This window comes from Amblyraja radiata, chromosome 9, assembly GCF_010909765.2.
Source record: "Amblyraja radiata isolate CabotCenter1 chromosome 9, sAmbRad1.1.pri, whole genome shotgun sequence".
In the NCBI taxonomy this organism is placed as follows: domain Eukaryota; kingdom Metazoa; phylum Chordata; class Chondrichthyes; order Rajiformes; family Rajidae; genus Amblyraja; species Amblyraja radiata.
In genome coordinates, this window is record NC_045964.1 from 50,868,346 (window position 1) to 52,021,778 (window position 1,153,433).

The 1,153,433-nt window shown below is 41.7% G+C and overlaps 13 protein-coding genes across 49 annotated transcripts; 8 read left to right on the forward strand and 5 right to left on the reverse strand.

Moving 5' to 3' along the window:
• The first annotated feature begins 7,508 nt into the window (after positions 1–7,508).
• spata7 (spermatogenesis associated 7) lies at positions 7,509–93,515 on the forward strand. 5 transcript variants are annotated; one of them, XM_033027368.1, is made up of 11 exons: positions 7,511–7,743; positions 32,339–32,431; positions 36,496–36,543; positions 44,221–44,345; positions 53,013–53,479; positions 60,333–60,393; positions 70,353–70,474; positions 74,874–74,927; positions 87,140–87,217; positions 88,556–88,613; positions 91,347–93,515. In XM_033027368.1, the coding sequence occupies exons 1-11, from the start codon at positions 7,707–7,709 to the stop codon at positions 91,836–91,838; spliced, it is 1,635 nt and encodes a 544-aa protein (XP_032883259.1). In that variant the 5' UTR covers positions 7,511–7,706; the 3' UTR covers positions 91,839–93,515. The 5 variants fall into 5 exon arrangements, with proteins under 5 accessions (XP_032883262.1, XP_032883263.1, XP_032883260.1 ...); XM_033027369.1 differs by lacking the exon at positions 87,140–87,217 and having other exon boundaries at positions 7,510–7,743; XM_033027371.1 differs by lacking the exons at positions 60,333–60,393; positions 70,353–70,474 and having other exon boundaries at positions 7,509–7,743.
• A 25,723-nt stretch (positions 93,516–119,238) lies between these two features.
• Positions 119,239–191,203, forward strand: ptpn21 (protein tyrosine phosphatase non-receptor type 21). 7 transcript variants are annotated; one of them, XM_033027376.1, is made up of 22 exons: positions 119,239–119,352; positions 122,001–122,075; positions 127,554–127,656; positions 127,724–127,781; positions 128,599–128,915; positions 149,036–149,205; positions 149,911–150,008; positions 157,408–157,475; positions 157,843–157,913; positions 161,098–161,185; positions 162,485–162,573; positions 163,914–164,001; positions 168,631–168,713; positions 169,715–169,775; positions 172,911–172,992; positions 176,323–177,722; positions 180,637–180,780; positions 184,441–184,659; positions 184,851–184,979; positions 185,880–186,114; positions 186,223–186,383; positions 189,152–191,203. In XM_033027376.1, exons 5-22 carry the CDS (start codon positions 128,736–128,738, stop codon positions 189,278–189,280), a joined length of 3,495 nt encoding a protein of 1,164 aa, XP_032883267.1. In that variant the 5' UTR covers positions 119,239–119,352; positions 122,001–122,075; positions 127,554–127,656; positions 127,724–127,781; positions 128,599–128,735; the 3' UTR covers positions 189,281–191,203. The 7 variants fall into 7 exon arrangements, with proteins under 7 accessions (XP_032883267.1, XP_032883266.1, XP_032883269.1 ...); XM_033027378.1 differs by having other exon boundaries at positions 119,262–119,332; XM_033027374.1 differs by having other exon boundaries at positions 119,263–119,455.
• A 16,028-nt stretch (positions 191,204–207,231) lies between these two features.
• zc3h14 (zinc finger CCCH-type containing 14) lies at positions 207,232–249,098 on the forward strand. Of its 3 annotated transcripts, none has more exons than XM_033027383.1 (16): positions 207,232–207,393; positions 214,432–214,474; positions 217,273–217,387; positions 218,727–218,767; positions 220,248–220,455; positions 222,399–222,864; positions 223,666–223,817; positions 226,413–226,513; positions 233,112–233,267; positions 236,024–236,174; positions 239,204–239,397; positions 242,926–243,049; positions 244,620–244,756; positions 247,958–247,995; positions 248,081–248,190; positions 248,737–249,098. In XM_033027383.1, the coding sequence occupies exons 1-16, from the start codon at positions 207,358–207,360 to the stop codon at positions 248,741–248,743; spliced, it is 2,079 nt and encodes a 692-aa protein (XP_032883274.1). In that variant the 5' UTR covers positions 207,232–207,357; the 3' UTR covers positions 248,744–249,098. The 3 variants fall into 3 exon arrangements, with proteins under 3 accessions (XP_032883274.1, XP_032883273.1, XP_032883272.1); XM_033027382.1 differs by having other exon boundaries at positions 207,233–207,393; positions 220,254–220,455; positions 247,913–247,995; XM_033027381.1 differs by having other exon boundaries at positions 207,234–207,393; positions 247,913–247,995.
• Positions 249,099–250,591: 1,493 nt separating this feature from the next.
• On the reverse strand, positions 250,592–389,034 carry eml5 (EMAP like 5). Of its 5 annotated transcripts, XM_033027384.1 has the most exons (44): positions 388,528–389,034; positions 368,551–368,710; positions 361,621–361,719; positions 355,760–355,828; positions 345,925–346,110; positions 343,427–343,562; positions 340,484–340,685; positions 336,869–337,006; positions 326,133–326,389; positions 325,584–325,796; positions 323,343–323,510; positions 319,846–319,952; positions 315,297–315,415; positions 314,868–315,054; positions 309,952–310,057; positions 304,431–304,524; positions 301,094–301,194; positions 299,876–300,078; positions 297,908–298,019; positions 295,977–296,104; positions 293,515–293,656; positions 290,953–291,105; positions 287,924–288,055; positions 286,698–286,786; positions 286,370–286,546; positions 285,471–285,672; positions 282,254–282,380; positions 278,452–278,466; positions 277,002–277,010; positions 275,098–275,176; positions 274,301–274,430; positions 271,959–272,057; positions 265,924–265,944; positions 263,617–263,790; positions 263,063–263,271; positions 261,031–261,188; positions 260,540–260,654; positions 257,136–257,324; positions 256,423–256,595; positions 255,517–255,679; positions 255,053–255,156; positions 253,715–253,868; positions 252,102–252,202; positions 250,592–251,936 (listed from the first exon to the last, which is right to left on the reverse strand). In XM_033027384.1, the coding sequence occupies exons 1-44, from the start codon at positions 388,722–388,724 to the stop codon at positions 251,912–251,914; spliced, it is 5,922 nt and encodes a 1,973-aa protein (XP_032883275.1). In that variant the 5' UTR covers positions 388,725–389,034; the 3' UTR covers positions 250,592–251,911. The 5 variants fall into 5 exon arrangements, with proteins under 5 accessions (XP_032883275.1, XP_032883276.1, XP_032883277.1 ...); XM_033027385.1 differs by lacking the exon at positions 278,452–278,466; XM_033027386.1 differs by lacking the exon at positions 265,924–265,944.
• An 891-nt stretch (positions 389,035–389,925) lies between these two features.
• On the forward strand, positions 389,926–431,080 carry ttc8 (tetratricopeptide repeat domain 8). The gene is made up of 14 exons (XM_033027390.1): positions 389,926–390,299; positions 405,356–405,476; positions 407,456–407,519; positions 413,790–413,949; positions 414,051–414,140; positions 414,924–414,968; positions 415,724–415,809; positions 418,098–418,185; positions 419,006–419,116; positions 419,238–419,377; positions 421,084–421,258; positions 423,966–424,088; positions 424,197–424,280; positions 429,723–431,080. The coding sequence occupies exons 1-14, from the start codon at positions 390,186–390,188 to the stop codon at positions 429,837–429,839; spliced, it is 1,518 nt and encodes a 505-aa protein (XP_032883281.1). The 5' UTR covers positions 389,926–390,185; the 3' UTR covers positions 429,840–431,080.
• Positions 431,081–442,253: 11,173 nt separating this feature from the next.
• On the reverse strand, positions 442,254–576,368 carry rtn1 (reticulon 1). 5 transcript variants are annotated; one of them, XM_033027391.1, is made up of 10 exons: positions 575,999–576,354; positions 531,478–531,516; positions 513,779–514,456; positions 507,087–507,893; positions 454,452–454,659; positions 451,349–451,487; positions 448,482–448,551; positions 446,416–446,462; positions 446,251–446,309; positions 442,254–442,901 (listed from the first exon to the last, which is right to left on the reverse strand). In XM_033027391.1, the coding sequence occupies exons 1-10, from the start codon at positions 576,219–576,221 to the stop codon at positions 442,859–442,861; spliced, it is 2,313 nt and encodes a 770-aa protein (XP_032883282.1). In that variant the 5' UTR covers positions 576,222–576,354; the 3' UTR covers positions 442,254–442,858. The 5 variants fall into 5 exon arrangements, with proteins under 5 accessions (XP_032883282.1, XP_032883283.1, XP_032883284.1 ...); XM_033027392.1 differs by lacking the exon at positions 507,087–507,893 and having other exon boundaries at positions 575,999–576,368; XM_033027393.1 differs by lacking the exons at positions 507,087–507,893; positions 513,779–514,456 and having other exon boundaries at positions 575,999–576,367.
• Positions 576,369–583,432: 7,064 nt separating this feature from the next.
• Positions 583,433–731,091, forward strand: lrrc9 (leucine rich repeat containing 9). 6 transcript variants are annotated; one of them, XM_033027397.1, is made up of 34 exons: positions 583,433–583,730; positions 591,036–591,143; positions 596,092–596,310; positions 596,994–597,134; positions 598,189–598,252; positions 601,182–601,252; positions 604,540–604,722; positions 607,071–607,226; positions 609,192–609,409; positions 610,722–610,853; positions 617,526–617,705; positions 619,686–619,803; positions 621,859–621,991; positions 635,412–635,552; positions 640,140–640,264; positions 645,278–645,493; positions 650,934–651,053; positions 657,762–657,953; positions 659,774–659,899; positions 664,434–664,574; positions 665,635–665,812; positions 674,354–674,574; positions 675,913–676,035; positions 685,455–685,585; positions 688,408–688,516; positions 690,385–690,524; positions 692,958–693,094; positions 705,948–706,165; positions 707,536–707,604; positions 712,480–712,605; positions 718,418–718,595; positions 724,208–724,382; positions 727,988–728,035; positions 728,584–731,091. In XM_033027397.1, the coding sequence occupies exons 2-34, from the start codon at positions 591,090–591,092 to the stop codon at positions 728,621–728,623; spliced, it is 4,623 nt and encodes a 1,540-aa protein (XP_032883288.1). In that variant the 5' UTR covers positions 583,433–583,730; positions 591,036–591,089; the 3' UTR covers positions 728,624–731,091. The 6 variants fall into 6 exon arrangements, with proteins under 6 accessions (XP_032883288.1, XP_032883291.1, XP_032883289.1 ...); XM_033027400.1 differs by having other exon boundaries at positions 609,267–609,409; XM_033027398.1 differs by having other exon boundaries at positions 591,044–591,143.
• A 23,613-nt stretch (positions 731,092–754,704) lies between these two features.
• On the forward strand, positions 754,705–781,195 carry pcnx4 (pecanex 4). Of its 5 annotated transcripts, XM_033027403.1 has the most exons (12): positions 754,717–754,827; positions 756,737–756,834; positions 758,616–759,358; positions 760,029–760,205; positions 763,778–764,298; positions 766,532–766,632; positions 768,109–768,231; positions 769,847–770,210; positions 771,126–771,229; positions 773,131–774,197; positions 775,976–776,162; positions 779,407–781,195. In XM_033027403.1, the coding sequence occupies exons 3-12, from the start codon at positions 758,670–758,672 to the stop codon at positions 779,656–779,658; spliced, it is 3,585 nt and encodes a 1,194-aa protein (XP_032883294.1). In that variant the 5' UTR covers positions 754,717–754,827; positions 756,737–756,834; positions 758,616–758,669; the 3' UTR covers positions 779,659–781,195. The 5 variants fall into 5 exon arrangements, with proteins under 5 accessions (XP_032883295.1, XP_032883294.1, XP_032883296.1 ...); XM_033027404.1 differs by lacking the exon at positions 756,737–756,834 and having other exon boundaries at positions 754,705–754,827; positions 758,618–759,358; XM_033027405.1 differs by lacking the exon at positions 756,737–756,834 and having other exon boundaries at positions 754,717–754,884; positions 758,618–759,358.
• A 12,263-nt stretch (positions 781,196–793,458) lies between these two features.
• Positions 793,459–828,473, reverse strand: dhrs7 (dehydrogenase/reductase 7). 3 transcript variants are annotated; one of them, XM_033027409.1, is made up of 8 exons: positions 828,358–828,473; positions 824,620–824,754; positions 823,236–823,371; positions 816,840–816,946; positions 805,113–805,352; positions 803,094–803,216; positions 798,299–798,514; positions 793,459–793,764 (listed from the first exon to the last, which is right to left on the reverse strand). In XM_033027409.1, exons 2-8 carry the CDS (start codon positions 824,665–824,667, stop codon positions 793,717–793,719), a joined length of 918 nt encoding a protein of 305 aa, XP_032883300.1. In that variant the 5' UTR covers positions 824,668–824,754; positions 828,358–828,473; the 3' UTR covers positions 793,459–793,716. The 3 variants fall into 3 exon arrangements, with proteins under 3 accessions (XP_032883300.1, XP_032883299.1, XP_032883301.1); XM_033027408.1 differs by having other exon boundaries at positions 823,236–823,388; XM_033027410.1 differs by lacking the exons at positions 824,620–824,754; positions 828,358–828,473 and having other exon boundaries at positions 816,845–816,946; positions 823,236–823,365.
• Positions 828,474–832,839: 4,366 nt separating this feature from the next.
• ppm1a (protein phosphatase, Mg2+/Mn2+ dependent 1A) lies at positions 832,840–865,585 on the forward strand. 3 transcript variants are annotated; one of them, XM_033027413.1, is made up of 6 exons: positions 832,840–833,165; positions 841,267–842,125; positions 845,987–846,104; positions 850,602–850,713; positions 859,236–859,290; positions 864,167–865,585. In XM_033027413.1, exons 2-6 carry the CDS (start codon positions 841,289–841,291, stop codon positions 864,212–864,214), a joined length of 1,170 nt encoding a protein of 389 aa, XP_032883304.1. In that variant the 5' UTR covers positions 832,840–833,165; positions 841,267–841,288; the 3' UTR covers positions 864,215–865,585. The 3 variants fall into 3 exon arrangements, with proteins under 3 accessions (XP_032883304.1, XP_032883303.1, XP_032883305.1); XM_033027412.1 differs by having other exon boundaries at positions 832,844–833,170; positions 841,268–842,125; XM_033027414.1 differs by having other exon boundaries at positions 832,852–833,170; positions 841,268–842,125; positions 864,242–865,585.
• Positions 865,586–964,495: 98,910 nt separating this feature from the next.
• Positions 964,496–1,022,833, reverse strand: c9h14orf39 (chromosome 9 C14orf39 homolog). 4 transcript variants are annotated; one of them, XM_033027415.1, is made up of 21 exons: positions 1,022,793–1,022,833; positions 1,017,618–1,017,674; positions 1,017,069–1,017,125; positions 1,016,159–1,016,285; positions 1,011,780–1,011,869; positions 1,010,714–1,010,791; positions 1,007,096–1,007,283; positions 1,006,943–1,006,985; positions 1,002,651–1,002,756; positions 1,002,204–1,002,301; positions 1,000,099–1,000,250; positions 997,761–997,837; positions 992,625–992,741; positions 988,732–988,817; positions 988,053–988,117; positions 984,021–984,097; positions 979,752–979,843; positions 974,635–974,770; positions 971,822–971,884; positions 967,674–967,734; positions 964,496–965,382 (listed from the first exon to the last, which is right to left on the reverse strand). In XM_033027415.1, the coding sequence occupies exons 2-21, from the start codon at positions 1,017,667–1,017,669 to the stop codon at positions 965,225–965,227; spliced, it is 1,923 nt and encodes a 640-aa protein (XP_032883306.1). In that variant the 5' UTR covers positions 1,017,670–1,017,674; positions 1,022,793–1,022,833; the 3' UTR covers positions 964,496–965,224. The 4 variants fall into 4 exon arrangements, with proteins under 4 accessions (XP_032883306.1, XP_032883307.1, XP_032883308.1 ...); XM_033027416.1 differs by lacking the exon at positions 1,010,714–1,010,791; XM_033027417.1 differs by lacking the exon at positions 988,732–988,817 and having other exon boundaries at positions 988,053–988,101.
• Positions 1,022,834–1,045,557: 22,724 nt separating this feature from the next.
• On the forward strand, positions 1,045,558–1,048,820 carry six6 (SIX homeobox 6). The gene is made up of 2 exons (XM_033027419.1): positions 1,045,558–1,046,313; positions 1,046,963–1,048,820. Exons 1-2 carry the CDS (start codon positions 1,045,742–1,045,744, stop codon positions 1,047,165–1,047,167), a joined length of 777 nt encoding a protein of 258 aa, XP_032883310.1. The 5' UTR covers positions 1,045,558–1,045,741; the 3' UTR covers positions 1,047,168–1,048,820.
• An 80,367-nt stretch (positions 1,048,821–1,129,187) lies between these two features.
• On the reverse strand, positions 1,129,188–1,132,622 carry six1 (SIX homeobox 1). Its single transcript, XM_033027420.1, has 2 exons — positions 1,131,126–1,132,622; positions 1,129,188–1,130,067 (listed from the first exon to the last, which is right to left on the reverse strand). The coding sequence occupies exons 1-2, from the start codon at positions 1,131,683–1,131,685 to the stop codon at positions 1,129,764–1,129,766; spliced, it is 864 nt and encodes a 287-aa protein (XP_032883311.1). The 5' UTR covers positions 1,131,686–1,132,622; the 3' UTR covers positions 1,129,188–1,129,763.
• Between the last annotated feature and the right edge of the window lie 20,811 nt (positions 1,132,623–1,153,433).

Genomic DNA, 1,153,433 nt, shown 5'->3' on the forward strand with positions numbered 1-1,153,433 from the left:
CCCCCCTCCCTCCTAATTAATATTATTAACCTTCATAATCTCTTGCTGCACCTGCATATTGCCTTGTGGTGACAGTCAGAGAGCTATACACACAGAAACATGTCCTTTGGCCCAATTTCTCCATGCCAATCAAGTTGCCTAGCTGAATTAGTCCCACTTGCTTGTGCCTTTACCCTTTCCTCTAATAGCTGGTTCCATGCATGCACCACCTCTGTGTGAAAAAGTCGTTCCTCAGGTCTCTTTTAAACCTTTCCCCCTCTCACCATAAGCCTACGCTTAGTTTAAGACAATTCTACCTCAGGGAAAAACTGTGGCTATCCACCTTATCAATGCCTCTCAATTTTATATATCACTATAAGGTCACTTCTTAGCCTTCCAAACCACTTAGAGAAAAGCGCAGCCTCTCCTTATAACTCAAATCCATTTAATCCAATAACATCCTTGTAAAAGTTTGTTGCACCCTGTTAAGTTTAATTGCTTCTTTTTGATAGATCAGGGGGTTATGCACAGCTCTTCATTTGTCTTTTACAGCTATAACATGATGTCCCAACTCCTGTACTCAATAACCTGACTAATTTGGACAAGCATACCAAATGCCTTCTTCACCATTATATCTACCTTCATGGAACTTAGTACCTCTCTACCTTCAAAGGAATCTAGAGGAAACTCTCTCAAGAAGGCAGCTAATATCACCAAAGATCCACACTATCCTGCCAGACTCGCAGATCCTATCCACACTATCCTGCCTGTTATCATCAGGAAGCAAGAACAGGAGCATGAGAACTGTTACTTCCTGAATCAAGAACATCTTCCCATCAACCATCAGGCTCTTGAACTAAACTGTACAACTCTTCAGCAATAAACCACTATGGACTTTATCTAGGTTGTGCTATGTACTTCAGTTTGTATTATTATGGTCTGGTTATCTAGTATCACTGATGATTTATTGTATGACTTATTATTGTATATTTATTTGTTGTTAATGTGTTTGTAAAGTTGTAGCAAGTAAGAATTTCATTATTCTGTTCCCGGTGCATATGATAATTAAACATTCATGACTCTTGATTCTTAACTTTAGTCTTGACACCCCCGGATCTCTCTGTTTTATAACCCTAGAACCTACTGCTTCCAAAGGACCCCTAACAGGACTAATGTTTCCCTTATATTTAATGAATATTGGTATTAATACACTTATTATTAGTAATAAACATGGGGTCAAGGAAAGAGCATTCACGTCATGGCCCTATATCCACCAATCTTTCCACCCACTACGCACAAGAATCACAAGAAGCCAAGACACCATTGTGTGTGTGCAGGTGCCGAGAAGTGTGTGCAGCTCTGGCTGAACAATTTCTAATCTTGTGATGTGGATTCGAAAACATATGAATAAACTTGGGTATAGAGTCATAGAATTAGACAACACAGAAACAGGCCTGTCAGCCCAACTCACCCACGCTGACCAAAATTTACAAATGACATAAAACCTATAGATATATTAAAGCGTGATGAAAATGTTCAGCACAGACATTGTGGGACAAAGACCCTGTTGCAATGCTGTACGTTCTCTGTGAAATGTTAATTTGGCTGTGAGTATTTTGTCTAGTCTAGTTCACAGTCTCACAGTCTAACAAGAACTTTGTGAAAGCCCTGGAGAGGCATGTATTGACTCACAAAAGAAAAAAGGGCAAAGTCTGTGTACCTTTGAAATTTCCAGCTCCTTTCAAGTCAGTTTGTTATTTCTCCTATTTAGGTTTCATCTGTAAACTTGAATATACAGCTCTCTACGCAATATCTATTTCTAGGCCATAAATGCATATGAATTCAGGGCTGCCAAATCTCACGCTTTGAGCGTGAGAGTCACGCATTTCAGCCAATTCTCACGCCCTCACGCTGATGACAGAATTCTCACGCTGTCTTCAGTCCCTGCACAGCAAGGATCCTATAGAGGAGCTATACGATCTTTGCTGCACAGTTTGTCTCTTTGCACCACATGATAGCGATCTGTGCGGTCTGGGGAAGCGAGTCGGTTGACGGCTGTGAGTGACGTCGCGTCTCTTCTCTCTTGGTCGGATGTGCCTCGCTCCCTCCATTCCCTCCCTCCTGCCCTTCAACTCGCATGGCAGCGCCAGCGCCAGCGCTGCCAATCCACGCTACACCATGCCCGCCTGACTCCCCATTCAGGGCCGGGGAAAGAGAGGGAGGGGAGAAAGAGAGAGAGGGAAAGAAAAAAAGGGAGGGATGGAGGTAAAGAGAGACGGGGAGGGAATGTAGAAAGGGGTTGAAGGAAGGGAAGGAGAAAGGGGAGAAAGAGGGAGGGTGAGGAAAGAGAGGGAGGTGGAGGAAAGAGGGAAGGGGAGGAAAGAGGGGGGAGAAGAGAGGGAGGGATGGTAGAGGAAAGAGGAAGGGATGGGGGGAGGAGGGAGGAAGGGGAGCAAAGGGAAGGAGTGGGGAGGAAAGAGGGGGGAATATGGAGGGAGGGAGTGGGAAGGAAAGGTGTGTGTGTGTGTCTGTCTCCCTGTGTGTGTCTCCTTTGTGTGTGTGTGTGTTTGCCTCCCTGTGTGTGTCTCCTTGTGTGTCTCCCTGTGTGTGTGTCTCCCTGTGTGTGTGTGACCCCACGTTTTTTTTTCAATTCGTTTTCACGGGGTCGGGTAGGCACGCCGACCTGAGAACTGCAGCCAACCCTGGGATGCAAGCTGATCTGGGAACGGCAGCCAGTCCCTGGGACACGAGCTGATCTGGGAATGGCAGCCAGTCCCTGAGCAGGCAGAATGCCAACTTGATCATTATGGACAAATTGGGCCAGCCATGTACATGGTGTATAACTCTGACTCTATGCAGATCTGAATGGGCTTAGAATTACCATTTAAGCAAAATTGCCCCACTTTCCCCATTTTGATTCTTGAGATTAATATCCCTTTGCTCTGTTAACAGCGTTAAGGTAGTCAGGAAAGGGAACAAGTTATTTTTTTTAGTTTGCTTTAATTTGTTAGTTGATTGTTTGTTGAGTGCCATAATTTCTGAAATGGTCTTAAAGTAACTTAACTGTTATAAAACAGTAATAAGTGATTTTTGTCCAAACAATTGGAACTTGCATAAAATGTTTGCATTATTAGCAGGGTTGCCAACTCTCACGCATTGAGCGTGAGACTCACGCATTTCACAAAATTCTCACGCTCACACGCTGATCACAAAATTTCTCACGCTCAAAAATCTGCCGGTGCTGGAAGTTCAAAATAAAGCAAAAATTGTTTTAGAGGTGAGTAAAAACCAGTAGGGGAATATAAGGTGAATGCATAGTCTTTTTCCCGGGATATGTGATTCAAGCACTAGAGGGCATTGGTTTAAAACAGGGCTGTCAAACTACCGGCCCACCGGATGAGTTGGGGAAAGAAAAAGTAGTTTAGTTTCTCCCATGCAGATGATGTGATAGGTGAGACATGGTGGTGGTCCCAGCACCAACCCCCCTCCCTTTCCCCCCTGAGGCATGGCACACCCTCACCTCCGGCGGATCTATGTCTGTCGGCCGCTCTGTCCACACCCCATAGAGTTTTAACCCCGGCCCGGAGCGGACCGGGTGAGTGGAGGCGTCAGTGCTGCCTCCGGAGCCGCGGGGATGAATCTTGGGCTAAGGCTCCGCTCCGATGCCCGACCCCCAGGTCACTGACCCTTACCGCCCCCGGACCCAAGCTGGACAAGGAGCACCTGGGCCGGCCCACATTCCCGGGGGGTGGGGGGGGGGGGGGGGGAAGGGGAATGTTCCCCGGTCATCGCCAAGTCTCCGCTCACTCCGGATGTTGTCGCCGCTTCACTGACACTGACACACTCTCATAAACACACTGGCACACACAAGGTTTAAAGGGATATGGGGCAAATGCGGATAAATGGGACTAGTTTTGATGGGGCATCTTGATCTGCATGATCAAATTGAGATGAAGGGCCTATTTCCATGCTGTAAGACTATCACAAATTGTAGAAAGGGTGCAATTGCTCTGGAGAGGATCCAGGGGCGATTCATGAAGATGTTGGCAGGGCTGATATGACAGAACACTACAGTTGCAGTACAGATCCTTGGGGACCTTTTGTCTAGCCCATCCAGCAAAATAACCAATCCCCGCAATTTCTGTAGCAATCCACTGAACCTAAATTGCACGAATAATGCTGATAGCTTTGTGGAGATTACTTATAATTAACATATAAAAAAGTCTTATTAGTTTATTTGGATATGGTCACAAATTTTATAAGAGGCAAATACGTTATTATTATACATTTAAAATTGTGTAGTCTCGACACTGTGATTGATGGCATAATAAATGTAACAATCTGTGACAAGTTGTCACCTAATGTAATGTGACAATTACACCCCAAGGAAACATTACAATTCCATTCTTGGAAACAAATAGTTTAAAACAGAAATCCAAAAAGGTTAAAGGAGACATGATAAATAGATGACACAATCTTGAATTGGGAAATGTTGGTTCCACTTCTCCTTCATGTTCACAACACCTCTTCCTTCTTCATCTTTCCATCTCCGGGGGCGCTGTTCTGGCATCAGCCATGTCAGCAGTGCGTCAGTTTTTTCAACTTTTTTTTATTTTTTAGTATGTTTTAAAGTATGTATTTAATGTGTTTTTGTGTGTCTTGTGTGGGGGGTGGTGTGGGGGGGGGGGGGGTAAGGGGGAAACCGCTTCGGTCGCCTCCTCCATGGAGAGGCGACTTTTTCCAGGTCGCCTCCCCCGTGGCCTAACATCAAGGATCGGCGCGGCCTTTCCCGGAGACGCGCCCGGGACTTCAGCGGCGGGCGCAGCGTGGACTCTCGTTGTGGAGTGGGTGAACCCTCGCTGGGGCTCGCTGGAGGGGAGCGCTCCGTTTCGATGGCCCGGGGCAGCCGGCAGCCTGAAGTCGCGGTCTGCAGAGCTCCAGCTGGTGCGGCGTCTACAGCCCGGGATCCCTCGTGGGGGACCCGGGGAAAGAAGAAGCCACCACTGCCGGCCCACGGCCAACTTCTACCGCGGGGCCGGCATGGACTTACCATCACCCCGGGAGGGGAGCTTCGACCGCCGGCCCTGCAGTCTACGGTGCTTCTGGCTGCGGCGGGGACTTTAAATCTTGACCGCCGGCCTGCGGCCTACAACAATCTAAAGCCGCGGTCTCCGGTGAGGAAGAGCCGATCCTGGACTGACTTTGGACTCTGGTCCTGTCCACGGGGGGGAAATGGAGGAGGACTGGCCGAATTTTTGTGCCTTCCACCACAGTGATGAATGCTGTGGTGGATGTTTGTGTTACATTTTGTGTGTTCTTTATTATTGTATCGCTGCTGACAACCCAACCCAATCCTTGCCGGGTCACTGCTCGTGCGGTCGACCGGTCGGTGCAGAGAGTAGCTTTGAATGTTTGTCTCTTCATTGATTGTGTCCCTTTCTTTTAAAAAAAAAAAAAAAGCTACTGTAATGCGCCCTTTTAAATTGCCCCTCGGGGATGAATAAAGTGCTTGATTGATTACCCCTCCCTATGACATTTTCCTGACATCCATCTCATTCCTCACTTTTCCATTTTTCATCACCTCGATTTATAATTATTTCTCACCAATTTTCCCTTTAAACCTTTTGTCACCTAAATTTGTCTTCCTCCTATTTTACTTCCTCTTCTCATTCTTCTCACTTCCAGACTTTTTCCCACTTGTGCTTCTTTCCATGTTCCCTCTTACAAATAAACACCATTGTTAGTTTCCTCACAACCTCTTCCTTCTGTATTTTTCTCAGTTTCCATTCTCTCCACTCCATTCATCTTTGCCTTTTTCTCTTCCTTTTTCCCACTATACGCCCCTCCTGCACCCTCTCCTTGCCCCACTCTTGTACCCTCTTTGCCCCTCTACGCACTTCCTCCCCACTCACACCCATCACTACTACACACTCCACTCCTACACCCTCTCCGCTCTCCACTCCTACCTCTCCCTAGGACCCCTCCTCCCCCACTCTGCACCCTCTCTCCTGCCCCTACACCACCCTACTACTTGACCCCTCCTCTCACTACTCATATACCCTCTCCTTTCCTCTCCCTGCTCCTATATCAGAATCAGAATGCTTTATTGTCATTGCATGTGTCACATACAACGAGATTACTGTGTCTCTCCATTTAAAAGAACTTCAAACATTCACATACTCATACTTTTTACACTCCCTCCCTCCCCAACCCCCCCCCTTTCCACTGGCCCTACGCCCTCTCCCCTTCTCATTCCTAAACCTCCCTTCTCAACTCTCACTCCTACTCACACCACTTCCTATCCTATACACTTCACCCCATTCCAATACACTCCTCTCTCCATCTCCCCATTCCCTATACACTCTTCTCCATTTTCCATCTTCTCTCTGCAATTCCTCTAACCTTGTCAGTTCCCTTTCTCCTCTGCAGCAATCCCCATCCCCTTCTCTTTTACCCAGTCCATCTCCAATTGTCCTTCATGCCACTCTCTTTTTACCCACATGTCTTCAATAGCATGTTCTTCGGTTTCCAAGTCTGTACAGGTTTGTAGGTTAATTGGCTTGGTGGATGTAGAAATTGTCCCTAGTGTGTGTAGGATGGTGTTAATGTGCGGGGATCGCTGGTGGGTGCAGACCCGGAGGGCCGAAGGGCCTGTTTCCGCGCTATACCTCTAAACTAAGCATCACCTCCTCCTCTCCTGTCCTTTTGCCCACTCCTCAACCATTCATTACCCCCTTGCCCCTTCTCCTTTTACCCCTTTTCCACACACTCCTATCCCACTCCTTTCTTCAGACTCTTGCCCTCTTAGCTCAGCTCTTTTCTTTATCTCTTCTTCCTCTTCTCACCTCTGCTTTCTCTATTCCATTGCTTTCTCTGTCTCTCTCCTCCCCTGTTTCTCTGTCTCTCTCCTCCCCTCTGTCTGTCTCTCCTGTCGCTCTCTTCTTTCCCCCTCTGTCTCTGTTCTCCCCGTCTCTCTTTTCTTCCTACCTTTCTCCCATCACCCCCTTTTGTCGCTCTTTCTCTTTTCCAAATCTCGATCTCTCATTCTCCCCCCATCTTCTACTTCTCCCTCTGTTCTTCCCTACCTTCCGTCTTTCTCTTCTTACCCACCTCTCTTCCATCATCCCTCCTGTCTCTCTCTCTTCTCTTCTCCAATTCTATCTCCCTCTGACCTCCCCATCTCTCTCTTCTGCCACCCCCTTCTACTTCTCACTCTAACCGCCTGTCTCTCTCTTCTATCAACCCTTTCCATCTCTCTCTAATTTATCTCTCTCCCCCCTCTCTTCTCGTCTGTCTCTTCTTCCACCCCCCTTCTACTTCTCCATCAATCCCCCTCTCTCTTCTATCAACCCTTTCCATCTCTCTCTAATTCTCTATCTCGCTCTTACCCCTCTCCTCGTCTCTATCTCTTTCACCACACCTTTCTCCTCCAATTCTCTCTCTCTCTCGCTCTCTCTTCTTCCCCTACCCCCTCTCCGTCTCTTTTCTTCTCTTCTCCCCCTCTCCCTCTCTCCCCCTCCTGATCTCACAGATGAAGGAAAGGTCGCACATCCCGGAAGCAGCGCCCTGTCACCAAGGCAACAGTGACGGGAAAGTTATGCGCGGCGGGTTGGCGGCGCGGGCACCACTAGCAACGGCCATGGCGACTGCGGCGTCTCAGCCTGACCCCGGGCCCAGCTAACGCCGCCGCCGCCGCCGCCCCTCCAGTCACCGCGCCGGTGGAGAGTATGGGAAGGATCAGCATCAACATGGCAAACAAGAAAGGTACGTCCTGTGTCGCCTGAGTGCCGGCTCTCGTTGCCGAGTCTGAGTTTAACCGAAGTGGGCGCGAGTGCCTGCCGGTCGGTCGGGAGCGCGCACAGAGCTCGTGGACGCGCGTTGCTCGTGCTCGTGCCCGCGCCGTGGCTTCACCAACAGGAGAGTCTGCGCGCCCCCGGCACCCGGTTTTCCTGTGTTTAAGAAGGAACTGCAGATGCTGGAAAATCGAAGATACACAAAAACTGGAGAAACTCAGCGGGTGCAGCAGCATCTATGGAGCGAAGGAAAAAGGCAACGTTTCGGGCCTTTTTCCTTAGCTCCATAGATGCTGCTGCGCCCCCTGAGTTTCTCCAGCTTTTGTGTACCCCCGGTTTTCCTGTACCTTGGATGGCATTTATAAACGTGCCACATAATAGGCTGGGCACCAAGACTGGCGCCCGCAGAGTAAAAGGGGGCTGTGGCAGCATGGATGAAAGCAAAAAGAAAATGCTGATGCTGCAAACGTGAAATAAAAGCGGAATGTCCAGAGGGTATTAATACCAAGATACCCAGGCCAAGAAGCAGCCGTGGAAAGAGAGAGGAAAAAATAAAGATAATGTTTCAGATGAATGGTCTCATCAGAACTGGAAGAGTGAGAAAACAAGTCATTATTTAAATTGCAGACATAAATTCAGGCGAAGACAACAAAGGCAATGTAGGTGACAGATTATCCAAGGTTATCCCTCTGACACAATCGCCTTTAGTATTGTCTAAGAGGGAGTATTGTTAATGTTACGGATAGATGAGCTTACAATAAACTAGCCAGTTCCAACAAAGACACAGAAGGCAAGTTATCTAACTTTGTGAATTCGTTATTGAATCCTGAGGACTAAACATATCTAGAGGCTAGATGAGTTGAGTTTACATTGTTTTTTTGTTTGGAACAGTTATATTTAGACACATTTCTTATATTATAGGTGCCCATTCTATGCAGATAGAAAGAAATGTACTGTTAATTTGGCAAATATTTTCAGAGAGAACATTCAGGAAGTATATGTGCGAACCAGAAGGGATTTAATGAAATTATTTTACAGATAACAAACTTCAATTATATGTGTAGACTGGAAAAATCATGGTTTCTCCATGAAACAGAAGTTATGAGTGAATATGTTGGAGATATTTACAATCGAAGGATACAGCGTATATAGAGGAAAAGTGTACCTGTAGAGAGGCCAAAGAACCAGGGAGATAATATTAAACTGTTTCTTGAGATGAGGTTGACTTGCTTCAACCCCATTTTTGAAATAACTGATAAGGACAATGTGAGAACTGCAGATCTTTCCACATGAAATGCCTGTCAGGGTGGCGGGTGGGTGCGTAGTTTGTGAAGTGGTGCATCCACTCTGCCATTTACACTGGTCTTCTTTATTCTGCCGACACATGACTCAAGATTCTCAGTGTGATCCCGCGCCCCTTCTCCACTTTGAACAATCTTGGGCCAGGGATTCCCTGGAGTCAGCAAAGATGTTGCTTTGCAGTAAGAAATATTAAAAACAGTATTAGGGCAACAGCATAGCCTTGCTTGACAATGACAGGGACTCAGATTGATAAGGATCATGATCTGCATGCCATCACAAATCATAGAAACATAGAAAATAGGTGCAGGAGGAGACCATTCGGCCATTCGAGCCAGCACCCCATTCATTGTGATCATGGCTGATCGACCCAAATCAATAACCCGTGCCTGCCTTCTCCCCATATCCCTTGATTCCACTAGCCCCGAGAGCTCTATCTAATTCTCTCTTAATCAAAGGAGAAGGAGGTGAATTTCTATGTCATCCAAATTGAAGAGACTGTCCATCCCAGTTAACACACTCATGATAATGTTTTTTTTTAAAAACGATCTACAGCATATATAGAATTTATGTATTCACTGTTCTTGGCATTTCTCTTGAAGATAATTTTCATCATTTACACTACCATTCTCGGAGCTAGTAGCTTTTTGGCCACAGAGAAAATGGTTGAGGAGAACTGCAGTGATGACTTAAGTTAGACACAAAATACTGGAGTAACTCAGGCTAAGTTACTTTAGCATTTTATGTTTATCTTTGGTGTAAACCAGCATCCGCAGTTCTTACCTACACATGTAGTGATGACTTTCCCTGTGTCAAATGGCAGGGAAACCGTACAGTCAGATATGTCTTGTTTCTCGCGGATGGTCATGCTGTTTATGTTTTTGAGGTTGCCCTTACACCTCTTTCAGAGGTTGCCACATCTTCTCTTCCTGGATGTGGCAATGGGATTGTAGATTTGTGACCGAGGTTCCTCACATCCAAGTGGGGAGCAGATGGCATCCCTGCTTCAGCAGGGATGCCATCTGCTCCTGAGGTCTTGTTGCTTTTTATTTAGCCTCTGGCCTTTTTGACTTCTTATCTTTCAGGAAAAGATAAGACTGAGGATATCAAGGGTGATCACACAAAAGTTGAGGGTTTTTCAAAATGTTCCTTACACTGTTAAGGGCCTGTCCCACCAGCATGCGATTGCATGTGTCTAGCACGAGCAACCGTGGACCTCCATATCTCTTCCTCTTTTTTCATTTTTTTCCTGTCTCATGCCTGAGTACTTGGAAGGGCCCCTTTCACCATTCTCCTAGTTGTATAGATTCGCATTAATGTCAGCTGGTAATGGTTTCTGTGTCTTCAATACCTGTGAATACAAAACTGACAGGGTTCACGGGTTAATTGCTGTGCATACATCAGATTAATCGCTGAGGATGTAGGTCAGAGCTAACTTCCACACTCTTTAACTACTTACAAGGCAGACCCTTTAAAAATAGTTAATTGTTAAGAAAAAAACAATTAAAATTTTTATTCCCAATTGTTCCAATCTATCTTCCCAAATTTACAATTTTGACTTAACAGATTTTCTTCTGAGATAAAGGCATTTCCAATCTCATCCAACACCTCTACTCTGATTTCACATGGCCAGCGTGGAATTCAGGTCTTTATTTGAACTCAATTCAAAGGGTATGAAATAAGAAAAAAAAATTTAAAACACCGATAAGACAAAACAACCTGCATATTTGCATCTCTCCACTATAGCCTGGGACTGGATGTCAAGTACCCATACAGGCTTTGGGAGGATGCCACTAGCGAGAGACAGACAGATGATAGAAATGCTGGAAGGTACACAAAAATGCTGGAGAAACTCAGCGGGTGCAGCAGCATCTATGGAGCGAAGGAAATAGGCGACGTTTCGGGCCGAAACCCTTCTTCAGCCGCTGCACCCGCTGAGTTTCTCCAGCATTTTTGTGTACCTTCGATCTTCCAGCATCTGCAGTTCCTTCATGAACACAGAAATGCTGGAGTCAGGAGAACAAAAATAAACAGTTCATTTTCATAGAATGCTAATGCATTTGCAAAGAACAAAGGAAAAGAACTGCAACTTCTTAAAGAGACACACATTACCTCTTAAAAACCGTGAGATTCTACAAAGATTTATCACGTAAAAGAGCAAGCTCATTCAATTTCATCTGAATGATAGGATTAATTCAACATTCACTCAGAACCGGTTCCACAAACAAGTATCAGTCTTCTCACTCTCAATTCAAGGAAATCATGCAAACTCTTAAAAAATTGATACACCCAAATATGTTCATACTTTGTTCACAAATACAACACATACCGAAGAACAGTCTCGACCCAAAGCACACATTTCCACATCACATGTATCCCACTCAACCCTCTCTGCTGTTGCTACTGCCCCCTGTTAGGCACGGTCCATTTCATTAAAGCTTCAAAGTGTAAGCTACATTCCACATTCCCTTTCCTCCTTACCAGCATGCGTAAGGGATGGATATAGTTTAAAAAAACGGGCAGAGAAGCATCAGGTACACAAACTTGTCCGGGAGGGGTGAACCAGAGGCCCGTCAAAGGGTCAAAGAGCAGCCCCCTCGTTTTCAAAAATCGTGTTGAGCAGCAGAGGCGTCCCCCTGTATTAACTTTACATTCCCTTTGTCTGGCAGAGCCGTTCTGTCTACTAGAATCTTTGGTTCTGTGAGGACCAATGTGCAGAATTTGCAAGCTGCCATGTGGGCAGTAATGTCAGCTAGGGCATTCCCCTGGGAAGCTTTGTAGTTGCGGCCACTCGTATGGGCATTGCAGTTAATAATGGCCAGGTGGACTAGGAGAGCTGAGGCTTTCAGTGTGGCTGGTGCAGTAGCCAGTGCTGTTTTTAAGTTGTGAAAGTCTTCTTCTTGTTGGAATGAGAGAGTTAAAATGAATAAAGGGATGCTGCGGTGCTTTGGCAGAAGCACGGGTGACAGTAGTTTATTGTATAATGCTACGTCGGGAATTCACTGTCAGCAGAAATCAACCAAGCCCAGAAAAGCCCTCATCTGCTTAGGGGTGGGCGGGCTGGTGTGGTTCACAATGGAATGCTCGTTCTGTAGTACTGAACAATATACTTGCGTGAAAAGAGGTGATTGGTCCGATTCCTTGTCAGTCAGGATCCTGGGCCACCTGCCAAAGTGCAACACATCTCACTTGCCCGGTTACGAGCTCTGTGCCAAAAGTTATTCAAAGTTCAATGGTAATTTGTACAGCGGGCAGACTCTTATCACCGGCAAACCTGGCCGCAAAGCCTTCATAATTTTCTATCTCTCCTCGTGAAGAGCTAGCTTTCTCCTTATCTTTGTACTTGCAAACAGAAGGTCAGCTTTCATCTTATCAGCACACCGTGTTCCTGCTGGAATGCTCGTTCTGTACTCAATGCCCTGTCTGATGAAGGCTGAAGTAATTCTCTTAAGTGAAACTGAAGGGGAACGCATGTCAAAGGAATGACAATTCCCACAATAGACCTCCCATTTCCTCCAAACACAAGGCGTAGCTATGGGCACACGCATGGGCCCCAGCTACGCCTGCCTCTTTGTCGGGTACGTTGAACAATCCTTGTTCAATGCGTACCAGGGCCCCATCCCCGACCTCTACCTCCGCTACATTGACGACTGCTTTGGTGCCACCTCCTGCACCCACACACAACTGACTGACTTCATCCACTTCACCACCAACTTCCATCCGGCACTCCAATACACCTGGACGATTTCCGACACTTCCCTACCATTCCTTGACCTCACCATCTCCATCGCAGGGGACAGACTCCTGACCGACATACATTATAAACCCACTGACTCACATGGCTATCTGGACTACACGTCTTCCCACCCTGCCCCCTGTAAAGACTCCATCCCTTACTCCCAATTCCTCCGCCTACGCCGCATCTGTTCCCAGGATGAGACATTTCATACCAGGGCATCGGAAATGTCCTCGTTCTTCAGGGAACGGGGATTCCCCTCCGCCACCATAGATGAGGCTCACACCAGGGTCTCATCCATACCCCGCAACACTGCTCTCTCTCCCCATCCCCGCACACGCAACAAGGGCAGAGTCCCTCTGGTCCTCACCTTTCACCCCACCAGCCGGCAAATACAACACATAATCCTCCGCCATTTCCGCCACCTCCAACGTGACCCCACCACTCGCCACATCTTCCCATCTCCCCCCATGTCTGCCTTCCGCAAAGACCGCTCCCTCCGCAACTCCCTCGTCAATTCTTCCCTTCCCTCCCGCACCACCCCCTCCCCGGGCACTTTCCGTTGCAACCGCAAGAAATGCAACACCTGTCCCTTCACCTCCCCCCTCGACTCCAGCCACGGTCCCAAGCAGTCGTTCCAGGTGCGACAAAGGTTCACCTGTATCTCCTCCAACCTCATCTACTGCATCCGCTGCTCTAGATGTCAGCTAATTTACATCGGTGAGACCAAGCGTAGGTTGGGCGACCGTTTCGCCGAACACCTCCGCTCGGTCCGCCTTAACCTACATGACCTCCCGGTGGCTCAGCACTTCAACTCCCCCTCCCATTCCCAATCCGACCTCTCTGTCCTGGGTCTCCTCCATTGCCAGAGTGAGCAACAGCGGAAATTGGAGGAACAGCACCTCATATTCCGTCTGGGGTCCTTGCGCCCCTATGGCATCAACATTGAATTCCCCCAATTTGGCTAGCCTGTGCTGTCCCCTCCCCTTCCTTCACCCTCTAGCTGTCTCCTCCCACCCTCCCATCCGCCCGCCCTCGGGCTCCTCCTCTTCCCCTTTTTCCTTCTTTCTTTCCCCACCCCCCATCAGTCTGAAGAAGGGTTTCGGCCCGAAACGTCGCCTATTTCCTTCGCTCCATAGATGCTGCTGCACCCGCTGAGTTCCTCCAGCAATTTTGTGTACCTGTGCAGACTTAGTTGAGTTCTCGTCTCCTGCATCGTAAAGGGTCTGCATTCAATTACTTTGCCCATATCAATAGGTCCTTTCAGGCATTGTCAGGGCAGGGGGTCGTCAAGGTACAGTGCCTCAGCATCACGCTTTATTTATTTATTTGTTTTTTTACAGTCTTTGATGTATTCCTGTCTCTCTCTGGTGCTCTGCGTTGTTTAACTCTCTCACTGCTGGATTCATTACTGCTCCTCCTACCTCTTCTGCCTCAGCCTTTTTCCTTCTTTCCCATCTTCCTTTTCAGTCTCCGAGTCGCTATCAGTATCATTTTCTTCTGGTGGTGCTCTTCCCTGTAGGGGGGCCGGAGCCCCCCTCCCTACAGGATCTTAGTGGGGTAGATCCTGCTGCTAGGGACTGGTGGCCAGGGCATATGGGGGAGGTGATCTACACTATTCCTGATTTTGTTCCTCATCTCCCCCAAATTTGTTTTGCATCCCCCTCTTCTATAAACAGGGTTGCCATGCCAGACAAGGGGTCACCGGAGGACTCACCGGTATTGGGTTTGTTCTTAACTACTAATTGCTTGTTCTCCGAACTCTTCTAATCTGCACTTCCTTTCTTTGCCTTGGCCCTTATGTCCTCTTCCTCTGCCCACTGGCATTCCCTCTGAAGTACTTTCCATTCTTTTAAGCGGCCTTTTCACGGGGCGACTTGACGCAAGAGTTAACCGGAGTTTAACATCGTGGGAACCTCGTGCGATAACAGTACGGCATTCGTGGACCACCGTGGACCACCGTAGCGCTAACGGCAGGTCATCGTGTAACTTGGTCACTCGGGAGAAACTTCAAGAAAGTTTGAATTTCTCCAAGATTGACTTGTACACTTGTGGTTGAGTATTGCAACATTATATGAACGTAGTGGCCAGTGCGATATCCGTAATAACTCTTGCGGGTACCGTGGGAACTCCTGCGAACGGTGAACCCGGAAGCTGGACAGAGGGGACAGAAGGTGAGTAAAAATTATCTTCTGTGGGATTGAATTTAAAAATAAATAAAAATAAAGATTTGCATCCGCATATGGACATCAACTTATTCATGAGTTATGTTAATGAGATTCAAGAAAATAACTATAATCTTTAAAAGGGACTTTAAAAGGGACTTTACTGAAAGGTTACGCATTTTTATGGTCCGTGAGAAATTTTTCACGTACTTCTTTGAGAGATACAGGTCGGAGTCCTCGGGTCCAGGGGTCCGGAACGCTACCAATCAATGTTGTACAGAGACCCGTGTAAGGAGTGAACTGCACATGCTGGTTTAAACCGAAGACAGACACAAAAAGCTGGAGTAACTCAGCGAGTCAAGCAGCATCTCTGGAGAAAAAAAGCTGATGTTTCGGGACGAGACACATCTTCAGACTCAATTCCGATTAGGCTGTCTGAAGAAGGGCTCCGATTCGAATCGTCACCTATTCTTTTTCTCCAGAGATGCTGCCTGACCCGCTGACTTACTCCAGCTTTTTATGTTTTTCTTCCCAGATCTGACTTACCTGCTGAGTTACACCAACATTTTGTGTCCTTCTGTTCGTATTAACCAGCATTAACCAGCATCTGCAGTTCCTTTAGACATTACCTAACTTCAGATTTTAGAGATATAGCGCGTGGGAACTCCTGCGAACGGTAAACCCGGAAGCTGGACAGAGGGGACAGAAGGTGGTCTCAATATCGACAAGGGAACATGTGTCCTTCGAGGACGTCCCACCTTATTGTCATTGTTGGATAATCTTTTTAACAGGAACACTTGCAGAGATGGCTCCCAGAAAATCTCAAAGAAAGGGGGCAAAGCGTGTCAGAGATGTTTTTGCCATGTTGCGCTATTCAGTTTCTATATTGTTTCAGTTTCTATATCTATATTGTTGCTCTATTCAGTTTCCCAGGGGGTCGGGACGGGACTGGAGTTGGGAGGGAAAGGTGGGGGAGTCGAGGGAGAGGAGGGGGAGACAGATGGGGGTGTCTTCATTTACTGGCGGCGGGTGTCTGTCACTGAAACAGGCAGGTGAGATTTCACATCCACCTTGTGTGTGCCTCTCTCTCTCTCTCCCTCCCTCTTACACAGGCTGAGAGACTCTGCCTCTGTGAGTGTACGTCTCTTTCTCCCCCTCTCCCACACACAGTAAGACCGAGGTACTGTGCTCAGTCCATCTGTGTCTCCCACATACACAGTAAAATATGTCTCCAAATGAGCCAATTCAACCAAGGGAGGATATATATAGTGTGTGAAAAAAAAGTTACATCATTTGTGTCACGTGTAGTTCACGATGTTCATTCAAGATTTAACGCGAAAGCTCGGGAAACGGACAAGTCACTCGCACAAATAACAGAAATGCCGAGTACCGTGGGAACTCTTTATCTACCCCCGTTATATCGTGCGAGACTCGTGCTGGACCACGACCTCTTCACTCTGGTGACATCTTGCGTCAACTCGCCCCGTGAAAAGGCCCCATTATAGTTCCTTCTTTTTAATTGTCTCTAGATTCCATGTTCCCCCTACTGGCCAAGACTCATCACCCAACGTTTGGTCAATAATCTTTGTTGTTTTTAGGATTCAAATAACACATGTGTTGTATGACCATCCCTCATCGCTATTATGCAAATTATTCACCATGCCTAGCTAATCATCGACTGGTTACTAATTAGCAAAAACATACACAACTAGCAACAAACCTTTTTGTTTGCCATGCCCAATCGCCGACTACTCTTTTTAGTAGTAAATTCACAATACAATCTATCCAATACACATTTGTGACAAAACCATTTTAGCACAAGGCTGGACTGAGTTGATCATGTGTGATATCAAGGGTGATCACACAAAAGTTGAGGGATTTTCAAAATGTCCCTTACACCATCACATGTCCTATATAATTTTGCTTCCACGTTTCAATCCGAACATAGTCTACTCAGATCTGGTCCCAGTTATCTTACTCCTCCCATCATGACTGGATCAAGTCTATGTTGTAGGTGGTAGCAATGTTAAAATAAATCTATCACAGACAATTTCCACCCCAATGCTGCAAAACATCCATTATCATAACCTAGGAACTTCGGATGCTTTGACATTGACATAAAACACGATGGGCAGTTTGAATAATCAGATGGTAGGTACATTTATTCTGGATGAGCAAACTATGAGATAAATAGTTGTTGAGAAATGAATTAGTCTGGCATTTCAGTAACTCTCCCTGTGGAATAAAGCATTGACTGGCAACCTCTCACCTAGTTAACATTAAACCAGCATGCTATGGTTATAAGTGCAGACATTCCAAGCCTAAAACGCACAGATGAGGCCAGATAGAACGTTTCTTGCAATCTTAAAAGGATACCCTGCATGCATTCCAGGGAGAGAAACATAGATCCTTCTTGGCAACGTCAAACTGAAAAGACACAACTTTGGGTAGTGCAATCAGGAAGGAAGGTGTAAGGAAGGTTGATGTCATCAGAGTGGTGCTCATAATAAAATATTGGGAGCATGGCTCAATTTTGCTGTTGAGACTAGCACAATTTTAATGTAACGGTGACTGGCCCAGCAACGTTATCATGTTAGATTTTACCATAACAACAGGGATGCCAGTTTCACTTGTGCCAAGAAGGATTTCTATGACTGTTTGATTGATCACCATCTCATCTATTCTGCTGTCTTCATCAACCAACCCCAAAAGCAACTTACAATGACAATAGAAACATTGACGCAGGAAAATCCATGTTACAGCTCTCATGAACCTAACAGACAATCTGACAACTCACAGACAAAGTATATACATAGGAAATAATTAACAGTTCCCTCTCTGACATGCATGATAGAGAACTCGAGCAGTTCACCACTTAATGAAGAACATTCTCTTTCAGCGCTAAGTGTAGGTTTCTGCCGAATTCTCAGGTGTTGAGCAATTAAACAATTGAAGACGGTAGAAAGCTTTTTGAATGCTGCAATCATCAATGATGAAGGAACTGAGTAGATTGTTTCCCCATGTAATGCTGATTTGTTAGAAGGCTCTTGAACCTAGAGTAAATAGGGTAAATAAGTAACTAATTGAGGCAGTTGCCTGTGCTAAATTTGCATCAATGATTTGGATGAGAACATACAGGTCAAGATTAGCAAGGTTGCTGATGATATAAAAGTGGGTGGTTTTACAGATAGTGAAGATGGTTGTGAAAGATTACAGCAGGATATGAATTGATTGGCCAGGTGGGCTGGGAAATGGTTGATGGAATTTAATACAGAGAAGTGGGAGGTGTTGCATTTTGGAATGCCTAACTATGGCAGGACCTACACAGTGAATGGTAGGTCGATGGGGAGTGTTGTGGAGCAGAGGGATCGAGGAGTGCAGGTTCACGGTTCCTTGAAGGTCGAGTCGCAGGTAGATAAAGTGGTCAAAAATGCTTTTGGCACATTGGCCTTCATCAGTCAATATCAGAGTATAGAAGTTGGGAGGTCATGTTACAGTTGTATAAGACTTTGACAAGACCGCATTTAGAATATTGTGTTCAGTTCTGGACACCATGTTATATGAAAGATATTGTCAAGCTTGAAAGGGTTCAGAGAAGATTCATGAGGATGTTGCCAGGACTAGAGGGTGTGAGCTATAGAGAGAGGTTGGGTTGGCTGGGTCTCTATTCCTTGGAGCGTGATGAGGGGTGATCTTTAGAGGTGTACACAATCATGAGAGGAATAGATCAGGTAGATGCACAGTCTCTTGCCCAGAGTAAGGGAATCGAGGACCAGAAGACATAGGTTCAAGGTGAGGATAAAATATTTATTAGGAATTTGAGCTGCCAGATGAGGTAGTTGAGGCTAGGACTATCCCAACGTTTAAGAAACAGTTAGACAGGTACAGGGTTGGAGGGATATGGACCAAGCGCAGGCAGGTCAGACCAGTACAGCTGGGACATGTTAGCCGGTATGGGCAAGTTGGGCCGAAGTTCCTGTTTCCACACTGTATGACTATGACTCTGTGATTAAATTCTGTGTATCAATGGCGATATCATAAATTCTGGTTTTGTGAGAAGCATGGGGATACATTGAAGGTATTGTTGATGGTTAGAAGTAGCCATGAAGAAAGGAAGGTAGGCATTTGGAGGGAAGAAATAAGAGCCTGCCACGCCAGAGTAGGACTGGGTAACTCATTTGTTGCAATCTATATTTCTCCTTGATTATATCATTTTCTTGAGGACAAGTGTCAAATGGGCCAGTGCCCATTTGTCTGTATCCACTTGAATGGAACAGCTTTATACGCATGTTGTTAAATGAAATTATCATTTCATTTCTCTAAGTACAATCAATGGTTGAGGATAGTTCTTGATAAAGGAATTGCCATTTAGAATTAAAACAGACAGAATGTATATCTACTGACATGTTTTCTGACTGCTTTCTAAAATAACATGAACATTGAGTAGACAATGGGGAAAAAACCCCTTTTATATCAATCTACTAAAACCAAGAAATGTGTCAATCATAACCTTATCAGTCTCTATCAGTAAGGATGAGTATAAGGGTGTTAGGGAAATCCAGAGGGATGTTCTAATTCCCATGTCAATGTTTGTCTCTTAAAAGCAGACAGCAACAAAAGGTAAACCAAGGCAATCTTTAATCGATTCGTCAGACGGGAGTGGTGAGATCTACAAAGAGCACACACATTGCTCATTGCTTCTCGGGCTCCACCCACAGAACAAAGGAAAGTTAGCACAATTATACATTTTTCTTATCAGTAAAACACTCCTACCAAGTCTGAATATGGCATGACTGAAAGATTCTATAGCCTTTCAGAATACAGGAAAGGCTGGGTCCAAATCAAGCTCATCCAATAACAAGTTATTACTTATCTCTGGAGCGTCAGCAATTTTTTCAATCTTGGCTTCTATGGCCTTGAAAGAAACACATGTTATTACGCAGGTTTCCATCTTAACGTCTTTATTAAAAAGACAACCTGTCCTCCGTATTGTGTTCCATATAATCTGCAATGTCATTCAGACTTGGCACCAAGCCATTCTTTTGTTCTACTAGACCATGCTTTTTGTCGAAGAACTACTCCATTTTGCAAACTATATTAGATCCGACTATTAGCTCTTTCACCCAGATGGAGAATTTAAATACAATTAAGTAAATGCTTTCAGAATAATAAGCTGGTTTCACCATGGTGACTATGAAACATGATTATCTTTAAAAACCCACTTAAAAAGAAACATCTATATAACTAAAAGTCTCATCTTGACCACTTCCTACTGCGCTGTATATTGATTTTAGAAAAAAACACAACCATATATCGCTTTGATTTTTGGCCATCTTACTCACAGTCCTCCTCTGCTGAGGAGGATTTTCCGATCGATGAAAAATAAAAAAGGTATGAATGTTTTAAAAATCTTGAGATCGGTTGATTTGTCCACTCGCCAATAAATCACCATGATGAAGGTAACGCCCCTTCCGGGGGGCCAGGAGTATAAAGCCCAAATTATATGAAATTGCATTTGAATTTGGTGGCCTGCACTCTGCTTGAAATGGTATGAAATTGCATATGAATTTGGTGGCCTGCACTCTGCTTGAAATGGTATGAAATTGCATATGAATATGGTGGCCTGCATTCTGCTTGAAATGGTATGAAATTGTATTTGAATTTGGTGGCCTGCACTCTGCTTGAAATGGTATGAAATTGCATTTGAATTTGGTGGCCTGCACTCTGCTTGAAATGGTATGAAATTGCATTTGAATATGGTGGCCTGCACTCTGCTTGAAATGGTATGAAATTGTATTTGAATTTGGTGGCCTGCACTCTGCTTGAAATGGTATGAAATTGCATTTGAATTTGGTGGCCTGCACTCTGCTTGAAATAGTATGAAATTGTATTTGAATTTGGTGGCCTGCACTCTGCTTGAAATGGTATTTCAAGGAATAGTCATGAGTGAACTGCCAGCCCACCAGCCGTGAGTCAACTGCCAGCCCAACAGCCGTGAGTGAGTGAACTGCCAGCCCACCAGCCGTGAGTGAGTGAACTGCCAGCTCAACAGCCCTGAGTGAGTGAACTGCCAGCCCACCAGCCCTGAGTGACTGAACTGCCAACCCACCAGAACTGAGTGAGTGAGCTGCCAGCCACCAGCCCTGAGTGACTGAGCTGCCAGCCTAAAAGTCTCATCTTGACCACTTCCTACTGCGCTGTATATTGATTTTAGAAAAAAACACAACCATATATCGCTTTGATTTCCTGAGTGACTGAGCTGCCAGCCCACCAGGCCTGACTTAGCTGCCAACCCAAGAATCCATTTGGCCCACAATGTCCATACTAGCCCTCTGGAAACCAGTCCCTTCGGCCCACAACACCCATACTAGCGCTCCAGAAAGCCCCCACTGGCCACCAATATTGGAATTGGTGGAGAGGTGGAATATTGCATTGGGGGACCAGCCCTCCCGTGTGAACATGAAACCCAACGGGTCCCACTTCGTCTAGTATTACCTTAATTGTAAGAGATTGCAGCTCTGAGATGCAGATGGACCTGGCTTAGTGCATGATTCGTGAAAGGCTAGTATGCTGGAACTGTAAGTGATTAGGAAAGTTAACAGAATGTTATTGTTTCTTACTATAGACATTAGGTGCAGGAGTAGGCCATTCGGCCCTTCGAGCCAGCACCGCCATTCACTGTGACCATGGCTGAAATTCATGCACACTCAGTACCCCGTTCCTGCCTTCTCCCCATGTCCCCTGACTCCGCTATCTTTAAGAGCTTTATCGAACTCTTTCTTGAAAGCATCCAGAGAATTGGCCTCCACTGCCTTCTGGGGCAGAGAATTCCACAGATTCACAACCCTCTGTGTGAAAATGTTTTTCATTATCTCCGTTCTAAATGGCTTACCCTTATTCTTAAACTGTGGCCCCTGGTTCTTCACTCCCCCAACATCGGGAACATGTTTCCTGCGTCTAGCATGTCCAAACCCTTAATAATCTTATATGTTTCAATAAGATCCCCTCTGATCTTCTAAATTCCAGACCAGCCCAGCCGCTCCATTCTATCAACATATGACAGTCCCGCCATCCCGGGAATTAAGCTTGTGAACCTACGCTGCACGCCCTCAATAGCAAGAATGTCCTTCCTCAAATTTGGTGACCAAAACTGCACACAGTACTCCAGGTATGGTCTCACTAGGGCCCCGTACAACTGCAGAAGAACCTCTTTGCTGCTATACTCAACTCCTCTTGTTATGAAGGCCAACATGCCATTCGCTTTCTTCACTGCCTGCTGTACCTGCATGCTTACTTTCAGTGACTAATGAACAAGGACCCCCAGATCCAGTTGTACTACCAACAAAATTGAATTTTGTTTCCTTCGAAGGAATTGAATACAAAAGCAGCGAGACTATACATAGCTATATAGCATATAGATGAGACCAGGTCTGGAGTACTGTGTATTTCTTTATTTAAGAAAGAGATTGGGATGTCCAAAAGTAAGCCATTGCCAAGCCTCTCTCGTTACAGCCACATTACTTATGTGACCTGTTCACTTGAGTTTCTCATCAATGGTGATACCATAATGTTGGTGGTGGAGGACTCAGTGATAGTAACGTGATTGAATATCGAAGATGGTTGTTACACTCTTTTTTGTCATAAATGATTATTGCCTGGCACTTGTGTGTTGGAAATGTTATTTGCCAGGTGTAAACCCTTCCTGAATGTTGTACAACTCTTGCTGCCTACAGACATGGAATGCTTCATTTGCTGAGGAGTTGTGAATAGAAGTGAACATTGTTGTAATCATTAGCAGACATCCCCAATTCTGACTTTGATAGCCACCTTCCTTTAAGTCAGAAAGTTGTATAGCTTAGAAACAGGCTCTGAAGAAATGTCCCGACCCAAAACGTCACCCATCCTTTTTTTTTTATGTGATGCTGCCTGGCCAGCTGAGTTACTCCAGCACTTTGCGTCTACCTTTAGCCCACAGTGTCCACGTTGACCATCATGCCTATCAATACTCTTTCCTGCAATAATTCCATATCCCTCTTGCCTTGCTCTATAATGTACTAGAAGCCTCAGGCATTGCTCGTTTAGTTTAGTTTAGGGATACAGTGCGGAAACAGGCCCTTCGGCCCACTGAGTACGCGCCAACCAGCGACCCCCGCACATTAACACTATCCTACACCCACTAGGTCATCATTTTTATATTTACCAAGCCAATTAACCTACAAACCTGTACGTCTTTGGAGTGTGGGAGGAAACCGAAGTTCTCGGAGAAAACCCATGAAGATCACGGGGAGAATGTACAAACTCCGTACAGACAGTACCCGTAATCGGGATCGAACCCGGTTCTCCGGCGCTGCAATTGCTGTAAGGCAGCAACTCTCCCGCTGCGCCACTGTGACCACCCCTACTGTTCCTGCCTCCACCTACTCCTCTGGCAGCTCATTCCAGATGACAACTGTTCTTTGTGTGAATAATTTACCCCTCAGATCCTTTTTACATCTCCTTCCTCGCACCTTAGACCTATGTCCATATGTTTTAAACAACCCTACCATAGGAAACAGATTCTATGTTACCCTAACGATAGACGCACCAACTATCGCTTGTAACTCAGAGCAAACTGGGGCATGAAGAAAATTGCATCCTCTTCATGTGCTTGTGCTTTCGGATAGAAGAATTGCAACTTGGTCAGGCAGTAGACAACAAGAAGATAACCAGAGATGAGATGGAAATTCCATGTGGTGAACCACCAGGAAAAGAGTGCTTTGGAATAAGGGCAAGGGGAGATTATAGCACAGGTTACAGCTCTCTGGAGGGTAATGTCCCTGCATGAGAACTTCGGGGATAAACTATGAAAGAAAATTGATGTGGTGTATGCAATGTGTTGAGTGGAGGACTTGTAGGCCTGTCTATAGAGTTCTGAGGCTATCCTTTCCACTGCGGATATAGTGGTCAATTCGGAGGCCCAAAAATAGTATAATATCAGAAGGCCAATATCGCATGTTCACTGCAGAACAAGGAGCACAGTGGAAACGCAGAATTTTGTTATTATGGTTCTGGCTACCTATATTCATGACCTCAGAAACCTGTTCTCCAAAAGATTATTTGGATTTCTGAAGCTCTGTTTCAATGGTTCGATGTTGTGCATGTCAGCTATTCTCACACTGGATTATAGCATTCGTGATCCCACCATAGGTATTTCATTAGGGCTTGATAATGCATGTTGGGGTTGCCAAGAAGGTGCAGTCTAAAAGCAGATGATCTGGACTGTTTGCTACTTGAATTATCGTATCCAAGATCGTATGCAGTCTTTCACCACTAGAGGTCAACAGCACTGCAAGGAACCAAAATGCAGATGTATCACACAGAAGTGCATGTTCTTGCCTCTGGATTGGCATTGAGCAAATGCACGAGCTATCAGTTGCGATTTCTATGGAATTTTGAATGCTTTTGAATGAAATGTAGTCAGCTGATATTCAGTGCACTAATGCATCAATTGCAAATGATCATCCTTATTTTCTAGTTTCTGCCTCTTTCCTCTTTATCTTGGTAATCTTCTCTGCCCAACAGTGCTTTGAAATTTGTCTACACTTCCAATCTTCTGCTTTGCTAGGTTTAAATTTCTCCACTTTTTGTTGATCATACCCAGGGGCGGATCTACTATGAAACTAATTAAGCTTAAGCTTCAGGGCCCCTAATTCCGGAGGGGCCCCAGAAGCGACTTTAGTCCAGATATTCTTCCAACTTAAATCGGAATTCTGATTTTGTTGTTTTCCTAGAAATTAATCTGATTTTTCACCTCGACTAAAGCCCTCGCCTCGACTAAACTTCACCTCACACTTAAACCTCAACTCACTAATCCCCGACTAATCGCCTCCTCTCTCCTGCTTCCACGGGGAGGGGCTGCGGACGGGCGGGGCTCAACGTCAGCGCACGTGCGCCCATCCACTCCCCTCTTGGGCAATGCACCTGCGCTGCACTCGGCCCCGCCCCCCTGGTTGGAGCCGTTTCACTCACGTGAGGCGCCGCCAACAGGTGGTGGGGACAATAAATAGCGGGAGCGGGAGAGAGGCGGCGTTTAGTTGAGGCGCAGATTACGTGTGAGGTGGGAAGTTTAGTCGTGTGGTGGGAGGTTTAGTCGTGAGGTGGGAGATTTAGTTAAGTTGAGGTAGGTTTAAAGTGTGAGATGAGGTGTGAGGTTTATTTGAGGGGTGAGGTTTATTGAGGTATGCTTTAGTCGAGGCGAGGTTTAGGTGTGAGGAGAAGTTTTTGTGGTGAGATATTGTCGAGGCGAGAGGATTAATCATTAGTCAAGGTGTAGGTGGGTAGGTGAGGAGAAGTGGGTGTCTGAGCTCAGGAAGGGAGACTGAGGTGCTACTGAAGGAGACAAGACCACTGCCTTCTGTGGCAGAGAATTCCACAAATTCACAACTCTGGGTGAAAACGTTTTTTCTCATCTCAGTGCTAGGCAAAGAGACATTTCAGGTAATATTTTGTAATTTTTTTTTAGCTGTATGAGGCCATTTATTGAAACATATAAGCTTATTAAGGGTTTGGACACGCTAGAGGCAGAAAACATGTTTCCAATGCTGGGAGTGTCCAAAACCAGGGTGCCACAGTTTAAGAATAAGGGGTAGGCCATTTAGAACGGAGATGAGGAAATATTTTTTCACACAGAGAGTTGTGAATCTGTGGAATTCTTTGCCTCAGAGGGTGGTGGAGGCCAATTCTCTGTATGCTTTCAAGAGAGAGATAGAGCTCTTAAAGATAGCAGATCAAGGGATATGGGGAGAAGGCAGGAATGGGGTACTGATTGTGGATGACCAGCCATGATCACAGTGAATGGCGGTGCTGGCTCAAAGGGCCAAATGGCATATTCCTGCACCTATTGTCTATTTTTTATTTCATGAAATATATATCTTTTGTGGGTTATTTTACTGCTTGTGTGTTATAAAAAATCTAAGCTTCTGTTATGTAAACTATCAGCAGAAAGCTTGAGGCTGCGGCCCCTGAACCCCCCCCGCCGGGGGCTTAGCCAGCTTTCTAGACACCCGGCCAATACATCCTACTTTTTTTCTGGAGGTGAATATCATCCTTAGTCCACATTGCTTAAAAATTTTGGGTCTACTATATGAGAAGGGGTTTTAAAAAAAGAATAATATTAATAATATAGTGTAATTCAATACAAAATAATAGTTAAAATAAAAATTTTAAGGTTATTAAAGTATCATATAGGCTAGCCGTAAATGAAAAAAACGTTCAAATTAAGGATGTTTCATTCTAAATATGTTTAATATAAAATAATTATGAATAATTTAAAACACAATTAACATTTATGACAGAAATTAAAATTTGTGGTGATCTGTCGTGGAACAACCCCATTGAAGACGATAACAGTGGTTACCCAGACCTCGTTGCTGGTTGCGAAGGGGCCCTCATAACAGTTCAGCCTTCAGGGCCCCAAAAATGTAGGTCCGCCACTGACCATGCCTTCAATTGCTTGGAGTCTAAGATGTGAAAATCCTCCCTTCTCATTCTTTTTTTTAAAATAATATTTTTATTATAAGCATTTACATATAATCAAAACACATTTTGTTTATCAATTACATATTGTTAATAGTTGAGATCCCAGCTATCAAAGTAATTGGGGGTCCTCATTTATCAATTAAATATCAACACAGCTTCTATTTGTTTATTTTTTTATAGGTAGAAAGAAAGGAGAAAAAAAACGATTAAAAAATATAGAATAAATTACCAATAATACAACTTTGGAGATAGGTCTGTAGATTATAAAACATAACTATTCATCTAATCCTGGGTTCAAGTTTCAGTCAGGCTTCTGCGCCGGACCAATTTACCCTTTCAGAAAATCAATAAATGGAGACCATATTCTAGCAAATAATTCTTGTTTGTCAATTAAGACAAGTCTAGTTCTTTCCAAATGTAAGGTCTCCGACATCTCCATAATCCACATATTAATTGTGGGGGTTGTTGGATTTTTCCAAAATTTTAATATTAATTTTTTCCCAGTTATTATACTATAATCAAGGAAGTTTCTTTGGCTTGTTGTAAGTTTTAGGTTTTGTTCTGATATTCTTAATATTATTAGTTTTGAGTCGGGATCCAATTGGATATTAACAACTTCAGAAATTATTCTAAAAATATTCGTCCAGAAATAATTAATTTTTATACAATTTGCAAAAGTATGAGTTAAATTAGCCTCTGAGTATTGACATTTGTCACAGATAGGGGAGATATGTGGAAAATTCTATTTAATTTTGTTTTAGAGTAATGTAGTCTATATAGTATTTTAAATTGTATTAAAGAATGTCTGGCATTTAACGAACATTGATGTATATGTTGTAGACTTTCGTCTCAAATATCTTTCATTATAGGTTGATCTAATTCATTTTCCCATGCTTGTCTATATAATTCCGTTGACGGGACCTCACTATCTACTAGAGTATTATAAATGTAAGATATTAATTTGTCTATATTAGGATGTTTATTCAAACATTCATCAGAAGTCTCTGGCTCTCTAGTTCTATATTCTTGTGTGCGTGATTTAACATAATCTCTAAATTGTAAATATCTAAAAAAAATATTTGAATGTAGTCCATAATTCTGTAGTAACTCCTGAAATGAAAGAAAAATACCTTTTCTATAAAGATGTCCCACCTTTTTAATTCCATAATTTTTCCATTGTATAAAACCTTTATCCAACACAGAGGGTTTAAATGAAGGGTTATTTACAATGGGGAGAGAGAGTGATAAATTATCCAATTTTAAAGTCTTTTTTAATTGTTTCCAAATTCGTATACCACTATACATTATAGGATTTTCACTATAGGTTTTTTAATTCAGTTTTGTGGGAGCTAACAGACTCGAGCCAATTTCAAAAGGCAAACAATCTTCCTTTTCCATCTTTAACCAGTCTGGTTGCTGATCCATATCTTCCAACCAAAAGATCATATTTTTAATATTAACTGCCCAGAAGTAATACAAAAAAATTGGTAAAGCTAATCCTCCATTCATCTTGGATTTACATAAATGTTTTTTACTTATTCTATGGTTCCTATAATCCTAAATAAAACTTGTGACAATAGAATCAACTTTAAAAAAAACAATTTTTGGAAGATATATTGGGATTGATTGAAAGAGGTACAGTAATTGCGGAAGAAAATCCTTTTTATAGCATTAATTCTACATTGAGATGGGAAGTGTTTTCCAATACTGAATATTCTTATGCAGTTTATTAAGTAAGGGCGGAAAATTTAATTTAAATAAAGAAGTATGTTTCTTAGTCACATAAATTCCTAGATATTTAAATTTTTCGTTGACTATTTTAAAAGGAGATTGTTGCAATGTATGTAGGTTAAGTTCAGTTGTTGGCATAATTTCACTTTTGTTCCAATTAATTCTATATCCCGAAAATGAGCCAAATTGAGTTTTAAGATTTAACAAGTTTGGAATGCTAGTTTCCGGGTTTGTGATGTATATTAATACATCATCTGCATATAAAGAAATGGTATTAACTGTATCTTTAGTATTATACCCATATATTTCTGGGTGGGCTCTAACATTTTCTGCCAGAGGTTCAATAGCAAGGGCGAATAATAACGGGGATAGTGGGCATCCTTGTCTACATCCTCTAGATAAATTAAATTTAGGTGACTACATTTGGTTTGTCAATATTCTAGCTGTTGGGTTAGAATATAAAAGCTTAACCCATGTGCAGTACTTCTCGCCGAGTTGAAAAATTTCCATCACCGAAAATAAATAAATAAATAAAATTCCACCTGATCAATTGCTTTTTCAGGGTCTAGCAAAATGACTGCTAGATCTACATTAGCTATTCTATTTGAATATATAATATGAAATAATCGTCTCAGATTATAAAATGAATAACGTTTTGGAATAAAGCCTGTTTGATTGGGGTGCATTAATTTATGAATCACTAAACTTAATCTCTATGGGCTAGAATTTTGGTAAATATTTTCTGATCAGTGTTTAAGAGAGCAATTGCTCTAAATGAACCTGGGTCCTCAAGGTCCTTATCCGTTTTTGGTATGTGTTATTGTGGATTCGTTTAAAGTTTCTGGTAGTTTCTGTTGAGTAAAGGCGTAATTATATAATGTCTGTAGGCATGGAGAAATCAGGTCATAAATCTTTTAATAAAATTCAGTTCTTAAGCCATCAGGGCCTGCGGCTTTTCCATTTTTTAAAGATCTAATAGATTCTTCGATATCTTTTACTGATATTTCAGCACCAAATAATTCCCTCTCTTTCAGATCTAAACCTGTAAGATTGCATTTCTGTAAAAATGATTCCATTCTTGCAGAATGCTACCGTTTTGGTTGAGTAAAGTGTTTGATAATATTGTAAAAATCTGTCCTTGGGTAGTGTTAGTATTTCTCCCATATCTGATCTAATTTTATAAATTGTTTTTTCCCCATCCAGTTTTCGGGGTTGACGAGCTAATAGTTTTTGTGGTTTATCACCGAATTCAAAATGTGATTGTTTAGTATGTTGATAAAGTTTTATGATTTGATCTGAATATATTTGGTTTAATATATTTAAGTGCAGCAATTTTATTGTATTTTATCATAGAGGGCGCAGCCACATTCTCTATATCTAATTGCCTTATTTCCATTTCCAATATCTGTTGTTTAGCCCGATTCTCTTTATTATGAAAGGCTTGTGAGGAGATTAACGCTCCTCGTACAAATGCTTTGAGAAGGGAGGCAGATGTTTCAGGGCGGTCATTGGATTCGAAAAACATATTGATCTGTGTAATAAGATATTAGTGACAAACTTTTTCATTTAAAATTTGAGGGTTAAGTCTCCATTGTGTCTGCTTCTCGGTCATTCCATTTAGTTTATTCATGAATGTTAAAGGTGCTTGATCTGAGATTATAATATTATGATATTTCGAATTGTAAGTAAATGGGATTAGTTTAGAGTCTACTAAAAAGTAGTCTATTCTTGATTTAAATCTTTTTATTTGAATTTCACAGCAATTTGCATACATACAATGATAACAGACAGTGACAGTCAAGGCATAATTGTGCAACAGTATGTAAGCGACCCTCAAAGCCCTTACCCTTACCCACCTTCAACCCACCCAAATCAGGTCGGAACCAAACGGGGACAAACAACACTCACATACATACACATCCACACAAATATGGTAAGATAAACTAAACAAAAAGTACTAAAACATTTTTTTTTTAAAAGAAAACAAAAGTCACTAATAACAGTAAATAAGTAAGTAATTAAATAAATAAGTGTGGGGAGGGGGGGGGGGTTAAGGGGAAAGCAGCTGCAGTAGAGCAGAACAATGGTGGAGAGCACTCAGTCCTCTTCCGAGTCCGGGGACAAGTTGAGAGAGTTAACAAGTTCCAAGAAAGGGTTCCATGTATCTAGGAATGTCTTGGTAGAGCCTTTGAGAGAGAACCTAAGTTTTTCAAGCTTTAAATTGTAAAGCACCTCCTTAATCCAGCGGGTGTGTGTCGGGGGACAGGTGAGCCTCCAGTTAAGCAAGATCAGTCTCCGGGCTAACAAGGTTGTAAAAGCTAGAACCCGTTTCACCGCAACAGAGAGGTTGGTGTTGGGAGGGGTACCGAAAATGGCTGACAGTGGGTTTGGAGGAATAGTCTGGCCGTAGGCTCTGCTTATCAAGTCGAAAGCACTCCTCCAAAAGGCTGCTAGCTTAGGGCAAGACCAAAACATATGGCTATGGTTGGCAGGAGATTGATTACATCTGTTGCAGGTGTCCCTAACAGCGGGGTAAATTCTAGATAATCTTGCATTTGTGTAGTGGACTTTGTGAAGGACTTTGCATTGGATTAGGCCATGACGGGCACATATGGAGGAAGAATGGGTCAAGTCCAAGGTAGAGTCCCATTGCTGGTCTGTTAGTTTCGTATTCAGCTCACCCTCCCACGCAGCTTTTAATGAGGTATGACGTTTCAATATAACCGACCCTAACAAGTTATACAAAACAGAGATGCATTTCTTCTGGTTGGGATCTAGAGCTAAGATGGTATCGGTCAGGGTTTCAGGGGGGGCGATTTGGGAAATGGGGGAATGTCTTCTTCACAAAATCCCTAATCTGGAAAAAACGAAAAAGGTGGGCGTTTGGGAGGTTATAGTTGGACGAGAGCTCCGCAAAAGATGAAAAGATGCCATCCTTGTATAGGTTTTTGATACTACTGATACCGTTGCTATGCCAGGTTTTGAATGCGTGGTCTGTACTTGAAGGTTTAAAGATGTGGTTTTTAAGCAGTAGGGTCAAGATGGAAGGGCCTTGTAAACCGAAGTTTTTCCTGAGTTGACTCCATATCTTGAGCGAGAGGGACGCAATTGGGCCTGCACCCACAGATGTTATAGGAAGGGGGAGTTGGGATCATAGGACAGACCGCAACGGGAGATGTGAACTCGCCTTTTCCATGTGTACCCAGGTCGGTAGGTGGTCGCAATCATCATTCATCCAATACAGGAGTTTTTGCAAGTTAGCTGCCCAATAGTATCGCCTAAAGTCAGGAAGTGCCAAACCGCCGTCACTCTTAGGAGACTGCAGTATCGCCTTTCGGATTCTAGCCGGTTTGCTACCCGATAAAAATTTAGATATTGTCCTTTCTAATTTATTAAAAAAAGATTTAGTGATAAATATAGGGACGTGCTGGAAAAGATACAGGAATTTGGGTAGGACGACCATCTGGACCAGATTTATCCGGCCCACGAGGGATAGCGGTAAAACTGACTAGCGGTCAAAATCTCTTTCAGCTTTCTCAACCAGAGGCAGAAAGTTTGTGCGAAACATATCAGATAAGGGTGTTGTGATAAAGACGCCGAGATAAACCCGTTCTCTGCCCATTTGAATGAGCTTAAAGAGCGAGGGAGCTGCTTAGCCAATGAGTTAATCGGTAATAGCTCACTCTTTTGGTAGTTAAGTTTATAACCAGAATACGCGCCAAACCGTTCTAAAATATTCGTAATCACAGGGAGAGAGCTGACTGGAAAAGTAGTCTATTCTTGAATAGGTTTTGTGTACCGGTGAGTAAAATGAATATTCTCGTCCGGATGGGTTTTCGATTCTCCAGACATCTTTGATGTTAGTAGTATTGATGTATGAATTTAGTAATTCACTTGTCTTGGATTTTAATTTCCTTTGTCTTGATGATCTGTCTAAATAAGAATCCAATGTACAATTTAAATCTCCACCAATTATTAAATTATGTTGTGTAAGTTCCGGGATAATATTGAGTGTTTTCTTGAAAAACAAAGGGCTGTCAAAATTCTCATTCTATAAACATATTAATATAATATTATATATATAAATATATAAAATACATGCCATTTTTTCCTTGCAGCTTACTATGTAAGTTCTCCCAAGAAAATGGTTGACCAGCACCTAACTCAGGCTCATATGACTTCCCATTACAACAGAATACTCTCTGCTAAAGGTAAATACACAAGGTTTAATATAGGAAGTCTATTCAGTGTGACCACAATATTATGCTTTATTGTATGTCTTGGCCTGGGTTTTGTGTAGTTATTGATATCCAAATATTTATCGGTAAATATAGAACCAACATAAATTTGTGATTTTTGGCCAATATAAACGTTGTGATTTTTGTCCATGCATAACCTAACCATGCATAATCTAATGCAGAAATTCCAAAATTTCTGACATTGGTTCAGCACATCTAAGCAGAGTGTATTGATGAGGTGTCCATGTCCGTTGTCGTTGGGGCTGCAACGAGGAGCGGCCTCCAACAGGAAGACCGGGGGCTGTGGTGCCGACTACTCACCTCACCGTCGCGGAGCTGGCCGAGTCCAGAGCGGGTGGAGCTGTGGTGGACGCTGCTGCGGCCCGACCTCCGGAGATTCGGTGGCTGCAACTGCGGGTTTGGCGGACGGCGGCACCGGGAGCCCGCGGGTCCCTAGAGCGAGACCGCTTTTCGGGGCTCCCGCAACGGCGACTTCTCCCGCCCGAGTTGCAGGGTTGAAGAGCTCCTGGAGCGGGGCCTTACACCATCGCCCCACGCGGCTTGGAATGGCCGCGGGACTCTGCGAGCGCACGCCGGGGGCTCTAACATCAAGAACCCGGTGTGCGACCTTGCATCACCCGGCGTGGCTTTAATGGCCGCGGGACAATCGCCATCGCCCGCCGGGGGCTTTGACTTTGACTCTGACATCGGGGGGGAGAGTGCAGTGGAGAGATAAGTTTTTTTGGCCTTCCATCACAGCAATGTGATGGATGTTTATGTAAATTATGTTGTGTCTTGGGTCTATTTGTTTGTAACGTATGGCTGCAGAAACGACATTTCGTTTGGACCTCAAGGGGTCCAAATTGTATTGTATTGTATTGTATATTTTATGTCATGTGGTGATCAGCAAGACAGTGTGAAATTTGCTCAAACATTTTGTACTATGTTTAAATAGGGTCAAGTTGTTTTTCCCTAGGTTGATGAAGATTTTAGTGAAGGAGCAAGTTGTTAGAGAGATCAAAGTAGTACATTTTAGCTGGCTTATCTTTTGTTAATGTTAAAACCAAATTTTAAGATCTTTCAAATAGCTTGTAAATTTAACAAACATTAAATCCCCTCAATCACTTGTTGATTTAAAAACACTTTTGAAAAAAATTATGTGAATTTAGATATATTTTAAAGGTTCAATATATCGGAATTTCTAAAAACGTGTTACTTAAAGTTTATAAACTTTTAAGGATAGCATACTTGTCTCAGCAACACGGGGCTGAGTCTGGGTCTTGCATATTTTTCTGAATTTTATGGCTTGTTCCAAGTTTGGTTGGTCCATTGAGTTATTTTTACAGCTACACGAAACAAGACAGAAGAGAGCACCAGAGAAAATGTAACCATATGACAATATAACAATTACAGCACGGAAACAGGCCATCTCGGCCCTTCTAGTCCGTGCCGAACACTTACTCTCACCTAGTCCCATCTACCTGCACTCAGACCATAACCCTCAATTCCTTTCCCGTCCATATACCTATCCAATTTATATTTAAATGATAAAATCGAACCTGCCTCCACCACTTCCACTGGAAGCTCATTCCACACAGCTACCACTCTCTGAGTAAAGAAGTTCCCCCTCATGTTACCCCTAAACTTTTGTCCCTTAATTCTCAAATCATGTCCTCTTGTTTGAATCTTCCCTACTCTCAATGGAAAAAGCTTATCCACGTCAACTCTGTCTATCCCTCTCATAATTTTAAAGACCTCTATCAAGTCAGGAAACTATGCACAGTTATTCCTAGATCCCTCTGTTCAACTGCATTCCTCAATTCGCTACCCTTTACCATGTACGTCCTATTTTGATTTGTCCTGCCAAAATGTAGCACCTCACACTTATCAGCATTAAACTCCATCTGCCATCTTTCAGCCCACTCATCCAAATGGCCTAAATCTCTCTGTAGACTTTGAAAATCTACTTCATTATCCACAACACCACCTATCTTAGTATTATCTGCATACTTGCTAATCCAATTTAACACACCATCATCCAGATCATTGATGTATATGACAAACAACAGTGGACCCAACACAGATCCCTGAGGCACCCCACTAGTCACCGGCCTCCAACCTGACAAACAGTTATCCACCATTTCTCTGGTATCTCCCATTCATCCACTGTTGAATCCATCTTGCTACTCCACTATTAATACCCAACAATTGAACCTTCTTAACCAACCTTCCATGTGAAACCTTGTCAAAGGCCTTACTGAAGTCCATATAGACAGCATCCACCGCTTTACCCTCATCAATTTCCCTAGTAACCTCTTCAAAAAATTCAAGAAGATTAGTCAAACATGACCTTCCAGACACAAATCCATGTTGACTGTTCTCCAAGCAATTTGTCTAATTCTGTGTTAAGCACTGTCAGCTTACCACTGAGTCAGAGATTGGGGCCAATATGACTGATAGGAATCTTAAGCTCCCTTTGAAGCTAATAGTATTGAATTATACAACATCAGCACAATGAATTTAATAACTTTGTTTCTCTTATAATACAAACATTCCTAACCGATTGTTTTTTTTTTTCAGATTGCAGGCTTACTACGTTTTAATTCTTTCACAATCATCCATGGGAGAATAATAGATTCATTAATATATAGATAGACTGCAATACAAATGATTTGATTGTGGCTATATCCATTTTTGAATTGGTTTATTTTGATAGAATAAGATCATAGGAGCAGAATTTGACCATTTGGTCCATCGAGTCTACTTTGCTATTTGATCATGGCTGACCTATTCCTCTCTCTCAATTCCATTCTACTACCTTCTACCCATAACCTTTGATGCCCTTACTAATCAAGAACCTATCAATTTCCACTTTTAAAATATCCAATGTCTAGGCCTCCACAGCTATCTGCGGCAATGAATTCCACAGATACACCACCCTCTGGCTAAAGAAATTCCTCCTCATCTCCATTCTAAAGGCACGTCCTTTTATCTGAGGTTGTACCATCTGGTTCTAGACTCTCCAAATGATAGGTTTACACCATGGAAAGTCTTAAACTCAGCAAATCAGAATATTTATTTCTTGTCAACCTAGAATTGAAAACTGAAGATTCAATCTTCATTTGAATCTGGAGTAAGGTTGAAAATTGAATTTTCTGATACTGGACAAAGAATACTATAATAACCAAAGTTTCTGGTATCAGATTGCATTAATATGACATTATCATCATGTCTTCTGTCAAATGCAGGGTTAAAAAAATGTTTCAATCAAAAAAAGAGTAAGGTCGAGCTGGATGATATGAAATTATTGATTACAATGTTGTGTCCAGAATATACTTAAATGCCTAACTGAAATATGGACACAATATATAATCATCTGCCATCTGTCTGGCATCCTTGGGGGAATGGGTCGGGGTGTGGTGGGGAGAGGGCAGTGGAGCAGGGTGTTGCTGATTGCATGAGAATTGCATCAAAAATACTGTATATTACATTGTGTATTCTGTGTTTTACACTACAATTCTATATTTAAAGTATTAATGTAAAGTGCAGTAGAAATAAATCAAATGAATGACTGTGCTCAACATTAGATGAAGTGCCAAATATTGAAAGAGAATGTTGCTGCTAATCAAACTAGGACTGCACTGCCCTTTTATATAAATGTAAATAAACTAAACATGACTTTTCACGCTTATTTTGCTGGTGCTGGAAATGAGAAATAAAAAATGGTTGAAGTACTCAACAGGTCATGCAGCATCAGAGGCATTGGAGTTTGGGGTGGGCGGAAGCTGATGGTAGTTTTAGTTTGTGTGCTGTTGAAAGGAGATGTCAGAAAAGTATTTACGAAATCAAGGACAATGTGGATGCACTGATAAGGTTAGACAAAGAGGGGAGGGAGGAAGCTTGGCTGAATCACAAAGGACTGGTATAGATCACTTGAGCCGAATGGCCTGTTTATTTGTTCGACACTGAATTTTCTATTGATTCAAAACTTACAAATTGCTTTTTTTTTCAATTCCTTTTGTACTTTTGTTTTTCAGCTTCTGTGGATTGTTCTGTTCCGAAAAGCATGCTATTAAGTGTAAAATGTAAGTAATTCATTTATTGCAGATTAAGTTTTAATTGACATTAATGTGCAGTAGAATTTTTAAAAATTACACTGCAGACTGTTGAATTGTGGTAGAGCCTATAACCTGAAAATGATCATTTGAGTCAAATGTTCTCTGTCAAATCTCAGAAAGAGCAGTCCATTCAATTCCATTTTCCCTGCATTTTATCAAATATTTATTCATGTTGAATAAATATTCAAGTTGGGCCGAAGGGCCTGTCTCCACTACATCACTCTATGACTTTATGACGATGTTTTGTTTGGAAACTATGAAGCTGGTTACATTTTGATTTCTGGTGGTGCATTGCATTAGTTAATGCCTGTTTGCATTAAATAAATAAATAAACAATCAGTCGAAGTAGGGTCTTGATCTGAAACGTCACGTATCCATGTTCTCCAAGGATGCTGTCTGACCTACTGAGTTACTCCAGCTCTTGGTGTCTTTTTAAAAATATATTTTTCTTATACCCTTTTGATGTAGATCTTGATTCTGTGACCACTGATTTCTGATTTCTTAACGTTTGCAGTATAATTTCAACCTCTGGTGTATTGAACAGTGATAGTTTGTTTATCAGATCTGACTATATAAACATATTCTTTCATCCCTGCTATCCTAATGAATCTCTACACCACCCTCTGTAGCACCATTAACTCCACAAAACCCTCAAAGTACACTAACAAGATAAACAATAAACAAGATAAGCAAAACAAGATAAGCCAAACAAGATAAGATCACCTCCTCCAACCTCATCTACTGTATCCGTTGTTCAAGATGTGGACTCTTATACATCGGCGAGAACCAACGCAGACTGGGCGATCGTTTCGTGGAACACCTTCACTCAGCCCGCGTGAACCAACCTGATCTCCTGGTTGCTGGACACTTTAATTCTCCTTCCCATTCCTACACAGACCTTTCATTCCTCGGTCTCCTCCATTGTCAGAGTGAGGCTAAATGCAAATTGGAGGAACAGCATCTCATATTTCGCTTGGGCAGTTGACAGCCCAGTGGTATGAATATTGTATTCTCTCAATTCAGGTAGAAACATAGAAAATAGGTGCAGGAGTAGGCCATTCGGCCCTTCGAGCCTGCACCGCCATTCAATATGATCATGGCTGATCATCCAACTCAGTATCCTGTACCTGCTTTCTCTCCATACCACCTGATCCCATTAGCCACAAGGGCCACATCTAACTCCCTCTTAAATATAGCCAATGAATTGGCCTCAACTACATTCTGTGGCAGAGAATTCCAGAGATTCACCACTCTCTGTGTAAAAAATGTTTTTCTCATCTCAGTCCTAAAAGATTTCCCCTTTATCATTAAACTGTGACCCCTTGTTCTGGACTTCCCCAACATCGGGAACAATCTTCCTGCATCTAACCCCTTAAGAATTTTGTAAGTTTCTATAAGATCCCCCCTCAATCTTCTAAATTCTAGCGAGTACAAGCCGAGTCTATCCAGTCTTTCTTCATATGAAAGTCCTGACATCCCAGGAATTAGTCTGGTGAACCTTCTCTGTACTCCCTCTATGGCAAGAATGTCCTTCCTCAGATTAGGAGACCAAAACTGTACGCAATACTCCAGGTGTGGTCTCACCAAGACCCTGTACAGCTGCAGTAGAACCTCCCTGCTCCTATACTCAAATCCTTTTGCTATGAATGCTAACATACCATTCGCTTTCTTCACTGCCTGCTGCACCTGCATGCCTACTTTCAATGACTGGTGTACCATGACACCCAGGTCTCGTTGCATCTCCCCTTTTCCTAATCGGCCACCATTCAGGTAATAGTCTACTTTCCTGTTTTTGCCACCAAAGTGGATAACCTCGCATTTATCCACATTATACTGCATCTGCCATGCATTTGCCCACTCACCCAGCCTATCCAAGTCATCTTACAGCCTCCTAGCATCCTCCTCACAGCTAACACTGCCCCCCAGTTTCGTGTCATCCGCAAACTTAGAGATGTTGCATTCGATTCCCTCGTCCAAATCATTAATATATATTGTAAATAGCTGGGATCTCATCACTGAGCCTTGTGGTACCCCACTAGTCATTGCCTGCCATTCTGAAAAGGACCCGTTAACTCCTACTCTTTGCTTCCTGTCTGCCAGCCAGTTCTCTATCCACATCAATACTGAACCCCCAATACCATATGCTTTAAGTTTGTATACTAATCTCTTATGTGGGACCTTGTCGAAAGCCTCCTTAAAGTCCAGATATTACACATCCACTGGTTCTCCCTTATCCACTCTACTAGTTACATCCTCGAAAAATTCTATAAGATTCGTCAGACATGATTTACCTTTCATAAATCCATGCTGACTTTGTCCAATGATTTCACTACTTTCGAAATGTGCTGCTATCCCATCTTTAATAACTGACTCTAGCAGTTTCCCCACTGCCGATGTTAGACTAACTGGTCTGTAATTCCCCGTTTTCTCTTTCCCTCCCTTTTTAAAAATTAGCTACCCTCCAATCCTCAGGAACTACTCCAGAATTTAAAGAGTTTTGAAAAATGATCACTAATGCATCCACTATTTCTGGGGCTACTTCCTTAAGTACTCTGGGATGCAGCCTATCTGGCCCTGGGGATTTATCGGCCTTTATACATACAATACAATACAATTCAATTTATTGTCATTTGGACCCCTTGAGGTCCAAACGAAATGTCGTTTCTGCAGCCATACATTACAAACAAATAGACCCAAGACACAACATAATTTACATAAACATCCATCACATTGCTGTGATAGAAGGCCAAAAAAACTTACCTCTCCACTGCACTCTCCCCCCCGATGTCAGAGTCAAAGTCAAAGTCAAAGCCCCCGGCGGGCGATGGCGAATTGTCCCGCAGCCATTAAAGCCACGCCGGGTGATGCAAGGCCGCACACCGGGTCTTGATGTTAGAGCCCCCGGCGCGCGCTCGCAGTCCCGCAGCCATTCCAAGCCGCGTGGGGCGGTGTTGTAAAGCCCCGCTCAGGTGCTCTTCAACCCCGCAACTCGGGCGGGAGAAGTCGCCGTTGCGGAAGCCCTGAAAAGCGGTCTCCCCCCAGGGACCCGCGGGCTCCCGGTGCCGCCCGCCAAACCCGCAGTTGCAGCCACCGAATCTCCGGGGGTCGGGTCGCAGCAGCGTCCACCACAGCTCCACCCGCTCTGGACTCAGCCAGCTCCGCGACGGTGAGGTGAGTAGTCGGCACCACAGCCCCCGGTCTTCCTGTTGGAGGCCGCTCCTCGTTGCAGCCCCAACGACAACGGAGACCCGACAAAGAAAAGGTCGGGTCTCCCGTGCAGGGAGAGATTTAAAAGTTACCCCCTCCCCCCCCCCCCACACCACCCCCACCCCCCCACACACATACCCCAACAAAAATAACAAAAACTACATAAAAACATAAGACATAAAATAATAAAAACGCAGACGGACTGCAGAGGCCGCTGCTGACGAGAGTCGCGCCGCCCAGACCATTCATTCAATTTACCTAACACCACATCTCGGCTAACCTGGATTTCACTCAGTTCCTCCATCTCATTTGACCACCGGTCCCCTGCTATTTCCGGCAGATTAATTAAGTCTTCCGTAGTGAAAACAGAACCAAAGTAGTTATTCAATTGGTCTGCCATGTCCTTGTTCCCCATGATCAATTCACCTGTTTCTGACTGTAAGGGACCTACATTTGTTTTAACTAATCTTTTTCTCTTCACATATCTATAAAAACTTTTGCAGTCAGTTTTTATGTTCCCTGCCAATTTTCTTTCATAATCTATTTTCCCTTTCCTAATTAAGCCCTTTGTCTTCCTCTGCTGGACTCTGAATTTATCCCAGTCCTCTGGTAGGCTGCTCTTTCTGGCTAATTTATATGCTTCATCTTTTATTTTGATACTATCCCTGATTTCTCTTGTTATCCACGGATGCACTACCTTCCCTGATTTATTCTTTTGCCAGACTGGGACGAACAATTGTTGTAGTTCATCCATGCAGCCTTTAAATGCCTTCCATTGCATATCCACCGTCAACCCTTTAAGAATCAATTGCCAGTCTATCTTGGCCAATTCACGTCTCATACCCTCAAAATTACCTTTTTTTTGTTCAGAACCCTTGTTTCTGAATTAATTATGTCACTCTCCATCCTAATGAAGAACTCGACCATATTATGGTCAATCTTGCCCAAGGGGCCACGCACAACAAGACTGCTAATTAACCCTTCCTCAATACTCAATACCCAGTCTAGAATAGCCTGCTCTCTTGTTGGGTCCTCTACATGTTGGTTTAGAAAACTATCCCGCCTACATTCCAAGAAATCCTCTTCCTCAGCACCCCTGCCAATTTGATTCACCCAATCTATATGTAGATTGAAGTCACCCATTATAACTGTTTTGCCTTTGTTGCACGCATTTCTAATTTCCTGTTTGATGCCATCCCCAACTCCACTACTACTGTTAGGTGGCCTGTACACAACTCCCACTAACGTTTTCTGCCCCTTAGTGTTTCGCAGCTCTACCCATATTGATTCCACATCCTCCAAGCTAATGTCCTTCCTTTCTATTGCGTTAATCTCCTCTCTAACCAGCAACGCTACCCCACCTCCTTTTCATTTCTGTCTATCCCTCCTGAATATTGAATATCCCTGGATGTTCAGCTCCCAGCCTTGTCACCCTGGAGCCATGGCTCCGTGATCCCAACTATACCATAGTCATTAAAAGCTCTGCACATTCAACTCATCCGCCTTATTATGAATGCTCCTTACATTGAGACACAAAGCCTTCAGGCTTGTTTTTACAACACTCTTACCCCATATACAAATATGTTGAAAAATGGCCCGTTTTGATTTTTGCCCTGGATTTGTCTGCCTACCACTTTTACTTTTCACCTTGCTACCTATTGCTTCCACCCTCATTTTACACCCCTCTGTCTCTCTGCTCACACATTTAAGAAACTCACCACCTGTTATTCTCTGTTTATTATCTTTTTCTTCTTTCCCCGCTACATGTTGGGTCTGAGTGCTTCCCTTCTCTACCTCCTGCCTCACACACTGTCTACTAGCTTTCTCTATTTGAGTTCCTCCCCCCAACCGTTCTAGTTTAAAGTCTCCCCAGTAGTCTTTGCAAATCTCCCCGCCAGGATATTGGTGCCCCTTGGGTTCAAGTGCAACCCATCCTTTTTGTACAGGCCACACCTTCCCCAAAAGAGGTTCCAATGATCCAGAAACTTGAATCCCTGCCCACTGCACCAGTCCATCAGCCACGCATTTATCCTCCACCTCGCTCCATTCCTACTCTCACTGTCGCGTGGCACAGGCAGTAATCCTGAGATTGTTACCTTTGCGGTCCTTTTCCTTAACTCTCTTCCTAACTCCCTAAATTCTCCTTTCAGGACCTCTTCCCTTTTTCTACCTATGTCATTGGTACCTACAGTATATGTACCACGACCTCGTGCTCCTCTCCCTCCCATTTCAGGATATCTTGGACACGTTCAGACACATCCCAGACCCTGGCTCCAGGGAGGCAAACTACCATCCGGGTCTCCAGACTGCATCCACTGAATCGCCTGTCTGACCCCCTAACTATCGAGACCCCTATTACTACTGCCCTCCTCTTCTTTTCCTTACCCCTCTGAGCAACAGGGCCGGTCTCTGTGCCGGAGGCCCGGCCACTGTTGCTACCCCCAGGTAGGCTGTCCCCCCCCCAACAGTACTCAAACAGGAGTAGCCCCGGCATTCCTTCTCTCTCTATCCCTCCCCATCCCTCCCCCACCCAACTTCTCATTTTCACCCTACAAACAGCCTGTTTCCTTTATCATTGTTACTTTTTTGCATTTCTTTCATTCATTCATTCTCCACATCACCGTCTATATCTCTCGTTTCCCTTATCCCTTTGGAAAACTATAATTTGCTCACCATTGTGTGATTGATCAGAAAGAAGGAGGAGTATTTGGGATGGCACCGGCAGCTTGAGTCTCTAAATTGCGAGTACACATCCCAGAGAAAATGGCTGAAAGAGGGCATCCCTTCCTGTACTATCCACTTGCCCACTGTGGCAAATTCTGAGGACCGCACATGGGCCTCAGCAGCCTCATCGGAATTTGCAAAGTACATTGGAAGGAAGACATCTTTGATCACAAAAGACTGCGTAAGACAGGAGGAAAACAACTTTCCTCAGAGTTAGACACCCAGAAGTGGACACTATCTTATAGTAACATTTTATCTTGTCTTAAATTATCTTATTACTTCCTTTGCAGCACCTTTAGATAATTTTGAAAATTATGAAGGAAATTAGCTTCAATACATTTATATTCTTAAGAATCTCTGTTATATAATCAAAAAAATCATATTAAATTTCCCAGGCACTACTTGCTTTACTAATTTATGTTACCTGTATTTGTCATCTATGTCTTTCAGGTTGATTGCTATTATTATTACAAATTAAAGCCTCCAAAAGGTCTGATGTTTTGCTGTCTGTTACTTATTTTTATATTATTTTTTTCATTTCTCAATATTTGGACAGATACCTCATACATACTAATACATAAGGTGTCTGGTTATTTTTTTGAATGGATATTTGAAAAACAATGCTCTCTGGTGTTTCTTTACTGAATTCTTTAAAGTTTGCGTTATTGTCTCTGTATTTATAAATTTACCCCCTCTTGTACTCTTTTTCATGCCTGTAATCACATCTCATCTACAAAAAACACTACATTTGAATCTGTTATTTCTTCTTCATGATCAATGTTGAATGTACTCAGTGCTTGATTGTTATTTTAGATTTTGTGTTTCTGGTTGCAGGGGAAAGTGCCATGGGACACGAAAGGGATGGGTAGGGAAGAACAAACCAGGGAATCACTGAGAGAATTATCTCTGTTGAAAGCAGAAAGGTATGGGGAGGGAAAGATGTGTTGGTGGGCCTTTCTGTCTGCACATTATAGCTGGCAAAAATGAAGGATAATTTGTGTCTGATGCAAATCCTGACAGGATGAAAGATGAGGATCTGTGCTGTCTGGGAAGGTACAGAGGGGATGGGGTGTGGGTGGAGGGAATGAGTAAGAGTAGAAGTTCAGGAAATGTTAATGAGGGCTCTTAGTAGAGCGGAAATTCAATTTCCTGAAAAAACAAGACATTTTGGATGTTCTCAGAACAGATGTGGTGATGCTTCATCCTGAGATGTGGTGAAGCCTCACCCTGAGAACAGATGTAGTATTCCTACCCCTCAACTATAGGAGGTGCAACACCTGACTACACCTCTGCTCTAACCACTATCCAGGGATCCAAGCAGCCTTTCCAGGTCAGACAAAGATTCACATGGACCTCCTCCAAACTCGTTGACTGCATTTGCTGCTCTGGATGTGGCCTCTTTTACATTGTTAAATATAGATTAGGTGACCATATTACAGAACATCTATAATCTGTCCATCCGGCTGCATTCCAATTATGGTATCATACAATTATTGGCATTATCTCTGTGACCACTGCAGCTGCTACAGTGGAGCATCAAAAGCATGTGGCTGTGGCTTCTGAGGAAGAGAAAAATCAAACCGGAGAGAAATTGGGTGGATTATTATTTCAGGTTTTACACTGACTTCACATTACTGTTAAGCCTATTTAGAATGCAAGTGCAAGTATCACAACACATCAGACTGATCTTAAATTGTCCCCTTTATTCTTAAGATCAAGATCAGCGGCAAAAGCAAAATCGTCTAAGGCAGAACCGAAAAGGATTCATTTCTGCTAGATCAGAATGTTGGTCTAGCTCAGACAGTTGTGGAAGATTAACCTCTATTGACCATGTTCAGGTATGTTTAATGATAATGAATGTGATTGAAGCGTGCAGAATAATTAAATATTTTTTAGGTTAATGGTCATCCACTCATGGTTTTTACAACTCTTACCTTCCTTGATTTAGCTAAAATCTGTTTGGATAGTAATTGGCCAAAATAAAAAGTAAGAAATACTGTATTTAGTAATATTTAAACAGTTTTGAAGTTCTTTTTGTGTCTTTCATCATCTAAAATGAGCTTCATGTGCATTCCAACCCTTCTATTCCACCACATTTTCATTCAAGTCTAATTTCTAGAATTGGCCTCCTAAATCTCCTTGCCCTGGTACATGTCTTCCATGATTTCAAACTCTCTCAACTTCACTATTGAAACGCAACCTTGACAATGTTTGTAATACAGGGAAACACCCTAAATCCTTACTCATTCTTAAGTTGTCTTCCCTCGCTCACTCACCTCAGTCCACCTTTCTCCTCTCTTTATTCTGCTTCCTCCTACTTCTGCCCAACTTCTTCTTTCATAATCCATAACTCTTTAAACCTATTATTTTCTGGCCTTTGTTCCAACCATCTGCCTATCAAAAACTGCATCACCTATGTCAACCTATTACCTGCCATGCTTTGTCCTGCCTCTCACCGTTTTTCAGCTTTCTTCTCTCCCCCTCCATCCATCCCCCCCCCCCCAACACACTCCAGTCTGTCTGAAGAAGGGTTTCTACCTGTATCTCCCTATCTCCCATCTAGTAACATATCTCTCAGATTCAATATCTCACATTTATCATGCATCTGACAATTCTCAAGTGTTGCATTTCATCACATTGATATTAATTACATCAGTAATTTCCGAATAGCTTTTTGTTGACAATTAGCCTGATTTCTTCCCAAGAATTGAAGCCAAGGATTTACAAGAATATTCCAATATCCCCAAAACTTTTTTTTGTCAATCAGCCTCATTGATCTCTGGGTGTACTTAGTTTGTTTTTCACAGTTGTGGTGCCATCTGGTGGTCAGGCCACTGGTTAATCGAACGCTCATTCATCATGTGGTAAGAGGCACGTGACTGAGGGGCGGGGGTTAGAAAGGAAGTCGAGGGTGTGCCCTGCTGCAGCGACACGAAGTTACTCTGGGCTCTGCAACACTGCTATTGTTTTGGAATTCATTTTTTGTTTAATAAAGCTTGTCGTTGAGTTCACAACGTCTGACTCACTTTATTGCGCTTTACAGAGATCATTGACCAGTGTATGAAAGGGAAGCCAACTGAAACTAATTTCCTATCTTGACATTGATGCACTGTATCTCTGTTTTGGACTCCAGGCTTTCTACAACCAATTCCACGGGTTAGTAGATATAAAATTATTAATTGATTATCAGATCAATTATAGCAGTGTTTAATTCACTGCTTTCAGCAAAAAGTAAATCAATGAGCAAACGTGTTGTAGGATGATTCTACTTTTAATCTAAGTTCAATTGCAAAGTGTGGTGTTGATGGCAAAGCCAGCAAGTAGCAAGCAATGGTGTATTGGTACAACAACAGTACATTTCATTGGGAAATTTTAGGATTCAGAACCAGAAACTATGAAGGAACAGTGATGCGCTTCCACTTTGGGGTGGTTTATGATTTTTAGAGGAACTTACAAATGCTGGTATTCTTAGCTCCTCCAACACCAATCTTTGGTTGTACAAGTTGTGGGCTTGGGAAGTTCTGGAAGATGAGCCTAGATGAGTGCTTTCATTGGTGGGAGTGGAAGGACTGATCTTTAAGGATGATTCATAGAGTGATGATCAAATTCGCTGTTTTGACCTAGGGTGAGTTGAGTTTCTTCACCGTTGTTGGAATTCCAGTCCTCCAGGCAAGTGGAGAATGCATTTGGAGTATCAAGAGCTGCATAATTTGGTACAGGATACAGCCTTTGACCTGTCCTTATGGTCATATTTTTTATTTGTATGGGCTACATCGCTTTCTCGTCACAAGTGACTACACAGAATTTGAAGATAGAGGGCATGGTGATGATAATACCACTGGGAATGTAATTAGGTTGTCTTGTTGCAGGTGGCTATTCACCCACACATCAAATTCTGTCAGGATATCAAGGGTAGCTGACCTGTTGATGTCTGGACCTGAGTAATCCTAACAAAATCCAAACTAAGCACTGGTGAGCAAGTTATTGGTCAGAAAGTGTAACTACATCATTTTCTTCAGTATATTTATTTTAAACAAATGGCAATGTCATTCAACTCATTCACTCTACACCCATTTTCCTCCACTATTTCTGGAAAGTCTTGTGTATATTCTGCTGTTACAAGCAGAAGATACAAAAAGTTTGTTTATTTTATTATTATTATTATTATTATTATTATTATTATTATTCCCCAATATAATTTCTCCTTTCTCATTCTTAAAGGATCCATATTGATCTCAACTAAACTTTATCTTTTTCCATATACATAAAAAAATGTATAGTATGTTATCATGCTTTTAGCTGGATTACACTGTTATTCTACTTTCCCTTTTCCTATCAGTGCCTTGATTCTTATTGTTGTATAGATTCCACTTGGAGTCTGGAGAAACAAATATACCAATTCTTTATTCAATTAGTACAAACATTGAAGGGATAATCTCTGACAAGAGTCTCCTGGATTGGTAAACAAGATTATTTCTATACAATTGATGCAAAGATAACATTTGACAATTTACAGATAGCGATATGACTACATGAGTATTGATCATTGAGAGGTATCACTTTAGCCTACCCCACTTGTCCTCCATGTCATTCTCAACATCCTGCATATAGACCAGAACAAGAGTCCTTATTCTTTGGTAGCACCACCAGATCTTCAGATATATGATATTTTGTGACATAGTTAGTATTCATCCTGTTTACATTTATTAAATCTATCTTTATCCTTATTTGACAATTTAATGATCTAATTTCATGAACATATATTGCCCTCTGCATTCCAAACAGCCAGTGCATGTAGAGTACATAGACACAGGGGTGCAGGTTCATGGTGCTAGGAGCTGGAACATCGCATTACAAGACATTGGTAAGACCACATTTGGAATATTGTAGGAAAGAACTGTAGATGCTGATTTAAATCAGAGGTAGATACAAAATGCTGGAGTAATTCAGCAGGACAGGCAGCATCTTTGGAGAGAAGGAATTGGTGACATTTTGGGTTGAGACCCTTCTTCACACATGTATTCAGTTCTGATCACCCTGCTGTCGGAAGGATGTTATTAAACAACAATCATACTCATGCCTGATACCTTCACAAGTTTGCTTCGATTTAAGAGTTTAGATTGAAATAAATCATTGTCATTCCTTATATATTTTTAGATCATGTTATTCTTCCATAAAGGCTGCATAACTGACAGATTGCCAATTAAATATAATAAAAGTAACCACAGATTACTGGCTAGAGACAGGTGTGAGGCCAAGAGGGATACATAGTTGCACCTATGTAACTGTTTAATGGACATTTAGTTGGGGGGGGGGGGGTTAAAGGGGGGGAGGAGGAGGAAGGTATTTGTAGACTTTAACTAAAATTGGAGAATTCAACATTGTAGGCTACCCAAGCGAAATATGAGGCGCTGTTCCTCCAATTTGCGTGTGGCCTTTCTTTGGCAATGGAGGAGGCCCAGGACAGAAAGGTCAGAATGGGAATGGAAAGTGGTGTTAAATTGGCTAGCAACCGGGAGATCCAGTAGGCCTTCGTGGACCAAGCATCATTGCACCATAGCATCCATGTACTCTCATTAGTTCCTCAGCATACTGATCTAGAAAACTTTTGCTAATACTCTCCATAATTTTATTCCCCTCAATATTACTGCTAATTTGGTTTGCCCAGTGTAAATGTTGATTAAAGTCCACCTGATTATTTACTTTTGTTGTAACTTTCCCATTTCCTAATGCATCCCGTGCCCAAAGTGTAGCTTAAGCCCACACCTATCAATGCATTCTGCCTCGTACTGCTTCTTACTTCCATTCAAACTAATTCTACTGGAGTTTCTGAGTAAAGGTCGTTTGTCTTGAATGCTGTTATCTCATCCTTCTTTCTAACAGCTACTACTACTTTTCACTTTTGCTTATTGACTAATAGATTGATTCTTTATTCTCACATGTAACATGTCATAGTCAAATTCTTTGTTTTGCATACCACACACAAGGTATGTAGAGTCGCCACGTTTAGGGCGCCTATATCTTCAAAAGATCTGGAATATTTAATTCCCAGCCTTGTTCACTTTGTAACCACATTTCTATGATAGGTACTTGATCATAACCATTTACTTCTATGTATGCCATTAATTCATCTCTTTTGCTGAATGCTTTTGGATAAAGTATGACTTTTTACTATTTTTCCCTGACCTATTCTAATGGAGACTCAAGACCTGCAGAAGTTTGAATTTGAAGCAAAAACGAACTGTTGGAACACAGTGAATCAAGCAGCGACTGTGGAGGCAGAGGAGTAGGTGTCTTGGATCAAAATCCTATATCAGGACTGAAATGCACACATGTCTTAAATACAATTGACACAAAGTGGGTAAATTACACCCAAACATCCAAAGTCTATGGATGGAAATGGTCAGTCTGAAAAATGATCATGACCCAAAGCGTCACTTGTTCATTTTCCCCCACATATGTTGGCTGGCCTGCTGAGTTTCTCTACGCTTTGTCTATTTGCACAAGATTCCAGCATCTGCAGTTTCTTGTGTTTATCAGGTATGGTTATTTCCTGATTTACTCGTGGTTAACATAACCCATTTTACTACTCACCATTGTCGTCTTTATCAATTTCTAATTTATCCAAATTTCATCTCTTCAAAACGGTCCCCGTACATTATATAGTTTCAAGACTTATCTATTTATTCGACACACTATAATATTGGATTCAACCTATTTCCAATTTTTGAACATTTCTTCATAACAAAGAAGGTTATTATGGAGTTGTTACCTAGTATAATTAATAATTTATTGTATTGTCTATCTATTTGTTATATTGCTGTGTTAATGTGTTGTGTTAAAAGCTGCATTAAGTAAGAATTTTATTGTTTTGTTCCTAGTGCATATGACAAACATTCTTGGCACTCATGAGGGCCATTTTGGACTATCTCTGCTGGCTCACAGAGCAATTCTGTTCCTCAATAATTTTCCATATAACCAATTCACCCCACATTCCCATCAAATCTCCCTAAAGTCTACCACTCGCCTACAAACTAGGGGCAATTTGCAGTGGCTAATTAAACTGCTCTGTTTGAAATGTATATCAACAATTTGGATGAGCATGTATAAGACATGTTTGCAGAATAAAACTAAAATAGGGGTATCATAGACAGTGATGATGGTTATCAAAAATTACAGTGGGATCTTGATCAGCTGGCAAGTGGGCTGAGGAATGGCTATGGGGTTTAATTCAGAAAGGTGTGAAGTATGTATTTTGGGAAGTTGATCCAGGGCAGGACCTTCACAGTGAATGGTAGGGCCTGAGGGAGTGTTGTAGAGCAGAGGGATCTAGGCGTACAAGTACATGGTTCCCTGAAAGTGGTGTCACAGGTAGATAGGGTGTTGAAGAAGGCTTTTAGCACACTGGCCATCAGTAGATAGGGAATTGAGTATACATGTTAGGATGTTATGTTACAGTTACACAAGACTTTCTTGAGGCCGCACTTGGAGTATAGGCAGTTTTGGTCACCCTGCTACAGGAAAGCTGCCATTAAGCTGAAAGAAGTGCAGAGAAGATTTACAAGGATGTTGCCAGGGTTCGAGGACCTGAGTTGTAGTGAAGGATTGGGCAGACTGGGACTTCATTCTTTGGAACACTGGAGGCTGAGCAGTGATCTAATAAAGGTGTATAAAATTGTGAAGGGAATAGATTGGGTGAATGCACAAAGTCAGAGAATCAAGATCTGGAGGGCATAAGTTAAAGTGAGAGGGGAAAGATTGCATATGAAACAAGCTGCCAGAGGAAGTGATGGAGACAGGTACAATTCCATTTAAAATACATTTGGATAGGTATATGGATATGAATGGTTTTGAGGGATATGGACGAGGCACTTGCAGGTTAACTCAATTAGGCAACTTGTTTGGCATGGACAAGTTGGGCTGAAGAGCCTGTTTCCATGCTGTATGTCTCCATGTCTCTACCCGCAAGCTTGTTTATGGGATGTTGGAGGAAAATTGAGCACTTGGGGAAATAAATGCTGCTCCAGGGAGAGCTTACTAGCTGCATCCCTGTACCATAAGTTTTCATATTAATTCTGAGATCTCTGATCGCATCTAAAGAGGATGCTAGACCCTTGTATCTTTTGGACAAATGCAAGGCCTGCAGCTCTCCATCATTGCTTTCTGTATCCCCATACCGGCTTCAGTTATAGTCAAACCCTGCTGACCCACTAGATTGATCAGTTCTACAGTACGGTCCTTCCCAGAACCAAACGTCCATGCAACTCTCTTTCTAATGCATTGATCAAATCCGAAACTCTAGCTCTAGCTTCACAGATATTTCCTATGATTTAACTTGCCTTTATATGGTTTGCTTGTTAACATAGGTTTGCCAGCTTTAGCTTGTTAACTTTTGGGTTAACTTTAGCCTGTTAATATGGGCTTACTAGCTCCTATATGGAAGTGGATTCTTGTATAACTTAAGATTTATGCATACTACTTAAGGAACTTTTTTTGTTTTCAAACCATATTTCTGCTCAACATCCTTTTATCTCCTATGATCATCATTTTTAGTCTAAAGACTAAATTTATGCTGGTTTATAGTTCTTTGTCTTTACAGTGAATATTCCTGATAAAAGTATCACTGTTGTTTAATAAGTACAGGAACATGGCCCAAATCCTGAGTCTATCCATGTTGCATTTGCCTATAACTTGATGTTATGCATATCTTTTTTGAATAAATGATCGTAGAATTTTCTGTGCATCCTCCCCTTTAACCACATGCTTAGTCATCTCTCTTTAACCATGTAATGTAAGTGCCTAATGGATGGCATTGCTTTCAACGACTATTGGCTAAAAATGGCAAATTGGTTGCTTTTCATTGCTAATGCTGGAGGTCTAATTCACAATTAGCAGTTGAGAATCCTCCAGGTGAAGACATCTTTCAATTTTATCCAACAGTATTATCCCTTTAATGAATTTGGTATCATTTATGCAGCCATTTTGTTCAGATTACCTTAAGATGCTCCACTGCATGCAAGGGACTTTCTCCATATTGTTCCCCATTGGACTAATTGTTGCCCAGAAAGGCCAATACCCTGTATCAGATTTGTTTTATTGTAAGGTTTCAAGGTTTCAAGGTCAGTTTATTGACACATGTACCAATTAACGTACAGTGAAATTCGATTTACCATACAACCATACCAAAAAAAAGCAACTACATGAAAATTAACATTAACATCCACCGCAATGGATTCCCCACATTCCTCACTGTGATGGAAGGCAATAAAGTCCAAGCTTCTTCCTCTTTATTCTCCCGCGGTCGGGGCAGTCGAACCATCTGCAGTCGGGGTGATTGAAGCTCCCGCATCGGGGCGATGGATGCCCCCGAGTCAGGGCGATCAAAGCTCACGGGTCGGGGTGGTTGAAGCCCCTGCGTCGGGGCGGTCGAAGCTCCTACGGCTTGGAGCTCCCGAAGTAGGTCTCTAACCACAGACTGCGAGCTCCACGATGTTAAAGTTCGCGGCACCCGCAGTTGGAGCTCCAAAGTCGATCCCCGACAAGGATCGCGAGCTCCGCGATGGTATGTCCTGCAAGCTCCCGAAGTCGGTCTCCAGCAAAGGCCGCCATCTACACGATGTTAGGCCGTATTGCAGACGGAGATACGATACGGAAAAAACTCCGTCGAGGTAAAAGATTTAAAAAACCCCCACGATAAACAAGCTAAAGAACACTGAACATTTAATGCATACTATCAAACAACAAAGAAGGAAGGAACAGGCAGACTGTTGGCAAGGCGTCATCTAAAAAATCATGAGAGGAATAGATCGGGTAGATGCACAGAATCTCTTGCCCAGAGTAGGGGAATCGAGGACCAGAGGTTCAAGGTGAAGGGTGTAAACAAGAGCCAATTCGGGTCTCCAATTGGAGGCGTGGGTTCGCATCCCACTTCTGACACCATGTAAACAAGAGCCAGAGACAGTGGGTGATTTAAACACATCTTTAATGAGCACTTGAAACTTAGCAGCATTGAGGACGACAGGTTGTCAGTGCATTCTAGCTGCTCGAACTGCAGTGCTAGGAACGAGTGTTAGTATAAGTGTTATAGTGGGGTGGAGTTAGTGATGCTGGCTTATGTGTGATTGGTTCACATGCATCATCAATCTACAAAGGGGAAAGGATTTAATACAAATCTAAAGGGTAAGCTTTTCACACAAAGGAACAAGCTGTAACAAGTTTATGGAACAAGCTGCCAGAGGAGGTAGTTGAGGCTGGGACTATCCCAATGTTTAAGAATCTGTTAGACAGGTACATGAATAGAACAAGTTTGGAGGGATATGGACCAAGCGCCGGCAGGTGCGACTAGTATAGCTTGGACATGTTGGCTGGTATGGGCAAGTTGGGCCGAAGGGCTGTTTCCACACTGTACCAATCAATGACTCTGACTCTATCAGAATGTTTCTTTGGGAACTACTTTGCAATTAACATTTTCACATTCTCAATATGTTTTCAATTTTTGTTCACAGAATCGTTCCATACTAGAGCATAATGATGGCACCAGATGCTTAACAAATGGTTGCATAACTCCCAACCAAACCATTGTCTCTTCTCAAGAGTTCTCAATATTACCATCCAGTCCCAGTTTTGATAAGGAAACTGCTCAGAAAATATTTACGACGTGCTACTCAGACTTGAGCTCCGGAACCCCAACATCTTATCAACAACATTATAAAACTTTCTGCAGCTCATCGGCAAGCTTGGCAAATCAGCATTACTACAGAACATTTCAGGATCCACGCCAGAAAACATACAGTGGTGATGTATTGGACAAACATGCTCACCACTTTACCAATGGACAACGATTCAGCCCACGCATTTTAAAGAAAGAAGCAGAGTCTTCTTTGGCCCATTATAGGTATTATACTCCTGTGAAAAAGAAAAAACTCTCCAAAAGGAATCTAGTAACACAAGAAACACAGACTGATTTTAACAGGTACAGTGAATTCGTGCCAACAAACAGTATTTGTTTCAGGAATTTTTGATGCATATAACAACGATGGCTTGATGTTTGATTGCAGTTTGCAAGTATTAGTTATATTTATAGTTAAAAGCTAGAAACAAAATGTCTTTCCATTAAAGAATTAAGGAAGGTACAGTGGAGCAACGGTAGAGTTCCTGCCTTATAGCACCAGAGATCCGGAATATGTAGTTTGCACGTTTTCCCTGTGACCGCATAGGTTTCCTCCAGGTGCTCTGGTTTCCTCCTGCATTCCAAAGATGTGCAGGTTTGTAAGTTAATTGGCTTCTGCATATTGTCCCTACGGTGTAGGATAAAACTAGTGTATGGGTGATAATTGTTGGAGCGGGCTCGGTGAACCAAAGGACCTGTTTCCATGCTGTATCTTCAAACTACACTAAGTACTTTAAAGCTAAGTTGCACTTTCAGTGAAAGTTAAAAGTCAAAAATTATTCTTCCATAGATACATAGCCAATAGGTGCAGGAGTAGGCCATTCGGCCCTTCGAGTCAACATCGCCATTCAACGTGATCATGGCTGATCGTCCACAATCAGTACCCCATTCCTGCCTTCTCCCCATACCCCTTGATTCCACTAGCCCTAAGAGCTCTATCTAACTCTCTTTTGAATGCATCCAGCGAATCGGTCTCCGCTGCCTTCTGAGGCAGAGAATTCCACAAATTCACAACTCTTTGTGTGAAAGGTTTTATCCTCATCTCAGTTCTAAATGGCCTACCCCTTATTCTTAAACTGTGGCCCCTGGTTTCTAATATTCTAGAATCTAGTATTCCAGGCTACTACAGGGGACAAGGCAAGAGATTGCCGTGGCTCTGAGAGTTTCAAATTCTTTCTGGCCTGAGAAGTGGTGCTTAGATGGCAGGACAATGGTGGCAACTATGGTAACAATATTCAAAAAGGGCAGCAGGCACAAGCCATATAATTACAGGCTGATGAGTATAACATCAATAGTATGAAAATTATCAGAAACATTTCTGAGGGACAGATTAATCTGTAATTGGAGTGGATTGGGGTTACTCCATCTGACTCATTTGATTGATTTTTTGAGAAGGTGACTGTGTGTCACAGAGGATAGTGCATTGAGGAAATGTACATGGATTTTGGTAAGGCCCTCAAGGGGATTGGTGAGAAAGATAGCAGCCCATGGGATCTAAGGCTGATGCTGAAATTCTAACATAAAAATAGAAAGTGCCGGAAATACTCAGCAAGTCAGACCACATCTGTGGGATGTGAAACAGAACTACGGTTAATGTTAAAGACCCTTCATCAGAACTAAAAAAGAAGCCTGTTAAGTTGCAGACAAAATAAGTTTGTTAAATTACAGAGAAGCTGGGGGAGGGCAAACATCTCTGCTAAGATAAAAAACGTGGTGACTACGTGTAATAGCGCCACCTTTGGTCGGAGGATTGTAAATGATTGCATAAACCACAGTACACTGTACAAGTCGAGTTCCAGTCACCAGTGAGTCAAATCGTATTCTGTGTATGAGCACAAGATATCACAAAATGGCGACGAGGATGGGATCGCGGATTCCCAAGCTTTAATTGTTCGTGTAGATAAGGAATCATACAGAGATACGGAGAAGTGTTGTATAACTGTCGGTGTCACAGAAAGCTGAAAATTCGGTCACAAAGTTTGAATTCTGTGGGACTGTTAAAAATCCAAAATGGCAGTGCACAGCGGGTACATTGGACGATTGGGTGAGTTCCAGCAAAGCCGGGAAATGTTCGAATGTTTAGAGATGTTGCTGCGAATAACATTACTGAAGTAGAAGCTTCTGATGCGGAATCGAGACGTTTGAATGAAGCAACTCAAGCTAGGAAAAGAGCAATTTTCCTCACTGAAATGGGTCCCGATGTTTATGATACGGTAAAGAATTTGTTAGCTCCAGCCAAACCAAAGGACATGCCTTTGGATATTTTTAAGAAGTTAACAGAACATTATGACCCTAAGCCCTTAGAAATAGTTGAAAGCTATCGATTTAGAACGAGATGCCAACTTCCAGAGGAGGACATCAGTCATTTTAATGTGGCACTCAAGAGGTTATCAATTCATTGTAATTTGGGAAATTTCCAAGATCGGGAGTTAAGAGACGGTTTCATGTGTGGACTGAGAAGTGAGCGGATCCGAAGTAAGCTGATGACGGTGTATGACCTGACCTTTGAAACGACTTGTAGAACTGCTTTGTCAATGAATATGGCAGAGAAGGGTTATAGAGAAGTTGGGGCAACTTCTAGACAACCAGCGGAAGAGTTGAACAAGCTGCAGTCCAGCAAACCAAAGACGAATAAGTCGACAAAGACGTCAGAGAATCGTTATCCATGGAAGGGTACCAAGACTACTGCAAAGTCATGCTATCGCTGTTAGCAGTCTTGTCCATTTTTCAAGGCGGAGTGTTACTCGTGTCACTAGATGGGATCTCTAGTGAAGGCTTGTCGCAAGGCTAAGCAGAAAAAAGGTTCAACAACAAGTAAGCTGCATTCTGTGTATGAACTGCAGGCAGAGGAAGAGCCTCTCGACATATACACCATCTGCAGCAATGAGCTAGCGAACCGGAAGACAAAGAATGTGTCCGTGCAAGTCCAGTTGAATGGAGCTCATGTTAGCATGGAAGTCGACACGGGAGCATCTGTGAGCGTGATTCCAGAATTTGTTTATCGGGAGAAGCTGAGTCAAATTCCTTTGGAAGCAAAGCAAATCGAGCTATGTGGTTACTCTGGAGAGAAGATTCCAGTGTTAGGATGCGTACAGGTACCAGTTAGGTATAAGGAACGGCAGGCGGAGTTGCCACTCGTAGTTGTAAAGGGAGATAAGCCTGCTTTGCTAGGTAGGAATTGGTTGCAGATCTTGAAGCTCAAGTGGAACGAGATATTCCTCATTCCCGAAGAATTCAAGTGTCCGGACGACGTAATTGAGCAACATCCGAAGGTGCTCAGCGACCAGGGAGAGCCAATCAAGGGGTACAAGGCGAAAGTACGCATGAAGCAGGAAGCGACACTAGTGCATTGCAAATCACGGGCTGTGCCGTATGCACTTAAGGACATGGTTGAGAAAGAACTGAAAAGACTTGCAGCTGAGAACATCATCAGTAAGGTAGAAAGTAGTGAATGGGCAACACCCATTGTAGTTGTACCTAAACCTGATGGTAGTGTTAGACTTTGTGGGATTATAAGGTAACCGTAAACCAGGTACTTGAAGGTAGCATACCAGATACCCTACCAACAGCAGAGGATTTGTTTAGCACCCTCACAAAGGTCTTCACAAAAATGGACTTGACAAATGCCTACTTGCAGTTAGGTGTAGATGATGAATCTAAATCCAAGCTGACTATCAACACGCATTTGGGATTGTTTCAGTTCAATCGACTCCCATATGGTATATCATCAGCCCAAGGGATTTTTCAAGGGGTGATGACACAAATTCTAGTGGGAATTGAAGGTGTGGTGTGTTACTTGGATGACATCCTCATCTCAGCCCCTGACAGGCAGACACATGATGAAAGGTTGGAAGTGGTACTCAAACGCCTTGAAACACACAGTGTAAGAGTGAAGGCACAGAAGTGTGAGTTCTTTCAGGTAGAGTACTTGGGTCATAAGATAGACAAGCAAGGGTAAAGTTGATGCGATCAAGAACGTGCCCACTCCCAGAAACATCTCTGAGATCCGATCCTTTTTAGGATTAGTTCATTAATATGGGAAGTTCGTGCCAAATCTGTCCACCTGTTTACATCCCTTGAACGAGCTCTTGAGAAAAGATGTACCATGGAAGTGGACATGTCAATGTGACCAAGTTTTCAAGTCATGTAAAGCTCAGTAGGCAGAGAGTACAATGCTTGTTTATTATGATGTAAATAAGCCAATGAAGTTAGCATGTGATGCTTCACCATACGGTGTTGGTGCTGTGATCTCTCATTGCTAGAAAATGGAGAGGAGAGGCCAATTGCATTTGCGTCTAGAACATTCAATACCAATGAGAGAAATTATGCGCAAATAAAGCGAGAGGCTCTTGCATTGATTTATGGCGTTAGGATTACTTGTATGGCAGAAGGTTTGTAATCGAGACGGATCACCAGCCGTTGACAGTGATCCTAAATCCGAAAGCACACATACCAACTCTAGCAGCAGCCAAAATGCAAAGATGGGCATTGATATTGTCTGCATACCAGTATGATGTTCAGTATCGTAAGTCAGCAGAGCACAGCAATGCTGACGCCATGTCTAGATTACCTTTGGAATCGGAGGTTACCCCAAACAGAGAGCTTTTATTTTTCTCATGTAGATGAGTTACCTATCACTTCAGGGGACATTTGGAAGGCCACTCACACTGACAGACTTTTGTCAAGAGTGCAGGAGTATGTTATAAATGGATCGCCAAACAAATTGCTGGTTTCAGAGGCAGAACTGAAACCATTCTTTGTACGTAGGAATGAACTCTCAGTAGACCAAGGTTGTGTCATGTCGGGAGCGAGAGTTGTAATCCCTGAAAGATATGGAGTAAAATTGCTAGGAGATCTTCATGAAGATCTGAAGAAGGATCTTGACCCGAGACATCACCTATTCCTTTGCTCCATAGATGTTGCCTCACCCGCTGAGATTCTCCAGCATTTTTGTCTACCTTCGATTTTTCCTGCAGTTCTTTCTTAAACAGGAGACCTTCATGATCAGCATTTGGGAATGCGTCTAACAAAGAATCTAGCTAGAAGCTATCTATGGTGGCCTGGTCTAGATAAGGACATAGAACAAATGGTGAAAGAGTGTAGCACATGTCAAGCAGTTGGAAAGAATCCACCAACAGTACTGCTACAGCCATGGAAATGGCCGGCTAGGGTGTGGCAAAGATTACACATTGACTTTGCAGAGTTGAATGAACAACAAATGTTCATTGTGATTGATAGTCACTCCAAGTGGGTTGAGGTGTTTCTGATGAACAAAACGATAGACATTTTGCGAGGATTGTTTGCGTCCTATGGATTTCCAGAGGAAATTGTGTCTGATTACGGACCTCAATTCTGTTCACAAGAGTTTGCACAATTCATGAAAGGGAATGGTGTAAAACACACTAGAGTTTCTCCATACCATCCCGCTTCAAATGGAGCAGCAGAACGCATAGTGCAAATTCTGAAGCATACATTAGTCAAACAACTGCTGGATCCAAATCCACAGAAAAGACAGTTGTCTCTGTCTCACAAACTGGCTAACTTTCTGATTACATATCGAAACACACCTCACACCACTACTGGTCAAACGCCAGCTGAACTGTTCTTGAAGAGAAAACCAAGAACAAGGTTTTCACTGTTGGCTTCTTCTGTTTGAGCCAAACTTGAAGTAGAGTAAAGGGAAGGAGTGTTGAGTTGAATCAGAAGGTAAAGGTGAAAAGCCATCATCACAAGTGGATAAAGTGGTTACCTGGAAGAGTAGTGAGAAAGTGCAGACCACGGACATACTTGGTCAAGATGTTTGGAAGTGGGAAGGTGAGAAAAGTACACATTGACCATGTCATGCCGATGAAAGAACAGACAGGTTTGCAACCATTTCAATTAGACGAGTCAGATAATTTGGTTACCACTCAAGTACAGGTACCAACGGATGAACCAGAAATGGTGCAAAAAGGTACACAAGATAGTGAGAGTTTGAGCCAGCCTGAAAATGGAGGTTCAAGTGTGGTTGACAGTCAAACAAAATTGACTGATGGACTGGAATGCATGAATGTAGGTCAAAAGGAAGACTTGACTCGATCAAAAATGAGACCATGTGGTTCTAAACAGTCAGAAACATTTGGTCAGGGAAGATATCCAGAAAGAAGGAGAAACCCAGTGGTTAAGTTTAATTTGTGAAGTTTATTAGAAGAATAAACTGAATAAACTTCCTGAAGAAAACGTCAACAATGTTATATGCAAAAATATCAACAAGGCGATAACTTTTTCATTAAGGTGGGAGGCGTTGTAATAGCGCCACCTTTGGTCGGAGGATTGTAAATGATTGAATAAACCACAGTACACTGTGCAGTCGAGTATCCGGTCACCAGTGAATCAACTCGTATTATGTGTCTGAGCACAAGATATCACATTGCGGAGCTAAAATGTAAAAAAAAATATCTGGTCAATGAGTGAATGGGAACAGTTCAAAAGTGAGAACCTGGACAAAGAATGTAGGAGTTGTGAAATGCAGAGCAGGAAGGTGTACTGGCAGTTCAGACTGGGCATGTCCTCCATTCGCAGAGGTTAAAAAAAGAGTAAAAAGAAAAGAAAGGGGGAAATAAAATCGATATAACAGATGGATGAATCTTCTGAATTTTGTAGTCGGCATGGCAGTACTGCATATCGCCAACTTGGACAATTTTACATTTTTATCAAGCCAATTAACCTACAAACCTGTACGTCTTTGGAGTGTGGGAGGAAACCGAAGATCTCGGAGAAAACCCACACAGATCAAGGGGAGAACGTACAAACTCCATACAGACAGCACCCGTAGTCGGGATCGAACCCGGGCCTCTGGCGCTGCATTTTGCTGTGGCAGCAACTCCACCGCGGTGCCACCAATTGACACAAACAGAGAAATCGAGTAACTTGAATTTTTAGAATTCAATATTGAGTCCAGAAGGTTGTAGCATGCCAAAACAAAAAATGAGGTTCTGTTTTTTAAGCTTTCATGTGTCTCATTGTAACAGTGCAGCAGGCCATAGACTGATTGGTCAGTGAGAGTGGTTTGGAGAATTAAAGCAAGCAAGATGACAAACTTAAAGATTTAAGATACATTTATTCACTTTTAGTTAATGCTGTCCAAAATGTTAAACTTACATTTTGTAATTCATAGCACTCAAGATGTATCGTCACTGGAAAACAAGAGATGTTGTCCACACTTGATCTCATCACAGGTTAGATGATAAGAAGTTTAGCATTCCAAGCAAACTTAAATGTTGCAGTGAAAGATAAAGCTTTACAGTACTCATGTGAAATGTAATAAGTCTAAATATTTGACACACTGTATAGATGAAGCATTCACCAATCAGTAATTAGTTATTCTTGATCTTCATATTTTAAATGATAATGATTTTTTTTGTAATTGGAAATTGGAAACTTAGAAATTAAATGTAAGATTTATCAATTGTATAATGTTCTGCAAGTATCCGTTGTTTGTGAAATCCAGTCTATGGGTGTGAAAGCCAATGCGTTGATCAGCACCTTCAGCGAAGTGCTGTGAATGATCCTTATCAGCCAACATCTGCAATTCCACCATAACCACAAATGACATTCTTCAGCCAGTTTGAATCACTCCATGTGATATCAAAACATGACTGCGTACATTGGCACAGCAAACGATCTGTATTTGTGTCCCTGTGCTGAAGACTAACTGCTCTAGAACTAATAGAACTGATCACTCCATTAACCAAACTGCATTGCTGTACCAGTATTGAAATTGCATCCTTCTCTTCAGTTCTGATGGCTCTGCGGTGTATGTTAAATTTTAGAAGGGATTTTAGTTTGTCGTAAGTGACAGGATTTACTTGATGCGGTATGTGGAGTGCTGTGCAGTCTTTGTGCTGTCGATAGATGGGTTCTGCATGCTCTGTTGTAGAGACTTAAGAGGTCCTCTGCCTTCCTAGATACTCCTCCATTTTAATTAGTCACAGGGCTTGGATTCCTGAGGATATTACCTATTTTTAAGGAGGATTTTGAATATATTTGAAGTATTTTGTGGTCTTCCTGGAATTTTTTTGATGTCTTGTAGCTCGGAGTACACATTCCAGGGTCTGATTAGATGTACGGATAATATGGTCCACCCACCAGAATTGATTGTGTTTGATTTGAGAGTCTAGATGCTGGGTATGTTGACCTGGGAGAGGACTCTGGCATTAGCTTACCATCATCTCCAAGGACCTTAGCATTAGGTAATACATTTGAAGGATTTTGTAGAGACAACATTGTAGTTCTTCAGCTCTTTTGTTGAGGTGCCAACAGTAAGTTGTTTAACTCTCCAAAGTACACTGGCGGATGCACATCCCTGCTTTGAGGATTTGTTGTTTGGTTTGATTGAGAACTTACTTGAAGTCTGTGCCGGAGCACTTGAGGTTGTGGTGAAATTGGTCTATCTTTGCTGAGAATTGGCTCTCAAAAAATTGAAACTTTTCTAGGATCTCATCCTGACTATTAGGGGTGGATCCCTGAAAGCATCAAAAAAGGAAGTTGAAGGACACATCTGAACCATCTACACTGATGAGTTAAAAGATGAACCGATTTTTGTCCCCGCTGACATCCCACCAATCCCACCCCCACAACATCAATTTGACATCAGCCCTCCCAAGCTGAGTGAGGTAAAAGAAGTAGTGAGGAAGGCAAGAACGGCCTCTGCACCAGGCCCTAATGGTGTTCCGTATTGTGTCTACAAGAATGCCCTGGATATTCTGAAATTTCTCTGGAGGAACATGAGGGTTGCGTGGGAAAAGCAAGTTGTCCCCAAAACCTGGTGAAGAGCGGGGGGAGTGATAATCCCAAAATAAAAAAATTTGTCCACCATCGAACAGTTCTGGCAAATAAACCTTCTTAACATAGAGGGAAAGATCTTTTTCAGTGTGGTGGCGAAAAGACTTACAAAGAATCTGAAACAAAACCATTGATATTGATACAAAGTATCTGAAACAAAACCATTGACATTGATACGTCAATCCAAAAGGCTGGCATAGCAGGCTTCTCGGGATGCCTTGAACATACCAGCGTCATATGGCGTGAAATCCAGACTGCTAAGAAAGAACAAAAGAATCTGCATGTCTTGTTCCTCGACCTGGCCAATGCCTATGGATCAGTTCCTCATTCGCTACTGTGGACTGCTTTTGAATTATTTCAGGTGCCTGCAATAATGTACTGGCCAAGCTGAAAAATATCACAAACTCCCTGCTGGACCCTCTGCAGTTTGCATATCGGGCCAATAGATCTGTGGATGATGCAGTCAACCTGGGCCTGTACTTCATCCTGCAGCACCTAGACCGCCAGGGGACCTATGTGAGGATCCTGTTTGTTGATTTTAGCTCTGCATCCAACACCATTGTGCCAGAGCTACTACACTCCAAACCTTCCGAGTTGACTGTGCCTGAACCCCTCTGTCAGTGGATCACCAACTTCCTGACAGACAGGAAGCAGCATGTGAGGCTGGGAAAGCACATTTCGGACCCGCAAACACTCAGCATAGGAGCACCGCAAGGCTGCGTACTCTCTCCTCTCCTCTCCTCTACTCTCTCTACACCAACGACTGCACCTCCACAGACACCTCTGTCAAGCTTCACAACCCTGATTGGACTGATCCAGGATGGGGAGGAATCTGCCTACAGACAGGAAGTGTCACAGCTGGCGTCCTGGTGCCGTAGCAACAGCCTAGAGCTCAATGCTCTTAAGACAGTGGAATTGATTGTAGACTTTAGGAGAGCTCCCCCTCCCCTCACCCCACTCACCATCAACAACACCAAAGGCACATCTGTGGAGTCTTTTAAGTTCCTGGGAACCATCATCTCCAAGGACCTTAAATGGGGGGCTACCATCGACTCCACAGTCAAAAAGGCACAACAGAGGATGTACTTCCTGCGGCAGCTGAGGAAGCACAATCTGCCACAGGCAATGATGGTCCAATTCTACACGGCCATCGTAGAGTCTGTTCTCACCTTCTCCATCATGGTCTGGTTTGGCTCAGCCACCAAGCACGATACCTGAAGGCTGCAGCGAATCGTCCGATCAGCAGAGAAGATTATTGGCTGCAACCTTCCCTCCATTGATGAACTGTACACTGCAAAGGCCAGGAAGTGAGCGGGCAAGATCATCTCTGACCCTTCTCACACTGGCCACAAATTCTTTGAATCACTTCCCTCTGGAAGGTGATTCAGGACTGTCAAAGCTGCCACAGCCAGACATAAAAACATTTTTTATCCACGAGTAGTTGCTCTACTCAACAGCCAAAAATCTGTAGACTCCCTTTGATCTAGTATTTTGTTGGTTCACATGCTTGATCAATGGTGTTTTATCATTAATGTTTTATTATTATTAATGTTTAGTGTTTTCTGAGTCCTTCATAACTGTCACTATGTCATGTTTCTTGTGGGCGGAGCACCAAGGCAAATTCCTTGTATGTGAATACTTGGCCAATAAACTTACTTACTTACTTAATAACAAATCTGGTAAAAAAAACTACTCCCAGGATATGCGATTTTTTTTCACAACATCAGACTTGATGGTAACCACTGGAAGTAGGTATCATGGCGGGGTCCACCATCTCCCCATTGGCCTTCACTATGGCAATGGAGCTCATTATGAGAGCTTCAAAATAGGTTGTGGGAGGAAAATGGCTACAGTGTGATTAGCGATTGCCACCTATACGAGCCTCTATGGACGATATAACAACACTAACAACAACTATCCCCTGCACCAAGAGACGTCTGGAAAAACTTCATCAAAACATGTAATGGACAAGGATGAAGATTAAACCCAGCAAGTGCAGAAGCATCTCCATTGTCAAAGGTCAAGTCAAGGATCAAAGATTTCATATTGACGGAATACCTGTTCCAACTGTTTCAGAAATGCCAGTGAAGAGCTTGGGCCGATGGTATGATGCAAAGCTCAAGGACACCGAGCAGTTTGAACAACTCAAAAAGGATACCATCACGCACATAGCTCGCATCAACAAGACCTTGCTACCAGGAAAACTCAAGCTGTGGTGCTTCCATTTTGGCATACTACCAAGAATCATGTGTCCTTTAACTATGTATGAAATCCCCATCAACAAAGTGGAAAAGCTGGAAAGAATGATCAGCACACATGTGAAACAGTGGCATGGACTTCCACGATGCTTATGTGCTGTCGGAGTGCAGGACAGTGGCAAATTGGAATTGCCCATTGCAGGACTTGTGGAAGAGTTCAAATGCATTAAAGCAAGGTTGGTCATGACCCTCATTGCATCTGAACATACTGTTATTCGAACAGCGGCCCCCAGTGTGGCAAAGGGGAGGAAGTGGACCCCATCTGAAGCCATTCAGAGTGCTAAGTCTGCTCTTCATTTCCGGGATGTGGTTGGCCAAGTCCAACACGGGAGAGCCGGGATCAGGCTCGTCCCAAAAGCTCCTCAAAGGCACAAGGCAACATCAGTACAGAAGAGGCGGCTTGTTGTGGAGGAGGTGAGAAGACGGGAGGAGGCAAAGCGACACGCCAAGGCCGTCTCCATAGCCAAGCAGGGCCAATGAACGAACTGGGAGAGCCTGGAAAAGAGGAAACTCAGCTGGCGTGACATCTGGCAAATGGAGGGATCTCGGCTTAAGTTTTGTCATCAGAGCCACTTATGATGTTCTACCATCATCCCAGAACCTGAAGCAGTGGTTCGGAGAAGACCCTGCTTGCTCCCTTTGCCAAGCACCTGCATCACTAAGGCACATTTTAACAGGATGCACTCTGTTAAACAGGATGCACTCTGTTTAACAGGATGCACCTCGCCCAAGGGTGTTACACTTGGCGGCATAACCAAGTTCTCAGACAGCCAGCATCAATCCTGGACAGAGGCGAACGATCACAAATGCTTCCCCACAAACATCGGCAGTAAATGTCCACTTCACAACATTAGTACCAGCAGGCCAACCTCCATAACATCAAAGAATGCAAGCATTCTGCAGCCTGCTCGGGATTGGAAAATGGAAGTGGACTTGGAAAAAAAGCTTTTGTTTCCCCCAGACATTGTGGCTACAACACTGGCCAGACATGGTCCTGTGGTCCACAATAACCAACTTGGCATATGTTGTGGAATTGACAGTTCCATGGGAAGATGATGTTGAAGAAGCTTTTGAGAGGAAAAAGACCACGTACTCTGAACGGCAACTGAAGCTTCCCAGAATGGCTGGCAGACCAAGATTGTCCCTGTAGAAGTGGGATGCAGGGGATTTGTTGCTGCATCTACGACCAGGCTAGTAAAGAAAATGGGGGTGAGGGGTCGCTTCCACCAATAAGCAATCAAGTCATTATCATATTCTGCAGGAAAAAAGCAGCAATTGGCTTTGGATGAAAAGGAAAGATAACAGTTGGGCTGCAAGATGAAGACAGGAGGGTATGGAAATGAGGGGGGTGTACCTGGGACACCAGGTATCACTGTTGAGCCCTCTGGAGACGTTGTGGGTTTATCAATGAAATGTCAAAGAAGGAGGGTGCACGCCTGATGACCCCGATGACGTACCCTACCCTACCTTTCACCACTCCAATCCCACTGCAAATAGCAAGAGTGCCGACTTATTACAGGGATTGAAATATCAAATCCTATTAGCTCTACTGATGTCCTCTTGTATGCTTCAAACAGGATTATGGATCATGACTTTTACATTGTTGTGAAGCAGATTTGAGGAGAATTTCTAATCTCTAATTACGGATTATTGAAGAAGTCAGCAATATGTGAGATCAATAAAGGCCTTCCGCACTGGTTGGTATTACTCTCTACGTTTATTTTGCCGCATAATGAAGATCTTGTCCATTCTACCTCGAGAAGGACGGAATCTGCACAATGACTCTGGGAGGTGTTCTTCAACCAATAGAAGGAGATGGTTGAGGAGGATTCTTATGACAGCTTTTCCGGTGGTGAAAAGTGGGGACACCCCCTCAGCAATTACAGTAATAGGATATTTCTCCTTTCTTGAAGATGGTAACAATTAGGATGTCTCCAAAGCCCTCTGGCATATTCTAGCTACAAATAAGAAAGATCAAATTATAAAGGTGCTATTACAAAGTTGAATGCTGTATGAAGAAGCCTTAATAAAAATAAAAGCAAAATGAAAAATCGAAATGAAGTCTTTTAAAAAGAATTCATTATCTGCATAAAGGAACATTAGTGTTGGAGGTTATTCATCTTTGCACCTTGATGTCTGATGTCTGCCTTTCAGACCAATAAAGTTCACTTCATCATACCATCAGAAATAAGTTTGTTCACTAATGATTGCATAAAGTTCATCTCTATTCACAACAAACATTATAGTTGTCCATATTCAAACCTGGCTTACGTTGATATGTGGCAAGTAAAATGTATACCAACAAACAGCCATCCACAAAGAAAGACCACAACCATCCCCACAAATCTGCAAGTCACATAATTGGGTTAACATTCACAGAATCTCTCGTCAAAGGTGTTTTCCAAGTATATTAAGGGCAAAATAATACACCAGAGAAAGCATTGAAAGCCTATTTCAAATGACAGGGGCAATCTGTGGAACATGGAGCCAGAACATGTAGGTGGGGTCTTAAATGAATGCTTTACATCAGCATTCTCAAAGAAAAATGACTTTGTAGTGAGAGGATTCAGCAAAGAGAAAGGTGAAATTCCACTGCAAGTTTCCATAAATAAAGAGGAGTTAGTCGGTGCCTTAGTAGACTTAAATGTGGATAAATTCCCTGGGCCTGATAAGATTTATCCCAGGCTGCCATGGGATGAAGGGAATAGTTTGTTGGTGCTCTGGTCACAAGTGAGCTACCAGATAATTCGAGGGACAGCAGGAAAAATCACAAGTCAAACAGGGAAGATAACAAAAAAATTATGGGACATGATTAATGATAACTTAAAAGGGCAGGGACTAATCAGAGATAGCTTGGTCGTGGCTTTGTCAAGGGCAGAACCTGATCAATCTAAAGGATTTTTTTGAAGAGGCAACAAAATATATTGATAAAGGCAATGCAGTGGACATGGTTTACATGGACTTTAGTAAGGCCTTTGACAGGGCCCCACATGTTTGTAGTTTGGGCCCCATGGGATTTAAGGCCATGGGAATCCAGAGGCAGAGGGTGATGGTTTAGGGTTGATTTGTGATTGGACAATTGTGGACAAGTCGCATTCCACAGGGATAGTTAATGAAATCCTTGCTGCTTCCAATTTCCAAATAATTTAGTGTGGATGCAGGAGGCACAGTCAGTAAGTTCGCAGATGACATGAAGATAGATGGAATAGTTGACAGTATATAGGGAAGTATTAGACTACAAGTTGATATTTGTGTGTTGGCAAAATGGATATAGAAATGATAGATGGTGATTAATCCAGATGTCTGTGAAGTGATGCATTTGGGGAACACTAATGAGACTTGGACATGCACCATGATTGGTTTTGAATGGAGCAGAGAAACAGGCCCCAGAACCCACAAATGGTAGACATAAAATGCTGGAGTAACTCAGCGGGACAGGCAGCATCTCTGGAGAGAAGAAATGGGTGCCATTTTGGGTCGAGACCCTTCTACCCACAATCTTGGTGTTGAACATGATGCTAAGTTAAACTAATCTCTTCTGTGTCTGCATGTTACCCATATCCTTCCTTTCCTTGTATATCCATGTGCCTATCTCAAAGCTTGCTAAACAGCAGTATCATATCGGCTTCCACCACCACATCTGGCAGCGCTTTCCAGGCATCCACCATTTTGTGTAAAAAAAACTTGCCCCACTCATCATCTTTCAACATTTTTCCAACTAACCTTAAAGCTTTGCCTCTAGTCTTTATTCCTACCCTGAGAAAAATGTTCTGACTGTCTATTCTATCTATACCTCTCATAATTTTATATGCCTCAATCAGATCTCACCTCAATGTCTGACGCTCCACAGAAAAAAAATTGATGTTTGTCCAACCTCTCCATTTAGCTAATACCCTCTAAACCAGGCAGCATTCTGGTAAACCACTTCTGCAATATTTCCAAAGCCCCCACATCCTTCTCGTGATGTGGCGACCAGAACTGCATGCAATACTCTAAATGCGACCAAACGCAAGTTTTATAAAGCTGTAACATGACTTCTTAACACTTATAATCAATGCCTAATCAATGAAGGCAGGCCTATCATATACCTTCTTTACCACTCTATTCAGCCATGATCACATTGAATGGCAGTGCTGGCTCGAAGGGCCGAATGGCCTACTCCTGCACCTATTGTCTATTTACTTGTAATGCCACTTTCAGGGAGCTATGGACTTGGACCCCAAGATCCCTCTGTGCATCAATGCTGTTAAGAATCTTACCATTAATTGTATACTTTCCTCTTACATTCAATCTCCCAAAGTGTTTAGTTTAGTTTAAAGGTGCAGCTTGAAACAGATCCTTCAGCCCACTGAGACCATGCCAACCAATTCACACGAGTTCTATATTATTCCCACTATCTGCTTCATTTATTAGGGACAATTTACAAAGGCAAATTAAACTACAAAACCGCACGTCTTTGGGATGTGGGCGGAAACTAAAGCACACGGATGAAACCCACGTAGTCACAGGGAGAATGTGAACATTCCACACAGACAGCACCCAAGGTCAGAATCAAACCCAGGTCTCTGGCATTGTGAGGCAGCAGCTCTACCACTGCACCCTGACACCTCACACTTGCTTCAACTTCAAAGATTCTTGCAGGTGGTAGTGCAGGTAAATAACATGGTTAAGTAGGCATATGGGATGTATGAGTTCATTAGAGGGGGCATTGAATACAAGAGCAGGAACTCTGACTTTATAAAATCCTTGTTCAGACCTTAACTGGTGCACTGGGTGCTGTTCTGGTCACCACACTTTAGGAAAGATGGGATAGTGCTGAAGAGGAGATTCAACTTTATATTGCCTGAGATGGGGCTTTTTAGTTATGAGAAGAGACGGGGAGACTGTGTATGTTTTCCCTGGAGTGGAGGAGATTAAGATGGGACATGATTGAGCCATATAAAATTATGAGTGATATAGATAGGATAGACTGCAGGAACTACCTCCTATCAGAGGTAGATAAAAATAGAGAACATAAATTTAGGTTAAGGGGCAAGATGTGATCTGAGGGGGACCTCTTTTGAGGGTGGTGAGTGCTCTGATAGAATAGTAGAAGCAGAACAGTGACAGCGTTTAAGAAGTGTCAAGACAAGCACTTGAATTGTCCAAGTATATACAGCTGTGGGTCAAGTGCTGGAAGGATTTCCATGGTTGATGTGGAGGTGATGGGATGAATAGCCCGCTTCCATGCTCCACATGATAGGACACATTTTACGACTTGAACATAAAAGGAGGCGGAATGTTCATACTCGCTACGATCTGCAAGGCAAATGATAGGGTGCCAATGAAATACCCTCTAGTTCATTCAACCGCTGAATAAACTCAAGAAAATTAGGTTTTTGGGTGTTATGGAAATCAAGGTATAGAATAAGTGCAGGAAAGTGCCACAAAAGTAAAAGTTATGCTAGAATCTTTTTAAATGATGAAACAGTATAACCTACCCCTGCTTCTATTTCTTGAATTTTTAAATTCCAATAATCTTAAGAAACTAAGCATGAGTCTGAATGAAGTAATCCCGTTTATCAATGACTGCACCACTACCATAAAACATTAATTCGCTTCACCACTATCATACTGTGCTACAGATCTGTTCAATCTGCAAAGTACACGCAGAAACTAGCAGGCTTACAACCTTCTAAAATCTGTAACCTTCATTGCTTGACAAGGACTTTTCAGATATATGAAAATACCATTAGCACCAATTCCTTCAAGTTATTCAAAATGCTATCTTTAACACTGTACCATCATTTTCACTGTCAGAATCCTAGAACTCCCCACCTTAGCAACAAATGTGGTATTATCTTTACCACGGAGGCTTCAAAGCCGTCCATCGCTTTTTCGAGGCCAATCTGTAATTGATAACAAACTGCTATCTTAACCCTATCCCTATATTCCTATATGTCTGCAGAATGAGTTTTTATTTTCATTCTGGATATGCTGAACATGTTATTAATTAACATCAATTTTACGAGTACTGACTGATAAAGTAGTATGATGATATTTTATAGTATATTATATTCATTAGGACTATAAGATGTGTTATTTTGTTCTAATAGCCTGAATATGATAAACAGACGTGCTCTGATTACGAAGAGGACATTAATGACTATCCACTTAATTTGGATTGTGAAAAGTTACAAGAATGTTTTGAATGTCCTGATCACAACAATTCTCCAAGGTAATAAAAAAGAACTGCAGATGCTGGTTGGAATAAAAAATAGATTCAAAATGCTAGAGGAACTCAGTGCAACATCTTTGCAGAAAATGGCCAGGTGACGTTTCGGTTGGTACCCTTCTTCAAACTATACACACAGATCCATATGCAAAGAAATGGCATTTAGTGCTTAATTCTTCTTTAACCTGTTTTCTTTCCTTTCCTTTCTCTTCCATCATTTCTCTGTTCTCTTTCTTTTCCCCTTGCCCTTCAAATTATTCCAGTGACCTCCAAGTTCCACCTATGGCCATGCTATTATCTAATCCTAACCCTAATGCATTCACCTGAGGTGTTTCTAAATCTGCTCAATGCTCACACAACGGCATTACAATTCCTTAACTTTGTGTTGGTTTTTCAAGAAAAAATTACATTTATTTCAAGTTTAATAACATTATTTTTTACTTCACCTTTCCCAAACTAAATGATATAGTAATCAACATAGTAAGCAGAATCACAACTGCGAATCACAACTGTGGCCTATTGAGGACCGGTGCAGTTGACTGAGTGAATTTGTATCTTGTACAATCACGGTTTGAAAAATGATACAATTTTCAAATACCTCAAAAAGCAGAAATTGATACCATCACATTCTCAAAACATGTTTGTTTGATAAATTGGTTTGGCCAATTCTTGACTGCTTAATTTAAGTTGCAACACTGTAAACCAAAACTTACAAAAAGAATACGTGAACCTACAAAGAGAGAGGAAATTGCAACCATATTTCAGTGAAACATATCCATATCAGAACAAAACAAAATACAACCATAACAGATAATAAATGTTCTGCACAAAGTTGGAAATGCTAAAAAATGTGTTTAATTATGAAGATATTTATTCTGAAATTAATCTTATTCGATATCGCTAATTTAAGATATGCTGAACAGCATTAGAAACTAATATTCTTTGAAGAAGCGCCAACGGTGTGTACGGAGATGGCATTTTTAATGGACTCCCTCAATTAGCTTAATATAAGTTGGGAAGAGTTAAAGTTCTTGGATGTTATGCATGTGTTAAAGAAGCCTCGGACTATTTTTTAAAAGATCTCAGAAATACTGCAGATTGGAGCAATCATAGAATCATTGGTAATGACACCACTGAGATGATAATATTTTCAAATAGATTAAATTTATTCAAACCTGGGAAGCAAATGCTTTAATTAAAAAAAATAATTCAGTGACAATTTTAAACAAACTGCAGCTGTCATGAGATATGTCTGAAACAGTCAAGCATGATCTTCAGTACGAGTGCTTTACACAGATCTTGGTACCAACGGCAAATTTAGAACTTGTGATGGTAGATCATTAATAAAAATAATCCAGGATACCAGGACCGACACCTTTTATTGTGTTAGACAAAAATGTTGGAGGAACTCAGCGAGTGAGGCAGCATCTATGGAGAGAAGGAATAAGCGATGTTTCTGGTCGAGACCCTTCTTTAGACTGATGTCGGGGGGGGGGCGGGAAAAGGAAAGGAAGAGGCGGAGCCAGTAGGCTTGTGGGAGACCTGGGAAGGGGGAGGGGAAGGAGGGAGAAAGCAAGGACTATCTGAAATTAGAGGTCAATGTTCATACCACTGGGGTGTAAACTACCTAAGCAAAATATGAGGTGCTGTTCCTTCAATTTGCGCTAGGCCATGGAGGAGGCCCAGGACAGAGAGGTCAGATTCGGAATGGGAGGGGGAGTTGAAGTGCTGAGCCACCAGGAGATCAGGTTGGTTAGTGCGAACTGAGCAGAGGTGTTGGGCGAAGCGATCACCGAGCCTACGCTTGGCCTCGCCGATGTAGAGAAGTTGACACCTGGAACAGCGGATGCAGTAGATGAGGTTGGAGAAGGTGCAGGTGAATCTCTGCCTCACCTGGAAAGACTGCTTGGGTCCTTGGATGGAGTCGAGGGGGGAGGTAAAGCGACAAGTGTACCATTTCCTGCGGTTGCAAGGGAAAGTACCCGGGGAGGGGGATGTTTGGGTTGGAAGGGACAAATTGACCAGGGAGTTACGGAGGGAATGGTCTCTATGGAAAGCAGAAAGGGGAGGAGATGGGAAGATATGGCCAGTGGTAGGATTTCGTTTGAGGTGGCGAAAATGTCGGAGGATTATATGTTGTATGCGACGGCTGGGTGGAAGGTGAGGACAAAGGGGACTCTGTCCTTGTTATAAGTAGTGGATGGGGAGTAAGAACGGAGATGCGGGATATAGAGGAGACCCTGGTGAGAGCTTCATCTATAATAGAAGAGGGGAACCCCCGTTACCTAAAGAATGAGGACATCTCCGATGCCCTGGTCTGGAACACCTCATCCTGGGTGCAGATGCGGTGTAGACAGAAGAATTGGGAGCAGGGTATAGAGTCCTTACAGGAAGCAGGGTGGGAAGAAGTGTAGTCCTTACAGGAAGGAGGGTTTTATTGTGTTCATTGCTCTGCACCTTGGCAAAAGTAATTATTTGCATCTTGCCAATCCGTTCTGAACATTAGAGGTTTCAATCTGAAGGGGAAGTTCCTGTGACTAGATATAGGCTGTGGGCCGAGCTTCATAAATGTGTCTAGAAATCCATTTTTGTGACCCACGTCTCGGAACTACATGAAATTTTGCACAGATTTAGATGAAATATAATTGAGAAGGAAGTCATAACGCGTCAGTGCCAAAAGTTGCACATTAATTAATTAAACTAATTAGAAAATGAGATTGGAAAAGTAAGCGCCATCTAGTGTCCGATGCCCATATTACACCATGGGGAGCCTATTTCCGTGTTGCAGTCTATTTAAACTATATATTATACCATCTATAATATATTATATATATATATATATGTATGTGTGTGTATATATATATATATATATATATTATATATATGTATATATGTATGTGTGTGTGTATATATATATATGTGTGTGTGTGTGTGTGTGTATATATATATATATATATGTGTGTATATGTGTGTGTATATGTATGTATATATGTACATACAGTCATATATATATATGATTGTAATCATATATAATTATGTATAATTGTATTCTATAAAAGTAATATAATAAATATAACTGAGGTTTTATTTTAATGAACTGCCGCAGAGGTCCTCTTGAACCAGCCTAATTAATAGGTCAGGGCAGTTCTTCTGGGTTCCCTCATTTACTGAACTGCACTGACTGCCAGTGTGCAGAGTAGAGGCCCGGCCCAAGGCTCACCTCCTGGTGGAGGGACGGCCAGACAGACAGACAGACAGAGCCTAATCCTAACCCTAGCTCTACATTTGTTATTTATCATTTCTATTTACCAGTACACATTATAACATTATAAAGATAAATCAAATGAAAAACAAAATTATCAGCAAGGTTAGCATTACCTTTATCCTTGAAAACCTTGCTATTGCTATTGATGTAACGAAGAGGCAGCCATGATCCCAGCATCCTCCCTGCCTAGCGACCATAAAACGAAGAGCGGGATTGGCCAATTTGCGTCTGACCTCAATGTCAAACGTGCATTGATTGGGCAATTACTACTCAGAAAATTTGAGGTTTTTCTCATATTTCTTAAAAATTGCAGGTTTTGTTCTTGGCGAGTTTCAGGTATGATTTATATAATATTTTTACACAATATGTTAAAAATTCAGGTAGTTCTGTGAGTTGGGTCACGAAACTAAACGAAAATGCTCCTCGGCCCACAGCCTAATAACGGAAATCAACCATTGTGTCTATGTTTTGAAGATCTATTTACCATCAATATACTTAGAACGTAAAAAGATCTTCCTAAAATTCTTGAGTAAAATATGAACTTGGTTTAGGTGGGAGATTTGTAGGAGACTTAGGGATGAACCAAAAGGTAACAAAATTATATATAAGGATTTTTTGTTCATTAAACGTAAGGACGTATCTACGAGTTGTGAGATTAAATAAAGTTTAGACAATAGACAATAGACAGTAGGTGCAGGAGTAGGCCATGTGGCCCTTCGAGTCAGCACCGCCATTCAATGTGATCATGGCTGATCATCCCCAGAAGTTTGAAAACTTCTTTGAGCTTTATGGATAAACAATAAATTTAATTGCACCTGGGTGTATATTAAAATACATTAATATAAATCTGTCACAGTCCAGGACAGGCTGAATCTGTGATTACTGTTAATAGGACCACATTTGGAATACTAGTTGTAGTCTTGGTGTCCATATTTAAGAAAGTGTCTAAATATGTTCAAAGCAGTTGAGATGGTTTATCATAATTATCATGTTATCTGAACAGTAAAGATTGGAATGGTTGCTTTTATCACCAGAATTTAGATTTGGGAAACAAAGATCCAAGGGACTATTTTAACTTTTCACGTTACTTTGTTCACCTGATCAGTTTTTTTTTCTCTTTAAATAAATTGTTTTCAGGTTATCCTCAACAATTAGAATCAAGTCACCAATTATGAGAAAAGTTCAGGCTGAGTAAGTACAGCATTTGATTTAATTATGTTGTAATTTCCAGCAAAACCTTTTTTAATCTGTTACCTCACAGAATTCTTGAAGCATTAATTTATTTATTGCTCTTCTGGGAACAGATGATGATTTTTAAATGTTAATTATTATATTCATGCCAATAATCTTGCAATGATGACAGTTCTTTTCTTTGACAGTTCTTTTCTTGGTATCTTACTAAAACTTGAAAAAGCGTAAGTTAGTTACTGTTAGTATATTATAGTATTTTGTCGAGATATTTCTAGTTGTATCATTTAGAACGCATGGGGGTGGGGTTTTGATAAGTAGATAGGCGTGGATTTTGTAGATGGGCGTGACTTACATTGAACTAAGCGATACGACGGGTAGTCAGGTCAGACGAGAGCTGGCACCGGAGAGAAGACACAGTTTTTACCAGTTTGGATAGTAAGAATGGACAGTTCGCTAGTAAGAATGGGCAGTTCTGTTAGTAAGAACGGACAAGGGACTTCCGGCGGCGTCATGGAGAATTAAGGCGCGGCACTGAGCTTCTCCCCCGAAAAAAATTGTAAAAGTCGTTTAAGTCAGCACCGATTTTTTTAAAAAACTCACCGAAGTCGCCTGGTGTTGTGTAAGGGTGTTATCATCAGAAGGTGACGTGAAAATCGGGGAGATTAATGGTGAAATCGGGTGTTTAAATGAGTTTAAATGAGCAGAGATAATCGTTCAGGAGCGCCAAAGAAAAATACTATCAGCCTTCAGCTCGAGGAAGTTTTGGATACTCTGCAAACGACAGAAGAAGAAGATTCTTACAGCCAAGGGTCTCTGCTTGAAATGGCAACAAAAGGAGACAAGAGGGAGAAAGAGGTAAAGCAAATGCTTTTAGATATGACTGCTACAATTAACATGACACTGGAGAAGATGCAAAGTATGGACTCTCACATGGAAAGTAATAAACAGAGTATGGAAACTAATATGGAGAATATTTCTCAAAAAATTGATAATACTTGCAGTGAGTTAAAAGAACTCAAAAAGCAGTATAAGGAATTTGATAAGAGATTAAACTCAGAGTGTGTCAGAATTGAAAATGATTACAACAAGAAATTTAAAGGTATAAGTGATGATATCGGAAAGCTGGATGAGATAATGGAAGAGATGGAGAATGAGATAAAAGAGATTGTCTCGGAAATAAAGAATTTGAAACAATCACAGAAAACTGAAGAGGAAAAACTTGGAAGAATGACTGATAAATGTCTGGACCTGGATTCAGGAAATCGGAGATATAACCTGAGGATTCTCGGAGTAAAGGAAGGACGAGAGGGACATGAATCTCAAACATGTACTTTCGTTACTGACTTACTCAAAGATGTGTTGGAATTGTCGGAAGAACCAAGAACAGACGTCGCTAAACGAGTTGGAAGAGGAACAAATGATTCAAGACAGATAATTGTGAAATTCCGTGACATCTCCTCAGTGGAATTTATATTGAAAAAGATCACTCATGGGAAAAAGCTGACATACCGTGGGGATGATGTGCGAATATTTCGCGATTACTCTCCTGAGGTAGTCCAGAAAATGAGATTGTTTACACCGGCAAGACACACTTTGAGGGAAGTCCCGGGAGTAAGATATGGAATTTTGTTTCCCGGAAAAATGAAGATAACTTATAACGGCGTTGAACGCTCATTTGCAGCTCCCGGAAAAGCTTTAAAGTATGCAGAGGATATTGTTAAGAAAACATCGGGTCAAGCTGCCGACAATGAAGAAATCTGAATTTTTTACAAAGCTCTGAACTGATTAAAATGGCCGAGCTACCCAGACAATTATAAAGCTTATCTCGTTGGAATGTGTTATTCAGAGAGCTTGGTTATATTCAACCTTGGATGCAAAGCTCAAAGTTTAACCCCTTGGCACCTGCTTGTACGGTAGTTAACCCTTTGGTACCAGCTTGTATGATGTATGGTAGTTATAGAATGGGATATTATGTAAGAATACAGGGTGGATATATATGGGAAAGTTTAGATTAGATTAAGATTGGATAAATTAGAGGGACATATATACTTATATAATCGTGTATATGTTTGTTCTATATTTGTTTTGTTTTTTTATTCCTTATGTCTCTTTTTTCTCTCGGCTGTCACTAGCATTGATTTGATAAACTCATATAAGAAAAAACACAATATGAAACGATATGTAACTTTTTATGAGGATTCGCCTAGGGGGAGGAGCTCAATGTATAACAACATCACGGAGGTCTATACATTTTTTGCCATCGTTGATGGCTATTCGTCTTTAAGGTATCCTCCTTTAGATACCTTAATAGCACCTTTTTTTTTAAAGCACAAACAAGATTTTTATCTGTTTAATTTTTTTGAAAGTAATTGTGTATCACATTCTTTTTTTCTTTTTCTAAGGCACTTTACAAGAAGGAGATGCAATATAAATCTAATAAACCGGGATGACCACCCAAGTCCTAAAGTTCTGAGGTATTTGTTTGCACCATATGATTCAGGAATATTACCCTGATTTACAATGCAAGACGATAGACAAATAAAGAATGGAGGAATTACATTTTGTAGTTGGAATATACGGGGTGCCAACGAACCAATTAAGAGGGGTAAAATTTTTGCCCAACTAAAATCGTTGAAAAGCGACATAATGTTTTTGCAGGAGACACACATGAAACAACAAACACAAATAAGATTAAAGGCGAATTGGATAGGCCAAACATACTACTCCTCATTTACTTCTAAATCTAGGGGTACAGCTATTCTTATTAGGAAAGGTATTCCTTTTAAATTAAAGAATACCATATCAGATAAAGAGGGAAGATATATTATAGTTTCGGGTGAAATTTATGCAACCCCACTAACTTTGATAAATATTTATGCTCCGAATTTTGATAACCCCCACTTTTTTGATAAAATTATTGACATAATATCAGAGTTTAATTACCAAAATGTGATAATAGGGGGGGACTTTAACTGTGTTTTAGATTCATATCTAGATAAATCAGCAAAACAAAAGAAGAGTAATTTAAAATCTAAAACTAGCGAACTTCTAAATACATATATAAAAAATACGAATATAATAGATGTATGGAGATCTGCTAATCCAGTTGGAAGGGAATACTCGTTTTACTCTTCGGTGCATAAAACTTATTCAAGAATTGATTATTTTTTAGTGGATATGAAATTAATGCCATATACAAACAACCCAACATACCACATTAGTAGTATCTCAGATCACTCCCCGTTGACATTCTCAGTAAAATTTGAGGGAATGCCGGGCAAAAATTTTTTTTGGAGGTTTAATACACATATTTTAAATGATGTGCAAGGCTATCAATATTTAAAACAACAAATGGAACTTTTTTTCGATACAAATGATATACCAGGTACTTTGCCTTCTTTACTATGGGAAACTTTTAAGGCATTTATGAGAGGAATTATAATTTCATATCAAAGTTTTCAAAATAAAAAGAATAAGACAGAACAATTGTTGTTAGAACAAGAAATCAGACAGTTAGAGATGGATAATGCCAAAGATTCCACGACAGATAAACACAATAAGATAATATTACTGAAATTTAAACTTAATCGAATTTTATCGGCAAGGGTAATAAGACTATTCCAAATGACAAAACAGGAACATTTTGAGTTTGGTGACAAACCACATAAGCTTTTAGCTCGCCAATTGAAAAAACAAGAAAAGGAAAATACTATAACCAAAATTAAATCAGAGAAAGGAGAATTACTAATACTACCTAAAGATATTAATAATAGATTTGCCCAATTTTATCAAAACTTATATACATCTAAAATTAAAAGAGAAGATAGTAAAATAAAAAAATTTCTAGATAATTGTAATCTTCCAATACTGGACCTTTTGGAACAAGAGGAATTAGGAGCTCAAATTACAATCAAAGAAATAGGTGAAACAATAAAATCGCTGAAAAATGGTAAGACCAGATGGTTTTAATAATGAATTTTATAAAAAATTTCAGGAGATAACAACCCCTTATTTATTTAATTTATACTCCCATGCTTTTAAAGAAAACAAACTACCTGAAACACTAACAGAATCAACTATTACACTTATTCCAAAAAAAGATAAAGATTTAGAAGATCCGGGCTCGTACAGAGCTATATCACTTTTAAATACAGATCAGAAAATTTTAGCAAAGATTTTATCAAGAAGATTAAGCAAATATATTAGTAAATTGATAAACCCTGATCAAACGGGGTTTATACCTAAAAGACACTCATTTAATAATCTGAGACGTCTGTTTAATATAATGTACTCGCATAAAGTAGAGGAAGAAGATATATCAATTATTTCTTTGGATGCAGAGAAAGCATTTGATCAGGTAGAGTGGCAATACTTATATAAAGTACTACAAAAATTTAATATGGGAGAGAATTTTATAAGATGGGTAAAATTATTATATGATAAACCGATGGCAAGAATTTTAACTAATAACATGTTATCTCAAAAATTTCAACTATCAAGGGGTAATAGGCAGGGATGTGCACTATCACCCCTGCTATTTGCCCTTATGATAGAACCCCTGGCTGAAAGTATAAGAATTCATCCGAATATTCAGGGCTATAATACCAGAGACTCAAAGAATAAAATCTCATTATATGCAGACGATATACTTTTATATATTACAAAGTCACAAACGAGCATACCAAATTTATTAAACTTAATAGAGGAATTTGGGTCTTTTTCTGGATATAGAATAAACTGGAATAAAAGTGAAATCATGACATTAAAACCTCAAGAACCTACACACTTACTGAAGTTCCCCTTTAAAATCGCAACAGAAAAATTTAAATATTTGGGTATTCAGATTACTAGAAAATATAAAGCATTATTCAATGCTAATTTCATGCCTTTATTAAATAAACTTAATACGTTGATTAAATTTTGGAAAACACTTCCCTTATCATTATTAGGTAGAATAAATGCAATAAAAATGATCTTCCTACCACAATTATTATACCTATTTCAATCTATACCGGTATATATACCAAAATACTTTTTTAAAAAATTAGACTCTAATATTACTAATTATATTTGGGACTATAGATCACATAGAATCACAAAAAAACATTTATGTAAACCAAAAGAGGTCGGGGGACTTTCACTTCCGAATTTTATGTATTATTACTGGGCAGTGCATATTAAGAATATGATTTATTGGTTGGATAGTGCTACCCAACAGACAGAATGGATAAAAATGGAGAAGGAGGATTGCCATCCTAGTAATATAGGAACGATCCTCTTCTCCCCAAAAAAACTGAATAACACAATATATAAGAAGAACCCAATTATATATGGTACAATAAGAATTTGGAAACAAATAAAATTATCTTTAAAATTAAGAAATCTATCACTGTTAATGCCAATAGCGAATAACCCTTTATTTAAACCATCTCTTATTGATAAGACATATAACCAATGGGAAAGTCTCGGAATTAGAAGGATCGGGGATATGTATGAAATGGGAAACTTACTATCATTCCAACAATTACAATTAAAATTTAAATTGAAAAACAACCAATATTTTAAATATCTTCAGATTTGCGATTTCGTGAAAAAATATATACAAGGATATCAAAAAGTAACTCCTGACTTATTGGAAGAGGCAATGAATATTGAAGCTGACTCACAAAAATTAATATCATATTTATATAATAGTATTCTAAATATAGACCTACCATCGACAGAGGTACTTAGAGAAGAGTGGGAACGGGAACTAATGATAAAAATTACGAAGGTTAAATGGGAAAAATACCTGATATATATTCACAAATGTTCAATTAATGTAAGACATAATTTAATTCAATTTAAAATTGTACATAGATTATATTACTCAAAAACAAGATTGAACAAATTTTATCCAAATATATCCGCCACTTGTGATAAATGTCTAGCCCAAAAGGCAACTATAACACACTCCTTAGTCTCCTGCATAAAACTTTATAGATTCTGGAATGATATTTTTGAAATATTTACAAAATTATTCAAGACAAGAATGGAACCTAATACTGAAATGATTATATTTGGCGTAATGGAAGATGGGAATAAATTGAACACATCTCAAAATCTATTCCTTAACTATGGTTTAATAATAGCAAAAAAATTAATTCTTAAATTTTGGAAAGGTACATCAATACCAACGCTTAAAATGTGGATTGCAAGTATGTTGGACACCGCTCATCTTGAGGAAATGCGATTCCTCCTAATGGATAAATCAGACCAATTCATAACGAGTTGGTCTCCATTCGTCGTTTTTTTGGAATCATATGGTGCAACACAATTGTAAAAAATAACTGTTTCAGGACTGGACGAGGGTTGGTCAAGACTATAAATAATGATCTCCTCTTTTTTTTTTTTTTTTTTTCTTTTTTTCTCTCTATTCTCTCTCTCAACTTTTTTCATTTACTCGTTTTCTTTTTTCACACACTATATATTTCACATCTTTCTATCCTTTACTATCTAACTTCTTTTTCTTATTCTAATCTTTTTTCAGTGTAACAAAAAAAAAAAAAAGAAGTTGTACATAAAATGTATTATGAAAATATATATTAGGCACTTTGGTGCCATATGACTGTACTTACTTCTAATAAAATAAAATATAAAAAAAAAAAAAAAAGAACGGACAATGTATACAATTCGCAATCTACTCTTCATCACCAAAATGTTCTTCAAGTAATCTTCTCGCCTTTCTGGTTACCTGGCTCCTTCTGACAACTTTCTACAAGTCAAAATTCATGGATGGAACTCTTATGTAAGAGAAGGAACTGCTCAAAGGAAAACATCATTTAAACACCCGAAATTCAGCGAAATTAATGGGCAAGCAAAAAAGCATGAGGTTCATAACCTTAAATGGAGCCTGGCAAATCAAAGTCTGATGTTCAAGAAACAAAATGTAGTATCCGAAAGGAACACGCGTGCTAGCTTCGTAGTTTCTAAGTTTATAGCATGAAGCCCTTCACTGACGGAGATTTTGTGAAAGAATGTTTGATGACAGTTGTGGACATTCTGTGTCCCGAGAAAAATATTTTATTTTCAAATGTCACTCTGCAAGAACAGTTGCACAACAAATAGAAGAAATGTCAGTGGATGTGAAAAACTGTTTAAAGGACTATTGCAAAGATTTCCAGTTCTTTCTAATAGCGCTCGATGAGAGTACAGATACCAAAGACACCTTGCAGTGTTTGCACAGGGAGTAAATTCAGCTTTCAACACTGTTGAGGAGTTTGTTCAACTGGTACCTATGTAGGGTACTACCACAGGAGCAAACATTCTTGAAGCATTGCTCAAGTGTATTACAGACATTGAGCTGGATCTATCTAAGTTAGTATGCATAGCAACTGATGGGGCACCAGCAATGGTTGGAGAAAAGAAAGGAGTCCTGGCTCTGCTTCAAAACCACATGGAAGGCCTTGGAATTAACCACAAATTTTTAAAAAACTGCCTAATCCACCAGGAAGCATTGTGTGCCAAGTCTTCAAATTTGAAGGATGTGATGAACGTAGTGATAAGAGCAGTAAACCTGATATTGTCTCGGGGACTGAACCATCGTCAGTTTCAACAACTTTTGTCAGAAGTAGAGGCCCAGTATGGAGACCTGCTCTACTTCTGCGACATTCGGTGGCTCAGTCGAGGTGCAATGTTAGAAAGAGTATACGCTCTGCGGGAAGAAATAGCAACATTCCTCCAAAATAAAAATGTGAATGCCTCAGAATTTCGTGATCCTAAATGACTTTCGAGTCTAGCATTTCTGGTAGATGTGACAGCTCATTTAAACAACCTCAACTTGCAACTTCAGGGAAGAAACCCACTCATACATGAGATGAGTGGACACATCGCTGTCTTCGAAAGAAAACTACAACTGTGGGAATGCCAGCTTGAGAAATCATATTACGCTCATTTCCCTAAGCTCCAGGAGACCCAACCGACAGACCAACACATTTGTGACTGATACGTGACTTGAAAACTGAGTTTTCTTCACGTTTCACTGACATTCGCTCACTCACAAGCGCATTCAGGCTGTTTGCCACTCCATTTGGACATCGAAATCGCACCTAAAATTGTTCAAATGGAACTTATTGAGATGCAGTGCAGTGATGTATTAAGATCTAAATTTAATGCAACGGACATACCTTTACTAGAATTCTACAAGTAATATCTTCTTGTAACTGGTATGTACACCAACTTGGTAGATAATGCAAAAAAAATGACATCAATGTTCGGCTGTACCTACATGTGTGAGCAACTTTTCTCAAAAACGAAATACAAGAAGAGTAAATTAAGAAACCGACTGACTGATGCCCATTTAGATGGCATCTTGCACCTTGCCTCTTCCAGCCTGTCACCTAATATTGAGAGAATGTAGAGCGAAAAACAACACCAAGTGTCACACTGACTGCTATGAGACAAACAAACAGACAGAGGGGTTTTGATTATCCCGACGAGAGGCCTGAACATCGGATCGTCGTCACAGTGAGGAATGTTGATTCAACTTTAGTGGATGTTCATCTTAAATTGTGTTAAATGATTGTGTTAAATCGTTGTTTTTGCAATGTTGATTCCACTGTAGTGTATGCTTATGTTAAATTGTGTTAATGGTTGTGGTAAATTAAATCGTTGTTTTTGCAATGTTGATTCCACTGTAGTGTATGCTTATGTTAAATTGTGTTAATGGTTGTGTTAAGTTAAATCGTTGTTTTTGCACTTAGTGTGGCTGTATGGTACGTATTTCACAACGGCTATTTTTTACCCTGTGGCCTGCGTCTTGGAGACCGACGGTTAGATTGTTAGCCAAGAAAGATAGACTTGGCTATCCCTCAGTATAGCAACATCAAGAACAATGTTGCTGTTCTGAGGGATAGCCAAGTCTATCCCTCATTGCTGGCAGCTGATTTACATTCTCTGGCTGGGTGGCTAGGTCCAGTGTCACCCTTGCAGACACTTTGCTGATGGCGACATTCTACCAGGACTCAGGTCTGGTCCCCAGGGCGGGAAGACGGAGCAGCTTTCTGCCGGGGCAGCAGGGACAATGGACGTCCATTGGAGTAGAGTTGGCCGAGCAATGCCACTCTCATAGCGACTGCTTTGTGGAACCTGCCACGCCTTCAACCCTGGAACTGTGTGAGGTGGGAAGCGTCTGTAAAAGGACAGCGCCGCTGGCAGGGGGGAGAGTTCCTTTCCACAGCGTGTGGGGAGTTTGACCCGGGTCAGCACGGCCTGGGCTGCACAAAGTAGCAAACTTGGCTGGGTCGCCAGGGGTAAAGTTGTGGGGAGGGCAGGAGCCTTGAGAAGGAGGGGGTCGAACGAGCCAGCCACGGTGTCCTTCGGCACAGGCGCAACCGGTGGAGGTGGTGGTTGGCAGGTAGCTACAGGGCGGAAGGCTGGCTGCTCCGTCCCGGGCTCTCTCTGTCTCTCTCTCTCTCTCTCTCTCTCTCTCTCTCTCCCTGTTATGTGATCTTCTTGAGACAGGACGGCCCAGTCCCTTAGACCGGAACTGCACAGCGCATTGTATAAATAAATATATAAATATGTCAACGTTTATTTGATGTGGCCCTCCAACCACTCACAGACATGGGACCCGGCCCCTGTGCACAACAAGGTTGCCGAACCCTGTTCTAGAGGACTTACAGCAAACTGTTTCTTAAGTACTAAGAGATGGATCAAGGGACCAGAGTGTCTCTGTAAACCAGACAGAGAATGGCCAAGGCTTAATCTGGAATCTAAAATCTCTGCTAATGATCCGGAAATCAAGCAAGACATCACCGTGAACGTCATTGTCAAGGATCTATTGAGCTCAACAATTACTTATTTCCCTTCTTGGAATAAGCTGAAGACTGGTAGCTTGATTACTTAAACTAAGGACAATGCTCATGCTGTTGACTCGAAAAAGAAAGGAGATTGCTGAAGGTATCTCTGAAAAAGATCCTGGCAAACTAGAGAAAAGGTTGATAAAAATATGCAAGTCTTTAAAGCATCATAGTGCGGACAGTGTTTATGTCCTGATGATCTTCTCAAGGCAGAAAACATCGTTATCTCTTTCTGTCAAGGAAGAGCTATCAACATTAGAAGCTGGTACAACTGGTGTCAAAAGAAGCAGTTATTTGTACAAGCTAGATCCGTTACTGGATGAAGGACTTCTGAGAGTAGGTGGTCGCCTGAATAGACTAGCGATGCCTGAAGAGGCTAAACATCCTTTTATTCTCTCGAAGGACTTTCACATATCAACACTACTGTTGCGACATATCCATGAACAGAATGGTCATGGAGGAAGAAATTATATGCTGTCGCAACTTCGTAAAAGACACTGGATTGTCAAAGGTAACTGCAGCAAGAAACGTAATAAAAGTCTGTTGTGTGTAGACGACAGCGTGGAAGAGTTGGAGAACAGAAAATGGCAGACTTGCCTCTGGAGAGGATTCTACCTGATAAGCCTCCATTTACGGATGTAGGAGTAGATTACTTTGGTCCTCTAGAGGTCAAGAGAGGACGAAGTCCAGTTAATAGGTATGGTGTAATTTTCACTTGCATGGCAAGCAGGGAGGTACATCTTGAAGTTGCATTTACACTTTACAGTCTCCTGCGTTGATGCCTTACGAAGATTCATCTGTCGATGAGATCAAGTTTCATCTTTAAGATCAGATAATGGCACAAATTTTATCGTAGTTGAAAGAGAATTGAGAGAAGCATTCAATGGCTTAAATCATAATAAGATCCAGAATGCTATGCTTCAGCAAGGGATAAGGTGGAATTTTAATCCCGCAGCGGGATCTCATCACGGTGGTGTTTGAAAACGATTGATCCGCATGGTTCGAAATGTGCTGCGTTCTGTTCTTAAACAACGTTGTGGATTGCAAACTTTATTTTGTGAAGTTGAAGCAATTTTAAATGATCGACCCATTACCAGGAGTTCTAATGATCCAAGGGACCTGGAAGCACTTACACCAAACCATCTTCTGTTGAAGAGCAAGCCAAAACTACCACCTGGGCTCTTTGTGAAGGAAGATTTGTACATTAAACGCAGATGGAGACAGGTCCAAAATATGGCAGACCTTTTTTGGAAACGATGGATATAGGAATATTTACCTGTAATCCAAGAACGACAACGACGGTCGAGGGTAAGAAGAAGTTTTCTTCCAGGCGATATCATTTTGATGGTTGATTAAACTGCACCACGAGGTTCCTGGCTCATGGGCAGAATATTGGAGATCGTACCAGACGCAAAAGCTTTTGGGTGTACAGTTTGACTTCAGACTAAGAACAACGTCTTGGTGAGACCGATAACCAAGATATGTCTACTTCAAGAAGTGGAAGAAGAGAGAAGAATCACTGAAGTAGTTTGAATGCTAACGTATAGTGCATATTTCTTCTGTTTTTTAATAATGTTAAGCTTTTATAGCTCCTCTCAATGTTTATTGGTAATTGCTTCTTTATATACGTAGAACAATTAAGGGCCAGTGTGTAGGGGCCATTTATGCTTGTTAGTTATGGGCCTGTCCCATTTAGGCGTTTTTTTGAGCGTACAGGCGACTGCTGCAAAATTTTCAACATGTCGTAACCTGTCGAAGATTGTCATAGATTGACGTAGGTGTTGTCGTAGGTGCTGTCGTAGGTTGTCGCCAGGTGTCGTAGGCGAATTACATTCAAACTAGCCCCTGGCAGTCGCCTAAAGAATCGCCTATGTGGGTGGTGGGTGTGTTCTCTCTCTCTCTCCACTCTGACAGTGGCCGTTCCAGTTGCCAATTTTTCAAGCGACTGCCGGCAACTTGACAGTCGCCGACAGTCGCCTGAAAAATCGCCTAAGTGGGATAGGCCCATGACATTTTGCTGCTCCCCCCCAACTCTGCTTTGAAAACTGTAAACCCTGCACTCTTCCCCCAGTTCTGAGGAAAGGACACTGACCCAAAATGTTGACTAGTTTTTCTTTCAACAGGTGATGCTTGACTTGAGTTGTTCCAGCAGGTCCCCTCTGTTTCAGATTCTAGAATCTGTAAGTTTTATTTCTTTTACAGTAAATAATCACACTCAGAATTCAGCCCATGCACTTCAAGAATTTCAAGAATGTAAATATTTGTCGGTTTGGTTAATAAAAGTTAGGTTGGCTCCTATATTCTTCCAACTCCCAAATGTTACAACAGAATGTATATGTGAAATATTTATTGTCAATGTCCATTTCTCTCCAGGGAAGAGGAATTAAAGTATCTTGAGTTCATCTCTGATATTACAAGTGAGATATTAACTCGAGGATTATTTTCCAACAGGTATCAATTTAATTTTCACATTGCATGATTAGAGTTAGCTTTTTTCAATTCATTTTATACAACTAGAACCATAGTTGTCATTTATGGTATTAATTAGGTTTGTTTCAAGTTGACGTAACCAGGCGGGAAGTTTCTTTCAAAAAACTTGTATTTTTGTAAATAGGTAATTTCAGATCAGAAACATTAGAAAGTACTTGATATACAATTAATTGTTTTCATGGGGAGCTATTACCGGAGTATATGCCATAATAAGTTTAGCAGAAACGATACAGCCTTCCACTTTATACTGTTACTTTCCTTTGTCATCTCACACTCCAAGGTTTTTCGTTTCATAGCTTTTGTGAAGATAGGCACATATTCTCCCTTCTTAACTGCCCCATTTACCACCAACCAGATGACCTCAATGCAGGCACACACACGCAGAATCCCTGGGCTCGCACAATGAAAGAAGTTCACTTTGTTCTATCCATACTTCCCCCCACCCTTTATATTAACATTCTGGTTTTATTTTTCAATTTAAGTAATGCTTTATGTTGATGATGCATACCACATTGATAAATAAAGATACCCAAAATAAAATTGACGGAGAAATTAGTGGCTTTAGTTACCTGTGCATACTTCTTTGTTTGCATGTATATAATGAGATACTGTATAAAAGCACAGCCACCGGTGTTAGATTAGGCAACATTTTGAATATATATACAGAACGAGTACCATAAATATCAGGCACACTATATGTTTGGTTAGGCACACTATATGTTTGGTTAGGCACACTATATGTTTGTCATTGAAAGGAATTGCTGACCTCTGTGCTGACTCACTTTGCAGTGGTGAAGAACACCTCCCCTCCCCAATTTTCATACTTGGTTGTAAGCTCAAATAAATAGACTTGAATTCTAAAGACTTTTAGCTCATTTTACAAACATCTCATAATGTTTTGATAGTTTGATTAGCACTTTGATAGCACTCTGCATTTATTTTGACCTGGTTTATTAACATAATATGCTATCAGTTCAATATTTCTGAGACCTCCATCTGTCTAGTGTTGCAGTATTAATACATCTATCTCATGGAAAGCATTACTTAAAACTTCCAATTTTTGCTATAATTTTTTTACGGAACCCTATATAACTAAATTCAGCACCAATGCAAATAATTGTATTGATAATTAACCTACATTGATAGTTTCTGGTTTATTTTTAACTTGCAAAACATCCATGAATTGTTCAAGCTGATTAATCTAAAATCTTGTGACGAAAAGTCAGATTGACTTATTAAATTGACATGTCGAAATGATCTTGTGCATTTCTAACACAAATTATTTAATCTTTTATTCAGGGTTATAGAGAGTATATTTGAGCGTCGAATAGAAGAAAGCAAGCATCGACTAGATGAAGTAAGGACACATTTTCAGGGTTTTGTATTTTCAAAATATTCATGGTTATTTTACAGATAAAGAAATTTGTAGCCTTTAAATGGGATTTCTTTTTTTCCCATATAACAAAAAATGGAGTCCTTCCTAGCATGTGGTTTCCTCTGATATTGATCAGTCTTAGCATTTCAAGTAAGTAGGCAATTTGTCCAAGTGTCCATGTGCCGATATTATATTCTACTTTTTTGTTTAGTTTAGAGAAACAGGCCCTTCGGCCCACTGAGTCCGCACCGACCAGCAATCCCCGCACATTAACACTATCCTACACACACTAGGGACAATTTACACATACACCAAGCCAATTAACCTACACACCTGTACGTCTTTGGAGTGTGGGAGGAAAGCAAAGATGTTGGAGAAAACCCACGCGGTCACTTGGAGGGTGTACAAACTCCGTACAGACAGCACCCATAGCCAGTATCGAACCTGGGTGTCCACCGTGGCCGCCCTTTGAAATAAGTAAAGGCACAAGGCACACAGCATAAACCTTGGTGGGCCATTAAGATTTTAAAATGTATGACTTTTATTTGCCTTTAATAAATACTAGACTAAGTGGGACCCGTTGGGTCCCAGCATCGCATGGGAGGGCTGGTCCCCCAATGCAATATTCCACCTCTCCACCAATTCCAATATTGGTGGTCAGGGGGGGGGGGGGGGGGGGGGGGGCTTTCTGGATGGGTGTTGTGGGCCGAATGATGGGTGAAGGGACTGGTTTTCAGAGGGCTAGTATTTCAACAGTGGATTGTCTGTAGCACTGGAAATGGAATTGTTAGGATTTTCTTTACCTATAATTTCCTAAGTATTTTTACCTGAAGATGGCTTATGAAGAAATCCGTATAGATGTTAGGCTTTGCTCGAATTTCCTTGTTTCATAGTGATTCCATGAAATCTTTACTTAAATGTGGCCTTACTTAAATACAAAATCAAAACCAAAACAACTTTTCTCTATTTACATGATAAATCACACTAGACTAATCCCTTTGCTTGATAACATTGTCTTTGATTCCCACATACCTAAAGGGCCTGTCCCACCAGCATGCGATTGCATGCGTCTAGCGCGACCAAACGGAAGCGGAGTTTGCGCTGAGTTTGCGCTAAGTTCGCGGTAAGTACACGCCAAGTACACGGTAAGTACGCGCAAAGTTCGCGTGTGACGTAATTTACGTCAAACTCACCAATCAGCTGGGCAGGAGGCGGGCCGACTGAATTTGGACGTCACACGGTGTCGGGCGGTGACGTCATCGCGCAACAGCACGCCAGGCGGTGACGTCATCGTGCAACGCCACTCGCTAGGCGTACGCCGTCAAGACGCTGCGTACGGCGTTGAGACGCTGCGTACGCCCGTTGAGACATTGCGTACGGCCTCAATGTGGCTGCGGGCCGACAGACCGTTGACACGCGGGATTTTCGAACAGTCCAAGATTTTTGGAGCCCCGCGCGATGTCGGGACCAGCCCCGCACAACTCCATACGTCTCCGCCGATCGAAGTGGGACCGGCCCCGCGAGGCCGTACGCCTCAAGCGAACACGTTTGGTCGCGTTAGACGCATGCAATCGCATGCTGGTGGGACAGGCCCTTAACCCTCCACTGGGCTGGACATAGAGGATCTATCTCACTGGCCCATGGCATTCCAGATCCCAGCGATAAGGTCTGATGACAATTGAGCTGCAGGTGCTGAATATGCAGGTCCTGACCCTGGAGTAGCTGAAATTCCCTGAAGGAGGGCAAAGTTGCATATGAGAACTTTAGTCTTCCGTCAAAGCTGTTGTCAGCTAACAATTTTAAAATATCTGAGATGCTGACATGTAATCACTTCCTAAAAGTGAATATTCTTTTTCATTAGGAAAAATAGTGAATTACAAACATGGTCAAGGTAATTGAAAACATTAAACTAAAGCAAAAATAATTTAAATAAAGTTACCTACCTCCCCCTTGCCTCAGATTTCTTTGTCCTTCATCTGTCATGGAGATCACTAGGCGACAGATTCTGTCCCTTGTATGAGCTTTTGCAGAATCTGGGAAATGAATATGTTGGGGAATCCCAGCAAGACTAAACACCCACCATGGAAGTCTAGCAGCAACACTTCAGTCTGCCAGCAAGTCCTACTCTCTCACATATTGCACACATGTATTTACGTCAGTGCCCCGCTTCAGTGTGAATAGCTGAATACTGGCTGTTTTGTTCAAGATTGCTGGCCATGGCTAAGACCACTTGGCCTTATTACTGAATGAACTGAAAAATAACATGTAAAATTTGACTTATTACAGACTCAAAATTGTATTCCTGGTGTTTTATTGCAACCTTGACGCCTACAGTGTATTTTTGCTTTTGTTAAATGAATCTTAGTGGCATCAGAATGACTTTTAATGAAAATTAAACTTATGTCCGATTTTTTTTAAATGCAAGCAAGATAATTATTTTGAGGATACTTTATTACTACCTACAAATGAAATGTGAAAATTAAATGTAAAATTAAATTATTGCGATGGCACTTTTATTCTAAGTAATAATAAGCAAAGTGCAGGATGAATTCAACAGGATCAGGTGACATCTGTTTAACACTTTTTGTTGTTATTGAATAATCATTAAATAAATTAATTTTTATTACTTTATCTTATTTATTTGACATTGCTGACAACTCAGCCAGAATAATGAACATTAAACTGACAGTGTGCTTCCTTGTGCCAATTTTATAGCAGAAATTACGATCTATGCTGGATGAGCTAAAAAAAGATTTGGACTGCAAACCAGAAAAAGAACAATGGACCAGTAGTTGTGAAACTCTGTTGGAAGAACCCAAACTGGTAGAATTAAATAACTGCCATTATTTGGGAAACTGTAAGTTTACTCAGAATTGGATGGAAGATACAGATAAGAAATCTGATAAAACTTTGGATCATAGGCTGAATGGAATTTTTAGCACTGATGTCTGTTACCTCCAGGATATTACCAGAAACAAACATTGTCATGATATTTGTGGAGAAAATATCAAGCAGGTTCAAGACGTGGAACAAGATCATTGTCTAGATTCAAATTGTACGGATCATTCAGGCCATTTCACAGACTATGCTGCTGATTTCGACAGTGTAGCAGACCTGACAGAGATTGATAATCTTGCAATGTCTCTTCATTCTGTTAACGTTAACGACACTTTGAATCCGGAGATACTTAAGTTCAATCTGAGTTAAGTCAGAAATCAGAAACCACTTTTGATGACAACGTAAATTTGTTGTGTTTGTAATTAATTTTAATTACACATCTGACAGTCATGGATCATAACAGAATTCTTCATCTTTGTTATGTAAATCTGTGTTCGTATTATTAACTTTAACAACACATCATAAGTTTAAGAAGGTGTTTATCTTGAACTGTGCAATATTTTCTGCAACATTTCCATGACCTAATATTTTCTTTTACAGTTACGAAGGCTTTATTACATAATTTTGTGTTTGCCTCGATGAGTGAGCAATCCAGTTTGTTTTATTTTAAGTATTGTAGACAACTGCCGCACTATAAAATCTACCTCCCACGTCTTCTTGACTCTTGTACAACTCTGTTATTATGGGCGAAAGAAGAAGAAGATTTCTTTTATTGAAGAAACTAATACTATTTTGTTACGATGAACAGCAAAGAGGAGTCTTGAAATCATTCTGTATCTTCAACCTACTTCCTGCAGCCAGGCTGAAATGAAGCACCTGTATTTACAATCCTGGTGCAAATTTGCATTGCTCTTCTATGTGATTCGGTACATTGGTCTGCCAATTACATTTAATTTCAGATACTTTATTATAAAGGACATTAAATAAATACTTAAATGTAGTAATAATTCTAAAATATACTATATGTTCAACTGAAGTGCCCTATGATCATGAATTCATTAAGTACAGATACAGAACAATTGGCATGATTTAATACTTCCGTATGCTCTGTTTTTATTTCACAATTGCTGATTTAAGACAGTTTGAGAGTGAAGATCATTGAGAACTCCTTGGGTGATAATGTAGCTACTTGTTTGACACCTGTTGAGGTATTCTGGCAGCCAGAGCCCTTTAGGTAACATTTGAGGACTGAAACCGATTCAAAAGAAAGAGGTGAATTTATTCACAATGGTAGAAAAGAGGAGTGGACGATTTTAACAGTGGGATTAAAAATCATGAAAGATCTGGAATTTTCAATATCTGATACATTGGTAACGATGTATCAGGTTTCTGGTTTATGAAAGAATCAGTGGCAACATGAGTCATTACTTTTTACAATCCAAAGAGTTAATATTTGGAATAATATTTGGAGAAAATAATTGGACTAAATGGACCAAATGCTCCCTTTCTCTGTTGCAAAATTATACCACTCTATGATTCTGTAAGGACCCTTGTGAAATAATAAAACGATTAATTTATATTTGTATTCATCATATCGGATATTAGAACTTCATGATATTGCAGTGAAGGACTTTCTGCAGAGACATTCACTATAATTGGGATCATCTGCATTTGTGAATTAAAATATGGGGCAACAAGAGATGATTAATAAATGCTAATAAAATATGCAGGTGTTCCATGTTTTTGGGTTAATATGGCAATTCAGTTGAATGTAGTTCCTCTTCGTTATAGTTATTGTTCAATGTAAATTATTTTTAAATTGTATATATGTGCTAATGTATTATTTTGTGTGAGTAAAAAGAATATATTTTACATAGTATTCTCAAACTATCGGTTAGTAATCTCTATTATTAACATATTGATGAAAGCTATAATTAGCAAAATGAAAACAATTATGTTGGAAATATGATGATGTAATATAGTTCTAAAGTTGAATAGGACATTTATGAACTTTAATATAAAATAAAGTCTATGAACATGTTTTTATATATTTCTCACTGGTTTGATATTTCCTCTTCCTCGTTCTTACAGAGAGGTGGTCACCATGAAGACAAGTGCTCGGTTCAAATTAAATAGACAATATCAATTGGGAATAGACACAAAATGCTGGAGTAACTCAGTGGGACAGTCAGCATCTCTGGAGAGAAGGAATGGATGATGTTTCAGGGTCGATACCCTTCTTCAGACTGATGTCAGGGGAGTGGGCGTTACAGAAATAAAATGTAGGCGTAGACAGTAAGACTGGTCGGAGAACTGGAAAGGGGAGGGGATGGAGAAATGGAAAACAAGGGCTATTTGCGGTTAGAGAAGTAATTGTTCATACTGCTGGGGTGTAAGCTACCCAAGCAAAATATGAGGTGGTGTTTCTCCTATTTGTGCTGGGCCTCACTCTGACAATGGAGGAGGCCCAGAACAGAAAGGTCAGTGGAGAAGGAGTTAAAGTATTGAGAAACCGGGAGATCAGGTAGGTTTAGGCGGACTGAGCGGAGGTGTTCAGTGAAACAATCGCTGAGCCTGCGCTTGGTCCATACCTGAAACTGCGGATACAGTAGATGAGGTTGGAGGAGATGCAAGCGAACCTCTGCCTCACCTGAAAAGACTGTCAGGATCCTTGGACGGTGTCAAGGGGGGAGGTATTGGGATAGGTGTTACATCCCCTGCTGTTGCAGGGGAAAGTACCTGGGGAAGGGGTGGTTTGGGTGGGAAGGGACAAGTTGACCAGGGAGTTGCAGAGGGAACGGTCTCTGCGGAAAGCGGGAACGGGTGGAGATGGGAAGATGTGGCCAGTAGTGGGATCCTGTTGGAGGTGGCGAAAATATCGGAGGATTATGTGCTGTACGCGACGGCTGATGGGGTGGAAGATGAGGACAAGGGAGATTCTGTCCTTGTTACGAATGGGGGAGAGGGCGCAAGAGCGGAGCTGCGAGATATCATGGAGACCCCGGTGAGAGCCACATCTATAATGGAAGAGGGGAACCCCTGTTCCAGAAAGGATGAGGACATCTCCGAGGACCTGGTATGGAACACTTCATCTTGGGCGCAGATGCGGCGTAGACGGAGGAATTGGGAGTGGGGGATAAAGTCTTTAAAGGAAGCAGGATGGGAAGAAGTGTAGGCTAGATAGCTATGGGAGTCGGTGGGTTTCTAATAGACTAGACCAAGCGCGGACCCGTTCCCCCAACGCAATATTCCACCAAACTGGCTGACGGGCCCACACTGCGGAGGCGCAAAGTTGTGCCGTTGACGGCAGAAATTAAGTTAAAGTTAATAAAGTGAATAGAGGACTCGTGGAGCCGTTTGTAAAATAGAACTAAACTAACGCATGGAGCTGTTGGGACCCCGTTATGAGGCCAGCAAGTACACGCAAACAAAAATGGTGACCTGAAAATCGGCAAAGGCCCCAACTGCGCATGCGTGGGGAGCCGGCGTCAATTTGCATCACTGCCGCTTCACCGGCGCCATTTTCAATTGTGACAGGGCCGACGGGCCTCACCCAAATGCGCAGGCGCGGCCGGCAAGTGGGGGCGCTGTTTCAAGTTAATTTAAGATTTAAATGTCAATAACATCTAAAATATAACATCAATCTGAAGGAAATTTCCCTCTCCCTCTATTCCCCACTCCCTACCTCCTCCACTCCCCCCTCCCTCTATTCCCCCTCCCCCCCTCTCCCTCCTCACCTCCCCCACTTTCCCCGTCTCCCTCCCTTCTGTCTCAATCCCCCATCCTTCCTCCTCACCTTCCCAGGACCTTTCCCCTCCCCAATCCCTCCCTCACCTCTCCCTCCCTCTCCTTTCCCCTACCCTCAGACACTCCCTAACTCTCTCCATAAAAAGCAGCATCTGCAGTTCCTTCCTCCACAGGTCATTCATTGTTCGCTGTGGTTTAGATCCCGTTTGCTTAACGATTGGACCAGTGTGCATCGTGTGTGTGCGTGTGAGTTACTCAAACTCCGCACAAACTGCTCGGCCACCCTGCAACCCGACTCTCCCTACCTTCCTCTGCCCACTCAAGCTCAGCCACCGCTCGGACCATCCCCGTCCTGTCCAACCGCCCGCTGCTGCCGCTCAGCCCATCCCCACCCTGCCCGCCCACTGCTGCCGCTCGGCCCGTACATTTTTTGGCGAGCTGGTGGAGAAGATCTCTGTAATGTATTCATACATATTCATGTGTATGTTAATGAGTTGGTGTTGAATATAAGCAGGGAATGCTGGGTAATAAATCTCTCTCTCATGATCCAGGCAACCAGCGTGTATGTTGTTATTCATTCTGCCGTCCGGAATATAACAAAATTGGCGATGAGGATGGGATAGAGTTTGTGAACTCATCCTTTAAATACAGTGCAGGACTCATCCTTTAAATATATGCAGTATTGTTGAACATTTTAAACAGCAAATATGGAGTTGTGTCGCAGTTGATTACGAACTGGACACGATGGGCAACGCCAATTGTGGCCGTATCCAGGGCCGACAAAACTGTTAGACTATGCGGTGACTGCAAAGTCACAATCAACCAAGCCGTTGACGACGACCAATATCCGTTACAAGATCTGTATGCAGAACTTAGAGTGCAAGAGAATGCAAGAGTCTTCACTAAATTTGTCTCACGCTTACGCCCAACTCAATGTCGACAAGGAAAGTCAGCGATACTTGACTATCAACACACATAAGGGCTTGTATTCATATACGAAGCTACCCTATGGTGTGAAATCCTCCCCAAAACTTTTCCTGTCTGTCATGGACAAAATGTTACAAGGCAATCCACACTGTGTGTGCAACCAGGATGACCTACTGATACTCACAGAGGGAATGGTAGAACACCTGGAAATCCTTGAGCAAGTTCTCACATGACTGAGCTGCCACAATGTCAAACTGCGACAAAGTAAATGTGCAGTCAGAAGTGGTCTACCTTGGACTCAAAGTAGACGCCAACAGACTTCGCCCTGTGTAGGCGAACGTGGAAGCAATAGTGAATGCTCCAAAACCCAACAATGTGTCAGAGCTACGATCATTCCTTGGGATGGTGCAGTTTTATGCACGATTCCTTCCAGATTTAGCAACTGTGCTAAAGCCACTACATCATCTGCTACAAAAAGATGTGAAATGGACGTGGGGAAAGGAACAGCAACGTGCATATGACATCTGCAAGGAAAACTTGACAAGTGACAAACTCCTTGTGCACTACGATACGACACGCGAGATGAAACTTGCTTGTGATGCTTCAAGTTATGGTGTAGGTGCAGTGATCTCCTACGTAATGAATGACGGACAGGAAAAACCTATTGCTTTTGAATCCTGTACCCTATCACCGAGTGAGGGTAATTATGCACAGATAGAAAAGGAAGCGTTCAGCATTGTGTACGGAATCAAGAAATTCCATCAGTTTCTTCTCGGCAGACCATTCACCCTAGTGACTGATCACAAGACACTACTAGAACCAAATCAGCTATACCTTCCATGGCAGCATCAAGGATGCAGCACTGGGGAATTTCGCTGTCCCAGTATGACTACAAGGTTGAGTACAGAAGCTCCAAGTGCAACGCAGTTGCAGACGCGTTGTCTCGGTTGCCCCATGTGAACTCTGACGTGGGAAGTGAGAACTCAATCTACACACTGCAAGTTGTAGATGAAGACTTCCCGGTGACTGCAACAGAAATTGCAGCAGAAACAGAGAAAGACACTGTGCTGAAGTGGGTCTATGAACAGACGTTGAATGGTTGGACTGAAATCCGTAGTGGATTGAACTCAGTTCTGAAGTCAGAGCTGAAGTCTTTCCATAATCGACGCCATGAATTATCATGTGAGCAGGGATGCATTAAGTGGGGTTACAGAGTGGTTGTACCAGAGTCTGGGAAACAAAATTATGAATGAACTTCATGCCGAACATCCTGGCATAGTAAGCATGGTCAATTGCCAGAAGTTTTGTGTATTGGCCTAGTATTGACAGTGACATCGAGTCACTGGTGAGCAAATGTAGCGTCTGCCAAAATTGCCGGACTAAACCACCAAAAACACCACTGCAACCCTGGTCATGGCCAAGTAGACCTTTTCAGAGATTTCATGTAGATTTTCGTGAAAAGGGTAATGATCACTTTCTGGTACTAGTAGATAGTCATTCCAAATGGATTGAGGTTAAGCATATGGGGTCAAGCACTACTACTGACCGTACCATAGATGAGTTGAGATACATTTTTGCATGCCATGGTTTACCGGAAGAACTTGTTTCTGATAACGGGCCTCAGTTTCGTTCAGAACGGTTCAAAGAGTTCATGCAGCGGAATGGTGTAAAACACACACTTGTTCCCCCATACCATCCAGCCTCCAACAGGGCGGCGGAAAGATCTATTAGAGATGCTCTCTCAAAGATGCTCTCAAGAAACAGGTTTTGCAGGGTAGTTCAAAGCTCAGCATGAAACATCGTTTGGCTAGTTTCTTGCAAAAGTAAAGAACTACATAACACACAACAACGGGTTACTCACCTGCAGAACTGTTGATGAAGATAAGGCTAAGAATACGCCTAAGTCTAGTTCAACCCAATTTGGCCTTGAGAGTTGAGCAAATACAGTTAAGTCAAAAATGCCATTTTGACTCCCACAAAAAGGAGAGGAACTTCAAGCCAGAGGAGCAGGTTCGTGTTCTCAGTCCTCCCAACGTCCAGTCGAGACAAATGGAATGTTGGGGAAATAGTGGAAATGTGTGGAACAAAAATATACTTAGTTGAAGTTGGAGATAGGATCAAAAGTGTTCATGTTGATCAAATGATTCCAGCCAAAAATGAACTAAAAACTGAGCATGAAGTCCTCAACCCTGAGTTTTTATCTGAGAGTGAGTTGGAAGAGACCACTGTGGTTGAAACACAAAGTTCAGTTAGTACAGACAAAGAAACAGATTCCTCTGGTCAAAGTCAGGGTACTAAAATAGAGCCAAACAAGCCTACAGCTGAGTCAACACCTAAACTTGTTACACCTGTTACTGTTAGACGATCAGGCAGGATTTGTAAACCAATGGTCAGGTTAGGTTTGTAAGTTAAATAACTCACTGCACAAATAAAACAAAAATGTGTAGATATGTAAAATAAATACTGGTTTAAATCAAGTATCACAACAACAAAATTGTAACCGTGTACTTAGATTTAATACTTTGAAAAAGGAGAGCAGTGTAACGTATCATACATATTCATGTGTACGTTATTGAGTTGGTGTTCAATATAAGCAGGGAATGCTGGGTAATAAATCTCTCATGATCCAGGCAACCAGCGTGTAAGTTATTCATTCTGCCATCCGGAATATAACAAATCCAGTTTAGTGAAGACTCTTGCTCCACTAAGTTCTGCGTACAGATTTTGAGAGGTTGGTAACAGATATTGGTTGTCGTCAACGGCTTGGTTGATTGTGATTTTGTAGTCACCGTAAGAGGGCTGTGAGTTACCGTAGCGGCGGCGGAGGAGATGGACGGTCGCAGCCATTCACCCGGGCGGATGGGTAGATGGGACAGGCAGAGGGAGGGCGGGCGGGGGAGAGGAGTGAGTGAGGGAGAGAGAGATCGGACCAGGGCCTCCACTGAAACCCCTCTCCCCCCCCCCCCCCCCCCCCCCACGGCCCCTGCCGGTAGTAGGGGAGATGGTAGACAAGTAACTGAGGAGTGGAAAGAGGAGTTTGTGAGTGAGGCGGGAGAAGCCGCGGTGCAGATAGTGGCGTCGCCGTCCCGGCCGTGGCGTTCACTGACAGGAGAAAAAAACAATCTGCGTGGCGCTGACTGACAGGAGAAGAGACCAATCTGCGCATGCGCATTTTAAAAGATTTTTACATCTTAATAACTCTTAAAATATACCATAGATCGGAACAAAACATGTTGCACTTGCAGCACAGGAGAATGGTGAGTAAGGTGGCGAAAAATCGTAGCGCTATCGTGTACCTTTTTTGTGCAAATAAAAAAGTCACGCAAACCAGAAGAGCACAAGATCATAGTTTTAGTTATGCACTGGACTGCCCCATTTCCCCAACGCAATATTCCAACACTCACCCGTTTCCCCAACGCAACCTGTTTCCACCACTCACCCATTCCCCCAAAGCAACCCATTCCCCCAACGCAATCAATCCTTCCTACGTGGAGGGGGGTGGGTGGGGGGGGGGGGGGGGTGGGGGAAGTCGGCGCTTCCTGGAGCCAGTAAATGGGCTCGACTTTTGGTCAGCGTCGTCGCTCCCTTGAGCCAATTAATCCTTCCCACGTGGAGGGGGCCAGTCAGCAATTCCCGGGGCCAATGAATGGACTCGACTTTTGGGTCAGTATCCGCGCTCCCTTGAGCCAATCAATCCTTCGCACGTGGGGGGCAAAAATCTCACTCTCTCCTTACTCACCTTGAAGCTGCTGAACCCAATGTCTCTCTGTCACCTCTCCCTCCCTCTCCTTATCTCTACCCTCTGTCACTGCCTCCCTCACCTCTCCCCTTTCGCACTCCCCCACTAAATACAATGTTTAAGTAACATTTCTTCTCCAATCCCACACTCCGTCAAATCTCATAGTTTGTGTATTGGCAGCAGAGATCACATTGTGATGTCATTTTTGGTTTTCGAATCTTCATGGCAGCTTGTATAAATGAGATGCCATTGTGATTGGATGACTGAGATGCCATTGTGACATCAACACTGGAAACAGCCTTGAAATATAATTGTTGTGAAATATAACATCAAATGTGAAGAAACTTGATAAGAACGGGAAAAAGCTGAGTAAGATTCTGCAAAAAATTTTGCGCTATTCTGGACCGTTTCGGCATAGCTCCTGAGATCACAGACAAACAAGACGAGACTTTTAATGGTATACTAGACCAAGTGGGACCCGTTGTGCCCCATCCCCAATGCAATAATCAACCACTCACCCGTTTGTCCAACGCAACAATCCACCACTCACACATAGCCTCCACGGGAGGCCTGGTCCCCCAACGCAACCTGTTCCCTAACGTAAGATTCCACCACTCACCCGTTCCCCCAATGCAATATTCTACCATTCACCCATAGTCCCCAACTGTGCAGGTAATTTTTAACTTAAAAAAAAATGCAATTGCGCTAAGATTTAATGGGATGTAGGTGCTACCAATGAGGCCATCTTTTCTTATCCACATCTAATCATTAAACTTTGCTGTGCTGGGTTAGGCTAGCAGATTCTTCCCCTTTGTTTTCCAAATCTAATCATTAAATTTGGCTGTGCTGGGTTAGGCTGGCAGATATTTGCTGTGAAGGACTTAGTGCTCTGGGATAGAAACATTGTAGCCTGTAGGGCATTGTGACGTCATAACTGCCTAACTGCCTAACTGCCAGTGCAGATTCGAAGAAATCCAACCTTTAAATGTCACTTTAAAACTTTCAAAGCTCCCCCATTACGTCCCGCTCCTTACAACAATGTAAAACACACTCATAGCCTGTGTTTTGGCAGCAGAGATCACATTATGATGTCATTTTCGGTTTTCGGTATCTTCACTGCAGCCTGAGTAAATGAGATAACATTGTGATTGGATGACTGTGAGATGGCATTGTGACATAATCACTGGAAGCTGCTGGAAGAGACTCCCTGTCAAAGGCAGTTTTTTTTTTTCAAAGTTGGCTTTTTTTAAACTTTAAATATCAATAACTTGTGAAATATAACATCAAATCTGAAGGAAACTTGATTAGGACGACGGCAAATATCCGCTACCGTGTATCCATCACACGGGAGGCCTAGGCTCCCCAATGCAACCCATTCCCCAATGCAATATTCCACCACTCACCTGTTCCCCCAACGCAACCCGTTCCCCCAAAGAAATGTTCCACCACTCTGGGGAGGGGATGTGGGGGAGAGGGGTGTGGGAGAAGGGGGGAAGGGGGGTTTGGGGAAATGGGGCGTGGGGGAAGGGGGATGTGGGGAAGGAGGGGGTGTGGGGAAGGGTGGGATAGGAGGGGTGGGGAAGAGGGGTGTGTGGGGAAGGGGGTGTGTGATGAAGGGGGGTGTGTGGGGAAGGGGCGTGTGTGGGGAAGGACGTGTGTGGGGAAGCGGGTGTGTGGGGAAGGGGGTGTGGGGAAGGGGGTGTGTGGGAAAGGGGGTGTGAGGGGAGGTGAGGGAGTGGGGGAGGGGGTGGGGGAGTGAGTAGGGGAGGGGGGATTGGGGGGAAAGAGGGGTGGGGAAGAGGGGTGGAGGAAGGGGGGTGTGGGAGGAGGGGGATGTGGGGGAAGGGGGGTGTGTGGACGGGAGGACGGACGGAGCCGCGGCTCGAGAAGCTAACAGAGGCAAAGAGGTTTGCCACGCACTGCAAGGGAGCAGTGGACCAGACAGGAAGAACGGACGGAATTACCACTAGACAGCCAAACCAGTAGGTAATTTACGGCTGGGGTGAGTACTTTCCCATTTATAGGAGGTAGGATTATATAAATAAGGGGTGTATCAATACAGTAATCCGGGTAGGGGATTCTTAAATAGGACCAGTTAATTACTTATATAAGATGGGCGGCCAGGAGATGTGCCAATACTGTGAGATGTGGGAATTTGTCGACACCATTGATGTAGAAGATCCCTACAGCTGCAGTAAGTGTTTGAGGCTAGAGGAACTCGAGCTCCGCATTGATGAGCTGGAGACCCAACTTCATACGCTGCGGTACATCAGGGAGGGGGAGTATTACCTGGATGTTTTGTGCCAGGGGATGGTCACACCGACCAGTTTAACTAATTCAGTAGGCAGTGAGCAAGGAAAGGAAGGTGTGGCCATAAGCGAGGCAGGTAGGGGGAACCAGGAGGAGATGCGGCAGGAGCCACAGCCCTTGTCCCTGACGAGCATGACCGAGGCTCTTACTCAATGTAAGGACGGGATCAGGGGCTGTGGGAGGGATGAGCAACCTGGCTGCAGCACCGTGGATCAGGGGGCCATTCAAGAGGGGGGAGTTAGAAGAAATGCCGTAGTGATAGGGGATAGTATTATTCGGGGGGTAGATAAGGTTCTCTGCGGCCAGCAGAACATGTCCCGAAGGCTGTGTTGCCTACCCGGTGCTAGGGTTAAGGATATCTCTGCGATGCTGGAGAGAAATTTGCAGTGGGAGGGGGAGGATCCAGTGGTCGTGGTCCATGTGGGGACCAATGACATAGGAAGGACGAGGAAGGAGGATCTGCTGAAGGAGTTTGAGCAGTTAGGGAATAAATTAAAAAGCAGAACCTCGAGGGTACTGATCTCCGGATTGCTACCTGAGCCACGGGCCAAATCGGCGAGGGTACGTAAAATTAAAAAGCTGAATGCGTGGCTCAAAGACTGGTGTGGGAAAAATGGGTTTGGTTTCTTGGGCCACTGGCACCAGTACTGGGACAGGGGGGATCTGTTCTGTACGGACGGACTTCACCTGAACGGTGCTGGGACTGGGGTCCTGGCAAATCATATAACTAGGGCAGTAGAGAGGTCTTTAAACTAAGTAGCGGGGGGGAGGTATCAAGGGGGGTAATAACGGCAGGGGTAAAGGAAATAGAGCAGGGTATCAGTGGGGAAGCGGAAAGTCAAAATGTGACAGGAGACAGAATGTGTGAAGATAAAGCTCTAGATGTAAAAGGGGCAAAAACGGAAAGGAAGGGTAGTAAAAATCATCTGAAAGTGCTTTATCTAAATGCACGGAGTATTCGAAATAAGATAAATGAATTAACGGTGCAATTAAGTATATATAGTTATGATATCGTGGCCATTACGGAGACATGGCTGCAAGGGGATCAGGACTGGGAGTTAAATATAGAGGGGTACTCGACAATTAGGAAAGATAGACAGGAAAGAAAGGGAGGAGGGGTGGCCCTTTTAATAAGGGAGGGAATAACGGCAATAGAGAGGAAGGATATTGCGTTGAAGGATCAGGATAGTGAAACAGCTTGGGTACAGATAGAGAATAACAAGGGGAAAAAAACACTAGTGGGTGTAATTTATAGACCTCCAAATAGCTGTGACGCTGTTAGTCAGAACATAAATCTGCAAATAGTTGACGCATGTAAAAAGGGAACTGCTGTAATCATGGGGGACTTCAATTTTCATATTAATTGGGCAAACCAAACTGGGCAGGGTAGACTAGAGGAAGAGTTTATAGAATGTATTAGAGACGGGTTCCTAGAACAGTATGTCACAGAACCGACAAGGGGGGAGGCAATCTTGGATCTGGTCCTGTGTAATGAAGCAGGATTAATTAAAAATGTCATAGTTAGGGACTCGTTGGGAACAAGTGACCACAATATGGTCGAATTCCATATTCAAATAGAAGGGGAGCAGGTTGAAACTCAGGCTAGGGTGCTTAATCTAAATAAGGGGGATTATGAAGGTATGAGGACTGAGCTGATCAAAGTTGACTGGGATAGCAGACTCAAGAATAAGACGGTACATGAGCAGTGGTGTACGTTTAAGGGTCTACTGTATAACCTTCAAGAAAAATTTATTCCTATGAAAAAAAAAAGGGGTAAGGGTAAGAACAGTCAGCCATGGCTCAGTAAAACTATAAAGGATAGTATTCGGCTGAAGGCAAGGGCATATAAGGTAGCCAGAGATAGTGGGAGGGTAGAGGATTGGGAAGCATTTAAAGGTCAGCAAAAAATAACTAAGAGATTAATTAAGACGGGGAAAATAGACTATGAAAGGAATTTAGCGAACAACATAAAAACTAATAGTAAGAGTTTTTATAGCTATATAAAAAGAAAAAGGGTGGCTAAGGTGAACGTTGGTCCATTGGAGGGTGAGACTGGAGAGTTGTTGGTGGGGAACATGGAAATGGCAAAGGCATTAAACGAGTATTTTGTATCAGTCTTCACCATAGAAGACACAAAAAATATTCCAACGCTGGATAAACGGGGCGGTAGGAATGGAGGAGCTAAATACTATTAAGATCACCAAGGAGGTGGTATTAGGGAAATTAATGAGACTGAAGGAGGATAAATCCCCTGGGCCTGATGGATTACATCCAAGGGTCTTGAGGGAGATAGCGGTGGGGATTGTGGATGCATTGGTGATAATTTTCCAAAACTCCCTGGAGGCAGGAACGGTCCCAGTGGATTGGAAAATGGCCAATGTAACACCTATATTTAAAAAAGGAAGTAAACAGAAGGCGGGTAACTATAGACCGGTTAGTCTAACATCGGTGGTGGGTAAAATGTTAGAGACAATTATTAAAGAAACACTAACGGGGCACTTGGATAAACATGACTTCATCGGACAGAACCAGCATGGTTTTGTGAAGGGGAAGTCCTGTTTAACGAATCTGCTCGAATTCTTTGAGGAAGTAACAACCCGGGTGGATAAAGGGGAACCGGTGGATGTGGTATACTTGGACTTCCAAAAGGCTTTTGACAAGGTGCCACATAAGAGACTATTGCTAAAAATAAAAAATTATGGGATTGGGGGTAATATATTAGCATGGGTAGAGGATTGGCTAACAAATAGGAAGCAGAGAGTGGGGATAAATGGTTCATACTCGGGATGGCAACCGGTAACTAGCGGGGTTCCGCAAGGGTCGGTGCTGGGACCCCAGTTGTTCACAATTTATATAAATGATTTGGAGGAGGGAACCAAGTGTAATATATCAAAATTTGCGGACGATACAAAAATGGGAGGAAAAGTAGGGGATGAGGAGGATAGGAAGAGTCTGCAAAAGGATATAGATAAGCTAGGTGAGTGGGCAACAACTTGGCAGATGAAATTTAATACTAATAAATGTGAAGTCATTCACTTTGGGAAAAAAAATGATAGGGCAAGTTATTTTCTAAATGAGGAGGAGCTGCGTTGTAATGCAACGCAAAGGGATCTAGGGGTATTAGTACATGAATCACTAAAAGTTAGTATGCAGGTGCAGCAGGCAATCAGGAAGGCCAATGGAGTTTTGGCCTTTATTGCTAGGGGGATTGAGTATAAAAACACGGAGGTCTTGCTGCAGCTGTACACAGTATTAGTGAGACCACATTTGGAATACTGTGTACAGTTCTGGGGTCCATACTTAAGAAAGGATGTACTAGCCCTGGAGGCAGTGCAGCGAAGGTTTACAAGATTAATTCCTGCAATGAGGGGATTGACATATGAGGAAAGGTTAAGTAGGCTGGAACTCTACTCTTTGGAGTTTAGAAGAATGAGAGGCGATCTCATTGAAACATATAAGATCGTGAGGGGCCTTGATCGGGTGGATGCATCGAGGATGTTCCCAATGATCGGGGAAACTAGAACTAGCGGACATAGTTGCAGAATAAGGGGGGGCTCTTTTAAAACTGAGATGAGGAAGAACTTCTTCACCCAGAGGGTGGTTAATTTATGGAATTCACTGCCCCAGGGAGCAGTGGAAGCAGAAACGTTAAATATATTTAAGACTAAAATAGATGGTTTTTTAGCTGCCAAGGGGATAAGGGGCTACGGGGAGAGGGCAGGGATATGGACCTAGGTATGGTTAGTATAGTAAGACCTGAGTGATCTCCTGGACAAGTGTCGATCGCCTGGATTGGGGTCGGAGAGGAATTTCCCGGATTTTTTTCCCGAATTGGACCTGGGTTTTTATCCGGTTTTTTGCCTCCCCCAGGAGATCACGAGGTTCTTGGGGTGGAGAGGGGTGATAGCGGTATAAAGGGGAGGGTAGTGTCTTGTGTTCTGTGTCTTGTGTCTACTGTTTGTGGGTAAGTGTGTCTGTTTAGTGTTCAGCCATGAGCGAATGGCGGTGCGGGCTCGACGGACCTGGTGGTCTACTCTCGCACCTACTTTCTATGTTTCTATGTGTGGGAATGGGGGTGTGGGGAAGAGGGGGCATGAGGAAGGGGGTCGTTGGGAAGGGGGTCGTGGGGAAGGGGGGGGCGTGGGGAAGGGGGGGGCATGAGGAAGGGGGGATGTGTGGGGGGGGGTGGGTGTGGGGGGGAGGGGGTGTGTGTGGGGTTGTGGGGGTAGGGTAGGGGAGCTGCACTCATCAGCACCTGGCTCCTCGTGGTGGTCGCCACCCTCGCCCGTGAACACAGCAGCCCCCACTCACGAACACAGTAGCCCCCGCTCGCGAACATAGCAACCCCCGCCCGCAAACATAGCAGCCCCCGCCTGCGAACATAGCAGACCCCGTCCGCGAACACAGCAGCACCCTCCGGGGAAAACAGCAGCCCGCAAACACAGGGGGGGTGTGGGAAAAGGGGGGTGGTCGCAATAGACGCAGCTCACCCCGCACCTTCAACTTTCGGCCTCACGCACAGCTCCCGGTCCCACTCCGACTTCACTAAGAGGCTTCCGGTTCAACTGCCCGCACACAGCTCACAGACTGAGCCCTGCCTCCAGGACTTTATTCTCCACGGTTACCTACATGGTGACTGACAGGCAAGAAGACCAATCTGCTGTTCTCACGATTTTTTAAACCTTCATAACTTTTTTATTATTTCATCGATCGGCTAAAACCTTGGGGCGGTTGGAGGAGAGGAGGACAGTGAGTAAGGTGGCGAAAAAATCATAATGATATAGGGTAGCGTTTTTTCTAAAATGTATTTACATCGTAGACAGGAAGTGGTCAAGATGAGACTTTTAGTGATTAGATAGATAGATAGATAGATAGATAGATAGATAGATAGATAGATAGATAGATAGATAGATAGATAGATAGATAGATAGATAGATAGATAGATAGATAGATAGATGCTAGACCAAGTGGGGACTGTTGGATCGCTGTCACATGGGAGACCTGGTCCCCTTATTGCAACCCGTTCTCCCAACACAATATTCGACCAGTCACTCACAGCCCCCATGAGAGGCCTGGTCCCCCAACGCAACCCGTTCCCGAACGTAAGATTCCACCACTCACCCAGACCCCCAACGCAACCCATTCCCCCAATGCAATATTCCACCACTCACCCATAGCCCCCAACTATGCAGGTCGGCCACTCACCCATAGCCCCCATGGGAGGCCTGGTCCCCCAACGCAAACCATTCCCCAATGTAAGATTCCACCACTCACCTGTTCCCCCAACGTAACCCATTTCCCCAATACAATATTCCATCACTCACCCATAGCCCACAACTATACAGGCCAGCACATTTTTACACCTAAAAAAAAATGCAATTGCACTAAGATTTAATGTGATGTAGGTGCCACCGACAAGACCATCTTTTCTTATCCAAATCAAATCATTAAACTTTGCTGTGCTGGGTTAGGCTGGCAGATTCTTTCCCTGAAGGACATTTGCTGTGAAGGACTCAGTGTTCTGGGATAGCAACATTGTAGCCAGTTGGACATTGTAACGTCATAGCTGGTAGCTGCCTAACTGCCAGTACAGATTTGAGGAAATCCTTCGCAAAGCAGGGTTTTATAAAGTTTTAAATGTCAATAACTTGTGAAATATAACATCAATTGGAATTAAACTTTATACAAACGATCACGGGACAAAGTGAGAAAGGTGTTCTAGCACTATCATGTACCGTTTTGGCGGAGGTACGTGAGCACATGGGATCAAAAACATAGATAGATAGAACCAAGATGAGAGTTTTAGTAATATACTAGACCAAGTGCAGACCCGTTGGGTCTGTTTCCCCAACGGCGTTTGCGGGGGGGTGGGGGGTTGAGAAGAGGGGAGGGAGGGGAGAGGAGGAGGAGGAAACGGGATAGATTTGGGAGGGAAAGGAGAGCGGGGTAGGGGGTGAGAGATGGGGAGAGAGATTTCGGGGAGGGAAGATGGGGAAGATGGGGAGGAGGGAGAGGGGTGGGGGAGAGAGGGGAAAGAGTGGGGAGGGAGAGTGGAGAGGAAGGGGGAGGGAAGTGGAAGAGTGGGGAGGGAGGGAGCGGTAGGGGGAGTGATGTACCTGCCTTCTCTCCATAACCCCTGATCCCTTTAGCCAACGCAGCCGTTCCCTACCCGTAGCCCCCACTGGGGGGGGGTGGGGGGCGGCATCACACACACTAACCACCCCCACACACAGAGTTGGAAAAGTGTATAAAGACCGTTCCCTACCTGTAGCCCCCAGCAGAGACGTGGTCGTCGAAGTCAGGTTCCGGCCGTCTTAAAATAGCGTATCTTGAAGTCGTCGAAGTCGGGTTCATCTCGGCAACGCGGGGGGGGGGGGGGGGGGAGGGGGAGGGTGGCGGGGCGGCATCACACACACGAAGCATCCCCACACACAGAGCCTTAAAAGTGTAATGCCCCAACGCAGCCGTTGCCTACCCGCAGCCCCCACGGGAGACGTGGTCCTCGAAGTAGAGCCGTTCCCGAAAGGCCGTTTTTAAATGGCGTTGCGTGAGGGTTTGCTGCGGGCGCCAGCAGCCGTTATGGTCGCTGGCCAGCAGGAGGCGACAAAATGAGTGAGGGGGGGGGGGGGGGGAGGAGAAGGTTTTAATGTAAAAAATGGACATAAACATAACGAAATGTAATGAGGAGTGGATAGCTGGAAGGGAAAGTGAAATGTCTACCGAAATGGCTGCTTGTATGGGTGAGAAGCCAGTTTTTATTTCAAAAACTGGGGGGGGTGGGGGGGGGGGGAGGAGGCATTACACTTTTGCGTTGGGGCATTACACTTTTAAGTGGTGAAAGTTCTGACATAACAGGAATCAGCCTGGTGAACCTTCTCTGTAATCCCTCTCTATGGCAACGATGTCTTTGAGCATTGGGCATTGTGACATCACACGATGGAACGTTCAGCAGGGGCTGGGGCTGGTGAAGCTTCTGTGGGTGTGAAGCCAGTTTAGTTTTGAAATATTGGGGGGGGGGGGGGGGGGGGGGTTAGGATTTGATTAAAAACGTACACTTAAACACGTCGAAATGTAATGAGGAACGGATACTTAGAAAGAAAAGTGAAATCTCTACCAAAATGGAAAAGATGTCGGCGATTCAGCGTTCCCCCTTATCCTTAAACTTTGACCCCTTGTTCTGGTCTTCCCCAACATCCGGAACAATCTTCCTGCATCTAGCCTGTCCAACCCCTTAAGAATTTTAAGCGTTTCTATAAGATACCCCCTCAATCTTCTAAAATCTAGTGAGTACAAGGCGAGTCTATCCAGTCTTTCTTCATTTGAAAGTTCTGACATTCCAGGAATCAGTCTGGTGAACCTTCTCTGTACTCCCTCTCTATGGCAACAATGTATTTGAGCATTGGGCATTGTGACATCACACGATGGAACGTTCACCATGGGCTTGGGCTCCTGCATAGGCATATGTAAATGAATCCATTCCGATTGGACATCTGTGAGCATTGGGCATTGTGACATCACACGATGGAACGTTCAGCAGGGGCTGGTGCTGAAGCTGAATCTATGAGTGAGAAGCCAGTTTAGTTTTGAAATATTTGGGGGGGGGGGGGGGAAGGATTTGATTAAAAACGTGTACTTAAACACGACGGAATGTAATGAGGAGCGGATACTTAGAAAGAAAAGTGAAATCTCTACCGAAATGGAAAAGATGTCGGCGATTCTGCGTCTGGTTTCGGAGTTGCAGGGAATCAATGGAAGAAATGTGGCCGGAAGCCAGGCCGGAAGCCGTACATGTAAATGGATCCATTCCGATTGGACGTCTGCGAGCCTCGGGCATCGCGATTGGACGTCTGCGAGCATCGGGCATTGTGACATCGCACGGCGGGAACGAATCGAAAGGCAGGCAGGCAGCCGGACGGAGTTCCGTTTCGGAATCTGGGGCGAGAGTTTTATATAATAACTAGACCAAGTGCAGACCCGTTGGGTCTGTTTCCCCAACGGCGTTTTGCAGGGGGGGGGGAGGGGGGGCTGCGGCATCAAACTCATATTAACCAACCCCCAAACACACAGGTGGGGGGAGGGGGGGGGATGTGAAGAGGGGAGGGAGGGGAGAGGAGGTGGAGGAAATGGGACAGATTTGGGAGGGAAAGGAGAGCGGGGTAGGGGGTGAGAGAGGGGGATGGGGAGAGAGATGTGGGGGAGGGGGAGGATGGGGAGGTAGGGGAGGAGGGAGGGAGGGGGAGAGGGGTGGGGGAGAGAGGGGAAAGAGTGGGGAGGGAGAGGGGAGGGGGAAGGGGGAGAGGTGGAAGAGTGGGGAGGGAGGTGGAGAGGGGTAGGGGGGGTGATGGAAGAGGGACAGAGGGGTAGGAGGAAGGGGGTGGCGTAGAGAGGGAAGGGGGGATAGAGGGATGGGTGGGAGGGGGTGCGGAGAGGGAAACATAGAACCATTGAAATTAAGTGCAGGAGTAGGCCATTCGGCCCTTCGAGCCTGCACCACCATTCAATATGATCGTGGCTGATCATCCAACTCAGTATCCTGTACCTGCCTTCTCTCCATACCCCCTGATCCCTTTAGCCACAAGGACCACATCTAACTCCCTCTTAAATACAGCCAATGAACAGGCCTCAACTACCTTCTGTGCCAGTGAATTCCAGAGATTCACCACTCTCTGTGTGAAAAATGTTTTTCTCATCTCAGTCCTAAAAGATTTACCTCTTATCCTTAAACTGTGACCCCTTGTTCTGGACTTCCCCAACATCTGGAACAATCTTCCTGCATCTAGCCTGTCCAACCCCTTAAGAATTTTGTAAGTTTCTATAAGATACCCCCTCAATCTTCTAAATTCTAGCATGTACAAGCCGAGTCTATCCAGTCTTTCGTCATATGAAAGTCCTGACAACCCAGGAATTAGTCTGGTGAACCTTCTCTGTACTCCCTCTATGGCAACAATGTATTTGAACATTGGGCATTGTGACATCACACAATGGAACGTTCACCAAGTGCTTGTGCTCCTGCAAAGGCATATGTAAATGGATCCATTCCGATTGGACATCTGTGAGCATAGGGCATTGTGACATCACACGATGGAACGTTCACCAGGGGCTGGGGCTGGTGATGCTTCTATGGGTGAGAAGCCAGTTTATTTTTGAAATATTGGGGGGGGGGGGTGAAGGATTTGATTAAAAACGTGCACTTAAACACGACGACCAATGGCAAACCCGTTGGGTCTGATCCCCCAACGCAGCCGTACCCTACCCGTAGCCCCCACTGGGGGGGGGGGGCGGCATCACCCCCACTAACCACCCCCACACACAGAGTTGGAAAAGTGTATAAAGACCGTCCCCTACCTGTAGCCCCCAGCGGAGACGTGGTCGTCGAAGTCGGGTTCTGGCCGTCTTAAAATAGCGTATATTGAAGTCGTTGAAGTCGGGTCCGTCTCGGCAACGGGGGGGGGGGAGGGGGTGGCGGGGCGGCATCACACACACGAAGCATCCCCACACACAGAGTCTTAAAAGTGTAATGCCCCAACGCAGCCGTTGCCTACCCGTAGCCCCCACGGGAGACGTGGTCCTCGAAGTAGAGCCGTTCCCGAAAGGCCGTTTTTAAATGGCGTCGCGTGAGGTTGTGCTGCGGGCACCAGCAGCCGTTATGGTCGCAGGCCAGCAGGAGGCGACAAAATGAGTGAGGGGGGGGGGGGGAGGAGAATGTTTTAAAGAAAAAAATGGACATAAACATAACGAAATGTAATGAGGAGTGGATAGCTGGAAGGGAAAGTGAAATGTCTACCGAAATGGCTGCTTGTATGGGTGAGTAGCCAGTTTTTATTTGAAAAACTGGGGGGGGGGGGGGGGGGGGGGGGGAGGCATTACACTTTTGCGTTGGGGCATTACACTTTTAAGTGGTGAAAGTTCTGACATAACAGGACTCAGCCTGGTGAACCTTCTCTGTAATCCCTCTCTATGGCAACGATGTCTTTGAGCATTGGGCATTGTGACATCACACGATGGAACCTTCACCATTGGCTGGGGCTCCTGCATAGGCATATGTAAATGGTTCCATTCCGATTGGACATATGTGAAGATTGGGCATTGTGACATCACACGATGGAACGTTCAGCAGGGGCTGGGGCTGGTGAAGGTTCTGTGGGTGTGAAGCCAGTTTAGGTTTGAAATATTGGGGGGGGGGGGGGTTAGGATTTGATTAAAAACGTACACTTAAACACGTCGAAATGTAATGAGGAACGGATACTTAGAAAGAAAAGTGAAATACCTACCAAAATGGAAAAGATGTCGGCGATTCAGCGTTCCCCCTTATCCTTAAACTTTGACCCCTTGTTCTGGTCTTCCCCAACATCCGGAACAATCTTCCTGCATCTAGCCTGTCCAACCCCTTAAGAATTTTAAACGTTTCTATAGGATCCCCCTCAATCTTCTAAAATCTAGCGAGTACAAGGCGAGTCTATCCAGTCTTTCTTCATATGAAAGTTCTGACATTCCAGGAATCAGTCTGGTGAACCTTCTCTGTACTCACTCTATAGCAAGAATGTATTTGAGCATTGGGCATTGTGACATCACACGATAGAACGTTCAACATGGGCTGGGGCTCCTGCATTGGCATATGTAAATGATTCCATTCCGATTGGACATCTGTGAGCATTGGGCATTGTGACATCACACGATGGAACGTTCAGCAGGGGCTGGTGCTGAAGCTGAATCTATGAGTGAGAAGCCAGTTTAGTTTTGAAATATTTGGGGGGGGGGGAAGGATTTGATTAAAAACGTGTACTTAAACACGACGGAATGTAATGAGGAGCGGATACTTAGAAAGAAAAGTGAAATCTCTACCGAAATGGAAAAGACGCGGGCGGTCCTGCGTCCGGTTTTGGAGTTGCGGAGAATCAAAGGGAGCGCGCCAGCAAAGGGAGTGGGCCAGGCTGCCGGACGGACGGCCGGACGGAGTTCCGTTTCGGAATCTGGGGCGAGAGTTTTATATAATAACTAGACCAAGTGCAGACCCGTTGGGTCTGTTTCCCCAACGGCGTTTTGCAGGGGGGGGGAGGGGGGGCTGCGGCATCAAACTCATATTAACCAACCCCCAAACACACAGGTGGGGGGAGGGGGGGGGGATGTGAAGAGGGGAGGGAGGGGAGAGGAGGTGGAGGAAATGGGACAGATTTGGGAGGGAAAGGAGAGCGGGGTAGGGGGTGAGAGAGAGGGATGGGAGAGAGATGTGGGGGAGGGGGAGGATGGGGAGGTAGGGGAGGAGGGAGGGAGGGGGAGAGGGGTGGGGGAGAGAGGGGAAAGAGTGGGGAGGGAGAGTGGAGGGGGAAGGGGGAGAGGTGGAAGAGTGGGGAGGGAGGTGGAGAGGGGTAGGGGGAGTGATGGAAGAGGGACAGAGGGGTAGGAGGAAGGGGGTGGCGTAGAGAGGGAAGGGGGGTGGGGGAGAGAGGGATGGGTGGGAGAGGGGTGCGTAGAGGGAAACATAGAACCATTGAAATTAAGTGCAGGAGTAGGCCATTCGGCCCTTCGAGCCTGCACCACCATTCAATATGATCGTGGCTGATCATCCAACTCAGTATCCTGTACCTGCCTTCTCTCCATACCCCCTGATCCCTTTAGCCACAAGGACCACATCTAACTCCCTCTTAAATACAGCCAATGAACAGGCCTCAACTACCTTCTGTGCCAGTGAATTCCAGAGATTCGCCACTCTCTGTGTGAAAATGTTTTTCTCATCTCGGACCTAAAAGATTTACCTCTTATCCTTAAACTGTGACCCCTTGTTGTGGACTTCCCCAACATCTGGAACAATCTTCCTGCATCTAGCCTGTCCAACCCCTTAAGAATTTTGTAAGTTTCTATAAGATACCCCCTCAATCTTCTAAATTCTAGCATGTACAAGCCGAGTCTATCCAGTCTTTCGTCATATGAAAGTCCTGACATCCCTGGAATCAGTCTGGTGAACCTTCTCTGTACTCCCTCTATGGCAACAATGTATTTGAACATTGGGCATTGTGACATCACACAATGGAACGTTCACCAAGTGCTTGTGCTCCTGCAAAGGCATATGTAAATGGATCCATTCCGATTGGACATCTGTGAGCATCGGGCATTGTGACATCACACGATGGAACGTTCACCAGGGGCTGGGGCTGGTGATGCTTCTATGGGTGAGAAGTCAGTTTATTTTTGAAATATTGGGGGGGGGGGGGTTGAAGGATTTGATTAAAAATGTGTACTTAAACACGACGACCAATGGCAAACCCGTTGGGTCTGATCCCCCAACGCAGCCGTACCCTACCCGTAGCCCCCACTGGGGGGGGGGGGCGGCATCACACACACTAACCACCCCCACACACAGAGCTGGAAAAGTGTATAAAGACCGTTCCCTACCTGTAGCCCCCAGGGGAGACGTGGTCGTCGAAGTCGGGTTCCGGCCGTCTTAAAATAGCGTATCTTGAAGTCGTCGAAGTCGGGTCCGTCTCGGCAACGCGGGGGGGGGGGGGGGGTGGCGGGGCGGTATCACACACAGAGCCTTAAAAGTGTAATGCCCCAATGCAGCCGTTGCCTACCCGCAGCCCCCACGGGAGACGTGGTCCTCGAAGTAGAGCCGTTCCCGAAAGGCCGTTTTTAAATGAGTGAGGGGGGGGGGGGGGGTGGAGGAGAAGGATTTAATGAAAAAAATGGACATAAACATAACGAAATGTAATGAGGAGTGGACAGCTGGAAGGGAAAGTGAAATGTCTACCGAAATGGCTGCTTGTATGGGTGAGAAGCCAGTTTTTATTTGAAAAACTGTGGGGGGGGGGGGGGGGGGGGGGAGGAGGCATTACACTTTTGCGTTGGGGCATTACACTTTTAAGTGGTGAAAGTTCTGACATAACAGGAATCAGCCTGGTGAACCTTCTCTGTACTCCCTCTCTATGGCAACGATGTCTTTGAGCATTGGGCATTGTGACATCACACGATGGAACCGTTCACCATTGGCTTGGGCTCCTGCATAGGCATATGTAAATGGATCCATTCCGATTGGACATATGTGAAGATTGGGCATTGTGACATCACACGATGGAACGTTCAGCAGGGGCTGGGGCTGGTGAAGGTTCTGTGGGTGTGAAGCCAGTTTAGTTTTGAAATATTGGGGGGGGGGGGGGAAGGATTTGATTAAAAACGTGTACTTAAACACGACGGAATGTAATGAGGAGCGGATACTTAGAAAGAAAAGTGAAATCTCTACCGAAATGGAAAAGATGTCGGCGATTCTGCGTCCAGTTTCGGAGTTGCAGGGAATCAATGGAAGAAATGTGGCAGCCGGACGGAGTTCCGTTTCGGAATTTTGGGCGAGAGTTTTATATATTAATAGATAGATAGATACTGGCCCAAGTAGGACCCGTTGGGCCCCGTTCCCCCAACGTAATAATCCACCACACACCCGTTCCCCCAAATCAATCCATTTCCACGCACCCAGTCCCCAAGAACACATGTCCAATGCAAATTAAACCACCACCAAACAAAGAGAGGAGGCCACACTCCCACGCAATTCCTCCCCTCACCCGGAATCTACTCGGCCTCCCACTACCCTTCCAGTAATGAAGCACTAACCATGCAGATCGCGCTCCCCAGGGCACAGCATACACAATCCGAGCGCATAAGTAGAGGTATATGAGTCGTAGGACGCGGGAGGGATGACAGATTGTAGCGAGAGAGAGAGAGAAGAAGCGAGAGAGAGAAGAGAGGAGAGCGAGAGAGAGAGGAGCGAGAGAATCATAGGATCGCTAAGCTAGCGCGCCTCAGAAGTCGAGATCTCTATCGTACTTCTTCTCTATCCCCCTCTCCCTCTCTCCCCCTCTCCCCCTCTCCCCCTCTCCCCCTCTCCCCCTCTCCCCCTTGTGGCTAAGAGGATCAGAGGGTATGGAGAGAAGGCAGGTACGGGATACTGAGTGGATGATCAGCCATGATCATATTGAATGGCGGTGCAGGCTCGAAGGGCCGAATGGCCTACTCCTGCACCTAATTTCTATGTTTCTATGTTTCTAACTGGTAGTGCAAATAACAGAAAGTGGTTGCTAATAATCAGAGTTTTGTCCGAGCCAGGTTTAATAGCCTGATGGCTGAGGGGAAGTAGGTATTCCTGAACCTGGTTGTTGCAGTCTGAAGGTAGCAGGGAGATGAGTGTGTGGCCAGGATGGTGTGGGTCTTTGATGTTACTGCCAGCCTTTTTGAGGCAGCGACTGCGATAAATCCCCTCGATGGAAGGAAGGTCAGAGCCGATGATGGACTGGGCAGTGTTTACTACTTTTTGTAGTCTACAATATCAGGGGCTACAGTGGCTGCAGTGGGCATATCTGCAGGTCTGCTTCCAAGTCTGTTTGGAAATCTTATTACCATTGTTGCTGTATTTATATCTTAGAACTCCCTCCACATTTGCAGAGAATGAATACCTTCACCCGAACAGCTGCTGCAGGTTCAAAGTGAATCATTGTTACCTTCGCCAGGGTAATTAAGAATGGGCAGGCGGCAGCCCCAGTGAAGTCATCGATGTAGCAAAGAAAGAAGTGGGGAGTGGGCCCAAGGTATGCTTGAAACAAAGAATGTTCAATGTAGCCAAAGAAACGTCAGGTAGAGCCTGGGGCTGCACCAAACTTCAGCAAGTCCCTCAGCATGTACTTCTGCAGTTGGCAACATTCCCTGATGGACATCTCACTCTGCTGTGAGATAAACTGGTTTTAGGCAGACCAAAGAACGTCTTTCACCGGGTTGATAATCATCTAGCAGCACTTGATTTCCGTCTCCAAATGTGACACTGGGGACAGTCTTTAAACCAGAGAGTCCTCTGTTACAGAGCAGTTCAGAATAAACTGTGACAAGGATCTTGCATAATTCTTCAGACTCGCTCCAGTACATTCTGCCAAGAGGTAGGTAATCATCTTCTCTGTGTAGCAGCCATCCCGTGGGCAGCTTGCACTGGTAGTAAGTTTCCGATTGTGCAGGAAGGACTGACTGGGAGGGCCCCTCTCATCGCCAGCCGCCAGGTCTTGGTGCTTGTTGGTGAGTTCTGGCGTTGAAGCATTTAGCCGGACTATCTTAGGAATAGGAATACTTTATTGTTACATGTGACTAGGCACAGTGAGATTCTTTGCTTGCATACACAATGTATACATATAGTGGCACAATGTTACAAAGCACGCCGGCTCTCCCTTTTGTCCCCCCCACCCAAGTCCCATTGTCCTTTGTCCCCCCCCCCCATGTCGAGTCCTCCATTGTTCTTCCCCTCCTGCCTGCAGGATGTTTGTTCTGTGCTGATCATTACCCGATGGACTTGTGGTCTTGGGTGGAAGATTGCAACCTTCACGTGGTCCGCCCTGTTTCGACTAAGGCAATCAACTCGACGTGCACAAATGGAAGATCAAATAGACCAAGTTGTCTTACAACTTTAGGCTGTGCACGCCACACAAAAGAAGAAGACATGTGGTCAAAGTTGTTGGGCTGGAAGAACCTTTCCACAAAGTACAGATGGTGCGGCAATGTTCAGCTAATTGGCAGATTGCAAGGCATCCAAGCCATGCTCATCCTTCGCAACACTGGGAACCGGTAGAACCTCAGCAGGTAGTGACCTGATAGGCAGCTTTTCACAAAGAGGACAATGTGTATATGTGATGAGCTGCCAGAGGTCATTCAAAATATGGGCCAGTTGCAGGCAAGAGGGACTAGCTTGGTTAGACAGCTTGGTCAGCTTGGATGAGTTGGCCTGAAAGGCCCTCTTCCATGCGGTAGAGCTCTATGACTTTATGTAACTATAGTGCAACAGTGTCAGAGGATATGAATTTTCATGGTGATGAATGATGTTTATAATGAAACATTGTCTTTGATGATATCAAGGTCTTTTCCCAGTTGGTGTTCAGTAAATATCACAAATAATCCCAAGAAGATTCTATAATTTAATGCAGCAAATCTGGACGGTCCAGTTTATATGCAAGTTAAAATCTCCCTTAATAACTATTTCCACTATATCCTCCTGCTCATGTTTGCTTACTTAGAGGTGTCTGGTTTCAGGAATGTACTTGGGTAATAATGCCATAAAACGGACTCAGAAACATAAGAGTAAACTGGCAGACAAAATAGTAAGATTTGACGAATACATTCTGGGTTCGTCAAAGTGAAAAGGGTTCGATTTTGATACAAATTTCCAATTGACATATTGGAACCTCCTTTCACCATCGCACTAACCTTTCCATTTCAACCACATCTATTTAATGCATTAGCTGTTTAAATCCTTTCCTGACAGTATGTCATTTGCCATTTTATTATAGCCTGTGAATATAATTCCAGCTGCGTAAGAAGGAACTGCAGATGCTGGTTTAAACCGAAGATAGACACATAAAGCTGGAGTAACTTAACCGGACAGGCAGCATCTGGAAAGAAGGGATGGGTGACGTTTTGGGTTGACACCCTTCTTCATAATTCCAGCTGTGCATTGTTTGGTGCACCCTTGGTTACAAATTGTAAGGGTTTATCAATAAAATGCTTTGCCACCACATACGTTAGAGTTATTAAATACAAAACAATAAAAGAGTGCATTCCGAAGTAATCTGCAGCGAAGTATCACCGGGGACAAAGGGCCGCTTAGTTTCCAATCTTAAATTAAACCGCTAATACGCAAGCAGTAAAGAAGTTGGTGGAACAACCATAAAATAAAACAAGCTAAATATGTTTGCGACAGCAGCTCAATTTCAACCGCAGCGCTGCAGCCAGCTGTCCCATGCCATACATTCTCCCTGTACATAACATTCCAGGTGCCTGATGTAATGGACCTTTCACACCAGAGGTACCTCAGTATCACTTCACACGTAAGGAGGCTGGGATTAACACCGTTAGCTAAAACAAATCAGAGATACATATTATTTTCAATTTTTAAAGGAAACGATGCATTTTGGAGTGCAACCGCGAGCAAACGAGTTCGTTTTCTCTCTCTCTCTACCCCTCTGGGTGACAGTCAAGCGCAAAGATCCTATAGCGGAGGGGGAGGGGAGGGGAGGTTAAAGTAGTGCGGCGGAAGGATCGTGGAGGCGGGAGGCGGAAGGGCGTGCACTGTCCCGGTGCGGTTGGTTGGTGGGTCGGTGCGGAGGGACAATACCCAGGGACGGTGAGGAGCCCGGTTGGCGGGTGAGTGGAGGAGGGGGCGCGAGGCGACGCCGCCTGGTCCAGTCCAGTCCGGTCTGGTCCAACCGCCAGGACAGCGGTTCTCCTGCAACACGTGAAGGAGGAGGTAAATGGCCGCAGGGGGCTGGCGAGATCCCACTGCTCCTCCCTGAATCGTGTTGACATTGGTCTCTCTGTCCGTGCATTCCCCGCTGCCGTGGCCGTGGCCTTTCAGCGGAGGCAGGAATTGTTCTGGGGCAGAGGACGGGGGCGTGGTGTTTAACTATGTTTTACCTTTAACACTTTAGCCTGAGAAGGTTGATGTGGAGCGGGGCGTTTGTACTCTTTGACACTTGGACTGAGTGGCCTGAAAGACTACACAGCACTTCCTTGCCAGCACTTGCAGTCCTCTTGTTTAGCCACCACATTGTTTGCGTGGTTGGCGGCGTTTCTCAAACATACACTCCCAGTAAACACTCTTTAAAGGTCGCACCTGTTACTGAGTTCCCCTCGCCTGAATTTAAACCCACCTCAACCCCCGCTTCCAATATGCACGGAAATAATTATTTTTCGATCCTGTTGCCACTTCTCTGAGCGGAATTAATTATATTCTGCTTTCGCTTTACTGTGTTTTTCTAAATAGTTCCCCTCACTGTTTTGTTTGTTAGAATCAGCATTGATTACTGCTGCCGTGTTCAAATATTTCCATGTAGATTTTTGTGCCAGGACGGGGTAGACTGGTATTCAATTTTTGCTCCTTTGCCACGACAATAAATTCCTGTACGTCTTAGGTTTGTTTTTATGCGATCATGAAGTTTTTTGTTTTATTGAATCTAAACAGATTCATAAAAACATTCATGTAGTTGTAATTTAACAAATATCCATTATTACTTATATCCTCGATAATGCCTTTCTCACGGGAACTTTTTTAACGCATTTCATTCATAAAAAAATAAACTTTTCTGAACGGTCTGTCAAAAAATTGAAGCCTTTGTTTGATATATTTTCTGTAAATTAACATTGGAAATTTATGGTGTGCCTGCAAGTTTTCATTGATGGAACTGTTTTGAGTTTCAAATTGTTGAAATTGCTTTTGATAGCTTTACAAATTCTATTGGAACTCTCTGTCAACCTGTTGGCAGTGAACATGTCAGAATTTCCGGCACAAGAATATTGTCCAGCATGAGAACAGTGTTGTGATTAATTTGATTTGGGATCATTATAATTTTATCAAAGATTTCAGAACTCAAATATTTAAATTTAAATAAGATAACAAGTGATGTTGATGTAAAAAAACGAGTTGATTCATCGAGGTCAATTAATCTTGAAATATCATAAAGCTAAATATTCCACGATTCTCTTGTTTCTTAAAAGACCCTAAGTTTTCACATGATGGACAAATATTTTCAATATGACAATCACATTTTGCTTGCAACATAAAATTATACTAGTCCTACATTAATCGTTAATTAATTTCAAACTACTCCCTGTTGTATTTACCTTAAAATTAATGTTTAAGGTAAATCTGGAATGTTACTTTTGGAAGATGACATATCCTGCAGCATGAGTTGCTGGTTTGCTGTTACATAGCCAGTTGTTAAGAAATTTGTATACGAACAAAAACTAGGATTGTTCTTCTTTGAGAAAAGGTTAAGCTAACCTAAGATGGTATTCAACATTGTAAGTGTGTTCATGTAGAATAAATAGGGAAACTTTGTTTCCTCTGGTAATTTGGTTGATTTAAATTACGTGATGAAAGAAGGACGTTTCGGGGAGCAGTGTTCAAGTGTGAAATGATGGGAAACATTATTTGTGTTTTAACGTTTCAAAAGCATTGCCTGAGGAGATAGTGAAAATAGATTCCATGGTAACCGAACATGTGTTCGAAAATTATTTTTCAAAGTTATGGAGGTAAATGATGGGTTATTGTACTATATTATTTCTTCACACTTGTGACACTGTTTTTGTAACGTTTGGCTTTATGGCTTTGACAGCTTTGCATTGGTCTGAAAGTTTTCATGCTATCTCTTGAGATTTATGACTTCAAAGTTTTGAACAGTATTCATGTCTAATTGGAATATATTTTTCTGAATTTAATGTTATTTGTCATGCTTTCTTTGCAAAGCCACCTTCCCTCATCCTGTAGAATCCTGACTCCACTGTTTATATTTGAAGACCTAAGTTGTTCTTAAATCCAAATTGAAGTTCTCAATTTCTTGCCTAGAGCTGTGACTAAATTGATTTTAAATTATGCATTCTAAAAATGAATGAGTCTATTTTCTGGTGATGTTTCTGGCACTTCATATGCAGAATAAGGATTTTTGCATAACTTTGAAAAAGGACAAATTCCTGCTTTGATATAAAATTTGATATGTTTATGGATTAATTGTCGATTTGTGTCCAATAATAATCTTCCGTTTTACTGATTTTCTCCTGTAAGCTTTAGGAACAACATTAACTTGAAACTATGAGTTGTAGCATTGGAATTAATGTTTAGCTTTAGGGGAAAAACTTATTAGATATTAAAATAAAACGTATTATATCTACAACATTTTAATGACTGCAGAAATTCAATTCAAATCTTTGAAAGTGTTCTTACATAGTGACTGGGGTAGAATGTTTCTTTTGAAAATGACTTGTTTGAATTCTGAATTTCAATTGTGTTTTGACAGGTAAGAATATGTGTTAACACCCAGAGGTTCTTGTCTCTAATCTCAAAGGATAACAGAGAAAATCCACAGGCAAAGGTAGGTCAGCAATTGCATTTGTTGTTTATTTTTCAAATTTGTTATCTTGAATACATATCATTTCTTTTGAGACAAGAATGCTTGGATTTTGAAAATGAGATAATTATTTTTTTGCTTCTTGCCACCTCTCTCTTGGAATGTGGAAGCATTTGGCGATTAAGGGTGTCTTATAACAGAACAAGGGAGATGAGAGGTTTGATGTAAAGAGTGGAAGTACAGACTTTGTACAGAAATAATAGAATCCTAACGAGTAGGGCGTGGGGTGATGGGGGGGGGGGTTTGTGGGGGTTGATTTGAAATAAAAATGCTACAGTTAAATGCAAAAGAGAAAACACTTTAATGCTCAACTCATCAGACAACATCAGGATTTTCTGTTTTATTTCATGTTTTATTTGAAAATAGAATGAGAGGGTAGCTCTCTTAATAACCTCTGTGCGCAGATACTGTTTCATGTAGTTGATCTAATCTGGACTATTTGCATTCTTGTCATATTGCATACAGTAATTTCTGTTTGGTGGTACTTCCTTGCGAACTCCTGAATGTGACTATATTTTCAGTTGTCTATGGTTTCATGTAGCTGAAAAAAGACAATTTTGCCTCTGCTGTAGAGAGTGATCATGAAAAACAATTTTTGATTACCTGGAGAAATTGCTTAATTATTTCTCATTCAAATTACTTGCCACTAGTGAAAGCATTTTGGTTAAGTTTTCTGATTTCTTTAATGGTCCAATTGTATTTGGCTTTGATATATAAACTTGACATTTTTGTAAAGTGATACATGACACCAGCCTGATCCAGGTTGTACAGCTCCATTCCATGAATACTGGTTCTATTGCGTGTTTCTAAATCTGATTAGCTATACTTATTAAGTGCTGCAGCTCTCGTTTGTTATTCAATTTCAGAAGCTCAAAGGAAATGCCACGTTGATAAAATGTGATTTTTACACAGCTAGCATGTGTGCTCTGCATAACATAATTTCCTTTGTATTGACGTAAATTTTTCATTGAACACACAAATTAATGGAGTACAGTATCTGTCTTAACGAGCTCCACTTGTAACATTTATAGACATTTACCAGAAAAGAGGAAAGTTATTGTTTAAAACTTGCAGCTATCTTTCCTTATGGGCTATCAAATCTCCTGATTTAAATTTATTTCAAAGAAGGAACTTACAATAACTCTGACTTTACTGCGTGTGGTAGAAAGGTCAATCGAGTAGGTCACCAATGTGGATAAAGTGAGGACCACATGCGTGGTGATTTGTACGTACCAGTAGCATTAAACCCTTCGTGTATTTTTGGAACCCTAATTAGTCTCGGTTCTCTTTTATGTTGCATTGCTTTTTCCATGTTGCCAGACAGTTTGATGAATGAATCATCTTGAATGTTGGTTTCTGAGGCAGAAAGAAGTTCATTATTTGAAATCATAAGGTCCCAAGTACCAGGGCACTAGGAACTGATTTAAATTTGAAGTCTTGTTTGAATTATTGGGAGTATAAATTGTGCTATTGTTTCTGGGGCATAGACAACAGTGAAAGGTTACTGCATTTATAAATTTAGAATGTTTGGAAAAAAAAGTTTTGCTGACTTCATATTGGAACTTTTAGTTAAATATTTAAATTTACGTTTATAGTCTTTGTATTATCTCTGCAATTTCTGAATAGAATAATGTTTGAGGAGGACTTTCTGTGCAGCCAGATTTACAGAAGCTAATTAACCTATAAACCAGCATGTCTTTGCGATGTGAGAAACCCACATCGTCACAGGTAAAACATGCAAACTCCACACAGACGGCATTGAAGGTTAGAATTGAACCTGGGACACTGACGGTGTGAGACAGCAGGTCTACCAGCTGCACCGCAGGTCTACCAGCTCAACATTAGACCAATATTTTTAAATATTGTATGAAGAAGTCTGAAGAAGGGTCTCGACCCGAGACGTCACCTATTCCTTCGCTCCATAGATGCAGCCTCACCCGCTGAGTTTCTCCAGCATTTTTGTCTAACTTCGATTTATCCAGCATCTGCAGTTCTTTCTTAAATAATTCAAATTACTCTCTTATCTTTCTTCATGTTTTCTCTGTTCATGAGACCTTTATCTTGGCTCTGTGGGATTACACAACTGAAACCTGACAGCCTAGCTTCCATCCTGGCTGATGGTGGTTTTGTGCTAAGATGCAATAGCCCTTACTCTAACCCCCCTCTATCCCAGAAATTTCCTATCATCACCATCTTCAAGTAAAACCTATCTCATATCCACCTCCCGTTTGCCTCAAGTACCTCAATCTGTTCCCGTCTCCCAAATTCATGTACATCTTTCTTGAATTGACTGTTTGTAACTCCGCACTCAGACTTCCACTCTTCCGACAATACCAAACTAACAGAATTATCTAAATAATCGTCGTCTTTGGCTACTTAATGTGGGCACATACACAATTTGGCTCCATCCTGATGCCAGGCAAATATTTGAAACTGAACCAGATTGTTTGCAACATGATATCATTTTATTCTGGGATGAGGTTCAAATCACGTGTTATCATGAAGAAAGCCTATTTCTATATCAGTAATATACTTTGACTCCACATCTGCCTGGTTCACCTGGTTCTGAAATACTCAGGTCTTTGTCTGGCAGAAGAGAGTGTGAAGGGAAGGAATATTTCACTGCCTCCCTGGCTAAACTCCTTTTTATAAATTTAAGCATTTATCAAGTCAGTTTTTCCTTAAAATCTTTTAAAGTAAAAGCACAGAACCTGAAGGCATTAGGCTTTGAAATGAAACAGATAAACTAATATAGAGGTCAATGAATTTGATCTAATAGCTAGATGTCACAGGGATATGGTTGCATGAAAACCAAGTTTGAAATTTAATTATTCCCCGGCATTTGATATTAAAGCAGCAACATATAATCTGTGTGTATCCCTCAAGACAGATGCATAATGGTACTAACAAGAAGTAATATTGGTTAAAAAGAACAAGGTACGTTCAGTGTGGTGGAGATCTGAGAAAGTTGAAAGCAAAAATTACTGTGGTTAATAGGTAGCCTATCATCAACGACAGTGTTAATGAAAATGAAAATAATAGTTTGAAATAAGAAATTATAACAATCATAGCACAATTAATGTGAAGAGTTGCAATCTTTATAGCCTGAACAAACTAAATTGAGTGGTTTAATACAAGAACTAATACGATGTGTTCTGGCACAGTAGCATACAGAGCCAATAAGTGGAGTGGCACAGCTATTAGTGCTGCTGTCACACAATTCCAGTATCCTAGCTTCAATCCTGATCATGGTTACTGCCTTGTGGAATGAGCATATTGTCTCCCTGCGACTGCAAGGATTTTTCCTTGGGCGCTCCACTTTCCTCCCACATCCCCCAGATGTGCTGGTTTGAAGGTTAATTGCCTGCTTTAAATTGTCCTTGACATTGGCGAGTGGCAGGAGAATTGGGGAGGTGGGGTCTTTATTAATAAGCACATGAGAGAGAATTAGTCACAGGAAAATAAGTTGGGAGATGGAAACAACGGGAACGTTTTAAATGCCAGCATAGACGTAAAACATGTACAATACAGTAAATGTTCTGAAATAAATGACGTACTAGACATACTATTGCACTTGCAAGATTCATTTTATATCAGCATGACAATTATTTTCCTTTGAGTATTTTTTCCCCTGCATTTTCCACCCCACCTCTGTACAGTGACAGTGTGGCCTGAGCATTACCCTGTCCCCATAGAGCCTTTGGCTCAGCTGCGCAAAGCTTCTGGTGTCTTTCAGCTTAGCAGTTATTATGTAGTTAAATGGCTTGCTGGCCATTTCGTCGTACAGTTAAAAGTCATAATTCTTGTTCTGGATCTGATATTCATATTTGTCAGCCGTTATGGATGACATATTCCCTAGTACAAGTCGGTGGTTTCATGAAAGTTTGTTTATTTAATTACGAGGGTAAAACTCTGCTCATCCGAGACATTTGGGACTTTGGTGCTAGATTGACATTTTATTTGAACTGTTAGATATTATTCCTATTATATCCCAGCATAATTATTTTTTATTTTTTTAAAAATTTTATTTATTAGAAGTGAGTACAATGCATTGGTACAAAAACAATGTTAACATATTACATTCTCTGTACAACTTCCCTTTTTTTTTAAAGAGAGAAGTGAGAAAGGAGAGAAGAAAAAGAGGTTGTGAGAAGTGAAGAATAGATTAGTGAGTGTGGGTGAAAAACCAATAAAGAGAAAGTGAAAGAGAAGGAATAAGTGACGAAGGAAAGCAGGAGGGAGATTATTCCATTGCCAGAGTGAGATGTTTTTTTGTTTTTTTTTTAAATATTCTAAATCATCTTTCACCCATACCTGAAACTGTTGGTTTTCATGATACTATGTCACCACATGAATCCAAGAAATCAATAAATGGGGACCAACCCCTTAAGAATAGGTCTTGTTTGTCTATTAGGAGGAGTCTCATTTCTTCCAAATGTGCTGTGTCCAGCATATTACTGATCCACATTTTAAATGTTGGTATATTAGCATTTTTCCAAAATTTAAGTATAAGTTTTTTTTGCTGTTATTAACCCATAATTGAAAAATGAGTTTTGGTGTGTATTTAATTTGTTCCCATCTCCACTTACTCCAAATATAATCATTTCAGTGTTAGGTTCCATTTTTGTCTTAAATAGCTTTGAGAATATATCAAATATATCACACCAAAATTTATAAAGTTTTGAACAAGAGTGCGTAATATTGGCATTTTGAGAAAGACATTTATCACAAATGGGAGAAATATTTGGATAAAATTTATTCAACCTAGTTTTGGAATAATATAATCTATGTAATATGTTAAATTGAATTAAGTTATGTCTAGCATTGATCGAACATTTAAGTATATGTATCAAATATTTTTCCCATGTTTCTTTTGAGATTTTTCCCAGTCTTCTCTAATTGCCTCTGTTGATGGTAATTCTATATTTAAAATACTGTTATACAAGTATGATATTAATTTTGTTGACTCCGCATTGATATTCATTACTTCTTCCAGTGGGTCTAAAATTATACTTTGGAATCTTGGTATATATTTCTTCATAAAGTCACATACCTGTAGGTATTTAAAATATTGATTGTTATTCAATTTAAATTTTGATTTTAGTTGTTGAAATGATAATAAATTTCCCAATTCATACAAATCACCTACCTTTTTAATTCCCACTTTTTCCCATTGTTTATATGTTTTATCCATACCAGATGGTTTAAATACTGGGTTATTCACTATTGGTGTTAACACTGATAAATTTCTTAATTTTAAAGTTAATTTTATTTGTTTCCAGATTCGTATTGTATTTTGTATAATTGGATTCTTCTTATATAACATATTATTCAGCTTTATTGGGGGAAAAATGATCGCTCCTAGATCCCAGCATAATTATGAATTAACTTTCTTCCGATGTTACACAGTATATAATAAATTTCTCCCCGGTGACTTTTTAGGGAGCATGAGATCCAGGTTCTCTGTTACTTGTAAGGGAACGTGACAGACCTGGTGACCCAGATGCCAAACGGTTGATATATTGGAAGAGTCGGAAAGTTGGTTATCAGCTTTGCTGTGGAATATGAACTTTCATTTAAATTTGTAATGAACTTTATTTTTGGTATTTGGGAAAAGCTTTCAAGAAGCACAGTCCACCCCTGCATCTGAACCCATCTGTTTGCCAATAGGTAAATACTGATGATCTTTGAGAATTATGAATTTTAAAAGATCATTTTATGATTTAAATGATCATTCTATTGAGATTTTGAAAACTCAAAAAGTGGTCAACAGCTAAGTACAGATAATGGTAGGCTTGCAAATGGGAGATTTCTAAGAACCATCAATAGATCACTGAAAATTAATAGAGACATTAAATCTCTATTAATGAATGTAAACTTTTTTAATGTGTGAGAATATCTATAACTATATTGAAAGATAGAGGAGCCGCAGAAATAAATATTTACCACTTAGATGCTGAAATTATGGGGAGTGAGGAAATGGTTATGACATTGAACAAATCCTTTGTCTCCCATGTGGAAGATGCTAATTGAGCCAGAAATAATGGAGATTCTTGGATCCAGCTAATGTGCAAAGATATGGACTCAAATTCACAAAAATTAGTGCTTGTTTTCAAAAATTCACAAATTGCTGGAATAACTCAGCAGGTCAGGCAGCATCTCTGGAAAACATGAATAAGTGATGTTTTGGTTTGAGACTTCAAGAAAAGCTTCTCAAGAAAGGTCCCAACCTGAAACATTGCTTATCCATGTTGTCTGAAAATGCAAAGCTTACCGCTTCACTGTGATGTTTCAAAGCCAAAGATTAGCTAAAGAAAGCAGAATATATATTTGTGTCTTATTTATTATCACCAGGTATGAATATTCTCATGGTTAACTTTTCTCCTGTAAAATTAGGGTTGGTATGTTGTATTTGATCTAGCATTTCTTTGAAGGAATGAGGACGATTGAACTTGTATTTATTTATTCATTACTTTTTATTTTCCAGAGCAATGCTTCCCAGAGGCAGGTGGATAAATCTTTTGCTAATTGCTGCTGGATGACTTCTCCATGCACAGTAGAAATAAATTTAAAAGCACAGTGAGTGGAAAAAGTGCAAGAAGTTTAAAGTAACCCTACTTTGCCATGCCATTACCTTTTGGAATAAAATTAAAAAGAACACGACGATATACTGTCTCCAGTAAGAGCTGTTTGGTTGTACGGATCCAACTGCTGGACAATGGATTTTTGGAATTCACCCTTTCTGTTGAAAGTACAGGTCAAGAATGCTTGGAAGCTGTTGCACAGAGATTAGAGCTCAGAGAGGTAAGATGCTATATTTTTGGGTGTATAAGTAAGCAGGGTAATATTTTCATTCAGTTCAGTAATACCAGATTTCCTTGATCTTTTGGAAAAATTATAATGGTCACTGGTGGCCACCAGGTGAGAATATTTATTTTTGATGAGTGCACAGTATTATTCTCGAGAATATTTTAAAAATCCGATTCTGTTTTTGTGCAGTGACCCTTATGAATCAGTGCCTAGATTTAATTTAATAGGGACACAATATATTACAGATCAATTAAACCTTTTCTAAAATCTTCATGTTTAGATTTATTATTGTCCTGTCTACTGGGGTATAGTGAAAGACTTTGTTTATACATGCTATTCAATTAAACCTGAAAATGCTATACTGTCAACAAATACAATCAAACCGGACTCGAGTGTTGAGGAGAGTTTTCTTAAACAATATGTGGAGGCTCGCACAAGTGAGAGGGCAATGCTGGATCTAGTATTGGGAAATTGGGAAGGGCAAGTTATTGAAGTGTGTGTGTAGGAGCCTTTTGGGACAAGTGACCACAATTTGATTAGGTTTAAGAAAGTTATGGATCGGGACGGAGAGGGTCCACGTGTTAAACTGCTCAACTGGGGTAAGGCCAATTCTGAGGGTATGAGAGAAGGTCTCGCTCAAGTTGACTGGAGCAGGTTATTTGAGGGGAAAGGAACATCGTCCAAGTGGGATGTTTATAAAAATGTGCTGAAGAGAGCTCAGGATGTGTACATCCCCGTTAGAGTGAAAGGCAAAGCAGGCAAACGTAAGGAGGATTGGATGACGAGGGAAATTGAGATGTTAGTCCAAAACTAGAAGGATGCATGGGACAGGTATAGGTAGCTGTGATCAAGTGCATCCTTGGAGGAGTTTCGGGAACTAAGGAGCAAGCTAAAAAAGGAGATCGGAAGGGCAAAAAGGGGCCAGGATATAACTCTTGCGGGTAGCATAAAAGGCAATCCCAAAAGATTTTATAAATACACTAGGGGGAAAAGGGTAACTAGAGAGAGAGTGGGGCCTCAGGAATAAAAGCGGTCACCTCTGTGGAGCCACAGGAGATGGGCAAGGTCCTCAATGAGTATTTCTCCTCTGTATTTACCGAGGAAAAAGACGGTAGGACGGAGGAAATTGGAGCAGTCACTGGAAGTGTCATGAGAGCAGTCAGGGTTACCGTCGAGGAAGTACTGAAGGTACTGTCATGTTTGAAGGTAGACAAATCTCCGAGGCCTGATCAGATATATCCAAGGACATTGCGGGAAAATAGAGTGGAAATTGCGGGAGCCCTGTTTGAAATTTATGAGTTGTCCTTAAATACAGGAGAGGTGCCAAGGGATTGGAGGGTGGCAAATGTTGTGCATCTTTTCAAGAAGGGCTGCAGGGAAAATGCTGAGAACTATAGGCTGGTGAGCTTAACATCTGTAGTTGGTAAGTTACTGGAGAGTATTCTGAGGGATAGGATATACAGGCATTGGATGGGCAAGGGCTGATTAGGGACAGTCAGCATGGTTTTGTACGTGGGAGGTCATGTCTCACAATGATTGATTTTTTTGAAGACATGAGCAAAAAGGTTGATGAAGGCAGAGCTGTAGATGTTGTGCACATAAGACGTTCGACAAGGTGCTGCATGGTAGGCTGCTCAGGAAGGTTAGATCTCCTTGGATCCAAGGAGAGATAACTATATGGATAGCAAATTGGCTCCATGTAATGGTGGAAGGTTGCTTCTCAGAATGGAGGCCTGTGACCAGTGGTGTGCCACAGGGTTCGGTGCTGGGCCCGTTACTGTTTGTCATCTACATCAATTATTTGGATTAGAGCATACAGGGCAAGATTAGCGAGTTTGCTGATGATACAAAAGTTAGTGGTTTTGCAGATAGTGAAGATGGTTGTGAACGATTGCAGCAGGATCTGGATCGATTGGCCAGGTGGGCGGAGGAATGGTTGATGGAATTTAATACAGAGAAGTATGAGGTGTTGCATTTTGGGACGTAGAACAAGGGCAGGACCTACACAGTAAATGGTAGGCCTCTGGGTAATGTTGTAGAGCAGAAGGATCTAGGAGTATGTGCATGGTTTCATGAAGATCGAGTCGCAGGTAGGTAAGGCGGTCAAAGAGGCTTTTGGCACTTTGGCCTTCATCAGTCAGAGTATTGAGTATAGATGTTGGGAGGTCATGTTGCAGTTGTATAAGACGTTGGTGAGACCGCGTTGAGAATATTGTGTTCAGTTCTGGGCACCATGTTATAGGAAAGATATTGGCAAGCTTGAAATGGTTCAGGAAAGATTTACGAGGATGTTGCCAGGACTAGAAGGTGTGAGCTATAGGGAGAGGTTGAGTGGGCTGGGTCTCTATTCCATGCAGCGTTGGAGGATGAGGGGAGATCTTAGAGAGGTATACAAAATCATGAGAGGAATAGATCGGGTAGATGCACAGTCTTTTACCCAGAGGAGGTGAATCGAGGACCAGAAGACACGGGTTCAGGGTGAAGGGGAAACGATTTAATAGGAATCCGAGGGGTAACTTTTTCACACAGATGGTGGTGGGTGTCTGGAATAAGTTGCCAGAGGAGGTAGTTGAGGCTGGGACTATCTCATTGTTTAAGAAACAGTTGGACAGGTACATGGATAGGACAGGTTTGGAGGGTTATGGACCAAATGCAGGCAAGTGGGACTAGGGTAGCTGGGACATTGTTGGCCAGTGTGGGCGAGTTGGGCCGAAGGGCCTGTTTCCACAGTATTACAGGGCTCTCACTTAACTTTTTTTCCCCTGTTGCCAGCCGGGCAACCTAGGCAGCTTTTTAGGTTGCCAAATGACAGATTAGGTGGTCATTTAAGATGGTTTGCATGACGCATGCGATAATGTGCTTGGACGAAGTGCGTAGTTACCAGTTGGAATTATGTTCAATGAAGCATTCACATATTATTTCTGCTTCAAATAAAGTCACAAACTAAACATATTCCCCAATCAAGACATAATATATACCACAATGACATGCAGCTAAATTATAATACAGTATCTCAACTCTTTTTACACATTGCAATTAATGCAATTTCTATTAGTTCTTTCCACTTCCAAACAAAAATGTGGTTCGATTATTCTGCAGATGATCAACCTGTGTCAATAAATCCTGGACCATGGTAACAGATATGCTTAACTATGCACACTACAGATTGATGCAAGCATGTTTTCTGTGAAGGACTGAAAAATACCATGATATTGCCATAGCATGGGTCATTATTGCTATTGGCACAGAAACACTCTCTCTTCCCACATAATTTATCCATAACAAAATATACACGTTGCCTGGAAATTTCTAAAGGCATTTTATGATAATAGCTATTAAAACCGACTATACCCATCTGACAGGTTAAACATTACACTAACTGACAAGAGATGGCCAAAGGACATAACTGCAGCAAATGTTCTTTTGGTAATATGATTAAAGGTGTCAAAACGCCACATTACCGGACATTCAGATTAGATGTACGTGTTGTGAACAGCAATGAAGAATCCCAGTTTGTAGGCACCAGATTTTTTTTTTGATTAACGCTGTTTCCATCATTCCCACTTCAGAATTAACGTTAAAATTTCAACTGAAATATCTCCTGGGGGATCAGTACAGGATGAATGGGGGCTCAGTACAGGATGAATGGGGGCTCAGTACAGGATGAATGAGGGGCCCAGTACAGGATGAATGAGGGAATCGGTACAGGATGAATGGGAGGCTCAGTACAGGATGAATGGGGGGCTCAGTAAAAGATGAATGGGGAGATCACTACAGGATGGATGGGGGGGGATCGGTGCAGGATAAATGGAGGGTGGGTCAGTACTGGATGAATCGGTACAGGATGGATGTGGGATCAGTACAGAATGGATGGGGAAGCAGTGCAGGATGAATGGGCAGAGCCGTGCAGGACAGATGGGAATGGGGGTCAGTACAGGATGAATTGGGGGACCAGTGTAGGATGGATGGGGGGTGGCAGGAGAATCAATGCGAGGTGGATAGGGTGATCAGCGCAGGATGAATAGATGGGGGGGGGGGGGGGGGGGGTAGAAGGGGAGGGGAGCACAGGGGATGTCAGTGAGGACTGAATAGAGGCGGGAATGGGGATCAGTGCGGGATATAGAGGAGCGGTCGCAGGATAAGGGGGTGGAGGGGGGTGTACAAGAGAGAGAGAGAGGGAGAGGGGCGAGGTGGGGAGGAAGGAAGGTCAGCACTCCTCGGACAACATCGCCCCGCTGCCTTGGCCGTCCCTGTCCACCGCCAAGTGCCGCCGCCAAAGGGGGAGGCGGTTGGGATCACCTCGCCACCGCCTCCCCTCCTCCGCCAGCCAACAGCAAGGTGCGGGGCCGAGTGGTGCAGCTCAAAGATCCTATAGGATCTTTGGTGCAGCTGCTTCAGACGGCGGAAGGAAGCCTCCCCCTCCCTCCCTCCTCCCGGCCTCGGCTTGCGGGAGGTTTTGTTTTGAAAGCGGTTATCGCCGTTAGCGGATTTGCAAACAGCGGCCGCTATCAGGGTGGGCGGGGTGCGGGAGGAGGAGGTAGTGGAGCCGCTGCTGCTCTGTAGGGCCCGTCATTCGCTCCGACCTTTCGTCACCCAACACCTGATATTTTTGCCCCGCAAGACAGCCGTCGCCGACACGAAACGTTCCGTTCCTTTTCTCCAGAGATGCTGCCTGACCCGCTGAGTTACTCCAGTTTTTTGTGTCTACGGTATAAACCAGTATCTGCAGTGCCAAGCTGGGCAAAATGACTCGCGTTTAGGTTGCCCGGCAGCACTTTAGGTGGTCATTGGCACCCGGGCAACTGCTAATTTTGAGCCATGTATTAATCTATGACACTTATCTATGTGTCTATGATTCAGATTCAGAATCAACTTTATTGTCATTGTGCAGTGTACAGTACAGAGACAACGAAATGCAGTTAGCATCACCCTAGAAGAGAGACATAGAATATGAGCAATAAATAAATCTATTTACGTGCATACAGTCATAGTATTTTTTTTCCTGGTGGGAGGACTGTCCGGGGGGGGGGGGTGATTGGCAATCACCGAGGTACAGTGTTGAGTAGTGTAACAGCTGCAGGGAAGAAGCTGTTCCTGGACCTGCTGGTCCGGCAACGGAGAGACCTGTAGCGCCTCCCGGATGGTAGGAGGGTAAACAGTCTGTGGTTGGGGTGAGAGCTGTCCTTGACGATACTGAGCGCCCTTCGCAGACAACGCTTGCTTTGGACAGACTCAATGGAGGGGAGTGAGGAACCGGTGATGCGTTGGGCAATTTTCACCACCCTCTGCAGTGCTTTCCGGTCGGAGACAGAGCAGTTGCCATACCATACTGTGATACAGTTGGTAAGGATGCTCTCGATGGTGCAGCGGTAGACGTTCACCAGAATCTGAGGAGACAGGTGGACCTTCTTTAGTCTCCTCAGGAAGAAGAGTTGCGGAGATGTTGACCCCAGGAACCTGAAGCTGGAAACACGTTCCACCTCCGTCCCGTTAATGTGGATGGGGGTGTGCGTGCCGCCCCTAGACTTCCTGAAGTTTACAATGAGCTCCTTGGTCTTCTTGGAGTTAAGGGCCAGGTTGTTGTAAGCGCAACATGCTGCTAGGAGCTGGACCTCCTCCCGATAGGCCGACTCATCGTTGTTGCTGATGCGGCCAATCACCGTTGTATCATCTGCATACTTGATGATGGTGTTAGTACCATGTACAGGTGTGCAGTCATAGGTGAAGAGGGAGTAGAGGAGGGGGCTCAGCACACAGCCCTGTGGAACGCCGGTGTTCAGGGTGAGGGTTGAAGAGGTGTGCTTGTCTAACCTAACAGACTGGGGTCTGTTGGTTAGAAAGTCCAGTATCCAGTTGCAGAGGGAGGGGTCGATGCCCAGGTCACCGCGTTTGGTGATCAGTTTAGAGGGTATAATGGTGTTGAATGCTGAGCTGTAATCGATGAACAGCATTCTTGCGTAAGTGTCTCCGTTGTCGAGGTGGGAGAGGGCGGAGTGAAGTGCCGTTGAGATGTCATCCTCCGTACTTCTGTTCTTGCGGTAGGCAAACTGATAGGGATCCAATGTGGGGGGTAGGCAGCCTTTGAGGTGTGCCAGGACCAGCCTCTCGAAGCACTTGGTGATGATGGGAGTAAGTGCAACTGGGCGGAAGTCGTTGAGGCTTGCCGCAGTGGAGTGTTTTGGCACCGGCACGATGGAGGTGGTTTTAAGGCACGTGGGCACAACTGCTTGGGCAAGTGACAGGTTGAAGATGTCAGTCCAGACGTCTGTCAGCTGCGCAGCACAGGCCCTGAGGACGCGCCCGGGGATGCCGTCGGGGCCAGCAGCCTTACGTGCATTAGTCCTACTCAATGCCACGTACACGTCGTAGGGGGTGAGTGTGAGGGGCTGGTGATCGGCAGGGAGCACAGCCTTGATGGCCATCTCTAGATTGTCCCTGTCAAAGCGGCCATAGAAGTGGTTAAGCTCCTCAAGGAAGGAGGCTTGCTGGATGTGGGGGTGGTGTTGGTGGGTCTATAGTCCGTGATGGCCTGGATGCCTTGCCACATGCGTCGGGGGTCGGAGTTGTTGTTGAAGTGCTCCTCAATCCTTAGCTTATGGCAGTGCTTGGCCTCCTTGATGCTCCTCTTCAGGTTAGCCCTGGATGAACTGTAGGCTCGGGCATCGCCTGACCTGAAAGCGGTGTCCCGTGCTTTCAGCAGTAGCCTGACCTCGCTGTTCATCCATGGCTTCTGATTCGGGAATATGGTCACCCGTTTGAGGGAGGTGACACTGTTGATGGTGGAGTTTATAAAGTCCAGAACAGAGGATGTATAGGAATCAATGTCCGTGTGGGAGTCAAGGGTGGCCTGGGCTGCAAACGCTTTCCAGTCAGTGTTTCCAAAACACTGCTGAAGTGTGGAGTCCGCCTCCTCTGACCAGATTTTAACAGTAGGTAGAGTGAAGGGATATAGACTGCAGAATACAGTTCTCGGCATTATGTGCAACAGTTCCATTGACAAAGTCCAATGTCCACAATCAGGTGGAGGGGAATCGGGCTGTGCCCTAGCTTATGCAAGAGCCATTTAGAATCCTGATAACAGAAGGGAAGAAGCTGTTTCTGAGTCTGATGGTGCATGCTTTCAAACTGCTTTATCTACTGCCTGATGGGAGTGGGGAGAAGGAATGACCAGGCTGGGAAATGTCTTTGATTATGTTGGCTGTTGTCCTGAGGCAGCGTGGTGTAGATGGAGTTAATGGTGAGGAGTCTGGTCTGTGTGATTGGACTTGGCCAAGTCCACACATCAGCAATTTCTTGCAGTGTTGGGCAGAGCTGTTCCCAAGGTAAACTATGATGCAACCTGATGGTTTGCTTTCTATCATCCATCTGTAGAATACTGAATTGGTGCAGAAACAAGGGGAAATTAGAAAGTTCCAGAGAGTCAGGCAGTATTATATTAATACAACAGATCAATTGGATCTAAGTGTTGTTAACAGATTTGGATCTATAGCTCACTATTTACTTATAAATCGTTCACGAACATAGTCAAAATCTATGAGCTGATTACAAATCCTTGGGGGACGCCACTAATCACATTCTGGCAATTTGTGTACATACAATATTGAGTTCTCAACCTTCTAACCAATTCCTTATTCAAGTCGATTAGTTATCTATTTCAATATGCTCTTTTGTCACAGGTTCCGATAAATCATATATGCCTTTTGGAAATCCATAGAAATAACATCTGTAGACATTCCCTGTTGTACTAAAAAACCCCACTAAGTGCTGGAGTAACTCAGCTGGTCAGGTAGCACTTCTGGAGGACATGGATGGTGATATTTTTGGTTGGGACCCTTCTTCAGGGTGGAGTCAGAGAAAGGTCCCGACCTGAAACATCCCCTATTCATGTTCTCCCAAGATGCTGCCTGATCCGCTGAGTTACTCCAGCACATTGTGATTTTTTTCTTCATAAATTGGCAGCATTTAATTGATAGTAATCTGATGCGACACGTGAGCAAACATAACATTCTTGCTGACAACCAACATGCATTTAGGAGGCATAGATCATGCGAGTCTCAGCTTATCCTGACGACAAATGACCTGGCCAAGCACTTTGATAGTAACGTCATCATGGATTTAGTTGTGCTGGACTTTTCTAAAGCATTTGATGTCATCCCACACCAGAGACTGCTTCGGAAGCTTGACTTATATGGTATTCGTTCCAACACAAAACGATGGATTTCCAGTTTCCTGACAAAACATCTACAGCGTGTGTGTGTGTGTGTGTGTGTACGGAAAGAGCTCCAATTGGCATCCGGTGTTGAGTGGTACACCTCAGGGCACAGTACTTGGTCCACACCTATTTTTGCTTTACATAAATGACATCCATGAAAAAGTCAAGTACGACCAGACTTTTCGCTGATGATTGTTTGCTGTACCGTCCAATTAAGTCAGCTGATGATGAAGATGCTCTCCAAAAGGATCTCGATACTACGGTTGAGTGGTCACAAAAATGGGGCATGCAGTTCAACCCTTCCAAATGTGATACTGAGCGTGTCACCAGAAAGAGGAATCCAGGCGAAACATCTTACAATATACTTGGTGCCACCCTTGAAGAATCCAAACAAACCAAGTATCTTGGCATCAAATTGCAGAACGATCTGCGTTGGAATGGTCAGACTCATCATGCAACGGTGAAAGCAACAGGTGTCCTAAACTTTCTGAGGCGCAACTTTCATCATTGTTCAACTTCTGTCAAGGAGAAGCTATACTTCACCCTCGTTAGACCTAATTTGGACTACGCAGTTGCAGCATGGGACCCATACACAAATAAAAACATTTCTTCCATCGAACGTGTCCAAAGACAGGCAGCTCGATTTGTTACTAACACCTATGAGAGAGAAGCGAGTGTCACCAAACTTCTGAATTCTCTGGGGTGGAACCCTCTCCAAGACAGACGTGAAGCTCACCGTTTGACCTGTTTTTACAAAATGTTAAATGGTCAGCTCGACATAGACTACAAGACCTACACCAAACCCAAACCAATTAGGAGCAGACGAGGGCATTCGATCCAATTTGTGATCCCAGCTACAAAGACAGATGTATACAACAATTCGTTCTTCCCCCGCACAATTAAAGCATGGAATAATCTCCACCCAACTATAGTTACCCAACCAGATGCAACTAAATTTAAAGTAGCTCTTTCTTCCCAATAACCCTTTCTGGCTTAAGCCCTCCCTTCACCACCTCCAGTTTAAATTCCATTTGGAATATTTTGGAGGACCAAGAAACCAAGAACCAAGAACCAAGCATCGTTGGAGAAAAGGAATAGGTGACATTTCGGGTCAGGACCCTTCAGAGATGTTGCCTGACCCGCTGAGATACTGCAGCATTTTGTGTGTATCCCCATTGATGACTGGTGCTCTGCTTTTGCCGTCACCAAGGGGTTAACCGACAGCCACTGGATAAGGCGAGAGGTGCAGCTGACGGTCCCCGGCCTGTTGGGGAACGGGTTCCTCAGGAGTTGGAGCAGAGTTGAGCTGGAGTTAGCACTTCTTCTCCGTGCTGGCTGTAAGCCTGGGGCCGCCACTGCTCCGGGCTGGTGTGCCGTCAGACCAGGGTCACCCCGGACATCTCCGGCTGCCCCCGGAGAGGGATGGGACACTCAGGAGGATACAGGGATAGTAGTGAGACTCCGGTCACAAATCTGCATCCTGGGGTTATGCAAGAGAGGGGTGCATGGTTTGCCCCTGTATAATAACCCTGTATAACCCGGGAGGGCAGCCCGAGTGAGAATGGAACCCATACACACAGGCTGAGGGTGACCGCACCGTGATTCATTAGATTGTCACTGCCGAGATTTCTGCATGGATCAGTGGAGAAGAGAGAAATAGTATCGCTAACTCCAGTAGCAATTCAACAGCGCTTGCAGCGCCGGAGACCCGGTTCGATCCTGACTGCGGATGAAACGCAGGTCACACGCAGCAGCTCAGCTGCCGAGAATATTTTCCTCAAGTGACCTATAACCTAGGCATGTGCAGTCAGAATACCGAACTCGCTTATTGAAGTGAAAATGCTGCTTGATTGTGCTTTCTTGGGCATATTCCATTTGTGAGCTAATGATGAAGGTAGACCAATGGGTTAATAATTAGCAAGCTTGTTTTCTGCTCTATATGGACAGGAGTGTCAAGGCAATATTCTACAATCCTGGATAGGTGGTGTGGATTTGTGACTGTGCTGGAACAAGTTGCTTCGAACCATGGCTAGTTCTGGAGTTGTCTTAAGTGGGGCGTTAAAGTTGCTGCTGTACAATGCCAAGGACCCCATGTTCGATCCTGACTACAGGTGCTTGTCTATCCGGAGCTTTTATATTCTCCCTGTGACCGCGTGGGTTTTGTCCAGGTGCTCTGGTTTCCTCCCAGACTACAAAGACGTACAGGTTTCCAGGTTAATTGGCTTGTTAAAAGTGTGTGTGTGGTGTGTGTGTGGTCAGCATGGATTTGGTAGGCCGAATGGCCTGTTTCCGTACTGTATCTCTTAACTAAACTAATAGAGTTGAGATATCATCCCATTGCCTTTTCTAAAATTCAATGTTTAAACCATTTTATGGTTGTTGAATGCAATTAGGTTAAGATTGGCTTTTGTGCTGGGAACCTTGGGAGGAAGCAGAAGTAGGCCAATCACGGTATTTCCAACTGAAGATGTTTGAAAAATGCCTAGTCTTTGGTATTAGCTGTTTGGAGCATGACTAACTGGAACATAAGATATTCTGGAAGTTTCTTCCCCCTCTTCAATGTTTGATAGCCTGAAATTGTTCATGACTGGATGTAGTATGGCAAGAATTTGATCTGGATGTGGGATATAATTTGCTGTAACACACATTGTGGTGTGTTGTAGCTTTGCCAGATTAATTTTTATATATGCCTGATTAAATATATGCTGATATGCCCATATTTGCACATCTGAACCAAGGTTTGTTCCCATGTTTGTTAGCTGTAAATGAAGGAGATGGAAGGCCCAGGCGATTGTTGATTGTGATAGAATACAGTTCTGCTGCTGCTATAATGTACAATGCCTAATGCATAACAGGCTTACTGCTGCCAGAATTATTTTGAATCTACCTCATTTGACACAATGGTAACACCACCCAACAACATAGGTCTGAAGAAGGGTCTTGTTCTGAAACGTCACCCATTCCTTCTCTCCAGAGATGCTGCCTGTCCTACAGAGTTACTCCAGCATTTTGTGTCTATCTTCGGTTTAAACCAGCATCTGCAGTTCCTTCTTACACAACATAGAATGTGCCCTTGGTATAAAGAGGTCTTTATCTCAACATGAACTTCACGATGGTCATTTTTACCAATATTGCTATGAACATATACATGGTCAGCAAGTATATTGGTGAGGCTAAGAACATGTAGTTTCATTCTTTGTGTTGATTCACGCTGTCTGATGCTGATCAAGTTTGATCAGCGAAGGAGTTACTAAGTTCTTTTGGTGATGGATTTTGAATTCATTGGACTGACAACGAGGTAAAATGCAATCAATGTTGTCATGTCCAAATCTGATATCTAGGGTGCAGTAAAATTATTAATCCAGTTTTATTTTAAAGAAAATGCTGGGAATACTTAACAGGTCAGGTTACATCTCTCGCAAGGGAACAAAAGTTAATATTTAGAGTATGTAGACCCTTCATAAGAACGTAAGTAGAAAATAAGTTGTTAAGTTGGGGGTGGTGTTGGACTGTCTGATAGGATAAAACCAAGGCAACTATGGGGACTTGTGTTGACAAGATAACTTGTTGACAGTTTAACGTCTTGTTTTATCCAATCAGAGACATTACTCCTTCCCCACCCAGCCTGCAGTTTAACAAGTTTTTTTTCTCTTTCCTGGTTTTGATGAAGGGTCTTCACCCTGAAGCATTAACTCTGTTTCCCTTCCTAGAACCAAAATGTATCTGAAGGAACTGCAGATACTGGTTTACGTCGAAGATAGACACAAAATGATGCAATACCTGTCCTTATACCTTCTCCCTCGACTCTATCCAGGGACCCCGACAATTCTTTCAGGTGAGGATGAGGTTCACTTGAACCTCCTCCAACTTCATCTCCTGTATCTGTTGTTCTAGGTGTGGACACCTATATATCAGCAAGACCAAGTGCAGACTGGGCGATCATTTCGCTGAAGAAGTCCGCCTTGGCCTATGCTATCTCCCAGTTGCCAAACACTTTAATCTCCTTCACATTCTCGTATTGATCTTTCTGTTCTGGGCCTCCTCCACTGTCAGAGTGAGGCCAAATGCAAATTGGAGGAACAGTACCTCATATTTCACTTGGGCAGCTTACAACCTTGTGGTATGAATATTGATTTCTCTAACCTCAAGTAATCCTTGCATTCCCTCTCTCTTTGTCCCTCACCTACCCTAATTGTCTTATTAGTTTCACTGTCGTCCTGCTTAGTTTCACTGTTTGTATCCACTCATCCACAACCAACAATGGACCATTGTGGGGTCTATCTTTCCTCGATCATCATTGCTGGTTTTGTTTTGTACTTTTGCAGATTGATAAAATACTTCTCTTAATGCTTCTGAACACATCATCAATGATGTAACCTGGGGTCATTGGTTGTTTCGGGTCTTTCAGCATCAGACACCCTCACCCAGGCGACCCAGCCGTGGTTGATCAGACCACGACTTGTGTTCAGGTGGCATTCGCTCCTTCCCATGGACCTCCTCTCCTGATCCAGAGCCATCTCGAGGCTTTCTCCACTGCTTCTGTTGTGTTCTTGATGGCTTTTCTCTCCATTCCATTGATGCCCAGTGCACTCAAGGCTTTGTAGAGCGATTGCCCTGCAAAACCTCTGCAGCCAACCTCGATGGGCATACATCTTGCCTTCCAGCCCTGCTTACGGCATGCTATGACCAGCTCTTCGTACTTTGTCTTCTTCCTCTCGTGGGCCTCCTCCAGATGGTTCTCCCACGGCACTGTCAGTTCCAACAAGTCAATGTTTTTGGTCGCCTCCGGGACCAGGAGGATGTCTGGCCTCAGGGTGGTCGTGGCAATGTGCTGTGGGAACTTCAGCTGTTTCACCAGGTCTACAGAAAGCTGCAAGTCCTGCGTAGTCGCCAGGATTCCTGACAGATTCCTGGCTGCTGTGGTTCTTGGCAGCTGCACTCTGGCCTTCACGAAGGTGATCATCTGGGTGGTGGGGCGTGCTCGTCTGCAGCTACTGATTCCCATGCTGATGGCTTCTGCAATGGGTTTAAAAACCTGGTCATGACGCCAGGTGTACCTGGCCTGCCCAAGAGCCTGTGGGCGGTAGGTCAGGATGTGTTCCAACATCCCCTTGCCTGAGCATTGCAGGCAATCCGGAGATTCCGCTTTGCCCCAGATGAAGAGGTTCGATGGGCTGAGCAGGACACCCCAGACCAGCTCTTCCCCAAGTCACTGCTCCCATCAGGACTGTGGCGTATCCTAGAATCCGCTTGTAGCACGGCTTCGCCAGCTCTCCACTTCCTCCCAGTTTTCACCTCCACCGTTGCCTGAGCCATCTTGTGGGTCGCTTCTTCTTCTTTCGTGTGGCATGCACAGCCTAAAATTGTAGGACAACTTGTTCTATTTGATCTTCTGTGTGTGCACGTCGAGTTGATTGCATTAGTCGACAGGGAAGGTTGCAATCTTCCACCCCTGGGGGGTCGCTGGAGTCCCTGTACAGCATCACCTCTCTGGCCCGAGTCACCTTAAACCTCTTCCAGGGACTTCAGGGGCAGCTGGAGCTTGATGTTATTTCCGTAAAGGGCGATGCTGCTAAGGCTCCTGGGCAGTCCCAGCCACCTCCTGAGGAAGCTGCTGACTTTCCTCTCCAATCTTTCTACGATGGAAATTGGGACTTCGTAGACAAGCAGTGGCCAGAGTATCCTTGGCGGGATACCATGCTGGTAAATCCACGCCTTGAACTTACCGGGAAGCCACGACTGGTCCACTGCGCTCAACCAGCTCTCCAGCTCCTAATTGGTTGCCTGGACTGATGTTGTATCCTTCAGGCTGCTGTTAAACACCTTGCCAAGACTCTTCACTGGCTTTTCAGACAGTTGGGATTGGTGTCCGTTCGATGCTGAATCGGAACCTGTCCATGACTTTGCCCTTCTTCAGCACCAATGACCTTGATTTTCCTGGCTTAAACCTCTGAAGGCTATGAAGGATGCTCGTTTCTTGGCTCTTTCCTTCCGATGTCTTCTGTGCCACGCAATCTACCGAGGGTCAGCAGCTTCTTCCTCGGGTGGTTCGCAGCTCAGCCAAGGGGGGACGGTGCTCTTCGCTGGCCTCTTTGTACTGCTTCTTGATGGACTTCAGCTCCTGCTAGATATTGTGGATCTTTGTTGCTCTTTGGTTCATGGTGAAAGCTGCTCTGGCAGGCTTCCTCCACTGCTCCAAACCTTTCCACAGCTAGGCTAGTGATGATTGTCATCATCGTCCGCAGCCTTCGATCCACGCCTCTCTTTGCTGTTGCTTCCAGCACCTTGTCGACGTCCTCGTTGAACTGTCGTCTTGCAGGCCTGTGGCCATTTGACTCGAACCTTCTCCGGAGCTGTTCTGAGGGACTAGTTGCACCACTTGGAGTCTTCAGCTCTATGGGGTGCTTCCGGGCCCGACTCCTCCTGCGTCTCACCAGGTAAACTACCTGTGCGTTGTGACACTCCCTCTCCCTCCAAACACTTCATCCGGGTCTGGCGAATCTTCAGGCCTCGGCTATTCTTGCAGACCTTTTCACATCTGCATTTCATACTCTTAGTCGTTTGTCCATTGCCATTAGTCGTTAGCCTTTGATCCGTCAAATGTCAAATTCGGCTGCTCATCCTTCCCCCTCCCCTCTCTCGGGCACCCCTGGGGGTATTTTTCCATTAGTTTGTAGCTTGATTTGGTCTCCTCTCAGAGGATGCAGTTTGAGCTGCCAACCCGCCCCGGTTGCCGTCTTTCCGAGCTGTCCACTGTCTCTCCAGTCGTCACCACCCTGTTCTTGGTTGTCAACCCGTCTATTAATTTATACCTTTAATTAATTTGTTCTTTGTGCCTTTTCATATCTCTAGTTTCCCTCTCCCCTGACTGAGTCTAAAGAAAGGCCTTGACACAAAATGTCACCTATTCCATTTCTCCAGAAATACTTCCTCACCTGATGAGTTACTCCAGAATTTTGTGTCTATCTCCAGATCCCTTCCTACAGATGTTGACTGACCCAAATATATTTCCAGCATTTTCTGTCTTTATTTTATTTCCAGTTAATTGCACTTCTGTGGGTTTTGGTCACAAGTTGGCCTGACTGGTGAGGGCATTGGGTTTCTTTCCCTGAGAGATTAGTGAACAGGATATGTTTGTACAATAATAGTGTTTTCACGGTCTCATGGTGCTGAGACTGTTTTAATTAAGGTGTGGATTATTTAACTAACCAAATTTAAATTCCTTAGGTACTATAGTAGGATATGACCTCGTGAGTTTGAATAGTTGTTCCATCCCTCACTTAACCACCACAAGACTGTTACCTCTATCTGTTTAGAGATACTTTGCTGCTTGCAAGTTTAACACATTTTAAACTTTCTCCTTTCTTCTTATCCCTTTTAGTTAATGAGACCTTTACTGACATTTGCCTTTTTTTCACTATTATGTCTTTTTCACCAAACCTGTGTGTTCGTCCAGAAATGGTCAGATTGACGTCAAATTTGTGTAAACCTAAACTATACAACTAAAAGGGTCTGTAAGGATATAAAAGAGTGGGGAGCACATTGCGGTGTGCAGATCTTCTCGGGTGTGTGTTCTATTTGCACGAGGCTGTTGAGCTCGAGTGAGTAGAGACAAGGATCGGACCCGCGGTATTGGACTAGGTATGGTATTGGTATTAATATTGTGCACAATAAAGAGAGTTGGATTTCCAGTGCTCGTATTCGGTGTTTACCTGAACCAGACTAGGGGGGGAGTAAGTTTAGGAATTACACCAATGTTTAAGAAACAGTTAGACAGATACATCCGCTGCTCTAGATGTCAGCTGATTTACATCGGGGAGACTAAGCGTAGGTTGGGCGATCGTTTCGCCGAACACCTCCGCTCAGTCCGCAATAACCTACCTGAACTCCCGGTGGCTCAGCACTTCAACTCCCCCTCCCATTCCCAATCCGACCTCTCTGTCCTGGGTCTCCTCCATTGCCAGAGTGAGCAACAGCGGAAATTGGAGGAACAGCACCTCGTATTCCGTCTGGGGACCTTGCGTCCGGATGGCATTAACATTGAATTCTCCCAATTTTGCTAGCCCTTGCTGTCTCCTCCCCTTCCTTAACCCTCTAGCTGTCTCCTCCCACCCTCCCATCCGCCCGCCCTCGGGCTCCTCCCCCTCCTCCCCTTTTCCTTCCTTCTCCACCCCCCCCACCCCCCATCAGTCTGAAGAAGGGTTTCGGCCCGAAACGTCGCCTATTTCCTTCGCTCCATAGATGCTGCTGCACCCGCTGAGTTTCCCCAGCAATTTTGTGTACCATGGATAGGACAGGTTTGGAGGGATATAAGGACCAAATGCCCGCAGGTGGGACTAGTGGAGCTGGGACATGTTGGCCGGTGTTGGCAAGTTGGGCAGAAGGGCCTGTTTCCGCGTTGTATCACTCTATGACTCTATTCTGTCATTGTATACTTTTGTTTATTAAGTGCTGCATACACAACACACAGTGCCTGTCATAATGTTCTGAATACGTGTAATTTGATCCTTGGTGCATGAAACAGGAAGAAATTATGGTGTTCCAAGTATAGATGTGAAAATGGTCTTCTGATCCTCCAGCCTGAAAAGGAATCTGTAAATACCAAAATTAACCTTGATAATCTGGTTAGTTAAAGAATCGTGTTAAAATGTGGGTGGGGAGCATAGTTTAAATAGGTTTTAACAGCGGTAATTTTTAAATGACATGTATTTGTGGAACTATTACAGTTTGTACCAGTTTAAACCAGCATCTGCAGTTCTTTCCTACATTTTACAATTTGTCTCCAGTTTATGAACGCCTAACTTGTGTACATACAGCCCGTTCATCCAAAAATACATTTTAGAAACTGGTTGGATGGTTTGCTGGTGGCACGAGACTGGAGATACTGGAATATTTTGCAAAAAAAAAGAAGAGCACCTGGTGGAGGAACTCTGGGTCAGACAGCATCTGAGGAGGGAAATAGCCAGTTGTTGTTTTGAGCCAGTATGAAGAGGTGGAAGGAGCAAGTTATAGGTGGATGCGCTTGAGGAAGGTTTAATTGGCAGAAGTTAATTGTTAGAAGGGGGGAGATAGTGACAGAAGCTCATAGGTTATAGGTGGAGAACACAAAGCTGCAGATTCTACAATCTGCTAAGGAAGGCAAAGAATGGAACTGAATGGGGAGTGGTGGCAGATGAGGACATTGGAGTGGAGGAGTAAGCAGAATGGGAGTGAAAGGGTAACTAGTGTGAGGTGCACGTGGGTGAGGGGGATAAAGATAGGGGGCTGGGAGATATGGTGGGAAGAAGCACGCGAGGATCAGTGTAATTGGGAAGAGAGAGAAAAGAGAAGGGCTGTGAATTACCTGAAATTGGAGAATCTAATGATCATGTTGTTGCTTAGTAGTTTAGCCTCAACCTGAAAGTGGCGGCAGCGAAGGACTGACAAGTGGGTAGAGGAGTTCCTACTTGCCTGAGGAAGGTGAATTACAGTGATCCATCCTGGACAAGAAATCTAGTTGTGACCTTCTCAGAGACATGAGGGATTCCAAGAAACAATTTCAGACCAATCTAGAGTCGCAGACTCTCCACACAAACATCAGTTGATCGTGGCAAGGATTGCATGCTATAATGAGATGCAAAGTGAAGTTGGGCAGAGTAGCTGGCAACATGTCCCATCCCAACATTGCATTCTGTGCTCATTTCGAACTAAATGTTGGTGGAATGACTTCAGCCGCCCTCTATTGGCCGTTGGGGGTGTTGCGAGCCGGCTGCCTTGCCAGCAGCGTGTTCGTTTTTTCAACTTTTTTTTCTTTTTTTAGTAAGTCGCAATGTGTGTTAATGTTTCTCGGTGTGTCTTGTGTGTGTGTGTATGGGGGAAACTGCTTCGGTCACTTCCACGGAGAGGCAACTTTTTCCATGTTGCCTCCCTCGTGGCCTAACATAAAGGATCTGTGCGGCATTTCCCGGAGACGTGCCAGGGGCTTCAGCGTAGACTTTTTCATCACGGAACGGGCGAGCCCTCGCCGGAAGGGAGCGCTCCGTTCGCTGGCCCACGGCAGCCTGAAGCCGCAGTCTGCGGAGCTCAAGCTGGCGCGGCGTCCGGAGCCTGGGATCCCTCGTTGGGGACCCCGGGGGAGAAGAGCTCCGACCGCTGGCCCACGGCCTACTTCTAACCGCGGGCGCAGCGGGGACTTACCATCCGGAGCGGGATCCCACGCCGGGGATCCCTGGAGAAGAGCTCTGACCGCCGGACCTGCGGTCTGCGGTGCTTCTGGCTGCGGCGCGGCGGGGACTTTAGATCTTCGACCGCCAGCCTGCAGCCTACACCATCTTGAAGCCACGGTCTCTGGTAGGGAAGCACCGATTCAGGACTTACCTTGTCTGCACGTCTGGCCAACCGCAGTGGTGACTGCGGAGGGTTGTGGTCCTGACCACGGGGGAAAATGGAGGAGGACTGACTAAACTTTGTTCCTTCCACCACAGTGATGAATGCTGTGGTGGATGTTTTTGTTAAATTTTTATTGTGTATTGTGTGTTCTTTTTTTTTAATTGTACCGCTGCTGGCAAGTTCATTACACTGCACTTTATTGTGCACGTGACGAATAAATCTGACTTGACTTGACAGCCTTGGGTGTTCTTGTACCCGTGATCACTGTCGCAGATGTCGGATCAGCCTTCCCGATAATGAACCCTTAAAGTGACAGGCCTATATAGAATCCCGGCTGTGTCGTCAGAACCTGCGCCGAGCAGCTAGCACAAGTATTTATGAACATCTTTAACCCCTCTCTCCTCCATTCTGAGGTTTCTACCTGCTTCAAGAAGACAACTATCTTTCTGGTGCCAGAGAAATAAAAGGGTGCGTGCCTGAATAGCTACTGTCCAGTGGCTCTGACGTCTGCCATCATGAAGTGCCTTGAGAGGCTGGTCAAGAGTGCACATCAACTCCAGTCTCCCAGACAGCTTTGATCCACTGCAATTCGTCTCCCATCTCAACGTCATCTCTTAGACTTTGCACTCATTCCTGGAACATCTGCATAGCAAGGACCATAATGTCAGACTTCTATTTTTAATTATTGCTCCATTTTCAACATAATACGTTCACATTAGTTCTATGCTTTTCCACTTTTTCATTAATTCCCTATGCATGAGGGGCAATTAACCTACAAACGCACACGTCTTTGGGAAAGTGGCAGGAAACCGAGCTCCCAGAGGAAACCCGCACAGTCACAGGGAGAATGTGCAAATTCCACACAAACAACATCCGAGATCAGGGTCGAACCTCGATCTCTGGTGCTGTGTGGCAGCAGCTCTACTTGCTGTGCTACTATGTTACCCCTAATTTATGGTAGGACTTGCTGCAGACTTTGGTTAAGTAAACCCAATATTATTTTTAAGGATCCCTCTAGTAGAAAATATTGGGACGGTTATCCCAGTGAGACATTGTTCATTGTAGAGGAGTGTGGGTGTAAAGTAGATGTAATGAGGTGGCTAATATTAGCTCTGCCCACAGAATAAGTGGGGGGAATTAAAAAATAAGTTGGCTGTGTTCTCAAAACCTGGATAGAACTGTCAAAGACTTGTTACCATTTGCATACTCATTAGGCCAGTGTAATCTTTAGTTCTTTACATCTCATCTTTTCATATCTGAATCTTTCTGAAAAATGATGGTATTTGTTTGTTTTTTAAACTTTTAAATCTCAAAAGCACTTTAAAAATTATGCCTTAATGAATCAGATTTTATTAGAGATTTGCAAAAGAAAATCAAAACTCTTTCCAAATCTTTTGGGGCAGTACTTTTCCATTAAAATCAACCAGTGAGCAATTCAGACTGCGCGAGTTGAAAATATTTTCAATTTTATTTCATTTTACATTACTTCCAATGTATTAGGTGTTGATTAAGTTTTATTATTTCTTTTCTACAGATTAATTACTTCAGCCTTTGGTATTACAACAAACAAAATCAATCACGATGGCTGGATCTGGAAAAGCCTATTAAAAAGCAGTTAGATAAATATGCCGTTGAACCTACAGTTTACTTTGGTGTGGTATTCTATGTGCCAACTATTATACAGCTCCAACAGGAGATTACAAGGTAGGCAACCTTTAGGGTTCTGCTCGAGAAGCTGCTTTGAATAAGTGCCTCAATTTGATTTCAAGTTGATGCTTCAATTAATATTGATTATCTCATGAGCATATTTGAATATTCAGTAGAAAATTCAGTATATTACATACAACAGTTGCAAGTTCAAAATTAAAAATGGAGTCATTTACTTGGTATAATTATATAGTAATGCACTTTTCTCCAGAACGGTTGCAGAAAAAAAAATATTAGAATGGTTAGAAGGAAGAGTGACTTCACTTCTATTGTATATTCTATATTGTGAAGGGAATTGCACGGGCAAATGAAAGAATATTTTGTTGAGCCATACTTGTAGGTGAATGGGACTGGGGAGCTGGCGGAGACTGAACTGAATAACTTATTATGCTGTAATATTTAAAGAATAGACTTCCTTTAATGTTGAATGTCCACTAATGATACTTGTCAATGTTAGCAATGCATTTGGAACCAAATGTACCTTAATATGCTCTTGGAAATTAAGCCTACATCTTGGTGTTATTAAAATCTTGCAAGCCCCAAGTTTAAGTTCTGTTCTTTTGAGTTACATGATCTCAGCTGGTGGCGTGGTTGTATTTATTGGCCATAGCATCATTGGAGTAGGGAAAAGATATGCAACTCCTGCTGTGATTAGGAAATGTGGAACGTTATTACATGAAGCACTGCAATTTGTTTGCGCAGATACCAGTATTATCTTCAATTGAAGAAAGATATTTTAGAAGGTCACATATCTTGCACGTTAGAACAAGGAATTCAACTTGCTAGTCTAGCTGCACAAGGTAAGAACAAGTTTGTAAGATAAAACTTTTGATTCTAAGTCATAACAAGTACTCTCAATGTAATTTTAATGGATAAATGCAGGACTATTTTGGATTTCCAATTAAACTTATATTTGATACTTTTGCTAAGTAAATCAGAAGATACTTATAGAGGTATACAAAATCATGAGAGGAATAGATTGGGTAGATGCACAGTCTTTTACCCAGAGTGGGGAAATCGAGGACCAGAGGACATAGGTTCAAGGTGATGGGGAAAAGATTTAATAGGAATCCGAGGGTTAACATTTTCACACAGATTGTGGTGGGTGTATGGAACAAGCTGCCAGAGGAGGTAGTTGAGGCTGGGACTATCCCATCGTTTAAGAAACAGTTGGACAGGTACATGGATAAGACAGGTTTGGAGGGTTATGGGCCAAGCCAAGCAAATGGGACTAGGGTAGCTGGGACATCGTTGGCCGGTGTGGGCGAGTTGGGCCGAAGGGCCTGTATCCACACTGTATCACTCTATTACTATGACTCTATGTAGCTGGACAAAGTGTTATGTAGTTAAAGCCCTTGCCAATCCTCTCTTGACAACATTATAAGTGGTTTCTTCTTGCTTACTGTCTCCCTCCCTTTCAAAATATCCGCCTCTATCAGCCAATACAAAACACTTAACTCCTCCCATCTAGCAACCCAGTGTCCACCTTCCAATCCATTTCCTCTCTTTTTGAACAATTTCATTGCATTCCAAAAACTTTCCATATTTTGACATAGCTTGGAAACAGACCCTTCGGCCCACCAAGTCTGCGCAGACCAGCGATCACCCTGTACGCTAACACTATCTTTCACACTAGGGACAATATCTACAATTTATAGAAGCCACTTTAAAACCTGTATGTCGTAGGAGTATGGGAGGAAACCGGAGCACTCAGAAAACCCATGTGAGCACAGGGATATTTACAATCTCCATACAGACTGCTTCCGTAGACAGGATCGAACCTGGGTCTCTGGCGCTGTAAGGGAGCAAGTCTACTGCTTTGCCACTGTGCTGCCTCTCCACCCCTGCATAATGCAAAATTAACCCTAAATAAAACTACAAACAAATCATTGCCATGATTCTTCTTGATCCTTCACAATTCTGTTGTCCCATGATTGTACCTTTGTTCTCAATTTTTCACAACTGCATTTGGCAATACCATTTCCTGAAATGAAGTTCACCATCTATTTTTAAAGTAATAGAACTCATATCAATCTGGACACCAAATTCAGACCTTACAAAGTTGCTCACAGGCCAATGAACTTCAGTCTTATTTATGAACATCTGGGACTGGTGTTTTAATTAGGAAAGCAGTCCCTCAGACATGACAAGCAACAGCTGAACATACAGTGCCCTCCATAATGTTGGAGACAAAGACCCATCATTTATTTATTTGCCTCTACTCCACAATTTGAGATTTGTAATAGAAAAAAATCACATGTAGTCAAAGAGCACATTGTCAGATTTTATTAAAGGCCGTTGTTATACATTTTGGTTTCGCCATGTAGAAATTACAGCTGTGTTTATACATAGTCCCACCATTTCATGGCACCATAATGTTTGGGACACATGGCTTCACAGGCGAATGTAATTGCTCAGGTGTGTTTAATTGCCTTAATGCAGGTATAAGAGAGCTCTCAGCACCTAGTCTTTCCTCCAGCCTTTCCATCACCTTTGGAAACTTTTATTGCTGTTTATTAACATGCGGACCAAAGTTGTGCCAATGAAAGACAAAGAAGCCATTATGAGACTGGGAAACAAGAATAAAACTGTTAGAGACATCAGCCAAACCTTAGGCTTACCAAATCAACTGTTTGGAACATCATTAAGAAGAAAGAGAGCACTGGTGAGCTTACTAATCACAAAGGGACTGGCAAGCCAAGGAAGACCTCCACAGCTGATGACAGAAGACTTCTCTCTATAATAAACAAAAATCCCCAAACACATGTCCGACAGATCAGAAACACTCTTCAGGAGTCTTGTGTGGATTTGTCAATGACCACTGTCCACAGAAGACTTCATGAACAGAAATACAGAGGTACACTGCAAGATGCAAACCACTGGTTAGTCGCAAAAATAGGATGGCCAGGTTGGAGTTTGCCAAGAAGAACTTAAAAGAGCAGTTCTGGAAAAATGTCTTATGAATAGGTGAGACGAAGATTAATTTATTTCAGAGTGATGGCAAAAACAAAGTATGGAGGAGAGAAGGAACTGCCCAAGATCCAAAGCATACCATCTCATCTGTGAAACACAGTGGTGGGGGTGTTATGGCCTGGGCATGTATGACTGCTGAAGGTACGGATTCACTTATCTTCATTGATGATACAACTGCTGATGATAATAGCATAATGAATTCTGAAGGGTATAGACACATTCTATCTGCTCAAGTTCAAACAAATGCCTCAAAACTAATTTTCCGGCAGTTGATTCTACAGCAAGACAATGATCCTAAACATACTGGTAAAGCAACAAAGGCATTTTTCAAAGCTAAAAATGGTCAATTCTTGAGTGGCCAAGTCAATCACCCGATCTGAACCCAAATGAGCATGCCTTTTATATGCTAGGGTCAAGAGCATCAAATTCCTGGGCGTGCGCATCTCTGAAGATCTTTCCTGGTCCGAGAACACTAATGCAATTATCAAGAAAGCTCATCAGCGCCTCTACTTCCTGAGAAGATTACAGAGAGTCGGTTTGTCAAGGAAGACTCTCTCTAACTTCTATAGGTGCACAGTAGAAAGCATGCTGACCGGTTGCATCGTGGCTTGGTTCGGCAACCTGAGCGCCCTGGAGAGGAAAAGACTACAAAAAGTAGTAAGCACTGCCCAGTCCATCATCGGCTCTGACCTTCCTTCCATCGAGGGGATTTATCGCAGTCGCTGCCTCAAAAAGGCTGGCAGTATCATCAAAGACCCACACCATCCTGGCCACACACTCATCTCCCTGCTACCTTCAGGTAGAAGGTACAGGAGCCTGAAGACTGCAACAACCAGGTTCAGGAATAGCTACTTCCCCACAGCCATCAGGCTATTAAACCTGCCTCTGACAAAACTCTGATTATTAATAACCAATTATCTGTTATTTGCACTTTATCAGTTTATTTATTCATGTGTGTATATATTTATATTACGGTATAGGGACACAATGATCTGTTTTGTAGTAAATGTTTTGTGTGCTGAAGCAAAGCAAGAATTTCATTGTCCTATCAGGGACACATGACAATAAACTCACTTGAACTTGAACTGAACAGAAAACTGAAGGGGACCAGTCCCCAAAACAAGCATAAGCTAAAGATGGCTGCAATACAGGCCTGGCAGAGCATCACCAAAGAAGACACCCAGCAACTGGTGATGTCCATGAATCGCAGACTTCAAGCAGTCATTGCATGCAAAGGATATGCAACAAAATACTAAACATGACCTTTCATTTGCATGATATTGCTGTGTCCCAAACATTATGGTGCCCTGAAATGGGGGGACTATGTATAAACACTTCTGCAATTTCTACATGGTGAAACCAAAATGTATAAAAATGGCCTTTATTAAAATCTGACAATGTGCACTTTAACCACATGTGATTTTTTTTTTTTCTATTACAAATCTCAAATTGTGGAGTACAGAGGCAAATAAATAAATGATGGGTATTTGTTCCAAACATTATGGTGGGCACTGTAGTTATACTCACAGAATCACAGCTTGTACGTCAACACTTCTCCATCACAGTCCTTGGATACAATCTCCAACTGAAGGACAGACTCGCCAGATGAGGCATTAGTGGTATTCATGAAGGAGAGTATCATCACACAGCCAACCTTGAATACAGGCCCGTGTAGCTTTGTGGCATTGAGTCAAACCAGGACAAAGAAACCAGTTTTTGATTACCTTTTACCATTTATCCTCAGCAAATGGATCAGTGGTGTTCCAAATTGAACAACATTTGGGACATGCATTTAAAGTGAAAATGGAAAAAAAACCTGTCTATCTGAAACCTAAATTAGAAATAGAAAACATTGGAAATACTGAGCAAGTCGAGTTGCATTTGTGGGAAGAAAAACACAGCTAACATTTTAGGTCCAGGACCCTTCTTCAAAAACTGAGAGGGAGACAAAAGAAGCTTGTTTCGCGCAAAGAGGGCAAGGGTGGAGGATGTCTGTGATAGGATAAAACCAGGGTGGCTTTAGGGATAAATGTAAACTATGTTATCTGGTTAATATGAACCATTTATCAACTCCGATATTGCTATCAGACTGCTGATAAGGTGCTGTTGTGATCTATTTACTGACCTACACTTGTGGAGGCCAGGTGTCACCTCTGACATTTCCTCGTATCTCCCTTTGATAATAACCCAGCCATCGAACATCAGGCTATGGTTACCCAGACAGTCCTGCACAAAATCTACAAAAAGAATTTGGGATTCAAAGAAGAAGTACTGACACTTTTGAAAAATATGAAAGTGGATATGTCTCCAGGTCCTGACAGGATATTCCCAAGGACATTGAGGGAAGTTATTGTAGAAATAGCAGGGGCTATGACAGAAATATTTCAAATGTCATTAGAAACGGGAATAGTGCCGGAGGATTGGCGTACTGCGCATGTTGTTCCATTGTTTAAAAAGGGTTCTAAGAGTAAACCTAGCAATTATAGACTTGTTAGTTTGACGTCAGTGATGGGCAAATTAATGGAAAGGATACTTAGAGATAATATATATAAGCATCTGGATAAACAGGGTCTGATTAGGAACAGTCAACATGGATTTGTGCCTGGAAGGTCACGTTTGACTAATCTTCTTGAATTTTTTGAAGAGGTTACTAGGGAAATTGATGAGGGTAAAGCAGTGGATGTTGTCCATATGGACTTTAGTAAGCCTTTGACAAGGTTCCTCATGGAAGGTTATAAGAAGGTTCAATTGTTGGGTATTAATGGTGGAGTAGCAAGATGGATTCAACAGTGGCTGAATGGGAGATACCAGAGAGTAATGGTGGATGGCTGTTTGTCAGGTTGGAGGCCGGTGACAAGTGGGGTGCCTCAGGGATCTGCGTTAGGTCCACTGTTGTTTGTCATGTACATCAATTATCTGGATGATGGTGTGGTAAATTGGATTAATAAGTATGCAGATGATACTAAGATAGGTGGTGTTGTGGATAATGAAGTAGATTTCCAAAGTCTACAGGGAGATTTAGGCCATTTGGAAGAATGGGCTGAAAGATGGCAGATGGAGTTTAATGCTAATAAGTGTGAGGTGCTACATCTTGGCAGGACAAATCAAAATAGGACGTACATGGTAAATGGTAGCGAATTGAGGAATGCAGTTGAACAGAGGGATCTAGGAATAACTGTGCATAGTTCCCTGAAGGTGGAATCTCATGTAGATAGGGTGGTAGAGAAAGCTTTTGGTGTGCTAGCCTTTATAAATCAGAGCATTGAATATAGAAGTTGGGATGTAATGTTAAATTGTACAAGGCATTGGTGAGACCAATTCTGGTGTATGGTGTACAATTTTGGTCGCCCAATTATAGGAAGGATGTCAACAAAATAGAGAGAGTACAGAGGAGATATACTAGAATGTTACCTGGATTTCAGCAACTAAGTTACTGAGAAGGGTTGAACAAGTTAGGTCTTTATTCTTTGGAGCGCAGAAGGTTAAGGGGGGACTTGATAGAGGTCTTTAAAATGATGAGAGGGATAGACGGAGTTGACATGGATAAGCTTTTCCCATTGAGAGTAAGGAAGATTCAAACAAGAGGACATGACTTCAGAATTAAGGGACAGAGGTTTAGGGGTAACATGAGGGGGAACTTCTTTACTCAGAGAGTGGCAGCTGTGTGGAATGAGCTTCCAGTGGAAGTAGTGGAGGCAGGTTCGATTTTATCATTTAAAAATAAATTGGATAGGTATATGGATGGGAAAGGAATGGAGGGTTATGGTCTGAGTGCAGGTAGATGGGACTAGGGGAAAATAAGTGTTTGGCACGGACTTGTAGGGCCGAGATGGCCTGTTTCCGTGCTGTAAGTGTTATATGGTTATATGGTTATTAATTGCCCTCTGTCACTTTGAGTGCTTCTAATTTCCTGGTCCCAATGAGCTCATCTTTAGCATGGATTTCCAATATCCTTTGTATCCAATCCACATCACGACAGTCTGAGGACCCATCTGCTTCCTGGAGCAGAGGCTGAACCAGTTCCCTTCCACCAGCACGATCTGTTGTCTCTGATCTTATTCTCACATTGAATAATTTCTTCCTAAACCCCACATTTTATCCAGATCAAAGGACATCAAAGGCCTTTACATAGCTCCAAACTATCCCTATCTTGTGGAGTTTTGGAACAGTATTTGTTTCAGTCTTAATGGGCCCATTCCCTCTTTTTCCAGTACAATGATGACTGTATTGGTGCTGTCACATGCAGAACTTTGACGATTTTGTTCGTTTTGCTGCCACATGCCACCTGGTTCTCATTCTGACATGAAAAATCTCTGGCTTTCTTTCCTTTAGTGGACACCTCACTGCCTACCTCAGGAGATATTCTAGCTACTACAATAGCCATCTATACTATAATAGCTACTGTAATATCCATCGCATACCTATCGACTCAAAGCTATCTCGACTACTCTTCATCCCACCCTTGCAACATTAAGGACGCTTCCATTGTCCCATTTTCTCTCTCTTATTATTATTGGTTCTGAGATGTAGGTGCCTCTGAAATGTCTTCCTCCTTCCTAAATCTGGAATCCAGTACACCATTGTTAACTAAGCCTTTGACTGCACCTCATCCTTTTTCAATTCCTTTGCTGTTACTATATTTCCACAGGTACTGACTTCCCCTGGTCTACACCTTCCATCTTTGCATTCCACAGGTGATTCTCCACAATTTTCACCGCATTGAAAGAGATTCCAACACGTCATCCGCTTTCAGCATTTTTGTGGGATCATTCGCTCTGTGACTTTCTAGTCCACTCCCCTGTTCCCACCAACCACCCCCCTTCCGGCACATTTCCTTGCAACAACAGGAGATGCAACACATAGTCATAGAGTGATACAGTATGGAAACAGGCCCTTCGGCGCAATTTGTCCACATCGGCCAACATGTTCCAGCTACATTAGCTCCACCTGCCAACATTTGGTCCATATCCCTCCAAATCTGTCCTATCCATGTACCTGTCTAACTGTTTCTTAAGGTGTTCTTAACTTGTCCTTTAACCTCATTCTCTGAGTAAAGTGTAAACGCAAGATGTTTTAGGGTTATACCAAGTCTTTGTTCCAGTCTTAATATTTTCACTCAATTTTTAAATGGATTTGATGTACTTGGCCAGGAATGCATATACCAAATATCATTTTTTTTGGTCGGTTTTGTTTTCTGTGAAATTTGATTCATCTGTTTTTCTGCAGCTGATTTTGGAGACTATGATCAGTATGAATCCCAAGAATTCCTGTACAAGTGTGATCTTTTCCCAGTTGTAAGTTCATTTATTATATAGTTGTGGAAACATTTAAATGAAAATAATGGTCTTATTTTAAAGGATCCAGTTTAGACGTTAGGGTAAAAATACTTTCTCCACGAAACCTTCACTATCCTTGTGTTTCAGTGTATGAAGTTCATGAATATAATATAAATGGAAAGAAGATTGAAGATATTCAAGACAATTTTATATAAATTATCCATTGTATGTGTGGTCAGCAATAGTTAAATAATGGACATATTTTGCAGTTTTGTTACAGTGAAATTAAAGTATAATAATGTTGCATCAAAAATAATAGTGGTTATCTAGTATTATTCCTTTAATAAGCTACTTTGTTTGTTTTTATCTTGCCTGTTACCCAAAGAATTGGATTCAAGATGACCGAATGCTACAAGATGCCACACAGAAAGTTGCTTCACTATATCAGAAATTCAGGTTAAGTTTTTAAGTATCTTGTTTGGATCTTTTCCTCTTGTACTGATGAAGGTTTCTGCAGATTGTTGCACTTGTGTATTCAATCATGAATGCAGCAATAATACTGAACTCTCAACTGAGACCAGAAGTCTCCTACTGAAAATTGGGAATTATTGAAATGGAACGAGGTCATTCGAGCAGTGTTTGTACATGTTAAATAGCTTCAGAGCAGCTTTGCTGATGCCTGATGTTACGTCACAACCACCTTAGCTAATATTGCAAAGAAATAGGAGCAAAAATATTGTTATAATATAGTTGTAGTCATACAGCACAAAAACAGGCCCCCTCAGCACAACTTGTCCATGCCAACCCTTCTGAGCTAGTCCTATTTCCCTGCACCTAGCCATATATCCCTCTAAACCTTTCCTTTCCATATACATTCTAATTGTTATCTTTCCTGACTCAACCATTTCCTCTGGAAACTTGTTCCATATACCTAACATCCTCCATGTGGAAAAAGTCACCTCACACCTTAAACCTATGTCCTTTGGGTCCAAAATTCTAGCCTGCTCAACATCTCCCTCTAGTTTGGGCCTTTCAAGTCCTGGCAACATCCTCACAGGCCCATTTCTGCACCTTTTTCAGCAAAAATTGCATATTTCCATTAGAGGTGACCAAAACTGAACACAATACTCCAAGTACAACTGTGACATAACATCCTGTTCAATTCCCTGACTGATGAAAACTTGTATGTCCAAAACCTTCTTCACCCCATTTCCCCGTGACACCACTGCGACTATTACTTGTACTCATAAATCCCACAGCACTTTCTGTTTTTGTATGTATCCAGTTAGCTAGCTCTCTTGGAAACCCATGATTATCATGTTGAAGCTTATTAAAGCTGGTCCATATAGACTACATCAATGGTCCTGCCCCCATCAACCTTATTGGTTGCTTCAAAATATTCAATCAAGTTAATGAAACGCAATCTCCCAGGTGCAAAACCATGTTGACTTTCCCTCATCAACCCTTGTCTTTCCAAATGCATGTATAGTGCATTCAAAAAATATTCAGACCCCTTCACTTTTTCCATATTTTGTTATGTTACAGCCATATTTTAAAATGGATGAAACTTTTTTTGATCATCAACCTACACACAATACCCCAGAATGAAGAAGCGAAAACGGGTGTTTAGAATTTTTTGCAAAGTAATTAAAAAGAAATTGCTGAAATATCACATAAATACCATAAGCATTCAGACCCTTTGCTATGAGACTCAAAATGAGCTTAGGTTCATCCTGGTTCCATTGATTATCCTTGAAATGTTTCTACAACTTGATTAGAGTTCACCAGTGGTAAATGATTTGGAAAGGCACACACGTGTCAATATAAGGTCCCACAGTTGACAGTGCATGTCAGAGCAAAAAACAAGTCATGAAGATGAAGGAATTGTCCATTGACCTCCGAGAAAGGATTGTGTCGAGACACAGATCTGGGGAAGGGTATAAAACATTTTCTGCAACATTGCAGGTCCCGAAGAGCACAGTGGCCTCCGTCATTCTTAAATGGAAGAACTTTGGAACCACCAGGACTTCATAGAGCTGGCCTCCCGGCCAAACTGAGCAATCGGGGGAGAAGGGCCTTGGTCAGGGAGATGACCAAGAACACGATGGTCACTCTGACAGAGCTCCAGAGTTCCTCTGTGGAGATGGGAGAACCTTCCAGAAGGACAACTATATCTGCATCACTCCACCAATCAGGCCTGTATGGTAGTGTGGCAAAACGGAAGCCACTCCTCAGTAAAAGGCACATGACAGCCCGCTTGGAGTTTGCCAAAAGGCGCCTAAAGGACTCTCAGACCATGAGAAACAAGATTCTCTGGTCTGATGAAATCAAGATTGAACTCTTTGGCCTGAAAGGAAACTAGGCACTGCTCATCACCTGACCAATACCATACCTACGGTGAAGTATGGTGGTGGTCGCATCATGCTGTGGGGATGTTTATCAGCGGTAGGAACTGGGAGACAAGTCAGGATCGAGGGAAAGATGAACAGAGCAAAGTACAGTGAGATCCTTGATGGAAACCTGCTCCAGAGCATTCAGGACCTCAAACTGGGGCAGAGGTTCACTTTCCAGCTCGAGAACGACCCTCAGCACACAGCCAAGACAACGCAGGAGTGGCTTCGTGACAAGTCTGTGAATGTCCTTGAGTGGCCCAGCCAGAGCCCGGACTTGAACCCGATCGAACATCTCTGGAGGGACCTGAAAATAGAGAAGAATGGGAGAAATTACCCAAATGCAGGTGTGCTTGTAGCGTCATATCCAAGAAGACTTGAGGCTGTAATCGTTGCCAAAGGTGCCTCAACAAAGTACTGAGTAAAGGGACTGAATACTTATGTAAATGTGATATTTCAGTTATTTATTTTTAATTACTTTGCAAATTTTTCTAAACACCTGTTTTCGCTTTTTTATTGTGGGGTATTGTGTGTAGATTGATGATTTAAAAAAAAAATTTTTTTTACCCATTTTAGAATAAGGCTGTAACGTAACAAAATGTGGAAAACGTGAAAGGGTCTTAATACTTTCTGAATGCACTGTATATCTTATTCTTCAGAATCCTCTCCAGTAGATGTTAGGCTTACTGGTCTATAGTTCCCAGGTTTCTCTTCACAGCCCTTCTTAAACAGACACACACCATTAGCTACCCTCCCGTCTTCCTGGCACCTTTCTCGTGTCTAATGATGAATCATTTATTTCAGCCACGACTCCTACAAGTTCTTCTTTTACTTCCCTGTGTCCTTGGATATATCTGATCAGGTCTGGGAGTTTTATCTACCCTCGTATGCCTTGGACGCCCAGCGCTTCCTCAACTATATTTGGATTGTCCTCAGACATCTCCATTATTTTGTAGTATTGTAAAGGCTCAACACTGAAGTGACATAAATGTATTACATTATACATTATTTAACAAAATGTATTATTGTTATACAAGTATTGTAAGTATTTACATTACATTATACAAGTATTTAACAAAATTGTGGAGTGAGATGAGCATGTGAATTGTTTCCGACCATCATTTCCATTGTTAATTGGCAAGGTAATCTGGAGTTTGCTTCTGAAATTCTAGCCACTCGAATGGTGTTCTAAACAAAAGTTAATTAATTTTTTTATACATTTATTTGTATGTACTCTGCTTTGTTTCTAGGGGTCTTACTCCCTCTGAGGCAGAATTACTTTATCTTCAGGAGGTAATGAAAATGGATGACTACGGCCATGAAAACTATACAGCCAAGGTATAAAAGAAGAAAACACAGAAGCATTATCTGCACATGGAGATGAGAAAGTGTTGCCTTAAAGTATTTTTAAAGAATCGTAGACTGCATTCTTTAATAGCATCATGTACACTTTAGGACTTCAAAAGTAGCTCCACATTACCTGCCCATGCTAATTGGGGAGGTGCATTAAATGATGGATTTCCCAGTAAACTATCCCTAATTCTCCATCACCTGAATTACTTGGAAACATTTTATTATGAATATCTGCATAAATGAAATAAGTTGAGAATTTGATTCCTACAAAAGCAGTTTTAATGACTGGAAAATGGTTTACTCCTAATATTGGTGTGGTGAGAAGATAGGATAATACGTTGTCTTCTCTCCCACAAATTTAATGTGCTCAAGAACATTAAACATGAAAATTAATTCATTTTCCATTAGTTTAATCCACAGACTAAAATTACAGTGTATGCTTGAATACATTTCAGTTGTCATAAACTGCCAATGTCTCTTGTTCTGCATCTTTATATGCAAGAACAAATACAAGACAATGTATTCCAATTGCTTGTTAAAAGATGTGGAATGATCACAACTTTCACTCATCTCGGGAACCAGAAAGATGAGCTGAAAAAAATGGTCTAAAAACTACTTGTCTAGATTTAATGGCAAAGGAAATATTACACTGATAAGGAACAGTTCAATATTAATGCTTACATAAATTCATAAATTTAAAAATGACAGATAGTGAAATTTATTGCAGTTAATAGCTTGTTTAAAAAAAACGAATGGGGATTTGTGTGAGCCATTTGCTTGTGCACTTCAAGATTTTTGAGATTTCAAGCATACCTCAATTTTTTAATGCCGATTGTTTTCCTTTGCTCTCATAAACAACTATTAGAAGTCCAATCACCACCTGTTTTTGTCTCTGTCTATTGTGTCTGACATTGAATATAAATTAAATGAACAAACTATTTTTGCAGAAATTTTAAATTGAAAATGGCGTTCAGCTTCGATAGACCTCTGTTTATTTCTGACAGCATTATGAATCAATTTATATTCCTATCAAATTACAACAGCTTTGGATTCTGAATGAAACTTGATAAATTAAATTGTTCGAACCAAGAAATGAGATTCCATGAAGACTTTACAGTGTGTGTATAAAAATGAGCAAAGAACTTGCTTCCAATCACAAAATACTACCAAGTGATGAGAGATTATTATACCTTTCCATTTCCCGCATTAATTTGGAATGATTTAATCGTGAACTAAAAATGCAATATTTCTGTATTCTGATTTCTCTATTTTTTGATTTTGTAGGACAGCCAAGGAAACGATCTATTTATAGGTACATGTTTGGAAGGCATCTTTATGAAGCACAAAAATGGAAGACTTCCATCTGTTTTCAAGTAAGGACCTAATGAAAATATATTGCAAAACATTACCTATTTAAATTAAAACTCCTTAATCCTTGGTTTGAATGGCATTTCTTAATCAGATAAATGCAGAAATTAGTGATTGCATATTTGCCAATGTATATGCTAATTTAAAGTGTGGTTGCTCTTGATTCTAACAGAACATTTGAATTGCCATCTGAGCTATTATTTTAAGATGTGCAGTTGCATTTCTTCCATGATCCAAAAGCTGCTAATGTGGCAGCTTTGGTCAATGGATAAAATTTGCATTGATAACTAATTTTCTTCTAACAAACTTTTGCAGTGCATTGTACTTCAGTGTATCTTGAAAATCTAATATGAGAAATAATCCTCAGTATTATTGAGAATAAAATGTAATAGGCTATTTTATATAATTTAGAACTTGTTATTGTTCAATGGAAGTCAATTTCCACAGGTAAGTACAATATCTTCAAGTGTGGGTTTAGGAAGGCCTTATCTAATCTGGAGGCTTATCTTTGAATCCTGCCATGGCAGTACAGAGACAAATTCAGTTAATTAAATAGGAATAAAAATATTACCCTCCATGGTATCTGTTACACTTCATCAGAACAATCAAGTAGTATATTTCACCTGAATAGTTAACTTTGTTTCTCTTTCCACAATTGCTGGCTGTCTTGCTGAGTGTGTCCTGCACTTTCAGTTTTTATTTCAGCGTCCTGAAAGAGTTTGCTGGCAGCCTCTATAATTTGGCAGGTAGGGAGGGGAAAAATCAACTTAATTTAGTCCTCTTCAACATTCTTGCATGTGTGTCTGTCCATGGTGGATAGACTATGACACAGACTTTGTGGAAATGAAGTTGCAACTAGAGATTGAGAACATGTTGCTTCATGCTGAGTGATACGGCCAATTGAAATTATGAAAACTGAACATCCATGAGATACTGTTGGTCCACAAGCAACATATTGCAGATGTTGCAAATGTGACCTGGAAATTAAAAAAAATATCAGATCCAAAAGGTCAGGCAGCTTCACTGCTGCTGGTCTTTAACAATAGCTGAATTGTCCTTTGGCAAAATCTTAGTCCTCATTGCCTATAGATCCCCTTAATTCTGGTGTAGTACAAGAGCTGCAGAGGACCAATGCTGGATTGATCTTAAAATGAGATGCTAGGTCCATTCATCACTGCACTAAGCATTCACATATTTTTGTTGTCAGCATACTGTGGTTGCAATGTGTACCATCCATAAAATAACAGTTGCAAAAGAGAATTAAAAATTCATCCAAAAGTGTATTATAAATTCTTTCCGTTGTTGTAGAAATTGCTGTATCAGGAAATTATTTAATTTTTTTCAGATGGAATGACATATCGAACATGTCTCACAATAAATCCTGCTTTGCATTAGAATTGGTAAACAAAGAAGAGACCATCCAGTTTCAGACCGTGAGTGTTCTAACACTATTTGATTGAGGTTAAGTTGACACTGTTTGGAGGACATGTTTAAGAAAGAACTGCAGATGCTGGAAAAATCGAAGGTAGACAAAAATACTGGAGAAACTCAGCGGGTGAGGCAGCATCTATGGAACAAAGGAATCGGCGACGTTTCGGGTCGAGACCCTTCAGTCTGAAGAAGGGTCTCTACCCAAAACGTCACCTATTCCTTCGCTCCATAGATGCTGCCTCACCCGCTGAGTTTCTCCAGCATTTTTGTCTACCTGTGTAGAGGCCAAGTATACTGACCCATCTTCTGTTTTTGTTTCTGAAGATACTTTGTGCTGAGTTGTGTTCCAAAGTTTGTGCTTCATTTCTATTAATCTGTGTAGTGGCCATTTGGCCTGTTTTGCATGTCATTGATGATGGCATGTGCCTTTAAATTTTAGACTGCCTGTTATATTGTGGGTGGGATTTATGACGTGTTTGGAGCTAAGATGCTTGTGCAGCAGTTTTGTTTTTAGTGTAGTTTGGAGCGAGCCAGGGAGAAGGTTAACCCTTCGACCATGCTAGCCAAGCGAGGGGGACCAATATCCTGGCGGGGAAATTTGCAAAGGTCACTGGGGAGACTTTAAACTAGAATGGTTGGGGCGAGGGACTCAAATAGAGAAAGCTAGTAGACAGAATGGGAGGCAGGAAGCAGAAACGGGAAGCACTCGGACACAAGAGGAGAAAGAAAAAAAGGAAATAAACAGAGAAGAAGAGACGGGGGGTTTCTTAAATGTGCATATTTTAATGTTAGGAGCATTGTAAGAAAGGTGGATGAGCTTAGAGTCTGGATAGACACCTGGAAGTATGATGTTGTGGCGATCAGTGAAACATGGTTGCAGGAGGGCTGTGATTGGAAACTAAATATTCCAGGATTTCGTTGCTTCAGGTGTGATAGAATTGGAGGGGCAAGAGGTGGAGGTGTTGCATTGCTAGTCAGGGAAGATATTACAGCAGTGCTTTGGCAGGATAGATTGGAGGGCTCATCTAGGGAGGCTATTTGGGTGGAACTGAGAAATGGGAAAGGTGTAGCAACACTTATAGGGGTGTATTATAGACCGCCAAATGGGGAACGAGAATTGGAAGATCAAATATGTAAGGAGATAGCAGATATTAGTAGTAAGCACAAGGTAGTGATTGTGGGAGATTTCAACTTTCCACACATAGACTGGGAAACACATTCTGTAAATGGGCTGGATGGGCTGGAGTTTGTAAAATGTGTGCAGGATAGTTTTTTGCAGCAATACATAGAAGTACCTACTAGAGAAGGGGCGGTGCTGGACCTCCTGTTAGGAAATGAGACGGGTCAGGTGGCAGAAGTATGCGTTGGGGAACAGTTCGGGTCCAGTGATCACAATACCATTAGTTTCAATATAATTATGGAGAAGGTCAGAACTGGACCTAGGGTTGAGATTTTTGATTGGAGAAAGGCTAACTTTGATGAGATGCGAGATGATTTAAAAGGAGTGGACTGGGACATTTTGTTTTATGGGAAAGATGTAGAAGAGAAATGGTGGACATTTAAAGGGGAAATTTTAAGAGTACAGAATCTTTATGTTCCTGTTCGGTTGAAAGGAAACAGTAAAAATTGGAAAGAGCCCTGGTTTTCAAGGGAAATTGGACATCTTGTTCGGAAAAAGAGGGAGATCTACAATAATTATAGGCAGCATGAAGTAAATGAGGTGCTTGTGGAGTATAAGGAATGTAAAAAGAATCTTAAGAAAGAAATTAGAAAAGCTAAAAGAAGATATGAGGTTGCTTTGGCAAGGAAGGTGAAAGTAAATCCAAAGGGTTTCTACAGCTATATTAATAGCAAAAGGATAACGAGGGATAAAATTGGTCCATTGGAGAAACAGAGTGGGCAGCTATCTGCAGAGCCAAAAGAGATGGGGGAGATATTGAACAATTTCTTTTCTTCGGTATTCACCAAGGAGAAGGATATTGAATTATGTGAGGTAAGGGAAACGAGTAGAGTAGTTATGGATACTATGAGTTTCAAAGTAAAAGAAGTACTGACACTTTTGAAAAATATAAAAGTGGATAAGTCTCCAGGTCCTGACAGGATATTCCCTAGGACATTGAGGGAAGTTAGTGTAGAAATAGCCAGGGCTATGACAGAAATATTTCAAATGTCATTAGAAACGGGAATAGTCCCCGAGGATTGGCGTACTGCGCATGTTGTTCCATTGTTTAAAAAGGGTTCTAAGAGTAAACCTAGCAATTATAGACCTGTTAGTTTGACTTCAGTGGTGGGCAAATTAATGGAAAAGATACTTAGAGATAATATATATAAGCATCTGGATAAACAGGGTCTGATTAGGAACAGTCAACATGGATTTGTGCCTGGAAGGTCATGTTTGACTAATCTTCTTGAATTATTTGAAGAGGTTACTAGGGAAATTGACGAGGGTAAAGCAGTGGATGTTGTCTATATGGACTTTAGTAAGGCCTTTGACAAGGTTCCTCATGGAAGGTTGGTTAAGAAGGTTAAACTGTTGGGTATAAATGCAGGAATAGCAAGATGGATTCAGCAGTGGCTGAATGGGAGAAGCCAGAGGGTAATGGTGGATGGCTGTTTGTCGGGTTGGAGGCAGGTGACTAGTGGGGTGCCTCAGGGATCTGTGTTGGGTCCTTTGTTGTTTGTCATGTACATCAATGATCTGGATGAAGGGGTGGTAAATTGGATTAGTAAGTATGCAGATGATACCAAGATAGGGGGTGTTGTGGATAATGAAGAGGATTTCCAAAGTCTACAGAGTGATTTAGGCCATTTGGAAAAATGGGCTGAAAGATGGCAGATGGAGTTTAATGCTGATAAATGTGAGGTGTTACACCTTGGCAGGACAAATCAAAATAGGACGTACATGATAAATGGTAGGGAATTGAAGAATACAGTTGAACAGAGGGACCTGGGAATAACCGTGCACAGTTCCTTGAAGGTGAAATCTCATATAGATAGGGTGGTAAAGAAAGCTTTTGGTATGCTAGCCTTTATAAATCAGAGCATTGAGTATAGAAGCTGGGATGTAATGTTAAAATTGTACAAGGCATTGGTGAGACCAAATCTGGAGTATGGTGTACAATTTTGGTCGCCCAATTATAGGAAGGATGTCAACAAAATAGAGAGAGTACAGAGGAGATTTACTAGAATGTTGCCTGGGTTTCAACAACTAAGTTACAGAGATAGGTTGAATAAGTTAGGTCTTTATTCTCTGGAGCGCAGAAGGTTAAGGGGGGACTTGATAGAGGTCTTTAAAATGATGAGAGGGATAGACAGAGTTGATGTGATCAAGCTTTTCCCTTTGAGAATAGGGAAGATTCAAACAAGAGGACATGACTTCAGAATGAAGGGACAGAAGTTTAGGGGTAACATGAGGGGGAACTTCTTTACTCAGAGAGTGGTAGCGGTGTGGAATGAGCTTCCAGTGGAAGTGGTGGCGGCAGGTTCGTTGGTATCATTTAAAAATAAATTGGATAGGCATATGGATGAGAAGGGAATGGAGGGTTATGGTATGAGTGCAGGCAGGTGGGACTAAGGGAAAAAAGTTGTTCGGCACGGACTTGTAGGGCCGAGATGGCCTGTTTCCGTGCTGTAATTGTTATATGGTTATATGGTTAAAGCCATGCAAGCCATGCGAGATCGTGAGTTTTAAAGAAGATCATGCCAGTGTTACGGAGACACGAGGAGTTTTCTAATGTTTAAAGTAATAAGCTGGAGTTCAATGAAGATTGCAGTAACGTCGGAAGAAGTTTGGATGTATTTTACCATTTTCTATCAACAATAAAGCATTTATTAATCAAAGGACTGTGTTTTTGAAGACATCTGTGAAGAAGCTCTGAAGGTCTCTGAGCCAGATCGCATGTGTATCGAAGATATTCCCCTTATCCCTGCTCATCCATTTAGCGACTAGGGAGTTAATTTCCCGAAAGCTATGAAAATCTGCCGCTACAATCTGTTTTAAGAAGGAAACGGTATATTTTCAGACACATCTTTCTTATGTGATTTAGGGCTATCAATTAATCTGTGACCATGCCTGATTAACCTTGAAGGTTACATTTTACATATTACATTTTTTGACATGCAAATCAAAATTGACTCTGGCTGTCTTTGCCCACCGCTGACCATTGTGCAGTCTGAATTAACATAGCGAGGATCCTCGGGTGACAACTTGCATGATGAAATTTTGATAGAATTAGATACAGCTTGGAAACAGGCCCTAATGCACAAGTTCTATCCTATACACTAGGAACAATTTACAGAATCCAATTAAGCTACAAACCTGCATGTCTTTGGAATGTAGGAGGAAACCGGTGCACCCGGAGAAAACCCATGCAGTCACAGGGAGAATGTAGAAACTCCGTATGGATAGCACCCATAGTCAGGATCGAACCGAGTCTATGGCACTGTAAGGCAACAACTCTACCACGGTGCTATTGTGCCTTTCCTTTTTTATTTTATTGTATACTACTTTAATTATATTCACAAAGATATGTTTAATTTTGTTTACTTAAATATGCAGTTTTCTATGGAAATTTCATACTTAAAATAGGGAATTGTAGAAGCTGTAATTGTTTTACATTTTATTTCTACAGGAAGATATGGAGACATCTAAATATGTTTGCCGAATGTGTGCTGCACGACGCAAGTTTTACAATCTGAATAAAAACTGTAACTTGTAAGTATGATGTCTCTTGTATTGCACTCTTTTTTCTGTATTTTGTACTGAGGCTGATGAAAAAGATGAAAGCAAAAGTCTTCCCTACTTTTGGAAACTTGTACACGAGTGAAGATTGCACAAAGCCTTTGCTTTTTCCATTTACTTTAACTTTCCGTCCTTCTCTTTCCAGCACAGGATTCCAGTTTATTTTTGCTTGACTGTGCACTATAGTCATTTGAATACCCTTTCACATCCCCCAGTTAAGTTTAATGAATGTGCCTTAACATGGGGGTTGAAATTAGTATCCTTGTTGCTTGTGTTGCTTTTTTAAATGAAGTTCAATGTTCCAATAAATAGTATGGCTGCGTATTGTACTAGTTTACCAGTAGAGTGTGATTTGTGCACATGGCTTGTCAAAAAAAAAGAACATTGGGCCTTTATTTGCTGATTTGATGTGACTGAAGTTCACTTAACATTTTTTATTATGAGCTCCACTTGCTTATTTTAAGTAATCTTTAGTAAGTTATTGCGTGAATGTCGGTGTCCTTTTTAAGCCTATTTCTTTATAAATTTGTAGATTCAGCTTTAAATTGCTTTTATGAACTCGCTTTTCTTTGTTGCCATAATTATTGCTATCATTAGCTCTTTTCACCTGAGCATTTCTCCATCTTTTTCAGAGGCTTGGCTTTCATTCTCATTTGCATCTGATTTTGCTCTGGTACACACCTTGTATCCAAACATTTAAGTTGTTAAAACATCTAAGGTTATTTGAAGAGCATAGTTTAATTTTTAATGTTTTTATTAGCAGCACAAGCATATTCAAATATTGAGTTCTATTGTTCTTAGCAGCCTTGTAATATGCATATGCTATATTATCTTCCACTTGCTCTCACCCTGAATATTTTACCTGCACTATTCTTGTGTTAAAATAACAATTTAATGTCATGAAAAGGACTAGTTTAAAAATCTTTCAATTTTGTGGGAAGAATAATCTGCCATCATTTGTATTTTAATTTCAGGCAAGCTCAGGCTGATTCAGTGAGTCCAGTCCGAAGGAGCACCTTGTCAAGAATGTCTTTGGTATGTGACATAAAGTCTTGAAAATTGCATTGTTTCCTGATTTATTTATTTTTTTAAACAGAAGGCCTCATCTTTTATCAGCCATCACCAAATAAATATCTGAAAAGTTATTTTAAGATTTAATTTTACTATTTAATTAATGTGTGCGACCATAACATGTGGATCTCCTTTAATAAAAACAGAAAATGCTAGAAATGCTCATCAGGCCAGGTTGTGCCTATAGTAAGATAAGCAGCAAACATTGTCGGTCAGAGGTCTTTTTCAAATCTGGGAGGACAGTTAGTTTTCAGTTCCAGAGAAGATTATTGGGGATGGGACTGGTAGAACAAAAAATATTTCTGTAGGATTAGACTAAATGGCTTCATGTGGCAGTTAGAAACATTATGCTTGTTTCCTTCTGCTATGTTTTCCTAATAGTGGATGGTGGAACATATTTATGAGGCTAGTCTATGCTAATGGAGAAAGAAACATTAAGCCAAAATCACGGATGGATGACTGGCAAATATAGTCAGTTGTGATGGAGTTGGAGTGTTCATTAATATGATGGAGGAATGAGGTGGAGCGAGAGGTGGGGATGCTGGGACTTTATTCTATGGAGTTCTGGAGACTGAGGGATGATCTTGTAGAGATTTATACATTCATGGGGGGGGGGGGGGGGGGGGGGGGGGGGGGGCATAGATAGCATGAATGCACACAATCTTTTTCCCAGGGTTGAGGAATCAAGAACTGCAGGGCATTGGTTTAAGGTAAAAGGAGAAAGATTTAATAGGAATCTGAGAGGCAACCTCACACCATTTCTTCCTTCCTCTTCCCACCTCATGGTCTGCTATAATGAGGGTTTTGTTTGTTTTTATGAGCCATCTTTTTATGCAGTCTTGTATTGAATTGCTTCAGAATATTTCTCCAGTATTTAAAACACCACTAAGATTGCACGCTGATACAGGCTATATAGCGCTTTTTCTTGCTTCCATCCATTTGATAGAACATAGCACAGCACCGGAACAAACATGTTAGCCTACAATGGCTGGTGCCAATTGCATTTTTAAACAAATCAGTAAAAGATTGAGGTTCTGTTTAAAAAATAAAAATTAAAAATTAAAATAAATTACAACCCTGTATCAACAGTTTCCCTTTAACTGCTGCAGTTTTATTTACATACGTGCATTACTCAGACTGAATATCTGGCACTTTTTAGCCCAATATGCAAACCAATAAATTTCCCTTTGCTTTCTTCCGAATAATTAACTATATCTATATTTGCACACCTATATATGCACATTTTAATGCCTCTCGTTGTATTAAATTCAGATCCCTGACATACACATTGAACAGGCTGTCCTCCTAACATTATACTCCATCTTCTCTGAAATGCCAATTTTATTCTCAATGGAAGACTGACAGTTTTTCTCTTTAAAACTAAACATTGGCAACTAGAATTTAATATACTTAATTATTACAATGATGCAATATTTTCAAGAGCTGCTAGCGTCTATTTTACCCCCAGGCTGTTTTTGATATTTGATTACAACTGGAACCATGCATCTATTTTTACAAGCTTGAGAGTCCTGTTCCTCCATTAAACCATTTTTATATTTTCCCAGCTAATTACTAATTAAAGGGATTTTCCTTTTCTCTGGTTGTCTCCTGGTTTTAATTTTGTATCTATTTAAACTTTAAGTTCTCATTGAGTAAATCAGTCAGTGGAAACTTTTTTTGGATGGGTAATGTTTTTTGAATCGTTTATCATTTTTGAATTAAAAAAATCTCTAGACGAGTTTGTTTTATGCACTGGGACTGGAACAATTACATTTTTACCTGTTGCAGTTTTACAAGCACAATAACACAACAGCACAACAAAAAACATAGTCAACAATAATGCATTACATTTTTAGTTTGATAATTAGACCATAATTGTCTAAGCCAAAGTCCATAGTAATTTGGTGTTGTAGATAGGGTTGTGCAGGGTGATTCAAGAGTGATGGTTGACGGGAACAAACTGTTCTTGAACCTGGATGTTTACAAGCTCCTGTACCACGTTTCCAATAGTAGCAACAAGATAAAAGCATGCCCAGTGTGTTGATGATCTTTTAAACTGGCTGTTTTCTTGAGACAGCGCCTCCTGTCTCCTTTCGCTGGTGGGGAGGTCAACAACATCAACCATTTTCTCCTTCATTATTGGGCATTTGAGTTACCGAACCAGGCTGTGGTTGCAACCTGTTAACATACCATCAACATGTAGACATTGCTGTCGGTTTCAAAATTGCAATGTATTTCTTCCTGAGCATTTTTCCATGAGTAGGATAAATAATGCATTCTTCTGCAGTTGTATAGGGCTCTGGTGAGACCACATCTGGAGTATTGTGTACAGTTTTGGTCTCCTAATTTGAGGAAGGACATCCTTGTGATTGAAGCAGTTCACGAGATTGATCCCTGGGATGGCGGGACTGTCATATGAGGAAAGATTGAAAAGACTAGGCTTGTATTCGCTGGAGTTTAGAAGGATGAGGGAATATCTTATAGAAACATATAAAATTATAAAAGGACTGGACAAGCTAGATGCAGGAAAAATGTTCCCAATGTTGGGCGAGTCCAGAACCAGGGGGCCACAGTCTTAGAATAAAGGGGAGGTCATTTAAGACTGAGGTGAGAAAAAACCTTTTCACCCAGAGATTTGTGAATTTATGGAAATCCCTGCCACAGAGGGCAGTGGAGGCCAAGTCACTGGATGGATTTAAGATGGAGTTAGATAGAGCTCTAGGGGCTAGTGGAGTCAAGGGATATGAGGAGAAGGCAGGCACGGGTTATTGATAGGGGATGATCAGCCATGATCACAATGAATGGCGGTGCTGGCTCAAAGGGCCGAATGGCCTCCTCCTGCACCTATTTTCTATGTTTCTATACTGATTTGTGTATCTTTTTGGTTTGCCTTCTATCCTGCCACAATTTTCTGAGCACAATTGTTTCTCAATAGATATAATTTTATATAAAACTAGGGCTTGCAGCCTGTTTCAGTGTTCACCCGCTCCATAATTATTCAATTCTTTTTTGCACCTGAAAATAAGTTTCTTTTGCTATCTGTTCCAAATTACTAATACTCTGCTATGGATTAATGTCTATCATTTTGTTTCCTTTTAGCCAAAACCTCATCAATTTATGATGCCTGTACCACAATTACATTACAATGGACATTACGCAGAGCCGTATAAATCTTCCCAAGGTAGAGTAAACAATGAGTGAAATTTTAGACAGTAATTTTTAAAGGCCAAATAAGTATATTTTAAAAATACAACAGTAATTTATTTTCTATTACCTTATATGATTCAAATTTGAATGTTCAAAGGGATGGCAACTGAAATGGAAAGTTTGCTTGATATTGGTTTAAAAATATTTAGTTGTAGAACTCCATTCCTAGAATGACATAAAAGAAAATCCCAAGAGGTAGCACAAGAGGTAACCTAACATATCATAAAAGTTGGTTAGTTTGAGTATGTTTGCATAAGTTTGTTTCTTGGTTTTAATATCAATAGTCAATAAACACAAGGAGTATATGCTCTAATGGTTACATCACACAAAGCAGGTGTTGGGGTTAAATTGTCCCAGGATATCACTGCAGGAGTCCCATTGGGCACTGTCCTAGGCCAGACTATCTTCAGCTTTTTCATCAGTAACTTTCCTTCCAACAGAAAGTCTGTGCAGAGCAGGTTCAATCTGGAGTTTAAGTGATGTCATTGCGGAGTTTACGTATTTTCTCTGCCTGCCTGATTTCTTCTGGGTGGTCTGGTTTCCTTAAATGGGCATTGGAAGTACAGCCCAAGAACGAGTCCTTCAGCCTACAACGTCTGTACTGCACATGGTATCATCGGGGAGCTGCGCGCGTGGCGGGAGTGTCCCCGGGAGCCAGACGCGCGGCGGGACTGTCCACGTGTGCCCGATCCACCTGCCGAACAACCGGCGCTGCCGCTGACTGGAATGCGCCCCGGAAAGCCCGACTCACCGGAGAAGCCGGACGGCGAGGCCTGTGTGGGCCGAGGAGCAACGACGGCGATGAGAGTCTCGGCGGCAGCATGAGCCTTGACAGCAGTAAGGCCTCAACGGCAACAAGAGCTTTGGCGACGGTGATGGGAGTCTTAGCCGCGGCAGCGAGTGCCTCAGCGGCAACGGGAGCCTTAGAGGCGGAGGGGGACTCGGGGTCAACCCGCAATCAATGGTCGATGAGCGGGGGGGTAGGGGAAGACAATGAGGACCTGGCATGGGGGGACCGCTGTGAAGAACATTGGTGACCCCGGCGTGGTGTGACTGCCGTGAGGGACGGTGGGAGAACAAAGGGGGACCTGGTGTGGGGGAGGGGGGGGGGGGGGGGGAACACTAGTTTTAGATTCCTCTGCCCAGGGGATATGTCTGTGTTTGTTTGTTTGTTCATTCGGGTGAAGGTGCTGTGCACACGGCAGCCAGCCAATAGTTGCTTGTCTTTTTCTTTTATGTTTTCAATTTTAATTTCAAGTTTTCATGTATCTTGTGTGTTGTGACTGTTGGCAATTTCCCTCCGGGGATGAATAAAGTTAAAAAAAAGGTGAACTAATCTCATCTGCCTTCAAATGACCCATATCCTTCCATCCCTACACTTCCATGTACATATCTAAAAGCCTCATTAAATGCCACTCTTATATCATTAGCGTTGGCTGCGTTTTCCAGGCACCCACCGTGCTCTATGTAAAAGAGGGGAAAAAATACTTGCATCACACATCCTCCTTAACATAACAAAAACTTGCAGGTAGGTTAATTGGCTACTGTAAATTATCCCAGTGTAGGTTAATGGCAAAAGGATGAGTGTGTATGAAAGAGAATAAGTTGCAGGGCTACTGAGAAATGAAAGGGAGAACAGGATTGATGGGATCCCATTAGGAGCCTAAACTGGTTTGAGATTGATAAAAACATTTATTTTGATTGTTCATATAGGAGCCAGATGGGGCGAATCTTCTGCGCTATTTAAATAAAGATGGTCAATTACATTTGCAACGTCTTCGAAAGTGAAACAATCCATGCCTGTATCGACTAAAATCTAGAATGTCTGGAATGTTAAATGGAAAGTGACATCAGCATTGGACTGTGTCAAACAGTGGCCATTCCCAAGAGTACCTTTATCGCCTACTCTTGCCATTCAATGACACACCATCACTGAGTATCTCCACACCATCAATATGCTCAAGGCTCCTCTCTGATTCATAACTCAACTCAACCAGATTCATAAATGTTGCAGCTACAAAAGCAGTTTAGAGACCATGTTTAATGCATTAACCTACCCCAAAGCTGAAACATCATCTAAAAACGCACAAACTAGAGTTTGGATTAAATATATTTTTTATTGCCTTGATAGGTGTAGCACCAGCAATACTCAAACTCAATATCATCTAGGTCAAAGATATACACTTGATGGGCACCACGACTAACCACAAGCCCCCTCCCCAATTTTCTTTTTCACAGCTGGCATGTATCTGCTTTATTGTGTATAGGCTACAAAATGCACTATTACTCGCCAAAGCTGTTTTTACAACATCTCTCAAATGTATTATCTAAACCTTAAAGAAGGTCAAGGACAGAGGATGCATGAGAACATGTCCATCTACAGATTCCCCTGATTTAGAAATATGTGATTGTCCTGCCATTGTCACTGGGTCTAAATCTTGAAGCTGCCAACCTAGTGGCATTTTGAGAGCTCTTTAACCAGAAGGATGGCAGCAGTTAAATCACCAAGTGTAATTAGGGATGGGCAATCAATGTTTGCCGTGATAAGAATATATACATTGAATATTTACTCAAAGAATCAAGTCTTTTAAATATTTGTATGAATATATGCCTCTTTAAATTAAAACCTTTAGTGGTGAGTTTGATCAGGCCTCTCAGTTGTCATAAGCATGATTTTGACTACTTTGTCTGAATCGTGGTACATGCATTCTAACAGGAGTCATGAAGCAGTAACAGCAAGATTCCCAGTTAATTTCCCCCTTTACAATCTGGAGCAGTGTTTCTACTTGTATTACCAATTGCTGCCCCAGGTGAGGTCAGCAAAATTTGAGTGGTAATGGGATTAATGTTTTTCGTCAGATTATCAAGTGCCTTCACCACTGTCTATTTTTAGTCCTAGGCATGATTTGTTAGTAGCTCCAAAGAAGTAGAGATTCTTCTTTTGGACACAAATTTGAATAACAACATCTTAATGATTAAACAAGAACAAATCACAAGTTGTTAACCTAATTAGATGGCTTTGGAATTTGTTGGTTTTATTCAAATTTCAGGAAGCAATGAAAATAAAGTTACTGAATTTTATTGGAATAGAATTTAACAAAGTAATCAATTCGACAATTTATATAATGAACTAACATTGGTATTGAAATGACCTCCAGCACTCAAGATTTTAATGCATGATTTTAATCACTAAAATTGAATCTGCCATTTTACTGTTGAGCTAATGAGCGTGTACTCTGGAGGTCAAACAATCTGTGGTTCAATTACTCATTCTGCTTAATTTTCATCTTTTGCTTTATTTCAGACAATCTCTATATGAACAATCAAAATAGCTGTTTTTATCGATCTCAAACCAGTTTGGACAGACCTCCATATGAATATAATGGTCGAATCCGAAATGGCAGTATCTATAGTGCACATAGCACAAGCTCATTAAATAACCCGCAGCACTTTATGCAAGCATCTCCTATGTCTTCAAATCCTAGTATCACAGGAAGTGATATAATGAGAGGAGATTACATCCCAACAAACAGACATAGTGCTATTATTCCACCTTCCTACAGGCCAACCCCTGATTATGAAACTGTTATGAGGCAACTTAATCGTGGCATGATTCAGAATGAAAGACAAAGTCATTCAATGCGAAATCTCAGCATTGGCAATTCCTATGCTTACAGCAGATCTGATCCACTTGGTTACAGCCAGCCAGAAATTCGAGAACACTCTCACTTCAATTCCCAAAATGTGAATCCATACCCCTTGCATTTGAACTACAGTTTTCATTGTCAGTCACCATATATAAATTCAGTTGAGCGACGTCCTGTTGTTGGGGCTGTTAGTGTGCCGGAATTAACTAATGCTCAATTACACACTCAGGATTACAGTGCAGCAAATATGCTAAGAACTAAAGTGTACAGGCCTCCACCTCCATACCCTTATCCAAGACCTGCGAACAGCACACCTGACCTTTCAAGACACCTGTATGTAAGCAGCAGCAATCCAGATCTGATCACTAGGCGTGTGCATCACTCTGTACAGACATTTCAGGAAGATAGCTTGCCTGTTGCACATTCGCTGCAAGAAGTCAGTGAACCACTGATTTCTGCAAGATTACATGGTAACATCCATAAACGTAACAGTATTGAGATTGCAGGACTAATGCACAATTTTGAGAGTTTTAAGATAAAAGAGAGGACCATATCTACACCAGGTATTGAGACGAGTTCAATGGAAACTACTGCAGGTTCACAACCTAGCGTTTACTTTGAACGATCAAATCTAGGAGATGCAAAAATTAATGAAGACAAAAGTTATAACCATGGGAGATTTCTCTCAGATGCAACTGTGCTGATTCACAGCAGTGAAGAGGATGTGCATGACTCGGGGTACATTGAGAAGAGATTACAGATGTTTCCTGTTGACTCTGCATCCCATTTACCAGTTATGTTGAACCAGTCCTCAAACGAACCATTGCTAAACTATCAAGATTCCTCTGCCCCTACGTTGGGCAGCCAGCAGAGCTTAGAAAAGCAAGTACGAGAAAGGGAGGCAATAGAATCAAAGCTGTATCTCCCATCGGTGTCTGAGTCTGATCTCTATACAGTCGGAAAAAGCCAAGTAAGAAGAGTATCCTCCAAGAGGAGACCTGTGTCTGAAGTGCTTTATGGAAGATTAAATGCAACGGAAGCTCTCCCACCACTTGCAGTGAGTAATTTAATGCTGATTCCATAGTTTCACTGTAAATAGTTTCTTAAAGAATAAAGAGCTACGTAGCATAATTCTGCCTTCTAGCACGTCCTAAAGATGACAGCTCTTCCAGATATGCATACAACTGCTTTGTAAATGCAATTAAGATGTTTTCCTTCACCTTTTTTGGTTGACAGTTCCTGAACCTTGCCCTCCTTGGTAGGGTAATCTTTTACTTTTCCCTCTTATCCCTCTCCCAAGTACTTTACATTTTTGCCTACAGGTTTTTGAGCTATTTTTGTTTCGAAGTGAGTTTTTTCTATTTACACCATGTATCTCTTCCTAGCACTATACTCTCCAATTAAGTGTCCACTCCGTTTCCTCTGTCAAAAGCAAATTATCCTAATATCCTATTTCAGTTTTGGCAAAGTCCTCTTCCGCATGTTATTCAGTGCAGTGTTATTCTGGTAGTGTGGTGACCTATTCATGCTGTAGATATAACTTTGTACACAGTTCTATTGTAACCGTCCCACTGCTGCCAAACCTGGCCCCACTCCTCAATCGCTAGTCAAACAAGTTTAAATCCTGTCATATAGCATTAACAATCATGCCCACCAGGATATTGGTTTTGTCTCTTGGGATGGAATTCTTGTGGCCTATAAAGATCCTACCATTCCGAGAACCAATGCTCAGGACTCTTCCCTCTTGTCTTGTGTTTTCTGTCGCACATTTATCTACACTTTCCTTCTAATTTTGCATCATTGACACATGGTGCTGGGGATAATGGGGAGATGCCTATTTTTGGGCTCCTGCTGTTTAAACCTTCTAAGGTTTACTTGGTAGCCTGTGTCAGTATTGATTTGAAACACTGGCTGTTAACTCTCCAATAGAATGCTCTGCAGCGTCTTGATGGCATCCTTGACAAGGTAGGGAGACAATACGCCCTGAACTCCGTGTCTGCTTTTTTTCACCCCGAGACAAATGAAACAATTTCATAGTTTGATGGAGAGAAATCTAAGAAAGGATTGAAAATTTATGTTCTGGAATTTGTTGATACAGGTTCAGAATATCTGTGCTATTTTCACAGTGGGCAGGAATGTGAAAATATTAATTTGCAAAATATATAATGTTGGTGGGAGTTCCAAATTTGAAACATCTCTGTACTGAATAGATGCATTTAAAATATCTTCTTGTTGCTTAATTCATTGAAACTTTTTTAATTAAAAGAGAAATAGAGACTTTCACAAGTCTATTAATCTGGAGTTTTTACTATTATTTAATGTATTTGTGCAACAAAGAAATGGGAGTATTTGGCAAGCAGCATTAAATATTTCATATTCATTCAATATTTCATATTTCATATTTCTGCCCGTTGAAAAATCAAGTACACATAGGTGCTTTATTGTTGCATTTTTTTCCATTGGATGCATGTTGATGAAAACTAACATTTTTGTATTGTAACAAATGATTACAGTTTCCATTAAGCAATGGTTTTATTTAGTATTTTTTAAATTAATATCAAATCTATTTCGGAAACTACTTATTTATCCATGATTTCCTTGATATGTTAATAGATTTTAAGTTTTTGTGGTAGTGAACTTGAAAGAAACTGCAGAATTGTGTCTTTCCTGATCTCATGGTCTCTGACATGAAAACTTATCTATGGAAAAACAATAGAATTAAGTAGGCTTGAAAGGCAAAATGGGCATAAAGGACTAGTCATGATTAGCCTTGTTTATACATTTTTGTTCATTTCTGCTTCAGTTTGTTGAATGCTTTTCAGCTACGGCTGTTCAATATCATCAAGTATTTGTAGTTGTTAAGAAAGTATTAATTGCATCAACACAGTCACCGCTAAATTAAAATTATTAATAAGAATTACAGACTAATTCAGTTGAACCTTAATTATTTCCTTAATCTTTTTTTTTTTTGTCCATAAAACTCTTTGTTTTGCCTGTGCCTACTCCTCCAGCCTTGACCAGTGCTTCATGTAGACAAATGGGATCAGTCAGTTTCAGTATTATCATTCAGAACACTGAGATATTCTTGCAGCAAAGCAAATGAAAATATAAATTCTGCATGCTTAACCGGCATTGAGCTATATCAGTCAAGGAAACAATTTTCCTGTTTCGTCTTTAGGTGGAGTTTTGTTTCTGTTTTTCAATGGTTATAACTGAAGAACAAAACCCCATTTTATTTTTTTTTAATCAAAAATGTTTAGAGAAAGGATATAAAAGATTACAAGGCTGAGAGAATGGCAGTGAATATTTGGTGGCACAACTGTTTAAGATTTTCTAATGAAAATAGATAATCCTTTCTTCATTATTTGCCATCTGCTTACTAAGCATAAACTAATTATAGCATTGTACTGTATGGTGCAGGGAAATGAGAAAGGAGAAACGAATTACGTTTCTGGTTATATAAATGGTTTATTTTATAAATTGTGATTTAAGCAGTTTAAAATATGTATTCTTCATTTGTCCTGCAACCCTAGTTATTTTAGTTATACATGTTATATTGAGTTATTTTTTAACCTGCATGGCAGAGTTTTGACGTGCAAATTCTATGCACTGATAAGGGCAGCACAGTGGTGTGGCAGTAGAGTTGCTGCCTTACAGAGCCAGAGATCTGGATTCAATCCTGACTACGGGTGCTGGCTGGAGATTGTACGTTCTCCCTGTGATCGTGTGCGATTCCTCTGGGTACTGTTCTTTTCACATCCTAATGACATGCAGGTTTGTAGGTTAATTGGCTTTGATAAATTGTCCCTAGCATATAGGATAGAACTGGTGTACAGGTAATTGTTGGTCGGGGCGGACTCGGTGGGCCAAAGGGCCTCTTTCCACGCTGTATCTCTAAAACTAAAAACTAAATAAGGATAAAAGATTTTTGATTGATATTACTGTTAACTGCTATCATACTTTTTTTTAAGGTTATGAGAAAAGAAGATTATTTATCTGATATGAGGACAATTGGACCGTTAAAGATGGCAGAATTAAATGGTTTGACACCATTTCAAAAACCTTTACCTGACACTGTTAAAAATGAGCCCATCCAAGCAGCATATGATGAAAGGGTATGGAATGATGTCTTTCAAATCAATTTTATTTCTTTTGAAATGTACGTTAAGCTAATTGAACACATCTGTACAAGGCAGAGCATTTTACGAAAATATGGCTACGAGCCTGGAGTCACCAAAACATTTGCAATGGTTAATGATTCTTTAATTCTGACTACAACGGAATGTAACTCTGCTGGATAATGCACATGTTCATGCCTGTTTTATTTGATCTGGGGAAATTGATAACAATTTAAACAATTGGGACGTGGTTTGGAATGAAAATTGCCCAGACCCCTTGTTTGCCATTTGTCATTCTGTAATTATGGATGGAACAGTAAATCTGTAGGTCAACAGTTGAATAAAACGTAATTAGGTTTACATGTTTATGCTTATATTTATGAGAACCTACAATCCTGCTTTGACTGCATGGATTGGAATGTGTTCAGGGAAGCAACCACAAGCCTCGATAAGTATACAGACACTGTATCATCATATGTCAGCTTTTGTGAGGACAGTTGCATTCCAACTAGGACCCGGACCTAGTTCAACAACAACAAGCTCTGGTTTACTGCAGAACTCGGACTGCACCCACTCTTCCCCATTCCCCACTTCACACCTTCTTAAAGCAAGACTGAAAAGACTGAACCCTTTCCCACCCCAACCAACACTTACATAGAAACATAGAAAATAGGTGCAGGAGTAGGCCATTCGGCCCTTCGAGCCTGCACCGCCATTCAATATGATCATGGCTGATCATCCAACTCAGTAACCTGCCTTCTCTCCATACCCCCTGATCCCTTTAGCCACAAGGGCTACATCTAACTCCCTCTTAAATATAGCAAGAGGGAGTTAGATGTGGCCCTTCACACCCACTCACAGCCTGACCTCAATCTGCAAAGACTGGGCCCTTCTACACCCACTCCTCCCCATTCACCACTTCAAACATACTTGAATCAAGACTCCAGTCTGAAAAGACTGGACCCTTTCCCACCCACCCATCGCCAATCACTACTTCACACCCAATTACCCACACCCTCTGTGCTGCACAACATCACTTCTCCACATCAACAATAAAAATAGAGGAGGTGGAGAGGCTTTTCTGAAGACAGAAAAGCCAGAAATCTCCAGGACCGGACAATGTTTCCCCTCTACTCTCAAGCTCTGTGCCGAACAACTGGCACCGGTCTCCACAGACATTTTCAACCAGTCCCTGCAAATCTGTACTGTCCCTGCCTGCTTCAAAGTCTCCACTATTGTTCCTATACCCAAAAAGACAAGGATTACTGGTCTTAATGACTACAGGCCTGTCTCACTCACTGTAGTCATGAAGACCCTTGAAAGGCTTGTGCTGGTCAAGCTGAAAAATATCACAAACCCCCTCCCCTGCTGGACCCTCTGCAGTTTGCATATCGGGCCAATAGATCTGTGGATGACGCAGTCAATCTGGGCCTGCACTTCATCCTCCAGCACCTAGACTGCCAGGGGACCTATGTGAGGATTTTGTTTGTTGATTTTAGCTCTGCATTCAACGCCATTGTGCCAGAGCTACTACACTCCAAACTTTCCGAGTTGACTGTGCCTGAACCCCTCTGTCGGTGGATCACCAGCTTCCTGACAGACAGGAAGCAGCATGTGAGGCTGGGAAAGCACATCTCGGACCCACAAATCCTCAGCATAGGAGCATCGCAAGGCTGCGTACTCTCCCCTCTCCTCTGCTCTCTCTACACCAATGATTGCACCTCCACAGACTCCTCTGTCAAGCTTCTCAAGTTTGCAGATGACACAACCCTGATCGGACTGATCCAGGATGGGGAGGACTCTGCCTACAGACAGGAAGTGTCACAGCTGGCGTCCTGGTGCCATCGCAACAACCTGGAGCTCAATGCTCTTAAGACAGTGGAATTTATTAGACTTTAGGAGAGCCCCCCCATCCCTCACCCCACTCACCATCAACAAAACCACAGTCACATCTGTAGAGTCTTTTAAGTTCCTGGGAACCATCATCTCCAAGGACCTTAAGTGGGGGGCTACCATTGACTCCACAGTCAAAAGGGCACAACAGAGGATGTACTTCCTGCGGCAGCTGAGGAAGCACAATCTGCCACAGGCAACGATGGTCCAATTCTATACGGCCATTGTAGAGTCTGTCCTCACCTTCTCCATCATGGTCTGGTTTGGCTCAGCCACTAAGCACGACACCCGGAGGCTGCAGCGAATCGTCTGATCAGCTGAGAAGGTTATTGGCTGCAACCTTCCCTCCATTGATGAACTGTACACTGCATAGGGCCAGGAAGCGAGCAGGTAAGATCATCTCTGACCCCTCTCACCCTGGCCACAAACTCTTTGAATCACTTCCCTCTGGAAGGCGACTCTGGACTGTCAAAGCTGCCACAGCCAGACATAAAATCAGCTTTTTTTCCATGAGTAGTAGCTACTCAATAACCAAAAATCTGTAGACTCCTTTTGCTCTGGTATTTTATTTAATTCACATGTTTAATCAATAATGTATTATTATTAATGTTTAATGTTTTATGTATCATTCTTAACTGTCACTGTATGTCATGTTGCGGATGGAGCATCAAGACAAATTTATTGTATGTGAATACTTGGCCAATAAACTTATTCAATTCAATATTTAAATTTGTCTTCTAATATAATTGTATTGTCAAATAAACAAAGCACTGGAAACTTTGCAATATTTGTAAACTTGTTTACCTTCAGGAGAGGAGAGCGAAATGAGAAGGAGGGTAAAAATACAGATGCTGAAATTAAATGTCAATATACAATGAAAGTATAAATATGCACAAAAAAATTGTTAGTTAAAACGTGTATTTATATATTCATCTTCTGGCACCCTTCTCCCATGTAAGTATAGCATTCAATGGTTGTCAGCAGTTTCCGTTAATGCAATCAATTTTGGTATCCTGTCTGGATATCTTCAATTAAATAAATGCATTGAGTGCCAACAGGGTGCAGTGATGTCCCATTTATCTGTCTTCAACAGGAATTGTTACTGATCTATTTTTCCTTCAACCCCATGAGGGAGAAGGGTGCCAAATGATGAATATAAAATATGTTTTGACTAATTATTTTGGTATATATTCATACAGTTTAATTGCATACTGACATTTAATTTCAGCATTCGTATTTTTATCCTCCTTCAGGCAGGCTGAATCCATACTGTTGTATTCCTACTGCAAAAGAGAAACTTTTCTGGCATTCAGTTAGAGACCTGACTTTGGCTCATATCAGGGTGTAAATAATTGGGTTTAGGTTTATTATTGTCACGTACTGAGGTGCAGCGGAAAGCTTTGTTTTGCATGCTTATCCAATCAGGTCAGATAATGCTATACATAAATACATGATCTCTTTTCAATCAAGGAAGAGTGTTTTTATAAGTTTGTATAAGAAAAGCTTATTTGTCATTTCAGTTTACTTTGGAGTCCTGCTATTTTAAATCTGTTGGGTTTACTGATTTTTGTAACTGTCAACAAAACTATGAAAATTGAAATATATTTATAATAACATTGGAGGAAAAACCAGGACTGAATTATTGAAAACAACTTTTAAAATACTATTTTGAGAAAGGAATCTTAATGCTGAATGCATTTTCAGAATACATTGATATTTGACTAGTTCTTTTTGAATTTTAATGACTTTTGTTTAAATTATTAGTGCAAAATTTTGGAGCAGCGACTGGAACAAAAAATGGTGTTTACAGAATATGAAAGAGTTCCAAAGAAATGTCAGAGTACGGAGTGTACCATAGCACTGCTTCCAGAAAATACAGAAAGAAATAGATTTCCAGATGTTATTCCCTATGATGATACTAGGGTGGAACTGGTGCCTACAAAAGAGAACAACACTGGTTACATCAATGCATCTCATGTAAAGGTATCTATAACAGTTTTTCTTCTTGTGTTATTATGTGTGGTGTTTCTTTTATCGGTAATTAGGTTCGCAGTGAACTCCTGCCATTATTTCTATAGATTCTGCTGAACTTAAATACTTGAGTCTGAGCTTTACCAACTTTCTTCATGAATTTTCAAGGACTGTCCTTTGAAAGTCATATTACTTTATTGCAGGTTATAGTTGGAAGTAAGGAATGGAATTACATTGCCACTCAAGGACCACTACAAACAACTTGTCTTGATTTTTGGCAAATGGTGTGGGAGCAAGGAGTTGCCATCATTGCCATGGTTACCATGGAAGAGGTATTTCTTGTGTTCTTCTGCCCTTGAATTCCATCTAACAGGCAAAACAGAAGGCTGGGTTTGATTCTGACTACGGGTGCTGTCGGTACAGAGTCTGTATGTTCTCCCAGTGACTGTGTGGGGTTTCTCTGGTACTCCGGTTTCCTCCTATATTCCAAAGGCCTGCTGAAGTTTAATTGGCTTCTGTAAATTGCCCTTAGTGTGCAGGATGTGAAACTGGAATAGCATAGAACTAGGATATGGGTGATTGTTCATTGGTGTGAACTTGGTGGGCCGAAGGGCCTATTTCTATGCTATATTTCTCAGCTAAACTAAGAAGATAACTATATAGTAAGGGAAAAGCAGATCATACTTCTAACCAGTGTTCAAATCTGCCAAAATTTAAGCAAACCTATGGAGGTTCTGGAGTGTGTTAATCACAATCTATATTTAAGAGGGAGTTAGATGTGGCCCTTGTGGCTAAAGGGATCAGGGGGTATGGAGAGAAGGCAGGTACGGGATACTGAGTTGGATGATTAGCCATGATCATATTGAATGGCGGTGCAGGCTCCAAGGGCCGAATGGCCTACTCCTGCACCTATTTTCTATGTTTCTACAAGCACACCAAAGCTGTGAGCTCCGGAAGCTGGAAAGCGTAGCTTTGACGTGCTTCCTGTAATTGACACACCCCTGTACTACCATACGTGTGCTTGAATTTTGGTATTGAATTGTCATGAAAAATGAGATTCTGCAGGTCGGAGGATCGTCTGAGTTATGAAATAATTCTCTTTCTTGTTATCCTCCCCACAAATGGTGTGTTCATTGTTTTACCTACCAAATTAGTACTTGAATGGAAGTTTTTTGTTTAAATGGATGAGTGGTGTCTCTCGAATTGGTCAAGACTTTCATATATTGTTACAGGAGGGAGGAAGAGAAAAGAGTTTTCGGTATTGGCCTCGATTAGGCTCCAGGAATAACTCTGTTACCTATGGAAGATTTAAAATAACCACCCGCTTTCGAACAGACTCTGGCTGTTATGCGACCACAGGATTAAAAATTAAACATCTATTGAATGGTCAAGAACGAACAGTATGGCATTTACAGTATACAGACTGGCCAGAAAATGGGTGCCCAGAGAATATCAAGGGATTTCGATGTAAGTTTTATTTAATTCTGATTGGATTTGTTTGTTTTAGGTTAAAAAAGATTAACCTTTATTGGTGAATGTTAACTTGTGAATTTTATATTTCATTTGCTTTTGCAGCTTATTTGGATGAAATTGAGTCGGTGCGCCGTCATACTAATAGTACAACAGACATTAAAAGTCCTGATGCACCTGTACTTATCCACTGCAGTGCTGGTGTGGGAAGGACAGGTGTTATAATTTTATCAGAAATTATGATCGGCTGCCTAGAACACAATGCGGTAAGATTATCGTTTTTATATAATGTGACAGTTATTCAGTCTCTTCGATTAATTCCAGTGACTTTCCCACAAATTATGTTAAACTGGCAAGCTCCATTTAGTTGTTTTCTTCATTCTTTTTCCAAATTCAGAAGCACAATTTCTGAAGCTAGTGAAGTTTGAAAAACTGTCCAATTTATTTGCAATTCCCTCGCATACATAATTTAGTACCCTGAAGTAATATTCTGTGGATTTGCCTATCTTAAATTCTATTATTTTCTCTTGTCAATTAATATTCACTTTAAATTCTCACAGTGATGATTTATATTTTACTCTTATGTTCCACTTTCGATAGGTTTGAAGTACTTATTCAATGTATGATATTTCAATTATGTCCATTATAACATTGGATTGTATTTATCTTCAATCAGACCACATCCTCAAGTATAACATGTGGTAAAATTGCAGTTCATTTTCATTTATTTCACATTCTCTTTTGCACATTACTTTTTAGTGTTCTTTTTTCTTTTTATTCATAGTCTCGTAGTCATGCAGGCTGGAAACAGGCCCTTTGGCCCAGCTTATCGATGGGGACTAAGTTGTCCCATCCAAGCAAGTCCCATTTGTCAGTCTGAAGAAGGGTCTTGATTCGAAATATCACCTATCCATGTTCTCCAGAGATGCTACCGGACTTGCTGAGTTCCTCCACTTTGTGCCCTTGTCAGTATTAGGCCCATATTCCTCTCAAACTTTCTGATCCATGTGCCTGTTCAAACAACATTTAAATGTTATTGTACCTGCCTCAACAACTTCCTCTGGCAGTTTGTCACATATACCCACCACTTTCTGTGGAGGGGAAAAGCTGCCACTGAGGTCACTGTTAAATCTTTAAAATCTGTAAAACCATGTCCTCTAGTTTTTGATTCTTCTACCCTGAACCATTGAACTGGGAAAAATACTCTACATTCACCTTATCTATTCCCCTCATGATTTTATATACCTCTTTAAAATCACACCTCAGCCTTCTACACTCCCTGGAATAAAGTTCAACCTACCTCCCCACCAGTTCAAGCTCTCTCAATAGTTCAGGCGCACAAATCCTGACAAACACCTTGCAAATCTTCTCTGCACTCTTTCCAGCTTAATAGCTTCTTTTCAGTAGCAGGGTGACCAAAACTGAAAATAATACTTCAAATGCAGCCTCATCAACATCTTGTATGACTGTAACGTATTATCCCAACTTCTACACTCAATGCTCTGACTACTAACGAAGCCGCCTTCACCACAAAAGATACAGTGCTGGAGTAACTCAGCAGGTCAGGCAGCATCTCTGGAAAACATGGATAGGTGACATTTCAGGTTGGGACCCTTCTTCAGACTAATCACCTTCTTCAACACCTTATCCAAGATGGCACTTTCAGTGAACTATATAATTGTACAAATACATCCCTCTGCTCTATAATATTCCCCAGCGCCCTACAATGTCTGTTTTGACCTCCCAAAATACAACACCTCACACTTGCCATGGGCCTCCAGTCCAAAAAGCAACCTTCCACCACCAGCCTTTTATTTCCGACCATAAAACCAATTCTGTATCCAGTTTATTAGCTCTCCCAGGATCCCATGCAATATTTTCTTCCAGAGCAGCCTACTTTATCAAAGGCCTTAGTGAAATCCATATAGACTTTCATGGTACAGCCTTCATCAAACTTTTTGGATACCTTTATAAAAAATTTAAAAAAAAAACTATATTAGACACACGATCTCCTATCCACAAAACTACGCTAAATATCTCTAATCACCCCGGCTTTCCAAATGTATATCTTAAGCATCGGGATCCTCTCATGTAACTTTCCTACCAGAGACATTGGGTTTACTGGTCTGCTGCTATTTGTTTGCAGCCCTACTTAAAAATAGACATGTGACCCTCCAGTCAATTAGCACTCACTCGTGACTAATGTTGATTCATATATCTCAGCCAGAGTTCCTGCAATTTCTTTAGCTCCCACGGTGTCCTTGAATACACCCAATCATGCCTTGGAGATTTATCGACGTTCGTATGTTTTAGGACATCCAGCGCCTCCACTAATACGGGGTGCCTTCATAACATCGCCATTAACTTTCCCAAGTTCCCTGGTCTTCATTTCTTTCTCCACACTAAGAACAGATATTCATTGAAGACCTCGCATAACTTCTGCAGCTACACACAAAGATGTTCACTTTGATTTCTAAGGGGCTCCATTTTCTCTCTCTCGAGTTAACCTTGTACCCCTTAATATAAAATCTCTTTGGATTCTCATTTAATCCCTTCTTCCAACGCTGTCTCGTGCCTTTTAGCTCTCCTCATTTCCTCAAGTATGTTGTTCATTCCCCTATACTCCTTCAGGGAAACATTTGATCCCAACTGCCTATACCTGTCCCATGCCTCTTTTTTTCCTCCACGTTCAGGATTTGTTACACTTGCGTGCCTTGCTCGTCAATCCAACAGGAACATGCATAACACGAACTTTATCACACTTTGAAAAGCCTCCCACTTTGATCACCCAATAGTCAATATATTTGACGCTAAATGGCCTCCTTGGTTCAGGGACAATTGGGTGTGGATAATAAAAGCTGGTATTTTTAGTTAATTATGAAATAAAAACTCCACTCGGTTTGATGTACTCATAGATGTAGTCATTCATATTTTGTGCCTTTTTCTTTCAGTTGAAGAATTTGTGTTGTAATAATTTGTTTTGATATTCATTTGGTGTGAAAAATGTAAGCATTTCTAACTTTCTACCCCACAGATTCTCGATATTACTACGGTGCTGAACCTGCTGAGACAGCAACGGATGTTAATGGTGCAAACAATCGCTCAGTATATTTTTGTCTACAAAGTGCTCATTCATTTCCTGAGAAGCTCTAGGCTGATTTAACCACTTCACTGCATGCTGTGATATTTGCAGGTGTAAGTTTTGATTTAAATGAAGGACAATTCTATCATTTCGGGGATGAGGACTAAGAATAAACTTGCATCAAAGTACCGTGCAGAGGAGGGCATGCAAAGCACACAAAACAAAATCACCAAATCTAATGAAAATGCACATGTATTCCTGTATCTGGATACCTCTTCAATAATATTGGACTAAGTACTGTGCTTATTTCTGTAGTATGCGATGAGTGAAATTTATTTTATTGAAGATTTTCTATTTCAATTTTATTGCAACTTTTCAGTGTACAGGTTGAAAAGTAAGTTATATACTTTAAATCATCACTTTTTGCTCCTGTGATGAACATTGTTAGCAACGAAGTCATTGTAGTTAACTGTTATAATTATGTGCCACATTTGGTGCATAATCAGTTTTAAAGATAAGTGAAAGATTTTTAGTTTTATGGAATTGGAAATGTGGTGAAAGTGACAGTGGTTGTTTTGTTTCATTAGCAGGAGAAAGTGAGTATGCAAACGGAATGATGTGAGCCTGAGATTTTTGGAATAAGATTGAACGGGTGCAAATGAAGATTTTTAGATTCCATATTTCTAGATGTGGACTTAAAGTAAAAGTTATTTTTATCACGTTTATATTGTATCATATTACAGAAATAAGGAAGGTGTAGGTTTAATTTTGTGCTGAATAATATGGATTAAACTAATCCAATTTGTATTCGGTTAAAAATAACTACCCATTCAGTAAAATGTCTGGTATGTTTTTGATGGTATGGAGAAATTGCTGAAACCCTAATAAGTTACATGACTGCTGATGAAAAGCAAAATAAGCTATTCTTGTTAAGATTTCTATTCTAATTGTGATTGAACTAATCTTGTTATTGAATTACTTTTAAATGCATAATGATAGGTTTAAATCTGAATAATTTAGCATTGATAAATATTTGATAAAAGTAGTAGTGTTAGTTTTCACACAACTGGCTTTTGTGTGACTCTTATTAGTGTAATATAATTCTGAAGCACTTCAAACAGAAACCACAAATTGGAAGACTGCTGCTAAATGACTTGAGTTTACAATGTATGTAAGAGTGAAGGATTTCTGCATAGTGACCATATTCTTCTTTAAACTTGTGTTTTAAAAAAACAAGCAATTTTATATATTTTCCATGAATCTGATTAACTTGTATTCACCTCATTTCAGTGATTCATTAATTATTGGAAGTTTATGATAACTTTACCTGCTCTACAAGACACATTCAATCATGGGTGTATGAAGGACAATCTAAAATGAGTAAAATTGTGTTTTTGTGTATATATAAATTAAATAGATAACATCCTGAAGTGAATTGAGCTGGGTTGTACTTCATAATGATATGTGCATGCATTTGTATTTCTCTATGTAAAAGTCAACATTTATGCTATCTTATCGTTTAACAATGTTCTTTTAGACCACGTGGTCCATGACATGTATATTGTTATGATTTTACAAATCTTGCGTGCAATGTTTTGTAAAACTGATTAATTTAATTTTCTGATGTAATAAGTCCTGCAGTGTTCCTTATGAAATGGTTGAACCTATTGTTGTTGCCCAACCTTTACATCTCCAGTGAGAAATAAGATGGTGAAAGGTTTTTGATGGAAAATAAGAACATTGTTTTATTGCCCACTGCCAATACATAAATAACATTGTGGCATAAATAAATCCTCATATAATCTGGCTGAAGTGTTACTTTAGAATGATACTTTTTATGGTAAATGCAAAAAATAACTTGGTTTTCACATCTTTATTTTCATTTTCCTTGACCAAATATCTCTGTGCCAGTATTTAGTTTATTTAAGAAGAACTGTTTTATTAAATATTTGTTTATTATATTTCAGAAACTTCCTGAAGCTTGAATAAATGGTATACCCCATAGTGAACTTGCAATCTTTATTTATTTTTAAATGTACATTACAAAATGAAGTTGCTGTCCAAGAAATTGGAATGCGGTAATGTTTTGAGTCAAATGATGTGAACACATTTCCTATTTTTCTTAAGAATGTACATTAACAAGAGTTAGAATTAACTCTAACTTGCATTAACAAGAGTTATCCTTTAGCTTCGTGGTCCTTATTCCAATTAAAGAATTAGTCACACCTCAAAAAAAGCTTTCTATATTTGAATTTATTATCCTAGTAGAGACCCGTCTTATAAATGCTTCTTCCATTGATCGTGAATTATGTTAGCATAGCTTTATGATAGAAATGCGTCTATTTTCTTGACTTCAGCTAATGGTGATAAAATTCAACCAGATTGGAGGTAATTTTGTGGTTCGCCTGTCAATCATGCTTGATAATCATATTACTGTTTATAATGCAACATATGTTTGCATATTTATAATGCAACAATTTATAGGTAAATACTGTACAATTTATAGGTAAATAGATAAGTGTGGAATTCTCTGCCTCAGAGGGTGGTGAAGGCAGGTTCTCTGGATGCTTTCAAGAGAGAACTAGATAGGGCTCTTAAAAATAGCAGAGTCAGGGGATATGGGGAGAAGGCAGGAACGGGGTACTGATTGGGGATGATCAGCCATGATCACATTGAATGGCAGTGCTGGCTTGAAGGGCCAAATGGCCTACTCCTGCGCCTATTGTCTATTGTCTAATACCCTCCACTTGCTGCATTCTTCTGCAGCAATTACTCTTGCAAGGTATTATAGGAAACAAGAACCTGAAATAATTTTGAAACAACGGTGATACGTTGGTTGCTGTTTCCAAATTTTCCTGCATTTTAGAATTCTCCCAAATGCATTTCAAGAAAGAAATGACAGGAAATCATAGTTCAAAAGGCCTAATATCTCAAAGGGAAAATTCTGGAATCCATTAATAAGAAGAAAATAGCGAGGCATTCATAAAAACATAGAAAAATAGACGCAGGAGTAGGCCATTCAGCCCTTCGAACCAGCTTCATGGCTGATCATCTAAAATCAGTACCACGTTCTTGCCTTTTCCCCCATATCCCTTGATTCCTTTAGACCTAAGAGCTAAATCTAACTCTTGAAAACATCCAGCGAATTGGCCTCCACTGCCTTCTATGGCAGAGATGTACAGATTCACAACTCTCTGGGTGAAGAAGTTTTTCCTCATCTCAGTCCTAAATGGCCTACCCCTTATTCTTAAACTGTGACCCCTGGTTCTGGACCTGCCAACATTGGGAACATTTTTCCTGCATCTTTCGGAATGTTTTATGTTTCTAAATTCCAGTGAATACAAGCCCAGTCTGTAAAGAGGAGTCATAAACACACTGTGTCTTTACTACTATTACGAGGAGGAGGAGCCATCTTGGTGAACGGCTGCTAGCCAGCAGCCGTCCGTTTTAAATCCGTTTTTTAAATAGTTTTTAGTGAGTCCTGTTTTTTGTTTGTAGGGGATATGGTCTTTTTAATGTGGGGGGTAGGTGTAAACTTTATTTCTAGGTCCGTGTGGCAGCCTTTACTCCGGGCTGCCCGTCGACCCGTCCTCGTGGCCTACCTGCGGGCTTGGAGCGCCGTTTCCTGGCGGGGACCGCCCAGCACCTCGGCCTCGGCGGCGGCACAGCATTGGAGCGCTGGAGCGGAGCGGAGTGGAGCGGGCGACGCCTTGCCTGGGTCGCCGCGCTGGAGCGACGCGCTGGAGCTCTGGCGAGCTGGACTGCCGAGAGCAACATCTCCGGGCTGCGGGTCTGCGGAGCGGTGCAGCGAGGCGGCAGTGCGGAGAGGCGGCGCCGACTTTTTCATCGGGAGCCTGGGAGCTCCAAACCGGCGCGGCCTTGTCGGCTTCGGCAGCCGCGGGCTCCAACCAGGAAGCGGCCGTTCCAGGTGGCCCAGCCGCCGAAAGGACTCTCCCGACGCCGGGGCAAGACCACCCGGTGAGAACGGCCAGGGACATCGGGCCTCCGTAGAGGCAATTGCGGTGGCCTCAATAGGCCTGACTTTGGGGTGAACATGGGGCGGGGACTGTACATTGTGCCTTCCCCCACAGTGCTATCCACTGTCGGGGGATGATTTTTTTTGTCTAATTGTAGTCCTGTAGGTCTGTGTCCAAAATGGCTGCCGTGAAGAGAGAGTGGACGCTGGCGCGCTTTGGCTGCCGCTGCTCCCTCTTCACACTGTTTTTGATTTTCTGTTTTTGGATTGAATTCTGTTTTTAATTTGTGTCTCTGTGATGTCTTTATTACTTGTTATATTCCAATTATATGTTATTCCGATTACTATGTAAGGTGTCCTTGAGATGTCTGAAAGGCGCCCATTAAATAAAATAAATTATTATTATTATTACTATTTATTGATAATACACAAACGTTGCTGCCCTAGCTGTACGTGGTCTGTCACAGGAGCTAGAGAGCGATCAATGGGTGGGGAGGTTGCAATTATACTTCTGATATGGGGAGTGGTTAGTAGTGGTGAGGTCACTATATTAAAGGTACATGCACATGTCATCTACATCCTTCCCCTTGGAAACAAAAAGCAATACAGTAGTGACGGGGTGACCACGTCTCATACGCCACGAGCAGGTAAGCAAACAGTTAAACAAACAGTTGAGCAAGCAGCTAAGCAAATTCACCATAGCGGACAGGCGGCTTAACCAGCCGCCCGGACCGGGTACGCAGCACGCCATCTCCCCCCTCTGCAGGAAGAGCAGGGGCCGGAGCGGGAGCGGGTGACCGAACCGGGGACCCTGGAGGAGAAAGAGGAGGCGGAGGCCGAGGAGGGGATCCAGGCGCAGCAGCGGGTGGACGGGCAGGCGAACGAGGGCTGGCTGGTGGAGAGCGGGGCTGGAAGAGCTGAGATGGCAGGGTCCGAGGCATGCGTGGGGCGGCAGGCAGTGTGGCGGACAACGGAGGGGAGAAAGGATCGGCAGGCGGTGGTGGGGGCTCGTTGACAAGCCGCAGATGTTGGCGGGACCGGCGGTAGATGGTACCGTCGTGGTCAACCAGGTAGGACCGCGGCGAACCAGCATTACCGACGACGGTGGCAAGCTTGGAGTGACCGGAGGGGGACTGCATCCGGATGACTTGACCGGGGAACAGACGCGGTAGGGGACGGCAGGACTTGTCGTGGGAGCGCTTTTGCACTTCGTGCTTGAGGGCAATGCACTCCTGGACAGCAGCGGGCTGGAGAACAGAGGGCACGAGGGACCGCTGGGTCACAGGGAGTGGAGGTCTCGTAGTGCGAGCCATCAGCCGCTGTGCTGGCGAGCCCAAGGCAGGGTCGCGGGAGATGTTTCGAAGATTGAGGAGGGCCAGGTAAAAGTCGGAGTTGGACAGTCTGCAATGCTCCAGCAAGTCCTTAGCACTGCGGACAGCGCGCTCCGCCAGGCCGTTGCTCTGTGGGTACTCTGGACTGCTGGTGTAGTGTCGGAAGTTCCAGCTGGCAGCAGAAACTCGGCACTGGTGAACTGGCAGCCGTTGACGAGAGTTTTTAATGTTTGAAGAAGGGTTTAGGCCCGAAATGTTGCCTATTTCCTTCGCTCCATAGATGCTGCTGCACCCGCTGAGTTTCTCCAGCATTTGTGTGTACCTTCGATTTTCCAGCATCTGCAGTTCCTTCTTGAACAGAATTTTTAAACGTTTGTTTTGGGCTTTCATTTCAGTAAGGTTGTAAATAAGTTAGTTTTTGTTAGCAAGTGTGTAGAGCAAAATAGAGAACAACAGCACTTAGCGTTCTGATTTTGTTGTTGCTGTTTACAAAGAAAACAATGTTTATAAAAATGTTTTTATGTCATTTGATTGTTCTTTTCTGTTAAATAGTTTTTGGAAAAATACTCCTTTTGAATGTTCTACGATTTATATAGCTATTAAATTAATTATATATATTTGAATGAATGGATAAGTTTATTGGCCAAGTATTCACATACAAGGAATTTGCTTTGATGCTCTGCCCGCAAGTGACAACATGACATAGAATGACAGTTAGAAATCTATATCATTATAAAACTCTCTGTGGCTGTGTGTGTGTCAATTTGGTTAGTTTTCCCATTTTCTTCCAAACGCTAAGCCACAGCCTTCCCATTTTCACACATTCTACTCACATTTTTCCCAACGAGGCGATAAACATCTTCCCGTCGCATTCCCACCTATATTTCTGAAGTTTTTAATTGTTTAAAGTTTTTAAAACAGCCCGAAAACTCACCCTTTTCGGAAAAAGAAACCCGAGTGACGTCACAATGCACTCGCAAGGCAGGGCGGGACAGGGGTAATCCAGCGTTCGCGTGGCGGCCGATACCCGGTACGAGGGTGGTGCCGCGGCCCCTGGCTGGAGCCGAGCCTGGTGCTCGAGCCGGAGTGAGGGCCGAGACGGGTTTGGGATGGGGCGGTGATCGGGGATGAAAAAGTAGCCGCCGCTGGAACTAAGGACGAGCCTGTGTCCATGGTCAGGGACGACTCCGGAGATGATGTCGTAGCCTGCACTACAGCCCAGGCGGCGGTCGAGCTGGCGGCTGGGGTCCACGGCCAGGGCCAGGCCGAGTACGAGAACCAGGCCGAGTTCCAGGCCCTGGTGCTGCTCTATGACCTGGGTAGGTCCTGGGGTAGGGAATGGGAGTGAGGGGAGGAGGATGAGGGAAATGAGAAGGAGGGAAATGGGGTGGGGAGTAGGGTGGTAGATGGGGGGGGGGTGTGTTGGGGAGGGGTGGAGGTGGGAGATGCCCCCTCCCTATCTACCCTCACCTCCACCCTCTCTACCCCCCTCCTTCTCTACCCTCACTCCCACCCTCTCCATCTCTACCCTTCCCCCCACTCTACCCCTCCCTCTCTACCCCCTCTCCCTCTGCCCCTCTACCCCCCCCCCCCCTACCTCCCCTCCCCCTCTACCTCCCCCCCCCTCCTTCTCTAATACTGTGCCGTTGTTCGTGGGCACACCCGAGTTCCACTCCAACTGCCAATCCTTCGAATTCCAACTGCCAATCCTTCGAACGGCCCACCCCCCGGACCGCGTGATTGGTCAGCCCAGATCATGCCCGGTCCACGTGAGAGTTCGAGCCCAACCATCGAAGGCTCGAGAGACCTGTGGCTTAACCACAAGATGACGCCACAATGGTACCTATAATCATTGTTAATAAAGTCAAGTTGCGTTTATTGTCACATGCATAACTTCGGTGAGGTGCAGGTACAATGAAAATCTGGTTTGCTGCATTAACATATTAAATAAAAGGCAACTGGATGCTTTGGGTCATCATTGTGGATTGCAAAGTGCCACGCAATCGGCATTTAGTTTCTCAAACACAAAGAAGGCACAGCAACGACTGTTGTTCCTGAGAACATTGAAAAAGACTGGTCTGCCCCCAACAGCTGCTGACAACCTTCTACCGCTGCACCACAGAGAGCATACTAACATATGGCATCTTAGGCTGTGGGCCGAGGAGCTTTATTCCAATGTTTCGTGACCCAAGTCACAGAACTACATGAAATTTTCACATATTGTGTAAAAATATTATATAAATCACCCCTGAAACTCGTCATGAACAAGACTTGCACATTTTTATTAACTTGGAGAAAAAACGGAAAAATTTGGGGTATTTTTCGTCCAATCAAAGCACGTTTAACATTGAGTTGTATGCCAGTTGGCCAATCACGCGCTTTGCTTCAGGCTAGCACACAACATGGCTGAGAGGACTTCACTGATGTATGTTTTACTGGAGATTCCGATGAAGGTTCTTTCTAGTTCTGTGGAATACGTGTCATGGAAACTTGCAGCAGGGTAATTGAATTTAGTGAGAAAAGCATTAAGAAGTCTGAAAAATGTGCAGCTAAGTGGATAGAAAGTCTTGAAAGCAAAGTCCTTGCTGAGATGCTGCAACACAAAGTTGTGAAACCAGTGAAACTTTGTGAATCAACTCAAACTGAAAGGTAAGATCTAAAGTATGAATTTATTAAAATTAATCTGTATGAACTTTAATTAATTTAATTGCACCCTTTTATAATGTGAAAAAATCAGATTTGTAGGCTGTACATTCACTCATTCATTCATTCACTCATTCATTCATTCACTCCATTCATTCACTCACTCATTCACTCACTCATTCCTTCATTCATTCACTCATTCATCACTCATTAATTCCTTCATTCATTCACTTAGTCCATTCATTCACTCATTCATTCCTTCATTCATTCACTCACTCATTCCCGTGGATCATCTCCGCGGGCGGGGGGGGGGGAAGGCTGTACATAGTGCCATCCGTAGCAGCCGTTTCCAGGCCCCGACCACGGGAGAAAAACGGAGGAATATTCATTGCACTTTGTAGGCTGCCATTGGAGTGAGAAATGGTCAGAAATGGCTGATGTTTATGTGGAAATGACTTGGTGTATGTGAACTTAAACTTGAACTAATTTATCTATGGTAGTAACTGTTATTCTCATTAACATTAAGAAGAGGTTGAAATGTTATGAATTGAAGTCCATGCAGACTTAATGACTATGAGATGGATTTTTTTGTAGCCTCTGCCTGACCCTTATACTTAATTATATATGATTACAGTCATATTTACAAGTCATATATATATATATAGGTATAATAATATAGAGTTTAAATGGACTGCAACACAGAAATAGGCTGCCCATGGTGTAATATGGGTATTGGCCACTAGATGGCGCTTACTTTCCTGATCTCATTTCTAATTAGTTTAATTAATTAATGTGCAACGTTTGGCAATGACGAGTTATGACATCCTTCTCAATTATATTTCATCTAAATATGTGGAAAATTTCATGTGGATTGGTGACTTGGGTCACGAAAACTGATTTCTAGACACATTTTTGATGCTCGGCCCACAGCCTATCTCTGTGTGGTATCTCAGCTGCACGGAGGCGGAGAGGAGAGCTCTTCAGCGAGTCGTCCACAGAGCGCAGAAGATTATTGGGACACAGCAACCAGCCTTGGAGGGCATCTACTACACACGGTGCCTCAGGAAGGCCGTCAGCATCCGCAAAGACTCCTCACACCCTTGTAATGGACTGTTCGAAATCCTACCTTCCGGCAGACGTTACAAGGCCTTCTACGCCCGCACCTCCAGACTCAGGAACAGCTTCATCCCCAGAGCTATAGCTGCTCTGAACCGGCCCTGCTGAGTGCCCCCCACCCCCATGAACTGTCTCCCTCGGATGGTCACGTCGCACATCGACCCGGCACAGACACATTTGCACTTTAGACTTTACTGTTTTACTGGTCTTTTTATAAATCATGTTTCTCGGGGTATCTAAATCTAAATTTTATTAGTTGTTTATGTTATGACATCGGATGGAAGCTGCATACCAAACCTCGTTGCACATATGTGCAATGACAATAAAATATTTTATTATTATTATGAGACTGTCTTATGAACACTGAATGTGGTATGTTTAATTTGATACGGTTCATCGATAATGTAAACGGAAGCGATAAGGAGGTCATGACAAGGGGAGTGAATTATGGATGGAGCACCTGCTTCAGAGTTGTGTGAAAAGGTAGAAGTTGTGCCCGATGATGGCATTGTTTTGGAGGTGGTGGAAATTACAGAGGTTGAGTTGTTGAATGTGAAAGCTAGTGGGATTAAAGTGGGAGTAGGAGCATGAGTGGAAAATGAAACAGACATTGACTGTGGTGAAGGGGATACCACAATTGAGGAAAAATGGAAAACAGCCCAGAAGCTTTGTTGCAGAAAGTAGCATCATCTGAATAAATATGGAGCCATTCAAACTGGAAGAGTAGAGTCGTTAGAGGTCAGATGGGAGGAAAAATTTGCCTATTACATTGTCCAATCAAGCTCACTGCAAGCTCCAGGAATGCCATTTCACGTCACTTCAAAAGCTACCAGGATAGTTTGACAAAAAGTAGAAATGCAGCATTAACAAAGTTGCAATAGACCAACACCATTCGCTAAATTAAAAAAAAACACATCACCGATGGTTCAACGGATGATCAGATCTCATCTAACAAATGTTTTTTTCTTTAATCTTTCCAGCTCGTTGGAACAATGAAATTCTTTCTTTTTTGCAGTTTTACAGGCATATTAAATATAACAACAGCAAGAAATATAAAATAAATGATCAGTTCTACTAAGTAACATTAAATAACTTTGCAATGTTATAGAAAAGCAGTCGAATTATGAATTGCAATAAATTAGTATTTTTCATTGAATCTTGCTTGCCACATGAATACGACTTGCCACATGAAACAATTTTTCATTTTGTGTTACTATCTTTCACACACCCAGTCACGATGCAATATTCTTATAACTGGCAAAATAGAGCTTCAATTTTCCTGAATGGCCTTGCTACTTACATTACATTCCTGTTCTCACACGACCTAACTTGCACGAAAATGAGCCAGGTCCTTCGTGGAAACAAAGCCTTTAATCTGGTGACATAACAAGCACTGGCGTAAAAGACCCAATCCTCGCTTATTCCAACTGTCAAAGACTTTCAATTCTCTTGAATGTCTCTGGCCATCAGAAACATGCAAACACTATTAAATAAAAAGTTATAATATTTTAATGTTAAAAGAATTAAACTAATACTTAGAAGCAATAAAATACAACACAATATGTAACTCACCCCAGACGAGTGCAATCTCCTTCCAAAAAATTAGTTTGTTGATCTTATGCCTGACATAGCACAAGTTATAAGAGCAGAATTTCTAGCACTTGTCTTGGGGTATTAAGTTATTCAAAGAGTTCAAAGATTGGTACCAATTTTGCTGGGAATGTTAACAGTTCTGCATGAAATTACCTGCACAAACTGGGCTATATATTGCACAGGTAAAGTTTAAATATCTGCTCTAAAAACGGATACAGTGGTTCTATTTGGCAGTTAATAATTTAACAGGACAAATACACAACAAATTTTCATATTTTAATATATGTTAGTATATATCGTTTGTATTACTTGCCCAATTTGTAATACAATATCTAGACTTACTGAGTTTGGTTTGTCACAACACGTGGCCTAAAGGCTTTTATGTTCTGATAAAAGAGCATTAGAATCGGGTCTCTGGGGCGCAGAAGGTTAAGGGGGGACTTGATAGAGGTCTTTAAAATGATGAGAGGGATAGACAGAGTTGATGTGGACAAGCTTTTCCCTTTGAGAATAGGGAAGATTCAAACAAGAGAACATGACTTCAGAATTAAGGGACAGAAGTTTAGGGGTAACATGAGGGGGAACTTCTTTACTCAGAGAGTGGTAGCGGTGTGGAATGAGCTTCCAGTGGAAGTGGTGGAGGCAGGTTTGTTGGTATCATTTAAAAATAAATTGGATAGGCATATGGATGAGAAGGGAATGGAGGGTTATGGTATGAGTGCAGGCAGGTGGGACTAAGGGAAAATAATTGTTCGGCACGGACTTGTAGGGCCGAGATGGCCTGTTTCCGTGCTGTAATTGTTATATGGTTATGTGGGTCCCTCAAATTTGCTTTACCATTCAATACGATCATGGTTGATCTAACTTTCAAGTCCATCTTCCAACCCCTGCGACAAATCTCTGAATTTCATAACCATATAACCATATAACAATTACAGCACGGAAACAGGCCATCTCGACCCTTCTAGTCCGTGCCGAACACGTATTCTCCCCTAGTCCCATATACCTGCGCTCAGACCATAACCCTCCATTCCTTTCCCGTCCATATAACTATCCAATTTATTTTTAAAAGATAAAAACGAACCTGCCTCCACCACCTTCACTGGAAGCTCATTCCACACAGCCACCACTCTCTGAGTAAAGAAGTTCCCCCCTCATGTTACCCCTAAACTTCTGTCCCTTAATTCTCAAGTCATGTCCCCTTGTTTGAATCTTCCCTACTCTCAGTGGAAAAAGCTTACCCACGTCAACTCTGTCTATCCCTCTCATCATTTTAAAGACCTCTATCAAGTCCCCCCTTAACCTTCTGCACTCCAAAGAATAAAGCCCTAACTTGTTCAACCTTTCTCTGTAACTTAGTTGCTGAAACCCAGGCAACATTCTAGTAAATCTCCTCTGTACTCTCTCTATTTTGTTGACATCCTTCCTATAATTAGGCGACCAAAATTGTATACCATACTCCAGAATTGGCCTCACCAATGCCTTGTACAATTTTAACATTACATCCCAACTTCTATACTCAATGGCCTACACGTCTTCCCACCCTGCCTCCTGTAAAGACTCCATCCCCTACTCCCGATTCCTCCGCTTACGCCGCATCTGTTCCCAGGATGAGACGTTCCACACCAGGGCATCGGAAATGTCCTCGTTCTTCAGGGAACGGGGATTCCCCTCCGCCACCATAGATGAGGCTCGCACCAGGGTCTCATCCATACCCCGCAACACTGCTCTCTCTCCCCATCCCCGCACTCGCAACAAGGGCAGAGTACCCCTAGTCCTCACCTTTCACCCCACCAGCCGGCAAATACAACAAATAATCCTCCGCCATTTCCGCCACCTCCAACGTGACCCCACCACTCGCCACATCTTCCCATCTCCCCCTATGTCTGCCTTCCGCAAAGACCGCTCCCTCCGCAACTCCCTTGTCAATTCTTCCCTTCCCTCCCGTACCACCCCCTCCCCGGGCACTTTCTGTTGCAACCGCAAGAAATGCAACACCTGTCCCTTCACCTCCCCCCTCGACTCCATTCAAGGACCCAAGCAGTCGTTCCAGGTGCGACAAAGGTTCACCTGTATCTCCTCCAACCTCAACTACTGCATCCGCTGCTCTAGATGTCAGCTGATTTACATCGGGGAGACTAAGCGGAGGTTGGGCGATCATTTCGCCGAACACCTCCGCTCAGTCCGCAATAACCTACCTGAACTCCCAGTGGCTCAGCACTTCAACTCCCCCTCCCATTCCCAATCCGACGTCTCTGTCCTGGGTCTCCTCCATTGCCAGAGTGAGCAACACCGGAAATTGGAGGAACAGTACCTCATATTCCGCCTGGGTTGCTTGCGTCCGGTTGGCATGAACATTGAATTCTCCCAATTTTGCTAGCCCTTGCTGTCTCCTCCCCTTCCTTAACCCTCGAGCTGTCTCCTCCCATCCCCCCTCCCTCGGGCTCCTCCTCCCTTTTTCCTTCCTTCTCCCCCCCACCCCCCATCAGTCTGAAGAAGGGTTTCGGCCCGAAACGTCACCTATTTCCTTCGCTCCATAGATGCTGCTGCACCCGCTGAGTTTCTCCAGCATTTTTGTGTACCTTCTATACTCAATGCTCTGATTTATAAAGGCCAGCACACCAAAAGCTTTCTTTACCACCCTATCTACATGAGATTCCACTTTCAGTGAACTGCACAGTTATTCCCAGATCCCTCTGTTCACCTGCATTCTTCAATTCCCTACCATTTACCATGTACGTCCTATTTTGATTTGTCCTGCTAAGATGTAGCACCTCACACTTATCAGCATTAAACGCCATCTGCCATCTTTCAGCCCACTCTTCCAACTGGCATAAATCTCCCTGTAGACTTTGAAAATCTACTTCATTATCCACAACCCCACCTATCTTAGTATCATCTGCATACTTACTAATCCAATTTACCACACCATCATCCAGATCATTGATGTACATGACAAATAACAGTGGACCCAACACAGATCCCTGTGGCACCCCACTAGTCACTGGCCTCCAACCTGACAAACAACCATCCACCATTACTCTCTGGCATCTCCCATTCAGCCACTGTTGAATCCATCTTGCTACTCCACCATTAATACCCAACAATTGAACCTTCTTAACCAACCTCCCGTGAGGAACCTTGTCTAAGGCCTTACTGAAGTCCATATATACAACATCCACTGCTTTACCCTCATCAATTTCCCGAGTAACCTCTTCAAAAAATTCAAGAAGAATAGTCAAACATGACCTTCCAGGCACAAATCCATGTTGGCTGTTCCTAATCAGACCCTGTTTATCCAGATGCTTATATATATTATCTCTAAGTATCCTTTCCATTAATTTGCCCACCACTGACGTCAAACTAACAGGTCTATAATTGCTAGGTTTACTCTTAGACCCCTTTTGAAACAATGGAACAACATGCGCAGTACGCCAATCCTCCGGTACTATTCCCGTTTCTAATGACATTTGAAATATTTCTGTCATAGCCCCTGCTATTTCTACACTAACTTCCCTCAATGTCCTAGGGAATATCCTGTCCGGACCTGGAGACTTATCCACTTTTATATTTCTCAAAAGTGTCAGTACTTCCACTTCTCTGAATCTCATAGTTTCCATAGCTTTCTCCTTGGTGAATACCGAAGAAAAGAAATTGTTCAATATCTCCCCCATCTCTTTTGGCTCTGCAGATAGCTGTCCACTCTGACTCTCTAATGGACCAATTTTATCCCTCGTTATCCTTTTGCTATTAATATAGCTGTAGAAACCCTTTGGATTTACTTTCACCTTACTTGCCAAAGCAACCTCATATCTTCTTTTAGCTTTTCGAATTTCTTTCTTAAGATTCTTTTTACATTCTTTATACTCCTCAAGCACCTCATTTACTCCATGCTGCCTATAATTATTGTAGATCTCTCTCTTTTTCCGAACCGTGTCCAATTTCCCTTGAAAACCATGGCTCTTTCCAAATTTTACTATTTCCTTTCAACTGAACAGGGACATAAAGATTCTGTACTCTTACAATTTCACCTTTAAATGTCCTCCATTTCTCTTCCACATCTTTCCCATAAAACAAACTGTCCCAATTTACTCCTTTTAAATCCTTTCGCATCTCCTCAAAGTTAGCCTTTCTCCAATCAAAAATCTCAAGCCTAGGTCCAGTTCTGACCCTCTCCATAATTATATTGAAACTAATGGTATTGTGATCACTGGTCCCGAACTGTTCCCCAACGCATACTTCTGCCACCTGACCCGTCTCATTTCCTAACAGGAGGTCCAGCACCGCCCCTTCTCTAGTAGGTACTTCTATGTATTGCTGCAAAAAACTATCCTGCACACATTTTACAAACTCCAACCCATCCAGCCCATTTACAGAATGTGTTTCCCAGTCTATGTGAGGAAAATTGAAATCTCCCACAATCACTACCTTGTGCTTACCACTAATATCTGTAATCTCCTTTGATATTTGCTCTTCCAATTCTCGCTCCCCATTAGGCGGTCTATAATACACCCCTATAAGTGTTGCTACCCCTTTCCCATTTCTCAGTTCCACCCAAATAGCCTCCCTCGACGAGCCCTCTAATCTATCCTGCCAAAGTACTGCTGTAATATCTTCCCTGATAAGCAATGCAACACCTCCACCTCTTGCCCCTCCAATTCTATCACACCTGAAGCAACGAAATCCTGGAATATTTAGTTTCCAATCACAGCCCTCCTGCAACCATGTTTCACTGATCGCCACAACATCATACTTCCAGGTGTCAATCCAGGCTCTGGATTGACACCTCCAGGTTCATCCACCTTTCTTACATAGAAACATAGAAACATAGAAATTAGGTGCAGGAGTAGGCCATTCGGCCCTTCGAGCCTGCACCGCCATTCAATATGATCATGGCTGATCATCCAACTCAGTATCCCGTTCCTGCCTTCTCTCCATACCCTCTGATCCCCTTAGCCACAAGGGCCACATCTAACTCCCTCTTAAATATAGCCAATGAACTGGCCTCGACTACCCTCTGTGGCAGGGAGTTCCAGAGATTCACCACTCTCTGTGTGAAAAAAGTTCTTCTCATCTCGGTTTTAAAGGATTTCCCCTTATCCTTAAGCTGTGACCCCTTGTCCTGGACTTCCCCAACATCGGGAGCAATCTTCCTGCATCTAGCCTGTCCAACCCCTTAAAATTTTGTAAGTTTCTATAAGATCCCCTCTCAATCTCCTAAATTCTAGAGAGTATAAACCAAGTCTATCCAGTCTTTCTTCATAAGACAGTCCTGACATCCCAGGAATCAGTCTGGTGAACCTTCTCTGCACTCCCTCTATGGCAATAATGTCCTTCCTCAGATTTGGAGACCAAAACTGTACGCAATACTCCAGGTGTGGTCTCACCAAGACCCTGTACAACTGCAGTAGAACCTCCCTGCTCCTATACTCAAATCCTTTTGCTATGAAAGCTAACATACCATTCGCTTTCTTCACTGCCTGCTGCACCTGCATGCCCACTTTCAATGACTGGTGTACCATGACACCCAGGTCTCGCTGCATCTCCCCTTTTCCTAGTCGGCCACCATTTAGATAATAGTCTGCTTTCCTGTTTTTGCCACCAAAATGGATAACCTCACATTTATCCACATTATACTGCATCTGCCAAACATTTGCCCACTCACCCAGCCTATCCAAGTCACCTTGCAGTCTCCTAGCATCCTCCTCACAGCTAACACTGCCCCCCAGCTTAGTGTCATCCGCAAACTTGGAGATATTGCCTTCAATTCCCTCATCCAGATCATTAATATATATCGTAAATAGCTGGGGTCCCAGCACTGAGCCTTGCGGTACCCCACTAGTCACTGCCTGCCATTGTGAAAAGGACCCGTTTACTCCTACTCTTTGCTTCCTGTTTGCCAGCCAGTTCTCTATCCACATCAATACTGAACCCCCAATGCCGTGTGCTTTAAGTTTGTATACTAATCTCTTATGTGGGACCTTGTCGAAAGCCTTCTGGAAGTCCAGATACACCACATCCACTGGTTCTCCCCTATCCACGCTACTAGTTACATCCTCGAAAAATTCTATAAGATTCGTCAGACATGATTTACCTTTTGTAAATCCATGCTGACTTTGTCCAATGATTTCACCACTTTCCAAATGTGCTGCTATCCCATCTTTAATAACTGACTCTAGCAGTTTCCCCACTACCGATGTTAGACTAACTGGTCTGTAATTCCCCGTTTTCTCTCTCCCTCCCTTCTTAAAAAGTGGGGTTACGTTTGCTACCCGCCAATCCTCAGGAACTACTCCAGAATCTAAAGAGTTTTGAAAGATTATTACTAATGCATCCACTATTTCTGGAGCTACTTCCTTAAGAACTCTGGGATGCAGCCTATCTGGCCCTGGGGATTTATCGGCCTTTAATCCATTCAATTTACCCAACACCACTTCCCGGCTAACCTGGATTTCACTCAATTCCTCCAACTCCTTTGACCCGCGGTCCCCTGCTATTTCCGGCAGATTATTTATGTCTTCCTTAGTGAAGACGGAACCAAAGTAGTTATTCAATTGGTCCGCCATATCCTTGTTCCCCATGATCAACTCACCTGTTTCTGACTGCAAGGGACCTACATTTGTTTTAACTAATCTCTTTCTTTTCACATATCTATAAAATCTTTTGCAGTCAGTTTTTATGTTCCCTGCCAGTTTTCTTTCATAATCTATTTTTCCTTTCCTAATTAAGCCCTTTGTCCTCCTCTGCTGGTCTCTGAATTTCTCCCAGTCCTCCGGTATGCTGCTTTTTCTGGCTAATTTGTACGCATCATCCTTCGCTTTGATACTATCCCTGATTTCCCTTGTTATCCACGGATGTACTACCTTCCCTGATTTATTCTTTTGCCAAACTGGGATGAACAATTTTTGTAGTTCATCCATGCAGTCTTTAAATGTCTTCCATTGCATATCCACCGTCAACCCTTTTAGAATTAATTGCCAGTCAATCTTGGCCAATTCACGTCTCATACCCTCAAAGTTATCTTTCTTTAAGTTCAGAACCATTGTTTCTGAATTAACAATGTCACTCTCCATCCTAATGAATGCTCCTAGCATTAAAATATACACATTTAAAATCCCAGACATGAGCCATTAGCACTGTTTTTCTCCAGATGCCATTTGACCTGCTAGTAGTAGTTCCACTATCCTTTTATTTTATTTCTAATTTGTGCAGTACATCTGGATCAACCCTACTCACGCAGACGTGTAACATTTTACATTAGCCGTATTTTCAGTTTAGTTCGTTTGATATTTTTGTGAATGTATCAGTAGTGAAATGTGTTCGCGAAACGTTGCTGCATTTCGAAATGTTAACTGAGCGCAATCCGGGTGCAGTGGCGGGGGTAAGTTTGACCTGAATGCAGTTCCGTCCTTCCCTCCCGGAGGAGCCGGTTGATGCACCCTGCTGTTGCTGCGGGAGCGAGCGAGTGAGCGGTGGCCGCCGCCGATTAGTGACCCGGAATGGAAATAGGGACAGAAATCAGCCGCAAGATCAGAGTAAGTGCTGCGTGGCCGGAGCCTCCATTAGGAGGCAGGTTACCGGTGCGGCCGAGGCCCGCTCTCGGGGCCGACACTGGGGCTTAAACTCCAGCAAATTTACTAACGAGGCCTCCACGCCGTCTGCGGGGAAGTTATTTTTCACTGACGGCGAGGCTTGGTCTCCATTTCGGGGTTCGGCGCTTCAGCTACAGAGAGGTCTGTGGTTGTCGAAATAATAAAAACACTGGGTACGTGGGGGGTGGGAAACACGGCGAATAGCCCTTTTCTAATTTAACCCGAAATTGTTTTGCTTAATATTATAATAAGTGGCTGGTCTTATTTCAAGTATGTTCTATTTTTACGTTTAAACCATTTAGTCTCGCACTGTGTTTCCATGATTTGGTGTGGGGTACAAATTCACAAACAGCAGCTGTGTGGCAAATGCTTGGATTTGTACACGTCGGTAAAAGAGCTTGGTCTGTATGCGTGCTGGACAAAAAAAAGTTAAAACTCATTTTACAGTCACACTTGGGTACTTTCCAGTTGAAGCACCTAACTTATTTTCGCTCAAACTACTTTTCTATTCTACCCCCACTTCAAATAAACATTTTATCTAGATCCAGCTATTCAACAATACGTTTATATAGGAATTGTCAAATGCCAAATTTTCTAAAGGCCTTTAACCATATAACCATATAACAATTACAGCACGGAAACAGGCCATCTCGGCCCTACAAGTCCGTGCCGAACAACTTTTTCCCCTTAGTCCCACCTGCCTGCACTCATACCATAACCCTCCATTCCCTTATCCATATGCCTATCCAATTTATTTTTAAATGATACCAACGAACCTGCCGCCACCACTTCCACTGGAAGCTCATTCCACACCGCTACCACTCTCTGAGTAAAGAAGTTCCCCCTCATGTTACCCCTAAACTTCTGTCCCTTAATTCTGAAGTCATGTCCTCTTGTTTGAATCTTCCCTATTCTCAAAGGGAAAAGCTTGATCACATCAACTCTGTCTATCCCTCTCATCATTTTAAAGACCTCTATCAAGTCCCCCCCCTTAACCTTCTGCGCTCCAGAGAATAAAGACCTAACTTATTCAACCTATCTCTGTAACTTAGTTGTTGAAACCCAGGCAACATTCTAGTAAATCTCCTCTGTACTCTCTCTATTTTGTTGACATCCTTCCTATAATTGGGCGACCAAAATTGTACACCATACTCTAGATTTGGTCTCACCAAAGCCTTGTACAATTTTAACATTACATCCCAGCTTCTATACTCCCAGCTTAAACTACCTTTAATGAGTGTTATCAAATTCGACTGGGAGCAAAGAAACATTGAGATTTATCAACTGGACAAGCAACTGTAGCTCAGGACTGTTGTTCCAGAGGCATGAGTTCAAATCGAACCATAGGAAGTTAATTAAATAAAATGAATGGATCAACATGCGTGGAATTCGCAAGGCTAAAGTTCTCTATCAACAGATTTTACTTTACAATTTGTCATTGTCTTTCCTATGTTATTTTCCCAATTTATTATTTTATCTTCATAATTCCATTTAATTATATTTATGGCTTAAACATTGTACAAACTATTTTATTGATCTTTCTTCATCATTATGCTTATTTGGTTTGCTTTCTGATTTGCTATACCTTTCTGTTGATTTATTTGCACTTTGTAAACTGCTGTTTGATGATTGGTATATGTAAAGAGATGTTGGTAAGTTGAGAGTATAATTAAGCAGGAATAGAATGTATTGGCTCTGACGTCAGATAAATGGAGTGAGCTGCTCCAATTTTTAACAAAAATTGTTGAATATAGGTGGTACTGTTTTGAAGTTTGTACATGAGACCACATTTGGCAAAATAGTAATTGGATTAACTGACATCGGGAAAACATGCACATATATTTACAGACACACAGCTGTTGCAAGTCAATGTAGATAAGTGTGGCAATATTAAACTCTGAAATAATTTTGAATCATTTAATTGGTACTATTTTGTGAAAGCACGATAAGGGGTGCATATTTTTTTACATGGCAGCTGAAAAAGACAATGAAAAAAATATCCCATTTACTGTAAAACTCCAATAATCTGCTCTCTGATTATTTTGCCATCCTGAGGATTTGCTAGAGGATGTTTGGCACAGTCCTGTCATAGAAACATAGAAATTAGGTGCAGGAGTAGGGCATTCAGCCCTTCATGGCTGATCATCCAACTCGGTATCCCGTACCTGCCTTCTCTCCATACCCCCTGATCCCCTTAGCCACAAGGGCCACATCTAACTCCCACTTAAATATAGCCAATGAACTAGCCTCAACTACCTTCTGTGGCAGAGAATTCCAGAGACTCACCACTCTCTGTGTGAAAAATGTTTTTATCATCTCGGTCCCAAAAGACTTCCCCCTTATCCTTAAACTGTGACCCCTTTTTCTAGATTTCCCCAACATCGGGAACAATCTTCCTGCATCTAGCCTGTCTAACCCCTTAAGAATGTTGTAAGTTTCTATAAGATCCCCCCTCAATCTTCTAAATTCTAGCGAGTACAAGCCGAGTCTATCCAGTCTTTCTTCATATGAAAGTCCTGCCATCCCAGGAATCAGCCTGGTGAACCTGCTCTGTACTCCCTCCATGGCAAGAATGTCTTTCCTCAGATTAGGAGACCAAAACTGTACGCAATACTCCAGGTGTGGTCTCACCAAGACCCTGTACAACTGCAGTAGAACCTCCCTGCTCTTATACTCAAATCCTTTTGCTATGAATGCTAACATACCATTAGTTTTCTTCACTGCCTGCTGCACCTGCATGCCTACTTTCAATGACTAGTGTACCATGACACCCAGGTCTCGTTGCATCTCCCCTTTTCCTAATCGGCCACCATTCAGATAATAGTCTACTTTCCTGTTTTTCCCACTAAAGTGGATAACCTCACATTTATCCACATTATACTGCATCTGCCATGCATTTGCCCATTCACCCAACCTATTCAAGTCACCTTGCAGCCTCCTAGCATCCTCCTCACAGCTAACACTGCCACCCAGCTTCGTGTCATCCGCAAACTTGGAGATGCTGCATTCAATTCCCTCGTCCAAATCATTAATATATATTGTAAATAGCTGGGGTCCCAGCACCAAGCTTTGCGGTACCCCACTATTCACTGCCTGCCATTCTGAAAAGGACCCGTTTACTCCTACTCTTTGCTTCCTGTCTGCCAGCCAGTTCTCTATCCACATCAATACTGAACCCCCAACGCTTTATGTTTGTATACTAATCTCTTATGTGGGACCTTGTCGAAAGCCTTCTGAAAGTCCAGATATAATACATCCACTGGTTCTCCCTTATCCACTCTACTAGTTACATCCTCAAAAAATTCTATAAGATTCGTCAGACATGATTTACCTTTCATAAATCCATGCTGACTTTGTCCAATTATTTATTTCCAAATGTGCTGCGATTCAATCTTTAATAACTGACTAGCATTTTCTCCACTACCGATGTTAGACTAACTGGTCTGTAATTCCCAGTTTTCTCTCTCCCTCCCTTTTTAAAAAGTGGGGTTACATTCGCTACCCTCCAATCCTCAGGAACTACTCCAGAATCTAAAGAGATTTGAAAAATGATCACTAATGCATCCACTGTCCAACTCAATGGAGCTCTGGTTACCAGAGCCCCCTCTGACTCGCACATCCAGTTAGCATGTTCAATGGAAAATTAATTATAATACCATGCAATTTCTTTTTTTTTAAAAAGAGAGTTAATTAAAAGTATGTTTGAATATTGATGTAAAATAAATATACAATAGTCTGGAAAATCTAGTCTGGAAGATCTACCTCATTGGAAACCCTCAGACTATCTTTGATCAGACTTTACTTAATTTTATCTTGCACTAAATGTCATTCCCTTTATAATGTATCTGTACACTGGACGGCTCAATTGTAATCATGTGCAGTCTCTGCTGACTGATTAGCAGGCAACAAAAAGCTTTTCACTCTACCTCGGTACATGTGACAATAAACTCATGTCTGACATGAGCATGCAGGATTACCAAGTTTTATGGAACTTGGCAATGTAAGTGTAAGCATTGAATATAAAAACACAAAAGTCATATCAAACCTTCACAAATCATTGCTTAGACTTCAATTACAATTGTTTTGAGTAAACTTACTGTATTTTCGGAAGGAAGTCGTGGTTTTAGAATGAACAATGGAAGTTTACCAGATGATACCTGGTGTGAGGAAGGTTAGTTATGTTGAAAGAATGGAAAAAATGATTATTCTCCTTGCAGCAGACGCAGTTAAGGCAAAACTTATTCACAGTTTAGAATACCTTATGATAAACCAAATAATGAGAAATTGCATTGAGATTGTAATAATCCCAAATTATGATTTAAAAAATTCTCGTAAATCAGCTGGACACCAGAGATTTAAAAATTCCTTCTGAGCTGTACAATTCTCTCACCTCAAGCATATGACCCATGTCTGTAAAGGAAGTAATTATTTCCTTTATCAATGTACAAAAACTTGGTACCCATTCACATGTTAGAATTGATGAAGGATGAGAAAGTTATTATGAAAATAAAGATGATTGTTTTAAAATAAGTAATTTCAAACATGATAAATGGTTAAAAAATTAAATTTTAATAAAAATAAATCCTCCTAATTTGTTTGAGGGTGCCTATTCATTTGGATGAAGAAATCTTGCACCAGCTCTGCCTGGAGTAGGATTCCTTCGTGCAGCTTCCTGTGATGAAACAGTATGACAGGTGTGCTGGTTTTTACCATTAAGTTAATTCTAGATTTATGATGGGTCCCTCTACAAGTCTGGATGCATTACATCAGACTGGCTGAATGTCAGTGGTTGTCCACCAAAGCACCAAGCTACAGCCAATTGGTCCAATCGTAAATGTTAAACTGGATCAGTAGAGATTAATCTGATCCTAACTGAATTTAGGGAATAAGGCAATAAAAAAACTGATAAAGTTCCAATATGAAAACAAAATAGAACTGTAGACTGAATGCAGGTGCTCTGCAAAGCTGTTATCTAGTCTTTGTTTGGTTTCTTTGAATGAATTGCGAACTCTAGAACATAATTTATTGGATTGGAAGGGCAAATTAATTGTTGTTCATCCTTGAAGGTCGCTTAATTGGAGGGTACGGGGAAAGAGTACATGTTGCACATACTGCAATTGCACACGAGTAGCATTTAATGTCCTGAATTTGGCAATAAATACACCAATCTTCGCAGTTTTTGCTAGATTTTCATGCTTAACTGCATATGTGTATATGCCAGAAGTTACTATTATTTTTATGATGTCATTACAGCGAAGACAATATCCATGTCATAATCACATATATGGCCCAATGATGAAGAGCCAGTTGGCTCAGTTTTCATTAGTTTTAAACCTTGCATTTAAACCTTGCTTTATTTTGGTTCTACTAATTTAATATTTCTAAAATGAGTGCAAAACTTGACAAAAGTATAATGGATCTGGTTACTACAGTATGGAATGGTGGAAATGGAAGCATCAATGCACAAAACTTTGAAAAGCTGAAGGGCCGTTCTTTTAAAAATGCTAACTTCTCAAAGGTGTTTATCGGATAACTAGCTGTTTTCAGTTTAGTTTATTGTCACTTGTACAGAGGTACAGTGAAAAGCTTTTTGTTGTGTGCTAACCAGTCAGCAGAAAGACAATACAATACATGATCAGCTCAAGTATTTTAAGATTTTTCTTTTTGCCAGGGTGGGTGGGAGTCATTTTTAATGTCACTTGTTTTTTTGTCCTGAATGCCAGAGCTGAAATTCTATGGAGTTGCTTTCACATGGATAGTTTTCAGCTATATGGGAGCACAGTGGATTCAATAAAAACAGAAAGTGCTGGAAACGTGTAAAATAGGCAGTATCTGTGAAGAGAGAAACAGTTAAGACTTGATCAGTGACTCTTCAGCAGGTTGGCTCTAATGAAAGGTTATTGACCTGATTTGTTAAATCATTCCGCCAATGCTGCCTGACCTGTTGATTATTTCCAGCATTTTCTTTTCTTAGTTGAGATTTCCACCTTCACTTTTTTTGGCTTTTTGATTACTACTGAGCAATAATGTTTCATGGTAGATCCTCCAGTTATACAGTATTTTTTCTGTTTCTATTACAAAAAAAAAACATTTTTACGCGCATGAATGTTGGTATAACGAAAAATAGTTTCTTTGAAAGGTCGGTAACTTTTTGAAATGATGTATTGTATTCAACATATAGCATTAATTTTCAACAGCTTGCTTTCAAGTAATACTTTAATTAAGAAACTTAAGGGAAGAAGATGAACATCCAGGTGAGAAGGTTGGGTTTTATGAGAAAGAGTTAGGTGGAAAAGCAGTTAGGGGGTGGGGCATCTGATCAGAAGACCAGATGGTTGAGGTATAATTACCATTTGAACGTGACTTGGCAGCTGTCCTCCGTTAAATGCCAAATATGCATGTATTTGTCACTTTACTGTTGAAAGACCTCACTTAGACTCATATCTTCATCCATTTGCAGTGCTGCTGCTACACATAAGTTGATGGTGACAGAATGTTTGAGCGAATGCCTATGTTTTAAGTTGGCCTCAAATGTTTTATTTTTGCAGAACATGTCAGTTATGTAAGGAATTAATTGTTCCAACAGTTTAGATTTTACATAGTGTGAGATCCTTGGCAAAGGGAGGTGAAAAGTAAAATGTTATGAGCTGTCCAGAATAGAGCAAACACTGCACTCTGTTTTAATCGATAAGTTTCTATGTACAGAAATTCTTAATATTATAACACTATTCAAAAAAAATTCTAAGTTTTCCTAAATGATATCCGTATGAGTGTAGGCAAAAATTCACTTCCCACTTTTCTTTCTGGAATTGTTCCCTCACCCAGTACTCAATGACTGAGACTGAATTCTTGAAGTTACTGTGCAAATACAAGATGTATTCTTTTATATATAATTCATAGATGCAATATTTTGTTTATAATGTTATGTAGACTTCTGGTATTAGATCTGCTCAACTATATTAACTCGTATTTAACTTTCAGACTGCCATTAAGGGAAAACTGCAAGAGCTTGGGGCTTATGCAGGTAAGCTTATAATGATGCTTCATATCTAAACCGTTAGTACTAATGCATATCTAAATTTTAAAGCTCTGCACAATTTCGGAGAGAAACTCTAGCGCAACAGGAAAAGTTCAATTTTTTTCTGAATTATATTTCAGTTGCCCCATGTTGCTGATGGAAGAAATGTAACATTTTAATTGGAAATCTGCTATTTGGTTGCTTTATCAAGGGAGCATAAAGGAACGTTTCACAGAGACATGGCTCATTTGCAGCTTTCCGGCCCTCCAGCCTGATGATTTCTTGATCTACTTGGACTGGTCAGTGTCTTTGGGTAAAGGGAGAGGCAGCAGCGTCCGCGGTGCTGGCTCGAAGGGCCGAATGGCCTCCTCCTGCACCTATTTTCTAATGATAAACCTTTCGTGCTAGCAACTCCTGCTTCCCGCACTTGCAACATTTAACAGTGAAGTGCTGTTCTTTCCATCTCCCAAGGGAATTCGCCTGAATTCATCTTGACTGCAGTCTACATCTGCCCTAGGAAGGGGTTTGGCTAGCAGTGGAGAAGTTGCATGACATGGTCAACAAACCCCAGACTACGTATCCCAACACCTTTCCCATTATAACTGGGGACTTCACAAAACTAATTCGAAGGTCACTTCCTAGCTCCCAACAGCATGTCTCTTGTTCATTGACTACAGCTTGGTGTTCAACCCCATCGTCCCCAACAAACTTATCATCAAACTCGGCAAACTGTGTCTCTGCCCATCCAGACATAATTGAATCCTCGACTTTCTCATCAGCATACCACAATCAATACGAATTGGCAACAGCGCTTACTCCTCAAGAACCATTGCACAGGAGCATCTCAATGATTAGGAGCTGACATTTGTGATCCTGTTATCCAAATGGTCCGGAGCACAGTGGAAAGCAAGTGAGATAGCATCTGCTGTTGACCCATTGTGGCTATAGGCAAAGTGGATCCAAGTAATTTCTGAGTCAGGGGTTGATTCTCTCCATAACTAACCTCTCTGAAGCACTGTATTATGGTAGATGGAAGTGCTACAAGATGGTAGTCATTGAGATTGGTTGTCATGCTCTTCTTGGGTATTCCTACAATAGATGACCTTTTGAAGAACCACCTGACTCAATGTCAACAACGGCTTGTCATTGTTGCCCTTCTTAAATAATGGTATAATATAAGCCACCTTCTAATCTTCAGAATTCTCACCCGTGGCTAAAGAAGATGGTCTTCACCCCAAGAGTAGTGGGGTGTGGAATTTGTTGCCTGAAAGGGTGTTAACGCTTTAAACCCTCATTACATTTAAAAGATACTTGGGGGAATACTTGAATAATCTATGAAGATGCAGATTATGAGCTGGAAAATGGAATTAAACTTTCCTCGTTCAACATGAACACAGTGGGCCAAAAGATTCTGTTTTACACGTCTCTGATTATTTTGAATTTGGTGCAAAAACAAGAATATCACTGAGCTCTTGCAGCATACTCTGGGGGCAAAGTTAACTGCTGGAGACACAAAGTGCTGGAGTAACTTGGTCAGGCAGCATCTATGGAGAACATGGATAGATGACCCGAAATGTCACCTATCCATGTTCACCAGAGAGATTCAAAACATCATCTGTCCATGTTCTCCAGAGATACTGTCTGACTCGCTGAGTTATTGCAGCACTTTCTGTCTTTTTTTGTAAATTAGCATCTGCAGTTCCTTGTGTCTTCAGTGAATTCATAGCGTGGAAATGGGCCCTTTGACCCAGCTTACCCACACTGACCAACTGCTGGAGGTTGTGTTCAACTTTGATACCAGTGAAATGGGGAGATCAAGGAACGAGATTCTCGGGTTGATTTTAGTGAATTTAAAAAAAGTAATAGACTAATACAGCATGGAAACAGGCACTTCAGCCCAACTTGTCCACACCATCCAAGGTGCCCTTTTGCCCATGTTTGGCCCATATCCCTCTGAACCGCAAAAGATTTCCTATCCAAGTACAGTAATCTCTCACTATAACAGACCAGGGGGGAGGGGTCAGGGGGGCACGGTGTCCATTATTGGCGATTGTCCAATATAACCAATGAGGAAGTAAAGTTTAACCTGAGGCCGTGAGGGAAGAAACACGGTGTTGGAGGGCTAATCCAGTGGTAATTCTGCCTTTTTGACGCAGCGGCACCTGTAGATCCCCTCGTTGGTGGGGAGGTCAGACCCTGTGATGGCCTATTTTATACCACCTATTTTAGTGCCACTGCAAACTTACTAACCATGCTTTGTACATTTTCATCTAAATTGTTTCCGTGAATGACAAACAACAATGTACCCATCACCGATTCACACCACGTCACCGGCCTCTGGTCTGAAAAGCACCATCTTCCACCATTATGTTGTGCTGCATACCTTCCTACATTACCAATTATGTATCGAATTAACCAGCTCCATGTAATCTGTTCTACCACGTGGACCCCTTCCTCATCAATCTGCTTGGTTGTCTTTTCAAAAAACCCTTGTGAGACATGATTTCCCATGAACAAAGCCATGCTGAATATTCCTAGTGAGTCCTTGTCTATAAAATGCTGGTAGATTCTGTCCCTTAGAATCCACTTCAATAACTTACCCACCACTGGCCTGTAGTTCCCTGGGTTCTCCTTGCTGCCCTACTTAAATAACAGTGCAACATTGGCCATCATTCAGGCTTCTGAAACTTTGCACAATAGGATGTGACAGTGGAATGTGGAATAGAATAACTATAATTTTGAGTGTACAATTTCCTTTAACTTTGTGATTCTAATGTGTAGACTGTTTTCCTTCCTATCTGTAGATGAAGAGCTACCAGATTACATCATGGTTATGGTAGCCAATAAAAAGAGCCAAGAGCAAATGGCAGAAGATCTTGCTCTGTTTTTGGGAAGTAATACCCCAAAATTTACGTTGTGGTAAGCATTTCTTTAATATTTTAATTAAACTTCAATTTATTTTCTGTTCCATTATATAATTGTTTTATATGTTTTGATGCTTGTGCTTTACAATACAAAGGGACCCCATGTTAGAACCATTCGGGTAGAGAAGCACAAGCCAAAAATTTGCTCTTATTCATCTTGCAATTCTTGACGCTTGCGCAGGTGGTTCAACTTTAGGAAATCGTGATATGATCTGCTTTCTGAGAATGTACCCCCGTCCCCCCCTCACCTAACATGGTGGCCGCCTATATAAAATCAGTATGTTCTAAAACATAGAACTTATTCAAATCATTGTTCCAAAGATGACCTAAGGCATATTCATTTGAAACCCCATCTAAATTTTCACTTGTTTAGAGATATAGCATGGAAACGGGCCTTTGACTGCTGCCTTTGGAATGTGGGAACATATTCTGCTGTAACCATTGACATACATCTTCATTGCTCACCTTTATATTTTCATCGTTTCACTTCTATCATGCAATCATTTCTCTCCTTATCCTATCCAAATAACTTTATATTTGGTTTTACCTGATCCTCTTCCTTGTCACAGTGACATCTCTTGGTTTGGATAAAAGTTCAGTGACCTGAAACGTGAACCCTACCTTTTCCCACATGCATCTTTGGAAAATAATCAGTTAAATTATTATGATATTGTTTTGTTGAGACTTGTTGAGGTGGAAAAGTTTTCTTTCCCTGAAAGAAAGAGTTTTCTGTTAAATCAGTGATTTGATGATTCAGTGATCACTGATCTGAATCAGTGATCAGATGATTGGCATGACAGATACTCAAAATTCAGCCTTATGCTGTGATCAAGATCAATAAAGCGTCATTCAGCCCAAGGGACATTTCATCATGTAGTTTAATCACAATCACAGCAGAGCTATATCAATATTAGTTTTATTAACTCGTGTGCAGTAAAAATATACAGATGTCCTTCCAGAAGAAGTAGTGAAACCAGCTACAATTGCTCTATTCAAGAGGCATTTAGACGGGTACTTTAATTGGCAAGACTTCGACGATTTGATTCTAATGTGGGCAAAAAGGCTTGCATGGATGTAGTGGGACAAAGGGCCTGTTTCTGTTCTGTATGGGTGTAATTCTGTAAAGACAATATCTTTTGGGGAAATGTTCATTTTTGGAGAGACATTTTTAAAACACCAGGGGTGCCTGACATATCGTGACTGAATTAGGTTGCCAAATTCCGTGAGAAATTTGATGCATTATGTGGAAACCTAACCTTGAGTAAAAGTATGTAAAATTAAATAATATTTTAAGACTCGGTATTCTGGGAACTTAATGTACTCCTTTTACTTAGGCTGCATGGTGTCCTTGACAAGCTACGCTCTGTAACAGTTGGTAAGTATATCCCCAGATCCCTTTTATTCAAATTTGAATTCTGCATTTTAATTTTAATTCAAATTTTAATTTTCAAATTTAAATTAAACTAGACTAAGTGGGACCCGTTGGCTCCCAGTCACACGGGAGGTCTGGTCCCCCAACGCAACCCATTCCCCAACGCAATATTCCACCACTCACCCGTTCCCCCAACGCAACCCGTTTCCCCAACGCAATATTCCACCACTCTCCCATAACCCCTAACTGCGCAGGCGCAACTCATTTCCCCATATCCCAGAGCACTCCCTCCCCGTCCTCTTCATGTGTGAGAGGGAAGGGGGGGAGGGAAGTGGGGTGTGTGGCGGGGGGAGAGGAAGTGGGGTGTGGCGGGGGGGTGTGGGGTGGGAGGGGAGGAAGGGTGTGTGTGGACGGGGAGGTGTAGGAGAGGGTAGTGTGAGGGGAGTGGGGTGGGGGGAGGTCTGTATGCGGGCGGGAGTTGTAGGGGGAAGGAGGGATGTGGGGAGGGGTGTGTTGGGGGAGGGGTTTGCGAGCAGAGGGGTTGGGGGGAGGGGTGTGTGGGGTCGGGGGGGTTTGTGGGGGCGGGGGGGTTGTGGGGATTTGGGGGTTTGTTGGGGGGGATTTGGGGGGCGGAGGGTTTGAGGGGGGGGGGGGTTGGGGTGCAGCGGGCTGTGGGGGGGGGAGAGGGGAGGGGGGTTGTGTGGGCGGGGGTGTTTCTGAGGGGTTAGGGGTTTGTGCAGGGAGGGGTGTGTGGGCGGGGGGGGGGGGAGTGAGCTCAGAGAAAAGACGGGGGAAGAGCCATGGGGGGGAGAGGAGGCAGCGAGGAGGACCAGAGGGGTGGTGGCTGGAATTGGCGATGCGATGGGGACTCACAGCGGTCGTTGGTCGTTATCTGCCGAGATCAGAGTCTCCGCTTTCCGTTTGGCGACATCTCCGACTCTGGGCTGGGCTAGGTCTGCGACACTGGGCTGGGCTGGGTCTCCCACGCTGAGCTGCTTGCGGCGGGGCTACTTGGTGCGGGCTGGGCTGCTTGAGGCTGGGCTGCTTCGGGTCCCTCCGAAAGCACAGTTGGAAACCTCCGCCGGCCACCCTCAGCTCCAGTAAAGACGCGATGGCGCAGGAAGGGGCGGACCTTCCCGGGGAGTGATAGGGGAAGAGACTTATCCGCGTGGCACTGACTGGCGGGAGAAGAGATCGATCTGCACATGCGCGGTTTAAAAATCTTAAAACCGCGCGTGCGACATTCAACCGATCTGAACGAAATGGTGCACTCACAGCACAGGGGAACGGTGAGTGAACTGGCGAAAAATCGTGGCGCTATCGCTAACCGGCTTTGCGCAAATAGAAAGACCGTCAAACCGGAAGATAACAAGATCAGAGCCTTAGTTATGTATAAATAATTAAATAAATGTTAAAATAGTCAGCAAATACTGGAAATCAATATTTAAAGTTTCGCATCAAAATTATTTTGTTTTTTTATGAGTTGAAGAACCCACCACTGTGAAGAAACAGCCAAACTACACAGATTGTAATATATTTCCCTCCGAGAAGATTCAAGCAGCCGTCAGCGGAAGTGGTGATCAAACTAGTGAAGATGTTCGTATTCTCGCTGTGTCCAGCACACATTCTGAGAGAAATGATTCTCGAGTTTCTACCAGCTCATTACAAGAGCGGTCAATACCCGGTATCAGGTAGGAATGCATTTAAAATTCTATCATTGAGTATATAACTCACGGATAACAAGATAATAGTAGGGAAAATTGGAATGTCCTTCGAAAATAAATGATGCTAATAAAGCCTTGCTCAGCTGAATCCTCCACGAGCACCACATTCAATTTATAGCATGGCTAATAGGTTACTTACTCAAAAGTTCGATAAATCCAATTGACTTAATATTCCAGTTTACTTCACTCGGTTTCCTTGGGTAGGATAATCTGACCCATCCCTTGGATATGAAACCCTGCAATGATTGTTCTTTCAAAATTACCATAGATCAGTAGTTCTTAACCTTTTTGGCACCAGTATGCGCATACGCGAACAAAATATTGTATGTGGTATGTACCTTTGTAAGGTTCCTAAACATGGGCTCAACAAATTGATATGTTATTTGTGTCCCCTTCATGACCCCTGGCAAAGCCCCAAACGACCCCCAGGTTAAGAACCACTGCCATAGATTGTGAATAGTTCCAGCGAATAGGAATGTAGCAAATCTAACAATGTTAAAGCAGGGAGATTCAAAATAGGAAACGGAACCAATCGGCCTTATATCATTGAGGCACAAGAGATTGTAGATGATGGAATCTGGAGCAAAAAAAGAGAGCCCACTTGAGGATTTTTTTTCCTCTAGATTCTAGTCTCTTGTGTTTTCATTTTACTACTCCACTGCAAAGTTTCTTCAAGGTAGGCGCATTTTTAAGATTTCCTCCTCCCCTTGACGGGAGTTCTGAGGTTCTCTCTCTCACTACTCCCCCTCTGATTTCCATTGCACTCTGACTCTTCAACCACGATCACACCCAGACTTGGTACCGTAGCCACATGTCATTCCTTGGTACCTTTCTTTGCTGCCATCCTGTCCCACATGGCTTTCAGTTCCATTTCCTGGCCTCCCAGTTTAGTCCCAGCCAGGATCTCGGGTATTGGCATGAACATTTTATTCTCTGATTTCAGGTAACCTGTCCCTTTCTTTCTCCTCTTACCTACCCTGGTCCACTCGCACACCCCTCCTTCACAGTAACCCACAGCACCCTATCACTGTTTCTTTTCCCACCCCCCACCACCACATCTGCCCATCACCCACACAATCATCTCACTGAATCCCATCCCCTGCTCAACTCTACCCTCTCCCTGTTCCTATCTTATCAGTTTCCAGAATCTGCAGCCTTTCATTGTCTCCTCTTATCACCTCTCAGCTTCCATTGCTATTTTCGCTCTTCCGTCACCCAAATTACTCTTACCTGCCCTCACCTATATCCACCTATTGCTTGCTAGATCTTGCCCAACTGCCACACCTCTTTATTCTGGATATGTCCTTTCTACTCTTATCAGCCCAGATGAATAATCTAAACCTGAACCATTGACTGTCCATTTCCCATCATGGTTGCCGACTGATTCGCTGAGTTCCTACAGCAGCTCTTTTCTTTTCTGACCCTGATGTAATTATGGAATAATTGCTAAAAAAAAACATTATTAAGGACATGGTAGCATGGTACTTAAACCCTAAGGGAAAAAAACAAATTGCTGGAGGAACTCAGCAGGTCAGGCAGCATCTATGGAAAGAAATGGACAGATTATGTTTTAGGTCAGGCCCCTTCTTCAGACGGGAGAAGAATATCTTCAATGTATTTGTTTTGATTGCTACACTTATGTTTTCCCAAATGGTTGATGAGTTTTTCAACATTTTTTTTCTGGTTACTCCAGCACTGTTTCTAAAGTTTTATACTGTAATGCCTTTATTTTTTCTGCATTACAAATTCTGACTTTAAAGATGATTTGACAAAATTGCTTTGGTATTCAACCAGATGATTTAAGTTTCTCTATTTGTTATGTAACACAAGTTTAATTCAGAAACATATGTAAAATCTGTAAGAGTACCTCTGATGCTTTCTTCAGCCACTTTTATCTTATTTATACACAGAGCAACTGTGGAGAGAAGTTCATCTCATTTACTGCCAGCAGTGAAGCCTTCAACAGAACTGGTCTCCTCTGAAGCAGTAATTGACATTAAACCTGAACTGGATGATCTTATAGATGGGGACCTTAACATTTTACAGGAAATTCCTTCATCTTTTAAGAAGAAGCCTATAGTAACAGTTTTGTATAATGTATCGTGCCCTTCTTTTGGTGCCTTTGGGCCAGAAGGAAACGTTTCACAAGTGTACAAAGCAACTGAAACTAGCACCCAGTCTTTAAGGATGGCTCAGAATAATATTCAGCCATGTAAGTTAGGAGAAGGCTCCGTGCATGGCTACAGACTATTAGAAAATACCAGCAATGTTTACAGATCATATGAGAGCACCTTGCAAGCTTACAACAAATTATCAGAAAGTGGAGTACAAGTTTACAGGCCATCAAAGTCTAACTCTGATCGATCAAGTAGAGATGTGAGTATAAATGTATAACCACGACTTTCATGGATAATGCAAACATTCTTTGTTTATTATCTCCAGTGTGTGTGTGTAACAATATTGAGGCCAGTAATAATCTAATTAAAATTACACCACTGACCTTTATCTTTCTTTCTTTCCATATATTTATTCTCTTTTTTGTCAGGATTTTCAGTATGGGAATCCTTTTCCTGTTCTTTCTATAGATGGGTTTTCTCCCCAATCTCAACATAAACTACTTTCTATCTTTGAATATCCCATATTTAATACTACTTTCTCCTAGTACTCTCATTATATTCTTTCTTTCTTTGATAACCAAATTCTGAAAACCACATGCTGCCATCAACATGCTAAGTACTTTCATATCCAAACACCCATTTAGTATCACTCCATTGTTATTTATTTCTTAAACGTATTGCCCCTTCCACCCTCCAAATCCTCAGTATTTATGCATTCACAAATCTCCTCCAATTCCATATTATCCCAGTATCATTAAAGTCCTAGCAATATATCTTGTAGCTTGAACAATGCAATAAAAAAAATAAATGTTATGCCCTCCCTCCTTTCATGAACCCCTTTCATTAATAATGTCCAGTTTCTAATACCATTTGAGATACATTTCTGTACCATTCATTATGTGAAATTCCCTTTCTAACTCGATAACTGGATCATAAAGTTGTTTTCAATGGTAAATTATTAAAAAGCCCCACTCAAGTAATGAAAGTTACTTGGGGTAATCACATGCAGGCTGGATAATTATATTCTGGACAAAGTGTTTTGCTTTTTCTTGTGTCATAGGATGACAGCTCCAAAAAGAGAAAGGCGAATATCATAAGTTCTGTCGTTAAAGTAAACAAGACAAGTGATGGTGAGGAAGATGATGATGACTTTGCCTCAAGAACAGGAAGCCTTTCCAGCAGTATTTTTGTCCCAGCAAAATCTGAAAGAAGGTATGGAAAGCATTTGAAATTATATCCATGAATTCTAACTTAGGATTTTATTTGCAATATGTAGTTGGTATTTTTCTTCCATCTGAAATTGGTACAATTTGTGCAAATTAAGTTGTAACATGTAATTTTTCTTTTATGATGTGATTACCAACTAATTTTGTTTTCTTGTCACTCAGAACATAGTTTTTTTAACTGCAGTTCTACAGAGGGTTTGAACCCTATTTTCTTGTTCTGCAGAGCAACTTTATTTTTTGAAACTGGTGTAACTTGATCTTCTTTCTGCAAAACCTCCTGAATAAATGATGGTTTGGGACGAATATATCGTTAGTGATGAGCTTAATTTGTAGTTCTACTTATTTAAGTGGAAGACCACAAGATAAAAATGTGAAAAGATGTCCAAAATGTGAAACAAAAGGAACATTCTGGAGACACTCAGCTGGCCAAACATTACTTATAGAGAAAATAAGGAAATTAATGGCTCTGAATTCATTAGTCATCTCTGTAAACTGGAATTTACTGGAAGCGAGTCAGGAGTGTGATGGAATAATCTTCACTTTTGGCGATGTGTGTACAAAATTATGAGGGCATATATATAGGGTAGCTAATGAGAAACTTTCCTCCATAGCAGAGGAATCTAAAACTAGAAACTATAGATTTAGGAAAAGGGCTAAGAGGTTTGGAGGAAATGTGGATAAGGAATTTTTACACCCAGAGGGTGATTGGAATCTGGGGTCCTCTACCCGAGATGGTGTGTGGTGGATGCAGAGATTCTCACAACATTTGAGAAGAGTCCAGGCAAACAGTTGAATCACCAAGGCATAGAAGGGCATGGACCAAGTGCAGGAAAATGGGACTAAGATAGATATTGCTCGATGTTTGGTCAAAGGATCTGTTTCTGTGCTGTATGACCAATTTCGCGAAGAACAAAGACTACAGCTGCATGGGTGTGGCGCCACCTGCAGAGCTCTGGCCAAGTGGCACATTATCCTGATGTATTGTTCCTTCATTGTTACTGAGTTTAACTTCTGGAACTTCCTATCCTGCATTGTTGTGGACGTGCCTTCACCAGAACGGCTGCAGTGATTGAAGAAAGTGTTTCAGCGGCACCTTATTGAAGACGTGCTCAGGCCCCTGCTGTACTCACTCTATACTCATGACTGCGTAGCCAGTCACAGTGCGAACTCCATCATCAAGTTCGCTGACGACACCACTGTTGTGGGGCGTATCACTGATGGGGATGAGTCAGAGTGTAGAAGAGAGATCGAGCAACTGTCCATATAGTGCCAGCGCAATAACCTGGCCCTCAACACCAGCAAAACCAAGGAACTGATTGTGGACTTTGGAAGGAGTAGGAGGGGGACCCACAGCCCCATTTATATCAACGGGTCAATGGTTGAAAGGGTCAAGAGCTTCAAATTCTTGGGAGTGCACATCTCTTGAGATCTTTCCTGGTCCGAGAACACTAATGCAATTATCAAGAAAGCTCATCAGCGCCTCTACTTCCTGAGAAGGTTACGGAGAGTCGGTTTGTCAAGGAAGACTCTCTAACTTCTACAGGTGCACAGTAGAGAGCATGCTGACCGGTTGCACCGTGGGTTGGTTCGGCAATTTGAGCGCCCGGGAGAGGAAAAGACTACAAAAAGTAGTAAACACTGCCCAGTCCATCATCGGCTCTGACCTTCCTTCCATCGAGGGGATTTATCGCAGTCGCTGCCTCAAAAAGGCTGGCAGTATCATCAAAGACCCACACCATCCTGGCCACACACTCAACTCCCTGCTACCTTCAGGTAGAAGGTACAGGAGCCTGAAGACTGCAACAACCAGGTTCAGGAATAGCTACATCCCCACAGCCATCAGGCTATTAAACCTGGCTCGGCAAATCTCTGATTATTAATAACCCACTTTCTGTTATTTGCACTTTATCAGTTTATTTATTCATGTGTGTATATATTTATATTATGGTATATGGACACACTTATCTGTTTTGTAGTAAATGCCTACTATGTGTGTGCTGAAGCAAAGCAAGAATTTCATCGTCCTATACAGCGACACATGACAATAAACTCACTTGAACTTGAACTTGAACAGTGAAGCATGAGGCAAATCTGGCATTTTCAGAAATCATCATATCTCAAAGAAATAAAATCTAATATTTGGTTTAACTGATTGTCAAGAGTTGTATGCACTATGATACTACTATCATCTAATTCAATTATTGAGTGAAATGTAGCAGAAAGATAGAAGTGTTTTCAGACTCTAGAAGTTTAATTTATATAAATCATGTGATCCAGACCTACGCTTAAATTTTGCAAAACAGTTAATAGACCAAACATAAAAGTCAGAAATGTAATGTGATCTTAAACAATTCTATAAAATAATTGATGAGTAACATGCAAGGTATTTTCATGAGTTTTAGTATCTGACAGAAAATAACAGATCACTTTGCTTTGTGGAAAGTGGCATAAGGACTTTGTCTTCTCATGTCAATGTTATAAAAATTCTGCATCGCTAGGAAAGAGAGGGACTTTATAGCAGACAGCATTTTGCAGCATGTTAATATTTAAAATTAAGAGAAATTTATTGTTTTTCCTTCAGGCCTACTTTGCCACCTTCTAAACAAGCCAATAAGAATTTAATACTAAAAGCTATCACAGAAGCCCAGAAATCTGTATGCAAGACGACAAGTTATCCAGCAGGTAATATGTTGTTTTCTGAATACGCCCTATCAGGGTGATTTTGATTTTGTGCTCTTTGTCATGACTATAGTAAATTATATAATTGATAAATATTAGCATTGGTATGTTAGAATTTACTGTTAGTTTTTAATTGATATTAGCTTCTGTGGAGGGGGAATGGACAGACTGCATTTTGTGTTGGGATCCTTTGTAAAATTTATCTTTTTGAAAGCAAGACTGGGTAACATGTTGATTGTTATTTTTAGGTTCTATCTATTTTCTGCGTCGCACCTAATGCTCCAGATAGAACATAGAACAGTACAGCATAAGAACAGGCTCTTTGGCACACAATGCCTGTGCTGAACATGATGCCAAGACCAATTCCTATCTGCCTGCCATTAAGCTCCATTCCCTGCATATCCATGTGTCTATCCAAAAGTCCCTTAAGTGCCGCCATAGTATCAGCCTCCACCATCAGCCCCAGCATTGCGTTCCAGGCACTCACCACCCTCTGTGTAAAAAAAAAACTTGCCCTGCACATCTCCTTTAAACGTTGCCATTCTCCCCCGGTCTTCTATTGCAAATGAAACATAAATAAACCAAAGGAATAGTTAGATCTCAAGCCGGGTGTTGAGCAGCCAGGTTGTTGGCTCTGCATCAATGTCTGCCAGACCCTGAGCTCCATTTAGTAGGTGGTAGAACGGGCACTCAGAGATGACATGGTTGGCTGTCTGTTGTTCTGCTCTGCATTCACAGGCTGGGCTCTTGCGGAGCCCCCATCTCCACATGCTGGCATTGAAACGCCCAATTCCAGTACGAAGTCTGTTGAGCTTCACCCATGCTCCTCTGGGGAGGTCAGACCCTGGACAGCTTTTATCTGGTGAAGAGATGTAGCTGTGTAATGGAGATGAGGTTGCCTTGCACTCCTGTGACCACTTGGTGGCTATCCAGTATGCTTTTGTCTCAGTTGGCTGGATGGATGCTAGGAGTTGTTTTCCATGTGGAGCAAAGGGGTGACGGGACTTCAGTCGGGGTGGCCTCTGCTCTCTGCTGATAGCCTGATGGAGGAGATGATCTGGGTCCAGTCACCTTAAAGCTATGCTCGCTGACATTTGATATTTCTATCCTGAGAAAGATTCTGACTGTCTATCGTATTTATGACTCATAATTTAATATACTTCTGTCAGGTCTTCTCTCAACCTCTGGCTTTCCAGATAAAACAATCCATGTCTGTCTAACCTAACCCTCTAGCTAATACCCACTAATTCAGACTTCATTTGGTTAAACCCACTCTGTACCATTTCCAATGCCTCCACATTCTTCCTGTAATAAAACTGCATCATGACTTCCTGACTCTTATACTCAATGCTTCGACTAATGAAGACAAGCATACCACATGCCTTCTTTATATCTACTTGTGGTGCCATTTTCAGGGGGTTGTGAACTTTAGTCCAATCTCCCTCTGTACATGAATGCTGTTAGGTGTTGCCACTAATTGTATATTTTCCCCTTACATTCAACCTTCCAAAGTGCAACACCTCGCTCTTGCTTGGTAAAACTCCATCTGCCGTTTCTCCACCCATTTCTGTAACCTCTATATCCCTCTGTAAACTTGGCCAGCCTTTCTCACAGTCTGCAATTCCAGTAATCTTGGTGTAATATGCAAACTTAGTAACCAACCCATCTGTTTATATACAAGTCATATATCACACATAGTAGAGGTCCCAGCACAGATCCTTGCAGAACTCCACAGGTCACAGTCTCCCAACCTGAAAATTGTCCTTCCACAACAACCCTGTCTTTTATTAGTAAGTTAGTTATGAATCCATATGACAAAATCATTGTTAATCCTGTGCATCTTAATATTATGGATCAGCCTTCTTTATCAAATCTATCTATCTATATTTTACTAAAACTCTCATCTTGTTTGTTTCTATGCGTGTGATTCTGTCTGAGCGGGCGTGTGTGGATGTCTGCATATGTGATCCTGAAATTAACCCAAAACGGTACATGATAGCGCTACAATTTTTGGACCACCTTACTCAAAATCCTGTGGTGTGGTGTATCTAGTTTTGTTCAGATTGATGTTATATTTTACAAGTTATTCACATTAAAAACTAAAAATTCAATTTGAGACAAATCACTTGAACTTGCAGTGGCAGTTAGCAGCTATGACATCACAATGGGATCTCATTTACATAAACTGCCCGTCAGCAGTACTCCACCCCACAATGACATCACAATGGGATCTCAAGACGGGACACTTAGTCCTCTCATTTGAAACATTGTAACGGCAGGAGCGGGTCAAGGGAATTGGATTTTTTTTTTTTTTTTTAAAAGAGGGATGGTGAAGAGGGGGAGGGAGTGCTGGGGAATGAGGGGAAATGAGCCGCGCCTGCGCAGTTGGCTATGGGTGAGTGGTGGAATATTGCGTTGGGGAATGGGTTGCGTTGGGGGAACGGGTGAGTGGTGGAAACGGGTTGCGTTGGGGGAACGGGTGAGTGGTGGAATCTTACACTGGGGAACGGGTTGCGTTGGGGGACCATGCCTCCCGTGGGGGCTATGGGTGAGTGGTGGAATATTGCGTAGGGAGAATGGGTTGCGTTGGTGGACCAGGCCTCCCGTGTGACAGGGACAAGTTATTCACATTTTTAACTTTACAAAATCCAGTTTGAGAAAGAATGACTTGAACACTGCAGTGGCAGTTACAGCTATGACGTCACAAAGGGATCTCATTTGTCCTGGCAGCAATTGCTTGCATTTCTTTCAAAGTTTAAAAAGAGGGATGATGAAGAGGAGGGGGAGGGAGGGAGTGCTGGGAAATAAGGGGAAATGAGCCACTCCAGTGCAGTTGGGGGGCTATGGGTGAGTCGTGGAATATTGCGTTGGGGGGCTATGGGTGAGTGGTGGAATATTGTGTTGGGGGAACGGGTTGCGTTGGGGGGGACCAGACCTCCCATGTGACGGACCCAACGGGTCCAACTTGTTCTAGTATTTATCTACACTATTACTAAAGCCCTCATCTTGTCCTCTTCCGGTTTGCGTTTTTTTAAAGTTTTTCGCAAAAATGGTACCCTTTTTTAGCCACCTTACTCACCGTTCTCCTCTGCTCCAAGCACACCACGTTTTGTTCCAATCGGTGGAATATTACAAAGATTATGAAGGTTTAAAAAATCATGAGAGATTATCAGATTGGCCTTCTCGCCTGACGCTCACCATGAAGGTAACGCCCCATCCGGCACCCGCTGTCAATCACCGGGGCGAAAAGAATAAAACCCCGGAGGCAGGGCTGAGTTCACAAGCCGTGCTGGTTGAGTCCGCAAGCCGTGCTGAGTGAGCCCGCATGAGTGGAGTCGGGGAAGCCGCTGTGTGACAATAGACAATAGGTGCAGGAGTAGGCCATTCGGCCCTTCGAGCCAGCACCGCCATTCAATGTGATCATGGCTGATCATCCCCAATCAGTACCCCGTTCCTGCCTTCTCCCCATATCCCCTGACTACGCTATTTTTAAGAGCCCTAACTAGCTCAATCTTGAAAGCATCCAGCGAACCTGCCTCCACCGCCCTCTGCAGAAGGACCTCTTTGCTCCTATATTTGATTCCTCTTGTTATAAAGGCCAACATGCCATTCGCTTTCTTCACTGCCTGCTGTACCTGCATCCTTACTTTCCTTACATCTCATTCCCTATCCGACCTCTCTGTCCTGGGTCTCCTCCATTGCCAGAGTGAGCAACAGCGGAAATTGGAGGAACAGCACCTCATATTCCGTCTGGGGACCTTGCGTCCGGATGGCATTAACATTGAATTCTCCCAATTTTGCTAGTCCTTGCTGTCTCCTCCCCTTCCTCAACCCTCTAGCTGTCTCCTCCCACCCTCCCATCCGCCCGCCCTCGGGCTCCTCCTCCTCCCCTTTTCCTTCCTTCTCCCCCCCACCCCCCATCAGTCTGAAGAAGGGTTTCGGCCCGAAACGTCGCCTATTTCCTTCGCTCCATAGATGCTGCTGCACCCGCTGAGTTTCTCCAGCAATTTTGTGTACCTCCTTACTTTCATAGACTGATGTACAAGGACCCCCAGATCCTGTTGTACTTCCCCTTTTCCCAACTTGATGCCATTTAGATAGTAATCTGCCTTCCTGTTTTTGCTACCAAAGTCGATAACCTCACATTTATCCGCATTAAACTTCATCTGCCTTGCATCGGCCCACTACCCCAACCTGTCCAAGTCGCCCTGCATTCTCATAGCATCCTCCTCACAGTTCAAACTGCCACCCAGCTTTGTGTCATCTGCAAATTTGCAAATGTTACTTTGAATCCCTTCATCCAAATCATTGATGTATATTGTAAATAGCTGCGGTCCCAGCACCGAGCCTTGCGGTACCCCACTAGCCACTGCCATTCTGAAAGGGACCTGTTAATCCCTACTCTTTGTTTCCTGTCTGCCAACCACTTCTCTATCCATGTCAGCACTCTACCTCCAATACCATGTGCCCTAACATTGCCCACTAATCTCCTATGTGGGACCTTATCAAATGCTTTCTGAAAGTCCAGGTACACTACATCCACTGGCTCTCCCTTGTCCATTTTCCTAGTTACATCTTCAGAAAATTCCAGAAGTCTGTGGTATTCTCTGCCTCAGGTTCTCTGGATGCAGGTGGAGGCAGGTTCTCTGGATGCTTTCAAGAGAGAGCTAGATAGGGCTCTTAAAAATAGCGGTCAGGGGCTATGGGGAGAAGGCAGGAACGGGGTACTTATTGGGGACGATCAGCCATGATCACATTGAATGGCGGTGCTGGCTCGAATGGCCTACTCCTGCACCTATTGTCTATTAGTCAAGCATGATTTCCCCTTCGTAAATCCATGCTGACTCGGATCGATCCTGTTACTGCTTACCAAATGTTTGGCTATCTCATCTTTTATAATTGCCTCCAGCATCTTCCCCACCACCGATGTCAGGCTAACTGGTCTATAATTCTCTGTTTTCTCTCTCCCACCTTTCTTAAAAAGTGGGATAACAGTAGCTACCCTCCAATCCACAGGAACTGATCCTGAGTCTATAGAACATTGGAAAATTATCACCAATGCATCCACGATTTCTAGAGCCACTTCCTTAAGTACCCTGGGATGCAGACCATCGGGCCCTGGGGATTTATCAGCCTTCAGTCCCATCAGTCTATCCAACACCATTTCCTGCCTAATGTGGATTTCCTTCAGTTCCTCCGTCACCCCAGATCTTCTGGCCACTACTATATCAGGAAAATTATTTGTGTCCTCCTTAGTGAAGATAGACCCAAAGTACCTGTTCAACTCATCTGCCATTTCCTTGGTCCCCATAATAAATTTACCTTTTTCGGTCTTCAAGGGTCCAACTTTGGTCTTAACTAATTTTTTCCTCTTCACATACCTAAAGAAGCATTTACTATCCTGCTTTATGTTCTTGGCTAGCTTACCTTCGTACCTCATCTTTTCTCCCCGTATTGTCTTTTTGGTTATCTTCTGTTCTTTAAACATTATCCAATCCTCTTGCTTCCCGCTCATCGTTGCTACGTTGTACTTCTTAGCTTTAATTTTTATACTGTCCCTGATGTCCCTTGTCAGCCATGGTCGTCCCTTTCTCCCCTTGGAATCTTTCTTCCTCCTAGGAATGAACTGATCCTGCACCTTCTGTATTATTCCTAGAAACACCTGCCATTTTTATTCCACTGTCATCCCTGCTAGTGTATCTTTCCAGTCAATTTTGGCCAGCTCCTCCCTCATGGTCCCATAGTCCCCTTTATTCAACTGCAACACTGACACCTCCGATCTACTCTTCCTCTCCAATTGTAGATTAAACCTGACCATGTTATGGTCACTTCCTCCTAATGCCCCCTAATTAGGTGGGAGAGGGGAAAGAAGAGGGAGGATAAAGAGGAGGGGGAGAAAGTGCTGGGGATGAGGGGTAATGGAGGAGGATAGGGGTAAGGGGGATGGCGAGGCGCACTTGGGGAGGGTTACCATGACTTGCATCACAAAGGGGATCTCTGGCGTCACAATGGGAACCCGTCAGCCACGTGGGGTAGCAGGGTGATAGAGGGAGAGGAGGGGGGTAGGGAGGGGAGAGGGGTTATGGAGGGAGTGACTGAGGGTAGGGGAAAAGAGAGTGAGGGAGAGGTGAGGGAGGGAGTGCTGGGGATGAGGGGGAATGGAGGAAGATAGGGGTAGGAAAAGGGATGGCGAGGTGCAGTTGGGGAGGGTTGCCGTGACTCGCGTCACAACATGGATCTCTGGCGTCACAATGGGACCTGACAGGTGGTAGTTGCAGCTGACAAGTAGGTATTATTTTAACAAGAATTGAACAAATGCCGAAGTATTTTATTTTTGTATTGCTATGTTTGAGAATGATTTTTTAAATTCCATCTTGGATCCTTTGCATTAAAAGCCACATTTTATCAAAGCAAAACATTCTATTTTCACTTGTGACTCGACATTGATTTTTTAAATTTGTAAAACTGAAGAAATATAACCAAATTGAATTCACGTTTTCTGCCTAGTTTATCTGGAAGTTCATCTAAAATTGTTTGAGTAGAGATTAAATTATTTAAAGAGTGAATAAAAAAATAATTACAATTTTTTTCTTTTGTGCAGTTATTCCACAGAAACAGATGGTACCTGTGGCTCCTAGAACTCGGGCCATACGTGAAAGTAGTGAAATTGAAGTGATTAATCCGGTAGACAAAGCACATCAGCAAGCCTTACTATTACAGATCAATGAAGCTGAACAACCAGCGCAAAAGAATTACTGTAAGAATCAAAATGAATCGGCATCAGAGGAATACAATTATAGTGGCCTTTATTGGAAGTTTATGTATTTATTGAGAAGATAATGTTGTAATTTAATGTTTTCTTTATCGGCTTTTAAAATACATATTTCCTTTGTTTTAATGACTTCCTTCCTCACATCATACCTCCACCCACATTCCGTTCAATATGCCAATAATGACCAAGTTATAGTTGCTTAGGACCCTGCCTCTTTCTCAGTTTAATAATAATCTGCTCTTTGCTCAACTAGTTCATTTATATGAACACTAGATTACACCCCATCACTGGCTGTTGGATTACTCTTACTTTATAGACCTCAATCCCCAAATAAATTTTCCTTGCTTCCATTCCCCTCGCTTTCAACCTTTCTAAAATTTTAATCTTGCATTTGTTCTGGAAAGCTTTCACTTTTTTCCTCTTTGTACTAAATTCAGTATTTTTCTCTTGGAAGAGAACTTGAAGCCGGTGACATATTTCCACATGTATGCTGTCCTTTTCTTCATTGTTAGTATATTCTATATGTTTAGAAAATACTGTTGACGTTTTCTGATGGCTTACAGGCATCATTGGTGTGTAATGGTGCACACTGTGGATAGGGTGACATTCAAGAGAGTTGGTTGGTCATGACTGGTGACTGTCTTGGGTGTTGTTTGAGCTGCACTCATCCAAGAAAGTGAAAAATATTCCAATATTCTCTCTTGATGTATACCTTGTAAAATGGTGGAAAGGCTTTAGGATGTCAAGAAACCAATCGCTCGCAACAAAATACGACCTGTCAACCTAGTTGTAATATTTACTTTCTTGTCATCCGTAACTTGCGTGATAGTGAATATGGAGCATTTGGTAATAGTAATGCCACTGAATGCTGAGGGCAAATGGTTATATTCTCTCTTGTTGGATCTGATTATTATTTGCACCTAATGGTTCATGCCCTGGTATTGCCTCGATCATGCTGAATGCAGGCACATATTGTTTTATTTTCAGATAAATTGTAAGAGAAATCGAATCTTGTAATCATCAGTAATAGTTCCTGCTTTTCTCATGATGCAAGGATGTCATTGAAGAAACAAATGCTAATTGTAGTCTTATTGATGCTACCCTGGAGAGCTCCTGAAGCAATGACCTGCGGTTGGGTGATTGACTTTCATCCCAATCATTTCCCATACGTAAGAATGCTTTCTCCTTGACATCACAATCAGTTAAAAGCAACCTTAATGTTGGGAGCAGTGATTTTTGGAATTCGCCTCCTCTTTATTCCATATTTATACCAACACTTGGGTTAAAGTTCAGAGCTAAGTGGTTTTGGAGAAACCCAAAATAGGCATAATTGAAAGGCTTAATAGTGAGTATGAACCATTTGATAAAGCCTTTGACAATGCCTTCTGTCATTTTAATGACTGAGTGTTAGATGGATGGTAATTAGATTAGATTTGTCATTTTTTTCTGAGAGCATGTGGGCAATTGTCCACCATGTTTGGCAGTTGCCATTGCTGTTGCTGCAGTTGAACAATGTGACTAAAGATCTGACTGATTCTGGACTGCAGACCTTCAACTGGGATGACTTGACCCTTTGTTTTTTTAATATCATATGAAGTAAATCAGATTGGCTGTAGAATGGCTTCTGTGATGTTAGGTTCTTGGGTGAAAGCCAAGGTGGATTGTTTACTTGCTACTTCTGGCAAAATATGTTGGTGCTGTATCTTTTCTGTTATTAGAAATGTTGTATCCTTTTAGCCTTTGATCACATAAAAATAAATCTCAAAGCATATAAGGATAGGCCTAGATAAAGTGCATGTGGAGAGGATGTTTCCAATAGTGTGTGTCTAGGAGGGCACAGCCTCAGAATAAAAGGACATACCTTTAGAATGGCGATGAGGTGGAGTTTCTTTCGTGAATCTGTGGTATTCATTGCCACAGATGGCAGTAGACGCCAAATCATTGGGTATTTTTAAAAGCGTAAATTGATAGGTTCTTGAATAGTAAAGGCATCAAAGAAGGCAGGAGAATGGGATTAAGAGGGAAAAATAGATCAGCTATGATAGAATGGCGCAGCAGACCTGTTGGGCCAAATGGCCTAATTTGGCTCCTATGTCTTTATGGTCTAAATAATTGAATTGTATTGTCCTGTAGACATTTTCACTCATTGTGCATTTGTTATTTGTGTGAGGGCATAAGTACTTTTTGTCTCATCAGTTCATTCACAGCCAACTGGGCAAGTATATTGGAAACAAAACATAAAGTGCTGGAGGAACTCGGTGATCAGGCACCATCTGTGGAGGAAATGGACAGATGACATTTTGGGTCCAGACCTTTTTTGGACTAAACGTGTGGGGGTGGAGTGAAAAGCCCCTCTACAGATGCTGCCTGATCTAAGTTCCTCAACCACTTTTTTTGATGCAAGATTCCAGCATATACAGCTTCTTATGTCTCTAGGGAAATTTGAAGTCTATATTTGCATAAAACATTCAATCTCAAAGCTTGGACGGAGACTGAGTGCATCTCTGCTGCACCCGCTGAGTTTCTCCAGCATTTTTGTGTACCTTCCTTTCTTTAAATGCTATTCACCAATACGGCAATGATTTGCATCATCTCACTTTATGCACTGTCTGCAACTCAAGTTTCAATTTGAGTTGCTTGTCATGTGCACAACTATGGTGAGGTACAGGTACTATGAAAAAATCAAATGGATTCCACAGTTGTTAATTGTTGTAAATTATAAGCTTTTATTATTTCTATAGTGCAACCAGTAGAAGCAAAACCCGGTGGTGATACAAGATCCTTTATCTTGAAGAAGCCAGTATTGGGTGGAGTGGAATCCCAGCTCCAGGGAAAAGCTACAGTTTATGTGGAAAGTGTGCCAGCTGAACAAGAACGTATGGTGCAGACCAAGTGAGTAGCTCCTTCATATATTGCAAGATTTAATGGCTACTCTGCGATATTGCATTTTAATTATATTTAATTTCAGTATATTCCATCAGTTAGTTAGGTTTTTGTGTGTTATACGACATAATTGTTTATCAGTAGAACCCCATCAAGATTAAATCTGTGCATTTCCTACTTGACTTTGCATTTGAAATTAAAAACTCTTCTAGATCCTTCCTAATTTTGTGTGCTGAATCGGCCATCAAGCTTGTGGTCTGAATCAAGACCTTAAAAGACATGCTCCTCATTCAATATGGGAACACTTAGAATCTGGTAAACTGATCGCTGGGCACTCCAAATTAAAGTCCTTTGATAAGGGGATACAGGCAAACTGATAATCTTGTCTGAAAGCTAATGCAACATGCAAACTTTACCAGAATTTCAAATGGACAATAGACACTAGGTGCAGGAGGAGGCCATTCGGCCCCTCGAGCCAGCACCGCCATTCAATGTGATCATGGCTGATCATCCCCAATCAGTACCCCGTTCTTGCCTTCTCCCCATATCCCCTAACTCCGCTATCTTCAAGAGCCCTATCCAGCTCCCTCTTGAAAGCATCCAGAGAACCAGCCTCCACCGCCCTCTGAGGCAGATAATTCCACAGACTCACAACTCTCTGTGAGAAAAAGTGTTACCTCGTCTCCGTTCTAAATGGCTTACCCCTTATTCTTAAACTGTGGCCCCTGGTTCTGGACTCCCCCAACATCGGGAACATGTTTCCTGCCTCCAGTGTGTCCAAACCATTAACAATCTTATATGTTTCAATAAGATTCCCTCTCATCCTTCTAAACTCCAGAGTGTACAAGCCCAACCGCTTCATTCTCTCAGCATATGAGAGAGAATAAGCATGAGACGGCAATAAGCATAAGAATCATAGATGTGGTACATTCCTTCAGAGCAATGTCATAAAATAAATTAAAATGAAATTGCTTTTAGGTCAAATATTTAAATGCTCCAAATGTTAAAAAAGCATATTTTGTTTCATTTTTTTCTCTTCTCCCAACCCCCTACCTGTGAAATGTTCTAGCTTACATTTTTCCAAATGAACCTTATCTGTCCCTCTTTCTTCCTCTTTACCGGCAGCCAATTCTTTGCTTTTCTTGAAATGCTTGACTTGTTTTTTTTTCCTCAGAGTAATATATTCAAACTTGTTTGTATCTTTGGGGCATAGAAGGAGACCATTTCAATTATGTCTGTATCCTTGCCAAATTAAAACTTATTGCACTTCCCAATCTCTCAACTGAACATTCTGTCAATTGTATCAGGAAAGAGACCCTAGCAATAATCTTTGGGGCATATATTTTGACTTTTGTGCTCTGCTTTGTTTCAGCTGGCCATCTGCTTATGTGGCCATATCTAATATAATTGGCTGTCCTTTAACCTTTGCAGTAAGTCTATTATGTAGAACCTTCTCAAGTACATTTCAGAATTCTCACATGCCATTGATTTTGGCATTCTAGCACAACTCAATTCCATCCTTTTCCCTTGTATTCAATCCACTATCTTAAGCTTCCACTCCTTTCATCAGTAGCACACTCACATGCAGTGTGACATTTACAAGAAAACCAGCAGCAACTCACCAAAGCTGCTTTGAAATTATCCCTGAAATCTTAACCTTTATTGCTTAACGTCCAAAAGCAACCAGCACAGCGCCCTCCATAATGTTTGGGACAAAGACACATCATTTATTTATTTTTTACCTCTGTACTCCACAATTTGAGATTTGTAATATAAAAAAATCACGTGGTTAAAGTGCACATTGTCAGATTTTAATAAAGGCTATTTTTATACATTTTGGTTCCACCATATAGAAATTACAGCTGTGTTTATATATAGTTCTCCCATTTCAGGGCACCATAATGTTTGGGACACATGGCTTCACAGGTTTGTAATTGCTCAGGTGTGTTTAATTGCCTCCTTAATGCAGGTAAAAGAGAGCTCACAGCACCTAGTCTTTCCTCCAGTCTTTCCATCACCGTTGGAAACTTTTATTGCTGTTTATCAACATGAGGGCCAAAGCTGTGCCAATGGAAGTCAAAGAAGCCATTATGAGACTGAGAAACAAGAATAAAACTGTTAGAGACATCAGCCAAACCTTAGGCTTACCAAAATCAACTGTTTGGAACATCATTAAGAAGAAAGAGAGCACTGGTGAGCTTACTAATTGCAAACGGACTTGCAGGCCAAGGAAGACCTCCACAGCTGATGACAGTAGAATTCTCTCCATAAGTCCGCAGAAGACTTCATGAACAGAAATTCTTGAGTGGCCAAGTCAATTACCCGATCTGAACCCAATTGAGCATGCCCTTTATATGCTGAAGAGAAAATTGAAGGGGACTAACCCTCAAAACAAGCATAAGCTAAAGATGACTGCAATCCAGGCCTGGCAGAGCATCATCAGAGAAGACACCCAGGTGATGTCCAAGAATCGTAGACTTCAAACAGTCATTGCTTGCAAAGGATATGCAAGAAAATACTAAACATTACTACTTTCATTTATATGACACTGCTGTGTCCCAAACATTATGGTGCCCTGAAATGGGGGGATTATGTATAAACACTGCTGTAATTTCTACTTGGTGAAACCAAAATGTATAAAAATGGCCTTTATTAAAATATGACAATGTGCACTTTAACCACATGATTTTTTTCTATTACAAATCTCAAATTGCGGAGTATAGAGGCAAATAAATAAATGATGGGCCTTTGTCCCAAACATTATGGAAGGCACTGTACATGGGGACTCTACCGCTTGCAAATTCCTACTTAAGATGCACTAAGCTTACCTGGATGTATTATCTGTAGTTGCTGATCAAGAACTCTAGTAGCTATTAAAATATCCTAACAGTAATTTTTAGGTCAGTATGGCAGTTTCTCTGCAGTTGGATTCCTCAAATATGTTATTGTTCTATCTATATTTGGTTATATTTATCCTGTTTTAATCTCTAATTAAAGGCTTAATGTTATTAATCACCGTTTTTATATTTTCTTGATAGAGATCAAATTGACTCCGAGGAAGCAAGTCCTAAATTTATTGTGACACTGGATGGCATTCCAAGTCCTCCCGGATCTATTTCAGAGCATGATGAGGAGACTGAGCCAGTGGAGCAAGAGGGTCCTTTACAAGAGCCTGGAAGGAAATATAAATTATCATTACAGTCTGTTGCTCAGACATTGATTGAATCTGATGGTAATTGGTTAATTTGGTGTTTTTAGAGTTAATAATTACACATGAAAGCTTCCAGACAGGAAATGTTTATTCAGTTCAATTAGCACATTTTGTTAATTACTTATTTAATTTTCTTCCCTTACATCCTAGTGGGGGAAGTGTTGGGGGAAAATAAACATGGATGTGGGTTTCAGCAGAAGTGGTCAAAGTAAACAATGTTCTGAAGGGAATGGAAAGGTGATATGTACGCACAAATGATCTTTCAGAATGTCAGATATTCTGGAACAGATTAAAAGGTAGCAGATATAATACCATGCAAGAGAAGATGAATTACAGACCCTCTTGATCCCACTTGTTGATCAAATACTAGAATCCATTATCCATTGGGAAGTCAAACACGACATTTGGAAAATCATAATATGTTTAAGCATAAAGGTTTTTTTGGTGGAACCAGCAGGACAGTTAAAGGAAAATGTAATGTGAAAGGATTTTCAAAAAGCATCTTGCAAAGTACCCTAATGTTACTAAATAAAATAAAGACATATGGATTTGGGGGAAAGAGCAGATTGATAGGAATAAATGGATTGTTTTCAGGGTCTTAGTGAGACACCACTAAGATGCATATTAGATCCTTGGGCATGTATGGTTATTGAGTAATTAATCCAAGTTTTATTGACCAAAAACCACATGGGAAATTGCTATTTCATAATGCAAATTGATATAGATTGGTTAAATGAGCACGCAAGAAAGTGACAGGTGAAGTATATTGCAGTAAAGTGTGTGATTACTCGCTTGATGAGAATGGAGAGAAACTGGTATGCTAATATTGAAAATTTTGATGTGCAATTTCTCATGAAAGGTGACAAGCAATTACAGACCAAATAGTACTTTGTGACAAGTTGAATTGGAATATAATGATGTGTCTTTTTTGCATTTGTACTGGGGCTTTGCTGATAACACACGTGTTCATATTGCAGCCTTGTATGCAACCTGAAAGTTTTACCTGCAGTTTTGGTCCATTCCTAAGAAAGAGCATACATTACTTGGAGTTAGTGTGTCCATACTCACTTGATTGATTTCCTGAAATCACAAGGGTGTTCCTTGAGAAGCAAATGAATAGAATTTGTATTTCCTCGTAAAAATATGGAAGTATAGGAGATGATATTTTTGTCCATCTGAGAGACTCACAGGTTTAATGCTGATAACCCATTTATTTTGGAGAGTCTGGAACTAGATGGTATAATGAATTAAATCTGATTTTTTATTACTCTGAATACTGTAAATATTTGGAATTGTATCAGTGGGCTGTGAATGTTCAGTTATTGATTATATCAAGTAAATTTAAGGCATATTGGTAAACAAATGAAGGGACTTTGGCAAGAAAGTGAGTCAGGTAGATGGTTATGAATGATATCACTGAATGGGGTAGCAGTCTTTGATTCTGATACATGAACATAAGAAGGAAGGAGTGGGCCAAATTTCTTAAGTTGTTGTACCAACATCCTATCTGTGGGTAAATAGGATTCTGGTTTAGTTCTGAGTCAATGGCAACAGACTCAAATAGAAGCGGCAAAGCTAAGGGGCTTGTGCCAGATGTGAAGGTGATGCATTCTATCTTCCCAATATTTAGTTGGAGACTTAACTGAGGCTACATTTTGAAAAAGTAGACTAACTGGGTAAAGATAATGGAGAAACATTAGAGAGATGGAATCTGCTAATACATTAGAAGAGCGTGACCACATAGAACTGCCATGAGATGTAATCGGCAGGTGAGGGCGATAGAGGAAGACATTGCTGGAGATGTTCTGGCCCATTAGAGAAGTAATAGTGCAATCAAGGTAAGGTATCCCACTTCTGATAATGGAAATCAATCATTCTAGGAGAGTGGTGTGGTTATCCATTTCAAATGCTGCAGAAAGGACGAGGAAGTGTATTTCAGCCCTGTGGTCTGATCAAAATTGAGCAGGAGTAAATTAAACAAGGAGTTTTGACAAAATTGGGTATGAATGCCAGAGATGATTTATTCAAACACCTTCTGAAGGAAGAGGTTATGGAGAGGGAATGATCATATGTAAAATAGCAATGGTAGAGTTTGTAGGATCTTATGGGGATGTGGGTGTGGTTGTTCAGAATGAGATCTCTTACAGTAGGTTGAGTTTTAAGAGAGCATGAAAGACAAGGTAGCAGTGAATGCGAGTTGCAGATTGAGGGCTAAAATGGCTAGGATTTAGGGTTATGTTTGCCACTTACTGGTTATGGAAAAGTAGCTTATTTGTTACTCTTGGCGACAAAAGAGGCTTATGAGATCCTGGCATTTGTTGGAATGGGCAAAGAGCCAAAGTTTATTTTTGCTCTTGTGGCTTTGTTTGTGGTTTAGGCAAAATAGTATAAGATCATATGTGTGTTGTAGTCTAGTCACAACTGGTGTTTGTTGGCTGCACTGGTTCCATGTAAAAGCCCTGTCCCACGGTACGAGTTCATTCCAAGAGCTCTCCTGAATTTTTTTAAATTCAAACTCGTGGTAAGCACGGAGAATGAACATAGCGGGTACGTCGGAGTTCGGGGACGTCTCTTAGTGGCTCGTTATGCTAACGGCAGGCACTCGGGAAGACTCGCTAACGGCAGGTAAGCACGGGAAGACTCGTGAAGATTTTTCAACATGTTGAAAAATGTCCACGAGAGCCCCGAGTACCGATGAGTGGCCATTACCGTAAATCTCCGAGTTCGAATCAGGGCAAACTCGGGAGAACTCTTGGAATGAACTCGAACCGTGGGAAAGGGCTTTAACAGTTACTCATTCTGAACTGACATACTGATTGGGACTAGTCGAAAGGTGGCAATCAAGACAAAAGGCAGTAAATACTTGTGTTAACTTTTTAAAATTGAATTCACTTTGGATCATTAAAATATATTTATGTTAAACCAATACCAATATTGTTTATTTGATGACCCTTTAATGTTTGGCTGAAGGGGCTGTCCCACGGGCGACCTAATTGGCGAGTTTAGAAGAGTTTGAAAAATTGACATGTTGAAGACCGCCTTCGACTATGTTGAAGACCAGCTTCGACTAGTTATGACTAACTTCTGGAAAATTGGACTAGTGGAGAGTGAAGACGACCTCCGACCTCCCTTCGACTATGATGAAGACTACGACTACCTTCAACTACCCTCGATTACCTACGACTACCATGCCGACCTACTACGACTAAACCTATGAGTAAAAAAAGTATCGATTTTTTCCATGGTGACCTTATTTTACTCGCGGGCATTTTTTTATATATTGAAAAACTGCCGCGAGTACGCAGAGACCACTCTCGAGCATGAAGGAGAGTTATGAAGACCTCCTACGACCTCGTGTCGACCATGCTGCGAGTATGAGTCGAGGGCAAACTCGCCAGAACTCGCTGATTAGGTTACCCAAGTGGGACAGGCCCTTCAGAAATTATTGAATGGAAATTGACAGAATTCTAACCTGTATAAAAGAACATATCTAGTGTTCGATCCTTTTTCTATTGAATATATCAAATTATCTTATTTTTCCAATATTAGAAGAAGAGATTGATAACAGCAGCTTTCAACCAAAACGACAGAAACTTCTAGAGCGATGCAAGTACTGGCCTGCCTGTAAAAATGGTGATGATTGTATGTACCATCATCCTGTAGCTTCATGCAAGTGAGTACCTTAAGGCCAAGGCATTTATCATTAATTCAAGTAAGTGTTGCACTTTGGGAGGTCGAATGCATGGGGAAAGTATACAGTTAATGGCAAGATTCTTAACAGATTAATATACAGGGACATCTTGGGGTCCAGGTCCATAGTTCCCTGAAAGTGGCATCACAAGCAGATGGAGTGGCAAGGAAAGATTATATTGCTTGCTTTCATTGGTTGGGGCATTGAGAATAAGAGTCAGGAAGTCAAGATGCAGCATTTGGAGTAGTTTAGTTTGTTATTATCATGTGTACCGAGGTACACAGATATAGGATACACATTTAGTGCAAGATATAACATTGAAGTCCGATTAAAGATAGTTCAAAGGTCTCCATTGAGATGGATCGGAGGTCAGGACGGCACCTTAGCTGATGAGTATCCAATACAATTGCTCGCTCCAATACAATAAAGATGTGGAGGCTTTGGAAAGGGTACAAAAGAGTTTAACAGAATGTTGCCTGGATTAGCAGGTAATAGCTGTAAGGAGAGGTTTGACAAACTTGGATTGTTTTCTCCAGAGCAGCAGAGGCTGAGGGCAGTATATAGATTTATGAGAGGCATTGATGGGATAGATGGTCGAAACCTTTTTCCCAAGGTGGAAATGACAACGACTAGTGGATATAACTTTAAGGTAGAAGAGGCAAAGTTTAAAGGAGATGTGTGGGGCAAATGTTTACACCAAGGGTGGTGGGGGCCTTAATCACGCTGCCAGGAGTGGTTGTGGAGGCACATACGATAGTGATGTTTAAGAGGCTTTTGGATAGGTACACCTGCTCTACCATTCAATAAAATCTTGTATCTTAATAACACTTCCCTGTCCTAACCTCATATTTTTTGATTCACTGAATAGTGACTGGGCCACCAGAGCCCTCTTGAATAGAGTATTCCAAAGGTTCACTACCCCTAAAATTGAATCTTACTTCTTAACTAAGTTCTTCGCCTGATTTTTCTAATACTTTTTAATTCTGACCTTAATATTTGTGCAACGGTTAAGAAAATACACTGTAAAATTAAAGAACATAGAACAGTCCAGCACATGACCAGGCCCTTCAGCCCACAATGTCTGTGCCAAACATGATGCCTAGCTAAACCTTTAACACTGGTGTGTTTTTGGAACCTGCAAGAGGCGGATCAGTCTTAAATGTAATGTTTCTCCATTGATGTTACCTGACCCTTTGGGTATTTCTAGCATATGTGTCCTAAATTCAAATTCCAAAAACCATGAGTTGATCCCCTTGCTTCATGTAGTAATTCTGATGTCTTATTCCCCAGAAGAAAACTTGTAACCCAACAAAGCTTTAAGTAAGCAAATCATATGAGCGGTGTTATTGCAAAGATCTGGCTTTTTTGATGACAGCCTTCTTGGTTTCAAATTAAATGGTCAGTTGGAAATATATAAGCAATGCAATTGTGCTTGTGTGAATATTGGCATTTTTGTTTATATTGTAAAATTCAATGAACTTGAACTTCCACACATTGCATAAAGTTTATTGTGATATGTCTTTATTATAGTGATATCTTTGCTCTTTCCTAGAACCTTTCCAAAGTGTAAATTTGGGGACAAATGCCTATTTATCCATCCAAACTGCAAATATGATTCCAAGTGTACTAGACCAGATTGTCCATACACACACGCAAGCAGACGGACTGCTGTGGTGCCAAAACAGCCAGGTTTGTATAGTACAATATTGATTCTTGAATGAAGAATTGAATCTCAATACTTGAGGTTGTTACCAAAAGGTAATTTTTCAGGGAGGTAGAATGTTGAAACCATTTTCGGTGCTGTAACTGCTGAAATCAAGAGATTCTCATCGAGAGTTGAAACTACCAGACTAGTACGCCAGAATCCTGAATATAAATACTTATAAGAGTTCAAATCAACATCACACAACTTAAATTTCATGAAAATCTAGAATTTGGTTTTATAAATCTGTTCTTAGTTATGATGATAATCATCAGCTTGTCATGAACACCCAGCTCGTTCATTAGATGAAATAAACACGAGCAGTTTAAATCTACATTGATTGGCATGCACCAAGATGCCATGTCCAATTTAAGCTGTATCATTTTAATTTTTACTAGAGCAAACTTGCTGCAACTTTAATACTTTCTGTAACAGTATTCCACCTCTGCATTGTGCTGATTTTGGCTAGATTTGTGCTGTTAATCAAAGAACGTCTGAAGAAGGGTTTCGGCCCGAAATGTTGCCTATTTCCTTCGCTCCATAGATGCTGCTGCACCCGCTGAGTTTCTCCAGCTTTTTTGTGTACCAACGTTTATAATTGGTTGTGGTCACCCAAATCAATCAAGACCTTTACAACTGGCAAAGTAGACATCCATTTGATCAATACAAACTGGGTTAATCTTCAGGACTGGAGATTTTTTTTAAAGCAATGCACATATCTATTCACCCATGTGTCCACAATCAGTCTTGGCTATGATGTCCCCCTTGATGAAATGTTGCTCCTTGTCTTGGTTGACACATGAAATACAACCATTAGATAAACTACTTGAATACTGCCATATGTAGAAGAGGAAAAAAATAGTTAAGACCAAAGTTGGACCCTTGAAGACTGAAAAAGGTTAATTTATTATGGGGAACAAGGAAATGGCAGATGAGTGGAACAGGTACTTTGGATCCATCTTCAGTAAGGAGGACACAAACAATCTTCCTGATGTACTAGTAGCCAGAGGATCTGGGATGACGGAGGAACTGAAGGAAATCCATATTAGGCAGGAAATGGTGTTGGGTAGACTGATGGTGTTGGGTAGACACATACAGAGCTGCCTAGTAGTACGGGTTTTACGTATTTTGTACGGAAATGTGATAAGAATATGGATGTACGATTTTGCTTTGTTAAATACAGATTTTTTTTAAATCAGCCCGACTTCCTGTTTCATCTTGCTGCTTATAAAATGCAAGGATATAAAAAAGTCATACTGTACCTCTAAAAATTATAGCAGATTAAATCTATTAGTATTTTAAATTGCAAGATCTGGATGATTATTTTTGTAGGCATTGATCTGCCTGTCCCGCACCAGGTTTAAACAGCGCTGTCAGTTTAGCGCAGTGGAATTTAAACAAAGAGCTGTCAACTACAGCTCTATGGGTTCTAAATATAGCGCTACAAGCTGGAGCGCTATGGGCTTTAAACCAAAGATACCAGAGTATCTTTGCTTTAAACATAGCGCTATGGGTCACAGACTGCTCGGGGAGGGAGGGAGGGAGGAAAAAAGGAAGGAGAGAGGGAGGGTGGGGGGGGGGGGGGGGAGAGAGGGAGGGGGGGAGAGAGAGAGAGGGAAAGAGGAAGGAGGGAGAGGGAGGCTTCTAAAATGGCTTTACATCATCATCGGGTGCTAAAAGCAAGAAGCAGCCATTCAAACAGCAGTATACAAAGAGATGGCAATGAATGCACTGTCAAGTAAGGTGCGCAGAAGACATGTCAATTGGTAGCAAAGTTATGCATTCTTGTACTCTTACATGGGTATGACCGCACATAAAAAATAACATTTCTTTCAGCAAAATGGCACCGTGTAAAAATACTGATTTTCAGGTACTAGAATACTGAAATGCTCTGACAAAACTTGATAGCTCTGCACATAGGAGATTGGGCAAAAGTAGGGCACATGATATTGGGGTGGATAATCATAATCATAAATAAAATTTATTATTATTATTATAGATAGATTCTGTTTGGAATGTAGTTTTGTCTTGGTTATACTGTGTTTCTTTAAACAACTCCCTTTTCCTCTCTGTCCCATAAAACCTGAAAGACTAGCATCTGCATGATCTTCTACTTTTTTTGTGGCTCCCAATAAATAAAGGTAAAATGTATAAGGCATATGCTATTCTTCCTTACCACAGTATTCCACACTATAGAAAGAGAAAGTAACAAGTTTTGGCAACGTGAAAATTAAGGGCTACTGTAAAGATGATTGCAACGGATATCAAAAGATGGAAAATGCCTGATTTGTATCTTGGCCATTTTGTACCTCAAGATTGGAACGTAATGAGGCTATTCAGCACCTTGTGCCACTTTCTAAAATTAGTCCCTTGTGTGATTAAAACCTGATTGGCATATTAGAAGTAGGCTCTAATCTGAATTTGGCATCTCCTATAGACTACCAACCAGCCAGCTCTAGTGTTTGAGATGGTGGAGTATATTTATGATCACCTGCCCAAATCTACCAAAGGGACCATTTTTGGTCTGCAAGTGTAGTTGTGTGAGAAAATATGGTATAATTCAATCATGAGGTGCAAGTGTAATTCAAATCACCATATCTATTATTGTGTGTGCATAAGAATGAAAATATCTTCCACAGAATTTATAGGTATCCTGATAGAAACTGGGCTGCCACACCTCTTGCCACTTTGCCCCCTCAGTGGGCTGGGGTAGTGTGATGCTGCCACCTCTGGTTTACATAGGTTGTGTGTATTATAGTTTTAGGCAATGTGAATTTGTATAGGGAAAACTTGACAAAGTTTGAGTAACAGCAAAAAAATTGATATGTAGAGTAGTAGTGGGGAAAATCACTGACATTTAAATAAATAAATGTCCATTTATTATTAGCCAAGTATGTATACAAACAAGGAATTTGCCTTGGTCCTTTGTTCGCAAGTAACAACACGATATACAGTAGAGAATTAAAAATAAAACATTATAATTTGAACATGTGAAGGCTACAGACTTTTGGCTGTTGAGTAGGACTACTGCTCGTGGAAAAAAAGCTTTTTATGTCTGGCTTTGATGTTACTTGGATTTTACTTGGATGTTAACTCATTTTTGAAACGGGAACAGTTGATCTTAAATCTTACTTATTTTACAGCTCCTGTGATAAACGTAAGCAGTTCTCTCTGTCGATTTTTTCCAGATTGCAAAAAGGTGGAGTGCCCTTTTATCCATCCGAAGGTATGCAACGTTGTTTGAAATCTTCAGAATTTATTGTAACTGATGCATTTGTCCAAGTAATGACTTTCACCTTCATTTTTCCCAGCCTTGCCGCTTCAGTTCACACTGTAAGAGAGCTGACTGCACATTCTACCATCCTACAATTGCATTACCTCCACGCCATGCACTAAAATGGACCAGATCTCAACAAAACAGGTAATTGTTGATTGTATAGGTGACTAGACCAAGTGCAGACCCGTTGGGTCTGTTCCCCCAACGTGCGGTTGCGGGGAGGGGGGCTTTAGTCTACAGCGGCGGGGCCTGGAGACAGGTGGGCCTCGTTTGGTGGGAATGTGGGCATTGTGACGTCAGCAGCTCAAGCGGCGATTATATATTTTTTAGTGAGTTTTGTGATCAATATTTTTCAAAATCTGGGGAAATAATTGACCAAGGAGTGGATTTCTGAACTCATAAGATAAATCCCTACCGAAATTGTAAAAATCTCCGCGTTTTTGCGTTTGGTTTTCGAGGAGATTCGTTGCAAAGGCAAAATGCCGTACACCCACACACACAGAGTTTTAAAAGTATATAGATTGTATAGGTATTGCAAGATAATAACTTTAGTCAATTTTGAGATTAATTTGTAAATATTAAAGGTTAATTTTCCTCTGTCATCTGTGCTTAATCACAATTTAAATGTCAATTTTATAGGATTATTAATACTACTAATAAAATCTTAGACATCTTTACTTTCTTTTTCAGTGAATGATCAGTTTGGATCGTGCAGAATCTACTGTGGATAAAGGATTGCAACTGTTTAATGTAGCATTTTACAAATTTGTATTTTCCCTCTTCCAATTTTCTTTAACATTGAGTATCCAATATTTTTAAAGTAATTTTCTCCCCAACATGAACCAACTAATTTTTTTGGCATATAATTTGGATATTGACGTCATTTCTCAATATCTTACATCTTTTGTAAGGTGCATTGTGTGACTTGTATTTTGTGCTGTTAGAGACAGTATCTTGAATTCAATGGAAAATTTCAAAGAACATCATATTGATGTAAGACCACTTCTGTTGAGGATGGGTTTATAGTAAAAGAATTAAGTTTGTTTCATGAATCAGTTACTGGTTTTGTTCTTTTGCACTGGCTCTCCTTCAGATTATTTTCTCATGACCATATTGTTTGTAATCTAAGTGTTTTATATCCTTACCACAATTTTACATGCGTGTATATTCTGGAGAAACTCAGCGGGTGAGGCAGCATCTATGGAGCGAAGGAAATAGGCAACGTTTCGGGTCGAGACCCTTCTTCAGACTGCAGTCTGAAGAGAAGGGTCTCGTCCCGAAACGTTGAATATTTCCTTCGCTCCATAAATGCCGCCTCACCCGCTGAGTTTCTCCAGCATTTTTGTCTACCTTCGATTTTCCAGCAGCTGCAGTTCCTTCTTAAACTTGCATATATATTCTGCTGCTTTCTACTATTTACCCTCCTGTGAAAAAACAGCATTGCCCCAGGAGTTGTACTTTACATGGGGAAATTAAAACCAGGTGTGCAAAGCATACTCTCTCCTTTGCCCCATGAGAATTAGCTGTAGAACTTTTGGGAAACACTAAAACAAAGATCAGTTGAATAAAATGTAATGCTTGATATTTACTTTCATTGGATTTTCAATTCCTTTTCTAAAGATGTTCAATTTTGATGCTTCAAAAACAAACAGTAAATGTATTTGCAAAGTTTGTGGAGCAAGTTTGAGTTTTAAATGAAAATACATTTGAAGGCGTGGAAATATTGGTTGTTTTATTGTGAAGGAATACACAGTTTGTTTTTTGGCATAGTACAGGTACATGGAATCTTGATTTTTAGAATTAATTACTTTGTGGTTAGTAGTAGTGTAAATCATTCTCGAGGGATTGCATAGTTTATTTGAAAGTTCTCCCTATAAACTACAAAATTGGGATATATAATTTATTATTTGCATAAATCAGGTTGTCACCCAACAGTACATTGCTCAAAGATTAAATGTATCTTGTCAATGGCTCAGAGACACCCAACTACTGTGTTAAGTATTTTTGTGCATGTTACATTTCAGATTTACATTGTGTGAGCATAGCTTTTAGTTTTTCTAAGCATAATCCAGTATCAACTAACATACATCTCAAGGAATTAAGTTTTTCCATCTCTGTTATTCCAACACATCATTCTACAGTAATCCAAGATGAGGGTGAGTTTTTGTGTTAGTCTAATACCAGAATGTAATTAATCTCAATTAGTTTTTCAAAACAAAATCACACGCAGTTTATTTCGATTTTAAGTAACTGAATTTATCATTAGTGTTGAATAAGTAGAAGTGTTAAGGGCCTGTCCCACTTAGGCTATTTTTAGGCGACTTTCATAGGTCGCCTAAAAACTGGCAACTGGACCCCCCCCCCTTCAACATAAAATAGAAATAGAATCATTACTTTAACAACAACAAAAAAAGGTCAGCACCAGCGACAATTACGACAGCCGCTACGTCAGGAGAAGTCAAGCTATGCTCATTGGCGTCAAACCCACTGTCGCAGAAAATGTTTCAACATGTTGAAAATCCAGCGGTGAACAGAAAGACGCTACGACTCTTTGGAAACTACTCACGGCCATACAGGCGACAACCTAGTCGCCTGAAAATTGCCTAAATCGGACAGGCCCTTTATAACAATAAATGAGAAATATTGCTGTTTGCAGACTACATAGTACAAAGTATTCAAGTTATAATAATGCAGCTTAGTGCATTGGTAAGTTATGCATATGTCACGGTAAATCTTTTCAAAGCACCAGTATAAGTACAGGAGCGAAGGTGATTCCTTTCATTATAATTGCTAAAATTTGACAGACTTAAATCCTTTTGTACGGACTCCAATCATGATCAAATAAAATATTTTGAGTTTAAATTAATTACATGTATTTAATTTTGTTTAATATTTAATTTACGTTACATTTACAGACATCGTTTGACTTATGTAAATTAAACAAATTAGTATTTAGTGATTTGATTACATTGAAAAACAAATGTAAATTGTATATCAACCCAGGGTGTAAGTCAAAGTATTACACATTTACTATATATACTTCAAAAAGTAACATTTTATTTTTGTGTACATAAATGAAAAAAATGATAATATGCAGAATCACAAATTTGACACTTAAAGTCAAAAGATACAAGTTTAAAATTAAACTTATTACACTGAACCAGATGTAATTGTTCAAGTAGCCACAGTGATTGGTACAATAGTGCATTGTATGCTTTGGCATGCTTGCTTCAGCTTTTCAATTTAAATGGTTAGGTACATTCAAGATGAAGGCCATCAGATATTACATAGTTTTATTGAGAACACTCACCAGCATTTAAAAAAAAAGTAAAAGCAACTGTTTACTATAAATGTCCTAAGGCTGCTTACCAAATCAGCTACAGCACAAGATTGAAGATATTAAGTTTGTGTTACATTTAGCAGTGTACTTACAATATTTACTTTTTAGTATATTGATAGAACTCAATTAACCATTTTCATGGCATTGCCACATGATTGTTTAGAAATTCTGTCCTTAACAGGACCATAGATGTAAAATGGTCAAAGTAATTTGTAAGTCAACATTAAAGTTAGAACACAAGCTATGCCTAAAATTCAAGAATGTGATTTGAACACTGTTTCAACTGCATCAATTAATATACATATGGCTGTGCAGTAGAAAATCTGGTAAAATGCCTTAAAACAAAAATAGTTTAAGCATTTACCAAAATGCCTTCCCAATTTAGCTTGCAGATAGTGTTAGCTGCCTTGTTATTTTAAAATCTTGAGCTCTTTGTATTTTTTCTCATTAAACTGAGCTTCGCGACTCTGCTCGATTCAGGTTCTGCTTCATGGCCATTTGCTTTCTTTTGATTAATTGCTATTTTCATAAACACTTCCAGACAAACAAACTTGAATCAGAGGGGAGAGAAAAGAAAATGTTGTTTAATGAATTGTAAATTATAGGAGTGTAATTTTGCTGCTTAAACAAGTGGAAATTAAAGTTTTGTTTTGTTTATTGCCAATATGCTAAGAATAAAAGTCAACTCTGTAGTCATAAAATTTGACAATCATACCTACAATCTTGTCCTCCAGCACTGACAACGTATCTGTCTCCACTTGTGAACTTTATGTTGGTGATCTGGGTAGAGTGACCCAAATACTTTTTGTGTTTTGCCTGTGTGTAAAAATAAAAGCTGTGATAAATGTAATCATTAATATAAGAACAAGTCCGAAAGTCCCCAAAAGAAGCAAACAAGTTGAGTCAGATTATGTATTTTTGATGAAAAGGTTACGTTGTACATGTTGTACAAGCAGCTTGGGTGGTAAAGTTTGTGGGAAATTATGCAATTGGGGCTGTGGATATAGAAAATAGGTGCAGGAGGAGGCCATTCGGCCCTTCGAGCCAGCACCGCCATTCATTGTGATCATGGCTGATCGTCCCCAATCAATAACCCATGCCTGCCTTCTCCCCATATCCCTTGATACCACTAGCCCCTAGAGCTCTATCTAACTCTCTTAAATCCATCCAGTGATTTGGCCTCCACTCCCCTCTGTGGAGGCCAAAATGGAGTTGGTGACAAAATAAATTTACTACTACCCATTCCCCGACACAAACACACATTTAAAACAGTCTTTTATGAGGTCAATGTTTTAAATATGGTGCAGCAAATTTTGAATTTCTCGACTGGTGGTGTTTTAATGTTGAAGGGATACTTTTTGTAATAAAGTAAAAAAATTATTTTGCTTTAAACATTGGCAGGCAGTAGAATCTGTACGAGAGATTAGATAAACCAATTCAAGGCAGTTGTTGATTATAGACAATTGACATACAGTAGGGAATGAAAAGGATGGTGGTGAGGTAGGCTTAAGTACAGTATGTAGGCACAGATGGAAATGTAATCAGTAGCAGTTGCATGTACAGCATGAGAGCCAAGATTTGTTGAAGGATAATGATATAGGTGGAAAGAACAACCAGTGCTTTGGATATTTCCATGGCATTAAATAGGGAAACCATGCATGGAACTGCCCAAGATGGCTGTCAGAAAAGGCTTTTTAACTTGGTGAAATAGGTAGATTGTTTAATTAAAGTGAGCATGTGTGAGTGATTGGATCTTGGTAGGTTCAAATACAGTTATGGTGAGGATGAATATGCATTCAGGTTAGAAAAATTGAATTTGGAAATGGGCCTAGCTTCCGAGCAAAGAAAGTGAAATCTTAGAATGAGGTTGGGTTTGATGGCAAAATGAAAAGCATTAAAGAGAGCCAGTAGGTGGCTCATTTGTAGATCTGAGCTCCCTGAACTTGGAAGGGATGGGGAAAGAAAAGTTTGAAAAATTTTGTAGATAGGAGAATGAAAACACATGCAATTTGGAATAACCATAGCAGATGACCAACCAGAGTAAGAAAAAATAAACTTGCATTTATATAACAACTTTGATTCTCAATAAAGCAACTGTTACTTTAATTAATGTCACTACCATGAGTGTACTAATAATGTCACTACCACAGCAAGTGTTTACACTGAACAAAATCTTTTTTTTTTTTTAAACTTGTGTTGATTTGAGAGATTAATTATTCCTGATGCCTTAGCCAAAACTTTACGGGAAACATTCTAAAATGTAAACAATTATCAAATGAAGGATCTGTGGTGCAATTCTGCCATATGAGCAAGTAGGAAGAAACTTACAAATTTCTCTGTGCAGGGAAAGTCAAAGAGTTTCACCATGCCAAAGTCATCTCCTGTTACAATGTTGAGTCCGGAGTGAGACACACAGGCACAATTCACATCAGCTTTATCAAGATTTCGAGACCAAATTCCAATGACTTCATCACCTAGAATACTGCAACAATGAAAGCTTGTAATCACAATCACACTTTATTAGCCAAGTATGTTTTGCAACATACGAGGAATTTGATCTGCCATACAGTCATACTAATAAAAAGCAACAGAACACACAAAATACATTTAACATAAACATCCTCCACATTCCTCACTGTGATCGAAGGTAAAAAAAAGTTCAATCTCTTCCTTTCATTGTTCTCCCTGTTGGGGGCCTCGAGCTTGACGGGACGATCTTGACGGCGGCAGTCGGGCCCTCCGCGCCGGGGCGGTCAAGCTCCTGCACTTCTTTTTTTTAATTTCTGACTAGACCTTTCCTCCTGTTTCGTGCAATATCCACTCCAAAGAAGCCCTGATTCCCAATAAAATTACAATTTGTGCCTATAATTCATTTTTTATTTCAATTTTCTTAGATCAAGTTGTGACCCAATGATCTTGGTGTGACTTAAAAAACATATTTTTAATTCAGTCAACTATTAAAATGCATATTTTTTATTGTTTAAACTGCAAATGGGTTGCACCGATAATAAGCCATCTTAATTGAAGGGCCTCTTTAAAATGCCCAAAGGTGGGCACAGTCATTTGAAACTCACACCCATCTAATAAGCAATGAGGCAGGTCACATTATATGTTCACTCCAGCGAAACAATTAAAACTAGTATCTTTTCTCTTAAAAGTGGAGTGCAAATCTTTATTAAATCACTGAACATGCACTTTATTTATACTCCTACACCACGAGAAAAGCATGGTTTAGCAATGACAGATAGGAATTTAAAGAATGTGAAAAGAGCAGCAATGTCGTGGTAGCAAGGAACTTGTACAGCTTGTAAATGGAGCGTGTTTGAGATAATTATTAAATGGTATAGATTTTAGAACCATTTATGCATAGATTATTACTGTAGATTGCATTTAGAAAGTGGAATGGGAGACTGGAAAATACATTAAAAAAATAATCAAGAATTTTATTCAGAGTAGAATGATGTGATGATAGAGTTGTGGGGATACTGGAACTTTAACAGCAAATAGACTTTTCTGTGTGTATTACTTGAAATTGATAATGTAAAGGCTCATCTTGTGTAAAATATTGATGATGTAGGAGCTGAAACTGGCCTTGTCAAATAGACTTAAATCTTAAAACACAAATGTACCACTTGGATCAAATAAATAAGGAAAAAAAAAAATCACCTGGTCCAAGTAGCCCAAGTTATTCTGTCAATCCGAGATTGCTCCGTAACTTGTTTTCCCAAAGGCACCTCGTACACCAATCGTTTATAAGATCCAGTTGAAACCTGGGAAATTAATATTTGGGATCTTGGTTCACAACAAATTAGCTTTTATAATTGAATTATTATAACAGCATGCTAACTATGACAAGACTACTCCATACATGCTCTGGAAAAATAAAGGTAATCCAGTTTATATATTTAGGGAAATCCCATTTAGGATTCTTAAAAGATTTCAATTTTTAAAGATTGTTTCATAAATAGCATTTAAAATAATGCAAGGTAAAGTTTAACTTGATTACAAACACACCATCTATTTTAAGTTTCTTTAAAAAAATGTTTTAAATTCGGCAGAATATACTGGTTTGCAGGATTTCAGCATGTTATAATGCATTATTGGTCAAACGTATCGATTATAATTCATACCTGGATATAATTGTTGTCTGCTGAAAAGTCAATTTGGATAACAAAGCTGCCAATATCTTTGCAATAACTAATTCGATTTAGAGATGGTCCAAATCTTAGGTCATAAAAGTCTATGGCATTTTCACATGTCCCCACAGCCAAAAATTGAGAGTTTGGGCTGAACCTAAACAAAAGATGTCAGTCATCAAAATACATTCATAAAGAAATAGTGCAGATAAACATTGCCCCAATTGTTTGAGATAACTCATTTAAAATATTTAAAAACATATCAAATTTCTGGATGACCAGTTCATCATTATGCAGGGACAGCAGTATCCACATGCAATTCCAAAGGATAAATGCGTCTGGTATGGCACTGTAACATTTCTCACATGTAGTAACTCTCATAATAATGTAACCATTCCAAAATACCATTGTTATAAATACTGTATACTCAGTGACCACCTTCTAAACAAAATCATGAATACACAATTTTCATAAAATTCAGATGAATAAAAACTATTCAAATGTATTTTCAGAGTACAGTAAAACAGCAATAATTTGTTATCCAAAATTGGAAATTACGATGATTGGCGTAGGGTCCCACACACTAAACCCGCTCTGTTCCCACTGTCATTGGAAACATTATCATACCACCGTGTAACATTAAAAACAAGATGGAATTGTGTTGATGCTTTAATAGGAGTAATATCCAGTAGTTCTTCCAATCTGGCAGCTAAATCCTTTGGGTGCTGGATGATCGGAGTTTACTGTAGTATTAAATCCTTTCATTCTAATATTGCAACAATGTTTAGGAACGTCTGGAGGTCATGAAATGCATTGACTCAATACAATTATTTCTTAGTCTTAACTTGAAAATTTCAACTTGGAATGATCAATATTCACAGAGTATCTTTATTTGCTTACTTGATATCTTGAATGGAAGATCTTCTGTCTCGTTTCTTGCCCCAGATTGTTAATGATGTTACCACAAGGATAATGAACTCGCCATTTTTCATGCCAATGGCTACCATTTCTCCCTCGGGGCTGTAAGCAACTGTTTGAGCAGGATGACCCAAGTTTACTTTATTCAGCATCTTCTGTTACACAATTAAAATGTGGACAATTTAGGGCTTAAAATGCATATTAATGTGGCTTAATTATTTACTGCTAGTGTAACCTAATACATACAAATCTTTTCTGTAGAGAGAGAGAGAGAGCAGTTTTCTGTTAGATCCTAGTAATTATTAAATAACTGACAGACAGTTTGCACCAAAAGGGATGTTTTTAGTTGCTAGTCTTTCAGAGGACATCTCATCCCACCCAATCTGACACCAGCTAAATTATCTGCTCTTTTTTGAAATCTTTTTGACTGGATGTAAAATATTTTCAATGGATAATAAAAAATTCAAACAACCATTAATAAACAGTTTGTAGTGTGACCAAGGTTCCTGGTATATCTTTGTAGATAATGCCAGAAAATGATGCCTTGACTTGCAATTAAAGCTTAGGGTAAAACACATCATTGATTTCTGACTCCTGTAAGGTGATAATTTGATGATGCAGGATTACAGTATCCCATACAACTAAATGATGAATAAAATATTTTTAAAGCCCCTAATTTTAAATGATTCACTTGCCTTTTCAGTAATGTCCCATAATCTAACAGTCCCATCTTCAGCTGCAGACAGAAATAAATCTTTGACGGGATGAGTTGAAAGACCCCTGATTGGTCCATCCATGTGATTATTAATTAAAATGTTGCATGCAGCATTCTTCTCACCAACCTCAATGATCTCTGCATTTCTCGTTCCAACCAAAATTTTTCCCTGTTAATAAAAGAAACTTCAAAAAATTGTCACCACCTATCATTCAGTTGATTTGCAGTGACTACGTGCCTAATCATAACTTAAACTTTACTTTTGTTGAGCAGTGGATAACAATAAAACTAAAATATTGATTAACAGAATAAATCCAAAGTTGTTAACTACCGGTTGTCTTCTTCAGTATAAAAGTACCATTTTCTTAAGTAAAAAAAAAATAGGATAAATTCTACCCTACTTTGCTGCCATTGTAAATGTGAGCCTCAATATACTGCTAATTTTGGCAAGATTATCAACTATTTGGGGGAGAGGTTGGGCAGGCGAGGATTTTAGTCCTTGGAGGCTGAGGGTGATCTTATAGAGGTGCATAATATCATACGGGAAATAGATAAGGTGAATGCAGAGAGTCCTTTACCCAGAGTAGGGGAATCAAGAACCAGAGGACACAGGTTGAAAGTGAGAAGCGCAAGATTTAATATGAACCAGATGGGCAACTTTTCCATTCAGAGAGGGGTGGGTATTTGGAATGAACTGCCAGAGGAGGTAATTCAGCAGATACTATAACACCATTTAAAAGACACATGGATGGGAAATGTTTTGAGAGATAAGCACCAAAGCAGGCAAATGGGACTAGCTTGGATGGGGCATTGAGATGTAACTTTTCTGTGCTTTATGACTATTTCCAGCCATCCTTAAAAGGTGCTTATGGATTCTGTAATCCTTGTGATGAAGGTTCCCCTTGATATAATGTTATGTTGGGAAATTGAGGGCATTGATCCATTGAAGGAGGAGGAATGACAATATGTCCAATCCAAGGCGGCGTGCAACTTAGAGACTGACTGAACCTGACTGCATCAGATCACTCAATTCAAGTAGAATGATTTACTAACAATTAGCACAAAGGTTTTATTCTCTTCATCGATAGCATTGCATGTGTAGCATTGGATTCAGCAGATCAGTTTTTTTTATTTCACACCCAAGCAGATCCTAATTGTGGTTAGGTGTTTATGGTATTCCTGCAATTATCATCACTCTCATCTTTTCTGGCAGTACAGTTAACACGGTTACATAGGAACACATACCCTTCAACATGGGTCTAGACTGATTTGAAATGTAAAACCACCTCCAATATCCATCCTATCCTAAAGCCAAACCTGATGTTTGCCTCTTTATTAAAGTCTGATTTCACCCGTCATCCTCTTCTTGTAGACAAAACATGGCTATTTGTGCAATCCTTCCCCTCGCCTCCACCAATCCTTGACCTGCTTCTTCCTTGTGTTCATGTCCAATTCATGGCATCATTTACATTACGAATGAATTTGGGGCCAACTCCTACTTCCTGTGAGTAGTAGCACATCTCATCTACTCAGAGGCTAAGTCCCCCACATCCCACTTACCTGAAGCCACCTGCGCTCATTCAAAAACTAAACACTAATCCCTACTCCCAGGTAGAAAGTTCCTCATTCAACATCTCTGCCCTTCCCCAGTCAGTAATGAAAAGAGTCAAATCATATAGACTCCAAAACAGGAGTTCACAACCTTTTTTGTCCCGTTTACACCTGGCAACTTTAATAGCACATAACAATGTTATTTCACTTATTTATGAACAACTAATGATGTACAGATACCGGCATACCAGAAACAAAAACGGTCAGTGATTAAAAAAAAAAAATGTACAAATCCAGAATCAACAAATTTACCCCCTGGGTAGGCAAAATTTACCCCAGGTTGGAAACCCTTGCTCTAAAATCACATAGATCTGACTGAATAATGATGTTTGTTTTGGTTCATTACTTGAACAAAGTCAAGTCAAGTTTATTCGTCACATACACATACGAGATGTGCAGTGAAATGAAAAGTGGCAATGCTCGCGGACTTTGTGCAAAAAGACAAACAAACAACCAAACAAACTACAAATAGAATGGAACAGAATCACATATTATTTTACATTAAATATTGTGAGCGGAAGGAAAAAGGGAAAAAAAACACTTTTAAAAAAAATAAATAAATAAAAAGCAGTAGAGTGGTACAGTAAAAGTTAGTCCCTGGTGAGATAGGAGTTTATGGCCTCTGGGAATAAACTCCTTCTCAACCTCTCCGTTCTCACAGCACGACAGCGGAGGCGTTTGCCTGATCGTAGCAGCTGGAACAGTCCGTTGCATGGGTGGAAGGGGTCTCCTATGATTTTATTAGCTATGGAGTTGCACCTCCTGATGTATAGTTCCTGCAGGGGGGCGAGTGAAGTTCCCATGGTGCGTTCGGCCGAATGCACAACTCTCTGCAGAGCCTTCTTGTCCTGGGCAGAGCAATTCCCAAACCAGATGGTAATATTTCCGGACAAGATGCTTTCCACAGCCGCTGAGTAGAAGCACTGGAGGATCCTCTGAGACACTGAATTTCCTCAATTGCCTGAGGTGGTAAAGGCGCTGCCTTGCCTTACTCACAAGCGCTGCGGCGTGTGATGTCCATGTCATATCCTCAGAGATGTGGACTCCCAGATATTTAAAACAGCTCACCCTATCCACAGTATCCCCATTTATCCTCAATGGTGTGTACGTCCTCGGATGATGTGCCCTCCTAACGTATAACAATATGACTGTTTTCTAGTAACCATCACTGATGCTAGTATTTTGATTACAAATGGAATTTATTTAAATTACCAGCCAGTGCTGGGATTTGAATTCAACTCTCAGGATGAATAGTTCAGTTCTTGTCCATCAGCCATGTAACTGGATTGCATTTACACCTCATGCAGTTAATTGGACCTTCACCTGAATCTTGCAGCAGATTTGGATTTGCCCTGTGACATGCTGCAAGTACAAGTTTGTATTGCTGTGCGAGGGTTTCGGGGCATTCAGGACCCTAGAGAAGGAATGGGATGGGATCAAAAATATCTCCTTATCCTATAAAATTTAAAGATTAGCAAAGAAGCAGGGACGATTCAAGAGTCATTTGAGTACAGAAAGAGATAAACCAATTTCCTTATTGAATTAAGAAGAAAGTGAAAAGCAAGGGAAAAAAAATTAAGCGCATGACCTTTTAAGTTTTGAATAAAGTAAAAGCACCAATGTTTGAAAGTGTTCACCTTGCCCTAAGGCACAGCACCTCCTTTCTGCTCAGTGTCTCCTTCTCACTGTGAGATTGCATTTGTGTCCTTCCAGATTTCCCAAGCTAATTTACCCTAATGCATGGAAGGTTTTTTTGGGGGGGGCTAGGCATACCTTGCACCTGCAGACTGAACGCACAATGTCCATCGTCTGCCCAGTTTCCAGTCTGAAAGCCCGGCATCGCTTCAATTCTTGGTCCCACAGTTTCACTGCTCCACCTTCTTTGGACCTAAAAAAGCAAAATCACCATCTACATTTCAAAAAGATCAGACACTTCTGACTACTTTTTACGGTTTAGCCAACAACATTAGCTTCCTTTGATAATTTTAATGGAAGAATAGAAGTGTTGGATATCATTACAATAACAAAACAAGCTCATTATTTCTCATTAAGACTAAAGAACGGGAATGTATTGCTAATGTATGGAACATTGAACAGCACAGGAACAGGCCCTTCGGCCCACCATGTTCGTGCTAAGCATGATGCCTACTTAAACTAATCTTTACTTCCTGCAGGTGCTCCACATCCCTTGCATATTTTTTGCATATTCTTGTGTCTATTTCAAAAGTCTCTTAAATGCCACTGACATATGTACTTTTACTCACGGTCTTTCTTTGCCTCCTGTAACTATCAGGCCATCTCGTAACGTAGTGTACATTGTAAACACAGGTCCATTATGTGCTTTGGCTACGATTCGGATGAGAAGATGTTCCCTCCAAACATAAACGTCTCCACTGATGGTACCTGTAAATGTCAAGTTATTCTACAAAAGGAAAATCTGACATTAATGTAGTCACCAAAAGAATTGCATATTTTTTTAACAATTAAGCACATTTAGCAAAATGCAAACAAATTTTGCAAAGTTATTTTGGCATGACTTGTCATTTAAAATTGGTAAACGAAAATGGTAATGCAAGGGGAAATTAATATTAGTAAAGAATAAATTAATTACATTCTACATCTATAGAATTATTTTAAGGTGTTATAATGTAATGCAGAATTGTCTGGATTATCTTGGATCTAATACAAGATGTGTACATATTGTATAGAGGGAGTTCAAGGACATAAATGTTAGACTACGACTGGACTGATCGTTCTTGATGTTTCCTACTATTTCTGTATTCTGTTTTATGTCTAACTTATTCCAATTCAGATGAAATTTCATGTAACAAAAAGGAACTGCAGATGCTGGTTTATACCAAAAATAGATACAAAATACTGGCTGACCCGTTAAGTTACTCCAACATTTTGGGTCTGATGACATTTCAACTGTTTATCCCGCCGCTAATTATACTTGACATGCTCAGCACTTTCAGAATCTTGTTCTTATATCAGTGGTCGGTGGGAGCGCTGCAAGCCGGCGCCCTGTCAGCAGCGTGTCCGTTTTTTTCTACTTTTTTTGTTTTTTTAGTATGTTTTAATGTATTTTTTTATGTTCCTTTGTGTGTCTTGTGTGGGGGGTGGTGTGGGGGGGTGAGGGGGAAACCGCTTCGGTCGCCACCTCCACGGAGAGGCGACTTTTTCCAGGTCGCCTCCCCCGTGGCCTAACAACAAGGATCGGCGTGGCCTTTCCTGGAGACGCGCCCGGGGCTTCAGCGGCGGGCACAGCGTGGACTCTCGGTGTGGAGCGTGTGAGCCCTCGCTGGGGCTCGCCGGAGGGTAGCGCTCCGTTTCGCTGGCCCGTGGCAGCCGGCAGCCTGAAGCCGCGGTCTGCACAGCTCCAGCTGGCGCGGCGTCCGCAGCCCTGGATCCCTCGTGGGGGACATGGGGGGAAGAAGAAGCTTCCACCGCCGGCCCGCGGCCAACTTCTACCGCGGGCGCGGTAGCGACTTACCATTGCCGGGGACCCCTGGAGGGGAGCTTTGTCTGTCGGCCCTGCAGTCTGCGGTGCTTCTGGTAGCGGCTCGAACTTTAAATCTTCGACCGCCGACCTGCGGCCTACACCAGCCTGAAGCCGCGGTCTCCGGTGGGGAAGAGCCGATCCTGGACTTACCTTGACTTTTACCTTGTCCTTTATCATCTGGACGCCCGCAGTGACGGCTGCGGAGGGTTGAGGTCCCGACCACGGGGGAAAATGGAGGACTGGCCAATTTCTGTGCCTTCCATCACAGTGATGAATGCTGTGGTGGATGTTTGTGTTAAATTTTTATTGTGTTTGTGTGTTCTTTATCATTGTACCGCTGCTGACAAATTCATTTCACTTGCACTTTATGTGCAATGTGACGAATAAAACTGATTGATTGATTGATTGATTGAAAGATTGGCAGCATTTAGAGTATTTCCCTTTTGAGTTTAAAACAATCTGAGTTCTCAGGTATAGTAGCAGGTTCAGCTGTGTGTGTTCAGGTGCTCTTGTAAGGTACATTTAAAATGCATGACATTATTTGTTCATTCAGAAATGCATTGATTTACGAAAAGTTTCTCATCTAATAACAACACAGCAGTTTAAAAATCTTCTGATTACAATGCTCAATAGTGATTTTAATAAACAAAATTTATCTTGTGAACCCTGCATAAATGCATGTGCTGATCTCTAAACATCCTGTATATTTGGTTTCATTCAAAAGCAAAATAATTTCTCCGAATTATTCATAAAAATCATGCAATTGTACATTCACTTTATTTAAAACTACTTACAGCTCCAAAAGCTACAGCAAGCATTGTTTGCATCCTGGCATCTTCAATTGAATTTAAGTTGCCTTTTTTGCTCAACAAAGCTTTACCGGCAATGGTCCAAAACCGAACATGTTTCACCCCCACTGACACAAACTGGGTATCAGAATCCGGCCTGAATTCTGCCACAAAAATTCTCTTGGTGTGGCCACTTTTACTGGTAACTTTGGTACCTTGTGGAGCAAAAACAAGTTTAGTTGCAAAAAAAGGAAAGGTTTTTTATTCTATTATGTTTATGCAACCATCCACATATTTCTTGTGTATATTATGGTACTTGTCTGTGTGCAAATAAAGTTATCAGTGGTGAGATTATGCACAGTATGTACATAATTAGGTTTAATTACAAGTTTGGAGGGATATGGACCAGGCATAGGCAGGTGGGACTAGTGCAATTGGGACATGTTGGCCAGTGTGGGCAAGTTGGGCCGAAGGGCCTGTTTCCACACTGTATCACTATTACTGATCTATTAAACAATGCACAGAAATTAGATGATCACTGCCCTTCATTTTCATCTCACCTTCTTGCCATCTCCAGACAGTGATGGTATATTGAGCATCCAGTCCAACAGAGAGGAGGAGTTTACCTGTTGCACTAAAACTGACACAGCAAACACCTTTTGAATGATAACAGCGCAGTACAGAGAATGTTTGCTTGGTTGTGGCATCCCAAACATGAATCAACGGGGCAGTCCCTGGGGAAAGAATACTGTAATTAACTTTAAAACAAACACGGTGGTTATTATCATCAGACCCGTATTAATATAAGGCATCTATGATAGTGCAATTGTTAAACAATCCTAACTAATGCAAGTCATGTGCTAAACTTTGAATTGATGGATATCCCTAGGTAGGTTTGCGGAGTGATAATGATCTGCTACTTCAGCAGCGCTTTGTAAATCAACAGAAATGTGCAACAATTTTCATAAAAATGAGTTTTCAAATCCTGAAATCCATTTACACTACTTTTTAAGGTCAAATTAAATGCTTGGGCATTTATCTATATTGAATGCTACTGAAATGGTTTAACACATTTAATCATGCAGATAACTTGCTAAAACAGCCATACATACATTTGCTTTCCTTGATCTTATGGTTTTATCCTTGAGTGTTCATACATTTTCAGTTACCTCTTATAATGCTGTTCCAGTTCAAGTCTCAGACTCCTATCTGTGTAATATTTCTAAATGAGAACTGCATTAAGTTATATTCCTAATTTTGAATTGTGAGCTCAATTCTTAGTTTAACAAGAAGAACCACATTTGCTGATGTCCATTGACTGCTGAGTAATGTAATTTATCTCAGAAAACCAAAATAACAAATAAATTTTATGTTTGGTATGAAACTCTGGATGAAGACTGGAGGAACGTGGGGAAAGAGAGGATCCCGGACTTCTACAATCGGGAGCTTCATTCAATGTGCAAAAACGGGACAATCCACTCTTGAATAAAAACTAAATGTCAGCAACATTTTGTATGCTAGACAGCACCAAACGAGATTAAATCGGAACTGGCCAGTTCTGTAGGTTATCGATCTGTAACATTGGCTCAGTATTTCTCTCTCCACTAGCATGGCCAGTCTCCTGCACATTTCCTACAACTCAGTATTTTGCAGGTTCTACATCCCTTGTTTACTTTCAAAATGTTCTTTCTTATCCTATCAACCAGATGACCTCTGCAGCTTATTCCCATTCTGTCACAGATATCCCTGCTGACCCTTTCCGTCCCTTCCCCACCCTTCAACTTAAAACTGACATTTTTTTTTCTTTCCCAGTTCTGATGGTTTTTCAAAATCAAGCAGCCCCCGTTTCTCCTTCCATTTATATCACCTGATCTGCTAAGTGCTAACAATATCTTTTGTTTTTATTTCAGATTGCCACCATTTACAGGTTATTGATTTTTATTAACCTACACTTAAAGACATTGTGAATAACTGTTTTGTATCACTTGGTAATTAACATCATAATAGATTTTGTCTCCAACTCTATTTCTGCCTCAGGTCTCTGGCTCAGTTGATCTCCCCGATTCAGAGCAGATGGCAATATTTATCGAGAAACAATAATCAATCACATGAAACAAACAAAACACATATAAGGATTCCATATATAACTTTTTCCATGTCTCCACTCTTTTGCTATGTTGTAATATAAGCATGTACTAGTATTCTTGGAATGTAATAATTTGATTCCAGATATCAATCAGATGGAATACCTTTCATTTATATTGTCTGTTTACCGTAGAAAACCACCCGAAGGTCCTTTGCAAAAGGCAACAATTATTTAAGCTTGATTCAGATCCCCTTTCTTGTTAAGGCATTTCAGTTAATACTTAACTAACAAATCAGCATGGCATTCCAGTAATGGATATTCATTTCAATTTCTACATCTGTTATTGAGCTACATCATACCAAAAAAATATTTAATTGTATTAGTTTAACCGTATGAGCTAAATAGCAATGATTTAAAAAAAAAACATTTCATCATGTTTTAGATTTGCCAAATGTGGATTGCTTTTAGCCTTACAATGCCATTTCTCAATATAACTTGTAAAGTACCAAAGCTTTACAATCAGAAAGGAAAATATCAGTCCCAGAGATTGCTATGAAATTGTGTTCAGCCTTGGAGGATGACATTCAGAGAATTAAGATACTTTATGAAATGTAACTTAAAATTCAACTACAATTTCTAATAGATTAATCTTAGTGTGTTTGTAGCCTTTAGTTTTGAGCGGGTTTCAATTTTATTTGTTGCCAAACTGTTTTTAAAAGCTGGCAATCTATTATTTTGTTTGAGAGAAAGGAAGGTAGGCCAAATATTTGCGATTCCTTACCTGGTTTGTCAGCAGAATCACCTTTAAGATACATCACAGTCAAAGCCAGAAACAAAATGCAATACAAAAACAATACAAATATCACAATAATACAATGAACATAAGTACTGGTAAATATACAACAGTGTAATTTCACTTCAAACTGTATTTGGCAGAGCTTTATGTTTGGCACTGCTATTTTGGGATATTGTATCAGTACTTAAAGTAGATTAAATAAAATCAAGAACAACAATGAAAGATATTTGCAATCCAAAACTGTCAATTCCACAGACATGCGGTGAATAATGATGTTTTTTCTGAAGGATTTGGGGAACATGTCAACACATTCCCCTTTATTTTACATTCTAATGAGAAACAATTTCTATGATGTGCATTTACAAGATTAGTTAATATTTCAAAATGAAGAGTGTGCTGGAGATTGGCTATTGGGGAGATTAGCAGAAGTAATAGGTAAAAATTATATTGATATTTTAAATCCACGTATCTGGAATATTTTATTCCAGGTTTTACATTTGGTTGTGTTTTTCAAGTGAATGTTTTTACTGCCAATTATTCTGAATGGATGATAGTGCTGCACATATAAGCAAATGACCACTCAAGTTACATGTATAATAAACAAACATACAGTTCATTTGACAGTGAAATGAATAGCAGAGAAACATATATAAATAAATGTTTAATAAATATTTAGAAAACGTATGCATGATCTGGGACTAGAAGCTCCTGCTGAACAACCTACTGATCTTTCTCACCTGAAGCAGAGGACTACAAGGCTTACAGAACATGCCAATGGAAAAGCTACTAGGAGTCCTGTTAACATTTACAGTGCACTCAGAAAGTACAGACCCCTTCACATTTTCCGCATTTTGTTACGTTACAGCCTTATTTTAAAATGGATTAAATTCTTTTTTTTTAATCATCAATCTACACACAATACCCCAGAATGAAGAAGCGAAAACAGGTGTTTAGAAATTTTTGCAAAGCAATTAAAAAGAAATAACTGAAATATCACATTATCATAAGTATTCAGACCCTTTGCTATGACACTCAAAATTGACCTTAGGTTCATCCTGTTTCCGTTGATTATCCTTGAGATGTTTCTACAACTTGATAGGAGTCCACCAGTGGTAAATTAAATTGATTGGACATGAGTTGGAAAGGCACACACCTGTCCATATAAGGTCCCACAGTTGACAATACATGTCAGAGCAAAAACCAAGCCATGAAGACGAAGGAATTGTCCGTAGACCCCCCCCCCCCCCCCCTCAGAGACAGGATTGTGTCGAGACACAGATCAGGGGAAGGGTTTAAAACAATTTCTGCAGCATTGCAGGTCCCAAAGAGCACAATGGCCTCCGTCATTCTTAAATTGAAGAACATTGGAACCACCTGGACTCTTCATAGAGCTGGCCTCCCGGCCAAACTGAGCAATCGGGTGAGAAGGACCTTGGTCAGGGAGGTGACAAAGTACCCGACGGTCACTCTGACAGAGCTCCAGAGTTCCTCTGTGGAAATGGGAGAACCTTCCAGAAGGACAACTATATCTGCAGCACTCCACCAATCAGGCCTTCATGGTAGAGTGGCCAGATGGAAGCTACTCCTCTGTAAAAGGCACACGACAGCCCGCTTGGAGTTTGCCAAAAGGCATGAGAAACACGATTCTCTGGTCTGATGAAACCAAGATTGAACTCTTTGGCCTGAAAGCCAAGCGTCACGTCTGGAGGAAACCAGGCACCGCTCATCACCTGGCCAATACCATACCTACGGTGAAGCATGGTAGTGGCAGCATCATGCTGTGGGGATGTTTATCAGCGGCAGGAACTGGGAGACCAGTCAGGATTGAGGGAAACGGAGCAAAGTACAGAGAGTTCCTTGAAGAAAACCTGCTCCAGAGTGTTCTGGACCTCAGACTGGGGCAGAGGTTCACCTTCCAACAGGACAACGACCCTAAGCACACAGCCAAGACAATGCAGGTGTGGCTCTGTGACAGGTCTGTGAATGTCCTTGAGTGGTCTAGCCAGAGCCCGGACTTGAACCCGATCGAACATCTCTGGAGGGACCTGAAAATAGCTGTGCACCAACGCTTCCCATCCAACCTGACAGAGCTTGAGAGTCTCTGCAGAGAAGAATGGGAGAAATTACCCAAATACAGGTGTGCCAAGCTTGTAGCGTCATACCCAAGAAGACTTGAGGCTGTAATCGCAGCCAAAGGTACCTCAACAAAGTACTGAGTAAAGGGTCTGAATACTTATGTAAATATGATATTTCAGTTGTTTCTTTTTAATTACTTTGCAAACATTTCTACACTAAACATCTCTAAACAAAAGTTTTCACTTTTTTATTATGGGGTATTGTGTGTAAATTGATGATGATAAAAAATCTAATTTAGAATAAGGCTGTAACGCAACAAAATGTGGAAAAAGTGAAGGGGTCTGAATAGTTTCTGAATGCACTGTTGGACCAGATTGATGTAATAAATGGAAACATAGGATACAAATTGATTCAATGTTCAAAAATTATTAAAGATATTAATGTAAATAAGGCTTATTTTAATATGTTGGAGGAAATAAATCAAAATTGGTATTTGAATTGGGTAAAATTGTCTCTACTATTTGAAATGAAATCAAATACAAATCCTTAATAATTTAGTTTAAGAGTTTGATTCAATTGAATCAAACAGAACTTTTTTTTTAATCCCCCATTTAATAACTTTAAATAATAGTTGAAAATGTGCACATTCCACCTTTCTTGATACGTCTTCAGCCTAGAAATGTTCAGGGCCTGCAGAAGTGTGTTAAACATAGAGTTTACTGTGTGCTAATCCAATCTAAATGTGTAGTGTTGGTCAAGGGATTATTAGGTTATAAAATTCTTCCAATTGCTCCTCTTCAAATCATGACCGAAGATATTCTGCATTAACCTGAGCAAAATGATTAGTTCAGTATCTCAAAAAAGAGATGTAATTTGCTTCAGTAATGATATGAAACATTGGATTCAATGATTTAATAAAACCCGGGAATGAGGATGGAAATTATGTACTTTTAGCTTACAGTCAACAACTAGATTAAACTGTGTAAAAAATAACTACTGTGTTTACCTACACCATAAACTGTGGAGCAACTCGTGCCAAGGATTTGAAACATAGAAACATAGAAAATAGGTGCAGGAGAAGGCCATTCGGTCCTTCGAGCCAGCACCGCCATTCATTGTGATCATGGCTGATCGTCCCCTATCAATAACCCGTGCCTGCCTTCTCCCCATATCCTTTGACTCCACTAGCCCCAGGAGCTCTATCTAACTCTCTCTTAAATCCATCCAGTTACTTGACCTCCACTGCCCTCTGTGGCAGGGAATTCCATAAATTCACAATTCTCTGGGTGAAAAAGTGTTTTCTAACCTCAGTCTTAAATGACCTCCCCTTTATTCTAAGAATTTATATAAATTCAAGATCATACTATAACGATGTAGCTATGTTAAGCAGGAAAAACAATAGGCTACATGTCAGCAAAGGATGAGGTTTATTGGAAGAAACTGTTATAATCTTGATGTCAATAGATATTCTGCATTGTTGTTATGTTTACTTAGTCAGGAGCATTAGTGATTTTTATTAGGTGATATTCAAAACAAATTATTCTAGCCTGGACATGAATCTGATTGTTTCACAGTGATACAAAATGCATGTATAATGAATCAGACAGTGAACCCATCTGTGCCATAACTCAGTTTACTTGTCTTTATATAAATGCCTGATACCTGCCACCAATAAAAATCTACGTCTTAATTCTGATGTTTTTTGACTCGGCATCCAGTCTATTGTGGGAATTAGTTTTAAATTTGCCTTCCTGTAGGGGTGAAATATTAACTAATATTGTGATAGACCTACAGTAACTCACTTGTCATCTCCTTCCCTTCCTGAACAAGGATATCACATTTGGAGTTTTCTAATCTGCTCGTAGCCTCCCAGAACTCCAAACTTCAATTGACAAACTTCAATTGATGATGGTTCTACCACCGTCAATTCATTCAAAACCCTTGGATGCAAACTAAGTTTATGCAATCAATTATGATAATGAGAAAGCTTTGTTCAAGAAGTGAGAGAGACAACAAATGGATAACTGGCTGCCATTAACTTAGTGTTTCTTGTCAGAAAGTGTGCTTGTCTATAATCAAGGATGAAAAGCCAGTTACATAGAGAAGCCATTGCAATCAAAATGGGTCAACATGGTTTAATGGATGGAAGATCATATTTATCATTCTGATAAATTTATGACACATTTATCATTCTGGCAAATATGTTTTCCATTTTCAATTACAATATCTTAATTGTTAATAGAATATTTTGTGCATTACTGACAAAACAAAATTTGGTATTGCATTGAATAGTGCCGGAGGATTGGCGTACTGCGCATGTTGTTCCATTGTTTAAAAAGGGGTCTAAGAGTAAACCTAGCAATTATAGACCTGTTAGTTTGACGTCAGTGGTGGGCAAATTAATGGAAAGAATACTTAGAGAATATATATATAAGCATCTGGATAAACAGGGTCTGATTAGGAACAGTCAACATGGATTTGTGCCTGGAAGGTCATGTTTAACTAATCTTCTTGAATTTATTGAAGATGTTACTCGGGAAATTGATGAGGGTAAAGCAGTGGATGTTGTGTATATGGACTTCAGTAAGGCCTTTGACAAGGTTCCTCATGGAAGGTTGGTTAAGAAGGTTCAATGGTTGGGTATTAATGGTGGAGTAGCAAGATGGATTCAACAGTGGCTGAATGGGAGATGCCAGAGAGTAATGGTGGATGGTTGTTTGTCAGGTTGGAGGCCAGTGACGAGTGGGGTGCCACAGGGATCTGTGTTGGGTCCACTGTTGTTTGTCATGTACATCAATGATCTGGACGATGGTGTGGTAAATTGGATTAGTAAGTATGCAGATGATACTAAGATAGGTGGGGTTGCGGGTAATGAAGTAGAGTTTCAAAGTCTACAGAGAGATTTATGCCAGTTGGAAGAGTGGGCTGAAAGATGGCAGATGGAGTTTAATGCTGATAAGTGTGAGGTGCTACATCTTGGCAGGACAAATCAAAATAGGACGTACATGGTAAATGGTAGGGAATTGAAGAATGTAGGTGAACAGAGGGATCTGGGAATAACTGTGCACAGTTCCCTGAAAGTGGAATCTCATGTAGATAGGGTGGTAAAGAAAGCTTTTGGTGTGCTGGCCTTTATAAATCAGAGCATTGAGTATAGAAGTTGGGATGTAATGTTAAAATTGTACAAGGCATTGGTGAGGCCAATTCTGGAGTATGGTGTACAATTTTGGTCGCCTAATTATAGGAAGGATGTCAACAAAATAGAGAGCGTACAGAGGAGATTTACTAGAATGTTGCCTGGGTTTCAGCAACTAAGTTACAGAGAAAGGTTGAACAAGTTAGGGCTTTATTCTTTGGAGCACAGAAGGTTAAGGGGGGACTTGATAGAGGTTTTTAAAATGATGAGAGGGATAGACAGAGTTGACGTGGAAAAGCTTTTCCCACTGAGAGTAGGGAAGATTCAAACAAGGGGACATGACTTGAGAATTAAGGGACTGAAGTTTAGGGGTAACATGAGGGGGAACTTCTTTACTCAGAGAGTGGTAGCTGTGTGGAATGAGCTTCCAGTGAAGGTGGTGGAGGCAGGTTCGTTTTTATCATTTAAAAATAAATTGGATAGTTATATGGATGGGAAAGGAATGGAGGGTTATGGTCTGAGCGCAGGTATATGGGACTAGGGGAGATTATGTGTTCGGCACGGACTAGAAGGGTCGAGATGGCCTGTTTCCGTGCTGTAATTGTTATATGGTTATATGGTTATTCAGATATAAAATGAGCTATACTCTGCATAATATTTTCTTTCAAAAATGAAAATGACTATTTTGAAGCCTGATTATTAAATTGAGAACAGAATATGATGTTCTGATAAATATAATCACATCCAGCAAACAAGCCATGGAAAGAGACCAGTACTGATAAATTGATTCTTCTACTTTAGCACATACCTACTTGTCCTGTTGCAATTATCTTTTGGAATTTGGGATGTTGATTAACAGTCAGGCACAGAATATCATCCGTATGTTCAAGATAAAAAGACTGAATCCCTAAAGTAAGTTTCAAGGAAAAGGATTAGTAATTAAATCGAGTAATTCTTGTAATGCAAAAAAAAAGTCGTAGAGAAGTTTCAGCAGACATATTTTGTACTATTTTGCTCAGGCTCGCATTCCATTATAAGTAAAGGCTCTCGACTATATTCTTTCCTTCCACCACAACATTACTGGATCCGAACATCAATCACGTTATAAACATCAATTTAGCTTTCTTACCATGATACCTGAACTTGCTGTGAATTAACATCACTTTGATAATTCACTCTATAAACATAGAAACATAGAAATTAGGTGCAGGAGTAGGCCATTCGGCCCTTCGAGCCTGCACTACCATTCAATATGATCATGGCTGATCATCCAACTCAGTATCCTGTACCTGCCTTCTCTCCATACCCCCTGATCCCTTTAGCCACAAGGGCCACATCTAACTCCCTCATAAATATAATAATATATTTTATTTATGGGCGCCTTTCAAGAGTCTCAAGGACACCTTACAAAAATTTAGCAAGTAGAGGAAAAACATGTAAGGGAATGAAATAAATAGTAGAGACATGACTAGTACACAAATTAAAGGCAGAATTCAGTTCAAAACACAATATGAGGCAATTCAAGCACAGATGAAAAGGGAGGGGGACATGGGGCTAAGGATAGGCAGAGGTGAAGAGATGTGTCTTGAGGCGGGACTGGAAGATGGTGAGGGACACGGAATTGCGGATCAGTTGGGGGAGGGAGTTCCAGAGCCTGGGAGCTGCCCTGGAGAAGGCTCTGTCCCCAAAACTGCGGAGGTTGGACTTGTGGATGGAGAGGAGACTGGCTGATGTGGATCTGAGGGACCGTGAGGGTTGGTAGGGGGAGAGGAGGTCAGTGAGATATGGGGGGGGGGCAGATGGTGGAGGGCTTTGTAGGTGAGGACCAGGATTTTGTAGGTGATCCGGTGGGAGATGGGAAGCCAGTGAAGTTGTTTGAGGACTGGAGTGATGTGATGCCAGGATTTGGTGTGGGTGATGAGTCGGGCGGCTGCGTTCTGGACCAGTTGGAGTCGGTTGATGTAGGTGGAGCTGATGCCAAGGAGAAGTGAGTTGCAGTAGTCCAGTCGGGAGGAGATGAAGGCATGGATGAGTCTTTCAGCAGCAGGAGGTGTGAGAGAGGGTCTGATTTTGGCGATGTTGCGGAGGTGAAAGAAGGAGGTTTTAATGACATGGCGGATGTGAGGCTCAAGGGAGAGGGTGGAATCAAAGATCACGCCAAGGTTGCGGGCCTGGGGAGATGGGGAGACAGTGGTGCCGTCGATGGTGAGAGTGGGGTTATTGATTTTGCTGAGTGTGGATTTGGAGCCTATGAGGCCAATGAACTGGCCTCAACTACCTTCTGTGGCAGAGAATTCCAGAGATTCACCTCTCTATGTGAATTTTTTTTTCTCTCATCTCAGTCCTAAAATATTTCCCCCTTATCCGTAAACTGTGACCCCTTGTTCTGGACTTCCCCAACATCGGGAACAATCTTCCTGCATCTAGCCTGTCCAACCCTTTAAGAATTTTGTAAGTTTCTATAAGATATACTTCTATACACTCTTCAGCTCCAGTTCATTCCCATTTTAGAAAGACACTCTGTTGAGAATCCTTCACACCATGAAACATAACTGGGCTGGTGTCAAATGTTACAAGATTTACATAGATCTAAAGCTGCACCATTGCCACCTCCGTGCCCTCATTCTGATGCCTCTTCTCATGCAAAAACATACAATCCATCTCCCATTCTCTACCTCGGCTCAAATTGTGTGCTGGAAATCCTATGATTAAAATGGTACACATCTCCAAAAAAATGATTCCGAATTGAATTTCAGATTGAACTTCTGAAAAATGATTACAAACAAATTCATCTTTGAGAAAATTATTGCTTAGTTTATGTTTAAAAAATCCCAAAGAACATAGAACAGTACAGCATTGGAGAAGGCCCTTTGGCCTATAATGTCTTGCCAAAAATGGTGCCAAGACCAATTCTTATCTGCCTGCATATAATCCATATTCTTCCATTTCTTGCATATCCATATGCACATCCAAAAGTCTCTTACATGTCACTATTGCATCTGGCTGCATCACCACCCCCGACACTGTGTTCCAGGTACCATCCTCTGTGTAGACTTGCCCTGCACATCTCCTTTAAACGTTGCCAGTCTCATTTAAAAATGATGTCCTCTAGTGTTTGATATTTTTTTTACAAATAGAAAATTATTTTACCTGTGGCAATGTTGTGGATAATTCCAACTGATGCTGTGTGATAAATGATATCCATACCATCATTTAAATAATGCACATTGTTTCGGCAGTCGTTACCACGATATCCAAATGCCAACACCAACGTGAGGTCCTGACAAATAAAAGGTTTCCAGAATAATATGCTACTTGGATAAACAGAGGGAAACATTTCAGAAATGTTGTAATGTCTCAGTTTTTCATGAATGCTTTTCTGAGAAGCCAAGCATCCATAGGTACTCAGAGAAGACTGGTCAAAAGACATTAATTAATACTAAATGATAGTCCAGATGTCCCACACACACGTGCACACACACGCACGCACACACACACAAAATGTGCCCTTTTGCATCTATAGCTAAACTTTGATTTTTTTTTTTGAGTGGTGCATTTCCACGATTGGGGCAGTCATTTTGCATGCTCTGCCCAGGCCCCTCCTCCATCACTGCTTTTCATGGAGCTGTTTATTGTTCTGAGCAAGAAGTGCTTTGTTCCTCAACTATATTTTAACACACCAGGTAAAGTATTCAGTTCTTTTCACCCCTAGAATCTTGCAATTCTCCAACCTATTTGATGCAAACGACATTTTTCTCTGAACAGTCCATTGTTACCAGCAACATCATGTATTTCTCCTCCAAATTCCCAATACTTCACACCATCTAATCATGTTCAGAGCATTGGAAGATCTTGAATAACAATTCTCCAAAACTGCCTGTATTTAGATAGCGTTAAAAAAAAATACAGATAAACCATTCACTTAAAACTAAATTTCACTTGCATACCTCAATGGGTTTCTTTCTCTTGCCCATGTTGTTTGTTTGTAGTTTCTCAGGCTGAGGCAGAGCCCTACTAACAGGTGGTCTGAAACAAAGAACTGTGAATAAGAAAAGCCTGTGTCACCCATTCCAGACGTAATACAAACGTAACTTGTACACCAGAAACGCAATGACTTAACTTACTTTTTCCAACTGTGGATAATTGAAGACCTGAGATTATATTGTGAAAGAAAAATATAAAAACATATTTTGTGATAAATTACAGAATAGTACAGCACAGGAACGGGCTTCGGCCCACAATGTTTGTGCCGAACATGATGCCTAGTTAAACGGATCTCATCTGCCTGTACATGATCCATATTCCTCTTTTCCCTGCATTTCCATGGCCTATCTAAAAACCTCTTAAATCCCACTATCATATCAGCCTCCACTGCCACCCCTGCCAATGCTTTCCAGGCTCCCACCATCCTGCGTGTAAAAACACTTGTCTCACACATATCCATTAAACATTCCCCCTCTCACCTTAGAGGTGCCCTCTAGTGTTGGACATTTCCACCCTGGGACAAGTGTTTTGACTGTCCATGCCTCTCAAAATTGTATGTACTTCCATCAAGTCTACCCTCAATCTCCTACATTCCAGAAAAAACAATTAAAAAAAAATAAATCTTATTTTTAGATCTACAAATGATGTCATGCTGTAATGAAATTATTGCCATCCAAGAGAAATCATAAAATGATCATCTCATGCTATTCATAATTTTATATACCTCAATGGGCCTTGCCTAATGCAGTTTCCCCAGCAGGAACTTGCAGTCCACACCCATAGCCAGCTCCTTGCTTCACTGATAGGTCCTGCATGTTGATGGATCTTGTCGTGTGTGTTGGGGGTGGGTGGAATACAAGCTTCATCTACAAAAATCTTGAAATATTTGCCGCAATGCTTTTCAACTATTATTTGAAATCAATAGTGAAGCAGCCCATGTGCCAGATTCAATGTGGTGCCGTGTGTTTGTGCACTTTCCCTACTATATCGGTGGGGGGGCGGGGGGGGGGCGGCTATAACTTCAGCCTCCTTTGCTGCACCCTATGAAGAACACAATGCTGGAGTAGGACCTTTAGATGAACAGTGGTGAACTGCTGCCTACATTGTGGAAAATCTGTTTGTAGATAGTTACAAGGGTGATCATTGATATATCCCCCAGAATATAACGGCAAATGTTTGCAAAAATGACAAAAGTGGGAATACAAGGAAATGCAGATTTTGCAAATGTTTACACAGAAAGACACAAATTGCTGAAGTGAATCAGTGGGTCAGGTAGCATCCCTAGAGAACATGTATAGGTGTTGTTTCAGGTCAGGACGCTTGTTCAAGCTCAAAAGCGGGTCTATCCTGTAAATGCACCTGCATTTATACTGAAGATTCAGAGGTATTGTGTAGCAAATTCTACACATTTAGAGTTAAACCTAAAGGTGTTTTTCCCTCAATATTGTGCAAGCACTAATATCTATAGTGGGATATTTGAATTGAATAATCTTTTTACTTTGTTAGTTTAGGCAAAAATTCGGTTAAAATCTGATCAAGAATATTTATTTTCCATTTGTGTTGCCGTAGACTTGAGTTATGATTGAACTAGTGCGATGAGCTTGGCTAAAACTAATACGACTGGGAATGCAAAGCTGTTAGTCTGTATTAGTCAATCACAATCACAGGTTTCATGTCATTAATTAGTAGTGAAATATTCAATGATGTGCATCAGGTTTGTCTGGACTATTTAATTTTTTTAATACTTTCATTATGTCCTTCCAATAAATTATACTAAAATGCAATCACATTTGTCATTTTATATCAGTTGGATGTAAAAGTTAATACACAATACACAAAACAATTAATGTATAAAATAGGTAATTACCTTGATCCCCTTGACAGCACAGTCGCAGCCAAAAGTAAATGCAATAGATTATTAAATTATGTCAAAAATAACTTTGTAACTGCACACAGATAGCAATTACAAATTCATATTTAGAGATATTATAACAGAAAGGAATGCACTTATTCAAAAACTATCTGTTTAGACTTCATCTGTGAACTTAAGAGTCTGCCATGTCCTGAGAAATAATCGCTGGCAGACAGCAAAACTGGTGGGTTTTCGCTTTGCTTTGGAAACTTCAGAATTGGAGTCTACGCAAATTAGTGCAGCACAAGGTGACGACTATACGTAAACCCAAATCAGTTAATGAAAGCTACTGCAAATATACCCAAGTTTAAATTTCTTAATCTATGCGTTAGATCTATAATCACAGAAGGGTTGGTAGAAAGAAAAAAATGGACTATTGCAAGTTTGGCTGAAATTTTAAAAATTTGGCCAAAAAGAACATCTCTGGGAATAGTCAGACAATAGACTGGAGTAACTCAGCCAGCCAGGCAGCATCTCTGGAGAAAAGAAATTGGTGACGTTTCGGGTCGAGATCCTTCTACAGACTGATATCTGGCAACATCGACATCTGGCAACATTATTTTCAGAAAGAGTCACATTGAACATGTTTCGGCCCAAAACTTTGCCTATTTCCTTCGCTCTATAGATGCCGCCGCACCCGCTGAGTTTCTCCAGCACTTTTGTCTGCATTGAACATGGATTATAGGTTGTTTTTTTCCCCTCTGTGCCGGATGGCTACATAACTAAGTACAGCAGTCTAATTTAGTAACTAATAGATTCATAATGACTCATACCGAGATATCATTAGGTTTCTTGAACATTTCCTTTCATAATTAAAAGTATAGTATTCAAGAATTAATGTGGAAGGGATGAAACATATAGCAACATACATTATAACAGCTTTAAATGATAGAAGACAGGAGAAATCAAAATAAGGTATGATTAAAATTTAAGGAAAATAGATTGTGGACAATGTCATTTAATAGTAGGAATTGCTAACAAGTTGGATTGTTGGAAAAAAGGTTTCAAAAATTGCAGGTATTTTCAATATATCTAGGTTGGAGTTGCGCCGATATAGTCGGCGAGTTATTTAGATATTGCATGGGCTGGTTAGTATGCAGCAATAGTGGTTGGAATGGTGTCAGAACTACCTGATGATTGCTTTGGAGCCTGGTTTCTTCTGCAGTTATGCAAGAAGTCTCCACTAAGAGGGTTCTTGCCCAAAACCTCTTTGGAGCTAATTCTACCTACGTTTACACTTCTATTAACCCAATGGAAAAAAATTAATAATAGTTGTCAGTTGATTTGCAAAGAAACCCGTGTTAATGTGGATTTAATGTTCAAAGTACAGCAGTTGAACATAAACTATAATTTAGAAGCAAATACAAATAGAATGGTGATGGTGCCCTGCTTTAGGAGTGCTTACCTGACTATTCCCTGCCTTCAGAGAAAGCAAGACACACAGAAAAAGGGAAGGAGCAAGAATTAGCAGAAAAGTTTGAAAATAGATTAAGTGGAATTTTTAACTTCTGTCATGAGATGAGGAACATAAATATTTCCTGGGCATAACAACTAAATTTACATTTATACAAAGCATTTCATATCAAACGGTTTCAAAGTATTTTACACCAATTACTTTCTCCTATTGAATATGCAATACAGTTTCTGTAATACAGGGAAAAATATTTTGCAAAAAATTGCATTTATATTGGTGTGTTCAAAAAATTAACAATACAATATCCAGTATGGCATTAAAAAACATTTAACACAACAAAACATGTTGTTTTTGAGTGTTTCTGTTTCAGGCAAACTAGGCCAAATTGGGTTTTACTGATGTGCCATGCATATGATCAAACAAAGGCTGCTGCAAAGTTCGCTTTCTAATAATACTCATTTATAAATCAGTACAATTGGGGAGTGTTTTAAAACTTAAATACATTAAAAACATTATTTGATATACTTAAGTGGAATAATCCGTACAGTTTTATGAACACTAAAAATGCTCCTCGCAAACCAGCCAACATTTTCAATGCATCCACTCCATCACGTGTAAGTAAACCAAATGCAAATAACATAAGGTGGCTGCATAAATTATACAGTATCATTTACTGACATGTTATAGTATTTTGAATGGGGATCTAAAAGTGGCCATACATCTGCGAGAAGAAAAGATCTTGCTCAACCTAACCTGAGCCGTGCATCACTTCCCATCAGAGCACCACAGCGGCACTAACCTTCTGCAGCTAAACAGTTCCTCATGTTCTGGAGGCATTGCTCTGTTAACCAACCACAAAGGATAGGGTCTCACAAAACAACTAGGCTTCAGGTAGTGGATGCACCGCCTGTGGCCCTGGACTGCACAACTCGTGCTAAATACCTCAGTTGATTGGAGGATTTAGAAACAGTTGATTTAAAGTATAGTTTGAAGAAATTAAAATATTCTCTAAAAAAAATAAAATCACAATTTAATAAACATACCTCAAGTAAGGATATAAAAGTATTAATATTAATAGAAAGGAAAAAGGAACAAATTACTTAAAATCACTTACATTTTTTAATGAATGTCAGTGAACTATTCAAATGAACTGGGCCATGCATGATGTGCCAGTCATGGCCATCGTGAAGCTGAAGGGCCAAATACTATTTGAACCTGGCCCTACAGCCCAGATGTGAATGATTGGATAAAAGGAACCTTATAGTTTAGTTTAGCGATATAGCGTGGAAACAGGCCCTTCGCCCACCAAGTCCGTGCCAACCAGTGATCCCTGCACACTAACACTATCCTACACACACTAGGGATACGTTACAATTTTACCAAGCCAATTAGTGGCAGCAAAGTGGCACAGCGGTAGAGTTGCTGCGTTACAATGCTTGCAGTGCCGGAGACCCGGGTTCGATTTAAACTACGGGTGCTGTTTCTACGGAGTTTGTATATTCTCCCTGTGACCGCATGGGTTTTCTCTGAGATCTTCGGTTTCCTCCCACACTCCAAAGATGTACAAGTTTGTAGGTAAATTGCTAGTGTGCAGGGATCGCTGGTCGGTGCAGACTCGGTGGGCCAAAGGGCCTGTTTCCGTGCTGCATCTCTAACTAATTAGCCTACAAACCTGTGCGTCTTTGGAGTGTGGGAGGAAACTGGAGCGGCGAAGATAATCCACGCAGGTCATGGGGTGGAAGGATAATCTCCGCATAGAAGGCACCCATTGTCAAGATAGTGCACGGGTCTCTGGCAGTGTAAGGCAGCAAATCTTCTGCCATGCCACCATGTCGCAAGTAGATTAAAGCATGTGAAGAATGGGCAAGAAATTGCAAATTAATTCATTATTGATGTGTTGCAGTAAATCTCTAAAGAAAAAAAAAGGTCTGCAGTGTGAATGGAATGGCATTAAGGAAGGTGAGATCTATATTGATGATTGGTTTTGCTTTCATGGATAGTATTGCGGCTGGTTCAAGAGTTGTATTCAGTAATGTATAGAGATAATATCTTGTTGAGTAACTATGATAACACAAAGCATCATAATAACAATGAAAATGCAACTGTTGACAATTTGACAGCCCTGATTGAATTTGTAAAAACAAACAAAAATAGACAATAGGTGCAGGAGTAGGCCATTCGGCCCTTCGAGCCAGCATCGCCATTCAATATGATCATGGCGGATCATCCCCAATCAGTACCCGGTTCCTGCCTTCACCCCATATCCCCTGACTCCGCTATCTTTAAGAGCCCTATCTAGCTCTCTCTTAAAAGTATCCAGAGAACCGGCCTTCACCGCCCTCTGAGGCAGAGAATTCCACAGACTCACAACTCTCTGTGAGAAAAATTGTTTCCTCGTCTCCGTTCTAAATGGCTTACCCCTTATTCTTAAACGGTGGTCCCTGGTTCTGGACTCCCCCAACATCGGGAACATGTTTCCTGCCTCTAGCGTGTCCAAACCCTTAACAATCTTATATGTTTCAATAAGATCCCCTCTCATCCTTCTAAACTGCAGAGTGTACAAGCCCAGCCACTCCATTCTCTCAGCATATGACAGTCCCCGCCATCCCGGGAATTAACCTTGTAATCCCACGCTGCACTCCCTCAATAGCAAGAATGCCCTTCCTCAAATTAGGGGACAAAAACTGCACACAGTACTCCAGGTGTGGGCACACTAGGGCTCTGTACAACTGCAGAATGATCTCTTTGCTCCTATACTCGACTCCTCTTGTTATAAAGGCCAACATGCCATTCGCTTTCTTCACTGCCTGCTGTACCTGCATGCTTACTTTCATAGACTGATGAACAAGGACCCCCAGATCCCGTTGTACTTCCCCTTTTCCCAACTTGACCCTATTTAGATAATAATCTGCCTTCCTGTTTTTGATACCAAAGTGGATAACCTCACATGTATCCACATTAAACTTCATCTGCCATGCATCTGCCCACTCCTCCAACCTGTCCAAGTCACCCTGCATTCTCATAGCATCCTCCTCACAGTTCACACAGTCACCCAGCTTTGTGTCATCTGCAAATTTGCTAATGTTACTTTGAATTCCTTCATCCAAATCATTGATGTATATTGTAAATTCTGAAAGGGACCCGTTAATCCCTACTCTTTGTTTCCTGTCTGCCAAACAATTATCTATCCATGTCAGCACTCTACCCCCAAAAAATAAAACATACAACAAAATAATTAAAAAATATTGAGCTTCTAAGGTGAAACTGAATTATGGAATAAGTATATTTAGTTCGTAAAGTGGAATAAATAGTTTATGAAGGGAATTCCTGACTTGGCAGCTGAGGACACGAGTTAATGTTGCAGCCGAGGGCCCAGCTATCAATGAAGTAACAGATTAGAAGAATGATGTGAAAAGAAACAGAAATTCCCACAAAACTGAGATATTTTCCTTTAAATGTGGGCAGACTAATGGTTAAACATATAAGTATTTATTTGAAAAGACCATTCTATTATTCAACCATTCTAAAACCAAAAACATTCAGGTGAACCCTCTAAATAAAGCTGAATTCTGTGTGCAGAAACCTGAAATAAGATTGGAATACAGCATTACACTGCCTGATATAAACACACTAATGCGATACAAACCCAGGTTTTCTTAAAGGAAAATCTGCATACAACATGTCCTGGCTAATCCTTTTTGTTTCCAAACTAAAAAAAAGTTAAATTTTAGTTAAGCTAATAAAAATCTTGTCCTCCAGTTTGAATGAAAGTTTTATATTAGATGCAAGGTACCTTTCCTCGAGTGAAGGCTCTTTCTGCTGTAGATGAGGCTTGATTCCAGACATTGGTCGGAGACTTGTTGCAAGGGCTCTAATGGTGTAATTGATTTCATTTTCCCGGGCAACATCGCTATCGTAACCTACAACCAGCAAAACATGGTCAGGGAACTCTTAAGTAACATTAAATGGTTAAAAAAAATGTTGAAATGTTAACCTGCCAAGAAAAAAAATTACATTATTATTGGAGCAATTACTATTATTTTATATAATAACTAGTATATTTAATCTTTCTCAACCTGGAAATGTCCAGAATTTGAAAAAGAAAATCTCTATTTTGAGGGGCTGGAACTATCCCAATGGTTAAGAAACAGTTAGACAGGTACATGGATAGGACAAGTTTGGAGGGATATGGACGAAACACAGGCAGGTGGGACTAGTGTAGCTGGGACATGTTGGCTGGTGTGGGCAAGTTGGGCTAAAGGGCATGTTTCCACACTGTATGATCTTTCAGAATCTGGGTCTTTGGATCTGGGTCTTTAAGCCTTGCAAAGTATCATAATACATTTCACTTCGGGTGGGAGGGGGACAGTTATTCTGGGTATGGATCATGCACAGTGGTCATGAACACTGGGTGCCTCACTGTTACTGAGCTCCCTTAAGCAGAACAATGTGTAGCTGACATCCATGAGCACTAATTCTATCAATACTGAAGCACAAACAATGAAAGTTATGGGGCTGCCCCACTTGGGCGATCTAATCCGCGAGTTCTGGCGAGTTTGCCGTCGACTCATAATCGCAGCATGGTCGACACGAGGTCGTAGGAGGTCTTTGTAACTCTCCTTCATGCTCGAGAGTAGTCCCCATGTACTCGGGGCCTGAGCTAGGTCGCTGCGTATTTTTCAACATGTTGAAAAATGCTCGCGAGTAAAAAAAGGTCGTAGTAGGTCAGCATGTTAGTCATAGGTAATTGAGGGTAGTCGAAGATAGTCTTCATCATAGTCGAAGGGAGGTCGATGGAGATCGAAGGAGGTAGTCTTCACTCTCTACTATTCAGTGTCCAATTCTTTCGAAGTTAGTCGTAGCTTGTCGAAGCTAGTCTTCAACATAGTCGAAGGAGGCCGAAGGAGGTTTTCTACATAGTCAAAGGAGGTCTTCAACATGACATTTTTTTTCAAACTCTCCTAAACTCTTCTAAACTCACATGACAAATAAAGGATTCAACTCAATAAACTCGCCAATTAGGTCGCCCAAGTGGGACAGCCCCTTTACACCAACTGAAATGATAGAAAATAGATACTATCCATTGAGCCATATTTCAGGATCAAAAACATTGAACTTAATAGAAGAAACTAAACAGCATTCCAATGAGTTTGAAAAACCCCCCAAATATTTTGCTTTATTTGAAATATATAATTTAGCACCATTATTTTATTCAGCATAGCAACAGAAATGTTGATAATACGTGTGGTAAGATCTCAGTATTTTTAAATGCATATTTGCTTTTGGGTCGTAAACTGCACTGCAATCACCTGACAAAATAGCACTCCATTAATTCAAATGTAAAATGCACAAAACATGAGTGCCGTGAAGAGGAACATCAAAATATTTTGTTCCAGGATTTCACTAAATGAGTCTCTATGTGACTCCATGATATGCACGATGTAACTGGATCAGAAGAAACCAAACAGGAATTTTCAAATCAGTGGATTGTAGGAAGACTAAGGAAGATAAGGTGATCCATCATTTAAGATTTGTTGGTGGTTAGTTCAGAAAATAGGAGAAAGAGCAGAACCCATGAATCCTGATCACTGGTTTTAAAGTGCATACGTTTCTGCCTTGCAGATGGGTTCTGCCGAGAACTATGTCAAAAATTCAGCTGTAAACTGAGTTTCCACATGGCGAAAGATTCCTGCAGCCCTGCATTAGCCAGAAAAACCATCCTGTCGGCCTCCCAAATGCTAATTCAGATGTGCAGATTGTACATAGATTGTGCATCTGTAAGCTGGGGAGAATCTGTACAAGCATTCTATACTGGTAATGCATGATGATGCTTCAGTATGCATCTCCAAAGTAATGCAAGCAAAAAGAAATACATTTTAATTGGTTCAAAATATCTTTAAGAGGAAAGATAAGAAAGACATCCAGGGCAGTTAGGAAACCAAAAGCTGGGGATGGAGAATAAAAACGATTTATTTGCACTGATCTTATCGTGATAAAAAGTAGCAACCTTTCTTTCACTGAATAAAAACAGCCTGAAAAATTGATTTAATACAGAAGGGAAAAGCACCGACATTGAAAAACAAGGGGAAAACCAAATGCAGATCTTGCAAAAGGAAAAAAGATTGCCTTAGACTAAACCTTTCTTTCCCAGATGTTTAATGGGAAATAGTTTATATGAAAAATGAGAAGAATGGAGGATCTTTGTGTGAAACTGTTTTAGTTTTATTGCATTGTACAAATGATGCCAAAACGCCAGACTCACCTACTCTGTAGTTGCAATTACCTTTCGCTAAGTTTTTTCTATTTTCTTGAATTGAGAGAACAAGCAGTGTTTCTCTCATTCTGAGAACTTTCTCTCATTCTGAAAAATGAGGATTAACACTTAATCAGCACTTAACTAGATTGACAATTCCATTTTGTATTCATGGATTATTAAATTGATCAGTCAGTGACCTTCGAAGGTTATTCAGAGTTGTTGCAATTTCGCAAGTGGAAGCAGTTGTCCCAGTATCCCGTGAAATAATTCCCACTTATTTCATCTTCACTAAAAATAAATTCATTCTCCTCACTTCCACTGCTGTGTATAAAAGTGGGTGCCAAATGAACAAACTGAATAATGAGACGCTGGGATTTTAATTCTAATGTGGCAATGCATTTCGTAGGGAAATCACAGTGCGACATCTTCACTAAATGCAACACTAAAGTAAATAATTTGGTAAAATATAATCAATTATAAATGTTATTGCATTACATTTACAGCAAATGTTCTACTTAACAATCAGTTCAGCAATTAATTTTTGTAGGGAAGAATGACTTGGCTTTTTTCAGTACATCACTACAATGGAATAACCTTACACTAGATACAATAAAGAAAATTATGACTAACCATAGTGCACAATTTATACCAAATTTACATGTACAGAAATTACATTATCTAACTGCACTTTCATGAAGAGTAAACCCAATTCATTTAATGTACTGAATGCCTGCAGAGTACAAACTATACCTACCTCCATCTTCATCAGAGTCAAAATCAGACTCCTCACTTTCATACTGTCTGAACTGCTTGTGTCCATCCACCTCATATGTCCAGATAATCACAGATGTGTCAGCTCCCCCGACCGTAATGAGCAACCTATCATTGTGTGCCCAGCGTACATTAGTTACGTGTGAGCTGTGAGCAATGTATTTTTTGAACTTCCCATACTTTGCCTTAATTCAAAGAGGAAGCAAGAACAAATAATTTACTGTTACAAAGACTACTTTGTATGTATAATAAATAATTTCAAACATCATGATTTAAAATAATTTTGGTTGACAATATTTTGTATTTCAATTACTTTTGTCGCTTGATTATATGAACAATCATTACAGCTACCATCCAGGAGATGACAAAGAATACAGGGCATAGGCTTCAGGTGAGAGGGGCACAGTTTAAAGGAGATGTGCGGGAATTTTTTTTTTTTTAAATACACAGAGTGTGGTGGGAACGTGCTGCTAGGGATGGTGGTGGAGGCAGATACGATAGTGACATTTAAGAGGCTTTTAGATAGGCACATGGATATGGAGGGAAAGAAAGGATATGGATCGCATGCAGGCAGAGGTGAATAATTTAACTTGGCATCAGGTTTAGCGTGAACCCTGTGGCTTTAGGGTCTGTTTCTGTGTTTCATGATTCATGTGCAGCAACATTTGGAACACCACACCTATAAATATTAATTTGAAATGGGTAAAAACTAGTTAGCATCTTCCTTGGCAAAAAAAAAAAAGCAGCATGTCATTTCTTACATTAAATTTTTTCCCCCCACATTTTTGGCTATTAAAAAATAATTTACGAAGTGAATCACATCTACCAAACAGATGGCAAGATTACTTCAACTATCCAAAACAAAGGTAGAATTGTTTTTACCTTCACTGGATATCGGAACAACTTCACAAATCCAAAGTCATCACCCGTGGCAAGTACTTTCTTGTTAGCATTAAGACAGGATGCAGTTACATCTGTGACATCGCTAACTATAGGCCAGATGCCTTCACATGAAGGACCTAAGACACAAGTCCAAGACGACCAGTCCATTTTCTCAACCTGCAAAATTATTGATTCCTATGACAAAATCTATTAATTGATAAAACAGTAATTCTATTAATATGAAAGAACTATACTGCATATTATCCCTTAAAAGACTGTTCTTCCTTCTCTGCTCATGGAAATTCTGTGACCCGCTATATCGACTTACCTTTGACTTATTTATCATCTGGGGTTTCCCACGGGGAGCTTCATAAAACAATTGTTCCTTAGCACCAGTATTGACCTGTAAAAGTTTACCTGTTAAAAAGCAAAATGCCCAGATCAACATAGTTAACATTCTTTTCCACTGTCAGTTTAAATAAGCACTATCGATGAAAAGAACCGAGCCATTGCATTTTAAGTCCACAGTTTGACATTAAATAACTAAGTGGGACTTTGAAATATTCAACATTAATTTTCAGCATTTGATTTGAAGGACAAGTAAAATGCAGATGCTGGAATCTGAAATCAGAAATGCTCGAAGAATTCGGCCAGTCACACAACACGCAGAAAGAGAATCCAGTGTCTGTTTGACTGACCGAGTATCCAGCAGTGCTTCCTTTTTATTTTATACATGTGAAATCTTGTCATCCACCTCTCACTTGTGGAAACAGCCTCCCTCTGCCCATACCCATTAATTTATGTATTCTATCAGACTTCATTCCAACATACCCCACCTCACCTGACTCTAGCTATCACCCACAATCCCATCCCAAGCCTCCCTCTCTCCTCTTTCTCCTGGTTATTCCCTTTACATTCAACCAGAAACTTTGATCATCCTTTCTTCATCTCCGCAGATGCAGCTTGACCCACTGAATTCATCCCAATGTTTGTTTTCCACTCCAGCATAGCTTCATTGCTTTTATACTGTGCTTCTATAGATAAAATCCAAAACGGTGAATGCCTTATTACCTGCTTTCTCACCCTGCCCTGCCGTTTTCAATGATTTGTGCACATATACTTCCAACTCTCTCTGCTCCAGCACCCTTTTTAGAACTAGCTTTTATTCCACATTCTCTCCTCATCTTTCTAACAAAATACAGTATATCACCTCACCATTTCTCCTTATAAACTTCATCTGCAGTGCATTTGCCCACTCCATTTGTCTGTTTGTATCATGTATGTATGAATATATTACTATCCTCTTCAAGATTTGCAATACTGCCAGGTTGCGCATCATATGCAAAAACTACCCATTGGTACCTGGTATTGGTTATATTTAGCAATTAATCAGATTGAAAGCTCTTGATTTCTTAACAGCTCGTCCCACTCCAATTCTGTTGCAATAACAGGAATGAGCCGAGTATCTGTGAAATAACCTGCAAAATATTCATATTTGATGACATCTTATTTACATTTTTCTTTTAAACATGAGAAGGATGGTTCATAAAATACCTCTTTTATCCCAGTCCAAATGTGTTATGTAGCTGGAAGCTCCTCTGCAAATTCCAACTCGTTTACTGCTCATTATATTGTAGATATCTACAAAGTTATCATGAGATGCTACAGCTAAGTATTTCCCAGGACCTGCAAATTTAAAATACACATTAGTAATGCTTGGAAGCAACAGAGAAGAAACCATGTAGAATTTGATAAGTAAGCAAATTACAAGATAGTTGACAGAAATAGATAATTGTCACAGTGGGTCCAATATGTTTCTGAGGTCTGACATAAAGCATACCGTGGAACTTTGTTCTACATACTATTAAACGGCATATACCTTTATTTACAAATGATTTATTAATCATTTGTGGGCATCATTTTCAATGGTGGTACTTGTTGTTCATTCCAGTTTGTTAAGGCAATTGTAGCTTACTTTCTTAAACCATTACTCTCAGTTGGGTAGGGAGTTCTAAGATTTTAACCTTATGAAGATACAGCGATATCTTTACAATAGCATATTGCGTGCAACCTTGTGATATTAAAGAATCTTAAGAAAGAAATTAGAAAAGCTAAAAGAAGATATGAGGTTGCTTTGGCAAGTAAGGTGAAAGTAAATCCAAAGGGTTTCTACAGCTATATTAATAGCAAAAGGATAACGAGGGATAAAATTGGTCCATTAGAGAGTCAGAGTGGACAGCTATCTGCAGAGCCAAAAGAGATGGGGGAGATATTGAACAATTTCTTTTCTTCGGTATTCACCAAGGAGAAGGATATTGAATTATGTGAGGTAAGGGAAACAAGTAGAGTAGCTATGGAAACTATGAGATTCAAAGAAGAGGAAGTACTGACACTTTTGAGAAATATAAAAGTGGATAAGTCTCCAGATCCGGACAGGATATTCCCTAGGACATTGAGGGAAGTTAGTGTAGAAATAGCAGGGGCTATGACAGAAATATTTCAAATGTCATTAGAAACGGGAATAGTACCAGAGGATTGGCGTACTGCGCATGTTGTTCCATTGTTCAAAAAGGGGTCTAAGAGTAAACCTAGCAATTATAGACCTGTTAGTTTGACGTCAGTGGTGGGCAAATTAATGGAAAGGACACTTAGAGATAATATATATAAGCATCTGGATAAACAGGGTCTGATTAGGAACAGTCAACATGGATTTGTGCCTGGAAGGTCATGCTTGACTAATCTTCTTGAATTTTTTGAAGCGGTTACTCGGGAAATTAATGAGGGTAAAGCAGTGGATGTTGTATATATGGACTTCAGTAAGGCCTTTAACAAGGTTCCTCACGGAAGGTTGGTTAAGAAGGTTCAATGGTTGGGTATTAATGGTGGAGTAGCAAGATGGATTCAACAGTGGCTGAATGGGAGATGCCAGAGAGTAATGGTGGATGGTTGTTTGTCAGGTTGGAGGCCAGTGACTAGTGGGGTGCCACAGGGATCTGTGTTGGGTCCACTGTTGTTTGTCATGTACATCAATGATCTGGATGATGGTGTGGTAAATTGGATTAGTAAGTATGCAGATGATACTAAGATAGGTGGGGTTGTGGATAATGAAGTAGATTTTCAAAGTCTACAGAGAGATTTATGCCAGTTGGAAGAGTGGGCTGAAAGATGGCAGATGGAGTTTAATGCTGATAAGTGTGAGGTGCTACATCTTGGCAGGACAAATCAAAATAGGACGTACATGGTAAATGGTAGGGAATTGAAGAATGCAGGTGAACAGAGGGATCTGGGAATAACTGTGCACAGTTCCCTGAAAGTGGAATCTCATGTAGATAGGGTGGTAAAGAAAGCTTTTGGTGTGCTGGCCTTTATAAATCAGAGCATTGAGTATAGAAGTTGGGATGTAATGTTAAAATTGTACAAGGCATTGGTGAGGCCAATTCTGGAGTATGGTGTACAATTTTGGTCGCCTAATTATAGGAAGGATGTCAACAAAATAGAGAGAGTACAGAGGAGATTTACTCGAATGTTGCCTGGGTTTCAGCAACTAAGTTACAGAGAAAGGTTGAACAAGTTAGGGCTTTATTCTTTGGAGCGCAGAAGGTTAAGGGGGGACTTGATAGAGGTCTTTAAAATGATGAGAGGGATAGACAGAGTTGACGTGGATAAGCTTTTCCCACTGAGAGTAGGGAAGATTCAAACAAGGGGGCATGACTTGAGAATTATGGGAGAAGTTTAGGGGTAACATGAGGGGGAACTTCTTTACTCAGAGAGTGGTGGCTGTGTGGAATGAGCTTCCAGTGAAGGTGGTGGAGGCAGGTTCGTTTTTATCATTTAAAAATAAATTGGATAGTTATATGGACGGGAAAGGAATGGAGGGTTATGGTCTGAGCGCAGGTATATGGGACTAGGGGAGAATGCGTGTTCGGTACGGACTAGAAGGGTCGAGATGGCCTGTTTCCGTGCTGTAATTGTTATATGGTTATATGGTTATTACCACCATGCATGCATCTATTCCATTGTCCTTCCAGATGAAAGTCTTGGGAGTAACAATCCAACTTTCAAGTGATTAAAGTGCATAATGTGGCATGTATGAGGTTTCAATAGTTGTGGGATTAATACAGGAAACTGATCTTATTCTATGGCAGAAGCAATGAGGGATTGACAGCTAATTGTGCTGCGCTCTTAACATCATAATCAGATTTTATATTTGGCCTCATGCTATAAATGAACAAATTTAATAAAGAGTGATGCAATATTTTGTTTACTGATAGATCAAACACCACCCCTTCATCAACATTCCTCATCAGTACCACCTCTTAAAAACATTGAAGACACTTAAATACTTAAAACGAAGCAGCATTTTAATGTTCAAGTAAATTAATGCACCAGTTTGATTTCCCTATTAAGAACTATTTAAACATTTTTAATATGCGAACATTTGGCCTCGATTTTTCAGAAGCTATTGAAATTCTGACAACTTTTGAAGTCTGGTAATTTATTTAATGGATATGTTCTAGTACTATCTAGAACCGGTCAATTTTTAAACAAACAGAAGAACTGATTATCTGTCTCAGCCTAGATACCTGGGGAAAACCTAATATCCGAAATGTGCTCTTTTCTGTGATGGAATGTAACACGATCTTCAAGAGTGTCTGGATTCACAATCAGAAAACTTCCATCGTTCAGGCCAACAGCGAGAGATTTCCCATCAGGAGAGAAACAGCAACATCTGCCACCTGTGATTAAGACAGCAAAGACTCTGACTTAATACCCAAGTGCTAATTGGTGTTTTATGTTAACAAATGATTTCTATTGTCTACTTTGATACACTTCAGGACATAAAGAACTGTACGAAAACAACAAAGAAGTCTAAATTATTCCAATAATATTCTTTCATCAGTAAATACAGACCACCCGTATTCATGCAGTGTCCAAGAGACAGAGTAAGGTTTCAGATTTATTTGCAGTCTCAGCTCTTCCACTGTTATATTGAAGCAAAACAAATAAAATCACATAGCTTAGCTTAGTTTAGTTTAGAGATACAACACAGAAACAGGTCCTTCGGCCCAGTGAATCCGTGCCGAACAGCGATCCCCGCACACCAACACCATCCTACAATGATAGGACAACGTACAATTTTTACTGAAGCCAATTAACTTACAAACTGTTATAGGAAAGATATTGTTACGTTTGAAAGGGTTCAGAGATGATTTACGAGGATGTTGCCAGGACTAGAGGGTCTGAGCTATAGGGAGAGGTTGAGTAGGCTGGGTCTCTATTCCTTGGAGCGCAGGAGGAAGAGGGGTGATCTTATAGATGTGTATGAAATCATAAGAGGAATAAATCGGGTAGATGCACAGAGTAGGGGAATCGAGGACCAGAGGACATAAGTTCAAGGTGAAGGGGAGAAGATTAAATAGGAATCTGAGGGGTAACTTTTTTTACACAAATGGTGGTGGGTGTATGGAACAAGCTGCCAGAGGAGGTAGTTGAGGCTGGGACTATCCTAACGTTTAAGAAACAGTTAGACAGATACATGGATATTACAGGTTTGGGGGAATATGGACCAAACGCCATCAGGTGGGACTAGTGTAGCTGGGACATGTTTGCCATGTGGGCAAGTTGAGCCAAAGGGCGTGTTTCCACACTGTTTCACTCTATGACTATAAACCTGCTCATCTTTGGAGTCAGTTGACATTCATTTCAAATGAAGCAAAATATCATACATTGTGACCTTTTAAAAGATAAGTCCTCGCAAATATGTTACTTCCCTGTTACTTTATAAAACCTGCTTATGCTCTACCCAACTTCATTCATCACTCACTAAAATTGGTTATTTTCAGCTACTTACAATACTGTATGTCTACCAGCCATGAATATGCAGTATTTGCTCAAGGTACAAATACTAATCTCTGTAAATTTACTTGTTTCTTTCCAATTTTCATTCTAGTTGGTTGCATGTTAGTTGCATTGGTGAATTAATACGAAATTTTGCATGAAGCCGTCACGGGCAAAATTTACAGCACAGAAGTTAGCCATTTAGACATTGTACTAGCTCAAAGCAGTGGCAATCCGATTAGTCCCACTCTGCCACACTCTCCCTACAGTCTTGTACCCTTTCATAAAGAAAGTAATCTTACATTTAGCTCACACAAGCATCCACACCAGGTGGCTGAATTAAAAGCTTGTTTACACTAAATGTCCCACACAAAAATAAAATCAGCACAGCAAAGATGAACTGGTAGGAATTTAGTATCAATACTTGGAACTGGTCAATTTACATGCCATAGGATCAGTCCTTGTGTACACTTGTAGTTCACCTACCTCGTGTGCCCTGACAAGGGTTAGAACTGCTTCATTCAGTCCAAAACGAATGAAGTTCCAAAACACAAACAGGAATTTGCCTGAAACACAATTCTAACCTCACAAAGGGTAACCAAATAAAAACTGGAAAAGTCTGATGAAATTCTTTATCCACAGATGCAACCTGACTTCATCAATTATCTCCGCACCAAGTTCATCATTGCTGTGCTGAGTTTTTTTTTTTGTTGATTTTGTACTTCAGCATTTTCTGTTTTTATTTCCAGTGAATGTTATCATAACCCCTTTTATAAACCAAGGCAGCAAAATTAATTTGTCAATTGCCAGTGTCACTAGATTAATAAGTTATAAGTGTAATAACATAGACTTGCATAGAAATTGTATTTTATGTTCACAGGCAGGATGCGAGTTCTGTTCACTGCACTTGCATTTACTGTCCATCTCTGTTTGCCCTCAAGAACAAGGAAAGAACCAGAGACGAAACTACACTTTGGTTATCCTCAGAAGATGCTTGTGGCTCAGGGCAAGAACATTCAGGGTATGGAAAAAGAGGGCACATTTTTAGCAAGCTCTGATTTGTGACAGGGCTGTGCTTCTCCTCAAAGTCTTGAGTTTTACTCTGATTATCTCAACAATGCTGTTCATAATAGATTCTCTTTGGATTTCAAAACCAGCGAACTATCAGATGCTTCATTCAATAGAAAGCTAGGTGTGCAATAGTATGCAATCAGCCTTAGTACAGAGAATTGATGACAGTTAAAACATTCAACAAATGGCAACATCTGGTGAAGACTAACTAACGTTCATGAACATTTCCAACTTACCCTTTCTTAGTTTACGTACAGCCAGCATACAATGGCTAGGGGAGAGATCCCAAATTCTCAGAGTTTTATCATCACTGACGGTAGCACAGATAGGTAAATGGGGATGAACAGCCAAGCCCCATACTTCACCCTCCATGTGACCCTGCCAAACAAATGTCAATGCTTATTTTATTGGTCATGTTGACCTTCCAAGGATGCAGGAAAAAAATTATTACCATGAAGCCAAGGATCAATAATATATTATGATTTCGCGAGTATAATTTCACGTTATTTAATCACAGTAATAAACATTAATTTCTTCAGCTTAATAGCTTCACTTTTTAAACTGCCACCACTGATTTCTACATCTGAAATTCTTTAAAAATATCCGACTAAAATTCCAGTCAGTTATCTATATTTTCTGCATAGTTATCAACAGATGGTGCCTGGCTACATCATTACTGCATTTTCCGCCGCATAGTCTAGCAGTCAAACCTAGCTGTGGTCGACCTGTTCAGCTCCACAAAGCATGCTTAGTGGTATTAAGCTTGGCTTGTTATTGAGCTCTTTGACTTCTAACCTCATCAGAATGAGTTTCAGCAGAAATAAACAGGATCACAGACATTAAAAAAAAATCAACTCTTCAGTCCATTGAAAACTATGATCAGTACATCCAGTATCTTCGCCATACCTACCCCTCACAATCTCCTGGTATTTTCCACTTTCAGCTCCACTGATTTGAATAGTCGAGTGTCCTTTGAATATTTATCTCCAGAACTAGTTAATACTCACTGTCTATGAGGGAATATGGTGACGCTGATGGGCTAAAACTGTGTTTATTTCAATGCGAGGAGTATTGTGGAGAAAACAGATGAACTTAGAGTCTGCATCAGTGCTTGGGACTATGATGTTGTGGCCATTGTGGAAATATGGTTGCAAGAAGGATACGACTGGCAGCTCAATGTTCTGGTGTTTTGATGTTTTAGACATGATCATGAGGGAGGGAAATAGAAGCTGAGTTACACTACTAATCAGGGAGAGTGTCACAGCAGCACTCAGAGAAGACATACTGGAGGATTTGTCCGCTGAGGCGATATGGGTACAGCATAGAAATAAGAAGGATGCAAACACTCATATGGTTCTCCAATAGCAAGCTTGAGAGAGAGGGACAGATATATAGACAGATTACCGAAAGATGCCAAAGCAACGTTTTTTTTTAGTGTGTGATTTTAATATCCCCAATGTTGACAGGGATTTGCTCAGTGCCAAAGGCTTAGACTGGGCCGAACATGTGAGGTGTATCCAAGAGGATTTCATGAATGTATGTGGATGGTCCAACCGGAGAAGGGACCTTGTCTTGTCCCTTGTGTTGGGAAATGTGCCTGGCCATGCGACTGGTGTTTCAGTGGAAGAGCATTTTGGGGATAGTAATCACAATCACATTATTTGTAAGATTGTTTTGAATAGGGAAAAGGCTGGACCTTGCAGGAAACCATTACATTGGAATAAGGCAAACTACAACTAAAATAACTTAAGAGGGTAAACGGGGAACAATTGTTATTAGATAAGTCTACATCTGACTTGTGGAAGTTGTTTAAAGACCAGTTAATTGAAGTTCAGAACCGACATGTTCCAATAAGGATGGTAAAGTCAGGGAACTTTGGATGATCAAAGAGATTGTGAATTTGGTCAGAAAGAAAAAAGGTGCATGCCCGATTTAAGAGGAGGGAATCAGACTGCCCCTTTGAGGAATATAAAGAAAGGAGGAAATAACTCAGGTGGGTGATTAGAAGGACCAAAAGGGGCCACAAAATAGCTTTAGTGAGGCAGATTAAAGAAAATCCAAATAAATTTACACCTACATAAAAACAAGAAGCTCACCAGGGAGAAGGTAGCACCACTCAATGATCAAGAAGGTAATAACTCTCTGAAAGTGGCAACACAAGTAGATAGAGTGGTAAAGAAGGCATATCCTATGCTTGCTTTCATAGTTGGGACATGATAGTCAGGAAGCCATAATGCCATATAGGACTTTGGTTAGCTTGCATATTGAGTACTGTGTGCACTTCTGGTTGCCCCATTAGAGGAAGTATGTGGAGGCTTTCGAAAAGGTGGAGTGGAGGTTTAGCAGAATGATGCCAGGATTAGGGGGTATTAGCTACAATTTCTCTGCAATTTTATTTTATCCCTCTGGAAATTATCTTTGGTCCTATATGCTTAATTTTATGAATGCTCTTGTTAACCTGTGATACTATTATTAGTGATTTGTACTTCTGTTCTCACGTTGGTGTTCTTGAAACTGTATGTGGATGGTCCAACCCGAGAAGGGAGCTGTAAACAGTTTGACAAAATTGCATTCTAAATCAAGGAGTACAATATACTTAGAAAACTGAGGAAAGGCCACAAAGGGGGTCTGTTTGTATAAACTAAAACAAGTTTTTGGTCTTATTAATAAACAATAATTAAATTACAATTTAAAATACCTGAACCAGCAAGGTTATGGGGCCACTTTTATCGATTTCTAATATTTCTCCATTCTTTGTACCCACAAGTACATGTCCATGGCCTAAGGATATGGCACGAATAGAAGGGTTGTCTTCTATTAACAGACCTATAAAAACATAAAAAATTCCAAAAAGGAAATGAATTAAACACTAACGACCAATTATTACAATATGGCCTCTATCACTATTGGGAGAAATTACCATTTGTATCATGTACGTTCTCTGGATTAGGGAATATTTTATATAAATTAACTTTACATTAACTAGGTTATTATGATGAATCAAGATGTATATAATTCAGTAGAGGGGACAGAATTATCCAACAATTCATGCTTTAAGCCCTCTGTGCATTTTGCCAACAGCACCCATTCCAACTCCATATTATTCGCATTAGTGTTTTATGCCCATGTCTTGGCTATCAAAGCCTGTTCAATTTTGACATATTTGTCAGTAATTTATGTCCTCTCAGTCTTGGATATGACTTTTGTTTAATTTCTTAGTATTTGTAGTCGTTTTGCAAGGGCTGCACCACATTCAGTGCTGTAGTCACACAGTGACCTAGATTTGGTCCCGGCCCTAACCTATGGTGCTGCCTGCGTGGAGTTTGCACATTCTTTCAGAAACTGTATGCATTTCCTCACGATGTTTCAATTCCCTCCCACATCCCGAGAGATGTGGTGGTTGGTAGGTTAATCGTCTGCTGCAATTACCCCTTATGCACGTGGGCAGCAGGAGACTCGAGAGTTATAGATGTACGAGGGAGAATATATCGCAGGGAACTAAGTGGGGAATAAGACTGATAGGAATGCGCCATTGCCAGTATAGATTCAGTGAGCCGATAAACTCTCTTTGCAGTATCTTCCACCAAGATTCTCACTTCCACGGTGCTGCGGTATTTCCTATCCGGCAATGAAAGAAACGTGTGTGGTTTTTGTGGGTGGACATGAACCGTTAACACTGCAAATCTCAATTTTGGAAATTATTTAGCACTCCTAATTTCACAGAAGGTATATTCCTCATTGATATTTTCAACTTGCATCACCTACAGGAGTATCATCTTTTATGTGTTAACCTGAGCGTGCATTGACCAAACTTTTGCCAGCTAGTTTATTTTCCGAGGTAGCCAAAACCACACCCACTCAAAAGGGTTTGATGTCATTCCTGTAATACAGTACTCCTGAAGGCACTAACACACTGCATAGGTTATGTGTCACATCTATTGTCTGTGTTCTACTCTATGCATGTATAATTCTTGATCACACTGGATGGCTTTATTTGTCTGTCCACCAATAAACCTGGATTCTTTTCCATTTATTTTGTAAATTTTTACTGTTCTCCTGTCTCATCATTTTACGTCTGAAGAAGGGTGCTGACCCAAAATGTCACCCACGTTCTCCAGAGATGCTTCCTTACCCGCAGAGTTAGTCCAGCACTTTGTCTCATCATTTTACATTTGTTATCAAATTTAATTTATCATTTAATGGCCTATTCAATTTAAATCCTTTTACATCTAATCAGTCTGCTTTGCAACTCCTCTTATATTAAAACTATCAGTGGCACAGTGATGGAGCTGGGAGAGCTGCAGCCTCATAACGCCAGAGACCCAGGTTTGATCATGACCTCAGGGGTGTCCTCTGTGGGGAGTTTGAACGTTCTCCCCATGACCCGCATGGGTTTCATTCGGGTGCTCTGGTTTCCCTTCACAGCCCAAAAGGTGTGCACGTTTGTAGGTTCATTATCCAAGCACGTAGGCAGTGGATGCGAAAGTAAGATAACATAGAACTAGTGTGAATTGGTGATGAATGGTCGGCGTGGAATCCATGCTGTATCGCCAACACCAAAACTTAGAGATCAGTATTTTAAAGAAAAAACATCAGGTTCACAAATGTAACTATATTAAATCAATGTACCTTTAGAGCCAGGGGCTAGTGCAGAACGTTTGATAACATATGTTTTCAGGTATCTGTCAAACGTGTCGTCCCAGAGTACAACAACACCATCTTTTCCACCAGTGACAAACCCCTGGAGAAAGAAGCACAAGCTACTGAAAAGATATTCGTAACAAAAACTTTTCCCTAGCATGTTTAATCGAAAATTATTCAAAGGGAGCTAATGACTTCCACAGTATATTTCTATTTGTACAGAGGTTTCCTCAGTTTAAAGACAAAGTGAAAAGGTAAGACAATCCTCTGATTCGAGTGCTATCGCCAAACATAAGCTGTTGCCTATTCATCTTATGGCACTCCCTCAAAGCACATCCAAGACAGTGGTAGATAACCAATAAAGGAAAACAATGACTCCAGCCAAGCAATAATTACTTCGGAAGAAATACTTTCTGGCTAAATGCTTTGTGAGTACCTCGGTTTAATTGCTGCTTGTAAAAAGAAATGGAAGTGGATAGGAAGAATTCCCATGTTGTACCACAACACCAGTATTGGACAGGACAGCACTGGGGATTGGTGGAGGGAATATTAAGATGCAGAAGAAGCCAGCATCAGAGTAACGCCATGGTCTCGGAGGGTTGATGGCTTTAGTAAAGTACAGAGATAAGATGAAGGATATAGCGAGTACTCACATTTGAGGATGGGGTTGTGGATGGGGGAGGTACACAGTATCACTGTACGTCAGTGAGCTGATTCAGAACGTAGAATATAGAACAGCCCTGCTCAGAGACAGGCCCCTAAGTGCTGACCATAAGGCCAAATTAAACTAATCTAATCAGCCTGCACATGATCCATATCCCTCCATCCGTGTGTGCATGACCAAATGCCTCTTAAACATCACTATCGTATCAACTTCCATCTGCTCCCTCTGGCTGTGCATTCCAGGCACCTGCCATTCTGTGTAGAAAAAAATCTTTGCACATCTCCTTTAAACTTCCCTCACTCCATGATACCTCACCTTAAAGTTATTTAACATTTGACATTTTCAACCTGGGACAAAGACTCTACCTACCCTATCTAGGCCTCTAATATATACTTTTATAAGGTTGTCCCTCAGTCTCCAATGCTCCAGAGACAACAATCCATGTTTAGTTTAGTTTAATTTAGTTTAGAGATACAGCACGGAAACAGGCCCGTCGGCCTCAGTCCGCGCTGACCAGCGATCCCCGCACATTAACACTATCCTACACACACTAAGGACAATTTACACTTATACCAAGCCAATTAACCTACAAACCTGTACATCTTTGTAGTGCGTGAGGATACCGATGTCCTCGGAGTAAACCCACGCGGTCACAGGGAGAACATATAAACTCTGCAAAGACAGCACCCATAGTCGGAATCGAACTCAGGTCTCTGGCACTGCAAGGCAGCAAATCTACTGCTGCGCCACCGTGCCACATTTGTCCAAGTTTGTACAGCCTTTTGTGATTTTTAGCTAATACTCTCCAATCCGGATAATATTGTGGTGAACTTTTCTGCACCCTCTCCAAAGACTCCATATCCACACAATACTCCAAATGTAGCCTAACTAAAGTTTTATACATTTGCAACATGACTTGCCAACGTTTATACTCAATGCCCCGATCAGTGAAGGCAAGCATGCCATATGCAACATGCAGAATAGTGGATGAGGAATAAATGTAGAAAATTATACTGTGGGTCATAATTATTATGTTTAAATAAAGGTCACACAAGCATATCTCTCACATGGAGATCTTTTTCAATTGTGCCTGGTGGATAGAGAAATATAAATGATTATGTTCAGAATTTCAAACCAAAGTTTCAATTAGGGAACAAATAATTCAGATCTTGCATTATATAAGATGGTTACTTTGAAAAATAGCAAACATAACAGACAATGACAGAAGTTTAAAGTAAAATCCCTGTTTCAATTAATTATAGCCTTAAAGTCAAAGATGTTTTATTTCTTACTTTCTCCAGCACTTGCATGCTGAAAACTGGACCATCGTGGGCTTTTACTCGCTTAATAATGAACATATCTTTCCATATACAGACATCACCGGCAGAAGTGCCTGAGAAAACCATTTCATCTGTCCAACCATATACCACACACATTATGGTTTCAGTGTTCCGCATACTTCCAAAACAGCCTTTTCTTCCTGTTAGTCCACCTCCTTAGAATAAATTAAAAACATTACACTTTTAAAGTATCTTTAACAACTGTCCCCGATGAACAATCAGAACATTAAGAAAGATACTTGTAGCTTTGAATGGTTATTGTGGAGCACTGCCTCACAATTGTGGAGCAGATACCACACAGTAAGGGTTAAAAGTTTTTTAAAGATTAAAAAAATAAAGTGTCGGAGGAACTGAGCGGGTCAGGCAGCATCTCTGGAGAGAATTGTCAGGTGATGTTTTGTGTTATGACATTTCTTTAATAAATTAATCAGTCTGAAGGAGGATCCCACCCGAAACAATATCAGTCATTCCCTCCAGAGATGCTGCCTGACCCGCTGAGTTCATCCATCACTTTGTTTTTTGCTCTAGGTTCTGGCATCTGCAGTTTCTTGTGTATCCTTTAAAGAAAAACAACTTTCTGCAGGTAAGCTTGTGCAGACATCATCACTTGGAAGTCCTTCAAGTTTGGATCAATAGTTAATAAGAAAGAGTGACAGCACCCAAGAGTAATTCACCTTCCATACAAGTTTACCTCTAAATATGCAGAACATCGGACCAGTATAGTGCCCTTTGAACATATAATCTTCCATTATAAGTTCTGAAAACATTCTTTTCATTTTTCATTGATTAAAAGTATTATTCAAGCCAGTATTTTCTTTTTGTATGGCTCTTTGCAAAACATTTAGACACATAGAAAACCATTTCTCAACCATTTAGCAAAATTGTTAAAAAAAAACAACTGGATAGCAATTTCACATGAATATGCGACGTGCTTGATAAAGCTAATGTTCATACTGTTTAGCTAGCAATATTTATGATTCAACTTTAATGTCCCCATAATATCTGCAGAAAGTATATCCCAAAAAACTTGATTCAGCAAACTTTCCATTCCTCAAATACCCTAATGTTTGAGATTAATTGAATCTGCATCAACGAGCAAAACAAATAGTATTCAAGAAACAACAAAAAAAGCATTTGTTGGTATAAAAATAATTATAATTACTGTCCTACCTGCTCGCTGCCAGAACTTGATGTGTTTTACTCCAGCTGTTACCAACTTGTCTGGTATATAGGGATTCAATTTGACAACAAAAATCTTCTCTGCACTTCCTCTAAAGAAACAGTTTTGAATTTTACTTTTGTTTCCTTACAAAAACACATTTCTAAAAAAATTGATCAGTATTTTCAATTGAAAATTTCGTATTGCACAAGAAAGAGGACACATGAAATACAAGCAGCACATTCAGTTCCTTGTACCTGATCCACCATTCAATAAGATTATTGGAGGTATTTTATTTCAGTCACTATCCCGTGCTTCGCTTCACATCCAAATTTTATTGTCTTAAACATTCTGTCACTGGTTAGTACTTTCCAAATACTCACTATTCATAGTTGAAGACACTGCAGCCAACCCATTATTGTGTTTCTATGTGAAGGGAAACTTAATCCTTTTATTTATACATTCAAACTGTTTATATTTCAGTGAGATCACCTTTAGTTTTCTAAATTCGAGAGGGTATGGGACCATCTGCTTAATCTCTCATAAACCACCCAGGGAAGGGAACAATCCAGTGAACCTATCTTCCACTCTTACTATCGCAGTGACGTCATTTCTTCGGATGGGGACTGTGTCTGAATACAATATTCCAAGTGTCGACTTACCAGGGTTTCACATAATTGCATTCAAGCCACTTCACTCTTTGAATCCTTTGCAATAAAGGCCAACAATCATTGCCTTCCTCCTTGCTTGCTTTACCCGTTTGTTCACTGATTTGTTAACAATGACACCGATATCTTTCTAAATACTAACACTTTGCAATATCTCTGCCTTTCTAATTTTTCTAGCAAAGTGGATGACTGCACATTATTTTCCATCTGCCATGTCTGCTCCCATGCTTCCATCTAAATTCTCCTAAAACATTTCTATATCCTCCTCACATCTCACCCTGCCACCGCAAGACCAAAACTTGAATATATTAAACTTGGTCCTATCATCCAGATCATTGATATTGATTCTGAACACTCGTGCTCCTAGCACCATTCCCTGTGGAACTCCATTTATCACAGCCTCGCAGACCAAAAATGACCCATATATCCCGTCTTTAAAATAATCTTCAATCTATGCCAATGTATTACCTTAAATCATATGCTCCAACTTTGTTTAATAAAGTGCCATCTTGCTGAATGACTTCAGGTAGTTCAATTCCATTACATAAACTGATTGCCTATTATTTTTGTTCCTGATTATAACAATAAAAAACTGATTAGTCAAAAGCTATTCCGCTTTCATGAATCCCAATCTGCAAAATCCAGTTTCTATCCAGTTACTATCACAATAATAGATTCCAACATTATCCCCAATTCTTGTTATTAGGCTATGTAATCTCTTCCTTGTTTTTATCCTCCCTCCTTTCTGTGGGTATTATGTTCATAAGTTGGACCATTTTAGAATATGAAATTTTGGAAGATGACAATTGGCGCATCCACTAAATCCGAAGTAACTTGGATGCAGGCCATCAACTCCTAAGAACTCATCGCCTTTCAATCCCATTAATTAATGTCAATTTATTTTGGCTGCTCATTCACCCTAGACCAGATTTTCGATAGCAAGCCAAAATATTTGTTAAACTTTTTTGCCATTTCCTTATTCCCTAACATAATTTCTCATCTCAATTTGCAAGGAATGCATTGATGTTAGTTAATCTTTTTCTTTTTACATATCTATGGAAGTTCTTACAGTCTTTGTTTGTTTCTCACTTATTTTCTCTTGTATTCTTCTATCCCTTTCCTTTTGCAGTTTTTGGTCATCCTTTGCAGATTTCTGAAATTTCCCAGTACTTCAGCTTACTGATCTTTAGCCAACATAAGCTTTTTCCACTGACCAAAGCTATCTTTAAAATTTCATGTTAGCCAAGGCTAGGCCAAATCTTTTGTTGGGATTTTATGTCTTGAAAAGGGATACATGTTTATTGTAAAACTGTATTAATTTCTTAAATGTTAGTCATTATTTGTTTATGGACATAACCTTTACAATTTACCCTACCTTATACCTCAGTGTTTGTTCTGCTTAGTTATTTACCCTAGTATCTGATTCGATTAAATTACTTTGTCTTTATTAAAAAGAAGTTCTATCATATTACAATCATTTCCCTAAAGCCCTTTAACTGCCAAATTATTAGTTAACTCATTATCACTGCACAATAGAACATACTGGAAAAGCTGATCTAGAAAACCATCTATCATACACAGCACAAAGTCATTGTCTACAGTATTATTACTTAATCTACTTCTTGAATGGCAAACACAGAAACTTCCACAATTCTCCTATTACCCTCTGCCAGAGAAGTTATCATTACCCATTCAGCACCATTACCTTGTCTTTTTTTTTAAAATTTAGTACGTTTCCCCTCAACAAAATCTTTTGTTCAGTTTAATGATTTTGTTATGGCCTTAGTTCTTTAATTCACTAGAACACGAGTCCCAGTATGATTTAACTCCAGCAGACCCATTGGAAGAGCTTCCCCTTCACTGCAGATGACAATGTCTCATAAATCACAAATTTCTCCCATACAAGTATTACATTCATTTATCTAACAGATTATATTGTAACCATATTGCATCTGTATAAATATTTGGTCATATCTACATGTACTGTAGTTGTGCACGAAAAACTACAGCACGATGATTGACACAAAATGGAGTAACTCACTAGAGAAAATCACTAAGTGACATTTTGGGTCGGGAGGAAACATCATCACTTATCCATTTTTTCCAGAGATGCTTCCTGACCCACTAAGTTACTCCAGTATTTTGTCTCTCTTTGGTATAAACCAGCATCTGCAGTTCATTTTTATTATATTTAAACTAAAGCATGACCTCGGCTACTAAGAGCTAACTACACTTCAATTTATTTCCTTTAGAAGTTTACTGGCAAATTTGAAGCAAATACAAATTAATGCCAAAATAGAAACATTCTGAGAAAAATCAATTTTTAAGACTTAACCCATTCATGAAAAGAAATTAAACAATGTATTAAGAAACATCTTAAAACTAAGTTTTCAAACAAATATTTGAATTGAAAAAAAAGAATTAAATTACTCCTGGAAAATAGTACATCAAAATAACATGATAAAACATTTCATGCCATGTGATAGGATTTAACATTATATAAACTGAAAGCGAGAATGAATTTAATAATTTAATATTATAATTATCAAATACAATTACAACTAAATTAAATTTATTTCCATGTTTAGCCCAAGAAAATATGTACTATGAGGTTACAACTGGTGAGCCCAGCGACTACCTGTAGAAGATCCTGCAGTAATTAATATATTTAAATGCCTACCTTACTGAAGAAAGCTTTTCTCCTTTTTTCCAATCCCAGAGAACTATCGTGTGATTTTCATCCAGCCCTACTGATGCCAGACGTTTTCCATCGGCTGGAACATATATATTTATATATATATTAGTTTGTAAAAATCTACGCCGCACATCATATTTGTATAATTAATCCCACAGAAACGTATGGGCCCGTGAAAGCCAAGATGAAACAGACACACACCGCGATGAACAGGAAGGTTGGCGCTGTAAAAAGACGGCTAAAGCACAGTGTACGGTAAGTCCTTTAAAAGAGGGGGAGAATGGGGGAGAAGGAGTGGAGATAACTTTTAAGATGCCAGAGATACACGACTGTGAAGCTCGGCAGACATTTAACATTACCGGTCAGTTATCCTTGGTTCTGAAAACTACTGCTTACCTTTTTATTCCCCAATGAGCCAATGAAATTCACCGTTCAGCACTGGCTACAACCTACGAGAACCTCTGAGAACCTTCAACCTCCTGGCAAGCCATTAGGACCTCCTGGCGACCCACCTACGGCTCGTGAATTCTCGCTACACTCCATGGCAGCTTCATTCTAGTCGCCGCTAATTTTTCAAAATGTTGAAAAATTTACGGTGACCATAATGCGGCCGCGACTAGTTCCCAGAATGCGGGAACTCCTCACGACCATGAAGGCGACTCCCCGGCATCCACCTGCGAACATGTGGCGACCATCTGGCGACTGCATTGCCTCCTGCAGTCGCCTAAAAAGTCGCCTAAGTGGGACAGGCCCATAAAATTCATAGTTCATAACATTCTGGAAAGTACCAAGATTTACCCATTTGAAATCCCTGGTCCTTCAAGTGTGCAAAATATGGGCCTCTAGTAAGCAACAGGAACTTCTATGGAATTTGAATTGTTTTAGTTGCTCTACATGAATTACAAAGCCTACCACTATACCTCAGCACACGTGACTATAATAAACCTAAACCTTATCCACAGGAACAAGGATTCTGAATCTCATTTTAAAGTTTCATTTCAATAGTTCGGCTCTCCCTCGGTATCAGAGTTCACTGAATTGTTTAGAATGTATCATTTAGAAGCAGGAAATAGACCATTTAGATAATCCAAGTGTAACTGTGTTTATTTGCCCTGTGAGCTGTAGTACTAATCCCACATGGTTATTCTTTCCCCAATAAGCCATATTCACATTTCCGCTAACTATTCTTTTCTTAAACACTGACAAGAACTCAACTCGTTTAATCCAAAGCCTGTGTATTTGCAAAATTACTCTGAATTCCTCAAGTTTAGATTTACCTTTGTTTCTCTTTACTAAGAGTAAAGAACACTTATTTGTCAAATGCACCAGACATGAAAGGAACATTGAAAAATTTCCTTGCTGCAGCTTTACAGGCACATTAAATGTAAGAACAAAAATAAATATACAATAAATCATCACTTATTCTAAGTAAACCAAACCATTATAGTGCAAAAATCAAAGTATGTAGAGCAACCAAAACAATTCAAATTCCATAGTAGTTTAGTGCTGAGATAGGGTTGAGGTGAGGGTTGTACAATAACGTGATAGTTGATGGAAAGAATTGTTCCTGAACATGGAAGTAACAGATCTCAGGCCAGAGTGGTGTGGGTCTTGGATGATATTGGCTGCCTTCGTGAGGCAGCTCTTCTTTACATTCCTTAGATGGTGGGGTGGTCAGTACAGGTAGCTGTGATGGACCAGACATTGTCCACCACTTTCATTCTTGAGTGTTCAAATTTTCAGATGAGGGTGTGATGTCATCAGTCTGTGCTCTCCCTGTACACAACTGTGCAGCTGGTAGAGTTGCAGGTTTAAACCCAAACTCTAGTGTTGACTTAATGGTGTTTGCACATTCTCCCTGTGAGCGTATGCATTTCCTATGGGTGCTCCGGTTTTCTCCGATATGCCAAAGACATGCGGGCTTGTAGGTTAATTGGCTTTGATAAATTGCCCCTTATGTATGGGGAGTAGATGAGAAAGTGGGATAACATAGAACTTGTGAACAGGTGATCATTGGCCAGCATGGACGGTGGCCTGGAGGGCCTGTTTCTGTGCTGTATCTTTGAACTGATACTAAACTAAAGTGCAATAGGGTATTGGGTGACAAGCAGTGTCTCCTCAAACTTCTGATGATGTAAAGGCATTGGACCTCTCTTTATGATTGCAGCTACATGCTGGACCCGGGATAGATCAGATGTGCATCTATCCTAGGTGCAGGATACCTAGTTTAGGAACTCAAAGCTGTTGGCTCTCCACCATCATCCTGTTGAAGACCACAGATACATGCACCCTTGGCTTTCCCTTCCCGGTCAACAACCAGCTCCTTGGTCCTGCTAACATTAAGAGCTAAGTTGTTCTAGCTCTGCTCAACCTGATTATTAACCTCCCTCCTGTACTCTGACTTATCGTTTCCTGTTATTTGTCCAAAGATGGAGGTATCGTCAGCAAAATTAAAGCTGCAGTTGGAGTTGTGTCTGGCTACATGGTTGTGGGTACATGGCAGATAGTGGAGCAGGGGGCTGAGCATGCTGCCCTTGTGCTGACGGTCAATGAGGAGTTGGTCCCACCAATTCATCGAGACTTAGGTCTGCCAATGAGGAAGTCAAGGATCCAGTTGCATACAGATCCTCGAGTAAGCAGACAGCCAGTTCCCAGAGTTTGACGATGAATTTGGAAGCGATGATGGCGTTGAATACCAAGTTGTAGCATCTGTTCCTATTGACCAAGAGGTCCAGTGCAAAGTAGAGAGCCAGCAAGATCACATCCAGTGTCGATCTGTTGTGGCAAATTGAAGTGGGTCTGTCATTACTGAGGCAGAGTTGATTTACCCCACAACCAGCCACCCAAAGTCCTGCTTTCCAATGGGCCTGAATGCATTGAGGCATGTAATCTTGTATTATGGATGTCCTTTTAAAGCAGGTGTGCATCTTGGAACAGTGCAAGTTTGAAAATGTCTGCAAAAACTTCAGCCTGTCGATCTGTGCAGGCTCTGACAACATGGCTAAAAGCACCATCAGGGCCGGACACTTTCCAAAGGTTCACTCTCGAGAAAGAGTGTCCGCCTGAGTCTCCAGGTAAACAAGGAAGCGTTTAATGAAGGCGTCGATCCGGCGTGGAATGAAGCAAAGTGGGGGTCCATTGCAGGTCTGGGTGAGTGAGGCCCAGAGCTGCAGGAGAGTCAGAGCGTGGGCTTGCTGGTGCCAGGTCATATAGCCAGAGAGCAGGAGCAATCACAGAGGGGGAGAAGTGAGCGGTGTCAGTCTACTGTCTGCTGCTTCCCCTCAGAATTTCAAAATCTCTATCAAACATTTACATTAAAAGCAAGTCTTCAAACACATAGGACTGTGATAAGTGCTAAAAAAAATGCCATGGTCTGTAAAATGTAACAAAGTTATAATTACATGTCAATGCATAATTTCAGAAATTAATATGACATAATCTTCAACTAATTGTTCCTGTCAGCAATAAATGATCATTAGTGAGTGCTAATAAACTAGGTATTGTGCTGTGTGGCTAATTATCCATTCGTAAAATTGGGACAGAAACTACCAATTATTCATCAAAGGTACGCAGCATTGATGTGCCTCAATTGTTTGAGACCTATATCCAACTGTTGAGGTCAGTGAAATGGAGAACAGCTGTAAGAGTTTGAACCCAGAAAAGCAATAATGAGAGCAGCCACCAAAATTAACAAGTGTTGAAGAGAAACTTGAGTTCACAGTTCTGTACGTAGAACAGAAATACAGCAGGTCCCAGGGTATGTTCTTGGTTTGCAATTTAAAACCTGGAGAGCGGTCTGGGAAAATACCTGCTTCCACCTCCACAATCTGGGCATCATTGACTCATTTTTCATAACATACAAAGCTTTTCCACAATCTTCCCATCATCAAGATACTTATCTATATCCACAGACAAAACTATTCTTAATGTATATCAATAAAAATGGAAATGAATGTAATTTTTCTCAATTTAACACCTATATGAATGAGTGGGATTGTGAGTTGTGAGAACAGAAAGTGACTTCAAAGTGATTTAGGCATGTCTACGAGTGGGCGTTGAACAAGTGGGAGACAACAGATGCAGTATGATGTGGACAAATGTGAAGTTATCCACTTCAGTAAGAAAAAGCAGAAAGGCAGATTATTTAAACGGTGTGTTTGTGACGTGGTGGAAAGACCTTTCTGTCTTTGTACACCGGTCACTGAAATCAAACATACACAGGGGGCAAACATTTAGAATGTTTCATGCTACATTGACTTGCACTGTAAGTGGTTTCGAATATAGGAGTGGCTTATTAATTGGGCATACCTGGAGTATCGTCTTTTTTTGAGAAAGATTATACTTACTCCAGACACTTACTACTGTAGACAAATGAAAGGGGATCTCAGTGAAACATACAAATTTCAGAGAGGGTGAGACAGAGTGTATGCAGGAGGTAATTTCCTTGAGGGATGATCATACAAGGGTGCCGGCACGATTTCCAGAACTAGGCTGGGGAAAAATGTCTTCACTCAGGTGGTGAATCTGTGGGTGGTGACAGGGACCAAGTCAGTGAGCAAGGATTTATAGACAAAGGTATCAAGGGGAGAGAGCGAGAGCGAGAGAGCGATAGCGATAGCGAGAGCAAGAGCGAACAAGCCACAATCATGTTGAATTGCAGAGCAGTTATGAGGGGTGAATGGTCGACTCCCATTTCTAGTTTGTTTCTCACATGGGAACACCACCACCTGCAGGTTCCTCTTCAAGTTGCACACCATGCTGATCTGGAAACATGTCACTGGTCCTTCATGTTTAGTATGGCACAATGGCGCAGTGGTCGAGTTGCTTTCTTTCAGTGCCAGAGACCTGGGATCGATCCTGACAATGGGTGCTGTCTGTACAGAGTTTGCACGTTCTCCACTTGACCGCGTAGGTTTTCCCCGGGTGCTCCGGTTTTCTCCCACATTCCAAAGACATACAGGTTTGTAGGTTAATTGGCTGGTAATGATTGTAAATTGTTCCTAGTGTGTAGGATAGTGCTAGTGTATGGGGATCACTGTTCGGCATGGACTTGGGCAGATTGAAGGGACTGTATCTTTAAACTAAACTAAATCACTGGGTCCAAACCCTGCATCTCCCTCTCATCAACAGCATCTCCCTCACTAACAACACTAACAGCTCCCTCACCTACACCAGGAAGGCACAGAAATTCAAACTATTGGATCCCCACCACCTCCTTAAGGGAAATTAGGGATGAACAATAATTCCAACAAATTAATAAATAATTGATATAACTGCCCTTTTCAACTTTGTCTCCACTTGCATATTACTGACATTTTTACAGTGAATTTGTTACCTCCAGATTCTACCATGCTTGCATTTCCTGGCCATGGGAGTGCAAAAGATGATTACATTTGGCAAACGAATAGAAGGAATTAATCAGATCACACTTAAAGGTTGTTTTCAATGTAGTGGATTAATTTTCCTACGAAATGGAGCATTGATACAGCAATGCCGTTAACCTTACCTGAAAAATCAACAGCACAAACCCCAAACTGATGATGTCCTTTCAATATTGACAGTGGCTTCAATACCTCCACATCCCAGATATGAATTGCAGAATCACGGCTCACCTAAACAAACAATTTACCATCATTATTTTCAGATAAGCAAAGAATATAAAATTTGACTTTTACTCTGGAAAACAGCATTGTTTAGTTAACTAAACTGAGAACATAGGATGCACATTGGTTCAGTTGCCTATTCAAAGGAAATACTGCAATGATACCATGACGTTATTCTTGATCTGTTCAGAGTTGGCAGTTTGACTCCTAAATATAAAGAAACAATTATCTCGCTGTTCTCCCCGCAAAGTGCAACTATTGTTGGCTGAAATGTTTTTTAGTCTCCTCCGCCAGACAACCATATAACCCCAAAGTCTTAAAGCTGACTATTCAAACATGAGGTGCATCACAGACCAGCGCTGTCCATTCACATCCTTCAGACGTCATAGCAGAAACTCCATTTCCACCACTCCTTGATATACACAAAGACTAAATGTGTGTTCAAGAAGGAACTGCAGATGCTGGAAGATCGAAGGTACACAAAAATGCTGGAGAAACTCAGCGGGTGCAGCAGCATCTATGGAGCGAAGGAAATAGGCGACGTTTCGGGCCGAAACCCTTCTTCAGACTGATGGGGGGTGGGGGGGAGAAGGAAGGAAAAAGTTAGGAGGAGGAGCCCGAGGGCGGGGGGATGGGAGGAGACAGGTCGAGGGTTAAGGAAGGGGAGGAGACAGCAAGGGCTAGCAAAACTGGGAGAATTTAACGTTCATGCCATCCGGACGCAAGCAACCCAGGCGGAATATGAGGTGCTGTTCCTCCAATTTCCGGTGTTGCTCACTCTGTGGTCAGTTCAGTAATTCACTACAAAATGCAAACCTTATTCACTAAGATGCTGTTACATTTATCTTTAATTATTGAAAGACTTAATAGAAATTCAAATGTAATCTCAGAGGAAAGACTCATTGAAGATGTATTGTAAATGCGTAACTACAAAAAGAATTTTACAATGTAAAGCAAACTGGGATTTATTTCACAATTATGTTCACAATTATTTACGTGATTGACAACTGAAAATGAAATAATATTCTGTCAGACAACATGTACAATAACAGGAATGCTGATGAAATTGAAGAAAACGAAGTATGACAATTTTATTAGCACAGATCATAAGTAACTTTAACAGAGCAATAACCCATAAATAAATATTTTTATTTCAGGTGCGTTGAGTGAAGTGATTACAGTGCTGTAATCCTTCTGCTCAGGTTGTCCATAAAAATGCAGATTACACAGACTTCAAAAATCAGATTGAGAAAAATTGCTGTATCCAATTTAGACTCTTCCCCCCCCCCCCCCCCCCCCCCCATTAGATGGAAAGAACTGCCACATTAACATTTTGCATTTGAAGTTTGATGCAATGCTAACTTTAAAAATGACAGTGACAAAAACCATTGCGGAGTGGATGAAATACATCTCTCAACAGATTTTTAAAAAATTTTTTATTTTTTTATTTTTTTATTTTTTTTTAATTTGTTTATTTTATTAGAAGTTAATACAGTACAAAACAATACAGTGGCACCTAATTTTAGGTGCCAACTATGTCAAAAACGTGAAGTGTGTATATAAAAAAATAAAAAAATAAAATAAAAAAGAAAAAGTGGAAAGTAGAAATAGAAGAGAAGGCCCCTTAAAAGAGAATTTTTCAAATCTATATTCGGAGATGTAGATCTATCCACGTCATGAACTGAAATCAGCAATCCTTATGGTACCGCCGCATCACATGATTCCAAAAAGTCGATGAAAGGAGACCAACTCCTTTAGAATTGGTCATATTTATCTATTAGTCGGAGTCTCATTTCTTCAAGGCGTGCTATGTCCATCATATTCCTAATCCACATTTTAACAGTTGGTATGGTTGTATTTTTCCAAAATTTGAGAATCAATTTCTTTCCAATTATTAACCCATAATTAAAAAAAACATTTTGGTCTTTATTTAAATTGGTATCTTCTCCTATTATTCCAAATATAATCCATTCCATTTTGGGTTCTATTCTTGACTTGAAGAGCTTTGTAAATATATCAAATATATCACTCCAAAATTTATTCAACTTTGTACATCCTATAAATGAATGTGTTATATTAGCGTTTTGAAACAAACATTTATCGCATCTGGGGGAGACGTTTGGATAAAATTTATTCAACCTCGTTTTTGAATAATACAGTCTATGTAATAATTTGAATTGAATTAAATTATGTCTTGCATTAATAGAACAGTTATGTGTATTCATCAAATACTTTTCCCATCTATCCTTCGAGATCTTTATCATTAGCTCCTGTTCCCAATCTTCCCTTAGTGCTTCTGTTGAGGGTGATTCTCTATATAATATATTATTATAAAAGTATGATATTAATTTTTGTGAATTAGCCTTAATATTCATTGCTTCTTCTAAAGGGTCTAAAAATATAGTTTGAAATCTATGTGTATATTTCTTCATAGTCACATACCTGTATATATTTAAAATATTGATTATCCTTCAATTTTAATTTTAATTTTAATTGTTGAAATGATAACAGTTTGCCCAATTCATACATATCCCCTACTTTCCTAATCCCCAGTCTATCCCCAGTCTATCCCAGACTTCAAAAATCAGATTGAGAAAAATTGCTGTATCCAATTTAGACTCTTCCCCCCCCCCCCCATCCCATTAGATGGAAAGAACTGCCACATTAACATTTTGCATTTGAAGTTTGATGCAATGCTAACTTTAAAAATGACAGTGACAAAAACCATTGCGGAGTGGATGAAATGCATCTCTCAACAGATTTAATGTGACTGGTAGGAATAGAGTATAATAGAATAGAATAACGTTTATTGTCATTTGAACCTAAGTTCAAACGAAATTATGTTTCTGCAGTCAAGAAAAAAAACCTACACAATTAACACAATTTGCATAAACATCCATCACAGTGAATCTCCAAACACCTCCTCACTGTGATGGAAGGCAAAGTCTTGCCTCTCCCCTGTTCTTTATTCTTCTCCCGATGTTAAAGCCTCCGGCGGGCGATGGTAAGTCCCGCGGCCGTTAATGCCGCGCCGGGCGATGTAAGGCCCCGCTCCGGGTCGTTTTTAACTCCGCGACTCGGGCAGGAGAAGTTGCCATTGTGGGAGCTCCGAAAAGCAGTCTCCCACCAGGGACCCGCGAGCTCCTGACGTTACCGTCCACAGGGCCTGCATCCGGAGCCTCCGAAGCTCCAAAGTCAGGTCGCAGCCGCGCGCCACCACAACTCCCCGCACTCTGAAGTCGGCCAGCACCGCGATGGTGAGTCCGCAGGCTCTACGACTGGAGCCCCAGGTCAATTCCGGTTGGAGGCCGCTCCACGGTGCTAGGCCCAAACGACAACGGAAACCCGACAGGGAAGGGTCGGGTGCCCGTACAAGGAAGAGATTTAAAAGTTTCCGCCACCGCATATACACAGCTAAAAATAATATATAAACTACAACCAAAACATGCACTTAACAGTACAAAAGAAAAAAAGACAGACGGACTGCAGAGGCCACTGCCGTGAGGCGCTGCCGTGAGGCGCTGCCACTTTCACACTAAAAAGCCCCTGTCCCATTTAGGCCATTTTTTGGCGATTACAGGTGACTAGGCTGTTTTCACATGGTGATGTGTATTTGGTGCTTGGAACGGACCTTAAATAATAGTTGGACACGGGAGTAAACTAACAAGCTACTTTATTTCAGGACGCCACCCAGAGTCTCTTCTGCGCATGCGTACGATTGCGCAAGACATCACATATGTTAATTATATTTCATACATAACACTCCTCCCCCTTTAACTTGGAGGCAGGTAACACCATTTCTATTTCATACACCACACATGGTCGCGGGGTGACACCTGAATGGTCGTGAGTAGTCTCCTCAAGTCGCCAAAAGAGTCGTAACGTTTTTCTGGTCGTCGCTGGATTGTGAAATGTTCAAAACATTTTGCCGACTGTAGGCTTGACGTAGCTTGTTTTCTCCTGTCGTAGGTGCTGTCGTAGGTTGTTGCCAGGATGACGTAGGTTGTTGACTGGTGAATTCCATTGGCGACTACCTACGTCAACCTACGTCAACCAGTGACAGGTACCGGTGACTGAATTGTCTTCAGTTGTTGCCGACAGTGTCGTTGCTTGTCGTAGCTTGTCGCGGGTGGATGTCCTAATGGGTCGCCGTTTGTCGGTAGCTTGCGGAAGCTTGCCGATGACTAGCTTGTTGTACACATTGTCATGGGGGGAGTCCAGTCGCCGCTTTTTCAGCGACCTGCTACGACTAGGACAGTCGCTGGCAGTCGCCGAAAAAAATCACCTAAGTGGGGCAGGCCCTTTAAAGAAGATCGATTCAGTATTTGATTTGCAAGAGATGTAAGGTAAGGTTTGCATAAACTGAAATATAGACAGGTAGCCTCATTAATCTAGGAACATATTTCATGGGGGCACAAATCAAAATACTGCATATCATGTAAAATGGGAATACAAATCGAACATTTTGGAATTATTCAGCAGGGCAGATAGCAACAGATCTTCCTTAAGAATTTGTTTTAATGTTTCAATGAAACTGATGTACATGTATATTTTTGACCAGAGTTGCCCAGTTAGCAATCAGATATGCACACTTGGGAAACTCTGTTCCAATTTCTGCAGCACAAAACCATGAAGTCCTGCAAATGTAACAATCCAATAGATCCAAATAATGAATACAATGATAAACTGTGTAGTTTCAATTAACAACCAACTCATTTTAATTGTTGATGATATAGGTGGAGGAATTCATATTCCACCGTGCTGTCCTCAGATAATCAAATAATGTCACCATGCAGATAATCAAATAAGCATACCGTACCTGGCCTGTTGATATATAATCCCTTAAAGGATGAATTGCTAGACAGACAATGTCATCGTCATGGCCAAGGTAGAATCGCTGCATATTCTGCTGATGATTATACACTATTCCTACTGCTGCAACATGGTAAACAATTTCTCCATTTTTAGTGTAAAATAGATTATTCCTGCAATCATAGCCCCTGTAACTGAAGAGGTTAAAAAAGGTTATATAGCAATTATAATCCCAGACAGGTTTCTCCAGTCCAACAACAACCATTCACATGAGAGGGGACTGTAGGCATCTAAGCACTCCAGCAGCACACAGAAACCTACTACAACCTAGTCCAACCATCAATTTGTTTGGCTTATTAAGTGAAAAACTGTGCCACATGCATTCTATAAACAAAATGATTTTTAAACTAAAAAAGCTTCCAAAAGGACGTCCTACCCATGAATAAAATGCAAGCGCAAGCTGCTGTCGGGAGCTTTTTCTCGTTTCTTTGCAGTCGCTGCTTGACGCTTTTCTTTACATTTCTCCTTAAGTTGAGGTAGGTCTTCCTTATAAATCTGTTGCAGGAAGACAGGGTTAGGAGCATCAAAAAGAAACAAAACAACACGCGCAGGTTAAAGTGATACAATTAAAAAGTTATTTAGAGTGCTGGTCTTTGCCTGGAGGAATTGGAGAAAATATTGACATCCAAGATTTTCCCTCTTCTTTGTTGATGTAAATGCTGAAAAGCAGGACCTCCAGAGTGGTTATCTCCGGTTTGCTTCCAGTTCCTCGTGCTGGCGAGAGCAGGAACAGGAAAATACAGGACCTGAATGTGTGGCTGAGGAACTGGTGCAGGGGGCAGGGATTTAGATTCTTAGACCACTGGGATCTGTTTTGGAGTAAGGGGGAACTGTACAAAAGGGACGGATTACAGCTTAACAGGTGGGGGATCAGCATTCTGGCAGGCAGGTTTGCCACTGCTACACGGGTGGTTTTAAACTAAATAAGAGTGAGGGGGGGGGGGGGGGTGTCAAATGGGATAGACAAGGACGGAGTTAAAGGGAAAGAGAGTAAAGGGATAGTTAATGACCCCAGAATTAACGGGAAAGAAAGCTCACAAAGGGATAGGAGAGTATGGCCTGGTGTAATGCGGATCGATGTGAAAGGTGAGATGCGTAAGGAATTAAAAGTACTGTATATGAATGTGCGAAGTATAAGAAATAAAGTAGATGAGCTTGAGGCTCAGTTAGAGGTTGATATATATGACATTGTGGGGAATACTGAGACGTGGCTGCAGGAGGATTGGGCCTGGGAACTTAATATCCAGGGTTATACGTCCTATAGAAAGGACAGGCAGGTGGGCAGAGGAGGGGGGTAGCTCTGCTGGTGAGGGATGGAATTCAGTCCCTTGCGAAGGAAGACATAGGGACTGACGAGGTAGAGTCACTGTGGATTGAGTTGAGGAATTGTAAAGGCAAGAAGACACTAATTGGTGTTATCTACAGACCCCCAAATAGTAGCCCGGATGTAGGGTGTAAGTTGCAGCAGGAGTTAAAACTGACATGTAACAAAGGTAATGCCACTGTGGTGATGAGGGATTTCAATATGCAGGTAGACTGGGAAAATCAGGTTGGTTCAGGACCCCAAGAAAGAGAGTTTGTAGAGTGCCTCCAAGATGGATTCTTAGAGCAGCTTGTAATGGAGCCGACCAGTGACAAGGCAATTCTGGATTTAGTGTTGTCTAATGAACCAGATTTGATAAGAGAACGAGGTAAAGGAACCGCTTGGAGGTAGTGATCATAATATGATTAGTTTTAATCTGCAATTTGAGAAGGAGAAGGTTAAATCGGAAGTGTCAGTGATGCAGTTGACCAAAGGGGACTATGAAGGCATGTGAGAGGAGCTGGCCAAGGTAGACTGGAAAGGGATCCTAGCAGGAATGACGGACAGTGGAACAGCAATGGCAGGAATTTCTGGGCATAATCTGGAAGACGCAGGATCATTTCATTCTAAAATGGAAGAAAGATTCAAAGGGGAGTACGAGGCTGACAAGAGGTTAGGGGTTAGAATAAAACTAAAAGAAAAGATGTATAACACAGCAAAGAGTAGCCGGAAGCCAGAGGATTGGGAAACTTTCATAGGACAACAGAAGGAAACAAAACGGACAATACGGGCTTAAAAGATAAAGTACGAGGGGAAGCTGGCCAGGAATATAAAGAAGGACAGTAAAAGCTTCTTTAGATATGTTAAGGGTAAATGAGTAGCAAAGTCAAATGTGGGTCCCTTGAAGGCAGACACGGGTGAAATTATTATGGGTAACAAGGAAATGGCAGAAGAGTTGAACAGGTACTTTGGATCTGTCTTCACTTAGGAAGACATCTCCTAGATGTACTGGCGGACAGAGGATCTAAGGGGGTAGAGGAACTGAAATAAATTTTCATTAGGCGAGAAATAGTATTGGGTAGGCTAATGGGACTGAAGGATGATAAATCCCCTGGGCCGGATGGTCTGCATCCCAGGGTCCTCAGGGAGGTGGCTCTAGAAATAGTGGACGCATTGGTGATAATTTTCTATTGTTCAATAGATTCAGGATCAGTTCCTGTGGATTGGAGGATAGCTAATGTTATCCCACTTTTCAAGAAAGGAGCGAGAGAGAAAACGGGGAATTACAGACCAGTTAGCCTGACTTCGGTGGTGGGAAAGATGCTGGAGTCAATTATTCAAGAGGTAATAATGGGGCATTTGGATAGCAGTAAAAGGATTAGTCCAAGTCAACATGGATTTATGAAAGGGAAATCATGCTTGACTAATCTTCTGGAATTTTTTGAGGATGTGACAAGTAAAATGGATGAAGGGGTGCCAGTGGATGTAGTATATCTAGACGTTCAGAAAGCCTTTGATAAGATCCCGCACGGGAGACTGGTGACTAAATTTAGTGCACATGGTATTGGGGGTAGGGTGTTGACATGGATAGAAAATTGGTTGGCAGACAGGAAGCAAAGAGTAGGAGTGAACGGATCCTTTTCAGAATGGCAGGCAGTGGCGAGTGGAGTGCCGCAAGGCTCGGTGTTGGGGCCGCAACTGGTTACTATATATATTAATGATTTGGAAGAGGGAATTAGGAGCAACACTAGCAAGTTTGTGGATGACACAAAGCTGGGTGGCTGTGTGAACTGTGAAGTGGATGTTAGGAGGTTGCAGGGTGACCTGGACAGGTTAGGTGAGTGGGCCGATGCAGTATAATGTAGATAACTGTGAGGTTATCCACTTTGGCAGCAAAAATAAGGGGGCTGATTATTATCACAATGGGGTTAGGTTAGGTAAGGGGGAGGTACAGCAATACCTGGGTGTCCTTGTACACCGGTCACTGAAAGTTGGCGTGCAGGTACAGCAGGCAATGAAGAAAGCTAATGGAATGTTGGCCTTCATAACAAGAGGATTTCGGTATAGGAGTAAAGGAGGTTCTTCTGCAGTTGTATAGGGCTCTGGTAAGACCACATTTGGAGTATTGTGTACAGTTTTGGTCTCCTAATTTGAGGATAGACATCCTTGTGATTGAGGCAGTGCAGCGTAAGTTCACGAGATTGATCCCTGGGATGGCGGGACTGTCATATGAGGAAAGATTGAAAAGACTAGGCTTGTATTCACTGGAGTTTAGGAGGATGAGGGGGTATCTTATAGAAACATATAAAATTATAAAAGGACTGGACAAGCTAGATGCAGGAAAAAAATTCCCAATGTTGGGCGAGTCCAGAACCAGGGGCCACAGTCTTAGAATAAAGGGGAGGCCATTTAAGACTGAGGTGAGAAAAAAAATTTTCACCCCGAGAATTGTGAATTAGTGGAATTCCCTTCCACAGAGGGCACTGCAGGCCAAATCACTGGATGGATTTTAGAGAGAGTTAGATAGAGTTCTAGCGGCTAGTGGAATCAAGGGATATGGGGAGAAGGCAGGCACGGGTTATTGATAGGGGACGATCAGCCATGATCACAATGAATGGCGGTGCTGGCTCGAAGGGCCTAATGGCCTCCTCCTGCACCTATTTTCTATGTTTACCACACATATATAGTTTTGAATTTAGCAAAGAAATGACCTAACGTATGGTTTTACTGAAGTTGCATAGATATTTAATTTCTATCAGTGCAGATAGAAATGATCCTTGAGGCAGCAACCTTTATAGAGTGGAGGATTGATTATAAATCTACGGCTCAGAGCATCTGGTAAAGGTAGCCATGGAAACCAGCAATGATAATTAGAGTTACACTGCGACTCATGATCGGAAAATTATGAAGACAAAAATTATGGTTGCAAATCCCAAATGTCCCCTTAGAATTGTGGCAGGCACATACTGTTCATTAGCGTCCAAGGACAATGACTCCTTTCAGAATTTGCAACGTTTAGTACTTCACTGAACAGTGCCAGAAGAGCCAGAAAGAAATGCTTGGGATTTGATTGGGGTTGTTGCTGGCTGAAAAGTCCATAATAAGATAAAATTGAAAAGTAGTCGAAAGAGAAGGGAAAGAGTGAACATCAAAAGCAAAAGATGTGGAAGCAAAAACAATAGTTCCAGTTAAAAATCTGGCTTAAGTGCAAAGAACACAATGGTCTCATCATTTTTTAAAAGATTTCTATAATTCTATGTCAGAAACCATCTCCTCGTCTGCGTAGAATTTGGGAGTACATGGTAAGTTTGAACAGAGCACACTTTTTGCCAAATCTAACAAAACAATGTCAAAAATGATTGCTTTCATCACATTGACCAAAATCAGAAAGTAATCTATTCCAATTGGTAATTATTTGTACTGTTTCCACATAGACGATACAGTATATCATGCAAAGTTCTATTGAGATTATCAGATCCTTCTGAGATTACAATGTGAAATGGCAAGATGAACAGTACAAAAAGTAGTTCAAGGTTAAAGGTATTCTCTCTTCATTCCACACATGCATCTGCCAATTTGTAGATCTGGTGTACATTGCTGCATCAACACAACTTATAGATACCTGCCGATGATAACTGATTTGTATTTCTTGCTCAATCTCGGAATCAAGTTCTGGTACATCAGACTGATCAGAATCAGAGAGGTCACTATTCGAGTCTGCAAAACTTTCTGTAAGAGAGATAATCACATTCAGTGGGAAGCACCACTGGCATCATGCATTTAGTTAAAAACCCTAGCCTATGATATTTCTTGCTGAGTCTCTCAATCCCTCTTCTTTAAAATGCATCATATAAAGCAAGAGTAAAGAAAAGGTCTTGTTTCGGAGAGTACGATACAACTATTTATCGGAGGGAAATTGATCTGCCACCAGTCAAAAGACACAGTTACAAGGCATTGAAAGTGTCATGCGCATTATAATAGTAATGAAATTTAAGTGACCAGTTATTGCACAGCACATATGTAATATTGTATGTATTGTGCAATATTACATCCAACATGTATGGATGTTAGAGGTCAAATTTAATATTAGGTTATAATCTTAGCATTATTGCCGTTGTCATATGCAAAATGATGTGGAAAATAAGGGAGGTAAATGCGTAAGAGTGGTTGGGATAGAGGGTTTCCATTTATTGGTTCACTGAGACTGGGAGAAATTAGTCCATTGGGATGGGCTCTGCCTGAACCCATTTGGGAAGGGGACCTGGCAGATAGGATAAAGCAGGCATTAGGAGTTTAAACTAATAATCCGATGAAGGCTCTGGGGAAATGGTTTTCACAATTATAAAAGGGTAAAAAGACAAGAGTAATAGTTAAGAGATTCTTCATCAGGTCAATCAATCAATCAATCAATCAATCAATCAATCAATCAATCAATCAATCAATCAATCAATCAGTTTGATTCATCACATACACAATAAAGTGCAGTGAAATTAATTTTCCAGCATCGGTACAATAAAAAAAGAACACACAATACACAATAAAATTTAACACAAACATCCACTACAGCATTCTTCACTGTGGTGGAAGGCTGTGTTAGCACAAAGTACAGTCAGTCCTCCTCCATTGTTCCCCCGTGCTCGGGGCCGTAAACCTTCGCAGTCGCCGCTGCGGGCAGCCAGATGTACAGGTCCTCTCGTCGGGACGGTAAGTCGGCACTTCCCTACCGGAGACCGCGGCTTCAGGATGTTGTAGGCCACAGTCGGAGCTCTGCTCCAGGGATCCCCGGCGAGGGATCCCTCTCTGGATGTTAAGTCCACGCCACGCCCGCGGCTAGAACCTCCGCAGACCGCGGCCTCAGGATGTTATCAGCCGCGGGCCTGCGGTTGGAGCTCTTCATTCACTTTTTTCTTATGTATTTGAATATGTCATGTTTTCTACTTTTTTTTAGTTTTTTTTAGGGTGTCCAAATGTGTGTTTTAATGTCTCTTGGTGTGTCTTGTGGTGCGCTTCCCCCCTTACCCACCTCACCACAAGACACACCAAGAGACATTAAAACACACATTTGGACACACTAAAAAAAACTAAAAAAAGTAGAAATGACGAACACGCTGCTGGCAGGGCAGCCGACTAGCAGCGTCCCCACCGACCTCGAACAAAAACGCGTAAATGGATGAATTCATATTCCACTGTGCTGTCCTCAGATAATCAAAAGGTGTTAAAGTTTATGTAATTCAACTAAGATAGAGAACTAAAAATCTGAAAACAGCATTAGAGCCTATAAAACATGACATATTCAAATACATAAGAAAAATGTGAATGAATTATAGGTGGAAACACAATTTAAAGGCATGAATGAGATGGTGGTGATTAGAAGAGATGACTGCTGACTGGTTAGGACTGCAAATTATCACAGGTTAAAAGATTATTTGAAAGAGACAGATGCATTAGTAATTGAGGATGAAATTACTTTAATGATATGCAAAGCATAGCAGGTGTTCCATTAATAATCTGGAATTCATGGACCAAAAAAAAAAAGAATCTTCATAATGATGACCATGAAAATTATATGATTGCCAAAAAATGTCACTAATGTTCTACAGGGAAGGAATGCCATTCCTGTACAATCTATGAGATTCCAAACCAAACCCATGTGGACAACCTTTAAATAATCGTATTTAGCAGGTACTGTTACTGTTGTGTTTAAACAGAGAAAGAATACAACTGGTGAGACCATCGGGTCATTAAATTTAAATACGACAAATCACTTTCTCCATTGTATGGTGAGGCACTATAACAATCCATTAGAGGGGGACCCAGCACTGATCCCTGCAGCACATCACTGGCCACAGACTCCAATCTGAATAACAACCTCCTCTACAACGCTCGTATCACCGAGTCAAGCGATCACCCTTACGGACAATTTACAGAAACCAATTACCCTATAAATTTGCACGTCTTTGTAATGCGGGAGGAAACCTGAACACCCGGAGAAAGCCCATGTGGTCACAGGGAGAGCATACAAACTCCGTACAGACAGCACCCATAGTCAGGGTTGAACCTGGGTCTCTGGCGCTATAAGGCAGCTGCTCTACCGCTGCCCCAATGTGCCACCTATTATTCTTCAAGTATCCTATTATTATGGCTTAAATAAAATATGAAAGTAGCTGGATGGTGATAAACACTGGAGAAAAAATGATCAATGAGGCTACAGACAGATCAGAAAGAACCGTGTACACTAAAAATGCATAGCGCCATTAGTTACAGAACCAGATACAATACATGCATATTAACTTTCTCACTGAAAAGCATACCAGTATTTCCAAGGAGATTCCAAGCCTAGAAAGGATTATAAACGGTCACCAAAAGCTTCGCCAAACAATGGGGTAATTAAGTGTTGTGGCATGTAGGATTTTATGTAAGAAACTAGACATTCTGTTTGGTGCAACTTCCTAAACCAATAATCTCTGCTTTCTAGTAGATGTAGACAGCAAGAGCACAAGATGCCATCCATATGCGAGTCCTCTTCCAAATATCACCACCTTAAAAATGTAGCACTGCTCCTTATTCATTATTGGGACAAAGTTATGGATCTCCTAGCCAATAGCGGTTCACCACTTCTCAAGGGCAATTAGATAAGAACTAGACCAAGTGGGACCCGTTGGTCCCAGCATCACATGGGAGGGCTGGTCACCAACGCAATATTCCACCTCTCCACCAATTCCAATATTGCTCGCCGGGGGGGGGGGGGGGGGGGGGCTTTCAGTTGGGCGGGCCGAAGTTACTGGTTTCCAGAGGGCTAGTATAGACATTGTGGGCCGAATGGATTCTTGGGCTGGCAGCCAACTGTTGTAACCAAGTAAAAGCCAAGCCAAGGCAACCAATTTGGCCGCAGCCACCCGACAACCAAAATTCATTTTGTGAACACAAACTTTTTAAAAGGCGAGGCAAACAATTTTGCTGCAGCCACCCGACAACCAAAATTCATTTTGTGAACACAAACTTTTTAAAAGGCGAGGCAAACAATTGGGCTGCAGCCTCCTGACAACCAAAATCCATTTTGTGAACACAAACTTTTTAAAAAGGCGAGGCAAACAATTGGGCAGTTTGGTGCTTTCTTACCTTGAATGACAATTTGAAGGAATTCTTTAGATTTTTTTTCAGGTATAAATTGCCACTGGAAAACGGAATGATCTGCTCCACCAATAGATATAACCCATTGGTAATCATAAGACCACCGCACATTGGTCACATGTGCTGAATGACCCATGTATTTCTTAAACTTTGCTCCTGAGAAGTAAATCACATTTTTGTCAAAAGAAATGTGCCATAAAGGTTTCAAAATTGAAAAACATTGCATTACTTAATCATGCCAATTACCACCAACCAATTTCAAATCAATTCTTAAAAGTTATGTGTGGGGAAAAAAAAAAGTTTTTCAGAGTGGGATCTGATTGTAGATTTCAAGCAGAAAAATCAATATTTTTCAAATGTGAATTAGCTTGCATTTTTATTTACTTGAAATACTAAAGGGATGACAAAGAAACATTAGTTCCCCTACATGATTTAACAGGAAAGTTTGACTTCTTCAGTGTTTTCACAGGTAGAGGGTGCCATCACTTGGTAGGTTGGATGCAAAATTTCTATTTATGCAGAACAATTGTGAACTTCAAAAGCAACAATTTACCTTTGCAAGTAACAAAGTGCCACACTTTCCCCATCCTTTTTGAAAAAGGGTGACTGGGGTGTACATAGTGAGAGAGACTTGTGTAGACTGTGGTTGGGGGGCAAGGGTAGAGGGCTATTGCTTGAAATTGCAGAATTGAAATGTACATACGGTTGGATTGCAAGCTATCCAAGCAGAGTAGAAGGTGCTGTTCTACCACTTTGCATGTGGCCTCACTCTGGCAATGGCAGAAGGCCTTGGACGAAAATGTCAGTTTGAGAATGGGAAGGAGGGATAAAGTGGTTCGCAACTGGAAGCAACAGCAAGCCTGGGCAGACAGGCCACAAGTATTTGATGAAATAGTTGCCTAGTCTCACCACACCAAATGCACTATACAAGTTCAGGAGAAGTGCATGTGCACCTCTGTCTCAGCTGGAAGGGGTTTGTATCTTATTTTTTCCCCCAAAATGTCCAAATTAAAATTAACTTCTTCGGAGAATTTGTGGAGAACTAGTTGAGGTCTTTGGCTAAGGACAAGATGCTGGAGGACTGGCAATCTGCTGACATAGTCCTATTATTATTTATAAAAGGTAAATAGATCAACCAAGTACAGACCATTCGGCCTCATATCAATTCTGTATAATCATAGACAGACACAAAATTCTGGAGTAACTCAGCGGGACAGGTAGCATCTCTGGAGAGAAGGAATGGGTGACGTTTCAGGTCAAAACCTCACCCAAAACCTCACCCATTCCTTCTCTCCCAAGATACTTCCTGTCCCGATGAGTTACTACAGCATTTTGTGTCCATCTTTGGTTTAAACCAGCATCTGCAGTTCCTTCCTAAACTGTACAATCACATACTATCGTTCATAATTTTTAAGTTATTTACATAGATTAATCAGAAAAATGTTAGGACATATCCAATCAGATAGAATTCCTCATCCAAAGAAATGAAACAAATGTCAAATAGAGATCAGTGCACAGTTGGCAATCCTACTGTCACTTTGCAAGTGACAAAAGCCCATCAAAAGCTCTTCAGTTTGGCAAGAACTAGAGAGGGGGAGTAAGGGCGGATATGTGAGCGCAAGAGGTCAGGAGAGAAAAGGAAAGAGAAAAATATAGAAAGAGAGAGGGACATAGAAAAAAGGGGAAATGGAGCTCTTGCTGTTTCCTTTGCAAATATTGTGAGCCCCAATTATTTGTAGGATATCTTCCTTCTCTCTCAGTGGAACTTACTTACTTGGTTGAAGTTTCACACGGCTGGATACACTCAGTATCACAGTTAGCAACCTTAATAGCACTAACTGAAAATCTGTAAATGCAAGTCTTTAAGCAAAGGTTTTTACAGCAGAAGATACCCGCCACAAATGGAGTTTCAAAACAAATGTTACCTCTCAATGGCATTCTTTGCCTCAGGTTTAATTTCTAAATTCTGAGATTACAAATAGGTTCACACCCATTACACTTTATGTGATTCATTCCTTCTAATGACACTGGTTGATGTTTGTGGGAGGAATAGTGTAAACATTGGTAAGGTTTTGTTAGTTCTTCTCTTGATTTATACCAAAACTATCAAGCAACCTTCATTTGCCAATATTAGCCTAGGTAGTGTTATATGATGCAAGTAAACAGACAGGTTACAAATAAAACTAGAGGTCATAACATGTATAATTATGGTGTTTAAAAAACACATACCTTTTTTAAAACTGGGATATCGATAAAGTTTTACTAATCCATAGTCATCTGCAGTAACTAAAACATGATCGTTGAAATTTGCATCCACTGAATTAATATCATTAACATCTAAATATTTGGGCCATATTCCATTCACCTCTGGACCCAAGACACATGTCCAAGTTGCCCATTGAGTGGCTTTCATTTCTTCTTTATTTGTGATTTCTTTACCATCTGAAATAGTATGAAAGACACCAAAATAAATTAATTGAGTTGTCTAACTGCCGGAATTTAATATTAAATATTTACTGTGATGATTGAGAAGAAATCCAAATAACTTAAATGTAAAATGAGGAATACAAGCTATGGATGTTACTAAAAAAAAGCTAATTGACCAATTACATTGTGGATAAAGTGTATACTTTTGACTCGATGGTCATTTGTTCTCTGCTGATGCTTTTATGTTTTAATGCGAGAAAAGAATGCTCAGAATCTCACTTAGAATCAATAAAACAAAAAGTAAACATGCAATTAGATGTATATATGCTCTCATCAAGATAATACCCTTACAAGGCATGTTGTAAAAGAGTCTTCTCCCCGAACCGTCATTGGTTTGTAAGTATTTACTATCAGCTGACCAATCCATGTGCGTGATGAAGTTCAAAGATCCAACACACTCGCCAACTTTTTTATATCGTTGCAGAACTCCATAGATATCAATCGAGTTATCATTTGATCCCACTGCCAAATAGGCTCCATCAGCAGAATACTTTAATTCATGAATTGCTTCTTTCCTATCTTTTATGTGAACGACTTCGGTCATATCCCTGTAAAAGGAAGAAAATTTACTATGAACCAGGTCTTAAATATACCCCAAATAATTATTTGGATCTTCACTACAGGTGCACAACCTTTTATCCGAAATTCCAAATAACGAAAAGCTCCGAATAGCGGACATTTTTTTGGTCCTTGAAGAAAGGTCCTTGAAGACGTTCACCGAGGGCGGCCTGCAGAGGTGACAGCGAAACCTCCGGTCGGTCCTCGAAGAAAGGGGACCTAAATCCCCATTCATAAAAGAGAAGGTGTGACCCCTTCCCTCCCCTCTCCAGCTCCCCGCCCATTGCACCGGCGCGGGGGCTTTGCACTGTCTTCACGTCGGCGATGCCAGCAGGTCAGTGCCAGTCACCGGAGACGTCAGGACCAACGGGACACCGACCCCCAGGCCCACTGCAAGCACGGAGATCCCAGAGACCCACAGCCAGCAGCAGTCCAGCCCCGTTCCAACTCCAGAGGAAAACTGCAAACTGGCCGGAGACAAGTGGCAGTTCGCCCACAGATCGAGCTGAGCCCCCTCATCGGGACACCGACCCTCAGCCCCACTGCAAACACGGAGATCCCAGATCGGCAACTCCAGCCCAGCCCCGCTCCAACTCCAGAGGAACAAGCTCCCCGTAGGGGCAGAAGCTGATGGTGTGCAAGGTACGTCTTGTTCTTGGGGTGGCGCAGCTCGGGCTGTGGGCGAACTGCCACTTGTCGCCGTAGCGGCCCATCGGGGAGCGGATTCCTCTGGAGTTGGAGGGGGGTATTGTGCTGTTTGATCGCCCCCTGCTATCCCAGGGACAGGGAGACACAGCGGCTTTTGAGAATGGTGGGCAATCACTTCCAAAGTTCTGCCCACATAGTCAGTACACCTCTCCTACACTTGTCTCCCGCACTAAGATCATCTCGCAGAGAATGATCCCAGCCTAACCCTCCCTATTCTCTCCTATTCTGCAAGAAAAAACTACATTGAAGACACAAACTCGCGATCGAGTAACTGCCGGGATCGAGGCGCAAACTCGCGAACTTGCGGATATGAGCCGAGCACTCTACCACTGAGCCAGCCGTTAAAATCTACGCTAAAAATCTTCCATTCCGAAAAATTCCGAATTACGAAAAGTGTCTGGTCCCAAGGCTTTCGGATAAAAGGTTGTGCACCTGTATTTGCAGGTTTTCAACACTGAATGTTTTCTATGCCTTATTTCCACCGTGAATGGCTCACATTTACCTGTACTGTGATCCATCTGATGTACTTTTGACAACTCACAATCACACATTTCCTTTTTTAAAAAAAAACAGTACGCTGTGTCTACCTTACAAACATAACGTTACATGTTATTCAATTACATAATGGTTTATATTTCACAATACATATAATTTGTAATGCAAAGGAGTTGAATTTATTTCCAATGCGCAAGAATGTTTCTTTCTCACTAAAGGGTGAAATGAGAGTCAGCCATTGTTGTTTTCCTCTTTCATACAACTGGATTCAAATCCTGTGATGTGAATTTACTAAGATGACATTTGATAGAAGTATGCCTGCACATTTATGGAAAAATAGAGAAAAAATGTTTTCTGCTGCCTCTGAAAACACCAGAGTAGACATATTCCCAACCAAGCTGTGCATGATATTGACCTGCAAATTTATCACCATTGCTTTAATGGTGTTGGATCTAAATCCTAGAACATCCTGCCTAACATTAATGTGGAAGTACTTTCACTGGAAGGAATGCAAAGTTTGAGATATTGCACAATCACCTTCAAGAGCAATTAGGGATGTCCAGATCTTAAAAATGAAATAAATACTTAAATTTATGTAGACTAAGTGCAAACTCTATCACTTTACTTACTGCATGCCTTGGATCCTTTGATTCCTTTAACATCTAAAAACCTTTCAACCTGTGTCTTGAATACACTCAGGAAAGTGCACATGGCTAGTGAATTCTAAAGATTCGCCATGGTGGAGAAATTTATTGTAACATTTCTCCAATTCAGTCTTGAATAGCTGATTCTTTATTTTTTAGATTGTGACCACTGTTTTTGATAACCCAGTCAGTGAAAATATTTAACATTCAAACATCTCAGCATCTACTTTAATCTTTGTTTGACTTTGGGTGACTTTAATCCACATATAGATTGGGCTAACTGTCTGGCGAAAAAATAAACCTGGGAAGGCGGCTCAACCGTGGCTGTTGAGGAAAGTCAAGGATAGTGTTAAATCCAAGGAGGAGGCATATGCATTGGCCAGAAGAACCATATAACCATATAACAATATAACAATTACAGCACGGAAACAGGCCATCTCGGCCCTACAAGTCCGCGCCGAACAATTTTTTTCCCTTAGTCCCACCTGCCTGCACGCATACCATAACCCTCCATTCCCTTCTCATCCATATGCCTATCCAATTTATTCTTAAATGATACAAACGAACCTGCCGCCACCACTTCCACTGGAAGCTCATTCCACACCGCTACCACTCTCTGAGTAAAGAAGTTCCCCCTCATGTTACCCCTAAACTTCTGTCCCTTAATTCTGAAGTCATGTCCTCTTGTTTGAATCTTCCCTATTCTCAAAGGGAAAAGCTTGATCACATCAACTCTGTCTATCCCTCTCATCATTTTAAAGACCTCTATCAAGTCCCCCCTTAACCTTCTGCGCTCCAGAGAATAAAGACCTAACTTATTCAACCTATCTCTGTAACTTAGTTGTTGAAACCCAGGCAACATTCTAGTAAATCTCCTCTGTACTCTCTCTATTTTGTTGACATCCTTCCTATAATTGGGCGACCAAAATTGTACACCATACTCCAGATTTGGTCTCACCAATGCCTTGTACAATTTTAACATTACATCCCAGCTTCTATACTCAATGCTCTGATTTATAAAGGCTAGCATACCAAAAGCTTTCTTTACCACCCTATCGATATGAGATTCCACCTTCAAGGAACTATGCACGGTTATTCCCAGATCCCTCTGTTCAACTGTATTCTTCAATTCCCTACCATTTATCATGTACGTCCTATTTTGATTTGTCCTGCCAAGGTGTAACACCTCACATTTATCAGCATTAAACTCCATCTGCCATCTTTCAGCCCATTTTTCCAAATGGCCTAAATCACTCTGTAGACTTTGGAAATCCTCTTCATTATCCACAACACCCCCTATCTTGGTATCATCTGCATACTTACTAATCCAATTTACCACCCCTTCATCCAGATCATTGATGTACATGACAAACAACAAAGGACCCAACACAGATCCCTGAGGCACCCCACTAGTCACCTGCCTCCAACCCGACAAACAGCCATCCACCATTACCCTCTGGCTTCTCCCATTCAGCCACTGCTGAATCCATCTTGCTATTCCATATAATAACCATATAACAATTACAGCACGGAAACAGGCCATCTCGACCCCTCTAGTCCGTGCCGAACACATAATCTCCCCTAGTCCCATATACCTGCGCTCAGACCATAACCCTCCATTCCTTTCCCATCCATATAACTATCCAATTTATTTTCCTGCATTTATACCCAACAGTTTAACCTTCTTAACCAACCTTCCATGAGGAACCTTGTCAAAGGCCTTACTAAAGTCCATATAGACAACATCCACTGCTTTACCCTCGTCAATTTCCCTAGTAACCTCTTCAAAAAATTCAAGAAGATTAGTCAAACATGACCTTCCAGGCACAAATCCATGTTGACTGTTCCTAATCAGCATCTTTATCCAGATGCTTATATATATTATCTCTAAGTATCTTTTCCATTAATTTGCCCACCACTGAAGTCAAACTAACAGGTCTATAATTGCTAGGTTTACTCTTAGAACCCTTTTTAAACAATGGAACAACATGCGCAGTACGCCAATCCTCGGGGACTATTCCCGTTTCTAATGACATTTGAAATATTTCTGTCATAGCCCCGGCTATTTCTACACTAACTTCCCTCAATGTCCTAGGGAATATCCTGTCTGGACCTGGAGACTTATCCACTTTTATATTTTTCAAAAGTGTCAGTACTTCTTTTACTTTGAAACTCATAGTATCCATAACTACTCTACTCGTTTCCCTTACCTCACATAATTCAATATCCTTCCCCTTGGTGAATACCGAAGACAAGACATTGTTCAGTATCTCCCCCATCTCTTTTGGCTCTGCAGATAGCTGCCCACTCTGTTTCTCCAATGGACCAATTTTATCCCTCGTTATCCTTTTGCTATTAATATAGCTGTAGAAACCCTTTGGATTTACTTTCACCTTACTTGCCAAAGCAACCTCATATCTTCTTTTAGCTTTTCTAATTTCTTACTTAAGATTCTGTTTACATTCCTTATACTCCACAGGCACCTCATTTACTTCATGCTGCCTATAATTATTGTAGATCTCCCTCTTTTTCCGAACAAGATGTCCAATTTCCCTTGAAAACCAGGGCTCTTTCCAATTTTTACTGTTTCCTTTCAACCGAACAGGAACATAAAGATTCTGTACTCTTAAAATTTCCCCTTTAAATGTCCACCATTTCTCTTCTACATCTTTCCCATAAAACAAAATGTCCCAGTCCACTCCTTTTAAATCATCTCGCATCTCATCAAAGTTAGCCTTTCTCCAATCAAAAATCTCTACCCTAGGTCCAGTTCTGACCTTCTCCATAATTATATTGAAACTAATGGTAATGTGATCACTGGACCCGAAGTGCTCCCCAACGCATACCTCCGCTACCTGTCCCGTCTCATTTCCTAACAGGAGGTCCAGCACTGCCCCTCCTCTAGTAGGTACCTCTATGTATTGCTGCAAAAAACTATCCTGCACACATTTTACAAACTCCAAACCATCCAGCCCATTTACAGAATGTGTTTCCCAGTCTATGTGTGGAAAGTTGAAATCTCCCACAATCACTACCTTGTGCTTACTACTAATATCTGCTATCTCCTTACATATTTGCTCTTCCAATTCTCGTTCCCCATTTGGCGGTCTATAATACACCCCTATAAGTGTTGCTACACCTTTCCCACTTCTCAGTTCCACCCAAATAGCCTCCCTAGATGAGCCCTCCAATCTATCCTGCCAAAGCACTGCTGTAATATCTTCCCTGACTAGCAATGCAACACCACCACCTCTTGCCCCTCCAATTCTATCACACCTGAAGCAACGAAATCCTGGAATATTTAGTTTCCAATCACAGCCCTCCTGCAACCATGTTTCACTGATCGCCACAACATCATACTTCCAGGTGTCTATCCAGACTCTAAGCTCATCCACCTTTCTTACAATGCTCCTAGCATTAAAATATGCACATTTAAGAAACCCCCCGTCTCTTCTTCTCTGTTTATTTCCTTTTTTTTCTTTCTCCTCTTGTGTCCGAGTGCTTCCCTTTTCTGCTTCCTGCCTCCCATTCTGTCTACTAGCTTTCTCTATTTGAGTCCCTCGCCCCAACCATTCTAGCTGGTCTGCACTGTCGCCCTCTCACCCAGGTCTACAAAGGACTGGTAGAGAGCATCCTCACCACAGGCATTACGGTGTGGTATGGAAACACCACACAGATAGAGAGGAAGGCTCTGCAAAGAGTCATAAAGACTGCTGAGAGGATCATCAGAACTGAACTCCCCTCCATGGACACAATCTACACATAGCGCTGTCAAAAAAGAGCAGGGAGAATCATTAGAGACACACTACATCCAGCTCACTCCCTGCTCAAACACAAAAACTGCACATACAACCTCAGGCACAGACGAGCCGACAGTATCGCCACAAAAAGAACACGCTTTTTTAAGAGCTTCTTCCCTGCAACAGTGAGACTCTTGGCCAAAACACAACAAAATGAACTGATGTCCTGATATAGTGTTTGTGCAAGCTACAATGCTCTATGTGTCTTCTGTGTGTCTTTTTAAATTTTTTTTAAATTTAAAAATTTTTAATTTAAATTTTTTAACGTAACTTGACTCTCTGAATAGCCGCACAAGAGTTCCTATGTGTGTAAGCACAAATGGTAAATAAAGTTTTTGACTTTGACTAGTTTAAAGTCTCCCCAGTGACCTTTGCAAATTTCCCCAGGATGTTGGTCCCCCTCGGGTTCAAGTGCAACCCATCCTTTCTGTACAGGTCCCACCTTCCCCAAAAGAAGTCCCAATGATCCAGAAACTTGAATCCCTGCCCTCTGCACCAGTCTTTCAGCCACGCATTTATCCTCCACCTCGCTCCATTCCTACTCTCACTGTCGCGTGGTACAGGCAGTAATCCTGAGATTGTTACCTTTTTGGTCCTTTTCCTTAACTCTCCTCCCAACACCCTAAATCCTCCCTTCAAGACCTCTTCACTTTTTTTACCTATGTCATTTGTACCAATATGTACCACGACCTCAGGCTCCTCTCCCTCTGATTTCAGGATATCTTGGATGCGTTGAGACACGTCCGAGACCTTGGCACCAGGGAGGCAGACCACCATCCTGGTCTCCTGACTGCGTCCACAGAAACGCCTATCCGACCCCCTAACAATAGAGTCCCCAATTACTATTGCCCTCTTCTTTTTTTCCCTACCTTTCGGAGCAACAGGGCCGGTCTCTGTGCTGGAGGCCCGTCCGCTGTTGCTACCCCCGGGTAGGCTGTCATCCTCATCCGTACTCAAACAGGAGTACTTATTTGCAAGGTGTACCGACATTGGAGTACTCCCTCGTTCCTGCCTCTGCCCCTTGCCCTTCCTTAGCGTGACCCACATGTCTCTCTCCTGTGGTTTTGGAGTGACCACCTCCCTATAACTCCCCTCTATGACCTTGTCACTCTCCCTGACCAGACAGAGGTCATCGAGCTGCTGCTCCAGGAACCTAATCCGGTCCCTTAGGAGCCCCATCTCTCTGCACCTGGTGCAGATGTGGACGTCTGGAGGGCCATCCACCACCATGACCTCCCACATCTGACATCCAGAACAGTACACTGCTCTGACTGTCATTCTCTCGCCTTACCCTGGATCCGATACCAGTATAATACAATAGAAACTGCTGGGAGAAATCAGCAGGTATCTGACACAAACAGCTGCTCCCTCTTGCCCTTTAAACTGCACCTGAGGTTGCACCCAATCAGCTGCTTCCTCTAGTCTGCTTCCACCAATCAGCGGCTTCCACCTGAAGAAGCTGCAAACAAGAGGACTGGGAGAAATTTAGAACTCAACAGAGGAAGACAAAGGGGTTAATTAAGAGGTGGGGGGGGAGAGGAAAGAGCATGAAAGAAAGCTTGCGGGGAATATAAAATCTAACTGTTAAAGTTTCTTTAAGAATGTAAAAAGGAAAAGATTAGTGAAGATGAATATAGGCTCCTTGCAGTCAGAGACAGGCAAATTTATAATGGGAAACAACCATATGGCACAACAGTTAAACAAGTACTTTGGTTCTGTCTTCACTAAGGAAGACACAAACAATCTCCAGGAAATACTAGGGGACCGAGGACCTGGTGGGAGGGAGGAACTGAAGGGAATCCACATTAGTCAGAAAATTGTGTTAGGTTTACTGCTGGGTCTGAAGGCAGATAAATCCCCAGAGCCTGATGGTCTGCATCCCAGAGTACTCAAGGAGGTAGCCCTAGAAACCGTGGATGCATTGGTGATCATTTTCCAATGTTCTCTTGACTCTGAATCAGTTCCTGTGGACTGGAGGGTAGCCAATTCCACTTTTTAAGAAAGGGGGAAGAGAGAATATGGGGAATTATAGACCAGTTAGTCTTACATTGGTAGTGTGGAAGATGCTGGAGTTGATTATTAAATATGTTATAGCAGCGCATTTGGAAAGCAGAGACAGGATCGGTCAAAGTCAGCATGGATTTATGAAAGGGAAATCATGCTTGACTAATCTTTTGGAATTATTTGAGGATGTAACAAATAGAATGGATAAGGGAAAGCCAGTGGATGTGGTGTATCTGGACTTTCGAAAAGCCTTTGACAAGGTCTCACAAGAGATTAGTGTGCAAAATTAGAGCACATGGTATTTGGGGTAGGGTATTGACGGATATAGAACTGGTTGGCAGACAGGAAACAAAGAGTAGGAATTAACGGGTCCTTTTAAGAATGGCAGGCAGTGACTAGTGGGGCACTGCAAGGCTCGGTGCTGGGACTCCTGTTGTTTACAATATATATTAACGATTTAGACGAGGGAATTAAATGTTACATCTCTAAGTTTGCGGATGACACAAAGCTGGGTGGCAGTGTGAGCTGCGAGGAGGATGCTATGAGCCTGCAGGGCGGCTTGGATAGGTTGGATGAGTGGGCAGAAGCATGGCAGATGCAGTATAATGTGGATAAATGTGAGGTTATCCATTTGTGGCAAAAACAGGAAGGCAGATTATTATCTGAATGGTGTCAGATTAGGAGAAGGGTGGTGGAGACCTGGGTGTGCTTGTACATCAGTCACTGAAAGTAAGCATGAAGGTACAGCAGGCAGTGAAGAAACCTAATGGCATGTTGGCCTTCATTGCGAGAGGATTTGAGTTCAGGAGCAAGGAGGTCCTACTGCAGTTGTACAAGGCCCTGGTGAGACTACACCTGGAGTATTGTGTGCAATTTTGGTCTCCTAATTTGAGGAAGGACATTATTGCTATTGAGGGAGTGCAGCGTGGATTCACCAGGTTAATTCCCGGGATGGCGGGACTGACATATGATGAAAGAATGGGTCGACTGGGCTTGCATTCGCTGGAATTTAGAAGGATGATATATAGAAACAGAAACATATAACATTCTTAGGGGATTAGACAGGGTAGATGCAGGAAAAATGCATCTTGAGATCATGAGATCACCTCTCATTCTTCTAAATTCAACAGAGTACAAACCTAACTTGCTGTATCTCTCCTCACACAACAATCCCACAAACCCAGATATAATCAAGTGATCCTGCACTGCACTCTCACTGTTGCACATTAATGTTTATTTCTACAATAGGTAGATGAGACCTGTGCTCATTATTCCTGATGCGATCTCATTACATTTTATACATGTAAGTAATGTTTCTAACATTGAATTCAAATCTTCTTTGGATTAGCACTTGCCTTGCTAATTGCTGTTGAACCTGCACAGTAACTTTCAATGATTCATGTACAAAATATATCTAGGTCTCTCTGAACAACCACTGCCACTCAATCTATCATTATCTCAAAAAATAATCTATCTTTTTATTTTTTTCCATCAAAGAACAACATGATATTTGATCTGTCATGACTTTGCCCATTCAGTTAGCCTATCTATACCCTCTTGAAACTCGACTACATCTTCACAACAATTACTGTCCCTAGTTTTATATAATTGGCACATTTGGCTATATTATACTGTGTCTCCTCACCAACACTAGCATTTTCATAATCCTCATTTACTCTAGACCTGTAATCCCCCATTATTTCCAGGAGAATACATTAAATATTTGTGAAGACAGAGAAATGCTAGTTTAATTTTTGTCATTTCCTATCATTTCAATCTCCAAGATACTTGTGTTAACGTTTGCTGATCAATTCCATTTTACATTGCAAAGGATTCTCCCACTATCCTTTTTTTAACATTTCTTAGATACCTACTCTCATATACTATTTTCTCTTCCTTTGATTCGTCTTTTCTGAAATCTGACATTTTCCGAATGCTCAGGTTCACCTCCTATTTTCTCCCAAAACAATGTTATAAGCCTTTCTCTTTGTTTCAATAATTCATTAACTTCTCTTGATAGCCATGGCTGGAGGACTTTTCCTGCAGTGTTTTTTAAACTTAGGAAAATATATTTCTTGTAAACTGTATTAATTCTTTAAAATGTATTGGTTTACTGTCAGTCTTTTGCTTAGTTTCATAATTTGTCATAGTCAGATATTTTGTTTGCATTGTGCCTCACCCTGTCCTCCAGCACTTAAAACACTCTGCATCCAATGAATTGCTGTTTCTGCTGCAATCGGTATGCAGCAAAACACAATGGCAAACTTTTTGCAATCACTGCCCTAAGTTATAAAATTTGTTATCAAAACATTGCCAGAAATGGGCTAAACATTGCTTAAAAGGCGATGAGAATATTTTTTGATATCCATCTGAACTGCTTTATGACATTCGATTTAACATCTCATTCAAAGAAAATACTGCGTAGATATTTCTGTTTAGTGGTTAAATCTTAAAGGTTCACTTGAAATTAAAACTGATAGTGATGGAACGATACCAACTGAACCAGGTTAAAAATGGAACTCGCAGCAACACTACGAATCGGTTCCTACACAATGTATCGAACAATCAGAGCATTAGAGGAGGCCACCTCTATCCTGGAGAAACCAAAGACATACTGGGCAATGACTTTGTGCAGCACCCGTTCTCAGTCCACAGTGTAGACCCCAAGGGAATGCATCTTTTAAATCATTACATTGTTTTTTCCCATATTACTAATTGTTATACAATAATGTGTAAGGCAAATGTTATTCAACATATCACATGCAGTTTTTAATGTTAAGTGCCAGAAACACAAAATGTAGTTCCCTCTTAGACATACCTGATCCTCAGTACAGTGAAAGAACCGTCCTTCATACCTAGAGCGAGATGAATGCCGTCAGAACTCACAGCAACACAACGAATTGGTTCTTGCATATTGCATCGAGCAATCAGAGCATGATCAATAAGACTCCATATTCTGCAAACAAATTTAGTCCATCGTAAAATGATGAAATTAACAATTAGGTTGTTTAGAGGAAACCACCTTTACACTGGAGGAACCTACTGAAAATATGGAGATTGCTTTATGGAGAACCTGCATTCAGTCCACAGGAGTGAGCCCCAGCACCCAGTTGCCTGACCTCTGATTGGGGCACTCTACTCTGTTACAATGAGGCCCAATGTAATTTCAAAGAACAAGGCATTATTTTCCGTTTGGACTTCTTGTAGCTTTAAGAACATCGAATTCTCCAACTTTAGATAGCAAAATTCACTCTTTCTCACCTTTGTATGGGAACCCTCCAATTTTACTAACTTTGCATTCTCTTTTTTCAATATAGTCAGACAATACAACGTGACAGAGACTATACAACATTAGTTACACATTACACAGACAATGGAACTTAAAATCTTATGTTAACTTAAGTGCCCCCATTATATTCACAGTCAGATAAATTAATTATGTTACTTAAAATGCCTTCCCCCAACTTCCCCGCTACCTAGACTGTATGCCTGTACTCCTTGGAGTTTTGAAGATTGAAGAGTGATCTTTTTCAAACATTGAAGACCCTAAGGAACCTAGACAGGATAGATGCTGTGATGTTTTCACTAATGAGAGCGTCACAAACAAGGGAGCTTAGATACAAAATGAGGAACCGATCTGATAAAACTGAGGTGTGGAGACATTTCTTCTCTCAGAGAACAGTGAATCGCTGGAGTTTTCTGCCACAGAGGATGGTGGAGGCCAGATCATTAGATATTTAAGGTGGAGATAGATAAATATTTGAAAGATCGAGGAATTGAGGAAAGGTCACAGAATTGAGGTATAGATCAGTCGTAATCATACTGAACGGTATGTGGGGCTGAGTAGTCTGCTCCTGCTCTTTTCTTGTGATCTTGTTGACTAACTTGTTTCTCATTCTTATGAAAGATCCCAGGCCTGAAATGTGAACTGTTGTTCTTTCTGGCAGTATCATCAAAGACCCACACCATCCTGGCCACACACTCATCTCCCTGCTACCTTCAGGTAGAAGGTACAGGAGCCTGAAGACTGCAACAACCAGGTTCAGGAATAGCTACTTCCCCACAGCCATCAGGCTATTAAACCTGGCTCGGACAAAACTCTGATTATTAATAACCCATTTTCTGTTATTTGCACTTTATCAGTTTATTTATTCATATGTGTATATATTTATATTATGGTATATGGACACACTTATCCGTTTTGTATTAAATGCCTACTATGTTCTGTGTGCTGAAGCAAAGCAAGAATTTCATTGTCCTATACAGGGACACATGACAATAAATTCACGTGAACTATCACAGACCAAATCATTCCTTATTCATAACTATGATGGAAAATGTTACACATTTGAAGAGAAATTAATAAAATAACTGAACTAATGGGTCACATCTTAACGTACTTAAAAGTACCATTGTAATTTATATACCTTAATTCAGGTGTTCCAGAACAAATGTGGTTGGCTCCTAACTAACTTTTGAAGTGGCCTAGCATAAAACCCGGGGACATTTAGAAATAGGCAATAAATGCTGGACTGGTCACCAGCATCCACTTTCCAACAAGATAATACATTTTTAAATGTACTGTAGCATTGAAAATTACTTCTAGATAACGCATTTCCGAATGACTACCTGAACTTTCAGACACCAGATAAAATCTTCTGTAACGCTCTTTAAGATTGCCAGTGATAACTAATAAATGCTGTCTCGTCATACAATGGCTATATTCTGTAAATGGATGAATAAAATCCATTTACAGAATATAGACATTGTATGAAGAGACAGCATTTATTAGTTATCACTGGCAATCTTAAAGAACGTTACAGTCGATTTAAAATGCCACAACCTACGTGCTAAAGATACTTTCATAAAAGGGCAGATTACTGGACACAAAATACTGGAGTAACTCAGCAGGACAGGCAGCATCTCTGGATAGAAGGAATGGGTGGCGTTTTGGGTCGAGACCCTTCTTCAGTGGAAAGGCAAAAGATTTACAGGAGAAATACTGCTTAGCATGTCAATGCATCTAGCCAGAAAGATCTGAAAGATTTGTGCGTTTCTTCAACCTGGTTTTTCATCTCCACTATTTTTTCTGGATGTCTAAAAATCTGATCACAATTTCGTATAGAACTAGTGAATATCAGTTCCAATATTCACAAATACTCGTTTGAAGTCATAGCCCGTCCTGCTCTCTAAAGTGATTTCCTTGACTCCGGACTGTCAAAGTCGCCACAGCCAGACAAAAAACAGCTTTTTTCCACGAGCGATACCTCTACTCAATAATCAAAAGTCTGTAGCCTCCTTTTGCTCTGGTATTTTATTTCATTCGCATGTTTAAACTATGATGTTTTATTCTTAATGTTTTAATGTTTTATGTTTTATTCTTATTTGTTTACTGTATGGCGTGCTGTTACTTGCGAGCGGAGCACTAAAGCAAATTCATTGTATGTGTACATACATGGCCAATACATTTATTCATTCATTCAATTAACATCTATTTTGGGTATTCAATGAAGAGTAAATGTTCTAAGCTCTTCACAAAAGTGTAAATTCTAGGAAAGTGGACTATAGAATTAAATATTTTTGAAAGTGGATGGAAATCACTTTCTATTAAATGTAATGACATGACAATAATGTTAACAAAATAATGGAAAGCGGAGATGTGGAAATTTACGGAACAGCTGAAAACTCTGCAGCCACAATACAGCAAAGAGTAGGAGAAATGCACGAAGCCAAATATGCAGGAATGCACGATTCTTAGAGGGTTGAGAAGATGAGAGATGAGAGTGATTATGATAAGAACAAGAGAATGAGAATATTAAATTGGTGGCATTGGAAACCAGCAACTCCTGGGGGAGCAGAACTCATTCCAGGATGGGATACAAGTAGTAAACCTTTGGATAACCACATTTATTCCCTTAAATTTCTACGAGTGTCTCTCAAATGCCTTCTTTTAAAATATAAGGTATTCTCAAAATTTATTCTGCCACCTTTGTAGGTTAGTGAACCCGAGTATACACAGTATTTAAGACACATCCTGCATTGAACTGATTGATCACAATAATTTCACTCACTTGATTAAATGTATATAGCTAAATATTCTAAATATGGCTTTGTTAATTAATCTTTAGCATTGTTCAGACATATTGAGGTCCAAGTTTAAGATTATGTGTATCTGAAAGTGAAAAGCTCAGATTCCAAATTCACAAAAAATAAACATTTCCCCAGAGCATTACATTACTACACAGAACCTCTGTAGAATGTGCCTGGTTTTTGTTCATTTGTGCAGTCTGTGATAAGAAAAAGAAGCATGTTTGAAAACAAGTTAAAATGAGTTGCATTTGAAAGCACAATGAATAAATTATATCAACCACTATCATGCTCACATCATATTATCTGACAGCGCAGAAAGATGATCTTAATCAATGGTACAAACCTAACAGATCGATCATCACTCCCAGTAATTGCCAACGGCTTTGTTGGATGTGCTGCCAAGGCCCAGAGTTCTCCTTCACAATGACCTTGCATAATTAAGAAAGGCTTGTTCCGTTCATGAACTACGATTTCAAAGATTTCACTGTCTTGTGTGCCAACCAAAATATGATCACCTTGCCAACATACACTCCTCACTGAGAGACCTAGGAAAGAAAATAAATGTATTATAAAGATAGATTGCAAAACTCTAAGATGTTAAACCAACAAAAATCTGTGGCCTTAAAATAAAATATCAAAACATACAAAAAAAAAACATCGAGGAAGTACAGGTGGTCAAAACACAACAAATTGATTAGCATTTGCAATATAGTCCAATGACTTCTGTCAATGCCCATCTGTAACTAGGACCATGTAAATGGAGGTAAATATTCTAGAATTTAAACTGCTCAAGGTAACAAATTGATTGATAATTATGTTTGGTGAATTAACACACTATCTGAGAGAGGTATGCAAAAAAAAAAAAAAAAAAAAAAAATATCACTTGCCCCCTCCACACAACCTGGTCTGTTACATATATGAATGGTCCTTAGTCAGCTCCCAGTTCTCCCAAAATGACCAAATGTCATTTGAAACTCAACAAGAGTAATTGGTGAAGATTTTGTGGTGTTGGCAGCAAAACCACCAGTGTTTGCAGTCAATAGTCAATTTAAAGGATTCTCATGTATGCTTTTAATTTATAAATGTTGAAGTTGCAGCCTTTGGCTTCGCATGGTGAGGCTGAAATCACTAAACCGCCATGAATTAGGATCTATACAAATGAATGCCACTTGCAGAAGGCCCAGAAAAACCAACACAGCTTGTGAACTGCGATAATACAAACTGAATTGATTGGACAATTGAAATATACAGCATAGAAATCGTCTCTCGGCCCACTGAGAACACAGACACCCTTCATGCCAGTTCTATGTTATCCAATTTTCTCATCCACTTCCTGCAAATCAGTGATAATTTCACTGAGGCCAATTAACTTTCAAATCCGCACATCATTGGGTAGGACAAGTGATTGAAGTGTTTGTGGGTGAGCCTTTTGGGATAAGCGACTATTGACTTTAAAATAGTTACTGACAAAGACAGGTCGGACCCACAATTTAATATTCTGAATTGGAGCATGGCCAAATTTGATGGTATTAGGCAACAGCTGGCTTAATATGATTGAAGTAGGTTTTGCGGAAAGTGGAATGCTTTTAAAAGTGTTTTGACAAGAGTTCAGGGCATGCATGTGTCTGTTAAGGGCCTGTCCCACTGTGGCAACCAAATTTGCGAGTTTAGAAGAGTTTGAGCTCGACTCAAACTCGTAGCATGGTCGACACGTGGTCCTAGGAGGTCACTGGAGCTCTCCTTCATGCTCGAGGGAAGTTCCCGCAATTTTTCAGCATGTTGAAATTTTTTCCGCGAGTAAAAATAGGTCGGCATGGTTCTTTTGAACACGTAGTGCAATGGAGTGGGGTCGCTAGGCAGTCGAAGTAGCCGTAGGCAATCTCCTTTGCTGACCGGGCATTTTAATTGGCTCATTGGAGTTTTCAGAACCAAGGAAAACCGACCGGTAATGTTAAATGCCCACTGAATTTTATTAAAAGGTGTGTGTGTGTGTGTGTGTGTGTGTGTGTGTGTGTGTGTGTGTGTGTGTGTGTGTGTGTGTGTGTGTGTGTGTGTGTTCGTGTGTGTGTGTTCGTGTGTGTGTTCGTGTGTGTGTTCGTGTGTGTGTTCGTGTGTGTGTTCGTGTGTGTGTTCGTGTGTGTGTTCGTGTGTGTGTGTTCGTGTGTGTGTGTTCGTGTGTGTGTGTTCGTGAGTGCGTTTGTATGTGTGTGTTCGTTCGTGTGTGTGTGTGTTCGCGCGTTCGTGTTCGATCCAGCTCGCGGTTTCATCGCTGACGGTCGATCCAGCTCGAGGATTTTCAGGCGAGTGCCCTCGAGCTTGAAGGTCGAAGACAGTCGCTGAAAAGTCCTGTTAGTGGGACAAGGCCTTTAGAGTGAAAGGAAGCCAGGATGATGAGAGACATTCATGCAGTGCTTAGGAAAAAGGAGCCATGGGACAGCTATAGGCAGCTGGAATCGAGTGTATCCTGGAGGAGTTTCAGAAACTGAGGAACATGAGGAGGGCAAAACAGGGGCAGCTCTGGTAGAAATCAAAGCGGTCATATCTGTGTGGCCGCAAGGTCTTCAATGAGCATTTCTCCACTGTTTTTACAATGGAGGAAGACATGACGACTGTGAAACTTTGGACAGTTAATGAAGATGTCCTGAGGACAGTCTGTATTATGGTCATTTATTGAGTATGCGTGCATGTGTATATATACCCTGAACGTTTTTCCTCCCGTTATACACTATGTTTACATATTCTGTTATGCTGCAGCAAGCAAGAATTTCGTTATCCTATCTGGGACATATGACAATAAAACACTCTTGAACACATACTTTTGTTGCAGACTCTCGGTTATTTCACTCGCCTGAATAAAACATATGGGGAAGAGTGCTCTCAAGTCCTCAAGTATTTGCAAAAAAGTAATTTAGGTGTAAGGAAACTATTCTCAGACAAACTCGGATGACTAATATTTCCCAAAACTACATATCGGGGCAAATCATTTCAACTGCAATTGAAAGATTAGAAGGGTGATGAAAGACAGGTTCATGATATATTTTTCTCACCCCTTCCTTCCAAGTAGAACAATATTTTAAAGAGAATAGTTACTTAATAACAAAGCCCACCAAAATCATGTTAAGATCTTTTGAAATTTTTTATTAATACATCCAATTTAAGTGTGTCAATACTTTTCAAAGATCACTTATTCCCTGGCACCTTAAGACATGCATTCACATAATCCAAGGACAGTCTCATTCAACCACCTTTGGAATGAAAATATTAAACACAGGCAGAATATTCTTACCTCTGTACCCTTGATCAGTTTCTCTGAGATCAATTAAAGTTACGGGTTGGAAACTTAAATCCCAAAGGCGGACACAACCATCGCGTCCTCCTGTGGCAAATCCCTCTTCACAGGCATTCATACTAAAGATTCCTGACTGAATGAATTTGTAAGTAAAATATTAATTATTTATATCCATAAAGATAAACATAAGCACCGATAGCACTATGAAATATAGATGCCACTATCTTTTATTAATGTTCATTTGCAGATACAGTGAACAGCAACATTCAACTGTTACTATTGGTAGGATGTTAAAACTTAACACTGGAAACCAACAATACCAAGAACAGATACTTCAATAATGGCAAGCCTTATTATTTAACCAGACTAGAACTATGCAAAATGTCCATCTAATATCTTCCCTCGTTTTACAGGAGGCTGGGGAGAGAATGCAAAGACTGAGGAGATAGAAAACTGGTAAAATTAAAATATTTTTGAATGCAGTCACTGAAGCATTACAGATAAGTTTCAGCAACAATCTCTCTCAAACTCACAGACTAATCTTCTACTTACAACCAACAGATTGATTTAAATATTGTAATGTCGAATGCCTCAAATTCTATCAGTTTACCAGGTTTAACTTTGGCCAAAAGAATTTGGTAGTAATCGACACAGCTACAGGAGAAGTACTTTCTCTTTGGGCTACAGGCAACATTTCCCCCTTACTTCCTCTGCATACCTGTAGGGTAGCATGGTGGCATAGTGGTAGAGCTGTGCCTTACAGTGCCAGAGACCCAGGTTCGACCCTGACTATGGGTGCTGTCTGTACGGAGTTTGTACCTTCCCCCCGTGACCGCATGGGTTTTCTCTGAGATCTTTGGTTTCTTCCCACACTCCAAAGATCTACGGGTTTGTAGGTAAATTGGATTGGTGTAAATGTAAAATTGTCCCTGATGTGTGTAGGGTAGTGGTAATGTGCAGGGATCACTGGTTGGTATGGACTCGGTGGGCCAAAGGGCCTATTTCCGCACTGTATAGGGGCTGTCCCACTGCAGCGACCTAATCTGCGAGTTTAGAAGAGTTTGCCCTCGACTTAAACTCGCAGCATGGTTGACACGTGGTCCTAGGAGGTCCTATGAGGTCACTGGAACTCTCCTTCGTGCTGGAGGGAAGTTCCCGCATACTCGCGGCCTCAGTTAGGTGGCGGAACATTTTCCAGCATGTTGAAATATTTTACGCAAGTAAAAATTGGTCGGCATGGTTCTTTTTAACTCGTAGTGTAGTGGAGTGGGGTCGCTATTTAGTTACAGGCAGTCGAGGGCAGCCGTAGGCAATCTCTTTCGCTGACCGGGCATTTTAATTGGCTCATTGCCGTTTTCAGGACCAAGGAAAACTGACTGGTAGGTTAAATGCTCGCTAAACTTTATTAAACATTGACTGACTTCTTAAAAGTGTATCCACTCCTCCTCCCCCCCCCCCCTCTCTCCCATCCTCCCCCCTCCCCCCACTCTCTAAAGGACTTACCGTACACTGTGCAGCCGTCTTTTACCTTCCTCTTCATCGTGGGTGTGAGTTTCAGACAGCGCTCCCCCGCTTTCCCTGGCCCCCGCCTTTGCGATGTGAGTGTTTGTGTGTGTGTGTGTGTGTGTGTGTGCGCGTGTGCGTGCGGTCGGTCGATCCAGCTCGCGGTTTAATCGCTGACGGTCGACCCAGCTCGAGGTTTTCCAGGCAAGTGCCCTCGAGCTTGAAGGTCGAAGACACTCTTCTGAACTCGCGGATTAGGTCGCCGCAGTGGGACAGCCCCTTAACTCTAAACTATACTAAACTAAACCTCTCTCACCCCACAATCTCTGCAATGCTCAGTCCCTTACAGATTTACCAACCTAGTAGAAGGCTCGCTGCCTGCGGCCATGCTGTGATCTCTCTGGAGCATTTCCTGTTCTATAGAGAGCTGATCTTCTAGGTAGGAACTTACTTGAAAAAGGTTTTTACCTAGAAGGTGAGCCAGTTGAGTTCAAACACTACCGGGTTTGAATTCCCCTCTCACCCAGCTTGATTGGGACTGCTGCTTTTTCATGCTGATAAATATTGCAAGTTCATAATCGATACCAATTCCATTTTATCCACTGAATTACAAAACAAAGGTAGGGTTATAAATGCTATTAGATAAAAATACTATAGATACATTGAAAATCCATTGGCCTCGGACACTGAGAGAATTAAAAAAAAAATCATTGTTTCAACCTACATCAGATTATCATCACAGGCAAATATTTTTGGACATTTTTGGACCCTTTGTGTATTTTCAGCATACTCTGCTTTTATTACTAACGTCTTGTACGTGAACACTGCATGTACAGTGGAATGTTGTTCAAATTATTCATATAAAATATCAGTCACTTTCAAATATTAAATGACACACTCCAAAGAGAGGTTGCAAAATTAATTAGCAATAAAATTTGACAAATTTCATGGTTTGGTACATTTTCATTCCAGTTCCAATCATGCATACTTACTCCATGTGCATTGTGGACAGTTCGCACCAGATTAATCCCTTTCCACACATAAATATCACCATTTAACGCTCCGGAATAAGTGATCTCCTCTCGTGCACAGGCCAGGCACAAAATGGTCTGGAGCTCTCCAGTTTTGCCAAATACACCCCGTTTCGCTGTTAAGGTATTTCCACATAAGCTCCAAAACTAGAAAAGGAGAAAAGCAACTCCAGCAATTGTTATTTTCAGAAAATGTTATTTCCAGCCAACTTGAAAGCAACATGGAAATTCTGTTTGCATCACTCCACGACAAGCTTGTGTGACAGGGATATGGATACCCACTGTAGTAGTCATTTAGCTTAACTCAGTATATTATAACTATAGCCAGTTACCTTTACATTTTATCTGCCTGTAATTATGTGGGTGGGATATATGGGCGTGCTTGCGGCTGGGATTCTCGCGCAGATGCCCTTGTAATTTTTGGTTTAGTTTGAAGAAGCATGGGGGAGAGGTCACAGCTTTCCACCATGCATGAGTTTGACTACGAGTATGATCAAAATGTTCTTAAACAAGCAGAAGTTTGGATGAATATCTTACTGTTTTTACTACTGCAATAAAGAAACTATTAATTAAGAGACTGTGATTTGAAGATTTATATTTTGACGGCATTGAATGTCTCGTAGAGAGCTTGTGAATGGGTTTTGATAATCTCCTAAACCCCTGTCTTCAATCATAGTGGCTAGAGGAAAGATTCCTTGAACAATATAAACATTTGTTACTACACCCACACCATACAGATCAATCGAACAATGCCCACAAAACTCTTTATGTTCAACGCTGACTACATGTCTTGGCAATTATTGTTAAAGTTGGTTACAACTATGACTTTTTAAATGCATTGTTTTGTCTTGTCTCATCTTTGATTTAAAATATCTGAAAATTAATGTGAGTGGTCTCTTGGACTAGATTCAGAAAACCAGCAGAATTTTTTAGATTTATGGGCATGTATTTAATTTGTACTTTCACTTCTCAAAAGACATTTCACATTTTTGGATAAAGAGAAGAGTATTATAGTGCAGCGCCTAATGTAATCTAGCTGGCTTAGAAATTGCAATTCAATATATTTCTATGAGAAATATATATTTTTTAGCCCATGATATTCAATTCTAAAAAAGACACAAAATGCTGTAGTAACTCAGTGGATCAGGCAGCTTCTCTGGAGAATATGGACAGGTAACATTTCAAGTCGGGATCTTTCTTCAGAAACAAAATCTTCAAAAAGACTAAATTCTGGGGAGGAAGTTTCTTTTGACATAAGATTCTACAGAATAACAAATGACAGAAGCCTTACGGTTTGAGATTGACCATATCAATGGAGCCAGACTCACCAGTTATTTTGAAGTAAATGGGATTATTCAGGTATTCTGGCATAATTAAAATTTAAAAAACCACTGGATGAACTCAGCAGGTTAGGAGCCTTTATGCAGGCAGTAGGACATTTGTGTTTTGGATCTATCTGCAGAGATCTCCCTATCCTGCTGATTTTCTCTTGCAGTATGTTTTTAACTTGAGATTCCAGAATAACCAGTCTCTTGCATCTTTAAAGCAACTTTCCTATAATGAAAGATAGCCTACCACTGCTTACTTTATCCAGGAAAGGAAGACAAAAGAGTGTTAAATCTTTTTATCCATTAATTTTTTATTCAATATGTACCTAGGTTTATAAAATATTGAAGAGCATGGAAGTGTAGTTTTAATTCATATATCAATTTGATCATAATTCAGTTTAAATTCTTGTTAAAAAGAACCTCGGAGCTCATTAAATTTATTTTAAAATAATTTTGTGCATTATTTAAATACAATAAATCAGTATTAGGAATATAAGGGGCTGCTCCGAGATTTCAACATTTATAAATTAGAGGCATGATTTGGCAATTTGGCCATTTAATAAGATCAAGGTTGAACTAATTTGTAACTTCAATTTTATATTTCCATCTACTTAAGGACATTTTCATCCTTTGTTTATCAAATGTCTGAACAATTCCGAACATGCCCCTTGAGGAAGAGCACATGACCCCAAAAGCAAAAAACAAAAATGGTTTCAATTTCCCCTGTTAAATAAGCAGCAACTTATTTTAAATGTGACCCTAAATTCCAAATTCTCCCACAAGAGGAAATAATCCGTCCAATTCCGCCCTCTCAAGGCCTCATGGGAACTTATCAGGTTCACATTTACTCTCTCAACAGTCACCTCCTGACCACTTCCCATTCCAACCCGCACCATCTGGGTAGCAGCCAAGTAAAATTTCCCAGCATTACTTCCTTGGCATTAACATCCTTCTTGAAATAATGAGACCAATACCAATCATAGTACACTTGGCACAATGGTTCCAAAAACAAAACATAACTTGCATATTTTTTCATTCAATCAGAACATTGTAAGCATTCCTAATTATCGCTGTACCTATATACCATGCACAAGGGCACTCAGATCCTACTGCATGTGAGCGCTTTCAGCATTTAGATTATATGCTTCCTTTTATTCTTCCTGTTATTCCTTTCTTCTTCCTATCCATACCCCTTTGTAATTTCCTGATAATCTCCTTACAACATGCTTCCAAGCTACCTTTACATCATAATCAAATTTTGTATCTTACCTACATTATAAAAAGCCGAGACTCCATCAATGATCCTTGTGGCCACTAATTTACTCAATCTTGCTAACTAGTAAAAGACATTTATATGCCTGTACTGGTTTCTGTTTTGACATCCAGTCTGTGACTTCAGTCCATGATAATCTTACCTCCTAAAGCATGAGATTTCCCCAATAAGCTTTCATGAGGTACTGTGTCACATGCCTTCTGGAAATGTAATTTACCCACACCATGTATGATTTCTTCAAAGATGTCCAATAAAATGGTCAAACAAGACTTTCCTTTACAAAATCTTATTGGCTTTTCCTGATTACATTCAATTTTCCTTGTGCTCCATTTTACTGAACTGAATAGTAGCTTCTAACTTTTGTACTTTGACAAGGAGGGTCTGAAGGAGTCTCGACCTGATACGTCGCCCATTCCTGTTCTCCAGAGATGCTGCCTGTCCCGCTGAGTTACTCCAGCATTTTGTGTCTATTTTATCCTCTGACAGATGTTAAAGAAGCTGGTCTGCAATGGCCTAATTTCTGTCACCATCACTTTATAAAATAAAACAATGCTCGGGCAATGCATCTGCTTGATAAACCTTTACGCAAATAGTACTTGGACATTGAATTAATGTGACAATATCCATGTAATTTATGCATATGAGCTGTACTCATTCTCGCACATGCTCAGACTGGCGCATATAATTATATAAATCAGTCAGTGACATTTTACTTGGAAATAAATCATTCCTGCTTTTGATCCCAACACGGGTGTGTGTGGAGGCATCTTTCTCCATCCAATATGTGCTAGTTTTACCTATATCGTAAGTAGACATATAACAAAACATGGTGGCAGCAGTGAAAGTGAAAATTTGTGGATCAAATGGAGAGATGATGATTAGCAAAAATGCTTTGAAATCTTTCAGGAATCAGTGTTTCAACGCTCAGCGACCAGACTAGCTGCATGCATGAGAGGAACGGTATGCAGGTCAGTGCGCACGCAAGGCTAAGACGCAGTGTGTAAATCAGTGCTTAAAGTTCACTCCACCACCCAATCCAAAGCTCAATGGTGGCCGACTAGGAAAAGGGGAGATGCAGCGAGACCTGGGTGTCATGGTACACCAGTCATTGAAAGTGGGCATGCAGGTGCAGCAGGCAGTGAAGAAAGCGAATAGTATGTTAGCTTTCATAGCAAAAGGATTTGAGTATAGGAGCAGGGAGGTTCTACTGCAGTTGTACAGGGTCTTGGTGAGACCACACCTGGAGTATTGCGTACAGTTTTGGTCTCCAAATCTGAGGAAGGACATTATTGCCATAGAGGGAGTGCAGAGAAGGTTCACCAGGCTGATTCCTGGGATGTCAGGACTGTCTTATGAAGAAAGACTGGATAGACTTGGTTTATACTCTCTAGAATTTAGGAGATTGAGAGGGGATCTTATAGAAACTTACAAAATTCTTAAGGGGTTGGACAGGCTAGATGCAGGAAGATTGCTCCCGATGTTGGGGAAGTCCAGGACAAGGGGTCACAGCTTAAGGATAAGGGGGAAATCCTTTAAAACCGAGATGAGAAGAACTTTTTTCACACAGAGAGTGGTGAATCTCTGGAACTCCCTGCCACAGAGGGTAGTCGAGGCCAGTTCATTGGCTATATTTAAGAGGGAGTTAGATGTGGCCCTTGTGGCTAAGGGGATCAGAGGGTATGGAGAGAAGGCAGGTACGGGATACTGAGTTGGATGATCAGCCATGATCATATTGAATGGCGGTGCAGGCTCGAAGGGTCGAATGGCCTACTCCTGCACCTAATTTCTATGTTTCTATGTTTCAAAGAGAACCGGGTGGAAGAGTGGAAAATGCTTAAACAAATGTACGAAAATTATGCAGTGATAACAGACCTGGATAAGAAGGAGAAACAGTATCATAAAGCAGTATTCCTGCACACTGTTGGACCGGAAGGACTGTGAATCTTCAATACCCTGTCGTTCTAAACGGTAGCAGATGAGATGGATGTGAAAGTCATCATCGACAAGATGTATACCATCATCATGGCGAGATGAATGAAACATATGAAAGATTAATTTTCAATAAACGAGACCAGAAACCAGCGGAAAGCAGAGATGAATGTTGCAGATATGAAGGAGCTTGCTAAGGCATGCAACTACTGTGATTGCCTGAAAGAAAGCCTCATTCGAGATCGCATCGTCCTTGGTATTGCAGACCAGTCAACTAGGAAGACACTCCTTCAGAGGAGGAATCTGACATTGCAGGATACTGTGGACATATGCAGATCCTTGGAGGTAACAGCAACAAGAATGCAGGTCATCGGCAAAGAGCCGACAATGCACAAGGTGGAACGATTCAAACAGGGGGAAAAGATGGTTGATTTTTCTTCGCAGAGGAAGAATCAGGGACTGATCTTCCTCTGACTGAAGATTCAAATGCAAGTTCTGTGCGAGGACACACAAGCGCAGAAAGGAGGAATGCCCAGCGTGTGGGAAGAACTGCAACAGATCCGGACGACAAAACCACTTCGGTTGCTGCTGCAAGCAGAGGAAGGAGAGCACGCAGATACGGGGTTTGCACAAGGTCATAGAGACATCTGACCCAACGTCCATTTCCAACACAGAGTCTGTGAGTTGCATTGGGATCAATGCAGCCGGAAACAATTCATCTTCAGGCCTATTCGCTGAGATGCAGGTCGGCACAGAAGCCATCAAGTTTCAGATTGACTCTGGTGCCAGTGTTAATGTGATTCCCAAGGATCGTGTACCTAACAAAGAGGACATTAGGTGAGAGAAAATAGTCTTAAAGATGTACAATGGATCCAACCTGCTGGCAGAAGGTAGGATGAAAGTTACACTCTGGAACAAGATGAACAACAAGAAGTACCGGGTTCACTTCATAGTGGTAGAGGAAAGCTGGCTCGCACCGCTCCTGAGCGGCAAAGCTGCACAACAGATTAAACTTACGAGAATTTCAAGAGCCTGAATGCTGTTAGCGAGGTTGACTCATTACTCAAGAGCTACAAAGACGTCTTTGACGACGAAAGACCGGGGAGACTACCAGGCAAGGTCAAGTTGGTAACGCAGACGGAGGGTGCAACTCCAATACAGTGTTCTGCAAAGCTGGTTCCTGTAGCCATGAAAGGGAAGGTCAAGAATGGTCTCATGAAGCTGGTCAAACAGGACATCTTCACAAGTCGAAGAACCAACTGAATGGTGTAACAGGCTGGTCGTTACGGAGAAAAAGGACAGCACAAAGTTGAGGTTCTGCATAGATCCTAGACCTCTCAACAAAGTCCTGAAAAGGGAGATCCACAGACCACCAGTCATAGAGGACGTACTCCCTGAGCTGTCTAATGCAAAGATTTTCACCAAATTCGACCTGATCAAGATACCTCCACTGCAAACTAGATGAGGAGAGCAGTTTCCTAACAACCATAAATATCCCTTTTGGGAGATATCGCAGGAAGAGGTTGTCATTTGGACTGAAAGTAAGTGCAGAGATCTTCCAGATCTGCAACAAGCCCTAGAAGGATTAGAGGGAGTAGAGTGTGCTGCAGACGACATCATCCTATTCGGAGTAGGAGACACCAGAGAAGATGCAGAAAGGAATCACGATGCAAGACTGCAAGATCATCTTCAGTGATGCAGAGACAGAGGCATCAAGCTGAACTGGAGGAAGGCGGCAGTGAAAACTACTTGTATCACATTTCTAGGACACGTAGTTACAGATCGTGGTCTGAAAACAGACCCGAAGAAGCTCCAGGCTCTGCTGGAGATGCCCAACCCGACCAATCCAACAGAAATCCAAAGATTACAAGGCAGTGTAAACTACTTGGCAAGATTCCTGCCAATGATGTCGGACACATTCGAGCCTTTGAGGAGATTGACCCATAAGGATGCAGAGTGGGAATGGTAATCAGAACATGACACGGCAATGTCAAAGATCAAGGAGCTGTTGACAACGGCGTATTACACACCAAATGAACAGCTGGACATACAATGGGATACAAGCAAGGCAGATCTAGATGCAACACTTATGCAGAAGGGCCAACCACTGTCCTATGCGAGTCAAGCATTGACGCCAACCGAGCAGAGATTTGCTCAGATTGAGAAGGAGGCACTAGCAATAGTGTTTGCCCTCGAGCACTTTCATCAGTGCACCTACGGACAGAGAGTGATCGTTGAGAGTGACCACAAGCCATTGGAAGTCATAGTCAAAAAGCCTCTGCATAGAGCACCAAGACATCCTCAGGGCATGATGATGAGGATGCTACACTGTGACATTGAGATCAAATGGGTAAAGGGAAAAGGCACGCATCTAGCAGATATGCTCGCCTGAGTATACCTCCCTGACACCACAGGATCACTGATTCACTGATGTCAACGTAGTTGAGTCCTTGGGCTTGGGAGTGGACAAGGTCAAACGCATCCAAGCCCATACCAGGGAAGACGAAACACTACAGACCGTTAAGAAAGTAATCCAAAATGGATGGGCAGATCACAAAGCAGAAGTCCCAGAGGCAGCACAACCGTACTTTAATGTCAGAGACGAGTTGAGTGTGCAAGATGGCCTAGTATTCAGAGGAGAGAGAGTTGTAATCCCTATCACTCTATGCAAAGATATGTAGGAGACACTCCACACCTCTCACCTAGGAGTAGAAGGAACCCTCAGACGTGTTAGAGAATGTATTTTCTGGCCTGGAATGAACTCCGATGTGTAGCAGTTCATTTCAAACTGTGAAGCCTGCTGCACGTACGAACAACAGAATCAGAAAGAAAATCTGATGCCCCATGACCTCCCAGATCGCCCATGGGAGAAAGTGGGAACCGATCTGTTCGAACTTGAGGGAAAGCATTATTTAATCACAGTTGACTATCTATCTAATTTCTGGGAAATAGACAGACTGTACGACCTGACCAGCAGGACAACTATTGTGAAACTCAAGAACCACTTCGCAAGATATGGAATTCCCAGCACTGTGGTAAGCGACAACTGGACACAGTTCTCATCAGAGGAATTTGCTAAAATTTGCCAGGAAATGGGAATTTGACCACTGCACAATTTCTCCAAGACATAGCCAAGTTGTACTTCCGGTGGTGCTGGTGCCAGCAGCCTCCACCTACAGCCCGGTATCTTTTTGTTTTTTTGTTTATTTAGTTATGTAAAAGTGTGTTTTTTTGTGGGTTTTTTGTGTTTTTATGTGGGGGAAGAGGGTACGGTGCGGGGGATACCGTCCTTCAGCCGCTTCCTGGTGAAGACGCGACTATTATTCGAGTCGCGTCCTCGCCCCCCCCCCCCAGCGGCCTACCTACTGGATTGGCGTGGCCTTTCCTGCCGGGATCGACCAGAGCTCCAGCAGCGGTGGGACAGCGCTGATACATCGCGGGGCTGGCGATGCCTTACCGGGGGTCGCCGTCTGGAGCCCGGAGTGCTGGGCCTGCGGCACCAACATCATGGAGCTGCGATTTGCGGAGCTCCCAACGCGGGCGGCGCTGATGGACAGCGCGGGGTCCTGCGACTCTGCCCGGCTCGGCCTGCGGACACGGGAGCTGCGGACTCCGGCTGCGGGAGGCGGCTGATCGGGAGGTCCGGGCCGCTGAGGAGGATGTTCACCGTCAGGGTTCGGCGTCGGCGTTCCACCAGCCCGGCGTGAGGGCCTGAACATCGGGCCACCCAGGGCGGCGACTGCGGGTGCTAGGAAGGCCTCGACCACGAGTGAACATCTGGGAAGAACGGAGTGGAGGCTGGCTGGACTATGGTGCCTTCCTCACCTTGGTGCCACTGTGTTATGTTGTGTCGTGGACTTTCACTGTTTGTGCTTTTTTTTAAATTCTATTTTATTTTTAATATGTTTTATTATTTATTATTATTTATTTATTTTTATTTTTATGATACTGCCTGTAAGGGAAATTCATTTCGTTGTCTCTAACTGAGACAATGACAATAAATTTGAATACAATACAATACGAATACAATACAAGCTAATGGAAAGGTGGAATCGGCAGTCAAGGCAGCTAAGCGAGTACTGAAGAAAACCAATCACTGCAAGACAAATGTCTACTTGGCAATATTGGAATTGCGCAACACCCCTGCACAAGTAGTGAACATTAGTCCCGCACAATGACTACATAGAAGGAGAACAAGGATGACACTTCAAACTACGTCAAACCTCCTCAAACCACGTGGTGCTGAGATACACACAGAAGAGAGGAAAAAGATGAAGGATTTGCGAGGAAAAGAGTCAAAGATCTACAACCAGCATGCCAAGGATCAACCAATCCTGGAAGAAGGTGATGTCGAAAGACTCAAACCCTATAAAATAGGAGATAACAGATGGCAGAGAGCAACACCTCAGAAACGACTGGATGAGAGATCATACAAAGTCAGGACTTCTAATCCGACATAGTCGAGTGGATCTGAAGAAGACCGGAGAACTATCCCCACACATAACTCCAGAGAAACCACCAGACGCGGAGAAGACTGAGAAACCTTAGCAACCTCAGCTGACACAGCAAAAACCATCACAACATGCATCACCAGAAAAAGATGCAACTCATGAAACTCATAACACAGAGAAAACTAGACAAAAACAAAGTGACACAGGAGAAGAAACTAGAAGTGATGCACAGAATGTACACACTGAAAAGAAAGACACTTCTGAAAGAAACACCATCACAAAGACTAGGGCAGGAAGAGTTGTCAGACTGCCAGAAAGATACAGTGAGTATGTCAAAAAGTAAGGTGTTTTATTGTGATGTACATACATGCTTATGAGAAGAAAGCATGTGAACATTATTTTGTGTTAATGAAACAAGTCACAAGTATGGCTATGGTTGAAATTGTGAAATAAGACAGTTGTTTTATTCAATACTACGGTGTAATATTATGAAAAGTGTTCAGGTTTGCTTTATTTTGGATCGTTGGAAATGTAATCCCAAAATGTCAAAAAGGAAAGGATGTGACGATATCCATGTAATTTATGCATATGAACTGTACTCATTCTCGCACATGCTCAGACTCGCGCATATAATTATGTAAGTCAGGCAGTGACCTTTGACTTGGAAATAAATCATTCCTGCTTTTGATCCCAACATAAGTGTGTGTGGAGCCATCTTTCTCTGTCTAATATGTGCTAGTTTTACCTATATCCCAAGTAGACACATATCAAAACAATGAAAAATCAAAAAAAAGTAATGATTTCTTCCTCTGTACCTTGATGTGTTTCACACCGCAGCTGATCATTTTGTTTGGCTGGTGCAAGTCCCAAGAAACATCAAATATCTGTAAAGAAAGCAAGAAAAATACAACAAATTTATAAAGAGGAAATAAACAAACCATTGATTTGTCTAATTAGTTAAAAAAAAAAAATCCATCTCGTCTTCAATATCTGAACATTTCTAGATTCTCCACCTGAAAGGTTAACATAGATTAGACATTGAAAGCATTCCTACAATGAGGAAATGCACACACTGCAAAATGCACCAGGTAAGTTGATAACATACCTTACTTGTCAATCCTATCTCCACACACTACACCACCGCAGGCAGTATCGCAAGATCTCTAGTACAAAAACTATCCGTGCCACCCAGGCTTTGCCTCTAATCCTCGTCACCATACAACCTTGCCTCCCCCCCAGCACCCGAACTTCGCAAGTCTCAGGATCTCCTGTGTCCCAGCTTCGGCCATAACACAAGTGTAAGAGGATCTGTGGCTGCTGGCCTTCTTGAACTTGATCACAGCAACTCTGCAATACCCAGTCCATTCACACACAGTAGGAAAACAGCAATCAAATCATGACACCTCATAGCTACACTCACGAGGTGCAGGATAATTTCTATACACCTGACATGCATTCTAAGATTTGATCATGTTTAGCATCTGAGGTTACATTTATTTGTCGTTCATGTTTTGTTCATCTAAACACCACTTTGAATTGCTTCTAGTCATTTGGAAACTCTTTTCCAAATATTCCCTAGAATTAGAAGACACAAATTGATTGATTGATACAGCACGGAAACAGGCCATTCAGCCCAACAAGTCTACATTGACCATCGATCACCTGTTCACATTAGTTATCTGTATACCACTTTCTCATTCACTCCCTACACAACAGAGGCAATTTACAGAGGCCAATTAACCTCCAAACCCGTATGTCTTTGGGGTGGGGAAGGAAACAGAAACAGCTGGAGGAAATACATATGATCACAGGAAGAACTGCAAACTCTATACAGACTCCTTCTGCTGCCTCAGTACTGCAGGGACCCAGGATCGATCCCGATCTGGAGCGCTTTCCCTTTGGAGTTTGTACATTCTATGACAAATGCAAGTGCAAGTGTCCCCCCCCCCCCCCCCCCAAAGCTCAGAAGACAGAATGGTAGATTAATTGGCAACATGGGTTAAGATCGTGCTTCAGTACTTAGTAAAAATACATGTAGCCAAAATACAATCTTCTTTTAATCAAGAGAAAGGATCATAGCTGATTAAATTATTCTTAAAACTTTCTTGGGTGCGACTGACTTCCCATGTTGTAATCATTAAGTTTGAAACCCAGCTCCTCAACAATTAAGTTATTAACCATACTCATTCTTAGAAAGGGTTCATGAATTTGTGGCCGAGCATCTACGACAACAAAATGATTGCTGTGGCTCCAATTTTCTATATGTTAAGACATTAATAGGACTCTTTTTTTGTTTTGGTGATAAAGCATGGAAATAGGCACTTCATCTCACCGATTCCACGTCGACCATCTACCATCTGTTCATATTACTTCTATATTATACCACTTTTTCATCTAGTCCTGACATACATGGGACAATTTTTTTTCCCCACAGAGGCCAATCAACTTACACATCTTTGGAATGTGGGAGGAAACTGAAGCACCTGGAGAATGTGCAAACTACACACAGACAGCACTAGAGGTCAGGATCAAATCAGGGTCTCTGGTACAGTGAGGCAACAGCTCAACCAGATGCACTACTGTATCATCTTTAGTTTTGGATGTGGTTCCAGAAGACTGGATGGCTAACATTGTGCCTTTATTTAAGAAAAGCAGCAAGGATGCAGGGTGCAAGTTGAATCAAGAGTTAAAATTGGCATGTCACAAAGGTAATGCTATGATTGTTATGGGAGATTTCAACATGCAGATAGACTTGGAAAATCAGGTTTTTACTGGACCTCAAGAAAGCGAGTTTCTGGAGTGCCTCCAAGATGGATTCTTACAGCAGCTTGTACTGGAGCCTACCAGGGAGAAGGCAATTCTGGATTGAGTGTTATGCAATGAACCAGATTTAATAAGGGAACTCGAGGTAAAGGAGCATTAGGAGGTAGTGACCATAATATTATAAGTTTTAATCTACAATTTGAGAGGGAGAAGGGAAAATCAGATGGAGAAAATCAGAAGGGAAAATCAGTATTACAGTTGAACAAAGGCGACTATGGAGCCATGAGGGAGAAGCTGGCCAAAGTTGACTGGAAAGATACCCTAGCAGGGATGACAGTGGAACAACAATGGCAGGTATTTCTGGGAATAATACAGAAGGTGCAGAATCAGTTCATTCCAAAGAAAAAGAAAGATTCTAAGGGGAGTAAGTGGCGACCGTGGCTGACAAGGGAAGTCAAGGATAGTATAAAAATAAAAGATAAGAATTATAACATAGCAAAGATGAGCGGGAAGCCAGGGAATTGGGAAACTTTTAAAGAGCAACAGTAGATAACTAAAAAGGCAATACGGGGAGAAAAGGTGAGGTATGAAGGGAAGCTAGCCAAGAATATAAAGAAGGATAGTCATAACTTCTTTAGGTATGTGAAGAGGAAAGAATTAGTTAAGACCAAAGTTGAACCCTCGAAGATAGAAACAGGTGAATTTATAATGGGAACAAGGAAATGGCAGATGAGTTGAACAGGTACTTTGGATCTGTCTTCACTAGGGAAGACAAAAACAATCACCCAGATATACTAGTGGCCAGAGGACCTAGGGTGACAGAGGAACTGAAGGAAATTCACATTAGGCAGGAAATGGTGTTGGGTAGACTGATGGGACTGAATGCTGCTAAATCCCCAGGGCCTGATGGTCTGCATCCCAGGGTACGTAAGTGGCTCTAGAAATCATGGATGCATTAGTGATAATTTTCCAATGTTTTATATAGTCAGGATCAGTTCCTGTGGATTAGAGGGTAGCTAACGTTATCCCACTTTAAGGCGGGAGAGAGAAAACAGGGAATTATAGACCAGTTAGCCTGAATCGGAAGTGGAGATGCAGGAGTCAATTATAAAAGATGAAATAGCGGCACATTTGGATAGCTGTAACAGGATCCATCCGAATTAGCATGGATTTACGAAGGGGAAATCATGTTTGACTAATCATCTGGAATTTTTTTGAAGATGTAACAAGGAAAATGGATATGGGAGAGCCAGTGGATTAAAGTATCTGGACTTTCAGAAAGCCTTTGATAAGGTCCCACATAGGAGATTAGTGGACAAAATTAGAGCATATGGTATTGGTGGTAGGGTACTGACATGGATAGAAAATTGGTTGGCAGACAGGAAACAAAGAGTAGGGATTATCGGGTCCCTTTCAGAATGGCAGGCAGTGACTAGTGGGGTACCGCAAGACTTGGTGCTGGGTCCCCAGCTATTTACAATATATATTAATGATTTAGATGAAGGGATTAAAAGTAACATTAGCAAATTTGCAGATGACACAAAGCTGGGTGGCAGTGTGAACTGTGAGGAGGATGCTATGAGGATGCAGGGTGACTAGAACAGGTTGGGCGAGTGAGCAGATGCATTGCAGATGCAGTTTAATGTGGATAAATGTGAAGTTATCTACTTTGGTGGTAAAAACAGGAGGGCAGATTATTATCTGAATGATGTCAAGTTGGGAAAAGGAGAAGTACAACAAGATCTGGGAGTCCTTGCTCATCAGTCACTAAACATAAGCATGCAGGTACAGCAGGCAGTGAAGAAAGCTAATGGCATGTTGGCCTTCATAACAAGAGGAGTTAAGTATAGGAGCAAAGAGGTCCTTCTACAGTTGTACAGGGCCCTAGTGAGACCACACCTGGAGTATTGTGTGCAGTTTTGGTCTCCAAATTTGAGGAAGGACATTCTTGCTATTGAGGGAGTGCAGCCTAGGTTCACAAGGTTAATTCCCGGGATGGCGGGACTGTCATATGTTGATAGAATGGAACGACTGGACTTGTATACACTGGAATTTCGAAGGATGAGAGGATATATTATTGAAACATATAAGATTGAGGGATTGGACACGCTAGAGGCAGGAAACGTGTTTCCGATGTTGGGGGAGACCAGAACCAGGGACCACAGTTTAAGAATAAGGGATAAGCCATTTAGAACGGAGATCCAGGAAAAACCTTTTCACCCAGAGAGTTGTGAATCCATGGAATTCTCTGCCTCAGAAGGCAGTGGTGGCCAATTCTCTGGATGCTTTCAAGAGAGAGTTAGATAGAGCTCTTAAAGATAGCAGAGTCAAGGGATATGGGGAGAAGGCAGGAACAGGGCACTGATGGTGGATGATCAGCCATGATCACAGTAAATGGCGGTGCTTGCTATTGTATATTGTCTATTGTCTATTGTCAGGCGGGGTAAAAGCAGACCATCAGTGATAAATAAGTTATGGGCTTGTCCCACTTAGGTGATTTTTCAGCTCTTTTTCAATTATATACCCTTTCGGGTATATAAATCGAATTCCCATTTTAGAAACCACAAAATATAGCGAGGCAAGAGCTCGTTTTATTGAATGTTTTTATCTCCCACCCCTGCATTTTCCTGCTCCCCTCAATTTCCCTCTCAAATGTACTTTATGATCTCTGTTAGGATTTTACATCCTTCCTAAGAAAGGGTATCCAGAATTAGCCACAATGCTCCAGTTGAGGCCTAATCAGTATAATAGAAAAACATCTGTTTTTTTTAAATCATTTAGGTTCTATTTAACAAGCTAAGAATCCTCTGTGCTCTTTCAACTGTTTCCTCAATTTCTTCCTTAACTTTTTTTACAACTGCACCACTTACGCTGTCATTTTTCATTATTCCTACTAAAATGTGTCATATCACACCGTGATAACATCCAGAACTTGGAGTCAATAGCACTGAAGCACATGATCACACATGTATTGACTTTTTACACATTCACTGGTGTGACAAACTGGTAATTGCTGATCAGACCCTAAATAGTAACGTTTTCTGCCGCTGGACCAGTGTAGTACAATATGATGGGAGTAGAAAAGAGCCCTGCCTGAGAAAACTTTGACAGCCCTCTACACCAAATTGTTGAAATCTTTCTACATATTAAACACTTCAAAAATAAGCTATTCAAAAGCAATAAAATTGTATTAATATTAAAACGAAAACAAATATTCTTTAAACGCCACAATTCAAAAAATGTAAATTAACAAACACTTGCTTATCCCACATAACCATTTAATTCTGTTGAAATAAATTCACTTGCCATTCCTGCAACAGATGTAACTTAGTGCTGGAGGTATTAGTAGGCAGATTCTCAACTGCAGCACGTTTGTGCTCATGTTACATACCACAAATTTGATAGCATAGATGCTGAGAAATGCTAGCAGTTTGGGGAAGTGCTGGTGTTTGCAAGCAAGCTCTGGCCTGTTGCTTAATGTAAATAGCAGTGCAATTCAGATCTTGAAACACCAACCTTTGAACTATTAAGAGCAGAATGCTAAAACCTATTTGCCCTTTTAAAAAAGTTACTTATTTTTGGTTATTCCTCCAGATATCCACGATGTATTAAATTATCCTTAAACTGCTGAAAGAGGTACAAACGTAGATCAGAACCACTTTAATTTGTTTCCTGAGATGTTGGTTTACATCGAAGATAAACACGAAAAACTGCAGTAACTCAGCAGGTCAGACAGCATTTCTGGAGAAAAGCAATAAGTGACGTTTCAGGGCGAGACCCTTCTTCAGACTGAGAACTTCATCCTGTTCCTAAATTATTCTGAAAAAAATAAAATTTCTATAGGTGACCAAGCAACTATAATGTACCCCAAGTTTTCTAACATTGCATTTATTAAGGAAAAGCAGGCAGTTACCCTGTCGGTGTGTCCTGGTGTAGTTGCTAGAACTCTTCCTTTCTTCCAATCCCAGACACAAATTGTGTTTTTAGAATCCAGACCAATAGATACCAAACGCTGCAGAGTGGGAAGAATAGAAATTAGAAGAAGTTTAGGTAAGGTTAAGATATAAATATTTCCTCTTATCATAAATATGTTAATATTTACATCTTTTACAAAGGATCCTTAGCAACAACCCCCCCCCCCTCTTCACATTGCTGTTCAAAAAGCACTGGCTAACATTTTCCATAAATGTAGAATTACGTTTCGACTCAAAAGTACTTCAAAATAATTGCGTAAAATTGTGAGACATTAACATAAAGCGGCTATCTTACTATTTAAACTCTAGTATTGTATTTACATTTTGCAATAATCCACAGAAAATGGCTAATCAAATCCCTTCCCAACAACCATCAGGCTTTTGAACACTACAAATTCCAACTAAAATTTGAACTATGAGCTGTCTTGGCTGTGCTTGGGACTTTGAGCTTTGTTTTGTTTTGCACTATGTTGGATTTTTCTTTTATTTATTGAACTTTTTTCATTTTTTTGTTATGTTAACTTTTGAGAACTGTGTTTACAAACCTGTTGTGTTGGTACAAGTAAGGATTTTATTATTCTGTTTCAGTACATTGAAAAATGAAATACTCTAGACATGGAAATACAATTGCTCCATAATTACACAATTTCATAATGGCATATCATGTGTGTAGAGCAAACCTTTTGAACAATTAATGAACTGGGAATTAGTAACTATAATTTTAAATCATTCATGTTCAAACAATCTAATGTTCAGCTCATTAATGAGTTTACTTTGTATGCATGTGTATTTATTATTCATCATGAAACTGGGCCACTCCTGGTGCAAGTTTACCCTATTAAATTAACACCACTATGTATAACAAAGTGAAAGCATGTTCAGTGTCACAAGCCATCCGTAAAACTTAATTACAAATGGAAGACCTAAATGTCGAGTTTTCACCAAAGAAACAAAATAGGACTTCTCAAACTATGTCCAGGAGCCAACTTTGGCATATGGCTGCTCTTGGAATATCCTGATGAAGGGTCTCTGAGATTGCCCTATCTTTCATGTTGTGTGGCCAGTGTAATGGGTCCCTCGGTTATTAGAATTAAAAAAAAAAAACAGTGAATGGGAGAAACAGGAGGAAGTACAGGTAAGATCTTTTGGACACTTGAGCAGCATTCCACTTAATGGCTTTAACTGATGCCAAAGTATGCCTCAAGCTTTCAATTAAGACTTGTTTGAATCATTTGCCAAACTTGTATGTACAGTAGAATTTTAAACATTATGCAAGATGACGATTGTACATCCGTTTTGACATCATTACACATCTACTAAGCCTCAGCAAGGGACGTAGGATATCATGCACCAATTAGAAAATAACTCTTTGTAATAAAAGTTGTGTTTCCAATGAGAATTTGGCAACAGGCTTTTCTTGGAAAAACACAGAGGTCCTTTTCTGATCAAGATGTAAAGATATAAAACTTACAGTCTTACAATAAAATGAAATAAAACAGTGGGAAGAATCAAGGAATTTAATTTTACAAAGAGCCCAACCTCGCATGGAATAAAATATAAATTATTTGGTTCGTTGTTTAATTAATCCCATATGTCCAGGTAAGCTTTGTTTCCGCTTAATACGATTTATCATTTTGAGGGTACAAAAGTATTAAACATTTAAAGAGCAAGTAATTCTCAAAAATGACAATTTTTTTAGAACTAGTTGTATGTCAGATGAGACCAGATGAACTGAGTGTTTACCAATTATAGATTAAATATTTGCTTTTCTCGCGAGCTTTGTAAATTGTAAATTGTGTGGCAAGGGTGGGGGAAAACAAAATTGGTGTGATTTGTGTAAACAGTATTCAATGTTTGTATAGTCTCCGAGAATGTTGGATGAATTTTGTGCACGGTTCCTGCATTGTATATATTACTTGAATAAAGTCTATTTTGAAATTTAAAAAAATATCTCCACACTAAAATGGAACTATTGTCCATGGAGCCACCAAGGATAACATAGAAACATAGAAATTAGGTGCAGGAGTAGGCCATTCGGCCCTTCGAGCCTGCACCGCCATTCAATATGATCATGGCTGATCATCCACTCAGTATCCCGTACCTGCCTTCTCTCCATACCCTCTGATCCCCTTAGCCACAAGGACCACATCTAACTCCCTCTTAAATATAGCCAATGAACTGGCCTCGACTACCCTCTGTGGCAGGGAGATTCACCACTCTCTGTGTGAAAAAAGTTCTTCTCATCTCGGTTTTAAAGGATTTCCCCCTTATCCTTAAGCTGTGACCCCTTGTCCTGGACTTCCCCAACATCGGGAGCAATCTTCCTGCATCTAGCCTGTCCAACCCCTTAAGAATTTTGTAAGTTTCTATAAGATCCCCTCTCAATCTCCTAAATTCTAGAGAGTATAAACCAAGTCTATCCAGTCTTTCTTCATAAGACAGTCCTGACATCCCAGGAATCAGTCTGGTGAACCTTCTCTGCACTCCCTCTATGGCAATAATGTCCTTCCTCAGATTTGGAGACCAAAACTGTACGCAATACTCCAGGTGTGGTCTCACCAAGACCCTGTACAACTGCAGTAGAACCTCCCTGCTCCTATACTCAAATCCTTTTGCTATGAAAGCTAACATACCATTCGCTTTCTTCACTGCCTGCTGCACCTGCATGCCCACTTTCAATGACTGGTGTACCATGACACCCAGGTCTCGCTGCATCTCCCCTTTTCCTAGTCTGCCACCATTTAGATAATAGTCTGCTTTCCTGTTTTTGCCACCAAAATGGATAACCTCACATTTATCCACATTATACTGCATCTGCCAAACATTTGCCCACTCACCCAGCCTATCCAAGTCACCTTGCAGTCTCCTAGCATCCTCCTCACAGCTAACACTGCCCCCCAGCTTAGTGTCATCCGCAAACTTGGAGATATTGCCTTCAATTCCCTCATCCAGATCATTAATATATATTGTAAATAGCTGGGGTCCCAGCACTGAGCCTTGCGGTACCCCACTAGTCACTGCCTGCCATTGTGAAAAGGACCCGTTTACTCCTACTCTTTGCTTCCTGTTTGCCAGCCAGTTCTCTATCCACATCAATACTGAACCCCCAATGCCGTGTGTTTTAAGTTTGTAAACTAATCTCTTATGTGGGACCTTGTCGAAAGCCTTCTGGAAGTCCAGATACACCACATCCACTGGTTCTCCCCTATCCACGCTACTAGTTACATCCTTGAAAAATTCTATAAGATTCGTCAGACATGATTTACCTTTTGTAAATCCATGCTGACTTTGTCCAATGATTTCACCACTTTCCAAATGTGCTGCTATCCCATCTTTAATAACTGACTCTAGCAGTTTCCCCACTACCGATGTTAGACTAACTGGTCTGTAATTCCCCGTTTTCTCTCTCCCTCCCTTCTTAAAAAGTGGGGTTACGTTTGCTACCCGCCAATCCTCAGGAACTACTCCAGAATCTAAAGAGTTTTGAAAGATTATTACTAATGCATCCACTATTTCTGGAGCTACTTCCTTAAGTACTCTGGGATGCAGCCTATCTGGCCCTGGGGATTTATCGGCCTTTAATCCATTTAATTTACCCAACACCACTTCCCGGCTAACCTGGATTTCACTCAATTCCTCCAACTCCTTTGACCCGCGGTCCCCTGCTATTTCCGGCAGATTATTTATGTCTTCCTTAGTGAAGACGGAACCAAAGTAGTTATTCAATTGGTCCGCCATATCCTTGTTCCCCATGATCAACTCACCTGTTTCTGACTGCAAGGGACCTACATTTGTTTTAACTAATCTCTTTCTTTTCACATATCTATAAAAACTTTTGCAGTCAGTTTTTATGTTCCCTGCCAGTTTTCTTTCATAATCTATTTTTCCTTTCCTAATTAAGCCCTTTGTCCTCCTCTGCTGGTCTCTGAATTTCTCCCAGTCCTCCGGTATGCTGCTTTTTCTGGCTAATTTGTACGCATCATCCTTCACTTTGATACTATCCCTGATTTCCCTTGTTATCCACGGATGCACTACCTTCCCTGATTTATTCTTTTGCCAAACTGGGATGAACAATTTTTGTAGTTCATCCATGCAGTCTTTAAATGTCTTCCATTGCATATCCACCATCAACCCTTTTAGAATTAATTGCCAGTCAATCTTGGCCAATTCACGTCTCATACCCTCAAAGTTACCTTTCTTTAAGTTCAGAACCATTGTTTCTGAATTAACAATGTCACTCTCCATCCTAATGAAGAACTCAACCATATTATGGTCACTCTTGCCCAAGGGGGCACGTACAACAAGACTGCTAACTAACCCTTCCTCATTACTCAATACCCAGTCTAAAATAGCCTGCTCTCTCGTTGGTTCCTCTACATGTTGATTTAGATAACTATCCCGCATACATTCCAAAAAATCCTCTTCCTCAGCACCCCTGCCAATTTGATTCACCCAATCTATATGTAGTCAGTCAGTTTATTGTCACAGTTAAGGTACAGTGAAATTTGAGTTACCATACAGCCACACTAAGTGAATAGTAACAAAACACACAATCACATAAAAGTGAACATAAACATCAACCACAGTAGATTCCACATTCCTCACTGTGATGGAAGGTAATAAAGTTCAATCTTCCTCTAAGTTCTCCCGTGGTCAGGGCAGTCAAACGATCTGCAGCCAGGGATATCAAACCCCCCGCAGCCAACGATCAAAGCCCCCCGTCGGGGTGATTGATACTCACGCGTCGGGCTGGTTGAATCTCTCTCTGCGACATGGAGTCGCTCGAGTCGGCCTCTTCTTACGAGAGACCGCGGGTTTCATAATGTTAAATTCCACAGGTCCCGTGGTTGGAGCTTCGATCCCCGGCAAACGGATTGCAAACTCCACAAAAGTTTGCAATCCGTCGGTCTCCAGGAAAGGCCGCCAACTCCACGATGTTATGCCACAGTGGGGACAGAGATACGATATGGAAAAAATCACATCTCCGTCGAGGTAAGAGGTTGGAAAAAAAAAAAAGATTACCCCAACCCCCCCCGCCCCACACAAGAAAAAACACAGGCACACTAAAACATACTTTTAACACAAACTAAAAACAATAAAAAGGAAGAAAGGACAGACTGACAGTTGGCGAGGCAGCCACTGGTGGTGGCGCTACCCGCCACCAAAAACTGCAAATGCTGGAATCTTGAGTAAAAAAAACAAAGTGCTGAAAGAACAGCAGGTTCTGTATGTAGAAACATAGAAAATAGCAGGAGGCCATTCGGCCCTTCGAGCCAGGACCGCCATTCGATATGATCACAGCTGATCATCTAAAATCAGTATCCTGTTCCTGCCTTTTCCCCCCAATTGTCTTTTGCTTTTAGTTTAGCTTTTTTCATCTGTGCAGAATCTGAACTACAAAATGTCTGAAATGTCGTCACTTCTGGCTCCGCCCTAAATTTTTCTTCTTCCAGTATCATGAACTATTATGCTTTAAGAAATTAACCCTTTACATTCCACATGATTTTTACAAACAATATGGATAAAGTTATTCACTTTCTTTCATGGAATGTGAATGGTTTGAACCAACCTATTAAGAGGACATTTTTTTTTTTTAAGTTCTTCGTAGACTAAATGCTCAGATAATTTTTGTTCAGGAAACTCATGTGAGGCAAGATGACAATCAACAATTTTTCAAGTTTTGGAGAGGACAGCAGTTTCATTCAAATTCACAAGCTAAGGTGAAAGGAGTCTCTATTTTTATTGACTCAATTCCGTTTGTTCATTATGAAACAATTTCTGATCCATATGGTAGATTTTTGGAGATTACTGGTGTTCTTTATAACCAAAAAGTTACTATGGTGAATGTTTATGCATCAAATATTGATCACCCCGAGTTTTTTTAAACAGTTAATTGCATCCTTTCCTAATTTAAATGAACATTTTTTAAATAATGGGTGGAGATTTTAACTGTTGTTTGAACCCCTCGATGGACAGATCTGCATCTGATCATGAGCTTCCAAATAAATCAGCTAGTTTTATCAATTCTTTTTTACTTGACTCTGGAATGTTAGAAGTTTCGGAGATTCTTACACCCAAATGACAAAGAATTTTATTTTTTCTCTCTCATGTATATCATAGTTACTCTAGGATTGACTACTTTATAATAGATTCTCGGCTAGTTTCATCGGTCACTGCATGTGAGTATGATGCAATTGCTATTTCTAATCATGCACCATTGAAACTATCAATCAAACTACCTGATTCCAAGATTAGTGCTAAACAATGGCAATTTAATGCTACTTTGCTTCAAGATCTAAATTTTGTTAATTTTATTAACGATCAGATGGCTTTTTTCTTCTTAACAAATTCTACTGAAGAAATATCCAATGGTGTAGTCTGGGATGCTTTTAAGGCATATATTCGTGGACAAATTATTTCATACTCCGCGGGATTAAGAAAACAAATTAATCTCAGTCCTAAATAGCCCACCCTTTATCTTTAAACCGTGACCTCTGTATGGATGGAATTGGGCAAACAACATTCAGGCTAACAGTCCCAATTGCAGATCTGAGCACCTTGTAATACCATCACATAGGGCAGTTAGAAATCAACCTTCTAGCCATGTTTAGGTCGGAATAGAAGATGTCCTTCCTAAAAGGCCATTGGTGAATTGGGTTGTTATTTAAACAGAACATTTTCATTACTTCATGATCATCAGTACTATTCCAAATTTACATATTAATCAAATATAAACCTCTCCAGCTAGCTGCTTTGCTGAGATTTGTACTTGTGTAGCCAGACCATCAATCCAAGACTATGCATGGGTTGGACAGTAATTTAATCATTATGCCAACACACCTAGCAGAACAAGCAATTAATTTGCTCACCTGGCCATCGTGATCAAAAGCCAAGCAGGCTATTCCATGTGTGTGAACATCTTTCAAAATGGATATTGTCTGCATGTTGTAGGTATCCCATACACATATATGCGGCTCCTTCCCCACCTGCCCTGTTGCAACTAAAGTTCGTTCTGGATGGAGCGCTAAACTGGGGATTGAACAGAAAGTTTATTTAAATAAAATATTCATGCAGCAAATAGTCACATCGAAATTGCTGAAACATTCTAGAAACATTCATTCAAATGAGGCTCCCAAAAGGCATAATGACTGACTGCGGGGCACTATTTCGGTCTGAGAAATGTTCCAAGTTATGGTAGTACCAAATACAATACCACATTAATCTCTGAGGCACAATTGTGCAAGAGAAATAGTGGCACACAGATCCATGTCCGTTCAACTAGTATGCCAAGAAGAAAGTAGCTGCATATTTATGACAATACCTATTTTATATTCCATTGAATCTTAATTGCATCTTTTTCCTGAAATCATCATCTTCTCTTTATCTTGCAGGATACCATTTCAAGCAAAGTTGCCAATAGTTAAATTTCAACATGGCTAGTTAGTCCACGAACCCCAAATGGAGAAAAGGTTATAGGAACATTCGAGATAGGTGGATATGCAGAATGCAATGTAAGTTGACAGGCGAATTGCTTAAGATTCACAAAGCTTATTCCAAAAGAACTTAAAGTGCACAATAGCAAGATTCATCATATTGACAGGTCGATTACTTCATAGAAAGTTCTAACAAAAATTACGCAGCCAGGGCACTCATGACAACCATTCAATTAAATGGCCAACGACACATTACCTACCCATAAAGAAATTACTCTGTTCATTACTCATTTTTCTTTTCCCCGTCTATGTTTATAACAATATTCACTTCCTTAGGATCAGACATGTACACAACTGTAAAATCAGTATGCAAACACAATTTTAATATGGCATCTAATTAAATATTCACCACAAATTTATTCAATTTAGTTATTTTGATATCTCAAAAAATGTCTCGCCCTCTTTAAAATCTGTGATAAGGTTGAATTTAGTTTATAAATCTAAATAATTTAAAATAACTATATAATTTCAGTAAATCAGTTTTGACTGTTTATATTCTTGGACAAGACCAAACTAAAACCTCATTCCATCTATAGCACAGTACAATATTGATAGCTTTGCCAATGGCTACAAATATTTTGTATGCCAAGTAATCCACCACACTTCCCATTAAGAGAAGGCAAGCTCATCTCATACTTCAATCAAAATACTTATTTCTCTAAAGCATGTTACACAGTTACATCTCTGAGCTGACTTCCGAAAGTTGACTTTGGTTGGCACAAAATGTTTCCTTGGAATGAAATACTGTAGAATAGAGGTCCACAAAGTATGGCCCATTGCTGATGGCAGCTCAGTTAATTTTTCTGGTTGCCCCCCGACGATTATTTAAAAAAAAAATGTTTGCAGAGTTCAATATAATAACCATAAAGGTACAGCCCATGAAAAGGAGTGCATACATGAAAATGCATTGCAGGAAAACATAAGCCCATAATGCAATGATGTCTCACAAAAGTGCCAACAATTGAGGTAAAGGCAAATAGGTCTATTAAACATAATGCTTACATCAGACTTCAATACTTTAGTTATTATCCTTTTCATGTACCGCATTGTCTTGTGACAATGTTACAGATGATCGATGAAGATTGTTGCAAATTTAATGAAAGGTGCTCTCACAAAGTCCCTCACATCAAAAATAATTTGTTTGATATGAAAAAAAAAATTGTTGTTTGCAAGGAATATATTAATAGAAGGTATTACAAGACAGGTTCTCTGAATATTTGAAGGAATATGATGGAACTCAGGAAGGAAAGATGTGTGCAGTTGAAAATAAATCTTGTCAGCCAGCAAAAACTCTTCAAAGAGGAAATTTAAGGAAAACTGTGCCTCTGTTAAAGCCAGCTACTGAGTATCTCAGCTGAGAGCTTCAGGCAACAAGCCATTTACAAAGGGAGCATTTATTAAACAGTGTATGCTACAAGTAATTAAAAATATATGCTCAGAAGAGAGTAGAGGATATGGGTGATTACAAATTGACACAATTACAAGGTTTAGCCCACAATTCTGAAGTGTTTCCTGTTGCTTTAGTTCACAGTAATGATATTATTATTATTGATACAGTTTGGCTGCTCAAATTCATTTGCAGGATTAACAAATTGTTCCACCTTAACAAAAAACTGGCACCGCTTCAAAGTACGAAAAACACTACCGTGGGGCAAATCGTGTTTTATTCCAGGGATCTGAAAAAACACCCAAGCATCATGATTTGAAGTGGAAAAAAATTGGTCTGTTGCCACTGGTGAAGCAAGCAACACGATAGGGAAAGATATTTACGTTAATGTGTAGAATGGATACAATAAAACCTGATTACTTTTTATTATCCATCAACAGTTGCTTTGTGGAAAGACGCTAGATTTACTGAGACCATGAAAGCCATAGTGTGAATAGTAAATTTCATCCACTACCATGCGCATACACAGTCAGACAACTGCAAAGTTTTTTTTAAAATCTGATGCACTGCACAACTATAGGCCCTACATGTGCAGTGACATGGCAAGCATCAAGAGGATTTTTGGAGCCGAGCACCAAAATCGACAGTTGATTGAAAAAATGTAGGCTGGTGAAAGAACGTGCTGATAGCCAGTAGCCATGGGAGCTCACTTTCCTAACCAATCTCAGCGCATAATTAACCTCAATATTAAACCACACAGCAAAAAGCTAATTGGGAATTTATATAGCTATATATAAGAGTTCAAGATAAAACTGCAGCTGTTTAGTAAGCAGTTAGCCATGGGCAATAAATTGATTATTTTCCGGCTTGTTAACGTCAGGGCCAAAATCTGGAACGAAATTTCCAACAGGAAGTGACAGTGCAAAATATTACCCTGCCATAAAAACAGTTCCCAAGATTTTCACCAGCATGAAGTTGATGTACAGCTTTTTGAAACCCTGTTTTTTGCAGTTGGTGTTGGTTCTGCACCAGAATCTCTGCAAGGTGAACTGATTGATTTGCAGACAAATTATACTTTGAAGGACAAGAGCAGTGAAGGTTGTTTTCTTGCACTCCATGAGCACCTCCACAGTGGTCATTTGTCATGTCTTAAAAAATGTAGAGCTCCTTTATTATGCTTGGCAGCACATACATTTGTGAGCAAATATTTCACATTTGCCAATTAGTCAGTGAGAAACATGAATCAAACAAAGGGTTTCAGAGCACAATTCCTCAGCAAGTCTAGCAAGAGAATTATTTTATTTTGTTTACGACCTTTTGGTATAAAGATTTGGGGATCCCTGCTTTATAGCAATGTGTGATGGTGAAAGGTGCTACATTTGCATGGCTCTGTTGACCTTTGAGGTTCTGTTGATTAATTGCTAATTCTGCTGCTTAGTCAAGTCAAGTCAAGTCAAGTTTATTCGTCACATACACATACGAGATGTGCAGTGAAATGAAAAGTGGCAATGCTCACGGACTTTGTGCAAAAAAACAAACAACCAAACAAATATTTAGCTTAATAGTACGAACACGTAGTTGTCCTTGGCCAATGGGCTTTTACTGTTGAAAATGCTTAATAAGCATTAACAGCTTAATTAAACATAATCTTTTTGTTGCCCTATTGCTCTTGAATCGACTTTTTTTGTTCATCATTTTGTTTTTATCTCTTTATCTTGTACTATTCTTTCAATGCTTCAATTTGCCACAGTATCAGCTGAAATTAAATCTCTTAATCCCTGGAAGGTTATTATGTCATCGCAAAGCACTACTATACTTTATGTAAACAATTATTCTGCTCATTTAATAATTCTGTTCTGCTTGGCGTGACTTCCATGTCCAGGACAAGGGGTCACAGCTTAAGGATAGAGGGGAAATCCTTTAGGACCGAGATGAGAAAAACATTTTTCACACAGAGAGTGGTGAATCTCTGGAACTCTCTGCCACAGAAGGTAGTTGAGGCCAGTTCATTTGCTATATTTAAGAGGGAGTTAGATGTGGCCTTTGTGGCTAAAGGGATCAGGGGGTATGGAGAGAAGGCAGGTATGGGATACTGAGTTGGATGATCAGCCATGATCATATTGCAGGCTCAAAGGGCCGAATGGCCTACTCCTGCACCTATTTTCTATGTTTCTATGTTTCCATCAGTTCCAACAGTGCTCCATTCCTAATGTTATTATTCTAAAATCTTCAGGATTTGTCTTTGGACTGGTCTCAAACAAGTTCTTCATTACTGGCACTCTCAAGTGCATGCCATAAACTAAACCATAAACTCAACTGCAAAAGTGCTTCAGATATCAAATCGCCAACATCACCTCTCCTGCAATATTTGGAAAGGAAACAATCAGGAGACGGGGGGGGGGGGGGGGGGGGGGGAGATTGAAAAGGTAGTGGGATAGTGAGAGACATGGACAATCATTCAGGTGGAGCAAAGGGAGAAGAGGGGGATGGGGCTGTTGCTTATTTACCACAAATTGGAGAATTCAATGTTCATACCGGTGGGTTGTAAACTTCCAAAGCTGTTCAAAATAATATTATGCAAGGGCAGTTTGAGATTAAGATGGAGGAGGTGCTGGGCTCCTAAAGAGCATTCAGGTGGATAAACCCCCAGGACCTGATGGCATCTATCTCCGGTTATTGGGCAGGATGGGAAATAGTAGGAGTCTTCACGCAAATCTTTGCATCTTCTCGAGCCACAGCTGAGTGCCTAATGTTATTCCTTTATTTAAGAAGTAGAGAGAATCCAGGGAATTATAGTCCGATGAGCCTCATATCTGTGTGACTGCGTGGCTAGGTTCAGCTCCAACTCTATAATCAAGTTTGCTGATGACACTGTGGTGGTGGGCCTGATCACTGAAAATAATGAGAAGGCCTACCGGGAGGAGGTGGCTGATCTGGCACTCTGGTGTCAGGACAACAGCCTCCTCTTGAATGTCAAAAAAACTAAGGAGCTGATCGTGGACTTTAGGAGGGCACAACATCAGAGGACGTACACGCCACTGAAGATGAATGGGGATACTGTGGATAGGGCGAGCTACTTTAAATACCTGGGAGTCCACATCTAAGAGGATCTGACATGGGCATCACACGCTGCCGCACTGGTGAGTAAGGCAAGGCAGCGCCTTTACCACCTCAAGCAGCTGAGGAAATTCAGAGTCTCTCTGAGGATCCTCGAGTGCTTTACTCGGCGGCTGTAGAAAGCATCTTGTCCAGAAACATCACAATCTGGTTTGGGAATTGCTCTGCCCAGGACACGAAGGCTCTGCAGAGAGTTGTGCATTCAGTCAAATGCACAATGGGAACTACACTCGCCCCTCTGCAGGAACTAAACATCAGAAGGTGCAGATCCAGAACCAGCAACATTATGGGGCACCCCTTCCACCCCAGCAACAGACTGATATGGTCAGGCAATTGCCTCCGCTGTCATGCTGTGAAAACAGAGAGGATGAGAAGGAGTTTCTTCCCAGAGACCATTAGGACTCTTATCTCACCAGGGACTAACTTACTGTACCAATTTACTGTTGTGTTGTGTCTTTTTAAAATTGCTTTTTTTTCTCACAAATATGTAATTATTTTTTTTTTTTGCACAAACCGCAAGCATTGCCACTTTTCATTTCACTGCACATCTCGTATGCGTATGTGGCAAATAAACTTGACTTGACTTGATATCAGTGGTAGGGAAATTATTGATGAGGATTCTTCAGGGAGGGATTCAAAATGGCAGAGATGCTGCCTCACAGTGCCAGACACCCAGGTTTGATAGTGACAACAGATGCTGTCTGTACGGAGTTTGTATGTTCCCCCTGTGACTGACTGTGTGAGTTTTCTCCAGGTGCTCTGGTTTCCTCCCACATTCCAATGTGTAGGTTTGTCCGTTAATTTGCTTCTGTAAATTGCCCCTAGTATGTAGGATGCAAAAGTGAGATTACATACAACCAGTGTACGGGTGATCTATGGTCAGCATGGATTTGGTGGGACAAAGGTCTCATTTCCACGTTGTATCTCAAACTATCTCTAAACTACTCCAATTTGGAAGATAATTGGTTTATTAGGGACTGTCAGCATGGCTTTGTACATGACAGATTATGTTTACTAATGACAGATTTTTGAGACAATGCCAAAGGTTATTGATGAGGGTAGGGCAGTGGATGTTGTCTTGGTGGATTTTAGTAAGGCATTTGATAAGGAAGTCACGATGCAGCTTTATAGGACTTTGGCTAGACCGCATTTGGAGTATTGCGGACAGTTCTGGTCACAATCTGAAAACAATCCATTACAGGAAGAATGTGGAGGCTTTGGAAAGGGTGCAGAGGTGTTTAACCTGTATCAGGAATGATGCTTGTATGAGGGGGTATTAGCTACAGAGGTTGGACAGACATGGATTGTTTTCTCTAGAACATCGGACATTACAGGGAGACGTGATAGAAGTATATAAAATTATGATAGGCATAGATAGGGGAGACGGTCAGACCTATTTTCTCAGGATGAAACAATAATCAAATATTAGAGGGCATATCTTCAAGGTGAGGAGAAAAGTTTAAAGGAGATGTGGAAAGTGCCTGGAAAGTTTTGCCGAGAATAGTGGGTGAGGCAATAAAGAAAGTTTTGGATCGGTGCATGCAGGGAATGGTGGGATATGGATTATGTGCAGGCAGATAAGAGTTGGTTTTGATGTCATGTTTGGCACAGTCATTCTGCGCCGAATGACCTGTTCTTGTGCTGCATGGTTCTATGCTCCATGTTCCCCCAGATGGCATGTGCATTAATCTAGCAATAAAGGAACCCAGGAGAGGAAGGTCAGTGTGGGTATATAATCACAGAAATAGAAAAGGTCAAGTCAATAGACAATAGACGCAGGAGTAGGCCATTTGGCCCTTCGAGCCAGCACCGCCATTCAATGTGATCGTGGCTGATCATCCCCAATCAGTACCCCGTTCCTGCCTTCTCCCCATATCCGCTGACTCTGCTATTTTTAAGAGCCCTATCTAGCTCTCTCTTGAAAGCATCCAGAGAACCTGCCTCCACCGCCCTCAGAGGCAGAGAATTCCACAGACTCACCACTCTCTGTGAGAAAAAGTGTTTCCTCGTCTCGTTTCTAAATGGCTTACTCCTTATTCTTAAACTGTGGCCCCTGGTTCTGGCCTCCCCCAACATCAGGAACATGTTTCCTGACTCTAGTGTGTCCAAGCCCTTAACAATCTTATATGTTTCAATGAGATAGAAACATAGAAAATAGGTGCCGGAGGAGGCCATTCGGCCCTTCGAGCCAGCACCGCCATTCATTATGATCATGGCTGATTGTCCCCTATCAATAACCCATGCCTGCCTTTTCCCCATATCCCTTACTCTACTAGCCCCTAGAGCTCTATCTAACTCTCTCTTAAATCCATCCAGTGATTTGGCCTCCACTGCCCTCTGTGGCAGGGAATTCCATAAATTCACAACTCTCTGGGTGGAAAAGTTTTTTCTCACCTCAGTCTTAAATGACCTCCCCTTTATTCCAAGACTGTGGCCCTTGGTTCTGGACTCACCCAACATTGGGAACATTTTTCCTGCATCTAGCTTGTCCAGTCCTTTTCAAATTTTATGCGTTTCTATAAGATCACCCCTCATCCTTCTAAACTCCAGTGAATACAAGCCTAGTCTTTTTAATCTTTCCTCATATGACAGTCCCGCCATCCCAGGGATCAATCTCGTGAACCTATGCTGCACTGGGATCACAAGGATGTTCTTCCTCAAATTAGGAGACAAACTGTACGTAAACTGCACGCAACTGTACGCGGCACCAACACCGAGCCTTGCGTCAGTCCATTCGCCACTGCCTGTCATTCTGAAAAGGACCCGTTCACTCCTACTCTTTGCTTCCGGTCTGCCAACGAATTTTCTATCCATGTCAACACCCTACCCCCAATACCATGTGCTCTAATTTTAGTCACCAGTCTCCTGTGCGGGACCTTATCAAAAGGCTTTCTGAAAGTCTAGATACACTACATCCACTGGCACCCCTTCGTCCATTTTACTTGTCACATCCTCAAAAAATTCCAGAAGATAAGTCAAGCATGATTTTCCTTTCATAAATCCATGTTGGACTAATGCTTTTACTGCTATCCAAATGCCCTATTATTACCTCTTTAATAATTGACTCCAGCATCTTTCCCACCACGAAGTCAGGCTAACTGGTCTGTAATTCCCTGTTTTCTCTCTCGCTGCTTTCTTGAAAAGTGGGATAACATTAGCTATCCTCCAATCCACAGGAACTGATCCTGAATCTATTAAACATTGGAAAATGATCACCAATGCGTCCACTATTCCTAGAGCCACCTCCATGAGGACCCTGGGATGCAGACCATCAGGTCCAGGGGATTTATCATCCTTCAGTCCCATTAGCCTACCTAATACTATTTCTCCCCTAATGAAATTTTCTTTCAGTTCCTCTACCCCCTTAGATCCTCTGTCCTCCAGTACATCTGGGAGATTGTTTGTGTCTTCCTTAGTGAAGACAGATCCGAAGTACCTATTCAACTTTTCTGCCATTTCCTTGTTGCCCATAATAATTTCACCCGTGTCTGCCTTCAAGGGACCCACGTTTGACTTTGCTACTCTTTTTCCCTTAACATATCTAACGAAGCTTTTATTGTCCTTCTTTATATTCCTGGCCAGCTTCCCCTCGTACTTCATCTTTTCAGTCCGTATTGCCCGTTTCGTTTCCTTCTGTTGTCCTATGAAAGTTTCCCAATCCTCTGGCTTCCGGCTACTCTTTGCTGTGTTATACATCTTTTCTTTTAGTTTTATTCTATCCCTAACTTCTCTTGTCAGCCACGGTTGCCTCCTACTCCCCTTAGAATCTTTCTTCCTTTTTGGAACGAAATGATCCTGCATCGTCCGGATTATGCCCAGAAATTCCTGCCATTGCTGTTCCACCATCATTCCTGCTAGGATCCCTTTCCAGTCTACTTTGGCCAACTCCCCTCTCATGCCTTCATAGTCCCCTTTGTTCAACTGCATTACTGCCACTTCCGATTTAACATTCTCCTTCTCAAATTGCAGATTAAAACTGATTCCCTCTCATCCTTCTAAACTCGAGAGTGTACAAGCCCAGCTGTTCCATTCTCTCAGCATATGACAGTCCCGCCATCCCGGGAATTAACCTTGTAAACCTACGCTGCACTCCCTCAATAGCAAGAATGTCCTTCCTCAAATTAGGGGACCAAAACTGCACACAATACTCCAGGTGTAGTCTCACTAGGGCTCTGTACAACTGCAGAAGGACCTCTTTGCTCCTATATTCAATTCCTCTTTTTATAAAGGCCAACATGCCATTCACTTTCTTCACTGCCTACTGTACCTCAAGTAGCCTGCTGTAGTCAAGTATGGAAGATGGAAGATACAGCACTGCCTGCTGTAGTCTAGTATAGAAGATATTAACATCAAGCCTGGAGTAATCAGGTTTCTCTTGAAACAGGAGATTTAATATTCAATATGGGTCAAATAAGTCATCATCCTTTGGTTTATTATGTAAACTATTCAAGCTTTGCGTACCATGTTCCCTAGGGAATCATGTTAGTTCCCAGGATGGTTCATCCTTTAACAAATGTATAGATGTGGTGCCTGTGAAGGCTACCATACAATACATAAAGTATTGTTGGAGCTCATGCTTATCTATAGCCCTTAATTAGAAAGAAAGGCACAAATACAAGGAGGAAGGCATTTTAATTAACATGAGATTAATTGCAATTAATTGCAACTACACACCAGTTGACTAATTTAACAGATAATGGAGAATAAATAATACTGCCAATAGTCAGAAAATATTAAAAATTAATATTCACACCTGTATTTTCAGTTGTGAAAATAAAACAAAATATGCCTTAAAGATTTATAAATTTATTGAGCTTATTAGTAAAATGTTTCTAATTAGTTAGCATGTTTAAACTATCCACGAATAGGTATGCAAATTCACTCAGTGCTTCTAATGCACTGGTTGAAAATGATGGATGTTTTCTGATTTAATATCTTCAGCCTGTTCAATCTTCAAAATGGTCATTCTCCAAGGATTCAGCATTTAATCATTCTTCATCATTAACTAATGAAAAAGACATCCATCATTACAATATTTTCTACCATCAGCATGCTTTCAACCGTACTCATCTTTATTTCTGCATGACACAAAAGTGCAAAAAAGGAAGGTATACCAAAGAATATGTTAAATGACCCAGTGATTAATAGCTTTACCATGGTCATCGGAATATTTATGAAAAATTGGTATAGTTAAGTCATTGACTTTAGAAATGAGCCATTAGAGTTTCAACACACTTTGTGTCTTTCAGATTACTCAACCTCCATTAACATATTACTTTAGAAAAATATTTGAGCCAATTAATCATTGCAAAAGATGCTTTGCCTTGTTGCAGTTTTGTCAATAAAGGGGCATCCTTACATGGCAAACAAATTACAAAAATTCAAATTACACTAACCATTGGAGAGCTCAACCCAACTATATTTTATAAAATTCCAGCATCACTCTCCAAGATGGAACTGAAGCCAGGCGACTTTTTACATGCTGGTCCCAGAAGTGGATCTGCAATCATTCATTACAAAATCGCTCCACTCATTTAAATCTTTACTCATTCCCTTTATCCTGTATCTGTACACTGGGGCTGGCTTAATTGTAATTATGTATAGTCATTTCACTGACTGGATAGTACGTAACAAAACAGCTTTTCACCGAGCCTCAGCACACGTGACAATAAATTAAACTAAATTCTTATTTCAATAAGGGCAAGCATCCAGTGTACCGTATTGGCCTGTTTTTCTACAACTTGGAAGCATTGCACTATATTGCTACCTTTACTTATATTCCAGCCTTCTTTCTACTCCCAATTACCTCACACTTCTTTATATGGAACTCCTTTTGGAACTTCTTTATCCTTTTGACCATTTTATGAACATCTTCCTGAAACCGTCAATTTGCTCCTTCACTATCAAACACTGTGCTAATGGTGGTGTTATTTTGTATTCTTAATTGCAGCTCTAACATTTAAATGCAATTCATTGGACCACAAACCACCATGAAGAGTTATGCCCCTGTCCCACTTAGGAAACCTGAACGGAAACCTCTGGAGACTTTGCACCCCACCAAAGGTTTCCGTGCGGTTCCCGGAGGTTTTTGTCAGTCTCCCTACCTGCTTCCACTACCTGCAACCTCCGGCAACCACCTTCAACCTCTGGGAACCGCACGGAAACATTGGGTGGGGCGCAAAGTCTCCAGAGGTTTCCGTTCATGTTTCCTAAGTGGGACAGGGGCTTAAGTGGGACAAGGGCATAAGTGATTTAACATTGAACCTTGTGGAAATCCCACCAACTGAATCCAGTTTCTAAAACTCACATTAACATTATCCTTTGTTTTCTGTAGCTAGACATTTTGGATCCAAATTGCCACTTTCTATTGGGCTATCATGAACATTACCTCACAGAGATCAGCTTTCATTTATTGAAATTAATGAAATAAATAAAATTCATGATGTAAATATGCAAATAATATTTTGGATTTAATTGTTACGTGTTAGGAGGAATCAACCAGTTGAGTTCCATGTTTGAGGACATGAGAGTTGTGTTTTGTCCAAAGGAAGACACTCAAAACAAATGCCAAAAACCAAGTCCTGGTTGATTTTTCATTAATAAACAAAGCCATTATCACTATTCCCCATCACTTATTGTTTGCATTCGTTGGGGTCTTTGCAAGTCCTCTCTCCCTCTGCAAGTTTATTGCAACGCACAAACTATTTCTATCATATACCTTGGTAATCCATAGCCCAAGTTTACATTCAGCCAGTCTCCTCATACCAAGGCCTGGACTACCACAAAAACAAGAGTTCAAACCCAACCCTACAGCTGGGGGATTTTTTTAAAATACAAGAAATGGTAACCATGACATTACCCATCTAGTTCAGACATCCTGCAACAGTCATACATTGATTCAAACCTTGCAGCCGGTGTCCCAATACTCATGAATGTACAACATGGAAAATCGAAGGTACACAAAAAAGCTGGAGAAACTCAGCGGGTGTGGTAGCATCTATGCAGTCTGAAGAAGGGTTTCAGCCCGAAACGTTGCCTTTTTCCCTTCGCTCCATAGATGCTGCTGCACCCGCTGAGTTTCTCCAGCTTTTTTGTGTACCTACAATAATTTGTAATTGCATGATCTAACCCGAGTTAACCATTCAACGCTGGTTCAGAAAGCCAGCAGCAGCACCAGGCATACCCAAATGAAGGGCTAACTTGAAAGCTGCAGCACACACAAGAACTACGCAGCAAAAAAACTTCTGCTAGACAGAACCAAGTTACCCCAAAATCAAAGCCATCTTGCCTCATTGATCAATGAATAGTGCTAGAAAATTAGACAGCTAGAGGGAGAAGTTGTTCCAAGAACATGCCCATCTTCCAAAAAAAAGACAGGCCAGCTCTTGACTGCCAAAGGCAAGGTTGAATAACTTGAGTATTTTTAACTTCTTCCAGCCTTCAGCCAATTTTATTTAATTGCACAAGTTATCAAGAAATGACAGGGACCAGACGTCTGGATTATAAAGACTAATGCCCTGTCCCACTTAGGAAACCTGAACGGAAACCTCTGGAGACTTTGCGCCCCACTCAAGGTTTCCGTGCGGTTCCCGGAGGTTTTTGTCAGTCTCCCTACCTGCTTCTACTACCTGCAACCTCCGGCAACCACCTGCAACCTCCGGGAATGGCATGGAAACCTTGGGTGGGGCACAAAGTCTCCAGAGGTTTCCGTTCAGGTTTCCTAAGTGGGACAGGGGCATTATTACACTCCCGAATACCATGTGTGAATCCAAGTTGTTCCATTCTGGTTACAACAGGCAATTATCAGACAATGCTGAAAATTTCCCCCAAAGACCCTTCTCGCTAACTTCCATTCAAATTTGCTCACTGATGCTCAGATTGGATTTCATTTGAATGACTCAGTTCCAGACCACGTGATCGAAATAAGGATAAACAAAAGCCAATTTACACAGGCTGGGTGATCAACTCATCTTGATATCAAGACAGCATTTGGCTGAGTGTAAAATCAAAAAGGGGATTCACAAGAAATTATTCACCGGTTGGCATTATATTTTACAGAAAATACACTATGGGCGGAGCTTCATCATATCATCCTAGGAACATCTCTGTACGAGTTCTTCAGGGTTGTCCTAGACCCAAAGGGGAGGTATTTATGATTTTAAAGCGTGTTACAGTAGATAATCCTTAGGGACTAAGTGCATATACTCAGACCTTGCAGAGGCCTTTGCAGGGATATTTGGATCCACAGGTGCAATTCAGGAAGACTAGAGGTTAGTTAACATTGCACCATTATTTAAGAAGGGCACCCAGTACAAGCCAGGGTCAGTAAGCCTGACATCAGTGATGGCAAAGATATTAGTGGAGATTCTTATGGGCAGGATCTATTTGGAAAGGCACAGACTGATCAGGAATAGTCAGCAAGGCACTGTGTTGAAATAGTGTTGCCTCAAAAATCAAGAGATTTTTTTTGAAGTCACCTCGAGAATTGACATGGAGAGGGAAGTACACATTGTCTACATGGACTTTAACAAAGTGTTTCATAAGGTCCCACATATTAGGCTAATCTGGAAGGTTAGATCACTTGGAATCCAAGATGAACTGACAATTGGATACAAAATTAGTTTGGAGGATGGAGTCACAGGGTAGTTGTTGTATTGTCATCTTTAGAAAATATGTTGTTGTGACATGCCAGTTGAGAACAGGACATACTGACATCATGTGATCTGGAACAGTCTGCAGAAGCCATTAAGAGCAGAAGCCATTGTGTTGGAAGTTATTAAATGCGAATCATGACACAAAGTGTTGGCTCCATTCTGTCTTATTACATGAACTTCACAACTACAAAACATAACATGGTGGCAGAGGCAATTATTCTTACGATGACCCACAATTGCTAAACATGCTTTAACCAGCTACCAAGGATTCAAATGTTCAACAAAAGACTGACTTTGTTTTGTCGTTATATGGCGGTGAAAACACGCGAGTATCCACGCTGTAAACTTAAATGTATGTAACTGATTGAGCCTGCTTTTTTCCCCGATCACGTACATTTGGGACGGCAATGCTATGCACATCGCACAAGCTGCGATGAATACGCCAATTCTAGTTCCACTAATAAGCTGGGAAGCCACTAATATAGCAAATGCCTTCACCAGATTTAGACAGAATAGTGGCGTGATGTTCAACAGCGTGTTAAAGGATACCATTGGGAGTGAGAAAGCTAGATACCTGCCTCTCTGAACAGGAGAGAAGGGATTAGAGTTATACAACAGTTAGACTTCTGAGCAAGAGGAGGATAGAGAGAAGACAAAAGCTCTTAGATAAGTTTGAACAATGTCATGCCTTGAACCAAAGACCCACCATTGCATACGTTGCTACATTTTTCAAGGGCTAACACAAGCTAATGATTAGAAGTGTGGATGACAATCTTACAAAGATGCAAATGTTGCATCGAAATGTAAGTTTTGAGATATGCAAGAAGTGAATTCTTGCGGGGTCCAGAAGTCTCTCGTTGGAAGGGTTGGGAAATTGATACTCTTACAGGGCGGTCATGGTGGCGCAGCTGTAGACCTGCTGCCTTACGGTGCTTGCAGCACTGGAGACCCGGTTCAATCCCGACCACAGTTGCTCTCAGTATGGAGTTTGTACGTTCTCCCTGTGACCGTGTGGGTTTTCTCCCACTCCAAAGACGTACAGGTTTGTAGGTTAATTGGCGTGGTAAATGTAAAAATTGGCCCTAGTGGGTGTAGGATAATGTTAATGTGCAGGGATCGCTGGTCAGCGCGGACCCGGTGGGCTGAAAGGCCTGTTTCCGCACTGTATCTCTAAACTAAACTGGCTTGTAACTGAGCATAAATTGTCCCTAGTGTGTGTAGGGTCGTGTGAATCTACGGGGATCGCTAGTCAGTGCAGACTCGTTGGGCCGAAAGGCCTGTTCCCACGCAGTATCTCTAATAAAGAGATGCAATTGGCATAGCATGTTTCCTACAAACAGGCAAATGTCTTATGTCTCCTGCAGGAGAGTGGACGCAGTGGCCCATACCCGATATAGATCCAAATATCCAAGATTGAAGATATCTCAATCATCAACCAAAGCTAAACATAAAACATGCAGGAATTGTGGCAGATCACATGGTTTCAGTGATAAAACCAAATGCCCAGCCTATGGAACTACTTGTAGGAAGTGCAGAAATAGGAACTCTCGTCGTCAGTCTGCAGAGCTGGACACAAGCCACAGTACAATGAAGAGTTCCTCGAGCTCAGTATTGGGGTTATTTAAATTCATAACTTGGACGATAAGTATCATCGTGAAGAGATCTTCACAAAGGTCTGCACTCAGAGGAACAACACCAAGATCAATGTGTGATGCAAGGTTGACACTGGTGTACAAAGCAACATCTAGTCTCTCCACGAACTTCAGACAGATGGAGCCTGACAAAGTGGATAATCGTGGGATGCCTAGGCCAGAAGTTCTACAGCAGAACAAAACAATCCTAACAGCTTATGGCAGTACAAAAATAAGGCAGCTAGGAAGGGTATGGAGTAAAAAAGTTGGGACATCATGATGCAGTTGCACAAGTCGTTGGTGAGACCACACTCAGGACTTTTGTGTGCAGTTTTGGTCGCCCAGCAAACGGAAGGATGTCATTAAGTTTGAAGGGGTGCAAGAATGATTCACCAGAAAATTACCTGGCCTTGAGCTAGAAGGAGAGATTGGAGAAGCTGCAACTTTGTTCTTTGGAGCATAGACAGCTGTGGGATTACCTTATTGATGTGTACAAGATCATGGATAAAGTGAATCCTCAGTTTTTTTTCCACATTAGATACTAAAATTAGTGGGCATATGCTTAAGATGAGAGGAGAGAGATTTAAGAGGGACTACAAATCAACATTTTCACCCAGGTGGTCTGTTTCTAGAATTAGCCGTCATAAGAAATTAATACAATCGTGACTATTTAAAAATACATTTGAATAGATATATGAATAAGAAGGGCTTAGAGGATTATGATCTACATTGACAAGGTGGGCCAAGAGGCCTATGACTAACTATTTTGTGCTGATTCATCATATTTTCAGAAGTGAGGATATTTGATAATCATAGAATAATTGTCAACCCCACTTGTGAATCTTCAGAAACTAAATACTCTATGCCTGAATGAAGCAATGCTTAGCTAACATTTAGGCATTGACTAATTTATTGTAAATAACAATTGTGTCACATATAGCCAAGATCCAATCCAAATTGTCTTCCCCAGTGATTCACTTGCAGTTCGTCCAATCTAGTGTATTCATTTCAGTATTCATAATGTGACCTCTTCTAAGGAGAAATCAAACACAAATTGGGGAAATCACTTTGCAGAGTATTTGCACTCAGTCTACACGAGTGACCTTGAGGTTCTGGTTACCTGCTAGATTAATTCATCACCCCAAACCCACTTTCTTATCTATAGCCTTTGATACTGTTATAACACTGTTACACGCAAGCTTGAGGACCAATACTTCAACTTCCATCCAGACAGGTTGCAGCCATCCACGCCATGTTCACAGATAATCCTGTCCTGATGCAGGCTATTAACCCAATAACGTTGATCATTTCTTTCCACCCACAGTTGCCGATTTATCTGCCAAATTCTTCCAGCATTTGTCACTCCTTTTTTGCTCGTGTCAAACCTTTTGGGTTTATCCCAGTAGATCAGATTGTACAAATCAAACCATAAAACATTAGCAAAACATTACATTGACAAATAAGCTTGTTCTCATCTCAACTGACATATTATTGTACCCTATTGGAGAAATTTCTCTCAAACCACCCATTCACCTCTTCCACCTTTTCTGTTACCCAAATTATTAATTTCTCACTTTCCACTTCTAATGACGCGACCCAAACCCAAAACATTAACTATTTCTTGTTTTGAGTTTTTCCTACATTTTCTGTTTCTATCCAAGAGCTAATGCCCCAGGATAAATTGTCAGTAATACTTTCCACCAATGAACATGACATGGGGTCTAACAATGGAACAAACATGTTTGTGCTCCTAATCTGTCAGCACATCATAGGCTTCTATGTTTAAGAAGGAACTGCAGATGCTGGAAGATCGAAGGTACACAAAAATGCTGGAGAAACTCAGCGGGTGTGGTAGCATCTATGGAGCGAAGGAAATAGACAACGTTTCGGGCCTGAACCCCTTCTTCAAACATAGGCTCCTATGTTCGCCACCACATGCTGGGTTTGCCATCATTTAAATGACAATACATAAGCAGCTCCATTCAGAAGTGCTGGCAAGAGCTAGTGAGTTCCAGCCCAATATATTGTACTGCAGATTGATTACAAAACCATCAGGTGTCTTACTTACATAGTATATTCTAGAAATTGATCTCATTCAACTATGTTTAAAGTCATAGAATAATGGAAATCTACAACACAGCTAGTGGCCATTGGACCATGCCCACGATGGCCAAAATAATCACTATAAACAGAGCATTTTAAATCAGGATGGTAGACACAAAATGCTGGAGTAACTCAGCGGGTCAGGCAGCATCTCTGGAGAGAAGGAATGAGTGACTTTTCGGGTCGAGACCCTTCTTCAGAGTGATGTCAGGGGAGGGGGACGGAAGAAAGATAGAATGTAGTTGGTTACAGTAAGACTAGTGGGGGAACTGGGAAAGAGGAGGGGATGAAGAGAGAAAACAAGGGCTATCTGAAGTCAATGTTCATCTGCTGGGGTGTAAACTACCCAAGAGGAATACGAGGTGCTGTTCCTCCAATTTGCGCTGGGCCACACTCTAACAATGGAAGAGGTCCAGGACAGAAAGGTCAGATTAGGAATGAGAGGGGGAGTTGAAGTGCTGAGCCACCAGGAGATCAGGTAGGTTGAGATCTTAAATAAGGATGTTGAACTGACTCAAAAACATAACACTGAAGATGACCTGCGCAGTTCCTTGATTAGGCTTTTTATAAATATAACGCAAGATTTCGATACATACAAAATCTGCCTTCTAGAGCTATTCATCCCTGTTGGTCTATGCCAGTGTGTGTGCTGAAGCCAATTTTTCTCTTATCCTTCAATTATTTAAACCATTAGCAGTTATTTCTATTCTCTTGTGCGCAGTTGTGTACTTTCTCCTGTTCAATGCTACAACTATTTCTGACAGCAAGATTCAAATGCCACTTACTACTCTTAGGGCAAACAATTTGTTCCAAGTATGGGATGGAATCATTCATAATTTTTTTACATTGTCTTCTAACCTTGGACTCGCCATAATAGAAACATTTTCTATGTGTCTACCTTACAAAATCCTCCTTTTACTTCACTCATGTCATTAAGGTCACAAAAGATTTGACACACGTTTAACTTCTCACTACATCCATAGTGGGGTAGGGGAGAAATAATAGTTATCAAAAGTGCAACACAAAAATAATTATTTATTTCAAAATCAATAGCTGAGCAAGTTCAGAAATATAGGCTAGTATCATGGGGTCATTTGTTGATTTCAACCTCTAAGCTTCAATTACATAAGTGTAGGATAGCATTTACATCCTTCAGATAAAATTACACCATTCTAATTTACCCGCTGGTACATATTCATGCCAGCTGCTTCTTAAACCCCACAAATCACAGATTATTAATTTAATGAATTAAAAGGCAGAATATAAATATGTTTTAGACAGTACTTTGCCTTACAAGAGTTCTTACTTGTGCACAACGTAAATTTCACGACCTATTGTAAACCATTAATCTTTGCATGACATTCAACATTTTTTTTAAATCAGCTCGTCAAAACATCAACTCAACATTCTATCCAAAATGCTATATAGAAATGGTGATTTGAACGGATAAATCCTTCGCTTCACATCCTGACCCAGAGAAGAAAGAGTAAATGACAGTCCATCTGTCGTTTATATGATTCAACCTTTGTAATTGGGATCTCAATCCACCAAGGAATTTAAAAGCATCGGATAAATTATACATGTCGTAAATTTTCTGTCTAACCGTGTTATAGCTTCAAGCCAAACGCAGTATACTCATTTATTAAACAAAGGTCTAGATTCCGCGGTTTGGGTTCTGAAACCCTCCCGTAATTCAAACCACCCGCATGTATAAAACAACAATCACCTGACGGCCAACTAATGCTCGCGCTAAACAAGGGTTTTCTTTCGTATTGGTTACTGTACTGTGAAGGGTTTTAAAAGTGAATGGTTCCAAATTCAAGTCAGCATGTACACGATGTTAGTAGTTAGATGTTTACAGTCTATAGTTGTTCGTGTACATAAATTACACATCCCACCCAGCGGTCGAAATATAGTTTCCAATTACCAGAAACATCGGACGTCAACACGTTTTAATATTTTATAGGCCTTATGATAATTTCACTCTGCAATACAGACCAAACTATTCATTTTAGCCCAATGACAGCATCGAATAATTCCTTCAATAAAGGTATTTTTATGGGAACAATTCAAATTAGTTATATTCACACAGAGTATGGGAACCTCAAATGAGAAAAATATTTTAGCTGACTTAAAATTATCTCCTTTGTGATCTATTCCGTTCCAATCATTCGCGGACGCGATAAGGTGAAGAATGAAGGTTGGGAGGGGCGGGAGAGGAGAGTATTAAAAATCTACTTTTGATCATTTAAAAATCAGCAAACTTGGATTTTGAGCGTGCACCAAGCAGATAATGGATAGCAGAAAGAAACTTGCCAGATTTACCGACTCGATGGTACATTTTTTGCCTTCCAACACATACAAACAAATAACGGGAACGGGGGGTAACGAGTACTGCAATTTTCCAATAAAAGACGGAGATCGGCGTTTAACGGTAGTTCAAAAATATGAAGTGAAATACCTGATTACATCATCGTTGTGACCCAGAAAGAATTTTTGTTTATGTTCCCGCGTGTTATAAACCACCCCAACACCTGCAACGAAATAAACGATTTCCTTGGTAGCAGTATAGTAGAGGTTGTTTCGGCATTGGTGTCCACGGTAGCCATAAACCCACTCCAGCTGTAGATGACAATTGGGTGCCGCTCCATCAGCCATTTCAGCACCTCCCACTCCCAAAGCACAGCGCCGTCCTCAACTGGGCACGCGTTGTCTCCTCTTCCCAACCTTGCCTTGCCTTGCCTTGCCTCCCCTCGCTGTTCTCGCGGAGATGAGAGCAGGGTAGATTCAACAGCTGTCAGGCATTTCTTTCGCCTCCCCTTCTCCTTTTTCTCACAAGCACCGAGAGTCGCGTGCCACCTTCCTTCCAAAACAAGTGCGAAACCCCCCGCGGTCCACAGGTGAGCGAAGCACTTTGACACCTCCGCCCTCAGCACATCCGCGCTCAGCCCGGGCCAGCGGAGGGACGGCTCGGCTCGGCGCTGGACCGACGGACAGCCCGGCAGCCCAATGGAGAGCCGCGTACTCGCGTCAATCAGACAATGATTGCTTCAGGCACACTGGCTGCTCTGCACGAATCTCTCAAAGCCGCTTGTCATTTGGCGATGAACAACGGGAGGTGGCAGGAAACAAGAGTGGATTGTTAGCGCAGCGATTAACTAATGATGATATGACGATCATTGTAGAGCTTGAAACCCGAAACTAAATAAGAGAATACTGAAAATGGATAATAGCATATCAACCACAATGATTGGGACAAAAGGTCAACTTTTGAGGTTTCATAGCTTCATCCAGTGGAAGGTTATACAAGTTAAGACCTTACCTTATTTTCTCGGCAGTCAATATCCCATTTCCTGAACGTTTTCACTATTTCTATTTCATTATTTTCAACTGACTTGATTTAACCTTTTTTTTAATGTCAGTTACCATTGAAGAATCTACTTGACACTTTAAAATCCTGTAATTTGTATTCACGGAATAAATATTTCAAAAACATAAATTGCATCTCCTAATTGATAAGTCAAAATATTAACCCGAAATTACTAAATTATATTGGAAAAATAACACTGGTGCGAATTAAAAAAATCAACAGCTGCTTTAGTTATTATATAACTACCGCTATTTATAAAACGTAACATGACATTGGCACATAAAAGTAATAACATTTGCAAAATAGTGCTAATTATCAATTACATTTACATTATATACTACATTTTTAATTGAAGTTTATTATTAGATGCAGTGTGCAAACAGCTATAGTTTTCCTTGATGAGTGTTCATTGTTTCTTGACAGGGTGATTGGCAGGAAGCAAAGCAGATGAAGGTCGTAAGCGCGACCATGTTTCTATTTTTGCATGCAAATGAAATATGACGAAAAGGGGTAAATTGCAACGTGATATATCACGGTGACTTTTTTCCCCCCGATTAAATCGTTGATGTGCAATTGCACTTTGTGCTCTTAACATTGCCTTGTTTATCAGGCCCCTGCGAAGGCGCTAGGTTTAGCCGCCAAGGCCCCCGGGATGCGTTGCTGGGAGCGACGGCGGAAGCGACGGTGGAGGCGCCACTGGTCGGTCACCATCCCGATGTCCCAAATACTGCTCCTTATCTTGGATTAAAATGGGGTTGGACATGGACCCCATGTTCTTAGCCTGGAGCTATTTCAGGAGACGCAAGTTCCAGTTTTGTGCCGACATCTGCACGCAGCTGCTGGACGAAAATGCGTATGACCAGGTAGGAAGACAGGCGTCCGTGTGGCTGTGATGCTTCGATTCGGTTCATCTTCCTGTTCTGTACAAAGGGATATGTTTCTCCCATTGATATTTCGAAAGTTGTAAACAAATACAAGCTATCGAGTAACATTAGCAGTTTCAAATATACCTGGCTTGGGAGTTGTGCTCCGGTAAACTAAGTGAATTGTGATAACAAATGTATTACTTCAAAATAAATCTGAACTTTTAAGGTTCATATTCCCTGTCAAATGGAGGATTACATTACAAACACCTCAATCTTTCAAGACTGTACACACAGCTATTTGATATCTTATGTTCAAATGATTCAGGATCAGTTCCTGTGGATTGGAGGGTAGCTAATGTTATCCCACTTTTTATGAAAGGCGGGAGAGAGAAAACGGAATTATAGACCAGTTAGCCTGACATCGGTGGTGGGGAAGATGCCGGAGTCAATTATAAAAGATAAAATAACAGCACATTTGGATAGCTATAGCATGATCAGTCTGAGTATTAATTTATGAAGGGGAAATCATGCTTGACTAATCCTCTGGAATTTTTTGAGGATGTAACTGGGAAAATGGACAAGGAAGAGCCAGTGGATGTAGTGTACCTGGACTTTCAGAAAGCATTTGATTTGATTTGAATCAACTTTATTGTCATTAGACAATACTTAGACAACAAAATGCTTTTTCCCCATACAGCCATACGAATAAAAAAAATAAAAGCACAGAACACAATAATCCATAACACAAACATCCCCACAGCGGTACCAATGTTTCCCACTATGAGGGAAGGCACCAAAGTTCAGTCAACCTCTTCGTGGTGGGGAAGATGCTGGAGTCAATTATAAAAGATGAAATAGAAGCACATTTGGATAGCAATAGCAGGATCAGTCCGAGTATGGATTTACAAGGGGTAATCATGCTTGACAATAGGTGCAGCAATAGACCCTTCGAGCCAGCACCGCCATTCAATGTGATCATGGCTGATCATCCCCAATCAGTACCCCGTTCCTGCCTTCTCCCCATATCCCCTGACTCCGCTATTTTTAAGAGCCCTATCCTCTGGAAATTCAGTCAACCTCCTTGTTGGTGTTCACCCGTGGTCGGGGCCTCCCGAGCCCTCCGCAGTCGCTGCTATGGGTGGCCCTATGTTCAGGCCCTCTCGCCGGGACGATGGAACTCCGACATGGGAATCCTCAGCGGCATGGACCTCCGAATCGGCCATTTCCTACCGGAGTCCGCGGCTCCCGATGTCCACAGGCCGACCTCGGCAAAGGGTCCCAGGACTCCGTGATTTTGGTCAGTGCCACCCGCGCTGGGAGCTCTACAGTCCACAGCTCTGCGATGTTGATGCTGCAGGCCCAACACTGCGGTGCTTCAAACGGCGATCCCAGGTGAGGCATCACCTGCTCCGCGATGTATCCAGCGCTGCGCCGCTGCTGCTGAAGCTCTGGCCTGGTCCCTGGAAGGAAAGGCTGCGCCAATCTAGTTGGTAGAAGGGCGAGGGCGCGACTCGGAAAATAGTCGCATCCTTGCCAGGAAGATACAGTCGCACATAGGAGATTAGTGGGCAAAATTAGAATACATGGTATTGGGGGCAGGGTGCTGACATGGATAGAAAATCAGTTGGCAGACAGGAAACAAAGAGTAGGGCTTAACGGGTCCTTTTCAGAATGGCAGGCAGTAACTAGTAGGGTACCGCAAGGCTCGGTGCTGGGACCGCAGCTATTTACAATATATATTAATGATTTATCTGAAGGGATTTAAAGTAACACTAACAAATTTGCAGATGACACAAAGCTGAGTGGCTGTGTGACGTGTGAGGAGGATGCTATGAGGATGCAGGGTGACTTGGACAGATTGGGTGAGTGGGCAGATGCATGGCAGGTGCAGTTTAATGTGGATAAATGTGAGGTTATCCACTTTGGTGGCAAAAACAGGAAGGCAGATTATTATCTAAATGGTGTGAAGTTGGGAAAAGCTTGAGTACAACGGGATCTGGGGGGTCCTTGTTCATCAGTCATTGAAAGTAAGCATGCAGGTACAGCAGGCATTGAAGAAAGCGAATGGCATGTTGGCCTTCATAACAAGAGGGGTTGAGTATAGGAGCAAAGAGGTCCTTCTGCAATTGTACAGGGCCATAGTGAGACCACACCTGGAGTATTGTGTGCAGTTTTGGTCTCCAAATTTGAGGAAGAACATTTTTGCTATTAAGGGAGTGCAGCGTAGGTTCACCAGGTTAATTCCCGGGATGGCAGGATTGTCATATGCTGAGAGAATGGAGCGGCTGGGCTTGTATACTCTGGAATTTAGAAGGATGAAAGGGTATTTTATTGAAACATATAAGATTATTAAAGGTTTGGACATGCTAGAGGCAGGAAATATGTTCCTGATGTTGGGGGAGTCCAGAACCAGGGCCACAGTTTAAGATTAAGTGGTAAGCCATTTAGAACGGAGATGAGAAAATACTTCTTCACACAGAGTTGTGAGTCTGTGGAATTCTCTACCTCAGAGGGCGGTGGAGGCCGATTCTCTGGATGCTTTCAAGAGAGAGTTAGATGGAGCTCTTAAAGATAGCAGAGTCAAGGGATATGGGGAGAAGGCAGGAACGGGGGTACTGATTGTGGGTGATCAGCCATGATCACATTGAATGGTGGTGCTGGCTCAAAGGGTTGAATGGCCTACTCCTGCACCTATTGTCTATTGTTTATTAACTAATATCGCTAGTCACTTAGGAAAAAAAATCATTTTTATGTTCAAATGGTGCTAATCCTTGTTATGATATGCATATGATTATTGTAACGTGATTCTCAATTTAACAATGATCTAATTTGAACTGTTTCAGTCAATTACATAAAATGATATTTTGAGTTTTTTGTTGTCAATTGCTCGTTTTAAAACGTAATGATTTCACTACTTTATTTTATTTCACTTTTATTTTGATTTTCATTAATGCTATATTGTTATAATTCAGAAATTATAAACATTATATTGTTATAATTCAGAAATTATTATAAACATTTTTTTACATCACTCTCTTAATATGTGTATTTTATTCATCAGTTATAATATTAAATTTTGGAACAATTGTCGAATTGAAGTTTCATTCCGAAGGTTAATTATTATAAATCTAATGCCCAATTTATGAATAATGGAGTGATTTTGAAAAGACAAATTATTTTTAAATTATTCACTTACAGGCTATTGCCATTTTACTGGCATGACCATACCTTATTACCAATTTCTAATTCCCCTAACTGAGTGATTTGCCATGCCTTTTCAAAGGGCAGTTAACTATATTTAAGAATGTTTAATTGTCATGTACACTTGAACTGAAGAATTAAATTTTTACTTGCTGCGGCTTATACAGTCGCTTTAAATACAACAACACATATACAATACAGAGTAATATAATAATTTATTGGATATAAATGGGAAATTAGACCATAATTGTGCAAGCTGCCATATGTGGTGCAACCATTGAACAAAATTAATTGTAGTTTGGCGCTGATTGTAGTTTTGTGGTTAGGATTGTATGGTGTTGTTGTTGATAGGAGGAAACTGTTCTTGAACCTGGAAGTAACATTCTTGGAATGCATGTTCTTCCTGATAATAGCAACGAGATGAGAGTGTGGTGTAGACCTTTTGATGACATCATCTGCCTCCTTGAGCTTTATGAACTCTGGAAAAATATTTGGTTGAAAAATATTAGGTGGGAAAGGAAATTCGGAATACACCAAGAAATTAAACAATTGGCAACAAACTTATTCCATCAAACTTAAAAACAATTGGGGTTTATATTAGAAAGTTTTTCTTCCATGACCAGCACTTTGCAGAGTTTTCTCTTCCATCACTGCAATGATTTAAGTAATAATCATTAATATTGGGAGTACAGGTGCACAACCTTTTATCCGAAAGCCTTGGGACCAGACACTTCTCGGATTTCGGAATTTTTCGTATTTCGAAATGGAAGATTTTTAGCGTAGATTAGGTAGGTAGCGCGGGCGGCTTGAAAAGGCTGAAGCGGCTGCCTCCTCCCCGGAGACCGGGGAATCATTGTAAATCATTGCTTAAATGTTAGTCTTTTAGTTTGGTGGGATTTTATGTGGTGGGGGGGGTGAAGGGGGAAACTTTAATTCTTAGTCCCCTACCTGGTCCGAGAGGCGGGGAGCGGGCAATGCCTCACCGGGTCGCCGTGCAGTAAGCTCCGGAGCGCTGTGGCCGCCGACTCCCAACATCGCGGAGCTGGGGCTGCAGGCGTCCGGCCGAGGGCGGTGCCGGTTGGAGCTCCGACCCCGGCAACTCTACCCCTGGCTGCGCGGCGCTCCAAATCCAGCGCCGCCCGCAGCCGGACGCCCGCATACCCAGCTCCGTGATGTTGGGAGTCGGCGGCCACAGCGCTGGGATACCAGCGGGGAGCGGGCAATGCCTTACTGGGTCACCATGCGGTAAGCTCCGGAGCGCTGTGGCCGCCGACTCCCAACATCGCGGAGCTGGGGCTGCAGGCGTCCGGCCGCGGGCGGCGCCGGTTGGAGCTCTGACCCCGGCAACTCTACCCCTGGCTGCGCGGCACTCCAAATCCAGCGCCGCCCGCAGCCGGACGCCCGCAGCCCCAGCTCCGCGATGTTGGGAGTCGGCGGCCACAGCGCTGGGATACCAGCGGGGAGCGGGCAATGCCTTACCGGGTCACCGTGCGGGTAAGCTCCGGAGCGCTGTGGCCGCCGACTCCCAACATCGCGGAGCTGGGGCTGCGGGTGTCCGGTCGCGGGCCGCGCTGGATATGGAGCGCCGCGCAGCCAGGGGTAGAGTTGCCGGGGTCGGAGCTCCAACCGGCGCCGCCCGCGGCCGGACGCTCGCAGCCCCAGCTCCGCGATGTTGGGAGTCAGCGGCCACAGCGCTCCGGAGCTTACTGCACGGCGACCCGGTAAGGCATTGCCCGCTCCCCGCCTCTCCGACCAGGTAGGGGACTAAGAATTAAAGTCCCCCCCCCCCCCCCTCCCTTCACATAAAAGCCCTCCAAACTAACTGACTAACATTTAAGCAATGATTTACAGATGTTTAAGTGTCTCCGGGGAGGAGGCAGCCGCGACAGTAGTACAGACCTGGGTTGACCGTTTGTCGTTTCGGGTCAAGTTTGGCGCCAAACGCGAGCTTTGGTGTGCAGGCGACATCCTGGAAAAAATGTCCGGTTTTCGGAGCTTTTTGGTTTCCGGAACTGTATATCATTACATTCAAATTAAGAATGTATACATTTATTTTAAATTGTAACATTAATTTATTGTAACGTAGAAATATCTTTATGTCCATAATGACTGGGCATAAAATTGTACATTTTTGCAAAGCAACTTGAGATACCGCAGCAAATTGTATTGGTTAATTACCATGAGAATAAAGACATTCATTTTTATAACATTTTAATAATTTTGAGATTTGTTGATCAGGTTTGGTTTTCCTGCAGCAGCCTTCCTATAAAGTCCTCCATGAAACCTTTTAGTCCTTCTATACTAATGTCACATGCCATCTCGATTTCTAGTTGATATTTTCTATTCTTGATACGTGTTGTAACAATGCTGGGACTTCAATCTTTCTCGCATACACTTGGGACTCCTGCAGTACATTCTAATTTTTGCAAAGTTGTTTGTCGGAGATGTGTGCGACTTTGGCCATGTACCTTCTTTAAAAAAAGAGATTTTACATTAAACAATATCATCCACTGTTGAAATCGTCTTGCTTTGCATTTGATTGCACGTCCTGCACGGGAAGGAGCAGGATTGGAGCGGTTAGCAGCGGGAGGAAGTGGCGGGGGAGGGGCGCGACTTCACTCGCTGCACAGGCCGCGAGGGGAAAGTTCTTCTCGTGAGAAAATATCGTGAGTGGTGGAGACCTCCGATACCTCGGGATCTGCAGAACTTGCTCGTTCTTTCTCCGCCTTTTGAAGAACGGGCGGAGGGGTGAGGGTGGTGACGTAACTCGTGGAAAACAGTACGCTTGCGAGTTGACAGCAGCTGCTTTAATCCGGGGGCGGGGGCTGGGCCAGGAGCCGGGTGGGCCACTAGCAAAGGCATTGTGACGTCATCAGTTGGCCAGCGGTTAGATTTGAAAAAATAGTCAGATTTGTGAACAATTTTAGTGAAAAACTCGGGAAATAATTAACCAGATTTACAGATGAGGGGATTTTTGAAATCATGAGGTATATCTCTACCGGAATACGTAAAAAATTCACCGTTTCGGCCTTGGGTTTTCGAGGAGATGTGAATCAAAGGCAAAATGGTCTGGTCACCTTCAGTACATCTGTCTACTACATGTGACTTCAGTCAACAAATCCTGACACAATACAAAAGTCTGTTCGACGGCAAGTTACCTGTCAAGTACACAATCATGACTGACCCCGTGGTTCTCCCAGTTGTCCGTCCGGCACACCGGATTGCCCATGTTAGGCGGGACCGTGAACAAGGTGAATTCGACAGAATTGTGACTATGGGTGTGATTGCCCCCGTCGCTGACCCATCGGATTGGGTCTCTACCATGGTAGTAGCAACGAAAAAGAATAAGTAAGAAATATGGATTTTAATCAATCGTAAAGATTTAAACACTGCCATTGTCCCATGCGCACAGTGGAAGAGATTGCAGCGCAGCTGGGCTAGGTGACTGTATTCACAGTGCTAGATGCCAAGAGTTCATTCTGGCAGATTGCCCTTGATCACAACTCCCCCAAGTTAACCATCTTCAGCACACCCTTTGGACATTACAATTCTCTTTGTATGCCATTTAGCATAAGCTCTGCGAGTAAAATATTTCAACGCGCTATGGAACAACAGGATACCCATGCTCCATCGTAGTTGATGATATCCTTGTTGCTAGACAAACTATTGAAGAACACGACGCAAATTTAAAAAAGGTTCTGGACCGCGCTAAAGATATCAACCTCAAGTTAAACCCTCTAAAGTGCAAATTCTGAGTAAATTAGGTGAACTACGTAGGCCATGTGTTCACTGAATACGGCCTCAAACCCGATCCATCAAAAACCATTGCTATCAACGAGTTATCAGCACCCACAGATGTGCTCAGCCTGCAGAGATTCCTTGGCATGGTAAATTATTTGGGGAAATTCATTCCATACTTCAGTGAACTATCAGCCTCACTGTGCCAGCTAACCCACAAAGACACTGTTTGGGCCTGGACACAGAACAGCGCTACGCCCAGATTGAAAAGTGACTTTTATATAAGCTAGGTAATTTGCAAAAGAAAAGCTTAAGGTTTTCCTGAACTGAAATAAAGTGCAAACAGACACATACACACAGGCAAATTCAGCAAACTTATATAATTAAAGTTTTAAAGACATAGGTAAAAGTATTTCAAACTGTGAAATTGTAGTAAAACAAATTATGAAATGTATTGTCTTAGTAGGAAGGTAAACTTTAGACATAGAAATTGTTTAGATTTATAGAAATATCTTTCTTCTTGGTATAGAAAGTGTATATGACTTGTGTGATCATTGTATGTATCTTATATTTTGAGGAGTGGTCTATGATAAGTGAGCCTTCTGGGGTTTTGCTGTGTTGAAATAAAATAATTCTAAAACAAAGTTATAAAGTTATACCACAGGCAAACAAAGGTTGTAAAGAGGCCAGGGAAGGGGGATCATGTGACTGATGTTGTAAATCACCAGAATGACTCAGATGATTGGTTACTAGCTTGTCATACCCTCTGTATCTGAATGTCTAATACCTATATAAATGCCATGAGTTTGTATCAAAGTTACTCCTCTCTGGACCCGCCCGGAGCATCAGCTCTGTGTTGGAAGGTTCAAGAGACTAGTCTCAGCTGAATAAATAAATGATTTTAACAGGAACAAGTGTTTGAGTCAAGTTGACTTTAGATTGACAGAAGAACTCAGTTTAACACCTTTATTCCCTCGTCCTGCTTGGAGGACATGGTAGCGCACACTGCTGCTGACGATACCTTACGATCGCTCTCCTCTGTCATTAAGCGCAGAGGGACCTACACCAACACCAATTCCACCTAATCTCTCAGACAGACAGACATTCATCAGCTATTGTTTTGGCTGGCAATGTTCAGTACCTAATCTTTTTATCCCTCCTCCCTCATTCTAAAAAGGCTATCAGAGCAAAGCTTTCTGTCACAAATTGTGAAATTGATATAAAAACTTCCATGTGATCCTATTCCAGTTCAGTGCTTGTTTTGTTTAAACAGAATTATTTGTTTGAGCATGTTATATTTGAGATTTTTTTAAATTAACTATATTGTCAAGTCAATGTTTTGTGTGCAATCATAGAATCTAGCAGTGTTGAAGGACGCTGTTAGGCCTGTAATATAGCTGTAAAGACCTGTTCGGTTTAGTCCTCTGATAACTGCAATCAAATGACCGGCTTAAATACTCATTTGGAATTTAGTTCATTGCATTTTTCAGGTTGTATATTCCAGATCACAATTCATACGTGAAGACTTTTCTCAATTTTCTCCCATCTATTCAGAAAATTGTTTTAAATCTATGACCTTCTGGATTAGAGGATCATTTCTTTCAATTTGCTTATTAGAGCTGGATTTTAGGTCTTTGCTTTACCTTCTTTGCCTTGCAGGGAAGCTTGCTCTTGTAACTTTCCATTTAATTGAACTTGCTCATCCCCAGCATCTTGCTTGAAACCCCTCTGAATCCATGCTAGAATCTTTACATTTATCCAAACTATACACTTCATCCCAGGTGCTTTCAAATCTTAGATATTTTTTAAGATGCAGTATGGCTGTTTTTGTATTCAGAACCACCATTTGCCAATTTAAGTATCATGGGCACTTATTTAATTACTTTATCAGCTTTTCTTCCCATTTTCAACGACTAGTGAATTGGCACTTGGGTCCTTGGTAATTGTGCTTCCTCGGTAATGCTTAGATTTTCTATTCTTGCCATTTTTCTCCCTTGCACCTATTTGTATTAAATTGTGTCTGCCCATTTTGTGTTTCTAGTCTTCTATGTAAACTTAGTGCCAGCAATTCCAATTTGGAATGGTTTATTTTTATGAATTCAGTAATTGCTGAATGTTTAAAATGCTTATTTGTCAGTAATATATTGTGGGTTACATTGACTCAACATCATAATCATGCTTTATTAGCCAAGTATCTTTTACAACATACGAGGAATTCCATTTGCCATACAGTCATACCAATAAAAAGCAACAGAACACACAAAATACATTTTAACATAAACATCCATCGCAGTGACTCCTCCACATTCCTCACTGTGATGGAAAATGAAGAAAAAAATAAATCCTCTCTTTTTTGTTCTCTCGCATTTGGGGGCCTTGAGCCTTCCGTTGATGGGGTGATCTTGGTTCCCGTAGCCGGAAATCGGGCCCTCCGCGCTGGGGTGATCAAGCTCCTGCATTGGGAGGGGAATCTCAGCTCCCCGGCATCGGGCGATCTGACCCCGGGTCAGGCCTGGTCGAAACGTTCTGCGTCATTTGGAGCTTCACGATATCGGTCTCTACCTGAGACTGCGAGCTCCATGATGGTGAATTCCGCAGGCCGCAATTGGAACGTCGATCCCAGGCAAGGGATTGGCTCTGATGGTAAGTCCATGTCCCCAGGGTGGGGCTCAAAGTCAGTCCCGAGCAAGGCCTCCAGCTCCATGATATTGGGCCACAAAGCGACCGGAGATACAATCTGTAATACAATTGCATCTCTGGCAAGATAAGAGATTGGGGGTGGGGGGGGGGGAAGTTTCCCCTCCACTCCCCTCCCCACATAAAACAAACCAGAGAACATTAACACATACTTTAAAAACTCACTAAAAATAACAAAAAGACGTAAAGACAGACAGATTGTTGGCGAGGCTGCCATTGCGTGGTGCCCCCTGTGATACATATCACTGGTATAACGGATATATTGTTAAATTTTGAGCTAAAATAGCTATATGGTACAGATTAATAAGAGAGTGCCAGACAACTTGAATTTATGCAGCTTTTGGAGATCACAACAGCCTATTTGAACTATTCAATTTTTATTTTTTTTAGAGTTGACAATGTCCCAATATTGATTAAAATGCACTCAAGTCTGCTGTTGGTATTGGAATGTTGTCTCAGGCAATATCTTCCAGAGGCAAGATGAGGCTATTTATGGTAGATATTGATTTATTTTTTTTGCCCTGTATTTCCATTGTTCAGTTTAGACAGGAGCACTGACAAAAACAAATGAAGCAAAATGACAGCACAGAGGTGGGTATGGTGTGCATCTGGATTGAATAGAAATGGTGACAACTCTCATCATTTTACTTTGGGAAATTGGCATTATCTACATGTATGAGGATAATGAGGGGCTGCATGATAATCATGAAACAAAGACTAAAGTCGATTTTGGGGGAGAGGGCAGAGTGGACATGGATTCAAGTGGTGATAATAATTACAGGTCAAAACCTGGTAAATTTTGAACAAAAAACATTTTAGGAAATTTCTCTCAGGCATGCAAAGGAACTCGCGCCAATTCTGGGAAATCATAGTAAGCTGATATAAGTTGCAAGGGGTAAATCAAATGCCATTTTTCCAACATGCTATGCCTAATTTTGACTATAATTCACTACTTCTATTCATATTTAATGAAATCAATTATCTTGTCATCGGGTGGCGCCGCGAGCGGCAGCCTCGCCAGCAACCCGTCTGCCCTTTTGACTTTTTTTGTTAATTTTAGTGCATCTAAATGTATGATTTAATGTTTCTCGGTATGTCTTATGTGGGAAGTGGTGGTGGTGGGGAAGGGGGTGGTATAGGGGGAAACCATTTTCAGTCACTTACCGCGACAGAGATGCAACTTTTCTCCATATCACATCTCAGCCCCCCCCTCGCAGCCTAAGAACTGGTTTGATGTGGCCTTTCCAGACTGGAGAACTGCGCAGAACTTCAGCAGCAGGCGCAGCGGACTTACCATCGGAGAGCCTGGGTTCCTTAGCCGAGGTCCAACCGCAGGGGCCTGTTGACTGCAGCAGTCTTCGGAGCCTCTAGCCGCGGGCGCGGCGCGGTTTTACCATCGTGGAGCCTGGGATCCCTTGCCCAGGATCGCCAGAAGAAGTGCTCCGACCGCTGGCCCGTGGTCTTTAACATTGTGAAGCCACGGTCTCCGGTAAGAAGCGGCCGATTCAGGAACTCCAAGCCACGGAATGTGTTCTGATCCATCCCGACGTCGGAGGGCTTGTACATTGGGCCGTCCGTAGCGGCGACTGCGGAGGGTTCAAGTTCAAGTTCATTGTCATGTGTCCCTGATAGGACAATGAAATTCTTGCTTTGCTTCAGCACACCGAACATAATAGGCATTGACTACAAAACGCATGAATAAATAAACTGATAAAGTGCAAATAACAAAGAATGGGTTATTAATGTTCAGAGTTTTGGCCGAACCAGGTTTAATAGCCTGATGGCTGTGGGGAAGTAGCTATTCCTGAACCTGGTCGTTGCAGTCTTCAGGCTCCTGTAATAAATCCCTTCGATGGAAGGAAGGTCAGAGCCGATGATGGACTGGGCAGTGTTTACTACTTTTTGTAGTCTCTTCCTCTCCAGGGCGCTCAAGTTGCCGAACCAAGCCACGATGCAACCGGTCAGCATGCTCTCTACTGTGCACCTGTAGAAGTTAGAGAGAGTCCTCCTTGACAAACCGACTCTCCGTAATCTTCTCAGGAAGTAGAGGCGCTGATGTGCTTTCTTGATAATTGCATCAGTGTTCTCGAACCAGGAAAGATCTTCAGAGATGTGCACGCCCAGGAATTTGAAGCTCTTGACCCTTTCAACCATTGACCCGTTGATATAAACGGGACTGTGGGTCTACATCCTACTCCTTCCAAAGTCCACAATCAGTTCCTTGGTTTTGCTGGTGTTGAGGGCCAGGTTATTGTGCTGGCACCATATGGACAGTTGCTCAATCTCTCTTCTATACTCGGACTCATCCCCATCAGTGATACGTCCCACGACAGTGGTGTCGTCAGCGAACTTGATGATGGAGTTCGCACTATGACCGTCTACGCAGTCATGAGTATAGAGTGAGTACAGCAGGGGGCTGAGCACGCAGCCTTGAGGTGCTCCCGTGCTGATTGTTATCGAGTCTGACACATTTCCACCAATACAAAAAGACTGTGGTCTGTGGATGAGGAAGTCGAGGATCCAATTGCCATACAAGTAAAAAGAACACAATGCGTAATAGAGTTTAACATAAACATCCATCACAGTGGAATTTGTCAGTCGAGGTCCCGACCATGGGTGAACAAATGGAGGAAGATTGACTGAACTTTATCGCCTTCCATCACAGTGCGGACTGCAAATTCCACTGTGATGGATGTTTATGTTAAACTCTATTGTGCATTGTGTTCTTTTTACTTGTATGGCTGTATGGTAACTCAAATATTACTGCATCTCAATTGGTGCATGTGACAATTAATGTGAACTTGAACTTGAAAATAAATTGTAATGCATGATTTTCCTTGTCTGAATGACCTAACTCTTTTTCTGTGACTATAACCTCTAGTTCAGGACGACTTAGTTTGGGGAAATGTCCTACCTGCATCCAGCCTGTTGTGCCCTGTAAGTTTCAATGAGATCATTTTTTACACAGAGAGTGGTGAATCTGTGGAATTCTCTGCCACAGAAGGTAGTTGAGGCCAGTTCATTGGCTATATTTAAGAGGGAGTTAGATGTGGCCCTTGTGGCTAAAGGGATCAGGGGGTATGGAGAGAAGGCAGGGATGGGATACGATACAGAGTTGGATGATCAGCCATGATCATATCGAATGGCGGTGCAGGCTCGAAGGGCCGAATGGCCTACTCCTGCACCTATTTTCTATGTTTCTATCTTAACTCTAAGCTCTCGAGAATGAATATAGGCTGAGTTGGCGCAATCTCTCTGACCATCCCTGAAACCAGTCTAGTGAATCTTCACTGCATTCCTTCTATAAAGTGTCTCATTATTTTAAGGTAAGACTGCACAATACACAAGGCCTTATCTTCTCTTGTAATGCAGTCTGCTCAAAATAAAGGCTAATGTATCATTTGCCTTCCTAATTGCTTGGTAGACTTTTATGTTGTTTACAAGAACACCCAAGTCCCTGTCCACATCAACATTTATCCCCCAAAACTCTCCATATTAAAAAGAATCTGCCACTGTCTGCAGAAGTATTTAATTCTTTTTTCCAAAGTACATTTCATTTATGTTCTGTCTTTGTCTACTAGTTTATCAATATTTTATCAATATCTCCTTTTAGCCTCTTTATATCCCCCTCTCCATTCTCAATCCCAAATTTTTTTTAAATCATCTGCAAACTTGGAAATATTTTTTCAAAATTGTCCCTTGATCCATATCATTAGCATTGATTGTGAATAGCTGGCTCACAAGCACCAATTTCTGTGGTCCTCTACTGATCACAGCCTGCTTAATGGCCTGTCCCACTTGCATACGATTGCATGCATTTGGCGCGACTAACTGGAAGCGGAGTCGCGTGTGACGCCATTTACGTCATGCTTACAAATCAGCTGGGCAGGAGGCGGGCCGACTAAATTTGGGCGTCGGGCGGTGATGTCATCACGCAACGCCATGCACTAGGCGTACGCCGTCAAGACGCTGCGTACGATTGCAATGCGCCTGCGTGCGTATGCGGGCCGACAGGCCTTTGGCACTCAAAGATTTCGGTCACTGCAAGAATTTCGGAGCCCCGCGCGATGTCGGGACCAGCCCCGCACTACTCCATACCACTCCGCGCTTCTAAGTGGGACCGGCCCCGCGTGGCCATACAGTGCCCGTATGCCGCAAGCGACCACGAGGTCGTGTAATTTGCGAGCCAAGCTCGCGTAAGTGGGACAGGCCCTTTACTTGAAAATGATCTGTTTGCTCCTGCTTTGTTTTTTTCTGCAATGATCAATTTGCAATCCATGTTGGAACATTATCCCTAATTTTGTGTTTTCTAACCATATTGGGTCTTTAAAAGCCTTCCAAAGCTCCAAATATACCACCATTATTTTTCCTTTTTCTATTCTACTGGCTGTATCCTTACAGGCAGTGGTGGACTGGGTCTAAAAATATTGGTTGCCAGGAGACAAAGGGGGCCCACTTCATCGGGGCACACTTGATATAGGGGACACACTTCATCAGGGGCCCATTTGCCATCGGGCAAGCTGACACCCTGGCCAGTCCGCCACGGCTTACAGATATGTGTAGCAATGAAATAGGACCCATAGATTAACTCAGACTAAATCAGTTTAAATGTATTTTATTCTGAAATAGTACCTATGGTCAATTAAATACAGCATGGGGATTTGTATAATAAACAAAACCTCAGTTTTTGCAATTTAGAAGTATTAAATATTCTCTCAATATTCAAGAGTTTGCATTGAAAATGATATCACTGCATACTGATATTGGAGGTAATCTGGTAGCATCTTTTGAATACATATTTACATGGGTAAACAGGGAAAGTCATGAAATGGCCGAAAACGTTACTGTTCCTCTACAGGGTATGGATTTGTTGTCTTCACTATAAAATCGGTGAAATCGAAATTTTACCAAATGTTATGATTTTCCTAATGTGTAACTGTGCTTTTTACTACATACACACTGCTTTCTAGATCATAATTCTAACATCTGGGATTGAAAAAAGGGTTTTACATGGAATATTATTCTCTAAAGCAATCAAAGAATATTTTTTTAAACATGGATTATGAGATTTTATGATATTTCTGCTTCTGCCTGTTAATCTATGGGTCCTAGTCTTTGCTCTGGTTACTATCAATAAAATATTGTAAAATAAAAGTTATGTCTTTTTTCAAAAACATCTAGGCTGTTGTCAGTCACAACGTTTCAATCTAGTTGATTACTTTAGCAATTTGGTGATATTATAGAGGGTGGATGCCATAATTCTTTGCAGAAGGGAAATCTGAAGCAAGCCATTCCTTTGCAACTGACTGGAAAGCCTGGTCCTTCTTTACAAGCTTTGTTCAGCTATTTCAAATAGTATTTGATATCAATTTGTAATCATCAAAAACGTTTGAAATGTACATCTATTTATACTGTAGGCCGCATGGAGCTTGAAAACTCGAGCCTTGACCGAGATGGTATATGTGGATGAAGTAGATGTAGAACAAGAAGGAATAGCAGAAGTAATGCTGGATGACAGTTCTATTGCACAGATTGCTCGTAAGTACTTCAGTAAACCAATTTTGTTGGATAACTACCTTTGGTCTTGTTTTAATTCAATTAGGTCTTGATACTGAAACTTGCCAACAGCAATATTATAGGATGTTTGGCAAACAGGAGACAGACGAAAAGACACTTAGAAAAATAACAAATTAGTGAAATGTATATTCAATTTATGTGAAGTTGTAAGATGGTGCTTTTAAGACCAAAAAACTACAAGACGGATGAGCAGAATTAGGTCATTCAGCCCATCAAATCTACACCACCATTCAATCATGGCTGATTCAAGTTTTCTCCCTCAACCCCATTCTACTGCCTTCTCCTCACAACCTTTGACACCCTTACTAATCAAAAATCTATCCATCACTGGTTTAAAAATTCCCAATGGCAGCCTCCACAACCGTTCTCTAGATTTACCACCCTTTTGAGAGGAAATGTGAAGAGTACACACAAAATGTTAAGTGGCAACGCCTCATCAGTTCTGGATGAGCTCCATGCCTTTTATGCATGCTTTGAAAGGGAGAACAATGACACCAACATAAGCCCCCACAGCCTTTGACAACCCTATGATGTCAGATCATCCATCAAGACGATGAATCTGGGCAAAGTGTCTGGTCCAGAATGCATACCTGGCTGAGTGATAAAGCTCTGTTTAAACCAACTTAATGTGGTCTGAGGTTACTGCTTCAAAAAGGTATCTATTTTACTAGTGCCCAAGAAAAGCATGGTGTCCCATCTGAATGACTACCGACTGGTAACACTTGCATCTAATGAAGTGCTTTGAGAAGTTGATTATGCCGCAAATCAACTCCTGCCTCAGAAATGACCTGGATCCACTTCAATTCACTTCAATCACCACAACTCTTGCCACCCTCAATATCCTTCGGTACATTCCGTTGGGCCCTGGGGACATCTACCTTCATATTCTTCAAGAGCCGCAGCACCACCTCTTTCTCGATCTGAAACTGTCTTGGCATATTTGTATTCTCCACATGGACCTCGCTGTCCTCTAAGTCCTTCTCGGTGAATACAAATGTAAAGTACTCGTTTAATACCTCGCCTACATCCTTCAACTTCAAGCATAGATTCCCTCCTTATTTTGAGCAGTCCACCTTCTCTCTGGTCACCCTGTTATTTTTAACGTACGTATAAAAAGCCACACGATTTTCCTTAATCCAACTTGCCAATGACATTTCATAACCCCTTCTTGCCCTTCATATTGCCCACTTCAGTTCTTTCCTACTCACTTTATATTCCTCATAATCCCTGTCTAATGCCACGCTCTTAAGCTTGGCAAACGCTTCCTTTTTCTTCCTGACCAAAGTTCCAACCTCCTTGGTCATTCACGATTCCCTTACCTTGCCGTCCTTGTTGGAAACACCAGAAAATGCTAAAGCACTGATTGCTGAGCTTGATACCAGAGACAAACAACCATTATTTAGAATGAAGATTGAGATTCTCTTGGGAAATAACGCGAAAAAAATAATCGAACCAATAAGAGGAATTTGTTTTGTTTGAATGCTATTCAAGAGGTATAATCAATTTAAAGTTGTCAGTGAACGTGAGAAATTAATGCGTATTTGGCAAAGTCAATGGTTTATGTAGGGTCAATTTGATTATTTTCTAAAAAGAATAGTAATTGTTTTACACACAAAGTTGCAGCGATATTTTATCAGGATGCTATCATATACAGAAGTATTTGCTTAGATTAGTTGGACAATTGTCTCAATGGGACTTGAAATACTCAGAGATACAAGTAAATCAGGAATATTCAACTGTTACATGTTATCCTTCACTGCTGTTGGCCTATAACAGACATTCTGTTTACATCTGTTTAATGTATCAGTAATCAAAATGTACAAAATTGTAATTCATTTTTATTTCAATTTGTCCAACTGTATCAAATGTAATTTGCCTGTGGTGACTGGTGAAACAGTTTCTGGATTTTGAATTGATTTGAAGATTGTTATTATTTTCAGGACCAGGAACTTCTTTAAAACTTCCAGGAGTTAATCAAGGAGGTGGTCCAAGCCTGGCAGTCAGGTATTGTGGCTTAACTCTGAATTCCCTTCATGACTTAGTAAATGCACCAGATGTTGTGGTGGGCTGAGAAATGCTCCATTTTGAATTCACATGTGCACTGCATTGGCTGATCTCAACTGGAGTGAAATAGCTTCTAAAAAAAAATGTAGTTGAGGTAAGGGAAAGATTACCCAAGGGTTCACCATCCTGCTAGAAGGAAGTAAACAATGATTTAATTTATGTAGGTACATTAACAGAATTTTACTCATGCCAAAAAACTGCAGTAAACAAAAATAAAGCATGGTCACTTGGTAATAAAATGAATTATTTTTAATTAATGAAAGGCTCTGCTCTTTCAATGTCTGTAGTAAGATGCTGCAGATGTTCTATCAATTGGTGGTGGCCAGTACCATCTTCTACGCTGTCGTGTGCTGGGCTAGACGGCCCAAGGCCGTAGACGCCAACAGAATCAACAAGCTCATCAGGAAGGCTGGCTCCGTCCTGGGAGTGGAGTTGGATTAATTGGAGGTGGTTTTGTAAGGGAGGATGCTCTTCAAACTGCGGAGCATCTTGGACTACACAACTCACCGCCTCCATGACACACTGGGCAACCTGAGGAGCACCTTCAGTAACAGACTGGTTCCACCAAGATGCAGCATAGAACGCCACAGTATATCCTTTTTCTCTGTGGCTATCAAACTGTCCAACTTCTCCCCCATCTGTCGTGAGATAGACTGACTCCCCCTTCCCAATCCTGCACTTTCCACTCGTCACTTTAATTTCATGTTTCATGTATCTTGTGTTTTATGAATGTTGGCAGATCAATTTCCCTCCAGGGATAAATAAAGTTCTATCCCATTGTATTGTAATTTTAAAACATTATTGTGCTTGGTCATGGTTTAGCTTGGTCAACGTGGAGTTTGATTCATGCAATGGCTTATCAGGATGCTTGAGAATTCTAAACTACGCTAATAGGAAATCCAAATGACTGCACAATGGTGCAGCTAATAGAGAAACTGCCTCACAGTGCTAGAGACTCAGTTTCAATTTTGACCTCGGTTGCTGTCAGTATGGAGTTTGCATTGGCTCCCTGTGACTGTTTGGGTTACCTCTGGGTGCTCCGGTTTCCTCCCACATCCCCAAAAATGTGTGGATTTGCAGGATAACTGGCCTTTGTAAATTTCCCTTAGTGTTTAGCATGTGGACCTGAAAGTGGAATAACAGGAATCTTATATGAACAGCGTGGACTTTGTGCGCTTAATAGCCTGTTTCCATGCTGTATCACTAAACCAAATAGTAAAATGTATCTCTCCAAAACTGGAGTACATACAGTGCCCTCCATAAAGTTTGGGACAAGATCTATCATTTATTTATTTGCCTCTATACTCCACAATTTGAGATTTGTAATAGAAAAATATCACATGTGGTTAAAGTGCACATTGTCAGATTTTATTAAATGCCATTTGTATACATTTTGGTTTCACCATGTAGAAATCACAGCTGTGTTTATACATAGTCCCCCATGTCAAGGCACCATAATGTGTGGGACACATGGCTTCACAGGCATTTGTAATTGCTCAGATGTGTTTAATTGCCTCCTTAATGCAGGTATAAGAGAGCTCTCAGCACCTAGTCTTTCCTCCAGTCTTTCCATCACATTTGGAAACCTTTATTGCTGTTCTTCAACATGAGGACCAAAGTTGTGCCAATGAAAGTCAAATAAGCCATTATGAGATAGAGAAACGAGAATTAAACTATTCGAGACATCAGCCAAACCTTACCAAAATCAACTGTTTGGAACATCATTAAGAAGAAAGGGAGCACTAATTGCAAAGGGACTGACAGGCCAAGGAAGACCAGCACAGCTGAAGAGAAGAGTTCTCCATATAATAAAGAAAAATCCTCAAACACCTGTCCGACAGATCAGAAACATTCTTCAGGATTCGGGTGTGGATTTGTCAATGACCATTGTCCGCAGAAGACTTCATGAACAGAAATACAGAGGCTACACTTCAAGATGCAAATCACTGGTTAGCCGCAAAAATAGGATGGCCGGATTACAGTTTGACAAGAGGTACTTTAAGGAGCAACCACAGTTCTGGAAAAAGGTCTTGTGGACAGATGAGATGAAGATTAACTTGTATCAGAGTGATGGCAAGAGCAAAGTATAGAGGAGAGAAGGAACTGCCCAAGATCAACAGCATACCACCTCATCTGTGAAACACGGTGGTGGGGGTGTTATGGCCTGGTATGTATGGCTGCTGAAGGTACTGGCTCACTTATCTTCATTGATGATACAACTGCTGATGGTGGTAGCATAATGAATTCTGAAGTGTATAGACACGTCCTATCTGCTCAAGTTCAAACAAATGTCTCAAAACTCATTGGCCAGTAGTTCATTCTACAGCAAGACAATGATCCGAAACGCTGCAAAAGCAACAAAGGAGTTTTTCAAAGCTAATAAATGGTCAATTCTTGAGTGGCCAAGTCAGTCACCTGATCTGAACCCAATTGAGCATGCCTTTTATATGCTGAAGAGAAAACTGAAGGGTACTGGCTCCCAAAACAAGCATAAGCTAAAGATGGCTGCAATATAGGCCTGGCAGAGCATCACCAGAGAAATCACCCAGCAACTGGTGATGTCCATGAATCACAGACTTCAAGCATGTCATTGCATGCAAAGGATATGCAACAAAATTCTAAACAAGACTACTTTCATTTGCATGACATTGCGGTGTCCCAAACATTATGGTGCCCTGAAATATTGGGACAATGCTTAAACACTGCTGTAATTTCTACATGATATAACCATATAACAATTACAGCACGGAAACAGGCCATCTCGACCCTTCTAGTCCGTGCCGAACACGTATTCTCCCCTAGTCCCATATACCTGCGCTCAGACCATAACCCTCCATTCCTTTCCCGTCCATATAACTATCCAATTTATTTTTAAATGATAAAAACGAACCTGCCTCCACCACCTTCACTGGAAGCTCATTCCACACAGCCACCACTCTCTGAGTAAAGAAGTTCCCCCTCATGTTACCCCTAAACTTCAGTCCCTTAATTCTCAAGTCATGTCCCCTTGTTTGAATCTTGCCTACTCTCAGTGGGAAAAGCTTATCCACGTCAACTCTGTCTATCCCTCTCATCATTTTAAAGACCTCTATCAAGTCCCCCCCTTCACCTTCTGCGCTCCAAAGAATAAAGCCCTAACTTGTTCAACCTTTCTCTGTAACGTAGTTGCTGAAACCCAGGCAACATTCTAGTAAATAGCCTCTGTACTCTCTCTATTTTGTTGACATCCTTCCTATAATTAGGCGACCAAAATTGTACACCATACTCCAGAATTGGCCTCACCAATGCCTTGTACAATTTTAACATTACATCCCAACTTCTATACTCAATGCTCTGATTTATAAAGGCCAGCACACCAAAAGCTTTCTTTACCACCCTATCTACATGAGATTCTACTTTCAGGGAACTGCACAGTTATTCCCAGATCCCTCTGTTCACCTGCATTCTTCAATTCCCTACCATTTACCATGTACGTCCTATTTTGATTTGTCCTGCCAAGATGTAGCACCTCACACTTATCAGCATTAAACTCCATCTGCCATCTTTCAGCCCACTCTTCCAACTGGCATAAATCTCTCTGTAGACTTTGAAAATCTACTTCATTATCCACAACCCTACCTATCTTAGTATCATCTGCATACTTACTAATGCAATTTACCACACCATCATCCAGATCATTGATGTACATGACAAACAACAGTGGACCCAACACAGATCCCTGTGGCACCCCACTAGTCACTGGCCTCCAACCTGACAAACAACCATCCACCATTACTCTCTGGCATCTCCCATTCAGCCACTGTTGAATTCATCTTGCTACTCCACCATTAATACCCAACCATTGAACCTTCTTAACCAACCTTCCATGAGGAACCTTGTCAAAGGCCTTACTGAAGTCCATATATACAACATCCACTGCTTTACCCTCATCAATTTCCCGATTAACCTCTTCAAAAAATTCAAGAAGATTAGTCAAGCATGACCTTCCAGGCACAAATCCATGTTGACTATTCCTAATCAGACCCTGTTTATCCAGATGCTTATATATATTATCTCTAAGTATCCTTTCCATTAAAGTCAAACTAACAGGTCTATAATTGCTAGGTTTACTCTTAGAACCCTTTTTAAACAATGGAACAACATGCGCAGTACGCCAATCCTCCGGTACTATTCCCGTTTCTAATGACATTTGAAATATTTCTGTCATAGACCCTGCTATTTCTACACTAACTTCCCTCAATGTCCTAGGGAATATCCTGTCCGGACCTGGAGACTTATCCACTTTTATATTTCTCAAAAGTGTCAGCTGTCCACTCTGACTCTCTAATGGGCCAATTTTATCCCTCGTTATCCTTTTGCTATTAATATAGCTGTAGAAACCCTTTGGATTTACTTTCACCTTACTTGCCAAAGCAACCTCATATCTTCTTTTAGCTTTTCTAATTTCTTTCTTAAGATTCTTTTTACATTCTTTATACTCCTCAGGCACCTCATTTACTCCATGCTGCCTATAATTATTGTAGATCTCTCTCTTTTTCCGAACCAAGTATCCAATTTCCCTTGAAAACCATGGCTCTTTCCAATTTTTACTATTTCCTTTCAACCGAACAGGGACATAAAGATTCTGTACTCTTAAAATTTCACCTTTAAATGTACTCCATTTCTCTTCCACATCTTTCCCATAAAACAAACTGTCCCAATTTACTTCTTTTAAATCCTTTCGCATCTCTTCGAAGTTAGCCTTTCTCCAATCAAAAATCTCAACCCTAGGTCCAGTTCTGACCCTCTCCATAATTATATTGAAACTAATGGTATTGTGATCACTGGTCCCGAACGGTTCCCCAACGCATAACTCTGCCACCTGACCCGTCTCATTTTCTAACAGGAGTTCCAGCATCGCCCCTTCTCTAGTAGGTACTTCTATGTATTGCTGCAAAAAACTATCCTGCACACATTTTACAAACTCCAACCCATCCAGCCCATTTACAGAATGTGTTTCCCAGTCTATGTGTGGAAAATTGAAATCTCCCACAATCACTACGTTGTGCTTACTACTAATATCTGCAATCTCCTTACATATTTGCTCTTCCAAATCTCGCTCCCCATTTGGCGGTCTATAATACTCCCCTATAAGTGTTGCTACCCCTTTCCCATTTCTCAGTTCCACCCAAATAGCCTCCCTAGACGAGCCCTCTAATCTATCCTGCCAAAGCACTGCTGTAATATCTTCCCTGATAAGCAATGCAACACCTCCACCTCTTGCCCCTCCAATTCTATCACACCTGAAGCAATGAAATCCTGGAATATTTAGTTTCCAATCACAGCCCTCCTGCAACCATGTTTCACTGATCGCCACAACATCATACTTCCAGGTGTCAATCCAGGCTCTAAGTTCATCCACCTTTCTTACAATGCTCCTAGCATTAAAATATACACATTTAAGAAACCCACCCTCTCTTATTCTCTGTTTATTGTCTTTTTCTTCTCTCTCCCCTACATTTTGGGTCAGAGTGCTACCATTCTCTGCCTCCTGCCTCACACACTGACTGCTAGCTTTCCCAATTTGAGTCCCTCCCCCCAACCATACTAGTTTAAAGTCTCCCCAGTAGCCTTTGCAAATCTCCCCGCCAGGATATTGGTCCCCCTAGAGTTCAAGTGCAACCCGTCCTTTCTGTACAGGTCGCACCTTCCCCAAAAGAGGTCCCAATGATCCAGAAACTTGAATCCATACCCACTGCACCAGTCCCTCATCCACTCATTTATCCTCCATCTCGCTCCATGATGAAACCAAAATGTATAAAAGTGGCCTTTATTAAAATCTGACTATGTGCACTTTAACCACATATGATTTTTTTTCTATTACAAATCTCAAATTGTGGAGTACCGAGGCAAATAAATAAATTATGGGTCTTTGCCCCAAACATTATGAAAGGCACTGTAATCTGTTGCTATCCTAACATGCTGATTGTACCAGAATCCAAAACATTTAGCTGGAAATAACATAACATTACTTAGACTTCTTGAGGGACCAAGCGTTCCAACCAGAAATTCCAACAGAAAGAGCATATTTTTGCAGCCTCCCAGTTATGGTAAAGAGCATTAAAGTGTAAGGCTCCACTAAAGAGAATTGGAAGAATCTTGGACAGTTTTATTCCCCTATGCCATTAGTTTTCCTGTAGTTCTGTTAAAACATTTTATCTCTTCTCACAGACCCATGTCTCAGTCTGGAAGACCCATTACTGGGTTTGTGAGACCAGGCACCCAATCTGGCAGACCTGGCACCATGGAGCAAGCTATCAAGACTCCAAGAACTGCTTATACAGCCCAACCAGTGACAAGTGCTTCTGGTAGATTTGTTAGGCTGGGAACGGTAATTTTCTTTCTGCAAGAACATTTTCTTTTACATTTCTGGTATTTTTCAGTTTTATGAATAAAATTATTTTATAATTACAACAAATTATTTTTCTACAGGCATCCATGCTTACGAACCCTGATGGACCCTTTATTAACATATCCAGATTAAATCTAGCCAAATATGCTGGGAAGGCAAATTTAGCTAAGGTTTGTGTCAAATTTTAAAAGCTCATATAAAATGTTCACATTAAACTCATTTTCGTAAGCCCAATTTTAGCTGTATTGATCAAACAATGTGAGATTATTTTAATACATTTTTCTCCTTACAAAAATGTATAATTATCCATCACTTTATGGAAAACTTTGGCTAAATGCAAATTGAGATGAAATTTGAACAAAAAAAACTGCAAAACTGGTGCAATTTGTAATATAGTTTGGATTTTGTTAGTTTAATTTGAGTTTCACTGTATCTTAATTGGTACATGTGACAATAAACTGTCCTTTGAACTTTTTGAACCTTTGGCTAAGATTTTTGATTGTAATCAAAATGGGAACTCAAGGCCATATTATTGATTTGTCATGTTTCCTTAGGGACCAGCTTATTTTTAAGAAGTTTCATTAGTAATTGCTGAAGGAATATTTAATTTATGCTGCTTCTGTAGTTAAGATTTAACCTATATTTTTGAATTTTATGTCTATTCAGGCCAATACTTTCAGAGCTGTGTGTTGGATCACTCTCACCCAGCAGTAGTTTAATTTTTTGGTTTAAGAAGGTGTCAGGAATACTCACCACAGACTGGTGAGGTTCTCAGACATGTAAAGAAATAAGCTCCCTCCTGGATTCCTTCAACATTTATTCAAGACAGACCACGTGGAAGTTATTCTTTATTATGAAAGTGGATTTTAGATGCGTTATTTTTTAGTGACCTGAAAATCCTGTATTTGAAAAGGTTTACTAATATTCAAATGTATGTATATTTTATGTTTCAGACATTATTTGAATATATATTTCACCATGAAAATGATGTCAAAACTGTAAGTTATTAACAAATCCCCAACATGAGTATATAGTTTCTGAGTAAATTTCTCTTGAATGTGGGAAATGTATGTATGCATGCAGAAGATGAATGTAAAGAATCTGAGGTCAGATGATTTTATATATGAAAGAATAATTCTGATTTGCTTTTGTTAACATGGAACTTGAGTCCTAAGAGTGCATGTCACAAATACCAGCATGGAGTAAATGAATCCCAAAATAAAAATCGTCCATGTACTTGCTCATGCAAATTTGAAAAGCCTATCCAATACTAATTTAATTGACTCAAAATACAGAGTTAATGATTTCAGCCATTTATAGCCGTTAAGAAAGAGCCTCAGTGTATTCAATTTTTTAAGGATCTGAGAAGATATGGCATGTCCTTGGGAATTTACTCAAACATCTACAGATGCACTAAAAACGTATGCATCTCAGCCTGATATAGCACCTGCTCTGCTCATGACTGCCTGAACCTGCAGAGTGGTGAACACAGTCCAGTCCATAGAAGGCTCGTCACTTCCTTCCATTCAGTCCACCTTCATGGTGTGTTGTATTCGAAAGACTGGAAGTATTGCCAAGCATGTCTGCATGGCTATTCCCTTTCCCTCCACCGATGTTGCTGACCTGCCGTGTTCCCTCAGCAATTTGTTTTTTGCTCCAGATTCTGGAATCAAGAGTCTTTTTTTTCCCCATTCCACCATTATTAACTCTGCTTAATTTCTCAATAATAAATTAATACTTTTATTTCTAACAGGCATTAGATTTAGCAGCACTTGCTACTGAGCAGTCTCAATTTAAGGACTGGTGGTGGAAGGTACAAATTGGAAAATGTTATTACAGGTAAAATGAGCTAGATTTACATTAAGTTTATTCAAGATTCTTGTTAATAAGAGGATATCATTGATTCATGGCTACATTGCACTTCAACATTTTCAGATTTAAAAATGTAGAAGATATTAGTCCAGAAGTACAAATGATGAAGATATGTTCTTCTCTATTTCAACATAAAACAGACATGAACCTCCGATGCCTGTTCATTCATGGTTCGAGGTTCTTATTATGTCCAACTGCATATGAGCAATGAGAACACATTTCGGTTTGATTCTAAAAGTACACAAATGAGCTCTTCCGAATTAGTATGCAAGTTGTTTTCCACACTATCTTGTTTCTTGCTGAATGTACTTTATTTGGCTTTATAATTAGAATCATTAAACAATTACTGATTTGTCATGAACATCAGTAATGTACAAACTGTCTTTTCTGAAGAGAGCAGTGATGTTAAGCTTTAAAGAAACAAAACAGCATAGTAGGTCTTTCATACTGCCAAGCAAATTATTTGGCCTCCAAAACATTCTGCAGCTATGGAATCTAATTTCCTCTAAGGGACAGAACTTGCTGCTAGCAGTGAGCAATTCATACATGCCACTAACATAATGGAAAAAATATGGATTTGTGCTTTATGTATCCCATTATCAACTTGCTGATTCATAATATCCTGATGATAAATGGAAAATATTGCACAATCGGCCAGAACAATTACTATCCGTGAAATGGCTGTTTTTAAAAAAAATTGATAAATGTCAGTGACTTGTCCCCAGAAAAACTATCAAGACTGAATACTATTGAAAAAATCTAACCTTCAGATTTAATTAAAAGCTACCAGAATTAATAAAACATTTGCATTTTTTAAAATACAGAAACACTTGAGCATATTTAAACAATTGAAACATTTTAAACCAGCTCCAAGTATTTAAGTGTAGGATCTAAATTATCCTGTCCTAGGTGTTCTCCATTGCAGCTACTTCTCTCAGTTCAAATGAAGGATGCATCAAGCATAATTTGATGCAAGTGCAGTAAGCAGTTTCCTCAACTCAAAGCTACCAAGCTTGTGTTTCACTTCTGGATTATCAGAATTCAGCTAAAACATTGACTATGGAATATGACAGCAAGTTCAGTTGCAAACATTCTTACATTTGCAGTGTAAATGCCAATAGTTCTGGTGGGATTGGCTGCCATTGCAAAGCATGTCGAGCTATATTTAAATTTATAGATTTTTGTTTTGTACAATTTATGCTTGTAGATTTATTTTTTTTTGGTCTGATATTTATATTGTTCATATAGCCGCTTGCTTATGCATGGTCAAATGTTTACTTTTTATATAAAGTTTCAATCACGGTGGCACAGTGGTAGAGTTGCTGCCTTACCGCGCCGGAGACACGGGCGATCCTGACTACCAGTGCTGTTGTGTATGGAGTTTGTACATTATCCCCGTGACCTGCATGGGTTTTCTTTGGGTGCTCCGGTGTCGTCCCACACTCCAATGATGACAGGTTTGTAGGTTAATTGGCCCACTGTCTCCACCTCTTCCTTTCTTCTTCCTGCCCCCCCACCCCCACATCAGTCTGAAGAAGGGTCTCGACCCGAAACGTCGCCTATTTCCTTCGCTCCATAGATGCTGCCTCACCCGCTGAGTTTCTCCAGCATTTTGTCTACCTACAAATTATTTTCATTCCTTTGCTGAATTTGGGAATTTATCTTTCGGGTTGATTGACCTGCAAACTGTAAATTCCGTTGTTGGGCACTGTTCAATCCCTGAATAAGGTACTAAATTGAAACTCACGTAGGGGGAAAGGGCATTTACTCATAGATTTCACTGAATCTGGTTGGTCAGTGGGGAGCACTGTTATTTTTCCATTCTATGCAGAATTTGAACCAATGTAATTTTTGAAAGCTGTGTCCAAAAAGAATGATATATTAACAGTTTAAGGTCACAGTTTAAGGATAAGAAGGAAATCTTTTAGGACTGAGATTAGAAAAATATTTTTCACACAGAGTGGTGAATCTCTGGAATTCTCTGCCACAGAAGGTAGTTGAGGCCAGTTCATTGGCTATATTTAAGAGGGAGTTAGATGTGGCCCTTGTGGCTAAAGGGATCAGGGGGTATGGAGAGAAGGCAGGTACAGGATACTGAGTTGGATGATCAGCCATGATCATATTGAATGGCGGTGCAGGCTCGAAGGGCCGAATGGCCTACTCCTGCACCTATTTTCTATGTTTCTATGTAAAGCAAACTTTAAACATTTTTTCTACATTTTGCAAACTGTTTTCCATTTCTATTTTTTTTAAAGATTAGGTTTGTATCGTGAAGCAGAGAAACAATTTAAATCTGCAATAAAACAACAGGAAATGGTTGATACAATACTTTATCTGGCAAAGGTAAGCATCTGGCAAAGGTAAGTGACATAGGAGTCACCACCTTTCAAGCACTACTTTGCATTACATGATGTACTATTTGCTATATCAAAGCACATAAAGATGTCTGTGGTGGGACATCCAGTACTTCTTCAGCTCACCAAATGCTTGGCTGTAGAGTTGCTGAAAGCATGAGCAGTGAACAAAATGGCTGTCTTAGACCCGAGTGAACAATGCCAACACTGAGGAATCTCTTTTGAGGATTAGGAAACAATCACTAGGAATGGGAAAGAGTGAAATCAGTCAAACCAGTTACACAAATAGGAATTGTGTGGGCACAAAAATGGAATAAAAGAGATCGAGAGGGAAAAAAAACAAAGGAAGTATAGGAGAATTAAATGTTATGCCATTTAATTTCTGGAAAATGTAATCATTTGAACAAATGAAGTCTCTTATTTTAATAGAGATGATGATCAACAAATATTAACTAAGCCCACTTACACTACAAATTATGACCATAATATCTGTGGTGTTTTAAGCTTGCAATTTGCCTTGCAAATGCAGCAATGTGATGGCATTCTAAACTTGCCAGTGATGAGTAGCTAATGAAAGAGAGTCTTTGTGAAGCTAATGATGTTAACAACAGTTATTAGATACTCATATTTTATCTATAATCATTTGCACATAACAGTAACTACTATTACTACATAGGCAGCAAATTCTGCTTCCATATAGTATTAAGAATAATTATCATTTTTGTTCCTCAATCAATTCTCGGATAAAACGAATACACTGTATTGAAATGTTTTTACTTATTTTAATATTTTTCAATTTATTATTATAGGTCTACATTCGTTTAGACCAGCCATTGACAGCTTTAAGCCTTTTCAAGCAAGGGCTGGACCGTTTCCCAGGGGAGGTCACACTGCTTACAGGAATAGCTCGTATATATGATGTAATGAAGATAATATATCTATATACAAGAGTTTAGAAAATCTATCCAACATAAGCCAGCTTGTGCTTTTTCTTAATTTTGCCACATAATTACAGATTGATATTGTTCTTGAATTTAACAGGAAATGAACAACATCGTATCAGCAACTGAATATTATAAGGAAGTTTTAAAACAAGATAATACAAATGTAGAATCCATTGCCTGCATTGGGAGTAACCATTTTTATTCCGACCAACCAGAGATTGCACTACGATTCTATAGGTGAGATCAGAACGTGTTAATTATCGAATTGATTACAGGTTGTGATGCAAAACAGTTTTAGACTATTGGCTGGTGCAGTGTGTTCATAAAATGAGTTGAAGGTGCAGGCTCGTAGCAAGCACTATATTGTTCAGTAAACACGGTCAGTTGACTTGGATAGATGCAAAATGTTGGAGTAACTCAGCGGGGCAGGCAGCATCTCTGGAGAGAAGGAATGGGAGACGTTTCGGATTAAGATCCTTTTTCAGACCAATTGACGGTGTAGTCTGTTGAAAGAGGAAAAGAATCACAAATTACCTCAATGCTAATGGCATGTTGGCCTTCATAACAAAAGGAGTTGAGTATAGGAGCAAAGAGGTATTTTTGCAGTTGTACAGGGGTCCCAACATCGGGAACATGTTTCCTGCCTCTAGCGTGTCCAAACCCTTAACAATCTTGTATGTTTCAATGAGATTTCCTCTCATCCTTCTAAACTCCAGAGTGTACAAGCCCAGCTGCTCCATTCTCTCAGCATATGACAGTCCCGCCATCCCGGGAATTAACCTTGTACATCTACACTGCACTCCCTCAATAGCAAGAAAGTCCTTCCTCAAATTAGGGGACCAAAACTGCACTCCAGCTGTGGTCTCACTAGGACTCTGTACATCGGGAACCTGCTGAGTTACTCCAGCACTTTGTGTCTATCATCCGAAAGATATGTTTGACTTCTGAAACATGGAGGATAATTTTCACTTACAACACCTGTGATATCTGGCAGCGCAGGTCCCTCCCTCTTCATTTATTGAATTCACCCTCTCCATCCATTTTATTTTATAGTGAAATTAACTGATAATCTTGACAGGAGCACATCAAAGTGAGCATTATAATCTTCTGAGAACATGAAAACTTGGGATAATATTATTTGCTATGCTCATTTTCTTGCGAATGAAACATAAATAAAGCAAAGGAATAGTTAAATCTGAAGCCGGATGTTGAGCAGCTAGGTTGTTGTCTCTGCGTCAATGTCTGCCAGGCCCTGAGCTCCATTTGGTGGGTGGTAAAGCGGGCACTCAGAAACAACATAGTTGGCTGTCTGTTGTTCTGCTCCGCATTCACAGGCTGGGCTCTGACGGAGCCCCCATCTCCACATGCTGGCATTGAAACGCACAACTCCAATATGCTCATGAATATGATCGTCAACTCTTGCCAACCAGGCCATTGATGAAACTAATTACATTATATATTTGTGCTGCCTTGTCCTGGCACTCAATTCCTGCACGTTTGTCGTGGTAAGAAAAAAAACTACTACTTCCCACTCTAGTTCCAGGTTTAGATCTAGATTCTGATGACATTTGCCCATGCAGGAAAAAAGGAAATCACCTTTAAACTCTGCTGAACATTTCTTAGTAACAAGCCACATTTTAGTTAGGTCAAGTAAAAATATTGACCTGATAATATTAAAATAAAAATGAGAAAATGAAACAATATTTAAATATGTAACTATCATCAGAACTTTCCCTGACAAATCCACATCAAAGAAACATGGCAGTAACCCTTCCAGATATAGCATTGTAATTGCAGTGTAATGATCCACGATCTGGAATATTAAAACTTTAAAATATTGGGAATGCTGCTGCCTTTATTGTATGGGATGAAGCAATTTATAAATGACAAAATGGAGCAATTATCTTAAAATTATGGTTTAAAAAAAATCTTGATCTCCACAGGCGACTTCTCCAAATGGGTGTTTATAATTGTCAGCTCTTCAACAACCTGGGGCTCTGCTGTTTTTATGCACAACAGTATGACATGACTCTGAGTTCATTTGAAAGAGCACTCTCCCTAGCTGTGAATGACGAGGAAGTTGCAGATGTATGGTATAACCTTGGCCATGTTGCAGTGGTATGTAGTGACCTCTACATTTTTTCTTTGCCTTTGTTAATCAGAATATTAGTGAGATTTTAATTTTGTTTAAAGATACAGCACGGAAACAGGCCCTTCGGCCCGCCGAGTCCACACTGACCATCGATCCCCACACATTAACACTACCCCTACACACACTAGGGAACAATTCTACATTTATACCAAGCCAATTTGTGTGGGAGGAAACCAAAGATCTTTAAGAAAACTCACGGGGAGAATGTACAAACTCTGTACAGACAAGCACCCTTAGTCAGGATCGAACCCGGGTCTCAACCGCTGTAAAGCTTTAGCTCTACTGCTATGCCTCCATGCCACCTGTGATCTACAGTAATTCCTGAAAAATAAAAGGAAAATAAAATGGAATGATATCAGAAACAATGGTGATATGGCTTTGCCATAAAATTAAAAAAACGTGATTAAATATATTTTATCTTCAATATATATCTAAATGGTAATGGATAGTGTTCTTTATCAATTGTTACCTCTGTTTTTCATCATATTGTTATATTTGACATGGTTATTAATTTATTCATAACATTGTTACTGAAGATCATGTTGTATGACTGTCAAATGACTCAGTCGTACTAACATGGTACAACGGTATTTATTGAAAGGCACATCTATATTACTAAAACTCTGATCTTGACCGCTTTTGGCCCACTGTGCTGCGATTTCCGACAGGACGCCGTCACCTATGGCCGTCATTTTTGGCCACCTCGCTCAGAGCCCCCCTCCGCCTTCCGGATGCGGAGGATTTTTCCCATCGATGACAAATCAGAGAGATATTAATGTTTTTTTTTAAATTCACCATTCTCTCTGCTGCCCCTGCTGGAGGAAGGGAGAGGGACTATGAAACCAGGAAGTGGTGTGCCTCACTCAGTCTCTGCAAGATGGATGAAGCCAAAGGGTCACGTCTCTCTGAGCTCTGAATAACATTGAACAAATGCCTACTCATCTGTGAGTCCCCTTAATGTGGTTTGAAAATGAAAATATGGTTTGTTTGAAGTAAAAAGGCACTGCCTGCAAATGGTTGTTTGGGTGCTTTGGCTTGAAGTTGAAAGGCACTACTTACTGCAAATGGTGGCTTGGGTGCTTTGGCTTGAAGTTGAAAGGCACTACTTACTGCAAATGGTGGATTGGGTGCTTAGGCTTGAAGTTGAAAGGCACTACTTACTGCAAATGGTGGCTTGGGTGCTTTGGCTTGAAGTTAAAAGGCACTACTGCAAATGCACTTACTTCCTGTTTGCACTGTATATTGATTTTAGATAAAACGCTACCACTTACGTCTGTGATTTTTGGCCATCTTACTCAGTCCCCCTCCGCTGAGCAGGTGCAGAGAATTCTACCCATCAATGAAAAATAAAAGTGTTATTAGTGTTTAAAAAAAGTTGAGAATCTCTCTCCTGTCAATCACGCCATGAAAGCCACACCTTTTCTGGAGAGAGGGGGAGGGGTAATAAAACCCGAAAGTGTGGGTGTGGCTCAGTCACTGCATGATGGGGGAGGGAGAGGTCACGACTGTCTGAGCTGTGAATCAACTGAACACACTGAATGTCTACTGAACTGTGAGTTTGGTGTTTTGTGTGGTTTCACCCTGCATGAAATGGTATGAAGCTGCATTTGAATTTGGTGGCCTTGCATCCTGCTTGAAATGGAATGAAACTGCACTTGAATTCGGTGGCCTTGCACCCTGCTTGAAGTGGTAAGAAACTGCACTTGAATTTGGTGGCCTTGCACCCTGCTTGAAATGGTAGGAACATGGATTTGAATTTGGTGGCCTTGCACCCTGCTTGAAATGGAATTTCAAGGAATAGTCATGAGTTAACTGCCAGCCCACCAGCCGTGAGTGAGCTGCCAGCATATCAGGCTTGAGGGACTGAGCTGCCACCCCAAGAATCCATACCAGCACTCCAGAAAGCCCCCCCCCCCCCCCACTAGCCACAATATTGGAATTGGTGGAGAGGTGAATATTGCGTCGGGGGACCAGCCCTCCCGTGTGAACATAGGACCCAATGGGGCCCACTTAGTCTAGTGCTTATCTAATTGCCCTTGAGAAGTGGTGAACTGCTATTGGCTAGGAGATCCATAACTTTGTCCCAATAATGAATAAGGAGCAGTGCTACATTTTTAAGGTGGTGATATTTGGAAGAGGACTTGCATATGGATGGCATCTTGTGCTCTTGCTGTCTACATCTACTAGAAGGCAGAGATTATTGGTTTAGGAAGTTGTACCAAACAGAATGTCGAACCATGAATTAAAGCAGAATTTGCTACTGAATTCTTTGGAAAGTCCATTTAATACAATGTGTTGGGTTTTTTACACTCCTCACAAAAATGCACACCAACATTTTTATTGTGTATTTGGATTCTTGGAACAGACTCGGACACGGGAGTAAACTAACGCGCTTCTTTATTCCAGGACGCCACCTTGAGTCTCCCCCGCACATGCGTACTTGCACAAGACATCACATATACTAATTATATATGCTAATTATATCACATACCTAACAGTTTTTTTTTTTAAAGCATACCATGAATTATTTAAATGCTAAAGTCTTTGGCAATGCTAAAAATATGTCCAGGTGATATATAAGGAAAGTATATTTTTGATCATTTGTTGTCATTTGGAATGATTATGGCCCCAGTTTATATATGGAATTTGTAAATAGGCATTGTTATATTTTAGGGAACCGGGGATACAAATTTGGCCCATCAATGTTTTAAGCTGGCACTGGCCAACAACAACAATCATGCTGAAGCTTATAACAATTTAGCAGTCCTGGAGATGCGCAAAGGGCATCATGAACAGGTGAGCAACTTGAATTTTCATGCAATATGCAGGAAAACATTGTTTTATCTTGGGGGGGAAAAGCATTGCATTTATTCCAAGTATCTAATTCTTTATTTGTATCTCAAGGCCCGGGGACTTCTGCAGACAGCTGCTGCTCTGGCTCTGCACATGTACGAACCACATTATAATTTTGCTGCACTTTCAGATAAGGTAATGAATATGGAAAAGAAATGACTCTGAAGAAATGTAATCATTAATTTTGCAATATACAGCTAACCATTGGTGCATGCTTGCATATTTTGGGTAGGGATATTATACAGATGATTCAGTTTTCCTGACGACTTCTGCGAGGAAGTTAATTTCCTCACAGAGAATTTAATTTCAGAAGTTCTGGTGGTATTGTGAAATTGATTTATGCATCTCCATTCTAAAAAAAGTACTTGATGATATTTTTTTCCCAGCAGTCAATTACCTACTCTGAATGATTTTGTAGTAGGGCTATTGCAAATGACTGCAACAATGGCCAAGGAAAGATAAATGCAAAAGATTCAATCTATGATCCATTATATGTGGAGGTTGTGGGCAGGAAGATGAGAATAAGTGGAACCGAAGTGTGGTTTGGGCACTAGGATCACAGAAATTAGGACCATAGTTTGCACGTAAATAAAGCACAGAACCCTGCCGGAGGGAAATCCACTGCTGAACGAAAAGAACATTTGTGAAAGTTAAACCCCTGTCCCACTTTCACGACCTCTGCCGAGTTTACCCTTGACTCGTACTCGCAGCATGGTCGTAGCAGGTCGTGATGCTAGTCGTAGGTACTCGTGGCATCAAGTAGGTCGCCGTGTTTTTTCTAGCCTGATAAAAAATGTCCACGAGTAAAAAAAAGTCGTCATGGAAAATATCAATACTTTTTACTCGTAGCTGGAGAGATTTTTGGAGAGGAGACGTGTTTTAGAGATGGCAGCAAAAAGGCAGCAGCGCAGAGGGAGGGCACAACCCTAAAAAAACCGGCCATGCAGGTGTTGCCCACCCAAGAGGAGTGGCAGGAGGTGATGCCACTGGAGGTGATAGTGCAGGAGGAGGTGGTCCTGCATGAGAGACCCCTGGAGGAGGAGGACAGGGTGGTAATATATGTCCCCACCACCACCCCATCCTTCACTGCCTCATTTGAAGGCAGTAAAGCAGCCCTTTCTCCTGTGTCTGACACAGCATCAGAGGCAGATGCCCCATTGAGGTTATGCCCTTCACCAGGCAGCAGGAGGGGGACCTTGACGAATGGTTCCAGCAGAATGCTATCCTGTACGAAAAGGAAATGCCATCCACTGCCCCACATGTGTGCTTAAAGTTCCATCTTTTGTCAAAGCCCAGCGCCACTCTCTTCCAGTCATCTGGTGTACTGGGACAGTCCATCACATCATCTCCATTCACCCATTGAGACCTCTTCTTGTGCTTCCTCTTCACCCTTGCTCTTCCCCTTCTGCCTTACTTAAAAGGCTGCTGAAGCAAAAGGGCTACTGCAAACAGCAGTAAAACGTACATGGTCGAAGCCAGTCTTCAACATAGTTGAAGGAGGTCGAAGGAGGTCTTCAACATAGTCGTGGGTGGTCTTCAACATAGTCGTGGGAGGTCATAGTCGTAGGAGGTCGTAGACATAGTCGTGGAAGGTCGTGGGAGGTCGTAGGTTACCGCAACCATGATTTTTTTTTAGGTCCTTTAAGGTCATCAGAATTAGGTCGTGAAAGTGGGACGGGCTTACGGATCTAATGGTAAATATGGAATAATTACATTCCGATATGTTGACTAGGAGATTTGTAAAAGAAAAAATTACATATGGTTAAAGTGCACATTGTCAGATTTTAATAAAGGCCATTTTTATACATTTTGGTTTCCCCATGTAGAAATTACAGCAGTGTTTATACATAGTCCCCCCCATTTTAGGGCACCATAATGTTTGGCACACAGCGATGTCATGTAAATGAAAGTACTCGTGTTTAGTATTTTGTTGCATATCCTTTGCATGCAATGACTGCTTGAAGTCTGCCATTCATGGACATCACCAGTTGTTGGGTGTCTTCTCTGGTGATGCTCTGCCAGGCTTGTATTGCAGCCATCTTTAGCTTATGCTTGTTTTGGGGGCTGGTCCCCTTCAGTTTTCACTTCAGCATATAAAAGGCATGCTCAGTTGGGTTCAGATCGGGGGATTGGCTTGGCCACTCAAGAATTGACCATTTTTTAGCTTTGAAAAACTCCTTTGTTGCTTTAGCAGGATGTTTGGGATCATTGTCTTGCTGTAGAATGAACCACCGGCCAATGAGTTTTGAGGCATTTGTTTGAACTTGAGCAGATATGATGTGTCTATACACTTCCGAATTCATTATGCTACTACCATCAGCAAGTGAGCCAGTACCTTCAGCAGCCATACAGGCCCAGGCCATAACACCCCCATCACCGTGTTTCACAGATGAGGTGGTATGCTTTGGTTCTTGGGCAGTCCCTTCTCTTCCTCCATACTTTGCGCTTGCCATCACTCTGATATAAGTTAATCTTCGTCTCATCTGTCCACAAGACCTTTTTCCAGAACTTCGGTTGCTCTTTAAAGTACTTCTTGGCAAACTGTAACCTGGCCATCCTATTTTTGCGGCTACCCAGTGGTTTGCATCTTGCAGTGTAGCCTTTGTATTTCTGTTCATGAAGTCTTCTGCGGACAGTGGTCATTGACAAATCCACACTCGACTCCTGAAGAATGTTTCTGATCTATCGGACAGGTGATTGAGGATTTTGCTTTATTATCATCAGTTGTGGAGGTCTTCCTTGGCCTGCCAGTCCTTTGCACACCAGTAAGCTCACCAGTGCTCTCTTTCTTCTTAATAATGTTCCAAACAGTTGATTTTGGTAAGCCTAAGGTTTGGCTGATGTCTCTAACAGTTTTATTCTTATTTCTCAATCTAATAATGGCTTCTTTGACTTTCATTTGTACAACTTTGGTCCTCATGTTGATAAACAGCAATACACGATTCCAAATGTGATGGAAAGACTGGAGGAAAGACTAGGTGGTGAGAGCTCTCTTCTACCTGCATTAAGGAGGCAATTAAACTCCTGAGCAATTACAAACGCCGGTGGCCATGTGTCCTGAAATGGGGGTCTATGTATAAACACAGCTATAATTTCTACATGGTGAAACCAAAATGTATAAAAATGACCTTTAATAAAATCTGACAATGTGCACTTTAACCACATGTGATTAAAAAAAAAAAATTTTTCTATTACAAATCTCAAATTGTGGAACACAGAGGCAAATAAATAAATGATGGGTCTTTGTCCAAAACATTATGGAGGGCACTGTATATGGCAGAGGTTTTAGATTAGATTAGATCCTTTATTTGTCGTTGCCTGCAGCCATACATATAATAATAAACACACAATAAGCACAAATTAACACAAATTAACATCCACCACAGTGAGTTCACCAGGAACTTCCTCACTGTGATGGAGGAAAAATCTTAAAGTTACTGTCTCTTCCTTCCCCGTTCTCACTCTGCGCTGAGGCGATACCCCACCGGGCGATGGTATCAGTCCTGCGGCTCAACCGAGCGTCGCGAACGGGCCGGTTCAAGCTCCGCGGCCCGGGGTGGCCGAAGTTGCCGCCCTCCAGTCCAGCGGACGCAGCTGTTGCCGAGGGAGCTCCGGGAAACAGGCACCAGCCTGTGACCTGCGAGCTCCCGACAATGTCGTCCACTGGCCCGCGGCTGAGCCCCGGATTCAGGTCGCCGCCGCCTCGGCCACCGGAGCGGCGTGTCAGCCACGAGCCGGGCCGCTGCCACCGGAGCGCCGTCCCAGCCCCGAGCCGGGCCGTCCTCACCGGAGCGCCGTCCCAGCCCCGAGCCGGGCCGTCCTCACCGGAGCGCCGTCCCAACCCCGCGCCGGGCCGTCCTCACCGGAGCGCCGTCCCAGCCCCGCGCCGGGCCGTCCTCACCGGAGCGCCGTCCCAGCCCCGAGCCGGGCCGTCCTCACCGGAGCGCCGTCCCAACCCCGCGCCGGGCCGTCCTCACCGGAGCGCCGTCCCAGCCCCGAGCCGGGCCGTCCTCACCGGAGCGCCGTCCCAGCCCCGAGCCGGGCCGTCCTCACCGGAGCGCCGTCCCAGCCCCGAGCCGGGCCGTCCTCACCGGAGCGCCGTCCTCACCGGAGCGCTGTCCCAGCCTTGAGCTGTGCCGCAGCCGCCGGAGCGCCGCCGCAGCCCGAAGATGGCCAGCCTGGTGAGTCCTGGCTGGCTCGGTTTCCGGAGCCTCGAGGTCGGTCGCAGGTTGGAGGCCGCCAGCTCCGCCATTGGGTCTCAGCGCAGACGGAGGCAGAGAAGGGGGATACGGCAAGAAGAGTCGCATTCCCCCGAAGGGAGAGACAGAGAGGTGGGATAGAACAGAGGTTCACCTGTATCTTCTCCAACCTCATCTATTGCATCCGGTGCTCTAGATGTCAGCTGATCTACATCAGTGAGACTAAGCGGAGGCTGGGCGATCGTTTCGCCGAACACCTCCGCTCGGTCCGCAAGAACCTACCTGACCTCCCGGTGGCTCAGCACTTCAACTCCCCCTCCCATTCCCTGTCCGACCTCTCTGTCCTGTGTCTCCTCCATGGCCAGAGTAAGCAACACTGGAAATAGGAGGCATCCTGCGGGCATGAACATTGAATTCTCCCAATTTTGTTAGCCCTTGCTGTCTCCTCCCCTTCCTCAGCCCCCAGGCTGTCTCCTCCCAGCTCTCGGGCTCCTCCTCCTCCTTTTTCCTTTCTTCTCCCCGCTACCCCCCATCAGTCTGAAGAAGGGTTTCGGCCCGAAACGTTGCCTATTTCCTTTGCTCCATAGATGCTGCTGCACCCACTGAGTTTCTCCAGCATTTTTGTGTACCTGGGATAGAACAAAGAATGGTCCACTTAGGAACCGCATGGCATAACACATGCGGTTCCTATGTGTTTAAAATACAAACAAGTTCAGCCAAGTGAAGTTTTATCATCCAAATTCTTGCATTTATAAAATTAATAATGGAGTTTCAAAAATGTAGGAAAATATTTGTAGATATCTGAACTATGTGAATGTATGGATCCCTTCCTTGGATGTCCACTTTCTCTTCTTAACTGCTTGATAATAACATTAAAGTGTTTAGCAGCAAATAAGGCAGCTAGCAGATACATTAGGTTTTTGCAACCCTTTTAATTTCTGGTCTTTTTTGTCAGAATGGAAGTTAAAATCAAGGCCTCTGTTTATACTACGAGTGGCAAAACAGGCTTTTCAACACAACATCACTGCTAGGTGAAAAAGGACAAAAAGTACTTTTAATTGGGTTTGAGGTGCTTAGCAAAGCAGTCGTGTTCTCTGCAACAAGGGAATTAGCATGATGAGCAAATCTGATTATTTTGGGAAATCTAAAAGTGTGATGTTGAAGCTTCTGAACTAAAGTGAAGTAAAATGTAGAGATGTGTACCATTTAATGGTTGATCTATAGAACATCAATATTTGTTGGGGAGAAGGCAGGAGATTGGGCTTGAGAGGGAGAAATAGACACGCCATGATTGAATGACAAAGCAGATGGTCCGAATGGCACCAAAATGGTCTAAATCTGCTCCTATGTCTTATGGTCTTATATTTGTTTCCTACAGGTCGGAGATCTTCAGAGCAGTTATGTAGCTGCACAGAAATCAGCAACTGCATTTCCAGAACATGTTGACACTCAACAATTAATCAAACAACTGCAGCAACACTTTGCCATGCTTTAAGTAACCAATCCCTAATGATTGTGTAATATTGTTGAGAGGAAAACTGCATAATTTAGTTTTTGTATTTTATTGCAGTTAACAATGGTTTAGTGAACACTAAGACCAATATCATTCTGTAATGACAAATCTGAGAGTCGTTTAATGGAGAATGAGTTAGTTCTTTGTGCATGCGAATCAATGTCAGAATGGAATCAACCTCCTATTCTGTACAGACATTGGTAATTTCATTCAGTTTCTCTGTATAAAATGTTTTTTAAAAATGTTGATTTAAAAAAAAGTTCAATTAATATAAAGAAGCTGTCTTGGAAAAAAACAATGTTGCATTTTAAAAATTGTGTTTCTATTGCACCATTGTTTCTTAAGAACACACTCGGTTTCCCTGTGGATAGAGTTGATAAGCAATTGCTTTTATTGACACCCGTGCAACTATACTCTATTAAATAATGTGGCACGCAGTCTTCAGCATTTTTAGCTTGCAGTGACAAAAATAGACTTGCAGCTATTAAATAGACCTCTATTTTCGAAAATCCTGCAGGAAAAATAACTTATTGTGAGTCTGAAACACTCTAGCTCTTAACCATTTTTTCCTCATTAATGCACTTATTTTTATAACAGGTATTTCTATAACATAAAGTTTCTTAAAAGCCCTACTATATGTATCTTGAAAAATGGCTTGCAGGCACTGATAATAAGACCAGCAGGTGTGGGAGTTAACTGAAAGTAGATCTAAAAATTGAGTCTTGCAAAGGTGAAAACTCATGAAACATTGAAAATTAACAAGTCTAAAATTAGACGCAATGCTATGTAATTTTAGAACCGTGTAGCTTTAATATTCAAATTGCATTTCATTAATTATTTATTTAAAAGGTAAAAGTTTAGTATTTCTGCAATATTTCAACTGTATTATAGAATCTCCACCACAAATTGTCACTAAATTTAACAGTTACTGCTTTATCCATTGCTTTCCTAATATTTAAGTATGTTTACTGTAGTTTGATGTTGTGTCAATGCTTTCTTTTGTATATCTAAAAAATTGCATTTGCAACTGTTATATTTTATTGCCTAATGCAACTTATGTCTGCATTAATAATCCTCATGCCAAATTTTAAAATTGATTTGAATTCATCACTACCATTGTTATTTTACATTGTTATCTGTATTGCCCCTCTTAATATTTGTAACTGTGCTGTATTACATAATTTAAATAAACATGAGAGTTAATTTATGCAAAGCAAAATCCACTAGCTGTTGGTTGAGTGATGATGTTGACACGAAGTTACCTGCATCTGTCAAATATTACCACAGAATTATTTTATTCACTGGTAAAGGATTAACGCAAATGCATTAGCAGAAATTATTTTTGATAGTGCGGTCATATAATATGGCATTCCTCTATTTTAAATGAGGCGCCACCCGTGTTAAAATGACAGAAAGTATTTCTAACTTTTTCTTTTTTTGGCGATTTTATGCTGCTCTCTTGTTTCGATAACATAAGTGCCCAGTCATCTCTTGCCCTGCGTTTCAGTAGCTGGACACAAATTCAGAAAACAATATTGTGCGGCTAGTTCAAGCTGAAGCTAATCTGCACTACTAAAGCAGGCTGCATCTCCTTGAATGGAACGCTCTTCCAAGCAGTGAATCTGAAACTGAAGGATGGGAATGAGCAACTCTTATTTTTCTTGGTGGCATTGGTGATGAAGTGATGTATTTGCAGGTGAGTAAACCATAAATCTAGTTATCCAGAGGACTAGACACAATAGATTTGCTTAAACAGTTAAGATCTCTGATTATAATCTACAAAAATGTTATGTTCTGCACAAGGTTAAAGTCAGTACTCAATTCAGTCATCAATTGCCCTGTTTTTTTGTTTTCACCACTCCAACTAGTCCATCACGTGAGTAGATTGCACTAACATACTTAGTTTGTTTTCCAGACCCAACTGGTAAAAGCCAGCGCTACCAGGCACATATTGAATACTGATGGCTGAACCGGCACAATCTAATCTAAAGTGAAGGCACCAGGCATGTTGAAAAATATAATGTTAATACATATTGTTCAGAATATTAAAGCAGAAATGAGAATGCAGTGAATTTTTGGGGATGCAATCATTGAGATTTGAAATGTATTAAATAAAAGATACAAAGTATAAATCCTGTGTTGGATAGTTTATTTAACTTGGAAAATTATAGACATTTTTTCAAAGCTATAGCCTATAAAACATGACTGTTTTATTTTGTAAATCTTTATTAAAGGCCAAATGTGTTAGATGTTAAAATTCGCTTGCTTTTTATCAGAAATAAATTATGACGTGCAAAATCAACCGGATACAAGGTATCTAAATTTAACGTATGCGTTGTTTTTCTCTTGGAATAATATTTGGGAGTGGGTTTTTATATTTTCAATGATCACCAGCTGGCGCTGGCTGTATGCCTGATTGCATTTTGTTTATCCAGATTACTGTAATTGGATTGTGCACAGGGAGACTTGCATGCAAGAGTAACAAAAAGATATGTAGTTGCTCAGTCCTCCACCAGCTGCTGCTTAATGGTGAAATCTTCTGGGATCACTGGCTAGCCTGCTTATGATGAGTGATTTTTAAATAAATTACAGAAGTAGGGTTAAAAATAATTCATAAAACAAACTGGGGGGGATAAAAACGCACAAAGTGTAATTATTGAGTCAGGTCAGGTGCCTATAAAAGTCAGACAGTTGAATTTGCATCCATTCATTTATTTAAGAGTGAAATATATTTACTTATGAAATTAACAATTTGCGGGCTCAACCATCAACCCTGCTCATACATTAATTTGAGGTTCCTTTGAGCTGTTCTTGTATGGGTCTAATTACATTCAACATAGTATGAAAGGAAAAGATTCAGTGCATTATCCAGTGGCATATTTTGTATTCAAAAGCTGAAATGAAATAGCAGTGATACAACAAACCTAACAATGAATGACAAGTTTTAAAGGATCATAAGATTGATGAGGCCAGTCAACCAGGTAAACCAGAAATGCAGTATTATTTAAATGATGAGAGATTTGAAATTTGGGTGTTCTTGCACGTAAGTCATTGAAAGCCAACTCGCAGATGTTGCAAGCAGTTAATGCTTGTGGTATCTTGACCGTAATTGTAAGAGTCTTTGCATACAGGAACAAGGTTGTCTTGCTACAATTACACAGTCTTAATAAGAATGCACCTGGAATACTTTATATAATCAACCTAAGCAAATATATACTCTCTATTAAAGGAGCGCAAGAAGATGCAAATAGACCGGTTCCTTAGCTGGCTCGTTTGATTATTCAAGAGCAGAAAAATGGGAGGAGATCTCGTTGAAACGTGCAAAATGTTGATGGGACTTGACATGCAGAATGCAGGCAGGTTGTTTCCCCTGAATGGGAGGAGTGGGTATGATGAGGTTAGGACTGTACAAGGGGTCACAGTCTCAGAATATGGGGTAAGACATTTAGGTCTAAGATGGGAAATTACTTCACTAATAGGGTAATGAATCTGGAATCCCATATAATATAGAGGGGATTTTTAGACACAAAATGCATCAAGGGAGGGGTAGAGAGTAGAAATATGGTATCAAGAAGATTAGCAGTGCTTGCATTGAATAGTGCAGCTAGCTCAAAGGATAAAATACCTTTTCTGTGTGTTTCTATTTAAATTCATGCATTCTGAACATCCCAACCCTATGTCTCATCCCATTGCTGCATTCGATTGTTACAAATATTCACCAATCCATGTAAAACTTTGAAATGGACCATTATGGATGTAGACTTGCTAGTAGCAAAGACTGAAATGTTGAAATTAAAGCAGAAAATGCGAGAAATATTCTGCACATCAGGCAACATTTGTGATGAGAGAGTCAATATTTCTGGTCACAGGCCTAAATATCCAGGCACTAAATACATTTTATGGATGAAAACCTTTGACTATTTTTGCTGTTGTCCTTTCAGTTTAAAATTCCACCAGCTTTTGAAGACACGATAAAGGTCATAGACCAAAATATGCTAGATCTTCTGGGAAGTGGTTGAAGGTGTGGTGGTGTGATGCAAGGGTGCTATTTTCAGCAGCCGAGGGTTCCTGGATATAAACACCTGTACTATTATTTCAGGTCTCATTTTAGGGCAACGTGTTCCCAGCCATTGTTGAGAGCACGCTGCTGTAAATGGCTGACTGTAATTTAAGCATATAATTTGTAACTATAGGCGCTGCATTTTTCTGGAGAATTTACCTTTTGTTTGGATACGTTACTTTGATTACTGTCATAAATTCTCTTCCCTCTGCTCTAAATAATATTTTCCCTTTGACTAAATTAACTTTGTTTGCTATAAGGTTTCTGCCTATCTACCTAAATAAGTTCAACACCTTGAGTCACACAAAGGCAGAAGACAGGTTGTTTCGTTCAGAAATGCAGCATGGAAACAGGCCCTTTGGCCCATCGAGTGCGCCAGCCATCGATCACCCATACACTAGTTCTATCCTACACACTGGGAACAATTTACAGAAGCCAATATACCTACAAATCTTGACATCTTTGAAATGTGGGAGGAACCTGGAGAAAACCCATGCGGTCACAGGTTGAGTGTACAAACTCCATTCAGACAGCACCCATAGACATGATCGAATCTGAGTCTCTGGTACTGTATGGCAGCAACTCCACTGCTGCACCATTGTGACACCCTAAATGGTACTTTCCTTGAATTATAGGGACCGTTCTGAACACAGGTCCATGAATTTAATCACACTGACACAGTGATTAAATTCAGGGACCTGTATCCAGAATCCTTGATTAATTATCCACAGGCTTCAGTTTAAAGTTCACTTTAGCAGTTGGGGGAAATAAATTAATTAAATAAATCTGCAATAAAAAGTTAGAATTTTCACTAGTATACTACAGTGAAAACACCAGATTTGGTTGACTAATATCCTTTAGAAAAGATCTGCCGTCCTTGCCTAAATATGGTTCACAGAAATAATGTGTCTTTGGAGTGTAGGAGGCAGTTATTATTTCATTAGCAATCCTTATCATGAGTGACATGGATAAAGTGAACACTCCGAGACAAACACTGAGTAGAGGATTCTAAAACTAGGTGTGGTGAGAGAGGAGAGAGTTTAGAGGTACCTTGGGACATCTTCACACAACGTGTAGTTGGTATCTGGAATGAGCTGGTAGAGGAAAGTAAAAGTCGATTATGACTTTCAAAAGACATTTGGCCAGGTATGGGTAGGAAGGGTTTAGAGGGATTGTGCCAAATGTAGGCAAATGGGACCAGCGCAGCGCCAACCTTGTCAGCATTTGGCCAAATGGCCAAAGAGCCTGTTTCCATGCTGTGCACTGTATATATAGCTCCATGGCCAAGCAATAATGCAAAAAATACCACACTGACTTACCATCGGTCCCCACCTCTTCCATTAGCTGCAGATAACAATGTAAATAGTGAGTGTAATTTCTGACTGCTAGCATTTCTGTTGTCAGTGCGATATTTCAGACTCCTTTCAGTAGCTTAGGGAAGTATGAGAAAATAAAATATGAATATCTTATTGAGCTCATGAACAAAGACTACATACCATATGGATCTCCCAGTTGGGAACCATTTTTAACTCTCCTTCCCATTCCTGTACTGACCTCTCTGTCATTGGCCTCCATTGTCAGCGAGGTCACACGCACGTTGGAGGAATACACATCAAATTCTGCTTGGGTAGATTACAACCCAACGATATGAAATTTGAATTATTCAATTTTAGGTAACCTCTAACAATACCGACCCCCTTTCTCCCCCCCCACCCCCCCCCCCCCCCCTTCCCTATGCCCAATCTGCACTTGCACCTATTTCTCCCCTTCCTTTGGCTTCACAATTTGCAACATTTCAATCCTGTCTCACACCTTCAGTTTTAATCTTTGACCTTTGTTCCAACCATCTGCTTATCAAAACCTCCCTCGCCTGTGTCCACCTATTATCTGCCATGCTTTGTCCTGCCTCTCTTCTCCCAACTCCCCCCCCCCCCCCTCACCCTGCAATCCGTTTGAAGAAATGTCCTGACCCAAAAGTCACTTATCCATGTGCTCCAGAGATGCTGTCTGACTGAATGAGTTACTTCACCACTTTGTGCCACAATGAACCATTGAGCTGACATTTTAAAAAAAGTAACACAAGTACACTTTGTACTTTTTGTAAGATGCGATAGTGAAATCTAATAAGTTACAACATTATCCTGGGAAAAATATGATCAGCCATTGTGTCAGTGTTCAACTTCAAGATCATAAAATTTGAAGATATTTAATTTCAATGCATTAGTGATGCTTAAATAATCATCCTTTCACTCCTGGACTCACTCTGTAGTAATGCTTGTGTGTGGTACTCCACCTCCAAGCTGCATCTGCCCAAGTCAACGGAATGAATTTTGGAGGCTGAGAATGGCAACTGAGGCAGCTATGTAGTGTGGGGATGAATTTCCTGGTAGTCAGGCTTTATGATATGTGAGGACACAGCATCCCCCTGTGGCTGAACAAGAGAACTGAATCGTATCCAATATGGACACAAAATGCTGGAGTAACTCAATGGGACAGGCAGCATCTCTGGAGAGAAGGAATCGGTGATGTTTCGGGTCGAGAACCTTCTTCAGTCTCGACCCGAAACGTCATCCATTCCTTCTCTCTAGAGATGCTGCCTGTCCCGCTGAGTTTCTCCAACATTTTGTGTATATCTTCAGTTTAAACTAGCATCTGCTGTTCCTTCCTACTTCCTAAATCCTATCCAATCTTATTATTTTACATATTCTCAAATAGAAACAAATACATTTCACAAAGCACATAATGGATTAGAAGTTAATTGTGACTAGTTTTTAAGTTCCATATCAACTACAAAGCCAGAGGTCAGGCTGAATTTTTGCTTTGAGTCCTATCAGCACCTGGTAAATACCAGTGGAGAATGAAAAATAAAGTTAATGTTACAGATTGATTACTTTTTATCAGAACTGCTAGTTTTGGTACAAACTGGAAAGGCTGATTATCTGAAATAGTGAAGTTCAACCAATAATATGAACTTACTTTTTATTTCTTTGCAGATGCTGTATGGCTTGCTGTGTATTTCAAATATGTTCTTCTATTTAATTTTTTTAACAACTGCAATGTTATTGTATCTCAGAGCTGCAGCATTCTTTCTTTTTTTCCTATGTCCTCATTCACCTCCTTGTCGTGAAAATCGTCCAGACAGTTTTTTTTGCCAAGGACAACAGATATTTGCCAAGCCTTCATCACTCTTTCACCTGCAGCACCAGTATCTTGTGCATCTGTTGGTCTCCATTCTACCACAGACTTTCTTTTTGGTCTCTCCTTCTCAGATACTTAAAACATTTTTGTTTGCCTATTTTTCCTTCTGATGATGACAGGTCACCAACTTCCATTGAACCTGAGGGGTAACATTTTCCACATGTATGTGGAATGAGCTGCCAGAGGAGGTAGTTGAGGCAGGTCCTTAAAATAAATCTGGATCGGTTCATGAATAAGAAAGGTTTAGAGGGATATGGGCCAAACACAGGCAGGTGGAACCACTGTAGATGGGGCTTCTTGGTCGACATGGGAAAGTTGGGTGAAAGGGTCTGTTTCTGTGCTGTATGATTGGTTCCCGTTGTGACGTGAGTCACGGCAATCCTCATCCAACTGCAAGCGCTGCCGGCAAGTGGGAGCGCGACTGCGACGTTTTTAAAGTTTAAAATGGCAATAACTTGTAAAATATAAGATCAATGTGAACATATCTCTCTCCCTCTTCAGTCCCCTATTCCCCTCCTCTATTATCCTCCCTCTCCACACCCTCCACCAACCCTCCTGCTTCCTTCCTTTACCCCTTCCCTTCTCTCCTCTATCTTCCCCCTCCCCTATTACCTCACCATCCCTCTTCCTACCCCTATCCTCCCTCATCCCCCAGCACTCGCTTCCCCTCCTTTCCTCTCTCCTCTCCCACCCCCTCACCTCCCCTACTGCCCTCCTCTACCACTATCCCCCACTCCGCTCCCTCCCTACCCTCTCCTCTCCCTCCTCACCTCCCCAGGATCTCGATGTAAACCACCGCCGGCCCCATTTTCTCTACCACGTCGGCAATGAAGTTGTACTTGAGGCGGGGGCTGCCGGAGGGGACGGGCCCAACCACCTTGAGCCAGGGAAAGGGGAGGGACAGGCCGAGGCTGCGGCCTAGTCCTTGCCCCGGGTCCCGCTCCTCTCCCTCCCCGCGTGCCCACAGCTGCAGCGTCGCCCCCATCAGACGCAGCCCCAGCCTTAGCGCCGCGGTCATTTCAAATCCTGTAAGCGAGGATACCATGCCCACTGTGCATGTGCAGGGAGACTTTGTTATTTTAAAATTAAACCTTCCCCCTATCCCTCCCAACCACAATGAAAATCGCAATTTTTTTTTTAAATAACCTAAACATAATGTGAGCCGTAAATGAAAACTGAAGAATTTGATAAAATCTGAGTGTTTTTGAAAATAGCGATTTTGTTAATGTAAATGAAATTCAGGATCCCATCGTGACGTCATTGTTAATAAAAACGGTAGAATTTGATTAAAACTTTTTTTTTCAAATCACAATTTTTAATGTCAATGAGATTTGGGGTCCCATTGTGACGTCATTGTAACATGGCTGACGGGCAGGGCAAGTGGAAAAGTGGTTTTTGTAAAGTTTAAAATGTCAATAACTTGCAAAATATAACATCAATCCGAACGAAACTTGCTACAGCACATCACAGGATAATGATGGGCAAGGTGGGCCAAAAATTGTAGCACTATCGTATACTGTTTTGGGATATCACATCCAAGCACGCACGCACACAAACAAACAAGATGAGAGTTTTTAAAATATATTATATATTTATATACGGCAAATAGTCTTTGATATATTTTCTTGTATTATATAAAGTTATTTCATTTGTAGTGCTTTATTTGTATTTATTGTAACAACTACATTGTTTGAATAAGCACACTGTGCTCTCCTACTCTTGAGTAGGTTCAGGCCAAATTCAGAGAACAGATATATATGGGGAACTACTTATAGTGATGAAATAATGCATTACTAGACTCACCATTTCCAATTAGCAGTCATCATGTATAAACTACAATGAGATCTGATAATATTTGAGCCATGTGTCAGTCACAGAGCACAAAAACTGGCTCCTTGTCCAACTATATCCTTACTCGCTAACATATCTATCCCATTTTCCAGCACTAAGATTGTGCCCTTCTATGTCATGGTGTTTTCAAGGTTTCATCTAAATGGTATAAAGAACATTTTGGAAAAATAAAAGACCACAGTATATTATTTACAAGTTCATTGACAATAAAAGGAAAGCTGCTCTGTGAATGAAATTAAATCAGGTCACAGAAAATATAAAATAAGCAGTTCAATAAACCCCAATTTACAGACCTGCATAAAGCAGGACTCTTGCATAATATATCTGTGGATTTGTACAAAATATAAATAGAAATAATGGCTTATTAAGGAACAGAAATGATTGTTAGGCAGTTAAAAAGCTTTAATAGTTAATTCAGATGTGAAATATATATTTTTACGAAATTCATCGTTTGTAGAAATGAGTGCAGTCAGCTCTCAGCTCCACAACCAGATCAGATAGCTGACAGTCTTGGCCATAACAAGCTTGCATCTCCCTCAACGTCAGCTTTCCACAATCAGCATTTGTCTGATTGCAGTTTCTCTGATCGTAATGGCTATGTTTTTTTAGCACTTGACAAATCAGTCACTTACCAGTCATCATTTAAATTTAATATTTAAACATCTTTCATTTTTAAATTTTTATTCATCACGGGATCGCCGTGAGGGAGGTGGGGGTTGAACAATGGACAATGGGGGGGTGGTGATACATAATTAAAATATCACAAGGAATTGGGAATGAATAGGAATATGAATACTTTATTGTCAGTGGCGCAGTGAAATTATTTGCTTGCACACACAATGTATACAAATAGCAACCACCTACGGCGCTGACAAAGTTACAAAGCACGCCAGCTCCTCCTTTAGTTTCTTCCCCCCACCCCCCCCCACAACAGGGGGAACTTGTGTGCAGGGTGGGAGGGACAAAAGGGGGAGTCGGCGTGCTTTGTAACTTTGTCAGCACTGTAGGTGGTTGCTATTTGTATACATTGTGTGTGCAAGCAAATAATTTCACTGCGCCTAGTCACCTGTGACAATAAAATATTCGTATTCCTATTCCTTCCTAATTCCTTCTGATACATCATTAAAATATTTTCATGTCTATAGTTTGGAACTAAATTAAATTGAAGGAGATGTGATTTTGTGCTATTCATTACCCTGAAATTGAAGTGCACCGCTTATAATTTACATTAAATCTTAATACATGGTCACTGTAGAAATTATGATTGTTAAAAATAAAACCAGGCCTATCCTCACCCTCTGCTAAAGTTCTAGCATTTGCTGTAGTCTGGTTCCACAGGTGCAGCAGCCTTTGGTAAAGTGAAGGTGACAGATGGGTCTTGGAAGGTATAAGCTGGTTTCAGCAGGAAAAAAATGAAGAGCCACGGGGACTTTTACTAAGGAACCATAAAGAGCAGATGGAAAATGTTCTGGTGTGATATTTTCAGAGATACAATACTCAATTACACACTATGTGAGATTTTAACTACTTCTGCATAAACCTATGTGTTGCTGTTTTTAAATTTATGTGCTTCTGCACCGTACTTGCGCATATGACAATAAACTCGATTTGACCTAACTAAATAAAAATCAAATATGGGTCTTTTTGGTTTCCCAGACGTGTGTGTTTATTTTTTTTTATTTCCCAGGGAAGGATATATTATAAGACAGATCATCTTAATTCTTAATTCTTAATTCGTCTTAATTCTCACCACCCCTCAACATCAAAAATCATGAATGTCTCTGATGCAGATGTGCCCAAAATAGAGCAAAAGTCTCACTCCACATACACAACCCTCGTCACTGCTGATCAGATGGGGCAGCTTTGGGGCACAAGCTAAAATTAATGGATGTTTTTGTGAACACAGAGTTCCAGTTTTTAGACACATCAGGGTGAATTGAGCTAGTTGTCAGCTGTGGCTGGTTCAGTTTGCCCTGGATTGCCACACATGCATGACTAAATTGATTTACCTGAAGCATATTAGACCACCACACCCATCTGACCCTCCACATCCACCAAAGTCTGGGCAACTGACCAGGTCTTGCATGAGCCAGCCCAATTACACCGGCCTCTCAAGAGACAAAGCCAGTCCAGACTGTAAAATGTCAGATGGCTGCAAAGGTCCTATTTGGAATGTGTTTATGCAGCTGTAATCAATTCCTGGTGGGAATTGACACGGCATAAGATGGTCGGAAGCAAAGGAGACTGCAGATGCTGGAATCTGGAGCAGTAAAATAAACTGCTGGAGATACTTAGTGGGCCAAGCAGCATCTGTGGAGGGAAATGACCTGGCAGCATTTTGGGATGAGACCTTCATTTAGACAGAGTAGAGGTGATATATCCGATATAAAGAGATGATGCGGAGGGATAGGGGAGGAGCTGGCAAGCGATAGTTGGACCAGGCTGAGGAAGGCGTAGTTAATCGGCAGCTGGAGTCAAGTGGGGAGGGTAGGATGGAGCCTGCAACTGAGGCTGGGAGGAGATGTGGATACAACGACAGGTTATCGATTATGGAATTTGAACACATTCAAGAAATTCACTTAATTTGTCTGTTTATTCCACTTTATATGAAGTCTAAAATACCACCTCCAAAATCACTCTTGCCTCTGCTGTCTTTTTGATCATTTTTTTAACATTTATATATTCTGCTTCTGTGTTACTAACACTCACATGTGACTCTGACTCACTCCTAAGTTCTTCTCAATTACATAATTCCACAAATTTGATGTTCATTCTTTTTATTTCAACTATTTACATTTTTGTGTAAACAATTATTTGGGCCAAACCTTGATCTATCTTTTCGGACGTTGGGCCCCGATGGTATTTTTACTCACATCTGAATGGGATACATGCAAGGTTGCACTGTTTGTCAGGCTGTTAGGAAATGAATAATTTATCTGGAGCTCATTCGTGCTCATTTTAAAAAGGCTCACATGAGTGCTCCCTTCTGCACCCCATCTCAATGGTATAAAACAACTTTAAAAGCCTCCAGTTTTCAGAACTTACCTTGCGACACAGGGCTTTCTTCATATTTGGCCATTGTGACCTTTTCTTTAAGCAGTGGCCACTTTCACACACAAACAATCAAGCAGTTGGCCACATTTATTGAATAAGGGTTTAAAGTTAAAATATGACTATCTTTCAATCCAATCTCTTTTCCAGGTTTGTTATTCATCCCCAGTATTAATAAACATTGGTAATTTAAATAACCAGAAACTGCAACGGAGGGAAAAAAAGTCAGAAACTTCTCATGTTTCCATACTCCTTTAATAGTATGACAATCGTTCGAAAAACATGAGCTTTATATTTCTTTAGTTTACAAAACCAGATGCCACAATAACAGTACAGAATCCTTAGAACTTTTGTGCTGGATAAACACCAAAACATCAATCCACTGTTCTATTGTTTTACTCAATAAAGCCAAAACTGACTTAGTGACTTTGGAGCAATTAGACTATTGCAGAAGTGCACTAAAGCAGAAATGCCCTAGCCACAAGTAACATTAAAAGTTATAAGCACTGCCATAGCAGCAGAAAACACTAGAAAGGTAAATGGAATTAAGACTCTTAATGTCATGCATTTGTTTAGAAGCAACACAAAAACACATCTATTACAATTATTGTTACTTAATTTTTCTTACTATACTTAGTGATCAACACAAGTGATTGCAGATATTCTAACCATTTGGAAACAGCAGGGAGGAGGACTGTCTCGTGCTGCACGTTTCTAAAATCATGATGCTGACAAATGGGACAACAACTCTCCAAGGCATGTCGAATTAATTTGACAAATACAGAACTGCTTCTGCTTCAGGCACCCTCTCTCGTGCCCACAGTCTCCCTTCCTGTTCCTCTTACTCGGTCTTTCTTTTGGCACCTGGGATTTTGGCTTGAATCCTGAGCGAAAGATGAAATAAAATACAGGGTTTGAGTGGAATTGGAGAGCAAACAAATTTATAAAATCATGCGACTCAGGTGAGAGCCAGCAGATGAGCTGGAGGGATACCAAAGTGAAACACAGGTCCTCCACAGGTTACGACTGCCCAATTAATGTACAGAGCATAGACACAAAAAGCTGGAGTGACTCAGCGGGTCAGGCAGCTTCTCTGGAGAAAAGGAATAGGACTTTTCGGATCGAGACCCTTCTTCAGAGTGAGAGTCAGGGGATAGGAAAATGAGAGATATAGACGGTGATGTAGAGATATAGAACAAATGAATGAAATATATGTAAAAAAGTAACAATGATAAAGGCCATTGTTAGCTGTGCACTAGGTGAGAACGGATACAGACAATGAGACTCAACAAGATGACTTTGAAGCTGGTACAACCTGGGTGGGGGAGGGATAGAGAGAGAGGGAATGCAAGGGTTACTTGAAGTTAGAGAAATCAATATTCATACTAATGGTTTTTGACAGAGGGATGGATTTACCAGGTGCTGTGGGGCTGCAAGCATCTTCTGCGGTGTGGGAACAGTTTGTGGCACATCATTGCACCTTGCAGAGAAATCTGAATGGTTGTGTCAAATGGCCTGGTTTAATTATAGGTTGTTCTTGGTTGGCTTATTTTATATTTACATATATTGACAGGCTGCTATATTTCCGACTTGCAAACTGTTCAGGTTACAAACAGCTTTCATGACAGCTGTCGTAACCAGGGGAGGACTGGTAATGAGAGCTCAGTGAACTCCAGCCATTTGGATGAATTTCCCAAGTGATGCTCATTGGGATGAATGGGCCCAAGGATCCCTAAATGTCATGGGATATTGAGAGTTGGATAAGGAAAGAAAAGGAAGTATATAGCAGCAATAGAGACCTGAAAATATAGTGGGCCCTTCATGTGCTATACAAAATGTTGGAAAGTGTGCAAAAAGAAATTAGAATGTCAAAGAAGGTGCACAAAATATAAGCAGCAGACTTGATTAAGGATAATCTCAAATGTCGTGCCCCCCTCTCTTCTAACTTTCTTTATTCTCAACCCTGTACTCCCATCCACAATCAGTCTGAAGAAGGGTCCCAGATGAAAACATTACCATTTTCTCCAGAGATGCTACCTGCTATAACGTGTCAACGGTAGCAGTGACAATCGAACACTGCGGTTTTAATGTTTCACGTGTTTATAATTTTATTAATCCATCTTTATGGATTAAAAACAAATAATAACATTGGGAATTAAAACACATTGGGGGGGGGGGGGTTTGAGAAGACAATCGGTCCGGAATGGATGGATTGAGGCTGGGGAATTAGTGCGTGTTGGTTGGAGTAGGTAAAATTGTGAGGATAAATGGAGGGGGGTCAGTACGGGATGAAACTTGTCCAACAAAAATTGGACCCATGTGATTCAAGGGAAATTGCCAGATTGCGTTAAAAATGAGCTCAGTAATACGAGGTTGTGTGCAATGACGTACTTTTTGATTGAAGTGAGGTGTTGATTGGATGCCCATGGCAAGAGGTATACCACAAGGTTCAGTGCTGTGACCCCTACTGCCTGTTGCATACTTCATGATTTGGATATGATTGTAGGAAAAGTAGTTAGTAAGTTTGTAGATAACACAAACATTGGCAGTGATGTTGGAGAGCGAGGAGGATAATGTTATTGTCAGACTACAGGAGAATATTGATCAATTAATAAGGTAGGCAAAGCAATGCCAGCTGGAATTTAATCCTGATAAGTGTGAGGTACCTCAGAAGGACTACTAATGAAGGATAAGACATTCAATACCTTCAATGGTTGAGGTGTTGCGTATAAGTGTCAGGTAATAATAATAATAATGGATGGGATTTATATAGCGCCTTTCTAATACTCAAGGCGCTTTACATCGCATTATTCATTCACTCCTCAGTCACACTCGGTGGTGGTAAGCTACTTCTGTAGCCACAGCTGCCCTGGGGCAGACTGACGGAAGCGTGGCTGCCAATCTGCGCCTACGGCCCCTCCGACCACCACCAATCACTCACACACATTCACACACAGGCAAAGGTAGTCATGTTGGTCAAAGGCAAAGGCAATCATGTTGTTGGTTTATAAAACGTTGTATTGTGTGCAGTTCTGGTCACCTCATTACAGGATGTTTAGTTTAGCTTTATTATTGTCATGTGTACCAAAGTACAGTGAAAAGCATTTGTTTGCATGCTATCCAGTGAAGGAAAAAATCTATACATGAATACAATAAAGCCATCCACAGTGCATGGATAAAGGAGGCTTTAGAAAGGGTGCAGAAGAGATTTATCAGAATGCTACCTGGAGTACAGGTTATTACCTATAAGAAGACATTAGACAAACCAGGATTGTTTTCTCCAGAGTATTGGAGACTGAGTACACATATACCTGATATATAAGTATACAAAATTACGAGAGATGTTGAAAGGGTACAGAACCTTTATCCCAGGGTGGAACTGTTAAATATTGTACTAGAGAGCATGGCTTCAGAGGGGGAAAGTTTAAAGGAGATGTGCAAGAAAATGTAGTTTTACTCAGAGAGTGGTGGATGTATGGAGGTGATGGTGGTAGCAGATATGATGTTTAAAACATAGCAGTTTATGAGACATTTAGATAATCACATGGATATGCAGCAAATGGAGAGATGTGGATTACATGCAGGCAGAGGAGATTAGTTTAACCTGGAATTATGTTTGGCACAGACATTGTGGGTCAAATGGCCCATTCCTGTGTTGAAGATGTTTTATGTTTCATGAGTAAGAGGTTCTGAGGGGATCTGAAAAAATATTTTTAATCCACCGGTTGGCTTGAATCTAAAATGCACTGCCTGAGTGTGTGGTGGAACCAGTTATTCTTACAAGATTTTAGTACCTAGTTCAGCATTTGAATGGAAATGAGTGCTGGAAATGGCATGAGTATAGATAGGTACTTGATGGTCAGCAGGAAATGGTGGGTCATAGTGCCAATATCTGTACTCTAGGTTGTTGAATCCTCTCTGTTGGATGATGCAATTTAACTTTCATTCCAGTTCATCACAGAATCAATGTTTTGAGCCTACAATATTGCTGCATTATTTTTACAGAATCTGAATATGGTCCCTGTACAGTTCATTCAATATGCCTGACTGCCGTTTCTATTAAAATGAGGTACATCCCATAGAGTTGATAGCAGAGATATATTTGTTTTCAGTGGAAGATTAATAATTAACAGTGGAATAAACAGTGGAAGATTGCAAATTTAGTGATGGAAAGGATACTCGACTTCTTCTCATTTTTGTACTCTATACATTTAAGACCAATGTCAAACTTACTTTGCCACTACAGAGTTAACGTGAGTCCTCACCAGTCCCAAATACTGGTCAATCTGTGCCTGCAAAGATAGAAATATAGCATATGTTACTAAAATAAATATAATAATGTAATACTGTTATTTGAAATTTTAATGTTTGATCATATGAAAATAAATATAGATTTACCTGGTATTTTTCATATACAACAGGCAAGGTAAACATAGAAACAACAGCTAGAAAGAAAATGTAACAAGTTAATTGTTGCATTAATGGTGATTGACCCAATCTCACACAATTACACCAAATAATATAGAAAATTATCCGCATTAGATACTACACTAAAGTTTAAAGTAAAGGATATCATTGGAAAGCAATGTGCTGAAAGGCACGAGGAAGACAGCACATGTAGGACAAACTAATCGCTGAACTGATTGGCAAGAGCATACGACTGGGAGATTTCAAGTCAGGCTATAAAGTTGATTTTTCCTCCTTCTTTCACCCTTTTGGAAGCAGTTGATTATATTTTAGTTACTTTCTCCAAAAGAAACTGGACAAATAACCATGCAAGAATGGGCTGAAGAGCTCCTATAATAGATCAATGCACAGCATTATAAATTACAGGTATAAAGATCAATAGATAAGAAAAGGTTTGAGTCATGCAATGAAACAGCTAAGATAGAATATGCCACTGATCTTTTCTGGGGGAGGAGGGAAAAGCTGTTGCAAGTAATTTATAAGTACTAAGTTAACAATTAAATCAGATTTCTTTTAGCTGGGGGATATGAGGCCCGTGAGAATAGTTCACTAACGTCTGTATCAAGTATGACCAAAATATCTTTGCCCATATACACCTAGTGGAATCAACTAGATTTTAAGGAACTCTGCACAAGTATGTGATAGGAGCCAGAACAAAAAAACTAAGGGATGGGTTACAAGCCTAGCTTGAGGCATGCATGGCAAAGGAGCCACATATAATTGATCGACTATACAGTTTGTTATGCCACTGTGCACGATCCGTTTACCATTAGGATTATCTTTCACGTGTGTGCTTGGTAGTACATTCTACTCATCAACATGGTGTAAGAATCAAATTGGACATTGAGAGTAATCTAATTTTTAGTAAATCCCTTCACTGGAGTTTCACAGTACACAGAGGGACATAGAGCAAGTGGTTGTCTGGATTAAGACTATTTATTAATACCGTAGTCACATCGAAAGCACACCCACGTCCCAAAGGTATCTCAAAGCTGGTATGCAAGAATAGAAATATGGCATGTGAAAAATACTAAAGGATCTCACCGAGAAACTGTCAGACAGAGTTCACTAATCTTGGCCACAGAGTGGGCATGAGATGTTCTTGATGGCTACATGGGGTTATCTATCCATGTTCCATTGTTGCCCAAGGCCACCCATGAGCTCAACAACCAGGGCTGAAAAACTTGGCACAGATCAACCACCTTGGCAGTCTTCCCCTCAATTGAATAATCTGGCACAATGCATTATTTCTGAATGAAAGCACCAAGATTGCTACAAGGCAAACGAGATTTACTCCAACTGGCTTGATAGTCACAGATAGCATATGTGCACATTGGATGGGAGGGCAGAGGCTGTGCAGATTCACACAACAAAGCTACTTGCATATTACCAATGACATCCTGCAGTTGGTGAATCCACTGTGGGCAACTTGCACATGAAAGCAGTAATTATAAAGAAGCTCACTGAAGATCATGGCTAATCATAGCTTATTTAGAGCACCACATTTGATTTACATATTTATAATTAAGCACTCATTTTTGCCAAACTTTAGAGCCATTTGACCCAACAGAACAAGTGAAGATGAGAAGTGTGTACGAAGGAACTGCAGATGCTGGTTTACACCGAAGTTAGACACAAAATGCTGGAGTAACTCAGCGGGTCGGGCAGCTTCTCTGGAGAAAAGGAATAGGTGACATTTCGGGTCTAAAGAAGGGTCGGGACCCAAAATGTCACCTATTCCTTTTCTCCAGAGATGCAGGTGGCGATGAAGAGATTGAATTCCTAACTCCGATTTATGAACATCCGATACGTATTCTGTTTTCCGATTAACCTTGCTGTTCGGTTATTTTAACACTGGCGTTAGAAGCTCAAGACCCACGAGGTTGCTAAATAAAGTACAACCTGAGCAAATGTTGCAATTTTATCCTTTACTTGAAACAAGCAGAGCAACAAAATTAATCAATTAACTGTTATATTATATATTAGAATATAATTACCCATAATCATCAAAGTCAAGCCATTGAAGATAGCTCCAACATAGGTCAGCAGCCACATCAGGACTGCAAACTTGAAAATGGAAATTAAAGTGAATATGAGAACACAAGGCTGAATCACAAATACAAATCATGTTCATCTTTAAATTATTGCTAATAGTTCTCCAATCTTCCAATCCAGAAACAAATATCTGAAAATATTTTTGATGAACTACTGAAAATGCCACATTATTTTTATTTACCTGCACTGTCATACATATCAACGATACAATCCTTTCACCAATTTTGTCATTTAAAAAAAAAGTAAGAGACCCTTATGAACAATGTTATTTTGCTGAAAATAATGCCCAACTCTGGTTCCGTTGTGAATAGCAACAAGATGGTAAGCTCTTCCTCTCAAAAAGTGTTGAAACGTCTTTTATTTTTAGATCACCCAAGAAACTACATTTAACCCAGATTCTTTACTTGACCGACAACAACCTTTGGCCTTCACACTCTACATTCGCACCCAACATCAAGTGCAAAGCAGCAATGACATTTCTAATAATGAATTAGCAGCTCTGTTGCCTGGGCTGATTATCTAGCATCAACATTTCTATTGCTCTCCAATCTAATTTCCTTTACATTTACCATTCTCTGCTTCCATCTAGTCCCTCATGTTCTGTTTAAATCTTTCCCCTCTCACCATTAACCTCTGTCCTCCAGTTATTTATTTCCCAATGCTAGGGAAAAGACTGTGATTTTATACACCTCCGTGAGACTATGCATCAACCTCCTCTGCCCCAAGTCCAACCTCTCTCTATAAGACTGCCCAACCTCTCTCTATGACTCAGTTCCTTGAGTTTTTACAACATCCTAGTAAATCCTTTCTGTACTCTGACCAAAACTGAACACAATACACCAACTGCAGTCTCACCAATTTCTTGTGTGACTGCAGCACACCATCCTGACTTCTATACTCAATGACTTATTGATGAAAGCCAAAGTGATAAAAAGCCTTCCTCATCACATGTCCACCTGTGATCCACTTTCAGGGAAGTATATACTTGTATTCCAAGGTCCCTCTGTTCTACAACATTCACAATACCGTTCACTATGCATTTACCCAATCTCTGTTCCTCATAATTGTATACACCTGCTCAACATCACACCCCCCCACCCCCCCCCCCCTCGGCTCCAAGGAATTATTGTCCTAGCCTACCCTATAATTCAGTTCATCAAGGTCTGGCAAGATTCTTATGAATCCTTTCTGCTTTCACTCTATGATGGTTTCAATAAAAAAGTGATCTTATATATTCTAATGGATTAAAGTATAAAATATATTCTTAACACAAAAAATATTTTGATAGCAAAACATAAATAGTAAATGCTTTATGTTATTTTTAAAAGTGGGCTTCTGTCCAGATTCATCAAAGCTTCACATTGTAAAATAAAATTGGAACCATCTATCAATGGGAAATGATCCTAATGCAGACCATTCAAGCAAATATTGCTCAGTGATTTATTTGTATACAAAGGCTACAAAAACAGTCTACATTATTTAAGTACATTATCTCAATGTTGCAGATTGCCCTTCAACGAGGTTAACGAGCATAAATAGCCAGCAGGCATGTTCTCCAGTTCAGTTCAGTCTGCTGAACCTTCTGCGATTCCTGTATCACTGAACAAATGTCAAATTGAGCTCAGAGGCTTGGAGGCAACAGCCATTTCTCTGATGTCTTACGAGTGTTTTAAATTTATCCTTTCAGCTCCTGAACTCCAAATTCTGCTAATTGTTTTGTTCTTTTTTAAAAGTGCAGTCCAAATAATTTCCTGTACTCTTGCAAAATATGGTATTCCAACACCAGAAATATCCTCCTCTCCGCTCTTCTTTCAACATTTCCTTCATGACCAGGGACAAGGACTGTACCCTTTGACAACTCCCTTGTCTGCTCTTTCACCTCCGCCAACCTGCTTCTTCCCACAACACTCTCCAATGCAGCCACAGGAGACCCAAACCATTTTTATTTTCTGATATTTTAAAGGAGGTAGTTGAGGCAGGTGCAAAAACAACATTTAAAAGATATTTGGGAGTTTCATGGATAGGAAAGGTTTAGAGGGATATGTGGCAGGTGGGAATCATCTGCCTTATTAGTTCTTTACTTGGGTTGGTGGTAACTTTTTTTGTGGTGATGCTCCTACGAAGTGCACTAGGATGTCTTGCATAATTTAAGATGTTAGATAAATTAATTATTAGTGTTATTTTGTAACACAAAAGATCAAAAATCAATTTCAGCCAAAGATGATTTTCTTTAAAGTGTGTGCAGAGAAATATTGTTCTTTCCCTAAAGAACTTTGGAATGGTAAATGTATAAATTTCCAGTAAGGTTAGATGAAGGAAAGAATACTAATACAATAGGTCAAATATTAAAATATTTCCTGCACTCTACTCTGTTGAATCATTTTATTTTTTAAATAGCCATTTTGCATCTGAAGAATTATTTACAAGAATTTCAGGTCGGCCCAAAAGTGGTATAATTTAGATGATGGGAGCATTATTGAAAATCACAAATAAACATTGTTTCTACAGGAGGAGTAGCCTTTGATTTGATGGAAAAACAAATTGCTAGTTTTTACACTGTGTGCGAAATATCTGGACCTTTGTCATATAACAACAACAGAGAAGGGAATGCATCACTTATAATCATTAAAACAATTATTAAAAATTCAAATGAATGTAGAAGATTTTTTTTTAAATGATACTCTCGGTGAGAGATAATGAGCATCTTCACAATGGCAAAATGGTAATGCTAATTCTTTTCACAGACTGGAAATTCAATCAATGGGTCTTCCTATTTGAGTCTTAAAACAGAAAAACCTTTTGCGCTTACTTTCAGGGAATCCACAAGGTCCTGCACAAGGAACAGCCGTCGCAGTTCTTTGACCGTACTGTTTACATACACCAGCGCAGAATCGGCATACTTTTGAATCTGCTCTTCAGAGAGGGTAGAATCCAAATCCAAGTAAGATCTGCCAATGTAAAAATAACCTTAATTTAAAAAAAATACACCAAGAAACTTTAACAGGGGTGGGGGGAGGCAGTTGTGGTCCGGAGATGTCGAGACATTTTTATTCATATATTCTTGTAAATTAAAGCCATCTATTTACCACTTAAGCCATAATTAAACACGTTAAGCCCAAATATCACTATAACATATTTTATATTATCACATGTTGAAACAGTAATAACCTGCATCATCACTAATGTATTCATAGTTAAATCTGTGTTTATTTGCCATTTATAAATAAGATCACTACAACTGTGGCAAGGACCAATCTGAAACTACGGCTAATGCAATTTTACATTCAGTATTGCAATATTATTTATGGTACAACCAATCTTTGAAAAATATTGACCTATACAATATTGTTTTTTCCTCCACACGCACCCAAAATCATATGTGAGTTTTCAAAGTGATGTGGCAACATTCTGGTCTCTGAGGTCTTGCTCAGACCAACCCAGCCTTTGTCCTTAGCAATGATCAGATATTCATAAAGTAAAGTTTTGATAATAAGAAGTATCTTTTGGACAAGAATTCCAAGCATTTCAATATATTTATTTTATTTTAACAGATTAAAGCTTTTTGTAACTTAATAAACTTGTCAAAAGTAAACAGCCTCATATCATTCAGCACAGATATCCCCCACAAATTAAAGAAACACACCTGATATGTTCAGAAATGGCAAATCAAATGAAAATATTCTCTGTTGCAGTCTTTTTTAAATAACACAGAATGTGTTAGATGAGAGATAAAGAGTTTTCAACATTACTTAGCCCAGTAAACACTTTTAAACTGCAGTCTGAAGAAGGGTTTTGGCCCGAAACGTTGCCTATTTCCTTCGCTCCATAGATGCTGCTGCACCCGCTGAGTTTCTCCAGCATTTTTGTGTACCTTCGATTTTCCAGCATCTGCAGTTCCTTCTTAAACACTTTTTAAAGATTACTAGACCAAGGGGGACCCGTTGGGTCCCGTCCCCTCAACGCATGGTTGCGGGGGAGGGGTGGCAGCCTTCGGCATCACACACACACTAAACACCCCCACACACACCCCCACACACACTTATTTCGCTCCTTTTACCCCTATCCACTCACGCATAACTCCCAACTGCGCAGGCGCGGCTAGAGAGGGGGGCTGGGGTGGAGAGGGAGGGGGAAGGGGGTAGAGAGGGAGAAGAAGGGGGTAGAGATTGAGGGGTGGGGGGAGGGGCGCGGTAGGGCCACGTAACTCGCAGCTCGTGGAAAACAGTGGGGCTGCGCGATGAACATTCTGTGCAGCTTGTCACGAGGAGCAGAGGCATTGTGATGTCATCCAGCTCGCTTCAGCACATAAGATTTTAGAAAGCAATTTTAGTAAAAAACTCGGGAAATAATAAATCAAATTTTCAGATGAGGAGGTTTTTGAGATCATGAGGTAAATTTCTACCGGAATATGTAAAAATGTTGGGTTTTCAAGGAGATATGAATCAAAGAAAAAGTTCAAGCAAGCATGCAAACCCACAAGTAAACATCCAAGATCAGAGTTTTATAATAATACTGGACCAAGTGCTGACCGGTTGGGTCTGTTCCCCCAACATGCGTTTGCAGGGGGGGGGGGGGGGCAAGCGGCATCACGCACACTAACCACCCCCACATACACACACACTTACTACCTCCCTTGATATTATATTAATATTATTAATTTGCTCCTTTTACCGCATAACCGCCCTATCCACTGACAGATAGCCCCCAACTCGCAGGCGCGTCTAGAGAGGGAGGGGGGGGGGGGGGGGATAGAGTGAGGGCAAGAGACAGAGGGAGATGGGGGGTGGAGTTTTGTGAACAATTTTATTCAAAATCTGGGGTAATAATTGAACAAATTTAGAGAGGATTTCTGAAATCATAAGTAAAATCCCAACCGAAATATGTAACAATCTCCACGTTTTTGCGTCTGGTTTTCGAGGAGATACGTTTCAAAGACAAAACGACACACACACACACAGAGGTCCCCGAACGTTGGGAATTTTTTTCGAGCAGAGCCGGGCGTCAGCAACTGTTATGGTCGCTGGCCGGCAGGCGGTGACAAAAACGAGTGAGTGGGGGGGGTAGGATTTTATTTTAAAATGTGTACATTAAAATGTCCAAATGTTTTGAGGAGTGCATGATTGAATGTAAAAGTGAATTAGCTAGCGAAATGGAAAAAAATCACGGAGTTTCAGCGTGTGGTTTTGGCGGACCAAGGAATCAAAGGCCGAATCTGACACCCACAAATAAACACACACACACACACACACAGAGTTTTAATAGTATATAGATAGATATGCAATCTTCCAAATGTGTTTGTCTAAAATAATCAAAAGTTAGAATTGAAGCTTCAAAGGCAAAATTCTGGAAGAATAATAAGCAACCACAAATAGAGAATGTTCCAAATAACCCCAATTATTATTCAGAATTTGTATCCTTTTGACACCTTTATTTTGAGGAACTATATTGAAGTAGCAACGGATTAAATGCGAAGAAAAATCACATGATGTGAGAAATGTTCTTTTCTTCAGTTGATATACGAATAGGATGGTGTCTAGGTATCCTATCATCTTCAGTAAAATAAAAATCCTACAATAAGTTAAATTGGTCATCATTCAATTAAATGATTGTTTCCAAGATGTCTCTCAGTGAGAAATGACTGCATTACCTTACAAAATGGTTGCCATTCGTAATTATTTTGAGATTTTGACCCTTTGAGATTTCTTCATACGATTTCTTCATCATGGAAGTACAATATTGCCTCACTGCCACTGTCCTCATGTTAATAGCCTGATTTAAGAGTCTTTGTAAATTCCAATTATAACATTTGTGAATTCCGCAGGAAATGTTTTCATTTGACACATCAAAAGGATTATTTGTTGTAACATTATAGGCAAATGCAGTGGAGAAAAAGGAAAGGAACTTGCACTTACTTAAAAGGATGTCCTTCATCGGTCTTCTGCACCGCCTGTAACACTGACTTATAAATTCTGAAGCTGATTGTTGCTGAAAGTGCAGCAAGTGCCAGATAGGCAATCACACTCACAACACTGAACTGGGTCAGTGAAAATAACAGGAGAAGCACACTTCCAAAGACAATTCCCGTCTGTTTGATGTCATGCCAGTACAGCAGGTCAATAACTGCGAAGGGAAAAAAAACACATAAAATCAGAAAAAAATCTAATTCAAGGCTAAATATATTAATCATTTTACTGGACGATAATCCAAAAGGAAATATTAAATTGAGTTCAATGCCATGAGCCATTCCACCCATAATATATGGAGAAAATACAACTTTTAAAAATTATATTACAAATTATACCAATTAAAAAAATATACGAAGATACTAAAATAAAGAAATCATAAGAAATTCCAAGTGCTCTTGTTAATATTAAAGAACCAATTATGAAAATCTCTTTGTGGGGAACAGGAACATGTTCTAGATCCATTGCTAAGTATGGAAGTTAAAGTTAAAATTAAGAAAAAATAATGTATATGTTAGTGCCACAAAGTAATTTTTTCAAATAACCTGAATTTTTAAAACATGGCTTCGAGAAACTTTGGTCACAAATTTGTAATCACATCTCCTTTACCAGAAGAAGCAGATGTCAGGGGACCTCAGAGTTTATGTGATTGTGACCATCTTCAATAAAGAAGACAGGTCTGACGATGGTAACTACAGAGAAGTTATGTCACAGGGTGAGTTAATGTCAAGATCCCCTCCATTGCCTCTGCACAGTACCTAAATGTGGTTCCCCAAGTTGAATGGGAACATCAGAAACAGGAGTTGGTGTGTGCCAATAAATCTTGTTGATCTAACCCTGATCTAACCTTGTCGCATCACCAGTCCCTCACCTTCCTCTTATTCCTTGCAGATCAATAACCTAGCTCTTTACCATAGGCAATTCACAATCACAATCACAATCACAATAATACTTTATTAGCCAAGTATGTTTTGCAACATACGAGGAAGTCCATTTACCAAGTCAGTCTTACAAAAAGCAACAGAACACACAAAACACATTTTAACATAAACATCCACCACAGAGACTGCACATTCCTCACTGTGATGGAAGGCAAAAAAAAGTTCAATCTCTTCCCTTGGAAGTCTTGAAGTTTATGATGCTCTGCGAGCAAGAATCACTTTTATTTAATAGCCTCATTTATGATGCTTTGCAGTTTTACTTGAAAATCATGATATGCAAATTTATTCCTGAGGAATATTAAATGTCCAATTTCCCTCAAAATAATTAATCAATTCAGCACTGTAGGGGACTAAATTCTAGAACCTCATAAAACAGGTGTGACGATTATCATGGGCTACTGACCAACCCCACTGATGAAATGGATGCTGTGAATCAACTTTATGTTGCCTGTTCATTTCAATGAGTTCAGTACTGGCTAACACCGATACATTATTGATTAGTTTGTGCATTATCATGTAATTAATATAATGAACAGCCAGCTCCTGTTAAAGAAGCTAACTTGTCTGAGATGGAGTACAGTGTATTCAGAAAGTATTCAGACCCTTTGCTATGTCACTCAAAATTGAGCTTAGGTTCATCCTGTTTCCATTGATTATCCTTAAGATGTTTCTACAACTTGATTGGAGTCCACCAGTGATAAATTAAACTGATTGGACATGATTTGGAAAGGTACACACCTGTCTATATAAGGTCCCACAGTTGACAGTGCATGACAGGAGCAAAAAGCAAGTCATGAAGAAATTGTCTGTAGACCTCCGAGACAGGATTGTGTCGAGACACAGATCTGAGGAAGGGTATAAAACAATTTCTGCAGCATTGCAGGTCCTGAAGAGCACAGTGGTCTTTCTTAAATGGCAGAACTTTGGAACCACCAGGACATTTCATAGAGCTGGGAGACCCTTCTAGAAGAACAACTATATCTGCAGCTCTCCACCAATCATGCCTTTGTGGTAGAGTGGCCAGACGGAAGCCACTCCTCAGTAAAAAAGCACATGACAGCCTGCTTGGAGATTGCCAAAAGGCACCTAAAGGACTCTCAGACCATGAGAAACAAGATTCTCTGGTCTGATGAAACCAAGATTGAACTCTTTGACCTAAATGCCAAGTGTCACTTCAAATACAGGTGTGTCAAGCTGATAGCCAAGAAGACTGGAGGCTGTAATCGCTTCCAAAGGTGCCTCAACAAAGTATGGAGGAAAAGGTCTGAATACTTATGTAAATGTGATATTTCAGTTATTTCTTTTTAATTACTTTGCAAAAATTTCTAAACACCTGTTTTCGGTTCTTCATTCTAGGGTATTGTGTGTAGAGTGATGATAAAAAATTTTTTTAATCCATTTTAAAATAAGGCTGTAACATAAGAAAATGTGGAAAAAGTGAAGGGGTCAGAATACTTTCTGAATGCACTGCATATAACATGTGAAAGAACAGGCTCCAGGTTCCTTCAGCTGTACCTCTGGTTTCAGATTCTCCTCAATTAACCAACACCCACCATTCATCTAAAATCAATGTCCATCAAATCTAGACTCCTAGCTAACAGTCATGTGCTTCAACTCATCCTCACACACTTAACACCATGGCAAGTTCATACTCAATATCTCATGGCCTGCATGCGCTAAAAACTATTCAATCATAATCTTACGATGGTGACCTCATAGAGGTGTATAAAATCATGAGAGGAATAGATCAGGTAGGTGCACAGAGTTTCTTGCCCAGAGTAGGTGAATCAATGACCAGAGGACATAGGTTTAAGGTGAAAGATTTAATAGGAATCTGAGGGCTAACTTTTTCATACAAAGGGTATATGGAACAAGCTGCCCAGGAAGTAGTTGAGGCAGGGACTATCCCAATATTTAAGAAACAGTTAAGACAGGTACATTGATAGGACAGGTTTGGAGCGATATGGACCAAATGTGTAGGTATGTTGCAAAGCCTACCTGAAGCGTCTTTGAAAATCTGCCGCTGCGGGTGTGCGCGATTTTGGCGCCGTTTAGAGGGGGCGGGTTTAAAACGCGATTTTCTCTAGGCTGTTCAAATCGAAGATGTTCAGCCTAGTTAATTATTAACGAAAAATCGCTGGAAGACCCCGTCGCAAAAGCAATTATTAGGTTTAAAGGCCTTGAATAATAGTTATAGTAGTTTAAAAATCAATCTCTAAACCCGCGACCGCCAGCAACCGCAGGGTCTCATAAAGCAAACCACAGAAGGTAGGTTGTATATTTTTACATTAAAAAGGGCTTCTAAAGATCCCTTTATACAAAGTTTAATATTGCGAGTAGCTCATTTTGGGCCCATTATATCCCGCAGTATTTTTCTGGGCATTTGGGGCACAAATCTACCGCAATGTGAACGTTCTAAACCAGCGCGTTCCACAGGGACCCACTGGAAAGCTGATTTAAATGGGCATTTATTTACAGCAATTGAACACTGAATTCCTTCCATTTGGCCTATAAATTAATGTAAATGAGATTTAAAAATCATGTTTTATTGTGAATTATTTGTGAATATTATTTGGACATTTAGGCTATTTAAAAATGTTAATCATTTATTAAGAAATGGATAGATGTTTAGATCTAGTAATTGAAGTCTGAAATTAGCTACAATTAGGTAACTAACTAATTATATGCTTTAATTTCAGGTCATCCAAGTAAGATTATTTTATATTTGTTTCAGAATGCTTCAATCTATGATAACTGAAAATTTCATTCAGTTCTCTTAATTTTTAAGAAAGTTATGGGCTTTTGACTGTTCACGATCACAACTTTTTTGTTATGTCCATAGAAAATCAATAGGGAACAAGATGCTCATTTCCGAGTATGAAAATGGCCATAACTTTTTAAATACTTGAGATATGAAAGTGAATTAGGTGTCAAATTAAACTTATTTTTATGCTTTATCTGATGGGATAAATTACAGACTTGATTTTTAAAATCTCAAAATTTTGTAACATTGCTAAAATGTGGGCAGGGTGGATTAGTGTAGCTGGGACATGTTGGCCAGTGTGGGCATGTTGGGCCAAAAGGGCCTGTTTCCACGCTGTATCACTCTATAACAACCACATGGTATTTCAATGTCCTCAATCAGACGGGACACATTGGTGGATATCCAAAGTCTAATCTCCAAGAGAGGGATAGCCCTTGCTGCGCTTGTGGTGTAGTAAATGACTGATACCAAATCTTAATCTCTAATCCTTTTTTTCATATAGAAACATAGAAAATAGGTGCAGGAGTAGGCCATTTGGCCCTTCGAGCCTGCACCGCCATTCAATATGATCATGGCTGATCATCCAACTCAGTATCCCATCCCTGCCTTCTCTCCATACCCCCTGATCCCTTTAGCCACAAGGGCCACATCTAACTCCCTCTTAAATATAGCCAATGAACTGGCCTCAACTACCTTCTGTGGCAGAGAGTTCCAGAGACTCACCACTCTCTGTGTGAAAAATGTTTTTTTCATCTCGGTCCTAAAGGATTTCCCCTTTATCCTTAAACTGTGACCCCTTGTCCTGGACTTCCCCAACATCGGGAACAATCTTCCTGCATCTAGCATGTCCAACCCCCTAAGAATTTTGTAAGTTTCTATAAGATCCCACCTCAATCTTCTAAATTCTAGTGAGTACAAGCCGAGTCTATCCAGTCTTTCTTCATATGAAAGTCCTGACATCCCAGAAATCAGTCTGGTGAACCTTCTCTGTACTCCCTCTAAGGCAAGAATATCCTCCATCTCTTCCAATTACAGAAGGTGTTGTGGGAATGTATATCTTGCTATCCTCCCATTCAGGTATGATGTGTTTTTTTTCCCCCTTTCAGATGGACAGCAGACCCACACATCTCCATCATGGACAGTTCACTCTGCTGCCCTCGGGCAAAAGATATTGCAGTATAAGGAACAGAAAGGCCAGGTTTTTCAACAGCTTCTTCCCGAGCCATCAGACTCTTGAATTCCATATAATGCACCGCAACAATTATCAATTTTATCTATCTTGTCTTTTATCTATTTTATTCTGTTGTCGTTTTATGTTGCAGACTTGCATTTGTTGGTGTATTTTTGATTGACAATAGTCTTTGATTGATTGATTGATGATGATGATGATGATGATGAAATGGCCACTCACTGATTAGAGACAGAGAGTGGCATCCATTTTGGTTTTAGCAATGGTAAGACGAGGTCTCAAGCTTGAAAGCATGTACCACCAGATTCAAAAATAGCTTCATTCCTGCTGTAATCAGACTCTTGTACACAACTCTCCTATGTGAAGGATGAAATCCAGATCTTCCAATCTTGTTTTTCTTCCAATTATATTTTTGCACTAGTCTTATTTTTTGTAATTTCCTTTCTTTTAGAAATGTTGCATAATATATTTATGTATAATTTGATTCTGCATGTGTATCTTACTGTCCTCCCATTCAGTCAGCATGTGTTCTTTTACAATAGACAGTAGATGCAGGAGTAGGCCATTCGGCCCTTCGAGCCAGCCATTCAATGTGATCATGGTTGATCATCCCCAATCAGTACCCCGTTCCTGCCTTCTCCCCATGTCCCCTGACTCCGCTATCTTTAAGAGCCCTATCTAGCTCTCTCTTGAAAGTATCCAGATAACCAGCTTCCACAACTCGCTGAGGCAGAGAATTCCACAGACTCACAGCTCTCTGTGAGGAAAAAGTGTTTCCTCATCTCCGTTCTAAATGGCTTACCCCTTATTCTTAAACTCTGGCATCTGGTTCTGGACTCCCCCAAAACATCGGGAACAGGTTTCCTGCCTCTAGCGTGTCCAAGCCCTTAACAATCTTAGATGTTTCAATAAGATGCCCTCTCATCCTTTTAAACTACAGAGTATACAAGCCCAGCCGCTGCATTCTCTCAGCATATGGCAGTCCCGCCATCCCGGGAATTAACCTTGTAAACCTACTTTTCACTCCCTCAATAGCAAGAATGTTCTTCTTCAAATTAGGGGACCAAAACGGCGCACAATACTCCAGGTGTGGTCCCACTAGGGCCCTGTACAACTGCAGAAGGAACTCTTTGCTCATATACTTGACTCCTCTTGTTATAAAGGCCAACATGCCATTTATTTTCTTCACTGCTTGCTGCACCTGTATGCTTACTTTTATAAACTGATGATTCAAGGACTTCCGGATCCCATTGTACTTCCCCTTTTCCCAACTTGACGCCATTTAAATAGTAATCTGCCTTCCTGTTTTTTATACCAAAGTGGATAACCTCACATTTATCCACATTAAACTTCATCTGCCATGCATCTGCCCACTCTCACAACCTGTCCAAGTCACCCTGCATTCTCATAGCATCCTCCTCACAGTTCACACTGCCACCCAGCTTTGTGTCATCTGCAAATTTGCTAATGTTACTTTAAATCCCTTCATCCAAATCATTGAAGTATATTGTAAATAGCTACGGTCCCAGCACCGAGACTTGCGGTACCCCACTAGTCACTGCCTGCCATTCTGAAAGATACGCGTTCATCCCTACTCTGTGTTTCCTGTCTGCCAACCAATTTTCTATCCATGTCAGCACTCTACCCCCAACTCATCTTTGCTACATAATACTTCTCTTTTATTTTTATACTGTCCCTTGTCAGCCACGGTCACCCCTTACTCCCCTTGGAATCTTTCTCCCTCCTAGAAATGAACTGATCCTACACCTTGTGTATTATTCCTAGAAATACCTGCCATTGTCGTTCCACTGTCATCCCTGCTAGGGTATCTTTCCAATCAACTTTGGCCAACTCCTCTCTCATGGCTCCATAGTCCCCTTATTCAACCGTAACACTGACACCTCCGATCTACATTTCTCCCTCTCCAATTGTAGATTAAACCTGTCCATATTATGGTCACTACCTCCTAATGGCTCATTAACCTCAAGTTCCTTTATCAAATCCGGTTCATTACATAACACTAAATCCAGAATTGCCTCCTCCCTGGTAGGTTCCAATACAAGCTGGTCTAAGAATCCATCACAAAGGCACTCTACAAAGTCCCTTTCTTGGAGTCCAGTACCAACCTGTTTAACACACTCACTTATCTTAAAATTTCCTTAACATTTGTGAATATTTTGCATATTTGCTAATTACTGAGTTTTCATTTAAGAACATAGAGCAAGCAGTGCAGCACAGTAGAAGGACCTTCATCCCTTATGTCTGCACCAACATTAACCGTTTTCCTCTGAACATTTCCCCTCCCATCTTAAACTATGTGCTCTAGTCTTTGGCATTTCCACCCTGGGGAAAAGGATTTGTTTGAAATCAGTTATCCAAGTAACAGCAGTGAATTAACTGATAACTAAATACACCAGCCCGGATTGCATCTATAAAATAAAAAAGCATCAGAGTAATGGATGAAGGTAACAGCAGTGGTTATACCCGTATAAACCATATTTCTTGCATTGAGGTACTGGCCAGGTCATAGAATGCTTGACGATATGGCAATGAGCTAAATAAATTTACATTCCTTTTCAGTTCTGCAGGTTCTACCCTGGTCCCAGTAGTTTAGACCTATTTTTTAAAAATAGAATTTGCTGCTACAGTTGCGCTGTTTCGATTTGATAGGACAGATGGATTCAATTTCCCGAGAGCCCTCAAAGAAATGGGGACGATGTGCTAAACACACAAATTCAGCAAGGGTGATGTCTGGTGCAGTTAAACAGTGGAAAGCTATTTATAATCGTGTGGCGAGTAACATAGTCACAGTGCCCTCCATAATGTTTGGGACAAAGACCCGTCATTTATTTATTTGCCTCTGTACTCCACAATTTGTGATTTGTAATAGAAAAAAAATCACATGTGGTAAAAGTGCACTTTGTCAGATTTTAATAAAGGCCATTTTTAAACATTTTTGTTTCATCATGTAGAAATTACAGCCGTGTTTATACATAGTTCCCCCATTTCAGGACACCATAATGTTTGGGACACAGCAATGCCATGTAAATGAAAGTAGTCATGTTTAGTATTTTGTTGCACATCCTTTGCATACAATGACTGCGATTGATGGACATCACCAGTTGCTGGGTATCTTCTCTGGTGATGCTCTGCCAGGCCTGTGTTGCAGCCCTCTTTAGCTTATGCTTGTTTTGTGGGCTAGTGCCCTTCAGCTTTCTCTTCAGCATATAAAAGGCATGCTCATTTGGGTTCAGATCGGGCGATTAACTTGGCCACTCAAGAATTGGCCATTTTTTAGCTTTGAGAAACTCCTTTGTTGCTTCCGCAGTATGTTTAGGATCATTGTCTTGCTGTAGATTGAACCGTCGGCCAATGAGTTTTGAGGCATTTGTTTGAACTTGAGCAGATAGTATGTGTCTATACACTTCAGAATTCATTATTGTACTACCATCAGCAGTTGTATCATCAATGAAGATAAGTGAGCCAGTACCTTCAGCAGCCATACATGCCCAGGCCATAACACCCCACCACTGTATTTCACGGATGAGGATGATTTTATACACTGCTATAATATCACCCTTCAGTCTCCTGCAATTATACTGACAATCATGTTTTCCTTGTTTTGCTTTTAAAACATATCCATCACTTCTTGATTATTGCATATTTCAGATGTCATTAAACATATGATAAATTACATTAAAATACAAACTTTGAAAGCAAAAGTGCCAGACACACAAGACTTCAAAAGTGGAGATTAGTCAGATTTGAGGGAACAGTCAGGGTCCAAGAGAACTCAACATACTTTATTTTGAATAATACCAAGGGATTTTTAATGAATGCTAGTACCAGTGGAACAAGTCTACCTCATCCACAGGAGTATGTCTGTTCTGGTTTACACTCTATTAATGCGGACAAAAGGTCCTCCTGGAGTAGGAACCAAAGCCGCACCAATTAGTGTCTTCAATTAAACAGCAGAACAAAGGTAAACGACACTAACACTGCAGGTTTCCAGCATTGCCCGATCAATATATTGAAACAAAAGCCATTTTAGAGCCTTTTGCTTTTTATACCATCAGCAGCTGAATCTGATGGGGTTCTACAGTCATAATCAGGAAGGAAATAATATAGAAAATGCACATAATTGGATAACCAAATGATTTTAATCTAAAATCATATAGCAGCACATGTGGCTGCTGAAACATTCTTTCACTGGTGTCAATAGAACTAAATTCAAAGGCACAAGCCACTACATTATGCATTTAATAGATTTAATAGATAAATTAATTTTAATCCCAATGGATACAGATGTGAGATCTGGTAGGGTGAACAAAATTGAATATATTTATCTTATTTGATTACACTGAATGCTGCAATGATGATAAACTATTTCATTCCAGGATGTTAGAACTGTAGACTGACAACATATTTCCCCAAAGCTGGGGAACAAAACTGATGAAAAACTGGAACTAAGTGTTTAAGAAGGAGCTGCAGATGCTGGAAAATCGAAGATGGACAAAAATGCTGGATAAACTCAGGGGGTGAGGCAGCATCTATGGAGCAAAGGAAATGGGCAACATCAGGTCGAAACCCTTCTTCAGACCCTAAATGCATAGGTCTTTTTACATACGAGTTGAACATAAATGTGTTTTGCACCCATTCTTGATATATGAAATGTTATCACTTCATGCAGTTAAATAATTAACAAATAAATGTCAATGAAATTTTTACAATTACGGCCTTTGTAATTAATTCTGAAGTCAATTGTTTACATATACGGAAGAAGTATCGCTTAGAATTTTAAATTAAATCAGGGCTGGCAAGCCTCTCTGCAGCCTCTTATGAAGCACTGATCGCAGGGATTCAGGCTACCCATGGCCATTGCATGCCCACGGGTTCACTCCCCAAAAAACCATGCACTAGTACTTCAGCCACATCTCCAGCCCTCACTCTCCTTCCACCTTGTTGTCCCTCATTTTCATAGCAGCCACAGGTCGCCATGGAGAGATCACTTTAAAAGCATTCACCCACTTCCCATGAATCAGTACATGAAAACTATGGCAACTGCAAAGTGTGAAACAAGCAGATTTAGAATTAACACTCTTAAAGGAGAGAGAACGACAACAGTTCATTTTTGTTAAAGCAAGGTTGTTTCAATTTTGAGATTGCGGGGGGGGGGGGGGGGGGGGGGGGGGGGGGGGATTCTAATTTGACAATGGATTGTACCCATTTAGTGCAGCAAAACACTCCAATTCAAATTTGTCCCCAAACATCCTAATGCCTCTTCAAGGCTCCAATTTCTAACATACATGTTAAAAAATGCTAGTAACTCTTTCACCATTTCATGATAATATTTCAGGAAAAAAAGACGACGTCTACATGAAAGGCAAAACCTGATATTTTATTGAAACATAGCTAAAATCAGGAATATACACAGAAACATTACCTTCCAATGATACTGCACGTCTTGAAGCTGTCAGCTCATCTAATAAAACTAAATTATTGCATTCTATCTAATTACCCACGGTAAGTATGCATGGACATCTTTTGTTTGTGGAATCTACTAAACTGCAGGACAGTCAATTAAGAATATTGTGCAAAGGGGAATTTTTATTTTGGCAAACATTCTTTATAATTGCCTTATCTTAGTGCAGCAGATGCAATACAAAGTACTCAGATAATTCTGTGCAGGAAAAATGATTAAACTAGAATCGTTGAAATGAAGGCCGTCTACTACAAATAAACCAGAAATCTTCATGAATTTAATGGCTTAACAAATGCCTGTATCACCATAAATATCAATAACCTCCCATGTTAGCAAAACATTCACCAGGAACACTGGAACATAGCTTTGAATTCCCTTTACAAAATGGCTGCCGAACTTGTTTACAAGATCGGTGGCAGTGTACAGTTTAATACCTTTGAAAGAGAAATGCAAATATCTATAATATTTTGCTCACTATGAGACATTATTTGACGTGCTAGTATCATTTAGAAACCGGCTTTATATTCAATCAAATGTACACTACAACAGAGTCTATTTAAATGACCATTTATTTTACAGTTACCAACCCACACAAGGAGGAGTTGGAGATTTGTTCCTTTAGAGAGTTAACATTTGCACTTTAAATGAAAAGTTACTTAAAGATAAAACACTTGCTAAACCGAAATCCATGCTAAAGATGTGATGCATAACCGTTCTCAATAGTCAAGAGTCAGATTTATTCGTCACATACACCATGAAGTGCAGTGAAATGAACTTGCCAGCAGCGGTACAATAAAAAGAACACACAATACACAATAAAAAATTTAACACAAAACATCCACCACAGCATTCATCACTGTGGGGGAAGGCACAAAGTTTAGTCAGTCCTCCTCCATTTTTCCCCGTGGTCGGGACCATAAACCTCCGCAGTTGCTGCTCCGGGCGGCCAGATGTAGAGGCAAGGTAAGTCCCGAATCGGTGTTTCCCTACCGGTGACCGCGACTTGAAGATGACGTAGGCCGCAGGCCAGCGGTCGGAGCTCTTCTCCAGGGATTCCCGGCAAGGGATCCCGCTCCAAATGATAAGTAAGTAAGTCAACGCCGCGCCCGCGGCTAGATGCACCGCAGACTGCGGCTTCAAGTTGCTGTAGGCCATGGGCCGGCGGTCGGAGCTCTTCTCCAGGGATCCCCGGCGAGGGATCCCGCTCCGGACGTCGCGCCAGCTGGAATCTCCACAGACCGCGGCTTCAGGCTGTCGCGGGCCAGCGATCGGAGCACTCCCTTCTGGCGACCCCCAGCGAGGGCTCGCCCGCTCCGCGATGAAAAGTTCACGCTGCGCCCACTGCCGAAGCTCCGGGCCCATCTCCAGGAAAGGCCGCACCAATCCTTGATGTTAGGCCGCGAGGGAGGCGACATGGAAAAAGTTGCCTCTCTGTGGAGGAGACGACCGAAAATGGTTCCCCCCCTTACCCTCCCGCATCACCCCCCACACAAGACACACCGAGAGACATTAAAACAAACATTTGGACATTTAAAAACCTCCCAAAAAAGTAGCATTGACTAACACGCTGCTGGCAGGGTAGCCGTCTCGCAGCACCCACACCAACCAACCAGACCAACTATCTGGACACAATGTTGAAAGTCTAATCAGGATTATTGTCATATGTTACATGCACGGTGAAGTACAGGTACAATGAAAATCTTGCTTGCAACAACATCACAAGCAGACTCAGACAAAATACACAAACACAAATTACACATAAATTACACATGAATTCTGCATGACAGCAAAATGCAAATGATTGCAAAAAGACAAGATGTTAGAGCAAAAGTGTCAAAATATGGTGCACATCAGTGAACATTCTTTTACGCAGTCAAGATCTGTGAATGTAGCATATCTGTGAAATGGTATATCTTTTCCCAACCTTACTTCTAGTTTGACCCTGCTCAATACAACACACCTCAATTAAAATTGGAAACTGCCAATCGTTCACCAATGAAAAGTATTGCACCCTTACATAATGTAAAACACGTATTAATAACATTATCTCATTTAAAAGGTGCAAATAACAATCAACTGCACCCAAACAGACCCATCGCACCGATTGCTTTAGAAACATAGAAAATAGGTGCAGGAGTAGGCCATTCGGCCCTTCGAGCCTGCACCGCCATTCGATATGATCATGGCTGATCATCCAACTCAGTATCCCATCCCTGCCTTCTCTCCATACCCCCTGATCCCTTTAGCCACAACGGCCACATCTAACTCCCTCTTAAATATAGCCAATGAACTGGCCTCAACTACCTTCTGTGGCAGAGAATTCCACAGATTCACCACTCTGTGTAAAAAATGATTTTCTCATCTCGGTCCTAAAAGACTTCCCTCTTATCCTTAAACTGTGACCCCTAGTTCTGGACTTCCCCAACATCGGGAATAATCTTCCTGCATCTAGCCTGTCCAACCCCTTAAGAATTTTGTAAGTTTCTATAAGATCCCCCCTCAATCTTCTGAATTCCAGCGTGTACAAGCTGAGTCTATCCAGTCTTTCTTCATATGAAAGTCCTGCCATCCCAGGATTCAGTCTGGTGAACCTTCTCTGTACTCCCTCTATGGCAAGAATGTCTTTCCTCAGATTAGGAGACCAAAACTGTACGCAATACTCCAGGTGTGGTCTCACCAAGACCCTGTACAACTGCAGTAGAACCTCCCTGCTCTTATACTTTGTCACCTTAACTCAGAGAAATGTGCATAACATTTTTGGAGGAGCAGTAACAAAGTCAATTACATTGACAGATACTACGGAAGATGGTTAATATCTAACCTCCCACACCCCATATAACCATATAACCATATAACAATTACAGCACGGAAACAGGCCATCTCGACCCTTCTAGTCCGTGCCGAACACATAATCTCCCCTAGTCCCATATACCTGCGCTCAGACCATAACCCTCCATTCCTTTCCCATCCATATAACTATCCAATTTATTTTTAAATGATAAAAACGAACCTGCCTCCACCACCTTCACTGGAAGCTCATTCCACACAGCTACCACTCTCTGAGTAAAGAAGTTCCCCCTCATGTTACCCCTAAACTTCAGTCCCTTAATTCTCAAGTCATGTCCCCTTGTTTGAAACTTCCCTACTCTCAGTGGGAAAAGTTTTTCCACGTCAACTCTGTCTATCCCTCTCATCATTTTAAAAACCTCTATCAAGTCCCCCCTTAACCTTCTACGCTCCAAAGAATAAAGCCCTAACTTGTTCAACCTTTCTCTGTAACTTAGTTGCTGAAACCCAGGCAACATTCTAGTAAATCTCCTCTGTACTCTCTCTATTTTGTTGTACCCCCCTCCCCTTATTACATTCCTCTTCACTACAACTTCTTCAGACTTACAAACAGCAGCTGGTATTTAGATGCTTCAATTTCATTATCTTGTCATTCAATAAAATCATATCTTTCTTTAAATAGATATACTGACAATCCCAACCTGAATAGTCAATGATATAAGAGCAAGAAAATGGAGCTACTAACACACTCTTACTGGATTTCGTGCTCACAGTAATCACCACAGTAATCACTGTGTTAAAGGCAGGATCTGTAGAGTTGTCACATCACCAAAATGGAGCTTGCATGCTAGTTTTGCTGCAGAAAAGTGCACAGATGACTTTGATGGTAAAGCCTGGATAAAAAGGGCGATAGACTGGATTGTGCATTAGCAGAGCTGTTGGAAAGCCTGCATGTATTTATTGTCAAGCAGCACACAGGAGTCCAGCTGTAACATTGCAGAACATTGCAAATGTTAGAGCCCACTCATTCCCAGCATGGAGGAGACAGCCAGTTCCATTTGAACACCTGTAATCGTGCAGCAACTGGCCAAATTCAGTCGATTTACTCTACAAAAAGATGCCACAGTATGTTTTGATGCTGCAATGAAAATTGAGACTTCTATTGTCCAAGTTTACTATTATTAAGTTGTGATTGCTGCTATCACAGGTCAGTTTCCATCTCGTAGGGGGGTTTGCATGCGTCACACCAGGGCTTCCTGAGACCATGTGAACTCTCTTCCACTAATGTGGAGACATATCAGCAACATATTCCCACTAATGACGCACCATCAGATAAAGGCAGTCACAGGTGTTCCCAATGTCAAGAATGTTGAGAACATTTCATTTCCCCTTGTCAGAGCACAGCAGTTACAAGCAAGCTGGTGGCATTGCAAGATGTGCAGAGTTCACCAAGATATAGTGAGCCACAACATTAGGAAAGATAGACACAGAGAGTCACCAACATTAAATGATTAACAGGTTCTTGATTAGAATGGTGCCAAAGGTTATGAGGAGAAGGCAAGAGAATGAGGTTGAGAGGGAAAGATAAATCAGCCATGATTGAATAAGAGTAGACTTGATGGGCCGAATGGTCTAACTTTGCTCCTATGACTGATGAAAATATAATGAGTTCACATTTGTAGAAATCAGGGGCATATAGGGGGGTTGCACGTAAGGTCACCGGGTCATAGGGCTCGACGCACGGAGCCGCTAAATCCAACTGGAAGACATCCGTCACTTCCGGTATATGTTATTAATGCTAGAAACGCGTACTTTCCTACCTGTTAAAAACCGCCAAAATGTTGAATTTTTACGCTGAAAAAAATTGTGGAAGTCGGGGTAAGTGTGAGAGACATGTACCCAACTTTAGAATTCCAAACGTGAAGCGAAATGAAGGCATAGAGAAGCGAGAACTGAAGGGACTACAGCAACTAAAATGCTTGGTAAACATTGAAAATATTGGGAATTATCACGTTTGCTCACTGCATTTCATCAACAGTAAGGCATTATTTGTGTTTTTTCTTGATTCCTTTGGTATCTAAAAATTCTCAGAAGTGATAAATCTGGCTGTAAATTTTTCTTCAGATGCGTTTTCATTTTGTATGTAAAAACCCACGAGAACCATGGGCGATTTAAAAAAATTACAGCCAGATTTATCACTTCTGAAACTTTTTAAGATGCCAAAGGAATCAAGAAATAACACAAATAATGCCTTACTGTTGATGAAATGCAGTGAGCAAACGGCCAATGTTCGCCAAGCACTCTGGCTGTTGTCCCTTCAGCTCTCGTTTCTATCTACCGTCATTTCTCCTCACTTTTGGAATTCTGAAGTATGCTAAATGTCTCACACGCTTATCCCGATTTCCATAATTATTTACAGCGCAAAAACTGACAATTTCAGTGGGGTTTAACGGCCCCGCTACGCTGGAAACAATGGTAAGTGCCTACCTGCAGTTCATCGCGTGTAATCCATTTGAAGTAGCGTAGCAACAGTACGGGTCATGGATCATGACCCGACAGCCGTGAAACCTCCCTATAGCAGTGAAACATACCCTTTAGCCCACCACTCCTTACCCTAAATCTATGCTCTTTGTTATAGTGTCTATAAATTGATGATAGGATATATAAAGGATTTATGAGACAGGGGAAATGTTTCTTACAGGATGAGGCCAAATTTTCTGTGGTGATAAATTGTTGAAAACACCATCTTTTTAATAAATGAATTAGAGCAGTTTTTAGTAAATTAATTAGAATAACAACCAAAGGAACATGTAGAAACTGTCATGCAGTAGGACACACCCACAATTTCATCCATATTTCAATGGAAAATGAAAATATGAAGTTATTATTGCAGATTGATAATTTACAGCAGAACTGGTCAATCCTGACAGAAATAGAGAATGTGAACTGGATGCACCAGAGACTGCAGGTGCTGGAATCTTGAGAAAGTATACAAACTGCCAGAAGAATTCAATAGTTCAGGCAACATCTGTGCAGAAAAACAGGCAGATGACATTTTGGATCAGAACCCTTCTTCATACTGGTGGAGTAGATGGAGGAAAGCTACTAGAGAGAAGTGATGGAAAGGTAAAGGGCAATAACTGGCAGTGATAGTTGGATTCAAGTTGGGAGGGGATGATTGGTCGATGAGTTGGAGAATATGAGTTATCTGAAATTGTTGAAATTTTTTGTAGTTGTGTGTCTTGTTGCTTTTTTGGTATGACTGTATGGCAAATCAAATTCCTCGTATGTGGCAAAACAAACTTGGCTAATAAATTACGATTATGATTGAACACTGACTATGAGTGCATGGGCTCTGGATCAGAGCTGAGCCATGTCATCAGTAGAAAGCCCACATCACTCAGCAGTCACAGTTTGTTGTTGTGATCATACACACGTGGATGGTGCTATGGACTGCTGCAGGACGAGGGCATTATGACTACTGCTAGTATGTTAGGTACTGAACTGCTCTGTGGACTGTGTGTGGACACACCAGTTGGATACGGAGGAGGAGAAATCACTTGTGGCTGTGGCATTACTTTGAACAGAAGAGTAGCCCCTGCAATGGTGAACTGAAAGGCTACAGGGATATCTGCGCAGCTTGCAAAGACATTTGCTCAATGCAACTTCTAATGCTGTGGCAACAGGGAAAGAAATGCACTCTGCTCTCTTGCAATCTAGAATATTTGGGACCTCCTATATCTGAAAATGTACCACAAATTTGGAAATTATGTAGCTGAATCCATCAGACTGGAAGCAGCTCAAGCCATGGATCCACCTCGGCAGTCGGTGGTAAAGCCATCCTCACATCGCACTGAAGAAAGTGGCATATTTCAATGCGGATTCTTCATTGAATTACACATGTCACACATTATTCCTTGCTGAGGTTCCGTTAAGAGATATGTTCCTACCCAAGTGTGGGTATATAAGACTGCAAGCCAAGATCTCTTCTCACATTCCCTCTGTTCCAGCAATATGTCCAGAGCTGCTAAGTTTTGTCATAGCATTTCGGTATTCTAGTACCTGAAAACAGTATTTTCCTGAGGAAATCAGTCTTTTTACGCGGTGCCTTTTTGCTGAAAGAGTACAAGAATGCATAACTTTGCTACCAATTGACATGTCTTTTACGCACCCTACTTAACAGTGCATTCATTGCCATCTCTTTGTATACTGCTGTTTGAACGGCTGCTTCCTGCTTTTGGAAGCCTCCCTCTCCCTCCCTCGCTCTCTCGTCCCCTTCCTCTCATTCCCTCCCTCTCTCGCTCCCTCCATCCTTCCCTTTTTTTCTCCCTCCCTCTTATTCCCTCCCTCCCACTCCCTCTCTCCTTCTCCCTCACCGAACAGTCTGTGACCCATAGATGACACAGGAAGTTAGCTGATTTTTTATAAATCCCTATTTTACAAAGCAAATCCATACATCTGTCTTCTTAATGCATTTCCGTACAAAATACTGAAAATCCGTACTACTTGGCAGCTCTGTATGTCCCATGCTCTGAGCCATTAGCTCATTCTCCATGTGATGCTGTTCTCCAAGAGGAATAAACACTAAACCATATCTGATTATTTGCAAAAGTCTCAGAGCCAAGAAAATATTTTGGGCTGTTTCTGCCCCATTTAGAGACAACAATTTGAAATGGCTGAACAACTTGCTGAATTAAAGCAAAATTCCATAGAAATCAATCAGCAACTAACCAGCAAGTAATCCATCATACCGTTAAATAATGGTGTTTAAGGGTTTAATGGTGGGGCAGCAATGGGGTGAGTAGTGAGTTTTCCCTGCTCTGCCTGCATGGTCAACTGTGGAAAGGGCATACATGGCATAATCTGGAGCACAGAGCACCAATGTGGCATCGTCCACAATGTACATTGTCTCAATCTGCTCATTCTTCCCAGTGGCTGTGGCACTGCATGTATTAATACCCTTCCCAATATTTTACCCAGTGGAACAATGTCAAAAGTGTGCCTGCATCTAAAGTACCCATCAATGGGCACAGAGCAGCTGAATTCTGCTATCCGAGTTGGGATTGAGTTTATGTGGGATTGTGATTATGTGTTCCATTGGAAAGATGCATTGGGATTCAGACTGTTTTGAAATTACACGCAAACTAGGAATAGGAGGTGGTCAACATCCACAGGAATATTTAAAATTTGGAATTGGGGCATCAGCGTTTAGCCATTGAATTAATTTAACATGGAGATTAAGGGATATCTGGATTCTAGAGGAATCGAGGGACACACAGATCTACTCTCATTTGGCATGCAGTAAGAGCTCTGACTTAATTGAATGGCCCGAGGGGTTCCTGCTTCGATTATTATGATTTAAAATTGATAGCGGCCTGCTTTTCAGCAGGCAGGATTACTGGCTACTTGATGATTTACAGCAGAAGCAAGGCCCTGAAGCTAGTGGTGACCCTGATCTATTTCAGGCTCCTTGGGCTCTTGGCAACAGACAATTTTCATTTATTTCTGCAGCACTGATCCGCTTTCCAGCTACACCTTTGGTTGCCTGCACCTTAAAAGGGACATTCCTGAAGCACAGGTAGGCTGGTCCTTGTCAAATAACCCAAGCCTGATACTGGTGTGTCCAGTCCTCTCAAATGATAAAGTAGGAATTGCACCATTTTCCTTTTTTAAACCAAACTATATAGTTAGCTTTTATATAATTTCTGAATGTCAGGAACAGTCATTGAACTTTTCCAGATAAGCAAGATAGTTTTGCTTAGCTAGTTGTCGAAGTCCACAATTGGTGGACATTTTTTTCTCTCCTTAAATACCAAATGATAGAAAGTATAAGCTGTGTTTTACTGATAGCACCAAGACAAATTCCTTGCATGTGAATACTTGGCCAATAAACCCATTCACTCATTATTCACTCACTCATTATTCTTTGCTAATATTTCAGCCTGTAGGCACTTTCCTGACCAACCCCAAGTCTCTGGATTTCTTGATATCGAAAGATCTATTAATCTCTAACTTGAATATACACATCGAAGGTGCTCCCATCGCATTCTTATGCAAGGAATTCAATAGATCAAATGCTTCTGGGTGCAGAAATCATTTTTCACTCCAGTCTAGAATAGCTGGCCCCCTTAAATGTATAACCTGGTTCTGTACAGAACAGGCAGGGAAAACATCATACCAAGTGTTAAACAATTCCACTGAGGCACAAGGAACTAGTGTTAGAAGCAGATGCTGGAATCTTGAATATAAAACAGTGTTGGAGTAACTCAGCAGGTCAGACAGCATAGCTGGAACATTTGGATATATGACGTTTCAGGTTGGAACTCTTCTTCAGTGGTTGTGGGAAGGGGGCGTAGAAAGATGGAAAAGAGGTGGGGGGGGGAGGGGGAGGAGGACAAAGTGGCAGGTGGATACATGTGAGGAGGTTTGATTAGCAGATGAAAAGGAGACACAAGGATGTCAGACAACGAGAAGAGAATTGCACTGATGCAACTACTTTGTGCCAATGCTCTCATTTTCCATGGGGAGATGCAGAGAAAAAAAGGCCAAAATATATTATGCTGCAACTTTACACTGCAGTTCTACTGCAAGCTGCTCTCTTCTCTTCTGTACACTGACATGTCATTTTCTTCTGTCACTGTCTGGAAGTGACCCAAAATGTAGAACAAGGAAAGATGGTCAGGATACTACAGGGAGATTCCTTGCAATACAGAATGCGAGAGCGAACCATAACATGCAGTCCACTATGTCATCTGTAAACCAGCCTCCAACAAGTGGATGGTAAAAGTAGATCAGGTGCCATATTCTCAATGCAAGGTATTTTTTATAGAGGATACAGATTAGGAAAAAATTCTAAAGTTTATAAATATTTGGAATTCCCCACCCTCTCGATACCATATATCTGGAATGTATGGAAATCGAGGAATGTGGGGATTGGGAAGGAGTGGATTTGATGCATGGAATCAGCCATGTTCTCATTGAATGGCCCAAGGTGTGTTCCATTTCCACATTACTGTTGCTATTCAGCAGGGAGGATCATTGGGCTGATGTTGTATGCCAGTTGACAATGTTTCTTCACAGCTTAAACTTTTACAATTGTTAATTCTATACAATAAACAAACCAGGAACTTCACTTCTACTTTAAATCCACTTTCTGGAAATCATTTACAAAATAGCATTGGTGAAGGCATAATTTCAATGTAACCTTTGTAATGGGAAACTGGAAGGATCTGATTAGGTACCCCTTTCACAATCTAAACATGATATAGCTAATGGAGTATTGTGCATGGTCTGGTCGCTTCATTACAGGAAAGGCTTGGAAGCTTTGGAGAGGGTGCAGAGGTGGTTTACCAGAATGCAGACTGGATTAGAGGATTTCAGCGACGGGGGAGGAGATTGGATGGACTTGGACCATTTTCTCTAGAATGGTGGTTGTGGGGCGACTTGATAGAAGTGTATACAATTATGAGAGGAGTAGATAGAGGAGACAATCAGAACCTTTTCCCCCCAGGGTGGAAATGTCCAATACTAGAGGGTACAACTATAAGATGAGAGGGGGAAAGTTTAATGGATATGTGCGGGGCAGTTTTTATTTCACACACGAGGGTGGTCAGCGCCAGGAACGCACTCCCCGGGGTGGTGGCAAAGGTACATACGAGAGTGATGTTTCAGAAACTTTTAGACAGGCATACTAAAATGCAGGGAATAGAGGAATATGGATCATGTGCAGGCAGGTAAGATCGGTTCAGCTAGGCATTATGTTCGGCACAGACATCGTGGGCTGAAGGGCCCATTTCTGTGCTCTACTGTTCTATGTTCCAAGCTAATTTTCTATCAATCTTAACAGGAAGGGAAACCAAATGACATGTAAAACAACAGGCTGATTCGATCAGTGTAGTTAAAATGTTTACGAGGAATATTCAGTTTCCAAATGATGGGAAAAGAGCTGGGAATAGTTAAGATAGAGCTATCCATATCTTTCCAATACCCCAGTTAAATGCAGGTGCTAGAATCTAGTGAGACTCCAGTGAATAACTAATGAATAAATGCAAATAATCCCACAATCGCAGACTCCAACCACATGACACTAAGAAATATGAAAGTAACTTTTTTTGGAAAAACACATACCTTGTTGCGACCAAGTGTAGTAGAAGTGCTCCTCTGACCAAATTCTGGACCATTGATATTGCAGGCGCTTAACCCCCAACTCCCCTGATATCAGTCTCGACCCGAAACGTCACCCATTCCTTCTTTCCGGAGATGCTGCCTGTCCCGCTGAGTTACTCCAGCATTTTGTGTCCACCAGCTGATACATCATCTCCTCCTTGTTCACTTTCCAATCGGTAATTATAATCTGACGTTTCACAATTTAAAACGATAACTCTAGCACTGACAACAAAAGCTGTGTCTATGATCTGACTATCATCATAAAGGCTTCACAGTCTAGAAGTTCTAATGCACCAAACAGGCGTGCCAGGTAATTCGAATGCACCAAATATTCATGCCAGGTAATTCTAATGCACCAAATAGGCATGCCAGATAATTCTAATGCACCACATAGGCATGCAAGATGGACATAGCTAAACTGTGCCCATAATTGGAGGATTAGGATCTGGGCCTGATGTAGGGTAGGACTCTTCACCATACAGGGATTTGAAAAGGTGTTTACACAAAGTAAAAAATATTATATGGATAGGAAATGTCTCGAGGGATATGGGCCAAATGCAGGTAAATGAGACTAGCTTAAATATGGCATCTTGGCCAGCATGGGTTGGACTGTAGGGCCTGTTTCCGTGCTGTATGACTATTAAATATACCTTGGTGGGGTCCTATTCCATTGCAGCACCGTAGAGAGAAAAAACAAAACAATTCTCCCATGTTTCCCCCAGTGGGGCATCCTAATTTCACAAGGGAATAGCATAATTTGATGAGCATATGATGCAAAAATCACAACAAACCCGCACGTGATATACTCTGGAAAATGCTCAGTCAAATTTCCAGAGTGGCTCAGAACAATCTGGCAATGGATAAAGTAGCATCTCACACTGTGACAAGTTAATTTTTAATCACATGCGGGTCTAATAAATAGTGCTGCACAATCTGATTTCTAGGCATATATAGAGTCATAGAGTTATACAGCATAGAATCAGGACCTTCAGCCTATGCTGACCATCATGTCCATCTGTACTAATCCCACCTGCCTAATTCCATATCCCTCTTTGCCAGACTCATTTAGGTACCTTTCAAGTTACCTCTTAAATGCTGATGATCTCTGATTTAATCACATCCTTAAATCTCTGATTTAATCACATGCTTCCTGGAGTGTAGTGACCAGAATGCCAATAATTAGTGTGTGCAAACTAAAATTTTGTACAGCTGTAGTATCCTGTTCCAACGCAATAGCTGATAAATGGCATCAACTTGTCAACCCTGTGTTCCACTTTCATGGAACTATGTACCTGGACTTCCAAGTCTCTCTGTTCAACAACACTCCCCAAGGCCCAGCCATTCACTGTGTATGTTCTACCCTGGTTTAACTTCCCAAAATGCATCACTTTGCACATGTCCAGGTTAAATCCCATCTACTATTCCCTTGTCCTTTTTCCCCCATTGATCTGTATCCTGCTTCAACCCAAGACAAACTCCTTCATAGTCCATAAACACCAATTTTTATGTCATCTGCATACTGCCGCCTGCATTCCCGTGTATTTAATTAAAATCTTAGAAAGTTGCTTTTGTCAGCAAGGCTGGCAATTATCACCGAGGAGCTGAATTTGAGAATGGTTGCTTTCTTGAATTGCTGCTGTTCATCCAATGGAGATGTTGTTGGGAAGCGTTCCAGGGAACATTCTTTCAGCTACTAGCTCTTCCCCAAAATATTGCTATTGTCTTTAACTTTAATCTCAAAATATGCAGAATGTTAGAGTTATTTCTCATCGTCTATTAAAGGTTCGACCTCAACAATTCCAATGAATAAATGCCAAGCTGACAAGTTAAGCAAAAAATATAATAAAATTGTGAGGAAGGTCGAGTGACAGCATTGACGGCACATTGCCATGAAACTGTGGAATGTTTGCTATAACCTACACGTCCACAGAGAAAGTCCCATAGCTTTATTTGTGGTCAGTGGGAACCACTGAAGCAATATATCATGAGGATGGACAAATGTGTCAAAAAAAAAATGCAAGTTAATCAAGCTGTATGTAACCACTAGCATGTATCTTCAAAACTCATAATCCAGCAGCCAATAACCACTCCATAAAATTGGTAAAAGAAAGAATTTGAAGTCCTTAAAACGTTACGAAGAAGAAAATAATTTTGAAAAGATGTGGGCAATTTTTTTTAAATTGAGCTAATTCTAGGGCGCAACCAAAATGGGTTACTGAAGGCATGAGAGTGTAAGGAGCAGGTGAAGGCCACGTGACACTAAGCCTTCTATACCATTCAGCAAAATGATAGTAAATTTTTGCCCTCATCTCTACTTTCCTGCTTAATCCTTATTTCACGAGTCACCTGGGTTTAAAAAAAAAATCTATTGATCTCAATCCAGAATATTCTTAATGACTAAGCACCCACTTTGCCGGAAGGAAACCAAAATGGCACACCTTCCTCCAAATGTGGCCTCCACAATACCTACAATTGTAGCAAAATATTCTATTCTTGTACTTCTGTCTGAAATCTGAAGCATGATTCTTTAGAGATCAGTGGATCAAGCAGAGTGCTGAAAAAAATATCTGGCCATTCCTACTGATCTATGTCTAAAATTAGGAATGCTAACCAGTCACATTTAAAGATCCAATCGGCTTCTCCTGCGTTAAACCATGGCTCAGCTATCTTCTTTGCATCAAATTACACCAAGAGTATTGCGTTTCTTTGCTCAAGGTCAAGACATGAATCTCGAAGTCAGTATTATTTTCTTTCAATTTAAATTAGTTCAAATTGCAAAGAACCTAAAAAAAACATTTCTGGCCCCATGAGAAACAACTGCGGCATCTGCTTTATGCATGTTATGAATCTGCTTTCTTGAACAAGTTCCAAGATGATTCCAGCACCCAAGACAGCAACCGTTAACAGCATTGCACTTTACTAAATATATGCACATCCTCCACTGCACTTCAGCATTGCTAAATATAGAAACTGCACAAGATATAATTTGATATTTCATTCTTTTTTTCCAAAATAATAAGCGAATCAAACATATACAAACCGAGTGAAGCCATTGTGAATTCATACATCTGAACAGAATTCTAAACAAAGAGTCAGACTTTCTACTTCCTGCTGGGTTGCGAAACGATGAATACAGCCTTCGCCTGCTTAATGAGAAGAGCCAGCCTTATCAAATTACATCTACAGCCTTATTACCATAATACCCTCAAAGTACTCCTCTTGCAAGTTTCCTCTGCATTTTCATACTATTTAAAGCTTTATCTTGGACCCAAAATGTAAAGCATTATTATGCAATCCCTTACACATGTCACTTACTGCGTGAAGATTATGAAATAGATTTATTGCAAAGAATCCTAAGGTATCACCCATCAAAAAAAAGAGTTGAATTTTAAGCATCTTCTTATAGGCCATTCTCATTTTTTTTTTAAGTTTTAAATAGGCGTAGCACCAAATCTCAAGCAGTCAGCAGCATTACAACATGATTTGTGGGAAATGGCTTACTTTTTTTTTAACATAAACGTTTATGATGTCATCATTCTGTTAAAGCATTGCGCCCTGATTCAACAGATTCTTTCCATAGTACACCTTGCGGTGCAGATTATTTGTAGAATTTAATATTTTTATAATGACAAACAAAAATTCCATTGAATCTGCAAACATGTTCAACAAGTAGGAAAATCTGTGTTTATGATGCAAGGTATTTTTTAATTTTTTAAGTTTGCATTTTATTTTTACACATAACCTACATTTCCAGGATTGTTCATCAATAGGATTTTACCGAGAACAAAATGAGGCCAAGTTGTTCCACATAGAGAAGGAAGAATCACAAAATTTAAAAGAAAAACTGTACTGTTTGCATACGAACAATAACAGTATTCATAATCAAGTGGCTGACAACTTCTTCTATAAATTGATGAAAGGAGGACATAATCATTTTATGAATGTGGTTGCTGAAACACTCTGCTCTGCAACAGATGATTTATATGAATAATACACTGTGATGTTGCAACAAAACAGAATTTCAACTTCTGGACTGGAACAAGACGGGAGGGGGCTTCTGCAGATTTATCCTGTTATGAAAAATGTGACATGTCAGGTCGTTAAGTATGGAAAATTCTGGAAGGCTTTGGTTCATAAAAAGAAATCTGTCAATAAAATTTGTCCCAATAAGATATGGTTCAAGAACAGTGTGCTGAGAATTATGCTGCGAGTACAAATAACTCCTTTTTGGAGGATAATTAGATATATTCATTACTGTTCACCTCAGCTGCAAACATGTCTAGACTGAATTCAGAATGATGCTGAGAAAAAAAATGGCTGCAAGGCCCTCTGTGCACTGAATCGGAGGCAGATGCCACACCCAATGCTGATTTTAGATCCTTTTGAACTAGATATACAAATAGATGCTTCAACTCATCTCTGTATAAATTATTTTAGTAAGAGTCACACTACAGTATATTGCATAACTAGAATATGTTCATCTTCACTTTGTTTCAAGCACAATCATCATTGCTTATATCTTGTCAGATGCCTGTGAGGCAACACAAACAAAATATAAAATTCTTAATTTTAAACAATATAACTAAAGATGAAACTAATCTTCTTCCTACATAACAGATAGTCAGCCTTGAGAAAAATACTGCTTTCACCATGGGTGTGTCCCTTTGAAAAATGATGCTCGACAGCTCTACTGTTAAATGCTGCTCAGAAAGAGAATGACAATAACATATATAATCCCCATTCATTCTAGCATTACCCTGTTATTTATTTAGCTAGAATATCAACACACAATTTAGAAGCACAGATGAATAAATAACCAGTCACTGAAATGATTGTGCAGTCATACACAAAGCAATGAAAATTGTTTCTGCTTTCTATCAGCATTTTTAGTCTGCGCCACACCTAACCACAGCAGTATGCTACACAACAAGTTACTTCATTGCTGCAATAAAAAGCAAGTAAAAAGGCTACAGGTGAACAAAGCACATTTTAGTACAGTCATAACCGTTCTTGATTCACTGCTTTCAAAACATGAAAAAAAAATCGAATACCCTGCTTCTTCCAGCAACTCCACAAGCATTCCATCTTCGGTGAATCCACACTGGTCTGCATCTTGGGACATCAAAAATCTCACTGATTTTACAGCCACCAGATATTTCAGTTAGGCATTCCAATGCATTTAGGGGGTGAAGTAATATACTGGTAGGAGACTGGTGTAGTAAGCAGAGCGGGGAAAGGGGAGGGCAATATGTAAACGCTGCAGTCTCCACTGCAGCAAATCAGCACTGCGATGTAATTGCTCTAGGGAACGCACTTCTTCTGAAACAGAATGCAAATCTCTTTTCAAATTAAAAGCAGCTCAGCTCGTTCCACCAAGACTTGGGATAAGCTACTCAAGTAATCAACCTCATGGTACACGGGTAATTAAAAATAGCATAGACTTGATGCATCCATATTTAGGAGCTGTGATTTCTGGCTTCCACATTCAAAAAGCACGTCAATGACAATCACCAGGTAATTGGAATTAATATCACAATTTTGCAATTATCTTTCAGTTCACATCAACCACCTGTACAACGGATTGCGTCATACAATCTGACTTTTATCATGAAACCAATCCCTAAATCAACTGTCCAGCCCGATAACAGCGAGACAGAGTTTATGAATCACAATAGCATTCCAGCATTCCAGTAAACACAATAATATAATCACATTAGGCTAATCTATTCCATCTGAATTCTTACTGGATGATGCAGCATACTCTTTTTTTGTTGTTAATTAACGGATTGAACAATATATTATTGGAATACAGCTTTCATTATTACTTTGTAGTTTTTAGCTAGAAAGAGCGCAAAGCAAAAATGTAAAATTCAAACGAGATGTGATGTTACCATTTTATTTTAAATGTGTTGTAATGAACATCTCTGTAAACACTATTACAATTCTACACACATATAATGTCCAGAGGTGGCTCTATATTCCAAGTGGCTTAAAAATAGCAGACATCCCCAGCAATTCTTCCAAGTGAGACAGAGGTTCACATGCACCTCCTCTAACTTAATCTCTTACATTCGGTGTTCCCAATGTGGCCTCCTTTATATCGGCAAGACCAAGCATGGACTTGGCGACCGTTTCACCGACCACTTGTGCTCAATTTGCCTGCAGAATCTCCCAGTTGCTGACCATTTTAACTCCCCTTCCCATTCCCATACTAACCCCCACTTGCCAGAATGAGGCCACATGCAAACTACAGGAACAACACCTTACATTCCACTTGGGTTGCTGACACCATAATGGTATGAACATTGAATTCTTTTACTTTGGGTAACTACTAGTAAACCCCACCCCAATCTTCTCTCCCCTACCCGTTTGCCCCAATCTGGACTTCCACCCATTTCTCCCCCTCCCCCTATATTCCTTTCTGTGGCTTCACAATTCACATCTCCTCTATTCTTACCTCACACCTTTTATCTTTTCATCCTTGGCTTTTGTTGAACCATTTGCCCATCAACCCTCCCTCACCTGTATCCACCTATCACTCGCCAGACTTTGTCCTGCCCCTCATCTCTTCCAGCTTTGCTTCCCGCTCCCAAACACAATCAGTCTGAAGAAGAATCCCAACCCAAATTATTATCTATCCACGTTCTCCAGGGAGTCTGCCTGGCCTGCTGAATTACTCCATCACTTTGTGTCCTTTTAATGAACAAATTAAGGATGGGTAGGTTGCAGCTGTCATTTATGCTCGGCAAGATGAGGAGCGGATGGAAGAAAAGTCAGAAATGAGAATACAGAGAGAATGGAAAGACACCGTGTGACCTGGAAGAACAGAGATACCTAGGGTTCAAATATGCAGTTCCTTCATTTTTTCTGGTCACAAAATCATTGTTCTTTCAGTATAGGAGGTAGTCATTTTCTCTCGTGGTTACCCACTTTTCTTTTGAAGTTACTGATTGATTATATGATTGATTAAGTTCCAAGGCTGTGGAAAACATCTTGTCTGGTACCTGTTCCAAAGAAGACCCATCCCACTCTCTACAATGACTACAGACCAGTAGCGCTCACTTCTCACATAATGAAGACATTTGAGAGACTTGTCCTTTCCTACATCAGGACTAGTGTGTCAAATCACATGGATCCTTTACAGTTTGCATATCAGCCTAACATCAGTGTCGATGATGCCCTCATTTACATGCTGCAGAGGGTGTACACACATTTGGACACTACTGATGCATCTGTAAGGATTACTTTTTTTGACTTTTCAAGCGCCTTCAACACTATTCAGCCCCGACTGCTAGGGGAGAAGATGGAGAAGATGAAAGTGGATCCATCACTGGTACTGTGGTGTTTGGATTACCTTTCCCTCAGACCACAGTACGTGCGCCTACAGAACAGTGTCTCGGGCACCATCTTGAGCAGCACAGGGGCTCCACAAGGAACTGTGCTGGCTCCGTTCCTGTTTACCATCTACACAGCGGATCTCCAATGGAACACCAACAGCTGCTTTTTGCAGAAGTTTTCGGATGATACAGCTGTTGTCGGCCTCATTAAAGGGGGCAATGAGGAGGAATACAGAGACATTATAAGTAACTTTGTGGAGTGGAGCGCACACAATAATCTCCATCTCAACACCAAAAAAACAAAGGAGATAGTGGTGGACTTTAGGAGGGGGAGGAGGAGGACTCAAGCAACGCCGATCACCATTAAGGGCACTGAGGTGGAGGTGGTTGCTAATCACAGGTACCTTGGGGTGCAGCTTGACAGTGAGCTGAACTGGAAGTGTCATATGGAGGCGGTGTACAGGAGGGGACAAAGCCGACTGTATTTTTTAAGGAGGCTGAGGTCTTTTAATATCTGCCAACCCCTACTGTGCAGTGTCTACCATTCAGTGGTGGCCAGTGCTCTGTTCTTTGCTGTGGCCTGTTGGGGAGATGGCGCCCGTATAGCGGATAAAAACAGATTGGACAAACTAATCAGGAAGGCCGGCTCAGTGGTCGGGGCTGAGCAACGAACGGTCCAGCAGGTGGCAGAGGCCAGAACTCTAAATAAACTAGGTTCCATAATGACAAACCCCACTCACCCACTCCATGCCCTGAAGGTGATCAAGAGCAGCATCTTCAGCCAGAGGCTGATTGCACCAATGTGCAAAACGGAGAGATACAGGAAGTCCTGTTTACCAGCTGCTATAAGACTTTATAATGAGCATAAATAACTGCACTTTTTTTAATTAATTGTATTTTAACTTGTATTTTAACGTATTTTAACTTGTTATGTATGAAAGCGTGGTGTTATGTTTGTCTTGAAGCTGTCGTGGCACTGTAATTTCCTGAAAAGGATTATTAAAGGAATAATCTAATCTAATCTAATCTAAGATAACAACAACTCTGGGTACAATATGTTTTTCCTCAAATCCTCATTGTATCTTATCTGCCTACAATCTTGTACACATACAAGCATTCTTCTCTTAACCCTTTTTGCTCCAAGGAACATAACCATGTCTTCACCAATCATATTTGGTGCTGGAACCACCAAGATTAACATTAAGAGTATCATGGGCAGAAATCCACTTTAATTTGCTGCTCTGGTCCTGAACCATTAATGCAATTTTCCACTGAGATCATACTGTATATCATAGTGCAGAGTTATATAGCACACCACAAGCCCTCAACACAAAATTTCAATGCTGGCAAAACATTTTCCCGAGTTAGTCCCATAAATAATCAGAGAGTCATACAGCATGGAAACAGACCCTTTGGCCCAACTTCCCCATGTTGACCAAGATGCCCCATCTACACTAGTCCCACCTGCCTGAGTTTGGCCCATATTCCTCTAAACCTTTCCTATTCATGTAACTGTCCAAATGTATTTTTAAATGTTGGTATCGAACCTGCCTCAATTTTCTCCTCTGGTAGTGCGTTCCATATACCGATCACTCCGTGAGAAAAAGTTGCCCCTCTGGTTCCTATTAAATCTTTCCCCTCTCACAAACCTGTGCCGTCTGGTTCTTTATTTCTCCTACTCTGGATAAAAGACTTATGTATTCGCTCTATACATTCCCCTCATTAACTTATACACCTCTATAAGATCATCCCTCAGCCTCCTGCACTCCAAGGATTAAAGTCCTTGTCTGTCCAACCCCTCCCTATATGTCACACCCACGTCCTGATAACATCCTCGTAAATCTTCTCTGCACTCTTTCTAGCTTAATAACATCCTTCCTTTAACCAAAACTGAACATAGCACTCCAAATGTAGACTCACCAGCGTTTTATACAACTGTAATATAACTTCCCAACATCTATACTCAATACCACGATTGATGAGGCTCATGTACAGAAAGCATTCTTGACCACCCTATCTACATGTGACGCTACTTTCAAGGAACTACTGTATGTATCTGCACTCCTAGATTCTTCTGCACTAAGACACACACACACCTCATAATCTTACACTTATCAGCATTAAACTCCATCAACCATTCATCAGCCACTTGCTGATCAACTGATCAAGATCCTGGTGTAATTTTTGATAACCATCTTCGCTGTCTACGATGCCACCCACTTTGGTGTCAAAAATACCACCAACAATTTGACCTGGTCCAACCACATTCACACTAATCCCAAGAAAGCACATCAACTACTTCCTCAGAAGACAAAGGAAATTTGCCATCTCCAACAACACTAAATTCAATAACATGCACCATAGAGATCCCATGCATCTCAGCTTGGTCAGGCAACTGCTCTTTCCAAGACCACAAGAAATTCCAGAGATGTGGATGCAGCCTAGTACATCACTCAAACCGACCCCCCCCCCCCCCCCCCCCCCCCCCCCACCGATCGATTCCATATAGACTTCATAAACTTCACGCTGCCTTGACTTTTTCTTTCTCTGTAATTGTAACACCATATTTTGTACTCCGTTTTCTTTCTCATTTTTGCATTACCAGTCGTACTCGTGCCCATCTATACTTGGCCCATTTGCTCGCGTTTGACCCATATCCCTCTCAAATCATCCTAGCCCCTGTAGTAACCTACCCACCAAAGATGTTGGACTCACTAGTATTTAGTTCCCTGGCTTGTCCCTGCAGCCTTCTTAAATAAAAGCACAACATAACTGCCAGAGAAACGAGCTGCCAGAGGAGGTAGTTGAGGCAGGTACAAACCCAAATATTTAAAAAACATTTGGACAGGTACATGGATAGGATAGGTTTAGAAGGATATGTGGCAAATGTAGGTAGGACTAGTGTAGATGGGCATGTTGGTCAGCCCGGGCAAGTTGGGCTGTGGGGCCCGTTTCCATGCAGTATGACTCTATAAGCCACTTTCCAGTACTTCACCGGAGGCGAAGGAAGATAAATTAATCTTTGACAGGGGCCAGCAATTATTTCCCTTACTTTCCACAACATCCTAGGATACACCTTTTCAGGCTCAGGAATTTTTAAGACCTTTTACACTTTTAAGGCCTTGAGATGGCCCCACCAGTTTTCTATACTATTCAATATGATTAAGGTGGATTAAATCCTGGACTCAACATTTCCTTTCTATAGGTTCCCCTTAGCCCTCAACCGTTTTCCTCTGTTCTCAATCTGCCAACATATTGTCTCGTTCAGTTCAGTTCAGTTTTTTATTTGTCATATGTAGGTTAACACAGGGTCAACAGTACAATGAAATGTGTTTGACAAGACAATGGGTCACCTCAGCAGTTATATTACAAGGATAAAATTAGATAAGATAAAAGTGACATTGGTAGATAAAAGACAATAACTAGAATAATCAACATATAAACGCGTTTATGAGTTCAGAAGCCTGATGGCATGATGATAAAAACTGTTCTTAAGTCTAGTGATACATGCAGCCATGCTCCTGTATCGTCTGCCTGACGGTAAAAAGGAGAACAGTCTGCGTGCTGGGTGGCTGTGGTTCATTGATGCTGTGTGCCTTCCACAGGCACCGTCTGTGGAAAATGTCCTGAATGGTCGGGAGACAGTTGCCAGTGATGTGCTGTGCCGCCTTCACCACTCTCTGTAGTGATTTGCGGCTGTGGGCAGAACAGTTCCTGTACCAGACTGTGATGCAGCCCGTCAGCAGACTCTCGATGGTGCAACTGTAGATGTTTGTGAGGATGCTGGCGTTCATGCCAAACTTTCTCAGCCTTCTCAGGAAAAAGAGCCGCTGGCGGGCTTTCTGTGTTATTGTGTCCGTATGCAGTGTCCAGTAGAGGTCCTCAGTGATGCGCACACCAAGGAACTTGAAGCTGCTGACCCTTTCAACCTCAGCATCACTGATGTGGATGGGGAGGTGTCCACTCCCCTGTAGTCCACGATCATCTCTTTAGTTTTGCTGACATTGAGAGGTTATTTTCCTGGCACCAGCTGTTTAGTGCCTTTACCTCCTCTCTATAGGCCATCTCATTATTGTCTGTGATGAGGCCCAGGATGGTCGTGTCGTCAGCAAACTTTAAGATGATGTTGGAGCTGTGGTTAGCAGTAGTCGTGCGTGAACAGGGAGTACAGGAGAGGACTGAGCACACAGCCCTGTGGTGCGCCTGTGTTGAGGATCAGTGAGGAAGAGGTGTGGCTGCCAATTCTCACCACCTGGGGCCTGCCTGTCAGGAAGTCGAGTATCTAGCCGCAGATGGAGGTCTCCAGTCCAAGATCAAGGAGCTTGAGGGAATGATATGTTGAATGCCGAGCTGTAGTCAATGAAAAGCATTCTCACGTATGTATTCCCTTTGTCCAAGTGTGAGTTGCCATAGCGATGACATCATCCGTGGCCCTATTTGGTCTATACGCAAACTGAAGAGGGTCCAAGGTGTCAGGGAGAGTGGAGCAGATGTGAGTTTTGACTAGCCGCTTGAAGCACTTCATGGTGACTGATATCAGTGCAACAGGACGGTAGTCATTTAAACAGGAGATTAATGGTTTCTTTGGAACAGGAACAATGATGGATGCTTTGAAGGGAGTGGGAACAGCAGACCGACTCAGGGAGAGGTTGAAGATGTTGGTGAACACCTCTGCCAGTTGATCAGCGCACGCACTGAGAGCCCGCCCTGGAATATCATCCGGCCCTGGAGCTTTGCGGTCATTGACCTTTTTGAAGGACCGCCTCACGTCTGCCGTTTGTAGGGTCAGTGAGGTAGTCCCCCAGCACACCTGTGGACTCATGGTGGGCGCTGTGTGTCTGCATCAAACCGGGCATAGAAGGTGTTAAGCTCGTCCGGGAGCGAAACAGTAGGCTGGACAGTGCTCCTTTTTTTCCCCATTGTAATCCGTGATGCAACGTAATCCAGTCCACATGCGTCTGGAGTCAGAGCTGTAGTAATTAGATTCCACTTTTACCCTGTAGACTCTCTTGGCTTTCCTGATGGACTTCTGGAGGTCATATTGTAGGTATGTTGCAAAGCCTACCTGAAGCGTCGCTGAAAATCTGTCGCTGCGGGTGTGCGCGATTTTGGCGCCGTTTAGAGGGGGCGGGTTTAAAACGCGATTTTCTCTAGGCTGTTCAAATCGAAGATGTTCAGCCTAGTTAATTATTAACGAAAAATCGCTGAAAGACCCCGTCGCAAAAGCTATTATTAGTTTTAAAGGCCTCGTATAATAGTTATAGTAGTTTAAAAATCAATCTCTAAACCCGCGACCACCAGCAACCGCAGGGTCTCATAAAGCAAATAACTGAAGGTATGCTGTATATTTTTACATTAAAAAGGGCTTCTAAAGATCCCTTTATACAAAGTTTAATATTGCGAGTAGCTCATTTTGGGCCCATTATATCCCGCAGTATTTTTCTCGGCATTTGGGGCACAAATCTACCGCAATGTGAACGTTCTAAACCAGCGCGTTCACAGGAACCCACTGGAAAGCTGATTTAAATGGGCATTTATTTACAGCAATTGAACACTAAATTCCTTCCATTTGGTCTATAAATTAATGTAAATGAGATTTAAAAATCATGTTTTATTGTGAATTATTTGTGAATATTATTTGGACATTTAGGCTATTTAAAAATGTTAATCATTTATTAAGAAATGGATAGTAATTTAGATCTAGTAATTGAAGTCTGAAATTAGCTACAATTAGGTAACTAACTAATTATATGCTTTAATTTCAGGTCATCCAAGTAAGATTATTTTATATTTGTTTCAGAATGCTTCAATCTATGATAACTGAAAATTTCATTCAGTTCTCTTAATTTTTAAGAAAGTTATGGGCTTTTGACTGTTCACGATCACAGCTTTTTTGTTATGTCCATAGAAAATCAATAGGGAACAAGATGCTCATTTCCCAGTATGAAAATGGCCATAACTTTTTAAATACTTGAGATATGAAAGTGAATTAGGTGTCAAATTAAACTTATTTTTATGCTTTATCTGATGGGATAAATTACAGACTTGATTTTTAAAATCTCAAAATTTTGTAACATTGCTACATATTGGCTGCTTTGTAGGCGTTGGGGTCCCCAGAGTTGAAGGCAGTGGTCCGTACTTTGAGTTTGGCACGAATTTCCCCTCTGACCCAGGGTTTCTGGTTTGGGTAAGTGCAGATGGTGGCTTTTGGAACAACATCATCAATGCACTTACTTATGTAGCCTAAGACGGAGACTGTGTATTCGTTGATGCTGCCTTCTACTGCATCTTCAAACATCTGCCAGTCAGTTTTGTCAAAGCAGTCCTGCAAGACCTCATCAGCCTCATTGTTCCATTTGTAAATATGTCTACTCACTTAATCTAGTCCTAACCCTTTGCAATAGAGTTCTCCACTTTCCTTGCTAATCTATCTTGATACCATCAGTAAATCTGGTTACAGTACAACTGGTCCTTTTAGCCAGGTCATTAACATAGATTGTTAAATGTTCCAGCAAGGATTCTCATTACACCCCACTAGTTATTGTTTACCAATCGAAAAATAACCCATTTATCTCAATTCCCTGTATCTGCAAGTTAATAATTCCCTTATTTATGTCAATGTATTACCCCAGCCCTGTGTGCTCGTCTTGCACAGTAACCTTTCATTAGGAACCTCATCAAATGTCTTCTGGAAATCTAAATACAGCACATCTACAGATTTCCCTTAATTTACTATACTTGGTATATCCTCAAAATAAGTCATCAAACAAGATTTTTTTATTTAATGCTTCACTGACTCTGTTCGATTGCCTAACAAATTTCTAAATATTCTTTCCTTGCCACCTTCACAATAGATTCAGGCATTTTCAAAAATTATGGATGCTCTAGAATTGTGGTACTTCATTTATAGTTTTCTAATCCCTTGGAACATCTGTGGTATTCAGGGAATCCTGGTAGATTACAGCACATCCCCATCTCGGCAGCCACTTCCCTTTGCTCACTACGTCCCCCTTTTCCCATCCATCCTTTAGAATAGAATAGTAGAATAGTAGAATAGTTTCTTTATTGTCATTGTAACATGAACCATGTACAACAAAATTTAAAAATGTCAGCCAGTCAGTGCACCATTCAAACATTTCTAAAAGCTAACGATACATACAAGGTAAAATATAAAAAAAAAGATAAACAACTAAAATAAATATCATGAAAATAGCACGCATAAACACCCAACCCTACATCCTTCTGTCGATTTCACAGTGTACCACAGTCCCTTAGTATGTATCGCCCCTGCGTTCCTTGGCGGCTACATTTAGTGCCTTTATAGCAGTGGGGTAAAAACTGTTTTTAAGTCTGTATGTCCTTGTCCTTGTAGATCTGAAAATGATATACATATATCTGGTTTCTATCCGATCTCTCACATCTAGACAGAACATTGTTGGAATCCCTCCTCATGAACATTTCTGCATGTCTCCAATAAACTTATTAGAAAGTTCTTTGCCCTGCCCCTCACTCCTTCTCCCTATAAGTAGATAATACTTCATCCAGCCTCCAACAGAATTATGCCACGTGACGTTATGCACATTCATCATCTTACTGGAAATGTTGTTATCTCTTAGAAGAGGCTAAAAGAAAGAACTTTTATTTATTAAGCAATATTCATGATCAAGACCTTGTGATTGTTTTAAACTCCCTAAACATGTATGAAATAGTTACCATTGTGGGTTATTACATTTGATTATTGTGAACACAAAATACCTTACTTGGCTGCAGAGATAGTGATGTGTGGTTGTAATTTACCACGGTTCCCTGGTACCACAGATGTTCCAGGGTATTAGATCATTATTTTCATTCCAATTTGGATTTGAATGTATGCATAGAGTCGGCGATAGAGCCATAGAGGTGTACGGCACAAAAAAAGCCCTTTGACCCACCACGTCCAATGCTGATCTTTTTGCCCATCTACACTAATCCTAATTGCCTGCATTAATATCTGTAGGATACCAGAACATGCCTCCTGACATGGTTGTCTGAATGTCTCTTAAATATAATGATTATACCCGATTCCACCATCTTCTCTCGCAGCATGTTCAAGATATTAACCATTTGGCTCCTCCAATTACAGCCACATCCTGGTTCATCTTCTTTGCACTCTCTCCAGCACAAGCACATCCTTCCTATGGTGAGCTGACCAGAATTGTACTTGATATTTCAAAGGTGATCTAAATTCTGTAAAGTTGTAACATAACATCCTAAACTTTATGAAAAGGAATACGTGACATTTTGGGTCGAGACCCTTCTTCAGGCTGCAGAAGGCTCTCTTCCAGTCTGACGAAGGGTTACGACCCGAAATATCACCTATTCCTTTTCTCCAGAGATGCTGCCTGAGTTACTCCAGCATTTCGTGTCTATCTTTAATGTAAACCAGCATCTGCAGTTCCTTCCAACAACACTATCCCAACTTTTATATTCTATGCCCTGACCTATGGCAAGCATGCCATATGACTTATTCATCACCGTATCAGCCCATGTTGTTACTTTTTGGGTAATGGATTTTAACCCCAAAAATCTCTCTCTTCATTAATGCCCAACCATTTACGTTAAATAACAAACTCCTATTTGTCTTCTCCAAAGGCATCACCTCGCAATGGCCTGGATTAAATTCTGTTTGCCAATGCTCTAACCTCTCTAATCTGATCTATATCCTGCTTATCTATATCCTACTCTAGTCAACCTTCCTTGCTATCCACAATAACACCAACCTTTGTGACATTTGCAAATTAACTGATCATGCCACCTACATTTGCACAAAGATTGTTAAGGGCTTGGAAACGCTAGAGGCAGGAAACATGTTCCCGATGTTGGGAGAGTCCAGAACCAGGGGCCACAGTTTGAGAATAAGGAGTAGGCCATTGAGAACGGAGACGAGGAAATACTTTTTACTCACAAAGAGTGGCGAGAGAAGTGAGAGAGAGAAAAGGATGAGTAATTGGCATGGCAGCATCAGGTCTGGGTGGAGAGGGTAGATGTCCAGAATAATGAGGGGGGCTGGAGAGGTGAAACAATGGCCAGCTGATGATCAGTGGACATGGTGACAGTTTGCATTTAACTCTGAAGTTATCGTATACCTTACATCTTCTTTGTACACAAAATAATTTCAGTTTTTCATTTTCTAAGAATTATCCACACAATACAATAGAGCACAAATTTATCTCAAGGTCAGCAGTATTGATCTTGAATAGCAGTTTCTTGCTATCATAAACTAATTGTTTGGAGTAATAACATTAAACATTTTCCCTTTGCCAAGTTCGGTGCAGAACATGTCGAAGTGCTGGAGCTGACCCGAGCATTTATTAACCACGATTATGTGCTTAGGGAAAAATAGAAAATGACTTGATGCGCAAATTACAGATCATCTATATTGCCTATACAATATTTAGCAAATTAAATTGCTTACCAGAGTATTGCTGTGGCAATCAAATGCTTCTTTAACTCTTACTTAATGCTATTTATTATTGCGTTATTTAATTGACTAATAAACTGTACAATACCTCACTGAGAACCAAATCAATATGATATACCATGTCGTACAATACACATTTCTGATAAATGTTATGCCTTCTCACTCACAGGACAGATTTCCAAATCATTTTGTGGCATTTGAAAATAAATTGCTTCTATTATAGACTATTGTATTGTATTTACTATTGTAATGTTTAAGAAACATTTGGACAGGACAGGTTTAGAGGGGTATGGGTCAAAAGCAGGCAGGTGGGACTAGTGTAGATGGGACATATTGGCCAGTGTGGGCAAGTTGAGCCAAAGGGCCCGTTTCCATGCTGTGTGACTCTATTTCATTGAAAGGATTCTGATGTACATATTCCAACCAAGGCTATTTAGTTATCCTTTTTTTCTGGGCTGTGTCTAAGAAATGCCTGTCAGTAAATGCTGTGAGCCAGACTGCCTGAAATAGTGATAAAGGAGAGGAAAGATAGCCAGGATATTAAAGGGGAAGAGAGGGGAAAACATAAGCTGGTATGTGATAAGTGGAACCAGATGTGTATGTGAAGGGCTAAGGGGGTGGGTGGGGAAATGATGGCCAGATGGAACCAGGTAGAGGAGGGGAAAATGTTGAGAGAGGCTGGGTAGAAACACAAGATTCTGATTCTTTAGTTATCCTTTGGAGTCTTTCATCTTTATGGCTTTTGTCTCATTTTAACACAAAGTTATATATCAGGAATGAAACCCAAGGAATCCAACCAAATTGATGTACAGGTCACTTTATTTTGGTTGAGAGAATATAGACACAATGGGCAGCTTTAAAATTAAAGCATTGTGATGGCTGCCTGAAGTCAGCATTATCACAGTGTGAGCAAGATGCTGAGTGAGAAGGTGCAATCCTTTCCTGATGAATGGTACATTCAGGAGAGTCTATTTGAATTTTGGAAAATAAAGCTTTTCCACTAAACCGCATTAAAGTGCTTTGATGTTGTTGTTTCCACATGGTTGGTATGATGGGCTTTTGTTTCATGCATCTTTTGTATTTTGCATTTCTGAGAGCAAAGAAGCAATTTGTTTAACCTATCAAGCCCCACGTATTTCCCTGCAAACTATTCACTCTCACATGCTCCATCCATATTCTCCTGCCACTGATCAATATTTCGGGTAATTTATAGAAACCATCTGATCCACATTGACTCCTGGGTGCTAATCACCATAAAGTGCAGAATATCAGTGTTTTCATGTAGTTATGTAAATATGTTAAGACTAGTCCACAAGTTAAAGTCTTAGTTTGGGGCAGGACTAATTTTGATGGCATTAGATAGGAACCTTCAAAGGTTGATTGGGAGTGGCCGTTTGCAGGTAAAGGGATGTCTGGCAAGTGGGAAGCTTTTCAAAGTAGGAAAGAGCACTGGCTATCATATTCCTGTTAGAGTGAAGGGCAGGATTGGCAGTATTAGGGAACACTGGCTGATGAGGGACATGAGGCTCTAATGAGGAAAAGGTGTCCAGTAAATTAAGCCTCTTCTTCTTAGGCCCCCCTCGGTCATGGCTGACCATGGGCGTCTCTAGGGTGCTATTCCCTATATGGGGGACGCCTACGCGTGACTTTGTTTAACGTGGGGAGACTGGTGCACAAACAGCCACCCCACGGTCCTCGACAGATCTGGGTCAGGATCCAGTGGCATGGAGTCCAAGATGACCAGAGACCCTTTTCTGCTGCAGCCTTCATCTGCCTTCCCAGCCGTTGTGACGCTCCACTAAGGTCAGCCATCATCCTCCGCCTGTTCCACCGTTGAGGTCTTGGTTAGATTGCTCTTTGTCAGACACCTCCCCCTCGACCTTACCCCCATGGGTGGCCCTACCAGGAGCATAGCTCCAGACGGCATCGCTCTCAGGATCTCAGGTCCACACAAGCTTCTCCACCACGAAAAGGTGACAATCCACAGAGAATGCAGCTAGGATCAAGCTAATCCCTTGATGACTGCAGGTGTAAACATAGACTTAAGAGGGAAATCAGAAGGGAAAAAGAGGGAAAGCAGAAGGGCAAAGAGATGACATGATATAGGTCTGGTAGATAAGATAAAGGAGAACCGCAAGTGATGCAAAAAGTGTATCAAAGAACAAAAGGGTAACTTGGGAAGGGAACAGATTGTTTTAAAAATCAATGTGGAGCCGTGGGAAAAGGACAAGGTTTTAAAGGAATATTTCTCGTCTGTATTTACTGTGGAGAAGCTTATGGAAGTTAAGGTGTTAAGGGAAATTAATGGTGATGTATTGGAACATATACATATAATGAAAGCGGTGGTGCTGGTCATTTTGAAGCACACAAAGGTAGATAAATCCCCAGAACCTGACCAAGTGTATCCCAGAAATTGCATGGGCTTTGGCCAAGTATTTGTATCATTGTTAGACATGGGCATGGTACCTGAAGCATGGCAGGTGGCTAATGATGTGCCTTTACTTAATGGACTTTAGCAAGGCCTTTGTCAAGATCCCATGTTGCAGGCCGATGCAAAAAAGAAAATTGCATGGGATCTAGGATGAGCTCGCCAATTGGATATAAAATTGACTTGATGATTGGGTAAGAGGGTGGTAGTAGAGCGTTGTTGATCAGATTGGAAGCATATGACCAGTGGTGTGCTGCAGGGATCGGTGCTGTGTTCCCTGCTGTCTGTCATATAAATTAACAATTTGAATGAGAATGTAGTTGGCATAATCAGTAAGTTTGCAGATGGCACCAAAATTAGTGGCATAATGGAGTGAAGAAGATGCAAGATTACTACAGGATCTTGTTCAACTAGGAAATTGGTTCAGCAAATGGCCGATGGAATTTAACTTGGACAAATACAAATTATTGCATTTTTGAGAAGTTAAACTATAGCAAAACTTATAATGTAAATGGTAGGCTTCTATTGAGTAGAACAGAGAAACCTCAGGCTACAAATACATTGATCCCTGAAAGTGGTGACATAGGGTGAGTGAGGAAGTTGGAATGCATTGGAATACAATTTGGAATACATTGGACAGAGCATTGTGTATAAGAGTTGGGATGTCATCTGTACAAGACTTTGATGAAACTGCACTTGGAGCATTCAGTGCAATTCAAGTCACCTAGCTATAGGAACAACGTCAATACACTGGAAAGGGATGAGAAAAGATTCACAAGATCGTTACTGGGACTCGTTGGTTTGAGTTACATGGAGTGACTGGATAGGCTGTGACCTTGTTCCACTAAGCATAGCAGGCAGAGGGAGTAGAAACTGGGTTATTGTGCACTGCCTCAAAGCTTCTATGTGCTTTTGTCCAGCTGTTTGGCTAATCTAAATGTAGGTGGCTGGGAAACAACCCACAACATTAAAGTTCAGGACCACAAATGAGACAATGATGATAGAAAATCCTCAGTTTCAAGTCAATATTGCATTTTTAATATTATTCTTTCTATTTTACAGCATGAACCATTTTGAAATCAAGATGGAAACCGAAAGGTAAGATCAGGCAAGTGATATGGTGTAATAAATTCCTGCTCCAATAGCAAGCAGAAACCTATCCACATTTTTTTTAAAGATTGATGCGAAATCCAAACCTAAACTTGGCCACATGGAGAAATATACAGGCAAATTTATATATATTTGCAAATGAAAAGAAAATATGTAACAATTAGAAACAAGTAAAGGCCAAAAAGGAAATAGATTATCAAAGAGCTAAAATACAGTAGTAAATACAAAAATACAGCAGGATATTAGTTAAAGGATTATGTTAAAGAATTATTATATCACAGATTTATTTTGTGCAGTTTTGGTTGCAGTATTACAGGAGGGAAGTGTAGAGTTGATTCTGTAGAAGAGTTTTGCTAGGATACTGCCTGGATTAGAGAGTATTAACTACAAGATGGGGAAAATTAGATCTTTTCTCTGGAGCATTGGAGGCTTATAGAAATGTGAAATTACGGCCACACTCCCGCCATACAATAGTCCTCATTCCCCTCTCCTCTTTGACCACCCACCATCCATCCCCCCCCCCCCCCCCCCCCCAGTCCTCGCCATGGCCTTTGTCTACTCCCCAGCCCCCCTCTGACCCCAACCCCCACCTATGTCATGTCTTCACCATCCCCCCCTGACCTCCCCCTTTCTGATACGGAACAGTCTGTCCTCAGCAGAGGCCTCACCTTTGTTCCCCTCCGCCCCCACCTCAACGAGTTCCAGGTCTGCCACAACGTAGAGCTTGTCTTCCTTTGCCTCCGTGCTTTTTTCTATGAGAAGGAGTCCTCACCACCCAGTGATGACACCTTCTCCCGTTTTCCACCTCCTCTTGGACTTCCCAGAATGGCCTTCTACCCACTCCAGACCTTTTTATTTCTAACTGCCAGCGTGACATCAACCATCTCAACTTTTCCACTCCCCTTACCTACTCTAACCTCACCCCCTCTGAACATACAGCCTTCCACTCACTCTGCAGCAACCCTGCCATTATAATCAAACCCGCCGACAAGGGAGGTGCTGTGGTAATCTGGCGCGCTGACCTCTACCGGGCTGAGGCCAGGCAACAACTCTCAGACACCTTCTCCTACTTATCTTTGGACCATGACCCCACAGATGGGCACCAGGCCTTAATCTCAAACACCATTACTGATTTCATCACTTCCGGCTGTCTGCCTTCCAACCTTATCGTTTCCCAGCCCCACACAGCCCGTTTTTACCTTCTCCCCAAAATCCACAAACACAACTGTCCTGGCAGACCCATTGTTTCAGCCTGCTCCTGTCCCACGGAAATGATTTCCACGTACCTCGACTCCATCCTATCCCCCGCCCAGGTCCAATCTTTCCCGACCTAAGTCCGAAATACCTCACATGCCCTTTGTCTCTTTAATAACTTACGCTTTCCGAGCCCCCACTCCCTCATCTTTACTATGGGTGCAGTCACTCTACACCTCCATCCCCCACCAGGAAGGCCTTAAAGCCCTCTGTTTCTTCCTCGACTACAGAACCATCTAATTTCCCTCTACTAACACTCTACTCCGCCTAGCGGAGCTGGTCCTCACTCTCAACAACTTCCCCTTTGAATCCTCCCACTTCCTCCAATTCCAAAGCATAGATATGGGCACAGGCTATGCCTGCCTCTTTGTAGGGTACCTTGAACAATCCCTCTTCAAGGCATACACTGGCCCTATCCCTGAACTCTATCTCCATTACATTGATGACTGAACAACCATTATTCATCCTGCACTCAAATTTACTTGGACCATCTCCGACACCTCCCTGCGCTTTCTTGATCTCAGTCTCCATCACAGGAAATAGACTATTGATGTCTATTACAAACCCACCGACTCCCACAACAATCTCAACTACAATTCTTTCCGCCCTGCTTCCTGCAAAAACTCTATCTTATCCCCTACTCCCAATTCCTCCATCTACACCACATTTGCGCCCAAGATGTGTTCCATACTAGAACATCCGAGATGTCCTCATTCTTTAGGGAATGGGGGTTCCCTTCTCCTATCATAGATGAGGCCCTCACTCATGTCTCCTCGATACCCCACAGCTCCGCCCTTGCTCCCCCTCGTCGCAACAGTCCTAGTCCTCACCTTCCAGCCCATCAGCCGTCGCATACAACACATAATCCTCCAAAATTTCCGCCACCTCCAACAGGATCCTTCCACTAGCCACATTTTTCAATCTCCACCCCTTTCCTCCTCCGCAGAAACCGTTCCCCCTGCAACTCCCTGGTTAACTCATCCCTTCTCACCCAAACCACCACCCCAGATATCTTCCCCTGCAACCGCAGAAGATGCAACACCTGTTGCTATACCTCCTCCCTCGACTATGTCCAGGGACCCGACAGTCCTTTCAGGTTAGGCAGAAGTTCATTTGCACCTCCTCCAACCTCATCTACTGTATCCATTGTTCAAGATGTGGTCTCTTATACATTGTTGAGACCAAACGCAGACTGGGCGATCGTTTCGCAGAACACCTTCGCTCAACCCACTTGAACCAACCTGATCTCCTGGTTGCTGGACACTAATTCTCCTTCCCATTCCTACACAGACCTTTCTGTCCTCGGTCTCCTCCATTGTCAGGCTAAACGCAAATTGGAGGAACAGCATCTCGTATTTTACTTGGCCAGCTTGCAGCCCAGTGGTATCAATATTGATTTTTCTCACTTCAGGTAGCCCTGGCATCTCTCTCTTTATCCCTCCCCCACCCAATTCGCACTAGCTTCTCATTTTCATCCTACAAACAGCTTACAATGACCTGTTTCCTTCATCATTGTTACATTTTGCATATCTTTCATCCATTATTCTTTATCTCTCCACATCACCATCTATATCTCTTATCCTTAACCAGTCTGAAGAAGGGACTGGACCAGAAACGCCACCCATTCCTTCTCTCCAGAGATACTGCCTGTCCCGCTGAGTTACTCCAGCTTTTTGTGTCTATCTTCATTCTAAATCTGATGATCGACTGATATGGATTAGATACAAATTACTGAGAAGACTCACTTAGACTTTTCAATTACACCTGATGGTGAGTGCAAAGTTAAGAGAAGTGGAGAGGTACTCCATCCACTTCGACCTCATTTGGCTGTGGAGGTTCCATTGCTGGGTACATTCAATACAGGGATTGATAGATTTCTGGACATTAAGGGAATCTAGGGATATGGGGATCATGTGAAAAAAAAAGCTCCAAGAAAGATCAGTCAAGATATTGATCAATGGCAGAGCAGGCGCACGAGGCCAGATGTCCTCGTTTTGCTCCCATTTCATATGTTTTGCTGATCAATCAGCACAAGCAAATAGATTCTGAGTGCAATTCAACTGCACAGCCACAAGATGGCAGTTTTAATAATCAATCACTCTCCGTTCATCTGATTCTGGCTTCCATTGCCAACATTGGTTTGTATGACTTCTACCATTTTTCCTATTAATCTTTTAAACAAGGCTCGTAATATGCTTTTACACTGATGAAAATAAGCAGTGCCTCAATTAATTGCATTTCTAAGTGCTGCAAATGCTGTGCCACAGAGCAAGGGCCAGGATTAGCTAATTTTGGACGTGCATAGTTATAATGGTCTGAAAACACTGGGTGGCGCCACCGGCAGTAGCTGCCTCGCCAACAGTCTGGCTGTCCATGTTTTTGTTATTTTTAGTATGTGTAAAAAGTATGTTTTAGTGTTCCTTGGCTTGTTTTATGGGGGTGGTGGGGGGTTGGGAGAAACTTTTTTCAATCTCTTATTTCGACGGAGATGCATTTTTTTTGCGTATCGTATCTCTGCCCCAACTGCAGTCTAACATCGTTGAGTTGGCGGCCTTTCCTGGAGACTGACGGGCGCTCTAAGCACTTCCACCACAGTGAGGAATGTGGAATCCACATTGTGGATGTTTATGTTAACTTTTATTTGGTTGTGTGTCTTGTTGCTTTTCACTTAGTATGGCTACATGGTAACTCAAATTTCACTGTATCTTAATTGGTACGTGACAATAAATTGACCTTAAAACCTTGATATATAAAAATATTGCCCGAGTGGTTCCGTATGCTACTTGGTTCAGGATTATCATTTTCAATATTCATACACTACATCAAATGCAAACCTTTCACCTGCAAAAGATAACTATCAAAGAGATATTGCAAAATTGTATTTTGTTGCAATAGGACTATTTCATGCTACCTTTCCCTTCTCTCTACGGCAGCTATAGGAACATTTGAATTAAATCAAATATTGGTAACTTTTTCATCATTGACAGGATCTGGATGCCATTGGCAGATATGGAATTTACTATCTCCAAGTGCTCTGGGGAAGGTGTTGAGATGAGACCCTTGAAGTTGTTGTAGTTATTCTGGTTGAAATATTTCCACAATGTTGTTGGATATTCCAGCATTAGACCCAACACATTGAAGGGGCAGCATTATATCTCATGGCCAGAATGGTGTGTGACTTGGAAAGAGAGAAGGAGATGGTGTTTCCTTTATATTTATTAGTGCTGATCACTGCAACATTCTCATAAATAATCAGCAACTTACCCAAGTCAATTGCTTGATTGATTGATTGATTGATAGAATTTATTGATTGCTTAATGGAAGAGCAGGAGCCCATATCAGAATTACAAATATATCGCAATTACAATGAAAGATATTTATGCTATGGCAGAGGTTAAGAGAATTTATATGTGCAAAAATAAAATCTGAACCAAGAATAGGTGGTTATAATGTGGACATGAATACATTGTAAGGGAACAAAACTAAGCCATGGAAATATAGCACTTGAATTCACGTTTGACCTTGAAATATGTTTTGACAAACTAAACTAATAGTTATTATTAAAATTGTTTTGTATAGTATTTATATTCCTACAGTTTTTAAAGCAAGATGAGACATGTTTCCTGGCTGAACATACTTTGATCTTTGAACATTTGAATCTGAACACCTTGGGACCAAGCAGTATTTTATTAGATAAAAATGAAGATTATAGATATCGATCTTTGTTAATTGTCAAATGACAATTTTGAATACTCAATATAATTTACATTGCATTTCTATTATAGTCTGTTTATAAATACATGCTATAAAATATTTAAAACATTTATGGTGTTTATAAGGTGGAATCCTTGAAAACTGAGCAACAACTCATGATCCATTTTGGCAGGAATCCTGTATGAATTCAGACTGTGAATACCTGGTATAGAAATCTGGAACAATACCTATCCAAAATTAAAGGAAACCTCTGCAAATCCTCTAGATGGCACCAACATATTTGTCATGTAAAAATGACAAGATCTATTCACATTAAAATCCATCTTCACAAATTCACTTAAACAAAATAGGATCCAAAGTGTACAATTAAGGCATTACCAGGTTCAAAATAAACTTCAATTTGCCCCATGAATGTAGTCCACTGCCATCAAATGCGAATAGCAATATTAAAAAAAAAAATTCCATGTATCATTCATAGAAATCCACCGAACCACTTACTTCAATCAATGAGGGCCATCACACATCCACGGCCCTCAGCCTCAGTACCGGCTCTCCACAGGGCTGCGTGCTGAGCCCCCTGCTCTACACCATCTACACACATGACTGCACCCCCGCCCACCACAGCAACACCATTGTCAAATTTGCGGATGACACTACGGTGGTGGGACTCATCTCCGGGGGGGACGAGTACGCCTACCGGGATGAGGTGGAGCAGCTGACAGTGTGGTGTGGAGAAAATAACCTGCTCCTCAACACCTTAAAGACCAAGGAGATAATAATAGACTTCAGGAAGAATAAAACGGACATGGTACCATTAATTATCAGAGGGGACTGTGTGGAGAGGGTGGCGGATTTCCGCTTCCTGGGAATCCATATTGAGGAGGACCTGACGTGGAGCGTGAACACCTCTGCGCTGTTGAAAAAGGTCCAGCAGAGACTGCACTTCCTGAGGGTGCTCAGGAAGAATAACATCACTCAGAGACTGCTGCTGTCCTTTTATCGGTGCTCCATTGAGAGCATCCTAACATACTGTGTATGCGTATGGTACACCAGCTGCACAGCGGCTCAGAGGAAAGCGCTCCAGAGGGCCATTGACAACGCCCAGAGGATTGTCGGCTGCCCTCTCCTTACCTTGGAGGACTTACACAGTTCCCGCTGCATCAAAAAATCCCAGAGTATTATAAAGGACATTTCCCACCCCGGACACTCCCTGTTTGAACTGTTACCGTCAGGCAGACGGTACAGATCTACAAGGACAAGGACAAACAGACTTAAAAACAGTTTTTACCCCACTGCTATAAAGGCACTAAATGTAGCCGCCAAGGAACGCAGGGGCGATACATACTAAGAGACTGTGAAATCGACAGAAGGATGTAGGGCTGGGTGTTTATGCGTGCTATTTTCATGATATTTATTTTAGTTGTTTATCTTTTTTTTAAATATTTTACCTTGTATGTATCGTTAGCTTTTAGAAATGTTTGAATGGTGCACTGACTGGCTGACATTTTACAATTTCGTTGTACATGGTTCATGTTACAATGACAATAAAGAAACTATTCTATTCTATTCTATAAACATGCTCCCGGCTTCCACCGAGTTTTAAGCAGTGAACAAATTATCTCTAAATAGTATCAGAAGGAATTCTAAATGTAACAAATCACAAAATGTGTTGGGGGTATTAAACAGACCAGGCAGCATCTATGGAGAGGTAAACAGACCTAACATTTCGGGCTGATAAACTTTCATCAGAACTGGTAAAGTGTGAAAATAATGGTGCTTAATTTATACAGAAGAGGAATAGAGAAATTAATGGGAATTCTTAAAAGTTGCAACATACTGGAATAGTCAGATACAGGACACGGTGGCTGCTTGAAATCCAGAACACGGTATCTGCCTCCACCACCACCCTTAGCAGCACTTTCCAGGCACTCACCGCCCTTTGTGTAAAAATCTTGCTCCGCATATTTCCTTTAAACTTTGTCGGTCTCACCTTAAAGTTTCAGGGAGTTATGGACTTGGGGCCCTAAGATCCCTATAGACATCAATGCTGTTAAGGATTATGCCATTAATTGTCATTACATCTGTCATTTTGCCCTTTCATCTATCATTTCCGAAGAAGGTACACACATGAAGGGCATGGATAAGATAGTAGTGTTTAATGTTTCCTCCCCCTCCCCCCAAAAGAAACATGCTTCATAAATTGAAGAACATCTGTAATGCATTTGAAAGCTCACCATGTAACACCCTCTACATTTGTAGAAACCAAACACAGGTGCAGAACTTTTCATCTACAAGAGTGATCTTGAACTTCCAGTCACGATAATTCAACACACCATTCTACTCCCACTCGGACCTATTTGTATTTGACCTATTATGTTAGTCTATGAAGCACAATATAATATCAATGAACAATATCTTGCCTTGTGCCAAGGCATATTGCAACCTTCAGGATTTGTTACTGAACCAAAGTATTCAACCTTTCCTGCTTGTATCAAAACAGGGCAGTTCTGATGCAAGATTAACATTAACACTTTTTCCCCTTCCACAATGCTGCCTAATTTGCTGAGTATATCTGAAATTCTATTTCGTTTTGGGTTTCCAGAAAATTCTGCATTCTGCTTCACATATTTCCACTGTGCATTCTCTCTCTACTGCCCTTATTCATCTACCTCTATTTACTCTTGCAAATAAATCTCCAACATCTGCAGTCCTTTTCCTTGTGATCTTAACCGACTCCTGTTCCATCTGCTTAGAGATAAAAGACTTCCACAAAATGCAACATACATTCTGCAGAACTTCATTTCAAGGTTATTCAATCCAATGGAAAATAAAAATGGCGTCTGCTTTTAAACCAACATTTCTGGATCTGCCCTTATTTTACTTTCTTCAGATTTTGCATTATCCCTGCGAGGTGACTTCCAATAATAATGCAATCACTCCAACTTGTTTTTGGTGCGTTTGCTTGGCACAAACACACAGAATTAAAGGTTAATGAAAAACATTGAAGCTACATGGTAGAACAATATCCACTTTTCTCAAGCAAAAAAAAACAACTCTTACTTACTTTCAGGCTCCATTTCCATACTTTGGTAGATGCCTTGTGTACATTTTCATGTCAACATTTATCTACCCTAAAGAATTGTTTTAATTTTTTTTTGTTGAAAATTACAACTTCATCAGGAAATTGCTTTGTTGGCTGCATTAGCTGAGTCCATAACCATTTATTTGAATGGAGTCATTGGACTGGAGAAGGTCAAGAAACAATTTATCTCAAAGGCAGGTATTGGGTCCACTTGTATTCTTGTTAAGTGTTTGTACTAGGGCACAGAGATCGTGATATTGAAATATCCTGATGAATGGGGAACAGGGCTTACTAAAATTAAATTGTTAAACAAATCTTTACTCTGAAGAAATACATTGCAATGCTTTTTGTCCGAAAGATGAGCAGCTAAACGCAATGAAAAAGGAGCAGAGAAGCTAAATTAAGATAAACGTACTGGTGGTGGGACGCTAAGCCTCAATATATTATGGACAGTTGACGTTTAGATTCAAGACCTTTCATCTTCACTGAGAGAGTAGAGGGAAAGCAGCCAGCATAATGAGGTGGGGGCGGGGTGGGACATGATCTGGCAAGCAATAGATAGGCACAAAAAGTTGGAGTAACTTAGTGGGTCAGGCAGCATCTCTGGAAAAAGGAATGGGGGATATTTCGGGTCGAGACCCTTCTTCAGACAGAGTCAGGGGAAAGGGAAATGAGAGATATAGATGGATACAGGTGAGGAGGGATTAATTGGAAGATAACAGTCAGGTAGACGAAGGAGGGTGGAGATAGCAACAGGAGCTGGGACGTGGTAAGTGGAGAACAAAAGGCTGCAGATTCTGCGCTGACGGAAAAGGAAGGTGAAGATTGGAAATAAATGAAATGGGGAAGTGGCAAACAGTAGAAGGAGGTGTTCAGTTTTGTTCACCCATTGCAGGAAAAATCACATTAAGCTGGAAAGACAGTAGAAAAGAACTACAGCAATGTCGTCAGGATCTTAAGGACTGAGTTCCCGGGAGAGGTTGAGTGGGCTAGGACTTTGTTCCTTGATGCATAGGAGCTTCTTGAACAGAATAGAAAAGGTGAATGCACACGGTCTTTTGCCCAGAATTTGAGAGTCAAGAACTAGAGGGTGTAGGTTTAAGGTGAGGGGGAAAGATTGAAAAGGAAGCAAAGAGGAAATATTTTCAACAGACTAGCTTGGGTAGGGGCATCTTGGTCAGTATGGATGCGTTGGACAGCATGGCTTAGTTCCATGCTGCATTACTTTACAACTCAATGTGTGTGTGGAGGAAGGGGAAAGGAAACAAGGTAATGGAAGGCTCGGGAAGAGGTGGGGTGGCGGTTAACATGAGATAAAGGAGTGTGAGAGCGAACCAAGATGGATAGGAGTTGAGAGAAGCATACAGATAGGTGCCAGTCACCTGAAATTGGAGAATTCATTGTTCATGTATTTGGATTGGGGACAGATTGAATCTGCAGTGCTGTTCCTCTAGTTTTCCTTTGACCTCACTGTGGAGGGCGAGGCCAGACAAGTTGGTGTGTGAGCGTGTAGGAGAATTAAAATGGCTGGCAACAGGGAGATCCAGATGGCCATGGCAGACAGAGTGCAGGTGCTTAGTAAAGTAGTCACCTAATCTACTCTGGTCTCATTGTGTAGAGGGGGCCCACAGTGAGCACCAAATGCAATAGATTATAGTCTCCCCCCACACACCCCTCCCCATCCCCTATTGCTCACCCCTCCGTTGTTCCCATCTGCCACCACCCCTCATTCAATCCATTCTTCACTTTCCTTTCTTAACAGATTTCAGTATCTGCAGCCTTGTGTTCTCCACATCCCCTCCTAGCATCTGTTGCTATCTTCACCCATCTCTCCCCACCTGAAATCTGCTAATCGACCCCCTCCTCACCTCTATCTATCTACCATTTGCCAGCTCTTGTTCCACCACTCCCCCATCTCTTTATACTGGCTACTTCCCCTCTATTCTTTCCATCGAGTTTAAGGGACTTGACTCAGTTGACTGTCTATTTCTATCTAAAAATGCTGCCCAACCTGCTAAGTTCTACTAGCTGCTTTCCTTTTTTTTTGCTACAGATTCCTGCATCTGCAGTCTGTGTTTGCCTGCTCACAATGTATAATTTGTTACATAAATGATAAAATGCCATGTAAATGAGGAGGGGTATAGATTCACCAGGATATCACTGAATGGCAAACAGACTTGAACAGCTGAATGGTCTGATTCCAGCAATACCAAGGGGTGGAAATGAAGGTCCCATTTAATTAGTTAATGTTGTTATAGACAAATCATACTTCAATATAATCTTTTAAGTAAATTTCACGGTCAGCAGATTAAGATAATCCATGTATCCAATTTGTTATACAAATAATCCTTGGTCATCTGTATTCAATAAATCTACATTAATTCCGGAGATTCGTGCCAACGCAAAGGAAGTATGTTATTCCAACTAACCTTAATAGTGTGGATACATAGTGGCAAAGAATAATAAAATTGCATAACATGATGGCTGCCCAGAGCTGTACCTTATAAAAGAAAATATTTTCAGGGAACAAACATCTACTTGGCAAATGGAAGAGGTCATCCTTTCAAAATATTGAAAAGGTTCCATTTCACTTAACTGGATGGTAACCAGTCAGGGCACAACACATTTAAATTCTCAGGAAAATAGACATAGATGGGGTGGGGGTGGTGGTTAGAGGGGATTCCTATTCAATCTCCAGTCAACGAAAATAACGGTAAATAAAAGATATTAATTAACTCGACTTGGAACCCAAAATCAAGCAGTAATGTTTCTTAATCTCTACAAGAATATGAAAGTGGTAAGAGTTTAAAATTAATGGAAATTTAAGATAATTTAAAATTAATTAATATCAATGTAATGTCTTAAATTACCTGTTTTCTTATTTAATACCAGCAGAAACGGATCCGATGGAATGGGCTGGCTGCTCCATAAATCCTTTCTTGCCTTGTCTGCATCTGTGGATTTGCTAGCAGCTATTTTTCTTGCTGTTTCTTCCGAGACTTCCTCAGGATATAACTCTTCAACCACAACCTCAGGTGTAACGAAGGATGCTGAGTAATTTGGAGGGCTGGGGGCTTCAGTTGTGGCTGTATCTTTTCCATTTGTACCTTCGAAAACTTGGGCATACTCAACTGATTGACTCAATTGGCAATCGGATTCTTGCTGTGCGTCCATTTTTAAGACCTTCTCGTCAGATCCTCTTCCCATAATATCAATTTTCAATGGGGAGTCTTGTTCCCTTTGGACACTTTCTTCAGATGCTGATGAGGCATCATATGGATCTATGATAAGCTCGCTGTCAAGCTCAGCTTCACGCTCCTCCCTCAGAATGCTGTACTGGACTGAAGAAACAGAAGAAGATGGAGCTCCAGCAACCTGTCTGAATGTCATATAGCTGCAAGCTTCAGCTTCTTCAACTGAGAGCAACTCATCTGGCACTACCTCGATTTCAGAATCTCCAGATTCAGCACTGCTGGCATCAAGGTCCAAGGTTGTTGTCGGAAGTTGAGGCAAATTCTGTTCAAACTCATCTAGTTTCACTAAGGTATCGCTTGTGGATGTCTTTTCAGCTGAGGCATTTGAAGTAAAACACTGCGCTTGCTCTGAAGTCTTGTGAGTAGAGGGATGTTCGTCCTCCAGAAAATGGTAAGCAGCTTCAATCTGCGAATCAGATTCTTCTGCAATAAAATGCAGACAGAAAATATGCTCCGTGAGCATAGTTACTTTAACTTGTTTCAAAAGCACATTATCACACAATCAAAATGACACATTTAAATCTCCATTGAATATTGACAGGCTACCAGACTGGAGATAGTAAAACTAGATCAAAGGGTGGTAAACCAGTCTTTTCGTTCCATTGCATTTCAAATTGCTGTCATCAAAATGATAGAAGTCAATGCCATTCAGAAACCATCCAGACAATCCTATTCTCTAGCTCTGCAGTTCTATGGTTATTTACCTCAAGGATCTATTCAGCTTCCTTCTAAACTCATTGATCATCACTTTCACACCTCTCAATGGCAGTAATTGAACATTACCACTCCAAAAATGTCCTTTCTCACATCTCCAATGTATGTCTTACCCGAGATCATAACTCTTGACCCGACTGTCAATTTCCCTCCATCAATGCTGCCTGACCCACTGTTCCTCCATCAGTCCATTTTTGCTCCAACTTCCAGAATCTGCAGCCTTGTGTCTCCTTAAATCTTTGCTCCCAATTTTTGTACGATCGCCTATACCTCAAATAAACCTGTCATAATCTTAAGCACCAATATTATTTATTGCATTCAGTTTTGGTCATTACGCTGGAAAGAAGATTTACGATGATGTTTCCAGGTCTTGAGGGACTGAACTATAGGGAGAGTTGCAACAGAATATGACTTTATTCCTTTAAAGAACAGGAGACTGAGGGGTGTTATTATAGAGATGTATAAAAATCATAAAGGGAATAGGTATGGTAAATACAGAGAGCTTTTATCCCGAGGAAGTGGATTCATGAAATTGAGGCCATAGGTCACAGGGGAAAAATTTAACAGGAACCCGAGAGGCAATCTTTTCAAACAGAGGCCGGTGAGTATATGAAATAAGTTGCCAGGGGAAGTAGTTGAGGTGGGTACAGTAAAAACATATAACATACATTTGAACAGGTGGATGCATAGGAAAGGTTTAGAGGGCTATGGGCCAAATGCAGGTAAATGGGACTAGCTTGGGTGGAGCATCTTGCTTGGCAAGGATGTGTTGGGCCAAAGGACCTACGTCCATGCTCTATGACATGATGACCACTGCTGCAAGGAAAAATGAAACAGTTTTTCAGACCTATCATTGCTGCTAAAATCCTGCATCCCTGTAACGCGTCTGATGTAACTTGTCCCCTGTATCCTTCAAAGGATGGGAACTGGATGCCACACAATATTTGTGGTCCAACCAAAGCTTTATGAAGTTTTAACCTAATTTACCCTGCCAATATGCTCAATACCCACATGAACTACATGATCGACTATGTTTTGCTAATCAATTTCTTGATACAGCCTGCTACCCATGCACATGACCTTCCAGGCTCTGGGTCATTAAGTCAATATTGCCTCTTAAAATCCCCACTACCAAAATGTATCACACTCCCCTCTGTTAAATTCATCTACAGCTGACTGTCTATTCCGCTAGCCCACTCAGTGGATTGGTATTATCCTCACTGTTTGACAACGCAATCATCAGTAAAATTTGAAGCTTTACACTGTATTCCAAGCTCACTTACATATAAAATAAAAGCAGCAATCCCACACTGAAGGCTGGGGAACGCTATTGCATACTGTACCTAGTTTGAAAAATGAGTTACTATGACTCACTGTTCTGTCCCTATGCCAATTTGATTTTAGCTAACAATGACAATTTTGTTAATCAACCTTTTCCATTGTAATGTATAGATAATATTTACTATTGCCCTTCATTAGCCATATTAATTCATTAAAAAAAATACAATTAGGTTCGTCAAATATAATCTATTAGTTATGAATTTGTGCTGGCTCTCCTTAATGAACTAAAATACCTGTTTCTTTTTACTTAGTTACTATTCCTAAAAGCTTCCTCAGCATTGGATGTTGAACTGACTGCATTTAGTTAAAAATATCCTCACTCAGTTTATTTCAATTTTCTGGTACTCCTCCGTACCCAGGAAAATTGAAAGACTATTCTAAACTTTTCCACTGTCTTGTGTCTGTTTTCCACTGCCTGTATTAAGGAACCACATGTTCCTTAGCAAACTGTGATAATAGCCCTAGTAATTATATACTCAAGTATAACCAGCCTTTACAGTGAAACCACCTTATCCAACTCACTCCATCCATTACCATCCGGTGGGCGGCGCGACTCACGTCGCAGCGGCCTCTGCAGTCCGTCTGTCTTTTTATTATTTTCTGTCTCGTTTCAATGTAGTTTTTATTTTATTTGTTTTGTTTTGACGGGGTATGTGTGTGGGGGGCGGGGGGGGGGGTGGGGAAACTTTAAAATCTTTCCCCTGCACGGGCGACCCGACCTTTTCTTTGTCGGGTCTCCGTTGTCGTTGGGGCTGCAACGTGGAGCGGCCTCCAGCAGGAACGACCTGGAGCTCCAGTCGCGGAGCTACGGACTTACGTACCATCACGAAGCTGGCTGAGTCCGGAGCAGGTGGAGCGGTGGTGGCGCGCTGCTGTGACCCGACCCCCGGAGATTCGGAGGCTCCAACCGCAGGTCTGGCAGACAGGAACACCGGGAGCCCGCGGGTCCCTGCTGGGAGACCGCTTTACGGGGCTTCCGCAACGGCGACTTCTCCCGCCCGAGTTGCGGGGTTGAAGATTACCTGGAGCGAGGCCTTACATCACCGCCCCGCGCGGCTTGGAATGGCTGCGGGACTTTGCTAGCGCCCGCCGGGGGCTCCAACAACAAGACCCGGAGCGTGGCCTTGCATCACCCGGCGTGGCTTTAATGGCCGCGGGACAATTACCATCGCCCGCCGGGGGCTTTGACTCTGACATCGGGGGGGAGAGGGGAGTGCAGGGGAGAGATACGTTTTTGCCTTCCATCACAGCGAGGAGGAAATGCGCTGGGATGGATGTCTGTGTAAATTGTGTTGTGTCTTTTGGTCTTTTTCTTTTTGTATGTATGACTGCAGAAACAACATTTCATTTGGACCTCAACGAGATTCAAATGACAAATAAAATTGTGTTGTATTGTACCACTGCCAGTGCTGCTCCTATTGATATTTTATTAACATATCCTTCCTCAGAAAACTGAGATGGAAATTATTCATGAAGCATTTGAGTCTTACCCTGCATCTTTGGGGGCATATTTTCTCTTTCGCCCCCCAATAAATCTCATTCCCCTTTTCGTATTGCTTTCCATATGCATTCTGATTTTCAAGTTCCCTTTTATGTTAATTGCATTCTGTTTTTGCGTCCTCCCTTTCCCAACATTCTCTCCTTCCAATTAACTGCATTTAATTAGGTTCTCGCTTAAGGAATTGACCTGACATTCATCAAACATCTTATTTTGTCTCATCTTATACTCTACCTCCTCAGACTAGGCCCGTAGCTTTATTTTCTTCCTTATTGTCCACAAATATCTCATGGTTATATTAGAAATGTTGTCAACCCAGCTACTTTCTCTTCCATCCCTGTACATGATAACGTACTTCAAATTGTGCCATGCTCCACTCCAATACTAACCTAAAACATATAATACAATGATCACTCTCAGCAAACATTCATCCAGTAACATTTGGCCTACCTCATTTTCCAACACCAGATCCAACTCTCCCCATTCTCATTTATCTTCTTCCCAACTGAGCCTTTAACGTATTGGTTAAGGAAGGTATCCTGAACATAATTCCACAATTCCACCACTCTCCATTTTCTTCACTGCTAAGTTACTCCAGCAGTTTGTGCTTTTTTTTTTCCACAGAAGGACTTCATCAACCGGTTATTCCAAATGTGACTTTCTCTATAATCTTATTGTTTATTTACAGTTCTTCAGCCTGTAAAACTTGTGGTAAATACCTAATTTACTACGATCTTAGATCTTATTTAGTGGTGTCCTACCAGATATTATAAGCATGATTTTGATTACTCATAAAATGACATATAAATTGACAGGGTTGCTATTAATGTCAGCAGTAGCTCTAGAGTGTCCAGCAGAGATATAAATCAAGAAATTGTTTTCTCATTTACAAACTGCCACAAAATAATCATGTGAAATTAACGCTAAAATAACATTGTAGCACCACATAAATAATACTATTTATAACTGAGGAGGCTCAAGAAAGCCCACCTGTCCCCCCAGATCCTGACCAACTTCTACCGCTGTACCATCGAGAGCATCCTGACCACCTGCTTCACGGTATGGTACAGCAGCTGCACTGTTGCGGACAGGAAGGCACTACAACGGGTGGTGAAAACCGCACAGCACATCATCGGTGCCCCGTTCAATGCCATGGATTCCCTCCACCGAAAACGGTGTCTGAGACGGGCTGGGAAGATCATTAAAGACCCCTCCCACCCCAACCATGGACTGTTTGCCCTCCTCCCATCAGGGAGGCGGTACAGGAGCCTCAGGTCTCGTACCAGTAGGATGAGGAACAGCTTCTACAATTATACCATCACATTGCTGAACTCGGAGTCCCGCCGATAGATTTCTCCGGTCCCTCCGTCCCCATTGTTTAATTATTCTGTATTTTTGATTATTCTGTATCTTCTTTTTTTTTAAATTTCTATATGCACTACTACTACGGACTGACGCAAAACTGCATTTCGTTGTACCCATACTTAGTATTTGTGCAATGACATTAAAGTTGAATTGAATTGAATCAAAGATGCAAGGCCCATCACAATAAATAATGCTATATTATGAACAGAGAGCGTGACCTAAAATTTGCTATGAACTATGAAATGGGCAAGCAAGCTGGTGGACCACTGCAAGATTCAAATTTCTGCCAATAACCATCAATGCTTACACAAGAATCACAGGGAAAAGAGACCAACAGATTGAAAAAGAAAATCAGAGAATTGAGTTTTTACAGACTGAAAAAGTGCGATCAGAAAGAAGCAATGTGATGAATGTTTTTTTTCCCCCAAATAAAATGTTGCATACATTTCTGTGTACAACTAAATAAAAGATGAAGCTAGTTATTCCCCTAATCACAATCTTCCTCATTTAATCAGTGAAAATAAGATTAGTGTGCACTATCTTGAAACAAAAAGGCTCGAAACAAACGATGTTGATTTTTGATACCATTACATGTAAACTTCTAACTATTTGCTTGGGATTGTGGAAGTCAATATATAGTTTTGTGGAACATTGTTGCTGGAGAAAATAGATCATATTGAAATGGCAAAATGATAGATAAACTATAAATAAGGGCTTAGAACATAAATATTTGCAAAAATGGAAAATCTGGTTTGATGGCCGTTAACTGATCTATTCAAACACCCCTGAGACTGAGAGTAACAGAATAAAAGGCGAAAGGAAGATAAGGAGAAAGGCAGGGGTAGGTTTTATCTATTATGCAATTTTACTCTTTCTTTAAAATTAAAGGAAAATCATCATGAGGAAAAGATAAGAAAAAGCAAGAATGGGTGAACCACCAGATTATTGATCAAGATCCATAACATGCAGTTTAAAATTGTACTTTCGCCAGCCACGCATCAAACACTATAAGCCAATTTTTGAAAGTACAAATATGAATGTAGTCTTCCCTCTAGAAGTTGACAATTTATTTGCTTTTTTGGCATTTGGCTGTCAGAGTCAAATTTTAAATACACTTCCATTTCTATCCTGCTGGTAAAACAGTTTGGCTGCATTAATTGGACGGGTAATTTAGGAACAGAAACCCTGCTGCAAATTATAGGTAAAGACTACAGAATGACACCAACTCAAAAATGTTTTACATCAATTTGGCAAATAAAAGAAAAATAACAACCAAATGTAATATACAGATAGTACAATTACTGTAATATAATGACCAAAAGACAAACGATACACACAAGAACATGAACATTGGCAACCTATTGTTGTAACTCATGTAAACAATTGTTACCTGAACTTGAGGGAGTAGGTGTTTGTGAGATTGGGCTGTCGTCATCAGGTTCTGATACAGTCACAGTTGGTACTAGGTCAGATCCTTGCTTTGGTTTAGTCTCTTGTTCATGCTGTGATTTGCTCCCACTATTGGGATCTACTATGGTTTCTATCTCAGTGAGCATAACTTGGGCTGCCACTGAGCATGTAGCAGTCATGCGACTACTCTGCTGGGTGTCCCCCATTTCCCACTTCTCTGAAATATCTTCATCTGAAGGCTCTTCCACATACGGCGCTGTTGTTGGTTCCTCAGGGCTCAAGCTAGGGCTTATTTCTTCTATTAATTTTGCCTCCTCTGTTGACTTTTTCATAATTTCAGAGGAGGCTTCTGTGTCATCTCGAATGTCATCTACAAAAGGTATCATCTTTTCTTCCCAGTATGCCTTGTCTAAATTCTGAGCTTTTGATTCACCAGAATGGCATAGATCAATATAGTTTTGGACCTCTACCTTCTCTGACCTTATGGGATCCACAAAGGTTTTGGCCAAATCAATAGTGTCCCCAGGTGTCATCTCTATTCCTGAATCTGAGCTGAACATACAATGAGGCTCAAAGCTTGAAATTCCTCTTGCTGCGAACACATCTGGATTAAACTCTTCAAAACCTGTTGAGCTAATACGCATTCCTTCTGTAACTTCTATAAAGAAAGCAAAAAATAAGGAACAGTGTCAAAAATGATTATGGTTTTCAATTCCGCATTTAATCCAACATTGACATTTTGTTCAATTGGCTTCTTAAGCAGAGTTTAAAAGTAAATGTGGGTATTGAGGTTTCTTTGAAGGGTCTATCCCCTAGATTCACAGGAATCTCTCCTAGATGGTTGTTGGGAGTAGCATTTGAAATGAATCATCAGGTCTGTGGGGAATTAATAATGTGACAGAAAATTTCCAAAGACAAGACAGATTTTATCCTGAGAGAAGTTCTCAAAGTTATTCTCAAAGTGGGTCACAGTGAAGTCAGATTTGTACAGCATAGAAAGGGGTCTTTTGGTCCTACAAGTCCATGCTGACCTCTTTGCCCATCTACATTATTCTCATTTGCCTGCATTCTTTCCTGACGTGGATATTAAAATATCTCGCTGTTGGTTAAATGTGGTGATTGTATTTGACTCCCCCAACACTGGCAGCAAGTTCCAAATATCAAAACCCTTTGTACAAACAAACCTTCCCCTAAATCTCTTGTGAAACTCCTTCTTCTTACTTAAAATTATGACCTCTTGTTTTTGATACTCCTGTCTTGCATAGGCGGAAATCCCGGAGCGGGGACAGGGGGGGGGGCACGTCCCCCCCATGTTTTGTAATCCGGATTTTTTAATTCGGTGAACAAAACTATTAAAAATCTCCGCTTTTCGTGAGACAGTGGGGGTGGGACTGATGGTCGAGGGCGCCGATTGGACGAGAGAGACGTCAATCAGTGGGCAGTGGGGGGGGGGGGGGGGGGGGGGGAGGGAGAAGGACATGATGATTCAGCGCGATGATTGGAGGAGGGAGGTGTCGGTCAGAGGCAGAAGTAGGGGGGGGTGGGCAGAGGATAAAGCGCGGTCATTGGAAGAGGGAGACGTCCCGATGGAGCAAAGATCATAGAGCTGAGCTTGAATCGGCCCTTTCGTGGGGCTTTTCATCGCCCGGCGCAGTTTAAAATTGGCCACGGGATCTTCCATCGCCCCGCGGTCAAATTGCTGCATCGAGGCGATTGAAGCTCCCGATGTTGAAGCCCCTGCCGGGTGATGGAAGATCCCGTGGCTGGTTTTAAGTTGCGCCGGGCGATGAAAATCCCAGCGAGCGGGCCGACTGATGCCCCCACGATTCGGGGCGGATGAAGCTGCTGTTGCTGGAGTTCAGAGTCGGTCACCAACCAGGTCAGCTCCCGATGTTACTGTCCACTGGGCCCATGGCCGAAGGGGCGCGTGCGTGTGTGTGTGTGTGTGTGTGTGTGGGCGCGCGCGCATATACACACACACACACACACATGGCCACCAAGAAATTGTGTCCCCCCCCATGTTTTATAGCGATTTCCGCCCCTGCTGTCTTGAACAAAAGATTTTGACCATCTACCCTATGTCTCTTATAATTTTATATACCAAAATTTCTCCTCAAAATAAACAGATTGTTGTTCCACTTCACTGAAATCAACATGTATAGACATAAGCAAAAAAAAGATTGAGATGAAGCCACACATGACCACACAATGGCTGATATAATTACATATTGGAAACCAGCCCATTTGTAGAATGTCAGAATATTACAAGGACAATACTGTGCTGTGTATATATATCCAATCTAGGAGTACACAGATAAAATGAAATGTATAATATATGTATATATATATCATTACTTAGAGTTTGTCGCAAAGGATGTTAGAACGACTTAAATATATTAGTAGCTCATCAACATTTCTACATCTTAAATAGTTTCTCCAGTGATCAGCTGTAACACTAAAGTAAGAATGTTCTTCCAATTCTATTTCTAGTTTTCATTATTATTAAATATTCCTTGATTTTTGTCTTAATTTAAGATCTATGATTTATCATCTTATAGACCCAATTATTTCAATATTTTATTTAATTTTACTTTCTTTCTCTGTACATTCAATTACCAAGCAAGTAAAATAAATTGGAATAGCATCTGGAGCCACAAGGAACTGCAGATGCTGGTTTACAAAAGGAGAATATAATTTTTTTGTTCACCTCCTGTTAATTTGCTCGCAATTGATTCTTGAAATGTATGCAATGAGCTTCAATAACTATTGCTCTCCTTCACTGAGATTAATAAGTGATGGTTTATTATTATATATTTTATTTTACTCTGACATCCAAACCTTACTGGTAAAAACAAAATGCAATATAAACATGCACGGCAATAGCTCGTTGAACCCAACATTTCACACCAAACTGCACATAACATATTTTTAGTATGAAATAATTTATCACCTAAATACTCACATAAATCAATTTACTTAAAGTCTAATTTACCATAGGAAAAGAGTCATTAGGGATAAAATACCAGCTCAGAATTGCATCATGTGCAAAAAGCTCTTGATATGGCTTAAGGGCAAGACATTTTTTTTAAATCTGGTTAGCGAAAAGCTGAAAGTTAAATTATAATTTAAGTGAATTAATCATTTCTTGGAAAATATATACTTGAATATTAACAGGAAGATACACAAGAATAAGGGACGAACAATTGCCCATCAGTCAAGGTAGTTAGCAAAAGGCTGGCAAAATGGGTTACTTGTAAATGTTTAGTGACATGAACTAAATATTAAAAGGGAATATTTTGTGTATGAAATCTGCATTAATGAAAGCAGCTGGCAGCATCTGATTAATGTGGGAAACTCTTACTGACTCGACAGGTCTGAAGGGGTTTAAAATGCTGGGATCAGATGGTCAGATTGCTCTTCACTACCCTGCCATTAAGGAAGAATGACAAAGTACCCTTGATGAAAAGAAGGCCTGTTACGGGTAGCGTATCATCCAAGAACAGCAGCCCAATTTCATTCTGATTCCTTTAAAGAACAAATAAGCCCAGAAGTCTTCACTTTGTCCAACTCAGTCTATTGGCTTTCACCGCCCTCGTCACCCCCCACCCCCCTCCAAATGCTGAAACGATCACTTACTTCATTATTCATCCTACCACATGGCAACAAATCATTCCCCTTTGCCACAACTGGATCATGACATCCATGAAATATTCAACCCTAACTAGCAGCAAAAAACAAAGTGCTGGAGGAACAAATAGGCCAGGCTGCATCTACAGAGGGAAATGGACAGATGACATTTTGGATTGGGATCCTTCTTCAGACTGGAGAACAGTCTGTCTGGCCAAGTTCCTCCGGCACATTTTTGCTCAAAATTCCAGCATCTGCATCACTCAACACCACCTGCACTTTTTCCGAATACTCATAATAGTCCTCAATATTAAATTACTGAGCCAATGTATAGTTCTTTATTGCAATGGTTATGATTTACATGTCATCAACCTACCCAGCAAGCTGGTGTAATTATCTAGCTTTCCATTGGTTATGAGCCTGAACAGTGACACACAATGCCTCCTTAAACTTTAAATACATATCATCAAAATTACATTATCCTGTCTTAAATTGGAATTATGTAAGGAAATGCCAGGCACTCTGCCCACCCCAGATTCTCATTTACATGGAATCCCAGGTGAGTTAAACCCCTGGCTCACGGTGCGAGTCCACCCACGAGTGATCCCGAGTTTAAAACAAATCAAACTCGTGGTTACTCTTGAAGTAAACATTTTTAACTTTTAAACTTGTTGTAAGAACGTAAGTAGCCCGTGAGTTTACCGTAGTGACTCGTGAGTCTACCGTGGGCACTCTTTAACTCAGCGGGACAGGCAGCATCTCTGGAGAGAAGGAATGGGTGACGGGATGACTGGAGGATGTACATATCAGTGCCAAATTTTTTAATCAATTACTGAACCTGATTTTTTTACATAGGGGAGACATAGTCAGGTGATCTGGCTGGGCAATTTTAAAACATGTCTTCCCCGGGGTGAAGTTATGACTGACATGAATGCAAACTCTTGTGAGCATGAGTGATCAGGATTTCTGAGATTACATTGGCTCTTTCACATCAATATCCATCTAAAACTATTTTGGATCGATTCAAAATGTCAATAATCTGCAGCAAAACACATCACTGTAACCATAAACCATAGGTGAAACCTATGAACCATAACCACAGAACCCATAGACTCCCAGACTTGTGAATAAAACATGTTAATCTACTTAACTTTTAAAATATAAATGAGAAAATGTTAAAGTTGCACCCTTCCCAAGACTTTGCTGCATTCTTGTGAGTTACTTAAGAGGAAGATTCTTAAAAGCAATCCATAAAAAGTATCAAATGAATAATTTAACAATAAATTGCAGGAATATTCCTGGTTTTGTATTTATGGTTCATGGGTGTCCCTGGCAAAACCAGTATTCATTCACATCCCTAATTAACCTCAAGGAATTGAAGAACCACCTATGTTGCTATGTTACCTTGTTGCTATGCTGTTTGTAGAGGGATCCAGGATTTAAACCAAACGATCACAGAAAAATAATATATTTCTAAGCCAAGATGGTGTGTGACTTCTTCCTATTCTGCATTATGTTACTGTATTCTGATGTCTAGTGGTGTTTATCAAAAGGATTCAATCTATTTCCAATGTAAAAGCCGATCATCACACCATTCAAAATAAAAGCAAGTTGGCTAAGGTAACCTGGGTTGCAGTGTCTATGGATTTCACGTCCTCGAGGACATTGCATCTTGGAATAAATGCATTTTAATTCTACCGCAATGCGCATTGGGAATATGGGAAATTATACAAATTATTCGGTGGCTCGAACTATGGAATTTTAATAAAATCATGGCTAACCTATGACCACATCTGCTGTTGCCCAAATGTATTAAATTGTTCATTTTAAATCCAAGACTGCCATAGCATCCATTGCAAATGGTGGAAAAGTTTAAAAATGTCAGCCATTCTTTGCCTGAAGTAGTGTTTCCCAACATCATTCCTAAAAAGCCTAGTTCTATATTTAATTTAAAGTTATGATTCCTCACCTACATTCCCTTACCAATGGAAATATTTTTTTCCCATCTCCCCAACAAGTTCTCTTTAATATAAAATCTTAATCAAAATATTGCTCAACCCTCTTACTTCCAGGAGGGTCAACGCTTTGCATCATCACAAAATATAGTCGGTGAAGTTCAAGGATCATTGTGACAAATCTGCACTACATTCCCTCAGAGGACAATAAAGAGTTTTTAAACATGTGGTGCCTAGACGTCTTACAATGCTCGGGTTCAATCTCTACAGTTGCAAAATAACTTTTAACCTTGTGTATTCCAGTCTTCCGAGAGGCAAAGCCAGCAATCTATTAGCTTAATTGATTTTTTTTCTATACCTGGAAGCTGTTTTAATGATCTTTGTACCAGGATTCACAAGCTGCTTTTGACTTCCACTGTTCCACTTAGCAAGTTCTTTGTTCAAAAATGGATGACCTCATATTTGCCTACATTGCAATCAGCTTTTCATAATTTTCATAATCATCACCTACACGAGTTGGAAGGTTTAAAGCAGGCCTTATAATTAAAATGTCCCCTTTTTAAAAATGTGTGCTTTCTATTATGTTGATCACATGCTCCAGTAATTAATTACTCTGGCAGTCAATGTTTTGCACTTCGCAGTATATCATTGAAGCATAATGTTTTCTCAGTAGGTTGGCAATATTTTCTGATCATAGAAGCTTGATATACATTACTTTTAGATCATTATTGATGCCATAATGCACATCTGTGTTTTGTGTAAATAATTGTGGGTTGTCATTTAGCTCAGGTGCCTGATGAGACAGACTATTGAAGGTTTATATAAACTGAATTTCTAAAATATTAATGTCATAATTCTACCTTCTCACATATCTTTCTTCCAGCTTTCATTGCTAAAAAAAATAAAAAGTCATAAATCTTTGATTAACAGTTGAATGTTCTCTTATACACTTTACTATTAACATCCTGAAGAATGGTTCCTTGGCCAAAGCAAATACTACTCAGCTGGGGCATTGTCTACTTTATCATTAATGATGATGTATTTGTCTTAATGCCAAGACATCTGCTGGTTAGACTGTATGCCCACTGCTATTAAAATCAGCATTGAGCACCATGTGCGTGGCTTAATGATGGTAAACAGAGTGTGTGTGTGTGTGTGTGTGTGTGTGTGTGTGTGTGTGTGTGTGTGTGTGTGTGTGTGTGTGTGTGTGTGTGTGTGTGTGTGTGCACATATGTGTACATTTGGGGGGGTGGAAAGGCATTTGTTACTCTACTTACGAATAGAAGTTCCTCATTGAAACCCTTAATTGGAACCCCAGCTGAAGCTGTGGCAACTGCTCCTTGGGAATTAGGTTCCAAATGTCCCTAGAGCGACAGTGAAGTCATTTGCCAAAGATACATCAAATGTGATTTGATCCAACACTATTAACGGCTGCACTACAACCGATCAGCTTATGTGAACTCCCATTGTTGTCTACAATGAGGTAAATGGTCTCAATTTGTACCGATCTTTAAACAAACAAAAAAAAATGTGACCTGCTTGGGATTGGCACCAAGACGTGCCCTTGAAAAACATCAACCGGCAAGTGAATACTATCAGTTGTAGCTCTTCATGGCCAATCTTAAGACACGCTGTGCCTTTTTCTAAAAATCACGCTACCGCATTGTGTGCAAGCAGATTACCAAACATTTCAAGTATGTCAATTAGTACCATGCCAAATAGCACTCTCTTGTTTGGATTCAGACATGATCAAATCTTTAGTTTGGGAATAAACCGATGACTTAATTATTTATTTATTACATCATTAATTTGATGTAGCATTGTTTGATAATCTATGATCATTGTTCATAGTCACATTGATAAGGACACAAGAGGAAACAGAATTATTACTAAATGGCCCAATGCTTCACCTTTCCAAAAGATCAGGTGTGAATGTGTCTTGTCTTGTCCTACTGCACAAGCCCAGATGATGGGTATCCAAAACAATAATTGAACCTTGCAGGTACTCTGATGTGAACATTATTAGATGTTCTAAGAATGAAGAATTTGAGACACTTGCAGCCTTTTACATTAGAAAAAAATGTAATCACAATACTAGATATTCTCTCCTCCCACCCTCCAATTTATTCCACGTTGTTGCGGCCTGTTCTAGCTGGACAATCAAGAGGAAACAATATCACATGTCAACCTCCCTCAGAATTGGCAATGAAATAATCATTTATTTTTTAAAATTGCCCTTGCTAATGGAAATATCTTCCACGAAACACTACACTTTTCCCAAGAATCAATTAATCAAATGAATTTGTCCTGCACTGACTACAGCAGAGATATGGAGACAACATTGCACTCCAGATATACAGTCATTGAGATTAGAGTTATAGTGTTACATCTCATAGATACAGGCCCTTTAGCACAACTTGCACAATGCGACAAAGGTGTTCCATCTCCACGTACCACGTGCCCACATCTCTCCAAACCTTTCCTGTCCATGTATCAGTCTAAATGTCTTGCAAATGTTGTTATTGTACCTGTTATAACTATCTCATTTGGCAGCTCGTATACCCACCCCTCTATGTGAAAATGTTGCCCCCGAGGTTCTTCTTAAATCTCTCCCGTCTCACTTAATTCTGCACAAAAACAGACTCTTCAGTCCAAGTTCCTGATAACCATCAACAGCCATTTACACTAACCTCATTGAAGAAGGGTCTCGACCCGAAACGTCACCCATTCCTTCTCTCCAGAGATGCTATCTGTCCCACTGAGTTACTCCAGCTTTTTGTGCCTATTTTTGGTTTAAACCAGCATATGCAGTTCCTTCTTACACAAACCTCATTTTTTATTCTCCACACTTTCTCAGCAACTCCCCTCAGGACGATCTCAGCAAAAATAAATCTACTTTGGACTTCAAACCTTTGCAATAAAGGCAAACATAACATTAATCTCCTGATTGTTGTTAGCATTGTTATATAATTCATGAGTATTGAGGTCATAACTTCATCCTGGTGAAATGAATAAGAAAATATTTTGTTCACTATGGTGTCCACTAGATATACTTGTCCAAGCAAGATTTGCAAATAAAAATATGTTTTCCAAGCAAGATTTGCAAATAAAAAACTGCTGGATTATCTGTAAACCATTCAACAAGAAAATATATTTTGTGTCAATTCATAGAATTGACAAATATCATTACTACATTTCAAAAAGCTATTTCAAAAAATCCTGAAATAACATAGGATTCATAGCTATTTGCAATACATCAAATCAGCTTGCTGGAGATTTACTTCAGTTACCACAAAATTGAAATGACCTTATCATCAGTTTATTTCTCCAAACTAAATTAAATATAGTAAAATATTTTGTCTAGGTCATATATTTGAGGGAAATTTGTTTCTTTTATTGTGGCCGCCTAGAATTTTTCTGACGAGACGACAACAAGCATTTAGACATTGCATTAATGAAATATGGTAATATAAATCTTATGATAATGCTTTCTCGTTTTAAAGTCAGGTTTTAATTTAATATGACAGCAAAATCTTAGATTAGGAACAAGAGAAAACCTATTCCTGACCTCTATCTCACCTCTATTGTCAGCTTTCACGTGTTCCAATTTTGCCAATCTTAATCTGAAAAACTTCAATCGATCCAAAATACATTCACTTTGGGCGGAAAGAATGATGTACTTTATCTTCAGAATGACAAAAGGTGTTGCATCAATTAATTCACATTGAGTTTCATCTAATTTTAGGAATTATGACAGAGAGCTACAACAATAATTACTGAGAAACATCAATTTCAGCTAGATATAAGTGAGACATTAATAAATAACAAGACAAATGGCACTTCCTGAATTATGGATCTGTAGGGAAAATTAGATAATTATTTATAACCCAGTGTACTGCCATTATATTCCAATGCACAGCTGGTAGGGCATCTGTCAGTGCCAGTTTCAATCCTGACCTAGGGTGCTGTCTGTGTGTAGTTTACAAGTTCACCTGTGACAATATGGGTTTCCTCTAGGTGCTCCAGCTTCTGACCGCATCCCAAAGACATGCGAGTCAGTAAGTTAATTGGCCTTTATACAGTAAATTGCCCCGATGTGTAGTAGGAAGTGGATGAGAAAGAGGGATAACAGAACTAGTGTAAACAGGTGTTTAAGAAAGAACTGCAGATGCAGGAGAGATCGAAGGTAGACAAAAATGCTGGATAAACTCAATGGCAGCATCTATGGAGCAAAGGAATAGGCGACGTTTCGGGTCGAGACCCTTCTTCAGACTGATGTCGGGGGGGAGGGGGGGGGGCGGGAAAAAGGAAGAGGTGGAGACAGTAGGCTGTGGGAGAGCTGGGGAGGGGAGGGGAAGGAGGGAGAAAGCAAGGACATCCTGACATTGGAGACGTCAATGTTCAACACGCTGGGGTGTAAACTACCCAAGTGAAATATGAAGTGCTGTTCCTCCAATTTGCGCTGGGCCTCACTCTGGCAATGGCGGAGGCCCAGGACAGAAAGGTCGGATTTGGAATGGGAGGGGGAGTTGAAGTGCTGAGCCACTGGGAGATCAGGTTGGTTATTACGAACTGAGTGGAGGTGTTGGGCGAAGCAATCGCCAAGCCTGTGCTTGGTCTCACCGATGTAGAGAAGTTGACACCTGGAACAGCGAATGCAGTAGATGAGGTTGGAGGAGGTGCAGGTGACCCTCTGCCTCATCTGGAAAGACGGCTTGGGTCCTTGGATGGAGTCCAGGGGGAGGGTAAAGCGGCAAGTGTAGCATTACCTGCGGTTGCAAGGGAAAGTACCCAGGGAGGGGGTTGTTTGGGTGGGAAAGGACGAATTGACCAAGGTTTAGGGAGGGAATGGTCTCTGCAGAAAGCAGAAAGGGGAGGAGATGGGAAGATGTGGCCAGTGGTGGGATCCCGTTAACGGTGGCGAAAATGTTGGAGGATTATATGTTGTATTCGTCGGCTGGTAGGGTGGAAGGTGAGGACAAGGGGGACTCTGTCCTTGTTACGAGTAGGGGAATGGGGAGTGGGAGCAGAGCTGCGGGATATAGAGAAGACCCTGGTGAGCTTCATCTATAATAGAAGAGGGGAACCCCCCGTTTCCTAAAGAATGAGGACATCTCCGATGCCCTGGTCTAGAACACCTCATTTTGGGTGCAGATGCGGTATCGATGGAGGAATTGGGAGTAGGGGATAGTCCTTACAGGAAGCAGGGTGGGCACTGAGAAGTGTAGTCCAGATAGCCATGGGAGTCAATGGGTTTACAGTAGATGTCGCTCAGTAGTCTGTTACCTGCGATGGAGATGGTGAGGTCTACAAACAGTAGGGAGATGTCGGATATGGTCCAGGTGAATTTGAGTGCCAGATGGAAGTTAGTGGTGAAATGGATGAAGTCAGTGAGTTCTGCATGGGTGCAGGAGGTAGCAAGAATGCAGTCATCAATGTAGCAGAGGTAGAGTTCAGGGATAGGCCCACAGTATGCCTCGAACAAGGATTGTTCGGCATACCTTACAAAGAGGCAGGCATAGCTGGGGCCCATTAGCGTGCCCATAGCAACGCCTTGGATTTGGAGGAAATGAGAGGAAAAGTTGTTGAGGGTAAGGACCAGGCGGAGGGGAATATTAGTAGATGGGGATTGGTTGGTTCTGCGGTCGTGGAAGAAACGGAAGGCTTTAAGGCCCTCCTGGTGGGGGATGGAGGTGTAGAGTGACTGGACATCCATAGTGAAGATGAGGGAGTGGGGGCCTGGAAAACGGAAGTCATGAAGGAGACGAAGAGCGTGAGGTGTCGGGGTATCTGAAAATATGTTCGGTGGGACATGAACCAACAGGTGTAAACAGGTGATCATTTATTGACATGGTGGGCCGAAAAGCCTGTTTCCATGCTAAATCTTTCAGATTCAATGAAGATCTCAAATATTGTTAGATTTCTAACTGCCCATCTGCTTAAATATGTTCCCAGGATCTATAAATACAAACATTTCCATTATGAAATTGAACATTTTTAAGCCCAAATGCTGGGAAGGCAATCATGATCTATTCAAGAATTTTTCAGTTTCAAATAAATATTAATGTTTGAATTTTTAATCAATGCAGATGGACAGTTAAAACCTAAAACAAGTTTACCAGTTACTGATGGAGATTTGCCAATATTAGCTATTGTTACTGGAGATTACCCAACTCTCTTCTTGAAATTTGTTTTTATTTCCAAATAAATAAAGATACCAAGTACCAAGCCGGCTTGAGTCACCTTAGCAAAGTTCAGACAAGATTCTGACTCAAAGCCAAACATCAGAACTGAACAGATGGCTAACTTTGTTCATTGGTAGACATTTCTAAATCAAATTATCAAGCAGGATACAAAAAAGTGAATATTCAGTAAAACAATTTTCTTGTAAACGCTGGTCCCCAAGTACTCACAACTCAATACAGCAAGATCAATTATGTATATGATTTCTGGTGTAATAGAGCAGAACACTGATTGTATGTCTTCAACCCTCTCCTTTGATTACAGGCCATCACATGGATTTAGTTTGTCTCCTGTTCAATAACAGGGTCATAGAGTCATACACCATGGAAACAGGCCCTTCAACCCAACTTACCTACGCCGACCAACATGCCCCATCTACACTAGACCCACCTGCCTACATTTAGCCCATATGTCCCTCTAAACCTGTCCCTCCAGGCCCCTCAGGATCCTATTAAATGCCGCCCCCTCCCCCTCCCACTTCCCCCCCCCCCCCCCCCCCCGCTCACCTTAAACCCATGTCCTCGGGTTCTTGATTCCCCTACTCTGGGTAACATACGAAGTACATTTACCCTATCTATTCCTCCCATGATCTTGTACATGTCTGTTACAATTAAGAGCATTAATTGGAGCCGATGGTTTAATTCTTCATTTCCAAGTGTAGCTCTGTATTTAATTGGGCTACATAATACGTGAAAAATGTGTCAACAGCAATGTAAACGTTTTTTTTTAATGTTAGAGTTATTTTTAGTAAAGGATCTGGTCAACATTAAAGTTAATGACCAGATAGTAAATAACTTATTCCTTAAAAACAAGAGATTTCATGGCTTTCGTCCAAATTAAAATAACAATAGTATATCCCACTTTTTTTTTTTAAACCTCTGCTACAACATTTTGTGGAAAGGATTTATCATCTGGAAAATGTCAGCAGGACTACAGAAAAACTGATGTAGTAGCCAGCTCTCCAGGAAGTCTCTGAGATTAATTAACAAGAAGAACCTCAGGAAAATATAGCACAGTGTTGTACATTCAAAGATTAAACCATGTATCTGTAACAGCTTGTTCAATTTGCTTTGATTCTCACCTGGTGGCCACAAGGCTGTCAAGTCAGAGCTCCATCACTTAACCGAGGGAGGTATTTTACTGCATCACCAGATACATTGCCCTTCAGATGGCAGAGGTGGTATTGCTCACTATTGCGAGCTTTTGCAAGAGTCTACAAATCCTATGGTCTAGGACTGAAGCCCATTATATAGTTTTGGGGGTAATGCTTAAAGATGTATTATGATGTATGACAGCACAGAAATAAGACATTCAGCTCTTTGAATCTATGCCTGCTCTTCTGAAGAGCAATCCAGTGCATCCCACTCCATCCATTAGCCCCATATCTCTGCAATATTTTCTATACATTTTTATCAAATTCAGTTTTGAAGATTCTCATTGAATCCATTATCAATATCCCTCCACGCAATGCATTCCAATGTGTTAGCATTCACTGCAACAAAATTAGATGTTCCAGTTCCCTTCCACATCCCAAAGACATGCAGTATGGTAGATCAATTGGTCACTGTAAATTGCCCCAGGTGCGTAGATAAGTGGTAGTAAAATCTGGGAAGAGTTAAAAGGAACATGGGGAGAACTTTAAAAAATTGAATAAAAGTAGAAACGTATACGAGTGCTTAATAGGGTGAATGTGCTTCCATGCTCCAATTCTCTAGGATTCAAAGTTTCACTCCATATTATCTAATGTTTGCCAAACCACTGATTATACCACAGATTTTTGTGTACCACTGATTATACATGGTGGGGTGCCTCTGGCTCATTATTCAGATTTAGTGTTATCCAAATCGTGATTCTTAGCTGTTTTGTTTGAATATATAGTGAATGCAATATGATTACACTCCAAGCAGGAGGGAACAAGCTAACCGGGGAAAACAACAGAAGCATCTTCATGCAGCTGTATTAATTTGTAAGTGGCTGTGACGTTTGTGCTAAACACGTTATTATATGTCAAGTGGCTTTTCTTCAAAGCATCCAAGTCATATGCTTTGCAATTCCCTCTTCAAACTCCTCCCACACCATCTCCTACTCAAAAGACCTTCCTTATTAGACGTTATTCATATTATTTTTTTCACCTTCTTCAGAAATTTCAACAGTATCAACCACAGCACAACACTCTTTGAGTCAGAAGTTTGAGAGTTCAAGTCCAACTCATAGAGACACCGGCACAAAATCTATATCAATAGAATAAGGCCACAGCCCCTCCCTCCCTATCAGGCAAGACTCTAAAAGGAGGAAATTTAATTAGGATTAGTAATTGGGAGGGAAAGGGGGGGAAGGGAAGGGGGGGGGTAATTTAGATATACCCTTTGAGCTAAAGATGCCCCTTCGCTAATTCCTTTCCACCTCATAACCTCCTTCCTATTACTATCACTCCTTCTACTTTTGGACAAAAACATTTTTTTTTTTTTTTTTTTTTTTTTAAATCGAAAACACCAGAAATTGCACATTCCAATTATTACATGATGCATGCATGAATCAATCCCTTGCCGTTGGGCATTCCCTTTTTGCTTCAATGCCTCTGCATCCATTCCAGAATTCCGGTGGTACTTCTCTTGTCATTCAACAATCACTTAAGAAACTGGCAAATGGCCTTTATGAAAGTCCCTCCTGAAGCCCTGGATCTCAATGCTGCATCATTTAAGTTTGAAAACAAAACTAGCTGGGTGGTAGGCAACAGCAAGGGCACGAGAATTATGTCATCCTGAGACTAGATAGGAGTATGTATTCCATGAGGTCATTGCTATTCTCTTTGGGTGGCTCTTTGGCACTTCAACTGATTTGCTGGAAAACAGATTAATGAACCGCAGTGATGCAATGGCATACACCCTTTGGTATCCAGAGACACAAATGCAGCAGTCTAGATTTATACACTGAAAGCAACAGCTTCTAATCACAGCATCTGACACAAGCAATATGTGCTATAAGTTCTGTGCAGTCTCAAGCCAAGTTGCTGCTGGGTTCTTCCATGCTCCTCATTGAGCAAGTTGGCCAGCAAATTTTCCAATGCACCAACATGGCTGTTTAGACTAATTTGTGTAACCTACCCCAAAGTTCTCATCCGATTCTTCAGCAGCAGGACTGGTGTGTGATCTCACCGTCTAGTGAACTGGTGTTCTCTCAATCCTCTTGATCCAGGTCTGTTCTGTTTGTGATTTGGTTTAAATCTTAGGCTATACATAATTTCCACATTTTGCTCTGAGCTGGCCACTTTGAATACAAGTTTGAGTGACAGCACCTTTTCACACATATCTCTTCACCGTACCGCTTTACAGTACCGGATAAGAAAAATAGTTTTTGCCGATATTAGAAGGGAGAAGTAAGAAATACCATCTGTATCTTTTGAGTATTAGCTTATGTGATGTGTGGGAAAAGAGGAAGATGACTAGATATAGAGCTGTTTCATCGCACTTTGCTTCAGCATCACCAATGGGTATGTCTTCAACAATGCCTTTTTTCAAAGGTCAGTGTAATCACCCCTCCATGGGATGTAAAATATGTGGTGTAATCATGTGCCATCTTCTCCTGCAGGAAAGAGGCAAGATTGCCCACAATATTTTGCTGTTGGGGCCATTCACAATCTTTTACCCTCATTGAGCTGGCATCACCACCAACACTTATGATATTCCATTTTTCCTAGTGTCCACTCAATCATAGACTTCTCTTATGTGATTTATGCACCTCCCTCTTCTTTGTGGAACTTAAAATTAAAATTGCAAAACTTATTTTACATTCCGATGGAATGTCATCAACACAAAACAAAGTCTGTGTTTGATCTGTAGATGGTGAAAATGTCCAGCATTTTCTGTTTCCATTTTATGCTTTGAGTATCTGCAACATTTTGCCTTTATATCCATGTTCTTAATGCCTATCATCCCCTCCCTCTTGTTAATTCTTCCCATTGTCCCTGGAGCATCTGAAGGGCTTCCAACTCTCTGTGAAATGCGGGATCTCTTTCCTATTCGTGCATCATGATTTCCTCTGTCAGAAAGTCTTTGGGCCTCAAACTCTCATGTTCTGCCATTTCAGTTTAACATTATACAGATTGACAGAGAAAAAAAAGTTTTCCTTCCGTAAAAAAAAAAAGAGACATAAGCAGTCTTTTTCTCAGCATAGGGAAATCTGGAACACGAGGGCATAGGTTTAAAGGAAGATGGGAAAGATTTAATCGGAACCCGAGGAGTAACATATTGAACATAGAGGGTGGTGGAAATATGGAACAGCCTGCCAGAGGAATTAGTTGAGGCAGGTGCATTAACAACATTTAAAAGATGGACGGATGCATGGACCGGAAAAGGTTTAAGGGATAAAGGCCAAACGGAACGAGTTTGGATGCGCCATTTTGTTCGTTATCAATGAATTGGGCCAATGAGTTTGTTTTATGTGCTGTATGATTCTATAACTATGACTGCGATTGCAGGAATGGTAGGATTAATGATAAAGTAAAAAATGAAAGGTCATCAGGTACACAAGAGACTACAGATGCTGGAATCTGGAGCACAAAATAAATTGCAGGCAGAATTGTGGAAAAACAAATCTGCAAATTTTGATTTTCAAGAGCCAGAGGACACAGGTTTAAGGTGAGAGGGGAAGATACATCCATGCTAGTCATGAGAGAGACTGTTGGTAGGCGAATATTGGGAGTATGACGAATTACGCGGTGACTGAAGGCAGAAGTGCCGTTGTTAGGATATAGCATTCGCTGATCTTAGCCACCCAAAAAGTGACCGACTTTATATGCACAGATATAATAATATCTAGATTCTCGGCCCAGACTCTTTGCTTTGTACCAAATTCTGCTTTCTGATCTTCTGTCTGGAGACTCTCAAGGTCTCTATGAATTCAGGATATCTCCCCTCCACCACCTCAGCCAAGGTCTGTAGTTCCATGTATATAAACAATGAAGCTGTTCTTTGTGGCCTGCTTCACAGTTTCATATGTCAGCTTCCACTGTAGAACATCCGCCAACATTTGCTCCAATGATAAACCTTCACTTTAAGGTGGTACATTTAAGCTTTAACTGATGACACAAACTGCTGGAGTAACTCAGCAGGTCAGACAGCATCTCTGGAGAACATGGATAGGTGACATTTTGGGTCAAGACCCTTTTTCAGAATCTCTCGATCCAAAACGTCACCTACTCATGTTCTCCAGAGATGCTGCCTGACCTGCTGAGTTACTCTAGCACTGGGTCGTGGTGTATTACCCAGCATCTGCAGTTCTTTGTTTCTAAGCCTTAACTGATGCCAGCCAGTCAAGGGAAGGGTCTCTAATGAAGGATCCAGCTATTGAATAGCTGGATTAGCACCATCTGCACACCACAAATGGTTTTAGCAAGATTTATCTCCAGCAGATGTAGAAATCCACAAGATTTTCTAAGCTCATTTTAGTCGAATTCCAAAATGTATACACTGTGCAAGTAAAAAAAAAAAAATCAAACGTACAAAAAAAACCTCACTTCAGACAAAGTGATTCTATTACCAGATTTAAACTGGCTCTCAGGCAAATTGATTCAATTTGGATGCTATCACCACATTAGCTATTATTGTTCCAGGCACATTGACACTGTTCAATACAGGTTATTACTCATTACAAAGATTTGAGAGAATAATTACCGATTTACACATGCATAATTTATATTTCTCAGAACACTGGGCTAACCTTTGAAATTGTTGATCATTGCCAAAGAAAATAAAGAAATGTAACATGTTTTAGTTTCTTTCGTTGACGTAAAAACACAAATACCGTAAAACATTTACAAAACAGCATTCGTATTGCAGTGAAAATGAGAGCTTACCTTTGTCAGCCAGATTCTGATTCAGGAAAGGATGCCCAACTGAAAAACAGAGGTGGAGATAGACAAGTCAGCAAAACATTTCTATTTATTATTTGTGAACAAATGTTGAGTCTCGAATCCCTGCTGCTTAAATTTGTTTCCAAGTAGGATGCTTAACATAGTTAAAGTGAACATTACAACTGCATAACATTTTAGATGATAAAAAAATGACCACTTTAAAACTTCATTCTAAATTGAAGGGTTGACAAACCAGAAAAGGCATTTCCTACCATCCCAACAGTAAAGGATGCAGAAAACAATAATTTTCCAGTTGGAAAAAATAAACTAAACATGTTCAAAAATGATGAAAACACAATGTGATTAATGTCTTTCTAGTTAAAACTGCTACAAATTTCCAAATACAATTTATAACTCTCATCAATATTACTAACAGGTCATTTAGACATGTTTCTGAGCCTAAAGAAATCCCCCCAAAAAAAACTTGTAATGTGTTGTCAAATCATTTTATCTGACAGACCAACAATCAAAGCCAGTGAATGTACTACATATAAATAATTAGTATAAAGAAATTGTATAGTTTCTCTTGCCAGACCCCACTGATGATGGTCATAATACACCAGGTCAGAAAGCAATACTCCAATTCAATTATTTTTTCTTATGGGTATAAATACATCAACATAGCTAGGTTGTGGGATATGGGAAATAGGGAGAGGATGAAGATTTTGCAATATGATATGCCCAAAGGATTCAGGCTCATTAAATTGAAGCCTCTGACCTACTTTTGCAATCAATTTTTGAATAATATTAGTCTAAGCCTTTGGGAATCCATGCTAAGACACAACCAGTAATGGTTATGTTTAAAACGTACCCCTAGCAGAAGGTGCTTCACATAAACAAAAAAGTGACCAGAGTCTCACAAATGCCTTTGTAGCTTCTCGTCAGAAGACCAACTAAACTGGAGTGAGCATTTAACCATTCGTGTAACGGAGAAAGACTTGATCACATATATGACTTTAAAGCCCTTGAACATGTATGCTTATTTTAATCTTAATGGTAATTGAAACTTTGAATTTCCATATTCTCTTGCAGACATGGTAGCTCCATTATGTACCTCAACTTATTTTACATGTATGTTTGTAAAATTAGAAACTAGGAAAATTGGGTGGCACGAGTTATGGCAATGTTATTCAACTGGAACCTGGATTCCTAACTATTGTAAAGATTAATCTTTCATCATATTTAGCACGTCCAAGATCATTTTGGGAAATGTTAATTTCAAGGCTGGAATGGGTGCTTAATATAAATAGACCATAATTTTCAAAAGCTAGCATAAAATTAGCATTTGTTATCTACATAATGGGAATATGTAGACTGGAGGATATCACAGGACCTCACTCTTACGGCACAATCACTGTAGGATAAAAATAATTCTGTTGTAATTATCTGTTAAATTTCATCATTATTTATTTTATAATTTATAAGCTGACCACATTTTGTTAGTTACATTTTCCAAAATACTAAAAAAAAAAAAAAATTCACCAAAACTTCCCTATTCGAACTTCCTTTAAGATTGTAGCACAGTTGTGGTTCACGGTGAAGGAAAAATAGAACGTGGCTTGAAAGTGTTTTATGATTGCAGAATGAGAATATTCCACCATGAAAATGCTCATATTGGCAATTCATAAATGATAAATGCTCATATTGGCAATTCATAAATGATAAATGCTCATATTGGCAATTCATAAATGATAAATGCTCATATTGGCAATTCATAAATGATAAATGCTCATATTGGCAATTCATAAATGATAAATGCTCATATTGGCAATTCAGTGAATTGATAAAGTCAATTGAGTGCATCGATGATAAAATATTGCTTTTTCCTGTTAATCTTAATTTTCATTCGTTTCTGATGAGTATATCTTTATTATTGAACAATGAAGAGGAATTGGTTAATCATTGAAATAGCCAGTTGCTGTATGTAAATAGGTAATTATGAATATAAAATTATATATTTTCTATTAGGAAAAGTAAATATCTCCAGAAAACAAACAATTAGTGATTGTATACACAGACCTGTAATGTTCGTGCCTTTCGCAATTATCTCAATCATTTCCAATTCAATGATGATTAATATTGAAAACAACTAGTTATTGAACTATTTATTTAAGAAAGAACTACAGATGCTGGAAAAATCGAAGGAAGACAAAAATGCTGGAGAAACTCAGCGGGTGAGGCAGCATCTATGGAGCGAAGGAATAGGTAACGTTACGGGTCAAGACCCTTCTTCAGACTGATGTGGGGGGGGGGGAGGGAGGAGGAGGGAAGAAGAAAGTAAGAGGCAGAGACAGTAGGCTGTGGGAGAGCTGGGAAGGGGAGGGGAAGAAGGGACAAAGCAAGGACCACCTGAAATTGGAGAAGTCAATGTTCATACCTCTGTAAACTACCCAAGCAAAATATGAGGTGCTGCTCCTCCAATATGCGGTGGGACTCACTCTGGCCTTGGAGGAGACCAAGGACAGAAAGGTCGGATTCGGAATGGGAGGGGGAATTGAAGTGCTGAGTTACCGTGAGATCAGGTTGGTTATTGTGAGCTCAGCGGAGGTGTTGGGCAAAGCGATCGGCAAGCCTGTGCTTGGTCTCACCGATGTAGAGCAGTTGACACCTAGAACAGCGGATGCAATAGGTGAGGTTGGAGGAGATGCAAGTGAACCTCTGCCTCACCTGGAAAGACTGCTTGGGTCCCTGGATGGAGTCAAGGGGGGAGGTAAAGCAACAAGTGTAGCATTTCCTGCGGGTGTAAGGGAAAGTACCAGGGGAGGGGGTGGTTTGGGTGGGAAGGGACAAATTGACCAAGGAGTTACAGAGGGAGCGGTCTCTGCGGAAAGCCAAAAGGGGTGGAGATGGGAGGATGTGGCCAGTTGTTGGTTCCCGTTGGAAGTGGCAAAAATGTCAGAGGATTATCTGTTGTATGTGACATCTGTTGTATGTCACATACAACAATGAAGGTACTTAAGGAAGTGGCTCTAGAAATAGGGTACTTAAGGAAGTGGCTCTAGATATTGTGGATGTATTGGTGATAATTTTCCAATGTTCTATAGACTCAGGATCAGTTCCTGTGGATTGGAGGGTAGCTAATGTTATCCCACTTTTTTAGAAAGGCAGGAGAGAGAAAACAGGGAATTATAGTTATCCTGACATCAGTGGTGGGAAAGGTGCTGGAGTCAATTATAAAAGATGAAATAGCCGCACATATGGATAGCAGTAACAGGATCGGTCCGAGTCAGCATGGGTTTTGAAAGGGGAAATCATGCTTGACTAATCTTCTGCAATTTTTTGAGGATGTAACTAGGAAAATGGACAAGGGAGAGTCGGTGGATGTAGTGTACCTGGACTTCCAGAAAGCATTTGATAAGGTCCCACATAGCAGATTAGTGGGCAAAATTAGGGCACATGATATTGGGTGTAGAGTGCTGACACGGATAGAGAAGTGGTTGGCAGACAGGAAACAAAGAGTCGGGATTAACGGGTCCCTTTCAGAATGGCAGGCAGTGACTAGTGGGGTACTGCAAGGCTCGGTGCTGGGACCGCCGCTATTTACAATGTTCATCAATGATTTGGATGAAGGGATTCAAAGTAACATTAGCAAATTTGCAGATGACACAAAGCTGGGTGGCAGTGTGAACTGTGAGGAGGATGCTATGAGAATGCAGGGCGACTTGGACAAGTTGGGGGAGTGGGCAGATGCATGGCAGATGAAGTTTAATGCGGATAAATGTGAGGTTATCCACTTTTGTAGCAAAAACAGGAAGGCAGATTACTATCTAAATGGAGTCAAATTGGGAAAAGGGGAAGTACAACGGGAGCTGGGGGTCCTTGTACATTAGTCTATGAAAATAAGCATGAACGTACAGCAGGCAGTGAAGAAAGCGAATGGCATGTTGGCCTTTATAACAAGAGGAATCGAATATAGGAGCAAAGAGGTCCTTCTACAGTTGTACAAAGCCCTAGTGAGACTACAACTGGAGTATTGTGTGCAGTTTTGGTCCCCTAATTTGAGGAAGGGCATTCTTGCTATTGACGGAGTGCAGCGTAGGTTTACAAGGTTAATTCCCGGGATGGCGGGACTGTCATATGCTGAGAGAATGGAGCAGCTGGGCTTGTACACTCTGGAGTTTAGAAGGATGAGAGGTTATCTCATTGAAACATATAAGATTGTTAAGGGCTTGGATACGCTAGAGGCAGGAAACATGTTCCCAATGTTGAGGGAGTCCAGAACCAGGGGCCACAGTTTAAGAATAAGGAGCAAGCCATTTAGAACGGAGACGAGGAAACACTTTTTCTCACAGAGTGGTGAGTGTGTGGAATTCTCTGCCTCAGAGGGCGGTTGAGACAGGTTCTCTGGATGCTTTCAAGAGAGAGCTAGATCGGGCTCTTAAAAATAGCGGAGTCAGGGGATATTAGGAGAAGGCAGGAACAATCAGAAGGCTGATTGGGGATGATCAGCCATGATCACATTGAATGGCGGTGCTGGCTCGAAGGGCCAAATGGCCTACTCCTGCACCTATTGTGTATTGATACAGGAGCATGGCTGCACGTACCACCAGACTTAAAAATAGTTTTTACCATCAGGCCTCTGAACTCATAAACATATCACATATGGTTTTTTTTGTTTAGTTTTTTTTGGTAGGGTGGAAGGTGAGGAGTCTGAAGAAGGGTCTCGACCCGAAACGTCGCCTATTTCCTTCGCTCCATAGATGCTGCCTCACCTGCTGAGTTTCTCCAGCATTTTTGTCTACCTTCGATTTTCCAGCATCTGTAGTTCCTTCTTAAACTTAAATAGTATAGTTCATTTTGCAAGTACCATGTAAACTATGATATTGATTTGATAATTTGAGGGCTTGATGATATCCAGCTGGCGAGAAGATCCATTGTAGCACAAGTGTGATGCTCTAGCATTTCTAGCATGTAAGTGTTGCACTCTTGTCTACACCTTAAGTGCTCACATCAAACATTTATTTGCTAAAATTAGACCAGAAACAAATAGATATTTTAAGCACTGTACATTAAACCACAAACACTAATGCATCAAAACTGTACAACACAATAAAAAATATATATATTTTCTTTTGAAAATACTGCTGGAGACAACAGAAAATAGGGCATTGTGTTTAAGAAGGAACTGCAGATGCTGGAAAATCGAAGGTACACAAAAAAGCTGGAGAAACTCAGCGGGTGCAGCAGCATCTATGGAGCGAAGGAAATAGGCAACGTTTCGGGCCGAAACGTTCAGGTCTGAAGAAGGGTTTCGGCCCGAAACGTTGCCTATTTCCTTCGCTCCATAGATGCTGCTGCACCCACTGAGTTTCTCCAGAAAATAGGGCATTTGAACTATTTGACTATTTTGCAAAATACGAAGTGCATAAGAAACTCAGCGAATCAGGCAGCATCTGTGGAGGGAGTGAATATATAACATTTTGGGTTGGAACCCTTCGACGGATCCTTTTTTAGATTATTTTGATTAGATAGCTTTAGTTTAGCGAAGAAGTGTCTAGGCTAGCACTCGAATTGTTTAGGTATAGAAGGCTGTATGCTGAGCGTTGGAAGATAGGATGTATACAGCTGGGTGCCCACTGGTTGGCATGTTAGGCTGATTGACCTGTTCCCATGCTTTATAACTCTATGACCAATGGCCAAACAAATCACAAAAACACTCAATGCATTTTTGGCAGAAGCAGAACATTGGACCTTGTAGCAGGTCTATCTGATTTTTTGTTTCCTTTTCAGTGGAGTCGATACCATAATGTTAATGACTTGTTCTTGGATAGGCAGGGCAGAATTTCAGCTTGAGGCAAAACTTCATACTGTTGTAAACTGCGAGTGGGACACCATGAAGTGAAGTATGTACATACATATTTGCAGGTGGGAGAAGAAAATGAAAAGGCAACTAAAAGGGCAAAGAAAAACTGTGTTTTTATGACTAGAAGCAAAGTACAAATTGAATAATGTTTTGCAAAACTTTTAGACATAAAAAATGGATGCAGTTCATATTATTTATGCATTGCACTGAGGGAGCAAACCTGGCAGGCAGGTTTGCTAGGGCTACACGTGTGGGTTTAAACTAAATAAGGGGGGGGAGGGGGGGGTATTGACAAATTGGGAGTATAAAGATGGAGCTAAAGGGGAAGCGAGTACAGGAAAAGTTACAAAAGACTCCCAAATTAATGGGAAGGAAAGTTCAAGAAGGAATAAAAGAGTAAGGTCAGGGCCAATTGTGAGCGGTGTGAGAGGGGAGGTGGAAGTCAAAGTGTTGTATGTGAATATGCAAAGTATAAGAAATAAAGTGGACGAGCTTGAGGCTCAGTTAGAAATTGGCAAGTATGATGTGGGAATTACAGAGACATGGCTGCAAGAGGGCCAGGGCTAGGAACTGAATATTCAAGGGTATACCTCCTTTCGAAAAGACAGACAGGTGGGCAGAAGGGGTGGGGTAGCTCTGTTGGAGAAATGAAATTCAGTCCCTTGCAAGGGGTGACATTGAAACAGGAGATGGTGTCAGTATGGATAGGAACTGTAAGGGTAAAAATACCCTAATGGTTCTTATCTACAGGCCCCCAAACAGTAGCCTGGATATAGGTTGAATCAAGAGTTAGAATTGGCATGTCGTAAAGGTAATGCTACGTTGTTATGGGAGATTTCAGCTTGCATGTAGACTGGGAAAATCAGGTTGGTACTGGACCCCAAGGAAGGGAGTTTGTGGAGTACCTCCGTGATGGATTTGTAGAGCAGCTTGTACTGGAGCTTACCAGGGAGTTGGCAAGAGAAGCACAACATAGCAAAGATGAGCAGGAAGCAAGAGGATTGGGTAATGTTTAAAGAGGAACAGAAGATAACCGAAAAGTCAATACGGTGAGAAAAGATGAGGTACGAAGGTAAGCTAGCCAAGAATATAAATGAGGATAGTAAAAGTTTCTTCAGGTACGTGAAGAGGAAAAAATTAGTTAAGACCAAAGTTGGACTCTTGAAGACTGAAAAAGGTGAATTTTTTATGGGGAACAAGGAAATGGCAGATGAGTTGAACAGGTACTTTGGATCTGTTTTCACTAAGGAGGACACGCATTATCTTCTTGATGTACTAGTGGTCAGAGGATCTGGGGTGATGGAGGATCTGAAGGAAATCCACATTAGGCAGGAAATGGTGATGGGTAGACTGATGGGACGGAAGGCTGATAAATCCCTAGGGCCTGATGGTCTGCATCCCAGGGTACTTAAGGAAGTGGCTCTAGAAATTGTGGACACATTGGTGTTCATTTTCCAATGTTCTATAGATTCAGGATCAGTTCCTGTGGATTGGAGGGTAGATAATGTTATCCCACTTTTTAAGAAATGCGGGAGAGAGAAAACAGGGAATTATAGACCAGTTAGCCCGACATCGGTGGTGGGGAAGATGCTGGAGTCAATCATAAAAGATGAAATAGCGGCACATTTGGAAAAGAGTAACAGGATTGGTCCAAGTCAGCATAGATTTACGAAGGGGAAATCATGCTTTACTAATCTTCTGGAATTTCTTGCGGATGTAACTAGGAAAATGGACAAGTGAGAGCCAGTGGATACAGTGTACCTGGACTTTCAGAAAGCATTTGATAAGGTCCCGCATAGCAGATTAGTGGGCAAAATTAGGGCACATGGTATTGGGGGTAGGGTGCTGACATGGATAGAAAATTGGTTGGCAGACAAGAAGCAAAGAGTAGGAATTAATGGGTCCCTTTCAGAATGGCAGGCAGTGACTAGTGGGGCACCGCAGCTATTTACAATATACATCAATGATTTAGATGAAGGGATTCAAAGTAACATTAGCAAATTTGAAGATGAAACAAAGCTGGTAGCAAAGACTGGAAGGCAGGTTATTATCTAAATGGTGTCAAGTTAGGAAAAGTGGAAGTACAATGGGATCTGGGTATCCTTGTTCATCAATCAATGAAAGTAAGCATGCAGGTACAGCAGGCAGTGAAGAAAGCAAATGTTGGCATGTTGGCCTTCATAACAAGCGGGGTTAAGCATAGGAGCAAAGAGGTCCTTCGGCATTTGTACAGGGCCCTAGTGAGACCACACCTGGAGTATTGTGTGCAGTTTTGGTCCCCGAATTTGAGGAAGGACATTCTTGCTATTGAGTGAGTGCAGCATAGGTTCACAAGGTTAAATCCCGGGATGGTGGGACTGTCATATGCTGAGAGAATGGAGCGGCTGGGCTTGTATACTCCAGAATTTAGGAGGATGAGCGGGCATCTTATTGAAACATAAGATTATTAAGGGTTTGGACACGCTAGAGGCAGGAAATGTTCCCGATGTTGGGGGAGTCCAGAACCAGGGGACACAATTTAAGAATAAGGGGTAAGGCATTTAGAACAGAGATGAGGAAACACATTTTCACACAGAGAGTTGTGAATCTGTGGAATTATCGGCCTCAGAGGGAGCTTGATAGGGCTCTTAAAGATTGCGGGGGATATGGGGAGAAGGCAGGAACGGGGCACTGATTGTGGATGATCAGCCATGATCACACTGAATGGCGGTGCTGGCTCGAAGGGCCGAAGGGCCAACTCCTGCACATATTGTCTATTGACGTCAAATGATTCCACAAAAAGAGGCCTCATGAAGCTCACTAATGGAATGACGACCTACTATATTTTCACAGGTTAGACTTGCATATAGTGTGCAGCATGTGAAATTATTCAAGAATCTATCCCAGTCTTGCTTGATGGGTCCTCTGCTTTTACTTTACAATTTCAAATGTGCAACCTATATCTGTACAAAAATACATGCTAAGTAGCCATTTAATTAAGTAAAAATAAATTATTAAACTGATCTTTCAGAAAAGCATTATCACCTTGTTTATTTTTAGTTAGGTCAAGTTATTATTCGCTCAATTTGCAGCGGGTAATCTAATCAGAAAGGAAAATGACCTAATTTGAATATGAAAAGGCTTGCTATAATATTTAAGTGTGTTACATGAAAAAATTACATTTTACAGACAGGCCAGTGTTTGGAAGTTCACTTTTTTTTGCATTCTGAATAGCATGACTAGAAAATTAATGCATACCACATTGTTCGAGTGTAGAATATACCTATTAAAAATAGAATCAGTCATGCGGCATGGAAACAGGCCCTTCGGCCCGGCTATTCCATGCCGCCCATCAAAGCTAGCTCGTATTTCCCTGAACCTTTCACATCCATGTTACTGTCCAAATGCCTTTTAAATATTGTTATTGTATCTACCTCAACCACTTTCTCTTGCTTCTCATTCCATATACACACCACTCTCTGTGAATAAGTTGCCCTTTAGGTCTCTTTCAAATCTTTCCACTGTGACCTTTAACCTACGTGCTCTAGTTTTTGATTCCTAAACCCTGAGGAAAAAGACTAAGTAGACCTTTTTCTCTGCCCCTTCTTGATTTTATACACTACTAGTCATCACTCAGTCACCCATGCTCCAAGAAGTAACGTCCTAACCTGCTCAACCTTTACCCTCGAAACCTGGCAACATTTTCATAAATTTTCTTTGCACTCTTTCCTGATGGACAAAAACACTTAAATGATGCAAGCAATCTTTTTTTAAACCATTAATACTCGGGTAATATCAAATTTGTCAACAACCCAAAAAATAGCAGTAGAGGTGACAACAATGACAACATGTAAAAAAAGTGGCCTTTAAGTTCAATTATGTAACATGAACTAAACAGAAACAAAATCTATAGTTTACAATTTGCCTCACCAAAAAATAAAAGACAAAGTCAAACTTTAAGGTATCATGCACAGCTTAATAACCATAATAATTACTGACATTCTCAACATATTAATGGAGTTTGGTCACTAGGAGGAAATAAGTACAGAATATCATAATACAAAACATGCACTTCACAAAAAGGGGAAATTTGAAGCAGCTTAATCCTGTTACTTGTGGGCAGCCCGGTGCGGGGCTGAGACGCTGCCGTGCGGCCGGCACGGCTACCGGCTGGAAGGTGCTTCCGTGGGGGCAGCCCGGTGCGGGGCTGAGACGGTGCTACGGCGGCTGAGGCGGCGGCGACCTGGATCCGGGGCTCGGCCGCGGGCCAATGGAGGACAATGTCAGGAGCTCGCAGGTCACAGGCTGGTGCCTGTTTTCCGGAGCACCCGTTGCAACAGCTGCGGGCAGCTTTGACCACCCCCCGGGCCGCGGAGCTTGAACCGCGGACTGACTTACCATCGCCCGGTGGGGTATCGCCTCGGCGCAGAGGGAGAAGAGGAGGGAAGAGACAGTAACTCTAAGACTTTTGCCTCCATCACAGTGAGGAGGTGTTTGGTGAACTCACTGTGGTGGATGTTAATTTGTGTTTATTGTGTTTTGTTATTATTACATGTATGGCTGCAGGCAACGACATTTCGTTCAGACCGAAAGGTCTGAATGACAAATAAAGGATTCAATTCAATTCAAAAAATTACTTAAACTGCTGCAACAACAGTGAATTATTCCCAAATGCCAGAAAATACACAGAACTTGAAGTCTTTGGAACACGCCTTGAATTTACAATATGGTACAAATATTAATACATTCTTTGAAATGTCTTTCTATCTGCTATTTTAACGAAAGCATTCAAATAATAATTTAAGCAAGTTAATATTTTTGCTGAAATAGCATCATGTAGAATTTTTAATTTATCTTTATCAATGACACAACTTCAGCCATTCAATGCCTAATTTGATCTATTTAAATAATTGAGATAAATACCCTTAAAACAAAGCACATTACCAGTTGAAATGTAAAGATGACAAAACAGTTAAATAAACTCTTGCAGCTGTTACTTTGTTAAATAACTTTGTTCAATCAGATATACTATAAATCATGAAACACTTATTTTCATGATTTGAATCAAACTACCAGGAATTCTATTTTAGCTTATTCAAAACCTAAGCAATGCATGCTGGTGGAACAACAACGTCCAGATTGGCTCCACAGTAAAGATAGCAAATCAGTATTTAGCTTTGTTAAAATAAACCGATTTCTTTGCCAGAACATCTTCCCAATGTTTATCCCAAGTTTACCATTGCAACAGGTCCACATCAGACACCATTTCCCTGTCCCTAAACTCATTTCTGGAACACCTAAACAACAAGGACTCCTCCGTTAGGCTCTTATTTATTGACTATAGCTCTGTTTTCAACATCATAATCCTATCCAAACTCTTCTCCAAATTCCTGGACCATGGATTCAGCTCCCTCCTCTGTCACTAAATCCTCAATTTTCTAACCCACAATCAGTGAGGATAGGTGACAGCACCTCTTCCACAAAAACTCGCAATATCGATGCCCTGCTCTCTGAGCACCTATAAAGAAGCAAAACACAAAATGCCGGAGTATCTCAGTGGGTCAGTCAGCATCTGGAGGGAATGGACAGGTGACATTTCGGGGCTTATAAAGGAACTATTCTCTGATTGAAGTCTGAGACCATTGGAGTGCTGTCGGGGTTGATAGACACAAAATGCTGGAGTAACTCAGCGGGTGAGGCAGCATCTCTGGAGAAAAGAAATGGGCGACGTTTCGGGTAGGGATTAGTGCTTGGTCCACTGCTGCTTGTTATATAGATTAACGATTTGAATGACAATATAGCCAGAGCTGCCAACATTGGGTGAGAGTTGGGAGTGAGAAATTGCGAGAGACCAAGCCAGAGGGAGCATGGCGACCCGGGGGGGGGGGGGGGGGGGGGGGGGGGGGGGGGGGGCGCGAGTCTTTTAACTTACACTTGAATACAATATATATGCTTTAAATTGGATTGGAGCGTTTTTGAAAGGGGGGAGGCTGAGCGATCACTGACCACTGGCCTTGGGGGTACCCGGTGAGGGAGTGGAGCAACTGAGTGGGGAGAGGGTGTGGAAGGATGTCCCCCCTCCAAGAGTAGGAACTTTTTGAAATTTGATGTATTGAAATCATGTTTTAGTGCACTATAGAAGTATGATTTCAATGTTTTTTGTATGAATTATTTTTAAGAGGTAACTATATCCACACAAAGGGTGATGGGTGTATGGAACAAGCTGCCAGAGGAGGTAGTTGAGGCAGGGACCATCCCAACATTTAAGAAAAAGTTAGACTGATACATGGATAGGACAGGTTTGGAGGTATGGACCAAAAGCAGGTAGCATAGCTGGGACATGTTGGCGGGTGTGGGCAAGTTGCGCCGAAGGGCATGTTTTCACACTGTATCACTCTATGACTACATTATACTTCCACCATGCATGAATGATTCAAAATCAAGTGATCGAGTTTTATTGCCATATACTCAAGCATAGAAACATAGAAAATAGGTGTAGGAATAGGCCATCGGCCCTCGAGCCAGCACTGCCATTCAATATGATCATGGCTATTCATCTAACATCAGTTCCTCTTTCCTGTTTTTTCCCCATATCCCTTGATGTTGTTAGCCCCAAGAATTAAATGTAACTCTCTCTTGAAAACATCCAGTGAATTGGCCGAGAATTCCACAGGTTCACAACTCTCTGCGTGAAGAAAGTTTGTTCTCATCTCAGTCCTAATTGGCCCCCCCCTTCATTCTTAAACTGTGACCCATGGTTCTGAACGCCCCCAACATCGGGAACATTTTTCCTGCAGTTACAGTAAGTGAAAATCTAGCAGGCAAGCAGGATGCTTTCTCCAACCACCCCCATTTGAAGTCCACACTCTTCCACCGTTTCTACCCAGTGCTTGGTACTTACTTCCAGCAGCCACTGGTTGTCCTCCAGGATGCACTCTCTCTCATCTCAACCTCCCTCTCTCGCCCCTCCATCTCTCTTTCCCCTCTCTCTCTCCTCTCTCCCTCTGTTTCTCCTCACCCCTCTCTCCCGTCTCCCCCTCTCACTCTCTCCCCTTCCCTCTTCTCTCTCCCCCTCTCTCTCCCCCCCTCTCTCTCTCCCCCCTCTCTCCGTCCCACCTCTCTCCCCGTCCCAAATCTCTCTCCCCCCTCTCTCTCGTCTCCTCTCCTTTCCCCCTTTCCCCCCCCTCTCCCTCTCTCCCCTCTTTTTCTTCTCTCTCTCCCCCTCGCGTCCCCATCTCTCTGCCCCCTCTCTCCCTTTCACCCTCCCTATCTCCCTCTCCACACACTCTCCCCCCTCTCTCTCCTCTCACCTCTCTCTCTCTCCTCCTCTCTCCCCCATATCTCCCTCCCACCTCACTCTCCCCTGGCTCTCTCCCCTCTTTCTTTCTCCTCTGTCTCTTTCTCCCCCCATCTCTCTCTTTCCCCCGTTTCCCTCCTTCCCCCTCTCCCCCCTCTCTCTTTTACCACCCCCCTCTCCCATTCTCTCCTACCCTCTCCACCCCTCTTTCGTCCCTCTCACTCCCCTCTCCCCCCCCCCCCTCCCACTTCACTCTCCCCCCTTTCCCCTCTCCCTCTTCTCTCTCTCCGTTCACTCACCCCCCGTCTCTCCCCTCTCTCTCCCCACTGTCTCTCTGTCTCCTTCTCTCTCACTCCACCTCCCTTTGAGAGTCTGTCCCTTCGGCACAGAGACTCTCGCGGCAGCGGCGCTTCAGACGCCTCCGACGGCCCGGGACACTCCACTGTCCGCAGTTCTCAGGTCGGCTCGCCTGCCCCGACCCCGCAAAAACGAATTGAAAAAAGAAAACTCGGTTTTTCGCGTTACGGGCCGAAAACCCGTATATTGCACATTGGGAACAGTTTGCAAATGATCTAAACACACTACTGAGGACTCCTCGTATTTATACTTAATTTATGGCCATTCCGAAACACCCCCCCAGGTTTTACAACTGATTCACCTGGTTAGTTCCATCTCCGGCTGCTTGGTTGGATGTGCAGTCGGCGGCTGCACATCCAACCAAGAGAAGAAGCGCAACGTCACTCACAGCCGCCAACTGATGCGCTTCCCCGGACCGCACAGATCCCTGGCACGCGGCGCTAAGGGACAAATTGCGCAGGGACTGAACTCAGCGTGAGAACTCGGTCGTGAGCGTGAGGGCGTGAGAAATTGCTCCAGGGCGTAAGTCTCACGCCGAAAGCGTGAGAGTTGGCAGCCCTGATATAGTAGACAGTGAAAATAGACACAAAATGCTGGAGTAACTCAACGTGACAGGCAGCATCTCTTAGAGAAGGAATGGGTGATGTTTTGGGTCAAGACCCTTCTTCATCTGCAGTTCTTTCCTACAGATTTAGTGGACAGTAAGGAAGGATACAAGTTTTCGACAAGATCTAGATCATTTGGGAAAATTTGCCAAGGAATGCAAAATGGAATTAAACTGACAAGTTTGAGGTGATAATATGTAAAACCAGGGCAGGACTTACACAGTAAATAATAGAACCCTGGAGAGTGTTGCAGAACAGAGATCTGGAAGTACAGGTGCATGGTTCCCTGAAAGTGGCAAGTATAGACAATGTGGTGAAGAAGCCATTTTTTATGCTTACCTTCATTGGGAAGAGTATTGAGTACAAAAGTAGGAACATCCTGTTGCAGCTGTGCAAGTCGTCACTGAGACGGCACTTGGAATATAAGTACATTTGCGGCACGGTGACGCAGCACGAGAGTTGCTGCCATCGCACTTGCAGCACCAGAGACCTGGATTAGATCCAGACTAAGGGTGCAGTCTGTACAGAATTTGTACGTTCTATCCGTGACCGCATGGGTTTTCTCCGAGATCTTCGGTTTCTTCCCACACTCCAAAGACATACAGGTTTGTAGGTTAATTAGCTTGGGTTTGTATACTTGGTATGAGTGTAAATTGTCCTTAGTGTGTGTAGGCTCGTGTTAATGTGCGGGGATCGTTGGTTGGTACGGACTTGGTTGGCCAAAGGGCCTGTTTCCGTGCTGTATCTCTAAACTAAACTACTATGCACTGTTCAGGTCACCCAGCTATAGGAAAATGTCATTAAGTTGGAAAGGGTGTAGGAGATATTCACCAAGATGTTACCAGGGCTTGCAAGCTTGAGTTATAGGCTGGTGCCTTTCTCTTTGGAGTGTAAGAGGCTGAGGGGTGGCATTAATGAAATGAAACAAGATCATGAGGGGCATGGATAGAGTGAGCATCTTGTTCCAAAGAAAACAACCCTTGTCTTGACAACATGGCGACCAGAATTGTATGTTTAAGAAGGAACTGCAGTTGCTGGAAAATTGAAGGTAAACAAATGTGTGGAGAAACTCAGCGGGTGAAGGAAATGGACAACGTTTCGGGCCAAAACCCTTCTTCAGACTGATGTAGGATGGGGGAGGGTGGTGGGAAGAAGAAAGGAAGAGGAGCAGCCAGAGGGCTGAGGGAGAGCTGAGAAGGGGAGGAGAAAATAAAGGCTACCGGAAATTGGAGAAATCAATGTTCATGCCGTTGGGGTATAAACTGCCCAAGCGAAATATGAGGTGCTGCTCCTCCAATTTCCGGTGGTGCTCACTTTGGCCATGGAGGCAGCCCAGGACAGAAAGGACAGATTCCTTAAGGGAGGGGGAGGTGAAATGCTGAGCCACCGGGGGATCAGGTAAGTTATTGCGGACCGAGCGGAGGTGTTCGGCGAAACGATCGCCGAGACTAAGCCTAGGCTTGGGTTTGAATGCAATACTGGATTTGAATGCAATACAAGGCTGCAACTAAACTGTTGCTGTTTCATCATATTGTTAAATTGCTATTATTGAATACTCAGCTGCATTAGGAAATAAAACAGGATAGCATTTAGTTAATTATCTTCAGTTCCTTCCAAAGTACATCCTCCAAAAAAATCTCAGATACATAAACAATTAATACTACTTTGTGGACATTGTGATCAAATATTCACAAGTCATGGATATTTTCACTGAAGTAAAATTTCACCATCCAACATCATGTAATGCATTTAGCATTAACATGGCAGTCTCCACTAAATCCTGTTGAAATAATTAATTTGATTATGAATGCATCTACTCAGTGCCATGTCAGATTAAAGGTGGCACAATTCACAGATATCTCTTGCACCATTCTGAGGTTCCTATCTAGTTTAAGATAACCGCTCCCATCCCAGTGCGAAATAAACTCTAGGTAGCATGGTCTAATGACTACCGTCCAGTAGTTCAGACATCCACCAATGTGAATTGTGTCTGGGAACTGTGCCACCTTTAATCTGGAATGGTGCTGATCATGTCCCCTCTTCCAAAGGGCAGAGAACACTGAAGCTTTCAAAGTGAGTACCATCAGATCTAGGAAAAGCCCGTTCCCTGCTGTTATCAGCCTACTGAACAGTCCTCCCATAAGGTAGGGAGGAATCCTTACCTTCTGAATTATTTTATTGTGGACTTTGGACTTTTCCCTCTGTGACTGACATTATAATGCTGTAACACTATTTTCTGCACTCTAGTAATTTTCTCTTTGCATCACCAGTTGTACTGTTGATTGTACTTGCGTATAGTATGATTTGACAGGAGAAAACGCAAAAAGCTTTTCATTGTATCTCAGTACATGTGACAATAATAAACAATACAATTATGTCACCCATTCCTTCTATCCAGAGTAGTGGTGTATCGCTAACCAGAGATGTTGCCTGTCCCACTGAGTTACTCCAGCATTTTGTGTCTATCTATGATTATGCAGCAGCTGGTGTTGCTACGTCATAATTGGACAGATCCAAGTTTGGTCCAGTGCTCTCTGTGTGGAATTTAAAGTTCTCTATGATCTTGTGGGTTTCCACATGGTATTCTAGTTTCTGTCCTATTCCTGAAAAAGCTGATAGATCAATTACCTTATGTAAATTATTCCTTAGGGCAGATGTGGCAAAAAGAATTAAAGGTAGGTTGATGAACATAGGGAATAAGCAGTAGGGCTACAGGAGTGGAGGGAGAGGCGGAAATGGGAGCAGGCATGGTCCTGATGGGCCAAATATTCTACCTATTCAATCAAAAGAGAAAGCACACATAATGTCACCCTAAGTGCAGGGGCAATTAAGAACAGTGTCTGCAATTCCAGCAAATAAAGAAAATGGATAATAGTTCACGTTTTTAATTTTTTACTTGGAACATAGAAAAATACAGTATATGAACAGTCTGGCCAATTACTTTGTGGAGTATATAATTTGATAAAGAAATTTTGAGTTGTATAGGTATAAGAATATAAAGTTGGACAGAGGAAGGCCAAACAAAAAAAACGTGCTCAATCCTATTCTCACTCCAGGTCCATATCACTTCAGCTAACTTAAGAGCTGGTGACAGATCCTAGACGTCTGACATTATTGCTATTCCACCAAAAAAGGTGGTGGCAATTGTGGTGGCAATTGTTAGGATGGAGGTGAGGATTGAATAAGTGCCAGGCTTTAAAAGTTAAACAAGGTTTTCCTGCAAAAGCTTTCAGGGATAAATGCCAGCAGTTAAAATTCAATGTCATCTACAAAATCGAAACAAAACAAACTCCACTTGGAGTTTTAGTTTGAACCCGTTTAACAAACTATTTTATTTTGCAATTCTGCAAGCCCAAGTTGTGTACTCCAGGTATTCTATTTATTCCCTTTTACTTTGATTACTCTATTTTACTTCAATATTGAATATAATACATAACATTGTTTTTCTCGCTTATGGATTAATGAAGCCAGGCACTAACTACCCTACGAGTGAATCACCTATTTCATTTATAAACAAATATTAGACGTGGGGTTTTTTTTTTTTTTTTTTTTTATAAATAGTGAAGAAAAATTAACACATACAATTAATCCTTAAACTGTTAAAAGACCAGGCTTTAGACAGCTTCCATTGAGTTAATTGTAAACTGTTAAATCAATGATCTGCTATAGTTATTAAAATATGATTATTTCCAAATGCAAAGGATGTGTACAAGATGTACTTTAGACTCCATGTCAAAATGTTCTTTGTAAAAAAAAATCAATTTGAAAAGTCTGATGCAACAGTTTTTTCCCCCAGTTTTTTCAGATTCTCTCCCCCCCCCCACAAATGAAAATAGGTAATGTTCCTTGGGAGTTCTCGTATCTCATTCAAACAGCTAATCTTCATGTGTGGCAAGCCAAGAGTTTGCATGGCATGGTGGCACAGCGGTAAAGTTGCTGCCTTACAGCAAATGCAGCGCCGGGGACCTGGGTTCGATCCCGACTATGGGTGCTCTCTGTACGGAGTTTGTACGTTCTCCCCGTGACCTGCGTGGGTTTTCTCTGAGATCTTCGGTTTCCTCCCACACTCCAAAGACGTACATGTATGTAGGTTAATTGGCTTGGAAAATATCCCTAGTGGGTATAGGGTAGTGTTAATGTGCAGGGATCACTGGACGGTGCGGACCTGGTGGGCCGAAAGGGCCTGTTTCCGCGCTGTATCTCAAAACTAAACTTAACCATCTATTCAACATTACCGACCACCAGATTCAAACTATTTTTTGCTCTAACCCAATAACCAGTCACATCATTCCCCCGGTGAAAAATATAGAAAATGTGAAACATATGCTAGAGGGGAAATAGAGGACAAGAACCTCAGGAAATCTCTGGATACAGGAGACAGTAAATCACAAACCTTTCCTTTTTTGAACAACCTTAATATTGAAGCTTTATTTCCTGGAACAGTTATTTACCAAAACAAACTGTTAATTTTAGAAGTATTGCTAATGGGAACTCATCTCTGAACTGATTATTTTCTTGTCTTTACAAGATTACAATTATCAGAAACCTTGACAATAGAATGGTTAGGCAACTAACATTGGCTGAGAACACATAAATTAAACTGAATGAAGATGTTCTAAATTAACATGGCTCTTAGATGAACCCCAGTAAACCAACAAGCAAAAATACATTCTATTCTTCATTGTTTAGTTTTATTTGTGCACTCGCAGATTAAGAATTCATACAGTCTATCAGCTCCAAGCCAGAAATGCATGTGGAATGATTTTAAACCAACATATAATCTAAACAAAAGTCTCCCTTGGCTCCACACATCCCTGTTGGAAAATTCCACAGATTGAACTGGTGAATAACAAACGGTGCAAAATGGAACAGTTTAGATCGAGTGGATGTGGAGAGGATGTTTCCATTGGTGGAAGAGTCCAGGACTAGAGGTCATAGCCTCAGGATTAGACAATAGATGCAGGAGTAGGTAATTCGGCCCTTCGAGCCAGGACGTTCTATTAGGAAGGCGATGAGGAGGAATTCTTTGTTACTGAAGGCTGTGCAGGCTGTCAGTGGATATATTTATGGCAGAGGTAGATAGATTCTTGATTAGTCTGGGTATCAGAGGTTATGAGGAGAATGGGGTTAGGCGGGAGAGATAGATCAGCCATGATTGAATAGCGGAGTAGACTTGATGGGCCGAATGGTAATTCTGCTCCTATCACTTATGATCTTATGTAAAATGATTTAATGGAAAATAGTATGCTGAGTACTGGAATACTATACTTCACCTATTTGAGGTTTCTCACATGTAATACAAAGAAACTGCTGGCAGAACTCAGTTAGGCAGCATCTGTGGAAGGAAAATGACAGACCACGTTTTGGGTAAGACAATGCGCCCTGACTGGAAACATCACCTGTCAATTTTATTTTACAGATGCTGCCTAACCTGCCAAGTTTCTCCAGCAGTTTGTTTTCTGCTCAAGGTTCCAGCATTTGTAGTCTCTCTTGTTTCAAGTGTAATTTGGCTTTTAAATAGGATGGGACCAATGAAAGGATACGAAAATACGGAAACATAATGGGCAGTAAGTGGACGGAAGCTACATATATTCTTCAAATTAATTAAGTGACAAAGTTTCTTTCTTACAATACATCTGACCTCACCCAACAATAGGATTAACTTTGAATAACCAGTAACACACCCAAATTCATCCCTGAGGAAATGGTGCAAAAGAATGTGGAACCCACGTTGAGATAAGTTGAGTATAGGTCCAACTTCACTACTCAGGATCATCCCTGTGAATATTCTCTGAAATGCCTCTGATGATAATATTGTTGTCCTTAATTGAGGGGTATAAAACTGTACACAGTACTCAAGATGTGGTCTTGGTTGTGCCTTGTACAGTTATAGTAAGAGTGTGAGAAGGAGGATCTGAAGAAAGGACCCCAGCTCAGTTCCTCCAGCACTTTGCATTTCCTCAAGATTCCAGCATCTGCAGTTCCTTGTGTCTATGTTCCCATTAGTCTTCCCATTTCCTGCTGCACCCATTTGATAGTATTCTCCATTAGTGGCAAAAAACACACGACCTGCAACGGTATAGGACATCGACACACCGTCTGGTCTGGCCGAACCGTGCTACTCCAAACCAGTGCCACCTTTATGGACAATTAAGATTATTTATTTATTTATTTTTAAAATTTCAAACATGAAGGGTACAAGATGGTGCCTAAAAAGTGGTGACTCGTGTACTGACTCAGTGTGGTCTAATACCTTACACTCTTATACTTAGTATGATTGTGCCTAAAATGTAGGATTGTCACTGAACTGTATTCAAAATAAGATTAGATTCCTTATTTGTCATTCAGACCTTTCGGTCTGAACGAAACTTCGTTGCCTGCAGTCATACATATAATAATAAATAATAAAACACACAATAAACACAAATTAACATCCACCACAGTGAGTTCACCAGGCACCTCCTCACTGTGATGGAGGCAAAAGTCTTAAAGTCACTGTCTCTTCCCTCCTTATTCTCCCTCTGCGCTGAGGCGATCCAGGCCTCCGATGTTGTTACCCCACCGGGCGATGGTAAGCCAGTCCCACGGCTCAACCGAGCTCCGCGAACGGGCCGGTTTAAGCTCCGCGGCCCGGGGTGGTCGAAGCTGCAGAAGATGCCGCCCTCCAGTCCAGCGGACACAGCTGTTGCCGCCGGAGCTCCGTAAAAACAGGTCACCAGCCTGTGACCAGCGAGCTCCCGACGATGTCGTCCACTGGCCCGCGGCCGATCCCCGGATTCAGGTCGCTGCCGCCGGAACACCGCCTCAGCCACCGGAACGCCGCCTCTACCCCGAGTCGTGCCACCGCCACCGGAGCACCACCTCAGCCCCGAGTCGGGCCGCCGCCACCGGAGCACCGTCTCAGCCCCGAGTCGGGTCGCCGCCACCGGAGCACCACCTCAGCCCCGAGTCGTGCCGCCGCCACCGGAGCACCGTCTCAGCCCCGAGTCGGGCCGCCGCCACCGGAGCACCGTCTCAGCCCCGAGTCGGGCCGCCACCACCTGAGCACCGCATCAGCCCCGAGTCGTGCCACCGCCACTGGAACGCCGCCACAGCTCCAAATTCGGCCAGCCTCACGTAGTCCTGGCTGGCTCTGCTTCCGGAGCCTCGAGGTCGGTCGCAGTTGGAGGCCGCCAGCTCCGCCATTAGGCCTCAGCACAGACGGAGGCAGAGAAGGGAGATACGACAAAAATAGTCGCATTCCCCCGAAAGAAGACAAGAAAACATGTTTCACCCCCCCCCCACACATAACACACCTAATAAACTAAAATTTAACTAAAACAAGACAACAAAAATCAACAAAAAAAGTAAAAACAGACGGACTGCAGGCGAGCCGCAGCTGTTCAACAGCGCCGCCACTTCCGCAGTACTTATTTCCACATTTCACAGTACTTAAATACACGCGACGGAATCGTGTTTCATGCAAAATGTTCCCCGAATTCTTTTGTGCTGCATTTTTTTCAGTCTTTGCACAGTTAACTGATAATGTGCTTCATTATTCTTTCTTCTGAAGTGAGCAACTTCACAATTTCCAACATTATAGCCCATTTGCCAATGGACATTACTGTGAAGAAATACATAATCTACATCACATTTTCTGTTCCACCAATATAATCGGCACCATGTTCAAAATTGTGGCTCAGTCCCACAAAAACTGGACACACTTTGTACCAGGCCAGTGCATCAATCACAACCCCATAGATTTGAACAAGTTCACAGACTGGATGGGGAAAGTAAGCCTTCACAATTATTTTGAAATTACATTTATTTAAAGACATGTTCAACTGATAAATTGTATGTCAACCATTTTTAAAATTATTTAATTCAATTTTAATGTCTTTAAATATCTCTGATCTGAGATATCTAGGACTATTGTGATTATTTAACAACCATTAAAAGACCAGAGGGCCAAGGCCTTAAGTTCAATAACCCGAGTCCTCAATACTAGTACCCGAGTCCTCAATACCTCAACACAAAGGGGGGGGGGGGGGGGGGGGGGGGGGTAGGGATATGGAGTGATGGGCTGATTATTTCATTGCAGTGGGCTGGTGAAGCAAAACAATAGGACACTAGCAGGCAAGATCTCATGGTTGCCAGAGTTCCAAAACCCAATTAGACTTTCCTAGACAAAGCTAAATTTAAAATTAAGGATTTAGCTGAGGTGCTTAGCCTAGTATTACATTACCCACCCACCATTTGATTACTTAATTGTCTCTTTTAAATGTGTCCCCATGTTAAATTAAAAGAAAAAAGTGGGTTTTGCCAAGTTATAAATGTTTTCACATTTTGCTATTATGCCAGACTGTTTTATGTTGGTTAAAGCTCCCCTATCTCTAGGGCTTTGGCTGTTATCTCCCACAGGATGCAATTCATCTGTCTATGTTTATCTAACAGGCTTATTTTAGCCCAATTTATCAAACATGTTTCTAATATTTTTTTTTCTGCTCTCTTCCACTGCAGGATTCTCCTCCAAGATGTTTCTGATCCTAATATTTTTTAAAGATGTTCTTTGTTTTAAATAATCCAAACTGCAGACTTCCTTTTGTGATAATAATCAGGATCCAAAATACACTGCTTGCATACTTGATGTTTAATTGATGAAATGTAAACAGCTTGTTATCTGTATTGTCTACAGTCTCTTGGATTGTGCTAAGTGGAACCTCCCCTGAACTGAAAGATCATTCTTGCCAAATCTTACTTGGAATGAAGCAGTGGAGCCAGGAGCAATGCTAGGACCTGGAACGACACAACTGATACGTGGGTGGGTCAAAACTCCTCTAGGAACCCTTGAAATATGGTAAAACCAACCTCTACCTATGTCACCTGACAAATGTCGTATTTTCAAACTTCTGAGTGCTTCTGACAGTCAGAAACAAAAAATATTTATTTTATTTTTTAAATGAACACCATTTGTAAACATCACAAGCTAATTTACTTATATCTGATACAATATCTAACTAAATTCAATATTATTACATTTCTTTCTTGCTGCTGTACAATTGTCATTCCATGCCCATAAGGTTCGAGAGCTGATCCCACAGAACAAATGCTGGGAAATTTCTGAAAATGCCAATTCTATCTTTAGACACACGAAGTTCAGTGGTAAAGCACAACCATTAAGCACCTATGAAGCTCCACCAGAAAGATCAGGAATTTGCATTGTTGAAGGAGTCCTCAAATTGTATTTAAATGTGTAAACACTAGCCAGTTCTGCCAATGTCAGTAAACACAGAGTGATGTCTAGCAATATATATTTTAGTCAAGAAAAATGAATGAATCAACATTCCATTGTTTAGGTTGAAAGCAAAATCTCTAATATGGACTTTCAAATAATAATTCTGCTTCGCCAGTTTGAAATCCATAATCCATGTATATTTTGTTAATTTGTCCTTCAAAGAAGAAATTGAATGTTGGTGCACTGAATTTTAGTTAACTAAAATGACGTGGGTCTTAAATTATCCTGATTTCCCAGAGGAAAAATATACACACAACCTCATGTTTCAAATTCTCTGGATACAGCAAGGGATTGGGGACACGAACAATCCCAGAAAACTGAGTCTTTCAGTTACAATCAGGTAAAGAAAATTAAAGGTACACAAAAAAGCTGGAGAAACTCAGCGGGTGCAGCAGCATCTATGGAGCGAAGGAAATAGGCAACGTTTCGGGCCGAAACCCTTCTTCCGAAACGTTGCCTATTTCCTTCGCTCCATAGATGCTGCTGCACCCGCTGAGTTTCTCCAGCTTTTTTGTGTACCTTCGATTTTCCAGCATCTGCAGTTCCTTCTTAAAGAAAATTAAACCTTGTTTTTGGGTGTATTCATTCATAATACCACATGGGACTATTCTACAGCATTGTTGATCCTGTGCCATATTTGAGAGAGTCTCCAGACAAATAAAGCATTGACAACTTGAAACCAAGGTGAACGCTGCTTTTGGCGTGATGCTTCTTTTGTTTCTAATGCTTTTACTAAATTGCTGAAACCAAAACAATTCTGAAGGTATATCATATTTACAGCATCCTGCGTACTTGAACAACCAACCAATGATACGTCTGGAGGGATGAAACAATGCACAGCTGAATTAATTGAAAGATGCAACTTGAAAGCTGGCCCTTTTGCCCACTGAGTCCACATTAACCCCAAAATGTTCTAATTCTCACTTTTGGCAATCGGCAACCATTAAACAAAACATTGCATCTTTAGTTTTGGTTGATTCTAATTCTAAGCTGAGATGCAACAACATTGGAATCTCCAAGGGTAACAAAATAGTACATCTTCTAAAATGGGACAGGCAGTTTATTGAATTTAAAAGAAGCATATAATTTTGCTAAAATAGGCAGATTTGCTGCAAACAAAACGTCATTTCCTCCACTGTCTTTGCTTTTGCGTCGGAGTTGATATGTGTCAAGAATTTCTTTATTTCTGCTATTTATTTTTCTTTTTTTAAATAAAGTGGCATCTTCTTAATGGAGATTCAAAAGTGTCAAGGACACAAAAAAATGTCAGCTTTTGTAATTTTTGGAATGACCACATCTACAGCTAAAAAACACACATGTTGAACATATTGGATAACAAGAACTGTTTCAGCAAGTTTTTTTGGCTGAGAAACAGTCTGAAATATTATTGCAGTAGATTTCAACATCAATTCAGAGCCAAACTAAATAACAGATCAGATATCATGAGAAATATAGTCAATGTCAGAAATACACGAGCTGTTCAATGTCTTTATCTTTATTGTGGGCATGATAACAGGAAGATGTACAAAATGATGCACTGTTGTTTGTTATACCATTCTTATACCAATGTAAAGCACTTTGGCCAACGAGAGTTCTTTTTTAAAATGTGCTATAAATAAATATGACTTGACTTGAAAGATTTAAACTTCCCATGTGAAGCTAAGTTATTTTACACTTTATGATCACTAAATTTAGCAGCTTGTTTTTTCCCCCTACATACCCGACAGTTGCAATGTGAATTACAGCACTTGAAGTGATCATCCGAGTTCCCTTCAAAAATTATTGAACACTTTTGCCTCTATAAAGCTTTTGGGATGCAAGTTTCAAATCTCCACTATACTTTCCTCCAAAATTTCCAATTATTCTAAATCTAGATCCAAATTTACTGACAATCAAAAAAGAACTGCTTATTCTGGTATTCTGAAACTAAAACAGAAGATGTGAAAATTCCGCAGGTCGGCCAGGATTTGTGTAAAAAGTCAATTTTTTAGGTCTGCAATCCTCTGTCCGAAGTGGGAAAGAGTGAGATGCAAATTAATTTTCAGGAGGGAAAGAGGCTACTGAAATCCAAACGGCAACTCTTCCCCCCCCCCCAATTCTGATGGAGAGTGCATGTAGGAAACGTTGACAGTTTCTCTTTCCAAAGATGCTGCATGACCAGCTGAATTTCTAGAGCATTCTCTATTTTTGTCCTCGTTACTGACCTCTACGGTCAAGAACAATGGTCATTTAGACTTTAATGTTCCCTATCACTAACCAGGGCTCTTACTTAACTTTTTTCCTCTGTTGTCAGCCGGGCAACCTTGGTAGCTTTTTGGGTTGCCAAATGACAGTTTAGGTGGTCATTTAAGACGGCTTGCATGACGCGTGCGATAATGTGCTCGGATGAAGTGCGTAGTTACCAGTCGGAATTCTGCTCAATGAAGCATTCACATATTATTTCTGCTTCAAATAAAGTCACAAACTAAACATATTCACCAATCAAGACATGATATATACCACAATGACATGCAGCAAAATTATAATACAGTATCTCAACTCTTTTTACAATGAGTTGCAATGAATGCAATTTCTATTATTTCTTTCCACTTCCAAACAAAAATGTGGTTGGATAATTCAGTGTATGATCAACCTCGGTGAGACCAAGCGCAGGCTTGGCGATCGCATCCACTCGGTTCGCAATAACCAACCTGATCTCCCGGTGGCTCAGCCGTGGCAGTGTGCATGTGCAGGGCGGTCGATGATGTGCTGGCTGTGTTGTGCGCATGTGCAGGGGGAGGATGTGCTGGCCGTAGCAGTGCGCATGTGCAAGGCGGCCGGCCGTGCCGGTGGATGAGGAGCGAGCGAAGACCCGGCAGCCTGGACACGGATGGCGGGCGGAGAGAGTGAGAGAGTGAGAGAGTGAGAGAGAGAGGGGCCCGCTCAAAGTTGAACGGCAGGTGTCCCGGGTGCTTGCCAAGCCGGGCAAAATGACACAACTTTTAGGTTGCCCGGCGGGACGTTAGGTGGCCATTGGCACCCGGGCAACCATTAATTTTGAGTCCTGCTAACACTTGCATAAACTTTGACCTTCCTTGCTGTATGACAGAGCCAGTTGAGGTGCCACTGATTTGGCTGCTGCTGTTAACTCAATAAGCCATATACCACCACCTCAATCATGTGGGCAGTATGTGGATTTTTTAATAAGTCAGCATTAGTCGTGATTTTCAAATTTACTTAGTAATAAAATTTAAATAATTCAGCAAAATAATTCTTCATCTCAAGGGCAGCTAACAAATTACAATCTGGGACATTAATAAATCCATTTAGTACACTGCTTCCAAAATTGTATTCTTCAGTAATATGGGTGCAAAATTATGACCTCTCAATGCAAAGTTGTTGGTGCTAGAACCGATGATTCAGTTATAAAACAGCATGTGATATGCACGTGAACATTTGCAGGGCAAAGTGACCCAACATTACATTGAGGAGAAACTAAATTAACATTAAGTCACTGGTCAGTCAACAGAATTGGAAAATATCCAACAATGTAAAACACTGATTTGGTTTCTTTCTCCACAGAAGCTGCCTTCCAGTGATTTTTTTTTAAATAAAATGTTCAGCACATGCAATATTTTGCTTTGGACTCTCAGAAACATGCAGAGTAGGGAGATTTAAATGCATTCTGCATGCTCATGTTAATGATGATGTTTGTGCTGCTATCTGGGAATTCCAGCTAATGTCTGGTATCACAATAGTAAACTTGTGGTCAGTTGGCAGAAATAATTCTTACCTGCATTATTTAATGAGATCAACTACCTGCAGTTTAGTTGCTAATTGATATATATTGAGTGTTGCTATGATTCTGCAAATATTTGGTACTTTCTGAAGTTCAATAAAGTTTTAGGGAGGTGTGGCTGGTGCTGAAGTATTCTTTTTGCTGAATTCAAAGCTTCTGAACAAACTAGTTCCTGATTTATAGCCATCCTATTAGGAATGAAACATAACCAGAAGAATGAGTATTGATAATTAAAAAACATGGATGAATGGAGTGGAAAACGAGCCCCATCTGGAAGCTATATTCAACCTCTCTTACCCTAGCATCAAGAGTGTTCAAGGAGCAATTTCCCCCAGAAAATCATCTGCACGTCAACAAGGACATTCCCTTTAAAATGTACACCTCTGGCAATTAACCTGCCTTATTGTGGCAGGATAATCAGAAGCAGGTTGGCATTTAGTGGTGCTGACCGCTCTCATTTGGGCCCCTGCCAAGGCCAGCACATCTGCCCCAATCATGTTAATTGGCAGGCAATACATAACTAACACACTGCCTCCATCAGGAGCAATGGGCAGAGATTTGTGTACTATAATCCCCATACTCCAATGCCAGGCCACCACAATAAAACACAAGATTCATTTTTTGCAAGATTATTGGATTTGTTCTTGATATATCTGACCTGCTGCATCCATTTCCCAGTAGCCCACAACTTACTTGGGACAGATACTGAGGGCCCATTAAATTGACCCTTATCACCACAAATTTGGGCGGTGAGATATCAAGGCCTGCGTTGGAGAATAGCATTGTCAGACATTGATTGAAGGCGAGAATGGGGGTGGAACATCAAAATTGCCATACTACTGATAAAATGATTGACAGATATTTAAAAACTGTTAAAACCATGTAAACGTAAAAAAATTAAATACCACACATCTAAATCAGGAAAGCATAAATTTAAGTTTAGATCTAAATCTGGACTGCTGATGCAGTTGTAAAGGATAGTTGCATTGGCAGATTTTCTATGTCCTATGTTGGCATCTAGCACCTCACCCATTTGCTCTGCCTGCACAACTCGCTGATCTTAATCGGCCCCATTCTTTTTATAATCAATTTTTTACCCTTACTATACTTGTAGAATTTTTGAATTCTTCTTTACCTTATCTACCAAATTCTTCCAATCAAAATGTACAATCTGGCATTTATCTGTGCATGCATTCTTTATTTACTAATCTGCAAATACATGTATATAAATGGAAAATGCTGGGAACCAGCTCATGAACCTGGCGGTCATGGTTCTCAGGCTCCTCTAACTTCTTCCCAATGGTAGCAGCGGCATGAGAGCATGATTGGGGTGGTGAGAGTCTTTGAGGACATCAGTTGGCTTTTCAGGCAACACCTCCTGAAGATCCCTTCAATAATATGGAGGTCAATTCCCATGATGCACCAGGCAATGTCTACTACTTTCTGCAGCCTTCGTGGTACCTGTGTGTCCAAGTTACCGAACCAGGCTGTGATGCAATGTTACTATGCTCTCTACCATACACCTGTGGAGGTTCAAGAGAGTATTCGGCAACATGCTGGATCTCTTCAAGTGGAGGTGTTGAAGTGCTTTCTTTGCATTTGCATCAATATGCTAGGCCTAGGACAGATCTTCGCGATTTGCATGCCCAGGAACTGGAAGCTGTTGACTCTCTCCACCGTCGTCCCATCTATGAAGATAGGTTCATTGATCCTCAGCTTTTCCTTCCAGAAGTCAACAATCAACTTCTTGGTCTTGCTTATGTTGAGAGCCAGATTGAATGATGCCAAAGGAGCAATCAGATAATCAATTCTCGCTGTAGTACATTTATTCATCATTACTCATTATTCAAACAAAACAACAATGGTACCATCGGCATATTTAAAGATAGCATTAGAGCAGTGTCTGGCTAGATAGTCATGGGAATAGAGAGAGTAGAGCAGCAGACTGAGCACATAGCCTTGAGGTGCTTTTGTTGCTGATGGTCATCCAAGAGGAAGTGTTGTTGCCAATTCATACTGATTCAGGTCTGCCAGCGAGGGAGTTGAAGATACATTTGCAAAGGGAAGTATACACAATAGTAAATTCGTCCCAAATACCCCAAATTGCACAGAACTTGAAGACTTTATAATAAGCCTTAAATCTAATATATGATAGAAATTATCAACACATTCATTGAACTTGCTTTCTGCCTGCCATTTTAATGAAGGCATTTAAATATTTTGAACATATTAATATTTCTGCTAGGGCAGTATCAAACAGAAATTGTAATTAATCTTTATCACTGCATGACATAATTTCGAACCCATTCAACCCCAAATTTGTTCATTTAAATAATTGATGAATACCCTTAGAACAAAAATGTTATCAGTTGAAATGCAAAGATGACACATAGTTAAACAAACTTGAGCATCAATTACTTTTTGTTTAACGGCACTAAATCTACAATAAAATATTAATGATCTCTTATTTCTGATTTAACGGAGCTACAAAAGCTAAAAATGGTACAATCAAATTGCATATAACTTTAAAATAATAAACAAGAAATGCAGCCACAAACACTGGTGGCAGGCAAACAAGTTCATACTCATTTGTCCATTGAGTTAGACAAAAAAAATGAAATAAAATCTTTCTTGATTTGAAATCAATCTTCTTGGAAGTTTAGTTTTAGTTTTGAAATACAGCATAGAAACAGGACCTTCAGCCCACTGAGCCCACGTCAACCATCGATCACATATTCACAATAGCTTCATTCAATTCCCATTGCTACAAGCTAGGGGACATTTACAGAGGCCAATCACCCTACAAACTCACACTTTGGGATGTGGGAAGAAACTGGAGTATCCAGAGGAAACTCAGTCACACGGAGAACATGCAAACTCCACACACACACAGCACCCGAGGTCAAGATTAAACCAGGTCTCTGGCACTGTGAGCCAATAGCTCTACCAGCTGCGCCACTGTGCTGCCCATTGATAAATTTATTTGACTTATTATCTTTCCAATTAAGTTAAAATCAAAAGAATGTACTTGTATCTAAATTGCTCAGAATTCTCAACCAAGAAATAGCATTCAGAAACGATGTACAAACGATACAAGAACACCGGAAAATAAAGAGCAGGAGTAGGCCACCAGGACCTATCTGCTTCAAAGGGATCATGGCTTATTTATACAGGCCTTGGTTCCATTCCTGCGTCTGTTTCCCACATACCTAAATTCCTTCATCTTTCAATTATTTAACTTATCTCCACCTTAAAGATCATTTAAACGTCCTATCCTTTAACACTCTCTGGGGCAGAACATTTCTGAGATTCACTGTCCTTTGCGAGAAGAAATTCCTATTCAGCTTAATTTTAAATAAGTGGTCGCTTATTTTGTAACTATTCACGTCTCTCCGCTTGTCAATGAAAATAACCCAACATCAACATTGCTTAGCCACCTTAGGCTCTTGTGTTTGAATGTTCACCCCTCATTCCTCCAAACAATACAGACCTAAACAGGAGACTGCAACAGGAAAATTGCATGCAAAAGGATAAGTTCCAAGACTTTATTAATATTCTCGGTATACATTACTGTTTGTAAATTGACTTTCCAGTCTTCCATTTCATCTACCTGACACTGCTCATTAAATATTCACTGATGAAGTCGGGCACTTTCTCGAATCCGAGGACCTTGCAACTGAGGAGGCTTCCATTTAAGCACGTTAGGTTTCTACTGATTAAAAAAAAGTCAGCTCACAGGTCTGTAGCCTCATCAAGGTACAACATGTCAAAGGCTTATTTGGATATTTTTGAAATGCATCTGTACGAGTTGAAGTCTCCACTACTCTTTCAGGCAGAGTTTCAGACATCTACCACTGAACAAAACCATTTCCCTTGCTACCTTAATTACCTTCAATCAAGGTCTCCTCATATTGATATCAAATCCAAGGTAAATAGGTTGTTTGTAAACAGCTTCACAAAACTCTCTACACCTCAATTAACACTCCCCAGCCTCTCTTGCTCCAAAGAAAACAACCCTTGTTTAGACCACATGCCGACTAGTATTGTATGCCTTCCTCGCTGTATCTGAACAGTATCTTATATAGTTCTTATACACGCTCTTAAATTCAATGCCCAGTCACTAGAGTATCTTGAGTGACTACTTAACAATCTTCTCTACTGGTCCCACTACCTTCTAGTATCTGCAAACAAGCAATCAATTTCAAGATACACGTTTATGAAAGAACTGCAGATGCTGGAAAAATCCGAAGGTAGACAAAATTGCTGGAGAAGCTCAGCGGGTGAGGCAGCATCCATGGCGCGAAGGACTAGGTGACGTTTCGGGTCGAGACCCTTCTTCACACTAATGTGAGGGGGGGGGGTGGTGCGAAAAAGAAAGGAAGAGGCGGAGACAGTAGGCTGTGGGAGAGCTGGGAAGGGAAAGGGAAGGAGGGAGAAAGCAAGGACAACCTGAAATTGGAGACGTCAATGTTCGTACCGCTGGGGTGTAATCCACATTGGGCAGGAAATGGTGTTGGATTGACTGATGGGACCAGGGCCGGCCTTAGGAGGTGCGGGGCCCAATTGGGAACAATTTTGGTGAGCCCCAGGTTCCCAGCCAAGGTCTTTAGAATCATAGAAATGCAAATAAAGTCTATTATAGACTTTATATCTCTGTGGTAGAATGGAAAGTAATCAAAATGTGCGCTTAAAAAGTGCCTGCGAGTTAATGGACCAAACAGATCTAAGCTACATTTTAATATAAAATTGCATACATGTAAGCCTACAAGTAACAAACAAAATGTGTAGATTACCTCTGAAGAGTACATAGTTACAACACCACTTGTTTTAGTGACTGTGAAATGAAAAAAAAATAATTTAATTAACTAGATCGTGTGTGTGTGTGTGTGTGTGTGTGTGTGTGTGTGTGTGTGTGTGTGTGTGTGTGTGGGCTGTGCGCAGGGCTTATTTTTTCTGTAATATATTTATTATGGTGTCACGTCAAGATGAACACATGATTCTAATTCCTGCCCTAAGTTGGATAACACACATCTCCAGTCATTGTGTTTTATGGCTGGTTTTCAACCTCTTCAGTCTGAAGGTCTCGACCTGAAACATCACCTATTCTTTCTCTCCAGAGATGCCGCCTGTCCTGCTGAGTTATTCCAGCTTTTAGTGTCTATCTTCAGTTTAATCCACCATCTGCAGTTCCATTTTACACTCTTTGTTATGCGAAACAGGTCCTATTCTCATATTATTCACCTCAACTAAGTCTTTTCCTCACCTCTATTGCTGCAGAGAATACAATCCCAGTTATGAAATCTTTCTTCAAAGTGAAAAATTTTTTTCCAGTCCCGCCAATATGTTCATAAATCGCCCCTGGGTCCTCTCCAGAGCAATTGCACCCTTTCTACAGGGTGTCATAGTCTTACAGCATGGAAACAGGCCCTTTGTCCCAACTTGTCTATGCAGATCAAGATGTCCCATCTAATTAGTCCCATTAATCCGCATTTGGTCCATATCCCTTTAAACCTTGTGTGTGTCCGTGTGTGTGTTCGGTTGTGTGTCCGTGTGTGTGTTAGGTTGTGTGTGAGAGTGTGTGTCAGTGAAGCGGCGACAACACCCGGAGTGAGCGGAGACTTGGCGATGCCCGGGGAGCATTTCCCTCCACCCCCCCCCCCCTCCCTCACCGGGAATGCGGGCCACCCCAGATGCTCTGTGTCCAGCTGGGGTCCGGGGGAGGTGAGGGTCAGTGACCCGGGGGTCGAGCATCGGAGCAGAGCTATAGCCCGAGATTCATCCCCGCGGCTCTGGAGGCGGCACCGATGCCCCCACTCACCCGGTTCGCTCCTAGCTCCAGGCCGGGTTTAAAACTCTATGCGGTGTGGACAGAGCGGCCGCCAGACCCAGAGCCCTGTGTGTCTGTGGGAGGGAAGGAGTGAAGGGAGCGAGGGAAGTAGAGAAAGAAGGGAGGGAGGGAGGGAGGGAAGGAGAGAAAGGGAGGGAGGGTAAGAGAGAAGGGAAAAGATAGAGAGGAAGGAGAGGAAGAAGGGAGAGAGGGAAGGAGAGAAGGGAAAAGAGAGAGAGGAAGGAGGGAAGGAGAGAAGGGAGGGAGGGAATAGGGGAAGGGAGGGAGGGAAGGGAAGGAGAAGGGAGGGGGAGGGAGAGGGCCGGCGGGAGCGAATGCCGGGTGTGAGCTGACGGGTGTGAGCTGAGGCCGATGTTTGTAAACGTTGCTCCAACCCCCAGCCCGGCTCTCCGTGTATTGTTCACCGCGTCTCCCCGGGGAGAGAGAGGGGTGGAGCCGGGGCTGTGTGTGTGAAGCACGGCGACTGGAGGGGCGGGAACGCTGCCCTGAGATTGTGAGGGATCTTCCCCTCTCCCCCTTCTCCATTCCCCCTCCCCGTCTACCCCTTTCTTCCCCCTCCACCCTGTCTCCACCCCTCACCCCCCCCCCCCCCCCCCCCCGGGGTAATCTACCCGAGCCGAGAGTCGATTACTCCAAAGATCCTAGAGCGGAGTTTTGAATTTCACTAGCGCGGGGCTCAATTCGGAACAATCGGTCCAATCGGCTTAAGGCCGGTCCTGGATGGGACTGAAGGCTGATAAATCCCCAGGGCCTGATGGTCTGCATCCCAGCGTACTTAAGGAAGTGGCTCTAGAAATCGTGGATGCATTGGTGATAATTTTCCAATGTTCTATAGGCTCAGGATCAGTTCCTGTGGATTGGAGGGTAGCTAATGTTATCCCACTTTTTAAGAAAGGCGGGAGAGAGAAAACAGGGAATTATAGACCAGTTAGCCTGACATCGTTGATGGGGAAGATGCTGGAGTCAATTATAAAAGATGAAATAGCCGCACATTTTTAATAGCAGTAACAGGATCGGTCCGAGTCATCATGGATTTACGAAGGGGAAATCATGCTCGACTAATCTTCTGGAATTTTTTGAGGATGTAACTAGGAAAATGGACAAGGGAGAGTCGGTGGATGTAGTGCACCTGGACTTTCAGGTACACTTGATCCCACCGCCAGTCACATCTTTGCATCCCCACACATTTCTGCTTCCGCAGAGACTCCTTGCTGCACTAATCCCTCTCCACTCAAATTCTACAACTTGGGTAACTAACCCCCCCCGCACCACACTTTTTACCCCACCTCTGAATAACAGTCCTAACCCGAAACATCACCTATCCATTTTCTCCAGAATTGCAGCCAGTTCCACTCTAGCACTGTGTATACATTTAAAAAAACACTTGGACAGGTACATGGATAGGAAAGTTTTTGAGGGATATGGGCAAAATAGGACAAGCTTAGATGGGGCATCTTGGTCAGCATAAATGATTTTGGCTGAAAGGCCTATTTCCATGCTGGATGACTACTACTTCTCCAGATCAAAGAAGGGAGGTAGAAAGGAAGATGCGGACACAGTGGGCTAAGGGAGAGCTGAGAAGGGGAGGAGAAAGTAAGGACTACCTGAAATTAAATAAGTCAATGTTCTACTGCTGGGGTGCAAACTGCCCAAGCAAATTATGAGGTGCTGCTCTTCCAATTTATGGTGGTCTTCACTCTGGCCATGGAGGAGGCCCAGGACAGAAAGGTTGGATTTGGAATGGGAGGAGGAGTTGAAGTGCTGAGCCACCGGGAGATCAGGTAGGTTATTGCGAACTGAGCTGAGGTATGGTGAAGCGATCGGCAAGCCTATGCTTGGTCTCACCGATGTAGAGATTTGTCATTTGTTTGTCAATGAGTTCAGTTCTTGATTTTCTTTTCCATACAGTCTACATAGCTAACTATCGTATCATCTGAAAACTTCCCAATCCACATTAAAGTCCAAATCATTGACAGTATGCGCAAAAATATGCACAGAATGTGCGCAAGACCTGCACTTAGGCTTGGAGAACCTCTCTGCTAATAACCTCACAATCATTAAAACCTCTGCATTCTAAAAGCAACTGAAGTTGCAGGGGCTCTTGTGTCTTCTGCTCAGTAACCATTCATGTTACAGCCAGTACAATAATTGCTATAATGGCTGCCTGGGACAGAAATAAAATCTACAGTGATCCAAGGCTGATATTCGAAGAATACTACATTTTGAGCTTTTAAAGGATTATGTATTGGTCTGCAGCAAGGTTTCTTAAAAACGCAGAAACAGTGTTCCCACATCTTGCTCTATTGCTCCCACAGTACCTTTATTATGAATTCATGTTTTCATAATGAAGGGGTCTTAAAATTTAGAGATACAGCGTGGAAACAGGCCAATTCGCTCACCAAGTCTGGGCCGACCAGCAATCAATCACCTTGTACACCAGGGATCATTTTTCCATTTTATTTTACCAAAGCCAATTAACCTACAAACCTGTATGTCTTTGAAGTGTGGGAAGAAACCGGAGCACTCGGAGAAAACCCACACAGTCAGAGAGAGTTTACAAACTCCTTCCAAACAGCAGCCGCAGTCAGGATCGTACCCAGGTCTGTGGCACTGCAAGGCAACAACTCTACCACTGTGCCACTGTGCCGTGAAGATAGTTGTTAAACCCCCACCTCTCTACAAGCTTTTATTTTGAAATGTGCAATATATTTTCAGCAAATAAAAGGAGAATTTTTCCATCACACGTCGAAAATGTAATGGCATAATTCCCAAACCACACCCGTTTCTGAGCTACGAACATGTCTTATTGAGAGTATTTCATGCTTGTTACCTGCTGCATTTATGACCCGGTGCCAACTTACTGCGATGCCAACATAACAAGATCCAGGGCAGAAGCATTCCCTATTCAAAACATCAACTAATTTAATATAGAAAAATACCATTATATTCCTCAGCAGAGCACTATCAAACTAGGCTAAATGACCAGATCAAATGACTGACCAGGTAAGGTCAAGAGGTTTAACATTCTTCCTTGGTTTTTTTTCTGTATCTTTACATCATCGTGATTCATTTTACTGAAGTTGCACAACCTTGAATCCATTGATGTTACTAATGAGCCCGTAAATTTTGCTTGTTTGGGCACCTACATACAAGGATGTCTCTCATATGATTCCAGCAGACTTGGTGATCAAATTCATTTTTATAGCTCTACAACAATCAGTCTTTAGGAATATCTTAGTTCCATGATTAAAACTTGGAAACATTATTTTCTTAGCTTATTTCTAACTGTTTCTCTTAAATAGATTGTAACTATCAATTAGGAAGGAATCGAGTTGAAAAAACAGAAACACATTTATTTGCTATTCTAACTCTTATTGGCCTTTTAGTAATTAAATGCACAGATCATTTCTCCCTCCAGTCATTTCCAGTCTATCCAATTAATTAGCAAATCCCAATACCAATTAATATATTGCCACATGACAACCACTAGGAGAAGCTTTTGACTCTTAAACAGATTATATGGCTAATTGTATGCATTTAGCTGTATTTATCACAAGTAATTTATTGCCATAGAAGCATGAATTACAATCTTAAAGATATTTGGAAAGGGGGGGGGGGGGGGGAGTCCTAGGAAGCTGTGGCTGTTAGGTTTTTCAACAACTTAGCTAGGATTCAGGCTGCAAAAAGAGTTTTTTTTACATGTCGTCTCACTCTGAAAACAGTGTGGAAATGTGCCAAAGCTCACCCAATGTCCCTAATGTATGACAAAATATGGTATATGGTAGTCCAATTTGCATAGCTCTCCATGGCAGATCTACACCTTAGTAAATTAAATACTTTGAACATTAAGAGCTGGGTTTGAAAGGAATATTTACTGCATGCATTTTTTTCAAAAATCTACATCTGGGCCTCCAAGAAGTAAATTAATGGAGAAATATTGGCAAGGCCAGAATGCACTCCAAATTATAATGTGCACATCCTTTGCACCCAAGTATTCAATTACAGATTCAGACTGAACCTTAGCGTAACAAAAGGATTCCCAGGTATACATAAATGCACTTGGTGAGTTGGGGTGGTGAATGGGGAATAAAAGACTGAGCAAGGAAAGATGTTGCGCCCGAAAAGGATGATATTTTAGCAGCCGCACCAAAAGGGACACTATTACCCTTCCTTTGCTAATCAATTTTTTTTTTGAAAATTTAAAATACAAAACAAGTTTTTTTGGGAAGCAACTCCAACTACGCCCCTTAATATTAAATGTAATCAAGCAGATAAATCAGATCAAGATAGCTAGAGATAGCAGATAGCTAGATCAAGAATAAAATATATAAATTAGAATATAATAAATAAATATATAAATTTAAGCAGCCCCTTTTTACTGTGATTTAGAAGCTTTTTAGTACTCTAAAAGCTTTTTGATATCTCTCAAGCTCCTCACTTGTGTCTTGTAAATGGTAGAAAGGCCTTGGAATGACAAGATACAAGTCATTCATCAATGGATGTCTCACCTGCTCCTATAATCATCTATTTGTGTGCTGGTTTTGTTTACTTTCTGGTCAAAATTATTTTCAGATGGCTCTTCAAAATCAAGGATGACTTGCGTTCATTCAGGTCCGTGGGTCCTCGGATCGAGAGATTCTAAGAAAGGTGGGGCAGGAGGTAACTGACAAGGCCAGACTGGTGGGTGGTTTGTAGAGAAATGCAAATGTTTTATTACTTACAGTGTGTTTCAGTATGCTCCAACGTTCAGGGTCCAGTTTTCAGTACCTTTTCCACTTGGGGTAGCTATTAGCTAGGGAATCAGCGAACAGCTACAATACCTTCTATTAATTTGACAATGACACCAGAGTGATTGTCCGTAGTCTGACCAGTGCCTTATATTCAGCATTACATTCCTGCTTTTGTATTCTAGTCCATTTGAAATGAATGCGAACATTGCATTTCCCTTCCTTACCACTGATTTACCTGCAAAGTAACCTTTTGTGAATTCAGCAACAATGCTTCCAAGTCCCTTTGTGCTCCGAATTCTAAATCCTCTGATTTGGAAAGTAGTCTATCCCTTTATTTCTACTACCAAAGTGTATGACTACATCTTGCCACACTGAATTCCATCTGCCATTTCTTTACCCATTCTGCCAACCTGTCCAAGTCCTTCTGCAGCCTCCCTTCTTCCTCCACACTACCTGCTCTTCCACCCATCTTTGTATCATTTACAAACTTGGCCACAAAGCCATTAATTCCAAACTGTTAACAAACATCTACATATGCATTGTGGAAAAGTATTGTGATCGGGTACATCATGACCTGGTACAGCAATTGCAATTCAGAGGCACGCAAGAGGCTGCAGTGAGTGGTGAGCTTACTCTGGTCCATCAAAAGCACAGTTCTCCCATGACCAAAAATGTCTACGAGACTCTGGCTCAAAGTGGCAGCATCTATCATCATGAATCCCAACTATCTGGGCCAGAGTGCACAGAAGATTTACGAGGACTTGAAGGGCTGAGCTATAGGGAGATGGTGGGCAGGCTAGGACTTTATTCATTCTAGCCTGCCCAACATCTTGGAATTCTGGAATTCTCTGCCACAGAAGGTAGTTGAGGCCAGTTCATTGGCTATATTTAAGAGGGAGTTAGATGTGGCCCTTGTGGCTAAAGGGATCAGGGGGTATAGAGAGAAGGCAGGTATAGGATACCGAGTTGGATGATCAGCCATGATCATATTGAATGGCGGTGCAGGCTCGAAGGGTCGAATGGCCTACTCCTACACCTATTTTCTATGTTTCTATGTTCTTTTAGCTCCCCCCTTTGTAAATCTTCTGTGCACTCTGGCCCAGGAGTGGGGAGTGAGGGTTGGGGGAGGGGGCATGGATTTGGGGATGGATTGGAGAATTCCATGTTCATACTGTTGGGTTGTGAGCTACCCAAGCGGAATATGCAGGTGCTGTTCCTCCAGTTTGTGTGTGACCTCACTCTGACAATGGAGACAGACCAGGACAGAAAGGTCAGTGTAGGAATGGGAATGATGAATGGTTAGCAACTGGGTGATCCAGTAAGTCTTGGTCGACTAAGTGCAGGCGTTCAGCAAAACTGCCGCCGATTCTATGCTTGGTCTCATCTATGTGAAAGAGGCCACATTGGGAACATCAGGTGCAGTGTGAAGCAAGGAGTTGGGAAGATTTTTTCTATTTATATTTTGCACTAGTATCTCTTTTTTGCAGTCCTTTTTCCTTTTATTGTCTTGCCAAATTATGTTTAAATATGTATAATTTATCAGAATTATGTGTAAATATGTACAATTTATGTTCCTGTGGGTTTATACATACACGTGTGATGCTGTTACAAGCAAGATTTTCATTGTACCTGTACCTTACTGTAACTGTACAAGTGACAATAAACTTAATTTGACCTGCTACATTTTTTTCCAGAGGTTAAGGGCATATCCTAAAATCGTTTCCTCGCTTCACCTTGTAACCTCTTCCCATGAAACAATGGGTTTCTGATTCAGGAGACTGGCATTGGGCAAGTCACCTACATGGCTTATCTAACCAAGCTGACTGAGTGTAACTAGTGACACATTGCTGGGGAATGTTGACCTTGGAGAGAATGCTGATAATTGTTCACTTATTCGTCCAGGAGAATTAGAGGAGTTTGCAGACAAAGAATTGTGTGTTATTTTTCTGAGGATTTAAAGTGCCTACAGATTTGTAGAGAGTCCAGGTCTCAGAAGCATACAAGACAGGGATCATTTCTGCCTAGTTGACCATGAATGTTGGATCAGATTATTTGATATTCAAATGTCTTTTACCTCAGTACGTCATAAACCACACTGGTACGTTGAGGCAGATGATAAAATTCATCATTGATGAACGGGATAGGAAAAGTGGTACAGGTACACCAGGTTCTCACTGTGAACCCATATAATGCAAAGCTGGTGTTTTACAACTGAGATAAGTTGGTATAGGGTCTTTATTTTCTTCAGTGCGAGGCCCATTCCCTTCTTTGTTTCAGACAACAAGTTAACAATGACTTGAGGGATCAGTGCCTGAACATGCACAAACACAAATTTTGTCTGAGTACTGGAACTTGACTAATGAGGTCGGGGTGATATTGATTCTGCATTGGATGCATCGTGATGGCAGCTATCAGGATGACAGCATGTATTGAAGACACTAACCAAAGAGACAACGACCGGCTTGGCGCAGGCTAATATCAAGCATGGCTGCATTATTGCCCCGACATGTTTCAAACTTGGTTGCCACATCTTTACAGCTGAGCTCCAACAAGCTTCCTGCTGGAGTTAAACAGAGGATAAGCAGTCGAAAGTGACCTCCAAGATGTGAATAGTTGGTGGGTGGAGACCCTCACCAATGGCACTATCAAGTTTGTGGTTAGACTCATCGGAGATAGTTATTGTGTGGCAAGAACATTATGCCACTTATCAGCCCACAGATTCAGATATGGAACCTCTTCTTCTGCTAACTCAATTATAATTTCCAGTTATGAAATTGCCTGCAATATTTACATCTGAAATATTGCTAAGAGCTCCATAAAATCAATAGGCAGCAATATTGTCAGTCGGGCTTAGAATAGATAAGAAAATAAGCTTGTACTTAACCAGATCTGCATGCCATCTGCATCTCACAGCAGTATACTTGGGAACTTTTGCATTTATCTAATCCCATGAATTTCCCAGCTGAAAGCTCCAGCTGCATTTGTGAGCAGCTGCAGCATGCGTAACGGTTTCTCCAGGGGGCAGTGGGACAGGGCTACATTTTCAGCTTAACAAAGGCATGCACGTGCACAGCAGGGCTCTCACATTTTGTGTCAGCATTTGACCTCAACACCAAAAACTGACCAGGAAATCTGCTTCGCTGGAAAAGAGTTTCATGGACTGGTATCGTTGTTCAGCTATGACTGCAGTAACTCATGCAGTGAATTTTCACGAGAACACAGGATGTAGAATGGTGATTCTCAAACAATTTTGAATAGATTAATAATCATGAAAGCCTCACTTCTGCTGTCCTCCCAGAATGTATATGAGAGTGCCACACATGGGCAAGATTGTTTGTAAATGCACATCTCTGATTATGGTGATTTTCTACATAATTTGTGCATAAATGCTATAGAAGCACCTCATTCCTCTTGTATTCACCCAAAAATCTTTCCTCAGATTGAGAAAATTGAAGTTATTATACCAGATCCTCACAGATCACTATCTCACGAGCGATAGAATGGCAAGGGCATGAACTATCGAGATAAACTACTGACACAATTTAGTCTTCATCATAATTACTGTCTACTATACTATCCTCTGATACAATGCACCAATGTTTATCTGCTGAAATCCACAATCAACTCACGATTCTAATAGTAATGAACAAGTTATTGGATCATCCTGAGGCGTGGGCATACAGGGGTACAAATCCTACAATGGTAACTGGGAATTAAAATATATTTTTTTGAATCACCGAGAACTGTAGAACCAATATTAGTAACCTAAACCATGAAACTTTACTGGTTTGTCATGAAAGCCCATGAGCTCACTGACACTATGTATCTCTTGCCCCACCCATTGCCTCCTTTGTTCAAGGCGAAAAATGGGTGGATGTTAAATGCTTACTTAATCATAAATTACATTTTTAAAAAACGAATTTTCATGATTTCCCATCCTCCTTACAAAAATAACATCCGTAATTCCAACCAACACCATCTTACACACTTGAACAAATCTGGAAACACTATTCCTATTCTTATTGTGGCAGACACTCATGTAGGTCAGTAAGTTCACTATTTAACTCTTCTATTTTCCATAGCTACTAGCTAGTACAGATTTTAAGTTACTGACTGTGGAACATAATCCTCACGATTAAAAAATGAAGCACCACCAAAACTTGTTACAAATAATGCCATGTTAATTCTCAAAAACTTACTATTACAGTTTGTTTAAATTCCTTCCTTTCTTAGTGACTCTCACATCAATTTCTACTTAACCAACACGAGCTTAGTAAAAAAACAACTACAATTTAAAACTCGCTAAAGACAAAACAAATATTATTCATATACATGAAAATGCTTATAACTAGATCCTATTTACATTAAAAGGTAATGTAATTCCTTGATCTCCTTTCAGCACTGCAGCTTCTGAACAAAGGCAACCAAAACACTAAAGACTGACTGACTTGCAAGGAAACGCTACAAGTAAGAAAACACCAAACTAATCTCTATACATCTTACTTCTGGTACCTTAAAACTTCATGACTAAGTAGACAGGTTCATTGATTCTAGAAACGAATGCTTCGACATATCCCTTAATTTCTGTCTAGCCACTCTTGAAAAACTGAACACATGAGTATTGTGCAGTACTAACAACATATGAAGACAGAAATCTTACTAACCCCTATATTTAAAGTCCTTTACCCAAATACATATTGTATTTAAGAGCATGTGCTAAAAATAGTTAAATCAATGCATTCTTGAAATAGTGTGAAAGACTCATTTTAAAAGAGTTGGATTTGCACCTACATTGTTCACGGAGTTTAAGCATACATTAAGAAAATGCCAGAACCTCTACCATAGAAACATGCAACACTCTTCCAATCAGGAAAGGATGTTTTGTTTCCTGCTTGAATGGCTGAATGATCAACTGATGTGGAAGCAAAAAAATATAATTTGAATAACATTTGGGTCACCTCATTAAGACCAAACACCAATCCACCACTAACTTTACAAAAATATCTTCTTGCTTCATTGAGAAGTTAAAAACCATTTAAATTATTGCTGTAGGAACAGTCAGTATATTTGAATTGCTCTATGTAAAATGAAAGCAAAGCAGACAGAAGAAAAAGATCACTTTCTCCATCTTGCAACACAGGCCTCTTACATCATGCCATACAACATTTACTCAGAAATATCCCAGGATTTTTGCCTCTAATCTCCTGTATTTAATACAACTCATTCTCTTATGAAGAAAATGGTGACTTTCTGTTCTTAGTTTAACATATTTCTTCTCGTTTCAATATCATGCTTCAGTTTTGCCTTTATAGTAAAATTGTAATGTGCCTAAAATATAAATTCCGAGCTGAATAGGGAATTAGTTTTCAGAATTTTCTCTTCCCTGGCATAAGTATCACTTTTAATTTGAACGGAGTAACTATAGTTTTACTACAATATCGTTTCATTTACAATCCTTTTTAACCGAAAAGTTCAGAAATCAATTTAGTTCAACTGTCGTGGGCAGACTCCAGATAAGCCAAATGCTTCAATCTCTCAATTAATTCAACATCACAGAGTATTTTCAGTTTCCATTCTCCCCCTTATGCTTATCTATATTAGATTTCATCTGCCATTGTTCCACTCTTTTGTGAACCGCCTCCACGGTTTTAGCTGCTCTTTCTAGTTTGCGCCATCTGCAAATCTGACTAATTAACAATGAGCTTCTCAAATCAAGTCTTCAGCACATAGAAATAAAAGGATCACTTTCAACTATAGTTTTGTATCCCCAGCTAATGGTTTGGCTAAGATTTTACACCAAACATTGAGCTTGAATAGTATCTTTGTGTGCACAACCTTGTCTCTTTATGATGCCAAGATACATCATAACAAGCCACTATCCAACTGGAAATTGAAAAATAAATTTGTGGCGTATTTCCCCCCCCCCCCCAAACAAATAGTCTCACAGGAGTTTAAAAAAACTATATAGGCTGCAGATAACCAAATTATAAAATGAACGACTCAATATGCTGAAGTATACACATTTAGCACCAATTTCAGTTTTTTACCCACATTGAGCCACAACAATCAAAAACCAGGAAATAGTATTTTATGAACAATTAATTCAAAGTTTGCATTCACTATCACATCAGTGGAATTCATCTGACACTCAAAATATTATTCCATATTATTAAAACTGTCATAATAGCACAAAGGACTCCCACACTAATTAATCTGCTAGTTGAGTTTATCTAGTCAACGATGTACTGTTCAGATTCTAATTTTAGTGTTAAAGTCTTGTGCTCAACATATCAGTAACCCCCTAAAAGCATGTTACATCAGCAGCTGAATTTTCAAAATGTATGTATTATATAAAAAAGTTTTAATATTTAATTAACATATTCTCCCAGAAATACTCTAAACATCAGATGCTCCAACTCAAATTCCGATTGGAACAACTTTAAAACCTATCTGTTCTGAAATCTGACTGAAGGAATAAATGCCAACATTCTTAACAAAGAATTCTGTGAATCTATGCCAACTTTTGCAGAGGACCACAAATGCGACTGTAAAATAACTAAAATGCTACATTTTAGGCATCATTATTTTCAGAAGTCGATATTTGAGATGGAATTAGGATTTATTAAAGTTTATTTAGTTATTTCATTGTATTTAAAAGACGAATGGTCGCATTTAAAATCTTAGGAGAAATGCATTAAGCTAGCGCACTGTTCACATGATTTCAAACCATATCTGCAGACGGTTCGCCTTGCCATATCTCCCCCTCCCCCATCCCACCCCAACCCCACTTTACCTGCGGATGCAGTTGCCTTGGTAACAGGCTGTCCCCTGGAGTCTGGCACCAGCGGCTGCTTCACCTCGGCTCGCCAGCTTTCGGCTGCAGCAGCTGCATCCCCGCCAGTAACTACCGCCCTCGCCTGCGGACCGCTGTCAACACGACAGTCCTCTTGCTCAAGCTCCTCTCCTTCGCTCCACTGTCCCTTTTCAAACGGCTGGACGAAAGGGTTGCTCGCCATGATGGAAGGGTGGATTGTGATGAGGTGCGTCTTTTTAAAGAACTTGGTCTCTTTGTGCAACTCCTAATCCCCGCCTCCTCAGCCCGGAGCTTGTACGCATGTGAAAATGGCTTGTTTGGTTCAAGGTTTCTACCCTGACGTCAGCGGTGGGAGGATGATCTGAAAGATTGAGGTGGATGCTGGGAATCATTCTCATTATAACAAGAATTTAAATACTCATATTCTGATTATTTTTTTTGTAAATAAAACTTTAAAGGTGATTCAACATATTTAAGATTCTTGAATCGCGATTGATTTGTTAACCCGTGTGGTTGGCTGTAAGAAGTTGCTTGTGTATTAATTATTTAACAATCCAGTTACCTAACCGAAGCTGCGATGATTATTGTTTTGCTTAATTTTCTTTCTTGGGGCTACATAGTAGCCAAGTTTTAGAACAGACAACATGTAGCATTTCATGCCACACCCATTCAAACTGATGGAATTTTGACCGGAATATGCGATACGCCCTTCGTAGTTTTCTTTTGTCTGTGTTGGAGTTTTTTTTCTTTCACCACATATCTTGGTGGAAAGTTCAAGACTCGAGATTACCATTCGCTTCCTATCGGATATTTTAAGTTTTCATGCATATTAATAAATATAGTTGTAACGAATTGAAAAGCGACAATTTACTTAAATTGCATTCCTCATCCGCCGGCAAAATATCGACTGGTCAGTTTCTATTAAAATATTTTTAAAATAATGACAATGAAACCTTCAAGAGTGTGCCAGCAATATTGGAAAATTGCTTTTCCCATTCTATTACTTGACTGGTCATTGATCAGTAACAATCAGATTAATTTATCAAAAGGTCTAAAGTATAAAAGAAAGGATGCATAATTTTCCAATGTTCTGGAAATAGGATTGGCAGGAAACCATTCTCCCCATTAGGATCCACCAATCCCTCTCAGCTAGAGAATCAAGATCCTTGTTGAACAGCAAAACTAGAAGGCGTAGCCGACCTGGCCTCCAGGTTGCATGCTATTTCAACTCTCCTTCAAGATCCCACAGACTTGTCAGTCCTTCTCTATTGACAGGGTGAGGCTGTGCCAACAAGAACAACATATATCACCTGGAAAGGCTCCAACCCAATGCTATGAATCTTCCTATTTCAGCTCACCCAGTTCCTCACATCAGATTACAGTATCTGCAGTCTCTAATGTGTACATATCACCTTCTAATTTCTATGCTTCCACGCTTTCATCCTCCCCTCCTCCCACCAAGCTCCATCTGTTTTTTATTCCTCTCTTTCTCCTTATGTCTTTACCTTTCACCCACCAGTGACCACTAGCATATAGTGTTACGTTATAACGCTGTAACACTATCTTCAGCACTCTGGTAGTTTTCACTTTGCACTACTTGTACTGGTGAATGACTTGATTGTGCTAATTCATCGCACGGTTTGACTGGAAGCCATGCAAAGTTTTTAGCTGTATCTGAATATACATGCCATTAACAAACCAACTCTTCCAACTCCACTCCTCCCCTTCCTGTGCCTGATTCCATTTGCTCGTAAACCCCTCCTCACCTGGATCCACCTGTTGTCTGCCAGCCCCTGCCTCACCTCTCTCCCTCACTACCTTATTCTGGCTCTCTCCGCTGCATAGTGAGTGCCAAAGACAAGACCAACACATTTAAATGAATTCAAAACAGAAATGCCAAATAGATCTCAGATTCTTGCAGACATCCCTGTCTTTCCAGCAGTCAACCTTAAGCCAAATTGATTCACTTTAAATGATAAAGAAATAGCTGAGAGCACTGAATGCAACAGAGGTTAGCAGACCATACACCATCCCAACTGCAGTGTTGAAGACCTGGATTAGCTGCATCTCAATCTCAGCTGTTCCAGTACATTTACAGTCCTGACTTTTGAATATGCAGTTGACTTCATTCCATAGTAGTACATCTGGAACACCAATGCCAGCACTCGACTGACAAGAAGTCAAGAAAACTATATCCCAACTGAAAAATAACAATGCCTCTGGAGATACTGTATTCCTGCTGAAATCTAAAATTTGGTGACAAAAGAGCTCCGATCACAAATTCAAACTCATTGTCCATATCTGGGATACAGAGGGTCTACCTGGCAAAGAATGAAGATTTGGAATTGATTAGGGGTAATTTTAGTCGAATCGTGTCATTCATCCAAAAAAAAAAATTCAACATGAAAATCAATTAAAACATCAAAAATTGCAACAATTTTTTTTTAAATAGCATAACAAGAACCTGGAAGTAATACATGTTTTTATTGATGTGTAATAAATTCTGATCAGTGCAATTATTTATCAGAATTTAAATGTATTTTAAAATATATGAAGGTCATTTCTTCAGGCTTTTCCTTTATGATTATATTTGATTCCCTTGTGGTGGAGGCAAAGGAAGCAGGTTAGAAGCATTTGCATAATTTATATCTTCTATTTTATGCCATACTATATCTCAGGGTTCCGAAATAGTAAAAGCCAAACCATCTGTAGGGATCTGAAACACTTTCCATATTAATATGATAATTATGCACATCTATTAAAGTCATAAATGTGCAAATGTTTTAGATTATTGTGTAATCATAATAGTTGAATATATTTGCTGTACTTTAGGCAATATTTTAAACTCTCTACACTTAGGTAAATATAATTTATGATCGTAACTGGTCAGTTGCAATCCTTATGCCCCTGTCCCACTTAGGAAACCTGAACGGAAACCTCTGGAGACTTTGCGCCCCACCCAAGGTTTCCGTGCGGTTCCCGGTGGTTGCAGGTGGTTGCCAGAGGCTGCAGGTAGTGGAGGCAGGTAGGTAGACTGACAAAAACCTCCGGGAACCACACGGAAACCTCGGGTGGGGCACAAAGTCTCCAGAGGTTTCCGTTCAGGTTTCCTAAGTGGGACAGGGGCATTAGTTTCTGTTTACATATGTGAAGGCAGGGGCTGTCGTTATCTACACAAGGCTAGGAAGGAGAAAGCACGCAGTTTCATCCTTTATGCACAATAAAACTGTGCTTCTTTGAAGTCTGCTGAATGATGTTTGGAATATAAGCCTGGCAGTGTTGAACCCACTGTTGGGTAGTCCACAAACATTAACACTTTGGATTTATTAGAGTAGCCACATAATCAAGGTATCCAATTAGTATTTTTATTCATGGACCCAAACTTCCCACTTTGGCAATAGTGCATTGGCTAAATGCTATAGCCCAACTGTGCCAACTAATTTAATAAACGCTTAAAATTTCTGCTTCATAAAAGTTTCAGCCATGTAGTTCGGCAACTTGAACGTCCAGGAGTGGAAAAGACTGCAGAAAGTTGTAACCACTGCCCAGTCCATCACCGGCTCTGACCTCCCCACCATCGAAGAGATCTATCGCAGTTGCTGCCTCAAAAAGGCTGCCAACATCATCAAAGACCCATAGCATCCTGGTCACACACGCATCTCACCATTGCCATCGGGAAGAAGGTACACAAGCCTGAAATCTGTAACATCCAGGTTCAGGATCAGCTTCTTCCCCATAGCCATCAGGCTATTAAGCACACCATTAAATAAGCTCTGAACAATAACAGTCTATTATTATTATTGCATTATATCTGTTTATTTATTGTGTATATATGGTCTATGGTCCGTAGACACACTGAACTTTTATCTTCCGTTTTGTATTATGTTTACATATTCTGTTGTGCTGCAGCAAGTAAGAATTTCATTGTCCTATCTGGGACACATGACAATAAAACTCTCTTGACTTGACTCTTGAATTCCATCCCTAAACATCTATGCCTCTCTATACTTCCATTTTTGACCACGTTTTTTGGTAATTTAATGTAATAACTCATTTTCTGGCTCACTCTCAAATGTTGTTTGGTAACGTTTCCATGAAGTGCCCTGGGATGCAATTTGGCAATGTTAAAATTGCAGCAGTTGTTGATTCTCTGGTAATATTCAATCCTGCAAGCAAAGCAGGTTTTGGATTTGAACAGTGACCCCAGGAGGTATTTCCTGGAACTGTTTGCTTAAATTTTTTAAAAGGACCCATTGTACTTGCTGGACATAGAACAATGAATGGTTATAAACGGAGTTATGCATATAATAAGAAGCCAGATGTGGGAATGTTGAGAGAGAACAAATATATTGAGAGAGACCATGCTTGTTGAGGACTGATGAGAATTACTTAGCAGGATAAATTAGACAAAGAGGAGCACAAGAAGAGGGCCTCCAGATTGCACAACCAGGCCCACCCTCCTCCTCCCTTAATTTCAGCATTCTATATGAATAACTTGCTTTGTTACTCTCTGGGTCTGCTCTTCCATCTCCACCTTTTCAAAAACAATCCCATTCAACCACAGGAGATGCAACACATGGCCTTTTACATCTTCCCTTCCCAACATCCAGTCTCCCAAAAAGTCCTTCCAGGTGAAATGGTAATTCACTTGCACTTTCTCCAATTCACAAAATATGGTTTCCTCTACTTTGGAGAAACCAAATATAGATTGGTTGACAACTTGGCAGAGCACTGAAGTTCAGTCTGCAGGCACATCCCTGACCTTCTGGTTTTCTGTCACTTTAATTCTCTATCCCACTCTTACTTTCTTTGAGTGACCTACTACGCTGTTATAATATTCACTGTAAGAACACACATCTTCTCCCCGAGCAGATTGCAGCCTTCCAGACTCATTATTGAATTTTACAACCTAAGGCAACTCGCTTTCTCTGTATCAGAACTGACTGATTTGTTATGGGACCGATGCCATTCCATCTCTTTTGATTAGCGCAATCTGACCTACTGCACATTTCCTTCACCTTTGCATTTCATTGTATTTGTTTTCCTTTGCTTGTGTTCCCTCCCTTTAACTATTATCTTTCATTTTTATGTAAGGTAGACAAAAAAGCTGGAGCAACTCAGCGGATGAGGCAGCATCTATGGAGCGAAAGGATAGGCGACGTTTCGGGTCGAGACCCTTCTTCAAACTGATGTGGGGGGGGGGGGGGAAAGAAAGGAAGAGGTGGAGACAGTAGGCTGTGGGAGAGCTGGGAAGGGGAGGGGAAGTCCTCTGTTTATGTTCTCTGATTCTATTCACTCATGAACCTTTCAACTGGATGACCTTGTACAACTTAAAATCCTGCGACCATCTTGGCTACACTCTATCATGTGTTGCTTTTGGGATAAACCTGGAAACTAAGGCTCCCAATGAAAGCAGGTCTTACATCAGTGATAGGAAAGTTGTTAGAGAAGAGAGTGAAGGACAGACTTTATGTTCATTTGAAAAGGAAAGGGCTGATTAGGAATAGTCAACATGGTATTGTCGAGGGGAGATTATGTCTTGAAATTTGTATTTTTGTTGAGGTAGTAAATAAGAAAATTGATTATAATAAAGTGGTAAATATGGTTTATAGAAACCTTTAGACAAGGTCCCACTTGGTAGGCTGGTTCAGAAAGTTAAAGCCTAAAGGATCCAATGTGTATTGGCAAACTGGACCCAAAACAGATTTGGTGATCTAGTTTATAGTGGAGGGGTATTTTTCTAGAGGAAGTCTGTAACAAATAGTGTACTGCAGCTTTGTCTTTTTGTAATATAAAATCTTTGTCTTTTTGTAATATAAAATATAATGACTTGGATGAGTACTAGGGTGATATGTTTAGCGAGTTTACAGATGACATGAAAATTATGGAATCGTAGGTTGCAGAGGTTGTCCAGAATATAGCAGAACGTAGATCAGCTGTAAAGCGTGAAGTAATGCACATTTGCAAGTTAAATTCTGATAGGACAATGTAGAGCAAATGGTAGGGACGTTAGCAGCATTAACATAGAGATAAACTTTGGGGTAGAAATCCACAGCCCAACAGTCGCACAGGTTGATAGAATGGAGAAAAAGGCATTAATAATGTATGCTTGCGTTCATTGGCCAATGCATTGAATATGGACACAAAGTGCTGGAGAAACCCAGCAAGTCAGGCAGTGTCTCTGGAGAACATGGCTAGGTGACATTTCAGGTCAGGAAGGCTCCCGACTCAAATGCCACCCCATCCACGTTCTCCAGGGATGCTGTTTGACTCATTGAGTTAGTTTAGTTTCGAGATAGAGCGCAGAAACAGGCCCTTCGGTCCACCGGGTCCGTGCCGACCAGCGATCCCCGCACATTATCCCACACCCACTAGGGACAATTTTTACATTTACCAAGCCAATTAACCTACGTCTTTGGAGTGTAGGAGGAAACCAAAGCTCTTGGAGAAAATCCACGCAGGTCACGGGGAGAACGAACAAACTCCATACAGACAGCACCCGCAATCGGGATCGAACCCGGATCTCCGGCGTTGCATTTACTGTAAACCAGCACCTGCAGTTCTATGATTCTGCATTGAATATAAGAGCTGGGACAAATGTTGCACAAAACATTGGTCTGCATATTGTGTGCTCGTCACTTTGCAGGAGTATGTGGTAGCAATAGAAAAGAGATCAAAAGGGATTAAATAGGTCGTTGCCTGGAATTGAGGGCTGTATTCATCAACTGGGTGGGCTAGATTTATTCCCACTGGAATTATAGAAGTTGGGAGATCAGTTGCAGTTATATAAGACGTTGGTGAGACCACATTTAGAGTATTGTGTTCAGTTCCGGGCACCATGTTATAGGAAAGATGTGGTCAAGTTGGACAGGGTGCAGAGACGATTTCACAGGAATGTGGCCAGGACTTGGGGTCTGACCAATAGGGAGAGGATTCACAGTCTGTGACTCTTATTCCCTGAAGCGCAGGAGGATGAATAATGATCTAATAGAGATGTATAAAATCATGCGAGGAATATACCATACAGAGTAGGGGAATCGAGAACCACAAGGCATCGGTTTAAGGTGAAGGGGGAAATATTTTATAGGAATCTGAGGGGTAAATTTTTCAAACAAAGGGTGGTTGTATAGAAGGAGTGAAGGGTATATGGTGGGTGTATGCAAAAGGAGGTAGTTGAGGCAAGGACTGTCTCAACATTTAGGAAGCAATTAGAGAAATATGGGCCAAGCGCAGGAAGGTGGGACGAGTGTACAATGGAACATGTTGATCGGCGTGGGCAAGTTGGGCCGAGGGGGCTGTACTCACGCAGTATGTGACCAAAGATACATGAGGAGCATCTTTGGTATGACTATGACTCAAGGAATGTAGAAGGCCTTAATCGAGCGTCACGTCAAAGATGATTTTGAAAACAGTTAACAAGAATCAGATTTGTTCAAACCCTAGAATAAATATCGAGTAATTTATGCAAATATCAGTTTCCTTTGGATGCGCACACCGTGTGTACTTCATCTCTCGTGTTCAACAAGGACTTGCCCAGCCGACCTTTAACCTCTGACTGTTCCATGGAAACCAAAATGGCTCCCGGACAACGGAGACGCGCAGCGACTTAGAATGGCAGGTCGGCGAAACGAGCTTTAAACCGGGAACCGATAACAGCCCGGGTCAATAAGTCGCGTCGAAATCGGGTGCCTGGAAGCGAGAGACAGGCCAGGTCATTTTTTTTTAATGCTCTTTGATCTTTGTTTTTTCATGAAAGTGGGGTTACCGTGGCGGGTGCGTGGAACTGGATCTGGATCTGCACCGGGCGTCCATCGCTTATGAAAAGCGAGTCTGTAAACTGCACTCAGTTTGTACAGGGCGGGCACCCTCACCCGTCTCATCGGCACGTGTTTGAGTTGGTTGTTTACCGAGAAGATAGTTTCGAGGGTTTACGAATGCCAAATATAACGCGAGGGTACCGTATCCCAAACGCGATAGCGGCCTGACTCTAAAACTGTAGAGCTGGGTGCACCTTCCGTGGGCCAAGACCCACTCGTGAACATTTAAGCCGCCCATGGTTTAAATTAAGCAATCAGTTGACTTATTGAAAGCCTTATCTCCCCTTCCCCCAACGTCATGTTGTAAAAGGGCTTCTACCTGATTGGATATTTTGCACCAATTTTAGTTAATTAAAGTTAGGGATGCCCCTTGTGAAATGTGGTCATAGAAATTAAGTTTCACTAATGTTTCTTATTTGTTTCCAGTGTATACCTTGTTATGCCCTTCTAATGACAATGTTCCACTTTCATGCCTTTATGTTTATTATATTTCCTTATGTTTATATTTCCCCGCGTTTTGTCCGTGCTTGTAAAATCGGTAAGGGGACAGAACATGCCCATCTCTGGCCGGCGGTTCTGTTGAGGGGCCTTATTATATATCGTATGCTCTTCTGGTGTAGTGCATTGTGTTGTCCGGCAGGCAAACAGATGTGCATGCCTACCCATAAAATATGTCAGTAAGAAAAATACATCTATTCTGCAGTCTGCTGGTTTCCACTGAGACCATTACTAATTTGATTCACTGAATACTTTAAGTCACTGTATGCTAATTGACATTCCTCATTTACTCCATTTGCATCTATTTTGGCTCCATTCTCCGCTATCGTGGAAAATTTTAAAACTTGAGAGCTGAAAGTTCCTGTCTGAATGTGGCCAAAGTGCTGTATCTAATTCCTGAGCGAACATCACTGGTATGGAGGCAGACTTAAAAATCTACACCTGCTAATCACTTTCCAAACCATGGTAAAGTCTCCCAGGCAGTCCCTTGGCCAATATCATGGCAGCACATTAATACCAAGTCAAGCATGGAACCCAAATCTAAAGACACCTCTCCAATATAATGAAAAATGCCCTATCCACTCCTCAAATATCACAGCCACTTTTGACAACAATGGTTCCATAATTGCAGCTTCTGTAATTTTCAGTTGTCCATTAATTCTTTGCATGCATGGGCTTTCTTGCAGGGATCTCATATGGCAGCTCACTTGTGAGAATCAAATCTTAATGGTGGAAGGAATGTTGTGCCTCATGTGGAATTCCAATCTCCATTGTGTGCTGAGGTTCCATCCAACCCTGGTGTTGAAAACTCTGGTCATTTTCTTGCAAAATGTTTAATTCACTTGTACTGTGTCATACCACCTGCCTCTTGTGGCATAATTGTCCAGATTGATAACTTGGACAATCATTTTAAACTGATCAGGACTATACTGATCTCTGTGAAGTGTGCAAAATTCTAAGGATGCCTGGCAGATAGATGCAGAGAAAATATTGAGCTCAGTTGTGATGTTTAGAATCAGGAATCGCTATCAAAATAAGGAGATGACCATTAAATTCAGAGATTTAAAAAAATTATTCATGCAGAGGATTTTAATCTATGGAATTTTCTAAAGGGATTTGGAGGCTCTTGATAAGTACAGATGTCAGGGGTTATGGGGAGAAGGCAGGAGAATGAGGTTAGGAGGGAGAGATAGATCAGCCATGATTGAATAGCGGAGTAGACTTGATGGGCAGACTGGCCTAATTCTGCTCCTATTCCTTATGACCCTATGATCACTTATGACCTTATGGCTCAGTCACTGACTTAAAATTTTATTTTTAGCTATTTTGGGTAATCAAGAGAAATGTGATCGGAGCAGAAAATTGGTGCAGAGGTAGAAGAAGAATCATGATCTTATGAATGGCTGATCTATCTCAGATTCCTGCTTGGAGTCATCCTGCAAAAGCATTGTGGGTCTTTCAGTTACCTACTACATTTCTGGTCTTTGAAGCATAGATTGCTTCAACTTTTAAATGAATAATTACCATTAACTACCATTGAAGGCTGGGCATTCAGATGCCAGTTCAAACTGGGGAATTACTATCTAAAACATAGAAACATAGAAAATAGGTGCAGGAGGAGGCCATTCGGCCCTTCGAGGCAGCACCGCCATTTATTGTGATCATGGCTGATCGTCCCAAATCAATAACCCGTGCCTGCCTTCTCCCCATATCCCTTGATTCCACTAGCCCCCAGAGCTTTATCTAACTCTCTCCTTAATCCAGCCAGTGATTTGGCCTCCACTGCCCTCAGTGGCAGGGAATTCCACAAATTCACAACTCTCCGAGTGAAAACGTTTTTTCTCACCTCAGTCTTAAATGGCCTCTCCTTTATTCTAAGACTGTGGCCCCTGGTTCTGGACTCGCCCAACATTGGGACATTTTTCCTGCATCTAACTTGTCCAGTCCTGTTATAATTTTATATGTTTCTGTAAGATCACCCCCTCATCCTTCCAAACTCCAGTGAATACAAGCCTAATCTTTTCAATCTTTCCTCATATGACAGTCATCCCAGAATCAATTTCGTGAACCTACGCTACACGGCCTCAATCACAAGGATGTCCTTCCTCAAATGAGGAGACCAAAACTGTACACAATACTCCAGATGTGGTCTTACCAGAGCCCTATAAACTGCAGAAGAACCTCTTTACTCCTATACTGAAATCCTCTTGTTATGAAGGCCAACATTCCATTAGCTTTCTTCACTGCCAGCTGTACCTGCACGCCAACTTTCAGTGGCTGGTGTACAAGGACACCCAGATCTTGTTGCACCTCTCCCTTACCTAACCTAACCCCATTGAGATAATAATCTGCCCCCTTGTTTTTGCCGCTAAAGTGGATAACCTTACATTTATCTATATTATACTGCATCTGCCACGCATCTGCCCACTCACTCAATCTGTCCAGGTCACCCTGCAACCTCCTAACATCCTCTTCACAGTTCGCACTGCCATCCAGCTTTGTGTCATATGCAAACTTGCTAGTGTTGCTCCTAATTCCTTCTTCCAAATCATTAACATATACTAGACCCACTAGACCCGTTGTGTCCCATGTTCACATGGGAGGGCTTGTCCCCCAACGCAATATTCCACCTCTCCACCAATTCCAATATTGGTGGCCAGTGGGATGGGGGGGGGGGGGGGGGGGGGGGGGGATTTCTGGAGCCCTAGTATGGGTGTTGTGGGCTGAAGGGACTGGTTTCCAGAGGGCTAGTATGGACATTGTGGGCCAAATGGATTCTTGAGGTGGCAGCTCAGTCACTCAAGCCTGATGTGCTGGCAGCTCACTCACGGCTGGTGGGTTGGCAGTTGACTCACGGCTATTCCTTGAAATTCCATTTCAAGCAGGGTGCAAGGCCACCAAATTCAAATGCAGTTTCCTACCATTTCAAGCAGGGTGCATGGTCACCAAATTCAAGTGCAGTTTCTTACCACTTCAAACAGGGTGCAAGGCCACCAAATTCAAGTGCAGTTTCATACCATTTCAAGCAGGGTGCAAGGCCACCAAATTCAGGTGCAGTTTCCTATCACTTCAAGCAAGATGCAAGGCCACTGAATTGAAGTGCAGTTTCCTACCTCTTCAAGCAGGGTGCAAGGCCACCAAATTCAAGTACAGTTTCCGACCACTTCAAGCAGGGTGCAAGGCCACCGAATTCAAGTGCAGTTTCATACCACTTCAAGCAGGGCGCAAGGCCACCAAATTCAAGTGCAGTTTCATACCACTTCAAACAGGGTGCAAGTCCACCAAACTCAAGTGCAGTTTCATACCACTTCAAGCAGGGTCCAAGTCCACCAAACTCAAGTGCAGTTTCATACCACTTCAAGCAGGGTGCAACGTCACCAAATTCAAGTGCAGTTTCCTACCACTTCAAGCAGGGTGCAGGGCCACTTGCGGCTGTGATTTTTGGCCATCTTCCCCCCTCCGCTGCGCAGGACAAGAGGATTTTTCCCATTGATGAAAAATAAAAGTTATTAGTATTTAAAAAATGTTGAGATTCTCTCTCCTGAGGGCCACGCCCCTTCCGGAGGGACTATAAAACCCGGAAGTGCTGAGTGCCTCAGTCAGTCTCTGCAAGATGGGGGAGCGAGAGGGTCACGGCTCTCAGTCTGAGCTGTGAATAACACTGAACACATGTCTACTAAATTGTGAGTGGTTTTACTGACCTGTCAGTGGCCTTAATGTGGTTTGAAATATGGTTTGGAAATGATAAAGCTGTGTTGCCTTTGGTTTGGAAATGCTAAAGCTATGTTGCCTTTGGTTTGGAAATGCTAAAGCTGTGTTGCCTTTGGTTTGGAAATGCTAAAGCTGTGTTGCCTTTGGTTAGGAAATGCTAAAACTGGCTTGCATAATTAAAGTTGCCTTGCCTAATTAAAGTTGCCTTGTTTAATTAAAGTTGCCTTGCCTAATTTCAAGTTGCCTTGCCTTCTATATAATTAAAAGTCTAATCTTGACCACTTCCTGTTTGCGCTTTATATTGATTTTAGAAAAAACTCTACCATGTACGGCTGTGATTTTTGGCCATCTTACTCAGAAACCCCCTCCGCTCATCAGGTGCTGAGGATTTGTCCCATCAATGAAGAATAAAGGTGTTATTAGTGTTTTAAAAATGTTGAGATTCTCTTTCCTGTCAATCACGCCATGAAGGCCACGCCCCTTCTGGTGGGAGGGGGGAGGGACTATAACACCCAGAAGTGTGGGCGTGGCTCAGTCTCTGCAAGATGGAGGAGGAAGAGGTCACGACTCGCTGTCTTTAGTGGCCTTGCACCCTGCTTGAAGTGGTAAGAAACTGCACTTGAATTTGGTGGCCTTGCACCTGCTTGAAATGGAATTTCAAGGAATAGCTGGGAGTCAACTGCCAGCCCACCAGTCGTGAGTGAGTGAGCTGCCAGCGCAACAGGCTTGAGTGACTGAGCCGCCAGTCCAAAAATCCATTCGGCCCACAATGTCCATACAATAGCCCTCTGGAAACCAATCCCTTCAGCCCATAACACCCATACTAGATACTAGCGCTCCAGAACCCCCCCCCCCCCCACTGGCCACCAATATTGGAATTGGTGGAGTGGTGGAATATTGCGATGGGAGACCAGCCCTCCCGTGTGATGCTGGGACCCAACAGGTCCCACTTACTCTAGTATTCTTTAAAACCCACTAAGGATATTCTTGCAGTTTTAGTCATACAGCATGGCAACAGACCCTTCGGCCCCTGGATGCCCCATCTACACTTGCCCGCATTTGGTCCATATTGTTCTAAACCTTTCCTATCTATGTACCTGCCCAAATCTATCTATACATAACTAAAGCTCTGATCTTGTGCTCTTCCGGTTTGGGTGATTTTTCTATTTGCGCAAAAACGGTACGCGATAGCGCTACGATTTTTCACCAGCTCACTCACCGTTCTCCTGTGCTGCAAGTGCAACATGTTTTTTCCGATCTGTGGTATATTATAAAATTAGCGAGGTTTAAAAATCTTAAAAAACGCGTGCGCAGATCGATCTCCTCTCCTGCCGGTCAGTGCCGCGCAGATTAGTCTTTTCTCCTGTCACTACTCGGGACGGTACACCCTTTCCTGCGCCATTGCGTCATTACTGGAGCTGAGGGAATCTGATCCCGGCATAGGAGAGCGTCTAGCGCCTGCTGTGAGTCCCAAAAGAACTGCCATCGCCACGCACAGCAGCTCCAACCCCTTCCCCTCTGGTCCCCCTCGCTGGCTCCTGCCCCCTCCCCAATGATACCCCCCCCACCTCCCACCCACACGCCGGCATGGCTGTAACTGCTGGTGCTTCCGGGCCAATCCGAGGCAAGAAGGGAGAGGAGCGACAACCCGGAGATCCTGGGGAGGGAGATTGGGGAGGAGAGGTGATAGAGGAGGGGAGTGGGGAGAGGAGTTATGGAGGGAGGGAGTGATTGAGGGTAGGGGAAAGGAGAGGTGAGGGAGAGATTGGGGAGGATAGGAGGAGAGGAAAAAGAGTGAAGAAGGAGAGGGGGAGGAGGGGGAATAGAGGGGGGGAGGTATGCAGATGGGAATAGAGGGAGAGGAGGTCAGTGGCGGAGGTGAGGAGGGATTGTGGGGGGATAGGGGGAGGTGAGGAGTGGGGGGTAGGGTGGTAGGGAGGGGAGAGGAGTTATGGTAGCAGGGAATGACTGAGGGTAGGGGAAAGAAGAGGGAGGGAGAGGGGAGGGAGGGATTGGGGGAGGGAAGGAGGAGAGGGGAAAGAAGGGGGAGGGGGAGAGAGTGCTAGGGATGAGGGGAAATGAGCTGCGGCTGTGCAGTTGGGGGCTATGGGTGAATGGTGGAATATTGCGTTGGGGGACCAAGCCTCCTGTATGACAGGGACCCAAACGGGTCCCACAGTCTAGTGTATTTTAAATGTTATAGTATCTGCCGCAACTATCTCCTGTGGCAACTTGTTTTAACCACCCACCACCCACTGTGAAAACATTGCCTATAGGTTCCTATTAAACTTTACCCATCTCATCTTAAGCCTATGTCCTCTGATTCTTAATTCCCCTTCTCTTGATTTTTGAAGTTGTTGAATATTAACCTTCCACCAAACATGTCAATGTATATGTGAGGAGATAGGAGCAAGGCGGAAAAACCTACACCGGGAGAACATTCAATATCCACAGACAGTGTCGGGGATTATTATTGGACATAGATCACTGAAGCTGTGAGGTAGCAGCTATCCTGCTGCATACTGTGCTGATCCATTGCAAATTAAGTAAGTAAGTAAGTTTATTGGCCAAGTATTCACATACATGGAATTTGCCTTGGTGCTCCGCCCACAAGTAACAACATGACATACAGTGACAGTTACGAATGACTCAGAAAACACTAAACATTAATAATAATAGAACATTAATGATAAAACACCATTGATCAAGCATGTGAATCAACAAAATACCAGATCAAAGGGAGGCTACAGATTTTTGGCTGTTGAGTAGAGCAACTACTCATGAATAAAAACAGTTTTTATGTCTGGCTGTAGCAGCTTTGACAGTCCGGAGTCGCCTTCCAGAGGGAAGTGATTCAAAGAGTTTGTGGCCAGGGTGAGAGGGGTCAGAGATGATCTTGCCTGCTTGTTTCCTGGCTTCCTTTAAGTTAGATATTTTTGAAATAATACATTTTATTAGATTTGCAGGAAATTGCTTGATTTTTTATTTAACTCTTCAGAAGTTAATTTGTATATTGACATGTACAAAATGGATCACTTCTAAAGATGAAAAGGATGAGCCAACCACAGAATGGAGGAGAAGACATTTTCAAAGAGCTGGTAAGAACATCACATCCATTGTCATCGTGGCTGATGTTTCAGAAAGTAAATTATGCATTATTTTCTTTAGAAATGAGTTTCGCTTTAATATATTAGATTTGCCATTGGAAGCATGGCAAAAATAACACCTAATAGTCTTTAATAGACAATAGACAATAGGTGCAGGAGTAGGCCATTCGGCCCTTCGAGCCAGCACCACCATTCAATGTGATCATGGCTGATCATCCCAAATCCGTACCCCGTTCCTACCTTCTCACCTTATCCCCTGACTCTGCTATCTCTCATCCTTCTAAACTCCAGAGTGTACAAGCCCAGCCTCTCCATTCTCTCAGCATATGACAGTCCCACCAAACCGGGAATTAACATTGTAAACTTACGCTGCACTCCCTCAATAGCAAGAATGTCCTTCCTCAAATTAGGGGACCAAATCTGCACACAATACTCCAGGTATTGTCTCACTAGGGCCCTGTGCAACTGCAGAAGGACCTCTATGCTCCTATACTCGACCCCTCTTGCTATAAAGGCCAACATGCCATTCGCTTTCTTCACTGCCTGCTTGAAAGTGAGGAGAGTATTCTTAAACCACAGGACAATAAGGTGGGCTGAGGAATAAGAGTAATCCTGACAAGTGCAAAGTGATGTACTTTGGGAGGACAAAGGAAAGAATTTATGTGCTGTTCTGGTCATGACATTACAGGAAGAATGTGGAGGCTTTGGAGACAGTGCAGAAGAGGTTCATAAGGATGAGAGTGTTAGCAATAAGGAGAGATTGGACAAACTTGGATTATTTTCTCTGGAGCAATGGTGGCTGAAGAACGACCTGATAGAAATCTATCAAATTATGAGAGGCATCAATAGGGTAGATAGTCACAGTGGAAAGGGTGGAAATGTTGAATGCACGAAGACATGTATTTAAGTTGAGAGGGGAAAAGTTCAAAGTACATTTGCCAGGCCTGTTATTTTACTCCGAGAGTGACGGGTGCCTGGAATGTACTGCCCAGGGAGATGGTGAAAGCAGATACAAGAGCAACATTCAAGAGGCATTTCGACAGGCAGACGAACAGACATGGGATAGAGGGATATCTAGCAATGTTTAGGTGGATGGGAATAATTTAAATTGGCACCATAGTCAACACTGACATTATGGGCTGAAGGTCCTATTCTTATGTGGTACTGATTCAAAGGGGATCTGAGGGGTATATATTTAACTGAGTAGTTTATATTAGCAACGAGCAGTCAAAGCAGGAGGTGGAGGTAGGAACAGAAACCACTTATGAGGCATCTAGATAGGTACTGGAATGAACGAACCATAGAGAGATATGGAATTGATGTAGCAAGTGGGATTTGTATCAATTGGCATGAATGTTGGCATAGATATGGCGGGCTGAAAAGCTTGTTTTTATTATGTACAACGCCATGAATCTATTAATAAGAGTAGAATAAATACAATAAATAATTGAGCGCTAAGGAGAACTAAGAAATTGAGAGATCTTGGTGGACATATCCAAGGATCTGTAAATGTGGCGGCGCATGTCAATACGGTGTTGATAAGGTGTTCGGGATACTTGCCTTCATTTGCTAGTGGGTAGGAAATATGAGCAGGGAGGTTAAGATTCAACTTTGTGAACCAATCGTTGGGTCACAGCTCGAAGATTATGTGCTTTTCTGTTCACTAAATATAATTACACAGGACAGGTTCATCAGGATGGAGAATTCCAGTTAAAAGCACAGACTGGATAGTCTGGGTATGTTTTCTTTGGAGTAAAGAAGGCTGAGAGGGGATCTGATAGAGATTTAAAATAACTTAACACTTCTGAGGGGCACAGATAGTGTAGATAGTAGGAACCTCTTCCACTTGGCAGAGGTGTCTACAACCAGAGGGTGAGTGTTTGTCAGCGGTTAGAGGTTTAGAGGGGGTCTAAGGAAGTATTTTCTTTACCCAGAGAATGGTTAGAATCTAGAATACACCACCAAAGGGAGTGTAAAATGGGATGTGAACATAGATACTTGATCGTCAGAGATAGGCACAAAGTGCTGGAGCAACTCAGTGGATCAGGCAGAAACTCTGGAGATAAAGGATCGGTGACGTTTTGGGTTGGAACCTTTTTCAGACGGAAAGTAAGGGTGCGGTGGGGGGTGGTGAAGAGCTGAAGGTGAGAAAAGACCAGGGCCATTCAATAGACAATAGACAATAGGTGCAGGAGTAGGCCATTCGAGCCAGCACAGCCATTCAATGTGATCATGGCTGATCATCCCCAATCAGTACCCCGTTCCTGGCTTCTCCCCATATTCCCTGACCCTGCTAGGCGGATTAGGCAGATTACTATCTATATGGCGTCAAATTGGGAAAAGGGGAACTACAACGGGATCTGGGGGTCCTTGTACATTAGTCTATGAAAGGAAGCATGAAGGTACAGCAAGCAGTGAAGAAAGCGTATGGCATGTTGGCCTTTATAACAAGAGGAATCTAATATAGGAGCAAAGAGGTCCTTCTGCAGTTGTACAGAGCCCTAGTGAGACCACACCTGGAGTATTGTGTGCAGTTTTGGTCCCCTAATTTGAGGAAGGACATTCTTGCTATTGAGGGAGTGCAGCGTAGGTTTACAATGTTAATTCCCGGGATGGCAGGACTGTCATATGCTGAGAGAATGGAGCAGCTGGGCTTGTTCACTCTGGAGTTTAGAAGGATGAGAGGTCATCTCATTGAAACATATACGATTGTTAAGGGCTTGGACACGCTAGAGGCAGGAAACATGTTCCCGATGTTGGGGGAGTCCAGAACCAGGGGCCACTGTTTAAGAATAAGGAGTAAGCCATTTAGAACGGAGGCGAGGAAACACTTTTTCTCACAGAGAGTGGTGAGTCTGAGGAATTCTCTGCCTCAGAGGGCGGTGGAGGCCGGTTCTCTGGATGCTTTCAAGAGAGAGCTACATAGGGCTCTTAAAAATAGCAGAGGCAGGGGATATGGGGAGAAGGTAGGAACGTGGTACTGATTGGGGATGATCAGCCATGATCACATTGAATGGTGGTGCTGGCTCGAATGGCCGAATGGCCTACGCCTGCACCTATTGTCTATTGTCTATGTCTATTGACTAGACTTTGATATGAACCAGCAACTGCAGTTTGTTGTTTCTACTTAATGGTCAAGATGGATATGGTGGCTGAACATCCTGTTTATGTGCTGGATGACTGACTAAATTATAACATGCCTAATAAGATGAGAGAATAGTAGTCCTGTGCAGAATGCTAAGTCAATAGTGCGATGGACTAGGCCTTGCACATTGAATCCCACATGTAGAACCTCTGCCATTGTAGTCAATGCAATTTGCAAGTAGTTTAGACATCATTTATATCAATATGATGTATCAAGAGGCTATTCAGCCCATGACAGCAGTATTGTCAATCATTTCTTTCCCTGTAACATGGTCTATTAACACCTTACGATTCTCTTGCCATTTGCATACACTATGTGTAATTTACAGTCACTAATCAACCCAACAAAAGCATATCTTTGGAAATGGCAACACCATCTGTGCCACTGTGCTGGTAGTTAGCTGGTGGTTTATGAGGGTAATGGAGTTCATAATCAGGAAAGACTTTTGTTGGTGTAGAGGGATTCACAGGAGGAAATAAATGACTGGCCTGCGTTTGGAGTGGAGAAAGACAGTTTGAAAAGTGGGGGGGGAGGAAGGCTCGGGGAAATGATCATTGGCAGAGTAAGTTTAAAAAAAAAATCAAGATGGAGCGATGACAATCAATGGGCTCAAAGTAGTGAGAGTGTGTTGAGTAAGAAGAAGCAGTGATATGGCTAAATAAAGCATATCTTCCCAAAAGAATATACCCGGAAGAATGTTTTAAACTTCCTGGCAATGAGGAACAGTTATATAGCATTAAAACAGGCCCTTCAACCCAATGCATCCATGCCAACCAATTTGCCGAACTGAGTTAATTCCTCTTGCTTGCATCTGGCTCAACATTTTTCCTTTCTAAGTGTCTTTTACATGTCTTCATTGTCTCTGTATCCACTACTTTCTCTGGCAGCTACTTCCATGTACACATCACTTTTTGTATGGAAAAAGGCCCTTTGAAATCTTTACGTTCTTACCTTAAATATGATGCCTTCTAGCTTAATACTCCATTCCACTGTGGCTGTACTCTCTATTAAAGGCGTGAACTTTGCATACCTCTGCAAGGTCAACCCTCAGGCTGCTATGCTCTCGGGAAAAAGATCCTACTTCACTTTATCTCAAACCCTCCAGACCGATATCATTCTCATAAATCTTTCTTGCACCCTTTCCATTTAACACCATTCTTCCTATGGCAGGACAATCTTATCTGTCTACAGCACTCTAAACGTGGCCTTATCGACGTCTTGTATAATTGTTTCAGGTTGGGAACCTTTTACAGACTCCCAGCCCCCAGTCACCCTGCTCCTTTTCCCTCCTTCGTACACTCCTCCCAACCCCGACCCTAATTTCCCTTTCATCCCACCCTTTCTTCCCCTTACCACCTATATCCCTCCCTTTGGCTTTACATATCACTCTTGCTATCTGCTTATCTGACACCTTTTTGCCTCCTTTTTCCCTTGCTAATCTCCCCCCCCCCCCCCCCCCCCCACCACATCTGTATCCACCTATTGGTTAACAGGCTTAGACCCTTACTCGCCAGCTTTCTCTCCCCTCCAGCTACCAGTCTGAAGAAGTGTCCTAAACTAAAATATCTGTAGATTTCCTCCACAGATGTTGCCAGACTCGCTGAGTTCTTTAGGAATTTTATGTTTTGGTACAGACCTATAATTGTGATCATTTTAAGTACCCTATTTATATGTTAAAGACTTTATGATTTGGCTTTTACTGTTGTAAATGTGGCTTCAGAAAAGCACATTTTGGAAAGCTAATAAATAATATTGAAACTCATCTGCTCGATTTATTTTTGTTTTGCATGTCAGTGTGCATGTAATGGATTATCATATGAGAAGATTGCGCAGGAAGGAGCACAAATCATTCAACTAGAAATGTTTTTCTCGGGATATCCTCGAATGGTGGGACTTCTAAACTTTCCAAATTTAGTTGTTCTTACCTTGGTGAAGCAAGACATCAAACGAATTGAAGGTTTGGAAGCCTGTCCTTTGCTTTCTGAACTATGGATCACAGAGTCCCATTTAGTGGTGAGATGCATGTTTTGTTGGAGACTTTCAAATACTAATTATGGATAGTAGGAATATGTTTCCCTCTTTTCTAAACTGCTGCCTTTTGTTTGATATGTCAATCAATATTGTATGGCCTCCATAATCTACATTTTTTATTGATATCCTTGTGCATAATATCAATACATTAGGCAATTTTGAAATAAAATTTGCCATGGATATAATTAAGTTGTGAAATATTGCAATTTCTTTTCATAACAAATTCTGTGAAAAAATTACATTATAAACTCACTGAATCTTTTGTATCTGAACCCCATAAATTACTTCTGACTCAATGTACTTTGAATTCTCATAACCTTTGATTTTCCAAAGTAAGTCAAAGTAAATGATACAGAAAAGCTATGAGTGTAAATCTGCAATATATTGAGTTACTGATGGAGATATCAGCAAATTCAGTGAGCAGCAGCTGAACATTACCACCAAAGATATTTGTGAAAGTTAAAGGTATTAAAATCTGTTTACAATTTTGAATTTTTTTTCAAATGTGGTGTAAATAACTAAAATTCTTGCCAAGCAATGTCAGTTGAATATTGCTAAAATATTAGAAAGACTAAATCTCAAAATGTGTGTCAAAATTTCATTTTCTTTAGATTGCAATGTTATAAAAATGAGGTTAATTACAAAGGTAACTTCTATTTTTCTAGGACATTGAAGGATTAGATATCTGTACACATCTTCAAAAACTCTACTTGTATTATAATAGGATAACGAAGATAAAAAATCTGGAAAATCTAACAAAGTTGGAGATTCTATGGTTGAACAACAATAAAATTAAAGTAATAGAAGTAAGTATGCCTCTTGGGTCCTTAAAATGTTCTTCTTTACCAAACTTTCAATCATGAAAACTGGTATCTTGCTTTGCCTGTTTAAAGCATTTGTTGCATTTTCACTATTGATGTTTGCATATATATGGAACTCAATACAATGCAATTAACTTTTAGAATATTAATTCCTCAGAAACCATTTTAATTCTTTCTTGGCTAACCTATAGATCATAAGTATTGTTCTTATTCTCACATTACAAGTGTGATTTCCAAATTACATTGTTCCAGCCCAGCAATCAGCAATCCTTGATATTTTAATATTATAACTTTATATTCAATAACTCTTACTCATTTGAGCAGAAACATGACAAATTGAGTTAAAAGCAGAGAAGTGTGAAGTGATGCACATAGAATTAAAATGCAATTCTGAAGTCTCAATGAGCAGACTGACATTTCCTACAGACTGACTGTTCATTGGTGATAAGGCAGGTGTTTTATAATATATTTTGGACTGCCGTGGACGATTCTGGGCTCCATACTAGAAGAAAGATATAAACAACTTAGAAATAACTTAACATAAGAGATTTTTTTCTATCATGTAATATCGAGAGACTGGTGAAGTTTGAAAAATTAGAATGTTGGAGAAGAAGGTTGAGGTTCCCCTATAAAGAGTATCTATTTGCTATAGTTCAGAAAATCATTGGCAAAAATGTTGACAGGCAGTGAAGAGAAATAGTTGCATTTGGAGTGTTATTGCGATCTGAAATGCTATCAAGCTGTTGGAAGTTAATTAAGCAGGTAATTGAGGATAGGAAGTGTACAGACTTGTGGGCATTAGTAAGGATGTGTTTTTTCAGAGATTTGGAATAGGCATTGTGGGCTGGAAGGCTTCATTCTGAGTGGATCATAGAAGGAGGACATTCAATCCATTTTGTGCATAATTTAGGTTTAAACATTGATAGGAAATCGTTAGCATGAAGTAAAGTAAGCAGGATATAGAGAAAGACAACTGAGAGTAGAGATATCATGATAGCAGAAATTATATAAACTGGAACCTTTTTATTCTCCACTGTAGGGGCTAAATACGTTAACAAATCTCAAAGAACTGAATCTCGCTGGTAATTTAATTGAAATGATTTGTGAGTATGATTTTATTACAATTTGTTTATTTTTAGAAACCAATTTAAAATTTCTTGGTTTCTTGTATCTGGCCATGGTATACTGTGACATATCCATAACCTACAGTATACTCTAACACGACCATAACGTGTGATATACTCTGACAAGTCCTTGATGCTGTATTAAGATGTTTAAATCCAAATAGCAGAGGACATGTTGGAGAGGTTAAGCCTCTACCTGTCAGAGTTTAGAACACGGAGAGGGGACTTGATTTAAACATATATAATCCTCAGACAGAATGAACGTGGAGGATGATTCCTCTTCTATGAGAATTTGGAACTAGGTACGATTGTTTAAAAATATGTTGCGGCACATTTTACAGTAATTCTGACATATGAAAGACTTTTCACCATATACAAAACTTGCCTGGCTTATTGAAGTTCCATCAAGTTTGAAGAAGTTTGACACAATTAAGGAAAAAGCAAGTCTTGATTGGCAATCCCCATCTATCACCCTAAACATTAATAGGGCTCATTTAGCCCACTCCAACAGCACCCCCAATGTCCACAACCACTGCCAATAAGTAAGACAATAGTTTTGGGCACATGGGAGCACAGAAAATGGGTTCCCCTTTAATTTACATAACATCCAGTCTCAGTAAAATGAAACCCCTTCCTTTGCAGCTATACCTAAATTCTGGAAAACTCTCTCCAACAGCATTCTGGAAGTGCCTTCATTTGAAGGACTGCAGTGGTTCTGGAAGGTAGTTCAAAGTCAAAGTAGCCTTTATTGTCATTCAGACCTTTCGGTCTGAACGAAATTTCATTGCCTTGCAGTCATACATATAATAAAAATGACAAAAACACACAATAAACACAAATTTAACATCCACCACAGTGAGTTCACCAGGCACCTCCTCACTGTGATGGAAGGCAAAAATCTTAAAGTCCTTGTCTCTTCCCTCCTTGTTCTCCCTCTGCGCCGAGGCGATCCAGGCTTCGGATGTTGTGACCCCGCCGGGTGATGGTAAGTAAGTAAGTCCCGCGGCTGAATCCAAGCGCCGCGAACGGGCCGGTTCAAATTCCGCGGCCCGGGGTGATCGAAGCTGCCGAAGCTGCCGTCCTCCAGTCCAGCGGACGATGCTGTTGATGCGAGAGCTCCGGAAAAACAGGTCACCAACCTGTGACCTGCGAGCTCCCGACGATGACATCCACCGAGGTCGGGTCGGGTCCGAGGTCGGGTCGCCGCTGCCGCCGGAATGCCACAGCTCCGAGGTCGGGTCGCCACTGCCGCTGCCGCCGGAACGCCACAGCTCCGAGGTCGGGTCGCCGCTGACGCTGTTCGACTTAACCTACCTGAGGGCAATAAATGTTGGCATTCTCAATGATCCTCATTCCCCATAAATGAGCAAATGAAATTATCATGACGTGTATTTGTGTAATGCTGAGGAATTTAATGCACTTGCTATCTGTAATTTTCAGACAATTGTTTTAATTTTAGTGTTGGACAGGACCTCCAGTAAATTAAGCTCCATGTCTGTCTCTTTTTTTTTCTCCATCACCACTCGACAATTTTACATCCAACTCCCAATTTTGGGAACTCTTGGACCACACCTCTTCCCCCACCATCTGCCAGTCACACTGAATACCCAGATGGAAGCCCCAATCTCTGTCCCAACTCTCCACAATCCATTGATTTCCAAATAAAATAATCCAACTGCACACCTCTCCTCCCCATCCCTTCCCAACCAGAGCTTGAACCAGGCCTCTGAAGCTGTAACCACAACATCTACTTTTTTTTTTTTTTAGTTAGTCTAAAGTTTTGTGTTGGGGGAAACTTTTACTTTTCTATGTGGGGGAGGGGGGCAGGGTAAGGGGGAAACCGTTTCCCAGTCTCTTCCTGGCGGGGACTATTTCTCCGAGTCGCGTCCTCGCTCCCCACCTCGCGGCCTACCAGCTGGATCGGAGCGGCCTTTCCTGCCGGGGACTGGGAACCGGACCAGGGCTGCTACAGCGGCGGCGCAGCGCTGGAGTCACCGCGGAGCAGGCGATACCTACCTGAGTCGCCGTTTGGAGCTCCGGAGCGTTGGGCCGTTGCTCCAACATCGTGGAGCTCTGGTGCGGAGAGCTTCCAACGCGGGCGGCGCAGACCGTCATCGTGGAGTCCTGGGGCGCCTTGCAGAGGGTCTACAGCAGCAGTCTCCACCCGGCGCGGCCTGCGGACTTTGGAAGCCGCCGACTCCGGTAGGAGGGGGCCGACTCTGGTGTACACGCCGCTGAGGACGTCCCGCAGCCCCGACGTCGGACTTACAACACCCCGGCGAGCGGTCCTGAACATCAGGCCGCCCGTAGCGGCAACTGCGGAGGGCTTGGGGAGGCCCTGACCACGGGGAACAATGGAGGAAGAGACTGACTTTGGTGCCTTCCCACACAGTGGGAAACTTTGATTCTGCTGTGTGGGGAGGTTTTATGTCAAACCCTATAGTGTGTTGTGTCCCTTTTTTTATTGTATGGCTGTATGGGAATTTCATTTCACTGTGCCATCTGGCACATGTGATGAATAAATCTATCTTGTATCTTGTATCCCCAAGATCTGATTTGGGATTTTCAACCCCTTCCACAAAAGCCCAAAAGTCTTGATCTCAGATTTCACATTTTTCTTGCACCTTTGCAGTACTCAAAAGAAAACTGGAAAAAATACTGTCCATTAGCACCCACTACAGAAATTTATAGAGGTGGCCATAACTTGTTCTCCATGATTTTAAACCAGTAATAATGATCAGTAATTTAGTTTCAAGTATGGATGATGTGTGGCTTACATAGAAATTTGTAAGGTCTACTTTCTCTTAAAATAATGGATTCCATAGAGTAAATTTATCAAAACTAATTTTATTTAAATATTCCAATGAAACCATTAAACAACATTTCAAAATAATATTTTAAATTTCAGATAAATCTTTGGACTCCAATGTTCAGCTAAAATGGCTTAACCTGTCAGGAAACAGAATAAACTCCTTTAAGGTACAAATTTTACCATTCAATCTCATTTTGCATTAAAAGAGTCTATATCAGAATGTTTCTCTTTGAAAAATGAATTTTGATTGTATAATTTATTGCACATGGGGGATCATGCCAATATTTATCTGGATAAAGAAGCTATCAAAACTGTTAATCCTGTCCTATAGTTTACCACACAGAGTGTGCTGGATTGGGATAACTACAGTAAATAAATTATTTACTTTGATTCCTGGGAGTGTCTCCAACTATGCAATGTACTGAGCAAGTCACATATTAAAAAAACTCGTAAACTATTGAACCCTGCAAAAGAGCACAGACACGTGGAGGAGAGGGACCTGATGCATTTTGCATCTGGTACATTCATACATTCACTGGCTTAAGAACTGCATCCATATTCGACTGAAGGAAGCCAATGCCCTGGTATCAAAAGATATGTGATAGTAAGTACATTTTGGTTTATTTCAGTTATTAATTATTTCATAATTTTTTTAAGTTGACTTTTTAAATATTTTTTAAAGGTATTTAAGTATTATATCCCAATTTGAACAGCATACATATGTGACAATTAGAGAAATGTAAACCAGTTCTAAATGCCTTTAACAGCAGTAATCTACCACAGGTTATCAGGGTATAGACAACGGTGTGGTCTCAGGACTCGGGGCTATTTTATTTGTTTATTTTAAGGAAGTCTGGATGTTATATGTAGCAATGTTACAAAACTGAGATTTTAAAAATCAAGTCTGCAATTTATCCCATCAGATAAAGCATAAAAATAAGTTTAATTTGACACCTAATTCACTTTCATAACTTCAGTATTAAAACGGTTATGGCCATTTTCATACTCTGTAATTAGCATCTTGTTCCCTACTGCTTTCCATTGACTTAACTCAAAAGCTGTGATCGAGGACAGTCAAAAGCCCATAACTTTCTTAAAAATTAAGAGAACTGAATGAAAATTTCAGTTATTATAGATTGAAGCATTCTGAAACAAATATGGAACAATCTTACTTGGATGACCTGAAATTAAAGCATATAATTAGTTAGTTACCTAATTGTAGCTAATTACAAAATTCAATTACTAGATCTAAACATCTATCCATTTCTTAAGAAAAGGTTAACATTTTTAAATAGCCTAAGTGTCCAAATAACATTCATACAAGAATTCACAATATAACATGATTTTGAAATCTCATTGTCATAAATTTATAGGCCAAATGGAAGGAATTTAGTGTTTAATTCCCGTGAATTATTGGCCATTTTAATCATCTTGCGAGTGTGTTTTTGTGGAACCCGATCGATTGGAACGTTGCAGTTGCGGTGAATTTAAACCCCATATCGGCAGGAAAAACACTGCCGGTTCATACATTTACATAATCACATTTTCGCTGATGAAATTTTGATTAAAGTAATCCTAAGAAGCAAGTTTATATGTAAAACAAACGACTTGCCTTATGTTTTGTCCCATACGTGAGATCCGTTCCGTTGCCTGCGTTGACGGTATTAGAAGTCGCTTTTTATTTTACTCCAGCGCTGAAATTGTCCCGCGGTTTAAAAAAACATTCGACAACGGCAGTCGGAACGATTATTCAGCATTAGGTAGTATCCCGAGAAAATATATCTCTCGGCCAGACAGGAGAAAACGGAATTTTAATCCCGCGCCCCCCCTCAAAGGCGCCAAAGTTGCGCACACGGCCAGTGGCAGAACTGCAGTGCCGCTGAAGGTAAGTTTTGTAACATACCTATTATATGTTGGCTGGAATATTGGCTGAGAGGAGATAGAATGATAAAATAATGAGGCCAAGATAACATTGTTGGAATTTTCTCCTAGAGTGGAAATCTCTAGAGAGCATAGCTTTAAAGTGAGATGGACAAAATTTAAAGGAGATGTGCGGTGCACATCACAGAGAGGTGTGTGCCTGGAAAGTGCTGCCAGAGGTGGTGGTGGAGACAGATAGCTTTTAAATAGGTACGTGGATATGCAGGGAATGGATGGATATAGATGATATATTAGCAGGAGATTATTTTAACTAGGCATCAAGTTCAGCATGGACTTTGTGGGTTGTTTGTCCTGTCCCTGTGTTGCATTGTTTTATATTCGAAAGATTGTGCCTTTGGCTGCATGGACAGGTGCTATGCCACTTGCAAAAGAATCTTTTAACCAATGGTTCAATGGTCCTTTATTGTCACATGTACCTAGTTAGAGTGAAATTTCTTTTTTGCATCCAGTTCAGTAAAACTTAGTGTACTTACGCATAATCATACATGAGCATCTGTAACCAGAGGTCTTGCTCTCAAGAGAAAAGTTCATGGGCCTGTCCCACTTAGGCGATTTTTAGGTGAGTGCACGTGGTGGCCACATGTTCGCTGGTGGTCTCTGGTGAGTCTCCTCCATGGTCGCGAGGAGTTCCCACATTCTGAGAACTAGTCGCGGCCTCAATATGGTCGCTGCAAATGTTGAAAATTTTTCTGTGACCAAAAATTGGTCACCATGGAGATAATCGATAATCCTGTAGTCGTGGGTGCAGTTGTAGTGGGGTCGCCATGTAGTTGTAGGTAGTCGAGGTAGTCGTAGGTAGTTTTGGTTAATTGCCTTTGCTGACCGGTCATTTTCATTGGCTCATTGGGAGAAAAAAACATAACCAGTAGTTTTCAGAACCAAGGATAACCGACTGGTAACGTTAAATGTCTGCCGAACTTCACAGCTGTGTATATCTGGCTTATTAAAAGTTGTCTGGCTTCTTAAATGTTATCTCCACTCCTTCTCCCCCCTTCCCTCCCCTCTTTTAAAGGACTTACCGTACACTGTGCTAGCCGTCTTGATTACAGCGCCAACCTTCCTGTTCATCATGGTGTGTGTCTGTATCACCTTGGCTTTGCCCCGTGTGAATTTCAGACAGCGCTCCCGCCGCTTGCCCTGGCCCCTGCCTTTGCGATATGTTTGTTTGTGTTCCACTGACAGTGGCCGTTCCAGTTCCCGGTTTTTCAGGCGACTGCCGGCAACTTGACAGTCGCCGGCAGTCCGCTGAAAAACCGCCTAAGTGGGACAGTCCCATTAGCCATTTAAGAATGTGATGAGCAGAACTTTGTTTAGTCAAATTTTGTAAGATTCTGATTGAGCTTGATAGATTTTTGGAACTTTCCAAATCAGAGTGGTTTGGAAACAGCGCAGGTAAGTTACAAAATAGATTATAATCTTATTCAAAGGTAAATGACCTATCCCTACTTCTGTTCTTCATTAAGAACAATACCGAAGTGATTTAGTCAACCAGAATGTTTTCTTTTTTCTTTAGGAACTCACTAATTTAACAAGACTACCTGAACTTCAAGAGTTAAGTCTAAGAGATCCACAATATACCGCAAATCCGGTCTCTCTTCTTTGTAACTACACCACACATGTTGTGTATCACATACCCAAACTTTTGAAACTAGATAGTTACGATGTTTCTGGTAAACAAGTCAAGGAGTTTGCTGAGGTAATTAAGTTATTTGTAACTGTTTTTCAGTGTGTATTCACTTTATTTCTATTGTCAATATGAAAATATTTCAAAATTGGGTTATAATGTTTCTGATATATGGGTGAATTTGCTACTACACTGGAATCATACAGCTTGTGAGATGCTTCCTACTTCATATACATATAATTTTATTTTTTTAATCATGTCTCAGTTTTCCTATTCATTTTGTTTTTTGGTATACCAGGTTAAATCTACTTTAATGTTTAACTATTTCACTTGGTGTGGGGGAGCCGCTGAGAATAAAGAGGGACTCGGGAAAGTGGGTGGGGGGCGGGGGGGGGGGGAGCGGAAGAGCGGCTATATTGAATACGTTTGTAACTTTGTCAATACCCTTTACATTGTCACTGTTTGCATACTTGTGGATTGTATGCAAAATAAAGAATTTCACTGTACCAGGTATATGTGACAATAAATTATCAATCAATTTGTTTAAGAAAGAACTGCTGGTGCTGGAAAAATCAAAGGTAGACAAAAATGCTGGAGGAACTCAGCATGTGAGGTAGCATCATTGGAGAAAAGGTGCTGTTTCGGGTCAAGACCGATCTTCAGACTGATGTCGGGGGGAGGGGCAGGAAAAAGAAAGGAAGGGGCAGAGACAGTAGGCTTGCGGGAGAGCTGGGAAGGGGGAGGGGAAGGAGGGAGGGGAAGCAAGGGCTATGTGAACTTAGAGAAGTCAATGTTCATACCGCTGGGGTGTAAACTACCTAAGCGAAATATGAGGTGCTGTTCCTCCAATTTGTGCTGGGCCTCACTCTGGCAATGGAGGAGGCCTAGGACAGAAAGGTCAAATTTGGAATGGGTGGGGGAGTTGAAGTGCTGAGCCACTGGGAGAAGCGACCGCCGAGCCTGCGCTTGGTCCCGCCGATGTAGAGAAGTTGACACCTGGAGCATTGGATGCAGTAGATGAGGTTGGTGCAGGTGCAGGTGAACCTCTGTCTCACATGGAAAGACGGCTTGGGTCCTTGGATGGAGTCGAGGGGGGAGGTAAAGCAACAAGTGTAACATTTCTTGTGGTTGCAAGGGAAAGTATCCGGGGAGGGGGTGGTTTGGGTGGGAAGGGCCAAATTGACCAGGGAGTTACGGAGGGAACGTTCTCTGCGGAAAGCAGAAAGGGAAGGAGGTGGGAAGATGTGGCCAGTGGTAGGATCCCATTGGAGGTGGAAAAAATGTTGGAGGATTATATGTTGTATGTGACAGCTGATGGGGTGGAAGGTGAGGACAAGGGGGACTCTGTCCTTGTTACAAGTAGGGGGATGGGGAGTAAGAGAGGAGCTGCAGGATATATAGAGGACCTCCTCCAACCTCATCTAATGCATCCGCTGCTCCAACATCGCGGCTCTGTGGTACGCGGAGCTCCCAACGCCGGCGTCGCTGACCGACATCGCGGAATCCTGGGGCCCTTTGCCGATGGCCGCCAGTGTTGAATCTCCGGCCGGCGTGGTGAAGTCGGGTCTACGGACTCCGGTGGGTAGCGGCCGATTTGGAGGTCGACGCCACTGGGGTTGGCCTCCCATTCCGACGTCGGAGCTCCAACATCCCGGCGAACGGGCCTGAGCGGCGGGCCGCCCGTAGCGGCGACTGCCGTAGCGGCGGGTGAATATCAGAGGCAGATGACTGACTTTGGTGCCTTCCCTCACAGTGGGAAACTTTTGATTCTGCTGTGTGGGGATGTTTTATGTTGAACTCTATCGTGTGTTGTGTTCTTTATTTTATTGTATGGCTGTATGGTGATCACATTTCACTGTGCCAACTGGCACATGTGACAAATGAATGTATCTTGTGTCTTGTAGGAACAGCACCTCATATTTCGCTGAGGTAGTTTATACCCCAGCGGTATGAACATTGACTTCTCTAATTTCAGATAGTCCTTGCTTTCTCCCTCCTTCCCCTCCCGCCTCCCAGCTCTCCCACAAGCCTACTGTCTCAGCCTCTTCCTTTCTTCCCCCCCTTCCCCCCCACATCAGTCAAATCTGTTTATGTTATTTAACTTTTAAAATGGCATCGTTTCAAGTTTGGACGTGAATAATCAACTCTATATGATGCTAAATTAGGCAACATAATTGTTCCTGTAGCCTTTTGTTCGTTTTCAAAGAAAAGGTGCAATTTGGCAAATATTTATTGAGCTTTTAATAATATTTCAGAAATGACCTCAAATATTATCTTTTTTACAATTTCTAAATGTAGCTTTATATTAAAAATGATATAGATGAGAATGGGAAAGAATGGAAAATATTACCTTTAATTTTCTGTTTAATGCTAGAATCAAAATAAATATAAGGATTTAATTGATTATTTTTTCCTTTCAGTCAACTGTGATGAAAAAGACCATGTATTACAGCATGCGTGTAAAGACCATCCATTATCAACTTGCTGAAATCATAGAAAGGCTGAAGAAGCAACGGAGTTACCTGCAGGAAATACCTCTGGAACGACTAAAAACCATCAACTTTGTCATTAAAAATGTAAGTACATTGATTATCATAACCTTACAAAGAAGTCATCTTCAGCCAAAAGTGTGTATTTTGTCTCTTACCATTATGTAGTGAAAGTGTTCAGATGGTTTTCATTTATTTCTGGTGGATAAGGAATTTGCTATTGTTTAGAACTCATTGAAAACTTCATAGAAGCAAAATTCAGCTCTCTGTAAAATGAAATGTTTACCTTAATTAACTAAGATTAATATCCTTCTAAGTAAGTAAAACACCAATAATCTTTACCTAGAAATCCCATTGATTTAGCATCAGGTTCACCAGCTTAGAAATAGGAATACAATGTTATAATATATTACAACATCTTACACTAAAGATGTTTCAATAACATCTGAGAGTCTGGAATATCTGCTAGTCTGTATTGCTGAAGTCTCTAGTGTGTCAGATTATCAGATTTTTACTGTATTCTTTTTTGAGTTGACTGGATCAAGAAATTTTAAGATTGCACTCAAGTTGGGTATACCTTTCCAATATCCTGGATGCCGCTAATAATGCAGAATGTGAAAATCTTGACGACATCTCTCAGCATTGAACCCAGCAATTAATTTCCTTCCATATACAGAGATACGGTGTGTTTATTATAATATTTACATTGTAACCAGGTTCATTTTCTGTGACAGTACACTGTTTCTTTCCTGCTTTGTTATGATTTTAGTTCTGAATTATAATTTTCCCATCATACGTCATAATATCCAAATATTTTTCAATTACAATACTTTTCCTGTGTGGGGGAAAAAAAACATTTTCTGGTGAATGCGCTCTAAATGACATTCTAACTCTGTCAAAACCTTTTTAGTTTTCCATGGATAATTGATACATAATTGTTTTTTAATATTTTAAGATGTAGTTAAACTTTAATTCTCTTCTTAAATTACAATTCTAAAGATTAAATTTCCTCAGCGACTTTTACTTTATGTTGTTCTTCCCATAACCCCTCTTTTACAGTTTAAACCCTTCAGCAACACTAGCCAACACATCCATGAGGCTATGGAATAAAGGACCTGGAATAAAGGACCCACCTTCCTCAGTCCCAGGAATTTAATCTCTCCCTCCGGTACCATTTCAGTTTAGATTAGAGATACAGTGCGGAAACAGGCTACTCGGCCCACCGGGCCCGCGCCGACCAGCTATCCCCGCATATTAACACTATCCTACACACACTAGGGACAATTTGTGCATTTACCAAGCCAATTTACCTGCAGACCTGTATGTCTTTGGAGTGTGGGAGGAAACCGAAGATCTCGGAGAAAACCCACGCAGGTCATGGGGAGAACGTACAAACTCCGTACAGACAGTACCCATAACCGGGATCGAACCCGGATCTCCAGCGCTGCAAGCGCTGTAAGGCAGCAATTCTACCACTGCACCACTATTACTCAGTGATCTGATTTATCTATTTTTCCTATACTCATGAGCAAGTGGCATATTACTTCAGAAATCTATCCTGAAAATAATCAATAAATTACTAATTGTCTAACTTTGAGTTGGTCTGCTTATCCAAACCTTTATCAAAAGTATTATGTCTATTATTTTATAGTTAAAAGAGAGTACATTTACTGCTTCAAATTATTTTCAATTTCTGACTATTGATTTCTCCACTGTTATTAATCTTGTCAGATGTTCCAGTAATTTCAGATTCTTTGTTTCACCCATGCTGCTTATAATTCGCCATACTTTCTTACCAATTGATTCAGATCCAGAGATAACTTCCATTGGTATATGCAGTGTACTGTCACTGAATTTTTCATTGGCACAGATCAGACAATGAGGTAGCAGATAGTTGATTGGTTGTAAACCTAATAATGATAATGCAGCCATTGAGTCAAGCTCAAAGATTCATCTTTTTGACTATTACTTTTTAAACAAGTTACTGAAAAAAATTGGAGATTTTAACAATGAAAACAATAAATAGATAACAAACCAATATTCTTGAAACAGCTAGAATCTGAATTGACAATGTTCCAAACGAGCAAAAAGAGAATTTCTGCGCTATCGTCACTGAATGGGTTGAAGCATACAGGTGAGATGGAAGAATTGCAAACCAGTGGCAGTTGTAGTAGGAAAACTACAGAAGATCATAATACAGAGGAGAAATTTACCCAAAAATTGGATGCTCTGAATAAAAGATTAACATTTTGGAACACAAGGCTGGACGAGTGAGTAAAGGGTTTCTGATACACTTTTTTTCTGTGAGGGGTTTAACTTCTAAAACAATGTCTCTATGATGGATGACTATAAATTCCTGTGAAAGTATAAATTATAATGAGTATTGTCATGGTGAGAGTGTACATTGCTCATATCTAAGCTTCCCCCCAGTCTAGTTTCAGCAAAAACACTGAATCAAGCACTTGAACAACTAATCTTTATTTTAATAAAAGCGCAATTACAGTTCAACTACTGTACCTATCCCACTGCGGGTTCGATCCTCGTATCTACCTGATCAACCTCTAGGCCTTGCTCAAACAGAGACACTCCAGAACATCACACAGTCCCAAGCGCTCTCCCAGAAGATCGACATGGGACCTCGTGGTAGCGGACTTTTATATGTCCCGGGACCTCGAGGGGCCGAACCACATGGGGGTGGTCTCTTAATAATCCAATTACAGATATCGATTAACCCCATACATAACAGACATTTCCCTTCCCAATAATACAGCAGCTCAATACATTGTATTCAAACTGGACTTCACAAGGAAGCCAACTTAGAAACATTTACCCTGCTCTGCAAGAAACCCAGACAAGGCTCAATACCTCATCCAATTAACACTCGGCAACGTTGAACTCTGCAACATTATTTACAATTATTTACAAGGTGTATGTCTGGTTTGCAGCCATCCAATCCATTCTATGCATTTTGCATCGAATTGACAGGGTCTGCAGATGTTCTTATTCTTTTCTTGCAATTTGTATCTAGGCACTGGCACCACTCCACAGCTTGTCCCAGCTCTGCAGAGAGCAATTCCAAATTGACCAAATTCTCCCAGCAGCCCTGAAGCTTTTACCCCATTTTGAAGTCTAGCCTCTCCAATTTAGCCAGGATTAACAGGCGAGATGAATTGCAGACTAATGCTATGGCATTGGTGATGGCGAAGGGACATAACTGAAGAGTTATCAGAACACTACACTTCAGGATTGGAGTGAATTGGGTTAAGATTGGGGCTTTGTCAGTGAGCGATGGGAAGTGACTGGTAGTGAAATGTCATTTAAACTTTTGTGCCAAGGATCAAGGCAGACAACGATGGAAATATGAAGGGTAAGAAATATTTGAAGATTGAGATACTTGGGCAAACTTGGTGTTTGAACAGACCCAGTAGCATTATAGCACCTAATTTTTCAGACATAAAACTTTAATAATGTGGATAATATCAAACATTCATCTTGTGATGGACTGTGTAAAATACATAATATACCAACGTAACATTTTTCATGTTTTACAAATATATCAGTAGACATTTTTTTACTCCGCAGAACTGAAGATGCCTATGAGATGGAAGTAAAGTCAGCAACTGAATTTTTTAATTTGAGTATTCTGTTTCTATTAATTGAACTGGAAACTGTGGGAAACATTCGCTTTGAAGAAGGCACGCCTTCTGATGTGTGGTATGGTGACACCTACAAAATACATAGCAAAATATCTTGCATTCCTGCATGGAAATGTTATTAAAATATTATTTGAATAGTAACAACTAAAATGCTGTAGAGATCACGTCTAAAGTTTCACCACCTTGGGTAAAGATATATTACTCTATGCAGAAATAACTGGTTATATTATACCCATTCCATTGGCTTGACAGCACTTGTATTTTTTAATTCCTTTCAGTAGCTCAACAATAATATTGCTTTTACTGAGTCACAGGATCATAGTATGAAAATTATGAGGGGCATAGAAAGGGTGGACGCACAGTTTTTTACTCAGAGTAGGGGAATCAAGAACCAAAAGACATAGGTTTAAGGGGAAATATTTAACCATATAACCATATAACCATATAACAATTACAGCACGGAAACAGGCCATCTCGACCCTTCTAGTCCGTGCCGAACACATAATCTCCCCTAGTCCCATATACCTGCGCTCAGACCATAACCCTCCATTGCTTTCCCATCCATATAACTATCCAATTTATTTTTAAATGATAAAAACGAACCTGCCTCCACCACCTTCACTGGAAGCTCATTCCACACAGCTACCACTCTCTGAGTAAAGAAGTTCCCCCTCATGTTACCCCTAAACTTCAGTCCCTTAATTCTCAAGTCATGTCCCCTTGTTTGAATCTTCCCTACTCTCAGTGGGAAAAGCTTTTCCACGTCAACTCTGTCTATCCCTCTCATCATTTTAAAAACCTCTATCAAGTCCCCCCTTAACCTTCTGCGCTCCAAAGAATAAAGCCCTAACTTGTTCAACCTTTCTCTGTAACTTAGTTGCTGAAACCCAGGCAACATTCTAGTAAATCTCCTCTGTACTCTCTCTATTTTGTTGACTATTTAATAGTAACCTGAGGGATTTTTTTTTTACACAGAGGGTGGTGGTTATATGGAACAACCTGACATAGGAAGTAGTTGAGGCAGGTACCGTAACAACATTTACAAGACATTTAGACGGACACATAGACAGGAAAGGTTTAATGAGATAGATAGATGGGGCATCTTGGTTGGCATGGGCAATTTGTACTGAAGGGCCTGTTTCCGTGCTGAATGATCTACAGTATGATATTATAGACTGGATTGTATAACCCTCTAGCTGGTGTCTTTATAGAAAACCTCAACCACCTGTTCTCAAGTCTGAGATGAATTGGAGATCAGATGCAACAAAGTAAATACATTTCTACCATCATAAAGGTTGATATTCATGAATTTGCTGAGGTTGGAAACTCACACTGTAGGTAGTTTCTCCTGCAGTTTGAACTCATCTGCATGGGGAAAACCAGTCAAGGCTCACAGATTAACACAGACAGGAACTCTTTTGAACAGTTTAGTAAAAATTGATCTTTCATTACAAATACTTTAAATATAAATACAACAATAAAAGGCACATGAAATTACTAATAATTTACAAACTATAACCACACTGTAATATGAACCCTACATTTTGTACTTGTCGGTAGACAAAAGTGCTGGAGAAACTCAGCGGGTGCAGCAGCATCTATGGAGCAAAGGAAATAGGCAACGTTTCGGGCCGAAACCCTTCTTCAGACTGATCAGTTGCCTATTTCCTTCGCTCCATAGATGCTGCTGCACCCGCTGAGTTTCTCCAGCACTTTTTTCTACCTTCGATTTTCCAGCATCTGCAGTTCCTTCTTAAATATTTAGTACTTGTCATTGTTTTAGACCTTAACTGTAATTCCTGTCATCTCTCTCTCTCTTCCATTGGTAATTCATTCTGCAACCAGTTCTCTTGCAAGCTACTCTTTAACTCTATTTGGTACTAATTCTCAACTAGATGATTTTAGATAGAACTCACTCTGGTGATCACTTGGAATATTCTGTCAATATCTCCTTGCACTTTGCTTCTTCCTCTGTCAATCTGGAAAATCACACTCATGACAATTTAATAGATGCAACTTTCCCATTTTAATTGCCTTGTTTCTATCCTGTTTGCCAATATAGGAATGCTTCATGTCCAAACATGAACATAACAAAAATAATTTGATGGAGGAAGTTTGAGCTTATTAAAATCGAAGAGACGTTTACACATGCAAAGACATGTTGAGGATAGATCCCATCTTGATAAATAAGTGATGGCTTGTAACTTTTTGCTGACATTGCTACATAGCAGGTGTCTAGAAGAAAAGATTATGGTGCATAAACAAATTTTCATGAATTTATTTTCCAGGTTATTGCAACAAAATATCATAGAGGTATAAGAGTCATACAGCATGGAAACAGGGTCTTCAGCCGAACTTGACCATGCTAACTAACATGCACCATCTACACTAGTCCCACCTGCCTACGTTTGGCCCACATCCCTCCAAACCTATCTTATGCATGTACCTGAACAAATGTTTTTTAAACAATATGATAGTAGCTGCCTCAACTACCTCCTCGGGTAGCTCACTCCATATACCTACTACCATTTGTATTTTTTTTTAAAAGAAGCCCCTCATGTTCCTATTAAATCTTTCCACCCTCACCTTAAACCTATGTCCACTGTTTTTGATTCCCATACTCTGGGTCTGTGCATTTACCTTATATATTCCTCTCATGATCTTATACACCTCTTGTGTTCCAAGGAATAAAGTTCTAGCCTGCACAACTTCTCCCTCAAGCTCAGGCCCACGTGTCCTGGGAACACCCTTGTTAAACTTCTCTGCATCCTTTCCAGCTGAACAACATCTTTCCTATAACAAGGTGACCAAAACTGAACACAATGCTCTAAACCTGTCATCACCAACGTCTTGTACAACTGTAACATGACCTCCCAACTTCTATACTGATGCAGGACAATCTGCCAAAAGCTTCTTTGACCAACATCTACCTGTGGCGTCACTTTCAAGAAATTATGTACCTACACTCCTAGATCCCTCTGCTCTACAACACACCCTCCAGAGCCCTGCCGTTCTCTGTGTTGGTCCTGCCCTGGTTAGATATTCCTAAATGCAACACCTCATATTTCACTATTAAATTTCATCAACCATTCCTCCGTGTACATACCCAACCGATCAAGATCCTGCTTCAATTTCTTCCAAGCATCTTCGCTATCTACAATACCACTCACTTTAGTGTCATCTGCAAACTTGCTAATCATACCTTGTGTGTTTATATCCATAGAGAGCAAACTACAATGGTCCCAGCACTGAATCCTGAGGCACACCATTAGTCACAGGCCTCCAGTCTGAAAAACAACCTTCCCCCATAGCCCTCTGCTTTCTTCCATGAAGCCAATTTTCTATCCAGTTAGCTATCCTTTCTTGGATCCTATGTGATCTACCCTTCCAGAGCAGTCTACAAATGCCTTGCTGAAATCCATATATCTAACATCTGCAGCTCTGCCTTCTTCAACCTTTGTTGAGGCTGTACTTCCTGCGGCAGCTGAGGAAGCACAATCTGCCACAGGCAATGATGGTCCAATTCTACACGGCCATCGTAGAGTCTGTTCTCACTTTCTCCATCATGGTGTGGTTTGGCTCAGCCACCAAGCACGACACCTGGAGGCTGCAGGGAATCGTCCGATCAGCAGAGAAGATTATTGGCTGCGACCTTCCCTCTATTGATGAACTGTACACTGCAAGGGCCAGGAAGCGAGCGGGCAAGATCATCTCTGACCCCTCTCACCCTGGCCACAAACTCTTTGAATCACTTCCCTCTGGAAGGCGACTCCGTATTGTCAAAGCTGCCACAATCAGACATAAAAACAGTTTTTATCCACGGGTAGTTGCTCTACTCAACAGCCAAAAATCTGTAGCCTCCCTTTGATCTGGTATTTTTTTGGTTCACATGCTTGATCAATGGTGTTTTATCATTAATGTCTTATTATTATTAATGTTTAGTGTTTTCTGAGTCATTTGTAACTGTCACTGTATGTCATGTTGTTACTTGTGGCGGAGCACCAAGGCAAATTCCTTATATGTGAATACTTGGCCAATAAACTTACTTACTTTTTGATCACATCTTCAAAAAACAATAGGATTCATGAGTCATGATCTCCCACGTACAAAGCATGCTGACTATCCCTAATCATCCCTTGTCTATCTAAATGTATGTATATCTTATTGCTCAGAATATTCCCCAATAACTTTCCAACCACAGATGTTAGATTCACTGGCCTGTAGTTCCTAGGCTTTTCCATGCAGCCCTTCTTGAATAGGCACAACATTTGCCATCCTCCAATCTTCCAGGCTGTGTTTTCAGAACCTGTGTGGACCAACTGGCAGGACAATAGGTCCATGCCAGGCACCATCTCCCTGACCCAATACTCAACCCTATAACATCTGGATATCAAAAATGCCTACATCAGTCTCATAATTACTGACCACAGTTCCACAGTCAACACCATAATTCCAATTCATCAGTAGTACCAAATTCACTTAGACTCCTGGACCTAGGTTTTAGTAAAATCCTCTGCAAATGGATCATTGACTTCCAGATTCATAGACTGCAATCAGTAGGATGGGTGACAAACTATTCTCTACAAAATCACAACATTGATGCCCTGCAAGGCTACATTCACAACCCCTTACTATACTTCCTATACACACATGTCTGTGCAGTTAAATTCTGCTCTAACTCCCTATGCAGGTTTGCATGTGACAACACCATAGTGGGTTGGATGTGGAACAACGACGAGATGGAGGACAGGAAGGAGGTAGACAGCTTGGTAGTTTGATATTGAGACAACAACCTCTCCCTCCATATCAGTAATATGAAGGAGATGGTCATTGACTTCAGGGAGAAAAGTGATGTACATGCCCCAGTCTGTCTAAATGGTGCAAAATTGGGGATGATCGAGTCTTCAAGGTCCGAGGTGTAAATATCACCAACAATTTGTCCTGGTCCAAACATATTTGTGCTATGGCAGAGAAAACACATCAATATCCCTACTTACACAGAAGCTAAGGAAATCCGGCAGGTCTCCAATTTCTACAGATGTACCACAGAAAGCATCCTGTGCTGATGCATCACAGTTTGGCATGGCAACTGCTCTGCCCAAGACTAAGAAATTTGTCATGCAGAAGATGCAAAAGCTTGAAAAGAGATACTACCAGATTCATCATCCCTGCTGTTATCAAACTCTTGAATAGACTCCTCATTGGCTGGGGATAAATTCCCAATCTTCCAATCTACCTTTTTGTGGCCCTTGCACTATTTTTTATCTGCACTTTATCTGTAGCTGTTGTACAATATTCTACACTCTGTTTTCTTTCTCTTTTGCACTTGCTAATGTACTGGTGCATGGTATGACTTGCCTGGATAGCACATAAATTTTTTTGTTACCGTGACCTTGGTACACGTGACAATAATAAACATTTATGGTCTGAGTGCAGGTAGATGGGACTAGGGGAGAATAAGTGTTCGGCACGGACTAGAAAGGCCGAGTTGGCCTGTTTCCGTGCTGTAATTGTTATAGGATTATATAATACCAATTCAAAAAGCTAGAACCTATTAGCATTGAGCATTTCATTTCTCACACATGAAAAGGAAAGGTAAAGAAATGTTCTGAAACATTTAGTGGATCTGGCAGCTTCCTGGAGAGAGAAACAGAGTGAATGTTTTAACAATGATCCTTCATCAGAGCCAGATGTGGAAAAACAAACATATTTTAAGTTGCAGGAAGCACTAGGAGAAAACACGGGGTTTAGATCAAAGTTGTCAGGGTAATCATTGCATTAAATATTGGCAGTTAATGATGGAAGAGGGAACTAGGTGTGGGGGGGGAGAGGAGGGAGGAAGGGGGAGAGGGTGAGTGGGGGTGAAGGGGGGGGGAGAGGAGGGGGAGAGGAACGGGGGGGGGGAGGGGGAGGATATGTGGAATATGTGGTGTGGAATACAGTGATGACAAGGGAACCCGATCCATGTCCTGACTAGGATGAGAGAGGTGAGAGAAGAAGTGAAAAAAAAAAGTAATCGATTAAGGGCCCTGTCATCGTGACAAAGGGGAAGAAATGCTTAAGAAAAGTAAAGACATCTAAAGGCAAAGTTGCAAAAAGTCATGATCACAATAGATATGAAAGAAATTGGTACAATGGAGTCCTTGCAGGAAGCGGAGTGGAATATAGTCGAGATAGCTGCAGGAGAATGTGGGCTTATAATGGATATTGATTACTAACTATCCCTTGAGATGGAATTAGAGATGTATGAAGTATAAGAGTAGCTCAGAGCTTCCAATCTTTAACACTTTGCTCCAATCTCACACTGACCTACCTGTCTTTGGCTTCCAACACCGTTTGAACTTATACTTGAGAATAAACAGCTTATCTTTTGTCCAGGAACATTGCAATCTTTGAGATTCAATATTCTAATAAACAATTTCAGGTGATCAACCTTTATTCGAAGCAGGGTTTGTGATGTAGATGTGCACATATATATTTGGTGCAGGGTTATTCAGGCATGATGCTTATTATTATTAGAGAAAAGAAGAATTACACTTTTTCTAGTTTTTCAAAAAACAATATTTACCAATACTTAAAAATTAGATGTTAAATGTTTCTGCATACCATAGTTTAGGGTTGCATAGTTCAAAAAGTATTTACAATACTTTTGCTTGCATGAGAAAACATGATCTATAATTCATTCAAGAAATTTAGATATAAATTAATATATTATACCTTCCTATGACAGGTTCACTTCTTGCTATGATGTAATCTTATCGCGATTCTGTGCTTGGGATTTCAAAAGACTTGGAGTAACAGGGTTAAAAATTAATCGTATAATCAGAGTTCACAATCGAATTCTAAGGCTGAAATATGAGGAAAAGATCCATTCCATTTTGAACAAAGAAGGATCATCATATAAATCAGAGTAAGTTACTTGAATGTTGGTACTTTTCTGAATCCTTTTTACTTTAAAGGAACACAGTTGATTTTGAGAAGTCCTTTTACTTTCGAACAGTGCAACAAATTACAATATAAGAGTTTAAACCAACTAAACTTCGAACGACAATATATCTTGGTTGCACGAGCAACTAACGGCTTTTGTTGTTTTGCACTATATTGTGTTTTTTTTTAAATTTATTGACATTGTTTGTAGTTTGTTTATTGAGTACTACAAACCTGTTGTGCTGGTGCAAGTAAGAATTTCATTGTTTCCTTTCGGTACATGTGACAATTAAACACAGTTGACTCTTGACTCTGAAAGAAGGAAATTACATTTACATAGTAACATTTTTGTGCTCCCATTTCTCTTAAATATTTGTACAGATGATCAAGTAATTTTGTAACATGGCCAAGCAAGACGGCACACTACACATTTTGATCAACAAATAATAATCATAAATTAAATATCTACCTTTGCCTATTTTATAGTTTTTCTCTAATTTGGTAGAATTATGATACCAAATATTTCTTAAGAACATAACAAGTAACACTCTTTTAATGGAATTAGATCTTCTTTCTCCACACCAGTCTTCGCTGATGATAAACTGCTGGTGTGCTATCTTAACTACTCTCTGCCCCATTCTAGTTTTGAATCACTTTTTTTTTTGTAATAATAATAATAATAATAAATTTTATTTATTGGGCGCCTTTCAGACATCTCAAGGACACCTTACATAGATTAACAGGAATATAAACATATAATCAGAATAAAATAAATAATAAAGACATCACAGAAACACAAATTAAAAACAGAATTCAGTCCAAAAACAAAAAATCAAAAACACAATGTGAAGAGAGAGCAGCGGCAGCTAAAGCGCGCCAGCGTCCACTCTCCCTTCACGGCAGCCATCTTGGACAAAGACTAACAGGATTACCATACAGACAAAAAATCATCCCCCCAACAATGGATACCACTGTGGGGGAAGGCACAATGTCCAGTCCCCAACCCCAAGTTCACCCCAAAGTCAGGCCTATTGAGGCCACCGCAATTGCCTCTACGGAGGCCCGATGTTCCTGGCTGTTCTCACCGGGTGGTGTTGCCCTGGCGTCGGGAGAGTCCTCTCAGCGGCTGGGCCACCTGGAACGGCCGCTTTCTAGCTGGAGACCGCGGCTTCCAAAGCCGATAAGGCCGAGCCGGTTTGGATCTCCCAGTCTCCTGATGTTGAAATCGGCGCCCTCCGCTCCGCAGACCCGCAGCCCGGAGGTGTTGAACACGGCGGTCACAGCTCACCGGAGCTCCAGCGCGTCGATCCAGCGCGGCGATCCAGGCAAGGCATCGCCCGCTCTGCTCCATGATAGCGCTCCAGCGCTGTGCCGCCACCGAGGCCGAGGTGCTGGGCGGTCCCCGCCAGGAAACGGCGCTCCAAGCCCGCTGGTAGGCCACGAGGACGGGTCGACGGGCAGCCCAGAGAAAAAGCTGCCTCACCGACCAGGTAGGGACCTAGAAGTAAAATTGACCCCAACCCCCCACATTAAAAAGTCCATATCTCCAAACATCACTAAACAGGACTCACTAAAAACTTTTTAAAAAAGCGAATTAAAACGGACGGCTGCTGGCTAGCAGCCGTTCCCCAAGATGGCTCCTCCTACTTGAGTAATCCCTTTTCCTCTTTTACATTGTTAATTCATTGCAGGAAGTCTTTAGATATGAGTTGTGAAAATGGTACCCGCTGAAGAGGAGGAGAGCTTCACAAATAATTTTTTTAAATACCTACAATTCTTTTGACTTCCAGGCAGAAGCTGATATCATTAAAACATTGCTAAAATACTAGCTTAGTGATTGTCAGGTAACAGTGTAACACTGTTTGGCATAGGTTCTCTTGGTGTTAATCATGTCTAGTGCAGAATTATTGTGTTTATATCAGTTAAATCATACTGCCCTGTAATCCATAATTTCTGTCCTTAGAAACTACAAAAAGATGCTGGAATACCTTTTTTATATATTTGATCCAGAAATATCCAGTAGAAAGAATGAAATCCTATGTATTCTTGAAGATGGCTTCAAAGCAGCAGAAGCATATAAGGTATGTAACATTTCAGTAAATTAAACTCAAACATGAAATATTCCATCTTGAACCATTAACTTTACATCTCTCTCTGCAAATGCTTCCAGATCTGTTGAGTATCTTCAGCTAATTTTATCAATACATGCACAGCTGCATTATGTGCCAATAGATAATGCAGTCCAAGAGAGCTGGGTATATATCATTCTTTCTCTGCTGAAAATAGTGAATGAATAGTCTCATGATAAATGCTTGGTGTAAAGTCCCTTTGAGTGCATGCATGTTTCTTGTCGGACATCACATATTAATGTGGAGATATAAACAGTTAGAGGCGATGTTGTATAAACAGTTAGAGGTGATAACACAATAATGTTACTCTCAGCCGCTGTATAATCGTGTATTACACATCAAGCCTGGCATCTTAGCAGTAATGATGTCACCATTTTCATGTGGGAAATGGGACCCTTAATATACCAAAGAGCATGTGATTAGATCAAGGACTTTGCTCTCACAACTTTGCACCATAGGCACATATAGGCAATGTTCAGGCAACATTGGGCAATGTCATGCTGCCATACAAAATGTGATAGAACTGATCAACGGAATGTTCAAAGAAAAGATTTTACTGCAATGACTACTTTGTAGGGTTTCTGTAATACTTGACAGGTGAATTTAAGATATCACAATCTTAAGGGTTCATGTCTTAATCCTAACATTATGATGAGCAGGCCCAGTTCCCCATTAATTAACTATGACCTTCCAACGAACAGTCCCACCGCTATCACAGTGCCAAAACAAAAGCAACACAACATAAACATTATAATCCAAATTTATAAATCTAAATATTTATCATTTTATTCTCATGTCCAAAAATCAGATAATTTCACCCTTCAATATACACAATACTTGATAATCCGTATACCTGACTAGCAATAGGTAGTTGAGGCCAGTTTATTGGCTATATTTAAGAGGGAGTTAGATGTGGCCCTTGTGGCTAAAGGGATCAGGGGTATGGAGAGAAGGCAGGTACAGGATACTGAGTTGGATGATCAGCCATGATTATATTGAATGGACGTACAGGCTCGAAGGGCCGAAGGCTTACTCCTTCACATATTTTCTATGTTTCTATGTTTCTATTAACAACCGTGTATAAAGAAATTTGCTATAATCTCTGATCAAAACACTCAAGGCCTTATCCTGTGACTATGCCTCCTAGCAACACACACAGTAGAGGAAACTGCTTTGTCACATCTACTCTATAAAATCAAAATCTCAAATAAATAATTTATTTCTTTAAACTCTACCAAGTACAAGGTTGTCTGCCCGTAACAAGGTGTTCATTGTTCTCTGTGACTTGCCTATATTTATTTGATGACATTTGTTTGCTTTATGACGTCTTGGATATATCTTCAATATCTAATCTCGGACTTTATACATGAAGATCCTTTAAGTACAAGTACTAATTGCGGTCCAAAGACTTCCCAGAGAGTAATTTATTAAAAATTAAATTAAATCACTGTCGGGTCCTGTTGCAGAATCTGTTGTTGGACTATTATTTACATATGAATCTGGGTTATTGTCTTGAGTGATACAATTTTTAACCATTTATAAATTGTGATTGAAAATATCACAGTAGATCATTGTCAAAAATATATAATTGATTTTTAAGTTTGATATTTGATGATCTAACCATTTGTACTTTCCCAGGTTAAGATGCCATTGAGGAAGTGAGATTTTAAGTTTCCCTCAAATACCCATTGAGTTTTCAGAGATTTTGGTACTGTTTTGCAACGTGCTTTGTACATTGCCGTTAGCATCCTTAATTATTTTGAGTATTCTGGAGCTATTACCAATTTTAGAGTCTACCAATTTTAGAGATGTAATTCATCTGTTGTTATGAGATTTGTTTTTATGCAAATATATTTTTTAACATTAATAATGTTATTCTTTTTTGAAATGTGTATAGATTTTATGCAGTTGCCTCTCAAAAATAGGTCATCATTAATGGTAAAAGGAACTACGAATATTCCACATAATAAATGTAATTAGTGAATATATCTTTGTATATCTTCACAGTTTCTAGGACGCGATGAGGCAGTTCCTCTCTGCAACAGTATCAGCTTATGTGAACAACCCAGAATAGAATACCTGCAGCAACAAGCAAATGCCTGGAATACAAATTTTCTTGATCCGGTACCTTTCAGATATGGTAAAAGAGACTGGTGTAATAGCATTTTGTTTTTGTTTTTTCTTGCTGTATTTCCTAGTACTGTTTTCATAAAAATAATTAGTTATTTTATTTAAATATGGTATACTGGAGTCTACTAACGTTGAATCATAGAATGGTGCAGCCCAATTGGAGATCATCAGCCTATTGTGCTTGTATCAATTCCCATGTTTTCCCCAGGTTCTTGCTATTTTTTATCCATTTACTTTTTGGGAACTGAGTTATTTCATCTCAAATGTTTTATTCTTCATGTCACGCTTGATAATCATGTGAATCAATATTTTTGTTTTTAAGCTTTTGAAAACAATTTTCCTTCAATTATCCTAACTTAATTCCTGATATTTTTAAACATTCAACTAATTTCCCCTTAGTCATCTTTGCTCTGAGGCCAACACCTTTGCGCCTTCTGTCTCTCCCTCAGACAGTATTATTTAAGCTCTGGAAGCAATCTCCTGAGTATGTTCCACACCCTCTGCAAAACATTCACTTTCTTCTTTACATGTAGTGACGAAATATGGTTACAATATCTCACAAATGTTGAACCCTACTATTTCTGGCACATACAAAGATATTTGCACATAGATCCGTAAACCTCTAATTTTAAATGGTGTACAAGTGAATTAAAATACATATTTCAGTTATATTGGGATTTAGTAACTAGTAACAGAGCAGTTTTTTTTCTTCTGTGGAGTCACCAGTCACAGGTGAAAAAAAGCCTCTCAATCTATGTGGTTTGATTGATTGGATTGAATTGAATACTTTACTGTCACAGTCACAGTGAAATTCTTTGCGTGCATACCATGCCAAGGTATGCAAATAGTCGCTTACAAAGTTACAAATCCCCTCCCATCCCCCTGCGCCAGTTCCCCCTTTGTTCTTCCCCTCCACCCCTTCCCTCACGGCAGTCCATTGTCCATTGTTCTTCCCCCTCCCACATGGCGGTCCCCCCACGCCGGATTGTCCTTTGTTCATTGTTCCTCATGGCGGTCCCCCCCATGCCGGGTCCCCATTGTCCATTGTTCTACCACCACCCCCCCCCCCCCCTCACGGATCCCCACCCCCCCCACACTGAGTCCTCCTTTGTTCCTTCCCTCGGCAGCGACGTCCTTACTTCCACGTGTCCGTCCTCGTCCGTCGATCGGCGCCATCGTCGACCGCTGCACCAACTTCTCCACTATCGCTGCCAGGTCCTCTCTGGATGACTCCGTGGCACCGACCCAAGTCACAGCACAACAAACCTTAGGTGACATATATGACAAATAAATATTCTTGCTATTGATCTTGAATATCTATATGCACACATGCAATCCAGTTTTTCAGCTTCACTTGGCTGGTACATTACCAACTTTAGGAATGCCTCGTGTTGCTCCTGGCATTCCCCTCTCATTGATTCAGGTTTGGTCCCCTGGTTTGAAAGTAATGGTAGATGGAAGGTTATGCTGGGTCATATGTTTACATGTACTGATGGTGCGCATTTCTACAGTCACTGTTGGTTCACAATGTCTCATGAATGCTCGATTTTGTTCTGCCAGGTTCAGTTGTTCATAATCTATCCCAGTTAGCACATTTGTAATATCATAACACATGATGGAGAGTGTTTTGGTGTGAAGACATGTCTATGGCTGCACAAGAACATGTAGTGGAGATAGAATAGAATAGTATGTGTTTTATTGTCATTGAAACAGCTTGGTTTGAACAAAATTGCATTTTCTACAGTCTTACATTACAAAAAAAAACAAGACCCACACTTAACACAGTTTACACAAACATCCATCACAGTGAATCTCCAACACCTCCTCACTGTGATGGAAGGCAAAATCTTATCTCTTCCCTTTGTTCTTCTCCCGCGGTCCAGCAGTCGAACTGCAACATCGAGGCGAACTGGGGCTTGATTGATTGATTGATAGAATTTATTGCCACACAACCAGGGTCGGTGGAATTTTGGGTTGTCAGCAGAGGTACAATAATAAAGAACACACAACCACAATAAAAAATATAACACAAACATCCACCACAGCATTCATCACTGTGGTGGAAGGCACAGAACTTGGCCAGACCTCCTCCATTTTCCCCCGTGGTCGGGACCTCCACCCTCCGCAGCCGTTGCTGCGGGCGTCCAGATGGTAAGGGACAAAGTCAAAGGCAAGGTAAGTCCAGGATCGGCTCTTCCCCACCGGAGACCGCGGCTTCAGGCTGGTGTAGGCCGCAGGCCGGCGGTCGAAGATTTAAGGTTTCCGCCGCGCCGCAGCCAGAAGCACCGCAGACCGCAGGGCTGGTGGTCGAAGCTCCCCTCCAGGGGTGATGGTAAGTCCATGCCGGACCCGTGGTAGAAGTTGGCTGCGGGCCGGCAGTGATGGCTTCTTCCCCCGGGTCCCCCACGAGGGATCCCGGGCTGTAGACGCTGCGCCAGCTGGAGCTGTGCAGACCGCGGCTTCAGGCTGCCGGCTGCCCCGGGCCAGCGAAATGGAGCGCTCCCCTCCAGCGAGCCCCAGCGAGGGCTCACCCGCTCCACGCCGAGATTCCACGCTGCGCCCGCCGCTGAAGCCTCCGGGAAAGTCCGCGCCGATCCTTGCTGTTAGGCCACGGTGGAGGCGACCTGGAAAAAGTCGCCTCTCCGTGAAGGAGGCGGCCGAAACGGTTTCCCCCTTACCCCCCCACACCACCCCCCACACAAAAACACACCGAGAAACATCAAAAACATACTTTAAAACATACTAAAAAAATAAAAAAAGCTGCCACTGCAGCGCTCCCGATGTTAAAGCCCCCGGCGGGTGATGGTAAGTCCCGTGGCCGTTTAAGCCACGTCAGGCGATGTTAGGCCCCGCTCCGAGTCCTTTAAACCCCGCGATTCCAGCGGTGGAAGTTTCCGTTGCAGGAGCTCCGAAAAGCGGTCTCCCACCAAAAGTGGTCTCCCACCTGCGAGCGATGTTCCTGTCCACCAGGCCACAAGAGACTAACAGTTTCCCTCCCCCCCCCCACCCCCCACATATACACAGTTAAAGAAAGAAAATAAAAACTAGACTCAAGACATACATTTAACAAGACAAAAATGGAAAAAAAAGACAGATGGACTGCAGTCGAGCCTTATTTGGAGTATTCTGGTAGAGGCTGAGGAGAGGGTGCAAAAGAGGTTTACAAGAATTCTACCTAGAAGAGAGGCTATCAGCTCTAAGGAGAGGTTGGATAAACTTGGATTGTGACTAGGATTGGAGTTATGGGGAGAATCGAAGTATATAAAATTATGAAATACATGGATTGGGGCAGCACCTTTTTCCCCCAGTGCAAATGTCAAAGACTAGAGATCAGAGAGGGAAGTTTAAAGAATATGAGTGGAACAAGTTTTTTTCCAGGGGTGGTGGAGGAGGCAGATACAATAGTGATGTTTAAGAGGCCTTTAGATGTATACATAGATATGCAGGTAATGGAGGGATATAGATCACATACAGCCATAAAAGTATAACTTGGCATTGTGTTTGGCACAGACATTGTGGCTGAAAGTTTTATTCCTGTGCTGCACAGTTCTTTGTTCTATTTTAATATTTTTACATACTTTGTCTCGATTTGTTGCTTGTCTTTGTTTCTGCTATTTCACTTACTAGTTTTCTAACTTCCAATTCCTGCTTTGTTTTTCTCAATGCTGAGCTCTCCTTAAGGTTTCCACTCCTCTGCCAAGATGGTTTACACCCTCCCAACATCACTACCATCCCCACCGCAACTCCCCTGCAAGGACGTCAAACCAGTGTGTAATTTATACAGTTTTACACATGGTACAACTGCTCCAGAAATCATTCCAGTGTCTCAAAAGTCTAACAGCCTCCCTCCTGCATCATCTGTCTGATTCCTTGCTGATTTCAGGGGAGAAAGATAACTTATTTTCAATTAAAGATTGGAAGATTGATCAAATAAATCCTCAATAATTTGTTGCCTTTCAATACTCACTCCACGGACAGACATACTCTACTGTTTGATCTACTTCTCATGGCTGGTGCACCTCTTCCTCCTCAGGAAATTGCATTGCTCCCTCATAGTGTTATATTGTAATGCATGCAGCAAGTCATATTGAACCATAAATCTCCTTCTGAGGCTGTCCAGGACAACCCTTCCAGATCCATCTGGACAGGAAGCATTGCCTAAGGGTGCCATTATGTGACAATATCCCTGTAATTTATGCATATGAACTGTGCTCATTCTTGCACATGCTCAGTAAATCAGTCTTGATTTTTTTAAACCTTTGACTTGGAAATAAATCATTCCTGTTTTAGATTCCAACATGAGTGTGTGTGCAGCCATCTTACTTTGTACATTATGTACTAGTTTACTTATTTTATAAGCAGGCAGATATCAAAACATGGTGGCAGCCGTGAAAGTGAACATTTGTGAATCAAATAGACGCTATGATTAGAAAAAATGCTTTGAAAAGCTTTCAGGAATCAATGTTTCAAAGCTCAGCGACAGGACTAGCTGCATGCATGAATGAATGCAGGTCAGTGAACACACAAAGACAAGACGCTGCATGTAAATCAGCGTTGTGGGAGTCAAAGTTTAAAACGACGTGCTGTGAGACTGATTAAAGATAAAATAAGCTAGTAAGAGCGAGGGAATACGCTGATATTTCAAAATGGCGCAGACCAGTCCATCTTTCCACGTGGCTCCACCACCCAATCTAAAGCTCAAAGAGAACAGGGTGGAAGAGTGAAAAATGTTTAAACAAATGAATGAAAATTATGCAGTGATAACAGAACTGGATAAGAAGGAGAAACAGTATCAAAAAGCAGTATTCCTGCATACTGTTGGACCGGAGGCCGTGTAAATCTACAATATCCAGAAGTTCGAGAAGCAGATGAGACAGATGTGAAAGTCATCATCAACAAGATGTCTACCATCATAAAGTATAAAGTAGCCTTTATTGTCATTCAAACTGTCTCCAGTTTAAATGAAATTGCATTTTGATCATCATAGGAGAGACGAATTAAACCTATGAAAGATTTGTTTTCAATAAACGAGACCAGAAATCAGGGGAAAGCATATTGCAGAGCTGAAGGAGCTTGCTAAAACATGCAACTTCTGTGAGTGCCTGAGAGAAAGCTTCATTCGAGATCGCATCTCATTGGTATTGCAGAACGGTCAACTAGGAAGACACTCCTTCAAAAGAGGAATCTGATAGTGCAGAGGATTGGTCATTTGTAGATCCTCAGAGGTAACAGCGGCAAGAATGCATGTCATCGGCGAAGAGCCGACAATACACAAGGTGGAACGATTCAAACCAAGGGAAAAGATGGTTGATTTTCCTTCTCAGATAAGAATCAGGGACTAGTAAAGTGCAAGGACGCACAAGCGCAGTAAGGAGGAATGCCCAGCGTATGGGAAGAACTGCAACAGATGCAGACTACAAAACCACTTTGCCTGCTGCTGCCGCCAGCAGAGGAAGGAGAGCATGCAGAAACGGGGTCTGCACAAAGTCATAGAGACATCTGACCCAACGTCCATTTCCAACATAGAGTCTGTGAGTTGCATTGAGATCAATGCAGCCGGAAACAATTCCTCTTCAGGCCTGTTGGCTGAGATGCAGGTCGGCATAGCAGCCATCAAGTTTCAGATTGAAGGTACACAAAATTGCTGGAGGAACTCAGCGGGTGCAGCAGCATCTATGGAGCGAAGGAAATAGGCGACGTTTCGGGCCGAAACCCTTCTTCAGACTGATAGGGGGTGGGGAAAGAAAGAAGGACAAAGGGAGGAGGAGGAGGAGCCCGAGGGCGGGCGGATGGGAGGAGACAGCTAGAGGGTGAAGGAAGGGGAGGGGGGGAGGGGACAGCACGGGCTAGCCAAATTGGGAGAATTCAATGTTGATGCCAAGGGGACGCAAGGACCCCAGACGGAATATGAGGTGCTGTTCCTCCAATTTCCGCTGTTGCTCACTCTGGCAATGGAGGAGACCCAGGACAGAGAGGTCGGATTGGGAATGGGAGGGGGAGTTGAAGTGCTGAGCCACTATCAGATTCCTCTTTTGAAGGAGTGTCTTCCTAGTTGACCGTTCTGCAATACCAATGAGATGCGGTTTCAGATTGACTTGGGTGCCAGTGTTAATGTGATTCCCAAGCATCTTGTAACCAACAAAGAGGACATTAGACGAGAGAAAATCACCTTAAAGATGTACAACGGATCCAACCTGCTGGCGGAAGGTCGGGCGAAAGTCATACAAGACGAACAACAAGAAGTACCGGGTTCACTTCATAGTGGAGCAGGAAGGCTGGCTCACACCGCTCCTGAGCGGCAAAGCTGTGCAACGGATGAAACTCATCATGGTTCACTACGAGAACTTCAAGAGCCTGAATGCAGTTAGGGAGGCTGACTCATTACTCAAGAGATACAAAGATGTCTTTGACGACAAAAGACCTGGGAGACTGCCTGGCAAGGTCAAGTTGGTAACTAGGACGGAGGATGTGACCCCACCACAGTGTTCGGCAAAGCCGGTACCTGTAGCCATGAAAGAGATGGTCATGAATGGCCTCATGAAGCTGGTCGAGCAGGACATCTTGACTAAAGTTGAAGAACCAAGTGAATGGTGTAGCAGGCTGGTCGTTACGGAAAAAAAGGACAGCACAGATTTGAGGTTCTGCATAGATCCTAGAACCCTCAACAAAGTCCTGAAAAGGGAGATCCACAGACTACCAGTCATAGAGGATGTACTCCCAGAGCTGTCCAAGGCGAAGATTTTCTCCAAATTTGACCTGAAGTCAGGATATCTCCACTATGAACTAGATGAGGAGAGCAGTTTCCTAAAAACCATGAACAGCCCTTTTGGGAGATATTGCTGGAAGAGGTTCCCATTTGGACTGAAAGTAAGTCCACAGATCTTCTAGAAGAAGCTGCAACAAGCCCTTGAAGCATCAAGCTGAACCGGAAGAAGTCGGTAGTGAAAACTACGTGTATCACATTTCTAGGACATATAATTACAGATTGTGGACTGAAACTGGATCCGAAGAAGATCCAAGCTGTCCTAGAGATGCCCAACCCTACCATCCAACAGAAATCCAAAGATTACAAGGCAGTGTAAACTACTTGGCAAGATTCCTGCCAAGGTTGTCGGACACAATCGAGGAGGAGATTTGAGGAGATTGACCCACAAAGAATCAGAGTGGGAATGGTCATCAGAACACGACACGGCAATGTCAAAGATCAAGGAGCCGTTGACAACGGCACCTATCCTGGCATACTACACACTAGACGAACAGCTGACCATAAAATATGATGCAAACAAGGCAGGTCTAGGTGCAACACTTATGCAGAAGGGACAACCACTGTCCTATGTGAGTCGTGCATTGACGCCAACCGAGCAGAGATATGCTCAGATTGAAAAGGAGGCACTAGCAATAGTGTTTGCCCTTGAGTGCTTCCATCAGTACACCTGCGAACAGAGAATGATCATTGAGAGTGACCACCATTGGAAGTCATAGTCAAAAAGCCTCTGCATAGAGCACCAAGACGTCTCCAGGGCATGATGGTGAGGATGCTACACTATGACATCGAGATCAAGTGGGTAAAGGGAAAAGATATGCTCTCCCGGGCATACCTCCCTGACACCACAGGATCAACCAGATTCACTGATGTCAACGTAGTTGAGTCCTTGAGCATGGGAGAGGACAAGGTCAAACGCATCCAAGCCCACATCAGGGAAGACGAAACACTCCAAACAGTTAAGAGAGTAATCCAAAATGGATGGCCAGATGGCAGAAGTTCCAGAGGCAGCACAACCGTACTTCAACATCAGAGATGAATTGAGTGTGCAAGACGGCCTAGTATTCAGAGGTGAGAGAGTTGTAATCCCTGTCACTCTACGTAGAGATATGAAGGAGACACTCCACACCTCTCACCTTGGAGTAGAAGGAACCCTCATACGTGTTAGAGAATGCATTTTCTGGCCTGGAATGAACTCTGATGTGAAACAGTTCATTTCAAACTGTGAAGCCTGCAGCACGTACGAACAACAGAATCAGAAAGAAACTCTAAGGTAGACAAAAATGCTGGAGAAACTCAGCGGGTGAGGCAGCAACTATGGAGCTAAGGAAATCGGCAACGTTTCGGGCAGAAACCCTTCTTCAGAAAGAAACTCTGATGCCCCATGACCTCCCAGATCGGGAGAAAGTGGAACCAATATGTTTGAACTTGAGGGAAAGCACTATTTAATCACAGTGGACTATCTATCTAATTTCTGGGAGATAGACAGACTGTATGACCTGAACAGCAGGACAATCATTGTGAAACTCAAGAGCCACTTTGCAAGATACGGAATTCCCAGCACTGTGGTAAGCGACAACGGGACACAGTTCCCATCAGAGGAACTCACCAAATTTGCCAGGAAATGGGCATTTGACCACTACACAATTTCTCCAAGACATAGCCAAGCTAATGGAAAGATGGAATTGGCAGTTAAGGCAGCTAAGCGATACCTGCAATACCCCTGCGCAAGGAGTGAACAGTAATCCTGCACAAAGACCACATGGAACGATAACAAGGACGACAGTTCCAACGACATCTAACCTCCTCAAACCACGTGGTGCTGAGATACTCACAGAAGAGAGGAAAAAGATGAAGGATTTGCAAGGAAAACATTCAAATATCTACAACCGACATGCCAAGGATCTGCCAATCCTGGAAGAAGGTGATGTCGTAAGACTCAAACCTTACAAACTAGGAGATACCAGATGGCAGAGCAACAGTTCAGAGACGACTGGATGAGAGATCATACAAAGTCGAGACATAGTCAGGACTTCTAATCCGACGTAACCGACTGGATCTGAAGAAGACCGGAGAACTACCTCCACACATAACTCCAGAGAAATCACCAGACGTGGAGAAGACTGAGAAACTTTTGCAACCTCAGTTAACATGGAAAAGATCAACACAACATGCATCACCGGAAAAAGAGGCAACTCGTGAAACTCTTAACACAGAGAAATCAAAACAAAAACAAAGTGACACAATAGAAGAAAATTAAAGTGATGTGCAGAATATACCTACTGAAAAGAAAGACATTTCTGAAAGAAACACCATCACAAAGACTAGCGCAGGTAGAGCTGTCAGACCGCTGGAAAGGTACGGCAAGTATGTCACGAAGTAATGTGTTTTACTGTGATGGACCTACCTACTTATGTGAAGAAAGCATATGAACATTAGTTTATGTTATTGAAATGTCACAAGTGTGACTATGATTGAAATTGTGAAATAAGACAGAACTGTTAAGTTAAACCATATTACTACGGTGTAATATTATGAAAAGTGTTTATGTTTACTTTGTTTTGGGATCGTCGGAAATGTAATCCCAAAATGTCAAAAAGGAAAGGATGTGGCAATATCCCTGTAATTTATGCATATGAGCTATGCTCATTCTCGCACATGCTCAATAAATCAGTCAGTGACCTTTGACTTGGAAATAAATCATTCCTGTTTTTGATTCCAACATGAGTGTGTGTGCAGCCATCTTTCTCTGTACATTATGTACTAGTTTACTTATTTTATAATATATTTTTTTATTAAAGGTAATCAATTACAATGCTTCAAACAACTTTATATCAAATTAATTCAATTTGCATTAAGTAAAACACTAGTAATACTTATCTACTGTTTTTTTAGAAATAATGATAGAGAAAGAATAGAGAAAGAATAAATCATTAAGAGAGTGATTAAATAATAATTTGATTATATATAGGAAAGAAAAGAGAAACGAAAAAAAACAAAAACAAAAAAAAACATTTTTAGTAACCACAATATGTATTATTAATAACACTACTACAAGTGATAGTATCAATAAAGACATATATGTAATTCCAATATAAAAATGAATTATTCTCACCAAATCCCGCAGGGTGCACGTCGAGCTGTGTTGCCAAGAACAGCTACTTCTCTAAATACTGTATATATGGAGACCATATCTGTTCAAAAGAATTATACTTGTCCAATAGGACAAATCTAATTCTTTCCAGATGTAACGTCTCCATCATCTCTGTTGCCCACATTTTGGTTGTGGGGGATAATGTTCCCTTCCAAAATTTCAATATGATTTTTTTTCCAATTATTAAACAGTAATCAAAGAAATTTCTTTGATTTACTGTAAGTGATAGATGTAAATCCGGAATTCCAAATATTATTAGCTTTGGGTTAGGGTCCAATTTAACTTTGATGACTTCAGAAATAACTTTAAAGATTTCTGTCCAGTAATAATTCAATTTAGGACATGTAACGAAACTATGTATTAAATTTGCCTCTGCTTTCTTGCACTTATCACAAATAGCGGAGAGATTCGGAAAAATACTATTTAATTTAGTTTTCGAATAATGTAACCTATATAATACTTTAAATTGTATCAGTATATGTCTGGCGTTTAATGAACACCGGTGTATTCGTTGTAGACTTTCTTCCCAGTTTTCTTTTGTTATAGCCAATCCCATTTCATTTTCCCATGCTTGACGATATACTTCCGTTATTGGATTCTCCTTATCCAAAATGATGTTATATATATAGGCTATTAATTTTTCTGTATTTGGATATAAATTAAACAGTTCATCTAACAATCCTGCTTCTTTATTTTTATAATCTTGTGTATTGGATTTAATATAATCTCTAATTTGTAAATACCTAAACAAATGTTGTGGAGACAATCCATAAATATCTTGTAACTCCTGGAATAAAAGAAATTTTCCTTTTCTATACAGATGTTCTATCCTTGTAATTCCTAAATCATCCCATTGTTTAAACCCCCCATCTAATATAGCAGGTTTAAACGATGGATTATTCATAATTGGTAATCTAAATGAGAGATTATCCAAGTGTAGAGTCTTAACTATTTGTTTCCAAATACGTCTATTATTATATATTATTAGGTTGTCTTTATAATATTTTTTTTGTACTTCCGTTGGTGCAAAAATTATCGAACCTACATTGAAAGGTAGACAGTCCTCCTTTTCTATATTTAACCATGTCGGTTCATGATCCATATTTACCCACCAGAAATTCATATTCTTAATCTGAACAGCCCAAAAATAATATAAAAAGTTGGGAAGTGCTAATCCTCCATTTATCTTAGCTTTGCATAGATGTTTTTTATTTATTCTGTGATTTTTATAATCCCAAATAAAGCTATTGACAATATTATCAATTTTTTTTAAAAAAGTTTTCGGAAGAAAAAAAGGAATAGCCTGAAACAAATATAACAACTGCGGTAGAAATACCATCTTTATGGCACTTATTCTACCAATCATAGATATAGGCAGTGTTTTCCAATATAAAATATTTTTTCTAAGTTTATCTAATAGTTGAGGATAGTTGGATTTTATTAATGAGTTATGAGTTTTAGTTACGTTAATCCCTAAATATTTAAGTTTGTCTGTAACTACTTTTAATGGGTATTGTTGTAATGTATTAAGATTTATTCCTGTTATTGGCATAATCTCGCTTTTATCCCAATTAATCCTATACCCAGAAAATGCACCAAATTTAGTTATAATGTTTAGCAGGTTGGGAATACTAATTTCCGGTTTTGTAATATAAATCAAAACATCATCTGCATATAAAGAAATTTTATTAATTGTTGTATCAGTATTATAGCCATATATTTCAGGTTCAGATCTAATTTTTTCCGCCAATGGTTCTATCACCAATGCGAACAATAAGGGTGATAACGGACATCCCTGTCTGCATCCCCTAGAGAGTTTGAATTTGGCTGATAAAATTTGGTTAGTCAAAATTCTTGCCATAGGATTCGAGTATAAAATTCTTACCCATTTACAAAATCTATCCCCCAATTGAAACTTTTCCATTATATTAAATAAATACATCCATTCCACCTGATCAAACGCTTTTTCTGCATCTAGTGATATAACCGCTAGTTCCGTATCTCGTATTCTTTTTGAATATATAATATTAAACAAACGTCTGAGATTATGGGATGAGTAACGTTTTGGGATAAAACCTGTTTGATCATAATGTATTAATTTAGAGATCACTAAACTTAATCTCCTAGATAAGACCTTAGTTAATATTTTTTGGTCTGTATTTAAAAGGGCAATCGCTCTATATGATCCAGGATCTTCCAAATCCTTATCTACTTTAGGGATGAGTGTAATTGTGGATTCATTTAAAGATTCTGGTAATTTTCCTTGGTCATATGCATATCTATACATTATTTGTAATCTTGGGGAAATCAGATCTTGAAATTTTTTATAAAATTCTGCACTCAGGCCATCTGGGCCCGCTGCTTTTCCGTTCTTAAGCGAACTAATTGATTCTATAATATCTTTTACTGTTATTTCAGCATTTAACAATTCTCTACCTTCCTGATCTAAGCTATTGATTTGACATTCTTGTAAAAATATTTCCATACTATCTGTTTGTCCTGTTAGTTTTGACGAATAAAGATTTTTATAATATTGTAAAAATCTATCATTAATATCTTTTGGAGTAATTAATATATTTCCATACTCAGATCTAATTCCGTGTATCATCTTCTCATCTTCTAATTTTCTAAGCTGTCGTGCTAGTAATTTTTGTGGCTTATCTCCAAATTCAAAATACACTTGCTTAGTTTGTTGAAAAAGTTTAATCACTTGATTAGAATATATTTTATTTAATCTATATTTTACTGATGCAATTTTATTACTTAACTCTTTGGAAGGCTGTTTTATATTTTCATTATCTGATAATCCTGAAACTTCTCCATCACTATTTTGGGACACATTTAAGGCATTCATGCGTGGCGCAATAATATCCGCACAAGCACATCTCAATAAAGAAAATCGAAAAATAGAACAAAATTTAGAAAATGAGATAAAACGTCTAGTTTACTTATTTTATAAGCAGACAGATATCAAAACACAATATTTAGCACAGCGAAAAACCTTGATGGAACTATAGTTCTCATTCTTGAGAGGTTTCTCTCGAAACCATTAATTTGATTGAATTCGAGAAGCTACCAAAGACTGATGCTTCACAACTGATGCCAGGAAGCTGAGCACAGTAACCTTCCTGATGAAATGCAATTACTTTGAGTGTTGTTCTTCCATTAGGTTCAAGAATAATGATGGGCTTGCACATTCTAAGATCTGATGTGCACATTTTTTTTGGTTTTTACTTTGAATCTGCATTGATTGACCTATCAACCAGTAATGAACCAGTGCTGTCACCTGTTTAGAACTACACAGTTTCCTTGCTTTACTTTATTCAGGATACCAAAGAAATTGATTGCAAACCAAATTGGTTGTGGGAAGAAAAATGTACGGCCAGCCAGACATTTTCTTTGTTCCATACCAGTGTTATTTTTTATCCATACTTTCCATATTAAACTTGATTGAATATAAGCATTCTATTGTGCTTGACATATCATAATCTAATTATACCATTTTTATTTTAGGTCAGCTGATCATTGCCAAAGTATTCCTTGGTCATAGTGTGCAAGCCCATGATTCAGAACAGGTTCAACGGTTAAAGTACCCACACGTAAATTCTGTCTATAGACCGCAGAAGATGGATGGCAGATCTACCATAGACAAAGGTACAAGGTTTGGAAAAAGTATCCAAATGATTTATTGCTCTGTGTCCCTGTAATTTGTTCCTGCCAGTTATTTATCCAAGAGTCTTTTGAATGTTATTAGAGAATTTGCTCCCACCTTGCTTCAGCCTATGGATTCCAGATCACAATTACACACTTTTTTTTTAACTTGGTATGTTTGGTTAATAATCTTAAATTTGCATAATCTTGTTCATGACCTTTTGACATAGAAACAATTCTTCCTAATCAAAACCATTTATCATTTAGGGCATCAACAAATCTCTTTGTGTTAATGGGATTCGCTATGTGATTGAAGTCCCACATTCCTCCTTATAGTATATCTCTTATGCACCCTCACCAAGGCAAGATAGGCTTCATGAAATGTGTTAACCAGAACTATACACAACAGTTGAGTTATTCTAGTTGAAGTCACATCAAATATTTATGATAGTTTAGTACAATGTAATTGATTAATGCCTCGGTTAGTAAAGCAAAGAGCCATATGCAATTCCAGCAATACATAGAAACATAGAAACATAGAAAATAGGTGCAGGAGTAGGCCATTCGGCCCTTCGAGCCTGCACCGCCATTCGATATGATCATGGCTGATCATCCAACTCAGTATCCCATCCCTGCCTTCTCTCCATACCCCCTGATCCCTTTAGCCACAAGGGCCACATCTAACTTAAATATAGCCAATGAACTGGCCTCAACTACCTTCTGTGGCAGAGAATTCCACAGATTCACCACTCTCTGTGTAAAAAATGATTTTCTCATCTCGGTCCTAAAATACTTCCCTCTTATCCTTAAACTGTGACCCCTAGTTCTGGACTTCCCCAACATCGGGAATAATCTTCCTGCATCTAGCCTGTCCAACCCCTTAAGAATTTTGTAAGTTTCTATAAGATCCCTTCCTCAAGGAGGAGCCATTTTGGGGAACGGCTGCTAACCAGCAGCCGTCCGTTTAATTCACTTTTTTTTTGCAGTTTTAGTGAGTCCTGTGCCTTGTCTGTGGGAGAAATTACTTTTTAATGTGGGGGGTAGGGGGTAATAATATTTCTAGGTCCCTACCTGGTCGGTGAGGCAGCTTTTTCTCCGGGCTGCCCCGTCGACCCATCCTCGTGGCCTACCAGCGGGCGTGGAGCGCCGTTTCCTGGCGGGGACCGCCCAGCACCTCGGCTTCGGTGGCGACACAGCGCTGGAGCGCTATCGCGGAGCGGGCGATGCCTTGCCTGGGTCGCCGCGCTGGATCGACGCGCTGGAGCTCCAGTGAGCTGTGACCGCCGAGATCAACACCTGTGGGTCTGCGGAGCGGGCGGCGCCGACTCTAACATCGGGAGCCTGGGAGCTCCAAACCGGCGCGGCCTTGTCGGCTTCGGAAGCCGCGGTCCCCAGTTAGGAAGCGGCCGTTCCAGGTGGCCCAGCCGCTGAGAGGACTCTCCTGACGCCGGGGCAACACCACCCGGCCAGAACGGCCAGGAACATCGGGCCTCCGTAGAGGCAATAGCGGTGGCCTCAATAGGCCTGACTTTGGGAGAACTGGAGATGGGGACTGGACATTGTGCCTTCCCCCACAGTGGTAACCATTGTGGGGGGATGATTTTTTTGTGTGTAAGTTAATATGTTAGTCTGTGTCCAAGATGGCTGTCGGAAGGGAGAGTGTACGCTGGCGCGGTTTAGCTGCCGCTGCTCTCTCTTCACATTGTGTTTTTGGTTTTTTGTCTTTGGAGCGATTTCTGTCTTTAATTTGTGTATTGGTGATGTCCTTATTATTTATTTTACTCCGACTATATGTTTTTTCTCTCTTGTTAATCTCTGTAAGGTGTCCTTGAGACTTTGAAAGGCGCCCGCAAATAAAATTTATTATTATTATTAATCTTCTGAATTCCAGCGTGTACAAGCCGAGTCTATCCAGTCTTTCTTCATATGAAAGTCCTGCCATCCCAGGAATCAGTCTGGTGAACCTTCTCTGTACTCCCTCTATGGCAAGAATGTCTTTCCTCAGATTAGGAGACCAAAACTGTACGCAATACTCCAGGTGTGGTCTCACCAAGACCCTGTACAACTGCAGTAGAACCTCCCTGCTCTTATACTTAAATCCTTTTGCTATGAATGCTAACATACCATTTGCTTTCTTCAATGCCTGCTGCACCTGCATTCCTACTTTCAATGACTAGTGGACCATGACACCCAGGTCTCGTTGCATCTCCCCTTTTCCTAATCGTCCACCATTCAGATAATAGTCTACTTTCCTGTTTTTGCCACCAAAGTGGATAACCTCACATTTATCCACATTATACTGCATCTGCCATGCATTTGCCCACTCACCCAACCTATCCAAGTCACCTTGCAGCCTCCTAGCATCCTCCTCACAGCTAACACTGCCCCCCAGCTTCGTGTCATCCGCAAACTTGGAGATGTTGCATTCAATTCCCTCATCCAGATCATTAATATATATTGTAAATAGCTGGGGTCCCCTGCTATAGAGAATACACTCTAGTTATCCTAGCTTTATCCTATAGGCTGGTGAGTCTTACATCAGTGGTAGGGGAACTATTGGAGAAAATTATTTGAGATTAGATTTACTCCCATTTTGAAGAGAATGGGTTAATTAGGGATAGCCAGCACGGCTTTGTACCTGACGGCTCATGTCTCACTTACTTGATCAAGGTTTTTAAGGAGGTGACAAAGATGCTCTATGAGGGTAGGGCAGTGGATATTGCATACATGGATTTTAGTAAGGCTTTTGATAAGGTCCCTCATGGTAGGCTGATCCAGTAGACTAAGATTTATGTGATTCACGATGACTTGGTCTAAACTGGCATATTCGTAGAAGACAAAGTTGTGGTGGAAGGTAGATATTCTGGCTGGAGGTCTGTGACCCATGGAGTTCTGCACGGAACTGTGCTGGGATCTCTGCTGTTTGTGATATATATAAATGACCTAGACATAAATAATCAGTCTGAGGAAGGGTCTTGACCCGAAACGTCACCCATTCCTTAGCTCCATAGATGCTGCCTCACCCGCTGAGTTTCTCCAGCATTTTCGTCTACCTTAGACATAAATGTAATGGGGTTGGTCAGTAGTTTTGCTGATGGCACCAAAATTGGAGTATTTACAGACAATGAGGAAGACTGTCAGAAGATCCAGCAGGATATAGATCAGCTGCAGAGATGGGCTGCAGAGATGGTGTGTGTGGATGGGAGGGGTGTGTGTGAGGGGGAGGAGGGACGTGGGAGGGGCGGTGTGGGGGAGCATGTGTGAGGGCGGGGGAGGTGTGTGTGTGGCAGGGTATGTGTGGGTGGAGGGGTGTGTGTGGGGGTGGTTATCCGGGGGAGGGGTGTGGGGGCGGGGGGTTTGTGCCGGCGGAGGGGTGGTTGTGGGGGCGGGGGGTTATGGGGGGCGGGGGTGTAGGGGCGGGGGGTTGTGGTGGTGGGGGGGGGGGCGGGGGGTTTGTGGGGGGGGGGGGGGGGGGTTGTGGGGGAGAGGGCTTGTGGGGGAGGAGGTGTTGTGGGGGCAGGGAGGTGTGTCAGCAGTGGGGCTTGTGGGGGGGAGGGGTGTGTGGGCGGGGAGTTGGGGGGGGAAAGGGGTGTGTGGGCGGGGAGGAGCTCGGAAAAAAGTGGGGAAGATCCATGGGGGAGAGGGGGCATCACAGGGGAGGGGGGAAGAGCCAGCGAGGGTGACCAGAGGGGTGGTGGCTGGAATTAGCGGTGCGATGGGGACTCATAGCGGGTGCAGGTTGTTCTCCACCGCCTGAGTCTCCACTTTCCATTTGGCGATATTTCCGACTGCAGGCTGGGCCGGGTCTCCAACTCTGGGCTGGGCTGGGTCTCCCAAGCTGGGCTGTGCTGGGCAGGATCTCCGGCGCTGGGCTGCTTGGGGCTGGGCTGCATGCTTGGGGCTGGGCTGCATGCTTGGGGCTGGGCTGCATGCTTGGGGCTGGGCTGCATGCTTGGGGCTGGGCTGCTTGGAGTGGGGCTGCTTGGGGCGGGGTTGGGCTGCTTGGGGCTGGGCTGGGCTGCTTCGGGTCCCTCTGAAAGTCCGATTGGAAACCTCCGCCAGCCATCCTCAGCTCCAGTAAATATGCGATGGTGCAGGAAGGGGCGGACCATCCCGGGGAGTGACAGGGGAAGAGACTAATCCGCGTGGCGCTGATTGGCAGGAGAAGCGATCGATCTGCGCGCGCGCGGTTTGTAACATTTTTATACCTCGCTAACTTTTACGACATTCAACCGATCGGAACAAAACTTGGTGCACTCACAGCACAGGAGAACGGTAAGTGAACTGGTGACAAATCATAGCGCTATCGCGAACCGTTTTGCGCAAATAGAAAGACCGCCAAACTGGAAAATAACAAGATCAGTTTTAGTTATGTATAGATTACATCTCCTAGTCACTTCTTTTTGCACACTTAAGACAGTCATTTTTTTACAGTGCACATCCATAAACTGCAGTGTAAATAAATTGCCATGATGAGGTCCCTCGTTTTTTTAACCTGTGTATTGTGTTTGTAAATAATTACTATAAAACAATCAAAATTTGTGAATATTTAGTTTTTTTATTGCTTCTCCTATTTCATGTACCATCAAGGAAACTCAAAATCCTTAAAACTCCATAGCAGCTGTGAATGCAGTCTTCGTCAATACGAGTGGTTTGTATTTGACCATGACCTCGTTGTGCCTGAATACCTAATCGACTTTGAATACATAACACAGGTATGGATAGAAATTATTTAAAAAAAATACCAGGCAAATTATGATGTGCTGTATTTTAAAGAATATTTTACATTGCTGAAAAGGTAATTATTTTCTGATTTTGAATTTTATTAATACAAATAAGGCATGTGACCCAACTGCCTATAGGATTCCTTGTTAAGATCATCAATACATCAGGAAAGCAGTGATGACAATTCTGATCCCATGAAAATACCATTGTATATTTATGACCCGTCTGACGACAACCATTTGCAGTACTATCCTCCTTGTGTTCGATGTGCCATTTTTTTCTACAAAATCGCCAATTTTGTTAAAATATCTATTATGTTGTACTTATTGAACATCATCATTAAGATACTATTAACATATTCTAGCCTCAAGTTCCATTCTCATCAATAGAGAAATAGAAATCTTTGAGAATATAAGAAACTGATCAATATTTTGTCTGCCCTTCTTAGTTTAAAAAATTTGCAGCAATAATTGGACAAACCATGCTGGCTGTGGTAGATCCTCTGGTGTTTCACGGCAGATCAGAATATGTCATTAACTTCTAAATAAACATTTCAATCCTGTGGTGTCATCTCTACTCCATCACTGGACTCTACATGGAGTCCAACTAGAGCCAGATTGTCATGGGATTCCACTGCTAAGTGCAGGGAAATCTATTTCTCTGATTCAACACCAGCTGGTCTTGGCATGAGATTGGAATCTTCATCACCGCAAGATAAGAGGATAAAATTGTTGTTATTTCAGTAATTGAAGTGAACGTATAAAAGCTTTAAATTCGCTTTTCTTTAAACATTAATTTGAAAAATATTTAAGGCAATTATTATTTCTAAATTCAGGGAAAGATAGCCGACTGGATAAAAAATGGCTTCATGGAATGAAGAGAGGGTGATGGTGGAGGGGTTTTTTTGGACTGGAGGCCTGTGGCCAGTGGTATGCCTCAGGGATTGGTGTTGGGCCCATTGCTGTTTGGGGTTTATATCAATGGTTTGGATGAGAATGTACAAGGCATGATTAGTATGTTTTCAGATGAACAAGTGGGTGATATTGTAGATAGCAAAGATAATTATCAAAAATTACAGAAGGAACTTAATCAGCTGGGCAAGTGAGCTGAGGCATAGTTAATGAAGATAAGTGTGTGATGTTGCATTTTGGGAAGTCTAACCAGGGTAGGACCTTCTCTGTGAAAGTCAGGGCCCTGAGGGGTATTGTAGAGGGATCTAGGAGTTCAGGTAAGCAGCATCACACGTAGATAGGGTGGTCAAGAAGGCGTTCAGCACATTGAGCTTCATCAGTCAGGGTATTGAGTGTAGAAGTAGGCATGTTATGTTACAGTTGTATAAGATACTGGTGAGGCTAGAAAGACCAATTTACTTACCATGAGGCATAGATTTAAATAATTGATTGAGGGATCAGAGGTTAGATTAGTTTAGTTTAGTTCATTTTAGAAATGCAGCATGGAAACAGGCCTTGAGGTGGAAACAGTCCTTCAGCCTACCATGTCCATGCCGACCACTGATCACCCATTCACATTAGTTCTATATTTTCTCATTGACTCCCTGTACCCTGCAATTTTACAGAAGCTTATTAACAAAAGAAAATAGGTGCAGGGGTAGGCCATTCGGCCCTTCGAGGCCATGGCTGATCATCCACAATCAGTACCCCGTTCCTGCCATCTCGCCATATCCCCTGACTCCGCGATCTTTAAGAACTCTATCTAACTCTCTCTTGAAAGAATCCAGAGAATCGGCTTCCACTGCCTTCTGAGGCAGAGAATTCCACAGATTCACAACCCTTTGTGTGAAAAAGTTTTTCCTCATCACCGTTCTAAATGGCTTACCCCTTATTCATAAATTGTGGCGTCTGGTTCTGGACTGCCACAACATCGGGGACATGTTTCCTGCCTCTAGCGTGTCCAAACCCTTAATAATCTTATATGTTTCAATAAGATTTCCTCTCATCCTTCTAAATTCCAGAGTATACAAGCCCAGCCGCTCCATTCTCTCAGCATATGACAGTCTCGCCAGGAATTAACCTTGTGAACCTACACTGCACTCCCTCAATAGCAAGAATGTCCTTCCTCAAATTTGGAGATCAAAACTGCACACAATACTCCAGGTGTAGTCTCGCTAGGGCCCTGTACAACTGCAGAAGGACCTCTTTGCTCCTAAACACAACTCCTCTTGTTATGAAGGCCAGCAGGCCATTTGCTTTCTTCACTGCCTGCTGTACCTGCATGCTTACTTTCAGTGACTGATGAACAAGGACCCCCAGTATCTCGTTGTACTTCCTCTTTTCCCAACTTGACACCATTCAGATAATAATCTGCCTTCCTGTTTTTTATACCAAAGTGGATAACATTTATCCACATTAAACTGCATCTGCCATGCATCTGCCCACTCACCCAACCTGTCCAAGTCACCCTGCGACTTCATAGCATCCTCCTCACAGTTCACACTGCCACCCAGCTTTGTGCCATCTGCAAATTTGCTAATGTTACTTTTAATCCCGTCATCTAAATCATTAATGTACATTGTAAATAACTGCGGTCCCAGCACCGAGCCTTGCAGTACCCCACTAATCACTGCCTGCCATTCTGAAAGGGACCAGTTTATCCCAACTCTTTATTTCCTGTCTGCCAACCAATTTTCTATCCATGTCAGTACCCTACCCCTAATACCATGTGGTCTAATTTTCCCCACTAATCTCCTATGTGGGACCTTATCAAATGCTTTCTGAAAGTCCAGGTACACTACATCCATTGGCTCTCCCTTGTCCATTTTCCTAGTTACATCCTCAAAAAATTCCAGAAGATCAGTCAAGCATGATTTCCCCTTCGCAAATCCATGCTGACTCGGACAGATCCTGTTACTGCTATCCAAATGTGCGGCTATTTCATCTTTTAGAATTGTCTCCAGCATCTTCCCCACCACCGATGTCAGGCTAGCTGGTCTATAATTCCCTGTTTTCTCTCTCCCGCCTTTCTTAAAAAGTGGGATAACATTAGCTACCCTCCAATCCACAGGAACTGATCCTGAGTCTATAGAACATTGGAAAATTATCACCAATGCATCCACAATTTCTAGAGCCACTTCCTTAAGTACCCTGGGATGCAGACCTCGGGATTCATCAGCCTTCAGTCCCATCAGTCTACCCAACACCATTTCCTGCCTAATGGGGATTTCCTTCAGGTCCTCTGTCACCCCAGATCCTCTGGCCACTACTATATCAGGAAGATTGTTTGTGTCCTCCTTAGTGAAGACAGATCCAAAGTACCTGTTCAACTCATCTGCCATTTCCTTGTTCCCCATAATAAATTCACCTGTTTCAGTCTTCAAGGGTCCAACTTTGGTCTTAACTAATTTTGTCCTCTTCACATACCTAAAGAAGCTTTTACTATCCTCTTTTATATTCTTGGCTAGCTTACCTTCGTACCTCATCTTTTCTCCCTGTATTGCCTTTTTAGTTATCTTCTGTTGCTCTTTAAAAGTTCTCCAAGCCTCTGGCTTCCCGCTTATCTTTGCTATGTTATACTTCTTTTCTTTTCTTTTTATACTGTCCCTGACTTCCCTTGTCAGCCACGATCGCGCCTTACTCCCCTTGGAATTTTCTTCCTCTTTGGAATGAACTGATCCTGCACCTTCTTTATTATTCCCAGAAATACCTGCCATTGTTGTTCCACTGTCATCCCTGCTGGGGTATCTTTCCAGTCAACTTTGGCCAGCTCCTCCTTCATGGCTCCATAGTCGCCTATGTTCAATTGTAATACTGACACTTCCGATTTTCCCTTCTCCCTCTCAAATTGTAGATTAAAACTTATCATATTATGGTCACTGCCTCCTACTGGCTCCTTTACCTCGAGTTCCCTTATCAAATCTGGTTCATTACACAACACTAAATCCCGAATTGCCTTCTCCCTTGTAGGCTCGAGTACAAGCTACTCTAAGAATCCATCACGGAGGCACTCCACAAACTCCCTTTCTTGGGGTCTAGTTCCAACCTGATTCTCCCAGTCCACCTGCATGTTGAAATCTCCCATAACCACCATAGCACTCTGTGCACCTGCCTGTCTGTCTTTTCGATAGGACGTATACCCTTGAATATTCAGTTCCCAGCCCTGGCCCTCTTGCAGCCATGACTCTGTAATTACCACAACATCATACTTGCCACTTTCTAACTGAGCCTCAAGCTCACCCACTTTATTTCTTATACTTCGCACATTCATATACAACACTTTATCTTCGGTATTCACCTCCTCTCTCACACTATTGGTCCTGACCTTCCTCTCTTATCCCTTCTTGAACTTTCCTTCCCTTTAATTCTGGAGTCTTTTGTAACTTTTCCTGTACTCACTTCCTCTTTAACTCCATCTTCATACTCCCAATTTGTCAACCCCTCCCCCCCACTATTTAGTTTAAACCCACACGTGTAGCAACCTACAACGCTAACCTACAAACACGCACATCTTTAGATATGGGAGGTGATCAGAGCACCTGCAGGACACCCAAGTGGTCACAGGGTGAATGTGCAAACTCCACATGGACAGCACCGGAGGTCAGGATCTAACCAAGATTTCTGGCACTATGAGGAGGCAGCTCAACCAGATGGAGCACTATGCCGCTTGAAATCTTTTCGAGATTTGTATCTCCCAGAAGGCATTATGATTTGTTGTTCATTTGAACCAGAAATCTCATTGCATTTAAAAAGTTCTTGAAGTGCCAAGACCTGTAAAGGTAAGGATTGAAAATTAGGTTTAGACTAGATTGTTCTAAAAGTATGGCATGGATATGCAGGGAAGAATAGTGACCTTGCATTATATTGACTTTCATTGTTCTGTAACTCCAAAATGCAAAGAGTTATGTTAAGGCTTATTTAGTCAATAACATTCATTTATCCTCATTCTTGTATGAAATAAATGAATACAAAATACTAATAGATGAGACATTTAGTAAAACATTTAACTGTGTGTGTTTAATCAATATTTCATACAAATTATATTTTATATAGAATGATCAGCAGAAATTTTATTCTGCTTTTTCTGAAAATAAAACATCTCAAAGGAAGTACAGTAAAGCAGAGATAATGATAACACAGCATTCCATGGCCCTTGATGATGACATTCTGAGAATGGAACCTCTTGTGAAGCAAAAACCAAAAATCTTAAGCCTGGAAGAAACAACATTACTTTCTATATCTAAAGGTTCAGCATTGAATCAGATCACCGTGAGTTATTTCCAGTCAACTTTATATAAAGTAATTAAAGATTTTGGCCAAACACTGGTTCCTGATAACAACGCCAAGATTCACGTTGAAGTATTCACAATTTAATGGAAATAAGGATGTTATGAATAGATATGATATCTTTAAGATGTTGTAATGATGCATCTGATATATTGTGCAATATTTACCTAGTGATAACAATTTACTTCTTTACGTTAAAAAAATGAACAAAGTTCAATTAGAATTGGATTGGAATTGCTTAGATACATAGATTCATAGACGATAGGTGCAGGAGTAGGCCATTCGGCCCTTCGAGCCAGCACTGCCATTCAATATGATCATGGGTGATCATCCACAATCGGTACCCCGTTCCTGCCTTCTCCCAATACCATTTGATTCTGCTAGCCCTACGAGCTCTATCTAACTCTCTTTTGAATGCATCTGGTGAATCGGCCTCCACTGCCTTCTGAGGCAGAGAATTCCACAAATTCACAACTCTCTGTGTGAAAAAGTTTTTCCTCATCTCAGTTTTAATTGGCCTACCCTTTATACTTAAACTGTGTCCCTTGGTTGTGGACTTCCCCAATATCGGGAACATGTTTCCTGCCTCTAGCGTGTCCAATCCCTTAATAATTTTATATGTTTCTATAAGATATCCTCTCATCCCTCTAAATTCCAGTGAATACAAGCCCAGTCGCTCCATGCTTTCATCGTATGATAGTCCCGCCATCCCAGAAATTAACCTCGTGAACCTACCCTGCACTCCCTCAATAGCAAGAATTTCCTTCCTCAAATGAGGAGACCAAAACTGCACACAATGCTCCAGGTGTGGTCTCACCAGGGCCCTGTACAACTGCAGAAGGACCTCTTTGCTCCTATATTCAACTCCTCTTGTTATGAAGGCCAACATGCCATTAGCTTTCTTCACTGCCTGTTGTACCTGCATCCTTATGCCCCTGTCCCACTTAGGAAACCTGAACGGAAACCTCTGGAGACTTTGCGCCCCACCCAAGGTTTCCATGCGGTTCCCGGAGATTGCAGGTAGTTGCCGGAGGTTGCAGGTAGTGGAAGCAGGTAGGGAGACTGACAAAAACCTCCGGAAACCACACGGAAACCTTGGGTGAGGCGCAAAGTCTCCACAGGTTTCCTAAGTGGGACAGGGGAATTACTTTCAGTGACTGATGTACAAGGACACCTTGGTCTCATTGTACTTCCCCTTTTCCTAACCTGACACCATTCAGATAATAAACTGCCTTCCCGTTCTTGCCACCAGTGGATATCCACACATTTATCCACATTATACTGCATCTGGCAAGCAACTGCCCACTTATCCAACCTGTCCAAATCACTCTGCATCCTCATAGCATACTCTTCACAGTTCACCATTCCACCCAGATTTGTATCATCTGCAAATTTGCTAATGTTACTTTTAATTCCTTCATCTAAATCATTAATTTATATTGAAAATAGCTGCGGTCCCAGCACTGGGCCTTGCGGCACCCCACTAGTCATTGCCTGCCATTGTGAAAGGGACCCGTTAATCCCTACTCTTTGTTTCCTGTCTGCCAACCAATTTTCTATCCATATCAATATCCTACCCCCAATACCATGTGCTCTAATTTTGCCCACAAATCTCCTGGGTGGGACCTTAACAGAGGCTTTCTGAGAGTACAGGTACACATCATCCACTGGCTCATCCATTTTACTTGTTATATCCTCAAAAAATACCAGAAGATTAGACAAGCATGATTTCCCCTTCATAAATCTATGCTGACCAGGACCGATCCTGTTACTGCTATCCAAATGCGCCGCTATTACATCTTTGATCATCGACTCCAGCATCTTCCCCACCACTGATGTCAGGCTCACTGGTCTATAATTCTCAGCTTTCTCTCTCCCTCCTTTCTTGAAAAGTGGGATAATATTAGCTACCTCCCAATCCACAGGATCCTGAATCTATAGAACATTGGAAAATTATCACCATTGCGTACATGATTTCTAGAGCCACCTCCTAGAGTACCCTGGGATACAGACCATCAGACCATCAGGGGAATTAGATCTTCATTCAAATGCAGCAAGAACATATGCCCTCTTGATAACCAGTGAAGATTAGATTTTGCACAATGAGATTTATCCACCCTTAGGCAGATAAATTGACTTATTTCTCTTATCTTTCTTCGTAGTGGGAGTTAAATTTGACTCCTGCATCATCATAAGCTTTTATAGAATTGGTCTTGCAAAACTTCGACAATGCTGAAAATAAAATGCGCAATATCTCTTGAAACAAATTTGGCAATGTAATTTTATGTTACTTTATTATTTTTTTATCTGTTATTGTGGGAACCAGCTGTTTTTCATATCATGTTAGATAGCATGTTAACAAATTCAAGTTTACTTTTGATTTGCTTCCAAAATTTGCTATGAAAACCAATGATAGTTTTAGAAAATTGTCTAATTTATATTCCCAACTCCCCAGTTTGACAAGGCCAAGGGGAAGGAGAGGTGCAGGCTGGTCCAGTAGGAAGTGAGGGTAGTGGTGGAGGAGGAGAGGTTTACCAGAGCGTTTGGATTGAGGCAACAGGGAGCCTGGACAAGGTGGGAGCAGGCCATGGACAGAAAAGTCACATGGACTGAGCTCTGGCAGGCTGAACCACAGCGTATCAAGTTCCTAGTCCAGGCAGTGTATGATGTCCTGCCCAGCCCATCGAACCTCTTCATCTGGGGCAAAGTGGAATCTCCAGATTGCCCGCAATGCTCAGGCAAGGGGACGTTGGAACACATCCTGAGCTGCTGCCCAAAGGCTCTTGGGCAGGCTGGTACACCTGGCGTCACGATCAGGTTCTTAAACCCATTGCAGAAGCCATCAGCATGGGAATCAGCAGCTGCAGACGAGCACGCCCCACCACCCAGATGATCACCTTCGTGCAGGCCGGAGTGCAGCTGCCAAGAACCACAGCAGCCAGGAATCCTGGTTGACTGCGCAGGACTGGCAGCTTTCTGTAGACCTGGTGAAACAGCTGAAGTTCCCACAGCGCATTGCCACAACCACTCTGAGGCCAGACATTCTCCTGGTCTCAGGCGAACAAAAACATTGTCTTGTTGGAACTGACAGAGACCATCTGGAGGAGGCCCACGAGAGGAAGGTGGCCAAGTACGTAGAGCTGGTCATAGATTGCCGTAAGCAGGGCTGGAAGGCAAGATGTATGCCCATCGAGGTTGGCTGCAGAGGTTTTGCAGGGCATTCGCTCTACAAAGCCTTGAGTGCACTGGGCATCAACGGAATGGCGAGGAGAAGAGCCATCAAGAACACCAGAGGCAGTGGAGAAGGCCTCAAGATGGCTCTGGATCAGGAGAGAAGGTCCATGGGGAGGAGCGAATGCCACCTGAACACAAGTCGTGGTCTGATCAACCACGGCTGGGTCGCCTGGGTGAGGGTGTCTGATGTTGAAAGAACCGAAACACCCAATGACCCCAGGTTACATCACTGATGACGCGTTCAGGAGCATCAGTAGATGTATTTTTATCAATCAAAAACATGGTGTTTTTTAACGTAGGATATATTAACTCCCAGAAAGCGGCAACACAAGTAGCTAGAGTGGTAAAGAAGTCATATGGTATACTTGCCTTAATTGGTATTAGAGCATTAGGTATAAGAGTCAGGAAGCGGCTTTGAGGACTTAGGTTATGCCTCATTTGGAGTATTGCGTGGTTCGGGTTGTCCATTACAGAAAGGATGTGGAGGGTTTGGAAGGGGTACAGAGGAGGTTTTTAAAAAAAATGCCTGGATTATCTATAGTGAGAAGTTGGACAGACTTGAATTGTTTTCTCTTGAATGGCAGGGATTGCAGGGAGATCTGATAGAGGTATATAAAATTATGAGAGGCATAGATAGGGTAGACGATCAGAACCTTTTCCCCAGAATAGAAAAATCACATACTATATGCCATACCGTTAAGGTGAGAGGGGCAAAGTTTATAGAAAATATGCGGGGCAAGATTTTTTACACAGAGGTTGATAAGTGCCTGGAACATGCTGCTGGGATTGGTGGTTGAGGCTGATACGATAGTGGCATTTAAGAGACTTTTGGATAGGCATAAGGATACTCAGGTAATGGAGGGATATGGATTATGTGCAGGCAGATAAGCTTTGGTCTTGGCATTATGTTTGGCACGGATGTTGTGGGTGTTGTCCACAATTCTTTCCTTTACAGCTGTGTTCAAAGTAGGTGTGGAAATGAAACAGCTTCCACCTTTGAAGTCACAGAAAATTTCCTGGAATTCCTTGGTGACAATGGATTACCAACAATGAAATTCTCAATTAGAATGACTGGCTAGATGACACTGAATGCTCATAGAAATCAAGAACAGATGAAGCGTACACCAGAAGTCAGCTTGTCCTTACAGAAGGATCTGGATGCTCTCTGTGAGTGGGGAAAAACCTGGCAGATGTCATTCAATACAACCAAATGTCATACCATGCACGTCTCGCTCAAGATTAAACCACTTTTATCGGAATGCAACAAGGGTAGCCATACATTGCTTGCTGTCGACCATCACCCATATCTTGCAGTCGAATTAAACAAAGATTTAAGTTGGGCGACGCATATTAATCAAGTGTCCTACAAAGCAAATAGAACTCTCGGTCTACTCAAAAGAAATGTTCACGCATGTAGTACATCCGTCAAAGAGAATGCCTACAAGTCCTTGGTCAGGCCCAAACTGGAGTATTGTGGAGCTGTATGGGATCCTTTCAACAACAACACCAAGATCACCCTGGAGAAAGTACAACACCGAGCAGCCTGCTATGTATGTAATGACTACGAGCGCGAATCAAGCGTGAATAATATGCTGGCTTCTCTCAGATGGGATACCCTAGAGCTCCGCAGAATCAGGCAAAGACTTATTGCAATTTACAAGGAGATTCACAAAATCACGCCATCAAATCTCCCGTCATCCCAGAGCACCAACTGCCATGAAACGAGACAAAATAACGGTCCCTACATCATCAACTCGTTAAATTTCAATAAACTTTGCTACCAATATTCCCTTTACCAAAGAACGTTAAGAGAATGGAATATGTTACCACCCAACGCACGTGCTGCTCCCGATGTTAAGTCATTTAAAAAGGGGATTGAGCAACTAGATCTCCTCAACTTGGTGAAAAAGGCCCACTTCAAAATTTAATCACTACTCTACTCACTCCGACCTGCGCGAGATAACCACTGATTGCGCAGTAATCAACCAGAACCAGAACTCAAGGTCAGCTAATAAATAATGTGTTCGACAGCCATTTCGAAAACCACTTATTGTTCTATGTTCTATGATATGAAAACACAGGAAACACACATTCATGAAAATAGCTACCAAATGTGGAATAGTTATGAATTCCCCTGTGCGATTTAATTTAAGAACATGATATTTCTTTATATTTCATCCTTTTACAGGTTCTGAATTTACATGGGCATAGTCTGAGCAAACTAAAAGGAATCTCCAAACTTACAAATTTACAGAAACTTAATGTGAGCTTTAATGAACTTGCCCAACTGGATGAGCTAACAAACCTGGTAAGATGGTAAAATGACAGTAAATTATATGTAGATCTGTTTACAACCTATAAATATTTTCAGCATAGAATTACAGTCAAACTGAAATTAATGAGAATTGGAACAAGAACTACCCACTGTGTTCTGAACTTTCTTACCCTCAGACCTCATTTGGTTAAAATTGATCATAACATTTCCTTCATGTTGACCCACAACACTGGTGCTCCTCAGGATTGTGTGCTCAGTCCCCTGCTCGATTGCCAGTCCACCCATGACTGTGTGGCCAAGTACAGCACCAATCCAATCCACCATGTTCAACATGATGCCCCTGTTGTTGGCCGGATTGACAACAAAGATGTGATGTACAGAAAGGAGATTAGGATCTTTATATCATGGTGTCAGCAAGATGAAAGAGTTGGCTGTTGACCAGCGCCAAAACAGGCCCTTCAGCCCACCGAGCCTGCGCCGACCTACAATCCCTGTGCACTAACATTATCCTACACAAACAAGCGACAATTTACAATTTTATCGTCTTTGGAGTGTGGAAGGAAACTGGAGCACCTGGAGAAAACCCATGCAAATCAAGGGGAGAACGCACAAACTCTGTACAGGCAGCACCCGTAATCAGGTTCAAACCGGTCCTGGCACTGTATAGATAGATTGATAGCCTTTATTGTCATTCAGACCGAAGTCTGAACGAAATTTCAGCAGTCATACATATAATACAATAAAAACAACAATAAACACATATTAACATCCACCACAGTGAGTCCACCCCACATCTCCTCACTGTGATGGAGGCAAAAGTCTTAGGTCTGCAGTCTCTTCCCTCCTCTTCTCCCTCTGCGCTGAGGCGATACCCCCCGGGCGATGTTACAAATCAGTCCCGCGGCTCAAACACCGCGGCCCGGGGTGGTTGAAGCTGCCGCCCTCCAGTCCTGCAGACGCAGCCGCTGGCCCGCAGCCGAACCCCGGACTCAGGCCACCACCGCCAGAACACCGTCCCAGCCACCCTCACGTGAGTACCGCACCGTCTTCAGCCTCGGGCTGGGCCGCCCCGACATGGGCGGCGAACCTCCCCCGGGCCGCCCCGACATGGGCGTCGCTTCTTCCCCGGGCCGGGCCGCCCCGACTTGGGCGTCGCTTCTCCCTCTGCCCAACTCTACCACTGCTCCACCGTGACACTGTTTGTGTTTGTGGTTTGAACACAACTGTGAACTCATCAGTGGAGTTGCCTTAGAAATGTTCTACAGCATGTACAAAGATGTCCATATCACTAACAATGTTTTTGACTGCCTAGCAATAGACATACTGCATATAGTTAACAGCTCTCTTCAATCAGGCAATTTCCCAAAAGCCTTGAAAACTGCAGTTATTAAACCTCTTTTAAAAAAGCGGAGCCTAGATGCCTCTATTATTAACAACTATAGACCAATATCAAACCTATCTTTCATAAGTAAAATCATTGTCCTCCAGCAACTTAATCACTTCCTGGCTTCAACTGGCTGCTAAGACAACTTCCAGTCAGGATTTCGACCTCTTCATAGCACCGAGACCGCCCTTATTAAAGTTGTAAACGACATCCGTCTTAACACAGACTCTGGCAAAGTTTCAATATTAATGCTATTAGACCTCAGTGCTGCATTCGACACTGTTGATCACTCAATACTTTTGGACAGGTTGGAAAAATGGGTGGGGCTCTCAGGCACAGTCATAAGTTGGTTCAGGTCATATCTACAAGATAGGAACTATTTTATTTCCATTGGCGACTTTGTATCAGAACCAACCAACGTGACGTGTGGAGTCCCGCAAGGTTCGATCTTAGGGCCCTCTTTATTCAACATCTACATGCTCCCACTAGGGCAAATCATGCGAAATAATAATATTAACCACCACTGCTATGCCGATGACACTCAAATCTATGTAGCGCTATCACCAAATGACTATCGCCCCATAGATCTGCTGTGCCAGTGCATTGAGCAAGTCAAAGACTGGATGTGCCAAAATTTTCTCCAACTAAATAAGGACAAAACGGAGATAATTGTTTTTGGTGCTAAAAAAGAAAGGCTTAAAGTAACCCAACACCTTCACTCTCTGTCCCTGAAAACTTCAAACAAAGCCAGAAATCTTGGGGTTATTATGGATTCAGATTTACATTTCGACAATCACATCAAATCAGTAACAAAATCGGCCTACTATCACCTCAAAAACGTAGCAAGATTAAGAGGACTCATGTCAGCTCAAGACTTAGAAAAACTTGTACATGCCTTTATTACTAGTAGGCTAGATTATTGTAACGGTCTCCTTGCAGGTCTTCCGAAAAAAACTGTCAGGCAGCTACAGCTTGTTCAGAATGCTGTTGCTAGAGTTCTAACAAAGACCAAAAAATTTGAACACATTACACCAATTCTTAAATCCTTACATTGGCTCCCTGTATGTCAGAGAATTGATTTCAAAATCCTGCTGCTCACCTATAAATCACTACATGGTTTAGGACCAAAGTATATCACTGACATGCTTCCACAAAATAAGCCTTCTAGACCGCTAAGATCTTCTGAAACCAATCTGTTAGTGATTCCCAGAGTAAATACAAAACATGGGAAAGCAGGATTTAGTTACTATGCAACAAATAGCTGGAATAAACTTCCTGAAGATTTAAGACTTGCCTCAACTTTGACCACTTTTAAAACAAGACTGAAAACTTTTATGTTTACTTTAGCTTTCAGCTAAATCTTAACTACATTGCACTTTTAACTTTTGCACTTTTTATAATGCATTTTTAATTTTGCTTTTCTTTTCTTTTAATTCTTCTATTTTATTTCATTTTATTATTTCATTGTATTGTATGACATGTTTTTATGTGAAGCACTTTGAGTCTGCCTCGTGTATGAAATGTGCTATATAAATAAAGTTGCCTTGCCTTGCCTTGCCTAACAACCTAACCTGGCCCCTTCACAGTGATGCCGATATCAAAAAAGCACTTAAAGATATTCACTTCCTTAAACTAATCAGGATCTCATTTGAATCAATTACACTTATCATAAAGGAAAAGGGCTGTGGTTGCTGATGGCAATCATTTTAATACTGGGACAACATTGCACAAATTCATTAAGCCTGTGCCATAGACTCAAGCACCTTCAAATAAATTATAGAAACATAGTAACATAGCAAATAGGTGCAGGAGTAGGCATTCGGCCCTTCGAGCCTGCACTGCCATTCAATATGATCATGGCTGATCATCCAACTCAGTATCCTGTACCTGCCTTCTCTCCGTACCCCCTGATCCCTTTAGCCACAAGGGCCCCATCTAACTCCCTCTTAAATATAGCCAATGAACTGGCCTCAACTACCTTCTGTGGCAGAGAGTTCCAGAGATTCACCACTCTCTGTGTGAAAAATTATGAAAGCCTTTTCCTCCAATTAAAGGATATAAGTAGAGATGGTTGAAAGGTTTAGTCAATTTTCAACTCCTTAGATATAAAATGATCCTTGGTGCATAGGACAAGACCTGGATTGCTTATTGTCAGTAGGTGGTAAAATGACAACTTTCATTCATGGCACAGAACCGCCCATGAATTAATATACTATATTGACAAGGATAACAGTACCGTGCATCTTGACAGTTATCTCCAACCAGACGTTCACCCAAAAACTTAACTAATCTGCACACTGCCAAGTGCCTCACAATTATACAGTACACCTGGTTGATTGTGGTATCAACTATATTCAAGAAGCTTGACTGTAACATCAATTATAATCAAGAAGCTTTACACCATACAGAGTTATTGGAGATATCACCAAAGGCTACTTCAACAGTATTTCTGAATTGCACAATCTTTTACAGATTAGATGGACAAGGCACCAAGGGCAAGGGAACATCACCACCGCTTACACTTTTCCTTCCAAACTAAATTCTTCCTCCATTCTACCTCCATTACTTTGTTAGAATAACCAAGTTCATAGCATCTTAGAAAAACTTTGACTATAAAGATTATAGCAGTTTACATTTCCATTTCCATTTGCAATTATTCCAGTATGTAAAAATGGACAAATAATCTTGTGTCAGGATTAGATTACTTACATAAACCAATCTCAATCTGGTCAAAAGCCCAAGTCCCGAGTAGCTAGTAACACGCAGATCCAGACAGGCCATGTCATAAATATGCCTGACGCCACTTCTGAAGAGGTCCCAGTAGGGCAACACTTTAGGCGACTGCCCGGGACTAGTTTTAATGGAATCCACCTATGACACCTGGCGACAACCTACGACAGCACCGACGACAACCTGCGACAACACCTACGTCAACCTACAACAACCTACAGCAAAATTGTCGCCACTGTCGTCGAACATGTTGAAAGTTTTGCGGCAGTCGCCTGTAGTCGCCCAAAAAATCGCCTAAGTTTCTTAGGCGATTCTTTAGGCAACTGCCAGGGACTTGTTTTAATGGAATTCACCTGGCGACAACCTACGACAGCACCTACGACAACCTACAACAGCAAAAATTGTCGCCGAAAAATGTTCAACATGTTGAAAATTTTGCGTAGTCGCCCAAAAAATCGCCTAAGTGGCACAGGCCCTTTATTCTGAGTTTTATAATGGAAAGAGATTACCAGGCGGACAGAGGAAAAGACTCAAGGATGTGTTCAAAGCTCCTTGAAGAAGTACAACATACCCACTGACTTCTGAGAACTTATGGCCCTTGATTACTCAAAGTGGCAAAGGAACATCCAGGGTGACACTGTGAAACTTGAAGCTACTTATTAGGAGAACACAAAATCCCTTGTAAAGAGTGAAAAAAGCAAACTACATCACAGACTATTCGCCCACCTGTCAAAGCAGCCACCATCTGCCCCATCTGTGAAAGAGACTGGTTCACACATTGACTTAATTAACAGTCTAAGAACTTACAAAACCAGAGCAGATCATTGTCATTGGTGAAATGGTTAAAACAAATATTGGAAAAGACTCCTAGCCTTGAGCTATTGCTAAAAATAATGAATTTAATGCTTTTTCTTAGAATTATTGATACCTTGTGGTATATATTTGTGGTATAAATTTAAAGTAAATCTTAATATTAAGCCAATTTTAGCTAATTATTTTATTGAACGTTTGAAATATGATATATTTACAAATTGTGGTTGAACAAATGAGAAAAATGTCCATTTAGATTAGATTCATATCGAGGTACTGAATAAGTCCCTCTATGTGACCATATTCTTACCTTTGTTTTTATCTTTTTTTTTTTATCACTTCTTTCAAGTTTTCATTCTGTCAACTCCATCCTTTCAGATATCTTCATCAAAAAAGAATGTCAATATCATTCGGATGGCTGGCAATATCATTTCCAGACTGCCACTTTAAAAGGGGAAACTAGTCTCCAAAAAGTTAGAATGGATGGAAAAATATATAGATTTGATTCACACTTTAATTCTGAATAGACATTGGAGAATTTCTTCTCATGGTTTCTCTACTATTTCCCCTCTGTCCTTGTCATCTGTCTTCCAGTCTCTAACCTTACTACTCTCTGAGCTCCTTGTCTACACTGCAACCTACCAAATCAACGGCTATTTTCCCCCAAACTCTATCTGAGATCTTACATTCTGATTTTAAGCATTACTGCAGTATTGCAATAGCTTTTATCAAAGTTACAACTGATGTAGCATTGCTGTTATATGCTACATCAGTTGTAACTTTTTACCATGGTAAATTATCTCTGTAATCCAGTCCAGCAGCATTCCAATTTTAGAATTCACATCCATGTTTTCAACATATTACATTGTTTGAATCCATCATTTACTGGATTTTTTTCCAGTCCTACAAGCTTAGTGCTTTTCAAAGTTTAGTGCTTTTCAAATTTGAGGTTCTTCTGTTTCCATGATCTTACTCACTGAACTATTTGCAGCCACGCCTTCAGTTGTTCAGGCACCAAGCACTAATTTCCTCCAGAACATTTCTGCCACGCGATGCTTCTCTCTTCCTGTATGGTGTTCCTTAAAGTGTGCTGCTTTGACCAGGTTGCTGATCCCCTGATCCAATACCTTCTTTGACACTAAACCATGTGGTCTGCTTGATAAATCTCTTGAACATTGCATGGCATGGGAAATGGTGTTTCATGCATATTGTAAATGTGTTGTCACAAACTATGGAAATTTGACAAAATTAGCCTCACCTTTTACGAGTAATAGCACCATTTGCCTGCTGACAATTTTTTATTATATAGTAACACAAAAGTTAATTGAGCAACAAAAATAATCCTGTAATTTTCCACTGTCTTAATTCTTGTTCTTATGGATCTTGCCTGTTATCAAGCATAGCATTATTGCCTCGACATTCAAGGGACAAGAGCATGTATTTGTTATATGCAGTGGATGTGAACCGGAATAATGAAATTCTTACTTGCTGCAATTGATTTATAATGCTTTTCACCGCAAATGCAATTGAGATTCCTATTTTCGTGAAGTATAACAAAAAAATGATGAAGACCATTTCAGGATCATTTAATGCCACTTCAGAAATTTAAGTAAGCACATCATTAAACCTAACAGAATGATATCATTCTCTGTGCAACTCAGCTTTTAAAGGCATCCAAGTAATTTAACTACTTATGTACAAATGGTTATCCATGATAATGGTCAAGATCCTACTGCTGCAGCCTTATAGTGCACCTTTAGGCTACCGAAACATTTCTAGATAAATGATCCTTATCACATTGTTTTAAAATTCTACAGCAACAATTAAAATACTTGGATGCAAGCCACAATCATTTGTTAACATTGGATGGATTAAAAGGAACGGAAACACTTAAATATTTGGACGTGAGTTGGAATCAACTGACATACATTAAAGAAGAAATTGGAGTCCTTCGTAAACATGCTTCAGACCTTCTTACACTTGATCTCCGCCACAACCCTTGGAAAAAGGTATTTTTCATTGAGGTATCAGTCATAAAGACTAAACATTTTATAAAGCACCATGTCTATCGTCTACTATTAAATGTTGCATATACCCAAAAGTTTACAATGCAGCCTTAATTCAGTCCCCTACAATGTTTTATGTTTATCACGTGGTTATTTTTCATTCAAATAGCCCTGGAAATTTGATCATGTTACACTTTTTTTTCAACTACCTGCACAAAAATATATTTCACCCCCCCCCCCCCCCCCCACAGTAGAACATAATTACAATGAATCTTTTCTCTTTGCACAAAGTAAAGGCTTCCCCCTTGTGTCAGGCCAATCCAATAGCATCTGATGTCTTGGCTTTGCATGTTACTGCATTTTCAAGCAGTGAATACAAAATTAAAATGTTACTGGCATACTATTCCCCAGCTTATTAATGCCCCTCTTTGGGTATCAATAAGTTCATAAGCTATGCTCCTTCCTTTGAGTTAATTGTTGCAAAAACCTAGATAATTTAGCAGCAACTCGGCATATTGTGTATTTCATTTAATTTTCACTACATTGACTATTTAATATTATGACAGATTTCCAAGTCAGCTGCAAAATATTGTGTAATGGGTTGAACTATACTACATTTTGCAATGAACAAATCTCTCTTACGCTATTTTACTTCATTATCTTTTTCCATTTTCAAAGGGTGCAACTAGATAGAAGGTAAGTCTATTTGCACTCTGATCCATAGAATAGTGGACTGGAGAGATGCAGGTTTAAGCACAATCCTTTCTGAATTTTCAATATCAATTACATGGAGGTACCAAAAGCACTTTAATTATATTTATGCAATATGGTAATAAACCAGTTTGGCCTAGTCAAATATTTATACAAAATGTGCTTTTATTTGAGTAACATTGAAGCTCTACATGTTAAAAGCTGAATATTTACCAGCTTTTCCAGTTCATGGTGAATGGCATGAAGATCTGTAATCTGTTGTGGGGATATGAGAATAACAGCTCAATGATTTGTGCAGGAAAGAACTGCAGATGCTGGTTTAAATCCAAGTTAGACACAAAATGCTGGAGTAACTCAGCGGGACAGGTAGCATCTCTGGAGAGAGTCAACTCAATTATGTTGCACTGGATCTTCTTACATTTTAGACATCACACATGGTTCCAGCTTATCCACTCTTAGCTTGGTTGAAGTTGCTGCCCCTCTGCTCCTTGGAGTTGGGTGATGATGACAATAGGCCTGAGATGACCGTGACAAGTTTTGATGGAAGACAAAGCAAGGGAGGAACTTGGGTTTCTACCAAAATTGTTATGTTTTTTAACATTTTTTTAAAGTCTCTGACTTTCAAAATGTAAAGAAAAAATGCAACAAAAGAATATTATTTTATTTTTTTAATATATGCAACATACGTTAAAACATATTTAAACAGAAACATTGCCTTCCCCATTCTACATACTGAGAATCATCATTCAAATGAGCAAGGTCACTGAGGGGTCAGACATAGCAGCAAATAAATTATTACTCAGAATAATATTGGGACTCTCAGCATGTCCGCCATTGAATTCCATTTGGGCTTCTCATTGATTTCAGTGTCAGAGCTAGTAAAAGATACATCGGGTGGTCCATGTATGTCGTGGACTTGTATCTGAAATGTTGAAGAGAGCCAGGTGATGCAGTCAAAATTGGTTGTGACATAAATTTAGTTGTACAGTTACAGTTTTTTTAAATAAATGTTTTTATAACATTTATCAATATTGTTTTCTTTAAAATATTAATTGTCACTTAAATAATACCAGAAAGTCTAATTACTCTTTTTACCTATAATATTTGAACAGCATGCATTATTACGGACGATAGCCATTGGCCAATTAAAGGCCCTCACTTATTTGAATGGGTCCATTGTAACACAGGAAGAAGTTACAGAAGCCTTGTGTGTAACTACTGGATTTAAGCTAACACAGGTATGACCATCATTGATCATACTAATTGTACTAAGAGTTAGATTTAGATCTTGGGGTTAAGGGAATCAAGGGATATGAGGAAAAAGCCAGAATGGGGTACTAATTTTGGATGATCAGCCATGATCATATTCAATGGCGGTGCTGGCTCGAAGGGCCGAATGGACTACCCCTGCACCTGTTTTCTATGTTTCTATGTTTCTACTGTGGATTTTCTTTTGACTATATGATGAGAACAAACTTGACTTCGACTAATTTGACTTGCTTCTTTATCTGTAATTTTTGGCCATCTTACTCGACGTCCCCCTCCGCTGCACAGGACAGGAGGATTTTTCCCATCGATGTAAAATAAAAGAGTAATTGTGTTTAAAAAAAATTGAGATTCTCTCTCCTGAAGGCCACGCCCCTTCCGGAGGGACTATAAAACCCGGAAGTGTTGTGCCTCAGTCAGTCTCTGTAAGATGGGAGAGCGAGAGGGTCACGTCTCTCAGTCTGAGCTGTGAATAACACTGAACACATGTATACTAAACTGTAAGTGGTTTTACTGACCTGTCAGTGCCCTTAATGCAGTTTGAAAATATAGTTTGGAAATGCTAAAGCTGTGTTGCCTTTGGTTTGGAAATGCTAAAGCTGTGTTGCCTTTGGTTTGGAAATGCTAAAGCTTAGTTGCCTTTGGTGTGTAAATGCTAAAGCCGTGTTGCCTTTGGTTTGGAAATGCTAAAGCTGTGTTGCCTTTGGTTTGGAAATGCTAAAGCTGTGTTGCCTAATTAAAGTTGCCTTGCCTAATTAAAGTTGCCTTGCCTAATTAAAGTTGCCATGCCTAATTAAAGTTGCCTCGCCTTCTATATAATTAAAAGTCTAATCTTGACCACTGCCTGTTTGCACTTTAAATTGATTTTAGAAAAAACGCTACCACGTACGGCTGTGAACTTTGGCCAACTTACTCAGAGTCCCCCTCTGCTCATCAGCTGCCGAGGATTTTTCCCATCGATGAAAAATAAAAGTTATTAGTGTTTACAAAATGCTGAGATTCTCTCTCCTGTCAATCACGCCATGAAGGCCATGCCCCTTCTGGTGGGAGGAGGGAAGGACTATAAAACCCAGAAGTGTGGGTGTGGCTCAATCTCTGCAAGATGGAGGAGGGAGAGGTCACGACTCGCTGTCTTTAGTGGCCTTGCACCCTGCTTGAAATGGTATGAAACTGCACTATAATTTGGTGGCCTTGCACCTGCTTGAAGTGGTAAGAAACTGCACTTGAATTTGGTGGCCTTGCACCCTTCTTGAAATGGAATTTCAAGGAATAGCCGTGAGTCAACTGCCAGCCCATCAGCCGTGAGTGAGTGAGCTGCAAGCACAACAGGCTTGAGTGACTGAGCCGTCAGCCAAGAATCCATTCGGCCCACAATGTCCATACTAGCCTTCTGGAAACCAGTTCCTTCAGCCCACAACACCCATACTAGCGCTCCAGAAAGCCCCTCCCCCGGAAGTCGTTTTCTTTCGGGGGTCGCTTTCTCTCGGGGATCGCTGTAGATTGGTTTATATATGAAAACCAATCATAATAGGTTAGCATCACTAACCCCACCTTACTGTATCATTTATATTAACACCCACTTCCTACACTGCTCAGTTCTGGAAGCAGTCAGGATGCTCTGACGACTAACAATCTACTGTACTGCTATAGTTTGCATATCAATTAAACATGATCTTGGATTACATGTTGTGTGAATCTCTTGTTTACACGTTTACATGGTGTCAGAAGTGGGATCGACAGTGATTCTGCTGGTGTAACTACCTGATTGTTGACGTCAAGGACGGCCAGAGCGTATCGGAATGTCCTGGCTGTAAACATGTGTCACCCCTCTCTCCCCCACCCCTCTCCCCCACCCTCTCTCCCCCCTCTCTCCCCCCTCAATCTCTCCCCCCCTCTCTCTCCCCCCCCCTCTCTCTCCCCCCCCTCCTCTCGTCCCCCCTCTCTCCTCATCCTCCCCCCCCGCTCTCTCTCACCCCCCCTCTCTCTCTCTCCCCCCCATCTCTCTCTCCCCCTCTCTCTCTCCTCTCTCTCCCCCCCTCTCTCTCTCCCCCCTCTCCTCTCTCTCCCCCTCTCTCCCCTCCCCCCCTCTCTCGCCCCCCCTCTCTCTCTCTCTCCCCTTCTCTCTCTCCCCCCCTCTCTCCCTCCCCCCCTCCTCTCCCCCCGCCTCTCTCGCCCCCCCTCTCTCTCCGCCCCCTCTCTCTCCGTCCTTCCCCCCCTCTCTCTCGCCCCACCCGCATCTCTCCCCCCCTCTCTCTCACTCCCCCCCTCCTCTCTCTCCCTCTCTCTCTGCCCCGCTCTCTCTCTCCCCCGCTCTCTCTCTTCCCCCTCTCTCCCCTCTCTCTATCTCTCCCCCCTCTCTCTCCCCCCCTCGGTCTCTCCCCCCCCTCTCTCTCTTCCCCCCTCTCTCTCCCCCCCCCTCTCTCTCCCACCTCTCTCTCTCTGCCCCCTCTCTCTCCCTCTCTCTCTCTCTTCCCCTCTCTCTCACCCCCCCTCTTTCTCTCCCCTCTCTCGCCCCTCTCTCTCCACTCTCTCTCTCCCCCCCTCGCTCCCCCCCTCTCTCTCCCCCCCTCTCTCTCTCCCCCCCTCTCTCTCCCCCCTCTCCTCTCCCTCCCCCTCTCTCTCCTCCCTCCCCCTTCTCTACCCCCCTCTCTCTCTCTAGTCCCCCCTCTCGCCCCCCCCCTCTCTCTCCCCCCCCTCTCTCCTCCCCCTCCACTCCCCCCCTCTCTCTCCCCCCCTCTCTCTCCCCCCCCTCTCCTCCCCCTCTCCTCTCTCCCCCCCCTCTCTCTCGCCCCTCTCTCTCTCTTCCCCCCCCTTCCTCTCTCTCCTCTCTCCTCCCCCTCCTCTCTCTCCCCCCTCCTCTCTCTCCCCCTCCTCGCTCTCGCCCCCTCCTCTCTCTCTCTCCCCCTCCTCTCTCTCCTCCCCCCTCGTGCTCTCATCTCTCTCCTCCCCGCCTCCTCTCTCTCTCCCCCCTCCTCTTTCCTCCCCCCTCCTCCTCCCCCCTCCCCGCCTGATCCTCTGCGGCTCCCCTCTCCGTCCCCCCCACCTCGCCCCGCTCCTCTCTCTCTCCCCCCCTCCTGCTCTATCTCTCTCCCCGCCTCCTCTCTCTCTCCCTCCCCCCCGTCCTCTCTCTCTCCCCCCCTCCTCTCTCTCCTCCCCTCCTCTCTTCTCCCCCCGGTCTCTCCTCATCCCGCTCTCTCTCTCCTCCCCCTCCTCTCTCTCTCCCCTCCTCTCCTCATCCCCCCTGCCTCTCCCCTCCCCCCCTCCTCTCTCCTCTCCCCCCTCCTCTCTCTCTCCGGCCCCTCCTCTCTCCTCCCCCCCTCCTCTCTCTCGTCCCCCCTCCTCTCTCTCTCCCCCCTCCTCTCTCTCCCCCCCTCCTCTCTCTCACCCCCCTCCTCTCCTCTCTCCCGCCCCCCTCCTCTCTCCTCATCCCCCGCCCCCTCCTCTCTCCCCTCTCTCCCCCCCCCTCTCTCGTCCCCCCTCCTCTCTCTCAGCTCCGCCCTCCTCTCTCTCTCCTCCCCCCTCCTCTCTCTCCCCCCTCCTCTCTCTCCCCTCTCTCCTGCTCTCTCCTCCCTCCTCTCCTTCGCTCCCCCTCCTCTCTCTCTTCCCCGCCCCCTCTCTCCCCCCTCCTCCCTCCTCTCTCGCTCCCCTCCTCTCTCTCTCCCCCCTCCTCTCTCGCTGTCTCCCCTCCTCTCTCTCTGCCTCTCTCCTCCTCTCCCTCCTCACCTCCCTCCTCGCTCTTCTCTCGCCGCCCTCCTCTCTCTCCCGCCCCTCCTCTCTCTCCCCCCTCCTCTCTCTCTCGCTCCCCCTCCTCTCCTCTCCCCCTCGCTCTCTCTCCCCCCTCCTCCTTCTCTCCCCCCTCCTCTCTCTCCCCCCTCCTCCGCCGCTCCCCTCTCTCCCCCCTCCCCTCTCTCCCCCCTCCCCTCTCTCCCCCCTCCTCTCTCTCCCCCCCTCCTCTCCCTCCCCCCCGGCTCCCCCCCCTCTCTCTCCCCCATCACAGGCTCTTGTCACTAAACCTCTCACTTTGTCCCTCTTCTTGGTGACCACCTGAGGCTGAACCAAACTCGATACAACCTTGGTGTCGTGTTTGACTCCATGATGACCTTTGAACATATACACCATCCCAAAAACAATTATTTTCCTCTACTTAGCTTTATGTAACTCTGCGGTTTCTCAGTTCTTCTACTGCTGATATCTCCTTTGGGGGCTTTGCAGGTAAAGTGGGACTTGGCTGAGTGGGGAGATATCGTAGTGGTGAAAATGAATGATGTTACTTTAGACTAAGACAATGTAATGTAGAAGATGTAGTGTTCCAAGCACACTTTGTGGACAAATAGATTGTCAACGTTGTCAAACGTTTGCAGCAACCTGGAACACTAGTTTGAGAAGAGGACACAATTGGTAGAAAGTGAATAGAGTTTACAAACATAAACAATAATCCTCTCTGTAATGATACATTCATTTTAGTTTTCATCACCAAAGATAAAATCGTTTTCCTTTCTCTTCCAGGTATCTTTATTGGCTTGTTCACGGACAGATGAAGTGCCCCATCGCAGCCTCAGTTTAATGAACTGTGCTCAGATCCTGACTCAGATCAGCAAAAACAAGCCAAATCCACCTGTGGACCAAAGTACAAGCTGGTTATCTAAGGTTTATAACAATTCTTGATATCCGACTTATTAAAGTTGTATGCCCAGCACTAAATGTGTCACTTGGAGGAATTGTACCCTGTCTGCAAAATTATGTCCAGTCGTACTGTAACAAAATATGTATGCATCAGTACAAAATATCCTTACTAGGATGAGATTTGATTTCAGTATAATTTAATTGTGTCTGATTGTTAGCAAATTCACCTAGTGGTCATACCAAGAATGTCAATTGTAGTGAATATTAGGGAATGTAACATCCAGTCCTACTAATCAATCTAACTACCCATTTAACTTAAATTTGAGTGTACTATTCGAATCAGCCAATTGTTAATTTGTCATTTGTAATTTTGTAATTAAGATTTGCTATGATGCTCTAAAATATTGTATCATCTGAAAACATACAGAATAGTGAAAGGTTGGATAGAGTGGATGTGGAGAGGATGTTTCCACTAATGGGAGAGTCTAGGACTAGAGGTTATAGCCTCAGAAATAAAGGATGTTCTTTAAGGAAGGAGATGAGGATACATTTCTTTAGTCAGAGGGTGATGAATCTGTGGAATTCTTTGACACATAAGGCTGTGGAGGCCGTCTGGATATTTTTAAGGCAGAGATTGATAGATTGTTGATTAGTACAGGTGTCAGAAGTTATGGGGAGAAGGCAGGAGAATGGGGTTAGGATGGAGAGATAGATAGAGTCATAGTCATAGAGTGATACAGTGTGGCAACAGGCCCTTCGGCCCAGCTTGCCCACACCGGCCAACAATGTCCCAGCTACACAATGTCCCAGCTACACTAGTCCTAATTCTACTCCTATTCCTTACGACCTTATGACCTAAAATAAAAGATAGGTATATCAGAAGGTAATATGGTAATTTCTCAAAAGTTAATCGAGAACTTGATATAAGCCTAATTCTTGTTACACTGAAATATAAAACTAGAAAAAATGGTTTGGGAATTATAACTCTTAGATCTGTATCTCTTGGATTAGATGGTGATTAAAAGATAAACCAGTTATAACAAATCTGCTTTCTTTTATATGTTAATCGAGATTTTCTGTGCAGATTACTGCATTAAATTTGGATGGACAGAATATTTCACGGCTCTCTAACCTCAATAAACTGGAGAATTTGCGTTGGGCTTCATTTAATAACAACATGATTCGTAGACTCGAAGGCTTGGATCAGTGCCTTAATCTTGAAGAGCTTTCGCTGGAAGACAACTTAATTACTAAACTTGAAGGTACCATTTAAATTTCCAAAAGTCTTGTTTCCAGAATTTTCCTTGCAGTTAAGGGGAAGGAAGAGACTGACCCGAATCGTGTTTTTGATCTGTCATCAGTAAATTTTCAATGCCATTTAGTTTCATTTGATTAAATCTAATTTTGAAAGTAGACAAAAATGCTGGAGAAACTCAGCGGGTGAGGCCGCATCTATGGAGCGAAGGAATAGGTGATGTTTCGGGTCGAGACCCTTCTTCAGACTGATGTGGGAGTGGGGGGTGGGGGTGGTAAGAAGAAAGGAAGAGGTGGAGACTGTGGGCTGTGGGAGAGCTGGGAAGGGGATGGGAAAGAGGGAGAAAGCAAGGACTACCTGAAATTGGAGAAGTCACGGTTCTTTCTTAAAAATCTAATTTTGAGGTCATTGTAGATCAAACAGTATTACTGATTTGATCCATGTCAGGATTTGCTGGTGATGACCTGATCCATAATCCATATCAGGTTTTCCACACCACCACCGGGCGGCATGCGAGCAGCCATGCTGGTTAGTTCAACATATGATTCGGAGCCTGCAGTATGCATTTCGATGGTTTCTGTTAGTATCCAAATTAAAGTACTTGTTATGATATATAATGACTCTGTATCATAAGTACTTTGCACATGGTGTCAGAAGTGAGATTTCGGTTTGACCCGCTGTTATTTACAAGGCTTTTCATAGTCTCAAATATGGCTGAAGGTTTCAGAAAACATGACCCACCAGTTTTCGATAGCAGAATCGGACAACGGTGACGTACCTTTTAGCAACAGTATGATTTGTTCATTGCTGCAACTTCTCATGACAAGCCGGCAATGTTCCGTGCAAGCATGCTCTTTCTCCTCGCAGGAAATGAAGCTTACGAATGAACACAACAGTTTGTATATACTGAGGCAATAACTCATCAACCTGCCGATGGTGGGGCGCTGTGCATCACCTCGGCTGGGTCGCCAGATGACCCGGAGTGTCTCAAGAGAAAGTTTGGACAATTGTGTGACCCTCAAGATAATCCACTTATCGAACGTGTGAAATCTTCCTCAATATAACAGAATGGGTGAAACTATTGAATCGTTCGCTTGTGCTATAAAGAAGGCTGCAGGAACTTGCAGATCTGGTGATCTCAAAGACGAATTTATTAGAGACCGGTTGGTGGTCGGTCCCTTCGGTAACAGCTTTGCCAAAAATGTAATCGTTGAATTACATGTAATCTCCCAGTCAACCCCGGCAAGAATTAACAAGGTAGAGACAGCTTAATTACCCTGCAGCTCGTTTTATTCAAAAATGTAACTGTGGTGGGGGGTACTTGGCCAAGAGAGAGAAGTGCCCTGCCTTTGGTCAAGTTTGTCGTGGATGCAAGAGGCGTAAACATTTCTGGAGATGCTGCAGATCCCGACCTAACTGAGGGCAGACAAAGCAGCCCATAAATTTGCTGCAGGCTGAGCCCCTGTCGATTTGTCTGATAGCAGCATGGACGAGAGGCCAAAGGTCGATGGAATCGTTCTGCAGGTACATTCTATTATCACAAAAAATGTGCAGAATAGTGAGCCAATGGTCACCGTAACAGTAAACAATAAAGTGATCGAGATGAAAATCAACACTGGAACGAAATGCAATGTTCTGTCTTGGGAACAGTTTAATCATCTGAGGAACGCAGAGCTATTAAAACCCACCAATGTTACTCTTCTCGCATATGGGGGAAGCAAGATCAATATGGTCGGTATTGTGAAGCTGCAGTGCCACCTAGGGGATTAACCATACAGGGTGCGATTCTATCTCGTCGACCGCAATGTTATTCCACTTTTAGGCTATGATGCCTGCAAATATATGTGACTGGTTACCTTCAACAAGGCTGTGCATCAACTAACTCCAGTTCCGGATTCTACACAGCGTATTCTCATGGATTACCACGATCTTTTCACTGAAGAACTTGGCAAGCTACCAATAACTTACTCTATGTCTTTAGATTCAGAGGTGCGTCCTGTGGTTCGTCCTGCTCAGCATGTACCTATTGCCATGAGAGACCGGATCAAAGCCGAACTGGATGGGATGGTGGCATTGGGAGTCATCAAGTCTCTTTCAGAACCCACAGACTGGGTGTCCTCGATGGTGGCTGCTACAAAGAAGAATAAACAGGAGATTCATACATGTATTAATCCGAGGGACCTGAACACCTCACTCGAAAGGCCCCATCACCCCATGCGTACCGTGGAGGAGGTAGCTGCCCACATGGGTAAGCCAAAAGTATTCTCTGTATTAGACGCCAAGAGCTTCTTCTGGCTGATTCCCCTGGATGATGCATCATCTATGTGTACCACCTTCAGCACTGCTTTTGACCGCTACAGATTTTTGTGCATGCCGTTTGGGATCAGTTCAGCCAGTGAGGTGTTTCAGCACTCCATGGAACAACTGTTCGACAGATACCCTTGTGCTATCATCGTGGATGATATCATCGTTAGTGGCAAAGAAATGGAACAATATGATGCCAACTTGGAGAAGGTACTCGAACGTGCCAGGGAAGTGAATTTAAAACTGAATCTCCAAAAATGTTGGTTCCGTGTTAACATAGGGCATATTTTCACGGCTGATGGTCTCAAGGCGGATCCTTCTAAGACTGTGGGTGTTAGCGAAATGCCCACACCCACTGATGTTGCACGCCTGCAGAAATTTCTGGGCATGGTTAATTACCTCGGAAAATTCGTTCCCAACTTCAGCGAGATCTCGGCTTCCTTGCTACAGCTTACTCACAAGGATAATGCCTGGACATAGCACAAATAGCAGCAACATGCGTTTGACACTCTAAAACGTCAGATGTCATGCCCACCTACCCTGGCTTATTATGGTGTCAATAAACCTGTTACTTTAACCTGTGACGCATCCCAGTACGGCCTCGGTGCAGCATGTCTGCAGGATGAGCAGCCTGTTGCTTATGCCTCCAGGACGGTGACGGACACGGAGACGAGGTGCTCAGATCGAGAAGGAATTACTGGCAATGGTCTTTGCATGTGTTAAATTCAACGATTATATTTTTGGCAAAATTGTTACCGTAGAGACTGACCACCAACCTTTTGTTATCATTTTAAACAAGCCTATACATGCTGCACCAGCGTGGCTGCAAAGAATTATGCTGCAGCTCCAGAAGTATGATATCTCTTTCACTTACAAGCAGGGTAAACACATGTATCAGGCAGACACCTTATCCCGTGCTCCCAGGAGATCGAGCGCCCAGCACACATCAGAAATAGACACATTTGACGTCATGGCAATTGATTTCACTCATCCTTCACATCTGGGTACTTTGGTGGTTCGAACGACAGAAGATGCCACCCTGCAGATGCTCGCCTCAGTTATCAATCACGGAAGACCTGGCAATCAGCATTCGCTACGCTTGCTGTTCGGCTTTACTTTTCTGTCTGAGACGAGCTGGCCATTGAAGGTGGGGTTATCAAAAAGGGCCACAAGGTAGCAATGTTACAAAATTTTGAGATTTTAAAAATCAAGTTTTTAATTTATCCCATCAGATAAAGCATAAAAAGAAGTTTAATTTGACACCTAATTCACTTTCATATCTTCAGTATTAAAAAAGTTATGGCCATTTTCATACTCGGAAATTGGCATCTTGTTCCCTATTGCTTTTTCATGGACTTAACACAAAAGCTGTGATCGAGAACATTTAAAGGCCGATAACTTTCTTTAAATTTAAGAGAACTGAAAGAAATTTTCAGTTATTATAGATTAGAAACATAGAACATAGAAATTAGGTGCAGGAGTAGGCCATTCGGCCCTTCGAGCCTGCACTGCCATTCAATATGATCATGGCTGATCATCCAACTCAGTATCCCGTACCTGCCTTCTCTCCATACCCTCTGATCCCCTTAGCCACAAGGGCCACATCTAACTCCCTCTTAAATATAGCCAATGAACTGGCCTCGACTACCCTCTGTGGCAGGGAGTTCCAGAGATTCACCACTCTCTGTGTGAAAAAAAGTTCTTCTCATCTCGGTTTTAAAGGATTTCCCCCTTATCCTTAAGCTGTGACCCCTTGTCCTGGACTTCCCCAACATCGGGAGCAATCTTCCTGCATCTAGCCTGTCCAACCCCTTAAGAATTTTGTAAGTTTCTATAAGATCCCCTCTCAATCTCCTAAATTCTAGAGAGTATAAACCAAGTCTATCCAGTCTTTCTTCATAAGACAGTCCTGACATCCCAGGAATCAGTCTGGTGAACCTTCTCTGCACTCCCTCTATGGCAATAATGTCCTTCCTCAGATTTGGAGACCAAAACTGTACGCAATACTCCAGGTGTGGTCTCACCAAGACCCTGTACAACTGCAGTAGAACGTCCCTGCTCCTATACTCAAATCCTTTTGCTATGAAAGCTAACATACCATTCGCTTTCTTCACTGCCTGCTGCACCTGCATGCCCACTTTCAATGACTGGTGTACCATGACACCCAGGTCTCGCTGCATCTCCCCTTTTCCTAGTCAGCCACCATTTAGATAATAGTCTGCTTTCCTGTTTTTGCCACCAAAATGGATAACCTCACATTTATCCACATTATACTGCATCTGCCAAACATTTGCCCACTCACCCAGCCTATCCAAGTCACCTTGCAGTCTCCTTGCATCCTCCTCACAGCTAACACTGCCCCCCAGCTTAGTGTCATCCGCAAACTTGGAGATATTGCCTTCAATTCCCTCATCCAGATCATTAATATATATTGTAAATAGCTGGGGTCCCAGCACTGAGCCTTGCGGTACCCCACTAGTCACTGCCTGCCATTGTGAAAAGGACCCGTTTACTCCTACTCTTTGCTTCCTGTTTGCCAGCCAGTTCTCTATCCACATCAATACTGAACCCCCAATGCCGTGTGCTTTACGTTTGTAAACTAATCTCTTATGTGGGACCTTGTCGAAAGCCTTCTGGAAGTCCAGATACACCACATCCACTGGTTCTCCCCTATCCACGCTACTAGTTACATCCTCGAAAAATTCTATAAGATTCGTCAGACATGATTTACCTTTTGTAAATCCATGCTGACTTTGTCCAATGATTTCACCACTTTCCAAATGTGCTGCTATCCCATCTTTAATAACTGACTCTAGCAGTTTCCCCACTACCGATGTTAGACTAACTGGTCTGTAATTCCCCGTTTTCTCTCTCCCTCCCTTCATTGATTGATTGAAGCATTCTGAAACAAATATGAAACAATCTTACTTAGATAACTTGAAATTAAAGCATATAATTAGTTAGTTACCTAATTGTAGCTAATTACAAAATTACAAAATTCAATTACTAGATCTAAACATCTATCCATTTCTTAAGAATAGATTAACATTTTTAAATAGCCTAAGTGTCCAAATAACATTCACACAAGAATTCAGAATATAACATAATTTTTAAATCTCATTGTCATGGGTTTATAGGCCAAATGGAAGGAATTTAATGTTTAATACCTGTAAATTAATGGCCATTTAAATCAGCTTGCGAGTGGGATTTTCTGGAACGGGACCATTTAGAACGTTGAGGTTGCGGTGAATTTACACCCCCATATCTGCAGCAAATACACTGCCGGTTCTTCGGGGAACGATTCTTTAGAAAAATCTTGCACTCCAACAAATATAATTCAGGACCAGGTCGGGAAAAAAACCCGTTTTAACCCCGCCCCCCCCCCCCCCCCCAAACGCGCCAAAATCGCGCACATGGCCAGTGGCAGAATTACAGCACCGCTGAAGGTAAGTTTTGTAACATACCTACACAAGGCAGTGATCCCGGCTTCACTCCAACAGAAGTACTTTGACGCCGTACATGGAGGTCATCCTGGTTCTGAAGCTACAGTGCAATGAGCAAAGAGCATGTTTTTCTGGCCTGCCATGTCAGATTATATACACCAGTGTGCAACAGCATGGCTCCACATCAACAGAAAGAGCCCCTTTTGCAGCACCGTGTTCCTGACTTGCCATGGTCTATGGTGGCTACTGACATTTTCGACTGGCATGGCAACCAATACTTGGTTCTGGTTGACTCTTACTCCAGGTGACTTGAGATCGATCTGCTCCCCACAGCATTCGCTGTGGCAGTCGTCAAGAAACTTGCGAGGCACTTTTCGGTTCATGGGGTACCTCAAACCCTGATGTCTGACAAGGGTGGCCAATTCACAAGCCAGCGTTTCAAGGATTTTGCAAAGGAATGGGATTTTAGGCACATCACCAGCAGTCCGGAGTACCCCCAGTCGAATGGGCTGGCTGAGCGAGCTGTCCGCAGTGCAAAGGAGCTTATGGAGAAGTCCAGCACGGCCGGGTCTGACATGTTTTTTGATCTTTTCAATTTCCGCATCGTTCCACATGATCCCACACTCGTTTCGCCGGCTCAGCAACTCATATCCAGACAGAGCAGGGCTACTCTTCCAGACTCAAAGCAGCTGATCCAGCCACAAGTCTGCGAGCCCGAGGTGGTTCGGGCGCATCTGCAGCGTAAAAAACTGACGCAGAAGGCATACTACGACCGTTCTACGTCCTCTCTAACCATTGTCGTAGGGCCAGGTGGTCCGTCTCCAAACCCAGAAGGGTTATGACCATATGGACACGGTCAAGGAGGTGTGTCCGGAACCAAGGTCTTATTTGATACAATCTGGCGGAGTTCTATACAGACGAAACCGCCGACATATTCTGCCAGTAAATGAGCCGGTGCCATTGAGGCAGGTTCAGTATGATGACCCAGATAATGTGTTATGGAGAGAGGATGGAAACGATTATCTGAATGAGGGACATGTGACAGCAGACGGTGAGCAGTTCTGGGATCAGAACTTTGTTTCTGTACCTGCAAAAGGAGTGCTAACGGGACTGGTGCCGAGGACAAAGACCCCCTGTAAAGCCTGTCGACAAATCCCCTGCGAAACTGGTGCTGGTTGAGTCGTTGCCTGCAAAGAAACTCCTGATGGAGACCATACCTGTGGTGACATCTCCTGTGAGGGGCATGGCTGAAGGCCTGTACCATACGCGTGCAGTACAGGTCAGCAAACCTGTGGCTAGATACATGGAATTTGTCTAGATGCAGATCTTGGACTCTAATTAACTATAACCGACGTTACTTATATTACTTGCAGTATATCCTCCATTGCTTTACTGTAGATGACAGTTAAATTTTATAGCTTTATATACATATTACTCCTGCATGCTTTATGTTTGCCCTTTGGGTAAAAGCCCAAGAAGAGGGATGCAGATCAAACAGTATTGCTGATTTGATCCGTGTCTGGTTTTGTTGCTGATGACCTGATCCATAAACCATGTCAGGTTTCTCACACCACCACCTGGCGACATGCGGGCAGCCTTGCTGGTTAGTTCAACATATGATTCGGAGCCTGCAGTATGCATTTCGATGGTTTCTGTATGTATCCAAATTAAAGTACTTGTTCTATAAAGCTGCAACATGTCTTCCTGACTCTTATATGTGGTTTTGTGCAGGGAGATCATATATCTGGTTGCATTTTTTGAGGGGATAACTAAGGAAGTTGACGAAAGCAGAGAGGTTGACATGATTTACATGGACCTGGCACGAGCAACAGCAGAGGGCGTTTAACACTCTTAAGCAGCACATTGAGGCACCTCACCCTACTGCTGCTCCCGGTGCTCGAACACGGGGAGCAGCAGTAGGGCGAGGTGCTTCAATGTAAATTGAGAAATCTTATTCAAATATGCGCCACCATTCTGTGAGGTCTTCGTCAAACACCAGGATCTCTGGTTTTCTGAGAGCAGAAGCTATAGTTGTATATAACCGGAGAAAACAACAAACTAAAATAAAAGCAATATAATTAAGCAAGGAACCGGAGAAAACAACAAACTAAAATAAAAGCAATATAATTAAGCAAGGAGTGAGTCCGTACACTCTGACACCATGTTAAGCTTCTGTTGTTGGAATAACTAAGGTCACACACAGTGATTAAGGTCCGAAGACTTTATTAGCGTTACAGCATAGGTAACTTCATCTTTATACGTAACTCAAGACTGAGGGAGAAAGGGCTGAGAAGCTTTCTGTTAAACTAGTGGGCATAGCTACAAAGTATGACTCATAACATGACTGACACTGATCTACAGTAATGGAACTAATGGGATTGCTGCGCTGGGGGAGAGTTGGGACCAGTTGACGCTCATTGTGTCACAGTTTAGGCTTCGTGATATCGTGTGAATGTTTAAAGGGCCTGTCCCACCTACGCGATTTTTTTCGGTGACTTGCCGGCACCTGTCATAGTCGCAGCAGGTTGCCGAAAAATGTCAAAATGTTGAAAATCCAGCGGCGACCAGTAAAAGGTACGACTCTTTGGGCCACTACTCACGACTATACAGGCGTCACCCCACGACATGTCACTGAAAAAAATCACATAAGTGGGACAGGGTGTAATATTAATCCAAACTGGATGGCACACTTACTAAATCACTGCATCAACCAGAAACAAATGATTTATTATTGTTAATGCAAGTTCATTCTTTATTGTCTTTTCCAGTTATTTATTTATTTATCTTTTCATTATTAATAGGGATTTCAAAGCTGACCAATCTAACTCGATTGAATCTTGGTAATAATCAATTGAAAAGTTTGGAAGATTCTGGTCTAGATAAATTAACACATCTCCACCATCTGTCACTTGAATTCAACAAAATTATTTCTCTAAGTGGTCTGCAGAAACTATATACCCTAACGGAACTATATTTGGGAAACAACCGCATACATTTCAACTCTGAGGTCTACCATTTAAAGGTAAACATGATTTTGACATTATTAATTCCACTATTTGGCTCTAACCTTCTAAAATGATATTTCAAAGAACAAAGTAATTAATTTTCAAAGGAAGAATAAGACAATATATGCACAGCCAAAGATTACTTGTTAGTACTCTAATATCCAAGTGATAGGTTTGAAGGTAACTTGATCAGATGTAAAACAAATCAACTCTCCATATTAGCATTGGAATGTTGCACCATGAAGATATTCTAACTCCCAGAAGAAATTGAAATCAAAGACCGATCTACCCCAAGAGAAGTATGGAAAGATTCCCATGCCACTATTTTGAAAAAGAGCAGGAGTATTTCTCCTACATTTCAGCCTACATTTATTCCTCAATCAACATCACAAAAATAGATTATATGGTTATCATTTTGGTGCACAGTTGTGTGTGAATTGGATGATGCATTTATTCTATTATAACAGTGAATAAAGAAGTGCATACAGAAAATGCTGGAAACACAGCAGGTCAGGCAGCTGGAGGGAGGGAGAAAAATCATTAACATTTTAGCCTGATGACCTTTTGTTTGAACATATGAAAGGTCATTGACATCAGATGGATTTTTTTACAAATGATTGCTGACTTGCTGAGTAGTTCAGTTATTTTCGGTATTTATTTTGATTTCCATGATCATCAGTCCTTTATTTATAGATGGGTACTTCACTAATTGCAAATAGTACAATTTTCAAAATAGTACAATTTTAAAGGTGTGCGGAAACAGAAGAACCTAGCCATGCAGCTACAGAAATCATTGATACTGTAGTAGCATTGCAGGCTAATAAGGCCCTTAATATTGCAAACGTAATCTTGCTTTAGGTATTGTCAATAAATCGACTGCATGCAAGACTGCAGATGATCGGGCATTTCGCCTGTTCATTCATCTTGGTAATCACACTGCTGTACGTGGCTGAGATTGAATTTAACATGGATAATTCAAATGTATCTATTGTCACTGCACTTTGTTTTCTGAGTAAACAGGATTTTCTAATTTCAGCACAAACAGTTTGTTTTTTGTCACACAATCTGCCCTCCTTCCAACAGAATGCCAGACGCAGTGTTAGAAATTATTGCATTGTAAATGGGAACACAAAATCTAGAAAGCAAGAAAGCTGTATTCCTTTATGAATCAATGAAATAAAAATGAAACATTCTAGAAAGGGAAAGGCAGTATCTCTTGAGAAAGAGTTAACTTTATCCATGTTTTAGTTTTAACCATTGCATTGTATTTCATTAAATAATTATATTATGCATTTGTTGAAGACCACTTCGTTTCTTAAATTATGACAACTTTTTTTTTGTTTCATGGTGTTTAGGATCTGGAGAACCTTGTGATTTTGGACTTTTATGGAAACCCTTTGGTCGCTAAGCAAGAACATTATCGTCTCTTTGTCATCTTTCACCTGCCTGCACTGAGGGCCCTTGATGGAAATATAGTGGTCAGTCTGTGTTCAGTTGCCAAAAAAGTGTTTTCATTCTAATGCAAGTTAAAAATACTTTACAATATTTATAGTTTTTGACTGGCCAAGTGTAGATGCAGCATTCTTCAGCCCTGCAAACGAATGAAGTCCTAGATTATGAGAAGTCACAACCTGAAAAGTCACCTAGCATTGTTCTCCAGAGATGCTGCCTGACCCACAGAGTTACTCCAGTACTTTGTGTCCTTTTTTGTTAACCAGCAATATACTCTAAAGTCCTATATTTGATTTGCACTCTGCACCAAGTTATCCAGTTTAATTGAAAACAGAAGAAACTGCAAATGCTGGAATCTTGTGAAAAGAAACAAAGTGCTGGAGGTACTTAGCAACTCACACAAATTGCAAATATAGATTGTCTGGGAGACTGGTGCAGATGTTAGCCATCTCTGATCTTTCAGAGCATTTAATTATGATCAATGTTGGAGCTGCTGGGTGGTAATCATTGAGGCAGGTCACTTTAATTTTCCTCGGTGAGTGGAACGATGGGGGAAGTCAGAGGTTGAAGATGTCGGCGAAGACTGTGGCGAGTTGATTAACGACCTCATCGAGGAGCTTCATCTGGTTCGGTCATTTTCTGAGAGTTTACCCTTGCAAAAGCAGATCTAACCTGCTACAGAGGCGTATTGGACAGAGTCAGCGGAGGATGGGGAAATGTGCCTTTGTGGAACTTTGTTTGCCTGTTCAAAATGGGCATAAAAAGACATTAAGCTTATCCAGTAGAGATACAGTATTGCCACAGATTGCCCCCTGATTTTGGCTTGTAATTTGTGATGATATTCAGGCCCTACCACAGTCAACTGGCACCACTTGATTGAATTAAGCCACTAGCTTATTCTAGTATTCGCTCTTGGTATCCCTGATAGCCTCGTGGAGATCATATTTGGTTTTCTTGTATAACATAGGGTCATCCTTCCTGAAAGCCCATGATCTAGACTTTTGCAGAAAGTGAATCTTCCTGATCATTCAGAGTTTCTAATTAGAATAGACTCTAATTGTCGTTGTTGGAATGCACTCGTAAACACATTTCTTGATGAAACCAGTGATGACTGAATTAAACTCTTTCAGGTTGGGTGAGGTGGTCTTGAACATGTTCCAGTCCACCTACTCTGGAAGAAAACTATCAGGAAGTCAAAACCATTTCTGTATGTGTATTGGGGCACAACAGGGAATGAATTAGTCGATCAATGTAGAGTGAACATTTCATAAATTGCAAAGATCAGAAATAGTTGAATATATGATATTATGCACCAACTTTTATTTCCTGCACTGGAAACGTTGATGGAAAGTACAGGTCTTGGACCTAAAGAAGGGATGCTGAAGTCTCCCCTAATATAAGCTTAGCAGACAGGTAGAAGAACAGTCTGTTTACTTTATTTTCATTAAAAATGGTATTGGCTTACTATTGTTATGTACCGAGATGCAGAGGAAAAATCTGTTTATTTATTTAATTATTATATCCATATAGTTGGCTGACTTGCAACCTCGCTTCTTAAAAAAGCAAGAATTTACATTCAAAGTTTTGCTTTTATATTATTTAGAAATAATGCCATAGTTTTGCTTTTTGGGAAAAGGAACAACTTGGGCCTTTCACAGTCATATGGTGGGCTTGTTGGCTAACTCTGCTGGTTATCTTGGTTTTGTGTTAGTGTAGTGCCCTCTATCAGGGATCTTTTGTATCTGCAAACAAAGCAATCTATAATAATTCTTCAAATTATTGTATTGAGAAAACCTCACTGAGATATACAGACTACAAAATCCAGTTTCATTGTTTTCATTGTTGAGTATAATGAATGCCAAATTAATTCTTGATACTTGCATCAACATTTGTGGCACAAGCTGCACCTGATATCATTGGGTAAGATGGTTAGTGTGTGTTCAACTAATGACAATTAGAATTGTGCGGTTATTAGAATTGTGTTATTAGTAAGTGTCTGGGAGCCAACCTCTCAGATGTCTACACCATGATTCCTGATTATATCGTGTTCCTCCAGAAGCACGTACACCAGTAGTAAACTACAAGGAGAGAATAGACCTTGGAATTATCATTGGCCCTGGATTCCATAAAGTTTCATGGAATCAGGACAAATAACGGCAAGGAAACGCATATATAGCCTCTCTCAACCAGTGTATCAGAATGTCTTATATTAATACCACTTGGAGAATTCACTGAATGTAGTAAGATGTATCAGACGTTGGTGAGGCCACATTTAGAGTATTGTGTTCAGTTCTGGGCACCATGTTTTCGGAAAGATGTTGTCAAACTGGAAGGGGTACAGAGAAGATTTACAAGGATGTTGCCAGGACTAGAGGCTCTGTGCTATAGGGAGAGGCTGAGTCGGCTGGGACTCTATTCCTTGGAAGGCAAGGGGATGAGGGGTGATCTTATAGGGGTGTATAAAATCATGAGAGGAATAGATTGGGTAGATGCACAGAGTCTCTTGCCCAGAGTAGATGAATCGAGGACCAGAGGACATATGTTTAAAATGAAGGCGAAAAGATTTAATAGGAATCTGAGGGGTAATTTTTTCACACAAAGGGTGGTGGGTGTATGGAACAAACTGCCAGAGAAGGTAATTGAGACAGGGACTATCCCAAAATTTAAAAAACAGTTAGACAGGTACATGGATAGGACAGGTTTGAAGGGATATGGACCAAACGCAAGCAGGTGGGAATAGTGTGGCTGGGACATGTTGGCAAGTTGGGCCAAAGAGCCTGTTTTCATGCTGTATTACTCTATGACTCTAACACAGAATATAATCTGGTTGGGGAAATGTCAATATCCCTCGTAAAAGTGTCTTGAAGACTCTACCACTGATTGTATAGACCAAATCCTAAAGAATATTGCTGCAAGACTGCTTCTGCGACACATTGCAAAGAGCCAACATTTAGGATAAATCAACCTAACCTCATCATCGCTATTAAAGTTATTCAGATGCATCTGCCGTTGACAGCATTGTTAGGTGTGAACATTACGTGGTCTTTGTAGATGTGAAATCAAATTGACAATAATACTTCATCTTCTATCTCTTGCTTTCTGCCTAGTCAGGTTGCACTTCTTGGCTGGCTGAAGAAGTAAAGTAGGCCAGGGTTGCAATGATGTCGTAATGCAACGTAAATTAAGAAATTTTAGAATTAGGTAGAATTGGGATGTGAATATGCAGATTAAGGGTGAAATATCATAATCTTTAATGAACCCAAGCATGAGCCTTGGCATCAGTCATAGCTACTCTGATTATAGGCAGCAGAATTTCCTCATCTGCTCGCTTCATTTGAATTTGTGCCGACTCTTCCTGCAAAAGAGAAGTGCACTTTCCCTGAACTTGACCACATATAAGATAATCAAACTTTCTACAGTACTGCATCTGAATCCTCAACACTTGGCTCCTGACATAATTCTTCAGTGACCTTGTTACACTTCCTCTGCAAATGTATATTGTGTTGGCAGATTGCTTCTTTTTACCTCTGCATCTCCTCTATTAAAAAACCCAGCAAATCTGCCTTATTGAAGAAAATTGTACTTGCCACAATACTCTAATCTGAAGATAAAGTGCATCTCATCCTGACTAATTGCACCTCCTAATTAGTCTGGTTAATTGGTTCCACATGATTTCAGTTGGCACTGACCATTGTCGAGATTTGGAGCCCCATGATAAAGTACCAATCAACTTGACAAGAAGTTGGCTTTGGCTGGATATGATAGACAGAACAAAGTTTGAATTTGCTGCACTGCATCCAACACAGGTGAATTGGATACACAATATGATCTTTGTGCCGTTTGTGTATTTGTCTCATTCCCTGAAACCTCAATAAAACATTTTGGACATTTATATTTTGTTTCTTTTCCCAACAACTTCCACAAGAAAAAAAATAGGTTTGGTTCATATATCTCTTTAATGCATTTCCTATTTACTGAACTAAGAATTTCTAATTAGACAATAGGCAATAGACAATAGGTGCAGGAGTAGGCCATTCAGCCCTTCGAGCCAGCACCGCCATTCAATGTGATCATGGCTGATCATCCCCAATCAGTACCCCGTTCCTGCCTTCTCCCCATATCCCCTGGCTCCGCTATCTTTAAGAGCCCTATCTAGCTCTCTCTTGAAAGTATCCAGAGAATACTCTGGATACTTTCTAGCTATCTCTTGAAAGTATCCAGAGAACCAGCCTCCACCACCCTCTGAGGCAGAGAATTCCACAGACTCACAACTCTCTGTGAGAAAATGTGTTTCCTCGTCTCCGTTCTAAATGGCTTACCACTTATTCTTAAACTGTGGCCCCTGGTTCTGGACTCCCCCCAACATCGGGAACATGTTTCCTGCCTCTAGCCTGTCCAAACCCGTAACAATCTTACATGTTTCAATAAGATCCTCTTTCATCCTTCTAAACTCCAGAGTGTACAAGCCTAGCCGCTCCATTCTCTCAGCATATGATAGTCCCGCCATCCCGGGAATTAACCTTGTAAACCTACGCTGCACTCCCTCAATAGCAAGAATGTCCTTCCTCAAATTAGAGGACCAAAACTGCACACAATACTCCAGGTGTGGTCTCACTAGGGCCCTGTACAACTGCAGAAGGACCTCTTTGCTCCTATACTCGACTCCTCTTGTTATAAAGGCCAACATGCCATTCGCTTTCTTCACTGCCTGCTGTACCTGCATGCTTACTTTCATACACTGATGAACAAGGACCCCCCAGATCCTGTTGTACTTCCCCTTTTCCCAACTTGACACCATTTAGATAGTAACCTGCCTTCCTGTTTTTGATACCAATGTGGATAACCTCACATTTATCCACATTAAACTTCATCTGCCATGCATCTGCCCACTTCCCCAACCTGTCCAAGTCACCCTGCATTCTCATAGCATCCTCACAGTTCACACTGCCACCGGCGTGGAAGATTGCAACCTTCACGTGGTCCGCCCTGTTTCGATTAATGAAATCAACTCGACGTGCACGAATGGAAGATCAAATAGAACAAGTTGTCCAACAACTTTAGGATGTGCACGCCACATGAAAGAAAAAGACACTGCCACCCAGCTTTGTGTCATCTGCATATTTGCTAATGTTACTTAGAATCCCTTCGTCTAAATCATTGATGTATATTGTAAATAGCTGCGGTCCCAGCACCGAGCCTTGCGGTACCCCACTAGTCACTGCCTGCCATTCTGAAAGGGACCCGTTAATCCCTACTCTTTGTTTCCTGTCTGCCAACCAATTTTCTATCCATGTCAGCACTCTACCCCCAATACCATGTGCCCTAATTTTCCCCACTACTCTCCTATGTGGGACCTTATCAAATGCTTTCTGAAAGTCCAGGTACACTACATCCACTGGCTCTCCCTTGTCCATTTTCCTAGTTACATCCTCAAAAAATTCCGAGAAGATCAGTCAAGCATGATTTCCCCTTCGCAAATCCATGCTGACTCGGACAGATCCTGTTACTGCTATCCAAATGTGCGGCTATTTCATCTTTTAGAATTGTCTCCAGCATCTTCCCCACCACCGATGTCAGGCTAACTGGTCTATAATTCCCTGTTTTCTCTCTCCCGCCTTTCTTAAAAAGTGGGATAACATTAGCTACCCTCCAATCCACAGGAACTGATCCTGAGTCTATAGAACATTGGAAAATTATCACCAATGCATCCACGATTTCTAGAGCCACTTCCTTAAGTACCCTGGGATGCAGACCTCGGGATTCATCAGCCTTCAGTCCCATCAGTCTACCCAACACCATTTCCTGCCTAATGGGGATTTCCTTCAGGTCCTCTGTCACCCCAGATCCTCTGGCCACTACTATATCAGGAAGATTGTTTGTGTCCTCCTTAGTGAAGACAGATCCAAAGTACCTGTTCAACTCATCTGCCATTTCCTTGTTCCCCATAATAAATTCACCTTTTTCGGCCTTCAAGGGACCAACTTTGGTCTTAACTAATTTTGTCCTCTTCACATACCTAAAGAAGCTTTTACTATCCTCCTTTATATTATTGACTAGCTTACCTTCGTACCTCATCTCTTCTCCCTGTATTGTCTTTTTAGTTGTCTTCTGTTGCTCTTTAAATATTACCCAATCCTCTTCCTTCCCGCTCATCTTTGCTATGTTGTACTTCTCTTTTATTTTTATACTGTCCCTGACATCCCTTGTCAGCCATAGTCAATAGACAATAGATAATATACAAAAGGTGCAGGAGTAGGCCATTCGGCCCTTCAAGCCAGCACCACCATTCAATATGATCATGATCATGATAGAACAAAGTTTGAGTTTCTTGCACTGCATCCAACACAGGTGAATTGGATACACAATATGATCTTTGTGCCGTTTGTGTATTTGTCTCATTCCCTGAAATCTCAATAAAACATTTTGGACATTTATATTTTGTTTCTTTTCTCAACAACTTCCAGCTGAAAGGGTGCTCACAAGAAAAATAATAGGTTTGGTTCATATATTCCTTTAATGCATTTCCTATTTACTGAACAAAGAATTTCTAATTAGACAATAGACAATAGGTGAAGGAATAGGCCATTCGGCCCTTCGAGCCAGCACCGCCATGCAATGTGATCATGGCTGATCATCCCCAATCAGTTCCTGCCTTCTCCCCATATCCCCTGACTACGCTATCTTTAAGAGCCCTATCTAGCTCTCTCTTGAAAGTATCCAGAGAATACTCTGGATACTTTCTAGCTCTCTCATATGGTTCATATATTCCTTACTCCCCCTGGAATCTTTCTTCCTCCTAGGAATTAACTGATCCTGCACCTTCTGTATTATTCCTAGAAATACCTGCCACTGTTGCTCCACTGTCATCCCTGCTAGGGTATCTTTCCAGTCAACTTTGGCCAGCTCCTCCTTCATGGCCCCATAGTCCCCTTTATTCAACTTTAACACTGACACCTCCGATCTACCCTTCTCCCTCTCCAATTGTAGATTAAAACTGACCATATTATGGTCACTACCTCCTAATGGCTCATTAACCTCAAGTTCCTATATCAAATCCGATTCATTACATAACACTAAATCCAGAATTGCCTTATCCCTGGTTTGGTGTTTCTTTCTTGAAATATTGACTGTTTAAATAGGGCCAAGATGTTGGCTTTATAATTCAAAATACATGTCATAGGAGCAGAATTAGGCCATTTTGCCCATCGAGTGTACTCTGCCATTTAATAATGCCTGATCTATTGTTCTCTCTCAACCACATTCTCCTGCCTTCTCCCTGTAACCTTTGACACCCTTACTAATCAAGAACCTGTCAATCTCCGATTTAAAAATACCCAATGACTTGGCCTCCATAGCTGTCTGTACCAATGAATTCCACAGATTCATCAACCTCTGACTAAAGAAATTCCTCCACATCTATCTAAAGGTATGCCCTTTTATTCTGAGGTAGTACCCTATGGTCCTAGATTCTCCCACTAGTGGAAACATCCTCTCCACATCCACTCTGTTGACACCTTTTACCTATTTGGTAATTTTCAATTATGTTCACCCTCATCCTTCCAAACCCCTGCGAGTTCAGGCCCAGAGCCATCAAATGCTCATCATACGTTAATCCAATCATCACCGGGGTCATTCTCGTAAACCTGATCTGGTCCCTCTCCAATCCCAGCACATCCCTCCTCAGATATGGGGCCCAAAACTACTTCCTTATAAAACCTCGGCATTACATCCCTGCTTTCAAAAGTCAAGAATGTTTTATTGTCATATGTCCCAGATAGAACAATGAAATTCTCGTCCTCTCGAAATCAATGATAACATTGCATTTGCCTTCCTTACTACCAATTCAACTTGTAAATGAACCTTTCGGGAAATGCTGCATCAGCACTCCCATGTCTCTTAGCTCCTCTGATTTCTGAATCCTCTCCCCATTTAGAAAATAGTCTACACCTTTATTCCAACTACCAAAGTGCTTGACTGCACACTTTGTGACACTGTATTCCATCTGTCACTTCTTTGCCCACTCTCCAATCCTGTCTGTCCTTCTGCAGACTCCCTGCTTCCTCAACACAACCTGCCCCTGCCCCTCCACTTCATGAGCAGCAAATGGAGCAAGCAAAATGCACATCAAGAAATGTTTTGAAGTGATAAGTACTGTATTAATCAGTGTAGATACTGGCTCAAAAATGAAGGTCTTTGGTTTCCCTCGCAGACAATAGAAAATACATTCTGAAGATCATTTTCAGAAATGTCACAGTATCTGATTCAAAAGTAATCCTGAACAGCTCATCAGCAATCTCTTACAGGATCAATAAAAAAACTAAAATTCAGAAGTCCTTACATGGATAGCAAAGGATCGGAGAGTAGGGGGCAGGTGCAGGCATGGGGACCAATTCAATAACTGCACCTGGTCACCATGGAAGAGTTGGTCAAAAGAGCCTATTTCTATATTATTTAACGCTATGACTCTTACCTGCTAACAGGCACATTTTATTTTCTATCAGCAGCTTCATTAAGATAGTAAATTAGCACAACCTGTGCATGACACAAGGCCATTGTTCCCTTGAAACATATTTATATCTTGGTTTGGAGGTGCTGTTAAGAGCTTTGGTGAGTGGTATATGAGTTACTACAGAAGAGGAGGAGATTGAGGGAGATCTAAGTTTGTGAACATTGTTGTGGCACGACCGGCGTGAAAGGTTATGGAATATCACATTACATGCACACTGACCTGTACTATAGATATTGCTAATAAAAGCTACTGCAAACTTCATTCCAAGTTAGTTTTGGGTAATTTGGAGATCAGTAACAAACCAAAGGTGCTCCATGCTAATTGTAAAATTCTGGGGCCTTGTGTCTGTTGAATTACTTAGGACTCATTCAGCTGATTACATGAAGCCAGGACCTGTAATCAAAATGACCAGGTAAGGAAATGAGTATAGTAAAATAGACATCCCATCCTGATGTTATATAATGCAGCCAAGTCCCCAGATAAATAAGGAGTATCCTGTCCAAAATAAGGTTGCTGACATCTCTACTCTTTAACTCTCCCAATTCCCTTGTTCTTTTATTTTTCTATCTCCCTTCCCTCCTTTCCCTTTCTCCATTTACCCTCTATTCCTATCTCTCACTTTTCCTTGCGCCCCTCCCCTCAGCCCCCGCTTTGGGTAGCAAGGGATTGTTGCCAGGAAACCGGCATGAAGAAGGCAGGCTTTGTGGCCAAGGGCATTGCTTCTCTAAGTTTTCTGCAAGGAGAATTGCTACTTGGCCATCCTCAATTTATTTGCTCTTGGTGGAAACAGTCAATTGGATCTCTCCTGACGTGGGGTGATCTTTGTAGATCAATAGAAGTTATTGCAATCATTTAGATTTCAAAATTCTTCCATATCCAAGAATGGATAGAGTTATATAAAAGTGTAATTCCCTGTTTTGTTATTTTTCTTTGCAGGACCCATCAGAAATTGATAATGCAAAAGATTTGTTTGGAGGTAGACTTACTTCTGACATGGTTACAGAGACACTTGGCCATTCGAACTATTCAGAGCTCATGAAGTTGGATATGCCTGATTGCTCAATCAGGTAATATATAAAGACATTAAGTGCAAGCTATGAAGCTGTGAGTTAAAAATATGTAAAGTTTGCTCCCTTTACCCTTCCAAACATGTTCCTTGCAATCAGACTAATTATACACCTATATTGTAGTTGCATTTGAAATCCAGTTGTTACTTGTATGTAGTTTAGATTTTCCAATTATCTCAATTGCACAAGCATAAACGTGTTGAGATGAATGTGAAATTTGCCCCAATTCAAATCATGTGAATAGTTGATATTTATTCTCTACTTATGAAATATGGTTATCAGTGTTCTATTTATTCCTCCCATTGGTCGAGAATACATGTTATTGCATTGCTTTTTCTCTTTAAATGCTGCAATTTGAAAATACAGTAAAACTCTAATATTTTGCTATCCGATTTTTTTGAAAAACCTGATCATCTTGCTCACTTGGGGCTGATTGCTGTGCTCCCTAACACTCTGCACTCCCTTTAACCGATCAAGTTCTTTTTCTCATATTTATTTCCAATTTACCAGGTTTACTGGAACATTTATTATACTATTATGTAATATCTAAATAAAAACAAATAAAAAATGGGTTGGAGTATTAATTGAAATTCCATAATTAGAATTAATGTTGACGCCTCTTTCCCAATTACACCGCATTTAAGACTGTCATAGAAACGTAGAAAATAGGTGCATGAGGAGGCTATTCGGCTCTTCGAGCCAGCACCGCCATTCATTGTGATCATGGCTGATCGTCCCCAATCAATAACCCGTGCCTGCCTTCTCTCCATATCCCTTGATTCCACTAGCCCCTAGAGCTCTATCTAACTCTCTTAAATCCATCCAGTGATTTTGCCTCCACTGCCCTCTGTGGCAGGGAATTCCACAAAATTACAACTCTCTGGGTGAAAAAGTTTTTACTCACCTCAGTCTTAAATGGCCTCCCCTTTATTCTAAGACTGTGGCCCCTGGTTCTGGACTCGCCCAACATTGGGAACATTTTTCCTGCATCAAGCTTGTCCAGTCCTTTTATAATTTTATATGTTTCTATAAGACCTCCCCTCATCCTTCTAAACTCCAGTGAATACAAGCCTAGTCTTTTCAATCTTTCCTCATATGACAGTCCCGCCATCCCAGGGATCAATCTTGTGAACCTATGCTGCACTGCCTCAATCACAAGGATGTCCTTCCTCAAATTAGGAGACCAAAACTGTACACAATACTCCAGATGTGGTCTTACCAGAGCCCTGTACAACTGCAGAAGAACCTCTTTACTCCTTTACTGAAATCCTCTTGGTATGAAGGCCAGCATTCCATTAGCTTTCTTCACTGCCTGCTGTACTTGCACGCCAACTTTCAGTGACTTGCGTACAAGGACACCCAGGTCTTTCTGTACCTCCCCCTTACCTAACCTAACCCCATTGAGATAATAATCTGCCCCCTTGTTTTTGCCGCCAAAGTGGATAACCTCACATTTATCCATATTATACTGCATCTGCCACGCATCTGCCCACTCACTCAACCTGTCCAGGTCACCCTGCAACCTCCTAACATCCTCTTCACAGTTCACACTGCCACACAGCTTTGTGTCATCCGCAAACTTGCTAGTGTTGCTCCTAATTCCCTCTTCCAAATCATTAATATATATGGTAAACAGTTGCGGCCCCAACACCAAGCCTTGCGGCACTCCACTCGCCACTGCCTGCCATTCCGAAAAGGACCCATTCACTCCTACTCCTTGCTTGCTGTGTGCCAAACCAATTTTCTATCCACGTCAACACCCTACCCCCAATACCATGTGCTCTAATTTTAGTCACCAATCTCCCATGCGGGACCTTATCAAAGGCTTTCTGAAAGTCTAGATACACTACATCCACTGGCTCCCCTTCATCCATTTTACTTGTCACATCCTCAAAAAATTCCAGAAGATTAGTCAAGCATGATTATCCATTCATAAATCCATGCTGACTTGGACTAATCCTTTTACTGCTATCCAGTCGATAATGATAAAGGTTATTCCCACAGCCTTCTGACTCGCAGCTGAGGCCACTGCTGACAGTATGTTCCTCACAGGAGGAGGATTGGTCCAATAAGCCAGGATCAGATATTTTGAAAAGCAATCCATTTAGCCCCACATACATAGAACACAGAACAGTACACCACAGAAACCGACCATTCGACACACAATGTCTGTGCTGAACATGATGCCAAATGGGAAAGTGGGGTTGTGCGAGAAAACTTTCGAAATTTCAGAATTTTCTAAATTAAAGGTCCTTTCGATCACAAGTTTAGTTTAGTTACTACAAGCTAAAATACCAGAGGCTGTTTGTTACATTGCTTAACTGAATATCATTGCACAAACGCTAGCAGAAGCGATCACTTGTCAATGTCAGCGGCCACTCCCAATTAAAGAAGCCATTGTGTTTTTGAGACAATGGGGGATCCAGGGGATTTTGGTCCAGAGTATTGAAAGCTTGCTACAGTTATTTAAAGCTCTGGTTTGATATCTGATGGTATGCTGTGTATAGGTCTGGGCACAGCAAATTGGGAAGAATATATTGGATGCATAACTGTGGGTGATCACTTACCTTAACCTGTTCCATTGTAACAGTTTGAGGAAGATGAATAGTCTCCTCCGTTCTATGTTTCTGGGGGGCCATTGGGATTAGAATAATTGTCCATGCAAAGTATAAAATACAAACATGATAACTGGGTCATTTCAATACCACTCTAAATCAATTTAAAAAAAATACACTAAATTATGGAATATTACATTACATGCACACTGACCTGCACTATAGATATTGCTAATAAAAGCTAATTGTGATTTTCATTCTTACCAGATCAGTGGACCTTGCACCTCCAGAGAAATATGGACGCTTGCAGAGAATTAATTTAGAACATAATAACCTCACTTCTTTCAGTGGCCTTATCTATCTTCCTCATGTCAAAGTGAGTATTCTTTTGATCTCGACCCGAAACGTCGCCCATTCCTTCTCTCCAGAGATGCTGCCTGTCCCGCTGAGTTACTCCAGCTTTTTGTGTCTATCTTTGAGTATTCTTTTGATACAGCAATCGTGAGAAAACGTTGCCTTTTTAGCCCAAAATCCCAATTTATTACATAGAAACATAGAAACTTAGAAAATAGGTGCAGGAGGAGGCCATTCGACCCTTCGAGCCAGCACCGCCATTCATTGTGATCATGGCTGATCGTCCCCAATCAATAACCCGTGCCTGCCTTCTCTCCATATCCCTTGACTTCACTAGCCCCTAGAGCTCTATCTAACTCTCTCTTAAATCCATCCAGTGACTTGGCCTCCACTGCCCTCTGTGGCAGGGAATTCCATAAATTCACAACTCTCTGGGTGAAAAAGTTTTTTCTCACCTCAGTCTTAAATGACCTCCCCTTTATTCTAAGACTGTGGCCCCTGGTTCTGGACTCGCCCAACATTGGGAACATTTTTTCTGCATCTAGCTTGTCCAGTCCTTTTATAATTTTATATGTTTCTATAAGATCGCCCCTCATCCTTCTAAACTCCAGTGAATACAAACCTAGTCTTTTCAATCTTTCCTCATATGACAGTCCCGCCATCCCAGGGATCAATCTCGTGAACCTACGCTGCACTGCCTCAATCACAAGGATGTCCTTCCTCAAATTAGGAGACCAAAACTGTACACAATACTCTAGATGTGGTCTCACCAGAGCCCTATACAACTGCAGAAGAACCTCTTTACTCCTACACTGAAATCCTCTTGTTATGAAGGCCAACATTCCATTAGCTTTCTTCACTCCCTGCTGTACCTGTAAGCCAACTTTCAGTGACCGGTGTACAAGGACACCCAGGTCTCGCTGCACCTCCCCCTTACCTAACCTAAACCCATTGAGATAATAATCTGCCCCCTTGTTTTTGCCGCCAAAGTGGATAACCTCACATTTATCTATATTATACTGCATCTGCCACGCATCTGCCCACTCACTCAACCTGTCCAGGTCACCCTGCAACCTCCTACCATCCCCTTCACAGTTCAAACTGCCACCCAGCTTTGTGTCATCCGCAAACTTGCTAGTGTTGCTCCTATTACAAATGATAATGATCTTTTTAAAAATATCACACCACCATTATCTATTTCTCACTGTCAATATTATTGTATGTACAATTATTTACATAAATCAAATGAATTACATCCAGATCATTTGTTTAGTTATCTTTGCTGCAACCACTTTATCTGAGAGCTCAACAGCTCATTCCTATGGTCCTCAGTGCCCAAGACTTAAAATTATTTTTGTTCTGTCGAGTCACAGGATTGCCAGAATGTTATGAGTTGGGCAATTAGAGTGTCATGTGGACCATCCCTTTTGCAGGACCAATATTGTTGGAATGGGCAGACAAAAAACTGCCTTTTTGGTAAATTTCTGCGATAATAAGTCTCTGAAAATTGAATTATCTTTCTCCCAATAACAATTCAATTTGAATATCTTAGGAAACCAGAAACTTAATATTTTTTTTCCCTGAGATTTCTGTGAGTGTGCAGTCAGTGGAGGTTTGGGAACCTGGCAGAAATCTACTTCTCCAGACATGCCTCTACTGGAACATTCGACTAACTATCCAGCAGGAAAAAGGGGCAGGTGTTCAACATCCTCCTCCATGTCATTCACATATATCAACAGTTCTGATTCATAGTTGTGCCCCCATGTGTAACATATGCAAAAATAATTTCAATGTGCCTTTGCATATGTGCCAAATAAAACACTATTGAACTATTAATTCCTGTGCAGGAATTAATGATATAGGAAATTTAATATTTTTCATGTTATTAAGGTGCTGCATCTAAACCATAACCACATTGAAACCATATTCCCGAGACAAAAGCCACAAATTCACTTGACCAACAGACAACTTCTTCAACAAAAAGTGTCTTCCAGTGGCTACGGACAGCCAGGAATTTCCAGAGGCAACAGGTATTTGATCATAAACAACTTTCTTTCCCTACTTTCAAATCAGTGACCTAGATTTTCTTCTGGAGATTCAACTCGCAATGGCAACCAAATTAATGGCTTGGGTTTCCCAGAATAGCTATTGCAGCTTTACTATGCATAACTTCATAAACGTGGAAGTCTTGAATTTCCAGGCAGCAGGTCACCAGTAAGATTCTGAATACTTCCCAATGGAATGTATTGCATCAATTCCCCCTCACTTAAAATGGGGAATCTGCTCAGGCAATTTGTACCAAGTTATAGCTGTACAATAATGGCATGTACATTCTTCTGACTGGAGAGGGTCAGAGCAAAGCATCATAGACACTTTTTCATTTGATTATTTTGATGATTTAATGTCGATAATTCTTTTTTAAAGATAATGCTTACTTATTTCAGCACAGAAGGAAGCTATTCAACGATTGGGGAAATGCCAACTCCCAACAGAGCAGTCCTATTTTCCTTTATTCTTTTCTTGTGATTCTGCAATTTATTCACTTTCACGTCCATAGTTATACAGCATAGAAACAGGCTCTTCGATCCAAATTGTCCATGCTGACCAAGTTACCTCCTGAACTAATCCCATTTGCCTGTGTTTGGCTCGTATTCCTCTTAAACCCCTTCTATCCATTTACTTGTCCAATGGTCTTTTTAAATTTTGTAACTATATCCACCTCTATCACTTCCTCTGGCAGCACGTTACACATATCCATCACACTCTGTGTGGAGGAAGTTGTAGCTCAGGACTCCAGGCCCCCTCACCTTAAATGTACACCCTCAAGTTTCAGATTCTCCTACCCCTAGGAAAGGAACACTTAAATTCCACATGGAAGGCAGTTAAGATCACATCCTACCCAGGTCCCCAGATTGCTATATATATTTGCATTTTGATTTATGCAAATTTATTTTAATTCACTTCTAGCTGCAAACTTTGGCCTATATTTTCCACTTTTATTAGTCAATAATATAAAGCTAACGACAACCACTTATTCCAGGTATCCCAATTTGAGATATTTTTTTTAATTTAAACAAATGACCAGATATTTAAAGATTGTAGTTTTTAATTTTCAAACCTATTTTTATTCCTTAAAATAATGGCAATTATTTTAAGATATTACAGTTGCTCTGTTCAGATATTGTGCGTATATGTAATTAATGCAAGATATAATGAGAAAGGCATTAGCCGTGAATGTTTCCAATATATATAATCTATATATTACTAAAACTCTCATCTTGTTTGTTTGCGTGCGTGCGTGCGTGCATGTGCATGATATTCCAAAACCTCGCCAAAATGATACATGATAGCACTACAATTTTTGGCCCACCTTCCTCACCATTGTCCTGGGATGTAAAATAAACAAGTTTTGTTCAGATTGATGGTATATTTTACAAGTTATTGCCATTTAAAAATTTCCAAAAAACACTTTTCAAACTACTTTCCCACTTGCCCTGCCCGTCAGCCGCGTTCGACGTCATCACAATGACATTGCAATGGAATCCTGTATCTCATTTACATCAAACCGTTTTAATCAAATTCTTGGGGGGAGGTTTCATTTTTTTTTTAAATCTCGATTTGCATTGTGAGGGGTGGGATAGGAGGTAGGTGAGGAGTGGGGGAGCAGGGGGATAGAGGGAGAGGAGGGGTTAAGGAGGAGAAAGTAGGGGAGATGAGGAGGGAGAGTAGGGGAAAGGAGGGGGGAGTGGGGGAGGTAGGGAGTGGGGGCAGAGGGAGAGGAGGTAGAGTGGGGGAGGTGAGAAGGGAGAGTGGGGGAGTGGGATAGAGGGGAGGTGAGGAGTGGGGAGCAGGTAGAGAGACGGAGAGGACGGGGGTAGAGAGGGGAGAGGGGTTATGGAGGGCGGGATGTAGTGACTGAGAGTAGGGGAAAGGTGAGTGGGGGAGGAGAGTGGAAAGAAGAGGGAGGGTGAAGAGGAGGGGGGAGTGCTCTGGGATGAGGGTGTAGTGGAGGAGAATAGGGGTAGGAAGAGGGATGGCGAGGTGCAGTTGATGGAGGGTTACCGTGATTCAGGTCACAACGGGGATCTCTGGCCTCACAACGGGGAATCCCTCAGCGGCGCCTGCGCAGTTGTGGGCTATGCGTAAGTAGTGGAATATTGCCTTGGGGGACGGGCCCAATGGGTCCGCATATGGTCTAGTAAATAATAAATATATGCACTACAAGATTAATTGCCATTATTACATTAAAAACCTAAAAGATTGTGTCAGAGCAACAAGTTTCAATGCAATTTTATTCTTTAACATTTATTGAAACTGCCTATTTGAGTAAATTGCAAAATGCTTTAATTCCAAAGTAAAATAAAAATTTAATGCAGTCATGAATGTTATTGTGTTATTGATGTCAGATTTCAAAATTATTATTTTTTATTGAACAATTAAACAATATGCTCTCCTTTTAACAGCAGGGACACAGATTATGTGAGCCTTCCTCCAGTTATGGAAAGTTTGGAAGTACTTCATTTAGGCTATAATGGCATCTCTAGCCTGGCACAACTACAGTTGAGTAGACTTACAAATCTGAGAGTATTACATTTAGATGGTAAGTTCCAGTAATCCACCAGTGAACACAAATATATTTCTTCAGTATTTCCCATGTCAAATTACAGCCAAGTTTTTAATTATTAATACTCTGACTAACATAATCACCTATGATGAATAATATCTTGGCAAAGGTCAGGATGTGATCCCTGAATTCTGGGACTCTAGCTCTAAGAAAAAAAGGAATTTGGTCCAACTTTCTTATTCACTATTCTTATTCACTGCCCATTTCAACCTCCTCCCCAAGATCCACACACAGTCCTTAACCATGGAGGTCCAGTCCATCCCCCACCAAAAAGGTCTCAAGGCCCTCTGTTTCATCTTTGAACAGAGACCCAACTAATTTACCTCTACTACCATTCTTTTCTGCCTAGAGGAACTGGTCTTACCCTCAACAACTTCTCTTTTGACTACTCTCACTTTCTCCAAGTTAAAGGTGCAGTCATGGGAACTCACATGGGCCCCAGCTATGCCTGACTTTTTGAGTCACCTGTGGTTTCAGCTGTTGCAGGGCAATGGGGAGTTGGGGCCTCGTCATGCGACACATTAGGCGCTGGGAGGGAGAGCGCCTAATGTGTCGCATCCCTAGAGATGTTTCTAAGGTTTAACAGATCTAGGTAGACATTGGATTTGGCAAGATGTGAATGTTCCATCAGCTGCTTTGCGCTCCTGACAGCACGTTCAGCGAGGCCGTTGGATTGAGGGTATTCGGGGCTGCTGGTGAAATGTTGAAAGTTCCATTGTCTCGCAAAGTACTTAAATGCTTGACTGGTGAATTCAAGTCAAGTCAAGTCACATTTATTTATATAGCACATTTAAAAAAACAACTCTCGTTGGCCAAAGTGCTTTACATTTGTTATAAGAATAGTATAAACAAACAAACTACATACATATATACATATAGCCCTCGCTCAGTGGATGTCAGGAAAGGCTTGGGAGTATAGATAAGATTTTAGTCTTGACTTAAAGGAGTCAATGGAGGGGGCAGTTCTGATGGGAAGGGGGATGTTGTTCCACAGTCTAGGAGCTGCAACCGCAAAGGCGCGGTCGCCCCTAAGCTTATGCCTAGACCGCGGGATATTCAGCAGCCTCAAGTCGGCTGATCTGAGGGACCTAGAGGTGGAGTGGTGGGTGAGAAGACTTTTAATGTAGGAGGGGGCAAGCCCATTGAGGGCTTTGTAGACATAGAGGAGGGTCTTGAAATGTATACGGAACCGCACAGGGAGCCAGTGGAGAGAGGCCAGGATCGGGGTGATGTGGTCCCTTTTTCGGGTGCCCGTCAGGAGTCTCGCTGCGGCGTTTTGGACCAGTTGCAGGCGGGACAGGGAAGATTGGCTGATGCCAGTGTAAAGAGAGTTGCAGTAATCTAGGCGGGAGGAGATAAATGTGTGGATGATCTTTTCGAGGTCATCAAAGTGGAGGAATTGTTTTATTTTAGCTATCGTCCGAAGCTGAAAGAAGCTAGCTTTTACCACGGCATTGACTTGTTTGTCAAATTTCAGTGCTGAGTCAAATATCACGCCGAGGTTTTTGACGTGAGGTTTGAGTAGTGGGGTAAGGCTTCCAAGACTGCCTGCTATCATTTTGATTGAGTCCGAGGGGCCGAGAAGGATCTCAAACTTACTCTCATTTAGTTGGAGGAAGTTCTGGGCCATCCAGCACTTTATATCCTCGAGGCAGCGGGTAAGGTTAAGCAGATTTGATTGGTTTTTGGGCTTCAGGGGGAGATAGAGTTGTGTATCGTCTGCGTAGCAATGGAAGGAAATGCCGTGCCTTTCAATGACTTGGCCTAAGGGGAGCATATACAGGGAGAAGAGAATGGGATGGAACCTTGTGGAACCCCACAGCAGAGATTAGCTGGGGAGGAGAAAGAGTTGCCTATGTTAGTCGAGAAACTCCTACCTTTGAGGTAAGAGATGAACCATCTCAGGGCAGTGCCATCAATACCAACCCCGTACCGGAGACGGTCAATTAGGATGGTGTGGTCGACTGTGTCAAATGCTGCGCTGAGGTCAAGAAGGAGCAGGATTGCACAGTCGCCAGAGTCAACGGTGAGCAGTAGGTCATTATGTACTTTCAACAAGGCAGACTCTGTGCTGGGGTGAGCCCTGAAACCTGATTGGAAAGTTTCCAGGAAAGTGTTTTGGTGAAGGTAAGGCATAAGTTGACTTAAAATTACCTTTTCAAGGGCTTTTGAGAGGAAAGGCAGTTTAGAAATGGGTCTGTAGTTGCTTGGCAAGGTGGGGTCGAGGTTAGGTTTTTTCAGGAGTGGCTGGACCACCGCATGGTTGAAGCAGGTGCCAGTGGCCAGAGAGCTGTTGAAGATGGCGAGGATGCTGGGACCGGCTGTAGTAATGACATTGTTTAGGAGGGCAGAGGGAACAGTGTCGAGGGGGCAGGTAGTAGGTTTCATGGTGGTGATCAGTTTTACAAGGGAGGGTAGAGTAACGAGTTGGAAACAATCTAATTTTGAAGAGCAGACCAATGAGACAGCCAGGTCACAGGTGGGAGGGGAAATATTTGTTCGGAATTTGTTCGGAATTGAAACGGAATTGTCTTCCGTTGTCAGTTTGCAGTTTGACCGGTACACCAAATACAGAAAAATGTCTCTAAAGCTTTTGTGTCACCATCTCAGACGTAATGGTAGGCAGCAGATCAAGTTCAAACCAATTGGAATAGGAATCGACTAGAACTAGGTAGTGCTTACCGTGCCATTCGAAAATGTCCGCAGCGAGGGAAGTCCAGGGTAGTGCTGGAGCGGGTTGTTGCAGGAGAGGCTGTTTCTGTTGGTGGGGTGCCAAGCTGTTGCAAGTGGAGCAGGATGCTATTTTGTAATGTATGTATTTGACAATTCCTGGCCATTAAAACATGCTTTGGGCACGGGTGAGTGTAGCCTCAGTACCTGGGTGGCTGTTGTGGACGTCATTGTAGTATTCCTCTTGCAGAGATGAGGGAATCACAACTTTGTGGCCCTTGACGACGATCCCATCTTGTATCACCAGTTCATCGCGAACTAGGAAGAATGGCTGTACTTCTAGTGGTGTGCTGGATCGATTTGTAGGCCAACCCCGCTTGATAATGGAGGAGAGCAGCTGCAGCGTTCTGTCAGCAGCTGTGTGCTCCGCAAGGCGAAGCAGGCGTTCCGTTGGGACGAAATTGATTTTAAGCACGGCGAGCTCGTCGCACTCAAAGGGGTGTTGTTCACAGGACGCCCGTGGCGCTCATGAGAGAGTGTGGGTTCGAAGCCCACTTCTGACACCATGTAAACAAGTGTACAGACACTGTCTGGTGTTTAAGTCAGCTTTAATCATCAGTCATAATGGCACAGTACAATACATGGTAGTTCCACTCTACCACTAGTGCGACTACGTAATATAGGAAGTGAGTGTTAATATGAAGTGTTCAACAGGGTGGAGTTAGTGGTAGTACATTACTCTGATTGGTTCACATGCAATAAACAATCTACACTTTGCATGCAACGACTGCTTGAAGTCTGCGATTCATGGACATCACCAGTTGCTGGGTATCTTCTCTGTGATGCTCTGCCAGGCCTGTATTGCAGCCATCTTTAGCTTATGTTTGTTTTGGGGGCTAGTCCCCTTCAGTTTTCTCTTCAGCATATACAATTGGGTTCAGATTGGGTGATTGACTTGGCCACTCAAGAATTGACCATTTTTTAGCTTTGAAAAACTCCTTTGTTGCTTTAACAGTATGTTTGGGATCATTGTCTTGCTGTAGAATGAACCGCCGGCCAATGAGTTTCGAGGCATTTGTTTGAATGCGAGCAGATAGGATGTATCTATACATTCCAGAATTCATTATGCTACTATCATCAGTAGTAGTATCATCAATGAAGATAAGTGAGCCAGTACCTTCAGCAGCCATGCATGCCCAGGCCATAACACCCCCATCACTGTGTTTCACAGATGAGGTGGTATCCTTTGGATCTTGGGCAGTTCCATCTCTCCTCCATACTTTGCTCTTGCCATCACTCTGATATGTTAATCTTCATCTCATCTGTCCACAATGTAGACTAATGCATGTTCCTTTAACACAGTGGCCTCACCACTACTAACCACTCCCCATATCACCAGTATAATTGTAACCTCCCCACCTCCAGATCGCTCTCTAGCTCCGGTGACAGACCACGGACAGCTAGGGCAGGAATGTGTATGAATAGTAATGTGTGTGATTAGTAATAAAACAGTAGTGAAGACTTAGTGTGTTTCCACCAGTCTTTACATGGTGTCATAGTAGTACCTTGCGCCTCCTGTTTGTCGGGTTTTATTTACTTTTCGCCCAGTTCCCTACCCTTCATTGTTTCTCCACGGTGTCTTTACCATGGCCAACTCTTGTCGCAAGCCTGATATGTTAGTTTTCGACTCCGACATTGCCCATCGGTGGGCTGTCTTCCGATGCGACTTTGAGCACTACATTGCGATTGCCCATCCTGCTGCCACCCCCGCGACACAGTCACACCTGCTCCTCAACTTGGCTGGCCCGGAAGCCCTGGAGCGATCGGAGTCGTTTGAATACGTTGCTGGTGAGGATGCTCAGGACCCGGTATGTCTTTTGGCTAAATTCAACGGTCTGTGCGACATTCCCACCAACTGCATTCTAGAGCGGTTTAAATTTTTCAATCGGCGTCAGGCACGCGGTGAGCACATTGACACCTACATTGCCGCGCTACGGCATCTAGCACGGCGTTGCCGCCTGGGCGCGCTGACCCCCGATCATATGACCCGGGATGTCTTGGTGTTTGGTCTACAGGACGAGAAACTGCGGGCTGAACTTCTAAGGAAGCCAGATCTGACTTTGAACGAGGCTCTGCACGCCTCTCGCATGGCGGCGGCTGTCGCCTCCGTGCAGCCTGCAGCTCAGGATGTTAACGTTGCCGTTGTTTCTGGACGCCGGCGGGTAGATGGCCCGCAGCGCCAGCGTGGTTCCCCCGCCCCCTCGAGTGGCAGCCCGCGTCGTTGCCCCAACTGCAACTTTGCATCACATCAGTTTAATGTTTGCCCCGCGCTGGGGAAGACTTGTAATTTCTGCAAAAAGCTAAATCATTTCTCTGCCGCTTGCCGCTCCCGTGGGAAACCTGTTCCTGCTCCCAGGAGAATGCTAAACAACCTTGGGGAGGCTGATAGCGCGCTCGGTTCACAGTACCAGTCGGACGAACTCCCTGATTCTGATACCAGTTCTTCCCATGATGATTCAAGCATTTTTTCACTGTTGAGTGCACCTGCGCTGATAACGGATCCTTCAGTGCGTGTTACTGTGAATGGGTTGACCTTCCCAGCAAAGGTCGACACGGGGGTGGTGGCCAATGTTATGTCAGTGAGCCTCTTCAAACAGATAAGGTCTGGGGAGAAGGTCACTCCCGGCAACTCCCGTCTACATGCCTACGGGGGAGGCATGCTCGTACCAGTCGGGAAGGCAACTCTTATCTGCAAGGTTTTGAAGGCCGCTCGGCCCCTCACTTTTTATCTGCTGGACACTGAGAACATCACGCTGTTGGGCGCCCGTGCGTGCCAGGACCTCGGTTTGGTCTCCTTTCACCGCGATATCCACCAGGTGCGGACCCTCCTGGACCCCCTGTGTGAGTACCCTGATCGTTTCGACGACGAGCTGGGCAGGCTGCCCTGCAGTTACAAGATCGTTGTCGACCCGGGTGTCGAGCCTGTGGTCCGCCCTCCACACCGCATCTCCTTTGCCATGAAGGACAAGGTGGAGTCGACTCTGCGCCACATGGTGGCCGTGGGCATCCTCAAGGAGGTGAGTGATCCCACCCGGTGGGTCTCCACCATGGTTGTTGCTGCAAAGAAGGATAAGAGTGAGCTTCGCATTTGTATAAACCCCAAGGACCTGAACTTTGCCATCAAGCGCCCGCACTACCCCATGCGGACGGTGGAGGACGTCGCTGCACAGGTTGGCCCGGCCACTGTCTTCTCAGTCCTCGATGCCAAAAGCTCTTTCTGGCAGATACCGCTGGATGAACGTTTGTCATACCTGACCACCTTCAGCACGCCTTTCGGCAGGTTCCGTTTCCTTCGCATGCCATTCGGGATAAATTCTGCCAGCGAAGTCTTCCAGCGCACCATGGAACAGCTGTTTGCCGGTCTGCCGTGTGCTATCATAGTCGATGACATCCTGGTATACGGGAAGGACGTCGCTGAGCACGACCTCCACCTCCGCCAAGTCCTGGACAGGGCTCGTGAGATCAACCTTAAGCTCAACCCTAAGAAGTGCCGTTTCCGCGTCCCAGAGGTCACGTACGTGGGCCACGTCTTCACTGCTGAGGGGTTGAAGCCCGACCCGCAGAAGACGGCTGCGGTCTCTGGGATGTCTGCACCCGCCGACGTGCCCAGCCTGCAGCGCTTTCTGGGCATGGTGAACTACCTGGGGAAGTTCATTCCCGACCTCAGCGAGCTGAGTACACCCCTGAGGGAGCTGATCAAAAAGGACACTGCCTGGGCTTGGTTCCCGAAGCACCAGAATGCGTTTGACATCCTGAAGTCCAGACTGGTTAGTACCCCCACTCTCAAGTTCTTCGACTTGCAGCGACCAATTGTCCTCACCTGCGATGCCTCGAAGTTCGGTCTTGGTGCCGCCTGCCTGCAGCTTTACGATGGCCTGCAGCTGCCCGTCTCCTACGCTTCTCGCACCATGACCCCCGCTGAGCAGCGTTATGCTCAGATCGAGAAAGAGCTCCTCGCCGTGGTGTTTGCCTGCTCGAAGTTTAGGGATTACATCCTGGGCAACACCTTCACTGTCGAAACCGATCACCAGCCGCTGGTCACGATCCTGAATAAACCGATCCACATCGCCTCATCCCGCTTGCAGCGAATGATGCTGCAGCTCCAGCGGTTCACGTTTCGGGTCGTGTACCGCATGGGCTAGGACATGTTCATGGCCGACACGCTGTCCCGCGCACCACTGACGTCCACTGCCCGACACCCGTACGAATCGTCTGACACAGTTTTCCAGTGCGGAGTTCCGCGATTTTGCTGCCACCTGGAACTTTCGTCACTTCACCAGCAGCCCTGAGTACCCGCAGAGCATCGGCCTTGCTGAGCGCGCCGTCCGCAGTGCCAAGGAGCTGCTGGAACACTGCAGACCACGAGGGTACCATCTACCGCCGGTCCCGCCAGCATTTGCGGCTGGTCAATGAGCCCGCTCCGCCTCCTGCTGCCCCTTTCGCCCCCCCCGATTTCTTCCTCTCTGCCTGCCGCTCCTCGCATGCCCCGAACTCTGCCCTCTCAGCTCTATGTGCCCCGCTCCCCTGCTGCCAGCCCGCCCTCGCCTGTTCGCGTGCCCGGCCCTGTGCCAGCTTCCCCTCCCCGGTCTCCGCACCTTCCCTCTCCTGCCCGTTCTCCGGCTCGTTCGCCCGCTCCTGCTCCTGCTCCTGCTGTTCCTGCGGAGGAGGGGGAGGGCGGGTTGCGTACCCGCTCCGGGCGGTTGGTCAAGCCGCCTGTACGTTACGGGGAATTTGTTTAACTGTTGCCTGACTGTGTGTGTGTTTAACTGCTTGTAGCGTATGAGTCGTGGTCGCCCTGTCACTGCTGTACTGCTTTGTTTCCAAGGGGAAGGATGTAGACTAGTGCATGTTCCTTTAACACAGTGACCTCACCACTACTAACCACTCCCCATATCACCAGTATAATTGTAACCTCCCCACCTCCAGATCGCTCTCTAGCTCCGGTGACAGACCACGGACAGCTAGGGCAGGAATGTGTATGAATAGTAATGTGTGTGATTAGTAATAAAACAGTAGTGAAGACTTAGTGTGTTTCCACTCGTCTTTACACACAAGACCTTTTTTCCAGAACTGTGGTTGCTCTTTTATGTACTTCTTGGCAAACTGTAACCCGGCCATCCAATTTTTGCGGCTAACCAGTGGTTTGCATCTTGCAGCACAGCCTCTGCATTTCTATTCATGAAGTCTTCTGCGGACAGTAGTCATTGACAAATCCACACCTGAAGAGTGTTTCTGATCTGTCGGACAGTTGTTTGGGGATTTTTCTTTATTATAGAGAGAATTCTTCTGTCATCAGCTGTGGAGGTCTTCCTTGGCCTGCCAATCCCTTTGCGTTTAGTCAGCTCACCAGTGCTCTCCTTCTTCTTAATGATGTTCTTAATTATTGTTGATTTTGGAAAGCCAAAGGTTTGGCCGATGTCTATAACAGTTTTATTCTTATTTCTCAGTCTCATAATGTCTTCTTTGACTTTCATTGGCATAACTTTGGTCCTCGTGTTGATAAACAGCGATAAAAGTTTCCAACGGTGATGGAAAGACTGGAGGAAAGACTAGGTGCAGAGAGCTCTCTTATACCTGCATTAAGGAGGCAATTAAACATACCTGAGCAATTACAAACGCCTGTGAAGCCATGTGTCCCAAACATTATGGTGCCCTGAAATGGGGGGGACTATGTATAAATAGTATATCCCAGTTTGGCAAAAGAATAAATCAGGGAAGGATTGCATCCATGGATAACAAGGGAAATCAGGGATAGTATCAATAACAAAAGATGACGCATACAAATTAGCCTGAAAAAGCAGCCTACCAGAGGACTGGGAGGAGCAGAGGTACCGCAAGGCTCAGTGCTGGGATCCCAGCTATTTACAATATATATTAATGATTTGAACGAGGGAATTGAATGCAACATCTCCAGGTTTGCGGATTCCCCTTCACCTTGAACCTATGTCCTCTGACCCTCGATTCCCCTACTCTGGGCAAGAGACTCTGTGCATCTACCCGACCTATTCCGCTCATGATTTTGTACACCTCTATAACATTACCCTCATCCTCCTGCGCTCCAAGGAATAGAGACGCAGCCTACTTAACCTCTCCCTATAGCTCACACCTTCTAATCCTGGCAACATACTCGTAAATCTTTTCTGAACCCTTTCAACCTTGACAATATCTTTCCTGTAACATGGTGCCCAGCACTGAACACAATATTCTAAATACGACTCAACCTTCAAGAAAACCATGCACCTGCACTCCTAGATCCCTCTGCTCAATCCTCCCCAGATGCCTACCATTTACTGTTTAGGTCCTGCCCTTGTTAGATGTCCCAAAATGCAACACCACACACTTCTCTGTATTAAATTCCATCACCCTCTGCTTCCTTCTAAGGAGCCAATTTGCTATCCATTCAGCTCTATCTCCTTGGATCCCATGCGATCTAACCTGCTATCCTTGGACCCCATGGGATCTAACCTTCAAATATATAGCAGAGTGTAATGAATTTCCTTGCTGACATGCTGCTTAAAGAGTAAACAGTATACATACAGTAACAAGCTTGCATTTTTTGAGATATTTAACATGGAACATAGAACAGTACAGAACAAGAACATGCACTTCGGCCCACAATGTCTGTGCCGAACATGCCAACACCATCACTTATCTACCTGCACATAATCCATATCTTTCCATTCCTTGCATAGCCAAATGCATATCCAAAAGTCTTTTAAATGCCACTAATGTTTCAACCACCACCTCCAGCAGTACTACCCCCACTCTCCCTCGGCCAGAAGGAATGGGTGGCGTTTCGGGTCGAGACTCTTTAGACGCACTCTTCAGGTCTGAAGAATGGTCTCGGCACGAACCTCCACCTATTCCTGCTCTCCAGAGATGCTGCCTGTTTTGTGCGTGGGAGCTTGTGTGCGTTCCGCAAGCGACGAGATGGTAATAAATAAAACGTGCTTCTTGTTGTCGGGAGGGGGGGGGGGAGGGAAGTGGGAGGAGATAATATATTGTTCGTTGTCATGCAGACTTGTCATAGACCCGCCAGAGAATGTGTGTGTGTCCCATGTTTTCAAAGCGATTTACTCTGCCCCGAGCCGCCGGTGTGGGGGTTGGGGTCCGATGGCGGTGCATCGCGGTCAGTGACTGTGGAACGCGTCCGCTGGTGGAGAGAGAGAAGGGGGAGAGAGAGGAGGAGAGAGAGAACAGTGGAGAGAGAGGAGGAGAGAGAAGAGGGGAGCGAGAGGAGGAGAGAGAGAAGGGGGAGAGAAAGAAGGGAGAGAGAGAAGAGGGGAGAGAGAATGGGGAAACGGGAGCGTGGGGATCCTTTTCCCACACAAGCCATAGGCGACTGGGCAATCTGTACCCAAGCACCAAGTTGAAAGCGGCCGAAGGTGCGCATCGCTCGGGACAGCCCGCACTCTCCCACAGCCACCCTCCGCGGGCTGAGGGTCAGGTGGAGCGGAGGTGTGGGACAATGTTCATCCCTTCACAGTGATGTGATGGACGCGGGGGTCTGGACCAATCACTGACAAGTCCCGACCCCCGGAAACGTCATGTCCGTTATTGGATTTTTCGGTTGAGCGGCAGTCGGTCCGTTGGCTAGTAGGTGACGCCGCCTTTCAGGTAGGTGGCATTTCGACAGAGCAGCTATTCAGTAAGTTTGCTATTAGGCGACGCAGCTTTTCGGTTAGTTGGCTTTTAGGCGTTCCGCCCTTTCGGTTAGTTTGCATTTAGGGTCCCATCCTTTCCGTTAGTAGGTTTTTCGTCTTTGTACTCTTTCGGTTTATTGGCGTTTCGGCCTCGTTTCCATTCAGTTCTTTGGCTTCGACTTCTTTGCTTCGGCCTCTTGTCCGTAGGCACTATATCCGGGTACCTTTAAACTACTCTGCCCGTCACAAACATAAGAACTTAATGTAAGAATTAAGAATAGGAATAAGACACTTGGGCCTTTAAGGTTACCACGCTATTCATCAAGATCATCATTGCTCAATTTTCTTATACTTTCAGCACATTCATTAATATCCAGAACTCTATCAATCTCTTCTTTGAATGAACTCAGTGACTAAGCTCTACTGGTCTCTGGATTTGTTGTTTGTTGCATTTGTTATTTTGTTCTGTGTTAAACTTCAAGATTCAAGAGAGTTTGTTGTCATGTGTCCCAGATAGGACAATGAAATTCTTCCTTTGCTTCAGCACAACAGAATAGACACAACACGACAGCTTCTATGGTTCTATATCTTTTGTGGGTCCAAGCTTAAAACCCATCTATCCATTTTTATTTCATATCTCCGGCAGCTAATAGAGTGAAATTTTATTTCTTCTCTATGCTATCTCTCATCCTTGATACTGAGAGTCATTGTGTCATACAGCGTGGAAATACGCCCTTTGCCCCAACTTGCCCACGCCGACCAACATGTCCCACCTGCCTGCATTTGTCCCAAGTTCCTCAACACCTATCCTATCCATATACATGTCTAAATGTTTCCTGAATATTGCAATAGTACCTGCCTCAACTACCTCCTCTGGCAGCTCACTCCATACAACCACCACCCTTTGTGTAAAAAAAGTTACCCCTCAGGTTTCTATCAAATCTTTCCCCCTCACCTTTAACCTATGTCCTCTGGTTCTCGATTCCCCTACTTGGACAAGAGACTGTGCATCTACCCAATCTATTCCTCCCATGATTGTATATGCCTCTATAAGATCACTCCCCATCCTCCTGCATTCCAAGGAATAGAGTCCTAGCCTGCTTAACCTCTCCCTGTAACTCAGGCCCCCTAGCTCTGGCAACGTCCTTGTAAATCTTCTCTGCACAGTTTCCAGCTTGAGAACATCTTTCCTATAACATGGTACCCAAAAACTAAACATAATACTCTAAATGTGGCCTCACCAACATCTTGTATAACTGCAACATGACCTATACCAAATACTCTACCGAATACCAATGTGCCAAAGGCCTTTATGACCACCCTATCTATCTGTAACTACACTTTCAATGAACTATGTACCTGCATTCCTGGATCCCTCTGCTCTACAATACTCTCCAGAGCCCTAGCATTTACTGTGCGGGTCCTGCCCACGATAGTCTTTCCAAAATGCAGCACCTCACATTTCTCTGTATTAAATTCAGCCTACCTGCTAATCCGATCAAGATCCTGCTGCAATTTTTGACAACCATTTTCACTATCTACAATACCACCCACTTTAGTGTCATCTGCAAACTTGCTAATCATGCCATGTACGTTCTCATCCAAATTATTGATATACTGTAGATGACAAACAGCAATGGGCTTAGCACTCAACCCTGAGGCAACATCACTAATCACAGACCACCAGTCCACGAAGCAACTTTCCACCATCACCCTCTGCATCTTTGCAATCTATTCAGCTATCTCTCCCATGAGCTCTAACCTTCCAGAGCAGTCAACCATGTAGAACCTTGTTGAATTCCTTGCTGAAATCCATATATACAATGTCAACAACTCTGCCCTCATTCAACCTTTTTGGTCACATCTTCAAAAAACTCAATCAGATCCATGATCAGATCTATATCCCACGTACAAAACAATGCAGACCATCCCTAATCCGCCCTTGTCCATCTAAATTCATGTCTATCTTATCCCTCAGAATACTCTTTGATAACCTTTCGATCCCAGATGTTAGGCTCACTGGACTAGTTCCCAGGCTTTTCCCTGTAACCCTTCTTGTATAGAGGCACAACATTTGCCATACTCCGGTCTTCTGGCACCTCGCCTTTATTTAATGACGACTTAAATCTCAGCCAGGGCACCTGTAATTTCCTCTCGAGCTTCCCATAGTGTACTCAGATATATCTGAACTGGCCCGGGAGAATTGTCTACCTTAATACGCATCAGGAACTTCAGCACCACTTAAATGCTTGAATTATGTGAGAATTAAAGGTTTCAAGATACATACATGTTCTGGCAGGAGGAAAATGAAAATTATTTACATTTCCTGAGTCTAAATTAGCTACTGCAAAAATAATTTGACTGAACCCAACTCATTTCTGTCTGAGAGAAATCATGCTTGTTTTTTTTATGCATCATTGCTGGTGGTTAATGCAGTTCAACTCTTTTCATTAAAGGTAATTATATTAGTCAGATCGAAGGGCTTGAACGCCTTCAATATCTTACCAAATTATCGTTGGAACGAAACCGAGTCAGAATCATTCATGATAACTCGTTTATCGACCAATGCTCTCTGATTGAACTCCATTTAGAGGAGAATAGGATGCGAGACCTCAACAACCTATATCGATTGGTAAATCTACAGCGACTTTACCTTGGTGGAAATAAAATCCAGGTAAATAAATAATTTTTGCATTTATTTTGAGCTGTTCCTTTCCTTGGACTATCCATTATCATTTTTAACATGTTTTTTATGTGGGAAATTTACACTGTCAAAGAAAGGTAATTCGACTTGACATTCGATTGACTTGGCCTATATTCACTTTAACTTAAAATAATGAAAGGTACAAAATTCCGACTGCGCTCAACAGAATGAATTCAGGGATTCAAATGAGTCTAGACATTGTGGTCACAGACTCAAAATATGGGATAAGGTATTTAGAACAGATGAGGAGAAACCTCTTCACTCAGGTGGTTCTCAGAGCATCCACAGAGTCGGGAGATATGGGGAGAAGGCAGGAACGGGGTACTAATTGGGGATGATCAGCCATGATCACATTGGATGGCAGTGCTGGCTCGAAGGGCCAAATGGCCTACTCCTGCACCTATTGTCTATTGTCTATTATCTATTGTCACTGAATGGATTTAAGATGAAGGAGATTGATATATTTCTTGGCACAAAAGGTACCTGGGGCATGGGAAAAGAATGGGAATATGGTATTGAGATATAGGATAAGCAATGATTGCATTGAATGGCACATCATGCTGGTGACTGAAAGTTCTAGATTTAGATGAAGTTCCTAGTTTTTTCAACGTTTCTATAATATTCTCTTCAGTCCATTTAGTCCTCGATTCTTATTCAAGAACAATCAACTGCCATCTGTTGATCTGGAGAACAATCTCAATTTACGGATTAGTTAACAAATTGTATTTTTATATGGTGTACAGAGAGTATGCTAATAAAAACTGAATATATGTTTTGGCGAATTATTTGGCCATTTCAGATTCCTGGTGAAATTGAATTACCATTTAAAACTGAATTACAATTGTTTAAAGAATATTTTAAAACATCCAACAACGTTGAAATGCATTCAGTAAATTGATTTAACATGGTTAATTGCAATATTAAGCAATAAAGGAATAGAAATAAATTACGTTTGTACATTTGTGTTTTTCTAGTAATTTTTAAAATAATTTATCTTGATAGTTTCTGTGTGTTTCTAAACCTCAAGAGACATTTACAAACATAATAGTATTTTAATAGGTTTACCACTGATAATCCAGGAAGTTTAGGTTAGTTATTAGTCCGTGTTTCTTTTCCTGTTTTTTTATGGAATAATCTTGCTTTGACAAAATTATGATTTGTTTATACAATGTTTGATGTATGTGATTTTGCAAGGTGATTTAGTTGCAAGGTAATGAAGTAATATTTTAACCCAGCATTTTGCTGATTTTCAGTACTGTTGTAGAAGCCATTGTGGTAGAACATGGTTTTTATAAAGTCTAATAGATCTATTTCCAAACTAGCTATTCTATGTTGCACAGGATACAGGTGAACTGGAAAAACTTGATTCTCTTCCAAATTTGACAGAGCTTTCAGTTGTTGGAAATCCTGTAAGTATTATGATTTTAAGTGCTTTACCCCATTGATTGATTCAAATAATTGCAAATTTAATCAAAATAATAATTAAATACTAATAAGATAATAGTACTTTTGGTGATTGTTCAGTTAAATGTTTGTATTTTGTATTTTGTGTTTTTATATTTAATAATATTGTTTAATTTTCTTAATAGTTTTGTATATTTCTAAATCTAAGAGACATTCACAAATCTAATAATTTATCATCCTGATAAAGCTGTGAACCAGAGCCACTTACAAATTTGTAAACTTGCAAATTTACAAATAAGTTGCTTGATTAAAATCTTGTTGCATCTACTCATTCTGTTCTGCCTCAAATAGGAAATAACCATTATTTAGTAGTGATTGATCACTAATAAATCAGTGAAAACGAAACTTAGTTTATGTGTCCAAAAAATGAGAACCCTTGACTTGTTCAGCGTGAAACACGAAAGGGACATTTAGGTAGAAATGTGAAAAAATGGGATGAGACTCAATATCCAGATCCATCTCCAAACACAAGGCGTAGCTATGGGCACACGCATGGGCCCCAGCTATGCCTGCCTCTTTGTCGGGTACGTTGAGCAATCCTTGTTCAATACGTACCAGGGCCCCATCCCCAACCTCTACCTCCGTTACATTGACGACTGCTTTGGGGCCACCTCCTGCACCCACACACAACTGACTGACTTCATCCACTTCACCACCAACTTCCATCTGGCACTCCAATACACCTGGACCATTTCCGACACTTCCCTACCATTCCTTGACCTCACCATCTCCATCGCAGGGGACAGACTTCTGACCGACATACACTACAAACCAACTGACTCACATGGCTATCTGGACTACATGTCTTCCCACCCTGCCCCCTGTAAAGACTCCATCCCCTACTCCCAATTCCTCCGCCTACGCCGCATCTGCTCCCAGGATGAGACGTTCCACACCAGGGCATCGGAAATGTCCTCGTTCTTCAGGGAACGGGGATTCCCCTCCGCCACCATAGATGAGGCTCGCACCAGGGTCTCATCCATACCCTGCAACACTGCTCTCTCTCCCCATCCCCGCACATGCAACAAGGGCAGAGTCCCCCTAGTCCTCACCTTTCACCCCACCAGCCGGCAAATACAACAAATAATCCTCCGCCATTTCCGCCACCTCCAACGTGACCCCACCACTCGCCACATCTTCCCATCTCCCCCTATGTCTGCCTCCCGCAAAGACCGCTCCCTCCGCAACTCCCTTGTCAATTCTTCCCTTCCTTCCCGTACCACCCCCTCCCCGGCAATTTCCGTTGCAACCGCAAGAAATGCAACACCTGTCCCTTCACCTCCCCCCTCGACTCCATTCAAGGACCCAAGCAGTCGTTCCAGGTGCGACAAAGGTTCACCTGTATCTCCTCCAACCTCATCTACTGCATCCGCTGCTCTAGATGTCAGCTGATTTACATCGGGGAGACTAAGCGGAGGTTGGGCGATCGTTTCGCCGAACACCTCCGCTCAGTCCGCAATAACCTACCTGAACTCCCGGTGGCTCAGCACTTCAACTCCCCCTCCCATTCCCAATCCGACCTCTCTGTCCTGGGTCTCCTCCATTGCCAGAGTGAGCAACACCGGAAATTGGAGGAACAGCACCTCATATTCCGCCTGGGTTGCTTGCGTCCGGGTGGCATGAACGTTGAATTCTCCCAGTTATGCTAGCCCTTGCTGTCTCCTCCCCTTCCGTAACCCTCGAGCTGTCTCCTCCCATCCCCCCCCCCCCCCCTCGGGCTCCTCCTCCTCCCTTTTTCCTCCCTTCTCCCCCTCACCCCCCATCAGTCTGAAGAAGGGTTTCGGCCCGAAACGTCGCCTATTTCCTTCGCTCCATAGATGCTGCTGCACCCGCTGAGTTTCTCCAGCATTTTTGTGTACCTTCGATCTTCCAGCATCTGCAGTTCCTTCTTGAACACCATCCAAAGACCATTCTGATTTCAAGGTCGATACAGACAATATTTACAATTGACCTGTTGAAACTTTACAAATATGGATAGCAAATGTTTAAAGGGATATGGGTCAAATGTGGGCAATGAGATGAGCTTAGATGAGGCATCTGGGTCAGCATGGACAAATTTGAACTGAAGGGCCTGTTTTTGTGCTGTATAAAGTGAAAGGTTAAAGTAGAAACTAATTTATTTCCCACTGTTCTGGCCCAATCTACCTGAAACTAACTGGGCAATGGTTATTCTGAATTTGCCTAAGATAAATAGCCACCTAGTTCATATTGGCTTCCTCGCATAGGCTACTGATCAACTTCCAAATATGTTTAAAGAATGAGGAATGACAATACAGATTAACTACTACAATTCTAAAAGATGTGCAGAACAGAGGGACCTGTATGTATACTTGCATAAATCTTTGAAGGTAGCAGGACATGTTAGAAAAAATAGTAAAGCATATGGGATCCTGGGCTTATTAACTACAGTATAGGCACAAAACATAAAAACAAGGAGGTTTATATTATAGAGCATTGGTTGGCCAATAACCAGAGCTTTGCATCCAATTACGCTCACCCCGCCGTAAAAGGACGATGAAAATTGCAGACAATATTCCTTTTTATATTTCCTGGGATGAGGAATTTCCCATTATCCAAAGATAAAATGGAAAAGCCAGAGTTTGAGTTTACTTTATTGTCACATATACCGAGGAACAGTGACAAGCTTTTGTTGCGTGCTAACCAGTCAGCAGAAAGACAATGCATGATTATAATCGGGCAACACATAGAGTACAGATACATGATAAAGGGAATAACATGAATATCGTTTAGTGCAAGATAAAGTCCAGTAAAGTACGATCCAAGATAGTCTGAGGGTCTCCATTGAGGTAGATAGTAGCTCAGGACTGCTCAGACGGTTCACTTGCCCCATAACAGCTGGGAGGAAACAGTTTGTGAATCTAGAGGTGTGCGTTTTCACACTCTTTACCTTTTGCCTGATGGGAGAGGGGAGAAGAGGGAGTGGCCGGGATGCGACTCTTCCTTGATTATGCTGATGGCTATGCCGAGGCAATTTAAGGTGTAAATAAATTCAATGGAAGGGAGGTTGGTTTATGTGATGGTTTGGGCTGCGTCCATAATTCTCTGCAATTTATTGCGGCCTTGGATAGAGCTGTTCTCAAACCATGTTGTGATGCATCCCGATAAAATGCTTTCTACCACGCATGTGTAGAAGTTTGTGAGAGTTGTTGGGGACAGGGTGAAATTCCTCAGCCTTATCAGGAAGTTGGTGTGCTTTCTTGGCCATTACTTCAATATGGGTTGTCCTGGACAATTTGTTGGTGATATTTCACACAGATATACTTCACACAGAGAGTGGTGAATCTCTGGAATTCTCTGCCACAGAAGGTAGTTGAGGCCAGTTCATTGGCTATATTTAAGAGGGAGTTAGATGTGGCCCTTGTGGCTAAAGGTATCAGGGGGTATGGAGAGAAGGCAGGTACAGGATACTGAGTTGGATGATCAGCCATGATCATATTGAATGGCGGTGCAGGCTCGAAGGGCCGAATGGCCTACTCCTGCACCTATTTTCTATGTTTCTAGGTTTCTATTTACTCCTAGGAATTTGAAGCTTTCAACCATCTCTACTGCAGCGCAGTCAATGCAAACTAGGGTATGTGTACTGCTTCGCTCATTATCTCCTTTGTCTTGCTGACATTGTTGTCTCAATACCAGGTCACTAGGTTCTCGATCTCCTTCCTATACTCCGTCTCATCATTATTTGATATCCGGCCCATAATAATGGTGTTGTCTGCGAATTTGTAAATTGAATTGAATTTGTACTTGTAGAGTTGTTCGCCTTGGAACAAAGGAGATTGAGAGATGATTTAGTAGAGGTGTATAAGATCTTGACAGGGTGGAGTAGGGTACATTGAGCGAGAAACTGATTCCATTAATACATAGTTGAGGAACCAGGGATACAGATTTAAACTGTTGGGCAATACGTGGAGTGGGGAATGGGGGAGTGGGAACCTTTTTCTTGAGACTATACCCCAGTGGACAGTAAATAAAATTGCCATGTTCTTAATTGGCAATCATTTTTCATTTAATCAGCTTTGGTACTGTAATGACGATTTTAGGATCTTGGTAGTTTTGAAACTTGGATCAATAATTAAGGGTAGGTGAATTTGAAAACTTCATCCCTGGTTTTAATATTTAGTATCAGTTTTATTTGAATCTTATATCTTGTAGATATTCAGCAATATGTAGATATTTTGTAGATGTTCAGCAATATGTCCCTCCTCTCTCCCCGAAATGATTCTGGTCTCCACCGCCACAAATGACTGGTACCTGAGCCATGCTTTGTTCTTAGAGTCATAGAGTGACAGTGTGGAAACAGGCCCTTCAGCCCAACTTGCCCACACTGGCCAACAATGTCCCAGCTACACTAGTCCCACTTGCCTACGTGGTCACAGTGAGAACGTACAAACTGCATACAGACAGGACCAGTAATCAGGATCTAAACCGGGTCTCTGGTGCTGTAAGGCAGCAACTTGCCATTACGCCACTGCGTTATCGCACAATCCTCCTAAATTACCAGGGGTGGGGTTTGGTGATCACGTATTGGTACTACCAAATGGGAAGATTTGCATCGTCATTGGCTGGGTTTATTGGTAACAAACATCAATTTTTCTTGAGCAAGCTGCTGATTTCAAGTTGTTTATTATTAATACTTTGCCATGTAGGTTGCTATAAAATATATGAAATGCGAAGTATGTTTGACATAGTATGTATCCCCTGTATCTCACCTGGTGTCTTTTGTGAATCACTACTGTCTGAAGGCATAAGGTGCTGAAATAAGTAAGGCTTTTTTCATGTAATCAATGTAAGTTTAATTCCAGGTCTCTCGAAAAATGTTATATCGTCCATTCCTTGTGTTTCGTTTGCTAAAACTCCAGATGTTAGATGGTGTGCCAATATCTACAGATGAGAAAGAAAGAGCTGAATTTCTCTTGTGTGAACACAATGTAAGATTTATTTTCATTTTAAAGGACTAGTAGATCCTCTGTGGCATTGTTCGGTGACCTGAATAGTACACCTTTTTATGGGTTGTCTCCATTAGGTAAAACATTTTTTTATACCTAATTCATGGGAAGATGATTAAAATCAGAGGTAGAAAATCAGATACAACTTTTATGGTATTCCTGATTGTTAACTACAGCTTTCCATGACCCTAAACATCATGACCTCATTCATGATATCTTGCACAAATTCATCTTTAGCTTGCCATTTCTATATATTCACTGCTATTAATTTACATCTTCATGCTCGACCATTGTTATTATGGAAAATACAGTGAACGTTGGATCAGCTGAAGCAGATTCATTTTGTATTCATCTATTAGAAAAATGATTTCAGGGGATGGTTGCAATCTGTACTTTGGCAAATGTAATGTCTTGCAACCAAACATTGATTATAACAATCAGTCTTTATACTTCCCTAATAAGCATTTAAAATGTTTTTGTTTCATGTAAAGACCATCAGGTTTAAATTAACATGAGAAATAATGCCTCTACCCTTTTTTCTTTCTGCCTGGAACTCTTTGTCCCTGATTCCATTTTTCTTTCACTCACTCTCTGTTACTATATCTTAGTCTCTATTAATTCTCACAACTTTAAGCACTTTAAGTGAAAAGCTGTGAGTTGTTGCAAACTGCTCCAGCATTCAACTTGTATGCAAATCTTTTCAAAGGCATAAAATACTATTTTCTGTGGGAAAATAACTATGGAACCACTTAACAATGAAGACTGCTGTCAAGATGAGATTTACCTTCAGTGCATCAGCACAGTTCTTGACTATTTGGGGATGAAAATGCTATTCATTCCTATGTGGCACAAACCTCACGATCTGCTAGGCAGCTGTGAACCTAGTTCACCTTCAACAAGCAGTTCTGAGATACCTCTAAAGCTGTTTGCAAAATCGTCCAAATACTTTGGCAGGATAGGTGAATCAACACCAATGCTCTTTCCCAGCCTAACAACTCCAGAAGATGATTATATTCAGATGACTCCACTGGGCAAGCCTTGTAATTTGCATGTCCCCCTCACAAAAAAAACTTCTTAAAACTTAGTCCACTCCAGCTTCATTACACAAAATATTTGCAGGTGTACAGGGGAAACCATTCAAAGATGTTCTCAAAGCCCCTTTGAAAAAGTGTAACATTTCTCCTGACATATGGGAATCCTAGTGTCGTATTGTCTCCAACTGCAGAAGAAGCATCAGAGTAGTATTGAGAACCTTGAGTCCAACTGTCCATTCACTGAAAATAAGCATAAGCAGTGAAAGGAGAGCATCACTTCTCAAACTAACTGCTTGCCTGTCCTGTCATGCACAACCTGTTTCATCTGTTGCAGAATATTTAGGTTCGATATTAGCATCATCAACCACCTTAAAATCAATAGAACAGCAGTAATAGTAAAGGGCTGTCCCCTAACTAAACGCATAGGGCTGTGGGCCGAGCATCGAAAATGTGTCTAGAATTTAACTTTTGTGACCCATGTCTGGTATCTACTTGACATTTGCCACAGATTTAGATAAAATATATTTGAGAAGGAATTCATAACTCGTCAGTGTCAAAAGTTGCACACTAATTAATTAAGCTAATTAGAAAATTAGATCGAAAAAGTAAGCGCCATCTAGTGCTCAATGCTCATATTACTCTATGGGCAGCCCAATTCCATGCTGCTGTCTATTAAACCATATATTATTATACCATATATGACTTGTGAATAAGACTTTGGATATATAATTATATATGATTATATTATATAAAAATAATATAATTAATATAATTGTGAGTGTGTATGTTGAGTGAGACTGCCGCAGAGGTCCCGTTTACTAAACCCCACTGACTGCCAGTGGGCAGAGTGGGGGTCATGACCATAGTGGGACTGGGGCAGTGCCAAGCTGAGGGAAGGCTAAAGGCATCTTCCACTGAGAGGAAAATGCCTAACCCTAACTCGCCCCCCCTTCCAGAGCTGCCCATGGCTGGGGCTGGAGCCGCTTTGGGACCGGCTGCAGGCTCAGCATGTCCACCTCGGCCAGCATGCCCTTCTGGATCATCATGGTGATGATGGTGGGGAGCAGCACTGGTCTGCACGCCGCCCGGGCCGCCTTCAGCACCCCCATAGCGCCGGCTCCATCAGTCCGCCCACTCGCTTACTGCAACACCGACCAGTTGGCCGCCTGTCCGGCTGACCACTTGCAGCACCCACGGGCCAGCTGACAGCCCAAACAACCACTTGCAGCACCCACAGGCCTACCGACGGCCTGACCGACCCCTCGCAGCACCCACCGGCCTACCGGCAGCCCGACAGACCTCTCGCAGCACCCACCGGCCTACCGATAGCCCAATCGATCCCTCACAGCAACCACAGGCCAGCCGACAGCCCGACCGACACCTCGCAGCACCCATGGGCTGGCTGATAGCCCGACTGACCCCTCGCAACACCCACTGGCCTACCGGCAGCCCGACAGACCCCTCGCAACACCCACTGGCCTACCGAAAGCCCGACTGATCCCTTGCAGCACCCACAGGCCAGCCGATAGCCCGACTGACCACTCGCAGCACCCACGGGCCGACCGACTGACTGACCCTGACCCTTATCCTAATCCTAACCCTAGCTCTACATTTTTATTTATCAAATTTATTTTAACAGTTCACATCATAACTTTACAACGATAAATCAATTGTAAAACAAAATGATCAGCAAGGTTATATTACCTTTATTCCTTCGAAACCTTGCTATTTTTTAAATGTAAATAGGAGGCAGCCATGATCCCATTGTGCTCGCTGCCTAGCTACCATGAAACAAAGCGCATGATTGGTCAATTGGCGTCCGACGCAATGTGAAACGTGGTTTGATTGGACAATTACTCCTCGGAAAATTGAAGGTTTTTCTCATATTTTTTAAAATATGTGCAGGTTTTGGTATTGACGAGTTTATGGCATGATTTTTATAATATTTTTACACATTGTTATGAATACAGGTGTTTTGGGTCACGAAATGAAACAATAAAGCACCTCGGCACACAGTCTATCAAGGGCATCGTTAATTTGACCTTTTGTACTTAACTGGAGTTTTAATAACTATTTCTGAAAATGAAGAGCATTCGAAGGAATTGAGTGTATGAGAAAAACACTGCAAAAAAAAACTGCTGATGGGATTCAGCAGATTAGAGAGCATCTATGCAGGCAAAGGTCAATGTTTCAGGTTGAAATCTTGTGCATTGGAAGAGATTAAAATGATTTGGAGGAGTGAGAACATGAGAGGGTTCGAATAACAGGGATCAGAATTTTATCTCAGATCTTTATATACTACTAGACTAAGTGGGACCTGTTGGGTCCCAGCATCACACAGGAGGGCTGGTCATCCAACGCAATATTCCACCTCTCCACCAATTCTAATATTGGTGACCAGTTGGGGGGGGGGGGGGGCTTTCTGGAGCACTAGTATGGGTGTTGTGGGCTGAAGGGACTGGTTTCCAGATGGCTAGTATGCAAATTGTGCGCCAAATGGATTCTTGGGCTGGCGCCACAGTCAATCAAGCCTGTTGTGCTGGCAACTCACTCACTCACGGCTGGTGGGCTGGTAGTTGACTCAAGGCTAATCCTTGAAATTCTATTTCAAGCAGGGTATAAGGCCACCAAATTCAAGTGCAGTTTCTTACCACTTCTAGTAGGGTGCAAGGCCACCAAATTCAAGTGCAGTTTCATACCATTTGAAGTAGGGTGCAAAGCCACTAAAGACAGCGAGTTGTGACATCTCCCTCCTTCATCTTGCAGAGTCTGAGCCACACCCACATTTCCGGGTTTTATAACCTCTTCCCCCCCCCCCCCCCCACTGGAAAAGGTGTGGCTTTCATGGAGTGATTGACAGGAGAGCGATTCTCAACATTTAAAAAAAAACTAATAACACTTATTTTTCATTGATGGGAAGAATTCTCTGCACCTGCTCAGCGGAGGGGGGACTGAGTAAGATGGCCAAAAATCACAGCCGTAAATGGTAGCGTTTTATCTAAAATCAATATACAGTGCAAACAGGAAGTGCATTTACAGTAGTGCCTTTCAACTTCAAGCCAATGCACCCACGCCACCATTTGCAGTAAGTAGTGCCTTTCAACTTCAAGCCACAATTTGCAGTAAGTAGTGCCTTTCAACTTCAAGTCAAAGCTCCCAAGCCACCATTTGCAGTAATAGTGCCTTTCAACTTCAAGCCAAAGCAACCAAGCCACCATTTGCAGTAAGTAGTGCCTTTCAACTTCAAGCCAAAGCAACCAAGCCATCATTTGCAGTAAGTAGTGCCTTTCAACTTCAAGCCAAAGCAACCAAGCCACCATTTGCAGTAATAGTGCCTTTCAACTTCAAGCCAAAGCTCCCAAGCCACCATTTGCAGTAAGTAGAGCCTTTCAACTTCATGCCACCATTTGCAGTAAGTAGTGCCTTTCAATTTCAAGACACACCCAAGCCAAGCCAACCAGGAGGAGGGGGGGGGGGGGGGGCGCCGCTTTCTGGAGCGCTAGTATGAACCATTTTAGAACCAATAGACATTTTTTTTGCAAGCTTTAGAACCAATAGACATTTTTTTTGCAAGCTTTAGAACCAATAGACATTTTTTTTGCAAGCTTTAGAACCAATAGACATTTTTTTGCCAGCTTTAGAACCAATAGACATTTTTTTGCCAGCTTTAGAACCAATAGACACTTTTTTTACAAGCTTTAGAACCAATAGACATTTTTTGCAAGCTTTAGAACCAATAGAGACACTTTTTGCAAGTTTTAGAACCAATAGACATTTTTTTGCAAGCTGTAGAACCAATTGACATTTTTTTGCAAGCTTTAGAACCAATAGACATTTTTTTGTGCAAGCTTTAGAACCAATAGACATTTTTTTTGCAAGCTTTAGAACCAATAGACATTTTTTTGCCAGCTTTAGAACCAATAGACACTTTTTTGGCAAGCTTTAGAACCAATAGACATTTTTTGAAAGCTTTAGAACCAATAAACATTTTTTTGCAAGCTTTAGAACCAATAGACATTTTTTTGAAAGCTTTAGAACCAATAGACACTTTTTTGCAAGCTTTAGAACCAATAGACACATTCTGCAAGCATTTTAGAACCACTAAGGGCACTTACATTTGAGTAGACATGTGTTCAGTGTTATTCACAGCTCAGAGAAACGTGACCCTCTCCCTTCCTCCATCTTGAAGAGACTGTGTGGCACACCACTTCCTGGTTTTATAGTCCCTCCCCCCTGCCGTCAGCAGAGAGAATGGGGAATTTTGTAAAAACAGTAATATCTCTGTCATTTTTAATCAACGGGAAAAATCCTCAGCACACATGTGGCGGAGGGGGGCTCTGAGCGAGGTGGCCAAAAATGACGGCCGTAGGTGGCTGCGTTCTCTCGGAAATCGCAGCACAGAAGGCCAAAACCGGTCAAGAACAGACTTTTAGTAATATAGAAGATTAGGTGATAGGGTATGGAAGCAGAGTTTTTAATGGGCTTAAGTTTACTGTTGAAGGTGGGAGGCAGGTCAGGAGAGCATGAGAATAATTGGATCTGTAAATAATTAAATGACTATACTCTCTTCACTGCTTAGCTTTACATCTGATTACATTTGAGTTAGTGGAATGATCCAATTGGCCGTCATAAACTTATATATGGAGATTTTAAAACAATGTCTAAGAAGAAAGAGATGCAGAATCTGTTAATAAGTTGTACCTCTTTTACAGATTTCAATATGTATTGATTTTGTATTGTTGTTTTGCTTTGATCAATAGGCAGCACCTTTGAAACCTGCAGTTGAAACGGGGTTATCCATAATTATGCCATTATTAACAAGGCCAAGTGTTCTGCGGGCATCAAGCGGTCTTGGGAGAGGATTGCAGCCTATAACTGCAACGGAATATAATCTACCACATAATTTTGGAGACTCGATGCTACAGGAAACCACCAAAAGTAAGTAACTATTGCAATGCTCTCTATCTTATTCTGTGTTAGCTGTGAGGAGGATGCTAGGAGGCTGCAAGGTGACTTGGATAGGTTGGGTGAGTGGGCAAATGCATGGCAGATGCAGTATAATGTGGATAAATGTGAGGTTATCCACTTTGGTGGCAAAAACAGGAAAGTAGACTATTATCTGAATGGTGGCCGATTAGGAAAAGGGGAGATGCAACGAGACCTGGGTGTCATGGTACACCAGTCATTGAAAGTAGGCATGCAGGTGCAGCAGGCAGTGAAGAAAGCAAATGGTATGTTAGCATTCATAGCAAAAGGATTTGAGTATAAGAGCAAGGAGATTCTACTGCAGTTGTACAAGGTCTTGGTGAGACCACACCTGGAGTATTGCGTACAGTTTTGGTCTCCTAATCTGAGGAAAGACGTTCTTGCCATAGAGGGAGTACAGAGAAGGTTCACCAGACTGATTCCTGGGATGGCAGGACCTTCATATGAAGAAAGACTGGATAGACCTGGCTCGTACACGCTAGAATTTAGAAGATTGAGGGGGGATCTTATAGAAACTTACAAAATTCTTAAGGGGTTGGACAGGCTAGATGCAGGAAGATTATTCCCGATGTTGGGGAAGTCCAGAACTAGGGGTCACAGTTTAAGGATAAGGGGGAAGTCTTTTAGGACCGAGATGAGAAAATCATTTTTTACACAGAGAGTGGTGAATCTGTGGAATTCTCTGCCACAGAAGGTAGTTGAGGCCAGTTCATTGGCTATATTTAAAAGGGAGTTAGATGTGACCCTTGTGGCTAAAGGGATCAGGGGGTATGGAGAGAAGGCAGGGATGGGATACTGAGTTGAATGATCAGCCATGATCATATTGAATGGCGGTGCAGGCTCGAAGGGCCGAATGGCCTACTCCTGCACCTATTTTCTATGTTTCTATGTAGCAATATACAAATTAATTTATATGCTTGACTTGTCCAATTGTGCAAAAATGTTGAACGTTATTGCTTAAAACATTTGACAATTTTAGAATCAACGTGACAGATGATTTTGGGAGTTAGAAGATTATAATGTGAAGAAACAATGAGCCTGTGCCTTCGTCACCTCCTTTATCCTAAAACTGACATGGATCATCATGCTTTAATCTTCCTTCCTAATATTTCATTCTTTGGAATTTTTGGTATCAAGCTAGTCTGTTAGAGAAATTAGGTAATTCAGTTTTTTAAGGACTGTCTTGTCATTTCTGCTTAAGACTCCCATGACTATAATTGTCCTTTGGTGTAAATGCAAATTTAGTGGCCTACGCTTCAGGAGGTAGTGTTCACGTTACTGTCATGACCATCACTGCCTCCTTTGTTGCTGCTGATTAACTCTCACTTTTAGTTGTGGCTGTAGTGGCTTCAAATTCAAATTATGTCACCGCTCTCAGGAGGAACAATAGCACAATACATTGACTCAGATAACTGCAATTGTGGAGTTCCAAGTTCCTCTCTAAGTAAAGCATCAGCCTTCATAAAGGACAAGCTACAATTCGGGAATTTCGATCTCAGTCCAACGGGAATAGCATTTTAAAGGATAACTATTCCCTGTGGTTCCAATTTATCTCGGGAACCTGCCTCCAAGTCCTGACAAATAATTATGATATTCAGCAATATGTGCCTCCTCTCTCCCCGAAGTGATTCCGGTCTCCACCACCACAAACGACTTGTACCTGAGCCATGCTTTGTTCTTAGAGTCATAGAGTCACAGTGCGATACAGTGTGGAAACAGGCCCTTCGGCCCAACTCGCCCACACTGGCCAACAATGCCCCATCTACACTAGTCCCACTTGCTTGCGCTTGGTCCATATCCCTCCAAACCTGTCCTATCCATGTACCTGTCTAACTGTTTGTTAAAGAGTGGGATAGTCCCAGCCTTAACTATCTCTTCTGGCAGTTTGTTCCATGCAGCCACCACCCTTTGTGTGAAAAAGTTACCCCTCGGATTCCTATTAAATCTTTTTCTCTTCACCTTGAACCTATGTCCTCTGGTCCTCGATTCCCCTACTCTGGGCAAAAGGTGCATCTACCTGATCTATTCCTCTCATGATTTTGTATATCTCTATAACATCTCCCCTCATGCCACTGCATTCCATGGAATAGAGATCCAGCCTACTCAACCTCTCCCTATAGCTCACCGCCTCTAGGACTGGCAACATCCTCGTAAATCTTTTCTGAACCCTTTCAAGCTTGGAAATATCTTTCCTATAATATGGTGCCCAGAACTGAACACAATATTCTAAATGCGGTCTCACCAACGTCTTATACAACTGCAACATGACCTCCCAACTTTTATACTCAATACTCTGACTGATGAAGGCCAAAATGCCAAAAGCCTTTTTGACCACCTTATCTACCTGCGACTCGACCTTCAAGGAACCATGCACCTGTACTCCTAGATCCCTCTGCTCTACAACACTGCCCAGAGGCCTACCATTTACTGTGTAGGTCCTGACCTTGTTCGGCATCCCAAAATGCAACACCTCACACTTCTCTGTATTAAATTCCATCAACCATTCCTCCACCCACCTGGCCAATCGATCCAGATCCTGCTGCAATCTTTCACAACCATCTTCACTATCTGAAAAACCATTAACTTTTGTAACATCAGCAAACTTGCTAATCTTGCCCTGTATGATCTCATCCAAATCATTGATGTAGATGACAAACAGTAACGGGCCCAGCACCAACCCCTGAGGCACACCACTAGTCACAGGCATCCAGTCTGAGAAGCAACCTTCCACCATTACCCTCTGCTTCCTTCCATGGAGCCAATTTGCTATCCATTCAGCTATCTCTCCTTGGATCCCACGCGATCTAACCTTCCAGAGCAGCCTACCATGCGGAACCTTGTTGAACGCCTTACTGAAGTCCATGTACACAACATCTACAGCTCTGCCCTCATCAACCTTTTTGGTCACGTCTTCAAAAATATCAATCAGATTTGTGAGACACAACCTCCCACGTACAAAACCATGCTGTCTTTCCCTAATCAGCCGTTGCCCATCCAAATGCCTGTATATCCTATCCCTCAGAAAACTCTCCAGTAACTTACCAACTACTGATGTTAAGCTCACCAGCCTATAGTTCCCATCATTGTCCCTGCAGCCCTTCTTGAAAAGAGGTACACCATTTGCCACACTCCAGTCTTCCGACACCTCTCCTGTACTTAAGGACGATTCATAAATTTCAACCAGGGCTCATGCAATTTCCTCTCTAGTTTCCCACAATGTCCTTGGATATACCAGATCAGGCCTTGGAGATTTGTCTACCTTCAAACATGACAGTACCTTCAGTACCTCTTCGACAATAACCCTGACTGCTCTCAAGACATGTCCAGTGACTGCTCCAATTTCCCCCATCCTACAGTCTTTCTCCTCGATAAATACAGAGAAGAAATACTAATTTAGGACCTTGCCCATCTCCTGTGGCTCCACACAGAGGTGAGCGCTTTGATACCTGAGAGGTCCCACTCTTTCTCTTGTTACCATTTTCCCCCTTATGCATTTATAAAATCTTTTGGGATTGTCCTTAATGCTACCCGCCAGAGCTATCTGCTGGCCCCTTTTTGCCCTACTGATTTCCTTTTTTCGATTACTCCTTAGTTCCCAAAACTCCTCCAGGGATGCACTTGCATCCTTCTTGTTTTTGACTAACGTCTCAATTTCCCTCGTCAGCCAAGCTTCCTTACATTTGCCTGCTTTGCCCTTCACTCTAACGGGGACGTACACTGAGCTTCCTGAGCTTTCTTCAGTACACTTTTAAAAACATCCCACTTGGCCGATGTTCCTTTCCCCTCTAATAACCTGCTTTAGTCAACTTGAGCGACACCTTCTCTCAAACCCTCAAAGTTGACCTTACCCCAGTTGAGCATTTTAACACGTGGACCCTCTCCATCCCTATCCATAACTATCTTAAACCTAATCGAATTGTGGTCACGGATCCCAAAAAGCTCCTCCACACACATTTCATTAACTTGCCCTTCCCATTTTCCCAATACTAGATCCAGCATTGCCCCCTCACATGTGGGGGCCTCCACATACTGCTTAGGAAAACTGTCTTGAACACTTTTGAGGAATTGCACCCCATCTGAACCCTTCACACTATGATTCTCCCAGTCTATATTGGGAAATTTAAAATCCCCTACTACAACAACCTTATTTGACCTGCAGCTGTCTGCAACCACCCTGCACATTTGTTCTTCTAATTTCCATTGACTTTTCAGGGGTCTGTAGTACACCCCCAACAAGGTGATCATCCCTTTCTTGTTCCTCAGCTCCGCCTGTATAGCCTCACTGGACAAACCATCTGTAGTGTCACCTCTGAACACAGCCGTGACATCCTCCTTAACCTTCTTCTTTCAATCCACAAACTTTGCCCATATTCGCAGCCTTTCTTCTCGAGTCCTGATCCTGAACTAACTTATTTTCCTTTCTATAACCTGCATTGGTTCAGCGGACCACTTTTGTAGCAGAATCACTTTAATGGTGCAACATGCGATTGAAATTGATGACCATGAATTTCTACGCATGTGCTTTGCTATCTTGCAGTAATATTTATAGAGATTGGATTAATCAAGGGCGGCATGTCCTTGCTTTACTTGACATGTTCAATCAGAAAAATGTTGTGGTCACGTGCACAGATGTTTGTTGCATTGTCATGTTCTGGATTGGAAGGGTTGCCCCTCTGAAGTGAACATGAACAGTGTGTAATAGCTGATTTCACTAGACCATCATTTATTGATTTTCAAACCTGAAGGAAGTAATTTCTGAAATTCAAGGCTGATTGCTGACTGCATGCTTTAATCCTCATACTAATGACGTAGGTGCCTTCAGTCTGAAAGCAGAATATTTAAACTATTTGAATTACATTTATCATGATTAAACATGCTTAGACAGTGGGCCATAATTCTTGCCTGAAATGTGGATTGATCGAAATAGGCTAAATCTCATTGGAAAAATCTGAATTCTCATTTTTCGAGTAGAACATTTTTTTTTAAATTTATATTTTTATTAGAAGCAGTGTACAAAAGTATAAACCGTGGTATATGACATAATACATTTATTGTACAGCTTCCATTTTAATTTTAGCAAAGATGAAATAGAAAAAGAGAGAAAGAGCAAGAAAGAAAGAAAGTGAAAGAGAAAGTGAATGGGTAAGAATAGAACCCCTAAACTACCAAATGAGTGTAGTCAAAGAGTGAGTAAGTAAAAACTTTAAAAAAACGGAGAAAAGAGAAAAAAAAACTGTTGATATACCTGCTTCATTTCTCTCCCCACCCATCACCCAGTCCGTAAATCGAGTTGAAAATTAACCTATTTTATTGCCCAGAAGAAAAAGTTATCCTAATTTTACAGCAACAAACTGTGGGAAATAGTATGTATTTTCCAAGCCTCCTTTAAAATCATTTAAATAAAATAACAAAGAACGTGATTCATTTCAGAAACATAGATAGTAAATGTTATAAATAATAAAGTTGTTAGAAGAATTTATGTCATAGCACAAGGTTCAGATTTGCAAGCTATCTTATTTAAAATAATAATCAAAACATCTAAATGTCCTAATATAATGTTGCAGACAAGAGACACAAGCACTTGGGAGGGAACCTGCCTAACACTCAAAATGTGCAACCGGACATAGTGTGCAAACAATTAAAAAGTGTAGCAACCCAACAGTCTCCTTACGTGAAGCTGCAGAGAGGAAATATTCGGCATACACGTACCTCAATATACACTCAAGATCAAGATAACAGGTATGCAGTTAGTTAACTTTGCATTTTATATTCAGAATTGCTTCATAGTTAATGGATGGAATATAAATTGTAAATTCAAGTGAACCTACCAGAGTATATCTTGGTGCAGTAAACCTGTGCAGTAAAACCCATGGGATTTTGGTGGAGCTAACCTATTGGATAATATTCTATTCATTCTTCATCATATTTTTAATTTATATTTTTAAAGTGTTATACAGTGGTGTAATACATTGGCCAGTAAACCAGGTAAGTTTAAAAAGAGTGTGGGTAGTTTAAAGTAAACCCGTGGGTTTCAAGTGAGCACGGGAAACACATGCCATGGGAGTTTAATGAAGACAGAGGAAAAGGTAAGATGACAAGTATGTGAAAGTGGGTCCTAATAAGTTTAAAGGGACCATGGCCCTGATGAGTTTAAAGCAAATGCAGGAAAGAGCACACAGTGAACCAAATGCAAAACCATTAGAATTTCCAAACACCAAGAGGGTGGATACTCAGAGATTCTATAGAAGGACAAACATTCACCAGGGCACTTTTAACCTAGTGGAGGTTTGCTCCTTTAAGTAAATGTCACTTTGTAGTGTCCTGGATGAGGTCAGGAAAAGGCCAGACGCCAGGCATGTTCAGAAGTTGTTTAATGAATCATGGCAAACACAGAGAACGCCCGTGAGCAGGCACCCGGGAAACCCCGTGGGCATACAATCGTCCCTGTCCTTCAAGAGCCGAGGGGGATGGCCTAACCCCCAGGGACCGCCACAGGGCCCACCCCCCCCCCCCCAAGAACCAGAGGCACGAAACGGACATGAGGACGCACGCGGCAACTAGCCCGGGTGTGCACCATGCCCGGCACAGGAACGGGCAACTGACCAACAGGTGCAGGGGGCGGAGTAGCCAGTGGAGGAGGTACCCTAGACGGAGGGTGCCCTCGCTTACGGGGCCGCGCTACCAGCACCGGCCGATCAATGTCAATATTCGCCGGCTTCAGCCGCGCAACCGAAACAGTCTCATGCCGACCCCCCATGTCCAGGACAAAAGTGGACGAGCCATGTTCCAGGACCCGGAAGGGACCCTCGTACGGCCGCTGGAGGGGTGCCCGATGAGCATCCCTACGCAGGAAGACGAACTGGCAGTCCTCCAGAGCAGAGGGGACGTGCAGACGGAAAGACCCATGACGAGATGTGGGCACCAGCGCCAGCTTGCCCACCTTCTGCGGAAGACATTGCAGAGCATCCGAAGGCTGTTCCGCCTGGCCCCGTGCCGGCTGTACGAACTCCCCGGGCACCGTCAACGGAGACCCATACACCAACTCGGCGGAGAAGGAGGCCAAATCCTCTTTGGGTGCAGTGCAGATCCCCAGCAAATCCCACGGCAGAGCGTCCACCCAGTCCTGATCATTGATCCATGCTTTCAGGGCATCCTTGAGTTGGCGGTGAAACCGCTCCACAAGTCCGTTCGCCTGTGGATGATACGCCGTTGTGTGGTGTAGGCGAACCCCCAAGAGGCGTGCAATGGCCGACCACAGTTCCGACGTGAACTGAGGCCTCCGGTCAGATGTTATGTCCAGCGGCACCTCGAACCGGGCGATCAGTGCGCCACCAAGGCCTGAGCATAAGTGGCTATTGAGAATGGCTTCAGGCCACCGCGTGAAGCGGACCACCACGGTGAAAACATAGGTCATGCCCTAGGATGGCGGCGCGGCCCCACGATGTCCACGTGAATGTGGTCGAACCGCTGCCGAGGGATGGTGAACTCCTGCAACGGCGCACGCACGTGTCGCTGCACCTTGGCGGTCTGGCACGAGAAGCAGGTGTGCGCCCAATGTCCAACCTCCTTGCGCTGCCCGTGCCACATGAAGCGGGAGGCTACAAGGGCCATTGTCGCCCAGATGGAGGGATGAGCAAGTCCGTGGAGCGACGGGGACGATGGGTTGTGGAAATCCAGTGGAGACATCGCACAGCACCGTTGCGCCCCCAGGACCACAGACAACGTCCTCCAACTCCAAGCCCGATACCGCGGTGCGATAGGCGGACATTTCCTCGTCGACCAGCTGTGCGGCTGCCAGGGCGGAATAATCAATACCCTCAGTGACTTGGAGAACGGCGTGAACCGCAGGTCGCAATAAGGCGTCGGACACGATGTTGTACTTGCCCTCGACGAAACAGATGGAGGTGGTGTACTCGGACACGTACGCCAACTGCCTCTGCTGCTGGGCAGACCACGGGTCTGAAACCTTGGCAAACGCGAAAGTTAGCGGCTTGTGATTCGCCGGCAGTAAAAGGCCTCCCCTCCAGGAAGTAGCGAAAGTGGAGTAAGGCGAGGTACAGGGCAAGGAGCTCACGGTCGAAAGTGCTGTAACGACGCTGAGCACCACTGAGATGCCTGCTGAAGAAGGCGAGTGGCTGCCAGCATCCGTCAACGAGCTGCTCCAACACTGCCCCAATTGCCACCTCAGAAGCGTCCACCATCAGGGCGGTCGGGGCATCCTCTCGTGGATGGACGAGCATCGTGGCCCCAGCCAGGGCCTCTTTAGCACTCTTGAATGCCGCTACTGCTTCGTTGGACCACTCAACCTCCTTGTGATGACCAGCGATTAGATGGAAACGCGGGCGCATGATTGCGGCTGCTACCGGGAACAAACGGTGATAAAACGCAACCATCCCCACGAATTCCTGGAGGCCCTTAACTGTGGTCGGACGGGGGAACCAGCGGACAGCGTTCACCCTGGCCGGCAGAGGCACCACCCCTAGTGGAGTAATGTGGTGGCTAAGGAAATCAATGGCCGTCACCCCGAAACGGCACTTGGACGAGTTGATAGCCAACTACCGTCACCCCTCGCAGAGCAAACTGTGCATCTGCCTGCTGGAACCAGATATCAGGGTCTTCGGTCCACAAAGTCGGGAGCTTCAGTGCAACAATGTTGTTTTTCATCACAATGAGTGATGAACGTCGGAGTCACCAGTTGTAGTAGCCTGGATGAGGTCAGGAAAAGTCCAGACGCCAGGCAGGTTCAGAAGTCGTTTAATGAATCATGGCAAACACACAGAGCGCCCGCGAGCAGGCACCGGGAAACCCTGTGGGCAGACAATCGTCCCTGTCCCTCAAGATTCGAGGGGGATGACCCAAGGAGTGGCCTAACCCCCAGGGACCGCCACAACTTAATCCAAGTACAAGGCAACCACTAAAATATTAGATTTAAATTTATTCAGGAAAGTATTTGATTGCTAATTCATTTTCAGTTCTTTTTCAAAAGGACTCGGAAAAAGTCGGAGAATTAATTAATTTTTAAACTGAAAGAAATATTATTTTTTTTTATTTTGGTGTTTCAATTAAAAAACTAAAACAAGTTTTATTTTTTAAGATATTAACATTGCTGTTAGCGGCATACAGAAAATCACACACGTTGAAAAATCCACATCATTATTTATGGCTGCTCTCAAAATGTAATGTATAATCTATAGCAATATATTTAGTTAAGCAAAATGATTCTTCAATGCAATGGATTATTACTTTGTTAATATTTATAAGGAGTGGAGTTATTTTAATTAATTTAACTAATTTAAATGGGACACACATAGATAACTAAGTGGCAATATTATCTGATCATTCAGGCCCCATGTCCATGTGGAAAGTAATGAAGTTACTTCAGAACCCTTCAGGTAAAGTACAACATGTTTTAAATATTATCTTACCAGTTTAATTTTTAAGAATTGGTCTTATTTACCAATAATTAAAATGATGGATGGTGGTCAGGTTATTGCACTGGTATTGGACTAATGATCAAGTGAATTGACCTTAAATCTCACCATGGCAGCTCAGAGGAGTTAAAATTCAGTTAAATGTCAGAAAATTAAAGGTATTATCAGTAATCGTGATCATGAAAACATCAAGTTACCATTAAAACTTCAGCCTGTCCTTGTCCATCTGTAATTATAGATCAAGGTGTTTTAACTTTCATTTCAAATAGTCTTTCAAGGCACAGTTCCAGCGTGATTGGGGATGGGCACTAAATATGGAATATTATGCTAATTGTTGAAAAATTAATTCAAACATTGTACAATGTTTGTATTCTGTGTAAATTAAAGATTATAGTTTCAAGGCTTTGTATACATTGAATGACAAGCAGTAAATTATGAGAAGTTTTCTATTATTTGAGCTTTTATAAATTTATGAAAAATGTATTTGCTGATGGAAATGTTTCTTCCAGGGGACACCACAACAGTGCTGCAAAGCCATCTCGAATGTAAAAAAACTCAAAAGGGGGAAGCAATATGGTCAGCTCTTTCTGCAAAGGGAGATGAACAACTTTTGACCAGTGCCAATCACTCTTAGCTATTTGTATAATTCATGAAATATCCATTGAGACATTTACTTTCATATAGATTTAGCATTTATAGAAATTGTTGATTTTCTTCAAGATAGCATTGTAGAATTTTGTAAACAGTCTATAAACCTACTTCAAACAAAGTGGTTGCTTTTTTTCCATCACTTACAAATCTCTTCTTAAAGCTTAGGTAAAAAGAATTTAGAAAAATTGTCCATTATGTAAGATTGAATGATTTGCTTTTCAGCGAAGTGATACATACCATGACCTCCTCACGAAGTAAAGGTAATTGAAAAACAATTAACATGACACTGGTAACACTGCAACAATTAGTGCATCACTTTAAAAATGGCTGTAAGTTTTGAAAAATAGGTATCTTTCATTTATCAAAGAAAATGTGATTGCACTTTAGGTGGAGTGTACATTTTGTTTACTTTTCTAATCAGTCTGCATTAAAATGCTGGTAATTTACAACAATTTTTATATGAGGTATTATAACTCACCGTGATATTTGGAATACAATTTGGAATGAAATAGTTAATTGAAATAAGGTTAGTTGACTGTCAAGTAATTATATCATGCAAAATAAAAAAAACAATTATAAGAGGCATACATTTGTTTGCTGGTATGTAAAAATAACTAAGGGCTGTTTTTAACACATTTCAGCATGTATTTACAGGTCTGTATACTTGCTCACATTGATAATTGATATTGGTCTGTATCACCTTTTGCCTGAAATATTGCTATAGTTTTTCTATAAACCAGTTATTTTCTCCTTTTCTAGAATGTGCTATTTTAAAAAGCCCTGTATATGTAATCCTGTTTAAATTAAGATGAAAATCCATGGATATGCAGCTAAGTTTGATAATGATAGATTGCAGTAACTTTAATCATTTATTTTGTATGTCTTCAAGTATGCCTTGTGAATGTTAAAAGCATTTGCTGTGTCTTTTTTAATATGTTGCAGAATTCATTTGTGAATACTATATTTTTTGTAAACATAATTTGTACTATTGTTGAAAAATGTCCCATTTTAACTAAAAGCTATTGATTTAGTATAAAGTTGAAAGTCCTTTTCTGTTAGTCTATTTATCCAATTGTTGAAAAAAATCACCTACTTTAAAACTCGTAATTTCAAGGATTATCACAAGATGTCCTCATTGCCCAGTCAGAAAAAAATATTCTAAGCTGTGCTGCTGGCAAACTGCTTTCACTTTTGTAGAGACCCAACAACTAGCGGCCGTGCACATCAGTGGTTTTTGGACTTGCGTGCCTTAGACTGCAGAATGAAAGTCAAGGAGGTCAAATGCACACACATATCGACCTTGGACTCTGAACTCCCCATTATATCCATGGGAATTCTGCAGTCAAGGGACAGGGCCCCTTTGTATCTGACCCTTCCAGTCATAGCTGTTGCATCCTGCATTTTTCTATTTATATGAATGTGGCTACCAACCTCTGTTTAAAACGTGAGTTTAGGCAGCTTTTCTATTCTTATATCACTGTGCATTTGAGTTTAATTCACAACAATTTAGTAAATTTTATGTTTTTTTTCAAATGTTTTCAATTGATTATCAGAGACATTTTAATTAGCGAAAAGGACTTGTGAGAGTGCAAATGGTCTGTGGACAGGGTTTACTTTACAACTTCTGCATTCTTAGTTGCTATCTGGTGCCTCAGAATGACTGGGGCAGTAACAGCAGGCTTGCAGTAGGGTAGGGGGGGGGGGAGGGGTGGGTGTCAGGATGTCAACCATGAGGCATGGATCTGGTCAAGCGTGACTCTGGGCAAAATGTATTTGGCATAAACCCTATGTAATTAATAAACTGCTTCGAGGACAAAGTACTCCACCATTTTGCCATGCATTATATCAGCTGGGTAAAATATTGCCATCATTTTTATTAATTGTGCTTGTGTTTTCACATCCTTTAGTTCAATTTGTAATGCAAAAAATGGGCTCAAGTACAATTTGGAACAGCACTATTCTACAATCCTTTAATGTGAAACTTACAGGGTTTTAAATGTAAATCACTACAAATATTTAAATGTATGCATTAGTAAAACATTTGGTTATTTGAAATATTTGCTTTTATTAACATGGGGGTCATTTATTTATTAAGACTAATAGTAAATTGTGAAGTATTTTAACGTTAATTTAGCCAGCTTGCTTTCTACCGGCTCCAGCCAGAATGCTGTGCTTGAGACAAGTCGTCAGTTTTTCCTCTTCTGTAAAATGTTAAAATGTTCAATAGAACAATCATAACTGTAATTTTCAGATTCAATTGATAATAAATGTTGCAAATCCATGTTGAAGAATTTTAATGGTAAGTGGTAATCATTTTAGTGTTAGTGTCACACCTTAGCATGACCTCATGATTTTGTCTTTCAATTATATATTAAAAAAACAAATCTGTAATTTTGTTCTTCCTCTTCTTGTGTATGGCGTGCACATCCTAAAGTTGTAGATCAAGGGTAGACATCCAGGCTAGGACAGCATCAGTTACTGGGTGGATGGCTTTGATGCCCCCAGGGAAAAGCCCCGTGAGCAGTCATTCACAATGTGTGGGATGGTCTGGTCTGAATGTCCGCAGTCGCAAGCAGGGCTGTCTGTCATCCCCCACATGCAAGTGATGGGCTGTTCTTGCATGGAGGGTGCGGATTCTGTTCATGATTATGCATTGCTTGCGATGGAGGTCAAAACCCGGTGGTTTCACTGTGGGGTCTGTGATTGACCTCTCCGTTGTTGGCATCTTTGTTGGTATCTGTGTTGGCATCTTTCCAGGCCCTGCACCACTCGGTCTTGCGCAAACAAACAGCAATTTCGGTGGGCAATAGTCATATCTTATGAAGGGTCAATTGGAAAATACTAAAAAAAAATCCTCAGGAATAATAATACATGCAAAAAAACGAGGTAGGAAAAGGCATGTTGAGTCAGTTTGCTTCACATGATTATTCCCTGCTCACTTCCCGTGGGAGAGGTAAAAGCAAAAAGTGTCAATAGTCATTTTGAGACTTGAATTAAGATCATGGGTGAAATGCGAAATGAATACAAACAATTTCAATTAAATTCATTTATTGTCACCAATTGAGCATTATTTGACAATTTAATTTAAGTGTTAGCATAAATTACAAGTGTAGAAAATATGGGAAAATCTGCTGCATTAGTGAATGCCTTTATGAAGTTGTAGACAGAGCAAATTAAATTGCATGCTGCATCGCCATTATCCCTGAACCAGGGCCGCTTAATGTCAAGATTGATAGCCCAAAATGGATTAAGAATCTGGAAGAGAATTCCATTCCAAAGCATTAAAATCTCTTCACCCTTAGAACCCTACAAATAAAAGTCTTTACAAAATGAATCACCCTCTAAGTATGGGCACAATTTGTATTTATTGTTTTGTCATTTGGAATGCATTTCCATTTATTATTGCATAATGTGATTTTATTAGCCTACAGCAAACTAAAGCTAATGTATACAAAAATAGTATACTATTCTATCAATAATGTTGTTTGAAATTATGACTGGAAAATGAAAGAATATTCAGGAATATTTTATTTAAATAAATTTACTGTCCACACATGTCAATTGTAATTTATATATTTGACAAAAAATGAAAATAATTTATTAATGCCTCACATAAGTATCAGCAATGTTTAAAAATGCTCTTTGCATAAAAGTAATGAAATATTAATGATGCTGTTTGCCATGGCACTGAAATAAAATGCAGCAACAGCTTTTGAGGTTTCATGTGTACTCAGACAACTGACTTATACTGTAATTTAATGGGTTGGAAACTGACAGGCCACGGTTTCTCTAAACAGACAGCCCATTGTTTCGTAACCCTTTTACCCAGGTTGTACCAACAACATTTCTTTATTTTTGTTCTTTCATCTTTCAAGGGCATTTTTCAAAGAAAAATAAATAATTTCCTCTAAGATAATCATCAATGATTTCATTAAAGAAAATCATCAAGGAATCCTGTTTGATTCTTTTTTATACTTTTGCAAATAATTCATTTGTATCCTTGATGAATTTGATCAACGGAGTGCTCTGAATTACATGTAATTAAAATAATCAATAATTTATATAATTATGCTCCACTCCTATGTCAAGAAATTCATTAAAGGTGAGTTCTACAGATAATAAACACATCTTCAATTTTATAGGATTTTTAATAGTGCATTTTATCCAACCTTAAGAGAGCTATAAATTACATTTTGAATAAAATACATTTCAACATTTGTTGACATTTTTTATAATATCCAAAGTGTGATAGTTTAATTATTTCAAAATTCGAAATAATCAATTCAATATTACACATATTTACAACACATAAAGTAGCTAATCAAACTTTGTTTCTGTTCTTGCTGTTTTCCAGATCAATCTAAAACTAATCTTGTAATGATACCCTCTTCCCTGTGGTTTAATTACTACATTTTACCTTAAAAGATGTAACAATCTATACTCGCTGACTTAACTAGATAAAATCCCTTTTCCTAATTCACTCTTGCAAAATCCTTATTAAATGTTAATAGCTCATTAAATTTTACCATTGCTTTCTCTGCTTACTACACATAGTTCTTCAAGTTATAACATTCAAGTCTTTACATTTGGGAAACCTGAATGAGCACTTTCTTTGAGGAAAATGAATAATTACTCCAGCTTTTTGTGTCTATCTTCGGTTTAAACCTGCATCTGCAGTTGCTTCCTACACAATTAGTTATTGAACACCACCAGCATAATGGCAATGAAATTTACTATGGAGCTGGGAAAGTGTGACTATTTTAGTTTTGCTTGCACAGACATTTCAAAATGGGATAGTTGTTAAATCACTTGGTAAATTTGCTTCAATAGCATCTCGGTATTTGTTGCATCATGCTGTGGAGGCAGTGAAATGCAAAATCGGATAAAATGCATGCAAAGCTCTTCAAAAATGCAACAAAGCTGGGGAGGATGGGAGCAGTCCTACTCCATCTGCCTGCACATTATGGCATTTCTATTACCTTTTTTTATAGGTGGTGTTTGTTCAGAGTGATCGATGCATTCAAACAGGTTGCTATGTCATGGATGGTGTTATCCTTCAGGAGTATTGGAGACCTGCAATTATGGCAGCAACTGGAGTCTATTTGTATGCTGTTGGTGGTCAAGAGTGAGCTGTCAGAAGCATTCATACCATTGAAGGCCATATGAATATGATATAGTTGGGATCACGGAGACATGGCTCCAGGGTGACCAAGGCTGGGAGCTGAACATCCAGGGATATTCAATATTCAGGAGGGATAGACAGAAAGGAAAAGGAGGTGTGGTAGCGTTGCTGGTTAGAGAGGAGATTAACGCAATAGAAAGGAAGGACATTAACTTAGAGGATGTGGAATCGATATGGGTAGAGTTAAAGAAAGGTAACTTTGAGGGTATGAGACGTGAATTGGCCAAGATAGACTGGCAATTGATTCTTAAAGGGTTGACGGTGGATATGCAATGGAAGGCATTTAAAGACTGCATGGATGAACTACAACAATTGTTCATCTCAGTTTGGCAAAAGAATAAATCAGGGAAGGTAGTGCATCTGTGGATAACAAGGGAAATCAGGGATAGTATCAAAACAAAAGATGAAGCATACATATTAGCCAGAAAAAGCAGCCTACCAGAGGACTGAGAGAAATTCAGAGGACTGAGAGAAATTCAGAGTCCAGCAGAGGAGGACAAAGGCATTAATTAGGAAAGGGAAAATAGATTATGAAAGAAAACTCAGGGAACATAAAAACTGACTGCAAAAGTTTTTATAGATATGTGAAGAGAAAAAGATTAGTTAAAACAAATGTAGGTCCCTTGCAGTCAGAAACAGGTGAATTGATCATGGAAGTGGTGTTAGGTAAATTGAATGGATTAAAGGCCGATAAATCCCCAGGGCCAGATAGGCTGCATCCCAGAGTACTTAAGGAAGTAGCCCCAGAAATAGTGGATGCATTAGTGATAATTTTTCAAAACTCTTTAGATTCTGGAGTAGTTCCTGAGGATTGGAGGGTAGCTAATGTAACCCCACTTTTTAAAAAGGGAGGGAGAGAGAAAACGGGGAATTACAGACCAGTTAGTCTAACATCGGTAGTGGGGAAACTGCTAGAGTCAGTTATTAAAGATGGGATAGCAGCACATTTGGAAAGTGGTGAAATCATTGGACAAATTCAGCATGGATTAATGAAAGGTAAATCATGTCTGGCGAATCTTATAGAATTTTTCGAGGATGTAACTAGTAGAGTAGATAAGGGAGAACCAGTGGATGTGTTATATCTGGACTTTCAGAAGGCTTTCGACAAGGTCCCACATAAGAAATTAGTATGCAAACTTAAAGCACACGGTATTGGGGGTTCAGTATTGATGTGGATAGAGAACTGGCTGGCAGACAGGAAGCAAAGAGTAGGAGTAAACGGGTCCTTTTCAGAATGGCAGGCAGTGACTAGTGGGGTACCGCAAGGCTCGGTGCTGGGACCCCAGCTATTTACAATATATATTAATGATTTGGACGAGGGAATTGAATGCAACATCTCCAAGTTTGCGGATGACACGAAGCTGGGGGACAGTGTTACCTGTGGGGAAGATGCTAAGAGGCTGCAAGGTGACTTGGATAGGTTGGGTGAGTGGGAAAATGCATGGCAGATGCAGTATAATGTGGATAAATGTGAGGTTATCCACTTTGGTGGAAAAAACAGGAAAGTAGACTATTATCTGAATGGTGGCCGATTAGGAAAAGGGGAGATGCAACGAGACCTGGGTGTCATGGTACACCAGTCATTGAAAGTAGGCATGCAGGTGCAGCAGGCAGTGAAGAAAGCGAATGGTATGTTAGCATTCATAGTAAAAGGAATTGAGTATAGGAGCAGGGAGATTCTACTGCAGTTGTACAGAGTCTTGGTGAGACCACACCTGGAGTATTGCGTACAGTTTTGGTCTCCTAATCTGAGGAAAGACATTCTTGCCAAGGAGGGAGTACAGAGAAGGTTCACCAGTCTGATTCCTGGGATGTCAGGACTTTCATATGAAGAAAGATTGGATAGACCCGGCTTGTACTCGCTAGAATTTAGAAGATTGAGGGGGGATCTTATAGAAACTTACAAAATTCTTAAGGGTTTGGACAGGCTAGATGCAGGAAGATTGTTCTCGATGTTGGGGAAGTCCAGAACAAGGGGTCACAGTTTAAGGATAAGGGGGAAATCTTTTAGGACCGAGATGAGAAAAAAAAATTTCACACCGAGAGTGGTGAATCTATGGAATTCTCTGCCACAGAAAGTAGTTGAGGCCAGTTCATTGGCTATATTTAAGAGGGAGTTAGATGTGGCCCTTGTGGCTAAGGGGATCAGGGGGTATGGAGAGAAGGCAGGTATGGGATTCTGAGTTGGATGATCAGCCATGATCATATTGAATGGCGGTGCAGGCTCGAAGGGCCAAATGGCCTACTCCTGCACCTATTTTCTATGTTTCTATGTAATGACCACTCCCAGTGGGAAACTAACCACTTACCTTAACTTTCATTGGCACAACTGAGTCACTATTATTATCTTGTACGTTATCATTGAGTAGACAATCACCTGAACTAACTACTTGAATACATTGGCCACAAATGTACCCAGGAGACTGGAGTGAGTTACAGTGAGTTACTCACCTCCCTACACCTTACGACCTTTCCACTATCTGCAAGGCAGAAGTCAGGACCATGATGGAATGGTCTCCACTTGCCTGCATGAGTGCAGTGACAACACTTTTCCACACCATCCAGGACAGAGCAGCCAGATTGATTAACATACCATCAATGTCCCTAAATATTCCTTCCCTCTACCACTAGTACCAGTAGCTACACTGTGTCTCATCTACAAAATACACTGCAATTAATCACCTGGGCTATTCTGACAGGGACTCTCAAACCTGTGACCTCTATCACCAAGGACATTTGAATGCCATCACCTGGTTCGCAAGTTTCTTCCCAAGTTGCAAGCCATCCTGACTTTGGAATACATCAGTCTTTCATGAGTCTAAATCCTGGAACTCCCTATCCTACAACATTGTGGGAGTATCTTCAGCAGGAAGGAGTTCAGTGGTTCAAGAAGGGAATTCACCACGTTTAAAGGGCAACTTTAGATCAAGGCAAGGCAAGGCAACTTTATTTATATAGCACATTTCATACACGAGGCAGACTCAAAGTGCTTCACATAAAAACATGTCATATAATACAATGAAATAATAAAATGAAATAAAATAGAAGAATTAAAAGAAAAGAAAAGCAAAATTAAAAATGCATTATAAAAAGTGCAAAAGTTAAAAGTGCAATGTAGTTAAGATTTAGCTGAAAGCTAAAGTAAACATAAAAGTTTTCAGTCTTGTTTTAAAAGTGGTCAAAGTTGAGGCAAGTCTTAAATCTTCAGGAAGTTTATTCCAGCTATTTGTTGCATAGTAACTAAATCCTGCTTTCCCATGTTTTGTATTTACTCTGGGAATCACCAACAGATTGGCTTCAGAAGATCTTAGCGGTCTAGAAGGCTTATTTTGTGGAAGCATGTCAGTGATATACTTTGGTCCTAAACCATGTAGTGATTTATAGGTGAGCAGCAACATTTTGAAATCAATTCTCTGACATACAGGGAACCAATGTAAGGATTTAAGAATTGGTGTAATGTGTTCAAATTTTTTGGTCTTTGTTAGAACTCTAGCAACAGCGTTCTGAACAAGCTGTAGCTGCCTGACAGTTTTTTTCGGAAGACCTGCAAGGAGACCGTTACAATAATCTAGCCTACTAGTAATAAAGGCATGTACAAGTTTTTCTAAGTCTTGAGCTGACATGAGTCCTCTTAATCTTGCTACGTTTTTGAGGTGATAGTAGGCCGATTTTGTTACTGATTTGATGTGACTGTCGAAATGTAAATCTGAATCCATAATAACTCCAGAATTTCTGGCTTTGTTTGAAGTTTTCAGGGACAGAGAGTGAAGGTGTTGGGTTACTTTAAGCCTTTCTTTTTTAGCACCAAAAACAATTATCTCCATTTTGTCCTTATTTAGTTGGAGGAAACAATGAACAATAAATGCTCAGCCTACTGGTCATACTAGATCCTGAAAATGAAATAAAAAAACTGCTACATGATATCCACCCTATTTCCTGATTTTGCAGAAACAATGCAAGATTTTGGATATGGAGACTACCAAGATATTAATGGTTGTGGATTCGACAATGTCAATGCAAAATGGTTAGACCTTTGATGGAATGGTCATTACATCCCAGACAAATTAAAACGGCATCTGGTCTAAGTCAATGTTGAAAAATTGTTAGGTTCCCCTAAAACTGGCCCACCCAAGGTTAAAATTTGAGCCATATTGTCAATGTAGCACATTCTCATAAATCTGGCAAACGGCTGCATTATTTTCTGTGCTTCAAGTACTGTCCTTATCAACCCATGTACCTTATTACTTTTGTAAGCCTTTTAACCTCCAACCTCCTTTGTTACAATTTTATTGTCATTCATCTCGTTGCATTGTGTTCTGACCTTCTTATTTATTAACACTATGAAAAGGAGAATAGAAAGCAATAGTTTTTCTGGGGTCAGAAATCAAAATAGAGGTAAAACTATTATCTGTGCACATCAGAAAGCTTGTTATTGTGCTTGCTTGTAGGAATATCTTTTATTCAGGGCACTGAAATTGATGCTGCTCTTGGTTATCTCTTCTCTACCAAGAAATCAAACAAATACCAGTGGCAATGTAAGGTTTTCAAAACTTTGCTTTTTTGTCATCACTTTGCTGAAATATGAGTGTTTTCAAACACTGATAGGCTAATTCACTGTGACCTTCATGTTTTGTGAAGTGTGCATGATGCAGAGCTCAATCAGCCCTGATTGTGTATTCTTGTCGTTCCAAAGGCTGAAAGGCAGAATGAAGTCGATGAAGATTTTTGATGAGCAGTTCTTTGTAAAGAACTTTCTGAAATGGAGCACGTTGGCAATCAGAAGCAAGTGATGAAAAACACTATGAATTAGAACAACAAGCAACAAACAATAATGAACAGCTAAATTAGGTTATTGCTCAGTTTTGACTCAAAATCAAATATAAAAACTGTGTAACATTAGCTTCCAGAAATCAATGTTCACCAATAGGAGTTTACCTAAAAGGTTAATGGGATTAAAACCAAATTCAGATAAATAACATAGGAGAACAAAAATGAAAAATTGTTTAAATGGAATAGAAGGCATTCAGTTAAAATTCATAAGGACTGTAGCAATGTTTGGATTATTGCTAAATTTGGATTAAAGATAATCAGTGGAAATGTTTAGCAACAGTATTTGTATCCAATGTATTCTATGTGTAAAGAATTCCTTTCTAAATACAGTAAAATATCAAAAAGATTTTCTGATTTATTAGATTTATAAAATATTTTTCAGGCTCATTCATTTCATGAAGTTTGATTTCTTCTTTGGTCTTTCCTTGGCCACAATACACATTTAATCTCTTGCTAGGAAATGAATCTCTTTCACTCCCCGTTTTCCCCCAATGCAAGCTGACCCTCACCTGTGGTTCTTCACTATCACTGCCACTGTTGTCATGACAATCTTCTGTGGCGTTCATATCCACCGTGAAAATAACTTAATGTAATCTTTGAGACCACAGATGCTCTACATTGCAATTCATCTTTTTCATACTGTCATCTTTACATATGTCCTTGATTATTTCTGTTCACATTCTTTGCTTGCTATAGCAATTTGTTGCTTCTCATTTCTCTTATGCAATTTAAAATCTTTGAAATTCTATTTATTTGCAGTCTTTGAGTGTGGTAAATGCCCACAAATAGTGCCCCAAGTTACTGCCCACAAATAGTGCCCCAAGTTACTGAGTTTCTGTGTAACTACCCAAAGGCTGCCATTGAGATGAAATGCTTCTTGAATGCATTGATTCCACAAGATAAACAGGAACCAATCAGTTGAAATTCATTCCTATAATTGCATATTGTGATGTGAATTACGGTATACTCTGATCAGTGAAGTGCAGTTGGAGGGTAAAGAAATGTTGTAAACATTACCACATTGCATTGCATTACATATCAGTGCCTGGGTATATAGAACAATTGTTCAGGACAATAAACCTGGTATTCAACAACCCCACTTTACTCCATTGTCAAATTCGCCGACGACACTACCGTTGTGGGACAAATTACATATGATGATGAGTCAGAGTATAGAAGTGAGATCGACCGATTGACCAAATGGTGCCAGCACAACAACCTGGCTCTCAAGATCAGTAAAACCAAGGAACTAATTGTGGACTTTGGAAGAGGAAGGATGAGGACCCACAAGCCCGTTTATATCAATGGGACAATGGTGGAGAGAGTCAAAAACTTCAAAATTCCTGAGCGTGCATATTTCCGAAGATCTTTCCTGGACCCAGTACACTGATGCTATTATAAGGAAAGCACATCAGCGTCTCTACTTCCTAAGAAGATTACGGAGATTCAGTATGTCAAAGAGGATTCTCTTGAACTTTTACAGGTGCAGAGCAGAGAGCATATTGACTGGTTGCATCATAGGCTGGTTCAGCAACTTGAATGTCCGGGAGTGGAAAAGACTGCAAAAAGTTGTGACCACTGCCCAGTCCATCACCGGCTCTGACCTCCACACCATCGAAGGGATTTATCGGAGTCGCTGCCTCAAAAAGGCAGCCAACGTCATCCGATACCCTCACCATCCTGGCCTCACACTCATATCATTACTGCTATCGGGAAGATGGTACAGGAGCCTGAAAACCATAATGTCCAGGTTCAGGAACAGCTTCTTCCCTACAGCCATCAGGCTATTAAACACTACAACCTCATATAGGCTCTGAACTACGATGGACTATTATTATTATTGTTATTATTGCACTGTTGTTTGTTTTTTGAGTATGTGTGCATGTGTACATATATATATATATGGGTATGCTTATAGGAGAGAAGTAGCAGCCAGAAGCAATGAGAGCTAGTATTGGCTGGATGTCGGTGACTCAGAAGGAAGGAAGGTTTAAAAAGTGCGCCAAAAGCCCAATTCAAGTGTTTACCGTGATTATAATTTAATTTGCAAATTGATAAATTGGCTAATTAGGCAATTAATCAGCCAATATAAGCAAGGTTTGCTCTAGGGGGAGCGGACTTGTCGAGGGAAGTGCCTTGTGAGAAAAGTGCAAGTCTTTGGCTCAAGAGTCTACGGCAAGGAGGCTGAGGCAAGGAGGCTACACTTGATTTGTGATTTTTGTCCACTGAAGAAATGGCAGGCAAGTTGGTGCAGTGCGTTTTCTGCAGGATGTGGGAAGTCAGGGACACCGCTGGAGCTTCTGAAAACTATACCTGCAGAAATTGTGTCCAGGTGCAGCTTCTGAATGAACGTGTTGGGGAACAGGAGAAGCAGCTGGATGACCTCAGGGCCATCCGGGAAAACGCGTTTCCTGGACAAGACCTACAGTGAGGTCATCACCCCAAGGATACAGGAAGAACGAACGTGGATGACGGAGAGAAAGGGGAGTAAACGTGGAGTGTAGGAGACCCAGGCGGCAGCGCCTAATGAAAACAGGCACGCCCTCTTGGGAGTTGTCGGGGGAGACGCTGCGGATGGGTCGGTGACTCCAATCCTAGCGATGAGGATCGACAGGCGAGACCGACGTCGGGCAGAGCTATAGTGGTGGGTGACTCCATTGTCCGAAGTGTGGACTGAAGATTCTGTGGCGGCAGGCGAGACTCGAGGATGGTCTGTTGCCACCCTGGTGCCAGGGTTCAAGATATCGCAAACCAAATTCAGTACATCCTTGAGAGGGAAGGTAGTAATTGTGCACGTGGGCACAAACGACATCGGGAAGAAGTGGAAGGAGGTACTGCAACGCGAGGTTAGAGTTAGGAAGACTGAAAAGCAGGACTTCTAGGGTGGTTATCTCTGGATTGCTTCCAGTACCTCATACTAGTGAGGGCAGGAACAGGGAGATAGAGAATCTGAATGTGCGGCTGGGGGGGCTGGGGCGGGGAGCAAGGATTTAGCTTTATAGATCACTGGGATCCCTTCTTGAGGTAGGGGTGATCCCTCCCTCCATAACCCCTGTCCCCTCCCTACCCCCCTTGACGTCATTGTGAGGTGGAAGCTGCTGTGTTTTTTATTTTATGTAAATGTGATTCCATTGTGATGTCATGGTGGAACGCTGCTGTGTTTTTGAAAGCTGAATTTTTTTTTAAATGTAAACGAGATCCCATTGTGATGTCATCGTGGGGTGGAACACTGCTGACGGGCAGTTTATGTAAATGAGATCCCATTGTGACGTCATAGCTGCTAACTGCCAGTGCAAGTTCAAGTGATTTTTGTCAAAGTTGGGTTTTGTAATGTTTAAAATGTACCATCAATCTGAACGAAACTTGATACACCACACACCAGGACAATGATGAGTAAGGTGGACCAAGGATTTTGGTGCTATCATGTAATTTAAGGAGCACAGCCCTCACCACTCACAGACAGACATAGAAACAAACAAGATAAGAGTTTTAATAATATACTAGACCAAGTGGGACCCATTGGGTCCCGATCCCGCAACGTGCGGTTGGGGGGGGGGGGGGGGGCCTGCGGCGTCACATACACACACTAACCACCCCCCCCCCCACATACACACACTTACCAACCCCCTTGAAATTATATTAATGTTATTCATTGGCTCCTTTTACCCCATCCCCGCCCTATCCACTGACACGCAGCCCCCAACTCGCAGGCGCGTCCAGAGAGGGGGGGGGGTAGAGAGAGAGAGCAGAGACAGAGGGGGCAGAGACAGGGAGGGGCAGAGACAGAGAGAGGGGGCAGAGAGAGAGAGAGGGGGGCAGAGAGAGAGAGAGGGGGCAGAGAGAGGGGGGAGTGTGAGAGGGGTAGAGAGAGGGGGAGAGAGAGGGAGTGAGAGAGAGGGGGAGAGAGAGTAAGAGAGAGAGGGGGGGAGAGGAGAGAGAGGGGGGAGAGAGGGGGAGAGAGAGGAGGGGGGAGAGGAGGAGGGCTGGAGAGGAGGAGGAGGAGAGGGGTAGAGGAGGAGGAGGGGGGGAAAGAGGAGGGGGGGAGAGGGGGGGGAGGAGAAAGAGGGGGGAGAGAGGGGGGGAGAGAGGAGGGGGGAGAGGAGGAGGGCGGGAGAGGAGGAGGAGGAGAGGGGGAGAGGAGGAGGAGGGGGGGAAAGAGGAGGAGGGGAGTGTGGCGTTCGGCAGCGGGCAGCCCCGGGTGACATCACTCGCAGCATGTGGAACACAGCGTGCAGACCCATTGTGAAGTCATCACGTCATAAGCTAAAGCCAGCCGGTTTTATTTTCAGTTTCTTCAGATTTTTGAACATTTTGATTCTTCTTCGAGTCCGTTGCAATCTCAGATGTCGTTCTGCCAGTATCTGGCGCAGGTCACAGCTGGTCGGGTCGGTTCAGCCGGGTCCTGGGGGCTGCACTGGGGGGCGTCGTCACACTCCAGTAGGTGGAACATTGTCTGTACTGCTCCACAGCTGCATGTGTCTTCTGCCTGGTAGTTCCATGCTTTCATAAGTGCTTTGCACCTCCCCTGCTCCACTCGTAATCTGTTGAGGGTCTTCCAGGTTGGCCATGGGAGGTCGTGCCCGCTGGCGAGGCATTCAGTCGGAGTGATTCCTCTCTCCATCCAGTCGTGGGCTCGTGTGTTGAGCTGGTTCCATTCATCTTTCCAGATGTTGGTCCTTGCTGTTTCTTTGGTTGTCTGGAGAGGTGGGACTGTCTGCAAGAAACTGGCTCTGGATTTCAGTCGGGGTGGAGGTGCTGTGTGTCCGTGCAGGGGGTGCCTGGTATCGATCTCCTGTGCTCTCCGCTCGTCTTGGGCGACGATGGATCGTCTGATATGGGGGGGGGGGGGGCAATACCAGCTAGGGCGTAGAGGCACGGGACTGGCGTTGTCTTTATGCATCCCGTGATAATGCGGCAGGTGTCGTTGAGGGCTGTGTCAACCAGTTTGGTGTGGTGGGAGCGGCTCCAGCTTGAGCACGCGTATTCAGCTGTGGAGAAGCACAGGGCTAGGGCAGTTGCACGGATGGTTGGTGGATCAGCGCACCACTTTGAGTTTACCAGTTTGCGCAGGATGTTGTTGCGAGTGTTGACCTTGGCTTTGGTGTTCTGAAGGTGGGTTTTGAAAGAGAGTGTCCTGTCAAGTGTGACTCCGAGGTACACGGGGTGGAAATGGTTGGAGAGTTTGTGGCCATCCCATGAGACGCTCAGTTGTTTTCCTGCATCTCGATTTTTAAGATGGAAGCTGCATAGTTGGGTTTTTGATGGGTTGGGTTTCAGGTGGTTGTTATTGTAGTAGGTTGTCATCTCTTGGAGGGCGCTTTCCAGGACAGACTCGATTTTCTGGAAGTTCTCCTGTTGGGTGGTGATGCAGAGGTCATCAGCATAGATGAAGCGGCGGCATTGTGGGGGAAGTGGTTGGTCGTTGGTGTAGATGTTGACGAGGAGGAGGGCCAGTGCGCTGCCTTGTGGTAGGCCATTTTGATTAGTAACTCGAGAAATAATGCGTGAATTTTTCAGATGACAATTTTGGACTCCACGGGATAAATCTCTATCGGAATATGTAAAAATTTTACCGTTAGCACGTAGTTTTTTCCGAGAAGATGTGATTATACACAAATAAATAAATAACCACACACACACATCCAAGATCAGAGTTTTATAGTTATACTAGACCAAGTGGGACCTCCCTCACACACACACTAACCACCCCCTTGATATTATATTAATATTATTCATTCGCTCCTTTTACCCCATCCCCGGTCTATGCACGCACACATAGCCCCCAACTCACAAGCATGTCTAGAGAGAGAGAGGGAGATGGAGGGGGGGGGGGGGTAGAGAGGACAGAGAGAGAGGGGGCAGAGACAGAGAAAGAGGGGGCAGAGATAGAGAGAGTGGGGCAGAGACAGAGAGAGAGGGTCGGAGACAGAGGGAGAGGGGCAGAGACAGAGAGAGGGGCGCAGAGAGAGAGAGGGGCAGAGACGGGGATAGAGGGGCAGATACAGAGAGAGGGAGAGGGGGAAGGAGGGGGGAGAGAGGGGGGAGAGGGAGGGGGGAGAGGGGGGGGGAGAGGGGGAGGAGGAGGGGGAGGGGGAGGGGAGGGGGGGAGGGGGAGAGGAGGGGGGAGGGGGAGGAGAGGGGAGAGAGAGGGGGAGAGTGGGGGGGAAGGGGGAGAGAGCGGGGGGAAGGGAGGGAGAAGGTGGTGGAGGGGGAGGAGAAGAGGGGGGAGAGGAAGGGCAGAGAAGCGGGGAGGGGGAGTTGTGGGCGGAGGAGGAGGGGTTGAGGAGGGGGGAGAGGAATGGGAGAGAGGGGGGAGAGAGGGGGCAGAGAGAGGGGGAGAGAGAGGGGGGGAGGGGAGAGGAGGGGAGTGGGGGGAGAGGAGGGTTTGAGGAGGAGGAGGGAGTGGAGGAGGGGAGGAGAGGAGGAGGTGAGAGGAGGAGAGGGAGAGGAGGAGGGGGAAGTGGAGGAGGGGGAGAGGAGAAGGGGAGAGGAGGAGTGGGGCAGTGGAGGAGGGAGAGGAGAAGAAGGGGGAGAGGAGGAGGGGAGAGAAGGAGGAGGGGGGGAGGGGGAGAGGAGGAGGAGGGGGGGAGGGGGGGAGGGGGAGAGGAGGAGGGGAGAGAAGGAGGAGGGGGGGAGGGGGAGAGAAGGAGGAGGGGGGGGAGGGGAGAGGAGGAGGAGGGGGGGAGGAGGAGGGAGGAGGGGGAGAGGGACCCGACCCGAGACGGTTCCGACCCGAGACGGTTCCGACCCGAGACGGACCCGACCCGACCCGAGACGGACCCGAGAGCTCTAGTACAGGGCCCAACTTTCTCGTTCTTCAAAGCCCGGGGGGGAGAGAGCCCGGGGGGGAGGGAGAGGAGAGCCCGGGAGGAGAGAGGAGGCGACCGAGGAGCCGAGAGAAAGCGATGCCCGAGCGTCTTTTGAATAACGGGTGGATGACGGAGAAGAGGATGGGTGACTGGGGGAGCAGCGGGGAGGAGCGGATGTCAACCAAAGGACTGTGAGTTCGGCGGAGGAGGGTGATGTCACTCGCAGTGCGTGGAACACAGTGCAGGCCGCGCGCAGCAGACCCATTCTGACGTCATCAGCGAGACCATTTTCAAAGTTTTATTGGATTTGTGAACATTTTCATAAATAACTCGAGAAATAAAGCATGAATTTTTCAGATAAGGCGAATTTTGGACACCAGGAGGAAAATCTGTACCGGAATATGTAAAATTTTTACCGTTAGCGCATCGTTTTTTCGAGAAGATGTGATTATACACAAACAAACAAATACACACACAAATAAATACATCCACATACAAGATCAGACTTTTAAGTATATAATAGATAGATGGATGGATAGATGGGCCAAACATCGGTAAATGGGACTAGCTTTGATGAAGCATTTTGGTCATCATGCACAAGTTGGGCTGAAGGGCCTGTTTCTGTGCTGTATGAATTTATGAGGAGGTAAAGGGACAGGTGTTATTTCTCCTGTGTTGCACTGAAAAGTATTTGGGAAGGGGATGTTTTGGGTGGGAAGGGTTTTGTGAACCAAGGAATTGTGGAAGAAGTGGTCTCTGCAGAAGGCGGAAAGGGGTGGAGTTGGAAAGATGTGATTGGTGGTGGGGACATTCATTCATTTGTTAATTCAATCCAGACTTACTAACAATGCTGTAATTAACACAAATTCAGCAGATCAACATTTTTCAATGCACCTTCCTAAATATTGATCCATTATTTTCCTTCAATTAATAGTTCACATTGCACAAGATATGTGAACTTGTTTCTTCCTTCTGAATTGCCACTTCAAAGCATGCACTTTAGAGACTGGGCTAGGATGGGGGAATCCTGGCACCTGTGAGTTATGTTGACTTACAACATACTCACACAATCTGGGGCTTACTTAGGAATGCTGATGGTTCTAATCCAGCACAAATTAATGACGAAAATCAAATATTGAAGTAAATAAGTGCTAGGCAGAGGGACTGTCTAACACAATTATGTAAAATTCCACTTGCTCCTTTCTATTTTTTGCTTTTTCTTTTTGAATACTACTTTTGAAGTATGCTTGGTTGATGCCATTATTTGCACAAATCTTCCTCTGCTGTTTTACATTTTCTATCAATATTTAATATGGCCTCTTTAAAGTTCCAATCTTGTCATTTTAGCTGACTAACTTGTTTTTGAAGACAAATCACTTTGTAAATGCATTACATATTCAAACCTGCACAAGTTACATCGCTCATCAGCTTCGATCTTATTATTGAAGTTTATTTTCTGGATTTGCATTGGCTAAAATGAACAGTCGATCTATATACTTCTGTCAAAACAAATTTAGGTCACCAAATTTATTTTATATCTATGTTATACAGTAATAGTCCTCTTAAATGAAGCATGCTTCTAAATTCACAACTTGTGTACAATGAAAAGTCCTTTTTATAGAAACATAGAAAATAGGTGCAAGAGTAGGCCATTCGGCCCTTCGAGCCTGCACCGCCATTCAATATGATCATGGCTGATCATCCAACTCAGTATCCTGTACCTGCCTTCTCTCCATACCCCCTGATCCCTTTAGCCACAAGGGCCACATCTAACTCACTCTTAAATATAGCTAATGAACTGGCCTCAACTGCCTTCTGTGGTAGAGAATTCCACAGATTCACCACTCTCTGTGTGAAAAATGTTTTTCTCATCTCGGTCCTAAAAGACTTCCTTCCCCCTTATCCTTAAACTGTGACCCCTGGTTCTGGACTACCCCAACATCGGGAACAATCTTCCTGCATCTAGCCTGTCCAACCCCTTAAGAATTTTGTAAGTTTCTTTAAGATCCCCCCTCAATCTTCTAAATTCTAGCGAGTACAAGCCGAGTCTATCCAGTCTTTCTTCATATGAAAGTCCTGCCATCCCAGGAATCAGTCTGGTGAACCTTCTCTGTACTCCCTCTATGGCAAGAATGTCTTTCCTCAGATTAGGAGACCAAAACTGTACACAATACTCCAAATACATTTTTATTTTTCCAAAATCCATGATATAAATCGTCGACGAGGATAGCCCAGTGACAGTGGCTACCCTGCAGCGTAGAGGACGTCCACCAGCCGTTTTAGCGCCATCTGCACCTGTTACCCCCGGTCACGTTTCTCCGGTCCCCTTTGTTACGCCCATCCCTCGCTCACGTTTTTCACGCCCCTCTGTCCTGTTCTGCCGGTCCCTACTGTTACGCTCGCCCCGCGACCTCGAACTCGCGTTCCGGTCGAACCGTCCGTTTACCCGTGCATTTCCGTACCGTGGATTCTGGGGGGGGGGGCATGTAGTGGCGCCTGCTGGTGTACGCAGAGATCAAACCCAGCGTTCGGAAGCCGCGGTCACGTGACTCGCGAGAGGCCCCTTGTTTCGCGCGGTTTTTGCTTGCACGCGTTAGTTCAGCGCTGACCACCGTTATGGGCAGACGTGTTTGAAGAACCTGTATTCTGGAAATCGAACTTTTGAATAAAGATGTTTGAAACCCCAGTTGCCGTTACATCTTCAATTTTAGAATTGTCTATTTATGCCAAACTTCTCCTTCATGCTGGCACCGACCTTTCATTGTTTTAAGTTTACAGGGACTCTTGTAGATCAATTGGAAATACGGGTGAAGGGTAGTGAAGTATTGGTAAGACCCTTAGGAGTATTAATGTACAGAGGCATATTGGGCTGCAAGTCTTTAACTCCCTGAAAGTGGCAACACAAGTAGACAGGATAGTAAAGAGGGTGTATGGTATAGTTGCCTTTATTGGTAGAGGATTAACACCTTTTCCACATCCAACAATGGACCATGTGGGCTCCACCTTTCCTTTGTCATCGGTGCCGGATTTGATTTGTTCTGAACTTATTCATACCTCTAGTTTCACTCTCCTCTGACTCTCAGTCTGAAGAAGGATCTCGACCCGAAACATCACCAATTATTTACTCTGGAGATGCTGCCTGACCCGCTGAGTTACTCCATCATTTTAATCTTTTTTTCAGTACAAAGTTGGAAAGTCATGTTGAAGCTGTATCAAACTTTGGTTAGAACGTATTTGGAGCATTATGTGAGCAGTATTAGTGACCACATTATGGAAAGTATATGGAGAGGGTGCAAAAGAGGTTCACCCGGATCTTTCCTGGATTAAAGAGCATTAGTTAAAAGGAGAAGGTGCATTACTTTCTTTGGAAGATCAGAGGCTGAGGGTGGCCTGATAGAAGTATACAAATTTATTTGAGACATAGCTACGGCAGATGGTCAGTGTTTTTTCTGCCAGTGGAAATGTAAAAAACCGCAGGGCATAGGTATAAGGTGAGGGGGAGACGTTTAAAGGAAATGTTTTTTAAATAAAAAAGTAGGTGTCTGTTACTTGCTGTCAGGGGAGGGGTGGAAGCAAATATAATAGCAATATTCAAGAGCCATTTGGACAGGCACATGTACAGATAGGGGTGAAGGGATATGGACCATGTGCAGGCAGGTCGGGCTAGTTTAACTTGGCATAATGGCAGCATAGACATTGTGAGCTAAAGTACCTGTTATTGTGCTGTGCATGTTTGTAGGGTAAATCCATTCTCTCAGGCTAATTGGAAATAACAATCCAAATTGTGTAATCTTACACCAGAATTGAATTAGTTTATTGATTAAATATTAACACAAAGTACACGTAAATATGTATATTCACAAGCAGCACACCTATTGGGCAGCATGATGCGTGGTCTCACTCTGCTCAGTTTCAGGGGCCAAACCAGTAACAACCATATTGCTGCTTTTACACTAATGTGGTTTGGAAACTGCTGCATAACATAGTTGGCTAAGTAGAACAGTGACAATTTAAAATTCTGATGCTGAATGAAAAATGTTGAAAATATCCTGATGATTCAATTTGGAAGGGCAGACAAATCAACACATTTTCTGTAACTTTATATTGATAAATGAGGCACTTATCTGTGTCACCTTAATTCTGACTGATTGCTACGTATTCCATCGCGACTTCCATGTCTCCAAATCCACCCAGACAGGTTTGAGCCTCTCCGAGTCATCCAATATTAATCAAGGGATGCAGCAAAACAAAGCCATCACTAATCCAAACTTCCATCCAAAGGATGTCATCACATTACAAGATTGAAATCCTATTTTATTTGATTGATGTCATAGAGTTGTCATTACTGACTAAGAGAGTACCTCAACAGGAGTAATTTAAGTTGATTGCAATTGTGCCGCCCAAGAGAATAATTTATTATGTTTTTGTCGGTAGCAATGATTCGTAAAATGCTATTTTGATTCCGAAGCACTTATCTTCTCAATGGTATTGAGCAAGTGTTGTGGTCAAGCACCCTCCAGGGTCCCCCGTCATCTCTTCATACGGCAGTTTTGCCATTTGTAGGTTAAACTGGACAAAATGATAGTGTGTAGATGTTTTATTGGTTAATGGTGATTTCTGAAAACAACAAAGCAGGAACAGTGTTCAAGAAGGAACTGCAGATGCTGGAAGATCGAAGGTACACAAAAATGCTGGAGAAACTCAGCGGGTGCAGCAGCATCTATGGAGCGAAGGAAATAGGCAACGTTTCGGGCCAAAACCCTTCTTCAGACTGATGGGGGGTGGGGGGGAGAAGGAAGGAAAAAGGGAGGAGGAGGAGCCCGAGGGCGGGGGGATGGGAGGAGACAGCTCGAGGGTTAAGGAAGGGGAGGAGACAGCAAGGGCTAGCAAAACTGGGAGAATTCAACGTTCATGCCATCCGGACGCAAGCAACCCAGGCGGAATATGAGGTGCTGTTCCTCCAATTTCCGGTGTTGCTCACTCTGGCAATGGAGGAGACCCAGGACAGAGAGGTCGGATTGGGAATGGGAGGGGGAGTTGAAGTGCTGAGCCACCGGGAGATCAGGTAGGTTATTGCGGACTGAGTGGAGGTGTTCGGCGAAACGATCGCCCAACCTCCGCTTAGTCTCCCCGATGTAAATCAGCTGACATCTAGAGCAGCGGATGCAGTAGATGAGGTTGGAGGAGATACAGGTGAACCTTTGTCGCACCTGGAACGACTGCTTGGGTCCTTGAATGGAGTCGAGGGGGGAGGTGAAGGGACAGGTGTTGCATTTCTTGTGGTTGCAACGGAAAGTGCCCGGGGAGGGGGTGGTACGGGAAGGAAGGGAAGAATTGACAAGGGAGTTGCGAGGGAGGGGTCTTTGCGGGAGGCAGACATAGGGGGAGATGGGAAGATGTGGCGAGTGGTGAGGTCACGTTGGAGGTGGCGGAAATGGCGGAGGATTATTTGTTGTATTTGCCGGCTGGTGGGGTGAAAGGTGAGGACTAGGGGGACTCTGCCCTTGTTGCGAGTGCGGGGATGGGGAGAGAGAGCAGCAGTGTTGCGGGGTATGGATGAGACCCTGGTGCGAGCCTCATCTATGGTGGCGGAGGGGAATCCCCGTTCCCTGAAGAACGAGGACATTTTCGATGCCCTGGTGTGGAACGTCTTATCCTGGGAGCAGATGCGGCGTATGCGGAGGAATTGGGAGTAGGGGATGGAGTCTTTACAGGGGGCAGGGTGGGAAGACGTGTAGTCCAGATAGCCATGTGAGTCAGTTGGTTTGTAGTGTATGTCGGTCAGAAGTCTGTCCCCTGCGATGGAGATGGTGAGGTCAAGGAATGGTAGGGAAGTGTCGGAAATGGTCCAGGTGTATTGGAGTGCCGGATGGAAGTAGGTGGTGAAGTGGATGAAGTCAGTCAGTTGTGTGTGGGTGCAGGAGGTGGCCCCAAAGCAGTCGTCAATGTAACGGAGGTAGAGGTCGGGGATGGGGCCCTGGTACGTATTGAAAGCAGGAACAGTAACAGACATTTCTAATTTATTTTGACGGTACTTTCTCCCAAATGAAATATACTGAATTGTAACACGTAGTCAATGTGTTTAAAATTGTGCATTGAGAAATTAGATGTTTCAAAAGACAATAATGATAATAGTGACAAAATTGAAATGTTAACAATGGTATCATGTTTAATAAATAAGTTGTTAAAAGAATTAAAGATTAAATAAACCTACTGTTATCTTGAGATCTGTGTTTAATTGGTGGAATAATGTTTTGAACAATACATAAAATTATCTCTAGCCTGTGTGTTGAGGGACACATTTTATAATTAGTCACGAAACTCCACACTCCTCCATAGCAAACATTGACCAATATTGGCATTGTCCATTAGCCAAAACACATTTACAAATTACAAACAGTTATTTAACAATAAAGAACCGGTAGGAAGCACATACCTAAGCGGTCATAAATTGCCCAAGATATATGTGGTTCTCAGTTGGAAGCAGTGAAGAAACAAGCTATCAAACTGCTAAAATAATTTGAAGGAACTGCAGATGCTGGCTGACAAAAGCAGAGTGCTGGAGTAGCAGGGCAGGTCAGGCAGCATCTCAGGAGAAGATATAGGACATACCTTGAAGAGGTCAGTCTAAAGAAGGGTGCCGTCCCGATATATCGCCTATCCATACGATGCTGCCTGTCCCGCTGAGTTACTCCAGCATTTTGTATCTGCCTTCGAGTTAAACCAGCATCTGCAATTCTTTCCGACACGTTATCGCCTATCCATGTTCTCCTGTGTTGCTGCCTAACCAACTGAACTACTCCAGCACTCTGTGGCTTTCTGTGCTAATTCCAATTGGTATTCCAATTGCGCATGCACAGGTCATAGGTCGCTCGGGCTAAACGCTCATGGCGGCCATGCCGCTGCATGGGTGCAGACCTGCGTCTCGTCCCTATCCTGCCGCCACTGGGACGTCCCCGTCCCCTCCCGAGTGTCCCGTCCGGGGGTGGCCCCAGGTTGGCTGGAGCCGGACAGCAGCGGCGGAGGGAGGGGGGAGGGGGGGGGAGGAAGGGGGTTTGGGGGGAGGGAGGGAGGAGGGGAGGGGGGGGGAGGGAGGGGGCGCCGGCTCCAGTTCGGCTCTGCCTGTCCTGGCAGGGCGCTGGCCCGTCACAGCGGCGGCCCAGGCCCACAAGTGGCGCGGAAAAGAAACAATGACTCCAGCTCAACCTCGCCCGTCCCGCCGGTGGGACAGGCGGAGTTGTGCTGGGGCCGGCGCCTCCCCTCCACGCTGCCTACAGGCCTGGGTCGATACTCCCGTCCGCGGACCTCTGGATAGAAAACCCTCCTTCAGACTTCCTACACATTAGACTTTTGCGCCGTGGTTGGGATGGATGGGAGCGGGGATTTCCACGGGCGCAAGGAACAAATGACCTAAAGTTTGCGTTGAGTGATCTAAGTATTCTTAACGTCCTCGTCGTACAACAGCGTTTTGTAAGAGTGGTTGGATCCTAGTTTCAGCTCAACCACGTCGGTCACATTATCCGGACAGGCGGCGGGGGATCAGGAGCTGATCAGGGTCGAGGAGGCAGCGCTCAACCCGGGGAGTAGAGGTGTCAGTTCTTCCAGCGGCGAGCGGAGAGGCACCAGCTACCACGGGCCGCTCACCAGTCGGGCGCTGACTCATCGATCCCGGGATCCAACCACTCTCACAAAACGCCGGAGTACGACGAGGACGGTAAGAACACTCAGTTCACTCAATGCAAACTTTAGGACATTTGTTCCTTGCGTCTTTAGGTCTTGCGTCTGCGGAAATCTCCAGTGCGGTCGAGACGAGGGGGTTCTGAAGTTGCATTCTCAGAACTGAAACCTCTCTTCCCCCACCTCTCACCGTCTCTCCCTGTCTCCCACTCGCATCTACCCACTCTCCCCCGCGACCTGGCACCCCGTTCGCTTTTTTAATTCTCGAATGACCTTTGCCAAATCCCATGATTCCTCGCGTTTTTCGGAATACCGAACTGGCTTATTGTGTGTCTATCTTTGGTTAACCAGCATCAGCAGTTCCTTCCTGCAATAGGATATTTAATCTTTGATTTGAGGAACCACGCAATAAATGTGTCCCGTAGTCTTATTGTGTACAATGGTGTTAAATTATTTAAAATGTGTAGGAGGGACCTGTAGATTATGGTTTACACTGAAGATAGAAACAAAATGCTGGAGTAGTTCGCCGTCTCAGGCGCCATCTCTGGAGAGAAGGAATGAGTGACGTTTCATATGTTGGCTAAATAGTAATAGTTGCCATTGGATACTAAATCACAAAGGAAATAATCACTAAGCATATGCTTAATACGTCTCGAACACCTCAAGTAAATATCAATGAACGTGGTTAAAAGTTGCAATCAGTCTGCGTTGGCTACATGAAAGGAAAGGAGAGCTCTTCAGCGCGTCGTCCACAGAGCGCAGAGGATTATTGGGACACAGCTACCTGCCTTGGAGGGCATCTACCACACACGGTGCCTCAGGAAGGCCGTCAGCATCCATAAAGACTCCTCACACCCTTGTAAGGACTGTTCGAACTACTTCCCTCCGGCAGACATTACAAGGCCTTCTACGCCCGAACATCCAGACTCAGAAACAGCTTTATTCCCAGAGCTATAGCGGCTCTGAACCGGCCCTGCTGAGTGCCCCCCACCCCCCCTGGACTGTCTCCCTCGGATGGTCACGTCACACAGCTTATTTATTTATTTTACTTTTCTTTACATCGGTTGGAAGCTGCATACTAAATCTCGTTGCACTGATGTGCAATGACAATAAAAGATATTATTATTATTATTATTATGAAGAATACCGCGTTATGTTAGTGTGAAAATGTGAGTTGGATGCCATCATTTGAAGAGAACACATATAGCTAACACATATAGCTGGCAAAGTGTATCAACTGAAACTATTTGTTAAATTAAGTTATCTTTATAAATTGCATTAGTGTAAAAGGCTGCAGATGAAAAGCTAGCCGGCAATGGCTGAGCTAATCACACTGGTTGATGCTGCAAGGAAGAATTTGATTGTTCTGCCTGGGACATTTGGCAATAAAACTCTATTGACGATGGTGGGCAGTCGCCCAGGCCCTTGCGTCACCCGCCCCACGGACCCCCGATGGACGTCACCACGGTGACTGGGGTGAGAGGTCAGGCGCATGCGTGGCGCGGGAGGGACGCCCGACGTGATGGCCATCCATCATGGGGACGGAGAGCGGGGCGGCTGCACGATGCCAGCCTGTACATCGGCATCGCATCTGAGGAGCGACGGTGGGTCCGAGGTCGCGGGCTGGGTCAAGCAAAAACAGCAGCGGCGGGAGCAGGGAGGTGGGCGTTGCTTGTGTTTGCGGGGATGGCGGCAGTTTGCGGCTGCTGCCGTGGAGACGGGGGTGTGCGCGGGCGGGCGGGCGGGCAGCGGGCGCCGAGCCTCAGGCAGGTGCGGTGCGGTGCCTGCGAGGGCGTGGATTACACTGCGGGTGCTTGCAGGTTGCCACGGGCAGCCAAGCTGTTGCAGAAATCAACTCTGGCGCCCGTGCGATTAGTACAGTGAAGTTTTCCACCCGCTTGAAACGAAAACCGCTTGCAACCTCGAAACAACATCTCAACATATGTGTTTGTAAAACCGGCCAAGTTTTCCAGGCGCTGGGCCGATTGTGCTCCAAATGCCACGACTGAATCCCATTGTTTGGAAGTTGTAGTACGAAGTGTCCACGTGTTGGAAAAATACCATTACCAGTACGTTTTAAGGTGCAGGTACTTTAAGAAATCTTTTCAGTTTTGTCTTTGATATCATCCAGTACAGTCATTCTCTCAGTGTTGCGTTTGCCATTGATTTTGAGTTGTGTGATTTGGGAAATGGATCTCGGGCAGTGTAACAAATGTAGGACCCACAAACTGTCAAAGGTGGGACAGGAGGTCCATGAGTTCAGAGTAAGTTTTTTACACCGAGGGCGATGAGTGTCCAGTACCCGGGGGTGGAGACGGATATGATAGTGGCATTTAAGAGATTTTGAATAGCATATAGATTATGTACAGGCATATAAGAGTTGGTCTTGGCATCATGTTTGGCACAGACATGGTGGGCCAAAGTGCCTGTTCCTGTGCTGTACAGTTCTATATTCTATGATGTCTGCACCACCTGTGGCAAGATTGCTGTCAATGATTATTGGACTGATCACCACCTAATCTGTTCCATTATCTTCATCAGCCTGACCAAGAAACAATGTTACAACAAAATCAATGAGGCAGCTCCCAACTAACAGAAGCTAGAGAATGCACACAGTTTTTGGATTGCCCTAAATTTTACCATAATTGCCACCTGCGAAGAGACTTTTGGCTTCTGTACCAGAAAGCACCATTACTATTTCTGAGAATGACCAAACAGCTAAGCCCCACAAATGCATGCTTCCTGAATATTTGGAGTAATTCAGCAGGTGAGGCAGCATCTATGGAGAGAAGGAATGGGCGACGTTTCGGGTCGAGACCCTTCTGAAGACTGAAGAAGGGTCTTGACTCAAAACATTGCCCATTCCTTCTCTCCATAGATGCTGCCTCACCCGCTGAGTTACTCTAGCATTTTGTGTCTACCTTCGATTTTACCAGCATCTGCAGTTCTTTCTTACACATTCACTGAATATTTTCTGTTTGGTCTGATGAACTTTCTGAACCCCCACTCCCCCACCAGTGAGCCACAGCAGTCGGGGGCTTGGTCGAGCCGAGCAGACTACTTGCAGATTGCTCTCCCATCACTGCTATTGTTTTTGTTAATTTCTGAATATGAACATTTCTCACGAAATGAAGCATTCACCTTGTGTATGAGATTTGGATAAGCAGGGCTCCTTACAAGGCAGGCTATCATCGGGGAAATAGAAGTTAATTTCAATAAATCAGTAGCTCGTAGGTTTAGAAACATAATTCTGATAACTGAGTATTGTTTTCAAGTAAACATTCAAATCAATGGTTGTTTTTCAGCTGGCATGTAAATATTTTCATTTGTCTCCCTGCAGGCATTTTAGTAGATGTGATTTGTAGACTGATAAGATACCATGGTTTTTATTGAATGATTTGATCTCAACCAAGATACAAGTAAGAAGCTGCAATTGAGGAGTCACTCGAGATTCGGCTTTCTGAATGTGTATTTTGAAAACTAGCCTCAAATGGTGAAATTTTATAATTGCAGGAGACCCATCATGACAGCCTTCTCCCTTACATAGAATTACAGTATTCAAATTTGCTGAAAATGTCTGAAGAATCATAGGTAGTGATGTTAAAAAAAGACATTTAAATATAAAACAAATAGTGTTTAAAATCTGATATTTCCTTACTCAAAGTGATTGATATTTGCTTTGGATATAAAGCAGATCTCTGAGGTATTTTGATGCATTATGAGTCATCTTATTAAAGAATTATGAGTCAGCTGATTAAAGAATTGTATAGATATTGTATATTTCATGATCTCAGGAATTCCAAAAGCCTGGTGTATTTACTTAAATAAAAGTAATTGATGGTATAAATGTAGAAATTGTAGTACCTAATTAACATGGCAATTTTAAAGAAATCACAATGAAATATTCTATTTTAGTGATTGTTTTCCTGAATGAGTTTATACCTCTAATCCTCAAATTATTACTGTGGGACCATCTGAGGACAATTCTGTTTAATGTTGTTCATTTTAGCAATTTGGCAGTCTCTCATATTCAGCTCAGGAGTGCAGGTTTAGATCTTGTGTTCACACTTACACTGTGAATCTTGGCCTTTTGATTTGGACAAGGGAAAGAGTAATAAGACATGACGGACACCCACATTGCAGTGCCTGTTTTATGTCGTCCTCTTGGTGCTGAATATTCCCATAAACACAGAATCTGATAGGATATGTTCCCTCTAAGCAACAGAAAACAAGAAGGTGTGATGAAATGAAAGAGAGAGAGGGAGGTGTGAAACCATAGAACACATTTTTGCAGGTTAGTAGAAATCCAATCTGCTGATGTTATGGAAATTGGGTAAATAGAAAATTTTGAGACTGAAATCAATGGAATTTTGTTGGGCAAGGCTATGAAGCCATAATAGAGCAAAGCCGATAAGTATTTGAGGTCCACATTAGTAACTCTGATAAACCTCAGGGCAAAGTGAAAAGATTTCTGATTCTAAATTATAGTACCGATGTGTCCAATTTTTCCCAGAAATCGGTATCTGCCTTAGATTGGGACTAAGAAGGGTCTCAACTCGAAATGTCACCCATTCCTTAAATCGGGACTATATCATCAACCTGGCATGCACAATCAAATAAGATCAAATAGAACAAGTTGTCCTACAACTTTAGGCTGTGCACGCATACGCAAGAAGAAGAGACTATCCTTTTATTCTCTTGTTTCTCGATGATGGAGAAAATTGTAAGAAAACTGTCTCCATACTATACACTATAAATTACAAATGCACTTTGGGAAGCTGAAGTAAAAATAGTTTTTTATAATTTTGTAAATAACAGAAATGTTATGGAGGGGAAAAAAGTAATATTAAACAATTAAGTTCTTACATTTTATGCGGAATTTGGGAAAGGATTATATGTAGCTGGGGCAAAACCGTTGGATAATAAAACAAACAACAATCAAACACATAGCTAAACTTTTTATTGTGGGGGGGGGGCATCTGTGCAATTTGTTGTGTCAAATGTGATATGACTTGAAATTTGCTGTGTTACAAATGGCTGTATAGATTTTGTTTTTGATTATAAATGAACTAGAGTAAACAAAACCTGATTTGCAGGTCTTAAGCTACTCAGGACATGGGATATGTTGAAATTTTGTAAGTTGAGTAGATAGTAATCAAATTTGGTGAGCTCCTACAATTACACTGCCAAGTATCAAACTTCTGATCCCCTCCCTCACCAGAGTCGTATCAATCTATATTGGCAATGGAACTGCATCCCTATTGTGAATAGAAAATGTCATGGTAAATCCAAAATATATACATGTAAAACATTTATTTTTCAGTAGGTGCATACTAGATATAAATATAATCTTGGTTATTTAGATGATTTACTATTCAATTCTGCCATTTCTAGGCAAAGAAACGTAATGGAAATATTGACGATGTAAGAATTATACAAAAGCAGGATGGGTCCAGATGTCCCTCTGCTGAACGACTACAAACAAGAATTTTTTTGGAAGCGGTTTCCTCAGACTGTTCTTGGAGGACCACGATTCAAACTTGGATACTGTGCTCCAACCTACGCCTATGTTAACCAGATCATCTTGTTCTTGATACCATGGGTTTTTGGTGGTGTTGGAACTGTTCTCTACCAGTTAAATACATTGGAAGATTACTGGGCAGCAATCCTTGCTGCATGTTTGATGCTACTAGCAGCTTTCATTATTCAAGGCTTGAGTCTGTGGGTACGGCGGAAGAGTGTGGCTGTCGAAACATTCACTTCAGAAAATACTTTGGCAGATGAAGATGAATTTGATTTTTCCAGCTGTGCTGGGTCTGAAACAATAAAATTCATCATACCTGGAAAAAAATATTTGATCAATACAGTTTTTCATTCCATTCTAGCTGGAGCACTCTGTGGCCTTGGAACATGGTATTTATTGCCTAACAGGTTAATGATACTATATGTCAACACAGGAGCAACTGCTGTGCTTTTTGTTTTTGGTTGGGTGACAGTGTGCATCGGAGAATATTCATTAATAATAAATACAGCTGTAGAGACTGCTACATTCCAACCACAAGATACATATGAAGTCAATGCACTTACGAGACCCCTTTATATTTTTGCCTTCATTGCAGTGGATCTTACTTACAGGTATAGTTCTAAAGTCTAATATTCTAATTTGTTGAGAGGTTAGTTCAAGAATAAGGATGGTGAGGATCCATCTAGATTTTTAATGTCTTAAAAATAGCACTGAGATTTAACCACTGTACCTCATTAATGAATATACCAGCCAGGTCTAAATATGCTAACAGAAATATTTGCCTTTGAGTTTTTAGAACTACATTTGGGAATATTAATAGATTTTGTGTTTTAGTAGAATAGTTTGAAACATTGAAAAGTAAAACTTTCAGCTAAATATCTTTATCTTCGGTTCACAAAATCTAATAGAATACTATTCTGAGATTTTGTTTTCTTTAACAGTTATAAAAGAGATGCTTGCCAGTGATTCCAGCATATGCATTAAAATTTTAAGATTCCGAAGTAAAGACTAAGGCTAAATTCAAAAGGCTAATTTGGCATAATAAAGAAGGCAAAATATACAATGTAAAACAAAAATGCAATCAAATACACGAATGTGTCTGAATTAGAATTTCCATTCTCATAAGTAGAAATCTATCTCATCGTATTGATTTGTGGTATAAGCAAATTCTAATTATTAATTTATAACTATCTGAACATGGATGTTGGATTTAGATTAAAGGATTCCTATAGCTGTAGTGTGATACTTTGGAAATTAATACTTGACTTTTTTCCTCTTTAGGTTTACTGTAATCCCAGTCCTGCTTCAAACAGCTCAGATTTTGCACGTTATTTTTGTGTTTCTGCCTATTCTTTGGGCAATTGGTATTTTACCTCCTGTGGATGCACTTGTCTTATGGGTTCTTGAGCAAGTCTTAGAATTTGTGTTTGGAGGTTCGCCTATGGCAACCAATATAAGGTAAGATTTAATGTCTTCAAGTGAAAGAAATTAGATGTCTTTGTGACAAAGACATTTTCCCCATACAGCCTCATCCTGAAGTGAAAATCCATTATTTGTATGTCTTATGATGTCCATGTGATACTGCTTTATTTGCGGTGTTGTTAAGTTACTGTTTAACAAACATGCCCTGCTTTATAATAATGATATGTTATATGCTGATTTTCTTGAGTCTAACCACTGAGGTATTATTTTTCTTTCTAAAGTTCTTTCTCACCCTCTCATTACTGGGTGGATTAGATTGCTAAAACAATATCAGAGCCACCTTGATGCTTTGGTCAGGCATTTATGCATTGAAATTTACTGGGAATGTTAGTGGACTATTTATTCAGGTAGCATCGCATCCATGTGTGATAATATTGGAAAAAGTCATAAGTAGGATTGAAAATTGTTATTATGCTATTTTCAAAGCACTTTGCTAATCATTATGATTTATCAAGCTCAGTTATGATTGAAAATAGGAAAAAAAAATGTTAGACATCTGAAATAAAAACAGAAAATGCTATAAATACTTTGTCAGTCAAGCAACTGTGGAAGGGCATCAAGACGCAGTGTAGTGAAAGAAACAATTTAGACGGTGCTGTTTCTCAAAGTAGTAATGCAATATTTTGCCTTGAAATATTGTTTGAATTTATTTGTTTTGGGAGAATGCCTATACTTTGATTATTAATACTCCATAATAACTCATTTTTAATGTTTTACTGGAATGGCAAAGGAATAAAATTAATGTGGGACGGGAAGGAATAAATTCCTGGAAGAATGAAGGATTGTCCAACTTTTTTTCTATACTTCCATTTCTTAAGTCCATTTGTAAAATTGTTACAAAACTTTTATCAGTCACTACTCTGTAAACCTAGTGAGGAAGATTCTCATTTCATGGCAAATTTTAAGGTGGCTGTACCAGGATTCTATAAGAAAATGGGAAATTAATCCTTGTTTCGGATGCAATGAATAAGCCGTCATCGTTCTCAAAGTTTTGGAATTCCAGAATGGTTCAAAGATACTTAGTCCTAAGCAGCCTGCTCACGATTTGAGCCTGGCTCTTATCCCATTATTATTTGCAATTCTCCCAAAACATCTTCAAAACATCCTGGAGTAAAGAATCTTTAGTTTTTCTATTTAAAATCTGTAAAGTTATAAATCTAAAATAGAAGCAGAATATGTTGATTATAGGTTTGGTCAACCTCTGGAAAGTCAAGATTTCAGATAATTCACATCAGAACATGAAATGGTTAAAGATGAACAGGTTTTAAGATGCAGAGAATGGAAGGAAAGGGAGGTGAGATCAATAGTGAAATAGAATATTATTTAATCTGTTGCCTGTCATCAACATTCACGAATTCTGCATTGTCAGACTAATGTTAATCTAAGTTATCATCTATTTGCAAATGGCCATAGCACTATTTTGAATATAGTTGGGGAGTTGTACCAGGTGCTCTTGCCAATAATTATCGGCCAATTCTAAGGCACATTATCTGATTAACAATAAATTGCTGTTTATGAAATTTTGCTGTGCGCACATTGGCAGTTGTGTATCTTGCGTGTACTTTAAAAAAAAAAAGAGTAGTTGACACTATAATACTTTGGGATGACATAATATATGTAAATATTGTTGTGGATTATTTCACCATGGATCTCCATAAATATCTCTGTCAAATCTCTAAATCGTTTAAAATAAGTTGATGAATCACTTTGCATGCCTCCAAACATAAATTAATGTAAGCTTAATGTTCTCTCAATTTCAATTGCATTTCAGAAAAGCCACTCAACAGGCAAGGCTACTTCTCTTTCCTCATAGGCAGAGCAAAGCAGTATGAGCTTTGCTACATTAAAGTTTTAATCATAATTTAAGATGAGTGTGCTTTTACTGAACCAATATTAACATTTTTGCACACTTGCCAATACAGGTGCACAACCTTTTATCCGAAAGCCTTGGGACCAGACACTTCTCGGATTTCGGAATATTTCGGATTTCGAAATGGAAGATTTTTAGCGTAGATTAGGTAGGTAGAGTGGGCGGCTTGAAAAGTCTGGAGCGGCTGCCTCCTCCCCGGAGACCGGGGAATCATTGTAAATCATTGCTTAAATGTTAGTCAGTTAGTTTGGAGGGATTTTATGTGGTGGGGGGGGGGTGAAGGGGGAAACTTTAATTCTTAGTCCCCTACCTGGTCGGGGAGGCGGGGAGCAGGCAATGCCTTACCGGGTTGCCGTGCAGTAAGCTCCGGAGCGCTGTGGCCGCCGACTCCCAACACCGCGGAGCTGGGACTGCGGGCGTCCGGCCGCGGGCGGCGCCGGTTGGAGCTCCGACCCCGGCAACACTACCCCTGGCTGCGCGGCGCTCCAAATCCAGCACCGCCCGCAGCCGGATGCCCGCAGCCCCAGCTCCGTGATGTTGGGAGTCGGCGGCCACAGCGCTGGGATACCAGCGGGGAGTGGGCAATGCCTTACCGGGTCGCCGTGCGGTAAGCTCAGGAGCGCTGTGGCCGCCGACTCCCAACATCGCGGAGCTGGGGCTGCGGGCGTCCGGCCGAGGGCCGCGCTGGATATGGAGCGCCGCGCAGCCAGGTGTAGAGTTGCCGGGGTCGGAGCTACAACCGGCGCCACCCGCGGCCGGACGCCCGCAGCCCCAGCTCCGAGATGTTGGGAGTCGGCGGCCACAGCGCTCCGGAGCTTACCGCACGGTGACGCGGTAAGGCATTGCCCGCTCCCCGCTGGTATCCCAGCGCTGTGGCCGCCGACTCCCAACATCGAGGAGCTGGGGCGTCCGGCCGCGGGCGGCGCTGGATTTGGAGCGCCGCGCAGCCAGGGGTAGAGTTGCCGGGGTCGGAGCTCCAACCGGCGCCGCCTGCGGCTGGACGCCCGCAGCCCCAGCTCCGCGATGTTGGGAGTCGGTGGCCACAGCGCTCCGGAGCTTACTGCACGGCGACCCGGTAAGGCATTGCTTGCTCCCCCGCCTCTCCGACCAGGTAGGGGACTAAGAATTAAAGTCCCCCCCCCCCCCCTTCACATAAAAGCCCTCCAAACTAACTGACTAACATTTAAGCAATGATTTACAGATGTTTAAGTGTCTCCCCGGTCTCCGGGGAGGAGGCAGCCGCTACAGCAGTACAGACCTGGGTTGACCGTGGGTCGTTTCGGGTCAAGTTTGGTGCCAAAAGCGAGCTTTGGTGTGCAGACGACATCCTGGAAAAAATGTCCGGTTTTCGGAGCTTTTCGGTTTCCGGAACTCCGGATAAAAGGTTGTGCACCTGTACTTCCAATCTCTTGTAATTATTTGTACAAGCGACCCCTGCTTTCGTGGGGGGGGGGGGGGGGGGGGGGGGGGGGGAAAGAGTGGTTAGATTCCAAGAAGACTGATCATATTGTGATTTTCTACAACACAAAGCTAACAACCAGATTCATGTTTCTGCAAACATGAGACGGATATACTTGATTGATTGACTAATTTATAAAGGCTTCCTGGTGAGCAGATAAATTTTACCCCTCTCTTAATACTACATTAAATTTTACATTTTCACTTTGTATTTCTGCAGGCTGTTCGTCATGTTTACTGTGTCAGCTGGAGTAGTGATCGCAACATTCTTTATTCCCAGCACTCTTGGTGTAGTTCTCTTCACAACTGGAATGGGATTTATTCTTAGTCTTGATCTCAGTCAGTTAGAGACTTCATTCAGATTCTGCTGCAGCACAGCTGACGGCTCTTTACAATATCCCAAATATTCTAGTCATCGAATTGGATGGCAGCTTGGCTGGAAAGAGATCTTGATTTATATTAGTATTTTTATACTGATGCTTACTGAAGCTGGATTATTACATTGGTTTGCAAGAAATTCAACTACATCTGGAATAAGTCCGCAGACCATATTAAGCTATATATTAATAGTGACATTAGTAGGATGGAAGATTTGCCAAGAGATTCAAGGTGCATTTATTTTATTTGGATTATTTCGGAATCCTTTCTTTCCAAAAGGCATACGAACTGTTCAAGTCTTTAAGCAGAAACGAACAATTTTGATGAGGGTTGCCTTGATTCAAAGGATTCTTCTCAATTACAGTAAGTTGCCTAAAAGTGTAATAAATTTGGTGGTTAAAATTACATGTAATTTGTGTTTATATCTGTGTCTTTCTCTTTTTAAAATTTCCCTTTCCATCACCACTGTTTAATAATTATCCCACATTGAATGTAGCTTAAGAAAAAGCCGAGACTATCTACCCTATCTGCCTTTTATAATTTCATGTATTTATATCGTCGTTTTTCTGCCTCCTTCACTTCAAAGAAAAGAAATGCAGCCTGTCCATTCTCCCCTGACAACTGAAGTCCTCCAATTCACACAGGTCCTGGCAATTCTCCCATGCATTCTCTCCTGTAGAACAATTTTCTTTCTGCATTCGAGTGACCAGAGGTGCGCACATCAAGTGCAGACTATTCGGTGTGCTTTGCAACATAACAACCTAACTTTTATATTCTATGTCTCAACTAATGAAGGCAAGCATGCCATATGTCTTCTTCACCACCCTATCAACCTCGTTGCCACTTATAAGGAAATATAGATTTGAACCTCCAGACCCCTCGCCATCAACATTCATTTGTGCCCTACCATTTGCCATATATGTCGCACTCTTTTTTTACTCTAAATTCATCACCTCACATTAGTCGAGTTCTATATATTACTCTAGCCTCAAACAACCTTCCTCACTCTGCACAAGAACACTAGTTTTCATGTTATGCCCCTCAGGATCTTGTGTCTCAACAAGATCATCTCACTTTTATCTAAATTCCAAAGAATACAGAACTGGCTGGTTCAGAGCAGCACAGTGATGACCGTGTGGGTTTTCTCCAGGTGCCACATTCCAAAGATGTTCAGGTTTTTAGGTTAATTGGCTTTGGTAAAAATTGTAAATTGTCCCTAGTGTGTAGGATAGTGCTAGTGTACGGGAACCGCAGGACTTGTAGACTCGGTGGGCTGAAGGGACTGTTTCCGCACTGTATCTCTAAACCAAACTAAACCAATCAGTTTGGACTCTATAGATCAATCTTATCCTAAAGATTGAGTTGGTGAACCAAAAGTGTTGGAGTAACTCAGCAGGCCAAGTAGCATCTGCCTCCCAGCATGTCTCCATTGGCCTTGTGAATCTATTTTGGACTGCCTCCAATTCTCTTTTTTTTTAATTTATTGTTTTCCTTTCCTAAATAAGGGAACCAAAACTATGTGCTGTACTCTAGGTGTGGCCTCACTTACACACTGTACAATTTTAACAGGCCTTAATCTTGTGCCTAGTTACAAAGGTATTTAGATCCAGAACACCAGTGCTAAGAAACAGCATATTTCTGACACTGGCCTTCTGGGTTTGTATACTAATAATGATTAGAAATATTTGTGGTAAGGCTGGCATATTCTTCTACGTCGTTTTAATCATAAAACACTAAATGGAAAGTGAACATACAGCATTTTATGGGGGGGGAAATTTATTAATGAGGCAATTGCAGGAAGGTGCACATGTATTGTCCATTATTAATTGCCCTTGAAGGCTGTAATAAGCCACCTTTTCTCAACTGTTGCAGTACTGCTTGTGAAGGTTTAAGAAGGAACTGCAGATGCTGGAAAATCGAAGCCACACCTGCTGAGTTTCTCCAGCACTTTTGTCGACCTGCTTGTGAAGGTGCTCCCATTGTGTCATTGGAAATCTCCCAAATTTCAACCCAGTGTCAGTGGAAAATCAGTGATATGTTTCAATCAGGATGATATTCGGATTGAAGTAGCACAACAGGTGGTATTCAAGAGTCCATTGTTTAATTGTCACATGCACTGGAAACAGAACAATGACATTTTTACTTGCTGGAACTTTTACAGGCATATTAATGCAACTATACAACAAATATAAAATAATGCAATCGATATCAGTTATACTAGGCAATAGAATTTACATCAGTGATCTTCCCCACTTTGGCTATACCAAAACCTGTTTAATTCCAAAGCAGGAAATGCTGCAAAGTAGGAAGCAGTGAAATAATTTTCTTTTTCCTACGACTCCCACTTGGCCTGTCGCTGTATTTCCCAATAATGTAATTGTAACTTAATAGCATTTAAACATGTTGGAAATGTATTTGTGAAGCTTTTCTTTTATTTTATTGGTGGTATTGGGAAAATTCATCAGGGTGGACACTAAGATACAAAATCAGGGATATGGTAACTCTTGACCATTAGCACAAAGATTGTGATGAAGTATTCAGTATTTTGGTGACAACAACGGGATTAATCTATTCTAATAACAATCTGTTGTTGCAGTCTCTCCATTTGCCATGTTAGCCTTTCTTTCAGTGGATTCTTCACTACAGTATATCCATACAGCATCCCTTTGTATTGGATTTACACGAGCTTTTCGCATGGTAAGTTATGTACTGTTTTGGTGCAATGACGTTTTAAATTTATACAATTCCTACTATTTAGTGGTCACATGACAATCACATTGAGAACTAATGTTTGCTAGTAAACCTAATGTTATGTTATGGTATTATTCTTGGATGCCAATTAGTCTTAATCCTATTGTTTACATTTTTTTGGTCCATTTAATTTTTAAAGTAACAAAGGCATTTCTCCATCAAATCACATCGCATTTTAGAACCCACAGTTGATCTTTCCTATTCTTTCTGATCTTAAAGGGCCCGTCCCACTTGGCCGTCATTTGCGCCTCATTTACGCGTCATATGTAAAATAGGTCGATGTGTTGTGATGCACGGGTAGCGTGTGGGTAGCGCGGGACGGGCGCATGGAGAGGCGTGGAGGAGTGTGAAGTATCTCGCGGCGCTCCAGCATTTTGTGCTGCACGAAACTCTCGTGCGCCTCCTGCGTGACGCAATGGGTACGCTCGCTGACGCTGACGGGTTGGCGCCGCATGTTACGTCCTGAAGTCTAGCGTGTATCGCGTGGTGATGCACAGTTACATCAACGTACGTAACCATGCGTCACCGTGTGCCACAGGGTATTCTAATGACGTCACGCGCACCAGACGGCATGATGACGCGTGATTTGCGAGCGACGGCGCGTTTAACGACACGTCAACCTATTTTATATATGAAGGGTAAATGAGGCGCAAATGATGGCCAAGTGGGACGGGCCCTTAAGATTTACAATTTCTGTCCATCTAGATTGTAGCAGAATCTAGGGGTACACTCTATTTAATTTATAGCTTGGAGAAAAAAATGGATCTTTAAATCTGAATGATACGTTATAAAGCTTACTTACTAAAAACATTTGAAAAATATAGCGAGGCTATGCAAATGCAAGTAGATTTTTCATACAGTGAAAAATCATGATTATTATTGAACGACTTTCTGACACTGAAGTTTACCTTGACACTTGTGATATTGCTTCATTTAGCTATTATAGATATTGTCATTTTGTTTCTTATCTCTGTCCCATTTTTTTAAAACTTGGGGCATTTTAAAACTGAATATTTTAATTTATTCTTTGTGATTCAAACTGTATGCCTCAAAATATTATTCATCTTGTTTGGTTGAAGAAGCCTATTGTTACTTGTCCTGTTTACTCAATCCTAAAGTCCTGCATTAGCTTCCCAATAGCCCTAATGTTTGCTTAAAATCTCACTAATAACATATGGGCAGTTATAAGCACGATGAATGACAATTCATTGTTATTCATCGTGCTTATAGCTTCACACTTGTTGCTGCTTTGCTGCTAATGTACAAAGTTCAGGCCATGGTATCTATGCTTAGAGACTTCAACGTCTTTAAAATCCTAATTTTCAAATGACCTGCGATACGTTTTCATATTTGGGAGCAATTATTACTCATTTTGACATAATTAAATTTAAAAAAATTTAATCTGTCTATTTAATTATTTAGGTGTGGCAATATACCGAGAATGCACTATTGGAAGTGGTAGTAATAGCAATAGTGCGACTTGCCACATTGCAATCAACTTTAGTATGGTGGAACTCTTTGGGCACAGGAATTCAACTTTTAATGGTAACTGCTTATTTTATTTTTCTGGTTCGTTATTTACCTCTCAATATATAACTTAATAGCAAGATATGACTTTTTTTAATCCGCTGTAATTCAAACAGTTTGAAAATTGTCTTTTTGCAGACACAGTGAAGAGATCTTCAATGTATATTTAAAAATATTTAATTTGATATAATAACTTACACTTTAAATAAACACAAATGCTCTGGTAAATCAGTACTTATTTCTGAATTCAGTGTTGTTAGGTTCTGACTTTACCTATTTGTGAACTCCGACGATTTAAAAATGAACTAAATTGAAGTTCTAACAATTATACTGGTAACACATGCTAATTTTATCTTTCCCTTTTTTGGTTTTGGTTTCCTATCTTCTGCTGTATTACATTTGTATAGAGGAGCATTTGTTACTGCAGTGTTATAATACAGCTAAATTATTATTTCTTTAATTAGCTTTAAAATAAGGGTTTATTAGATTTTTATTAGTTTGAAAATAGTTGCTTCAATCACTAAAAGAGTAGTGGAGTAAATTGGCGGGTCAGCATTTTTGGAGAACATGGATAGGCGAACCTTCGGGTCAGAACCCTTCAGACTGAATTCGGGTGAATTCAGATCTATTCAGTAGGTCTGAGTTACTCCAGTACTTTTTTTTTTTTTTTAATTGTAAACCACGGTCTGCATTTCCATGTTTGTTTCAATCTCAGGTCTGTTTCAGAAATTAAAATAGTGATAATAGATTAATCTATTTGGTGAATACAGAGCAGGAAGATTATTCTTTCACCCTTGGTAGGCACAAAAAACTGGAGTAACTCAGCACGACAGGCAGCATCTCTGGAGAGAAAGAATGGGTGACGTTTGGGGTTGAGACCTTTCTTCAGACTGGTTAGGGATAAGGGAAACGAAAGATATAGACGATCAGATGTAGAGAGATGAACAATGAATAAAAGATATGCAAAAAAAGTCGTCTGAATAATTCAACTGTTTTGACAACATTTTATCAAAGTTGTTATTTCACTTTTTTGCACACTGCATATAAAGTTGATATTTTGTTTAATATCTTAATGCAGTTAATTGGATGCATATTAGGTGCATAAATACCCTTGACTGTATGAACTTCTGGATAAAGAAGTAGCAACACTAAGTGTGTAAGAAGGAACTGCGGATGCTGGTTTAAACCGAAGATAGACACAAAAAGCTGGAGTAACTTCAGCTGAAAAGCTGGAGCATTTTCTTCAGACTGAAGAAGTGTCTTGATCCAAAACGTCACCCATTCCTTCGCTCCAGAGATGCGGCCTGGCCTGCTGAGTTACTCCAGCTTCTTGTGCTTATCTTCGGTTAGCAACACTAAGTCTTCCAGCACAATAATCATTTTAAATTTTGTTTCAATCATAGTTTTCCCTTAACTTTTGGCTTTTCTGCTGTTTTCAGATGCTGCAAAGCACCTTCCAATTTCATTTCTGCTACCAAAATAAGAAATGTTTTGTAGAAAATATAAATATTGTTTAAATTTTTTTTTTAATCATGATTTGGTGTTAAAAGATAAAACAACCTGTCTGCTACTTGTTGACATTTGTATCAAAATTTGCTAAGTCGTATAAACTACTTATTATCATATTTTTTAGGTTGGTATTATACGAGATCGCTTCTTTCAAGCAGTTACCAAGCTCAAGTTTGCTTTGACCGTACTTGTCTCCTCTTGGACAGAGAAGAAACAACGTCGCAAATCTTCGAGTGCCATAATCATTTTGAATATTATTTTGTTCCCAGTTGTGCTAATGATCATCGCTCTGGCCTCAGCACTGTCAGCTCCTTTACTTCCATTATTTACACTACCAGTGTTTTTGGTGGGATTTCCTCGACCGAATAAAAGCTGGCCTGGATCTGTGGGTGATGCTGCATGTATATGTCCTGATTCAGTATATTATCAACATATGAGGCACAATCTGGCTGCAGCATTTTGTACAGCATTTTCTGCTGGTAGCTTGGGTAGGTAAAGAATAATTACGTTTAAATGTTACTGTTCTTGATAGTCCAGTGCTAAATGTTTCAGAATCTCCTGAACTTTATTAATACATCAAACTAGCCTCTTAAATCCAAACAATTCCAAATAAGTTATACAATTTATGTATTTCTATTTTCTAATTATTTGAATGTTTAAAGCATGTAAAACTTCATTTATTTTAGTTACAGACTTGAATGTTATTTTCAACATAGGTGTGTTATATAATTTGTGCTTATGTTCACATTAATCATTTAAAATGTTTAGTGGTCCATGTACGTAGTGATCAATCTAATTGCATATTGATGAGCATAAAATAAAGTATCACATTAGATGCAGTGAGTGAAATTAACGATTGCTGCCTAGGCTAGAAACATTGTTTGAATATTAAAATTGCTTAAGTGCTTTCATGATTCCATTTACTTTGAATTTCATTGTGAAATATCTGGAAATTTATCGTATCTTCAATTTTAGACATTTGCAAATTTCTTTAATTTATTCTCAATAGCAAATATTGCAATTTGAAGATTCAACAAAAGTTGCATTTACTGAAATAACACTGCTTTGTGTAAGCTTATGTTATAAGTCAGAGTTCAACTTCAGACAGTTAAAAAATACTAATATTGGACAAGTTGGAGCTGCATAATTTTGTTCAGTTCAGTTACAGGATCGGCATATTGCTAGCATGGCCACCATTTATTTTTTCCATTGGTAATTGTTCTGCTATATTGAACCACACCATTCCAAACTGTCTAATATCCAGATTTTATATAAATGACTAATTATCAATGATGCACTAAATTATTTTAATTCCATATCCACTTTGTGTACAGCGTCTTTGTATGCATCTTGCTTTTAAATTTCCACGTTCATATACCAATTATTTGCCATTTTATCTCAAGGGAATCCTACACCCGGCTGTCATTACCTGTGCCGCTTTCAGGATCGTTTAGTATGGGTCTTCATTTTGGAAAGAGGTTTTGGTTACTGCTGCATTAACATTAAGGTATGTTTAAAATACCCAATAAAAAAGTTTTGAGTAATGTAAAATGTTGTTCCAAGCCTCCATTATATCACTTGAGACCGTATGTGGAGTGAGTTTGGTTAATGCCCTTTAATTAGGTATGTTGCAAAGCGTACCTGAAGCGTCGCTGAAAATCTGTCCCAGCCCGTGTGCGCGATTTTGGCGCCGTTTAGAGGGGGGCGGGTTTAAAACGCGATTTTCCCTAGGCTGTTCAAATCGAGGATGTTCAGCCTAGTTAATTATTAACGAAAAATCGCTGGAAGATTCCGTCGCTTTAGCTATTATTACTTTTAAGGGCTTTATCTAATTGTTATAGTAGTTTAAAAATTAACCTCTAAACCCGCGACTGCCGGCAACCAGCCGGATCTCATACAGTGGACAATAGAAGGTAGGCTGTTTATTTTTACATTAAAAAGGGCTTCTTAAGATCCCTTTATACAAAGTTTAATGTTGCGAGTAGCTAATTTGGGCCCCATTATATCCCGCAGTGTTTTTCTGGGCATTTGAGGGCACAAATCTACCGCAATGTGAACGTTCTAAACCAGCGCGTTCACAGGATCCCACTAGAAAGCTGATTTAAATGGACTTTAATTTACAGCAATTGAACACTGAATTCCTTCCATTTGGCCTATAAATTAATGTAAATGAGATTTAAAAATCATGTTTTATTGTGAATTATTTGTGAATATTATTTGGACACTTAGGCTATTTAAAAATGTTAATCATTTATTAAGAAATGGATAGATGTTTAGATCTAGTAATTGAAGTTTGAAATTAGCTACAATTGGGTAACTAACTAATTATATGCTTTAATTTCAGGTCATCCAAGTAAGATTATTTTATATTTGTTTCAGAATGCTTCAATCTATGATAACTGAAAATTTCATTCAGTTCTCTTAATTTTTAAGAAAGTTATGTGCTTTTGACTGTCCACGATCACAGCTTTTTTGTTATGTCCATAGAAAATCAATAGGGAACAAGATGCTAATTTCCGAGTATGAAAATGGCCGTAACTTTTTAAATGAGATATGAAAGTGAATTAGGTGTCAAATTAAACTTCTTTTTATGCTTTATCTGATGGGATAAATTGCAGACTTGATTTTTAAAATCTCAAAATTTTGTAACATTGCTACTTTAATATTCTACAGAATATGCCCACATTTCAAAGTGGGGATGAGACGCATTGGATAGAATAATGGGAGTTTGACTTGATTGTACATTTTTTCTCTAGGAAGTGGTCACAGGTAACACTAGATTCCTGAAGTGTTCATATCACCTCAGTAATAAGAGTTTATTTTGATAAACGCCAATAATCTGATCACGCCACAATTGTAATGTTTTACTTGTTGACACTCTTCTCCATTGTCGAACAAAATTGCAAATTGGTTCATGCCAAATTTATTCTCGTGTATCATGTAACATCGAAGATATTGTAATCGTTTCTTATACCAAATGATATGTTTTAATATATGGTTCAGATAACAATAAATAAATGCATATATTTTTGCCTGAATTGCCCTATAGGTATCTGGCTTCTGACATTGATTACATTTTATTCGTATAGTGCCAAACATAGATGATAGATAGGCTATTATTGAATGTGTGTTTGATCAAGATTAAATATTTGGCCCAGGCAATGTTTATACTGATTGTGTTTGCCCAAAGTTAGACATTAGATGGAGTAGCTCACCAGGTCAGACATCATCTATGGAGAACGGGAACTTTTCGGGTCAAAACCCTTCAGTTACTCCAGCACTTTGTCTCCTTTTGTATATATATTAACCATAATCTGCAGTTCTTTGTTTCTAGATATAAGATCTTATGTATTGTCATGTTCAGGATGATTTATTTATTTAATAAGTTCCTGTTTGGCTATTTACCAGGGTTTGGAGCTACAAGAAACTTCGTGCCACACTGCAGAAGCTCGACGAGTGGATGAAGTGTTTGAAATGAGCTTTGAGCAAAATAATCAAGCTAGAACCTGCTCTTTAAATCATCATTTTAGCAATATCTTGACGCCGTCCACTGTACTACCAGTGCTGGTTTACTCTGATGCACGGAACGTATTAACAGGAATCATTGACTCACTGGAAAACCTAAAACATCTAAAGGAAGATTATGCTAAAGTCTTTATATGGGTACTTTTACAGTATATAAAAAATAAATCAAAATCTGAACATGTTCAAGACAATCAGCCACTACAACAAAATACAACCTGGTTAGAAGAGAACATAGTTACATCAATGCGAACAGGATCTTGTAAAGGTCGTAAAAATTCTTTTAGTATAAATTCAGAAATATTTCCTGATTGGTCAGATGAAGATATATTTGAATTAGAGTCCATTGGAAAAAAGACAGGAATACATCCAATTAAAAACACTACAGGTATACAACAAATGACAACAAACCCTATTATAACATCCATTCCTGGGAGTCTGGAAACACAAAGCTTATCCTCTGATATAAATGATGAAGAATTACCAAACAGAACACCCATGTATGGACTTCCTGCTACTGATAAAGGAAAACACAGATTAATGGAAACAAGTACCCAAGAGATGGTCCCTGCGGTTGTCTTCAGTTCTCCTTACTCTCATAAGTTAAAAGTGCCGGAGAATTGGCGATCAGGGCCTTTCCCTTCTCTACTGCTTCAAGAATTGTTGAAATCTTTCCCTGAGGATTGGTATTCTTTTGTTCTTAATCTTTTGGATATTTTCCACTCGGATGAAAAAAAATCCATTATCTTTGAAGTGATAGGAGACACAACTTTGAAGGATATGTATTCCCATGTGGTAATGAGTTGTTATGGAATAATGTTAGGAACTGACTCCATAATCCCAAGCCCCAATCAGGTCTTCAAAGTATATTCTGGTGACTTGCCATGGTCTCTGGGTTTAGATTGGCTGACTCAAAAACCAGAGCTACTTGCACTTGCACTAAAAGCATTCAGGTAATTAAATGCTCTAATATGTTTATTTGGATATTGTTTGGATGGGATGTCTGATCAGGGGAGGGTGGCATCGAGCCTGGAAAGGGCACAGTTGGGCAGAGCTGTAGTGATAGGAGACTTGTTATTTAGGGCACTTACAGGAGATTCGGTGGCAACGAACAAGACTCCAGGATGGTGTGTTGCCTCCCTGGTGCCAGGGTCCAGGATGCCTCACATGAGCTGACATTGAGGGGTTGCAGTCATTGTGCATGTTAGCACAAATGACATGGGTAGGAAAAGGGATGAGATCCTGTAAAATTAATATTGGTAGTTGGGCAAAAGATTAAAAAGCAGGAATTCCAGGGTAGTGATCACCAGATTACTCCCGGTGCCATGTTCTAGTGAGCGTAGGAGCAGGAAGTTAGGACAAATTAATTTATGGCTGAGGAGTTGGTGCAGTGATTTAGATGTTTGGACCATTGGGATCTCTTCTTGGGTGGAGGTGATCTGTAGAGAGTTAGCTTGCACCTGAACTGGAGAGGAACCAATATTTTGGCAGACAGGTTTGCCTGTGCCACATGGGTGGGTTTAAACTAGATTGGCAGGGGGATGAGATCCAATGCAGGACTGAGGCAGGTTAGAGGCTGGGATTGGCACAGAATGTGATGAAAGAATCCTTAGTAGACAGGATTGGAAGGAGCATGATGTGGAGCAAGGAAGGACTGTTGGATTGAATTGCATTTATTTTAAAGCGAGAGGCCTGACAGGCAAGGCTGATGAACTCTGGACATGGATAGGTACGTGGGATTGGGATGCTAGGGCCGTTACAGAAACCTGGCAAAGAGGACCGGGCTGGCAGCTTTATGTTCTAGGGTACAGGTGCCACAGGCAGATAGGGGTGGGATGTAAAAGAGGAAGGGGAGTTACTTTATTGATTAAGGAGAATGTCACTACAGTAGTCGGAGATTATATTACTGATGGTTCACCCAGTGAGGCTATATGGGACGAGCTGAGTAAATAGGGGATGATACCTTGTTGGGAGTGTATTACAGGCCCCCGAAACAGTAAATGGGAATTGGAAGAACAAATATGCCAGACGATTGCACGCAGTTGCAAGATAAATATGGTTGTCGTAGCAGGCAATTTTAACTTTCCAAATATAGACTTGGACTCTCAGTGCCAAGGGCTTGGAGAGGAATTTGTCAAATGTGTGCAGGCAATATGTAGGGGGTTCTACAAGGAAGAGGGCAAAGTTTAATCTACCCTCAGGAAATTGGTAGGAGCAAATGGCTGAAGTGTCCATGGCAAGCCTTTTGGGATCAGCGACCACTGTTCTATTAGTTTTTAAGTAGTGATTAGTGAAAGAGCAGGCGTGCCCATAAGTTAAAGCTGAATTGGGGCAATGGCAACATCTATGGCATTAGACAGGAACTTGCTCAAGTGATTGGAGTAGGTTGTGGGCAAAAGGATGTCTGGAAAGTGGGATACTTTTAAAAGTGTTCTGGCAAGAGTTCAGGGCATGCATGTTCAGGGCCTATTTCCATGCTGTCTGCCTCTCGCTCTAATAGGGGTTATGGGGAGAAGGCAGGAGAATGGGGTTAGGAGGGAGAGATGTATCAGCCATGATTGAATGACAGTGTAGACTTGATGGGCTGAATGGCCTAATTCTGCTCCTACTACTTATGACCTTATGAGAAGTGTTTTACCATTCAAACTAGGTTTACTGGTAAATTTGCAGGTTGATACATGTAGTTTCTTAAATGTATAGTGTGCTCATGGCAAAATCTTTTTTCTGATAGATACACGTTCAAGCTGATGTTCGACAAAGCCTGTCTAGGTCCAGTTGAGAATTTTGCTGAATTAGTGAGCTACTTGGAAGAATATGATAAAAACTGGTTCATTGGAATGGTGTCAGAGCCCCAGTGGCAGCAGGCTGTGCTACAGGAGAAACCTTATCTCTTTTCCCTGGGATATGACCCCAGTCTGGTAAGAGCTGCAAAAAGGAAGACCTCTTTTTAAACCATTATTTTTATTACTTGTTTATTTGTGAAGTAATGTTTTTTGTTATTTTAAAACAAAGTATTAAAAGGTTGTGCAGTACATTAACGTCCCTATTGTCTTCAACATTAAAAAGTGACATTAATTTCTGCTGATTTTGTTCATTTCAACGGGTTTTCATCAAAAGTGAAAATAATTCTAGACAGTTCGCCAAAGTACCTGTTTCCGCGTTGTATCACTAAACTAAACTAAGTGCCATCTTCCCACATGAGAGAGCTTTGAGGATAGAACAGTTCGTATGGTACCTAATTTTGACTCATTTGTATATTTCAATAGGGAATCTTCAATCTGATCATTGAATCTGAGATTCACCTACAGAGTGGCTGATGCTGATATGGGTTTCAAATTGCTCTGCAAAATAGACATCTGTAAATTGATAATTAGGTGAATGGTATGTTTGCTGGTTGCAAAATTCAGAACAAGGTTGTAGATAGTGGTAAAGGAGGCATAATAGGTATGCTTGCCTACATTGGTCAGGGCATGCAATATAAGAGTCTGGATGTCATGATGCAGCTTTATAGAACCTGAGTTAGCTACAATCAGTGTATTGCATGCTGTTCTGGTTGCTCCATTACAGGAAGGATGTGGTGTCTTTGGAAAGGGTGTAGAGGAGGTTTACCAGAATGATGCTTGAATTAGGGAGTATTCGCAATGGAGTTGTTTAATAGACTTGGATTGTTTTCTCTGGAATACCAGAGGTTGAGGGGAGACCTGAAAAATATATACACAATAATGAGAGGCATCAATAGGGTAGGCAGTTGGAAACATTCTCCCAGGAGGGAAATATCAAATACTAGAGGACATAGCTTTACGGTGAGAGGGGAAAAGTTTAAGGAATTGTGTGGAAGATGAAAGCCTCCAACGCTCAGCCGGGGGTGGTGATGGAGGCGGATAAGGTAGTGGCAATTGAGAGACTTGGGTAGTCGTATGGATATGCAGTAAATGGATAATGTGCAGACATGGAATATGTGCAGGGAGATTAGAGTTGATCTGGGCATCATGTTCAGCACAGACATAGTGAGTGAAGAGTGTGTTCCTGTGCTGTACTGTTCTATCAGGACCTAGTGAGAAATAGTGTGCAGGATTCTCTTAGATAAGCAATGTGATGGATTTGAGGACCTGTTCAACCTTGATCCTAAGCTTCAAATATGTGTGTATTGCCAAGGCTAGTGATTTTCACTTTAGTAGCATTAACAACTTAAACCCTGTATCTCATTCCCATTGTAACTGAAATCTTCATCCAACCCTCTTTTGGTTCCTTGCCCTTTTTCCGTTGGACATCATATAGATCATCCAATTTACCCAGAACTCTGTTATTCAATCCATAAGTTATAATTTACTTTGCATCCTTTGAATCCCTTTATATCTAAAAATCTATAATACGGTCTTTAACTGCTCAGTAATCAGGTCTCTACAACACTCTTGTGAAAACATTTCTGCTCATTTCAGCCCTGCGTTAACAGCCCCTTATTTTGAGTACCGAATCTCTGCTCTTTACACCCAGCTAATAAAACAACATCTCTATATCCATTGGTAAACCCCATGTTTTAATGACATCTCCTATTATTCTCAGAAGTTCTCGAGAATACTGGTCCAATCTCTCTCAAAGGACATTTCCTCCAACTAGTGGCGCATTAATTAATCTGATGAATCTTCATTATGTTCTCTCTTTTGCAAGCATGTTCAGTCTTGGGTAGGGAGATCAGACCTGTGTGCAATTTTCCTAGTGTGATCTCTGTTGGGTTATTTTGGGTTCCATAATGTAACCCATAAATGTTCTTTAATTATACCGACTAGTGAGATCTGTTGACAAATCAATGAATACTTTTACTTAGAAAGTACACTTTGATGCTTCAATTTCTATAAAAGACTCAATCTGTTATTGTTTAGAATTTTCGGTATTAAATAGCAGCATGTCTTTTTTTAATTACATTTTTATAGTTTAGCTGAGGTTATCAATAACATGTCGGGTGAAACGGAGGTGCTACTAGTTGAGCTGCTGATAACAGCTACAGCAACTTGGCTTCAATCCTGCCCTCCAGTATCGTTTGTGTGGAGTTCACACATTGTTCCTGTGACCGCAGTTTCCTTCCACATCCCAAAGATGTGTAGGTTGGTAGTTTCATTGGACATTGTAATTTACCTAAAGTGTGTAGGTGAGTGGTAGAAACTTACCACTGGTGGAATGAATGTGAATGTGAGGAGAATAAGTTACAAGGAAAATGAGTGGAAATGGGATTGCTCCATGAACCAGCATAGAAGGAGGCCACTGTGCCCATTCAATCCCCTGCACAGAAACAGGGATATTGCTAATATTGCTGCCAAAATATTTGTCAAAAGACATTTTAAAGTAATCAGTTTTAAAGTTTTATGGCATACCTTCATCTGCTAGGGTGGGATCTTTCTTCCAGTGTCGACTCTTATTGACACTTCTGGTATATTTCTCTCTACCCTCTTGACCTTTCAAGTCCAACATTTAATTAAACCAGATCACCAATTATATTGGTTTACCTCTGTATTAACTGCAGTATTGATATCCACATTTTCTTGCAATTGCAGCATGTAGAGCAACCTAGCTCTTGGATTGCACTAATTTAGTGCATTTTCAGTTTAGTTTATTGTCATGTGTACTGAGGTACAGTGAAAAGCTTTTGTTGCGTGCTAACCAGTCAGTAGAAAGACAATACATGATTACAATCGATCCATTTATAGTGTATAGGTACATGATAGGGAAATAACGATTAGTGCAAGGTAAAGCCAGCAAAGTCCGATCAAGGATAGTCCGAACGACACCAGAGGTATTTATGCCTGAAAAGGCAAACAATGTGCATAATTAGCACAGGAGAGATGAGGACTTTTAGAAGGCAATTGGCCATATTGCACTGTTTCCCAGATCTAGAGGATGGACATGCTGGTATTTCCAATAATGCAGAACTGTTTAAGCAAAGCTTGAATGCATAACTCTGACTTGGAGTGTGTATGACTAATTAAATGGAATTATCAAATGTCTTTTTTCCATTGCTACAGTTTTGCAATATACATTTTCGAATATGGGATTACTTGAACTTGTGGATACCATTTGCCCTTTTGCTTAAGTGATTTTTGTTATTAAGAAACAAATTGAAATCATCTTTAATTCTTGAGTGTCTAAAACCATTTTGTCCGTTTACAGAGCTTGTATACAGGACGTGTGCTGTCACTTCAGGAAATGTTATTGCATGTTGGACAGTTAAATGCAGAAGCAATAAGAGGTCAGTGGGCCAACTTATCTTGGGAACTACTGTATGCCACAAATGATGATGAAGAACGATACAGTATACAAGCCCATCCTGTGTTACTAAGAAACTTAACAGTGCAGTCAGCTAATCCTCCACTCGGCTATCCTATCTATTCATCTCCATCTATCCACGTGTCTTTATTCTAAATGTAACAAAGTACTAGTCAAACAGAACTGAGTTATTACCAAAATGTTGAACATAAAATATTGCTACAGATTTCAGGTGAACTGTTTGAGACCATATATCAACTATGCAAAAAATTCTCTTCATGGCTAGGATAAATTAAAAATTGTTACATCCATGTTTTTTAAATAATGGATTTTTGTATTCTTGGAAAGATAAGTCGAGGGGAGAGTACAGGTGAGAAATCAAACAGGATTGCAGTCCTGCTACTTCTGGAAAGTACATGTGAACTGTAAACTTGTGATCAACTGTAATCTCCCTCTGTTCCTAAAGTGTGCCATATTTGGGTTAGAAAAATGAAGAATAAGAATTGTGAACATGCATTTCAGCATGTGCCACTGTCTTTGTAAAATATACAGTTCAATGCATTTTCTACAAATATTTTGATACTAAATTCGAAAAGTTTATTTATGGGGTGAAAATTAGTTGTTTTAGTCTTATTCTAAAGACGTTGTTACATTATACCAAATAGCAGAATTGTAAAAAAATATATTTATTCGTGCTTTTCTTTCAAAATGAAGCAAACTTTTTGCCATAAATTACAAATACTGAAATTTTGCTTTTACTCATTCCATTTTTGATGAGATGCATCTTACCTGAGTTTTAGTAATAGTATTTTAATGGAAGATGTCACAAATTTAACAGACTCTGGAGATTTCACTGAGCTTAAAATCTAATAATATTCTCTGGCACACTGAAATTGAAACAAATCATGTATGTATTTATTTTATTAAAAACTTATTTTGAAAAATAATGTAAATTAAGTACTGTTTACTAGTTCCATAAATTTATTTCAAATCCTGGTTTGATGTTGGTGTGATTAAATTGGCATTAAATGTTGGAGCCAATTACTGATTGAGTGTCACTGTACCTTAATTGGTACACATGACAATAAAATACCCTTTCAACCCTTTGATGTGAGTTGTGCTGTGGTATTCATCTAAAAGAGTAAGTCAGAAGATTCTTGAATAACTACCACACCACCTGTTACTGTCACATGCCAACAGAAAATAGTGAATTCAACTTGAAATAGGAGAGTCAAAGTAATGCATGAGCAAGGAAATAATATACCAAAAAAATGACCTAAAAACTCCAATTATAAAGCAGGGTTCGTAGAGTGCCAGAATATGTGCAAGACTGCATACAAACAATTCAGAATATTTTTTAATAGGTTGAACCAGAAGTTCGCAAGAAGTAATATTCATTGTTATGAACAGTGCTTATTTTAGTGCTGCACAATATGAATTGTTTAATAAATATTTTATTTCAGTACCAGTTGATTCCGAATTTTATTGCAATTTGTTTTTGTTTACGTTCCAATTTTCAGAAATGAGCAATAAATTTTCCAAAAAAATGGTTAGAATTACAGAAGAGTATATTAAAATTTAAATGAAGATATGTACAAGTATTTCTCAACTTTAATTGTTTGTGGGTTAAGTATATACATTTGGGAAAACCTCTTGTTTCGTGAACCTAAAATTAAAATTTTACTTAGTCATTCCCGCCTTGGTGTTTTTATCTTTCTGGATCACTATGGAGTCTTGCAGACCTCCTACAAAGAGCAAGCCCATATCTGAAATTACTGGTAGTAACTGCACATATGCAATTGCAATAGTCACATAAGTTCTTATTCAGCAGATGCTCACCATTAAGAGGAATGCAAATAAAAGCTAAAAGATGTAATAACTTTACCTTAGAAAAGGGTAATAGGATTGAGGAGGATCTATGTGGGGTTATAAAAGGAAAATCTTGTTTGACTAACCCTCTAGAGTACTTTTGAGGATGCAATTCTGAGAGTTGGTGTGAAATCTGCAAATGTTTTTCATTTTCTGGATCTGGACATCGTTGGCAAGGTCAGCATTATTGCCATTTTCTGTAATGGGCAATGAGCGGCTCTTTTGAACCTATGCAATGCGTCTGATGAAAGTACTTTCAAAGTGAGATTGAGCAGGTTTCTCCAGAATTTAGGTTGATGAAGGACTGGCAAAATTCTGTCGGGATGGAGTGCAACCAAGAGGAGAACCTGCTGTTGAAGGTGTTCCCGTGTGCCTGCTGCCCTTTTTGATAAAGGTCATGGGTTTGGAAGGAGAGTGTTTTGTGGATGGTATTCAACCTATTGTGCATTAGTGGCGGATGGGATGAATGTTCAGAGTGGTTATTAAGATATCTATCAAACACAATGCTTTGTACGGGATGTGTTGAGCTTCTTGATAATTGTTAATGCTGCATGCAGCCAGGTAATTGGAGATTAATCTATTTTTGATTTATGCCTTGTAGATGATGGATCAGCCTGTGGTGGCAGGAGGCTATTAGCTCACGGATTATTTTTCAGAATTTTCTGCAGACTTGATAAGAGCCTACACTGGTTTATTCAACAAAATTAGTGCACATGGAGCTAATCAATGTACTGACATTAGTTATTGGAGCAGAAGCACAGAGCGGGAGTAAATAGATACTTCAAAAGGTTTTCACTGGTGGGGTTCTGCAGAGGTGGGGCTTGAGCTTCAGTTCTACATCTATAGCAATTTTACACGGAGGGGAAAGTATAAAAGGTATAACATATTTACCAATGTAAGCATTTAGGTAAGTGATCTTGCAGAGAAAATAAAAATAGTTTAACTCAGCATTAGCTCTTCGTCATTTAAAACATGGTTTTGATTGTAACACAAGATCTCCACTTGCATATTGCCTCTAACAAAAATACATAAAAAAAACATCCGTAGCTTTGGCTTAAAAAAAAAAAAGTAGAATACACAGAATTAATAAACTAATTTAACTGTTATACAACATATGCAGAACACTTTTTAAATCTGCATATTTCCTATCATTTCTTATGCTCTCCTGAATGTTCTCGTTATAATGATGCCAAAAATGCCACGAGGTATTTTCAATTTCAAGTAACATCAACTTTACATTGGCAAAGGTCAATTTTTATTGGGTTCAAAAGCAACCAAATGTAGAATCATCAGAAACTGTTGTTAAATGCAGAAATTCAGAAGGTGCTATCAGTGATTACTTTGCTTGCTAATCCGTAGGGTGCCGCGTTCAATACAAGCTCCCGTAATCAGTGAACTGACATATATTTCATATACTTACAACCCATTGTAAGGAAATACCCTGGAAATATGCTTTGTTCAATAAGATTTTAATGGTGTAAACATCCATTACTCCTTTGCAAATGCTAAAAATATATGTTGCACGCTGATTGCAAATCCTTTACTGCAATACCATCCTATTTCAAATTTTGTGTTTTATTATTTTAATAAAGTTGATATTTCGGCTATCTTCATTCAATTACATTTCATAACGTGGCACAGCAGGTAGAGCTGCTGCCTCACAGTGCCAGAGACCCAGGTTCCATCCTGACCTCGGGTGCTGTGTGTGGAGTTTTCCTGTTCTCCCTGTGACTGAATGGATTTCCTCCAGGTGCTCTGGTTTCCTCTCGCATCTCAAAGACCGGTTAATTGACAGGTTAATTGGCCTCTGTAAAATTGCCCAAAATCTGGAGGGAGTTGATGAAAAGTGGGATAACATAGAATTTATGTGAATGGTGATCAGCTGGCTGAAGGGCTTGATTCCATGCTGTATCTTTCAATCAATAACTTTTTTTTAAACTAAACCTTTAAAATAGTGCATTGCACTTTATTATATCCTTTTTTTATCTGACAAGTATTCAATGTGATCGGCTCCTCTACCCGTATGGTGAGATCAGTTTCTGGATGTCAGGTGTCTTCTAAGGCTGGTGATGGCATCGACAAACATTGGTAAAGATCTGCTTTTTTGAGGTCAAAATCACAACACTGCACTATTTACACCAAAACCCAACCCAGGTTTCTATAACCATTTTGCACAATAATACATTTTCAGCTATTAAGGTACTGGAACTCTGCAAGAATTTTATATGAGCTGTTTATAAAATCTGATGTAAAACTTTTAAATTAACTTACAGTTGACCAGCGGACTCTAGTTCAATAACTAAAGGACATTGGAAAAGAGGCAAGATTAGCAAATGAAAATGTACAAGGAAACTGAGTTATCACAATGAAATCTTTCTTGGCTATAACCAAGGCTAGCTATAGAAAAGGAGGGAGAGCAATCCAAACTAAATGTATGATGCACTTGATAATATTTTAAATAAAGCGTTCTTGAACACTGTTTATCCACAACATCAGTGACATTATTGTTATTTTCACTGCACAATTTGATATTCGTGTAACACTGAGTTAGTCAATTTTACTGTGAAATGCTTGTTTTCCCAATTTGTATGTTAAATCATGTATTGATTTTTTATAATTGTACAGGTCCCTGGTAGTCCTGCTTTTGAATCATGTACAGGTCTGGTCTTACTGCCTGAGAACGGTTATACTTGTGAAAGAGTGCAGCCAAGGTTCATCAGATTATTTCCTATGATGACAGGTTTATCCTTGAAAATAAATTGTTTTGAGTGAACCCAGACTGTGTAGAACTAAGAAGAATGATAAGTGTTGAAACATCCTAAATGGTTACTGTACTTAATAGTTTTCTCTCGTGGGTATATGGAACAAGATGTAAGGGTGGGTCATTTGGAAGATGGATGAAGATTTTTTTCACTCAGTGAGGAATGAATACTTGGTACTGTGTTCCAAAGAAGACTGGAGACTGTACTGAATATATGTCAGACAGTGGTTTATTGGATTTTAGATATTAAGGAAATCAGGGTTTGTTCATCAAAGAAGTGTTGAGGTAAGTGATCAGACATAATCTTACAGAATAACAGAGCAGACACAATGACCAAAGTGTTTGTATGTCCAGCAGTTAAATAAAGTAATAGGTTCACCATCAGAAATCTAGTAGAAGATTTAGAAGTTAAGTATTCAACGTGGATTCTGAACCTTCCTATTTGGCTGAAAGATATCTAAAGCAAAGTTTGTGACAAGTAATCACATTATGCTGGGAAAGGGAGGAGAGGGCAGTCTGGGGAGGTATAAGCAGTATGCTCATTAGAGAAGAGAATGCAGTTGATCTATGTTAAAACAGCAAGGCGTAAGTGTGCTTGTTTTCTTAAAGAAACATTTATAGAAATAAAACAAAATTAAATTTAGTGGATTGTCCTCATTTACAACCTTACTAAGTTCGGGTGGACTATCAGCATTTCAACACGCTTCAACAATATCTGCAGAGAAGAGAAAATAGCATAAAGTAATAGACATATAGTCCTTAGCTAAATTAGCCCTTGTTAAAATGGTAACTCAAGTACCTGTGCAACAATGGAGTTTGAGTCTCAGTGTAATGGATTCACACCAATAGTAAATGGTGATAATTGAATAGTATAATTCCTTTTCTCAAAGAGACTTGTTCCTTACCAAGGCTGCTTTAAACGTGTGACTGCTGTTGTTGGTTCCCTTCAGCATCAGCAAACACATTTGCTTATTTATATATTGCGTGGGTCAACAGTGTTTTCAAAGTCAATAGATTTTGAATGGCACCAAGGTCAGAAAGAAATAAACAGATTTATCTGTGCAGGAACGAACTGCAAATACTAGTTTACACTAAAGATAGCCAAAATAAATGCTGGAGTAACTCGGCGAGTCAAGCAGCATCTCTGGAGAAACGCCTCTGACGTTTAATGTCATAAGTGATAGGAGTAGAATTAGGCCATTTGGCCCGTCAAGTTACTCCACCATTCAATCATGGCTGATTTATTTCTCCCTCCTAACCCCATTCTCCTGTCTTCTCCCCATAACCTCTGACATCAAAAATCTATCTCTGCCTTAAAAATATCCACTGACTTGGCTCCACAGCCTACCATGGCAAATAATTCCACAGATTCACCACCCCCTGACTAAAGAAATGTCTCCTCATCTTCCTAAAAGAACGTCCTTTAATTCTGAGGCTATGACCTCTAGTCCGGGACTCTCCCACTAGTGGAAACATCCTCTCCACATCCACTCTTATCCAAGCCTTTCACTAAGTATGTTTCAATGAGATCCCCCCTCATTCCTCTAAATTCCAGCGAGGCCCAGGGCTGACAAACGCTCATTATAGGTTAACCTACTCATTCCTGAGATTATTGTAAACCTCCTCTAGATACTCTCTGAAGCCAGCACATTCTTCCTCGGATGTGGTGCACAGAATTGCTCACAATATTCCAAATGCGGCCTTACCTGCGCCTTATAGAGCTTCAGCATTACATCCCTGTCAGAGGTTACAGAGCTGCCAACTCTCACGCATTGAGCGTGAGAATCACGCATTTCGCCAAATTCTCACGCTGATAACAGAATTTCTCACACTTTGTCGTGGGGCAGATGCGGACAGGGAGCCAGGGCTGGCGAGTGTTTGCCGGGCTGGCAAGTCGTTCGCTGCAGCTCGGGCCATGGAGCAGCCTCAGTGCAGAAGTCCCAGGTGTTCGTCGGAAACGTTGTGCCGCTGCTGTGAGAGTCTCTGTGCCGAATTCACCCTGGTGACCGGCATGGACCAGGCTGTGGCTCGGTGCATCCTGGAGGACAACCAGTGGCTGAAGGAAGTAGGTACCAAGCACTGGGTAGAAGCGGTGGAAGATAGTGGCCTTCAAATGGGGGTGGTTGGAGAAAGCATCCTGCTTGCCTGCTAGATTTCCACTTACTGTAACTGCAGGAAAAATGTTTCTAATGTTGGGGAAGTTCAGAACCAGGGGTCACACAGTTTAACAATAAGGGGTTTAGGACTAAGATGAGGACAAACTTTCTTCACCCAGAAAGTTGTGAATCTGGAATTCTCTGCCACAGAAGGCAGTGGAGGCCAATTCACTGGATGTTTTCAAGAGAGAGTTACATTTAGCTCTTGGGGCTAGCGAAATCAAGGTATATGGGGAAAAAACAGGAAAGAAGTACTGATTTTGGATGAATAGCCATGATCATATTGAATGGCAGTGCTGGCTCGAAGGGCCGGATGGCCAATTCCTGCACCTATTTTCTATGTTTGAGTATATGGCAATAAAACTCGACCACTTGATTTTGAAGCATTCATGCATGGTTGAGGTATAATGTAGTCATAGAGTGATAAAGTGTGAAAACCGACCCTTCGGCCCAACTTGCCCACACCCGCCAACATGTCCCAGCTACACTACCTGCTTTTGGTCCATGTCCCTCCAAATCTGTCCTATCCATGTATCAGTCTAATGGCGAGTTCTCACGGTGCGACCTGAAGCAAGATGTCACCCGAGTGAAGTGGTCGTGGTCCAGCACGAGTTCCGCACGATAAAGTGTTCCCACGATAAAGAGTTCCCACGGTACTCGGCAATTCTGTCATTTGTGCGACTGACTTGTCCGTCTCCCGATCTTTCCCGTTAATCGTGAATGAACATCGTGGACTGTAGTGTAGTTAATCACGTGGCACAAATGATGTCACTTTTTTTTCACACGCTATATAAATATCCTCCGTTCGTAGAATTGTCTCATTTGCAGACATGCCTATACAAAGTTGGTTCGAGTACAGGCTGGTTGTTATTTTCATTGACGTGCTGTATGCATTAGCGCAACATGTGCATCGAAAACGCTTGCGTGAAGGCAGAAGGGTGAGATTAATTAAAAAGATAATTAAGAGGAAGTCTCACTGGGTTAAGCCCATGTTTCAACGGAGACCTCAATTAGGACAATATGAGCAACTGCTTAATGTGCTGTGCGAAGAGGATAAAAGTGCATTCAAAAACTTTGTCAGAATTTCACCCGAGCTCTTTAATGAGTTAAAGAATAATTTGGGACCTCATGCATAATTTATTTTATGGCTCTAAAAGAGACATGATTCCCACTTCAAACGAAGAGGGTGTAAAAGCTGTCTGCCACTACTTTTACATTGCAGCTGCAGGGAACAGACAGACTTATAAGATAAATTAAAGGTGACTGCAAAAACAGCACTTTTACATCTGTAGCATTGTATGTTTTAAAATCATGGATAACATTAAATTGTTCTCCTGTACATAAACTAATATATTGTTATAGTTACTCACATGAGCACCGGGGATACTCAGCAGCCTTCGTCTCCAGCAGGTTGCGCTTTCTCTCCCTATTTCTATAATCCTCTCTGGATTTGTCATAGAGAATCTCATTGAATTGGTACCACTCCACCAGTTCACCCTCTTGTTCCCTGTTGAAGTTATATGGCTTTACCTTCTGCCATCTAACCTTTATGTTCTCGTCTGCTGAGAATATTGTGGAGGCAACAGCTACTGGGGAGGCAATCTCAAATCCACCTTGATCACCCTCTCCCTGCTCCAAGGAGCCCACAGGCAGTGGTATCTCTGGCATCTCCTCTTGCCTCTCCACCTGTCTCTCTTGCTGAGTTTCCTCCTCATTTACCTGCATGGCTAAAAACTTTCCGACTTTCTTTGACCCCTTTCTTTGCGATTTTCTGAGAGGCATCTCTGCAAGTCTTACTGTGAAAAAGATTCTCAAACAATGACAATTAGGTGGGACGTCCTCGATGGACACATGGTCCATTGGCGATATTGAGACCACCTTTTACTCACCTTATGTCCCTTCTGTCCAGCTTCCGGGTTTACCGTTCGCAGGAGTTCCCACGGTATTCGCAAGTGTCATTACGGATATCGCACGGATATCGCACTGGCATCTGCGTCCATACAATGTTGCAACGCTGCTCAAGACACTCTTGGAGAAATTCAAAAATGTTTGAATTTTCTCCCGACCTTACCAAGTCACACGACTACCTGCCGTTAGCGCCACGGAGGTCCTCGGTGGTCCACGAATGCCGTACTGCTATCGCAGAAGGTTCCCACGATGTTAAATCTTGTTAGGTCTTGCTTCAGGTCGCACAATGAGAAAGCCCTTTAACTGTTTCTCAAATGTTGGGATAGTCCCTGCCTTAGCTATCTCCTCTGGCAGCTTGTTCCATACACCCACCACCCTTTGTGTGGAAAAAGTTATCCCTTAAAAAGTTACCTCCAAACAAAAAACATTGAAATTATACTTCTACAATGCACTAAAACATGATTTTAATACATCAAATTTCAAAAAGTCCCTACTGTGGGATGGGGGCACCCTCCCCCCACTCGGTTGCTCCACTCCTTAACCGGGTACCCCCAGGGCCAGTGATGGCTCAGCCCCCCCACTTTCAAAAACGCTCCACGGCCCCGGTTTAGACGGAGAGCACTACCAAATGTGAGCGGGGAACTGAGGCCAGTTGTCCGTGATGTCTAGATCCCAATGCTCAGCGCTTCATGTTTCAGAGTTGGCTAATGTTATTGATTTGTAATTAGTCTGATTTGTAATTAGTTGACAAAACCTTAATTTATTAATCTGGAATATCCTGGGGGATGGGATAAGTAATATTAAAATGACATGCAAGGTGTCAGACTGTCTGTCACAACATACAGCCCCGATAACCCATTATTTCCTTCAGTTAAATATTGGGAAGGTAGCACTATTGTAATTTGCCACTCAACTATTATGTTTGTTTACCTCACTGACTAATTCTAACCCCCCTCCCCCCTCAAATTCCTTTGACAGGTTGAATAGAAATGTCCCCAATCCCATTGTTTTATTAATTGAACACGAAGATGAACATCCTCAAGGAGAATAATCAGGTGGAAACCGATTCAGATGCGATGTTTAAGAGCTTGTTTAAAGAAGGAGCATATTTTAAAGGCGTGACTGAGATACTTGCAGAGGAATGTGTGAGGAGGTTATTATTTGTCTTTAGTTTTAGCTTGGACCAGGACATCTGAAGATTCAAAGTTTAATATAGTAATTGTGCTGATACTGACTGATGTAATGCATTTCGTTGTCTCTGTACTGTACACTGACAATGACAATTAAAATTGAATCTGAATCTGAATCCAACCAACCACGTAATGAATACCATCCATTCCGGAGGTTTTATTTATCTGATGCCATTTGAACTTCACTTGGATTTCAATCACTTCAATGTAAAAATAATTGGGAATGGGGAGCATTGGAACAAAATTTTGCCCTTGGTACATATTAACTGTAATGTAATAATGTATGCATGTTGGTAGGTGCAATCAAAACAAATAACTTTTTATCATTGTTGTTATGAATACTACAGACAATATTATGTACTCTCAAAATCACATTAAATAGAATATTATTGCTTAAATATAGTTATTGGGCTTTGCATTTGAAAAGTCCCAGCTGAGAGGAAGACAGCAAATTACTGAAAATATTGAGGGTGAAAATGACTTCAGGACAGTTTGTTAGGAAAATGAAGGAAATGATAACAGAATACTTATACAGCTGAGTGAGTATAATTTTATGGATGAGAAATTGTTCAACCAATTAATGACTTATTTGACAAAGTAACTAGCATGTTAGATAACAAGGAAGCCAATGGATGTAGCAAATTTTGTTATACAAAATTTGTTCCGTGAAGTCCCCCATAAAAGATTACTGCATTAGATAAGCGCCTGTGGACTTTAACGTAATAGGTTCAGTCCAGGGGGTCAGATATCTCTGGAATCTCTCTGCCACAGAGGGTAGTTGAGGCCAGTTCATTGGCTATATTTAAGAGGGAGTTAGATGTGGCCCTTGTGGCTAAGGGGATCAGAGGGTATGGAGAGAAGGCAGGTACGGGATACTGAGTTGGATGATCAGCCATGATCATATTGAATGGCGGTGCAGGCTCGAAGGGCCGAATGGCCTACTCCTGCACCTAATTTCTATGTTTCTATATGGGGCTTTATGTGTGGGCCAGATATATTGTCAGTGCAGAGGGGCTAGGAGCAAGGCCAAGTGTGCATCCAGAGTCAAGGTCTGGAATAGTACTAGGTGTGCAGTCAAAGCTGGGACAATGGGAGTGTTCCGCACTGGGAACCTAAGCAGGTAAGCAGCTATGATCGGGGTAGAATAGGGGGCCAGGTGTAAGGCTGGACTCGGGGTCAGGAATGAGATTCCAGTATGCAACTGGAGTCAGGGTCAGGAGTAGTACCAGGTGTGCAGTGAGACACAGGTTGGTCAACATGGGCCAAGTGCTTGATTTTAATCTGATTTACATCCATGAATACACTAAGATCATGTGCTGCACCTGTTGATCGGAGCCTGGCTCTATTGTGGAATGTAATTAGGAATCTAATTTAGCCTAACCTTATTCATAGCTAATCCAATTTAAAGCATAAATAGTGCATTCAAGTGTAAGTTAAAAGACTCGCTACAGTATGCACCAGATTGCACAATTTCAAGCTGAAAAATGCAAAAGCTTCATACCAGTGGGAGGGGGTTACGGGGAGAAGGCAGGAGAATGGTGTTAGGAGGGAGAAATAAATCAGTCATGATTGAATGGTGTAGACTTGATGGGCCAAATGGCCTAATTCTACTCCTGTCACTAATGACCTTATTGTATACAAGTCCTCTTGAAATAACTTCTAGCATTGAGTTTGCTTTCTTTACTGCCGATTTGACTTGCAGATTAACTTTTTGGGAATACTTCACCAGCACTCCCAAGTCCCTTTGTACCTCCAATTTCTGGATTCTCTCCCCATTTAGTCAATAGTCTATGTCTTTATTCCTACTACCAAAATGCATAACTCCACACTTTGCTACAATATATTCAATCTGCAACTCTTCCAACCTGTCCAGAGTCCCTGCTTTTTCTACACTACCTGCCCTGCCACCTATTTTCGTACCATCTGCAAACATGGACACAAAGCCTTCAATTCCCTTAATATACAACGCAAAGAGTAGCAGCCCCAGCACCGACTCCTGTGGAACACCGCTAGTCACTGGCAGCCAACCAGAAAAAGCCCTCTTAATTGCCACTCTTTGTCTTCTGCCATCTAGTCAACCTGCTCTTTGATGCCGTGGGCTCTCATCTTCCTCAGCAGCTTTACGTGTGGCACCTTATCAAAGGCTTTCTGAAAATCTAAGTAAACAACTTCTACTGACTCTCCTTTGTCCTGCTATTTACTTCTTCAAAGAATTCCAGCAAATTTGTCAAGCAAGACCTCCCCTACACAAAACCATGCTGACTTCGGCCTATTTTATCGAGAACTTTCAAGTACCATCCTTCCTTCCTTCCTTCCTTCCTTGTTATCTTCCGGTTTGCGCGCTTTTTCTATTTGTGCACAAATGGTACGTGATAGCTCACTCACCGTGCTGCGAGTGCACCAAGTTTCATTCCAATTGGTGGTCTATTGTAAAAGATAGCGAGGTTTAAAAATCTTAAAAAACGTGCGTGTGCAGATCGATCTCCTCTCCTGCCAGTCAGTGCCGCGTGGATTAGTCTCTTCTCCTGTCCCTCCCAGGCACAGTCAGCCCCTTCCTGCGCCATCGCTTCTTTACTAGAGCTACGGGTGGCCGGCGGAGGTCTCCAACCAGACAAAATTTTGGTGGGACTGGAAGCAGCCCAGCCCAGCGCGGAGTCGCCGATGTCGCCAAACGGAATGCGGAGACTCTGATCCTGGCGGAGGAGAGCGACCAGCACCCGCTGTGAGTCCCCATCGCACCGCCAGCTCCAGCCACTTCCCCTCTTGTCCCCCTCGCTGGCTCCTGCCCCCTCCCCCGTGATACCACCCTCTCCCCCATAGCTCTTCCCCATCTTTTCTCCGAGCTCTCTCACCCCCCTGCCCACACAACCCTCTCCTCCCAAACAACCCCTCCCACACACCCCCTCCCCCCACAACCCACCCGTCCATACACCGCCCTTCCCCCACAACCCCCCCGCCAACACCCCCACAAATCCCCCTGCCCACACCCCCCCAGCCCACATACCCATCCCCCCCCCCACAACCGCCCTGGCCCACAAACCCCCCCTGCCCACACACCCCTCTTCCCCCAACCCCACAAGCCCTCCCGCGTACACCCCCGCCCCCACACCCCTCCTCCCTGCCCCCACAGCCTTCCCCTAAAACCCGCCCCCACACCCCTCCCCCAACAACCCCCCCCGCCCACACAACCCCCCCCACCCACACAACCCCCCCGCCCACACAACCCCCCCCGCCCACAACCCCCCCCCGCCCACACAACCCCCCCCCGCCCACACAACCCCCCCCGCCCACACAACCCCCCCCCGCCAACACAACCCCCCCCGCCCACACACCCCGCCCCTCCCCCACACCCTCCCCCCTGCCCACACATCCCTCCCACCCTGCTCACACACCCCCCACTTCCCTTCCCCTCCTCCCTCCAACAAATGAAGAGGAGTGGGAGGGAGTGCTGGGGATGAGGGGAAATGAGCCACGCCTGTGCCGTTAGGGGCTATGGGTGAGTGGTGGAATATTGTGTTGGGGGAACGGGTGAGTGGTGGAATATTGTGTTGGGGGAACGGGTGAGTGGTGAAATATTGCATTGTGGAATGGGTGGCGTTGGGGGACCAGGCCTCCTGTGTGACTGGGACCCAACGGGTCTCACTTAGTCTAGTGGACTCTAAAATCTTTCCACCACCGAAGTCAGACTAACCGGACTATAGTTCCTATTATTCTGCTTTGCTCCCTTCTTGTGCAGTGGGGTAATATTGGCCATTGTCCAATCATCTGGGACCTCTCCAGTCTCTAGTGATTCTTAAAATATCACTGTCAATGCCTCCATAATCTCTACAGCCACCTCTCTCAGAACCCAAGGGTGCAGTCCATCTGGTCCAGATGACATATCCACCTGCAGCCCTTTAAGCTTCCCAAACACCTTCTCCCTAGTAATAGCCATTCCACTAACTTCCACCCCCTGACTCTCTCGAATTTCAGGCACGTTGCTGGTGTCCTCCACTGTGAAGACTGAGTTATTCAACACCTCTGCCATTTCTTTATTCCCCATTATCACCCATTATTCCCCATTATCAAAAAAAAAAAGTACATTTGTGGTTGCAATTTAGTTATTGTCAGCTTTATTTGGCAAAGCCGGAAAAAAGTCTCAAGTTTAGGGAACAGGAACAATATTACCTTGTATTATTCTTAAAGTGATCAGAGACGTAAGAGGCATTACAACAGACATCCAATGTAAATGATGTGGAAAAACGTCGGTGTTGCAAAGTGAACAATATAAAGCCAATAAAGCTATAACATGTAAAACCTGCATTATCTTCAACCAAAAATAACCAGAGCTTCAAGCTGTTTTCCCTTTTATCTTTCCAAAATATGTGGCATCAGCATCCTGAAATATATTAAAAAAATATAATCATAAAATCAGTGTAAGAATAAGGATGTCCATGCTATTCTGATGAATTCAAATCCCATAGGAGGTTTTGGATGAAATTATCCAGGAACATTTGACATGCTTAAATTATTTTGGCAGACACACCACCATGAACATTATAACGTTTAATAAGGAACTGCAGATGCTGGAAAATCGAAGGTAGACAAAAATGCTGGAGAAACTCAGCGGGTGAGGCAGCATCTATGGAGCGAAGGAAATAGGCAACGTTTCGGGTCAAGACCCTACTTCAGAACTTATAATCATAGGTCATAGGAGCAGAAGTAGGGCATTCGGACTGATTGTATCTACTCAGCCATTCAATCATGGCTGATCAATCTTTTCCTCTCAACCCTTCTCTTGCCTTCTCCCCGTAATCCTTGATAATCTTATAGAAACTTACAAAATTCTTAAGGGGTTGGACAGGCTAGATGCAGGAAGATTGTTCCCGATGTTGGGGAAGTCCAGAACTGGGGGTCACAGTTTAAGGATAAGAGGGAAGTCTTTTAGGACCGAGATGAGAAAATCATTTTTTACACAGAGAGTGGTGAATCTGTGGAATTCTCTGCCACAGAAGGTAGTTGAGGCCAGTTCAATGGCTATATTTAAGAGGGAGTTAGATGTGGCCGTTGTGGCTAAAGGGATCGGGGGGTATGGAGAGAAGGCAGGGATGGGATACTGAGTTGGATGACCAGCCATGATCATATCGAATGGCGGTGCAGGCTCGAAGGGCCGAATGGCCTACTCCTGCACCTATTTTCTATGTTTCTACCCTTACCAATTAAGTATCTGTCAATCTCCGCCTTAAAAATACCCAATGACTTGGTATTCACAGCCGTCTGTGGCAATGAATTCCACAGATTCACCACCCTCTGATTAAAGGAATTCCTGCTTATCATCCTTTTAAAAGGTACATACTTTAATTCTGAGGCTTGTTCTATATGCCCTAGTTCTAGACTCTCCCACTGGTGGAACCATCCTCTCCATATCCACTCTATCCAGGCCTTTCACTATTTGGTAAGGTTTAATGAGGCCCCCCACATCCTTCTAAACTCTAGCAAGTACAGACCCAGTAACATCAAACACTCATCATATGTTAACCCAATCATTCCCGGGATCATTCTCGTAAACCTCCTCTGAACCCTCTCCAATGCTAGCACATCACAGTTTAAGGAAAAGAGGGAAATCCTTTAGGACCGAGATGAGAAAAACATTTTTCACACAGAGTGGTGAATCTCTGGAATTCTCTCTGCAGAAGGTAGTTGAGGCCAGTTCATTGGCTATATTTAAGAGGGAGTTAGATGTGGCCCTTGTGGCTAAAGGTATCAGGGGGTATGGAGAGAAGGCAGGTACAGGATACTGAGTTGGATGATCAGCCATGATCATATTGAATGGCGGTGCAAGCTTGAAGGGCCGAATGGCCTACTCCTGCACCTATTTTCTATGTTTCTATCCTTCCTTAGATATGGGGCCCAAAACTGCTCACAAATCCGGTCTGACATGCCTTATAAAGCAAATGGAATTACATCCCTGATTTTATATGCGTCCATTTGAAATAAATGCTAAAATTCAATTTGCCTTCCTTACTATCAGCACTTCCAAGTATCTTTGCAGCTCTGATTTCTGAATCTTCTTCCCGTTTAGAAAATAATCTACGCCTTTATTCCTACTACCAAAATGCATGACTCCACACTTTGCTACACTGTATTCCATCTGCCACTTCTTTGACCCTTCTCTCAACATGCCCAACACCTTCTGCAGAGTCCCTGGTTTCTCTACACTACCTGCCCCTCCAACTATCTTCATATCATCTGCAAACCTGGCCACAATGCCATTGACTCCCACATTCAAATCATTGATATACAACGTGAAGTGTAGCGGCCCCAGCAACGGCCCTTGCCGAACACCACTCGTCACAAGAAGCCAACCATTCTTTGCCTTCTACCATTCAGCAAAACTTCTATCCATGTTAGTATCTGCCATCTAATACCAAGGGCTCTAATCTTCTTTAGCAGCCTCACATGCGGCACCTTTTCAAAGGCCTTCTGAAAATCCAGATAAACAATCTCCACTGACTCTTCTTTGTTGATCCTGCTAATGTAACAATACCAATATGTTAAGCTGCTAAGCAGAGCAGAATCCCAATACTGCCAAGAGTCTGTTTGGTATTAAAGGGCAGTTTAAGGGTAATTACTAAAAATGCTGAAAATACTCAGCTGGTCAGCCAGCATGTGTGGAAAGATTCAGATTCATTAGTTTCATGTACACCAATGAAATACATTGTTTACATAAAGCTCAATGAGTAAATCATAAATACAACAACTAAAGCAAAACAGCAGGATTGTACAAAATTGTTATGCAATCTGAAGTAGCGCAGAAGAGGTTATCAGTTCAGGAATCTGATAGCAGTGGGGAAGAAGCTGTTCTTAAGTCTGGACAATAGAGCTTTCAAACTCTTGTATCTCTCAGAAAGTAAAGAGAAAAGGCAATGGCCAAGGTATCAGGCATCCTGATCGATACCTCCATTGGGCTCGGCATGTTCACCACTCACAGCAAGTTCAGGCTCTGGTGAGACTGCACCTGGAGTATTGTGTGCAGTTTTGTTGTCCTGATTTGAGGAAGGACATTCTTGCTATTGAGGGACTGCAGCGTAGGTTCACCAGGTTAATTTCCGGGATGGCAGGATTGACATGTGATGAAAGAATGGATCGACTGGGCTTATATTCACTAGAATTTAGAAGGATGAGTAGGGATCTTATAAAAACATTTTAAATTCTTAAGGGATTGGAAAGGCTATATGCAGGAAAAATGTTCCCGATCTTGGGGGAGTCCCAAACCAGGGATCATAGTTTAAGAATAAGGGGTAGGCCATTTAGGACTGAGACGAGGACAAACTTTTTTATCCAGAGAGTTGTAAAAAAAAAAATTTTACCCAGAAATCTATGTATTCTCTGCCACCGAAGGCAGTGGGGGCCAATTCACTGGATGCTTTCAAGAGAGAGTTAGATACAACTCTTAGGGCTAACGGAATCAAGGGATATGAGGAGAAACCAGGAACGGGGTACTGATTTTGGATGATCAGCCATGATTATATGCGCTGAGTTTAACAATGCGGGGCCCTGGGATCTTTCGCCGAGGATTGCCATGTGGAACTCCGGCCAGCTCGGCCTGTGGATTTCGGGAGCCGCGGTCTCCGGTAGGAAGCGACACAATCTTGAGCAGCAACAGGGTTGAGGGTCAGGGTGGAGGAAAAGTAATGACTAATTCTAACTGACTGAGGTCTGCCAGTCAGGAAGTCCAGAAACCAATTGCAAATGGAGGCCCCAAGACCAAGATCTAGATGTTAAGGAAAGTGCTTGTTCAGTTTTATGAAGATGTCGCCTGAGTTGTAGACAATGCACAGCATCTTCGACATAGTTGTTCTTATTGTCAAGTGAATGTAATGCAAGAGATGATGTTCTCCATAATCCTTTCTTTTCAGTATGCAATTTGCAAGGAGTCTAGAGAAAGTTAATATTTCATAATGACATTATTTTTCCAATTGCCGCTTGAGCTGCTGAATGTTTCCATCAATTACAGTTTTTATTTCAAAATTCGATTCTGTTTTTATTTCAAAATTGGAAAAAGTTTGAACCTGGAGTAATGTAGAGATTAACGTAGCTGCTTTTAATATGGAATTAATATTTAACAATGGGAAATTACAATTGTTCTCAAATTCATCTTGAAGTGTTATATTAAAAATATGATAGAATTCATTGTAAACTTTGCTGTCAAAAATGAATGCTCAGAATGACCTCAGTTCCACATAGGAGATTCTTTCTTGGCTTAGTTCCAAAGCAAACAGCTGATATTCATGAGAAAGTATAAAATCACTGCAACATAATTATGGTAGTTGCTTTTGTCCCTTTTAGTCATTTGAAAATGTCTGAAGTTGGAGACACCAACGATACACTGCAATAGTTATACCACTGTTCCAGATGAGCCTGTAAGATGTCAAATTTTTTTCAGAAAGATTTTATTCTTTACATTTTCCAATGTCTTTGATGTAGATATTGAATATTACTGAAAAAATATGACTATTATCCCAATAAAATATTATTTGTAGAGAAATAGATTCAGTTGGTCTTCCTCGTATAATTATGGGTCTTCAAAACATATTTTCTAATACAAGAAAGGGAGACCAGAGTTGATGGCGAAGGGACTGTAAGGTTTTCAATGTTTTGAAAGGGATGGAAAAAGATACCATTGGGATTTGTTAAATAGTCTTATGGTTACGCTGTCCCAGTGCACCACCTAGATGTGGAAGAAATGGAACATGTCGGTGGTGCACATTTTCGTATCTCATTTTCAAATTCTAACGTGTTTTTGATTACCAAAAATGGAATCACATCTATTTAGTTTTTACTGTTAGCCTCAATATTGTATATTTTTAAGGAGCAAAAAAACCTCAGGAACTGTCAAAATACACTGATTAACTGCAGCAAATTATACCTACCAATCCACTTTTGAAGTTTTTAATTCTTTTCACTGACATCTTGTCCGCGATTAGCCATGCCCAGGTGGGAGCATACTGCCACAGGTAAACATAAAATAGCAATGGCTGGTCTGAAATCCACACCTCTTTCAATCCATTTGCCATCCCAACTAACATCAGACGAGCACAACGAGCTGTTGGCATTTTGTGAGATTCCACACAACTCTCTGTCACAGTCTAAATAAAAAGCACTAGTAAGTATAAAAACAAAGCAGTAACTCAATTGGATAATCTAAATATATTTAAATATTTACATCAGGTACATCAGGGAGGGGGAGTATTACCTGGATGTTTTGTGCCAGGGGATGGTCACACCGACCAGTTTAACTAATTCAGTAGGCCGTGAGCAAGGAAAGGAAGGTGTGGCCATAAGCGAGGCAGGTAGGGGGAACCAGGAGGAGATGCGGCAGGAGCCACAGCCCTTGTCCCTGACGAGCATGACCGAGGCTCTTACTCAATGTAAGGACGGGATCAGGGGCTGTGGGAGGGATGAGCAACCTGGCTGCAGCACCGTGGATCAGGAGGCCATTCAAGAGGGGGGAGTTAGAAGAAATGCCGTAGTGATAGGGGATAGTATTATTCGGGGGGTAGATAAGGTTCTCTGCGGCCAGCAGAACATGTCCCGAAGGCTGTGTTGCCTACCCGGTGCTAGGGTTAAGGATATCTCTGCGATGCTGGAGAGAAATTTGCAGTGGGAGGGGGAGGATCCAGTGGTCGTGGTCCATGTGGGGACCAATGACATAGGAAGGACGAGGAAGGAGGATCTGCTGAAGGAGTTTGAGCAGTTAGGGAATAAATTAAAAAGCAGAACCTCGAGGGTACTGATCTCCGGATTGCTACCTGAGCCACGGGCCAAATCGGCGAGGGTACGTAAAATTAAAAAGCTGAATGCGTGGCTCAAAGACTGGTGTGGGAATAATGGGTTTGGTTTCTTGGGCCACTGGCACCAGTACTGGGACAGGGGGGATCTGTTCTGTAAGGACGGACTTCACCTGAACGGTGCTGGGACTGGGGTCCTGGCAAATCATATAACTAGGGCAGTAGAGAGGTCTTTAAACTAAGTAGCGGGGGGGAGGTATCAAGGGGGGTAATAACGGCAGGGGTAGAGGATATAGAGCAGGGTATCAGTGGGGAAGCGGAAAGTCAAAATGTGACAGGAGACAGAATGTGTGAAGATAAAGCTCTAGATGTAAAAGGGGCAAAAACGGAAAGGAAGGGTAGTAAAAATCATCTGAAAGTGCTTTATCTAAATGCACGGAGTATTCGTAATAAGATAAATGAATTAACGGTGCAATTAAGTATATATAGTTATGATATCGTGGCCATTACGGAGACATGGCTGCAAGGGGATCAGGACTGGGAGTTAAATATAGAGGGGTACTCGACAATTAGGAAAGATAGACAGGAAAGAAAGGGAGGAGGGGTGGCCCTTTTAATAAGGGAGGGAATAACGGCAATAGAGAGGAAGGATATTGCGTTGAAGGATCAGGATAGTGAAACAGCTTGGGTACAGATAGAGAATAATAAGGGGAAAAAAACACTAGTGGGTGTAATTTATAGACCTCCAAATAGCTGTGAAGCTGTTAGTCAGATCATAAATCTGCAAATAGTTGACGCATGTAAAAAGGGAACTGCTGTAATCATGGGGGACTTCAATTTTCATATTAATTGGGCAAACCAAACTGGGCAGGGTAGACTAGAGGAAGAATTTATAGAATGTATTAGAGACGGGTTCCTAGAACAGTATGTCACAGAACCGACAAGGGGGGAGGCAATCTTGGATCTGGTCCTGTGTAATGAAGCAGGATTAATTAAAAATGTCATAGTTAGGGACTCGTTGGGAACAAGTGACCACAATATGGTCGAATTCCATATTCAAATAGAAGGGGAGCAGGTTGAAACTCAGGCTAGGGTGCTTAGTCTAAATAAGGGGGATTATGAAGGTATGAGGACTGAGCTGATCAAAGTTGACTGGGATAGCAGACTCAAGAATAAGACGGTACATGAGCAGTGGTGTACGTTTAAGGGTCTACTGTATAACCTTCAAGAAAAATTTATTCCTATGAAGAAAAAAAGGGGTAAGGGTAAGAACAGTCAGCCATGGCTCAGTAAAACTATAAAGGATAGTATTCGGCTGAAGGCAAGGGCATATAAGGTAGCCAGAGATAGTGGGAGGGTAGAGGATTGGGAAGCATTTAAAGGTCAGCAAAAAATAACTAAGAGATTAATTAAGACGGGGAAAATAGACTATGAAAGGAATTTAGCAAACAACATAAAAACTAATAGTAAGAGTTTTTATAGCTATATAAAAAGAAAAAGGGTGGCTAAGGTGAACGTTGGTCCATTGGAGGGTGAGACTGGAGAGTTGTTGGTGGGGAACATGGAAATGGCAAAGGCATTAAACGAGTATTTTGTATCAGTCTTCACCATAGAAGACACAAAAAATATTCCAACGTTGGATAAACAGGGGGCGGTAGGAATGGAGGAGCTAAATACTATTAAGATCACCAAGGAGGTGGTATTAGGGAAATTAATGAGACTGAAGGAGGATAAATCCCCTGGGCCTGATGGATTACATCCAAGGGTCTTGAGGGAGATAGCGGTGGGGATTGTGGATGCATTGGTGATAATTTTCCAAAACTCCCTGGAGGCAGGAACGGTCCCAGTGGATTGGAAAATGGCCAATGTAACACCTATATTTAAAAAAGGAAGTAAACAGAAAGCGGGTAACTATAGACCGGTTAGTCTAACATCGGTGGTGGGTAAAATGTTAGAGACAATTATTAAAGAAACACTAACGGGGCACTTGGATAAACATGACTTCATCGGACAGAACCAGCATGGTTTTGTGAAGGGGAAGTCCTGTTTAACGAATCTGCTCGAATTCTTTGAGGAAGTAACAACCCGGGTGGATAAAGGGGAACCGGTGGATGTGGTATACTTGGACTTCCAAAAGGCTTTTGACAAGGTGCCACATAAGAGACTATTGCTAAAAATAAAAAATTATGGAATTGGGGGTAATATATTAGCATGGGTAGAGGATTGGCTAACAAATAGGAAGCAGAGAGTGGGGATAAATGGTTCATACTCGGGATGGCAACCGGTAACTAGCGGGGTTCCGCAAGGGTCGGTGCTGGGACCCCAGTTGTTCACAATTTATATAAATGATTTGGAGGAGGGAACCAAGTGTAATATATCAAAATTTGCGGACGATACAAAAATGGGAGGAAAAGTAGGGGATGAGGAGGATAGGAAGAGTCTGCAAAAGGATATAGATAAGCTAGGTGAGTGGGCAACAACTTGGCAGATGAAGTTTAATACTAATAAATGTGAAGTCATTCACTTTGGGAAAAAAAATGATAGGGCAAGTTATTTTCTAAATGAGGAGGAGCTGCGTTGTAATGCAACGCAAAGGGATCTAGGGGTATTAGTACATGAATCACTAAAAGTTAGTATGCAGGTGCAGCAAGCAATCAGGAAGGCCAATGGAGTTTTGGCCTTTATTGCTAGGGGGATTGAGTATAAAAACACGGAGGTCTTGCTGCAGCTGTACACAGTATTAGTGAGACCACATTTGGAATACTGTGTACAGTTCTGGGGTCCATACTTAAGGAAGGATGTACTAGCCCTGGAGGCAGTGCAGCGAAGGTTTACAAGATTAATTCCTGCAATGAGGGGATTGACATATGAGGAAAGGTTAAGTAGGCTGGAACTCTACTCTTTGGAGTTTAGAAGAATGAGAGGCGATCTCATTGAAACATATAAGATCGTGAGGGGCCTTGATCGGGTGGATGCACCGAGGATGTTCCCAATGATCGGGGAAACTAGAACTAGGGGACATAGTTGCAGAATAAGGGGGGGCTCTTTTAAAACTGAGATGAGGAAGAACTTCTTCACCCAGAGGGTGGTTAATTTATGGAATTCACTGCCCCAGGGAGCAGTGGAAGCAGAAACTTTAAATATATTTAAGACTAAAATAGATGGTTTTTTAGCTGCCAAGGGGATAAGGGGCTACGGGGAGAGGGCAGGGATATGGACCTAGGTATGGTTAGTATAGTAAGACTTGAGTGATCTCCTGGACAAGTGTCGATCGCCTAGATTGGGGTCGGAGAGGAATTTCCCGGATTTTTTCCCCGAATTGGACCTGGGTTTTTATCCGGTTTTTTGCCTCCCCCAGGAGATCACGAGGTTTTTGGGGTGGAGAGGGGTGATAGCGGTATAAAGGGAAGGGTAGTGTCTTGTGTTCTGTGTCTTGTGTCTACTGTTTGTGGGTAAGTGTGTCTGTTTAGTGTTCAGCCATGAGCGAATGGCGGTGCGGGCTCGACGGACCTGGTGGTCTACTCTCGCACCTACTTTCTATGTTTCTATGTTCTATGTTTCCCACAACCTATCAGTTTTCCCCAAAGGAAAGTGAAGATTCAAAATAGATACTTTGGACATCGTTTTCTCATTCATATGTTAATTGTCCTTTATCCATCTATAATGTATATATTTCTTCATTCATTTATAACGTATACATTTCAATTTGTGTTCCACGGAATCATCAAGATAATACTTTTTGATCCAGTATTTTAAATTACCTATACTTAGTCTATATTTTCAAAAGCACAAATACATAAAAAATGTAGTTTTACTTGAAAGAACAATAAATGCAAAAATCATATCATAGTTATATGGGGCATAAATGAGATCCTCAAAACTATCCTGGATATTACGCACCAGTGACAGTGATTGTTACATGTTTAACCTGTTGTACCTTATTCATCTCTTCAGTAAAAGCATTTTTCACAATATTTGAGTGGACTAATCCTGGACAAACCATGCTGATTACAATGCCTGGATAATTAGCAAGCTCTGGACGAAGAGAATTAAAAAATCCCTGGAAAAGAGAATATATGGAATCAATATGTACTGTGAATGATATAATTGGTAACCTAGTCATCATTTAAACATTTGTTATTTTTGTTTTCACTGGGACAGTGCATTTGAAACCATCAATATGGTCAAGCCATCAGAATTTGACCATGCACTCTGAATATACATATAAAAATGTATTACTGTCAGTGATTAAACTGATCTCAGTGCAATTAATAAACATCATGAATCTGTTCCTGGAGCCCAGGAAAGAAAGAAGCGATTGATATTGCAAATGGGGTAATAAGTGATAAAGTATCAATAAGGCTAGCTGAATGTAAAGTTAATAAATTATTTGGGCCAGATGGGATGCATCCTGGTTTGCAGAAATACAGGGAAGAAACTTCAGAGGCTCTCATTATACTCTTTTATATAGCTCAAGGTTTCTGGTGGTGCCCGAGGACTGGAAAATACAAACATATTCAAAAATGGGTGGAGGGATAAACACAGTAACATCAGTGTAATTAGTTTAACCTTGATGATGGGGTAACTTTTAGAAACTACTAGCCTGAGTGGGACCCGTTGGGACCCAGCATCACACGGGAGGGCTGGTCACCCAACGCAATATTCCACCTCTCCACCAATTCCAATATTGCTGGCCAGTGGGTGGGGGGATGATACTGAATCCTGTCACTAACCATATACTCTATGTAAGAAGTTTGAAAATAAGAACACAGGTGTGTCTAAACCGAATTATTCAAACGTTTAAAGCCATTTTTATTCTGAAACACTCCAGTACAGCTGCTGCTACAGCAAAAACGTGCTTTACATAACTTTCACAAACACATTCACCATATACATGGCAGTAAGCTCTCTTGAATTACTCAAATGATTCAGGGTGGCGTCTTCATTGTGTGCCTTCCGCACACAGCGCCACCTCTCCACTAAGCGGAAGTCACAGAATGAGCCGCAATTTTGCATTAAACACAGTCCTGATCTAATAAAATGTTTATTCACGGTTTTTCCTTCCAAAAACTGTTGCACACTTTTCAATAAGGCACAGTTAAAAGGCGCATTTTCAAAACAAACCTGTTGCATTTGGCAAGGCAACTTTAATTAAGCAAGGCAACTTTAACATTCTCAAACCAACTTTTCAATTAGACATGGCATTCTCAAACCAACTTTTCATATGGGCAAGGCATTCTCAAATCAACTTTTCAATTAGGCAAGGCAACTTTTGCATTCTCAAACCAAAACACACGTGGCCTTCAGGAGAGAGAATCACAACATTTTTTAAACACTAATAACTCTTTTATTTTTCAGCGATGGGAAAAATCCTCTTGTCCTGCGCAGCGGAGGGGACTCTGAGTAAGATGGCCAAAAATCACAGCCGTAGGTGGCAGCGTTTTTTTCTAAAATCAATATACAGAACAACAGGAAGTGGTCAAGATCAGACTTTTAGTAATATAGATAATCAAGGGAAGAAGAGAAAGAATCTTCTGATCAACTGGGCAAATGGAGCAAGGTTCAGTTCAATTCATGGTGTTCAAAAAAGGAAATTTTTTGGTGATACCAAGAGGTGCAGGTACATAGTCCCATAAAAGTGGTAACACAGGTATGTAGGGTGGTGAAGGAGGCATTTGGCGTATGGAGTGCAGGAGTTATGTTACAGCTGTGTAAGAGGTTAGTGAGGCCACATTTAGAATATTATGTTCAGTTCTGGTCGTCCTGCTATAGGAACTATAGAAAATAGAGGATAATAGTACATGCTTGTGTTTCAAATCCGAGATGAATAGTTCCCCAGATGTTGATTCATGTAAAAATTACAAATTATTAACACCGTACCATTCTAAAACAAACTATTGAAGAATATTGGTCACTTAGTTAAACTTGTAATGGCTAAAATAGTCAACCCACATACCTGAAGAGCATGTTTACTACTTGCATATCCTGTAGAAACAGGTGCTGCCACAAGACCAGCCAAGCTGCTGACGGTGACTATCTGTCCCTTCTCGTGCTTAACCATGTAGGGTAAAACACACTTAGTCATTGATACTGTGCCAAGGAAGTTTAGTTGCATTATAGCTTTGTAAACATCAATGTGTGTGTCCAGAAATAGGGAGCGCTGAGAACGGCCAGCATTATTGACCAAAATGTCGATCTGAAAAAAGATGAGCCCAAAGACAATAGGTTTGAGCATTTCATGGCTAAACAAAATTGTTTCTGCACAAAACTTATAACAGGAATCTTCATTTATCATCAAAACTGTAGCACTCTGCTTAATCAAGTAAGACACAGATGGAAATCAGCAAATGATTCAGATGACCTAATACTTTTCTTTAATTTTCTTAACACAAGTATCAGTGTTAATTTCTACTGTCTAATGGGCCTGTCCCACTTAGGCGACTTTTTAGGTGACTGCAGGAGACTATGCAGTCGCCACATGGTCGGCAGGGGAGTCGCCTTCATGGTCGAGAGGAGTTCCCGCATTCTGGGAACTGTCGCAGCCTCATTATGGTCACCACGATTTTTTCAACATGTTGAAAAATTATTGGCGACTAGAATGAAGCCGCCATGGAGAGTAGCGAAAATTCCCGTGCCGTGGGTGGGTTGGCAGGAAGTTCTAGTGGGTTGCCAGAAGGTCGAAGATTCTTGTAACAGAATCCGGAAGTGGCGGCGCTGCCCTGGCAGCTGCGGCTCGCCTGCAGTCCGTTCGTTTTTACTTTTTTTGTGTTTTTTTTTCGTTTTGTCTAGTTAAGTTTTTGGTTTTTAGGTTGTGTCTATGTGGTGGGGGGGGGGGGTGGGGGGTTGAAACAGGGCTTGCTGTCTCTCCCTTCGGGGGAATGCGACATTTTTGTTGTATTCCCCTTCTCTGCCTCCGTCTGCGCTGAGGCCTAATGGCGGAGCTGGCGACCTCTAGACTCCGGAGGCAGAGCCAGTCAGGACTTGCCCTGGGCTCGCTCCCGTGAGGGCGGCCCGGCTCAGGGCTGGAACGGCGCTCCCGTGAGGGGCTGTGACGCTCCCGTGAGGGCGGCCTGGCGCGGGGCTGAGACCCTCCCGTGAGGGGCTGTGGCGCTCCTGTCGGGGCGGCCCAGCCCGAGGGTGGAATGGCGCTCCCGTCGGAGCGGCCCAGCTCGAGGGTGGTATGGCGCTCCCGTCGGAGCGGCCCAGCCCGAGGGAGGTACGGCGCTCCCGTCGGAGCGGCCCAGCTCGAGGGTGGAACGGCACTCACATGAGGGCGATCCGGCTCGGGGCTGGAACGGTGCTCCGGTGGCTGGGACGGCGTTCTGGCGGCGGTGACCTGAGTCCGGGGTTCAGCCGCGGGCCAGCGGCTGCGTCCGCTGGACTGGAGGGCGGCAGCTTCGACCACCCCGGGCCGCGGTGTTTGAGCCGGCCCATTTGCGGGGTTCGGTGAGCCGCGGGACTGTCTGTGCCATCGCCCGGTGGGGTATCGCCTCAGCGCAGAGGCAGAAGAGGAGGGAAGAGACTGCAGCCCTAAGATTTTTGCCTCCACCACAGTGAGGAGGTGCTTGGAGGACTCACTGTGGTGGATGTTAATTTGTGTTTATTGTTGTTTATTATTGTATTATTGTATGTATGACTGCAGGCACAAAATTTCGTTCAGACCGTAAGGTCTGAATGACAATAAAGGTAATTCTATATTCTATTCTATTCTATTCTAGGTTGTAGCCGGTGCTGACCGGTGAATTTCATTGGGGAAAAAAAACGTAACCAGTAGTTTTCAGAACCAAGGATAACCGACCGGTAATGTTAAATGGCCGCCGAACTTCACAGCCGTGTATCTTTGGCTTCTTAAAAGTTGTCTCCACTCCTTCATCCCCGCCCACCCCCCACCCCCCTTCTTTTAAAGGACTTACCGTACATTGTGCTTTAGCCGTCTTAATTACAGCGCCAACCTTCCTGTCATCGTGATGTGTGTCTGTATCACCTTGGCTTTGCACCGTGTGAATTTCAGACAGCGCTCCCCCCGCTTGCCCTGTCCGCAGTGTGTGTGTGTGTGTGTGTGTGCACGTGTGTGCGTGCGTTCCACTCTGACAGTCGCCGTTCCAGTTGCCGGTTTTTCAGGCGATTGCTGACAACTTGACAGTCGCCGGCAGTCGCCTTAAAAATCGCCTAAGTGGGACGGGCCCATAAAGAGAAGGAAAATTTCAGATATAATTAAAATGTAAAGTAATGCTTCTTGTGAGAGGAGTCTCAAAAGATAAGGTTCTGGTATTCATTTATGTCCTCACATCTGTATAAAGAGCATAAAACATAGAACAGTACAGAAGATAGACACAAACATCACCACTGTACCCTCCTCTACAGCTTACCCTCGGGCAACTCATTCCGTATATGCAACACCCCTCTGCATTAAGAAATTGTGGAACAGGTCTTTTAAAAAATCTTTCCCCTCTCAACTTAAACCTATGCCCTCTAGTTCTGGGACCCACTACCTTGGTAAAAGACTGTAATTACTCACTTTGTCCAAGATTCGAATGATTCTGTGTATATCTACAATTGGAATAACGTATTCAGTTTTGCGTATCTTACTGTAGGAAAGATGCCATTAAGCTACAAAAAGTGCAGAGATTTATGAAGACGTTGCCAATGTTGCCTGAGCTATAGGGAGAGGTTGGGTAAGTCAGGACTTTATTCCTTACAGTGTAGGAGGCTGAGGGGCAATATTATCTCTATGTGTATAAAATCAAGGGGGAAGGGGGGGGGGGGGGGGGGGGGTAGAAAGGGTGAATGCACAGAGACTTTTTTTCAAATGGAGGAATCAAGAACGGGAGGCATAAGTTTACAGTGAGAGGGGAAAGGTTTATTAGGAATCAAAGCAGCAACTTTTTGCAAGAGGGTGTTGGATAAGCCTAATGAGCAGCCCGAAGTAGTAATTGAGGCAGGTAGAATAACAACGTTTAAAGGAGATTTTGGATAGTACACGGATAGGAAAAGATTTAGAGGAAGGTTTTAGCGTGCAAATGGGACTAGTTTAAATGGGGCATCTTGGTGAATATAGCCGAGTTGGACTGAAGAGCCTGTTTCCGTGCTATGACTCATGTGCTTATTTGCATCTCTTTTTACAGTTCTAATGAAGATTACACACAAAATGTCAACTTTCTGTTTCCACCAAAACTGCTGATGGACTGGTTTGTTTAGATAATCAGATAATTGGTCACACTATTTATTTTTATCCTTTACGGAGAATCAGACTTAGAGTGGTAACTCAATTTGAATAGCAGATAACTCTGTGTAAAAAACATTCTAAGTAACGGAAAGTAAGAAATTGTTTTTCATTTAGTGTACATTAATGGTATTCTCTTGTGCACTCCTTTCTTTCCAGCCTCATGTTACCCAGATTCATTGCCCTCCCCCACCTGGCTCCATCTTCCTCTTACCAACATACTCTACACAATTGGTCTGTTAATGCCTCGCCTCGCCTTCCTATCTGCCCTCCATGCTTCCCTTGTCTGGCTACACTCATTACCTTTCTTTCTTATCAGTTGCCAAAATCTGCAGCCCTTTAGAAACATAGAAATTAGGTGCAGGAATAGGCCATTCGGCCCTTCGAGCCTGCACCGCCATTCAATATGATCATGGCTGATCATCCTTACAGTGTAGGCTCCACGAATAAACTCTCAGAAGGGAGAAAATCAGAAGAGTGGAAACTATAGGCTGGTTAGCCTGACTTCAGTGGTTGGTAAGATTTTAGAGTCCATTATCATGGATGAGGTTGCTGAGTATTTAGAAGTTCATGATAAAATAGGCCGAAGTCAGCATGGTTTTGTGAAGACAAATCTGTTGGAATTCTTTGAGGAAGTAAATAGCAGGACTGACAAAGGAGAGTCTGTGGATAGTGTTTACCTAGATTTTCAGAAAGCCTTTGATAAAGTGCTTTAAGAGGTTGCTGAAAGCCCATGATATCAACGGGAAGATGCTAGCATGGATAGCAGGTTGGCTGGATGGCAGAAGGCAAAGAGTGGCAATAAAGGGTCTTTTTCTGGTTGGCTGCGAGTGACTAGCGACAGGGGTCGGTGCTGGGGCCACTACTTCTCACATTGTATATCAATGATTTAAATGAGGGGATTCAAGGCTAAGTTTGCAGTTGATTCGAAGATAGGTGGAGGGATCGGTAGTATAGAGTAAGCGGGGATTCTGCAGAAAGACTTGGACAGGTTGCGAGAGTGGGCATAGAGGTGGCAGATAGAATACAGTGTACCAAAGTGTGGAGTCATGCATTTTGGTAGGAGGAACAAAGCCATAGACTATTTCCTAAATGGGGAGGGAATTCAGATATCAGAGGTGCAAAGGGACTTGGGTTTGCTGGTGCAGGATTTCCAAAAGGTTAATTTGCAAGTCGAATCGGTAGTAAGGAAGGCAAATGCAATGCTTCATTTATTTTGAGAGGACTAAGTACAAAAACAAGGATGTAATACTGAGGCTTTATACGGCACTGGTCAGACCGCAATTAGAGTATTGTGAGTAATTGTGGGGCACATGTCTGAGGAAGGATGTGCTGGCGTTGGAGGTTTACAAAAATTATTCCAGGAATGAGTGGGTTAATATATGATGAGCGTTTGACTGCATTGGGCCTCTACTCGCTGGAGTTTAGAAGGATGGGGGACCTCATTGAAACTTACCGAACACTGAAAGGCATGGATAGAGTGGATGTGGAGAGTATAGACAATAGACAATTGGTGCAGGAGTAGGCCATTCGGCCCTTTGAGCCAGCACCATTCACTGTGATCCTGGCTGATCATCCACAATCAGTACCCCATTCCTGCCTTCTCCCCATATCTCTTGACTCCGCTATCTTTAAGAGCTCTATCTAACTCTCTCTTGAAGGTATCCAGATAATGCTTGTTTCAGAATTAAAGGATGTTCTTTTATGAAGGAGATGAGGAGGAATTTCTTTAGTCAGAGGGTGGTGAACCTGTGAAATTCTTTGCCACAGAAGGCTGTGGAGGCCAAGTCAATAGTTATGTTTAAGATAGAGATAGATAGATTCTTGATTAGTATGGGTGTCAGAGGTTATGGGGAAAAGGAAGGAGAATGAGTTTGGGAAAGATAGGTTAGCCATGATTGAATGGCGGAGTAGACGATGAGCCGAATGGCCTAATTCTGCTCCTATCACTTTGAATTTATGAACAATCTCAAACCTTCCCTCTCCCACCTGGCTCCATCTGCTCATCAACCCTTCCTCATCTGGGTCTACCTATTATTTGCCAGCTCCTGCCTCAGTCCGCTCCCTCTCTACTGGCTATCTCCCCTCAACATTCTCAGTCCCTATGTAGGCTCGTGACCTGAAATACTCGCTATCCTATTGTCTCCACAGGTGTTGCCTGATACTCTGAGTTTCTTCAGCAGCTTATTTTTTACTACAGACTCCCAGTATCTGCAGTCCTTTGTGTCTCCAGTGCACATTTAGATACAGTTGAAATGCTCAAAGTAGAATCTGCTACCTAAAACTCAAAGGCATGGAAAACCCTTTCAGACGAACCTGGCTAATCCTAAATCAGACAAACAAGAATCAAAAGTAACAATATCTACCTTAGAAATATTTAATCTTAGCAATCCCAGCCCATTAAAAATGAATGGAAGAATCAGGGCCATTGACTTCCAAAATGTTGACACCATACAAATTGTATTGTTGTTTATTTTACAGCAAGCTAAATAAATTGGAAAGATGCCTTGAATTTCAACAGAGTTCACCTTTGATTATTCACCTTTGATTATTTAGTAAGTTCACCTTTGATTATTTCACAAACAGTTTCCTATGATTAATTGGAAGTGCATCATTGCATTTTCAAGTAGTTTTCTGGTCAAATTAATTTTTATAAAGAAAAACAGAAACCTTGAGCATAAGTGGTTGACTTTTCTACACAAACAATAATAATCGGAATACAAAGTGCAAAAATGGTCCAAACAAGACTGCAAACTGTTAATGGGATCCCTTGAAAAGGCCTTTAATGTAAGTAACAGCACAATATAGGTAAGTTACTGGATTGCTGCTACAAATGTGATAAGTTACCATCACTGCAAAATAATATCCTTCTGATTTTTAGATATATTACCATGTCTCGTGAAAATTGCTAGCTATTTGTTAATGTTTTGTGCAGTGAACAATATACTCACAAAGAACATTAGTGAAAAATGCGGACTCATCTGTCCAAAAGAAATAAAGGTAAATGATGAGTGCGTTTGTGTGCTTAAGGATATCAGACTGGGGAAGGCTTCACTGTAATCCCTCCATCAGTCACATCTTCCCATCCCCATACCTTTCCACTTATCGCAGAGGCAGCTCTCTCCGTAACTCCATGGCTCACTCATCCCTTCTGACCCAAACCACCCCCCTCCCCAGTACATTCCCCTACAATAGCAAGAGAGCAGGAGATATCCCTATACCTCCTTGTTCACATCCATCCAGGGACCCCGGCAGCCTTTCAGGTGAAAGAAAGGTTCAATTGCGCCTCTTCAAACCTTATCGAAAACGAAAAGTAGGCATTCAGTGCTGCCAATGTGGCTTCCTTGACATTGCCAAGTTCAAGTGTAGACAAGGTGACCACTCCACTGAACACTGGTGCTCTATTCATCTCCCAATGCTGGATCTCCCAATTGTTAATACTCCCCATACCAATCTTTCAGTCCTGGACCACCTCCATTGCCAGAGTGAGGCCTCACAGAAACTGGAGTAACAGCACTCAATATTCTGTTTGGATAGCATGCAACTCAATGGTATGAACATTGAATTCTCTAATTTTACAGTGCCCTCCATAATGTTTGGGACAAAGACCCTTCATTTATTTATTTACCTCTGTACTCCACAATTTGAGATGTGTAATATAAAAAAGATTGACTGGACATTTGTGCCATCCATCACAGTGGGAAGTGCTGGTTCCACTGAGGTGGATGTTTATGTTGTGTTCTTTATTTCTTGCTAGGAGAGGGCTGCTCATTCGCCTAGCTTACTTTTGATGAATGGCCAACACAGCACCAGGGTTTCAGTCCTTGATTATACAACATCAACTATCTGGTCAGAGCTGACACGCTAGCTGGGGACGGAGGAGAGTGGCAGGACATCATGAAGCAGATGGCACCACTCAACCCCGAGTTGGAGTGAATGCCATAGATAGATAAAATATTAAAAATCACATGTGGTTAAAGTGCACATTGTCAGATTTTAAATAAGGCCATTTTTATACATTTTGGTTTCACCATGTAGAAATTACAGCAGTGTATATACACAGACCCCCCCATTTCAGGGCACCATAATGTTTGGGACACAGCAATGTCATGTAAATAAAAGTAGTCATGTTTAGTATTTTGTTGCATATCCTTTGAATGCAATGACTGCTTGAAGACTGCGATTCATGGACATCACCAGTTTCTGGTGATGCTCTGCCAGGCCTGTATTGCAGCCATCTTTAGCTTATGCTTGTTTTGGGGGCTAGTCCCCTTAAAGCTTTCCCTTCAGCATATAAAAGGCATGCTCAACTGGGTTCAGATAGGGTGACTGACGGCCACTCAAGAATTAACCATTTTTTAGCTTTGAAAAACTCCTTTGATGCTTTGGCAGTATGTTTGGGATCATCGTCTAGCTGTAGAATGAACTGCCGGCCAATGAGTTTTGAAGCATTTGTTTGAACTTGAGCAGATAGGATGTGTCTATGCATTTCAGAATTCATTATGCTACTACCATCGGCAGTTGTATCATCAATGAAGCTAAGTGAGCCAGTACCTTCAGCAGGCATACATGCCCCAGCCATAACACCCCCACCACCGTGTTTCACAGATGAGGTGGAATGCTTTGGACCTTGGGCAGTTCCTTCTCTCCTCCATACTTTGTTCTTGCCATCACTTTGATATCTGTCCACAAGACCTTTTCCTCTTTTAAGTATTTCTTGGCAAACTGTAACCAGGCCATCCTATTTTTGCAGCTAACCAGTGGTTGGCATCTTGCAGTGTAGCCTCCGTATTTCTGTTAATTAAGTCTTTTGCGGACAGTGGTCATTGACAAATCCACACCTGACTCCTGAAGAATGTTTCTGATCTGTCGGGCTGGTGTTTGGGTTATTTTCTTTATTATAGAGAGAATTCTTCTGTCATTGGTATGGACGTCGTTCTTGGCCTGCCAGTCCCTTCGTGATTAGTAAGCTCATCAGTGCTCTCTTTCTTCTTAATGATGTTCTAAGCAGTTAATTTTTGTAAGCCTAAGGTTTGGCTGATGTCTCTAACAGTTTTATTCTTGTTTCTCAGTCTCATAATGGATTCTTTGACTTTCAATGGCACAACTTTGGTCCTCATGTTGATAAACAGCAATAACAGTTTCCAAAGGTGATGGAAAGACTGGAGGAAAGAATATGTGCTGTGAGCTCTCTTATACCTGCATTAAGGAGGCAATTAAACACACCTGAGCAATTACAAACGCCGGTGAAGCCAAGTGCCCGAAACATTATGGTGCCCTGAAATGGGGGCACTGTGTATAAACAGAGCTGCAACTTCTACATAGTGAAACCAAAATGTATAAAAATACTGTTTAATAAAATCTGACAATGTGCACTTTAACCACATCTGATTTTTTTCTATTACAAATCTCAAATTGTGAAGTACAGAGGCAAATAAGTAAAGTTCAGGTTCACATTTATTGTCACATGCACAAGGTACAGTGGAATTTAATTTACCATGCAGCCTCACAATCAAAAAGATCACAATACACAATAGAATATAATGTGGACATCCACCACAGTGGAATCCACATTCTTCACTGTGGTGGAAGGCAATAACGTTCAGTCAGATCTCCTCCTTTGTTCATCCATGGTTGGCGCCAAAACCCTCAGCAGTCGCCGCTACGTACGGCCCGATGTACAGGCCCTCTCGTCGGGATGTTTGAAACTCCGACGCGGGACGGGCAAGACGCTCCGCGGCTTGGAGGTCCCGAATCGGCCACTTCCTACCGGAGACCGCGGCTTCATGATGTTATAGGCCACAGGTTGGAGCTCTTCTCTGGCAATCCCCGGCAAAGGATCCCAGACTCCGCGATGGAAAGTCCACGCCGCGCCCGCGGCTAGAAGCTCCGCAGACCGCGGCTTCAGGATGTTATAGTCCAAGGGCAAGCGATCGGAGCACTTCTTTTGGCGATCCCCGGCAAGGGATCGCCCGGCTCCGCGATGGAAAGTCCGCGCTGCGCCCGTTGCTGAAGCTCTGGGCCCAACTCCGGGAGAGGCTGCGCCAGTCCAAGCTGTTAGGCCGCGAGGGAGGGTGAAAATACGACTAGGAGAAAAGTCGCATTCCACCGAGGTGAGGGACTGAAAACAGTTTCCCCCTTCCCCACCCCTCCCAACCCCTCCCCACACTAAAACACACTAAAACACACTTTTAGACACACTAAAAACAAAAAATAGTCGAAAGGTCAAACAGCTGCTGGCGAGGCTGCCAGCTCACGGTGCCACCTTGAAGGGTCTTTGTCCCATTCACTATGGAGGGCACTGTAGATAATTAACAACAACAACACCCTATTATACCATCTCTTTCCCATTCCCCACTTGGATGAGCACCCAAGTGTACTGCCCCCAACTTTCTTCCAGCTTTCTAACGGCCCTTTTCCCTAGTCTGAAGAAGGGTCCCAAAATCAAATGTCACCAATACATACCTGATCCTCTGAGTTGCTCCAGCACATTGTGTCTTTTTTGGCTAATAAAGTAATTTACTATTCTCAGATTTTATTAAATACTGGTCAGGCCAAAACGTCTTAATTTATGACTGAAAAGTAACATTTATTTCTAATTCTGTTCTTCTATAATTATTTAATAGAGTACACAGCTCTAAAATGTAATCTACTACAAACCCACTGATTCCCATGGCTATCTTAACTACACTTCTTCCCACCCTGCTTCCTGGAACAAGTCTATCCCGTCCGATGGTGGCCGATTAGGAAAAGTGGAGATGCAACGAGACCTGGGTGTCATGGTACACCAGTCATTGATAGTAGGCATGCAGGTGCAGCAAGCAGTGAAGAAAGCGAATGGTATGTTAGCATTTATAGCAAAAGGATTTGAGTATAGGAGCAGGGAGGTTCTACTGCAGTTGTACAGGGTCTTGGTGAGACCACACCTGGAGTATTGTGTACAGTTTTGGTCTCCTAATCGGAGGAAGGACATTCTTGCCATAGAGGGAGTACAGAGAATGTTCACCAGACTGATTCCTGGGATGTCAGGACTTTCATATGAAGAAAGACTGGATAGACTTGACTTGTACTCGCTAGAATTTAGAAAATTGAGGGGGGATCTTATAGAAACGTACAAAATTCTTAAGGGGTTGGACAGGCTAGATGCAGGAAGATTGTTCCCGATGTTGGGGAGGTCCAGAACAAGGGGTCACAGTTTAAGGATAAGGGGGAAATCTTTTAGGACCGAGATGAGAAAAACATTTTTCACACAGAGAGTGGTGAATCTGTGGAATTCTCTACCACAGAAGGTAGTTGAGGCCAGTTCATTGGCTATATTTAAGAGGGAGTTAGATGTGGCCCTTGTGGCTAAAGGTATCGGGGTATGGAGAGAAGGCAGGTACAGGATACTGAGTTGGATGATCAGCCATGATCATATTGAATGGTGGTGCAGGCTCGAAGGGCCGAATGGCCTACTCCTGCACCTATTTTCTATGTTTCTATGTCCCCCCAATTCCTCCATCTACCCCTCATCAGCGCCCAGGATGAGGTGTTCCATACCAGGGCATCGGAGATGTCCTCATTCTTTAGGAAACGAGGGTTCCCCTCTTCCAGTATAGACGAGGCTCGCACTATCCCGCTGCTCCGCTCTTGCTCCCCCTCCTCCCATTCATAACAAGGACAGAGTCCCCCTTGACTTCACCTTACACCCCATCTGCCATCGCATCCAGATTATAATCCTCAAACATTTTTGCTACCTCCACCGGGATCCCACTACTGCGCACATTTTCCCATCTGCACCCCTCTCTGCAGAGACCGTTCCCTCCGAAACTCCCTGGTAAACTCGTCCCTTCCCACCAAAACCACCCCCTCCCCAGGTATTTTCCCCTGCAACCACAGGAGATGCAACACCTATTCCTTTACCTCCCTCCTTGACTCCATCCAAGGACCCAAACAGTCTTTCCAGGTGGGGCAGAGGTTCACTTGCACCTCCTCTAACCTCATCTACTGTATCCGCTGTTCCAGGTGTCAACTTCTCTACATTGGCAAGACCAAGCGCAAGCTCGGCGATGGTTTCACTGAACACCTCCACTCAGTGAGTCTTAACCTACCTGATCTCAAGTGGTTCAGCACTTCAACTCCCCCTCCCATTCCCAATCTGGCCTTTCTGTCCTGGGCCTCCTCCATTGTCAGAGTGAGGCCCAGCACAAATTGGAGGAACAGAACCTCATACTTTGCTTGGGTAATTTACACTCCATGAACATTCACTTCTCTAATTTCAGATAGTCGTTGCATTCTCTCTCCATCCCCTCCCCCCTTCCAGTTCTCCCACTAATCTTAATGTCTATGACTAGATTCTATCTTTGTCCCGCCCCTTCCCCTGACATCAGTCTGAAGAAGGGTCTCGACCCGAAACGTGACCCATTCCTTCTCTCCAGCAATTTGTGTCTACCTTCTAAAATTTAATAATAGGGAACATACTTTACCAAAGTGCTTGATAACACTTTTTGTTGCAGCCTCGTGGGAAATGGTTTCATTCAGGTCAAGTGTCAAAACAAGAATATCCTCCTCTTGTAATGTGCTATGATCTACAACATGAAACAAACATGGTCACTGTAGATGGGTTATGCATGCAACCTATAATGTAGTTACCTCATCACCACTAACCACGCCCCATCATATTAGTATAACTGTAGTATCCTCCCTTTGTTCCTCCCACTAGGTCCCAGTACGCCTGAAGGCTGGATGCAGTCAGTGCTGGGACGTGTGTGCCATGTGCTATAATAAACTACCAGTAAAGGTTACAGTGTGTCAGCTATCACTCCTTTACATGGCGTCAGAAGTTTAAAACTCGCGCTTCCCGTTTACCGGTTTTCATTTATTTTGTCCCCGTTAGTGCCCAGTGTTGGGTTTCCCTTGACATGGCATCCTCATGCCGAAAGCCAGCTCCCCTTGTCTTCGACGCTGACATTGCGGAGCGATGGTCGACTTTTGTGATGGACTACACTCACTACGTCAATATTGCGCACCGGAACGACCCAGCCGCGGTCAAAGCATCACTCCTGCTCAACCTGGCTGGTCCCGACGCAATGAAGAGAGCTCAAGCCTTTGTCTACGAACCAGCAGTCCTGGATGACTACGAGCAGCCGGTCGAGCCAGCTGAATCGGCCGACGACCCGGTATGTCTTTTGCGCAAGTTCGCGGAGATATGTGACCTGCCCTCCAACCGTATACTGGAGCGGGCCAGGTTCTTCTCACGCAAGCAACAGCCGGATGAACCTGTTGAGTGCTTCATCGCCGACCTGCGACACCTTGCCCAGCGGTGCCGATTTGAAACCATGCGCGACCAGCTCACCAGAGACATTCTCGTCACTGGCATGATTGATCAGAAGCTACGTGCCGACCTGCTGCAACGGCCTGACCTAACCCTGACTCAGGCAATGCATGCGTGCCGCATTGCCGAAGTGGTCACCCCTCCGTATGGGCAGAGGGGGTCTGACAGCCGAGCCATAAATCTAACTGGTGTTGCTGGACAACGTCGTATGAGGGACAACTTTCGCCCTCCACCGCGGCCCGTTCGTACATCCCGGGTCCCGCGATCTAAAAAGTGTCCAAACTGCAATTACGTGCACTCCACAGAATCACAGTGCCCAGCCCTTGGGAAGACCTACAATTTCTGCGGGAGAAGGAACCATTTTGCAGCTGCCTGCCGGTCCCGTGGGAAAGTGCCCTCAGCTCCCAGACAACTCCTAAACAACCTTCTGCAAGTTGATAGCGAGATGGATTCTCAGTCCTCTGTTGACGCTGCCCCCGACTCTGAGCTCAGCTATTCCACGGGAGATGTAAGTATTTACACTCTCCTCCACAGCCGGTCTCGCCTCCCTGATCCTTCTGTGAATATAACTGTAAACAACAAGTCCTTCTCTGCTAAGCTGGACACGGGGGCGAAAGTGAACGTAATGTCAACAAAGCTGTTCCACCAGATAAGGAAGAATGAGCTGCTGATTGCAGATCGCTCTGTTTTGCGTGCATATGGGGGAGAGGAACTAACACCTGTGGGGAGGGCGACCTTCCACTGCGTGCTGCAGAAATCTTCCCAGGACCTGTCTTTCTTTATTCTGGACAGTGACTGTGTGACGTTGCTGAGCAACCAGGCATGCCAGGATCTTGGTCTGGTGTCGTTTGACCGTACGGTCCACGAGGTGCAAGCTGTGATGGATCCACTATCCGAGTACCCAGACTTGTTTGACGACAAGTTGGGGAAGCTGCCGTTGGTGTACAAGATCGTGACTGACCCATCTGTGGTGCCTGTGATCCGTCCACCCCATAGGGTGTCGTTCGCAATGAAGGGCAAGGTGGAGAGTATGCTGAAAGACATGGTCAACATGGGAGTGCTGGAGGCTGTCAGCGATCCAACCGAATGGGTCTCCACCATGGTCGCCACGTTGAAGAAAGGAAAAAATGAGATACGGGTATGCATCAACCCCAAGGACTTGAATATGGCGATTAAACGGCCCCACTACCCCATGAGGACTGTCGAAGATGTTGCCGCCCAGGTGGGACAAGCCACAGTGTTCTCCGTCCTCGATGCCAGAAGTTCGTTCTGGCAGATACCCCTGGACAAACGCTCCACGGACCTGACCACGTTCAGCACGCCCTTCGGCAGGTTTAAGTTTTTGCGGATGCCGTTCGGCATCAACTCCGCCAGCGAGGTATTTCAGCGTTCAATGGAACAACTGTTTGCAGGTCTGCCCTGCGCGATCATTGTGGACGACATACTGGTCTATGGGAGGGATGTGGCCGAACATGACCGCAACCTCCGACGGATTTTGGACCGTGCTCGGCAGATAAATTTGAAGCTTAATCGGTCAAAGTGCAAGTTCCGGGTGCCTGAGGTCACATATGTTGGCCACATTTTCACGGCCCAAGGGTTGAAGCCAGACCCGCAAAAGACCAGCGCCATCTCAGAGCTGCCTGCCCCGGCAGACGTTGTCAGTCTGCAGCGTTTCCTGGGTATGGTGAATTACCTGGGGAAGTTTATCCCCGATCTCAGCGAATTGAGCGCACCCCTGAGACAGCTCACTAAAAAGAACATTGCCTGGGCATGGTTTCCACACCACCAGCAGGCGTTCGACCTGCTAAAGACGAGGCTGGTCAGCACACCTACCCTGAAGTTCTTTGATCTACGGCGCCCGATCGTGGTCACTTGCGACGCCTCTCGCTTTGGACTGGGTGCTGCCTGCCTGCAACCCCACGCTGATGACTCGCTGCTGCCCATCTCCTATGCCTCTAGGACCATGACGGACACAGAGCAGCGCTATGCTCAGATAGAGAAGGAGCTGCTGGCGGTGGTTTTCGCGTGTTCGAAGTTCAAGGACTTCCTATTTGGCACCAGGTTCACCGTTGAGACGGATCACCAGCCACTGGTAACGATACTGAACAAACCTATACACTGTGCTCCAGCCAGGCTACAGCGGATGATGCTGCAGCTACAGCGCTTTGACTTTAAAATCATATATAAGAGGGGCACCGAGATGCATGTTGCTGATGCGCTGTCCCGGGCCCCCCGGGCCTCCTGCGACCGGCACCCCTTCGAGCAGTCGGACTTACAGGTACTGAACGTCAACTTCGTCCCTTCTCAGCAACTACAGTGCTTGGTTGCACATACCGCAAACGACCCCGACCTGCAGCAGCTTGCTGCTGTCATCAAGCGCGGGTGGCCCACCAAACGGAATTCGTTGCCTGCTAGCGTCCACCCCTATTTTTTGGTCCGCGATGAGTTGGTCCTCCGGGACGGCATTATTATCAAAGGACACAAAGTGGTCGTCCCTGCCTCGCTGCATGGCTTGTATTTTGACGCCGCCCACATGGGGCATCCCGGGGCAGATGCCACTATCTCGCATGCCCAGGAACAGTACTACTGGCCGGCCATGGCTAAGTACATCCAGGCCAGGGTGGATTCCTGTCTGGACTGTAACTCTCTTGCCCCGCATCAGCAAAGACAGCCGCTTTTGCAGCAGCCTGCCCCTGACATGCCCTGGTCTTCTCTGGCTGCCGATATTTTCGACTGGCGTGGGAAGCAATACCTTGTGCTAGTAGACTCTCACTCAAATTGGTTCGAGGTGGACCTCCTCCCTGCCATCACCTCCAAGATGGTGATCAGCAAACTTCGCCGTCACTTTGCCACGTTTGGTTCCCCTGTCCGGCTGCAGACAGACAACGGACGCCAGTTCACCAGCGCCGAATTTCGTGCGTTTGCTGCAAAGTGGAACTTTAATCATTTCACCAGCAGCCCGGAGTACCCGCAGAGCAATGGTCTAGCTGAACGGGCGGTCCGCAGCGCTAAGCACCTGCTTGAACAAACCCGCCTCTCGAACGGGGATTTCTATCAGGGTCTCCTGAACCTTCGGAACATTTCCAGACAGTACCATGGGATCCCCTGCCCAGCGACTCATGTCCCGTGTTGTCCGCCCTCCGATGCCTATTGCCCAGCAGTCCCTGATGCCCAAAGTCCTGCAGCCTGCTGATGTCCAGCAACGTATTGCCCAGAAGCACGAAATCCAGCGCCGCTCGCATGACAAATCCTGCCGCCCTCTTTCGCCACTGATGCCTGGACAGGTCGTCCGTTTGCAGACGCCCACCGGCTACTCCTGACTTGCCACCGTCGTCGGGTTTGACAGCGCGCCACGGTCCTACCTCGTGGATTTTGAAGGGACTGTATACCGACGCAGCCGCCAGCACCTGTTGGCGGTTAACGAGCCCAAACCACCTCCTGCGATTCCGTATACCCCTCCGTCGCGTGTCGAGCCTTCCTCCACTAACGTACCCTCTGCTCCCTGCATGCCACGGTCGGTCCTTTTGCCTCGGGTACCCCCCCCTGCTCCTCCCGGTTTTGCTCCCCAGGCTCTGTTGTCCCCTGCAAGGTCTTCTCTTTCTCCCACTTCTGCTCATTCTACCCCTTCTGTTTCACCTGGCTCACCTGTGCCTCTCCGTTCCCCCTCCAAGCTGGGTTCTCCGCCCACCTTCTCTCCCCGTCCTGTTTCTGTTCCTGTCCCTCCTCCTCTTCTTTCGGGTGGGGAGGGTGAAGGTGCGGTGCGCACTCGCTCGGGTCGGATTGTAAAACCTCCGGCTCGCTACGGAGAGTATGCTTAGCTTTGCAGGTTCTGTATAACAAACCTGCCATTGTTGTAACTTGTTTAAATTGTAAGGGGAAGGATGTAGATGGGTTATGCATGCAACCTATAATGTAGTTACCTCATCACCACTAACCACGCCCCATCATATTAGTATAACTGTAGTATCCTCCCTTTGTTCCTCCCACTAGGTCCCAGTACGCCTGAAGGCTGGATGCAGTCAGTGCTGGGACGTGTGTGCCATGTGCTATAATAAACTACCAGTAAAGGTTACAGTGTGTCAGCTATCACTCCTTTACAGTCACTGAATGGAATATTCAAACAAAACAGTTAAAAACCAATAAACTGCAGGAATGAAAAAGATTATGCAGCATCTATGCAGCCAGAAACAGAGTCCATGTTTCAGATTGATAACCTTTCGTCAAAAATAAATAAAGTAAGAAAAAGAATGTAGTTTAAGTAGCAAGCATGGTGTGGGTGGAAGGTGGTGAGAACAGCTAATTACTTCTTAAGAAAGGCGGGAGAGAGAAAACAAGGAATTGTAGACCAGTTCGCCTGACATCGGTGTTGGGGAAGATGCTGGAGTCAATTATAAAAGATGAAATTGCAGCACATTTGGAGAGGACTGCAAGGAATCCATGTCGGTTTAGTAGATTTAATTCAGAACTAATTTACTCATAGAAGCAGGAAAAATGTTCACAATGTTGGGCGAGTCCAGAACCAGGGGCCACAGTCTTAGAATAAAGGGGAGGTCATTTAAGACTGAGGTGAGAAAAAACTTTTTCACCCAGAGAGTTGTGAATTTATGGAATTCCCTGCCACAGAGGGCAGTGGATCCAAATCACTGGATGGATTTAAGAGCGAGTTAGATAGAGCTCTAGGGGCTAGTGGAATCAAGGGATATGGGGAGACGGCAGGCACGGGTTATTGATTGGGGACGATCAGCCATGATCACAATGAATGGCGGTGCTGACTCGAAGGGCCGAATGGCCTCCTCCTGCACCTATTTTCTATGTTTCTATGTTTCTATGTAAGACAGAGAGTGGTGGTGGAATGATGTCATTCTACCTGGAGACTGTCTGTGTGTTCCACAGTGATCTGTGCTGGGATCTCTGTTTTTTGCGATATATATAAATGACTTGGATGAAAGTGTAGATGGGTTGGTTGGTAGGTTAGCAGGCAACTTAAAATTGGTTGAGTTGCAAACAGTGATGGAGGCCATCAAAGGTAACACAGGCTACAGATATGAGCAGAGAAATGACAGATGTAGTTAATGGCAGGATTGTTAGCAGCATTAATGTTGGGTCTGGTTCCTGAGAGTAGCACTGCAAGTAGATAGAATGGTAAAGAAGGCGTATGGTATGCTTGCCTTCATCGCTCGAGGCATTGAGTACAAGAGTCAGAAAGACATGTTGCAGCCTTACCAAACAGGTTCAGTCACATTTGGAGTATTATGTGCAGGTTTGGTCACCTCTTTAGAAGAAGGTTGCGGAGGCTTTGGAGAGGGTGCACACGAGGTTTACCAGCATCATAATATACCAGTACAGATCAAACATACAAATTCCTCCAAATTAGTCTGTACCCACTTCCTTAATAATAGATTCCAGCATTTTCCCCTCCCTGTGATGTCAGGCCAAATTACCCGATTGCAAAAACACATTAGTAAATTATTTTCCAGTTTACTTTTTCAAAAATATTCTTCCAATATTTTACATCAATGGTCATTCAAAACATTTTTACTTACCAAGGCAATGTTGTTTAACTCGCTGCAGTGCAACCTCGCTCCTCGAGGAAAGTACCAGTGAAGCTCCTAATTTTGCGAGTTGATATGCTAACTCCTGTCCAATTCCTGTAGAGGCTCCTGTTATCCATACAACTTTCTTAAAGAGTTTGGTTTCTGTCAGTTATTAAATATACAATTTATCCTATAACATTTCAAAAGTCAGTTCATGAATTAATAATAATTTTCATTAATTAAAATAAATTATATGCCTCAAAGCCCAGATCTTATTCTTTCAAAGATAACTTTTTGCACATAAAATGCCTGGCTTTAATTAGAAAATGAGGTCGAGATCTATCACATCAGGTCTCTACTCTCTTTCTTTGTTCAGATTTGCCTGATGGGCTTTACTGCAGAAAATAACTCTGCTGGCTTATGTCATTTCTTACATTGTGTGATCAAATAAATTAGAGAAAATCCATAACAAAAGAGAAGGTCAATTGACCCATCACCCCAGTGTTTAAAACAAAATTGCTGTGCCCTCTCCCACCTTTAATCAGGATGTCCATGGCTCTTCGGCTCATGGCTCTTCATGTATGTATGCATGTACAGTGGAAAATCTCTCCCTTAACCAAGCAATCAGGCAGTGTTCGGTATCCCTAACACCACCTGGGAAAAAATAATATTGATCACCCCCCCCCCCTTTAATCGCTTTATCAACACCTCTAACTCAGCGGGACAGGCAGCATCTCTGGAGAGAAGGAATGAATGACATTTCGGGTTGAGACCCTTCTTCAGACTGATCTCAGGGGAGTGGGCGAGACAGTTATAGAATGTAGTCAGAGACAGTGAGACTGGTGGGAGATCTGGGAAGGGGGAGGGGATGGAGAGAGAGGGAAAGCAAGGGCTATTTGAAGTTCGGTCCAAATTTTTGCATTTGGTTTTTGCCTCTTCTGCTGGGGGATACTGTATATCGCTTTTCTATTCACTTTATCTAGGTCCCTCATTCTTTTATACACTCCAAACAAACCTACAAAGCTGGAAATTAACTGTGTAGATCCAGTACTAGATTGCTAGATGCGCCCTTTGCTTATATATTGCCAAATTATTTTATAATCTTATTCAAGTGGCATTGAATCTTCATGTTATAGTCCTTGTTTCACCTTGTTTAACATCAACATGGGTTCAAACTTGTACATTCATAATCTTTATGGCTCAGCATCATTAATGGCTGCAGCAGACCAACATGTATCGATGAAGGTACAGGCAAATCGAAATTATCATAAATTGAAAAAAATGCAGAATTCAAATTGGAAATAAAATTTCTCCTGATGTATTGGATACATTTTTACAACACTGTGTACAAATAATTAATCTAATAAACAGAGAAATATATTGACTTTGTTACCTGGTTTATTTCCCAGATATTCAGCCCATAACAGGGTAAAATCTGCATCAGCCCTGATGAACCGAACAAATTGCATAATCACATAAATCACTAAACAGTAACCCGTCACTGACAGGAGATCCATTGTTTTAATATCTGACAAAAAAAAAAGAAAAGTGTGAATGTAACCATTCCTTAAAGGATGATGTTTCAATTCAATTCAGTTTTCATAAACATGATCCCAAAAAGCACACATTAATGTGTCAATGCGTTTCAGACAATTCAAAAATATAAAAGATAGACAGATTTTAATTTACGTAGAAATCAGCATTTATGCCAGGAATCCAAAAGTCATATTATTATCAATACATTTTTCTTGACATTTTGATGTTCAGAAATTGTTCGTTATTGCTGCAAAAGCTTTCCTACCTGTTGAAGTTTTATCCTTTAAAGTGAAAAGCAATATATTTTAAGCACAGTTTGTCCAATAGTTTACATGTACTTTTGCAACATCGTGTTTTAATCTGCTCTATCTGTAATTGTACTGAAGTTCAAGTAAAAAGCAAAAGGAGTCTGAAAACTCACCATGGGAACGTTAGCCGTCAAAAATTGATGCCTCCCAGAAGAGGCGACGAGAATGGCTATTAATCATCAATTAATGCCAAAATTTTAAAAGTATTAATGATAGAAGGATTTTGGAAGGAAATTCCAGTGTATTGGCCAGATAGCAGAAGGTACTGTCAACAAAATCAGAAATGTGCAGCTGGTCAATCAACATGGAGCATGACTGTCTAACCTGCTTACAGGTGTCATAACCACCAGTACCGACCACCATTAAAGATAGGAAGTTGGACAGAAAGGCAGGGTCCTTCGTGATTGCCAAAGTGTCAATCTGCTGAGGTAAATCGAGGCCTGGTGGAAAACTTACTCTTCTTCTCTGCCAATTACGCACATTCAGCAAACTGAAAAATAATATGATCTCCTACTTTACATATATCCAGAGTTAACAAAACTAAAATGGGGACAATGCTGCCTGGATTAGAGAGTATTAGCTTAAAGAAGGGTTGGACAGAGTTGGATTGTTTTCTTTGGAATGCAGGGGGATGAGGGGAGGTCTAATAGATATACCTTTTTCCTTGGGTAGATATGTCAAAGAGTAAAGGGCAGAGCTTTAAGATGAGAGGGGTAAAATGTAAATATGATGTTTGGGGAAAGTTTTTTTCCCCTTTTTACACTACCAGGAGTGGCAGTGGAGGTACATATGATAGTGGCATTTAACTCTTTTAGATAAGCACATGGGTATGCAGGAAATTGGAGGATGTGGATCATGTGCCGGCAGATGAGATTAGTTAAGCTTGGTATCGTGTTCTGCACAGACATTGCGTGTAATGTGTTCTACATAATACCCCACAAAAATGTCTATGTTATTTAAAAACAAGCACTTTGGTGATTAGCAATGAGACATCCTTTAAAAGGGGATAAAATGCCATATTAGAATTTCCCACACATTCCAGTGGACAAATATACTGATGTGACTTTGAACCATACAAAGAAAAATCAAGCTAGATTATGATCAATTAACAATACAATCGGGCAAGATGCCAGTATTACAGCAGGTTACATTAGAAAAGGATTTAAAAAAATACTGAAAACATGTTTCAACTAAAATTTAAAACAATGAACATTATGCATACAACCTCTTCTCAGTCCATATAATTCCCTTCAATACTGCACATACATCTCCGGAAGTGCAATATCTAAAATCGGTAAAAGAGTAGCCCGAACAAACACATTTTGCCTCTTCCTGTGCAGATTTAGCCGCTGGATGGTCTGGGTTCTTGCTGCATTGGCACTCATTTCAGCAGTGAGGAGAAATCAACCTGTACACAGGGCTCGAAATTAATGGTTGCCCGGGTGCCAATGGCGACCTAAAGTCTTGCCGGGCAACCTAAGAGCCCTGCCATTTTGTTCGGCTTGGCAAGCGCCCGGGGCACCTATTGTTCAACACTGAGCGGGCCCCTCTCTCCATCTCTCTGTCACTCTCCGTCTCCACCCACCATCCGTATCCATGTCTCCGTCTCCACCCACCGCCGGTTCTCCGCTCTCTGCCTGCTCCTCATCCTCCGGCTCAGCCAGCCGCCTTGCACATGCGCACTGCCAGGGCCTGCACATCCTCCCCCTGCACATGCGCACAACCACGGCCAGCACATAATTGGCCGTGGTTGTGCGCATGTGCCGCCCTGCACATGCGCACTGCCACCGCAACTGGACACTTTCGCGTCGGCCACTTTCTCCCTCCCTTTGCATTGTGGGAGATCTGGCCGCCATTGCTGTCTGGTCGCTGCCTCACCGCGACCACTGAAAACCAACGCAGAATCACTCCCTGGAGCTGGAGTAACTCCCTGGAGTAACTCTTGCTTCTTAGTTTCCTGGTCCTCCAAAAATATTTAAAATGGAATTTAAACAGGAGTGGACTCACCACAACCAAACTCCAAACTCTGAAAAAATAACAGCCTATTGCACTTTATCTGTTTATTTATTGTGTATATATATGGTTTATGGTATATAGACACACTGAACTTTTATCTCCTGTTCTGTATTATGTTTACATATTCTGTTGTGCTGCAGCAAGCAAGAATTTCATTGTCGTCTCTGGGACACATGACAATAAAACTCTCTTGACTTGGACTTAAGCAAAAAAGGCTTCTTGGGGAAAAAAGAGCTACCTTAAATTTAGTTGCGTCTGGTTGGGTAACTATGGTAGGGTGAAGACTATTCCATGCTTTAATTGTGCGGGGGAACTCCATGGAGCAGCCAGCATCTCTGGATAGAAGAAATTGGGTGACGTTTTGGGTAGAGACCCTTCTTTAGATTTCCTCTGGTTTTAGTGTTTTTAGCTTAAGTTAAAGATACAGAGTGGAAAAAGACCCTTCGGCCCACCGAATCCATGCCGACCACTGATCACCCGTACACTAGTTCTATCTATCTAGAAACTAGCCTAAGTTTCTTACTCTTGTTAGTTCCTTTAAATTATTTTTTCTCTAATTAAAAAAATTCTGCCTTTGCATTTTAATTCAATAATGTTTGTACCCATCTGCCAGGTACTTTTTGATGCTGTGAGCAGAGGTAATCAGACAAAATTGATGTCCTTTGTTGTCCTTTATTGAAAGAACTATCAAATAAACTATAGACTACATAGTGGACATGGTTCTTAAAAATGTACCCTGACATTAATACACACTGCCAGTAATGAGCAATTGACTGACATAAATGATTGCAGCAAAAATAAACGGTGTAATCCAAAACAAATGACTCTCAATACTAGAAATCGTAAATTATAAAATAATCATTAGGTTGGAGAGAGAACTGTCGATTGCTCGAGCATTCCAATGAAAATAATGATTTAAGGCCTGTCATTTGACGCTCAGTTGACTTTAGAAGATTCTTATGGCATTGAAGTTCAGTAAAAATATATCCATGGAATCACAACCTGCTGATAACAAACTGAACAGTTTCTTCCTACACAACAATCTTGACAGGTGTGTTATTGAACAAAATCTGGCACCGAGCCACACGAGGTGATGTTAGAGCTGACACGACATACTTAATGAGAGAGGCTGAAGGAGGAAGAAGCGACTAAAAGAGTAAAACAGCCCATGAGGGTAGAGGAAGGAGGGGGAACTGGTCTTAGTTTATGAGTAAATAATCGTTGTTTTCTTGTAGAATAATTAACCCAGTCACACACTTCATTCAACTCACCTGCTTTGGGGTCGGGATCCGGTGAACGCACGCGTGAGCGCGGATGACATCACCTCCGGATTGCTACAGTTGCTGAACCTTGTCTCGCTGTCCATCGTTCAGCACCGTGACATGTATCCAACACAGCCCACGGCTCAATGAGCCCTCACAACTCTGGCAGCTGTAAATCCTTTAATTTGGAGCTCAATTACAGTGTATGAGGGAAGCGATTTGGAGTTAAATTTTCTGTTGTTAAATATCAAAGTAGCGCTAACTGTATATATGTATGGGAAGGTACAGCAGGTTAGAAAAGCCAATATTGATTGAGTATGAATATTGATTTCCCCAACTTCATGTAACCCTTGCATCCCTCTCTTCCCACCCCTCCAAGTCGTACCAGCTTCAAAATTGTCTTGTTGAGTCTCATTGGCTGTACTCGTTTTCACCTTGCACACAGCTAACAATGGCCTGTTTCCTTTACCGTTGTTACTTTTGTTGCATATCTTTCATTCATTTGTTCTACATCTTCCTACATCGTCTGTATGTCTCGTTTCAGCTTTCCCCTGACTTTCAGAATTGTGACCTATTCCTTTGCTCCAGAGACGCTGTCTGACCCGCTGAGTTACTCCAGCTTTTTGTTCATATCTTCGGTAAATATATGTATGTATGGGTGTCTGCCTTTATCTCACACACACACACACACACACACACACACACACACACACACACACACACACACACACACACACACACACACACACACACACACACACACACACACTGCATAGCTGACAAACATTTTCAGATTTTCTGTTACCTTTCCATAACTTTTGGCAAACTAATTTATTTGAAGTAACATTTAAAATAAAGGTAATATGTCAAAACGTGTTGCAACTGTATTTTTCAATTTTCTGAAAATGTTATGTGGTTATTGACTCAAACAATGAGGACCAAGAAGGTTGGGATTTGGGGATAACAAAATCAGAAGAATTTGGATTTGTAAAGATGAATTATCATTGTCAAGAACGGTTGCTTCATCTTATTTTGTATTACTAATATAATTGCAGAGTAACAATTTTTATTCTACATTGATATCAATTCTGCATTGATAAGAGTGAGGCAGGCACATTTATTAGTTTAGTTTATTTATTATTGTAATGTGCACTAAGGTACTGGGAAAACCTTTTGTTTGTGTGATATCCAGTCAGAGAAAAGGCTGCACATGAATACCATTAAACTGTCCACAGTGGACAGAAAAAGGGTACAACATTCAGTGCAAGATAAAGTCTGATTTAATGATAGTTTGAAGGTCTCCAATGAGGTAGATGTGAGGTCAGGACTGCACTCTAGCTGATGAGAGGATCATTCAATTGCCTGATAACAGCTGGGAAGACACTGTCCCTGAATCTGGAGGTATGCGTTTTCAAACTTCTGTACTACTTGCCAGATGGGAAAGGGGAGAAAAAGGTATGACCATGTTGGGATAGGTCCTTTATTGTGCTGGTGTCCTTGCCAAGGAGTCGGGTGTAGATGGAGTCAACAGAAGAGAGGATGTTTGTGTGATGTTCTGGACTACATCCACAATTCTGCAATTGCTTGCAGACTTGGACGGAGTGGTTCTGAAACAATGCAGTAATGTATCGCAATAAGACGCATTCTACAGCACAACTGGAGAAGTTGCTGAGGGTTGTTGGAGACATGCAGAACTTCTTAAGGCTTCTAAGGAAGTAGAGGTGTAGGTGTGCTTCCTTGGCCATTGCTTCGATATGGCTGGTCCAGGACAAGTTTCTGGTGATATTTAATTATTGCTGGGAACTTAAGGCTTTCGACCATCTCTACATTGGTACCATCAATGTAGACTGGGGTGTATGTACTGCTTTGCTTCCTGAAGTCAATCACAATCTCCTTTGTCTTGCTGACACTGAGGGAGAGTTTGTTGTCTTGGCACCAAGTTACAAGATTCTCCATCTCCTTTCTGTACTCCATCCTGTCATTATTCAATATCCTGCCTACTACAGTGGTATCGTCTGTTAACCTGTCGATTGACACTACTGACTGACTGACTGAAGATGTGACACTACTGGCCACATATTCCTATCTCCACCCCTTTCTGGTTCACTTGCACCTCCACCAACCTCATCTACTGTATCTGCTGTTCCAGGTGTCAACTTCTGTACATCGGCAAGACCAAGCGCAGGCTCGGTGATCATTTCGCTGAATACCTCCACTCAGTCCGCCTTAACCTACCTGATCTCCCGGTTGCTCAGCACTTACTCCCCCTCCCATTTCCCAATCTGACCTGTTCTGGGCTTCCGCTATTGTCAGAGTGAGACCCAGTGCAAATTGGAGGAACAGCCTCCAATCCCCTATCCTCATCCCAATATCCTTTAAAAAAAGTGTTTTGTACATCTTTTTAAACTGAATTATGTTTGTGCTAAGTTTTATCTCCTGTTCCAGACCATTCCACAAATTCACCCCACAGATTGCTATGCACATACTTTTAAGAGTTGTTTTGACATTGAGTTTTTAAAAATTATATTCCCCTCTCAAATTATACCCACCCTGTCTTTCCATAAACAGTTTTTGTATATTTCCTAGAAGTAAATTATTTCTTGCTTTGTACATGATTTGTGCAGTCTTAAATTTAACCAGATCGGTGAACTTCAGTGTATGAGACTTTAAGAATAATAAATTGGTATGTTCAAGATATCAAACGTTATTGATAATTCTTATTGCTCTTTTTTAAGTGCATAACGGCTGTTAGTGTCATCTTCCTCCAACACCCTGGCGTCTTATGCAATTTGATTTGCAACTTTGTACAACCTGGTCCCTTATTTGATTTTTCAACTCTGCTCCATAGTAACAGCCCTCAGAAACATGATATTCAACATCACTGAATACTGTTTTGTTACTCCGGCAGTTATTTTCCCACCACCATGTGCCACTTTCTGACAGTGTAACATGTGATACATTTCAAAACAACATCAGTTACCATGACGAGTACCTGCAGCACTGCCCAGTTTGCATCCAGTTTAGAATGTTCCAGTATTTCTTGAAAGGTCATTAAGCAGACACTTTATTGTTGGGTCAGAAAATTAATGTTTGTTCCAGATGTTTTCCTCTCAAACTCCTGCAGGTTGATGTCGACATACGATCAGAACAGTTGCGACCATACAAATTTATAAATAACGGTCCTTATATTTCAATTCCATTCAGTTATACAGTAAATGCAGGAGATTGTACACCGAGTTCCAAGGAACTGCAATACATACACCTTCAGAGGGAGAAGAGGAGGGAAGAGACAGTAACCCTAAGATTTTTGCCTCCACCACAGTGAGGAGGTGCTTGGAGGATACACTGTGGTGGATGTTAATTTGTGTTTATTGTTGTTTTTTATTGTATGTATGACTGCAGGCACGAAATTTCATTCAGACTGTAAGGTCTGAATGACAATAAAGGTATTCAATTCAAAATTCAATTCAATCAATTCCTGTCGCTAAAATACTTATTTTACCCATTAAATATCCTTTAAAATGTCCCCTGCACCCATCTACTTCCTTAATTTGGGATCTACTCATGGGCTTTTCCTTTTGTAATCATTCTGTCAAGTGGATCTCATCAAGTCTTCTGAGAATCGAACATAGACACAAAAAGGTGGACAGGCAGCATCTCTGGAGAGAAGGAATGGATGATCTTCCTGGTCAAGACTCGTCTTCGGACCCTTCTTAATATTCCATGTAAACATAATTTGCGTTATTCTCGTCGATGTATAAACCTCCTCCCTAAAGTGCATACTCCCAGACTAAACTCCCTACTCTCATTATCCCTTTTTTGTTCTCCACAATCTCTTATTGGAGAAACAGGTTTATTTATGGTCCACACGGTATGTGATCATCTAAAAGTAACCACAATCCTAAGGGTTAAATGAATAGGACGTCATGTATGTTCTATCTTTGAAAGAGATCTGGTGATCATGTCGGCACGTCTAATTTCCCATCTGTCACCCATGCCGTCTCAGTGCCCCAAATCTATCGATCTCAATCTTGAAAATATTAAACAACTGATCACTCAGTCCTCCCAGATAGAAAGCTAGAGAGTCCTGACCCGCTGAGTCCCCCAGCATTTTGATTTTAATCAAGATTCCAGCATTTGCAAGAAAATTGCAAAGACTTAACCTAAATAAATGTATCATTGCAGTTGAAATGTTTCATCTCAGTCTTGAGATAACGATTGTTCGTTCTGCACACTTCATCTTGTGGATAAGTTCACCGAGCAATCTACCTTGTCTAAATTTCCTTTCTGAATTTTTTAAATGCTTATAGTTTGCCGACGAACATGGTTTATTTTTACAGTCTGAAGAAGGGTCTCGACCCGAAACGTTACCCATTCCTTCTCTCCAGAGATGCTGCCTGTACTGCTGAGTTACTCCGGCATTTTTGTACTTATCTTCGCTGCAGTTCCTTCCTCCACATTATATTTACTGTATTTTTTTTTTTGCAATGAATGTTCAGAGAATTGCACAATGCAGCCTTTCTGCTGGGAGGAGAGGAAGCGAGCACAGCGTGTTGTGACAGGCTGCTGCTGCTGCTGCCTCCTTGCACTCGGTCGCACAACCTGCTGTGCCGCTCACATCCGGGTGCTGCGGCCCGGGCCGGTGGCTGGTCGCTCGGCGCAGCCGCCGTTGTCGCTAGACGGTGGGAACCGTCGCTGCCGTAACTCCGTTGCTTCTCCGGCATGTCTTGGCCTCTTCTCGCTCTCACGGATCGTAGTCATCGACGCCCGGTGAATGCTCTCGTGCTGAAGGACGTTTCGCCGTCTGTCTGGGGGAGTGGAGGTGAGTGTTGGTCTCCGGCTCTGTGTGTGCGCCATAAGTCGCGGCCTCCAGTCACCTCGGAGCCGCGGCGAGGCAGAGGGCGCCATGTCAAAGTATAGGCCTCAACGCTGAAATTCTGGGCAGAGATAATCACCCCCCCCAGCCCCAGCCCCGCCGCCCCAGGCTTTTCTTTCCCCATTAAGATCCGAAGTACTCTGGATCTCTGCAACCGCGCTGAGCCAGTTTTATTCTTTTGACATTGCTCTAAAGGTGCCCTTCCTGTCCATTAGCCTTGAACGTTAAAATCAGATCAGAAGGGCGTTTCATGGGTGTGTACTACTTGGCTAGATTTGCACGATTAAATGGAATAACCCAAGTGAAAACGATTACCCTTGAACTGCAACCGAGAAGATATAAGGAACATGTCCGAAAATGCTGGGAAAAACTCAGCAGACCAAGTAGCATTGTGGAATGAGAATCAAACTGAAATATTAACTTTTTTTTAAAGTTGCTGCTAGTTCTGCCGAATGTTTCTAACATTTGCTGATTCTATTTCAGATTTTCTTTATGTTTTATCATTTTCGTATACTTCGCAAAAAAAAAATCAGATATCCAAATTCAGGTTATTTAACACACGTTGGTTTCATGAACCACATATAGAACTGTAATGCAAGCAAGTCATCTTTAACCTGGAGGAATTATTGCCAAGAAGAAGCTGTTATTTTCTGAACTTATTTAAAATGTTATTCAGGTTGTTAAAGCTACTTAGCAGGGGCTTTGGAAATTAACAGTAATATTAGTTATTGTTGTAAAGTAAATTCAGATGTGCAGGTGAATGAGCTGATGTGTTATTTTGATGTAATTCCACAGTAGTTTAGTTTATTGACACGTGTATCGAGGAACAGTGAAAAGCTTTTGTTGTATACTATCCAGCAGCGGAAAGACAATACGTGATTACAATCGAGCAATTTACCGTGTATAGATACATGATAAAGGAATAACGTTTCATGCAAAGTAAAGCCAACAAAGTCCTATCAAGGTTAGTCCGAGGGTCACCAACGAGGTAGATTGTAGTTCAGGACTGCTCTCTGGTTGTAGATGCCCTATTGAAGCTTGTGCTGTTGCCCGCATTTGGACCTCCTCTGGCAGCTCATTCCATCCACCCACCACCCTCTGAGTAAAAAAAAAAATGCCCCCTCAGGTTCCTATTAAATCTTTCCCCTCTCATCTTAAACCTATGTCCTCTGGTTTTTGATTCCCCTACTCTGCGTAAAATAATCTGTGCATTCATTTCTCCACAAGATTGTGTACACCTCTGCAAGCTCACCTCTCAGCCTCCTGCACTTCAAGAAATAGTCCTAACTGACCCAATGTCTCCCTATAGCTCAGGCCCTCGAGTCCTGGCAACATTCTTGTAAGGTTCAAAGGTTATTTATTGGTCACATACACCATGGGTGTAGTGAAATTCTTCTTGCCAATGCAGCACATAAAAAGAAGAATACAACATAACCAAAATAAAGAGATTTAAACATAAAAAACATCCCCCCCACAATGGTTCCCATTATGAGGGAAGGCGCAAAGTCCAGTCCCCATCCCATGTCCACCCATACTTGGGCCTATTGAGGCCTCCGTAGTCGCTTTTACGGAGGCCCGTTCTCGCTGGATGATGGTGCTCGCCGGAGAGAATCCTCTCAGCGGCTTGGGACACCTGGAACGGTCGCTTCCTTACTGGAGACAGCAGCTTCCGAAGCCAACAAGGCCGCGCTGGATGGAGCTCCACCGCTGGCGATCTCGGTGAGAGATCCCAGGCTCCCGATGTTAAAGTTCAGCGCCGCGGCTGGCTGCTCCACAGACCTGCAGCTCCACAATGTTTTTCACGGTGGTCACAGTTCCAGCGCGCCGACCCGGGCAAGGCATCGCCCGCTCCGCGATAGCGCTCCAGCGCTGTGCCGCTGCCGAAGCCAAGGTTCTGGGCGGTCCCCTCGGGAAACGCCGTTCCAGGCCCGCTGGTAGGCCGCGAGGACGGGTCGAAAGTGCAGCCTGGAGAAAAGCCGCCTCTCCGACCAGGTAGGGACCCTGAAAAGTAGTTTCCCCCTTCCCCCCAACCCTTCCCCCCCATCCCCCACATAAAAAAGACTAGAACTCAAAAAACAAACACTAAAACTCACTAAAAATAAAAAAAAGAGTGAAAAAACGAACAGCTACAGGCTGGGCAGCCATACCATACAGGACGGCGCCCCCTATTGTAAATTTTGCGTCTTAAGCGTACTCCTGTAAGCTTAATTATATCTTTTCTGTAGCAGGATGTCCAAAACTGAACCCAATATTCCAAATGCTTTGCACCGACTGTACAGAACGTCCCAGCTTTTATACTCTGCACCCTGACTGATGAAGGCCAGTGTACTGAAAGCTTTCTTCATTACCATATCTATCTGTGATGCCACTTTCAGGGCCCTGTGCACTGCACTCCTGGATTCCTCTGCCCTATAACACTGTCCATGTTCCTACCATTCACTGTGAAGGTCCTGCCTGGTTTGATTTCTCAAAGGGCAATACGTCACATTATCTTCATTAAACTTCATTAGCCATTCTTTGGCCCACCTGCTGGCTGATCAAGACCCTGTTGTATTTTTTAATAACCTTCTTCACTGTCTGATAACACCTACTTAATGCCATGTGCAAACTTAGTAATCGTGCCTTTCACATTTTCATCTAAATCGTTGAAAAGACATTGTTGAAAATCATTTAAAAGACTTTTGGATAGGTACATGAATAAGAAATGTTTAGAGGGGTATGGACCAAACGAGGGCAGTGGGACTAGTGTAGATGGGGTATCTTGGTCAGCATGGGCAAGTTGGGCCGAAGAACATATTTTCATGTTATATGAATCTGACTAAATCACAAATGGCAATGGGCCAAGCACTGATTCCCGAGGCATACCTCTAGTCACAGGCCTCCAGTCTGAAATACAGCCTTTCACTACCACTTTTTGCTTCAATCTGGAAGGCTGCAAGATGCTGTGTCTCAAGCATTCTCTGCTTCTTTGGAATGACAAAGGAGGTTGAGATCAGAAATATTGAGTGGCTCTGGGGTAGCAAATTAAAATGTTAATCTGAAACCTGTGGTCATGTTTGTGGCCTTGGCAGAGGCATTCCAGAAATCAGGCATGTAATCCACATTTTGATCTCCCCAATGTAAAGCAATCCATTTTGTGACAAAGGCAGGGCTTGAAATTAGCGGTTGCCCGGGTGCCAATGGCAATCTACAGTCCCGTCGGGCAACCTAAAAGCCATGCCATTTTGCCCGACTTGGCAAGCACCCGGGACACCTATCATTTAGAGAGGTCCCCTCTCTATCTCTCTCTCTCTCTCTCTCTCTCTCTCTCTCTCTCTCTCTCTCTCTCTCTCTCTCTCTCTCTCTCTCTCTCTCTCTCTCTGTGTCACTCTCCGTGTCCGGGTCTCGGGTCGGCATGGCAGGCCGCCTTACACATGCGCACTGCCACGGCCTGCACATCCTCCCCCTGCACATGCGCACAACCACGGCCAGCACATCATCGGATGCCACAATGGAGATCTGGCCGCGACAGCTGAAAACCAACGCAGAATCACTGCCTGGAGCTGGAGTAACTCTTGCTTCTTGGTTTCCTGGCCCTCCAAAAATATTCCAAATGGAATTTAAACTGGTGGACCCACCACCACCAAACTTCAAACTCTGAAATATAAAGAAGGGTTTCGGCCCAAAACGTTACCTATTTCCTTCGTTCCATAGATGCTGCTGCACCTGCTGAGTTTCTCCAGCATTTTTGTGAACCTTCTGAAAAATAAAAGCCTATTGGATTTTATCTGTTTATTTATTGTGTATATATATGGTCTATGGTATATAGACACACTGAACTTTTATCTCCTGTTCTGTATTATGTTTACATATTCTGTTGTGCTGCAGCAAGCAAGAATTTCATTGCCCTATCTGGGACACATGACAATAAAACTCTCTTGACTCTTGACTTGGACTTAAGCAAAAACGGGTTCTTGGGGGAAAAAAGAGCCACCTTAAATTTAGTTGCGTCTGGTTGGGTACCTATGGTAGGGTGAAGACTATCCCATGCTTTAATTGTGCGGGGGAACTCCATGGAGCAGCCAGCATCTCTGGATAGAAGAAATTGGGTGGCATTTCAGGTAGAGACCCTTCTTTAGATTTCCTCTGGTTTTAGTGTTTTTAGTTTAATTTAAAGATACTGCATGGAAACAGGCCCTTCAGCCCACCGGGTCCTCGCTGACCTACACTAGTTCTATCCCACACATTAGCAACGTAAGTCAAGAGTGTGTTATTCTCTCACGTCCCAGTTAGAACATTGAAATCCTTACTTGCAGCAGCACAACAGAATATGTAAACATAGTACTCTGTAAACAATGTTATAAACGAGAAAACAAAACTCCATACAGACAGCACCCATATTCAGGATCAATTCCGAGTCTAGCAATTTTAAGCCGCAACTTTATGGCCAATGTACTGCCCCATAGTCTTGAACTGAATTAAAACATACAGTAGCTGTAAAGGGGGACATAGCGTCACTTAGAGATTTAAGACTGAAAATGGATAGTTTTTTGTTTTTTTTAGTAACCAAAGTTATCAACGTATAATTTTTTGTGTGTTGGAAAATAAAATATAGTGGCACAGCTGGTGGACTTGCTGCCTCACACGCCAGAGATCTGAGATCGATCCTGTTCTCGGGCACTGTGTTGAATTTGCACATTCTCCCTGCAAGCATGTGGGTTTCCACCCACATCCCAAAGATGCATTGGCTTTGTAGGTTAACGTGTCTCTGTAAAATTGCCCCTAATGTGCATGGAGTGGGTGAGGAATGTTGGATAACAGAACTTGTGTGAATGGGTAGACAAAAATGCTGGAGAAACTCAGCAGGTGAGGCAGCATCTATGGAGCGAAGGAAATAGGCGAAGTTTCGGGTCGAGACCCTTCTTCAGACTGATGTGAGGTTGCGGGGGGGGGGGGGGGGAAGAAAAAAGGAAGAGGCAGAGACAGTGGGCTGAGGGAGACCTGGGAAGCGGAGGAGAAAGCAGGGACTACCTGAAATTGGAGGTCAATGTTCATACAGCTGGGGTGTAAATTACCCAAGCGAAATATGAGATGCTGCTCCTCCAATTTACAGTGGGCCTCACTCTGGCCATGGAGGAGTTCCAGCACAGAAAGGTTGGATTCGGAATGCGAGGGGGAGTTGAAGTGCTGAGACACCGGGAGATCAGTTTGGTTATTGCGAACCGAGCGGAGGTGTTGGGCGAAGCGATCGCCAAGCATACGCTTGATCTCACTGATGTAGGGCAGCTGACACCTAGAGCAGCGGATGCAATAGATGAGGCTGGAGGAGGTGCAGGTGAACCTCTGCCGCACCTGGAAAGACGGCTTGGGTCTGTGAATTAAGTCAAGGAGGGAGGTAAAGCGACAAGTGTAGCATTTCCTGCAGTTGCAAGGGAAAGTGCCAGGAGAGGGGGTGGTTTGGGTGGGAAGGGACGAATTGACCAGGGAATTACAGAGGGAGCAGTCTCTGCAGAAAGCCGACAGGGGAGGAGATGGGAAGATGACATGAGCGAGGAGGGTAATGGGAATTCAGTTGTAATTCTGGGTGAAATGTGATGGGTGAGACAAAATGTAAATGGGATACACTGAGTGAACAGTTAACTACAGCAGAGCTGACCTCATTCATGACTGAGGGAAAGGGGAGCCATTTCAATAGCATTGCAGCAAAAGCTAGCATTATCATGCCATATTGAGAAACTGCAAATGTTGGAATCTTAAATAAAACATAAACATTGCTGTAAACACTGAGCAGGTCAAGCAGCACCCATCCTGCACTGCCTCCTCCTCCCCCCCCCCCCCCCCCATTCATCATGCACAGCTTTTGCCATTCATCCTGCACTGCTCCCACCCATCCATCCTGTACTGATCCCCCCATTCTTCCCATACTGACCCCCTCCTCCGTTTATCCTGCACCGATCCCCCCCCCATCCATCCTGTAGTGATCCCCCCATTCATCCTGCACAGACCCTCCGATCCACACTGTACTGACCTCCCCAATTCATCCTGCACTGATCACCCCCCATTCAGGAAGAATGGGGGGGTCAATCTGAAGAAGGGACTCGACCCGAAACGTTGCCTATTTCCATCGCTCCATAGATGCTGCCTCACCCGCTGAGTTTCTCCAGCATTTTTGTCTACCCCATTCATCCTGTACTGATCCCTCCCATTCATCCTGTACTGATCCCCCCCCATCCACACTGCACTGATCCCCCCCCCATCCATCCTGCACAGATCCCTCCCGTCCATCCCGTACTGAGCCCCCCATTCAACCCACTGACATCCCCCGTCCTCTCGCCTCACAATTTTACCTATCACAATCCAACCAACCCGCACTAATTCCCTAGCCTCAATCCATCCATTCCGCACCGATTGCCTTCTCAACCCCCCCCCCCCCCAATGTGTTTTAATTCCCAATGTTATTATTTGTTTTTAATCCATCAAGATGGATTAATAAAATTATAAACACGTGAAACATTAAAACCGCAGTGTTCGATTGTCACTGCTACCGTTGACACGTTATTACAGAATTCATTTTACCAACAAATCAATGCTCTTAATATGGAGTATCAGTACAGTAGTTATTTAATGACAACATTCACAACTACGTTGGATTTATCCAGACTTTATTTTTACAGTCGGTCATATACATCACAAATTTGGTCAGGAGATATTTCAGTTAAAATTTTAACATTAATTCTGAAGTGGGAATGATGGAAACAGCGTTTATCAATTTTTTAAAAATCTGGTGCGTACAAACTGGGTATCTTCATTGCTGTTCATAACACATACATCTAATCTGAATGTCCGGTAATGTGGTGTTTTGACACCTTTAAACATATTACCAAAAGAACATTTGCTGCAGTTATGTCCTTTGACCATGGTCCAGGATTTATTGACACAGGTTGATCATACGCTGAATAATCCAACCACATTTTTGTTTGAAAGTGGAAAGAAATAATAAAAATTGCATTAATTGCTACGTGTAAAAAGAGTTGAGATACTGTATTATAATTTTGCTGCATGTCATTGTGGTATATATCATGTCTTGATTGGTGAATATGTTTAGTTTGTGACCTTATTTGAAGCAGAAATGATATGTAAATGCTTCATTGACCATAATTCCGACTGGTAACTACGCACTTCGTCCGAGCACATTATCGCATGAGTCATGCAAGCCGTCTTAAATGACCACCTAAACGGTCATTTGGCAACCTAAAAAGCTGCCTAGGTTGACCGGTGAGAGCCCTGATCAATAGTTAAGCAACCTTATCATGTTGATCATTATTTGATAAACTGTTTGTAATTTTAGCAATATTGCTACCAATACTAAATTGGGCATCACATCCTTGATATGCTTTACTCTTTTATCTATATCATCTTCATTGGTTCTCAGGACACCAGTTAATTTGCCATAAAAGTAAAGCAAACCACTAAAATTGAGTCAGTGAAAGCATTCTTGGTCAGAATATCTGGATGTGCAGTTAATTATATAGCTTCATTAACCATGAGAGGTGTACTTTTATCGGTTTGATATCAATTGATTATTTATTGTATTACTGAGTAATAATTGTAAAATCATACAGCACGGTAACAGGCCCTTCGCTCAACTTACCCATGCCAACAAAGATGCCCCATCTAAGCTAGGCCCATTTGTGTGCATTTGTCCCATATCTAAACTTTTCCTATTCATGTCCAAATAACTTAGGAAGTGCAATCCCCTATGTCTGTCTCCTCCTTTCCCCTGACTCTCAGTCTGAAGAAAGGTCTTGACCCGAAACATCACCCATTCCTTCTTTCCAGAGATGCTGCCTGTCCCGCTGAGTTATTCCTGCATTTTGTGTCTATCTTCAGTGTAAACCATCACCTGCAGTTCCTTCCTTCACATTTTATTAATTTAACATGGCATCAGAGTCATTTGTATTCATTTTACATGATGTGCAACTGTTATGGAGGTTACATCTTTTTCTTTCAGTGTATTAATCAGATGTATTGAAAATTAAAATATTCGCTTTACTTTTTCTTCAGTGCTGAACATATTGTGGAAAAATGGGAGCTTTTCTGGATAAACCAAAGATGGAAAAGCACAATGCTCGTGGTGAGGGGAACGATCTGCATTATGGACTGAGCAGTATGCAAGGCTGGCGAATTGAGATGGAAGATGCACACACAGCAATCATTGGCTTGCCACATGGACTTGAGGCATGGTCATTCTTTGCAGTCTATGATGGGCATGCTGGTTCCCAAGTTGCCAGATATTGCTGTGAACATTTGTTGGGTCACATCACCAGCACACTTGATTTCAAAGTTAGTGAAGATCTGACAGACCTTACTGTGGAAAAAGTGAAGAGTGGAATTCGAACAGGTTTTTTGCAGATAGATGAGCATATGCGAACAATCTCTGAGAAGAGGCATGGTTCAGACAGAAGTGGGTCAACAGCAGTGGGTGTCATGCTTTCACCCAAGCATATTTACTTCATCAACTGTGGAGACTCACGAGGATTGCTCTGTAGGAATGGACAGGTCCATTTCTTTACACAAGATCACAAGCCAAGTAACCCACTGGAGAAAGAGCGCATCCAGAATGCTGGTGGCTCTGTGATGATTCAGCGCGTGAATGGTTCCCTTGCTGTTTCAAGAGCACTTGGAGACTTTGATTACAAGTGTGTGCATGGGAAGGGACCAACAGAGCAGCTTGTCTCACCAGAACCTGAGGTTTATGAAATTGAGAGAAGGGACAATGATCAGTTTATTATCCTAGCATGTGATGGCATTTGGGACGTCATGGGGAATGAAGAGATCTGTGAATTTGTTAAGTCCAGACTGGAAGTTAGTGATGACCTTGAGAAAGTTTGTAACCAGATTGTTGACACATGCTTGTACAAGGTATAGTGAATATACTTTCCATTTTTATTATATTTAGATCATTTTATGTTATCTTCAAAGTAAAGCACACTATTGTTAACTTGCAGTACTGAATTCTATTTTGCCATGAGAATGCCCAGCAATTGCTTACTTACACTGCAGGAATTATTGTATTCTTGCTGTTGAAGTTGTCAGTGCATTCTGGTGATAATTGTACATAATTGCAGTTTACTTCATGTGCTGGTTGAGTAGCATCAAGATGAGGCCACGTTTCTTCCTAAAATCAGCAAATGCAAAAAAGTGACACAGTTTGAAGTTTATAATTAAAATCCTGGAAGTTACCGTACATTGATCACATGGACCTACTTTTCTGGTAGCATGAAGAGTTTTGGACAACTAAATGACATTAATTATGGGGAAATGTCATACTTTTCAATTGAAAAATTAGGATTCTGAAAGCTCTTAAAAAGGAATTCTTCCATAAAAGATCCTTGTACAAGGTATAGGAACTTTGGCTGAATCAGCCAAGGCTACCTATGCTTATGGAATGTTCTTATAGTGTAGCAAATTATGATACTTGATTATAAGTGTAAAATGGAAGGCAAATTGGAATATGACATTCTGTGTAATCACTGATCAGAAACCAAATTTTGAATTTGTGGAGGTTGTCTAATAGCAGAACAAATTTATGAAGTAAAGATAAACATGTGCATTGACTTTAGAATATTTGCCAAGGCTATTTCACACACTACATTCTGGACTTTGAGAAAGTTGTTCTCTGCTGTGCTTTGATCATGCTGAAAAGCAAATATCGGATCATTTGTATTCTTGAAATCGGAATTAGATTAAATTGGCATTTTACGAGTGGAAAGTAATGCTACATTTTAAAGATTCTGAACAGATTCTTGATTTGTTAACAAACATTTCAGCAACAGCTTTAATTATGAAGTGGACCAGGCCACAAAGCTCTTGAGGTATTTTGGAGACTTGACCGAGGTCACACTCTACTGCTCTTAAGTATTTGACCAAGTAACAGGTGATTGTGACATAAGAGACTGCAAATACTGGAATCTTGTTGTAGGAACTCAGCAGGTCGGGCAATATCTATAGAGGGAAATGGACAGATGTCATTTTGGGTTGTGACCTGTTTTCAAGACTGGAGTAAAGGGCAGGTACCTGGTAGAAAGTGGCGAGGGGCAGGCATGGGGTAGTGCAAGAGCTGGCATATGATGTGTCGATTCTGGTAAGATTGGCAGGTGAGCAAGGTGGGGGTGAGAAGGATGGAGGTTGTCATAAAGGCTGACGTGGTAAGTGAAACAGATAATGGGCTGCAGATAGTGGAATCTGAAAAAGGAATGTGAAATGTAGAACGAGATGGAGGGATGCAGGGTATAGGGAACGTGGAGGGAGTAGGAAGTGGGTGATGTACAGAAAGTGGAGGTGGAGGAGGGGAAAGGAACTGGGTGATGGAAGGCTGGGGGAATGGAAAGAAAGATGTGCACGGGAGGACCTACGTAGATGAGAGGGTGGTGAGAACATTCAATATTTTGTGGTTTTGAAAGCTACTCAAGTGGAATATGAGCTGCTGTTCTTCCAGTTTGCTTATGGCCTTGTGCTTGACTGCTATACTTCATTTGGTGAAGTGGTATTTCCAAAGCCACAACACTTCTCCATCCCATTCCCATAGCTTAGAAGGACACAAAGTGCTGGAGTAACTCAGCAGGTCAGGCAGCATCTCTGGAGACATGGATTGGCAACCTATCCATGTTCTCCAGAGTTGCTGCCTGATCTGCTGAGTTACTCCAGCACTTTGTGTCCTTTTGTGTAGTAACCAGCGTTTGTAGTTCCATGTTTCTCTACCCATAGCTTAAAATATTAATTCAAGTTCAGCCAGCTGCCAAATATTTAGATTTGCTGATATGTGGGAAAAAATAAGTTTGTTTTACTTGGCAAATACTGGTTGCTTCCTTGATTACAATGGCGCAGATCTTCTGAAATCATGCCAAAACATAATCCCAGAATTCAACTCGGATCATGGAGGCTCTGCTCTAAGCCAGCAGCGACAGCATCCAAAAGTCACTAAAAGCACAGCTTGAACATAATGAATGCTTGTGAATGTCAAGCTGTCTGCTTTAAGGCAACCCCAATACTGTACTCAGTCACACAACGTGTTACAAATGAGCTCCCAGTGGAAGTCTGCATTTGAGGCCTTACTGGAACAAGTACTATGGTCCAGTGGCACACAGCCAGAAATATTTTTGGAGGTCAGAGGAAGTGCTGACCCAGTATATTTCAAGCTTTTTATGCAATGGGGCTGTCATTTATGTTGATATCAAATAATTATTTTAAACATTTTTTCTTACTAAAAATAATCGAAAGGTTCTCGGCAAATTGGCAGCCATCTATTCCTATACTATATGCACATTTCTTAATGACATTTGCTGTTATAAATTCCCAGATCCTAGTTTAAAATGTTTAAATGAAACAGAACTTAAAGTTTATTAAATGTGGAAAAACCTTTTCAGCAGGGCTCTCCTTGGTTGAGTTTCCAAACTGGTTCTCAAAATGAATTTTAAAATTTTGTTTAGTCAACTGAGCGGAAAATACCCTCCATGCCATCACATCATAGATTCATTTAACATGGAAACAGGCCCTTCGGTTCAATTATGCCTTTGTTTGTCTCTATCCCATATCCATGATCCCGCTAAACCTTTTCTACCCATTTACCTATCTAAATATCTTTTAAATGTTGTTTTAGTACCTTCTTCAACCACTGCCTCTGGCAACTTGTTCCATTTATTCATTATTCTCTGTGAAAAAATTGCTCCATCTCAGTTTAAACTTATGCCCTCTAATTCTTAATTTCCCCAAACTCTGTGGAAAAAAAACAGTGTACATTCACCCTATCTATACCGTCATAACCTTGTACAACTCTATATGGTCACTCCTTCGTTCCAAGAAGTAAGATCCTAACCTTCCCAACCTCTTCCTATAACTCAGCCTCTCGAGTCCTGACAACATTGCCATAAATCGTTTCTACACTTTTTCTTGCTGAATGGCATCTTTCCTGCAAGAGGGTGACTAAAACTGCATATAATGTTCACCAACGTCTTGTATAACTATAACATACCATCCCAACGTCTATACTCTGTGTCCTTACAAATGAAAGCCTGCATGAAAAAAGCGGCCTTCACCACCCAGTCCACTCCTACAATACTTCCACTGACCCTATTGTTCACTGTGAAAGTCCTACATTGGTTTGACATCCCAAAAATGCATCCTAATAACCCAACATAGAAAAATAGGTTCAGGAGGTAGGTCATTCGGTCCTTCGAGCCCGCACAGCCATTCATTATGATCATGGCTGATCATCTAAAATCAGTATCTCCTTCCTGATTTCCCCCCATATTTCTTGATTCCTTTAGCCCGAAGAGCTAAATCTTACTCTCTCTTGAAAACATCCGGCGAATTGGCCTCCACTGCCTTCTGTGGTAGAGAATTCCACAGATTCACAACTCTCTGGGTGAAAAAGTTTTTCCTCATCTCAGTCGCAAATGGCCAACCCCTTATTTTGAAACTGTGACCCCTGGTTCTGGACTCCACCAACATCGGGAACATTTTTCACAACTTGCACCTATCTGAATCAAACTTAATTTACAATTCCCCGGCCATTACCCAGCTGATCAAGATCCCCCTGCAATTCTTGATAACATTCTTCATTATTTTGCAGCTGTACATTTAATGTATTTTCTTTTAAAATTACTGGAAAAATTATTAATGGTACATATTTACTGTGTTCTCTTCTAAAATTACCTTTACGAAAGGATTTAATAACTATTTTGCTTATTTAAATGAGATTATTTTCTTCACCCTTCAAAACAGGGGAGTCGGGACAACATGAGTGTCGTATTGATTTGCTTTCCAAATGCACCAAAGGTGTCGCCAGAAGCAGTGAAAAGAGAAGCTGAGTTGGATAAACATCTGGAGAACAAAGTGGAAGGTGGAGCATCTAAAAAAACACTTGTTGCTAAGTAAAATAACTTAAAAAGGAATTACATTGTGTTAACCCTCTAAGTTCATTCATATGAACCAGCAACTAAATTTTATATATCTTTGGTTTTCTGTTGCTCCTCGATAATCTTAACTGATATTTTACTTCAGTGTAATACTGGATACAATGCTTAGTACCTGAAAGATTTTATTAAAATAGTGTATATATTTAAAAAATTACTTTTATATAACTTTGTGTTATCATAAATACACACCTGAGCTTAGAGGGATAACTTTCATTTAATACACTTAAGTTGAAATTTTCAGTTACATGTCATGTAGTTACTACCTTATATTAGCACAACTAGGTTTGTTGTGGAGACCATTTTCCTTGCAGGCCAATTAAATTCCATTAGTTCTCGTATTTTCTTGGGATATCTGGTTGTTATAATTGTTGTTCATCTAAATAATGAAAGCTGCCAGAGTGATTATTTACTGTAGTTTGCTCAGGTTTCTGAAGGCTGTCATTATTACAATGTAGCTGTGCACTGGAAGTGTTGCTGCTTTGGTTCTGCCACCTCCAAAAAATGGACTATCACTGTTTGTGTATTTAATTGTATAATGCTTTATCAAAATGTTGCACAAGGTCACAACAGACCATTCTGTTTGTCATATAATGTTAAGTACTAAGTTAGGCACTCTGGGCAAGTATCAAGATTTTGGAAAAAAAATAAGCCCTTGTTCCAAGTTTTCAAGACTTTCAGATTTTTGATAATTTTTGACATTTGTTCCATTGAACGGGAAAATTGGGATCAGGATCATTGTTTGTTTTGGCCTATTTCCTTTTAATATATTTGTGTGAATAATTTGTCATTTCACTTTGCATTACAAGTTGAAAATGAAGATGGCAGTTAACATTTAAAATAGTGAGCGTCTGTGTTTGCTACAGCTCTAAATATATCAGCTTGAACAATATACTGTTGAGGGAAAGATAAAATTACCACCATTCCAGGTAAAAGTAAATTCCATTCAAGGATATCATCTAATATTATAGAGGTAACAGTTTGTTTATAAATGGGAACCACATATGACTTTGAAATGCAAATAATGTGCACACATCAAAATTCAAGTGAACTTCTTGACCATTCCAGTATTAGATGTACAATGTTGCCTTACCTATGGTTAGATGAACCTAGTTGTAAGATTGTCAGTCACTGCAGTGTGAAAATGCAGTGTTTAAAACAAACACATTCAGATTAAGTTTGTACAAGCATATCATTGAGCCATTACATGTGCTTATGTGGGGGAAAGGCTCCACTCTAAAGCGTTTTTATGCGTATAATCCTTTCTTATTAACTGGATTTATTAGTTTCTATTATTTTTATTACATTTAACAGTAATTTTATGTATTATAGAATAAAATACAAGTTGTAATTGTGGATAGCTGTATGTAATGTTCAATTTACATTTACTGAAATGAGAAATGAACTAAGATTAAGCAGTTTAGTTACTGAATGTTACGTGTTTTTGAATCTGATTTTTATGCGTACATATTTTCTGTTAGTCATTTGACTGCAGGGAGACCTGTAATATGAAGAAAAAACATTATTAGCCAAAATTACTGAATTAAGAATAAAGTTAAATGTACATTGGTGCAAATGTTTTTTAAACCATTCTTCCATTGGAATTAACAGCATAATTTTTGTCTTCTGCTAGAAAATCCCTGGTTAAAATGCCTTCAAAATAAATTAAGTTAATAATGTAGCTCATTTTATAATGACTGGTGTAATGGAAAAGAAATGCAATTTTTTAATGAAAAAAGCAGCTGCAGTTCATAAAATGTTTTACAGTAGATCTATAACATTTATATGGTTAAATATTCAATAAGCACTGGTTATGTTGTGGAGCTGTCCAATATTGTAAATACAGCAGATTTATATATGGAAACTCTGAACTCTGACTATCAGATTTTTTGAAATGCTTGTTTTGTCACCTGGCTTACATGGTTCTGTTTGCCATGCTCCCCTGACTTGCTGGGGCTCCGGTTTCCATGCTCCCTAAAATCTCATTGCGACCCCAGTTCCTTTGCTGCCTTGCATCTCACCTAGCCCGCTGGAAAATGTATTATACATTTATGTAACATCTAAAAATTAAACGTGTTTTAGGGTATTTTTAGGAATAGCATCTGATAGTCTGGAAAATCTGTTAGTCTCGTGCCACCAAAATCTGAAATATGTTGTTTATTGGAATTTTGGTATATTAATCAAATTTGTGTGGGGGAACACTATGATTTGGTGCAGCATTGGACATGGAGGTGGTTTATAGTTGTTGCTTCTATGAAGCAACTGCCTGATAAGAATTAGGACTAAATTAGCATAAATTCTAATGCATGAATTGAACAAAGTGTTCAAAGATCAAATTAACCATGTCAAATTAATATTTTTCTGTTTGTTCTAGTTTAGTGAGAGGTCAGTGAACCACGTACATACAAGCTATATTCTATTTTTTTTAAATATGTTGGCTTTAATTATAAATAGTTTTATTGGTGATTTTAGTTTAGTAAAATTATGGACCTGTTGCTGGTAATGTATTTCTTAGCTTCAGCAAGAAATTTATTTTTAGTACAGGATCCATATAATAGTTATCCTTTTCTTTCTTTGATATTTAATTTTCTTAAATGTATCAATGGATATACAGGATATAAAACCAGTTTAACTGCATGAAGATGGTGTGGGAATTGCTGAGAATTGTCGTGTACAATGTGAACATTATCCGCAAATGATGAGTAGAGGTGTGCATTTTTAGAATGATGCAGAATGCAGTTGCATGATATAAATTGATGTGAAATGTATACTAACAAAAGTTACATTACATGGCAGTAATTGCATTGTGCATCAGTAATACATATCTCTGAATTTATTATTGCTATTATATAATGCCTTGACATTAACTAAAAAAATTAACTTGACTGAATTTCATGTGAGGTCCTTTTTTTTCAAAAAGAACAACAAATTTATGGAGCTATTTGATCGGTCGACTATGTTTGAATAATTAGTTCCTTCTCTTTATCTTGGATACAGCTAAGATTGGAAGTTTGATATTTTGGGAGTTTCCACCAAAAGCTTTTACTTTCATGAACACAGTGCAATTGTTGTGTGATTAAGCCAACTAGAATTATACTGAAAAGTGTACAATTGATGATCGGGTTCATGTTTTTGGTGCCTGCAGGTTATAATTTAAAATTCTCTCTTAGTTTTATATATGTTTTATTCTGTCTTCCTTTTCCTGTGGTCTTTAAGGAAAAAAAGATTGTGTGTGGAGACATAATCTATTTTAATAATTAGATAGATTTTTAACCAAATTAAAAAAAGGCATTGTATAATGTGCTGTGCAATGGTATATTTTCCGAAGTGACACCAGGTAACATTGAAATATATAATACGTTGGCACCCTGCAGATAGATAGAATAGAATACAATAGGCATATACAGATGAAATAACATTATAAAAGTTTGCTAATATTAATACATATTGTATTTAAGTTTTGTTCTGTGGCAGCATCAGCTAATCTCCTTTGCCTGTGCCTCTGTGTCTAGTAACGAGCAGTTTATTTGACTTTTTTTGTAGGGAAAAAAGATGAGATGTTGAACTGTCATTGTTCTCATTTTGTCTCAACATCTTCAGTCAAATAAGACTTTTAAGAATTTAAGAAAGTATTTACAAACGTATACTGTGACAAAAAAAAGTGATTAATGTAATGTAGTCACTTGCTTAATGTTTGCACACAAAACTTTAGCATAATTATCATCTTATATACAAATCAAGCAGCTTAGTTATGGTTTAAAATATATGGCTAGTAAGTAGCTGTAAATCTTATATTTTTGTATAGTAAATTATACATTTAGGATTAAATACAGTATGCTGATAATGTTAGTCATAGTTATAGTTATGTTAAAAAGTTGCTCTAATAAAGAATTTTACTGAATCAATTCTGAGATCTTTGGATTTTTTTTATTTGACCAAGTTTTAGAAAGCATTTATAGAATATTTCATGAAATGAATTTAACATCTGTCTCTGTTCCCACTAGTAAGATTTCTCTGAGTCATGATTGATTTTTGTTAATTAAAAGTAGAACTAATACATGTGGTAAATTATGCCTTCCAATCCAGAACCTAGCAGCTTTGATACACTCATTAACATTAAGTGAAATGCTGCATGTGCTCAGAACATTATCCGATCAGATTTCATTCTTTTTTTCTCCTATTGTTAATGTTCTACTTTTACACTTTAATTGAGTACTCAAAAAATCCATCTGGTAATTGTATAAGATGAGTGTTGCCAATACAATATACCTTAGAAACTACATCAGATTCTTTCTGGAAGGTTCACTGATCTTTCATAGTTTCTGCTGTGTTGTTTGTGTCGTATTTCCAGTTTTGATTTTCTGATATTCAAATAGTTTTAAAATGCGTATTCCACTGACCCACAAGTCCTTCTGATTCCCCAGAAATCTTTGAGAAGCAGGGTGCTGAGGGGGTGCCAGATGTAGTCCACATGATGCATGCTTTGTCGTCGGAGATCATCCCAAACCTCCCACCGGGAGGTGAACTGGCCAGCAAGTGAGTGTACAATGTGTGGATTCATAACCTATATTTGAAGATCAATATGCACTGTTGAAAGGGGGCTGCTAAAGGGGGCTGCTAATCACTTGTATAATGTACGAGCACAAACTCACTACCACTTTTGGCATTTCATAATGGTAAGAGTGAATCCTATTATGATCATATCTGCATTTAGGGAGTATTTATCTTTTTTTCAATAATGGTGGTAATGAGTGGATTATCTAAAAACATATTGTGTGTGTGTGTATTAGATTGTTTCTTTACAGTGATTAACAGTCCAAATTTAACCCCTTTGCAGTGCAAAATCAATTTATGATTATTTAAACTTGACATTTAAAAACTGTAAGTTACAGATATATTAATTAAGTGATTTCTAGATTTAATATACATTATGGGAGAAAATCTTGCATGCACTTAAATATGTACAATTCCCATTGATAATTTATGGCCAAATGAGTGACTTAGACATAACATTTTTGATTTTTTTGATTATTATATATTAAAAATTCAGTATCCTTTTTACGTCAGGCTTCTTGTGTTGTTTAAAAGCAACAATTAATAACTATTTAATTCACAAGCTCGTGACCTTTTTGAATTAAACTTCTATGCACACCCTTGTCAATAGCAAGACTGTAAATGGCAATGTAAAGTCCAATGAAAAGGATTCTGAAAGGGAATTTAAATTTGAAAAATTTGCATGCACATTTGATCAATGTATGCTTGAAATACTTTGCCACGTTTCATTCGTAGAATTCTACAAATATGTTTTAAAGCTAATTGAGCTGTCAGTGTTGGACCATTCATGGATTTATTCTAACTTGCATATATTTCAGTGGAGTATAATTTAAAATATTTATTTCAAATATAGCTAGGACGCTACTGCCATTATTACATTTTTATTTTGAAAATTAATGACTTTTGCAAATGTAGCATTGAAGCAGCATAACTTTAATATGGGTAAATGAAGAACATCTACATGTTGACTCCAGTGCTAAGCTTTTTTGTTTATTCTAAATAATAATGCAAATAGTTGCATCAGTATGTTGAATATATATATATTTAAAGCTTTTTTAGAAAACTTCTTGCAATTATTACAATCAGTGTGGAATCTTGATGGATATATCTCCCGTGAGTAATTTAAATTGGTGCTCGGCGCAGTCTCCTCGAAAATAGGATAATATATATGGGTTGGGTGCGGGTAAGTTGGGCTATTTCCGTGCTGTATAACTGTGAATTCTAGTCTAATAATTTTTGGGGGTTGAGAACATAGGTTTTATTTTCAAATTTACACAAAAACGAGTGCACCCAAATTAATGTTATAAATACTAATGGTCTAGTTCACACAATAGTGTTATGAGGAACGGGTGTGAACATGTGGGAGAGAATATTTCATCAAACTGCACTGTGAATCACGACTTAAGAAATAGCTTTTTAATTTCTTCTCTTTATCAAAAATCTTTATGTAGTAATATTCCCAATTATTATATAGATATCCAATTAATTTATATATGGAAAGCACTAAATTATTATTTACTCATAAGAAATATGTATTATATTGTGGATGTTAATGCACTATTCTTACAAAACTGAATACCAGAATTCCTCCTTGTGTCCATTTGCAGGAAATGAAAGGGTTAAACAAACTTTCAGCCTCCTTTGTATGAGGAGGAGTTTCCTTAGCCAGAGGATGGTGAATCTGTGGAATTCATTGCCACATACGGCTGTGGAGGCCTAGTCATTGGTTATTTTTTAAGTGGGGATTGATAGGTTCTTGATTAGTAAGGGTGTAAAAGGTTAAGGGAAGAAGGCAGGAGGATGGGGTTGAGAGGGAAAAATAGATCACCATGATCGAATGGCGAAGCATACTCGATGGGCAGAATGGCCTAATTCTGCTCCTAAGTCTATGGTCTTTCGCTAATACCACGTGAAATTGAACATAAAACTTAGTCGGAACTTTTGAAGATTTTGAAATTAAGATACAAAAATAAATTACATTTTCATTGTACCTGTTGTAGTGAAATATTCCAAAATGCGTCACAGGAAAATTAACAAAAAATATTTTAAAACAAACTGTATGAACCTTTAGGATCGGTAACCGATTGCTGAGAAATGAGAATCATAAAGGAGAACGGAAATGTGGAATGTCATAGAAAGCTATATCCTATGGAGCTGAATCTAATAATGGAATAATTCGTAAAGGAGATGCATGGGCAACAGATCAAGAATCCATGGGATACAGAATGGAGGAGGTTGCAGAGGCCATGAATAGATCTATAAGTGAGGATTCACATTTTTAAATTTGGGTTGACTAGGAGTCATTCAATACTGGCAAGTCCAAGGGTTTGTCTGACTTCTGTGGTTGGTGAAATGTTATTGTCCATTATTAAGGGTAAGGTTTTGTCGAACCTGGGAGCACATGATAAATTGGGCCAACATCAGCATGGTTTTATTAAGGGGCGATCTTGCCTGACAAATCTGTTGGTTTGTTGAGGAGGTAACAAGCAGAATAGACAAAGGAGTGTCAGTGGATGTTGTTTACTTGGATTTTCAGAAAGCCTTTGAAAGGTGCATCACATGAGGCTGCTAAACAAGATATGAGTCCATGGTATTGGAGGCAAGATATTAGCATGGATAGAAGATTAGCTGACTGGCAGAAGGCAATGAGTGGGAATAAAGGGAGCCTTTTCTGGTTGGCTGCCGTTTGCTAGTGGTGTTCCACAGGGGTTGGTGTCGAGTCTGCTACTTTTGGATACTGGATGATGAAATTGATGGTTTGTAGTCAGATTTGTGGATGATGTGAAGATTGATGGCGGGCCAGGTAGTGTTGAGGAAGTAAGGAGTCTGCAGAAGGACTTGGACAGGTTGGGAGAGTTGTCAAAGCAGTGGTAAATAGAATAAGACATTTGGTAGAAGGAATACAGTCATACAGAATTGGCAAATGGAATACAAAAGTAAGCATGCAGGTACAGCAGGCAGTGACGAAAGCGAATGGCACGTTGGCCTTTATAACAAGAGGAATCAAATATAGGAGCAAAGAGGTCCTTCTGCAGTTGTACAGAGCCCTAGTGAGACCACACCTGGAGTTTTGTGTACATTTTGGTCCCCTAATTTGAGGAAGGACATTCTTGCTATTGAGGGAGTGCAGCGTAGGTTTACAAGGTTAATTCCTGGGATGGCAGGACTGTCATATGCTGAGAGAATGGAGCAGCTGGGCTTGTACACTCTGGAGTTTAGAAGGATGAGAAGGGATCTCATTGAAACATATAAGATTGTTAAGGGTTTGGACACGCTAGAGGCAGGAAACATGTTCCCAATGTTGGGGGAGTCCAGAACCAGGGTCCACAGTTTAAGAATAAGGAGTAGGCCATTTAGAACAGATACAAGGAACTTTTTCTCACAGAGAGCGGTGAGTCTGTGGAATTCTTTGCCTCAGGGTGGTGGAGCCGCGTTCTCTGGATGCTTTCAAGAGAGAGCTAGATAGGGCTCTTAAAAATAGCGGAGTCAGGGGATATGGGAAGAAGGCAGGAACGGGTACTGATTGGGGATGATCAGCCATGATCACATTGAATGGTGGTGCTGGCTCGAAGGGCCGAATGGCCTACTCCTGCATCTATTGTTTATTGTCTTAATACAGTGTAGCAAAGTGTACGGTCATGCACTTTGATGGAAGGAATACATGGACTACTTTCCCAAATAAGGAGAGGATTCAGAAATCAGAGGTACAAAGGGACTTAGGTGCTAGTGCAGGATTCCTAAATTTGCTGGTTCAGTTGGCGGTGAGGAAGGCAAATGCAATGCAAGCATTCGTTTTGAGGGGACTAGAATATAAAAGCAAGAATGTGATAATGAGGCTTTATAAAACACTGGTGCAGCCATATTTGTAATATAGTGAGCAATTTTGGGACACGTATCTGAGGAATGATGCGCTGGCATTTGGAGGGGATCTAGAGGAGGTTTATGAGAATGATCTCAGGGATGATTGCGTTGACGTAAATTGAGCATTTGAAGGCTCTGAGACTGTACTCGTTGGAGTTTAGAAAGATGAGGGGGGGGGGGGGTTGAGACCTACCGGATGATGAAAGTCCTAAATAGAGTGGAAGTGTAAAGGATGTTTTCAGTAATGGGGGACACTAGAACCAGAGGGAACAGCCATGATTGGATGGCAGAACAGACTCGATGTGCTGAATGGCCCAATTCTGCTCCTATGTCATGTTCTTATCATTCTGCCACATCCATTTGTGAATAGTGATGTTTAGTTAAAACAATTATAGAGAGGAGGAGGTTCCCTAAAATCTCCCCAAATGAAGGTGGCATTTGGCACATAAGAACAAAGACAAGGCTGAAGCATTTGTGATCATCTTCAAGAGTTGATGCTCCATCTTAATCTTCACCTGACTTTTTAATCATGGCAATTTGAAATACTGCATCTGATGAAAGGAAATGATTGATGGCACTGGATAGCACATGATAAATTAGGCCAACGTCAGCATGGCTGAGCAAATATTGCAGCAAGATCCTGGCAGTAGTTCTGAAAACGTTGGCCAGAGTTAATAGCACCCCTAGCCAGTTGCATTGTTGGCATAAACCCAACAAAACCGAAGGTTGCCCAGGTATATCGTGGCTGCAGAGAGGAGGACAAAACATCTTCCCAAAGCCAGTATCTGGCTCTCAATCATCAGCAAATTGGCGAAAAAATTATCAGTGATGCCATTTGCTGACCAATTATATGCATATTGGCACTCAATTTGGGTTCCTTCAGAATCTCACAGCTCTAGATCTTGTTACAGTTTTGTTGAAATGTTACAAATGAACGTTGAGGTAATTTTGACTACCGTGAAGGATGTAGCAGCAGTTAATCATTGGTGACATCAAAATCATTAATACATTTGGAATTGATGCCAGTTTGCTAGGGAGGGGAGAGGGGGGAAATAACTAAAAATGGAAAACAAGGGAAAGGAACATGAATTAAATAAGTATTGTGCATCATTCTTTTTATAGACAGTGCAAAACTAATTGTAAATAGTGAATTAGATAGATGCGGGAACTCAGAGAAAATGAAAGTCACCACGAAAGTGTTCTGAATAAATATTGGAATTGTCAGCTGACCAGTCTCCAGGTCCTGATAGATTCATCACAATATTTTAATGGAAAGGGGAATGAAATAGTTGATGAAATGAATTTAATTTTCTAAAATTCTTTAGATCGGAGAAGACTCCATTAGATTGAAAAATAGTAAATGTAATTCACTTCTTCAAAAACGACGCTGAACAAAAAGCAGGAATCAACAGCCAACTAATTTACTAACACCTGTCATTAAACATTTTTGGAAGCTATTATTAAAAAAAATTTTGTAGGAAAATTAGAAACATTTTGTGCTTCAGGAAAACTCAGCATGGTCATTTGAAAGAAAGAAATACATTGAATTTCTTTTGAAGAAGTAACCTGCTGTGGATAAGGAAAAAAACGTGGATGCATTTCAATGCCCAAAAGGCATTTGATAAGGTGCCAAATCAAAGATTGTTACAAAAAAATAAATGTTTATGGTGTAAGAAGTAATATGAGTATAGATAAAAGATTGGCTGGCTAAAAAGGAAACAGTTGGCTTAAATGCATTATTTTCAGGTTGGCAAGATGTAATAAGTAGTGTACCACTAATATCAAGGCTGGGGCCCCTACTTTAAAAAGAAAATTGTAGATAATTGAGCAGACACTCAAAGTATGGTTAATACATTTATTGGTGATGAGATTGGTTGCATAGTGTATGAAGAGAACATAAGGAAGCTACAGAGTGATATAGAAAGTAGTCAAAAATGCTGGAGATACTCAGCGGGTGAGGTGGCATCTATGGAGTGAAGGAATAGGTGAGGTTTCGCGTCGAGACCCTTCTTCAGACTGATGGGGGGGGGGGGGGAGAAGAAAGGAAGAGGCTGAGACAATGGGCTGTGGGAGAACTGGGAAGGGGAGGGGAAGGAGGGAGAAAGCAAGGACTACCTGAAATTGGAGAAATCAATGTTCATACCACTGGGGTGTCAACTACCCAAGCGAAATATGAGGTGCTGCTCCTCCAATTTGCGGTAGGACTCACTCTAGCCATGGAGGAGGCCCAGGACAGAAAGGCCGAATTCGGAAGGGGAGGGGGAGTTGAAGTGCTGAGCCACCGGGAGATCAGGTTGGTTAATGCGGATTGTGCGGAGGTGTTGGGCGAAGCGATTGCCAAGTCTGCGATGTAGAACAGTTGCCACCTGGAGCAGCGGATGCAATAGATGAGGTTGGAGGAGGTGCAGGTGAACCTCTGCCTCACCTGGAAAGATTGCTTGGGTCCTTGGATGGAGTCAAGGGGGGAGGTAAAGCGACAAGTGTAGCATTTCCTGCATGTTGCAAGGGAAAGTACCAGGGGAGGGTGTTGTTTGGGTGGGAAAAGACGAATTGACCAGGGAATTACGAAGGGAGCGGTCTCTGCGGAAAGCTGAAAGGGGAGGAGATGGCAAGATGTGGCCAGTTGTGGGATCTTGGCGGTGGCGGGTAAATGAGCAAATAGTGGAAAATATAAAATTGTCTGTTTTGCTAGGAAAAATAAGAGAAAGAAGCATATTGCCTAAATGATGAGAGATTGCAGAGCAGAGATGCAGAGAATCTGGGTTTCCAAACACATGATTGCAAAAGATCATGCAAGTATCTGGTATCAAACTCATGAGTTAAAGCTTTAGCAGCGTCCCAGGAATGAAAGTAGGCAGACTAGTTGATGGATTGATTATGTAAGGGGTAGCTTATCCTGGGATTGGTAGAACATTAAGGTTGTAAATGGATTGGTTCAGCTTTAGACAATTTCCCAAAGGAAGTTTGAATTCTTTTGTTATTCCAAAAACATGATATAGGTACATTTTGAAAATAATTCTGGTTAATCCAGAGCAGGATGCTGAACCAGAGGCTTTGATAACGTGGCAATAGATAACTTCAAAAGGATGTTGGTGAGAAAACTGGGTATCCTTAGCATGCCTGCTAAATCTAACAATTTTGATTGATGCTGCAATAATGATGATGCCAGATATGGATAGGAAATAGGGGCGATACAGGGGGGGAGTAAAAGGATACATTGTTGGGAAATTCCGGTGGGAATAACATAGAGAAAAAAAACATTCCAGGTGTTCTCTGGCAATGATGATTAGATAGAAGAATTCTGTCTTGTTCGGATGGATAAACTCAGTATGACTACTGTTTACTTAAACTGTAGCTTAATTTTGGGCGTGTTTATAAACTGGAAAAGAAACGTGCCTATATTGTATCCATATAACAACAGAGTGGTGCAACACGCATAGATTTTCTTTGACTGCTCCAGTTTCCTCCTACATACAAAAGATATACTGCTAGATATGTTAATTGGCCACTGTAAATTGTGTGTGTGTAGAATCCAGGAGGAGTGAATAGGAATGTGGTGAAAATAACAGGCAAATGAAATTGCTCTTGATTCAGCAAAGACTCAAACTGAATGACCTCCTTCTACATCATAATATAGTAAAATTCTGGATGTGACCATCAATAACAGTAGTTGCTGCTGACTTTTAATTTCAATTTACGTGGAGCATTATTCATGAGTCACACCAATAATAAATACATTATTGTTGAAATTCATGAAGACTTAAAAAAGCTGAATAAAATGGTGAAATCGAAATGGTTTGTTATACAAAGACAACAAAAAAATGAAGCTGTACTTACAGGTCTCCCTGAGATGATCAAAAGTAAGTAGTGTTTTCAGTTACTATTGCAATTTTAACTTTTATGTAAACATTTGGCAGTTCCCCAGTTCTCTTCTGTATTTTGGTAAATAACAGATATATTTTATAATATGGAGGCAATGTCATAGAGTTGTATGGCATAGAAATATGCCATATCGCCTGTCGCATCTAAACGTCCATCATGCCGATCTATACTAAATGCACTTGCCTGCATTAATTCCATCATCCCTCTATGCCCAGCTTATTGAAATACCTGTCAAGATGCATTTTAAATGTTATCAATTACCCTTTAAATCTTCTTTAAACCCTCCCCTCTCATCTTAAACCAATGCCCTTTAGTTTTTGGCACTCCAAGCATGGGAAACTGACATTGGCTATCTACCTTGCCTATAGCCCCAATAATTGTAGATGCCATGACACGGTTTATTCTAATAAAGATGATATACAATTTGTTATTTTGAGCACTTCTGGAATGGGATCATTTTAAAGTTATGGAATTGAAAACACATTTTGTTGGGTGTATATAATTTTGAGTTGAGCATATCATTACATGAAATTCTGCCATTCTTTAACTTAATAGCATTTTAAAATTTACTATTTGGATGGTCAGATTAAAAGTTCTAATGTGTAGGAAGTTCTAATCATTCTTTAATGTTTAATTAATTTTAAGAAATGAATTGCCAATCATTTAATAACAAACACTTTTCATTTTACTGATAACTTTTTTGGTGCCATTAACCATGCATGAAAAAATTTAGTTTTAATATCCGTTTTTATTTACTTTAGGCGGAGTGTTATTGAAGCAGTTTACCACAGACTGAATCCATGTAGAGCTGATGGTGTGAGTATCTGCACTTTTAACATAAATAGTTTAAAGTAATTAAATAATTATAGCGTGAACTCCGTTATTGTATTTACAGAATCAGTAGCTGGTAACATGCCAGGCCAAAAATTATGAACATTTGTTATAAATGTGCAGTTTCTGTACTAAAATTCCACCATTAGCAGCAATTTTAGATTGCCAAAAATCATGGTTTTATATTAATATTTATTACAAATTAAGCTCTATATATATCACAAAATATTTATAGCATGAGGGAGACCGTTCAGCATGCTTGTTTTTGTTGTTGTTTTTCTTTTGCAAGAGTTGACCTAATTTAGAGTCCCATCTTAGCTTTTTCCCCAAAACCCTGCAAATTATTCCTCAAGTACATAGCTTGACTCCATTGGAACTTATGAATCTTTTTATAGAGTGTAATATCAATCTTCGGTTTCAGATCGTAATCCTGTTCTCATTTTATCTTAATTAATTTACCGATTATTTTAAATCAATAATCTCTGATCCCATAACATACCTCTTATTTCTGAAGATCGCCATAGATCTCACTTTAAGCGTCTCTGCTATGAGAACAATACAAGCTTCTCCATGCTCTCAAAGTAGCTCTCAAACTCTCTCATAACTATTTTATGATGGAGAAACTTCCCTGCTCCTCTCCAGGGCCACATGATTCTTCATGAAGTTTGTTAAAATCGGATGTTAAGAATTAAAAGCAATACTTCATCTGAAGCTCGGCTAGTCATTTGTAAAACTTGGAAATTGTCTACCTCACTCCAGAATACTTGTCAAATATGTAAGAAAGGATTTCCATTTTCATATTTAGGGGAATCTACTATATACTTCCATTCAGGAAAAAAGTTGAACATAAAAATCTACGTTGATGTTGGAAGGTGCCATTTTTCAGATGGATGTTAAATTGAATCCAATTGCTTTCTCAGGCACTGCAGAGTAATGCAGGGGATTTTGCTAGATGTTCAGATTATTACTTATTCATTACTTAACCCCATAAGTAAAACAAATTATCTTGTTGGTATTACCTAACTATTTATGGTAGTTTGCAGTGTGTAAATTGTCTGCAGTGTTACGTACATTATAACAGTGACCACACTTCAAGGGGCCCAAATGGATGGAACACTGAAGGAGACCATTATGTCCTACGTTGTCAAATTCCTTAGTGAAATGACAACTCTACAATAGCTATTGTTTGTTACCAGCTGAGTTATACTTCATCTTTTTGAATAGAGATACTAAATTTGCAGTCCTTTAGGGGCCTGTCCGACTTAAGCGATTTTTTAGGCGACTATGCTGTCGGCACATAGTCACCGAGATGTCGTCTGTATGGTCGTGAGTAGTCTCAGTTGCCCAAAGAGTCGTAGCGTCTTTCTGGTTGTCGCTGGACATGTTGAACATTTTTCGAAGCCAGTCGGTGACAGTGGGTTTGACGCCAATGAGCGTAGTGTGACTTCTCCTGACGTAAGTGCTGTCGTAGTTGTCGCCGGATTAACGTAGGTTATCGCCAGGTGACGTAGGTTGTCGTCGGTGCTGACTTTGTTTTTTTTAAATGTTGAAGTAATGATTCTATTTCAAATTTTATGTCGGGGGGGGGAAGATCCAGTCGCGACCTGCTATGACTATGACAGTTGCCTAAAAATAGCCTAAGTGGGACAGGCCCATAAGTCATCTTTGCACCATTCCCATGTCCAATGTCACTGAGCTCCAGACCTCATAACAGTGTAGACCCAAATGTTGACAAAAGAGCTGAATTCCAGAGGGAATGTGATAGTGCAAACCCTTGACTTCAAGAAAGCCTTTGACCAAATGTGATCCATTAGCCTGTAAAAAACTGATTTCAATAGGAATCTCGGGGAGAAAAAAGTCTGCAACAGTTGAATTCACATCTTTCACAAAGCAGATGACTAGTAATCATCCAAACTCCATGACATCATTGCAGTCATTGTTGAGGGTGGTATCCTGGACCCAACCATCTTCAGCTGATGCTTCAATTACTTTCCTTCTGATCTTAAATCAGAGCGTGGATATTCATTCATGTTGAATTCTCAATGTTCAGTTCAATTCAAAACTCCTCATAAAATGAAGTTGCCTATGCCAAATTACAGCAAGAATGATGATACAGCCTTTTCAGCAACTCAATTCAAACTGATCATGCCTCTTTTAATGCAGTGACAACTTTATCCTTTTTTTATTTATAGTGTGAAATATTAATTAATTCGATTATCCTACAATACTACTGTAGTAATCAAAGAAAATGATTAGTTTTTGAAGCATGTACAAGAATATTTTAATCGTTAGTATGTTTCCAGTCATCCAACATCAAAGATCCTTTTCCTCCCCTCATTTCCTTTTTAAGTATGCTCCTCGGTTACTAAAACTCCTTCAGGAATGCACTTGATCCCTGTTATATAGACAATAGGTGCAGGAGTAGGCCATTCGGCCCTTCGAGCCAGCACCGCCATTCAATGTAATCATGGCTGATAACGGTGCCGCCTGGCCTGGGGGGGGGGGCATGGCTTTTATGCCATCTCATCGTTGGCCTGGCTCGCCTCAACGGAGCTGCAGGACTAAAAGACACAAGACAGAAAAAGATGGCTGATCATCCACAGTCAGTACCCTGTTCCTGCCTTCTCCCCATATCCCCTGACTCTTTAAGAGCCCTATCTTGCTCTCTCTTGAAAGTACAGGGCTCTCGCTTAACTTTTTTTCCCTGTTGCCAGCCGGGCAATCTAGGCAGCTTTTTGGGTTGCCAAATGACAGTTTAGGTGGTCATTTAGGACGGCTTGCATAACGCGTGCGATAATGTGCTCGGACAAAGTGCGTAGTTACCAGTCAGAATTATGGTTAATGAAGCATTCACATATTATTTCTGCTTCAAATAAAGTCACAAACTAAACATATTCACCAATCAAGACATGATATATACCCCAATGACATGCAGTAAAATTACAATACAGTATCTCATCTCTTTTTACACGTTGCAATGAATGCAATTTCTATTATTTCTTTCTACTTCCAAACAAAATTCTGGTTGGATTATTCGGGTATGATCAACCTCAGTGAGACCAAGTGCAGGCTTGGCGATCGCTTCGCACAACATCTCCACTCAGTTCGCAATAACCAACCTGATCTCCCGGTGGCTCAGCACTTCAATTCTTCCTCCCATTCCGAGTCCGACCTTTCTGTCCTGGGCCTCCTCCATGGCCAGAGTGAGGCCCACCGCAAATTGGAGGAGCAGCACCTCATATTCCGCTTGGACAGTTTGCACCCTAGCGGCATAAACATTGACCTCCAAATTCCGGTAGCCCTTGCTGTCTCCTCCCCTTCTCAGCTCTCCCTCAGCCCTCGGGCTCCTCCTTTTCCTTTCTCCTTTCTCCTCCCCCCCCCCCCCCCCCCCCACCCTACATCAGTCTGAAGAAGGGTTTTGGCCTGAAACGTTGCCTATTTCCTTCGCTCCATAGATGCTTCTGCACCCGCTGAGTTTCTCCAGCACTTTTGTCTACCTCCTAAACTATATAGATCAAAAAAGGAATGGGTTTAATACTGCCCCTGAATGTTTCTTACCAAGATTCAAGATACATTTAATTGTCACATGTGCCAAATGGCACAGTGAAATGAAATTCCCATACAGCCATACAATAAAAAAATAAAGAACACACACTATAGAATTTGACATAAAACATCCCCACACAGCAGAATCAAAGTTTCCCACTGTGTGGGAAGGCACCAAAGTCAGTCTCTTCCTCCATTGTTCCCCGTGGTCAGGGCCTCCCCGTGCCCTCCGCAGTTGCAGCCACGGGCGGCCCGATGTCCATGTACCTTACTCTGGCCTACAGTTGCAATAACAGCCTTTCACTCCTGTGTTTTGTTTTGCTGATTAGTCAATTTTTTGGGATTTGCAGTTATTGTCCATTTAATTCCATGATGTCAAATTTACTGTGTGGCGCCTTTTGAAGCATGTTTCCCGATTCAATCTTCTCTGTTACTTCATCAAAAACATAGTTAAATGTAAATTGGCTTTAACAGGTTTATGCTGGGTTTCTCTGAGCAAGCTCATTTCAAATCATGACTAAACTGCACAATATAAAGGATTGAATTATATGAAGTAATCCTTCGTATCATGTACTTTGCAGAGAAGGCTTGCAGAAAACAATATTGGATCTGGGTGTTGTGTGCTTATTCTTTCATGGGATGGGGAAGTTGGTTGTTCATTTGCTGTTTTCCCAAGCATTGAGAAGCATTAGATGTTGTTAACCAAATATTTTTTGAATTGGCTATTGAATAATTAACTTAATAAAGTTTTGCTTTTTTCTGGTGCTCTTTTCAGGATGAAGGGGTTAGTTTGAAATGGCTGTTACAACTCCCAAATCTCTTTCAAAGTTAATTTTTAATCCTTTTGTACTTCCTTTGCTTGATACACAAACTTTGTCTACCATTCCCAGGAAATATTCTGCTGTTGTGTGATTAATCCTCATAACTGGCACATTAATTAGAGTAGATCATATATCATGAACTTTAAATCATTTTGCAATGGAGTTCAGTTTTCTTCTCTGAGAAATTGTATGCAAATTTAAAGATATCATGGAATACTAATAACTCTTATTATATCAACATTTTGAATTGCTACTTCCAATTCTCATGGTCTTAACTTGATAACAGTATTACAAAGTAAATTATTATAACAGCAGAAATAGAACCTATGGGTTCACTTGGGTTAAGGTTGTTTAAGTTCCAAAGCCACAGACAGAGTTTTGACAACTACTGGGAATTTTTACTCAATATGTGCAACTGCTGAATTAAAATATTGTTTGTATTTACTATAAGCTATAAATTCAGTCCAATCATTATGGTTGCTAACTCTTTGAAGTCTGGGTTGTCTAGAAATTTCTGCATTTGTGGGCACTCCAGACTTTAAAGAGTTGTATTTCTTCTCTTTATCAAGGAACCATCATTCCCAGATGACACGTGGTAGCTGCCAACCAGGACGATTGCACACATCCACAAACAAGGCCATCAAGTATCCATGAATCACACAAGTCTTCACAAGATTGTTTAATTTTGCAAAAAGATTTCAGCGGATGCGAATGCAATATTGAAATTCTGCAATCAGCAATGATTCAGCAAGGATGTGATTTGTTTAGTGGCTGGAAATACACATGATTGAATAATTTTTACTACAGATTGGGCATTTTTGATTTAATCCTGTTAACTTGAAAGTGCAATTTTGTCTTTTTTTAAAAGCTTCTATTTAATGGAATATGACCTTTCAAAGCATATTGAATAGAAAACTTGATGTCCATAGCTGGTACAGATGTAACAGTTGAGCATCCAGATTATCAAAACAAGAATCTTGCATCTAACTTTTCAATTTATTTCCCAATGCCAGAGTATTTGAATGGTCTAAAATTAAAATTTCAGGTTTGGCAGACTGAACTTGTAAAATAAATGCTCACTTATTGATTATCTTATAGATCACACTTGTATGATAACATTACTGTGGACTTTATAAAAGCTGACTTTTACACTGTTGTGCAAAGTGATTTATTGGCACATACAATGCCGTGTTTCTAATTTTGTAGCATTTAGCAAAGGTGTGAATGTTTTTAAGTGGCAGAGTGACCTGTGGGAAATCTATTACATGCAAAACTTACACAAGATTGTACCAACATTTAGTTGTGTTATTTTATATTTTAGTACTCCTTTGACACCTTGCCATCTCCATAAATTATTAAATGGTTAATGTTTCTTCATAGATTTAATCATCTGTGTATCATCAGCCAAGTTACCAAGCTAGTATCACTGTACTGGTTGTAGTAATAGAAGTTGTTTGGTAAACTTTTCTTCCTTTCAATAAGTAATGATCTTTGATAATGTTATTATACTTGACCCATTTATCAAGAATGATAATTCTGACGCTGTTATTGCCCAATAGCTTGAATGTTTCACTTTATAAACACATGAAATTAAATGGTTTATTTTGGAAATTCAAAGTACTGAGTAGGGTTTGGTTTGATTGCCAAATCTATTATGTTACATTTCCCATTGACTATACAATGATAAAGTGCCTTTATAAAATCAGCAGGAATGAAAAATAGATTCACTCTTGCACACTATTAAATAACTTATTTAATGATAGTTAACAACCCATGGCATAGTATATTAGTCTTTAAATTTATCCACAAAGGGCAAATAACAATTCAGGATTAACATAGACTTGCTTTATCTTCCAAGTAATTCAGAATAGCAGATTTTTCAACATTGCTGCTCATGCTTATTTGTATTTAATGTATTATTATAAAAAAAATGATAGCAGAATTACTTTCTCATTGTACTAAACCATTCTTGAAATATTTTCCAAAAGTAGAGAATTAAACAAAGATTTTTTTAATTGTAGGGGGAAAGTTTTATTTAAGTGTGTTATCCTGGGGCCATGTGTAAATCTGTCTTCAGTGAATTTGAGTACATGAAAAAGGATCCATTATATTCAGTTGGATTCCAAACACAATAGAATAGACAATTTAATGTATAAAGTGACAATCAAATGGAGTTTCCGATTTTATGAACTAAAATTGCAGATTGTGAATTGGATTTCGTTGATCAAAGCAAATTTCTTTTAACCGTTTTAAAAATTTGCATTGCATAGAATTTGAGGAGAATGGAATTCTCGTGATGACAAAATAGAGGGTTTCTTTTATGTGTTTTTGGAGTCGAGATATCATGTTATTGAAAGATTCAGTAGTCAGTTCTTGAGGATGTTCATCATAACATTTTTATCATTGTGACTATAATTCCCTAAATAATTGCAAAGGAAAATGTGCTAAAATGCCTAATTTTTTCCATATAAATAATGAGGCATCAATATTTTCAATTAAATATTGCTGTTTCAGTTACATTGATACATAGACAATAGGTGCAAGAATCGGCCATTCGGCCCTTCGATGTGATCATGGCTGATCATTCACAATCAGTACCCCATTCCTTCCTTCTCCCCATATTCCTTGATTCCACTAGCCCGAAGAGCTCCATCTAACTCTCTTTTGAATAATCCAGTGAATTGGCCTGCACTGGCCAATTTGTGGAAATCTCTGAGGCAAAGATTTCCACAAATTCACAACTCTGTGTGAAAAAGTGTTTCCTCATCTCAGTTCTAAATGGCCTACCCCTTATTCTTAAACTGGCCCATGGTTTTGTACTCCCCCAACATCGGGAACATGTTTCTTGCATCTAGCGTGTCCAATCCCTTGTAGACAGTCAAATTAAAAATCTGAAATTGCTTTAGAAGTGACTTTTTAATTCCTATTTCATTTTCCCTTATATTGTAAGTGCACATTTCTTCTAAGACATTGCAAAATGTTGTAACCCAATAAATTTTCATTGAAACCCAGTAATATAATGTGTAGTGTGGACCTGACTGTTTCTTTCTCTTGTTTAAGAAAGAACTGCAGATGCTGGAAAATCGAAGGTAGACAAAAATGCTGGAGAAACTCAGTGGGTGAGGCAGCATCTATGGAACGAAGGAAATAGGCAACGTTTTGGGCCGAGACCCTTCCTCAGACTGATGTGAGGGGGGGGGGGGGGGGGGAAGAAAGAAAGAGGAGGAGCCAGTGGGCTGAGGGAGAGCTGAGAAGGGGAGGAGAAATTAAGGACTACCTGAAATTAGAGAAGTCAATGTTCATACCGCTAGGGTGCAAACTGCCCAAGCAAAATATGAGGTGCTGCTCCTCCGATGGGCAGTTTCGCTTGGGCAGTTTGCACCCCAGCGGTATGAACATTGACTTCTCTAATTTCCGGTAGTCCTTAGTTTCTCCTCCCCTTCTCAGCTCTCCCTCAGCCCACTGGCTCCTCCTCTTCCTTTCTTCTTCCCACCTCCCCCACCCCCCCATCCTCGCATCAGTCTGAGGAAGGGTTTCGGCCCAAAACGTTGCCTATTTCCTTCTCTCCATAGATGCTGCCTCACCCGCTGAGTTTCTCCAGCATTTTTGTACACCTGTTTCTTTCTCTTACTGAGATGAATTTTAACAGAGTATTGAATGCAGTTTAATCAGTCTATCACTATCTAGTTAGAGTAGCTGCACTATTTAACAAACAAAATGCTCTTTCACAATATGGTTTCAGAGAGTACGTTATTGAATTCTGAGATTTGTGGAATTCGTAGTTGCATGCAATAAACACAGCTCCTAAAGTAATACCTAAATTATTTTTTGTAAAAAAAACAAAGCATTAATAAACACTATGTGAAATGCTCCCATAGGTGGAACATAATTTTTAAGGCAAGGATGATTTTGACATTATTAATACCAGTGATAGAAAACTTTTTAAATGAATTCAATAATATTGTGTAATCAGATCTATTAATTTGAAGGATTTGGTGATATATGTATCACAGAAAATTGGTAATTACTAGGGCTGGAATTTTTGTTTTTAGTATTGATTCAGTAAAACCTTGTCTTTTGCTTTTGTTTCCATGTTTAGCAAAACCTATAGAATTTTTTTTTTTTTTTTTAATAGTCATGGCTGACATCATATATCTGTAAATTGAAAGTGCAATGATTTGAAAGGTGCTTGCACTAAGTTTGAAGGAATGCACTTGCAGGACATAGTGATGAAGACTGCCTTTATTCTTTTATAAGAAAGTTAATGAATTTTGTCAATCTTGGTATTTTATTCAAATGTTCAGGAAACTAAATTGCTACTTATTAACATGCCAGGAAATTCGATTAGTATGGAAAGTAATGCTATCTTTAACAATGTCTCAGTGCATTTTGTTTTGTGAAAACATTTTTTGCTATTTGACTTGAATATTGCAGACCATTCATGAAGTTTGTACAAGGTAATATAACTTCTGGAGAGAAATCACTCAGCATTTTGGCAGTTTTCATTTTCTTTGACATAATTAAGAGTATTCTCCTCTTTTTTTAACCCCATTTAAGTATATTTTTACTCTATTTTCCATTGCAAGACCTGACCATCATGTCCCAGGGACATATTGAATAGACTACGTGTACGTGTACAGCCCTCTTGGGTGGTTGCCTTTGCCGGAGTGGGGTCTGCTATTTGGGGGAATAGTCACAGTGGGGTTTGGCTAATGTTTGTTTTCAGAGTTTAAAACTAAAAAAAATTCCAGCCCTGGTTACAGTTTTATGAATTTACATTTTTAAAGCTAAGATTTTAAATTAGAAGACAATATCTTTGAATAAATATCTCCAAGTGAGCTAGACCCATTATCTGTTGTGATAAATCCCGGATATTCTGGTCCTTTTAACTATTACAGCTGTTCAATAGATCATTTGACTGTTTTAGCCGGTTTTACTCATTGCTACTATGGTTTAGTTCAAATATTTAAATGAATTTTAATAAATTGATTAGAATCACTATTTTCATTTAAATATAACTCTTCCCATTGTTTCAACTGTGTACAACTAGTAGCAAAATTGTTGTGAATATTTGGACAAACTTTAAAGATTGAAGGTTTATTCATTTAGGAAGGCAAACCATTGCTCAGTTTTGCTTCAAAGTTACAAAATAACTGAAGTTTTGAGCTGAAGCGTCATTAGTACAACATCAAGTGTGCATAGCTTTTGAAACAAAAAGCTGCAGATGCTGGAAATATAAATGAAAATGCTGGAAGCTCTCAGCAGATCGGGAAGTATCTGTGGGGAACAAAACACGGTTGAAGCCAAGGTTGTGGCAAAATAAGTATGTTTAAGTTGCAGAGATAGTCAGGTACAGCAGACCAAAGCTACCAGATAGCAGTTACTTTGAAAACTGGCAATTGGAAAATAAATGAAATTGAGACATAGAGTGAAAAATGTGCGTATGCCTGAAATTGTTAAACTAAATATTAGATCCTGGGGGTTGTAGCATCCCGAGTTAGGAGATGAGTTGTTCCTTAAGTTTATACCGCACATCGTTAGGGCAATGTGAATGAGTGGGGCAGAATTTTTTAAAATCGATTAGAAGCAACCTCAAAGGTCTTTCGCAGAGTAATGAACAGGCCACATCGTGAGCATCAAATTATACATCTACTGTGCTCTGCAAATTAAATAATCTCAAACCTTTCCAGTTCTGATAGTTTGGCCTTGGTGTGAAACATGGATTGCTTCACTTATTCTGCTTGATTTGCTGACCACTTGCTGTATTTTCTGCAAAATGTTTTTGCTGTCATGCAATAAATAACTTTCTTCTCTTACTGTTGCTTATATTGTGTTGTCAGATAATATAACTGCAATCACACCAGTTTGCCTTACTACGCTCTCGGAAAACACTGTCCTGGTACATTGCAAAAGAAAGGATTATGCGATAATCTGTTAATTTAAAGCTGAAATTTGTGCTTATTTCCCCCAATTTCATCCCCATGAACACCAGTAAATATATGTTATGTTTATAATGATTTGACTTGACTAATATTAGTTATCGGGTAATACCTATATACAGCTGGACGTTTCTTCACATGCACATTCATTTTTAAAAATCATAAAATAGCTACAATGGAAAATGTTTTAAATTTGTACTTTAGCAAATAAAATTATTATAATTTCAGTAAGATGTAATTTAATTTGTATTCAATTGAACATGTTGGTATGTAGAATGTGTAACTAGATATTGTTCACAGCTATTAACCTGAGGAATCATTTTGTGTTTACAATGTGCTTGTTAATTGTATATTTTGTATAATATACTGATCCCAACTGTAAAGCAAATATAGTGTGAATTTAGTTTTTAATTGTGAGGTTGTACTATGTGCTGGAGTCAATTGAACAAATTGCCTATGTTTGTTTGTAGATTGTGAAAGATTGGAATACAATTGTGGCTGAAAATTCGTGTCATTAATTAATTAAAGTGTCAGGCAACTATATCAGATTTTTGTCTGTTTAAATTATGGAGCTTGCATGAATGGATTGGTGAACATTCTATTTTATCACATGAAATATTTATCGTTCAGTTTCCACACCTCCGATACCTGTATTAGGTCTTCGGAAACTTGTATGCTCTTAATCTGAATCTGATACACAATAGCATACAAAATGCTAATCAAAAACTCAAATTAGTGGATGGTATTAATATGAAATTTAAAAACTGAAAAAGCACTTGGCAGTTCAGTCAGCATCTATGGAGAGAAAAGCAGAAGCATTTTGGGTCCATGTTCTTTAATCATTGGTTCTGATGAAGGGTAACCGGTCTTGCATGTTAACTTCATTTCTTTTCACAAAACAGTATTATTAGCAAAAAATAAAATGCTGGCGAAACTCAGCGTGTCAGGCAGCATCTGTGGAGAGAATGGACAGACAACATTTTGGGGTCAGGACCCTTCTTCGCACTGCTTCATCTAAAGAAGAGTCCAAATCCAAAACATCGGCAGTCCATTCCTTCCGGAGATGATGCCCAACTCGCTGAATTCCTCCAGCACTTTGTTTTTTGCTCGAGATTTCAGCATCTGCAGTCTCTTGTGTCATGATTATTATGAGCAATTTGTATTTTTATTGAACATACAAAACAATGGAAAGGCATTAATAGTTTTCTTCTGGTGTGGCACTGATCACAATTCCTTGATTTCCCAATAAGCTGCACCTTAGAATAATAATTTGGGTCTATATCCCTTATTCTTAACTCTTGTTATTGAATGTATCATTTGAAAGAAAGTATCCAAGAGAAAGCAAATTTGTAATTATCATGGATCACTATTTCATATCGTCTAATAGTTGAACAAAAAACAGGAATGGATTTTGGTGTTTGTAATTTATCAGGAGTGTAACACCATGGGGATACTACTGGTGAACTATAACAAAAATGCAAACACAACAACCATCTGAAGTTATTTTGTTGGCACTTTTGTCAATCAAAATTCTGTATGGAAGATCCAAAGTCAATGATCACCATGGGACAGATAAGGATTTTGGATCTGAAAAGCAAGGGACTACTACTATTCTGGCTCTGCTGCTCTACTGTCCACTGTTAGTACAAGTTCTTGATAAGACACTGGGCAATGAGGACATCTTTCCACATTTGAAAAACAATTGTCAGTTGAGGGAAGTCAATGATGAGATTTGACCCTGCCTCCATGGCGCCAGCAAAGGTTTTGGCCTTAGAAAATAGGTGCCGGAGTAGGCCATTCGGCCCTTCGAACCAGCACCGCCATTCATCGTGATCATGGCTGATCATCGTCAATCAGTACCCCGCTCCAGCCTTCTCCCCATATCCCCTGACTCCGCTATCTTTAAGACCCCTATCTAGCTCTCCTGAAAGTATCCAGAGAACCGGCCTCCACCACCCTCTGAGGCAGAGAATTTCACAGACCTGAGGAAAAAAACGTTCAGCGATTAAGACCCTAATGGAATTGTCTGTGATATGGTGGAGGCTTAAAGAGACTGAATTATGCAAACGCTGATGGTGCTAACTGAGCGAAGGTGATAATTATTATTGCAGAAAATAGTGGAGTGTAAACGCAAGGAGATGAGTGAAGATAATTAAAATAAAATACAAAAATTTACTTTCTGCGCACTGCAATTGCTGGAAATCTGAAACAAAAAGCAGATTAGGCTGCGTCTGTAGAAAGAAAGAGGTAGACTTGTTACAGACTGCCTATCTTTAATACACAATGAACGTGCTGGTTATCAAAATTGTTGAATGCAGTATTGAACCCTGAAGGTGTAAGGCATATAGACGAAAGATATGTTCCTTGAGAATATTTTGAATAAAAGATGTACACATCACATTTTCCTGTAAATTAATGACTATTGTGTCTGCTCCCTGGTCTTGTGAAAATCAATGCTTTGCCACTTTTATGGTACCTTCACCACTCCCACTTTAACATGTTCCATCTCACGGAACATAGAACAGTACAGCACAAGATCAGGCCCGTCATTGGGAAGAGTTAAGTACAAAAGTTGAGATATTATGATACAACTACAGTGCCCTCCATAATGTTTGGGACTCATGATTTATTTATTTACCTCTGTACTCCACAATTTGAGATTTGTAATAGAAAAAAATCACGTGGTTAAAAGTGCACAGTCAGATTTTAATAAAGGCATTTTTAATACATTTTGGTCTCACCATGTAGAAATTACAGCAGAAATTACAGCAGTAAGGATTACAAACCACAATTTACTGACTTCGAACTACAGTATATGAGCAATGGTTGTGTAAACTAATCCAGAACCTAAAAAGATGCTACTAAGGAAGCAGTGGACTTAAATGTTACATTTTTCTTGGCATTTACTGTTTAAAAAATAGAATTGTTTGCCCAGCATTGTAGCAGAAATAGTTAATTAGGTGGCATCACCTATCCATTTTCTCCAGAGAAGCTGCCTAATCTGCTGAGTTATGCCAACATTTTGTGTATCTTTGAAATGAAATAGGACCTTGGCTCTCCTAATCTGCAATCCTACAACTCCCAACCTGATGCAGGATCCAAGAGGTGATTTTCTTCATCTCTAGCCTCTCATCCTGATCTAATGAAACCTGATGGGAGCTTGAAAATCATAATTTCATCTTGCAGCTAGGCACTTTATAGTTCTCGAAGATAGATACTCAGCGGGAAGGGCAGCATCTCTGGAGAGAAGGAATTGATGACGTTTCATGTCGAGACCCTTTTACTGAAAAATGTGGGGACACGAGATAAGGGAGTGGAATGTTGTTCTGGCGTACATCTGTATCGGGAAGGAGGTGCTAGAAATATTGGAACACATTAAGCTGGATAAATCCTCAAGACCTTATGGGATCCAGAGTTGTGAAAAAGATATTTGGTATGCTTGCCTTCATAGACGTAGGCATTGAATATAAGAGTTGGAATGTCATGTTATAGTTGTACCAAACATTGGTTATACTGCACATGATTATTGTGCACAGTTCTGGTCATCACACTAAGGAGATCCATCAGGATGTTGTCTAGAATGGGCAGCTGTAGTTATATAAAGAGATTGAAAAGGCTGGGTTTATTCTTACTGGAACAGGAATATAAGAGGTGACTAATGGTTTGATATTCAGTGGTTCTGTTTTACAAGGTACAGTGAAATCCCAATTTTTGCATTATATATAGTATAGTAGTGTAGTAAGTATATACAATGTTACTGTACATAGGCACACTTAAACATACTTAAGTACAAAAGTGGAAGAATAGTAGATTACACCGAGGCAGTGCACAAGAGTCACCATGTTTACAAATTGATGAGGGGCACAGATAAGAGTGTCAGAATCTTTCTCAAGGACGGAGAATTTTAAAGAAAATCTGAGAAGCCTTTCATGCAGGATGGTGAATAACTGTAACAAGCTGCCAGAGGACATTACGGAAGCTGAATACAGCATTTAAAAGGCATTTGGACTGGTACTTGGATAGGAGAGAAATTGCAGCTTACAGTGCGGGTAGATTGAATGTATAGTTTCCATAATAGAATTCTCCAGGCAATAAATAGAAGTTCTCAGGCTTAGGCCAGTCCAGATTGGCTTTGGATAGTTTATTCTTATATTTGAGCACATCAGTGAGCAGATTGCTGGGCTGAATGTGTTGTTCATTCTGGAGTTTACGAATAATAGGTAAACAGTGAGGCATATAAGGGACCGTTAACTCTAACTGGAAATTTGGGAAGTAAAGACTTATGATTTATAATTATAGGGCAAGTATTTGCTCATTTAGGACTGAAGTTGAAAATTGGCCTTAAAGGTTGATGAACCTTGTGAATTTTCTACCTGAAAGCGATGGACACTCGGTCATTGAGATTTCTTCAAAGCTAATATGATCTGATTTTTGCACTGTGAATCATCGTCGAGTTTATTGCAATATGCATATGTAGTGAAGCACAAGTGCAATGCAAATCTTGTTTGTAGCAACATCACAGGATCATAGCACATAGACACAGACAAACACACAAAAATAAATTATGCAGCAATTTGTGTGTGTGTGTGTATATATATATATATATATACACACACACACACACACACACACACACACACATATATATATATATATATATATATATAATTGCTGCATAATTTATTGTGTGTGTATATATATATATATAAATGACACAAACTTTCTAAAACAGAAGACTGCCAAAAAAACAAGACATTAGTGCAAAACACGTAGAATAAAATGAAGTCTAGGGTAATACATGAGGTGGACCATAGATTTCTGTTGGCAAGGTAAAATTAAGGTTCTGTAGATTTATTCAAGAATCTGATAGTTGTAGGAAAGTATTCCTGAACCTGGTGGTGTAGGACATCAGGATTCTGTATCTCCTGCCTGATGGTAGCAGTGAGAAGAGGGTATGACCCAAATAGTGGGGATCCTTGGTGATAGTAGATGCCTCTTTCTTGAGGCAGCACCTCGTGTAGATGGTTTTGATGGAGGAGTGGACGGTGATGGACTGGGCTGAGTCCACCAGTCTCCAGCTTCTTGCATTCATATGTATTGTGATGTACCATGATGCAACCACTCAGGATACTTTCTCTGGTACATCTGCAAAACCATTTTCCTTTCAGGATGTTTTCAGCATATGTACTGTAGAACGTATCCTGAATGAAATCTGGGTTTCTGATGCTACATTATAATTGAGATAAAATGTCGAGCTAGATCCAAGATGAAAGGTGGACCAGGATCAGGGACCACATGGCCTAATCTGTTCCTACTCCCTATGTTCTTATTTGAATGACTGTCAATTTGCTATTTATTGGACTGTTCCGATTGGAGAGGATGCTTGATATTTGCAGATGAACCCATTCTAATGTGCATGTATTTTCAAGATGAATAATTAGCTAATAGAATGCTGAAAACGTGCTTACTTTGTCATGCCAAACTCTGAATCCATTGATACTTCAACAAATTCTGGGGACAAACGATGACATAGCTGAGGTCAGCCACGTCAGTGCAGATAATGCACATCTATTGAATAATCTAATGATTTAGCAGATGCATATTAGTAGAAACATAGAAAATAGGTGCAGGAGTTGGTCATTTGGCCCTTCGAGCCTGCACCGCTATTCAATATCATCATGGCTGATCATCCAAAATCAGTACCCCGTTCCTGCTTTCTCCCCATATCCCTTGATTCCGTAAGCCCGAAGAGCTATATCTAACTCTCCTGAAAACATCCAGTGAATTGGCCTCTATTGCCTTTGTGGGAGAGAATTCCACAGATTCACAACTCTGGGTGAAAAACATTTATCTCACCTCAGTCCTAAATGGCCTACCCCTTATTCTTAAATTGTGACTCCTGGTTCTGGACTCCCCCAACATCGGGAACAATTTTCCTGCATCTCGCCTGTCCACTGGGTGGCGCCTCGATGGCAGCCTGTCTGTCCTGTTCGTCTTTTTGTTATTTCAAGTGTGTTTAAAAAGTATGTATTAATGTTGTCAGGTTTGTTTTATTGGAGGGTGGGTGGGGGTGTCGGGGGAAACTTTTTTCAATCTCTTACCTTGCCGGAGATGCGATTGTTTTCCGGATCGTATCTCCAGTCGCTCTGCGGCCTAACATCGTGGAGCTGGAGGACCTGCTTGGGACTGACTTTGAGCCCCACCGCGGGGCATGGACTTACTATCGGAGCCGAATCCATGTCTGGGATCGATGCTCCAACCGCAGTCTGCAGACTTTAACATCAAGAAGCTCGCAGTCTTGGATTGAGACCGACATCGGGAAGCTCCAAAAACCACACGACGTTCGACTAGCCCTGACCCGGGGTAGATCGCCTGGCGCGGGGGAGCTGAGATTCCCCCCCCCCCCCCCCCTACCGATGCAGGAGTTTCATTGCCCCGACGAGGAGGCCCGCCGCCGGCTACAGGAGTAAGATTGTCCCATCAACGGAAGGTTAGAGGGCAAAGAAGGGAGAGATTTAACTTTTTTTCGTCTTCCATCACAGTGAGAAATGTGGAGGAGGCACTGTGGTGGATGTTCATGTTAAAACGTATTTTGTGTGTTCTGTTGCTTTTTATTGGTATGACTGTATGGCAAATCACATTCCTCGTGTGTTGCAAAACATACTTGGCTAATAAAGTATGATTATGATCCCTTAAGAATTTTCTGTTTCTATAAGATCCTCTCTCATCCTTCTAAATTCCAGTAAATATAAGCCCAGTCGATCCATTCTTCCATCATATGTCTGTCCCGCCATCCCGGGAATTAAACTGGTGAACCTACGCTGCACTCCCTCAATTCAAGAATGTCCTTCGGAGACCCAATTAAGAGACTGAAACTGCGCACATTGCTCCAGGTCTGGTCTCACCAGCAAGGATGACAGTAGGACTTCCTTGCTCCTATACTCAAATCCTCTCGCTATGAAGGCCAACATGCCATTTGCTTTCTTCACTGCCTGTTGTATCTGCATGCTTACTTTCAGTGACTGATGTACAAGGATACCCAGGTCACGTTGCACCTCCCCTTTTCCTAATCTGACACACTTCAAATAATAATCTGCCGCCTTGTTCTTCCCACCAAAGTGGATAACCTCACATTTATCCACATTATACTGCATCTGCCCACTTACCCAACCTATCCACGTCACCCTGCAGCCTCATAGCATCCTCCTCGCAGCTCACACTGCCACCCAGCTTTGTATCATCCACAAACTTGGAGATGTTACATTTAATTCCTTCGTCTAACTCATTAATATATATTGTGAATAACGGGTCCCAGCACTGAGCCTCGCGGTACCCCACTAGTCACTGCCTGCCATTCTGAAAAGGAACTTAATTCCTACTCTTTGCTTCCTGTCTACCAACCAGTTCTCTATCCATGTCAATACCCTACCCCCAATACCATGTGCTCTAATTTTGCACACTAATCTCTTGTAAGGGACCATGTCAAAGGCTTTTTGAAAGTCGAGATACACCACATCCCTTATCCATTCTACTTGTTACATCCTCAAAAATGTCCAGAAGATTAGTCAAGCATGATTTCCCCTTCATAAATCCATGCTGACTTTGACCAATCCTTTCACTGCTTTCCAAATGCGTTGCTATTAAATGATAAAATGCGCATCTACTAAATTATAACACCACTGAAAATTTTATATTGTGACATTCATAATTGGAACGGCATATAGCTATTGACACCAGATGGTGCTGCAGTGTTCAGAGGTTTGACTGTAAATAATACGTTCTGGAGTATTGCTGCTTTGCTTCTGATTGAATATTATAAATCCAAAAATATGATTATTTTTCCATTTTGGTAACCGATGATTCAGTCTTTTCTGATTTAAGCTAACCCTATAGTTGAATGATTTTTGTCCACTGCAGTTGGTAGGCCTTTCACCTTTCGGTATGACTTGAAACCTCAGACACTTGAGACCTTGAAATCAATGCTTTTCATTCACCTGAGGCTGTGCTCGAGGGGTGTTAAATACTTTTTGTTAACTGGGTAAATTCTATTTCCTTCCATTGTATTCCAGTGCTTATTGGTGTAACTTTATACCTGAGGGCAAAATGCATACAAAGAGGTTGGCAAATTACTCGTCCTGTTTCTTTCAATGCTGAAAGTCAGAAGAAAGTGTGAAAGAAATGCACCTGGTGTAAATAATTATAGGCCGGAAAGAAAAGGTATATGTGGCATGGAACACCAAATGGCAGACTAATTGTTTGCAAAAGGGAAACAATCTGCTGCTGATGAGTTTGAGATCGGTTCGATTAGTGCAATCTTTCTGCCAGTTTTGTTTAGCCATGTCATGGTCTGTTTCCTTCAGTAAAGCCATTTAATCTGACTAATGCAGCCGCCCAGCAGTTCGCCCTTACTTCCCTGGGGCTGAGGATATAATGTCAGTGGGCTACGATCCAATTCACTCTGAGCTGGATACATTAAATCTTTTTACTGCATGTCTTATCAAGGCTGATTGTCTGCCATCAAATTCTCTGAAAGCATTTTGGCTCATAAAAGCAATTTCATGTGCTCATTGATACAAAATAAATTACGGAACTTCCAAGGTATATTCTCATGGCCAAACTACTGATATTTTTTAAACTTAAAATTGATCTGTATCAAAATATGACCATAAAGTAAAAATGAAGCAAGCATGAATGGGTTTTTTTGTGTGTATTAGCTGGTGTTATGTCATGTCACAGAGACCATCAGAATGTATCACTGGTTCGCAGTTGTGCAATAAAATGATTTAACCAAACAAGATCAAGCTATAGTTACCATCAGACTGTTGTGTGTGTAAAATTATTTTTATCCTACACTGAGGCTATGTTAGTGGCTAACATAGTTGTCCAGTTGCTGTAGGCATTGTTCTGTACCCATTATCACAGATGAAACCCCTCCCCATCTCTAAACCTGAATGGCATATTTTCCTTCATTTTGCTACTTGGATTAGTTAAATTTTAATTTGGCATTAAACCTGAAGGTAAAATGTCAGAAATTTACATGTATATCGTATCATATCTGACAAAGGCAAAAATGTCTGACTTTGTATATTCTGGTGATCATATTAAGCAGGCATGATTACTTGCTGCTTTAATTGATATTCTGATTAACAATTTAAAGTTGAATTGAATTGAATTGAATTGAACAATTTAACTTTTGAGTTCTCAATTCCATTTGCAACATATAAAAATCAATAAACTGGCAATTCATACAATAGCTTTACATTTGTACAATATTTTTAGGTTCTGTGATTCCAGATGAAAAATTTCAATTATATTTGATTTTTCTTGCAGACTTGTAAAGAAGCGAGTTCGGTATTTCAACCGCACATGCCCAGGTCACAGGTCACTCGAGATAAACATTCTCGGCAGCTGAGCTGCTGCGTGTATACAGACCTGCGTTTCATCTGTAGTCAGGATCGAACCCGGGTCTCCGGCGCTGCAAGCGCTGTTGAATTGCTACTGGAGTTAGAGACACCATTTCTCCCTTCTCCACTGGTCCATGCAGAAATCTCACCAGTGACAATCTAATGTGCACAAACTGCATGTGACAAAAACGAGCATGAGAGTACCAATTTCTCGGCATTAATATCAGAGTTTAGGCGGAGGTGATTACATGCCAGATGGTGGGGACTATTCACAGGAAGAAAAAGGACCTGGGGGGGTACAAACTAGAACCAAGATATTACAAAGCATCAAACGCCCTGGAGTGCAGATGTTGATTATGTTACTGTGAAATGCGCCAATTGTTTATTTTGTGAGCTTATGACAATAGACAATAGGTGCAGGAGTAGGCCATTCGGCCCTTCAGGCCAGCACTGCCATTCAATGTGGTCATGGCTGATCATCCACAATCAATAGCCCGTTTCTGCCCTCTCTCCATATCCCTTAACTCTGCTATCCCTAAGAGCTCTATCTAACTCTCTCTTGAAAGCATCCAGAGAACCAGCCTCCACCGCCCTCTGAGGCAGAGAATTCCACACACTCCCAACTCCCTGTGTGAAAAAGTTTTTCCTCATCTCCGTTCTGGACTCCCCCAACATTGGGAACATGTTTCCTGCCTCTAGCGTGTCCAAATCCTTAATAATCTTATATGTTTCAATAAGATATCCTCTCATCCTTTTAAATTCCAAAGTATACAAGCCCAGCCGCTCCAATCTATCAACATATGACAGTCCCGCCATCCCGGGAATTAACCTCGTGCACCTACGCAAGAATGTCCTTCCTCAAGTTTGGAGACCAAAACTGCACACAATACTCCAGGTATCGTCTCACTAGGGCCCTGTACAACTGCAGGAGGACCTCTTTGCTCCTATACTCAACTCCTCTTGTTATGAAGGCCAACATGCCATTCGCTTTCTTCACTGCCTGCTGTACCTGCATGCTTACTTTCAGTGACTGATGAACAAGGACCCCCAGATCCCGTTGTACTTCCCCTTTTCCCAACTTGACACCATTTAGATAATAATCTGCCTTCCTGTTTTTGCCACCAAAGTGGATAACCTCACATTTATCCACTGCATCTGCCATGCATCTTCCCACTCACTCACCGAACCTGTCCAAGTCACCCTGCATCCTCATAGTATCCTCCTCACAGTTCACACTGCCACCCAGCTTTGTGTCACCTGCAAATTTGCTAATGTTACTTTTAATCCCTCCATCCAAATCATTAATATATATTGTAAATAGCTGCGGTCCCAGCACCGAGCCTTGCGGTACCCCACTTGTCAGTGCCTGCCATTCTGAAAGGGACCTGTTAATTCCTACCCTTTGTTTCCACTGCCAACCAATTTTCTATCCATGTCAGCACCCTACCCCCAATACCATGTGCTCTAATATTGCCCACTAATATCCTATGTGGGACCTTATCAAATGCTTTCTGAAAGTCCAGGTACACAACATCCACTGTCTCTCCCTTGTAACATTATCCTGGTCTTTATCCCCTCTAACTTGCTCTTTAAAAATTACATAATCCCCTGCTTCCTGCTCATCTTTGCTATGTTATATGTCTTCTCTTTTATTTCTATACTCTCCCTGACTTCCCTTGTCAGCCACGGTCAACCCTTACTCCCCTTGGAATCTTTCTTCCTCTTTGGAATGAACCGATCCTGCACCTTCTGTATTATTCCCAGAAATACCTGCCATTGTTGTTCCACTGTCATCCTTGCTAGGGTATCTTTCCAGTCAACTTTGGGCAACTCCTCCCTCTTGGCTCCATAGTGCCCTTTGCTCAATTGTAATACTGACGCCTCCGAATTACCCTTCTCCCTCTCACATTGTAGATTAAAACTTATCATATTATGATCACTACCTCCTAATGGCCCCGCGTTCCCTTATCAAATCCGGTTCATTGCACAACACTAAGTCCAAAATTGCCTTCTCCCTGGTGGGCCCCAGTACAAGCTGTTCTAAGAATCCATCACGGAGGCACTCCACAAACTCCCTTTCTTGAGGTCCAGTTCGAACCTGATTTCTCCCAGTCTACCTGAATGTTGAAATCTCCCATAACAACCGTAGCATTACCTTTGCGACATGCCAATTTTAACTCTTGATTCAACTTGCACCCTATATCCAGGCCACTGTTTGGGGGCTTCTAGATAACTCCCATTAGGGTCTTCTTACCCTTACAATTCCTCAGTTCTATCAATACTGACTCTACATCTCCTGATTCTATGCCACCCCTCGCAAGGGACTGAATTTCATTCCTCACCAACAGAGCTACCCCACCCCATCTGCCCACCTGCCTTGTCTTTTCGATAGGAGGTATACCCTTGAATATTCAGTCCCCAACCCTGGTCCTCTTGCAGCCATGTCTCTGTAATTCCCACAACATCATACTTGCTCATTTCTAATTTGAGCCTCAAGTTCAGTGGACGTAGTGGGGAAAATCTGGCCAATTCCAAGCCCTGGGTTCGATCCTGACCTGGGTCACTGTCTGGGTGGAGTATGCACTTTCATCCTGTGCAATATAACGTTGGTTTCCTCCACACTCCACACTCCAAAGATGTGCGGGTTTGTAGGTTAATTGGCGTCTGAAAATTGCCCCGAGTGTGCAGCGAGTGGATGAGAAAGTGAGATAATGTAGAACAGTGCCAATGGGTGATCGGCGTGTACTTGTTGGGCTGAAGTGCCTGTTTCCGTGCTGTGTCCCTAAACCAAATTAATCTAACTAGGTAAAGGTAAGTCATCGGAGGACGCTGGGAGGGTGGACACGGGAACAGGTGGGGTTGAAGAGAGGAAGGAAAGTTGTCCGGGACCAAATTCTGGGACCCAAAAGAACTAGGGGGCTTGGGTGAGAGGGGAAAGATTTAATAAGAACCTGAGGTTCAACTTTTTTCACACAGTGGGTGGTGGGGAAGTTACTAAGGCAGGTATAACAACATTTTGAAAGACATTTGGACATATGCATGGATAGGAATTCTCTCTCTCTCCCCCTCTCTCTCTCCCTCTCTCCCTCTCCCTCTCTCCCTCTCTCCCTCTCCCTCTCTCCCTCTCTCCCTCTCTCCCTCTCTCCCGCTCGCCCTCCCCCTCCCCCTCCCCCTCCCCCTAGATGCTGTCTGTCCCGCTGAGTTACTCTAGAACGTTGTGTCTACCTTAGGTGTAAACCAACATCTGCAGTTCCTTCCTACACAGTAATTAACGGAAGTATCGATTACCCTATCAAATATCGAGAGAGAGAGAGAGAGAGAGTCATCCAACGTTGCTGGTAGAGGTTCTGCGGAATTCCAGAGGGTGGGTTTGTGAAGTGAGATAGATATAAGATCGAATTAGTGTTCATAAAAGAGCGACGCCTTTGAGTTGACAGAATTCTACATTAATTAATTGGTAGAATAGTTAACAATTTATATACAGTGAGCGCTTCTTTCGTTTTTTCTTTATCTTGAATGACCTTTGACAAATCCCAGGATTCCTTGCGATTTTCGGAATAACGAACTCGCCTGCTTGCCTCTTTCTGCCATCCTCTTTTCGTGTCCATGTCAACGCTAATGTCTGCATGTAGACACTAGTGTGTCCATGTAGACATTAATGTGTGCATGTGGACACTAGTGTGTCCATGTGTTAGGAATTGTAATATTTTGTTTGAGTATTTTGCCTCATGTTAATTTAAGGTATGCCATTGATTCAGTGCTTCAGTTACAGGACGAGTGAGTCAAAGCACTTGATTAACTATCCAGAGATCTAGTTTGAATTTGGGTAGATCTTGGTAGAACTTAAATTCAGTTATTTGTTGGAACTACCAAATAAATAATTTACCTCTCTGTCCTGGGCCTCCTCCACGGCCAGAGTGAGCAACACCGGAAATTGGAGAAACAGCACCTCATATTCCGCTTGGGGAGTCTGCATCCTGGTGGTATGAACATTGAATTCTCACAATTCTGTTAGCCCTTGCTGTCTCCTCTCCTTCCTACCTCTCCCTCAGCCCCGGGCTCCTCCTCCTCCTTTTTCCTTTCTTCTCCCCGCCTCCCCTCACTCCCCATCAGTCTGGGGAAGGGTTTCGGCCCGAAACGTTGCCTATTTCCTTCGCTCCATAGATGCTGAGTTTATCCAGCATTTTTGTGTACATTCGATTTTCCAGCATCTGCAGTTCCTTCTTAAACACTTTGTTGTAAAATATATCTGGTTCATTACTGCCCGTCAAATTGACTATCCTAAGTAGATATAGATCTTTTTTACTTCAGTTGACTCTTAAAACAAGGGATGGGAATAATTGCTGGTTGCTCACAAAAACATTCTCCTTTCTTTCAGTACCTATGCTCACCCAGTCCCCCCAAAAAAAGCATAATTAGAAATCCAAACATGATGTACAGTATGTATTTCAGTAAAGCAATGACATCATAAATCACATCTCTACCGTTTTTCTCCTGTGACCATTGTGGAACATCGGAGATCATTATCCTTGCTCGAGTGTCAGTATCGTCTTGGGAGAACTGCGTTAGGATAATGAGACAATAGATTGCAGTCAAGTTTAGTGGACAGGGAATAGCATGTATTGCAGATAGATTTGATAAACGTGCATCAGGGTCCCAATATGTGCATCATTCAAAGTTGCAGTCTTATGTCCTGGTGGAAGGCTGGGATATTGCAGTTCATGACTAAGGTACAAGGTTACAGCAAGTTAAAATTGAGTGTTAGATTGCATTGTTCTTAGCTACTCCTTGCAAATACCATAAGTGGCCCTGCAAGCTGCTCAATTCAAGAGTACTTAAGGGATGGATAGTAAACCCTCATCTGGCTAACTATGTCCACAACCTACAGGTAAAATAAGATTATATCTGTATGGTCAAATGTGGAAGCAAGATTGTGCACAGCATAGTACATCACATGCAACAGTGAGATGAATGAACAGTTATTTGGTGGTGATGGCTGAGAGATGATGCTTGCCAGGGGGTTCACAACATGGCTGGTGGAACTCTAGTTGATGTTTCATCTGAAACATGGCATCTTTGAAACTTGTGCATCCACCCCCCCCCCCCCCCCCCCCCCCTGAAATATCAGTCCAGTCTTACGCTTGAGTCCCAGATATGAATTAAGAGCAAATTAATTCAGATGATATCCAATCTCTTGGCCAAGTGGACACTAACGTGTCTATGGCATTTATTTTATTGACAATGTTTTGTCTTTTCAGTTAGAAGGTTGTTGATCTGGCTCAGCTTAGCCTTCAACGCCATAATACTGAATAATCTCAGCCCTAACTACTTGGACTTTTGCCTTGGGGCCTCAATCTGCACTAGGTCATGGATTTCCCGACTGGCAGACCTCACTCAGTTAGAATTAGCTATAACATTTCCACCCTCAACATTGGTGCCCCAGAGGGTTGTGTGCTCAGTACCTTACTCTGTCTCCTGTCCACCCATAACTGTGCGGCCAAGTACATTGCCTGCTTGAACTTTAGGTTTGCATGTGATACCACTGTTGTCAGCCTGACCAACAACAATGATGCGACAAAGTATAGGAAACAGATCTAGAACTATGCTTCATGATATCAGGATTATAACTGAACCCTTAATGTAGACACAGAGATCTGAAGAAGGCTCTCGACCCGAAAGGTCACCTATTCATGTTCTCCAGAGATGCTATCTGACCCGCTGAGTTACTCCAGAACCTTATGGCTTTGTTTAACCTAACCCTTAATGTTAACAAGACAAAAGAGTTGATTGTTGACCCAAAAACAGCAAGGCATGAACACAATTCTACCCTCATCAACAGAGCTGCTATTGAGATGCTCATTGGCTTCATGTTTCTCAGCAACCTAACCTGGTCCTTTCACACTGATACGTATTTACGTTCTGATACGTATTTACATCTGAGAAGATTCAGCATGTTCACAACAATTCTTGCAGACATCTCTACCTGTGCTACGGTAAGGATTCAGGTAGATGGGACACCTGCTCTGCTCTTGACCACCTGAACCTGCAGGGAGTGATGAACACAGGCTTGTCACTTCCTTCTACAGTCCTTCTCAGTCCATCTTCATGCTATGTTGCATTGGGAAGGCAGGAAGTATCTTCAAGGATACTTTCCATCCGAGCTGGTCCCCCACGGCCAAATGCAAGACGCTGTAGACCGTGGCCTGCAGTGAGTAGCTGCCAAGGAGGTCCTCTGCGCATAGGACCCGGCAAACCATGGCCTGATGGGGAGAGCCCACCAAGCCGGCCCCAGCTCGTGGGACCGCGGCCTGGATAGGAGAGCGCACTGAACCGGCTTCTGCTCATTCTCTGAAGAGCAGAGAGCAGGGAGGATGGAGCTGGCGATGATGACAGATGCGGCGGGTGCGGAGCAAGGCCCGCAGGAGAAGAGAAGGAACTGGGTCTGGCCTACCGCCTCCTTGAGGTTGGCTGGGGAACAAAGGTGGATGGGCGAGGAGAGGGACGTCGGTTCAATGGTCGATCCAGACGTCCAAGGGAGGTTATGGCAGGAGACTTACAGTAGCCTGGGGCTTTCTGGAACCAGCAATGCTCATAACAACAGACTGGGGAAAATGGTGCCAAAGTATGGCGGCTCTAGCATGCAGGACCAGTGGACTATTTCTGTACACTTGCTAATCAGGTGTGCTTGGGTATGGCAAACTACTGGACAGTTTGTAAGAAAGGAAAGGTGTTTGCTTTTCGCACATGTGACAATAAAAGCACCATTGAACCAACCTGGCCATTCCTTTTTCTCATGAGCTTTAAAGCTCAGACATTCAGACTTAAAAACAACTTCTTCCCCACTGCTATCAGATCCCCATACCAATTGCCTCTTTCATACCTCATTCCTAGAGGTGCTACCACACACTCTTATCATTACACTATATCATTAGATTATTTCAATAGTATTTTGATTTTTTTTGCTCTACTTCAGATTGCACTACAATCTTTCATCATTCTTCTTTTGCACTATCACTATTGTATTTATCACGTCTGCGTGCACGCTGTTCACTCTGTATGCTTCATGTGAACTGGAAATTTCATTGGACTCTAGTATATTTAACAATAACCAAATCTGAATCAAGAAAAATCATATATTTGAGTACCTTAAAAAAGCACACATTGAAGGCGTGCCTAATTAAAGTTGTCTTGCCTTCTATATAATTAAAAGTCTAATCTTGACCACTTCCTGTTTGTGCTTTATATTGATTTTAGAGAAAACGTTACCATGTCTGGCTGTGATTTTTGGCCATCTTACTCAGAGTCCCCCTCCTCTCATCAGGTGCCGATTTCTTTTCCCATCGATGAAAAATAAAAGAGTTATTAGTGTTTAAAAAATGTTGAGATTCTCTCTCTCCTGTCAATCATGCCATGAAGGCCACGCCCATTCTGGTGGGAGGGGGGGGAGGCACTGTAAAACCCAGAAGTGTGGGCGTGGCTCAGTCTCTGCAGGATGGAGGAGGGAGAGGTCACGACTCGCTATCTTTAGTGGCCTTGCACCCTACTTGAAATGGTATGAAACTGCACTTGAATTTGGTGGCCTTGCACCCTGGGTGAAGTGGTAAGAAACTGTACTTGAATTTGGTGGCCTTGCACCCTGTTTGAAATGGAATTTCAAGGAATAGCTTGGGAGTCAACTGCCAGCCCACCAGCCGTGAGTGAGTGAGCTGCCACCACAACAAGCTTGAGTGACTGAGCCGCCAGCCCAAGAATCCATTCGGCCCACAATGTCCATACTAGCCCTCTGGAAACCAGCCCCTTCAGCCCACAACACCCATACTAGCGCTCCAGAAAGCCCCCCCCCCACCCCACCACTGGCCACCAATATTGGAATTGGTGGGGAGGTGGAATATTGCGTTGGGGGACCAGCCCTCTCATGTGATGCTGGGACCCAACGGGTCCCACTTAGTCTAGTAACTTATATATTCACATGATGAATGTGGAATTAATTATCACAGATGGCTGTGGAAGCCAAGTCATTGGGTATTTTTAAAGCAGAGATTGATTGATAGGTTCTTGGTTAGCAAGGGTGTCAAATGTCATGGGGAGAAGGCAGGAGAAAAGGGTTGAGAGGGAAAAATAGATCACCCATGATCGAATGACGGCAGACTCAAAGGGCTGAATGACCTGCTCCTGCTCCTATGTCTTATGGTCTTAAGACTGGGAACTCAGTATACTATCACATGCAAGTAACATTTCAATCAATAGAGTGTTCCCTTAAAATTGCAGTCAAGTGTTCTATAGTCCTGGCATAAACAGCAGAATTCTAGTCATTTCACCCAACCAGTCTATGCTGCTGTTATGCTCTACTCATCTTTATTTCTTCCATATCTACCAATGTAACTTGATATGTTTTCCCTCTTATGTTTGTTCAGAGTGTTCAATGCATCTATGTTGTTCACAGCACATCTACACCATTCTTATTCAGCTGAGTGTGGTACAAAAATGCTGTATGACTGCAATTCTTTCTTTTGGTAGAGTTTCCAATTAATCATCAAATTAACTTCAGTTTGAAACCCATTCCAACATGTGGCATGTGAGCACATTCTAGGCTAGTGCTCCATTAAAGTACCGAGGAAGTGTTACATTTTCAGAGTTGGCATCTTTCAGATGAGGTTTTAGGCCTAGGCCTCTCTTTGCATTCTGAGCTCATCGAAGGTGTTACAAAATGTAGTGTTTTCTTTCAATGGCAAGATCTTAACAGGGAATTTCATTTCACAGCTGCCAATGGTGGGATATTGGGATGATAAGTTATCCTGATTCAGAGGAATTGAACGTATATGAGCAGTTGTATGTGTGGGACAGCAAAATTATTTTCCCCTCTTTTTAGTTTAGTTTAGAGATACAGCATGGAAACAGGCCCTTCAGCCCAGCGAATCCGTGCCAACCAGCGATCCCCACACATTAACACTATCCTACACATACTATGGACAATTTACACTTATACCAAGTATACAAATCCAAGCCAATTAACGTACAAACTTGTACGTCTTTGGAGTGTGGGAGGAAATCTAAGATCTTAGAGAAAACCCATTCGGTCATGGGAAGAATGTACAATCTCCGTACAGACGGCACCCTTAGTCGAGATCGAACCCACGTCTCTGGCGCTGCAAGCGTTATAACGGAGCAACACTACCGTTGCGAGCGCGTGCCACCCTGTTACCTCATTCCCTCATAGACATAAAACATTAAAGCAATATTTTCTTTAAGAATGAAGATTTTAGACGAAAACAAAATATTAATGTAATTAAGAATGGTAAACCAAGTTATGAATGTCCTTGGGGAGTCTGCATCCTGCGGGCATGAACATTGAATTCTCCCAATTTTGTTAGCCCTTGCTGTCTCCTCCCCTTCCTCAGCCCTCGGGCTCTCCTCCCATCCCCCAGCCCTCGGGCTCCTCCTCCTCCTTTTTCCTTCCTTCTCCCCGCCACCCCCTATCAGTCTGAAGAAGGGTTTCGGCCCGAAACGTTACCTATTTCCTTCGCTCCATAGATGCTGCTGCACCCGCTGAGTTTCTCCAGCATTTTTGTGTACCTATGAATGTCCTTATTGGTCTCTACCTCTTTTCAAACAAATGGCAGTGGGTAATTTATCATGCTGATTTATATTTGATAAAGTCATATCAAAATCAGCATTTATCTTGAGATATCTTAGCTAGGTATTCTTTGTGAAGATAATTTTGGTGATAAGTAATTAATATTTATCATGAAACTATCTGTTTTCAGTTTAATAAACTTGACATGTAAACTGCTAATTTTGTGACATGCATGGATAGTTCTTCATGTTCAAATTTTCCATTAGTTACCAAATATTCCGCCTCAGAATAAGGAATAAGAAATGTTCTTATTTTGATAACATTTGCAAGTTAATATGTGTAAAATGTGATTTTAAGGTATTTTCTAGGGTATACTGTAATTTGACAAAACTTGATGCTGCAAATGCAAACGCACAATTACAAAAAACAAAGGCAGGATGGAGTTTCTTTTCAGGAATGTTTTCAAGCAGCAACTGGAAGAGACAAAGAGTTACTTGGGTGGTCCAAACGCGAGGCTTTTTGGACAGAGGAGGCACTAAAGAAATCAGTGTACAGATCTGGTTGGTAAATAGATCATAATTTTCTGCTTTCACACTTGAATTGTATAACTATGGAAAAACTGCTAAATCACCAAATAAAAATGGTTGTGAAAAAAATAATTTTTAAAACAAACTTTGAATCATGTAAATCTTAGTATACTATAACAAGACCAGAATATTGAGGTTTTAGGTGAAGATTCTTTACTGAGCGTAAAAACCAAATTGCAGGCTGCACCTGCAATCTAAACCAACAGCAATGTTTTGTTTATTTAAAAGATGAGAACATTTTTTTTTAACTAGATATCGATATATACACTTCTGAAATCTTCTACACTCAGTATTTAACATTCTGTTATGACTTTCTATTGCTTAATATCTATAGAATTAACAAACTAGAATAAGATGTTTTTGACATACATATTAAGCAGTTGGGGGAGGAAAGATATTCAATACATTTGTTGTTCACATTTAGTACTAATGATCAAACATTTACCAAAAACAACTTACCAAAGCGCTTACAAATCCCAAGATCTACGGGTTTTTTTTAAAAGAAAGACTAATTGTTTTTTTAAATGTTCTTTTACAATATGTAATCAAATTTATGTCAAGTAAATCTTCTCAAGTAATGAATTTAGGAGATTTTTTTTCCAAATGGAAGAATCTGAAATATTACCGCATGGAGGGGTAGAAGCTGCTCATGTCATTTAAAGAGAATTAGACTGTTACCTAAAAGTTAAATTAATTGAGAGACAGGCAAAGAGGAAGTGGGGGCAGTTAAATCTATCTACACCTATCTAACATTAGCCACAAAACGTTCAACTAAATTATTATTTCATATTATGAAGCTTGGCTTATTTGTTCACTCTCTTTCGTGAGGGAGTCTTTCTTTTCTGTAATTGAACTTTCCATGTTTTCAATTAAAATTGTAGAGATATGCAGAATAGAGCAGAATTTCTCATTCTTTTTCCTTCCCTGATACAAAAAATGTTTTGTATTTTTGAATAATCCATGAATGCGCAATGAATAATACTAGCATCCTTTCAGAACAAGACTGAATTTATTTTTTCAAATTCAATTTCTATACCAGCAGGTGGCACTCTGTATTACTGAGTATGCTAAATAATACGATGCATTTACTGATAGTAGTAGACAGGTAGTCATTTTCTTTCGGGGCAAAAATCTGCAACATAAAACACAGCATGTGTTGTCGACTCTAAAGGAGGCTACAAGCTAAGTGCAAGTTTGGGTTGACAGTCTGCAAGCTTTTAACATATAATGAAAAGAGCTTTCAGTAACATTACTAACCAACAAAGAATGGAATTGAGTGGGGTTACTAGGTTAACTGGCTGTCAGCTTAAGTTCAGGAATTTTATATTGTTTGAAGGGTGGAAGCAATATAAATGCTTTTTTTAAATTTATTTTAGGTTTCATTTCTAGTTTTAATAAATACAAGTGTTTTTATTGTTTAATTATTCTGCACATCCTTGGCAAAATATTAAACATTCTTTACAAGTGCTTACAGATGTTTAAAAACATTGTTGGTTCTTATACTATGTAAGAACACAATTTATTGCATTCCAAAATATAGATTTAGAGTAAAATTCAATCAGCAAGGGTAAAAAGCTGCCAATGCTGAAAGACAGAAATCAAATCAGAAAATGGACAATCAGCATCAACAGAGAGAAAAACACTTGATGTTTCAGATTTCACCTGAAATGTTAACTTTATTTGCCTCTCCACTGTTGTGGTCCAACCATTCAAATATTTCCAGCATTTTTAATTTTTTATTTCAGGTCTAATTAATATTTTTAAGCTTCTTAAAGTCAATAATAACTTAGGATTCCTCAGTCTGTAGTTTATCAAAATTGTGTGATTTACATTTTCAGTTTTTTTATTTGCTGATTTTAATTGGATTTAACTTTTATTTATTACGTGTTCATTTTTATGGTTCAGGAATTTTTGCAATTGTATACAATATGCAGAATGTTAAAATTAGGAGAAGGCGCTCGGAACATCGAAAGTTCTGAAGGCGGTTTAAGTCACCCTGGACCAGATGGACTACACTCCAGGGTTCTGAAAAAGGCAGTAGTGGAGATTGTGGAGGCATTAATTGCGATCTTTCAAGAATAACTAGAATCAAGAATGGGTCCAGCGGACTGGAACATTGCAAATGTGACTCCACTGTTTTACAAGGGAGCAAGGCAAAAAAAAGAACTGATAGCCCAGTTTGTCTGACTTCGGTGGTTGGTAAAATTTAAGCCCATTATTAAGGATGAGGTTTTGGGGTACTTGGAAGCACACGATAAAATCAGCATGGTTTTGTTAAGGAGAGACCTTGCCTGACAAATCTGTAGGAGTTTTTTTGAGGAGGCAACATGCAAGATAGACAAAGGAAAGCCAGTTTATGTTGTTTACGTGGATTTTCAGAAGGCCTTTGACAAAGTGCCATATGTGAGGCTGCTAAACAAGATAGTAACCCATGGTATTAGAGGCAAGGTACTAGCATGAATAGATGATGGATAGACGATGGGCTAACTGGCAGAAGGCTAAGAGTGGGAATAAAGGGAGCCTTTTCTGGTTGGCTGCTGGTGGCAAGTGGTGTTGCACGGGGTTGAGTTGGGTCTGCTACTTTTCACATTATATGTTAATTATCTGGGTGACGGAATTGATGGCTTTGCAGATGATGTAAAATAATAATAATAATATCTTTTATTGTCATTGCACATCAGTGCAACGAGATTTAGTATGCAGCTTCCAACCGATGTAAAATTAAAATAAAAAATAATAAAAAAAATAGGTAGAGGAGCTGTCTTTTAGTGTTGAGGCTGCAGAAGGACTTGGATAGGTTGATATTGTGGGCAAAGAAATGGCAAATGGAATAAATCCTTTGGTATTTCTGGTATTTATTTATAGTCTTACAGCGTGGAAACAGGCCGTTTGGCCCAACTTGCCCACATCTGCCAACGCCCCATCTATACTCGTCCCACCTGCCTGCATTTAGCCCATATCCCTCTAAACCTATCCTATCCATGTACCAGTGTAAATGTTTCTTAAACGTACCAATTGTATCTGCCTGAACCACCTCCTGTGGCAGCTCGTTCCATACACCTTTGTGTGGAAAAAGTTACCCCTCAGATTCCTATTTTAAATCTTTCCTCCCTCACCTTAAACCTACAGTGCATTCAAAAAGTATTCAGACCCCTTCACTTTTTCCACATTTTGTTACGTTACAACCTCATTTTAAAATTGATTAAATTCATTTTTTTAAATCCGCGACTTCCTCATCCACAGACCACAGTCTGTCCGTATTGGTGGAAATGCGTCATCCTCGATAACAATCAGCACGGGAGCGCCTCAAGGCTGCGTGCTCAGCCCCCTGCTGTACTCACTCTATACTCATGACTGCGTAGCCGGACATATTGCGAACTCCATCATCAAGTTCGCTGACAACACCACTGTTATGGGATGAATCACTGATGGGGACAAGTCAGAGTATAGAAGTGAGATTGATCGATTGACCAAATGGTGCCAGCACTATAACCTGGCCCTCAACACCAGCAAAACCAAGGAACTGATTGTGGACTTTGGAAGGGGTAGGTTAGGGACCCACAATCCCATTTATATCAATGGGACGATGGTGGAAAGGGTCAAGCACTTCAAATTCCTGGGCGTGCACATTTCCAAAGATCTTTCCTGGTCCCAGCACACTGTTGCAATTATAAAGAAAGCACATCGGCGCCTCTACTTCCTGAGAAGACTACGCAGAGTCAGTATGCCAAAGAGGACTCTCTCAAACTCTCTCAAACTTCGACAAGTGCACAGTAGAGAGCATGCTGACCTGTTGCATCGTGGCTTGGTTCAGCAATTTGAGCGTCCAGTAGTGGAAAAGGATACAGAAAGTTGTGACCACTGCCCAGTCCATCATCAGCTCTGACCTCCCCACCATCGAAGGGATCTATCGCAGTCGCTGCCTCAAAAAGGCAGTCAACATCATCAAGGACCCACACCATCCAGGCCACACACTCATCTATCCGCTACCATCGGGCAGAAGGTACAGGAGCCTGAAATCTGTTACCTCCAGGTACAGGAACAACTTCTTCCCAACAGCCTGGTTCAGCAGTTTAGACACTCACTCCCGTAATAAATTACAACGCATAGTTAACAAAGCATCCAAAATCATCAGCACTCCCCTTCCATCAATAGAATCACTCCATCACAAACGGTCTGTGTCAAGGGTGAAGAAAATCATCTCTGATCCCTCCCACCCAGCTCACCACATCTTCCACCTGCTGCCATCAGGAAGGCGCTACAGCTCACTGCCCGCCAAGACATCTCGATTTAAAAACAGTTTTTACCCACACGCAATCCGAATTCTGAACACACTATGATAACAGCACATATCCTCCCCATGCATGTACTGTATATTGTATGATGTTGTGTTTTATGTTATGTTTGACGGGAATCAGCCTACCTTGTAACATCCTGTACTGAACCTGAATTCCACCAGCTTGACTGTGTGGTCATTAAATAATCTAATCTAATCTAATCAGGCTATTAAACTCACCAACAAACAGACTCTGAACTGTAACAGCCTATTGCACTTTACCTGCTTATTTATGTGTATATTGAACTGAATTGTTCTGTATTTTTGCTTACAATATTCAGTTGTGCTTCAGCAAGCAAGAATTTCATTGGCCTATCTGGAACACATGACAATAAACAACCTTGACTTGACTGCATTTCGTTGTCTTTGTATTGTACACTGACAATGACAATTAAAGTTGAATCTTAATCTGAATCTGAATCTGACTTGACATCAATGTACACACGATAACCAAGACTAAAGAAGGGATAACAGATGTTTAGAAATTTTTGCAAAGTAATTAAAAAGAAATAACTGAAATATCACATTTACATGTATTCAGACCCTTTGCTATGACACACAAAATTGAGCTTAGGTTCATCCTGTTTCGATTGATTATCCTTGAGATGTTTCTACAACTTGATTGGAGACCACCAGTGGTAAATTCATTTGATTGGACATAATTTGGAAAGACTCGCACCTGTCTATATAAGGTCCCACAGTTGACAGTGCATGTCAGAGCAAAAACCAAGCCGTGAAGACGAAGGAATTGGCAGTAGACCTCCAAGACAGGATTGTGTCGAGAAAACAATCTGGGGAAGGGTATAAAACAGTGGCCTCGGTCATTCTAAAATGGAAGAAATTTGGAACCACCAGGACTCTTCATAGAGCTGGCCGCCCGGCCAAACTGAGCAATTGGGGGAGAAGGGCCTTGGTCAGGGAGGTGACCAAGAACTTGATGGTCACTGACAGAGCTCCAGAGTTCCTCTGTGGAGATGGGAGAACATTCCAGAAGGACAACTATATCTGCAGCACTCCACCAAATCAAGCCTTTATGGTAGAGTGACCACGCAGCCACTCCTCAGTAAAAGGCACGCGACAGCCCGCTTGGAGTTTGCCAAAAGTCATGAGAAACAAGATTCTCTGGTCTGATGAAACCAAGATTGAACTCTTTGGCCTGAATGCCATGTGTCACGTCTGGAGGAAACCAGGAACCACTCATCACCTGGTCAATACCATGCCTACGGTGATGCATGGTGGTGGCAGCATCATGCTGTGGGGATGTTTTTCAGCGGCAGGAGCTTGAGAGTCTCTGCAGAGAAGAATGGGAGAAATTACCCAAATACAGTTGTGCCAAGTTTGTAGTGTCATACCCAAGAAGACTTGAGGCTGTAATCGCTGCCAAAGGTGCCTTAACAAAGTACTGAGTAAAGGGTCTGAATACATGTGATATTTCAGTTATTTCTTTGCAAAGATTTCTAAACCTGTTTTCGCTTTTTTATTATGGGGTATTGTGTGTAGATTGATGATAAAAAAAAGAATTTAATCCATTTTAGAATAAGGCTGTAACGTAACAAAATGTGAAGGGGTCTGAATACTTTCTAAATGCACTGTATGTCCTCTGGCTCTTGATTCCCCTACTCCGGGCGAGAGACTCTGCACGTCTACCCTATCTATTCCTCTCATGATTTTATGCACCTCCATAAGATTACCTCTCATCTTCCTGCGCTCCAAGGGATAGAGTCCTAGCCTGCCGAACCTCTCCCTAGAGCTCAGGCCCTCTAGTCCTGACAACATCCTCGTAAATCTTCTCTGCACCAGTTCTCACAACATCCTCCTAAATCTACTCTGTAACTTTTGAGAGGACTAGAAAATAAAAGCAAGGATGCAATTCTACAGCTTTATCAGGCACTGGTGAGGCCACATCTGGAACGCCACCAAGGGTGCCGCACAATTGGCAGCCCCGTCAACAGTCTGTCTGTTTTTTCTTCTTTTTTTGTTATCTTTAGTGTGTTTTAAAAGTTTGTGTAAATGTTCACTGGCTTGTTTTTTGTGGGAGGAGGGGGAAAGGGTCGGGGGAAACTTGTTTTTCAATCTCTTACCTTGCCGGAGATATGCGATTGTTTTCTGGATCATATCTCCGGTCGCTCTGCGGCCTAACATTGTGGAGCTGGAGGCCTTTTCGGGACTGACTTTGAGCCCCACCGCAGGGCGTGGACCTACCGTCGGAGCCGATCCCTTGGCTGGGATCACTCCAATCGCGGCCTGCGGACTTTATCATCAAGAGCTCGCAGTCTCAGGAGAGGCCGTTGATGTCGGCAGCTCCAACGACGCAGAAGGTTTGACCAGCCCCGACCCGGGGTCCGTTTGCTCCGCGAGGGGGAGCTGACATCCCCCCGACGCGAGAGCTTGATCGCCCTGTCGCGGAGGCCCCAAACTCCACCAAATACGGGATTCAAGATCGTCCTGTCAACGGAAGGCTCAAGGCCCCCGACCGCGGGAGAACTAAGAAGAGAAGAGATTGAACTTTCTTTCGCCTTCCATCACAGTGAGGAATGTGGAGGAGTCACTGTGGTGGATGTTTATGTTAAAATGTATTTTGTGTGTTCCGTTACTTTTTATTTGTATGACTGACTTGGGAAATGAAATTCCTCGTATGTTGCAAAACATACTTGGCTAATAAAGTATTATTGTATAGTATTGTGAGCAGTTTGGGGGTCCATATTTGAGGAAGGATGTGTTGGCATTGGAGAGGGTCCAGAGGAGGTTTATCACGATGATCCCGAGTATAATTGGGTTAAAGTATGAAGAGCATTTGAAGGCTCTGAGCTTGTACTAGCTGGCATTTAAAAAGATAAGGTGGAATCTCATTAATCAGATAATGAAAGGCCGAGATAAAGTGGAAAGGATGTTTTCTGCATCTACAACCAGAGGGCACAGCCTCAGAATAAAAGTCGTACCTTCAAAATGGAGATGAGGAGTTATTACTTTAGTCAGAATGTGGCGAATCTGTGGAATTCATTGCCACAGACAGCTATGGAGGCTGACATTGATTATTTTAAGGTAGAGATTCATATGTTCTTGATTAGGAAGGTTGTTAAGTTACAGGGAGAAGGCAGGAGAATGGTGTTGGGAGAGAAAAATAAATTAAATAGCTGAGTAAACTCGATGGCTGAATGGTTTAAAGGGCCTGTCCCACTTACGTGTCCTTGGCACGCTAATTACGCGACCTCGTGGTCGCATTGAGGCGCGACGGTCCCGCGAAGGTTGCGCACAACTTCATGCGCCCGCACAGCCGTCTGGACCGCGTGAAGTAATTTGAAGATGGACACAAAATGCAGGAGTAACTCAGCGGGACCGGCAGCATCTCTGGAGAGAAGCAATGGATGATATTTTGTGTCGTGACTCTTCTTCAGTCTGAAAGAGGGTCTTGACCCGAAACGCCACCCATTGCTACTCTCCAGAGATGCTGCCGGTCCCGCTGAGTTACTCCAGCATTTTGTGTCTATCTTCAATTTTCTTGGCCCCGCTCTGGGAGTAGAAGTAGGGGCGGATCTGGATCCGCAACGTCCGTGAGCCCCAGGCCGATCTTGGCGATCGTTTGCCTGCTTCTGCTGCTGTTGAAGGTGAGATGTTGCGTCGCGCCAGGGTCTTGGGCCTGTCCCACTTAGGCCGGCAGAAGATTTAGTTCGCTACAAAAATTTCGGACCGCTGCGCGATGTCGCGCACAACTACATACCTCTCTGCGCTCCTCAGTGGGACTGGCCCCGCGCGGCCATATGATGCCCGTGCGCCTCAATGTGATGACGAGGTTGTGTAATTTGCGTGCCAAGGACACGTAAGTGGGACAGGCCCTTAACTCTGTTCCTCTGTCTTATGGTCATTTACTGAAGAATTGTGCAGCATAAGACTTGTTTAATGACTTTGTTATGCTATAGCAGCAAATAAATGTGTCTCTACAGTTACTGTTAAATTGCTTTCTACATTGCCTGTCTTGTAGTCAATGAATAGAAAAAGTAAAACGCATATACTGGAATAACAGCTGGTCAGGCAGCATCTGTGGAAGGGTTGTTGGGCTCCCTGGATGGAGGCGAGGGAGGAGGTGTAGGGAGGGGTGTTACATCTCTTGTAGTTGCGGGGGAAGGTACCTCGAGAGGGGATGCTTTGGATGGGAAGGGAAGAGGGAACCCAGGAGATGCGGGGGTGAGCAGTCTCTGCGGAATGGGATGGGAAGATGTGACTGGTAGAGGGATCACTTTGATGGTGGAGGAAATGTAGGAGGCTGGTGCGGGGAGCTTCCGCTCTTGTACCCCCTCTCTGACGGAACAAGAATAGAGTTCCCTGGTTTTCACCTTTCACCCCACCAGCTTCCACATCCAATACCTCATTCTCCTACATTTATATATATCGGCATTGTTTGCACTGCCCTATTAAATATTGTAAAACATGAAATATTCCTCACTTTTTCCTATTAATGTGCAAGATCTCTACTCAGACTTTAAGAGTTTACCCCACATCTTTCATAATATACATCATAATTCAAGTAAGTCCAATTATAATTACAGAAATACACAATAGTTACATTTCAGAAAAATAATCCAGTGAATCTATTTTCAGCTGAAGCATCGGTAAGCTGAAATCTTTGAAATTAATAAAGAAATATTAAGGACAGAAGATTGTTTGGTCAAAAGACTGTTTCCATTTAATCCTTAACCTGTTACACATACTGAAAGTAGAATTTCAAATTTGTTGTAGGATAGATGTAGTAATGGTCATGTTATGTTTGTTAAAATATGAAAAAAATATGTTTGGTGTTTTAATTAACACACAACAATTTAAGATTTGTAAACTGGATAGTGTTTTAAATGCTAGCTATAGTTTTATAAGTATTACTTTGTTAAACACAATAAAACTGATGCTTTCTGTGAAAATAAGTTCTGATGATAAATTGACCGCAATTAATTAGATCTTGAATGATATTAAATCTGAAATAACAAATTCTTTCATATACTGGTTAATTGGGAGCTCAATGTGTGTGTCTTTTTTTAAAAGCACCAAAACATTATTCTAATTAGTGTTTGAGGAGAGAAGTTAATTTTAGTGGGGTCACGCTATGCTGTAAAGGGTCTAGTGACCTTGTCACAAACAATTGGAAATTTTACGTATGTAGCAATAGCCTTCTTTTCAGTTGATGGCATAATCTCTTTAATTGATGTCAGTTAGGAGATCTACTTCTGAAAGAGTACTGGAAAAATACCCCACCTATAGACAGCAATTTCACTCCCTCCACTCTTACAACAATGATGCAGGCTTTAACAATGTGCCCGAGCCTCCTTGTAACTCCTGGGTTGTCAGCATAAAGCACTTGCAATTGAAAGCATGGGTATTGGGGATTAGCAAACCTGTTTACACTAAAACCGTGGCCTGTGAACCTCAAGGCTTTGAGAGAACTGTTGAATATTAAATGTTGCACAAATGAGCACTGAAAAGTGATGTTGATATGTCTATTTTATACTGATCCAGCCATTCGGCTTTGGAAATGTACACTTTGGCTGAAATTGAATCCACCATTTCATTATTTTTACTTTGTAAAAATATTTATGATTGTTTCCAAATATCCTTTAATCATATTCATGACGAATCCAACGTTTTCACAGGGTAATTTTTTTATTGTCTTTGAGGCAACAGTAATTCAGTTGGTATCGGTGGATAAATGTCGAGGAGTTGGGTTCAAATTCCATTTCAGGAACTTAGCACAAAAGTCAAGGTTGGCACTCCATTCCAGAAGTGAAGAAGGGCTGTACTGTTGGTAACCCTACAGTGTATCCATTCAAGCAAGGGCTCCTCTACATTCTTGTAAATACCCAATGGAGTTTTCCCAGTTATCGCAGCTGATAATTATCTCACAACCAACATCACTAAAAGACATGATTATGATATTTGTCACGATTAAGGCAAAGTATGATGACATTAATGTTTTGTGGTACATGCTGGGTGTGGATTGGCTGTCCATTTGTTTTATAACTGTTCTTCATTGGCTTTAAAGTCCTGAGTTTGTGGAAGCCGCACATCTGTTTTTCCTTTAAAAAGGCTGATATTCATAGCTTGATGGGGGCCTTTAAACTTCTAGGTAGGTTGGCCATAGTAAATGTGCAGTTAATGATGCCTAACCCATCTCCCCCTCTGCAACTGAATTTTATCAACCGCACTTCACACTGACTTTCCCCTCACTCCCTGTCTTACAAAATGTCGTTGACCTGCCATGAACATTTTAGTAACCTGCTTAAAGAAATATCATTCCACTTCCAGCAGCACCCATTGTAAGCATCCATGCTCAAAATGAATGGAACAGAAAGATATGGGGTAGCACAAAGGCGCTGCAGTAGACTTGCTGCCTTACAGTGCCAAAGACCTGGATTCGATCCTGACTATGCGTGCTGTCTATATGGTTTCTCCCTGTGACCATGTGTGTTTTCTCCAGGTTTTCCAGTTTCCTCCCACACTCCAAAGACATACAGGTTTGTAGGTTAATTGACTTCTGTAAAATTGTAAAATTTGTCCCTAGTATGTGGGATAGTGTCGGTGTACGGGGTGATCACATGGATTCGGTGGGTCAAAGAGCCTGTTTCCGTGCTGTATCTCTAAAGTCTAAAGATACTGTATGTTAAACTGATGCTAATTAGTTAGGCCGAATGGCATGTTGTCACATGTTATGTTCTATATAATACTATTAATCATCTCCATTTGGTCAGATGATGCAAAGCACTAATCAAAACCTGACTTGGCCAAAGGGAGAAGGTTTATTGTGGGTAAATATAGGTTCCGACATTAATTGAACATATTAACAGTAGCACTCCTGGTGCAGTAAAACACTCCATGGAGCTCAATCAAGTAAAGTTTTACACAGAGCCATGCAAGGAAATATTAGCGCAGATAACTGAAACCTTGGTAAAATATATGGGCTTTAGACAAAAGATAATAGGTGCAGGAGTAGGCCATTTGGCCCTTCGAGCCAGCACCACCATTCACTGTGATCCTGGCTGATCTAACTCTCTTGAAAACATCCAGTGAATTGGCCTCCACTGCCTTCTGAGGCAGAGAATGCCACAGATTCACAACTCTCTGGATGAAAAAGTTTTTCCTCATCTCCGTTCTAAATGGCTTACCCCTTATTCTTAAACTGTGGCCCCTGGTCTGGACTCCCATCAACATCGGGAACATGTTTCCTGCCTCCAGTGTGCCCAATCCCTTAATAATCTTATATGTTTCAATAAGATACCCTCTCATCCTTCTAAATTCCAGTGTATACAAGCCCAGTCGCTCCATTCTTTCAACATATGACAGTCCCGAATTAAGAACAATCTTTAAAGAGGAAAGAGGCAGTAATGTTTGTGAAGATGTTTGCAGAGCTTAGGGCAAAGCCAACTGAGGGGAAGGCGAACATGGGTCAAGTGATTAAAATTAGATATGAGAGGCCAGAGCATGCATCATAGGATCATAGAAATGTGCAGCTGTGAAATGGGACCCTACAGCTCACCGTAACCATATTGCAATGATGCCAATCTACACTAATCCTATTTGCCTGCTTCAGGCCCATTTCCCGATATAGCTCCCGGTGAGCCGTGTGGCGGCACAAGCTTCTGGCAGGCCAAGGCCATACCTCAGCAGCAGGCCTGGGCGCCTGCCGTAGAACCGGGGACCCACCTAGAGTCGTCCAAGGCTTGTCTCCTGCTCGACCCCTTAGACTGTCGAACTGGGGTGGAGGAAGTAGGTGACGGTGGCAGATGCTCGACCAAAGTCCATGTTCAAGATTGCGGTGGACGGAGAAAAGGATTGGTGGCGCTAGGTCAGCAGGCCTTTAAAGCCAAGGTAAGACTGCACTCTAAGAACTTTGAAACTTTGCGGGCCCCAGAAACGTGGCGACTCCTTGTGTACTGTCTCGTTGAAATACACTATTATACTACAATTGTTGCACTTTTGTACTAGTATTTAATTGTGTTCACCTATAGTATGATTTTACTGGATTGTTTGCAAAACAAAGAATTTCACTGTACGTAGATATATAAGTACATGTGACAATAAAAAATCATCATCATTCTTTCTAACAAGAGGAATCGAGTATAGGAGCAAAGAGGTCCTTCTGCAGTTGTACAGATTCCTAGTGAGACCACACCTGGAGTATTGTGTGCAGTTTTGGTCCCCTAATTTGAGGAAGGACATTCTTGGTATTGAGGTAGTGCAGCGTAGGTTTACAAAGTTAATTCCCGGGATGGCGGGACTGTCATATGCTGAGAGAATGGAGCAGCTGGTGCTTGTACACTCTGGAGTTTAGAAGGTTGAGAGGATATCTCATTGAAACATATAGGATTGTTGAGGGTTTGGACACGCCATTTAGAACAGAGACGAGGAAACACTTTTTCTCACAGAGAGTGGTGAGTCTGTGGTCTTCTCTGCCTCAGAGGGTGGTGGAGGCAGGTTCTCTGGATGCTTTCAAGAGAGAGCTAGATAGGGCTCTTAAAAATAGTGGAGTCAGGGGATATGGGGAGAAGGCAGGAACGGGGTACTGATTGGGGATGATCAGCCATGATCACATTGAATGGTGGTGCTGGCTCGAAGGGCCGAATGGCCTACTCCTGCACCTATTGTCTATTGTCTATTATACTGTTCCCATCCAAGTATTTAAACGTTATTTAGTTTAGAGATACAGTGCAGAAACAGGCCCATTGGCCCATCGAATCCGCACCTACCAGCGATCCCCGCACATTAACACCATCCTACACTAGGGACATTTTTACATTAATACCAAGAAAATTAACCTGACGTCTTTGGAGTGTGGGACGAAACCGAAGATCTCGGAGAAAACCCACGCAGATCATGGGGAGAACGTGCCAACTCCATACAGACAATCACCCATAGCCAGGCATGAACCCGGGTCTCAAACGCTGTAAACGCGGTAAGGCAGCAACTCTACCGCTTTGCCACCGTGTCGTCCGGTATAATTATAATTGTATCTGCCAACAACACCTTTTCTGGCAGCTTCTTCTAGATATTCGTCATCTTCTGTACGAAATATCTTTCCTTTTATTATTAATTTATTTTTATTAGAAGCAATTGTACACGGATAAATCGCTCGGCATCTACAATTATACAATTATTGTACAGCTTCATTTTTTTTCAAATTTTATCATAACAAACACACAGTAGACCGAGAACAAAAAACAACAATTAAAGAGACAAAAAAAAAACAAAAACAAAAACAACGAGTGGAGGGCAGCCAGAATATCAGTCAGAGTGCAAGATCAAAGTTCGCTCAGATTAAAGACATAGCACAGCAGCAAAATAAACAAAGCAGACAGTTATGCCTCATCAAGCAATATCAAAAATGGTTTCCACACCTTCAAAAAATAATTTTGTGAATTCCCTTTGTTAAAATGAATCTGTTCCATCTTAGCAATAGAAAGCTTTTCGTTGAGCCACCTCTTGAAACATGGGGAGAGTGGAGACTTCCAATTCAGTAATATTATTTTTTTAGCTGCAACCATACCTGCTCTAAGAATCTGCTTCTGGTGGGAAGGAAGGGCCCTTGTATTATCAGAGCAACCAAAAATAGCCAGATTAAAATCAGGCGGAATATTTATTCGACATTGTTTGGAAAGACAGTTAAATATGTCACTCCAGAAATTACTTAATACTGGACGTGCCAAAATAAATGTGATAGTGATCCTTCTGCAGTACCACATCTGTCACACATGGAGGAAACCGATTCAAAAATCTTGGTAAGTTTGGTTTTAGAATAATGTGGTCTATGCAAGACTTTAAATTGAATTAATCTGAATCTAGGACTAATAGAGCAGCTCTGTATACCGGACAAACCTTCCTCCCACAGTTCATTTGACACAGGAGTGCCCAATTCTGCAGCCCAGGCCTCCCTGAGATGACCGGCTTCAACTGGTGTCGTAAAGGCAGTGACAAAGCGGGAGATCAAGTGTTTAGAGTCAGGCTGTGAGAGAAGTAGATCATAAAGAATGTGACTTTTTGGTTTGACTATGAATTCTGGGATACGCTCCCGTACAAAATGCCTGACTTGAAGGTGGCGATAGAAGTGTTGTTGAGGAAGGCGATATTTAGTTTGGAGCTGAAAAAATGAGGCAAATTTATTATCTACGTAGAGATCATCAATACAACACAGCCCCTTCCCCCTCCAGTCCAGAAACACTCTATCCATCAGTGCCGGTTTGAACAAGTGATTGTGTACTATAGGGGTGTACACTGAGATATTTACCAATCCAAATAATTTTTTTATTTGATTCAGAATCCTTACGGAGTTTCTGAGAATGAAGTTATGGCCAACTAATTTGTAGGGAACCTGTGCTCCGAAAAAGAGCAACACTGGGAGAGAGGTCTCTGAAACACACATGGATTCAATTTTTAGCCAGAGTGGGGAGACATCAGGAAAGCCCCACTGCCAGAAAGTGAGAGCCCTCGCATTTGCAGCCCAGTGGTAATGCTTCAGTACCGGAAGGCCGAGGCCACCCCTATCCACATTCTTCTGTAGGTGGGCTTTAGCAATGCGAGGGGGTTTGTCTGCCCAGACAAATGAGAGTATAACCGAATCCAGTTGTTTGAAAAAAGACAATGGTAAGTAGACAGGAAGGTTTTGGAAAAGATACAAAAATCTTGGAAGTGCAACCATAGCATTGATGCGGCCAATCATTGAGAGGGGAAGCAGCTTCCAGCACCTAATACTAGCTTTTAATTTGTCTACCATGTCCAAAAAAATCAATTTAAGTAGAAGTTTGGGGTTTCTGGAAATCTTCAGTCCAAGATAGGTAAAGTGAGTGGTAACTAATTTAAATGGCAAAGATTTCAAGAAAGCAGGGCTCAGATTATTCGTCAAGGGCATGAATTCACTTTTATCCCAGTTAATTGTATATCCTGACAGTTTACTAAATGACTTAATGTAGTTCAGGAGGTTGGGAACTGACACTACCGGATCAGATAAACAAATTAATAAGTCATCCGCATATAAATTCACAAGACTTTCAACATTACCAAATTTTACACCATGGATACCCGCGTGACCCCTGATTCCTATTGCAAGAGGTTCTAAAGCGATATCAAACAGCAGGGGAGAAAGGGGATCACCCTGTCTCACACCGCGCTGCAGGTCAAAAGGTTGGGATTTTTCTGTGTTAGTCAGAAAAGAAGATACTGGATTTGAATAAATTATTTTAATCCACTCTATAAAGTTCATCCCGAACCCAAACTGTTTTAACGTCTCTAGCATATAGGGCCATTCGATCTGATCGAAAGCCTTCTGAGCATCGAGAGATAAGATGGCAGCTTGCGTGACCTTGTCGTGAACCGAATATAATGTATTTAACAGCAGACGAACATTACTAAATGAGAATCTACCCGGTATAAATCCAGTCTGATCAGGATGTACAATTTTTGAGATATGCTTACCCAATTTTGTGGCCAGGACTTTAGTTATCATCTTCTGGTCACAGTTCAGAAGAGCGATTGGTCTGTAACTTGCAGGGTCAGTCTCTGCTTTTCCATTTTTTAGGAGCAAGCAAACATTAGCTTCATAGAGTGAGCTGGGGAGCCTCTTGTTTTTCACTGAATCATTCACCATTTTTAACATGAGAGGGACTATTTTTCCATGAAACGCCTTATAAAATTCGCAGCCAAAGCCATCTGGGCCTGCTGCTTTTCCAGAGGGGAATGCTCGGATAGCTTCCAGAAGGTCATCTACAGAAATCTGAGTGTCAATGTCATCTCTAGATGCGCCATCAAGTTGTGGAATATTTAGGTTAGTGAAAAAATTACAAAAATCTGTTTCAGTGGGCTTTACTTTACTGGAATAAAGTTCTTTATAAAAGTCCCTGAAGCAAGCATTTATATGCTTCGGGTCAGTAACCAGTATACCTGATTTTGATTTAATCCTATGAATGGCACGATTAGCTTGCTCACCTCTAAGTTGACTTGCTAATAATTTCTCTGGTTTATCACCGAGTTCAAAATATTTCTGTTTGAGCTTTAGTAATTGGCTGCTAACACGTTTATTGAGGATAGTATTATATTCATATTTTAATTTTAAGATCTTATTGTAGTCAGACTGTAAGAGAGAGGATCTATACGTCTCCTCAAGCACTGGAAGCATCTTATCAATATCCCTAAGGCGACGATTAAGTTCTCTTTTTGTATATGATTCAAATGAAATAATATGGCCTCTCATCACAACCTTAAAGGCCTCCCATAAAGTGGAATCAGAGACTTCCCCATTATCATTTGTGGTAAGAAACTCATCTATACATGCAGTCATATGGTCAATAAAAGAGTGATCATTAAGAAGAGGGTTGAAGCGCCAGCTGTACTTTTGTTTGGACAGAATATCTTTAAATTGAAGTGACACCGGACTATGGTCAGAAATCAAAATATTATGATAGGTGGAATTTGTTATACTGGACAGTAATTCAGACAAAATCAAAAAATAGTCAATCCTAGTGAGTGTAGGATTTGTGGACATGAGAATAGAAAGAGAAATCTCTGTTAGTAGGATGCTGCAGTCGCCAAATGTCAACCATGTTCCTAATCTTAGTTAAATTATTTAAAGTTTGCACTGAGGCTATGGTAGGAGCCGGTTTTGTTGAGAGTCTGTCCAGGATTGGGTCTAAATAACAATTGAAGTCACCTCCAATAATGACATTAGGGCTAGAGGCTGGTATCATATCAAAAATTTTACAAAAAAAATCAGGATTATCAACATTTGGGGCATAGATATTAAGCATAGTTATTGGAAATGAATTTATGTGACCTGAAATCATTAAGTATCTGCCATAAGGGTCTGCTATCATAGAGTCAAGGCGAAATGTAATACTTTTACGAAAAAGAATAGCAACCCCTCTGGCCTTACGAGTAAAAGGCGCTTGGAAAACCTGAGAAATCCAGTTTGTTTTCAGTCTACCCTGTTCGTTTACACCAATGTGCGTTTCTTGAAGAATTATGTCTGACTTCAATGATTTGAGATGTGAGAAAACGCGACCCCTTTTAATTACATGACCAAGACCCTTCACATTCCATGAGACTAAAGTTAAGTTGTTATTAATGCTGCTATGTGCAGTACTGTCAGGTACTGACATTATCCCTGAGACGATCTGGCATTCCTCCATAAAAACACAAAAGACAGTAAAAAACACATAAACACCACACATTGCGGTGCAAAACACCACACTCAAACAACCCCCTGAACATATTCCCTACCCACCCACAAAGTGCCTCCCCAAACGAAGCACGGGTGTCCCTCTAAGCCTGGGACCGCTAAACGCACGCGAGGTGACTACCTCCTAAAACAAAAAAAAACAAAAAAAGTAGCTAGCTGAATAAAGCTACAAGAAGCTCCACAGCCATTTAGAACAGAGACGAGGAAACACTTTTTCTCACAGAGAGTGGTGAGTCTGTGGTCTTCTCTGCCTCAGAGGGTGGTGGAGGCAGGCTCTCTGGATGCTTTCAAGAGAGAGCTAGATAGGGCTCTTAAAAATAGTGGAGCCAGGGGATATGGGGAGAAGGCAGGAACGGGGTACTGATTGGGGATGATCAGCCATGATCACATTGAATGGTGGTGCTGGCTCGAAGGGCCGAATTGCCTACTCCAGCACCTATTGTCTATTGTCTATTGTCTATTATACTGTTCCCATCCAAGTATTTAAACGTTATTTAGTTTATAGATACAGTGCAGAAACAGGCCCATTGGCCCATCGAATCCGCACCTACGAGCGATCCCCGCACATTAACACCATCCTACACTAGGGACATTTTTACATTAATACCAAGAAAATTAACCTGACGTCTTTGGAGTGTGGGACGAAACCGAAGATCTCGGAGAAAACCCACGCAGATCATGGGGAGAACGTGCCAACTCCATACAGACAATCACCCATAGCCAGGCATGAACCCGGGTCTCAAACGCTGTAAACGCGGTAAGGCAGCAACTCTACCGCTTTGCCACCGTGTCGTCCGGTATAATTATAATTGTATCTGCCAACAACACCTTTTCTGGCAGCTTCTTCTAGATATTCGTCGTCTTCTGTACGAAATATCTTTCCTTTTAAATTTCTCCCCTTAAACTTGTGTCCACTAGTTCTAGACTCCCTGCCCTGTAAAAATGTTTCTGACCATCTATCCCATTTGTGCCTCTCATAAATTTATAAGATTACCTCTCAGTCTACTACATTCCAGTGGAAATAAACCAAGCCTTTCCAATCTCTCCTTGTGACAACAGCCCTCCATTTCAGACAACATCATGGTCAATCTCTTCTGCACTTTTTCTAATGCTACCACAACCTTCTGTGCCAACCAGAATGCACAATACTGAATGTCCAGTCCAACCAATGTTTTGTGCAACTGCAACATGATGTCCTAATGCCCCTTTCCCACTTAGGGAACCTGAACGGGAAACTCTGGAAACTTTGCGCCCCACCCAAGGTTTCCGTGCAGTTCCCGGAGGTTCCCGACAGTCTTCCTACCTGCTTCCACTACCTGCAACCTCTGGCAACCACCTGCAACCTCCGGGAACCGCACGGAAACCTTGGGTGGGGCGCAAAGTCTCCAGAGGTTTCCGGTCAGGTTTCCTAAGTGGGACAGGAGCATTACTAAGCATATCCCTTATATCCTCATCCAAGTCATATATGTATATATTGCAAACAACAATGTTCCCTGGACCAATCCTTGCAGATTTACAGTCAGAGAAACACCCATCTACCACTACCCTCATCCTCCTGTCACCAAGCCAATTCTGGACCCAGTTCACCAATCTGCCTTGGATTCCATGTGCCTTGACTTCTGGACTAACCTATCATCTGGGCCTTGTCAAATTTTGCGGATAATTGGAGGGTCATTACAAATCTTGAAAAAAGTTCAGGATATCGAAACGAAATATCTTGGGAAAGCCGATGTTATCCAGCATGCATTCTGGACTTTTTTGTGTGCTTAAGTACAAACTATCTAATGAGTACAAACTATCGTAACAAGGGCAGAGTCCCCCCTAGTCCTCACCTTTCTCCTCACCAGCCGTCACATACAACAAATAGTCATCCGTCATTTTCGCCACATCCAACGTGACCCCACCACTCGCCACATCTTCCCATCTCCCCCCTGTCTGCCTCCCGCAAAGACCGCTCCCTCCGTAACTCCCTGGTCAATTCTTCCCTTCCCTCCTGCACCACCCCCTCCCTGGGCACTTTCCCTTGCAACTGCAAGAGATGCGACCTCCCCCCTCAACTCCATTCAAGGACCCAAGCAGTCGTTCCAGGTTCCAGATGCAGGCGACAGAGGTTCACCTGCATCACCTCCAACCTCATCTATTGCATCCGCTGCTCTAGATGTCAGCTGATCTACATCGGTGAGACCAAGCGTAGGTTTGGCGATCGTTTCGCCGAACACCTCCGCTCGGTCCGCATTAACCAACCTGATCTCCCGGTGGCTCAGCACTTCAACTCCCTCTCCAATTCCGAATCCGACCTCTCTGTCCTGGGCCTCCTCCATGGCCAGAGTGAGCACCACCGGAAATTGGAGGAGCAGCACCTCGTATTCCTCTTGGGCAGTCTGCACCCTAGCGGCATAAACATTGAATTCTCCAATTTTCGGTAGCCCTCGCTGTCTCCTCCCCCTCTCAGCTCTCCCTCAGCCCTCGGGCTCTTCCTTTTTCCTTTTCCTTTCTTCTCCCCCCCCCCCCACCCCCCCCTACATCAGTCTGAAGAAGGGTTTTGGCCCGAAACGTTGCCTTCGCTCCATAGATGCTGCTGCACCTGCTGTGTTTCTCCAGCACTTTTGTCTGTCTAATGAGTATCTCTGCATGTGTGAAAGGATTAAATAACACAGCACTTACCTGCTGCTGCAGAAGAAAATGTGCCAGCCATCTCAGGCAGGGGACAGCCTGATAATGCTGGAGGAGCAATTGCCCAAATGTTTCCTTACACCTTGCTCTCTCTTTCCCATCTTATTTGTGCCTTGCTCAATATATACTACAGAACAGATTATCATACTGAGGCACCTGGGTTCAGATGGATCCCTGGAAGAGCTTTGGGACTAAGAAGGTTACTTAAGAAAGTAATCAGGGGGGCAAAAAGGGGGCAGGAAATAGCTCTGGCAGATACAATTAAGGAGACTCCAAATACATATTGTGTACCTTAAGGGAAAGATGATAACTAGAGATAAATAGGGCCCCTCAGATACCAATGGGTCATCTATGTGTGGACTCCAGGAGATGGCAAGGTCCTCAAAGAGTATTGTTCCTCTGTTTTTATTCTGGAGAAAAACATGAAGGCTAGAGAACTTGGGACAGATAGTGGAGATAATTTGAAGACAAGTCTATATTGCGGTTAAGGAGGTGCTGGACTTCTAAGGAGTATGAAGGTAGATAAATCTCCTGAGCCTGAATAGAATTATCAGAGGACACTGTGGGAAACTGGAGAAGCAATTGTAGGTGCTCTGTCTCAGATATATTATTAGACATGCATGAGGTGCCGGAAGATTGGAGGGTGGCTAATGTTGTGCCTCTATTTATGATGGACTGTAAGGAAAAGCCTTGGAACCATAGACCTGTCTGCCTAAAATCTGTAGTGGGCAAGTTAATGGAGAGATTTCTGAGGGATAACATGTAAATGCATGTGGACAGGCAAGGGCTGGTTTGTGATAATCAGCATGTTTCAAATGTTCAAAGTTATTTAATGTTTTCAATTTTGATTCCACCATGTGCTTTGCAACGCTACATTTCTAATCCTCATAATTGCATTTTCAGCAGGGAATTACTAAAATATCTTTGGAACATCATCTTGTACTTGATAAATACTGCTAAAGTATGATAGATTTTGCTGCTTACCTTATTTAAATCCATTCAGAAGGGTTAAAACACACAGGGATTTCCTCCCCCCCCCCACCCCTCGCTCTCCCCCCTCCCCTCCCCCTCTCCCTCCCCGCCCCTCCCCCGAATCACAACTGAAATCAATGAATCCACAAAGATAACAAGTTCATTCTTTACGGATAGTCTGGACAAATTAAACAATTGAAGATTACTATAAATCCTTTCTCCTGAAGACTTCTATATTCAGAGCTGTCAATTTAGTTATCGGAACGAGGAGAAACAAAGGTTTAAGCGCATTCAATGTTTGCCCTTAACCCAGCAGGAATTCTTTCTGATTACCAGGTGACAAAAAGTATGGACCTAACAAGCAAACATTTTAAAAAGAACATAATTTTCATTATTTAGTCAATCACAATTAGAAGTAAATGTTTTCTCTGTTCAGTCTACTCTTCTTTTCAGAGCATTGTACTACAACCTTTTGTTCATTGCTAGAAAAGACCAGTGGTCAATGGGGACCAGAGTGGTGTAAACAGTGAAGTTTGGTATCCTTTGGTCCGCTACATAATGTGTTTTGTCAGGAGAATAACCCCATGACCTGAACAGAATTGTTAAATTAAAGAGCGCGGCAGGGGATAGGAAACTTGTTGCTAGGTGACTGACAACTACTGCATGTCATTTTATGTGAACTTGAGGTTAGTGTTCGTCTTGAATCTTGTACTCTGGAGTAAAAAGGCACTGTTACACTGCAAGACTACCATTGACAGAATTTGCCCACACTCCCACGATCAACAACACTAATAATAGTAGACTTAAATGATGTCATAGGCACCTTGTTCATTCTTTATTTCTGCCTCCAAAAAAATCTTTAAAAGAGGTTTTGCAATAAGAAGCACATCTTCACAACTTTTGCTGAAATAATAACAATTTCAGCAGCTGCTTTGAAAGGGATGACATTAATAGCATCCTAATGTATATTTTAAGTGGCCAGGTACGTTCCCAGCCAGGTCACTGTGCAGTACTTTAACCACATTGACTGCATTGGGTCAAGTGATTCACTTCTACCTCGGGCAATTAGGGATGGATAATAAAAACTGTCTTTCCCAGTTATGCCCACATCACATGGACAACTGAAAAAAGGTTGTGTTATAAAACCCGTTAAATTGAACTGTACAAGTCATAGAACAGTGTTTCTTGAGGTTGAAACGGCCAAATGAATAAAATTATTGTACAATATAAGATATTTGGCTAATTAATATCTCGGTCCCAGCACAAAGAAAACTCATCAACGCTTCTACTTCCGAGGAAGATAGTTGCCGAATACTCTTTAGAACTTCCGCAGGTGAACTTTGGAGAGTATATTGACTGGTTGCAGCACAGCCTGGCTTGGTCACTCAACTACCCTAGAGCGAAGGAGGCTGCAGAAAGTGGTGGACAAGGCCCGGTCCATCATGGATATTGACCTGCCTGCCATCAAAGGGATCTAAAGGAAGCATTGTTTTAAGATGACAGCTAATATTATCAAAGACCCATACCACCTTGTCCATGCTCTCAAATCACTGCTACCCTCAGGAAGGAGATGAAGGAGCTTGAGAACTATTACCTCCAGGTTCAAGAACATCTTCTTCCTATCAACTATCAGGCTCATGAACGATTTCGCAAAACCTGAACGACAGCCCTACCTCAGCAGCAAACTACTTTCTACAGATTGCACAGCAAACTTGGCTTGCATTGTTGTGATCTGGTTACCTGGTATAACTGATGATTTATTATATTATTATTTATTGTATATTTAATTGTGTTGTTGGGTTAATGTGCCTGTATAACTGCAGAAAGTAAGAACATTTCTGCTGAAATGGAACTGATGTATCTACTGCTGTTGTGTCAAATCTACTGTATGTAATTCTTGGTCTAAGCCATCATCATCATCGTTGAATCATCAACGGGCATGGTGCCTTACAATGCTATGTACGACACTGATCGCAACTTCTACTGAAGTGTGGATGGCCATCGGCTTGCTAGGAGCTCATCCGCCCTTTAGGAAAAAAACTCTCTTTCTAGTTCCATTGCTTTAAAGAAATCAGCAATAATTTAGTTTTCTTAATAATAGGTTTTCCTAAATCCACTACTGATATATAAAAGCCTATTTAAACTACATTCCTGGATCTGCTCTTTTTATGGGCCTGTGTAAGAATGCTTTACACAAAATTAGACTCTTACCATGGAAACACGGGCTGTTATTGATTGAAACTGATACCATATATTTGTCCTAAATGTTGTCTGTAAAAATACCTTTAATGCAACTAAAAGCTATTACACCACACAAGCTAATTAATACAGGTATTAATTTTGTTTTTTCCTCGATGAGGTGACATTTTGATATTTAGCGTTTGTGACATTTTATGAAAGTGGATCTGGATAATATGCACCGTGGTGTAGTATAAACATAGTTTAAAGCAGCAGAGGGATATGGTATTGTTAAACTGATAATGTTTTAATCTTTAATCCTTGTGTAACCTTGATCATAAATTGACTAGATTTTATCCAATTCAATTTATTTTCTTAGTATCCCAAATTGATCATCTTACTTCTAAACTAATCATGGTAACTACAGTGATGGTTGGTTATTTACATAGATTTCAGAAAACATTAGCAATCAGAGTTTTTTTTTAAATGGCTTATGGATTTACAGTTAAATTAGGCACCTGGATTAAAGTAGAATGGAAGGAGCAATGTTAAGGTTGCTAGCTAATGACCACAGGTTCATTTACAGAATCTGTTTTGGGTACCAGCTGTTACAAAGTATAAACAATACTTTCTAATAATGGGGTTCTTTCAAGGCACCAGCCTGTTTCTTTCAAGACTTCCTGCCTTTATCATGGCTTCCCCATGCTTTCAGACTGATTGCACTAACAATCCCTCAGAGGCTCAGCTACATTCCATGTGTCATCTGTAATACTGTTATTCTCACACGTTACCTTAAAAACATTGTGTTAACATCAACACACCCACTATATTTAGCTTAGTTTGGAGATACACAGTGGAAACAGGCCCTTCGGCCCACCGAGTCCACACCAACCAGCGATCAACCCGTACGGTGACATGATCTTACACATTAGGGATAATTTACAATTTCACCATGCCAATTAGCCTACAAACCTTTACGCCTTTGGAGTGTGGGAAACCAGAGCACCCGGAGAAAACCCACACAGGTCACAGGGAAAACGTACAAACTCCGTACAGACAGCACTTGTAGTGGGGATCGAACCAGAGTCCAGGGCTGTAAGACTGCAACTCTACTGCTGCGCAACCGTTCCCTTGTTGGAACGGTGCTTACTATATCCATTTACCAGCAAAAATAGATTCCATGTCATTATAAAAGGATACTGTGGTGTAATGGTAATAGAAACATAGAAACATAGAAAATAGGTGCAGGAGTAGGCCATTCAGCCCTTCGAGCCTACACCGCCATTCAATATGATCATGGCTGATCATCCAACTCAGTATCCTGTACCTGCCTTCTCTCCATACCCCCTGATCCCTTTAGCCACAAGGGCCACATCTAACTCCCTCTTAAATATAGCCAATGAACTGGCCTCAACTACCTTCTGTGGCAGAGAATTCCACAGATTCACCACTCTCTGTGTGAAAAATGTTTTTCTCATCTCGGTCCTACAAGACTTCCCCCTTATCCTTAAACTGTGACCCCTTGTTCTGGAGATGTTACTGGACTAATCATTCAGAAGCCAAAATTAAAATCTGGGAAATCCACAACAATGTAAAATTTGAATTCAGTTTTTAACCACATTTAAATAATTTTTTAAAAAGCACCAGTTAAAAACAGCCAAACGTTCCTGGTTTGCCACAGTCATACCCAACTGATACCACTTAGGGGGGAAAAGGCCAGCTGTATTCGCCTGTTCTGCCTATTTATGGTTCCAAAAACTTTTTTGTCCAGAGAGTTGTGAATCTATGGAATTCTCTGCCTCAGAAGGCAGTGGAGGCTGATTCTCTGGATGCTTTCAACAGAGAGTTAGATAGAGCTCTTAAAGATAGCGGAGTCCAAGGATATGGGGAGAAGGCAGGAACGGGGTACTGCTTGTGGATGATCAGCCATGATCACAGTGAATGGCGGCACTGGCTCGAAGGGCCGAATGGCCTATTCCTGCACCTATTGTCTATTGTCTATTGATATTGGTGACTCTTTGCTGCACTCTGAAGCAGTCTAGCAACTCAGTCAGCTGTATCAAACCACCACAAAGAAGTAACAGTGGTTGAAAAAGAAAGTCTAACATCATATCCTTGGAGCTTCCAGGCATAGGAAATAAACGTTAGCCTCCCTAGTGATGCTTTCATCCTGAGAATGATTAAAAAGAACATACTCTCAAGGGTAAGCGAAACTTGCACCGCCTCTACATTTTCTGCTACTTAGCCTATTTACAAAATGATTGTCACTCTCTTTAAACACTGTTATATCATACTATTGCCATGTTCAGGTCTTCCCTTGTGGATACTGTTACAGTGGGGCAGAAATTTGATTATTTGAATAAGCCTTCAAAGATTTGTATTATTGAAATAAGTTGAAGGCTAACAATCACACCAGCAGTTGCAGAAATGACAACAGTGGACAGCGACAGGTCTCTGTTGCTTAACGGCTTTACTTCAGGCCAGATGCTCAATGCTCCTGGCCCTTTGAAATCTTTGCTGCTGCCACATCAAATCTGGAATGATCTCACTGCCTGACTTAGTCAGATCTAGTCGGATTTATCCTTTAAATTCTTCTCCATCTTAGTCATCTTCTGTTTGATGGCATCTGTTAAGACAGCAAACAGCTGATTGGTTAAATCAGTTTTGACATCCTAATACAGCATTACAAACCCATTACAGTCATACCATATCAACTCAGAAGCTGTATCTTTGTGACTTTATTGCTATTTTGTGGCTTTCGGGGTACTGTTGCCTATGAAATAAAATAATTAATTGTTTTTTTCCTTGAAGGACATGTTTTACCAAATGTCTTTGTTCTAACTGTGTAAGTGAGTGAGAACAAATGCTGGTGTGAACCTATTTCAGTTAGAATATTATTTTTACCACTTCATACCTAAAGTCCAAAAGAAATACCAACCAAACTTTAAAGGTACAACTCAAAGGGGGCGGGAGGGGGAGGATTGTGGGGGCGGGGGTGGTTGTGCGGGAGGGTGTGTGTGTGGGAGGGTGTGTGTGTGGGAGGATGGTGTGTGGGAGGGGGGGTTGTGGGGAGGGTGGTTGTGGGGGCGGGTTGTCGGGGCGGGGGGGTTGTGGGAGGTGGTTGTGGGGGAGGGTGGTTGTGGGGGCGGGGGGATTGTCGGGGCTGGGGAGTTGTGGGGGTGGTTGTGGGGGCGGGGGGGTTGTGGGGGAGGGTGGTTGTGGGGGGCGGTTGTGGGGGAGGGTGTGTGTGTGTGGGGGGGGAGTTGTGGGGGAGGGTGTGTGTGTGGGAGGGTGATGTGTGGGAGGGGAATGTTGTGGTGGAGGGTGTGTGTGGGAGGGGGTTCTTGTGTGGGAGGGGGGTTTGTGGCTGTGGGGGGTTGTGGGGGAAGGGAGTTGTAGGGGAGGGGGGTTGTGGGGGAGGGGGGAGTGAGCTTGGAGAAAAGACAAGGGAAGAGCCATGGGGGAGAGGGGGGCATCACGGGGGAGGGGGGAGGAGCCGGGGAGAGGGCAGGAGTCAGTGAGGGGGCCAGGGGGGTAGTGGCTGGAATTGGTGGTGCGATGGGGACTCACAGCGGGCGCTGGTCACTGGTCGTTCTCCTCCGCAGTTGAGCTTCTGCTGTTGGAATAACCAAAGTCTTACACTATGATTAAGATGAAAATACTTTATTAACATAACAGCATAAATAACTTCATATTAACACATTACTCTAAAAGTGAGAGAGCCTGGCAGGGAAGCTTTCTATTAAACTAGTGGGGCATGGCTACAAAGTATGACTCGTAACATGAGTAAAACTGATCTACATCCTCCCTCTTAAATAATTAAACATCAGTACAAAACCATTATCTAAATAAGGCATTCATAGTAATTGATAATAAACTGGAGGAAAGTCAAACAGAGGTCGGGTACTTCATGACCGGCTTGCAAACACGACCAGCACGTGTGCGATAAAGACCATCTCCATTTTACCCCACCGGGGACTGAGCGGGTGGCTTCACAGGTGAGGGAGACTGAACTAGCATTCCCGTAGATGAAACAGGAGACTGTGGCTCAGGCGAAGGGAGCGTCGCCACTGGCAAAGCAGCCATTGCAGAAGTGGGTTGTTGTGCTGGTGTAGGCAGATTAATGCCGCTGGACACGGACGGAAGTACACTTGTACAGTCTGGATAATACGGAGGTGGAACTGGCTCATTCACAGGCAGGATATGTTGTCTGTTACGCCTGTAGGTGCCACCATCGACACTGACCAGATATAAGCGTGGCTCAGAAGCAGTACCTGGATATTACACCGATACGGTCATGGCCTTTGTGAGTTTGCAAATGAACCACCTGCCCCTTGGTTAATGGTGGCAGCAGCCTACTTGTCTTGTCATACCATTGTTTTTGAATGTTACGCTTTTGTTGTAACCTGGACTGGACTTCCGATGGTGGAACCACCTGAGGGATCAATGTCTGATCCGCCACAGGCACTGTGGCTCGGGTCTGCCTCGACAATAAACGTTGAGCAGGTGAACCCAAAATGGGGTCATGGGAGATGTTGCGTAAGTTGATCCAGGAACACGTCGGAATTAGCTCTGTACAAAAGTTCCATAAGCTGTTTGGCACTATTGACAGCCCGCTCAGCTAGTCCATTCGACTGGATATTCAGGGCTGCTGGTAATGTGCCGAAAATTCCAGCATGCAGCAAATTCTTTGAAATGTTGGCTGGTAAATTGACTGCCGTTATCAGATAACAGTATGCCCGGAGCTCCGTGGACTGAAAAATGGCGAGATAGCTTCGAAACCACCCCGCGAGAAGTGGGGCTGCTAAGAAAATCAATGTCAAACCATCCTGAATACGAATCGACGAGTACCAGGTACTGCTTGTCATGCCACTCAAATAGTCAGTTGCCACTGTAGACCACGGGAGTGCAGGAACAGTGAAAGAAGTGGTTGCTTTTGTTGGTGAGGTGCCAAGCTGTTGCACACTGCACAGGACGCCACATTCTCGCTGATGTATTCGGCCATACCAGGCCAGTAAAACTTGTTTCTTGCCCGTAGGACAGTAGCTTCAGCGCCTGGGTGCCCTGCATGGACAGTATCAAAATACTAAATACTTGTTGTGCAGTGAAGCAGAGACCACAGCCTTGTGTCCTTTTAAAATGATGCCATCCTGCAGCACTACCTCATCTCCGACGGCAAAGAAAGGCTGGACAGGCAGCGGAACGTTGTAGTGTTTGTCTAGCCAGCTGCGCTTAATGACAGAGGCAAGCGACCGTAAAGTACTGTCACCAGCAGTGTGGACAACCAAATCCTCCATACAGGATGAGGGAATAAAAGACACAGTCATTACGATAATGTCATCATCCGGTGAGGGCGGACCCTCACAGATCTTCCGGGGTGCACGCGACACAGTGTCAGCCAGGTGCATATCCTTACCACATTTGTGGATCAGAACAATGTCATATTTTTGAAGTTGCAGCAGCATCCGCTGTAAGCGCGCTGGAGAGGCATGGATCGGTTTGTTAAAGATGCTGACCAGAGGTTTCAATCGTGACCGTATGTTTAAAGATAAAGTCGTTAAATTTCTTGCAGACGAAAACAATTGCCAAAAGCTCTTTCTCAATTTGGGCATATCGTTGTTCTATGTCAGTCATAGTGCGCGAGGCATAGGCAACATGCTTATTGCCGCTACCGTCGTTTTAAAGATATGCTGCGCCCAGTCCGTGTTGTGAAGCGTCACAAGTCAGCGTGACCGGTCGTTTAGGGTCAAAGTATGCGAGAGTAGGAGCACAAGACATCTGCTGCTTAAGAGTGTCGAACACCCTCTGCTGTTGCTCGTGTCATGTCCAAGCAGTATCTACATCTGCCGGGATCAGAGCCTCCGCTTTCCGTTTGGCGACATCGCCGATTCCAGGCTGGGCTGGGCTGGGTCACCGACTTTGGGCTGGGTCGTGTCTCCAACGCATGGCTGCTGCTTGGGGAGGGGCTGGGCTGCTTCGGGTCCCTCCGAAAGTCCGGTTGGAAACCTCCGACGGCCAGTAAAGACGCGATGGCGCAGGAAGGGGCGGACCTTCCCTGGGAGTGACAGGGGAAGAGACTAATCCGCGTGGCGCCGACTGGCAGGAGATGAGATCGATCTGCGTACACGCGGTTTTTAAGATTTTTAAACCTCGTTAACTTTAGCGACATTCAACTGATCGGAACGAAACTTGGTGCAATCGCAGTGCAGGAGAATGGTGAGTGAACTGGTGAAAATTGCAGCGCTATCGAGAACCGTTTTTGCGGAAATAGAAAGACCGCTAAAGCGGAAGATAACAAGATCAAAGTTTTAGAGACAGACAGACAGACAGACAGACAGATAGACAGATAGACTGATTCATAATATGAAGAAATTTAGAAAACAGGTAATCAGAAGTATAAACTTCTTGAGTAAAATTATTTTGTAGGAAGAATAATACTGGAGTAATGGAAATATAAAACATTAAACTTAAAACTAATTTTAACAATAATTTCAACCAAGTTAATTCTTGTGAAAAATTGTTGACCTGAAATGTTAACTCGGCTTCTCTCTCTACATATGCTGCCTGACTTCCTGAATAATTCCAAAATGTTCCCTTTAGTAGATCAGATTTCCAGCATCTGCAGTAAGTTGCTTTCTTGTTGAGTATTTTGATATATCTTTAATACCTCAGACACTGTTTCTGTCAAGGGTGTCCTTGCTGAATTTCTATAAAACTGATAAAACTAAACTAGAGTTTAGTGTGCTTTATTCTCTGATGCCATGTATTGTTATTTGATCTAGAATCTTCCTTGATATTAATTTTTAGCATGAGTAGACAGCACAACAGAGAATCATTCAATTAGAACGAAGGAAACTTATGAAGCAGTCATTGCATTGTGAGATCTTTTGTTAGGTCTATAAATAGCAAGATAGTCATGACAAACATTTCACAGCTGTTAAGAAGTGCTATAAAACATTTATTTCCTGCTATAGTCCTTTGTGGCTACATTTTCTGAGATAACATCCACTAAATTTCCTACCTTCATTCTGTCTACATGTCAAAAAGCTCTTCCAGACACACATGTAAAATTTCTGCCCCCTCTGAGCCTTTAATGCTCACACAATCCCAGATATTTGAGAAATCAACATTTTTTAGTACAATAACACCATTTTAATTGGATTTCTCTGAAACCTGCATATATATCCATTCTTCTATTTCCCATTGAGTGTTGGGAGGTTAGTAATACAACCCCAGCAAAGTTTTAGTTTCTAATCTCCATTCACAAGGCTTCATTTGAGGAGCCAATTGGGATATCCTCCCTCAATACAGAAATTATGCAATCTTTGACTAACAGTGCAATGCCTCTCCTTCCCTCTATCTCACCTCCTTGCCTGAGGAGGCTTTGACATCTGTAAAAGCAGTGGGGGATTTCAATATCTCTGATGTTCACAAGTATTTAAACAGATTTTGAAAGTGAAAAAAAAAGATAAAATTTTAGAAATTGGAATGAATAGATTTATCAAAAGACATAAACAGAGAAAAATATTTGGCTAAACTGAAATCGAGTCATAGAGAGATATAGCACAACAACAGGACCTTCAGGCCATTGAGTCTGATCTGACCATCAACCATCCATTACACTAATCCCATTTTATTCTCTGCATATTCATATCAAGTTCTCCTAGACTCTATCCCTCACACTAGGAGTAATTTACAGTGAGCAATTATTCTTTAGGATGTGTGAGGACATCAGAACAGTCACAGGAAAAATACACAAACTCCACATGGACCGCACACAAGGTCAGGATTGAACCTGGGTCTCTTGCGCAGTGAGACAGCACCACGACTGGCAATGCCTCTGTGCCACCCAAATAAATTATTGAAAGGAGAACTTGCTTTTCTTTTTGATTTTATTCTCATATCAAATGCCACCATTTAAATCAATCAGGTGGTTGACCCCATTCCAAGGCCAGATGCTGAGGATTGAGTTCCAGTGACAGTGAACTGGCAGATTCAATGTAAATATATGAGGGTATTCCACACTTAGCTACACATGAACATGCGCAGAAGTCCCAGACTTGCATTCATTTAACCAGGAAATACAAGCCATTACATAGAACCCTACAGTCTAAAGATACATGACTAGCCTCCACCAGTGGCAGAACTGCTGCCTCACAGAACCATAGACCCGGGTTCAATCCTGACCTCTGGGTTATCTGCAGGTGCTCCGGTTTCCTCTCACATCCCAAAGACATGCAGGTTTGTAGGTTAAATGCATAGGGAAGAAACTGCAGATGCTGATTATTCCGAAAATAGACACAAAATGCTGGAGTAACTCAGCGGGTCAGGCAGCATAGGTGACCTGTCGGGTTGGAACCTTTCTTCATACTTCGGTTGCAAAAAATAGCAACAAAAATTGTATACATTCAGAAATTGGCCAGATGCTATTTTGACAGAATATTAAATAGAGAAAACATGCAGAGGACAATTTATTAGTAGGATTTAGATGTTTTGGGTCTGGTGATCAACAAACAGTGCTTGCAGAAAATAAGCGCAGGACTTCTTTATCAAAGTGATTATTGATTGGCTTAGCTCAAAGCTGCTAAGAAACATATGTCATGGCTGTTATCCGATTAGATTACTCTTGAATCCAACCATCATTCAGTGGAAGGATCTTAGCATCGGAGCAACGATTGTAAGAAGCTAAGCACTAATCCAGAATTATCAGCCTGCTGGGTTCCATCCATGTTTTGAACAAGTGAAGCCTTGAGCTGATATCGAGGCATATGTTAACCACGCTATGTAAATGATATCTATGCAATTGTCAATAATGGACTCTATTTTCATTTACTACAAAACAAGAATAACTTGCTTCTGGGTGTTACAAACAATTAAAGACCTTGCCAAGAATTTTGCTGAGCAACTCTTAAGCTTAGAGGTCATATACCAAGAAATTATTACATTTCAAATCAAGAAAATTCACAACTGATGAATATAATTTCCCTTTTCCTATTCGGCAAAGAAACTTATCATCAGGAAAACAATGTGTGGTATTTGTTTTCAAGTAATCAAACAATACAGTTTTATCATTGCTGTTTGGTATAAATGAATCTAAAACCAATAAGAACATCTGGGTCATGGTTTGTGTCAGGCAGGTGATACCTTAATAACTTATGAATCAGGATGCAAGTTATAATGGCATATTTTTGACATCATAGAAACATAGAAAATAGGTGCAGGAGTAGGCCATTCGGCCCTTCGAGCCTGCACCGCCATTCAATATGATCATGGCTGATCATCCAACTCAGTATCCTGTACCTGCCTTCTCTCCATACTCCCTGATACCTTTAGCCACAAGGGCCACATCTAACTCCCTCTTAAATATAGCCAATGAACTTGCCTCAACTGGGAAACTTTTAAAGAATAACAGAAGGTAACTGGGCAATCCGGGGAGAAAAGATGAAGTACGAAGGTAAGCTAGCCAAGAATATAAAGGAGGATAGTAAAAGCTTCTTTAGGTAAGTGACGAGGAAAAGATTAGTTAAAACAAATGTGGGTCCCTTGAAGACAGAAACAGGTGAATTTGTTACGGGGAACAAGGAAATGGCAGACAAGTTGAACTGGTACTTTAGTTCTTTCTTCATTAAGGAAGACACAAACAATCTCCCAGAAATACTAGGGGACTGAGGATCTAGGGTGACGGCGGAACTGAAGGAAATTCACATTAGTCAGGAAATGGTGTTGGGTAGATTGATGGGACTCAAGGTTGATAATTCCCCAGGGCCTGATGGTCTGCATCCTAGGATACTCAAGGAGGTGACTCCAGAAATTGTGGACGCATTAGTGATCATTTTCTAATGTTCTAGAGATTCCGCATCTGTTTAGTTTAGTTTAGAGATATAGCGTGGATACAGGCCCTTCGGTCCACCGGGTCCGCGCCGACCAACAATCCCCGCATATTAACACTGTCCTACACCCTCTAGGATAATTTTTTACATTTACCTGTACGTCTTTGGAATGTGGGAGGAAATCGCAGATCTAGGAGAAAACCCACGCAGATCACGGGGAGAAGGTACAAACTCCGTACAGATAGCACCCGTAATTGGGATCGAATGTGGGTCTCCGGCACTGCATTCGCTGTAAGGCACTAACCCTGTGCCACTGTGACTGATTCCCCTACCCTGAGTAAAAGACTCTGTGCATTCACTCTATCAATTCCCCTCATGATTTTATACATTTTCATGAGATCACCTCGCTTTATAGCTATAGTTCCTGTGGAATGGAGGATAGCTAATGATATCCCATTTTTTAAGAAAGGAGGGAGAGAGAAAACAGAGAATTATAGACCAGTTCGCCTGACATCGGTGGTGGGGAAGGTGTTGGAGTCAATTATAAAAGATGTAATAGATGTTACTGCATTTGGATAGCAGTAACATGATCGGTCAAAGTCAGCATGGATTTATGAAATGGAAATCTTGCTTGACTAATCTGAAATTTTATAAGGATGTAACAAGTAAAATGGATAAGGGAGAGCCAGTGAGTGTAGTGTATCTGGACTTTCAGAAAGCCTTTGATAAGGTCCCACATGAGATTACTGGGCAAAATTAGAGCACATAGTGTTGGGGGTTGGATATTGGCAGCGATAGAAAATTGGTTGGCAGACAGGAAACAAAGAGTAGGTATTAACGTGTCCCTTTCAGAATGGCAGGCAGTGACTGGTGGGGTGCCGCTATGCTCAGTGCTGGGACTGCAGCTATTTACAATATATATTAATGATTTAGATGAAGGAATTAAAAGTTACATTAGCAAATTTGCAGATGACACAAAGCTGGGTGGCAGTGCGCACTGTGAAGAGGTTACTATGAGGATGCAGGGTGACTTGGATAGGTTGGTTGAGTGAGAAGATGCATGGCAGATGCAATATAATGTGGATAAATGTGAGGTTATCCACTTTGGTGGCAAGAACAAGAACGCAGATTATTATCTGAATGGTGGACACAAAATGCTGGAGTAACTCAGCGGGACAGGCAGCATCTCTGGAGAGAAGGAATGGGTGACGTTTTGGGTCAAGACCCTTCTTCAGAATGGTGTCAGATTAGGAAAAGGGGAAGTGCAATGAGACCTGGGTATCCTTGTACATCAGTCACTGAAAGTAAGCATGCAGGTCCATCAGGCAGTGAAGAAAGCTAATGGCATGTTGGCCTTCATAACGAGAGGATTAGAGCATAGGAGCAAAGAGGTCCTTCTGCAGTTATACAGTGTCCTGGTGAGACCACACCTGGAGTATTGTGTGCAGTTTAGGTCTCCTAATTTGAGGAAGGATATTCTTGCTATTGAGGGAATGCACCATAGGTTCACGAGGTTAATTCCCAGGATGGCGGGACTGTTGTATGATGAAAGAATGGAATGACTGGGCTTGTATTCACTGGAATTTAGAAGGATGAGAGGGAATCTTATAGAAACAAAAAAAATATTAATGGATTGGAGAAGCTAGATGCAGGAAACATGTTCCCGATGTTGGGGGAGTCCAGAACCAGGGGCCATAGTTTAAGAATAAGGGATAGGCCATTTAGCACTGAGATGAGGAAAAACTCAGGAATTCTCTGCCTCAGAAGGCAGTGGTGGGCCGAGTCACTGGATGCATTCAAAAGAGTGTTAGATATAGCTCTTAGGGCTAACAGAATCAAGGCATATGGGGAGAAGGCAGGAACGGGGTACTGATTGTGGATGATCAGCCATGATCACCTACTGCTTAAGAAAACTCTCCTGAGGAATTGTTCAAAACCGTCCTTTTGAGGAATTACACACTTCACACTACAATTTTCCCAGTCTATGTTGAGAAAATTAAAATCCCCTCCAACAACAATTTTATTTGACCTGCAGCTGTCTGCAATCTCCTGGCACATTTGTTCTTCTAATTCCCGTTGACTATTCATGGGTCTGTAGTACACCCCCAACACAATGATCATCCCTTTCTTGTTCCTCAGCTCCACCTATATAGCCTCACTGGACGAACCGTCCGTAATGTCATCTCTGAACACAGTTGTGACATCCTCCTTAACCAACAATGCAACCCCCCCTCCTCTTTTTCCCTCACCCCAGTCTCTCCTGGAGCTCCTGTACCCCGGAACATTGAGTTGCCAGTCCTGCCCCTGCCTTAACCAGGATTCAGTCATGGCTACAACGTCCCAGTCGCTCGTACCTATCCATGCCCTAAGCTCATCTGCCTTACCCGTCAGGCCCCTTGTATTAAAATATGTGCAGTTTAAACCAACCCTCCTACCAGGGTGGAGAAATGGCAAATGGAGTTGTCCAAGAAAGTGTGAGGTATTACAATTTGGGGGGTCAAATGTAAGTGGAAAATATACAATTAAGGACATGACCCTTAACAGCATTAATGAACAGAGAATTCTTGGAGTCCCAGTCCATAACCCCATGAAAGTGGCAACAAAAACAGATTGAAGGCAAAGAATGTAAATGCTTTCATAGGTCAGGGCATTGAGTACAAGCGTCAGGAAGAGATGACGTAGCTTTACATGATTTTGGTTAGGCCGCATTTGGAGTATTGCGTGCAGTTCTGGTTGCCCCACTACAAGAAGGGCGTAGAGGCTTTGGAAAGGGTGCAAAGGAGGTTTTTAAGAATGATATCTGGATTAGGGGGCATTAGCTACAGAAAATCTGATATTTGTATCTAGCATCCAACTCACAAATAATAGTGCAATGAATGCGAGGATTAAAATGATTAATTAGTTAATTCATTTTTTGCTACTACATCAATCCATTGGTATATCTCTATGTCACTCTCTAAGATACTTTAAAATCTACTTAAAATTAGAGTATTTTTAAGTTCTTGGTTAGCTATCTGTCCTATTCTTTAATCTGATTCTCTGTTAATCTAATTTGATGACATTACTATTTCCAAACAAACACCCTATAGTGATTGGCACTAGGAAAGAGGAAAGCCATGCCACAAATTCCACTGAGGCTTCATGTCAGATTTCTTTGCAATAGCAGTGTGGGTGATCTCTTCACCAATGGCTTAAAAAGTCCTGTTCTTATTTTTCATCAAGTGTGATTTTTTTAATACAAGTTACTGGGTTGAGCGTTACAGTGTATAATACTGTGGTGTCAGCAATGACAACAGGTTTGGCAGTGACTACGTTGACACTCGCAGAGGATGAACTCACATGACATGTTTTATTTACAGTGACAAGAAAGTCCAGGTCTACTTGGGGGTGCTGTCCCTCACCATCAGGAAGCAGGCGACTTGACACTGGCAATCTCGAGCTTGTCCTGGCTGCTCAGTCCTGGTCTTAAAGGAGGTGTGGCGATCGCAGACCTCTCCCTGCAGTTCACTGCCTCGAGAGGAGGTACTGGCAGTCACAAGCTTATCCTGGTAGCTCAGTCTTTGCCTCTGCATGTGGGCACAGTCCCTCATTGTCCGTGGCACAGGCATCTCAGGCTCGCCCTGGCCCTTTTGAAGAATTCAAAATTGGCTTAGAGGAAGATGTCAAAGGGTAACTTTTCTGATTGGAGGCTTGTGCCCAGTGGAGTGCTGCAGGGGCTATTAATGACAATGCCATTAACCATATAATAACCATATATAACCATATAACAATTACAGCACGGAAACAGGCCATCTCGACCCTTCTAGTCCGTGCCGAACACGTATTCTCCCCTAGTCCCATATACCTGCGCTCAGACCATAACCCTCCATTCCTTTCCCGTCCATATAACTATCCAATTTATTTTTAAATGATAAAAATGAACCTGCCTCCACCACCTTCACTGGAAGCACATTCCACACAGCCACCACTCTCTGAGTAAAGAAGTTCCCCCTCATGTTACCCCTAAACTTCTGTCCCTTAATTCTCAAGTCATGTCCCCTTGTTTGAATCTTCCCTACTCTCAGTGGGAAAAGCTTATCCACGTCAACTCTGTCTATCCCTCTCATCATTTTAAAGACCTCTATCAAGTCCCCCCTTAACCTTCTGCGCTCCAAAGAATAAAGCCCTAACTTGTTCAACCTTTCTCTGTAACTTAGTTGCTGAAACCCAGGCAACATTCTAGTAAATCTCCTCTGTACTCTCTCTATTTTGTTGACATCCTTCCTATAATTAGGCGACCAAAATTGTACCCCATACTCCAGAAATGGCCTCACCAATGCCTTGTACAATTTTAACATTACATCCCAACTTCTATACTCAATGCTCTGATTTATAAAGGCCAGCACACCAAAAGCTTTCTTTACCACCCTATCTACATGAGATTCCACTTTCAGGGAACTGTGCACAGTTATTCCCAGATCCCTCTGTTCACCTGCATTCTTCAATTCCCTACCATTTACCATGTACGTCCTATTTTGATTTGTCCTGCCAAGATGTAGCACCTCACACTTATCAGCATTAAACTCCATCTGCCATCTTTCAGTCCACTCTTCCAACTGGCATAAATCTCTCTGTAGACTTTGAAAATCTACTTCATTATCCACAACCCCACCTATCTTAGTATCATCTGCATACTTACTAATCCAATTTACCACACCATCATCCAGATCATTGATGTACATGACAAACAACAGTGGACCCAACACAGATCCCTGTGGCACCCCACTAGTCACTGGCCTCCAACCTGACAAACAACCATCCACCATTACTCTCTGGCATCTCCCTTTCAGCCACTGTTGAATCCATCTTGCTACTCCACCATTAATACCCAACCATTGAACCTTCTTAACCAACCTTCCATGAGGAACCTTGTCAAAGGCCTTACTGAAGTCCATATATACAACATCCACTGCTTTACCCTCATCAATTTCCCGAGTAACCTCTTCAAAAATTTCAAGAAGATTAGTCAAACATGACCTTCCAGGCACAAATCCATGTTGACTGTTCCTAATCAGACCCTGTTTATCCAGACGCTTATATATATTATCTCTAAGTATCCTTTCCATTAATTTGCCCACCAGATAGGATAGGATTACGAGGATGTTGCCAGGACTTGAGTGGCTGAGCTATTGGGAGAGGTTGGGCAGGCTAAGATTTTATTTCATGGAGAACAGGAGGCTGAGGGGTGATCATGTATATACTCACGAGGGGAATAGATAGGGTGAATGCCCAGAGTCTTTTACCTGGGGTAAGGGAATCAAAAACCAGAAGACATTGGTTAAAGGTGAGAGGGGCAAGATCCAATTGGAACTTGAGGGCAATTTTTCCCCCTCAGAGGGTGTTGGGTATATGGATTGAGTTACCAGAAAATGTAGTTGAGGTAGGTACAATAACAGCATTTTGAAGACACTTGGACAGGTGTGTTGACAGGAAGGGTTTGGAGGTATATGGGCCAAATGTGAACAAATGGTACTTGCCTATATGGGGCATCTTGGTCAGCATGAACTTGTTGGGCTGAAGGGCCTGTTTCTGTGCTGTATGACTCTGGGACTTTATGACTAGATGTACAAGATCATTAAGGGCATGGATAAAGTTAGTTCTCACAGTTTTTTTCCTAACATAGAGGATTCTAAAAACAAGAGGGCATGGGCTTAATGTGAGAGGGGAACAATTTAAGAGGTACTCTGGTCTCTATGGAATGAGCAGTGAGAGGAAGCTATAGAAGCAGATACCTTCTTATCCATGTATCTATCTAAATGTCTTTTAGATGTCTTAAAATGATTCAGGGGGATATGGGCCAAATGCAGGGAAATGGTACTAGCCAAGTATGTCAATTTGATCTGCATGGACAAGTTGGGTCAAGGGCCTGTTTCCATGCCATACAGCTCTATGACTCTATATGTTAATAATTAATATTGGAGATTTTAAAATGGTGGATGTTGGTGTAACTTACAGGAGCTTGATTGTTCTGCTAATCCTCTCGAATTGTTCCTCTTTAGGCAGACTGGGACAGCAGCAATTTTAGTCTGCTATTGCATTATTATTGTCATGTACATCAAGTTGCAGTGAAAAATGTTATTGGTGTGCTATCCAGAAAGTTAGCATTGTGTGTATATAGTCAAATGGAACTACTCACAGCACATAGCACATTAGAGCACTGTGTGATAAACACAAATTCCTTTTACACATGTACTCACGGAGCACGTGAGGTGTAGATAAGATATAAAGCGCGTTGCATGCTTTGTATCTTTTTTAATTTTTTTATTAGAAGCATTGTACATACATCTTAATCATGATATGCAACATAATACATTTTGTGTACAACTTCTCTTTTTTTTTAAAACTTTAACCTGTAATAGAAAAAGAGAAAAGAGAAAGAAGAGAAGAATGATGATAGTAGTGAAGTGCAGTCCGCAGTAGTTGGCGTTAAATGAATGATGATGGTTAAGTACTTGAGAATGTGAAAAAAAAAGAAAACAAGGCCCCAAACAGAAGAGGGCCTTAAGAAGGGAAAGGAAATTAGTAAAAAATCCAAAGAAGGTAGAGCTAAACAAAAAAGAAAGGGAATGTGCCTAATTCATAACGATTCACACCCATCACCTGGTCCTAAAACAATAACTTTCCAGGGTTGTGTTGCACCATATTACACTTGTAACAAATCAATAAAAGGTGACCATATTCTTGAGAATTGTTCTTGTTTTCCTGCTAGAACGAGTCTCATTTCCTCGAGATGTAATATTTCCGTGCATGCTTCGTATCTGAGAGCATCTGCCCTAGGACGTGCGTCTCCCAAGTTGGCCAATTTGTAACAAAGAGAGTTTGTTCTGAAAGTAAACCCTGGACTCCATGTGTTCTTTTCCTGTCTATAGAAGGCACAGCAGATGAAGTGCATAATATGTTTTTTCAAGGAAACAATCTGCACCTCATATTCCACCAGTGTAGTCTACAACCCAATGATATGAGCATTGAGTTTCCCAATTTCAGGTAACCTGCATTCTTGTTCTTCTTCCCCTCTCTATCTGACATTGTTAAATGAACAGAAGTAGTTTGAGTACTAGTCAAGTCAAATCAAGAAAGTTTATTGTCATGTGTCCCAGATAGGACAATGAAATTCGTGCTTGCTGCAGCACAACAGAGTATTGTAAGCATAAATACAGAACAGTTCAGTGTGTCTATATAGCATAGACCATATATATATACACATAAATAAACAGATAAAGTGCAATAGGCTGTTATAGTTCAGAGTTTGTTTGATGACGAGTTTAATAGCCTGATGGCTGTGGGGAAGCGGCTGTTCCTGAACCTGGATGTACCAGATTTCAGGCTCCTGTACCTTCTGCCTGATGACTGTGGAGAGATGAGTGAATGGCCAGGATGGTGTGGGTCCTTGATAATGTTGGCAGCCTTTTTAAGGCAGCGACTGCGATAGATCCCTTCGATGGTGGGGAGGTCAGAGCCGGTGATGGACTGGGCAGTGGTCACAACTTTCTGCATCCTTTTCCGCTCCTGGACACTCAGGTTGCCGAACCAAGCCACGATGTAAGTGTGGAATTCCACTATTTATGTATAGTTTAATTTAGAGATGCAGCACGGCAACAGGCCCTTTTACCTACCGAGTCTATGCCGACCAGTGATCCCCTCCACATTAACACTATCCTACACACACTAGGCACAGTTTTATAATTTTACCAAGCCAATTAATCTACAAACTTATATGTCTTTAGAGTGTGGGAGGAAACCGGAGCTACCAGGGGAAACCCACGCAGGTCACAGGGAGAGCGTACAAACACCTTTCAGACAGGCACCCGTAGTCAGGCTGAACATGGGTCTCTGGTGCCGTAAGGCAGGAACTCTACCGCTGCGCCACAAGTTATTGAAGGGGCAGTAGGATAACTGAACGATCATGGCCAAAATTAAATAAATTGTTGGCAGATTAATGATAGGCATGCTGCATTGAGCAATGTGTAAAACTAGTGGCGAGAGGGCAAGATTAGAAACTTTTTTCACTGACCTTAAATATGTATGTGAGGTCATTGAATTTCTTGTGGCATTACCTTTGGGCTTGAACCTTTACATTAAGCCTGACAGCCATCTCATTCTCCTTCCACTTTAGCATGCCTGGAGATCATCATTATTCCTCTTCTCATCTCCTCCTCCCATCATGCCTGCTGTTGCTTGCAAAGCTGTATCAGAAAATCTAAGCATTGACTTTCACTGGGATCTGACATGACTACCAGCAAGATGCTAAAACCTGCAGATTAGTAGCTTTATGGCAGCTAGTGCATAACATAGGTATAGGCTGAGTTTAAACAATGTTTAAATTCAACTGCTGCTAGACACTAACCAGATGGGCCGTAACATGTAGAAGCACTTAAACAGTCAACAGCCTCGAAGATGCTGGTTATTTACTGAAATCTTGGTGATGATAACTTTGTCTGCACCCTTCATCAGGTCAAGGGATGTACGGCGTAATTGCACGTTATGATCTAGGTGACTCGTCCACTATCGTATCAATTTGCCTGTGTGGATTACGAAGAGAATTTTGGACGAATATATCCAAATTGAGGGGCACCAAGATAAGAATTGTCATTGTAAAAAAATTCAGTCAGTAATTTTTGGGATAATTTTTATAAAGGTATTGAAAATAAGGTCATTAGACATGAGCTAAATAAATTACATACACAACAAAACTTACCGCCAGTGTATGCTTAAAATGCTAAGTGATCATATAACTGAATTTGCTTCGAACCAAAATATTCGTGCAAATTTGGATTCTGTAAATTTTTCTCCATTTTGTATAGTTATTTTCATGAGACATTTGATGTACTAAAATGTTGCTAAAGCACTGTAGTTCTATGGAACTGTCTTGGGTGGCACTAAGGACATTGAGGGATTTGTTTGCACTAAATCTGTGGTTATTGATTTTTAAAATTTTTGTTCATTACATATTATATATGTGTATTTTGCTTACAGGCCTTTATGATGTTGCAAGTAAGAATTTCATAGTTGTAGGTACTGTACATATGACAATTAAACACTTGACTTTTAACTCACTTGACTAGATAAATAAAAAATAGCTGTATACAATTCTTGCAGCACATTTAAGAACATAGAAACTCCTATTTATATTTTAGAATTATACTAATCCTAGAATTATACTAAACCTATGTACTTCTAAAAAAATGAACCAGATATTGCAAGTTAACATCAACAATTCTGAATGAAGTTACCAGACTTTATCTGTATGAAAGCCAACTTGTCTGGGATATCCCTGCATAGGTAACCCATCTCATCAGTATTATTAGCTTGAGGTTTGCCATAGTTATCTGGCTAATAAACTCCCTTGACCATGGTTTATGATAGATAACCTATCCCATGGTGATGAGGGGATTTAGAATTTACAAAGAATTGCTATCTGTTTAGAGTTCAAATCAATTATAAATGTAATCTAACAAAACTAGAGATGGAAATATGTAAGGTTATCAGGATGGGTTTTCAGAGCCTGAACTGAAACCCAAGTTTCTCCTAGCTTTAACATGAAAATATTATTCGCCTTTTAATGTGTTTGTATTTATTATTGGGAATATTCAAGAAAATGTGATTTGATTCAATAAAGTCCTTTAAACTTTTTACCTATGGTCTCAATTTTTTACTAACATTGGAAAACGGTGTCTATTAAATGTCACTTTATATCTGTTCCCAGTGACTATCCTGCAGCTGTTTTGAAATACTGGATGGAATGACTCAGCCAGCAGCAACAAATTGTCAGAAACATCATCGTGGCCCTGAGCATGAGTTACTGCAGACAGAGAACATAAAGTCAATTCATAATCTAATTTTATGCCAATACATTACTTTAAACTTAATTAATCTTGGCAGCATGGAGGCTGATTTCCCTCCCTAATTTCCTTTCGAAATATGAAATATTTATGCTTTTCAGGGCATAGTCAGACATTTTCTACAATATTATGACAACAAACAAAAGAAAAGAATAACAATATTTCTAATAATAATTGAAAATATAAATATTTTTCTCATCAAAGGTTCCTATTCTCAAATCATTTTCCCCCCAGTGAATGCTATGGTAGATCTTTGCAAAGCGCACAATTTAATCACAAAATCGGAATAATTGCTTTATTATATTATGAGAATAGCAAGGATGCCAGATAATGAAGACTTGGAATGCAACATCTATCATAAAGTTCAATGCAAGCAATTTGAGAAAGCAATTCATGAAAAATAGCAATTTTTAAAAGAAGCTAATAAGGGATTAAATTAATGCTGGAAATATTCAATGTCAGACAGGATAAATGTTAAGAGTGTTAGCTTCTCTGGACAATCAGTCTTGATCACAACTAGTGATTATTAACTCAGTAATGTGCACAGCTAATAATGGGTATTGGAGATAACATGTACTTTGTATCAGTAAAGTTCTTCTGATATTTGAATGTAAACAGTTTGTATGTATTAAGTATACCCTCTTGGAATTGGTATTCAAAGTTCATGATCTCCCATCCCTGAAACTGTAGAGGATGAATTGACAGTTTCTGTATGATATTGCATCTATCACAAAATTGGGCAGGATATTACTATTTGTGATTATGCTAGCATGTCTGACCTTTTCCATGCAGCTGATATGCATAAATTGAGATCACCATTTGTGTATTTCTGGCCATCCTGCCACATACAGTGGCTTGCAAAAGTTTTCATACCCCTTGAACTTTTCCACATCTTGTCACGTTACAACCACAAACGTAAATGTATTTTATTGGGATTTTATGTGATAGACCAACACAAAGTGGTGCATAATTGTGAAGTGGAAGGAAAATACATGGTTTTCAAATTTTTTTACAAATAAAAAACTGAAAAGTGTGGCGTGCAAAAGTATTCAGCCCCCCTGAGTCAATACTTTGTAGAACCACCTTTCGCTGCAATTACAGCTGCAAGTCTTTTGGGGTATGTCTCTACCAGCTTTGCACATCTAGAGACTGAAATTTTTGCCCATTCTTCTTTGCAAAATAGCTCAAGCTCAGTCAGATTGGATGGAGAGCGTCTGTGAACAGCAATTTTCAAGTCTTGCCAGAGATTCTCAATTGGATTTAGGTCTGGACTTTGACTGGGCCATTCTAACACATGAATATGCTTTGATCTAAACCATGCCATGTAGCTCTGGCTGTATGTTTAGGGTCGTTGTCCTGCTGGAAGGTGAACCTCCGCCCCAGTCTCAAGTGTTTTGCAGACTCTAACAGGTTTTCTTCCAAGATTGCCCTGTATTTGGCTCCATCCATCTTCCCATCAACTCTGACCAGCTTCCCTGTCCCTGCTGAAGAAAAGCATCCCCACAGCATGATGCTGCCACCACCATGTTTCACAGTGGGGATGGTGTGTTCAGGGTGATGTGCAGTGTTAGTTTTCCGCCACACATAGCATTTGCATTTAGGCCAAAAACTTCAATTTTGGTCTCATCTGACCAGAGCACCTTCCTCCACATGTTTGCTGTGTCCCCCACATGGCTTGTGGCAAACTGCAAACGGGACTTCTTATGGCTTTTTTTCAACAATGGCTTTCTTCTTGCCACTCTTCCATAAAGGCCCGATTTGTGGAGTGCACGACTAATAGTTGTCAGGTGGACAGATTCTCCCACCTGAGCTGTGGATCTCTGCAGCTCCTCCAGATTTACCATGGGCCTCTTGGCTGTTTCTCTGATCAATGCTCTCCTTGCCCGGCCTGTCAGTTTAGGTGGATGGCCATGTCTTGGTAGGTTTGCAGTTGTGCCATACTCTTTCCATTTTCGGATGATGGATTGAACAGTGCTCCGTGAGATGTTCAAAGCTTGGAATATTTTTTTATAACCTAACCCTGCTTTAAACTTCTCCACAACTTTATCCCTGGCCTGTCTGATGTGTTCCTTGGGCTTCATGATGCTGTTTGTTCACTAATGTTCTCTAACAAACCTCTGAGGCCTTCACAGAACAGCTGCATTTATACTGAGATTAGATTACTCACAAGTGGACTCTATTTACTAATTAGGTGACTTCTGAAGGCAATTGGTTGCACTGGATTTTATTTAGGGGTATCAGAGTAAAGGGGGCTGAATACTTTTGCATGCCACACTTTTCAGTTTTTTATTTGTAAAAAAATTTGAAAACCATGTATCATTTTCCTTCCACTTCACAATTATGCGCCACTTTGTGTTGGTCTATCACATAAAATCCCAATAAAATACATTTACGTTTGTGGTTGTAACGTGACAAAATGTGGAAAAGTTCAAGGGGTATGAATACTTTTGCAAGCCACTGTACTAGTGCTCAACGTTGGAATCTATCAGCACCATGGAACATTGTCACGGTCATTGCTGGCAATTCAGACTGTGCTGTTCAACAAACTCCAAAGAGAGAAAAAGTAATTTGTACAAAAATACTGTGATTAATTCCATGAGTGAGGATGGTTAATTAAGTTACTAAGTCTAAATATTGGATATTGATGTCGAACAAAGCTGCTGAATAGATCAACAAGCTAATATAAATCAACAAGCCAAACTCACTTTAGAGTCTTTGATGCATTAGTGCCTTTTCATACTTCATAGAAACATAGAAACATAGAAAATAGGTGCAGGAGTAGGCCATTCGGCCCTTCGAGCCTGCACCGCCATTCAATATGATCATGGCTGATCATCCAACTCAGTATCCTGTACCTGCCTTCTCTCCATACCCCCTGATCCCTTTAGCCACAAGGGCCACATCTAACTCCCTCTTAAATATAGCCAACGAACTGGCCTCAACTACCTTCTGTGGCAGAGAATTCCAGAGATTCACCACTCTGTGGTGTCAATGAGTCTCATGAGTCAAATATTTCAACTTAATGCAAAGGTAAGTAGTTGCTGTTGAAGTTAAAGTGCTATTAAGTTCTCTATATGACTGGGAAGGTTCTACAGCTATGCAATCATAAAAATGCAATGGATTTTATAAGCAGGAAACCAAATATAAAAATATTAACAACTAATACATTTTCAACAACTGTTTTCAGCTAAAAACATTAAACTATTTTCATGATCTTAATGTGACGTATGACGTATTATTATTGAGTGTTTGCTGAATTTTGCAAAGGTGACCTTTAACAAAGGCAAGTGAAGAATGGGAGTGGTTTAAGTTAATCATTTGGCTTAATGCCAACATGTGTTAATATGCAAATGGAACCATGACTTTAGTTATTGGGACCAATACCTGCGCAAACTGGAAGTGCACTGTATCCTTGTTAAATGAATATGCTTTGCCCAAATATTCCATGGATATAATGTGTAGCATTTGTCATCCTAGAGTACTTTGGTCTCTAACTTTAAACAAGTCCAATGAAAAGTTACAAGAACAGGTTTTGCCCCCATCATCTTGCTTCATGATTATTAAGTGAATTAGTCTTTAATGACTACAAGTTACATTACTGCTGGCTGCTGATATAGTATGGAAATTATAAACTGGCAGTATGCCCTATCCTCCAAAAAAACCCAATAACCGCTGGAGCTAAATCTATTCAAGTGCTAATGCCATTAGGAATACATAATTCAAGGTCAGTAAACCATTTTCATAAGTTTTCCAGAATGCTAATGAGACTCAAAGCTTGAGTTGTTTGCCAGCTAGGGACACATCCAATGAACAATATTATTTTAAAAAAGTCTAATTAAAAGACAATTTTTTCCCTTTGACGATAATTCTTTCAGCTTACCATTTTTTGCATTACATTTTCAAATAGTGACTGGGTGGATTAGCTGATGGAATGAACCAGTGAATTTCAGATCCGTTTACAATTTTGGTGTCACAATTATATATTGAACCACTAATGACCACTGCCGTTGTGTGTGTATATTTAGCCATTAATTGGTACAAACTATTTGTCAAAGATGAATGAAATAATTAATCAATGGGACTCAATTAAAAATAATTTAAACCCTACATTTTAAATAAATATTGCCATTAAATTAGTTTTAACCAGAATATATTTATTGACATTGATGCATTAATTACAGGGTTACAGGGTTTCCTTTATTGTCATTCAGACCGAAGTCTGAACGAAATTTCGTGCCTGCAGTCATACATACATACAATACAATAAAAAAACAACAATAAACACATATTAACATCCACCACAGTGAGTCCACATAGCACCTTCTCACTGTGATGGAGGCAAAAGTCTTAGGGCTGCAGTCTCTTCCCTCCTCTTCTCTCTCTGCGCTGAGGCGATACCCCACCGGGCGATGTAGCAAACAGTCCCGCGGCTCAAACACCGCGGCCCCGGGGTGGTCGAAGCTGCCGTCCACCAGTCCTGCTGACACAGCCGCTGGCCCGCGGCCGAACCCCGGACTCAGGTCACCGCCGCCAGAACGCCATCCCAGCCACCGGAGCACCGTTCCAGCCCCGAGCCGGATCGCCCTCACGTGAGTGCCGTTACTGTCTCAGCCTCGCGCCAGGCCGCCCCGACATGGGCGCCGCTCCTCCCTCGGGCTGGGCCGGGCAGCCCCGACATGGGCGCCGCTCCTCCCTCGGGCCGGGCAGCCCCGACATGGGCGCCGCTCCTCCCTCGGGCCGGGCAGCCCCGACATGGGCGCCGCTCCTCCCTTGGGCTGGGCCGTCCAAACATGGGCGCCGCTCCTCCCTCGGGCTGGGAGCGCCGCACCTCCCCGAGCTCGGCCACTCCGACGGGAGCACCGTTCCTTACCCGGACCAGGCCGCCTCCCGGGAGCGTCACAGCCCCTCACGGAAGCCCTGTTCCAGCCCCGAGCCGGGCCGTCCTCACAAGAGCGAGCCCAGGGTGAGTCCTGGCGGGCTCTGCCTCCTGAGCCTCGAGGTCGCCAGCTCCGCCATTAGGCCTCAGCGCAGACGGAGGCAGAGAAGGGGAATACGACAAAAAAGTCGCATTCCCCCGCAGAGATAGACAGCAAGCCCCGTTTCAACCCCCCCCAAAAACACAAACTAAAAAAACAAAAACTGGACTAGCCAAAACTAAATAAACAACACAAAAAAAGCAAAAACAAACGGACTGCAGGTGAGCCGCTGCTGCCAGGGCAGCGCCGCCACTTCCGGCGCTGCCCTGGCAGCAGCGGCTCACCTGCAGTCCGTTTGTTTTTGCATTTACATTAATGTGAAGCACAGTAGGGATAACTATATAAATGTACAGTAATTCATATTTGAAAAAATATATATAAAAATAAAAATACATGTACTTTGAATACATGGAAACCTTTGAAATTTAGCAATTTGAATGAAAGTAAAGGAAAGTAATTTTAGGATCACTTTTGAAGAAAATATATTCTTGGATATTTAGAATTAATCAGTATTTCAAAAGCTCTTTTATCTCTTTTATCACTACAAATATCCTTGCAGGGAGGTTTGCTTGTGCTACTCATGTGGGTTTAATGTAATCTGGCAGGACAGTAAACTGGTGGGAACCAAAGTAGTAGTGTATCAGATGAGAACGATGAAGCAAATATAGAGGTTAAAATGAAAAGGTCCAGTGGGCAGTCAGGGACAGGACAGGGAGCAACACAGGCTAAACTGCATTTACCTTAACACAAGAAGCCTCATAGGTAGGCAGATCAACTCAGGGCATGGATCATCACATGGATCAACACTGTGATGTTATAGCTATTACAGAAACATGATCGAGGGAGAGGCAGGACTAGCAACACAGTGTTCTGAGGCATTGATGTTTCTGGCATGACAGGTGGAGCTAAGAGAGAAGTGGGAGCTGCATGATTGATTTGGGAGACCATCATGACAGCACTCTGAGAAGATATTCCAGAAGGCATTTCCGGCAAAGCCATATCGGTAGCTTAGAAATAAAAATGAGGGCTCATATTGATGGGATTATTAGATTAGATTAGATTAGATTAGATTTCCTTTATAGTCATTCAGACCTTTCGGTCTGAACGAAATGCTGTTGCCTGCAGCCATACATGTAATAATAACAACACACAATAAACACAAATTAACATCCACCACAGTGAGTTCACCAAACACCTCCTCACTGTGATGGAGGCAAAAGTCTTAGAGTTACTGTCTCTTCCCTCCTCTTCTCCCTCTGCGCCGAGGCGATACCCCACCGGGCGATGGTATCAGTCCTGCGGTTCAAGCTCCGCGGCCCGGGGGTGGTCGAAGCTGCCGCCCTCCAGTCCAGCGGACGCAGCTGTTGCAACGGGAGCTCCGGAAAACAGGCACCAGCCTGTGACCTGCGAGCTCCCGACATTGTCTTCCACTGGCCCGCGGCCGAGCCCCGGATTCAGGTCGCCGCCACCAGAACGCCGCCTCAGTCGCCGGAACACCGTCTCCGCCCCGCACCGGGCCGCCCACACGGCAGCGTCTCAGCCCCGCACCGGGCTGCCCCCACGGGAGCGCCTTCCAGCCGGGAGCCGGTCCACCCTCATCGGAGCGCCTTCCAGCCGGTAGCCAGGCCACCCACACGGCAGCGTCTCAGCCCCGCACCGGGCTGCCCCCACGGGAGCGCCTTCCAGCCGGGACTCAGGCCGCTCACACGGGAGCGCCTTCCAGCCGGTAGCCGTGCCACCCGCACGGGAGTGTCTCAGCCCCGCGCCGTCCGCCCTCACCGGAGCGCCGAGTCCATATAACAATTACAGCACGGAAACAGGCCATCTCGACCCCTCTAGTCCGTGCCGCTGCCCGGACGTCGCCACAGCTCGAAGACGGCCAGCCTCGCGTTGGTGAGTCCTGGCTGGCTCTACCTCCGGACCCTCGAGGTCGGTCGCAGGTTGGAGGCCGCCAGCTCCGCCATTAGGCCTCAGCGCAGACGGGGGAAGAGAAGGGGGATAAAAGTCGCATTCCCCTGAAGGGAGAGACAGAAAGCCTTGTTTCACCCCCCCCCCCCACACACATAACACCACCTAATAACCAAAAACAATTCCTAAACTAGACAAAAAAAACAACACAAAAAAGTAAAAACAGACAGACTGCAGGCGTGCCGCAGCCGTATCACAGTTCCGCCACTATAGGCCCCCCATTAGATAGTAAGAATTAAAGGCGTATATATGTAGGGAAATCATAGATTGTGTGGAAATAATAGAGTTTTAATAGTAGGTGAGTTTAACTAATTGGAATTTCCTTAGTCCTAAGCAATCAGATGGTGCAGGATTGGTTAAGAGCGTCCAGGAAAGTATTAGTTTAGTTTTAGCTTAGAGATAGAGCATGGAAACAAGCTCTTCAGCTAACCGAGTCCATGCCAACCATCGATCATTCGTTCACACTTGTTCAATGTTATCCCACTTTTTCTGAAGCAATATGTAGATGTTCCAACATGAGGAGTGTCTACACTCAACCTCCTCATAGGAAATGAGGCTGCACAACTGATCAATGTGTTGGTCGAGGAGCAGTCTGGGACCAATGACCATAATTCTGATATTTCAAGATGTCATGGAAAATGATAGGATTGGCCCTCAAGTTAAACTCCTAAACTGGCAGATAAGTTACAGGAGAACAAAAGATTCTATTGGTATACTAGACTAAGTGGGACCCGTTGGGTCCCAGCATCACACGGGAGGGCTGGTCCCTGAACGCAATATTCCACCTCTCCACCAATTCCAATATTGGTAGCCAGTGGGGGAGGGCTTTCTGGAACGCTAGTATGGGTGTAGTGGGCTGAAGGGACTGGTTTCCAGAGGGCTAGTATGGACATTGTGGGCCGAATGGATTCTTGGGCTAGCGGCTCAGTCACTCAAGCCGGTTGTGCTGGCAGCTCACTCACTCACGGCTGGAGGGCTGGCAGTTGACTCACGGCTATTCCTTGAAATTCCATTTCAAGCAGGGTGCAAGGCCACCAAATTCAAGTACAGTTTCTTACCACTTCAAGCAGGGTGCAAGGCCACCAAATTCAAGTGCAGTTTCATACCATTTCAAGCAGGGTGCAAGGCCACCAAATTCAAGTACAGTTTCTTACCACTTCAAGCAGGGTGCAAGGCCACCAAATTCAAGTGCAGTTTCATACCATTTCAAGCAGGGTGCAAGGCCACAAAAGACAGCGAGTCGTGACCTCTCCCTCCTCTATCTTGCAGAGACTGAGCCACGCCCACACTTCTGGGTTTTATAGTCCCTCCCCTCCCTCCCACCAAAAGGAGCCTGGCCTTCATGGCGTGATTGACAGGAGAGAGAATCTCAACTTTTTTAAACACTAATAACTCTTTTATTTTTCATCGATGGGAAAAATCATCGGCACCTGATGAGCGGAGGGAGACTCTGAGTAACATGGCCAAAAATCACAGCCATACATGGTAGCGTTTTTTCTAAAATCAATATAAAGCGCAACAGGAAGTGGTCAAGATTAGACTTTTAATTATATAGAAGGCAAGGTAGCTTTAATTAGGCAACGCAACTTTAATTAGGCAAGGAAACTTTAATTAGGCAACACAGCTTTAGCATTTCCAAACCAAAGGCAACACAGCTTTAGCATTTCCAAATCAAAGGCAACACAGTTTTAGCATTTCCAAACCAAAGGCAACACGGCTTTAGCATTTCCCAACGAAAGGCAACACAGCTTTAGTATTTCCAAACCAAAGGCAACACAGCTTTAGCATTTCCAAACCAAAGGTAACACAGCTTTAGCATTCCCAAACTATATTTTCAAACCACATTAAGGGCACTGACAGGTCAGTAAAACCACTCACAGTTTAGTAGACATGTGTTCAGTGTTATTCACAGCTCAGACTGAGAGACGTGACCCTCTCGCTCCCCTATCTTACAGAGACTGACTGAGGCACTCAACACTTCCGGGCTTTATAGTCCCTCCGGAAGGGGCATGGCCTTCAGGAGAGAGAATCTCAACATTTTTTAAACACTAATAACTCTTTTATCTTGTCCTGCGCAGTGGAGGGGGACTTTGAGTAAGATGGCCAAAAATCACAGCCGTAAGTGGCAGCGTTTTTTTCTAAAATCGATATACAGAACAACAGGAAGTGGTCAAGATCAGACTTTTAGTAATATAGATTAAGAGTAAAATGATAGCCAGGTCAAGAATAGATCCCATTAAGAACCACATGTGGAACCACAGGAAATAGATGAGATATTAAATCACTACTTGTCTATTTCCAATGGTGAAGGACATGGAAGGGGTGGGAACAGTGATGTTTTGGAGCAAAATCAACATTTCAAAGAAGGTGGTGTTGGAATTCCTGAAATGCATAAAGATGGAACATGACTAGGTGTATCCTGGGATCTCATGGGAAGCAAGGGAGGAGATTGCTTGGATCGGCAGAGATATTTGTAGGTTCATTAGCTGCAGGTGAGGTACTGGAGAATTGGAGGATATACAATGTGTGCTACATTTAAGAGGAGCTACAGGGATAAATCAGGGAACCACAGGCAGGTAGGCCTTACATCAGTGGTAGTAAAGTTATTGAAAATGATTCTGAGAGGCAGGATATATTGCCATTTGAAAAGGCAAGGACTGATTAGCAATAGTCTGCATGACATGGTTTACGCAAAAACCCGTCTCACAAATTTGATTGATTTTTTTTGAAGAAGTATTCAAGAGTATGATGAGGGCAAAAAGATAGACATTGCCTACATTTGTGTTAATGGGGCCTTTGACAAAATCTATCTATCTCTGCCTTAAAAATATCCACTGAATTGGCCTCCAGAGCCTTCTGTTACAAAGAATTCCACAGATTCACCACCCTCTGACTAAAAAAAATTCTCCTCATCTCCTTCCTAAAAGAACATCCTTTAGAGTCCAGTGTGAGCTAACCAATAGGATACAAAATTAGCTTGGTGGTACCTGGAGTTAGCTGAAGATAAAAGTTACAAAGGCCTGAAATCATGTACCACCAGATTCACAAACAGCTTTGTTGTTGTTATCAGACTCTTGAACGGACCTTTCAAGTTCAAAAGATAAATTCCTGATTTCCTAACTTACCTTACTGCATCAAGGTACTTTTTCTTTATTGTCATTTCCTCTGTAGCTGTCACACTATATTTGCATTCAATGTGTTGCATTTTCTTCCCTGCACTGTCTTGATGTGCTGATAACCGTAGCAAGCAAAGAATGCTCTACACTCTGTCTGATAATAATCTGATAATCTGATAATAATATCTGATACACGATAATAATAATAACACAATACCAATTAGTGGAGGGTTGTTTTTCAGATTGGATGCCTGTGATCAATGATGTGCCATTGGGATTAGTAGTGGGTCCACTGTTGTTTATCACATATATATTAACAATTTGGAAGCATGTATTTGAAATGGCTAGTAGGTTTGTGGATGACACCAACATTTGTGGTATTGTGGACAGTGAAGAAATGTATTTAAGATTACAGCAGGATCTAAATCAACTGGGAGAGTGGGCCAAGAAATTGCAGATGGAATTTAACTCGGACAAGTGTAAATTAATTATTTTTGGGCAGTTAAACTGAGGCAAAACTGAGGCAAGACATATGCAATGGATGGCAGGAACCTGTGCATGGTGTTTGGGGGTGTAGGGGTATGTGCACATTTTGCTGAGAATGGTTACACAAGTAGACAGAACGGTGACGAAGAAAGCGTGTTGCATCCTTGGCTTCATTGGCCATTACAATGAGTACAAAGTTGGGCAGCATGTTAATGTTGTGCAAACATTGGTTGTTAGACTGCAGTTGGAATACTGTGTGTAATTCTATTCAGCACACTACTGGAAATATGTGATTAAGCTAGACAGGGTGCAGAAATGAATTCACAATGGGTTTGCCTGGATTGGAGAGTTTGAGATATGAGGAGAGACTGGATAGACTGGATAGATTTCCCTGTATGTGAGAGGTGATAAAATAGAGGTGTATAAAACTATGTGAAGCATAGATAGGGCAAAGCCACAAGTGACTGCAGATGATGGAATCTTGAGCAATAAACAAAGTGTTGGAGGAAAACAGCAAGCCATGTAGCATCTGTGGAGAGAAATGTTTTGGATTGGGATTAATAGGATCATCTGTCCTTTTTCCCTCCAAAAATGCTGCTGGGCATGCTGAGTTTCTTCAGCACATAGATATGTTAGAAATAGAAATGCTGGAGAAACTCAGCCTCACCCGCTGAGTTTCTCCAGCATTTTTGTCTACCTTTGATTTTCCAGCATCTGCAGTTCCTTCTTAAACATAGATATGGTAGAGTCTGTTTCCCATGGTAGAAATATCTAAGGGCATAGGTTTAATATGAGAGGTGAGGAGGTTTAAAGGGAATCCGAGCTGTGAACTTTTACACAAAATGCACTTAGTATGTGGAACAAGCTGCCAGAGGAGATGACAGAGGCAGGAATAGTAACAACATTTAAGAGTCATCCGGACAGGTACTTTAGTGAGTTGGACATTGGGAAAATAGAATAAATGTTGACAAGTGGGATTAGTATTGATTGTCATGATAGTTGGCATTGATGCAGTGAGCCAAAGGGAAGGGCTGCTTCTGTGCTGTTCAACTCTATGACTGCATGACTAAATTTTCAACAGGTTCAAACTGTTAAGCCTGGCATTGATCTTTAAATTGGTGGTTTATACATAATTTGGTAATTTTCAAAGTAAAAACAAAAAAAAGCTGGATGAACTCAGCAGATCCAGCAACATCTGTGAAGACAGTAAAAGTTAAGAACTTAAAAAAAAGAGAAAATAAGCATGTTTTAAAATGTAGATGAGAGAGGAGGTGGATGTAGAAAACAACGGGAATGTCTATAGACACAAAGAAAACGTAGATGGCACAAATCTATTGGAAAGGTCTGGGCAGTGAATGTTTTTTTTAATTAAACTGATCCGTTTAAGGAGATGCAAATTGAGGGAGATGAATCTTCTGGGATAGAAGTGGTGGTAAAAGGACAAGCAATGGTGGAACTGTGAGACACTTCTTCATCTTGCGTATGGCGTGCACAGCCAAAAGTTGTAGGACAACTTGTTCTATTTGATCTTACTTGATTGTGCACGCCAGGTTGATTGCATTCGCCGAAACAGGGCGGACCACATGAAGGTTGCAATCTCCCACCCCTGTGAGAGACTGAACACAGCTTTTCCTAGGAATCTGAAATCAAGCAGAATGTTAGAAATTCTTTGCAGTTCAGGTCATGTCTGCAGAGAGAGAAAAAACTGAATTAACAACTTATTGGAGACCTTACATCAGGGGTGGGGAACCTTTTCATGTTGGAATGCCGCATTAAGTTAGCTGTAATCTAATAAGGCCGCATCCAAGAAACTTCAATTAGATATACTTCAAAATGTACATTATTTTGTAAAAATAGGACTACTATGTACTAACTTCAAGAAGATGAAAACATTTTGTTGATTCTAAAGTTAACTAATCTTTTAATGACTTTGTTGTGACTGCTTTTTGTGGGAAAGCATTTGAATATTTGGTTGCAATATGGAGATACGCAGTTTCAGCTGATCTTCTAGATGGGTATTCATCATTTGTGACCTTAAGGGGAATGGTAGGGGAATGTAGATTCGCAGCAATAAGTGGTTGAAAAGCAAGAAAGCAATTTTCGTGCATGTTGCTAAAGACGTGGGTATTCTATTGCATTTTTCCATATTTCAATCGGATCTTTCTTAGCATTAAATAAGGACTTTAAAAGTCATCTTCTGAGAGCTCAATCAATTCCATCTGTAGTTCTTTAGGTGCCTTGGAGACATCACCTAGGTGAGGTTGAAATGCTAATTTGAGTGTGATGTCATGATTTTCAAAGTCAGTGAAGCTTTCATTGTATTCTTTAATTAACAAGCCTATAACAGCTGCGTATTCTTCAAATGATTCGCATGAATCCTCCTGCTCAACAATGACCTTTGCTAACTGGGGAAAATGTCCATCCGAAATTTCATTTTGAAGAAGAAGAGTTTTGAAAAAATATAGCTTTTTTCGAAATGCTTGGATTTTTTGCCACATAAATATAGACGTACCTTGCAACTATAGACTTACCTTGCAAAGAAACATTCAAGTCATTTTGTTTTGACATGATATCACACAGAAATGCAGTATTTCTATAGAAATCTTCTTTCAATAATTCACATTGCTGATTCTGTTCTTCATGAAATTTAACTATGTTCTCGCAACGATAAAAAATTCTGCTAACACCTGTCCCTGCGATAGCCAACGCACTTTACAATGATACGGCAAATCCACACTGAATGCCTCATCGTTCAATTTTAGCAGATTACGAAACTGACGATGCCGTGTTGCAGTTGCACAAATATAGTTAACAATACTTGTAACTTGTTGCAAAGTGTCACTTAAAATTGTAGATTTAGCACAGAGATTTTGCGGATGTATGATACAATGAAAAGAAATGAGATCATCTGGATCTGATAATACCTTTTTTATCTGTGCAATAAACCCTTCACATTTTCTTGTCATGGAAGATACACCGTCTGTACATACACTCACTAAATTAACCAAATCTAGTTCAAGTTCAGGACTTTTATCTTGAAAGTTGTTGAAGAAATCTATTCCTCGTGTTCAACCCGTAAGAGTATTCAAAGCGAGTAACTCTTCGTAGCAAAGAAAATCTTCTGTTATGGCCTGAATTAAGTATAGAGCCTGCGCCGAGTCAGTAGTATCAGTTGATTCATCCAAAACAATTGAATAACATATTTTTTCCTTTTGGAGTATTGCGTGAAGTTGTTCTGTTATGTTGAGAGCTAATTTAACTGCTGCTGACCAGAAGGCCCTACAGAGAGTGGTGAGGACAGCGGAGAAGATCACTAGATCACCCCAACCAGCAATCCAGGACTTATACCCATCTCGCTGTCGCAAGAGAGCAACCAATATCATCAAAGACACCACCCACCTAGCACACAAACTGTTCACCTCTCCTACCATCCGGCAAGCGCTACCGCAGCATGCGGAGCAAAACCACCAGATTCAAAAACAGCTTTTTCCCTCAGGCCATCAGACTACTCAACACACTCAAGAAAATTCCATGAACATTACACAAACAAAGACCAACTGACTGTCAAATTAATTTTAACTCAATGTCTGCAGTATGCTATTTGCACTTTTCTATATTGCACCTTTTATTATTGCACCTTAATAACATACCTCAACATTTTACTACACTCTGGCACACTGTGAATATTTTATATCATGTATATGTCCATTGTCTATCTTTATTGGTATATTGTATGTCTGGGTTATAAATATTACTTGCACATTTGGAGTATGGGGAAACGGAATTTCAATCCTCTGTGTAACTACTTGTTGCATTATTTGAATTGACAATAAAGTTTACTTTGACTACTTTGACTTTGACTTAATTCATGCTGCCAATCAGTTATAGTTCTCCTTGAAAGAGGCAGTTGTTTGTACTTTGAAGCCTTATCGGGGTCTAAGCATCCTACAACTTCGACAATGCATTCTTTTACGATTTCTATATCGCTAAATGGCTTCCCTTTTTTCCTGAGTATATAAGCTACTTTATAAGTCGCTTTAGTAGCATGATTTCGGGGTCTTACCGCTGCTTAAAATAACTGCCTTTGCTTTTCATCTTTTAATTTCTGCAATGCAACCTTTCGCGCCTCACTTTCATGCCAGCGGACTCTCCCCGACATTTTCCCTCTCTTCAACCAGCCTCAGGCGGTGGTGGCGCCAGTCAGGCAGGGAGGTTAACGTCCATCCTAGAGTGGCTTTAGAACGAAATCATGAGCATAACAGTTGTTAAAATAGCCCTCATGACTTACTAATGTTTTAATTGTGGCCGTCAGTCGGGGAGGATTATTTTGTTGAATCTTCTTTTACTCTTTGGTATTTTAAATACGTTCATTTTAAGATTAAAATAAATAATAAAAGAGGAACAAAAACGTATTAAAAATTTGGATTCATTCAAAAGCCCGCACTTAATGGCCTAGAAGGCTGCAGGTTTCCCACCTCTGCCTTACATTAATACTGGCCGGTCCGGTCATAAGGTAAAAGCTTTTTAATTCACTGCTAGACTAAGTGGGACCCGTTGGATCCCAGTCACACGGGGGGCCTGGTTCCCCCAACGCAACCCATTCCCCAACGCAATATTCCACCACTCACCCATTCCCCCAACGCAACCCATTCCCCAACACAATATTCCACCACTTACGCCTATCCCCCTCCCATCAAATCCACCCCTCCCTGTCCTCCTCTCCTTCTACCCCCCCCTCTATCCCACCTTGCCATCACCCCAGACCCCTTCTACCCCCCTGCACTCCACCACCCCTCAACCCCACTCCCTTCCTCTCTTCCCCCCTCCCTCCCTCTCTCTCCCCCCTCCCTCCCTCATCCCTCTCTCCCTCCTCCCTCCTTCATCCCTCTCTCCCCCTCCCTCTGTCTTCTCCACCCCCCCCCCCCCTGTGCTGTGGGCCAGGCTGCGGCACTCCCTCTCTCTGTGTAATGGTGCAGTGCGTTAGAGTTGCCTGCAAGTAGAGGGGCTCGACGCTGCTCCCCCCCCCCCTCCATCTCCCTCTACCACCCCATCTCCCTCCTCCCCATTTCCCTCATCCTCCTCCCCTCACTCCCATGCCCTGCCCCAGCACCTACCCAGGTTGTAGAGCAGCACCAGGGCCTGGTTCTCGTACTCGGCCTGGCCCTGACTGTAGGCACCCGAAGCACTCGTGGACCTGGGCCTCGACGGAGCCAGGCTTGCTGTGCCAGGGGGTCAGGTTGAGGGTGGCGGGTGGCCGAGCCAGAACTGCCCGCAGAGCAGGAAGTGGAGTGTGCTCCAGGATTTACACATAAACAGTTAAAGTTGATTTTTGAATTAAAGTCAGATGACGGAACCATGAGAAAGCATGACAGTGTTTTTGACTTTGCTGTTTAATTGAAAATAGGTTAATTTGCATCGTAGTAAACATTTGCTGGGGATGAGGTCCAGAAACATCACTGAACATTGAAAATCGTGAGCACTATTGGTTTGTCACTGATTGCAGGAGATGACTTTGCAGGTGGGGTTAGTATAGTTTATTTACTGGGGGATTTGTCCTGAATTCTCACAGAAGACGGTCACTTGAACACTGAAAGAGGCACCAAATCTGGGGTATTAGTGGGACAATTAATACTTGAGCAACTTGTTGGGGGAGGATTATGCTGTTTGCCACTGTGTGCAAAAATTTCACATTGTTAAAAATAATGGGGACACTCCAGCACAAATCATCTGATGGGTCAAATGCATTATAATGACTGACTTCCTCATTAGCAAAAGTACCAATAGTTGAACTATTTTATCATGCTATACTAGGGGCTTTAAGGACTATAAGAATCAACTGTTGGTAGATGGGTGCTATACTGGAGGGTTTCAATAACTAATTTGTGTAACTGTAAAAGATAAATACAAAAGTTAAAGGTTTACTGCATTGAATGAATTAGTGTAATAAGCAGCATGCAAATGTACTGTTAGCATTTATTTTGAGAGGTCGAGAATGTAAAAGCAGGCAAGTAATGCTGAAGCTTTATAAGGCAATGGTCAGAACACATTTGGATTATTGTGAGCGGTTTTGGGCCCTATATCAGAGGAGGGATGTGCTGGTATTGGAGAGGGTCCAGGGGAGGTTAATGAGAATGATCCGGAGATGATCGGGTTCATGTATGATGAGCTTTTGCTGGCTCTGGGCCTTTACTTGTTGGAGTTTAGAAGGATGAGGGGAGATCTCATTGAAACTTACCGTATAGTAAAATGCCTGGATAGAGTGGATGTGGAGAGGATGTTTCAACTAGTGGGAGAGTCTAGCACCAGAGGGCACAGCCTCAGAATAAAAGGACATACCTTTAGAAAGGAAATGAGGAGGAATGTCTTTAGCCAGAGGGTGGTGAATCTGTGGAATTTGTTGCACAGACAGCTGTGGAGGCCAAGTCATTGGGTATTTTTAAAGCGGAGATTGATAGGTTCTTGATTAGTAAAGGGCCTGTCCCACTTGGGCGACCTAATCCGCGTGTCCAGATGAGTGCTTTCGACCTTCAAGCTCGAGGGCACTCACCTGTAAAGCCTCGAGCTGGATCGACTGGCCGCGTTGAAACCGCGAGCTGGATCGACTGAAGTGTGAGCTGCATCTACAGACGGCGCACGCACACACACACACGCACGCACACACACACACACACACACACACACACACACACACACACACACACACATACACACACACACACACACACACACACACACACATACACACACACATACACACACACATCGCGAAGGTGGGGGCCATGGAGAGCGGAGAAGTGTTGTCTGCGCGATGAAGATGAAGGTAAACGGGTGCCACAGAGTATGGTCCTTTAGAGAGCGCGGGGGAGGGGGGGAGGGAAAGAAGGGGAGAGTGAGGGGAGAGAGCAGGGAGGAAGAAGGGAGACAGAAGGGGGAGAGAAGGGGAGGAGAAGGGGAGAGAAGGAGTGGAGACAGTTTTAAATATAATAAAGTTAGCGGGCATTTTACCTACCGGTGGGTCTTCTAGGTCGTGAAACTCCAATGAGCCAATCAAAATGGCCGGTCAGCAAAGGAGGTTGCCTACGGCTGCCTTCGACTGCCTGTAAGTAAATAACGACCCCACTCCACTGCCCTTTGACCTCCTTTGACTACCTACCACTAGCATCACAACCAGCTACGACTAGACCCGCTACTAAAAAATTATCGATTTTTCAGACAGCGACCTATTTTTAGTCGAGGCTGGTTTTAATCATTATGAAAAAAAAGCAGCAACCTAGATGAAGCCTCGACCGCGTGGGAACCGCTTTTGACCATTAGGGAGAGTGACCTAAACCTCCCGTGACCATGTGGTGACCTTGCAGCGACCATGGGTGGCGGGCAAGGTCACCAGGAGTTGCTGTGGAGGTCTCCTAAGTGGGACAGGCCCTTAAGGGTGTCAAAGGTTACGGGGAGAATGGAGTTGAGATGGAAAGATAGATCAGCCATGATCGAATGGTTGAGTAGACTCGATGGGCCTGATGGCCTAATTTTGCTCCAATGACATGAACATGATCATAAAGAACATATTCATATAAATAACATGAACATAAATAGACATTTAAAATTATATCGAATATATTGATTCTTGTAGTGTTTAGAAGTCCGCAATGCCTTTAATTTAATATAGATGTGTGGATTATATACAGATTATTTACATTTAATGGAGAACAGGTGGCAATGCCATAATCTTATTAAGTGATTTCAAAACAGATTGCAAATAGCTGGCTGGATTAATAGAATGAAGAATATTTTGCTTCTGGATTGCATGATTTCATCAGTGTATTAAGATGGTTTACAGCCACAATGACAATTCGGGGAAATCAACTTTAGTGCTGCACAGGCTGTAGGGTCAAACTGCTCACCAGAAAAGAGCATCATGCACTGTTTAAATCAAACCCTACTCAAATGGGCATGGTACAGGGTCAGAGAAGCTACATGCCATGAGGCGATTTCTCAGCAAGTTGTTCACATCAGAAGCACTGTAAGTGATGTGTCTGGAAGCAGAGCAGCAGAGCTGAGAACAACCTGGGTGTGAGTCACAGAGTATTAGGGCAAGGTTTCTCCACCGGGAATGAGGACTTTGATTGCTTTTGACTCATGTCATCTCTTGGGCCATCAAATACAAAACATAACCGAAAACCAAACAACTGTACTAGAAATGAGCTCCTCAGCCATATAATTCACTGGGAAAGAGTTTATTTTTATTTGTTCTCCATATTAACTAATTATTTGTAATTAATTTTTAATATAATAAAAGTTTGGACAGTAACATATTTCAATATCATTGTTTTTGAACATTGTTTTAATGCGAGCAGTATTTTTTAATTCTAACTACCAATAATGCTTAATAAATTGATTCTTGGTAATATTAATAAATTGCTTAATTAAATTTCATATCTGTGGTTACTGGACGTCATCAAGCCTGTTTCTCTTTGACAAAATTTACAATCTCTTTCATCTTCCAAGGTTCCTTTACCTAGCCATTGTTGTCACTCCTCCTGATCTCCTTTCCACAGGTCTTTATATGACTCCCATGGGTCACTTACCCAATCATAGTTGCTCCCAATGTACTCCCTAGCTCCTGCCTAATAATGTTGTGATTTGCCCTACCCCAATATCTTTCATTCATTTGTTCTATATCTCTCTACATCAGCGTCTACTGTATATCTCTTGTTTCCCTTTCCCGTGACTTTGTTATTTCGCTTGTGCAGCTTACAACCCAGTGGTAGGAATATTGATTTATCTAACTTAAAGTAACCCCTGCATTTCCTCTCTCTCCATCCCTCCCCCACCCAAGTCGCACCAGCTTCTTGTTTTCACCTAGCAAACAGCTAACAATGGCGTGTTTCCTTTATCATCGTTACTTTTTTGCACATCTTTCATTCATTTGTTCTATATCACTCTACATCACTGTCTATACTTCTCGTTTCCTTATCCCATGACTTTCAATCTGAAGAATGGTCTCACCTATTCCTTCTCTCCAGAGATGTTGCCTGTCCCGCTGAGATACTCCAGCATTTTGTGTCTATCCCCAATTTTGTACTTTATTATGTCCATACTGATGCCTTCTAGCATTTTGTTGTCAACAGTTTGAGTGGCTAACTGGTCTTTGGTGCATTCTCTGCAGTCATCTCCCGGAGAACCCTGAGCTGTAGGTGATCTGATATATAAAATGTTGCCAGAGGAAACATGTAGAGGCCAATGCAATTGCAATACTTGAAGACATTTGGATGCCATCAGGTGTATGAATAGTAAAGGTTTAGAAAGATATGGGCCAAAGGTAGGTAGACATCTTCTTGGGCATGGAAGGCTTAGGTCAAAGGCCTCTTCCCATGGTTATAACTCTGAGAAGCCACAGCATTTAGTACAGTTATGCCAATAATTTCTTCAATACTTACTACTTATTAATTTTGATGTTTATGTAGATTCCCTATATTTCTATTACATTTATTTTGTAGCATCTCCTGTGAGTGCAAATACAGAATAAGTGTTTAATACCTCTGCCACTTCTTTATTCCCAATATAATATTTCCTGTCATTATCTGTGAAAGCCGCACAATTGCTTTTGTTACTCGGTTTCTGGGGATGTTGTGTCTTTATAATTTAAAAAACAAAATTGGCTGCTTTGTTCCCATTCTAATTATTCATACTTTTATGATTTTATGTTTTTTTATGGTTGGGTCACTCTTCTAATTACATTTTTATTTCTGCATTTATGACGTGATGGCAATGGTTATGAATTTGTACTCAAAGGTTTATAATCTAATATACTGTAAACTCAGAAAATAGGAAAGGGGGAGAATTGTCATGTGAGCAGTGAGGATATGGGTGGCAATTGTGTAAGAGTTGCACTTCAGTGACTCCGATTATATCACTGAATTTATTGAGATAATGTAGACATGCTCTGGGGCAATGGTTTCTGCATTGCCACCTCTTGCCATGTTATCTTATGTGCCCCCATTCCTACTCAAAGGATCAGACAAAATAGAAATAGTTATTTCTATTTTTGTAGAATTTCTTGATTTTATATATAATTTTGTGTTCTTCACCTTTCAAGTGACGTTTTGTAACAATGTTTATTTTTTTAATGAATTGATTATGGATTATCATTTTTCAGTTAAAATGGATAGACTATATATTTGTCATCACTTCCAATATATATTTTCATTCATAGCCATTGATTCCCCATTCACCTCCCAATCCATTGTTAGGCTGAACCTGACTGCTTACAATCTGAGTATTCAGTTTGACCGATGCCATATATGTAACAAAGAACACCAACCTGAGCCCATCCAATACGAAAACCCAAAGCAAATTCCTTATCCTTCAAGACTCAATTACTACAATGCTTTTTTCAATGTAATATAAAATCTCTATCACTTGCAAAATCTGTTACTCATATCTGAGTGAGTGGGATGAGATTTTTGAGAGTGCTACCTTGCAATAACTCGGAATGAATTGGCAATACAATGTTCTTTCATTTTTCATTCGTATTCAATAAACTGTTCATGTTTCAGAAAATAATTTACTTTCCTCATTTTAAACTAATTATTAATTTGGCTAACAAAGCTTCTTGCAATGTGTGGTTTGCTTTTCTTGATAACTAAGTATGTGTAAGCACAGAAGCAATCAATTTTCAGTTTGTTTCTCAGCAGTAGTTCTATGAAATATTGACAATAGCACAATATCATCCCCACGGTACTGGCCGCAAAATCTAGTAACCTAGGTAAACCCATTACTGTGTTTACCAGCTTAATGACTCACTCATTTGCAGTTCAATAAAAACTCTAATCTTCATTTAATACAGAAGAACGAAGGGGATTAACTGGCACTTCGTACTGCTAAAATCATCCTGCTGATTGCTTTAGGAACAAATTTATTACAATTAACATTTTATTATTTTGCAATGAAAACATACTGAGAAAAAGATAGAAATCAAATCATGCAAAACTAATTTCAGCATTACATAAGTGAAAATTGATTTTACCAGATGTAAACTGTGATAACAATCATTTTCAGCTACTCTGGAAATTTGTCCATGTACCTCCCTGGGTGATTTGCCCTTGCACATCTGATGTGATTTTCTTGTCAATTGTGCACAGAATGACAACATCCCCATGTAACACTCCTTCAGGAACATTGTGAGTGAGGAAATAGTCTGATCATACAGCATGGAGATGAGTCCTTTGATCCAACTTGTCCATGCCGACGAAGATTCCCCATCTAAGCAAGTCCCATCCCAATTTGAGAAAAATGTCTACCTTCTGCACTGGCACTTACAGCTATGATGTCACAATGGGATTGTAGCTCTGCTCACTACAATGTTGCTATCCCAGGACACTGAGTCCTGCCAGCCTAGCAAGTGCAATTGCATTTTTTTTAAAGTTTAAAATGATGGAGGGTGAATAAGGCAAAATGAGCAGCCCCTGCACTGTTGGGGGCTATGGGTGAGTGGTGGAATATTGCGTTGGGGGAACGGATTGCGTTGGGGGAACGGGTGAGTGGTGGAATATTGTCTTGTGGAATGGTTTGCGTTGGGGGACCAAGCCTCCCGTGGGGGCTATGGGTGAGTGATGGAATATTGTGTTGGGGGAACGGGTAGCATTGGGAGACCAGGTCTCCCTTGTGACAGGGACCCAACGGGTCCCACTTGGTTTAGTATATTATTAAAACTCTCATCATGTTTGTGACTATGTGTGTGTGTCTGCCTGTGTGTGTCTATATCCCGGAACTACGCAAAACGGTACATGGTAGCACTACAATTTTTGCACTACCTTACTCACAATTGTCCTGTGGTGTGGTCTATCACGTTTTGTTCAGATTGATGTTATATTTCACAAGTTATTCACATTTTTAACTTTACAAAACCTCAGTTTAAGAAAAAATTATTCCATCTGTCTGGCAGTTAGCTGCTATGACGTCACAATGGTATTGTATCCCACCTGCTACAATGTTGCAATCCCAGGACACGGTGTCCTGCAATTGATTTTTTTTTAAGTTTAAAATGAGCAAGGGTGAATAATGGGGAAATGAGCAGCCCCTGCACAGTTGGGGCTATAGATGAGTGGTGGAATATTGCATTGGGGAACGGGTTGCATTGGGGGAATGGGTGAGTGGTGGAATATTATGTTGGGGAACGGGTTGTGTTGGGGTACCAGGCCTCCCTTGGGGGCTATGGGTAAGTGGATAATTACTGCGTTGGGGGAACAGGTTGCGTTGGGGGATCAAGCCTCCCATGTGACAAGGACCTAATGGGTCCCACTTGGTCTAGTATCTTTCTAAATCTTTACTATCCATATACCTGTCCAAGTGTCTTTTAAATGCTCTTATAGTATATGCCTCAGCTACCTTCTCTGGCAGTTCCTCCCATAGGACCAGCGACCTCTGAATAAAGAAGTTGCCCCTCAGGTTCCTATTAAAACTTGTCCTCTCCACTTCAGCCTATGTCCTCTAGATTTTGATTCTCTTACGCTGGGAAAAAAAGCAACGTACATTCGCCATATCTACACCCCTCATTTGAAAAATTCCCCCATGTTAGGCTGATTAAGATGCATGGGATTATCAGTGACTTGGACATATAGATTCAGAACTGACTTACTGATGAAATACAGCCGGTTGTTATGGATGGCTAGAGATCTGTGATCGGTCGCCTCTTAGAATCTTTCTTCCTCTTTGGAATGAATTGATCCTGCACCTTCTGTATTATTCCCAGTAATACCTGGCATCCCTTCTAGGGTCTCTTTCCAGTAAACTTTGGCCAGCTCCTCCCTCATGCCTCCATAGTCCTGTTTGCTCAACTGTAATACTGATGCTTCCGGTTTTCCCTTCTCCCTCTCAAATTGTAAATAAAAACATCATAATATGGTCACTACCTCCTAATGGCTCCTTTCCCTTGAGTTCCCTTATCAAATCCGGTTCATTACAGAACACTAAATCCAGAATTGCCTTCTCCATGGTAGGTTCCAGTACAAGCTGCTCTAAGAATCCATCTTGGAGGCATTCCACAAACTCCCTTTCTTGGAGTCCAGTACCAATCTGATTTTTCCCATACACCTGCATGTTGAAATCTCCCATAACCACCTTTGCGACATGCCAATTTTAACTCTCGATTCAACTTACACCCTATATCCAGGCTTCTGTTTGGAGCCTGTAGATAACTCCCATTAGGGTATTTTAACCCTTACAATTCCTCAGTTCTATCCATACTGACTCTATATCTCCTGATTCTATGTCACCCCTCGCAAGGGACTGAATTTCATTCCTTACCAGCAGAGCTACTCCACCCCCTCTGCCCACCTGTGTCTCTTTTCGATAGGATGTATACCCCTAAGTATTCAGTTCCCAGCCTTGGTCCTCTTGCAGCCATGTCTCTGTATTTCTGTAATTCCCACAACATCTTACAGAAGGCTAAGATGGCGGCGCTGGCTTAACAGCTGCGGCCCACCTGCAGTCTGTTTTTTTTTCTTTCTTTTTGTTCCTTTGTCATGTTTTAGTTAATTTTGTTTTATTAAGTTGTGTATGTGTGTGGGTGGGGTGGGAGAAACATGTTTTGTTCTCTTCCTTCGGGGGATGCGACTTTTTTTCTGTCGTATTCCCCGTCCCCGTTTCCGTCTGCGCCGAGGCCTAATGGTGGAGCTGGCGGCCTCGGAGCTGTGACAGCGGCGGCGGCGGCAGCGGAGACCTGACTCGGCCCCGGAGCTGTGGCGGCGGCGGTAGCGGAGACCCGACTCGGCCTCGGAGCTGTGGCGGCGGCGGCAGCGGAGACCCGACTCGGCCCTGGAGCTGTAGCGGAGGCAGCGGCGACCCGACTCGGCCTCGGAGCTGTGGCGGCGGCGGCAGCAGCAGCGGCTGCGGAGACCCGACTCGGCCCCGAAGCTGTGGCGGCGGCAGCAGCAGCGGCGGCGGCAGCAGCAGCGGCGGCAGCAGCAGCGGCAGCAGAGACCCGACTCGGCCCCGAAGCTGTGGCGGCGGCGGCAGCGGCAGCGGAGACCCGACTCGGCCCCGGAGCTGTAGCGGAGGCAGCGGCAGCGGAGACCCGACTCGGCCCCGAAGCTGTGGCGGCGGCGGCAACAACAGCGGCAGCGGAGACCCGACTCGGTCCCGGAGCTGTAGCGGCGTCAGCGGCAGCGGAGACCCGACTCGGCCCCGAAGCTGTGGCGGCGGCGGCAGCAGCAGCGGCAGCGGAGACCCGACTCGGCCCTGAAGCTGTGGCAGAGGTAGCGGCAGCGGAGACCCGACTCGGCCTCAGAGCTGTGGCGGCAGCAGCAGAGACCCGACTCGGCCTTGGAGCTGTGGCGGCGGCAGCGACCACCCGCGGAGTTTGAACCGGCCCGTTCGCGGAGCACGGTTGAGCCGCGGGATTTACCATCACCCGGTGGGGTCACAACATCTGGAGCCTGGATCGCCTCGGCGCAGAGGGAGAACAAAGAGGGAAGAGACAGAGACTTTAAGATTTTGCCTTCCACCACAGTGAGGAGGTGTTTGGTGAACTCACTGTGGTGGATGTTAAATTTGTGTAGATTGGGTGTTTTTGTCATTATTTATTATATGTATGACTGCAGGGAAACGAAATTTCGTTCAGACCGAAAGGTCTGAATGACAATAAACGAATCTAATCTAATCTAATCTTACTTGCCAATTTCTAACTGAGCCTCAAGCTCATCCACTTTATTTCTTATACTTTGCATATTCCATACAACACTTTGACTTCGGTATTCACCTCCCCTCTCACACTATTGGCCCTGATCTTACTCTCTTATCCCTTCTCGAACTTTCCTTCCCATTAATTCAGGAGTCTTTTGTAACTTTTCCTGTACTCACTTCCCCTTTAACGCCATTTTTATACTCCCAATTTGTCAGGCACTATTTAGTTTATATGCACACATGTAGCACGGGCAAACCTGCCTGCCAGAACGTTGGTCCCCCTCCAGTTAAGGTGTAACCTGTCCCTTTTGTACTGGTCACCTCTGCCCCAGAAGAGATCCCAGTGGTCTATAAATCTAATCCCGGCTCCCTGCACCAGCCCCCCAGCCACATATTCAGATCCCCTATCTCCCTGTTCCTGCCCTCACCAGCACGAGGTACAGGAAGCAATCCAGAGATAACCACCCTAGAAGTCCTGCTTTTCAGTCTTATTCCTAACTCTCTAATCTCACGTTGCAGAACCTCCTTCTTCTTCTTCCTGATGTTGTTTTTGACCACATGCACAACTACTTCCGGCTGTTCACCTTCCCTCTCGAGGATGTTCTGAAGTTGGCCCGTGACATCTTGAACCTTGGCACCAGGGAGGCAACAGACCACCCCATAGTCTTGCCTGCCACCACAGAATCTCCTGTCCGTACCTCGGACAATGGAGTCACCCACCACTATGGATCTGCCCGACGTCGGTCTCGCCAGTCGAGTCTCATCGCTAGGATTGGAGCCACTGACCTGTCCGTTGCTCGGACTGGCAGCATCATCTGCCCCGTCATCTCCCAAGAGGGCGTACTTGTTTTCATTAGGCACAGCCACCGGAGTCTCCTGCACTCAATGTTTACTCCCCTATCTCACAGTCACCCACCTTCGCTCTTCCTGTATCCTTGGCGTGACAACCTCACTGTAGGTCCTGTCCAGGAAACTCTCGTTTTCCCGGATGGCCCTGAGGTCATCCAGCTGCTTCTTCAGTTCTCCAACACGTTCATTCAGAAGCTGCACCTGGACACAATTTCTGCAGGTGTAGTTACCAGAAGCTCCAGTGGTGTCCCTGACTTCCCACATCCTGCAGTAAACGCACTGCACCAACTTGCCTGCCATTTTTTCAGTGGACAAAAATCACAAATTTTGATCAAATGTAGCCTAGCCTTGCCTCAGCCTCCTCGCTGAAGACTCTCAAGGCAAAGGCTCACACTTTATTCACCAAGTCACTTCACCTCAACAAGGCCACTCCTCTACAGCTGCGCTTCTTTATCTATTACCTAATCAAATAGTTTAAGGCTAATTTGTAAATTACTCGAACCTGGGCCTTTGATGCTCTTTTTGAATCTTCTTTCCCTCTGACTCACTTACTTCCAGCCAATACTAACTCTCGCTGCTTCTGGCTGCTCCTTCTCTCCGGCCTTCATGGAAAACACTTGAACCGGGTCTTTGGGGCTCTTTTTAAATCTTCGTTCCCTCTGACTCACCTACTTCCAGCCAATACTAGCTCTCGCTGCTTCTGGCTGCTGCTTCTCTCCGACCTTCACGGAAAACACAAACTTGATACTACACAGTTCTTAATGTTACAGTCCTTGCACAAGGCTGCTTCCTTGTTGTAAAGGATGGATTCCTTCATCCAGAATGCCATCACCTTCAATAATCTCTGATTCTCTGCAGGTTCTGGATCGATAATTCTAAGCCTATGCTAACTGACGTGGCCATGGTAAGCTCCTTCCTGCCTGTAACTGCAAGCAGCAATTACATGTGACCTTGTATTGCAAGAAAGAGAATGGCCCTGAGGTCATCCAGCTGCTTCTTCAATTCCCCAACACGTTCATTCAGAAGCTACACCTGGACACAATTTCTGCAGGTGTAGTTACCAAAAGCTCCAGTGGTGTCCCTGACTTCCCACATCCTGCAGGAAACGCACTGTACAATGGGTCTGTATGATGTATGTGCTAAAGCATTTGTGTGATGTGAGACATGTGCATGCCTGTTGTAGTCATAGTATGTGATTGATCTTATATTAGGCCAATGGTCTTCACTAAGGAGTGTTAATTGCTGATGATTATTGAGAGTTCAGGGTGTGGTGCATGGACGGGGTATATGTTCAGTGGTGCATTTCTTTCCAGACAAACCTTTTTGATATACAGTGGCTTGCAAAAGTATTCATACCCCTTGAACTTTTCCACATTTTGTCATGTTACAACCACAAACGTAAATGTATTTTATTGGGATTTTATGTGATAGACCAACACAAAGTGGCGCATAATTGTGAAGTGGAAGGAAAATGATACATGGTTTTCAAATTTCTTTACAAATAAAAAACTGAAAAGTGTGGCGTGCAAAAGTATTCAGCCCCCTTTACTCTGATACCCCTAAATAAAATCCAGTGCAACCAATTGCCTTCAGAAGTCACCTAATTAGTAAATAGAGTCCAATTGTGTGTAATCTAATCTCAGTATAAATAGCAGGGTTAGGTTATAAAAAAATATCCCAAGCTTTGAACATCTCACGGAGCACTGTTCAATCCATCATCCGAAAATGGAAAGATTATGGCACAACTGCAAACCTACCAAGACATGGCCGTCCACCTAAACTGATAGGCCGGGCAAGGAGAGCATTGATCAGAGAAGCAGCCATGGTAACTCTGGAGGAGCTGCAGAGATCCACAGCTCAGGTGAGAGAATCTGTCCACAGGACAACTATTAGTCGTGCACTCCACAAATCGGGCCTTTATGGAAGAGTGGCAAGAAGAAAGCCATTGTTGAAAAAAAGTCATAAGAAGTCCCGTTTACAGTTTGCCACAAGCCATGTGGGGGACACAGCAAACATGTGGAGGAAGGTGCTCTGGTCAGATGAGACCAAAATTGAAGTTTTTGGCCTAAATGCAAAACGCTATGTGTGGCGGAAAGCTAACACTGCACATCACCCTGAACACACCATCCCCACTGTGAAACATGGTGGTGGCAGCATCATGCTGTGGGGATGCTTTTCTTCAGCAGGGACAGGGAAGCTGGTCAGAGTTGATGGGAAGATGGATGGAGCCAAATACAGGGCAATCTTGGAAGAAAACCTGTTAGAGTCTGCAAAAGACTTGAGACTGGGGCGGAGGTTCACCTTCCAGCAGGACAACGACCCTAAACATACAGCCAGAGCTACAATGGAATGGTTTAGATCAAAGCATATTCATGTGTTAGAATGGCCCAGTCAAAGTCCAGACCTAAATCCAATTGAGAATCTCTGGCAAGACTTGAAAATTGCTGTTCACAGACGCTCTCCATCCAATCTGACTGAGCTTGAGCTATTTTGCAAAGAAGAATGGGCAAAAATTTCAGTCTCTAGATGTGCAAAGCTGGTAGAGACATACCCCAAAAGACATGCAGCTGTAATTGCAGCGAAAGGTGGTTCTACAAAGTATTGACTCAGGGGGGCTGAATACTTTTGCACGCCACACTTTTCAGTTTTTTATTTGTAAAAAAATTTGAAAACCATGTATCATTTTCCTTCCACTTCACAATTATGCACCACTTTGTGTTGGTCTATCACATAAAATCCCAATAAAATACATTTACGTTTGTGGTTGTAACGTGACAAAATGTGGAAAAGTTCAAGGGGTATGAATACTTTTGCAAGCCACTGTATTTAACCATGCATATGACGTTATTGAACTTCATCCGGTATTAGGATTAGATCCTCCATGGCCATCAGCTCCCACTACTTCTTCATTTTGAAGGCTTGTTGGGCCCCTAGGTGATTTGGAACTCTTTCACAGTTGCTTCACTTTGACCAGGATGCTGATGAAATGGAATACCAGCTCCCAGGAATGTTTCAGTATTATAATAGCTGTGCACCTCAAGCAGTATATTGACTTCATTTTTTTTGGAGTTGGGGATACAGGAAATACTCAAATGCTTTCAGTAATCAGCTTTTTGATTAAATTCATTGTGCAGTGCATATAAACATTGTGCCATTCAACAACATTTATTGGCCTTGATTCCTGCTTCTTATTGATGTCTGATATTTCTATGAAATCTGCTTCTTTCAAGTTCTCGATGACAAGTCTTGCTTGCTGGATCTTATAAAGCCCTTTGCTAAAGGAAAGCATACAGCAACACTCTTTCCTGGTGATCATATTCCAAAGAATTCAGAGCATCATTGATAGATGTCATGCAGCCAGACAAGTTTATTTCAGCAAGGCAGTTATGAATAGCAAGACTGTCTATTCATTAGAGAATCAAGTAAATGTAAATGCTGCAATCTGGAGCAAAATATAAACTGCTGGGGGCAGTTAATGCACTAACTGTATGGTTTATACATGATCGGCAACATATTAAGTGAGCAGATTAATGCCTGGCTTCCCAATCTGAGCCGAAGAGGATCTGAGTTTACATATAGAATGGGACTTTAGATTCAAAATTCAAATTGGTTCTGAAAAAAAAGAGATTGTGAGGCATTAGTAGTGATCTTTCAAGAATCGCTGGAGTCAGGAGTGGTGACAGAAGACTGGAAAACAGCAAATGTTACTCCAGTTTAAAAAGGGAGCGAGGCAAAAGAGGGGAAACTGTAGGCCAGTTAGCCTGATTTCAGTGGTTGGTAATATTTTAGAGTCGATTATTACGGATGAGGTTTCCAAGTACTTAGAAATACGTAATAAAATAGGCTCATACCACAAATTTTGTGCAATAGAGATTACACAAGACAGAAATCACAGAATCAACGACTGCTTTCGATGCAATTTTTTAATGCCATACAGAAATATCAGAATAATATACACCAATTCATGTATGCCCTTTTTCAGTCAATGATTCTTTCTAATGTTTTGGTTTGTGATTTCGTAGAACTATTTTACCCAATATAAAATTAGATCACACCCATTTCTGATCTCCTAATTCCAAATTGGACGTCACCAAAAAATTGTTAAATTGAGATATCCTCTAGGTATGTTGCAAAACCTACCTTCAGTGGGGCTGCAGATCTGTCCCTGCCCGTGTGTGCGATTTTGGCGCCGTTGAGAGGGGGCGGGTTTAAAACGCGATTTTCCCTAGGCTATTCAAATCGAGGTTGTTCAGCCTACTTAGTTACTGACGAGAAATCGCTGCGAGGTTCATTCGCTGCAGCTATTTTTAAACTTAATTGGTTAATTTAATTGTTATTGTAGGTTAAAAATTATCCTCTAAACCCGCGACCGCCAACAATGGGACGGATATCATACAGGGGACAACGGAAGGTAGGTTGTTTATTTTTACATTAAAAAGGGCTTCTTAAGATCCCTTTATACAAAGTTTTATGTTGCGAGTAGCTAATTTGGGGCCCCATTAAATCCCGCAGTATTTTTCTGGGCATATGGGGTACAAATCCACCGCAATGGGAACGTTCCAATCCAGCGCGTTCCACAGGATCCCACTTGAAAGCTGATTTAAATGGCCATTAATTTACAGCAATTGAACACTAAATTCCTTCCATTTGGCCTATAAATTAATGTAAATGAGATTTTAAAATCATGTTTTATTGTGAATTCTTTGTGAATGTTATTTGGACACTTAGATTATTTAAAAATGTTAATCCTTACTTAAGAAATGGATAGATGTTTAGATCTAGTAATTGAAGTTTGGAATTAGCTACAATTGGGTAACTAACTAATTATATGCTTTAATTTCAGGTAATCCAAGTAAGATTGTTTCATATTTGTTTCAAAATGCTTCAATCTATAATAACTGAAAATTTCTTTCAGTTCTCTTAATTTTTAATAAAGTTATGGCCATTTCACTGCCCTCGATCACAGCTTTTGTGTTAAGTCAATGGAAAATCAATAGGGAACAAGATACTAATTTCCAAGTATGAAAATGGCCATAACTTTTTTAATACTGAAGATATGAAAGTGAATTAGGTGTCAAATTAAACTTATTTTTGTGCTTTATCTGATGGGATAAATTGCAGACTTGATTTTTTTAATCTCAAAATTTTGTAACATTGCTATATCCTCTTTTTAAGAAATCACAACTGTGTTTAGTTCCTTTAAAATGTCAACTTGCATGGTCACTGAAGCAGCTACTGCCTAATCTCCCAGTTACTGCTTTATTCTGCTATGTACTGCTTATTAGGGAGAAAGTCAGGAATATTGCAGTGATGTTTTTGGGCTGGCGTGGACATGAGGGAAAAGGAAGGCAGTGGAGAGAGGGAGGGAAGGCAGAAAATGGGGGTAAATAGGAATGAGAAGATAGGTAGGATAAGGCATATTAAGAGAGGGTATGTGAATATCAGAAGGAAGAATAATAACTGGGGGATCATCTGGGCAGGGAAATACTTTGGTTTCCCTTACTACGGAGAGGTCCAATTATGCACAGTATTCTCCATAGGATTCACCAGGGCCAGAGATCACATTACCTTATTTAAAGGTGCTGTCACAATTATAATGTCTATAAAAAACAACACATGAAATTGGGGGTATCATTGAAAATGGAAATTTTCATTAATTCACAATTGGATTTCTGCATGATTTACTACTTTTTTAACTGTGAATTAATCATGAATGTTAGAGGTCGTGGACATTTGATCCAATCAGAAATTGGTAAATCAGAAATGTGCACCACACGCATTGCTAACTCAATCATGTGCAAAATAAAATGCAGTTTGACATCCATGCTAGAGTGAATTGTTATTAGAAGCACTCAGTCGAACTTCCTGATGAGACTTCAACATTATTTCTTTGTGTGATTTATGTAGAAAAAGGGCGCAGGTGTTTCTCAATCCTAATTCAATTTCTAATACAATTTCTAATACAATTAATCAAAAACTGTATGCTTATTGCACCTTCCTACTAAAATCATAGCTGAACCTGGAACAGAATTATGATTGGTGTTTATTTAGATTGCAATTATGTCACAACACAAGGGTTGGAAATTCCAGGTCACTTATGAAAACTATAGACATATTCTGCATTGACAATATTTCTTTACAGTTATCTTTTCAAATCAGTGTTATTTAAAAAAAATATTTAAAGTATGTACAGCTTTGCTTTGTCTGTGCATACAATAATTATGATGAATTGAAAAGCTATACATTTCTGAAATAGGAATTTTAGAATCTGGTGATCAAAAAAATAAGATGAACAAATAAAAATTATAAGACATTTATTTTTGGTAATACCATTGAACAACAGTCTAAGCTTTCATGTTAGTGACTTATCAAGTAACTACATAATCAAATTACTTTAATCTTATGTAGTGACTATGAACAATATCTAAAGTTGCTTTTGTAAGTATTCAAGTACAATTTGCCATGTCCTTTCATTTATGTTAACCATTACACTTTCACAGAGTGGTATTAAACTACAAGAACACATTTTTTCTTGCACAACAGCTGGTGACAAATTTGAAATGTTTCAGTTTTTCATAACTACTAACCAATAGTCAAGCACTGAAATCAAGTAGTAGATATAGAAAAGTATTTTAAACTGGGCTCCCAAATGTTCTTGTTAATTTTATTTCAGTATTTCAGTATAAGACCCAGCAAATGACATTTTAATAATTGTTGTAAAGACATCTACATGAACTACAACCAACAAAAACAAAATTTAAAGAATTTAAAATCATATTACAATTATTTCAATTAAGAGTCCATAACATAAATATTATAAGCAACGATGCAAAACAGGATAACAATTGTTAATTAACCATAGAGGCTTATTAATAAGTAGAAGTTTGAAAAGGATGCACAAATTTAAAAGAATTTGAATAGACCTGGCTGGGTTGATCTCTGATCTTGTCCAAATGAAAAACCAAAACTGAAGTCATCTTTGCTGTTTCCATAATTATTTGAAGATAAATCAGATTGAAAAGAAAATGCAAATGGTTGTTCACTTGATGGACTCATCATCCCTATAAAAATTAAAAGTAGCATTTTTAAAGTACAATTTCAAGATAGTTACATACAATCGATAAAGGTTATACACTCAAGATGGATGGGAGAAAAACAGATGGCATTGAGTATAATGTACTTTTATGTAGCAGGAAATTGATTCAGGATTAAAGTGACGGGAAGAAATTTGGATGTTATTGCAATTCAGAAGGGGTAAGCTTGGGATAAGGCTAAAGACATGTATATGATTAGCGTTTAACGGCACTGGGCCTGCACTCACTGGAGTTGAATGAGGGGGGACCTCATTGAAACATACCGAATAGTGACGGAGTGGATGTGGAGTGGATGTTTCCGCTACTGGGAGAGTCTAGGATTAGAGGTCATAATCTCAGAATTTAAGGACGTTCCTTTAGAAAGGAGGATAATTAATTTCTTTATTGAGAGGGTGGTGAATCACTGGGTTTCTTTGCCACAGAAGGCTGTGGAGGCTCAGTCAATTGATATTTTTAAGGCAGATATACATTAGATAGATTCTTGATTAGTATGGGTGTCAGGGTTCAGGAGAGAAGGCAGGAGAATGGGGTTAGGAGGGAGATATAGATCAGCCATGATTGAATGGTGGAATAGACTTGATGGGCAGAATGGCCTCATTCTGCTCCTATCACTTATGACCTTAAGATGTCAGCTCCTGCAGGCTGATAGGATGGAGTAGTACCTTTTGAATTTCTTCTTGGAGAAGCTGATATTAGGAGATTGAACAAAAGTAGAGCTATACATAGAAACTCCTTTATTGAATGCATTAACTCTTAATCAATTGGTGAGACATAGCGTAGGCGTGGCGACCATTTCACTGAACACTTACGCTCAGTCTGCCAATGCCTACTGGATGCTAACCACTTTATCTCATGTTTCCCATTCCCATACTGACCTTTCTGTTCTGGGCCTCCTCCATTGCCAGAGGGAGACCACACGCAAATTGGCCAAGCAGCACCTCATATTTAGCTTGGTGAGCCTACAACCAGCAGCATGAACATTGAATTCTCCAATTTTAGGTAACTACTACAAACACCCTCCTCCCCCTCCCCTTTCCCTATTTTCCCTCTCCCTTCCTCCATTAAAACACCATTAACGAGTTCCACAGTTCACAACAATGTATCCCTCTTGGGCTCACATTGTCTCTAACCAACAATCGGCCTATCAGGGAACCTCCTTGCCTGAGGTCTTCAGTTGCCGGCCCCGTTTGTCCTGATTTTTTTCTCACTTCCAGTTTTTCCTGTTCCCCTCCACTACAATCTGTCTGAAGAAGGGTCCCGGTCCGAAACATCAATGATCCATTTTCTCCACAAACACTGCTTGACCTGCTGAGTTAGTCCAGTGTTTTGTGTCTATCTTTGGTATAAACCAGCATCTGCAGTTTATTTTTATTACAACTAAACAGCAATGTCTGCTACAACAATGTATCAAGGTTATAACAAATGGAATACTCAGTTCCTTAAGTTAACCTTGTACTTCTATAACTGTTATAGCTTCCTATCCAAGTATCCAAGTTTTAAATGGGATCATAGAGGATTGTGAAGGTAGGTTCATGGAGAGATTGTGAAAGTACTAGGAGTCAGGAACTACATGATGAAGAAGGGTCTCGACCCGAAATGTCACCCATTCCTTCTCTCCAGTGGGGAAGGGGGTGTGGGGAAAGGGGGGGGGGGTGGGGAAGGGGTGTGGGGGAAAGGGGAGAAGGGGGAAGGGGGTTGTGGTCGCAGCAGACGCAGCTCGCACTCTGCTCACCCCGCACCTTCAGCTTTCGGCTTCATGCAACATATCCCCGTCCCACTCCAGCTTCACTCAGAGGCTTCCGGTTCAACTCAGCAGCTTCCGGCTGGTCGTGCCGGTCGCCACAGAAGCAGTCCGCAGGCTGCTCACCCTCTGCGAGCTGCACACTCTCTGCGAGCTGCTCTGCCTCCACGAGCTGCTCAGTCTCTGCGAGCTGCACACTCTATGCAAGCTGTTCAACACATGCCGCCCCTTCAGTTTTTTATTTGCCTCGCCGTGTTATTGACAGCGGGTTTGGAAGGGGCGGTTTTTACGATTTTTAAACCTTCATAGCTTTTGTACTATTTCACCGATTGGAACAAAACTTATTTGCAGCAGAGAATGGTGCGTAAAGTGGCGAAACATCGTAGCGCTATGGGGGATCGTTTTTGTGCAAATTTAAATACAACGTAGTGGTCAAGATGAGAGTTTTAGTAATAGTATAGATAGCTATACTCAACTAAATGACAGGGTTTTGGTTCTTTCGGGCTAGGCTACTTACCAATATCTTTTGGAGGTGATTGAAGATTGCATGTCACATTAGTTGAGTAAGCTTTTTCAGGCTGAAAAATATAAGTATTTGATTACAATCTCATCAGATTACAAGCAATCATATATGACAACACCTGTCAAAAAGCCTCACCAGTCTACTTTTGTATTTAAATGTAGTTTAATTTATATCTATCAAAATTTCTGTGCACTATTTCCATAGCATTTTATTTCTTTCTTCACCGCCCATGCAATCTATTATTTAAATGTTGACATGATCGCTGCTTTGTTTTTATTGGGCCACATTCAACAATATCACAACCCCTTGTTTTTAAAAACCTTTACACACATGATGTACAGTGAGCTCTGCGAAGGCTGCAGGCCCGGACGGAGTCCAAGGAAGGGTATTTAAGGACTGTGCTGTACAGCTGGCTGAGGTATTCACGAGGATCTTTAACCTGTTTCTATCTCTGGCAACGGTTCCCAAGTGCCTGAAGTCAGCTACCATAGTGCCGGTGCCGAAAAAGACAAAATCACCAACCTGAACGACTACCGTCCGGTTGCCTTAACACCAATATCCATGAAGTGCTAAGGCAACCGGCTGAAAGGCTGGTCCTCTCACACATCAAATCCAGCATATCTGCCTCACTGGACTCACATCAATTTGCATACAGGGAAAATAGACCTACAGAGGATGCCATCTCTCTGGCTCTTCACACTGTCCTGACTCACCTGGAAAGACAGGGCACGTACGTGAGGATGCATTTCATAGACTACAGCTCTGCCTTCAACACGGTCATCCCCACCAAGCTCACCACCAAACTCCAGCAGCTAGACATCAGCTCGTCGATATGCGACTGGATCCTGAATTTCCTGACGGAGCGACCACAGGCAGTGAGACTGGGCCCGCACTTCTCCTCTACTATCACCCTGAGCATCGGCACACCACAGGGATGTGTACTGAGCCCCATGCTCTACTCCCTCATTACACACGACTGTGTTCCTGCATTCGACACCAATCTACCGTATCCATGCTGCTCATAATTTTACATACTTCTATTTAGTTGGCCTCGACACCAACACCATTGTCAAGTTTGCAGACGACACAACGATGATCGGGCTGATCAGCAACGGTGATGAAACAAACTACAAAGCGGAGGTGCAGAACCTGGTGGACCGGTGCTCAGATAACAACCTGTCCCTAAACACCTCTAGGACCAAGGAGCTGATTATCAACTTCAGAAGGACACATAATGGGGAATACACTCCAATCTTTATCAACGGGACAGTGTGGAGAGACTGGCCAGCTTTAGGTTTTGGGCACACAAATTTCAGAGGACCTCATATGGTCCACCAACACCGCTGCGCTGGTCAAGAAGGCACAGCAACGACTGTTCTTCCTGAGAACACTGAAAAAGACTGGTCTGCCCCAACAGCTGCTGACAACCTTCTACCACTGCACGACAGTGAGCATACTAACATATGGCGTCTGTGTGTGGTATCTCAGCTGCACGGAGGCGGAGAGGAGAGCTCTTCAGCGGGTCGTCCACAGAGCTCAGAAGATAATTGGGACACAGCTACCAGCCTTGGAGGGCATCTACAATACACGGTGCCTCAGGAAGGCCGTCAGCATTCACAAGGACTCCTCACACCCTTGCAATAGTCTGTTCGAACTTCTACCTTCCGGCAGACGCTACAAGGCCTTCTACGCCCGCACCTCCAGACTTAGGAACAGCTTCATCCCCAGAGCTATAGCTGCTCTGAACAGGCCCTGCTGAGTGGCTCCCCCCCCATATGAACTGTCTCCCACAGATGGTCACGTCGCACATCGACCCGGCACAGACCTATTTGCACTTTATACTGTTTTACTGGGTTTTTTTTTACATCTTGTTTCTCTGGGTGTCTAAATTTTTAGTTAATTAAGTTATTACATCGGATGGAAGCTGCATACCAAATCTCGTTGTACCTCTGTGCAATGACAATAAAATATATTATTATTATTATTATATTATTATTATCTTGTAAAATCTTACATATTTAATTTGCTATCCATTTACATTCTAAACTTCAATTACTGGAAATATGCTGTTTCTTTTTACAATTTCTTACTCTCACATAATTGGACAGAAATTGTAAAGCAAGAAATTGCAGATCTGGAAATTAGAATAAAGCATTGAAAATGCTGGAAATTCCCAACCAAATCCAGTAGGCTCGTTCTTCTCCATGAAGAATGAAATACAGTTAATGCTAAAGTAACCAGTCTTTCCAGTTTGTATCGGAACTGGCTAGCTGTGGTGTAAATGCTGAGGACATTTGAGGCTGAGGCCAACTTAATAGAAGTATATAAAATTATCAGCAGCATGGATACGGTAGATAGTCAGAGTCTATTTCCCAGGGTAGAAATGTCAAATATTAGAGGCAAAGATTTTAGGTAAGACAGAAAGTTTAAAAGGGATTTGCAAGGCAAGTTTTTTGCAGAGTGATATGTGCCGAGGATGTGCTGGCAATGGAGGTCATGGAAGCAAATATCATAGAAACATTTAAAAATCAGTCCGACAGGCACATGATCATGAAGGCGATGGAGGAATATAGACCATGTTTAGGCAGATGAAATTAGTTTACAATGGCATCATGATTGGCACAGGCATTGTGGGCCGTAGTTCCTGTGCTGCACTGTTCTTTGTTCTATATTCTAAGTGCATTTCATCTGATCCGATCGTCTTTAAATTCAGGAGAGGTGCCGGAAGACTGGAGGGTGGCAAATGTTGAGCCTCTATTGAAGAAGGGCTGCAGGAAAAATGCTGGGAACTATAGGCCAGTGAGCTGTAGTTGGAAAGTTACTAGAGAATATTTTGAGGGATAGGATATACAGGCATTTAGACGAACAAGGGCTGATTAGGGATAGTCAGCATGGGTTTGTTTGTGGGAGGTCGTTTCTCACAAATCTGATTGAGTTTTTTGAAGACCTGACCATAAAGGTCGATGAGGGCAGAGCTGTAGATATTGTACATATGGACTTCAGCAAAGCATTCGATAAGGTTCCGCATAGTAGGCTGCTCTAGAAGGTTAGATCGCATGGGATCCAAGCAGAGATAGCTGAATGGATAAAAAATTGGCTTCATGGAAGGAAGCTTCTCGGACTGGAGGCCTGTGACTAGTGGTGTGCCTCAGTGTTCGGGGCTGGGCCCATAACTGTCTGTCATCTATATCAATTACTTTGATGAGAACATACACGGCAAGATTTGCAAGTTTGCAGAATATGCAAAAATGGATGGATTTGCAGCTAGTGAAGATGATTGTGAAAAATTGCAGCAGGATCTTGCTTGATTGGCCAGGTGGGCTGAGGAATGGTTGATGGAATTTAATGCAGAGAAATGTGAGGTGTTGCATTTTGGGAAGTCTAACATGGGCAGGACCTACACAGTGAATGGTAGGGTTCTGGGTAGTGTTGTAGAGCAGAGGGATCTAGGAGTGCAGGTGCATGGCTCCTTGAAGGTGGAGTCACAGGTAGATAGGGTGGTCAAAAAGAGTTTTGACACATTAGCCTTCATCAGTCAGAGTATTGAGTATAGAAATTGGAAGGCCATGTTGCCATTGTATAAGACGTTTAGGCAGGTCGCATTTTGAGTATTGTGTTCAGTTCTGGGCACCATGTTATAGGAAAGATGTTGTCAAGCTGGAAAGGGTACAGAGAAGATTTGCAAGGATGTTGCCTGGACTAGAGGGTCTGATCTATAGAGAGAGGTTGAGTAGGCTGGGACTCTATTCCTTGGAGCGCTGGAGGGGTGATTTTATTGAGACGTATAAAATCATGAATAGATCGGACAGATGCACAGAGTCTCTTGCCCAGAGTAGGTGAAACGAGGACCAGAGGACATAGATTTAAGGAGGAATCTGAGGGGTATGGGTAAGGGTGGTGGGTATATGGAACAAGCTGCCAGAGGAGGTCATTGAGGCAGGGACTATCCCTACATTTAAGAAACAGTTAGATAGGCACATGGATAGGACAGGTGTGGAGGGATATGGACCAAACGTGGGCAGGTGGGACTAATGTAGCTGGGACATGTTGGCCAGTGTGGGCAAGTTGGGCCTGCTTCCACACTGTATCATTCTATGACTCTATCTAACAATATGTAAATTTGTAATTGCATTGATTTTTACCGTTTTCTTGAAAAACAAACTCGAGAATTCAAACTGATTAACATTGTTCTGGGTGTCAGTCTCCTGAAATGAAGGAAGTAATTGTTTTTAACAGTAACAATCTGATATTTAAAATAGGAGAATAACATGAATTGTTCAATATTATTTACAGTAAATTGCAGCCTTTTCAAGTTGGAAAATCAGAAGAAATTGATCTATTCCCATTTGAAATTTCTGGTAGGAATAAATCTGACATTCTTTTCAACAATACCTAAACATTTTTTTATTTAAGGTGATATGCTGGTTTAAAACTCTCTAGGTGCTATCCTTTATATGAAAGGGGTATTAGAGCAAAAATGGCAAATATTCAAGAAAACATATTTTAGTTTGTAGAAGAATTGTCATATCAAATACTTTGGCACAAACACACATATACCTGGAGAAACTGTATGCAAAGAAGTCTGGCCATAAAAATGGAACAGCACTTTCCTCAGCTGTGATCAAAGTGAAGGTTACATTGACAACAAAATGTTTGCATATGCTGTAAAATTAACACATTAAATTTAGAAGGAAATGTTCCTCCACCCTCCTGTCTCTAGAATAAATGGGTTTGTGCTGGGTGGAATGTAAAAGTGTTAAAGCAGTGAAATCCAAGTCAAATGTGTCCTATTTAAAAGCTTTACAACGATTAGGTTGATGATAGAGGGTGGTGGGGGTTGAGCAGGGGGGTGGTTGGAAAAGAGGGGTGGCAGTGGAAGGTAGTTGGCAACCAGTTCACAGTGGACGAGATAGTCACTTAGATATTTTAATGAGGTTAAAGCTTTTAAATGTCTGATCAGTTTAAAGATTAACCCATGCAAACTGGATTTTCTAGGATTTGGGAAATCTAACACTGTGATCTGAGGACTGCTATATTTAGGAATAACTTGAGCTGGTTAACAGTATTTATCCTTCTCTTGCCGTATCTTGCCATCTTTTTTTTGTTGCTATAATTATTCACAGCTGGTTTGCTTGTCTTATTATAATTCTCTATTGATTCAAATCATTCTTTTTAACCACAAATTTCTCCTTCCCTCCTCCCAGCCATCTATTTTTCCAGTTTTACTTTACTTCCCTCCCAACCTCCATACAATTGCCTTAGTTCCTTGGGTCTGCTGTGAATATATAATCTTCCAATTCTAATTAAAGGTTATCAGCCTCTATGTATAGAAGGAAATTGAAGTATGGTGCGAAGTGTAATACTTTAGCGGGAAACAGGCAACACCAGTTTAATGTCAAGACATTGTTATAATATTTTTCTTTAATTTCCACCCAGCCAAACTTTGAGACAGATGACTGTCTGTAGATATTCCAGCTGCAGAAATTTCCAGATGAGTTCTCTTGCAGATAAACTCTTCCCATCATGTACCAGAGATTGGAGGTTCACAGTGGGAACAAACATGAATGCCAAATGTATGAGGATATACATGCAAAAGAGATTGAAGTATGATGGAGAATGAGGCAATCAAGACATTTTAATAGCATTCTTCAGTTGAAAAGATATTCAGATTTATGTTTACTAGTTGATGGCTGGGGAGCCCAGTATTCAGAAAACGTAGCAAAATATAGCAGCCGGCGATATTACCTTGGGCTATAATAAATGGGAGAAATTGAGATTAATTATCGATTCTGCTGAGATTTTGATTACCATTATACTGATGTGACATTGCCAAATGAAAACTAGGAGTATCTAAACAGTTTGTAAGGAAGAAAATGTTAGTTTGCTTAGTTTAGTTTAGAGATACAGCTTGCAAACAGGCTCTTCAGCTCACTGGGACCAATGATCATCCATATACTAATTCTATCATACACACTAGGGGCAATTTACAGAAGCCAATTAACCTACAAACCTGCACATCTTTGGAATGTGGGAGGAAACTGGAGCACCAAGAGGAAACACACGTGGTCACAGGGAGAACGTACAAACTTGGTACAGACAGCACCTTTGTCAGTATAGAACCCAGGTCAGTATAAGAAGTCCAGATACCCAGAACCCAGGCATTGTAAGGCAGCAACTGTCCCGCTGCACCACTGTGCCGCCCTTTGCTCCAATAGACAAACTTTGTTAGGGCACCTGAAGCTTAATAGATTTATTCTGATGTCTCAATTACAAAATGTGCAAAAGTAAAAGATTAGCCATGACCAAATTAAGTAGCAGAGCAGATATAAGCATATGTTTCTGCAATGATTCCATCAATATTCATTGCACATATAAAAGCAATACAGTCTAGATACCAATCTGAAACCAATCTGCTAGTGATTCCCAGAGTAAATACAAAACATGGGAAAGCAGGATTTAGTTACTATGCAACAAATAGCTGGAATAAACTTCCTGAAGATTTAAGACTTGCCTCAACTTTGACCACTTTTAAAACAAGACTGAAAACTTTTATGTTTACTTTAGCTTTCAGCTAAATCTTAACTACATTGCACTTTTAACTTTTGCACTTTTTATAATGCATTTTTAATTTTGTTTTTCTTTTCTTTTAGTTCTTCTATTTTATTTCATTTTATTATTTCATTTATTGTATGACATGTTTTTATGTGAAGCACTTTGAGTCTGCCTCGTGTATGAAATGTGCTATATAAATAAAGTTGCCTTGCCTTGCCTTGCCTTGCCTAGATATGTATATAATGTGCCTCCCCAACTGAGATCACATTTCATTTTCCATGCATACCTCTGCTGAAAGTTAAACTTGTGAAATTTGTAACAATGGCATCATATAAATGATTTTAATCTCTTGCAGTCAAGAGTTACATTTCAAAATGCACTTTACATATAACAGAAATATTACCTGCTCAGGGGTATCTGTTAGGTCAAATGGCATTCTTCCAAATAAATTAAATCCAGTTGATTTAGGTGTAGATGTATTCAGGAAGGAAAAGCCAGAAGACTTTAATGGTGTTTCCTCAAGAGGCAAGTACGAATTCCTAACGTAAAAATTATATATTTTTATTTAACACCTTTCCTTTTTGAAGGATATAATGTCTAGGTGATACAATATGCAGAAATATCAATTTAAATTATAATTGGAAGAATAAAAAGAGAGTAATCATATATTCTGCTTAAGTATTCAGTACCACACTGATGGGACAATCACCAAACCAGGAACATTCAAACATTTGGTTCAAAAGGGAACTGCAGATGCTGGAATATCGAATGTACACAAAATTGCTGGAGGAACTCAGCGGGTGCAGCAGCATCTATGGAACGAAGGAAATAGGCGATGTTTCGGCCCGAAACGTCGCCTATTTCCTTCGCTCCATAGATGCTGCTGCACCCGCTGAGTTCCTCCAGCAATTTTGTGTACATTCAAACATTTGTTATGGGAGGGGATACCTGCAGCTCATTATATTTATTCCAGCAAGTTTCAGGTAAACTATATTAGAGGTGTAGCTTTATAGACAATAGACAATAGGTGCAGGAGTAGGCCATTCGGCCCTTCGAGCCAGCACCGCCATTTAATGTGATCATGGCTGATCATCCCCAATCAGTACCCCGTTCCTGCCTTCTCCCCATATTCCCTGACATAACTAGTTTTATTAATTTACGTAACTTTAATAACTTACGTAAGAATGCTGTTCATCGATTACAGCTCAGCATTCAACACCATTATACCATCAAAACTGATCACCAAACTCGGTAACCTGGGCATCGACCCCTCCCTCTGCAACTGGATACTGGACTTTCTAACCAACAGACCCCAGTCTGTTAGGTTAGACAAGCACACCTCTTCAACCCTCACCCTGAACACCGGCGTTCCACAGGGCTGTGTACTGAGCCCCCTCCTCTACTCCCTCTTCACCTATGACTGCACACCTGTACATGGTACTAACACCATCATCAAGTATGCAGATGATACAACAGTGATTGGCCTCATCAGCAACAACGATGAGTCGGCCTATAGGGAGGAGGTCCAGCACTTAGCAGCATGGTGCGCTGACAACAACCTGGCCCTTAACTCCAAGAAGACCAAGGAGCTCATTGTAGACTTCAGGAAGTCCAGGGGCGGCACGCACACCCCCATCCACATTAACGGGACGGAGGTGGAACGTGTTTCTAGCTTCAGGTTCCTGGGAGTCAACATCTCCGATGACCTCTCTTGGACCCACAATACCTCAACTCTGATCAAGAAGGCTCACCAGCGTCTCTTCTTCCTGAGGAGACTGAAGAAGGTCCATCTGTCTCCTCAGATCCTGGTGAACTTCTACCGCTGCACCATCGAGAGCATCCTTACCAACTGCATCACAGTATGGTATGGCAACTGCTCTGTCTCCGACCGGAAGGCATTGCAGAGGGTGGTGAAAATTGCCCAACGCATCACCGGTTCCTCGCTCCCCTCCATTGAGTCTGTCCAAAGCAAGCGTTGTCTGAGGAGGGCGCTCAGCATCGCCAAGGACTGCTCTCACCCCAACCATGGACTGTTTACCCTCCTACCATCCGGGAGGCGCTACAGGTCTCTCCGTTGCCGAACCAGCAGGTCCAGGAACAGCTTCTTCCCGGCGGCTGTCACTCTACTTAACAACGTACCTCGGTGACTGCCAATCACCCCCCCCCCCCCCCCCGGACACTTATTATTATTTATTCAAATCATTTGCTATGTTGCTCTTCCAGGGAGATGCTAAATGCATTTCGTTGTCTCTGTATTGTACACTGACAATGACAATTAAAATTGAATCTGAATCTAATTTGCAATGAGGAAAAATATATTAAAAGAGAACCAACAGAATTGACACAGTGTGTTCATTGTGAGAAAAGGAACTACAGACCAAGGAGAACATCTGTGGAAATATTAATATGGGAGTTCAAGCATTCTTTTCTTAAAGGTAGAAATCTCTCCCTAACTTCCACCAACATGTCTCCTGCAGCACCAGAGGATCAAACACCCTTGACCACTGTTACACTACCATCAAAGATTCCTATCGCTCTATCCATTGCTCTCACTTTGGAAAATCGGACCATTCAGCGGTGCTGCTGCCTGCATACAGGCAGCAACTGAAGAAAGCATCCCCCGAGGTGAGGACTGTACAGAGCTTGTCGGGGAGGCAGAGGAACAACTCCAGAACTGCTTGGAGTCTGTAGACTGGGAAATATTCAGGGACTCGTCTACGGATCTGAATGAATACGCCACAGTGGTTACAGACTTCATAAGGAAATGTGTGAAGGACTGCGTTCCAACAAAAACCTTCAGAGTGTTTCCTAACCAGAAGCCTTGGATGAACCATGTGATTCGCATTCTTCTGAAGACCAGATCCCAGCCATTCAGGTCTGGTGATGCTGAGGTCTATAAGAAGTCCAGATACCACCTTGGTAAGGCCATCAAAAAGGTCAAAAGAGACCTGCTCTAAGCTGGAGGATGAGGCGGATGTTCGGAATCTGTGGCAGGGCTTGAATGGTATCACCTCCTATAAGGCGAAATCAGGAGGCAGCTCAAACGACAGCAAAGCATCACTCTCTGAGAGCTCAATGTGTTCTATGCACGGTTCGATAGGGAGAACACTGATGTGCCTTCCCGAGCCCCATCTGCCTTGACGATATTACAGTCACAGTCACAGAGGCTGATGTCAGAAGATCGTTCAGGGGTATGAACCCTCAGAAAGCGCCTGGACCTGATGGTATACCCGGTCGAGTTCTCAAGACCTGTGCAGACCAACTGCCGGGAGTTTTTGCGGACGTTTTCAACCTCTCACTTCTGAGGTCTGAGGTTCCCACCTGTTTTAAGAGGGCATCAATCATACCAGTGCCCAAGAAGAGTAAGGTGATGTGCCTCAATGACTATCGACTAGTGGCACTAACGCCTGTGGTGATGAAGTGCTTTGAGTGGTTGGGTATGGTGCACGTCAACTCCTACCTCGACAAAACCCTCGACCCACTACAGTTCGCATATCGCCACAACAAGTCAACGGAGGATGCTATTTCACTGGCTCTCCACTCCACATTGGACCACTTAGACAATAAAACACTTATGTCAGGCTGTAGACTACATTTAATACCATCATCCCTTCCAAGCTGGCTACCAAGCTCACGGAACTGGGCCTCTGCGCATGCCTCTGCAATTGGATCCTCGACTTCCTCACCCACAGACCACAGTATGTTCGAATTGGAGGAACCACTTCATCCTCAGTAACAATTAGTACGGGAGTACCTCAAGGCTGCGTGCTCAACCCCCTGCTTTACTCACTCTATACCCATGACTGCGTAGCTGGACATAATGCGAACTCCATCATCAAGTTCGCCGATGACACCACTGTGATTGGACGAATCACAGATGGAGACGAGTCAGAGTATAGAAGTGAGATCGACCGACTGACCAAATGGTGCCAGCACAACAACCTGGCTCTCAACATCTGTAAGACCAAGGAACTGATTGTGGACTTTGGTAGGGGAATGATGAGGATCCACAATCCTGTTTATATCAATGGGACGATGGTGAAGAGGGTCAATAACTTCAAATTCCTGGGCGTGCATATTTCCAAAGATCTTTTCTGGACCCAGCACACCGATGCAATTATAAAGAAGGCACATCAGCGACTCTACTTCCTGAGAAGATTACGGAGATTCGGCATGTCGAAGAGGATTCTCCTAAACTTCTACAGGTGCATGGTAGAGAGCATTCTGACTGGTTGCATCGTGGCACGGTTCGGCAACTTGAACATCCATGAGTGAAAAAGACTACAAAAAGTTGTGACCACTGCCCAGTCCATCACCGGCTTTGACCTCCCCTCCGTCGAAGGAATCTATCATAGTCGCTGCCTCAAAAAGGCAGCCAAAATCATCAAGGACCCACAACATTCTGGCTGCACACTCATCTCACCATTGCCATCAGGAAGAAGGTACAGGAGCCTAAAAACAGTAACGTCCAGGTTCAGGAACTTCTTCTTCCCTACAGCCATCAGGCTATTAAACGCAACAACGAATAAGCTCTGTGCTCTCAACTGCAAAATACTATATTATTATTGCACTATATTTGTTATTCATTGAACTTTTTCTTTTTTTTCTCTTCCCCTGTTACATACTATGTTTACATATTCACATATTCTGTTGTGCTGCAGCAAGTAAGAATTTCATTGTCCCATCCAGGACATATGACAATAACACTCTTGACTTGACTCTTGACCATGTTCAATAAAGAATTTTCTTTAATGGATTAGAAATGCTGTGAGTGACTCTCCCATCTGATGCCAAGTAACAAGTAGGTTTTTATATGGGTTGAGTGAATGAAGAATATATTACTATGACATGTGTTTTCTATTGGATGTAAGTTGAACAATTAATTAGGGAACACTATTTACACTATGTGGGCCTAATTGTTATAACATGGAATTAGTTATAACATGGTCTGGAATTAGAAAACCACAACGGTTACTTTGGAAATTGACAAGCAGCAAAAAAGCTGTCTTGGATTTAAAAGTAGAGTGCAGAGGGAGGAGTGTTTCCATGTAACCTCCCCACTGTAATCAGATACCATTGTCTCTTAAAAACTCAGCTGCTACTTTGTCCGTGGTTGGCCTTTCAAGTTGTAACAATCTCTTATATTGACACTTGTGCCAAGATACTCCATTAAACAATGTAACACATAGTCTATAGTATTTCTAGCCTGCCCTTACAAAGTAAACTGATTGCTGTTGAAAAAACCTTTGAAAATCCTGAGGAAAAAGTAATTAGTTGTGCATTTGAAACTCTCTTGCCCCTAACTCCCCTTTTCCCATTGTCTTTATAACGATCTTGTATAAAACAAGGTTTCTTGGGAGCATAATGATTTCCTAACAGCAGAACTACCTGTATTCAATCTTGAAAGGAAGGCAATATTTACTCTTATAAAGTAGTAAATACTAATTTTTTTACGAATATAATGACTGCCAGATAACAATTGTTTTGTGACTGTAACTGTATTATTGACTATATCATTACATTTCAAATTCCTTTTGCTCTGTTTCATCCTGTTCAGGCGGTCTTGAAAAAATCTGTGGTGTGACATCTGTCGCCTCTTCTGTGTCACCTGCCTATGAAATAATAGGAAAAGATTATCTAATACATACTAAGAAGTTTTGCGATTCCAAACTTATTGTCATCATAGATGACACAGTTACCCCAAAATTACATGTAACATTATGTGAAATCCAAAATAACACCGTGAAAACATTCCACCAACTTGGTTTGAGTGATCAATAAAATTGGCAGAACAGCATTCATTTGTTTTAAACAAAGCAAGATCAAGTTGAAATGTCACTATGTATGAACAATCTTAGTTCCAAAAATATTGCCGAAAAATATTTTGGAAGAAAACCTATATTAATTGAAAGAATGCCAAATATTAAGGAAAACATTCCAGCAAGGTTTCAAATAAAAAACAGTACAAGTTAAGAAACATTAAATATGAAAGGCTCAAATGGCAGAAACCTGTTAAGAGGGGCTAGGAAAGGAACTGATGAACCAGGTTTGCATGCAAAATTATTTTACTCCTGCACATCTGAATAATATGGTTGTTTCAGCTTTCGTCCTTGGGGCATATATTATGGGCTTTAATCACCTATTATACTCTTAACTCATAATATGAATGTATTGAGTAGAAATTAATTGGACCACTGAATAAAGGGGCAATCAAAGTTCATGGAAGTAATATAAAAACTCAAATAGTTGCTGTCTGCAAAGAAAATAAAATACTAAAATATACCACTGCAGCAGGCACATTATCTTCCAAAGAGTAATGATAGAATGCAACACTGGATAGCACTGATGTTTGTCAATTTACACAGTGAAAATCTGATTTAATAATAAATAAAACTTGCAAAAAGAGATAGGAAATAATAATAATTTTTCTCAAAAATAACTATGAATATTATTTGGTCATGCTGCTCGTAGGTTCAGCTTCAGTTAAAATATTCAGGTATGTTCGGCACAGATATTGTGGGCCAACTGGCCTGTTCTTGTGCTGTACTGATCTGTTATGTGTTCATATCATAATAGATATTGTATAGTGAGCGACAAGATGACTGAATTTAAACATTGACAACTTGAAATGGCATTGAGAGCAACATTTTAGAAAGTACTAGACCAAGTGTAGGGGGGGTGGATCGTTGGGCCCAATTCCCCCAATGCAATATTCCACAACTCACCCTTAACCCCCAACTGCACAGGGACGGCTGACGTGGCAACAACTTGTTAAAAATTATTGAGGAACGCATCTCACTCTCCCTCTTCAGTCCCCTATTCCCCTCCTCCATTATCCTCCCTCTCTCCACCCTCCACCAACCCTCCTCTGCTTCCTCCCCCCACCCCTCCTCCATTACCTCGCCATCCCTCTTCCAACCCCTATCCTCCTCCATTCCCCTTCATTCCCCAGCACACCCTCCCCCTCCTGTTCATCCTCCCTCTTTTTTCCCCCTCTCCTCCTCCTCTCCCTCACTCCCTCTCCTTTCCCCTATCCTTATTCCCTCCCCTCCCTCTAGCCCCCTGCTCCCCCACTCCTCACCCCCCCCCCCATCCCACGGTCCCACTCTCCCTCACCTCCCCCATAGCCCTCCTCTCCCTCTATCCCTATCTCCCCCACTCCCCCCTCCTCTCCCTGTATCCTCCCTACTCCCCCACTGCCCTCCTCTCCCTCTATCCCCCACTCCATACCTCCCCCACTGCCCCCTCCTCTCCTTCTATTCCCCCTCCTCCCCCACTCTTCCATCTCACCTACCTCACTTTCCCCTTCCTCTCCCCTCCCTACCCCCCTCCTCACCCTCTACTCCCTTGCTTCCCCAGTCCTCACCTCCCCCCTATCCCACCCCCAACAATGAAAATTACGATGTTTTTTTAAAATAAAACTGTTGTACTTCGTGGTCCAGTATCTGTTATACCATTGTTATGACTCTGGAATGACCTCAAGTGCACGTATTTAGAGGTTTGAAGCTGAGCATAAATCAAGGCGCTGTTTATTTCACGGCCATCTGGAACCAGAGTGCCTGTCCATTTTACATCATTCACACATATACATGTTGCTACACGGGCAAACAAAGTAGTTCTTGTGATATAACAAAGTAGTCCTTGCAATATCACAACAGAAACCTCCCCCCTATCCCACCCACCCCCACAATGAAAATTGAGATTTTTTTTTAAATGAAACCTCCCCCCACAATGAAAATCGCGGTGTTTTAAAAAAAATGAAACCTTCCCCCTATCCCATTCCACAATGAAAATCGTTTTTTTTTAAATGAAACCTCCCCCATTACACTCCCCCACAATGAAAATCGTGATTTGTTTTAAAATTAAACCTCCCCATCCCATTCCCCCCACAATGAAAATCGCTTTAAAAAAAATGAACCCCCCCCCCTATCCTACTCCCCCACAATGAAAATCGCAATTTTTTTTTAAACGGAGTTTTAATCGCGATTATTTATGTAAATGAAATTCGGGATCCCATTGTGATGTCATTGTGACACTGAACGCAGCTGACGGGCAGGGCAAGCGGAAACGATTTTTGTAAGTTTAACATTTCAATAACACAAAATATAACATCAATCTGAACTAAACTTGTTCCATAATCACAGGACCATGGTGAGTAAGGTGGGCCAAACATTGTAGCGCTATCGTGTAGCGTTTTGGCACAAATATAGATACAACCTACAAACCAACAAACATAGAAACAAATATAGAGACAAGATAAGAGTTTTAGTAATAGACAGACAGACAGACAGATAGATGTGAAAGCAGGAATGCAAACTAGGTATTAGGTACAGTGAAATTCTTTTTTTGCATACCGATCAGTAAGATTACAGGTGCACAACCTTTTATCCGAAAGCCTTGGGACCAGACACTTTTCGTAATTCGGAATTTTTCGGCTTTCGGAATGGAAGATTTTTAGCGTAGATTTTAACGGCTGGCTCAGTGGTAGAGTGCTCGGCTCATATCCGCAAGGTCGCGAGTTTGCGCCTCGATCCCGGCAGTTACTCGATCGCGAGTTTGAGTCTTCAATGTAGTTTTTACTTGCAGAATAGGAGAGAATAGGGAGGGTTAGGCTGGGATCATTCTCTGCGAGATGATCTTAGTGCGGGAGACAAGTGTAGGAGAGGTGTACTGACTGTGTGGGCAGAACTTTGGAAGTGATTGCCCACCATTCTCAAAAGCCGCTGTGTCTCCCTGTCCCTGGGATAGCAGGGGCGATCAAACAGCACAATACCCCCTCCCCCTACAACTCCAGAGGAATCCGCTCCCCGATGGGCCGCTACGGCAACAAGTGGCAGTTCGCCCACAGCCCGAGCTGCGCCACCCCAAGAACAAGACGTACCTTGCACACCATCAGCTTCTGCCCCTACGGGGAGCGTGTTCCTCTGGAGTTGGAGCGGGGCTGGGCTGGAGTTACTGATCTGGGATCTCCGTGCTTGCAGTGGGCCTGGGTGGCCGGAGGGAACTAAATGGGGATTTAGTTCCCCTTTCTTCGAGGACCGACTGGAGGTTCCGCTGTCACCTCTGCGGGCCGCCCTCGGTGAACGTCTTCAAGGACCTTTCTTCAAGGACCGAAAAAATGTCCGCTATTCGGAGCTTTTTGTTATTTGGAATTTCGGATAAAAGGTTGTGCACCTGTATTGCCATACATAAGTACAATTCCCAATAACTTAGCAACAGTCTACTGAGTCCATATGCAAGTCGCCAGAGTTTGGTGCCTTCTTCAAATTCCCAGCTGCAGCTGGCCGCAAAGGCCCATTGCAGCCGTCATGTCCATCCCAATCACCAGCAAACTATCGAACATTGGGCGAGGGTTCCCCTCCTGGCAGGTGTCCCCGGTGAGTGAGCCCGCCCTGATGCCGGGGGATGGCAGCGGCGCACAACCCTCTGGGAGCTTTTGCCGCCTGCGGCCCATCGGGAGTTTATGTTAACATGTGCCAGCAAGCATGCTTATGGATTAGTAATGATGGAAATACATTAGATGTCAGAATTTCCTTCTTTTATGTCGGGGTCTGTAAAGGAATACTTCATATCTTTTCTCTCAATTTAACTGTTTCCAATATTTTAATTTCTACCTGGAATTGTCACGCCTGAGTGGCTGCAGATGTCTTGTGACACCTAATTTGATGGTGAGGTTATGTTCTTTTGAGTTTTGAGAGTGAAAGAAGGTGAAAGGAGAACAACTTAAAGATGTAATCAACTAACACTCTTGCTTTAATATTTGTTCCAGTTTTACAACCTTTTGTTTACCTTAGAGTTATAAGTTGATTCAGCACGAACAAAAGCCTTGCTCTGATTAGCATCCATTTTCCTCATTGTTCCATCATCTGCAATAATTACAAAAATAAAATCCCTTTCTGTGTGTGGTCCAATATATAAAACTACTTGTTCAAGATAAGAAAATCATTGATTACATTTTATTCTAGAAGTATGACAGATTTTCTTGGGGTGTAATAAATGGCATATTAATGCTAAGTATTTCAAAAGCACCAAACTAAAACAATACCAGGATGTTTAAAAAACATCTCTATTTATAGTGTGCATTTCAGTTACCCCTTTCAAGACCTCGTGATGAGCAAGAATGCCCATCTCTACTAGGTGAATGCTGTGGGGCACGGACCATGAGTTGAAATTCTGGGAATTGAGTGGGTTGAGGAAGATCTGGCCTATTCTATATAAAGAGCCAACTGCCATTTGGCTGGTAATTGCTTTAAATTTAAAAAACAACTTAATGTCCAATGCTCCAATCAGCATCCATGGCACCAAAGTAGAAATGGTTGAAAGCTTTGAGTTTCTTAGCGTTAATATTATGAACGATCTGTTGTAGACCAACCTGATTGAGGCAACATCTAAGAAGGCACAACAACATCTCTACTTCCTGAAAAATTGGCAATTACTCTTACAAAGTTCTACAGATGCACCATATAATGCATTCTGTCTGGTACTGTGCACTCCTACTGCTAATTATAATGAATTAAAAATGTGTACAAGCATCCCACTTCTGATATTATAATGAAGGAAATATTGTTGATGAAGCAGACAAAAATGGTAGAGCCTAGCATTTTGCCTTGAATCACTCTTCTAGTATCTTCATGGTACTGACACAATTGGTCTGCAACAACAAAAATCGCCTTCCATCACACTAATTCCAGCCAGTGGAGAGGTTTCATCTGTATTCCTATTAACTATTGCTGGAGTTCTTTGATAACATTCTCAATCAAATGATGCCTTGATGGAGGGGTAGTTCCACCAGAAATTAAATTAAATCCATGGAAAAGGCTTATAAGGTTGCCACAATAAATTGATAAGCCTGAGGATTGGGAGATTTTTTATCGTTCTGTGAATGATAACCAAGAAATTAATAAAGGGAAAATATAATGTGAAAGTAAGTTAATGAGGAATATGAAAATAGCCTATGAAATCTACCATGGTTATGAAGGAAAACAAAGATTAGCAAGTGAAAATGTGGGTACCTTACAGATTGTGGCAGATGAATTTATGATTGGGAAATAATAAGTGGCTGAGGAAATAAACATACTTGGGTTATGAATGTCCAAACTTACGATCATGCCTACATATGAACAAGCTCCCATAATTAAATTCAGAATCTCAATATTTGTATATACAGTATGTTCATTTCTATGAATGGCAGAAATAGTTTTCTGTCTCTCTCTCTCTCCACTGAGGAATTGTGCATTCTGATGCCCCTGTCCCACTTAGGAAACCTGAACGGAAACCTCTGGAGACTTTGCGCCCCACCCAGGGTTTTTGTGCGGTTCCCGGAGGTTTTTGTCAGTCGCCCTACCTGCTTCCACTACCTGCAACCTCCAGCAACCACCTGCAACCTCCGGGAACCGCACGGAAACCTTGGGTGGGGCGCAAAGTCTCCATAGGTTTCCGTTCAGGTTTCCTAAGTGGGACAGGGGCATTAAAGGTCTTGGAAATATTAATGACACATTTATTAATGATTAATTAAGGGTCTCATATATATTAATGATTTGGACGAGGGAATTGAATGCAACATCTCCAAGTTTGCGGATGACGCGAAGCTGGGGGGCAGTGTTAGCTGTGAGGAGGATGCTAGGAGGCTGCAAGGTGACTTGGATAGGTTGGGTGAGTGGGAAAATTCATGGCAGATGCAGTATAATGTGGATAAATGTGAGGTTATCCACTTTGGTGGCAAGAACAGGAAAGTAGACTATTATCTGAATGGTGGCCGATTAGGAAAAGGGGAGATGCAACGAGACCTGGGTGTCATGGTACACCAGTCATTGAAAGTAGGCATGCAGGTGCAGCAGGCAGTGAAGAAAGCGAATGGTATGTTAGCATTCATAGCAAAAGGATTTGAGTATAGGAGCAGGGAGGTTCTACTGCAATTGTACAAGGCCTTGGTGAGACCACACCTGGAGTATTGCGTACAGTTTTGGTCTCCTAATCTGAGGAAAGACATTCTTGCCATAGAGGGAGTACAGAGAAGGTTCACCAGACTGATTCTTTGGATGGCAGGACTTTCATATGAAGAAAGACTGGATAGACTCGGCTTGTACTCGCTAGAATTTAGAAGATTGAGGGGGGATCTTGTAGAAACTTACAAAATTCTTAAGGGGTTGGACAGGCTAGATGCAGGAAGATTGTTCCCGATGTTGGGGAAGTCCAGAACAAGGGGTCACAGTTTAAGGATAAGGGGGAAATCTTTTAGGACCGAGATGAGAATTTTTTTTTCACACATAGAGTGGTGAATCTGTGGAATTCTCTGCCACAGAAAGTAGTTGAGGCCAGTTCATTGGATATATTTAAGAGGGAGTTAGATGTGGCCCTTGTGGCTAAAGGGATAGGGGGTATGGAGAGAAGGCACGTACAGGATACTGAGTTGGATGATCAGCCATGATCATATTGAATGGCGGTGCAGGTTCGAAGGGCCGAATGGCCTACTCCTGCACCTATTTTCTACGTTTCTGTTTCTATGTGTGATTTTGATGCCATTCATTACAATACTGTGTACAGTACTGTGGAGGTGTGGCTACCATTTTGAGTGACTTTGTGTATTATTAACACAGACATAATCTGTAAAAATGGAACCTGATTGTTACTCAAGGATGATGAGTATATTTCATCTTCACGAATAAAGACACAAAAGAATCTTTCAAGTATTGCTAGAAAATCAAGGATCAAAAACCAATGAATAGCTTTATCATGTGGCAGGCTCATTACTTCTCTAGCAGCTTTTGTGCTTGTATTAGTAAAGTCTGATAAAACCCAAGGACATATTAGTCTACATCCTAGAGTTTTGAAAGAGGAGGCTCTCGAGATAGTGGTTGTTTTGTTATCATCTTTTGAAATACTATAGTATCAGGAATGGTTTCTAACCCAAAGATCTGTGGATGAAAAGTCTGCAAGTACATTTGGAGTTGAGGTAAATTTTGATCAGAGGGAAGTTGAAGTATACATTGAACATGTTGGAAATGTTCATGCCAGAGAACAAATCAACAATAATCATATTTAATTATTCAGCTGGTTTCAGAGCCATTATGACCTTCTCCTTTCTTCTGTTTCGAACAAATGCTCATTTATATAACTGCACTTTGCATTCAGTGTGAAAAAATGAAATGTCATCTTCAAAATGCATTGCAATTTCTTGCCTAGGTTACATGAAGAAGTATCTCCCAATTCTTCAGTTTCAACCACCAGTATGAACAAGGGCAGCAGGCACATGAGAACACTATTCCTACAGGATCCTCACCGGGATACACATCCTCCTGACATGGAAATAAATCGCACTTCTCTCACTGTCATTCAGCCTAATCACACAATAATTCCTCCTTGGCAATACTGGGATTACTGCCATCAGAATGTAACTCACCATCACTTAATGGGCAATTAGGTTTGACTAATAAATGCTACTCTGGCTAACACATCCAAATTCAGCAAGTATTTCAAAGAGTAATCACTAACTGCATTAGTCTCCTCGAAAATTTAATAGAATTGAGTTACTGTTGGGCTTTATACTATATTTTAGATGATGATAAGGCAGGAAGTTATTTTATGCAAACTTATAAAAGTAACTCTACCTCGACATCGTTAATATATAACATACAAAATAAAGGAAAATTATCTATGATGTTCTATGACTTCTTTACACGGTATTTCTAAAGGTTATTATCATCAATTCTATACACTAATATTTTTAGTGTTTTAATTAAGTATTTAAGTTCAAATGAGTGATTATCAGATCAAGATCACCCAACAATAAATTGTAATTTAATACTGATATATCAGATTTACCTGAAATTGGCAGATTATTTTCTAACCAAGATACATGGGCTTCTTGGTCCTGGGGAACAAATGGGCTAGTGTAACAATAGAAAGGTAGAAAGTTAAACGTTTTTCAAGTTGTCAATTTTCAGTTTTTCAGTGGTGTGGTGGCGCCACGGTAGGGCTGCTGCCTTACAGGACCAGATACCCAGGTTTGACCCTGACTATGGGTGCCGTCTGTATGGAGTTTGTACGTTCTCCCTGTGACCATGTGGATTTTCCCCGGGTGCTCTGGTTTCCTCCCACACTCCAAAGACATACAGGTTTGTACGTTATTGGTTTCAGTAAAAGTTATTTATTGTCTCTGGTAAGTAGGATAGTGCTAGTGTATGGGGATCGCTGGTCGGCCTGTTTCCACCTTTATCTTTAAATAAACTAATTTGCTGCCTTGCTTATATTTTCAGACCTACAGATGATATTAACTGATTACATAGGAGCATATGCCAATGAATTGAGATTATCTCTACGTATCATTCTCAACAGGGATGCTGGAGTAAACGTTCATATTTTGTTTAAATTTCTTATCTACAACAGATTTATATTTTCTTGTTTAATCTGTCCACATGCGGGCGGAACAAATTAAAAGATTCCGAAGATTCAAAAAGGACAGGCATGATATTGTATAAGTAAAATCTTAAAGATTTATTACCAATATTGAGCTTGCCCTTGATTCTTTGTTGCTAATGTCATCTGAAACTTTTTCTGTTGATGGCTTCCACTTATCTCTGGAGTCTTCTATAAAATAATAACTTTTTTTAAACTGTCTTTTTTATAAATATTTTTTTAATTCAGTATTTACTAATTCTACAATTTAAGTAAAACACTGTGGACACTGAATTTTATAAATTATCAGGTTATTTCTACTGACGCCTTATCACATACTTAATTATCTTTTTCTGTAAATGCTGCACAGTCGCGTAATGAGTTTAAAAGCAACATGGGAAACAAGGTTCTGGTAAGTTTAAAGGGAGTGCGTGAAGCAGAACCAGGTTGCTGATGTATTCAGTCATCACTGTCACTGGATTTGGTGACAATTGGGACAACTATAGATCTGGCCACATTACCCACAAGGATCTAGCAATTGGGTTATGCCTCAGTTTCAAGATTCATTCTGGTCAAGCTTACTGAGCAAGCACTCACGTTAAAAAATTCTCATGCATAGCAAACTAGGATGGAAATCGCATAACTAGTTCAAGTAACGATTAGAAATGTATATATGATTAAGGTAAAAGTTGAAATGTTGTTACAATCAAGGCTGCCAACATTGGGTGAGAGTTGGGAGTGAGAAATTGCGAGAGACCAAGCCCGAGGGATCATAGCGACCGTACGGGGGGGGGGGGGGGGGGGGGGGGGGGGGGGGGGGGGGGGGGGGGGGGGGGGGAGGAGAGTCCCCCTCCCATTGGAATTGTGCAATACGGTGCATACTGCAGCGAGTCTTTTACCTTACACTTGGATACAATATATATGCTTTAAATTTTGATTGGAGCGTTTTTGAAAGGGGGAGGCTGTGTGATCACTGATCACTGGCCTTGGGGGTACCCAGTGAGGGAGTGGTGCAACCGAGTGGGGCGAGGGTGTGGAAGAAGGGGGTCCCCCCTCCAAGGGTAGGAACTTTTTGAAATTTGATGTATTAAAATCATGTTTTAGTACATTGTAGAAGTATGATTTCAATGTTTTTTGTATGAAGTATTTTTAAGAGGTAACTTTTTAAGGGGTAACTTTATCCACACAAAGGGTGATGGGTGTATGGAACAAGCTGCCAGAGGAGGTAGTTGAGGCAGGGACCATCCCAACATTTAAGAAAAAGTTAGACTGATACATGGATAGGACAAGGTGCACAAAATTGCTGGGGAAACTCAGCGGGTGCAGCAGCATCTATGGAGCGAAGGAAATAGGCGACGTTTCGGGCCAAAACCCTTCTTCAGACGGATAGGACAAGTTTGGAGGTATGGATCAAAAGCAGGTAGCATAGCTGGGACATGTTGGCGGGTGTGGGCATGTTGCGCCGAAGGGCATGTTTTCACACTGTATCACTCTATGACTACATTATACATCCACCATGCATGAATGCTTCAAAATCAAGTGGTCGAGTTTTATTGCCATATACTCAAGCATAGAAACATAGAAAATAGGTGCAGGAATAGGCCATCGGCCCTTCGAGCCTGCACTGCCATTCAATATAATCATGGCTATTCATCTAAAATCAGTACCTCTTTTTTCCCCATATCCCTTGATGTTGTTAGCCCCAAGAACTAAATGTAACTCTCTCTTGAAAACATCCAGTGAATTGGCCTGCACTGCCTTCTGTGGCAGAGAATTCCACAGATTCACAACTTTCTGCATGAAGAAAATTTGTCCTCCATCTCAGTCCTAACTGCCCCCCCCCCCTTTATTCTTAAACAGTGACTAATGGTTCTGAACTCCCCCAACATCGGGAACATTTTTCCTGCAGTTACAGTAAGTGAAAATCTAGCCGGCAAGCAGGATGCTTTCTCCAACCACCCCCATTTGAAGTCCACTATCTTCCACCGTTTCTACCCAGTGCTTGGTACTTACTTTCAGCAGCCACTGGTTGTCCTCCAGGATGCACTCTCTCTCCTCTCAACCCCCCCCCCCTCTCTTTCCCCCTCTAACTCTCCCCTCCATCTCTCTTTCCCCTCTCTCCCCTCTCTCCCTCTCTGTCTCTCCTCTCACCCTCTCTCTCCCCTGTCTCCCCCTCTCACTCTCTCCCCTTCCCTCTCTCTTCTCTCCCCCCCCCCCTCTGTCCCCCCCCCCTCTCTCCTCTCTTCCCCTCTCTCTCTCCCCTCTCTATCCCCCCTCTCTCTCTCTCTTCCCCCTCTCTCCGTCCCACCTCACTCTCCCCCCTCTCTCTCATCCCCTCTCTCCTCTCTCCACCCCCTCCCCTCTCTCTCCCCTCTCTTTCCCCCAACTCTCTCTCCCCTATTTCCCCTAACTCTCTCTCCCCTCTCTTTCCCCTAACTCTCTCTCCCCTCTCTTTCCCCTAACTCTCTCTCCCCCCTCCCTCCCCCTCTCTCTTTTTCCTCTCTCTCCCCCTCGCTTCCCCCTCTCTCTCCCCCTCTCTCTTTCTCCCTCCCTCTCTATCTCCCCCTTTCTCCCTCTCCCTCTCCACACACTCTCCCCTCTCTCTCTCCCCTCTCTCTCTCTCTCCTCTCACCTCTCTCTCTTCCCTCCCTCTCTCTTTCCTCCTCTCTCTCCCTCTCTCTTTTACCACCCCTCTCTCCCATTCTCTTCTACCCTCTCCACCCCCTCTCTCTCTTCCCTCTTTCTTCCCCTCTCACCTCTATCTCTCTTCCTCACTCTCCCCCCTCTCTCTCCCCTACCTCTTTCCCCCTCTCCCTCTTCTCTCTTTCCATTCACCCCCCCCCCCCTCTGTCTCTCCCCTCTCTCTCCTCTCACCCCCCTCGCTCTCTCCCCCCTGCTCTCCCCCCTGTCTCCCTGTCTCCTTCCCCACTCTCTCTCTCCACCTCCCTTTGAGAGTCTCTCCCTTTGGCACAGAGACTCTCGCGGCAGCGGCGCTTCCGACGCCTCCGACGGCCCGGGACACTCGCACTCCATGGCCGAAGCTGCAGCGAGCGACTCGCTAGCCACGCAAATACTCGTCAGCCCCGCAAACTCACCAGCCCCGGTTCCCCGCATCTGTATCCGCCCGCTGCTTCCATCCCTCCCTCAGCCCCGGCTCTCCAACACCCGCGGACCATGCAGTTTATCCGAGTAATTACATTTTTGTTGATCACAGAATTTCTCACCACTGAGCGTGAGAAATTTCTGATCAGCGTGAGCGCGTGAGAGTTTGCTTGAGGGCGTGATTCTCACGCTCAAAGCGTGAGAGTTGACAGCCCTGTTACAATCTTTTTAAAGGACACTATTATTTTTAAATCCATTTTACAGATAGGCACTAAATTTAAAATTTGTTTGGTGGGGGAATGGGTAGGAGGCTTAGGCTGTTTGATAAGTAGCATTATGAATTCATAATATAAAAGCAGAGGTTTCTGGAAATGACCAGCTAGTTAGGGAGAATTCATGGAAACAGAGCAAACAATTCATTAGTAACCAATTATAAGATGAAAAGAAAGCTGTGAAGAGCTGTGATAGGATGGAAGACTGAAGGGAACAAATAGTGAGTGTACAAGGTGAAAGAGGATGGTAATGTAATAAGTAGAGAAGAAAACAACACCTGAAGATAGGCTAGCAGAACAAATAGCTGAAATCTGTAGAAAATAAACTTACAAGAAATGCATCTTATCTAAAATTGTAAAGAAGGCTACAGAGGGTAGGCCTAGGAAAAGCACAGAGTCTCCAGCAATTGCTTGAGATTGCTGCATTAAGAATATTGAAGCTGCCAAGAGTTTCATGTGCTAAATTGTTACAATCACAGAATATGCAGAAATTCAATTGTGTGCATTGTTTTTCTCACATTTTTCTCACTTTTTAAAATATCCATCACTTATTTCATGAATTGGGAAAACAACAGTGCAATTTTAAAAAATTGACGTAGCATGAGGAAAATAAAAAAAATCTTACCATGGAATTCTGAGTATCTTGTGGAACTGCGGCAGAAACATTTACCAGAGGTTTTTCATGGTTTGGTAGAGAAGTGCAGAATTCCATTATTGGGGCTTGGATATTATCTCCAGAGTCCTAAAACGATTTAAAAAAATGTTCATGATATATAGAATATTACCATCCAGTGGAGTTCTGCAGGGATTTGTGCTGGGACCTCTGCTGTGTCTGTATATAAATGGCTGGGGTATAAATGTAGACGGGTTGGATAGTAGGTTTGCAAATGTCACCAAGATTACTGGGTTGAGGACTGTGAAGACGATTGTTAAAGTGCAATGGATATAAATCAGCTACAGAAATGGGCGAAGAAATGACAGATAGAGTTTAATCCGAGCAAGTGTGAGGGAGGCCAAATGTAACGGGAGATTATACAATTAAAAGACAATAGGCAATAGACAATAGGTGCAGGAGTAGGTCATTCGGCCCTTCGAGCCAGCATCACCATCACCAGCATCAATGTGATCATGGCTGATCATCCCCAATCAGTACCCCATTCCTGCCTTCTCCCCATATCCCCTGACCGCTATTTTTAAGAGCCCTATCTAGCTCTCTCTTGAAAGCAACCAGAGAACCTGCCTCCACCACCCTCTGAGGCAGAGAATTCCACAGACTGGTATGGCATTTAACAGCACTCATGCACAGAAGGATCTTGGCGTCCAAGTCCATACCTCTTTGAAAGAGGCAACTCAAGTAGATAGAGTGATAAAGAAGGCACAAGGCATGCATGCTTTCATAGGTCAGACCATCTATACATAACTAAAACTCTGATCTTGTTATACTCCGGTTTGGCGGTCTTTCTATTTGCGCAAATACGGTTCGCGATAGCGCTGCGATTTTCAGCCAGTTCACACACCGTTCTCCTGCGCTGCGATTGCACCAAGTTTCGTTCTGATCGGTTGAATATCGTAAAAGTTAGCGAGGTTTAAAAATCTTAAAAACTGTGTGTGCGCAGATCGATCTCTTCACCTGCCAGTCGATGCTGCGCGGATTAGTCTCTTCCCCTGTCACTCCCCGGGATGGTCCACCCCTTCCTGTGCCATCGCGTCTTTACTGGAGCTGAGGGTGGCTGGCGGAGGTTTCCAACTGGACTTTCGGAGGGACCCGAAGCAGCCAAACCCAGCCCCGCCCCAAGCAGCAGCCCAGCTCCAAGCAGCAGCCCAGCGGGAGAGACCCAGCCCAGCCCAGCCCAGCACAGCGTGGGAGACCCAGCCGAGCCCAGCCCAGATCCAGAGATGTCGCAAAACAGAAAGCGGAGACTCTGATCCCGACGGAGGAGAACGATCAGTGACCAGCGCCCACTGTGAGTCCCCATCACACCGCCAATTCCAGCCACTACCCCTTTGGTCCCCCACGCTGGCTCCTCCCCCGCCTCCCCCGTGATGCCCCCCTCTCCCCCATGGCTCTTCCCCTGTCTTTTCTCCAAGCTTATTCCCCCCTCCCCCACAACACCCTCTCCCCCACAACACCCTCTCCCCCACAACCCCCCTCCCCCACAAACCCCTGCCCCCACAACAACCCCCCCACAACCCCTCCCGCCCGCACAACCCTTCCTGATCCCACAACCCCCTAGCCCGCACAACTCCCCCTGACCCCACACCCCCCGCCCCCACAACCCCCCCACAACCCACCCGCCCCCACAACCCCCCCGTCCCCACACCCCCACAACCCCCCCGTCCCCCCACCGCCCCAGCACCCCCCCGCAACCCACCCCCCCCCACTACAGAGGAGGTTTACCAGAATAGTGTCGGTGTTAGCTACAGGGAGAGGTTGGACAGGCTGAGATTTACTTTCTCTGGAATGCTGGAGGTCATTGGGAGATCTGATAGAATTACATAAAATTATGAGAGATATAGATAGAGCAGTCAGAATCTTTCTCCCAGGATGGAAAAATAAAATACTAACGGGAATAACTTTAAGATGCGAGGAGCACAGTATAAGGAGATGAGTGGTGGTGGAGGCATATATGATAATGGCATTTAAGAGACTATGGAAATGCAGGGAATGGAGGTACTGTATATGGATTATGTGCAGGAAAATAAGAGTTGGCCTTGGTATGTTGCGAATGGCATGTTGGCCTTTATAACAAGAGGAGTTGAGTATAGGAGCAAAGAGGTCCTTCTGCATTTGTATAGGGTCCTAGTGAGACCACACCTGGAGTATTGTGTGCAGCTTTGGTCCCCTAATTTGGGGAAGAACATTCTTGCTATTGAGGGAGTGCAGCGTAGGTTTACAACGTTAATTCCCTGGATGGCAGGACTGTCATATGCTGTGAGAATGGAGCGGCTGGGCTTGTATACTCTGGAGTTTAGAAGGATGAGAGGATATCTTATTGAAACATATAAGATTATTAAGGGTTTGGACATGCTAGGCGCAGGAAACATGTTCCCAATGTTGGGGGAGTCCAGAACCAGGGGCCACAGTTTAAGAATAAGGGGTAAGCCATTTAGAATGGGGATGAGGAAACACTTTTTCTCACAGAGTTGTGAGTCTGTGGAATTCTCTGCCTCAGAGGGCGATAGAGGCCGGTTCTTTGGATACTTTCAAGAGAGAGCTAGATAGGGCTCTTAAAGATAACGATGTCAGGGGATATAGGGAGAAGGCAGGAACGGGGTCCTGATTGGGGATGATCAGCCATGATCACATTGAATGGCGGTGCTGGCTCGAAGGGCCGAATGGCCTACTCCTGCACCTATTGTCTATTGGTATCATGTTCAGCACAGACATAGAAACATAGAAGAAACATAGAAAAAATAGGTGCAGGAGTAGGCCATTCAGCCCTTCAAGCCAGCACCGCCATTCAATATGATCGTGGCTGATCATTTAAAATCAGTACTCCTTTTTCCTGCTTTTTCCCCATATCCCGTGATTCCTTTAGCCCTAAGACCTAAATCTAACTCTCTCTTGAAAACACCCAATGAATTGGCCTCCACTGCCTTCTGTGGCAGAGAATTCCACAGATTCACAACTCTCTGGGTAAATATTTTTTTCCTCATCTCAGTCCTAAATGGCCTACCCCTTATTCTTAAACTGTGACCCCGGTTCTGCACTCCCCCAACATCGGGAACATTTTTCCTGCATCTAGCCTGTCCAATCCTTTAAGAATTTTATATGTTAGTTTTATATGTTGTGGGCCAAAGGGTCTGCTCTTATGCTGTACTGTACTACGTTCTATTTCCTTTGTTCTCTGCCTCTGAACCAATATTGGATCCAACTTTCCACTCTCCCTTGGATCACTTCAATGACTAGCTATCCATGATTAATCCATGCTCTCTAGCTGAAGGTTCATACTGTCTCCAAGAATGATTCCAATAACTTGCCCTCCTTACGGAGGTAAGACTAACTGACGTATTATTAAAGGTTATCCTTGTTTCTCTCTAAATATTAAGATATAATGTTGGCATTTCTACAGTCCTCTGACACTACATCTGAAGCCAGGAAGGATTAAAAAATAATGGTGATGAGTTCTGCAGGTTCCTGTCGTGCTTTTTGATTTACTTTATTTCCCGGCATTGAAGATGCACCTGCGTCGAAGACGCACCCCTAATTTAAGTTGCTAAATTTTGAAAAAGGGATGGTTGGACAGGATCAAGGGTTTGGTTTAGTCCAGGGATCGGCAACATCACCTACATGCCCCGGGACTGGCTGCAGTTCCCAGATCCCTCGCATCTCCGGGACTGGCTTCACTTCCCAGACCCCTCGCGTCCCCGGGACTAGCTGCAGTTCCCAGGTCGTTTGCCCCGGGACAGGCTGTAGCGCCCAGGTCGTGTGGGGTGGGGGGGGAGAGAGCGAGAGGGAGAGGGAGAGAAGATGGGATGGGGGCATCTCCTCCACCCCTCCCCATCTCCCCCCCCCCCCATCTCCCACTACCACCTCACTCCCCACCCCATCTCCTAAATTGCAGGCTACGACTTCATTTCCGGGCTCGTCCCTGACAACAGGCCCCATGATCGTCCTTGGTTCCAGCGGTGGCTTCTTTTTCGACCCTGGTCACGGCCCCATCCCAAGCCCCGGGCTCGGCCCTCACTCCAGCTCCAGCACGACCCTCCCCACCGGGCGTCGGACGCCGGCAGCCACCGCCACGCGAGTGCTGGAGAGCCCCTCCCTCCCGGAGTGTCCCGTCCTGCCTTGCAAGTGCATTGTGACGTCACTCTGGGGTTTTTTTTCCGAAATGGGTGAGTTTTCGGGCTGTTTTAAAAACTTTAAACGATTAAAAAGTTTGGATATATAGGTGGGAATGTGACGGGAAGATGTTTATAGCCTCCACAGGAAAAAAGTGAGTAAAATGTGTGAAAATGGGAAGGCCTAGCGTTTGGAAGAAAATAGGAATTAACCAGATTGTGCTCAAATGACTCACACACACACATATACATATACATAAAACAAGAGAAGATTTAGTAATATAGATTATTTAGGATGAGGTTTCCATGATAAAATAGGTCCGTCAGCATGGTTTAGTGAAGGGGAGATTTTGCCTGACAAATCTGCTGGAATTCTTCGTGGAAGTAAATAGCAGATAGACAAAGAATCAGTGGATGTTGTTTGCCTGTATTTTCAGAAGGCCCTTGATAAGGTGCCGCACATGAGGCTGCTAAAGAAGATGACTACCATTGGTATTCGAGGAAAGATACTAGCATGGATAGATGGTTGGCTGAATGGCAAAAGGCAAAGCATGTGAATAAAGGGAGCTTTATTCCCAAGGTAGGTGAATCAAGAACCAGAGGATATAGTTTTAGCTGAGAGGGGTAAGGTTTAATTGTCACCTGAGGAACAACTTTTTCACACACAGGGTGGTGGGTATATGGCAGTTGGCAGAGGAAATAGTTGAGGTAGATACATTAACAATATTTAAAATATGTTTGGGCAGGTACATGGATAGGAAAGGTTTAGAGGGATATGGACCAAACATGGGTAAATGGGACAAGCTTAGATGGGGCATCTTGATTGGCATGAACAAGTTGCACCAAAGAGCCATTTTCCATGCTGTATGACTCTATGACTCTAATACTGACCAATTGACTAATATTGACATTTGGACAAATGTTAATAAGTTAATGAGTATGTACCACCAACAATTTCTGATATATTTTTCATATTTACCTCGCATCCTTTTTGCAATGAATTAAGTTGTGAAACCAGAACATTACTTGCTTGCAGATTCTTATGTGTTCCACTTTCTAAGGCATAAATTATGATTTTAAAGACAAATTAGTTATCTAATCGTGTTATTCTATGCATATTGTCATCATATATCTTCCAGAATAAATCACTTAATTCAACTGTAAATTGGAAGCTTTGAATTTAAATTCCAGAAACCACAATTATCTTAAATTATCTTACAATTATCTTAAAATCTATTATTAGCACATACATAATGTCCACTGCATCTGGATAGATATTGTAAACCCAGTTTAGATTATCATTATCATAGCCTAGGACAAAACATGGGAAAAAAAATCAGAATTGTAGTTGGGAGTCCAAATAGCATGTATCTATCGGCAGTATCAGGAGTTCTAGTAAAAGTCAAATCATCAAGGGGAAATCAATCCAGTGGTTGGAGTCATATAGCATTTATCTGTGTGTGGCATCAAAGAGCTCTGGTAAAAGTCAAAGCATCAAGAGGAAAGCTATCCAGTAGTTGGAGTCATATCTTGAACCTATGTTATGCCATCCCAAACTCACGATATCGCTGTGATAATTCCTATGGATAGCATCCTAAGACCAACCATCTTCAGCTGCTTCATTACTCAGCTTCCTTACATCTTAAAATGTTCTCTAATTATTGCTATTCCATTTGTAACTCTTCAAAAAATGAAAAAGTCCGCCTTGCACTAGAGAAGAGGCAGGCTCGACAACACATTACAAGGAAAAATCTAACTATCAAGCCTTGACATTCAAACATTTACCTTCACCAAACGTTATCAACAGCTTCTGTAACCTGGGTTTAACTTTTGGTGCTGGCTGATTGCAGCTTCCATCTTCTCCCCATGCCTCAAAGATTTGTACCTGAGCTATCTCCATGTAACCACAAGGGTTTTTCCCTAGGTATCCCAGTTTCTTTCACATCCCAGATATGTACTAGGTGGTAGATCAATTGCCTACTGCAAATTATTCCTAGTGTAGGTGAAAGACAGAATCGGGAGTTGATGGGCATGAAAGCAAGAGTAGGTATTGGAAGCAGGCAAAGACTTGATATGCTGAATAACCTCTTACTGTGTTATAAGCAACTCTATAATATTCTGGGTATTATTACACACCAAAAACGCAAGTGAACCAGCCATATGGATTTTGCAGAAAGTAGTTCATCACTTGACATGTCAGAGCCTTAAACCAGCTACAAAGCATTAACCAAGAGAATGATGAAATGCTCTCCATTTGCCTGGATGAGTGTAGGTCCAACAACATTCAAGTAGCTTGATGCTATTCAGGTTATAGCAGCTGCTTAACTAGAACATGCACCAGCCTTCACCCAGAGTGGTGAATCTCTGGAATTCTCTGCCACAGAAGGTAGTTGAGGCCAGTTCATTGGCTATATTTAAGAGGGAGTTAGATGTGGCCCTTGTGGCTAAAGGGATCAGGGGGTATGGAGAGAAGGCAGGTACAGGATACTGAGTTGGATGATCAGCCATGATCATATTGAATGGCGGTGCAGGCTCGAAGGGCCGAATGGCCTATTCCTGCACCTATTTTCTATGTTCTATGTTTCTATGTTAACATTTATTCTCTCCAGCACCATTATGGGTGCCATCTATAAAACACACCGCAGTTCCTTCCTCAAAGTCAGGAGGTTGTGAAACTCTTAACCCCATTTTGATCACTTCAGATATATACTGAAGGCAACGCTTCAGTGCCAGTTTATATTTTGTATATATTATATATATATAATTCAGAGCACAGTCTGAATCTATGACCTTTTGAATCAGTCAAGCATATTCCCCACATTTAAATAGTATTAGAATATATCATGGCATAACTGGAGTATGCTGGAAATGGAAGGAAATTCCATAAATAGCATTTTGTATATGTTAGTGCAGTTACTAAAATAAAATGATCTATCTTCTGTTTAAAAAGTTATGCGGAGCTAGCTGAAATACTTTTTTATGTCCAGGTCCAATTAATCCTGATCTCCAATTCCACTTCATTTGAAACCCACTTATTTTCTCAATTCTCTTTTCTTGATATTCAATGCAGAACAAGAACATAAATGGTCACCAGACTTCTATTAAAATTTGGTATTTCCTCAATTACAGAGAAGCTGAAACAATCATCTTAGAATCTATCATCAGAAAATGTATTGCCTTCTGCATCTGGATAGGTATTGCTAAGATTTATTTCTATGATTTTTCTCTGATCTTTTAAAAAAATGTTCTAAAGTTGTAAGAAAAACTTAAGAAAAAATACTTATTTATATATTTTTACTTCAAAATTAAGGACATACCTGATTCTGCCGGTGGCTGTGTCCTTGCAAGTTTGAATGGCTTCAAAGGTAATGTTGATTTCTGATTGACCATGGCATGTTTCTGAGACTGTGCATTATCAGGACTTACCACAGTGTCCAAAGTAATCGAATATTCATGTTGCAGGTAAATCCTACAAATAAATTTCAGATTAAATTATATTAGGTTTAGCTTTTCTAGAATCATTTACAATCATAATTGCACATGCTGAGGTTATCTCTACATTTGGAAGACCATCTGCAGAATAGCTGGACACCTTCCTTCATTCATTCCACAAGCATGAACTAATGATTCTGTTGCTTATCACTTTAACTCTGTACCCTATTCCAATGCTGATAGCTTTGCTCCACACTATTCCAATCTAGCTCAATGTAAACTCAAAAGCATTTTCCCAGCACATTTTCACCCTTCTGAATGGAATAATTTGAACAGTTTCTGATAATAATTTTCCTGCTCCTGTATAAAACTCCCTTAAACCTAATTGCTCATTATTACCTATATTTGCCTTCCATCGTGAAAGCTTTTGTCATTTAAGCTCTTTGACATTCTGCCCTACTTTCGACTTTGTTTTTTTCTTGCCCCTTGCACATCCCCACAAAGCCATGCCCCATCCCTTTCTCTTATCACTATTTTTTTTATTTCTGACAAATGCTTATAGACTTGACATTTTAATGCTTTTTCTGATTCTGCCTGTATATTTGCACATTTTCTGTTTTTATTTCCAATTTCCAGAATCCATAGAATTTGCTTTTGAATACCATGTTGAATTACTAAAGGGTAATTTAGTGAAGCATATCAAATATTCTTCTTTATAAAATTCTAACATACAATATTCTCCTTGTGCATTTTGACACCTACCCTGTCATACACTTTTAGGATCTTATATTTCAGTAAAACCATCTCTCATTCTAAATTCTAAAATATATATATTTCCAATATCTTTAGCTACTTATGATATGATAACCATCTCAATCTGGTAATTAACTTAGTAGATATTTTAGCGAATGCCATTCTTGAATATGAGGACAAAAATTGTGAACAGTATCAAGGTGATATCTTACAGTTATCCTGCATGAATGTAACGGTACTTTACTATTTCTAATCTAAAACCCTCATGCAATAAAGGCCAATATGCCATTTCTCTTCCTAGCCACTTGGTTAGCTTTTTGTGATTCATGCACGAGAACATCTAGGTCATTCTGTACGTATCTCATCTTCAATTTTCACCATTAAGATAATAATCTACCTTTAGAATCCCCTTACCAAAGTAAAAGGAACATTAATCTCCATTTACCTGGTTTTGACCCAGCCACTTAACTTATTTGTGTCCTGTGCAAAGTCCAAAAATCCTTACCAAAATATTCTCTCCCACCTGTTTCTGTATAATCAACAGACCAGGATACCTTGTGGATATCATTATTCAGTTACCTTTGGTCTTCGTTAACAAAACCAGTTATTTTGTTTTAATAAATCAAGTGGGCAAGAAAAAGAATAGTGCTAGATATATAAAAGCTTGTTCATGTGGAATGTTAATGCATGTGGACAATTAAATGGATGATGTTTGCAGCCGTATGAAATGGCTAAAATCAACTAGGCACATTAGCAAAATGTGCTGGGATGAATGGGATATGGCTTAGGGAATCAAAAGCATGCCAAAGTCAACAATAATTGAGTGAACAGTAATGAACTTGCAAACGTACCATTATAGTCAAGCACCCAAAATCAGTAATCAAGTTATTCAAAGTTAGGAGGTCTGTAAAGTTGCATGAAGGAAGGACTAACAATGCGACACTTCCAAAGTAAGTTAAAACAAGGAAGACCAAACTGCGTTGATCTAAATTGAGGTATCAATGTTGTTTTATCTGCCTATTGACTTTCCTGGAAGTTCCTGTAAAGTCTCTACAGGAAATTTTTACATCCAAACCAATCTCATCAAATGTTCTTGTAGAGGGTAGCCTTGGTCATACATTATGATGATTCAAATAAATGGCCAATTCATCAAAAGAATATAACACTCCTTGTATGATACAATGTAGAATTTGTTTGATTTATTTGCTACTGCATTTACCAAATATTGACGCCATACCTTTGAACTTGTTCCTTTGAAGTGACAATATTTGGCAAATTGATATGAGACATATCTGATTGTAGTTCATTTATTTCTTCACTCTCCGAATCATCAATCTGATGGAGGTTAAATGAAAAGACTTCAAATACAGAGATTGCAGAAGCTAAGCAAGTATTTTAACTATCCTCTTTATTAGTATTTTATTGCGATATTACATTAAATACATTAAGGAAAGTGACAAATGTTTTTTGGTTCGAAGATTAAAATTTCAGATTCTACACAGCCATATTACACTTCATATATCAAGGTATGGTATTGCTTATTACAGTAATTGCATTAAGGAACACTAATAATTTCCCCTTTCTAGTTAGAATTCTAATAACAATTCCAACTGAAGTTTGCACAATGCAATAACATATCAATTATTTTCAAGTTGCAATCTAAATTAAGAAAGACATACGTTACCTGTGCAGCATTCTCTGGTTGTTCATATGGATCTTCTGATGGCTTCTCTTTTCTGAATGTATCAATTTGTCCCAACATGTTATTTGTGTCTATTTTTAATCTGGCACTGTTGTTGTTAGGTGAGTAATGCAAAATAAACTTTTGTAGAATTATTCTTATGATTGGAACATAATGTCAGTCGATATCAGCAAAGTGTGTTCATGTAATCAGATAATCAACTCTCATAAAATTATTGGGTATAAATTTTGTATCAAATTGAAAACATTTTGAAATCCATTAGTTTAAGGTTGATGCTCCATTGAGGTTTTCCTACATATATTGAAAGTGTTTTAGTGGTTACTCAATAAGAAACATATAGCTTCCAAGGTGTTTAATTTCAATATCTGGAACAGAAATCACCACAAATTGAACATTCTTTACTGCTCTCTCTTGTGATACAAGGTTTATTGAGTACAAATAGCACAGATGTAATGAAGTTTAATGTAAATTTATGAAGCCATAATTTCCAACAATGATTTTCATTAAAAAAAAATCTAATCCCTAAACATAACAGATATGAACCATATTTTAATAGAGTTGGGGTTGGATAATAATAATCTTTCATAATTTTGCATTCATTACTCAAATGCAACAAATCACTTCTACTCGATGGAGCATCAATTTGAGTACAGAGTTTAAATTAATTATTTTTATAAACTGAGGTATTGAATACAGGGTTTAGAACACTTGCAATTCATTATAATCAAGCAATTGTGGAAGAGCCTCTCCACTGCAAGGAGTAAATGAAAATATGCACCATTTTTTCTTGTCTTTCCACAGCTGGATGATGTGGCATAACTGCTAGGCGGAGGTAAGAATATTCTGAAAAATGTTACAATTGTGGCTCTGGAGACCTTAAATTCTGCTGTGGTGGGCATTAATCTCAAAATGTCAATGAATCAGAAGCTTGGCTATGTCTGTACTACACAATGTGATGCAAAAAGGTTGTGGGTTCCCAGATAACTTTGAAGATGTTACTTCCCCAGCCAACTTTTAATTCAATTCTGTCATGCTTTATGTAGCCCAGAATCTACATTTTTTTGTAATAGCAAAATGCAAAATCTAAAAATGACACAAATTTTCTCAATTGCACCTATGACAGAATACTGCAACAGAATCAATGAGATTCTACCTTTCTTGAAAAATGCCAAAGCTACAGCGCTCTCCATAATGTGTGGGACAAAGACCCATCATTTATTTATTTGCCTCTGTACTCCACAATTTGAGATTTGTAATAGAAAAAATCACATTTGGTTAAAGTGCACATTGTCAGATTTTATTAAAGGCCATTTCTACCCATTTTGGTTTCACCATGTAGAAATTACAGCTGTGTTTATACATTGTCCCCCCATTTCAGGGCACCATAATGTTTGGGACACAGGCATTTGTAATTGCTCAGGTGTGTTTAATTGCCTCCTTAATGCAGGTATAAAGAGTCTGAATACGTTTTTCCTCATCGCCATTCTAAATGGTCTACCCCTTATTCTTAAACTGCGGCCCCTGGTTCTGGACTCCCCCAACATCGGGAACATGTTTCCTGCCTCCAGCATGTCCAATCCCTTAATAATCTTATCTATCTATATTACTAAAAGTCTGTTCTTGACCGGTTTTGGCTTTCTATGCTGCGATTTCCGAGAGTACGCCGCCACCTACGGCCGTCATTTTTGGCCACCTCGCTCAGAGCCCCCCTCCGCCGCATGTGTGCTGAGGATTTTTCCCGTCGATGAAAATTGACAGAGATATTAATGTTTTTATAAAATTCCCCATTCTCTCTGCTGCCCCTGCTGGAGGGTGGGGGAGGGACTATAAAACCAGGGAGTGGTGTGCCTCAATCAGTCTCTGCAAGTGGTGTGCCTCAATCAGTCTCTGCAAGTGGTGTGCCTCAATCAGTCTCTGCAAGTGGTGTGCCTCAATCAGTCTCTGCAAGTGGTGTGCCTCAATCAGAGCTCTGAATGACACTGACAAATGTCTACAGCACTGTGAGTACCCTTAATTTAGTTTGAAAATGAAAATATGGTTAGAGGTAAAAAAGCACTGCAAATGGTTGTTTGGGTTTGGGTTTGGGTTGAAGTAAAAAGGTACTCTCTCTCCACCCCCTCCCTCTCCTCTCCTCCTCTCCCCCCCCCCCCTCCTCCTCTCCCCCCCCCCCCCCTCCTCCTCTCCCCCTCTCCTCTCCCCCCCCCTCCTCTCCCCCCCTCTCCTCTCCCCCCTCTCCTCTCCCCCCTCTCCTCTCCCTCTCCCCCTCCTCCCCCCTCTCCTCCACCCCTCCTCCTCCCCCTCTCCTCTCCCCCCTCGCCTCTCCCCCCTCCGCTCCCCCCCCTCCTCTCCCCCTCTCCCTATCCCCCCTCTCCGTGCTCCCCCCTCTCCCTCCCCCCCCTCCTCACGCTCCCCCCCTCCTCCGCTCCCCTTCCTCTACGCCCCCCTCCCTCTCCCCCCTCCCCTCTCCCCACCCCCTCTCCCCCCCCCTCCCCCCTCCTCCCCCCTCCTCCCCCCCCCTTCCCCGCCGCCTCCTCCCGCCCCCCTCCCCCCTCCCTCTCGCCCTCTCCACCTCTCCCCCCCCTCCCTCTCGCCCCTCTCCTCTCTCCCCCATCTCCTCGATCCCCGCATCCCTCTCCTCCCCCCGCACCCCTCGCCTCTCCCCGCCGCCCCTCTCCTCTCCCCCCCCCTCTCCTCTCCCCCCTTCTCCTCTCCCCCCCCTTCTCCTCTCCCCCCCCTTCTCCTCTCCCCCCCCTTCTCCTGCTCTCCCTTCTCCTCTCCCCCCCCCTCTCTCCCCCCCCTCTCCTCCCCCCCCCCTCTCTTCCCCCCCCCCACTCCTCTCTCTCCTCCCCCTCTCTCCTCCCCCTCCTACTTCTTCTTCTATGTAGTTTTTTTTGGCGGTTGGCAAACAACTTTTTAGTGCATTACCGCCACCAACTGGTATGGAGTGTGGATCAAATAACATTATAACTTATATACTAATAACCTATATCTTTCCGAACAAATTGGTTACCCTGAGTCTCCTCCCCCTCTCTCCTCCCCCTCTCTCTCCCCCTCTCTCCTCCCCTCTCTCTCTCCCCTCCTCCCCTCCATTAGCGTGAGTGCGGGGGGGGGGGAGTTAGTGTGTGACGCTGCATGCCGCCTCCCCCCCTCCACAACCGCACATTGGGGGAACAGACCCAACGGGTCTGCACTTGGTCTAGTGTTTCAATAAAATACCCTCTCATCCTTCTAAATTCCAGTGTTTACAAACCCAGTCGCTCCATTCTTTAAACATATGACAGTCCTGCCATCCCGGGAATTAACCTCGTGAACCTACACTGCACTCAATAGTAAGAATGTCCTTCCTCAAATTTGGAGACCAAGACTGCACACAATACTCCAGGTGTGGTCTCACCAGGGCCCTGTACAACTGCAGAAGGACCTCTTTGCTCCGATATTCAACTCCTCTGTTATGAAGGCCAATAATTGTCCTTGATAATTTGAAACATTAACAATCATTTGAAAAACTATTTAACTTTGAAAAGTTAATATACTTATAATCTGCAACAAACAATTAAAACATATAAGTAATTCAATTAAATCAAGAAAACACATTACCCGATACTTGCATTACCCATCGCAGCAATTCTCTACTATAATGAATCAGGTTTCTGCTTTTGTGACAGATTTAATATTGTCTAAATTCAATAGGCAGATGTTAGAGTTTGATGGGGAATTGCTGGAGATTTGTGATCCAATGCAGAATTCTTTATGAACTGTGGTGAACCATTGTTGGAAAGACCTATCAGTTTCATGAGGATTTTGCTGGAAAATCCAGGTCAATGTGCCTTTGGTAGCTCACAACCATTTGGATTTTCGTAATCACAATAATACTAAATTTTGAAATCATATTCTTGACTGAAAAAAGCAGCCCAAATATATTGAAATATCTACCAGATCAAATTTGATTAGGGATAGTGCAGCTAATAGCTTGGAGAATTAATTTGAAGTTTGGGAACAATGCTTAACTTCTAGATTTGATTATTCCATGATTAATAGTACTTCAATAAAATCATGATGCAATCTTATTAAAAAAAATCTTGTGTTAAGAATGAAATAAATAGTAAAGATAGCAGTGTACAAACAAATTATTATGTGAAGAAATTATTGCTCTGTTACTTTATAATCATTGTTCTGATCCCAAATACACCCCACATGGACTACTGACGGCATTATATGCACTACAGTACCTAAACCAATTAAAGATGGCACTAAAAAAGTATTGTAGTGGATACATTTCTAAAGCCCATTCGTGGAGCGATCCAAAAGACGGTGGCTCTGTTAAATAGACAAAAAATATAATTATTTTTCTTAAAATTAGATATATTTTCTAATGAAGGATTTTCAGTCTAATTCCACTACACTAGTCAGTTTTTTTTTTAATTTACCTAGCAGTTCTGCAAGTAACTCTGTCTTTTGTTTCATTTGTTCAGTGCAGTCCAATACTCTACATCGAATTTCTTCCAACTCTACTTTTTTCTTTAAAAATTCCTTAGCTTGTGGAAATTCAGAATACTGAGATTGATGTTGCTGTAGAATATCTCTATATTGCTTTATATAATCCTGGTACAATTGCCTGTAAAAATATTATTTGAGGGTTAGATATCTCTTAAGCAATGAAACCTCAAAGCATGTGCCAAACAATAGTTATAATAATTCAATAAAATATTCTGAAAATAGACATAAAATCTATTTCTTACTGTATGTCTCAAACACAAACTTTCCACTAGCCCATTCTCAAACAATAGATAAATCAATATTTGTCTTTTTTTAAATTGTTACAGGGTATAGACATCAGTAGAAAGGCTATTATTTATTCCCCATCCCCAATGGTATTCGAGAAAGTGGTGTTTCATGGATCAATGTAGTCCGTCTGGTGAAAATACAAATACAATGTTTCAAGTGGTGAGTTCCTGAATTAAAATTCAGTGATGTAAAGGAACGTGTGCGGACATGGCTCCGACGGACGAGAGACCGAAGCAAAGAAGTCGAAGCCAAAGAACCGAATGGAAACAAGGCCGAAAGGCCAATAAACCGAAAGATTAGGAAGACGAAGCGCCTACTAACCGAAAGGATGGGATGCCTAAATGCAAACTAACCGAAAGGGCGGGACGCCTAAAAGCCAACGAATTGAAAAACTGCGTAGCATAAAAGCAAACTTACCGAATGGCAACTCTGTCGAAACACCACCTACCCGAAAGGCGGCGTCGCCTACAGGCCAACGAACCGACTGCCGCTCAACAGAAACATCCAATAACGGACATAACGTTGCCGGGGGGCGGGACTTGTCAATGATTGGTCCAGACCCCCGCGTCCATCACATCACTGTGAAGGCATGAACATTGTCCCATACCTCCGCTCCACCCGACCCGCAGCCCGCGGAGGGTGGCCGTGGGGAGAGTGGGGGCTGTACACCTTCGGCCGCTTTCAACTTGGTGCTTGGGTTTAGATTGCCCAGTTACCTACGGCTTGTGTGGGAAAATGAACCCCACGCTCCCGTCTCCCCCTTCTCTCTCCCCTCTTCTCTCTCTCCCCCCTCTCTCGCCCTCTCTCTCTCCCTTCTCTCTCTTCCTTCTCTCTCCCCCTCTCTCTCTCCCTTCTCTCTCTCTCCACTTCTCTCCTCCGCTCTTCACTTTCGCCTCCTCTCTCTCCACTCTTCTCTCTCTTCCCCTCCTCTCTCCCTCCCTTCTCTCTCTCCCCCTTCTCTCTCCCCCCCCCCCTCCTTCTCTCTCTCCTCCGTCTTTAACCGCCATCGGACCCCAACCTCCACACCAGGGTGATTTCCCCCCCCCTCCAACCCCCGGAATTTGACACCCACATCGGGTGATTCACCCCGGCCGCGGGGACAGACGTTTTATTTATTACCGTCTCGGTGCTTGCGGAACGCACCCAAACTCCCACGCACAAAACAGGCAACATCTCTGGACCCGACCCGAAACGCCACCCATTCCTTCTCTCCAGAGATGCTGCCCAGTGAGGCTGCTGTCACTCAGCGACCCAGCTGGTGAGACTACTATCACAGAGTGACCCAGTCGGTGAGACTGCTGTCCCCACACAGTGACCCAGCTGGTGAGGCTGCTGTCACACAGTGACCCAGCCGGAGAGGCTGCTGTCACTCAGTGAGCGAGCCCGTGAGACTGCTGTCACACAGTGACCCAGCCAGTGAGACTGCCTCTGCACAGTGGCAGAGCTGGTGAGACCGCTGACACACAGTGACCAAGCCGGTGAGGCTGCTGTCACACAGTGGCCCGGCCATTGAGGCTGCTGTCACACAGTGACCCAGCCTGTGGGACAATGTTCATGCATTCACTGTGTTGTGATGGACGCGGGGGTCTGGACCAATCGCGGCCATGTCCCGCCCCCTGGCAATGTCATGTCCGTTATTAAACCTTTCTGTTGAGCGGCAGTCGGTCCTTTGGCCTGTAGGTGATGCCGCATTTCGGGTAGGTGGCGTTTCGACAGCGGCCATTCGGTAAGTTTGCTTTTAGGCGACGCAGCTTTTCGGTTCGTTGGCTTTTAGGCGTCCCGCCCTTTCGGTTGGTTTGCATTTAGGCGTCCGATTCTTTCGGTTAGTAGGCGTTTCGTCTTCGGACTCTTTCAGCTTGTTGGCGTTTCGGCCTCGTTTCCACTCGGTTCTTTGGTTTTGACTTCTTTGCTTCAGCTTCTTGTCTGTCAGTGCCACGTCCGGGTACCGTGAAGGAATGATGATGAGTATCCGAGAACAGTTGGTGACTCAGATGGCACTGTTTCACAAAAACATATACACATAAACATTCCCAATCATATTAGATCATTCCTACACTTTTTTATAGAAACACATACAGACATGGTCACTTTTGATGAATGAGCTTCCAGAAAGACCGGTTATGATTAATTATCCCACTCCCATTAGCTCCATTCTCTTTCTTGGCCAATTTCATAGACTGATCTCGAATATATGATAGCTGAAATTCTGTTCAACCTGAAATTCTGTTGAACATAAAGAGCAATATCCTATTAAACCATACTTTCATTTTGCAATGTCATTGATCTTCTACCTTTATCTCTTACTCCATCCATCTTATCTGCCTCTGGACAAGAATATATTTTTCTCATTAATCACATCGTTCTCCAGGAACTCCAAAACAAAGAGTCTATATATTAGCCTTTACCAATTTCCTGTCACAAATTATCATTACTCATTACCTATGGGTTCTCCCTAATCACTCATCATGTTACATTTACAATCCTTGTCCATGTCCTTAAGATTTCTCAATATCCTCAACTTTATCATCAATTTTCCAAAATCTTACTTCTCATGTATACTGATTGCTCTTTAGTCTTTCTTGATGCTTTGCTCTCCCAAAATTATTTTCTAAATTAATTTACAGGTTTGCAGATGACACTGCCATAAGGGGGGGCGGGATCTTGAACAATGTCGACACTGGGTACAGGAAGGAGATAGAGAGCTGCATGGCATGGTGTCGAAGCACCAAGCTCTCCTACAATTTCTCCAAAACAAAACTGCTGGCCCTTAACTGTAGGAAGTGGAATGGAGTACAGGGCCCAATCTGTATTAACAGCGCTGAAGTGGAGATGGTCAACAATTCCAAGTTTTTAGGTGTAAATATTACCAACAATTTGACCTGGTCGAATCTCATCAACAATACAAAGAAGAAAACACACTAATGCCTCTACTTCTTCAGAAGAATATGGAAATTTAGCAGGTCCCTTAAGACACATATCAATTTCTACATTTGCACCATAGAATGTATCCTAAAGGAATGCATCACAGTTTGGTATGGCAATTGCTCTGCCCAAGACTGTAAGAAACTGCAGAGAGTTGTGGACATCATTTATACTTTACACTACCTCAGGAGAGCAGCCAACATAATCAAGGACAGCTCATATCTTGGTCATTCTCTCTTTTCCCCTCCCGTCAGGCAGAAGATATGAAAGATTGAAAGCATATACCACCAGATTCATGAACAGCTTCTTCCCCACTGATATCAGACACTTGAACAAACCTCTTAAGTATGTATTCCCGGTCTTCCATTATACCTCGTTGCAACCCTTGCAGTCTTCTATCTGAACTTTCTTTGTGGCTGTAACACGATATTCTGCACTCAGTTTATTCTTTCTTTTGCACGACGTACTCATGCATGGTTATGATTTGAATGGATAGCATGCAAAGCAAGGTTTTTCACTCTATCTTGATACATGTGACAAAGATAAATCAATACCAATATCTCTTGTGACAGAGCATTCAGCTCTCTTGATGCTATTTACACTTTTCTACTTCTTTATGTCCTTAAAAACTCTACAAAAAAAGCTTTCCAAATGTTGCCCTCCATGGCTGAACGAACTGTTCTATTATCTATTGTCACTGGTAATCTCCCAAATATATTTATTTACTCAAAGTGAACCAAGGGTTGTTAGCTACAGAGATGTATAAAAATGTTCAGATATGTATAGGATCATTGTGGGAAAAATATCTGGAAAAAAACTATAGTATTCTGGATCTGTGTCTGGATCATGATATTCTTACCAAACCTAACACAAAAGAGTGCCAGGGTAAATTAAAGATATTAATGTATAACATTGAAGTAGGGAGGGTGCAGAAATAATTCATATGAAGGTTGCCTGGACTGGAGAACTTGAATTGTAAGAAGAAGTTGGATAGGATTAGGATGTGACTGTTTTCCCTCTGGCAAAGGAAGCTGAGGGGGTAACCTAATGGAGGGGCATAGATAGGATAGATATTGACAGACACTTTTTCCAAGTGTAGGAGACCCTAACACTAGAAGACAGAGATTTAAGGTGAGGGAGGAAATATTTAAAGGGGATTTGTAGGACAAATTTTCAGACAGAAGGTGGTGGGGTATATGGAATAAGCTGCCAGAGGAGGTGGTAGGAGGCAGGTACAATTATATGATTTGTACGTTATTTGTACAGGTACACGGATAGAAATGATTTGCACGGATGCGGAACAAATGCAGGATTAGTGTAAATGGACCTCTTGGTTCGCATGGATAAATTGGGCCAAGGGACTTGTTTCCGTGCTGTTTAACTCTATGAATTTATATTGCTTACTTATCTCTCACAGTACAGGCATGCTGTTCTACAAGCTGCTTTTCAAAATTCTCTTCATGCTGTGTTAGAAGTAAACATGTTGGCTTCCACCTAATCCACAAGAAGAGATATTAGGAAAACATTTCAACATATTACAATATATTAATCTTTAGTTCCAACTGCCCAAGACATTGGCTAGTCCACACCAGGAGACCCTTTGTCAAGGAAGATATACTTATAATGGAGGCAGATCAGAGTACATTCAGATTGGGGCCACATTGAAGTTCAAATGGATAACAGGTCTTCTTATGTAGTCACTAAGGATCAAGGATTAATTTAGCTCCCGGGTGTCAGGAGTCTCTGCACTGTTGCTAATTATATGAAACCATTCTGCTTCCTGGTGGTTTGGGAATCAGCAGAATTTCTATGACCCATTGTCTGAGAAGAGTAATCTTTTCCGAATCCTTGAGAAATTTAACATTGATTTTCATATACCATTGCCACCATGAGTTTGAAAATGACTGAAAATGGAGATTAACCCAAAACTTGTGGGTTAAAGTTGAGCAGCATTCCTTAATTATAGTCTTGGTCAAACAAGCATAATATAGAACTTCCAGAAGATGTATGCCATTAGTAGCCACATTCTCCTGCTGCTGCCTCAACCTTCTGTAACAGAAACATCAATCACTCTCAATAAAATGGCTGAGCACAATATTCCTTCATTATTATTGTCGGGGGTGATGCAGTTGAATGGCCAGGAGTAAAAAGGAGTTTTATTAAAGAATGTAAATAATAACAATGCTAAAGATGAAGAGTGTGAAATATTCATGGGATAAACATAGAAAGAGAAGAAGTAATCAGGGGTTTTGCATGCCGTTAAGACCAATATGTTTGTGGAGTCAACTAGGAGTTTAGTGAGGCTTTTGATAAATTCCATATAATGAGCCTAATCAAAAAGTAAAAGCCTCTGGGATTCAAGGATGAATGTTAAATATGGTTTAAAAATGGCTAGATGGCAGAATGCAAATGGTAAATATTGCAAATGGTAGAGAACATAGAAAATAGGTGGAGTAGGCCATTCGGCCCTTCGAGCCTGCACCGCCATTCAATATGATCATGGCTGATCATCCAACTCAGTATCCTGTACCTGCCTTCTCTCCATACCCCCTGATCTCTTTAGCCACAAGGGCCACATCTAACTCCCTCTTAAATATAGCCAATGAACTGGGCTCAACTACCTTCTGTGGCAGAGAATTCCAGAGATTCACCACTGTCTGTGTGAAAAAAAGAATTCTCATCTCGGTCCTAAAAGACTTCCCCCTCATCCTTAAACTGTGACCACTTGTTTTGGACTTCCCAACATCAGGAACAATCTTCCTGCATCTAGCCTGCCCAACCCCTTAATAATTTTGTAAGTTTCTATAAGATCCCCCCTCTATCATCTAAATTCTAGCGAGTACAAGCCGAGTCTATCCAATCTTTCTTCATATGAAAGTCCTGTCATCCCAGGATTCAGTCTGGTGAACCTTCTCTGTACTCCCTCTATGGCAAGAATGTCTTTCCTCAGATTAGGAGACCAAAACTGTACACAATACTCCAGGTGTGGTCTCACCAAGGCCCTGTACAACTGCAGTAGAACCTCCCTGCTCCTATACTCAAATCCTTTTGCTATGAATGCTAACATACCATTCGCTTTTTTCACTGCCTGCTGCACCTGCATGCCTACTTTCAATGACTGGTGTACCATGACACCCAGGTCTCGTTGCATCTCCCCTTTTCCTAATAGGCCACCATTCAAATAATAGTCTACTTTCCTGTTCTTGCCACCAAAGTGGATAACCTCACATTTATCCACATTATACTGCATCTGCCATGCATTTGCCCACTCACCCAACCTATCCAAGTCACCTTGCAGCCTCCTAGCATCCTCCTCACAGCTAACACTGCCCCCCAGCTTCGTGTCATCCGCAAACATGGAGATGTTGCATTCAATTCCCTCGTCCAAATCATTAATATATATTGTAAATAGCTGGGGTCCCAGCACTGAGCCTTGCGGTGCCCCACTATTCACTGCCTGCCATTCTGAAAAGGACCCGTTTACTCCTACTCTTTGCTTCCTGTCTGCCAGCCAGTTCTCTATCCACATCAATACTGAACCCCCAATACCGTGTGCTTTACATTTGCATACTAATCTCTTATGTGGGACCTTGTCGAAAGCCTTCTGAAAGTCCAGATATAACACATCCACTGGTTCTCCCTTATCCACTCTACTAGTTACATACTCAAAAAATTCTATAAGATTCATCAGACATGATTTAGCTTTCATAAATCCATGCTAACTTTGTCCAATGATTTCACCACTTTCCAAATGTGCTGCTATCCCATCTTTAATAACTGACTCTAGCATTTTCCCCACTACCGATGTTAGACTAACTGGTCTGTAATTCCCCGTTTTCTCTCTCCCTCCGTTTTTAAAAAGTGGGGTTACATTAGCTACCCTCCAATCCTCAGGAACTACTCCAGAATCTAAAGAGTTTTGAAAAATTATCACTAATGCATCCACTATTTCTGGAGCTACTTCCTTAAGTACTCTGGGATGCAGCCTATCTGGCCCTGGGGATTCATCGCTTTTTCTGGCTAATTTGTATGCTTCATCTTTTGTTTTGATACTATCCCTGATTACCCTTGTTATCCACAGATGCACTACCATCCCTGATTTATTCTTTTACCAAACTGGGATGAACAATTGTTGTAGTTCATCCATGCAGTCTTTAAATGCCTTCCATTGCATATCCACCGTCAACCCTTTAAGAATCAATTGCCAGTCTATCTTGGCCAATTCACGCCTCATACCCTCAAAGTTACCTTTCTTTAAGTTCAGAACCCTTGTTTCTGAATTAATATGTCACTCTCCATCCTAATGAAGAACTCAACCATATTACTGTCACTCTTGCCCAAGGGGCCACGCACAACAAGACTGCTAACTAATCCTTCCTCATTACTCAATACCCAGTCTAGAATAGCCTGCTCTCTCGTTGGTTTCTCTACATGTTGGTTTAGAAAACTATCCCGCATACATTCCAAGAAATCCTCTTCCTCAGCACCCCTGCCAATTTGATTCACCCAATCTATATGTCGATTGAAGTCACCTGTTAACTGTTTTACCTTTGTTGCACGCATTTCTAATTTCTTGTTTGATGCCATCCCCAACTCCACTACTACTGTTAGGTGGCCTGTACACAACTCCCACTAGCGTTTTCTGCCTCTTAGTGTTTCGCAGCTCTACCCATATCGATTCCACATCCTCCAAGCTAATGTCCTTCCTTTCTATTGCGTTAATCTCCTCTCTAACCAGCAACACTACCCCACCTCCTTTTCCTTTCTGTCTATCCCTCCTGAATATTGAATATCCCTGGATGTTCAGCTCATCCCAGGATTTTTACAACACTCTTACCCCTTATACAATAATGTTGAAAAGTGTCCCTTTTTGATTTTTGCCCTGGATTTGTCTGCCTGCCATTTTTACTGTCTGCATGCCACTTTGCAGTAAAGAGACTTTGCGCCTTGAATATTGTTACCAGTATGGTTCTACAGGTCTTAGTATTTTGTTCCTTGCTTTTTGGCATATAACTAATGTCTTATACATACACACTGAGACCGTAAGGAAAACATTTGCTGGTAATATAAAATTTGGCTTGGTGGTTGACTGGCAGAAGAAAAGCTTTAGACAGCAGGAAGATGTAGATGTCCAGAGACTTGAGACAAAAGTGTGTGGTACTTGCACAGCACAAAATGCTGTGGTATTGTGGCATACCATGTGGTACTTGCAGAGCACAAAATACAATACATGTGCCACAACGTATTCCTACAATTAACATTATTTGAATAGATCATCAGCTACTTGAAGGTTGATTACTGACTGCTATTGGATGGTTCTAAACTTCTTTATACAATCATAGTTTCTGAACTAAAGAGATAATTAAGGGCCTGCCACCATCATAGGTCTGGAGTCACATAAGTCTGAATACTTACAAAATGCAATCTTGATCACTATTCCTTCCCCAATGGAAATTAGTGATCAATATTGCATTTTGTAAGTATCAATAAATTTCATGGCTACAGTTGCAGAGTGCAGCTTTATTCTTACTATTTCCAGATTTCATATAATTGGATTTTCAGAATGATGAACATTTTTTAAATTTTAGATTGTACATGAATCATTCTTCATCCATTCTAGCCCTATGATGTTAGGGAAACCTCTGAAACCTCTATTTGAGGATTTGAGTTGAAAATTGTCCTATTAACCCTCCAATCTATTCGTAGTGCATCACACAATTAGTGTTTATTATTCTATAAGTATTTCATTGTATTTGAAGCTTGATTTAAAAAAAAATTCTTACACTTTAAAGTTCTCTATGGCATGTGTACTTATCTTCTGCATTCGATTAACTTCATCATCAAGCTGGCGACTTTTCGCAAGCAGGTTATCAATATGTTCCCTCTTTTTTAGTATGTTTACAGAATGTACTAGAAAACACACAAGACAAGATAGAATTGAAAAATCTATTAATTTTTATGTTTATTAATTTGTTCTGAAGTTCAACGAAGCCTGTTTTATCTTATAATGCTACCATCAAAACAATTCAGTTTGCACAGAATAATTCTACGGTTAACAACTGCAAAATTCATAATTATATTTTGATGCCAATCTTCGGATGCAATTTGCCTACAACGGTTGCACTGGTCACTTCATGATAGTGATAGTATTGTAGTTGTTGAGTAATTGCTGAATAATTTCAACTTCAGAACAATCCTACTTTTCCCTTTTTTATTGTTATCAACATTTCATAATATCCAGCATTTATTGCTTTTGATTAATTACATGAATCATTATTTCCAAATTACCAAAGTTAATTCCATAATATTGAAAATAATTTATGTCCAATATCTTGTTCGATGAAGATGCTCAGACGATGGAAAAAAGCATGGATCTATATTTTCCAACTTTAGCATTTGCTTATAAATTAATGCCAAACAGTAGAATGTAACTGCAGATTTCATTCAGAATTGTATTTTCCACACAAGGTCATTCCACACCAAGTACATGGAGAACTGTAAACATGATTCTAACAAGGGCACTTTGTTCAGCAAGAGATTGCCTTCCAGCTGATTTAAAGTACTTCTACATCACTTCAACAAGATTAGAAAGCTGATCGACATGCTTTTGTTGAGCAAAGATTTTTGCTTAGATCCCCAAATAATAAACTATCCTTGCATTCTAGTGTATTTTCATTGATAATTAATACTTACTCTGAATCTGTTCCTTAACTCCTTTTTGCCGTTGTGAACCTTGATCCACCTGAAATACTAGCCAAATTTACATAAGCATGAATAACTTTGAAAACTGAAAACTAAAATATTAAATGTTAATGACATACTTTAAATTGTATTCTTTATTTTATTAGTTGTGATTCAATTAGTCTTAGAATGTAATGAGTTTGTGTGCTACTCCACTACAAAAATCACGCCTAAAGATTTCTGTGATGGTATACTGCAGTGTCAGAGACTGCCTTTTGGATAAGACTTTAAAGAAATCTACTTACATGGATAAATATAAAAAGATCATGTGACCATAATTTGAAGACAGCTGAAAATTAATCACCGACATCTTTACAAATATTTATCCATCGACCCACATCACTAAAATAATGTTATTTATTATCATTTTGCCATCTTAGAGCAATTTGCGATGTTCAAATTAGGTGCCATTTTTTTCTACATCAGAACAGTAATTACATTTCAAAGTTCTCCTGAGGGTGCCTTAAAAGTGCATGTAAGGCACAAATTGAACATTCTTACCTAGTTTCAGTAAAATCTTATCCAGAGTCGTTAGCTTATTTGTATTATCCATCTCTCCTGAAAGTCATGAAAAAAACAAATTAACAACTTGAAAATATTCAATATTCCAAAAGAAATAATATTACTTTAAAGAAACGGAAAATACTGGAAATGCTCAGAAGTTAAAACAGAATTAATATTTCAAATTGATAACCCTGGGGCAGAGCTAATGAACTGTAAATTCATCAGAAACATATTAAATAAAAAATTTAGTTGAATATGTCATGAGCTGCGAGCAATCTAAAAGCAAAATATTGCAGATTCTGGAAAGCAGAAATATAAATAAAAAATGCTAGAAGTATTCGACAGGTAGACAAAAATGCTGGAGAAACTCAGCAGGTGAGGCAGCATCCTTAGATCCACCTGAAATACTAGCCAAATTTACATAAGCATGAATAACTTTGAAAACTGAAAACTAAAATATTAAATGTTAATGACATACTTTAAATTGTATTCTTTATTTTATTAGTTGTGATTCAATTAGTCTTAGAATGTAATGAGTTTGTGTGCTACTCCACAAAAATGCTGGAGAAACTCAGCGGGTGAGGCAGCATCCTTAGATGCTGCCTCACCTGCTGAGTTTCTCCAGCATTTTTGTCTACCTTCGATTTTCCAGTATCTGCAGTTCCTTCTTAAACAAAGGTAGAAATGAAATAAGTTTCAATTCGCATACAAAGGTGAAGGTGCCAAAGAGAAAAAAATAGGGTGGATCCAATTTTAATGCAAGTGATAATAGTGCTAGAGTATAAAAGTGTGCCTGGAGGAGCCAAATCTGAAATGTGATTCAAGGCTAAACATTGGAAAGATGAGATAAATGAATGGAAAGGCTGAATTTCTGCTACTGTTGAATTCAGCGCTAAGCTAAAGGCTGTAATTATCAAAATCAGAAGGTGTGTTCCTTGAGCTTATTTTAGATTTTAATGGACCACGATGCAAAGATGGGGGTTAGAGTACAAGTGATGAAGAATTAAGCTGGTGTAACGGCACCTGATGGCGCACGCAGATATCGAACCCGGCGTTCGGAAGCCGTGTTCACGTGACTCGGGAGGGGCTGCTGTTTTTCGCGCGGTTTCGCTGTTGTGGTCAGACGTGTTTGCAGAGACTTGTATGCCAATGAGCTATAGGGAGGTTTCACGCCAGTCGGGTCACGACCCATGACCCGTACTGTTGCTACGTTACACCAAGTGGAGTACACGCGATGAACTGCAGGTAAGCACTTACCATTGTTTCCAGCTTAGCGGGCCCGTTAAAACCCGCCGAAATTGTCCATCTTTACGCTGTAAATAATTATAGGGATAAGCGTGAGAGACATTTAGCCTACTTCAGAATTCCAAAAGTGAGGAGAAATGACGGTAGATAGAAGCGAGAGCTGAAGGGACAACAACAGCCAGAGTGCTTGGCTAACATTGGCCGTTTGCTCACTGCATTTCATCAACTAAGGCATTATTTGTGTTTTTTCTTGATTCCTTTGGCATCTAAAAAGATTCAGAAGTGATAAATCTGGCTGTAAATTTTTTAAATCGCCCATGGTTCTCAAGTGAGTTTTTACATACAAAATGAAAACGCATCTGAAGAAAAATTTACAGCCAGATTTATCACTTCTGAGACTTTTTAGATACCAAAGGAATCAAGAAAAAACACAAATAATGCCTTACTGTTGATGAAATGCAGTGAGCAAACGCGATAATTCCTAATATTTTCAATTCCGATATCTGCACAGCCATTGTTCACCAAGCACTTTAGCTGCTGTTGTCCCTTCAGCTCTCGCTTCTCTTCACCTTCATTTTGCTTCACTTTTGGAATTCTAAAGTTGGGTACATGTCTCTCACACTTACCCCGAACTTCCACAATTTTTTTCAGCGCAAAAATTCAACATTTTGGCGGTTTTTAACAGGTAGGAAAGTACGCGTTTCTTGCATTAATAACATATACCGGAAGTTACGGATGTCCTCCAGATGGATTGAGCGGCTCCGTGCGTCAAGCCCTATTACCCAGTGACCTTACTTGCAACCCCCCTATTGTGTTAATAAATCAGTTCAGAAAACTTGGTTGTCGTCTTTGCATCCGCCTAACTGGCAGGCAACCAGCTCAGTGTCACCCTTGTTCATGATTTCTCCAATATAGAGATCACATCATGAACATCAAATAATGTATAGTAAATCAAGTAAATTGCCAGAAGGATTTTTTTAATCTATGGATGATGGGAAAAAATGGAAGTAAAGGACAAGATGTGCATCTGCTGTGATTGCATGGGGAGGTGTGAAGAGAGGGAGAGGTGTTGGTGGGAGATGGAAGAGATTGGTACAGCACAGAAGGCACAGACCTCCTCTGATTAAATTGGGTGGGGAGGGATTACATTCAATGGACTGGAATTACTGGGGACGTCCACAAATGTGGACAAATCTGGTGGAAGATGGGGATAAGGACATCCCCACCTTTGTTCTGGGTGGGGGGTGATTTTTTTTGTGAGAATAGAAGCGAAGAAAATGACACAGATTTCATCGAGATTCCGATTCATTATGACGCAAGAGAGAGAGCACGGATAAGTGATTTCCTCTCCAATATAGTTCGCCGCATTTTTGGACAAGAACTATGAATCCTAATCCAGAAAGGTAGAGATAACTCAGGGACAGGCGGTGTGCATTTGTTCAGGGAAAGGTCCCGTCTGGTGTAAGAATCTATACATTGAGAACCTGGAGGATACCGCAGGTCTGAGAAATGGCGCTCGGACCGTCGTCGCTGCTCCGACCGACGTGTTTTGGAACCGTTGTGGGCGCGAGCGCGAGCACGAGCACGATCTCGCAACCAAAGATCTTTGAACGCAACCGTTGGTCGGCGGCAGCCGCGGGGCGCCGCGCGCAGGAATTCAAAACCAAAGATCCCGCCGCGCGCCGACCACGTGCTTGAGCCTCCATCGGCTGGCGGGCGACGGTGTAACTCAGCGGGACAGGTAGCATCATCAAAGGTTACAGAGGAGCTTTGGGCGAAATCTCTGGAGAGAAGGAATCAGCGGCGTTTGGGGTCGAGATCCTTCTTCAGACTGATGTCAGGGGAGAGGGAGACGAGAGATATGGAAGGGTACGGTGTGAAAACGACAGGTCGAACAGACGAAATACTCTCCAGCGATGCTGCCCGTCCCGCTGAGTTACTCCAGCATCTTGTGTCTATCTTAGGTCAAAGGCAGACGATGAGCTGGAGACCAGGGGTAATCACAGAAGCCAAGGGGAGCAGCGAGCAGAGGGCGTTGCAGAACTCTCCTCCGGGAGAGAAGTACTTCTTCAAAGTAGGTAGACACAAAATGCTAGAGTAACTCAGCGGGACACTGGGAGAGAGAAGGAATGGGTGACGTTTCGGGTCGAGACCCTTCTTCAGAGTAGGCATACCTTGAGGAGATTTAGCGGTGAAGCAGATAAAATGTGTAGGAAGGAACTGCAAATGCTTGTTTACACTGAAGATAGACACATAATGCAAGTGTAACTCAGCGGGACAAGCAGCATTTCTGGAGAGAAGGCACAAAATGCTGGAATAACGCTGTCTCTGTTAGCACCCCCCACTCCTCTCTTTCTCTCCCTCCATTCCTGGTCTGAGATCAGGCATGGTGGTGATTGCAATAGGTTTATGAAGTTGGGGTCGTGAAATTCATGAACAAAAGTCGTATTTATTTTCAATTTGAGCAATATTACGGATAATATCTATCAGGCTAATATTACTGCAAAAATAGGAGCAGTGGTGATGAACAGTGGCATCACTGGCTTATCCTATCCGGGCCTTGTTAGTGAGGAGATTAGATCAGACGATTACTGATGCAAGAGTCGGTGCAAATGGAGGAAGAGGTGAAAGAAAGCAGGACTTAATGCTAGCGCCTTTAGTTGTGATGGTACAAACAGGATAAAAGGCTAAGTTAATCTTCGCATGCTCGACCTTGTCTTGGGACTGGGACTGAGCAGGTCGTTGAAGTGTCAATGGAGAAAACTGGATTTTAACTGTAAAAGCCACGACCTGGTGAAAGGAGATTGGTAGCCGCTAATAATGAGGCGATAAGAACATCAGATGTAGGGGCTAAAGAATGGACATAGGAGGAGTTCAGAAATAACATCCCTGTAAGGGTATTGAGCAAATACAAAAAAATCAGGGTACCTTGGTTAACAAAGGATGCTGAAGGTGTGAGCAGAAATCAGAACGAAACATATGTCAGGTGTGGGTATTTCGTTTTGAGTAGGTCACCATAGGGACCAAAACAGAAATTTATAAATGGAGCCAGGGGTTATAAACACAATCCTAAATTAATCCTTCTCATCAGTATTTACCAAGCAGTAGCATGTGGAAGATGGAAAATTGAGAGAGGGATCGATTTATATTCTGGAATACTTCTGTATTAGAAATGAGGAAGTATTAGAGATTAGTGATCAGTGTTAGTGATCAGCCATGATCACAATGAATGGCGGTGCTGGCTCGAAGGGCCGAATGGCCTCCTCCTGCACCTATTTTCTATGTTTCTAGATTGGCACCCCTTAAGGTGGATGCATCCCCAGGGCCTAATCAGATCTATTCCAGGATGCCAATGGAAGCAAGGGGAGGAGTTTGCTGGGGATCCAATGGAGATTTTTGCATCTTCATAACCACATGATTTGATTCTAGCTAATGTTGCTCCCTTATTCAAAAGGGCAGTCGGAATGGACTAGAAACCTACAGACCAATGGGCCTTTAAACAATAGGAAAATATTGGGAGAAATTCTAAATAGCATGATTTATGTTTATGTGGAAAAGCAGGGTCTGATTAGAAGCAGTCAATTGGTTTTATGCAGGAGAAATCCTGTCTCACATGAGTTTTTTTGAGGAGGTCGCTTAGGAATATTGATGATGACTAGAGCCAGGATTTTGCCATGCCTTCATGCCTTTTTTGATGATTTCACCAGGATAATGCCTTTTTTAATGATTTCACCAGGATAATGCCTTTTTTAATGATTTCACCAGGATAATGCCTTTTTCACGATCGAAAGCGTAAATCAGCCCTTTTTTGCCATTTTGCTAAAAGGTCATGCTATTTTCTCTAGTTGTACCGTGATTACAATGACACTTTCGATGTTAACACGTTAATTAATGTTATTATTAACGTGTTAACATAGTATAACCTACAAGAAAACTTCCAACACCGGGGCGAAACCTGGGGCGCCACCGTCGGTCATTCATTCGTTCATGCCGCTGCCCGCTGGCTCAGTCTTCTCCAAGATCTATTTAAGAAAGAACTGCAGATGCTGGAAAAATCAAAGGTGGATGAAAAATGCTGAGAAACTCAGCAGGTGAGGCAGCATCTATGGAGAGAAAGAATATGCGACGTTTTGGGTCGAGACCCTTCTTCAGACTGATGTGTGGGGGGGGCGGGGAAAAAGTAAGGAAGAAGCGGAGACAGTAGGACTAGAAGGAGAGCTGGAAAGGGGGAGGAGGGAGAAGATAAGGACTATCTAAAATTAGAGAAGTTAATGTTGATACCGCTGGGATGTAGACTACCCAAGCGAAATACCCAAGCTTGTCTGCTCACTACATTTACTGCTGGCTCCAGTCGCAAATCTGAGTCTTCGAGTGATCTGTGCAAGTCATTCATTGATGCTGGAATTCCACTGTGGAAATTGGAAAACAAATCTCTCAGAGGTTTTTTCGAGAAATACACAGAGGAACATATACCAAGCAAGTCATCATTACGGAAATATTATGTTGACAGCAACTTCAACATTATTGTGTAGAAAATTAGAGATGAAGTTGCATGCAACAAAATATGGATCTCAATAGACGAGACAACCGATGCTGTGGGGAGATATGTTGCCAATCTGGTCATCGGTATACTAGAGGCAGGTCAACCATCAAAGGAGTATTTGTTGACATCTGAAGTATTGGAGAAGTCAAAGAGCTTAACTATTGCTCAGTTGTTTACATCTTCACTTGCTGTACTTTGGCCAGAAGGTACAAAACACGAGAATGTTCTTCTGTTTGTGACTTAAAGTTTTATTCCCCAAAATGTTGCATTTGACATGCTTAGCTCAAGGACTTCATAGAATTGCCAAGCACATACGTAGCTTGTTTCCAAATGTCAATCGCTTAGTTTCCAATGTCAAGAAAATCTTCCTCAAAGCACCCTCGTGCAGTTGTTCAAGGAAATGGCACTCGAGATTCCGCTACCTCCTCAGCCCGTTTTGACTAGGTGGGGTACATGAATCTGGTGTACTTTACTAAGCTGCAAATTTTGAAAAGTTAAAAGAAATCGTCAACTGTTTTGAAGAAGAAGAATCTGCTGCAGTCAGGATCGTCAGTGAAATCATGCAGGAAAAAGTCCCTCCACCGTGATCTTGTGTTTATTGCTTCCAATTTTGCAAACTTCCCACAAGCTATCACTTCCATTGAGGAATGTGGCAAAATATTAGGGAATAACTTGCAGGTTTTCAACAAAGTAACTGATGATATTCAAACTCAAACAGAAAGCCTTGCAATTACTGCAAGAAACGTAACCACTGCTGCCTTCTGCCGTTCTCGTGGGAACCGTAATTCGAAGTCAGAGTCTAATCTCCACCCGCTTCAGCCATACCCAACATTCTTTGACTCACTCGAACAGTTTGAAGCCACCCACGACACAGAGACAATTAGCTCGCAAGACGAATCTACCATCCACAGTGATATGCTCAGATCGAAAAGGAGCTGCTAGCGGTCGTTTTTGCATGTTCCAAGTTCAGAGACTTTATCTTCGGGAAAACTTTCACAATTGAAACCAACCACCAACCCCTGGTCACCATCCTGAATAAGTCTAGTCACGCAGCACCTGCACGATTGCAGCGCATGATGATGCAGCTCCAGCGCTTTGATTTCCAGATTGTCTACAAAAAGGGCAAAGATATGCTCATCGCCAACACTCTCTCTCGAGCGCCACGGGCGTCTGATGAACAACACTCGTTTGAGTGTGAAGAGCTCGCCGTGCTTAAAGTCGATTTCATCCCAACGGAACGCCTGCTTAGCCTTGTGGAGCACACAGCAGCTGACAGAAAGCTGCAGCTGCTCTCCTCCATTATCAAACGGGGTTGGCCTACGAAACGATCCAGCACACCACTACCGGTACAGCCATTCTTCCTAGTTCGCAATGAACTGGTGATACAAGATGGGATCGTTGTCAAGGGCCACAAAGTTGTGATACCCTCATCTCTGCAAGAAGAATACTACAAAGACGTCCACAACGGTCACCCAGGTACTGAGGCTACGCTCGCCCGTGCCCAAAGCATGTTTTACTGGCCAGGAATGGTCAAACACATATGTGACAAAATAACATCCTGCTCCACAGCTTGGCGCCCCACCAACAGAAACAGCCTCTACTGCACTACCCTGGATCTCCCTCGCTGTGGACATTTTCGAATGGCACGGCAAGCACTACCTAGTTCTAGTCGATTCCTATTCCAATTGGTTTGAACTTGATCTGCTGCCTACCATTATGTCTGAGATGGTGATACATAAGCTTCAGAGACATTTTTCTGTATTTGATGTACCGGTCAAACTGCAAACTGACAACGGAAGACAATGCACCAGTCAAGCTTTTAAGCACTTTGCGAGACAATGGAACTTTCAACATTTCACCAGCCCCGAATACCCTCAATCCAACGGCCTCGCTGAACATGCTGTCAGGAGTGCAAAGCAGCTGATGAAACATTCACATCTTGCCAAATCCAATGTCTACCTAGATCTGTTAAACCTTAGAAACATCTCTAGGGATAGCGTCCTGGGCTCTCCCGCCCAGCGCCTGATATCTCGCATGACAAGGCCACAGCTCCCTGTTGCCCAGCAACAGCTGAAGCCACGGGTGCTCAAACCAGCTGCGGACCAAAAGCGCATTGAGGAAAAACATGATGTTCAGGAACGCTCCTATGACAAGTCCAGCAAACCACTTAAACCGTTGCTGCAAGGCCAAGTGGTTCGCCTGCAGACGGCAGTTGGACATACCAGACTGGGTTTCGTTGAGGAATCCAAGGAACCTCGTTCCTACCTTGTCAACGTCGATGGTGCTCTTTACCGACGCAGCCGCCAACATCTTCTGCCTGTGTCTCAGCCGCGACCAGCTCCTCCCGGTCCTCATGCCCCGCCGTTGGTTTTCAAGATGCCTGCTGCTGTTGTCATTCCACGACCACCTGACCCCGGCATGCATTCCCCGCAATATTCCGCTCCCCCGCTCCCCAGTGCCCCTGGACCTGCATGCTCGCCCTGCCGTTCATCTCCAGGATTTGTATACTAATCTCTTATGTGGGACTTTGTCGAAAGCCTTCTGAAAGTCCAGATATATCACATCCACCGGTTCTCCCTTAGCCACTCTACTAGTTACATCCTCGAAAAATTCTATAAGATTCATCAGACATGATTTAGCTTTCATAAATCCATGCTGACTTTGTCCAATGATTTCACCACTTTCCAAATGTGCTGCTATCCCATCTTTAATAACTGACTCTAGCAGTTTCCCCACTACCGATGTTAGACTAACTGGTCTGTAATTCCCCGTTTTCTCTCTCCCTCCCTTTTTAAAAAGTGGGGTTACCTTAGCTACCCTCCAATCCTCAGGAACTACTCCAGAATCTAAAGAGTTTTGAAAAATTATCACTAATGCATCCACTATTTCTGGGGCTACTTCCTTAAGTACTCTGGGATGCAGCCTATCTGGCCCTGGGGATTTATCGTCCTTTAAACCATTCAATTTACCTCACAACACTTCCCGGCTAACCTGGATTTCACCCAGTTCCTCCATCTCATTTGTCCCCCAGTCCCCTGCTATTTCCGGCAGATTATTTATGTCTTCCTTAGTGAAGACGGAACCAAAGTAGTTATTCAATTGGTCTGCCATGTCCTTGTTCCCCATGATAAATTCACCTGTTTCTGACTGCAAGGGACCTACATTTGTTTTAACTAATCTCTTTCTCTTCACATACCTATAAAAACTTTTGCAGTCAGTTTTTATGTTCCCTGCCAGTTTTCTTTCATAATCTATTTTCCCTTTCCTAATTAAGCCCTTTGTCCTCCTCTGCTGGACTCTGAATTTCTCCCAGTCCTCTGGTAGGCTGCTTTTTCTGGCTAATTTGTATGCTTCATCTTTTGTTTTGATACTATCCCTGATTTCCCTTGTTATCCACGGATGCACTACCTTCCCTGATTTATTCTTTTGCCAAACTGGGATGAACAATTGTTGTAGTTCATCCATGCAGTCTTTAAATGCCTTCCATTGCATATCCACCGTCAACCCTTTAAGAATCAATTGCCAGTCAATCTTGGCCAATTCACGTCTCATACCCTTAAAGTTACCTTTCTTTAAGTTCAGGACCCTTGTTTCTGAATTAACAATGTCACTCTCCATCCTAATGAAAATCTCAACCACATTATGGCACAACAAGACTGCTAACTAACCCTTCCTCATTACTCAATACCCAGTCTAGAATAGCCTGCTCTCTCGTTGGTTCCTCTACATGTTGGTTTAGAAAACTATCCCGCATACATTCCGAGAAATCCTCTTCCTCAGCACCCCTGCCAATTTGATTCACCCAATCTATATGTAGATTGAAGTCACCCATTATAACTGTTTTACCTTTGTTGCACGCATTTCTAATTTCCTGTTTGATGCCATCCCCAACTCCACTACTACTGTTAGGTGGCCTGCACACAACACCCACTAGCGTTTTCAGCCCCTTAGTGTTTCGCAGCTCTACCCATACCGATTCCACATCCTCCAAGCTAATGTCCTTCCTTTTCATTGCGTTAATCTCCTCTCAAACCAGTAACGCTACCCCACCTCCTTTTCCTTTGTGTCTATCCCTCCTGAATATTGAATATCCCTGGATGTTCAGCTCCCAGCCTTGGTCACCCGTGACCCCAACTATATCATAATCATTAATAGCTATCTGCACATTCAACTCATCCACCTTATTACGAATGCTCCTTGCATTGAGACACAAAGCCTCCTTGCATTGAGACACAAAGCCTTCATATTAACACTCACTTCCTATATTACGTAGTCGCACTAGTGGTAGAGTTGAACTAACATGTATTGTACTGTGCCACTATGACTGATGATCTATTTATTTATTTATTTAATTCTTTATTTCGAACAGAATAAAAGAATTAAAAGCAAGTGTGAAACGGCATACAAAAAACAAAACAAGAATATTTATAAAGTGTCATAAACAATATCTATAAATAAATGAAATCGTATGTGTCCGAAAAGGAGCAGGAAGAAGCCAAAGCTTATTAATTCCCAAATTATTGATTAAAGCTGACTTATACACCATATAGTGTCCGTGCACTTGTTTACACTTACCTTTTGAATTAAGTTCAAATAGAGACCTCAAGTTCAAGTGAGTTTATTGTCATGTGTCCCTGATAGGACAATGAAATTCTTGCTGTGCTTCAGCACAACAGAACATAGTAGGCATTGACTACAAAACACATGAATAAATAAACTGATGATGTGCAAATAACAGATAATGGGTTATTAATGTTCAGAGTTTTGTCCGAGCCAAGTTTAATAGCCTGATGGCTGTGGGGAAGTAGCTATTCCTGAACCTGGTCATTGAAGTCTTCAGGCACCTGTACCTTCTACCAGAAGGTTGCAGATAAATGAGTGTGTGGCCAGGATGGTGTGGGTCCTTGATGATGCTGCCAGCCTTTTTGAGGCAGCAACTGCGATAGATCCCCTCGATGGAAGGGAGGTCAGAGCCGATGATGGACTGGGCAGTGTTTACTACTTTTTGTAGTCACTTCCTCTCCAGGGCGCTCAAGTTGCTGAACCAAGCCACGATGCAACCGGTCAGCATGCTCTCTACTGTGCACTGTAGAAGTTAGAGAGAGTCGTCCTTGACAAACCGACTCTCCGTAATCTTCTCAAGAAGTAGTGGCACTGATGAGCTTTCTTGATAATTGCATCAGTGTTCTCGGACCAGGAAAGATCTTCAGAGATGTTCACGCCCAGGAATTTGAAGCTCTTGACCCTTTCAACCATCGACCAGTTGATATAAACGGGACTGTGGGTCCCCATCCTATTCCTACCAAAGTCCACGATCAGTTCCTTGGTTTTGCTGGTGTTGAGGGCCAGGTTATTGTGCTGGCATCATATGGACAGTTGCTCGATCTCTCTTCTATACTCTGACTCATCCCCATTAGTGATACGTCCCACAATAGTGGTGTCGTCAGCGAACTTGATGATGGAGTTCGCACTATGACTGGCTATGCAGTCATGAGTATAGAGTGAGTACAGCAGGGGACTGAGCACATAGCCTTGAGGTGCTCCCGTGCTGATTGTTATCGGGTCTGACACATTTCCACCAATACGAACAGACTGTGGTCTGTGGATGAGGAAGTCGAGGATCCAATTGTAGAGGGATGCGCAGAGACCCAGTTCTGCGAGTTTGGTAACCAGCTTGGAGGGAATGATAATATTCCACGATGGCCATGTGGCATCCAGGTCGATGTGTTAGATGAGATTGGAGATGCCTTTATCTCAGAACAAAATCTGTTAATTTGAAATTGTAAATTTGGGGAGTTGGATGGGAACAATTGGGAATATTTAAAAAAAAAATTTTTTTTAAAATGATCTATTTTTAAAGGGTCTGCCTTGTAGGTAGTTAAAGAGTGATCTAACATCCCCCACCACCCGTAGAATTCTGAATTAGTGGAGGGAATGAAGAGGACACTAAAGAGTGTGGAAGTTAGTTATGAACTACAGGCCCACAGCAATGGATTAATTACATACGCAAAGCAATTAAGCAGAACCATGTCAGTCTTGCGTTCACAGGGGTTGAAAATGCAGAAGTCACTGCCAGTTGAACACAGACACAGTCCATACTACTGGGAGACTACGTACTGATAAGGTACTGGGATCGGACGAAATTGGGACTGTGTTGGAGGGGACTGTACCAGGTGCTACTACGACACCAACCGCCATGAAGATTGATGATTACCCCTGTTGGAGACATCTGAAACGATTGACTATAAATGGAGGAGAACCAAGAAAGGACAATGGGGCTATTGACCCTACTTTTTATCCTGAGGTTGTCCCAGATGGACTGGACTTGGGGAAACACCCCTGCACCAAGACGTCCTTAATAAGGCTGACAACTGTCCTTACGTTTATAACACTGACCAAGATGGATCCATTACCACAGGTTCTTGAAGTAACCAGAAAAAGGTGGCAGCTTATACATAGAAACATAGAAAATAGGTGCAGGAGTAGGCCATTCGGCCCTTCGAGCCTGCACCGCTATTTGATATGATCATGGCTGTTCATCCAACTCAGTATCCCATCCCTGCCTTCTCTCCATACCCCCTGATCCCTTTAGCCACAAGGGCCACATCTAACTCCCTCTTAAATATAGCCAATGAACTGGCCTCAACTACCTTCTGTGGCAGAGAATTCCACAGATTCACCACTCTCTGTGTAAAAAATGATTTCCTCATCTCGGTCCTAAAAGTCATCCCTCTGATCCTTAAACTGTGACCCCTAGTTCTGGACGTCCCCAACATCGGGAATAATCTTCCTGCATCTAGCCTGTCCAACCCCTTAAGAATTTTGTAAGTTTCTATAAGATCCCCCCTCAGTCTTCTGAATTCCAACCAATCAGAGCTACAGACCGAGCTGAAACAGATAAGAAATGTGCTCACCGAAGCCCAGTCTGAAAATGACCATCTCGCTGCCATCACACAACAGCTGAAGCAGAGTAATCAGGTTGTGGAGTTGAAAAGCCTTGATTTTGGAGTGCAACAGATACAGAACTGGATTGAGGTAAATCCCAGCCGGGATCAAAGTGAGGAGCTGAGTTGGGATAAATCAGACAGCCAGTTGGCATTGATGGAGAAGGAAGAAGAATGCTGGTTTCACATGCTGATGGACAACTTGGGAGAAACAACAACTCCATTTGTGAAAAGAAACTACATTTGTGATGAATGTGGACAAATAGGCTGTGGGCCGAGCATCAAAAATGTGTCTAGAAATCAGTTTTCGTGACCCAAGTCACCAAACTACATGAAATTTTCCACAGATTTAGATGAAATATAATTGAGAAGGAAGTCATAACTCGTCATTGCCGAAAGTTGCACATTAATTAATTAAACTAATTAGAAAATGAGATCGGGAAAGTAAGCGCCGTCTAGTGGCCAATGCCCATATTACACGATGGGCAGCCTATTTCCGTGTTGCAGTCCATTTAAACTATATATCATTATACCTATATATATTCCAGATAGTAATTTAGGTATAATAATATTATATTATATATTATTATACCTATATATATTCCAGATAGTAATATAGGTATAATGATATAATATATATATAATAATATAATATATTATATTATTATAACTATATCTATTCCAGATAGTAATATTGGTATAATAATATAATATATTATACCTATATATATTCCAGATAGTAATATAGGTATAATAATATTATATATATATTCCAGATAGTAATATAGGTATAATAATATTATATATTATACCTATATATATTCCAGATAGATATATTCCTCCGTTTTCCTGGAAACGGCCGCTACGGACGGCACTATGTACCCCCCCCCCCCCCCCCCCCCCCCCCGCCTACGGAGAAGATCCGCGGCTCCGCGTTCGCGAATCGGCCGCTGTTTAATTGAGACCGCAGCTTCACTATGTTAAATACATAGGCCCCGCGATCGGAGCACCTTTTCCCGGTAAGTTATCGCAGGCAGCTCCGAGATTAGATGATTAAGACTTATTACTCTACAACAAGCTGGTATTAGTGAAAATGTTTAATTTACCTTGTTATTGATACATATAGTTTAGGCCCTCAACTTCATGAATGAATGAATGAATGAATGAGTGAGTGAGTCAGTGAGTTAATGAAGGAATAAATGAGTGAGTGAATGAATGAATGAAGGAATGAATGAGTGAGTGAATGAATGAGTGAATGTACAGCCTCCAAATCACATGTTTTCACATTATAAAGGGTGCAATTAAATTAATTAAAGTCCATACAGATTAATTTTCATACATTCAGACTTTAGATCTTACCTTTCAGTTTGAGTTGATTCACAAAGTTTCACAAATTTGTGCTCAGCAGGGACTTTGCTTTCAAGACTTTCTTCCACTTCTATCCACTTAGCTGCACATTTTTCAGACTTAATGCTTTTCTCACTAAATTCAATTACCCTGCTGCAAGTTTCCACGACAAAGAACCTTCATCAGAATCTCCAGTAAAACAGGCATCAGTGAAGCCCTCTCAGCTATGATGTGTGCTAGCCTGAAACAAAGCGCGTGATTGGCCAACTGGCAGACAACTCAATGTTAAACGTGCTTTGATTGGACTAAAAATACCCGAAATGTTTCAATTTTTTCTCTAATTTAATTAAAATGTGCAAGTCCTGTTCATGACGAGTTTCAGGGGTGATTTATATAGTTTTTTTACACAATATGTGACAATTTCATGTAGTTCTGAGACTTGGGTCACGAAACACTGGAATAAAGCTCCTCGGCCCACAGCCTAAAACTTTCAAACAGCAGAAACACCTATCAGTTCATCAAATGCGCCATACTGGAGCAAAACCTTTGCAGTGTGAAGTTTATGGTTTCCAGTGCAGGCAAAGAACATCCTTGTAATACCATATGACCAAGCACAGGGCAGAAGCTGAACTTGAATTTGCTTGTGACCAATGTGAGAAGTGGTTCGAGAAGGCTCACAATTTGAATGTTCATATGTCCATGGTTCATCCCTTGACCCAGTATACAGATAAAAACAAACCTATTGAAATTGAATCGAGTCAGCTAAGTATAGAAACATTAATTAAGCAGGAACCCAGTTAATAGTTATTCAACGGCTAAATGATGAGTCTAAAGAATCTTGCACCCTTTTTCAGTGTCAGCAAGACACAAAGGATTAACATGAATAAATGCAATCAAACCAGGCTCGCCTAAAATAGGTAGAGCAAAGGAAAGGGTAGTGTGGAGAATATAGTTCTGAGCATTATAGCACACCAGTTCCAGAGACAAAGTCGAATGTCTGCAATGGGGTAGAGGTGAATCAGTTAGAATCCTAGCAATTGGAAGGGCTCCCCTTCCCCCCCACCTTTCCCTCCCAACTCCAGTCCCGTCCCGACCCCCAGGGAAACTGAAGGGAGCAACAATCAACTGCCACTGATACAAATAATGTCATACACAAGAAAGGGCAGATGCTGGTTGACAAAAAGTGAACACACAGTGCTGGAGTAACACAAAGACACAGTAGAATTTTGGAAACGTCATCCCGTCACCCATTCCTTCTCTCCAGAGATGCTGCCTGTCCCGTTGAGTAACCATACTGAGGGAATTCCCACGTATATGAAGCAGAGAGAAACGTGAGTTCTACACGGCTCTGCCCGACCTTTGAGAATGGATTTGGTGGTTTGTACCCACTCCCCCTCCCTGCCCACCCACCCACCAAGCCAGCCAGCCGGACCCCTCCTTGTTACAGCGGGGAAAGCAACATTTCCAAGAGAATGGGGCAGAGAGCTGGGGCAGAGCTGGGATGGGAGTAGGGCAGATGAGGCGCACCAAAGGAACAAACAATTTGATGGTTGCAAGGGGCAGGCGACAGAGGTCTTGTACCCCAGTGAGTTAGACCGCTCTTCCCCCTGCTAATGCACACACAGAAAGAGAGAGATGAGAGCAGAGAATGATCCCAGCCTAACCCAAGACCCTTGTCACCCCAGACAGATTAATGACGCCTGCGCAATTTCCCCACCCCAACCTCCCTCCATCTCAACTCACGCCAGGGCACCAAAGCAGCTCAGGAGGCGAACCGTGAGCTCCGTCTCCCAACAATCCGATGCGCAACTGATGTGAGAGAACAGCGGCTGCGGCCAGCCGGCACCCGGCATGGACTTCTCACACACGAAAAGTGTGTGTGAATAAACAAAAACAAGGAATAAAACCAAAGCCCGGCTTGAAAGGCAACTAAAAATATATTCCGCTTAGAACGAGCAGGAGCGGAGACATCCGTCCACATTCAAAGATTTAGTCTCCCGTCTCCCCGTAGTGTGTAGACCTGGCAGTAAATTCAATTAAAATATAGCAAACCTCCGCCCTCTGGTCTTCTAACTACGTGATGCGTGTTTCAAACAAATCATAAGTATAACTGCTCTGGCATTGGACAGTGCGCATTTTCCCTTTGTAGGTCATATCAATAGGGTGATTTCATGAAAGGTCACTGGAGCATAGATCCTCACCCACGTGACCGCAAAATCCAACTGGGGTACAAGCGTCACTTCCGGTACATGTTAGTGATGCTGAAAACGCGCACTTTCACACCCGTTAAAAACCGCGAAAACGGACCGTTTTTGAGCTGTAAATAACTGTGCCAGTCGGGGTGACCGTGAGGCACAGTTATCTAACTTTACAGTCCAGAAGATAGATAAAAACGAAGGTAAATACAAGAGGGAGCTGAAGGGGCAAAAACAGCGGAAGTGGTTAGCGGACATTCGCCGTGGAGATATAAAGATCGAAAATATCGGGAATTATTGCGTTTGCTCGCTGCATTTCATCAAAAGTAAGGCATTACTGATGTTTTATCTTTATTCATTTGTTATATGAAAAGTTTTAAAAGTGAAAAATCCGTCAGTAAAATTGCAAAATCGTCCATGGTTCTCAGGTGGGTTTTAACATGCAAAATGAAAACTGACAATTATCCCATTCCTTAGCTTGCATCTGAGTAAGATTTATTTCAAAACTCATTGATAGTTTACGATTATTTAAATGGTAAATGTAGCTTCAGAAGCGTTTTCATTTTGCATGTTAAAACCCACCTGAGAACCATGGGCGATTTTGCAATTTTACTGACGGATTTTTCACTTTTAAAACTTTTCATATAACAAATGAATAAAGATAAAACGTCAGTAATGCCTTACTTTTGATGAAATGCAGCGTGCAAATGCGATAATTCCCGATATTTTCGATATTTATATCTCCACGGCGAATGTCCGCTAACCACTTCCGCTGTTTTTGCCCCTTCAGCTCCCTCTTGTATTTACCTTCGTTTTTATCTATCTTCTGGACTGTAAAGTTAGATAACTGTGTCTCACGGTCACCCCGACTGGCACAGTTATTTACAGCTCAAAAACGGGCAGTTTTCGCGGTTTTTAACGGGTGTGAAAGTGCGCGTTTTCAGCATCACTAACATGTACCGCAAGTGACGCTTGTACCCCAGTTCGATTTTGCGGTCACGTGGGTGAGGATCTATGCTCCAGTGACCTTTCGTGAAATCACCCTATAGATGCGGCCGCGCTGAATTCTATCTTTAACTCAAAGCCGCAGGATGGAGCTGTCTTCTTTAACACTGTTGCTTCGCCGCCACCGCCTCCTTGCTGCACAATGGCAGCGAGTGCGGGGCCGAGATCCTGCCTAGTTTTTTGAAGTTATGAAATTGAATAACTTTCAATACTGAATCAGAATATACTTACTGTATGAGATGCTGTCCAGCTCCTCTATTTGATACTTAAAACAGACCTTCATTCACAGTTGGCTCAAGAGTAACTCGGGAGAGGAACTTGGTAACTCAGGAGAGGAACTTGGTACATCGCAGAAATGAGAAGTAAACGGCAAACTTAGACATACACGTGGGAACTCATTTAAACTCGTGAACATTAACTTGGAATCTTGTAGAAAACCCCGAGTGTGATTTTTTCTTTCATTCGGGATCACTTGTGGGTGGACTCGCACCGTGAGACAGGGCCATAAGACATCCGAGATGACCTCATTCTTCAGGGAACAGGGGTTCCCCTCTCCCATCATAGATGAGGCCCTCACTCGTGTCTCCTCGGTACCCCACAGCTCCACCCTTGTTCACCCTCCCCCTAGTCGCAAAGAGACAGAGCTCCCCCTAGCCCTTACCTTCCACCCCATCAGCCGTCTCATACTACACTCCGAAATTTCAGCCACCTCCAACGGGATCCCACCACTAGCCACATTTTCCCATCTCCACCCCTTTCCGCCTTCCGCAGAGACTGTTCCCTCCGCAAATCCCTGGTTTACTCATCCCATCCCACCCAAACCACCCCCTCCCCAGGTGCAACCGCAGAAGATGCAACACCTGTCGCTATACCTCCTCCCTCGACGGTCCAGGGACCCCGACAGTCCTTTCAGGTTAGGCAGAGGTTCACTTGTATCTCCTCCAAACCTCATCTACTGTATCCATTGTTCAAGATGTGGACTCTTATACATCCGCGTGACCAAAAGCAGACTGGGCGATCGTTTCGCAGAACACCTTCGCTCAACCCTCCTGAACCTACCTGATCTCCCGGTTGCTGGATACTTTAATTCTTCCCATTCCTACACAGGCCTTGCTGTCCTAGGTCTCCTCCATTGTCAGAGTGAGGCTAAATGCAAATTGGAGGAACAGCATCTCATATTTCGCTTGGGCAGCTTACTTCAGCTTTCTCTCACTTCAGGTAGCCGTGACATTCCCTCTCTATCCCTCCCCCACCCAAGTCGCACTAGCTTCTCATTTTCACCCTACATACAGTTAACAATGACCTGTTTCCTTTATCATCATTACTTTTTTGCATATCTTTCATTCATTTTTCTTCATCTCTCCACATCACTGTCTATATCTCTCATTTCCCTTATTCCTAACGAGTCTGAAGAAGGGTCTCGACCTGAAATGTCACCCGTACCTTCTCTCCAGAGATGCTGCCTGTCCCGCTGAGTTACTCCAGCTTTTTGTATCTATCTCCAGAAGATTAGGGCTCATGGGATCCAAAGTGTATTGACAAAATGGATCCAAATTAGCTTGGCATTATGAGACAATGGCAGTAGTCAAGAGCTGTTTCTCTAACTAGAAGTTTGTAACCTGGGGTATTCCACATGAATGCTGCTGGGACTGTTGTTGCTTGTCATATATATAAATGACTTGGGGGCTGCCAAGAATAATGGGGAGACCAGCGGAGGGCTGCCGAGAATAAAGGGGGGACTCGGTGGGGGCCGCCTGTCGCCATTGCAAGCAGAAGATAAGTCTTCAATGAATTTGATGTAACTGTCGATGCCAAAAACGTGGCGACTCTTGTGTACTGCGTAGGTAAGGTCTGTTGTATGAGTTTACTGGGTTGTATGCAAATGAAAGCATTTCACTTTACCTAGGTACATGTGACAATAAAGTATAATTGAATTGAGAATATAAGTCGACTGATTAGTATATTTGCTGTAGTAGTGGACAGCAAAGAAGATTATGAATGGGTACAGAGAGATATAGATCAGTTAGAAAGTTGGGAAAAGATAAATTGGAATACAATCCAGACAAGTTTGAGGTAATGTGTTTTGTGGTACCCAATATTAACAGCACATATGTAACAAATGACAGGAAGCTCAGGAGTGTTGATGTACTGAAGGACCTTGGGGTACAAGTTTATAGTTCCCTGAAAATGGTGACACAGGTGGATAGAGTAGTTAAGACTCCATTTAGTATCTGCCATGAAAGGCTGAGGCATTGAGTGTAAGGTTGGCATGTCATCTTGTAGCTGTTCAAAACTTTGGACTAGTCACACTTGGAGTATTGTCTATAGTTCTAGTCACCACACAACAGGAAATATGTGACATTAGAAAGACTGCAGAAGAGATTTGCCAGATTGTTGCCAGGAATGGAAGGCTTCAATTCTAAGGAGAAATTGGATAAGGTTGGGCTTATTTGCACTGAAATTTAGGGGGCTAAGAAATGACTTTAGAAAGGTATATAAAATTATGAGGGCCATAGATAGGGTAGATAATCAGATTTATTTTCCCAGAGTGAGATAATCTAAGACTGGAGAGCATTAACTTAAGGTGACAGGAAGAAATGTAAAGATGATCTCAGGGACAGGCTTTTCACTCAGAGAGTGGTGAATATCTGAAACAAGCTACCAGAGGAAGTGGTAGAGACAGATGCAATTACAACTTGAACAGGGAAAAGGACAGGAAATGGACCTAATGCAGGCAAATAGGGTTAGTATGGTAGACATTACAATTCACGTGAATAACTGGGGCTGAAGAGCCCATTTTAGTTTAGTTTAAATGGAAACAGGCCCTTCGGCCCACTGGGTCCGCAAAACCAATTATCACCCATATACTAGTTCTATCCTTCACTAGGGACAGTTTTACAGAAGCCAATTAACCTACAAACCTGCACGTCTTTGAAATGTGGGAGGAAACCGGAGTACCCAGAGAAAACCCATGTAGTCACACAGAGAAAGTACAAACTCTGTACAGACAGCACCTGTAGTCAGGATCGAACATGGGTCTGGCGCTGTAAGGCAGCAACTCTAATGCTGCACCACTGTGCTGCCCTAAAGGGCTGTCAGACTGACTCTAAATTGAATCCATTTATTGATGTACTACCACTAGACCTTAAATCGTGGCCAATAATTTGAATCAAAAACATACAGTATCAACCATGACATGTGATGTTTGTAATCTATTCCAATTCTATAATGAATTTCAGACCCATTGGCTAAAGTTCAGGAATGCCATATTTCCCCTGACATGCAGCTGACACCAGTTTCCAGATATAGGTTGTATCCTGATGATGCTAGAAGGCCACGTTTTTACCCTTTTTGGATGTGGTATCACAGGTCAGCAAAATCTTCCTTTACGTTTTAAGGAATAGGAGTAGAATTAGGCCATTCGGCCCATCAAGTCTACACCGCCATTCAATCATGGCTGATCTATCTCTCCCTCCATACCTCATTCTCCCCATAACCTCTGACACCTGTACTAATCAAGAATCTATCTTTGCTTTAAAAATATCCACTAATGGCCTCCACAGCCTGCTGTGGCAAAGATTTCCACAGATTCACCACCTTCTGACTAAAGGCATTTCTCCTCACCTCCTTCCTAATAGAATGTCCTTTAATTCTGAGGTCCTAGACTCTCCCACTAGTGGAAACATCCTCTCCACATCCACTCTATCCAAGCCTTTCACTATTCTGTATGTTTCAATAGACAATAGGAGCAGCAGTAGGCCATTCGGCCCTTCGAGCCAGCACTGCCATTCAATGTGATCATGGTTGATTATCCACAATCAGTACCCTTCTCCCCATATCACTTGACTCCGTTATCTTTAAGAGCTCTGTCCTAGCTCTTTCTTGAAAGCATCCAGAGAACCAACCTCCACTGCCCTCTGAGGCAGAGAATTCCACAGACTCACAACTCTCTGTGTGAAAAAGTTTTTCCTCATCTCCGTTCTAAATGGCCTACCCCTTATTCTTAAACTGTGGCCCCTGGTTCTGGACTCCCCCAACATCGGGAACATGTTTCCTGCCTCTAGTGCGTCCAAACCCTTAATAATCTTATGTTTCAATAAGATAACCTCTCATCCTTCTAAATTCCAGAGTATACAAGCCCAGCCGCTCCATTCTATCAACATATGACAGTCCCGCCATCCCAGGAATTAACCTGGTGAACCTACGCTGCATTCCCTCAATAGCAAGAATGTCCTTCCTCAAATTGGAAGACCAAAACTGCACACAATATTCCATGTGTGATCTCACTAGGGCCCTGTACAACTGCAGAAGGACCTCTTTGCTCCTCTACTCCTCTTGTTATGAAGGCCAACATGCCATTTGCTTTCTTCACTGCCTGCTGTACCTGCATGCTTACTTTCAGTGACTGATGAACAAGGACACCCAGATCCCGTTGTACTTCCCCTTTTCTCAACTTGACTCCTTCCTGTTTTTGCCACCAAAGTGGATAACCTCCCATTTATCTACATTAAACTGCACCTGCCCACTCACCCAACCTGTCCAAGTCACCCTGCAACCTCATGGCATCCTCTTCACAGTTCACAATCCACCCAGCTTTGTGTCATCTGCAAATTTGTTAATGTTACTTTTAATCTTATCTCCTTCCTCAGATATGGTGCCCAAAAGTGTTCACAATATTCCAAATGCGGCCTTACCAGCACCTTATAGAGCCTCAACATTACATCCCTGTTTTTGTATACAAGCCTTCTTGAAATAAATGTTAGCATTGAGTTTGCTATCTTTACTAACGATTCGACTTGCAGATTAACTTTTTGGAAATCCTGAACCAACACTACCAAGTCCCTTTGCACCTCCGATTTCTGGATTCTTACCCCATTTAGAAAATAGTCTATGCATTTATTCCTACTTTCGAGCCAAGTTCTGCACATCAACAATCATGGATTTTCTAGCCCCAAGTTCAAAGGTTTGCTGCATGAACAACACTGCTGATATTTGAGATGGAAAAGAAAAGTGAAAAGAGATTAATCAATTCTGGTAGAGGTAGGTGTAGCATTCTGCATTTTGCTCTTTCGTCCAGTTTATCAGGAACATTTAGATATCGAAATGGGAAGAAAGTTAGAGTGTAGCGCTGAGAATCTCACTGGAGCTTATTACTATAATGAATGGGTATTGATTTTCAAGATGGCCATCGAAAATAATTTTTGGTAATTATTGCTTCAAATTTCACAGTCACGATTTTGTGTAGAAATACAAAAAGTCAGATTTTTCTTTAACTTTATAAAACTTCCGTTTTAAGATAATTCTAGGGAAAACACTACATATGCATTGAAATCAGAGTATTTAATCATTTTTTTACTTGTAAATATATAGTTATGTTTACCTGTACTGCTCCATAATCCATGCTTGAAAGAAAGCAGAATTTCAAATTCTTAAACATAAATATTAAATGCCACAGCTCATGGTTGCATTTCAAATAAACTGTAATTGACAAAACACTATATTTATTATGTTTAATACTTCATTTTTACACCAAATATTTTAGTATTGCAATAAATCCTAAAGTACGGTTAACTCGTAGAACAATATAGATTTATATTCATATTTATCACCACGTTAAAGACAGCAACACATGTGAGTTTAAATATATAAAACTAATGCAATGTATAGAAAAATGATACATAATATTAATTTATTAATTTGAAGCAGAAACACAGTTTTCAAATGACATTCAATTAACCATGGAATTCATTTAAAAAAATGTTCTGCAATTAATATATAATTTCTCCAACTTGATGACATAAAATGCTTTCTCCGATACCAAATAGCAGGCAACATTTAAACGTAATATTTTAATCTCATTAATGAAAGTGTGAAATATTTGGATAGTTATAAGCATTACATTTTCAGTTCTGTTTAGTTTATTGTCACGTTTATTGTCACCGAGGTACAGTGAAAAGTTTTTGTTGCATGCAAATCGGTCAGAAGAAAGACAATACATGATTACAATCAATCCATTTACAGCGTATAGATACATGATAAGGGAATAACGCTTAGTGCAAGGTAAAGCCGGAAAAATCCGATCAAGGATAGTCCGAGGGTCATCAAAGAGGTAGATATTAGTTCAGCACTGCTCTCTGGTTGTGGTAGGATGATTCAGTTGCCTGATACAGCTGTGAAGAAACTGTCCCCGTATCTGGTGGTGTGCGTTATCACGCTTCTATATGTTTTGCCTGATGGGAGAGGAGAGAAGAGGGAGTGGCCAGGAAGCGACTCGTCCTTGATTATGCTGCTGGCCTCGCCAAGGCAGCGTGAGGCATAAATGGAAATTTGACTGTAAGTACCTTGGGGTAGTTCATAAGATGTGCATTGGCTCGGGAAGTGTGGCTTTCTGCCCACCATAAATATCAGGTTAAACATACTGAATACAGCATGAATGATATGCTTGTCCTGATATTTGATGATGTGAGCTACAATATTGAAATCAATCATGGCCAGTAAAGCAAAGTTAAAAAAGAATTGTTTGATGGATAGTTTCATGTTTTTTCACATATTCCAAAAACATTTAGTGTTCATTGACACACTTTTCTGTGATCTATGGTTTGTGAACCAGATCTACAGGCAGCGAAACAATAAAGTGGGCTGTGCCTGACATATAGCATAGGTCCCTGCAGTATAATGTCGTATTTCCAGCCCTGCCCATTTAGAGGAGATATTTGTGCATTATTATATCAGAATATAATGTTTTTGGGATTGAAAAAACACCAAAGGTTTGGAGTTGTGTGACTACCCATCTTGTATGTATTTATTATTTATCAGATGTTAAGATACAGATTTCCCTGTGGGGAATCATTTATATAATTTTACAGGAGGTATGTGTTCATTAAAAATACCCATCAGATGTGTCAGGCCAAACTGCCAATTTCCTACATCAGTAATCATATTGTCAGTTTAAAGCATTAAGGTTGTATTGATTTTGAACTTGTTTTAATTACAGACAGGAATTACCAGAATGATTTTCATTTGTGATTGCCAACTTTTGTATTGAAAATGTAAAAATATATAAACAGATTACATTTTCCTATAAAACCATATTCAAATAAAAAAAGAGGGCAGTTTAAGGAACTCAGCCGAGTCAGGCTGGAATCAATGTTTCAATTTGAGGCCCTTGTTTCATGGGAATTATAAAAGATGCTCTGTGTTTATTGTAGTCCTAATGAAAATCAAAACTAACTAAATTAGACTGCTACTGAAAACAGATATGGTCGTATTTTTGAGAATTTCAATTCAGTTTTAAAATATCTCAAAGATATCAGCAAAAATGACAATGGTCCATTCAGATTGTTATAACATCACAAGTTGGTTGACTAATGCCCTCCAGAGAATTAAGGCTATTGTTCTAACTGGTTCTGGCATTGATATGACTCTAGTTAATTAACTCTTAACTGCTACCAAATTCAGTTGTTGGAGCAGGTAAGGATGGACAAGAAATGCTAGAATTACCAGTGGTACTAACATCCTGAAATTGAATATAAACAAAGCCATCTATAAAGAGTATTGATGAGCAGAAACATTACTGACATTTCCAACAAAGGTCTTAACAAATTTAAGGTACACAAAAATGCTGGAGAAACTCAGCGAGTGCAGATCATCTATGGAGCGAAGGAAATAGGCAATGTTTCGGCTGAAACCCTTCTTCAGATTGAAGAAGGGTTTCGGCCTGAAACATTGCCTATTTCCTTCACTCCATAGATGCTGCTGCACCCGCTGAGTTTCTCCAGCATTTTTGTGTACCTTTGATTTCCCAGCATCTGCAGTTCCTTCTTTAACATTATTTCATATCTGCAGCAGTAAATTCGTTTGCCATATTATATTAATGTAAAAAATAATTAATTCTTTATAAAATGGGTATTATCAAATACATTTTTGGCATCCTTGAAATTCCACTGTTGTAAGTGGGTTTATTTATGCCAGTGAAGTTGGAGCTAGGCCAATCAATGCACATTTATACACAAATCCATAAAGCAGTGTGTCTTCAGTGCTATCTTTTGTGGTTGGTATGTTTTTTTTAAACAAATTGTTACTGGTCCAAGACTTAGAGCTTAATAAATTATGTATCTGAATTTGAACTTCTTTCCTCCACCAGGCTGAAATAATGCAGCTATTTACAAAGAGCAAAATATACTGATCTTCGAAGTTTACACAATCTGTCGGGTTATGTATTCCAAATCCTTTAAGAAAAAGAAGCATACAAAAGAAAACAGAACGCTACCTTACATTGGTTTAACCCGTTTAACAGAGCAGGAAGGACATCCCTGGAATTCCTCAGGAACATTATGCAGACAAATGGACTGGATCGTGCCCATATTTATATAAATAATCTTTTTCATTAAATAATTCGTTTTAGATTTAGTTTATAATTACGCTGAAAGATTGAAAGCTACACCATATTATGTACAGGTGAATGAACGTGGACTCTGGTTTCGGATAACTAGATCAGAAAATGCTTTTCTATTCCATTGTGCTCACTTGAATAAAAAAAGATATACTATATCAAGATCATTATATGGTTATGTTTCTAAATAATCCTCACATTAAATGTGGTCAATTGCACAACTAAACATTGGAGACTACGAATCTGTACCGATAAATTCCGTTCAGCGATTTAGAATATCTTTCAACACGCGAAAAAAAATGCGTTTATATTGGGATGTTATATTGCTACAAGCTTCCTGGCATAAACTGGCCCACACTGTCACGTATTATAGCAGATTAAATTGATGCCTTGTGACAAGTTTGTACAGAGAGCATTTTGTTTGCATGTCTGCCACAGCCTTGGTTGCAAATCTGGATATAATGTAAACAATACAAAAGAATGGAATGCCAATTATTAGCACAAATCGATTCAATAATGTTAGTATTTCCAAACATAATAATCTATGCAGTTGAATAATCACAGGTCGCCTACTTGTTTAGCAGATCTATAACAAAGGAATGAAAAACATACATTCCTTGATATATCCAGAAACATTGCACAAAATGCACGATTGAAGGCAATATTAAAACCAATCTCACTTTGGACGGATTGGGGATTCAATACCTCGTTATGGGGTAATTCTAAATGATATAACCAATGTTGACATGAGCCGACATAAACCCACTGAACTACTTGCAATGAAAATCAGACAGAAGACAATTGTGCAACTCATATTTACTACTATTTCAGAATTCATGTGGGCAAATATGTTCTCTTCAAATTGTATCGATACGAGCAATAGAACGTCCTTGGATAATTATTGGGACCCAGTATTTTTAATGGAAATAAATATTTATCTCTTTTTGAATCTATCATTCTGAACCCAATGTCATTTCACCGCACGTCACGTTATTTTACTCAGGCAGGTTCGTTTTCCAAGTACGGTTTCATTTTATAAAGTGACTGTTTGTTTCAACTGAACTAGCTGTTGTCAGAGACGTTTGGGTTTCATGCACCAGCGACGCATATTCGTTTATACAATAGCATACACTGAGGGCATTTTCAAAATCCACGGAAATCACTCGAAATAGCTGGAAGAGATATCTTTAAATCAACTCCATAGAAATGTGATATTAATAGAAACGCGGACGTTAAAATTATTATTTTTTAATGTCACTAATTTTGAAACCAGCAATTGTTTATATACAAAAACAATCCATTTCATTTTAAAGCCTTGCATTTCTAACCGAAGAGAGCAACATTTTGCTATTCCCGTCGCCATTCAGATTTTGGGGAAGCTTTGTTGAAGATTATTTTGAACAGTTTACAAGATTTGGTACTTTGTTTTTTAACCTTTTCTCACAAAGGGTCAAAACATTTAAAGGAAGATATATTGCTGGAGACAGGAAAGGAACCGAACAGTTCGAAATATCTCAGATCTTTTTAAGTAGATTGTAAGACCATTGGATTTTCTCCCGTCACGCAAATACGAACGCAAATTGTGCATGTCTTACTTTTAACTTTATTCTTTATCTTTAAGAAAATACTATTTACTTTAAAAGTAAATATGGTGTATCGTACTAACATGCTGGCAGCAAATTAAATGTGATGAAATACATGCATATATACCTGGTTTGATATAAAATGCCCCAGCATCCTTAATTCTAATACGGTTTGTAATGTTTGGGAACCTTATGTAACCATTGTACATATGGATAATGCTAATGACATAAGATGCCAGATAACAGACCAATCTACCGCGTTATTTTACACCTTTGTATCGTGACACTTTACATATAATTACAGATAAAAAACATATATACTTACTGAAGTTCAATTTTGCCACCTGAACTAATATTTCACACTTGTCCACACACAATTCAAGCCATCCGACATATTAATCTTAGATTGGAAAACGGCTGTATTTAACGCGGAAATGTTTTTAGCCGTACCATCAATTTCTCATTGCTTTGTGTTTTAGATTTATCAAATGTTGAAGTGAAGGTCAGCATGATTGCTTTTCCAACAAGCGCGCTGTTTATTTGGAGGTGATGAAATTGTGACCATTGCTTCTGGTTGATTGGCAAACCTGGCAGTGATTGACAGGCAGCCATGGCAACAAAGCACCGAATCTGCCAAGTCCAATAGAAAATCAGATGTGGGTTGAATCCTTTTTTCTCCGGCTTTTAACAGCATCTCATCATCGCTGCCGCAAAGGATCTACTGGTAGCCTTGGCACTTGGAACACCAAGTTCATATTTGGCGTGTGGGATCCTAACCAGAGCGTATCGTCTATTTTATTTGCCCTTTGGAATTCGTGCCGTTAATTTGGGTTTACATTTACTTAGCTTCGAAATAAAGAAAATTCAATGTTCCAGCTTCCAATTCTGAATTTCAGCCCTCAGCAGGTGGCGGGGGTTTGTGAGACGTTGGAGGAGAGCGGAGACATTGAGCGCCTTGGCCGCTTCCTCTGGTCCCTGCCAGTGGCCCCAGCAGCATGTGAAGCACTCAACAAAAACGAATCCGTCCTCAGAGCACGGGCCATTGTCGCATTCCACACGGGCAACTTTAGAGAGCTATATCATATCCTGGAGAATCACAAGTTCACGAAAGAGTCACACGGCAAGTTACAGGCCCTTTGGCTAGAAGCTCATTACCAGGAAGCAGAGAAACTACGAGGTCGCCCCTTGGGTCCAGTGGACAAGTACAGGGTAAGAAAGAAGTTCCCGCTACCCAGAACCATCTGGGACGGAGAACAAAAGACTCACTGCTTCAAGGAAAGAACGAGGCATTTGTTGAGAGAGTGGTACCTGCAAGACCCTTATCCGAACCCAAGCAAAAAACGAGAGCTTGCTCAAGCAACTGGACTTACACCAACACAAGTGGGGAACTGGTTTAAGAATCGTAGGCAAAGGGACAGAGCAGCAGCAGCTAAAAATAGGTGGGTATATATGTGTTTCTTAAATATCTTTATGTATCGATAAGTAAATATCTGGCGGAATGGATTAACCATTCTGTCAAATGTGGCAACAGTGTATCTGGCAGGGTCCAAGTGCTGAATTTATAAAGATCGTTTGGTTTTATTTAAATATATCCTAATTTGTATTCATGCATGGAATCGGAAACATTTTTTTAGAATTCACTGATCTATTGAAGCATCCCTGAGTGTGCTTAAAACTGTCTACCAAAGTGAACTCATAAATCATAACTATCGCTTGGTGATACTTAAAGTTGCAGTTCGTACAATAGAACTGATATGAAGCTGCCATATTAACTCTGCAGAATATTTATTTTCAAATAAATATTTAGATTTCCTTACGAAACAGGTCACTGGCATAGACCTTCAAACTCAATCATTCTTATTACGGAATTTTCCAGAATGTTATGAATTTATTTATTCCGTGTATGAGCATTTTAAGTCATAAATCTCGAGGTCATTTGTTTATTGTTCGAAACTCATTTTACAAACATTGAATTGATTATTTTATTAATGAATGTCACTGATATATGAAGCATGGTTGTATATCAGTGCAGATTTTTGTTACGTTAGTTTATAATTCTGGGTGTGTTCTTTCTCCTCACGCGAGCAGGCTGCAGCAGCAGATTTTGTCACAGGCAACCGTGCGCTCTTTGAACGAGGAAGACGCTGCCGTGGAACCATTGGTGGGCGCCTCAAGTCCCGCACTAGCCTCTGCAACGTCTCGGGGAGAAGCAAAACGGCCACTTAGGCTATTTCCATCACATCGAGCGACAGTGACTGCGACATCTGAGGGGGAGAAAAAGCCCGCATCTTGAGAGTGCCTCCAAATTCCAGCACAATGATTTGGGCAAAGACTGTCAGTAATCACAGTCGCCACATGCTTGCATTGATTTCTTAAGAACGACTGTTTTTGCTGTAAGGCAGAAGATTTAACGACAATGGTCTTAAAAACTAGTTGTTGCCTTTATTGAAAGGATATATATATATAAAGAAAAAAATACCGAAGTGATGCCTCAAAAACCATTTGTGTCAAGCTGCAACATTTTGAGCACCTGCCCTGTACCTTCGTGGGTATTTCATGTTGAAAGTCGGTGTTATATTTTTACTTTACTTTAAAGTTATATATACATATTAACATATGTTTGTTTATCTATTGAAAGGGGTTGCTTTGTTAGTTTTTTTAATTATTTGTTTGTTTCCTTGTGAAAAGAATGTTTGTAGAATGTTGTATGTTAGCTAGCGAATCCACAATTTGAAAGAAAATAAAATATTTAACGACGGGCTTTTTATCTGGAGCTTCAGTTTTTCTGTGCTTTCAATAGATTGCAATCGTAAATTTAAATTCCATAATGTTTTTGATAGACATTTTGATGTTTTTATCTGAATAAATTAAATCTGAATGAATCGTTTAATCTTATACTGTAAGAGAGAGACAAACGTTACGCTTCTGCCCCCTTAAAACTAACATGGTTTTGCATTATACAATTTAACATTGATCTTTAAGCCGTTGAGCAATGCTCTATTTGCTCTTGGCGGCTTTTTTCGTTTGTGTTTCTCCATCAGGAATTGAATTTAAATATTTTCAGTGTAATTTGATTTCTTGTCTGTTATTGAACCCTTAATAATTATAGAATGATATATCGTGACCATGTACATTTGCGCTTATTGGTAATCGGGAAGAGTGATATGTTGTTTGTTGTTAACTATATATTAAACCCTTCTATAACAGCTTAGGTGTTATAATTGAAGCCTGTATTGACATAAAAGCAAGACGCAATTGGATATATTCATCGCACATTTTGTTTTTAATTGTATCTTGCATTCGAAGCAGTTTGTCAAATAATTTATAATATAATCATTTTTGAAATCGTGTGTCGAAAGTAAGGAGATATATTGCTTACTTTCTATGCGTCATTACAACAGAACATGCTGTAGACAGTTTAAAATAAACATTGCTTTAGGGAATGGTACAATGCATGTAAAATCGCTAATGTCTGCAGCAGTTTACGAAGAGACTGGCCATGGGTTGCAATTACTTTCTTTCAAATAACAACGTTCTCGGAAATAGTCCCCACTCTAAACAAGCAACTGCTAAGAAATGCTATGGATCAATATTTGGTAAAATTGTATTATTTGTATGAATCACGTTACTATTGTTTTATTGGTTTACACATTTTATTCAAGTTGCGGGATGACGTGGTTTTAAAAGCAGTGTAGCTGAACAGAAATACAACAGTAAATGCTAACAATACTGTCAGCAGCTCAGATTAGACGATGCCACAACCCACAGATGATGTTTGAACTGCTGAGTATTTCAAGCATTTTCTGTTTTTATTTCAGATTTCCACCATCTGCGGGTTTCTGCCTTGCATACCAAATAGTATGGAGGCTCTCTTCCATTTAAAGAGAGAGGATGTTTTATATTTCTCCATTTAATTAAAATGCACGTGTGTGTTATGTACTAAAAACATACTTCCTCTTAATTCTTTAAATGTTGTATACAAAGGATGACATCTCGGCTTCCATTGATGCAAGCGAACGTTTATCTAAAATATGTTACTGAAATGCAAAACAGTACAAGCTACGGTATCTTAAACAATTCATTAATTCACTATTCCTACTTATTTATTTTCTGGTATGAAAGCAGCGATGTGTCAGAAGAAACCGTGAAACTAATAATACAACCTAGAGTGTTATTTCATATTTATCTACTAAGAACTTCGCCTTTTGTTTCCCGTCGCACGTCAGTGTCTTGCACAGATGCTCGCGATCTCCCCTGATTTTACAATATCTACTGTTTACCATGAACGCCTTTCTAATGACAGTATGCTGATAATGCGGTAATTCCTTCTATTTATAGTTATTTTTAATTAGATGTTTGTGTATTTGTATACAACATAAGCGTAGGCATATAGATAAAAGCTACAGTTTAGCAAGATACGTTTTTCCATTTAGGAATACATTTTTGGTGAATTATATTTTTGCTTCAAAGTACATGTTGATTAGTTGTTATTTTATTGCGATTGTGTTACGAACGCAGCAACTAAGCAACCAAGGAATGTTGGTTAAAATACAATCATTTTAGCCTGCCAAATTACCGAGGCCTGTAATAGTATGAGGAATAGTAGCTGTGTTAGTCCAAGTAGCTTACTGTAGGTAAAGGCTTACCCAAAGTGGATTGTTAACGAAAGGCTTACAAGTTAGCTTCTTATATTTTAATGAACAGTCGAATTTTATATTTTGGAAATGTTAGGAAATGATTCAACAACATTACTTGGTGTCGCAATTCATTTCCCATAATTCTGAAAGGCCTGTTAGTTTGTTAATCTTCACTTTAAACAATTTAATTGATGGTGCTTTGTGTGGAAGTCTTTTTCTCGAAAGGTCCACTCGAGGTCAATTCGTTCGGGCATTAGAGTAACGTCTAGTTTCATCAATTTGCGTTTTTCTAGATAACTTAATGAGGATAATTTATCATTATCATGATGCCTACTACAGTGAGGCTCAGAACTACGAATGGTCGACTTCACCCATCAAGATAATGTCATCTTTTCCTTCTGGTTATTATTCAAATCGAGCTGATATAGCTAGTCGAATTAATTCAGTTATTAACTCCAATAACATAATTTTTAGATTTTAAACTATTATTTGTATATCTATGACATCACCGAGAGCCAATAAAGATGGAGTATTCAATATGTGTGTGGTATGAAATTTAGTGGTATTTCCTGTACTCGGTGGTGATGCTGACAAGACATTTGACCAATCAATATGAACGTAGCCGAAATCACCCGATCAGCCTTGCGAAAGGAAGATTTTCCACCAGCATTCAGAATGCTACAACAAATTGGTATAAGGTTGAGGCCTTTTTAAGATAATGCAAACTATTTAATCAATAAGAAAGATCAACAACAACATTGTATTCCCGTGCTCACATGCGAAGAGAGCGCCGTTTGTTTTCAATATTTAAGAATCATATTTAACCATGCTAAATCGCAGATCGTTTCATACGTTTGATCATTTGATGATTTCACGAAGCTGTAAAACCAGAGGCAGGCTGTAAGACAAATCAGGAAAAGATTATGCCATTTCTCGTTAATCTAGGACGTTATAGTTGCGAAAATCCTTATTAAATAATCACTTGATTGGTTGGATAATATCGATCAATTATGTGCTGATCCGTAGTTCATTCTTGTTTTAGATGCTGCTCGACCGGCCGAGTTCCTCCAACAGATTGTTTGTTCCTCCAGGTTTCTGCATCTGTTGTCTCACGTGCCTTCAATCAGTTGCATAGCCCGTTTCTACTTAACAGTTATATTATCTGAAATTTAGGTTTTCGTGAGAACTCCGTTGTCAAAACGGCGTTTCGCAGTGCCATTAACTAACTGTGATCGTGAAATTGACAGGGTCGCCGTAGATTTAGCAATGGACACAGTGGGAGGAAGGTTATGCGAACCTTCAACTGATTAACTAACGTACACCAAATAGCACATAAACATAGCAAATATGTAACAAATAACACAGGACAAATTGGGGATTATGTTTTTGTTTCCATTTTTTCAAATAAAAAAAAGATAAAAACACATTCGTTGTCTGTTTCTGGCTTTTGGCAATATGGAAAAAAACAACCTAAAAGCGCAATTGTTGTTTTCTCGAAAGTTGCTGATATAAAAGGGACGGAAAACATTGTGCTTTGACGTGATTGGGAGAGATGTGAATCATCGTAGTCTCTTTTGTGCACGAGCAAGGGAAATATTTGAATATTTCCGTTTTCATTCAAGCATAAGGTGGACCTCGACGGGAATGAATGAAAAAGTCTTGTAAGCAGTCAATGACATTGTCAAACTTCCCTGAGTAATAAACGCTAATGATGGGATCTCGAGTCCTTGGAGGACAAAGGGCGCTCTAAGTATTTTGTGAAGTTGTATTGGCTAACGAGGAGCTTACAAAAGATTTACCAGGCAACATTTTTGAATCCACAAGAGGCAAGCAAAGCAAAAGGCTAGGGTTCAGACAGCAATGAACCATACATAACAAAAGAGTAGGAAAACGAGAGAAAGGCAAGCGTACGACTGAATGGGAGCGCACGTTTCCTAAAATGAAAATATTTTAGAAATCAGTTATTTTTAAAGCTGCGGTAATAATTTCAGGTTTAAATGTTATTATGAATGATCTTCTTTTCGAAACATTCGATGATCTCACTGGTGCTTTCTGGTTTAGCCTGGATATTGGTTGGCTGCATTTGAGTCAATCAATTTGAACTGACTTGACAAGCGTATTGTTTTAAAGGCTTCAAAAATTGTGGTTAAGATGCAGACACTTTTGTAACAATGTAATTGGAGTGAATTTAACTGAATTATTACATCTAATCTCGCCAAAAAAAATTTAAAGCAGTCAGTAATTTGCGTTGATTAGAAATGTTATCTAAATTGTTATGGGATAATATTTTAATGTCTAACCGTACATTTTATGGCAGATAAAAACGCATCTCTAAACATCGGAATAGATTTTCTCCTCATGTCGATATCCATTGATACCGGGTTACGCCTCAAGAGAAATAAAACTGTAATTCCCTTTTAATTACGTGTATAATGCGAAGTAGGTGTTTTACACAGAATACGGATCTGAGACAAATTGCCATTGAATTATCAAAATTAGTTCGTGCTTTCTGTTTATTGGCAATTTGTTACTTATAAAAGTAACACAATCACTCATTTTTTAATTAATAACGAGTAAGTAAGATTTAAATCAAACAAATTACAAACAATGTTTCATTGTCTTAATTTACAGCTTTAAATGCAAAATTAATCTCATGTCTGTGACAATTCTCAGTTAACTGAACTTGAGAACGTAGGCCTATCCTCACATCTCTTGCATTGTTTACGGTCCTAAAATCTATTATCAGTCTTGAATATCATCAGCCTCCAGCATCAATTAAGGGTATATAATTCAGAAGAAATGCAACTCTAAATAAAGCACTTTTACATGATATATGACTTCGAAATTTGCTTCACGTGGATAATTTGTTTAGCTTCCCGCTATATTTGACCAAATTTGACAATGTTATTGGTCAACCCAAAGCGAACCATAAACAACCACGTTCTGATTTGTTTCAGATTCGGTTGCAAATATTTCACCCAGGATGGCCACAGACGCTCAACTCATTTGTGCATACATCTGATGTTATATCAACAACATATATTTCGATTGTCCATGTTTTTTATCCTAACTGGGAAAATATTTCAAATGTTTATCACTGCATGTTTAATTTGTAAGTGATTTCGATATATTTGATGTGGTCCAATTTCCCTTCTTTACTCTGGGCTGATCTATGAGTTTAACATGTTATGGTGTTTACAAGGTTAGAAATCCTATTAGACTACTTTGTAGATGTTAAATCTGACGTTTAACACGACCTCACAATACCTTTAAAGTGACTTGTTGCTAAACTCTGCACCTGTTACAATCTGTAAATGTTTTTTTTATCTTGCGGGGTGGGGTATATTGATATGAATTGATGTTTGTCTTAAGAAGATGCATAGCTTCTGAAATAAAATATCGATTGTTACATCCTGTCAATCTTATAACCCCTTTAATTGCTTCGTTGCTTCATTCAGATGTTGACATTGTGATTCCCAAGTTCATATTCTTCTTTTTCAATTTCCTTCCATTGAATGTTTAGATGCATATTTCTCCAATCAATTTCTTTTATATTGAGTCTGACAACATTATATTTAGTCTGCCATGATTCTATTCTAACTATGAGTTCCTAATCTATTCTTGATACGTGTTAAATTCCATTTTTTGAATAGAAATAAGTTATGGAATATTTAAATGTACTAGTAGGCGAAGTACTTGAGTTTCTGCTTATGGTGGAAATGTACCCGCGATGATTATCAATGCACCGCACAAGGACTGTTTAAGTTTTATGTTATTTTAAAATCAAGTCAGCTATTTCTATTCAGAATCATCGGATGCAAAGGTTTTCAATTCCTTGCTGAAGATTAAAGGTGACCTATATGGTAATTTGCAAGAGTTGTTAATATTAACGTGAAAATATTCAAATGTTAATGCTACATGAAAATTGGGGAAACTAATTTAAATATGCGGCAAATCATAAAACTTATTTAGCCTATGCAAATTCTTTTTCATGACCAGATAAAATTCTTTATGGATAATTATTAAAACAACATTCTGTAATTACTGTACATTTTACCCATATCAGCTGTTATTTGGACGCTCTATATTTTATTTTCCGGCCTACCGTGTGCATTCCGCATTTAATTGGCAGCAAACAGATAATGATATTTATTTTTGCCTCGGGTAAAGTGAAAGGAACATGAACACCGTTCCTTATTGTAGATTGGAAACGATCTCATAAAGTACGCTGATGCAATTTGGGTATTGAAGTACAACGGCTATTAAAGTACAGCATTACTAATGTGTAAATACTGTACAATACCCCAAATAGAAAAATCTGTAATGGACATTATACGATAATCATATTTGGTAATTGTCATTGCTTCCTTTCAATATAATTATGATAATTGTAGTCTCCGCCAATAATATCTGGATGGTTCATACTAAATGGTCTGAAAATGTACGGCGTATTTATTAATACAAGAAGGCCATTTCGGAGCAATAAATGTACATTACTGGACAATTGTAATGAATGGTCTTTAATCTGAATGGCATTTTCACAATTTAACAAAAAAAATGAAAACCCTTTAACAATGCGATATTAAAATATGCAAGTCAAACGAGGCCCTGAAATCAATAGTTTTTCACTGCTGCAAGAAAAAATTTAAATGTGAATCCATTTAGTAAATTGTCTGCTACAATACGTAATGTTTTCATAACACCATAATGTTCAACGTGGCAATTTGGATAATGCTAAGGTTTATTTTTACAATTGCATTATCTTCTTCAAGGTACAGATTATTCAGCGGAAATATTGTATCCCTCTTGAAGTAGTGATGTTCTCTGAGGGGGACACATTAGACACAAATGCCCAACGATCTATAAAATGCACACTGTCTTTGAATTTAATGTACAAATTAATTATATAACGCAGTCACATTTAGCTCGCCGTTAATTTAAAAAAAACATAACATGACGAAACATTTATTTTTGATAAAAGTTCACAAGCTTTCTTCACCTATTTACTATTAACCCGTAAACATAATATGTTATCGAAACATCAAAAATATGACATTGTTACCGTAATTTTCATGGGGGAAAAAACTCTGCCGTGTTCTTACGCTCCATGCTTAAGGCGAACCAGTCCCCATGAAACATTCAATATTTGCATATGCTTAAATTGACATGATCAAGCCAGTGTTATATAACTATAATTAAATACTAATAACGACTGTATCAGATGGTAGGTAGTACACCCTCCTCCAGAGAAAGCATGTAGCGTCGCTCTGCTCAGATGCCAACTCTGACAACAGAACAAACCTACCTCAAATTGGCAGGATTGTATTCTAACCAAAGTAGAATAAAATGTTATTATCTGAAAGAGCAGATTCCGACATTACAGTTGAAATTAATTACAACAATTAAATCAAAAACGATTGGGACAGTGGCGGAGCTGGGAGAGCAGCCGCCTCATCGTGCCAGAGACCTGGCTTTGGCCTGACCCCGGGTGCCATCTGTATGGAGGAGTTTGCACGTTCTCCCTGATACCGCGTGGGTTTCTCCCGCATCCCAAAGACGTGTGCGTTTGTAGGCCAATTGGCCACATTGCTCCTAATGTGTTGGGCGTGGATGAGAAAATGGGATAACGTGAAACAAGTGTGAACGGGGCATTGATGGTTGGCGTGGACTCCACGAGACGGGGGTCCTGTTTCCATCCTGTATCTCTAAACTAAATTAGCTGTAACTTTGTTTCATTGTTTAATGTAAACTGTATGTGATATGATCAGGATAGAGATACTGTGCAGAAGGCTTAAACATTGTTTCCAGTATTGCGTTGGTTTGACTCATAGTTTGTCCTTGATGCGGTGTTCTTTCGCTAATTTCTAAATGAGTTTATACACATTGAAGACTATATTTTTAATATTAATTCCTTGTAATTGGGAATTACATAACAATAACACAATAAGTACAGATTAAGGTAGAGAAGCCGTTCACAACGGTTAAATGGGCAACTTTAATTTACGGGGATTTTGTAGTATAATTTATTTTTATTTTTTTTGCAAGGATTCGTTCCATAAATTGAATCAAAAAGTCAATAAAGAACACAAGCATAGTGATTGAATAACTGGACTATCAGCATGAACTCCCGACCACTGGAGATATGAGTTTGAATCACACCGTTGTAGCTGGACATTTAAATTCATATTATTAAACAGACTTGATCGTTTTAAATTTTTATAAAGTGTTTTGTAGGCACAAAACTCATCTGTTTCACTCATGTCTTTCAGGCCGTTGCCAACAGGAATTGCAGTCATAGAAAGTTACATGATTCATTAAGCCCACTTCCTCTGAAGTTGAGTAGAAAGGCTGAAACTAATAGTGGTAGTAGTATCACAATATCTACCTTAAAACAATTCTGCTTTCGATCGCCAACCTGCATATGTGCCTTAAACCATTCCTTGTCAATCAACTTTTTTATTTTACCAAGGAACAGATGCCGAAGATGAAATGAAAACTATTAGAATTAAATGAGAATAAAGTGAATAAAAAGACTAAAAGTCCGTCTAGTTTTTGTTTCCCGCCACCTTGATTGTTGAGAATACAATGACAATGCAGCTGTTAACTAATCATTTTCTTCTCAATTTACAGCAGACCTAGCAACGACAAAAAGAAAACTCCGCCGGTGGAGATCTTTGAGAACCAGGGGCCAACGTTATAATTTTCCTCTCATGCGCCATGTGTCAGATCAGACTGTAACCCTACATACTGTGTTTGCAATTGAGCTATCTGATTTATATTCGAATACGTTTGTTTAATTTTGGAAGGTGTTGGATGATCCTGCTCACCTTTGAGAGGTGAGAGGAAAGGGTAGACAACCCCATCATCTGACATTGGATATTTAACAATCGTTGGTTAAATTCATAGAACCAATTACATATTTTAGATCCACAGTATTTGTTGGTCTAATTATTCTTTCTGTAAAGAGAGAAGATCGTGTTTGTTGCGTTAAATTACTATGCAAACCGAACCAGCACAGAGTGTGGCGAGTTATGTAGATTATCCTCGCATTTTTGGCTCTGCGCGTGATTTCAGATAGATTGCAGTCAGGCAAACTGAGAAGAAATGCTTTACATAAGTTGATCAGGGTTGCAATCCCAACATGCAATCGAATAAAACCGAGGTAGGAGCTTGATTTTGTCATAGTTTCAGATGCTGGACGTGCCTTCTGAAGCAATTACACAACAAAATAACCCAAACCACATTTTATGTGAATCTGGTTTCAACCATATCTGCACTATGACATGTAATAGGAAAAATGCTTTATATTTTAATAGGACTGATAATAACCTTGATTAAGGATAAGATAACTTGTCATGGACCGACGTTGCTTCTCATTCAGGTCTCTTTATTTTTCAAGATGAAAATGTGTTAGGAATGTCGTATTTCCCAATAATAAGAAAGAGAGGTGCCAAATACTGCACGGCGCAATTTCACACGCTTGTCTTTGCGATCTCTCTGAGTTTGTGTCATAACAACGGCGTGGCAGCAATGCTATCGTTGCAAAATTAGTGATCCACAAAATTTGTCTTTCATAAGATAGGGATGGGTGGGAAGAACCTATCCAGCGCCTATCCTCAATATAAACTATCTTTAAAAAAACGTACGCCTGCTTACACTGATGGACAATTGACCAAAGTTTTTGATCGGGTTTAAAGAATCAGCTTGTGATTTTACCTGAACATTCGCTTAGCAAATGAAGGTTTAAAGCATGTCAGCTCGGACGATCATAAAATAGCGGGGCAAGTCAGTAATTGGAGAGTACGTAGCGTAATTAGCACAATCAACAACATATGCTTAGACATATTTATGTTTAAAGCAAATTAAAGTATGGCTCTAAAACACGTAATTCAGTTTTATTTGATAGGAATGGACAACAAAAAGTGAACACTTTTAAGCTTTCTGCGTCTGTTATGTGTACATATCATAATGCATTTCTTTGTGTTCGAACCTTTTTGTGTCCCAAAACATTAAATATAACCTCCACTCATTGTATATTGACAACTACTGCAGCAATGTTCTCAATCAAAACCTCGCAGACACTGTACAATTCCTATTCCGAGCCCCGTCTTGTCAATTAGTGCCTCTGTTGGAGTTGTTTATTCAGGCGCTGTCCTTGGTATTTGCCCTCCTTTCTCTTCAGCCTCTGCGGGGAATCCAACATGGCAATCAGGAAGCAATTTGCGAATTGGTAGCTTCTGTAAATAATCTGCTAAATTTGAACAAAGAAGCCATTTCACGAGAGTTTATTGTCGCTGGACAATTTTAAAGTTAAAGATAAAATGTCGTATTAGCTTTTATTCCCTCTGCATGGCACGTTTCGTGCTATAAATGACTGTGTCTACTTCTCATTCGATGTATATTCTGGCCTTTGTTCGGCTCCAAAGGACGCCTAAAGACGAAGTGAGTACATTGGCACTCACAATACCCTACCTCTAATTGACATCCAACATCTAGTGTTGCAATTGACAGATAACAACAAACTGGTCCTATTTACTAGATTTGCCGAGGAGATGGTCATGTAAAATCGTTATTTTGAAAACCTTGTTGATTTGACGTGCAGCTGTAATCACTACTCAAGGCAACACATTTTAACCTGTTTACACTCAAAAGTGGCGACCGAGTTCTTCAGAACACGTATAGCTCTGGAAAATTAATCACCAATCCCAGCGTAACTCCTGTCATTCAGTCACGCGCGATTTGCCGCTTCACAGAAGGCACCAAAAGACATCTTTGTGAAGGAAATTGAACTATAATTTTAGTTAAATGCAGGCTTTATTGTGAAAAGAACGACATTTTTTTGTAAGGCTTTCAAAAGAAGTTAAAACCCAGAGCAGTTGTAAAGTGCCGGTGTAGTGCGGGAAAGAGCCCTGCCATTACAGTAATGGGTCAATCTGCCGTGCATCTGGAAGCACTGTAGCACCGATGAACTCACGAAGTTAGTGGAAACTAACTTCTTTGATCCTTTGAGTTCCAATGGTGTATTTCAATAACTTAATATAAATATATTGTAACGGCGCCTGCTGGCGTACGCAGATATCGAACCTGGCGTTCGGAAGCCGCGGTCACTTGACTAGGGAGGGGCTGCTTGTTTCGCGCGGTTTTTCACTTGCGTGCGTTAGTTCAGCACTGACCGCCATTGCGAGCAGACGTGTCTGAAGAACCTGTATACTGGATATCGAACTTTTGAATAAAGATTTGTTGAAAACTCCATTAAATTGGTGACCCCGACTTGTCTAGCCGTCGTTAGACAAGAAGAATTATGCAGGAAGAGAGTGTCCCTGCAGAATCGGCCAGTACGAGGCAGGGCACACCGGCCTTCAAACTGCCAGCCTTTTGGCCTGATCAACCTCAGGTGTGGTTCGCCCATGTTGAGGCACAGTTCCACTTTCATCGCATCGTTACAGACGACACCATGTATTTCCATGTGGTGGGGGCATTGCCGCAGGACTGTGCCACGAGGTTGTTGCCCTACATCAGGGACCCACCGTCCATCGGCAAGTACGAAGGGCTGAAGGCCCTGTTGTCCCACGCCTACGGTCTCAGCCGCAGGGACAGAGCAGCGAGGTTGCTGCACATGGACTGTGTCGGCGATCGACGGCCATCCACCATCATGGCGATAGCCAAACAATACGCCAGTCTACAGAACAACAAAGTTATCTCAAATGTGGAGAAATGTTCCAAGACACATCTTATGTGATGTTGACTGAAACATCAACTCTGTTTCTCTCTGCATAGATGCTGCCTGGCCTGTGGAATATTTCCAGTATTTTCAGATCTTAAAATCAGTAGTGGGTACGTTATAGGGTGATTTCACGAAAGGTCACTGGATCATAGATCCTCACCTACGTGACCGCAAAATTTAACTGGGGTACAAACGTCACTTCCAGTACATGTTATTGATGCTAGAAACGTGTACTTTCAAACCCGTTAAAAACCGCGAAAACGGTTAGTTTTTGAGCTGTAAATAACTGTGCCAGTCGGGGTGACCGCGAGGCACAGTTATCTTACTTTAGAGTCCAGAAGATAAAGAAAAACGAAGGTAAAGACAAGAGAGAGCTGAAGGGAAAATAACAGCGGAAGTTGTTGGCCGTGCAGATATAAAGATAGAAAATATCGGGAATTATCGCGTTTGCTCACTGCATTTCATCAAAACTAAGGCATTATTGATGTTTTGATGAAATGCAGCGAGCAAACGCGATAATTCCTGCCACAGATGTTGCTTGACCTGCTGAGTTCTTCCAGCACTTAGTGTTTTGCTAAATATTCCAGTATCTGTAGTTCTTTGTGTCTCTAGGTCTGCTGTTGTTTGTTATTTATATGACCAATTATGTAAGTGAATGCAGGTGGTATGGTTAGTAAGTTTGCGAATGATTCCAAAATTGGTGGTATAGTGGACTAGTGAAGAAGGTTGTCCAAGCACAAACCATAGCAAAATTGACACAGTAAATGGTATGGCATTGAGGAGTGTTGTAGAACAGAGATCTCGGGGTACAGGTATATTGTTCCATGAAAGGAGTGACACAGGTTGACAGAGTGGTGGAGAAGGCATTTGGCATGCTTGCCGTCATCAGTCAGTAGGTGGGATGTCATGTTATTAGATACACAAGACATTGGTCAGGCCATATTTAGAGTACTGTTTTCAGTTTTAGTTGTCCTATGAGATGTCATTAAACTGGAAAGGTTTAAAAATGATTTGTATAACCATATAACAATTACTGCACGGAAACAGGTCATCTCGACCCTTCTAGTCCGTGCCGAACACGTATTCTCCCCTAGTCCCATCTACCTGCGCTCAGACCATAACCCTCCATTCCTTTCCCGTCCATATAACTATCCAATTTATTTTTAAATGATAAAAACGAACCTGCCTCCACCACCTTCACTGGAAGCTCATTCCACACAGCCACCACTCTCTGAGTAAAGAAGTTCCCCCTCATGTTACCCCTAAACTTCTGTCCCTTAATTCTCAAGTCATGTCCCCTTGTTTGAATCTTCCCTACTCTCAGTGGGAAAAGCTTATCCACGTCAACTCTGCCTATCCCTCTCATCATTTTAAAGACCTCTATCAAGTCCCCCCTTAACCTTCTGCGCTCCAAAGAATAAAGCCCTAACTTGTTCAACCTTTCTCTGTAACTTAGTTGCTGAAACCCAGGCAACATTCTAGTAAATCTCCTCTGTACTCTCTCTATTAAACGCTACCGCGTAGCATATTGGCGAAAATACAAAAACACATACACACAAATACAAGATGAGACTTTTATAGGTATAGAGATGGAGAGGCTGAATAGGCTCGGTTTTCAATCCTTGGATTGTAGAAGGCTGATAGCTGACCTTATTTGAGGGTCATAGACAAGGTGAATGGCCCCAACCTCTTTGGGAAAGTAGAGTCTAAAGCAAAGCCTTTGATATGGGTCCCCATGGTAGACTGCTGTGGAAAGTTAGATTGCATGAGATTCAGGAAGAGCAAGCTAATACAGAATAGAATAGAATTACCTTTATTGTCATTCAGACCTTACGGTCTGAACGAAATTTTGTGCCTGCAGTCATACATACAATAATACAATAATAAACAACAATAAACACAAATTAACATCCACCACAGTGAGTCCTCCAAGCACCTCCTCACTGTGGTGGAGGCAAAAATCTTAGGGCTGCAGTCTCTTCCCTCCTCTTCTCCCTCTGCGCTGAGACGATACCCCACCGGGCGATGGTATAATCAAGTCCCGCGGCTCACCGAACTCCTGCAAATGGGCCGGCTCAAACACCGCGGCCCAGGGTGGTCGAAGCTGCCGCCCTCCAGTCCAGCGGACGCAGCCGCTGGCCCGCGGCTGAACCCCGGACTCATGTCACCGCCGCCAGAACGCCGTCCCAGCCACCGGAGCACCGTTCCAGCCCCAAGCCGGATCGCCCTCACGTGAGTGCCGTTCCTCCCTCGAGCTGGGCCGCTCCGACAGGAGCGCCGTACCTCCCTCGGGCTGGGCCGCTCCGACGGGAGCGCCGTTCCACCCTCGGGCTGGGCCGCTCCGACGGGAGCGCCGTTCCACTCTCGGGCTGGGCTGCTCCGACGGGAGCGCCGTTCCACCCTCGGGCTCGGCCGCCCTGATGGGAGCGCCACAGCCCCTCACGGGAGAGTCTCAGCCCCGCGCCGGGCCGCCCTCACGGGAGCGTCACAGCCCCTCACGGGAGCGCCGTTCCAGCCCCGAGCCGGACCGCCCTCACGGGAGCGAGCCCAGGGCAAGTCCTGACTGGCTCTGCCTCCGGAGTCTCGAGGTCACCAGCTCCGCCATTAGGCCTCAGCGCAGACGGAGGCAGAGAAGGGGGATACGACAAAAAAGTCGCATTCCCCGAAGGGAGAGACAGGAAGCCCTGTTTCAACCCCCCACCCCATATAAACACAACCTAAAAACCAAAAACTTAACTAGACAAAACGAAAAAAAACAACACAAAAAAGTAAAAACAAACGGACTGCAGGCGAGCCGCTGCTGCCAGGGCAGCGCCGCCACTTCTGGAGTATTGTTCCAGAGTATTATTCAGTATTGGCTTTATGGTAAGAAATAGCGGAAGGCTTTTTTTTGGACTGGAGGCCTGAGGCTGTGATTATTGGTGTGCTTTAGGGATCGGTGCTGGGCCCATTCCTGTTTGTCAATTATACCAACTATTTGGATGAGAATGTACAAGGCTTGATTAGTAAGTTTGCAGATGACACTAAAATAGATAGTATCGTAGACCGTGAAGAAGGTTATTAAGAATTAGTGTGGAATCTTGATAGCTGGACAAGTGGGCAAATGGAGTTTAATGTTGGTAAATGTGAGGTTTTGCATTTTTGGAAGTCAAACCAGGGTAGGACCTTCACAGTGAACAGTCGGGCCTGGGGTGTGTCATAGAGCAGAGGGATCGAGGAGTACGTAAACATTTTGCATGTAGACAGGGTGGTGAAGAAGGCTTTTGGGATACAAAATGCTGGAGTAATTCAGCAGGTCAGGCAGTACTATGGAGAACGTGGATAGCTGACGGTTCGAGTCAAGACACTTCTTCAGACTCCGAAGAAGGATCCCGACTCAAAACATCACCTATCCATGTTCTCCAGAGATGCCTGACCTGCTGAGATAGACTTTAGGCTTCAGCCCACCAAGTCTGTGCCAAGTTTATTCCTGCACTTTATGTCCTTTTGGCTATTAACCAACATCTGCAGTTGTTTGTTACTACATTAAGGCTTTTGGGATATTGGGCTTCATCAGTAAGGGAGTTGAGTACAGAAGTTGTACACAATATTGGTGAGATCATACATGCAGTATTATGTGCAGTTTTGGGCAACTTGCTATAGAAAAGATGCAGTTAAGCTGGAAAGAGTGTAAAGAAGATTTACGAGGATGTTGCCAAGATGTGAGGGCCTGAGTTATAGGGAGAGGTTCAGCAGGTTAGGACATTATTTCTCAGAGTGCAGCAGGCTAAGGAGTAATCTTATAGAGGTATATAAAATCATGAGGGGAATAGATAGGAATGCACATAGTCTTTTTAGAGGGGTATGGGGATTCAAGAACTAGAAGGCATAGGCTTAAGGTGAGAGGGAAAAGATTTAGAAACATAGAAAATAGGTGCAGGAGTAGGCCATTCGGCCCTTCGAGCCTGCACCGCCATTCAATATGATCATGGCTGATCCTCCAACTCAGTATCCCATACCTGCCTTCTCTCCATACCCCCTGATTACTTTAGCCACCATGGCCACATCTAACTCCCTCTTAAATATAGCCAATGAACTGGCCTCAACTACCTTCTGTGGCAGAAAATTCCACAGATTCACCACTCTCTGTGTAAAAAATGATTTTCTCATCTCGGTCCTAAAAGACTTCCCTCTTATCCTTAAACTGTGACCCCTTGTTCTGGACTTCCCCAACATCGGGAATAATCTTCCTGCATCTAGCCTGTCCAACCCCTTAAGAATTTTGTAAGTTTCTATAAGATCCCCCCTCAATCTTCTAAATTCTAGCGTGTACAAGCCGAGTCTATCCAGTCTTTCTTCATATGAAAGTCCTGCCATCACAGGAATCAGTCTGGTGAACCTTCTCTGTACTCCCTCTATGGCAAGAATGTCTTTCCTCAGATTAGGAGACCAAAACTGTACGCAATACTCCAGGTGTGGTCTCACCAAGACCCTGTACAACTGCAGTAGAACCTCCCTGCTCTTATACTCGAATCCTTTTGCTATGAATGCTAACATACCATTCGCTTTCTTCACTACCTGCATGCCTACTTTCAATGACTGGTGTACCATGACACCCAGGTCTCGTTGCATCTCCCCCTTTCCTAATTGGCCACCATTCAGATAATAGTCTACTTTCCTGTTTTTGCCACCAAAGTGGATAACCTCACATTTATCCACATTATACTGCATCTGCCATGCATTTGCCCACTCACCCAACCTATCCAAGTCACCTTGCAGCCTCCTAGCATCGGAGGAGAACCTGAGAGGTGATTTTTTCACACTGAAGATGGTATGTATATGGAATTGGCTACCAGAGGAGGTAGTTGAGGCAGGTAAAATAACACAATTTAAAATACATTTGGACAGATACATGGATAGAAAAGGTTTAGATGTATATGGGCCATATGTGAAAAAATGGGGCTAGCTTAGATGGGGCATCTTCGTCAGCATGGACAAGTTTGGATGAAAGGCTTGTTTCAATGCTCCTGGGTCATTGAGACTTTTGAGTCAGGTTTTTCTGCTCTTTTTGCTACTGCACTGTAAGATGTTGAACAGTTGACATTGAACATAGGAACAGCCCTTTGGCCCAAAATATCTGTGCTGACCATGATGCCAATTTAAATTACACATCTGCCTGCTCAAGGTTTATACCCATCTATTCCTGATATTTCCATCCTGGGAAATATATTCTACCCATTAACTCTATGCCCTCTAGTAATAGATTTCTCCAGTATACCTCTCATGATTGTATGTACATCTATCAGGTCTCTCAGCCTCTGATACACCAGAGAAAACAATCCTTGTTTGTCCATCCTCTACAAACTAACTAATCAGCTCACCTACACGTTCATCCAATCATATCACAAACAGTGGTTCTAGCACTGATCCTTGCAGAAAACCACCTTCACAAATCTTCAGACAGAATAACACCGCACCAACACTAATCTCTGTTATCTATGTCCGGGCCAATTTTGAATCCAAAATCTCAAGTCTCGATGAATCCCATGTGCCTTATTTTTTGGTTACGCCTACCATGAGGGGCCTTGTCAAAAGCTTTACGAAAGTCCATGTACGCAACGTCTTCACAGCTATCCTCAACAATCACGGCTAAAACATTAAAATACAAAATAGAAAATGACTGTAATTTTGTAATTGCTGTGGTGATACTTTGAAATCTTTCTCTTTTATTAAACTTGCCAAGTCTCGCAGAGAGTTAATCACTTATCTTTTAATTATCCCACTTAGCCTCGTAATTCTTCCTGAATTATAGATGACCTTTACAGAAACCTTCAGCAAGAATAAATAAGCTTTTGTTTGTTCATCTATCTGAAGGGGGCTTTGCTAAACATGGAGAGAAGAATCTTTTAGAAATAGCATGTCATTTTTTGCCCACTTGAATTGCTAAAATGAATGAGCAGTGGAAAATATGGTCCAAGGTGTTTAAAGGAATAGAAATAGAAATAGATTATGTTTGTGTATGGAATGCCCTTTACTGAGGGAACGAGAGTTGTCATGGTAATTTGCATTCCTTTCACATATCAAACTTACTCTGTATAAATAATTGTGAACGTCTTTCCAAAATAGTGCTATTTATCTGGTGTGTTTTGCAGGTAAATACATGTGAAAGCTCCTAAAATGTGAGAAAATGGGCAGTCTGCTGTGTGTAATTATGTATGTTGTGGAAAAAGCTGCTTATGGACAATTGCTGTAGCTGCAAGCTAACAGTTGTATTACACTGAAGATAGACACAAAAAGCTGGAGTAACTCAATGGGACAGGCAGCACCTCTGGAGAGAAGGAATGGGTGACATTTCGGGTCGAGACCCTTCTTCAGACTACCAATTTAACACCAGTAGCAGTGGTGTGAGAAGCACAGCCAGCCAGCGTGTGGAACTTGATGAGACCACGGGTTTTGACTCGCAGTCTGCAAGTCCGCACGTAATCTGGCAGTCTCCAAGAACAGAGCTTCGCACACAATCATAATTTCCCACTGCCTAGCTACCACAGCAAACCTTAATATGAGAAAAAGTGAGCACATTAAAATATTTATCACTGATTTTAATAGGTACCCAGGAAATACAAACTAAGTAAGAAGTTATCTTTTACTTGGCAAACCAAATTGTTAGGCAAAAAAATGTCTTATAGTAGTTATCATTTATATTGGAAGTCTTATTAAGACCATACTTCAAAATTATATTGAAACTTTCAGCTTGTTATTTCTATGCTTCACATAATAAATGGAAGACTAATCGTAGATTAGTGTTAGGTTTACATTTTATTTTTATTTCAAAGCAATTGATCGCAGTGCCTCAGCTGGATTTTGCCAACAATGTAACATCCGATGAAAAAACAACAAGTTGCAGGATTGTAGTACCTACTAGACTAAGTACGACCTGTTGGGTCCCAGCATCACACAGGAGGGCTGGTCCCCCAACGCAATATTCCACCTCTCCACCAATTCCATTATTGGGGCTTACTGGAGCGCTAGTATGGGTGTTGTGGGCTGAAGGGACTGGTATCCAGAGGGCTAGTATGGAAATTGTGGGCAGAATGGATTCTTGGGCTGACGGCTCAGTCACTCAAGCCTGTTGTGCTGGCAGCTCACTCACTCACGGCTGGTGGGCTGGCAATTGGCTCATGGCTATTCCTTGAAATTCCATTTCAAGCAGGGTGCAAGACCACCAAATTCATGAAGTTTCATACCATTTCAAGCAGGGTGCAAGGCCACTAAAGGCAGCGAGTCATGACTTCCCCCTCCTCCATCTAGCAGAGACTGAGCCACTTCTGGTTTTAATAGTCCCCCCCACCACCACCACCACCAGAAGGGGCTTGACCTTCATGGCGTAATTGACAGGAGAGAGAATATCAACATTTTTAAAACGCTAATAACTCTTTTATGTTTCGTCGATGGGAAAAATCCTCAGCACCTGATGTGCGGAGGGGGACTCTGAGTAAGATGGCCACAAATCATAGCCATACGTGGTAGCGTTTTTTCTAATATCGATATAAAGCGCAAACAGGAAGTGGTCAAGATTAGACTTCTAATTATATAGAAGGTAAGGCAACTTTAATTAGGCAAGGCAACTTTAATTAGGCAACACAGCTTTAGCATTTTCAAACCTAAGGCAACACGGCTTTAGCATTTCCATACCAAAGGCAACACAGCTTTAGCATTTTCAAACCAAAGGCAACACAGCTTTAGCATTTCCAAACCAAAGGCAACACAGCTTTAGCATTTCCAAACTATATTTTCAAACTACATCAAGGGCACTGACATGTCAGTAAAACCAATCACTGTTTAGTAGACATGTGTTCAGTGTTATTCACAGCTCAGACTGAGAGACGTGACGTGACCCTCTCTCTTCCCCCATCTTGCAGAGTGACTGAGGCACTCAACACTTCTGTGTTTTATAGTCCCTCCGGAAGGGGCGTGGCCTTCAGGAGAGAGAATCTCAACATTTTTTAAACACTAATAACTCTTTTATTTTTCATCGATGGGGAAAATCCTCTTGACCTGCGCAGCGGAGGGGGACTATGAGTAAGATGGCCAAATATCACAGTCGTAAGTGGCAGCGTTTTTTATAAAATCAATATACAGAACAACAGGAAGTGGTAATATAGATTGTAGTAACTGTTATATCTTTGCTCAAACTAGTTGGTGGTTATACTATTCTAAGCAAAAAAAGTATAATATAAGACAACTTAGTTTTATTTTTTTGCAGGATATTGCATTGTTGGCAAGATCTATATTTCGTACATTCATAGTGTATTCAAGAGAGAGTTGGATATAGCTCTTAGAGCTCACAAAATTAAGGGATATGGGGAGAAAGCAGGAATGGGGTACTGATTCTGGATGATTATCCATGATCATATTGCATGGTGGTGCTGACTCGAAGGGCCGAATGGCCTACTCCAGCACCTATTTTCTATGCTTCTATGTTTACATGATTACTAGTCTTTTTAGCTATCTCCTGTACCCAATGCAAATTTTCTTTATTAAGCAGTTCCAGGACCTTTATCTCATTATGCAATATCAACAACATATTTCCAAGTCAAAATGATAGGTGACTTTGAAGAGTCATGGTTGGGGAAGTGTTGAAGAATGTTCCATGACGTGCTTCAGTGAATTTCATAGATTATACTAATTTTGTCCACTATGTGGTGGATAGAGTTCAAGGCTAAGACTGCAGCACCTATCCAGTGAACTGCGTTGTTTTGAATGGTGCAAAGCTTTGTAACTCTTATTTAAGCAAATGGGCATTAACATATACAGATATTATTCTGTTGCACTACAGATGAGTGTTGTATAAATAGCGTAAACATTTTTGTGAGACGGGATGAGTCACTTTCACAGGATACATCTTTCATTTCTGATCTCTTAAAGATGGGAAAGAATCAATCTCACTAATTTACAGTGTTTGAATAACTCAAATTACATGATAATTTTGGAACAGAGCTGAAATATTGAAGAAGGAGGAAAAATTGACACTTTTTAGGAAATTGTAGAGTGATGGACATCTCATTAACAATTAACAATGTAATTAATTTTCTTTATCGAAAAAAGATACAGGGAGACCGTGGGAAGGTTATTTTAAGTTGCAGGTAGATAGAAGGCAAGTTGAAGATGTGCTTTCCGATCATAAGAAGGGTCATGGGTGATTAACAAAGACATGTTTGATTCTATGCCAATGAAGAAATCTTGCTCTTACTGAAGCTAACTTTGGTCTCAAGGTTGAGTGTAAAAGACATGTGCTGCTTGTTATCAGGGCAGTTTGACATCCAATAGGCACTTATTTTTCCCAGGACAATTCTATCTGAAATTGGCAAACATCACTGTCAGTTTAGGTTGGTGGATTATGCTCTTTGGTCAGGAAGGGCAATTCATTTCTTTAATTTTAAACACTGAAATCGACTTTAAAAAGAAAACAAATCATGATGATAGTGCATTGATTATTTTTATATTACATGCAAATGAAAATGGTCTTGCTTGAAGTGAGACCGATGGCAACTGTTCTTTATTTTCACCTTTTACATAGAACAAAGTGAACCTACCTTTTACAGCATGCCGCTTCTTCCCTCGAACATTAAACATAGAACATTGAAATGTATAGCACAGGACACAGGCCCTTTCAGCCCACAATACCTGTGCCACACATAATGCCTCATCAGCTAACATATAATTCATATCCCTCTATTCCCTGTAAATCCTTGTGCCCATCTAAAACTCTCTTAACTACCAGTATCGTATCTGCCTCTACCACAACCCTTGGCAGCGAGTTCATTGCACCCAATATGTGCAGGGCATAAAAATATTGCCCTGCACATTTTCTTTAAACTTTGTCTCTGTCAACTTAAAGCCATGTCCTATTGTTGTTACCATTTCCACCCTGGGAGAAAGGTACTCTGGGAAACTTTACCTACCATCAGAAAAAGATTGAAGAAATAGATATGCAAAAAAAAATCAGACTAACTTGGGATGGGTTTGTTTTCGTTCCGTCCCTGGAGAAAACCCATACAGTCACAGGGGGAACATACAAACCCCATACAGACAGCACCTGTAGTCAGGATCAAACCTGGGTCTCTGGCACTGTTAGGCAGCAACTCCCTCTCTGCACTCCCTCTATGGCAATAATGTCCTTCCTCAGATTTGGAGACCAAAACTGTACGCAATACTCCAGGTGTGGTCTCACCAAGACCCTGTACAACTGCAGTAGAACCTCCCTGTTCCTATACTCAAATCCTTTTGCTATGAAAGCTAACATACCATTCGCTTTCTTCACTGCCTGCTGCACCTGCATGCCTACTTTCAATGACTGGTGTACCATGACACCCAGGTCTCGCTGCATCTCCCCTTTTCCTAGTCGGCCACCATTTAGATAATAGTCTGCTTTCCTGTTTTTGCCACCAAAATGGATAACCTCACATTTATCCACATTATACTGCATCTGCCAAACATTTGCCCACTCACCCAGCCTATCCAAGTCACCTTGCAGTCTCCTAGCATCCTCCTCAGAGCTGACACTGCCCCCCAGCTTAGGTAGCCATAGCAGATGTTCAATTATCCCTGGCATTGCCGGGAGGCAGGTTAAAGGAGATTCTGGAATGTGTTGGTAATAAGATAGAAAACTGTGGCATGAAGAATGAAATCTAGGTACACAAAAAAGCTGGAGAAACTCAGCGGGTGCAGCAGCATCTATGGAGTGAAGAAAATAGGCAACGTTTCGGGCCAAAGCCCTTCTTCCTGAAATCTAGGTGTTGGGGCATGGATCGATAAATAGGAGTTTACTAGCAGAATAGGAGGAAAGTCCTGGTGATGATGGAAATTAAAAAAAAAGAATACTAGAAATACCCAGCATGTTAGGCGGGTATGGAGAAACATAGAAACATAGAAAATAGGTGCAGGAGTAGGCCATTCGGTCCTTCGAGCCTGCACCGCCATTCAATATGATCATGGCTGATCATCCAACTCAGTATCCTGTACCTGCCTTCTCTCCATACCCCCTGATCCCTTTAGCCGCAAGAGCCACATCTAACTCCCTCTTAAATATAGCCAATGAACTGGCCTCAACTACCTTCTGCGGGAGAGAATTCCAGAGATTCACCACTCTCTGTGTGAAAAATGTTTTCCTCATCTCGGTCCTAAAAGGTTTCCCCCTTATCCTTAAACTGTGACCCCTTGTTCTGGACTTCCCCAAAATCGGGAACAATCTTCCTGCATCTAGCCTGTCCAACCGCTTAAGAATTTTGTAAGTTTCTATAAGATCCCCCCTCAATCTTCTAGATTCTAGCGAGTACAAACCGAGTCTATCCAGTCTTTCTTCATATGAAAGTCCTGACATCCCAGGAATCAGTCTGGTGAACCTTCTCTGTACTCCCTCTATGGCAAGAATGTCTTTCCTCAGATTAGGAGACCAAAACTGTATGCAATACTCCAGGTGTGTGAAAGAAACAAAATTAAAATGTTGTTATTATTCCTTCAATTCCTTTCAGATCAATGATATGTCATTTGGCCAGAGTGAGTTAGAGATAACTCGCTGGGTAATTCTAGTATTCTTTTTTTTAAATACCCATCATCACCAGGACTTTCCTCCTATTCTGCTAGTAAACTTATATTTATCGATAAGTTAGAGATAAACACATTTTAAAATGTAGAAATAAGGAAAAGGGATGTGACAATTAAAGGACCCTGATTGGGGATTATGGGGGAGATTACTTTACAAAAGGAATAATAATGTCAAGTAACAAAGAGTCATAATGGGACCAGTAATGAAAAAAAAATAGGTAAAGTAAATGGTAGAAATCAAATTATTTGAAATTATAGTTATTGTGGTAAATCAGAATTAAAATTGAAAATACTGGAAATGTCCATTAAGCGTATTGTTTTAAAGGCTTCAAAAATTGTGGTTAAGATGGAGACACTTTTGTAACAATGTAATTGGAGTGAATTTAACTGAATTATTACATCTAATCTCGCCAAAAAAACTTTAAAGCAGTCAGTAATTTGCGTTGATTAGAAATGTTATCTAAATTGTTATGGCATAATATTTTAATGTCTAACCGTACATTTTATGGCAGATAAAAACGCATCTCTAAACATCGGAATAGATTTTCTCCTCATGTCGATATCCATTGATACCGGGTTACGCCTCAAGAGAAATAAAACTGTAATTCCCTTTTAATTACGTGTATAATGCGAAGTAGGTGTGTAACACAGAATACGGATCTGATACAAATTGCCATTGAATTATCAAAATTAGTTCGTGCTTTCTGTTTATTGGCAATTTGTTACTTATAAAAGTAACATTCAATCACTCATTTTTTAATTAATAACGAGTAAGTAAGATTTAAATCAAACAAATTACAAACAATGTTTCATTGTCTTAATTTACAGCTTTAAATGCAAAATTAATCTCATGTTTGTGACAATTCTCAGTGAAGTGGCGGCGCCGGGAACGGCTGCGGCTCACCTGCAGTCCGTTTGTCTTTTACTTTTTTGTGTTGTATTTTTTTCGTTTTGTCTAGTTACGTTTTTGGTTTTTAGGTCGTGTTTATGTGGGGGGTGGGGGGTGAAACGGGGCTTGCTGTCTCTCCCTTCGGGGGAATACGACCTTTTTGTCGTATCCCCCCTCTCTGCCTCCGTCTACACTGAGGCCTAATGGCGGAGCTGGCGACCTCGGGACTCTGGAGGCAGCTGACAGGACTCGCCCTGAGCTCGCTCCCGTGAGGGTGGCCCAGCCCGGGGCTGGAACTGCGCTCTCGTGAGAGCGGCCTGGCGAGGGGCTGAGAGACTTTCCCGTGAGGGGCTGTGGCCCGTCGGTGTGGCCCAGCCCGAGGGAGAACGGAGAACGGCACTCCCGTCGGAGTGGCCCAGCCCGAGGGTGGAACGGCGCTCCCGTCGGAGTGGCCCAGCCCGAGGGTGGAACGGCACTCCCGTCGGAGTGGCCCAGCCCGAGGGAGAACGGCACTCCCGTCGGAGTGGCCCAGCCCGAGGGAGAACGGCACTCCCGTCGGAGTGTCCCAGCCCGAGGGTGGAACGGCACTCCCGTCGGAGTGGCCCAGCCCGAGGGAGAACGGTACTCACGTGAGGGCGATCCGGCTTGGGGCTGGAACGGTGCTCCGGTGGCTGGGACGGCGTTCTGAGGCGGTGACCTGAGTCCGGGGTTCAGCCGCGGGCCAGCGGCTGCGTGTGCTGTACTGGAGGACGGCAGCTTCGACCACCCCGGGCCGCGGTGTTTGAGCCGGCCCGTTTGCGGGGTTCGGTGAGCCGCGGGACTGTTGTGCCATCGCCCGGTGGGGAATCGCCTCAGCGCAGAGGGAGAAGAGGAGGGAAGAGACAGTAACCCTAAGATTTTTGCCTCCACCACAGTGAGGAGGTGCTTGGAGGATACACTGTGGTGGTGTTAATTTGTGTTTATTGTTGTTTATTATTGTATGATTGTATGTATGACTGCAGGCACGAAATTTCGTTCAGACCGTAAGGTCTGTATGACAATAAAGGTATTCAATTCAATTCAATTCAATTGAGAACGTAGGCCTATCCTCACATCTCTTGCATTGTTTACGGTCCTAAAATCTATTATCAGTCTTGAATATCATCAGCCTCCAGCATCAATTGACTTAAGGGTATATAATTCAGAAGAAATGCAACTCTAAATAAAGCACTTTTACCTGATATATGACTTCGAAATTTGCTTCACGTGGATAATTTGTTTAGCTTTCCGCTATATTTGACAATGTTATTGGTCAACCAAAAACGAACCATAAACAACCACGTTCTGATTTGTTTCAGATTCGGTTGCAAATATTTCACCCAGGATGGCCACAGACACTCAACTCATTTGTGCATACATCTGATGTTATATCAACAACATATATTTCGATTGTCCATGTTTTTTATCCTAACTGGGAAAATATTTCAAATGTTTATCACTGCATGTTTAATTTGTAAGTGATTTCGATATATTTGATGTGGTCCAATTTCCCTTCTTTACTCTGGGCTGATCTATGAGTTTAGACTACTTTGTAGATGTTAAATCTGACGTTTAACACGACCTCACAATTCCTTTAAAGTGACTTGTTGCTAAACTCTGCACCTGTTACAATCTGTAAATGTTTTTTTTATCTTGCGGGGTGGGGTATATTGATATGAATTGAAGTTTGTCTTAAGAAGTGCATAGCTTCTGAAATAAAATATCGATTGTTACATCCTGTCAATCTTATAACCCCTTTAATTGCTTCATTGCTTCATTCAGATGTTGAAATTGTGATTCCCAAGTTCATAATCTTCTTTTTCAATTTCCTTCCATTGAATGTTTAGATGCATATTTCTCCAATCAATTTCTTTTATATTGAGTCTGACAACATTATATTTAGTCTGCCATGATTCTATTCTAACAATGAGTTCCTAATCTATTCTTGATACGTGTTAAATTCCATTTTTTGAATAGAAATAAGTTATGGAATATTTAAATGTACTAGTAGGCGAAGTACTTGAGTTTCTGCTTATGGTGGAAATGTACTCGCGATGATTATCAATGCACCGCACAAGGACTGTTTAAGTTTTATGTTATTTTAAAATCAAGTCGGCTATTTCTATTCAGAATCATCGGATGCAAAGGTTTTCAATTCCTTGCTGAAGATTAAAGGTTACCTATATGGTAATTTGCAAGAGTTGTTAATATTAACGTGAAAATATTCAAATGTTAATGCTACATGAAAATTGGGGAAACTAATTTAAATATGCGGCAAATCATAAAACTTATTTAGCCTATGCAAATTCTTTTTCATGACCAGATAAAATTCTTTATGCATAATTATTAAAACAACATTCTGTAATTACTGTACATTTTACCCATATCAGCTGTTATTTGGACGCTCTATATTTTATTTTCCGGCCTACCGTGTGCATTCCGCATTTAATTGGCAGCAAACAAATAATGATATTTATTTTTGCCTCGGGTAAAGTGAAAGGAACATGAACACCGTTGCTTATTGTAGATTGGAAACGATCTCATAAAGTACGCTGATGCAACTTGGGTATTGAAGTACAATGGCTATTAAAGTACAGCATTACTAATGTGTAAATACTGTACAATACCCCAAATAGAAAAATCTGTAATGGACAATATACGATAATCATATTTGGTAATTGTCATTGCTTCATTTCAATATAATTATGATAATTGTAGTCTCCGCCAATAATATCTGGATGGTTTATACTAAATGGTCTGAAAATGTACGGCGTATTTATTAATACAAGAAGGCCATTTCAGAGCAATAAATGTATATTACTGGACAATTGTAATGAATGGTCTTTAATCTGAATGGCATTTTCACAATTTAACAAAAAAAATGAAAACCCTTTAACAATGCGATATTAAAATATGCAAGTCAAACGAGGCCCTGAAATCAATAGTTTTTCACTGCTGCAAGAAAAAATTTAAATGTGAATCCATTTAGTAAATTGTCTGCTACAATACGTAATGTTTTCATAACACCATAATGTTCAACGTGGCAATTTGGATAATGCTAAGGTTTATTTTTACAATTGCATTATCTTCTTCAAGGTACAGATTATTCAGCGGAAATATTGTATCCCTCTTGAAGTAGGACACCTGCAACAGATGTAATCAATCCCCTGCCAACCATAGCCATATGTTTTGGTCTTGCCCTAAGCTAGCAGCCTTTTGGAGGAGTGCTTTCGACTTGATAAGCAGAGCCTACGGCCAGACTATTCCTCCAAACCCACTGTCAGCCATTTTCGGTACCCCTCCCAACACCAACCTCTCTGTTGCGGTGAAACGGGTTCTAGCTTTTACAACCTTGTTAGCCCGGAGACTGATCTTGCTTAACTGGAGACTCACCTGTCCCCCGACACACACCTGCTGGATTAAGGAGGTGCTTTACAATTTAAAGCTTGAAAAACTTAGATTCTCTCTCAAAGACTCTACCAAGACATTCCTAGATACATGGAACCCTTTCTTGGAACTTGTTAACTCTCTCAACTTGTCCCCGGACTCGGAAGAGGACTGAGTGCTCTCCACCATTGTTCTGCTCTACTGCAGTTGCTCTCCCCTTAACCCCCCCCCACCCCTCCCCACACTTATTTATTTAATTACTTACTTATTTACTGTTATTAGTGACCCCCTTTTTTAAAATTTATTATTATTATTTTTTTTAGTACTTTTTGTTTCGTTTATCTTACCATATTTGTGTGGATGTGTATGTATGTGAGTGTTGTTTGTCCCCATTTGGTTCCGACCTGATTCGGGTGGGTTGAAGGTGGGTACGGGTAAGGGCTTTGAGGGTCGCTTACATACTGTTGCACAATTATGCCTTGACTGTCACTGTCTGTTATCATTGTATGTATGCAAATTGCTGTGAAATTCAAATAAAAATATTTAAATCGAAAATACTGGAAATGTCCATTATGTAAACTTGCTGCTGGTGGAATGCTAGTCAAGAAAGAGAAGTGCTGCTCCACAAGTTTCCATACAGCTGAGTAACATATCTAGTGGCATGATGGCACAGTTGTAGAGTTGCTGCCTTAAACCGCCAGGGACCTGGGTTGGATCCTGACTACGGGTGCTGTTTGTACGTATTCCCTGTGACCGAGTGGATTTTCTCCAGGTGTTCAGGTTTCCTCCCAATTTTCAAAGACGTGCTAGTTTGGCTTAAGTTGTAAATTGTCCCTAGTGTGTGGAATAGAAATATTGTTTGAGTGATCGCTGGTCAGCATGGACTCGGTGGGTCGAATAGCCTGTTTCCACGTTGTATCTCCAAACTAAATAAAACTAAAATAGAAACTTAGAGTAAAGATACAGATGATCTGCATGAAAAGGAGTGGGCTGTGAGAGAGAGCAGGAGGGGGGAAAGTGGTAAAAAGGTGCAGGTGCTGAAGTCAGGAAACAAAGCATTAAGGGGACTTAGGACAGATAAAGATGGCCGAAGAGAGAACAGAGTGATGCCAACATTACCAATGCCCAGAATATTTGGGTCATTATTTTAGGTCATGAATTGTATTTTGTATGTAAGTGTAGCAGTGAGTTTCCTCATGAATAGGTTGGACAAACTATACCTAATAAACTGTTGCTGATGATAATTTTGTTTTGAATAGTGGAAGCAAATCTAGTACAAAACACCGAACTAGGGAAATAATTTTAACTCCCCACTTGAAGTTGACTACATTTGCTGACTGTAGCTGACAATTCCAAAGAAAAACCAACAGCGTTTAGCTGCTCATTGCACACTCATTGTAAGTCCCAGACATACTGTTTCTATTTGTGAGTCTGTACTTGTTGGGATTCCCCAGATATCACTGCCCCTCCATTTGATGAGTAGAATATGTTTTAAGTGGTGCTAGATTGAATGGTATTAATTTTTAAGGGATTTGTGGTATTATTGAATGATTGAACGGTATTTATGATTAATTGGGTATTATTTTTAAAGTATTAAAACTGGAGTGTGCATGTGCACAAATCATGGAAAAAGTAACACGCAAGTCCAACAAGCAATGCAAAAAATAAATAAAACATTGGTATTTCATTGTAAGATTTGAATACCTAAGTAGAGACATCTTTCTGCAATTATACAGGGCACTGGTGAAACCCTCTCTAGAGTTTGGGTAAGGTGTATTCCTCTTCTGAAAAAGGATGTACTTGTAATTGCGGGAGTGCATGGGAAGTTCACAGATTGATTTCTGCAATGGCAGTTTTGACTGGAGCTATTGTATATTCTCCAGAGTTTAAAAGAATGACGGGCAAAGTTTCATTAAAGTGCACAATATCTTTACGGGCTCTGGGCAAGACAGGATAGATGCAAAAATGATGCATCCTTCACCAGGGTGCTTGGAACCAAGGGTTACAGCCTCAAAATAAAGGATTGGATACTTGGGATAGAGGTTTATTATTGAGTTGGTTTATTATTGTTGGCTTTTCATCAACTGGAGTGCAGTCCTGACCTCCCATCTACCACATTGGAGACCTTTGAACTATTTTCAATTAAACTTTATCGGACTTTGTACCGTTTATCATTTATTTGCACATTGTGGATGGCTAGATTGTATTCATGTATAGTCTATCTGAAGAAAGGTTGACCCGAAACGTCACCCATTCCTTCTCTCCAGAGATGCTGTCTGTCCCACTGAGTTACTCCAGTCTTTTGTGTCTATCTATAGTTTTTTCTTTGACTGGATAACACACAAGCTTTTCATTGTACCTCCGCACACATGACAATAGTAAACTAAACTACTGAAAAACAGTGAGAAGGAACATTTTCACTAAGAAGGTAGGGAATTGTTATCATTCCCTATCAAAAAGGGCTGTGGATATTCGATCACTGAATATATTCAAGATGGAGATCAAAAGACTTTTGGATATTAAGGGACTTAGGTGGCATTGAATGTTGTACAGGATAGTCACATTGAAGTAAAGGGGCTGTCCAACTGTACGAGCTAATTCAAGAGTTTAAAAAAAAAATCAAACTCGTGGTAAGCACGTAGAATGTATGTAGCGGCTACGTCGGAACTCGGGACGTCTCTTAGCGGTTTGTAACGCTAACGGCAGGTACTCGGGAAACGCTGTAAGCTCGTGAAGACTCGTTAAGATTTTTCAACATCTTGAAAAATGTCCACGAGAGCCCCGAGTACCTACGAGCGGCTATTACCGTAATTCTCCGAGTTCGAATCAGGGGAAACTCGGGAGAACTCTTGAATTAGCTCGTACAGTGGGACAGCCCCATAAAAGGTCAGGCATGATTTTATGGAATGGTGGAGCATGTACATTATATGAGGCATGATCAAGAGTTCTATCAACAGTGAGAGAATTATCTCCATTCCAGTCAATGGAGAACACTGCCACCTATCTGGGTAACCTAACTGGGTAAACTCAGCCATATATGTAGGAAGGAATTGCAGATGCTGGTTTAAACCAAAGACAGACACAAAAAGCTGGAGGAACTCAGTGGGACAGGTAGCATCTGGTGACGTTTTGGATCGAAGACTGAAGAAGGGTCTCAACCCGAAATGTCACCCATTCCTTCTCTCCAGAGATTCTGCCTATTCTGCTGAGTTACTCCAGCATTTTGTGTCTAAACTCAGTCGTATGGTGTGCAACAGTGCCATCTAGTGTCAGGATCAAGCTTGAAAAACTCAATCAAGTGAAAGGAGCAAGCAAGATTTTATGGAGACACTAGACCAAGTGGAACCTGTTGGGCCCCGTTCCCCCAAAGCAATATTCCACCACTCACCCGTTCCCCCAATGCAACCCGCTTCCACCACTCACCCATTCCCCTAATGCAACCTGTTCCCCCAAAGCTATATTCCACCACTCACCCATAGCCCCCAACTGTGCAGGCATGGCTAATTTCCCTTCATCCCCCAGCACTCCCTCCCCTCCTCTTCACCCTCCATCTTCTTTCCCCTCTCCTCCTCTCTTCCCCTCCCCCACTCCCTCCCTCACCTCTCCCTCCCTCTCCTTTCCCCTACCCTCAGTCACTCCCTCCCTCCTTCCATAACCCCTCTCCCCTCCCTACCCCCTCCTCTCTTCCTATCTGCTTAAATAACATTAAATAACTATCCTCTCCTCTTCCCATCCCCACTCCCTCCCTCTCCTTACAAGAATGTAACAAATCTCTCATTGCACTGGCAATCCTGTCTTTGTTAACATTGTAACGGTGGAGTACTGCTGCTGGGCAGTTTATGTAATTCAGGGCATCAGACTCACAAAGAAGATGAGAGTTTTAGTTATATACTAGACCAAGTGGGACCCATTCGGTCCCTGTCACATGGGAGGCCTGGTCCCCCAACGCAACCTGGTCCCCCATCACAATATTCCACCACTCACCCATAGCCCCCACAGGAGGCCTGTTCCCCCAATGCAACCCGTTCCCCCAATGCAATATTCCACCACTCACCCATAGCCCCCAACTATGCAGACATGGCTCATTTCTCTTCATCCCCCAGTACTCTCATTGCACTGGCAATCCTGTCTTTGTTAACATTGTAATGGTGGAGCACTGCTGCCGGGCAGTTTATGTAAATGAGATCCCATTGTGATGTCATAGCTGTAACTGCCACTGCAACTTCAAGTCATTTTCTCAAAGTGGGGTTATGTAAAGTTGAAAATGTGAATAACTTGTAAAATATAACATCAATCTGAAGGAAACTTTGATACACCACACCACAGGACAATGGTGAGTAAGGTAATCCAAAAATTGTAGCGCTATCGTGTACCGTTTTTGAGTAATTCAGGGCATGACTAACACACACACAGACATCCACACAGACAAGATGAGAGTTTTAGTAATACATACTAGACCAAGTGGGACCTGTTGGGTCCCTGTCACCCGAGAGGCCTGGTCCCCCAATGCAACCCGTCCCCCAACGCTATATTTCAAAACTCACCCAAACACCCAACGCAACCTGTTCCCCTGACGCAATATTCCGCCACTCAGCCATACCCCGAACTGCACGAGCGGCTCATTTCCCCTTATTCACCCGCCCTCATTGTAAACTTCTAAAATAATGAAATTGCACTTGCTAAAGGACTCAGTGCACTGGGATTGCAACATTGTAGCAGGCGGGGCTGCAATTCCATTGTGACATCTTAGCTGGTAACTGCCAGTGCAGATTGGAAAAAATCTTTCTCAAAGTGAGGTTTTATAAACTTAAAAATGTGATAACTTTAAAAATATTATATCAATCTGAACAAAACTGGATAGACTGCACCACAGGACAATGGTGAGTAAGGTAGTGCAAACATTGTAGCGCTATTGTGTACCATTTTGGCGAAGTTCAGATCATGAATCTGAATGGCAAACAAGCACGCAAACAAAGAAACACGCACACTCACACACAGACAAGATGAGATTTAATGATATACTAGACCAAGTGGGACTCGTTGGGCCCTCACCCCCAACGTGGTGTCACACGGGAGGGCTGGTCCCGAACACAATAATCCACCACTCACCCATAGCCCCGAATTGCACAGGCGCGGCTGACGGGTTCCCGTTGTGACATAACCCCCCCTCCCCCCACACACACACTCACCCACACACTCACCCACCCCCCACACACACTAACACCTCCACAAACACACATTAAGATACATTTAATTGTCACATGTGCCAGATGGCACAGTGAAATGAAATTCCCATACAGCCATACAATAAAAAAAATAAAGAACACACACTATAGAATTTAACATAAAACATCCCCACACAGCAGAATCAAAGTTTCCCACTGTGTGGGAAGGCACCAAAGTCAGTCTCTTCCTCCACTGTTCCCCGTGGTCAGGGCCTCCCCAAGCCCTCCGCAGTTGCAGCTACGGGCGGCCCGATGTCCAGGACCGCTCGCCGGGGTGATACAAGTCCGACGTCGAGGCTGCGGGACGCCTTCAGCGGCGTGGGCACAGAGTCGGCCCCCTCCTACCGGAGTCGGCGGCTCCCAAAGTCCGTAGGCCGCGCCGGGTGGAGACTGCTGCTGGCGGCCCTCTGCAAAGCGCCCCAGGACTCCACGATGACGGTCAGCGCCGCCCGCATTGGAAGCTCTCCGCACCAGAGCTCCACGATGTTGGAGCAGCGGCCCAACGCTCCGGAGCTCCAAACGGCGACCCGGGTAGACATCGCCCGCTCCGCGGTGACTCCAGCGCTGCGCCGCCGCTGTAGCAGCCCCGGTCCGGTTCCCGGGGCCTGGCAGGAAAGGCCGCTCCGATCCAGCTGGTAGGCCGCGAGGTGGGGGGCGAGGACGCGACTCGGAGAAACAATCGTGTCCCCGCCAGGAAGAGACTGGGAAACGGTTTCCCCCTTACCCTGCCCCCCTCCCCCACATAGAAAAGTTAAAGTTTCCCCCAACACAAAACTTTAGACTAACTAAAATTTTTTAAAAAGATTGAAATAACAGACAGGCTGTAGGTAGAGGCTGCTGCCAGTGCAGTGCCCCTAGAGGAGCTTTAACCCCCCCTCACACACACACTAACCCCCCCCCCCCCCCACATGCACTAACATAGAAACATAGAAACATAGAAATTAGGTGCAGGAGTAGGCCATTCGGCCCTTCGAGCCTGCACCGCCATTCAATATGATCATGGCTGATCATCCAACTCAGTATCCCGTACCTGCCTTCTCTCCATACCCTCTGATCCCCTTAGCCACAAGGGCCACATCTAACTCCCTCTTAAATATAGCCAATGAACTGGCCTCGACTACCCTCTGTGGCAGAGAGTTCCAGAGATTCACCACTCTCTGTGTGAAAAAAGTTTTTCTCATCTCGGTTTTAAAGGATTTCCCCCTTATCCTTAAGCTGTGACCCCTTGTCCTGGACTTCCCCAACATCGGGAGCAATCTTCCTACATCTAGCCTGTCCAACCCCTTAAGAATTTTATAAGTTTCTATAAGATTCCCTCTCAATCTCCTAAATTCTAGAGAGTATAAACCAAGTCTATCCAGTCTTTCTTCATAAGACAGTCCTGACATCCCAGGAATCAGTCTGGTGAACCTTCTCTGCACTCCCTCTATGGCAATAATGTCCTTCCTCAGATTTGGAGACCAAAACTGTATGCAATACTCCAGGTGTGGTCTCACCAAGACCCTGTACAACTGCAGTAGAACCTCCCTGCTCCTATACTCAAATCCTTTTGCTATGAAAGCTAACATACCATTCGCTTTCTTCACTGCCTGCTGCACCTGCATGCCTACTTTCAATGACTGGTGTACCATGACACCCAGGTCTCGCTGCATCTCCCCTTTTCCTAGTCGCCCCCCCCCCCCCCACACACACACTAATCCCCCCCACACACACATTAACCCCCCCCACACACACTAACCCACCCCAAACACATTAACCCCCCCCCCACACACACACTAACCCATCCCCCATACACACTACCCCCCACACACTAACCCCCCACACACAATAACCCCCCCCCCCCCCCCGCACACACTAACCCCCCCCCCCCCCCCCCCGACACTAGCCTGATGTTTGTCTCTCTGTCTTTCTCTATCTCCCTCTCCTTTTCCCTACCCTCAGTCACTGTCGGGTGGCAGCTGAGATCCCATTGTGACGTCATAGCTGGAAGATGCCAGAAAACTCTCACAGCAGTCACAGTTATTCTTCTCAACGTGGGCTTTTTTAAACTTGTAAATACCAATAACTTGTGAAATATAACATCAAATCTGAAGGAAACTTGACACAAACGACCACGGGACAAAGGTGAGTAAAGGTGGTGCATTATGTACTATTGTGTTCACACGCACGTAGATAGACAGACGTCCAAACAAGACGAGAGGAGTTTTATAGATAGATAGATAGATAGATAGATAGATAGATAGATAGATAGATAGATAGATAGATAGATAGATAGATAGATAGATAGATAGATGACCCCAAGCCCATCTCCTGACCTGCCTCTATCAGCTATCTCCCCTCTACTCCATAAATGTCAAGAAAAGTCCCGACCTGAAACATCATCTGTCCATTTCCCTCCACAGATGTTGCCCAACCCACAGATTTCCACCAACAGTTTGTTTTTCGTGGTGAGACTTTGTGGTTTTACCTATGGCAAGACTTTCAGTGTTCACCTTCATGCTCCAGAGCAACTAATAGAGCCTGCATATTGTAGTTAAACATTGACAAATAAAAAATTTGGATCTCAAGCTCACCTTGAACTCTGAAAATAAACAGAAAATGCTGGAAAGACAGCGCAAGTCAGGCAGCATCGATGTAAAGAGCAACTCAGTAAATGTTTTAGGTGAAGAGCTCTTTCTCTGAGTTCATATTCTTTCCTAAACTTTGTTTCAATATAAACTCTTCTACCCACATTCGCAATCAGTCCCTTGATCTTGTCATTTCATGTGGCCACTCCACGCCTCCAAAGCCTGACAAGGTTAGCAGAGCCTGGAGAAAACACACACAGTCACAATGTCTTGGGTAGACAAAAGTGCTGGAGAAAGTCAGCGGGTGAGGCAGCATCTATGGAGCGAAGGAAATACGCAACGTTTTGGGTCGAGACCCTTCTTCAGACACAATGTCTTTGTTCCTGCAATGTGGGAGGAAAGATAGAACTACTATGGTAGTTCTATCCTACATGCTGTGAATTGTCCCCAGCATGTAGGATAGAATTAGTGTACAGGTGATCGCTGGGCGGCACGGACTCGGTATTTCCACGCTTTACCTGTAAAATAAACTAAGCTAAAGTTGTTCCAAAACACCATTTGTTCCATCCACCTAGTGGTCATTCTGTTCCAAACAACAAACTTGGTCTACTACAGATTCGGTCCGCTATAACTGAAATCCGTTATAAAGAGGTCCGTTGAAACAAAGGTTTGCTGTACACCCTTTTTGGATACAGTTAGGGAGATGACCGTGCAGGAGAAAGCAGCAGCAGTCAGTTCTGAGGTGGTAATGGCTGGGGGCAATGGGGGGAAGAATCCGGTGCAAGGTCAGTCAGGGTTCAGGGGAAGGGAAGGTTCACTGAACTCATCTCTATGTACCTCGATTCTATCCTACCACCCCTTGTCCAAACCCTTCTAACCTATATCCGAGACATCTGACACGCCCAATGTGAGCTCCTGTATATTGGCGAGACCAAACGTAGACCGCTTTGCCTTATACTATTGCTTGATCTGTCAAGGCCGACTGGGTCTCCTGGTTCCCAACCATTTTAACTCCCCTTCCCATTCCCATAATAACCTTTCTGTCCTGGGTCTCCTCCTTCGCCAGAGTGAGACCATACGCAAACGGGAGGAACAGCATCTCTTATTCCGCTTGGGGAGCATACATCCCAAAGGTATAAACATTGAATTCTCCAATTTTAGGTAATTTCTACATGCTCCTCCCTTCCCCCTCAGAGCAGCCACTTGTCTGCAGGAGGAGTGGGGGCTAGAAATGAATGACATACTCAAAGACAGTGTTGCATGAGGACACATCTCAGTTTGGAGAATGATTCAATCTCCACAGGTTGTGAATGAATGATGTAGGAAAGAACTGCAGATGCTGGTTTAAATCAAAGGTAGACACAAAATGCTGAAGCATCTCAGCGGGTCAGGCAGCATCTCTGGAGAGAAGGAATGGGTAACGTTTCCTTCTCTCCAGAGTTGCTGCCTGACCCGCTGAGTTGCTCCAGCATTTTGTGTCTACCTTGTGAATGAATTATGTACATATACAAAATTACTTGTATGAGTACAGCCAAATCCTTTAAAATACTATTTACTTGTTTCGTGCTGCTAAAGAAACATTTATCATCTATCCTTTTCGGCAAAATCAGTATCTTCATTGAATGACATTATTAGACTTATCAGAATTCAGTTTTCATTGATTTGAACAGGTAAAATCTAAATTTATTTTTATGGATTTATCTCAATATTAATTTATTTGGATTTGCAGGATGCAATAAAATTAGAGGCGTGGAGACAGTCAATTTAAAATGGCGGCATTATTCAATTCAATTCAATTCAATTCAATTCAATTCAATTCAACTTTAATGTCATTGCACAAATACAATTATGGGTACAACGAAATGCAGTTTAGCGTCAGTCCGTAGTAATAGTGCAATATAGAAATAAAAATACAAATACAGAGTAAGCAAACAATGTGGACGGAGAGACTGGAGAAATCTATCGGCGGGACTCCGAGTTCAGCAGTGTGATAGTGTTGTTGTAGAAGCTGTTCCTCATCCTACTGATATATGCTTATATGAAAAGCTTTGCATTACCTGTGCAAATACAAAAAGTGAGTAACCATGAGTCAATGAAATGAACAATACTTCCTTTAACTGATGTTTATGATGACCAGGCAGTGCAACAATCTGCCACACATTCTAAATATTTGCCAACTTTGGTATGCCAAATAATATTGATATGCCGATGAGAGAAAGTCGCTGACTTACTTCTTATCCGGTGGCATCAGGCGGCACGGTGGCGGAGCATTAGAGTTGCTACCTTTGAGCGCCAGAGACGGTTTCGATCCTGACTGCGGGTGATATCTGTTCAGAGCTTGTACGTTCTCCCTATGCCCGCATGGGTTTGCTCTGGTTTCCTCCCACACTCCAAAGACATACAGGTTTGTAGGTTAATTGCCTCTATTAAATTGTAAATTAAACATAGAAACATAGAAACATAGAAAATAGGTGCAGGAGGAGGCCATTCGACCCTTCGAGCCAGTACCGCCATTCATTGTGATTATGGCTGATCATCCCCTATCAATAACCCGTGCCTGCCTTCTCCCCATATCCCTTGACTCCACTAGCCCCTAGAGCCCTATCTAACTCTCTCTTAAATCCATCCAGTGACTTGGCCTCCACTGCCCTCTGTGGCAGGGAATTCCATAAATTCACAACTCTCTGGATGAAAATGTTTTTCTCACCTCAGTCTTAAATGACCTCCCCTTTATTCTATGATTGTGGCCCCTGCTTCTGGACTCACCCAACATTGGGAACATTTTTCCTGCATCTAGCTTGTCCAGTCATTTTATAATTTTATATGTTTCTATAAGATCCCCCTCATCTTTCTAAACTCCAGTGAATACTGGATTGTCCCTTGTGTGTAGGATAGTGCTAGTGTATGGGGTGATCGCTCTTCAGCACAGACTCGGTGGGCTGAGGGGCCTGTTTCCATGCTATATATCTAATCTAAAAAGAATGAAACTATCAGCAGGATACATAGCACCACTGCTGCTGTTGTGGAGTAAACTTGGGAATTTATTTTGGTTGTTCAGGGCGGCACAGTGGCGCAGTGGTAGAGTTGCTGTCTTATAGCACCAGAGACCCAAGTTCAATCCTGACTATGTGTACTGTCTATGCAGAGTTTCTACATTTTCAAGAGAGTTTTCAAGAGAGAGTTATGGGCCTGTCCCACTTACACAATTTTTCCAGTGACTGCCGGTTCCCGTCAGAGTCGCAGCAGGTCACCAAACATTTTCGGCGACCTGCTGTGATTATGACGGGTGCCGGCAGTTGCCGAAAAAATAGTGTAAGTGGGACAGGCCCTTTAGATTTAGCTCTTAGGTTAACGGAATTAAAGAATATGGGGAAAAAGCAGGAACAGGATACTGATTTTGGTTGATCAGCCATGATCATATTGAATAGGCCGAATGGCCGAATGGCCTACTCCTGCACCTATTTTCTATGTTCCTATGTTCTCCGTATAACCACGTGGGTTATACGGAGAACATAGAAACAAAGATGTGCAAGTTTATTGTTCAATTGGTTTCTATAAATTCTAGTGTGTAGGATGAAAATGGGCATAGCATAGAACTAGTATATGGGCGATTGATGGTCACCATGGACTCGGTGAGCTGAAGAGCTGTACATCTAAACTAAAAAAGCCTAACCTACTTTCCCATTACAGTAGCGAGAATACTGTTGAGCTGATAGTGGAATCAATATTCTCAGAGAAGTCTGCTATATTTTAAATAGATTGCTAAAGAATCAATATGCTCCAATATATCTCTAGCCTCGTGAAACAAAAAAAAATCACATCTTGCGATGAACAGTGGAAGCATTTGTTCTTGTCAATCTGTGCCTGTGAGGTGAAATCAACACTTATTCATGTTCACTCATAACAATATTGAATCATACCGTGTCTAATTTGGTCCCAGCTGTCTCTATTATATCTGTTTATATAACCCGTCTACATTCCTTTGCAGACTTTGTGTCCCTCACCCAGTTTACATTCCCATCTTGCTTTGTCAGCATTGCCCTGGATCCCTTCATCCAAGTCATTGTCATAGATTATAACTAATCCAAGGGACCAACACCAAATTTGTGATAGCACATTGTATTAGGAAATAAATCAATTATTCATTTACTTGGATTCCTGTCCTTTAATCAATTTCCATTCTACGTTTGCTATCGCACCACTAACCTCATATATTCATGGAACTGTACAGCATGGGACCAGTTCATTTGGCCCGAAGATAGACACAAAATGCTGGAGTAATGGTACAGGCAGCATCTCTGGAGAGAAGGAATGGGTAATATTTCGGGTCGAGACCTGAAGAGCGGTCTTAACTTGAAACGTCACCCATTCCTTCTCTCCAGAGATGTTGCCTGTCCCGCTGAGTTACTCCAGCATTCTGTGTCTATCTTCAGTTTAAACCAGCATCTGCAGTTCGTTCCTGCACCATTCCTTCCTGCACAGTTCCTTTGGTCCACCTTGTCCAGGCTGACCAAGTTGACATATTCGGCTGGTCCAATTTGCCTGCATTTGGCCCGTAGCTTTCCAAACCTTTTTTGTTCATAAGGTGCCTCTTTTCAATGTACAAATCTTTCTGGTCCTATTTTTTTAAAACTCCGGGTTCCCATTTGCCTACCCTGTTAATTACATTCACCAAGTAAACTCTTTGTTAAATATTACTTTCCTTATTTAAAAAAAAAGGTTTTTAATATTTAATCATTTTGTGATTCTCAGTTAACATTTCCTTAACAATAGGTTCCAATGCCTTTCAATAATGATTGTTCCTATTTTGTTATCTCCTTTGATCAGCAGTACTTCATTGTTGTTCTTTAATCCACTGCTGCCATTCCAGGATCTATTTTCTAGAACATAACAATGTTGCCATTATCTCTATAATCATCTTCTTACAATCCTTATTTGTTGAGCAGCAGATCAAGACATTTGCTTTCTTTTAGTTCAATAAATTGCTATTTTCTTGATGTTAATTACTTATGTTCTTGATGTTAATTACTTATGTACAAGGTTAATTCCCGGGATGGCAGGACTGTGATATGCTGAGAGAATGGAGCAGCTGGGCTTGTACACTCTGTAGTTTAGAAGGATGAGAGGGTATCTCATTGAAACATACAAGATTGTTAAGGGTTTGGACACGCTAGAGGCAGGAAACATGTTCCCGATGTTGGGGGAGTCCAGAACCAGGGGCCACAGTTTAAGAATAAGGAGTAAGCCATTTAGAACGGAGACGAGGAATCACTTTTTCTCACAGAAAGTTGTGAGTCTGTGGAATTCTCTGCCTCAGAGGGTGGTGGAGGCAGGTTCTCTGGATGCTTTCAAGAGAGAGCTAGATAGCTTTCTTAAAAAATAGCAGAGTCAGGGGATATGGGGAGAAGGCAGGAACGGGGTACTGAGTGGGGATGATCAGCCATGATCATATTGAATGGCGGTGCTAGCTCGAAGGGCTGAATGACCTACTCCTGCACCTATTGTCTTATCTTCCTCAATTTCATTGGATTTTTGACTTCCTTTTATTTCTGGTATGTTTGTAATACAGTCATAGGGATATACAACCCAGAAAGAGTCAGGTATTTTATTGTCATATGTCCCAAACAGAATAATGAAATTCCTAGGTAGACAAAAATACTGGAGAAACCAAGCGGGTGAGGCAGCATCTATGACCATCTACTTGACCTTTCGACCCACTGAGACCATGCTGACCATCAACCTTGCTTTTACACTAATCCTACATTAATCCCATTTTAATCTCCCCTTATTCTCATCAAATCTCCCACGGATTCTACCAGTCACATACCCACAAGGGAACATTTACATTGACCAATTAGCCCAGCGGCCCGCACATCTTTTGGGATAACGTCTCTACAGATTGAAAACATGGGTTTAACATAATTCATTTCCTTATTCCCCTTATAGTCTCCAATCTCTACCCATGTTAACCTTGCCTCCTCTCTTTCTCTTTATATACTTGCAGTTCTAACATTTCTTTGTTTCTTGCTAGATTACTTACTGTAATCTCTTGTCACCTTCATTATTATTTTTTGACCATTCTTGGCAACATTGTAATCCTCTAATTTTAATCTCTTCAACCTCATTGATCAACCACAGATGGGTCAGGGTGAAGGTGAGGTTGAGTGGGGGGGAGGCAGGGAGACTGGTTTGTATGATGTACTGGGCTAGGTTAATAACTCTCTGCAATTTCTTATGGTCTTGGGCAGAGCAGTTGCCTAACTGAGCTATGATGCAAACCTAAAGCTTGGTTGAAATTGAGCCCTGCTGAACTTTCTCCGTCTCGTTGGTATGCTGTAGCGTCAATGTGGTTGGACCAGGACAAGTTATTGTTGATATTCACGCCTTGAACTTGAGGCTCTTGATCATTTTCACTTCTGCGCCATTGATACTGACTGGGGCTTATACACCTCCCTGCTTCTTAAAGTCAATGACTATTCCTTCGCTTTGCTGACATTGAGGGTGAGGTTCTTGTCTTGACACCATGTTACTCAGCTCTCTATCTTATTTCTGTACTCCATCTCATCATTGTTCAAGATCCGGCCTGCTATGGTGGTGTCATCTACAAACCTCTAAATGATGTTACTGCAGAATTCAGTTGCACAATCATGGATGCGTAGGGAGTGTAGTAAGGGGCTGCCAGCGAACATAGCCTTGGTCAGTAAATTGTGGATCCAGTTGCAGAGGAGTTTCCAAATTTGGTTAGAATTATGGTGTTGAATGCAGAGCCATAGACAATAAATAAGAGTCCAATGTGTCCATGTTTCAGAGATGAACATAGGGTCAGGGAAATGGCATCTGCCATGGACCTGTTGTGGCAGTGGACAAATTGCAATGGATCTAGATTGTCTGGGTGGTCTAATGGGAGCTACACACAGTCTCTCAAAGTACTTCATGACAGGGGATGTCAGAGGCATTGGTTGGTAGTCATTAAGACCAGCTACCGTGCTTTTCTTTGGTACGGGGGTGAGAGTAGTCTTCGTGAAACAAGTGACAGCCTCAGTGCAGAGTAGGGAGAGGTTAAAGATATCCATGAATACTCTATTCCGTGCAGTTCTGAAGTTGCGGCTGGGCACTCTATCTGTGGATTTACACTCAGGAACGCCGATCTGAAATCTGTAACGGTGATTGTGGGTGCAGGTGCACCCGAGGCTGTTGGGGTGGGTGACGTCTTTGCATTGCCCTGCTGTTCAAAATGAACTAGGAATGCATTGAGCTCATTAGGGATGGGATGTGTTACATAGATACATAGAAAATAGGTGCAGGAGTAGGCCATTCGGCCCTTCGAGCCTGCACCGCCATTCAATATGATCATGGCTGATCATCCAACTCAGTATCCCGTACCTGCCTTCTCTCCATACCCCCTGATCCCTTTAGCCACAAGGGCCACATCTAACTCCCTCTTAAATATAGCCAATGAACTGGCCTCAAGTACCCTCTGTGGCAGAGAGTTCCAGAGATTCACCACTCTCTGTGTGAAAAATGTTTTTCTCATCTCGGTCTTAAAGGATTTCCCCCTTATCCTTAAGCTGTGACCCCTTGTCCTGGACTTCCCCAACATCGGGAACAATCTTCCTGCATCTAGCCTGTCCAACCCCTTAAGAATTTTGTAAGTATCTATAAGATCCCCCCTCAATCTCCTAAATTCTAGCGAGTATAAGCCGAGTCTATCCAGTCTTTCTTCATATGAAAGTCCTGACATCCCAGGAATCAGTCTGGTGAACCTTATATGCACTCCCTCTATGGCAATAATGTCCTTCCTCAGATTTGGAGACCAAAACTGTACGCAATACTACAGGTGTGGTCTCACCAAGACCCTGTATAACTGCAGTAGAACCTCCCTGCTCCTATACTCAAATCCTTTTGCTATGAAAGCTAACATACCATTCGCTTTCTTCACTGCCTGCTGCACCTGCATGCCTACTTTCAATGACTGGTGTACCATGACACCCACGTCTCGTTGCATCTCCCCTTTTCCTAATCGGCCACCATTTAGATAATAGTCTGCTTTCCTGTTTTTGCCACCAAAGTGGATAACCTCACATTTATCCACATTATACTGCATCTGCCAAACATTTGCCCACTCACCCAGCCTATCCAAGTCACCTTGCAGTCTCCTAGCATCCTCATCACAGCTAACACTGCCCCCCAGCTTAGTGTCAACTGCAAACTTGGAGATGTTGCCTTCAATTCCCTCATCCAGATCATTAATATATATTGTAAATAGCTGGGGTCCCAGCACTGAGCCTTGCGGTACCCCACTAGTCACTGCCTGCCATTGTGAAAAGGACCCGTTTACTCCTACTCTTTGCTTCCTGTTTGCCAGCCAGTTCTCTATCCACATCAATACTGAACCCCCAATACCGTGTGCTTTAAGTTTGTATACTAATCTCTTATGTGGGACCTTGTCGAAAGCCTTCTGAAAGTCCAGATACAACACATCCACTGGTTCTCCCCTATCCACTCTACTAGTTACATCCTCGAAAATACCAGCAATGCTGCCTAACATCACTTGGTAACCTGTTGGAGCATGCAAGCCTTGGAGGGGTAGGGGGGAGGAGGGGGGAGGGGAGGGGAGAAGTAGGGGAGGGCAGGGGAAAGATCATATATCTGATATTGGAGAATTCAATGTTTATGCGGTTGGATTGTTGGCAATCAAAGCGGAATATGAGGTGCTGTTCCTTCAGCGAGTGGCCTTCCTTGGTCTCACCAACGTCAATGAGGCCACATCAAGAGCATTGAATGCAAAAGATCTTTGGCTATCAGGATTTTTGAGAGGATTGTCTAATGCAGTAGTGGAACCTGATTCAGTCAGAGCCTTTAAGAAAAAGGAATTCAAAGAATGACATTCAAACACATCTAAAGTTAACCTTGAAATTTTTTAGACTGCAAAAACGAAGACATTCAGTTCAGTTGGGAGTATAACAAAGATGTGGGTGTAATCCTGTTCACTATAGAAAATAAATTAATTTTTTTATCATCCCCATTATTGTTCCAAATGTCTTCAAGAAAGAAAATTACAAATTATTTCAATGTTTATTTATTTTACTCCAATTATCACTGTTATACTGCAATCAAGAACGCATATCACTCTGTTCCCCGGGCGGGTCTGGGTCTCTCTGATCATTGTCTAGTTCACCTTATTCCGACCTACAGGCAGAAACTAAAAGCTGCTAAGCCTGTGGTCAGAACAACGAAAAGGTGGACAAGTGAGAGCATTGAGAACCTACAATCCTGCTTTGACTGCACGGATTGGAATGTGTTCAGGGAAGCAACCACAAGCCTCGATGAGTATACGGACATTGTATCATCATATGTCAGCTTTTGCAAGGACAGTTGCATTCCAACCAGGACCCGGACCTGGTTCAACAACAACAAGCCCTGGTTTACTGCAGAACTCAGACAACTCCAACAGTCTAAAGAGGAGGCCGACAGGAGCGGGGATGCAGACCTCTACAGGCAGGCCAAGTACAAGCTGAGAAGAGGAATCAGAGCTGCCAAGGAAAGGTACTCTGAGAAGTTGAGGAGCAAGTTCACAGCTAGTGACTCTTCGTCAGTTTGGAAGGGCTTGCAAGAAATTACCAGCTACAAGAGGAAATCCCCCCGCTCTTTGGACAATCGTCAGCTGACCAACGAACTGAATGAGTTTTACTGCAGGTTTGAAAATCAGAAACGTAACCCTGGTACCCCCTCCCCCCCTCCCCAACCAACACAGCCAGACCCCAGTCAGCAAAGAATGGACCCTGCATCCACTCCTCCCCATTCACCACTTCACACCTACTTAAGGCAAGATTCCAGTATGAAAAGACAGGATGCTTTCCCACCCTAACCAACACTTCACACGCACTCACAGCCTGACCTCAGTCTGCAAAGACTGGACCCTTTCCCACTCACCCCTCTACAAATACCACTTCACACCCAATTACCCACACCCTCCTAGCTGAACAACATCTTTGCATATCGGGCCAATAGATCTGTGGATGATGCAGTCAACCTGGGCCTGCACCTCACCCTACAGCACATAGACCGTCAGGAGACCTATGTGAGGATCCTGTTTGTTGATTTTAGCTCTGCATTCAGCATCATTGTGTCAGAGTTACTACACTCCAAACTTTCCGAGTTGACTGTGCCTGAACCCCTCTGTCGGTGGATCACCAGCTTCCTGACAGACAGGAAGCAGCATGTGAGGCTGGGAAAGCACATCTCAGACCCGCAAACCCTCAGCATAGGAGCACCACAAGGCTGCGTACTCTCCCCTCTCCTCTACTCTCTCTACACCAATGACTGCACCTCCACAGACCCCTCTGTCAGGCTTCTCAAGTTTGTGGATGACACAACCCTAATTGGACTGATCCAGGATGGGGAGGAATCTGCCTACAAACAGGAAGTGTCACAGCTGGCGTCCTGGTGCCATCGCAACAACCTAGAGCTCAATGCTCTTAAGACAGTAGAATTGATTGTAGACTTTAGGAGAGCTCCCCCTCCCCTCACCCCTCACCCCACTCACCATCAACACCACAGTCACATCTGTGGAGTCTTTTAAGTTTCTGGGAACCATCATCTCCTGGGACCTTAAGTGGGGGGCCACCATCGACTCCACAGTCAAAAAGGCACAACAGAGGATGTACTTCCTGCGGCAGCTGAGGAAGCACAATCTGCCACAGGCAATGATGGTCCAATTTTACATGGCCATCGTAGAGTCTGTTCTCACCTTCTCCATCATGGTCTGGTTTGGCTCAGCCACCAAGCCCAACACCTGGAGGCTGCAACGAATCATTCGATCAGCTGAGAAGGTTATTGGCTGCAACCTTCCCTCCATTGATGAACTGTGCACTGCAAGGGCCAGGAAGCGAGCGGGCAAGATTATCTCTGACCCCTCTCACCCTGGCCACAAACTCTTGGAATCACTTCCCTCTGGAAGGCGACTCCGGACTGTGAAAGTTGCCATGCCACAGCCAGACATAAAAACAGTTTTTATCCACGAGTAGTTGCTCTACTCAACAGCCAAAAATCTGGAGCCTCCCTTTGAACTGGTATTTTGTTGGTTCACATGCTTGATCAATGGTGTTTTATCATTAATGTTTTATTATTATTAATGTTTAGTGTTGTCTGAGTCATTCGTAATTGTATGTCGTGTTGTTACTTGTGGGCGGAGGTAAATTCCTTGTATGTGAATACTTGGCCAATAAACTTACTTACTTACTTACATATTTACTCACTTATTCAACTGGTTTATAGTGTCCAGCATGATTAATAATCAGAGGTATTATTTCCAAATGCATTATTCACCTAGTACGTGTATGTTGTTTTAAATAGCGATTTATTTTCTCACTGTGGAAGCATCAATTCCTAATTCCTAGAAATGTGCTATTCACCTACAACAACAGACCAGAGTAAAACAAGGGGGAAACATTTGTTTCCTTTAAGATTGCAGACTGCTAGGAATGTTGCTGCATATGTAGCATGTCATCACTACTCAAAAAACAGCGTTTTTCAACGTTATGGAATTGAGGCACAAGGAACAACAGATGCTAGTTTACAGAAAAAGACACAATGTGTTGGAGTATCGCAGCAGGTCAGGCAGCATCTCTGGAGAACATAGATAGGCAACATCGTGACCCTTCTTCAGTCTGAATCTGTGGAAGGGCACTGACCCGAAACATCACGTATCCATGTTCTTCAGAGATATTGCCTGACATGCTGAGTTATGCTGAGTTATTCCAACACTTCATGTTTTATAATGGAATTGTTGTTCTGTCCACAATCTCCTGTTGGCATGGTAATATAAAATCTCTGATAAAATAATTCCACAATACAATAACTCTAAAGACTTGATTAACCCACCCAGACAATGCAATGCAGCACCTTGGAAGTAAACATAGAAACTTGGAAAAAGGTGCAGGAGGAAGCCATTTGGCCCTTCAAGCCTGCACCGCCATCCATTGTGATCATGGCTGATCATCCACAATCAGTAATCCATGCCTGCCTTCTCCCCATATCCCTTGATTCCACAAGCCCCTAGAGCTTTATCTAACTCTCTTTTAAATTCATCCAGTGAATTGGCCTCTACTGCCTTCTGTGGCAGAGAATTCCAAAAATTCACAACTCTCTGGGTGAAAAAGTTGTTTCTCAGTGACTGGTGGACAAGGACGCCCAGGCCTCGTTGCACTTCCGTTTTCTTAATCTGACATCACTGAGATAATAATCTGCCTCTTGTTCTTGCTGACAAAGTGGATAACCTCACATTTAACTACATTATACTGCCATGCATCTGCCCACTCACTCAACCTGTCCAAGTCACCCTGCAACCTCCCAGCATCCTCTTCACAGATCACACTACCACCCAGCTTTGTGTCATCTGCAAGTTTGCTAGTGTTACTTTTAATCCCATCATCTAAATCATTAATAAATATTGTAAATAGTTGCGGGCCCAGCACCGAGCCTTGCGGCACTCCACTCGCCACTGCCTGCCATTCTGACAGGGACCCGTTTATTCCTACTCTTTGTTTCCTGTCTGCCCACCAATTCTCAATCCATGTCAATACCATGTGCTCTAATTTTGCCCACTAATCTCCTGTGGGAAACCTTATCAAAGGCTTTCAGAAAATCCAGATACACTACATCCATTGGCTCTTCTTCATCCATTTTACTTGTCACATCCTCAAAAAGTTCCAGAAGATAGGTGAAGCAAGATTTTCCCTTCATAAATCCATGCTGACTTGGACCAATCCTTTTAATGCTATCCAAATGCGCCGTTATTACTTCTTTAATAATTGACTCCAGCATCTTCCCTACCACGGATGTCAGTCTAACTGGTCTATAATTCCATGTTTTCTCTCTCTCTCCTTTCTTGAAAAGTGGGATAACATTTGCTACCCTCCAATCCACAAGAACAGATCCTGAATCTATAGAACATTGGAAAATGATCACCATGATTTCTAGAGCCACCTCCTTGAGTACCCTGGGATGCAGACCATCAGACCCTGGGGATTTATCAGCCTTCAGTCTCAATAGACAATAGACAATAGACAATAGGTGCAGGAGTAAGTCGGCCATTCGGCTCTTCGAGCCAGCACCGCCATTCAATATAATCATGGCTGATCATCCACAATCAGTACCCCGTTCCTGCCTTCTCCCCATATAATCTGACTCCGCTATTTTTAAGAGCCCTATCTAGCTCTCTCTTGAAAGCATCCAGAGAACCTGCCTCCACCACCCTCTGAGGCAAAGAATTCCACACTCACCACTCTCTGTGAGAAAAAGTGTTTCCTCGTCTCCGTTCTAAATGGCTTACTCCTTATTCTTAAACTGTGGCCCCTGGTTCTGGACTCCCCCAAGCCTTCTACGCCCGAACCTCCAGACTCAGGAACAGTTTCATCCCAAGAGCTATAGCGGCTCTGAACCGGCCCTAATGAGTGCCTCCCCACCCACCCCCTTTGGACAGTCTCCCTCAGATGGTCACGTCAATCAATTCAGCTTGTTTATTTATGTATTGTATTTATTTACCTTTCTTGTACATCAGTGGAGCTGCACACTAAATCTCGTTGCACTGACGTGCAATGACAATAAAAGATATATTATTATTATTATTATTATATCGGAAACATGTTTCCTGCCTCTGGCGTGTCCAAACCCTTAACGATCTTATATGTTCAATGAGATATCCTCTCATCCTTCTAAACTCCAGAGTGTACAAGCCCAGCTGCTCCATTCTCTCAGCATATGATAGTCCCGCCATCCCGGGAATTAACCTTGTAAACCTACGCTGCGCTCCCTCTTGAAGTGCCCTCTCATCAGTCTACCCAATACTATTTCTCACCTAATGCAAATTTCTTTCAGTTCCTCTGTCTCCCTAGATCCTCTGTCCTCTAGTGCATCTGGGAGATTGTTTGTATCTTCCTTAGTGAAGACAGAACCAAAGTACCTGTTCAACTCTACTGCCATTTCCTTGTTCCCCATAATAATTTCACCTGTTTCTGCCTTCAAGGGACCCACATTTGTCTTTACTAATCTTTTTCTCTTAACATACCTAAAGACGTTTTTACTATCTTTCATTATATTCTTGGTCAGCTTACCCTTGTACTTCATATTTTCACCCCATATTGCCCTTTTTGTTACCTTCTGTTGACCTTTGGAAGTTTCCCAATCCTCTGGCTTCTCACTACTCTATGCTATGTTATACTTTACACCTTTTCTTTTAGTTTTATTCCATCCCTAACTTCCCTGTCACTTCTTACTCCCCTTAGTATCTTTCTTCCTCTTTGGAATGAAATGATCCTGCATCGTATTGATAATGCCCGGAAATTCCTGCCATTGCTGGTCCACTGTCATTCTTGCTAGGATCCTTTTCCAGTCGACCTTGGTCAGTTCCTCTCTCATGCCATCATAGTCCCCTTTGTTCAACTGCAACATTGAACCTTCTGATTTAACCTACTCCCTCTCAAATTGTACTAAACAAATGAAGAGCACGGCTGAGGTCCTTCTCCTGCCTTCACCGTGTTGAAGCTTAAGAGGAAGAATCATCAATAGGCATCCCTTAACTAATTTCATTAATACAGGTTACTTGTTCATTCATTTATTGCTGCTTATTGGATCCAGCTGTATCATAGACCAAACAGAACAACACAAGATAGAAATAGGCCATTTCCCTCACAATGGCTGCTTTGATCTCTTCATTACAATAATAACGTTTCAAGAATATTTATTTGCCTATAAAATGGTTCAAGGTCAAAAAAGGAACGTTTACAATCTCTTGTTTTTACCTTTAAAATGTTCTAAGGACATGTGGTGGCCTTCACATACATGGCTGCATGTCTCGAAGGTCTTATTTTATAACTTGGCTTGGATGATATATATGTGCAGATGTCTGTGATTAGGTATTGAAACAATTTATTGTGAACTGAGAGAGTTATCAGATTCTGGAACACATTTAATGCCTCCTTTAAAAATTGCGCACTTGGACTGTACTTGAATCATATATATTACCCAGCTGAAACAAAGTGGTATAATCTGAATGACATCTACAATAAAAATATATACTCATTACTTTCTTAGAGGCAGTATATTATGTTCGGATTTATAGCACCAGCTGTTGCCGTTGATTCCATATTTTAAATTCCACAAGTAAGAACAGGAAGTATGTTTCAACCAGGGCATAACTGAGGTCTGGTATCCTGCCCCATGTTGGTGTAGTTGGCTTTGGGGAAATAGCTGATGAAGACATAACTGAGGATATGTTACCAAGCAACAATTGTACAATGCTCATGTTTTATGTGATCATGTGAAATGTCTGAGCCACGCACTCTAATACAATAGATTTTGACGCATGTTCTCCTGTCTCAGTAAGATTAGCAACAAGTTTTGAATTTTTCTGCCTGGTACTATGAGCGTGCCATTGCTGAGCTGCTCCATATTTCAAGAGTCAAGTCAAACGCGTGTTATTGTCATTTGTCCCGAAACAAAACACTGAAATTCTTACTTGCAGGAGCATAATAGATTTTTAAGCATTTCTCATAAGAATTATGAAGCAGCAAGGTGCCAATTTGCAGCAGTTTGGGTTTTATCCCCCATTGTTAGATTTAAAGTATCACCTTTATCACAGGCAGGCCTGGGGATTTATGAAACTAGCAGGGCTCCAAGGTGAACTCTGAATTACAGCGGATCGAAGGGCTTGTCCCCACCCTAACAACTGTATATACCTCGCTGGAGGTGAAGCCATGAAGCATGGTGTTTTCCTGCCATAGAGGGAACGGTAGAGGTGAAAGATTTAGATGGTGGGATGCAGATGCTGTAAAATGGGGACTTGAAGAGAGGAAGGGAGAGTGGGCTGTGAACGTTCCTTGGGAGAGTAAGAAACTTGGAAGGTAGCAGTAAAGGGGCTTGTAGTAGGGAGACGTTGGGTTGAGAAAATTAGTTCAAAGTGAGGAGAGGGGACAGAGGAACGCATGACTAACTGTAATAACATGGAACAGCAGATGCAGGTTTATACCAAAGATAGATGCAGAATGCTGGAGTAACACAGTGGGTCAGACAGCATCTCTGGAGAAAATGGATAGGTGAAGTTTTGGGTCGGGATTCTTTAAGGTAGTTGAGGCCAGTTAATTGGCTATATTTAAGAGGGAGTTAGATGTGGCCCTTGTGGCTAAAGGAATCAGGGGGTATGGAGAGAAGGCAGGTACAGGATACTGAGTTGGATGATCAGCCATGATCATATTGAATGGCGGTGCAGGCTCGAAGGGCCGAATGGCCTACTCCTGCACCTATTTTCTATGTTTCTATGTTTCGATATTAGAGATACAGCACAGAAATAGGCCATTCAGCCCACCGAGTCCACGCCGACTAGCGATCACCCCGTAAGCTAGCATCATCCTACTCACTGGGGACAATTTACAATGTTACCAAAGCCAATTAACCTAAATTAACCTAAAACCTGCACATCGTAGGGATGTGGGATAAAACCGCAGCATCCGGAAAAAAACCTACGCGGTCACAGGGAGAATGTACAAACGCCATACAGACAGCAGCGGTAGTCAGGATCGAACCTGGGTCTCTGCCACTCCAAGGCAGAAACTGTACTGCTGCTTCTTCAAACTCAAATGATGGGTCTCAACCCAAAACATCATCTATCCATTTTCTCCAGAGATGCTGCCTGACCCGCTGAGTTGCTCCTGCATTTTGTGTCTATCTTTAGCGCATGACTAAAATATTTTTCCCAGATTCTTTAAACTGCACAGCAGGCCCACATCACATTTAGTTTGCTGTGTACCACTCACCAGTGGCAGCCCTCCAGGACTGTGGTGCCAGTGAGTCTGAACAATGTAACTGTATAATTTATTATTTGTGTCTCAGTGCACCTCCAAGATAATAATCTGCCAATTTGTCATGCATTTTTATTCATGCAACCATTAAAACTTTTCACTGCACTAGTGTATGAACTATCCTTTTCTTACAGAGTTTTTTATTATGCTCGCTGGCTATGTATCCCATGATTTGATTTAAAAAACATGCTTGACCTAGTTTAGGGCCTTCATTTATTTGCAAAGGCAGCAAGCCAGATACCTGCCTAATTGCTGAGGACCTAAGGCTTAATAATTTAAGTCAAGAAACTATCCCTTTACATACTGCTCCCAGGTATACTTGCACATATTAAAAATGCTGTGTTTCAACTATTTCCTACAACCGCTGAGAAAATATAAATGAGCATCAAATTAAATCTCAATTTATGTAGGAACAGCAGATGCTGGTTTATACTGAAGATAAATGTAAAGTGCTGGAGTAACTCAGCGGGTCAGGCAGCATCTCTGGGGAAAAAGAGATGCATGACCTTTCAGTTCGGAACCCTTCTTCAGACTCTTAAGGCTCAATTTAGTCAGGGAGATGTAAAGCATGTTAAAAATCACATTGAAGTAGCAATTCACCCTGATATGTGTACTGAATGCACAACATTAAGGCATATGTGAACTGTATTCTGCTGACTAATAGACAACATTTCAGAAGCTGCATTTAACAAACAAAATGTGTGTATGGAACATCTACCCAAAGTTTTATACATTGGCTGGTAATGTTCCACTCACCGCAGAATTCACCAGTCCTATAGGAGAATAGCAAGATTAAAGGGTGTGGCGATATCATTGCATTGCCATAACACACAATATTCCTAGTGTCCTTGGTCTGTAAGGTGTTGCAGACAATAAAAGTGATGTTGCAACTAATAATTAGCTGTGCGTGATATTGCAAGGAGAGCATAAACACAAATTAATATGCACAACAACAACAACAGTTGCAGATTACTCAACAGCAATATTGTAGATAACTATTATTTTCTTAGCCAGGAAAATTTGGCATTAGTTTTTACATTTTCAATGATTTGCCAAATCAAAAACTTCCCAGATGTGTCCAACCGGGATTAGCTGTAGGAAATGAAGGCAGGAATTTCCCAGGGTTTCCTCACAATGAATGAGTGAGGAAAAATGAAACCTTGGATGGAAAAGTTTTGGGGCTTGATTAATTAATTTGTAATTAATTCCAGGCCTTTCTAATGTTGACCATTGAAGGAAATTTGATTTGATTATCAAGTCCTTAAAACATGGCTTTTCATACAGATATGGAACATTTTATCTTAAAACTGAGGAAAGGAATGGGACTAGTCTCACTTTACAGAATATGAGCTCATTATTTGTGGACCCAATGAACTTTGTGAGAGCATTTACTGTCTCCACCAGCTCAGGGAATTTTTTAATCTGCACTTGGGAATAAATGTACTTTTCTAAATAACAGCCAATGCTCCAGAAAATAACTTTCTTTACACTGGGAAAAGAAGTCCAGTATTATTAATAATATTCACGGCTCTAGCTACAGCTGTGTCATCCATGGATTGCAATGAGGTCCACAGCAAATGCCATCTCCCTGGCCCTAAACTCATCTCTGGAACATCTAGATAACTATAGCTCTGGATTCAACACCATAATCACATCCAAACTCATCTCCAAACTCTTGGATCTAGGAATCAGCACCCGTCACCTTCCCTCTGCCACTGGATCCTCAATTTTCTGACCCACAGACCATAACCAGTGAGGATAGTTGACAACACCTCCTCTACAATACCTCTCAACATCGGTGCCCAGCAATGATGTGTTCTCAGCCCCCTACTGTACTCCCAACATACTAACGTTTGTATGGCCTAATTTGGCTCTAACTCCATCTACAAGTTTGCTGATGATACCACTATGGTAGGATGGATCACGAGCAAAGACGAGACAGAGTACAGGAAGGAGAGAGAGAAATTAGTAACATAACATCAGGACGATAACCTCCCCCTCAATGTCAGCAAGATGAAGGAGCTAGTCATTGACTTCAGAAAGCGTGGTGGAGTACGTGCCCCAATCAGCGCCAATGGTCCCCGAGGTAGAAATGGTTGCGAGCTTAGTGTTTGTTGGTGTTAATGTAACAAACAATCTGTCGTGGACCAACCACAATGATTCGACAGCCTAGAAGGCACATCAACACCTCTACTTATTTAGGAGACTGAGAAAAGTCAGCATGTCTCCAATGACTCTTACAAACAACTTCTATAGATGCACCATAGAAAGTATACTGTCGGGCTGCGACCCAGCTTGATTTGGGAACAGCTCTGTCCAAGACCATAAGAAATTGCAGTTGTAGTTGGAGCAGCATCGGTGAAAAATGGAAAAAAGTAGTATCACAGATTAACAGCTTTCCATTGGAAGTCGCCCTTGTCTCTTCTTCCGACTTGTCTTTTTACAACAAATGAAATTCAATGACTTCAGAAGACTAGCTTATCCATGATTTTCTGTTTTGAACCAGGCAGAAGGCAATACTCAAGATAGACAAAAAATGCTTGAGTAACTCAGCGGGACAGGCAGCATCTCTAGATAGAAGGAATGGGTGATGTTTTGGGTCGAGGCCATTCTTCAGACTGAGTCAGGGGAGAGGGAGATACATAGATAAGGAAGTGTAAGGTGAGAAACCGAGTTACAGAGATAAGGTGTGAAAATGAGTTTATGGAGATATGGAAGTGTAAAGCGTGATAACGAGTTTACAGAGATAAGGAAAGTAAACATTCAATACTTGCTATAGGGCAAAACATTTTCTATTTAGCTTCCTTTTTATTAGGTAAATGGAAATAAAACTTAGAAGAGATATAAAATGGATTGCCATTTCCCTATCATCCATTTTACACTGTTGCACAAGACCCTTCAAAATTACGTGCTGTAATTGTTATATGGTTATATGGTAACATGAATCCCCATGGGAAATACAAGCGGTCCTGCAATGCACTGTTTGCAATTGGCCCTGTGAGTGCAAACAATTTTGGGCTTCAGCACATGTGCATTTAAGCTTACAAGGCTCAAGTGAGTTTATGTACTCTATAAGTGGTGACTCTGCCAGAGTCCACATGGAGTTGAACAGTGAAACACAAACATGCAAAGATTTCTCAGCACTTATACTTAGGAATCTGCACATACAGCTTCAATCAGGTAACACTTTGGCAGAATCAGCATCCCCATTAATTTCAAAGTAAGTTTTGCAGCTCCAAGAAATAAAGGAATTAATAAATTGCAAGTGTTGACTTATTTGCACTTGTTCCAACGATTTTAATTGTTTAATCATTTTTAGGGGCATTTAAAAAAATATTTTCAAATGATTATCAAAAATGTGTGTTTGATTGTTTATTTTATTTTAGCGAGTTTTAAATGCATCTGAGTTTCAGTTTCAGAATCATTTGAAAATGTGTCCTCATTTGGCTATAAGAATTGGGATCCGGTGAGTATAAAATAATGAAAAATCCAAGTGGCAAGTATGGATGGTGAGGTCGGTCACTATTCACAATAAGGATTCAGGTTGAAGGGCTTAGGCAACAGTGGAAAAATCTCACCCAGGTAACCACACTGATTGTTGCTTTAATACCTGTTGTACAGATTTCCCCCTTTACTTTAACTGTACTTTTCTTTAGGCCAGTGAATTTGGCCAACCTTTTAAAATAGAATTGCTCTTTTTTTTTAAACTAAAGCAAGTGATGGAGTAAATCGGCGGGTTGGGCAGCATCTCTGGAGAACATGTTTTGAGTCCCTTCTTCAGACTGATTGTCGGTGAAGGAAAGAAAGCTGGAAGAGAAGAGGGGCAATACAAGCCATGCAGAAAATAGATTGATACAGGTGAGGTGGTTTTAAGCAGCTGTTTAGATAAAGGGCAGAGATGATGAGACAACAGGTGGGAGACAAAAGAATTGAAGAGTAGCGAATTAAAAAAACATAGAAACATAGAAAATAGGTGCAGGAGTAGGCCATTCGGCCATTCGAACATTCAATATGATCATGGCTGATCATCCAAAATCTGTACCCCATTCTGGCTTTTTCCCCATATCTCTTGATTCCCCTAGCCCTGAGAGCCAAATATAACTATCCCTTGAATGTTTAAGCTACAGGAAGGAAAGAAGGGTGAGTGTGGGGGAAGAATGGAGACGGGGATTGGACAAAAATTGGAGAATTTAACGTTCATACCGTTGGGCGGTAAGCTAACCAAGTGGAATATCATGACCTGGACAGAAAGGTCAGTATGGTGTTAAAATGGGTATCAACCGGTAGATCCAAAAGGCCTTTGTAGACCGAGTGCAAGTGTTCGGCAAAACGGTTGCCGATGCACAGGAGCTCACATCGGGAACTCCAGATGCAGTGGATGAGGTTTGAGGAGGTGCATGTGAACCTGTCCTACGTGGAAGGACTGCTGGGGTCCCTGGATAGAGGTGAGGGTGGAAGTATAGGGACAGGTGTTACATCTCCTGTGGTTGCCGGGGAAAGTATATGGGGAGGGGTGGTTTGGGTGGGAAGGGTTGAGTGAACCATCGAGTTGTGGAAGGGCAATCTCTGCAGAAAGGGGTGGAGATGGGAAGACGTGACTGCTGGCGAGATCACGTTGGACGTGACAGACATGTCGGAGGATAACGTGTTGGATGCGGAGGCTGGTGGAGCGAGAGGTGAGGACAAGGGGAACACTATCCTTGTTCCTTGGGGGGAGGGGGGAGCGAGAACAGAACTATGGGACAGAGGGGACGCAGGTTTCCATCTATGACAGCAGGGGAAAACCTAAAGAACGAGGTCCTCTCAGATGTCCTAACATGGAAAGCTTCATTTTGGGAGCAGATGCAGCAGAGGTGGAGAAATTGAGAGTAGGGGATAGCGTTTTTGCAAGAGGCTTCTGCAAGATGGAATTGTAGTCCAGATAAATGTGGGAGTCGGTTGGTTTGTAATAGATGTTAGTCAATATTCTGCCCCCTGTGATGGAGACTGAGGGATCAAGAAGAGGGGGAGCGGTGTCAAATGCAGTCCAAGTGAATTTAAGGGCAGGGCAAAGTTAATGGTAAAGTTACTGAAATCAACAAGTTCTACATGAGCGCCCAAGGCAGCCCAGATGCGGTCATCAATGTAGCAAGAAATAGTTGGGGAATGGTGCCGGTGTACATTTGGAACAAGGACTGTTCGACATAACCGATTAAAAGGCAGGCATAGCTAACACCCTTGTGAGTGCCCATAACTACACCTTTAACTTGGAGAAAGTGAGAGGAGTCAAATGAGTTGTTGAGAGTGAGGATAAGATCCACCAGGCGGAGTAGAGTGTTATAGAAGAAATTGATAGGATTGATTACTATATTTCAGTTTGTTATTTGCCCTGCATAACCTCTAGGATGAAAAATTCAATGCAATGCACCATACAGGATATACAACATACGGCTGTAGGAATCGTTTGTTTGAATTTGGCCCTATGTTGTCCAAGCACCATTGCCAGGCAAATCAGAATTCTGTTTAATCCCATTTCTGGCAATTTAGTGGCATTGCATTACTTATTTGTTTTGTTTTAGTTTAATGCTGCTTAAAATCACATCTGTTTATCCATTATGTAATTCTATAATCTTGACACAAAATTGTTAAATGGGATTCATTTTAAGTTGGATGATCATTTATAGGCTTGTGATTTGTTGCATTCTAATTTATAGTAACATATAAAATTATAAAAGGACTGGACAAGCTGGATGCAGGAAAAATGTTCCCAATGTTGGGCGAGTCCAGAACCAGGGGCCACAGTCTTAGAATAAAGGGGAGGTCATTTAAGACTGAGGCGAGGAAAAACTTTTTCACCCAGAGAGTTGTGAATTTATGGAATTCCCTGCCACAGAGGGCAGTGGAGGCCAAGTCACTGGATGGATTTAAGAGAGAGTTAGATAGAGCTCTAGGGGCTAGTGGAGTCAAGGGATATGGGGAGAAGGCAGGCATAGGTTATTGATAGGGGACCATCAGCCATGATCACAATGAATGGCGGTGCTGACTCGAAAGGCCGAATGGCCTCCTCCTGCACCTATTTTCTATGTTTCTATGTTTCAGTAAATCACAGGAAAAAGTCAGCAATTTTCATCCACTGCTGGTTACTGAGAAATAAACATTTTGGAATGTCATCAGCTATTTAGAACCACAGCATGTTCCTATATCTGTGGGTCAGGTGGCCTTCTCTTCTCAGTGGCATACTCTAATGAATGGCAAGGAATTCAGCAAGATTTCACCCATGAATTGTACTTGCTTACTGAGTTTGGTTTCATGAGGAGTCGGATATAATCTTTTATTCGCTATACTGACACTCCCTGACTTACAGTTCTGTACTCAGTCCCTAGTACAATCAAGGCAGTTTGTCTTTTCCACCTCATTGTATGATCATTCAGGCTTACATCGGAAACAAGGCGACAATGGTAACAGAACTTACCCAGAAAACCAAGCGCTGCAGCAAGTGCCTCAACGGCAAGACGGAACCCAAGCCGGCAATGGTGGCGTTGCTTACCTAGAAGTGCCTTGAACGTAGCCGGATGCCACTGAGACAGTATATACTCTCAGTGAGTTATATCGGGCAGGGGATGTGACTTACACAAGGGTTCACGGAACAGCCAAAATGTTATTGTGCAAGTCCTGTGTGCCTTTATTTCTGTCTTTACCAACAAGATGGGTGGTCTACTTATATTCTTCAATGAGCTTGCAACTCCTGGCAAATATGCAATGCTAAATCATGAGCTTGGAGGCTTCTAATTTTCCAGGCATTTTTCTTTATAGGAAAACAGTGAAAGAGTTTAAAAGATAATTAATCTTTTGGGCAGATGCCATGCCACCTTTGCAGACTTCACTCCTGTTTGGGGTCAGGCTTGCTTCATTTAATATCTAAGATCTGATAGAAAACAGCAGAAGGTTTAAGGCTGGCCAATATTTATATGTGACATTAGGGGATTGCGCTGTACATTTTATAGGTAGCCACTTATCAGCAAAGGATGTGCATGGAAGTATAAATAAATGAGAACAGATTACTGTATTTATTAACATGGTCTCAATGTTTCTCTGCTATTGCTCTGTTCCTCTTCATGTTCTATGTGTCTCTATTGCTTTTAAACTGATTCACTAATGTACAACTGTTTAAATAATTATTTCATGTACCATCAAAAAGACATGTCTCATATTTCTAGAACCTCCATTTATTATTAAATTGATGATAACAATAAGTAAAAGTATGTTGTAGTCCTGATAATGGATTTGTGGCTTTTCTATCGCATTATGTACTGAGGGGATGTATGATATTGCATTTATGGACATTTGGATTTTAAATGAAAAAATACTAATTATTATCACCAAAATGACTGACTACAATCATTTAACTTTATGAGTCTCCAAACTTTTTGAAAAACACAAATAAATATTAATGGGAAGGGGTCAATGATTTGGTCGACACGGTGTAATTGTCTGTGCACTTCGTTGTACGGCTCCATTATCTTATTTATTTTTAAGTTTTATTTTTAGTTACAGCCTCAGCAGCTGCCTGGTGATGTCAATCTGAAAATTACTCCTGAATTTCACAATCAATTCCCATTTAAACTCTTGCCATGTTGCCAATCCAGGAGCAGTTTTCAACAAAGCTTACACTGGTCAGTGGATTCATTCCATAGCATTGGAGGCTTTAAGTGTTTACCAGATGTAATGTGTGTAATGTTCACCAGTTTTATGCCTCTCTTTGATCTCCTGCTTGGGTTTAAAGCATTTGGGGGCCTTTTCCTTCTGCAGATGATTATATTACATTCTGAAACTTGTCTGTCAGACTTTTATAAGACCTACCAAGACTTTTCACATGCATTTGTCACCGCAGACAAGGCTACCACTTGCACTGCTTCACAAGATTGTTTTAATAAGGTAGCATGACAGGCAGTATGAAATGAATGTCCTTGTTCCAGCCTTGCTTTCAGTGAAATTAATACAGTTCAGTTTTAATCACCAAACCACTCCATCACAGCCAGATCCAGCTCCTTTACAGTACTTGTCTTCTGCCTTTGGCAGCCATTAGCCAACCCATCCTCTTGCTCTCTATTTTCCATCACAGCTCCCCTCTTTCTGGGGAAAATAGACAACAATGGAACACAACTTTAAAAACAGGGGTAAGCAATTTAGAAGTAAAATCAAGAAGCAAATTATCACACAATAGAGTGTTAGTCTGGATTTATCGTTAAATGGACAATGTCATTAATAGTTCAAACTTGAAATCAAATCAATAAAACCATTAGTTACATTAGACCAAACTTGTATATTTCAACACATAATGCAGTGACATTGAACATGGAAAAACAACCTGCATTTTGCATTATCTGAGGTTCTGAATTATTTCTTATGCAAATTAAGCTTCTGAACTGAGAGTGCAACTTTGTATCTTGTAGAACTAGAATTGAGCCCTAACTGAGAGAACACCCTGGGCAATCTACATTTTGTTTTAAATCTTTCACATTGATAAGAATCATTGGCAGTTTATTTATTCATGTGTGTATATATTTATATTATGGTATATGGACACACTTATCTGTCTTGTAGTAAATGCCTACTATGTTCTGTGTGCTTAAGCAAAGCAAGAATTTCATTGTCCTATACAGGGACACATGACAATAAACTCACTTGAACTTGAACTTGAATCAGTTTCAGAATACATGAAAAGAATTAGAGTTAGACATTGTACATCGATGACAGATGAATCACATATGAGTGCAGTAGTAAAAGAACCAGCGACTAATAAAGTAACAATGTAACTCAGAGAAAATAAGATCAGTTGATTAAAACAAGGGCAACAATGGAAGAGTTTGAATATGCATTTATTGTAATTATTAATTTAGTGACAATTTATTATAAAATCTGAAAAGTCATATTTTCCATTTGTTCCACATTGAAAAAAAAACTAATTTTGCCAAACAATAATAATAACCAGAGACTTAGCCACTACATGTCTATTCTGTGGGAAATCGGGCTGTTTATTCTTTCTTCACTTACACAGGGCCTCTGCTTATTCCTCGTGCATGACCAGGAATAAGGAAGAGCGTAAGCAAGCGCCTCTACTTTCTTGGAAGTTAAAAAAGATTAGCATGTCACCGAATACTCTCACAAACGTCTACATTTACACTGTAGAAAGTATCCTGACTTGTTGCATCATGGCCTGGTACAGCAATTGGATCAAGTGCATCCCTGGAGGAGTTTCGCAAACTAAGGAGTAAACTGAAAACGAAGATCAGAAGGGCAAAAAAAAAGTCAGGAGATAGCTCTGGCGGGTAGCATTAAGGACAATCCCAAAAGATTTTATAAATACATAAGGGGGAAAAGGGTAACTAGAGAAAGAGTCGGACCTCTCAGGAATCAAAGCGGTCACCTCTGTGTGGAGCCACAGGAGATGGGCAAGGTCTTCAATTAGTATTTCTCCTCTGTATTTACAAGGAGAAAGATAGTAAGATGAAGGAACTTGGGACAGACAATGGAAGTATCTTGAGAGCAGTCAGTGTTACTGTCAAAGAAGTATTGGAGGTACTGTCATGTATGAAGTTAGACAAATCTCCAGGGCCTGATCAGATATATCCGAGGACATTGCAGGATATTAGAGAGGAAATTGCGGGAGCCCTGGTTGAAATTTACGAGTCGTCCTTAAATACAGGAGAGGTGCCGGAAGACTGGAGGGTGGCAAATGTTGTGCCTATTTTCAAGAAGGGCTGCAGGGAAAATGTCGGGAACTATAGGCCAGTGAGCTTAACATCTGTAGTTGGAAAGTTACTAGAGAATATTCTGTGGGATAGGTTATACATGCATTTGGTTGGGCAAAGGATGATTAGGGATAGACAGCATGATTTTGTACATGGGAGGTCGTGTCTCACAAATCTGATTGATTTTTTTGATGATGTTGTGTACATGGATTTTAGTAAGATGTTCAACAAGGTTCCGCATGGTAGGCTGCTCTGGAAGGTTAGATCACATGGGATCCAAGGAGAGATAGCAAATTGGCTCCATGGAAGGAAGCGGTGGGTATTGGTGGATGATTGCTTCTCAGACTGGATGCCTGTGACTAGTGGTGTGCCTCAGGGTTCGGTGCTGGGCCTGTTACTGTTTGTTATCTACATCATTGATTTGGATGAGAACATACAGGGCAAGATTAGCATGTTTGCTGATGAAACAAAAGTTAGTGGTTTTGCAGAAAGTGAAGATGGTTGTGAAAGATTGCAGCAGGATTTGGATCGATTGACCAGGTGGGCGGAGGAATGGTTGATGGAATTTAATACAGAGAAGTGTGAGGGGTTGCATTTTGGGACGTTGAACAAGGGCAGGACCTGCACAGTAAATGGTAGGCCTCTGAGTAGTGTTGTAATGTTGTAGAGCAGAGGGATCTAGGCGTACAGGAGCATGGTTCCTTGAAGGTCGAGTCGTATGTAGATAAGGTGGTCAAAAAGACTTTTGGCACTTTGGCCTTCATGAGTCAGAGCATTGAGTATAGAAGTTGGGAGGTCATGTTGCAGTTGCATAAGACGTTGGTGTGACCACATCTAGAATATTGTGTTCAGTTCTGGGCACCATGTTATAGGAAAGATATTGTCAACTTGGAAGGGTTCAGAAAAGACTTACGAGGATGTTGTCAGGACTAGTGTGGGAGCTATAGGGAGAGGTTGAGTAGACTGGGTCTCTATTCCATGGAGTGCAGGAGGATGAGGGGGTGATCTTATAAAGGTGTACAAAATCATGAGAGGAATAGATCGGGTAGATGCACAGAGGCTCTTCCCCAGAGTAGGGGAATTGAGGACCAGAGGACATAGGTGAAGGGGAAAAGATTTAATAGGAATCCGAGGGGTAACTTTTTCACACAAAGGGTGGTGGGTGCATGGAACAAGCTGCCAGAGGAGGTAGTTGAGGCTGGGTCTATTCTATCATTTAAGAAACAGTTAGACAGGTACATGGATAGGACAGGTTTGGGGGGATATAGACCAAGCGCAGGCAAGTGGGACTAGTGTAGCTGGCACATAGTTGGCCGGTATGGGCAAATTGGGCCGAAGGGCCTGTTTCCGCACTGTATCACTATGACTCTATAATTGCAACACATAGGAACGTAAGAAGCAGTTGAGAGTGGTCCATCACTGGCACAGCCCACCCCACCTTCGAAACTATCTACATGAGGTGCTGCCTCAAGAAAGTGGCATCTATTAATTATTAAGGATCTCCACCATTTGGGCCATGCCCTCTTCTCACTGCTACCATTGGATTGAAGCTCTCTATCTATCCAATCTGACACACGGTTCTTAATCTGTAACATTAGAGTTAACCTGTTATAGAAGTTAACTTCTGTTTCCAAATATTTCCAACATTCTCTGTTTTTCTTTGAAAAATTTTCAGGCTACATGATTCAGATTTTTAGATTTTCTAACCTGCATTTAATTGTGAGTGTACTCCGGTACTCAGCTGCATCCAGTTTTTGGTATGGTTTGGATTCTTTCTCAATGTGAGTTTTGAAATTCCTGAACTGGAGTTCAACAAGATTCAGCTGTTCTCTTGGTGAAAAGTTGAAGTGTCTTTAATCAGCTTTTGGCACCCCCTGTTTCCTTGCTCTATCTCCAAATTCAACTAAACTAAACTAAACCTCAATAAAAGCATGTTTCCCCACTTCTTCCAAAACTGAAAGTGGGACCCAATTTTTCCCTCATTTTAATTTTGATGTGTAATTAATTCTGCATTCCACTTGGATTTTTAGCTCCATAGAAATGTCCTTTCTGGAGCTTCTGTCAACCACCATCATCTCTGAGGTTGGATAATCTTTCACCAAAACTACATGATAACTTAGATTTATTCCATTTTTGTTTGTTATATATTTCTATATGTATTGTGTTTAGAAGTCTGTTAACCTGCTGCATTAGAATTCAATTGTTCTGTTGTCGATACATAATGACAATTAAACACTCAAGACTTGACTTCACCCTCTCTGCATCAATTTTATCCCACATTCACAGACCTTCTGAATTAAATTTGGGCCACTATCTTTCTAATCACCATGAACTACCAGGATGCATTAACCATATAAAATCATGAGAGGAATAGATCAGGTAGATGCACAGAATCACTTGCCCAGAGTAGGGGAATCGAGGACCAGAGGACATAGGTTCAAGGTGAAAGGGGAAAGATTTAATACAAATCTGAGGGGCAACTTTTTCACACAAAGGGTGGTGGGTGTATGGAACAAGCTTCCAGAGGAGGTAGTTGATGCTGGGACTATCCCAACGTTTAATAAACAGTTAGACAGGTACATGGATAGGACAGGTTAGGAGGGATATGGACCAAGTGCAGGCAGGTGGGACTAGCTGGGACATGTTGGCTGGTGTGGGCAAGTTAGGCCGAAGAGCCTGTGTCCACACTGTATCACTCTATGATGTTATGACTCTATGACCTGGAAGAAAAAATGAATATGCAGCAAATGTTCAACAGGGCAGGCAGCATCTGCGGAGAAAGAACCAGTGTTGATGTTCTTACTTCAGAACATTGACCAAATATGTTATAATTGTTTCTCTCTTCACAGAGGCTGCCTGTGCAGCTGAAGATATCCAGGATTTTCTGTTTTTTTTGGATTTCCAGCATCAGCTTTTTCCACATTGTCGGCCTAAACTGCCTAAAAGGATAAGAGGGAAGTCTTTTAGGACCGAGGTTTACACAGAGAGTGGTGAATCTGTGGAATTTACACAGAGAGTGGTGAATCTGTGGAATTCTCTGCCACAGAAGGTAGTTGAGGCCAGTTCATTGGCTATATTTAAGAGGAAGTTAGATGTGGCCCTTATGGCTAAAGGGATCAGGGGGTATGGAGAGAAGGCAGGGATGGGATACTGAGTTGGATGATCAGCCATGATCATATTGAATGGCGGTGCAGGCTTGAAGGGCCGAATGGCCAACCCCTGCACCTATTTTCTATGTTTCTATGTAAAGGATCATTGTAAATCGCAGCAATTACTTCTTTCTACTGCAATCTCTCTCTCTCTATCTCTATCTCTTTGACTCGTTCCAACTTCACACTCTACAATGTAAGAGGAATCATCAAAGGTGACTCAGATTACCGAAGTAGGCAGGAATGGCAGAGCTGAGAATGCAAACAGATCAGCAGGGATCGTAGTAAACGGCAGAAGAAGAGTTGAGAGGCTGAGCAACTTATTCCCCTGTTCCTCTTCCACCTATGATAGTGACTTCCTAACCTCTCATCTCAATTCCCACAAAATTGCTTATTTCCATACTTTTCATGGCTCCCTTGTAACATTATACAATATGTTTCCTTGCGCCATTCTTCCGAATTTCCTGGTGTTGCCTCGCTAGAAAGGGTGCACCGAAGATTTATGAACATATTGCCAGGACTCGAGGGTCTGAGCCATAGGTATTGGTTGAGCAGGTTAAGACTTTATTTCTTTGAGTGCAAGAGGATGGCGGGTAATCTTATAAAGGTGTGAAACTTCATGAGAGGAATAGATAGGGTAAACGCACAGTCTTTTACCCAGATTAGGGGAATCAAGACCAAATGACATCATTTTAAGGTGAGGGGGTAAAGATTTAATAGGACCCTGAGTAAGGTGGTAGGTGTATGGAACGAGCTGCTAGTTGAGGCAGGTACTATCATGACGTTTAAAAAACATTTAGACAGGTACATGGATAGGGTAGGGTCAGCGGGATATGTGCCAAATGCAGGAAGGTGGGACTAGTGTAGCTGGGGCTCATTGGTCCTCGCAAGGCAAGCTGGGCCGAATCCACTAGGGGCGCCGCACTGAAGGCAGCCTCTACCTAGAGTCTGTTTGTTTTTCTATCTTTTTTTAATTTTTAGTTAGTTTTAAAAGTATGTTTCTTTAACTTTTCTATGTGGGAGAGGGGGGTAGGGTATGGGGGAAACTGTTTCCCAGTCACTTCCTGGCGAGGATGTGACTATTCCATGAGTCGTGTCCTCGCCCCCCTCCTCGTGGCCTACCACCTGGATTAGAGTGGCCTTTCCTGCCGGGGACCGGACCAGAGCTCCAGCAGCGGCGGTGCAGCGCTGGATTCACGACGGAGCGGGCGATGCCTTACCTGGGATCGCTGTGGAAGCCCCGGAGTGCTGGGCCTGCTGCTTCAACATCGGAGCTGTGGTCTGCGGTGCTTCCAGCATGGGCGGCGCTGTCTTCAACATTGTGGAGACCTGGGACCGTTTGCCGAGGGCCACCAGCATGAATCTCCAACCAGCGCAGCCTGTGGACTTCGGGAGGAGGTGGCCGATTCGGATGTACAAGCCGCGGAGGATGTCCTCCAGTCCCGACGTCGGACTTCCATCACCCCGGCGAGCGGGCCTGAACATCGGGCCGCCCGTAGCGGCGACAGTGGGGGTTCGGGAGCCCCCCCAACCACGGGAGGACAACAGAGGAGGATGGCTGAATTTTGGAGCCTTCCCTCACAGTGGGAAACTTTGATCCCGCTGTGTGGGGATGTCTGTGTTAAAGACTATCGTGTTCTGTGCTCTTTATTATTCATATGGCTGTATGGCGACCACACATTTCACTGTACCAATTGGTACATGTGACAAATCAATGTATCTTGTATCTGCTTCCACGTTGTATGACGCTAAGACTCTCTGACCCTCTCAATCTTATTCCTCCTTGAGACATTCCTTAGCATTCACCTGTTGACCAGCTTTTGACCACCTCCCCTAAAGTCTCTTTATGCTGTCAATCGTCAGATTTTTCATAAAGGAGGATCTAATTCCCGTGCAGCACCCTGGGAGAGGGTTTCCTTGTGACAAGATCCTGTGGGAAGTGTTTGAACTGCAATTGTACCTGTGGGATCAGTGCTTGTCAGACCGCAAATAAACACCAGGTGGCAGTAAGTGTCCAGTAAAAGTATTCCCTGCCGCAGATACTAAAATAGACTAGAGCATGGGGATTGCTGCTGCTGCTGCTGCTGCTGCTGCTGCTGCTGTATGGGTACTTTTTAAAAATATCCTGTGAGCTTTCTCCAGAATGTAAATGCTTCTGTTGACGTTGATGAATGCTTCTGGAGCATTCGACTTCGTGGTGACTTAGAGAGAAATCCGAGCAGAGGACTCTGCACTGTGGTAGTCATGTCGCTGTAGTTACAGCTCTCTGCGACTCAAGACAGACATTCGATCAAGGTGGATCAAAGGGCCCGCGGAACAATCATGTAACCGTGCAGTTCAGATAGAGGCCGTTCTGCCGGTGATCCCAGAGTCGCTTCCCTCTGTCCACAGAACTAGCAACTATTTCCTCTTCGCATCTAAAGTTTCCGGACAACTTGTAACATTCAGCGAAGAACCCTCGCTGGTCAATCGTGTCCCTTGTGGCAAATCACCAACTATTCGAGTCACGGCGACATGCGGCAGGGAGATAGACCCTTCGGCCCACCGTGTCCATTCTAGCCACCGTACATCTATCCAAACTAATCACACCCCAGCGTCTCGGGATGGAGTCGTCGGTGCCTCGGCCCTTCAAAAATCTAGTAAATATTGTGAACCTACCCGCCTCCGCCACAATGGCGTTCCAGCTTCTGGGTGGAAAAAAAGATTCCACTCCTTGGATGAAACCTTATGGCCTCTGGTTATAGGGAGCTCTGCTAAGTGGGGAAAGGTTCCTCACTCTCTGCCCTATCACGCCCGCTATACAATTAGGTGCCCCTTCGGCCTTCCCCACTCCTGCCTCTCTGGCGCAGATGGCAGAGCTGCTACCTCGGGGGTTCGATCCTGACCTCGGACACGGTCTGTGCGGAGCTGGCACGGACTCCCTGGGACCGCGTGGGTTTCCTCCGGGTGCTCTGGTTCCATCCCACAACGCAAAGGCGTGTGGGTTTGTAGGTTAATTGGCCTCAGTAAAATTGCCGCTTGTGATGGGTGAGTGAATGCAAATGTGAAAATAACATAGAACTGCCGTGAACGGGTGATCGGGGTGGACTCGGTGGGTGGATGCTGTATCTTTCAATCAATCAATCATGCTTATTATTATTTAACCACTCATTTGCAGGCATTACCTCTTTCCGTCTCCATCTTCACTTAATTCTCTGCCCACCTCAACGAGTTCTTTATCTATGCACCGACGTCATACAATCACATGCTTTGTATAAGTTTGCTGACCAGACATACGCATAATAAATCCTCCAAGTACTTTCTAGAATGCTACAATTCATCGTGTATCTGCTAACCTTATTAGGCTTCCCAAAATATAATGCCTCACATTCATCAGGATTAAATTCCACCAGTCAATTATAGGAATCATCTAGGGTGATTCATGGTAGGGGTGTATTACCTATAGCCCGTGTTTACACATAAATACTGCTACACCGGGGAAATTCTACCTGAACAAACCATCTGCCGACAAACATTACTGTTGTGAATTTGTGACTGAGAAACCTCCTTCACTCGTATTCACCAGGGGTACCTTTAGATTCAACCTGTTTTCTCTGGAATGCTGGAGCTTGAGGAGAGACCTGATGAAAATAAACAAAATAATGAGAGACATCGATAGGGGAGATAATCAGAATATTTTTTTTTCCCAGGGTGGAAATGTCAAAGGTGAGAGGGCACAGCTATAAGGTGCGAAGTGTGGGAGTTATAAAGGAAACGTGCGTGGCCGGGCGTCTGGAATATGCTGCCAGGGAAGGGGGGCTGTCCCAGTGCTGTGCTGATCAATGTTATACATCTCTAATTGGTACATTGTACCTTGCACCCTAGTGGGTTTATTTTGTTCCCAACTGATTTGAACAGTCCCATAATGGCTCCTAGTCCCCTGATCATATTATGTGACGTCGCGCTAAAGCAGTGCTGTTTATATTGGGAGTCAGACTCAGCTAGACTTGGGAGAATGTCTTCTGAGGTAGTAAATCGACCCTCTTACCCAGTCTGATCGACATGTGACTCCACACACACACACAAATGTGATCGAGCCAACGAGAAACTGGCCCTATGTGCTGCTTTTACCATTATCACCAACGTTGTGTGAATGAAATAAACGGTGTGCTCTCCAGAAACCAATTCCTGAAGATGTCCAAGGGGTTCCTTTGATGACGATTTAAGGCAGTGGACGGTGTGGCGAAATGTAACAAGGCAATGTCATATACAGTGAACGGGACAGTGCATGGTGTGAAGGAACAGACGGACCTGCGTGCGTCCACAGACAAAGATAACATGACAAGTCACTAAGAGATTAAAAAAAGCATATGGATTACATTCAGTCTGAAGTAGGGTCCCGACCTCCATGTGTGTAGGTAGAAACTGCAGATGCTGGTTTAAACCGAAAATAGACACAACAAGCTGGAGTAACTCTGCGGGACAGGCAGCATCTCTGGATAGAAGGAACGGGTGACATTTCGGGTGAGTCTGAAGAAGGGTCTTCTCTCCAGATATGCTGCCTGTCACGCTGAGTTACTCCAACTTTTTGTGTCTTTCTCGACCTCCAAGGTCGCCTGTCCATTCCTTCCAGAAGGCTGAGGGAAAACATGAATAAAGGGTATAAAATTATGAGGGCTCAACATCGTAAATGGGGTGGAATGGTCCTCTGGGTTCCTTCAGCACATTGTGTTTCACTTGATACTGAATTCTCCTACTAGAATAGGCACAGATTATAATAGGGAATTCCTGATGGAACTGTAATGAGGCCACAGCTAACGTATTGCATTTTGCAAACCTGCACAACCAAGGTCATATTTCACAGCAGAGGATACAGAGCTGATATACGAAGATGCTACTGGGAGAGGAGAATTGTAACAAAGTGGTAAGATTGAATTGGCTGGGATTGTTTTCTTTGGGACAGAGAAGGCTGAGGGGGAAACACGAATGAAGAGTATAACATTATTAAGGGTAAATGGAAAGGCCTATTCCCGGAGCGGGAGAGGTCAAGAATCAGGGGACATGCATTAGCAGAAAGGTTCGAGAGCAGATAAGGGAATGTAGTTCGGAAGGGATACAAGTAACAGCAGATGCCGGAATCTTGAGCAAAACACAAAGTGCTGGAGGAATTCAACGGGTCAGGTAGCATCTTAGGATGCAATCTAAAGCAGCGCACCTCACCCGAAACACATATGTTGCCTGACTCGCTGAATTCAATTTGCTTTTTAATTTCGGGGGGGGGGGGGGGGGGGGGGGGGGGGTAAATGGAACTCACTGCCTGAAAGTATGACACTGACCAAAATGTTCATTGCATTTTGGCAATATTCAAAAACTTGACACAAAGAACCGTGATCTACATAATTAGGGACCAAGTGATGGAAGGATGGATTCACTCAGGAAGCTGGGGTTTTTTTTTGACCAGCGGTGTCTGTGATGACTGATTCTGCAGCTTGAGGTTCAGGGACTGGTGCCTTTGACCTGCTCTGTTGTAGGCTGTGCTTTAATCCACTCCCCAGGCCGTAAGAGAAGTGGATCATTAAATTATTAATGATTGTATCAAGAGTCGAGCCGTGCTGTAAATGTACACCAAGGCTGAGCGGTTGAAAGGTAACCCGAGCTGGTAACTTTAGATGCCAGATTCTATGTTGTAGCTGTAGGTTTTTAGGACATTCTAGACAAAGAACTGCCTAAAGTGTGCGCGCCGGAGATAATTCAATTAATGTGTGTCAGAACCAATATTGGAAACGTGTATTCTGACCTGCTTTTCCACAAGCCACGGCGGAAGTGGGGAAGAGTAAAGTGGATCTCATTTTGCACTTGGTCTATTCGACCTTAAACTTCACCTCTGTTTCTCTTCCTACAGATGCGGACTGACCTGCTGAGTATTTCCAGTATTTTATGTTTTAATTGTAAAACAAAAGTCTGAATAAGTCTGATGTGTTTGTTATCGTTTGTCCCAGTCTGATAGCATGCGAGTTTGGCAAGGGGGTGTTATATTTCCCATTATTCAATCCATACATGTCTCCCGGGTTTAGCATGACTTGGCGTTCAAGAGGCTTTTTTTCATGGCGTTTAAGAGGGTTTTAGATAGACAGGCGCATATGCGGGGAATGAAGGGATATGGATCACGTAGAGTTTAGTTTATTCTGGCATCATACTCGGCACAGATATTGTGGGCCGAAGGGCCGGTTCCTGTGCTGCACCTTTCTAAGTTGTATGTTATTGTGTGTCCCTTATTTGTGGCGGTGGTTTCGTGACCACAGTTAATTCCTGTGTGATTCGATGCAACAGTAATAATAATCAGTATTCATTTCAGCTGAAAGGTTTCACTGATCCATTGGTCACTCCCTAATCAAAACCCAATCATAAAACTCAAGGCGGAAGTGAAATATGCCTCCTCTTCGGTTTCAAGGAGAGGGGGGAGGGGGGGGGTAATCAAGTGTATGAGATCACGCGTGATAAATAATCGCATAATAGTAATTATCAGATCGGAGGGTAAACATAGGTGCAGAATATTTTTCTCAATCGCATTCAGAAATTCCCACATGACTTTGTGCTTAGACGTTTTGATGCAATTGTTTTCCAAATGCATATGCAGTCTTGCTGTTGACATCTCCGAAAAGTCTCTGCAATTGACTGCAAGATCCCATATTCAGACTGGTGTTTAATGACTCCCGCGTCGGCTGTAAAAGTCTAATAATGGAAACGTCGGTGTTACAAACAAATTTGAAACTACTGTTAGTGCCGTCATAAAACTCTCACCTTTGTTGGAACTCAATTTGCTCTAGAAATCACGGATGCGTGTAATTTACAACAGATTTGTTGCTCGCCGTTTGAGGTCACGGCGAGTAACTTATGAACTCTGTCTGTGCCCGGGTTAATTAATATTCCCGATGTAACCCAATGATTTTTTGATTTTTCTGTGAGCAGTATCTGTGTCGTCCTGGTACAACTCTGTTACTGTTTCCATGAAACAGGACACCGAATGGTCTCACTTATGCTTATTTTACTGAATATCAAGAGGTTACAATTAACTACAGGTCGGATGACAATTCAATACTGGAAATACTGTTTAGTTTAGAGATACAGCGCGGAAATAGGCCCTTCGGCCCACCGAGTCCGTACCGACCAGCGATCCCCGCACATTAACACCATCCTACACACACTATGGACAATTTACCACCAAGCCAGTTAACCTACATACCTGTAAGTCTTTGGACCCACGTGGTCACGGGGAGAACGTACAAACTCCGTACAGACAGCACCCGTAGTCGGGATCGAACCCGGGCCCCCGGCGCTGCAAGCGCTGTGGGCAGCAACTCTACCGCTGCGCCACCCTGGCATCGTTCCATTTATCCACTCCCTTGGTTACAATTATTTCTCGAACCGTCCATCGTCGAAAGAAGGTATATATATGTTTGGGTTACATTGTTCTTTTTTTAATTACAGTACCGGATCAAATCAACTGTTCCCAGAGGATGGCTACAAGCGGTGTTCTGAAATAGGGGTAACTTTACATTAATATTGCCAAGTAATATTAATGTGTAACAATCTTGTTATCGATACCCAGGGTGTTGAAAGCACGACAATGCCAAATTGTTCCTTCCTTACAACGGCCGCTTGAAATATTTCAACGTAAACAGACTGAGATAGATAAAACGCCTCACCTCTTTCAGGTGCAACGCAGTATCACGTTATTGATGGTGATTAAGTTGAAGACTAATGGTCATTTAGCAAGGCTAATTCGTCTTGCGCCGTGTGGCCGCCCCCTCCCATCACCTCAATCCACGTCCAAATGCGACCACATTCAAGAGAGTTTAACGCGGCGGGCAGTGCGTTTGTGCATGTTATGTCGGCAAGGGATGTACCGTAACAGTTCTTTCTGGAAAGCCCCTGATCACCGAGTTTTATACTATGAAGCCGCGCATTCAACGAGTTTGGATCGTTAATGTCAAATCGTTGTATAGGTGCGCGTGTTTGATAAATTCGATAGTGCACTGCACAATTATCGTGGTCATAAATATAATGTTAAACTAAGGGATATTCTGAATAAAACAAAACAGCTTTCACCAGTCTGATACTTTGTTTTGCGGTGAAAAATATACGGACATTAATGTCGTTCATTTGAACTCCTCCAAGGTCACATGGTTGGACCTTGTTTTGACATGAAATACAGCAATCGTCGAATTTTATGAGCAATGCGCATATTTGAAAAGGGATGTTATTTTTGGGAAGAAAAGTGCTTATTGTACACTTGCGAAAATGTTGACCCATTTAAAGGGTTGCTTAGACAGACATTTCTAATAAATGGGGGAGCGAGCTGCCAGCACTCTGCTCAATGTGACGGCTGTTTTGTCTCTACCATCTTGCTGCAAAATAATCCGGGTAGGTTCCTGTGAGCCTTTGTGTTTGCTCCGGGAGATGTTGGCTGAAAGGATCGAATTACAACTTTCATTTCCTGAAATGTTTGAGGGGACATCAGAGTTGTATCCTCAAATCAGGCGGCCCCGCCAGCTCGTGTTTCTCCCCCTGTCAATCAGCTGTCACCGAACAAATAGCCCTTGTTTAAGAGAAGGAGATGGCGATCTACCTGTTATTCATGACCTTTTAACAGGTGATCGCTCACCGTAAGAACAGGTAGTAATAATGATTTAGCTTGTCCCTTGTTTCCTCCTCTTAAAAATGTAGGTAAGTGAATACTATTCTTTCCCTCCCAGCGTTTCCCAGAGATTCTTTGGGGCGAATGAATACATCAAATGTAAGACAATATCTGTCGTGTTTAGAAATCCCTCGGCCATTCATAAAACTCCCAGTAATTATAAATACCTCTGATTTTTCAATAAATCGTTTGTACAAATAAACCTGGCCTTAAACCTCCAACTTCCACGTCCCATTGAGCCGATGCGAACAAACAGGCCCACGTTACCACATACTGGAGTCTCCGGCATCAGCTTTGCATGAGCGCAGTAGTTATTTTTTTTTTCATTTTTAATTTCCTGCGTGGTTTAAATGCGAAATTATGCATAAGAAGGCATTTCCTCCCTAAATAAGACTCGCAGTTTATTGTGCTTCTTATGTACAACATCGCTTTCCTTTTTGTTTACAGCTACCGCTGGTTTAATTCCTGCCAAATCGAAATTAACTATTAAACATCATCTGTTCTAAATGCAGCTGGAAGTAGGTGGAAAAAAATACGCTTCCCTTATGTTTGCTCCTGTTCTTGGTTCTTGGTCCTCCAAAATATTCCAAATGGAATTTAAACTTGAGGTTTGTTAAACCTGAGGAGATGGGAATTAACAGCTTATTACGAAATTGTTTTAATTAAACGTTGGCAAATGTCATGCGAAATTGTAAACGAGGTATAGTACCAGCAATTTCCCCTTGTTCTGTAACCACCATTAAAGTAGAAATACGTTCGACCTTGTGTTTTGTGATTTTATAACAACATCTTCTGTATGACATTGAAGCGTTCCACTGCAATGCTGGTTCGGCGTTAACTTGAGGGGGAGGGGAAAGTTTAATCATAACAGGTCTGGTACTTTAAAATATTGAAGCCGAATATATACATATATAAATCACGGTTTATACTATTTGGGATCACTAATAGGCATGGCAATGCTTATTGTATATATCGGGGTATTGTTCTATCGACTGAAATAAATCCTCATTAATTGCCTAAATGCGCAGATTCCCATTGAATTGCTCATTATAACAATGCCCCCTTTCACTCGAAATGTTTTTGATAAAAAATATATTGCCGTAACCCGCCGTTAAAGGGGTCATTTCTTAATAACTCGCCGTCACAAGTAAATCTTGCGTTTGTAAGGATTCGCTACAATTAAAATGTTTTAAAATCGCTTCCTGAAGTAACTCCATCCGCGTCCCCTATTGAGTGCGCCAGTTTTTGAGGTTGAGGGCGAGTACTCTGTCAGGGTATATAATCCGGGTACGTTTCTGTCAAGTATTCCGTTGAGCATTTCACCATATGCTGACCGCACGTGTTTTGAGGAAGGCAGGGCCACCAACCCATGTCTTGGCTCTTATTTGTTTCTCGGTGAGGTTTTGGTTCATTAAGATCCCCTCCCAAATGGCGAATTCTGCCTGTATGGGAAGTGATCATATTTGAGGTAACTACTTTTGAATCCCGTTCTCTGGAGTTACAAGTACCATTGGGGATTAGGGGGAAAAATGGTTTTACGCGCATTCCAGTTACTCGGCCCCTGAGAGAATTGCTTTTGTTAGTACATGACATTCGAAGCTCCTCCACTCCTGTGCCTCTTTGCGGTGCTATCTCGACTCAAATTTCAGCTTTCTCACGGCTCCTGCACATTTAAAAAAATCGATGTTTCAATTACATAAAGTAATAGATCGGGAAACTGCACAATTTCTCGGAAACCCCACTATAAATGGAGTCTACCTAACAGCACCAACCCTATCCTCGCCTCTCCCAACGCCGCCTTTTGATTTGGTGCGGATTAAAAAGGTATCTGTATTTCTTCTTTAGCTGACCTGACCACAGCCTGTCCCTTCATAACAACAAAATCTGCAGTTCTTTGTGTCTTTCCCTTTAATTTAAAGTAATAGGAAATGGAAAAGCAAATAGATTGAAAATCGCTCTCATTCTTATCAATAAAGACAGATCAGGGCGGGGCAATTATGCCGAGAGCTGATCTATTTATTTGGAGCTGTTTGTATTTCTGTGGCACCTACATGGGGATCGAACGCCTTGAAGTGCACACAGCGAAAAAAACTGCCGAAGGAACTCAGCGTATCATGCAGCAACCGTGGAGGGAAAGGGATAGTCAACGTTTGCGGATCGAGATCCTTCCTCTGTTCACCGATGCTGCCCGACCCGCCGAGTTCCTCCAGCAGATTGTCTTTTGCTCCAGATTCCAGCATCTGCAGTCTCCTGTGTCTCTCCCTTGAGGTGCACAGACTGTATGTACATCACTACAGGAGCGCGAGTTAATTGTTCAACAACCATGTCGAACTGAGGGTGCTGATGAGAATTTAGAACCGCTTTCGTTTTTGCTTATATATATTGAAACATACTCCACTTTTACTCTATTTTTTATCATCTATATCTAAAACATAACCTATAAAACGTTTGATGTATAAAACGTTTTAGCGATTACCTGCTATTTTGGAAACATGGCTTTGAGAAGATCTAATGGGAAGAAACACAACCAATTCACCTCCTCACTAAACATGGGGTGTGTCATTAGAGTGATAATGTTGATGCTTTGGCAAAACGAGCGTACGTTTAGATTATACGTTGGCAGCAATCGAAAAATGACCCAGTAAATTCCTGCCATGCGGCCGAACTCCGGTGGTGGACTGGGGGTGCTGATGGAAAATGGGGTGCCAATGGTAAGAAAGGACGGCGTTATTTTCCTTAACCTTCAGGCGGTAGTTTGGCTCGGCGGAGATCTGCAGCCGGTGACACTTTAGTCAGTGAATTGTATTGGGAAACACGTGGCCACTGCGAATCTTTAAATGGCTGCTGCCAAGGGAAGATAGAAATAACTCGCTCTGGACAAGGCACTCATCCGTTACTGATACAGGAAGGAACATCACTAATTTTAGAGCGGCCGTGCTTAGTTGCTTTATGACTTGTTTCAAGCTGCAGCGGTGGAATTTAAGTAAATTAATTTCCCTTCTGCAGCCTCTTGCTCTCCTTTAACAGAAAAAAACACACTAAATTCAGCTAAAGCATTCATTTTATATATATATATATATATATATATAAGTATATAGGCAGTTAAATTCATTTTATATATATATATATATAAAGATATAGGTAGTTAAATAGTAATGCCGGTATCATAATAACCTGGTTGTCACAGGCCGCATTGCTGCTGCCATTTAATACACTGCCTCACCTAATTTTTCAACATAAATCACCCATTCAACACCTTCATATTGACCGTTTCCCCGCCATAAAACGGTGCATTTTACCAATAAAAAGGACATATTTCTTTCAATGCAGGTAGTGTTTGCAGATTTTATGTATATTAGAAAAAAGGATTTCTTATTTCTCAAGTTGATCAATTAATAAGGCCCCGAACTCAGTGCATCGGGCGCTAATGGTTCATTCCAGGCAATGCCACCGCAGCGGCCCAAGGTCTGCCTTCTCGCTCACACAAGTAGTATATCGAGCGGTCGTGTGACATAACCACGTGCATTGGACAAGCGATATTAACGTCACGTAAATTGGAGAATGATATAAGCAAAGGACAAAGGACATTTGTTATCACATACACCAATCGGTGTAGTGAAATTTGACAGCACACATAAGCGGAGATTATCATCGTTTTTCTTACCCAAAGAAAATTGGTGCTCCGCTGGTTAATGCGAGGAAGTTATCCTGCGACAACCCTTCTAGAACAAATGCGCTTGCACACTTGCCTCATGGTCTGCATATTCCCTACTTGCAAGAACCAAGCCAAGTTTCATTTCCCATTTCTGCCAGCAACACAGGTTGCTTTATCACTTACAATCCTCACTGATTAAACGTCTCCATGTGCCTACACGGACAGTATTTACATTTCTCTTCACAAATCATATCATTCTCAACGTTTTCTATTCCGTGTGTAGTAAGGAACTGCAGATGGTGGTTTACACCGAAGATAAGACACAAAATGCTGGGGTAACTCAGCGGGGCAGGCAGCGTCTCTGGATAGAAGTGACGTTTGTCTGAGGAAGGGTCTCTACCCTGAAACGTCATCCATTCCTTCTATCCAGAGATGCTGCCTGTCCCGTTGAGTTACTCCAGCACTTTATGTCTATCTGCTGTGTGGCTTAGCAGTCACATCACACCTTCAAACCATGTGGTTGGGGGAGGGGTCATGAGAGTAGCCATAACAATCTCTTAGTCGTTCATCATTTGGCCAATAATTTTTCGCTCATAATTATCAGATTAAAAAAAAAATATATATATATATAGATGTACCGAAACTGAGTGAAACGCGCAGGGAATTGGAAAGAGGTTTTGAGGGAAATGGTGAGCAACGTGGATACTGGAACGACATCCATGCAATAACATGCGCCTTGGATGTGGCTTCCCGGTCACTGTGGCACAAATTATTTTACAGGACACGTCACGTTAGCAGGTTTCACATTAGTTTTTAGGTTAAACTTCTACCACGTTAAAAGTTGTTGTTTTGCCCATCCTATTGGGCAAACCAAGTCCCTCAGAGGTAAATAAAATCGTTCTGAAAGCCAACACACTGACCGTCTACTTAGTGGTGTATATAGAACAGCCATGCCCCATCCTCCAATGAACACCATCACAGGAGATCAAGCCGTGGATTTCATAAGCAGAGCAAAATAAACAATATGAGTTTTTTGTTGTTGTTTTGAAATATCATTTTCGTTAAGGGCTAATGAGCGACGTGTTTTCTCCACAGAGTGGGTTGGGCCAATCTACAATCCATTTGCAACAACACGCATTTTCGAGTAGAGAATTATTTGGTGATATCTGAAAAATGAATTTAGTTTCATTCAGAGATTCCCGCAGTTTTATTTATATAAATATATTGAAACGTATCACATTGAACAAACAGTCAACGCTAAACGTTCAAATAGGTCAGGGTCCTTACTGGATACGCTCGTTCCTGGGCCAGGTCAGCTTCACTGTGATTACTATTGAATGCTGTCTTGCTACGGTGTAGGCTGTTAATGGAATATAATTTGGGAACTATTTTGTACAATTGCAATTCTAACGCTGTATTGCAGGTCCGGTTGTGAATTGGTTTAAATGTATCGGGCGCTTGTTCTTATTTTCAATAGACTCTCTCCCATTTTATGAACCATAATTCGATGGGAGCCATGTTTTAACAATGGGCCACACAGGGATCGCTTGCGTTAATCAGACAAATATTTCTTCAAGCACGTTTGCTGCAAGAGCACTGTATCACTCGGTGTTGGCACCGTCCATGCAGCTTTTTAATGCATTTCTAATCATTCAAACCATGGCTAGGTATAAACCAAGCCAATCATCGTGGTACCGGAAAATATCTAAACTCTGTCATTCTGATTGAATCCAACCAAATAATCAACTTTCCACTGTTAAATTTAAGGGCTGCGCTATATAATGGGAATCTATTTTTATTAAAATTCGCTTAGCTGCAGGATTTTGATTAGATTTGATAAAGGACACGACTTTGGGTTAGAATATAAACATAACCTCTGTTGCGGATTTAAATAAAGAACCTCGTTTTGTGAGCACGCTTAAAATGTAAAGAAAACAAATTTGAAATCAGTGCCGAGGTGCTTCTAAAAACACAAAAGACTGAATTGAATCCCTGTAATATTTGCCAAAATCTGCTCCACATTCAGCAGGCGCAGTCCAGCCAGCGGCTGGTTCGCATTAACTCCAGGAAATCCTCAGTTCTCTCCAAACTCGAGCTGTTCAAAACAATTACCCTCATCTCATAGAAGGCCTTTTTAGTTTCCAGCTAAAAGTGTCTGGAGGCCAGTCGTGTGTTTATTTTACATTTAGAAGAAAACTCGACCAAAAGCGAATGTCTTTCGTAACCATTGGGGTATGGGGCGCTTGCCGTTTGAGCTGCTATTTTAAAATTACTGAAAATAAAACGCCCCAAGTGCAGCAAGATCAAAGTGACCAAGGAGCAAACAGTGATGCTGCTGCATTTTCTTCACAAGTACAATGTTTAGGTACAACGTGTATGGGGAGTAGGATTAAAGATCACCATGGCTTGGTACCGACAGTGGAATGCTGAGTTGACGAAAATACTCGGTCTCGATTTGCTAAAATGCATTTTGATGAAACCGGATTGCTTTCACTACCTGGACCACAAGTATGATTTATGTGTTAATCAACCTGGTGAAAGATAATTAAAACAAATTCTCAGAAATCGTCTTTCATAAACTTATAAAATGTAAAAAAATAAGCACAAAATCGTCTCAATCCATACCGCAGAAAACACAATATTCAGCCATTGAGAATTTATCTATTGTTTTAGTAACTACATGTTTTAAATATATATTTTTTCATGTTTGCTGATTATAGAGACTTTTCAAATGTTGATAAAGAGCTTCAATCGTCAGAAAAATAAATGCTTTGCCCCCGCCCCGATCCTCGTAACCCTTTCACTAAAGTTGCCATAAGAGGTTATTACAATCATTTCGCCCCAACCCTCCTCAATGAATTGGTGCAGTTGATCACAATTACGCCACCTACACTCTTCTATTGCACTAGTAATCAGAGCACAGCCAGTTGCAACTTTGCTTTTGAAATGTAGCCCACTAACAGTCTTAAATTCTCTTTCAATCTCACGTAAAACCTGGAGTGAATCGCGTTTTAGCTGAATCCAAGGCAATTGTATGTTTTACACACGAGTTCGGGCTGAACTGAGTCAGTCCCGGGTGAGAGTCTGGCCTCCAGAGGGGGTGAGATCTCCATGGCCCGAAACACATAGAATAAACATTCTACAATCGTCAGTAAACCATAACCATATACCATCGAAATGCATTAGGAACAGGACACACGAATAAAGTACCAGGGAATCTGCAAACGTGGTCTAAATACGTATTTAATTTCATGTTGGATTATGGATTTTACAGGAAATTGGAGGGTATACCTTTGTTTTTGTCTGTGCCATTTCATTGCACAATGCCACATTTAAAACGCTACCACGCAAAGGTGTTGACGACACGCGATAGTAAAAATGTACCATCTCCAGCAACCCGAGAGTGAGATATATATAGTGTGGGATGTCGAATTAGTGAAAGAGATTTATTTTGGAAACTTGACTAACAGTGTTATGGATTTATTGGCGTTAAAGAACAACATTACCATGCGCAAAACTGATAATATTTTAATGTTGTAATTTCTGCTTCGCTGTGTAAAATAAGTAGAACAAAGCTGATAACTTGGGGGTCGAATTTCATCTTTGGAGAGAACGATTCAAGAGTGAGGAGAGGAGGTAGTAAAACACGAAGATACATTTCGAACAGTTTATGTGTGGATTCGATTTGAACGTATGTTGCAAACCGGGCTGTAGAAAAGAAATCATTCGCTTCATTAAAAACTATTTTCTGGGTCATGCCCTTAGTATTTTCGAGAGCAAGTCCAAAACCAAAATAAATAAATACTCACAGAGAGTGTTCTGGGAAAATGCCGAATAATTGTGGTCCAACTATGTATGCCCCTTGCTTGCTGTAGGGCAAAGACTTACTCTTTGGAGGCGAGCCGCTAATTTAGTTGGTGGGGAACTCAATTGAACGTTTAGTTGCTAAAGTCTAAGAATAATACAGCGGTTACTCACTGCGATATGGTATCGAGGGAAAGTTGTAGTGTGAGCTGGGCCAACGTGGAAATGCCAAGTACAAATTGTCCAGCAGTCTTCATCCTAACCTTGGTCATTTGTCGCCGATGTTTCAGTCCTCTGAATGCGACCGTCAAAGTGGTGGATCCAATAAACAGTATTCAAGGATAATTTTCTAAAAAAAAAAAGCTGCAATTTCTTTTAAAAAAATGAAAATAAGGAGACAACATAAGCACGTGCTTTTCACATGTTTGGATTTTATTATAAACTACTTCCATCTTACTCTCTCCAAACACCACCGGTGAAAATGTAAACTTCCAATCGCCTCTTGTGCCAGAACCTTGCATGGGTTAAATGTTGTGGGCTTTTGTTTTTAATTTGCTCTGCAGTTACCTCTGTTTCAGACTGTTCCTCCTACTCGACAAATGGTCTCAGGTTCACCATCAGTCAAGAATCTCAAGAAACGCAAGGAGATCGAAAACGGGATGTAATCCAGGTTGCGCTCTGACAGATGCTGGGACCTGCCAACATCAGAATTGGCGGGCACTTCTCTTAACTTCATGTGCAAGGCCCTTTGTGCGGTGGAAGAGCATCGGGATTTGAAGAGCATTAAGTGAAATATTAAGCCTCTCAGCAGTCTATGAAGTGTTTTTTTTATAATAAAGGCGAGCATCTCGTTATTTTTCACAGATTAAGTACCATCAGTTGCAAATCCATAACCTCGACACGACTTAAATTATTTACACAGTACAGTACTGGAGTGTCTGATCAGTTCATACGTGGGCTCTCCAGCGGTGATTTGTTCTTTTGTTTTTACGATCCCAGATCGACCAGACTGGATGTGAGAGTGCCCAGAAGCGAGTCCTGCAGTCCATGCGCATGCATCGAGCCGGCGTGGCCGCCTGGCGAAGAAGTCAGGCCGTGAAGAGAGAAGGTTGAATCCACGGATTGGTTTAGACTCCCGGACAAGAGTAACACGGGACTGCCCGAGCAATGGTCTGGACTCTGGGGCGGCGATAACTCCTCGTCCGAACTAGACATCAGGTTTTTACTGCGATTGATAGGGGACAACTGGTTCTGTTTATTGCCAGAAGAATTTGTGTTTTCGTTGTTTTCCCTATTGGAACAAGAAACACAGCAAAAGCTTAAAATGAGTGACGGCGCCAAAGAAGATGTCCAACCAAGAAACTTTGCTACCTTAAACGCCCGCTTATCTTGAATATTTTCACCGTGCGGGTGTATTGAGAACATAATATGAACACTGGTTATCTCTATCGGTTTGGTCGTGAATAAATGGTTCTATTTGCTGATATCTCTCAGCGAACCCAGGTTCATTTCATTAGATGCCCTGGATTAGTGAGATCTTGTGCTGGAACAAAAATGATTTTTTTGTACAGCGCAAGGAAAGTCTTGCCCCCAGAAAAACAGAGATACCCACTTCACCAAATCTATTAGTGCTCAGCTAATTATTATTGATAATTGTTAAAGACAATTACTAACCTCCGCCAACAACGTTCGCAAATGCTAAACCATAAACAGGCAATGAAATAGAACGGATGAAATGTATCACTTTAGCTTTTGTACCTCAAACTTAATATGAGATTGCTAAATTTATCCCGGCGTTGGAACTGAATAGATGATGTAGGAAATGTGTGTATCTCGCCGGTGCCAATACTTCAACTATGTTACCTGGCAAGGCCGCTACAAACGCCAGAACAAAAACAATGTACGGTACAAGTGTCTCTGTCTCTCATTTATCATACATGACGTCCCTAACTCCAAGTAAACCGTTCACTTAATTTGGACTTTTCAATTGCAATTTTCATACTTTTAATGTAAGGGTGCAGACGCAATCTTAGTTTAGCAGTAACTTGCGGGTCCTTATTAAGTAATATTTAAAATGTCCCTTTATTGATTTAAATATGTTTCTGCCAACACGCAGTGATTTAGTTGGGGAGACACAGGGAGTTTAACGCTGCAGAATATAGTTTGCTCCTTTCTTGGAGTAGGACGGGTAAATAAGCCGTGCCTAGTGGAAGTCGGCTCCAGAGCGGAGAGGAATCAACTGTTCATTGCAGCGCTGCGAGAAAACCTCCCCTTGCAAAAGCAGATATGAAAGCAGTTCACCGGGCGCTTTTTGTGTCCGCGCAATGTACCGGCAGCGGCGGTCCTTACCTTTCCTTCGCCTCCGCCGCTCGGTCTCTCTGTCTTCTGTTTTTAAACCAGTTGCTAACCTGAGTGGTGGTGAGCCCCGTGGCTTCAGCCAGCTCGCGTTTCTCTCTCGGCGACGGGTAAGGGTTATGAGCGTACCATTCTCTCAGGACACCCCGCGACTTCTCTTTGAAACAGTAACTTGTCTCTTCCCCGTCCCATATCGTCCGGGGTAGGGGGAATTTCCGTCGGACCCTGTACTTGCCCACGGCACCGAGGGGCCTCCCCCGTAGCTTCTCGGCTTCGATGTAATGGGCCTTTAACCAGAGTTGCTGGAGCTTGAGGTGATTGTGCAGCGAGAACTGGTGGCTCTCTAAAAGCTTGTAGAGCTCTCGGAAGTTGCCCCGGTGGAAAGCCACGACCGCCTTCGCTTTCAGGACGCTCTCGTTCTTGTGGAGGTGGTCGCAGGCTGGAAGGGACCAGAGAAACCGACCCAGCCGCTCCAAGTTACCTCCTTGCTGGAGAACTTCGCAGACGCAAGCCACTTGCTCCTGAGTAAAACCGAAAGAAGGCAGCACTGACATGGCTCACTTAGAATCAGGGCGTAGTATCCGCAATCAGATCGCCAAAAGGAGAAAAAAAACAGTCGCAGATGGGCCAGTAAGGGTTAACAGATCCAAGCAAGTGGTGGATATCCAGCGGCTGATGTTCTCAAGCGCTGGTGATAGGTGCTGGCGGCAGAGTGTGTTCCCATCCTTGTAAGTGCGCATTAATAGCGATGAATCGCCGCTGATTGGCTGCACATCCCTCCTACCATCTGCAAGAGACAAGAGCAAAGTTTTCCTAAATGAAGGGCCATGGAGAACACGTCAGGGTCTGAAACACGAGAGCCTCTCAAATGTCACCTGCGGGATTGGTCGGCTTTACACACAAATCAATTAAATTTCGGCTTTTTGAAGAAGTCCATATACCCTTCTCAGGATATATCCGTCTCAACCTTCCGTTTGTATTTTTTTTCGAAATGTGGACGTAAGCGCGTTAATAGTTGTGGTTCTCTCACCTCACGTTTTAAAATCATCAACTGTAATTTCTTGTCGGCGATTTTATAAAAACGCATCGATTTATAACCGCGCAGCCGAGAGTCCTGGTGAACGTGCAGCAAGTCTTGTGGAGCAAAGGCTTAAACTAGTCTGACCACGTTCATCACTCATCGTCATTTCCCTCCAGAAAATATATTCAAACTCAAACCAAAATCTGAAACACCAGCTGATCAATGCCGCCCATTTCTGTCTTTTTGTGACTATTTTTCTCATATGTGGTGAGCCGAGCGAGGTAAATCACGCCGGAGTCCAGTCTCTAACTGAAGCTTCATCGTGAGCAACGCTAGGAATACAATCTTCCGACTTTAATTCATTGAGGATTTCATGCTGCACGCTCGGTTCACCAATTGATATTTCTGGCACTTGTTCTGGGCAAAGACGACCAACATTTACATCTGTCAATTTAGTCTCACTGCGGTGCTACTTTTTAAAAACAGTTCGAAGAAGGGTTTCGGCCCGAAACGTCGCCTATTTCCTTCGCTCCATAGATGCTGCTGCACCCGCTGAGTTTCCCCAGCAATTTTGTGTACCTTCGAAAATGCAAGAGTTGTTTCAACTGCAACGCACTTTTTCAAAAGTGTCTGATCACGGATAAGCTTTTAGTTCCAGCTCACATTGACCAGACTCATTCAAATCTATGTCGATCGTTTGGGTAAATGTGGTACGCAATATTTCTGAAACGTGACTTTGCCTCTTACACAATTTACCTCTCATAAAGGTTTATCGATTAAATAGTCGTAACGGCATCAACTACGGCAGCAAAGAAAAAATAAAACACATATTAAACCATTTTTTTGCAGCCTGTCCTGCTAGGTTACTCCAGCACTTTGTGGGGTTTTTTTTCACTATTCAGTTTATAGCGGAAAAGTTTGTCCACACAGAATATGTCATCCTAGTATTAAATTGTGTGTCTGATCGATACCAACCCCCACCCCCACCATACCTGTGGTGCTCAGGTGGATTAAATGAATGCAGGTGGTGCGTTCGCTCTACAGCTGAACTAATGGGCTGAGTTCCGACCAGTCTGTGCGTCGCGGTGAAACCTTTCTGCAATATCCGACAATGTACCTGTTGCAGACTACGGGTAAGCATTTTTGCTGAAAGCACGACAGGTCAGAATGGACCGGAACGGGATAAATCATGCTTCAGATAAACTAGAGTTAATGATCTCATGAATACTTGGTCTGATTGTTGCCATGTTAATGAACGTGAACGCGTCGTCAAAGGATGTCTTATTGCTAGGTTTATCTGTATTTCTCCTGTTTTAGAAACTAAAGTTTGTATTGTTTCTCGTTTTATAATATAATCCAGACAGTTAGCATTTCTGATTATTTTAAGGGGAAATAAACCGAATAAAGGAAATGCACCACAATTGGTCATTTCAATCCTAATTGCGACACTTTGGGGCAGAAACTGTTTCTTAATCTCAGAGATCAAAATATTTAGCTAAAATTTACACAGTACATTTATTCTCCGATTAGCAGTTTAGTTTTCGCGAAGTTACAGTCAAAACAATTGGTAGTATTTAATTACCTAAAGGCTTTTCTGTGCTCCAGTGTTTCTAAATTAATTGAAAAGAATTCTGAAGCAATTACACTTCTTTATCTCCAATGATAATCAAGACGCCTCGGTAGCCTCGAATGGTGAAGGCGCGTTTGACTGATAAAGGGATTAGGCAGCGATCTGTCAGATAGCTAGCTGTCTTTATTTAGAATTGTTGATTTCATCAGAATACAAAATTAGAAGGGAAAAGGCACTGCCAGGCTATGTGGCTGTGCCTGCTTTTCTTTCCTTATGTTAGTGTCTGAGTGGTGGGAGATAGGGTTAGGGAGCAGGGCTGAGACCTGACAGCAGGGATGTCTCCACTTGTGGCAGATCCTTATTGACAAGGCAGCTGTTTGGGGACCGGAACAGATCCTTAACCCTCTATCCAAGTCAGTTTACCGTAAATCCCAGAAATGCCCCGCGGTTCCCACCACAGTTCCCAAACCCAGTCTACCACCGGCTGAGACTTGTGTGTGTCTTCTTCATCACAGCAATGACTCCATGTCACTCCACCTCTCTTTTCCAGTTTTCTTCCCTCCCCCACCTACTCCAATCTGTCTGAAGAATGGTGCCGATCCGAAACGTCCTCTGTCCATTCTCTCCGCAGATGCTGCCAGACCCGTTGAGTTCCTCCGGCTCCTTGTGTTTTGCTCAAGATTCCAGCATCTGCAGTCTCTTGTGCCTCAAAAGTGTGGGAAGGAACTGACTGATGCGGGTTTATACCGAAGATAGACACAAAAATGTTGGAGTAACTCAGCGGGACATATAGCATCTCTGGAGAGAAGGAATGGGTGACGTTTCGGGTCGAGAGCAGACGAAGGGTCTCAATACGAAATGTCACCCATTCCTTCTCCCCAGAGATGCTCTCTGTCCCGCTGAGTTATTCCAGCATTTTGTGTCTATTCTCAAAAGTGGCTATGAATTATGAGACAACCCGAGGCAATGGGAGGCGCTATGCAAATGCCCGCTCTTTCTGTTTCGAAAGAGTAGACTGTGGTTCAAATTTCCAGAAAAATAATTAGCATGATTCCGATTCCGGTGCATTAATATTTCCAACCAGACAGAGTTATAGGAACTGAACAGATAGCGAAACTCGCCCACCAACACCACTTTTATTGAATCGATACAGCAACTAATTGCCACCAGTCGAGGTAATCATTGTCCTAAACGGGCACCAATATTCTATTCACTTGTCGATCCGGAGGACCTTTTTCACATTTTAATTTCCATTGTGCAAGCTTGAGGGTGCTCCAGTTACCAGGGTCCTAATTTTATACTTTTTTTAATGCACTGTAAATTCAAGAAGTCGGTAACCACATCTTGTGTAGGAAGGAACTGCAGATGCTAGTTTAAATCGAAGACAGACACTAAAAGCTGGAGTAACTCAGCGGGTCAGGCAGCATCTCCGGAGAGAAGGGATATGTGACGTTTCGGGTCGAGACTCTTCTTCAGACTTCGAGTCAGGCCTGACTTTTCTACTATTCCTCCTCCTATTCTGACCTGTTGAGTTACTCCAGCTTTTTGTGTTTTCATCCACTTCTTGCCTTTTCACGTCTACAACAACTCTCTTGTTTTAATTTTCCCTGCAGCAATTGAAAAAAAAGACATAGGTTTGTTCATAATGTATTGGATAGCTATGACCTTGCCAAATAACGTCTGCAGCACCGACTAGCCTTTACTCTACTGTGGTCGTGGCCGATACGATCACAACTTAAAAAAACGAGTGCAGGAATGCAGTCGTTAAGGCACATCACTACCCTACCTGACTACATCGATGGCTTCATAATAATTTATTGGGTTCCACATAATCCATTTTGTTGTAGAAAATACATTATTTATCTCATGGCCTTTCCTGCAGCCCAGCAAGTGTCCCGGGGTGAAATCAAAATCACTCTTTTGTTCCGATGAATATGTCAAAGTAAAGATGTCATTCGCTTGTTGAGCAGCGTATCAAATTATACATTAATCTTCTGTCACCAAAATCAAGGCAGACGAGTTCTGTAAGAAATAGCTAAACATATCTCTTGAGTGCCGGATTTGTGCTTAAATCATTCTCTTTTCGTATCGGTTTTACCTCCGTAGAACTACGTATGATGATTTATCAACGTAGTGTTGATAAAATACTTTTGAAATTCTTAGTTCCATCTGTAGTTTTAACGAGTATGTCACATTTCCTTACCGTCAGTTAACTGTGATGTGAAACGCTATATGTTTTTCTGTTCAGATTCTCGGGTTTCTATGAGTGGGCGAGATCCCCAGAATTTGTTAACCTACTTCTCTGTAAATGTACGAAGCTATTCCTAAACATTTAACACATTCAGCCATTCCCTTTGTTGAAGTTATCTAAATCCTCGCCAAATCCATTAGCCTGGAATAGAATAAACTTTTAATCACTTTTAATGATTCCTTTGAACACCTGTAAAAACAATGTTTGCGAGCGCCCTGGGAGATCTGGGGCTGGGATCATCCTTCTAAGCCAACGCTGGTTTGTCTGTCTTGAAGGAAAATATAACCTACTTTTAGTATTAGGCTTACTTATAGTGCCATCAACAACAAAAACAATCGCAGGTAGTTAGTGGGCGCGAACTACTTAGCAGCGCCCCGCAATTGTGTCTGCGATGGACAAATAGTCTGCAATGTTGGTTTAACACACTCGGGGGTATGTTACATAGAGATTTATATCTCTGAATTCCAGGGGAAAATAAAATAACTTTAAAAAAGCATAAACGGTATGAACCTATGGACAGAGATCACTCTTTTGTTCAAGTCTGTTCTTTTAATAACAGCGGTGTTAAGAAACGAAACCTATCCAATCGGGCCGCCTCAATAGACGGATATTTAAAAGACAATCTTTTTTTTGTTACTTAAGCACCGCGACAGTAAGAAAACGCCTCGATTATGACATTACATACAATCCTGCCACAATTTAAAATCATGTATTTAAAATGAATCTGTCTGTATTAATTTGACCTTAATGAAGTCTGAAGTGCAAATATCACTCTTGCCTCTTTGGTGTAAGATAAATAGGGAATTCAAATAAAATAAACACATTAAAGGACGGTTTAAAAAAAACCTTTTGTAGCATTTACAGCTGGATAATTTCACAGGCATTTTAAATAATGAAACGGCCATTCACTAATTCCAGCCGCAGTCCTCACGTTAAAATGGTTTCCCTGTGAAATTAAATAAACATATTAGTGTGCTGCGAAGTGAATGCTTTGGCCACATGTTTGATCCTTGGCGATAACTGTGAGTTTCATATAAAGTTATTTGTAACGACGGGAGAATGCCGTTTAGTAAGAAGAAAGTGTGAATGATACTAATGTTGTGTGACATTAAATAAACAGTGGGGGCTTGTCTGGAAAGATGCAGCTAATTAGCTGGTGCTTTCTGTTTAAATGAGGGCTCGGGAAGGTTGATTTGTTGTGGCGCGGTCGAATCGGATGGAGAAGAGGTCTCACCGGGAACATCCTCGGTTTCCTCTTCGCAATGTGAGCTCAAAATCGCACGAGCCTATTATTTGTGACTGATTGGGAATACAAGGGGAAAATAGAGGGACTGGTAAGAACTAGACATCATTTCTGGCCATTTAAACAGCGCGCTACCACGATTCATTTCACTCCAGTCCTCTATGGAAATAAAGACAAGGCCAGCGAGTGACCTGCCATTCGCTGCGTGCATTTATCATAATTAATAGACTTCTGAGTTTGTGAACTTCGTCCACGAAAATTTAGCAATCTCATGTAGATGAAATACACACCGCACGCACAGTAATCATTGGGCACAATGTGCCAAAGGCGCTTTATATGTCCAGTTTAGTTATGTTGTGATCTCGTTCTTAAGAAATCAGCTCTAAAATTAAAAACTTAAAGCGGATTTTATTGTTGAAATTCCCTTTGTAGAGCTTCGCTCGCGACACGCGCAAACACACACACACACACACACACGCACACGCACACGCACACACACACGCACACACACTCACACACACACACACGCACACACACACACACACACACACACTCACACACACACGCACACGCACACGCACACACACTCACACACAGCGAAATCCTACAGTTATATGGCATTTCTCGTGTAGAAAAACATCATGAGAAGTTTCATGGCAAAATTATTAATTTAGAGGATCATATCAATAATGTATTTGAATTCCTTGCTACAACGAGGAAATATTTGCGCCAAAATTAGTACTTCTCCAGTCAATTGTCCCAGTCATAAACGTGAAGCCATTGAACTGAGATAAAGGTTGTGGGATCAGCAGATATGGTCCCAGTGCTCTGGATTGTACGGTATAGTTTGTCTCTAATCAATCCAAATGCAATGGGGCGATTTGAGTGCATGATGAATGGATCTCAGGTTTCTTGTAATGGCTCTACCACATTTTACAGGCCCGCCTTTTTTAACCCGAGAAGCTGGAGGGACGACCTCATTTAAAGCTGCTGCTTGTTTCAAGATGTTGGGAAGGCCTGTGGGCGAATACTGCCGTGCATTTGCTACTGCTGTTAAATGGAATGATCAGCTGGCAAAGAAAAACAGTAGAGCGCTCCATCATCAACTCACATATCTCTCACTGGCATCATTTTTCTCTATTAAATAGAATTTCTGGACAGAGTTTTCATTTCTATTGAAGTATTTGCCCTAACGGCATTTCACCCCTCGTCTGGGCGAACAACAGTTGGGCGCTTGAGTGCAATCCGAGACGCCGTAAATCACCGTCCTCGCCTCAAGTCACCGTCATTTTTTAATTTGATTGATACCTTGCCCTGCTAATCTAATTTATCGCCCAGTAATACTATTTCTCATAGCGCCCGTGTTTTAGAAAACGGGTTGTTTATTATTAATACATATTAATTAGACTTTGATTCAAAACCTGCACGCACTACTGGAAATTAATACTTCTCCAGTCAATTGTCCCAGTCATAAACGTGAACCCCACATTTTACTGTACCAATTGGTGCATGTGGCAATAAATGTCTCTTGAATATTGACACACTTTGGCAATGTTCGTGGAATATTTTTTTTCGACTGCGTATTGAAGAATTATTCCGAGTACAATTAAAATGCATCTCAATTTTGGAGGACCTATATTTTTATACATGATTACAATCGAGTCATTTACAGTGTATAGATACATGATAAGGGAATAACGTTTAGTGCAAGGTAAAGCCAGTAAAGTTCGATCAAAGATATTTAAAAAGCTGGTTGATCAAAGAGCGATAATTAATATCCTCCAAAACATACAATTAGGTTTAGGAAATAGTCAGGTATACTATTAAATGATCTATCTCTCTATCTCTCTATCTCTCGATCTCTCTATCTCTCTTTATCTCTCTATCACGTTCTCTAGCTATCTCTCTCTCTATCTATATCTCTCTCTCTCTATCTCCCTATAATCTCTCTATCTCGCTATCTATCTACTCCCCCCTCTCTATGATCAAACTCCTATATTTATCACTTGAACTTTATGCCCAATATTTCAGGATTTTCATGATAATCAGAATAACCTGAAATGCGATTAAATATCATACATGTGTTTACAAACAATCTAACAATTTAAATCTGGAGGCACAAGGTTCTGCAGATGCTGGAAATTTGAGCAAAAAACCCCCAAACTGCTGGAGGAACAGTGGGTCAGGCAGCATCTGAGGAGGGAAATGGTCTCAGTTTAGTTTATTGTCACGTGTGCCGAGATACAATGAAAAGCATTTGTTGCATGCTAACCAGTCAGCATAAAGACAATACATGATTACAATCGAGTCATTTACAGTGTATAGATACATGATAAGGGAATAACGTTTAGTGCAAGGTAAAGCCAGTAAAGTTTGATCAAAGATAATCATTGGTAGACAAAAATGCTGGAGATACTCAACGGGTGAGGCAGCATCTATGGAGCGAAGGAAATAGGCAACGTTTCGGGTCGAGGCCCTTCTTCAGACTGATATGAGGATGGGGGGGAAGAAGAAAGGAAGGGGCGGAGACAGTGGGCTTAGGGAGAGCTATCAAGGAGAGGCTTTTTCCTCCCCTTCCCAGCTTTCCCTAAGCCCACTATCTCCGCCTCTTCCTTTCTTCTTCCCGACCCCCCCCCCCCCCACCCACCCTCAGTCTGAAGAAGGGTCTCAACCCGAAACGTTCCCTATTTCCTTCGCTCCATAGATGCTGCCTCACCCGCTGAGTTTCTCCAGCATTTTTGTCTTCCTTCGATTTTCCAGCATCTGCAGTTCCTTCTTAAAGATAATCAGAGGGTCACCAAGGAGGTAAATAGTAGTGCAGGAGTGCTCTCTAGTCATGGTAGGAAGGTTCAGTTGCCTGATAACAGCTGGGAAGAAACTGTTCCTGAATCTGGAGGTGTGCATTTTCATACTTCTATAAATTTTGCACAATGGGAGAGGGGAGAAGAGGGAGTAGCCAGGGTGCAACTCATCCTTGAATATGCTGCTGGCCTTGCCGTGGCAGTGTGAGGTAAAAATGGAGTCAATGGAAGGGAGGTTGGTTTGTGTGATGGTCTGGGCTGCGTCCATAATTCACAGATGATGTTTTGGGTTAAAAGCCTTCTTCAATACTGGAGTATAGGGGAGATTGTTGGGGGCCAGGGGTGAAGGGGTGGGGCAAGTGCTGGCAAGTGATTGGTGGATCCAGGAGAGGCGGGGTTAAGTGGCAGATGTCAGGTTGAGATATTGACAAAGGCTGGAGGTGTTATGTGGAGAAGACAAAGGGCTGGAGATTGTTGAATTTGATAATAAAGGAAGGTGCGGAATGAAATGTTGAATCAAATGGAGGGCCGGTAGGTATATAGGAACAAGGAGAGGGAGTAGAGAATCAGGAAGAGCGAGGGGTGGATGATAAGCAGAAGAAGGTGGTGTAGGAGGGGGAAGGAACTGGGTGACAGGAGGTTGGGGGGGGGGCAGAAAGGGAGTGGTGGTGGAGGGGTGGGGGCGGGGGGCGGGGGGGGGGTGGTTGGAAACAAGATTTGTGTGTGAAAGGTCCTGGGTGGATCTGAATAAGAGAGAAGGGGAGAGAGATCATTCCTGAAACTGGCAAATTCAATGTTCATACCATTGGATTGTAGGCTGTCCAAGCGGAATATGAGGTGCTGTTCTTTGAGTTTGCATGCGACCTCACTCACTGGGGGTGGATGAGGACAGACAGGTCAATATGGGAATGGGCAGGCTGGCAATTGGGAGCTCCAGATGGCGGTGGCAGACAGAGCTTAAGTGTTTCCCAACGTGGTCACCTATTCTATGGCTGGGCTCACTGATGTCAGGAGGCTACATCGAGAGCATCAAAGCCAATAGATGGGGCTGAAGGAGGTGCATGTATATCTCTGTCTCATCTGGAAGAGCTGTTTGTGTCTCTGAATGCAGGCGAGGGAGGAGGTATAGCAGTAGGTGTTGGATCCCCTGTGGTTGCAGGAGGAAGTGCATTTGCAGGTTCTGGATGGTAAAAGAGGGTGGGGAATGATGAATGAATCAGTGATGACTCATGCAGAGAGTGGTCTTTGAGGAAAGCTAGGGAGGGGATGACTGATAGTGGTGGGATCACATTGAAGTTGACAAACAGATTAGAATGATGTTATACACAAAAAGCTGGAGTCACTCAGCGGGACAGGCAGCATCTCTGGAGAGAAGGAATGGGTGACGTTTCGGGTCGAGAATGATGTGTTGGATGTGGGTACTGGTGGGGCAAAAGGTAGGGGCTAGAGGAGTTCTATCCTTGGTCAGGGGCAAGCAAGTGTGAAAGCAGAACTGCAAGGGATAGAGGAAATATGGGTGATGGGTATTGATGTTGCAGAAAAAATTGCCGAGTGGTACCGGTGTGCACTCAAAACAATGAAAAAGGAGGCATGGCCAGCCCCATGTTCAAGTAGGAGGTATCAAAAGAAAATTTGTTGAGGGTAAGAACAAGTTCTGCCAGGTGTAAGAGATTGCTGTTTGAGGGGAACTGTTTGTGTCCCTGTTCTAGGAATATCCAGGGGCCACCGAAGACTTTCTGATGGGGAATGGAAGTATAAAAAGAGTAGACCTCCATGGTAAAGATGATGTGATGGAGACTAAAGAATTGAACATTATTGTAATCGATAAGTGTGTAATCGAGAGTGTGTGAGGTGCCTTGGATGTAGGTGGCAAGGGATTAGATAAGAGGGGGTATACGATAGGGGTCGAGATTAGTTCAGTAAGAATTTTGCTTCTTTTGAAAACTTTGGTCCATTCCTGAAATATAAATATGGCCCCTTTAGCCATCAGCATTAGATCTGATGGGAATGGCGAAAATTGAAGGTGTGTAGCCTGGGTCATTGAAGGCCAGATGTGCGAGAGAGACTCTTACCATTTGATCACATTTTTCCAGTTACACAGTTACAATCCATTTCTTAGTCATATCCATATGTTAGCAAGAATGAATTCAACATACAGTATAGAGTTTCATCGTCTATGTATTTTCCCAACAGTTTTTAAGCTCCACATAAGTCTCCTTCCACTGACTTCATTCAATCCATTCAGTACACCCTTCTATTCCCTTTTCCATGTGCTGATATGGCTTTACTTATGCTTTATGCTGTTTGGTTCAACTGCTGTTTATAAAAGAAAGCTTCACACTTTCACCACACTTTGTGGAATAAATTGCACAGATTCCCTATCAAATTTATTGATCATGATCTTATATTCATCATTCCTGCTTTTGATCTCTCCTACTACTGAGACATATTCTCTACATCTGTCCTTTCAAATCCTTTAATTATGCTAAGGAACTCTTTTAGGTTATGTCTCAGCTTTCACTTTAGCAGAGAAAACAATACCAGTCTGCTTGGCCTTCCCTGAAAAAATACATCCTTTAGTCCTGGCATTAACCTTATAAATCTTTTTCTGCGCTTTTCTCTCTCGTACTTCTAAGTTTTTCTTTTATTATAAAAAATACAAAAGTCTGAACAGAATTCCAAATCTGCTCTAATCATCATTCTATACACCGTTAAAATAAATTCCTTGTTTTTCACCGTCCAGTGTTTGAATTATTTTTTTAATTCATTGCTGCCAACAGGAAGAAAAATATGTAGTCCTTAAAATGAATATTTTTACAAATGCAAATAAAAAGTATTTTTCATTAATAGCTGAAATTTGGAACTATAGTAGATAACTGTGAACATATAAATGATCATTTGCAGGTTCTGGATAGTAAAACTCTACGGCTTTTAACACATGTTGCTTTTCATGCGGATCTGGCAGCCACATTATAACCACTAAACAGGATGTTATCTCAGGTGGGCAAACAAGAGCCATGGAATCAATTTTGGCTACAAATGAAATGTTCATTGATTCCAGGAGTCAAACGGATTATTTCTAAATTAGTTAAAAATGAGGAAAACAAAATCCTTGGAGCAAAACCCTTTCTGAATCAGAGTTGGCATTTAACCAAGCTCACATATACCTCTCAGAAATGTTGCTTCCTGAGAGGTTAATGAGCAGTTAAGGAAAATAGAAACCACAAATGCTCATCTCAAATACCCACCTTTGGGAAATACATGAGGTATAAATAGCAACATTGATTGACTTTAAGTAACCATAGATTAGTCCGCTGTTGGAAATTTGCTCTCAAAGTTGTCACCTAATGAGACAACATTTTAATTTTTTTTAAATTTTACAGAATGTGAACACCCCTGACAAGATCAGCATTAATGCATGACCTTAATTGGCCTTGACCTGAATATCTTGTTGGCTGATTCAGCCATATTTCTATGGAATTGGAACAAAGGTTAGATCCTGTAAAGACAATATATTCCCTTATATCAAGGACATCCATGAATTTGGTGGGGTTAAGTGCTAATAGGTACTTCCCCCATTAAAATAGAGAGGTTAAATGCAGAGTATTTTAAACCCACAGCAGGGGAATCAAGAACTAGGTTTAAGGTGACAGGGAAAAAATCTAATAGGAACCATAGGGGCAACATTTTTACACAAGGGTGGTGGGCATATGGAACAAGCTGCCCGAAGAGGTAGTTGAGGCTGGTACTATCACAACTTTAAAAAAACATATGGACAGGTACATTGACAGGATAGGTTTAGAAGGATATGGGCCAAACACAGGCAGGTGAGTCAAGTTTAGATGGGGCATGTTGGTCGGGGTGGGCAAGTTGGGATGAAGGGCCTGTTTTCATGCTGTATGACCCTGACACTGGAATAATTTCCATTGTGGTTATTCAAGGACCATGGTGAGCGTTAACCAACCTTCCTCAAACGTGTTATTGGTAATAACCTAAAACACTCAGCAACTCCCCAAATGACACATTTAATGACACTTTATCTTGACCCTCTGCAAACCTGCACTAGCCCGTCTTAACCTTCTGCAAAATAGCTCTGATTGCAGAATGTGTTTAGTTCCAGAAATAAACGTAAATAATTAAGAGAGACACATTCTTGAGTGAGAATTTACGTCATAAATGGAATGGTACGAGCCATATGATATGCTGCACTTTAACTTTCAAATGGACTTGAGAGAGTTCTGAACAATAAACCTCTATTTGAGATTATTGTGATGGTGGTACTTGTAATTCATTTAAAGTCTTCAGTCCCGGAATTACAGAATGAATCATAGAAAAGTAGGCAAAACAATGGAAAGTGAACTTTAATGTGGACAGATGTAGTATGGAATGCAGAAGCTCCCCATTTTCTTGTCAAAATAGTTAAGGATAAAAGTTGACAGAAAGCTAGTGATTTTAGAAGATGCATCAGCCTTATAATAGACTGTCAATCTTGCTCCGGTATATTGTCAGCCTTGCGTCAGTGACAACATTCTTTCTTCTGAGATAGAGGGTTTCAAGTTCATAAGTTCATAAGGTTTGCAGCGGAATTAGGCCATTTGGCCCATCAAGTCTATTCAAGCATGGCTGATCTATCTTTCCCTTTCAACCCCATTCTCCTGCCTTCTCCCCACCAGTACTAATCAAGAATCTGTCAATCTCCGCCTTAATAATAACCATGATTGACATGGCCTCCACAGCCTTCGGTGGACATCAATTCCACAGATTCACCATCCTCTGATTAAAGAAATTCCTTCTCATCTCCTTTCTAAAGGTACATCATTTTATTCTGAGGCTATGGCCTCTGGTCCTGGACTCTCCTACGAGTGGGAACATCCTCTCCACTTCCACTCTATCTAGGCCAGGTTCTGGTCTCATAAAATAAAATAAATGATGTATTTTTTGATAAGATATTGAACCAAGATACAAAAGGTGGAATGGTGTGAAGAAAAACTGGGAAGTTTACAATCTGTTAATACTTATTCATAATATATATTCCTTAACTAACAATACTGAATCAGGTTGTCTGATTATAGACCTTGCTCTATTCCAGTTGCATTTACTTGCATTCTAATGACGACTACAAAAACACATCATTGAGTGAAAAACACTTTATGACCTATAAATGTTACTAAATAATTGTTTATGTCTTTTTTTTAACAATCAATTGCTTTGATCACTGCAGAATGAGTAAACAGATTGCTGGACTATTTAGATAAAACAACTGAGGAAAAGTAGAGGAAATGTATTACGTTTTATAGCGCTATGCTTAGATGGTGCTTTGAATACTTCACCCAGTTTGATCAAGGAAAGGCAAGTAAGGCACTCAGTTTTTACAGGATGTACAGGGAAGAGCTCCGAGGTTGATTCCCCGTGTCAGGAGATTGAATTATGAAGCAAGGCTATTAAAACATGGGTTTTGCAAAGAAAGCAGATGACTTTATGGAGGTATATACACAAGTGTTTCCACATGTTGGAGGCACAGAATGTCAACAGCAGCTGCTTGGCTTTCTGCAACTAGTCATGTTAGACATAAATCCAGGAAACACAGGTAATGCTTTCCAGTAAATGTCATTTGAGTAACTAAGTCTCTTCATTAGTTATACAATGGACATCCGTCTTCTGCAAGGTGGCATCAATTACACAGAGGAGTTCCTGCAAAGCTGAGTGTCACAATAGGTTAAATATTCATGTTCTGTGCTAGCTATCAGGTGTATTTGCATTCTATTCCTTTACAGAATATGGACATAATTCGCAAAACCAGCATTTGTTGTCCACCCCAAAATATCCCCTCAATATCAGCTCTCGAGGTCGCTTCATGATGCCTTTACATACTAACTACTTTGTTAAGTTTTAACTGACCCAGGGGAGGTAAGGATGGCAGATTTCCTACCCTGAAGGATATTGACAAAGCTGATGAGAAATCTGAATGCTTTAAGGCCACTATTAATGATATTAGGTCTTTATTTGAGATTTATTTGATTACACTGATTTAAGTACACCAAATGTTATGGAGAAATTCAAATATTTATTTTCAGGTAATTAGACTCTTGGTCTACTGTATATAACCATATAACCATATAACAATTACAGCACGGAAACAGGCCATCCCGGCCCTTCTAGCCCGTGCCGAACACTTACTCTCACCTAGTCCCATCTACCTGCACTCAGACCATAATCCTCCATTCCTTTCCCGTCCATATACCTATCCAATTTATTTTTAAATGATAAAATCGAACCTGCCCCACCACTTCCACTGGAAGCTCATTCCACACAGCTACCACTCTCTGAGTAAAGAAGTTCCCCCTCATGTTACCCCTAAACCTTTGTCCCTTAATTCTCAAATCATGTCCTCTTCTTTGAATCTTCCCTACTCTCAATGGAAAAAGCTTATCCACGTCAACTCTGTCATAATTTTAAAGACATCTATCATATATCATATCTGTATGTTTCTGTTCAATTTAACCTTTTATTCAAGGTTGACTTTTTCCCAGAAACATGTTGGGTGGTCAGTAACATGTCAGTCCAGGACAGAGCATACCCTCCAGCCCTCCTTCAATCCTGCTCACAGTTTGCCTCGGGACTTCACACATGGGCAGGTATGACCACTTATATTGAAGGCATCTGAGACTGTGTGACATTCTGCCCAGCTGGGAATTCTTCAAATTGTATTCAGACCGCAGTAATTTATAAAAGGTAATGGGGCTTCAGTGACTTGGGTTGCGATTATGATCATATCGCTGTTTTCTTGGGTCAGACCCCAGATGTAGTACTCTGCTGCTGAATAAAATCCTGGAAGAGTCCTCAGTCCAGGAAACTAGCTGATTTAAATGATAAATAGTTGCGATCAGAAAGGAAAACTTCATCATGTATACAGGTGATACTGACGTATTTTGGATTGGCTTTGTTAGATGTACATTGTACATCACCTGGCATTGCAGAACTTGTAGATCCTTCCTCACTAAGTCTTCATCTTCTTCTTCAGAAGTCTCTCAGTATTGAAGACAACTTACGTTCACTTTGGTTTTGTTGATTCTGAGATAAATGACAGAGCCAATCTGTGATCTGCTGATTCTTCTTCTGATAGGGCAGATGGGTGTGCAGTTACTAAGGTGGAGTGCTTCTTCTGCTGTTTATGCTGAACGTCTGTTCCCCTTATTCATGAACGAGGTTCTCAGCACCATCCTGAAAGATCCTTTTCCACCTCGAGTGGCTATGGGTCAGTGGAAGCCAGATGGGCCAAGACATAGCAGTGATGTTGCATCTTTTCAAGATGGCTTTAAGCACATCCTTGAATCTTTTCCTCTGTCTGTCCAGTAATCTCTTCCCATTGTTAGAGATTATGACTAAAGTTTCTCAGGCGTCTGGTGTCAGACATGTGTGACCTCCTTAACAGAGGTGACTAAGTGCATTTAGGCCCTCAGTGCTAGAGATGGTGGCAGGATAGAAGACATTGACATTGGTCAGTTTATTTTTCCAGCGAGCTTGGAAGGTTTTAGAGGCACAGTGTTGATGCACCTGTGACCTGAACTACTTATAGCAGATGCATCAAGGCACTTGAAATATATCACTTAGTCAAATTCAATACTGTAAGATGGGGTGAGCTTGTATGACAGTGCAGACAAAGTAAAGGCCAAAGAAATGATCAGCTTTTCTGTGTGTGCACTTGCAGTTGGAAAGTGTAAACTTTACATTTTACCCCAACAGTCAAAGTGACCCAGGGGTGCAGCTATTAAAGATGCTGCCTTAATTTGCCAGAAACCTGGGTTCAATCCTGATGTCTGGTGCTGTCTGTGTGGAGATTACACGTTCTCCCTGTGACCGCATGGGTTTTCTCCTGGTCCTCCCACAACCCAAAGACATGTGGGTTCGTAGGTTAATCTGAGATGTAAATTGCTCCTAATTTGTAGGGAGTGGAAGTGAAAGGGAAATAAGGTAGAACTATTTTGAACATGTGATCGATGGTTGGCGTGGACTCAGGGCCTGTTTCCATTGCATTATCTTTCAATCAATCTATCATCAAACCCTGCGGAACATTCAATGCTGCTGCTGCACAGGTGCTTGGTATGAACCCAAGGTCTGAGGTGTTTAGGATCAGTCAAACGCATGCACGTGTCACAAATTCAATCTAGATTTGGATTTTACGTATGTCAAATATATCTAGTGTAAAGAAAGAAAAAAATGTGCAGGTTTACTTGAAGGAACGTGTCAAAGTGAAATAGATTTAAAAGGCAGGATGTGAAGCAGAAAATCTTTCAAAAGCTCAGTTATTTTGATTTTATGCTTGGAAATAAACAAATCTGTCATCACCAAGCAGCAGTGTGTTGAATGGTTGTTTTAGTTTTATAGAGAGGAAGTGCCAGAACATGATCTCTTTTTGATTTGTGTAATTCAAAAGCACTTTTTCTATCACCTAAATGCAAAAGGCATGGTGAATTTTTAGGAAGCAGCAGGAACCGTTTGGCCTTGTAACCATCAACTGCTTCCTATTAACAAGACAGCAACAGTTTGCACTTTTCACTTTTTCTGTCAGCATATGGTTAGGAACTGGAATCTGATTATCTGGCTGTGTTTCATGTTGCAGCATCTTATCTTTAACTTATTAGCATCATCTTAAGTAACAACCTGTCTAGCAGATTCAATAATGGTTTTGATTGTGTCATTTCCTTTTCCTTTTGTGGATTGAACCTTCTGAATTTGCCTGATTTATGCAACCTAGCCCGTCCCCACCGATAATATTGACTTCACAATGGCCAATCTGATCAGGTTAATTGGATTCCATCTATTCAATGTACAGTATTCAATAATGTGCTTACCCGATTCCAGCCACAATCATTTTATTTTGATTGAGAATCAATTATATTACTGGGATACTTTTCCATTAATTGAAATTGAAAGCAATATGCCTGCAATATTCAGCAGATGATTCTGCGCATCATTTAACTCGGGCCTAAGCAGCCAGCAGTGCTAGTAGGATGCAGTGCTGCCAGAACATATGAACCTTATTACAAACTAACATAACCAGTAAACATGTGTCCCATTTATTGGTAAATGTTGTCGTTTCCCGGCTTAACAATGATGCAAAACACATCTATAAACCCAAATAAATATTCTGTTGACACAGTCCTTCAAAATGAATCGGAATGCGTTTGAAAATTTCCACATTTGGTGTGTTTACTGACCAATGAGAAAATTTATAACAACTTATTGGAACTTGCTTGGATATCCTCAAGAGTTATGGATTTTTTTAAAATCATTTTCTTTTAGTTTAGCCTACAATTTTTTATTGTTCATTTTTGACTTACTCTGAATGATTATTGGATTAAATTAGGGTCAGCTGATTTTTTTTCTGCTCATGGGTATGGAGAAAATAAAACAGAAGAGAGTTAAAAGTCAATGAGCAAAAACGTTTCCGCACAGCGCGATCGGAATGTGGGTTGCACTGCCTATCGATGTGTTGGAGGAAGTTTCCATCATGGCTTTTACGAGGGACATGGATAAACATATGGTGAAGAAAAATGTCAAATTTATGGAGAAAGACCCAGGATGGAATGAGTGAGTTGCTCTGGTGGGGAGCTGGGGCAAACGCTATAAGCCAAACGGCCTTCTCGTTTGTCGTAACCATTCTACGATTCTATGAAAACTACATAGGGAACAATGTGTTACTAGAGTAGCTCACCAAGCAGCTGCCTTCAATAAAAAGTCATCAATAAATAACAAATAAATAAGTATATTGCATTATTTTATAAAATAAAAGATAAACTGGGAACAAAACACGTTGTGGCAAATGTAAAAAAAGGGATTAAACTAGGATAAACGGTGCATTTGGTTCCAAATTTGACTCTTATTCTGTACTGTGGTGGCTGATATCATTTGAGACAGCATTAGGGCAATGCATTTGGCTTTAGTGTCCTTGGGCTGTTACAAAAAAAAAACAGGTTTCCTGTTCCTGATCACTATCCAGTGACCCTTGCTGGAAAGTGCACATAAGTATGGACAGACTTGTATTTGGGTTTGACTGGGCTGTGATACCCTCCACAGTTGGATGAAGGGTTGTTGATTAAGGTTAATAAATGCCAGGCCCTTAATTTCTGAATGAGGGATCAGCAGTGAAAACATACCACGTATAGGATAAGTCATCTAATAGGTAAGTTCCTTCTTTTATTTATTTTACAGTTTTGCAAACCAGCTCCTAATACAGTGCAGGAATTAAACAAAAATCAAGCAAGCTGCTCTTTGTTTGGTTAGTTTTACTGTAAAACATGCCACTTGAGACTTGTGAGATCTGGTAACTTACATTTTCCAACAGGTTCATCTAAGGACCAAGTAGAGACAAATAATTAAAAAATCCAAAAATAATTAGTGACTAAACAGACAAGTAATCTGTGTTAGGTATGTGGAATGCTTTGTTCTTTAATTTCATTCACCCCAACAATATGCAGAAAGAGCTTAATGCCTGACGGTCATTTTAAATTAGTCAGGATTTCCTGATGAAGCAATTGTTACTTAAATGGAACTGGAATTAATTTTTATAGCATGCAACTCATTTCTTGTTTTTTCCCCCATAGTTTATATGGCAACTAAAACTAGATAGGCACCACAAACTTCAAAAAGACCTTTATATAAACTCCTTTCAAGTGCATAAAACTGATCACTTTTTCAAGTTTACTACAATCTACAGGCAATGCAATGAACATAAATACTTTGTGCAAAATGAAAAAAAAAAAATCAGGTGCAAATGAAAGCTTTGAATGATCTGCTGGAAATATTATAAATGAAATCAAGGAATATAAAACTCATTTATTTTTGTAACTTAAATTTTGTTTAAAAAGCTACTTTCATCCTTTTTACTTTACCACTTCTCTTGTTTACATGGTTCCATACCATTTCATCTCTACCTTAACAGTTATCCTTCAGTTCCATTTGCTCACATTCCTTTTCCAGTTTATTTGGCTATAGTTCCTCTTCCTGTCTTCACATCTCCAGTTACATTCTTTCTTTCATCAGAACCATAGATCCCACAGATGACAACAAGGGCATGTGGCCATGCAACCTCACTCTGTCTGTTCTGCACACTACTCTTGCAAAAAAACAAAAATCAGCATGACTCTACAAGTTTCAAACATTTTATTGTTTCAAGAGTTTCTCTGTCCATATCCTTACAATTTCTCTAATTGTGATCATTAATATAGTTCCAATATGTCTGTAGATGCATTCATATTTCACTTAAGAAATCACTTAAATTTTAATTTTACTTATGTGACCTTTCCAAAATTCTTATTGATTACATAATGTTTTATTAAAATCTGAAAATTAAAAAAAGTATAGTAAATAAAAAGCACTTTTTATTTACTATACTTGCAAAGGATTGGATTGGAATAATTCTGATTATTTTAACAAGCTGGAGGTAAAGTATAATTATTACTGTGGCAGTCAGTACTGAATTCACTCTTAGGTTCCAGAAACATATTGTTCTAAAACATTGCACCATACACTCTCTTGAAAGGTATTGCAACATTGATGAACCAGGGGCATTGTTCAGAATTTTGATGCAGCAACAGTCTGAAGAAGGGCCCCGACCCGAAACATCACCTATCCATGTTCTCCAGAGACATCACCTATCCATGTTCTGCCTGACCCGCTGAGTTACTCCAGCATTTCGTGTCTTATTTTGTAAACCAGCATCTGCAGTTCCTTGTATCTGTATTCAATTTATACATTGCAATTTTATACAAAAATACTAGCATATTCTTTTTGCTATAAAATGCTTTCCAAAGTACCTTAAGGATATGATACAAAGGCTAGAGGAAAACATGCAGTTTAATTTTTTCAAGAATGAAGCAAACGTATCTGTCCTCGATTGGAAATTCCACATCTCTGGTACTTATTTCTAGCCTCAAACCTTTGCAATCAATGATCAAATTAATTTGCAGTAAATTATATTTGTGATAATTTCTAAATGAATTGATCATTTAATACCAATTGAAAACCTTGCTGGCATTCATTGTATTTTTCACTCTTAAGCATGGATCTAATGATGTCCTACACTGCACAATTCTGCCTGCACTTACTTCAATTGGAGCTTGAAGGTCTACATGATAACTCTGGATAAACAGGGTCTGATTAGGAACAGTCAACATGGATTTGTGCCTGGAAGGTCATGTTTGACTAATCTTCTTGAATTTTTTGAAGAGGTTACTCGGGAAATTGATGAGGGTAAAGCAGTGGATGTTGTGTATATGGACTTCAGTAAGGCCTTTGACAAGGTTCCTCATGGAAGGTTGGTTAAGAAGGTTCAATGGTTGGGTATTAATGGTGGAGTAGCAAGATGGATTCAACAGTGGCTGAATGGGAGATGCCAGAGAGTAATGGTGGATGGTTGTTTGTCAGGTTGGAGGCCAGTGACTAGTGGGGTGCCACAGGGATCTGCGTTGGGTCCACTGTTGTTTGTCATGTACATCAATGATCTGGATGATGGTGTGGTAAATTGGATTAGTAAGTATGCAGATGATACTAAGATAGGTGGGGTTGTGGATAATGAAGTAGATTTTCAAAGTCTACAGAGAGATTTATGTCAGTTGGAAGAGTGGACTGAAAGATGGCAGATGGAGTTTAATGCTGATAAGTGTGAGGTGCTACATCTTGGCAGGACAAATCAAAATAGGACGTACATGGTAAATGGTAGGGAATTGAAGAATGCAGGTGAACAGAGGGATCTGGGAATAACTGTGCACAGTTCCCTGAAAGTGGAATCTCATGTAGATAGGGTGGTAAAGAAAGCTTTTGGTGTGCTGGCCTTTATAAATCAGAGCATTGAGTATAGAAGTTGGGATGTAATGTTAAAATTGTACAAGGCATTGGTGAGGCCAATTCTGGAGTATGGGGTACAATTTTGGTCGCCTAATTATAGGAAGGATGTCAACAAAATAGAGAGCGTACAGAGGAGATTTACTAGAATGTTGCCTGGGTTTCAGCAACTAAGTTACAGAGAAAGGTTGAACAAGTTAGGGCTTTATTCTTTGGAGCGCAGAAGGTTAAGGGGGGACTTGATAGAGGTCTTTAAAATGATGAGAGGGATAGACAGAGTTGACGTGGATAAGCTTTTCCCACTGAGAGTAGGGAAGATTCAAACAAGGGCACATGACTTGAGAATTAAGGGACATAAGTTTAGGGGTAACATGAGGGGGAACTTCTTTACTCAGAGAGTGATGGCTGTGTGGAATGAGCTTCCAGGGAAGGTGGTGGAGGCAGGTTCGATTTTATCATTTAAAAATAAATTGGATAGTTATATGGACGGGAAAGGAATGGAGGGTTATGGTCTGAGCGCAGGTATATGGGACTAGGGGAGAATACGTGTTCGGCACGGACTAGAAGGGTCGA

Bases quoted from the DNA above. Each gene is read 5' to 3' on its own strand.
- spata7 (XM_033027368.1), top strand. From the start codon at position 7,707: ATGGGAAGGATCAGCATCAACATGGCAAACAAGAAAG. The intron at 32,432-36,495 runs GTAAATACACAA...TTTGTTTTTCAG, and splicing joins CAGAATACTCTCTGCTAAAG to CTTCTGTGGATTGTTCTGTT. The intron at 36,544-44,220 runs GTAAGTAATTCA...TTTATTCTTAAG, and splicing joins CATGCTATTAAGTGTAAAAT to ATCAAGATCAGCGGCAAAAG.
- ptpn21 (XM_033027376.1), top strand. From the start codon at position 128,736: ATGCCATTACCTTTTGGAATAAAATTAAAAAGAACACGACGATATACT. The intron at 149,206-149,910 runs GTAGGCAACCTT...TTGTTTGCGCAG, and splicing joins CTCCAACAGGAGATTACAAG to ATACCAGTATTATCTTCAAT. The intron at 161,186-162,484 runs GTATAAAAGAAG...TTGATTTTGTAG, and splicing joins ATGAAAACTATACAGCCAAG to GACAGCCAAGGAAACGATCT.
- zc3h14 (XM_033027381.1), top strand. From the start codon at position 207,358: ATGGAAATAGGGACAGAAATCAGCCGCAAGATCAGA. The intron at 218,768-220,247 runs GTAAGTATATCC...TTTTTTTATGAG, and splicing joins GCTACGCTCTGTAACAGTTG to TTGAAGAACCCACCACTGTG. The intron at 223,818-226,412 runs GTATGGAAAGCA...TTTTTCCTTCAG, and splicing joins CCAGCAAAATCTGAAAGAAG to GCCTACTTTGCCACCTTCTA.
- eml5 (XM_033027384.1), bottom strand. From the start codon at position 388,724: ATGGCTGATGGAGCGGCACCCAATTGTCATCTACAGCTGGAGTGGGTT. The intron at 368,711-388,527 runs GTATTTCACTTC...TTCAATCCCCAG, and splicing joins CACAACGATGATGTAATCAG to TTTAGCGCTCCATCCAGAAC. The intron at 300,079-301,093 runs GTAGGACAGTAA...ATTTATTCTAAG, and splicing joins CAAGTTCTGGCAGCGAGCAG to GAGGTGGACTAACAGGAAGA.
- ttc8 (XM_033027390.1), top strand. From the start codon at position 390,186: ATGGGGTTGGACATGGACCCCATGTTCTTAGCCTGGAGCTATTTCAGG. The intron at 390,300-405,355 runs GTAGGAAGACAG...TTTATACTGTAG, and splicing joins ACGAAAATGCGTATGACCAG to GCCGCATGGAGCTTGAAAAC. The intron at 419,117-419,237 runs GTAATGAAGATA...TGAATTTAACAG, and splicing joins GAATAGCTCGTATATATGAT to GAAATGAACAACATCGTATC.
- rtn1 (XM_033027391.1), bottom strand. From the start codon at position 576,221: ATGGCGAGCAACCCTTTCGTCCAGCCGTTTGAAAAGGGACAGTGGAGC. The intron at 507,894-513,778 runs GTAACAATTGTT...ATTTTATTGCAG, and splicing joins ACCTACTCCCTCAAGTTCAG to AAGAATCTGATTCGCAGATT. The intron at 451,488-454,451 runs GTAAGTGCAAGT...TTACATTGGCAG, and splicing joins GATGAAGGACATCCTTTTAA to ATCTTACTTGGATTTGGATT.
- lrrc9 (XM_033027397.1), top strand. From the start codon at position 591,090: ATGAAAAGGATGAGCCAACCACAGAATGGAGGAGAAGACATTTTCAAA. The intron at 604,723-607,070 runs GTAATTAAGTTA...TTTTCCTTTCAG, and splicing joins AAGTCAAGGAGTTTGCTGAG to TCAACTGTGATGAAAAAGAC. The intron at 690,525-692,957 runs GTATTTGATCAT...TCCTTTTAACAG, and splicing joins GGAATTTCCAGAGGCAACAG to CAGGGACACAGATTATGTGA.
- pcnx4 (XM_033027404.1), top strand. From the start codon at position 758,670: ATGGGTCCAGATGTCCCTCTGCTGAACGACTACAAACAAGAATTTTTT. The intron at 770,211-771,125 runs GTAGGTAAAGAA...TTTTATCTCAAG, and splicing joins ATTTTCTGCTGGTAGCTTGG to GGAATCCTACACCCGGCTGT. The intron at 774,198-775,975 runs GTAATTAAATGC...TTTTTCTGATAG, and splicing joins CTTGCACTAAAAGCATTCAG to ATACACGTTCAAGCTGATGT.
- dhrs7 (XM_033027408.1), bottom strand. From the start codon at position 824,743: ATGGATCTCCTGTCAGTGACGGGTTACTGTTTAGTGATTTATGTGATT. The intron at 823,389-824,619 runs GTAACAAAGTCA...AATAACTGACAG, and splicing joins ATATCTGGGAAATAAACCAG to AAACCAAACTCTTTAAGAAA. The intron at 816,947-823,235 runs GTAAGTAAAAAT...TTCATGTTGTAG, and splicing joins AGTTAAACAACATTGCCTTG to ATCATAGCACATTACAAGAG.
- ppm1a (XM_033027413.1), top strand. From the start codon at position 841,289: ATGGGAGCTTTTCTGGATAAACCAAAGATGGAAAAGCACAATGCTCGT. The intron at 846,105-850,601 runs GTGGAGCATCTA...CTGATTCCCCAG, and splicing joins TCTGGAGAACAAAGTGGAAG to AAATCTTTGAGAAGCAGGGT. The intron at 850,714-859,235 runs GTGAGTGTACAA...TATTTACTTTAG, and splicing joins GGAGGTGAACTGGCCAGCAA to GCGGAGTGTTATTGAAGCAG.
- c9h14orf39 (XM_033027415.1), bottom strand. From the start codon at position 1,017,669: ATGGATAATACAAATAAGCTAACGACTCTGGATAAGATTTTACTGAAA. The intron at 988,818-992,624 runs GTAAGATTTTTT...ATTATTTTATAG, and splicing joins AAGATACTCAGAATTCCATG to AAGACTCCAGAGATAAGTGG. The intron at 965,383-967,673 runs GTAAGTAGCCTA...TAATTTTTATAG, and splicing joins ATCACCTCCAAAAGATATTG to GGATGATGAGTCCATCAAGT.
- six6 (XM_033027419.1), top strand. From the start codon at position 1,045,742: ATGTTCCAGCTTCCAATTCTGAATTTCAGCCCTCAGCAGGTGGCGGGG. The intron at 1,046,314-1,046,962 runs GTGGGTATATAT...TCACGCGAGCAG, and splicing joins GCAGCAGCAGCTAAAAATAG to GCTGCAGCAGCAGATTTTGT.
- six1 (XM_033027420.1), bottom strand. From the start codon at position 1,131,685: ATGTCAGTGCTGCCTTCTTTCGGTTTTACTCAGGAGCAAGTGGCTTGC. The intron at 1,130,068-1,131,125 runs GTAAGGACCGCC...TTGTTCCAATAG, and splicing joins GCGGCGGAGGCGAAGGAAAG to GGAAAACAACGAAAACACAA.